The 1,107,979-nt window shown below is 40.5% G+C and overlaps 5 protein-coding genes, 2 long non-coding RNA genes and 10 pseudogenes across 17 annotated transcripts; 9 read left to right on the top strand and 8 right to left on the bottom strand.

Moving 5' to 3' along the window:
* Positions 1–38,157: 38,157 nt before the first annotated feature.
* On the bottom strand, positions 38,158–57,252 carry LOC110346404 (uncharacterized). The gene is made up of 3 exons (XR_002390437.2): positions 57,140–57,252; positions 38,792–49,668; positions 38,158–38,584 (listed from the first exon to the last, which is right to left on the bottom strand). It is a non-coding gene; the product is annotated as an uncharacterized LOC110346404 (long non-coding RNA).
* Positions 57,253–59,952: 2,700 nt separating this feature from the next.
* Positions 59,953–65,299, top strand: Zfp36l1 (ZFP36 like 1 zinc finger CCCH-type). The gene is made up of 2 exons (XM_004837340.3): positions 59,953–60,171; positions 62,545–65,299. The coding sequence occupies exons 1-2, from the start codon at positions 60,115–60,117 to the stop codon at positions 63,502–63,504; spliced, it is 1,017 nt and encodes a 338-aa protein (XP_004837397.1). The 5' UTR covers positions 59,953–60,114; the 3' UTR covers positions 63,505–65,299.
* A 27,412-nt stretch (positions 65,300–92,711) lies between these two features.
* On the bottom strand, positions 92,712–98,227 carry LOC101698150 (coenzyme Q-binding protein COQ10 homolog B, mitochondrial pseudogene; annotated as a pseudogene).
* A 55,935-nt stretch (positions 98,228–154,162) lies between these two features.
* Positions 154,163–982,226, bottom strand: Rad51b (RAD51 paralog B). Of its 7 annotated transcripts, XR_002390446.2 has the most exons (12): positions 981,428–982,129; positions 973,833–973,943; positions 972,145–972,258; positions 967,191–967,307; positions 941,703–941,839; positions 926,044–926,163; positions 924,834–925,017; positions 540,910–541,006; positions 480,545–480,612; positions 419,311–419,414; positions 382,203–382,281; positions 369,661–372,444 (listed from the first exon to the last, which is right to left on the bottom strand). XR_002390446.2 is itself a non-coding variant. In XM_087195305.1 (11 exons), exons 1-11 carry the CDS (start codon positions 981,500–981,502, stop codon positions 154,275–154,277), a joined length of 1,146 nt encoding a protein of 381 aa, XP_087051431.1. In that variant the 5' UTR covers positions 981,503–982,126; the 3' UTR covers positions 154,163–154,274. The 7 variants fall into 7 exon arrangements, 6 of the variants coding, with proteins under 6 accessions (XP_087051431.1, XP_087051432.1, XP_087051429.1 ...); XM_087195305.1 differs by lacking the exons at positions 369,661–372,444; positions 480,545–480,612 and adding an exon at positions 154,163–154,282 and having other exon boundaries at positions 981,428–982,126; XM_087195303.1 differs by lacking the exons at positions 369,661–372,444; positions 480,545–480,612 and adding an exon at positions 192,527–198,551 and having other exon boundaries at positions 981,428–982,128.
* LOC147822750 (uncharacterized) lies at positions 238,950–243,986 on the top strand. 2 transcript variants are annotated; one of them, XR_015445012.1, is made up of 3 exons: positions 238,950–239,494; positions 240,284–240,414; positions 241,574–243,986. It is a non-coding gene; the product is annotated as an uncharacterized LOC147822750 (long non-coding RNA). The 2 variants fall into 2 exon arrangements; XR_015445011.1 differs by having other exon boundaries at positions 238,950–240,414.
* Positions 300,320–301,133, top strand: LOC101713527 (large ribosomal subunit protein uL24 pseudogene; annotated as a pseudogene).
* Positions 562,369–563,075, top strand: LOC101713875 (GPI ethanolamine phosphate transferase, stabilizing subunit pseudogene; annotated as a pseudogene).
* On the top strand, positions 974,510–975,209 carry LOC101698543 (small ribosomal subunit protein uS3 pseudogene; annotated as a pseudogene).
* Positions 974,813–981,421, bottom strand: LOC101698907 (Y+L amino acid transporter 2-like; annotated as a pseudogene).
* Positions 982,227–983,906: 1,680 nt separating the features above from the next.
* Positions 983,907–1,067,747, top strand: Zfyve26 (zinc finger FYVE-type containing 26). Of its 4 annotated transcripts, none has more exons than XM_087195302.1 (42): positions 983,907–983,998; positions 984,450–984,725; positions 986,438–986,516; positions 990,889–990,978; positions 993,173–993,695; positions 994,114–994,244; positions 995,115–995,279; positions 995,420–995,508; positions 996,411–996,574; positions 997,750–997,953; positions 999,347–999,955; positions 1,000,181–1,000,318; positions 1,002,802–1,002,870; positions 1,003,224–1,003,375; positions 1,005,270–1,005,471; positions 1,006,434–1,006,697; positions 1,007,570–1,007,689; positions 1,007,770–1,007,934; positions 1,008,505–1,008,723; positions 1,009,753–1,009,855; positions 1,010,751–1,011,496; positions 1,013,258–1,013,454; positions 1,014,726–1,014,830; positions 1,016,456–1,016,578; positions 1,016,960–1,017,136; positions 1,018,808–1,019,054; positions 1,019,965–1,020,060; positions 1,022,578–1,022,741; positions 1,023,843–1,023,979; positions 1,026,604–1,026,635; positions 1,027,246–1,027,382; positions 1,028,202–1,028,422; positions 1,035,238–1,035,385; positions 1,035,624–1,035,833; positions 1,036,781–1,036,999; positions 1,040,098–1,040,295; positions 1,041,008–1,041,207; positions 1,042,042–1,042,183; positions 1,042,624–1,042,683; positions 1,043,792–1,043,974; positions 1,044,539–1,044,583; positions 1,067,090–1,067,747. In XM_087195302.1, the coding sequence occupies exons 2-42, from the start codon at positions 984,532–984,534 to the stop codon at positions 1,067,252–1,067,254; spliced, it is 7,632 nt and encodes a 2,543-aa protein (XP_087051428.1). In that variant the 5' UTR covers positions 983,907–983,998; positions 984,450–984,531; the 3' UTR covers positions 1,067,255–1,067,747. The 4 variants fall into 4 exon arrangements, 3 of the variants coding, with proteins under 3 accessions (XP_087051428.1, XP_004837399.2, XP_012923010.2); XM_004837342.4 differs by lacking the exon at positions 1,067,090–1,067,747 and adding an exon at positions 1,047,318–1,049,341 and having other exon boundaries at positions 1,000,181–1,000,267; XM_013067556.3 differs by lacking the exon at positions 1,067,090–1,067,747 and adding an exon at positions 1,047,318–1,049,341 and having other exon boundaries at positions 983,957–983,998.
* LOC147822749 (ran-binding protein 17 pseudogene) lies at positions 1,051,175–1,051,662 on the bottom strand (annotated as a pseudogene).
* On the bottom strand, positions 1,051,684–1,052,567 carry LOC101699263 (ran-binding protein 17 pseudogene; annotated as a pseudogene).
* Positions 1,053,845–1,064,041, top strand: LOC110346422 (ZZ-type zinc finger-containing protein 3 pseudogene; annotated as a pseudogene).
* Positions 1,057,927–1,058,677, bottom strand: LOC101715286 (receptor-binding cancer antigen expressed on SiSo cells-like; annotated as a pseudogene).
* Positions 1,065,329–1,074,924, bottom strand: Rdh12 (retinol dehydrogenase 12). Its single transcript, XM_004837343.3, has 7 exons — positions 1,074,709–1,074,924; positions 1,072,439–1,072,557; positions 1,071,563–1,071,718; positions 1,070,692–1,070,796; positions 1,069,689–1,069,898; positions 1,067,741–1,067,930; positions 1,065,329–1,066,034 (listed from the first exon to the last, which is right to left on the bottom strand). Exons 1-7 carry the CDS (start codon positions 1,074,774–1,074,776, stop codon positions 1,065,932–1,065,934), a joined length of 951 nt encoding a protein of 316 aa, XP_004837400.1. The 5' UTR covers positions 1,074,777–1,074,924; the 3' UTR covers positions 1,065,329–1,065,931.
* Positions 1,074,925–1,092,011: 17,087 nt separating this feature from the next.
* Rdh11 (retinol dehydrogenase 11) lies at positions 1,092,012–1,104,670 on the top strand. Its single transcript, XM_004837344.4, has 7 exons — positions 1,092,012–1,092,443; positions 1,095,828–1,095,946; positions 1,096,703–1,096,858; positions 1,098,049–1,098,153; positions 1,099,161–1,099,370; positions 1,102,140–1,102,329; positions 1,103,866–1,104,670. Exons 1-7 carry the CDS (start codon positions 1,092,376–1,092,378, stop codon positions 1,103,966–1,103,968), a joined length of 951 nt encoding a protein of 316 aa, XP_004837401.1. The 5' UTR covers positions 1,092,012–1,092,375; the 3' UTR covers positions 1,103,969–1,104,670.
* On the top strand, positions 1,094,040–1,094,722 carry LOC101715979 (cytochrome c oxidase subunit 5B, mitochondrial-like; annotated as a pseudogene).
* Positions 1,104,671–1,107,979: the final 3,309 nt, after the last annotated feature.

The raw sequence follows: 1,107,979 nt of genomic DNA, 5'->3' as shown, positions 1-1,107,979 counted from the left end.
GTCTTAAAAATAGAATTCTTAACAGGATATAACCCCTCAGTTAAGGAGACGAGGTCTGAATTAGAACTCACTGGGCTGGAATCAGATGTGAGAGTCCTCCTTGGGAGGTCCTCGTTTAGGGATTGAGTGAGTTTCTGAAATACCTGTATCCTTGGGAAAGAGCCCCTGGACAGAAGGGCTGCTGGGAGACGACCTGGGGTGAGAAATCGGCCTTTGCTTTGGGAAGCACGCTTTAGCTTTTCCCACTGATGGCTAGAAAGTCAGTGCTCCATTTTGATCTGTCATGGCTGAATCTGAAGAAAACCGTGGCTCAAGACAGATCCTGGTTTCCAGAGGACGGAACACAAATTTTGAGAGAGGCAGGCACACTGGTCTTCTCTATTTCCATGCACATCTAAGAGCAAAGTGGAATAGGAGTTCAGGAGAGGAAAAAATTCCAGTAAGAAAGTTTTCTCAATCCTAGGTGGAAGTACTTCAGTACCTCAATTTTCAGAGCCTTATCATTGCTCGTTTTTTGAAAATGTGTGTAAATCAGGTTTTTGAAGCAAAATGTTTATTGGTTCATTTTAGATAAACGCAGTGATAACACTCATCGAGGGAGTCTGTACCTGTATGTGATATATCTTGCTTTTTCCCCCCATTCCCCCTCCCCTTGAGCCCCCCTCCCCTCCCTATATGCAAAAGCTTTGTTTCCGTTTTTTCCTTCTATTTTAACTTTTTTCTTGTCCCTTTCTCCTCCCTCCCCCCTCCCTTGTTCCCCTTCCGATTGGAACATTTTCTTCCCGTTTCTCAATATCTGTTAGTAAATGTGTAAATCATTTAAACAAAAATGTGTCCACTAAGTTACTCCTAATTAACTTTCACCCTGTTGCAGGGTAAACATCTTAAAGCCTAGCTTCTTAATGTCATCATACACATTTGTAATATTGATAATACATTTTTCCCTGTGAAAGCACACTTGTGCTTCAGTCAGTTACACATATAACAAATTAAATTCCTCCAAGACAACTCCATTTGCAGACTTCATTAAATTTCTTTAAACATTTTAAACCATATTTAAAAGTTTTAATAACTCCAAGATGTCAGACTTTCAACTTGGGCATATTCAGATCCAAAGAGTGAAGTATTGCTCAGTTCAAAGCAATTGAAAATGTTATAAAGGTAAATAAATCAAGTCCCCTTGAGCAATCTAAGCTGTTTACTACCAATTCCCTTACACCTCTGAAATTAAAGTCAGATGTCTAATTTCATTTACATGTTTCAGAGAAGAAACACAAAATGGGCTGGGGTAACAGCTCAGGTAGAGCATTTTCCCAACATTCGAGAGGCCCTGGGTTCAAGCCCCAGCACTGCATAAATAAAGCCCCATAGCTAATACATGCTGGATTCTTTCATGTGTTGGAGCACTTTAGTTCATAGATTGTTCTTATGGGTTCAAAACTGCTGGGCACAGGGGCTGGGGATGTAGCTCAGTGGTGCTGTGCCTGCCTGGTAAGGTTCTGCAAAAAAAAGAAAAAACAACCTGAGCACCACTAAAGTTTTAGGACTAAGAGTGATTTACTTACTTAATCATTTTATTATTGTTGTTTTCTGAGACAAGGTCTGGCTATGTAGCCCAGGCAGGCCTCGAACTAGTGATCCTGCCTCCGCCTTCCGAGTGCTGGGATTACAGGCGCACACCACTGTGCCCAGCTTAATCTATTGCTTAATAGATTTAAAGTCCCTTAATACTTTTGTTGTTGGCTTTGGGGGTCAAAGGTTCAGAATCCTGATGAGGACCACGTGGAGACCGTAAGCCACGACAGAAGATGCGGTGCTTGCCAGCCATGCCAGGCGCACACAAGGTGATCGCAGCACCCTCTCTGACGTCACCGCGCTGGCGCCAGGGTCTCTTTTGTCTCACGTGCATCACTCGCTCCCTACAAATTCTTCGTCTTTCACCTTCACCCACTTTCCGGCTTCCCTGAGCGGCTCCTTTAATAATAGACTGGGTGAATAGAATGCTCTGCCCAGACTCTGCCCAGACCCTGCCCAGACCCTGCCCAGACCCCAGTCGCGGTTCGCTGTTCCTGATCACTGGGTGAATTCACAGCATCTTCCCGGTCCGCGAGGACTGCGCGTTGGTGTTTCTCCGTCTGACCCCACGCCTGTCTAGGACCTTTGATGACAAGCAGTCTTTGAAAACAGCTCTCTCTTTCTGGCCTGTCAGTCCCTTAGTGAAGTGCTAGTGACCTGGCCAGACTCAGAAGGCGCTGTGTCACAGCTCAGAACTGTCCCTTGGGTGTAGGGCGAGTGCCCAGAGGGTGCAGTCACTTGGCTAATGAGTTAACAGTGGTCTGCCTTATCCCTAATTGAAGAAACTTTCAACATCAGTGCCTGGCAAGGGAAGTGCTGGAGTCTGCCTCCCACTTAACAGCTGGGTCCCCTTGGGCTGGGGGCCCTTGCTCCTGGGCTAGGTTGGTATCATCTTTGGTCTTTTAAGAGCTACTGCAGTTCATTAATTTTCACATTTTCTATTTTCTTATCCCTGAAATTCAGTTGCAGCTTACTTACAAGTAATCTCATTAACACCTTCTGGTAAGATTGAATTTGCAGAAGGGGCACCCAGCAAGAATAGGTCCCCCCCCCCAAAATCCCCATGGTCATGGTGTGGCACTCAAGAAACACTGCATTATCGGGGCTATTGGTGGCACGGGACCATGATGTGGGAACAACAGTACTTAAAGCCCGACAAGGCATTCAGAAGAGTTGGGCTCTGCATGTTAGCAGTTTTCCTCATACTTTCCTTTTTGCCTGTGCACATTATAAAAATGTCCCAATAAGTTAAAATGAGGCCTTCCAATAAGTATGTAATGGACATAGATAAAGTATATGGTAAAATTGCAAATGAAAAGGCAGTGTTACAGTTTCATGGTATACTGTATACTGTATCTTGATCATGTACTCTGTAAATCTGATTGTATTTTAAATTCAGTGAAATATACCTCATGGAATGGATTGCTGTCAACTCCCCCAAATCTGGACTCAGTGTTTGATGGAAGAAGTAAAGAAAAATTGCCCTTTATAATTCAGCCTTCTAAGATCCAAAAGCAATACCAACTATCCACTCTTATCAGAATTACTCTAGGGCCAGGGATTTAGCTCAGTGGTTTCACCGCCTTCTTCGAAAGTGCAAGGACCCCAGTTCGATTCCCGGTACCAAAAAAAGAAGAAGAAGAAGAAGAAGAAGAAGAAGAAGAAGAATTTCTCTACTGTAGGCTAACTGCTCCCTCCTGGCATCTTCCATTTGCAGTTGTGCGCTCTTGCTTAGAAGTCCTCTCCCATCGAGCTCTCAGCCAACAACAGCAGAGGCCGGGTCAGTCTTACACCCAGGAGAGCTGGTCCTGGAGACAAACTGTCCACGAGATGCTTGTGAGCGCTTGTCAGAGCTCAGGAACCCCTGGCCCAGCCTGGTTTTATGAAGAAGAGACTGCTTGATTCACTGGTTTTGGTTTGTTTTTTGGGATTGTTTTTATTTGGGAGACAAGTACTGTCTCAACCTAGTGGGAACATTGGAGAAGGGGTGTGGACTGAACATCCGTCTAGAAGGTTGAGCAACGGAAAACATGGACACAGCCAGAATACTGGCTTATGACTGACAGCTTTCCTAGTCGGTCCTGTCTTGAAAGCATTTCCCCTGATGACTCACAGTCATGGTGCAGCCAATAAGGCAAAGGGCAGAACAAGGATCTAAAAAGATCTCAGGCAGTAATAATTACAGTGGCAATCGAGTAAGATTACATTGCATAGGGATAAATGGAAAACCCTGAAACTTAGTCTAAAGAAAACCCAGGTCCAAGGCTGGCACATGTGGGAGGATCATGTGGAATGGGACTGAGATGATTCTAAATGGAATGAGTCAGCTGGGCATGGTGGCACATGCCTGTAGTCCCAGCACTGGGGAGGCTGAGGCTGGAGGATTACTGTGAACTAGAGGCCATCCTGGGCTACATAGTGAGTTCAGGACCAGCCTGAACTACAAAGTAGACCCTGTCTCAAAAAGCAAACAAAAAAATGAGTCAAGTGTGTTGAAGCAGCTTAAAGGATTTATTTTAATCTTGGGAAACTCAGGAGCTGTTGGTGCCTACATTTTCTGCACCCAACCATGACTGTACCTCATGACACATTTCTCTGTTCTAATTCAAGGTGGTGCATGTGAATTTGGAATACTTGCCACCCAGAGTCCTGATCAATAGAGAGGATGCACCCTATTTTATAAGGAAGTAGGAGAGCAGCAGGGCACTAAGTTGTCTGATAGAATCAGGTTGAGCTGGGCTTGGTAGTGCATACCTGTAATCCCAGCACTTGGAGAGGCTGAGGCAAGAGGATTGCCAGGGGTTCAAGCCCAGCCTGGGCTACATCGTGAGTTCAAGGCCAGCCTGAACTACCCAGCAAGACTCTGTCTCCAAAAAGAAACAATCAGAAGTTGAGGTTCATCTTCGTTGCTGAGACACTATATCTGATACCCACAAATTAAAGGAGGAAGGGTTTTATTTTAGTTCACAGTTTATAGAGGTTTCTGTCCAGTCAGCTGGGTCCATGGCAAGACAGCAAGGCACAGGAGCATGGTGGAGATGCTGCTCAGGGCATGGCTGTGGGGAAGCAGAGTCAAGGGAAGAGCCAGGGGAGGGGGAGGAGACAGCCCCTTCCAGGCCACGGCCACAGCAACCTGCCTCTGCTGAGCAGACCCCACTTCCTTATAAAAGAGTTTGTGAAAAAAAGTTAATGGAGATTCCCCACTGGCCTTCCAGAATCTTTTGGGGGAGGCACCTAGGTTCTACTCACAGCAAGAGTCTAGTCTTCAGTTGGACCCCATGGTGAAAACAGCAGTAAAGGAGAAAGGGAGGTTACAAATGTGACAGCAGTGGGAGACCCGGGTCAGGCCCCAGTGACTGGCCAGTGGGCCAGGAGGCGTAGAGGCTCTGTAGAATGTTCATATTGGAAAGGCCTCTGACACCGAGTCCAGCCTTTCCCCTTGCGAGAGAGTGAACAGGCCTGGGAGCATTAGCTGCTTTGCTCTGGGTCACTGGGGTAGGCTGAGGCAGAGCTATAACCCAGGTCTCTGGACTAATAGTCCAGTAATCTACTCAAAATGGCAAAGCTTGACCAGGCATAGTGGTGTGTACCTGGAATCCCAGTGCTAAAGAGGCTGTGGTAGGAGGATTGCAAGTTGGAGGACAGTTACTTAGACAGTTCAAAAAAAAAAGACAGTTCAAGGCCAGCCTGGACTGCACAGTGAGACCCTGTCTCAAAAAACAAGACAAAACAAAAGGAATAAAACAAAACAACAGCAAAACCTGAAACCAAGGTGAGCAGGAGAGAGTGGAGTAGATATTTTGGTTTCTTATAAAATCAGTGTGAGAGGATGAAATGTAAATGACTCATGAATGTTCCCAACCCAGGGTCACTCGTGGCTGATGCTCAGGAACCACATGGTTATGTATTGGTTAGGATTCTTCTATGTGTAAGAGACACAGTAACTGATGTGTCAGTAACTGATGTGTGCTGTGTGACACTGGCTTCCCGTGTGACATCTGCAGGACCTGGTTTCTTGGCTTGACTCCCTTCCCAAGCACCCTTCCCTCTGAGGTAGCAGTGGCATCCCCATCCTGCCCTTCCATGTCCAGCAAGGAGACGCCTTAAAGAAAGCCTGGCATCTGCTGGCTGTGAGCATCATGGTGGCCTTGCCAGCGCAAGGGATTTGCTCACTAGCCTAAGGCCTGGCTGGGGTCGTGTGCCTGTTCTGGGTGACAGGCGTGCTCCTCTCTAGGCCACCTGGATGCAGTGGAGCGTATAGGACTCTGCAAGCAACAGAAAGCGACTCTGCCTGTCCAAACCCCACAGGAGAAGCGGGCTTCTCCGGCTAAGGCCGGTCAGCACAGACCACGGACATCGGGAGTGGGAGGAACGGGCTTCCTCTACCATCCCACACGGACCTCGCGGAGGGGATGCTTTGGCGGTCACCCAAACACTGTCCCCCCAGGGACAGTGACGCCCCTGGCAGCCTCTATCTAGACCCTCAGATGGGAGCCCTACGCCCAGTCCGCAGCACAGCTGGAGCACTCAGACCCACAGGTCGGAGCAGCCCGTCCTGCTGCTGCGCTGAGGAGGGGACTCCACGGGTCTGGGCAGGGTCTCTGCCACATGCAGCCCCAGCTGGCAGGGGGAAATCGGGAGGGGGGGTCCCTGATGTGCAGGCGAGTGGCACTGAAGAGGTCAGAAAACCATTGCGGGGCACCTATGGGAGACCCCAGGTTCAGGAACAAAATTTTCATTTTATAATTCAAAGCCAGTGAGAAAATCGAGTTCTTAAGTAAAATATCGCTTTATTGGATATATTTTATAGGCTATTTTTTAAATAACCTGTGCTATTGTAGGTTATAATTTAACTTAGGCTGCATCTATTTATGAAGGACTGCTTGGGGCAGAGTGCATGTAGCAGACCAACTAAGCCCTGTGCAGTTAAATCCCGCAGGCTTGCCTTCCCCCAGCGCCTGGGGAAACACTTTTAGAAAGCTGTTCTTAAAAATGAGGCAGGTGGCTGCTGCCCTCCAGTGGCCGAGTGTGCCATTGCAGCATCTCAGCGGAAGGAACAGGAATCCAAGCCCGTCCCTACCTCCCCGGTGCTGACCACTCCCCATCCGCCCTGCCGGGTTATTCCCAGGGTGGGCAGTAGAAGCAACTGGCCACAGTTAGCAAGGGAAAAACAACAGCTAACATTTGTGGAGCATTATTTGTGTTGGCCATGCATTTAATCTTTATACTGTTATTATCCTTATTTTTAAAAAAAGATGGGGAAGAGGAAGAAGTCAAAGGCTTTAAAACATCAAGTTAGTGGTAGAGCTGGGATTTGAACCGTGGTCTCTCTCATCCCCAGAAGCAGTGTGTTACCTACCCTGGCAGAGGTTCTCAGACTGTTAGACCCGAGTACTGTTCAGTGGGTGAACGGTCGGCTGGGAGGAGCCGGTGCTGTGGGCACTCAGGGAACGAACGCCCCGCCCCTTGCTTCTAGTCGGGCCCAGCTGCTCCTAAAGAGCCTGCTCAGGGTCCTTACACAGAGCCAGCTCTCCGACTTCTGTTTCTGTGTCTTTTTTCCCTTTGGAATTGTGGCTAAGTACACATAAAATTCACTATTGTATCGTTTCTCGGCGCAGTTCTCTGGCACTAATATCTTTGCACTGTTGTGCAGCCTTTGGAACGCTTTCATCTTTCCAAACTAAAACGCTCCGCTCGTTAAACACAGACTCCCTGGTTCTAAAACATTTTGGCTCCAGGATCTCTTTATATTGTTAAAAAAGTATTGAAGACAACCAAATGCTTTTGCTTATATAGGTTATAGTTATCAATGTTTACCATTTTGGAAATGAAAACAAAATTAAATGTAGAATACTGTTTACTAAGTAAAACAAAATAAGCGTGGCATGGGGTGCATGTCTGTAATCTCAGCACTCTGGGAGGCTGAGGCAGGAGGGTTGCAAATTTGAGCCCAGCCTGGGGAAGCTTAGTGACATAGCAAGACTCTTTCTCAAAATAAAAATAATAAGGTAAAAACTCAATGTGAAGACCCTGAGTTTAACCCCCAGTAGGAAAAAAAAATCAACGAATGTAAACCTTTTTGTATTTACAGTAAAAAGGTTTAAAAAAATTGTATCTTCCAAAGTAAAATTTGTGAAAAAAAATCGTTTTGTAGTTGTTGTTCTTTTGTGGTTGCTGGGGTCAATCCCAGCCCAGGCTTGATAAGTGCTCTACACTGAGCTACATTCTCTACCTTTTAATACATTAAAAAAAATTTTGAATGTCTGGCTTAATAGAAAACAGCTGTAATCTCAATCTACTGCAATATCTCACGCCATGTGGCCTCTGGGAAAATCCACTGTATGCTTATGAGAGAATGAGAAGGCAAGAGAATGAGAAATACTAGCATCTTAGTATTGTTACAAAAAGAGTTTTGAGCCAGGCATGGTGGTGCACACTTGTAATCTCAGCACATGGCAGGCTGAAGGAGGAGGATCACCTCAAGTTTGACGCCAGCCTGGGCTACATAGCAAGACTGTGTCTCAAAAGTAAGTAAGTAAGTTTTGATCTTGAAGGTGTGAAAAAGTGGTTTCCTTTCTTCATTCATTCCAAAGTTCATGCAAAGACAGATAAGAGAAAAGCATAACAATTCAGGTCAGTTTTATGTGACCCCAAGAGAGCCTTCAGAAATGACTTGGGCCGGGGATTTAGCTCAGTGGTGCTGTTGCCTGTCTTGCAAGCACAAGGTTCCGCGTTCGATCCCCGGTACCCCCCCCCAAAAAGAAATGAAGACTCAAAGAAAGGGGCACCCTTTGGAGAGTGGTGCAGAAGTGTGATTGGAGGAGAAAAGTAACGCACGTGCGGGAGGGAGGAGTTGAGCAAGGCCAGTTTGTTCAGACTCTGGTGGCCAGGAAACGGTGTGTGGGGAGAGAGGGTGGGGTCCCAGGATTCCCCTCGTCACCAGGCTGATTTCCATCTACCAAGCTGAAGCTCTTGGCCACTTAGCTCAGAGGTGCCCACTATGGGTGTCACAAAGCAGGTGGCTTCAGTAACATTTGCCCCAACCTGTTGTGATTCTCTGTCTACATCTCCGTGTCACCTATATGGAGACCTCTGTGCTTGGCAGTGTCCGCTCATCATAAGCACAAATATGCATCCAAGGCATGAGTGCGAGTGAGGCCCCTGCAGGGTGGGAACTCAGGGAAGCTTTCCCAGGTGAAAGGCAGGCTGCAGGGGCTGCACCAGTGAGACCATGTGGACTTGGAGTCCACTAGGCTGGCAGGGAGAAACTGCGCATGCGGAGTACAAAGAACAAAGCCAGAGCCAAGGAGGGCACGTGTGGGGGACACAAGTAGCAGTTAGCATCTTTCCCGAAACTGTCACCACGAGGAGGTGCTTCAGCCTCTTTGCCGCGCCCTGGATTGGGTGGAGGAGCAGGCTTGGCCAGTAAACAGCACAGTGGACCTGGGAAGGGAACAGGAAACCACAGCCAGGGCTGGAGGGGACAGGAAGTGGGCCCAGGCCCAGAGGCCAAGTTCACTGAGCCTCTCCAGCAGGGAGCAGAAATAGGGTTTCCCAGAAGCTTCTGAGCAAGCAGCTGAATAATAAGCAGTCTCCTGTGCTTCGGGGACAGAAGAGCAGAGGCCTAGTGGCTTATAAACAACACAAACTTGCTGCTCAGAGTTCTGGAGGCTGGAAAGTCCGAAATCAAGGTGCCTGCAGGTTGGGGTCTGGGGCACCCACAGATGGCACCTTGTCTCTGTGTCCTCACAGGGCTGAAGGGATGGAGGCGCTCTCTGGTTTGTTTTATTTTTACTTGACTTTTGAGATGGAGGTCTCACTATGTTGCCCAGGCTGTCCTTCAACTCCAGGCTCAAGGAATCCTCCCTCCTCATTCTTCCCGGTTGCTAGAGGCACAGGTGTCTCGCTTGGGGTCTTTTTTTATAAAAGCCGCTAGTCCGCTCTGAGGTCTCTACTCCTGGCCTCACCACCGCCCAAAGCCTCCTCTTGATACCGTCATGGTGGGAGTTAGGTTCCAACCCACAAGCTTAGTGTGGACACAAATATGCAGCTTATTGCAATGAGGACCAGGATTACCCAGCACTCACAGATGCAAGGACAGAAATGACACCCTGGTTTCGGCCTTGTCCTCTCTCACTTCATCTAGACATAAAAGCGGCTAGGACAGTGTAATGGGAAGGACAGGGGTTTGGGGCTCAGCTGCTCTGCGGCTCTGCTGTTCTGCTGTTCCCTAGCGTGTGACTTTGGGAATGTGACTAACCTTCTCAGGGCCTCTTTCCTCCCTTGGAATTCAGGATCGGTGCAGTTGTGTGATACTTGCAGCATGAGTCAGGCTCACTGCATCTCACATGCCATTAATTCTAAGACACGCTTTACATTATCTTCCCCTAACACTAGAGAGAGAGAGAGAGAGAGAGAGAGAGAGAGAGAGAGGTCTGCCAACTAAAACGATTTGCCATTAGAATAGTTGTAAAATGCTCCCTACTTTCAGAAAACCAAATGTTAAAAAAATAAAACAAACCAAAATAAAACAAAATGTCAAAACTGCACCTTAGAATTGATGGATTACAGTAGTCCTTTTCCCTCTGATCCATGTATTTTATGCTTCTGGACTTTCCTGCGTCTAGCATAGAGTAGGGTGCTGCAACCACGCAAAGAGTGAGCCCGTCAAGGAATCTGCTGTGAGCCTGTGCGCTCTGCGGCCCCTTTGCATTTGCTGCTGGGCAGCCTGGTGCATTCTGTGACACAGACACAGTGGTGCTGGGCGGCCAGGCAGAGACTGGGACAGTGCTGGGCACGTCCTAGGGATGTTAAGGACAGGCAGGGCCAGAGCCCAGGCCAGTGCTGGCCTATCCAGCAGCCACCAGCCACATGCATGGTCAGCAATCACCGGAAATGCGACCAGTCCAAAGTAAGCTTGGGGAACATGTAAAACCCATGCTTTGCATGGAAAGAGTGCATATGCTATCTCAACAAAGTGATTAAAGGTAGCTTAGTACCTCTTATATTAAATACACACTGGAACAATAATCTTTTGGATGTATATTGGCTTCAGTAAAATATGCTGAAATTAGTTTCACCTGTTCTTTCTGCTTATTTGATGGCACTACATGTCAGCTTAGGACTACATCCAAGGCTCATATTATTTCAGCCTGCACGGACCTGACAGGCAGGGGTAAGTGTCCCCACCTGCTTTTTCCCAGTTCTGGTCCCTCTGAGGCTTCCCTGTCTCTCAAGTGTGGAGTGGGATCCTGATCATGGGTTCCTGCTACCTTGTGGGGTCCCTGGAAAGTCTGCGTGGGCAGCGGCTGGCACGTGGTGGATTCTTGGCTGCCTGACCTCCCCTGGCCCCGAGGACAGAGCACAGGACACAGCCCAGCAACCCCCTGTGTGCCGCGGAGCTGCGGGAGGATGAGAGTTTGAGGCCAGCCTGGGTGACTTAGTGAGACTCTGTCTCAAAATACAAACATTTGGAAGGGGCTGGGGATGTAGCTTCGTGGTAGAGTGCTTGCCTAGCATGCGTGAGGACCCCAGGACCACTTAATAAATAAATAATAACAAAATTTAAAAACAGAAATATAGAGAGCCAGTGTATAGACTCGCACAACCAACCACTGGCCAGCCTGATACTCACCCAGGTGCTATCTCTCAATATCACCTGGTGCAGACAGCGCCTTATCAGAGGTGTGGGTCTCTCTCCTCCCTTCCAGGGCTTCTGTGGCCTATGGATGCACCCTCGTTTCGACCAGTGCCCTACTGAGTGAGATTCCAGGGGGTTTTGCTATTCACTGGGCCGCTGAGGAAATCCCTGTCCATGTGTCTTTGCACTCATGGACAAGGATGTAGCTGTTCATTACAGGAATAGGATTGCTGCATTAATGAGCAGATGCCTCTATAATATAACAGTCTTAGAACTACTTCTAATTTAATTCCAACTTCCTCAATGTTTGAGAGAGCCCATTTGTTTACTAATAGTCTAAAAGGACAAAAGCTTTGCTATAAGAAGTGGTAGAGGTGTCAGTCATGCGTGTGTGTGTGTGTGTGTGTGTGTGTGTACGTATGCATGTGAGTATGTCAGGCTAACAGGATAATAGCTTTCCTCACTCATCACAAGGGTCATGACCAACAGCCCCATAACAAAAGGTTAACAAGGGAAAAGCATCACAGATTGATTTAATCAGTTTTATGTGACACAGGTCCCCTTAGAGAGGAAAACCTGAAGACTCAGGGAAATTGTTTATCTTCATGAAGAACGTCAGGAAAGAAGGTCTGATGTGGCACACTCAGCCACCTCACCTTTGACAAAGGAACCAACCACCCTCTTTGGAGGAAAGATAGCTTATTTAATAAATGATGTTGGAAAAACTGGATTTCAACCTGCTAAAGATTAAAACTAGACCCATACCTATCACCATGCACTAAACTAAGATCAAAGTGGATTAAAGATCTAAATTTTTTTTTTTTGGTACCGGGGATCGAACTCAGGACCTTGCGCTTGTGAGACAGGTGGCGGAAACACTGAGCTAAATCCCCAGCCCTAAAGATCTAAATATTAAAATAGAAACACTAAACTTGCTGGAAGATAAGTTAGGTAGAACTCTTTTTTTTTTTTTGCACTTTATTAAATTCTTTTATTGGTACATTGTAGGTATACAACACAATTACATTTCTCATTGGGAATTGTACCTTTACATGATGCATCTTGGTTCTTATTTTTTCCCCATTCCTAGCCCTCCCTTCACCCCTCAACCCTTCCCTATTTACAAAGACTTTATTTCCACTTTTTCCATTTCTCATCATTTTTCCTTTCCTTTCTTTCCTTTCCCCTGCCCCTCCCACTACCCCTACCCCTTTGGACCTTTTCTTCCTATTTTGCATTATCGATTATTCATTCTAATCATTGGTACATTTTAGGTATACACTATAATGACATTCATCATTGGAAATTTGTACCTTTACATAGTCTCTCTTGGTTCTTATTTTTCACCCTTGCCCAGCCCTCCCTTCAACCCCTCTATTCCTCCCTATTTACAAAGATTTTGTTCCTATTTTTCCATTTTCTCATATTAATCCCATTCCCTTCTATCCTTTCCCCTAGCCCTCCCACTTCCTTCCCCTTTGCCCCTTTTCTTCCTATTTCACATTACCTATTATCCATTTAGTCCTTATTTACACTTTCAGTTTCTCACACCAGAGAAACTATTTGGTATTTGTTCATGTCTGTCCTATTTATTTCACTTAAGAGTATTGCCTCAAAGTGCATCCACTTAGCTATAAATGTCTCTAATTTCTCATTTTTGATGGCTGAGTAGTACTCCATTTTATAAGAAAACCACATTTTCTTTATCCAGTCTCCAGTTGATGGGCATTTGGGCCGTTACCAAGTTTTAGCTATCACAAACTGTGCTGCTATGAACATGGGCACACATATATCACTGTGGTATGATTCTTTTAATTCTTTGGGGAAGATCCCCAGCAGTGGACTAGCGGGGTCAAACGGGACTTCCAGTCCTAGTTCTTTGAGGTATCTCCATACTGATTTCCACAGTGCTTGCACCAGTCTACACTCCCACCAGCAGTGGAGAAGGGTTCCTCTTTCCCCACAGCCCCGCCAGCATTTGTTATTGGTTGATTTCATGATAGCAGCCATTCTTTCTGGAGTGAGGTGGAATCTCAGTGTTGTTTTCATTTGCATCTCTCGAATGACCAGTGATGTTGATCATTTTTTCATGTATTTATTTGCTATTTCTACTTCTTTGAGAAATGTCTGTTCATTTCAGATCCCCATTTTCGGACTGGGCCTTTAAATTTGGGAGGTCTGATCTTTTTAAGTTCTTTATAGATTTGAGATAGTAGGCCTTTGTCTGAGGAAGAGCAGGTGAAGATTTTTTCCCACATTGTGGGTTGTCTCTTCACACTGCTGGTGGTTTCTCTTGCTGTGCAGAAGCCTTTTAATAAGAAGAGATCCCACTTGTTGATTGTTTGTGCTAGTTCACGGGCAACTGAGGTTTTGTTCATAAAGTCTTTTTCTACACCGATGTCTTCAAGGGTTCTACCTAACCTCTGTTCCAACTGGCGCAGAGTTTCTATTTTATTTTGGTACCAGAGATAGAACTCAGGTCCTTGCGCTTGCGCAGCAGGCGGCGAACCCACTGAGCCAAATCCCCGGCCACAGAGTTTCTATTTTAATATTTAGATCTTTAATTCATTTTGATTTTAGCTTAGTGCATGGTGAGAGATATAGGTCTAGTTTTAATCTTTGGCAAGTTGAAGCCCAATTTTTCCAGCACCATTTATTAAAGAGGCTATCTTTCCTCCAGTGAGGGTGTTTGGCTCCCTTATTGAAGATGAGATGGCTGAGTGTGTCTGGCATTGTTTCTGCATCTTCTAATCTGTTCCACTGGTCCTCAGGTCTGTTTCTTTGCCAGTACCATGCTGTTTTTATTACAGTAGCTTTGTAGTATAGTTGCAGGTTGGGGATTGTGATACCCCTGCCATGTCTCTGTTACCTAGAATTGCTTTTGCTATTCTGGGTCTCTTCTTGTTCCAAATGAATTTTTGGATTGTTTTCTCAAGGTCCATGAAGTATGGTGCTGGGATTTCAATTGGGATTGCATTGAATCTATATAGCAGTTTTGGAAGTATGGCCATTTTCACTATATTCATCCTTCCTACCCAGGAGTAGGGGATGTCTTTCCATTTTCTGATATCATCTTCCATCTCTCTTTTCGGAGTGCCGTAGTTTTCAGAGAAGAGGTCTTTGATTTCTTTCGTTAGGTTGATTCCTAGGTATTTCAGTTTTTTGGATGCTATTGTGAAAGGAATTATTTGCCCTATTTCTCTCTCAGTGAGTCTGTCATTTGTGTAGAAGAAAGCTATTGATTTTTGTGTGTTGACCTTGTAACCAGCTACTTGACTGAATTTGGTTATTAAGTCTAGAAGACTTTTGGTGGAATTCTTGGGGTCTTCTATATAGAGTATCATGTCATCTGCAAATAATGACAATTTGACTTCTTCATATCCTATCTTTATTCTTTTTATTTCTTTCTCTTGTCTAATAGCTGTGGCTAATGTTTCCAGAACTATATTGAACAAGAGTGGTGATAGTGGACATCCTTGTCTTGTTCCTGATTTGAGTGTGAAGGATTTCAGTTTTTGACCATTTAGTATGATATTGGCTGTTGGTTTTTCATAGATGGCTTCTATCAGTTTGAGGTAGACACCATCTATTCCAATTTTTTGTAGGGTTTTTATCTTAAATGCATGTTGGATTTTGTCAAATGCTTTTTCTGCATCTATGGAGATAATCATATGGTTTTTGTCCTTGGCTCTATTGATATAGTGTATTACATTGATTGATTTGTGTATATTGAGCCATCCCTGCATCCCTGGGATGAATCCCACTTGATCAGGGTGTATGATCTTCTTGATGATCTTCTGCATTCTGTTTGCCATTATCTTATTAAGGATTTTTGCATCTATGTTCATTAGTGAGATTGGCCTATAGTTCTCCTTTTCAGTTGGGTCTTTCTCTGCTTTTGGGGATCAAGGTGATGCTTGCTTGCTGAAATGAATTTGGGAGTATTGCTTCCCTTTCAATATCATTGAAGAGTTTAAACAGTAGTGGCAGCAGTTCCTCTCTAAATGTCTTGTAGAATTCAGCAGTGAAGCCATCAGGACCTGGGCTTTTCTCAGTTGATAAGTTTTTAATTACATTTTCAATTTCATTGGTTGATATTTGGTTGTTCAGACTTTTTAGGTCTTCTTCGTTCAACTTTGGTAATTCATATGTATCTAGGAATCTATCCATTTCTTCTGTGTTGTCCATCTTATTGGCATATAGGTTCTGGAAGTAGGTATTGATGATCCTCTGGATTTCTGCTGGGTCTGTTGTAATTTCACCCTTTTCATTCCTAATTGCATGGATTTGGGCCTTTTCTTTCCTTTTTCTGACAAGGTTGGCTAAGGGTTTGTCAATTTTGTTTATTCATTCGAAGAACCAACTCTTGGCTTCATTGATTTTTTTGTATCATTCTCTTAGTCTCCATTGCATTGATTTCTGCTCTGATCTTTATAATTTCCTCCCTTAGGTAGAACTCTTGAAGACAATGGCATAGGAAAAGACTTTATGAACAAAACCTCAGTAGCATGGGAACTAGCACAAAGAATCAACAACTGGGATCTCATCTTATTAAAAAGCTTCTGCACTGCAAGAGAAACCACCAACAGAGCTACAATGTGGGAAATTTTTTTTTTTGGTACCAGGGATCGAACTTGGGTCCCTGTGCTTGCGTAGCAGGCAGCAAAACCACTGAGCTAAATCCCTGGCCCAAAATTACCTCAATCTTTTTTTTTGGTATCAGGGATCGAACTTGGGACCTTGTGCTTATGAGGCAGGTGCTAGAACCACTGAGCTAAATTCCCAGCCCTTGTGGGAAAAAGTTTTTTGTACCTGTACCTCAGACAAAGGACTACTATCTGGAATACGTAAAGAATTTAAAAAAATCAGACCCCCCCCCCCCGCCAATTCAAAGATCCAGTTCAAAAATAGGCATCTGAAATGAACAGACATTTCTCAGACAAAGAAGTAAAAGCAGCAAATAAACATATGAAAAAATGTTCAACATCACTAGTCATTCAAGAGATGCAGATGAAAACAACACTGAGATTCCACCTCACCCCAGAAAGAATGGCTGCTATCAAGAAATCAACCAATAACAAATGCTGGTGGGGCTGTGGGGAGAAAGGAACCCTTCTCCATTGTTGGTGGGAGTGCAGACTGGTGCAACCACTGTGGAAATCAGTATGGAGATACCTCAAAGAACTAGGGCTGGAGGTCCCATATGACCCAGCTATTCCCCTGCTGGGGATCTTCCCCAAAGAATTGAAAGAATCATACCACAGCCATACATGTGCACCCATGTTTATAGCAGCACAGTTTGTAATAGCTAAAGCTTGGAAACAGCCCACGTGCCCATCAACTGGAGATTGGATAAAGAAAATGTGGGTTTTTTACAAAATGGAGTACTACTCAGCCATAAATAAGGAGAAACTAGAGACATTTCTAGCTAAATGGATGCATATCGAGGCCATACTGTTAAGTGAAATAAATAGGACACACATGTGTACATACCGAATAGTTTCTCTAGTGTGAGAAACTGAAAGTGTAAATAAGGATGAAAATGATTAAAATGAAAAATTGATAATTTGAAATAGGAAGAAAAGGTCCAAAGGGGAAGTGGGGGGGAAGGGGAAAGGAAAGAAGGGAAAGGAAAAATTATGAGAAAAGGAAAAAATGGAAATGAAATCTATGTAAATAGGGAAGGGTGGAGGGGGTGAAGGGCGCACAGAGAAATGGGAAACAATAAGAACCAAGATGCATCATGTTCAGGTACAAGCAGCCAATGATACATGTGAACGTAGTGTATACCTAAAGTGGACCAATAGAAGAATTGAAGGAAAAAAGGAGGGCCTGATGTGGTGGGGAAGGACGGGGCCGGGAGGGAGCGAGGTCTGTCCCTTCAGCTTCTTCTCAGCCCCGTTGTGAGCACTGCCTCCTGGGAACAGGGTCTTCCCGGGAGAAGGGAGGGGAGGTTTCTAATTTTAATGTTTTCCCCCCCGGGGGTTGAATCCAAAGCCTCTCTAGGCAAGCATTCTACTGCTGAGCTACATCTCCAGCCCTTTAAAAAATTTTTTGAGCTAGAGTCTCACTAAGTTGCCTGAGCTTGCCTCACACTTGCAACTCTTCTGCCTCAGCCTCCAGAGTAGCCGTATGGGCACTGGGCACTGCTCCCAGTGGGTTTACGGTCTGCTTTCAGGAAGAGGGTTTCTGGTGTCTATAGATCCCTTTAGTTGAGCTAAGGGGCCAGAGACAGGAGAGGCGAAGGGCAGAGAGAAACCTTGCTTCTGAAGCCCTTTGGTTTCCATAGCTCAAAGTACACAGCATGCCAAGGTCCCGTACATTGGGGTATAGCTTTCGCAGCTCCCGCATGTGTATGCAAATATTGAAATATTGTTCATGATTTCCCCTTCTGTTTGTAAAATGTCTGGTGCCCCCTACCCGGGAAATCATACACTTTATGTACTGGTAGTCAATGTCCTAGGGCTTCTAAAGTGAGAAACACACACACACACACACACACACACACACACACACACACACACACACACACACACACACACCACCAAAGCTTAGTGGGAGACTCGACGCTCTACCCGTGTCCTTGCTTCTGACCAGGTGGTGAGGAACTGCACTGAGCAGGGCCTCTCGAGGACACGCCTGGAATTCTGCTGATGGCCAGAAGGTGGCGCTCGTGCTCTCCAGTGCCGCGGTTTGTGAACCTGGATTTAAGATAGTAACCCAATGATGCCCCAAACATGTAATTTTAAAACCTCCTATTCCACCACGAGGAAAACCTCTGAGGATTTTCTTCTGGGAAGAGCAATTAGCCTAACCTCTTAGGAGGAGCAATTGCATTGCTGAGCTAGCCTGGGAAAGTAAACTGTCCTCCCAAGAGCCATCTTGAGGAGGGTGGAGAGAAACCACCAAGAGGCTTGTGAGGAACAGAGGGCAAGGGGAGGCCTGGGAGCTGCGGGCTCGGAGAGGGCCTAAGGACCCCAAGTCCCCACCTGTGGCTTAAGCTGGAGGGTGATGGAGCGAGGAGAGACTGAATGGAGCCCATGTGGGGTGAACTGAAGCCCCTGGGGACCAGGGTCCCCTGGTCCCTCTGGGGGCCAGACAAGGCACAAAGCCCCTTCTCCCCATCCACCTCCTGGGACCGAATGGCTGGCCCTGGGGACACAGCTGTGGCAAGACAGGCTGGGTCTCTGCCCTCTCAGAGCCTGCAGGGCTCAATCTGTATGGAAGGGAGTTTGGGGTGGGAGTAGAGCAGGTTTGGGTTGGGGGCTAAGCCACTGCTAGAGACTCCAGACACCCTGGGGTGGCAGGAGATGGAGGAGGGGCCTGGGAGCCGGGATGAGCTGAGTCAAAGGGCACGGCATGCAGGCCCCTAAGCTCGAGGGTCACTGGGGGTGACCTGACCCTTGTGCAAGTGGGCAGTGGGGCACGGTGCCCCAGTTACAGATGAGCTGGAGCTGTTCCAGGGCTGTGGTGTCACCTGTTTTAAAGAAGATGGCTTGGCTCATCAAAAGGCTCTGACAAGGGGAGGAAAAGAAGAGACGGGCAGGAGACATGGACAATTATCTTGTCCTTATCCTCAAGGATAGTGTGATCTCAGTGGAAAGGGAACACATGCAAGTGTACAAGTGTGTGCACACACAAACACACACATACACGACACAGCCATAAGATTGTCAGTAACTGGAGTCAAGGGAAGTGGCCAGACAGCTAAGCCTATGTGACCTTGGGCAAATAAACTGTCCACAGCTCAATTTCCTCACCTGTAATAGGAACAGTATTAGCATGGACCTGAGGGCTAATAGAAGGATTAAACACAATAATGCAAGTAGAGCATGTTGCATTGTCCAGGCACCTACTACATCTCCCAAATGATTGCTGTTATGATTCACCAGGGCTATTATTATCAGGGGTCATTTGTTAGAAGAGGAGGGGAAAGCTATGGTACGATACAGATGGGCACAGAGGAGAAGGGTGCATGGTGTGGGGAAGGGAGAACCTGTGGGAATAAGGTGAAGAGGTGTAATAGGCAGCTTTCCTGTCACTGGGACAAAATACCTGGCATCTGAAGTCTAAGCAGGAGAGGTTTATTTTGGCTCACAGTTCAGTGGGTTCAGTCCATGATCGTTAAGCTTCAAAACAGAAATGGCATGGTGGAAGGAAATGGTAGAGGAAAGCTGCTCACATAATGGTGGCCAGGAAGTTGAAGTGAGCAGGAAGGGACTGGGGACCAGAATACACCCTTCCAGGGCACAGCCCCCAGTGACCCACTTCTGCCCAGGACCACCTTCTAAGAGCTACTGAATGCATCAATGCATGAGTCCACTGATGGGTATGGTTCCCCCATGATCCAGGCACCTTCCACATACATGAGGCTTTGGAGGGACATTTTAGATCTAAACCATAGCAGGAGGAAGAATCCAAGCTCTGGCTACTCAAAGCATGGTCCAAGGAGGGCAGCAGCCACATCGGGGAGCATGTTAGAAACACAGACCAGGCCCAATGCCTCAGGACCTGCTTCACATCAAGCTGTCCAGCCAGTTTATTGCACAGGTGAGTTTGACGAGCACAGTGCTCATCCACCCAGTCAATCCCTGCCTGTCTCTAGAGGCAATGGTTGCCTTGATTTTCTCCATCCTAGATTATTTTGCCAGTTCTAGAATGCCACATAAATGGAATCATACACTAGGTACCTGTGTGTGTATAACTCATCATAATGTCTTTGGGTACATCTGTGTGGTTGCGCACACCAGAAATCTGTTTCTTCTTGTTGCTGAGTCGCATTCCACTCTGCAGACATGCTGCAGGTACTTACCCTCGGGTTTTTTCTGTTGTTACTGTGAATAAAGCTGTCACGAACATTCCTATGGAAGTCTTTTTGTAAACATGTGTTTACATTTTGGGTAAATATTATTAGGTCATAGGGTAGTTACTATGTTTAATTTTTGTTATTGTTTTGTGGTACTGAGGTTTGAACCCAGGGCTTTTGCACTGAGCTACATCCGTAGCCCTTTGGTACAATTTTTTTATTTTGAGACAAGGTAAATTGCCGAAGCTGGGCTTAAATTTATGATCCTCCTGCCTCAGCCTCCCAGAGTGCTGGAATTACAGGTGTGCACCACCATGCCTGACTGTTATATTTAATTTTATAAGAAACCACTAGAACCTTTTCCAGAGTGGTTGTACCATTTTATACTTTTACCAACTGTAGTAGTTGGCTATGGCTGCTGTAGCAAACACCATGGACAATGGTTTAACTTGCTCCCGCTGGCTTGAACCACACCAGTGGTACATGCACGACTGTCCAACCATGCAGGTGGCATGTATCATGCACAGTACAAGTGCTACAGTCACGCATGGGACAGTCGTGCATGTACCACCAATGGTTCAAGTCACCAGCAGAAGACACTGGAATTAAGGCCCCATGGTGAATATGTTAGACAACAGATGTTTATTTTCTGAGTTCTGGAGATTGGAAGTCTAAGATCAGGGTGCCAGGGTGAGTGGTATATTAAAATTTCACTGTGGGATGGGGCTGGGGATTTAGCTCAGTGGCACTCCACCTGCCTGGCAAGTGCAAGGTCCGGAGTTCGATTCTTGGTACCAAGAACAAAACAAAACAAAATTTCACTGTAGGTTTTTTTTTTCATTTCCCTAATGACTAACAATGTTGGTGATATTTTCTTTTTTTATTGTGCTTATATACAACAAATAACATAAAAGTTACAATCTTCACCATTTTAAAGTGTTCAGTGGTATTAAGTACATTCATAATGTTATACAACCACCGTCACTCACTTCCATAACTACTTTCATCTTTTGTTTGTTTGTTTGTTTTTGTTTTTTTCCAGTACCTGGAATTGAACTCAGGACCTTGCACGTGCCAGGCAAGCGTGGCACCACTGAGCTAAACCCCCAGGCTTCTACTTTCATCTTGTAAAATGGAAACTATAGACAATAACTTCTCAACCTCCCATTCTCCAGCCCTGAAAACCACCATTCTACTTTCTGTCCCTATGATTTTTGACTACTCTAGGAACCTCTTATAAGTGAACTCATATATTAGCTGTCTTTTGCTAACTGGCTTATTTTTCTTAGCAAAATATCCTCAAGGTTCACCCGTGTTGTAGCATATGTCAGTTTCCTTCATTTTCCCCCCACCATTCCCAGAGTTTCCTTCACTTTGAAGAGTAAATAATATTCCATTATATATACATAATGCTTATCCATTTATCTGTTGGTGGGTTCTCGAGTGGCTTCCATGTTTTAGCTATTGAGAACAATGCTGCTATGCATATGGGTGTACAAATGTCTCTTACAGCCCTTACTTTCAATTCTTATGGGTGTATACTCAGAAGTGGGGTTGCTGATAGGGATTTCATTGACATTGTGGATTGATGTAAGTAATGCTTATTGACATCTTGACAAAATTAAGACTTCTGATCTATGAATATGAAAAGTGTCTCTATTTATTTATGTCTCCTTCAATTTCTTTCAGCAATGTCTTGTAGTTTTCATTGTATCAATCTTTTACCTTTTTAGTTAAATTCATTCCTAAGTATTTTAAGCTTTTCCTTGCAGTTATATATGAAATTAGTTTAGCAATTTCCTTTTCAGATTGTTCATTATTAGCATATAGCAATGCAAGTGACTTTTGTGTGTTGGCTTTATATCTTGCTGTTTTGCTGAATTCACTTTTCTTTTTTTTTTTTGGTACCAGAGATTGAACTCGGGTCCTTGCACTTGCGCATCAGGTGGCGAAACCACTGAGCTAAATCTCCGGCCCTTGCTGAATTCACTTTTTAAAAATTGTATTATTTTATTTTTTATTAGTGTACATTTTAACACATAGTGATTACATTCAGCTTGGGGAGGGACATTGGTACATATACATATCACAATTTGATCATTTTTACTTCCCATATCCCCCATCTTCCCTTCTCCCTCCACCTTGAGATCCCCTGCCCATCTCTACCAAAACTGCCTCCCTGGTTCTTAACATGGCTCCTTATTTTGCTCTCTAAGTAATTTACATCTGGGTCTCTCATGTTAGCGATACCATGTGATAGCTAGCCTTTTGCGACTGACTTATTTCATTTAGCATTGTGGTCTCAAGACACATCCATTTTCCTACAAATGACTCAAAATTATCCTTATACCTGAGTAGTACTCCACTGTGTATATATACCACATTTTCTTTATCCACTCATCTGTTGTTGGGCATGTCAGCTGCTTCCATGATATAACTGTTGTCAGTTTTGTCATTATAAACATGGGTATTCATGTATTGCTGTAGGAAGATGAATTCATTTATTATCTCCAGCAGTTTTTTGTAGAATTTTTAGGATTTTCTACATGTAAGATCATGTAATCTGTGAAATCATGTAATTCCTTCTCAATTTGGATAACTTTTCTTTTTCTTCCTTATTGGTCTAGTTAAAACTTCCAGCATGATGGTGAACAGAAGTGGTGAGAGCAGGCATCTTTGTCTTTTTCCTAATCATGGAGGAAAAGCTTTCAATTTTTCACCATCAAGTATGAAGTTTGCTATGGGGCTTCCACATTTTAATTTTATTGTGTTGAGGTAATATTCTTATATTCCTAGTTTGTTGAGTGGTTTTTTTTAAATCATAAAAGGTGTTGACTTTTGTCAAATGTTTCTTCTGCATCAATTGCAGGATCATGAATTCTCTCCCTTTGTTCTGTTAATGTGATATATTGTATTGATCAGTTATATGTTGAACCATCCTTGCACTCCAGGAATAAACCTCATGTGGCCGCATGTATAATCCCTTTACTGTGCTACTCAATTTTGTTTGCTTGTATTTTGTTGAGGATTTTCACATAAATGTTCTTAAGGATATTGGCCTGTAGTTTCCTTGTAGTACCTTGTATGGTTTTATTATCAAGGTTGCTGAAACCACAGGATGAGTTAGAAAACATTCCCAGATTTTACCTTTTTGGAATAATTTTAGAAATACTCGTGTTAGTTCTTTAAACGTTTGGTAGAATTCACCAGTGAAGCCATCTGGTCTAGGGCTTTTCTTGGTTGGAAGATTTTTTTTTTTCTTAAATTCTTTTATTGGTACATTTTAGGTATACAATACGTTAACATTTATCATTGGGTGCTTGTACCTGTACATGATGTATCTTGGTTCTTATTTTTTCCCCATTACCTGTGCGCCCTTCACCCCTCCACCCTTCGCTATTTACATAGACTTCATTTCCTTTTTTTTTTTTTTCTCATAATTTTTCCTTTCCATTCTTTCCTTTCTCCATCTCCTCCCACCACCCCTACCCTTTTGGACCTTTTCCTATTTCAGAGTATCAATTATTAGTTATTAATCCTTTTAATCCTTATTTACACCCTCAGTTTCTCACACTAGAGAAACTATTCAGTATGGTTGGAAGATTTTTGATTACTAATTCAATGTCTTTATTATTTAAAGGTTAATTCAGATTTTCTAGTTTTTTATGATGCAGTCTTGATAAGTATGGTGTTTCTAGGAATTTATTCATTTCATCTGAGTTATCCAGTTCGTTGGTATACAATTATTCACAGTACAGTACTGTCTTATAATCTTTTTATTTTCACAGAACTTGTCAGAATGCCCCCACTTTCATTTCTGATCTTAGTAACTTAGTTTTCCCTCTTTTCTTCTTAGTCCACCAAGGTAAAGTTTTGTCGATTTTGTTGGTCTTTTCAAAGAATCAGCTTTTAGTTCCATTGGTTTTTCTTTATTGTTTTTCTATTCGTCATCTGTATTCTAATCTTTATTGCTTCTTTCCTTTGGTTAACTTTGAGTTTAGGTTGTCCTCTCTCTAGTACCTTAATTTGCAAAGTCAGGTTCTTGACTTGAGATCTGTCTTATTGTTAACATAGTGTAGGAGTTGAGTTCATGGACTGTCATCCCAAAATATGGCACCCAAAGTCTGTCAACACACCTTGAAAGATTTGTCTGACACCACTGTTTCCCACTTGATTCCTTTCAATATTCTTAAAAGAAACATTTACAAACCATTGTTCATTCTGTAGATCAAACAGACTTTGTCCCAGGCCATTGTATATTCTCAAGTTCATTGAGTTTCCTTAAAAATCATTTACAACCCTTGAAAATTGTCTTTAACCCATATTCTTCCCCCATGGAAATGGGGTATTTATAAAGATTCTGAATCATGCTGGGCTGCGGGTGATTACATTATGTGATTGTCTTCAAGTATGCAATACCTTCCCTCCTCCTATTTAATCTTTACCAGTTTATTCCAAAGAAGCTTCAAAGGGCAGAGAGAAATTTCCTTTTGCCCCCACATTAGTATTTATAGCTACAATTTCCTTCCTCAGCACTGTTTTCTCTGTATCTCACAAATTCTGCTGTGTTGTGTTTTCATTTTTCTTATCTAAGTATTTCCTTTTCTTGTGATTTCTTCTGAAATCCTTTGGTTGCTTAGGAATATGTTGTTTAATTTCCACAAATTCGTGAATTTTTTAGTTTTATTTGTTACTGATTTGTAACATCTTATTGTGGTTGAGAGATGGAGAAAGATATATTTGTAGGAGCTATGTTTGTATGTGTTATGTTTTTAAATTTATTGAGATTTAATTTGGGATTGGCCCCTGGTGGAGGTAATGTTAGATGTAGGGCTGGAACGGAGTGGGCAGCTAATTTTGGATTTCATGTTGCATGGGGCTACCAGGTGAGAGTCCTTTGTGTTCCTTTTCACTAGGAGAGGAGGAATGGCCATTTTCCCTCCTGTGGGAGCCAGTGACAGGAAAGGACCTGCTACACTTCTGGCGGGAGATAGCCTCTTGTGTTAAAATTTGGACAGCTAATGTGGAATTCTGCCCATGACTACCTGTTTGCTCTTCAGAAAAGCCTCGTTCTCTTTTGTAAACTAGAAATCATAACATCAACTTCACGAAATCCAAAGTTAGTGATTCCGTGCTCCTAGGCCCTGAAGGAGGTTGGGGTTGATTTAATGATCCTTAGCTCTGTGGGAAGGGAGGTGCCACTCAGCCTGTGCCAGGATCGGACACCAGAGGGCGTTCGCCCCCTCACCGGAAAGCATCGGGCTCTACACTGCTCTCACAGTTGCCAAGCCTTTGGCCCAGCCTGATGCGGTGGCATTTTCCAGGAGCACGGGTAGTCTCCAGAAGGTCCCCATTTGGGGATAAGGGGCTAGTAAGCCTGCTCAGTTTGTCCCGGGCCAGGGCGGTGAGAGCCTTTGCCCTTGCCTAGGTTCGGGGAACCCTGTTCCTCCCAGTCTCAGTCCTTTCTGGAGCTGAGGAGAGACTTCGGTCATCTGACCCTCCTTGAGTCTCACAGTTTGTGGGGCCACATGCAGACATATGTAGTTAAATATGACTTTTCTCCTTTTAATCTGTCTCCTGTCAATTTAATTTGTAAGCCCAGCTAAAGTTAGAGAGGTGAAGGGAAGCCGTTTCTCCCTGCCCTAGAGGAGTGTCTGGTCTTCCTGTTCCAAAGTGGAGCAGCATCTGGGTCTTGTTCTTCAGAAACCTGCTGGCCAGCACTTGCCCCTGCCTGCTTCAGTCTCCCCAAGCATCAGATCAGGATGTGGGGTGTGGGGAGGTTCTTCCCTTTAACCCACGGAATTGACCTTGCCTTTGTCCGGTTAAGCAGTGTGATTGAAAAATAAAGTGAATATTTAATTTTTAGAGATTATTACAGTAAAAGACACATTGCCATAATTCCCCCTCGAAGTACTCCCCTCCCTTCAAATACATGTATCCTATTGTTCTTGGCACTTCCTGAAACAGCTATGGAAGTCTTTCGTGAACGTCTTTGGTTGTGCTGTCGTGGCTGTCTCATTGCCCTGAATGGATTCAAAATGTTTCATGGTCATTTTAATTTTGAGGAAGCAGAAGTCACACGGTGCCAGATTCAGTGAATCAGGGGGATGAGAACACATCGTAATATTTTTACAAGCCTCCTTTTTTATTGGTTGGCCCTCGACAGCACCATCTCTATATTTTTGGTTATACCTTGTAAAGGAACTCACAAAAGAAGACTTTCAGAACAGCTCCAGAAAATGGCAAGAACAACGGGATAAGTGTGTTTGATGGGGATTAATGACAATAAGTCTTTTACTGTAATTTTGGTTTTTTTGAGACAGGGTCTTGTCATGTAGTTCAGGCTGGTCTTGAACTCACTATGTTGCCCAGGCTGGCCTCGAACTCATGGTGATTCTCCTGCCTTGGCCTCCCAAGTGCTGGGATTTCAGGCATGCACCACTGCACCCAGCTAGTTTTTTCAAAAAATTTAAGCATTCACTATATATTTTGATTGCACTATGTGCTCTCCCATCGGGCCTCATGGAAGTTGTTGGGGTGGGCTCACAGACTCCTACAGGGCCTCTGCCTCCTCGTTCTCTCCCTGCAGGGCACAGCCAAGTTCTATGTAGGTGTGGAGGGCAAGCTTTGGAGTCAGGCAAATGTGAGCCCTGACTGTACTGCTTCCTGGGCTCTTGGCTATGGGCACATTTCTCAAACCTGTCTGAGCCTCAGTTTTCTCATCTATAAAACCGGGACCCCATGCACCTTCCTCCCAGGGTGGGTGTCCAGATCGGCTTCAGAATCTGTGCCTGTGAAAAGCCTTAACCAGAGTTCAGAGAGCAGAGAGCCCCAGCTGGGGGGGCTCTGCTTGCCTTGTTTCTCCGCTGCCACCCCATCTGACCCTGGTGCCCCTGGGACAGGCACCAGCTCACTGCTCTTAACTGGGCTACTTCCCTGGGCAGGTGACCCCCATTCCCACTTCTGAAGTGAAGGTCAAGCCTCAGCTGCCTCCCTAGGCACCCGTTCCCTCCACCTTCCCCCCTGCATGGCGCCTGGGGCTCCTCAGTTCAGCCAGGACGCCTGGAGCAGGACCCCACTTGCTCCTAGCCCTCTCTGCCGAGCAAGTTCCCAGGTCAGCTGTGTGCGATGGGAGCTGGCCTAAGGGAGTCACGGGCCTTCTCTTCCCGGCCCACAACCCTAACCCGTTCACCCGCAGAACATGCACCCCTTCTCCCCCACTTCCCTGCCTCCTTCAGGCCCAACCAGAGTGCACTGTCCCCTCCACTGTGGGAGCCCTCTGGGAGTGGGAGGTCTTCTGATCGGGCCTGGGGAGGGGGGAGGGTTCCGTGGAGGGGTTTCCCGTCCGGAGGCTGCAGGGTGTGCAGTGCGGGTTTCTGAGCACAAGTGCTACCTCGGTTGGGGGATGTGTAGAGTGTGGTGTGAACTTCGGAGTGAGGCCGACCGGAACGTGAACCCTCCCCCTCCGTGCGGGCGCTGTGACCTTGGGCGAGTCGCTAGTGAAGCCGGGCAGTTTAAGTGCCCGTGACCGGCCCCGCCGGTGCCTGGCACCGAGGAAGTTCTTGGTCCTGGGGGTGGTTCCGTGGTGGTGGCCCCATGCAGGCCTGGGGAAGCCGCCTGCTGCCCTTCAGGTCTCCCCAGCGCCTCCGACGCCGCCTGGGCCCCGCATCCTGGACACCGGTGGGTGGAGGAGGCCCCCAGGCTCCGCTGTTGGTCTGATTGCTGCGAAACCCTCCTCTAGTGGAGATGAGGGAGAGCAGCGTGGAGGGAGAGGTGCTGTGGGCAGGGCGAGCTCAGCTGCGGGGTGCACTCTGCAGCCGCAGCCGCCCCAGGCTGGACCCAGCTCCTTACCTCCCTGCCGCCGAAGATAGCACGTTTGGTTCTCAGGCCTCTGAGCCATGCCCGCATGTATGCATGTATGTGTGCATGTATGTGTGCATGTATGTCGGTGCCGGGGTTGAACCCAAGACCTTTACACTAAACTACTACTTCTCAATCCTTTTATTATTTTTTGAGACAGGGTCTCCCTAAGTCACTGAGTTGCCCAGGCTGGGCTTGAATTTGTGACCCTCCTGCCTCAGCCTCCCAGAGGGCTGGGATTAGATGTGTGCCACCACGCCCTGCACGCTTGTTTCCTTCCTGCCTGCCTTTCTCTCCCTCCCTCTCCCTTCCTTCTTTGCTTCCTTCCTTTCTTTTCTTGTGGTACTGGAGGTGGAACCCTGGGACTTGCACATGCTGGGCAAGCACTTTACCACCGAGTTACATCCCTATCCTTTTAGTCTTTTATTTTGAGACAGTCTCATTACATTGTGGAGGTTGGTCTGGAACTTGTGATTCTCCCGCCTCAGCCTCCCAAGTAGCTAGGATTACAGTTGTGCAACACTGCACGCAGCAGTTTTAAAAAAGCTTTTATCTCTTTGTTGCCTAGTAGAGTGGCTAGCACTGAATAAATAAACGAATTGAAGGAAGGAAGGAAATGAAGGAAAGCCTGAAGCCTAGGCAGGCCCATTGTCAGGACAGGGGCCATGGACAGTGTATCCTGTGTTGTGCTCGCTCTGACACTTCGTCAGCCCAGGTGGGTCTCCCCGGGCAGGTGTTCTAGGGCCCCCATATCTGGGCCTTCTCCACCTGACAGCCCACTTCCCTGAGGAGAAGGGGTCCCTGGTGTGAGCCGTGCCAGGTGCTGCTGTGGAGAAGACGCGGAGCTCAGTGCTAGCTGCTGACTCTCAGGACCCCCTGGCCTGCTCCCCAGCCTCAGCACCATTCCTCTGTCGCGGGGCCACTCATCCTCTCAGAAATGGGGCTTCTTCAGGGTGTAGGCATGTGGTGCTTCCTAAACACCCACCAACTGAGTGGCCCACTGGCCGGGAGGGTTAGGCCTCTCTGCCTGGGCTGCTGGCTGGGGACAGCGCTCCTGACCCGTGTCCCCTCCAGACTGGCCCCAGGGCTGAGCATCTCCCAGCGCTCATGACCCAGTTGGGAGGCGGGCTTGAGGCCAGGAGTGGGTGGCTGCAGTGGCCTGGCTGGGATTCCCCTGAGGAGGTGGCCTGCAGCCACACCCTGGCCTTCCCTGGCGGGTTCGGGGGAGCTGGGAGGCACCTCGCCCACGCCTGTGAGTCTGTGACGAGAAGTGAGCCAGAAGAGGTCAGGACCTGCCTGGGGAGCCAGCCTCCACCCCCGTGCCTTCCTCCCGGATGGCAGTCCCAGGAGCAGGGCCGGAATTGGGCCACCCAGGGAGCAGTTTGGCATAGTCCGGATCCCCAGTGTGGACTCTGCCTGGGATCACATCCTTGCTGTGGCCTTGAGCGACACCTGTTTGCCCCAAGTCTTTCCTTGTCTGCAAAATGGGGGTCTTTACATACGGTGGCACACTAACCCTAAAAGAAAGGCAGCTACTATGTGTGCAAATCTTGGAAACATGCTGAGCGAAAGAAGCCAGACATGGCCAGGGATTTAACTCAGTGGTTTCGCCACCTGCTGCACAAGCGCAAGGACCTGAGTTCAATCCCCAGTACCAAAAAACAAAACAAAACAAGAAAGAAGCCAGACACAAAGGTTTGGATCTATGAAATCTCCAGAACAAGTAAACCCAGAGACAGGAGGTAGGATGGCAGTTTCTGGGCACTGCGGGAGGACGCAGTGAAGAGCAGCTGCTTAATGGGTGTAGGTTCCCTTTTGGGGTGGTGAAATGTTTTTGAACTAGAGGTGCAGGTCACAAAAGAGAATGTACTAGGTGCCACTGACTTGGTCACTTTAAAATGATTCATTTTTAAAAGTCTGACCTGTTTTTATTTTTATTTCTTTTATTTATTTATTTTCGAAACAGGGTCTCGCTATGTAGTTCAGGCTGGCCTTGAACTCACTATGTAGCCCAAGCTGGTCTCAAACTCACGGTGAGCCTCCTGCCTCAGCCTCCTGAGTGCTGGAGCTACAGGTGTGTGCCACCATGCCCAGCTTATTTTTATGTTTAAAATTTGTATTAGTACATATTTATAATACCTAAGCTCATATTCACCATAGGGAATTTGTACCTGTACATAATACATCTTCATGCTTTTTTCCCCATTTCCCTCCCCTCCCTTCAACCCTTCTTCCCCTCCCCATTTACAAGAGCTTTGTTTCCATTTTTGCCCCTTCCATTCTCTTTTTAAAAATCCTTTTTCCTTTCTCCCTACCTGTTCCCCTTCGCATTTGAACTTGTTCTTCCTACTTCCCGAAATCTATCCTTCATTTTGCTCCTTATTTACCCTTTGGGCATCTAAAAGAGAAACAATAACACAAGAGAAACAATATGATATTTAAACTTGTGTATCCAACTTATTTCACTTAACATTATGGTCTCAAGGTGCATCCATTTACCTAAAAATGACTCGTTTATCCTTCTTTATGGCAGAGTAGTACTCCATTGTATATTGATATCACATTTTCTTTATCCATTCATCTGTTGATGGGCATATGGGCTGTTTCCAAGATTAAGCTATTATAAATTGTGCTTCTATAGACATGAGTATGCATGTACTCCTGTGGAATGATGCTTTTAACTCTTTCTGGAAGATACCAAGAAGGGGGATAGTTGGGTCAAACAGAATTTCTGATTTTAGTTTTTTGAGGAATCTCCACACTGATTTCCATCATGGTTGTATCACTTTACAGTCCTAACAACGGAGATTCTTTCTCCCCACCACCTCACCAACATTTGTTATTGGTTGATTTCTTTTTTTTTTTTTGGCACCGGGGATCAAACTCAGGACCTTGCACTTGCAAGGCAGGTGGCAGAACCACTGAGCTAAATCTCCCGCCCTTGGTTGATTTCTTGATAATAGTCATTCTTTCTGAAGTGAGATGGAATCTCAGTGTTGTTTTAATTTGCATTTTTCAAATGGCCAGTGATGTTGAACATTTTTTCATATATCTATTTGCTGCTTGTACTTCGTCATCTGAGAAGTGTCTATTCATTTCAGATGCCCATTTTTGGATTGGCAAATGATTCATTTTGTTACATGAATCTCCTCCCATCAAAAAAACAAAAACAAAAATAACAGTCCTCATTGCTGGTGGCTTCGCCAGGTGGTTGATGGCTGTGAGCGTGGGGCAGGCGAGGGAGGTGTGGCCTCCGTCCTGGTGGCCGCAGGAGTTTACTGCCTCTCTGGACTACAGTCAGGGTGCAGGAGCAGGAAGCTTGGGGGCTCCGGCAGTACTTAGCCTGGCACGCCCCTCGGCCAAAGGCAGGGGCAGAGGGACCAGGTGTGGGTCTACATTCCTGGGTAGCAGACCGGCCCTCCCTTCCTGGTTGCCCCCTCTCTCCTTTTTTGTGCTATGGGGGGATTTAACTCAGGGTGCTCTATCACTGAGGGAAAACCAGGCCTTTTTTATTTTTCATCTTAAGATGGGATCTCACAAAATTGCCCAAGCTGGCCTTGAATTTACAATCCTTCTGCTTTAGCCTCCCAGGTACCTGAGATTACAGCAAGCATCAGTGCAGCACCTCTGGTCTGTTCCTGAATCTGCCCACACCTGCCTTACCTGCCTGGGTACCTGCTCTTCTCCCTGCTCAGGGGAAAAGGAGAAGTGCGAGGAGAAGTAAAGTGCATGGGACCTGCCTCAGGCGTGTTACTGTATTCTCTTCAGACAGCTGGTCACTGCCAGGCCAAGTATCTCTTGGTTCTTCTTTTTCTTTTGGGGCTGGGGATCTGAACCCAGGGCCTCATCCATGCCAGGCAAATGCTCTAGCACTGAGCTACACCCCCAGCCCATCTCTTGGTTCCTGAGTCTATCATGCAATCAAATAAACACTTGCTCCGTTTTGTCCAACATTGTATTTCCAGCACCCGGTGCCAGGTTCATGGTAGGTGCTTAATAAACATCTACTGAACAAACACATGATTCGGGTTCCTTATTGCACAGTGGGCACCAGAGCTGCTGTTACCGTGCTGTCATTCTCCCCACTTAACAGATAAGGAAGCCGAGGCTCTGGGACATGCATGGCCAGAGGGGAGCCGGGATCTTGGCCCAACAGCCCCGCCTGCACCAGAGCCTGTGCTCTGACCCACCCTACCCTAGGCTGTCTCCTGTCCCCAGGGCTCCGGGCCTGGGGCAGCTTAGGGCCTGGGCAGCTTTCTGCCCCACCTGCTGCCAGCCCTGGCCACTCCCAACCCTCTGTGTCCCCACCCCCACCCCCTGCAGCCTTGTTTCAGGCTCACAGCCTCCCCAGCCATCTCTTTCCTGAGAACCTCTGTCATAAAGAAGGTGCGGCCCTGGTCTGGCCTGCCTCTCCACCTCAGGCCTTCCTCACCCACAGGTGCCTTGGCTATAAATACGGGGGTCACACCTTGCTGTCATATCCAGCACCTTTCATCTGGGGTGCCCCTGGCTGCTGGGAGAGGCTAATTAGCTGCTGTCTGGGAAGAGAGCGAGAGAGAACTGCAGTCTCAGCCTGGGGAGAGCTGACAAGGCCAGGACTGGGTCTCCTGCAGGGACCTGGGTGAGCCATCGGCTCGGGCTGTCCACCTCTCCACCTCTGTTCACTGCAGGACCTCCTCACAAGGAGGCGTATGTTCTCGGGCTTACAATGAAGGCCACCATTTATTGAGCGCTTACTATGTGCCAAGAACTCGCTAAGCATTTCCTGCCTATTAAATGTACCCACAACTGCAATAGTACCCTGCTGTTGTGAAATAACAAGGCTCTCATGATAGAGCCTTACTCCTTGCTGGCAGGGGGCCAGTGCTTCTGCACATGACCTCATGAGGAGCCCTTTGTGCCTGGCAGAGGAAGCTCTGGAGAAGTGGTGGCTGTTACTATTAATCTTCAAAATGACCAGATGAGGCAGGTACTATGTTATTCCCATTTTCCAGACGAGAAAATTGAGGTTCAGAAAGGTTAAGTCACTTGCAGGAGATCACATAGAATTAGGAGCACAGTTGGACTTGTTGCATAGCTTTTCAGCTGTTCTTTCTCCCAGACTGGAGTCTTTTACCCCAAAGACCTTACAATGGGAGCATCAGGGTCACCCGTATGAGTCTCTTCCCATCCCTCTCCAATGGTGTATAGTGGACTGGGCTTGGAGATCATCTAATACGACTCATCCTCACCCATGTTTCCAACTAGGAACCTGTGAGGGGAGGGGCAGGACTGATGTGAAGGTGCCTTCTTGGCAGAGTTTGAGGGCTGAAGAGGCGGTGGTTTGTGAGTACCCTCTTTCCCTCCAGGAAGCTGGCAGCAGTACCAAGCAGCAAGCATCTGCACACTAGAACTCCTGGCTGCCATGTGCCAGCCTGGCCCACCCCAACAGCTGCCCCAGGGACAGCAGGGTGGCATCGGGTGAGTCGGCAGGTGCAGTGGGGCTGGGGCTGGGGCTGGGGCAGGGATGGTGCGTTCCACCTACTGCCTTCTGAGGTACATGGGAGAGGAGGGCAGCACAGGGCGGGCTCAGCCCTCTGCAGCCCGCCACATGTGCCACTGGACAAGTGGCTGGATCCTCATGCACTGTGGGGTGCCCCGACGGGCAGGCGACGACACTGTGCTGTCCTCTCCCCACTGCCCAGCAAAGCTGCTCCCGTCAGATGTGACTGTCCTTTGGCTGTAAGGAAGGGACCACATCAATCTGACCGGCAGTGAGAGGTTCACGGACCAGGCGCCAGGGCCGGGATTCTTGAAGGTGGGCATCATTCTTGGCCACGGAAGGGGTAATTATGATCTCCGATTGCTGTCTCTTCTCTCTCTGGACGTGGTCTCTCTGAAGAGGCCGCCCAGGGTACTGACGCACGGACCCCCGCTGTCTGACCCTCGCTCCCCACTCCACAGCTCCTGCCTCCGCCTCTGCTTTCATCCAAAGTCTACCTCTTCTCACCAGCACTGCCTGAGGCTTTTTCAGGGCTCTCCCCTGCCCAGGACCTCTTGCCTCTCTTTACGGTCTCAAGGACTTCCTGAGAGGCCATCCCGGACAGCTCCTTAGGCCCAAATTACAGATGCTTCTTGATTTGCAATTAGGTCATGTCCCAATGAACCAAGAGCATTTAATACTGTAACCTACTGAACAGCACAGCCTAGCCGCAGAGTGCACCAGAATACAGGTAGTTTCCTTTCGAGACTGCCGAGGCTGACTGGGATCTGGCTGCAAGAGAGTACTGTAGCGGATATTGCTAGCCTGAGAAAAGGTCAACATTCAAAATTCAAGTGTGGTTTCTATTGAAAACTGTGTACTGTTCTTGCACCATCTTAAAGTTGGAAAACCACATTCTCTCTATGTAGCTCAGGCTGGCCTTGAACTTGTGGCAACCCTCTTGCCTGAGCCTCCTGAGTGTTGGGATTACAGGGGATTACAGGTGCGAGCCACCACACCTGGGTGTCATTCCCCATTTATCTGTGTTCTTTGAGCACCTTTATTCTATTCTGTCACAGGAGTTTGGAAACCTTTGCAAAGGGTATTATATATATATATATATATATATTTTTTTTTTTTTTTAATTTTTTGTACCGGGGATTGAACTCAGTACCTTGTGTTTGTCACGTGGGCGCTATTCCGCTGAGCTAAATTCCCGGCCCCTCATATATATAAGAGAGTATTTGAACAAGTCTGTCTCCCCTGCTAGACTAAGATCTATGAGAGTGGTCACTTCGTATTTTCTGTGCTTTTCGAGGCACATTACATACTGAACGAGTGAATGCCAGGGTCCCCGGGACAGGATGAGGGAGCTAAGCCAGTAGTCTCTAAGTGTGGTCTCAGGGCCAGCAAACCAACAGCACCCTCACCTGCAACTTGTTAGAAATGCAAATTCTCTGACTTGGGTTGTGGGCCCCAGCAATCTGGCTTTACACAAGCTGCCAGGAGATTCTGAAGCACGCTAGCCATTGAGAACCACAGAGGGAAGCAAATCCCCCGCTGCTGGTCCGTGTGTACTTGACTCGAGACCGTCAGAGGAGCCTGGGACGAGCAAAACCACATCTTCAAAGCCCAACGTGCAGAGAGTGAGGGACCCTGCGTCCTGACCCCGGACCCGGCTCACCCTACCTGCTGTGAGACAGGTCGGCCACTGGGGGGCAGCGTGGCCACGTCTCTCGCGCCGCCTCTGCCGGCTTCTCGGCGGGGAAGGCCCGGGAGGCCTGGCCAGGGGAGCCCAGTGGGGCTGCCAGGCGCGAGGACGGGAACCGGTGCCAGGCGGCAGCCTCCTCATCGCTAACCTCGGCAGTCGGCCCCAGACGTCCTGAGCAGCTGACGGGGCTCACAGCGGCCCCGGCGTCTCGGGGAGGTCGCTGCCTCCCGGCCGGATCTCCCGGGGTCGACAGGGTCAGCGAGCTCCGGGGAGCTGCAAGGACGCGGGGAGGAGGCGCTGTCAGCCGCCCGGGCCGGGCGCCAGAGAGGGCGGCAGAACCTTGACTGCGTCCCGGGAGGCAAAGGGCAGCGCTACGCGGGACGCTCGGCCTGCAAAACAAGCGGCCATGTTGGCGCCTTAACCCCAGGCACGCCGGCTGCGCTGGGGCCCGGGGCCCCGGGGGTGGCCTCGGGATCCGGCCGAGCCTGGGATTGGAAACTGAAATGCCTTGGGAACGGGGAGGGATTTCTAACAACTTCGAGAAAATTTTAGGCCCTGCCAACTTCCCCGGGCTGTTTGGAAGGGCGGGGCCAGAGCTTTGGTGAGCGGCACGGTCTCAGCGCCTTCTTTCATTTTGCCCGAGCTTAGTGTCCCAGGCAGTTAAAAGTAGTCACAGTGGTCGTCAGGTTTTGTTGCTCAGGACAGGTCCCACCAGTCTCCCAGCCAAGAGTCAGGAACTGGCCGCCTGCCGACCCCACTCACGGCCATCCCTGTCTCCTATGCTGAATGCCATCTGAAGAGCCACAGGCCCCACCACTCCTGTGGTCTCAGGTCTAGTTTGATGTACACGCTGATACCGTAGCTTGGCTGTTTTCCAGGCTTTCGAATATTCTTTCATCTTAGTGTCATCAGTCCTTCAAGATCAAGCCTATCAGCTCCATCAGCAAGCCTTCCTCAGTCTCCCCCTTCTGTTTCCAGCAGAACCTGTAGCTTCCCTCCTCAGCCTGCCTAGGGGACCACTGGCTGCTGCTGTGGGACTCTCCTGTTTGGCCAGGGCCCAAACACTGGCCTTTGTGTCCTCTACTAGGTCACTCCGGAGAGAGTGGTTACAAGAGAACCATGAAATTATTGAATGGGTTTTGATCTAGATTTAGGTGTAGGAAACAGTTCCCAAATGTTTTGAACCTTGGGCAATGGAACATGTAATGGTGTTTTCTTAAGCTCTGTAATGGAATCCTTTTGTGTGTTTAATTGCTCTTAAGTTATTTTGAGTGGAAATGTCAGGGTGCCATAAGAACTCAAAACATAGGTCTGAGCCCAACCAAGAAGACTAACTGCGGTTGCCCACGTTTGGTGCTTCCTGTGTGACCGGGTATGGGGCTTCCTCTGTGTGGCCTCCAGTCTGTCGGTGGTGCTGTGAGGGCCTTGGCTGGGCTTGAGGTCTAGGTGGGGATCTTACAGGGAGGCAAAAAAGAAGTGTGTTTGGCACCTTGGAAGAGACTAAGGCCAAAGGAGGAGTTCTTTCTTTTTCCTTTAAAAAGTCTAAGTCAAAAGCTTGTCAGGCCAGGGATTTAGCTCAGAGGTTCCGTCACCTGGCTCAAAAGCACAAGGTCCCAAGTTTGATCCCTGGTACCAAAAAAAACAAAAAAAAGCTTGTCCAAGGAAGGAGTCCCAAAAACTCCTTTTCATGCCTCCCCCACAGATGATTTGCTAAATGCTCATTAAGGGGAAAACAAAGAGGTGGTTTTGTTTATTTAAGAGGAAAAATAAATGAGCTGTGACAAAACAATTTGAAACCAGGTCCCTCTGAGACCTGGGCTTTCACTTCCTCAATGGGAAGTAAAACAGAGAATCGAATCCCCCTCCAAATAAAAGTGAAGTTAATAATCAGACAGCTCGAGCCCAGGCCACATCCTGTGTCAGCTCCCCCCTCCCTTGGCTCACTGTTTATAGCTGCTGAGCCCAGAGCCCACTTAACCCTCTCCTCCCTGTCCACAGAAGCCCATTCCTGCTCTGAGGCTGGAGGCCAGCTCCTTTCAGGCAGGGGCTGGCCTAGGAAGGGGTGGCTCGACTGGGCCTGCCCACCTGTCCCCCACAGGCCGCCACTGGCTGATGCGCTCAGACCAGCTGGATTTGAGGGATGTCCTCTGCTTATCTCACAAAAAACCCACTGTCCCCTCCTCTCCACCCCTCCAGGGCAAAACCAGGTAAAGCCATTCCCATCCCAGACACCATCTCTATGACCTGATGGCCTCCAAGAACTACATTCTGATGGATATAGGCACAAATCTTCAGGATTCCAGGCCTGTATTGAGATCAGCGGTCTGTGCGTGTTTCTCTGGGCTACTTTCTGTGAAACTTTCCATTTCCTTCAGCTGCCTTCCCATGTTGGAGCATGTTGACTTCTAGAACCCCATGGGGTTCATGGTAGCACGTCCCCATTGGGCTGAGGAGGAACTTCGACTAAGTTTATTGAAGGCTTTCTATTGTTCTAAGGGACAACTCTGCCCTGTAGGGTTATTGTTAGCCTTGTCTTATGGAGGAGGAAGCAGGAGCTAAGTCACTTGCTCAGTGTTACAGAGCTAATAAACAGCAGAGATTTGACCCCAAGCATTCTGGCTACAAGAGCCTGGCTCTTAGTTCTTGCACTCAAGTTCTCACAGGCAGTGGTGGCTTTCTGCTGTGGAGCCAGGGGTCTTTCCCAGCTTTCCAAAGTTTAGAATAGTCTCACCAGCACATTTCAAAGGTCCCAAAGCCCAAGGACTTTTTTTTAAAAAAGGGGAGGTCGGGACTATTACCGAAGTTTATTATTTTAACAAAAAGTTTAATATGAAAACATACATGACCCAATTTTTATGTCATAGTATAAAACAGGAGTGGGGACAGGGATGTCTGCTGAACTTGCCTCGTTAAAACTCATCCCATTTCTATCCTGATGATTCTGGTTCCTCATGTTCCCATTCCAGTATGGTTCTTTGCCCACTAGATGCCATCTCTACCAATTCACCTGTCACAAGATTTGTAAAGGGTTCAAATCCCTGCAATATTCCTCAGACACATCTGCCACCATTTAATTTTAGTGGTAACACCCCCCCCCCCCGCCCCAGTACTAGGAATGGAACCCAGAGCTCTTACACTGAACAAAATCTCCAGCCCTTTTTATATTTTATTTTACTTTTATTTGGTACCAGGGATCAAACTCAGGTCCTTGTGCTTGCAAGTCAGGGAGTGGAACCACTGGGCTAAATTCCCGGCCCTATATTTTATTTTTGAGTCTTGCTAAGTGGCTAAGTTCCCCAGGCTGGGCTTCAACTTGTGATCTTCCTGCCTGACCCTCCCAGAGAGCTGGGATTACAGGAATAGGGCACTGGCTCGACTTAGTGGTAAATTCTTTTTCATAGCTTTTCTCAGCTCGGGACAGTGAGCTTTGTTCATGGTGTCTCCTTGGTGGGCTGGGTGCTGCTTTCCTCAAGGACCTTTTGAGAACTTCCCAGCTTTGTCTCGGGCTGTCCACCTTCATTCCGTTTCATCCTTGGGACGGAGGCACGGAGAACAGGACCTGTTGTGGCCCTTCCCTCCGCCCCTCCAGGATCCTGCACAGTTGCCCATCCCTCCGCATCTGGCAGCAGGCCTCAGAGCAAGGACACAAAGACAGCCCAGCTGCTGTGTCAGCAGTCTGGATGAACTTTGCTTGAGTTCCCTTGTCCCCTCCAGTCTTGTCAACCTCGAGTCCCTTACCTGAAGTCACAAACACCCGCTGTGGCTGAAACTTGTCTGGAAGGAAGCCACTTATCACCTTACTAAAGGCAACTGGCTGGGCAGGTCTCCCGCCTCTCCTGGGATGTCCTCCCTGCATGCCATGGGAACCACCTGGCAACGAGCTTCTGCCCCCTGGTGTCTGGAGGCCATCACTGACTGCTTGCCTGTAACTCGCTCCTTTTGCTGAGCTGTTGCTAAGCAGAGCCAGCTGTCCTGTCAGCGAACCCCAAACCCTACCTTTGGGAATGAGTTGGTTTGCCATGGATCTGCTCTCTTGGGGAAGGGGTACAGTACGCCACTCAGAGCCACGGGTTGGTACTGGAAGTGCCCTACTCATCTTCCTCTCGTTCAGCCAAGAGAAAGCTGTGTGTCCCACCCCGGGTGGGTGGCCTGTTCTGGAGCAGTGGACCCTCAGGGAAAGTGACAGCCATGGCTTCTCTGAACCTGGCAGGATTCTCAGCTCAAAAAGTTTTCAGGGCAGTGTGTGTTGATTTTTATTTAATTTTGATGTTTAAGAAGAACATCTGGCTGGGTGTGGTGGTACACGCCTGTAACTTCAGCACTCTGCGAAGCTGAGGCAGGAAGGCTGCAAGTTGGAGCCAGCCTGGGTAACTTAGTGACCCAGAAGGAACATATCTCAAAAATAAAAAGAGGGCTGAGGGTTTTGGTCCATGTGAATGCCCTGGGTTCAATACCCAGTACTGCCAGAAAGAAGAGAAAGGAGAAGGGAGAGGGAGAGGGAAAGACAGGAAGAAAAGCATTTACAATTCAGAGTACACCATATGGGGTGCTTTCTACTGAGGTCCTCAGAGGCCAGGGCTGCAATCTACAGAAAGCCTCTTCGGGCCACCAGGTAGCAGTGCTCAGTAGGGTGGGTGCCGGACAGCGCGATCTACCCACCCTCACCCTCCAAGTGGGGCAGTGTGAGTCGCGCCTTTTCTGGCAGTGGGGAGTCAGGTGAGGGAGGCTGAGGCGCTCCTACTAGTACAATGGCTCTCTGTTGAGGAGAGAAATTAATTGATTGAAAATGCATTAAAACAAATGTAAAAATAATTTTCACTGAGCTTTAAAGCAGTGTAAACATGGAGAGCAGGCCCACTCAAGATTTTTCCCAGCCCAGGAAGCCCCAAAGGGCAGAGCCCCACTTATGGCTTTCACACAGATATGGGAAGGGGGTTTAAGGGAGATTCCTGAGCTGGAGGTGATGGGTCATTCCTGTAATCCCAGCTACTCAGAGGCTGAGGCAGGAGGGCTGCAAATGCAAGGCCAGTCTGGGCAATTTAGCAGACGCTGTCTCAAAATAAAATTTTAAAAGGGCTGGGGATGTAGCTCAGTGGTAGAGCACTTGCCTAGCCTGTGGGATGCCCTGGGTTCAATCCCCAGCACCACAAAAAGAAAGGAAGGAAGGAAGGGAGGGAGGGAGAGAGGGGAGGGGGAGGGAGGGAGAGGGAGGAGAGGGAGGGAGAAAGACACAGGAAAACAGCTCTGCTGACCCTGGTGAGATCTGTCCTCTCTTTCCTCCTAACAGATCTTTATCTTTTGTCCAAAAGCCGGCGTCTTTAGGAAGTAGATACTGTGTTGCAAGAACAGGAAGACCAGAATCATTAAGTCAAAATTGTTTTAGTTTTTATGAACTGAAAACATTTCAATTAAATTTAAAAACATTCAAGAGTCAGAAGAGGAACTCCTGGCCCCAGCACCTCACAACCAGGCTTCTTCATGTGCACTGTCAGCCAGCTCCCAGCCACCTCTGGTACAGGCTTTTTGTTGTTGTTGTTTGTTTTGCATTGTAGGGAAGAGCTCTATCACTGAGCTACACCCACAATCCCTCTCCTGTACAATTTTAAAGGAAATCCTATATGGCAGATCATACCACTTTGCTGTCAGTATTTCAGGATCTATCTAAAAATTTAGCTACATTATTTCACCTAAAAATTACTAATATCCCTTAAACATTATGACCAAGTTAGCGTTCAAATTTCCAGAGCAGTTTTTTAACTCTGGTTTTCCATTTGTTCAAAGAAAAAAAAAAGCCCTGAAATAAGAATTTCTCTTTCGCTACCTGCTGCGCAAGCACAAGGACCCGAGTTCGATCCCCGGTACCGGAAAAAAAAAAAATTTCTCCGCATTTAGTCATATTCTCACAATGTGGCTCATAGAAGGGCAGATTTCTAAATTTGAGCAGCAAAGCCCGATGATCGAATCTCTGAGGGCAGTGTGATCACTTCAGCAGCTCGCTCTGGCTGCAGCTCTATCGAGGGTGCTAGGTCAGACTGTGCTGAGTTCCACTCGGCCATGAACACAGGCTGGGGTAGGGTGCAGCCGAATTGACCTAATGAGGGGAGACTGGAGTGAAGCCCCCTGTGTCCTCCCACCCACACAGATGCCTGGCTTCGAGGGTCTGTCCTTGGCTTTCCCGTCCAATGCTCTGCCCACCAGCTGCCTGGGACCCCTCTGGGATCCTCTTCTCTCTCTTGCTTGGGATACTTGACTATGCTCCAGTGGCTCCATGGAATCCTACTTTGTGGGGCCTCCAGCCTCCTTCTTGGTCTTGCCAATTGCTGCTTAACATACAACAAAAGTTGACTGGGTTTCGGGGGCGGGGGGTGCACTGATCAAATGGTGTGCCAAGAGCTTCACTCATCTGTCCTCACAGCAATCCCAAGAGATTGGTATCGTGATTACTGTCATTCATGGACAGGAAGGGAGGGCAGGTAGGTGCCTTGCCTACCTTGGAGCTGGCAATGGCGAGATTTCAACGTGGTCAGCCTGAATATGACTTGTTGCTTGTGACATACCGGTCCCCAAATGTTTAAGAACTCTGTGAGGCAACTTGGTCTAGGACCAGTCCCTTTGCTTTTGAGGATGAAGCATGACAAGTTGAGATCTGCAGTGTTTTTTCTGCCCTGTTCGCATCTTCCAGAACAGAGACAGCAAGACTTATACACACCCTTCTTAGGAGATTAGCTCAGGAGAATGGAATAAATTTTAGGTCATTCAGCCTCTAATTTCCTGGATTGTCTTTTTTCATGGTTAACTAATAGTATGAGTCAAGGATTATAAGACTGACAGGTTTGAATGTTAGCAGGGATGGGAAGTGGGTTGAGTGTATAAGGCCACAGCCCAGACATTATCCCTTCTGTACTTTGTGCCCCATCTCTTGGATTCTGGTAGAAAAGAAACATGATTTGGAATGTACGGAACCAGGGTCAATTAAGAATTCTTGGAGGGAGGAGGGTTTGCATGGACCATGTTTTCTTTGTCCCTATCGATCAGAATTCAGCCAGTGTGGCTTCACCTTGGCTGAACTGTGAAGGATCGGTGTTAGGTGGCTTCCTGAGCCACCTGTGAATTAGGAGCCTGCCTCACCCACTGAAGACGGCTTGGACATGACAAAGCTGGCACCAAACCCTCATTTTTACCTCCTTTGCTTCTCTTCTCGATCATGTTTTGGTTTGCTTCAGCTTTTTTCCCAGCTCCTGCTACCCTAGGGAGATGGAGGAGTCGGGGGAGGTGGGTTTGCTAAGCCCAGGAATTGGAAAAACCAAAACAGAATTGAAGAAAGGCTCTGACAGACCCACAGAAGAGAGGCAACAGCATGGAGGAAGCCCAGCTGTAAGAGGGAATGGTCTAATCTTCATGGGATCTGTGCACACAAAGCATTGAGGGTGAACTTCCAGAAACTGCCAACCACAGCAAGGGGAAAATGAGCTATCTTAGGTCCCTTGGGAGTGCCTGGAAATTCATTTAAATCCTCTAAGTTGTTTCAGTCCCTCATGAGCCCCTGCTTTTCCAGGTGTGGGGGTCTGTAGGTTAGGTCAGCCTTGTGTACAGAGAGGCTGCTGGGACAGACCTCTCCTTGGAAGATGCAAGCTGATCACACAGCCCTAGCACTCCCGATACTTCTTCAGGCACAGGGGTCTTCCTGGTCTCCAGTGAGGCCTCCACAGGGTGGCATGATGGAAGCTGCCACATTCTGGGGTGACAAGGACTGGTTTTGGCCTTGTCCCAGAAGACTAGTCTTCACTCTGCAAATTCTAATGGTGGCAGTGACCTGGCAGAATTGTAAGAAGAACAAAGGCAAGAAAGGAGCTTACTTTTCTAAAGCAATCCTTGCTCAATGTTTGGAAGAGTCTGAAATCCACAAAAATGTGTTAAGACTCAGTTGTAGGCATCCAGAACATTACTGAGTGATCCGGTTGAGGATCAGAGCCATTGTTTCAAAGTCATTGCTGCATCCTCTTTTCTCCTGGGTCTCTTAAAAACATTTTTTTCCCTGAAGGTATTTGCTTTTACATTCTTTTCTCCTTTTAGAATATTTATAACTGCCTTTCCCTCTTACTCATCATTCACAATTCCCTCCTTACCTCCTTCTAATTTCTTAGCATAATTTTTTACTCTTGGCCTGTCTTGTTTTATATTCAGATTCCTAGATGATTTGTCAGTTTTTAAAATTTCTCTCCTCTTAATTTTCTTTTCTTCCTTCCTTCCTTCTTTTGTGGTGTTAGGAATCAATCTCCCATTCTTACAGCTTTGTGTTGCTTTCTCCCCCCTCTTCAGCTTCAGTTCTCTTCCCTACAGCTTTCCATGGGCCACGTGGCTTTTATTTTTGTTCATCTGTTTAAGCAGTGCTGGCAGGGAGGAGGGCACAGCCGGCAGGCAGAGCCATGGCAGAGGAGTTCTTGGGTGCCTGAAGATGCCCCTCCCAGGCCCGTGCCCTGGAAGAGGTGCTCCTTCGGGAGGGGATGGGCAGATGGCCTGTCCTCCTCAGCGTGGCCCCCAGTCCCACTGCTGGGGAGGCAGTGGAATCTGTCCTCTGGGTGGGTTGGTGCGGGTGACCACCTACCCTGGAAGGTGGGCGCTTGCAGAGGCCACTGGGAATGCATCACTTGCAGAGCTGCTGGTTGGGGTGAGGGGAGAGTGGCAGCACGCGACCTGCTTCTTGGGGTAGTCTGGGTATCCTTTGATCCTTTCTCTGACGTGGAAGTTGGCCTAGCATACAGATCTATCTTCTGTGGACACAGCAGCTATCCTCCAGTAAACAGTCCTTTCTTCCCAAAGACCCAACCCTTGGCCAATGGCCATTGTCGTGCAGGGGGAATGCTAGAACAGGCTGGTACCTGTAGGGTATCTCTAAGGTGCTGGCCACTGGGGAGCAACACAAACCCCACCTGCAGGAGGCCCTGAGGGTCACGCCTGGTACTGATGGGGACAGGTGGTATGTCTTGACGGGTGCTGGAACAGAGAAACCCTAGAAGTTAAAACTGCACTCCTCCTTGTCTGGAGCGGCGGGGGAGTGGCCTGGGCCCTGTTCCCCAGCTGTCCGAGGCAAATCGACTGGAGTCCATCTGGCTGTCCACACCAGCCCAGGTTGGCTTCCCTCCTGGGGAAGTCAATGCATTGGGCCCTGGCTGAGTCCTCAGCAGGCCCAGCCCAGGGGGCGGCGGGGTCAGAGCTTGGCCTAGGCACACTTGTTGCTGAGCTGTATTAGGGGAGCATCCACTGGGCACCGCTGGATTACCCTGTGGTGATGCCGGATATGTGCTCTCAGGAAGTGCCACTGAGGGCCACTTCCATGGCACACTCTTTCCAGATCTCATGTGCTCATCATCATCATCATCATCCGTGTATAATGTTCTCTGCCACTTTAGAAAGTACTATTGTTTAAAAAGCTTAAAAGATAAATTTGCTTGTATTTTATATTTTGCTTATATTTTTTAAGCCATCATCTCTGGATTCCATCTCTTGGGGTCTGATAAATCTTTAAGGACACTACAACCATAAGCCTCAGGAGTCCCCAGGTCCTAGGTCCTGGCCCTGTGGACTTGGTATATGTCTCATTCAAGGCACAGCCTCCTTCCCTGTACCCGTCAAATAAATTTACATCGGTATAAAATATCATAGCACAGATTCAACAGAAGGACTGACTAGAGGAGAGGAGATGTATTTTCTGCTGATTGTTTCTCACAGGGGCAGGATAGCTGGGGCCAGAGTGCAGGCTCTTTGATGTAGGAATGCAGGTGAGGATTAGGATCCTGGCAGCCTCTCACTCCATCCCACAGCACCTCGCTTTTAGCTGAGCCCATAGTGCAGGCTCCTTCAATCTGTCCGTGGCAGTGTCTGTGGCTCTGCCTTCCTGCCCCTTCTCCCGCCTTGCCTCTTCCCACGCACCACACTGTATAAATATTTACACCCCCGGGCTGGCAGGAATCTTTCTCCAGCTGCTTCCCTGGTCCCTGTGCGAGCTTGTTCCCTTACCCAGCAGCTGCAGCAGATCTGGTTGCCTTTAGTCAGACAAGGGCAGGCCCTGTTTTGGGGGCCCGTAGTCCCCCTAGGGTGGAGAGCGCTGGAGAAACTCACCACGGAAGAGGTCACAGGACCGTGGCAAAGGTCCAGCTGCTCTGTTTGCTGGCTGTGCAGAGGGACTCTCCAAGAGCTGTTGGTCCCTGTTCTGGCGGGGGTGGGGGGTGGGGTGAGGGTAGTGGTGGTGGTTCCTGGTTATCAAAGGAAAGGCTTCCAGGATGGGTCTGCCACACCCCAGGCTTGCTAGAGTAATGAGGGCACTTCCAAAGCAAACAGGCTGATGGGGGGGGGGGGGACTTAGTTTGTTTGTGAGTACTTCACAGTTTAATAGTATTTGTGACACTCTTGATCTGTCCTGAAGACAACCCCTCAGTTTAGGACAAAAACTCCCCAGAACTGGAGTGGAGTTCAGTGGCACAGCTTGCCTGGCATGTGTGAGGCCCTGGGCTCTATTCCCCATACTCAGAGGATCTCCATCTTGGGCTTCTCCCCTTTTCTGCCCAGGGCATCCGGCCTCCCTCCCACAAGTACCTATTCAGTCTTCCCCCCAGGGGAGAGAAGGAAAAGACAGATGCTCCCTCCCCTCTTTTTTTTTTTTGGTACCAGGGATGGAACTTGGGACCTTGTGCTTGCAAGGCAGGCGCTGGAACCACTGGGCTAAATCCCTGGCCCCCCTCCCCTCTTTGGTGACCCAGGAAATGAGAGTTTGCCAAGGTGCCAGACTGGCACTTGGGGTCCCAGGCTTGTGTGAGGTACAGGCCTGTATCCTCATGTAGTTACTCCAGTCTTGAGTCCAGCAGATTTCTGAAATTCCTTGTGTGTGTCTGCTCTGTCCACCTCCAAGGTTGGCAGCCAAAGCAGCAAGCTCCCAGACAGAGCCCTGTCTTCCTCTGCTCCTTGCTCTTTCTGGTGCAAACTTCTGAGAGCCAGGCAAGGGCTGGACTTTGATCTCTCCTATCCCCACTGGGTACAGGTCATATGCTGTTTCCTCCCTGCCCCATGCCTGTTTCCCCCATTTGAGCTACATAAAGTATTCCAAGTTCAAGAATTTGGTTTTTAAAAAGCAGTATAGTGGTTCTGTTTCAAATTCTTTCTCTATTAATGAGTCAGGGACATGACAGAAGAGACTGGTCAGGGACTAAGGAGAATGTGTGCTCAATGCTTTGGGGAGGCCCAAGAGGAGGTAGAGAGGGTTAAAAAGGCCTTCGTTACCCAACAAACCCTGAAGTTAAGCATGGACTGGCTGGGGGTGGATACTCAGGACTGGGTAGGGGGTCTGGATGGGATACAGGGATGAAGCCCCAGTCTCCCTGCACCCATTACTGTGCCAGAAAGAAAGCAAACAGACTTAATCTCCCTTTCTCTCTCTCCCTCTCTCTTCCCCCTCACTGTCTCCCCTTCTTGGAATGGGGCGCAAGATGATCCCAGAGGTCCCAGAGTGTGGCTCCAGAGAGGTTTGGCACAGTGCTTGGTGTCAGTGAGTGTAGCAAACAATGCACCTTCTGGGTGTCCCAAGGTGAGATAGAGGACAGCGGGCTGGCTTTGGCTCTGCTGCCAGGAAATATTTAGGGAGACAGGTAGAAACTGCAGCTCAGAAGTTGCAAGATATTCCTGCTGCCTGCCTGCCTGCCTGCTTCTCTAGCCCCTCAAAGTAAAACAAAACTTAAATAAAAGCTGGGCCTAGCAGATATTAATACTCCAGAACCAGCATGGGTGAGCACGTAGCCACCCCCACCCCCCTTTCCCCTTCTGTTTCCATAAGTGGCTGAAATAAATTTAGCAAAACAACCCCACCCAGCTGAGGGCCCAAGATTTCACAGCAGTGGGATTCTTTACTCAGAAAGCCCCTGTTTTTCAGAGTGGAGAGCTTTTTGTTTAAATTCCCTTTAGGAATGGAATGCTCTCGAGCTAAAATAATTATTTTACTGCAGTCATCTATTTCTCATAGATAAATGCTTTGACATAGTAAGGCTTGCTAGAAAGCTGATCTATAAATGCTCTGGAGCTTAAAATAATCAACTCTATGGGGCCAATGCCTAGCTGGATCTGCTGGGATATTTATTGTAAGATTATTTTTCATGATGTCTGTGCATGTTCTGCCAAGTCCTCTGTTGTCTGTCACATAGGACAGTGGCTGTAGCTGGCTAAGTTAACAGAGTAAACAATTATTACATCTTTTTTTCTTCCCTGTGAGTACTTATTGAAGACCTAGTATGTGCTGGGCACAATGCCAAGCACCATGGGTTGAATTGGGAACAGAGTGGTCCCGTTTTCATTAAGCATATGTCCTGGTTGAAAGAGAGATGTTAAAAAGTTAAATGAATACAAAAAACTGGCAATGTATCATATTTAATTTAATGGTGCAAGACAGAATGTTTTTCCCCTAGGACTGGGAACAGAGAGGGCATTTACTTACTATACTTATTCAACATCCATAATGAATAAAGTTAAAAAGAAATTAAGTTATATCTGTTTGCAGATAACATACTTGTCTACGTTAAAAATAACAACATCAAAATTCCCAAGGAGGGCTGGATATTTAGCTCAGTGGTTCCGGCGCCTGCCTCACAAGCGCAAGGTCCCGAGTTCGATCCCCAGTACCAAAAAAAAAAAAATTCCCAAGGAATCTACCAAAAGGCCCTTATACAACTTAAGTGGCTCTTATAAGATCAAAGGAGACAAAAGACAATAATCAACTGTATTTCTATAAACTCAAAAATGAACAATTGGAAACCAAGATTAAAAAAAAAATTATAGTATGCTGGGTGTCGTAGCACATGACTGAAATCACAGCATTCTCGGAGGCTGAGGCAGGAGGACTGCAAATTCCAGCCCAGCTTGAGCAATTTACTAATTTGGCAAAATCTTGATTCAAAATAATTTTTTTTAAAGGCTAGGGATGTAACTCAGTGCAAAGGCCCTGGGTTAAAAAAAATAGTTCCTAAAAATAGGAAATATGAGGTATAAACCTAATACTATATATAAACTCTAAATACTAAAAGCTATAAAACACTGACTAAAGAAATCAAAGAGGGGCTGGGGTTTTAGCTCAGTTGCAGAGTCTGTGCTTAAAATGCACGAGGCCCTGGGGTCATTCTCCCCCAAATCATCAAAGAAGGCCTAAATAAAGACATATCATGTTCATAGATTAGAAGACTCAATGTAATAAAAATGTCATTTTTCCCTGAATTGAATTAATGCATTTCCAATAAAAATCTCAGCAGGATTTTTTTCCCTGTGTTGTGCTGGAGATCAAATTCAAGGCCTTGTACATGCCATGCCCTACCACTCAGCTATATCCACAGCCCCCAAGAGGATTTTTTTTTTTTGTATTGGAAATATTTGATCACATACCAATCTTCCTGGACCACTTTTGTATGGCAATGCACAAGCAGATCAGCTTATAGGAGTTCTATTTATTTATTTATTTATTTGGTATCGGGGATCGAACTTGGGGCCTTACTCTTGCAAGGCAGGCGACGGAACCACTGAGCTAAATCCCCGGCTGAGGATTTTTTTTTTTTGGTAGAACTAGAAAATCTGATTTTGAAATTTATATAAAAAGGCAAAAAAAACTAGACTACCTATAATAATTTTTAAAAAGTAAGAAAAAACTCAAAGGAATGATACCACTTAGTTTAAAATTTACTATATAGTTACAGTATTGGTATTGTTGAAAGGATGGACAGACACACAGATCAACAGAACAGAATAAAGAGGTCTATGCAAGTATGGTCATTTGAATTTTAGACAGGAAGAAAATTTAATGGAGAAATGAAATGAAAGACTTCAACAAACAGTGCTGGAATTGAACATCCACAACCAAAAAATTATGAACCTGAATATACATCTCACATTTTATATAAAAATTAACTCAAAATGGATCACAGATATACATGTATTTTTTTGTTTGTTTTTTGGTACCTGGGATCGAACTCAGGACCTTGCGCTTTCGAGGCAGGCAGCGGCACCACTGAGCTAAATCCCTAGCCCACAGAAATACATGTGAAAACATAAAAGCATTAGAAGAGGACTTGGGAAGGTAACAGAGTAGGAAGCACCCAATTTTAGGGGAGGTTTCTTAGGAACATGGAAGCCTAGGAATTTGTCTCCCCTGAAAGATAAGAATTGTACTAGCAGAACATGTCTGATTAACTCTTTTGGAGTCTGGAGACTATTGAAGGCTTGGACCTTCCAGGGGAAGGCTGGGACATACACTGTTAGTTTTGCTTAATTTCAGCTTTTAGCACAGTAGCAGCTACCCACCCTCCACCACCAGCCCTGTGGCAACAGCTGTGCACATTCCTGGAGCAGCTTGCACACAGCTTGTGGGAGCCAGGGGCCAAAAGGATCCTGTCTTCCAAATATCAGGATCTGTGCTCTGATGCTTAATTCTGATCACAAAAGTGTACATGGTGCTGAAGAGGCCATAGTTGTTGCACCTCTTCCCATTGTTCAAGCATGTCTCCCTCCAGCTGAAGTGACTTCCATGGAACTTAAAGAGGCAGAGCCTTTTCTTATTCCTTCCTCATTCATTTCTCTCTTTTCCACCACTGTTGACAGCAAGACATTAAAGAATATTAAAAAACAACCACATATTTGCATTATATAAGGAAAATTAGAAAGTACCTGCATATGCTGAGGGAAAGGCTATGGGGAGGTTGGGGGGGGGCACTGAGAAGACTTGAGGTTTATACCTCAGGCTGATCTTCAGCATACAAACAGCCTATAGCCTACAACCAAAATCCAAACAAAAAACAGTAACAGAAACCATTAAACCTTGGCGAAGGAGAATCTGATTTCTAGCTATCATATTATTAAATTGAAATGTCTAGTTTTCAACAACAACAACAACACAACTCCAAGAAATACAATAGAAAAAGCATGGCCTATTAAAAAACAAAAAGGCCTGAAGGCAGATCTATTAGACAAAGACTTTAAAGCAACTGTCTTAGAGATGTGCAGAGAACTCAAAAGGTGTGGACAGAGTCAAAAGAAAATGAAGTACAAACAAAACAAATATTAAGAGAGACAAGAAGGAGATTATGGAACTGAAGAGTACATTAAAATGAAAAGTCACTAGTGGTATTCAAAGATAGTTTTGAGGGATTAGAAGGCAGAATTGGCAAACTTGAAGATTAGATGATAGAAATGACCAAGTCTGAAAAAACAGATAGAAGAAAAGTGAACAAAGTCTAATGGGCCTATGGGACACCATCAAGTGAATCAACACACACATTCTATGAGTCTCGGAAGGAGGAGAAAGAGAAAGGGGCAGAGAGAATATATGAAGAAATATTGCCTGAAAAGCTCCAAGGTTGATAAAGACATGAATATAAAGATCAAAGCAGCTCAGTGAAGTCCAGGTAAGACGAAGGCAGGGACCCACAACCAAACACATTAGAATCAAATTCTGAAAACCCAGGTCCAGGGATTTAGCTCAGTGGCACTGCACCTGCCTTGCAAGTACAAGGTCCTAAGTTCAATCCCCAGTGTGGGGTTGCGGGGTGGGGTGGACTCTGAAAAGCCAAAGTCAAGGGAGTAAGGGAGGGAAAGGGAAATAAAAAGAATTACGATATGTTAAGTACATGTGCTTACTTTTTTTTTCCCTTTTGGGGTACCAGGGATTGAACTCAGGACTTTGCACTTGCCAGGGAGGCGCAGTGCCACTGAGCTACATCCCCAAGTAGCTTTTTTTCTTTTGGTACCAGGGATCGAACTCAAGACCTTGTGCTTGTGAGACAGGTGAGGTGCCACTGAGCTAAATCCCCTGCTGACTCTTTACAATGGATGTAAACATTACATACTACAAATAGGAAACATACACTAATAAAAAATAAAATAAAAATTTAAATTAAAAAAGCCAAAGGCAATCTTGAAAACCACAAAAGAGAAGTAACTCACAAACAAGGGATACTTAATAAGATTATCAGGTTTCTTATTAGAAATTGTAGAAGACAGAGGCAGTAGGCCAATATATTTAAAGATTTCAAACACCAAAAACCAAACCAAACCAAAACAAATAAAAAAACCAAACCAAACCCCCAAACTCCATCAACAAGAATCCTCTATTGGGCAAATCTGGGTAGACAAAAGCTAAGGGAATTCATTACCACTAAACCTGTTCTTCAAAAATTGCTTGGGAGATGGGCACAGTGACATGGGTCTATCATACCAGCTACTTAGGAGGCTGAGGCAGATGGATCACTTGAGCCCAGAAGTTAGATGCCAGCCTGGGCAACACAGTGAAATGCTGTTTCTAAAAAACAAAAAACCAAAATCCCAAAAAACTTATTTAGCTTTGAAAGTAAAATAAACACTAGTCAGTAACTTGAAATCACATGAAGAAATGAACCTTTGAAAAAAGGTAAATAGATAGCCAATTAAAAAAAGGTAGCATTATAACAATTTGTAACTCAACTTTTTGTTTTCTGTATGATTTAAATAATTTTTAGGGCTTGCTGGGATTGAACCCAGGGCCTCATACAATTATACACTCTACCAATGAGCTACATCCTCAACTTGTTTTCTATATGCTTTAAGAGACTAATTAAAAATTGGTCTAAAAGTTAGTATTACTATAACTTTGGCTTGTAATTCCACATTTTGTTTTCTGCATAAGAGACTGACACATTTAAAAGACATACCAGTTTATATATCAATATAAACTATATATATAAACTAATATGTAAAGATGCAATTATTTGTTAGCAACAATAAAAAAGGTAGATTGAAGCTACAAAATAACAAAATTTTTGCATGTTATTGAAGTTAAGACTGGTATACACTGAAATAAGAGTATTAGAACTCTAGGATGTTAACTGTAATTTCCATAGTAACCACAAAGAAAATAGCTACAGAAATGAGAAAGGAATTTAAGCATTTCACCAGAGATCAATTAAACTTAAAAGAAGATACAATAGTCCCCTCTTATCTGTGGTTTTGCTTTCTGTAATTTCAGTTGCCTGTGGTCAACTATGGTCCAAAGATATTAAAAAGAAAAATTCCATTGTTAATTCATTTGCTTTAAATTGTGCACTGTTCTGGGTAGCATGAAGAAATCTCACATTGTCTGGGTCTATTCTGTGCAGGACATGAATCATCCCTTTGTCCAGTGTATCTACCCTGTATATGCTACCTGCCTGTTAGTTACTTAATAACCATCTCGGTTATCAGATCAACTGTGGCAGTATCACAATGCTTGTGTTAGAGTAACCCTTACATAGTAGCCTAACATTACATCACAATGCCTATATCATTCACCTCACTTCATTTCATCACAGGGGCACTGTGTCATCTCACAGCATCACAAGAAAAGTAACTATGAGATGTTATGATTGTATGATAGTATATTGTTATAATTGTTCTATTTTATTATTGGTGTTAATCTCTTACTGTGCCCAATTTATAAATTAAACTTTATCACAGTTAGATATATATATATATTATATATATATGAAAAAAGATAGCATACATGGTATTTAGTACTCTCTGTGGTTTCAGGCATGCACTGGGGGTTTTGAAAGGTACTGTAGACCTGGCAGATGGCAGGGTGGCTACTATAGTAATGTGGAAAATGAGGATCAATATAGGCATCTAGAAAACAAATAACAAAATGACAGAGTGAAATCCCTGTTAGTCAGTAATTATTCTAATGTAAATGGACTAAACTCTTCAATCAAAAGACAGATTGGAGCCAGGCATCATGGCTCATGCCTATAATCCCAGCACTCAGGGAAGCTGAGGTAGGAGGGAGGGAGGTTCAAGCCTAGCCTGGGCAATTTAGCAACACGGCAAGACCCTGTCTCAAAATAAAAAATAAAAAAGGGTTAGGGATGTAGCACAGTATGAAGGGCCAATATAGGAAACAAACAAAAAACCCCAGAACATCGGAATAGATTAAAAAATATGATCCAACTATATGCTGTGTAAAAGAGACTCACTTTAGATCCGATTGAAAGTGAAACTAGAAAAAGATATTTCAGGGCCCAGGGATGTAGGTTAGTGCTAAATATGTTCGGCATGCAGGAGGCCCTGGATTCAAGCACGCGCGCGCGCGCGCACACACACACACACGAAGATATTCCATGCAAATAGGAATTAAAAGTGCACAGACTAAATAAGACTTTCAGTCAGAAAAGGTTAAAGGAGCCAGGGATTTAGCTCAGTGGTTCCGCCGCCTGCCTTACAAGCACAAGGTCCCGAGTTCATCCCCACCTACCAAGAAAAAAAGAGAAAAAAAAAATAAAAAGAAAAGGTTAAAGGAGATAAAAGGGAATTATGTAATAATAAAATGTTCAATCGGGCCGGGGATTTAGCTCAGTGGGCTCACTACCTGCTGCACAAGCGCAAGGACCCGAGTTTGATCCCCGGTACCAAAAAAAAAAAAAAAAAAAAAAAGTTCAATGTACCAAAAAGAACAATTATAAACATTTATGATTACTTTTGGGGGTGGATCTTCCAATGCTGAACCAACACTGCCATCCCTATAATAAAACCACTTTCTACATACTGCCAGATCTGACTTCTAAGAGTTTGTTTTGTTAAACAAATTTCTATGTTCATACTTTTTTCTTCTATTATCTTTATCCAGTTTTAGGATTAGCACAATGTTGATTTCCTAAAATGAGGGGAGAAGTGTTCCTTCTTTTTTCTGCTTTAAATGTTTGATATAATTTATCAGTTAAAATGTTTATGAGCCTGCTGTTGTCATATAGGTAGGTTTTCAAGCTAGGAATATACTTTCTTTAATAGGTGCTATTCAAATTTTATATTTCCTCCAGAGTTAGTTTCATTAATTTGTCTTCTAAGTTACTTCTTAGAAGTTGTCAAATTTATTTCAAAAAAGATTTTTGTAATATGCTTTCTATATCCTTTTAAATTCTGTAAAATCTGTGGTAATGTCTCCTAGATCTTAATATTGTAATTTAAAAAATGTATAACTGATATTGTGTAACAGGAAGAAAAGGTCTAAAAGAGCAGGGGAATTGGGAGGGGTAGGGGAAGGGAAAAAAGGGAAAGGAAAAAATATGAGAAGAGGAAAAAAATGGAAACAAGGTCTTTGCAAATAGGGAAGGGAGGGCAAGAGAAGGGGAAAAAAAATAAGAACCAAGAGACTCATGTAATGGTACAAGATCCCAATTATGAATGTAACTGTATTTTATACCTAAAATGTACCAATAAAATTAATGGGGAAAAAATTTTTAAAAAATAGCTTAGTGAAAAACTAGAACCATGTAACTCTTCAAAAGTTGTGCTTTATGTAGGCAATGCATAGTTTTTCTGTTGAAGTATTTTTTGGGCTCCCTCAATATCAGTAGTTTTCCAAATTAATTATACACTCACAGTGCCTGTCCACACTCAATTTAGAAAAGTTGGTAAATTGCCCAGAGTTTTTAAAGAAAACAAGGACTGGCTTGGTGACCATTAAACTTTCCTTAGCATAGATTACAGCAATAAAGTTTTGTACATCCATGTAAAAAAAAAAAAATTATAAACATTTACATACCTAACAACAAACCATCAAATTATACAGAAGTTTTAGAACAGAAAATCTTAATGACTTGGGGTTAGGCAAAGAGTCCTTAGTTCTAACATTAAAAGCATAACCCACAAAAGATAAAACTGATACATTACTTTACTAAAATGAAAGACTTTTGCACTGTGAAAGACACTGTTCCAAAAACGAAAAGAAAGTGAAGACTCTATCTGCAAATCACATTGCAAATCTGACAAAAGAACTGTATCCAGAATATATAAAGAACTCTTAAAACTCAACAGTAAGAAAATAGATGATCCAACTATAAAAACAAACAAAAGACTTGAAAAGACTTCACCAAAGAGGATGTGCAGACAGCAAACACATGAAGTGACATTAAACATCATTAGCTATTAGAGAAATACAAATTAAAACCACAATATCATTACATACCTATTAGAATGATTAAAATTGAAAATCATAACAATTTTAAGTACCCAGGATGTAGAACAACTGGAAACTCTCATACTTCTGATGGACATGCAAAATGGTGAAAATAGTTTGACGGTTTTAAAATTAATTAATTTTTTTTTTTTTGGTACCAGGGATCGAACTCGGGACCTTGCGCTTGCAAGGCAGGCGCCGGAAGCACTGAGCTAAATCCCCGGCCCTTAAAATTAATTTTTAACATAGACTTACCATATGACCTAGAAATCTCACTCCTACTTATTTACCCCAGACAAATAAGAACTTATGTTTACACAAAAACCTATACATGAAAGTTCATGGCAGTTCTATTCATAATGGCCCAAAGCTGGAAAAAAATCCAATGTCTTTCAATACATGAATAGATAAACAAACTTATTGTTTGCATGTATAGTGAAATACAATTTATTAACAAAAGGAATGAACTAATGATAACTGCAACAATATGGATAAAGCGCAAAGACATTATGTTGTGTGAAATCATAAAATGTATGATTCCATTTATATGACATCCTGGAAAAGACAAAATACAGTGATAGAGAACAGAGCAGTAGCAGCCAGGGATCGGGGTGGGGTAAAGTGGGACTATAAAGAGACAGTAGAAGGGAGATTTTGGAGGGAGATGATGAAACTGTTTCCTGATTACGGTGGCTATTGTACGAATCTATTCACATGCTAACATTCATAGATCTGTACACCAAATCAGGGTCAATTTTATAGTATGTCAAACAGTAAAACAAAGTTATAAAGGAATGTGTACTCACAAACTGAGATGACAAGGAAAGGAACATTCCATGAGACTGGAGAGAGGATACATACCTTGTCTTGGTGGGGTAGGTGGTTGTTAAGAATGTTTAAGGAAGTGATGTTGGGGCTGAGTTCTAAAGATTTAGAATTTTCTTGGGCAAAAGATAAGTACATTTCAGACAGAATCTGCTTGTACAAAGTCCCTGGGGCAGGAGGAAGATGGTTCATTTCCCTCTAAAACGGGAGCACAGAGTGCCCTGGAGGGGTGGGATAAGCGAAAGTAAGGAGCAGCTCTAGGCAGGCCTGGGCTTCAGGGTGCTGTAGGTGCAGTCGTGGACTACCCTGGGGTCTTAACTGTGGGACACCTCTGCGGGGGAAGGTCTTGAAATAAGTGACAGGAGTAAAACTCCCACCTGTGGCAGAGAGCAAAGAAGGGACATCCCCCACCTGAGGTTGGGGTCTCAGTCTTCCCAGCAGGAGGCGGCCTACTACGGGAGGTTCTCTGCAGGTCCAAACACCACTCAGCAGCACTGGCAGTGGGCCCTAAACTGCCCAAGGCCTCCTGGTTATGGAGGATGCTGAATGCTCCCATTAAGTGCTCTGAAGGGCTTAGGACTTCCAGAGACAGGAGGCTGTGGCTTCTACTGTCTCTCCACAGGACCCCAGCAACAATAATCAGGTATTTTTCAGTTAAGCGACAAGTACCCACCCTGACCCGTCCCTTCGTCAGGTTCACATGAGCCCAGGAGTTCGAGGCCAGCCTGGGCAACATAGTGAGACCTCATCTTAAAAACAAAACAAAAAAACCCGACAAAACCAAACCAAACCAAAAAACTAGACTGCTAAAAAATGGCATGGCCAAGATTTGGATGGAGGACGCCCAACTTCAGTGTCCTGGGGCAATCACTGATTCCTGAACCTTAAGTGTTCTGAGTCACTAGCAGGAAAGTTACCCAAAAATGCAGATTCCTGGCCCCACCCAGGAGCTCGATTCACTGGGCCTGGGTCCAGGCCAAGGAATCTGGACTGCACAAACACTACAAGTAACTCTAAACCAGGTGACCAGAGGCTCCACTCAGCTCGACTTCCCCCTCTCTAAACCCAGGGAACCTGAGGCTGCTCCAGGGTCTCAGGTAGCGAAGGCTGGGGGGAGGGCAGGTCCCAATCAGAAGAATTTGGGGGATTCTGCAAATGACCTGGAACCTGGAGGAAGTGCAACACCGCAGGGATCCAGGGGAGGCGGCGCCTCAGCCGGCGCGGGTGACCAGGCCGGGCGGCTTGGGGGGCCGCGGCCCCGCGCTCCACTTTCTCACCTGCCGGGAGGTGCGCGGGATCCGGGTCGGCGGAAGAATCGATCCGCCGCGCCTCCTTCCTCCCGAGGGCTTTCACTTTTCCCCTTTTACAAAACCTAACAGCCCCACCCCACCCCCATCCCGCGTACCTGGCCGGGCCCCGCCCCGCGGGCCTCGCTCCCGGCGAATGGCAGCGCCGGAAGTCGGGCGGCCGGGCCTGCGGGCGGGGGCGCGCGCGCACACGCAGGTGGAGGGGCGCGCGGGCGAGCAAGGTGTCCGGGGCGGCCGGCGACTGGGCCGTTCCCGCCTCCCACCTGTGTCGCAGCACGGGACTGGGTGTGCGAAGGGTTAAGACGCTCGCTCCCTCCCCTCGGCCCCCTCACCCTTGGAAAGTCCCTGAAATGACGTCTCAGCCCGACAATTAAAAAAAAGGGTTTAATTATAGAGCCAGGCTCGGGGAGCTGGAACAAACCCGGCGGTCGGCGGGGCTGGTAAACAACTCGAAGGGAGCCGGCCGGGCCCTGGGGAGCGAAGGAAAGGGGGGGGGGCGGGAGTTGGACTGGCGGAGGAAATTCGAGGAATCGCTTTTTCTTTCTGGAAAACCCACTTTTTAGCCAGCCTGGGGCGCTGAGGCCCGGGATGGTGGTCTTGGCCCGCGGGGACCGGCCGGGGTCCCCCTCTGATCTCCCCATTTAGCTCGGCAAACCCTCCGGAGTTAAAGACCAGCCGACCCCTCTTTAGGGGTGGATGAGGGGGGGAGACCGAAATAGCTTCACATCAGAGCTCAGACTAACCTTGTGGCTTTAACGCGCACCCCGCTCTGTCCTGAAATCTGGAACTCATTACCTCATGATCAAGAAACTGCACTAAGCCCCCCACCTCCAGACACCCCCTTCTTGAAGCTGGGGAGAAAACGAGCAAACATGGCTCTAAGAAAGAAACCTATACACTTGAATGACTTAAATTAAGGTGGATGGAAGTTATTTCCCTTTCTGGCGCTTGCCAGATTTCAAGAGATGAAAAATAGGAGCAGGGGGTGGGAAGAAGCAACAGGCAGCTGGAGGCAGCGGCAGAAGAAGCCAGGAGGCAGCGGCTGCGTTAAAATGGGGGCCATCAATTGAAGTCAGAGGGGACAAAAGCAAACCCTGCTGGGAGAGAGCACGTAGGTTCGTGGGTACAGCAAAAGTGTGTTTCGCAAAGTTAAAATGAAGTACCCGGTTCCTTAAACAGTTGTGACTTGGAAGGTTTTTCTGGGTTTGCCCGGAGTTGACGAATAAATAAGAAATGCAGTAAAAAGCCGGGGGGGTGGGGGGGTGGGACTGGGGCACTGCTCCGCCTGCCTCGGCCTTTCCAAAGAAACGTGCTCATAATGGGGTGACCTAATTACATCGCAATGGAACTCGCTTGCAGCGCTCGGCGCACCGGTTTCATAACACCCGGCGGCCGGGAGTGCTGGGAAGCAGCGCGCGAGCCCGGCCCGCGACTTCCGTCCGGGTCTACACCGCAGCGCCAGGGCTGAGGCGCGGGGAGGGCCGGGGGACGCGTCCGCAACTTTGGGTTTGGGCGGACGGGGGGGGGGGCGACCTAACAGGGAATAAAGGCGTACTTCATCGTTTTTTAAGGGAGTCGTAATTCACTGTGGGCCCCTCAGTGTTGGGGATCCCATGCCGCCGCCACCCCCCCCCCCAAAACATCGCATGGTGACCAACCATATGTTCCGTTCTCGTAGAGGCGAGCGACTGGCAACAATACGTTAGGAGTGTTGCCTCCCCCACTTATTTACCTTCACTCTCACCGTAGTAACTTTTGTTCGTGGTTCTGTGTGTGCGTGAGTTGGGGGGGCGCTGCCCATAATTCAAAGCTCGCATGGAAAGTGGATCGTTGCTCAGTGGGTTGTTTCTTTGATTTGCGGGGCGGAGGGAGGGACTTCCATGAAAGATTCAAAGTTTTCTGTACTGAAGTTTATGAAGATTGGATACGTGAAAAAAGCGCCACACCTAATCTGCCCGGGCCGTGGTCTCCCCCCTCCCCGGTCCACACCCGGAGAGCGCAGGCGGCCGGGCGGGCGTGAGTGTAGACGCGTGCTGCGCTCAACCGGGCTGTGCTCGCCCCCGCCAGGCTAAGTCGGGATGGGGTGGGGTGGGGAAGTTTCTCTGCTCCTTCCCCTTCCCTCGGCCCGCTGAGAGGAAACATAAAATTCTAGACTTGAACGTTTGGGGAGCTCCAAATTTCCAATCTGCTTGCCCAGCCCGGCTTGCAGAGGGGAGGCGAGTGTCGACGAAGAAGTCAGGGAAAGGTGAGTTGTGCGGGAACTTGGGGAAGTTTGAAGGGAGAGTAGCTCAAGATGGAAACCGCAGCCCGGGCGCAACAGGACAAGATCCAGCTCCTGCTAGCAAAAAGAGAAAGTCGAGCCCGCCTTCCTGCCCGACAAAAAAACAACACAACAAGCACCCCGAAGGGGGTGGAATGAGTGATGTCACGGGGCCGCGCGGCGAGGCTGACAAAGGGGGGCCCTCCCCCTCTGCGCCGCGCGGCTCCGGGAGGGGAGCCCGCAGCGCGGGGCACTCGAAACTTTTCCTCTTTAAGAAAAAAAAAAGTTGTGCGCTGCCCGGAGTGGTTTTTTTTCCGCCTTCTTTCCTCGTCTCCCCTCCCCCCTCTTCCTTTTGAAAGTTTCTCCCCTCCTTCCCTCCCCCTTGACCGCATGGCTGATTCAACCTCCGTGTCAATCAACTTTTTTTCTCCTGTTCCTTATTTAAATAAAGTTTAAAGCTCCTCCTCTCCCCAGCCCACAAAAAAAAAAAAAAAAAAAAAAAAAAAAAAAATCTGGAACTATAAATTGGGCTTTGCGCGCCGCAGCCCGGGAGAGTCAGAAAGGCGAGGGGCGCCAGGAACAGGCGTGTGGGACTCCAGAGCGGAGAGCCGGAGGCTGCGCCTTCCCCGCACCGGGACCTTCGCGACGCACCACGTCCTCGCCCTGCCCCGTGCGAGCGCCCACGATGACCACCACCCTCGTGTCTGCCACCATCTTCGACTTGAGCGAAGTTTTATGCAAGGTAAAGTGAGGCGGAGCGTTTGCTTTTCAAAAAGCCCTTTTTTCTTGCTTAAAAAAAGAACCACCTGAAAGTCTGGGTCTTGGGAAGCAGAGGATAAGAGGAGAGTGAAGGGAGATGGTTCTTTTCTCCCGCATTTTCCACTCAGTTTGAAGGAATTTGGCCCTGTCCTCCGCACCCTTGGAGTGTCCACAGTTCCTGACGGGTGTACGTGTGAATCTGGGTAGCAGAGTTTTGGGGGGCGAGGTCTGCCAGGTGGAGCGGTCAGGAGTGTGGGGCAAGTTTGGGGAGACTTTTTCGTACTTAATATGCTGCTTGAGCCAGGGTTCGCTGGTCCCCTCGGTTCTCCCGTGTGCGCCCTGGGTGTGTGCGCTTGGGTTAGAGTCTGCCTAGCGCCACTGCCGGCCTGTGGCGCTGGTGTTTCGGGGGGAGTTTGTCGAGGAAGCCAATCTCGGGACCATGTCACACTGGCAGATTTCTCCCTCTGCTTTTGGGGAGCCGGGGATTTGCGAGGAGGAAAAAGGTCGAGGGTTGTGATTGAGAAAGATGTCGCAGAGCGAGCTTGCAGTGGGGCTGGTTGGTGACCGCCGCGTCCCAGTTGCCTTCCTGCGCGGGGGCCGGCAGCGCCGCGAACTTTAGGTCAAAGTGGGCTTGACCAACTTACCTGTGTTGCGAGGCGCGGTGGGTCATCAATCGGGGGCTAGGGGACGAAATGTTGCCTGAGCTCCAGAATCTCCGACTGTAAGGATTTAATAGAGGCCTCCTTAAACCGGATAGCTTGCCAGCCGGTGTTGAAAAAACAACTTTTAAACCCAGAATGTTCTAGGAGTGCATTTTTAAACCCGGAAGGTTTTAGGGGAGGGTTTGAAATGTACATAACAAAAGCCTGTCTGTGGATGTTAGATGTTTTCCCAGCCCTGTCCCCCCAGTTTGAAAGGATAAAGCTGCTAGGCTACTTTTAATTGCTGAAGTGTTTTGCCTTCTCTTAAACACGTCGGGTCATGTTGCTCTCCTTTCCCAGCTTGCTGCCCTTGTCGGCACAGCTTGCCAAGGCCCCAGGGCTGCACGGCTGGGGTGCAGGGACGCGCAGGAGCTGAAGAGCAACATCAAAAAGTTTTGAATTTTCAGCCTCCTTCCCTCCCTTGCACTTTGCCAAGCTCCACCAGGCCGCGCAGGGCGCAGTTCCCCGACTCCTCTTCCTTCTCTTTTCTGCTTTCTCGCCCTTTGATCTATTTCTTTCCTCCCCGTCCTCCCCCACAGGACTTTTTAAAATGAACCTCATTGTTGGGAACCGGCTCTCCACTGGGTTCCTGTAATCCACTCGGTGGGGTGGTTGTGGTTACAGACTGAATTCCCTGCTGCCAATCCTAAGGGACCAACTTTAGAATTTGCACAGTGACACCCACTTGGGCCAAGAGCCAACTCCCAGTCCCTTACTCGAGCCCTTTCCAAATCCTAGGTACAATTTGTGCAGGTGACTAGGTTCTCTTTGGAGCAGAACCCTGCCTGTGACTACTGTGCACTCCCCCTCCCAGTCTGCTGTTGACTGCTAAGGGCGGGGGGGCTGGTCGGCGCTTTCCTTCCCTTCCCATGTGCAGCGCTGCATTCAAGATTAAACACTGTACTCTTATCCAAGAGTCTCTTGCAGTCAGGAGACAGTCCAAACGCATCTTCCAGTGAAGGGGGTGGGAAATGGGAGGGGCTGCCCACGGCACCCTTCAGAAGAGCTCGGGCCAAGAGTGTTTTGGGCATCAGGTCCGATTATCCCCGATCTCAGACCAGGCCCTCCCCCCAGCAAGAGAAAACACAGGCAGCCTGAAAACCTGTTGCTGAAGGAAGGGAGCTCTCCTGACGGAGGAAGCTGAGAATCTTGTGCCAGGTTGTGGGGGAGGGGCTACCAGTTGAGCAGAGACCTAGAGGGGGCTTGGCCGGGTGTTTTGTCCCTCTTCGGGGTTTACCCATTTTCGTGATGGGGAGGGAAATCCAGAGAGGTCTGCCTTGTGTGAGGTATTCTGAGTTGAATCCATTTGGGAGTTAAAGAAGTTACATTTTATAGATAAAAACGGTAGCTTGGGAGACAGAGGATACGAAGGTGCATTTCAGAGGTCAGCACAGAGCAGGATGAATATATAATTTGTCACTCTGGCCCGGATTTTGCGGTTTCTTGTGCATAGGGCCCAAATAAACCCAGATGCCTGGTGTGTGGCAGAAAGAGAGGGAAGGGGGTTCGCTGCAGTAGAGGTGGAGGTGGTTCCTTAAAAAAGAGACCGGGCATTTCGCACTGTGGAGGGCACTGTCATTCCCGGGCACCCTTCTCTGGCCTGGTAGGTGTCATGTGTCAGTAACCTTGCTTTCTCTTCTCTCTCTTCCCTCCAGGGTAACAAGATGCTCAATTACAGTACTCCCAGCACAGGGGGCTGCCTGCTGGACAGGAAGGCAGTGGGTACTCCTGCTGGAGGGGGCTTCCCTCGTAGGCACTCGGTCACCCTGCCCAGTTCCAAGTTCCACCAGAATCAGCTCCTCAGCAGCCTCAAGGGTGAGCCGGCCCCACCTCTGAGCTCTCGGGACAGTCGCTTCCGAGACCGCTCTTTCTCTGAAGGGGGCGAGCGGCTGCTGCCCACCCAGAAACAGCCTGGGAGTGGCCAGGTCAACTCCAGCCGCTACAAGACGGAGCTGTGCCGCCCCTTTGAGGAAAACGGTGCCTGTAAGTACGGGGACAAGTGCCAGTTCGCACATGGCATCCACGAGCTCCGCAGCCTGACCCGCCACCCCAAGTACAAGACGGAGCTGTGCCGCACCTTCCACACCATTGGCTTTTGCCCCTACGGGCCCCGCTGCCACTTCATCCACAACGCCGAGGAGCGCCGAGCCCTGGCTGGGGCCCGGGACCTCTCCGCTGACCGTCCCCGTCTCCAGCATAGCTTTAGCTTTGCTGGGTTTCCCAGTGCCGCTGCCACCGCCGCTGCCACAGGGCTGCTGGACAGCCCCACGTCCATCACCCCACCCCCCATCCTGAGCGCCGATGACCTTCTGGGCTCACCAACCCTGCCAGATGGCACCAATAACCCCTTTGCCTTCTCCAGCCAGGAGCTGGCGACCCTCTTTGCTCCTAGTATGGGGCTGCCCGGGGGTGGCTCCCCAACCACCTTCCTTTTCCGGCCCATGTCCGAGTCCCCTCACATGTTTGACTCTCCCCCCAGCCCTCAGGATTCTCTCTCGGACCAGGAGGGCTACCTGAGCAGCTCCAGCAGCAGCCATAGTGGCTCAGACTCCCCTACCTTGGACAACTCAAGACGCCTGCCCATTTTCAGCAGACTTTCCATCTCAGATGATTAAGCCAGCGTAGGCAGGGACCCCCTGCTTCCTTCACCCCCCTTGCCCTGCACCTATATCCTTACCTCCCTACCCACCACATTCCCCTTGACCCTACATCAACAAGGTTAAGCTCAAATGCCTTCCCCCAACCTTGGAATGTCCCCTACCTATTCCCCCCATAGCCCCTAACACAAGGACAAGTCAACTTGTCAGTAGCTTCTTCTGGCTTGAAACCCCCTCCCTTGATTTTATAGCCCACTTACCACGAATAACAGACAAGTCCCATATTTGTCAGTAGATGCCTTTTTTTCTGGCTTAAGCCTTAAGTGCCAAATCACAAAAGAAAAAGCAGTAACAGTTTACAGAAGCAACTTAGTGCCTTGTAATCTAACTTTGTCACTGTGACTACATTACCTCTTCAGCGCCAGGGGGCACCCGTGGGCCTCCTGGGGCCTCTGCCCATGGTGGGGGGGGCACCCAAAACCAGCAGCTCCCTCCACTGGCGACATGACTGCACCTTCCCTTATTTCTCCCGCACACTTCTTCCTCTCTTCGCAGTAGAGAGTTGTCCCCCGCCTTAGGAGAGTTGTTGCTGGACTTGGGCTTTTGGGGAAAACTGTCTTGACATTCAAAACCTTTTTCTTCCCAACCTGAACCCCTGTTGACTAATCTTGCCTGGGTTTGTAGGTCTGCAGGAAGGAAGGCTGGAAAAGTGGACGAAGACTTTGATATATGTGGGACTTTGGGATTTTTTTCTTTTTTTTTTTAAGTGGGGAGGAAGGGGAGGCTAGATGGACTATGAGAGACTTGATTTTGGTGCTAAAGTTCCCCAGTTCATATGTGACATCTTTTAAAAATGACAAAAAAAGAGAGAAAAGCTAAAAAAAAAACATGTAAGGGGTGAGCAGTTAATGGTATTCATTCCACATACAATATCTGTGTAAAACGATGTCCTGTAGAAGTAGCTTTAATGGTTTTGCTCTAGAATACCGTAGGTCTACCCTTAGAGCACTCACGCCATGCTTTTTCCCTGGGTTTTAAACTTCATATAACTTTCAGAAATTGGAGAGCAAAAATTTTGCTTGTCACTGCACATCAATATAAAAAAGCTTATTTAACTTATCAAAACGTATTTATTGCCAAACTATGCTTTTTTGTTAATTTTGTTCATATTTATCGGGATGACAAATCCATAGAATATATTCTTTTATGTTAAATTATGATCTTCATATTAATCTTAAAATTTTGTGATGTGTCTTTTCCTTTTTTTCCCACAGTTTTAATATATTATTCTTCAACAACATTTTTTGTAACTTTACACTTTTTTGGTTATTTTATTTTAAAAAAATGAAAAATTAATTTAAAAAAATGCAAAAAACTGTTGGATTATTTATTTTAGAAATTCCCCCCTTTGTGTTGGACTGCAAATTGAGTTTCTTTCTCTTTAGGCTTTTCACAGCTAGGACTGAGAATGTATGTAGAAGTTCTGTGACAGTACAGAAGGAAAACAACTTTTTATGTATAGCTTCTAAAAGGGAAAAAAAAGAGAGAAACCCTTTGACTTCCACGTGCCCATCTCAAGACATTCCACTTGCAGATTTGAGGTTCTGGATTCCAGGTTTGGAATTTTCCAATGTTAGTGTAAACAGAACTGGCACACAGACACATAAAGATGAATGTAATTATTATTCCTCTTGCTGGTCACTACCGTCTCTTTCTATTTCTCTTTCTTTGTGTGAATTTATTTAAAAGAAGAAAACTTTTTGTAACGACTATTTGCAGTTTAAAAAATCAATAAACCCCATTTTTCAAGAAACACTGGCTGTGGCTCAGGTTTTACTTGGTTCGTGGACTGACTTTACCTGTAGATTTTGCCCTGGGAAGCCCTGTACTGGTGGGAGGAGCTGGTTGGTCTCCTGAGCCACGTAGCTAAATGTAGAGCTCCCTTCCTTGATGCTGGAAGTCTGCTGCTTACTGAGGATGGGTGAGGTTTTTTGCTAAGGAGTCTGTCCTTCCTGCTGGATTGCTTTGGAGAAGACTGCCCAGTGTGGTAACTGTTGACAGAGTAGCAGAGACCAGCCTTGCCCAGCTACGTAGCCTGAGAGGTTAGGGCCACTCCCCTCCCAGCCTGTGGTCTTCATCCCTTTGGGCAACATTTGGGGTGCCAAAGTGATGAAGGGGATGCAACATGGTGCACCTGCAGGCTTGGGTTGGGTGAATTCTTGGATGCTTAGGCTCCTATTTCCACCAGGTCTTAGCCTCAACACCTGCTTTAGTGGGTCTGAGGAAACCTTGCCTGTCTGGAGAGAATGAGTGTGGTATGGGCTTTAGTCACATGCCTGGGTTTGGCTCGCTTCTGTGTTTGGAGGGCCATTGAGGGTAGATGGGTATTAACACTGACTAACAAGTCACTTGGGCCTAGTTACACCTCTGATACCATGCAGTATAGGTTGTTGGGGTCCCTTTGGTTAGGAGCACCCCAGCTAGGGCCAGCTGACCAATAAGTAGTAGTTTCACCTGCAAGAGAAGGGTTGGATTTTTCTAAAACTCGAGGCTGCTCCTCGGGGGTGGAGGTGGTAGAGGGTGAAAGTTGAGCTAAATTCCTACCTTGATTCCACCAGGCCTTTCACAAAGGCAGTCAGGTCTGTAGCAGATAATGTCCAGGCCAGAGCTGTCCTACCTGTAAGTTCTGGATTCTTTACTGGCCAGCAGGTACTAGAGGGGGGTAGGGGTGTGAGATAGAAAAGGAGGGCCTATTTTCCACTCCAGGGCAGGGGCTAGTGGTATACGAATGGGGGAAGCAGGCCTTCCAAGAAGCAGTGTCTATCTGTACACTTGACTGGATGGGTAGTGGTGGTGGTATGCGATCTTTCTGATTAAAACCAGACAATGGTTCACCTTGAGCTCATTCCCTGCAGGTATATGGGAGCATGCAGTGGACATCTATTTCTCCCTCTTGTGGTGACAGTGATTGAGTTCAGAGGGGTCTAAGCCTACCTTCCAGCCAGTCCTGAATTTCCTCCCTGGAGTTAGATAACAGAGATAGAGAGGCATTGACTCCAGAAGGCCTAGAGGGTGAGATTGGCTGTAAAGGCAAGGGGAGGGAGGCTCCCTGTCACCTGGGGAAGCTAGCTGTCTCTAGGCCTTAAGCGTGTATCCCACCTAAGTGTCCCTGTGAGGAACATACAAGCTCAGATTTAGGCCAAACAGGCCCAGAGTCTAGATCTTAAAACGGAAGCTACTTAGGAAAATAAACAGCAGAATCCTTTCAGGCCCATTATTTTCCTAGGATAAATGAAGATGAAGGGGCCTCAGCAGCCCTGCTGTAGGCTGGCAGGGAGTTGTGGGAGATGTGGGCCCAGAGTTGGCAGGGGACCTCCACCTCTGAGCTCCACCACAGCCCTCGAGGGTAGGAACCAGAAGAAGAACTCAAGTCGAGGCCTCCACAGAGGGAAGTGGGGTGGGAGGGGCCAGGTTCTGCTTTGTCAGGCAGTTTCCTGGGCACAGGGCCTCCTCTACCCCCTGCCTGGCACCCCAGGGTATCTCTGGTTTGGGGATTTAGATAAAGTCTTCCCTGGGTAGGTCAGGCCTCCATGGATGCTGGCACTTCTACCCATGCTTGGCTGAATGTCTTCTCTTGGAGTAGCTCAGAAAAATGAGCTATTTTAGCTACTGGTCGGTCAATAGCTTTCCTTTCCTGGCCTGGCCAAATCATTGTCAGGAGGAAGGTGAGAGTCTGCTGCTATACCTTAGTGGCACCTGGGGGAAGGACAGCCTTTGCGAGCCATGAGAGTCTGGGCAGACTTCACATGGGTTTTGTAGTTAGTTGGATCACAAAGCCTTGGTTATGAAAGTGAGAGAGGATCATGGCAGGAAGAAGGCTCCAGGACCTGAAGGAAGAAGATCAGTGCACATGTGTCTTGTCAAATGACTCAATCTTGGACCTTTCCGCTGTATCTTGAAGGGTTACCGAGAGGGTCAAGTGCACCATTAGTAATGACAGCTCTTTGTCCTCTGTAGTCCTCTGAGAACTGTTTTAACTCAGATGCTCATAACGACTTCATGGTGGAACTTCCATACTAACCTCATTTTACATATGGAGAAACTGGGGGTCAGAGCAGCTCATTTGTCATGCAGTGGAAAAGTGTCAGAACTTGAACACAGGCAGGCTGGCTCCATTTTGTTTCACCTCCATGCTATCTTGCATCATAGGTTGGCACATGGAAGACACTGGGCACAGACCCTGGGACATAGTAACTGCAAGGGTTAGTTCCCTTCTCCCTTGGCCTTTGGTGGCAATTCTGCAGGACTGTGACAAACAGGCTGGATGATATCTGCATGTACCCCTCCCCTGAGTGTCATGATCACATGTCCCAGGAGACTTCTGGATTGGTGTGTTTGGAGGAGGGGTCTTGGGAAGAGGGCTAGGCAGGCCATCCTTTTGGACTTTCCCCTTCTCTGCCTGCTGGGGGTGGTTTCTGTTAATGATCAACAGAGCAAAGGGTGCCCTGGGCATCTTGGGGAATTGGCCCCTTGCCCTTCTTCCCCCAGGGTCTCCCTCCCCTGCACATAGCCAACCATTGAATCATGCCTGGCTAGTCTGCCTGAAACGCCACCTGAGTTCAGGAGGTGCAGAGGTGGGAGGTCCCCCTTGCTGCCTTGCACATGGCTGATTCATGGGATACAGAGAGCTGAGTGGCAAGGCACACCCTTCCCTTGAGCTCAGGTCAGCACATGAGTCCCACCTCTTGGACAGCTTGGGTTACAGAGAAACCTGGCCTGAGGACCTTCAGTTTGGAGTCCCAAATGTTACATCTAAATTACTGTCATGGGAAACTAGTCTGCAAGGAGCTAGGGCAGGGGTGGCCCATAAGAGCCACTGTTGGCCCAGGGCCAGAATGCCACCTCCTCATTTGGGTTATTTGCAGTTGTTTTGAAATGTTGGTAAAGCTCTAGTCTCAAGGTACAGGGCTGTGAATGACGACTGTACCTGCATTATCAGCTTGGGGTATGACAAAAATAAATATTGGCAATGGCCAAACCCAGGACAGTTTTCTCCCCACCTAGAGCTGGCTGTCCTGACTCCTAATTGTACCTCAAGTAGGAGGATCCTGTGACCACTGAGGGCTGACATTTCTTGTACCTCCACTACTCCAGGTTAAACAGCTGCTTTTGGAGTCAGAGGGACCTGGGTTCAAGCCCCTGCTTAGCTCCAAGGTCATTCTGTGCTCTTATGCTATAGACTTAGTAAGCAGTTTAGAGACCAGGTTCTTCATTTGCAAAATGGGATAATGATGATGAAGAAGAAGAAGAAAAAGAAGATGATGATAGTGATGATTACACTGTGTTACAGTCATCCACTGGAATATTATACAGTTCCATAAAAGAACAAGTGACTGATGAACAACAAGGATCAATTACAAAAACAAAGTTCGCTGACAGAAATCAGCCACAGAGAACACATATTGTGTGAGTCCATCTGTACAAAGTCCCAAATCAGTCTACAAGGTCAGAGTTCCATGAGAAGATACAGCATATATATATAATTGATTAAGCTGTTCAGGCAAGATTTGGGGACCTCGCTGCACTTACGTTACATCTCAAAACTAAAAACCTGCAGGGTTGGTGTGAGTGTCAAGTAATATGTATAAGGACAAAGAAAGAAATTTAGTACCTGGCCTATTATAGGAATTTAAACTGTGGCTATTTTTTTGTAACAGCAACAGCTGGACGTTAGGGATGGTCTCCTATTCATAAGAGCAGAGAGTGGGCTCAGAGCAGGTGACTGATTTGCCCCAGGAGCGGAATTTCCTCATAGAGATGTGAATCCCTGCACAGCTCCCGCTACCATGGACTGCCCCTCATGAACACATGTTGCTTCTACAGAAAAGTGAAATCCACAGTAATCCAGGTATACATGAGTTAATCATCCACATCAGAAAAGAGTTTTTCTCCTTGCAGAGTCAAAATAAATCTAGAGCAAGTCAGTACTGTTCAAATTTTATAGGAGGTAAAGGGAAGCTGGGAAATTAGCATCTGGTGAAGCTCTGAGGGGCTCAGCCTTTTGTCACATGGTCGCATTTGACAGTACCTAGGAGCATGTATTGTCATTGACCCCATTTTCCAGATGGGGAAAGTCAGGGTCAGGGAGGTCACTATTCCCGATTGCATGGCCCTGTAGCATGTGGTTGGGACCTAGGGCTGTCCGCGTCAAAAACCAAGCTCAGCCCCCACCTGGTACAGGAGACAATGTCAAATGGCACCACTCTTCCCTGGGGACCCACAGTCACAGAGGACACCATTTTCTATCAGCCGTCCTTCCCTGAGATCTGTCTGTCCTAACTGGTCACCCTCTTAGGCCCAGGGGATTGGGTAGTGAGCGGAGGCTGGGCTTGTTTCTGCCTCTTTTATAAATGAGGAAACTGAGGTGTGATGCATTGAGTTCACTGGCAGGTGCTGCATCCGCACCAAAAACCAAATCCCTGTGTTGGCTGAGTTGCCACATGGCTAGTGGTGGAGGCAATCCTATTTTATCTCTTAGAGGGATGTTGTCTTGCCTGATGAGCAATCTGGAAGCACAAGATAATGCAGAAGCCTTATAAGGGCTCAACTGATTCCCTTCTAATTGGCTACCTCATGTGCAGTCACCAGTCAAGTCCTCCCCCATTGCCTTGAGCTGGAATAGGGGACATTGACACAGGCCGCAGGCTTCTTTCTTCCCTTGTTACCAGCCTGTAGGCCTCAGGGCATTGGGAACAGCCAGGTAGTTAGTTCTGTCAGAATTTTGGACTAGGTAAAAGCTAAAATAATTCTGAGTACTTTGTGGCCCTTGACCGTCTTCTTCTCAGCTGCATCGTGCAGCTATTGGTTGGGTTTGGAGCACCAGCTGCCTTCTCCCTAATAGAGGCTGATACGTTAAACCCAAATGATGCACACTAACTCACATGGGGACGTTCCGTGCAGTCAAGTGTTCTGGGAAAATTTCTGCCAGGCAGGGCCTCATTGAAAAGGAGTCAGGGAACTGGGCTCTCTCTTCGTAAATATGCACCATCACTGGAGGGTTGGGGGTCCATCCCCACAAAGGCAAGCCAGGGCAAGACACTGGTGCAGCTACCAGCCCAGTGACAGCCTGGATTGGGGGCTGGAAGTGACCAGTCTTGCCCCAGCTCTCACTCACTGATGGTCACTTCCTATTTCCAGGCTTCCATTTCCTTGTCTATGAAATACTGGGATTGGGCCAGAAGAGTTCTAGGAGCCCATGAATATCTTAGAAAGCAAAATGCACAGATTTTCCTTTATGGGAAATGCCAAAGTTCCTTTTCCATGCCCAAGGATGGGGCGCCAGCAGGGTGGACACTGTAAAACTCCAAGTAGTGTTATAGACGGAAGGGAGGTGGTGTGCTAATGATGTCAGGTGACTCACAGATGAGTCCAGGACTCTAGAAGTTAGCTGTCTGAGCATCCTTTGAAAGTGGTGGCTTTAAGCACTTTTATGAACTGTAGGTTGGATGAGAACATGTAAGTCATCCACTTGGTATGTTGTATTTTCCCAAACACACTATTTCACATCAAAACACTGAAACAAACTGTCTTGTTTTAGGACTGTACCTTGCATTTGAACATGCTGCTCTACCTCTATGAGCTGACTGGCTCATAGATGACGCCCAGAGAATGCTTTCTCAAAGTTGGAAGTTCCAGAAAGATAGATTTGGGCTCAGTTGAGGGAAGATCATATTAACAAGGTGGCCTTTGGAGGCAGTGAGTTTCCTGTTGTTGGGAATGGTCAAACAGAAGCTAGGTGCTGTCCAGCCCCAACCCAGACAGGGAGACTGCAGAGTGGTTCCCTGACATCCTACCCGCCTCCTCCCTTCTGGTTTAAGATTTTAATACTTAATAAGTCTCTGAAAATGCCATATTCATTTAATTCTTTACTCATTTGTCATCATCTCATGGAACTGATACCGTAGGTCATGGGAGGCAGGTGCTTGCTGTCCTAGCTCCTGTCAAGATGGATGGCACTTAGCACACAACCAACACATGCTGAATGGACATGGCCTCTTGCCATGGGTCTAGACTTCATAGCTTCTAAGAGCCCATCTTTCTCAGGAGCCAGGCCCTTCAAAAGCCTGAGTGCAGATGTGTGAGGGGCCACAGGGTCTCCTGGTTAATGAGTGGTGAAGCTGGCAGGAGGAATCAGGCATGTGGGCTGTCACTGGCTGTGTGTCCTTGAGAGAGTCATCCCACCTTTTGGAGTCTCAGTTGCTTCATTGAAAGAGGAGATTTGGATCTGGTTATCTTCCAGCTTCCCCAGCTGGACTGCTCTGTGATTCAAGTGCTCTATGTTTGCACTCACTCCTCTGTTCTCAGACTTGTTTGTTCAGGTTTCTTCTATTAGGGGTTCTAGGCCTATTAAAACAGAATAGGGAGGCAAAGAGTAAACAAAGTGGAAATGAATCACTGCATGCTGCATAACACACTACGTACTACAGCTAGACTCCAAGGAAACTGTCTAATTAATCACCCATAATATAGATTTTTTCAATCCAGGAAAAATTAACAATTGAGGGGTTTTTTTCCCTGGTATACTTTAGCTGCCTAAAAGTATGGTCAGCCACAACAAACCTAATATAGTCATCCTTCAGAGGGCTGGGTCCAGGGGCTCTCTGTTGATACTGAAATCTGCAGATGCTCAAGTCTCTTACATAAAATGGCACAGGATTTGCATATCTTCTTCTTTTTTTTTTTTTTGGGTACCAGGGATCAAACTTGGGACCTTGCACTTGCAAGGCAGGCGGTGGAACCACTGAGCTAAATCCCTGGCCCTATGTACATCTTCCTGTATACATCTTTTGTTTATTGGGTCTCACTATGTATTCTAGGCTGGGATCAGGCTCACTATGTAGCCCAGACTGGTCTCGAACTCGTGGTGATCCTCCTGACTCAGCCTCCCAAGTGCTGGGATTACAGGCGTACGGCACCATGCCTTGCTTCCAGTACACTTTAAACCATCTTTACATTACTTATAATACCTAGTACAATGTACATGGTATGTAAATAGTTGTTAAATTGTATTGTTTAGGAGTAAGGTTAAAAAAGAGCCTGTTCATCTTTAGTATAAATGGAATTTTTTGGAATATTTTCCAGACACGGTTGGTTGAATCCAAGGATGCAGAACCTGAGGATAAGGAAAGCTGATTTTTTTCCTCTGATTTTAAGTATATTTTAGGTTTGGCTTCCCTTGATACTTCCTTTCTTCCCTCTGGCCTCTGCAGGAGATGGCTAAAGAGCCCAGATAATTCCATTTTCCTGGTGAGACAATGAGCCCTCTAAAGGAAGCTCCTATCTGTGAGAACATTGAAACAACTCTTACAGGCACCTTGGGACTGCTGCAGTTTGATGTGGGAGGTACACAGATGGCTACATTTTAGGTTAAGTTTTGCTGTTAAATACCTATTTCTCTTTCTACATGTTCCTAGAGGAGGTCTCCTCTTCTGCATACTGAAGTGTTACTCAAATACTGCCCACAATCTCAACAAATGCAAAATTACCTTTGTGATGAATTGGTCAAGTCATACACAGGCATTGGGGAAGATACCATGTGGGAGGTGGGGTATGGTTCAAAAGGGCATAGAGTGTGCTTCTCATTCATAAACAGTTTCCATTTTAGTTGGGAGACAAGATACAAAGTAATGAAGCTACCAATTAACCAGATTGGATTTTGTACCCCAGATAGCATTATGTATACGGATCCAATAAAATACTAACTTGAGAGTGGATAATTAGAGGACAGTTCAGCTTGTGATGCCTGCTAATTGGCTGGCACACTCACTGCCAAGGACCCCTAGGAGGCGTGGGCCAGCAACTGTCCAGAGAGAGGTTTTGCTTGGCTCTGGGAGTAGCAGAGGAACCCTCCTCTCAAGGAGCCCAATGTGTATCTCCATGGCCCCCAACACACAGAACTCGGAGTACAGAGACCCCGGGGGGAGCAGAGGAACAGATTTCTCTCAAGGTCATTGGCCATGGATTTAGCCAGCCCACTGACCCATTAAAATGTGCCACGTTCTGCCCAGCATTTCTAAGTATTTTGAAGCAACATTTTTAAAAATCAAGGTTTAAAATTATTTTAATAATAATTGGGCTTTTGATATGTCTTGAAAAATTGGGATATCTGGCCTCTGAAAGTTTATCTTCCTTTTACCATCAGCTATATGGGTCTAAGTAGCATATATATATATATATATATATATATATATATATATATATATATATAAAATGGGTTGTGCTCTGCAGTTTGCCCTGGTTCCCATTACTCCCTAGAATCTCCTGAATGTTCTTTTCCGCTAATGGTAGAAAAATATTTCTCTGTACTTATTTATCAAAACATGAAATATAAAAGCCTCAGAGCCTAGGAGGCTGTGTGTTTTACAAAGAAGGAATAGGAAAAAGCCTATTGCTTTATGCATATACAAAGGTCAGCTATGTGGAAAGAATTTAGTCTACCCATGTCCGTTCCCTTTGGGGTCCTGAGCCAGCAGAGTCCGTGGGGAACAGGCAGGTTATATAACAGACAGGCGCCACCTTAAGACAAGTCCTTATAGCTGAGATTGATTCAGGGCTTATATGTGCCAGGTGTTACTCACTTAACCTTTGCAACGACCCTGCGTTATTATTCCCTGCTGCTCAGAGAGGAAACAGGTGCAGAGAGGTAAACCAACATGCCCATGATCACACAGCTCCTTGTGGGCGGAGACAGGATTTGAATGCAGAGCTGCTTGTCCCCAGAACCCACACTCACTTTTGCTCCCTTTGTCTCTGACTTGGGTGATGCATAGACACATAGATGCAGTCTGTGTGTGTGTGTGTGTGTGTGTGTGTGTGTGTGTGTGTGTGTGTGAGAGATCTCCTCACTGAAATATAAGCCACACAAGTCTTGGCCTGTTCCATCCTCTGGTGTTTGCCACAACAGTGGCCAGAGCTGTGTGTGAGTAAATAGCTTCTGATGTGTGTGCTGGCCCCGAGAGGCCTGGCTGTGCTGAGCTGGTGTCTCTGAGTACCACAGCCTGTGATGGGGCTTGGCCTTTGGCCAGATCTAGGCAGGATAAGAGCAACAGGTGAGGAGAGCCGCGCTGCTCCATGCCTTTCTGTCCCAAGTCTGGCTCTTCCTCTTCTCTAAGTCTTTCTTCCTCCACCCTGCAGAGCATGAGATGAGACAGTTGGTAGACTGGAAAATGAAGGAAAGACAGCTGGTGGAGGAAATAGTCCTTCAAACAACGCACTGGGCTGTGGGGGTATTTGTGCCCAGGGGCAGTGGCAGGGGGCTCATGGGTAGTGTCTACACAGTAGGTTCCTGACTGTGGTTGGAGAAGCAGTGAAGACCTGCAGTGAGGGCCTCTGGTGCCCACCTGCCTCGGTTGCTTGGAAGCAAACTCGGAGATGAAGATTTGAGAGGTGATTCTAGGAAGCACCAACAGATGAGCCAGGAAGTGAGTCAGAGGAGGAAAGGTGGCTGATCCTTATCCTTATCCTATAGCATCGGTCATTGCCCTGGATGGCTGAGCCCCGATGCTGTGGGAAGATGTAGGAGCCAGGGACTGACATAGGCCTCAGCGGCAGCACACACCAGAGACAGGGAACTGGAGTATTGAGACTATAAACTCCTCAGTCCTGGGTTGAAGGCTGCTTGGCATTTCATTTGGGCTGTGAGGGTGGCCAGAGAGAGCCAGCAGGGACTAGCAGTTGGAATTGGACAGACATGCACCAAAATAGTAAGGGCAAAGGGACACACGGGTGGCACCAACTGCATCTGCGCTGTATTCTGTCCACATAGACTAGGCATCAGGACTGGAGCCCTGGGTGCTTTGCGGAGGAAGTATAACTGCTCTGTATCAGGCTTTTGTTATGTAACAGACCAGCCCCCCAAATTAGTGCTTAATAACCATTTATTTAGCTTATAATTTAATAGGTGGGCAATTTGATCTGGGCTGAATTGGATGGTTCTGGCTTCAGTGTGGCTTATTTGGCTATCTGTGGTCAGCTGGCATGGGTACCAGGGGCAGGCTCCTCTAAGATGGCCCTGATGGGACAGCTAATCCCCACTCCACATGACCCCTCAACCTCCAGCAGGTGGGCTGGGTCTTGTTTTTATGGTAGTAGACTGAGCACAGGCAGGCAAGGGTCCTGGAAGGCTGGGCTGGAGCCAGCATATCACTTCCTTGGCCAAAGCAAGCCACTAGGCCATCCCCATTCAAAGGGTGAAGAAATGGAGTCCATATCTCTGTGGGAGCAGCTAGAGAGTCATATTTAGGAGGATTGACACAGGAAGAGGAACACTCAGCCATTTTTGCAAATAATCTACCACATGCCCACACCCTTAGGCATCTTGTGATCTGGTAGACAATCAAAACCAGTGTTTGTCCTACTATTTTAGACATAGTAAGAGTCAGGAGCTGTCTGGCTCAAGTGTGGGAAAGTCTCTGCCCTACAATATCTCCTTCACTGATGCTTTCTGCTAGACCTTGTCCTTTCCTTTGGTCATCTGTAAGAAAGCAATTATTTCTGAAGGGCAGCACATTATGTCTGTACTTTTTGAGGCCATAATTCTATGTGGGTGAGAGAACTATCAAAGAGCTGATAGGAGAGTTAAGATGGGTCAAGGACGTATAATTTGTATTTTAGCAACTTTTTTTCCCCCTAGTACTGGTGATTGAATCCAGGGTCTCTAGTGTGCCAGGCAAATGCTCTACCACTAAGTTATATCCCCAGCCCCCTCTACCTTTGGTATTAAGACATCTAGGCCACGGTGATTGTAACGGAAGCCCCTCCTTCCAAGCTGGCAGGCAGAGACTTTCTGGGAGAGCCTCTACACGTGAAGTCCAAGGTGAATGAAGCAGGCAGAGTCCAAACGCTCATGGGTCTGGGTTGGTTTGTGTGAGGAACTCTCACCTGTAGTGCTAAGGATGCACCTTGGAAGCCAGAGGGACCTCCTTCCTGGTTCTTGTGCCATCCTCTTCTTCAGGAAGGGGTCTCATTCCATTTGCACCTACAGCTGCTTGCATTTTATAAATGGAGACTGTGAGCCTCCTGGGAAATTTGCCCAAGGTTATGGAGGCAGTAAAGGGTAGAAACTGAATCTTTTCATTCTAAATCTGATGATCTTATCACAAGACTTCATTATCAATTCAGAACCGGCTCAAATATTGCTTTAAAATGATTTTGAGGTTGAAGAGTTTGTCATCCTTAAAAATGTTATATGCTTTTAGAATTTTCCAGCCCCCCTTTCAAGGAATCAACCCCAATTCTTCTTTCTTGCCTCCTCAGTCAGCAAACCCCCTCAACTCCCAAAGCCCTCTCCTCCTCCCCCCATACCACAGGATTTGGCCAGTGTCTCAGCTTCCTCCCGCCTCCTCTGCCAGCTCTGGCTGATGGGTGCAGAGGGGATGCCAACGAGCTTGGGAAACCACAAGGTCAACAAGCCCATGTCCCTCTGGTGCCAATTTCCCCCAAAGAGTTGTTGGAGGACAATAATCCTGTAACTATATTTATATACTGTGTAGTAGAAAATACATTTTGAAGAGCAGTGTTTCTTTATCTTTCCAATGAATGCAAAGAAATTCTTGTTTGCCGAATCTACTTCCACAAACAGCCCTGGATCTCCTAGAGATGAGATAGGTCAGGCTTCTGGGCATGCTGGTTGGGGTATTTGCCAAAGCAGAGCCCTCATTATGGGAATAGCTCACTGGGTATCCCCATGTACCCCAGGACAATGGGCTGTGCCCAAGTTTCTCTCAACCGTTGTTAGGTAACTTTTCTCCTCTGTATGTGACTGCTAGAGGCTCTTGTGATAACAGCATGCACCTACCACGTGCCAGGAGCGAGTCTGGGATGAGGGTCAGGCAGGTGAGGTACCTAATATACACCCAGGTGCCTACCTCACATAAGCAGGGCTGAGAGTGATGCCTTTGTTCCTTTGTGAACACTTTTGTCACTTTGGTCCCATCCTGGCTCTTTACGTAAGTTTTCTCATGAAATCCTTGATACAGCTTCTCTTTACAGATGGGCAAACCCTGAATCACAGGGTGGTTAAGCAACTTGTCCAAGGTGGCACAGCCGATTCCAGCACATGAGTGGGGGACACCGACATTGTCTCATTTGGTTGCACAACATCCTGAGAAGTAATTGGTCCTATATTGTATTGGTTCATGTGAGCTGACTGCCGAATTCTCAGGCGCTTTGTGAGTCCGTTGTTAAACACAGGCATTATTAGCTATGAAATCATACAAATGTACAATTAATTAAATCAATCCACGATCCCAAACTCCTCACTTTCTAACTGTTTCTCCTGGGCGCCCTGTCTAAGAACAAGGGTGAATAGTTGCTACGTTGGAGAAAAATCCCTTCCTTGCCGGGCGGGACAAGGCCAGCTCCTCCCTCCCCCAGCCGGAAGCCACTTCTTCCGGTCATTCTCCAGGGCGGATATGTTGTAGGAAACAGCCACTGAGGCTGTGAGGAAGAAAAACACCCGCTTCCCTTGCTCCCAACACGGGCAATAGAAAGCTCTAGGCTTCGGTTCCCCGCAACCTCTCCCTGGCCCCCAGGGGAAACAGGCTTCTCGAGGGGGTGACTTGATCTCTGTAGCCCAGTGGCCTAGAGGATTTCATGAGAAAGGCTTGCACTCCGAGGCTGGGAGGCAGCTGGCCTGCAAGAGTGAGTGTGGCTTTGGGTACCATGTGGGTCTGGTACCCAAACTCTTGCCTCTCTCTGCCTCTCTTAAGGTATGTGGCGTCAGTCAGGGCATTTAACTTCTCTGAGCCTCAATCTTCCCATCTGTAAAATAGGAGAACACCTACTTTATGGACCATTATGGAGTTGTAGTGCAAAAAAATAAAATGCATGGGAAGTATTCAAAGACATGAATAGTGGAAGGATTGGAATCAATGCTAATGAGTGAAAACCAATAGCAATTGTGTGCCCAGCACTGGGCTAGGCTGGAAGGATTCCCACTTGGGTTAGCAGAAATCCTCTCTCCAGCACTCTGGCAGGGAAGTAAATACATAGTGAGGTGGTAAGAGTGATGTAGTGGTACTGTGGCAGCAGTGTGGGGAGAAGCAGGGAGCACAGGGTCCTAACTTGCCCTGTCCAGGCTGAACAGCATTTCCTAAGACCTACTGTGTGCCTGTGAGTGTCCTGGGGTATGCAGCCTCTTTCCTCTCCGACGCGATATTTTATTTATTTATTTATTTTTGGTACCAGGGATCAAACTTGGGTCCTTGCGCTTGTGCAGCAGGCGGCGAAACCACTGAGCTAAATCCCCGGCCCTTCAGACGCAATATTAACTGGCCTGAAATGTTCAGTGATAACAAAAGCAAGAAAACACTTGGACCAAGCTAGAGGAAGCCGTAGAGGGAGGGCCTTTTCTTCAACTAGGCTGGAGACCTGCAGGAAAGGGGCTTCCAGGAGGGCCTATGGTTCTTCTCCACCCTATATCAGCAAAGTGAATGAGAGGAGGGGTGGGCTGGAGTTTCCTTCTGCACCATGAAGATGCACTGTGGGACCCCTGCTCTTCTCTCTCTGCTGCACCAGGCTGGCTCTGCCCACCCGCTTGGGCCCAGGGTGAACACTGGCCCCCATCCCTATGGGGCCCTGAAGCCAAGAGAGGCACGGATAGAGTGTCCTCAATCTCACCCGACAGGCGTGCTGGGGATGCGGTGACTGGGAGTGCAGACGCTCACTTAAACCCTTTTCCAGGGTGAGATACTGGCCTTCCTCACACAATCAGCCTGTCCTGCCCGGGGCTCCTCTCAGCTGAGTCCGGGGGAGGAAACAGTTTCAGGAAGAGTTTGGAGGCTGTGTGAGCCTGGTGGGCCAGAAAACGAGGCCCCCTCAAACTGTCTGTGGCTAGTCAGGCCCCAGCAAGTGGGGTCTTCTTGCCTGCTGCGAGGCAGGGCCAGGGACTGTGGGCTCCCAGCCCGCCTTTGCGACTGGAGCTTCTCCCTCAGCCTTGTTAGCTGCAGGAGCTGAGGCGGCAGCCCCCAGGCTGTAGCAGGTGTAGGGGGAGTGAGTGTTTGGGGAACACAGGCTCTTGGCAGATGTGCCATCACGTTCTACCAAGAGACATCCTTTCTCCCCACTCATGAATAATTAATCCCTGATAAGCAGGAAAAAAGACACCTCATGATGACATGTTACTCTGTCATGGCCATGTGACATTACAAAGGACTTGTTTTTAACTTCAGAGGAGGTAGAAAGAGTGGATGAAATGCCAGGCTTACTTCGTACAACCCATTTCTCTGTCCTCAGGGCTATGCTTGTGTCTCCACAGCCTGAGGGGGCCTGTTCTCATGAAGGCGGGTGCTTCCTCCTCCTGCATTTCCATGTTACAGATCTCATTATTTTCAGAGACAGGGACTCTTTTTGGAAGAAACAGGCTGAATCTGGCTCTTCTTATGACATGGAGTGGGGGACAGGAAGGGAGGAATGGAGTGATCACAAATATAGATCCTGGGTTCAATCTTGACACTGGCCCTTTGTTCCCTGCGTTCCAGGCATGAGTTGAGCCTCAACATTCCCCTCTGTGAAGGGGGAGTAACAGTGCCTGTCTTTGTGGAGAGGTTAGATGGATTAAGTGACGTGATGCGCTGGTGACAGCAACTTGGACAGGAGAGGTCAGTTGGGATGTGTAGGTACTTCTTAGGGTGCAACCCTGGGGAAAATCAAACCCCCTGAACTGCAGATGTGCTGGTGTTCAGTGGAGGTCACATTCCTTACCTGTGCTCCCCAACTGCCACGAGGGAGGTGAGGATCCAGTGCAACTTTTGCACTGTGCAGCACTGTGAGGAAACAGAGTGAGTATGCAGTAAACATGGCCATTGTGGTACAAGTGGCACGCTGTGGACTGGGGCCAGGGACCGGGGTAGGACAGAAAGGAGGCTGCCATCCTTTCCCCATGCAGCACTCTGCACTGGAAGTCAGGTCCTAGGGTTTAAGAGGCCCTGGAGGCCAAGTGGGTCCCTCTCCCACATGGCTTAGCCCTAACGGGGCTGGTCCTCCTGCTCCTCTGTTCCCACTAGCTGGCTCATCTGTCACACTGGGCTGAATGGTGACCACCAGCCACAGCAGCGCCATATCCTTTTCGCAGCCTCTTCAGTTAGGAGCGTGAACCCCCATCTCTGCGACTGTGAGACCACCTCCTCCTACAACCTGGCCACCTTTGCATCCCTGGCCTCCTCACTACGCAGAGTATCCGGGACTCTCTTGTCTCCAGCACAGCCCAAATGCTTCCCCTTGCTTGCTGCAATGGTTGGTTCTGTGTGAATCAAGAGACCAGAGCCTGAGAGTGGAGACCGGTGGGGATGTCAGTTTAGCCCTTTTCTGAAAGACCTCCTTGGCCAGTTCCCTCGGCTCTTGGCAATGGCCGTCCCCACTCAATGGCCCATTTTCTGGTCCATCAAAGATGATGGCACTGAAGCTGATGACCAGCTGTTCTTGGTACAAGCAGGAGCTCGGGCTGTGCTGGAGTGAGACCTCAGGGAAAACAGTGGACCTGGACTGTTTGGGCTGTAGCACGCCTCTGGCCCTGGAGGTCTTTCACAAACAGGATAGAGTTTCATCTCTCTGGAATGTTTAAGGGCAGCAAGGCCTACTCTATCCTCTCTGTAAGATGAAGCTGATCTCTCAGCAAGGGTTGGGGCCCAATCCGGACATTTGTAACCCCCATGAAATCCAAGAGTGCCACACATGGCCTTGACTGCCTTGAATGAGTTTCTTTCTCAGTACATTTTTAATTTCTTCAACTCTCTTGAAGGCCACAATCATGTCCCACATGACACCCACATCTCACCACAGCTGGGCCTTTCCAAGCATCCACTGAGGCCTGACAGTAGTCAGTGTGGCTACCACTCAGGGAAAAACAGAACTGGAGAGTCTGGGTCACGACTTGGTTGGTTCTGAGGAAGCCATGAAAGGCTTGGGCTAGGGAGCGTGGCCTAAGCAAGGCTGGCTCCCCAGGGGAGCAGGCAGTGGAGCTCAGTACCGGGAGCTGACAAAGAACTTCCAGCCAACCAGGGAGAGAGGGATAGGGTGGAGAGCAGAGGAAGATGTTGACCTTGGAGCTCTGTGGAGAACCATCCTTGGATTCCTGCAGATGGGCCTATCCCCATATCAGGGTGAACTCAGACTAGTGCACCTCTGCTGACCTGCTGGGTAGGTGGGGCTGCTAGGGAGGGGTGAATGACATTTCAGGAGACATGGGCACTTGGGTGGGTGGAGCCAGAGGATGTGGCCCTGGCCAGGAGTGGCAGGGAAATCCAGCATACTCAAAGTGCTGGAGCTTTCTATTAGCCTGGGGAGGTAGCCAGGCTGTATCCTCAAAGAGAAATTGAACCCCAGAATTGGTACATAGTAGATACCAGAGTCACTTGGGACTCTTACCAAGTTGTGATCAGGGCTTCCTATCTATTGGGGGTAGGAAGAGGATTAAGGAATTTCAGTTGCCTCCACCTCTATGTGTTCCCCAGAAGTCCTTAACCTTGGCCCTCTCTCCCCCACTCTTGTTATTTCCAGACTGAGAACGTGTACTGGGATCTGCTGCTATGAGCCGCTTTGGAACAGGGTGAGAGGAGGGTACAAGGCTGCAGAATGGCAACCCTCCTAGCAGCCCCTCTAACTTTCCCTTGGTTCTGCCCTTCTTCCTTCCCCAGAGATGTGCCCCCACACCTGGTTTGCCTGGGTTTCCAGAAAGGCAAGGAGAGTAGAACTTCTCTTCCTGGATCTCCCAAGAGGGAGGCGGGGCTCTGAGTTTGGAAGGGGACCAGAGCTCCAGGTACTTGATTGGCATCACATTAACTCATTTCTTTTCTGACCTGTCCTACCTTCTACTAGTTCAACTCCCGACTTTCCATCTTGCTTTACCAATGGCTCTGTGGGTCCATTTGCCATGTGAGGAAAAGGTCAGTACTTGTCTCCCATATCAATCCATATCTCAGTCTTTTTCCTGCCAAATGGTACAGACAGCAACCTCAGTCCTGGCCTGGGCAAGTGCTCTGATATTCCTCCACAAGCACGCCAGACTTTCCAACCTGGGGAATTTCAGCTTCAGAAATGCTACCCAACACCTGTGACCTGTTGTGTGTTGGCTGGGGAAGTGACAGAGAAAGAAGGAAAGGGTGCAGCAGTCCAAATCTTTTGACAAGAAAGCAGGAGCATGTACTAAAAAGCAAGAATGGTTGACCACAGGGGAAGGCTGCTGCCTGTGGAGAAGGGGAAGCAGTGGCCAAGGTAGAACATTCTGAACTCAGAATGTAGGATGAAGAGGAAGTCATGGTTATGTTTTATATAACCAGTAATCTTCCTTAGAATTTCCAGGCTGGAATATAGGTGTGAGTTAGGTGGTTCTGATTGTTTAACAAATTGATGTGACAACTCAGCTCTAGGAGACCTTGCCATTTATGAGCTATAAAACAGAAAAGAGTGTGGGGAGCTGAGTATGATAATGGGAGGTAACAAAAAGTCTGATGGGGAAGTCTTCTGTGGTAAAGGAAGAGTGGGGAAGTTATATATGGTCTCTGAGGGATCTACTGGAATCAGTTGACCATTTCTCAATGAAGTCAGTATGGAAATAGAAAAAACCCAAAATTATAGTCAACTCTACTGGGAGACATCTAGCAAACAAACAGGAAGTTAAGGTGTGTGTGATTATGCTGTGGTGTGTACAACCAGAAAACCTTGGTGGCTCACAATAATAAAAGTTATTTTTCATGTATACTCTGAAATTGGTTGTGAGCTGGCTATGAACTGCTCAATGGTTTTCATTCCTGGGCTAATGGAGTAACACTGAGACACCTCAATTTGGGACACTCATGGTTTCATAGCAGAGGGAAAAGACACTGACTTCCTTAAAACTTTATCCGGAAGTGACACCTGCCACTTCTGCTCACACATCATTGGCCAAAGGGTGTCATATGGCCAAACCCACTCTGTTCTGGGACAGAGAAGTCTAATCCTCCTCCAATGAGCAATAATGAAATCTACCACATGAAAAGCCCTGAGAATCAGTTCTGCTTTAGGCCATGAGCTCCAGCCTCACTAATTATTTTTTTAAATAAATATTTTATTGTATTTTTGATTAGCATGTATTGATTGTACATATTAGTGGGATTCAATGTGATATTTCCACACATGCTTATAATGTGCAGTGCTCAAAGTGAACCTCCTTTTATCCATGCCCCCACCCCTAACCTTGATTAATCTCTGTTCTACATTCAGGTAAACTGTTAGCTTTCACATCTGAGAGACAATATACAATATTTATCTTTTTGTGCCCAGCTTATTTCACTTAACATATTGTCTTCCAGTTCCATCCATTTTGCCGCGAGTGACACATTTTATTCTTCTTTATGGCTGAATATTTTATTGTATATATATGCCACATTTTTTATCCATTCATCAGTTGATAGGCACCTAGTTTGATTCGATATCTTAGCTGTTGTGAATAGTACTGAAATAAATATGGATGTGCAGGTATCTTTTTAGTATGCTGTTTTCATTTCCTGTGGATAAATACCCAGAAGTGGGATTTGTGGGTCACATGATAGATCTATTTTTAGTCTTTTGAGGAACCTACATACTGTTCTCCATGATGGTTGTACTAATTTACATTTCCACCAACAATGTATAAGAGTTCCCTTTTCTCTACATCCCCACCAATATTTGTTATTATTATTATTATAGCCATTCTAACTGTGTCATTGTAGTTTTGATCTGAATTTCTCTGATGGCTCATGATGTTGAACATTTTTTCATATATTTGTTTGCCATTTGAATTCCTTCTTTTGAGTAGTGTCTATTCAGGTCATTTGTTCGTTTTTGTTTCTTTGTTTCTGCTTTTTGAGACAGGGTCTCACTATGTAGTTCAGGCTGATCTTGAGCTCACTACGCAGCTCAGGCTGGCCTCGAACTCATAGTGATCCTCCTGCCTCGGCCTCCCACAGGTTGGGATTACAGGCGTGTGCCACCAGGCCTGGCCATTTGTTCATTTTAAAAATTGATTTTTGTTAGGTTTTTTGAATGTCTTATATGCTCTGAATATTAACCTTTTGTAAGATGAATAGTTGACAAATATTTTCTCCTATTCTGTAGGTTGTCTTTTTATTCTGATTATTTCCTTTGCTATGCAGAAGATTTTTAATTGGATATAATCCCATTTGTCAAGTTTTTTCTTTTGTTTCTGTGCTTTAGGGGTCATATTCAAAAAGATCATTACCCGTACCAATGTCTTGAAGTGTTTCTTACGTTTTCTTCTTGCAGTTTCTGACTTCCAGGTCTTACATTTAGGTCTTTAATCTCTTTTGAGTTGATTTTTGTACAGGGTGATAGATAAGGGTCAAATTTCAATTTGCATGCGGATATTCAGTTTTCCAAGCACCATTTGTTGAAGAAACTATCCTTTTTCAAATGTACTTTTTGGTGCTTTTGTTGAGAATCAGTTGGCTATAGATGTGTGAATTTATTTCTGGGATCTTTATTCTGTTCCATTGGTCTGTGTCTGCTTTTATACCAGTACTGTGCTGTTTTGGTTACTCTGCCAGCCTCAGTAATTCTTGTGAGGTAGATACCTCAGAGTCCAATTGGTAAACTTGGTGTGGACATATAAATGAACAAAAGATTAGAACATAAGTTTCATGAAGGAAGACTCTTGGTCTGTTTTGTTCATGGTGTATTCCAAGAGCCTCAAACAGGCTCTTCAACATGTTTGCTGCAGAATGAATTATAAACAGGTTCAAGTTGCAATCTGACCCTCCTGCCTCAGCCAAGGAGTACTTGAGTGCTATCTCTTGATGCTTTGGGGTGCGGAGATGGTTATATATGACAGAATCTGTAGCTTTCTAATGGAGCTAGGCTAGTTGGGACTTCACTTGCTCTGGGTTGTTGTTTTTGGCCCTGGTTTGTCTTACCCCAGAGATCAGCAAACCTTTTCTATAAATGACAACTATTCAATATTTTAGGCTTTGGAGTCCCTATAGTCTTTTGCAACTACTCAAGTCTATTGTAATGTGAAAGCAGCCAATTGCTTACAATGGGTAAGCAAATGAGTGAGTCTGTGTTCCAATAAAACTTTATTTACAAATTCAGACAGTGGCCAGAATTGGCCTGTGGGTTGTAGTTGCCTGCCCATAGTCTAGACACAAGGGTGGCTTCTCAAGATCTTCCATTTCCAAATGTCCTTTATGAGACCTCTTTAGGGTCATATATTTTTTCATTGTTATCCCCATAAAATCCAGTGTCACAATATTGTAGCTTTGGCCTCCTGACATTTGCTTCATGTGTTTAAAGTTTTGGTTTCTTTTAGTCTGAGGAAGCATCTCCATGCTCAAACATCCTCTGACTTGTCCAGGTTTTGAATCTTGTTGATGTAGTTTTGTTTTTGTTTTTTTTTTTGAGACAGAATCTTCCTATGTAGTCCAGGCTGAACTTGAACTCATTATGTAGCCCAGGCTGGCCCTGAAGTTGAGGCAATCCTCTTGCCTTGGCATTCTGAATGCTGGGATCATAGGCATGCACCACTATCTCTGGCTCAGTTAGGTAGTTTGAAGACCATAACTTCATCTGTCTTACTTTAGGGGCTGGAATCCACTGTTCCTTTCGACTTTTTCCAAGGACCCCTGGATTCTGATGGGAGGAGAAGGGCATGTGTCCATCTGAGGGAGGAGCAGCTTGCATCTTCTGTCTTCAGAGTTCAGTTGGTCTGAAATACAGGAATCTATTTTCTTAGGGATGTGGCTCAGATATTTCATTTCATGGAACCAGATGCCACAGACTCCTAGTTTTTTCAGGCTGGAATGACGCTAGTGCAATGTAACAGCCTGGAGAGTATTAGCCTGCCACCCCCTCTTTCTGGATTAGTACCAGGCTTGTGAAATTAGAAGTCCAGAAAGAGACAGTCAGACTCCCCTGGGCTACAACCTTTCCTGGCAGCCTTCTAACTTGGTCATTACAGAGTTTTAGGGCCAGAAAGGACTTGTATCTAATGAACTCTCATCCATCTTGTTCCAAGTAGACACTGTGAGGACTCAAAGGCAAGCCTCCTGTACTAGATGTCAAAGACAGAAGGTAGGGGACTTGTGAATACTTCACACCCTTCAGCGGACAGGTTGTGCTGCCGGGGCTCCTGCCCACCCCCTCCTACGACATAAACACATTCAGGACCCCATCCTGATGGAACCAAGAAGGAGGGAACCTCCCCAGTGCAATCAGAGACTGGCCTTGACTTCTTGACTTGGGTTGATAGCTACGCCTCCCTTCTCCAGCTGGCGGGAAGGGAGTGACCTGCGGGAGCCCCACCACCCTTGGGGGAGGAGGAGCCAGTCAGTCAGGGAGCAAAGAGAAAGAAGAAAGGGGAGGAGTCTGGGCAGCTCCCGCCTGCTGCCCTGTTCTGGCAAAGTGGCTGAGCTGGAGCAAGAGAACTGATAACAGATAAAGGGCTGGCTTTCCTGTGGCCTTGTTTATACAAGCTGTAGTTCTTGCCAGCTGGTCCCTGGGGTGGGGGCAGAGGGCAGCATGAGGTTCCTGGGCAGAGGCTTGTTTTCAACCAGCCAAGGCCCTCATGGCTTACAGATCTTCCCCTCTACTCTGCCCCACCCTCAGCCCCAGACTTCCTGTGAGAAGCCGGCTGTGTAGAGGTTGAGCTGAGATGCTATGTTCTCCATACTTGGAGTGGGGGACCTTTCACCCAGGAAGTGGTGGGTGTGGTCACTGTGTCTCTCCCTTGGCATGAGGGTCTTTGGACATCTGGCAAAGGATTTCCAGCCACCACAGTGCCTGGTGATAACATATCTACTGAAGTTAGTTCAAGAATTCCCTGCCCTGTATTCCTCAGCCTCCCTGAGACAAGCTGGGTCTGAACTGTGTAGTGTCTCTGGATCCAGGAACCAGGTCAGGTGCTAGGTGTTGTGCTAGGGAGTAGGACACAGTCCTACTCTCGTGAGATTAAAAGCAATGGAGTGAAATGAATCACAGACCAAGGCAAGATAGACTCTGGAAGCCTTTGGCAGGGGCCTGGACCTTCCTGGTGCGTGGGAAAGACTTTCAGCCGGGAGGATCTGTAAAGAGAGGTTTGAAGAAGGAGCGGGATTGAGCATACAGTCTCCAGAGGAACACAGGGGCTGCTGCAGGGGAAGAGAAAGGGTTGGGAGTGTGGAGGGCAGGGAACAAGGCTCCAGAGGGAGGCACGGGCTAGATCACGAGGCTGAAGGGAGAAGGCAGAAAGGTGGTCTGGAGGGAGGAAAAGAATGGGATCAGTGGCAGACCGGTTGGGTGGGAGGTGGGGATCCCAGGAGACGGCCTTCTACGAGGGGAGTGCGGTCGTCTAGGAGATACTCTTAGATGCTAACTCCTGGGATGGAGGCTTCTCAGCCTCACCTGGTCGCCTTTCTGTGTCAAAGCACAGCATATGCGTGTGGGTTTGAGGCTCCGTCCCATGGGTGCTTCTCGACCTCAGTCCCATCTGTGTCAGGTGTCTGACACCAGCCTGAAGATGTTGTCCTGGGACGTCAGTGTCTCTGGAGCAGGAGGGGTGGGGGACAGGCTGAGGGCTGAGCTACAGCTCATTGGAGCAGGAACTGCTTCTAGGTCACAGCATGTGCCTGCCATCCTCACCTTGCCTTCAAATAGTAGCATTGAGAAAGATCTAGAGCCCAGAGATTTTCGAACCTTTTAGAGCTTTCAATGACAATAAACAGCTCCCTGAGGCACACATGCCATGGGTTTGCCACCATTGATCTAGACCATTTCACTGATGGCTGATTCAACACTTCCATGTGCTTGGCTCATCCTCAAGACCCCCTAGCAGGTCTCCCATTTACCCCTACTTGCTCTTTCCTTCCTTCCATCTTTCCTCCCGTTGCATTAAGCCCCTGTACATAGTAGGTGTCTTCATTGGATCGACTCTGTCTTGGTCCAGGAAATCTGAGATGTGGTATGGGCTCCACTTCAAATTCCCAAACTCACTCGGTGATCTGGGGCAAATCTCTCCATCTCAGTTTCCTCATCTGAAAAACATAACAATAATACCTTCTGCAGGGGCTGCTGGTGGTATTCCTGTAAAGGGCATTGTGCATTGTAAATGGTCCGTGAATATCAGTTGCTACTTTTTATATGCATGAGCTGTTTCAATTGGGAAAAGGAAACTATTAGGAGGAGAACATTTTGGAGAAGTTAATGTAATAATATTAAATCTATCTACCCCACAAGCAACTACACTGTATTTTTATTTTTTATATTCATTTCAAGTATTTATTGTGAGATCATCACTTCTCAGTCTTTTGTACAAAATCAAGTGTAGTATTTACTGAGATTATAATTTTTAAAATCCAGAAATCTAAGGAAATTTAGGCTTTCTTTTCTTCTGATTTACTCCAGTAAACTTGCTATGTATAGATTCAAGAAATGACCGAGGGTGTAGAATCCAGTCCCGAGTCCAAGCTGAAGGTGAGAACCCTGGATTTGTATTCTGTTCCATCCCTTAGGTGTGGATGGTGGGTGTTGGAACCTGTTTCACCTCTTCTTTGATATGAGGATAATGACCCCTTCTGTGGCATACAAGCATTAGTGCTAATGTGAACAAAAAGACCAGCACATAATAAATACAGGACTAGTAAATGCTGGTTCCCGGGCCCTCCCTCTGATTTAGTGTAGGGTTCAGAGAACCCGAGGTACACAGAGGTGGGGACCACCAGGCTGGCCCAAGCTCTCCTGCAGCCTTCCTACAAGAAGCCCTTAGGCTACCTGAGCGCACTGGGGACCCCAGTTCTGCTGTAAACACAGCAATCACCCAGCTTCCTGTGAGCTCTGCTGACACCACAGTGAGAAAGGGGTTGTGGGAACTCCCCTGGGGGGAAGAAGGCTGGGAGAGGAGGAGGCAGGCGAAGCCCTTCCCGGAGGGCTCCCAGGAGCTCCATCCTGCCGTGGTCCGGCCCGGTGGGCTAACAACTGTTGAGAGATGGTCTGTGGGGTTCATGGGTAGGGTGAGCTGGGGATTGCAGAGGTCAGACAGAGTTCAGAAAGAGTCAGGCCCGGGTAGAGAGGTGCTGCACTGTGATGATTAAGGGAGAAACTCATTAAGTCCTGCTAGTAGGAGCAACCTGGCTGAGTTACCTAAGTGACTCCCCCTCCACTCCCCAACAAAGAACCTTTCTCCGATACCAGGAGACCATTATGTTAACAATGAATAACTGCTTATGCCTGTGGGACATTTTATGAATCAGGGCATTCTTTTATATCTTCTAATTTCAATCTCACAAAGAAGTAAAAGGGAAGCAATAGTTCTGTTTGATAGATAGGAAAACTGGGGCTTGAAGCAGTTAAGAAATGTGATCAAGTACACATATCTACTGAGCTGGGACAGAAAGCCAGGCCTTCTTGTGCCACGGGTCCAATGACTGAGGAATGAGAAGTTTTCCAGGCAACTAGGGATTTGGTCATTAGGGTTAGAATTTCCTCTATTAAAAGTGGTGGAAATAGAAGTGACCACTGGGCATTGTTCTTTTTCAGACTCACTGGCTTCTTTTTTGACTTGAGAGCTGAATCTCCGTGTGGAGGGCACTCCTGGGTCCAAGGGCCCTGGGAGAAACAGAGAGGCAGAGCCCTGCAGATGGAGGGATTTGGGGAAGCCTTACAGAAGGATTTTCAGAGCTGCTTGTTAATAGGTGACTAAGTGAGGTTACAAAATCACACTGTCTGGGCATCAGCTGTCACCAACAGGATTAGGGGCCTCTCATCCATTTAGTCTGTATCTAAGAGATCACGCTAACAAACAGTGCGAACGTGGGGCCTTGGGAAGGCCTCTTTACCCTGCTGGGCCTTAGCCGGCTCATCTGTGCAGGGATGACATTTGTTCTCCACTCACCCCCACCGCCATTCCAATGACCCTTATTGACTTTCTGTGTGCGGGCTGGTGGAGCAAACATTTCCCGAATTCCTGGAAACCAGTCCAGCTTTGCCAGAACCAAATGCTGGCGCTGGTGCTGGCTCTGTCCCTGGCCTGCCTGGGTCGCTATTTCCTCATCTGTTAACGTGCAGAGGTTGGCCTTTCTGGGTCCTTCCCACTCATTCTGTGCAGAAGCGAGTTGCCAGGGATGGGCTAAAGAGATGGGGAGGAAATTGAGGCTGAAGGGCTTGTGGGTAAGAGGCTTCCAAGTGGTTGGAGTCAGAGAAGCCAGCAGAGGGAAGGGGCAGAGTAGGAGTTGGGGTCAGTAAAGAGGGATGGAGGCACCTGACTAACCTGGCAGGCTGGCTCATCCTTCTAGGCCATCTCAAAAGAGGTCCCTGAGACCGCAGGACCAGTGTGGGGCCCTCCAAGGAAGAGGCTAGAGCCAGCCATACTCCTTGCAGGCTTGCCTGGCCAAGCTCTTTGCCTTTTGCCTCACCCCACCCCCAGGCAGGCCAGGAAGGGTCAAAGCCCCCAGCTGGGTCTTGCTGTTGGGCCAGCAGTCAAACTAACACTGCAGTGGGGGGGGGGGGGGAGGTTTAAAACTAAGCTCTCCAGGCAAACAGTATCTTTGCTATCTGGTGTTTGGATCCCAGCATGGGGAAAAGGAAGGTGAGGCCACAGCGCCAGTTGTGTCCAGAGGAGCCTGAATCCTGGGCAGGGAGTTAAGAGGGAGGGGACAGGCAGGCCTGCAGATAAGGGCCAAACTGTTCATTTCCCTGTTCAGGGGCCATTGCCTGTCTTTAAGCGCCATGGAGCCAGCTCCAGTCCAGCTCCTGATGAGATCAGGTGCGTTCAAGGTGGTATGGCCGTAGACACTTCAGGAAACCTAGACACCCCTTTGTCCTCTTGTGGCACAGGCCGAGGGTGGAGGGGTCTTGTCTCCTGGTGCATAATGGGAAATCTCCCCTCTGTGACTCAGGGTCTTCATGTTAAAGAGGACAAGGGTCTCTTTGGCTACTTCTCTCCCTCTAGCTTGTGGGGAGATCACCAGGATACATGAGTTCCTGTTTCCCAGAGTTGTGGGTCCGTAGGGAGGCCCATGGAAAATGCCAGCTCCTGTTACGGGTTATAGGATTATCACTCATGAGGTCCTAGCCACCATGCTGATCCCAGGCGGGACGTGGTTAGCCAGGCCCAGACTGAGCAGGGAGCCAGGCAAATTTTCTTTTCTTTTTTGTTTACAATCTCAGAAGCCTGATGCTCTCAGCTCTCAGAGCCAACTGATGCCTCCTGCCCAGTATCCAGGGTACAGGTGAGGGTGTTGGTTTCTGCATCTAGGCCCCTAGGTGTTCTCAGGAAATGAAATGGCACATGACTGTCATCAACGCCACAGGCCCTCAACTGGTGAAAAATGTGACCATGGGGCCATTCATGGTAAGAGTTCAGCATATCTGTGGTGGGATTTTAAGTGGTGGGGCAGCACATGGGAGGGCCCTCCTACAACTGGAGATAAGAGTCTTAGATATAGAGTCCCAAGGCCAATCCAGGGGTGTAACATTTGGAAAGCATAAAAAAACCCAGGACTTGGTTTTTCTGTCAAGCAAGTACCACAGTACTATATGGCTTTCTGAGTTGTTTTAAGAACTAAGCATGGGGCTGGGGATTTAGCTCAGTGGTACCATGGCCTGCCTCGAAAGCTCAAGGTCCCGAGTTCGATCCCTGGTACCAAAAAAAAAAAAAAAAAGAACTAAGCATGATTTTGAATATCAGTGGCCCCAGAGGAACCTTTGGCACATAGAAAATGCTCGCTCAGTGTTATAGAGGGAGAGAAGAAAGAGCATGATATTGAGGTCCAGGACCATCTCAACTGTCCTGACCTTGAAATGCCAGAGGCTGAAAATAGCTTAGGGCGAAGGCCCCCTTAACAATGACTACTTAGCTCATGCCATTGGGCCAGAGGTGTGTGGGCTAGCAAAAGTATACTCTGAATAAACTGATGTGAGTTCCGAGTAGGAGCAGTTTCCCAGGAAGATTTGCCCCCCTCCCCCAGAGCCCACAAACAGTTCAGCTCTTTAGTGGCCAGAGCCCAAAGGCCTTGGGAGGCAGGTGTGAGGGGAGGGGGTGGGTTCTGTGGTCAGAGTTCCAGGCTGGTCATCGAGACTTCTATTCTCCTGGAAGCTGCCGGTTACATCACCTGGAACACATTTCTGAACCGTGCATCTCTGGGCACAAAGGGCAAGGGTGCAGACAATAGGCTGTGGTTTGGCCACTTCCGAGCTGTGCGAACCTGAGCATGCCATCGGACCTCTCAGCTGGGGTTGCTCGGTTGTTCATCTGGGAGGTGGGAGTGGTGGGGAGGACGGAACGAGGTGATGGCTAAGAGCCCCAAGTGCATCTGCAAGAGCAGGTGAAAGGAAAGGGTGGGGTAGGAGCTGCCTACACTCCTGTCACGGGGCAGACACTGGTCACCACCCTGGAGTGGGCAGGAGGAGACTCTAGGATCCTCTCCATTCCAGGCAAGGCCTTTCTTTGGGGGCTCAGGACAAATGCAGGTAGCAGCACCCACTCAGTAGTGGGGTCAGGTAAGGCTGACCAGAATGGAGGCCCATGCTAAACTTCCCAGTGACTCTTTGGTGCCACCTTAAGAGATGGGTTTGGAGCCTCAGTCCTTCTGTAATCGCCAAGCCCTACCCCCTTCTTAACAGTAGGAACAGAGGAGAATTAATTAGTAAACGTGGCTGTCAAACGCGGTCAGTGTTATTATTAACTTAGTGTGTTTGTTTAAAGGGGGGCCCTGCTTGCTCCAGTGTGCTGCGTGTGGGCGACTGGCCGGCCGGCCAGGTTTGCTGGGAAATCCTGGAGATTGCTTCCACATGGGAGTTTACAACACAAATAATTAATTGCAGTGGTGGAAGGCCTTGGGGGCCAGGGATAATGAGTTCTGACATGGCTTTTGCCTTCCTTCATATAAATGGAGAGGCGTTCCCTAAGGGGAGGAATTGGACCTGGAGAGGGTGTCCCAAGGGTTTAGGTGCCACTATCTGCAGGCAGGGTGACCAGACAGGTCCTCCCTGCTATCCCAGGGCCCTCAGCCAGGGGGGAGACCTGAGGAGTGCTGTGAACAGGCCACGCAGGCCATGTGTGTTCATGTGTTCTGCAGCACGGACATGCACAGGCCTCTCCAGGCTGATCTGCTGCAGTGCTCCGGAAGCAACCAGGTGTACCATGTTCACCTCACACACCCCACTGCACTGCTCCGCTACTCATGGCCAGGTGTGGGTAGGAGACTGGTGTGGAAGTGCTACCTTATCATGTCCACCTGATTTATCTAAGATGTGCTGGGGTGAGAGGAACTGCAGGCAGTGTCTCTGCTCTTTGGTTTTTTGAGACAGGGTCTCACTGTGTAGTTCAAGCTGCTCTTGAACTCACTATGTAGCCCAGGCTGGCCTCGAACTCTCTGAAATCCTCCTGCCTCCGCCTGCCAAGTGCTGGGATTATAGGCTTGCGCTACCACGCCAGGTCTCCTAATGCTACTTTAAAAAATTATGAGGCCTTGGCTTCACTCACTGATCTTTCCATATACTGAGTTCTCATGTGTCTTAGTCCTTCCTTCCAAGACTAAAAGGAAGGGACTCTGGAGCCACACTTAGATTTAAATATTGCTCCATCACTTGCTAGCTAGCTTTGTGAGTTTGGAAAGGTTAGTAACCTCTCTGTGCTTCAGTTTCCTCATCTGTATGATGGAGTAATACTACCTCTTGGGGTTGGTTTGGGGGATTGAGTATATTAACATTCATTTTTTTTTTTGTAATGGGATTTGAACTCAGGACCTTGCGCTTGTGAGGCAATCAACTGAACCACTGAGCTAAATCCCCGTCCCCTACATTAGCATTCATAAACCATTTACACCAATGCTTAGCCCATGGCGAGTGCTATATAAAAGCTGGTTAAACAAATGAATGAGTTACGACGGCTCTGAGCAGAGCAGGCCACTTTAAGTCACTGGTCTCTGTATCATTTCCTTTCCCCCCAGCATTTCAACACACTAAGAACAGGTGCTGTGTACCTGACACTCTTTTATGGCTCTCCTGATCTCTTGGCCGCTTGCAAGTTCCACCTACATAGAAGCTGCCCTGGCTGGAGTCTGCTATGGCTCTGTGAACCAACTTTCCTCAGGGAGGTCCCTAAATCCTGTTAGCTGCTGTGGTCTTTGTTCTTTGAAAGATAACTCCTCTGTATCAGGCAGGTGAGCCCAGCACATACCTACCCATACTGCCTCCAAAAGGGGTTATCACCCTGAACTGAGGAGTGGACTGGCCTTGTGCCTTGTGACATGTGGGATAGGAGTGTTTCAGCATGCTGCTGGGCTCCTTCCAGTTAGTGTCTGGAGGCTTCAGGGTGTGCTGGTTTTGCACGAGGTAGGCCAGGGTTGTCCCGTACCAATGAAGGACATTTTGTTGACCGTCCGATCATTCCTTGCCTACTTTATTGTGACCTGTCAGTTGTAAAGATGGAACATCATTGAAAAGAGCTAGAAGACAAGAGCCAGTATAACCCAGAAATACAGATAAGTAAATGTTAACAGACTTCTCCCTGAAACCTGAGCAGACTGTGTGCTTAAGTGTGTGTGCATGTGTGTTGTGTGTTCATCAAGCTTCTTTCTTTCTTTCTTTCTTTTTGTTTATTTGGTGGTACTGGGGATTGAACTTAGGACCACTGCACTGAGCTACATTGCCAATCTCCTCTTCCTCCTCTTCTTCCTTCTCTTCCTCCTCCTTCTGCTCCTTCTCCTCCTCCTCTTTCTTTTTTTTCTTTTTTTTGAGACAAAGTCTTCCTAAATCACTAAGTTCCCAGGCTGGGCTTGAATTTGCAATTCTCCTGCTTCAACCTCCAGGAGTGCTGGGATTATAGGTGTGTACCACCATGCATCTTTATATCCACATTTTGGATATCATAAAAATCATAAAAATTCTGGGAAACCATCCTAAAGAAATGCTGTAATGTTTGCAAAATGCTTTATGTGCAAAGATGTCCTTTACACAGGTATTTATGAAAGGAAATGGGACAACTGCAGTGTCCAGCGCTGGGGATACAGTTATGTAAAGCCAAGGTTGTGCAGATTTTATTGGTTTTCAGTCTTTTGTAGGTTCATGAGTTGCTTGAGAAACCTATTAAAATGAAGATTCCCAGCCTTCACCCCTAGAGATTCTGATTTAATAGGTCTGGGATTGAGTCCAGAAATCTACATTTTTAACATACCCTATATGCTTCCAATGCAGATGTTCTACAGTTCAACATTTGAGAAAACTGATCCACTCGATGGGATTTTGCAGTCATTTTAAATGATGTTTACAGGAAGATTATAACAGTATGGTGGAATGCTTTGTAAATAAAAAGTATGTAAAATTGTATATGACTCTGTATCCAATTATGAAATACAGCCATGTAAACCAAAGCAAAAATGTACAAAAATGTAAACAGAGGCAGTATCAGGGTGGTAGGGTTATGGTGATTTTCTTCTTCTTTTCTATATTTTCCACAATTTCTAAAAGTGAGCATAATTTTATCACAAAACCCATCAACCCATACTTTTAAAACAGAAACTGTTCTTGGAGCAAAAGGGCAGTCTATTGGTCATTCTCTTTCCTGGCATCACAACAAAAGGTTTCATTTTCTCTCTGAAAAATGGGAGGAGTCTGAAGCAAAGCTATCCTGGGGTCTTCACCTTCAGGTGGGTCCCAATCCCTCTTAGAAATGCTCTCCTACAGCTGACAGACCTTTGATGCATGTCTATAGTCCCTGAAGGTCAGTCAGCCCCGAGTCATGGTTAATATCAAAAATATTATCAGGGGTTTGGGGCACAGCTTAGTGGCAGAGTGCATGTTTAGCATGTGCAAGGCCCTGGGTTCAATCCCAGCACCAAAACACAACAAAGTATCTCAGCCTGGGATGGTAGGGCTGATCATTTTAAAGAGCAGGACAGTCTTAATGCCTCACTCTCTTTTAGAGACAAGATCTTGCTATGTAGCCCAGCCTGGCCTGGAACTTGTGGCGATCCTCCTGCCCCAGCCTCCTGAGTATTGGGATTATGGGTATGAACCACAATGGCTGGCCTAATGCTATTCTCTTGAACATTATTTATTTATTTATTTTTACCAAAAATAAACAAATTAACTTTATTAAGTTACTACTTCAGTCCGTACATTGATTTGTTTAAAAAAAATCAGTTTGGAATATATTATTGAAAGTGAGTACGCACAATAAATAGGAAAGGGGCTGTGTGGTGCGGGAGGACAGTCACCAACTTGTCCCCGGGTGGCCTCCCAGGGGGGACAAGTGCCAAGCATGCCTGGGGATGGCTGGCCAGAGCCCCAGGAGGCCGCCATCCCCCCAAGGGAGCTCCACCCTCTGGACCACTCGGAAACCAAAGCGCGCACCTCACCGTGCATCCGAGAGCCAGCCTCACTGACCAACAGTGCCAGGGAACCTTCATTAATGAGTTTTTTCCTTTGCAGTTCTGGGGCTTGAACCCAGGTCCTTGAGGATGCTAGGCAAGTGCTCTAGCACTCAAATTTATTCAAGGGAGAGTCTCACTCTGGTGATTCTCACTTGTGATTCTCCTACGTCAGCCTTCCAAATAGCTGGGATGACAGGTGCATGCCACCATGCCCAGCTAAAGCAAAATTTTTGCTTGAAATATATGATTACTCAATTATCCCAAGCCATACGGCAGGCCCTACAGTAATAAGTTACACGTATTCTGAATTTAAATAACTTAAACATGATGTGGCTAATATATACTATGTATCTCAACAAGCCTCTCGCAGGGAAGGTGCTAATTAAAAGGTATTTTAAATTAGTGTTAATTGCTGCTCAGAATGGCGTATCTATAGTAATGGTGGCGTACCCCTTACTGCAAATGCAGAACCTTGGAATCATACTTGTTTGAACAAATACTTCTTATGTACACGTGTGTCCATGTTCTATGTGCAAGTTCTCAGTGGAGCAGGCTTATGATCACGGCTAGGCTTAACAAGTGCTCCCTGACTCTTCGAACCCCGAAAGCACTGCTCACAGGGACCTGCGCAGGCGCAGGTGCGGCCGCCCATCGCCCTACATTGGTGTACCTGGTGCAGCACCAGCTCTGGAGGGATGCTCGTCTCCGGGCGTACAGCTTGCATGTTCTCCTTTCAAAGGCAGCCACCAATCTGCTTCACCACCTCATCAAAAAACAGGGTGGCAAGCTGAGAGTGCAGAAGTGAGCAGAACTCGAACGACACCGAAAAATCCAAGATGCAAAATCTTGGGTAGCCAGGAAGGCCCGGGCTGAAACGCAAAATCGTCTCCAAATGTTTGAAGTCTCCCATCCGTTCAGGATGCCTTTACCAAATGCGGTTTCACCAAGGTTACTACTGATGTGTATCGCTCCAGCACAGGTGGAAAGCCGGTTTCGAACCGGATTTTACAATATCCGGATCTCCTTGATATTATATCTGATTTTTTGCACCAAGGAACGAAATGCTTGTAATCCTCCATTCCCGATACTACATCATACATTTCCTGCGTTGAATATCCAGTAATTCTCTCTGAATATTCTTTTCTTTTATTAATGGTGCAGTGATTTTTGAAGAAAGTTCTTGCATGTATCTCCTTAGGCAAAATTGAGGTATGTAGTGGGAGAGTTCTACTCATCAGTAAACCACAGGAAGCTAAATATCCGGAAAATCGAAGGCAGTCCCGCTTAAGGTTACAGGAGGAACTCGTCTCAGCGCAGTGAGAAGAACCAGTGTGTCAGTTTTCGTTCGAGGTGGGGCTTTCCCAGTTTCTGCGCCCCTCCTGATCCCCCCCCCCCCGCCGCAGCCCGAGGCGGACACGGGTCCGAAGGAGGCCCCGGCAGCCCAGGGCGACCTCAACCGCCCCCAGGGTCCCGACGTGGGAGCCTCGGGTCTCCTCTTGGGCATTTTTTAGATATGACAGTTTGTACAGGACAGTAAGGCCCTGTCTCAAGAAACTGGATATTGGGCCGGTATAGGGAACAGGGGAAAAAGGGGACGTTACTGGAATCTCTGCAGTTAAGCCCTAGTCTCCTGCGAGCCAAGGCAGTACACGGCGAATTATAGGAAAGGCTAAAAAAATGAGACTGAGAAGAAGCTGAGCCTTGGGTCTGATCAGTGCTGCTCTGGGCGGCAAAGACAAAAGCCCCCAGCTTACCGCACCTTTTCTTCAGTACTCAGTACATCGGGAGAAACAAATGTAACGAATGACTTGCAGAGAGTTCAGTACATCCGCATAAACAAGATGGTAACAGTCCAAGAACAATGAGGAACTGAGTAGATGTTTGTTCCTCCCAGGATGTCTCCAGCAGGTGTAATCTTGTCCTGGAGAATCACAGCATCACTGGCTCATTGAGGTCTCAGTTGTGACCGGAGGCCACAATTGAGTTATGTCTTGGAATTCCGCAGCTGGGCTGTAGGCAAGAGAACTAGGCTAACCGAATGATTTTACCCTAAAATTATGTAGCATTGCTCCCGACAGGCCGGGGATTTAGCTCAGTGGTTCCGGTGCCTGCCTCACAAGCGTGAGGACCGAGTTCTATACCCGGTAGCAAAAAACAAAACAAAACAAAAAAACCCAAACAAACTGGAAATAAGGAGAACAAAGTTGTTTTCTGAGAGATGCATGCCTTAGTTTTCCAGGGGTGCCATAACAAAAGCCAACAGTACCAGCTGCTTCAACAGCAGGAATGGATAGTACCCTGTTCTGCAAGGTGGAAATCTGAGATTGGGGTGCAGGCAGTTGGTTCCTTCTGTGTGTGGGATTTTTTTTTTTGCGGCACCAGGGATTGAATTCAGGACTTTGCGCTTGCAAAGCAGGTGCCGAGTTCCACTGAGCTAAATCCCAGGCAGTTGGTTCCTTCTGACGGCTGTGAGGGCAGGATATGTTTCAAGGCTCTCTCCCTGGCTCCTGTATGGCTGTTTCTCCTAGTGTGTTTGCATGGTCTTCCCTCTGCCTGTGTCCAGATTTCCTCCTGTACAGATACCAGTGATGCCAGATTAGGGCCACTGTAACCTCATTTTAATTTATTTACCTCTATAAGGACCCTATGTCCAAACATGGCCGTATTCAGAGATATTAGGGTTTAGGACTTCAACACATGAATGTGAGGGGGCACAAGTCAGCTTCAGAACAATGCATTTCTAAGCAACCCGCAGTGGAACTCAGAGCTGTGCAGACACTTAGTTTCCAGAGCTGAAACGAATGTCTGAAATGTCCAGCTTGACTTCTGGAATGTGTCAGGTAGCTTGAAAAGGAAAAGTCGGTGGCAAAGTGGGCTGTTCCCTAGGGGACCTGGCCAGGCAGGGAGGAGCCATTTTGACCCGCATGGCTCATTGTCCAGTCGAGGTGATAGCTATGTCCCTGTGTGTGGAGATGGATGTATCTATGAACTTACGTCTCAACAGGTCTGGTCACAGCTCACTGACTTCCCTGTCCTGAGCCTGGGGCCCAGTTCAGTGTTGCTTCTGAGCCTCCACTGGAGAAATGGGATCAGAATGCCTGTCGTGTCTGCCTTGAAGGCGGTTGTGAGGGAAGGCAGTGAAGGCTCTGGGTAACTGGCAAACCTCTTCCTGTCCCCAAAGAGCAGACAGGACAGTGAACATCCACTCTCATCTGCAGCAAGTGACCATGGTGCTGTCTCTGAAGGCTCTGGCGTCAGAGGTGCTCCCAGTATCCCGGGGGGGGGGCAAGGTGACTGACTCCAGCCAGCTGTGGCATGCACGGAGCCGACCAGCCACGCACCTCGGGCTCATCCCAGAGCCTTCTGTGTGGTCCTAAGAAACAAAACAACTTCATCCAGAAATTGCCATGTTCCTTATGTGCAAGTCTACAAATTTGGTATTAAAAAATCCAAAAATAAAAGCCTCTCATTCTCTATCCCTCTACCTCTTTCTTACCACCCAGAGGCCCTCCCCAAATGAATTAAGATTTCCTGATGTTTCTAGGCATAAATAAATATGTATGTAAATATTTACCCCCCCCCCCCATTTAGTTCACACTGTTGTAAAATACTGTGTTTCTAGTTTTAAGAATGATGATGGCTTTTTCCCATGTCAGTTCATGCATGCGGGTCTTAACCTTACTTTTGAAAACTGTTGCACTGTACTCCACAGGATGATTAACACCATACATTATTTAATTATAATATCCACTAATGGACATTTCGGTTTCTAAAAATATGATAAACATGGCTCAAGCGACCATCTTGGTTATATACACATATGTATCTTCAAGGCCTTGTGGGAATGGATCTCTGCAGGGTAAAGTTTTAGGCGTGTGGTAACCAGGACAAAAGTGACATTCATACTAGATTTTGTAAATTGTTTTTTAAAAAAGTGATATCTATTTACATGGCAAGCTACATATCTGTCTTTTCACGTGAGAGGGGTAAAAGAAACAAAGGCGGTTGAGCATCTAATCAAACCTTGTGTCTTTGAAGCAGTTCTATGGTTATGGCTAATTACTTCCTGGGCCTGAACTGACTGGCTGGCCTCCCTGTCAGTCGTGCTTCTAAGGGTGCCCTGTGAAATGCTTGGAGACAGTCATCCCAAAGGGAGGGCTGTGGTCAGGGCTGGCCTCTCCTGGGCTCATGCACCCCTGTTTTCTGAGAGCACAGCAGACACAGCCTGCTGCCTGGTCCACTGGGCAGTCCCAGGGCCTCACAGGATACCAGCAAGGCAGAGGCCCCAAAGCCATGAGAAATGTAATTTTGATAAAGGTATCCAGAATTTTGTGTTTGGAATCATCTAGAAAGAAGCAATTTTTAACCTTAAGTTTCATGTGTCGTGAGATTATATGGGTTTTATTTTGAGTCACATAGCAGACCTGTGCCATATCTTCAGGGCCAAGGACTTCCGCCAATACCTTCTCCCAGCCCCAAATCGTTGCAGGCTAAGTGGCTCGAAGGTCCTAGGACTTTCCAGTCCTTCATGGAGACCCTGCTTGCTGGATTCTAGAGATAGGCTTCATTTCAGTGATATATTCAGATTACTTATGTTACAAGGTGGCGAAGGGGATTTCGTCAGAAAGCAGGTAAAGAATCTGGTGAGGTAGTGTGCACCTGTTTTCTGGGTTACTCCAGAGGCTGAGGCAGAAGGATCATTTGAGTCCAGGGATTTGAGACCACCCTGAGGAATAGAGAGAGACTTTATTTAAACAAACAAACAAACAAACAAACAAACGGAAACAGAAGATACCCAGCAGTGTTGATATTCAAGCAATTTTTTCTCTTTATTAGAAGCTTGTTCCATCAACAGAGAAGGACTTTAAAAGTTTAAGAAATTGTTACTTTATATTCAAAGTCCCAGAGACACAAGAAGAGAGAAATGTGACATTAGAATTTCACTATCTTCTTAGGCTGTAGCACATATCTGTGCTTATAGTAAATATAAATAAATGGGTTTATACCTACTAATAATATTTTAATTAATTTTATTGGTACATTTTAGGTATAACCTACTAATAATTTATATAGCTATAAATAGTTTTTCATCAAGTTGGATTGAATCAGATCATGCTTGTATTCCCACAAACCAAAGTCAAATATGTGTTATTCACAATGGGGCAAAAGTCAAGCACTTCTGAGATAGGAGGATCTTGAGGTCAAGGCCAGCCTAGGCTATATAGTAAGACCCTGTCTCAAAAAAGACAAATGCTTTACTCCCTCCTGGAGGTTCTTAATTTTTACTATTTTATTACCTATGGGAAAACCCATTTCATGTAGGAAGTAGGGAAGTAAAACCTTGCATTTCCACTGCATGCTAAGCACAGTGCCTCAGATACCCTCCCACCATTACCAGGTGTATTACTATTTCATCAGAGAAGAACCAGAAGGTTGCAGAAGGTTCTCAGGGTCACTCAGGGGACAGGGCAGATCCAGGGTTCAGATCCAGGCCCGAGTGACTGAAGACCTTTTTCAGTGTCACTCCCTGCCTCTGCAGTGTCAGGCCTGCCTGAGTTGGTTCATTTCCAGAAGACCAGCTCATCACTGAGTTTCAGACCTGAGTGTGAACAGAGCCCCTGGTCCCCTACCTTTCGAGCCACTGAATGTCACATGTCTGTAGTGTACTGTCACTGCTGAGGGATGTCATCCAGGATACAGGAGTGGGCACAGATGGCAAAGAGGCTTGTGGTGGTTGTGGGTGATGTAGCTTCATGGGCTACTCACCCAGGGCCCAAGCTCTCCTGTGGGTCCTGATCACCATCTGTGGGCTGCTCCTCTTTTGGGTGAGGCTGGAGTGGCCACCACAGAGTATACTTGTGTTCCTTTGTCCATTTATCCCCTGGGCTTCATTTCTCTTTATCATGGCTGCTGAGGATGGAACAGCAGCAAAAGCTTATCTCTGCCCTCCAAGAGCTTCCAGAAAGCAGGGGACATATGAGCAACCAGCAAAGTGATGCTCCGAGCGCTGTTCTGTGTGTGGCTGATGAAAGAAGGTGCTGCAGAACCTTAGAAGTCACATCTAAGGCCTCAGTGGTGCAGAGAAGCTGGCAGGTGAAGGGGAGGGAAAGGGTCTTTATTTACACTTAACAGCCACTGTCTTAGTGCTTCATAAGGGCTGACTTGTTTAACCCTGACCATAATCGTATGGGTGGGTACTATTAACAGCCCCATTTTGTAGACGACAAAACTCAGGCACAGAGAGGCAGATGATTTGTCTAAGGTCACCCAGCTAGGACCCATGGAGGTGGGCACATCTCTGTAAGCCCAGCACTCTGGGAAGCTGACAGGAAGACTGAAAGTTTGAGCCTAGCCTGGCAATTGAATGACTTAGTGAAACCCTGTCTCCAAATAAATTTTATTTATTTAATTTTTGGTACTGGGGATCGAACTCAGGACCTTGCGGTTTCGAGTCAGGCGCTGGAACCACTGAGCTAAATCCCCGGCCCTCCAAATAAATTTTAAAAAAAAGGGTTGGGATGTAGCTCAGTATGAGGCTCTGGGTTCAATCCCCAATACTACAAGACCAAAAAAAAAAAATGCTCCTGGATAGAGAGCCCTGGGATGTTCCTGGTAAAAGGATGATCGTTCCTTTTGTCTTTAACTTTTTGTTTGTTTGTTTTTGAGACAGGGTCTACTATGTAATCCAGGCTGGCCTTGAACTTGCAGACATCCTCCTGCCTCAGTCTCCCAATAGGCATGAGCCGCCATGCCTGGCAAGGATGACCTGTTCAAGGAGATGAAAAACAGAAGTCAGCAAGGTGGAGAGTCGGAGACAGGGGTATTGGGGAATGAGAAGGAAGGGGAAACCAACCCGGCAAATGCTGCTGACAGGTCAGGAGGATGCCGACTGGCTGAGAGCTGACCCTAAACTAGAGCAATTCTAGGGGGTCCATGGGAACAAAGTCCTATTATAAAGGGTTAAAAAAAAACTGAAGAAGAGAGGACATACTGACTGACAATAAATAATTCTGTTGAGGAATTTAAAAGGAAGAAGAAAAAGAGAGTGGAGCTAAAGGGTGACCTAGTTCCCAGGGTCTTCCTGGATGGGGTGGGATAATGTGTCTGTGCACTACTGTGAGTGCTTCAGTGGAGAAGGGGAAACATAGTGGACGGAGGGTGCACCTAGCACACCAGGGCACGGAATCCAGGATGAGTAAGATGTGTATGTACCATTTCCCTGAGATGAAGGTAATTGTTATGTAGCACAAATATATAATAATAATAAAACTGAAAAGATTATAAGATTTTGGAAAAAATCCAAGGTGGTGGGGAGATCTGGCCTTAGACAGGAGGGCCAGGGAGGGTGGCCCAAGAGTCCTTCAGTAGTGGGCCCCTGAGCAGTTCCTTCTCCAGAGACACTGAGCTGACTTTCCCCTTGTCCTCTCTGAGATCTGAGCAGAGCCGTGAAAAGAGGGAAAGAATGTTCCCCTCTGGACACTGCCAGGGCTGAAGGGCGTCTCTGGGATGTAGCCTCAGGCTGTCAACAGCCTTTGCTGGAGGTGCAGGCTGAGGAGGGTCAGTTGTATCAACCAGCCGGGGAGATTTCTCCAAGGCTCTTGTTTGCGTATCCCTGGAACTCTGAGGACACAGGCCAAGGGATTCCTGCAGCTTTGGAATGGTCACGAATCCACCCATAACAGACAAGATGCTGCTGATGGAATTGCTGCAAGTTAACTCGAAACTTACCTTACAGAATTTCTTGTGCACAAAATTGGCCAATCAGGGCCCTTGGGTGATTTATTCTTTATCCAGTTTTAAACCTAGGAAATGTGCTGCCCGTAGCAGGTAGCGCCTGCTTTGTCCCAGCAAGCTGAAGTCTATCTTCCCAGCCTAGTTGTATTTGACAGATAAAGACATACACAAAAAGAAGGGAGGAACTAAATTTGGAGAGCTTTGAACACAGCATCAGGGAATTCCCGATTAGGGAAAACTTCCTCTGGTTATCCAAAAAGAATTGGCTAAATGAGGCAGATTCATCAGTGATATAAGACAACCAGCATACCACAGGCCTGGTTACTTCATTAACCACTTTCTCATTTAAAATAAAAGTTTAAAAAAATAATATATAGGGGCCCGGGATTTAGCTCAGTGGTTTTGCCACCTGCTGCGCAAGTGCAAGGACCTGAGTTCGATCCCTGGTACCAAAAAAAAAAATATATATATATATAGAGAGAGAGAGAGAGAGAGAGAGAGGCATATTACCCCCCCATTTCTGTCACTTTGTCACTTTCTCTTTTCTCCAATTTATTGTAGGTTGTATCTTAAATTGTTTTCCTACAAAGTAATAAAATGTAAATGCCGGGTTTAGGGATGCTAATGTTTCAGGATGGCTGAGCATGAATTCCCAACCAGTTCTGGGTTGAGGGGCCCACAAGGAAGCTATAAGAACTGAGTGGGAGGTGGAGAGGAGAAAGGAAAACAGAAGTTCCCCATTGTTCTAGTTGGAGAAAGCTGCAATTTAGGAAACCATGTGTGATTTGATGTGAGTGGGAGACCTTCAGGAGGGAGTCAGCACACTGACTCTCCAGAGGCCAGTGGTCTTAAGGGTGCAGCCCCACAGGACAGTTTCTGCAGGTCAAGAGGAGGAGAGGAGGAGGCTCCAGCTCTAGGAGGCTGGGCTTCCCTCATGCTGAGAGGGAAAGGAGAAAGGGTGCAGCCCCCCCTGGAACTCTGTGGAATAGGACACATCAGGTCCTTGGGATGGGGTCGGTTTTGTCCCTCGAAGGATTTTCTGGTGTGTGATGGTAATTGGTTTAGGCATGGATTCCCGTGCATAAATCTGTTGATCTTGTGGAATAGAGAGTACCTAAGCTCCAGGGTGGAAAGGTTTCACAAAAGAAGGTGACTTGGGTTTCATATTTTTGGATGGAAAATCCAATTTTTGATGCACTTGCAGGAAGGCTGATCCCAGCAGGGATTCTGGGGGCAGCTGGGCGATGCACAGATGGAGGAATGGATGAAAGGTGAGGAGTATGTGAGGAGGCTTAGGAGGTTGCCAGGGGGACCAGACAGACACGAAGACCAGGGGAGTGGGAGAGAGGTTGGAAACCTCCATTAACAAGTGAGAGTTTTATCATAGCCAAGTGCTATTAGGGCAAGGTGATTTGATACAAAGGAACCTTGAGGATTAGAAAGGCTGCGTGAGGGGAATCCGAGAAGGGGCTTCACTCAGCTTGCAGGTGTGGCATGAGGCTTTAAAATTGTGAAGCGAGAGAGGACTCTGAAATGGGAACGATGCTGAGGAAGAACCCTCGGATTGCTGGAGAACCCCAAAGAGGACATGGAGGAGTTGTCCGGTGAGGTGAGCTTAAGTGGGGAGACAGCACTGAGATAAACAGGGTAACAAAGCCATGGAGATGCCCAAGGTGTGATTTGCAGCTGTTGCTGGTTCCTGAGGCCCCACAGTGTGCGACCTGATGGACCTCCCTGTGTATCCCCAGAGTCTATGCGTAGCTGACACACCTTTTTTTCCCCCCGCACTAGGGACCAAACCCAGGACCTTCAGACTGAGCCCATTTTTTATTTTTATTTTTTAAATTTTGAGATGGGCTTTTGCTAAGTTGTGAACTTTCCCAGCCTGAGCTCAAACTTGCAATCTTTCTACCTCAGTCTCTCAGAATGCTGGGATTATAGGCATGTGCCATCATGCCTCATTATTTGTTGAATGAGTGAATGTACGAAAAAATAACAACTAAAATGCTTTTGAAACTGCTGCAGAAAATAGTGTGGCAGTTTCTTCATTAAACATAGAATTACCAGATGATCCAACAATTTCATTCCTAGGTAACTATCAAAAAGAACTGATCCAGGGACTTGAATGAATATTTGCATGTGCATGTTGATAGCAGCATTATTTACAGTAGAAAAAAGGATGAAAACAACGTAACTAACCATTAATGGTTGAGTGAATAAGAGAAATATGGGCTATCCATACAATGGAATGTTATTCAGTCTTTAAAAAGAAGGAAATTCTGACACATGCTACAATAAGGATGAACCTTGTGGACATTGTGGCAAGTGAAATAAACCCGTAACAAAGGGACAAGAACTGTATAGTTCCACTTGTAGAAATATCTAGAATAGTCTAATTCATAGAAACAGAAAGTAGGTGGCCAAGGGCAGGGGAAGAGAGGAATGTAGAGTTGTTTTTCAATTGATTTAGGGTTTCATTTTGGGAAGACAACAAACTTGCAGATAAGGGATTCTGGCAACAGATGGTGGTGAGGTTACACAACAATTAAAATGGATAAATAGAAATTTGATATAACATATATTTACCATGATAAACCAGGAAAAAGTCACACCCTTCAAATATGGCACAAACAAGATGTACTGAGCACACAGATGTGTTAAAATGTTTCTTAACCCCCCCACCAAGCTTTCGTCAGGTCCTTCTCTCAGGGACCTTGTGAGTCACGTGCTGTCATTCCCTCAGTGAGTGCCGGGCAGCACAATAGGCGCTTTACCTCTACAGCTTCTCATGGGGAAACCCTGCAGTGTGGGTCCCTGTGTTCACTTACACATGTGGACAGGAGCCTTGGAGACAAACAGAAGCAGGCCCAGGTCGGCAGGTGCTGCAGCAGGCTCACGGTTCCGGCCTGGGGGAGCCTATCCCAGGTTGTTTCTTTCTGTCCACGTCCACCACTACCAAGATTAGGAGACTCACAGAGCAGTTGGCAGGGTTCACTCGAGAGGCAGATGTTAAGTACCTAGTGAATACTCAGCTTCCTGCCTGTGACTAACAAGTAGAAAATATGAGGCCTGCCCTCATAGCAGTGGCTGAGGTACACAGGGCTACATGGCAGACACTAGTACAGCACTATGCAGGAATGTGTGGGATCCAAAGGGAGTTGAGGGGTGGCGAAGGTAGGCAGACTTCTGGGGTCAGGCTTCCTAGGAAGGCGTTTCAGAGCCCATATTATGTTCCATGTAGCAAAAAATCTAATTGTGTAAATATGAATGATCTAACACAAACTCACAATCCCTTATCTGCAAGTTTGAAATCCAAGGATCAAAGCTCTCAGGAAAAAAAGTTGTTTTCCCAGGAAGAAAGGGTCTCTCTTCCTCCCTCCCTTATCTTCTTTCTCTCTCATTTGGAGCTAAATTGAGGGCACAGGGCCCGGAGAGGCCGGGTGCTCAGTCTGGCCTTTACCCTGTCGCATGCTCTGACACGTAAGTGGCCTGCTCATGTCTATTGCTAGTGCCCTTTCTACTGAAAGAGGAAGCAGCCACAGAAGATCCCCTTCGCCCACTCTCTGTGGCCTCAAGAGGAACCTGGATGTGATTTGGATTTTTTGAAGAAATTTGCTTTGTTGTGGTCTGATCTAACTTCTTCATTTGCTAGTCTGACTGGGACCGCAGGTGACTGTGCCTCTGTGGGGACCAACCAAAGGGACTCTTTCAGCCAGGCACCTCTGAAGCGGGATTTTCCAGCCCTGGCTCCATGACTCCCTTGTGCCTTCAGTTACCTCAAGGGCTGCTGGGACCTTCTCAAGGCAAAACTTAAATATTGAAATAAACACTCTACAAAAATAAAACCGTGGGAAAAAATAAGCTTATACCAACCATTTTTAAAATTTTTTATTTTTATCTTGGAGAGTAGAGGGGAAAAGAGAATTATACTCTTTTATTTTTAATTTTTTAAAATTTTTTGTTTTTTTGAGACAGGGTTTCACTTTGTAGTTCAGGCTGGCTTTGAACTCGCTATGTAGCCCAGGCGAGTCTTGAACTCTTGGTGACCCTCCTGCCTCTGCCTCCCAAGTGCTGGGATTATAGGTGCGTGCCACCATGGCCAGCTATACTCTTTTTGAAGATACCAGCATTCTTAAAACATGGGCAAGCAGACAATGCATGGGAGCTCTGGATTCTAGTCTTGGCTTTCTCATCTCCTTGTGATATAGCACTTTGGACAGGTCTCTGGAATTCCTAGTGAAAAGGGGATAAAGATGGGTCTGCGTGGTTACTGGGAGGCTTAAGCAAGACAGGGTCCACCAATAGCTTTCGCAGATTCTAAGGCTTGATGGTGAGAGGATAATGCTACCTCTTCGTCATCCTAGAGTAGAAAGTCTTCCTTCTTGCTTCAATTCTGCTTTCCTGATGGAGGGGGATCTGATGTGCATCACTCAGGGCTCCTGATACCAACACTTCTCCCTATGTCACAATTTCCATGTTAGTCAGTCTAAGACAGCCCATGCTGCTGTGATGAAGAAGGCCCCAAGTTTCAGTGGCTGAAACAATTAAGCTTTCTTTCTTGCTCTGATGCAGATGGGAAGAACCTTTTTCCATCTGGTAGCCAGGCCACCCTGGGCCATAAGGTCACAGTGGCAGGGGATAAAGGATTGAGGCGGTACATCATCTCTTACTATTTGGGTCCAGAAGTGACACGTGTCACTTACAGTCCACTGGCCAGAATTATTCAGATGATCCCTCCCAAACTGCAAAGGAGACTGGTAAATGTTAGCACAGAGCACGGATATTTGGATGGGCACAGATCCCTCTACCTCGTTTTCTTATCTCTAAATGTCAGGATTGGACTGGCTGACCTCAGAGCCGGCACTACCCAGCTTTATTCTAGGATTGTGTGAGCCAGAGACCCGGAAGTTGATGACCCATAGCTGGTGATGGTACCCTGGCTTACTGCACAGCTTCCCTGGGACAAACTGCACCTCTCCTCAAGTATTAGTTTTATTTCCCTACTCTTTCCCAGACCATCGCTAAGCTCTTTTCCCCTCTGCTGCCCTTTCATGACCTCAAGCCCCAAATATGTCCAGCCTGTGAGGTCAAATAACCCTAGATCAGTGCAAATGTTTCCCCTTCTGGAAGAAATGAGGCCTGTCTTGGAGCAGGACACTGATTAGGAGCCGACAACCAGGCTGCTGCGGACTGGGACCACCTGTACCACCTAGCCCTGGGATCCCGCTTTCCCTCCAGCATCTCTGGAGGAACTCAGGAATAATTCTAAAGGCTCCCCATTTGTTTTCTCCTCCTTCCCTCTCTATTTGTGTACCCCCTACAATGTACCATCTACACTGATCAGTAGAAAAATAACAGCTGAATAGTTGGTCTGTGTGTCTAAATGGGCAGGTCAGGAATTTGCCACGGATGCAGTGCTCCTTAGCTTCAGCAAGGGCTTGTTAGAAGCCAGAAGAAGGGGTTGATGTGCTCAAGCCAAGCCTGGGCCATAACATCAGGTCGCATGCTGCTGGTCTGACCTCATGCACAGCCCCACTGTGAAAACTGGCTTCTGCCTATTTAAGGTGGATACTTGGTATCCACCTTAAGGTTCGTTTTGTTTCATTAGTGCATCCTCATTGTGGTCACCTGGCCTGCACTTCAGCTCTTGACAGGAATGTCAGAGACCTCTGAACGTGGCTTCTCCTCAATCCCTTATCGCCACTGAGCAACTTGCCAGCCAGAGCATCTGCCCTGTCAGGGTGAGGGGCTCCCAAATCTAAGTGGTTCTGCACCTGGACATATGCTCCCAGTGCTCCTTGGCTCTTCTAAAATTCTGTGACTTTCTTTCCATTGAAAAGTGGAACCTATGCCTCTTTCCTTGAATGGGACAGTCCTGTGACTGTTTTGATTGGTATGGTATAGAGAAAGGGATATTCTGTGACTTGTGAGGCTGGTTCTATGACTGTTCTGCCTGGTTCTCCTGAAATACTCGCCTTGGGAACCCAGCTGCCATGCTTGAGAAATCCCAGCCACACAGAGAGGCCACATATAGTTCTACACATGGCTGTCCTGGAGGAGCCCAGGCTTTGATTCATTCCAACACAGGTACCAGACATGTGGAAGAGGAAGCCTCTAGATAAGTCCACCCCCAACTGATCAGTTCAGTCCCACTCTCTTACCTTTGTCATCTTGTCATATACTTTCCCCACCCAAAGCCCTAGGGCTGGAGTAGATAGAGAAGCCTTCCCTTCTGTGCTCTGTCCAAATTCCTGATTCAGAAATCTGTGGGCAGAAGAAAACGATTGATGTTTCATAGCACCAAGTTTGAAATACAGTGGTACCTTGATTTATGGACTCAATTCTCTCCACGATTCTAGTCACAAACCGAACTGGCCAAGAACTGAATCAAATTTCTCCATAAGGTCAGCACTGAACCTAACCATTGAATTTGATCCCATTCTCATTCAACTCGGTTTATGATCAGAATCGTGGAAAGAATCAAGTTCGTGAACCGAGATACCCTTGTAGTTTATTTAATAGCCACTGATAACTGGAAAACTTTCCTCATCAATCCATCTACTGTTAATGTGAAGATGGGTGGATCAATGTCAAACCAGAGAGAGAAGTCCTTGGTTTGTAGGGAGCAACAACCATAGCAACAAGAAAAATAACAAGATTTTTGGGAAATTGTGGGTGTCACAAATGGAGGTAAGTAGGGTGCAGGGATGGCAAATGATCTGCTTGGTCTGAGCTCTGCCATCTGGTGATAGAACTCTCTTGGCAAAGGGGGGGTCTCCTGGCCTTGGTCCCTCCTCATTCTTCAGCAGTATTCCTGGCGTCATTCTTCCCTCACCTCCAGGACATTCTGTGCATCTCACACCCACGTGCTGGGGCTGTCATTCTGTGGTCAGATGATACAGAAATGCGCCTCTGTGAGCCACCATCAAAACAGATTTCTTACCAACTGTATGATTCTTCAGTTATCTCTTCATCTTCTCCTCTGCAGGTTAAATGATACTAATTCCCATAATTAATTATCCAATCCAGTCATCATGACTTCTTTTGAAATCACTCCAAACATCTCTCTTAATTTTTAGGGCTTCTCTCTTACAGGTAGAGGCTAAGCCCCAAGTATGTAGAGACCAACAAAAAGATTGCTGCATGGTTTCTCTCTGCTTCTCTGCTTGGACGCCTGTTTAATAATCATTAAAATCTCTCACGTGTAGCTGTTATTTGCCGTTTATGGAACACCACCATGCATCTTATCTCTGTCCATCAGCCCTTCTGGGTGATCTTATTCTTTCCACTGATTCAGGTTACTCTGGGCCCACTGTGGTCTTTATTTAGATTGTCTTTATTATACCTGTGGGCAGATTTTGTAAGCAGGCCTTAACACAGGTAGACTTGTGGGTTTCCTTTAAAAAGGTCAGTATGAAACAGGAAGTGTGACTAAGAAAGTCTGCTTCCTCCATGAAGCCTCACTTCATTAGGTGGAAAAAAGAAGGTGCCTTTCTGCTCCCCCAGACTTAGTCATGGCCCAAACAGACACATTTCATAACAGCACATTTTTCCCAAACACTGAAACGTGCCTACTAAGGCTCATGTGCACAGTGAGTAGTGATTTGTCAGGTTTGCTCTGTCTGGGGCCTGTCCTCACACCATATGTGCTGTCTGTCATGTCCTTCCTAGAATCAGAAGATGGGCAGGAGCTGAGAGGTCCCAGCAACCTTGTGACTGACCAGTGAGGACGGGGGAACTCAAGAGCTGAAACAGTGAGCAATGCTCATATCCACAAGGGCAGAGCTAGAATGGGAATCGGATCTCCTGCCTCCCAAGCCACATCTACTTGATTAAACCACATGCCCTCCTCGCTAAGCATCTTTCCTTTTATGCTACACAAACCAGGCGATGTTGAGGTGTGAATGTGTGGTTGTCAGGACAGGATTCTGGGTGAATTAACCTAGGATTCCTGACTAGGGCCTTGCTGGGGGCAATAGTTGCTGTCCTTTGGGCCACTTGGCTTGTAACCTTGTTTCTGTTTCCTCATCTATAAAATAGAAAGCTGCTAGTCCCTACCTTATGGGATAATCATGAAATGAAAATGAAGGAATACACATGAAGCATTTAGAGCAGTCTCGGTGTGTGATTGCTCTGTCTGTGTTAGCTATTATTATTCCGGTGGGTTGGTGAGATTTCCTACATTCTATTCAACTTGAGGAGAATCTGGCACCCATCTCTGGGGCTGTGAAAATGGCCACATTGAGTCTCCATCTTAACCTTGGCCAGTCTCCCAACAGTCAGCAGTTTCAGAGCTGAAAGAAATAATACAGATGGTGCTATGCAGAGTCAGCAGTGATGGGGGGCAGGGGTGTCTTTTCAGATAGGACATGTGGCAGGGACCCACCCTGAAACGGCCTGTTTCAGGACTGGGTGCAGTGCCCACTCCTCAAAGTCTTCTCCAGGAGTCTGGACCGAGGAAGAGAAGCTTAGGGCATCGTATGCTTTGAGAGAGGGTGGGGTAGTGGAAGAGGAAGCCATTGTAGGGATCAAGCGTGCTGAGGGCCAGCTTGACTCCCTGGCTCATCTGCTGCTCTAACTCCCAATGCCCTTGCTGGGAAACTTCTGGAATGGGGGTTAAGCTCCAATCCTAAAAGACACATAGATACTTCGGAGCTTCCAGTTGCTTCATTCTGCCCGACAGCTTCCCAAAAAATGTAGACTTGCCACAGCAGAGGAAGGACAGAAAGTTGCAGTGTGGGGCCCTCTGTCAGCAGGATTCACTAGGGACTGAACCAGAGCTCCAGCTGCATGTGTATGAGGAACTTAGCAAGGCTCAAGTTTCATAAAATTCATTCCATTGCAGGCTGAAATATTCTTGAATTATGTACCAATCTGCATTCTTCCAGTGCCAACATGAACTTTTGGGCTCTGTGCCATCCATTGCTGTCCTGGTCCCTGTCTACACACCTGGGCCTAGGACTGTCTTTCAGGGAGTGAAGCAGGTGTGCCTAGGTACAGGGACAACCTTTGCACCCTTGTCTGCTCTGCACAGACACTGTCTTTCCACAGACAGTCTTGGTGAGTAGACCAGCGGCCTGTACTTGAGCGCTTGGGGAGACACTGGTCACAGCTGGCCGTCTTTGCCGCAAGTGCAGGGGGTTGCTGATTTCTTAGAAATTTGTTCTGTTTCTAAATGAGATAAAAATAATCCTTAGGTTTTGTGTGGATCTCTGCCTGGAATCTATTCCATATTAAAACAAATGGCAATGAACCAAACTTTTCGTTGATTTCTAGCTGACTTGCAACAAAGTTAAATTCTTAAGTTAAAAAAAAAGTTGTGTGAATTTATAAGTAGGATTATTAGATACCTCCCCTTCATAAAGCTAGAATTTAAAAACACAATGTCTTGATTTTCCCGTTTCTTGTTTTGTTTTGTTTTTTTAGTACCAGGGATCGAACTTGGGACCTTCTGCATGTGAGGCGGCAGAACCACTGAGTTAAATCCCCAGCCCTTGATTTTCCTGTTTCTTACTTTTGTTCCAAAGTTCCTTATGCAGAACTGGGAAGAAACAGTAGGGGGAGAAAAGCAAGCATTTGTTTGCGGGTTTGAAATGGTGATAAAAATCGGTATCCTGGGCTCTCAACATCTTATTTCCTGAATATTTTCTAAGCCTGAGAAAATGGCTCCAGCTGTGTCTTGACTGTCTTGAGGCCACGCTCCTTCCCTTTTCCTCTGCGCTCAGTCCAAGTCAGGGTGTCCACTGTGCTCCCTGCCTCCTGGGTGTGGGTTAGGGTAAGACGAGTGTGCGGGGAGAGGCTGTGGGAGTCTCACTCCCTAGTGGAGCTGAGCGGGCCACACCGCCTGTCTCCCCCAATTAGTTCCCCAAAGGGAACAAAGCCTTACTTCTTTCCTTTCTTAGTTCCCAGGCGCTGCCTGGGGAATAACAGTTGTTGGCAGCTCGGGGGTTAAACATAAAGCACAGCGAGGGGGAAAACAAGCCAGGCAGCTGCAGGGGCTCCTCAGAGCCCACTCCAGGCTAAACAGAGGCCTCAGCAACTCCTTGGAGACTTGAACCCTGGGCGATGGAATTTTCCCTTGCTTGGAGGCTATTGTCCTCTGGAAAGGGCCAGGGCCAGAGGAGATGCCGGGGAGCACTGATCTCCCGAGCCTCAGCCAGGGAGCTCCTGAGAGCCCAAGGGCTCTGTCGCACCCAGCTGGGCTTGGGTGAAAAGGCAGTGTGTGGGGGTGTACAGCCCACCCCTGCCCCTTCGAGCAGAAGTAGGGGAGGCTTGTGGGGGGTTCCAAAGGCCTGGGCACCAGTTGTCGGCCCACTCCTCACCCCCAAGCAGCCAGTCACTGGGATGGAATAAAGGGCTTGGTTCCCTTGGCAACCGAAGAGTCTATGGTTTTTCACCAGGGCAAGATGGGTGTGGGGGAGGAAGGGAAGGGAGGTGGAAATGGGGACAGGGGCTGGAGGAGGGCAGGGTGGTAGGGGCAGCCTGTTTACCACGGCTGCTGGGTTTGAGTCTCAAGGGGAACTTTGGTAGGTCCTGGCCTGGGAAATACAGGAGACCCCAAGCATGGGGGTGCCCTTAATGGCTTCTCAGTTCCGGGCCACAGTCAGTGGTCCATGACGGGAGTGGGCATACGCAGGCCTCACCTTGACCTCTTGGACAGCCTGGGTCAGTGGCACAGAGCTTATCTTCAGGAGTAACTAGGCAGGGCCCTGTTTTATAACTGGAGCCCCTGAAGGTGTTGATTGAGGCTCGAGCCCATCGAGAGCTATTTGTGAAGCAGAGATTAGAATAGCAGGCGCCTGTCTCCTGGGTCTGATCTTGCTGGACTAGACAAAGCTATTTTTAATATCGAGCAGGAGAGCTGCTGAAACACAGACAAAGTGCAGAACCTGGGCTGACTTTGTCTCAAGCACTAGGCTTTATGAGAGGAGTTTACAGTAACAGATGTATTTAGCCTCAGTGAAAACAAGTGATAAAGACAGGAGAGTTTGTTCCAGAGCTTTGGGATGAGAGGTCCTAGCATGTGGTCAGGAACACAGAGGTGGAGGGAACTCCTGAGGTGTTATCTTGTGAGCGCTCGTACCTGGGAACGGATAGAGGTGCTTCGTATGATGCCTGTAAAATTGTGATGTCTACCAAATGGAAAAAAGCAACAGGACCAATTCATCAATATGGCAGTTTAGGAAGAAGAGTGAAAAAGGTGAGCGTGGTGGCACACACCTATAATTGCAGCACTTTGGAGACTGAGGTAGAAGGGTTACAAGTTTGAGCCCAGGTTGGGCAACTTAGGGACTTAAGACCCTGTATCAAAATAAAACATAAAATAATTTTAAAAGGCCCGGGCATGTAGCAGGTTCCTGGCTGCTTCTGGTAAAAGGGCTGATGTTTCTTTTCTGTCTGAGGATCTGACAGTGGAGGCAGGTGAGGGAGTCCCTCTGTTTTCCTGAGAGCACAGCCAATTCCTTCCTCATACATTCCTGGGTCAGTTCCTTCCAAGCTTGGCTCCGATGGGTGGGTACCTCCGAAGGACACAATTTGAGGAAACCTAGAGGGCGGATCCTGGGTGAGGAAACACCTGGATGCCAGGCCCCTGATAAGGATTCCAATTGCATGCATGACTGTGGCCAACTGGACGGCCACCTGCTTTAATAACCATCAGGTGATAGCAATAGGAAGATCAAGGAATCCCTCAGCATCTCATTAAATTACTTGCCCACTGGTGGGCTGGGAGAGGAGCCAGTCCAGGCAATGCAGAATAATAAGGCATTCAGAAGACACAGAGAATGGCACTCAGAGAAGAGAAATGAACTCACTTTTGCTCTTTCACATGTATGTGGCCCCATTTAACTTTTACGACAGTGCAGTGAAGTTGGTATGGTGATTTTTGCCATCTTGTAGATAAAGAAAATTGAGGCCTGGCTAGGTTAGCTGACTTGAGCAAGATCACAGAGCTGCAGGAGGAAAGAATGGGGTTTGGAATCCTTTCTGATTATCCTAGATCTGTAGACCAGCCTGTTGTCAGTCACAAAAGCACTTTCAAAGACAAAACCTCTCTAGCTTCTCCTGGCCACTTCTTAAGGCAGGAGCTTATTCCCATTCACAGCCACAGAACCTAAGGGCATGGGGTTTAAATGACTTCCCCCAGTGGCAAGACTAGTGTGTAGCAAAGCTCTGTCTGTTCTGGGCTTTTCCCACCGTGGCTGGTTGCTAGTTTCAGGCTCCATTCTCTTGGAGCCAAGATCTTCATGTTCCTCGTTTATTCATTCACGTATTAATTCTGACATCCAGCTCATATTTGCTAAGCACCTACCACAAAGGATGCATCAAAGAGAATGGAAAACAAATTAGACTTTTAAGAAGTCCTTGTGAGGAAAGAAATTTTATAATTTCACTCTTATGTCCGCTGTCACCACTGTCAGTGGAAATTTTTTTAAATCAATGTGATAACTGATGTGTTTTTATTCTAGAAATAGGTACATTTACAACAAAGAAACTACAATATGAAGAACCAGTGAATCACAAGCATTTCCCAGACCACTTACTCCTTAAAGTTCAGTAAGGTCCAGCTGGACTCATGGTGACACCTGTGTGGGACCCTTCCAGTCTCTGGGGGCAGAAGGAAAAGCATTGATCGGGGCCGTCTCTGGCTGTCCACATCGGCATGTCTCCTCAGCCGGGCTGGTGCTCCTGGCACCGTATGGTGAGGGCCCCTCCTGTGGACAGACTTCCCCTCCATATCTGATTCACAGCTCAGCTACTTCCTGGACAGGGCCAAACACTAGTGCGATGCCTAAGCTCATAGGGGCCAAAGTCAGTGTATGTGCTGGTCATGGGCCTGGCTTGCCCATCTTCGTGGATCATGCATTAAAAACACATGATTTCTGGTACCGAACTACTTTGGGGAAAATCTGACCCTCAAAGTTTCTGGTGACAGAAGTCCCCAGACTATGTACAGGGAGGTAAGAAGCACTTGAGGACAAGGGGACACAGCCATTTGCTGGGAAGGATCAGGCAGGATGATGAACAGTTTTCATCCCCAGCCACATGACCCAGTTACATCCTGGGTCCAGGAGCAGAGTGTTGGGGGCTAAGGAGTTTCTGTAGGAAAACGGAGCTGATAAAGGATTCCTGGGGACAGCGTATTGAAAGGAATGAGTTGATTCAGGTGCTCATTCAAGGAGACCATTGCTGGGTGCTCTCCCCGTGGCCCAGTGCTGCTCTTGTTTCTGTGGCTCCTGATGCCCCATGGCACCTGTGAACTCAGATGGTCCTTCCTTGTGGGAAAGGCTCCCTGGGAGAAGAGGGGTAGGGAGGATCCTGCAGAGCACAGAGTGCTTGTGCTGGGGTTGATCTTGTCCATGAGGCCTTGGGTTTGTTGCCCCAAACACCCTGAGGGACACTCAGTAGGGAGAGACAGTTGCCCTTTGTGAAGAAAACATCCTGCATTTCAGAAAGGCATGATGGTGAAATCCTTGTATTTATTTATTCTTTCCTTACTTATTTTTTTGTGGTGCTGGAATTGAACTCAGAGATTTGCATATGCTAGGCAGGTGCTCTAATGCAGCACATAGCACAGCAACCAACACCTCCAGCCCTTTATTTTATTTTATTTATTTATTTTTTGGTACCGGGGATCGAACTCGGGTCCTTGCGCTTGCGCAGCAGGCGGCGAAACCACTGAGCTAAATCCCCGGCCCCCTTTATTTTATTTTGAAACTGGCTTTTGCTAAGTTACCCAGGCTGGCTTCAAACTTGCTACCCTCCTGCATCAGCCTCCTAAGTAGCTGGCGTTACAGGCATGTGCAAAGCCTTTTACGTTCTTTTGTTAAACACTGAAGATTCCATTATTTATGTTTTGTTTTCTGGTACGGGGGATCGAACTCGGGACCTTGAGCCTGCAAGGCAGGTGGTGGAACTGAGCTAAATCCCCAGCCCAGACTCCATTATTTACGATTAAAACCCAAACTGGCTGGGGGTATAGCTCTGTGGTAGAGTATGAGTTTGAGGCCCTGGGCCCAATTCCCGGCACTGCAACAAACAAACAAACAAGGAAACTTACGTTCTATATTTTACAATTAATTTTCTCCATTTTATTACTCAGTATCCCTGCCTACCTTCCTCCTCAAGTAGAATTGTTGAATCTAGCAGATAAAATACAGGATACCCAGTTAAAATTTAATTTCAGGTAGGTAATAAATAATTTTATTATTATATTTGTATTTATTATTATATTTCTTATTAACAAATAAATTTATTTATTTATTTATTTTGGGGTTTTTTTGAGACAGGGTTTTGCTATGTGGTCCAGGCTGGCCTTGAATTCTCAGTGATGCTCCTGCCTCAGCCTCCCAAGTGCTGAGATTACAGGCGTGTATCACCACGTCCTGAAAATTTTTTTCAGGTAAATAAATAATAATTATTTACCTGAAATTAAAATTTAACTAGATGTCCTCCTGTATTTTGGCTGGTATCTCTACCTCCTTGGTGCCTATATCAAAACTTCTCAGAATTTCTTTGTATTTTATTTTTATTAAGTACCTCTTAGAGGAAGTTTCAAGATTTATTATCTTCTGCTTGAAGCAAGGCCACGATTTGTCTTTGCCTCTTCTCACTAAGTGTCTCCTTCCTGTGTAGTTCAGGAAATGGTATATTTCGGCTGCTTCATCTTCTCTTTAATTCTATAGAGGTCTATGTTCAGCATTTGGCTCCTAAGCAGGACTATGCGAAGCCCTCAGACAATTTTGTCCATGGCCACCTTCTATAGGATGTCTTTTTTCGATGCCTTTCCTCAAGTCTCTTGTTAGAGACTTCAGGATGGATAATGCCCAATAGTCCCACTAATCCAGATGTGAAGACCCAAGGGATTAAATCTTGGTGAGATCAAAACCCTCAGAGGTTTTTCCAGCTCTCTTCCTGGTAGCATCCATATTAGTCGAGAACCGAGTGTTTATTAAGCATGTGCAAAATTGATAAAAGTCTTAGGTAGTATAGGTCCATTTGAGAGAATCTTGGAAGTCTGTGTATTTTGCCTTTCTGTCTTTTTTGTGTGGGTTTTTTTCCCCTTGTTTCTTTTTAATTGGTCTAATAATGAGCCAATAAAATAATTCAGAGGACAGAGGAGGGAAGGAAGGTCAGAAAGATCATAATGTCCTCAGGTTGCTTTCTTTGCAAGAGAATCCACAGTGGAGATGGTGGTTGTGATAGGGTAGTACTTACGATTTTTATTTCTCTTTTATGCTCACCAAACTCTACGTAATGTAGTTGTGTAAAACGAAGCAAAATATTTGAAAGAGTGCTTTAATTTGAATTTTTTAAGAATAATGGCTGGGCATGATGGCCCTGTAATCCCAGCACTTGGGAGGCCGAGGCAGGAGGATTTCTATGAGCTCGAGGCCAGCCTGGGCTACATAGTGAGTTCAAGGCTAGCCTGAACTACGTAGGGAGATCCTGTCTTTAAAAAGGAAAGTCAAGTTTTGCTATTAAAATATAACTGACTATAGAAAGAAAACATGGGATTGTAAAATTATCTAAACATGAAATGCTTTACAAATTTCCAGTGCTGTTTTGAGTAATGTTTCACGGCTAGATGGACCTGGGACTCAGGTGGATATGACTTCACCCCCAGGCTCCTTCCATTGTACCATAGCAGACATTTACCAGCTGGATCTTATGGAAATTTAAGCTGTCCAGAATTGCAGAAGTAAGAGTCACATGGATTTCAGCACTTGATTACTAAGTTGTGCTTTGACTCTAGCATTGCCTACCTATATAACAATTTTCATAATATGGTTGTTCTGCACAAAATCCCAGGAGCTTATGAATGAATCAGCAAAGAAAAGTCAATTACATAATAATAGCTCCTGTTTCCTGGATGCCTTGTAGCAGTTACTGGAATAAAATTTGGACTTCATTTAACTAATTGTTGCCAACAATTCCAAGATGGGTTCTAAGCTTCATTTTATAGATGAGGAAATGGAGATTCAGATATATTAAGATCACGCAGCTTCTAAAGGTAGAGGCTGAGATTTGGAAAAGCTCAGTTAGATGGAACAAGTTTCATTGTCTGCTAAACTTTTAAAAAGTCAATTCCCCCATTAAAGTTAGTAACTCTAGGCATCAGAAAAAGATAAGTGCTTTCCTCCCCTCTTCCTTGTCTAAGCAGGAAGAAAATAGGTCCCACCTAACCTTGTAAGACCCTCAAAAGAAGAGAATGTGAGGGAATCCTTGGGGTTGACTTAACTCTTTAGATGCCTGCAATTAAACAGTGAGGGACTTTCTGAAGGAGCCATGAATTCCCAATCTTTCTTGTGCCCCGGTTAAGCCCCCTTCTCTGGGGTCCTTGCAAGACTTCTTATAGCTGGCATTGGGAATACTACAAAGGAAATCTGCTTCTTCATTTCCTCCCAGGCCTTAGGAGGGTCATTTGCCACATGAAATGCAGCCTTGTACATTCCTGAGAATGCCTCTCCCCCAGTTTTGACAACCAGAGGGAAGATGAGAGGCCCTAGAATGGGCTGCATGATAAAACAGGAAGATCTCTCAAAACAATGCTTGATCATTTCTTGTCCCACTCAGGCTGGGCTTCTCAGAGGGTGCAAGCATCAAGGGGGAGACACCTGGCTCTCTAATGTCCTCAGTTTCAGAGGTGTGTCTCCAGGTTTTTATCATGCTGACAGTGATCTTCTAACATCAGTGTCAGGCTACTGGTCAAAGGTTTATGTGTGAGTTTCATTAAACAGGTTGTGTACTTATCAACCATTATTGGTACAGTATTTCATAACCATTCCCCTGGGTGTTGTAATTCGAACTCTTTTTCATTCTCGAATTTTGATGTACGAGTTTTATTTTTTGGTACCGGGGATTGAACTCGGGTCCTTGCGCTTGCAAGGCAGGTGTTGGAACCACTGAGCTAAATCCCTGACCCTGATGCATGATTTTTAGAAAATAGGATACTCTGGTTTAAAAACCATGCAGTTTTGCCCTTTTTGCATTTGCATGCAAATATAAAAAGGAGTTGGGGAGAGGGCTTTCTACTGGTACTTTTACTCATAATGCCTTTTCCCCAGAAAGACCTATTTAACATTATTTTAGCATATTATAAATTACCCTTTAAAGAATTAAAAACTGCTCCTATCTCTGGGGCAGGCTCTGTTTTATAGGCAAGATTAATTGCCTAACATCTTAGTAATTTTTGCCTCCCCACCAGAAACTGTACTCCCATTATTATGTAGCAAGAACATCTTCACAGATTTATTTAGTAAAGATTTTGTTCAAACTTCTGGGTACTGATTAACACAACTTGGCTGACTGACAATGGGTGTAACTTGGGCTTGATAAACCAAATAAGACCTTTGTCTTGTTTTGCTGGCTGTTCAAAATTGCCTCTACCATAAAATCATTCAGCCTCCAAGGAGAATCCAGGGTTCTTTTTATAAAGACCTGAATTTTGTTTGTTTGCTCCTGAGGGACCGCTGAATGCAAGCGGGGGAGCTGGTAGGCAAGGACTTGAGGACAGGTGTGCATGAGTCTGTGTCCATCCATACTTGGGCGCATGCTCACAAGTATACTTCTTCCCATTAGGCACTGAACTATAGGGGCTGGGATGGTGGAGCAGCTAGTTTCCCAGCACATCAGCTGGTAAGGCTTGAACATGGGATTGTTTGTCTTGAAATGTTCTCCTATGCTGGCCTAGGCCACTTTGCCTAGGTGGATAGTACCAGGACTAAGCAAGCTTCAGAAGTTGCTGAAAGGAGCTACTCTGATGTCCTCATAGGTGACTAGAAAATACTGTAACTTCAACTATGTCACTGAATTAGCAAGAACTCAGCCCTGTCCTGGGAAAATGCCTGGGGCTCATTCTGGATTTGAGTCAATCACATCATTTCTATTCCCTAAAAACATTGAAACTTGCTAAAATCTTTAAAAAAATAAAAATTCCCAGTTTGATAGTATATGACGTATATGCAATGAGGCAAGTTGCAGAGATGTCCCTGAAGCTTTGTCTGTGCTTTTGGGTCATCCCTGAGATGAATGTTCTGCCTCTACCCTGACATGGATCTACTTTTCAAGACCAGAGAAAGAAGCCTCAGGAAGACCACACACCAGTGATTGATGCCATCTATGACCGAGTTTTATGGTGGAGTATTGTATACTGGGAGAAACAGGGAATGCTTAGCCTGAGGAGAAAGAACCAGAGAGGATCAAGCTTACAGCTTTAAAATACCCAAACCACTGTTCACAGAGGAGAGGAAAGACTCACTCAAACTATTACAGAAGGGTGGGAGTTTCCAGAAGGAGTATTTGGTTCAACATAACAACTGCCTAATAATCTTCAAACAATGAAAAACTTCCTTGGAGGTGCTGAGAAAGGTCCCAGTCTCAGGGCTGTCCGTAGAAAGAGCGGCAGGGATTTTGTATCCTGTATTCCAGAAATAGGCACAGGTTCAATTGATGACCTCCAAGCTTCTTTCCAGCTCTGAGATTGTATGATTCTATATCTATAATTTTCTATTTCTCTATTAAGAAGAAATCTTCCATATCAAAAATGGTTTTTGTATTTGGTTAAATTTGTGGGATGGTTTTCCCTCTGTTTGCTTTAACATGGCATTTACTGTTTGGTCCCAGTGGCTTAATAAGACAGAAACAAATCCAAGATATTTACTGGGCAGAGGCGACAAGCACTCATTGGTAGGTGAGAAGATCCCGCTCCTCTGAGACCTGTATAGCTTACCTCACAGCCAGGGTTTGAAATTCCTCCGCCAAAGGACTAGGCATTTGAATTTACCCTGGTCCTAGATAGTGGACATAGTATTAGCAATCCAGGGCCCTCCCAGTCCCAATGCCACAAATCAAATAATATTATTACCTCAATTCTTAACCCCCTAGGCCCAGAAATAAATGAATCAAAAGTAGCAGCCTCAGATATTTTGGGGAGGGAGACAGGGATTTGCCTCCTTTAACTGAGAGGGCTGAGCTCCCTTGAAAGTGTCTAAATCCAAATTGCTCACAAAGCTTTTGGAAGTGAGGACTGAGGACTCCAAAGAGGCAATGGTGACAGCCCGTGGGTTTCCTACCATGCAGCTGCTCGGCTCACGGATGACTCACGGTGGGCTCTTCACTGCCTGCTGCTCTGTCCATTCATTCATTACACACAGGCCTTCCTCAAGGCACCTGTCACATTGTCTTCCTCAGAAAACGGTCCCAAGTGAGGGAAATAAAGGCAGGACATGGGAAAATGATTTGGCCAAGGCAGGTGCTAGTGGCTCAGTTGTGTCCTGTCAAGAGTCATATGTTGAATCCTAACTCCCTGTGTCTCAGAATGTGACTATTTTTGGAGACAGGGCTTTTAAAGAGCTAATTAAGTTAAAATGAGGCCATTAGGTAGCCTATGATCCAATCCAACGAGCGTGGGGAGAAATTTGGATGCACAAAAAAGACACCAAGGGTGTGCACACAGCAAGAAGGCCGCCATCTGCAAGCTGAGGAGAGAGTCCTCAAGGATACCAAACAAGGCCTCCAATGACACAAAACTTGCTGACACCTTGACCCAACACCTCTGGCCTTCAGAATAGTGAGACAAGAAGATTCTGTTGTCTAAGCTCCCCAGTCTACGGGATTTAGTTATGGCAGTCCTACCAAACAAACATAGCAGGTTTTGGCAGAGTTGGGATTTAGGCTCACAAGTTGAAGAACAAGTATTTGTCCTGAGTTCCCTGCTTAGTGAAGTTATCCTGGAGGTCTTATCTTAGAGAATGAAATCTTCCTGGTGAAATTAGGCATCCTTATCTCTTGGGATTTAGAAAAGCTGAGGAAGGCAGATCAGTGGAAAGAACAAGAGGAGGTCTATGAGCCCCACAATCCCATCATGGAACTCCAGGTAGCAGTTAGGGCAGCCATGAACAGCAGCTTGCTGACAGGACACCTGGTGAGGGGAGTCCCCACACTGTGGCGTTTACATTCAACTGGAAGTGCCTTGCAACTGTCAAAAATTCCTTTGCCAGTGCCAAAGGCCTAAGTAAATATGTACTTCTCTCCGTGGGCTTTCCTAAAGATTGCTTCTCAAACAAAGCTATTGTAGGAATTTGAAAGCACTAGTTCCTTCTGATAGCAGACCTGAGATTATTGTTCCTACATCAAAGACTAATGAAGGTCAACCAAGCTTAGGTACTGCAGGGGTTGAACCTGGGTCAGCCCATGGCTGGGGGAGCCGTGCAAATACTGTTTGCACTAGGAAAATGTCCTCCACAGGGAATGCAGAATAAGCCAACTTCCTAAGTGCTTAAGTTTAAGAACTGTTAAGGCAAAAACCACTCAGTGCTCTTTGTTTAATTCATGTTACCCAGGATCCTATTTGTCAGTTCTCACCAGTCTTCCTCAAAACTGAGGAGTTTTAGTGGTAAAGGAGAATGCATGTTGTGTATCTGCATAATTGTATTTGCAGGGAGACCTTTGTGGAAGGGATTTTGTGTGTATGTGATGGGGGCTGGGTGGTGGAGGCAAAATAGGCAGAAAGGAAGGAAGATGGCAGCCCAAGCTCCATGGGCTCTCTTGAAAGCTCTGAGAACCTACTGAAACATGGGCTCTTTTTCAGCCAGTACATGTAATCCCAGCACTTTGGGAGGTGGAGGCAGGAAGATTGCAAGACTGAACCCAGTCTGGGCAACTTAGTGAGATCCTATCTCAAAATAAAAGATGAAAAAGTAGGTTGGGAATGTAGCTCTGCGTGAAGGCCCTGGGTTTATTCCTCAGTTCAACAACCAACCTACCAAACAAACAAATCCCTTTGCATATAGTAGATATTAATTAGTTTCTACCAAATACTGGCTGGGAACTGTGTACCATCCATTTAGCAAATATTTATTGAATGTCAACTAAATGCTGGTGAATGGTGCCCCCTACAGTTGTGCAACTAGGTGGCACAGATAGCCCTGCCCTTACAAAATTACAGGCTAGTAGAAAAGAAGCAATGTGGAATCAGGTGTTAGGACGGTTGTAACATCATATTTTCTTAGCCTTGTTCTCTGACGTCTCCTTAGTTGGGCACATGGCTAGATATGAACACAGTGCTAGAGGGGAATTCTCTTACCTGAGTCTTGAGAACGAGACAATGGCGACTCACAACAGGTTAATTTCCATCAACAGCAAATGAAGGGCTGAGGAAGAGTTAAGGGAATCAAGCAGCTGTCACAACAATCATCGTCATCTTCTATTTATGTGGTATTCTTCTCTTACAAGCTAAGTGCTTTGTGGACGTTACTTAGTGAATTCTCACAGCTTCCTCTTGGGACAGGGAGGAGGCAAAGATTATTAGAAATGAGGAAACAGGCTTGGCAGAAAGATAACTGCCTTGAAATCCCATGGGCAGCTGAAGCACTGGACCCAGAACTGGGTTACCCAACATGGGGCCCATTGGTCCCACTGTGACCATAGGGTGACTGAGCTCAAGATTTGTCTGATTGTGGGAAGTGGGTTTACTGGTGGTAGGAGAGCCTCACAGCTTGTTCTGATGCTTTCCAAAAACAGTCCAAATTCTACTTCTGCACTATATTTTGCCCGGGTGTCCCTAAGCATTATGTTTAGGGATATCCCAGTGCTGATCCCTTCCTGGTCCTTGGGATGTCAGTGTGATAGGTCCTTAGAAGTACAGCAATCCCTCTTCATGGGCAGTTTTGCTTCCATGGTTTGAGTTACCTGTGACCAATCATGGTCCAAAAAATTCAATGGAAAAGTCCAGAAATAATTCATAAGTTTAAAACTGTAATGAATAATGAGTGGGTGATTGAAATCGTTTGCTGTCCAGCTCCTAAATGAAGCAGATGGTCCTCCTCCTGGTGTGTTGCCAGAAGGTTGGTCATAGCCTAATGTCATGTCATAAGGCCAACATGAGGTCATGTCGCTCCACTCACTTCATCTCATCACACAGGAATTGATTGTATCGCCTTATGTGAACACAAGGATGAAGACTATAGAACAGGAAGATATATATATATATAATATATATAATATATATATTATATATAATATACTAAAAATTTTATATAATATATATTTTATATATATATTATATATATGAGAGAGAGAAAGGAGAAAGAGACAGAGACACAGAGACAGAGACACAGAGAGACAGAGAGAGGAGATTAAGAGGAGGGGCCACATTCACATAGTTTTTGTTACAGTATATTGGTATCCTTGTTCTATTTTATTACTAGATTACTAATTATTGTCAGTCTCTTATTGTGCCAAATTTATAAGTTAAGCTTACCATAGACATGCATGTACAGGAAAGAACAGAGTATATATAGGGTTTGATGTGACATGCAGTTTTAGGAACCCAGTGCAGGTCTTGGAATACATCCCTCCATAGATAAGGGGGACTTTTGTAGTTTAACTCAACACCTTCATGTTAAAAATGAGGACACTGGGGCCGGGGATTTAGCTCAGTGGTTCTGGCGCCTGCCTTGCAAGTGCAAGGTCCTGAGTTCGATCCCCGGTACCAAAAATACCAAAAAATAAAAAATAAAAAACCCCAAAAAACCCAAAAACGAGGACACCATTTGCCCAGAGAGACAAAATGATGCCCCAAGGTCACACAGATAGTAAGTGGCTAGGTCTATTACTCAGCCCTCCCAGCCCCTTCCCCGGGCTGACTTCGCCTCCGCCAGGAAGGTTCCAGTGGTGGCTCTGCTCTCCAGTGCCCACCCTTCCAGTTCTCATCTGCAGCAGGGAACAGAGAGCCAAGCCTCCTCCAAGTTGGCCCCCTTTCCCCACCTTTTGGGGAACTGCTTGGAGCACTGTGGACCTCAGGGCTTTTGAATGCTAGCTACAGGATGGGCGCTTGAGTCAGCAATGAATCCTTGAGACGGATGGACCAACAGGGCCACCAGCTGCTCCTGGCTCACTTGTCTGCAACCTCAGCGTTCTGAATTGCCTCTCTGGCACTCAGCACATGGGGGACAGTTTTTGATGACAGTGACTTCTCCACCATAGATAACATCTGCATTAGCAAACTCTTTCACCTACTAAGCTCATAGCTTCTTCAATCACATTGTCACACACTTTGGAGGCCTGTGCTGGTTCAATGATGGTGCCTTAAGCAAACCCCAACCTTCAGCTGTGTCCCCTGCTCCCCCACCTCCATCACACCCCTTCTCGAGCCTCAAGGGTCAGGCAGAGGAATCTTGTTCTGCTTCTCCCTGTGAGATTCCCACACTTGAAATACTCCAGTGTGAGTGTGGGTAGATGGCCTTAGGTGGGAATTATCTAGTTTATTTTTATTTTTTAAAATGAGTTTGTGTTTTCAAACCTTGTTTCTCAGTTTGGGTCCTGGGAGCAGGGAGTCTTAAACTTTGTAGAGCTCTCTGGCCTGTTTACTTGATTTAGCCCACCAACTTCAGCCACTGTGCTGCAGGGGATGGGCTTCTGCTAAGGGTGTCCCCAAACCCATCTCGTTCTCCCCATTCTTCCTGAGTTCAGCGGACCTGATCTCTCTCCACTGTGGCTTAGGTGCTGGCTGTGTGGGCAGCATGGCTCTGGGTCACAGGATGGCAGGAAAGGAAACAGGAAGGACTTGGTGAGAAACTGCTGATTCTGTGGATGAACTGAGTCCCCATGGCCACAGAGTGACGCCAGCTGTCTCCTGCAGCAGCTCCAGGATCCTGCAAGCACTGCTGAGGCCTCCCCAGGGACACAGGCGATGGTGGAGCACACAGGCCAGCGTGGGGGCCTGGCATGGGAGGGTGAGTGTGCCAGCACAGCCTGCTCAGTGGTGAGAACCCTCAGTGGGTGCCGCTGCCACTCCATGTATTGCCTATGTCCTTGGGGTTATCTAGTGCCTTTCTTCCCTGGCACTCCAAGCCAAGCACTTCACACTTATCTTGCTCCATCTGTAAACTCTGAGAAGTGGGGAAGAGACAGGTATTATTATCACCATTTGTTTGTTTGTTTGTTTTTTTGGTACTGGGGATCAAACATGGGATCTTGGGCTTGCGAGGCAGGTGCCAGAACCAGTGAGCTAAATCCCAGGCCCACCATTTGATGAATAGAAAAACTGGGGTGCAGAGCAGGTGTGGTGGGTGGGTGGAGTTGAGGCTGAGAACACAGGTTTGACCCCAGCTTGCAGGACGTGCTGACAGCAAACTCCTATAGATTGACTAAAGAAATCAAGATTATCAGGGAACTTGAGATAGAGGTTCCTCTGCAGGGGAGGACAGCGGATGGGTACATGGTGTCAGGATAGCCTGGGCTTTGGTTGTCATGGTAACCCCCCCCCACATTGGGTGGTATGCACATGGCTATTTTAGAAATATAAATATGTATCTGTTTCCTTTCTGTATATCTTAACTGATGTATTTTTTGTTTTTGTTTTTTGTGGGTTTTTGGTACCAGGGATCAAACTCGGGACCTTGCACTTGTGAGGCAGGCGGCAGAACCACTGAGCTAAATCCCTGGCCCTTAACTATCACATACTAAAGTCATTTAGGCAGTCCAACAAGCACAAGATGGCATTTTAACTTATTTTCAAGACCCTGGGTATCAAGGATAGAATGGATTGATTAAGGCAACAGAATGTCTGGGGTACTAGGAGAAAGGGAAGAGGACTGTTCGGCAGAGAAACAAGTGAGGAATTTCTTTTAAAAAGTTTTTATCGGTACACTTTTGGCATATATAATGATCACCTGCGTCACAGGGCATCTGTATCTGTACACAATATATCTTAATTCTTTTTTCCCATTCCCCTCCCTTTTCTTCAGTCCTTCTTCCCCTCCTTTTACAAAACTAGGCTTCTATTGTTTTCCTCATTTTTTTTTTAAATTTTTAAAAATCTCTATTCCCTTTCTCCCCTCCCCACTCTCCTCTCCCTTGTTCCCCTTCCCATTTGAACATTTTTTCCCCCTACTTCTCAATATCTATCATCCATTTTGGTCCTTATTTACCCTTTGGGTTTCTCACATGAGAGAAACAATGTGATATTTAAACATCTGTGTCTGATTTATTTCACTTAAAATTATGTTCTCGGGCTGGGGATTTAGCTCAGTGGTTCCAGCACCAGCCTCACAAGCATACCGTCCCAAGTTCAATCCCTGGTACCAAAAAAAAAAAAAAACGTTCTCAAGGTGCATCCATTTACCTAAAAATGTCCCAAGTTTATCCTTTACGGCACAGTAGTACTTCATTGTATTCAAAAACCACATTTTATTTATCCATTCATCCATTAATGGGCATCTGGGCTGTTTCCAAGATTTAGCTATTACAAATTGTGCTGCTATAAACACAGTGTGCATATATAAGTGGGGAATTTCTTATGATGAAGTCAGAAACTCAACTGAGCATTCTGCAGTTATTTACTGAAGGGCTACAATATGCCAGGCACTGGTCTAGGCCCTGACAGATGGAATATGTTCATGTTCTCGTGGAGCTTCCATTCCAGTAAGACACAGAGGTAGAAGCAGGTCAGCAGTCAGCACATGGCATTGTACAAATGGGCTGAAGGCATGAAGACTGGTTTGAAACAGAATAGTTCTGGGGGAAGGGCCCTCAGAAGAGGGGGTCCCCATCTGTCTGTCCTTCTCTCTCGGTCCACAAGGCTCCCCGGGGTCATCTCCCAGCATACAGATGTGGGGAGCTGCACAGCTCACTCAGGAGGAATGGGATGAGAGCAGCAACTGTGCTACCTACGAGGGCTATGGTTCCACCCTGGGTGTGCCCAGGGCTTGTGTATTCTACTCTAATGAGGGGTTGGGCCAATAGTGATGTGTTTCTTCTTCTTTTTTAATGAGATACTGTTTTGCATAGATAAATACTATGATTGTGATGTGGGAACAAAATGTCCGGTCATTATGCAAAGTGCACCGGCAGAGGTGAGATTATGGATTATGAAACCAGTTCTGCTTGAGGCCTGCTGCCTGAGCGTGGGAACTAGGAGGTGTCTGGTTGTCTGGGGCTCAACCTGGGCCAACTGGATTGAGGCAGTGCTCTCCGGCTCATCTCCTGACAGCTGGGTGGGACAGGAAGCTCTCCTCTCCATGTTGTACCTAAGCTTCAGTATCCCAGGAAGAGGACAAGGTAGGGGGAAAGCTGGCAGATCCCCTATTGTCATCACCACCCAGACGTATGGTCTGCAGTTGGTGGGACCAAAGTTCTGCCCATAATCTAAATGGAACTGATTCTCGATTGTTGCAAAACCAGAGCTGGAGCTTTTGGTACAATAGGGTTCTGGGCAGTCCTGGGTAAAGTTCAAGGAGGTTGTAGCCCCGAGAGGAGGGAGAACATGGGGGAAAAAATACATCTTTGGCAGACTCCTAGATGGGTAGCTGGATATCAGAGGGGGAGGTAAGGACCTGAAAAGCAGTGTTGCATGGACAGCCAGGGAGGAAACGCAAGCAGGCTGGGATGGGATGGCGAGGACAGCCAAAGAAGAACCAGGGATCTGATTTCCAGACAGAGCTTGTTTTCATCACATCCCACAAAGCTGGGACATTTAGCTAATAGAATGGCCAAGCAGCTAATGAACAAATAGCATGAAGTTGGGGCTTTGATGCACTCACATGCCTGCCATCCTCAGGTTCAGAGAACCTGTTAAGAGTAAGCACTGCTGAGTTTCTAAGAGGTCAGATCCAAGAGATAAAGAAAGCCCAAGCCAGCACTGCCTGAGGAGCAGGGAGACAGGTACCGGCATCCCAGGTGGTGGCTGTGGTGAAGGCAGTGGTGAGAGCGCTCCCTACAGAGTGCATCAGGGAGAGACAGCCTGGGGAACATTGTTTGGGAACCTAGACCGAGTCATCAACTCACTGTCAATTGACAATTGTCGAGCGCCTACTATGGTGTTAACAGGACAAAGATCCTGTCTTCATGGAGAGGAAATCAGAACAACATCCTTATAAAACACATCTGGAGAACAACCAGCCTGCTCCTGGTGGTGCTCCCTGGTTTGTTGGCAGACTGTCACAATATCACCTCTCAGTAGGAAGTGAACTTGACTAATGTTCTTAATTACATCTAGATCTCCACTTCCCACCCTTCACTTGTGCAGCAGCTGAAGAGAGAGCAGGGTGGGATTTGGGAGTCTGACTCCATCTTCCCAAGGTCTGGAGATGCAATGGGCTGCTTCTGGGTAGTACCCAGATGTGTTGGGTGGTGCAGCAAGGAGTGTTAATGATGCAATTCAATTATGCCAGGCTGTCAATGAGCTAAGTACTCTATCTTTATTATGCATCAAATACTGGAACACATTAAGCACCTACAGTGCCTCAGACCTTCCTCACACATGTTACGTTAAAATCACGATTCTGTAAGAAGCTTATAATCCCTACTTATCCAACTTCTTTAATATCTTGACCTTTAATTGATCTGTAAAACCAACTGTGACCCTTATCCTAAGGCTCTGAGTGACTTAGAGGAGGATTACAATACGTGTTTCATGTCACTACAGGATGGTCTTTAGTCCTCATTCTACTATTCATGCCCACCACACCACTACTTCCAGTTTTGGAAATGAGTTTGGAGGAAATTATTTAACAGAAGCAAAAGATTGCATGTTTGCAGATGTTCACTGCTACTAAAAATGGGGAACTAAGCACAGAAGAGATATAAAACATTAGCGGATGAGTTGAACAAACAGTAGTAAGTCTGTATGCAGTTTTTTATTACTAAAGTGAAATACTGGAGGCCAGAAAACTTTGTAAAGAAAAGATGTTTATTAGCTCACAGTTCTGGAGGCCCCAGGGCATGGTACCAGCATTACCTTGGCTCTGGTGAAGACCTCATGGTGATGGCACAAGAACAGTGGGAACAGATGCAGGAGGAAGAGAACACAACACCAGACTGGAACTAGGGAGAGACTGGAGCCCCACATTGCTCCTGAGGGCACACAGCCCCTCCAATGGACCTAAGGACCCCCACCCCTACTAGGCCTCTCCTAAAGTCCTACCACCTCAACACTGCTTCTCTAAACCTCCACCACAGGGGCCCTTGGAGATAAAACCACTCCCAAACCATTGCAGTGGCATATTATATAACCATTAGAAATGATAATGACAATGCCTTTGCAGAATGGTGAAAAATGTTTCATATATAGTAGTAATGAGGAAGGTAGAGTATGTCGCCGGGTGCGGTGGTGCACACCTGTGATCACAGCACTTGGGGAGGCTGAGGCAGGAGGATCACAGTGAGTTTTAGGGCAGCCTGGGCTACATAGTGTGTTCAAGACCAGCCTGAACTATATAGTGAGATCCTGTCTCAAAACACTAATAAAAAAAGTATAAATAACTATGTATATTTTGGCAATCAGTAAAGTATGCATGTACATCTAAGGCTACTTTAAAAAATAATTATGGTAGAATGGGATGTAGAAAATTTTTTAAAATAAAATCAATGTTAATGCTGGGTGTAATTTTAAAGCATGCTAAAAGAAGAAAAATAGTTTTACTTTACAATATCAGAGTGACTCCTCATGATTAATCATTTCCCCAACCACCCTAAAATTTGTTCTCAAAATAAGATATGGGATCTGCAATCACCTGAGTGACTTCAGAATTGTATTCAGGCTGGCTGTTTCCTGGCCCCACCCCTCTCAGAGCAGAATCCTTTGGGGGGTGTAATCCAAGAACCCGAAGTTCTGCTAACTTCCCAATGATTCTAATGCATATTCATGTTTGAGCATCATTGTTTTAGAAGTTCTCAGAAGTTCTCAGAATCACAGTGTCAGCAGATAACAGGAGGGAGAGACCGATTGCCTCTCTTGAGAAGTAGGCCATTCCTCTGGAAGCCAATTTACCCAGGAGTCAACTCACTGCTTCTTTGACTTTACCAAATTTGTTAATTTGCCAAAAACATGTTTTAAATAATAACCTCTGAGATGTTTTCAATGAAAATATTCTCTATGAACATCTGATTGTATTCTGCCTGAATATGTTAGTAACTACGCATTAAGAAAATATTACTATTTAATTTGGCATATTCCTTATGAATATATTTTTTGCAAACCTATTGGTAAGAAAATGAAATATTTTAAGTAGCATATTTAAAAGAAAAATATATCCATAAGAAGAATGTGTCTATAAGAAAATGAAATTGTTTTAGGCCTCTGAGCTTTTGATAAATTGAATATTCCTTAAGTGGTTAAGGAAAATACATTCAATGAGGATATTCAAGAACTTCTTGAGAAATTGTGAATTTAGTGATTTCAAAGAATTGTCATTTGGCCAATTGATCCTTTGGGAATTCAACTTTGGTTGACCTGACCTTGAGTTCCCTCAAGAAGCCAGGGTACCCGACTCATGCTGAGGTTTAGGAGCAGTCTGGAGGCCTACGGGGCTGAGGGTGGGTTGAGAGAGCACAAAAAGAGCTGAGTGTGGCCTCTCTCCTCTGAATGCTGGATGTTCACCCACAGGCTCCAAGACAGCCACTGGGGGCTTTCTTCTGTCCTCAACCATTTGGATCTGGACCCACCCAGCTATTTTATCCCAGAGAAAAACCGCTCTTATCAGTCTTTTAAAAATGGGAGATTCTTGCTTTTGGGGGCTTGAAAGGGAGGGTTTGCAATTTAACTGGGGAGATGGGGACAGACTGCACCCTTAGAGGAAACCCCATGCATTTACTCTGCCTCACCTAGAGGTGGGTGCTCCCCCTGAAGAAGCTCCTTCCTTCCCTGGGGGACCCCTTGGGACACAGCGATAGCTCTTTGCTTATAGTCTATTTTGATGGCTAGAGGGTTTTTTGTTTTGTTTTGTTTTTTGGTTCCCGGGATTGAACTCGGGACCTTGCACTTTTGAGGCGGCAGCACCACTGAGCTAAATCCCCGGCCAGATAGCTCTTGGCTTATGCAAATCACGAATGACCATTACTTGGTGAGCAGCTGGTGACAGAGCCTTCAAAAGGAGACTGTTAATGGCAGCGGCCATGGGCAGACTTAGAGCATCTCCAATAATCCGATAACTATCTCTGATAATCAATCACATTCATTGAGAGCTTTCCATGTAAGAGTAAGTCTATTCGCCAGTGTCCGTCTAGTATCTCACTGAATCCTCAAGACAGCCCCATAGTGTAGGTGTTTTCGTAATTCCCCGTTTATAAATTGTGAAATTGAGGCCTGAGGTGCTAAATCACTTGTTTGAGCCCTTGCGCCCACTCTGCAGTTATTTTGGCAGCAAGCAGGCTGGCTCCAGAGTGCCTGGCCTTCTTGGGTTAGCAAGAAACGTGCATTTCCTACAACCTGTCTGGTGTTGGTGCCGTCCCGAGGATGAGTGTTTTAGATTCTGAGGCAGTACAGGCAGTAATACTCTCAAAGCTGGCCTGCTAGGAACTTGTTACAGATGTTGAGACTGGACCAAAGGCAGTTAACTGGGTTTTGGGTATTGGGGCCACGGCAGGGGAAAGCCAGTGATTCTTTGCTGAGTCACAAAAAGAATCAACCATCCAAGTCCTGAAGAACTCCTTTGAGGGTCGGACCCTGAGGGGGGCAGGCAGATTTAGACATGAGCTTTTACTTTCTTTGTAGAGTTGCCAGAGCAAATATAGGATTTCCATTTAAATCTGAACTTCAGATAAGCAACAAAATTTTAATATAAATACATTCCAAATATTAAACTTATAAAGTTTTGTTGTTGTAGCTGTTTATATGAAATTTAAACATGATCAGGAGTCTAGTATTTTCATTTGCTAAATTTGGCACACAGTTTGTTTGAGGAGACAGCCCATAACCCAGGCAGTGTGTTAATCAGGGCAGAGTATGACGGACAGATAATGAGGTCTTTGGTGGGAGAAGGGAGAGTTCTGGATTTAAACCCAAGGAGATAACAGATGTTCTGGATAAGGGACCTAGCAGGAGCCTTGTCAAGGCTCCTGGGTAGGTGGAAATGATCTGGGAGGGCGGAGAGGGAGGAAGGCTCAAGGCACATGTGGGGACAGGAACAGGCAGTGAAATATCCGAAGGAGACTCCTTCTGTAGGACCAGATGTGGAAGGTCAGCCTGGGAAGGTCTTGAAGGTCCTGGTAGAATTATTTTGTTTCTGTTTTTTGGAGACAGAGTCTTGCTATGTAGTCCAGGCTGGCCTCGAACTCTTGGAGATCCTCCTCCCTCAGCTTCCCAAGTGGTGGGATTATAGGCGTGTGCCACCGTGCCCGGCCTGTGCTGGTAGAGCTTTTGGTCCATGTCCTTTGGATAAGGATTGGGGAATCAATCAAAGCAGGATTTTAGGAAGATTAATCTGGTGGTGGTAAATAGGACTGGTAGAAATGGCGAGTGGATAAATAGAGGTGGGGAATAAGCCTCAGGGTTTGTGTCAGGGGAAAGGAAAGGTGACCAGAGGACAATCCAAAGGAAAGATCTCATCTTTTAGGTAGAACATACAGCTGCCTATCAAGAAGACAGGAAGTTTTCAGAGCCTGTTAGGTGGGAAGCTGACCGTGCTGGGCTTGGGGAGGAGGAGGTAGGCATGGGTGCTGAATCTCAGAGGGGACACGTGCATGTTAGGGACTCCCTCAGCAGTCTGAGGAAGGCTGGTGGAGGCAGGAAGAGGGAGAGTCATGTCATTCTGTTGCAACCTGCCCTGCAACACACACACACACACCCACACACCCACACACCCACACACCCACACACACCCTCATTACTCCGCTTGTTACATTTGCATAGATTTCTATAAAAAGTGAACTCCTGTTTCAACTTTAAACAGTATTTATTTTATTTTATTTTTTTCCATACAGGGGATTGAACTCAGGACCTTGTGCTTGCAAGGCAGGCGTGGTGCCACTGAGCTAAACCCCTGGCCCTAAACAACATTTAGTAGGGATACATTTTAGCTTTTGGGTCCCATTTCTGCTTCTAAGGTAGCCAGTCATTTAAAGCACTTGTTTTGCCGGGGATTTAACTCAGTGGTTCTAGCGCGCCTGCCACGAAAGGTCCTGAATTCGATCCCCAATACCAAAATAAATAAATAAATAAATAAATAAATAAATAAATAAATAAATAAGCAAGCAAGCACTTGTTTTACTGCCAAAGCTGGAAAATGCCTTGGTGTGTGAACTTTCTTTCTCTGGGTCCTCCCACAGAGGAGACAACTCCCACTTCTGGTAAAAGATTTCAAGATTCACTAAGGAAAAATCCTTATGTAGCACAGGAGACGCTGCTGTATGGCCCTCAGGGCCCTTGCTCCAGCCCTGGCACCTGGCCAGTCCTGAAAAGCCCGCTCAGCTGTTCTAGAGCCTCTTGGGCAAGAAATGCAAGGCCAGACAGGTTGGAAATGGAAACCGTCCCAGCCCTTTCCTGGGACTGGGTGGGATGGCTGGGGCCCATGGGGATGGTGCAGGGGGCGGAGTCTTCTCCAGCCAGGGCTGAGCTGCTCCATCCATCTTCCTGCATTAGGGCCTTGAGGGCTGGTTGAGACTTTCCAGAGTGGTCTGTGAGAGACAGAACACAGACCCCTAGCAGCGTATTGGTGCTCAGTGAGAGAACTCCTTACCATCTCACAAAACTTGCCCCAAAGCCTTGCTCCATGAAGCTTGCCATTTCCTCCTTTGACACCTTTTCAGGCTCTCCTGATCTGTTTTCGGGAGAGAGAGGACTTATGTAGCCCCTTGCCCTGGGAGCTTTGGGTTCCTCGCCCTATGTGAGGCTTTGCACTTAGTTCTTGATACCTCTCTGACCCAGCCTGGACCTCCTAATCATGTAGGGTCTAGCCTGGATCAAGACTTTCCAGGGTTGCTGGGAGGCAGTGCCAAGGGCTGAGGGCCTGACCTCCCTGGTAGCTAGCTCCCAGCAGCCTTCCCGGGGTGGGCTGCTGCTAAGCAAGGCTGCCCAGCACATAGCCCCTGTGGCATATCCTGGCTCCTCCCTGAGGCACTGGATTCCTCCTGTGACCCCCACACTCCTCGTGACCACTCCCAGCCAGCGCTGGCCTTCCTGTGGAGTTGGGCCATGGCAGCTGGTCAGGCTGCCTTTCCTAGATGCAGTGAGCTGGTTGGTCTGGCTTCTCCCAGTGACTGCAACAGCGGGAGAAGTGTCTGGGCTGGGGGAGCTGAGGAGCAGTGCCCTTCAGGAGGCAGGTAGGTGGTGGATGGCTGGAGGAGTGAGGGTCTGCTCTGCTGCCCAGGACAGTGGTGCTCAGTGCAGGATGGGACTGTCAAGGTGTGGAGACATTTTTGGTTGTCACAAACAGGAGAAAGGAGTGCTATGGACATCCAGAGTGGAGAGGGTGGGGACGCTGCTAACCACCCTGCAGGACACAGGACAGCCCCACAGCAAGAACTGTGCTTCCCAAATGCTGGATGTGGGTCTGTTACGCCTAGGTGACTATAGCATGCATTGCCATGCATTGAGCATGTATTTAATGAATTTGTTTATTTTTTTGCAATACTGGGGATTGAACCCAGGATGTTGTGCATGTCAGGTAAGTGTTCTACCACTGAGCCACATCCCAAGCCCTGATCACTTCTTTTTGTACAGGAAATTTCACATACATTATTAGATCTCATTGTTAAAATAACCTTGCTAAATAGGTACTATTGTTAGTCTTTGGAAAAAATAGGCCTAGACAATTACATAATTTGCTCAAATCAGAGGTACAAAGGGGCAATGCTGAGATTAGAACCAAATCTTTGACCTTTAAATCTATCTTTAGAAGATCTCTAAAGATTTCTCTTACATGAAGTCATAGAGGAGGATACTTTTAAGTGACACGGGGGCTCTTGCACCCGGTTGAACTGTGCCAGTGTGGGCAGGGGTGCCCAGGAGAGACACTTTGGCAGGTAAAGTGGAGAGAAGGGGCTACTGGAGGGCACAGCTGCTCTGTGAAGGGGTGACTAACACTGCCATGCATCAGCCTCGGCTGGTCAGGAAACATCCTCTTCCCATCCCAGGCTGCGTCCTACCCAAGGGGGCTGCCACTGGACCCTACCCCTGGGCTTGATAGAGCTGCCCAAAGGGAAGGACCAGGCCCCCCCAGAGAGCATGGATTCGGTGCTCTCTGTCCATGTGTCTGTCCATCTTGGAGCTCTGTCTGCACTGCTGGCTGCTGCCATGGAGCTTGCAGGCTGTAGGAGGCAGGTGGTAAACAGGAAATGGTTAAGTAGGAGCAGGTGGAGTGGGTGCGGTGCTGGAACAGGCAGGAAATAGCTGAGCAGCTGAATGGACTCACAAGAATGCTTTGCCAACTCCCCAAGGCTGGGGCAAAGGCGCCGGCTGCCCCCTCCTCCCAGCCCTGCACAGCGAGGTGTCTGGCCTGGCAGCGCCTGGCTGGCCCCACTGTCCTCCTCGGTTCTGCCTGGGGCTGAAAGGAGCAGGCCACGGGGCTAGGAGGAGAATGGTGGTTCCTACAGGGGCGTGAGTGACCGGCTTTGAGGGTGCAGGTTATGAGGGGCTACAGGAGGTGGACAAGATTGCCAAGGACCTGGAGTGCTTTTCCTCTTCTGGTTCTTTGTTCCCCAGAGGGCCCTTTGGATTGACTGGGACCCCCCAGGAGCGGTCGGTCCCACCCTCGGTCGAGCATGCTGCCAGCTGGCTACTGGATGTGGGCAGGAGCTGAACACCCCAGGCTTTTTTCAGCCTCCCATTTGTTCCTTGTAATACAGGTGCCTCTAAGTGTGTGTGGGGGGGCTCTCAGGAGAGACAGGAAGCCGAAGTGCAGGAAAATGAGAAGGGCTGGGGCGTGAGCGCCTTTGAGCCTCCACACCCTCCCCTGTCCTCCCTCGGTTCCACTATGGCTCTCACCTTTAGATTCCTCTTGGCTTGAAGGGCTGCCCCTTGCTCTAGTATAAAACCAGGTGCTCTTGGTCCTCATTTGTCCCCTTCTCAGGAAAGCTTAGCTCGGGGCTGACAGCTTTGCTTCCCAGGGCAGGCGCACCTCACGCTGGCCCGTGGGTTTCCTCGCTGCGGAGCAGAAGTCTGGCCGCTCTAGCCTTGAAGTGTTGCTGACATATCTCTGTCTATGAACCCCCAGCAGCCAGGCATGAACTCCCAGCTCAGCAGCTTTACCGTGGGGGCTGTAGCCTCATGGTTGCATCTAGCTCCTCAGATGGACCTGACCCTTGCTGGAGAGGGGTTGACAAGTTGTGGGAAGAAGCTGTGCTCCCAGGTTTTCTCAGGAGCAGGAGACAGCAAAGGGGTCTCACACACAAACTCTTAATAGCAACCCCATTTTATTGGTTATTTATTTTACTCCCATATAGTATGTATTTCAGTAAGTGCATGCATGCATTTATATATACATGTTTTGAATCATTTAATCCCCAGTACAACCCAAAGAAGAGGTACTTTCCCACTTCATGGACAAGAAGCTGAGGCCCAGAGAAGGGAGATACGCTGTCCTCGTGGTAGTGATGTAGTGGGTTCCCTTCTCTGCACTCAAGCCTGGGCAGCTTGGCCTGGAGTCTGCACTCTGACCCGGTACTGTGCTACCTGGGTGAGGAGACTTTGGAGGAGGCCAGAGGGGACCGTGTGGACAAAGGCTGGGAGGCTTGGGACGGTCAGGTAAGGTTGAGAACTCCGAGCACCTAGCTATTCCTAGAGGGCAGGGGTGACAGGAGAGGAGCTCTGAGGTTTGCCTCACAAGGCAGAGCCTTTGACCTTTGTCCAGCCTCTGCTCCATGGCCTGAAAAACCACAGGAAAGAGAGAGTGGGCCTTACAAACAAGGCAAAGAAGTAGATTTACACTGCCTGACTTCCAGAATTGCTAGACAGCTAGAATGATCAGGACAGTGGAAATACTTAAAGGATAAATGTTTATTTTTTTACACCCCGCCCCAACCCGGTACCAGGGATTGAACTCAGGACCTTGCACTTGCTAGTCAACTGAGTAAGAATAATCCAATTTTTAAAATAGGTAATATATTTGAAAATATCCTTCCCCAAGGAAGATATATGAATGGCAAGTAAACACATGAAAAGATGTTTAATCCCTAAATTAAAAGCATAGAAACTACAACATACCTTTTGGAGTGGCTAGGATAAAAACAAAGATCTAATTATCTTAAGTCCCAGGGAAGGTATGGAGCAACTGGAACTCACATATATTGCTGGTGTGGATCCAAAGCGGTACATCCACTTTGGAAAATGGTTTGGCAGTTTAGTATAAAGTTAAATATATTTATTTATCATGTGATTCAGCAGTGCCATTTTTAGATATTTACCAAGGGAAATGAAAAGTTAGGTCCACACAAACATTTTTTACAAATATTTATAATGGCTTTAATCATAATTATAAAAATCTGGGACAACTCAAGGATCCTTTGGTTACTGAATGAATAGTGTTATATATCCATATAGTGCAATACTACTTATCAATGAAAATGAACTTCTGATATATACAGTGACATGGATGGATCTCACGTGCCTTAGGCTAAGCAAAAGATGACAGGCTTTAGACTCCTTTGATAGGGCATTTTGGAAAAGTCAAAACTAAAGAGATAACACAATGAGTGTTTTTGAGGGGCTGGTACAAGAGCCTGATTATAAGGAAGCACTGGAAAACCTGGGGGTGACGTACCTCAGTTCCATTTCTCTATTGTGGTGATGGTAACATGAATGCATGCATTTGCTAAAACTCATAGAATTACAGTTTAATTTTTTTTTTTTTACTGTGTGTAAATTCTTGTTTAAGAAACCTGACCTAATAAACTCTGCAATGCAAGTAGCTTGCAAGGCATAAGCAGAGGTCAGAAGACCCACCCAGGGGCTCATTGGTAGTTGCCATCCTGCCTCCTCAGACCCTGCCTTCCCATCCCCGAGGCCTCAGCAAGCTCCTACAGAAACCTCACTCCCTTTGGCTCCCCCTGGTCAGAAAGGGAACATTAATGAGCTCCTCGTTTGGGGTTCTGAGGCTCTTGTCTTTATTAACTGCAAGTGCCCCTGAAGCACCACTAGCTTAAGTTGAGGGAGGCCCTAGCAGAATGACAGAGGGAGAGGGTGGGAAGGGAGAAGTCTTCCCAGAGGCTGGAGAAGGGTGGGGTGGGGTTATCCTTCAGTTTGGTTCCTGGCACTGGGCTCTTTCCATGCGCCATAGCATGTTGAGGGCAGGCTTAGGAGCTCCATGCAAGGTACCCTTGTTACTCCCCCCATCTTGGTCTTTGGCTCAGACTTCAAAGTGTTGCCTCCTCACCCCCACCTGGAAGCCATAGTCCCCACCTGGGCTTCCTTCCCTAGCAACTTCTTCCTCTATCTCCTAATTGCCCTGACAGGTTAGGGGATTACTTTTTTGTGGCAACTAAACTCAGCCTTCTCTGGGCATATTTCTACTTCCCTGGGTCTTTTGGGTTTGGATGTTTCTGTCTTGCAGGAAGTTTCCTCATCAATGGGAGGAGCACAGTGCTCCTTCTGAGTAGGTGTCAGTGGTCTTGCCAAGCAGATGATGAAGTAGGAGGAGGAGTGCCTGGGACATCTGATTGGACACTGTAACTAAGAAGTGTATCTTGTGTAGAAAATTTTCTTCAGAATGTTCATATATCTTCCCATCACAGGGTCTTTGAACATGCCATTCATGTCTCTGGGGTGCCTCACCTTTTGAAGTCCTGTTTAACTCCCATTTACTGTGCATTACTGAGGACACAGAAATAAATAAGACAAGGGTCTTTATGTTAAAGAAGACTGGCCTCGGGAGAAGAGTAGTGATAATTATAGTAATGATAATAATAACAGTGGCACTAACAATGGCAGGACCATCTAAGGAGCACTTACTATGTGCCAGGTGTTCATGGCACCAGGACATTCAACCTTCACCACAGTCCGCCAAGTTGTCATTGTTATCACTCCCATTTTATGAAAGAGGGAACAGGCTTTGTGAGGTCAAGCCACTTGCTGACCTGGTAGATGGCAGGGTCGGAACAAAAGTTCAAGGCTCTTGGACTGCAAAGCCATGTTTATGGCTACAGCATTGTCCTACCGCACCCGACAGAGCCCCCTTCTGCCCTGTATGAAGGAGGGTTGTCGTCTAACGCAACTTGGTAGGTCCCTAATTTGGCTTGCCACAGAAGGAGAAGCAAAAAGACATTGGCATATCCCATAGGACGCAGGCTATAGCGACCAGGCAGGGGCGTGGCATATGCTGTTCCCTGGGCCCCCACCTTCCACCCAGGATTCTTCCCATCCACTGCTTTCATGGACAGGGGCATTTCCCAAGGTTCGAAGAATAGAGCAGTCTGCTGGGGGCAGGGGTGATCAGGGCTTCAGCAAGGTACTCTGAGGCATGAACTTCCCCACTTGGTGCTCTTGTACTACATTCTTTGGACAGAGGCAGGGCGTGTACTTGATGTTCAGCCCACAGCAGACCAATAAGTCATCCTCAGGCTCCCAGCATCCTGGTTGGGCTCTGCTGTCTAGTAAACCGAAGACAGTAATTGATGAATAATTTGGGCATGATATGAGGTAACAGCAATGGTTGATGGACTGGGGGCTGACTCACTCTGAAGGCCTTGAGTCAGACCCATGGTATTTCCTTAGGTCAGATGAGGCTGGATTCCCCGAGACACCTGTCTCTGTGGCTGAACTGGAGATATGGGCTCTGGTCAGCAGAAGATGGGGACTTGCTGATGGGACCTGAGGCCAGTGAGAGAAAAACTTTTAGTTCAGGAGATTGTGTTGTGGGAGCTGTGACTTCTTCCAAGGGCTTGTACGACAAAGGGGAAGAGGAGACCTGTCCAAGGGAGAGGGGATGGCTGTTGAGTGCACAGAAAGAAGTAGGAACATGCAGTGGAGGCCCAGAAAACACAGATGGAAAAGATATAAAATAGGATCCTTGAGTAAGGTTAGATTTCTCCCAACGCTTCTCCTGAGCTGGGTAGAGGAGAAGGAAAACCGGGAAACAAGTTTCTGGCTGTAGACAGACTTTGGAAAGGCCCATGCTCCATACCTTCAGTGCAGTTGCCTTAAAAGTGACCTGGAAGATGGGCATTATGGTCCATGTAATCCCGGCATTCTGGGGGGCTGAGGCAGGAAGATCATAAGTTCAAGCTCATCCTGGGCAATTTAGCAACTTTGTGAGACCTTGTCTCATGTAAAAAATAAAAATGGGCTGGGGATGTAGCTTAGTGGGAAGGTCCTGGGTTCAATCCTTGGTATCATAAAGGAAAAATAAAAATGATGAGAGCAGACCAGGCTGACTGCCCTGGCAACCAGGCAGTCAGCAGGCCCTTCCTCTGGCCTCAGGGCTCTCAGGGCTCCCCAGAAAAGCAGCCAGGATGATGCCCCAGTCAGCTGTCTAAGGACAGTATGCTCTGTTTCTTTCCCTCTTCCTCCACAACCTCAGAGCATCCTCAGCTTGGGGGCTTGAAAGAGGGTGGAGTGGAACACAGCGCTGGACTGTTCTCTTTTTTGTTTTTGTTTTCTTTTGGTTGTCAAATGATTCTTCATGAAAATATTGTCCTTTGTAGTTTGTAAGTGGGTGGACATCCCATCACACCATTGTCAATGCCGTTTATGAAGTAGTGAGGGTGGCACCAGCAACATGGAAACGCACAGGAGGGACAGACCCCTAATGGTTCCAGAGAGCTACTTGGTTAAAGGTAACTGTTGAGCAATGTTCACCATTTCATCTAAAGTGATGTTGAGCAATAGTGTTAGTCCCACCCAAAGGGATGTTTTGATTCTGCTTAATGTCTTTCTGCTTGTCTCCATTCCAGAGCAGTTTCTTGAGGGCTTTGGTGATCACTGCACAGGTAGGTGGCACCTCACTGAAGCTATCTGTTCTGAATGGACAGTTTCACTGTGATCCTCAGGCCCTTTTGGTCACTGCTTGCCTTGGTAATGTCATTATTAGCAACCTCATTTGAAGACAAACCCAGGGCTGTCCTGGGGCCCAGGGCAGGTGCAGCGCCAGCTTCCTTACTGGTGCGTCTCAGGACTACAGCTTTGATCTTGTAGGGTTCAAACTTGGGTGGCGTGGCAGGGGCGATAGATTCCTTGCTGTGACATTCACCATCTTGCTCTCTGCCCTTCCAGACTCCTCTCTCAACACCTAAGCCCACATTCCTAGCCACTGGACACATGGACCTGCCTAACATGACTGCCTCCAAGCTTTTGTACCTGCTGTGCCCTCTGTCTCTGCTAAGCTCCATGTATCTTTCAAGCTGAGACTCCCCTGCCTACAGTCTGGATCCTCATGGAAAGAGCTGAGCCATGATTATGCATATTCCCAGCCTGGCACTGTAACAACTGCAGGCCCTGTATCTAATCCCCTAACACTCAGGCAGCACTCAAAGGTCCTGAGTGCCTGAAGGTAAGAATGAGTAAATGAATGAATGAGCCAGAGGCAAGGTGAGAAAAGGAAACAGACGCATCCCTTATGAGGAAATTGCCTTGTGATGCCTCTCATAACCTTATTCAGGCTGCCCTCTCCAGAGGTCAATTTTTGGGCGCTGCTTCTCCTCTTCTCACCCCTCAGTGATAGGCCAAAGATGCTGGGTATTTGCCCCGCCTCTTCCAAGTATTGCTCGTAGGCAGCTTGCTGGTGGTCCCCAGGCAGCCCAATGCAGGACTTGTCAGTAGGCAGGCACTTAATGCCCCAGAAGCCTAGGAATTCTGTCCATGTTAAACCAGGGGAAGAACCGCACAGTCTGCAGGGAGATCAAAGGGTTCCAGGCTCTGGGGAATGAGGAGGTATCATGGTGACAGTTGAATCAAGGTTGGGTGGGATGGTGTGGGGATTTGGTTGTGGACAGTGAGTGTGTGTGGGGGGTGGAGCCCAGGGTTCTCTGTGAGGGGAGAAGGGGGTGGGGAAGTGTGGGTTACTCTAGCCAGGCCCAGGGCCACTGAATATGAGGTGGTTGCAGCCTTTACAGCAAGAAAATGGACCAGGAAGCAGGGAGCCCAGAGCTGGTCCGGACGGGACTAAGTGCTCCCGGTCCCGGGTTGCTCAGGGCATAGTTAGGGCTCCTAGAGAGAGAGGGCAAGGAAGCAAGAACGGAATTTCCGCACAGAAGCTGCAGAAAAGGTGAGGAAGCCTCTTCAGGACGAGCCCCAGGCCATTCCTCCCTCTTCACAAGCAAGAGCCCCAGAGCCGGGAGTGGAGCCGGGGCCGGAGTGGTTGGGGGCCCGGGCTGCTGGAAGGGCTGGCCCGTTTCCCACCTTCCTGAGGGCAGTTTATATACTAACGGCCCACAGCACCCCAGGAGGGGTGAATGGGGATCCATTTGTTTTTCCACAGTTTGACCTCTGGGTAAAACTCTTACCCCAAAATGTGCTGGTTTAAGTGAAAGCGATAAATCAGCCCCTTTGAAATGCAGAAGCAGCTTGGGGAAGCCCCCTTTGATATGCAACTTGGAACCAGGGCACTTAAAACCTGGGTTAATTCTCCGGCTTTATGGGAGGCAGAGAAAGAGAAGAGGAGGAAACCCAGGGCCGGTCATTAAGTCTAGGGACTTGAAAAGCCCGGGCAGGAGCCGGCAGCCGCAAAGGATTCACGAAGGCAAAGCGGCCCTGGGAAAAGCATCCTCAGCCCGATGAACTCTAATCCCGCTTCCCACCCAGACAGATGAGACGCAGAGGGCGGTGGGAGAGGAGGCGGGCAGTGCAAAGGGGCTCCGAGCCTGGGGAGGTGGTTGCTATGGAAACGGGCCAGGCGCCGAGTAGGAGAAAGCCAAGGGCTAACTTGGCAATTTCCTGAAAGGAGCTGAGAATGCGAGCGAGCGTGGGCCCCTCCACCGGGCAGCTTTGCTTTCCGAGGTCTGGGGACTGCGGCCCCTTCATGGGAGCCAGGGCTGTAGGGCGTGCCTGTTACCTCTGCGGCTCTAGCTGGGCCTTCATTGGAAACATCTGCTGCTCCGAGCTCCGTCACGGGGCAGGGCTGAGCAATGAAGCGCCACGCGATTTTCAGGCGAGGGTGCGGCCCTGAGGCTGCAGAGCTTGTCCCATCCCACTTTCAGGAAGGAGAAGAGGCTGAGCGTGGGCACACGGAGTCCCCGAAGCCACTTGGTCCAGATTTGGGGCAAGCGACCAGTCCAAGTGTGGACTGGTCAGTAGGATGCTTCTGTTCAAGGTCCCAGACGAGAAGCCACCTGCCTACCTGGGCTTGCTTGGTGTTTTTGGCTGGGTGGTGCGGAGGGAGGTGGCTGGTAGAGGATGGGAGCTGAGTAGTTCTTGCCAACACCTGGTCCCCTCTGCCCTGTGGGTACACATTTTCTATGTAGTTGGGCCAGCCTTTTGCCCTGCGCAGTTCTGGCTCCGTGGGCTGTGGTTTCACATGCACTAAAACTCAGGGCCAGCCTAGGATCAGTGACAGGGGCCTTCCCTGAGTTCCCTCACACTCCCCACACCATAGGAACCAGGAATCCAAGTCCATTTGGAGGAGCTTCACCTCCGCTGGGACTTCCTTCAAGCACCAGGGCACCTGGGGCCTAGCAAGGCCTGGGGGCTGCTCCATCACCTAGAGCCTTTCCCTGTGGCAGGACACATTCACAGGTGCAGGTCTCAGACAAGGAGTCAAACTAAACAAACCAGGAAGTAGCTGGCTTTCTGCTGCTTTGTGTTAGGCAGGCTGGGAGCAATGCCCCCGAAGGCTGGGGCTGCCTGGGCCTCCCACCTCTGGAGTCTGTGGACGAGGCCAGCAGAGGACCCTCAGCAGCTGCCCTCACCTCTCTTCCTCCTCAGCCCTTTCCTGCCCTGGGGTGGCCCGAGGAGGCTCCCCTGTCTGTTTTGTCACATACTTTCGGACTTTGAGTCTCACATGGCTCCTGGACAGAGCAGAGTTTCAGGAGCGGCACACCGGGCTGAGCTGTAGTGTGCTCTAAAAGCCAGGGCAGAGGTGCCCCCCACACACACCAGGAAGGGGAGCTTGGGAAGGGAGGAGGAAAGGAGTCAGGCTTCCAAAATGCTGGTTTAAGTCATAGCCAAATGGGGATTAAGAAACTCAGGTGGTGGTGGGAGGCCTGGCAGAGAGAAGGCACCCAAGGGCTCAGAGGGAAGAGTGAGGGCCTAAGTTGAGCTGTCTGAGGGGCTGCTGGGAAAATTTCTATGGTGTCAGAGTGTGTGTGTGTGTGCGCGCCTGTGCACACACAGGCTGCTACACACACACACACACACACACACACACACACACTCCCAGGGAGAGCTACAGGAAGTGTGTGCCAGAAACTGCGGCATTCCTCTGCACCCCCAGCCAGCCCTCTCTGCAAACTGCTTTCTCATGGCTGCCAGGCACATTTTCCTCCGCCCTGTGCTCTAGGCTCTACACTCACCGAAGTTGACTTCCCCTCTCTTTACAGCAACTGTACAAACACCTGCATTTTATTAATGCTGCCTGGAGCTGGGATGGGCTGGAGCCCCTCAGCTTTCACCCCACCTCCCCACCATGCTCAGTGAAGCAAAGCACAAGGGTTAACCCTGTGTGGCTGGGTTTCTGTCCTGAGATGTGGGTTCCCATGAGGAGGAGAGGTGGAGTCCCCATGCCCTAGACATCTCCCCAGGCACCTTGGGAGCCCCTGGCTCTGGACTTACCTTGCCCTAAGCTTTTGGCCTAGTTCTGTCGTTGCTGCCCCTCAGTTCTCTTGCCAGAAGATGAAGACACTATTCTGCCTTGAAAGAAATCCTTTAAGACCAACTCCTCAAGCCTAGCCCTTTAAACTTCTTTTCCATCCCTCTGCCTTTAGGAGCCACTGGGACTAAACAATTCCAGAAAAATGGCTGCTTTCCCTTTTAAAATATGTTAAGGAAAGCACATAGAATATAAAAATGTCCCATAGTCCCATCACCCTGAAAGCCCTGTTAGCATTTTTTTTAATGCAATACATGCACACAGCTCTAAAAAAGGCATTGAAGATATATTGTGAAATTTTGGTATCTCGCCCCTCAAGCGACAGTTGCTCCTCTCAAAGATAGTGACTTAACAGTTTGAGTATCCTTCCAGGGAAAAATGTGGGCATCTTCCTTGTTTTAAAAATAAGGCTGGCGGGTGGGGGATTTAGCTCAGTGGTTTGGCTGCCTGTCTCACAAGTGCAAGGTCTGGAGTTCGATCCCCAGTACACACACACACACACACACACACACACACACACACAAATAAGGCTGGAATTCTTGCCATATCAGCACACAGAGATCTTTTTCATTTTTTCCTCCCTCTTCTCTTCCTCCTCTTTCCTTCTTCTCTCCACCCCTCCTTTGTTCTTCTGGCCCTTTCTTCTTTCCTGCCTCCCTCCCTCCTTCACTTCCTCCCCACCCCGCAGCCTCCAGAGTCCTGGGATTCAGGTGTGTGCACTGCACCCAGCTTTCTTCTGTTCTTTTCAGTGGCTGCATGTGAATGCACAGTGTGGTCTGTACCACAGTTTATTTAACCAGTGAACCAGGGATGGGCATTGGCAGCTTCCAATTTATGTCTTCAAGACACTACCTACCTGGTCTTTGGAGTGTATGTATGTGAAGATAACGGCAAGAGAATTCCTTTCAATAGATTTCTGAGGGAGAAGATAAATGCATTTCATACTTTGTCTATACTATTGTTTTTCTTTTTTGAAAACCATTGATTCTTTTTGTCAAAATCTTTATTATATTTATAGTTATAATCATCTTTTCACTAACATCTTTTTTATTATTTGTATATTAATTGGTACATTTTAGGTATACGGTACATTTACATTTATCATTGGGTGTTTGTACCTGAACATGATGTATCTTGGTTCTTATTTTTTCTCCCATCACCTATGCGCCCTTCACCCCCTCCACCCTTCCCTATTTACATAGACTTTGTTTCCTTTTTTTTTTTTAAAAAAAAACCATTGATTCTTTTCTTGCCTTCTTCCATTTTTTTTCCTACCAGGCAAACTCCTAATCATCTGTAAGACTCCATCTCAAATATCATCTCTTCTATGAAGCATTCTCTGATTGCTTCATGAACAACCAGCTTCCTCTCCCATGTTTCTTGAGAGGTCACCTGGTTTTTAGGTGTCTGTTTTCCATATTGGGTCTCGACGTGAGGACATTGACATATTTTCTTCTGGCACACAATGCTTTTGTTTTAATGTGTGTGTGCGTGTGCAATTCACCTTCTGGGTATATACCAAAAAGAACTGAAAGCAAGAACAGACATTTGTATACCCAAGTACAGGGCTGCATGATTCACATTAGCCAAAAGGTGGAAGCAACCCAAGTGTGTCCATCAATAGAAAAACCATCCATCCGTCATCCCTGACACATGCCACAATACAGATTAACCTGAAAGACATTATGCTAAGTGAGATAACCCAATCATAAAGGGACAAATACTGCATGATTCCACGTCCATGTGATACTCACAGTAGTCAAAATCACAAAGACAAGAAGTAATATGGTGATCCTCAGAGGCTTGAAGGAAGGGAATCTGGGAACTTTGCATTTAATGAGTAGAGTTTCATTTTGGGAAGATGGAGAGTTCTGGGGATGATGGTGGTGATGGTTGTAAGACAAGGTGAATATACTTAATGCCACTGAAATGTAAACTCAACATAATTACAATTGTAAGTTTTATGTTAGGTATATTTTGCCACATATACTTTCCTTTGTGTGAAAAATGTGCTATGGCATAGGCGTGCAGTTGCTGGCCAGCCCTCCCAGTGGGTTGCTGTGGCCATCTCTTACCTCTGGGGCTGCTGATCCATCCAAGGCTAGAGAGTACTTATCCTACTTCCAGATATTTCCAGGGAAGGGAGCCCATTACATTATTAGGCAATCTTTTCCAGTGTCTCAAAACCTCAGACATTCTTGGTACCAGACCTTTCCTGAGGCACCTGAATTGATTTTCCTTGGTCAGTAAGTGCTTTGTCAGGCCCTTAACACTTCATACTCTCAGAGGCCCTCACTGCCCCATGTCCAGAACAGATCTTTTGGTGCCCAGTAACAGCCTGATGAGTGGGCTTTGGGGGCTCCAGAGAGGCCTCCTCTCATGCTTGCTCTTCATCAGCATGATGGAGAAGCAAGATGGGGCTTGGATTCCTAAGCAAAGCCTGGGGTTTCGGGGGCCCCAGAAGGTGATGGAGTCCACTGTCTCTTCCCTCATGTGGGATGTGGTCTGTTGGACAGAAGAGCTTTATCTTCTTTTTTTTTTTTTGGTACAAGGGATTGAACTCGGGTCCTTGTGCTTGCGCAGCAGGTGGCGAAACCGCTGAGCTAAATCCCCAGCCCTATCCTCTTGGATCTACACCAGAAGGCCTCTTGTTAACAGACAAGTACCACAAGGCCCAGGACAGGGCTAGCATGTCACTGCATCACGTCCCTAGACTCTCATATGACCAGAGACCTCATGATATATTAATCAGCTGCTTGAAAGGTGCATATGGCAGGCGTGTTCTCTGCACCCTGGAAGATACTAACTTTGTCAGCTTTGAAACATCAAAAGGCTCCCAGGGAACAGGCTGAGAGAGACACATCACTGGGCTTCCTTTGACCACAGGCTTGCGCAGCCATGGCCTGACTCAGCGGAAACTGGTGTGGAGCTCGGAGGTTGTGGGGACTTCTGCACTGTGAGGACCTGCTCTTGGCCCCCTTCTGGGCAAAAGGAGGGAGAATCTAAACAGTGGTCCACACTTAGTACCTCAGATGTCACTGCTGCCACAAAGGCAAATCTGTGTGGGGGTGGGCACTTGTGACCTCCTCCCGTATGACCCGGGGGGTCAACAATGTCACTGGTGTTCACACACTGAGTCTGTCACCCCAGGCCCATGTTGACAGGCCTGATCCCAAGTTCTGGGTTATAGGAAAGACTTGGCCTCAAGCAGGGCCTGGGCCCTCAGGAAGACAACAGGCCTCAGGTACTTCATGCACGATAAGTCAGGTGAGGCTCCATAGTTCTCCATACTGGGGCTCCATATTCACTAGATGATAGACACCAGCATTAATGTTAGTACAGTTTGTGCGTTATAAGATGGCCTTGGGCCTTTCTCTCTCCCAATCAGCTAGAATGTCTGACATAGTGAATTCCAGATACCCTTGTGGAATTTTCATTACGATCAGGTTGCTAAGGAACTATCCTCTATCTATAAGCATTTTGGAAACACTAACATCAGCAGAGGGTTTTTTGCAGCATGTGTGGGTTTTTAAAAATGTATTTATTACTCTTTCTTCTCCTACCCATCCTGGCTCACCCTCTAAGGAGCTGGCTGGCATCAGGAAACTCCAGAAAGAAGGAAGAAGGAATGCAGAAGGAATGGAAAAGTTTTCCCAGGCTTCACATGCAGACAGAGGTTGTGTCTATATTGTTTGCCAGTGAATTCCCAAGGCTTTGTGTGGCAGGCAGACAGAGGTTTGGATTAATGTAGTCATTGCTGTACACCAAGGTTCGGGTTAGTGACAGCCCACATACTAGACAGTGGCCCCATAAGATCATGCTGGAGGTAAAAAATTTCTGTCACCTAATGACATTATAGTCATTGTAAAATGTAGTGCATACAACATATTACTCACGTTTGTGATGCTGGTCTAAACAAACCTACTATGCAGCCAGTCATGTAACTACACAACTACATATAGTACATAACACTTGATAATGCAAATAAATGACTGTGCTACTGGTTATGTATTCTAGTCTACCTATATTGTATGGGTTCTTTTTCTTTCTTTAGGATTTTTTTTTTTGTCCATTGTTTAGTTTATTTTCCTTTTTTCTTTTTTGGTACCAGGTAGTGAACCCAGGGCCTCATGCTTATTGGGCAGATACTGTACCACTGATCTACATCCCCAGCTTTTTTTTTTTTCAGTGTGCTGGGGGTTGAACCCAGGGCCTTATGCATGTTAGTGTAGGCAAGCACTCTACCACTGAGCCCTACATGTTATGTTTTCTCATTATTTTAAAGTGCATTCTTTCTGCCTATAAAATGGTACACTGTGTTACACCAGCAGCAGCCTCGTGTAGCTTGTGTCTACTGTGTGCCTTGATTGCATTGAAAGGACACACTGAGTTGTAATCCCCTGCACTCTAGAGGGCTGCAGCAGGAGGATCACAAGTTGGAGCCCAGCTTGTACAACAGCAACTTAGTGAGACTTTATCTCAAAAAAAAAAAGGGGCTAGGGACATAGCTCAGTGCTAAGACCCTGGGCTCAATCCCTAGTACTGCCAAAAAGAAAAAAGAAGGAAGAAAAAGAAAAAAAGGCCATACCAAGTGACTGACTGAGTGACCGACCTGTATTATCCAGGTTTGTGCAAGTTCACTTTGTGATGCTCACACAAGGACAGTGTAACCTAATGATGTATTCCCCGGAGCATATTCCTATTCTTAAGCCACAAAAGACTATAGCTGATAAATCCTGAAGTGAGGAAAAATGGTCACAGCGAGTTCACTGGAGTTGCATGAAATTCCACAGCAAATCTGTGAGGCAGCCAGGAGGGGAATGTGCCCTCCAGGAGCAGGCGGATCTCTGCAGAAAGCCATGCCAGCCTCTTTCTAAGAGTCCTTCTGGTGGCACTGGTGGCCCTGAGCTCTCCAGGAGAAGGCAGAGCCAGGGCAGGGCGGGCCCTGAGGTTCTGGACTGGCTTTGGGACTGGGCTTCAGATAGGACCCAAGGCATCAAAAGGCTGAGGAGAGCCCTGGTTTTGGTAAATCTGGGCCTTTCTGTAGCCATGGGCGGAGGCACTGGCTTGGCCCTTGGCTGAGAGGGGAGCTCAGGGCTAGGGCTCAAGTCCCTGGAGGCACCCCTGGAAAAGCCCTTCTCCCAGCTGCTCCTGCTAGGACAGATCCAGAGAGCCTGGAAGCAAGAGGGATAGTGCGTCTCCCTTGCTTCCCCTAACAGGCCCCCATTCTTTCTTAAGGAGAGGGCTTCCTGTTACTTTTCAGCCAGTTGGGGACAGAAAGCCCCTTCCAGCTCTGATTGGATCAAAATAGCAGGAAGTAAAGTATGACTTTCCAGGAACACTCTGGACTTGGAACCCCTTCCCCTTGAGTCTTGGACTGGAGAATCAGAGGACTGGGAGGATGGGAGAGTGACTAACTGGAGAAGACATTTTGCTGTGTCTCAGTTTCTTCACCAGGAGTCGGACGTCCAGGGCTTTGGAAGGTTCATCCAGGAAAACACCTGCAGTTATAGGCAGCTCTGACCAAGCTGTCCTTCCCAGCCCCCGCTTGGGAGACTGCTTTGGAGCAGAACATCCCTCCACCCACTCTCCTTCGTCTGTGGCCCAAACACCGCTGCCAGGGCTGAGCGTGAGATGATGTCCATTTTGCTGAGGCCATCGGAAAAGTTTAGGACAAAGCAGGCTTGGCTTCTGGCTGATATCTGTGGCCTCTGCTGGTCTCATGTGACGTTCTTGGGGAAGTCGTGCGCTTAAGGGCCACCGAAGGACTAGTTCAGTAGTTTGAGCCTTTCCTGTTAATTTCCCCTCATCCCTCCATGCTGCCTTCTTCCCACTGTCTCTTACTGGTCCTGCCTGTCCCAGCACCCGGCACCATGGAGCTGCAAGGACTCTGGTTTGTCCCATGAAGTCAGCTGCCTTCAAGCCTGGTGGGCTCCATGGCTGTGAACAGTTGGAAGGTTTTCTTTTAAAGACAAGTTGGGGAGAAGGTTAGAGAGCCCTGAGAAGCTACGCCTGTTTCTTCTTTATTTTTCTTTCCCCTCTGGGGCTGAGAGACCAGTTTTTTTTACAGTACATTTTTGCAGGCCCCATTTTTTTTCTAACAGAAAAAAAAAATAACAGGCATATTTTGGGCGATTACTCAACTGGGGTCCTTTGTGACAGGATATGCAGCTGCGTGACTAATGGAGCTGGCTTTCTCCTGGCTTCCTTCCCCTTTCAGAGCTCTTGTTTACTGCCCTATACAAAAAAAAAAAAAAGCCATAAGCTACAGATTTTTATACATTAAAAAAAGCCTTGTGAGATACTCAAAGGCAGTAAATCCTTTGGATATTCCCTTTCAGGGCTGCAAACTCCCCACCCTCTCTCACTCCTCTTTTAAACGCTTGAGCTCTTGACTCACACCATGTGAATCTTCTCTCCCACCCCCATGGCCTTGCTTTCCTCTGAACATATGTCCAACAGATCGTGTATGCGCGCAAGGCAGGGTGGGGGAGAGAGGCGAGAAGCAGGAGAAGGAAGCAGGATGGGAACCATATTTACGGTGCTTAACTCAGCAATTGCTAAAGGGAGGAATAATGGCTTCCAGGGGTGCAGGGCCTTTTTTCCAGAGCTTTTGTGTTTCCATAGTCTATGTCAATTTTGTGGTGTAAGCAAAAGTTATTGGAAAACATGGAACCAGCTTAATGAGTAAGGGTATGTTCTAAACAGGGAGGAACTGTCTGTCTCTTTAGAGGGGAAATCCAAATTGGCTAGCTTTGCAATTCTGAATCCATGGGCTTCCCAGAGAACTTTTGGAAGGGACTGTCTCTGGTTTATAGTGTCCAACAACTGGAATTGGCCTTTCTGTTTTTCTAGAGATCAAATGACTTTTAATTTCAAAAGGTATCTAGTCTGTGGGTAGGAAAACAAGCTAGCTAGTCAGGTTTAATAGAGATAGATTGGTGCAGAGAGAGGACAGGATTGGTGGCCTGGTGGTGGGTTTGAGTGTCAGATGTGAATTGGATAGAACAGGGCATGTGATGCCTGCAGGTCTTGGTGGCTCGGATGGTGTCCCTGCCTTCCAGGCTGCTGGTAAGAAGAGTGAGATGACAGAAGCACAGGCATGGCAGGAGTTGTGAAGCAGTTTGCTGTGATCCCATCTTTCTAACTCTTCTTCATCTAAAGGGCAGGTCTGTGCTCCCGAGGGAAGACACAGGCTGGGTATCTGAGAGCCACGATGTCCACTGAGAAAGACAACAGTGGCCAGGTCATGTTGTCTCACGGATGCTTGGGAGGCTGGTATTGCCTCAACTTTGCCTGCTCCCTTACATTGCCCAGGGGGCCTCAGGATTATAACTGATCACAGTCTTCTCCTACTCAGGAAACTCCCTGTTTGACCCACACTGGCAAAAGGGACCACTTACCCTATCTTGCCTGTCCTTTCTTCTGTGCTAACTCCTCCTGTGCACACGTGTCCTGGGAGTGAACACTGGACACGACATAGCAGCTATAAACCCAGCATTTTCAGGGGACATTGTTCGGAGGCCCTCTTTCCTCCTATTCCACTTCCTCCTCTTCTACATTAAAGTTTGCTCATAGTCATTTTTTATAAGGTTGCACTTATACTTGGCTCCTCCCAAAGTCTCCACTGATTAAGAGCACCCTAAGCAGGCACACGAAGCCCTCCAGCCAGCTTTAGCAGCTATCTCCTCTCACTCCCCATAGGTGCAAAGGCCCTTGATAAAGGGCCTTGGCTTTATTTCACCAGAGGGTGAACTGAGGCACCAGACAGGAAACTAAATGGTCAGAGTTTACACAACAAGTCAGTATCATAGACTGAAATAGAAACCCCAAAGCCTGATTCCAGTTTGCCTGGAGTTTTAGGAGGCATCTTAGCTTGAATATCCCAGAATAGCTTCTCCTAGGCTGACCAACTAACTGTGAAGTGATGTGTTGTAAGGGTTATTTTTTGCCTTGGCTTAACTCATAAAACAACACCCCAAACTCCCAAATCAGCCTAAGAAAGTCCATTCCTTACAATGTCACAATGTCAACTCCTTGCCAAGTTTAACCCTAGTATATTACATCATGGATGCCTTCAGGCCTCATTCTCAGCTCACGTCGATGCTCAAGTATCTGAATTGAGTTCAGAAGTCACGGTTTATTGAAGGAAACAGATCATTAAGTCAGACCACCGACATTGCTTATGTGGGGAAGCTGAGCATTAGCGAATGTTCTCTTCACTGGTGTGGACCTGGACTAGCAGCAGCTGGTTAGTGAAGGGTGTGGACTTCTGATGGAGCAGGGCCCCTCAGGGCTGATGGGAAGAGGGTCAGGGCAGTGGTTTGTCTCAGATGGCTCATGAAAGTTGATTGTTAAGTTTTCAGGTATTTTGGAAAGTGGTTGTTAAACACGACAATTATTAAAAATTAAATGATATAAATTCATAACTAAATGAGACATTAAAAACAAAGGCATAGGGCCGGGGATTTAGCTCAGTGGTTTCACCACCTGCCTTGCACGCGCAAGGACCTGAGTTCGAACCCCGTATACCAAAAGAAACCCAAAAAACAAAGGTCATAAATGCTAAAAACAGATCACATCCTAACTATTGTACCACAGTTTACTACACTCTATTTTCTTGAATTATATGCCTACCATATACAGATACATGCAGTTGCAATACCACGGTGAACCTTTGCCCAGTTCCACACATGGTGACATCATATTGGTAGTGTGAAATCAACCATGGTAGGAATATTTACACCACAGAAATTGGTGCACTGTGGTTTCAGGGCTTGATTTTTGTTTTGTTGATCATCTAAACTTAAAGCGATAGAGAAAATATTAATAAAGTACGTTAAATATAAATGTGTGCTGTGTCTGGGGCAGTGACATTGTGAATAACTCAAAATATTGAGGTAATGTTTTTCCAGTTTTCAAAAACTGTTACTCAATTTGTAAAGAAGTGCTCACACTATGGGAAAATTAATATAGTTCTAAAATACAGTCGTGCATAGCTTGATGGAGAGATAGTCTCAGAAATGTGTTGTTAGATGTGTAAACAGCACAGAGTGTACTTAAACTAAGATGATTATGGAGTCACTACATGATATAATTTTTTATATTATTAATCTCATTTTATTATATGGAAACAGGTACAGAGAGATTAAGTAATTTACTTAAGGTCATAAAGCTAAGTAATTTACAAAACCTGGTTATGAACCCAGAAATATCAGGTTGATTTTAACAACACTACAGCTGGAATCTAAAGTCTTTGTATAAAAACTTCTAAGTTGATATAAAGGAAAAAGAGAAATGAAGACAATGATTAGTAGAATAGAAAGCAGAAGGAGAAACATAATAAAAGACAATTAGGGGCCAGGGATTTAGCTCAGTGGTTCTACTGCCTTACAAGCGGAAGTCCCCGAGTTCAATCCCTGGTACCAAAAACAAACAAACAAACAAACAAACAAACAAGACAACTGGGAAAAAATAAGATGTTTGAAATTCTCTCAATCATTGCAATAAGTGTAAGTGGACTGGTTTCCCCAAATAAAATAGGAAATACAATCTTATAAGATCATGGTCACATATTTAGTCCATTGTTGACCAAATCATTGCTATGTAGCCCCTGCCTGGACATTTTTGTTGTTTTGCTTTCCTCTTACTCATTTATTGCAAATGAAATTGTCAACCAACACTCATACCTGGTTCACAGCTGGAGAGCCAGGGTTAACATTTACCAGCTCACTACTGAAAAAGAGTATTAGGACCCACTTCCTTGGGGCTCCAGAAGGAAGATCATTAGGGAGTATCTACAATTCAGTAGGAAGGAGCCTGCCTGAGGGACAGCCACACAGAGGAGATACTAACTGTTGAGAAGAATCAACACAGAAGACAGGATTGACAGCCAGCAGCAACTTCCATCAGGAGGGAAATGTGGAGAATAAGCCAGATTTGCCTACCGACCACACCACTGGGGCACACAAAATCTCTCCTAAGTTCAAGGAGAGGGTCAATATTGTATATTCACAATGCCTTGAAATTCTAACCGCTTTTCCTCCACATAAACTCATATGATCACCAGAACAGAACTGCAAGCCATCACTATCTTAAGTTGGAGGTAGAAAATTGGTCAAGACGTAGCTGGAGGAGGTGGGAAAAACCCATGTGCAGATGAGATCCTACCAGCCTGGCAGGGGACACTGCAGAGGGGCTGTGTAGTCTAACACTGATTCAAGAGTATCTGGCTGAGGCTTTGGGGCTGTCACCATGCAGCCCTAGCCGGATCTAGGAGCCTCTAGAATGTCACCAATGCTTTTGTGTGTGGATGGTTTCCAACCTGCCACAAAACAATTACCGGTGTGCCCGAGCATGTAGGAAATAGAAAGGGGAAGGCATAGAAAGGGGAGGACACTGAGGCAGAAGCCATGGCAAGAATAAAGGCCACAGGGATTTCACAAGATATGTGGCTCAGAAACAAGAAGGAACAATAGAGCAGATGGAGAGGGCCACGTAATTTTTTGCCCATGAAGATAGTTGTGGTTTCCTCACAGGAGACAAGCTTTCAAGGGGGATTGCAAGGAGAGGAGCTTGGTGAAGGGGCAGAGGAGACACCAAGGACACGTGTGAAAGTGTGAAGTCCAACGGGAGGGGGACAGGGCAGGTGAATTGGAGCCACTGGAGGACACACCAAGTTTATTCGGCCTCCAGGTAGGGCTGGAGGCCATCAATCATGAGGCAAACACACAGCAGGCCCACTCTGAGTCCCGAGGCAGCAGTGTCACCTGAATTGGTTCCACAGGGCAAGCCTGATTTAGGCCCAACATGTCTCCATTTTGTTTGACATTTTAAATGCCCTGGGTGCTCAAGACAGTAGGATACACTTGTGGATAGACCCAGAAGGAGGCCAGGAGATTTGGTTTGAGTTTCTAGAAGTCATTTTCTGGCTTTGGCCTCGGTTTCCTCATGTGTGACACAAGGAGGAGTGTGCATATCTCCTCTGCTGAACCATTGTCAAGACTGAATGAGGTGAAACCTCACAAGCTGCTTTGTTATTAACCTCCGGGGCCTTCCAAGGACCACTCAGTCTAACAGGCCCCTGGCCTGGTGTGGCTCCAGGAGAAGAGCACAGCTTCTCTGCTCAGTTCTGACCTCCTGCTGGCCTGCCTGCTCTGGAGACGGGCCCTGGCTGCTCGGCAGGGAGGCTTGTCTTCCAGTCAGTGCAGTTTGTGAATGGTGGCCTGCAAAGGATGCTAGCTGCTTTGCTTGAGAGCCACCGGAGCGAGACAAAGGGTGCCTTCCCTGGCTGCATTCCTCAGCAGGGGCTCACTGTGCCTGGCAGGTGCAGACAAGCACGCTTCCCTGACTGCTGGCTCTGCCCAGCCCTGAGCAAGCAGGTGCACATCCCACTCTCCCGCAGCCACCTCTGCAACTGCCGAGAGCCACACAGCCCCACTGGCCCAGGCCTCAGTTCCTAAAGCTTTGGAGGGGAGCCACAGGGGACATCTTAGGAAGCTCTTGAGGATGGTTGTAAATTCCTGAGCCCAGCTGCATTCTCAAACCAAACACAGCTGCTTACCTTGTTCCAGCTCAGAATGTTTGCTGCCCCACCATCACTTACTCTGAAGGTATAGAAGCACCAGCCTCCAGTGGTGGGGGTTCTGGCTTCCATCTGCTAGCTATGTGACCCTGGTTATCCACTTTAACCTCTTTGTATCTAGGTTCTCTCATTTCTGTAATGATTATCATAGTTGCACCTACTTGCTAAGTTGTTACATATAAAGTATGAACCATGCACTTGAGTTATGAATTAACACAAATGCAGGAGCTTGTAGTGTACGCATAAAATACTTAACCAGCTCCTGGAACATAGTAAGAATATTAAAAGTGATAAATGATAGTATTGATAATAGGTATTATTATCCATTTACCATCTCAATTATCATTGTGGTCCCGTTTTATTTAACTTTCTCACCGTAAGTCTGGCCCTTTCTGACCTAGCTTAGCTACTACCACCAACATGCCAAGACTCATGAAAGCAAGTGTGGAAGAGATGCTGTGTGAAGCAGGTGTGGATGGAGGGATAAGAGAGGATGTGAGCCAGGTATGGCGGCTCATTCCTATAAATCGCAGCACTCTGGGAAGCTGAGGCAGGAGGATCACAAGTTTGAGCCCAGCCTGGGGAACTTAATAAGACTCTGTCTCAAAATAGGACATTAAAAAATAGGTCTGGGGCCTGCCTCGCAAGCACAGGGTCCTGAGCTCAATCTCCTGTACCAAAAACTAAAAAAGTCTGGGGATGTCACTCAGGGCAAAGGTCCTAGGTTCAATCCCAAGTACTGAAAAAAAAGTGTCAGTGGGGACCCTCAAAGCTGAGTAGTGTGTTCCACAGTCCCTGGAGGGTCCTGTCCACAGCAAATGAGCCATAGACTGGCAGAGCCTGATATAACCACAGGGAGGGGAAAGAGAGATGCATGGTGTAAGGTGTTCCTCAGAGTAGCCAGGCATGCTTATAAGATGAAACACCACTCCCAGTACTATTTCTGTACAATTGGATGTATTATTTATGTAGAATCAATGAGAAGGGCACACAGCAAATGAAAGGGCTGCTTTTGGGATGGTGATGATTTACGAGACTTCAATCTTTTTCTTTTGGCTCATAGATATTTTCTAATTTTCCTGTACTATTAATATATGTTACCTTACAATAGAAATTAAGAGAAAAAGTCGATGATTTCTTGTATTTTGTATAAAATTTTTAGTTAAATAGATTCACAAATAAGTATATATAAAAAAGCTATATTCCTCTTCCCTTGTATAATTATATATTACATACATACAAGGTAATACAAAATTTTATATATATGTATATGCATAATGTATTAGAATATATATGACTATTCATAGAGAAATACTGAAAAGAAATACAACAAAATATTATCAATAGCTTTCTGGTTGTGTTTTTCTGTATTTTCCAAGTTTTTTGCATTGAGCATTTATTTTTGTAATGAGGAGAAAAACTGTGTGCAGATGTATGTGTAGGCATGAATACGTATGTGCATGGATTTCTGTGCATGTGCACGTTCATGTGTGTGTGCTTTACTCTGTGCGCTTTCTCTGGAGAAAAACGTGTTCAACTATAGCTCATTATTTTTGTTTGTTTCGCTGGTACAGATTAGCTCTCTGTTTTTCTTAACATGAAAATGGGCATAATTTTTTTCCTGTTATCAACAGCTTCTAAAAGCTGGGGTCAGGCCAGGGATTTAGCTCAGTGGTTCCACCACCTGACTCGCAAGTGCAAGGACCCGAGTTCAATCCCTGGTACCAAAAAAACCCCCCAAAAAACAAAAAAGCTGGGGTCAGGCCCTATCATCATTGCAGGCTTTGGTGTGTGTGCAAGCTCTGCCAGGCCTGGCTAGGGCATAGAAATGGTCAGCACAGTTGGGGAAACTACGGATGAACATCTAGAGGCGTTTACATGCAGCAAACAAAAACAACCCAGGAGAGAATGTTCTGGACTTAATTCTCTCGAGTGAGGAGCATGTCTCGTAGGTGCTGCCTGTCATCGGGATGAGTGGGAGGTTAATCAGGAGCACTGTTCACAGTGCAAAGCGACAGCAAGGTAATGACCCAAACACCCTCACATGGGAGTGCAAAGATGGCATCCTGGCTATCCGTGCCCCACGGGAGATGAACATGATGATCTCATGGTTATTTTCCATCCCGTATGATCCATGGGATGACACTTGTGTAGATGTTTGTAATTTGTTCTTTGGCTGATATTTTCTAGATGGCTCTGAAGGAAAACAGTGATTTTCCCTTTTTTTCCTGGGCCATATAAATAGCAAAGTTTTAGGTTCCCACCCTGTGTCTGATTTGTCTCAGTCACTATCATCCAGCATGAAGAAGAGTTTAGAAGAAAGAAGGTTTTCCAGGGGCGCCTTTGCACTTGGCAGAACCTCTGAGCTAAGGTTGGTCCACCTGTGGGTGGACTGCAACTCACTGTCCCTACTTTAGCCCCATTGCCTGCGGACTTCTCAGAGGGTAGAACAGCCTCTGTCTCTGCCTAGAATTTTGAAATTCTCTGATGGAAGTTTTGGTGTCATGGCACATATCATCTGGAGGTGCCAGAATGTTTTCCACTCATCACAAATCACCCTTCCACAAAGCAGTTTTCAAATCTTTCCCTAACATGAGTAAGGATTGAGAAACAATAGAGGATTCCTGGTTTTGTCCAAATTACACAGAAAGTTCCAGGGCCTCCAGGAGGGAAGGATGGGGAGGAGAATAAAAACAAAATGTTTGGGTCTCAGGATGTCTAGCTTAAAATATTAGCCTCTGGGATTCACTGAGTCTATAAATACCATTCTCATCACCTAGAGTTGTAAAGCTAGCATTGTTTAGCCCTTCTGGCTTTGCATTTATGGTCTTGTTTGATTGTAGGACACTGTTCCACCAACCACTACCTTCCCCGGGCCTCTGTGTGATTCTAGGGCCATCAGGAGATTGCCTAGAAAGGAAAACTTGTTATACCACTGCCCTCATGAAGGGACCATCTGTGTCCACTCGGTGTCATTAAACATTTCTCTAGTTCTTCCTTGCTAGCCATCTTTTTGGTCACTTACATTCCTTTTTAGACCAACAATAAGTATTGTCGAAGGCCCTAGTTGTTAAAAGAACTACAGAGATGTTGTCACATATAAAGAATTCTGGGACAAGGTTAGGGAAACACAGATTTGTTAGAGACAAAGGCCAACACATCTGCAATGAAGAATATATAAGATAGTCTTCAATAAATAACTGAACTGTACGGATTTGACAAAAGTGTGGTGAGTGGAGGAGAGGTCATTTAGGCTCCAGGCCCCCAGAAGTTTGCTGCGGAGGGGATGAATTTGAAGGGAGGACAGGACTGAAGCAGGACCTCTCAGAAGATGAGCAAAATATAGAGGGAAGGAATTGAGCAAGGACAAAGCAAGGATAAAGCAGGATACAGAGTGGGTTTTTAGATTTGTCCAAGGTACAACCATGTGGAGGAAAGGCATGGGGAGGTAGTGTACACTATGGGGTGGTGGTGGGTTTTAAAGTTGCTTTCTTGCTGTATGTTCTCATGTGCTATTTTCTTGATAATGATGTGTTGCCAGCAATGGCTTGTCCAAAAATCTGACATTTGCCTTGGGCATCTTCCTCCTGGCTCGTTCCTCACATTGGCCCACCAAGTGTAAGTTTCGAAGCAAACTGGCCACCCCACCATGGGTAGTTTGCCAAGTTATGATAAGTACCCCAGGCTGGCTCTCCCTTGGCAGGGAATTTCATTTACCAACAGATCTGGACCGGGAAGAGGACGGATCAAGTGGTTGGACTGTGTCTCCCAGACTATCATCTTGGGAGGGCCAGTGGCAGACGCTTGGAGCTGGCCAGCATCAGGGTGCAATCTGGTAGCCACAGAAGAAACCCTTGTCCTTGGAGAGTCTGAGAGCCCAAAGACACCTGCTTGGCTTGGCTCGCCTTGGCTGGTAGTGTTTCCAGCAGAGATGAGCAGGAGATGGGAGGGTGGTTGAGAGCTAGCAGTGATGAGGAAGAAAGGATCTTCAGTGCAGAAATGAGATATTTATGATCCCCTATCTGTAAATGCACAAGTTCTGAGCTTAGACCATGTTGCTGGTAAATGTAATCAAATTTTGGCACTGTTGCCCGGAGCCCTCCAATGCATGATAAGGGTGGAATAAACCTGACAGAAAGGATGATTGAAAGGGGCCAATGGCCAGGGGGCAAAGCTGGAGCTTATAATGAGACAGAGGACGTGAGGGGTCAGGACGTGAGAAGAAAAGCCATTACTGGGGATAGCTAGGGACTGGGGACTTCCAGAGATGGGAACTATGTAGCCGTTCTTTGGCTCTTTCCATGTCAGTACTCCTGGCCTACTGCCCTAAATATGGATTCATGAGACCAAGAATCAAGCACAAGGGGAGAAGCTGAAATGCCCCATAAAGAAAGACTTACTCCCACCAACAGAGCTGCAGCAGGGGGGCTCTGCCACTCCTCCAAGCTTCATAACCGTGACCTTTTTACTCAAAGACTGTCCATCTGTCCAGCCATTCCGCCAAGCCCTGGAGCCCCATGCTGATTTCCCTTGGAAGAGCCCCAGTTTCCAGGGTGACCTCAGCAACAGCAGGGCCCACGGATGGCTCCAGTTCCAAACTTCCTGTCACTAGGAAGGGTCTTCTTGGTCCATGGAAGTTACAATAACACAGTTGCTGTTTCTGAGCAAGAACCCTCAATAAAGTCATTGGGATGGTTCTCTCGGCAGCATGTCTAATCTTTTCTGGCTGCCTTTCTGAGTATTGGGCTCCCAATCCATTTCGGTTTCTCTCTTCTTTGACTCATTCTGAGCACACACCCCCATTCCCCCTTAGTGCCTGATCCCACCAGCAGGCAGACAATTCAGAATTAGCCGTGGTCATGGTTGTCCAAACTGACAGGGAAACTGAGGCACAGCAGGCCACAGGGCCTTGTCCCGCCTCCCACAGTGACCCAGCTGCACAGCTGCCAGCAAGTCCCAGGGTTCTGGCTGGGACTTTAACTCTGGAGCTCTTAGGGAAGGCTGAGGCCATGTGAACTGTTTCAAAGCTTTTACTGGGCCCCACTTGGCTACAAATGTCAGGACTGTGTGGCAAATGGGATTGTGGTGGGGGTGCAATGGGAGTGGGAAGTGTGCATGTGTGCGCATGCACGCTTTTGTGTGCAGGTGGTGGGTTTGATAGTGGTGTTTGAAATCCTCCCGTGCCTGGAATTTGACAAGCAGAGAATAGAGAAAGACCAGAAAACCCAAAATAATGGGGGAAAGAGAACAAAGAGCTTTCCTGAAGCCATGGTGCAAGCTGTGGGCAAAATGTCTTCCTGTTTCTCATCCAGAGTCCCTGCCCCCAGGCCCAGGAGGCTGCCTGGCTGGACTGGTTTGGCTGGTCCACAGCCACTGCCGGTCCACAGTCCACAGGCTGGACTTCTGCTCCCAAATCCTCCTGCAACCTGATGCCTCCCTGGGTGCTGCCTTTGAACTCTGGAGAGGGGGGTGGAGGAGGCAGGGGGCCAGTGAGGGTTTCAGACACTTTCTAGGTGCCCCAGGGGACCTACATACTTCCTATGTAAAGTTCAGTCTGTCTGCAATTAGACTTCTCTTCTTTGCTTATTTCCGGAGAGATTAAAAATAGCAAAATCAGCTTAATCTGGGACTCTCTGAGATCAACAAGGCCACTGTTTCCATCAGTATGAAAATACCAAGCTGTCCCACCCACAGTCATGGGTCACGCCACGAGGCAGGCCCGGCAGGGTTTCTGCAATGCAGAAACTTTAAGATGTATGCATCCTCAACAGATCCGACTCTGTTTCTGGACCCCAGCAAGGGTACCTTCTTTTCAACTTCAACTAAAAGAGAAGGAAGGTATCCAGCACTGTCTCAGGCCCCAAACTCTCTTTGTCCTTCCTTCTGGATAAGGTTAGGTCCCAGGCCCTGTTGGTCCCAAGTAGCACTCTGCCCTCAGCTTCTGGAGTTTTCTCTGAGGATGTTCTTTAGGGCTTAGGGATGATGACCCAGATCAGAGCCTCTGATGATGTTTGCTTATGTACAGAGGTAGAGATAGGGTTAGGGGAGGGATAGAGACGGACAGAGACAGGAACAGGGACAGAGACAGGGATGAAGACAGACCTGACAGAGAGGGAGAGAGAGAGAGAGAGAGAGAGAAAGAGAATCTAATCCTATTGGTTTTATTTCTCTGGGGGAACCTAGACTAATACACTAAGGGTGGGGAGAAAAGCAGGTTACATTAAAGTCATTCTATGATTAATAGACATTTTTATTTATTCATAGGGAAAGGGAGTAAATTATAGAGAAATATAAATTTGTTGGGAGTTTCACTATAGCAGCAACATTTATTATAGTAAATACATAGAGTGAGGTGTTCCAAAGCCTAAGCTCCGTATGAATGGGCTGATCTTTCAGCAATTTCGGTTGTGAAAAAGGGGCGTTGGTGGTGGAACTTCCTGTCTAGAGTTTCTCCTCTTCCTTTCTGAGGACCTCCTGGTGCTGCTCCCGCCCTTTAAAAGAGATGATATGCTTCTGCCTGTGTACCTGAGCTGGCCTGTCTCCTTCCTTTTAGTTCCATTTAAACTACAGAGGTACTTTTGAACAGCTTCTGTATATAAGGGCTCTCTGGTTACCAAGGACGGAAAATCTACCTCTAACTGCTTTAGCAAAAGGGAAATGCAATGGAAAGATCCAGAGTCAGAGCTAGCAGCAGACACAACAGTATTCAGGACTAAAATAATATGTCACCAGGACTTGGTTACTCTCCGTCTCTCTACCTTACTCTCTGCTATGCTGGCTTTAGACTAAGAGTTCACATTCTAGAAAAAAGGACAACAGTTATAGGCTTTATACAGCCCAGTTAGGAGACTTAAAGCCAAAGGATGAGTATCCTTTAGAGAAGTCCCAGGGAAAACCTCAAGGAATCTCATTGGCTGTGATTGATCTGATGTCCATTCCTGAACCAATCACTGTGCCCAAGAGAATGAGACAGCCTGATTGGTTTAGGCCTGGATCATTTACTTCACCCCAAATTGGGGTGAGGTTGTTGAACTGAATCTCACAGGGCACAGGGGACAGCATGGGACTCCGCAAGAAGAATCTGGGGCATGGGAACCAGAAGAGAGTGGGCAAGTGCTGAGCAGTTAAGAATTACAAACAAGAAAACCTAAACATTCGTAATCCATTCATTTGTGGAAAACATGTCTGGGGCTGTGCTAGTGGGAGGTTGGCCCACCCCGTCCTGACTGCCCCAGGCTCCCTGTTCATATGTGCTTGGTAACTGCCACTGCTGGGGTGACAGAGTTTCGTTGTATAGTGTTCTTTCTCCAATTCTTCTAACGCCCAGCTCTTTTACCAGCATATTCCACCCAGAACCTGACTATAGACAACAGATGGAAATGGGGAAGGGAGTATATTTCTTACAAAGCTGATGTTTCCATTTCACACATGTGACTAGTAAGGAACTTGGCCAGGAATAACTCTCTCTTCAGTTTGCAAAGCTTGGCCAAGACCATAAATCAATGAATGAAGCTCTAACCTCATCTTTTAACTTAAAACTTGGTTTCCATCGGTCCAGTGTCTTGCCTGGGTAACAGAGCAACAGAGGAGCTGGACACTGAGTGACCAGTGTTGCATTCCATTGGGATGGCCCCCAGGCTGCATGGAGGTCATGTTCCCATGGCGTGGACCTTGGGGCAATGTGGGGTCAAGCTGAACCCTTGCGCTTGGGCCCTCACTCACTTCTCTTTGTTATTTTGCCAATGCAGCCTTAAAAGTCATGGAAACATCTCTGGTTTTCGAACTTAAAGGATGCTGGCAACAGAGGCCAGAGAGTGAAGGGTCACATAGGACTGCGCGGAAGGATAGATGTGTCTGGGTAAGTAGATGCTTTTCCTTGGTGCAGTCCTGAAAGGGACGGAAGGGCCAGAAGGAGCATGGAAAGGCTTAAGTTCTCAGGAGAGAGAAGCAGAAGAGAGAAGCAGGAGTGGAGGCATTGGCAGAAGAGGCGGGAGGAGGGAGTTTGTGCAGGATGACATTCAGGATGCTTCATCGTGCGTTTCCATTAGGATAGACATCCAGAGGCTCGCCACGCTTCTGACACAGGAGATGGAGGATAATATGGCATCAGATGGCCCAGAGGATGCGTTGGCACCTTGATATTTCAATAGGCTCAGTAGTAAAGGTGAGGGCTGGAGTAGCAAAGAAGCAGACCAACCCAATGTGATCAAACGCAAGCAAGACAGAGGAGGTAGGTGACTCAATGGCAACTGATGTACTGGGCTGAGAAAACAGGGCATCATTCTCATTCCCAACAGGGATAGCTGTATTCCTCCATCTTGGTAGAATTTTCAACTTTCACAGGGCCTAGATCTTTGGGGAACCTTAGTTTGCCCTAAGCCAGCTAAAAATAGTTGGGTGAAATGTGACTGACCAGAGACTCTTTGACCTCTTCAGATTTAGCTTTTGGACCAAGTTAAGAGACTCTCCTCTGAGCCTTATTTTGGAAAGAACATCAATGGGGGTGGGGAAGGAGGTGGGAGAAGCTGTGTAAGGGCAGGCTAAAGGGCTCTGTGTTCTTTAGGTTAAACAAGAACCATTCTTTGAGTTGGGAGACTTTCAGATCATGCAGAAAAGCAGTAGGAAAGGGGAGCAGACTCCTAGGATATTCTTTGCTATAAATTTCTCTCGAAAATAAGAAATAAAACTGGATGCTTCTCTAACCAATAAAACAACAACAACAACACTTCTCTTGCTCCTGTAGACTGTGGGCAGATTTCCTGATGTCTAAATTCTCTGGTAGTCATAGCCAAACTTTGTAGTGTATTGCTAGGATGTTCTAGCAGCAAAAAAATGCCCTCAATGATTAGATTTTCTCTGAATAATAATCATAATAACTCTCATTTATTAAGTCCTTACAATGCCCCTGTTTCAAAGTAGTGTTGTGGAAATATAACCTCATCAAATCCTGACAATAAACTTGTGAAGAGTGGTTACTGCTCTCATGTTACAGAAGAGAAAGTAGAAGCTCAGAGAACTTCTATAGCCCTAACTAGAAAGAGGGGAAGATTGAATTCTGTCTTGGTCAGTGAGACCACAAATCTGTGCACCTAACTTCTCTGTGGTTCTCATCAGCACATCTATTCCCCCTCATGCTGAGCACTGTTGGGCTTATCCTTGGGAAGCCTGACTCAAATTATTAGTGCATCTGTCAGCATCCTGGCAGGAACGTGATGGCACCTCCATATGCGGGTAAGTGAGAAGGACTTAAAAATGGGATTGCTTATAATTTCTGGACAAGGTTAAAGGAAACTAACAAGGCATGATGAGGTCCTCCAGGGTGGGCAGGGGTGAAGAGCTTGAGGGCAAGGGTGGAAAAGCAGGAAGAGCCACTCAGCAGGGGCTGTGGCCTTGGATGGAGGGGCCCATCCAAGCAGAGCCAAGCAGAGCCAAGCAGAGGGGCACAGCCAAGCAGAGGGCTAGTGCAACCAAGGGAATAAGTATTTTGACTGGGTCCTGTCCCTCCATGTTTTTGGTGCCTCCCATTGGCTGAGCAAAATTGAAGCCAGAGCTTGCGGGGGCCCAGCAATGCAGCACACAAGGTCAGCCTCCCAGGCACAGTGCACGGGAAGAAGGATGGAGAGGGCATCTGTTCTAGGGGATGAATGCACCTGTCCAGAGTAACGAATTAACATGTCCAGCTGTCTGAGTGCTTCTGGTTTGGGGTTCAGGGATACTCACTTCCATCTACAGGCAAATGGATGGCTTCTGAAGACTTAAGAAAGAAATTATTGATCATTTAGGAATCAGCACAGATTCACCAAACAATACTACTGGTACTGTACTTAAAAAAAAAATGGATGAGATTCTTAATTTAGGGCCCATTGCAGTAGGCAGCACAACAAGGACCTTGAGAACAATGAGGGCTGGGAGACAGCATAACAGGAGTGGCTGGGCATTGCTAAGTGACTGGACCTAAAGCTGCAGATAGATGGAGGGTCCCATCAGTACCCAGAGCTCTTCCATGACCTTCACTTTCAGCACCACCACCAGAGACTGAGAAGAACCGTCAGAGGTCAGTCTTACCCATTGCTGCAGCAGGAGTGGCTCCTACCTTGGATAACAGAACTAGAATTCCCAGACAGCCTAACAATTCGGACTAATGGTGGTTGAATGTAACATGATGACACATGATAGGGTTAAACTTACACCTGGGATGTTGACCCTGCACCAAAAGGAACGATAGTGCTCAGGACAGGGCAGTGGCGAGTATCTATGGAAAACTTGATGTGAATCTGCATGCACAATTACCAGGAAAATTGGCACGATCTTAGGTGACATGAGTTGAAAAATGATTTCAAGGGACAGTTAAAGAGGAGCCTTGAGGATGAGAAAACTTTTTGTGGACTCTTTACTGGTCTGTTCCACCTAGAATGCTATCATGTCTTTTCTTTCTTTCTTTCTTTCTTTCTTTCTTTCTTTCTTTCTTTCTTTCTTTCTTTCTTTCTTTCTTTCTTTCTTTCTTCCTTTCTTTTCTTCCTTCCTCTCTTTCTTTCTCTGTCTCTCTTTCATTCCTTTCTCTTTCTTATTACTTTCTTGTTGCTGTTCTTGTTGCTCTGGGGATGACATTTATAACTTCATTGACCTGATCTACATCCTCAGCCCTTTAAGATTCTGAGACAGAATCTTGCTAATTTGCTCTTATGGCTTGTATCTAGGTGCCCCCCAATGCCTCATGCACTCATCCGTGGGGGTTTTTGGAGGTGGCTGGATGGAGAGTGTGTGAATGCAGTTTGGGGATGTTGAATATGGATTAAGGGTGTGATAACTAAATTAGTCCACTGACTGGTTTAGCATAGTTCTGGGTGTGGATAATGGGAAGGGCCATCTGGGTGTGGGTGACACCACCAAAAAGGCTTGTAGCCTGATGGGATAAAAGGGAAAGGAAGGCTCACTGCTGCTGTTTGCTTCTTGTAACCTCCTGCTTAGCCTGTCATCGACTGTTTCTCCTCTGCCATGCTGCCCTGCCTTGGAGCCAGCTGACCATGGCCTGAAACTTCTTGTTTTTTTTTTGTACCGGGGATCGAACTCGGGTCCTTGAGCTTGCACAGCAGGTGGCGAAACCACTGAGCTAAATCCCCCACCCTGGCCTGAAACTTGTACAGACTGTGAGCTTAAATAAATCTTTCCTCCTTTAACTTTGGGTGTCATTTTGTCTCAGCAATGAGAAAAACTAAGACAATTGCTCATGTTGATCTTGAACTTCTGATTCTTCTGCCTCAGCCTCTGGAGTGGCTGGGATTACTGGCATGAACCCCTGCACCTGGCTCCACATTACTTTTAAAGGAGAATCAAAGAGAAATTGGATTAAGCTGGGAATGGTGGTACACAACTATAATCCCAGAACTCTGGGAGCCTGAGACAGGATTACAAGTTTGAGCCCAGCCTGAGCAACTTAGTGAAACCTTGTCTCAAGCTAAAATGGCTAGGGATGTAACTTAGTGAGGGGGCCCTGAGTTCAGTCCACAGTGCTGAAAAAAATAAGAAGGCAAAGAAATTGGACCACATCTGGGGTGAGGCATGGGGACCAGTGAGGGAGCCTGAGAGTGTGTGTGTCACATAGGAACATATGAAGGAAAAGCAGAAGAGATAAATAAGACAGAAGGCGAGTGAGAGAGGTCTTTGAGTATGTCAAAGGTCATTGTTTGGCAGAGCCTGTCCATGTAGAGCACAGCCAGTAAGGTAAGTGCAGAGCCAGTGGGTGACAACTAATGGGACCTGGCTGGAGCTCCCCTGGGGGGCAGCCAGAGTACAGGGGAGTTGGCCAGTGCTCTCTGAGAAGAGTCCCAGCCAAGGGCTGGTGGTGAGTAGCTTTGGGCATCAAATGCACAGAGGGCTACATGGCCTCAAAGGTCTCTGTTGAATCTAAATGCCCATAAGTAGCACTTGCACACTGTACCTGCTTCACACTAACAATTCATTGGCCATGGTATTGGTGGGGGAGCACACCCAGTCTTCAATACACATGGACCCTTGGACATACAGGACAGGGCATTCCTCTTCAAGTGACCTTTGGGAATCTTGGCACATGCAGACTGCCCTATGTAGTGGAGAAGCCTAGGCCATAGAGCCAGGCAGGTCTGGGTTTGAATCTCCTTCAGCTGCTCTGGCTGTGCAACCTAGACCAGTCACTTCCACTTGGCATCTTCAGCTCTTTGGTGCAGACTTTGTGGGGGATGGTTGGGGATCCTGTCATCAGGGGGCTGTCTGTCCCATCTATAGCGTGTTGTCATGGACGTGTGGGAAGCCTGGGGCTACCACAATTGGTTTTCTTTCCATTCTCTTCCTTACATGGAGCTCAAACTTGTGGCCATTTCTAGGAAATCTTGGGCAACAGAGGCTTCATGGGTCCTTGTGTGAAATCTCTGCCTCTCTTTCCTTTTAAAATGTTGCTGAATGTCAGGGCTGCGTGTCACTCCTTCCTGAATGGCTGTTCTTCCTCCACAGCTTGCAGCTCTACTCATGCCACTCACTCACTAACTTCCCCTTAGAGACCCCATAGGCAATCTGGCAGCAGTGGGAGTCAGTGACTGAGGAGAGGCTGGTTGCAGTAGAGTGGCTGTTCTTTCCCTGCAGGAAGGAAGCCCCCTGTCTCTGAGGTCCTGATTTTGCAGAGTGCTCAGGGTGTGGCGCTGGGTGAGAAGTCTTCTAGTTTTGGAATTCACTACCATCCTGAAGCCAGCTACTTTTCCTCTCCACTTTTCAAGTTTCAGCCCAAATGCCACTTTCTCTGGGATCCACCACCTGGCTTCTCCTAGACACTTTATGCCCCACAGCCAACCACCATTAAGGGTGGGTCCCAGTTCTTATGTCCTGTTTGCCAACCACAGGGAATTTGCTTGAGGACTGGGACGAGGATCTGATTCTCTGAATCCAGGTGGATGTTCAGCTCCATTTTGGGGACACAGTAGGCACCCAGTAAAAGCTTGCCATTGGGTTCTTTTCATCCTCTCACATCCCTTTGTTAAGTCAAGAGTGGTAAGAATAAACACCAAGTTAGCATTTATTCATTGACCAACATTTTGTAATGTTGAACGTGGAGACGTCTGACTTCTGGACTTATTCCTTGACCCACTGTAGATGTGCTCCTCTACCTCCTTCAGCCCAAGATTCTTTCTCCTCCTGGTGCAACTAAATCTAATTCCCATTTAGGATGTCACCCCTCTAGGTTGTCAGGGTAGAAAGGACCTCTCCCCTAGTCTTGCTACAGCTCTGTTGGCAGCAGGCTAAGGATTCCTCTAGAGCCTGCCTAGCCTCTGGAGAGTGGGTACCATGTTAACAGGGGCCCCAGCTGCAGCTCCCCGTGGGTGAGCTCCCAGGTAGGGGAGGCTGTTTGGGGCAACCACCCACTCCAGGGCTGGTCTGCTTCATCAGACCCTCCTTTCAAAGACATCCTGGGCAGTGACCCTCCGCCTGACCCTGTGCAGTGACTTGAAGTTGCCCACATATGCAGGGCAGGAGGGACCCTGCTGAGGTCCTGTTTCCTGCCCTCTGCAGCCCAGATTTCAAAGTTGTAGATTCCCTCCTCCTCTTCCTCCTCCTCCTCCTCTCCTCCTCTTGCCTGCCTCCCACCTTCCTCTCCTCCCCAACATTCTTTGCTTGTTTATATTGCAGAAAACATCTGTGAAAGTAAATGACTGGGATAAAAGATCTTGGCAAAGGGCTACTTTTCTTTGGGTGGCTTAAATGGGGGCAGATGCAGACTTCACCCCCACCCGCGCCTTCCCCAGTGGGACTCCCTCCCCCTGCTCCAGAGCAGAGGAACAGTGCCCAGTGGAGGCAGACAGAAGGTGGGCCAGGCGGCCCTGGTCCCCAGGCAGGAGAGATTGGTTTTCCAGTGGAACCGGCTGGCCTGAAGGAAAAGGCTCCAGGAGGGTGGAGCGGAGGGAAAGAAGAGCTGTGTGCATCTGTAGCTGGCTCTGCAGTCCCCGGCTCCCTTTACTCTCTGCTCCACCCTGGCTCCACGCTGAAGGCTTGTTATGGAAGAGAGGTCAGCCCACGGCCTTCCTTCTCTCTTACTCCTCTCTCCCGAGTGGCTGTGCGATGCAGGGCATTCCAGCCTGGGGTTCGTGTCCTTTCTCCCACCTCAAAGGAGCTGTATGGTTTTAGACAAGTTAGTGACTTCTCTGGGCTTCAATTTCTCCATCTGTAAAATGGAAATGATGACATCTACTTCACAGAGCTGTGGCGAGGATGAAATGATATAGCAAGGCAGGCTCCACACAAAACATGGCCCTTAGTGGTGATGAGGATGGGGGTGGGCGGTGGCGATGGTCCAGTGGGGTGGCATAGGAGGGAGGGAGAGAGCCCATTCGAGTCTCTGTGCGGCTCTCTGAACCTTAATCTTCCACTCCGCTCATGGGGTCTTGTTGTAGAGGGATTGTGAGCTACGTAGTGAGGACATGTGTGCTGGAGAGGAAGAGGTGATGCAGAAACCAAGCTTCACCATGCTTGGCACTGAGAGGGGTGCTTTACTCTGTGCCTTTTGGCTCTCCCAGCACTTGGCAGCTCTCCCTCCTGGCCATGGTCACCAGAGGAGGAGGCCATGACCCTCATCTTCCAGATGAGCCCCTGGCGCTGTGTCCCCTGAGGACAGAGCTGTGAGTGCTGGCTGGGGCTGAGCGCCCGGAGCTGGGTTCCTGGTCAGGCCATGCCCCTGACTTGGTATGGGAGCCCCAGAGTTTGCAAGAGCCTGGCTCAGAGGCCCCCACAGAGCAAGGCAGGGGACTGGGCAACCTGGCCCAGACCAGCCTTTGCGTCTTAGTCTGGCTCTTCTTGGAAAAGCCAGGGCCAGATCTTAAGGGAACATTGGTACATGGGACCATGGCAAAGTAGCGGTCATTTGGGAGGATAAAGGGTGGATTCTCACCAGGATGGAACATGAGACAGATAAATTATGACTCTGGAGGAAGAAAAGTTGGCACCTGGACAGCAGATTAGGAGGGAACCTCCTTGCAGCCACCTCATTGTACAGTGGGTCCACCAGGCTTGCCAACTGAGGTGGGAGCATTTTCTAGTGCAGGATTACTCTGGGGGCCAAGGAGTGGAGGACTCAAGCCTGATGGCCTGTGCTGAGGCTCCAGACCTGCACTGTCAAGTCTTCCCTGTGCTGAGGAGAGGAGACTTTCCCTGAGCACAGGCTCCCTCAGCTAAGGTGGAGGAAGAAAGAGGCTGTGGGTGCATCCTCCTTCCAACTGCAGTAGCCTGCACCCCCAGACTGACCTCTGCTGGGGCTGTGCCTAGCTGAGGCCGTGGTGGCAGGATGAGCTGTAAGCTCTCCTCAGTGCCTGTGAACTGGACTCCTGGGGCTTGGTGCCAGCTACACAGAAGCCTGGGCCCCCACCATGCTCGCTGAGTGTTATTATTTAACTATACGTTTAATCATGGGGACACTGGGTCCCATGGGGTGGAGCAGCACACCCCAGTCACAGTTACAAGCATGTGTTGCAGAGTCAGGCAGAGAACCTGGGTCTACCATGGCCTCAAAGCCGCAGCAACCCTTCTCCACCAGAGCCGCCCTGTCCAGTAAGATGTCACTCGCCACCCCAGCTATTTAAACTTAACTCAATTAAAAGTTCATTTTTTAGTCACACTAGCTACATTTCAGGGCTCAATAGCCAGCTGCCTGTGGCTAGCCAGTGGCTGTCCTGTGGGGCATGGAACATTCCGTCACTGCAGAAAGTGCTTTTAGCATGGGGACTAGGCTGTGCTGAGGCTCCATCATGCTTTCAAATGCTGTTTAAATCCTTTCACTCAGCTGCAAACTCATCCAGTTGCCAGATATCTACTCTTTCTCCCCTCCCCCAGTCCACCCAAAGGATGAGGGTGTCTCTGTGTGATTATTTATCCTGTTTTGTGAATGGGAAACTGAACAGCAGAAGGGGTGAGTGAGCCATGGTGGCTGGGAGCCGGGACCTCAGGCCTGTCCTCCCTGCCATGTGGCATCTTCCCAGGTGGGTCGGAGCAGAATCAGAACTCAGCTAGGGGGCGGGGGGTCTTGGGTCCTGACTCACTCACCCACTGAGGCAGGCCCAAAGGTCACCCGGCCAGCCTGCAGCGCCTTTTCAATCGGGCAGCTCTCTGAATGGGGGCCTGTGAGCGAGTGCTGTGTAAGGGAGCAGGAGAAAGGGCTCTGTGTGGGAGCCGGGGCTGCCCTGAAGCCCGCACAGAGGCAAGCTCTGTGCCGCACTGCCCAGGCAGCCCGGGCTGGGAGGGGCAGCCGGATCCAGCAGCACATCAGCCTCCCTGTTCTGATTCTGGCTCCTGAGTGATGATCCTTGATCCTCAGTCACCCAGGGGAAACAAGGGGGGAGAAAAAGACCCTGAGAATTAGACACAGGCTGTCTACTTTGCTGAGGGATGGTGTGCACAGACTCCGACTTGAGTCTTGCATCCGCCTTGGCAGGCTGGGGACCCCCAGGATCAGCCCCACTGATGAGCTGAGCTGACAGAGACATGCAGAGAATCCTGCCCAGGACACCTGCCATGCGGTGGCGGAAGAGGCTGCACAGGAGGAGGCCATTCACAGGTCTCTCAGAGACTCTGATCTAGTTATATCCTGTGCTGTAAATGCTTGCCTTTGCCTTTGGACTCTCCACGAGAGCAGGGGCTGTATGCTGTTCCTTGCTGGGCCAGGCTTGCTTTTGGAAGGCCTTCAACAGACATTAGATAGACGGATAAATGGCAATTGTATGTGGACAAAAAGCAGGGGAAAGCAGTGTGTCAGCTGGCTCCTGTCTGTCAGTGGGCAGTGACTTTTCTCAGGGAAAAAGAGGAGATGAAAGACACGGGGAAAGTACCATCCGTGTCTATCCCCTTGTTAGCAAGCCACTGGGAACAGAGAGAAAAGACCACTGATTTGTAAGGGTGGCCCCTGGCTCCCCAGCTGGTAGGGACAGTCTGCAGCTCCTCTGGTGTGCCCTTGGCCCTGGCTGCTGGAAGCTCACTCCGAGGCCTGACTTCCTGTGTGGTGGGTGCTCAGTCCTGGCTGCTAGGGCTGGGCAGAGACTGTAACTGGAGCAAGGGCTTCGAGTCAGAGGGGACCAGGCTGCACAAGAAGGCCTTAGCCAGGATGAACTAAATCTGCCCATCTCTCCCCACTCGCCTGCCCTCTCCCCCGACCTGCACGGGTTTGCAATTCATCCGCCGTCCTCACATGCTGTTCCTGCTATCAGATGATGAAAATGGAGATTTGTCTTGAAGAAAGAAAGATGGAGCTTGCTCCCCCCGCCTGGTCTATTTGAGCCCCCTCCCTCCCCTATCACCATGTGTTCCTGAAACCTGGGGCTGTTCCAAGTCCTAAATGTGCTGGAAAGTATATCCCCGAGCAGCTGTGAACCTGCTCAGGCTGCAGTGGCTGAGGGTGAATCAGAAACCAAGAGACAGGCCAGCTCACAATGCAGCCCCTTGTTCCTGCGACAAGAGAGATGGCCCATAAGCACCAGGCTCCTGGGAGTGAGGAGCAGTGAGCCCGCTCGCGCGCGTGCACACACACACACACACGCACACACTCACTCTCATGTGCACATGCGTGCCATTTGTGGTGCCACCCCCCATCTTGCCCACCCAGGGCAAATGCTGGGGAAAGGTGTCACCTAGCAGGCCCAAGGCCATCATGGCTACCGACGGGGCCGGTCTCTGTCTCCATGGCTTCCACCTCAGCCTCCTACTCCCTCCTTTCACCCTAATTTCACTGGGAAGGGAGGGAGGGAGCTGGAGGGAAAGGTGCATGCAGCCCAAGGTTTCCTACTGATCTGGGGCTCAAGAAGGACAGCAGAGGCACAGCCAAAGGGGCTTCTCCGAGCTGAGGAGGTTTGGAAAAGCCTGTTTGCAGGAACCAGACACCCTGAAAAAAATCACTTGAAGGTGAGTTTTGAAGCAGTCCTGGTCATGGAGTTGGCAGTTGCTCAAGGCTGTGGTGGAGTCGGGGGCCTTCCCATCAGGCCTGATGACAACCCCTCGTGATCCTTGCTAATGGCGGGCACGGTATGCCAAGTACCCGTGCAGGTCTGAATCACCCACAGGAACAGGCCTGTTCACAGCCACCACAGCCTGATAGGGGGGAGGGGGCTGTTCTCATCATAAACAGATAAACTGAGGCACAGAGCCACTTGATTACCAGGGACTGCCAGTGACCAAAGTGGAAGCTCAGTTCCTTTTCCCAGTTCCTAGAGGTTGGGTTCTCACCAGATGCCTCCATGAGCCCGACCTAAAAGCAAGCACGGAGGAAGATCAGCACAAACACTCCCCAGTGCAAACATTTCCCCAGAGCCTCATCTTCCCAGACAATGTGGACACGGTCCAAACTCCGCAATGTTTCCAGGAGAGAGAAAGGCTCACTGCTGAGCCTGACCTGGCAGGATTCCATCAACTCTGAGCACCGGGGTCACCTTCAACTCTATCCTCTGGCTCCTCTCCTTCCCCACATCCACTGTGCCTGAGTCTTACACCTTCTGTCTCAGAAAGAACTGTCCTGTCCTTCCCCCTTTGTTCCTTTTCCAAGCACCGTTGCCTTCACTACAGAAAACATCGTCTCTTCCTGGGGTCCCCATACCTTCTCCTCCTTGCCACCAAGTCAATAACGCATCTGTTCAGGATCAAGTATAAGCATCCCCATCACACAACACCATCTATAGACTGAGGCCAACTCCAATTCGCCCTCTTCTCTTGTTGTTCCTACCCAGGCATCCACTATGTCAGGCAACGAACTGCTCTGTGATACCCCAGTGCCTCTGCACACACTGTTCCCACTGCTTAGAATACACTTCCTCCAACACTGTCGCTGTGTGAGGAACTTATATCCATCCTTCAGAACCCAACTCAAATGCCCCGACTCCAGGCACAGCCCTGTGTTCAGGCCTCTATTGTGGGGTAACAATCATTTGTTTCTCTGTCTGCTCCACTGGGCTAGTGATCTCAACCTGAAGCTCCCTTTTAGGGACATTTGGATCATGTTCAGAAATATTTTGGTTGTCACAACTTGTGTGTATGCTACTGGCATCTAGTGAGTAGAGGCCAGGGATGCTGCTAAACATCCAACAATGCACAGGACAGTCTCCCCAACAATTATGTAGTCCCAAGTGTTTAACCATGATGAGGTTAAGAAGTCCTGGAATATAATACTTGTTTCTCCAAGCTTTTTTTTTTTTCGGTACTGGAGATCGAATGCAGGACCTTGTGCTTTCAAGGTAGGTGCGGTGCCTCTGAGCTAAATCCCCAGCCCATGAGGTGTTTTTTATCTTTGTATCTCTAGTGCTTGGATTAAAAAGGTATCCAATAAATACTTATTATTTTTAATAAGTTAATGATCAAACTGACTTAATGGTTAAATATTCTTTATCAGTAGCACTATGGTAAGTTGACTAATAACAAGTGAGCAAGCACATTGAGAAAAATGGAATAAAATGTGCCCATGAATCACATGCTTTGCTTTCAATGCAGAAAAAGACCAATGTATCATTGGAGTAGATATCAAGTTTGGGGTGGACACACATTGTCATTGTAACACTTCTTTTTAAATTAGGGGCCTTTGATGAAGTATTAGGGAAATTCCTTCAATACACTCATGCAGCAGGAATGAAACCCTTCCTAATACAGAGGCTGTAAGGTCCTGCTCTATCTCCTACTTGGGTTATGGCTAAACTGGAGGCCATAAGAGAGAATTCATGAAAATGATTAATCTTTGGACACCCAGGTCTGATGGAGAAAGGCAAAAGGAACTGATATTATTTAACTTCAAGAAGGCCATGGCTTGAAGTATTCCGAATACCTGTTTCCCAGTGAGCAGGAAGTTGACAGATGGAGGAGGCTACCGGACGGACACTATTTGGTACCCAGGACTCAAGATGAACAGATGAGGAAGCAGGAGGTTAGATGGCTTCTGGACAAAGCAAGAATGTGCAGGCTCGGGCTCGTAGTGGAGATCCCGGAGGACTCTGCGCCTCTTGGCTCCTCTCTCGGTCATCTCTCTACCCCTGTGCTAGAGCGGTCAAGGCTGGGGAGGGGCCGTCAGGCTTCAGGCCTTGCCTTGGGAGCCTGTCTTTGAGCCCGAAAGGCAGTAAAAACCGGGGAGCCCAGGAGGAGGGCAGGAGCGTGGGGTGGGGATGGGAGAGAGGAGAAAGAAAAGCAAGGGCGAAGAGGCAGCTGGAAGGCCAGGAGGGAAACGTTGGGGAGGCTGGCAAAGCCCAGCATCTGGAAAACAGACCCGGGGCTATATTTAGACGGACATGACTTGCAATAATTTGCGTGAGGGGAAAGAGGAAAATGTTAAGTTGGCATCGTTTGGGGGCAGGAATGAGTTATAAGAAAGGAATAATTTGAAGGGGTGGGCTGGGCGCGAGGCCTTGGCCTCTGGCTGCTATGAAGGGGTCTGAGCAGCGCAGGAAGTCGAGAGTGAGTGATGGTGTTTACCGAGCCTAATCCCGCGCATGCGCCATCCCCAGAAGTGCCCATGATCCCCACCAAGAATGTGGGGCGCATTCCTGGGTACAGCGGCAGTCTCCCGCGGCACCCAGGCGCTTCCGGGATGATTCAGGGCTCCCTGCAGAAGTGAGGGCCGAGGCGGGGGCTCTGGCCCGGGGCTCAGGGCTTACGTGAGCAGCACTCTGTAAATTCTAGGAATGTGTATACATTTTCGAGGCCTCTCTCCAGCTGGATTATAAATAGAGGATTAGTTCAAAGGCAGGCAGCCTTTTAAAGAGATGGTGCCAAGCGAAGCCTGCAAACCAAATACAGTAAAACCTCCTTAAGCCCCTGTTGGTTTATTCCAACTAGCATAGAAGTCAAAGCCTTGGCATTTCCTGGGCCACCTAGGTGCCCGGTTGTCCTTTAGGAAGTAGTCTAGAGGCTTCAGGCAGAGCTATGGTGAAACTTCAGTCACTCAGAACAATACAAGGCATGGCAGATGGTGGAGTTTTTCAGCTAGCTTAAAGTTTGTCCTTCTAAATAATACATTTAAAAAATTTAATAATTTTGGATGGAAGTCTTTTTCTTTAAAGTCACACACCAGGTTTTAAAATAAAATAGACTGATTTCTCCTTCCCTCCCCTCTCCTCCCCTCTGTCTCCTTCCTTCCCCTTCCTCCTCTCCTTTCTCTCCCCTCCTCTCCTCTCTGAGACAGGGTCTCGGTATGTTGTCCAGGCTGGCCTTAAACTTGTAGGCAGGATTCTTCCAGCATCAGCCTCCCGAGTAGCTGGGACTACAGAAATATACTACCACGCCCAGCTAGAATACACTGATCTTCATTTAATATTTTTTTTTGTGCTGCTTAACAGGGTCAATTTGATAAACTTCAGTTATTTTGCTGCCATTCCAGTAGTGCCAGATTTTGAGAAATGTGTATTACCATGCTTTTGGGTTTCCTGTGTTCTAGTTTTCATTTTCTCATCTCTTCTCTTGTTGTCAGTAGTTACTTTTCCCTGTTGTCAGAGAAAATTCTGTTTTACCTGTAGCAACCTCACAGGCCATCTTCTTTCAGTCTAATTTGTGTCTTTTAGTCTGTTCTGGGTTGAGAAACCAGATAGGCAAACTAGTTAAAATTCCATATAAACAAAAATCAAGCAGATTATGAGTGAGGAATCTAGCCTGTTCTGCTCCCATAGGATTCTTCCAGCCTTGCTTTGAGGGTAATAGGCCATCCAGCCCTCTGGGGAACACAGTTGCTTTGAATTATATGCTGCTTTAAATACATCAGTATGAGTCCATGTAAATAATTTTGGCTGTTTAGATATCTCTTGGCTCATCCCCAGGTTCTGGTCTGATTTTAGATAGTGAGATGTCTGAATAGCCATGTTTTGGGTAAAGAAAGCTTTACTCTAATTTGAATTTTATGTTCTCAACGCCCTTGCCTTTGAGGTCATTGAGTTTTTTTCCTCTCTATATTTGAAGTTGATAGTGTGATTAAATTCAGTGCAAGGGAAAAATCAAACCAAACCAAACGAAAACAACAACAATGACAACCCATCCGCAGTTACCCTGCCCAGTTGTTCACTGTCTCATTTTCTTTGTCCTGGAGGATGACGGGGTTCTGAGCAGGATGCTATTGCAGATAGGTAAGTTAATTAGATATCTTGCGTGCAGTTAGACAGGACCAGCCCTCCAGGTGCCAACACAGCAAGGAACCAACATGGAGAACAATTGTGGCACATTCACTGGTTAGTATTATAAAAAGAAGAGGCACTGCTTCTCCTAGAGATAGATAACAGTGATTGATATTCTAGCTGGTATTTTTGGTACCGGGGATCAAATCCAGGTCCTTGTGCTTGCGAGGCAGGCAGCGGAACCACTGAGGTAATTCCCCAGCCCAGTGATTAATATTCAAAATGGGAAATTCCTTGTATGTGACTTGTTTTCTCATTTCATCCCCATTTAATCAATATTACCTGGGTGACTGTACTTGTAATCTTATTGGTTGGTCATGGTTTTGTCCCACCTCATGCCCACCTTGTAAATTTCCATTGGTTCTTAGAGTTTTGTCCCACTTTGTACCCGCCTCACCACATGGCTTTGGTGTATAAAACATCTTTGAAAAGTGGGGTGAGTGGGCAACCCACTTTCCAGACCCCCTTCTATCTCTTAGGCAGAAGCTTTCTTTCTCCCAATAAAATTTTCCTACTCTTAACTTCCATTGTTCATAGAATACATTCTTCGATTTTAGAGAACATGAACTTGCATCTTGGATATCTAGTAGGTTTGGGAGTTACATCTCTTCCCCCTATATCATCCTGAGCAGTCACATGTAGCATCAAAGAATAGGAGGACAGTCATCTGAAGGTACTGGACTTCAGAGAAGCAGGTGGGAACTGGATGCTTAAACGGATGAAAGTTGCCACCCCAACCCAGGAAGGTCCAGGAGTCCTTAGGTTGCCTTTTTGGCATCTTCTGGTAGGTGGTAAAATTCTCCATAGTTAATCAGAATTGGTGTTTTATAAGGTTCTCAACCAGATGACCTCCCATCTGCAAAGATCAGACATTTCTGATGGAGAAATTAGGCCTGAAGGAGGGGAATGACTATGTTCTTCTAGCCAGGAGGCCTAGAGGACTCTCTCAGAAGCCCTGCAGCCCAGGCCACCGCCTGAGGCAGCCTCAGCAGACTGCTTCAAGGTGGAAGAAGTCTCACAGGCTTTCAGAGTGTTCTGAGAAGTGTTATTATGACTTTCTCCTGTATAAAGGCTCAGAGGCATGCTGATTTTGTTCTCATACAATGCTGGGTAAAGAGATTTCAGCCCCATAACCACTACAGAAATCAGTGTGGAGATTTTTCAAAAAAAGAAAACTAGAAAGTCCATTTGACCCAGCTATTCCCCTTCTAGGTATCTTTCCAAAAGAGTTAAAATCATCATATTACAGGGATACATGGATACTCATTTTTATAGCAGCACAATTTATAATAGCTAGATCTTGGAAACAGTGTAATGTTCATCAGCTGATGAGTGGATAAGGAAAATGTGGTATTTATAAACAAATGAGTATTACTTTGTCATAAAGAGGGCTAAACTTGAGGCATTCCTAGGTAAATGGGTGTAATTGAGAACATAATGTTAAGTGAAATAGGTCAGACACATAAGCTCAAATATTGCCTGGTTTATCTCATATGAGAAACTCATAGTATATATAATGTACATGAGGAGCAAAATGGAAGATAGATAAATAGGAAGTGAGGAGAGGTTCAGATAGCTCCCCAAAGTACCTATTTCATTGTTTCAAAATATTTTAATAATATGCTAATTTGCTTCATTTATACTACTAGTTTCTCTTAGTTCATTGAAAAGAAAGTTTTGTGCTAGTATCTGTTTGTTTCTTCTACCCTAAGAGAGGATCTTTTTGTCCTTGTTTTGTACTCTGAGTATCTACTTTGAAGATAACAATACACAGTGTATTAACTCTTGTTATTCTCTTATTATTTTGTTATATTTTTTCATAAAATTAAAAAGCCCCAGACATTAGCCCCTTTGCAAAGGGGTCACCATAGCCAGTCAGCTCTCCTGCCAAGGCCTGCAGCACATGCCTGCCTCCTTTCACTCACTTGTGAGAGGACCAGGATGCCCTTGACCCCAGGGTGAGCCATCTATCGGCTGGCAAGTGACGACCAGTGATTGATGTGACTTGGCAGAAGAGAAGCTGGATAAATCAATCCTCTCAGGGGAATCTAGAACTGAAAACGCAAAGACTGGGTCAATTGGCCGTGGCTGCTACAACTAGAAAGTCATGGAGGGCATAGACAGGGGGCTCCATTTCCATGTGGAAGCTGACAAAGTCCAGTGTCCATCTGGAAGTTTCCACAGAGAAGTGGAAACTGGAAGCAGAAGTGGGGAGTGTAAAATGGAGCAGAGGTGGAGAGAGAGAGAGAGAGAGAGAGAGAGAGAGAGAGAGAGAGAGAGAGAGACTCTTAGTACAGAAAACCCCTGACCCAGAGCTGTCTGAATTCCCCACATCCTGTCTGTTCCCATGAGTCCCACTTTCACTTGTGTCCTAGCTGTGAATTTCCAAGAGCCAGCTTGAGTAGGTCTCTGTTCCCTGCAACAAAGAAAACTTTGCCTAAGTCTGCCATGATCTCTATAAAACAGTTACTCAAGTGCTAGGAACTCAGAGCTGGATCCATCTTAATGTGTCCTTCTCTGGCCTAAGGAATTCCATTCCTTTAATGTTGCCTCAGAGGACCTGTTTTCCTAGGCTTCAATCCCGGTGTCTTCTCCCTTGGATCCCTCCTCAAAGTCTCCAAAGCCTCCATGCTCCATTGCTATGACTGGTGCCAGGGTTGCCCCTGGAGACGTCCAGGATCGATTTTAGTGCATGCTGTCCTCCTGGTCATCAATCCTGGGACTGCACTCTGGTGGTTTTCTAATAACAGAGCTGCCAGCTGACTGACACACAGACCTGCTTCTCCCACAACCTGATACTCCCTGCAGGGTTGTCACTGTCACTAAACATCAGTGCAGGAAGGGGCTTGGTGATCATCTAGCTCAACCTGTCATTTTAGTGATGAGAAAACTGAGTCCCAAAGTGGCTAGATAATTTACCCAAGGTCAGCAAAAGCCAAATAACTTATTTTTCCCCTCTCCATATGTGTGTGTGTGTACATGTGTGTATGTGTGCATGCTTTTGCCATTATTAAGCTTTATCCCACTCATTTAAAAATTCTTCTTCAAACCTTAGAAGGCATTTTAAATTGTGTTTCTTCAAATTTGAACATATTATTTATGATCCTTTACAACTGATACACATATGTATGCCTACTGGGGAGGCTGAGGCAGGAGGATAGCTGGAGCCCAAGAGTGTGGGGCCAGTCTGGGCAACACCATGAGACTGCTCCTCTTAAAAGCCAAACAGACTTGGGCCGGGGATTTAGCTCAGTGGTTCCGATGCCTGCCTTGCAAGCACAAGGTCCCAAGTTTGATCCCTGGTACAAAAACAAACAAAACAGACATGAATGCAGATGGTTCACAGAATGCTAAATATAACCAAGGAAGGGTGAATCTGCAAATATAATAAAATGTGTTATAGGAAAATAGTAAAACAAGTTTAAATTTGTTATGATTTATAATATTATAGTAAATGTGTAGATATTTTATTATATATGCACATAACGTATACATACATATATTTCTAAATAATATACATAAAAGAAATTACCAACAGAGTGAAGAGACTACCCACAGAATGGGAAAAAATGTTTTACCAGCTATTCCTCAGACAAAAGACTAATATCTAAAATATACAAAGAACTCAAGAAAATCAGGCCCCTCAAATTTAAAGACCCAATCCAAAAATGGGCATCGAAAATAAATAGAAATTCTTGGATGAAGAAGTACTAACAGCAAATAAATATATGAAAAAATGTTTAACATCACTGGTCATATGAGAAGTACAAATTAAAACAATGCTGAGATTCCATTTCACTCCAGAAAGAATAGCTATGATCAAGAAATCAATCAATAACAAATGCTGGCAGGGCTGTGGCGAAAAAGGAACCCTTCTCCACTGTTACTGGGAGTGTAAATTGGTATAATCACCATGGAAATCGGTATGGAGATTCCATCTGACCTAGCTATTCCCATTCTTTGTATCGTCCCAAAAGAATTAAAAGCATCATACCACAGTGATCTGTGCACATCCATGTTCATAGGAGCACAGTGTGTAATAGCTAAATCTTGGAAACAGCCCAAGTGCCCATCAAGACACACATGTTTAAATATTGCATTATTTCACTTGTGTGAGAAACCAAAAGAGTAAATAAGTTCCAAAAAGGAGGATAGATATTGGGAAGTAGGAAGAAAATGTTCTAATGGGGAGAGTAATAAGGGAGGTGGGAGGGAGAAGGGAAGGAAGGGAGAGAAAAGAGAATAGGAGGAAAAAAAGGGAAACAAAGATTTTGTAAGTAAAGATGGGAAGAAGGGTTAAAGGGAGGGGAGGGGAATGGGGAAAAAGAAGAATCAAGATATATTATGTACAGGTACAAATTCCCTATGATGAATGTAAACATTATGTATATCAAAGCATACCAATAAAATTAATAAAAATATACATATAAAGCACTATATAATATAATATGTGAAATTCTAATTCTGTTTCATACACACTCATTTCTAGCAGTCATAAAAGATCATAAATAATATGTTTGAATTTGAGTAAACACAGTTTAAAATGCCTTATAGGGTTTGAAGAATTTTTAAATGAGAGGGATAAAACTCAATAATGGCAAAAGTATGTGCACACACACACGTACACTGAGAGGGACAAACAAGTTTTTCAGCTTTCCTGACCTGGGTGAGTTACCCAGCCTCTTTGAGGCTCGGTTTCCTCATTACTAAAATGACAGTGTGTGACAGGAGGTGAGCTGCTCTCAGTGCCCAGAAGGAGGCTTCCAGGCTACCATACAACACCCCTCAGTGCACAGGAGGTGGGCCAACTCGGCACCAGCAACACCCACCCAGACTCGGGTCAAAAATGGGAAGACACATAAACAAGTCTCAAAACCAGACTTCCAGATCACCTACAGCAACCCCAAAGGGAAATGAGATGGAACACTCTGATACACAACCACCTGGACTCCCTGAACTGGCAACAAAAGAGGATCTGGAAAAAATGAAATCAGAAATAATTTCTCAGATAACAGCAGAGATTGTGCTCATAGTGCAAGACATGATTAATAAATCTAGAGAGGACACAGATAAAAAATAGAGGAACTGAGGAACATGATGGAATCCCAACATAGGAAACAAATGGAATCCATAAAACAGATGCAAACAGATTTCCAGGAGGCTAAAAACTCCACTGAAAGCTTACGCAGCAGAATGAGCCAATGTGAGGACAGAATTTTAGATATAGAAGATAAGATTGCAATTATTGGCCAGGAAAAGAAAAATTGCTTTAAAATTGTAAGGGAACACGAGAAATCAATCCAGCAGCTACAAGATGATGCAAAGAAGAATAACATAAGACTGAAAGGAGTCAAAGAAGGAACAGAAGAAAGTGCAGATGACATAAAAAAACTGTTCACAAAAGTGATGGCAGAAAACTTCCCAAGCAGGGGGAAAGAACTTGACATACAGATAAGTGAGGAATATAGGACTCCAAATAGCCTTGATCAAAAAAAAAATCTACATCTAGGCATAATAGTTAAGATTCCAGGAACCCAACAGAAGAACAAAATTCTACAAGCAGTTAGAGAAAAGAAACAAATCACATACAAAGGAAAGCTCATCAGAATCACAGCAGACTTCTCAACACAAACCCTCAAGGCAAGAAGAGCTTGGAGTGACATATTCCAAGCCCTAAAAGAAAACAGCCTCCAACCCAGATTGATGTACCCTGCAAAACTATCTTTCAAAATTGATGGAGAAATAAGATACTTTCATGACAAAGAGCACCTTAGGAACTTCATGAATACCAAACCAGCACTCCAAAAAATTTTAGACAATATCCTAGGAAAAGACAACAAGGATCACAACCCCAGGAAGCCCAGCAGAATTAATCTGTTGGGTGTGACAAGAAATTAAGTGCAAAGAGGGAGAATACAACAAAAAGAAAAAGTCATGACAATAGTAAGTCAATATGTATCTGTACTGGCTATTTATCATCTTCTTGTGTCTACTTTTTAATTGGGTTGCCTATTAATGAGCTGTAAGAGTTCTTTATATATTCTGGTCTTAGGTTATATGTATTATAAATATGGTCTGTTTAAGGACAACTTTTCATTTTCTTAACAATGTCATTTAAAGTTCTAAATTTTGATGGAATCTCATTTATCAATTTCTTTCCTTTATACATTGTATTTTTTGTATCCTGGGAAATTCTTGCCTACCTTAAATTCATGAACATTTTCCCTTCCAATTTCTTCTTAAAGTTTTATAGTTTTAGTCTTTCATATTTAAGTTCATAGATCCTTTCAAGTTATTTTTATGTATGGAAATAAAGGGTTGAGGTTAATTTTTTACATATGGATACCAGGTGTTCTAGTACCATTTGCTGAAAACACTATCTTTTCCTCTGCTCTTGAATTGAGCTTATGTTCTATAAAATGTTAATGTTAAATAATCTTTCAAAACTCATTGGACCATATATGTGTGGTTCTATTTCTAGATTCTCTGTTTTATTCCACTGATCTATATGTCTTTCCTTACACCAACACTGCCTTGATTACTGTAGCTTTAGAGGAAGTCTTAAAATTAGGTAATAATAAATGTCTTCCAACACTGTTTATTTTTCTTTTTACTTTTCTAGGTCCTTTGTACTCCTACATAATTTTTAAATTTCAATATCCAATTCTTCATTTATAGCAAGTATATATAGACCTAATTTTTATATATACCTTGTGTTTTCTAATCCTGCTAAATTCAAATACAAGTTCTAGGGGCTCCTAGAGATTTCTTAGTATTTTCTCTGTAGATGATCATTTCATCTACATATAAAGATTTTACTTCTACCTTGCCATTCGTATGCTAATTGTGTCTTTTTATTGCCAGACTATTTTGGTTTGGGCCTATGTTTCATAGTTTAATGGACAGATGAAGAGTAGGCATATCAGTCCCTTGTTCCCCACCTTAGGGAGAAAGCATTGTATCTTTTCCATTCATATAAGGTGTTTTTGCTGGAAGTATGGAGTACATGTCTTTAATCTGTTGAGAAGGCTCTGTTCTACTTCTAGTCTCCTGATAGCTTTTACCATGAACAGCTGTGGAATTTAGTCCAATATTTTTTCTGCAACTACTGACAGGATCATATGGCTTTTTCCTTTCCTCTGTTAAAATGATGACTTATGGGGGTGGATCTTCCATTGCTGAACCAACACTGCCATCCCTATAATAAAACCACTTTATACATACTGCCAGATCTGACAAATTTTTATCTATGTTCATACTTTTTTCTTCTATTGTCTTTATCCAGTTTTAGTATTAACACAATGTTGATTTCCTAAAATGAGGGGAGAAGTGTTTCTTCTTTCTTCTGCTTTAAATGTTTGATATTATTTATAAGTTAAAATGTATATGAGCCTGTTGTTGTCATATAGGTAGGTTTGCAGGCTAGGAATATACTTTAATAGGTGCTATTCAAATTTTATATTTCCTCCAGAATCAGTTTCATTAATTTGTCTTCCAAGGTACTTCTTAGAAGTTTTTTTTTTTTTTTTGGTACCAGGGATCGAACTCGGGTCCTTGTGCTTGTGCAGCAGGTGATGAAACCACTGAGCTAAATCCCTGGCCCCGTACTTCTTAGAAGTTGTCAAATTTATTTCAAAAAAGATTTTTGTAATATGCTTTCTATATGCTTTTAAATTCTGTAAAATCTGTGGTAATGTCTCCTAGATCTTGATATTGTAATTTAAAAAATGTATAATTGATATTCTGTAATAGGAAGAAAAGGTCTAAAGGAGTAGGGGAAGTAGGAGGGGTAGGGGAAAGGAAAGAAGGGAAAAGAAAAAATATGAGAAAAGAAAAAAAAATGGAAACAAAGTCTTTGCAAATAGGGAAGGGTGGAGGGGGTGAAGGGAGGGCAGGGGAAGGGGAAAAAAATAAGAACCAAGACACATCATGTAAAGGTACAAGATCCCAATGATGAATGTAACTGTATTTTATACCTAAAACGTACCAATAAACTTAACGGAAAAAAAATGACAGTTTTTGCTACACAGGTTAGTAGTACTTGTTCTTCAAAGTGGAACACTCTTAAAGAAAAAATGATATAATACCCTTAAGAGACTCTGAAAAATACATCTAGTAAGATTAAACATTCTTGAGTTTTTAACTCTCTTAGAATAAGAACAGACAATTCCTAGATTAACATGAAAATACTTTCTAACTTAAAATCCAAGGTTTTTTTCTTTTTTGTTGTAGTTCATTTGCTTGAGTTTTATTGTATTTTTTGGTACTGGGGATTGAACTCAGGACCTTGCACTTGCGAGGCAAGAGGTGGAACCACTGAGCTAAATCCCCAGCTGCTTTAATTTTTTTTTTTTTTTTTGTACTGGGGATCAAACTTGGGACCTTGTGCTTGCGCGGCGGTCAGAACCACTGAGCTAAATCCCCGGCCCCTAGCTGCTTCAATTTTTTAAGAGAGCTTCTCTCACTATGTAGTTCAGGCTGGCTTTGAACTGACTATGTAGCCCAGACTGGCCTCAAACTTGTGGTGATTGTCCTACCTCAGCCTTCTAAGTGTTAGGATTATAGGCATATGTCACCATGCCCAGCTCAAAGTTATTTTTCATGCCACATCATTAGAGGCATTTTCTTTAAAAGTAGAGATAAACTATAATATCAGTTACCACCTTTACTATAAGATTTTACTACATCATTATCATTTTGAAATATTTTCCCAATATTTCCCAATGCAATAAAAAAGTGATATAGCACCAAGAGGTAAAACTCCTGAAAAGGATATGAATAAAATTAAGCATCAAGAGAGTAGATTAAGTGCCAGGGATTTAGCTCAGTGGTTCCAGTGCCTGCCTTGCAAGCGCAAGGTCCCGAGTTCCAACCCTGATACCAAAAAAAAAAAAAAAAGAGAGTAGATTAATGCAAAATATATGAATAAAAAGCAACAGATGAAACAAATTATGGTAATTTCCTCCATTGATTTGAAGACAAATACATAAAAGTTCCTTCTTATTTAGAATTTTAATGCTCTACAAAATCTCACGTATGTACCATGTGTGTAAGATGCTCAATAAATACCTTTTGAACATATGAATGAATTACATAATAGTCTCACTTTATAGTTAATTAAATAAGGTCTAGAGAGATTAAGTGACATAAATATGGTTGCTTTTAAGGAAAATGGATTTTTCTTCACGTATGAGACTTAGGATGCATCACACATCATGGAAGAAGGGATTTTATTCACCTAATAGGGCTGAGACAGATTGGAGATTTGAGGGGAAAAAATCAATGTAGAAACATTGTACAGCATTTTCAAATAAAATCCATATAGTTTAAAGACTTAAATAAAAAAACCACAAAAAACAACCTATGAAGATTTCTAGAAGAAAATATAGGCAAAGGGTCCTACCTATCTCTAATGAGAAGGGACTGGAGATAAAAGCAATGGAGAAAAAAAAGAGAAAAAAAAAAAGCAAAAAAAGAGAGAGAGAAAAAAAGCAATGGAGAAATCATGAAAGTCCTAGGGATTTGATCACATGAAATGTTTAAAAATGGTTTTACTTTGGAAAATAATATAAGCCAAATTAAAAGGCAAACAAGAAGCTGTGATAAAGACATAAGACAAATGTTCTTTAAGCATTCAGATGATTTGACAAGAGAAACAAAAAGGTAAATGAGCAAAAGACAGGACAGCATCCATAATGGGAAGTGCAAAACTCTTGGGAAAAAAGTCAGCTTCATTGATAATCAAAGCTTCATAAGTGATCATTCCCTGCATACCATCAAAGAAGCAAAGTTTTGTTTATTTTTAAGTGAAATGGCACAAAGCTGCCAGTTTTGTGAGGAAACAAACATGCTCATTCACTATGAGAGGAGAGAAAACTGCCACTAGTTTACTGAACAAATCTTTGGCCGTGTGCACCCAGAACCTGAAAATGTTCATCAGTTTTAATCCACTCCTGGGAACTGTTCCTATAATAAAGTTGCTAGGATTAGCAAATAAAAATAAGAGATGGTCAGTTAAATTTGAACTGTATGTATAAAATGAATACATTTTTTAGAATAAGTCTATCCCAGGCAATATTTTGAGCATTGTTTTGGCTTGTGTTTAGATGCCCCCCATAGCCTCATGCAAATGAGGTGGGGCTTTTTCAGAGGTGGCTGAATCTAGAGTGATTGAGTCATGGTGCAATGCTAGGCCAGAGGGCACTAGAATTAAGGGTGTGAGTGCTACCCTCAGTAAGTAGTCTGCATAAGATAAAAGGGGCAGAGAGATGCTATTGAGGGTTCCTCCCCCATGCCTTGTTGTTTTTGCTGTGTTCCGCAGCCCTGAACTGTTGACTTTGCCATGTGCCACCCTGCCTGGGAGCCAGCCAATTTTGAACTGAAGGCTCTACGAACTGCGCTAAATATACCTTTTCCCCTTTAACTTTGGGTGTTGGGTATTTTTTTTTTTTTCTGGGAAAGACAAAATATATTTATTCCTGGCCTGGTCCTAAAATGTACTCAGCACCGAGGAGGGAATGGGCCTTAACAGCAGCTCTGCTAGAAGCTTGTCAAGTGGCTGCTGTGTGTCTGCAGGAGGCCATGTGGTCTTCTTCACTGGCACAGTGATTGAGGTTCTCCACCCTCATGGCATAAGGCTCTTAATTATAAACTCATTTTGTACAGAGAAGAGGAAAGAATCTGTTATACTGACTGTTCCTCATTTAAACCATGACTTACATCCTACCTCAAGATTTAACTATCTTTATTTTCTGATTAAAAAAAATATATATATAAAGGGAAGGGATAAAGGGAAAAAGAAATTGCACTGTGCTGACACAGAGACTTGAAATTCTAATTAAGGGTCAACTGATGTCTAAAGGAAACCACTAGAAGTCTCATCAAGGCATACATGAGTTAGTTGAGTCTCATTTTAGCCTTAAAATGTATGAAAACACTTCTCCACAGAACTGGCCCCACAGTTGTCGGTATGCTGCTAGACATGGGTTGGGTGTTGGGTATTTTGTCTCAGCAATGAGAGAAAAGGAAGCACGACAAGCATTCTTATACTAAAAATTTATTCATTGTTTATTTGAAATTCAAATGTAGAGGGATATCCTATATTTCATCTGGCAACCCTTGCCTGTGGAAATAATCTAAAAGGAGCAAAGATTTATGCACACATCTTTGTCACAATTTCATTTTTAATAACAAAAATATTGAAAGAAAAAAGAAAATAAATCATACAATATCTGCTTTCAGTTGACAATGAAATTAAATAGAAATCAATAACAGAAAGATAGTTGGAAAATTTCCAAATACTTGGAGATGAAGCATCATGCTTGCAAATAAGCATGTGTCAAAGAAGAAATCTCAAGAGAAATTAAATAATATTTTGAACTAAAAGAAAATGGAAACACAACTTATCAAAATTTGAAATGAATTTATTTCTTGAAAAAACACAATCAGGTAAAACTCACATAAGAAGAAACAGATAAACTGAATAGGCCTATAACCATTCAATAAATTGAATCAATAATTAACAACCTCCCCAAAGAGAAGAAGCCAGATCCATATGGGTTTTTTTTAGTAAATTCTACCAATTATTTAGGAAAGAAATCACACCAATTCTCTACAGTCTTTTTTGTTGCAGATGACATGATCATCTATGTGGAAAATCCAAAGAGTCAACAGAAAAATTCCTAGAACTCATAAGTGATTGATTACAAGTGGGTTGCAGGAAACAAGACTAATATAAAATTTCAACTGTTCTTCTATGTCCCAGCAATGAATAAGTGGTACTTGAAATTCAATCCTTTAGCACAGGGCTAGTATGTAGTACACATGCAACACATAGTAGGTGTGATTATAGTCATTATTATCATTACCATAGCTTTCTGTACATCTTTATCATCTTTTTTTGAACTGTGTCTTCAGCTTCGTACCCTCTGTTCTTTTCTCAAATCTCCCTTCCAAGTAGCAATCAGGATGAACTCATTAGAATGCAAATATAACCATTATCAGTATCCAGCTTAAAGCTTTTCAAGAATCATTCATTGCCTACAGTGTAGTCTATTGACACAATAGATAAGGCCCCAAAATTCAAGATCCTGCCTACATTTCCCATCATAGCTCTCCCCATTTCAATTTTATGGTTAGAGACATACACTCCGTAGGAGTCCCACATTGCCCATTGTGAGTACTTGTCCCAATACACACACATGGTGCTGAAGCTCACCGTACTCAATGCTACTCCTTTCCTCCCTGTAGTTCCTTAATCTTGGAATATGCCAATCCACCCTTGGGGAACTCTTCTTCTTCAACAACAGTAAGCTGGTCACCTCTCTCAACAGCCAGGGCTGGGTCTCCCTCCTCTACGAAGGCCACCATCCTTGGATTTACAATATTGTATTTTAAGAATCTGCTTCTGTGCCTGTTAATCCTGTCAGAGCATAAGCTTCTTGAACTAGGTATTTTGGGTTCTTTAAATCCCCAACATCTTAAAAGGTTCCTGGCTCTCAGTAGGTGTACAATAAATGCTGTTGCATGAACTACCTCATACTGGCATTGTGCTAAGCACTTTATACAGCAGATGTGTGAAAAGCAGCTACTAGTATCCCCACTTAATAGATGAGGAAACTGAGGCTCAGAAAGATTAAGTTACTTGCTCAAGGTCTAAGTGCCTATTTCAGGATTATCCTGAAAGTTCCCGGAAAGGGATCCCTTCTGGGACATGTCAGGCAGGAGGTCAGGGAGACCTAATTCAGGGATGTGCTTATGGGAAGTACTAGGGGAATCATTACTGGACACTCCCAAAGCCATAAAACTTGGCTCTGTCCACCTCTTCCACAGGCCTTGTGGAGGCCAATCGAAAGGGCCTTTCTCAGTCTCCACCTTCCTCAAAGTCTCTGGGGCACTGTCGTGTTCTCTGTCTTTACCCTCAAGCTGATTGCTTTCTCTGGCTCTTTCTCCTTCTAATTTCATTCATACATGGAGACATTCGACCTGCCTCTCCATTTCTGTGGCTGACATGCTCCTTCAGATCTCAGTCCCTCTTCCAGTTCTGTGCCAGAGATAACCACTGATAGCTGTCTGTAGCTGTAATAAAATACCTGAGATGGTCAATTTATAAGGAGAAAAGGGCTGTTTGGGCTCACAGTTTCAGAAGTTTTAGTCCCTGGCTGCTTGGTCCTTTGCCTCTGGTCCTGTGGCAAGACAGTACATCACAGCAGGAGTGCATGGTAGAGCAAAGCTGCTCACCTCATGCTGGTTGAGAAGGGGGGCAGGGCGGGCAGGGTTCCCTTTATGCTTCAGATCTAAACTGTCCCCCAAAGGAGGTGGGGTTTTTGGAATGTGATTGGCTCATAGGGGTGCTATACTCGTCAGTGGATTAACACTCATCCCCTGATGAGTGGATTAATCCCCTGATGAGTTCATAGCTGAATGTGCTGTTAAGAGGTAGGGCCTAGTGGGAAGAGTGCTGGCACGACCTGGAAGGTGTATTCTTGTCCTTGGCTCTTCCCTTTTCTCTTTGCTTCCTAGCTGACTTGGTTTGAACAGCTTTCCTCCACTATGACATTCTGCTAGACTGTTCTGCCATGTTGCTTCTGCCTTGAATCCAGGCATCCCTTGACTGAACCCTCTGAAACAGTGAGATAATCTCTCCTCTTTTAATTTAGGGGTATTGGATATTTTGTCCCAGTAGTGGGAAAGGAACAAATACAGTCCCAACATCTCCTTCAAGGGCCTGCACCCCCAGTGACCTACTTCCTCCAACTTGGCTCCTACTTTTAAAGGTTCCACTACCCCAGAAGCACCATGGGCTGGGGATCAAGCCTTCAACACTACAGGCCTTTTGGGAACACTCATGATCTAAACTATAGTAACCACAACCCCACCCTCCTTGCAAGTGGGTGGGGCTGTGAAAAAAAAAGACCTCCTGTGAGATCTGGGACATTCTCATGTGACAGACAGGTGGATGTTAATTCCAGGGCAACCCCCAAGGCCATGTGTTGAAGGCTGAAGAGCCCTTCTAACCAGGATCCTTGAACTAACCGGGAGCAGAGCCTCCCTTTACCCCTGTGTCACATTACCTTTGGGCGAGTAAGAAATAAACTTCTACTGTGTTATGTTACTGAGATTTGGGGTCTGCTATGGTGGCTAGCCTTGCCTTTCCTAACTCAGACCGCCCACTGACCTCCCCCAAAGGAAGCTATCACTACTCCTATTGCCCAAGAAACCTTCCTTAAATCTGAGTTGCACAGACAGTGTTCTCCCCAACACTTGCATGGCTCTCTTTTATCAACAGACTCAAGGACATGCTTTTGGTAGAGGTGTGAGACCTGAAGCTCCTACCTTCCACTTATTTTCATATTCTTTTACCCCTGTCCAATCTGGGTACTCACAGTCTCCCAAGTGCATCCTGCCCACTCTGTCTCAGCTTCTTATTTTCTCTCTGTCTATGTCCTTTAAGATTCAGCTCAAATCCTTCTTCCTTTAAGATGAACTTTCCAGGTCCTCCAGCATACAAAACGGTTCCTCTGAGTGCTCACAGCCCTCTGTTTGGAGGCACATGGGTGCCATCACTTGTGGCACTGCTTTGCAATGACATGCATGCTCGCTCAGCCCTCTCAGCTCTCTGAGCACAAGCCTGGGCCTTACCTGTCCCTTCCTAGGCCAGACAGATCCTTTCCCTGCTGCCCAGCAGTTCTCAAGCTTTCTTCCTTGAGCGTGAGGCCAGGGGACTGCAGAGTGTCTACAACCAGCTCATCCATTTCCCTCCCCCAGCACACCCAGAGGGCTGACTGTGTGACCTTTTCCATCTGTGGATTCCTTCCTCTCTCGCTCTCTTGCTCTCTCGCTCTTGCTTTTTTCCCCCTCTCCTTAAACATAAGGTCCTGGAGCTTGCTCGGAGGTGTGGCCTGGCTGGAAGGAAATTGGCTGCTCAGTTATATTTAGGCTAGCAGAGACATCAATCTAAGGCTCTTTAAAAATAAAAAGTCCTGTTTCAGCTGGCTCTCCAAGCATGTCCCCACCCACTGCTAACAAGAAGCTCATTCGCCTCCTGCGGGCCCCCAGTCTCTATTACAGACCCTTCACATGGCTCACACATGTGTGAGTGAGGATGTCAGCTCACAGTTGCCCACCCTGCCCAGTTCAGAGGGAACTGTCTCCTCTCTCAGGTCTTCCTTCTCTGGGCCTTCTCTCCTTGTTGTCCCAGAGGACCTGGAGACTTCTCTGAGGCTGCTTCCCTCCCCAAAGCATCTAACCTGTTACTGGAGAGCATAGTGCCTCCTCTGGAGTTTCTGGGCCCTGCTCTTCTCATTCCCACAAAGGTCACAGCTAGATGAGATGCTAATGGGGACAAAGACCAAAGTCAGAAGCTGGAGTGGGCTTCGAAGCTGTGCTAGGATGTGCAATGGGGGCCTCTGAATGCACTGCCAGTGGGGAGCCTGTGTGTGCAAGTGTGCATGTGTAACACACTGAGGGGGCCTGAGAAGAGGCACATGTGAGGCTGGGGCCAACCCTTTCTACTCCTTCTCTTGGCTTCCACAACCCTGGTTCTTTTCCATCCCACTGATGAAACACTTCTTATGTCTTATTCACATCCTGTCTTGACTACCACAATTGTCTCCTTGCTGGGCCCACATGTCTCTCATCACCAATGGGATCCAAATGTTGCTGACAAAATAATCTCACTGCCTTTGTGCTGCAATCACATTCTTCCACTTTGCTAATTCTTCTCTGTCTCCCCATGACTAGGGGAATTGCACACACAGACCAGCATCTCGCTCTGCTTCTGCACCCCTCCCCCGCCTTGCTGGCTTCTCAACAGCTTGTTCTTGTCTTCTCTTCCAGGCCAGCTCGGTCTGCCTGGCACCACCTCCAGGCACTCTTGCCTCAGCCAACAACTGTGTAGGAAGAGTGACAAGCATCTTCTGGGCTCTGGAGTGGCAGCGAGAACCAAAGCTGAGGACAGCAGTCAACATGAGCGATCATAACAGGATGCCAAGGATTAGCAGTGATCAGAAAACAAAGCAGAGAGAGGCTCCGGTGAGCAGTCTTACACAGCGAGGTCTGGGAAGGTCCTCTCTGAGGAGGCTGAACTGACCCCTCACCTCTCTTTCACTTGGGGCTCAGGACTCTTGTCCCCTCTTTCTCTTTTAGTATGTTTATCTGGATTGTAAGGTCAGGAAGCCACTGAGCACAACCCTGCTTCAACAGGAGATGGGTTACATTACCTACTCATTAAAGAGTCTCTAGGAGTGGTGCAGGCCTGTGATCCTATCACTCTGGGGAGGTGAGGCGGGAGAACTGTAAGTTCAAACCCAGCCTGAGTAACTTAGTGACTTTGCAAGACTCTGTCTCAAAGTTTAAAAAAATTAACAAAAAGGGTGGGGTTGTAGCTCAGTGGGAAGGCCCTGGGTTCAACCCTCAGTACTGAAAAAGAAAGAAAGGAAAGAAAAGAAAAGAGAAGAAAGAGAAAGACTCACTAGGGTCAGAAAAAGCCAGGTGCACAGTATACACGCAGATCCCAAGACTCTAACTCCCTTCCATTTCCCTGTCCAAAGCCTGAGCAGTCACTTAGACACGGTGTTGGCTGAGCAACGCACTCCATGCTCTGCCTGGGAGTCTCATCAGTTGGAGCCACAGCTTCCCTTCCTGAACCAGGGAGCATCCACTGGCAGTAGTGAGCCACAGCTGACTCTGTATGCATATGGTTGGTCTCCTCTCTTCCTCCGAAGGGCAGCAGAGCCCACGGCGTGAACGCTCTGTGACGATGGGCACAATCTTTGCTTTTTAGCAGCTGAGAGGAAAAAGCACACAGGGATGTACAGACACTTTGATGAATAATTTTATCACCAGGTGAAGTAACTAACATTAAGTTAGGAGCAGTAAAAATTGCTACCACTTTTTAAAAATGTTTGTGTATGTGTGTTTCCTCCCTGGGAGGAGGGCAAGGAGGGGTAGCAAGATGAAGCCCACGTCTCAGTTTGGACTGGGAACAAGGGTGTGAACTGTGCATCTTTGCACAGGGGCTGTCTCTGGCTGCTACCCTGGGGAATGGCCACTTTGTCCATACTGTGCCCTGGCCCCACCTTTCCCAGTGTGATCTACTTCAGATCTACCCTATCCCATTCCATAGCTGTCATACACTCCAGATATTGAAGATTAAGTATAAAAAACGAATGTGAACTATATCCCAAGTCATTTTTATATTGGTTACATGTTGAAATGATATTTTGGGGTTAAAGAAAATGTATTATTGTATTATAGTAAATAAATATGACAAATAATGAATTACAAATAGAACGTATTCTTAAAGTTAATTTCACTTGTTTATGTTTACCTTTTTAGTGTGTCCACTAGAAAATTTTGCCAGATGTGGTGGCACATGAATGTAAACCCAGCACCTGGGAGGCTGAGGCAGGAGGATCACCATGAGTTTGTGGCTAGCCTGGGCTACATAGTGAGTTGCAGGCCAGCCCGAACTATGCAGTGGGTCTGTATAACTATAACCCAACTGTAACTATACAGCTGGGTCTCAAAAACCCAAAAACCAAAAAACCCAAGAAAATTTCAAATTGGATGTGTAGTGTGTATTTATATTACATTTTTATGGAAAATTGCTGGGTTGGTATTAGATCCCCTGTTTTTAAGACACTGTTCAAAGCAATTCCTTTCTGTTCAATGGAGATCTTTCACAGAACCCCCCCTCTGCTACCTAAAGCAGGTAGAATGGAGCTACCTGGTGGAAGAGGGGAGCCCTCTAGGGAAAGGAGGAAGTGGGGGTGCAGGGGGAGGGGCTGGGAGAGGAGGAGGAGTCTTATCCATTAGCAGAGTCTTGTCTGGCTCATCTCTGATTGGATCAGATCGCCCATTCATCTGAAATTGCAGGGGAGCCCCCATTCAATCACCCTAAGTGGAATCTGATCCTTATCTTGGGATAAACATTCCAAATGGAAGGTGAGTGCTGGGAGATAAGGGAGATAAGGAAACCATATGGCCCTGTCACCAAGAGGCTCCCAGGGTCTTATTCCTGGAAGGATTAATGAGTCTGAAGGGGATCATTAGAGTTCTGTTTCTTGGGGAGGCAGAAACACCAAAGTCCCACCTGACAAGCCCGGAGGATTAGAACTCAGAGCCTGGTCCACCTCTCCGGCCTTTTCTGGGCTCCCTCCCACTCTCTCCGTCCATCTCCCTCCACACCAAAGGCCTTAAGCCCCAAATCTCTAAATTGCACTCGGCATCCCAGACCTGGTTGGGATTGGATCTCCACCCACCTTGATGCAGTAATTTCTAGAGACCCCATTTGCCCATCGCACCCCCTTGGGTGGCTGACCAGTTGTGACCACCAAGGTGTGTGTACAGTGGAGAGGTGTTTTCCTGTCCAGACTGTGGGGAGGGTTCCCGTGGCTTTTTTGGGATCAGGAGCCACATGGTCGGCTAAGAATTCCAGGCGCAGGAGAGGGCAGGTAATATGGGCCCTAGAGAAACGGACTGGAACTGGGGTGTGGGTGGAAAAGTTGGGCTTTGGAGCCGTTCTTTCCTCTCCTAGGTCACAGGCACTTCATCCTTCATTTCCCTGGCACACTGCCATCCTGACCCACAACTAGAGATGGGGGGAGGCATTCGGTTTAGGTGCAAAGGGGATGCTCTGAGCAAAGGGGCAGCTTCAGGATAGTCTAATAGTAATCTCGGGTCATAATCACACGAAGAATAACCCACAGGGATCGAGGACGCATTTTATGCCCATACTCGATTATTCTGTGGAATCCCCACTAGCTCTATGAAGTAGGTGTTCTTTTACCAATGAGAAAACTCAGGCTCAGAGAGGCTAAGTAACTTGCCCAAGGTTGCACAGTTAACAAGAGCTGAAGCCAGGAGTCAAACCCAAGAAGTAGAGCTTTGGAGCCCCAGTTCTTGGCCAACACTCAATTCTTCCCATCAGCCTTCAAGAGCTTTGGTCAGTGGCAAGCAGTTAGAAGAGAGGCCCAGGCTCTCTGGCCCACATTTCAGACAGCCCCAGTGTAGCGTGGGGAGCTGAGAGTGGCTGCCCACCAAGCAGCCGGAGCTGGGTTCTCACACCTCCCCTGCTGGAACAACCCAAACCCGCTGCTGTTCAAATAGCCCTGGCCAGGAAGAGGCCACGCCCTCCCCTAACCCCAGCGCCGTCACAGTTTAGGAGAGGTGGGAACAACTGGGGAGGGGGTGGGGGCCCCACTGAATTCCAGCCCAGGCTTCCCTGCCTCAGGCTCACCCTGGCTGATAGCCTTGGTTTCTGGCTTTTCTGCGCTCTAAGCACATCTAAACATTTGGAGAAAAACAAGAAAGTGAACAATAGGCGCTTGTGGGCTAGAGAACAGGGCTGCCTTCCCCCTGGGACTCGAGCACTGTTCATAGACTGCCCAGCTGCACTCTCACGGGCGGGCGGGATGTCACTGGAGCCCCGCTGAATTACAGCCTTGTCCTCCTTGGAGGGAGGCCGGCTACTGGCTCCTCTTCTGTATTGTTGGGGGAATGCAGATGTTGGTGGGGGAACTGGGGCTGGTCAGCGGGAAGGCATGTTTTCCTGACTGAATTTTGGGAAATCACACAAGAGAGATGCATCTGAGCCTTGGCAATGTAGCTCTGCCAAGCCACGCCCTGACAGACATGTCTTGATCAGAGTTGTTTGCCCCACAGGAAAAGCATCAGTTTTCTATCAAGTGGACTCTGGGCACAGCCCCAGAGCTTGGAGGATGCACAGGGGCTGGAGGGTAAGTGGCGCTAACTTGAGCTGAGAGCCGCTACACCTGGAGACCATGGCTCAGGAGTCCTCAAACAGGCCCACTGGACGCTGTGCAGGGTGGAGTGGGCGGTGGGCCTGCGGTAGGCTCCTCTGAGCTGGAACTTTTCAGGCTTCTTTGGGCAATTTTGTCTCATTGTCAAAGCCCAGGGGGGCAGGGGAAGGGTGTGCTAAGCAAACACTGGTGACTACAGGGGTGGAACACGGAGCTCTGACTTCCGCTGGCCTGGTGGAGCCGGGCAATGGCCAGTTAGGCTGAGCGCCCTGACATGGAGCTCCTCACCTCCATCCCCAGGAGTCACGACAGCCGTGAGGGGCATCCTGTCTGGATGGTGACCCTGGAAAAGGCCAGGGTGTTTCTGAAGAGCCTGCTCAGACATCACACCATGATCCCAAGTTGCACTCCCTTGGCTGCCCGGCCTCCCCGAGAGAGGAGGACTCTGGCGCAGAGCGTGGCTGGGTTGTTTTGCTAAGGAGAGCGGGGAGAACTCAGCAAGAAGCCTGCGGTTCAAGGAGTCAGTATAAGTATTATTAAAGAGCCACCCAGGGGATTCGAAGGGCAGTGTAGCAGCTGGGACTAAAGACTCTCAAGCGGGTGAGAAGGGCCCCAAAGAGGGGAACTTGAGGCAAAGAAAGATTCAGAAACAAATGGTTCCGCTTCCACTGAGTTACATCCCCAGCTCTATTCTTTGTTGGGCCCCCCACACTGGGGATTGAACCCAGGGCCTTCACGCTGAGCTATAACCCCAGTCCTCCTTTTAAAAAATTATTATTTTTATTTTGAGACAGGGTTTAAGCTGCCAAGTTTCCCAGGCTGGCCTAGAAACTGCAATCTTTCTGCCTCAGCCTCCTAGATTGCTGGGATTACAGGCATGTGCTACCGTGCTTGGCTTTTTGACTCATGATTTTCTGTAAGTTGGGCACATGGGCTGTGACAACCATGTGGTGGGAGGGCCTCTTTTGAGTCAGGTTCCATACCTTGCAGCACATTCAGGAAAGGCCTTGTCCCTGGCCTTGGTGCTATGGTGAGCCCCACAGACCCTGTCTCAGGACTCCCTCCCTTTGTACCTGATGCACTCCTGACAGCCCAGCAGCCTAACGTACAAGAGACAAGCAGCATACTTGCATGCTAGAAGGGAAGGTTCTCTTCCCAGGAAGCTAAACAATATTATCATTGTATATTCTCGACTTCCAGTCTCATAGTACCTCCCCAGCCAGGCCCACAAAAACTTACTAAATCAATGCTTATATGGTAAGTGCCTAATTATACTAGTCTTTCAGGCCAAATCTTTGACCGTATATGTCCTGAATTTCATATATGCCTTCTTTGTGTATTCCTTTCTCTCACAATTGAGCAGGCAGTTGCCTGGCTTAAATCCAATGAGCATTTGATTGAGGGTAAATATTCCCCACATTCAGCACGCCTAATGATTTCCATCTTTGTCTCAATTATATTAGGTTTAAGAGACCTGCCCTTCTTATCACTAGCATCAGCACTTCATTTTTCCATTTCCACTCATTCTTGCTAAATAATAAGGTCAAAATGTAAGAAAGTATTCAAATACTTGCACAAACACTACCCAGCAGTCAAAAGGTGACACTGCTAACATGGAATCACTGGCCAGCAGGGTGTTACCTTGTGACAGCTTGATTTGCTGCTGGTTTATCTACCAAGCTAGGGGAGCTTAAAACCAGGGCTTGGTCTAGAGGTGGTGGTGTCGTAGATCAAGGTAGAAGGTATAAAAGAGGAGGGTGTGCCAAAGGCAGAGGTACTGGCTGCAGGTCATCTAGAAGGATCACACTCCCTGAAGCTTGGTGAGGCTGCTCTCTAAGCTGTGTGTGGCATCATAGGCATCATGACGAACTTCCCAGCATCCCTGAATCTGGAGGTGCATGAGCGGGGAGGGTATTGCTGGGTCAGCCATGCTGATTCACAGCTGGGGAGTCTGCACATGGCGATAGAGGAGTGGTCAAGTCCTAGGCAGCACCGCCTCATACAGTGTGTCTTCATCCAGGCTGAGTCAGCCTGTTATCTTCTCCAGAGATAGGGGCATACAGCCAACAGAGTGGTGAAAGGACACTTACTACTGCTTGAAGAAATTCCTCAGGAGGCCCAAGAGTGCCTAGAAACAGATTTGCAGGAGCTCTCTGCCGCTTAGCAATCCTGGCAGCAGCACCTGACTTGTGTCTCTAGGCCTGGGGGGAGTTCTAGGGGACATACTGAGAAGAGACCTGTTCTTCAAAGGCACTGGAATGCCAAGAACCTTTCATTAAAGCATATGTGAAAAGCTGTGTGAGGAAGTGTTCGGTGAAAACCTGGTGTTCTACTCCATGACTAACTGGTATGTTGGCAGGGATGGAACGAGATAGATAAATGGATTTTGGGCATAAGAGCCCGGGACTCCAGGATGGCCTCGGCTCTGGAGGCTCTAAGTGGCTCTGGACAAATTCCCTCATTTGCAAAATGAGGATCGATGATCTCTGACCTATCAGCTCTAATGTTCAAGGTATTACAATATTTGAAATGTGAAAAATATATAGTGTATGACTTAAATTATCCTAGAAGATATTTATACTCTTTGCAGCTGGAAAATATAAGTTTGATTCCAGGATTTATAACAAACAGAGGGAAGACTTTGGGGCTTCCATTCAGGCCTAGAACAGGCACAAGGAAACTACAAAGCCTTTTGCTTCTGAATCAATCTTCCCAGGCGATTCCTCCCCTTTTACCTTCATGGATTGAAAGGTTGTAAGTTCTTTTCTGGATGCTGAGGAGTATGCAGGCTTTGTTCACAAGACAGGACATGAAAAACCTCCTTTTAATTAAATTTAAGATCAAGCACATTTTTCAGAATTGCTAAGGTCCACGTTTTGTTTTGCTTTGAGTTTTCAAGACCTAGTCTGAAAGGCAGTTTGTTCTCTACGTTTAAAGAAGAAAACCGGGGAAGAGCGGTGGGTTTTGTGATTCCTATTTGCAAGCCTCCCGGGAGACAATGCAAGAACGTCTCTGCAGCCACAGGAAACCACCTGAGCTGGTAAGGAAAACTACCTGCAGCCCTCAGAGGAGGCCAGCACGACCCGGCCAGGGAAAGGCGGGGCGGGTCGGCTCCTCTGCCAGCTGAAAGGCGACTTTTGTTGGAACTACATCGCAACCATCCCCAGTTCCTCTCTGAAGGGAGGGACCGTACCACGGAAGGTGTGATTTTCCCGGGGGCCCATTCCTAAACCGCAGTGGGCCTCCGCTTGGCTTCGCAGCTGTGGCTGCAGGCCGTCGGGTGACGCCTTTTCCACGCGCGGTCTCGGGCCCTGAACTTGGGGGGGAGGCTGAACTCTGCGCGCCGCCCCCTTCGTTAGGGTTGGTTAGCGCTGGAATGCCGTGCTTTTCAAAGTGTCAGAGTGTGCAGCACTTTCTCAATATGTACAGCGATGGGTTGATAAGAAGCCAAGCGTCTGGTTCGCGGGTTCACGGCCCCCGCACGGCTGGCACTGCCTGCTCGAGGCCGGGGTTGGAACTGGGACCGCGCCCCTCCGCGGGCTCCGCTCAGCCCTCAGCACAGCTTTTCAGGCTTGCCTGGGAAGCCGTTGTCTTCTGAGCAAGGGTCCTTACTTCCCAATTCGTACTTCTGGGATTAGAAAAGGAACACAGACCCGCCAACCCCGCCTCCAACCTCAGAGCCTAGCCCGCGAAGCGGCGCGACCGACCCGAAAGGCTGCGTCTCTGGTGCAACCGGAGCGCCCTCTCCGGCCGGCCGCCCCCAGCCCCTTCGCCACTCGCTCGGCCCCACAATGCGCCCTTGTGTCGGGGGATTTGGCGCAAGCATCGGGGCAATATTCGTCAGATATTTAAAACAGCGCCCAGAGAACAAAGCGGGTCTTTGTGATGCTGGTCGGCCGGGTGCGCAGAGCCGCTGTCCGCCACCGCCCCCCCGCTCTGCGCGAGCGCGCACACACACACACACACACACACACACACACACACACACACACACACACACACACACACACACACACACATATCTTGGCAGGGCGCATGCGCGGCGCGCGCTCCCGCGCGGGTTCCGAAGCCTTTCCACCCGGGAACGCGGGGCGCGGTGTTAACCCTTTCCCTCCTGCTCCCCGCCGCGCGCTGAAAGAGAAGCTGATTTAGTTTACTGGGCACGACGTGTTTAATTGAAAAAAGAAATAGTCATTTTCCATGTTTGTGCAGGAATCATTAAATATCATTAAAATAAAATGATATACCAATTGGGAACCCAGGTTTTAAATGACGGGGAGTAATAGGACATTTAGGCCATGTAAAAAGCGAGTCATTTGGAAAAGACGCCTTCTTTGGATGCAAAAAATGAAACCGGTTTGAAGGAATGGGCCTCCTCTGTCTTGTTTATGCTGGGTGACCGGCCCTTTCTTGTTTTTTCCTGCTTATTGCCAGTTGGGATTTGGAAGATATATTGGTTTATTGTCAAGGGCCTGGCTTTTGTTTTGTTTTGGTTTGTGACCTGGATGGCGTTTATTTATTTTAAAAAATAACCGAATGGCTAAATACAAGTGACGTATTTATGGTACAGAGACTGTGTCACAAACCAAGAAATAGAATTAATCCAGTTTTATATGGATGCGCACTCATGAGAGCAAGAGAGAATACAGTGTAAGTAATAACTACATTTTATTGTTTTGGGGAAGGAGATTGAAGGTGTCTGTCAAGTAGGGTAGAGTGGAACGTGGGGATGTGATGTGAGAGTACTTCATTCTGCCTTATACTTACAAAGATTTGCCCCTCAATGTGGAACTAGGAAGTGACAGGGAGAGGCCGGGGGAAGCCAACTGCAGGCTTAGAAGTGAGTGCTTGTGCCTGAATTATCCAAATGGATAGGAAAGGCCGTCTGGAACAACCAGGTGATTGCAGAGCTTTCTGAACGAAGCTCTAGGGTGCAAGTGCAGCCTGGTTAGATGCGCAGCTCATTTAAGCAAGTCAAGCAAGGGGGTGGAAGGGATCAAAGGGGGCATCTCCTGACTTGCAGGCTAGGATTCTGTGCATTAGTCCACCCTGTCTGCCTGTGTACACACATCTGAGGAATTGATGGCTTTCTTTTTCCTTCATAGCTCCATTACCAGGTGGTGGTCACCAGAAAATGAAGAGATTTTTTTTCCTGGTGCTGGGGATTGAACCTAGGGCCTTTCACATGTTAAGCATGTGCTTTATCACTGAAGCTCGGCAAAGGCATTTTTATGTGAGATCCTCTTGGCAAGAAGCTTCTTTACCATCCTTGACCTCCAGGTCTGCAGGGCAACTGCTGCTGGGATGTCAGTGACACCAGATACTGTCCCTTAAAGGCCAGGCTGCAGCAAGGGCAGATAAACAATTTTGTAGTAATAGTCACGTAGCAAGCTTATTCTCAAATGTGGGCTGGTTAGGATGATGTAAGTGTTTTTTTCCACTCTCTTCCACATTCTGGTTCCAGAATTCTGGGCCTAGGACATAGTCTAAGAATGTATGTTGGGGCGTGAGTTCTGCAGGAACGCTGTAGGGTAGGACTCAGGGGACTGACTTCTAGGCTCGGGAAAAAGTTTTTCTTTTTGGCTTCCCTAGTCCACACCACAGCTGAGCTCAGTTCCTGCCCCCTTTTCCCCCTCCCCCTTCCTCTCCTTTTCTTCTGTCTTCCTCCAAGCTCTGTAAAGTGGTTTTATTATGTAAGGTGTGGTAGAACCAGCCCCTGCCTCCTCAGTTATGGGTGCTATTTCTCACTTCTTAAATCTACAATAACAACAAAATGTATTTATTTCTTATATTCTCTTCCTTGCTCTCATGCATGTACATCTACATGAAATTGGATTAATTCTAAGTAATGCTAGCCATAGTTACTCTTGATCAAGAGAATACAGTGAGGATGACATCCTGGGACTTCTAAGCCTTGCCTCTGCTTGGGTCTCTTAGAGCCTTCGATCCTAGGACACTCACTCAAAAACCAGCTACTGCCCAGGAGAAGACCAAGCACAGAGAGAGGCCAAAAGTAGGTACTGCAGTCAAGACCTTAGTGAACTCTCACCCAGCCTCCAGGCCACTGCCAGCCTGTCTTGGGTGGCCAGGTTATGGAATCTTCAATGACTCCAGCCCTAGCCATCATTTGACTGCAATAACAAGAGATTCTGAGAGAGAATGGCTCGCTGGATCCTGTTGGAGGTGTGAATGATGTAATAGTCATTGTTATGGTTTGTGTCTAGATGTCCTCCCAAAGCTTCCTGTGGTCATAGGTGGGGCTTTTCAGAGGTGGCTGGATCTAGAGTGTGTGGTGCTGGGATTAATTCATGGTACAATGCTGGGATTAAGGGTATGTGATTACTGAATTAGGCCACTGATTGAGTTAGAATCTGCCCTAGGCCAGGTAGCCTAGATAGAGTATAAAAGGGGCAGAAAGAAGGTGCTGTTGTCACTAGTAGTTTGTTACCTCCTGCCTGCCGCCTGCCATAAACTGTTTCTCCTCTTCAATTCCCCTCTGCCATGCCACCCTGCCTTGGAGCCAGTTAACTATGGACTGAAACCTCTACAAACTGTGACCCAAAATAAACCTTTCCTCCTTTAACTTTGTGTGTCAGATATTTTGTCTCAGCAATAAGAAAAGTGACTAAGACAGTCATAATTGGACCAAGTCACTAAGTTTCAGGGCAGTCTGTTATGTGGCAAAAGGTAACTGCACAAGGATGAACTGCTGGGTGGTGAGTGGAAAGAGTATCTTCTGAGGTCTCAGCCACTTTGGAGAACTCAACTATTTCTCAGCCTTTCCACTCCTGCCTCCCCAGCACCATCCTCATTTAGGAGCTCTGCCCGTCATGTTGCCCCATGCAAACCTCGTGTGGTCACTAACTGCTCTGAGTACATTGTCTCCTCCACTCAAAGGTGGATGCCTGGTGGGGAGGACCTGTCTTCTATTTGTCCACTCTTCAGCACTGACAGATTTGTCAAGCTGTTCTAATGGACCACTGTGGGGAGTAACAGCCAGAGGAGCATCTCAAGGCCTGTAAGTGACTTGGCTTCTAGTCTGTGATGTTGGGTACCTGCTCTTCTATGGCTGCTGCTTGGGCCCACCCAGGTGCCAGCCACACCATGGAGGAGTCTAAACCTCATTCACACTGTGGCCATTCAGGGAAGGAGACCAGGGCTAAGGGCAGGTATTCATTTCCTGTTTAGATTTGCTCCCTTGAAGCAGCCCCGGGAAGCGAAGGGGAGCCAAAACATGGGGTACGATAAGCCCCCACACAGGTGTGAGCCCCAAGAACCATGCATAGAGCTCAAAGGACCACCCAAAAGCCCATCCCACAAAGGCACTCCATGTGTCCATGACATCCCTTCGCTGCCATTGATGGAATTGTGTGCTTAAGCTATCCTTGGGTGAGAAGTGGAGACCCAGGTCCACTTAGGTAGAACTTGGTGCCTCTCAAGAGCCCCATGCACCCATCGGGATGGGATTGCAGGAGGAATCCTTCATTCCTTCAGTCAACACTCTTCCGTGAGCCCGACCTGGCTCTAGGCTGGGGGGACACAGGTGAGAAGAAGGCTCAGTCCCTGCTGTTAGGTAAAACACTTCGAATCTGATACATTCATGTAGGGCAAGTGGAGTGATGGTGGGGTGGGGGACCTACGGTCTTCCTTCCACAGTACTTCTGGTACTGCCTCCTGGCATCATTAGAGACCTAGAAATCCCCATAGTGTTAGGGGGGAAGGAGTATGGGCACCAGAGTCATGGGATCTGGGTTCGAGTGTTACCTCCAGCACTTATTGGCATTGTGACTTTGGACAAGTCACTTACACTCTAAACAACAATAACACTTAGGGTTGTATGTGGTGTGATAAAAAATACAGTGAATGTTTACATTGGTAAAAAGGTACTATAGTAAAAAACACATTCCTGTTAACTCTTTTCAAAGTCCTCCCCCTTGCTTTGAACACACTCATCCCACCACTCTTGCCACTTGCTGAAGCAGCTCTGAGAGTCCTGTTTCCCGAGAGGACCAACCAGGAGCCGGCAGACCCAGTTCGATCTTCCTAGCTAGGGTGCACATATGTCCCCACCCGGGGCTGCTCCTTTGTGCTAGGAGTTTCACACAGCCCGGAGCCTCACCCCTTCCATTAAACCTCAGGTGAACTTGGGCTTCCCTCTGGGTGCTCGTGGGTGATTGGCTGGTGCAGCAGGCAGAGAGGGCTTGGGGCTAGGAAGGCAGGGAACTGAGGCTAAGGGTCCCCAGAGTCTCAGCAAGCATTTCCGTTCCATCCTGGCCCATGGAGTCCCCGGCAGCACCAGCAGAGCTGTGACCTGCAGGCCCTGCTCCCTCCTCCCCTTGACTTCCCCAGAGCCACAGCTCCTTCTTGACCTTGAGGAGAGCTGGGCAGATGGGACCATGCCCAAGGATATCATGCGGGGCATGAGTTTCTCTGAGAGGGTAGCTGCCTCCAGTGTAAGGCTGCCTTGCCTTTGCTCAGTGTCCCCCAGTGTAAGCAATTTGCACTGAGGACGCCAGTGCTTTCCCCTTGAGCCATCAGCGTGAGGTGGAATCACATCCACATCACGCTGCCATTCTGACAGCGCTGAGAACTACTCATTCAGGGACAGAATGTGTTCTCTGATGAGATGCCTGGGCCTCTTCAGGAAGGGTCATTTTCTCAAGAAAATGTCCACTTTACCCCATCTTTCAGGGGCCCACTTCCTGACCAACAGGCTCAAGGCAAGTGATACTCTGGCCCTGAGTCTGGGCGAGCCTCCAAACCCCTGGTGTTTCCAACACAGAAGGGTCATACGGATTGTAAATCTTGGCTTTCCTTAAAGTAGTTTAACAGAAAGAAGACATTGGATCCTTCCTTAGTATTCTATCTCACTAGTTGGATTTTCACTGTCATCCAAACTCAGGACATAGAAAAATAAAGCATTAAGCCCTACTGGTCTGACTGGTTTATCTATCATATTCTATTACCTTCTAAGAAGTCTGCCTTATTAGCATATCTGATCAGTGCAGGTACACCTGGCTAGAATGTTTAGGTAGCAGCAAGGGAATAATTGTTAGTTTTGGGTTTTTTTCTCCCCAGATGTAATTCTTTGGGCTCTCCACCCAGGGTCACTACTATCCCATATGGTGCCTATGTACAAACCTTTAAAGGGCACCCCTTCCTCTCTGTCAACACAGCCACAGCTGGGCACAGCTTGGCTAACAGAGTCCCTATTTGCTTACCAGGTGAGTTGGATTTGTGCAGTGAACAGCCTGCACAACTACACATGGTGTGCCTCCACCCAGCGTTGCTAGCTCTTATTTCTCATGTTGGAAAGGTGCTTGTTAGAGAAGAGGAAGAGGATCCTTGTGGCTGTATGTAATAGACAGGTTCTTGGAGGCCCAAGTGTGGCACCTTGTTGTGGGCATGCACTGAGGTCTGGGAGAGTTTCAGGATACTACTGCAGACTTCATATTTCCTGGAAAAGAAAGCTAGCTTCCTGAAGTTCAGGCCCTCCTTGGGATGGAACAGCTGGTCAGTCTGTCCATATTCCTGCCCAGAAACCTGGATTTGCTCATTTGGATGCTTTATGCGAATTTCCAAGAACCTCTCACCCTCTTCTGAGAAAGAGAGGGGCGGTCCACGGTGCCACTCTCCTCTCACCTCCTCTGGAGCTTTGGGTTGTGGTCAGAACCTCTGAGCACAGAGAATTTTAACCCATCTTTCCTTCCAGGTCTAAATCCAATCACCTGTCTGGGGCTCGGCTTCCATGCTTTGATGGGTCCATTTACAGAGTTTTTTGTGGTGTGGTCTTGGGGCTTTGGGGTGGTAGGTCTAGAAGATCCCCTGCAGGATCATCTTCCCCAACTGTGACCCAGCATAAGCACCTCTAAAACTAAAGGAACAGCACACTGCAGGTCTGAAACATATTTAGACCTGAGGGGGAATCACGGCATCAAATTACCCCAAGTTAGGTATTTTGTAAATGGATACATGATTAGACCCACCATCAAATCCTATAAACAATCAAGGGCTCTTAGGAAGTGTAGAGATATTTCTTTGTTCTTCATTCTTCATTCATTCATTTAACAAATTTACTATCTACCACATGCCAACCCTGTGCTAGGCTCTAGGTAAAGCAGCAAATGAGAAGAGATTTTCTTGCTTCAGTTGAAATATCATTTCCTCCAAAAGTCTTCCCCGAGCCTCACTTGCAGACTTGGGGCTCCCTGTGTGTGCTGCCTTTTGGGAAACTGCATCCACTTTATTGGATCCTCTCTGTCTAACCCCAAGGGCTCAGCTTCAGGAGCTGAGGGACCATTAAGCAGGGAACTAACACCCATTTCTGTGGCACACGGTGGCCACAAATGGTGTGTAGGTAGAATCAGTTTGCTGCCCAAGTGGACTGGAAGTTAGAATGGCTGTCCTTCTGGGATGTCCTAGTGTTTAGGAAATCTGGCTCCTGCGGAGGGCCAAATTCCATGTGGAGAGTCTTCTGTTCCTGAGAAGGTTGAGATGGGACGAGATGATTGCCAAGGTCCCTTAGCCTAAAGCCAGAGATTCTAGGCTAGATGGGGCCCTGGAGGCTGGTGTGCTTGACGGGTAACTGGAGCACAGGTGTAACTGGGTTAGGCCAGGCCTGATTTTAATTCAAGAAAGAAGGAAAGATGTAACAAGGAGCCCTCTGCGGGCCCGATGCTGACCCTCCTCCACCCCATGCCACGTGACCAGGAGCGGGCTTGCCAGATGGAGGTGAGGAGGGAATGGAAGTAGTGTGGTAGTTGCTTGTCTTATCTCTTACATTTCAGAGCTCTGGGCCCAGTTACATTCATTGTCACCAGTTACACCCACGCCATCAGTGGGAAGGAGAGCGAGCAGCTTGGGCCCCGGTTGCTGACAGCAGTATTTTGTTCTTGCTGGGCCAAAACCTTCTGTCTCTATTGCTTTGTTTCTAATAGCAACAGAAGGAAAGTTTGTGTTTTCTGCTTGGGGACCTTATTTTTTTGTCCCGGAGGACGAGCTATAACCAGATCAGGGCCAGATGTGGTGGCACACGCCTGTAATCCCAGCACTTGGGAGGCTGAGACAGGAAGATTGCTGCAGGTTCGAGGCTAGCTTGGACTACATAGCAAGACCTTGTCTCAAAAAAAAAAGAAGATAACCAGATCAGGGTTGTAGCCTGGAGGTTTGTTGCCTGAAGGGTCCCAGTGAGGCCTTAACCTAGACCCTGGTGGCTATGTGGGTTCCATGAGTGGAGAGCTGTCGGCTCTTCTGGGATTGGGCTCAGCTGCCCTCTAGTTCTGAATGGCTGCAGATAATGTAGCCACTTTGCATAAGCTTATAAATTGGAAGTGAAAAGGAAAGGAGAGAAAAAAGAATAGGAACCTAAGAGAAAGGAATGAAAGAACGGCAAGAGAAGAAAGGTGATTGTGGAGAAAGTCAGCGACACCATCAGCAGCCTCAGGCATCACTTTGGGGTGTGAAGCCAAAGTGGGATGACCCAGCAGGCCCGGATGAAAGCAGTTCTCACTGGGAAGGGGCTTTGGCTTCCCACTGACATGGAGCTACCATCTTGAATGGATGGGCGGATGGCTGAGTGGATGGAGGAATAAATAAATTGAGACAAAGAACAATGGGGCAGGATTTTCCAGGGATTGAGTAAAATGGGGAAGAAAAAAAAAGGTAAGTGAAACATGAGAGAATCCAATGAGGAGGAGTAACTATTTTAGGCAGGGATGTAGTTAGGCAACTACAAAGTTGATGGCAAAGAGTGCTTGAGAGGGCCTTGTTCGCCCCTTCCCTCCAATCTCCTGAAGCAATCCTAAATAAACATATAAGGTAAGTGAAAAATAGAGTGTTTCCATAGTAAACAGCTTGACAAAAAGTCCCCAAGTCCCCATATCTGCCAGGTCTCCATCTCCATTTCTTTCTTTAAGAAACTCCTGAGCTAGGTGTGGTGGTGCACACCTGTGATCCCAGCACTGAGGCAGGAGGACTGCAAGTTCAAGGCCAGCCAGGGCAATTTAACAAGACCTTGTCTTAAAATAAAATTAAAAAAAATAAATAAAAAGGAGTGCGGATGTAGCTCAGTGCAAAGGCCCTGGCCTCAACCTCCAATACTGCAAACAAACTAACAAACAAACAAAACCAAAAAACCTCCAGAACTGTGCCGGTTCACCTGCAAGGCCTGTGTCTGCTTTTTCTAAATCCCACCAGAGTATATTCAGGGTATGGACAGACAGGTGAAGACCTGAAACATGATTAGAGGGGGTAGGGAAAGTAAGCTATAGACTCCTTTGAGAATAGGAAGAGTTAAAGAGCCTTAAATCTTTCAGTCACTCGTACTTAGGGACTTGGGATATCGATTACTCTAACAACCACAAATCATTGTGGGGATCTTCTTCTAGCCCTTCAGTAAAAGATGTTAAGTACAGGCTTTTCCCCAGGGAAGACTCAGAGGGAGTAGTTCATAGGAGTCAGGGCCAAAGGTTAGGAGTCAAAGGGCTACACCTTGCAAGTCTTAAATCAACACATAAGCAGCCGGTTCAGAGGTGCCCAGCCCTCTTCTTTCATGTAAGGACCTCAGAAATCAGAGGGACACAGTGACTCAGGTCACAATGGCTCCCTGTGGTGAGATGGTCTGAAGGGGGTTCAAGCAGAGGCTGGAGAGATGGGTGCCCTTCTTAGGTCCCCGAATCTCAGGGACCTGCTGACTCACTGGGGAAATCCCTGGACTCCTGGTGGACTCAGTCCAGCCACCCATGTGGGTTTGTTCATAGGTAAGTCTGGGTTGTCTTAATGTCAACAATAACAGGAAATAGTGGCCTTTCCTCTAAAAAGGAGGCAATATTGTATTCAAACTTACACAAGAGAAAGACAAGGGGGTCTGATTCCCAGAAAAGCATCAACTTTACCCAAAATCTTAGGAGGAGTTAGGAGGTAAAGGGAGAGAGCAGGGTTGACCCAGGAAAGTGGCCCCAGAGGCTTGGTACTGAGACCTGATGTGGGAAAGGGAAAGGAGTATTATACTTGGGGTGTGGGTCAAGTGAGATTCTAGGAAAAACCATCAGCCCCTGAGGGTGAATAACTCACCTCATCATAAGCCTCCAAGGGACTGCTTTGATCAAAGAGAAGACACAAAAGTGCACATACAGAAATAACCTCCCCAGGAAGGTGAGCAGTTTAATGGGTTTTCACACAGGAGTGGGAGACCATCTCATCATTCCTTTCTCAGGACAGGGGTCTGGGCATGCATGCCTGCATGGCTAAGATCTGCCTTTGGTGTCTTTATGTGTCTTTCAAGATAGACTGTAAAGAACCCTTCGGCTCCTCCATTTGTGGATTCTTTCCACCATCTCTCTGGCTTCCACTTCTAAATCTGCTTCAGCCTGGGGAGGCCATCGTGCTCAACTCTGACCATTTTGCCTTCTTGCCTCAGGACTAGACTTTAAATAAATTTTTAAACACTCATGCCTTTTCCCTCTTTATTATTTAAAGTTCCTTCTTTACTCATATTATTGATCTCTGTTTCTAATTTAAAAATAATAGCCAGACATAGTAACACTGCCTGAAGCCCCAGCTTCTTGGGAAGCTGAGCCAGGAAGATCACTGGAACCCCAGGAATCTGAGACCATTCTGGGCAACATAGCAAGACTTCACCTCAAAAATGAATGAATGAGGGCTGGGGATTTAGCTCAATGTTTTTGCCTCCTGCTGCACAAGAGCAAGGACTGGAGTTCAATCCCCAGTACCAAAAAAAAGAAAAAAAAAAAAAAGAAAAAAGAAAGAATGAATAAATGATTGGAAAAAAAAAGAATGAGTGAATGAATAAATAAATATTTAAAATAAGTTCTCTAGTGAGCACATATCAGGAGGGAAGAGAATTCCTTGTGTTTGAGCCTTATGGATCAAAGTGAAAATCTTTGGTGCTGTGTGAACTTGACCTTGATGATGATCCCCAGGCGATGGTTGCCTGCAGATGAGGTTGCCTCCTGCTCTCTTAGCCCCCAGCAGCTTTTTCTGTTGCTAAACTCTGGAGGAAGGATTTAGATTATCCTTTGAAGCTACAAATTCCAGGACAGAAAGAAGAGACTAAAAAGTGGTAAGGGACAAAAGGGGACACTTCTTTCTCCCAATTTACTGATGTAGTACAGCTTCCTGAGTTTGAGCTTCTGATTTCTAAGAACTCAAATAGTCAGGGGCAAGCCAAAGGCAAACTGAGGCTGAAGTCAGTACTGTCATCTGCCTAAGGTCTTACAGTTAGTGGGGCATAGATAGTTCACATTTAAGAACAGCTTAATGCCCTTATAGTATTATAAGGGTTCTGATAGGAAAAGGACAGAGGAAAACTTAAGGAAGCACGGTTTAGGGAAGCTAATAGAGGAAGATGCAGTACTTTAGGTTTTATAACGTAAAGGAGATATTGTCGTTCCTAAGTCTGATGGGTCAATAGGAAGGAGTAGTTACCAGAACAGAGAGAGAGAGAGAGAGAGAGAGAGAGAGAGAGAGAGAGAGAGAGAGAGAGAGAGAGAGAGAGAGAAAGGCATGACCTTTGGTGCAGGAGCAAAACTAATCAGAAGTGATTTAGGAGGGAAAGAACTAGGGGAATAAACAATCCTTCTGCTTTCCAATTTCCTGTGCATATCTCACTTTGCCTGAGCACAACTAGAAAGCAGAGATCAAAGATGCCCCATTAATGCAGTATAGATAGCTCAATCCTCTGGGACACAGGACAGGGTAATGGGCAGTGAGTGAATCTGGAAAAGCAGATGGAAGAGACCCACCTAGAAGCCCAGGTGAGATTTATTTATTTGTATTTATTTATTTATTTGGTACTGGGGGTTGAACTCCAGACCTTGTACTTGTGAGGCAGGCGGCAGCACCATTGAGCTAAATACCTAGCCCTATTTTTATTTTTTTTAGTGCTGGAGATCAAACTTAGTGCACTGTACCACAGAGCTATTCTACTGGCTTGAGATTTATTTTTTTTTGGTACTGGGGATTGAACTCAGGACCTTGTGCTTGCAAGGCAGGCAGCAGAACCACTGAGCTAAATCCCCAGCCCCTTGAGATTTGTTTTTAATAGCCTCCAGCATTTTTGCTTCTTTCTCCATTAGTGCACCTGTTCTGGTGTGGCTCACAGATGCTTGTATTTCTGCTACTTCCCTATTCTGTGAGGCTCCCTACCCTGTCCCCCCAAAGCAGGTCATCACTGCTTAGCTGTGGGCCTCTCTTCTCTCACCCACTACATCTTTATCAAAACCAATTCTGAAGATTTCTGCTGCTGGCCATGACAGAGCAACAGGATCCAGAATAATCCTCCCATTGTAAACAACTAGAAAATGGAACAACAAAATGTGCTGAGGGCTTCAGATATTGCACAACAGGCTAGGCGGACTGCAATCTCTCAGATAAAGGAAACAAATTAGGAGAGCCCTCTGATCACCCCAGTTTCTGGTTGGAGACACAGTCTGGGCTTCACAACAGGAAAGGAATGTCAATCAGAGAAGGGGATCATGCTGATTTGAAAGACAGAAATAAATGTCAGAAAGATTTTAGATGGAAGCTATGGGCCAGCATTCTAGAAAAGAAAAGGCTGTGTAGAAAAGGCTCCATGAATGCCCACTGAATGCTTGCTTAATCCTAAAACACACACACAGAGTGAAGCTTCCTCAGGCTGGGGAAAGAGTGACCAGTAGATACGAACTGAACAATCCAGGAAGTGCATGTGAGACTATGAAATGTACACATATCCATCAGCTTGATCAGCTGGGGCATTTAATAGAGATTGAATGAGTCATGTTCAAATAGTAGGACTAAACTATCCTGGGGAGTTAAAAAAAAAAAGAAATTTTAGGCTCCTTCTGACAAAGCTTAAACCAACCCCCTTAAAAGAATAGTTTTATTCATAAGTAACTAATGGCCTATCAGATAAAAACTCAACACTTTCTTATTTTTGGTTTTTGACGTAAGATCTCACGAGTTACTCCAGGCTGGCCTTCAACTTCCTATGTATCCCAAGCTGGTTGTCAACTTCCAGTCCTCCTGGCTCAGCCTCCCAAGTGGAAGGATTATAGGCAAGAACTACCACACGTGACTTAAAACTCAATGCTCTTTAAAAGAAGATAAAAGAAAAACCCACAGATCTTCAACAATATAACCTTCAAAAATATTGAGCACCCAATAAAAAAAAACTGCTAGACTCACCAGGCAGTGGGAAAATGTGATCCAAGTGAAACATCAGTTAAGAAGAACATACCTGGAAGTGACAAGAATTGACTAAATGAGCAGAAAGGCACATTAGTAGCTATTATAAGTATGCAAAAATGTGCTCACGAACTTAGAGAAAAATATTAATGGGAAGAAATAAAATAAGAACCAAAAAGACATTCCAGTGATTGAAAAAAATGCCACATTTGAAGTCAAGGAATGGAATTAAAAGCAAATTGGACACCACAGGAGAAAAAAAGGGAAATAAAAATATAATAAGAGAAACTTCAAAATGAAGCCCAGAAGGGAATAGGACTTATGAAACTAAAAAGAAAGAAATGAACAGTCTCAATAACATGTTGGGCAACACCAAATGGGATAACATACATGTGACTGAAAAGAAGAGAAGGCAAAAAAATTCTTCACAAAATCATGGCCAAAACTTTTTCAAGCTTGATATAAAAAAGAAACTATAGGCCATACCACCACTCCCAGCACAGAGGCAGGGGCTTCTGGGCCGCTATACCACCACACCCAGCACAGAGGTAGGGGCTTCTGGGCCACCATACCAGTGCTCCCAGCACAGAGGAGGTGAGCCACGTGGGCACCAAGAGCACACAAACCCCCTGCACCCCCCCTGCATCGAAATGAGAAGACACATAAACAAGTCTCAAACCCAAACTTCCAGATCACCTACAGCAACCCCAAAAGGAAATGAGATGGAACACTCTGATACTCAACCACCTGGACTCCCTGAACTGGCAACAAAAGAGGATCTGGAAAAAATGAAATCAGAAATAATTTCTCAGATAACAGCAGAGATTGTGCTCATAGTGCAAGACATGATTAATAAATCTAGAGAGGAGCTCAGGAACACAATGGAATCTCAACATAGAAAACAAATTAAATCTATAAAACAGATGCAAACAGATTTCCAGAAGATTAAAAATTCCATTGAAAGTCTACACAGCAGAATGAGCCAATGTGAGGACAGAATTTCAGACATGGAAAATAAGATTGCAATTAGTGACCAGGAAAAAAAAATTCTTTAAAATAGTAAGGGACTATGAAAATACAATCCAGCAGCTGCTAGACGATGCAAAGAAGAATAACATAAGACTGAAAGGAGTCAAAGAAGGAACAGAAGAAAGTGCAGATGACATAAAAAAAGTGTTCACAGAAGCGATGGCAGAAAACTTCCCAAGCAGGGGAAAAGAACTTGACATACAGATAAGTGAGGCATATAGGACTCCAACTAGCCTTGCTCAAAAAAAATCTACACATAAGCATATAATTGTTAAGATTCCAGAAACCCAACAGAAGAACAAAGTTCTACAAGCAGTTAGAGAAAAGCAACAAATCACATACAAAGGAAAGCCCATCAGAGTCACAGCAGACTTCTCAATGCAAACCCTTAAGGCAAGAAGAACTTGGAGTGACCTATTTCAAGCCCTAAAGGAAAACAACCTCCAACCCAGAATGATGTACCCTGCAAAGCTATCTTTCAAAATGGATGGAGAAATAAGATACTTTCATGACAAAGAGCACCTTAGGAACTTCATGAATAACAAACCAGCACTCCAAAAAATTTTAGACAATATCGTAGGAAAAGACAATGAGGATCACAACTGGAGGAAGCCCAGCACAATGAATCCATCAGGCACGACAAGAAATTAAATGCAAAGGGTGAAAATCCAACAAAAAGAAAAAGTCATGAAAATGATAACTCAATATGTATCAGTTATAACCATCAATGTTAATGGTTATAACCATCAATGTTAATGGTCTCAATTCACCAATCAAAGGAAATAGACTAGCAGAATGGGTCAAGAAGCAAGATCCAACAATATGCTGCATACTAGAAATACACTTAATTAAAAAAGAAACTCATATGCTGCCTGCCTTGCAAGAGCAAGGACCTGAGTTCAATCCCCAGTACCAAAAAACCCCAAACTCACAGGCTGAAAGTTAAAGGGTGGAAAACAATACTCCATGCAAGGGGAACCAAAAAAAAGCAGAAGTAGATATCCTCTTTGCAGATCAAGTGGATTTCAAACCAACACTGATTAAGAGGGACAAAGAGGACACTACATCCTTGTAAAGGGAACAATCCAAGAGGAAGAGATGACAATCATAAACATATATGCACCAAGCACTAGTGCACCCAACTATATAAAATAAATACAGACATGAAAAATCAAATAAGCACAAATACAATAATAGTGGGGGACCTCAATAACCCACTGTCACAAATAGATCAACTAGACAAAAAATAAGCAATGAAATATTAGAACTCAATCAAAGTCTTAAACAAATGAACTTAACAGATGTTTGCAGAGTGTTCCACCCCACAAAATCAGAATACACATTCTTCTCAGCTGCACACGGGTCATTCTCCAAAACAGAACACATACTCACTCATAGAACATATTTAAGTAAGTGCAAAGAAATTGAAGATATCACCTGTATATTATCAGACCATACTGTGATGAAATTGGAGATCAATAGCAAAAGAAACTGCAAAAATTTCATAAACACATGGAAATTGAACAACACACTTCTGAATAACCAATGGGTCACAGAGGAAATTAAAGAAGAAATCAGACAGTTCCTTCAATTAAATGACAATGACAATACAACATATTGGAATCTATGGGACACAATGAAAGCAGTCTTATGGGGAAATTCATAGCAGTGAATACTCATATTAGGAAAACAGAGCGAGCCCAATTGAACATCCTGATGCTAAACCTCAAGCTTCTAGAAAAGGAAAAGCAGGACAAACCCAAAGCTAATAAAAGGGAGGAAATTATAAAGATCAGAATAGAAATCAATGCAATGGAGACTAAGAGAACAGAACAAAAAATTAATGAAGCCAAGAGTTGATTCTTTGAAAGAATAAAAAAAATTGACAAACCCTTAGTCAATCTTATCAAAAAAAGGAAAGAAAAGGCCCAAATCCATACAATTAGGAATGAAAAGGAAGAAATTACAATGGACCCAGCAGAAATCCTGAGAATCATCAATACCTACTTTGAGAACCTGTACGCCAATAAGATGGAAAACACAGAAGAAATGGACAGATTCCTAGATATGTAGGAATTACCAAAGTTGAATGAAGAAGACCTAAAAATTGTAAACAACCCAATATCAATCAATGAAATTGAAAATGTAATTAAAAACTTACCAAATAAGAAAAGCCCCGGTCCTGATGGCTTCATTGCTGAATTTTACAAGACATTTAGAGAGGAACTACTGCCACTTACTGTTTAAACTCTTCAATGAAATTGAAAGGGAAGCAATACTCCCAAATTCATTCCTGGAAGCAAGCATCACCTTGATCCCCAAGGCAGAGAAAGACCCAACTGAAAAAGAGAATTATAGGCCAATCTCACTAATGAACATAGATGCAAAAATCCTTAATAAGATACTGGCAAATAGAATGCAGAAGATCATCAAGAAGATCATACACCATGACTAAGGGGGATTCATCCCAGGGATGCAGGGATGGTTCAACATATGCAAATCAATCAATGTAATACACTGTATCAATAGAGCCAAGGACAAAAACCATATGATCATCTCAATAGATGCAGAAAAAGCACTTGACAAAATCCATCACGCGTTTATGATAAAAACCCTACCACAAATTGGAATAGATGGTCTCTACCTTAATCTGATAGAAGCTATCTATGAAAAACCAACAGGCAGTATCATACTAAATGGTCAAAAACTGAAATCCTTCACACTAAAATCAGGAACAGGACAAGGTTGTTCACTATAACCACTCCTGTTCAACGTAGTTTTGGAAACATTAGCCATGGCAATTAGACAAGAGAAAGAAATAAAAAGAATAAAGATAGGAAAAGAAGAAGTCAAATTGTCATTATTTGCAGATGACATGATACTCTATATAGAAGACCCCAAGAACTCCTCCAAAAGTCTTCTAGACTTAATAACCAAATTCAATAGAGTAGCTTGATACAAGGTCAACACACAAAAATCAATAGCTTTCCTCTACATGAACAACAGACTCACTGAGAGAGAAATAGGGCAAACAATTCCTTTCACAATAGCATCCAAAAAACTGAAATACCTAGGAATCAACCTAACAAAATAAATCAAAGACCTCTTCTCTGAAAACTATAGCACTCTGAAAAGAGCGATTGAAGATGATATCAGAAAATGGAAAGACATCCCCTGCTCCTGGGTAGGAAGGATCAATATAGTAAAAATGGCCATACTTCCAAAACTGCTATATAGATTCAATGCAATCCCAATTGAAATCCCAGCAGCATACTTCATGGACCTTGAGAAAATAATCCAAAAATTCATTTGGAACAAGAAGAGACCCAGAATAGCAAAAGCAATTCTAGGTAACAGAGACATGGCAGGGGATATCACAATCCCCAAGTTGAAATTATACTACAAAGCTACTGTGATAAAAACAGCATGGTATTGGCAAAGAAACAGACCTGAGGACCAGTGGAACAGATTAGAAGATGCAGAAACAACTCCAGACACACTCAGTCATCTCTTCTTCAATAAAGGAGGCAAACACCCTCACTGGAAGAAAGACAGCCTCTTTAATAAATGGTGCTGGAAAAATTGGGTTTCACCTTGTCAAAGATTAAAGCTAGACTTGTATCTCTCATCATGCACTAAACTAAAATCAAAATGGATTAAAGATCTAAATATTAAAACAGAAACATGGAACCAGCTGGAACAGAGGTTAGGTAGAACTCTTGAAGACATTGGTGTAGGAAAAGATTTTATGAACAAAACCTCAGTTGCCTGTGAACTAGCACAAACAATCAACAAGTGGGATCTTTTCTTATTAAAAAGCTTCTGCACAGAAGAGAAACCACCAGCAGTGTGAAGAGACAACCCACAATGTGGGAAAAAATTCTTCACCTGCTCTTCCTCAGACAAAGGTCTACTATCTTGAATCTATAAAGAACTTAAAAAAATCAGACCTCCCATGTTTAAAGACCCAATCCAAAAATGAGTATCTGAAATGAACAGACATTTCTCAGACAAAGAATTAGAAATAGCAAATAAACATATGGAAAAATGTTCAACATCACTGGTCATTCGAGAGATGCAAATGAAAACAATGCTGAGATTCCGCCTCACTCCAGAAAGAATGGCTGCTATCATGAAATCAACCAATAACAAATGCTGGCGGGGCTGTGGGGAAAGAGGAACCCTGCTCCACTGCTAGTGGGAATGTAGACTGCTGCAACCACTGTGGAAATCAGTATGGAGATACCTCAAAGAACTAGGACTGGAAATCCCATTTGACCCAGCTATTCCCCTGCTGGGTATTTTCGCCAAAGAATTAAAAGAATCATACCACAGTGATATATGTGCACCTATGTTCATAGCAGCACAATTTGCAATAGCTAAAACTTGGAAGCAGTCCAAGTGCCCATCAACTGGAGATTGGATAAAGAAAATGGGTTTTTTAAAAAAATAAAATGGAATACTATCCAGCCATAAAAAATGAGAAATTAGAGACATTTATAGCAAATGGATGCACATTGAGGCGATGCTTTTAAGTGAAATAAATAGGATTCACATGTGTAAATACTGAATAGTTTCTCTAGTGTGAGAAACTGAAAGTGTAAATAAGGACTAAAAGGTATAATAGGTAATGTGAAATAGGAAGAAAAGGGGCAAAGGGGAAGGGGAAGTGGGAGGGGTAGGGGAAAGGAAAGAAGGGAATGGAATTAATATGAGAAAATGAAAAAATGGAAACAAAGTCTTTGTAAATAGGGAGGGATGGAGGGGTTGAAGGCAGGGCAGGGGAAGGGGGAAAAATAAGAACCAAGAGAGATTATGTAAAGGTGCAAATTTCCAGTGATGCATGTCATTACATTTTATATGTAAAATGTACCAATAAAATAACATAATGTTTTTAAAAAAGCAAAAAACAAACTATAAATAGCACTGATAAAAAAATACAGTGAAGCCCAATCAAAATAAACAAAACCACATTAAAGTACATTATAACCGAAGTATTAGAATTAGTGATAAGAGAAAATCTTAACAACAGCTTGAGAAACACACCCCTCCCCCCTTTTTTATTTTCAGAACCGGGGATTGAACTCAGGACCTTGCACTTGCTAGGCAGGGATGGCGCCACTAAGCTACATCCTTGGCTTGAGAAATAGATAGTGTTTTAGAGAGTATAAGAAACATTATCTACTTCTAATCAAAACTATGCAAACCCGAAGACAGTGGGATGATATCTTTAATATACTAAAAGAAAAATATGATCAACCTAGAATTCTGTGCGTAGTGAAAATATCCTTTAAAGGCACAATGAAGATTTTTTTGAGACCGAATTTTGGAGAGTCCACCACCAGCAGACATGCCTTATCAGAAATGTTAAAGGAAGCTCTTTAGGCTGAAGAAACATAATATTTGGATCTATGTATAAGAATGAAGAGTGCCAGAAATAGTAAATATAAAGGTAAATATTAAAGGCTTTTTTTAAATTTAAAAACCTTTTTTTTTTTTTTTTTTTTTGAGATAGGGTCTTGCTATGTAGCCAAGGCTGGCCTCAAGCTTGTGGTAATCCATCTGCCTCAGCCTCCTGAGTGCTGGGATTACAGGTATGGACCACCATGGCTGGTTTTAAAAAACTCTTTAAAATATTAAAGCAAAAATGATAGCAAAGTACTGTAGTGTTCACAACATGTGGAGAAGTAAAAACTAAAATAGCACAAAGGACAAGGGTACAAAGTGTGATAAATTATCTGGTGAATGTTTAAATTGAAAAATCATTACAGCAGGACACCTTGCATTAATTCTCTTCACTGACTTAGAACACACTTCTTTCATTGTTCTTTCCATTTTCTGAAGCATTTCTGAAAGTCCTCTGCTGTGAGTATTTTTTTAATGATGTGTGATCAAAAACACAGTGAATGCTAGTGCCAAGTACCATTCAACAGAAAGGCAGGCTTGTAAAAACATTCTGTCTTCATTTACTTTATTCATCATATCTGAACCTTTGTGACTTCTGACTCCTTTTCAAAGTCAAAATGATCACAAAAGGTAAATGTTTTGAATCAGTGCAGGACGTTGAGCCAGCCATGAAAGCACAACGAAAAACACTCACAAAAGAGGACTTCCAGACCTGTTTCAAAAAGTGGCAAGAATGATGGGGTAAGTGTGTTTGAAGAGAAGGGAAGGATTTTGAGGGGTATGAATGGCAATGTGCCTTTTACTGTAATAAGTTTAAAAAATTTTAGACATTCACTGAATTTGGTGATCACACTTCATGTATAGCCAAAAGTCAATATTCTAGGTAAAATAATAAAAGAATCCTCAACCCAAAAGAAGACAGGGAAAGATGAAAAAGATAACAAAGAATAGACTGGACAGAGAAAACAAATGGTAAGACAGTACACCTAAACCAAATCTGTATGATTCATATACTTATAATGAAAGAAACCCTTTTTAAATATAAAAGAACAAACAGTTTAAAAGAACAAGAAAAGGATGTGCCATGTCACACTTATAAGAAAGCTGGAGTGGCTATATTAATTTGTTATGGTTTATATCTGGATGTCCCCCCAAAGTCCCATGGGCTCATAGATGGGACTTCGGGGAGGTGATTGGATCATGAGTGTGTGATGCTCATCTCACCACTGGATTAGTCCACTGATGGGTTTATAGCTGGGTGTGATGTTGAGAGGTGAAGCCTGGTGGGAAGAGGTGGGTCACTGTGGGTGTGGCCTGGAAGAGTTCATGACTCCCTTGCTCTTCCTCATAGCCTCTTTCTGCTGCCCACTGCCGTGCCATGAGCTGTTTCTCCTCTGCCATGCCCCTCTGCCAGGGCACCTTGGAGCCAGCTGACCACAGACTGAAATCTCTACAAACTGACCCAAAATAAACCTCTCCTTCTTTAAAGTGTTGGGAATTGTGTCCCAGCAATGAGAAAGTAACTAAGACATAATTATACAAAAGGAAGACCTGAGAAGAAGTAACATCACTAGAGAAAAAAAGGACAACTTCATTATAATATAAAGAAACATTTAAGAAGATATAACGTCCTAAACATGTGCATCCATTAACAGAGTTTATAATATATAAAAAAATTGGAAAAATTTAAAGATGAACTAGACAAATCTACAATTACATCACTCTCAGGAACTGATAGAAAAATTGGGCAATAACTCAGTAAAAAATACAGAAAATTCAAATAACACCACCAATCAGCTTGACCTAACTGACATTTATAGAACATTCTACCCAACAATAGCAGAACATTTATTTCTTTTCAAGTTCCAAAGGAACACTCACCAAATTAGATTATAATTTAGGCCATAAAAAAAGACTAAGACACATTTTAAAAATTTGAAATCTCATCACCAAATAATTAAGTTAGAAGTAAAACCCCCAAAAAGTTTAGAAAATATTCAAATATTTGGAAGTTAAACATTACATTTTAAATAATCCATGGGTCAAAGAAGAAAATGTGAGGATAACTTAAAATTATTTGAAATGAATGAAAATGAAGGCACCATTTTGAGTGTGAAATTCAGTGTTTTTTAAGTTATATTTTCCATACTGTGCAATAACCACCACTAAATCCAGAACATTTTCATCACCTCCAAAAGAAAATATCTATTAACAGTAGAACCTGCTTCCTCTTTCATCTGTTGCCCGGAGACCATCGATCTATAGTCTCTTTCAATGGATTTGTCTATTCTGGATATTTCATGTAAGTGGAATTTAACACAATATGGCCTTTTGTGTTTGGCTTCTTTCACTTAGCATTTGGATAGAAACTAAAGTTTTAAATGTTTATGTTAGAAAAAAGAGAAAGTTTTTTTTTTAACAGGGTTACTAACAAAATTAATGGGGATAAAATAGTCTTCTCAACGAGTGATAGTAGGACATACAGATATTAATGTATAAAAGAATGAAACTAGGCCTGCATCTCACACTTCATTTCTCATGAGAAAATAAAGATCTCACTTCTCATCTCTCATGAGAAAATGAAAACAAAATCATCTGGGCATGGTGACACACATCTGTAATCCTAGCACTCTAGGAGTCCAAAACAGGAGGATTGCAAGTTTGAGCCCAGCCTGGGCAATTTAGCTGACTTAGTGTGATCCTGTTTCAAAGTAAACACTAAAACAAACAAAGGGCTGGGGATGTAGATCAGTGTGAAGGCACTGTGATCAATCCCCAATACCAGAACAAAAAACCTCTCAAAATGGATCAATATAGCTGAAAATTTAACAGCTAAAATTATGAAACTCTTAGAAGAAACATGGATATAAATCTGAATATAAAGGCTGTGATCAATAAAGTGAAATATCAATGGGGAAAATATTTGCAAGTTACATATATGATAAAGGACTTATATGCAGAATATATAAATAACTCTTACAATGCAACAATAAAAAGATAGACAACCTATTTTTTTTAAATGGGTGAAGGATTTGAATGGCCACTGCTCCAAAAGAGTTATACAAATAGGGCTGATGTAGCTTGGTGGTTGAGTGCTGGCCTAGCATATGCAAGGCCCTGAGCTCAATCTCCAGTCCTGGCCCCCGCCCCGCCCCCCTTCCCATACACACCAAAGCCTTGAAAAGATGCACATTTTCAATCACTAACAGAATGCAAATGAAAATCACAATGAGATACCATATCCCCTGGGATGGGTATAATAATAAAGAAAAGACAATAACAAGTGTTCTGAGAATGTGGAACGTTTGGAACCCTCATATAGTTCTGGTTAAAATGTTTAAACTTGAAAAAGTTTAGTGGTTCATCATAAAATGAAGCAGAAAGTTACCATATGATCCACATTTCCACTCCTAGATATGTAACCAAGTATTGAAAACACATGTCCATACACACTGTACATGAATGCTCTTAGCAGAATTGTATTAGCCAAAACGTGGAAGCAACCCAACTGTGCACCTATGATGAGTGGATAAACAAAATGTGGTGTATCTGACCCTTGGAATGTTATCAGCCAAGTATCATGAATTGTGATATGTGCTAAAACATGGATGAACCTGAAAACTCTATGCAAATTGAAAGAATCCAGAACAAAATATCACACACTGTACAATTCCGTTTGTATGAAATGTCAGATAAGCAGAACCATATAAATAGACGTGGAGTAGCAGTTGCCAGGGGTGGAGGGAGGGAGGAATAGGGAAAGACTGCTAAGACTGCTAAGATTTCTTTCTGGGGTGATGAAAATATCCTTAAATTAAATAGTGATGATGATTGTACCACCTTGTGAAAATACTTGAGGAGCCTAGGGAATTCCACCTCAAAATGTGGCACCCTGGTGTGCTGATTATTTTCAAACAAGGCCCTTGGAAAGTAGCAGATGAGACAAAGGGCTCCACTGATATTCCCTTATCTTTCCAAAGGCCAGACCTGCCAGAGGAAAATCAATCGCCTTTGGTCCACTCCCTGAGGTTTCACTAACTAAACTCATGGTTTGAGAAGGAAAACTGAGGAACATCACTGCACCTAGGCAGACTTTGTCATAAGCTATCATCTGTCTATTTCCCAGGCATTCATTCTTCTAAAGAGATCATTTATAAACTGCCCTCAACAGTCATTTACCACTCTTCAAATACAGTTGCCTACATTCCTCCACATCCCTCTGGCCTATGAAAACAGACAGGCAACTGAACTTCGCTGGGTTGGTAGGTATGCACGCTCCTATGATTTCTTTCCATACACATTAAATAAATCTGTGTGCCTTTTTCTCCTGTTAATCTGTCTGTTGTCAGGTCATTCCAGTGGCCCTTCTGAGGACAAAGGGGAAGTCTTTCCTTTATTCCTACAATACTAAAAGCCACTGAATTGTCTACTTTAAAATGATACATTTTGTGGTATGTGAATTACATCTCAGCTGAAAAAAATAAGGATCTGATAAAAAAGACTTTGTGGCCAGTATTGACAAACGATAAAGGCTTAATGTGAGGTTAACTCCCTTCAAAGATTACAGAATCTATTTTCTCTCTCCCTTTCCCTTTCCCGTTCCCGTTCCCTTTCCCTTTCCTTTTCCCTTCTCTTTCTCTCTCTTTCTCAATAATGGTAAAATATTCCAACCATTTTAAGTGTACAAGCCTGTAGCACTCAGTTCATTCATACTGATCTGCAAACACACCCATCCATGTCCAGAACTTTTCATCTTGCAAAACAGAAACTGTAACCACGAACCACTAACTCCCCTTCTCTTCTCCCCTCCCCACCCCTAGCAATGAACATTCTACTTCCTAGCTCTATGAATTTGACCACTCTGAGTATCTTATATACATGGAATCATACAATATTGTTCTTTTTGCTCTTTGTCTTTCTGTGAGGCAAAGGGTCATGTGGTTCCAGAGCTGTTCCCTGGGACTGGGTGTTTGTTGTGGTATCATCCCAGGAAGGGTAGGAGAGTCTGCAGTGCAAAAACAGGCCCAGACAGAATCAGGAGGGTTCTCCGTGCCCTGCCAACAGCTGGAAATTCTTTCTGCTCCTCTGAGTGTTACAAACAGAAGACATCTCAAGCCCAATCCCAAACACAGGAATTCTCCCCTCGTCAGTCTGTCTCCTGGGCCCCACTGAGACAGCTGGACTTCCCACGCAAACGAATGCACTCAGCTGTGACTGCCTTTCCCTGGGCAGCCCGCTCCAGCTCAGCCTCGAGGAGAGCACAGGCTCCTTGAGAGAAATGGCTGGTTTTCTGTTCCAAGTTGTATAGAGTGCAGCATGGCGCATTTTCCAAACAGCCTTCTCTGCTGCTCACAGCAATTAATGTAATCTCTGCCACCTTGGGTTGGCATGACAATGTTACTTACTTAGCCAGTTCTTTGAAACTGACAGCAAGGGTTTGAGTCTTGTGCATGACCCTTTCACCAGCTTTCAGGAAGATGAATAAACCAATTCTTTATTACTAAAAAAGAAAATCTTTCACTGGATTTGGGGTAAGGCCACAGCTAGATTGGAAGCAAGAAGACCCCCAAACAGAGGTGGATCTAATGGGCTCTGGATGTCCTGGAGAAGATTCTAGCGGGCTGAGAGCCTCCTGTGCTGTGTGTGCCCAGACACAGGGATCTGTAAACCTTTCCCAAATGACAAAGCTTTGCTTTCTCTAGATTCCCATAGGAGAATGTCTGGGTGGCTACCGGTGTGGATGGCCCTACAGACAGCTGGTGCCCTGCTCAACTTCTACAAAACATTATTAGTTTGTTTATATGTTTTTCTTTTCTGACAGGAACTACAAGGATTAGCACACTTCAGAAATCTTTCTACACTAAAAGAAGATGCAGCTGGCGGACATGAGATGTGGGCATGCAGGGGTGAAGGCACAGGAGGAAGATCTTGAGAACAGGAAAGAGAGATTTCCACTACGGACTTTATAAGGTGGTGACTTCCACTGCTGAAAGAAGCAAGGAAGCTATTGCCCTAGAGATTTCAGAAAACTGGATTTTATGCACTGGCTGTCAGATTTAAATGCAGACCTGGAGGTGGCAGCAGAAAACTAGATGGGGTGAGACCTTGGGTGGGTTCGGATGAGCCCTGGCTACTCATCATCCAGGGGCTCTCTGTTCAGGCTCTAGTCCACCTAGTTTGTAGGACGGAGAGTGGAGCAGCAGCTGACACACCCATGGAGGGCACATGCAGTCAGACTTTGGGCAACTGAGCCTGGTGTTCTTGTTTTCCTGAGTACTGTCAGGAACCAGGAGACCTGGGCTATGATGTAATTTTGCTTCGGACTCCCTTTCTCACCTGGGCCCAACTCTGGACACAGTTTTATCAGCTGTGAAATGAGGGAACAAGACCTGGTTCAAAGGCAACCAATTTACTAAATATGCATGCAACACAATATTGAACAATAACTGTTCCTTGGCTTGCAGAGGTACACAAATAAGGAGATCCGCCCCCCTTTCAGATGCAGTTGTATAGGGAAAAAACAGTATTCTAAGGGAGAATGAAGGAGGATATGAGAGCAAAGAAGAGAATATCTCTGCCAGATTAAAAAAGTGAACAAAAAGAGGGGCAAGAAAATTGGAGGAGTGTAGGTTGGTAAGCTCTGTGAGCAGAAAGTAGGTGGCTATGACTGGAGCACAGGTACATGCCACATAGCAGGCCCTCAGTCAAGAGCTGCTCGGTGACATTGGCTGCAGTAAGGACTGGGCTGACAGGGCAGGCAAGTCCCTGACCTGGCTGGGGAGGGATAAGCATATAGATTTCTGCAAGGAAAACAGGTTAGTATGGTGGGCTCTGCATCAGAGAACAAGTGGACTCTAGGAGAAGGGACCCAGAGGATGGCAGAAAATGTCCCAGAGAGAAATGGGAAGGGCCCACATGTAGAGGACATCCTTGAGGTGGGGCGAGATCTCAAAAACAATACAGAAGAGGATTCTTCTGGTTTCCAGAAGCAAATCAGATGTACAGGGGGCAAGAGAGAGAGAGAGGCAGCCTGTTTACAGTGAACGTACATAAAGAGACAATCTCAAAAAGGGAGATGAGCTAAGAGGGATGGTCAGTTTATTTTGTGCAGAAATTACAGGATGTCTGTGCAGAGATGGCCACCAGCAGGTAGGCAGAAATGAGGGAGTTTCAGCTGGTAGAGATTTGGGGTTCATGCAAGTAATGGCTGAAGAGGGGTCATGGATGTGACAGCCAGAAGGAATGTGGGGAGGGGAGGCTGGGTGGCCAAAGAAGCAGGGGAAGAGCACGTGGACAGAGAGGAAAGCAGAAGCCAGGCAGGAAGGAACCAGAAGAATCCAAGGAGGGGGTTCAGGTGATTAGGAGGCCCAGCGACTGTTGGGGGGTGGTGACTGTGGGATGGCTCCTGAGCCACCCTTGTGAGGAAGGGCCAGGTCCTGAGGACGGGAAGCAGAAGCAGGTGTAAAGGATTCTATGAGTAGTATGTAATAAGGGGAACAAGGAAGGTATCTGAGAGAAAGGGCTAAAGGAAGCCATTTTAGCCTAAGGAAGAGATGGCTGCACTTTGGGGCGCTGCTTCTCAAATGAGAACGCACGTTCACATCCCAGCGGTCCTGTCACCACACAGCTTCTGATCCGGAAGGAGGATGGAGGATGGTGACAATGTGGCACAAAAGAGGTAGGCATTGCTGCCATTCTCCAAATTATTCATTTGCAAAGGAGGCAGAGACATCTGTTGCTCTCCACTGAGGAAGAGTGGTGATGTGAACTATGAGGTGGCCAAGGGGTGGCCTGGACCTCTTCAGCAAGGGGTTCTGTGGATAGAAGATGGAGGCTGGGGTTGAGGTGGGCAGGCCTGAGGAGAGTGAAGGCCTCAGGGACAGTGCCCAGCTGACTTGGGGGCTGGAGACTACTGGGTTGCTGTGTCTGCAGCAGGGTTAGCAGGGCCCAGCAGCTGTGGGTGCAGAGGGAAGGAGTGGCTGGCCTAGGCGGGTCCCTCAGGAGACACTGGGGAGAGCCAGGGGTGCAGCAGATCAAGGGCACAGAGTCAGGCTGGTGAAGGGCCCAGGAAAGCTCCCAAGGGGCCATGGGGAAAGGTGGGGCCAGAGACTCAGGAAGAGGGGGAGGAAGGAAGGGGTGAGGGGTAGGCTCTGCGGGCAGAGAGGGGATGCCGGTGGTGGAGGTCTTGGAGGTTGCAAGAGACACCATGGAGGTGTCTGGAGGGAGCCAGGCTGATAAGTGACAGAGAATTCAATGTGGGGGCTGCAGATGGGAGGCCTGCAGGCCAGGCTCTGAGGCGGGGGAAGGCAAGAGGCAAGAGGCAAGAGGCCGGGTGAAGGGCAGAGCTGTTGGGTGGCTTGGGAAGAACAAGGGCCCCTCAGCAGGACAGGGATGGAGCCCTGGTCTTGGCAGGGAGGCTGATGTGGAAAGCGCTCCTTCTCATTAGGTGGTTTGGAAGCCAGGGTGCTCCCAGTGTTGAGCAGTCTGCTCTGTCCAGATTCCTTAACCCCATTTCTTGAGGTCCTGGGGTGAGACTCTGAGGCCTGAGTTTTACGCCCTGGAACTGTGATGCCAAGGGGAGAACATGAAAGGTGAGCCCTTCAGCTGCTGGCCTACTCCTTGCAGCCTGCTAGGGACTCTGCAGCCCAGTACCACAGTGGCTCTCTGGGGCCAGTTAGGGTTCCAGCCCCCCTCTGAGGTTGTGTCCTTAGGCCCTGAGATCTCAGTAGTTGCTTTTTCACAGCCCCTGGGACCTCTCATGTAGCTGCCCTGTCTCTCTGAATCCCTAAGTGGCTCCTGCATGCTGCTGAGCCAGGGAATGTGTGCGACTGAAGACTGGCCAGCGGAACCTCCTGTCTCGGAAGGACAAGGCGATAGCACAGTTGGAGTTCCCACTCCCAATTTGTTCAGCTCAGTTTGATTCTGCTTCTCTCCCTTGCGAGCTCCGGCTTGGACCTGTTTGTTCTTCATCAGCAGTTCATGGACAAGTAGGGGTTTGGGGAGGCCTGGGGAGGCCTGGGGAGGCCGATGAGGAGGAAGGGAATTCTCTGAGGCTGGGCTGGTGCCCTGTGGGCCTGGTCGTTCTTTGGCAAGCATTTGCCCACCCAGAGACCAAGGCTCTTGTCAGGTCAGCCCCGCAGAGGTGTCCTTTCCAGACCTCTTGGGATGTTAGGCCTCGTAACTACTCCCTGCTGGAAACTGCCACAGGCTCCTTTCTCCCAAACCAGAGCCTTCCATTCTTTACTCCTCCCTTAAGGGCTGGGATTTCTTTGCCTTTCAGCCTGGCTCTTCTTTCCTATTAAGGCTGGCCTCCCCTGGCCTGTTCCCCTGCAGGATCTGCAGCCCCTCCTCCTATGCTGCCTGTGGCTTCCTCCCCAGCCTCTGGCCCGCAGTGTGTGCTTCCCTCCTGTCCCTGTGCCCCTTGATAGTTGTCCTCAGCGGGGGGAGGGAAGCTCTAAAGGATCTGTGCAGAGACCCTGGGCAGAGGAAGATAAATGGAATTTGTAATAAATCCAGGAGCAAAGTTGTAACTTGACTTAAAAACAAACAAAAGGGCCAGAACTGCACTTAAGCTCAGCAGAAGCTCATCTCCCAGTGTAAACAGAAAAGAGCAGAAGGCTGAGGAGCCTCACACGGGCCTGGGACAGCGAGGGAGGGTCAGAGGCAGGACAGGCCACGACTTCCTCTGAAGGAGGATTGTGAGGGAGGCGTGGCCTTTCTAAGGGGGAAAGGGGATGTGGGCCTTGCTGTTGTTTGCCCCTATTTTCCCATGACTCCCTTTGGAGAAGGAGCTCTTGGGATTGGGACAAAAACACTGTTGGTGGGGTCGCTTCTGTGGCCTGTGCCTGGGGCGAGGGAGAGAAAAGCCTGTGCTGATGGAGAGCACACCGCATGTTGGGAGGCCTCAGCCTCCTACCAGGGATGCAGGGAGTCACTGAGCAGTCTCAGAGGGGCAGGGGACACAGAAGTCTGCCTGGCAGGATCCTGCGAGGTCACTCTTGCGGGGATCACAGTGCCTTGCTTAGCAGTGTCAGGCTGGCCTTTCGACTACGGCTCCCTGACCCCACGTGTGCCTCTCCGTAATTTCCAAAGGGTTCTCTCACAGGGCCTCTTCGATGGAGCCTTCTTGGCAACTGTGGAGTTGGGCAGAACAGAGATCTGCCCACTGCCCAGAAGAGAGTGGAGAAGGTGCAGTTCCTATGCGATCAATAATAAAGTGTGTGATCCTGGGTGAGCTGTTTACCCTCTCTGGGCCCAGGTTTTGCTCTCCAAGATGTGATTCCTTTCAAATGGTATACAAATCAGCTGTCGCTCCTAATCTCTGTGGCTGGGCTTTTTCAATGTCAGGAACTCAGGGGGACCCAGTGGGATATACAAAGCCCCAATTTAAACATAGTTCATCTTTCTGGAGCCTCATTTCAACACTTGATTTGGAGGAGAAAAAGAAAACAATGACTTTTTAAAATTATAAAACAAGATGTCTACATTATAGAAGGAGATGTGAAATTTACATTTTAAAGGTAAAATAGGAAACTTCAAGGGCCTTTTGTTTCTGTGGTTGGTTTTAGGTCTCCTGAAGAATGCATTTGCTCTTTCCTGCCTTCTGGGAACTTAGTAGGAGATTTTGGGATGTGTTGTTGAAGGCCCTACCCTGAGCCAGGCTCTCTGAGAAGCCTGGTGTAGCTCTTTCTAATGGCCACTGGGGCTGCCAAACTGTGGGCTGTCGAAACCCATGTTTCCCTGGTGAGTGCCAGGTGGCTGCACTCCCTTTCCCAAAGACAGAGCTGTTTTCACAGCATCTAACACAGTTGTTCTCATCCTAGAATCACCTGACGAGCTTTCAAAAAAAAAAAAAAAAAATGCTCAAGCCAAGGTCTCTCCGTGGCAAGGGGATCAGACTTCCTGGGAATGTGGTCAGGGTTCGGGGTCTTGGTGATTCCAACTAAAGGAAAAGGCAGAGTTAGGGGGAGATAGAGACAAGACAAAACCTTGCAAAGGGCAGAAAGGTTGTGCTGTGATGGACAGTGTTCCCGCCCCAAATTCATGTCCTTCCCAGAACCTCAGAATATGACCTTATTTGTAAATAGGGTCATTGCGAATGTAATAAGGTAAGGTACTAGAGCAGGTTGGGCCCTTAATCCAGTATAGCTTCTGTCCTTGTAGGAAGAGAGGGAGCTACACTAGAGAGAATGCATTTCTGTTTTTAAGTCAAACTTTACCAAGCTTGTGTTGCTTTGTCACGGCAGCTCTAAGAAACTGGGACAGAGGCTGTTGTCAGTAAGCCCCGGCTGCCCTGCTCCTCTCACGGATGCTGAGAGAGGGTCGCTGGCCCCAACAGTGTGTGGGCACCTGAGGAGCCCCCCTGACTGCTCTGCTCTGCACAGCTGGAGTGAACAAGCACAGGTTAGCTCATTTTACAAAAAAGCTGAGAGGATGGAGTAAAATGTGCCCATGCCAAGGGTCACTCTCTGAGGAAAAGATGACAGCAAAGGAATCAGTTCATTCACTCACTCACTCACTCACCTGCATTTGCTCATGGAGCCCTACCATAAACCAGCTTGGGGAACACAAAGGTACTGAAGACCAAGCCTCAGGGAGCTTGAGCTGGAGAAATGCATGGTGTGCACGAGAGGAGGTTGGACCACTGAGCACTAAGATTCCTTCCAGTCCTGGCATGGGGTGGCATAGAGGAAATAGAGGGGTGCCTGGCTGGGGACTGCTGTGTGAGTGCCAGGGCTTTTTCTGGTCGGAGCTGTTGAAAGACAGGGCCTAGGAGGACTACAGCAGACCTGAGCCTGTGGGAACAGGCATGACAAGAGGTGTGCTTGGATGCTCAGAACAGATGTGGGCCCCTCCTGGCTGGAGGAGAGATGGGCCTCAGTGGCCACTGCTAATTGTACAAAACCAAAAAATCTCCAGAATATTTTCAGCCCATTTGCACTTATCAAATATCAGGCTGGAAACCCCAGCAGTTTGTGTAGGATCCTTTCCAAAACTAGGGGGAGTTCACAAACTTGGCCTTGAGCATGGTGAGGTTCTCAAAATTCCAGCCTCCTCATTCTGGGATCACCCGCCTTCCCACAAGCCAGCAGCTGCTCACACACACCTGGCCGAACTGTGAAAGGCAACTTTCTAGATGGACTCTCCAGCCACAAGATGTCTGCATTCTTCTGGCTCTTTGGATTCCCTTTTGCATTTTTGGGAGTTACATGACACTCAGCAGTGAGTGATGCTGGCAATTTAAGAAATACAAAGTTCAGGGCCTGAGGCTGCTTCGGCCTCCACTGTGGTTTTTCTGAAGCTCCATTTCATCTGGGCTAGAGGTGAATGCTTCCCTCCAGAGACCCCAGCAGGCAGGCAGGGGCTGAAGCAAAGTTCAAGGAACAGTCGCTTCCACCACAGCTGGCTGTTTGTCTGGCATAGACACAATTTGAGAACATGCTGACAGGAAGCTCAGGACAGGCCAGCAGGACTGGACAGACTGCAGGAGTGCCCAAGGGAGACATTATGTTCCCGGGCTCCTGCTCCTTCCTAGAAACAGCCTGAAGACCACCATCATCATTAACTCTAAACGCATTCATTAAAACCTCCATGTTACCTGGCACTTGGATGTAATTAAAACAGAACAACCGTTTGCAGTTAACTTTACCTTTTATGACCTCGCAGACATTTACAAGGAAGTCCCAGGTCACCTTGTTTTCAAAGAGAAGCCAAGAGGTATGCTGAGGGCCCCAAGAAAGTGCTGAGAACAGAGCCCCAACCCTTCTCAGACTCAGACATGAAAAGATGAAAGGAAAAAAACATGTACTGTGTTTTATGGTTCTAAAAGTAACACATGGTCATGGAGGATAATTTGGAAAACATAAAAAAGTATAAAATAGAAGCCAGGCACAATCTCATCCTTAGAGACTATTGTCAATGTTCTGGAGTATGAATGCCTTTCCTGATTATGAAAATAGCTCTTCACGTCTGCACCTTAAAAATGAAAACGAAAACAGATTTTGGTAATGCAGCTCATGCTTTTATCAGGGAAGTCCTAAAAACCCATAATAGTTCAGGTAAGTTTGTAATAGGGATCCATAAAAAAATTCATAAGAAATTGAGGGCCTGCTGTGTGTAAGGCCCTCCAGTTAAATGCTGCGGGGAACAGAGATGTCCAGAGGACATTAGGAGGCTTGGAGGTGAGGAACAGATGAGAGTGGCTTTTAATATTTGTACGCTCAGCTCCTAGGAGAGCTTGGCCTTTAGGGTGGTTTGCTAGATTGAGCAGAGGGAGTCTGTCCCTCATTACTCACACACTCAACAAATACTTGCCTCGTTCCTACTATTTGTCAGGTGTAAAGGCATTCAGGCTTTGGAGCAGAGAAGCCCTGTGGTGAGAGCAGTAGTTTAGGAGATTTGTACAAGCATTTGATTTTACCAAATTAATGGTGTGATGGGTGGTCTTATGCGTCAGCTTGTTTAGCCCATGGTACCCAGATTCTTGGTCAAACACTTGTCTAGATATCGCTGTGAAGGTATTTTTAGATGAGACTAACAGATAATCAGTAGACTTTGAGTAAGTCAGATTACTCTCCATAATGTGGGTAGGTTTCATCCAATCAGTGAAGGCTTTACTAGAACAGGCTGAGGCCCCACAAAGAAGAGGAAACTCAACTTCCAGACTGCCTTTAGTTCCAGCTGCAACATTAGGTCTCCTGGGGTGTCCAGACTGCTGGTCTGCCCTGCATATTTCAGACTTGCCAACCACTTCCTTAAAATCTGTCCATCCATCCATCTATCCACCCATTCATTCATCCATCCATGCATTCGTCCATCCATATACATTGACCTATTCTGGAGAACCCTAACTAACACTGACGGGAATGGAGAAAGACAGGAGTAAAGAGACTTGGCTATTCAGACAGGGTGAGGGAAGTCAGTTTGGCCTGTTAGGATACTGGCAGAGCAGTAAAGAGGGGTGTGTATGTGTGAACAGCATCTCTGTGCGTGCATGTCTTTGCATGTGACAGTGTGTGTGCATACATGAATGTATATGCCTGTGTGCTTCTATACCTCTGTGTTTCTCTGTTGTACATGCACTTGCCTGTATATCTTTGTGCATCTGGGTGTGTGTGTGCTGCTGGGCATGTCAGGGCATGTTTATGTGTACATGATTATGTGTGTCTGAGTGCCTCTGTGTCTGTCTATAGGAGAGTGTATATCTCTGTATATGGTTGTCTTTGTAGCTTTGTGTTTATCTCTATATACGAGTCTGTCTGTGTATATGCCTTTGTGTGTGTCTGGATACTTGTACATGTGCCTCTGCATATGCTTGTAACATCTAAGCTAGTGTGTATGTGTTTGTCTCTATTATCTGTGTTGGTATATGTCCATATAAATATGTGGATCTCCATATGTGAATCTGTCTGTCCATCTGTCTCTCTTTCTCTCTCTCTCTCTCCACACCCACACACACACACACACACACACACACACACACACACACACCTTGGTATGGATCAGTGTGTGTCTATCTGCATGGGTGTTCTTGTATCTGTTGGGGACATCTGTCATGGTAGTTTTTTTTGGTGGTACTTCGGATTAAACCCAGGGTCACTGCCATGAGATACATCCCTAGTCCCTTTTATTTTTTTGAGACAGTCTCACCAAGTCTGGGCTCAAACTTGTGACCCTCCTACCTCAACCTCCCAGAGTGCAGGGATTACAGGGTTGCACCAGCAGGCCCAATACCATGATCATTTTCTGGGTGTCGGTTGCTTGATTCTCAGTCACTTCAGACAGCTTTCTGGGATGGAGAGTACAAGCTGTCTCTGGGAGCTGGGCAGTACGTGGACGGGCGGGAAAGATGATCACATGGCAGACAGAGCCGGGGCAAGGCATAGCACAGGGACAGGAGACTTGGGCAAGTTTGAGAACAGGATGGCCAGAGGTTAAATGTGGCACAGAGCGGTCTTGGGGGCAGTCCAGGGACATACACAGGCCACGTCTTCTCAGAGATAGTTTTTTTTGTTGTTGTTTCTTTGTTTTTTGTGGGGTTTTTTTGGTACTGGGGATTGAAATCAGGACCTTGCTCTTGCCAGTCAGGCAAAGCGCTACTGAGCTACATCTCTGGCCCAAGAGATAGGTTTTTGAAGGGACCAAGGAGGCAGGGTCAATAAAGTCTTGTTCTGGGCTGGAGATTTAGCTCAGTGGTGCCAATGCCTGTCTCGAAAGCAAAAGGTCCTGAGTTCGATCCCTGGTACCAAAAATAAATAAATAAAGGCTCGTTCTGAGGTGGAGGGCAGTGAAGGAGACCTGCAGACTGGACCCCATGAGAATGAAGAGGAGAAAAAGGACAGTCAAGGTAGGGAATTTTTGTTTGTTTCTTTGAGACAAACTTGTAGGGTCTTGCTATGTAGCTCAGGTTGGCCTTGAACTCACAAGCCCAGGGTGGCCTCGAACTCATGGTGATCCTGCTGCCTCCACCTCCTGAGTGCTGGGATTACAGGTGTGCTCTTCTACACCCAGCAAAGGGTAGGGAATTGTTCTGGGATTGATGATTTCGTCAAATTGGACATGTTGGGGTTGAGGGAGGCATAAATTTCCAAAAGCGAGGTAAACATAGTGACCAGGATCATGTTGCAGAAAGGACAAAGAAAATGAGGAATTAGAAAAAGCCATCAGCTTTGAAAATAAGGAAGAGGAGGCTGTGAGTGTGCATGGTAGGAGGGCAACAATTGTTGGACACTGTCTGTGTTGATGTGGGAATGGAAAAACAGCATAATAACCACATAAATGGGCAGCAGAGTTGAGAGATGGGAGTCCTGTGCATATTGGAATAAAGAATGAAACTCAATCATCAAGATATTTGGGCCCGAACCAATTAAATACTTCCTCTGAGAGTTAGCAAGCTGATATCCTTTAATCATGCCTTATATTTATAGAGGCCTTTCTCCAAAGTACTCCAAGTGCTCAATAAACATTAATTCATTCACCCTCTCAGCCTCCTTTTAGGACAAGTTGGTGGCAGGCATCATCATTATGTTTATAGGTATGGAAACTACGGGAGAGATGAGAGTAGCACTGTCAATCAGGGTCACAAAGCGTCTGTGGTGGGAGGTGTCCTACCTGATTCCCCTCTTTCTGCTAGCAGGCCTTCACTACATCACCCATATTTTGCAAGGATCCACCATGTAACTGGTGAGATGTGGCTATGAGACCAATTACAGAAACTGATGCTTCCGGAGTGAGCTCAGGATAATCCTCCAGGGATCTTGAGGCCAGGTATGAGGCTCCAGGAATGGGGCTTTCATAAGCTCAATCTTGGACTAAATTGGGACTTCTGCTTGTTTATATTTACTACAAGCACTGACCAAATTGTCAAACTCAAAACATGCAATTGCTCCATTTGCATTTTGTGGGTACCCTCACACAAGAAACTCTTTAGTGCTGTAAGTGACAGAAGTAGCCCAATCCTTATACCGGCTGTGCAAGACCTAACTATGTGCTCAGAAGCCAAATGCTCCTTAGACACAAAGAATATCAGGGACATTCCACTAAAATGATCTGGTTACTTCTGGTGGCAAACTTGGGCTTTATTAGGCATAGAAAGGAAGAGAATGCCAAAGATCCCAATGGTGGAGGTGACCTGCAAAGCCCCCTACTGTAGCCCCAGAAGGTGTTTGACTTAAAGGCACTTGTTCTTCCCAGGACTGGGCCTGCTGTTGCGGGCAGAGCTCTGTGAACTGCCCATATGCACACTCTTAGCTAATGAGGATGGGCTCTTGTGGGATTGGGTGAGCAGCCCACATTCTCAGCCTGGTGTTCATGTCACTTTGAGTGGACCTGGAAAATTCAAGGGACATGATGGTTCAAAGCCAGGGTTTAATTAGGCTCTAAACCTCCAGTGATTCTACAAGGGGCTCAATCCCTCTGGGGCCAGGCAAAGGGCTGGCTTATTTTGAGGCTCCTTGCCCCGCCATCATTTACAGAGGCTTTCTTTTTTAGTGTGAATAATCCTCTCCAAGTCTCTGGGTAGCTGCACTAAATGCTGGAGGACCAGCCCTGTGCAGGGGTGTTTGACCACCTCGGCCATCCCATCATGCTGCTCACCTCCCACACCCTCTGCTGCACCCTGCAGAACAGAGGGGTCTACCAGGAGACAGAGGAGAGATTAGCACAGTGATACTTTCATTTTTCAGTTTTTGTTAAGGAGTCTTTAGTGTTTGGTCAGAAGTCAGCAAAAATATAACTTGTTCAGAAAACAGAATAATTAGGGTTGATTCTTTGAGATGGAAGACCCAGAAGGCACAGCCACTCTGGGAATAATAAATCAAGGCTTAATCTTGGGGGAACTCTGGGAAGGAAGAGGATGATGTGAAGTGGTCTGAGAGTTTTGGGACATCTCAGTAATTTCCTTCCTGTTTCCATTCCTTTTCCATAGGCTTGGAGCAGAGAATTCCAGCTTCTTATAATTAAGATGAAGAAGGCCAACTCCAGGGCAGACAGCCACAGCACATACCCCCTCCATTATCTGGGTGCCGTGGGTGAGAACTTTTCCACAGCGTAATTGATAACGAACATGGTGCAAGTTTATATGTATGCATGTGTGTGGCTGATCTAAAAGCAGGTTGTGGGAAGAGAATCTTTCTTGTCTTGTCTTTCTCCAACTTCCTTTTTTCCTTTGAAGAGAATAAATTAAGTCCTTGGGTCTTGGAGTTTGATGGCCTGAGTTTGCAAGCTGGAAGAGTCCACTTAGCCTGGTAGCCTCACGGTTCTTCTGTATGAGGCCAGTGGGCCTCCTAAACAGAGCAGGGCCAGATTTCTCTCTTGTGACATCTTTCTTCTGCTGTGCCTGGAGAAGTGGCATACTACTCTGTGGTGTTTATGAGATGAGTTATGATGTACTACATATTGTGAGAATAGTATCAGGCACGCAGGAAGTTCTGTAAGGTTGGTTCCTCCTCCTTCTCCTCCATTTCCTCCTCCTCCTCGTTCACTTCCTTCATTGCCTCTTCCTCCCCTTTCTCTTCCTTCTCTTCTGCCTCCCCTTCTCCTTCTTCTCCTCTACCTGTGGTTGGTTGGATGTGGAGATCCATCCACTTTGCCACAGCTCCTGGCAGCTTCCCTGTGTTCAAGGAGTGTGGGAACTGGGCACTGGCCCATGTCTGATGGTCAGCCTTGCAGTGGTCCATAAAACAGCGGCAGAGGGAGAGGCAGGCACAGATAGGCCGCTGGAGATGAAAGGCAGCCGTGTTTTCCTTTCCAAAGTGCTGCTGTGTTCCTGAAGGCCTGCAGCTTCCTCTGCCCTGCTGGGTTTTTTTTTCCCTTCCCAGTTCCTCTCAGTGATATCTTAAGAGGCAAACTTCCAGCACTAACAGGAGGTCTTTTGTTCTCCTTTTCTCAAAGTGGACTTTAACCCAGTTACTACAGACTGAGTCACTGTAAAAACAAACAAATAATAATCTTCCATTTTTTTAAAGGCTCTTCCAGGCCTGCTGACAGAAAAGGGGGAACCTGACACTGCACTGGGCCTGTGGGGCTCTTCCCTACCCTGAGCTGCTGGAGGCACAGCCCGAGAGAACCTTCCAGAACATGCTGGAACCTGGCACTGTGGCTTGTTTAATTTCATTTGATTCGGGGTGGCCTGTGGACTGTAAGGAATTTATGTCCCAACACAGTCCTGGTGAGATTTTTCCCAGACTGAGGAGAGCTGTTAACTCCTGGATAGGCCACACACTACCTTCTGGACTTGCCTCCCTTCTCCACACTTCAGGGTCTTTGTATCTGAAACAAGGGTATTAAGACACTATATGATTTTGTCAGGAAGACCTTTCAATAGGAATATTGTCCTGCTCTATTAGAAGATGTCAGAGCAAACTAAGAGTGCCAGGCCAGCCCGAGTCCGTTTGATAAGTCTTACAGGCACTGAGCAAGGCATTGGGATTGCCAAGCTGTGAAAGACCTACTTCCTGCCCTCAGGAAGACAAGTAAATGTGGCATCTTCTCATATAGGTGAATGGACAAGTGTTAAACGGGGTGGTGGGGGGGTAGGGCAGAAAGGGGATGGGCACTCAGCCTGGGAATGTGGAGAGTCTTCGTGGAGGAGATGGCATTTGAACGGTGGCTTGAACCATGCGTGAATGTTTGGCAGATGTTCCCGGAGATGGAGACGGAGCAAGGGAAATAATCCAAAGCAAGTTTGGAGTACCAATGTGCAAGCCCTCTCTGATCTTTGTTCAGACATTTTAAAGTAGAGCTGGGCCTTCCTTTTTCTGGGAAAGTGCCGTCTCTGAAAGAACAGGGTCTTGGCTTTGGGACCCTGCTCTGAGATGTTTGGCTGCACCAAACATTAAGGCATGATTTGGGTCACTGGCCCTCTGGACCCACTGCCTGGAGCAGCCATGCTTCCCAGTGGATATAAAACATGTTGTCCAAAAGGTTGTCACCCACTGCATTCCTGACTCCCTGGAGCTCAAGCGCCCAGTGCAACATACTCAAGTCTCCCACAACAACAACAGCAGCAAAAAACAAGTGCAGTGGCCTGGAAAACTGACTCTCATTGTCAAGTCCAGCTTACAATCCTCCTTTACTGTGAAGCACCCCACAAGCCACAGGCAGATGTAGCAGTGCACTTCTGTGTCCCAGCAGCTCATTCTTTGTACTTTGACTCAGACTGTGCCTGTAACCTACTGCAATTTCTTGGTTTCCCTGAGCACCCCTTTTCCTGGGCTGCAGGAGAGGGGATGACAGTGAATGCATTTTTGAATCCTCAGTCTTTAGTGAGGTATTTGGTTTATGAACATACTAGGTGTTCAATAGTTTTTTGTTAAATGAATACATGAGTGAATGAATGACCACTGAGTAGGTATGTTTTGCATAGTCCCTTAATGTTATTTACCAGAAACTTCACTTTCACCGTCACCATTTATAATGAAACTTTAAGGCTTAAGAATGTCCTACTGATTCTACCACTTGGTGTATTAGTAGATCTTTCTTTCCAAGAAGCTACTTGCTGTTGAGAATTTAGACTTTATATCTGACTGGGACTACAATGGGAACCTGGGGCAGAGGGAATCTGCTAATTTTTCTACCTGACTTCCCTGCTTTAGCACATTCCAGGAACTGAAAGAATGAAAACCTCCCGTTAGCCCGTTGGGTGTGTGCCTCCAGGAATACAGTTCTTTACATTTCTGTGCCAGTCATTTGGAAATGAACATTTGTCCTTCTTGTGACCAGGCAGACTTGCTTCCCTCAAGGTCAGCCCATGTCAGTGTCATTATTGTTTTTGTTTGAAGGGGCTTATCAAAGGCAGGGGTCTTGGGAGTCGAAGGCATCCTGGGAAGTGTTCCTTGGCTGGCCCTTCCTTCCTCACTCTCTATTTCTGCTAAACTCAGATGTCCCTTGACAACCAGGAGTAGATGACACTAAAGATGCCAGTGTCTGGTGGATCTGGCCATGTCTCATTGAGCATGGCCCCCACCCCCTCTCACTGCCCCCTGTCTAGCCACAGCTTGTTTCTCTGATGTGGTAGAGCACAGACTTCAGCCTCAGACTGCCTCTTCCAGATTACGCCTCTAAGAAGATGAGTAAAAAATTCCAGGACCAGGCTTGCTCTCAACGACAGTAGCTGGTTAATTTCTTTTGAGAAAATAGAAACCTCAGTCTCCTGATGTGTGCAATGTCAAGCACAAGAGGAATTTTCCAATACAACAGGGGAATGAATTTTCCAAGGACAGGCTGACCAAGAATAGCCACCATCTGACCGTGCACCAGAATTAGGTAACGTGGCACTCCTGGAGAAGTGGAGGTGACTACTGGATTCTTGGACCAGGAAGGCAGCTCCCCTCCATGTGTGTTGCCAGATTCTGCCACTGATAGGATTAGTGACTTCAGGATAGCTGGAACATTGCAGCGCCATTTCCCTATGATGAGTAGGGACATGGTCATGATTCTGCCTCAGAAGGAGGTGGTGAGGTGGAGCAGCTAAAAGCTAGCTGGTCCTTTAAAATCTGTGATGGGAATGGTGTGCATCCAGGCCTATCTACTCTTCGGCAGACCTTACAGTGGCCTAACTGTTCCTTCCACAAACTCACACGTTCCTCCCTTCATCCACTCACTGGGCTCCGCTCTATGGGGGACACTGTCCTGTGAATTAGGCAGACAAAGCCGAATTGTCTGCGCTCCTTCGTTTTGTTCTCTCCAATTCCCTTCATCATCCTTCCACAAAAGGAGAAGGCCATTGTTCTCCCCAGCCCCTTTCTTTCTCACAGCAACAGCAGAGTTTCAAAGCTCTGAGGGACAGGCTTCTGGGAAAGAGCCTGGGAGGAGGGACGGATCACCCTCACATTGGAAAGCCCATCCGGGCGCTGTCAGAGTTTGCAATTGTCCTCTGGGAGCCCCTGGAAACTTATTTACAATCTCTCTGAGATGCTCATTACTGATAGAAAAAAAACAGTTTGGGTACAATGAATTCCCGGTGTCAGGTAGAAACGAACCTTTTCCAAAGCTGAGCCTGGCAGTGAGAAAGTCACCTTGGTGATGTTGGTGAGGGTATCGGCTACTCTGTTTTTCATTCCAACAGTATCTGTGGTGGGAAGGGCTGGGGAATCCAAATGTCCAAAACCAAATGGACAGAAGGCCTGGGATAAGAAACAGAAAACATAGCTGCTGGGCCCTCAGATAATCTTTTCTAAAATTGTCATTTATTTTTTCCTGATTTTGGAAAACATATATTCAGGAGAGGAAACTGAAAATACAGCATAAAGAAAATTCCAAAAAAGAAATAAATGCGAAGTATAAGTTTATTACCCAGAGATAGCACTGTTGACATTTTTATACATATTTTTTCAGTTAAAAATACACATGATAGCTTTTTCCATTTATGATGCTTCATAATCTACCTTTTCCCTCTAAGGATATATTGTGGATATTTTCCCATGGGATTAAGCTTTCTTCTGACACACAGTTTTAATGGCTGCCTAGTATTCCATCTAACAGATGTCAATTTAGCTAACACTGTATAGCTGAACATTAAGCCTACGTCCACTTTTTTGCCATCATAGATTACATGATGGAGACACTGGGCAGACTGACTCAAGCTGCTCCATTGTTCTGGTCATATGTCACTCAATCCTTCTTCAAAAGCCATGGTCATCTAGGGGGAGCCAGAGGGACTGCACAGCCCTTGCTCAGAACACAAGGACAAATTTAATTGATTCAAGCCAGCAGCAGCCCTGAATGTGCTTTTAATTCCACAGAAACAGTCAGCAATGTAGGAAGACAGCGGGACTCAATTCAGTGGAACTTTATTCATAGATGTGTTATTTCAGACAAAGTAGGGCCTCTGGACTGGTCCCCTTTGACCCCAGCCATCTCTTCTGCAGGAGAGGCTTGCTCGTTGTGCCAGCAGTGGAAGCTAAACGCCTTCAGCAAGGTTCATCTGTAGAGGCCACTGGAGGTCCTGCATTCCAGGGCGAATCAGCTTGGAATCATTTCCATGTTAGGATCTTCGGTGCCATAGCTCTGCTCCATTAGAGTAGATCTTCAAAGGGGAGTGGAATAAAAAGCGAAGGCCCCCAGCAGGCCAAGGAGTTTACTCAGATGTTGTGGCTCCAAAGGCAGAGGGGAAGGCTGGGGCTCAGAGCACTGGGCAGATTCCCACTGGAGAGTCTGGGGCAAAATCTAGGCCACAGGTCCCCAGTTTAATTCACCCTCAAGAAACTCAAGCTGCCATGTGGGACGTGCCTTAGTCTACCGCCTGATTCCATGTCCCTAGTCCTTTGGCCCAGCAGCCGGCCAGAGAGGAAACTTGCTCCAAAGTAGCAGGGCAGGGGCTGCAGGGCTGGGGTGTGGGCGTGGGTGGGACAGCTGGGCAGTCACCTCCCAGTCCACTGGCCCCTTGTCATCTTCAACTGGACGCTGGGTGGGAGGGGTAAGGAAGAGATTCTCATGTGCAAGGCAAAGTCCAGACTTCTTTGTTTTCCCCTAAGGAACCACGGCTTCCAAAGACGATGGGAAGGGAAGACTTAAGGGAGAGATAATTAGTTCAGGGAGTCTCACGTGGGAATGCAAAAATAGTAGGTATGTGCAAAGAAGTGTATACACACACGCACACACACACAGTGTGTCTCTCTCCCCTCTCTTACTCACAGTTTAATGGGTTTCTGGGAGAGGAAACAGAGGTCTCAAAGGCATATGACAAGTTTTGGAGCAAAAGCCAGCAGGAGTAGGGAGGGGGGAATCGTGAGGATCCCCTTAGGCCAACATTTTTGTCCCACCTCCAAAAGGTCATCGTCTCTTCTCAGCTCCTCAAGTATGTCACCAGACAGCCCTGCCCAGTCTGACAGCCCCATGTACACAAACCCAGCACCCCAGGGAGCTGATCCTTTCCCAAGCTGCTGAGGGGTCTTCTGGGGGGTTGGACAGGATTCTTTCTGAGCCAGTCCAGCCCTGGCTCATGAGCTCAGCTGTCTCCTCTCTCAGGAAAGATTTACTGCAGCAGAACATGGCTGCCTTCCACCACCCCACCCACTCCATCCCTCTTCCAAGATAGAGGGCGGAGCGGGGGAAGTTTATGGAGGGGCTGCTGGTAACAGATCAACACAGATCAATATTCCTGCCCTGGGTGACCAAGGAACTGTTGCAAAATCAGCAGAAGCCTCTCTTTGTGCCCATAATTGGATGGTGCTGGTGCCACGACAAATGCCAACTCATAGTCCCCACTTGCACCCAGCCCAGATGCCAGGCGCTTCCACTTGTCCTCTGGCAGTTAAGAAGGGAGAGCCCCATGCCAATCTGCCAGCCCCTTGTGCCTGAGATGTGAGTTCTCTCCCCACCATACCTACAAGGACAGGCTCTAACTGGTTCCTGTTCCACTTTTCTTCTCTCTACCATTAGGACAACTTGGATCCTACTTACAGCCTCTGCCCCTGCAGCAGGAAGAGCCCAACATGAATGATATTGCTACTTTAAAACTGGGATGCGTATGTTTAAAGCATTTTGGGCCACTCAGTACTCCTGCAGGACAGATTGCTCTCTTGATGCTCTTGCATTCATGGACCCCCCCCCCCCACGACACTGTACATAGCTTTGTACCTCCCCCCTCACATTGGTGCAATTGAGCATTTGGGGACTTGGCCATTCCCCTACCAGCCCATGAAAGCAGGGCCTCCTGGTGCAGGGAGGGGTTTTGGTGCTTGAAGTCCTACAAAGCATGCCTCCCCTAGTTCCTGGTCCAGAGGGGACACAGCTATCTGAAAGGAACTGAGACCTTCAGAAAATGAGAGCTTTCCTTTGGCCTTCTGACAATCACTTGCCACCCTGGTTGCAAATAGTCTAGGCGGCAAGGCTGTCCCAAGGGCTTCCTTCCTCCATGACACAGGATGGAATGGGCATCCAGGGGGCTGCCCAGTCATACCCACATCCCAAGAGCTCAGGACTGCACATCCAGTGGCCGTTTTGCCCAGGGTTCTACATGGCAGTAGGAGCCCAGTACCCCTGAGCCACAAGTGAGGCACTTATATAGCCTGATTGGAGACCCCTGGGGAGCAGCAGAAATGGGACAAGCCTCCCATTCCCCTGCCACACACACAGGGACCTGGCACTGACAAGGGGCAAATGCCCACTGAACAAGAGTGTCGCACTGACAGGGCTGCTCATGTCAATTTGATTGGAGCCATCAGCAGGAGCTCTGGCTATGCCATCCCCGTGGAGCAGTCTCTGGGGAAGTACCCACATTGAAGGGGGATTTTGAAGGGATTTATTTACTTATGGAGAAGCCAGGGATGGCTCCCCCCTCCTTTTTGTTAGTGGACGTATGAGAAGTGAAGCAAACAGAAAGGGGTGTCCTTGAGACTCGAGGAGCATGGTTGTTTTTCAGCATACACAACTTCCGGGCAGAACCTGGAATGAAGGATGGTCATTCTTCTTGTTTCCACTTCTAAGTCTTCTTCCAACTTCCATTTCCCATCATCCTGGGGGTGACACTCAGCTTTTGGAAAACCTATCCATTTTGCTTTTTCTACCACTCCAAGCAGCCTCCTCAGCTGGGGGAAGATGCCCCAACTCAGGCCCCAAGACATGAACAAACAAGGACTAGAATTTTGATTTGTTTCACTAGAAAAGAAGGAAGGAGGGAAGGAGGGAAGGAAGGAAGGAAGGAAGGAAGGAAAAGAGGGCCACAGATGTATGTGGCAGGACTGCTAGAAGGGACAGGGAAAGGGACATGGTTGGTTGTCTGGACCTTCTCAGGTGGGGGCAGTTGCCTAGGGAGAATTTCAGGGGCATCCAGGAAGCTGGCTAGGCATTGTCATCAGGCAAGGCCCTTCCGAAGTGAGGTGAGTGGAGATGGATATTCTGAGGACAGCACCACCTAGCCGGATGGCCAGCCTCAGCACTGATTGGGACAGTCTGGAGTAGTCAGCTCAAGTACAAAAACACCCTGGGAGGTGAATCTACAGCATGTCCTCTTTAGTAGAAAGGATAGAGAGGCACAGAGACTTTAGAATTCGATTGCTCCTTACAGACGGTGGGTCCAACCCAGCAAGACTGCCAGGTGATGCCAACTTTCAGGACTCTGGGTAGATCTGCTTGTATGGCCAGAGGGTTTCCAAAGGTGAAACTCAGGTCTGCTCTTGGTCTTGGGAGGCAAGCCTCTTTATTAAAAGGCTGCAGTTTCAGGTTTATATAGACCATGAGCTGAGGCGGGAGGGACAGGCCACCCCAACCTTACAGGGAGGTTACTGGGAGCACCCTGCCACACAGACAGGAGGGGCTGAGGGAGGTGTGGATGTGATCTGAGGAGTGGCCTGCCTGGCTTCCAGCCTGTGACCTGTCCATAGAGAACAGGTTCCATTTCTGTACACTTTTTTTTTTTTTGGTACCGAGGATCAAGCTCAGGACCTTGCGCTTGTGGAGGCAGGCGGCGGGACCACTGAGCTAAATCCCCGGCCCGACAGTTTCCATTTTAACCACTGTCAGCTTGGCCCCATCTGAGCCTAGGTAGGCAGACTGGTCAGGCAGAGTTTGAGATGTGTGGTATCTGCAGTCTTGGGTGTCGCCCTGTCATTTGGCTGAAACCTCCTTGCATTCACAGAGGCTAATAGATAGCCAGGCTCTTGATGTTTTGCTGGATGAGCAGGCAGAGGCTGAGGGCAGCGGTAGCTTTAAGATTCAGCATCCGGGTAGACACACTAATCAGCTGTTCAGGACGACCTGTTCAGGGATAGGCAGGGAGGAATTCGAGGTGTGGGTGGAGGCAGCGAGGGAGGGTTAGAAATGGGGCTGGGTCCCATCTGTCAGAAACAGATGAAACGTTAGAGTGATATTTAGAATGAATATTCACGGTAAGCATAGATCTGATGCATATGGCATCTGTGGGTGTGTGCATGTGTATGATCTGAAGAGCTAAGGAAAAAGGGAAAAACTGAAAAAGCAAAGTCCTTTCTGTCCCTGTAACCAATAGAAAGAAAATGAAGTCCAAATTGCGTTCAGGGCTGCTGGGACAGAGGAAGAGAGGCAAGAATGGAAAAAACAGGCCGTAAAGATGCCAGGGCTCCTTAAGCAGAAACATCTGTTGAAGTCATAAGACTCTGGGCCTGATCAGGCTTCTAACAAACCCAGGAAGAGGGAGTCTGTGCTGGATCAGGACTACCCTGGCCGGCTCCTCGGGCCCCTGGGACAGCATACGTGCAGAGGAGATACCTTCTCCAGGGCTCAGCCAGGCCTGGCTCCGAGCACGAGAGGAAGGGATGTGACAGCAGTTTTGAGTGTGTATTTATTTAAAGCTTTAACTCACTGGAGTAGCCTGGGGAGCCACATGTCTCAACTTATGCAGCCAAAAAAAGAAAAAGTGAACCCAGGGGAGGGGGGAGGGGAGTTGCTGACCCTGCACTGGGGTAGGGAGGCTGTGCTTGCTGTTTGCAAATGTGGGCTGTTCTCTTATTTGTACTTTTCAGCCTGGGCCAACTGTCCAAGGCTCATCTCTTCTAACACCTACCAAAATGGCGACTACCATTTATTTACCATTTACCACTTGCTGCGTCATGTTCCTTGCAAGCATCATCACCTCATTTAATCCCCCAGCAAATCCACTATCCCCAGAGTGGGTAGAGACATGCATGGCCATCTCAGGGAGGTTCTCCTATTTGTATTAGGATCCTAGGAGGAAATGGAGACTCAGTGAAGTGACATGGCTCTCCCCAGCTCACCCAGCCAGGACATTCCAAGCAGCACCCAGAGCTGCCCCTGCTTTTCCTTCCACAAAGCTAATTTGAAAAGCAACTCAGCCAAACACCACTGGGAAAGCAGCTTTGCAAAATCAGCCTAGCATTTCTGGAGACCTTAAATTCCCTGCACAACCTATGGCTCCTCCATCCCTGTGTTCCACCATGGTATCCTGGCCACTTGGGAGACAGCTACAGCTACAGAAGATGCCAGAACCAAACACAGGGAAGGGGTTAAAACTCCAGCCCCCATGATGATGATGGAATTCTGCCAGCTCTCAAGGAAGTACAGAGATAGTGAAAGAAATGAAAAGCAGACCCTATACTGTTTCCTTGTGGGGAATGGTGAAGGTTTCATAAGGACCCATTACAAAAGCAGATGTGTCTCCTCTTCCTTGAACCCCTCCTCAGACCTGGCCCTGCCTGGCCACCTTCATTCTCATAGCTGTCCCCCTACCATGAGAGAGCTCGTCCCCCTCAGGACAACGGGATATTTCACATACGGGGTACTGGAGATGAAAGGGTACCACTGTTGGTGGCAGGGTTCATGGACATGAATCCCCTAGAAAATACAAAAGTGAAATAGCCAGAGGACCAGCAGAAGCCCTTCTCCTTGGCAGCTGCCCTGGGAGGCAGAGGTCATTGATGTTTTTTGAATGAGTGTGTGCTGCCGTCATTCACTAGAGCAGGAGCTTGTTGGTGCTGCCTGGTTTCACATCAATCCTTTATAACAGGTAACATGGCCTCCACTTTAAAGGTGAGGAAACTGAACCTCAGAGAGGGGCTAGCTTACATAAAGCCACAGAGTTACAGAGTGGAACCCATGAGCTGGGGAGCGAAATGCCATTGCCTTTCAGACTCTGCTGTGTCTCGTGTCACCTGACCAGCTTGTGCAAAGGCATTCTGGGAATCGGTGGGGCCTGAGAATCTGCATGTGTAAGCAACTCCTCCCCCTGGAGGCCGCACTCCAGGCTCTAGGACCATGCTGCTTTCTACACTTAATCTTAGCCAAAAGGCAGAGAATAGATTCCACACTGCTTTCCTTAGCCCATGCTCCTCGGGGCCATGTAGGCTGGCATTGCCCTGAATCTTCAACACAGCCTTCCCACCAGGATGCTTGACCTGGCTGAAAAACACTCTGTGCAGACCTGGCAGCTCAGCCGTGCACCGTCTCCCTCTTCCCTATTACTAGGGTGAGGGTTTAAACCCTAAACACCGCCTTTGAGTCACAAAGGCTGGCAGGGCCCTGCTTCAGTGAGGCCCAGAATCCCTGGGAGGAAGACAGCTGCTCCCTCAGGATTGGGATAAGACTTTGATGAGATTCTGTATGTCAGGGGGGAGTGATGCCTCTTGCCTAAGGTGGAGGGAATTTCCCGCTTAGATCAGCAGAGGAATTAGGAGTTTGCTCCTCCAGGGCCAATTTCAGTGGGAAAAGCAGGAATGAGAAGCAAGAAGGTAAGGAGCCCGGGTGAGTCGGGTTCCTGGTTCTGCTCCATTTAAAGCTGGGGGAGGGATCTCCTCTGGCTTTTTAGCTGCAGTCTGAGAGTCTGCAGTTCCCCAGGGCTTGCTAGAGGGCTCAGAGTACAAATCTTTTAGGAGGGCAGGGGTGATCTGCATTCCACAGAGAGGAGGGGTTTGGGAGAGGCTGGGACTCAGGTTTGCGCCCAAGCACAAAGCCTGTTGAGCAAGACAGACCCAGAAAACCCCAGCCTAGCCCCTGCAGCACTTGGAGGACTTTCCTTCCCTCCTTTCTTCAGCAGAGGGGTCCCTTTTTGCAGCAGACATTAATGGGGGTCTCCTGTGGGCAGGCACTGTGGTGGCTGCTGGTAATAGCAGGACTAGACAGCAGGACTGCCTGGCTGCTGGCCCCCTGGAGCTCATAGCTAGAGGGAGCTGACTTTTCCTCAGATACAGGGAGCTCCACGTGGTAAATGCTGAGGAGCAGAGTGTCTGCCAGGTAGACGTTATAAGCTCTGGGTGCCCATTCCCAGCTGGCCAAGTAGGTCATCCATCCTGGCTTTCCCCTTTGGGGTGACTTCCCCACTTTCACACTGCTTTGTAAACATGGGTTTCCCTTTACCCTCTCATCTGTCCCACTACTCCAACACCTCCGCTTAGGACCCATTGGACACCTTGCCCTTGGGCTTCTATGGCATCTGAAGCTAATAAACACAGTGGCCAGCCAGGCAGTTTCCTAGGAACTCTACAAATGTTTGCCTTGGTCACAAATAAAGGTGTGTGTGGAGGGCAAAGGCCAGGGGAAGGGGGAAGCAAAGGCAGGGTGTATGCATGGAGGAGGAACCCAAGTTGAAGTGCTGCTCCTGATCCAGTTCCATCTGGTTACTTGGGGTTCTTGACTCCCAGCTCGGAACAGTCCCCAGGGCGAACTACCTCCCTTAAGACAGGAACACTGCAGCGCTGCTTCTCCTCATGCTGTTTCTCCACACAGGCCTCATTGTACTTTTCCTCCCCCAGCCTTTAAATTATCTTCTCCAGTACAGGCTGGGAGGAACCAAGGGTGAGGGGAAGGGCCTCTGAAGAAGACTGATGGCAGCAGATTCTCTGGGAGAGGGGAAGTGCCCTGCTTTGTGGATGCTGTGCAGGCCATGATGAGATCCGCAGTGGATCAGCTGTTGCCTTGGCGATGCTAATGAAAAGCAGGCCTCAGAGAGGGCCAAGAACCCCTGTGGGTTGAGTTATCTCCTCCTTGTGAAGCTCTCCTCGCCTCCCCACCCACAGCTTCAGATCAAACTCCCGCAATATTTATAAAACCTCTACCAGAAACAGAAAATCAGCCGCCTGGCCAGGCATCTGCCCACAGCTTTCTGGAGCGGCTCAGAGGTGACACTCTCCGTAGCTCTTTGTTTTTCTTCCTTGCAGTGAGCAGGACAAATAGGGAGGGAGGTAGAGAGAAAAGTGTTCGCTTTGCCCTATTCCAACTGACTTTGAATCAGGGAGTTTACTTAGAGTTGGAGGCCTGGCTTTGGACAGGACGTCCTGTCTCTTGCCCCTCCCTGCTCTCTGGCCTCTTAGTTTTTCTTTTATTGTATCCCACCCTCTGTTAAAGCTGGGTTCTAGCTCAGACCCTTCTCTGGGCTACTCCTTTGTGGCTTACTTAGCCCCCCCCCCCACTCTGCCACTCCAGTCTCCCTGCCAGGAGCTGCCTGGCAGTCTCCCAGGGGAGACCAATGCTGAGAAGCTCCATGCTGCCCATGTGCAAAGGCAAGGGGTAGTGGGCACTGACCTCGCTGCCACGGGGAGCAGGAACCTGGCTTATGCCCTCTGAAGAAAAGGGAGTTCCTGAAATTCCTCATGTGGACACAATAGAGAATCAAAACTGTTCCAAGAAAATCTGTGTGACTTCTGTTAATTACTTCTTCTTCTTCTTTTTTTTTTTTTCCCAATAGTTATTAAAATACAAAGAACTTGAGGGCCAGGGATTTAACTCAGTGATTCTGCCACCTGCCTCGAAAGCACAAGGTCCCAAGTTTGATCCCTGGTACCAAAAAAACCCAAAGAACTTGAAAAACACAGGGTACATGGGATAGGATGCAGTTGGAGGTTGTGTCCTGCTAGTGAAAGGGAAGGCACCATTTGCCCAGTTGAGTATATGTCATGTAACTGTCCTTCCTGGAGGCCCCATCCCTTGGATGACACAGACTGTGCAGGAAGGCAGCAGGGGGTTGGGGGCAAATTCTGGATTGGTTTGAGAGGTTGAGTCCCATTTAGCTGTCAGGCTGAGCTCTGCCAAACCGAGCATGTTTAGCCTGGGTAGGTTATGAAACCTTCCTCTCAGTTTCGTCATCTTCAGAAAACGAGGGCCAGATCTAGCTCTATGATTTCTATGTAATTTGGAAAGAATAAAAGTGCCGTATGGTATAAAGTACCGACATAAATATTATCTGTGGGCCAAATGTAGGGTGCAGATGGCAAACGGCACAAGTGACAAAGCAGAAGGATTAATGAAGTGCCACGAATCCTCCATGGAAAGGAGGCTTCACGTACACTTTGGACAATGAAAAGGACTGGGGCAGAAGTGAGGAGACCAGTTGAGCAGGGGGCAGATGAGCTGATGCTGGGAGGAGCCCTGTGTGGGTGAGATGGCTGGAGTCGATGAGGATGCTGGGAATGTCTAGAAAGTGAGGTAAATAGAGAAGGCTGGTCCAGACCATGTGGCAGGAGCATGAGTGTGAGAGAGAAGACACTTGCTCTAAGTAGTGACAGGTCCTGCTTTTAAGCTTAATGACACTGCTTTGAGTGACCCCCAGCTAGAAGAGGTGAAAGGAAACCAGGTCAGTAGGCAGAGGGCAGGACTCTCAGCCACTGGCTCATGTGACCCCCAGGAAGCTTTGGGTTCCAACAGCTGAGGGATCTGACTCTCAAGAGACACATCCTTCTGTCACCTTTCTGCCAAGGAGGCCAGCCAAGTGGCACAGGCTGGTGGGGATTAGAGTCAGGGAGTATGAGAGGAGGAAAACAAGCTTTCCACTGTGTAAGGAGCATGAGACAGTGGCACCTGCATGACCTCAAGGCACGAGGTAGCAGGCAGACACCCAACTCTGGCAGTGGGGAGGCGGTCCCTGGGCATCAGGAGGGCTCTTCTAGGAAACTCCAAAGCTCCTCCTCCACATTTTTATTGACTGACTTCATGCCCACTGGGTGCTGGCCCTGGTCTGGCATCAAGGCCCCTGTGCTGCGGTATGTGTGCCGAGGGTCTGCTCGGGCTTTCTTGTAGCCACAACCCAGCCATGGGTGAAGTGTCCATGGATTACAGGAACATGTCCACTAAGAGCCCACACATGCTCCTCTGCTGGACCTTGCTTCAGGTACTTGGATCCTGGAATTCCAATCTCCAAATCCCTGAGCCTAATCTCAAGGCCAGCGTAGGCTTCTAACCCAAGTCTGTCTTGCCAGGTAGTGTGGGCCATGGCACAGATGTACACACCCACAGGCCTTGGGGGGTGACCCAGGGGAGGGTTGCAGGGTGGAGCTTGGACACAGACTCACTGTTCATGTACATGTGTCCGACCTCTTCCTAGTGCTAGATGTAGTTATAGTCTGAAGCAAGTTCTAAATTCAAACTTGGCCCTCAGGATGTTGTGAGGGGGTGCGTGTCAAGGTAGGAAGAGAGAACATACTGGATTTAATAGCTGATTAGCTTCATTTGTAACTTCCAAATATTTGGATGTACAGAAGCCAGGCTCTATTGTATTACCCCTCTGGACTCCCAAAGGTTAGAGGGTGGAGCTATATTTACTAAACCTTCCACTACACACAGCCTTCCTTCCACTTACATCACTATGAAGGTTCACCTTAGCTCTGAAGAGCCTTTCTGCCTCCTGGCAGGCCTGCAGGTGCCAGAGACACACTGGATGGACAAACCCAAAAGATCCAAGGCCTCACTGAGCCCCTGGCCTGTCTGTGCCTTAAGATCCCCTCTCCCCAGCTAGTCCCAGGAGATCAGCAGAGAGCCCTGCACTCTCCCAAGGGTGTTCCTGTGGCCTCAATCACCTCAGAGGGCATGCAGGCTCTACCTACAATGGAAGCATGGTGGGTCTCTGGGCAATGCTGGGGAACCTAGAAGATCCCACTGGCCACTCTGTAGCGTGTCCTCTGCCTCCGGCTGCTGAGGCCTGAAATGTCTTCACAGACACCAAAGTCTCATTCACTTCAGGGTTGTCTCCGCCTCATTTTCTGTGGGTTTGCTCAGGTTGCTCTGTGTACTCTGAATGTTTCTCCTCCTCCATCTTTATGGCTGACTACTCAATGAAGAAGGCTTGAGGGCCCAGACAGAAACATTTGTCTATTCTTAAAAGTCTTAAAAAGTCTATATTATTGTAATATTATTATTAATATAATTAATACTCATGAAAAAAATTAATTCAGAAGAGTCAAAAATGAAAAGCAGAAGCTCCCTCCTGTTTCTGAGCCCTCACTGCGCTTCTCCAGAGATGACCACAGGGCACAGTTGCACCTGCCCTTTTGGCAACTGTCCATGCTCATCCAAGGCTGGAGTTGGTCCTTCTGGCTGTTACTTTAGGTCTCCAAGGGAAAGGGGATTCCAGAAAGATGAGAAGAGGACCATGGGAGGAGTGTTGGAGCAGGGCTGGTGTGATGGGACTGAGAGAGGACAATCACTGTGTGAGGGACATAGAGATGACCCCAAGTGTGTCAGGGATTCCCAGAGAGGAGGCAGTGGAAATGTGGGTGAGGTGTGTGTGCCCGAGATGGCACAGGGCTCACGAGGGTGCTAGAACTAAGAACAAAGTCAGGGAGAAGACTGAGAGAACAGTTCGGTGAATCAAAATGGGCGGGAGAAACCCTACACACATTACATTACCTACTCTAAGCTGCACTCTGCTCTAAACTTTTCCCACCTAGGAACTTAATCCTGACAAGAGTCCCTAGGTGGAGATGAGGGAATTGAGGTTCAGAGCATTAAGTAGTTCAAGGTCACACAGTTAGTAAAAGGCAGGCATTGAATTTGAAACTTAGGTGGGAACTTGTGCTAATCATGCCAAACCACAGCTGGGCAGAGTGGCAGGGCCTCCCTGACAAGGCTTCTGCTTGGAGAGTACCTTTCAGAACACCACGGAGGAGACTGATGGGAGAGAGGAGCTGCATCAGAGGAGGAGACAATGGGAACAGGGAGCCCAGGCTCCCTTTGGTCAGGGGATTATAGGGCCACAGGCCAAGTGGTTGCTCTGGAAGAAACCTGGCCCTCAGTGCAATGCCTTGAGAGCCCCCTTCCAGCTGCACACTGGCCCTTCAGGCCCTTGCCCTCCCCTGCCTGGCCTTTCCACCCCCAGATCCTGCCCTCCCAGGCCTCCTCCTCCTGGGCAGATTGCCCCAGCAAGGCCCTGCGAAGAAAGCCTGGCTCATGCCTTTGCCTGGAGGTGTCGCTGTGCTTGATCTCTACCTTGGCCTTGGTGTCTTGAGAGCATTTTCTCCCTATCATTTTCTTTCCTGGGCACTCTGATAGTGAGGTCATTCAGCCCCTCAGATGTGGGTGATGAACAGCAGTTGGGGTTAGAAGTTGTGCCCCTCACAGCAGGCCCTGCTCCATGCAGGCTGATTTGGGAGTTGCTGATACGTTTAGAAGCCATGCACATAGGGTTGCCAGAAAAATACAGAGCACCCAGTATCACTAGGATTTCAGGCAAGCAAGGAATCATTTTCTAGTATATGGTGTGTGTGTGTGTGTGTGTGTGTGTGTGTCCCAAATATTTTATGGAACATACTTATACTAAAAATTAATCATTATTTATCTGAAATTAGTTGTTCTCTATTTTTATTTGTGAAATCTGGCAACTCTATCCTCAAATACAAACATCTAGGCCTGGCTCCCAAGACTTGGTCAAAGGGAAGCTCAAGTGAGTTGCTACACCTTTGATCCAGGAACCTGTGTTAAGGTCCTGTGCTCCAGGAATGAAAGACATCTCTGTGCTGCCTAATTCATTGTCTGAGAAGTGGAAAGGTCCTTCCTTGGCCCACTCAGAGTGGGGTTCTGTCCTGTGGTTGGGAGTTGAAGGGAACAGATAGGGCAAGTTTGGCCATTTGGGAGTAACAGGATGGGAAATGTGAAACAGAAGACACCAATCATCTGAGAGGCTCAGAAGTGACTTGTCTTTATACCCTTGAACTTTCAGGTGAGTCCCTATGTACACAGGGAGACGGTGGTGGTCCTACCAACCAAGAGAGTGAGGAGGGCTGAAGCCAGCATCTGTGACTCCCAGGAGGCCACTCTTGGTTCTGCTCTGTGTCCTACCTCACTGCTCTACAAGGAACCATGGGAGGGGCAGAGGGGAGGCTGCTAAGAGTGAGAGGAGTATGCCAGGCAACTTACCCAAGTCAACACAGGAAGCTGGAGGGAAACCAAGGTGACAACCAAGATCACTTCCAATACTTCCCAAGAGCTAGATCTTGGGGAAGTTGAAAGACAGATTAGATATCCTTCTAGGCATTCACTTCATCTCCTGTCTCCTGTCACCTCGATTTGCTATGTGTTGGAAGGCACATGGATCTGGGCACCATATCTGTCTCTACCACCTTCTCTGAACTCTTTTCTGGATTTTGGTCCCATGACCCTGCAACGTACTCCTTCCAAATTTGGCCTCCAAGTTTATTAAAAGGCCTTTTCCCTATGAATTGATATATGCTTCAAAGAGGAAGGTTGTCCAAAAGATTCAGGATCTGGGCCTCAGACGTGACGTTTGTTTGCTTTAAACTGATTGCCTAACAGGTCATACATGAGGTAGGCTGGCATATTCTGAAACTGCGGCAAAGGCTGTCATGTCACATTCTTCATGGATGGAAATCATTACATTCTGTTACACAGGTACCAATGTTTGACAAACACACCACAGAATCAGGAATATCACTTGCTTTTCAGGAGTTTGTCTGATGGAAATGACCCAAGCCCTGGGCCAGCGTGAAGTCCTACAAAGCAGTAGGCAACTCACCACTCCCTCTCATTTGAACCTACCTGTGGACACATTTCTGGCTTCGACAATCATTTACTAAGCATGTACTGTGTACCCACAACAAGGCAGGCAGTACTATAAATATTGGAGATACAACTTTGAGAAGACAAACCAAGTCTCTGCCCTTTTCATGTAATATGCACACATACATGCATGAAATGAGAAGTAGACTATTAATAAACAAATACAAATGTATCTAGTGATGATAAATGCTACAGAGAAAAAGCAGGGAAGGGAGGAGAAAGAGTGCTTAGAGGTTGTTCTTTCACAGAGGAAGGTGAGGGAAGGCTCTTCAGATATGGCGATATTTTGGGGACCTGAAGTAAGGAAGCTAGCTGAGAGGATGGAGGGGATAGAACATTCTCTTGTAGCTAGGCAGAAGATCTGTAAGGGTGAGGTTATTCAGATGGAGCCCTACCCATCTTGGAGAAATAATGTGGAAGCCAATGTGCCCACAGCAGAGAGCTGGTAGAAGACATGAAAGAGTAGGGTCACATTGTGCAGGGCTTGGTAGGCCATTGAAGGGCATTGGTCACAACTCTGAGTGAGGCTGGAAGTCATAGTAAAGATATGAGCAGAGGGGTACCATGATTAGTTTAGATCTTTAACAGTCATTCTGGCTGCAGCATTGAGAATAAACTAAAAGGGGTTTGGAGAAGGCTGGAAGCCAAAACCAGCTGGAGGCTTTTGCAATAATGTGGGCAAGAGATGATGGTAGCTTTGACCAGTCAGTTAGGGAGAAAAGTGGTAAAAGGTTGTTTGAATCAGGAATTTCCAACAAGATTTGCAGATGGCTTGGTTGTGGAATATGGAATTCCCAGGGAAAACAAGAATGACTTTAGGACTTTTGGCTTGAGCAACTGAAAGGATGGAGTTGCCTTTGATGGACATAGGGAGGCTGAGGGAGGAGTGTATTCGGGGAGGACAGAATTGGGAGTTTGATTTTGGGTATGGTGATTTGGACATACCCAGTAGATATTCCAATGGGGATGTCAAGCAAGCAACAGCTATCTAATTTTAGGGTTTAGGGGGGAGGTCCCGGCCATTGATCCAACTTGGGAGCCAACAGGTGGATGCCTTGTAAAGCCATGCTACAGCAGGGAGTGAAAGAAGATAAACAGTCTCAATTGGGATCTCCAAGTTTCTTCTCCACCATTCTCCAGCAGTACCCAGAGTACACTGTACTCTGTGCTCAGAGTTGAGGGTAGGTCAGGTTACCCCCAGAAGAGACCAGTTCCTTTTCAGACTTTCCAAATCAAGGATGGGCTCTCAGATGGATTGCACACCTGTTCCACTTTCCTAGAGGAGGTGGTCAGTGAGATGGGCAGATCCTGGTGCTTTTAGTGATATAAAAAGAAATATACATTTTGTCTTTCTCCCTGGTTCCTAGTACACAGCTGATAAAATGCTTGGAATCTGTAGAGTGGCTTTTGTGTGCTAATGAGATGACTGGAGGCTGAGAACCCCTAGGTAGCTTCAGGACAGGGACTGGTGGCCAGAAAGACCAAGGCATGATTAGAAGGTTGGAACTTTAAGCTCCTTTTCAGGACCTCCAGGGAGAGGAAAGGGCTAAAGATTTAGTTAATCATCAATGGCCAAAGATTTAAACTATCATCTGGATGCCGTCAAGTCTCCATAAACCCCTGGAACAACAGGGTATGGAGAGCTTCCAGGTCAGTTCCCACATCAAGGCACTGGGAGGATGACATGCTAGAGAAGACCGCATAGCTCCATGCCCTGTTCCTGCATCTTCCTATGCATTGTTCCCATTTGGCTGTTCATGAGTGGATCCTTTATAATAAACCAGAAATAGTAAGTTAAATGTTTTCCTGAGTTCTATGAGTCATTCTAGTGAATGAGTGAAACTCAGAGGAGGGTGTGGCATCCCACCCCTAAATTTATATTTGTTGGTCAGCAATAGAGTTGGCACCTGGGGACCTGGGACTTGCCTCTGAAGTGGGAGTGATCTGGGAAATGAGCCCTTAAACCTTTGGGATCTGTTGCTAACTCTGGACAATTAGTGTCAGAATGGAATTGAACTATATGATACCCAGCTGATGTCCAGAGAGTTGAAGAATTGATTGGTGCGAGGGGAAAACCTGCCCATTTGGCATCAGAAGTTGTGAGTAGAAACAATCTCAGACCTTGAGGCAGTGCATGAGGCATGAGGAATGTAATGTGAGAGACACTGAGTACGTGTAATCCAGGTGGCACAGGTAGGAGTCCTTGGGCATAGCTGACATCTAGGGGTGATTGTGTACTGATGACAGGCTCTCAGGCCTCGTGAGCCAGAGGGGAGGGTTGGGCAAAGCATTGTCTACAGAAGTGGATCCCAGGTGGCTGAACTACTTGGGTGGGGCTTGGTGTAGGGAAGAGAATAAGCAGATGAAAGGAGAGAAAGCAGATAGTGGGCTCTGTAACTCAACTAGGTCAAGTCACTAACCCCACTATGTTAGAGCTCAGCACTGTGCTGGGCTAATGACAAAGGATAGGTAAATGCTAGCTGTTAGTGTTGTTTCGTTCATGATTTTAGCACAATCTGCCTATATCCAGGTCATCTATTCAGACCAAGACTGGAGGACAGATTTCAGAAAATGCAGTCACAATATATTGTCACTCTAAGACATGAATCCAGCTTCTAGAAATGACTACTTTTAACATAAAAGAAGAAAGATTTTATTTTTATGAAGTGAGAAGCAAACTCCCTGAGAGAAACACTGAAGAAGAACTTGAATCTCAGAAGAAATAAACTGTTATCTTCAAGTGGGACAAGAAAGGGGCGAAGGTAATGTGAGCTGTCCAAAGCCCAAGGCTGCAAAGGCTGGGTTGATGGCCTGAACTGGCCACTGTATTTGCAGAAGGACTAACTACAGCCGCAGGAAACTAATGAGGAGCAGTCAACAACTTCTTTGTAGACTGGAGACCTGGAAGTGCCAGCTAAATCCAGTTGGCCTCACCCTTTCAATTTGGTTAAAGACAGGGGACCATGGTGGGGAAAGAGCCCCCAAGGCCATGAGGCTAATAGTGGGCACAAGGTCTGAGGCTGGATCTCAGTTAGGCAAGAGCTGGATAGTGGGGTCCAGGGTGAGGCATAAGGACAGTCTGCAGTGAAAAATGGAAGGTAGGACCCTAGTTCCTGGCCGGAGATTGAAGATCTCATGCAATGACCAGGCCAGGACTAAGGGGGAATCTTCTTTTAAAGTAAAAATCAAATGAACAGTAAGTAAAATCACAGGAATAGTAATTTCATGAAAGACAAGACTCATCTCATTCTTTTTTTTCTGTTTTGAAGGTGGGTCTTCATTTCAAAATCACAGAAATCAAGGACAAGGCCACAGGATAAGGAGGGTTCCGAGGCTTTGGTACAGTTATCCTGTGGAGGGGCAACCAGTTCCTTGGGGTTCCATAGATCCAGAATCCACAAACTCAGCATTGGCGCCAACTCTTCCCTTACCCCACTGTGTCTCTTCCTGAGTTACAGCAATCATGGAGATCAGTTTGGCTCTAAGCTTCTAGACAAAAGGTGAAGGCTAGAAATGACTTGGAACCAAAGTGGAAATTCTGTTTCCCTCCCCATAATCGTCTGTCAGCTCCTAAGCACTTCTGTTTACTCAGGTCTTGGAGAGGGCATTGGTTTCTCACGTTCTGACATAGACCCTGGCCTCCCAAGCTTGCTTTCCAGGGAATCTCAGCAAACCACAAAAAGAATCACCCTGTTCATTCCTCTTTTATTCAGTTTATCCAGCACATTTTCTAAACAAAAGACAATAAATATTTCTCTTGCTCTTGAAATATGTGCACATTGAGTCTGCTATGGCAGATCCACCGAGTCTCAGCACAGAGGCCAGACTCTGGGTCAAGAGATGGATCAGCCAGCACAGGCCCACTCTCACCCTTTGCTGAATTTAGCCTTCCCCCTGACCCAAATCAAGGTCCAAAACAGTCCTTGCCTTCCACACAAACAATCCAATAATGGAGTTCAGGAAGGATGACTGAGCAACTGTTAAGAGGCAAAGGTGTCTCTCTCCTCCCGTTGAAGCTCTGAAGTACCAAAGCTGAATCCTTCCCTAGGATGTTTCCCTGCATCCTCCCACATCTCAGTCTGCCCCATCTCTACCTGAAGAGCAAGACTCATTCCTCATCACTAATTGCCATTGAAAGGTTGCCAAGAGACTTCTTCAAATAAGACTTTCGAGGTTCCTGGCTCCTCAGCCTTCCTGTGAGGAGCTTGACTTCTCACTCCTTAAAACCTCTAGGCCTACTGGGATGTAGCCGGCAAGTAGGACTGAGGCACCCCTTCCCCATTTGTGCTTTCAGGCTGTTCTCCTCCCTTTGCTACCCTGTGCTGCGACCTTGGGGCTGATTGCTAGGAATTGAATCTCCAGCTTCCTTAGAACCCAGCTTCCTTTTGGGATTGGCCACTGTGAGGCACTAAAGAAGTCAGAGGTTGAGAGAACATCTCCTCCCCAGCTGCCTCCCTGCTTCAGTGTCTTGGTTGTGGCAGGGGCTGTTGGCGCTGCTGCTCTCACTGGTGGCCTCCTCTATGGTCCAGCTCTAATCAGAGCCAGCCTCCTACTTCCTCCCTTGGCCCTGTCACTCAGGAGAGGTAACAGACACCCACTATGGCTAGTCCCTGGGGACCTGAGAGGTCCCTGTTGCTTCCCTGAGCCCTCCCACCCATCTATAAGTTGTTCCTTCACTACATGCTTCCCAGCTAAACTCTGAAAGGAATTCTGTTTCCTGTCTGATATACCTGATTGATGTTCCTTTTCATATATGGTGCTTTCAAATAAACATTGCTCTAACCATAAAGTAAACAAAAGGCTTTCTGACCTTTACTTTTTTGAAGCTTTGTTGTGTCCAACGGGTAAATTTGGCTGCCTACTGGGAAATCAGCCTGGGGACAAGGACCAGGCTGTGGAAGTTTTAGAATGAATAAGATGGTGGGCACTGGCAATTTTGAGTCTTCCTCTTTGTGAGAATCCCAATTCACAGTGTGTATGCATCAGAGTGACAGAAGGGCAGGGACAGAGTCAGTGTTTCAGAGTCTACCAAGTAGGGTTTTGGGATTTATTGGTTAATTTCAATTTATCAAGCAAGGCTGAGACCTAGAGAAGCATCTACTAAGATCCTTTCACTTCAAATCAGCTGGATTCCAAACCTTTATAGATTCTCATCTCAGGGGAAATGGAATCTAATGACATCAAGAGAGATGGAGGGTGGAAGGTCAAACCCCATTATTTAGCAGTTATGAACTTGGGAAAGTTACAGAACCCTTCAGAGACTCAATATCCTCATTTTCTAATTGGGAATTAAAAAAAAAAGTCCTTATAGGATACTGACTCAGTGTTTTGACAGAGCACTCCTGGCCAAGTAGCTCCCATTGAGGAGATGCATCTAAAGGGCTTGGTACAATGCCTGGCACATGACAGTGCTCAGTAAATGGTACAACTTATTATTTAAGCCTACCTCTTTGGCTTCTCATTAAAGACATAGTTATTCTTAAGCTTCTTGGAAGAAGCTCCTACGATATGGTCATGTCAGCAGTACCTTCCTGTTTCCCTGGCCCCTGATCCTCTGACCAGACCCCCTGCCCCACTAGACCAGCCCCAGAGGCTCAACATGGAGGCCTGAGCTTCCCACACACACTGGGGAGGCCCCATGGATGCCCTGGACAGGCTGATGGAGTACTGGGCTGGAACTGTAGCTTGGGAGAGAGCCACAAAGATTTCCCAGCTTTATTATTTTAAATAATGTCCAGTGGGCTGGACAGGGGTTTGAGGGCTGAGAATTAAGAGCTGTGAGGTCAGTGTGTTGTTTGGGGACACGTTCATAGAAGCTTTTCACCCTCAGCCTGCTGGAGTCAGGGTGAAGTAGAGGAGAGCCCTGGGGTTCCTCCAGCACGTGGGTCAACATGTACATAGAGACACACACAGAACAGTCAATGAAAAGGAGAAATTGAGCTCAACCCAGAAATATATGTTGTGTGTTCTTTTTTTTTTTTTTTTTTTTTTTTGACCAGGGATTGAATTTGGGACCTTGTGCTTGAGAGGCAGGCAGCAGAAACACTGAACTAAATCCCCTGCCCTATGTTTTGTGTTCTTATTCACCAGGCTGTGAGTAGAAATGATCACCAAAGGGAAGCCTAAGTCTAAGCTGGGAGCAGAAGAGTTCTCTACTTGGTGGCCTGGAAATAGGCATAGGCTGGGTGGTGGCTTCGGGTCTCCCCGGTAGCTAAGGTTCCTGAGCGGAGCCCTGGGGTCTGCATTCAACAAACACAGTCCAGGAACCAGTGTACAGGGTACAGGGTACAGAGCAGTGAACAATGTTCTTGCTCTCCAAATGCTTTATTCCCAGTTGGAGAGACGGATGACAGCTAGTACATGTCTTGGGTGTTACTGGTGACCCATTAATGGAGAAAAATAAAGCCAGGTCAGGGGCCCAGGGAGTCTTTGGGTAGAAGTGTCAGCAAAGGTAAGCAGTTTAGGTTTTATTTTGTTTTATTATAGAGAGTCAGCAAAGATGCCCTAAGAAGGAATAGGTTAAACAGCTACAGGGTGGTAGGGAAGGTAGAGCAATCCAGGCAGAAGAAAGACTGAAGACAAGAACATGGAGGCAGGAATGTGCCTGGGTTCCTTTAGGAGCAGTTAAGGAGTCTGGTGGGGGGCGGGGGGACACAGCAGGAAGTGAGGGCAGAGGAGCAGGGCTGGATCATGGGGTCTCTGGCTCCTCTGGGTATGATGAAGGTCACTAGAAGGGTCTGAGCCATGGGAGGTGTGAGCCAACTGTAAAGAAGACAAAGTAGAAAAAGGGTGACTGTAGCAGTGATCAGGTGAGGTATAATGGTATCGTAGAGCCTGGCTTTGAGTCCAGACTGTATCACCTGTGTCACCTAGGGTAACAGAATCTCTCTGTGCTTTTGTCTGCCCACCTATAAAATGGACTAGTGCCTGTCTTCCTAGGGTTCACTGTAGGATTGTGGGAGAATTAAATGAGTGAATGCATGCACAATGCCTGGCATGTAGTAAGAGCTCAATAAACATTAGCAATTATACTGCTACTTTTGATGCAACACAGTGACTTGGCCACAGGAAGTCAAGGTCATGGGGGCAAAGGGTATTAAGACTGAAGTCATGAACTATGAGGTCAGTCATAGAAGCCAGGACACATTGGGAAGTTAGGAGAAACTATACATCCTAGATGTGCAGCAGTCCAGGAGCATGTGGGAACAGCCTTGGCAGTCATTCCAGAGGTCAGGTGACAGCCTGCAGGTGAGCAGTGGGTTACTGTAGTGGAATTATAACCCCAGGAGTTATTTTGGTGGCTGACTGGAGTGAGGAACCCCAGGCAAGGAAATTGGGAAATAAGGAATTGGGGCTCAGGCAGAGCAAAGATAAGGGGGCGTCACAAGAGATCACATCCAGAAACCGGACAGCGCAGAGCAAGTGGTCAGTGCCCACATCTTATTTCCAGAGTTTTGGAGGACATCTTGAAGATTAGCTTTGGCTTCCAATAAGGTAGGAAGTGAAACAGTGGCAAATGCTTTCCAGCTTCAAGACGTGGAGTCTGGGAGGCAGCTGGAAGGGTCCATGATGCAGGGATGGGGCTGCTATTTGGGAAAGAGGCTTAAACCCACCATGGGCTGGGGAGGCTCCAGGAACCAAGAGACACTTAGCAGGCCCCATGAGCGTGTTTAGATTAAAGATAGTATCTCAAAGGATTAGCCAGACATCTAAAAGTGGGTTGCAAACATCTCTGCCTCTAAGCCAGAGGACACTGAGGACTTGAGTGCAAGTTCTTGTATGGAGTATGAAATAGCAAAGCACTGAGACCTGTGGGGATATTCGGGCCAACAAAGACCCCAGAATGGCCTGTTTTATATTTCTTGGGACTATGCTTTCTAGATGGGTTCTGATAAACAATGCAATAAAATCAGTGTCCATTTTCTATGTCTGCTCTAGCAGCCCCTTCTTCCCCTTTGGTGTTGTTCACTCTTATTTTCCCTTCTTTCAATCAACTTGATTATCAAGCTCTTGGGGGAGGACCTGAGAAAGGGAGTGTCTCCAAAACCTAACCCACTGACACCCAACTAACCAATAGATGACCCACTAACAACCGACCAACCACTCAAATACATGAGGAGAATAATGGCCTCTCAAAGATATCTGTGTCCTAGGGCCAGGGATTTAGCTCAGTGGTGCTGCCACCTGCCTTGCAAGTGCAAAGTCCTGAGTTTGATCCCTGGTACAAAAAAAAAAAAAAAGATATCTGTGTCCTTTACCTGGAACCTATGATTTTTTTACCTTATAAAGAAAAGGATTTTAAGGTTGCCAATTGGCTAACTTTAAAATAGGCACAGTGGCCTGGATTATCCAGGTGGGCTCGATGTAATCACGAGGCTCTTTGAAAGTGCAATCAGGAAGTAGGAGAGGAATCAGAGACAGACAGAGCTATGACTATGGAAAACTGAGTGGTCAGACAGCTGCAACATTGGTGGCTTTGATGGTAGAGGAAGGAGGCCACAAGTCATGGAATGTGGGCAGCTCTACAAACTGGAAAATGCAAGAAAGAAGATTCTCTCCCAGGCCCTCTAGAGGGAAACAGCCCTAATAACACTGATTTTAGGTCAGTGAGATCCATTTGGCACTTCTGACCTTCAAATTTTAAGATACTTAATTTGCATTGTGGAAGCCACTGGTGGTAATTTGTTACAGCAGCAATAGAAAACTAACACACCAGGAGGACCCCCCCCCCCAGGCACGCCCACCAGCCGCCTGCAGAACCACGTGAGCAGAGCCGCCTGGGCAAAGTGCCCCAGGCTGAAGGAGGCCAGCTCTCTCCGGGAGGCCACTCCCACTTGCGACCAGGAGCCGGTGTGGATCCCCGGCACACCCACCAGCTGACAGCGGGAGCTGTGTGGGCACCTGCAACCACGGACCCCCCCCCCCCCCCCCCGCCTCTGGCCTCTTGGCTGTGCAGCTACCTGGTTCCACACTACAGAAGCACAGGGGGACATAAAGGCCATTGTCCTGAGCTGCAGAAGTGAACAACAGAGAGAGGGTCTCTCTCAGGCTCCCTGATGAAAACTGAAACCCACTGAAAAAGTGAAGAGAATCTGCAATAAAGGCACACCAGACCACCGTACTTGGTTAAGTTGGAGGCATCATCACCTCCCATTGGAACCTGAACTATCATCAGGGGAAAGGCAGCTGGAACCTGCAATAGAACCTTGCACAGTTCAACCCTGCAGGAGGACAGGGAGCTCAACTTCAGACTTGCAGCCAGAAATCTGCCTGAATCTCACGAGTCTGTGAATGGCTTTCTGAGACTCACTGACTTATAACTGCACACTGCTGCCCACGTTGTCTATTGTGACAGCAGAGACATACCCTGAAGAAGTCCCTTCACTTTTATCTTTTATTTGTTATTTTCAAAATTACTATTTTTTGCTCTTATTTTTAATTTTTTTCTTCTTTTTCTACTCTTTAAAAATTTTTTTCTCTTTTTTCTTTCTTTTCTCTTTTCTTTCTCTCTCTCTCTCCCTCGCTCCCTTGCTGTCCCACATTGTTCTTCATCTCCCTTTGTGTTCCTGTTCTGGCCCTAATTCATATTTCTTCTTTATTTTTCTTTTCTTCTCTTTCCTTCTCTCACCTGTGTCCTCAGGCCTAACTGCTAACCTTCCCCTATCCTTCTACCTATCTATCCCTCCCTCCCCAACTCCTTCTAACTCCTCATTCCAAAGGGTAAAGTTGCTATATTGAAGAGTTTATTCACTATAAACATACGTTGGGATGGTCCTTGATTTTGATCTAATTCACACAGTCAAAAGTGATAGATTAATAACTACCACAAATTGTCATTTTCTAAGAGCTACTTGATGCTATTATGTTGCTGATTGTATCACTTGGGCTAAGGTGTTGTGATTGATCTAATCAGTTGTCCTTCCTGGTATAATGAAAATGAGATAGCCTCAGAGCCATTAGAGACTCAAAACCTAAAGACCAGCTATATCTGGAAGACACCTCTGGGAAACAATCATTCCATAAGGGTTCTAAATACATCAACAAAAGGGCCAGGGATTTAGCTCAGTGGTTCTGCTGCCTGCCTCATAAATACATCAACAAAGATACTTAAAATAAGCAACTTCAAAGTATCCACCCAGGAACTAAACCAAGGACAGTACCAAAAACAAAAATGAGAAGACATCTAAGTAAGGCACAAACTCAGACTTCCACCCCACAAAAGGCAAATTCTGGGGGAAACGAGGTGGAAAAGTCTGATAATCAGCCACCTGGACACCCTGAACTGGTAGCACAGGAAGTAACAAAACAGATGAATGAAGCTCTAAAAAAACTCAAAGCGGAAATAATCTCCCAGCTAACTACAGAGTTGGTGAGCAGAATGAAAGACATGATTAGAGGCTCTAGAACAGAAACAGATAAAAAAAATAGATGAGCTCAGAAATATGCTGGAAGCTGTGAATGCCCAGCATAAAAAAGAAATGGAAACCATGATCACCCAAGATAAGAAAGAAATGGAATCCATGAAACAGATTCAAACAGATATTTGGGAGATTAAAAACTCCACTGAAAGCATGCAGAGCAGATTAAGGGAATCTGAAAATAGAATATCAGATATAGAAGACAGGATTGTGGTTAAGGACCATGAAAATAGAGATTTCTTAAAAATAGTAAGGGACCATGAGAAATCCATCCAGCAGCTGCTAGATGATGCAAAGAAGAATAACATAAGACTGACAGGAGTCAATGAAAAAACAGGAGAAAGTACAATTGACATAAAAAGAAACTGTTCACAGAAGTAATAGTAGAAAACTTCCCAGATGGAGGTGGAGAATTGGACACACAGATAAGTGAGGCATACAGAACTCCAACCAGCCATGACCAAAAAAATCTACACCTAGACATATAATAGTCAAGATCCCAGAAACCCAACAGAAGAACAAAATTCTACAGGCAGTTAGAGAAAAGAAACAAATCACCTACAAAGGAAAGCCCATCAGAATCATGGCAGACTTCTCAACACAAACCCTCAAATCAAGGAGATCCTGGAGTGAAGTATTTCAAGCCCTAAAAGAAAATAACTTCCAACCTAGATTGTGGTATCCTGCAAAATTACCTTTCAAAATCGATGGGGGAATTAGATACTTTCATGACATAGAACACCTGAGAAATTTCATGAACACCAAACCAGCACTCCAAACAATTCTAAGCAACATCCTAGAAAAAAAGAATGAAGGTCACAACTCCACGAGGCCCAACAGAGGAAAGCCACCAGGCAAGGTAAGACACTAAAGGGAAAGAAGGGGAAAAAAAAGAAATAAAAGAGCCAACAACAGTAAAACATCATGACAAGGATGAGTCAACATCTATCAATTATAACTATCGATGTTAATGGTCTCAATTCACCAATCAAAAGAAATAGACTGACAGAATGGATTAAGAAGCAAAATCCAGCAATATGCTGTATACAAAAAACACACCTAACTCAAAAGGAAATTAATAGACTGAAAGTAAAAGGATGGAAAACAGTTCTCCATGAGACAGGAACCCAGAAAAAAGCAGGTGAAGCAATCCTATTTGCAGACAAAGTAGATTTCAAACCAAAACTAATTAAGAGAGACAAAGATGGTCATTACATCCTTGTGAAGGGAACAATCCAAGAGGAAGAGATGAAAATCCTAAATATATATGCACCAAATATGAATGCCCCCGACTATACAAAACAAATATTAACGGACATGAAAAACCAAATAAACACTAACACAATTGTAGTGGGGGACCTCAATACCCCACTATCACCAATAGACAGATCATCTAGGCAAAAAGTTAACAAGGAAATTCTAGAACCAAACCAAGTTATTGAACAGATGGACTTAATAGATGTTTACAGAGTGTTCCACCCCACAAAATCGGAATATACATTCTTTTCAGATGCACACGGGTCATTCTCCAGAATAGACTACATGCTAGCTCATAGGACATGTCTAAGTAAATGTAAAAGAATTAAAGTTACCCCCTGTATATTATCAGACCATAGTGCAATGAAATTGGAGATCAATAACATAAAAAACCGCAAAACCCCCACAAACACATGGAAACTTAATAACACCCTCCTGAACAACCAATGGGTCACAGAAGAAATTAAAGAAGAAATTAAACAGTTTCAACAAGTAAATGAAAATGCCAGTACAACATACAGGAATCTATGGGACACAATGAAAGCAGTTCTACGTGGGAAATTCATAGCAGTTAATGCCCATATTAGGAAAACAGAGAAAACTCAGATAAATAACCTAATGCAGAACCTTAAGCTGCTAGAAAAAGAAGAGCATAACAAGTCCAAAGCTCATACAAGAGAGGAAATTATAAAGATCAGAGCAGAAATCAGTGCAATGGAGACTAAGAGAACAATACAAAAAAACAATGAATCAAAGAGTTGTTTTTTTGAAAGAATAAATAAAATCGATAAACGTTCAGCCAACCTTATCAAAAAAAAAAAAGGAAAGAAAAGGCACAAATACATGCAATTAAGAATGAAAAAGGTGAAGTCACAACAGATCCAATGCAAATCCAGAGGATCATCAATACCTACTTTGAGAACCTGTACTCTAATAAAATGGAAAACACAGAAGAAATGGACAGATTCCTAGATACATATGAATTGCCAAAGTTAAATGAAGAAGATATAGAAATTCTAAACACCCCAATTACAGTGAGTGAAATTGAAAATGTAATAAAAAATTTACCAACAAAGAAAAGCCCATGTCCTGATGGCTTCACTGCTGAATTCTACAAGACATTTAAAGAAGAACTATCACCATTACTCTTTAAACTCATCACGGAAATTGAAAGGGAAGCAAGGCTTCCAAATTCATTCCTGGAAGCAAGTGTTACTTTGATTCCAAACCAGGGAAAGACCCAACCAAAAAACAGAACTACCTGCCAATCTCCCTAATGAACATAGATGCAAAAATCCTAAACAAGAGACTGGCAAAGAGAATACAGAGGGTCATCAAGAAGATCATACACCCTGACCAAGTCAGATTTATCCCAGGGATGCAAGGATGGTTCAACATTTGTAAATTGATAAATGTAATACACTATATATACAGAATCAAGGACAAAAACCATGTGATCATCTCAATAGATGCAGAAAAGGCATTTGACAAAATCCAACACCCATTCATGATAAAAACGCTACAGAAAATTGGAATAGAAGGTCTTTATCTCAATCTGGTTAAGGCTATGTATGAAAAACCAATAGCCAAAAAATACTAAATGGTCAAAAACTGAAAACACTCACGCTAAAATCAGGAAAAAGGCAAGGATGATCACTATCACCACTCCTGTTTGATATAGTTCTGGAAACATTAGCCACAGCAATTAGAAAAGAGAAAGAAATAAAAGGAATAAAGATAGGAAAGGAGGAAGTTAAACTGTCAATATTTGCTGATAATATGATACTTTATGTAGAAGACCCAAACAACTCCACCAAAAGACTTCTAGACTTAATTGAGAGATTCAGTAGAGTAGCTGGATACAAGGTCAACACTCAAAAAACAATAGCCTTCTTATACACAAATAACAGACTCACTGAGAGAGAAATTAGGGAAACAATTCCTTTTACAATAGCATCCAAAAGCAAGAGAAATATCTAAGGATCAGTCTAACAAAGGAAGCAAAAGACCTCTACACTGAAAACTACAGCACTCTGAAAAAAGAGATTGAAGAGGATATAAAAAAATGGAAAGACATCCCTTGCTCCTGGGTAGGAAGAACCAATATAGTGAAAATGGCCAAGCTTCCAAAACTAATATATAGATTTAATGAAATGCCAATTGAAATTCCAGCAATATCCTTCACAGAACTAGAGAAAACAATCCAAAAATTTATTTGGAACCAGAAGAGACCTAGAATAGCAAAAGCAATTCTAGGCAACAGAGACATGGCTGGGGGAAATCACAAAGTACTACAAAGCTACTGTGATAAAAACAGCATGGTACTGGCAAAGAAACAGACCCGAAGATTAGTGGAATAGATTAGAAGATGCAGAAACAACTCCAAACATACTCAGCCACCTCATCTTTGACAAAGGAGCCAGACACCCTCATTGGAGGAAAGATAGCCTATTTAATAAATGGTGTTGGAAAACCTGGATTTCAGCCTCCTGAAGATTAAAACTAGACCCATACGTATCACCATGCACTAAACTAAGATCAAAGTGGATTAAAGATCTAAATATTAAGACAGAAACATTAAACTTGCTGGAAGATAAGTTAGGCAGAACTCTTGAAGACATTGGCATAGGAAAAGACTTTATGAACAAAACCTCAGTAGCACAGGAACTAGCACAAAGAATCAACAACTGGGATCTCATCTTATTAAAAAGCTTCTGCACTGCAGAAACCACCAACAGAGCTAAGAGACAACCTACAATGTGGGAAAAATTTTTTAGCAGCTGTACCTCAGACAAAGGACTACTATCTAGAATATATAAAGAACTGAAAAAAATCAGACCCCCCAAATTCAAAAACCCAATTAAAAAATGGGCATCTGAAACGGGCATTTCTCTGACAAAGAATTAAAAGCAGCAATAAATATATGAAAAAATGTTCAACATCACTGGTCATTTGAGATGCAGATGAAAACAACCCTGAGATTCCTCCTCACCCCAGAAAGAATGGCTGCTATCAAGAAATCAACCAATAACAAATGCTGGCGGGGGTGTGGGGAGAAAGGAACCCTTCTCCATTGTTGGTGGGAGTGCAGACTGGTGCAACCACTGTGGAAATCAGTATGGAGATACCTCAAAGAACTAGGGCTAGAGGTCCCATATGACCCAGCTATTCCCCTGCTGGGTATCTTCCCCAAAGAATTAAAAGAATCATACCACAGCGATATATGTGCACCCATGTTCATAGTGGCACAGTTTGTAATAGCTAAAGCTTGGAAACAACCCAAATGCCCATCAACTGGAAACTGGATAAAGAAGATGTGGTTTATTTTTGTTTTTTTTTTTAATAAAATGGAGTACTACTTAGCCATAAAGAATAAGAAACTAGAGACATTTATAGCTAAATGGATGCATATTTATTTCATAAGTGAAATAAATAGGACACACATGTATAAATGCCAAATAGTTTCTCTAGTGTGAGAAACTGAAGGTGTAAATAAGAATTAAAATGATTAAAACGAATAATTGATGATTTGAAATAGGAAGAAAAGGTCTAAAGGAGTAGGAGTGGTGGGAGGGGAAGGGAAAGGAAAGGAAGGAAAAATTATGAGAAAAGAAAAAAAATAGAAACAAAGTCTATGTAAATAGGGAAAGGTGGAGGGGTGAAGGGTGCACAGGGAATGGGGGAAAAATAAGAACCAAGATACATCATGTTCAGGTACAAGCACCCAATGATAAATGTAAATGTATTGTATACCTAAAATGTACCAATAAAAGAATTGAAGGGAAAAAAAAAAGGAAAACTAACACACCAAATTGGGTATCTATTCCGGATGGTGAAGCCCAGTGCCACAGCGTAGAGGCCTTCAGCCTAGCTTACTGGCCTTAGCTCACAAGGTCACCTCTCTGTGCTCCAGCCAATCAGAAAACTCACTGTTGCTTGACAGTCCCTGACCCTGACCTTTGCCAGTGCTCAAGACTCTTCCAGGGAGGGTCATTAGGGATTATGTTTATATGGAACATTCAGGCCTCCAAAGCCCCTCCACTGGTTGATGTGAAGTACAAAGGCAGTGTCTTCCATGTGAGTGATTTGCAAACTGGAAAGCTAATACGAACATGAACTAATCTGTGCTTTTATGTGGGTGTGTGGCTCTCCAGTCTTTGAGCCCAGGGCCTCTCAATGCCCTCTGGGCTTTTCCTTTTAGGACATTAACTGTAGTCTTAAGTTATAGTTTCATATATTCAAATGTTATTGTCCTAGTAGATTTGAAGCACCCTTGAAGGAAGGGTTATACACTTCAGTGCTTGCTAGCCCTCAAAGGGAGAAACAGCAGGAGGTAAAAATGGGGACAAGAGCTGAAAAGCAGAAGGTCAGAAGGTTACCACAGGCTGCCAAGGGCACTGGCCCCACCACCTGACTTGGCCACGGCCCCCAGACTTAGACTCCTTGATGACAGAGCCCAGCCACACTTTGTCCCTTTAGATAGTGTGCAGTGAACACTTGTTGGGAATGTATTTTTCACATACATATTTCCTTCAGTTTATTTAAGGTCCCATCGTGACTTCCTCTAGATACCTGAGTCCTGGCTCCCACCGGTGTATCCTATGAAAAGTGGCAACACTAATTTTCTATAGAGCTTCCTACCTCATAGGCAAAGAATCCCTTGTAGAGTCATAATTCTGGGCCTTCTACTCTCGTGTGCCTCCACTAGTCAGGCAGTCAAGCTTTTGGGTGTATCCTGTTCCCACAGATGGAGCAATGGACGTAGGACAGGTAGCTGCAGGGCAGAGGGACCTGTGTGGGGATTCAGTGGTCACTATGGCAAGCTCACTCTTCCCCATCATTGGCACACCCTGTCCTATTACTGTACTCTAGGCCATATTGGGTAAACAGGGGAAAGAAAACAATGTCTGTCAGCTAGAAAATGAACCCACCAGGAAATGAATGTTACTGCCAAGTCTTCTCAGAGGGCAAGACAAACAAAGAAGGTGAAACCTGTCTTTACCATCAGGCCCTGTTCTGAACCATGGCCCCCAACAGCCGTCCTGTGAACAAAGGCCCTGGACACAGGGCCTCTTTCTACATCCTCTACCACTTTTCCAGGGTCACCTTGGCCTGTTCCCTCAGCCTATGTGTGAAGGGCTTTCTGGGGACCAACTAGTGGGTACGGGGAGAGGCTGTTGGGATTCAGGGTGCTGGCAGGCCTGGCTCCATCCTGGTTGCTGGCTGTGCCATTTCAGCAGTGCCATTCCCATCTCCAAGGAGGCAGTCATGTCAATAAGGGACATTCGGCATCTTGCCCTCTCGGTGGGCAGAGGTGTCCCATAGCAACTGGAGCTGTGATCTGCATATGACAGCACATTGCAGCTATTCAGGACTTTTCTTTCCCCTGCTTTCTTTGAAACAAGCTTGCCCTATATCCAAGTTCCCTGTGAGTCTCATACAATGAAAACAGCAGTTGACAGTTTCCCTGTAACTTGTGAAATCTGAGTGCATCCAAGGGAGAAAGAGTGCTCATTACTGAAACACAAAACGAGCCTCTTTCAAGGCCCCGCTAGTCAGCCCTTCAGTTTGCTGCCGCTGACCTCACTGCCCTTCCGCACACAATGAGCGGAGGAGGAGAGGAGAGAGAGGCCTTTACTCCTTAGGTTGCCAATTGATCACCCTCCTAACCCCTATGGGGGCTTCTGGGCCCAAACAATTCTGGTGACAGAGGTCAGGACTCCAGCCCCTTCCTCCGGGGAGATCTTAGCTCTCCCTGCAGGGACTTTCCCAGGTGAAACAAAGACAAGCTTGAGAAGCCTTAAACAAACTCCTGCTGATGACGAGAGGGGAAATAGAGCAAGGGGAAATGAGAGGTACCCAGAGCCAAAACAGTGGGTCTCAGCCCTTTTATTCAATCAGCCCCAACACCCTTTGCCTACTCCGGGACCAGGCCGTGGACTGCAGAGGTCCAGCCACATCCAAGCTCTAATGTGGTGGCCTGTGGCCACCTGGCCAAGTGGGTTGCAGGGAGGAAGCCATATAGTAGGAGGAAATGTCTTTATTTTTGCTGCACTGGGTTTTATCTAATTAACCAGAGTGCTAATATCCAAAATGTGAGAAGATGGGAAAGAAGAAGAAAAGGGGACAGAGGAAGAAGAAAACGAGGACAAGAATTTATACGGTAGATCCAAAACAGTACAAGCTCTGAAGGAAAGCCTGTGAAGAATGGCTGCCCATTCCCGAGGCTATCCAATGAGTTTTCTAGAGGGATACAGCCCCATTACTTGATTGGTGCGCCCTACTGTGCACACATGCACAGGGTCATATATGTGAGAATGACACAGTGGATGAAGACAGAGGAGTCTGTGGCTTATCTCTGCCAAGCCCTCAGAACAGCAAGGGTTGGCCAAGGATAGGGCTCCACTCTTTCCTTTCTGGTTTCAGAAGTAGTAACAGAAGGTTATCACAATGATCTATTATACATTTACTTGGGGACCACAGGCACTTAACTGTTGGGTTTTTAGTTTTATCATCAGAAATTTAACGGTATCACTTGCAACTCTCTAAATATGACATGTTTATTTTACCAATGCCCTACCTTCTTGAACATCCTATACCTACTCACCTACCTGGCAGATTCCTAGTGATTCTTTAAGCTACATATGTAATGTCATACCTTTACATTTGTTCACATCTTAGCACGTTCACATTATATTATGGTGATCTGTCACAAGATGAGTTTCTTTGAGGGTAGGAGCAAATGCTGTGTTCCATGTTGATGACTGGTAGTTAGTACATCATAGCTGTTCAATAATCACCTGAAGAATTGGACTAAATCATGAGAAGAATGTTTCTTTTTAAGGTCCCGGATTGGTTTTGTTTTGTTTTTTAATCACCAAAGATTTAGGAACAAGCTTAGGTTTAGGAACATTGCAAAACTCTGTTCACTTCATATTGATGGGAACCCCCAGACCAATGCAACATGGCGGCCCTGCTTATAGAATGCCTACTATAAGCCAGGCACAATGGTGGATTCCAAGTACTGGGAGCTTGCACTCTAATTACCTAGGCAAAGCTAATGGGACAGCCCAAGAGTGCCATGCTGCTTGTGGGTGCAGCAGGAATCCTGGGAAGGAAGATCTGTGTGGACTACAGCCATTGGGAAAGGTAGTGAGGAAAGCAGAATTTACACTATCCAAGATGACTGTGGTAGCAAATAGGAATGATAAAAAGGTATGCAGAGCACAGAGGATTTTTAGGGCAGACAATACTCTGTATGACACTATTTAGGTGATACATATCATTAGACACTTGTCCAAATCCATAGAAAGTACAACACCAAGAGTGAACTCTGATATAAGCTAGGGACTTTGGGTGATAATGAGATGTCAGTGTAGGTGCACAAACGGAGCAAACATCGCACTGCATTGGGGGATGTTGATAATGGGGGCAGTTATGCCTGTGTGGGGGATGGGTATATGGAAACTCTGCATTTCTGTTCAATTGTCTATGAGTCTAAAACTACTCTAAAAATAAAATCTGTTAAAAATATGAAGAAGGTACAAGCATATTTGGGGGATTTTAAAAATGAAGTATATTGAAAAAGAAACAAGCAAATGGGAAGGCAATAAACAATGTGGCCTGACCACAGATGGCAGAAGGGAGTCTACATAGAACAATGAGAAATTAGATTAGATAGACGGGATGGGGGCAGATGAAAATCTTGAAAGCCAACCAGAGAAACTGGGACCTGATATTGGAGAACACAACAAGGTCTTGTAGGTTCTACAGCTGAGAAATGATATAATGAAAGTGGTAATTTTAGCAGAGAGATTAGGTAAATATTCAGAGAGAAAAGAGACTAGAACATGCCTCTGGTCATCGAGACACTGGGGAGTCTCTCCCAGCTTGGTAGGTTCATACTCGGATCCCACGGCTGTCTGTGAGCAGAGCAGCAGATAATCTGGCAGCAGTGGTAAGATCCTACAGTGCTCCATGAGTACCAGCTTTCTACAGTTGGGTCAAGATCACACCATGAGTAAAGCTGAAGAAACAGGACTCAGTACTCAGGCTTGAAGGTTTGGCCTGCTTAGTCTGCCATTTCATGTTGCTATAACCCAATACCACAGACTGAGTAATTTATAAAGTGAAGTCATTTATTTCCCAATGTTCTGGAAAAATGTACTTCTCACAGTTATGCTACGTCATAATATGGTAGAGGGTACTACATGGAGAGAAAGAGCAGGTATGTACAAGACAAGAGAGGATGCTGACCAAATTTATCCCTTTACTGGGAGCCTGCTCCCATGGAAACTAACCCACTCCCAAGGCCTTGAGTCCGTTCATGAGGGCAGCACCCCATGACCTAATCACCTCTTGATGCCGCCCCCCAACACTTACAATGGCAAATTTCAGCAAGAGTTTTGGAGGAGCCGTTCACACCAGGGCACACACTATATGAAATTTAGGCTTCATGTTGTTTCCTTAATTTTTAGCAGGATAATAAATAAGGCAGTTCTTTAAAAAAAGGATGCTATTTGGCTTCTTTTGGCGGGTGGGTACCAGGGATCAAACTCGGGTCCTTGCTCTTGCGAAGCAGGCGGTGGAACCACTGAGCTAAATCCCCAGCCCTGGCTTCTTTTTAATACTCTGGGCTTTTGGCTCAGAGTGTAAGAGCTAAAGGTAGAGTTTTCCCCTTCAGCTACATCTGGGAAACCAGTCTGTTGTTCAACAAATAGTTACAGACTCTGAGGACAGAGCAGCAAAGGAAATGGTCAAACTCTCTACCCTCACAGAGCTAACAGTCTAATGAGAGGCATGTGAAGTTAGTTTCTCATCAAGTGTAGAGGAATGAGAAGGGTGAGTCCTGAAACTCCTTAAAAACCAAGGGAAATGTGAAGGAGAAGAAGAGGGAACCACTTACTTTATTCTAAAGAGTGGTCCTTAAATTATCCACCCCAACATTCTAAGTAAGGGTTACAAACAGACACATTTTTTAACAAGGTTTGAGAATTACTGCAAGACTGAGTCAGTGGATCAAAGTCAGAGTGGCAGATTTCATTCTTGGGTAAGAAAGGACTCCTGAGGGTGCGAACTCTCAAACAATGGCTCGGACATCTGTAGAAATTCATGAGTGCTCCATCCTGGAAGGATCCAAACCCAGGTCATCTGTGTGAGGCATGTTGAATTTCATGACCAATCAAAGCCCTCCAGTACTCTACACTGCTCCTTCTGGTAACAGGAAGGAGGAGTAGGAATCTCAGGCCCCACCCTTAACCAGAGCCCAGGGAATAATCTTTTCAGCAAAATCTTGGGGGGCCAAATCTGATTCTTAAAACTAGATGTGATTCCCTGCTGGATTTTCATCACCAAGGGCCTTTGCTCTGTGTCATTTTTTGTGGCACGGAGGCATTTAGAGATGGCTGAAATCAACACATAATAAAGTGAAGGACCTAATGCAAGGAAGAGACTTGCCTGGAATAAGAACACAGCAAAGTTTGCTTTCAAGGCCCATGCAGAAACTCCAAGAAAGGCCTCACTCTGACAGAGCCAGATCCTAGCTGACCCTGGGTTATAAGGAGTCTCCTTACATTATTGAACAAATGGCCCTAAAGTCACCTTTTGCCAGAGGAAGCTTGGTCCTTACAGGAGGGAATTAGCTGGGCCTCTGATAAAGCAGTGTATCCTGTCTGACTCCTTGTCCACACCCTCACAGCTGGGCCTGCTGTGGCTGCTGCTGACTTCAAAGGAACTGCTTCCCTTGGATCCACATCAAGGACTGGATTGAGAAAATGGTCCTCTGACCGTATAGTGAGGGATGGGACCACCTTTGTTTTGTGCATGTGTGTGTATTTTTCCTGTCACTATTGTGTTTTCATGCACTGGATATAAAATATCTGAAAACAATCATCGGAAATAGTCTTTTACCTACGGCCAGAGACTGGGATCTGGCCCAATACGGGGAGGGGCTATGCTCATCCCATGGGGGTCTAGTGGCCCATGTCAGGGACACTCGCTAAGATGGGTGGCTGCGTTCTCTGAGGCCTACCCCAAATAATGGTGCTCTGAGGGCCCCTCCACTGACTTGGCCCTGGGCTCCAATTGGCTGTGCCTGTTACCACATTACTCTCTCAGTAGGAAGCAGACAAACCTCGTCGTCAGGCCCATACTCACTCTGCCTTGCTCTCAAGGTTTTCCACTTCAGCTTCAACCCAACCTGATAATCAAAACCATTCCAGGCCTGAAATGTAGCCCCCTTCAGGGATCTTGGGTAGGTGCCACTGTGGTGGTGGTAAGCCATGTGGGAAGACGGTAGAATTTCTACCCATCTTGCGGTTAAGGCTGCTGGGTGCTGGTCGTGGGAAGCTGATGAAATCTGTGGCTGTAAGTAAGCTATGGGGAGGATCCTCCAACCCACAACCCCTCAGGCCTGCGCTGGTGCTCCCCTGAGAAAGAGAGCACACCCCACACTTGGGCTGCTCTGCAGCCTTCCGTTCACAGGAAGGGCCACACCAATGCCAACTGAGACTGTCCAGGCCTCTGTGGTGTGACCTCTCCTTAAGGGAGCCTGGCTACACCAGGAGCCAATACCCACAGGCTGAAAAGGAGATGGAGAACATAGATGAGGGAAAAATGAGAGCACAAATGTCTGTACCAGAGGAGTGTGGCCCCCTTAGCCTCTCTGTGGGCTTTCCCAGCACTGCCTGTAAGTCCTAAGGCTTAAAGAATCCAGTGAAGAAAAAGCAGTCCCTAAAGACACAGGTCACCCCCTTCTTACCCCAAATACCAGGCCCAGCAAATGCTATTAATACCCTCGGCCTCTCCCCAGCCATGCAGAGTGTGCAGGGCTGGAGCTGGCTCCTCCATTTTGGCCAGCTGTTCCGAAACAGGTTGGGAAAGTGATCTTTGGCACACAATGAAAAGGGTGCATATGATGGGGGGGAGCCCAAGAACTCTCTATCAGGGCCAATATTATTTTTAATTGCTAAGAATCGGCCTGTGCCTGTTCCTCAAGGCTGCAGAGCACTAGCTTGCCAGGAATTGGAAACCAGCTTCAAGAGGAGGTGAAAAACCTCATTCCAGGGACTGTTCATTACGGAGCTGTCGCTTCTCATGGAAAATCAGGTTACGCCTCAGCATTTATACAATCCCACCACCCCCTCTTTTTCATCCCTGTGTAGAAAGGGAGAAGTGAATGCGAGTAATCTGGGAATTTTGGTTTCTGCCCTCCTCCCCCTCCCCGAAGCATGACCGATGGCCCATTTTTCAAGCCAAATCTCACCCCTCACAGGCAGCTGTCAGGAAACCACAGAAGGTGCTTGGAGGAGCACAAGAAATGGCTGGTTCTAATCTGGAGAAAAAAATGAATTAACAAGGCAGCTACTTATGGAAGAATGTTTTCTTTTCTTCAGCCCCAGCCTGCATATTTTCACAACATGTGTACTCTGTTACCTTGTCACTTCCCTGTTTTCTTTGGGTAAATAACTGGGCTCTGGACTTCAGGAAAGAAAGGAAAAAAGAAAGAAAGAAAGAAGAGAGAGAGAGAGAGAAAGAAAGAAAGAAAGAAAGAAAGAAAGAAAGAAAGACCGACCAACTTGGGAGTATCACTAGGCAGGCCTCGCTGTCTGAGCTGTGAGGGAAGAGGAGCCTGCAAAGAGCATAAGACAGGCTGGTCACAAACCCAGCTTGGCCTGGCCTGGACAGGCCTTTCCAGTGAACTCTGCAGGTATGGTGTGGGAGTCAGAGTGGGGCGAATGAAGCTGCCCGCTCAGCCCTGGGCTTGGCAGCTCTGAGACAGGGAAATAAAGAACTTTTCTCCTTTGCCAAATCAACCACGAAGGCCTCTCTGAACCTGGAAGAGTCAACAAGGCACATGAGGCTTTTCCACCAGCTCTACCCTTCTACTGGCCAGGGAAGTGGCCAAGGTGAGAAAGGGCTCCATTCAGCAAATGCCCAAAGGCATTGAGTCACTGTCTTCCAGAGGTGTTGCTGAGCTCTTTCTCACTGCCCTGGCCTGGTGGAGTCTGTGCCACACTCCAGATGTGCCCCCCCCAAAACTGGTTCATTGGCAGCCATTGTTCACATCTGCTCTGTTGATGAGGGCCCAGGGGATGGATGGCTACTCTGTGGGTTTCTTTGGTAAGTCAGTCTTTTCATAAAGCAGTAGCAACTCTTACTTTCTCGGAACTTCACAGCTGATCATCAGAACAGAGAACTAATAATAAGATCCTTCCTTGCCTTATTGCTCCTGGTATTGCACTGCACACAAAAGGGTTAGTTGTGCCACAACATGCCTGCAGGTGCTGGCTCTGACCTGCAGGGGGAAATTGAGAGTGTCCAGTGGCTGTGACCAATGCAAAAGCCCAACAGCCAGCTTGGTAAAGGCAGGGTTAATTGGGTGCTGTCAGCCTCTGCATATGTGTGTTTCCTTTCTCCATCTGCTCAGGAGCTTTTGATTCCAACCTTCAACTCCCTGTCTCACCTTGCAGATCACACAACCTTCCTCAGGCAGAAGCCTGGAATACAAAACTGGATTTTTCAGCTGCAAAGGTCTGGCCCCCATCTGCTGAGCAGTTCTTTCCCTGTCACTGTTGGGTGTAAATGTCCCTCGAAGAGGAAGGCTGATGCTGTTGAGTTACCTATTCTGAACTGGCAATGGCAGGGTGACAAGCGCTGTTGGAGAAAGAAAAAGGGAAACCAAAATTTTTCTGGAAGCAAGAGACAGGGACATTTGTGGACTATCGGAATCATTCATGAAGTCAAACTGTACAGACAGCAACAGAGAGGTGCTGTGGGGCAGATAGGAGCAGCCTCAAGCACAGAGAGAAGCCGTGGGGAGTGGAGCCCTCGCTGCTGTGAGGATTGTGTGGAGTGCTTTGCACATATCACTTCATCTAATCCTCTCAATTATCCTCCAAAGTAGGTACTGTTGTCTTCCTTTTCCAGCTGAGGGAACTGAGGCACAGAGCGAGTAAGTAGCTCGCTCACATTTTCCTAGAGAAACAGGACAAATCCTCACCAAAACCCAGTTGTAATTCCGAAGCCAGTACAGTATTTGTGTTCACCAAGCGCCGCCTCTGAGAGAAAGCAGGCGGCCCTTCTCGGAAGCACAGCACGGAATCTTGATTGTCTGTTCTCTCTGGCTGCATGGCCGTCCCAGACCCAAGAGAAGGCACTTCTAGCTGTACCCTGGCAGCCGATTTAAATGACCATCCAACAGCATTTCCACATGGAACCTGCACTGCTGGCACCTTAGCAACCACACCTGAAGCCTGCTCCTCTCTCCCTCTGGCCCAGGCCCAGCCCACGGCCAACTTGGGATGTATTTTTGCCTCAGCCTATATCTTTACTTCTAGTCTTTGCTTCCCCTTGGCTACCGGTCTAAAGTGCCCCAGGCAGGCTTTCAAAGCTGAGACCCCATGTAAGCACAACTGCCTAAAGTTAAGCCATAGGTTTCCAAGGGTGTTCTCTACACTACTCTACCCACCCTAGGGAGTGCCCCCTGGGGTGCTCCAAGAAGACTGAGTTCTAGGCTGTGCCAGAAGCCTCAATAAGACTTTGGTGGGGGCACTGAAAAATCTGTGGGTTTTTTTAAGTAGTAGAGGCTGTGGGAATGACACTGTACCAAGGACTCATCCTGTGTTTGGTCTAGGCACCTGCTCCCTGCACAGCAAGGCTGGTTTGAAAGCTGATGGGGAGTGGCAGAGGAAGCTGTAGGAGGCTGGGCAGTACTTCTGTCAGTCCGTGTGGAACTCCAGGATGGGTGAAGGCTCTGGCAAAAACATCCTCCAGCCAAGTTTCCAAGCAGCAGGCCTCCAGAGCCCCATTTCAAGCATCCTGGAATCTGGCCATTTCCTGCTGGGAAGCAGCATCCCTTTTGTTTTGTTTTTTGGTACCGGGGATCGAACTCAGGTCCTTGTGCTTTCGGCAGGCAGCAGAACCACTGAGCTAAATCCCAGGCCCCAGCATCCCTTTTGCTCCCTGTTGGAGATTCCAGCAAGCAGGATGGAGAGCGATCGGGCTCTTGGGCTTCCAGAGGGAAGTCAAGCAGCTTTACAAGGTGGAGAGAGCAGGGAGAAAGCCAGAAAGGTGGGGAACCAAGGCAGGAGTTGAGGGAGAGCCATTTCAATGCTTCCAAAGGTCACTCACAAAGAGGTCTGGGCCGAACTTGAGAGACCCTGGAGACCCCAGACTCATCAATGAAAGGCATTCCAGGCAGGCTACTGAGTGCAGAAAACGAAGCCAAGCTTTAGGTCAGTCAGTGTGGCCTTTGAGAAAACCCAAGGAGGGAAAAACCTTCATAAAATTGAAAAAGGAAGCTGGTTTTTTTCCACCTCATCAACAATTCCAAAACAACTGAACACAAAGTACTCTAACTTTGGCATGGCGCAAGACCTCCATGCAAAGTTGTTTCTCAGCTCATGTGAAGGGAAAATAGTGTTTTTTGTGTGACCACCTATAACTTCTGGGCACACTCAGCAGAAGTAACTCAAATGAAAATTTTGATTATTAGCTGGAAAAATGGGGCAAGAGGAGCTGGATGAAGGGAAGTGGCTGGAGTGGCCGGAGCTGGAGCTGGGCACATGGAGGAGGCGTGACTTCTACTTGTAGAACTATCTGTGCCTCATGGACTTAGACAAGCCACTCTGTGACTCTGGCTCTGAGTTTTCTCATTCAAAACAGGGCAGTGAAGACTGATATGGCAGCCAGCAGAGTGGCTGCCCTGTTGCCCTGGGGATGCCCAGGCAGATACACAGGCCTCTGCCCAGGCTGTGCTTGGATTCCCCCGCAGTTGAGGTTCAGCCCTGCACAAGTGCTTGTATCTGTGGCAAAGCCAGATCCTTCCCATCAGCTCTTTAGTGCAGAAAATGACAAAAATACCTCGGTAGTCTTCTTCCTTCAAGTAATGATATTAGGCATTACTCAGAATTGCTCCTATGATTTATAGTTAGTGTCATATAGTTCTTTATACAGTGCCATATATTTGAGATTATATATGTCATATAATGTACATATGACTTATATTTTAATGTTGCAGATGATATATATGTTGTATATATGACATAAAATGTCATTTATCAATTTACAGTTATGTCAATTTCTACGTACATATCATATAACACTAATTACAAATCATAGGCATTTGTATATATACATATGTATGCATAGTCATTTATGTGTATGCATTTGCTACTATATAAATGTAAATCACAGATGTACTATATATATACACGTGTACATGTGTGCACACAGAGTAACTGGTTGGTGACCTAAAACCACAGATGATAAGCACTGGATTTCAGTGGTGGGTTGAATAGTGCCTCCCCAAAGACATATCAAAGTCTTAATTCCTAGTACCTGTGCATATGACCTTATTTTTGAAAAAGGGCCTTTACAGGTTTAATGAAGATACAGGTTAAGGTGAAGTCCTACTGGGGTAAGATGGGCCTTTGATCCAGTACGACAGGTGTCCTTATAAAAAGAGAGAGACACACACAGAGACAGACTTGCACAGAGGGAACACCGTGTGTGGACACAGGCACAGGGAAGAGGACACGTGAAGGTGGAGGCAGAGACTGGAACAATGCGGGTCCAAGCCCAGGGATGCTAAGGATTGCAGGCAAACACCAGAAGCTAGAAAGAGCAGGAAAGAGCCTTTGGGAGAAATTTGGGTTTGATGAAGTCTTGATATCTGCCTTCTGGCCTCCAGAACTATGCTGTAAATTTCTGTTGCTTTGATCCCATTAAGTGTTGCGTGGTTCTTTGTTAGGGCAGCCCTAAGAGAAGAACACACTCAGAACAGAGTGGAACCAAGCAGAGCTGCTGTAGCTGAGTCCTGCTTCTCGGTCTCTCCCCCAGCTGCCTGGGGCGGGGGGTGGGGGCGATCTCTTCCGACTGAAACCAACACTTGAGGGTGGTGAAGTCCCCTGCAACCCTCTGCTCCTGTGCTGGTGTGCTGCTCGTGGTGGCTAAAACCATACTGCCCCCACCTAAGGCCAAGCTAGGTCACCTGGAAATGAGGAGCAGAGAAAGGACAGCCTTCACCACCTTCCTTGCCCTGCCCCACTCCCTCCTCCTACGCCACAAGCAGCTTTGAGCTCTCAAAGGCTGGCGTAAATTTATGGTCAGTATGCTTCTAGATCAGAGGTCCTGCTGTTAGAGAGTTTTCTTTTTTTACTTTAATGGTACAGAGGAATTCTCCCCCCAGCCTCCTCAAAACACTCACACATCTTTTTAAAATTTGCACCTTTTTTTTTTTCATACTGGTTTCCTATGGTGAAGGGGAGGCTAGGAAATGCCCAATAAATCATCTGTCTGTCCTCACTCAATTGAAAGGCAGGAAATGCAGAGAACAGTGTTGGTACCTTTTCCACTTTGCATATAACAAGAGCTATTTCCCTGTTTCTTTGAAGGGCAGGCCCCTCTGGTGACAATGTTATTGTTCAAGGCCCCTGGAGCTGCTTTCCAGGGACCAGATCCATAGGGAGTAGGCAAGGAGATGTTGGTTCTCTGCTCTGCCAGCACATTCTCTGGGCTTCCCCGGGAAAGTCTAGTCCCTCAGGATTGACATAGGGGCTCCATATACCCAGTACCATTGTAAGTCTATGCAGGATTAAAAGGATTTTAATTCTGGTCTTTATTTTTAAAGAGTTTACAGGTAGCAACAGCCTACTCATATATATCTAGGCAGCGACGCCATGTTTATGATAAGTGCCCAGGAGAGGTATGGGAGGACAAGCTGTTTCCAGGGTCCAGCAAAGGCTTCTTGGAGGAGGAGAAGGTGGCTCTGGGCAGAGGCCTGAGGTTTGGGAACACAGGAGGAAGGAGGAAGGAGTTGGTGCTGATCCTGGGGACTTGTGAGCTCGTCTTGGATGAGGAGGTGAGGAGGCTGGAAAGCACACGTCTTATCCAAGACAGCGAGAATGCCAGTGTGTGGAGAGGACTCAGGGGTAGCGGGAGCCCGGCCTGGGCTGTGAGTGCCAACCCTGGGACGGTGACGGCCAGCCTCGTGCTTGTTATCTGCGTACGTGGGGCCAGCTCTTGCTAGAAGATGGCCTCCATGCAGACGGGCAGACGGAGAGTCACCGCAAACGCTCTCAGGTCTGACGTGATCTTTACAAAGAGTTTTTTGAGAGGCCATGCACCGGTCTCTTATGGTGCAATTCCCAGCAAACCTTCTCCCAAACCTCTGGAACCTTTGCTCCTCAGCTTTCCCACCCTAAAATTACCTTCCCGACACATGCCGCCATCTCTTCCTTTCTCTCTCTTTCTCCTCAGCCACCTCCGCTTCTTAGGTCACCCAACCCCTTACAGGCCCCCTCACTGCTAAGGGCTTTCTTCCTTTACCCCTTTCTCTTCTGACTCTTGGCTCACCATGCCCACCCTTCAGCACAACATACCTCCCCTCCTCAGCCTGGGCCTGCTATCCTCTCCCCACCAGCTTCCTGGGCATCCTGGGGCTCCCATTCTCCTGGCTCTAGATTTGGAGAACAACTGGGGGAAGGAAGTGGACAGGGAGAGGGGACATAGAGCAGGCTCCAGACAAGGAGAGCAGCTAGCTGGCTATGTGTTCCAGGGAAGGGCCTGAGCAAGGTCCTAGTAAGGAAGATAACCCAAAAGTAGAAGAGGAAAGTCTGATGGGCACTGGGGTTGCCCAAAAGTGCCCCTGGTTTGGGTGGACTCTCATGTTGAGGTCTGTCTTACCGACCGTGGCGTCCTGGGTCCGAGCTGCTATCATTTCAGGACAGCCCTGCACCCACAGTGGGTATTCAGTGTGCACTGTGTCTCCCAATAACTAAATGTCAGGATGGGTGAAAGAGTGAGCAACTCAGCAGCGCCCCAGACCAAGAGAGCGGGCCCTCCACAAACCCACAGCAGCTCAATGGGCAGACATCAGGACTGGCCCGTGCTGCTGCCCCGAAAGCAGGTGACCCCACTGACAGAAAGGGGGAGGCTCCACCCTGATTCACAGCTGGGCAGAAGGCAGACAGCACTAGAAGTGCTCCCCAAACCATGTGTCCCTTACCCCTTATGTAAGATAAACAAGGAGACCACGGCTCCATTCAGCTTGTGACTTGCCCACTTGTCTTGAGAGCCAGTATGGGGATTTTCCCTGTCCCATGGACTTAAAGTGTTACCTTTTCCTAAAATATCTCAATCCTAAAGGTGATTGTGCTGAGCAGATAACACTGAATGCAAGAGGAGGGAGGAGAAAAGAGGAACCAATGTGTATGATTTCCTATTATGAACTAGTCACTGTACTAATTCACTCTAATACTTCCCATGGCTATTCATCCATCAGTTACTTTTTGAGCACCTTCTTTGTTCAGAGCATATCCTAGGTAAGGGGAAACAGGAAGGAACAAAATAGACAAAATCCCTGTCCTGTCATGCTTACAGGACAGTGGAGGAAACAAAGAAGAAATAAGAAAATGATATAATATTAATGTATTAGAAGGTGATAAATGCTAAGGAGGAAAATACAGCAGAGGGGAGAGCGGTTAGGAAGAACCAGAGACTAGGGTCAGCAGCAGCAGGGGTGGATTTAGACTTGCACAGGTTAGGAAGTGAGCTATGCTCATTTCTAAGGAAGAAGATTCCAGATGCAAGAAAGGCTTGCATTGGACTGAGAAAGGTCTTTCCCTGGAACAGAGGTTGAGCGGGGGCAGTCTCCCACTGCTCTTAAAGCGTGCAGAGAATTGGCTTATCCTGTTAGCTCACTTGGTTAATTCTTCTTGCAAAGGTCAAGGCCACAGGGGGAGGATACATTTGTTTCCCAACAAAAGTCATTTTGCAAGGACAGAAGAGATGGTCACAAGAGAGTGGATTGTCACAAACTGTCCTTGGAGCTGCTTTGGAACCTGATTCCTCTGCCAACTACCTGTCTGCACTCACACAAATTCCCCTTTCTGAGCCCCTATTTCTATAAAATGGGGAATCCACTTAAAAATATCTATCCAAGGAGATTCGGCTAATGTATCATCTAAGGTACTTTGTGAACTGTGACATGCTGTACAAAGTGTTCATTCCTATTTTTATGACACCATAAGCATAACTCAGGGATCTCTCTAGCTCATGTTGGGTCTGTGAAACCATGTTATAAGCAAAGATAATTCCTTTGCTAGGTCACAGAGTCTGTTTTTTACTTGTTCGTTACAGTGTTATTATCTGGGTGGGAAAAAATTTCCTGAGCCTAGTTCCCCCCCTCTGACCTTTGACTGGGCTATCAGGCCATTTCCCAAACCTGAGATAATTCACTATCCCCACCCCAACCCCCAGCCCACCTCTGCTTCTGCATATCCCTGCCCGTATGTGACCTCGATTGGACTCTGGGTGCTGCCAAGCAATTCTCACCCTTGTTTGCTCCCCTTAGGTAGGAGTTATAAACGCTCCCCACTGTCCCCACGTCCTCAATCCCATATCCTCTCCCCTTGCTCTCAGCATATGGCTACTCTTCAGTGGCATAATAGGAGCTTCTTCCTGCCTGGAAATCCCTGACCCAGACCTCAGTCTACCGTGCACCTCACCCATCTTTTTAGTGCTGAACTCAACAGCATCTCCTCAGTGGAGGGCGGACCTCTTCCTGTGCTGGCTGCCCTATCACACTTTCTGGGGAAATAATCAGACTGACTCAGAAAGATTTATAAATAAAGAATTTGATTGCTGTACTGATAATAAGAGCATAAACTGGGAAGCAGAGGAATTAGTTAAATTGATTATAAATTGATTATATACAGGCATGAGATGGCCAGGGGTTTTATAACCAGTACAACCCCAATTTTGCTAGAAACAAAACAAAACCCACAAGATCAAAGATCAGTATAGATGCATAAGGGAAAACAGGAAGGGAATATTCCAAAAATAACAGTGATTATCTGCAGACAATGAAATTATGAGTGATTTTTAACTTATTCTTAGTACCTTACTATCTTCTGAAGTTTCTACTGTAAGCGTATGGTATTTTTATAGTTGAAACAAAAACCAAAAAATAGTAGTGACAACATTTCCCATGGAAAAGCTGCTTGTGGTTCAGTTCCTCTTGTGCTCCCTCTGAACACAGCCTTTCTTGGGGTGGTGCCTGGTGCACAGCTGCACAGCCACTCTCATTACATGTGAGGGTTAGAAGCAAAGAAACTATAATCAATTAACATTACAGTTAACTGAGGCATGCAGAATGGAAATGCCTCAACAGGGACATGCTATTAACTAATTTTTTTTTTCCATTTTGGGACAGGTGTTTAGAGGAACATACTAAATTTACTCCAGATAATTTATTTTTTAAAAATGCTATGATTATTGCATTTTTCTGCCTCTGTTTTGGTGGGAAGTTTTAACATGCAGAACCATTCAGTAATGGATGTGGCATACTGGATCTTTTTAACCTATTTAACCGAGGTCCTACTGTGTGCCAGCACTGGGGAGACAAGGGTTATGTGCTAGTGGTGGACAGCTCAATAGTGGATAGAGTGATATCTGCTACCAGAGCTTTGGGAATGTTTGGGGGTGCTTTTGATTGAGTGGGTGGGGACCAGCATTGCTAACAATATATGGGGTGGTTCGAGATAACCAAAGATTGGCCTACCCCAAATGCCAATGGGGGGGGCACTGAAGTGGACATTTGAAGATGGTCCCCTGTACCCCAGCCATGCAAGAGGGGCTCTGGTGAACCTGGGACAGCTGTTTCTCAGTGGCAGCCTGGCATTGCCATGCTGAAATTCGGGGTTACTAGATCTCCTAGGCTTTCCAGTGAAGTCATAAATCTAGATGGTGATATACAATTTCTTGATTTTTAGAAACACTGCATAGGCCAAACAAAACATATCTATGGTCCAAATTTGGCCCTCAGGTTGCCAATTCACAACTCTGTCTTAGGAAAAGACACAGTGGCTATCTTTATGAGAGGAGTGTAACAGAGGGGCGTGGAAGAGGAACAGCCTGAACACGGGCAGGGAGACAGATGACATAATCCTAGTAACAACTGAGTGCTCTGCACAAGCCGGGCACTCGCTGAGTATTCCACGAAGTGGTGAATGTGCCCCTCGGACCTCGTACATATATAGATGGGACAAGGAATGAGTCTGGAAAGATCCCCAGGAGCCAGGTCATAGGTGCCAGGTCATAGCCAGGTCATATTCCAGAGCACAGATATTTAATTTGTGGAGGGATTGGGGTGGGTGGGATGAAAAAGTGAAAGAAATGACTTGCAGGAACACTGACCTGGAGTTGAGCGTGGAATGGGGCAAAAGTGGAAACAAGGGCAGCTGACTTTTGCAGAGATCAGGCATGGGCCAGGCACAGGCCAGGGGAACGGAGAAGGATGCTTTGCCAGGCAGAATTTGGGAGATGATGTGGGTGGTCAAAACCAACTGCTAGGAGAAACAATTTTAAACTCTTCTTGTACCACTGCTATGATATCCCGGCTCTCTTTCTCCACCTTCTAGTAGCATGTTCATTCACTACCCTGTTTGCTCCCTACTGACTGTTCCTCATAGTTACAAATGTGTCTTCTTAACTATTTAAAAAAAAAAAAAATTTGCTAATAGCTCCCTCTCTGGCCAATTTTCTGTTATTTCCCAGTCTCTCCAGAAAACCTGTATCCACCACCACTCTAGTCCCTCTCAATACAGATCATTGCTAGGATTATTGATGGATTGGGTACAGCAAATCTTCCAGATTTTTTATCCATCCATCTGGGCTGGCTGATAGGGAATCCCAAACCACACAAGAAGGAAGGATGTGCTTAGTGAATACTGTGAAACAGTATTTTCAGGGGCAAATTGCTAATCCACTAAGAGAACAAACTGTCTCCAAGCATTCCAGTAATATCATTTACATTCCAACAGGCAAAATGATGTTTACACAGGAGGTGCATCTATTTTTAAAAGTAGACCAGGCACACCTCTCCTCGGGAAGATTTTGTTGGCACTGATTCTGTTTGACTCTACAGGATGGAGAGGAATAAGAGTCTTGCTGCGGATGTGTAGTGCCTGAGATTCTTTAGACCGCAGCCTGAATTTGTACAAACCAGTGACATTCCACTGCAATGCATCTTTAGCATGAAAGAATCCATGAATAATCACTTAAGCTTCCTCTGCAGAAAACTGCAATAAACAAGTGTTGGAGGGGCACATACACTTAAGTCCTGTTAACTGCCCAGGAAAAGAGCCCTTGCTTTGAAAAGTAGTAAAACATCCTCATGTCCATATTTCCAGCAGGACAAGTAAACAAATATAAGTTATGGTGGCTGGCACCTCCTGGGCCAGAAGGGAGCACCCTGGAGCTGTGCACAGGAAGGGAGCACCCTGATGCATGCAGGGGGACAGAGCTTGCCAGGGGGAGGTGAGAATATTGCTGCACTTTACACCCTCACAGGAGTCCTGCTAGTTCTTTGCCTAGAGCAGGACAACCAACACTCTCCATCTGGGTCTCCTAAATCCTACCCCCAGGTCCAAGCTCACCAGGGAAACAAATGTTGGTGGACAGCAGGAAAACTTGCAGTAATAAAGAGTTATTGAACAAAAGTCAGAGCCAGCCAAAGTTTTACTAGGCTGCTTTGTAAGTGGCAAGTTTCCTGTCACCAGAGGCAACCAAACATGAGCTCAACATCTTTCAGCAGGGAGAGCAGCAGGATTCCAGGATTTCATTATGGCTTTCTTCCAGGTCTTAGTAGCAAAAAGCAAAAAGAAAAACCCATCAGACCTTTCTCTCTTTCTTCTGGATCCCGTTTTATAAAAGTGTGCCTAGGGCACGAACTAAACACCAGATATGAGTTAACATTCCTGTGTTTACCAAGACCTGTGATTTGCAGTGATTTGGCACAAGTCATTTGTCAAATGAGGTTTGCGGCACAAAGAAATCTGAGCTGCCCCCTCCCCACCCCTCTGCCCCACGCATGACTACAGAGAGTGGCTCAAATGCACGGATGGTTCCAGGTCTGAATCACCCAAGAGCCCTGGATTTGGGACTGTTCTGAGGAGGTGGACAGGCAGCTGAACACATCTCTGGTGGCATCTGAAGGACAACGACGCCTGGGGCTCAAAATTCTTGGCTCCCACTGGACTCACAGAACCAGAACAGTCAGCCTGAGTCATTCCCCGGGATTTGAATCTTCTGGGGGTTCTGTAATCAAATGCAAATTGGGTCTTCAAGCACCAAGGGGTGGGAGGAGGGATTAGCTGAGGCCCTGGGAGCCTGGTGGGAAGGCCCCGGGGAGCAATGGCACCCCCCACGGTGGAGGTTAGGAGAACAGAAAAGCTAGTAGGATCAGAAGGGGTCAGAGGCCTCTGGGGGACCCCACTTCGTCCTGGTTCCCCACACACAGCACTGGGTTGGGGGAGGGATAATCTGGCTCATCCGCCCTGTCCTTGGCATTGTCGTGCTGGGAGAGGACCCTCACCCCATGTGCCACTGATCGCCCTTCTGGCCCGCGATTCTCCAGGCCAAGATCCCAGAAACACCGAGCCGTCCTGCCTGCTTCTGGGTAGGTCAAGCCCAGAGCGAGGCCTGGAGGGGCTGCAGCTTGGAGAAGAGGGGCGCATGGAGGGTGGCAGAGCCCACTTGGAACCAGCTCCAACCAGTGAATCAAATTGCATTCCTCTCCCGCCCGCCCCGCAACCCTTTCCAATCAGGGAGTCTAAAATTACAGTCTTCACAGCATCTGCAGTCCAGCCGAGCTCTAAACAAGATGAATAGCCCTAACTCACAAGCTCCAGCACAAGTATGCGGCGGCCAGGCAGGGCTGAGCAGGGCGCAGGGGACCTGGGAGACACAGGGGAGGGGCAGGATTGTCCCAGCAGAGTCCTGAAGGTCGGGATTTACCCAGCACTCAGGGCAGGTGGGAGCAGGGGTGGGAAGTGATGCTAGCTTAGCAAGTTGCTGCCTCTGTCCTGCTTCTGTCCCCTCCCCTAGACTCTCCAGAAAGAAACTGAGGAGGGTGCTAAGATAGGACCCTCAAGTTGAGTTTCCTATGTGGGTGGGAAACTGAGATCTCCAATGGAGTTTCGTTCTGGACTCTTTCGGTTGGGGACACCATGTCTTCTTGTGAGTCCCCCTCCCAAAGGGCTTTTCCCAGGGATGCCCTGGTTCACCTATGCAGTCTGAATGACTCCATTCATAAAAAGGATTTGAAGGTCTGAGTGATTCTGCTCTGGAGGAGACCGACACCAGAATGGAGAGTGTTCTCCATCAGGGTGTTTCAACACGCTGTGTCCCAGCCTGGCCCTTTCTTTCCCAAAGAGGGAGAAGCCTCAGGAAAGAGGGTGGAGACTGGTGACCAGCAAATGGTCCTTTGGAGAGTGTCAGAGGAGGAGGGGCCTGCATGGCGGGTGTGTGTGTGTGTGTGTGTGTGTGTGTGTGTGTGTGTGTGTGTGGAAGGCAGTACTGCTCCTCCTACCTCAGTGGTTCACAAGAGACTCACAGTGCTCCAGAGTTCTGCTGTGTGAGCTGGCGCCTGGACCCCAACTCTCCTCCCTTCGACCAAAGCATCTCCACTGTGATCTGTGTGTAATGGGTTCTCTTTAAGTTTCCATGTCATTTCTATGGAATTTTCATGATTATAATAAGTACAGAAATCACTGGCCTGAACTAGAGGACAGGAAGTGGAAGGGAGCGTGGGGGTGGCAGGAAGGAAGGTAGGGCGGCAGGTGCGCTCTATAGTAGCAAGAGGACTGGATGTGGCAGAGGAAGCTGAGAAAGGAGGTTAATCATGAGAGAGGCTGAGACTAGCACTAACGTGCAAACCAGTCCCAGAAGAAACATCTCCCCTGAGAGAACTGGAACTGGAAGCCACCTGTAGGAATCCTGTGAGAGCCTGAATCCAGACCCCAAAGTGGCCATTGGTTAAACACCTGTCTAGTCAGTGAGAGCCATTCTTAGGTAGGAGATGAGGAGTTGCAGGAGTTCCTGGTGTTTTCAAGTTGAGGACATCCTTAAATTGGCAGGCCATTCAACACTCAACTAGATCTGGCCCTGCCCTTGGGAATGTTAGAAGGAGGAAGTCCTGATAAACTCTACATATGCGTTTTGCTTTTCTCAATGGCCCAGAATTGCCAAGAGCTTCCCTTTACATGGTAAGACCTGGGTGGTACTGTTCACCTAAGATGGCAGCTCCCGTGCCTCCTGACCCTTGCTCTAACCGCTTCTCAAAGGTAGACAGAAGCCCTCGCCTATTCTCCTCTTCCCTCTCTGATCTCACCTTCTGTCTCCTTCCCTGGCTTCTTTGACACTCACCCAGCAAATGGTATTTCTTCTAAGTTTGGGCTTCTGTTTTTCTCTTCCAACTCTGTCTGCTTTCCTTGAGTGACCGTACCCTCTTCTGGTTTCATTTATCACCCAAAACCTGTGACCTCAGCCCAGCCATCTCCTGAATTGCCCACACATATTTCCAACTGTCTCTTGGACATCTCCAGTTGGACATTCTACAGTTGTGTCAAATCACACATGCCCAAAACTGATGTCATTATCTACGCTCCCTTGCTTCCCATGACAAGCCCCTCCTCATGTTTCTTCCCTATCCTTCCTCTCAGTCAACCCTATCTCTAGCCCCTCAGACCTCCAAATGAAAACCTTAAAGTCACGCTGGCCCATCCCCCTCCCTCATCAACATCTGTCAGTGTTAACCCCAAGGAGTCGACCTTTAAACCTTCTTCCTTTTCATTTATGCCACGATTGCCCTGGATTCAGATCTTAGCACCTCTCTGTCATTACAAATCCCTCCTGTGGATCTTCTAGCTCTGGATCTCCTTTGCCTCTACAATCTGGAGACAACTGTCTAAACATAAAAAGATTATTCATTTTAGAACTACTTGTTGAGAGTCTACTTTGTTCCAGGCTTAGTGCTTAAAACTAGGAACACGATGGTGATTATGACCAACAACCTTCCTGTCTTCATGGGGTTCATATCCCAACTGGGGAACCAGACAGAAAGCAAGCATAAAACAGGCACACAAAATACCTCTAAGTTGTAGGGCAGTCAACAGTGATGTGGAGAAGCAGACTGGCACCTGCCCAGTACTTTTCTGAGAGCAGGCACTAAGCCTAAAACAACTCACAAAATCTACCTATCATTTTTATTCTTTCCTTTAATCAGACTTTTTTTGTGTGTGTGGAGTGGCTATCTGTGCCCCCACCTGCAGAAAGCCCTAAGGAGGTTTCTTGTGCCTACAGAACAAAGTTCAGATTTGGCCTGTCAAGCAAAACCCTTACCCACGTGGCCCAATCTACCTCCCACTTCCCAAACCCCTTCCCGGTACTCCTCTTTCTATTCCTTTTTGAGTCCCAAGCCCCTTGTTCCCTGTGGATAACAAGCAGAATATAAATATTGGGGGGAATCAATGAATATTGGGGGAATGAATGGTGGATAGGGCTCCCTTGTGGGCATACCCTCAATGGTGATGCTTCTTTAGGATGATGGGTACTCTCCTCTGAGTCTCCATGGTGTTTCTCTTACTCTTTCTGCCACAGATGCTTATAATACTACTTTCCTTACAGACAGGTAAGGCAGTAAGGGCAAGGGCAGTCTTGCTATATTCTGAGAAAATGCCTGGCACACAGTAAGCGCCTGAAACAGGTCAGCTGAGTTGACTGTGAAAGAAACCAAGCAAAGGGAAGTGACTGCTATTCTTTTTAGACTGTTTCCTGCTAATGCCAGTGTCTATACTATTTGGATGCAAAGAAGAACTGTGAAGGCATACAGAGCCAAGCGGATGGCCAGAGGCACACACCCCTTTTTGCTCAATGGATAGCCTGAAAGAGCCCAACTTTGTCACTGTGTCTTTGCTGTTGAAAATATCTCTGTGCAACCAAAGCAGGGGATAACTAACCAGATATGTAGCTATGGAATCTGATGCTTAAAGATCTGCTTTTATCCAGCTGAACTGAAAGTCATATGGGCTAGGAGTTGCTTCTAGGACTCAGCTTATCCCTTCAAATGATCTGTGAAGAACCAATACTATTTCCATCCTAGCAACAGGGTATTTATTTCTTACCAAAGACCTTAAGTGAAACCTGACTCTTGTGTTGTTCCCACATCCCATTCCTGGAACCCTGTAATCACTATTCCCGAGACCATAAAAATTGAACACAGGGCTCTGTTGGTCTCTGGCAAACACAGTTGAGTCCCTGCCTCCTTTGGTAGGGTGGCAGTAAGGTGGACAGGTAACCAACCATAAAAAAATTCCAATAAAAAGTCTGCTTAAAGGTAAGAATTAAAAACAAGAGGTAGATTTTGTGAGTTGTTTTAGGCTTGGTGCCTGCTCTCAGAAAAGTACTGGGCATGTGCCAGTCTAATTCCCCACATCACTGTTCGCTCTTTTGAATTTCACACATGGTCACCTAGTCTTCCTTTCTTTAATCTTGCCAGAAAGCATCCCACTCCTGACTTGACCTGAACATTTCACTGGTTCTTCCTCCTTAGAGGCCATTTCAGATTTTTCTTGATGGTCTCATTTTATCCTCTCTGGTTCAGGGTTGCCAGACTTGACTATTCTCAGCCAAGCCTCCAAAGAAACATGATCAGCTTGCTGCGTCAGATCATTTGGAAAGAGATATGACTGGCTTGGAGTCATTCCACAAGGGGCTGTAAAATTGCTCTCTCCTTCTAAGTGGGTTGGGTCAAGCTCAAGCTGAGGCAAGAGGTTTCCAAGGAACACAGAGCAAAGGACCGTCATCGTAAGTGGCAGTAATGGCTTCTGAGTCAGTATTAACCATTCATTTCCTGGCAGCAAGTGTGCGGAGGCGGCCTTCACAGTCCCACAAAACAGCGAGGTCTGCAACACTGGGGTTCACAGAACAGTTTATAAGAGGAATAGGGATACAGGCTTAATGTGAATCTCCTCATTCAAGCCAAGTTCGAGTCTAACTTTTTGTGTTTCCAAGATAAATGAAGGTTAGTAAAACTGACTTTGAGATTTAGGTATCTTGTGCAATGCTGGCAGGGGTCCACACATCCACTGGGCCAATTCTACCAAATACCAATGGAATTCCAATACACATTTGACCCAAGGTCTCCTTGGAATTTCAAATAGAATTAATTTACTCTTTGGTTTCATCTTCCACAGTATTGTTTTGTTCTAATTACCTGGGAAGCTGTCTGGTGTAATAAAAAGAGCCCCAGGTTGGGAATCAGAAGTCCCAGATGTATCAATCACAGGACAAGTCACTTGATGTTTGTCAGTTGCCAGGTCTACAAAATAGGAATTGTGTCACTTACTTTGAAAATTATAAAGTACTGTACAAATATAGGGACAGATTGTATACGGTAGCTGTATGATTGAAACGGAGATAATTCTATAGGATTATTGAAGATGCAGGCCAAATGACAAGGAGATGAAAATGGTCGTTAGGGGAGCAGGATACCAGCTGCCCTGTTAGAAGGCCTAGTTTAAGCTCCAGCCAAATCCCCTAATATCATTCGTCAACATTCTTATGTGATCTTTTATTTTAGAAAATAGAAGTAAGCCTTTTGACCTTATACCCAATGGAAGAATTTCTCTCCATTTTTCTATCAGGAACATAATAATAATTCTTGATATTCAGTAATATGTCTTTATTGAACAGCATCTAGGTCCCAGACATGTAGCTTCTGGGGAACAGTAAGAAAAGTCCTTGATTTCAAGAAATTCAGTCCTTTGGAAAAAATGTGCTTATACAGACAATCATGGAGAAAAACCCAGAAGGAAGACAATAGGGCAGTGGTTGGCAAACGATGGCCCTAGCGCCATATTGAGTCCATTATCTATTTTTGTACAGAAAGTTTTGTTATAAAATAGCCATGTTTATTTGTTTACCTACGTCTGTGGCTAATTTTTCACTATGGTGGCGGAACTGAGTAGTTGTGAGAGAGACAGTATGGGCTACAAAGCTTAAGCTATTCATTTCTGGCTTTTTATAGAAAAAGCTTGATGACCTCTGATTTAAAGGGATCAAGTCTTTTAAAGATTTAACTTGGGGGGCTGGGGATTTAGCTCAGTGGTGCCACCACCTGCCTTGCGAGCGCAAGGTTCTGAGTTCGATCCCTGGTACACACACACACACACACACACACACACACACACAGATTTAACTTGGGTTAAAGTAGAGAACAGAAGAAAGGCATTCCAGTTGGCTGGGACAGTAAGTACAAAAGAGTGGATATAAGAAGAAATGAGCTTCTTTTCTGTGGACACCACTGAAATGGCAGTGGGTATAATGAAGTTCAATGCTTTTGTGACTTCTGACCAAAGGGAGAGCCATGAAATACATGTCAATGCACCTTTCTCTGTTTGCAAGATTGTCTTCCCTCTTTTTCAAAGAGCTAAGACAGGAGTAAAACATTGGATCCATGCTCTTCTAAAACGATGATGCAGTTCAAGTTGTGCAAGGACATGATAAAGGTCAGTAAATTGGCAAGACAGTCTAGGCTTACAGGAAGAAATATGGTGTCTACACTGAACAGGTGCAGCAGGAAAAGACTAATGAAACAACTGTCCATGTGGGCACTCACCCCAACAGGTGGTTGTTGCTTTGCTAAATCCAGACAAAGACTGTAAAAAGATACTTGAACAGAAAGCCAAGTCCTGACTAGTAGGAAAGGAAAAGGGCAAATAGAAGGAAGAATCAACTGAGGAGATGCAGGATTAAAATAATCTGATACACAACTTTCCTCGAAAACGGCTAAAATTAAAAATAAACAAAGCAACAGAAAATAGAGTTCTGTTCTTTTCAGAGATTAGGCTGAAAAGATGGCTGAAGTCAGATGGAAAAGTACCCTGTAGGTCAAGGCGGATGTGTTTGAAAGCCATCCAGTAGACCCTTGGTCTCCAAATGGAATAGGTGTCTCAGAGTTACACACACTGATCAATTTGGGTTCAGGCAGAAATTATTAGAACTTTCAGTTTTTGTTTTTTTTTAATCTAAATGGATCCATCATTCCATCCATGGTCATGTGTCATGGACAGCTCAAGAAATACCCTGTGGCAAGATTAGGAATTGCAAAATGCAGAGGGGATGTCAGCGGTATGCTCAGCCCTCAGTCCCCTGGGGCTTTCAACAAAATCTGAGTCACTACAGTTTACATGCTTTTGACTCATTTCATATATCTAATTTAACACATCATACCCAAAGTTGACAAATGTATTCAAAATATTCCTGCATGGAAACAATGGGTCAAAGATAATAATAGTAATAGAAGCACATATAAATGGTAAGAATAGTAGGTAGCACTAATACTTCCCTTAGAATAGGTTCTCTTTGGCCATATGACAGGCTGAAAACAATGATCAAGTATTCACATGTGATTGGAAGTCAAACCAAACAGTTAAAATTTCTTTCAAGAAAACTCTTAGACATAAAGATTTAAATTTTCCATCACTTATCATGCACCTTGCCTTATTTATTTATTCATTTTTTGCGGTACTGGGGATCGAACTCAGGACCTTGCACTTGCAAGGCAGGTGCAGTGCCACTGAGCTAAATCCCCAACCCAACATATTTATTGTACTTTGAGGTATTAGCTGATAGTATGAAACCATCATAATTAAAAAGATATTTTAAGTTTTTGCTTATTTCAGTCTTTTAAAAGTTTAATTTTGTATATGTTTTATAATACATTGGTAAATTAATAAATATATATAAAATAAATAAATATATGTAAATTGGGAATATATACTCAAGAATTGTTTACTGATGGGATGATCAACCCAAATAGTTTGGAGACTACTTCTATAGACATAGAGAACCAGTGGGGATCTCAATAAAAGAGGAGATGAAATCAGTTTGCTTTTGAGATGGATCCCACAGCTGGCCATGTAAAACGCAGACTGGAGAGGGAAAGATATATTATTACAGGGCCGAGGATTTAGCTCAGTGGCGCCTGTCTTGCATGCTCAAGGTCCTGAGTTCGATCTCCGGTACCAGAAAAAAAAAGACATATTATTACAGAAGGCTGCTTTCAGCCATTTTTAAGTGAAACTAAAGGTATAAATACTAAGAACTGTTATTCCAAGTTCTACTCTGCCAATTCTCTTTTCCTTCAGGTAATTAATGGTGTCAGGCCCAAGAAAGGCCCAAAGGTTTACACTGACAATATAGCTTTGCAATGGGCAGTTAGTTGGGTAACATAAAATTTTTAGGATTAGGAAGCACACTCTAAGAATACTACATACACTCTAGACTCAACTTCCCCCTCATTGACCAACATGGATTTCCAAGGCAAAGGACTCTTCAGTTATGTGGGATCCAGCCACTGTTTTCTCTGCAGTGGCCCTGCCCACTCCTGACAGGCATGATTAATTGATTTTGATAGCCAGACACATTCTATGAAGACCTGTGTACAGGATGTGGCTTCTGGGAAGGGCTATGCTGTTTCTCTCTGGAAAGGAGCCAGGTAGGCCATTAACCTATTATAGTTAACCCCCTTTACCTGCATATTCCTTGTCACCAAGAACCCAGTTGTTAGATTTGAAAAACATAATCTAAGTCTTCAGAGGAGAGGAGCTGAGTAGTGATCTATGGGGTTCCCCAGGAGACGCAGCCTAGGCAGCCCTTAAGACACTGGGACTGGTTTTGAGCCCAAACCTAAAACCTGGAAGCGTCGAGGAGCATTTTCTTCTCTGTGCTCCATGAAGAAGGGCATGTGCTCTGCCTTACTGCCTGTCTCTTTGAAGAACTTGGGAGAAAGAAAATGAAAACAAAAACAAATGACAGAAACCACAACTACTCTTTATGGCCACAAATGGAGTTGGTGGGAGAAAGCCTGCTCTGACTGTCTGTCACCGTCCAACATCACCTGGCCTTCCTCTCCAACTAAACCTTATCTCCACTCAGATTCTTCACTCCAACGGCCTTTGTTTCCTTCTCTCAGACATGCCACTCAATTCCATTCTTTTCTATTGGTTGGAATTCTGCTCACCTTTGACCCTCACAAGCCTTTATCTCTACGAAGTGTCTCTCACTGCTCCTAAACCTACCCTATCCTCCTTCCCCTGGTTTTCCAGAAATTTACACTAAATTTCAGGTCCCCACAGCTGACTTTCTTGGGAGAATGTCTTTTTACCCATTTCCACAGACATGAGCAACTGAGTTGGAAAATAAATAACTCACATTTCTAAATGAAAAGCAAAATTTTGAGAGGGTGGCAGGTGAATCAAACTGAAAAGGGGGAGATGATTAATGATTTTCTTCATTCATGGGGTTGGAGCTTATCTCAATTGTCAAGAGGCTCTGGCTTTATAAGAGTTTCGATAATTCCTACAGCGTCAGGGTGTGGTCTGCAGTGGAGGCCTGGGCTCTTGAGCCTCAAACAGGGTACAAGGATCTTGGAATTTCATGTTTGCCCTGAGCAAGTAATTTTTAATTCTCTAGATCTTGTATTAAAAAAAAAAAGGTACAGGGTAGGAGTCACTCGTGACTGGAGCATTTGAAAAGGGCAGCCAATTTGGAAGGTGCAAGCCAGTCTGCTCAGTGGATCGTCTCTGGGCTGCTTTGGTGCAGCTGCCGGGGACGAGTGCCAGCACAGACATGCTCTTAAGAGGCCACATCCCGCAGGGATGTCAGGGCCTAAAGTAAGCACCAACCCAGAACACGACTGTCACACCTTCTTACTTCATGGGTAAAGCACAGTAGACCCCAGAGACTAGCCAGCTGCAGCCTGGAGGATGTGGGACCCTGTTGGAGGCCCTAGTTTAGCATCCTTTTACCCAGAGGAAAAAGAGTCCCTCCTTTCTTACTCCTTCCCTCAAATTAAAACAATGAAAATAAGTTCTCATTATCCCGATAATTAAGTCCCATTCAGCCAGCTGACAGCGGCCAGAGAATGATTTTTCTGTGCTGCACTGTGTGGCTGCCCTCACAGCCCCATTCATGGTCACTGTGTGTATTTAATCACCCCCTTAGCTGGGCTGAGCTAATGAAATGCTGGGGCCTTGCCCTGCCCTGACCCTGCTGCTATTTCTATCTGAGCTCAGCACGTCTTTTGCTTGACAGTTGCAACGGAACAAGCAGATTTTTCTCTGCCATCTATGGAGTGTAAAAAGCCTATTTTGGCAGCCTGTGGGGCTGGGGACCCGGCTGGAAACCCAGTGAATGCCCTGGAGGTTAACGTGCAAAGCTGTTTTCCAGACTGAGAGGCAGGGGCAGGAGGGGACAGAGTGCTGGGACTGGAGGGTGAGGAGGGCTGTGGCCCCAGTGGAGGGAGGGCTGGGGCTGTTTTGGGCCAGGAAGGGAAGATGAGCCCAGAAGTAAGGGCCATGAGACGGGGTGAGCTGATCTATCCTGATGCAAACCTGAACAAAAGCCCTTTGTCGGCTATCGAAAATCTCTCTCCCTCTCTGGGGTCAAAGTGAGAAAATCCATTCCATTGGGTTTCCAGTTCACAAGGCATGATGAAAGGGGAGGATCCCTGCAGAGAGAGACTGACTGCTCTCTTGAAATTCCTAGTTGTTGTTTTAATGAATCTTCAAGAATCTAAAGTTAGGGACAGAATTGCCAAACTTATAAGCATTTACTCATGCTAAAATTTAGGAATTTACTGTTAGCTTCTGGGGGGAGAAACCCAAAAAGCAAACCTCACAACTTCTCTTTGAGGGAACTTGGAGAGAAGAGGCCAAAACCACGTATTAAATGTGATAGCACGGTGGCATTCTCTGGAAAAGACATAGCTAACGAAGGATTTAAATCAGGAGTGACAAACTCAAATGCCTTGGGGCTGCAAGGTCAGAGGTCACCAAAATGAGGGAAGGGAGACAGGTGGGAACTGTGACCAATTAGAAAACATGGCCCAGTCCTAGCTAAAGCAGGCATTTGCTGCTCAGCTCCAGTCCCTTTTTGCCATACAGGTAGGCAGGGCCTGAATTACATGATTTTCTTCCTCCCCTCTCCTCCCCTCCCCTCCCCTCTCTTCTCCCTTCCTTTCTTTCCTTCCGCTCTTCCTTTCCTTCCTTCCCTCCTTCTCTCCCTCCATCTTTCCCTCCCTCCTCACCCCCCTTTCTTTCTTTGAAACCAGACATCTCTATTCTTACACAAAGACTCCCAGTTGTTAATGTTGGAAAGTGTGCTAACCAAACAAAATACACTGGCATACTGCAAGCCCACCCCTAATATTTGCAGGGCCTGGGGCAAGAGAACAAATGGAGGCCTACATATCACATGTCTAAATATTTAAAATGTATAAATCAAGATCATGAACTGTTAAACAAAATATGTTCTGTCTGCCTACAATGAAAACATATGCTTTCCTAATGACCTAGAAGCCAGGTGTAAATTCAGAGTTCTGGGACACCCTGAGGTTGCTCACAGAAATGGGGCATTGGATGTGGGGTGTGTGTGTATGTGTGTGTGTGTGTGCGCATGTGTGTGCGTGCGTGAGAGAGAGAGAGAAAGAGAGAGCTCCTGGCCCCCAGCACTTCTCTTCCCACCCCTGGCTCTGTCCTGCATCATCAGGGGCTGTGCATACCAGGTGGATACCTCAGACCACAAGGCATGCTGTCTGTCCCACCATACCTGCAAACAGCTGCCTCTTATCTGCTTGCTGCACGCATTGGGTATACACATTGGAGGACACACTCAAATAGATTTGGCCATATTGAATAGGACTCTGGGATCCTAGGATCCGGAGTGTGATCTATAATGAAGAGCATGGGTGGTTACTTCCCTTTAGTCCATCTGACTAGAGAAGACATAACAAGGTCCTTTAAGTGGAGGACCAAGGCAAGGGCCGCTCCTAACAAGATCAAAGTATGTGGCTGGCCCCAATTTGAGATCTCTGACTTAAGTAATTGTCTTAGTGACTTTTCTCGCTGCTGGGATAAGATACTCAACATCTACAAGTTAAATGGGGACAGGTTTATTCAAGCTCACAGTTTGTAGAGGTTTCAGTCCATAGTCAGCTGGTTCCAAGGCCGGGCAGCATGGCAGAGGAGAGACAGTAATGGCAAAGCAGGCAGAAGGTATCAGCAGCAAGCAGCAACAGCAGCAGCAGGCCTGCCTTCTTTTGGTCCCTTTATATTCTATCCAGGCTCTAAGCCTATTGATTGGTACCACCCATAATCAGGGTGGAACTTCTATTATCTACACCTACCCTTAATACCACTATCATACATCCTTAACCCAGCATCACATACCCTAGATCCAGCCACCTCTCAAAAGTCCCACCTATGAGTGCATGAGACATTTGGGAGAAGGGGGTGCATTTAGACCAAGCCATACCATTCTGCCCCTGGCCCAAAAGACTCATCCCTTATGCAAAAAGCATTTAGTCCATCTCTAAGAGTTGCCAGTCTTAACAGTTTCAGCATTGCTGAAAAGTCCAAGTCCAAAGTCTCTGAGATTTAAGACAAACTCTTAGCTGTGAGTCCCTGTACAAATGATAAGAAAGTTAAACACTTCCAACATATAATGGCACAAGATAAACATTCCAATTCCAAAAAGGAATGGGACTAAAGTTCAAAACCCAATAGGGCAAACATTAAATTCCATAGATTCATGTCCAACATCCAGTGCAATCTGGGGCAAGAAGGGAATTCCCAAGGGCTTGGGTGGCTCCACCCCTATGGCTCTGCTGGTAGTTGTAGGTCTCAAGGCTTCTCTCTTTGGCCAGCTTTGTTCATTCCTCATGACTTTCCTCAGACAATCCACATCTCCTGGCTTCTCCAACCTTCTGAGGTCTCCACTGCACCTTCACACTCACAGCCTCAAACACTGGCCTCTCAGGGGGACACTACCTGTCTTCCCAGGCCTTCTTCTGAAATCTGGGTGAAAGGCTTCCTGACTCCACAACTCTTACATTTTGCATACACGTAAAACCAGCATCACATGGATGATGCCAGAGTCTGCTACTAGCTGGAGTAGTAGCCAGGGTTCCTTCTCTCTCAGCTGTAGGAGTTGAGTGCCTGGATTGCTGAGCACTATGAGCCAAAGCCAGAGGAACAGCTTCTCTAGGCTGCCATCATTCTGGAACATGGTGCTCTGAGGTTCTCTTCTCAAAGCAAAGTCACCTTTGCAACTGAGGCTGCAAAGCTGGAGTCCTGCTGGTTCCTGGGATATTCTTAGGCCGTCTTTTCTATTGTCCTTCTCAGCAGCCAAGATCTCCCTTGCTTCATCTTTGCAGGCTACAACTTTACTGGAGCTTCCTCTCTGGCCAAACTCAAAACATTTTAAATCATTCTGCTGCAATCTTTGCTCTGGATTCTCAACATAGATCTGGCCAAAAGCCCCCAACAGTAGCCATGCCACTGCCTCAAAATTAGACTGGCTTGAAATTTCTTCCACCAGATGAATTAGTCCACCGTCCTTAATCTCATTCTCAGGTAAAGACTCTGGACAAGAGCAAAATGCAGACAAATTTTCTGCCAAAACATAACATACATGGTCTGGAGTCCAACACCCAATGCAGTCTTTGTTCCTCACTGAAATTTCCTGAGCCTGGTCTTTACCAGAAGCATTTCTAACAGATTCCATTCTTCTGAACTCTGAGCAGAATCTCCCACCAAGTTCAACTTTCAGCACTCCAGGGCTGCTTCTTTAGCTGGCATCTCCAAAGCTTTCCAAACTGTTCCCGCAAGCCAATTCTAAAGCCTTCTGAACCACATGGCTAGGTAATGTCACAGCAACGACCCCACTCTTGATACCAAAATCTGTTCTTTTTCTTGCGGCTAAGACAAAATACTTGACACCTACAAGTTAAATGATGAAAGGTTTATTTAAACTCACAGTTTGTAGAGGTTTCAGTCTGTAGTCAGCTGGATCCAAGGCCAGCAGCATGGCAGAGGGATATCGCAGAGAAGAAATAGTTATGGCAAAGCAAGCAGAAGGCATCAGCAGTAAGCCTGCCTTCTTTCTGTTCCTTTATATTCTATCCAGGCTACAAGCCTATTGATTGGTACCACCCACAACCAGGGTGGAGCTTCCATTATCGATACCCATCCTTAATCCCAATATCACACACACTTAATCCAGCATCACATACCCTAGGTACAGCTACTTCTCAAAAAGTCCCACCTCAAGTGTATGAGACATTGGGGGACATTTAGACAAAAGCTATAAAAAATAGTAATGAAATGCTGAGAAGTGAAGATGTTTTAACTCTTGGCTTGGCTTTCTGACTAATTAGCTATATGACCCTGGTTAAATCATAATTTTTTTATACTCTGGTTTCTACTTGATAAAATGGGAGCAAAATAGCTCTTCTAACCAATTTGCTTGAGAAATAAAATGAAAGTATGCATATGAAAATATAACCATGTCTAAGAAAATAACTGCCACAGGACAAATTTTATCAAAGGGAACATGTATGAAGGTCTCACTCAAAATATCTCATTAAAAGTCTTTTAATCCCAGATATGGACTGGGTCTGAAAGAACTGAAATGATAGTATTTTTCATCGAAGGTTTTCCTCTCTTCCAACAATCTCTTAGGATGAATTTCCTATCACATTGGCCTTAAAAGTGTATTGGAACTGTAAGAAAACAACCTGTAGCTTTCAGTGATTTATGGCTTCTTTCCAAGGGCAACATCCTATAATCAACATTAAGGCAGAATCTGTCCTGAGGGACACAAGTGGCCTTACTGTGATACTCATTCTAGAAATGTTGGGTTTCAATTCTCTCTTTTTTCTTCCTTTTTTCCTTCCTTCTTTCTCTCCTTCCTTTCTTTTTTTTTAATGGTTCTGGGTATTGAATCCATGGAGTACTGAGTTATCTCCCCAGGCCCACCCTTACTTATCCTGAAACAGGGTCTCATTAAGTTACCCAAGTTGCCCTCAAATATGCAATCCTCCTGCCTCAGCCTCTTCATAGCTGGGATTACAAGTGTGTGCCATCATGACCAGCTTTGATTCTTAATGAAAGATCTATGGGAAGTGTACAAAAGGGGAAAAACTGTTTAAAAGAGGAAGTAAATACTAAAATTTTCTAGAAGGATCTCCATAAATAGGAATACAAGAATTTTATGTTTAGAGATTTAAAAATAATTTCAAACCATAGAGGTAGACCAGGTTTTACAAAGGGAAATTTGTACTATTAGGAAAATATTTATGTGACAGTAAATTTAAGAGTTCTTTCCCAAGAAATACATTTTTTAAAGAAAAGGGTGTATTTAAAAAATTTATTTATTCATTTATTTTATCATTAAGTTTATTGGTACAATTTAGATATACATAATGATAACATTCATCATACGGAATTTGTACCTGTACATGATATATCTTGATTCATATTTTCTAAAGAAATATTGTTTGATATAGATAATCATGTAAAAGCATGCCTGGCCTGCTACTGAAAGATATCCAAGTTATACCAATTTAGGACTGACTGAAAGTAGGACAGAGAGGAAATAAGGTTTCAAATCTCTCTAAATATGCACAGAGCAATTGGGCAATGTGGATGTTTGTTGTGTCATAACAGCTAGCACCCATTTCCCCTTCTAACACACTCTGATTTCCTTTTTTGGGGACACTATTTTCCCTGCAGGATACAATCTGTGAATATTGCGCTAACTAGGATGTCTGTGATCCAAGTTAAGCAATCAGATGCTCCCTAAAAGAACATGAAGTTTGAAGAGGACAAAGAGAATGGACATGTTGGGACTTTCACCCCATCAGAGTAAAGGATCTTGGTCACAAGGATTGTGACCCTTGCCTAGATTCTGGAAGCTTGTTCACTTCTTTTCCATTTCTAAGATTGGCTTTCCACCATCCTTTAACCTGTAAATCCCCTACATCCTTCTTTTAAACTCCCTTTGCCTTCTGTTAACCAGAAGCAGTTTTGTTGTGTGCACCCAAAGAACCTTGGTAAATATAATGGCACCAGGAAAAGGTGGGTGCTGACCTTCAGTCCATTTACTAAGTTTTACACACCTTGACCCCAGTAAAAGCATATCTCCCTGAGAGGTATGAGAGGCTTAACCCTGAAAGAGTGGCACTAGCCCAGGATTCCTTCACCCAGTTACACATACTCATTTTCTTTCTTGATTTTCCTGGAATGTTGGAACATTCCTTTCGTTTTTCACTCAATAGCATGTGCTGTCTATAAAATGAACATCAGAATCCCAGCACTTCAAAGGGCTCTCACAGCAAGTTTGTAGTTGGAATCAATATAACAGTGAGTCAGCCTGGTGCTCACAAGGCCTGCTGGTAGATCCATGTGTCAATATCACATGCTTAGAAATGAGGTTCCAACATACCTGGCTGCCCTTGAGAAAGTTAGTGGAAAATGGCAGAGGGCTTGCCAGGTGTTGAGTAGGAATATGTGGGAACTAAAAATAGCAGGGAAGGGAAATATGCAGGAGGTAAGGACATGGGGGAAAGAATAAAAAAGACCTGGGAACTGATGGCTGAAAGCACCTGGGCCACCAGGGCAGATGAGCAAGGGTACAGTTACAGGACACGAGGGGCAGCAATGCCCTAGACTAGCTTTTAAGCTAAACTTTAAAAATCAGTGTTAATAATTAGTTTAACTATTAACTCCAGCTATCTCTTTGGTCATTTATTATGCCTTGTGCTCTGACCTTGAGATTGCTCTGTGTGTCCACCAAATATAGGAAGGGGGATAATTTGGAGGTAAAGAATATAAAGGCTCCCCAGCACAGAGGAGGAGGCTTCCGGGCAATCTTAACACTGTTCCCAGTGCAAAGGAGGTGACCTGCATGGGTGCTACCAGCACTCCCACCGCCACCATCGAAACGAGAAGACACAAAAACAAGCCTCAAAACCAGACTTCCAGATCACCTACAGCAACCCCAAAGGGAAATGAGATTGAACACTCTGATACTCAACCACCTGGACTCCCTGAACTGGCAATAAAAGAGGATCCGGAAAAAATGAAATCAGAAATAATTTTGCAGATAACAGCAGAGATTGTGCCCATAGTGCAAGATATGATTAATAAATCTAGAGGACACAGATAAAAAAATACAGGAGCTGAGGAACGTGATGGAATCCCAACATAGGAAACAAATGGAATCCATAAAACAGAGGCAAGCAGATTTCCAGGAGATTAAAAACTCCATTGGAAAAAAAAAAACTCCATTGGAAGTTTACACAGCAGAATGAGCCAAGGTGAGAACAGAATTTCAGATATAGAAGATAAGATTGCAATTAGTGACAAGGAAAGGAAAAATTCTTTAAAATTGCAAGGGACTATGAGAAATCAATCCAGCAGCTGCTAGACAATGCAAAGAAGAATAACGTAAGTCTGATCAGAGTCAATGAAGAAACAGGAGAGACTGCAGATGATATAAAAAAACTGTTCCCAGAAGTGATGGCAGAAAATGTCCCAAGCAGGGGAAAAGAACATGATATACAGATAAGTGAGGCATATAGGACTCTAACTAACCTTGATCACAAAAAAATCTACACACAGGCATATAATTGTTAAGATTCCAGAAACCCAACAGAAGAACAAAATTCTACAAGGAGTTAGAGAAAAGAAACAAGTCACATACAAAGGAAAGCTCATCAGAATCACAGCAGATTTCTCAACGCAAACCCTCAAGGCAAGAAGAGCTTGGAGTGATGTATTTCAAGCCCTAAAGGAAAACAGCCTCCAACCCAGATTGATGTACCCTGCAAAACTATCTTTCAAAATTGATGGAGAAATAATATACTTTCATGACAAAGAGCACCTTAGGAACTTCATGAATACCAAACCAGCACTCCAAAAAATTTTAGACAATATCCTAGGAAAAGACAATGAGGATCACAAACCCAGGAAGTGTGGCAGAATGAATCCATCAGGCACAACAAGAAATTAAATGCAAAGGGGGAGAATCCAAGAAAAAGAAAAAGTCATGACAATGATAAGTCAATACATATCAGTTGTAACCATCAATGTTAACAGTCTCAATTCACTAATCAAAAGAAATAGACTGGCAGAATGGGTCAGGAAGCAAGATCCAACAATATGCTGCATACAAGAAACACACTTAATTCAAAAAGAAACTCATAGGATGAAAGTTAAAGGGTGGAAAACAATACTCCATGTGACAGGAACCCGAAAAAAAGCAGGAGTAGCTATCCTCTTTGCAGATCAAGTGGATTTCAAGCCCACACTGATTAAAAGAGACAAAGAAGGACACTAAATCCTTGTAAAGGGAACAATCCAAGAGGAAGAGATGATGATCATAAATATATATGCACCAAACACTAGTGTGCCCAACTATATAAAACAAGTACTAATGGACGTGTAAAATCATATAAGCACTAATACAATAGTAATAGGGGACCTAAATACCCCACTGTTACAAATAGATAGATCAACTAGACAGAAAAAAAGCAACAAAATACTAGAACTCAATCAAAGTCTTGAACAAATGAACTTAACAGATGTTTACAGTGTCACACTCCACAAAATCGGAATACACATTCTTTTCAGCTGCACATGGGTCATTCTCCAAAAGAGACCACATACTCGCTCATAGAACATATTTAAGTAAGTGCAAAGGAATTGAAGTTATCCCCTGTATATTATCAGACCATAGTGCGATGAAATTGGAGATCAATAGGAAAAGAAACTGCAAAAAATTCATAAACACATGGAAATTGAACAACACACTTCTGAATAACCAATGGGTCACAGAGGAAATTAAAGAAGAAATCAGACAGTTCCTTCAATTAAATGACAATGACAATAAAACATATCAGAATCTATGGGACACAATGAAAACAGTCTTATGGGGAAATTCATAGCAGTGAATACTCATATGAGAAAAACAGAGTGAGCCCAATTAAACAACCTGATGCTGAACCTCAAGCTTCTAGATAAAGAGGAGCAGGACAAACTCAAAACTCATACAAGGGAGGAAATTATAAAGATTGGAGCAGAAATCAATGCAATGGAGACTAAGAGAACGATACAAAAAATCAATGAAGCCAGGAGTTGGTTCTTCGAAAGAATAAACAAAATTTACAAACCCTTAGCCAACCTTATCAGGAAAAGGAAAGAAAAGGCCCAAATCTATACAATTAGGAATGAAGAGGAAAAAATTACAATGGACCCAGCAGAAATCCAGAGGATCGTCAATACCTACTTCAAGAACCTATATGCTAACAGGATGGAAAACACAGAAGAAATGGACAGATTCCTAGATACGAATGAATTACCAAAGTTGAACGAAGAAGACCTAAAAATTCTAAACAACCCAATATCAATCAATGAAATTGAAAACGCAGTTAAAAACTTACCAACTAAGAAAAGCCTGGGTCCTGATGGCTTCACCGCTGAATTCTACAAGACATTTAGAGAGGAACTACTGCTACTACTGTTTAAAGACTTCAATGAATTTGAAAGGGAAGCAATATTCCTGAGTTCATTCCTGGAAGCAATTATCACCTTGATTCCCAAAGCAGTGACAAACCTAACCAAAAAAGAAAACTATAGGCCAATCTCACTAATGAACATAGATGCAAAAACCTTAATAAGATACTGGCAAATAGAATGCAGAAGATCATCAAGAAGATCATACACCATGACCAAGTGGGATTCATCCCAGGGATGCAGGGATGGTTCGACATATGCAAATCAATAAATGTAATACACTATATAAATTGAGCCAAGGACAAAAACCATATGATCATCTCAACAGATGCAGAAAAAGTATCTGACAAAATCCAGCATGCATTTATGATAAAAACCATACACAAAATTGGAATAGACGGTCTCTACCTCAATCTGATAAAAGCCATCTATGAAAAACCAACAGTCAACATCATACCAAATGGTCAAAAACTGAAATCCTTCACAATAAAATTAGGAATAAGACAAGGATGTCCACTATCACCACTCCTGTTCAATATAGTTTTGGAAACATTAGCCACAGCAATTAGATAAGAGAAAGAAATAAAAAGAATAAAGATAAGAAAAGAAGAAGTCAAATTGTCATTATTTGCAGATGATATGATACTCTATATAGAAGAAACCAAGAATGCCACAAAAAGTCTTCTAGACTTAATAACCAAATTCAGTAGAGTAGCTGGTTACAAGGACGACACACAAAAATCAATAGCTTTCCTCTACACGAACAACAGATTCACTGAGAGAGAAATAGGGCAAATAATTCCTTTCACAATAGCATCCAAAAACCAGAAATATCTAGGAATCAACCTAACAAAATAAATCAAAGACCTCTTCTCTGAAAACTATAGCACTCTGAAAAGAGAGATTGAAGATGATATCACAAATGGAAAGACATCCCCTGCTCCTGGGTAGTAGATCAACATGGTGAAAATGGCCATACTTCCAAAACTGCTATATAGATTCAATGCAATCCCAATTGAAATCCCAGCACCATACTTCATGCACCATGAGAAAACAATCCAAAAATTCATTTGGAATAAGAAGAGACCCAGAATAGCAAAAGCAATTCTAGGTAACAGAGACATGGCAGGGGGCATTACAATCTGCAACTTGAAACTATACTATAAAAGCTACTGTGATAAAAACAGCATGCTACTGGCAAAGAAACAGACCTGAAGACCAGTGGAACAGATTAGAAGATGCAGAAACAACTCCAGACACACTTAGCCATCTCATCTTCGATAAAGGAGCCAAACTCCCTCACTGGAGGAAAGATAGCCTCTTTAATAAATGGTGCTGGAAAAATTGGGCTTCAACTTGCCAAAGATTAAAACTAGACCTGTATCTCTCACCATGCACCAAACTAAAATCAAAATGGATTAAAGATCTAAGTAAAACAGAAACATTGAACTGGCTAGAACAGAGGTTAGGTAGAACTCTTGAAGACATTGGTGTAGGAAAAGATTTTATGAACAAAACCTCAGTTGCCTGTGAACTAACACAAACAATCAACAAGTGGGATCTCTTCTTATTAAAAAGCTTCTGCACAGCAAGAGAAACCACCAACAGTGTGAAGAGACAACCCACAATGGGGGAAAAAATCTTCACCTGCTGTTCCTCAGACAAAGGTCTTCTATCTAGAATCCATAAAGAACTTAAAAAGATCAGACCTCCCAAATTTAAAGACCCAATCCAAAAATGGGCATCTGAAATGAACAGACATTTCTCAGACAAAGAAGTAGAAATAGCAAATAAACATATGAAAAAATGTTCAACATCACTGGTCACTGGAGAGATGCAAATGAAAACAATGCTGAGATTCCACCTCACTCCAGAAAGGATGGCTGCTATCATGAAATCAACCAATAACAAATGCTGGTGGGGCTGTCGGGGAAGAGGAACCCTGCTCCACTGCTGGTGGGAGTGTAGACTGGTGCAACCACTGTGGAAATCAGTATGGAGATACCTCAAAGAACTAGGACTGGAAGTCCCATTTGACCCAGCTAGTCCACTGCTGGGGATCTTCCCCAAAGAATTAAAAGAATCATACCACAGTGATATATGTGGACCCAAGTTCATAGCAGCACAGTGTGTAATAGCTAAAACTTGAAATCAGCCCAAATGCCCATCAACTAGAGACTGGATAAAGAAAATGTGGTTTCTTAATAAAATGGAGTACTACTCAGCCATAAAAAATGAGAAATTAGAGACATTTATAGCTAATGGATGCACATTGAGGCGATGGTCTTAAGTGAAATAAATAGGATTCACATGTATAAATACCAAATAGGTTCTCTAGTGTGAGAAACTGAAAGTGTAAATAAGGACTAAAAGGTATAATAGATAATGTGAAATAGGAAGAAAAGGGGCAAAGGGGAAGGGAAAGTGGGAGGGGTAGGGGAAAGGAAAGAAGGGAATGGAATTAATATGAGGAAATGAAAAAATGGAAACAAAGTCTTTGTAAATAGGGAGGGATGGAGGGGTTGAAGGGAGAGCAGTGTAAGGGGGAAAAGTAAGAACCAAGAGAGATTATGTAAAGGTGCAAATTTCCAAAGATGAATGTCATTATATTGTATATCTAAAATGTACCAATAAAATTAAATTTTTTAAAAAAAGAATATAAAGGCTCTAGACCTAAATCAAGGCTAGAGAGTGTTTTAACTTTGATTATATTACTTGCTAGCCCTGTGACCTTAGGAAAGTTGCTTAACCTCTCTGGGCTTCAATGTCCTCCTCTATAAAATGGGGGTAGTAATAATAACAATTATTCATGTAAGGCTGGCCATGTAGCTCAGTAGTAGAGCACTTGCCTAGCATGGATGAGACCCTGGGCTCAATCCCCCAGCACTGCAAACGTAAAACAAAAACAAACAACAACAACCAAACCATATAACCCACTTAGTAACATTCCTGGTATATTAGTGCTCTAGTTACTATTATTTAATTTTAAAATGTTTATTGAGCATCCACACACACACAAAAAAGATCTTTACCCTCACTGGCTTTGCACTCTAGTGGAGGTGGAGGGGGTTCGGGGCTGGGGGAGATACCATAAACAATGTTGGCTGCGTTAGTGATTCTCACTCAATATCCATCCACTCCACTGAGCTTTCTGGAACTCCTCTAAATTCTTATCCTCTTCTTTGAACAGTCTGGTTATCTTCGTGCTTTAACTAAAACCTGATTGGCCCTGAGGATGTAGTTTTTCCCACAGCACTCAAAAATGGGGTTGCTTTTTCTACCACTGTCCACACAAATCCCAGAGTTTGAAGATAGAGAAGCTGGCTTCCTTGCTTGTCACTGCTAATCCCAAAGTCCTCTTCCTTTATCCTTTACAGACCATAGCTCTTTGGATGCTGTTATAGTTTAGATCTAGAAAGTCTTCCCCCTCAAAAAGGTTTATGTGTTCAGAAATGGGGCTTTTGGAAGGTGATTGCATCCTGGGGACACTCAACTGGGGATCAGTCTACTGACAGTTCAGAGTTGAGTGTGCTATTAGGAGGTAGGGCCAGGTCAGAAGAGGCAGGCCGCTGGGACTGTGACCTGAAAGGGTGTATCTCCCTCCTCTCTCCTCCCTTTCTCCCTCAGATTTCTTCCCCTAGACCTTTCCACCATGCCCTTCCTACCTTAGAGCCAGCCAACAATGGACCAATCCTCTAAAAACCATGAGCCAGGGGCCGGGGATTTAGCTCAGTGGTTCCATCACCTGCCTTGCAAGCGTAAAGACCTGAGTTCGATCCCTGTTACCAAAACAACAAAACAAAACAAAAACCCATGAGCCAAAAGAAACCTTTCCTCTTTTAAGCTGTGAGTGCTAGGCATTTTGTCCTAGCTGTGAGAAAGGGACTAAATCAGATACCCATTCCTTCAGACTACCTAACCCTTTCTCTACATCAACAACCTCTCCATTACCGATTTATGCAACACCTGGGCACCTAACTCGCCTTCTGTCTTCCACTCCCACGTTTGTCATCATTCTTGGTACCCTTAATAATCTTGGTCTCTGAGTTCCTGGACCTCCTCAATTCCAGTGATCTGTTCCTCAGCTATATCAGCAGGCCCATGGCCTACACCTTGTCATCACCACCTTTGGAGTCTACATTTGAACTGTCATATGCCAAAACCATTTCAGTTTGTCCAGCCAACCTTCTCTAGTGTTGCTACTCCAATTACTCTTTTTTTTCAAGAGACCTCTAATTAGTTAAGCTCACCTGCTTGCTGTCTTCTTTGTTTGGTTAGATCACCCCCTCTGATTTCTCTGTGCCAAACTTGCCTAGCAAACCACCAGTACTGGATCAAACTCAGCTACTGGCTTAGGCTGAAATGGGCCCAAGGTAGTTTAAGATTAGTGAAAAAAATAATTCAACTGAATTCCCTGATTCCTCTGTAAATGCTTAACTGAGCCCTCAGATGAGTACTCAACATTTCCCAGAAATGCTACATTGCTTCTCTAGCAAGTTCATTTAACTTTTCTAAGCACACTAGGTCTCTCTCTTCTATCAAACTCCATTGATCACCCACTCTTAGCTAATGATCTCAATTCAGGTCTCACTGAGAAGACAGAAATACTCAGAAGCCTCCTCATCCCCTGTCATGACACCTGTAGAACTACTGGCATAGTAGCTATCTTCCCGTGTTCCCACTAAAGGCAATGCCTCTACCTGTGCTTTGGATCCCCATCCTCTCTTGATGTCCCAAGGACTCTGCTCCTCTCTTCTGCGCTATCCACTTCTACTCTATGGATAGTACTCATCAGCACACAGCTCCTTTTTAACAACCCTCCTTGAATACTACATTCCCCTCCAGCTGTCATTTCATTCTCTATCCTCTTCTCAGTAGTTTCACCTAGTGTATACAGAAATGCTGTTGACTTTTGAATAGTGATGTTATAGTTAGCAAACTTGTTGAACTCTTACTTATAATAGTTTTCCTATACAATAGAATTTTTGCATAAACAAGCTTAATATCTTTAAAGAAAAACCATTTTGTCTCTTACCTTTCCAATTTGTATCTCTCCTTTCTCTTTCATTTCTCATTGTATTGGTAGGACTTCCAGAGTGCTATTGAGTAAGGGAGGTGAAAGTATCCTCCTCTTTCTCCTGACTTTCATTAGATTTTTACCACTGAGTGTAATGTTTATAGAGGAATTACTTTATGTTCTTTGTGTGTGTGTGGTAATGGGGATTGAACCCAGGGTCTTTGTACTGAGCCCCAGAACTTTCTTATTTTTTATTTTGAGACAGGGTCAGGCTAAATTGTTAAATACTACATTTTTAAATTTTTTCCCAGAGAGATTTTGCTGATATTTTATCTATTTTTAAAAGTCATTTCAAATAATTGAATTTAGCTTTGTTGGCTCTATTTTTTTTGTTTGTTTATTTCTTTCAGGTTTTTTCACTTATTTTTGACTTGTTTATTTTGTTCTGTTTTCTTTGAGCTTAATCTGTTTTTTCCCTTGATTCTAGATTTAAACATTTAATTCCCTTATATTCATTCTATTTTTAAATTAATGAATTATAGGGTTTTAAATTTTCCTCTAAGTGTTTCGTAATGCCTTTAAGCTTTGATATATAATTTCATTGTGTTTTTAAAATATATGAGTTATTTAGGAGATTGTATTTAAAACGTATTTGATTTTTTAAAGAAAATTAATTTACTGTGATCAGAAAACATTTACATGCTAATCAATTATTAAAAATTTGTTGAGACCTCTTTCTTGTGGCTTATTATGTCAATTTATGTAAACATTCAATGTTTCTTAAGAAAGAGTATATGTCCTGTATTGTTGGATTTTGAGAAAACAGTATATCAGCTTGAGGTTACATTTTTTATGTTTTTAGTAAGTTCTGTAAACTTGAAGTTAAGTCTCAGCATGATTGCACAGTTTGCAATTATCTCAGTTTTTGCTTTACATGTTTGAGGTTTTGAGGTTATGCTTTTAGGTGCCTACAGGTTCATGATTGTTACAGATTTTTGGTGGCAAGTTTCTTTTATCATTATGTGTTTCTCTTAATCATTATTAATATATGTTGCCCTAAATAATATTGTCTGCTATTGATACTGTAACATCATCTTTCTTTGAGTTAATACTTTGTGGTATCTCTTTCTCTCTGTCTCTGTCTGTCTGCCTCTTTCTATCTCTCTCTTGGATTTAACCATGGGCCTCTCACACATCCTAGGCAAGTGCTCTACCACTGAGCTGTGTCTCTAGTTTTCCATCTCTTTATTTCTAAGTTTCTATGTGGTTTGACCTACCTGTGTCTTTGAAAAAAAGCACATAGCTTCTAGTCTGATAATCTCTGATTTTTAATAGGTACATTTAATCCACTTACATTTATTGTGGGTATTGTCATATTTGATTTATTTCTTCCATTTTATTTAGAGTTTTCTATTTATCTTCCTTCTTGATTCTGTCATGTTTTTTTCTCTGTTCCTATGCTCTCTTAGGTTGATAAGGTTTTCTACGTTCCATATTTTCCCCTTTGTTGGGTTGAAAACTTTGTTGGTTTCTTTTCGCGATTATGCTCAAATTTTACTATACACATTTAACTATAAATGTCTCACAGTCAAAAGATTTTTGGTATCTTATCCTCCACTTTAGCAAGGCTGGACTAAGCATATTTTCCCCAATGAACATCACTTCTTTTATCATATTATCTCAATTAATCTTTTGATTTAATTTTTTTTCTTTTCTTATGGTAGTAATTGAACCTAAGGCCTCATGCATGCTAGGCAAGCACTGTAACACTGAGCTGTACCCTCAGCCCCATTTTATCTTTATTTTAAACTAATGATTTATTTTTGTTGTTTTGTTTTGTTTTTTGAGATGGTCTTGCTATGTAGTTTAGGCTGGCCTTGAACTCGAGGTGATCCTTCTGCCTCAGCTTCCTAAGTGCTGGGATAGGTGTGCACCACTGTGCCTGGCTCCAGATTTATTTTTATAATTTATACAAGTAAGTGCATTTTAATAAAATACCTAAGACTCAGTTTTCTTCTTCTTATATATATTGTCCAATGGTTCTTTTAGTGAAGATCCAAGACTGATACAAACTTCATTTAAAATTTCTTTTCTATAGATGCCTTTATTTTTAACCTGCATCTAAATGCTAGTTTAGTTACATATAACTCCAGATTAACAGGGCTTTTCATCCCTCAGATTTTTAACCATACTTTTCCACTATCATCTGGAATCTATTGTTATTAGTGAGATGTCCATTATCAACACAGCTGTCATTTGTAAGCAATCTCTCTTTTCTGGTAACTTTCAATATTACTCTTTTTGTCATTGAAGTTCTATAGTTTAAAAATTTAAACAATATATATGAATTTATTGATCACTATTTAAAGTGTATCTTTTCAGTTAATATCTTTTCAAATACTACTTCTTCACCATCCCAATACCTTTCTTCCAGAACTACTACTATGGATATGAATTTGAGCTTCTCAATCTGTCTTCCATGGCCTTAACTCTGACTCTACGCTACATTTTGGTGACTTCTTCAATACTATCTTCCCATTCATGGCTCCTCTCTTTAACTATGTCCCTATTTAGAATTTGCCCTATTTTAGTCTTACAATTGGTTCTTTTTCATATTTACTATTTATTTCATTTCTGCTTGCTTTACTTCACAATTTTCTTTTAAAAATATATGCTACCCTTCTTTGAGTATTTAAATATACTTAAAGTCTTTGTCAGATTGTTCTATTACTTTCTTTTAGACAGAATTCAACTACCAAGTGCTGATTTTATTCACTGTTTCTAATGCTGCATATCTTTGGGTGCTAATGTTGAGTGTAAGTTTCTTTCTTTCATTCTTCTCATTTTTCCCTCCTGTCCTAGAGATTTTGTACAAGTCTCTGCTACAGAACCAAGTGGTGGTTTGATATCCTGCTTGGTCATTGTATTAGTGATCTCTCCCTGTGTAGGGAAAGCTACTAGTTTGTGGTTGCTGGAATGTGACTACTTCCTCCTTCATCCACAGGCCTACAGCTTCATAAAAGCCTTGGTCCTATGGTCTGTGATCTGACCTTCTTTCTATCTTGGTGTTTCCTTTCAAGGAATGAGCCTAACTCTGGGGACCTACCACACTTGGAACGATTTTAGTCCCTGGTATTCCACAAAAGCCTGTTGTCCTGCTTCCTGAGGACAACCTGGAGGGAAAAAATATCTGTGTGTTTGAAGCAGAATAAGGTTAGAAATGATCTGAAGTTGGAAAGAGCAGGGTTTTATCCATAAACTTATCACTTACTAGCTGGGAGATTGGGAGCAAATTTACCTAACTTGTTCAAGCTTCACTTTACTCACTCACCAAACAGAAATAACACCTACCTCACAAGATCAATGGGTAAAGTTTAAAATAGTACCTGGCCCTAATAGATGCTCATAACATATATTAGAATGAGTATTAAGCAACCATTTTTAAAAGCAAACAATTAGTTCCAGCCAAACACATATTTGCCAGGATGTTTTTCTTACTAAGAATAGGACCTTGTCTCAGAGGCTTTCTCCTTTATGTTCTTGATGCCTCTACCACTTACTGGTCAAGATATTTAATTATAGAATTTTAACAGACCGATCATGAGTTCTTATAAGAAGTCAGGTGAAACTCAGTTTATTTTGCTTACGATTTATATCCATATTTCAAAGTATACTTGAGATAATTTACAATAAAAGACACATGTATAATAAATTGGCTGAATAAGAAAGAGAAATTTAAACCAGAGAAGGGGAAAAGAACTCAAAAACTTGAGCTAATTTTTACTGTAATTGAACATTAAATTTTTTCAAGTCTTCCTGGTAGCTAAAGGCAAAAAAGAGGAAGTGTGATGGGTGATATAATTCTCAATGGCTGAATTTTTTCTCGTAAATAGTTTAGCAAAGCTATAATGGGCTAAGAAACTTTTGAGGCTACTCTCCATTCAGGCCATATGGCATAAAAGAGGAAGGAATTCTTTGAAGGTTTATGGTAATGCCTTTCTCCACAGCTTTGGCAATAGGTTAGATAACTCTGGATTTGAACAGCTTAGTGCAAATCTAACTGGAGGCAGCAAATTGAGATTGAAGACTTTTTAAAAACAATGTTTTCAAAATTTCAAGTATATAAATATACATTTATTAAAGATTTAAAAATATAAAGAGGATAAAGAAAAGAATACAAATAACCTCATTATCTCATTCAGGAACAATCATTATTGATATTTAATAAATTTCCTTACAGACTTCTTTCTATGGATACTTTTATTATCTGATTTCTTGTAGCTTTTCTAGCTAGGTGATTCTATAAATTGGTAGCCTTTGGTATAAGTATCTCTCATATTTATCATAAAAATAGCCATTGCTCTCATACTGCATACCTGATGTGCTAGACATCATGTGGGTATGCTCTGTAGCTCTAGGCCTCCCAACGCTGACAGGCACAAGGAAGTTTTCCCTGTTTGCAGAGAGGTTATATAATTTGTCTAAATCACACAAAGTAAAAGGAGGAGGAAAAACACAAATTGGGGTGTGTCTGAGCAGCATATCCTCTTTCTCTGACAATGTGTTGCTTTTCAGAGACATGGGTGTCTCACTGTGGCCTGTTGCTGCCCCTTTGTGACTCCCAGAGCAGGAGTGCCTGAGTCTGACAGCAGCGCAACTGGGTCATGGGCCCCAACTGGTCATCCCAGAATATGGACAGAGCCCACTCTGTCCCTCTTTGTCCTCATTTGCTCTCCTGTCCCCTGCTTCCCCACATGCTAGAGGTCAAAAAGCTAAATTGTCCAGTTTGCCAGCTTAGCTCAGAAAGCTGTTCTGACGGATTTTACTTTGATAAAATATTGTAATTCAAACCTCTTTCATGGGAATCAAGTCAAGGAAAAGTCCAGAAAGTCAGTTCTATTGTGTAGTTTTACGAGTATGGGAATTGTTTTTGTCGTTGTTGTTCTTACTGTGGGTTATAGTTAGAACTTTGTGCAGACATAACTTTCTCCTCTTCTGAACTCTGCGATCTGCCCAAGAATCTTCTCTATTAGGCAAGCCACAGACCAAAGTGTCCTGCAGCAGGCCCCTAGCAGCCACTAAGAGCCACTTTCCTCTGACAGACTCAAGCCACACAGCTATTAGGGGAGGTTGGCTGTCAAATCGAGAAGGGACAGTCTGTTGTATATAGCCTCTGCCCAACATAAGCAGTGTCCCAGACACTAGGGATGCCTCCTGGCTGGAACTGAACCAGTTTTCTCCCCTCTCTGGGAGCCTCCATTCTGTGCATGGAGGTCTCCCTTGCAGAGTGCTCTGTGCTAGTCTGGGTGAGTCAGGCTGGGTTGTCGGTGGATGTGATCAGCCATGAAGTGGTCCTCTCCCCACCACAGTTACATAACTTCAAACACAGGCTTTCTGTCCTTCTCAACAATCACTCATCTGGTTGTGACACACCAAACCCTATTTCCTGAAGGAGATGCTTGTGGGAAAAAAGTTTTAAAAGAGGATGTACACCCCTGAGCATCCATGCTGTGGGCAATGATAATTTTTCTCAATTGCTGGAAGAATAATACACAGCAAACCAAGAAGGAGTTAGCTTTCCTGATGTGCCAAATGTCTTGTCCTGAAGTTGGGAACCCATTTAACAAGAACAAGAACAAGAACAATAACTGTGAATATATTCATGGCATGAACATGTGCCAGCTACTTCTCAAGGCACCTGACATATATACCGTATTAACTCATGGCTTTTACAGATAAGAAAACTGAGGCATGAGTTTAAACGACTTTCTCAATGCTACAGAGTTAGTAAGTGCCTGAGCCATAACCACAGGAGTTCTAGGTTTCCAACCCAGCTCAAAAGTTTGATCTGGATGTTCATTTGGGAAGAATAAGGGAAGGTTGGAGAAAACCACAAATCAGAAATATTTTCCAGCAAACAGTTTCTCAAACCCAAGGATGGCACAGGTTGACTTGTGGTATTTGTTATTCACAGCTGTATCATGTTAATTTCATATTCCAGAGCTCACAGAAGTGATGGTTGGCTATCTGGAAAGAGAGAAAACTGGCATCTTGGGTGGGTGTGAAGAACCATTCATTGTAACTCCATAGAGTGTGGGGACCACACTGAGAAGAAGACTTGGCCCACTGTCCAGAGGCGGAATATCATTCATCATGAAGAGAATCCAGCCCAGGGAAGCTTTGATGGTGAAGTAAGTACTCACATGTAGGTGAGGCCTGGCCAAGAAAACTAATTGTCCTGTGACCTGAGGGTTAGAAATCATAAAAACCTTGAAATACGGTAGTTTCTTATTGCTGCTCTACCAAATTACCACAGATACAGTAGCTTAAGGCAACACAAATTTATTATTTTATACTTCTGGAGGTCAGAAGTCTGAAACCAAACTAACACTAAGGCACCATCAGGGTTATGTTCCTTTCTGACAGCTATAGGGGAGAAGCCATTTTCTTGCTTTTGCCAGCTTCTGATGGCCGCTCACATTCCTTGGCTTATAGCCCCTTCCATATCAAAGCCAGCAATGGGTTTCCTTTTCCACATTTAAAGAACCTTGTGATCAACTGGGCACACCCATATAATCCAAGCTAATCTCCTTATGCTAAAGACTACTGAGGCACAGCCTTAATTTCACATGCTACTTTAATTTTTGCTATTCTATAAGATATCCACATGTTTCAGGAATTAGGATGCAGTCCTCTGTGGGAGGTCATTACCCTCCTCCTCCTTCTCCCCTTTCCTATGGTGAGGACTGAAAATGTCATGCATGCTAGGTGAGCACTCTACCACTGACTTGCACCCCTCGCTTTATTCACCTTCTTGAGGAACTAAAACACTTAAAAGTGTAGAGCTAGACCCCTGGGGTCAAATTGCCATCACAGGCAGCCTGGAATCCTCCTGACCAATCACCACATGGGACAGTTCATAGGAGAATATGAACATTCTCCAGGTAATTCAGTTCTAAAATCTCAAAAGAATGTATCCAGAACATTCCCTGGCCATGTGTCTTTGGATCTATCTGTTAGGCTCACTTTATTTAAAGCCAGCATGTTTGTTGGCCCACATTCAAGGGTAGTGAGTGTAGAACTCTCAGTCTGCTTCCATTTCCTGGTCTTGAAACAACCTGTCAGGAGTGAGTTGCAGCCACAACCCTCCCTCTATCTGAGTCAGAGTCTACTCTGTCCAGATACTTATCTTTCTACTCTGCTTTAACAGTGTTGGGCTGTCAGCCTGAATTGAAATAATTTAAAATATTTAAGTATCTTTTTATTTTTGCCTTTAAGCTTTTAGTGTGTCTGAGTCACTCTGGGATCTCTTTGTGGGCCTATTGCTCTGTGTGCCCCTGTGCAGTTTGCTGCCCTCTCTCTGCATCCATGTCAGCTACTGCAGCACCAGCATAATAATAGCACCTATCACACAGAGCTGGAGTAAGGAGTAGGGAACTGTGCCAAACCCTCAGAACACAGCCTGGCACTTGGTCAAACTGTAGTAAGTCTTGGGTTCTCTTATTATCCAAACATCATATAAGACACAAACATGAACCTCTTCTCTTAGAGCCACAGAGCCAGGCATTTTGATGCTCCCAGAACATTGTTATTCACTCCATCTTGAGTGCTATAGTTACTTTTTAAAGTAATGTCTCTGCTTGTTCTGCTCCGTAGGAATACTGTTCCCACAAAGGCTATTTCTTATAGCATAGGGCAGACATTAGTTGGGCAAATGACAGGAAGATGAGAACTGGGCACTTATGACAGGGCTAAGAGAAGGTTTCTGTGCACAGCTTGTGTTAGGGACAGAATAAGCAGAGTGGGTTCTCTCTGGGCTCTTTGACACCTACTGTGTACCCTAATCCGAACTCAACTCCCAGACAGCACCATGTTGGCCTGACAGTCAACGAATCCTACTAACTCAAAATGCTTCTTGGACAACCTGTCTCATGAGTAGACCATTCTAACTGGCCCCAACTCACTTCCTGCTTTGTGGCACAGTGTTGTCAACAGGACTGTTCTCTGGTTCTTTTCTCTCAGGCTCCCCTTCCCACCCAGGGGCTACTTTGCTGCCCTCTGACTTCTTGCCAAGAGTTCTGATTCCTACTCCCAGCTGTAGTCACTCAGTCAGTTGTCATTGCCAAGCCCAGAAGAGCTTCAGAGCTGAGAATCTTAACTCCCAATGGCACAAGGAGTGCGTAAATTCCGCAACTATGCACCCTGAAATAAGAGTCGCGGTGGCTGTTTCTCTCACTAAGTTTCAGCTGAGGAAAACCATTCCAATGGCAAGTAAGGAAGACTGTCAGAGAATGGTTTTGTGCAACATCAAATACATTCCAGGTCTTATCTAATCAGGGAGCCTTCTTCAACAGCCGTGCAGAGGCTGTTCCTGCAAACTGCTCCTGAGCCAGAGAGAGGCCTTGATTTTAAATGCAAAATAATGGCCTTTTGGCACAGGTAAAGTTGGTTGGCAGCTGGAGGTTTGGGGTGACCTCTGACCCTCTCCCACAGTTCCTCCCAAGTTGCACTGCACAAAACTAAGCCACCCTCAAATCCCAGGCTTTAATTGGCTCTGGTTTGTTTTGCTTTTCTCTTCTATCCAGAGCTTCAAAAGGCACTTCGATAATTATTTGAGGCATGAAAAAGGCAGGTTTCAGCTTTCCTAACTGGAATTGGAGGTAATTACTGTCTTCCACACACGAGCTGGTACATGCTTGAAATCAAATGGCTCTGGGTGTTTATAGAGGATGGCCGGGCATGTGAGCCAGGGGAGGGTTATGGAATCTTCCAAAGGTTGTCTCAGAGATGGAAGAATCCAACATTTCAGAATTGGTCAGGGAGGCTTCCATATTTTTTGCTATCACCCTGAAAAGACTGTCCCTCAACCTTATCCTGAAAATGTGGAAGGTGTTTTGGGTTTTTCTCTCAAGAGACAGAAGCTGACATACCACCTCACTCCCATCTTGCTTATAATCAGCAACAAATGGCTTGGCCTGGGCTGTTATGTCAAACTTCAGAACAAGCCAAACCCAATCAGGGCCGGTAAAAGCTCTATAGAGAACCAGAACAGGAATTAGGTTTTGCACTCTAGAACAGAAAACCCAAACATGGCCAGTCTCCTCCTCACCGCCTTGAGTGTGGACGTGGAAGTGAGACACTGTTCCAAACCTCAGCCTGTCTTCTTGTGTGCACAGGTGGCAGCCTCATATTTCCAACCCTCTGTGGCCTTACCCACAGATGAGAATAGTAACTGACTTGGCTTTGTTGGTGGCTGTCAGATTGAGATACTGTTAACCCATGGAGACTGGTTGCTAACAGATCTGTATCCAATAAGTGCTTAACATTAGCTACCATGATGGTCAGAGGCTTGGCTACTGGTACCAAAGGAACCATTACATTCTGGAGGTTTTCGAAACTTTGGGGATTCAGAAATGGAGGAAGCAAGGCAATAGTGGTGCACACCTGTAATCCCATCACTCCGGGAGGCTGAGGTAAACAATTTGCTAGTTTAAGCCCAGCCTGGGTGATTTAGTGATTTAGCAAGACCCTGTTTCAAAATCAAAAATAAAAAGGGTGAGGATGTAGCTCAGTGCAGTGAGTTCAATCCCCAGTACCAAAAAACAAAACAAAACAAAACAAAAAAACAAAAAAAGGAGGAGGAAGAAAAGAAGTTTCCATGAGAAGGAAGCAGGAAGGCAACAAGTGAGTCAAAAGAGCACCCCACCCCCATGTCTTCCCTCCCAAGGGCATCACGTTAAACATGGTAGTTTGCCCTCAGCCCTCCCAGATTAGAGATTTACCATTGCTTCTTCGCTACAGAATATTCCAAAGAGAACTCACTGGCTTAACATCACTGATAGTTCAGTGTAAACTGGTTGCTTTCTTCCTGACATCTACATGTGTAGAAGCTCAGAGGGGCAAAGGCTTGGGTTGAAGGAGGAACCAGAGGGAAGAGAAGGGAGTTTAGAGCCATGAGGCGCACATCCTGAAAGCCCAAGTTCAATTCACTCCAACTGGCTCATGGGCAAAGAGGAGGTGGGAGTCAAACGTGTCCTGGAATTGCTTTTCTGACTGCTTCCTCCCATGCCTAGCTCCACCTCTGGGCAGCCCAGGGTGCAGCCTCAGCTTTGCCTCTCCTTATTCTCTGTCCCTAAGGGGCCCTGTGCCACCTCCGTGCTGCTGCCTCCCAAACCGACTTCGTTTGATTCCGATTCATTTGTATACTCCACATTTTCCTTTCAAATGGCCCCTAATCCCAATCCCGTGTTACTGAAACCAATCAAAACAAAAACGCCAACACACCAAGGTCTCAACATAAATGTTCTCACCGCAGACGACCTTTCAAGGCTATTGACCTTTCTCTTTGTACCACACACTTTTCTTTCATAGCCCTTAAGCCAATGTCCAATCACATTTTTATTTCTATACTTATTTGAATAATACCTATTTCCCAAAAGACTGAACTTCATGCAACTTCTTTTGTTCTTCCCTACGTCCAGTCTAGTGCTGACTTGTGAAAGTTCTTTACGTATATACAAATCTGAAAAAACCCCACTGTCCCAATCAATTCAAATAGACATAGTAGGTCCTCACTGTAGATTTGATGAATGAATGATTTCAGAGTAGAGGTGGATCCGGGGATCAGGAAGAGAGACTCTGGGCACAAAGGAAGGCCATGAAACTTGCAAAAAATTCTTGAGATCACATCTTGTTTCCCTGAAGTGGGCCATTTGGCTTCGTACCTTACTTATTTGATGAGGTTTCATGTTTAGTAAAAGCCCTGAGCAGTGAGACAAACATATAAGGCACAATCATGAACTTAGTAAACCACTGCAAGCTTAAATGTCTGATAAGGGGAGTGTCTAAATTATGTTATCCATCCCAGTGAATAATCTAATAGCCAATAATCTAATAGTTTACAATTTGAGCATATAACCTTGAAATTTTTAAAAATTTTATTTTACTTTATTAGTACATGTACGTAGTACATAATGCTTACATTCCTTGTGGGAAGTTGGCACATACATATCACACATCTTAGTTCCTTTTTTCATCCCCCTTCCTTTCCCTCTCTCCCTTGTCCATCCATCTTTTGATCCCTTTGCTTTTTGTTTGTTTTACTTGCTTTTGTACATGTTTGTGGCACAAATGTTTACAGTCATGTCCCCCTGCCACCATCCCTGCAGGTTCTCCAGCATTTGTTCTTATTTGATGTCTTGATGATGGCCATTCTTCCAAAGGTGGAATCTCTGTGTTTTTAAAATTTCATTTTTCTAATGACCAGTGATATCAAGCATTTCTTTATGTATTTATTGGCCATTTATATCATGAAGTGTCTATTCATTTCACTGGCCAATTTTTTGCCTGGGTCTTTTATTTTTGGGCGTCGATTTTTCTGAGTTCTTCATATATTCTAGATATGAGTCCCCTGTCTAAGGAATCGCTGGCAAAAATTTCTTCCCATTCTATGAGCTGTTTTTTTCAGTCTGTTGGTTATTTCTTTTGCTACACAGAAGCTTTTTAATTTGATGTGATCCCATTTGTTGATTCTTGTAACTATTTTTGTGCAACTGATGTTCTGTTCAGAAAGTCTTGCCTATGCCTATGACTATGACTTCAAGAGTTTTACCTATTTTATCTTCTGATAGGTTAAGTGTTTCTGGTTTAACATTTAGTTCTTTGATCCATTTTGATTTTAGTTTAGTACATGGTGAGTGATATGGGTCTAGATTCAGTCTTTTGAATGTGGGAAGCCAGTTTTCCCAACACCATTTATTAAAGAGGGTACTCTTCCCTCCAGTGTATGTTTTTGGCCTGTTTGTCAAAGATCAAGTAGTTGAATATACTTGGGATTGTTTCTGTATCCTCTATTCAGTTCTATTGATACTCATGTCTGTTTTTTTGTTTCTGTCAGTACCATGCCATTTTTATCACAGTAGCTTTGTAATATAATTTCAAATCTGGGATGGTAATATCTCCTGCTTTGTTCTTTTTACCCAGAATTGCTTTTGCTACTCTGATAACCCTGAAATTTTATAAGAGCCTTGGATTATATTTCTGAATTTGCATGAGATATAGGGAGCTCTGAAGTTTAGGAATTCACAGAACTTTCTGATATGTTCAATATCACTGCTCAATTGCCTATTATGAACTTTTCTGGGCTCTAACTACATGCTAAAAAACACTGCATTGTGCTTGGGAGGAAAACATTGGTTTTTCAGTCATAAAAATTGGGGTCCAAACCCCAGCTTTTCCACTTGCTAGCTCTGTTTCCACATACCTGGCCCAGTCTTTGTTTTCTCATCAGTCCCTTCCTCCCAGGACTATTAAGAACCATAGCCAAGCTTTCAGGAAAAATTCATCTCAATTGTTCCCGCAGGCAGGTGCAAAAGAAGTCTAAAACAATTGGGCTCCCTACACACTTTCTGTTTCATCTGGGGAAAGAAAAACTTCCCTCTTCTCCTTTTCTTTTCTTTTTCTGCCTTACAGTACCTTCTCTTCCAGACTTGGGGATCAAGCCAGTAAGGTCTTTTTGTTACAATGTACGCCTGATTATGAAAGTTTCTGATTATGTCTATGTACATCTGAAAAGAAACTGCTGGGTCCTGAGCAACTGAATATGGAAAACTGACCATGGCCTCACCATGCATGAGGTGCATGAGGTGGTGACTTCCTTCACCATGGTACCTGTATCTGGGGTGTGCTCGTGTTGTTTTGGGTCAAAGTCTTAAGGTTGTAAAGTGGAGATATCCTAAGATTCAAGGCAGAACTAGTCCTGTTGTCAGTGAGTAGCTGGGACCCCAGAGTTCCCACCTCTTTTTCCTGTCAAGAAGTTTATATCTCGAGGGAAAACAGCTGTCCATTCTCAGGCCAACTGGGACTCACGCCAGCTGTTTATTCCAGATGCCAAGAGCCAGATGCACACCCACTCTTCTCTCCCACTCCCTAAGCCTGAAGTTTCAAATTTTATAGAATTGTTAATGACCTTAGAGACTTGCTAAAAAAGCATTTCTCCATGCTCCACCTCCAGAGAATTGGACTCAGTTAGTTCAGGCTGGCCAGGAAATCGGAATGTTGAATAACAACAATCCCATCCTATCTCATCTCTTCCCTAGAATATTTCAGTGCAGTCGGTCTGAGACTCACATTTGAATGATCACTGGTACAGTGGCAGCACTGGTGGGCTGGTAAATGCCTAACAACTACTTTGGATGGTGGGGTTGGGAGTCTGGTTTGTAGTTCACTAATTTCTGTGGTGTAAATATTCCCACCACGGTCAGTTCAAGCTTCCAACATGATATTATGATTGTGAAGGAGGGAAAAAGTGTGTACAATCAGTTCTCACAGGCCCATGGTAATTGACCCAGCAAACCACTAGGTAGAAACATCTGGATGCCGCCAAATGCTTTTTCCTGGGCTTTGGCATAGAAAGGGCACCGTTTAGCCTAGGATGTCACACCTTCAGGTATTTCTCTAAATCCTTAGCTCTTTGTATGGTTTGTTTTGGAGCTCCGTCATCAGAGATCTCAAGGAGTTCTAAACCAGAAAGTGAAAAGAGTTCCAGGGAAGAAAATGCAATTAGTGTAAGACACTGGCTTCAGCCACACTGCTTAATTTATCCAACCCAGCTTTCAGAGATGAAGGAGTTTTTAAACACCTGCTTCTGCCTTCATTTGATAAGCTTACAACTTATATCAATTCATATCAACTTGATCCCACTAACCTGCAGGAGGATGAAAAGACAGTGGCAGGGAGCTGAGAAGATGAAAGGGGACAGTGGGGCACCCCAGGGTAGTCATATGACCCAGGGTCATGAGTGGCTTAAGGCTTCCCCTTTGTCTCCTGGTTCTGGTCTCATGTTTGAAAGTTTTGGTTATTTCCTTCTGCCCCTGACTAGGTGAACAGATGTGGAAAGGTCTCCAGTTCCCAGGGCTTGCTGTCTGCCTGCAGACTGGGGTGTGGACTCCCAGACAGAACAGTTACACAATCCTTCGCCAAATAGCTGAGCCCAGTCAGGTGTGGGGTGCAAACCTACTTGACATTTCTGCCCTGAAAGGATGTGCAAGCTAAACTGAGCAAGAATGAAAAACAACCACCTCCCTGCTCCACTTACACTCTGTCCCTGGTGTAGGAATTCTGCAGCACGGTAGGAGGGCGAGGTGCCACTGAAAAGCCACGGGTGCCATGGTCATTGGAACAAATGCACTTTTGGATCTGCTGCTTTTCTGGGCCCATACCATGGGTACTGCCAGTGTGAGAGTCTTGCCCACTCCTAGCCTGGAGCTAGGTGGAACCCCAGTACTCTGGAAACGGGGTCTTCTGCAACCTCAGCTTTCCCTGCTGGTGGGTTAAAAGGGAAGCAGGGTCACAGAGAAGGGGTGCAAATGTTTGCTCCCTCTGCCTTATTTACTCAACTCTGACAGCCTGAGGAATTTCTCAGAGCCTAACAAGTGGTACAAACAAAAGCATAAAGATTACAATAATCTCCCTTAAATAAAGAACCCGTCTCACATCTAGTTCACTCCCAAGAATGTCTAGTGATATGTTTATACAATAAATGGTAGCCATTACATTTTACACACCTCTCTTAGCACGTAGGACAATCACCTAGACGTGCTACAAGTAATGGAATGACACCCATTTTCCCACAGTGGTGGTGCTCATAGTGAGGTCTATGGACCCCTGGGATCTCTGAGACCCTGTCAGGATGTTTGCAAGGCCAAAACTATTTTCATAATAATACCAAGATGTATTTGCCTTCTTCACCATGTTGATATTTGGATAAAATTGCTAGCACCAGACAATACTAGCAATCATAGTATTCTTCCCTGCTACAAATTTGCAGGGGAGAGAAAAAGTCAGTTTCACCTAAGAATGACCTAGATGAAGCAATCAAAATTATGAATTTTATGAAACATTGCCTAAAGTATACTTTTTTCTCCTAACTATTCTGTGTAATGAGTTGGAAAGGAGGTGTCCACACTGCCGGTACATTCTGCAGTGTGATGTTGTCTTGGAAAAGCACGAAGCACCTAGGTAAGTGTTGAGAGCAGAACTAACCACTTCAGTGAATACCAGGTTAATACAAAAGCACTGGATAACCTGTGGTTATTCAGGCCCATGGTTATTCAGACAGTGACTGTTGATTCAAGAAAGATAATTCACAGTATTTATTGTCAAAATAAAAGTGCAGAATAACATAGGAATTTTTGAAAACTTGTACCTGCCACAGTCAGCCTAACGCCTTTCTTCTACTTACAGAAGTTTCTGATGAGCTCAGTGGGTAATATTAACAAATCTGAATTTTTAGTTTGCACTGTGGCATATATCAAAATGGGAAGATCTGCATAATTTAATGAAGCAATATTTTCCAAATGACCCATGCATAATATTATAAAATCAGGCCTGGGCAAGTGATTTCCTCAAAGTACAAGCCAGACCAAATGACTCTTAATGTAACTGAGCACAAAAATTTGATATAACTTCAAATTGCAACTAACCTTTAAGCTACCATTAGTTGAGTTTAGGTATATGTCAAAGAAGAATATTCACAATTATCTGAAAAGGCCATTAAAATATTCTTTCCTTTTCCAACAACCTATCTATGGGAGGCTGGGTTTCCTTTGCATACTTCAAGCAAAACAACATTATCACAGCTGATTGAATGCAGAAGTAGATATGGGAATCCAGCTGTCTTCTATTAAGCCAGACATTAAAAGAGTTTGCAAAAATTTGGAACACTCTTCTCACTAAATTTTGCTTTGTTTTAGAAAACACAGTTCTTTTTACAATAAAATACATTATTTAAAACTTTTTAACCAATTAACGAATTAGTAAGTTTTAATGAGCTACTAAATATTAATTTATTCATATAAATGAATAAAAAATTAAAAACCAACAAATAAATATTTTTCTTCTTTAATTTTTAATATGGCACATTATTTAATTATTTATTGCTTTATAGCAGAGTACCCCAAAACGTATTCACTTAAAACAACAAAAATCATTTGTTCTCTCCTACAGTTGGGGGCAGGAATTTATTGAAGAGGCTGTGCTGCCTCAGGCTGCCTTGGCTGCCTTAGCAGGGTGCAGTGATATGAAGGCCTGATTGGGGCTGGAGGACCTACTTTTGAGATAGTTTGCTCACAAGCATGGCTAGAGGTTACTGGCTGTTGACAGGAGGACTTGGTTTTCTTCCATACCATTCTTTTCCCAGGGTATGAAAAACACGGCCATTGGTTTTCTCCAAAGTGAACAGAAGAGACCAAGTAGGAAACTGTACGCCCTTTTATGACCTAGTCTCTGATATCACACCCTATCACTTCTGCCATTTTCTATTTGTCCCATGGACCAGCTCTGATTCAGGGTGGGAAAAAGATACACAGGGACATGACTGCTGAGTGATGAGGACATAAAGGAGTCATTTAGACCAAAACATTTGAAAACTATTAGCCTAAAGAAATTGGTCCGTATCTTTGAAAAGTCACTGCTATTTATTTATTTTATTAATTTCCTGTTGTTCGTAGTTATACCATGATTTCTTGTTTACTTCTTGTTCCCTTACTTCCACAATCTTGGACCCAGTGCCTACTACTCTGCTTCTTCTGAGCTTGGCTTACTGAAGATTCCTGTATGGATTTTATTTATTTATTTTTTTGGTATCAGAAATCAAACTCAGGACCTTGTGCTTGCGAGGCAGGAGGTGGCACCACTGAGTTAAATCCGTGGCCCATCCTGTATGAGTTTTAACCTTCCCCTAGCTTTGGCTTGTTGGATTTTTTTTTTTTCTTTGCACAGCAATGCTGGGCTTGCTTTAGGTCTAGTCATTCTCAGTCTGGCTCCCTGGAAAGTCCTTGTCTCCAAGAGAAGGTCACCAGTGGGACGAGAAGAGCAACTGTGAGCTGCTTATATGCAAACAGACCAAGATCCCTGTCCTCATGCAGCTTATAGCTCTAGAAGTCGGAAGAGAAACAATAAACATAATAAGGAAGTCACATTGTATGCTAGAGAATGATAAGGGGAAAAGGTGGGTGTGGTCAGGTCTGGGAGGTCATGGAAACGCAAGGACGCTATGGACAGCTTTTGAGATAAATGAGGATGCTTAAGGTCAGGTCCGCCTCGCTGAGGAGAAATCAGGAGAAGACTTGGAAAGGTGAGGGAGAAGCCGCAGCCAAGTCCCTGAGGTGGGCACACATCTGGTGTGTTTGAACTAAGCAAGAAGGCTGATGAGACCAGACAGGAATGAATGTGGGGGAAGGGCAGGTTGGTGCACTAACTGGAGCCCATGATTTAGGACCTCTGCGGTCACAGCAAGAACTGTGGCTTTTACTCTGAATGAGATGAGAACCATTTGGAAGCCATTTGGAAGGGTTTTGGGGAGAGGGAGACTGGGACCTGATTTGGCTATTATGTTGAGAATGTATCTGAGGGTAAGCAAAAGTAGGGAAAGTGGAAAGGGGAAGACCACTAAGAGTATTGCAGTTGACCAGGGAAGAGGCAGTTTGTTGCCAGTGAGGCTGGTGAGAGCTGTTTGGATTCTGGACAGATTTTGAAGGTGGAGCCCATGAGACTTCCCAGCAGCTTGGAAGTGGGATATGCAAGAAGAAAAAGTTGCAGGTGGTCTAGCCTGAAGGGAGGAGACATTTAGGAAGTTTCATTAGACACAGAAAGTTGGGGCTGCTCCCTGAGTTTCCCAGAAGACCAAGTTGCAATCACTACCCCAGGTCCCAGCCAGGCCTCCCAGGAGCAGAGTTCCTAAGGCCCCTCTCCTGCCTGATTTTTAAGAAACAGTGAAGCAAATCACCCCTTGTGTGAACTTTTATTTAAGGGAATACAGTAATGTTGTTCTTGAGCCTCTCATTCTTTTTTTTTCTTTGTCTTTCTTATCAGAAATGAAACAAAACAGCCAGTTGGAGATAGGATCTCAAGTCTAGAAATACTAGCAGGTAATTTGGGACTTGAAAACAAATCTTCCCTGTAATGCATGAAGCAGGTAAAGGGAATCCCAGCTCCAATTTTTAAGCCACACCTTATTCTGACCTGGCAAATAACTTCCTTCCAGCCCCAGGCAAATCCCTGCTTCTACCCACCAAATGCCTGTCCTTCCCCAGAGTGTAAAAAGGAAAACTGATGGAGACTAAGATTGTAGAAGGGCTGCTTAAGGGCTCGCTCCAGAAGCCACACCCCCAGAATGAACCGTAGCCAGAAAGAAGAGGCCTGGAGCCAAGCACCCAAGGCATGAGCATCCGAGTACTGTAGGGTCAATATCTCACTTGGGTCAAAATGATTATTTTTGTTGATCAGACTTGCTCCATTAGAACTTCATATCACTAACTGTGGTCAAAGTCTTCTAAATGGATGGAATCTCCAGAATCCATTATTGAGCTACAATATGTCAATCTTCCTACCAAGGAAAGCAAGACTGCAGCTTCCCAATTCTGGTCTGGGTAAGGCAGCTGAGGCCTGGCAAAGGTCAACCTCCCATGGCCCCAGGGAGAAATGAGAAAAATAAGGATCATGTTATGCTGTAGGAAATCATTCAGAAGTACATATTATTCCCATTTTATATAGCAGAAAACTGAACCTAAGAGAGGTTGAGTGACTTGCCACACAGCCAGTAGCAGAGTAGTAGCCAGTAGCAGAGTAGTGTATGGAGAGTCATATGTTAAGTCATGGGACTATCTCTGGGGCCTATGAAGAGTAGGCAAAATGCTCTGTGCTTTGTGCATGTTGACTTGTTCAAATCTCCTGGATTTCTTCCTTTTTAAAGAAGTGAAACTGTCCAACAGAACTTCCTGCCACAATGGAAATGTTCTATATCTGCATTGTCCTATAACACGGCAGCCCCACCCCCATGTGGCTAACAAGACCTTGAAACATAGCAAGGGAAACTGAGGAATGGCAAATTTAATTTTATTTCAACTTAATTGATTTAACTTAGTCATGGATGTCTAGCTGCTACTGTATCAGACAGCAGAGTTCTACGAGGCTTGGTACTTACTCCAAATATTTGAGAGGTGTCAAGGTGAGGGTGGCATCTTGGGGCTGATGGAACCAGAAGTGCATACCTTCCCCATTACCCTCTGCTCTCTGCTGGGATGGCCTGCATTTTGCAAAGTTAAAAGGCCTAGGAAGGAAACTGACTAGATAGTACCCAATCAGCCAAAAATAAAGCCAGACCACCTAAAGGCTGGGTCTGTATCTGAGCCTGTTTCTTCCCAGTGTCTGGCATCCCCAAGAAATACCCTGATGGGACCCAAACAACCCAACTGGGGGCTCAGGACCCTGAATCAGCAAATTCTCAGAGCCTGCCACGGTTCAGCTGGCTGAGGATTCTGACTCACCAGTTCCAACCCTACTATTTAAAAAGCAGTGTTTCCTTTTTCTGGGCTTAAGACTAACCAATAGAGAGGTGGTGAGCTCCCAGGCCCAGACTCACCTGGTCAAAACATGTAGCTCTCACATGCTTCCACCTGAGGCATTTCGCAGGAGGTACAGCTACCTGTGCCATGTGTCTGACATCCAAAGTTGCTACTTCCATGGCTGGCCTGTTGCCATTGTTCACTCTGGTCTAGTCTCTGGCTTCCTTGCTGTTCCCCAGACAAATCAAACTGTCCCTGTCCCAGGTCTTTGCATTTGCTATTCCTTCCTCCTGGAATGTTCTTCCTAGATTGACCATAGCTTGCTCTCTCTTCACTCAGTCTCTGCTCAAATATCATGAATACTGCACTCCATACTGCATCTCTTGCCATGCTCTACTTTCTTTAAAGCACTTATCACATGTATACAGTCACTCCCCTGTATTTGCAAATTCTGCATCTGTAGATTCAACCAAGTCTGGATAGAAAATATTCAGGAAAAAAAATTATGCATCTGTACCCAACAGGTATAGACAGTTTTCTTTGTTATTATTCCCTTCTCAACACAGTGTAACAGCTATTTATGAGCATTTACAATTGTAGTAGGTATTATAAGTAATCTAAAGATGATGTAAAATATGTGGGAGGATGTGCATATTTTAAAGGCAAATACTATGCCATTTTATCTAAGGAATTTGAGCATCTGTGGACCTTGGTATCTGTGGTAATCCTGGGACCCATCCTCTGAGAATACCAGATATTCCTGCATGTTTCTTTGTTTTCTTTGCTTACTCTCACTAGCACTAAGATGTCAACAGGCTAAGGAGAAACACTGCCTTTTTTACTCTGTATCTCTTGCTTCTAGAATAGAGTCTGCCAAGCAGGTGCTCTCTGAATATTTGTTGGATGGATAGATGGATGGATGAATGAATTCATGCATGACTGATTACTTTGAGTGAATGATGAGGGCAGAGTAGGCTCAGACTTGGCTCACCCTACAGAGATCAGTACTTTCCTGATTTGGATGCAGAACCATGAGAAACAAAGAGATTTGCTGGTTTAATTTTTTCTGCCCTGGGAAAGTTAAAGATCACAGATAATCCAAAACTCAGTGCCAAGTTCTCTGATTTATAATCGAGAAATTATTCACACAGAAGTAAATAAGAGTAAAGGACTGACAAGCAAACTGTAGGAGGAGAATGATGGGAAACAGACGGAAGGACCAGTGCAATCTGCATGCTTTCAACTGGCCTGGCTTCCCACTGACATACATTCAAACTTGGGTCCAGAAAATACCCTTTGATTTCCATTCCCAGAATCCTTTGGGCTGCACTGCCAGGGTAGCTGCTGGGAGTAGAGGTGGCTGCAAGCAGATGTAGCCTAAGTAGGTCTCATCTTTATACCACAGTGATATTTTTTACCCATCCGAAAGACACACCCAGAATGCCAGGTGTTTCTCAAGGATGACCCAAGCTCACAAAAGTCACCTGACTTTCCTAAAATTTGGATTTGGGAAGGAAATTTCCTTCCCTTCTTTAATGTGTTCCATAGAAATACATCTCCTTATTTCAAAGAAACCAAATCAGTAGACCCTAGAAATGTCTAACACATGGGAGGTGGTCAATATTGAATGAATAAATGAACATGTCAAGCCAAAAAGGGAACAGTGACCTGGTAAAACATGGGTTAGTTGACCAATCCTATGCTGAGAACCTATGTAGGAACCATGGTCTAGACTCCCTATGCCAATCGTATAACTTTGGACATGCCCTGAAGCCTCAGTTTCCCTATCTGTACAATGACAGCCTGGCCTAGATGGGCTTCAATTTCTCTCCTAGCTCTGACATCCTCTAATTCTCCGAACATGCTTCATGGCTTTGCGGTGGATTAGTTCTTACAAGTGTCTGACTGAGTGCAGGGCCTGTTTCTTTGAAATTCTTCTGATTTTAAGCACCAGAGGTTATTTAACAGCAATATTCTTTATGTCTTCCATGACAGAAGGTTCTGGAAGGTAGCCATCACCAAACTATGAAGTAAAAGCCAGTATAATGTTGCATTTATCAAATAACACAAGCTTAACCAAAGTTCCGTCACCCCCTATGGTGATTCTGGGAACGTGACCAGGTTTCATATTCAGAGCAGCAAGAAATCATCTCTGTGGCTTGTGGGGCTTGGTATCTAGTTCCCTCCTTTCCACAGCTCAGGCCATGGGTGGTGCATGAAGGCCCCAGCGACCTTCTCCCCTCAGAGCCTTAGTGCTGCCATTCCAGGCTCAGAGGAGAGCTCCCTCAATGCTGCACTGGTGGGGGTCATTCCTCTGTCTATCTCAGCCTTTGACTTTAAGCTGCCTCTGACTTTGACCATTTCTTTTGCTCTTAGAAAGATCCCAAAGCCCTATCCCAACTTCATTCACAGCCTTGAGTCACTGGGAAGGGAAAGAATACCTGCCAGGGAGGACCATCAGAACATTCCAGACTGGCTTCAGCTGGAAGATCCCTCTGGGCCTCAGTTTCCTCAGCTCGAGGTCAGAACTGGGTGTTGCCTCTCCTAGCCTCATCATTTCCTCAGCCCAGAACCAGAGCCAGCCCTTTTCCCATGACAGGGTCATGGCTCACTCGTATGTTATGTAACTTCTATAAAGCAGGGCTTTTCTTTATAATGACCCTAGGTATTCAGGGAGAGAGAAACATTTTTATGATCCCAGTAACCAAACAGCATAATGAAAATCATGGCAACCATTAGCCTCATAAAACCTACGGTGAAAGCCCTCACCTTCTTCAGTGAGACCCTGGGAATTCAGCATTCTCTCAAGCCTTTTAAGTGGAGAGGACCTTGTTGAAGGCCTTGGGATGCCAGCTGATGGCTGTTGAAAGGATTTTAACACACCACCGAAATTCTCTTTTCTAAAATAACCATTTTGAAACCTGTTAATTACAGACACACAGCCAGCCCCACTCCAGACCCCAACAAGACCCAGGGCTTCTACCAGGGAGAGCAGGGCTGTCGAGGGTGGCCGCTGCTGTGGCACTACACACGCTTTGTGTTCGGTGAAGTCGCTTAGGAAGAGAACCGAATTAATTGAAACCACATGGCCACTCCTCCCACCCCAGCCTCCTCCTCCTCCATCTCCCTCCTCTGGAAACAGAGTGCAGTTCAGTCTAATTCGGTCCAGTGTTTATGTTTCCTAAAATCTGTCTTGGGGCTCTGGGCTATTAATAGTTTGCAGCTGATTTTAAACTACACGAATCAGAGACCTTGGGTCTTTGGTTTTAAGGAGATTACAAATTGTGTGTCCCACAAAGTTGGGATGGAGGGGAAAGGCCCTGGGTGAGGAGGGGGAGGGGAACAGATCTTGGAAGGCACCAAAACTCTGCTTCCATTAAGCAGCTGGATTGAATGGGGCTGTGATTTCTCAAAGCTGGGGGAGGGGGTGAAGAAGAGGGGAGGGTCTTGCTGCCATGACCCCATGGCAAGAACACAGACCTTGGCCTATGTAAACAGAGTTAGAATCAAGGATCTGGACAAGTGGAGGCCTCTGTTCAACTATCTTCAACAATTTAATGTCCCAGGTTCTTAAGGGGCACCTACCATAAGCTAAAGCAGGGCTCAGCAAACCATGGTCAACACAGCCTTGATTTTGTAAATAAAGTTTTATTGGAACACAGTGGTGACTACTGGTTTATGTATCATCTGTGGCTGCTTTAGTAGTAGTGGTGCAGACTCGATGGGCTGCAAAGCTGAAAATTTTTACTATCTGCCTCTCTACTGGTAAAGGAGCAGTCACCGAGACATGACACACCGAAGTTCACCTGGGAAGCGGCACAACTAGGAAGAGCTGGGCTTCTGAGTCACAGACTAATTCTCTGTTCATTAGGTGGCAGTAATGAAGGGGTCAGGGTAGTTTAACATAACACAACTCCCTATGTGTTATGTGTGTCACACTGGCCATCTTACAAAGTTCTTCCTATGGTTTGACAGTGCAATGGGGAGTTAGGGTTCTCTGTCTGTATCTTTAAGGTAAAGGGAAGTAGCGCTGAGTGTCAGGGAGTGGGCATGAGAATCAGGCCAGATTTCACTCACTCTTGAAACCACCTTTCTCCAAAGCCCAGCGGCTAGTGAGTGTTGGGTGTTCTCCACCCAGGCCCTCCGTTGGGATCCCAGGTGGCCACTCTCCTCCCCTAGCATGGCTCTATAACAGCTCCTGGCCTTCAGAGGCTCCAAGGCTAGCTGGGACAGAGGCAAAGAGGGGAGGTAATGCTCTGTGACAGGCACAATGGCAGCGACAGGAAGACACTCATGGGTGGCTAGGGATGACAAAGCAGTTGAACCTTGCCCTTCCCTGAAAGCCAGCCCTGAGGGACAAGCCTTCAATACAAATGCTGCTTGCTGGAAATATCATCGGGCTCCCTTCCCAGGCACTCAGGGGTTGAATAACTCTTGGGATCTTTTAGGGACAAGTAGGGAAGACAGAGAAATTGGGATCCTTTCAAGGACTAGTCTTGGCAGGTAAATGGATGACACTGGGAAAGCTGCTTCCCTGAAGCAGTAGGCACAAGTGCAGGACAATCCCACAGGAACTTGTTTCCTGCAGGTTGGAGCCTGAGCTCCTGGGGCAGACCCTTCCAGGTAAGATGAGATGTCTCCCCAGGCTGAAATCATGGGAGTCTGGCGCACCCTGAAGGCTGGTTGGAATTATAGATCGACAGAGTACCTCACCAGCTTGCATAGGCTGTCAGCTCTGTGCCAGGACCCTCAGCAGACAGGAGCTGAAGTTCCTGCAAAGGCCAATGGTCTGTACCTCACTGCCTCCATTCCCATTGCTGTCCCCTCGGCAAGCTTCTCTTCAAACTTTAGGCAGCACCTCAAAGAGTTCCAAAATTCACTGAGGAGTCATAAGTCCCAATCTTTAGGGTCTTGCTATTGTTCAGTACTCTGTCAGTAAGTAGAGTGTAAACTGCCTGTGGGTGACAGAGACTCCAACTGAGCAGGAGCACCATTAACTGGACTCTTATGATGGATCAGGAAGCAGCCTAGGAAACAACCTGGTCAGTGTCTTTGGGTCTCCTTGCCACACCCCCTGGTGTCTCTGCCCTCAGAAACAGTCTTTACCCAGAGAGCTTAGGCCTTGTAAGCCATGGGAGAACATAGCTCAGCACCTCCAGTTTCTGCCTGCCAGGGAGTCTCTGGTGCCTCCCCTGGATACTCTGCCACTGATAGCACCAAAGGTTGTAGGATAATCTTCAAAGCCCTTTTGGTCTAGACTTTGTTTCCTGATAGGTTCAGGTTCTCTGTTCCATGGAACCTCACAGCTGGGAGGTTTGTGAGACTTCTCTGAGTCTATACAAGAGGAAGAACAGAAGTACAGGGCAGAATAGAGGCATCAGGACAGTGGTCACTGAGTATCTGTCGTGAGCTGGACACTGCATGAATGAACATACAGGCAAGACAGTCACAGAGAAGGTCTCACACCAAGGAGTTTATTTTTGGAGTGCAGTTTCTCCTCATGACTTGCTGTTCTGAAAGACCTGCCCATGTGATTGTGTTGGTGGGGCCTGACCCAACTCTTTGTGTGCAAGGGCCAAGGACCCTGTGTGATCTGGAGGTCTCACACAGAGAACAAGGCGTTTGGGTCAAGCCTTACCCTTCTGTGCTAACAAACAAAGTGGAGCCGGAAGAAGGCAGAGTGAAAATGCTCATAATCACTTCCTGGGGCTGGGCTTACAAACTGAAGCTCAAAGTCGAGCCAGCCAGATGAGTTTGAAGACCCATAAATACATACAAGAGAGCTCAAGTTGCCACTGCAGGAGCCAACAGGCTGCCAAATGGCTCTAGAACAATGAAGGACACAATTTAAAATTAAAGCTGTACTCTCTTTCCCCAAATGAGTGGGGATTGTGGCTTAATATTGAAAACTGATTTTACCTATCTTTCTAAAGACATAGGGCAGGGACCTCCCTCCACCAGCTCTCCCAGCCCATCAGGGCACACCCTCCCTCAGCTCACCCCAGACCTGGAATACCTTCTATCAGTCACATTTTGTGTCCTGTATAAACAAGGGCTGGTAACTAACACAGGAAATGAACTTCACAAGCACAGAATGTGTACCAACCTGTGGTATTGGGAATTGCCAGATTTTTTTCTACCAGAGCATTTCTAGACTCTCAAAACTTTCCTCTAGCTTCCTCCCTCCATGCTTGAATGGGGGTATCCAGGTGTGCACACACACCCAAAGATGCATGTCCCCACTGTTCCCCAACACATAAGCACAGAGAGATCGTCCTTACCTAGAGACACACACGCTCTCCCAGAACTTCCTTCCCCTGAGTCTCCCCACACATAAACCCAAGTACCCAGGCAGGCAGGTGCTCCCCTCCCCCTTGCAGACACAAGGACTCTTTTGCCCACCTCACCACACCTCAGCACAGGAACTCAAGAGCCAAGGATGTTTATATTCCCATGTGTGCACTCACACACACACACAGAGTCACATTCCAGCTGTGTCACTCCAGCACAGCCAGGACAGGTGTGACCTGGTGGCCATTGTTTTTTGCTCACCTCTGTGAGGTGTTGGGGTAACGCAGAGGAGATCACCAGAGGTTTGTCATCCCATTTGGGGGCATTTCCCCCAAGCCTGAGCACTGGGATGGTACTTTTTAATATTGCATGTGAATGGCAAGGTGAAAAGCATCCCCTCTGATCTCCTGCCTGAGTTTCATTCATTAATGAGGACTTTTCTGGGCTCTTTGGAGGATTTCTTTATTTTTTGCCTGTTTGAAACTGGACTGGAAGGACAGAAGCTCACCAAAGGATTTCTCACACCACTCCAATAGCTCTCTAGTATCAGAATATTCTGGTAATTCTCTCAGCAGTACACATGCAAAGTGGGCACTGTTTTCACTGATGGATTGGCTGATGGACATATGCATTTTTATTTCCAAAAGCCAGAGGACATAATGCGTCCACGTTCTTGCTGTGTAGATTGGACAAGAGGTAATGTCTTGTGTTGCATGGACTCACACAACTCAGCTTAGTCATGATGTGCTGACAGATTCCTCTCTGAGCCCACTGAGCTGTGGCAAGGGGCAGGCTAGAAGTGCGTGTACTTTGTCCAGAACCTTTGCTTGTAAATTCCACTCCACACTCCTCCCCACCAGAGTTCTTTCTCCAAATAAAATCTCCAAATAAAAGTGTAGTGCACAAAACTGGTAAAAGCAGTTTCTTTGGTTAGGGGAAGAGTTAGTTTGTGGTATGAGTGAGTGTGTATGTGAGAGTGTGTGTGTGTGTGTGTGTGTGTGTGTGTGTGTTTGTCTAGGGATCCCATCTGCTCCTGCTCTATTCTGATCCTTTCCCCATCTATACTTCAGGGAATCTATGAGGGGTCCCTTGGATACCAGTTTGAAAACCGCTACCACAACATAGGTCCTTTCTCATAATAGCTATTGAACTTTAGTATGCAAGAAAACACACAATGATAATGAGCTGCTCAAAATTTAACAGGTCTTTCAACTCAGCTTAAATTTTACATACTGTTGATTCAGGCTGTGCTCATATTGAGTGTAGCCTAGGGTTATGAACCCCTTGCTGAAACCCCCTGGCCTCCCATGGGCCAGCACCTCACAAATGGGGAAATCACTACACAGAAATCAAGAGAAAAGCAAGAAGTAAGACTGGAGCCTCAGCCAGGCCACAAACAGATTCCACTGTCTAGTGAGATAATTTTTGTCTGATGCTCTTTGTAGAGAGCCATTAAAATATCTGTCTGTCTGTCTATCTATCTGTCTATCTATCTATCTACCTATCTACCTACCTACCTACCTATCTATCTGCCAGGAAAAGACATGATTGGAAAGGAACTATCAAAAAACAGATGACTGTTTTGCAGTTTCATTCCCTTTCCTGTCTCTAGAGTCTCAGTCTCCACATGCCAGTACAGTACCACAGTCACCAGGAGTGTTTCAGGAGACACCTTTCTCCAGCCTCCTTTGGCAGAGGTGCTTATCATCTGGTGTGGCATTACCCAAAGACAGTTACTCTGCCCTGGCCTCAGTGCCCTGGTGACTCTCAGCGAACTCCCTGAGGTACACAAATGACCACATGCCTAAATTAAGAACATGCATCTGGGTGCGCAAAGGAGTATCTATAGTGTGTGAAGGTCAAAGCTGAGGCCTAATTCCTCAGTTCTGTCCAGCTTCATTTCTAAGGCTCTTGGGGATCCTGCACCCCAAAATTTCCCAATGAAACCCTTGGTTCCCTTTGCTGAGTCTGGAGCCATAGCTGGAGGTAGCATTCAATGTGGGTCTGGGGGACCAGGATGTGCTCCAGGCCTAGATATGTACCTGCTCACCTTGGGGAGAATTGCTAAAGGTTTTTGTACGGGAATGTGTATGCTTAAAACAAGGGGTACAGTTAACATGCACCTACAAATGATGTAATTAATGCCTGTGATGCTTTGTGCTTCCTGGATGAAAGACAACACTGTGAAGTTTTATTATCTACCTATTCTGCTTTTTATATAGTTCCAGTTCCCTTCTGTCTTTCTTTTTGGGGGTCCACATAAACTTTATTAGGTATTCATTTCAAAAAGGGTCTCCTTGTACCTCAGAGCAGGATTTTATTTGCTGTCTCAGAGAATTTCTTTCCATAACCCAGACCCTCAAAAGATCTTCCTGTGTTCAACTGCTCTGTCCAGTTCCATCTAATAAATATTTAGGGAACATCTAATAACATCTTTGCGGCCCTGAGAGGTGGGGTGGGACTGGAATGAGTAGGAAAAGTTATGAACTTTGGAGCTAGGCTGCCTGAGGGCTGAGTTCCAGCTTGACAGTCCTATGTGTGTCCTTGGAGAGCCTGGGTCAGCTCTCTCTGTTTTGTCACCTGTAAAATGGAGATAACCCCATCCATCTCACAGGGTCAAGTAACACAAAGATCTAAATCTACCGAGTGGCGAGTGGCGGGAGAATCTCAGCCACCCCCCTGCTGCCTCTTTACTTTAGGATGAGAGGCAAGGAGAGGCCTCTTCCTCCACTCTGCTTCTCCTCTTGATGCCCTCTGTCTAGCCCTTCACCCCTTTCGGAAGGAATGCCAGTGGTTAAACCTGTAGTTCTGGAAATTTCTCATCTCAGTTTCCCCAAGTGCTACTCAGCAAAGCCATTTTCTCCTTCTCCACCCAAATCTTCCAAAGTCTCTGCATTATTATGCCCCTTCCCTCCCTCCAAGCCCATTCCCAAGAAGAAAAGGGTCTCCCATTCTTTTGAGAAGGAGAGAGTAGAGGGGAAGTGGCTTAGCTTTGTTGCATCCACTTCAGAAAAGATCAAACTGCAGGCTCTTTGAACAGCCAGTCCTCCAAATGGGGCTTCAGGGAGGAGGAGGAGGGGCGAGGCCAGGCTGGGTGGGCCCAGAATGGCCCAGAGGAGCTCTCCTGGCAGGACTCAGCTGGCCATCCAGCAGAAAGCCTGCTCACAGCTGCCCTCACTGCCCTGGGCCAGCCCGGAAGATGCCCCTAGAATGTGCCCTGGCAGATATGACCATCCAGTCAGAGAGTCATCCTCATCCCTCCCTCAGTGAGGGTTCTGGTGCTTCAGGTTCCTAGGGAGCGGATGCAAGGAAGCCCCTGAATAGGCACCACTTTAAATTAAGCTTCCCGTGCTTAGAAGGGGCCTCAGCTTCCCACAAATCCCCTGGTGCATGGAGCTTTGTGGCGGCAGTGTTCAGTCCGTTTTGTTCTTTCAGAAATATGCCTTGGAAGCTAGGAGTTATTTGTTTCCAAAAGGTAGGCGCACATCAGGTGGGTGGTCTTTGCATTTTTTTGTATGCTTTGATTCCCTCCTTTTTCTTTTCAGGACCACTGAGGGGTTTATTTTTCCCTCTCCCAGTAGAGCTCCGGGGCTTGGCGGCAGAGTGCATCTGTGTTGGGTTTTCCCACAGGTCCCTGCAAAGGCAGCCCAGTTGCCTTCAGAAAGTCCTGGGCGGCCCCATGGGGGGAGCTGGCCTGCAGCTGTGTGCCCCCTCCTTTCTTCAGCAGGCTTTGATCAGTTTTTGTGGGGGCTGCTTGTAGCCTGACCTCCCATCTCCAGCGTCTCTCAGGTGGAAAGTTCTGTTCAGCCAGTCTGTGGCTTCAAAGACTCTGCCTCCTTCGGGCTGGGACAAGTCTGATAATGGTTCCCATTTTGTTGTTGTGTTGCTGAGTGATTGCCCAGCAGCCCCATCTTTCAATTGACAGGCTTTTGCTTGTTTGGTTGGGCTGCTTGGCCAAACTAAAACCACCTTTCTGGTTGAGGAAGCACATTGACATCCTCTTCCATTGAGGCTTTTGCTGGCTCACACGTGGCCTTCCAGCCCAGACAAAGGTGACTGGCACCTGGCAGATACGTCTGGCATTGGGCAGGGCAGACGTTCATGAGAGATAAAGGATCAGAGAGCCTGTGAGTCTGCCAGAGGAATACTCAGTACCACCCTCCTACCCCTGAAGTGTGCAAGGAGGAAAGCTGACCCTCTCTGCTCTAGCTCCTCGAAGGAACCCAGCTATGAGGTTGATGTGGCACTCTGTCCATCCATGCTCTTGCCTGAACCTGGGCCCAGCACAGGAAAGGTTGAAAGTCCTAAAGTTGAGCACATTTCCCAAGAACTTGAGCTGTTTACTATCTTGAGAAGCAGGCATGAAGCTAGCCAAACTTGGGAACGTGGGAGTTCCTTTTCTGGCCTATTATTTCCAATAGTTGTGGCCTTATGGCCTCAGTTCTCAGCCCAAGGGATAAACAATGGGGACCTTGGCCATTCCAGGGCCTTCTTCCAGCTCCTGACCCAAATTATCACTGACCCTGTGTTCTACCCTACACAGGGGAAAAATACCCAGGCTGAACCACCAAGGTGTCACCAGTGTAGAGAAGTTGCTGCCTCACTGAAGTCCAGTGTGGCCTCAGCTGTAGCTGGCTGCACCTCATGACATGGATGGGGTTAGGCTGCATGTTGCCCTTCAATTTCCTCACATTTAAAATGAAGTGGCCAAGGGCAACAGGAACAGTCAGGAGAGCATCCTTCTTCCTCTGCCTGATAGCACAGTGCTCTTCCTTCCTTTTGATCATACTCAAAACAACTGTGGTAGAACAATAAGCCCAGCAGGAGGCCGGAGGGAGATTTGTTATGTGCTTGTCCTGTGGCAGGGCCTGGCCTGACTTTATCTTGCACAGAGGTCCACATGGGAGGAAATCTGGCAGGCCCATGGGTTGTCTCCCTGAAGCTGCACTCCCTCCCACATGGAATGCTGGGAGGATAGGGAGAAGCTGCCATATTGGCCACATCCCAGCCTCATCCATGACAAGAGGAAGATCAGCCCAGACTCTGGAAAGCACAAGGATCCCTGATAGTTAGAGCCCACCTGAGTCCAGCCCCATAAAGATAGGACTCTAAATAGTGTCAGTTGACCCTGTCAGGGCCTTTCTCCTCAATCAGTGACCTCTCTTCTCCTTCCAGTTGGGGGAGTGAGCTACATCAGGATGTGTCCTCTGTGTGAGGAGAACCTGGGACCGATGCAGCAGTGCACGCTCCAGCTTCTCACACCAGAATGATCAAAGGGCTAGGGGAGTCATTTCTTTTACCAACATGGCTGGGAGGAGAAAGAACCTCAGAGTCTGCAGGGCTCAGAGGAGTTTGATTGGTTCTAGTTCTGACATCATTTCTCTGTGAATTCAGGTATTTTGCCATCCATCTGCTGTTAGCAGGGTAACTAGGTCATCTCAACATCCTTAATCCTAATCAAGCCATTGGTCAGACCCTCAAGGCCAAAGAGAAACAAAGAGACACTAATGCCAGTGGTGTTAGTATTAAAAAACAAGTCTCATCATGCAGCTGAGTGCCATGAGATGCCAGATCAAATGTCTGTATGGGGCTGAAACCTTCTGTGATGCTGTGAATTGAACACAGAAAGACCTGGGTTCAAGGTTTGGCTCTACATGCATTTTCCAAGTGACCTTGAACAGGTTACATGACCTCCAGAGGCTGTTTCCTCATCTGTAAGGTGGGGGTGAGAATACCAACCATGTAGGATTATTTTGAGGATTAAATGAGATAGTGTCTGTGTTAAAGATTCCACAATGTGCGACCATTATTATTAGCAACTGAATAACTGTGGGGTTCTGATCAGCCTCCTCTGGTCCTGAGTAGTATGCTCAGGGGAGCCAGGATCCCTGCTCTCTGCCATGAGGAATAAATATATGAGGAACACAAGAGGAAATAAACCTGGGGACACAAAGTTTAAGAAATTCCGCTTTGGACACCAGCAGCAACTCTAGGGACAGTACTCAGTTTTCAACTAAGCAACCAGACTCTGTCTCTCCAGTCACATCATCTCTCAGCCTGGTCCTGCTGGATTAGTTTCTCAGGGTTGCACTGACAAACTGACACAAACTGAATGGCTTATCACAATGGAGATCTATTCTCTCACAGTTCTGGAGGCCAGATGTGCAAAATGAAAGTATCTGAAAGGCTGTGCTCCCTCTGGAGGACTTGAGGATACCTCCTTCCTTGTCTCTTCCAGCTTCTGGTGGTGCCTCCCTTGTCTGAGGGCAACACAGCTCTGGTCTCTCTTCTGTGGTCACATCGCCTTGTCTTCTTTGTGTGTCCCTCTCATGTGGCTCTCTTATAAGGACACTTATGGAAGACAAGTGGGCCCTATCCAGGATGATCTCTTCTCATGATCATTAGCTTCATTATATCTGCAAAGATGTTTTACACACAGAAATTCATACTTATAAGTCGTGGAGTGTACAATGTGAACATGTCTTTTGGGAAGGTCAATATTCAACCTACTACATCAGTAACCCTGCCAAACGTCCCCTTGGAGTTTGACTAAAAAGTCACAACAAGTGCTCTCACCTGCAGCTAGGGAGGAGGGTCACTCCCCCTCGTGACAACATCACTAGTTCTCTACTTGGCCCCAGGATCGCCTGCCTTCAGAAGGAAACCTGGCTTTTTATTCATTATTTATTGGCAGAGAGTGAAGACAAGCTCTTCCCAACCTGTGAGATGTGGCACCCTTGCGTCTAATAGTGGGTCTCAAATCAGTGCTGAGTCCCTGAGCCTCCTGTTCATAGGCAGATAAAATGAGATTTCAGACCCTGCCTTGCCTGGTGGGCTTACAAGTGAACTGTGAAGACTTGCTATGTGGTGAGTCTCTTTCTTGCCAAGCCCACAGGAAGCACTGATTCTCCTAGCGCTCCGACCCTTCACATTCTCTCTCCTTGCCACCCTCCTAAGGCTGCACACTCAGAAAATCTCCAGGGACCTGGTCCTCTCTTTTTCTCAAAGGCCCCCTCTGGCCTTGTGCCCTGACTCCCCTTGTCTGTTTCCTCCTGCAGCCCCTTATTTGACCAGAAGGATCCATTGCTACTAGAAAAGACCTTCTCCCAAGGGATCCCAGGTCCTAGCTAGGAAAGCCTGCCCCCAGGTTGCTGATTCTTCAGCTAACTGACTATGAGGGAAAGAAGATTATAATACAATGGTATTTTTATTTTTCCAGTCGAATAATACTTATATGTAAATTTGAAAAAGGTCTCAGCTCCTTCCATCCAGGTGGTTTCAAGAAAGAAGTCAGCTTCACACCCTTCCTCTCTGATGGGGCTGATTCAGCGGGCTCTGGTAATGAATGACCTTTTCTCCTCAACAGCTCCTATCAATAACTGTGTTTGTAGCTTTCTTTTTGAAGGCGTCCCTACTATTTCTGGCTCACAGATGTTGACAAGTCATATGTGTGGAGTTCAGTCCTCCCACATTTGGCAGCTCTGAACACTGGGTCATATACTTACAGAATCCTCCATGCTCACAGGAACCTGGCTAAGGTTGGGACAGTCACTATGGCCCTACAGTCCTGAGAACATGGTAGTAGTAGAGGCTAATTGTGGATAATGGCTTCCCATGTCTTAGGTAAGTATAGTTTACAAGGAAATGGGCAAAGTCTATTACTTGTCTGATTTATCCTTCAACTTGTTGCTGTCATATATCTGCAAAATTTGTGTCTTCACATATAGATCATGAGTGGTTCTGTGTGCTCAGAAGTCAGCTCTTTAGAAGGCTCTTATGCTAAATGTCTCAGTGACATTTGGAATGTTGCTACTGGAAGGATAAAATCTAACCTGTGCTCAAACCTTGTTGGCGGAGATGTAAAATGGTTTGGCTGCTGTGGAAGATATTGTGATGGGTCCTCAAACAGTGAGAAAACAGAATAACCACGTGACCTAATAAATCCATTCCAAGGTATATACCAGAAAGAATTGAAAACAGTTACTCAAATGAATACATGTACACACAAATATACAGCAGCATTATTCACAAGAGCCAAAGGGAAATAACAGTAATCCCTAGGTGTTCATTGATGGATGAATGGATAAAGAAAATGTGGTACAGTATATTCTTGCAATGAAATATTTATTATTCAGTCACAAAAGAGAATGAAGTACTGATACATGCTATAATGTGGATGAACCTTGTTAGGGAAAGAAGCCAGATGCAAAATGTCATATACTTATATGAAATATCCAGAATAAGTAAATCCATACAGACAAAGCAGATTGGTAGTATCTAGGAGCTGGGAGGAAAGGAAATAGGAACAATGCCTAATGGCAAGGGGTTTCTTTTTAGGATGATGAAAACATTTTGTAACTAGATAGAGGTGGTAGTTGCACAACACTATGAATATACTAGTTGCCCCTGAATTGTTTACTTGAAAATGGTTCATCCATATTATGTGAATTTCAGGCCAATTAACGTTTGAAAGAGAATGATAATAAAAACCTATGTGGACCTATGTGTTCCATGCATACTCCCCAGCCCCTGCTCTGGGTCCCAATTCACAATTCCTTCCTGGGCAGACCTGTGTGCCCATATTCAGTGCCATGTATCAAAATATTTACCGAAGGGCCGGGGATTTAGCTCAGTGGTTCCACCACCTGGCCTGCAAGCACAAGGACCGGAGTTCGATCCCCAGTACCAAAAAAAAAAAAAAAAAAGGAATATTACAAAATATTTACCGAGATGATTACTCTTGTGCTTGCTCATGATCCCCTCAAATTCCATGACTAAACCTGAGTCTACACAATAGCAAGCAATCACCCTGGCTGGGAACAATGGGTGTGGGTGAGAACACCTGAATAGCCAGACTACTATTACCTAATCTTTTGTTTCTGTGGCAGTATGGTGGATTTTCTAGGCAAGAGGAACAGGTTTGCATATTTCTCCACTGGATTAAAGAAGAAAAAGGACCCAAGTGGCAAGACACCTAGAAAACGGTATTCTTGGCCCACACATGGACAACTCAGGGTTTTTTTTGGAAACTGTTGTTTATGGTGGTTTTGGAGAGAAGAAAGTTTATGCTCCCCTCATGTTTTTTCTTTTCATTTGAGAAGTTTGTCCTTCCAGAACAGAGGATTTGGGCCTCTGAAGAGAAAATGTCTAGAAGGAGAACTGAGGACATGGAGACAGTCCTGTGTTAACTGAAAGTTGAAGTTTGTTGGCTAAACTGTCATTCATTCAAGCACTGGTTCACTCGTGCACTGAACACGGGCCTGCCTTGTTCCTGTGGGCGGTAGGCTGGACCACTCGCTAGAGTAGGTCCAGTCCCTGCCCCTGCCACCTAGGCCTCTCAGTGAGAAAGCTAGACAGGTACATCAAGAGTGTCATGACCATAATGCAATGCTCAGACAGAGGTACTGGCCATGGCAGCTTTTGAGACTCATCACTTGGGGCATTTGGAAAGGCCTTTCAGAGTGGGCACATTTGAGCCCAGTGTTTAAGGAAGATGGATTCAGGGCAAAAGCAATGCAGGGGTGAAGATAGCATCCACACTGTCCCAGGGGCATGAAAACAGGTGGCCTAACTGGGGAACAGCACTGCACAGAGGCGAGGAGGCTGTCCCAGCAAGTCAGGGCCATGCTGGGAAGGGCTTTGCATTTGGCCCAATTTTTTCTGCTGACTTTTTCCTTTTCGTAAGAACAATAGCCAAATATTTATCATAAATCATTTCCTTTAATCTTGATAGCTCTGTTTATACAGATGAAGACAGTGAGGTTCAAATAGTTAAACAGCTGGGGATATAGCTTAGTGAAACAGTGTTTGCCTACCATGTATAAGGCCCTGAGTTCAGTCCCCAGTACTGCAAGACCATATAAAAAAGGTTAAACAACTACCACAAAGAAGGGAACATCACCAAAATATGAACAACTAGGAATTTTCCTGGAATGACGGAGCATTACTGTGAGGGATGCTGACATGGAAGGATAGGGTTTAGGAGCACACAGGAGACTTTTACCAGACCAGTGATATTTTCCTTCTAAAACTCATCAGGGACACAGGGCTGATCTCCATCCCTCTCTGCGAAAATGTTCCCAATGACTTTTGAGCCACTGGGCTAACATACTGCTCTCTTTTGGAAGGGAGCAGTGTGTTGAGGCTGAGGACCCTAGGAGGCTCGAATGCTGCTGAATTTGCCACTATGGCAGAGGTAGGTGATTATTCACTTCACTCGATCGAGAGCTCAGAGGCCTCACTTCAACAGAAAAGCAGGATGGATAGATTGGCCCTCCTGGCCCCCTGGGCAGAGGGTTCCTGGAACTAAACAGTTCCCATCTAGAGGTGTGCAGAGAGAGCAATGAGTCTATGCCCCACTCTTGTGTCCACAGAGATCCAGCTTGGATGTCCTTTTATGACGGTGCTCTGAGTTCCTTTTCAAGTGAACTTGCCTTCAGTCCCACTGTTTGCTTTTTCTACCAGAGCATCCTGCTCCCTCCAGAGCAGCCTGAAGGAGGAGATCAAGCCTCCTGCCTTCCTGGCATGCGGAGCTTAAAACAAGAGCCCTCTGCCATCGGACATCCTTACCATTTCCAGCTATTGAGTGTAATCAGGTGGGCCAGGACCTGACTTCAACGACAAAAGCAAAGGCATTTAGAGGAATCCTCTTTACCAGTTGCTCCATGGAAGACAAAGGGGTTTGAACAAACAGGATGCACTGAGAGCTGCAGAGAGCACTCTCTAGCAAGGGGGGCAGGCAGGATGCAGGGCTGTTTAGAGGGCCTGCACACTCAGGCATTGGCATGTGTGTTATCACGCCTAGGAGAACAAGCAGCAGGGCAATTGCAACAAGAAGCAGACACAGGGATTCAGCCAACAGCTTCTCTGGAAGGTCTTTATAGAACTCTTCAGAGAATAGGACCCTTCTTAGGAGGAGATGGGCACAGGGAACATTTCAGCACTCCCTCCTCGCCTCTTTCACTGCTCCATTCTATAGGGGAGAAATTGGAGGTGAAAATAAATGTTCATTAAGACCAGACTTGAAGGCAAACAAAGGTCATGAAAGCCGACATGGATGGGAAGCAGCTTACACTGAGAGGACAGGTGCTTTTTGGGGTAGACTAACCTCTCCCCAAAGGCAGAACTTACTGATATTTGCCCCCAGTTCACCATCCTTCAGAGATAGCATCTCTGGTACCTTCAACCAGAGGTGTGTGGAATATCACCTGCAGGAACCTCTGGCTGCTACAGTGATGGGGAATGCACTTGGCATCTTTTGGATGAAGCTGGAAGGATGACTGTCTCCAAGAACATAGGACAGCACCATTCAACTAAGGAACTGCCTTGTGTCTTGCTAAGAGAACAAAACTCATGGAACTGGTCATCTCTGACACAAAATCAAACCCCAAGCTTTTCCAACCTAGAATCTGAATGTGAAACCTCAGGATGGAGTCACTGAGGAGAATTGATTCTAAAGGTCACATCTGGTTCTAGATGAAATAAAAAGCACTCCGAAAGAGAAAACCAGGCTGACATCTAGAGCCCATCGTTGCCTTTAAAGGTGATGCTGGAGCAAACTCCCCAGTTCCCAAGAGAACAGCATGGCCCCCTGCAAAGCATTAGGTTTGTGGAGATGCTTTCTCCAAGTCTAGAGTTCTGGAAACTAGAGCCACAAGGCTGCCTCTCAGCCTCCAAGAAACAGGTCTGGGCCATGTGTTGGGTTGTTTCATACCTATGTGGGTAAAGAGATGGCATTTGACACTTGGATAATGCCTAGGAAAACAAATCCCAGTCAATAGTGTGTAGACAGAAAGCACAATGAAAACACTAATTATAAATGCTTTCTGTCTATGCCAAGGGGCAACAGAATTGAAGCTTTTCCTTAGTATGGCTAAGTGCAAACTGAGTGTGAGATCCTGGGGGAGAATTCTAGCTACATTAAGTGGACTCATAAGTGCTGTGTTCCTGGAGAGGATGGGGGAAACTAGCAGATGATGTCCAGATTTTTCTTAAAAAGAGAGACTTGACAAACCTATCATTCTACTCATGAGCAAATGACCTTCACAAAGAATCTGAATTCAAAGGAGAGTCTGAGCACAAAGCTGCAGTATCTTTTAGAACTTAATTTATGATTCAAGATGAATTGCTGCAACTCCAGGGTTATCCAGCAGGGAGGGTGGGAAAGGCAGAGCCATTAATCCAAAGGTGGCAGGAGACCCCTCCAGGTTAGCCAACTGTACAATGAGGGGAAGTAAGGGCAGGTCGAGAAAGAATACCTCTCCTCTCATGTCTTGGTGTGGCCAGAAGAAGCTCCCAGGGATGGTCTAACCTGCATTTTCTCAGAGCCAGAGTGACAGGACTTGCCTGAAAATTATTTAATCCTGGTTCTGTTACCCAAGAGTTGTATGAGAGGAAGCAAGCTACCGGAAGTGGAACCTTGGGCCTTCCAAGATGGGGATATAGTATCTGCCTCAGAGGGTTATTAATGACATAATGAGCGTTAATTAAAGGACCTAATAAGAGCCAGGCCTGAAATGAGGTACTGGAGAACCAATGACAGTTTCATGTGATCATTTATGTAATGCACCGGGAACAGACATTACCTAGCAAATAGTAGCTGCTCAACAAATGTTAGTTCCCTTCCTCTTAACTATATGTGTCACCTGGGTATCTGTTATGTGTGACCCAGTGGGCCAGGCCCTTGGACTTGACCTTCTGCAGTACTTGATAGCTGCAAAACTGGCTTCACACACGAGAACAAATGTTAACAGTCTTTAACATTTGTTAACAAGGTTGTTCCTTGGAGCCAGAGATTATCCATAGAGAGCCTGCATAGGTGGAGGGAGGATTTTGAGCTCATATTTTCCCTCAATAGAGTGGCTTCTTTTTTAAAAATCAGTTTTATATCTTAGACTTTTAAGATAAATCCAACTTATTTATTGAGTGTCATTAATGTGCTTGACCCTGCTCTAGGAGCCTAGGACACATCACCGAATCCAAGATGCTTGTCCTCCAGAGCTCATATTACAGCAGGGAAGACATGGAGTGAACGGTAAACACAGTGGTGTGATGTTTATTACATTGTGTGGTGATATGTGCTTTGGGACCATAAACAGAAAGCAGGATGAGGTAAGGAAATTGTGTTCATTTTTACAGAGGGCAGGTCTCATGGAGATGACATTTCAGCAAACACTTAGAGGTGAGAGAATCACTCCAATATCTTGAGGGAAGGAGGTGAGGAAGCAGCTCAGGCAAGGGTTCAGAAGAGAGGGGAGGGCCCGAGGTGAGCCTGGTAATGGGGAGATCAAGGGGTCAGTGTGGCCGCAGCAGGTGTGTGGGGTGGGGTGCCCTGGGTGCTGGGGTTTGCAGGCCAGGGGAAGGGCTTTGCTTGCAGTGTGAGTGAAAAGGAGGTCACTTGGAGCAGAGGAATGTCATGATCTGATTTACATCTTAAAACTGGAGAATTGGTCATGGAAGGAACCCAGGCTCAGCCCTCTAGTACAGGTTGAAAAATATCCACTTATCTACACTTGTCCTCTTGGCATGAAGATTAGGCAGGTGATTTCCATTTCCATGTTATGCACTGGCAAACTGTTCTGCAGGGAGGCTGCTGGCATTCTTGGATGGCCTAGAGCTGGAACATGGCGGGCAGAGGCTTGAGTTCTTACAGCCTCTGGACCTGGTCTCAGAGGCATTGCCGGACACTAGGGACTGTCAGAGAAACAGTGCCCATGTGGGTTTCTCTTGTCCAGAAGGACTGTTTTGGTATAAAGTAAAGACCATCTGGGACTAGGGACTATTTTGGGATTTTTAAATTAATATTTATTTATTAAAGTTGCATATTGAATCCAGAAGTCTGAGGCAGGAGGATCCTAAATTCGAGCCCAGCCTGGGCAACTTTAGCAACTTAGCAAGATAGTGTCTCAAAATTAAAAAAACAACAAGGCCGGGGATTTAGCTCAGTGGCACCATGCCTGCCTCACAAGCACAAGGTCCTGAGTTCGATCTCTGGCACAAAAACAAAAGGTTAGGAATGTAGCTCAATGTGAAGGCCTTAGGTTCAGTCCCCAGTACTGGGGGGAGAAAAGGTTACACATTTTTTAAAAAAAGCAGTTTTCCCTTGGGCTTTAGTTACCTTATAAATCTTACTATGTTCTAGTTATAAATTGTAGATGGTGAGTGAAAGTTTGCAGATGTCTTCACATTTCAAAAGATCCTTCCTTGCCATATATTTTAAAAATGAACCAATACTGTGCATTCCACCTGGCACATCCCACATGATATATTGCATAGACAGCGAGAGAGCACCCTGCTAGGGCCTGGTGTGGACCTGCAACTTGGCCAGACACTGACATTCGCCAGGGCTGGGGCTCCAGGTCAAACTATCTGTGGGATGGGCTTCCCGGCAGGCACCAGGCCACTGGGCAGGGTGCCATGGGTTAGGAGATTGTGAGGCACCTGAGTGAAGGAAGGGAATGATTTTCCTTCTGTGTTTCAACTCAGGGCCTTTGCACCAGACCTTTTCAAAATTATGATTTTATTTTGAGACTATGGCTAAGTCACTAAATTGCCCAACTTGGGCTCTACCTTGGTTTTTTAGCCTTCCTCTGGAGAAAACTTGTGACTGCAAAGTTGCTGGTTGGGTGTCTTCTACCACACTGATTAGAAGAGGCCAGGGCAGTGTGCAGTGGTGAGCCCTCCTGAGCCACCATTCCTTGCTTCCCTCTGCCTTTTCTAACTCCTCCCCTTTCCCCTTTGCCTCTCCACCCAGCTGTTCTTCCCCGGGGGAAGGGGGTGGTGTTCCTCCCCTCCCCTTCCTTCTTCTGGCCTTTCAAGTCCTCCAGCCTCCCAGCCCTGTTTTCCCTCATACCCCACACTCTTTGTTGCTGAATTCAAGGTTCCCAATGCAACAGAGCTTTGATGATTTGCCCCAATTGAGCAGGAATGTCAGCTTAAATTAATGAGGAGTCTGAATAATAGAATTTTAAAGCTTAGTTGCTTTCACCCTTCTAAGACATCCTTTCCATGGAGAAGTGTTAGAATTTAAATTCAGTAACAGCTGAAGTTGAGAAATAGGGTAATAGGTTTAGATAATCTTTTAAATGGTCTACTAGAAAGAAACCATTTATAATCAGTACATACTTTCTTTGAATCAGAGTATTTCTGCTCCTAAAATCTTTCATTCTTTTTGTCACCATGATTTTACCAGGCTTCCCAGGGATCCACCAGAGTTTCAGCAAGTTCTATATAACAGACATTTTTACATCAAAAGTCTCTCAGGGAATTTTAAATTTTCAATTACATGAGCAATACACGAATACTTTCTCTTTGCAAAAAAATTTAAAATCTTAGAAGATAGCAATATGTCAGCCATGGTGGTGTATACCTGTAATCTCGGCACTTCAGGGAGGGTGAATAGGTGGATCACCAGGAGTTCAAGGCCAATCTGGGCTAAATAGTGAGTTCAAGGACAGCCTGGACTACATAATGAGTTCCTGTCTCAAAAAACAAACTAAAAAATAGCAATAAATTAAAACCTTAATAATAAAATAATTTCTGTTATCCTTTTTATACCACTTTCTTTAAGGCAATAAAAATGTATTATCTCTAACTATCCTGCATAAAAGTCCTTTCTCTCTGGCGCTGTCTAAGGGGAAATCACCCCTACCTGATTGGGTCTCACTTTTTAAAAAAACATAAGTAGTGGCTGAGGTAGTTAAAGACCCCAGCTTTCCTGGTCAATGTTATCATGCCTCAATTTACCCTATTTTCTTCCCACATCGCTTCCATGTTCCATCTCAGTTATCTGCCAGGAAAACTCACAGAGTGGAGCACATGTAGCAAATGTTAACAATCACTAAATCTAGATAAAGGTATCTGGGTGTTCTTACACTATTTTCTGTACTTCTCTGAAACTTTAAAATTTTTATAACTAAAAAAGAACAACACCAAATTCTAAGAATAAGAAGCATATGACTCTAAGAAGAACAGAGGATCAGTCCTAGTCACAATTGTCCTCTTCCTAGTGATTCCCAGGTATGCATTGGGAAAGGCTGTTCCTCATTTATAGGAAAAGTAACAAAAGTAATGATCAGTATGTTTATTAGCAATGTGCATAATTTCTAAGCTCTTTCAGACGTAGTCTTCTTTTGGCCTGTAGGATAGGAAAGGCAAGAACCAGCCCATGTTATGGATGAGGACACCAAGAGATTCATGATACTAGCTAGTACTACCAATGCACAGATGACTGCCTTCTGACCAGGCAGCAGGCACAGTTTTAGGTACCAACACACGCTAGCTAACTTTTATCCTTCCAACAGTTCTATGAGTTATATGTGAGATTGCCCAAGATTACAAAGGTAGTAAGTGGTAGACTGGAACATGAACCCAGAAAATCTACCCACAAACCTGCACTCTTAAATACCTACATGTTCATGCAATGATATGACACATGTCTTTCTTGTATCTGAGAGGGAACCTGGTAACTTCTGGGATGCAGACTATCAATGTGTTTTTTTGGCTCGTACAGCATTTTATAATTTTTGATTTTTTTTTTTTTTTGGTACCAGGGATCAAACTTGGGTCCTTGCGCTTGCGAGGCAGGTGGCAGAACCACTGAGCTAAATCCCCAGCCCAGCATTTTATAATTTTTGAATTTCAAGATGTTTTTAAAGAAAGACTTCATCTAAGAATCCAGATTTCTGGCTTCCCTTGAAAAATCAGAAGTCCTTGCAACATCCTGTATGGTAACAACTGGTTGAAGCTGAATACTAAGAAAAACATTTTCAGGACACTTGTTACACATGTTAAGGAAGACTATTCAGGAAGGGACATTGAGAAGGGGTTTTGCGGTAGGGGAGAGAGACTGGGCTCAACTCTTGAATACAGAAGGGAAGAATGGGAATTTACAGCCAAGGCACACATGGGAGTCAATGGATGAAAAAATTACTAAGAGGAAACATCAAGGTTAGGGGGATACTGGCTAAAGCGATTTGATAGGATTCTTACTGAAGGCAGGACAGAGTGATAACATTGAGAACGTAGGATGAGAAATTTGATCAGACCTGGATGGTGATCAGATATCAAGGGTAAGAATTTTCAAAAAATTGACTCAGCAGGGTTTTTTGAGAAAACTGAGACTTCCACGTCACTAAGTTGCCCAGGCTGGGCTTGAGCTTGCCATCCTCCTGCCTCAGACTCACAGAGTGCTGGGATTACATGTGTGTGCCACCACATCTGGCTTCAGCGGGATTATTGCTAAAACTGAACTAAGCAAGCCAGAGCCCAAGGTTGGGGTCTACTCAGACAGAGGGCTTAGAGCAAACTGACTCAGATTTGCTCATCTGTAACTACCGCCTACTGTTATAGGACATGCTCTCTCCAATTTGTCAGTCCCCACAACTCCCAATTATTGCACTTTGCCTCTTTTTGCCCATCTAGCATCTCAGTTTGCAAGCCTTGAACTGTAGAAGGCTACAATCCCAAAGAAGCAGAATACACTTTCTGCCCTGGTGCTATCAACATACTACCAAAGCCATTATTTATTCATCTGACTATCCAGCCAACCATTCACTCAGGCACCTACCCATCATCCATCTTTCTACTCTTTCCATCTATGCACCCTCCTTCCTTAGCAATTCTCAGATTGTACAAATCACATCTACATTTCTTGGCCAACACCTACTTTCCTCCCATTCAGATTAGGATGGGTGATGATCTGACGAGGAAAATAGTCATGGCAGGTGACAACTGTTCTCTCAAAATTCACATGTTGAAGCACTAACATCCCATGTGACTATATTTGTTTTTTTTGTTTTGTTTTTTTTGTACCGGGGATTGAACTCCGGTCTTTGTGCTTGCGCAGCAGGCACCAAAACCACAGAGCTAAATCCCCAGCCCTCGTGTGACTATATTTGAAGATAAAGCTTTTATTTTTAAAAAATGTTTTTTGAAGATAGTGCTTTTAAAAAGCAGGTAAATCAGATTGTATGAGGGCATAAGTGTGGGGTCCTAATGCAATAAGACTGGTGCCTTTATAAGTATAGGAAGAGACACTAGAAGCTCATGCACAGAGGAAAGCCACAAGCCAAGGAATGAGCCTCCAAGAGAACTCCAAACCCGCTGGCACCTTGTCCTTGGACTTCTAGTCTCCAGAACAATGAGAAAATAAATGTCTGTTGTTTAAGCTACACAGCCTGTGGTATTCTTTATGGCAGCTGAGCAGACTACAGCAGGAAACTATTTTCCACATGCCCTCTGTTCATGTGTTGTACTCTCATCACCATCCTCCACCTCTTTCCCTCCACAGGCCATTTCCTAGCACCCAGGGCCATTTGGGTTAATGGCTTTGACAAACTAATCAGGAATGCCAGTCAAGAAGGTTTATGGTTTCTTCAATAATATGAACATCACCATTTGGATGAGCTCTGAGGTTGGGGAAAGCATGGAGAAGGTGCCCTAAAGAATTCTACCAATAAGATGAACTCAGACCATTTCAATAAACATGTCTGACACCAAGAGATGTTGCTTAAAGTTCACGGCATAAGGAGACTTGGGAGCTGAGTTGGGGGCATGGAAAATATTAGCAAAAAAATATTACTAGGTTAAGGAACACTGAGAGCTATAGGTCTCGCCAGCTAGTTTGCTGGGTTTAGCAAGCTGTTTTTGTCTGGAGATTATGAGTCCAGCTTAAGCAGCACAATTGCTACAAAATTTGCTTCATCTTAAGCCTTCCTGTGGGTCTCCACCAGGTGTTCTAGTTAGAGAAGCTTATGCTATTGACACAAAGATAGGTGGTTACTGATTAATCCTGGAGGAGCCTAGAGAACTGGGGGAAAGCCAAACTGGCTTCTGCTTCATCTTTGCATCTACTTCCAAGCTGTTAGATTGAGAATGACTGTGGAGTGTGGATGGTTGTTGGCGTGAGAGGCCAGGCAAACCCCAGATGGGTTCTCTGGCCCCAGAGGACAGCCAATGGCAATAGACTTCAACCTCTGATTTTAAATGGAATGAGCAGGGATCTGGAAGTGATCCAGAAGGATTGGCTCTAGAATCCCTCAGCAGCAGGCTTAGAAACACTGCCAGACTTACCTTCTCTGCCATCAGAGTCTCGAAGGGGAACACTGCAATTTTAGTCAGTAGATAAATGTGTCAGTCATGGGAAAATTTAACCAATGATTTAATCAACACCGACATATTCAAAGCTCAAGAAAGGTCAGGAAAATGGAATTGTTTAGATTTGCTTTTACTTTACTCATGGCGTCATGTCCACTAAAAAGAAAATAGAAATACTGCATTGCAATTTGAAGGGAGATGGCTTGGAATGGGCTCTTACATGTTTGATGAGGTATAAAGGTAATGGTGTCTGGTGAATAAAGGGAAAGCCTGGTACCACAGTTCAACTCTTCCCCTAGTCCTCTAGTTGATGTCTGGAGTCACATGGAACACAATTTCTCTAAATCAGTTGAAACAGGGCAACACTATGCATGACTAGTCTTCCAAAAACATCATGAAGATTTACGAATAATTTCAAGTGAAGAGCTCTGGGCATCTTGGGAGAACACAACTGATAGAACCTAGTCCTAGTGTGTTCTAAATGTTAGTTTGAAAGTAAATTGCTTGGGATTTGTTAGTCAAGTATCTGGGACCAGGGGAGGGTGGGGAGATTAATGAAGGGAGACTATCTTCCCACTTGCTATGTCAGAGTTCTTCAGTGGAAGTTTCTTTTCTGCTGATGAATGGTTTTGGGGAAAGGGAAATTGCTCCAAGGATTGGGAAGGAGGAAAGACATCTTGGTCTCATAGTAGAACAGGATTTTCTTCAGTTGAGGTTTTATTGCCATCCTTGCTTCCATATCACACCTTCCTCAATCTTAAATAAGTCTCAAGAGCCTTCCATCCCACTCACCAGTCCTCTACCTCTGTGACCGGGCACTTTAAAGGAGCACTAATATTTTTTGCTAATATTTTTCATGCCCCCATCTCAGCTTCCAAGTCTCCTTAAAAGGGCGATACAACCCTGACATCAGGAGACAGGGATGGAGAAGTGATAGGAGATATCTAGGCTGTGACAGGTGTATGGAGGTCAGGTCCATCATAATAGGAAAGGGAGGAAGAAGAGAAGAATCTCTGCAGCAATATTAGAGGATATAGAGTGCACTAGAGTTTATCATTGTCTTGCCCTCTCACATTCCCCTGTAATGGAAGCAGCCTTGCACACACCTTCTGCTGCTTCGAGAGCCTTGTTTTCAATGATTTCCCCAGCCCACAATTGGTTGGTTAGCCAGTGACCCATGAAACAAAACAAGAAGATAACCCTGGGCCAATCAGGTTCTCTCTTAGTAATTTCAAACAAGGAAAAAAAAACCAAAGGGGACAGAAGTTGAAAGGAGCTAGAGACACCAGGAGGAGCCATATGTAAACCAAAGTTTTCAGTAACCAGAACTTACAGTATGCAGGACAAGTCTTCTGGGAGAAAGAGTATTTCGGGGCAGATGTGCAGAGAAATGCAGAGATATCGAGGTAAAGAATTTCCAGGGCCGCCTCCTCTTCAAAAGGCTTTCTAATTCCATGTCACTCATATCCTAACAACACACATCACCTTTTACCAGAGGTAATTCAGACTGCTTTTGCCAGTGAAGAGTCCAACTGTAACCAAAAGCTGTACAAGTTCCTTGTAGATAGGTTGCTTTGGGGAGAACGAGCAGGCTGCTCTCTTAGCAAACATGGCCACCACTATAGCTGACTAGGAAGCTGCTTGCCTACTTGAGATTAGGTTTCAGGCAGGAAATGGTGTGACCTAATTTGTCTCTCTGTTCTAAGGACATCAGAGTAGGCCAAAACTATGCTTAGGTCCTGAAGAAAGGAAGTTGTGGCATCTACAAAGAACTGGTTTGGTCTTAGAAAGTCCCTTTTAAATTACTAAAATACAGATCACAAATCTCTCTGAAAAAGAACTTTCAAACTATATCTTTTTTTCCTAAAGGGAGCAAAGAGGTGTGGCAGCCATGTTAGTTCACCAAGATCTTACGAATCATTTCTCATCTCTGATTTCAGGACTCAGGAGGGCTAAACTGGAAGGAAAAGCAAGAGTAGCTCTTGTCAATACAAGACCTCATTTGTTATGTCCACAGCCTCTTCGAAATGTCCCCCAGCAAGGCTGCCATCAGCACTTGACTAAAAACACATGGAGGCAGCCCACTCAGATCAGGAATTCATTACCGGAAGAATAATAAGGGAAAGACTCCCCCTCACCCCTACCCCACCTCTCTGCTGCAGAGAGAGCTGCTTTCTGGAAAAGTGGCAGGGTTTGGGAATTTGAATCATGTCTGGTAAGAAGGGAAGAATGGAAGTGGAAGGGCACATTTCCAGAAGACTTTTTACACAATGCATGATGATTCCGGACAACTCAAAGCCAACTGTTCCATCTTAAATGTATTACTACAACTGGACTATGGCTTCCTTGAGCCCATTATCCTTTCCCAGAGTTATTAGTATCTGAGAGAACTAAGTACCCAGAGTTAACTGGTGCTAAAAAAAAAAAAAAAGGACCTGTAGACTGCAGAACTATTTTGTCTCTCTTCCTCAACACCATCCTGGAGGTCTTTGACACATGTCAGGTAATCCAAGGGAACAGTACATAAAAGAAGTGGATTCAATGGCCAGGGATTTAGCTCAGTGGTATCACCGCCTGCCTTAAAAGTGCAAGGTCCTAAGTTTGATCCCTGGTACAAAAAAAAAAAAAAAAGAAGTGGATTCGAAAGAATGAAGCATTTGCGAGCTTGTTGGGAACAGCAGCATATGGCAAGGGTTACAAGTGTTCAGTTACATTCAGTTCTCCTTCCCTTCCCAATATGGGAAATTTGGACTTTCCTGCTTCCCTGAAGTTAGGCAGGGCTACATGGCTGTGTAGCCATGAGACAAGTGATGTGTGTCAATCTTGTTCTTCCTTTCTTAACCTCTCTCTTCCTCTAAAGGGCAACTGTGAAAATGAATGTTAACACTACAGTGCAATACTGAGTTACTACATAGAGAAAAGTGTATCTGTAGAGCTCTTGGACTTATACAGACTTCAAGTCACTGAGATTTGAGGGGTTGTTTTTAGGTAGCAAAATGAAATTTCTTCTGATTTATATACAGTGATTTATAGGTTTTTTTTCCTCTTTGCAGATTGATTTTGAGTTCTGAAAAAATTGTACTTCATCTGAGCCCTGTCCTTACCAAATTTCAGAGAAATAGGCAATGTGTTTCTCTCTCACCCTTAGGACATGAAACTGAGAAGTGAGATGGGTTCCTTCCTTCCATTTGAGCAAAAGAAATCTTTGAATTCTATAGTGGAATAAAGTGGAAAGAACAGAGTCCTTCCATAGGCACAGAAAAAACAATACTTCAAAATGGTTCTAAGACCACAGTTTTTAGGCCAGAATTAGATATTTTGTACTTCATTCTTTTACTTGTTTCTCCCCCATTACCCATTATCCTCCATTTTCAGAACTCTTTTTTGGCAATCGTGGTTTTGCTGGAAAAACTTTTATAATACTGTGTCTGAGCAATTAACTTGGCATTGCTTACAACATACAGCCTAAAAGGAAGTCTGCACAGAGCTCAGCATCTCTGAGTTAATCTAGAAATACTTCCAAATCTTTCCCAGGACTGCAGGACCTCAACAGAATGGTTAGGAGTCTAGCATAATTAGGGTGACAAAGTTGGATTTACACACACACACACAAACACACACACACACACACTTCAAAATACCTCTGAATTGCAAGACCCTGGGTTTGACCCTCAGTATCACAACAAATAAAAACACAAAAAACCAAAAACTCTGAATTATATTATTAACCACTTTCAATAAAAGTAATTTGGCAATATGAGATGCTTCTCTAGCATGTCATTTCTAGTATGTCATAGGTTGTACCTGCCTGCCTGGTCTTCGGCTCCTGGGGAAGAATACCACCTGTGTCTGCCTTCCTACAAACCTTCCCTGGGGCTATTTTCCTGTGCATGTCTCCCAGTCTTTAACAGTGGTGGAAAGTGAAGAAGACAGGAGTAACTTCTCCGTGTTTTTCTTATTCCCACTGTTATTATTCCCAGCTCTCTGGAGTTGCTGCTCAGGATGCAAAATCCGACCACTAGTATTATTCTTGGTGATTCTATTATTTGGAAAATATCCACTGAATTCCTATACAATTGTGTGTATAGCATGTGCTGAGTACTTCAGTGAACTGAGGATGGGTAAGACAGGCTGAACAAAATATTACATGGGGATAGAAGGAACAGGAATGTCCAGGTGCAAATCCCCATTCCATTCTTTCTAGCAAGACAACAAACCCCTCTTGCCTCAGGTCCTCATTGCAAAGAAGGGACACTGCAGACTCATCTCACAAGATTGCTGGCAGGGATCAGCGAGGAAGGATCATGTCAAGTGATCATCCAGCAGGTGTTCAGTGTGCAAAAGGAGTGCTGAGGGGCTGTCCTAGCACCAGGGCTGTGGTGATGGCTGGGGGTGGGGCTCAGAGCTGGAGAGGACAGGGTGGGTTTGTCAACCATGGGGGTGGGGGTGGGGGTAGACCACTGCCTTGGAGTTTCCTGAGGTCATAAAAAGAGTCTCAGGGAGGAAGACAATTTTTTAAAAAATTCTTTTATTGGTACATTTTAGGTATACAATACATTTACATTTATCATTGGGTGCTTGTACCTGTGGATGATGTATCTTAGTTCTTATTTTTTTCCCCATTACCCGTGTGCCCTTCAACCCCTCCGCCCTTCCCTGTTTATATAGATTTCATTTCCATTTTTTTTCTTTTCTCATAATTTTTCCTTTCCCTTCTTTCTTTTCCCCTTCCCCTCCCACCACCCCTACACCTTTGGACCTTTTCCTATTTCAAATTATCAATTATTCATTTTAATCATTTTAATCCTTATTTATACTTTCAGTTTCTCACACTAGAGAAACTATTTGGTATTTACACATGTGTGTCCTGTTTATTTCACTTATGAGTATGGCCTCAATATGCATCCATTTAGCTAAAAATGTCTCTAGTTTCTTGTTCTTTATGGCTGAGTACTACTACATTTTATAAAAAAAAAAACCACATCTTCTTTATCCAGTTTCCAGTTGATGGGCACTTGGGCTGTTTCCAAGCTTTAGCTATTATTACAAACTGTTCTGCTATAAACATGGGTGCACATGTATCGCTGTGGTATGATTCTTTTAATTCTTTGGGGAAGATACCCAGCAGGGGAATAGCTGGGTCATATGGGACCTCTAGTCCTAGTTCTTTGAGGTATCTCCATACTGATTTCCACAGTGGTTGCACCAATCTACATTCCCACCAACAATGCAGAAGAGTTCCTTTCTCCCCACACCTCTGCCAGCATTTGTTATTGGTTGATTCCGTGATAGCAGCCATTCTTTCTGGGGTGAGGTGGAATATCAGGGTTGTTTTCATCTGCATCTCTCGAATGATGAGTGATGTTGAACATTTTTTCACATATTTATTTGCTGCTTTTACTTCTTTCTCTGAGAAATGTCCGTTCATTTCAGATGCCCATTTTTGAATTGGGTCTTTGAATTTGGGGGGTCTGATTTTTTTCAGTTCTTTATATATTCTAGATAGTAGACCTTTATCTGAGGTACAGCTGCTAAAATTTTTTTCCCACATTGTAGGTTGTCTCTTAGCTCTGTTGGTGGTTTCCCTTGCAGTGCAGAAGCTTTTTAATAAGATGAGATCCCAGTTGTTGATTCTTTGTGCTAGTTCCCATGCTACTGAGGTTTTGTTCATAAAGTCTTTTCCTATGCCAATGTCTTCAAGAGTTCTGCCTAACTTATCTTCCAGCAAGTTTAATGTTTCTGTCTTAATATTTAGATCTTTAATCCACTTTGATCTGTTTAGTGCATGGTGATACGTATGGGTCTAGTTTTAATCTTCGGGAGGCTGAAATCCAGGTTTTCCAACACCATTTATTAAATAGGCTATCTTTCCTCCAATGAGGGTGCCTGGCTCCTTTAACAAAGATGAGGTGGCTGAGGATGGAGGAAGACAATTTTTGATATGTGGTATCAGGATATGTATTCTTTTTACTTTGATACTTATGACTGACTCATTTTAATATGTGAACTTTTTAGATTTTATTTTTTTATGGATAGTAAAAGTTGGGAGAAACCAAACTGAGTTATAGTGAATAAACAATATCTTTCCCAAAGTAGAGAAGAAAAAGTAGCATCTTTTCCTCATCCATCACAAGGTTCATGGCTAACCCCCCGTTACAAAACAAAACACAGGTTAATGAGAGCAAAGCGTATACATTTATTTACCATTTTCTTCTTTTAAATGAAAGGCATTAAATGATTCCCAAAGTACTCTAAAAGATAGCCAAAGGACAGCAGTACTCCCAAAGACAGCAGTACTCCCAAAGATAGCCAAAAGACAAACACAGATAGACCTCAAGAGCTGGTGCCAGTAGGTATATTAACCACTAATGGGTGTAACCCAAATTCGAGCCAGCCACATGCTTGGGATCTGCAGCCTGAAACTATCTCCCTATACGTGCAAATTCACAAGATGTATGTCCTCACAAATGGAAAGACAAGCCTAATTTTAAATAAAAATGAGACAAGAAAAGAGGCACTGTCTTTGGGAGGGAAAGGCTTCGTGATGAGTGGGTACCCCAAAGCCAAATTTAGCCAGAGAATCACAATCCAAACAAGTGTTTCTTTCCTAAATTTGGAAAGGAAGGGACAAGAAATTTTAATCTTCTTCTCTAGATTGGGGACTATGGATAGAGATCAAGGAGAGAGTTGACCTTGGTAGGAATTTATCCCCTGGCTTTTTGCCAGTTGTCCCAGGACCTTATCTACAGGCTCCAGAGAGGCTGGGGTGTCTCAGCTATCACTCACTGGGTACCAGAAACTGTAGGGGAGAAAAGGTATTATCTTTGCCTCACCCATTACAAGGATCATGGCTAGGGCCTTTATAACAAAAGACAGATTAACAAGGAAAAAAGCATGTAAATTTATTTGACATAAATTTTATGTGACATGGGAGCCTTCATAAATGAAGACTCAAAGAAACAGGGCAGGCTGTGCATTTTTATGCTTAGGTTTGATGAAGAGTGGATAGTATATAAAAATATGACTGGAAGATGAATGGGTATGATCTAATGATAATAAACAGGGTGGGGGGATTTTAGCAAGTCCTGTTTGTTCATATTCTTTACTGCCTCCCTGTGTCTTCAGAGATAAGGACATTCTTTTCCTCCTGGTATAGGGAGGGCACCTCTGGAATGAAGATTTTATGATCTGCTTCAGGGGACAGGGGAAGAAGATACTGACTTTTGCTGTTTTCCCATATTTTGGGATAGCATGCCCTGAACCCCATCAATAACTTCTCAAATATCCTTTCATGTTTGACTCAATTCATGTCATGAGAATTCATGGGAAATGTACATTTAATCAGTTGCAAAACTTTGCTTGGTTTTTCAGCTACATAGTCTATGGAAAACCACAAGTTCTCAAAATGTACTTCCATCAGAGGGAGACACATGGCCTTAGCCTCAAATGTCTGCTGTCCCTGCCACTTCCAGGCCTACACAAATCTTTCTTTCCTCTGATGCCCAGCACATGTGCTGTTGCCTTGAATACCTTCCCTGGTTGGCTCCAGGCCAGTGAAATGTTCCTCTTCCTGCCCTTGCTGCATGGGGCTTGGATGTGCATCTATTCTGTTACTTTATTTTATTCTGCTTTATATCATAGCTACTCATTTTTGAGTCCATTTGTAGTATATTTCTTGAGGATGGGGCACACATCCTATCACTTTTAGGCTTCCCCTGAGTATTTGGTATGTGCTTAGCAAATACTGAGTTGTTAAAATGGACTCAGACATTCAACCATTCTGCATCACTCTGTATTGACTTTGTACACAGCACTCTGTTGAACAGTGATAGAAAATACAATTTGACTTGATTCTCACTCCCAAGGCACTTAAAATTTCCGAAGGGAGAGCAGGCACAAAGTGATTTTGCAGCAGATGGTTTGGGTTCACAACTTGGGTAGGAGGGTCCCAATGGGAAAGACTGGGAAGATTTAATGTCTGACTTGGAAGGGGCTGAAGCCCCAGAACCTTGCGCTGCACCCCCAGAACCTTGCGCTGCACCCAGCTTGATGCTTTGGTCAAAAGCTTATGGGCAGGAGGAATAGGAATGCTGGGTGTTCTACTGGAAATGACTAAATTATCCCATGGGTCACCAAGTGATTTATTTGCTAATTGAATGGCCAGCTTTGGGCTTTAAATCTAAAGAAGTCATTTCATCCTTTATTTAATACTGCATGAATCTCACTCTTTGTTTTGCAAGGCTATACACAATATGCCAGTGAAATGTGAATTTACACTACAATAGTTATGCCACTAATGACCTTCCAAATGCCACTAATACCATACATGCTCTGCTTCTCCACTGGATCTAACTAAACCTGTCAGTGAATTCTGAGGCCATCAACCTCCCTCTGACACAAGAGCAGAACCCCACACCCATGCCTGCCCCCGATATCCCCCATCATTCAGTGATTTCATTTCTGAATCAGTTGCTCTTTGGAGACCCCAATTCCTTTGCACCTATTCTTTTTATTTGGTGGACAATACTTCCTTCGGAAATGTTCCCTCCTATAATTACAAATCTTGTTAGTTATCCTCCTCCTCTCCCCAGGGGGATTATAGGCTTTAATTAATTAATGTGGTTAACCCACTTGAGATGCCTACTTGAAAGGTGCTATATAAGTGCAAATTATTATTATTATGGCTGTTGACATCCCATGGAGCCAAAGCCCTCAGTCCTACACATCTAGAGATCTTAACAAAGGCTTCTTCATCTTCACCTTCCCTGCTAGGCCTGAAATCACTGGCTCAATGGTCTAGGAGCAAATCTGTTACCATCTCAACAGCAATCAACTAATTAATCCCCGTTATTTTGGCTTCCATTTCCTTTCTCCAAGCTGCATGGTCCAGTTTCATTTCACAAACCATGCCCCCATCAGCTGTAGACAAAGGTCACAGTATTCCTATGGCCTCTGTTGGTCTAAAAGGAGAGAGAGAGAGAGAGAGAGAGAGAGAGAGAGAATTTGAAAACATATCATAAAATGCATTAACTTCTCACCAGCAATCTAAATGAAACTTTCCCACAGTTGCAATCCCCTCCCATACTTGTCACCCACAGAATCAACTGCCTTGCACACTACAGGCACCCAGAAACTCAGTACAGGCTGGGGGCTGGGTTAAGGTCCTGCAGCACTGGCCTGACTGCAGATAGTTACAGACAAAGGGGAAGTCTATCTGCACTGGGTGGGAAAAGGTCATTCAGAGACACAAGTCCCTCTTTGGCTTTCTCTACAATCCCGACGTTTCCCCTGAGAAAGCCAGCTGCCATCTGTAGCCAGAAAGCCCTCACAAAGGCCGGGACCATGATTTAGATGTTTTATGCTACACCTAGCACACCACAGCCCTCAACAAATGCCCAGTACTTCCACTATGATGGTAGCCATTGAAAGCAGCCCTGTGGGGGAGACTTGGCCTCTCATAGGGACGGTGCTGACCAAAACACTCCTTACAAGGTTGCCCCTCAGCCTCTTTGTTAGAGTGGCTGTGGGCGAGCCTCAGGGGGTCATGTCTTCATCTGCCTTCATTTATCCTCCCCATTGAAGGGCTCCTTCAGGACATCGGTCAGTCTCTGTGGGAAATGATTTGGAGAGCAACAAAAGAACTTGGGCCCTTTGGGGGGCCTTCAGAATTCAGTAAACATCTGGACATGGAAGGCCAGGTTCTCAAGCAGTCTAACTGGGGAGGTGTCAAAAGAGAGAGAGCTGTGTGTGCAATGTAAGCTTTTAGTGCTCTGGCGATGTTTGTTGTCAAAAGACACAGACACCCTAGCAGGTAGATAGGAAGATTTTTCAAAAGCTCTTCTATTTGTTAGTTTTTGTGAGTGAAGTTCACTGTTTGTCAGTTGTCATGGCATGTGTGAGGAAATGGCAGTGTCACATGGGCAATGGGCAGCCTGCGATGGGCTTTCTGATTTTGTGTGCACCACAAATAACCTAAGGTTGCATAAGCCTGTCCTGGTAGTTGTTAAAAGCATTTCATTTACCTTTGAGGTTTGTAAAGCACTTAGTATCCTAGGTGACTTACTGGACTCAAAAAAAGAGAGAGAGCACTAAGAGGAGGAGTGATTTACACTTCATCACACGATGAGATTTGAGACCTGAACTCTTGACTCTCCATGTTCCCTTTATTGTTGAGTCCATCCATTTAGAACGCATTAGTCAGCATGATTCAACATTCATCACTAATCAACATTAGTGATGGAACTAATCAGCATTCCCCAGTGTCCCTGAGTCTATCCTCAGGCAGCAAAAGAAACTGGGCTCTGTCAAGAGACAATGGAATGTGGTTTTTGTCAGTAGTCAGAAGCTGAATCCAGTGCCAGTCCCACATACTCGGTCATTCTAGTTGGAAAGAGTCTATCTCTTTTATCTGTCCATGTCCAACTGTTTGAACGTCCATAACAGGTATCACGCTTTGCTTTTTATTAAACTTATGTAATTACATCTTTCCTAACTAGATATTAAGCTACTAAATGGAAGGGACCTTTTTTTCTTCCCAGTTTTATATCCCTTGAGCCCTGAGCGCTATGCTTTACAAACGATAGATACTTGACACATACTGAACTGAACTCACCAAGATGGAACTTAAATCATATTCCAGAAAGAACCTCAAGTCCTTTTGGAAGACATTTTCAGAGAAAACCAACAACCTGACTTGACTTAACATCTTTTGGTATTATTACCTGTGCATTTTCACAAATGCAAATTGTTAGCTCTGCCAATGACTTACAGGTTCTAAAAGAGGAGTGTGGATCCAGTCTGGATCTACAGTCCAGGTTTTTGGAATACAGTACAAGTTTTGGAATAAAGTTTTTCTCTATAACCTTATTTCAACTGAAATTTTGTTCCATGTTACAAAAAAATGTAGGCAGGAAAAAAAAATATTTTGGAAAAAACGTGTTTAGTCTACGACTTTTGACCCAAGTTCATACTCTGATTTGTGCTCATAGCACTCATTCAAATTTTGTTCTTAAATACCGCATAACAGCAAAACATACTAATGTTTCCACTTGATGGAAATTCTGTTTTGGGCAGGGTGAGGGGACAAGATTTTTGGGTTCTAATATGTGGTGAATAGCTGACTATGACATCCTAGCCCTCTTTGCTCTAGATTCTGGAACAAAAGAGAGTCCTGATAGCATTTTTAACAAACCCAATATTTATTTGTATTTATTTGTATTTCTGTTATGCAAGCCCAGCCCTAGGGAGTGTACTATTGTATCCTGGGAAGTAATCTCTGCAACTAGGCTCCTCTGAAAGGGCTCTGTCTCTGAATATTCATTTTCCCTCTTTCTCTTGTGGTAACAGAGCTCCCCAAATTTATCTAGGTACCTGGCCACCCAGATTAGCAACTATGTTCTCAGCCTTTCTTGACATATAGTTACAGATTTGCCACATGATATAAGCAGAAATGAAGCATGTAACTTCTGGTTAACGTCCTTACAGGAAGGGGGATGATTTTCCTCTCATCACTCTGTCCCACACAACTCCTGCTACTTGGATGGAAGACATGATGTTGAGCCATTTGGACTCTGACAACTGAGAAATATCCTAGGTGGGACAGAGCAACAACCCAATACCCTGGGTCCGGGGATAGACATGTGGGGCCAAGCTGCCACACAAGCTCTGGCCTGCATTCCTCCACAGTGCTATGTGAGGAAGCAGCAAATCTTTATCTTGGACACCACTTTAGTTTAGGCAGTGGTTACATCCAGTCAAACTTATAACCCAACTACGTTCAGGGAATTTCTAGAAGGATCGTTATATCAATGTGACTGATTTTTAGCTTAGAATGTCAGGATTCTGAAATATGGGCCTGGAATATGTCAACAAGGCCCATGAAGTCTGGTAAATAAGTGGCTATAGGGCCTGACATAATAGAAGAGAAGGGGGCCCAAACCCATTTCTGATTTTCTAAACTCTTGGGCCCAGCCTACCTACTTGTAAAGGGTTACAAACTCAACTTTGAGGCAGTGAGCTTCTCTTCAGCTTTTTGGGGACTCAGTTTTTCATTTGAAGATCAAAGTGGCAGACGAGACTAAAAGCTGTCTTGGGATGTGAATATAGTTACCTTAGGTGCAGTGAAACAATTTTTATCAATAATCATTTAACCACATGCATAAAGCTCACATACTGTGCAGATCTCTCCAGAGTATATGGCAAGCTTATACTCCAAAGGCAGACAAAAAAGAGGTATCCATAAAGAATGCATAAGAAGATCAGCCATGGAAACATGATAACAAACTTATAATTACACATACACCTGCATAGAAATTAGTGCACTACCTCCAGAGGGAGGGTATATTGGTAAATCTCTTTGGACAGAAATTTGCAAATGTATAGTAAGGATGAAAATGTGCATACCCTCTAATCAATCATTCATGATACATCCCTAGAGAAACTCATGCCTGCCAACGAAGAGACATGTATAAAGAAATTCATTGTTGGGCCGGGGATATAGCTTAGTGGCATGGCACCTACCAGGCAAGCACAAGGTCCTGAGTTTGATTCCCAGTAATTAAAAAAAAAAAAAAAGAAATTCATTGTTGCAAATAACCGAAATTCTCATAAATAGGGAAGTAGATAACATGGTATAGTCATACAATGGATGTAGACACCTGAAGTAAAGTGAAAAAAAAAATGTTCAATGTGCATCAGTATAGACATAGCATAAAAAAGTTAAATGACAAAAGCAAGTTGTAGAATGACATGTATGATAAGCCATATATGCAAAGTTTAAAATGCACTCAAAACAAATCATTATATGTGAATTCATTTATGGAAGAGGAAGGGAATATACCAAATTATGGACAACTTCTGCTTCTGTGGAGAATGTGGCGGTGGGGAAAGACTGGACTAGGTGTAGATACAAAAGAGTTTTGAGCTTTGTCAAGTTTTAGTCTTGTTATTTAAAAAAATCTGAGAAAAGTAGGACAAATTTTTAAATATTTGCTAATTTTAGATATGAGAGTCTTTTAAAATTCATGCTTTATGATTTTCTGTACTGTCTATATTAATTATATGATTCATGCTGGGGTGTAGCTCAGTGGTAGAGTGTTTGCCAGCATTGCAAAAACAAACAAACAAACTACATAGATAACATAATAAATGAACAAGGCAAAGGGACAGTGTAGGAAGACGTCATAGAGGAAGAGGATGTAAAATGAATGTCAAAAGAGAAGAGTACTTGGAAGTTGGACTCTTTCCTCATTTTCCCATGGGAAGCCCCATACCAAGAGTCCTAGATGAGCCTTCTGAGGCTGCAGGGACAACGTGACAGGCCAGCTCTGTCCTCTTCTCTATGACCTCTGGAAGGAGTTTGTACTCTCTGCGTCACTGAATCCCAGGGATCTCTGCCCAGACTCCCACAAGAATTCTAGGCTCTGCCAGGTGTGGGGGTGGTACTAAGAATGCAGACACCTCCATACCTGTTTGGAAATAGATTGAGAACCTTTTGGGTTACTCTGAGTCCACCAGGCAGAAAATATTTAGACAGGCTACTGATTCAAATTGAAATCTGATGAGCTCAGATGGTGGTATTTGGGGGGAAAGAATTTTTCAATAAATCATCCAGTTGGCTTGGTGACTAAGAAAATGGGGTGGAAGAATTTAACTCAAGTTTGTGACAAGTGAACAAATAGGGGAGATTAATGCCTTTCCCGATACGCTTCAAAAGGTGATCAAACAAACCTTTCTTGATTGTAAAACCAAAGCAAGAAAGGGACATAGCTTTCTAGTTCTAAAAAAAAAAAATCACTGTTTGTTTTCTGGTTTCTTTTGAGTTCCTCCACAAAGTGGTTGAAGAAATAGGAAGTTAGTTTTTGTCCAGCACCTTCTCTTGACCAGTGTCAGGGTACTCTGGGCTCTTCTGAGGTTCCCCAATCCACTCCCCAAAGATTTATGCTGTTCATTCAAATCTAAACTGGTAGAGGACAGCACCAGAATCCAAATTTAAGCAGTCATACCAGATCCTGATTCTGTAGAAATAAATATAGGAAACACACTTCTGTCTTATGGGGAAACCAAGCTGCTATCTTTTTTTTTGGTACCGGGGATTGAACTCAGGACTTTGTGCTTTCGAGGCAGGCACTGGAACCACTGAGCTAAATCCCTGGCCCAAGCTGCTATCTTTTGTTCTGCTCAAAACAACTCGGCTTTCTGTTTTCCCAAGTGTGCCCTACATTCCTGAGGAAAGAATTGTAGGTGAAGGAGTGAATAGAGTGGGCTCTGTTGGTCCAACCTCTCCATTCCCAGGGCCAGCCCCTTCCTTAGGAGCTATTTCACTGATCCCCAGGCAGTTACTCCACAGACCCCAAGAATACTGGGATGGCTTCAGGAAGGCCTGGCCCTGGCTTCCCAGAGGCCTCCTGAAACATAAGCAAGACAGCCTAGTTGTTTTCAGTGTCACAGACCCAGCTGTGCTCTAGATGGCACATTCAGGGTCTGCTGAAGAAACAAAGGACAGGATCAGAGCAGATGTGGGTTGACTTGGAGTTCATGGGACTCCACCCCCCCCCCTTCTTGTCTGCAGTGCTTTGGGGCTCCTCCCCATTAAAGCTGATCTCCAAAGTCAACTCTTCTGCTCTTCACTTGCTATCAGGTCCCAGCACCCCTCCACCTCACTTGGCCTAGCCAGTCCTTTGAGCTTTTCCACTTGTTAGGCACCCAGGCTTTCCCTGGGGGATAAAAGGAAAAATGGATTCACGGCTCCTGGTCAACCCCCACTTTTCCCACTCCTGTCACCCAAAGGGCTGAATCTCCCTCTGGCCTTCTGTTAGAGGACCAACCACCAAGAAGCTGGAGGCTACTGTGAGCTCCCTCTCCTTTAGGGCCCAAGTATTTCCAGAATCTAGGGCCCAGCCAAGAGAGCCCAGGATCCTGGACAAAGGCAGGCAAACAAAGAAGATGCAAACGGGGTGGTATTACCATGTTAATAGCCTGAGGCCTCCTGAAGATGCCTGGAGGGTGGGTTTTCTTTCTTTTACTTTTTCTTTCTTTCTTTTCTTTTTTCTTTTTTTTGCAAAAGGAGAATAGTTCTGCTTTCTATTTTACTACAACAATAGCACGGTCCGGCTCCTTCAAGTGTTTAAAAAAAATGGCCTGAGAAATCTCTAACCAGCCCGGGTCTCTCCAGCCTGCCGCTCCATTGTCCCTCCCATCCCAGTGAACAAAGGGGAGGGAAGGGTGTCAGGCCCCCAGTTGCTGTCTGTTCTCAGCATCCTAATCCTTGAGAACTGGTGAGGGGAATGGCCTGTGGAGCCTGTCAATCGAATTTTGCCTCCACTTTCTATTCCCTCCCTCGGCTTGCGCACTCTGAGAGGTGCAGGTATTAGAAAACCTCCTGGTCAGTGGGCCAAGAGGAGTCTTGAGGTTTGCCGAGGGATAAAAGGCATTTTGGATCATTCCCACGTTCACTGACGACCCGGCCCTGCCCCCGGGTTAGCCCCTGTGGATTGTTCTTTCCCACCACTCCAGCTTGGCTCCATTAGAGCCTGATGGCCAGCCAGAAGGGGCTGCTGGTCTCTCTTAAGGGTAGCACAGGGCATCACGTTGCAAACCCCGCCGCCCTGCCATCTCTGTGCCGCTCGTATATGGGGCAGACTGCAGATTGCAGCCAGAGGTTCAGGTCAGGTGCCATTTCCACACCAACCTGGAGCTATCATGCCCCAGCAACTCCTCACACCAGGAACACTTTTTAGCCTTGACTTGACTGGTGTTACCTTTCCAAGTTTACCACCCAGGAAGCAAGGGTTTCTTTGCTTTAAACCTGGGGAATTATACAGGTGTCTTTCAGCTCAGTCATCTGGTAAGAACAGGGAAAAATAAGCCTTTATGTTCTAGTTAGGTACAACTGTGCTGAGGTAAGTGAATGATAAGTACATCACCTCCCAGGAGAATCAGATAAACTGAAGTGACAAGAGATCATCCAACCAGGTTACTTCCATCCAAGTAAGAAAACACCATCACTGCAATCCCCATACATGAAGTCTTAATGTGCACACATATACACATTCATACAAAATCACATACACACAATTACACAAGTATTTCATTACATAATCAGATATTTTCTATTTTCCCTTCTTCCCTCTCTCCCTTTCTTCCTAAATGCTGGTTGTGACCCATCAGTTTGATGTCACGACCCATTGATGGGTTGCAGGCCAGTTTTCCAAGCCTTGAATCAGCATTTTCATTTTCAAGCAGACAAAATGAGGGCCCCAGAGATTTTTCTTAAGATCACAGCAGAGCTGGAACAGAAACCCAAAGGTTCTCTTCAGTAAAAGGGGGCCCTCACTTTTCTGGGCAGCAAACTCCTGTTTCCCCTCCAGAAGCTGTGGAGCACATTAGAAGGGCACAAGGTATGCTAACTCAGTGAAGTTTGTAACTCAGTGGCACTGCTGGTGACAGCAGCAGGGCCCTTCTGCCTCTGGGCCTCAGAGAAGGAAGTGCACCTGAGGGAGTGGGACAGGAAAACAACTTAGAAAATAGGTGAGGTTCTGAGGATTCCCAGCCATTTTTATTTACTGCTTGGGGAACTTGCATCATAAGACATTTTCCTGAAATTTTTTCTTTTCTGGACACATTATTCCAGGTCAGTCTTCTTTAGTAAATTACTTTCTCTCCTATTTTTCAATTTTTTCTATTAGTCCTTCCTTGAAGTATTTTTTTTAACTTCTATCAACGCATTGTATTTCCAGTTTCTATTTTCTCTAAACAATTTCAACTTCCCTGTCAAAATCATTATCCTAGCAATGAACATCAGGGATGCAGCCCAGTGAATCTTGTTAACACAAATATATCCGAAGTTATCTCTATTTGACCAGGCTTAAAAATGCTAGTTTTCAAGGTATAAACATCCTAGCAAGACTTTCAACTGATTCTTTTCCTCTTGAACTTATCTCATAATTTTCCATAGAATTTCTTGAAAACTTCATCTAAATTTGCTATTTACTAGACTTATAATCTTTTAAGACTACCTCTAAAAATGAAGAGCTCAAAGGCACACTGTGCACTGGGTAAATAAAACCGAGCTTTCTGATTGCTTATTAGTTATACACCCTTAAAGTGTATGTAACAAAGGGGCCTGCTGTTTGCTTTGCTTAATCTGGTCTTAAAATCTCTGCTTCTTTGTCAGAAAACAATATTTGCAATTGTAAAAAAAAATATTTACCAAGGAACTTGGATAGCATAAGTCAGAGGCTAAGAGCCAAAGGTCAGTAGTTTTTACCCCAAATTTCTGTGGCCCCGAGAGTCCCTGCTGTGGAGCTCAGCTGCATCAAACAAACATGTTGCTTTGAGAGTCTATTAAGAAGCAAGCATTTCAGAAGAGGAAGGGAAGAAAGGGCTGGCTGCAGCCCACTTCTCAGCCTGCACAGCAGAATCCCTGCTCCATCTTTGGAATGTAATGGTCACCATGAGGATGGTGCAGGGACTGTCCTGTTTCATAAACCTGGAGAAAGACCACAGCTTACAAAATTTTGCTGGGCAGACACGAACAGCAATAGCAATACAGTGATGCCTCAGTTCATAAACTTAATTTGTTTTACGATTTTGGGGAAGATGGCCACATTTTGTCACATGTGGAGTTTGTGAATGGAAGCAAAATTTTGTCGTGTTTTTGTTTGAGAATTGAATTGTTTGCAAGAACATTCATGAACTGAGGTATTACTGTGCCACTCTTCTGTGGCTCAGGCCAAATATTAACCTATGCATTTGGTGGGTGAGGCTGCCTGCCTGACACTAAGGAACAGACAAATGTGTATCCTGAGCACTTCTTAATTTGCAAAGCAATTTTGCATATCCATTCCCAGGGGCTGATTCTTCTGAGCTTAATGGTGTTCCAATTTTTTTTTTTTTTTTTCGGTCCCAGGGATCATTCCAATTTACTTCTTCATTTTTATTATTTTCTGGAAAGACCTGGGATTGGGTGCCTTTCCTAATCACCAGAGTACCCAGCATCTGAGAATGAGTCCCCACTGCAGATCAGTGAGTTCCAGATTGTGGGCTTGGGGTATCTCACTTTGATGAAGAACTCAGCTCCTTCCAAGTTCCATGCCCATGTCACAAGAGGCAGGTCAGCAAGCAAGGCATATCCCAGCATAAGGGTCTCTTGGGACTTGAACTCAGGGAATGGAAATGGAGTAACCACAGGGAGGCCAAAGAAATGGAGCTCTTGGAACCACAACACAGTGGTTCCACCAGCCCAGATGGGCTACAGCTTGTGAAGCAAGAGGCTCTTTGCACTGGCATCAGAGACCACCTGCCTGGTTCACACCATAGGATTCATGAAGAAGACTATTGGGAGCAATTCCTAGCACTCTTGTTTTGACCTTTTATTTTCTGTTGTCCCACTCTGCTATTAAATCCTACAGTTCTCCCTCAACTATATCTCAATCTTCTGTCAAATTCTTGTCACAGATGCCAATCTTTTGACCATATCAGGGCAATATCACTAGCCAATTCACCTTGGCCTCCCCCCCCCCCCCCCCAGTACCGGGGATTGAACTCAGGACCTTGCACTTGCAAGGCAGGCGCGGTGCCACTGAGCTAAATCCCAGCCCAACCATGGCCTTTGATTCTGTCCTGAAACAGTTTAAATGACCACAGCAGTAACTACACCAGCAATGGGCAGCACTGAGCATAATCAGCTTAAAGAAATGGCTTACTCTAAGGATCTTACCTTGAAGAACCAGGCCTTCTGCCTTGATGGTGTAGACAAATGAGGTGAAGGGAGCCAGAGGGGACTTGGCGATGAGAATCTGCACATAAAGCATATTTTTCCAGAGTGAGACAAATGATCAGGTACAACAAGCCTCTATTACTTCCCTTCCTACTTTGACAGAGTGGTAACATATGACTGCAGGTTATAAGGCTTATTATTAAAAACATATTTTGGAAAAAAAATTTAAATGTGTGTTATCATTTCAAAGTGGTCACCTTGGAAGGGCAATTATCCCACATATTCTGCCACCAAATGCCATATTCTTTAACCAATTCTTTCAGAAACAAGATTCATTATTTATGTAACATGATTAAATATCTATATTTCTGCTCAAAGAGAAACCTAGCTTGATTCTTTAATTGTATTCATAAACTTAGTCATTTAAAAAAATTTAAAGCTACCCTTAAAATATTTACCATCACTGCAAATATTCAAAATAATGTGCTAGAGGCAAAGCAATAGTAAGTTGTTTTACTGACACCCAATCCCTCAGCAATTCTGTGTTTACATCCTTTATCATGGGTTTGTAGTTTTTCTCACTTAAGGTGTAGCACATTTTCCTTGGAGCAGACTATGGGGCTGGCCATATGACTTGCTTTGGCTAATAATTTGTGCCAGTTCCCAGCCTAGGCCTCAGGAAGCCTCAAGTATTTCCATTTCTTCTCTTTTGCTTCTGCCACTGTCAGGGGAAATATGTCCAAGCTAGTCTACTAGAAGGAAAGTAAGAACAGAGCTGGCAAGCTTAAGTAGTTGACCCCTAGGAGACACAGATGCTTGTGCGTTAAATATTTCTATATACCCATCAGTTCTTTGGTGATGATGTTATAAAGCATTTTTGCAGTAAGAGTTGACCATACAGCAGCCAAAACGAAATGTGAAAAGTGGGGCTGGGGATTTAGCTCAGTGGCACTGCGCCTGCCTCACAAGCTCAAGGTGGTAAGTCTGATCCCCGGTACCAAAAAAAAAAAAAAGTGAAAAGTGGAGTAATGGCATTCTCCCAAGACAAATACTGTACCTGTTTTAAAGGAGATGGTCATTTGGTTATTTAAAATATTGGAATCATTAACCTATTATCACACATCATATGGTTCTACAGAGCCTCTCAGAATTGGAGGATTCTTTTATTATAATATTTCTACTGAAGGAAGACGAATATCATATTTCTGCTTTACAAATAAAAATAATATCATCAAAAGCAGTGACATTTTGGCACAGAACCACTAATGTAATCAGGGAAGCAAGGAAGAAGGAAGAAATAATTTCAAATACCAAAAAGATTACACATAATATTTCATTCTCTCAATTTAACAAACATTTACTGACTGTCAATTATGACAAGTGGTGGAATAATGGGGTGAAAGGATCATAGGTTTTAGTCATGGGGTTTGAATCTAGCTGTTCCACTGATCAGCTAGGTGTCTGTGTACCACCTTCAGTTTCTTCCCATAAGCTCTTTCTCTTCTTCCTTTTAGTAGGTAACTGCTGAAGCTCTCACATTTCTCCCCCTCTTTTACAACTAAGTGTGGTCATATGTTAGCTTTGATTAACAGAATGTGAGTATAAATGACAGGTAGAACTTCCAGAGTATGCTTTCATAAGAGAATTGCATGTCATTCATCTTCCCTTTTCCCCTTCCCAAGGGCAAGAGCCAGTTCCAACCACATGGATGCAGGCAACAAACATCCTGGTTATGATGAAACACAGAAGAAGAAAGCTGGATAAACTCAGAGAGGATCAGTGCTTCCTAACCAGGTCCCTGACTCCTGAGGACACTCATCTTGACCACTGCATTTCAGACGTCTTTGTTACTATAGTATAGTCTGAACTGTAACCAATACATGATTTTGGACAACCTAAACTTTCTGAATCTTAGTTTCTTCACTTGTAAAATGGGGATTAAAACACATGCTTAAATAGGAGTATAGTGAGAATTAAATTAAGTGTGTGAAATGCTCATTACCATATCAAATATGTGGTAAGTGTGTAATATACTTTTTACGTTTCCCGTAACTCTTACTTAGCAAAACACAATTTACTTTACTTTTATCTGATGGAAGTTTGTCCTTGCGCTTGCGCAGCAGGCAGCGAAACCACTGAGCTAAATCTCCAGCCTGACAGAAGTTTTTAAAAGTGACCTTAAGTTCTCTGATAAACTTGCTCATCATTCTCAGAATTAATGAGTAGAAGGTAGAGGTGGGTGCTACACTTTCATGTAAAAATATCTCATCTGAAAATTAAGGTGGATCATTTTCTGAGATAGTTTGGAGAAGTTCATGTGAAATTTAAGGATGCCTCTTAGTAGAGCAATGGCATGGCAAAAGAAAGGACAGAGTTTCTCAAATTTTAATGCAGGTACGAATCACCTATGGGTCCTGCTGACATGCAGATTCTGACCCAGTAGATTTTGGATGGGGCCTGAAAGTCTACATTTCTAATGAGCTCCTAAGAGATCCTCATGCTGGGATCCACAGATCACATTTTGAGTAGCCTGACCAAATAGTCTAAGATAGAAAAGCAAGAGATGGGAGGACTGGAGCTGGTAAGAAGGCTTTTGCAATAATTCAGTGATAAGGTGGTAAGGGCCTGAACCACAACTTGTCAGAAAGAATGGGAAAAAGAGAATGTATTAGAGATATATAAATCCTTTAGATCAAATAGCAATACAGGAAACCAAACATACTCCAAATCACAGACCGTTATTGTCTATACATAGCAATCAGACACAAAACCAAAAGGATATAAACAGCAGTCAATGAAGTATCATAGTATATTCTTGAAAATTACCTTACCATTTTTATTTTATAGGCTGTAGAAGTTGAGACCCAGAAAAGAAAAGTGTGATAGTCCAGTGCTTGCTGAAATGAAACAATGGCCTCTGAGCCCAAGCCTTCCAACTTTGAGGTATTACCTGTCATTTAATGCCACCTGGGGAACAAGGCCCAAGGCCCAGCCATGGGGCTCTCAAACCTGGAGGGACCTCCCTGCAGCCAAGCAAAAGGTTTGGATAAGTCACCCACTAATGCTGTGTTTCTCTCTCTCTCGAGCAGTATTTTACATGAGTCATCCAAAGAATGATTTGTGTGCAGTTAAAATGAGGACGTGATAAACTGTGTCAGATGAATGCCATTTCCTTTTTTGGGAAAGAGCTTCTAGATTGATAGATCAGAGGGTTATCACCAACATGAAATATCTGATTTTACCAAAAATGTGACAAACTCTCTTGATAGCCTTCTGGATAAAATGAAAATAAGCTGTGATGAATTCTTACATCATTATGTGGATTTGTAAGTGACCATAAGATCAGAGCAATCTGTGAGGAGCAGCAACCTCTGGTGGAATACACAGGGGTCAGCTTTTGTCTTGTCATGTTCAACATTTTTACTAACTGGATGAGAATATATCCAACCACATCCATACAACAAACATGGAATCCGGTAGGAAATAGACAAAATCAAAATAGACAAAATAGAATCAACAAAAATTGCTGCTCTAATAAAGCTTACATTCCAAAGGAGAAAAAAGATAATAAACAAAATAAATAAACATCGTATTTAGATAATTATATATGCTATCATATAACTAAACTAATTGGTGAGATGCAAAATTGATAGGAAGGCAACATAAGAAATGTAGAGAAAGACTTAATATATTATATCAAATAACCATAACAGCAAAACAAATCCCAACTTGGTTAAGATATTAGGACAATTCTACATATCTGTTGGGATGCAATTTCAATGAAATAGATGTAGGGCCTTGTCCTTGAGAATAGAGGACAACTATTGATTATAGAGTATAGGAGGTGAGATTTAGCATTCAGAAAATGGATTAGGACTGTGGTTCACTATAGTTCAAAATGAGCCAGTTGTGAAATGTGATTCTCAGAAATCTAGTGTGGTCTCAGGTCCTATCAGTGAAAGCACAGTATCTGGAGCACAGGAGGTGCTGCTCCTCTTGACTGTTCTCCTCTTGACTTAGTGAAACATAACTATTGCAGTGTGTTTCAATTGGCATCCAAAATCTAAAAGAGAAACTGACAAACAGGAAAACAAGCAAAGGAGAATCAACAAGGCAACAAGGCGTTCTGATATGTAAAGCAATCCACGACTGCAAACACTGCAATGCAAAGATAATGGAAGGGGACTGCAGCGAAAGTACACATTGCATTTAATATGAGTTTCCTGACCTAGAAATTCTGTAGTGTTGGATACTAGTTAGAGGATGTATAAATTATCCTTTCAGCCCAATAGATTTGATGGGGGGAAAGGGATGCTTATTATGTACCTTTGTGAATACACAGAGATTCCTTTCCTTTTTAGATCTGAATTAATACCTTAGGCCCTGTGCTTTCTGCCATTCAAACCACACACTATCCTATTCTAAAGCACCCCTTCCCACCCTACTCCAGCAGGTCATTAATAATGGCCATTCTGTTTCTGATGTTCAACCATGCTGTAAATTTGGGGTGTTCTAATTTGTGTGACTTGGGGTGCTGTCAAGTGTCACTCCATCTTCTCCCATATGCAATGCCCTATGGGGAGGTTTCAGGGCCTAACAAAACTCGAGGTCCTTATGAAGAATTTTGATCACACTCAGTCCTGTATACAGTGTGTGGAGTTGGCTTTGGAACTCACTGAAGGTTCACAGAAACATATAATTGAGAAAGAGTGAATGTAGACACATGTGGGTTAGACAGTCTGGAGCTCCAAGCAGTAGGTGTATGTTGTGACCACCTCCTTCAAATAGATACATTATTTTTTCTTGAATGTTTCCTTTTTTGTTTTTTGGGGTTTTTTTTTGTATCAGGGATCGAACTCGGGACCTTGCGCTTGCAAGGCAGATGGCCGAACCACTGAGCTAAATCCCTGGCCCCTTGAATGTTTCCTTTCTATCAGACCAGCTCAACCTTAACCTTACTCTAATGAATATATTTTCTCCTTTCTTCACCTATTCTTTCAATTTTTAAATTCTTTTTAAATTTTGTTTTAAATTCGCTTGAGGAACGTTTAAGGTAGACCTGATACATAGTAGGTTCCTGGTCCCAAATCCCATACTTATCTGGAAGGAATTTCTATTGTTTATACTGTCCGCTCATCCATGCACTCACTCAGTCCACAAATATCTACTAGGCTCTTTCCCTTGCACTAGGCTCTTCCAGGCACAGGCAACATAGGAGGCAAAACAGTAAAGCCTCTGTTCCCATGAAGGTGACACTTGATGACAGAAGAAAGCCCAGAGAAACCTTTGGTTTTTGTCTACTTTGACATTCTACTATATGTCCTTCATTCCTGGGCATTCAAATCCATGCATCAACTAAAGTTTATTGAGTACCTACTCTGTGATAGGCAGGTTCGATTTACCCTATGTAAATTTGCACTTGTGAAATGATGGCCATCTGTACCTTAGTTTTTTCCTCAGTTGCATCTTCTGAATTCTTTATGAGATCAAGATTGTAGGCATCTTCTTTGATCTCAGCCCCTTCCCTTCCACAAGGCTCTGTCAGTATTTTGCAGTTGTGACTCAGGATTGTTTCTCACTGTTCATTTTCTCCCTGTGCTGTCTGTATGAAGGTGTCTTGCAATTTACAGGTGAAAGCACAGAGTCTTAGGTACTCTAAATAAAAGGTGGAAGTCCCTGTGTACCTTCTCCTCCTCCTCATCCTCTCAAGTCTCTCCCGTAAAGTATTAATTTTGCTCTCAGCAAATAAGCTGTCAGCTAATTCTCTCTAGCCCGAAAGGGACAGCTGGTTTAAACCTTCCAGTATTATCCTTATCAGGTATCTGTATTTTAGGGAGAAGAATGGGTCTATAATGGTGGGAAGTGCAAGAGGAACAGGGGACTGGGTGGAGGAGCATTCCAGGGTTATACAGCAATAATGATGAGGAGAACAACAACAAACACACATTAATCTTCATAAGAACCTTTTGAAGTAGTTAGCTTATGAATGCTAAAGCTGGATTCCAGCTCAGGCTACCTGGTTCTCTAGTTCTTACAATCATCATGATGGCAGCCTCCAGTTTTGCACATCCAGATCAATCCAGTAAATGAGGCAGAATATTTAACAGCAAGTAAGGGCAACCCCTCACTGCCACTGCAGTATGGATATTGCATGAATCAAGGCAAAGAAGGGACCTGGGCAGGGAACCCATATGGTTGCCTCTGTTGCTCATGGTTTCCATGTTGGCAATCTTCCTGAAAGGAACAGTCCTGAATGTTCAAATCTTACCTACTCTTCACACCTCATACAAATGCCAATTTAGCCATCTCTTCCAGAAGTTTAAGCCAATTTCTCAAGCCTAGTGTCAATTTTCTAATCCCATCATGTTTTATCTGTACGTCTCTAATAACGATATTGCTTTCATCACTGTTTTACGGTTAATGTTACCCAGATTCACTGTCTTCTATTTGAAGGCAGACATCATGGAATCATTGCTGCTGCTCCTGGTTCCATAACCCCCAGTTTAGTGCCATATATATATATATATATATATATATATATATATCAGAAACTCATCTATGAAATGCAAAAATGAGTGAATAAATACACAAATTGGTGATCCACAAAAGTGCTACAGACTCATATCTACTTTGAGGACTTAATTGTGATGTCTCTTCCCCTAAATTAGGGGATTCATAAGATGCCATAGAAAAGAGCAGGCTGCCCAGTCAATCTCTGCCAAGATTTTCGGCTTGGGCAGAGCCCAAAGTCAAGTCTTTGGTTCCAGCTTGCTATAGCATCACATGTTTTTCCTGGCCTGTCTCAGGGAGTGGAAAAGGAGCCACAGAACAGAAAGTGCTGGGCATAGGAACGCTAACATTTCTCCAAAATGGTAACACCTTCTAGGGATAGTGCCTGTGTCCTCTTTTTAAAGTATAAGTGGGGCCTCATCTGGCTCAACCCAATCCAACCCTTCTCCTAGTACACACTATTCTGGAGGCTGCTTCTGTAGAGCTCTGGTCCTGGCAGATTATGTGAGTTCCTGCAGTGGAGCCCAACCTTAGGAAACAGTGAGTTTTCCTTCTGCAGCCTGGGAAAGCAGACATAAATAGGCAGCCATGTGCCAAGGGCAAGTTGGCACTGAATCTGATTCTTCCACTTTCTCTTCCCCAATTGATGTGGCAGGAAGGCTTCCTTTAACACTGGTGATGAATCCTTCCTCTCTTCTGTTTCCTTCCCATTCCCACCCACTGTCTCAAAGATCACATGGCTTGAGGGTGAAGGGAGGAGTGTAATGAGCTGCCAGAGGAAAAGCCCTGTAGGGCTAGGTGGTTGGACTGGCTTTCTTTCTATCCTGCTTTCTGCTATAAGGTGACAATGTAATATGTTCAGCTGTAACACCACGGTGAGAAAAAACTCAAAGAAATAGCTTAGAAATATGATCTTGTGTCCATCTACAACTTCTTGTCTGGCTAGTTCTTCAATCTTGTCTCAATCTCCCCAGATCTGCAAGATTGGTTTTTAATGAATTTAGTTCTGATGTCCTTGTTGAATGTGTATGATAGTTTCATCTACATGCAAAGGGTTGGCTGAGAAGTGAGAATGAGGCCCACTAACTCTGAAATGTCCTTCAACAGGGACCCTATTATCTCACTTTAACTGGAGTCCTTGGCTAATAAAACCCATTGCTAAATTAAACAAACCTTTCCTCTAGCTATGCCAAGTGTCTGCAACAAAACTCCTTCATGCTAGGGTTTTTCCTTCTTGTCCAAGACTTAGAAAAAGGTTGTTTTCTCAGCTGCTTGCAAACCCAGGAAAAGAGCCAGGGAGGCAAACAAGTCAGTTTGTCTTGCATCAGATAATTCAACAGGCTTTTGATAACCTCAAGTCTTCTGTCCTTTCTCTAGGTTGAACTGAACTCTCCACACCAAGGGACAGAAGGGCCGGAAATGCTCCAGACAGGAAGATCTGTGACTGGAAGGAGGCCATGAGATCAGGAGGGCTTGCAGTGTACCCAGTGATCCTCATAGGAATTCCCTAATCATTGTGTTAAGAGAGCTGGAGGGAAAAGTGGCAGAGGTCCAGCTCCCAGCACTTATCTAGATCTGATGCTGATTAGAATCTGCTTCATCCCTTGGAAAATCACTCTCTGTGGAACACGGATGCCTCAACACCACAGCTCCACAGGCTTGGGAGAGAGCAAGGAATGACTTTAATGACATCTAAACTGCCTTCCTCAAATAGTGCTGGAAAATGGAGGGTGAAAAAATGAAATGTATTTGAGCAGGCATGAATTTATTAATTTACTTATATATGGCCAACTTTATTTTTCCTACAGCAATTAGGGTCAGAGAGTAAGCTGGTCTGAATCCCTAATGGAATATAATTCTAGACTGTTTGAAGAATCTTCTAGAAAGTTTGTATCTGAGGCTGGAAGAGCTTATTCCTTCATAGACTATCATTATGTTCTTTCATAACACTTCGTGACTGTTTTCAAAATGTTTATCTATTACGTATCAAGTTCCAAAAGTATATAGAGCTATTGCCTATAAAAGAGCTTGATTCTTAAATAATTTATCGATTTTTTTCAGATCAGAAGGATATTAATTTAGTAAATTATAGGAGAGTAATATGTAGTTCCAGGTCAGAGAGATATTTGCAGTTAATTGTTTTTCCCCCAACTTTTTATTGTAAAAATTTCAAACATACAACAAGGTTGAGAAAATTTTATAATGAATACCAGTGAACCTATCAACTAGTTCTACAAGTAACATTTTTTATATTTGTTTCTTCATGTATCTATTCATCCATCTATCCATCTTTCTTTTGTTCTTGTGCATTTCAAAGTAAATTGCAAACATTAGTATATTTCCCTCTAAATATTTAGCATGAGCATAACTAACTATAAACAACATTTGTTCATGTGCTTTAAAATGTTGGATTTTTTTTTTTTTTTAGTGAATGTTACATGTGGTTTCAGTGAATTAGTGATTCTTCTCAAATTACACTAGAATCAGAGAGAATTTAGGGACTATGCATATATGGCAGCGTGCAAACTTAACTCAAAAATATGAGCCATTGATTCTTTCAATATTAATACCACTTTAATGAGGTATAATTTATATGAAGTAAACTTATTTTTAATATAGACATTAAAGCTATTAATTTCCCTTTAAACACCACTTTAACTATACCACACAAGTTTTGGTACATTATATTTAATTTAATTTTCTCAAAGTATTTTCTAATTTCCTTTGTGATTTATTCTTAAACCTACTGCTTATTGAACAGTGTGTATTTTAAAATTTGTACATATATTAGAATTCTCCAAATGTTCATCTCTTATTATTAATTTCATTCCAATGTGATTAGAGAAATTTGTATGATTTCAATTCTTTAAAATTTATTGAGGCTCATTTTATAGTCTAATGTATAGTTTGTGCTAGAAATATTCCATGTATATTTGACAAGAATATGTATATGCTGTTGTTGGATGTAGTGTTCTATAGAAGCCTATTAAGTCATAGTGTTGTTCAACTCTTCTAATTCTTTGTTGAATTTCTGCCTAGTTGTTCTATCCATTATTGAAAGTGTGGTGTTTAAATTTCTGTTACTAATAGTATCTATTCCTCTGGTTTTGCTAGTTTTTGGTTCATGTATTTTTTGGGGGAGGGGCTCAGTTATTACACACAAACATATTTATAATAGTTAAATATTCCTAATAGAGTGAATTTTTCATCATTATAAAATGTCTTTTTTCCCCCAGCAACAATTTTTGTTTTAAAGTCTATCTTGTGTGATATTTATATAGCCATTCTAGCTCTCATTTGTTTATTGTTTATATGGTATATATTTTAGCATCTTTTTACTTTCTACTTATTAGTGTCTTTGACTCTAAACTATGTCTCCTGTGGACAGTATACAGTTGAATTATGGTTTCTTTTTAACTATTGTGCCAATCTCTGCCTTTTGAACAGAGTGTTTAATTCATTTACATTTAATGTAATTACTGATAATATAGGTTATATGGCTGCCATTTTGCTATTTGTTTTCTGTTTGTCTGCTATCTTGTTGTTTTTCTTCTATTTTTCTATTACTGCCTTCTTTATTTTTTTTTAGAATATGATTTTAATTCTTTCTTTGTTTCAGTTTTGCTATAATTTTAGTTATTGTTTTAGTGGTTGCTCTTAGGAGTGAATATTAACATTTCAACTTAGTTTGGATTAATATCACCTTAATTTGGTCAATCTAACCTCTTCAATTCTTACTTTTCTCATCTCTAAAATGAATAATGATGACTTCATATAGGCTAGTTGTGAGGATTAATAAGATGAAAGAAATTAATGAAAATGTGGCATTCTATAAAAACCTAAAAAATGTTGGTTTTTTTCACTATGGTAGGGGAATCTTTTTTTTTTTTTTTTTTCTTTTTTTTGGTACCAGAGATTGAACTTGGTACCTTGCACTTTCGAGGCAGGCGGTGGAACCACTGAGCTAAATCTCCGGCCCTGGTAGGGGAATCTTATAGGAATAAAAGTGTAAAAAATTAATAAACTTTATTTTTAAGTTTTTAAAATAAAAAGTTAACATAAGTATCACTAACTTCAATTTACAAATAAGTATGAATTGGTTTTATTGTCATCTGAATTTGGAAAGTTCACTTCAGCTGCAATTAAAGCAATCAAATACTATAACAGACTATTTCAAGTGATAGAGACCCATTCCCTTCCTTTATCTTACATCAAAGGTGTGATATGGTCTAAAAAGAGCACAGGAGCTCTTTCCAGCTGTAAATGCTGAGCTCTCTGGACACTGGGTTTGGCAGGCCTGACTTCTAGCACTGTCCATAGACCCATAGGAAGCAGAATTGGATCATCTCGTCCAGGCTTGCTAGAAAATGCAGCCAAAGCAAGACAGATTTGGCCTTTAAGAGTCACGGAAGGAAGGCTGTGGTTGTGTCATTATTATGGTAAAAAGATGCCAGGAACTCAGAGGGTGTGTCTTGAGTTCTCAGGCACACATTCCTCTTACATCATGGTCAGGCCACACGGGATTTTCTTTAGTCTCACAGGAACTAATTCAAGGAAGGCAACATGTTTCTATGTAAAGAGGTTGAAGTCTGGGCTTGACACATCCAAAAGCAGCTGGTCAAGTGGGACTGGTTTGTGTAATATACAACATCCCTGTCCCTGTTCTGATGGGTGGAGGAACTAGTGTGAGAAACCAACATGCTCTTTCTTCAGAGCATGGCCAAATTAGTTCTCCTGATTACCACACCATTTTTACTATTTCTCTAAAGTCCTTCTCCAATGAAGAAAGGGGAAAGGACAAGAAGAAACACAAGACAGGATTTCAGATGAGCTGAAAAGTATAACAGAAGGTGTAGTATCCTTCTCATCCTTTAGAGCTCAAATTCAATATAGTTTGAACTAGTCTTTGTAGCTTGTTCCGTATGATGGAGAAGAGCTGAAACTTCATGCGATAACTCCAGTGTTGTCACAGCATAACTGGAAATGTGTTAACTTAGGGTTTTGTATTTTTAATGTATTTAATGTGAATGTGTCCAAGTATTACACTATATATAAACACAAAAAGATTCATTTATAAAGTATTGTTGGAAAATTAAGGTATCTTTAACCTACAGAAATAGGCATGTAGACTGAAATAATTCAAGAAATGGGGAGCTATATGAGAGAAATTTTAGAAAGAACTTGGTTAGAAGAGCTTGATAGCAACCAGGTTGAATATATAAAGAATTTAAAAACTATCTTAGCCCGGCCGGGGATTTAGCTCAGTGGTTCCACCGCCTGCCCTGCAAGCACAAGGACCTGAGTTTGATCTCTGGTGCCAAACCCCCCCCCCCAAAACAATACTATCTTAGCCCTCTGGGAACCAACCAGATTTCCATTTGAAGACCTACTTCAAATATCATAACTCCTGGCAAACTGTGGATAATAATAGTGATAAGAGCTAACATTTATTAATGAAGATCTTACTGTGTGCCAAACATTATTTCAAGGCCTATAATCCTCATATTAACCCTATTAGATAAATACCCCCGTTTTACCGATGAGGAAACTGGCAGAGGTCAACAAGTCTCCTGATGAATACAGGGGAGTGACTGGCTGCCCATGTCTCTAACTTTGATCTATAGAAGGCTGAGAATCAATGGGCCCACTGGAAGGTACTCATGAGATATAATTTTAAGGGTGCCAGAAGGTCCCTAGTCAATATCTCCTCTCTCCCACTGACTTGTCAGAAATTCTCATATGTTTAGACTAAATCTGTGTCTTCATGCAGTCTATCTGTTCAGTACACACATTTACTACCAGCCAGAGGTTATTCTCTAGAATGTGTCAGTAGCTTATTTTACCTGGAACACGGGGGGAATTCAGATGAATATCAACCATCAAAGGAATCATAAATTGTCCAATATCTGATGTTCCCTGGGCTGGAAAGTCTGGACAGGACCTTTTGTGGGGTGTAGCAAAGGCTGGCACTGAGCCCCCAAAGAAGGGTGTTAGAATCTTCCTATTTTGTCATCACGTTAGGAATAGCCCTGTTTAGAAATCCTAGGAGCTTTTGCTGCATCATAATCTCACAGCCTTTTTTGTTACTATTGACTTGACTATACCACAGGATTCTGCCAGGCCTAATGATTGCTTTGACTTCTCTTTACCCTCCCCATGGTATGACTATGACTTTATGTTTTTCTGCTTATATATATATAACATGTATTCACTATAAACAAGTCAAGCGATAGAAAGAAATGCATATTCACTATAAACAAATCATGAAATAGAATTATGAGGAATAAAGCAAATCAGCCCCTTCTCTGTGACTCCGAGTGAAGGAAAATTTTTATGTTGGAAACTATAGAATGGAATGTGGGCCCTGTCTCCCCAGGACCCTTCAGAGGTTGGACAGAAGGCAAGTCCAGAGCTGGTCTTAAAAAGGCCTAAACTCTTTTGGAGCTTTTGTAATAGCAGCTTTAGTCTGTCACTTCTCTTCTCCAATCTGGGTCCGATGGCTCACAGCAACCTTGGGCTTGGCCTAATTAGGAGGCGCAACAATGTGGAAAGTCTCCTCTTTGTTTTCCAAGGGTAGCCATCTTAAATAACAACTCCCAAATTTTCCCTTCCTCCCCAAGGAGTTAATCATGTTTTAGAAGTAAACTAGAGCTCTGCCTAATTACTATGGGACAGAGCTTTTATCTCCAAGACAAGAGCTCACGTGAGCTTTCTTCAGTGCTCAGGCAGAGTTCTAATAGCAAGGAGGAAGGATGAATTAGATAACTACCCCAAAGACATCGTGGATTCCTACCCATGGGCAGGCAGAGTCATCCCAGGGGAGCCAGTCAGCATCTAGGAGGAATGAGAGACCAAAGAGGAAGAAAGGCAAAAGAAGAGATAATGGAAACAAAACCCCAAAACAAAATCCATGTTCAGCAATAAAAGAGCCCAGAAAGCTCACCCTTCAGGTGCAGTTGTGGAACCTAGGTCTTTCATGGATCATATGATAAGAGGGTGTGAGCTTGGGGATAGTTTGGGGGATAGGCCATATGGTACCTCATTGTTCTGAGCTTGAATTTATTTGGTGACCTGGGTCAGGTTTTGTAAGCATCTCCTTCTTTAATTTTTATTTATTTATTTATTTATTTATTTGAAGTGCTGGTGTTCAAATTCAGAGCCTCTTACATAGTAGGCAATTGCTCTACTGCTGAGTTATATCCCCAGCCTCATTTTTCCCTTTAAGATCTGATCATAAGCGAGAGGCTCAATTAAGGTGGGCTCAACTAAAATATATTTAAAACAATAACTATATTTAAAGATCCATTCAGTCCAGAACAGTACAGAATGCCATTTACGGAGTCTTTGTAAAATGTCTGCTATGCTCTTTTGAGTCCCAGGTAGAAAAGCTGCTGGACCAGGTTAATAATGAAGCAAGGCAGAGCTACAGTATTCATTAGCTATGGGGGCAGAGGTACTAGGGACTGAACTTGGGGCTTTTATACTGAGCTACATCTCTAGTCCCATTTTATTTTTATTTTTATTTTTTTATATTGACACAGGGTCTTGCTAAGTTACCAAGTTGCCCAGGCTGGGCTTGAATTTGGGATACTCCTGCTTGAGGTTCTCAGAGTGCTGGGATTAGAGGAATGTGCCACCACACCCAGCAGAATTAGTTTTTGGTTTTCTTTTTTCTTTTTTTGAGACAGAGACTCGCGAAGTAGCTTAGACTGGCCTCAAAGTGACTATGTAGTCCGGGCTGGACTCGAATGCATGGTGATCTTCCTGCCTCAGCCTCCCGAGTGCTGGGACTACAAGCATCCACTACCATGCCCAGCCAGAATTAGTCGTTTTTGAAGTAAAACTACATTTGTGTTTCCCTTGTTTGCATGAAAATTTTGTTGTTGTTGTTTTTAATAATTAAAATACTTGGGCCTGTGGATATAGCTCAGTGGCACAGCGCTTGCCTGAGGCCCAGAGTTCGATTCCTGGTACCAAAAAAAAAAAAAAATTAAAATACTTCAAGTTTCCTAATATAGTTTAAGGAACTAAAATCTCATTCATTTTAATGTTATCTTCTTGACAATATTTCTCGATTTCCATACCATGGAACACTATGTTGCTATGAAAAGGAATTAGTACCTATATGTACACGGACAGATAATCTGTGATGTATAGGTTATTTTATAGGCAGGTTATATGACATGTACATTTTGATATATGTAGAGAAAAAGTCTAGAAGATTATATACTCCTAGAAGATTTTCCTTCCTACTCTGTATTAACCTACATTTCTTGATTTCCCTCCACAACTAGCATGAATTACTTTTTGTTTTCCATTTCAGAATAAACAAACAAAAACATCCTCTTCCTTATACAGGTAGGGAAAGTCAAGTTAAGGAGAGTGTTCATGCTCTGCCATATTTGGTCAGCAGTCACGCCATGATGTACAATTTGTTGTCGCTAGAGCATTTCTGTTGAACAGGCACAGCTTCTAGCTGAGTGCCATGGAAAGCTCTTGTGCCAGAATGAAAATACAAGACCTAAAAAGGGCAGGCACACTTTGCAATTATATAAAACCATATTTACAAGAAGTATAAGCAATAATTACTAAGAACTGAATGACTTATTTTATGTTATATTCATTCAACAAATGTTTACTGAGTCTCTCTTATGTCCCAGGTCCTGAGCTACACGTTAGGGGAAACAAAAATGAATTTAATGAGGTCCCTGCCCATAAGGAACTGAAAGGCCCAGTTTTGAGGTAACCCAGAAGGCTTCGGGAATCCAGATGACACGTGCTTTAAAAAACACTTGCTTCATAGGTCCTTGTTTAGGGTGAGCAGCAGTCCAGGGCTTTAGTGGCTTAAATGCCTGTGTTCCTTAGCTTTCTAAAATATAAATAATTTAAAGAGCAAAAGAAAAGATAGACAATAGGAAATAGGGAGATAGATCTTTGGTAAATGAGAAGGGGATATTGAGATGTAGGGTCGTGTCACAGAAAAGAGGGGAAGGGGAATAAACAGAATTAATATACCTTATATAACATGTAACCTACTTCCCACAATGAATGTAATAATATGTACTACAAACAGGTACTAATAAAATTTAAAATATATGTGTGTGTTTTAAAAGAGACGTGTCCTGGCAAAGTAGATGGATCATATATCTAAATAATCTTAAGAAAGTGAGCTTCCTTTCCTTTTGCAGACAAGCAAGGCCCCCGTTTACAAGGAGTGATCAACATATATGGTGAATGTTTAAATTTTAAAAATTTATTACAGTAAAAGACACATTGGTATTAATCCCTCCTAAAATATTTCCCCTTTCTTCAACACACTTAGCCCATCATTCTTGCCACTTTCTGAAACAGTTTTGGAAGTCTTTTTTTGTGTCTTTATAAGGTGTGAAAAAACCAATATGATGAATCCTGCTGCTCAGTATCTACCATCCAACAGAAAGGCAGGATCTTAAAAACATTTTCATGTACTGTGCCTGCCTCGCAAGCCCCAGGTCCTGAGTTTGATCCCCAGTACCCAAAACAAAAAAAAAACAAACCATTTTCATATGTCCTCGTCTACTTTATTCATTGGATCTGACACTGTGCAACTTCTGGCTCTTCCTCAAAGTGAAACTGACCATGAAAGAAAGGTAAATGTTTTGAATCAATTCAGGACACTGAAGCAACCATGACCGTGAACTTAAAACCCTCACAAAAGGAGAGTTCCAGAACTTCAGAAAGTGGGAAAAACATGGGATAGTTGTGTTTGAAGTCAGGGAGAGTGTTTTGAAGGGGATGAAGGGGAATATGTCTTTTGTGGTAATAATTTTTTAAAGGTTTTAATGTTCACTGTATATTTCAGTCACACCTTGTAGAAACCAAAAGTCCTCAGTAATGGATTACCACATTTATAACTTCTTGAAAGCCATCCCTTGTATCTACTTTTCTTACCCGCCAGCATGTCCTCCATATGGTCTGACTGGGTGCACTGGTCTTGTCTCTTATCTCTCTCCCCCTTGATTATTCCTAAATACAACGTTGCTGAGTAAACACATCAGAATACCTTGGACTCTTCACTCCATTATGAGTGAATTCTGTTACAGTCCAGCTCAAAACTTAAGCTATGCTTCATTCTCTCTCTGCCTCAGGCAAGACCAGCTGTTCCCTTGCACATTGTGAGGAGGTGTTGCTCCACAGCAATTTCCAGCTCTTCCTCAGCTTGACCATCCCAGGTCAGCTGTTCCTATTTTTTTTTTTTTTTTGGTACTGGGGATCGAACTTGGGTCCTTGTGCTTGCGCAGCAGGCGGCAGACCCACTGAGCTAAATCCCCAGCCCTAGCTGTTCCTATTGTATAAACAATGATATACTACCATGCCATTTGGCAAAGAGTGGCTGCCCCAAAGCCCTCCAAATGCCCCATGGCTGCACCAGCCCCAGGACTGTCTGACATGATCCAGCAATGAAGGGGTTGCTGCCTGCTGCACTGTGTGTGGGATGGCACTGGAACCAACACCCCTTCCCCCAGTGACTGGCATCTGTCCTACCTGGTCCCTTTCTATGCAGTCATTGCAAGTTTTTATTATCCTCCTGCCCATTACACTACATTATGATCAGTGATTCTGAGACTTACTGATCTGGCTGGATTTTGAAAATTATGTTTTGTTCATCTTTGCTTTTTCCAGAATCTAGCAGATTCTACACAGGTGTTTAGTGAGTATAAGCTGGCTGTTTGACCACATTTGCAAAATGATTACTAATTTCATGTTACTTATTTGATGTCACTTTTGAACTGCAAAGAATATTTTATATCCCATCATTAATGATTAAGCAGACTAACCCAGAAATGACTGTAGTTTTGTAGTGGAACCAATGACATCAAGGACTTTCATCAAGTTTAACATGTGGCAAAGACACCTAGGATACAGCAGCTAACAGAAACCACCAAATGATCTTTTAATTGGTCTTAAGTCAATATTTTAAACTTACTCTTCTTTATCTGAACCTTCTCAAAGAAATGTATAAGCCAACAAAGCTGTAAATGTAAGTTTGATGTTTCTATCTCTCTGTGGTGGAGGTGAATAAGGAAAAGGCCAAAAGGCAACTAGGGAGAGGAAGAGAAAATATATAAGGAGAAAGAAAAGAAAACAAATGAAAGAATCTAGAAAAAGGTAGACTTTGTCTCTACCTAATGGGAGGATAAGATCATCAATTTAATGATAATGGATCTCATTATTAGAATATTTTGGCTTTACATCTGAATGCAACTATGAGCATCTAATGTGTGTCTTATTTAGCATTATTTTTTTCTGTTTCAAGTAACAGAGATGCAATTGAGACTAAGCAACAAAGGGAACTATTGGCTCAGATAACTAAAATGTTCAGGGGTGACTGACCTCAGGCACAGTTGGATCCAGGGCCTCAGATGATGACCTCCCTCATTCCTGAAAAATTCTCCCTGTAGTTTTTGGTTTTCTTTTATACTGGGATGACTTCACTGTCATTCTCAAGTAGGTTTCCTTTGTATGGTGGCAAAGATGGCCATTTGGAAGCTCCATGCTTACATTCTACCAATTTAACAATCCCGATTATCTAACTAAATCTTGGGTTTACTTTAATCAGCTTTTCTTGGGTTAACCAGTTACTACAAACCAATCTTTGAAAAAAGGGAATGTGATCTTTCCTGGTCATAAATGGAGCCAACGAGTACAATCAGTCTCACCTAGACAGCACAGATTGAAAATAGAATAAGGCTATTTCCTTTCAGGAAAATACTAGTGCAGGTATTAAAAGAAGGAATAAAGGTCAAGGGCAAACAAAAACACCAGATATCTACTATACTGTTTAAGAAGCATGGCAATCTAGTAGCTAGACGTTGTTTTAGAATCTTGAGTTTGACTCCCCTTCCTACCATTTATCAGTTGTTTTAGCTTTAGGACTCTTCTTAACCTCTCTGGGCCTATTTTCTTATCTGTAAATTCAGGGTAATAATATACATTTCACAATGTTATTGTAAAAACCCACCTCATAGTATATTATAAAGATGATGCTCACATAGCTCCCACATGGGCCTGGAACAAAAATGGGAGTTTTTAACATTACTACCGGTATTCCTTAGGGCCAGGACAGCTGTGGAAAGTTCAAAGGCTATATTGGACATAAGTAAGAAAGAAGTTGCATAACATAACTCAGATGCCAAACCATGGCATACAGCCTCACTTTTTAGCCCCTCTAGAGTCTCTGGGCTTGGTTGTAACATCTGAACAGAACAATTGCCTCATTCTATAAACCCTTCTCAGTCTAACATCTCATTTGTTTCTACTCTGTTGTATAAGTTTGGTAGAATGTATGATCCCACTTCCTCATTAAGACAATTACTTTCTGTATACTTGTTTATGATTTTGAAAGTTCTATTTTCAGGTTTCCCATTATAAGAATGATGACATAACTTGAAAAAGGCCAAGGCCCATTTATAATTTAGGGTGGGTCATCAATTAAGACTGTTAATTTCAATTATTTTATTATCTATGGCCCCAATGTTATAGAGTGAAGGAAATAGGGGGATTCAGGACAGTCGCTTTTAATATATATTTGCAGAATTAGCCCCAAGTTGGGGAAAAATAAGAACAACTAACCACTCTTTGTGACTAAATTCTTCATGTATAAAATGGAGGAAACTGTACTTACTTTACAAAAATGTGATGATTAAATGATCATGTGTATCTCTTTAGTACCCTGCAAATGTGTAAGTACTTGATAAATATTAGCTGCTATTGTTGTTGTTGTTAAGCACTACTACATTGGAAACCAATAATTTAGTAATATTACTGATCCTTTCTAAGTAAGAGTTCTTTGCTTCCGAAACAAGGAAAGTTTAAGGGATCTGGCCAATCTTACAGATGTAAAGCTGTGTGACAGTGGGAAGAGATTTCAGCAGTCTCACCTCCTAACTTGTCCTTTTTGTAAGCCTTGTGGGCTGGCTCTTCATGCCTGGCACAGTATGACTGTGGAAAACATCCTATAGGTTCAGTTTGCTCTTGGCTTTGGGCTCTATAATGAGGGTCTCTGCCTACCTCTGGACTTCATAAACTGAACCATGAGAAAAGAAATTAGCCAAAGTTCAATTGCATATCCAAGAAAGCCACAGAGCCAGAGAGTTCCCTGAGGACCCACACAGCCGCTTTGTCTACTGCCAACCCATGGCCTTAATGTACGGATACGCCTGTCAGCCAAGAGCCAAAGCCACAAAGTTCCACCAGTCCATTTAGCCTTGGCATTTCGATGTACTAAGGAATCTGTTATTTGGGTTGTTGCTCTTTGTTAAGGGTAAAAGCAGAAATACTCCCCCATCATCAGAAGACTGGTTTACTAAAATCACCACCACTCCCTCCACCCCTACTCCAGCCCCTACTGTGAGAACAACCTTATTGCCTTGTGTGACAAAATGGAACAAATGCCAGTTTTTCCCACTGATGATTCTTGATTTCTTTGTGGTCATTCTTTCCCAGAGGCTGACTTGGATGGGCCAGTCTCTGCAGCCCATCATAGGAGTGGCCCTGTGGCCAGTGTCATCAATCTGAGTCTCTCTTGATTCCTGTCACTCTAAAACAAAACACTCTTTATGGTTCAGTTTCTATTCCAATAGCTTTTCAAATCTGCTCTAATATCTTTTACCTCAAAACATACAACCAAAAAGGCTCAGAATTCTTTCTATCTGTGGGATTTGCTTGTTTCTTCAAATGGTGCCCCTAAATCCAGTGACTACAACTTTTCTCCCTGGAAGTCAAAATGTTTTGAGTTCTAAAAAACACTTCAGATTGGAAAGACAGATAGAGGACTTCCCACAAGGCAATTCTGAAGTTACAAATAGTAGCTTCTCATCTTTGGAGAAGTTTATTTCACTTAAGTCAAACATGCATGTTAGGCATCTGTAGTGTGCCACACACTGTGTTGGAACTTTTAGCCAGGCAGCTAGTGTGACAGGAAAGCAGCCAGCAGGTAACTGCACTGGAAGCCAGGGGCAAGGGGAGAGCCCACTTTTTCATGGTGGTTGACAAGAACAGAAAGAAATAGTCATCAAGGCCAGGCCATGGGGACCAAGGTTGAAAAGTTCTAGGTACTACTACACACTACAAAATCTTTCTAGAAATGTATAAATTATGAATAAAAACCAAACTGTGAGTGAAGAAATGGTATCTGGTACTATTTCTTATCCAAGAATTCTGCTGAATATTCAAAATTTATCTTTCACTAAGAGCTTTTATTCTTAGAAGTACAAAGTTTTTAAAAATTTTAATGTTTTAAAAATAAATTTATGTCTTTTGACAAAAAAATGTTGTCCTCAAGAAGTGACTCATCTAAGACTGGGCAAAGGTCGGCAGACTGAACTTGGAGAGTGGCCAAGTTGAAGGCAGAGCTCAGAATTCCCATCTTCTGCATTACCATCAGACCACCCTGCCGTCTAATAAAACCAATGTCATGTCTTGGTTTTGCGCACTTGAAAACGGAAAGAAATGTGACAGGTCAAAATCTCAGATTCCCTGCCTTTGTGATTACTTGCAAATCCACACAAGGCTCACATATCACTCTCTTCTCACTCTGTCGGCCTCTGAATTTGTTTGGTTGTCTTGTGAGTGATGAAAACTTAAAAGCTATGTTGATATGTCCAGCATGTAGAAAACCACTCCCAGGTTCTCTCAGCTCTGAAAGGGCCATGGGCTCATGTACACATTCTTACACACCCAGACTTATTTGTCTCCTTGTGCACACATTCAACAGCATTAGATACTCATTTAAAAAATAGTATATTGTGTGCTGACTTGATGGGAATCCATGGGCTAAGTTCTCAGACACTGGCCAAGAAGAGTTGGGATCCAACCCATCTTCAAACCACAGGAAAAATACTTTCAACCACAGAGCTGGCTGCAAAATATTCTTTTTGTAGGAAACAAAATGTTTCCAGCCCTGAGATTTTTTTTTTCTGGTCTTTTCACTGTTATTGAGTAGGAAAGGCAAATGCTTTAAGCAAGAGGCCAAGTAAACATCTAAGGAAACCAAAACTGGCCTCCTTTACTGGAGAGTGGAAGACACCATGAACGAGCAGCCCAGTGGACCAGCTCCAGGCCTTTGGAGGCTTTGAGGGAGCAGCAACCCACCAATTCTTTATGTTTATGGTCTCAGTTTAATCCTCCTTCACTGCAGTTCCACTTATTGACTAAGTAGACTTGGACGAGTTGCTTTATTTTTCTTAATTCTGTGTCAAATACAAATAATAAATATAAATATCATAGATTAATAAGGGACAAATGAAACATGTAAAAGTTACATAATGCTCAGCACGTTGTAGGTATTTAAAATATAGGATTTATTAAGGTAGGTTGAATAACTGTTATAGGGCACTAGAGAACTATTTTCATGGACTATTAGAACCCAAAGATTCCCTAGAGATTAAAACTCCAGCCCCTTAATTTATAAATGAGGAAACAGTCCTAGATGAAAGAGTCTGACCAAGTCATCTAGGGAGCAGCAGGCCAGGGGCCAGGACCCTGCAGACTAGACCCAAAGAGTAGAGAGAGGTAAAGCCATTCCCATCACAGAACATACACATTCTGCCAGTGGGCAGATCTCAGACTTTATGTCCCTAAGAATGGCCCAGGAATATAGAAATTCAGATTTGTTGCCCCACCCTCAAAGCTGCTGATTCAGTCTGGGAAGTCTCAGGAATATGAATTTTTTTTTTTTTGTATTGGGAATGGAACTCAGGACCTTGTGCTTCCAGGCACAGTGCCACTGAGCTAGATCCCCAGCCCAGGAATATGAATTTTTAACAAGTTGCGCAGGTGGATTCCAAGAGAAGTTCCTTGGAGCAACTTCCATGATGGATTCCAAGAGAAACTCAACCCAACAATTAAGTAGAGTGCTAGGATTGTACCTTATAGTTCAGCACAAATGAACAATGTGAACAGTTCCCATAGGTAATGAAGAATATTACCACTGCACAAAACAGTAAAGAAAGTAGAGCACGACATTGTTTTTTCTTCATAGAATCAGAAAATGCAATCAACTTTTAAATCATTTATCTCTTATAGAAGAGGAACCTATGACTCAGAGTCATTCATTCACCCAAGGTCTCATATCTCCTTAGAGGCAAAGCTAGAACTTAATTCTAAAATATCATTATCTTTTTGACGATGGAAAATCTTTTTTTCTTGGTACCTAAAGATAAAGAGAGTAGTTTATGTATGTAAACAATATTTTAGAATCCATGAATTAATGTTAATCTCTGAAAGAAAAAAAAAATCATCCTAGCTTTTTGATGAACTCAAATGCAAAAGTCCTCGCATAGTCTTTCTGGGGCTATGATTCATTTTGTGGGCTCCCTTGAAGGCTAGTGAGGGAAAGTTGGTCAAAACAAAGAACAAACAATGTTACGCCGCTAGATGTTTCAGAGACACCAGGAACCGTAGTTACCTTTGTACATACCGCTTGATTCCTTTTCATTAAAATTCTATTCTTTTAATATAAAAAATATACCTGACCTCAAGATCTATACAGTTTCATGTCATCAAATAAGCACATAAGTATTCTGGTTAGTGACTACTGTGTAAAAGAATTTAGAAACTTCCTAGATACAACCCAAATAAATCAATATGGAATTAGACACAAGTCATTTTCAAAAGGAAGGAGTTTCAGTTGTTCTCTGCATTGATGGAACATGTAAAAATCTCTTAGCAATTTCTAAAGTTTCTCCCTCACAGATTAGAAATGATTACTTTGTACCTCTTGGTCCAGGGATGAAGGATCTGATCAGGCACAGAAGTAGAGCTCCTCCACTTCTACCTCTCTTTGATGAATGCTTTAAGATAGAAATAATCTTCATACTGCAACAAAGTCCCTTCTGAAAGTTGCTATGGAATGTCAGCAACACAGCAAAGTATAAGCCATGGGTTGCTTGAAGGGAACCAATAATATATTCTGCAGTTGAATGAATCTCAGAAAGCTCTGATTCATTAAGTCAGTAACAGTGGACTTAGAAAAGATTTATTAAGATTTAACTCAACCTAACAATCATTACTATTGGCCAAATATGGCCTAAAGAAGTTTATAGGGGTCTCTTTATAGAATCTGAGATGGCATCTGAATTAGAGTCTAAATACATCACTAACTACTTAACAATCCTTTCTTTTCTGGAGGAAATTCCAGCCTTTGGAGGTGTTCTGCTTCATGTCATCAGGGCGTTCAGAGAATGCCACCATCTCTTATATGACACTAATGAATGGGAACCTGCTATGCTTTCAATGAAGGAGGGGCAGAGTTTGGATGTGTGTATATGGATTCTGGAACATTTCAACACACTTCTTTTAGAGGAGGTTCGGTTGGTTTCAAACCCCCAATCTCACAAGACACTATTTCCAGTCATTAAAATGTTTCCTGAGCTTAAATGCCTCTGGAAAGTTTTGGAAAATCCTACAGGAAGGATCCGGGCTGAAATAGCACCTTTTCTCATACCATTCAAGAAGCACAGCACAAAATGTTTTCCATCCAAGACAGTTCAGTCCAGGAGTCCAGCTCTCAGGGCTAGAGAACCAGGGAAGATAGATAAGTCCTTTGGGGAACAGGGCCAAAGAAGATTAGATCTAGGGTCTTATATTAACCATGTGCCCACCAGACAGCTTATGTAGACCCATATTATTCAAGATCTATCACAAAAATAGGACTTATCCTAGGCAGTTCAAGAGAAAGAATTTAATTTTGGGAACTAATTACAAACATATTGGTAGAGATGAAAGGAAAACAGAGGATAGTGAGACAACCCAGAAATTAGCAACCTAGAAACTAGGGCTGAAGGAATCAAGAATGAAGTGCTGTTGATCCTTACCATCTCATATCTCTTCCTGCTTCCTCATTTTAATAGCTGTTGTCTCTGTTTAGGCCCTTATTTCTTTGCATCCTACTTCTTTTTTTTCCCTTAAATTCTTTTATTGGTACACTTTAGGTATACAATACGTTTACATTTATCATTGGGTGCTTGTACCTGTACATGATGTATCTTGGTTCTTATTTTTTTCCCCATTACCTGTGCACCCTTCACTCCCTCTACCCTTCCCTATTTACATAGACTACATAGACTTCAAATCCATTTTTTTCTTTTCTCATAATTATGAGAATTATGCATCCTACTTCTAATCTCTCCAAATACATATGGCAAACTCTTGCCCAAGGGAGCCTTATAAAGTACAAATCTGATGTCACAGCCTTGCCAAGAGCCTCACAATGGGGCTTCTGAGAGCCTTCATGGTCAAGACTGGTCTGCCTTTTCGTTGCTTGCTTAGCATTAACTATAGGCCCTACCTTTCCTCCCACCCTCATTGACTGCATAGACACATACCCTCCCCTGTACACTGAAGAGGGACCATTTGTAGTAACCATCTCATCGTGGCCCTGACTCACATGGCTTTCTCAGGCTCTTACTGTATCTACCTGGCAAATACCCATACACCTTTTAAGTTTTGTCAAAAACATCTTGCTTTCCTCTGAGTCTTTCTCTGAGCATCCCTTCTCGGCTAAGAGCTCAACCAGCCCAACACTGATGACCCCACAGCATTCTCTACAGTTCTTTCAACATCTTCTTGTATTTACATGTTTGATTCCTTCCCTAGGTAGTCTCTTTTACTAGGATGGTTCTTCAGGGTAGGAAATTGGGCTTTATTTGACTTCATGTTCCCAGTGTTTGGTGTATGTATCTTCCAGGAAAATATTTAAAAGGAAAAAAAGAAAGGAGGAATGAAAGAAAAAGTTGCAGCATCTGACACAAAGAATACTTAGTGGTGTTATCTAAATGAAGACAGAAGAATTAGAAGAGGACTAACGTTTATGGTTAGAGCATAAACAAAGCATTATTAGGATCACAGTCCTTATAAGACTTGTTGCTCAAAATTTTAAACTCATGGCTCAATTATCTCTTAAAGTTCCCATCTATTAATATTGTTACAATGGTCATTAAGTCTGCAAAATATGCCTTTTGGGGACACATTTTAAAACTATAGCATATACTTTTGTTTATTGAGGAAAAATATTATATTTTTAGGAGATTTTTAAAAAGTGACCAAGCCTTCATAGATGCTATGGTGTTCACTCATACAACTCATCTGTGTGAGTTTTATTGGAAAATACTTGGCCCTAAGACAACCACAAGATCCCCTATGCAGAAGGGTCCTACAGTCTGCTCTTTAATTAGGAAGACGATTATAGGCTGTTCCTGAGAAGGAGCCTCTTTTTCAAGTTAATGGAATCAAATGCTGACAGAATCTTAGCAGAGATACTCGCAGGGATCTTGGAACAAAGACCAAGGGAGAAAAGTGTGGATGATGGCCTAAAAAGGCCAGGGTTGGAATGAAGTCACAAATAGAAACCAGAGATCTTTATAAAGCAGAGCCTCACATTCTGAGAGAATATTGTATAAATAGCTAGAAATAAGAGAGAATAGCTTGGCATAAGCATAGCTGTTGAAGGGTCAGAGAACATGTTGAATCTACTAAACCTTTCTCTTTTAAGAAACAGTAAAACAACGATACAACAACAAAAACAAAGAAGTGGCAGACAGTTTTTCCATTTTACATACTTTGATAAACCCTTCATTATAGGACTGAGATAACACTTTCAGAGAAGAAGAGACAACTCAAAAAGGTTTAAAGAAAAACCATGAAATTGATTACTATGTGGGCAAGTAACTTTGCAAGGGAAAAGTGAAGGCATAGATATCATTTGTAGGTAATCCCATATCATCCATGAAGGAAAGGATGCATCTCCAGGGTACACCATAATAGTTCCTGGGTCCTTCTGGTCCTCACTGGAGGAGACTCTGGACAGATGAGCACAGTCTGTCCCCACTGGGGACAAGATTCCACAGAGACTCTCTTTCTTCTTTGACAATAAATGGCAGAATATTAAAGTCAATCCACAACATGAAAAGGATTTTGGCTTCAAAGCCTAGAGGTTGGAAGCTGAGAGGGGAAAGGCCGGGAGTTCCCCTGACTAAAAGGTGAGATTCAGGGGACAGTGTCTTGTGGAGTTTGTTCTTTCTTAGAAGTGTTCTGTCGGCATACAGAGCCACACAGTTATGGAAAATACATAATTATTATTTAACAGAGATTGAAACAGCTGCTCTCTCAAAATAAAGGATCCTTCTACTATTTAAAGGAAGCATTTCCTTAGTGTAACTATTAAAGTATTCACCTCATGGAAGTTGAAAGGAGAAATTAATTCCAAGCAGTATGCATGAATAACCTTATATTAAAATGGGACTCAGTGTCGGGTAAAGGTTAAGAATTCAGGGATGTAGAGTATGGGGTGCAAGTATGTGACTGGGGGTGAGGTAGAAGGCAAAGGCAAAGGCAATTCTGGCTTTGCCCTTTTAGCAGCCATGTGATTTAGAGTAAAATTTTAGAGCTTTATAAACTTTAATGTACTCATCTATAAGGTATACCGAGAAATACCTACCTCATAGCGTTGTGAAACTTGAACAAGAAATTGCCCACAAAGCTCTTAGTAGAGTAAGTGACAAAAGAAATCCTTAATACATGGTTGAGTAGACAAAGCAAAGAAACTAGAAAGCCAGGGGTGTGGGGCATTGGGTGAATTATTTCCAGTCCCTCCCAGATATACCAGGTGCCTCAGCTCTCATTTTCTAAGGTTGGTAGAGATGTGCCTCTTTCCTGGAGATTTGACACTCAGAGAGGAATTTGGTTAGAGAGTCATGGATCATAATCCCAGCTCATTTCTCATTGCCAATTGTGAGAGGATTGTGAATATTACCAATTGTGAGAGGATTCAGAAAATAGGCAGTAGGTATAACTGCTGCAGCTTGGCTCTCCAAACGTGTTCTCAAAATCATATTCCCTTTGCTAACAATAAAACAGGAATCCAAGACTCAAGCACATACGCTCTTTGTCCAAGAGGCCAGGATTTTTAAGCTCTGCCAAGTTAAGAAAGGGAACTTCTAGAAAGATACCCTCAGTGGAAAAAACTCTGCTTGAAGTATTTTAACACTAAGGTCATTACCAGGAGCTATTGACTGATTTAAGAATCTAGGGAAGGGTGGGGACAGGGAAAGGGACAACAGAGTAAGAGAAAAATTGAGGGAAGAAAGGAGTATGTCAACTCTATGGTAATTTTATGGTAACTGGGAACTTCAAATTATTTAGAGCAGCAGAAATAAGGAAAGCCCAATGACTTCTATTGCATTTGACAGTCAATTATACATGCAAAATGATACAGTAACATAATAAAACTTATATAAATTCAAACTCAATGCTAGAGACTTGAATCATTTTACCCCACACTTCTATCATGTAAATCGTTTGTTTGCATCCCAGGTCCCTATCCCAAACTTCACAAGCTATTAAGATGTTGGGAAGGCCTGAAGTCCCTTACTCTCCCCATTGCCCCAGTCACTGACTTCAAGAAAGGATTAGAAATGCAAACCAGCATTGTACCATGCTGTGCACTTCCTAGCCATAGCTCCTAGCCATAGATTCCCAGACAGAAGCAGAGTGCATAGGCACAGGCAGTGTACCATGTCACAGTAAGGATGCTCCCCCAGCAATAGCAGCCAGCTGATAAGCTGGACCTGCTTTGTCTCCATGTTTGATGAGGTCTGCTTTTCAAATCACACAGACTGAACAAGGAACATTTTTAACTCACAGTAATGTTCCAGGAGTATTTCTAAGCCAAGTAACACCAAGACTAAGAGAAAAAACAATATGTAGCTCGTCATCTCCTTCCCTTCGTGTCCCTGGCCCAGAGTGGGAGATGCTATTCTCACATGAAACTCAGTAAGCTTTGCAGATAAGCTAAATGGCATTCTAGATCTAGTTGTCCTTGGGCAAAAGTCAGAGAGAAAGATAATAAGAACCCTTCATCACATGCCAAAAGAAGTATGATACCAAGCTTCTTTTTCCAGTTCACTCATTCTATTTCTAAACTTAATAAATTAAGGAACTACAATACTGATACCAACTCCACCCCCAACACCACAACTACAACAATAACAATAAACCTTTTACATCTTAGAGAATTCAGTATGTGGTAAAAAGAACCTGGGCTCACGAGCTATACAAATTTGTTGTCAAATCTTGATACTATCACTGAATATAAGTTGTTTATCTAATAGCCCAGATTCTGTTTGTAAAAATGGAGATCAAGAAGATGTATGCTTAAAGATTATTGTGGGGATTAATGGAAACAGTGCATGTGAAAAGATTCAACTTGATGCCTGCAACCACGTAAGTGCAGACACTGAAAAATATGCTAAGAAGACTGGATAAATAAAAGGGCAGAAAACTCTCCCATACCTTTAGCCTATGAAGATAGCCAACCTTAGGAAGCTCAAGACTTCCTTCTTCTCCACAAGCACAAGTGATCACTTGCAGGAAAGAGGCAACACAGCCAGGCTTACTGCAAGACATTGTCTATAAATGGGAAGTTCCACTTGGAAAAAGTTGCTTATTCAGATGTCTGAGCCCAAGCATTTACAAAACTGACTTTTATCTTGAAATTCATTGCAGGGTGAGGTGGAAAATGGTACCATTTAAAAAAATTTTTTTTGAAGGGTTCTACAGAATTTTTTTTTTTTGGTACCAGGGATCGAAGTCAGGACCTTGTGCTTGCAAGGCAGATGTGATGCCACTGAGCTAAATCCCCAGCCCTCTACCGAATTTTTTAATGAGCTATTTAAAGTTTTAGGACATATAAATATCACATCACCTGTAAACCCAGTCATTTGGTTGGGTTTGGAGACATTTTTGTCCAGAGTCTCCCTTGTAAAAAAAAGTTATCAATCTACATTCCCACCAACAGTGGAGAAGGGTTCCCTTTTCCCCACAACCCTGCCAGCATTTGTTATTGGTTGATTTCTTGATAGCAGCCATTTTTTCTGGAGTGAAGTAGAATCTCAGAGTTCTTTTCATTTGGATCTATAAAACTAGTGATGTTGAACATTTTTTCACATGTTTATTTGCTGTTTCTATTTCTTCATCTGAGAAATGTCTGTTCATTTCAGATGCACAGCCCAAATGCCCACCAGTGGTGACTGGATAAAGAAGATGTGTTTTTTTTTTTTTTATAAAATGGAGTACTACTCAGCCATAAAGAATGATAAACTAGAGACATTAATAGCTAAATGGATGCACATTGAGGCCATACTCTTAAGTGAAATAAATAGAACACACATGTGTAAATACCAAATCATTTCTTTGGTGTAATAAATTGAAAGTGTAGATGAGGACCAAAATGTATAATTGATAATGTGAAATAGGAAGAAAAGGTCCAAAGGGAAAGGGGAAGGGGGGGGGTAGGCGAAAGGAAAGAAAAAAAATAGGAGAAAAGAAGGAAATAAAAGAAACAAAACTTTTGTAAATAGGGAGGGGTGGAGGGGTGGAAGGAAGGGAAGGGGAATGGGGAAGAAACAAGAACCAAGAGGGCCAGGGATTTAGCTCAGTGGCACTGCACCTGCCTCATAGGCACAAGGTCCTGAGTTTGATCCCTGGTACTGCAAAAAAACAAAAACAAAAAACAAGAATCAAGATATATCATGTACAGGTGCAAATTCCCAATGATGAATGTGATCATAATGTATACCTAAAATGTACCAATAAACTTAATGAAAAAAAATAAAAGTCATCAAATATAGTGAAAACAGAAATAGGTTAGGAGTTGGGAGACCTGAATTCCAATTCCATTTCTTCTTACTAGTTGTGTGAATAAAGCATCTAACACCAATTGATTACCCACATCTGTAAAATGAGAGAGTTATAGTAGCATAGGGGAAAGGATCACACATGTGAGAATCATGCAAAGTACCTGCAAAACCTGCAGATACTGAGCTTGGTCCCATCCTCAGTGAATTCATCATTGGGGCAGTGCCTGGGATCTTCTAGTTACAAAGGTCTCTAGAAGGTACCTCAAATGGGATACTGTCATATTCTAAATACTTTTGTTATAGCTGAGTCATTTGTAAAGTACGTAGTTTGCAGATAGTAAACTCCTTTTTTCTTTTTGCTTTCTCCATCCAATGACTTGCCTCATTTTCTTTTTACTCACAGCTAAAGAGACAAGGCTACAATACAGCATCTGATCCAATCCCCTTTCTTAAATGTGCCAAACACATTTCAGCGTCCTTGACTCTCAGGTCATTGCCTTGTCCAAGAGATCTCATAGCTGTTTCCCAAACTTCAAATATTTTTCTTTCTAGCCAGACAAACAGGGTCTTCAGTTTGGTTTCAAAGCCCTGTGTCTCTTCTACTTCCTGCAACAGCTCAGATTTCTTTAAAAATCTCTCATCCAGGTATTTGGCCTGGTTTACTTAGCAAGTTAGAGTGGGAAGGTCACTGCATAGGGGATTTAGAACCAGACAAATAGTATGTAAAAATTAAACTAGCCAGCGTTAGAGGAGAATGACAGAGGTGATAAAACACTGGTGAAATAAATGGCTTATTATGACGAAATCACCTTTCAAACACTCTGTGAGTGGACTTGTCTTTTGGCCTCTGGTGGTTGGAGACCATGATTCTCAAGGAGAGAACTAAAAACATGTAACAAGTCTGACATAAAAATAAATCCATTTAGTATAAATATATTTATAATAATATATATTTTTTATTCACAAATATGTCCTTCCTATTTTTTGGTGGTAAAGTACCTTTTCCTTTTTGAAATGGAGGTAATAATTAATTTTGTAATTATACTTAATAAAAATGTTTTTTATAATTTTTATTTAAACTTTCACTGTACCCCAAGGGGTTCAAAATCTCCTAGAAAAGACGGACTCCTCTTTAGCAAAGGCTCATGGTCCATCATAGCTGAAGCCTTGGAAGAGGGACCCCCCACCAGAAGCATGGGAGCAATCGTAGCTGTGTATTTTCAACTGGTGTTGTCCAGTGACCTCTCTTTAAGAGTGCTCTCTGCTGGAACCTATGAAGAAGCAGTGATTCCTTAGACATGACTTTTTTTCAAAGGGAGTTCCATTGAGTTTGTTTGTATGTGGTAGGACAGATACAGATATTCTTACTTCAAATGTGGAGATAGAAACAGGAGGTATCCTCTTGGTACCTGTGCTGTCCTTTCTCCCAGGGAGTGTGTCTTTATGTCTTGTAAGTATCAACTCTCAGCATTCATTTGTAGTCACTACATACTGTCAGGTAGGATTTCCTCAGCTTTTAATACATTTGACTGGTGACTTACAGACAAGAATCCTTCTAGAGTCACCATTTTCCCAGTCTGTTTAGTACCAGTTACAGTGTTTCTGATGAAAGAGTGTGGGTAGGGGCTTAGATTTCACATTTGAACAGCTCTGAAAGGGAAGAAAACATTTATATCCAAGGCAATGTATGTGGCTGGGATTCTATGTTCCCTTTGCTATTTCTGCAGATATTTATGCCTAAAAAGAATTTTTCCCCATCTCTACAGAACAGCCAAACTCTCCTTTGGTCGGATCCAGTCATTAAAAAAGTCTCTGTGCCTAAAAACAGCAGATGAGCTGAGGAAGAAAAACAAGAGAACATGATAACCTGGAAGCATTCTGCCAAGCAAGAAGGATTTCACATCTGAATCAGGGTACTTAGACCTGATCCCTCTGGAGGAATCTAGGAGTACAGAGACATACAACTAAGGCTTATATCAGGTAGAGCATCATTTCCAATGTTTGGGTGAACAACATTTCTCTCTGATGAACATGGGCATTCTGCCCCAAATCTACCTTTCAGCCTATTGGAGAAAACTTTTATCATCTTTTCTTCTGTTATTCTGACCGCCAGTAAGCCTTCTCAGCCACACAGAGAAGTTAAGACTCATGGAAGAGGGCAACAAAGACTTCTGTCCCTTCTGCCCCTAAGTCCCCCTGCTGCCTGTTTCTAAAAACAGCTGCAGGACCCCTCCCTCACTTGGTCTCTGTCTATGTTAGGGCTCACTCTTGCTTATAGAAAGGAATTCCTGCTAAGAGCCTAGAGGAAGCCTGTTTCCTATTCTCCCAAAGACCCTAGCTGACTGGTTCTGCAAAAAAGTGTTCCTATATTCTAGTACTGTGATGGCATTTCTATTCAGATATCTGCTTGTAATTCTCAAAGTTTGATGCTAACCCTTTCAAATGACAAGTACTAATACTTTAAAGGAACTATTAAGCTGCAAAGCTCAATTCCATGCAGAAGCGCGAGTCTAAATCAGTGGTATGTCCGGATTCCTCAAGACTGGGCTCACATATAGGTACATGGAGTTTGTTTCTTTCTCTTTTATTCCAATGCATGTATCAAATGTGTTTAAATGTCAAGCATTGCCCTTGTCTCTGAGAATACATGAGTAGATTCAGTCACAGACCTCAAGGGACTCATAATTCAGAGCTTAAAGGTATAAGAACTGAAAATATAAAATGGACACTGAGAGAGTACTTTTATCACCATAAAGGAAACACTGAATAATTCCAAGATGCAAAACCCGGGACTCTGAGAGAAGCCCATGGATTCAGTCAGGATCAAGAACTTAAGAAATAATATTGGTGCTATCAACAATTCTCTGGCTCATCCCTCAAGTGTTCTGTAACTTCAGAGTCATTCTAAATAAAAGATGAAAATATTATTATTATAAAGCCCATTTAAATAAACTTACTATATGAAGAAGTCAGCTCCTTCCCATTTGTTGAAATAAGAAAGTCATAATATTTATTTCATCAAGAGAGTGTGAGGCTTGGTCAGGATTAATTTATTTCGTTATTGCTCCTAGGGCACCTCAAAATTTATATAACCCCAAATATGGTTTGTAGGAACAGACTTCATGAGAATTTGAAGAGAAATATTCTGAATGTTTCATCAGGTTTTTGCTTCATTCTTTCAAATATAACCATTCTCCCTCCAGCTTTTCAGGTCCCTCACCACAGGACACCTGGTTACTGTGACTGTTTCCCAAATGCAGGCATCAGCCAGTCCCTCCTAGCAGCATGGTGCTGCTCTTTAAACACCTCAGAACCTTCTTTAGGGGTAGAGCCCTCCAATTCCTCTATGCTTACTTAAATCATGATACTCTTATAGCATACTGTTCACATTGTTATGCTTCTCCAAGTAGACAGTGAACAACTAAAGGGTATCAACCACTTTCCTTATCCTTTGACTCTAGCATCATACATGGAAACTAACAGATAAGGAAGGGGTGATTAAATAAAGATTCACTGAATGAGCACATGAACTTCTGCTCTGGTTTCAAGGCAAAACCTAGCCTGTGCCACCTGAGGATGTGGCTGCTCTCTTGCTTTTCTTCTGTGCTGTTTTCACTCTGCTTCAATATCTGTCCTTTCTAACCAATCCAGTGGCACTTATTACTTAAGGCGAGGTGTCCCAAACTTGGCTGTACGTTAAAATTACTTGGGCCAGCTTCACAACTAATATGAACACTGGTGCCTGGCACCCTCCTAATTCACCCTGCAGTAGAGATCTTTATTTAAGTGGTGACGGTGGGGCCCAGGCATTGGCATTTTGTAAATGCTCCTGAAATAAGTAAATCTGAAGTGAAGCCAGGTTGAGTACCACTGGTTTAAGGTCAGGCCTCACCTTCTCTTGGAAAGACTCAATGTGCATCTAATGATTTTACTTCCCTTTGGATTCATGGAAGTCACTGCTTTTAACAATTCATTGATGATGCCATTTTAATTTTACTCTTAAGAACATGACTTTGGCAAAAATTGTGAAGCAAGATTGAAGTAGAATAGGAAAAATAAAAAATAAATAAAAGTCACAAGGGAAAAAAAGTTAAATGAGTCCAAATGCAAATGTTTCCTGGCTTCTTAAGAGGGTTTTTGCAGAAAGACCAAAGGAGAATAAGCATGGGAATTAACTTGGCTTGTGCCCTGATAAGGAGATTTCTTTCTTAGTTATATAATTTTACAAAGTTTCCAGGGTGTGAGGAAAACAATCGGCCATGGAAGACTCCTTCCCTTGCACTGTACAATGCAGCGCTTGGGTTAATAGGCTCAAAGATCTGCTCTGCTTGACATGACCTTCTTCCAGCCTTGTGAACCCACACTAAGCCTCACATTCAAGAGCCTTGGTAGAGAGCTCAATGCCATAGAAATGAGATCAAACATGATTCTCGTTCCATAACCTTGATCCCTTGGGGAGAGGCCTCTGGTTGTGGATAGAAAAAAACTCAATAAGCAAAAATCTATACTGGTAACCTCTCCAAGTGGTTGGTGTCTCAGAGACTATTCTAGAATGCTCTTCTACTAAGTAGTATTATATGAAAGTAGCATTTGGTACAATTATATTTAAGACTAGCTTTAATATAATGTTTTCTGCACATATCACCAAAAAGGCTTATCTTCATATGACTTGTATTCTTTGTCATGATGTAAGGCCACTGTGAATCATTAAGCACAGCCTCTGGTAAGGCGAGATAACATCATCAGATAGAGACATGTTTTCTATATCAACCTGTAGCCTAGTTATTAGGTCAAAAGCTTAACAACTAGTCCTCCAAAGCATGCTTATTTCCATACAGTAGTTAAATGTATGTTCTTTTGACTGGGTTGGGCATTTTACTACTGGTCATATTTTACATTCATTGCAAATCATTGTTTGAAAACATGACTCAAAGGCATTTCAGTCTACTTCTGATTGATTAGTAGTGATAGTAACAAGTTGTCCTTTGTAGATTAAAGTAACACCATTGGGGCCGGGGATTTAGCTCAGTGGTTCTGGCGCCTGCCTCGCAAGTGCAAGGTCCCGAGTTCGATCCCCCCCTCCACCCCACCAAAAAAAAAAAACAACCCACCACTGATACATCTAACAGGATGTGATCAATCCACACTTCGGTCCTGCTTTTCTTCCTGTGACCAGTGGCCTGCATTTGACCTCATCAGCAAAGAGCCAAGAGCTACCAAAATTCTCCAGTTTCTAAAGAGATAAAGAAGAATAGTGTATGTCCTCTCAGCTATATCCTGTTGACACTGACAATGTAGAAGTTACTGGTTAAGTTATTACAAGGAAAAGAAAAATGTGGCTCTAAGTTTTTTATATAAATTTCAACTGAAATTAGTAAAACAAGAATCTGGGAGCCTTGAACCCATGATACCACATACAAGAGACCTCAGCACACATCAAGGTATTGCAGTAAGAGTGCCATTGAAAATCTAAAGCTGAGATAAACTGGGAGGCCAAAGATCTGTGAAAATGAATGAATCAAGATTGATTTATAAGAAATTTTGCTTCCTCTACTAGAGTTTGCATAGGAGTGCTTGACAATCATTATGATATACCTGACAGCTGCAAGCAAAGTTTTGTTTATCCTACTTTATCATCAAAAAGTCATTAGGTTCTCCAGGAATATTTCTGGATGTGTGCTGCCAAGAAGAGTAGTAATGGACTGAGAACCCAGGATACCTGAATCATCAGGCAAAAGGTATCACTGAGGTAATGAGATGCCAGGGCCTGAAAACAAGAACGCTTCCCTGAACAAAAACAAGCTGTTCTATCTTCTTAGGACTGGGCTTACCCATCACTAAGCAGGTATGTTATTTACATAGTCCCAGGAAAACCAACAAGAATCCTCTGGTTTGCAGCCGAGGTCATTCATAAAGTTATGTCTGGAACAGGCCAAGGCTCATCCCATGTTTTAGATGATTCTTGCTCCTTGAAAAAAGAGCCAGCTTACCTAATGCAGGTAAAGGCAACAATACTCTGCCCTTGTCTTTTCTGGAAGGACTACCAGTGTGATAGTTCATGGCTCTTTAATAAACAGGATCTGTCATATATTTAGCAACATGGGTAAATCTGGCTTCTGAGTTTGGCCCCATATAAAACAAGAATATTCACCTGTCTTCTTCCTTGCCTTACTTGCAGGAGAGGACCTGGCTGAATTTGGTCATATAGAACGTTAAGGTAAGACATTAGGAAGACATTTTCTGATTATGAAAGAGGTCAGGCTGTGGTGTCCCTTCTTCTAGAATGGAGAGATAACATTTAGAAAGGGTTAGATTGATACCTTCTTGCGGGGGAAGAGGATGATTCTCATTTGGGCGAATAGAAACCATAAACAGGGAGTGCTGAGGAAGTCTTCATTCTTTTGGAGGACTCTCTGGCATCATTATGTGATAACATAAAAGTAGCCAGAATCTGGGGAATCATTTATTCACTTAGCAGGATCAGTTTAGCCTAAAGTTTTCAAAGCATACATACATCAAGAAAAGCCACAATTGGGCCGGGGATTTAGCTCAGTGGTTTCACCGCTTGCTGCACAAGCGCAAGGACCCGAGTTTGATCCCCGGTACCAAAAAAAGAAAAAGAAAAGCCACAATCACTAATTTACACACAAATTACTGTGAAATTATCATTTAGAGATGGAGAATTTGAAATCCCTAGAGGTGTGGCCCTGGTCATTTATAGTTACTCAGTGGAATCTCTTCTTACATAATGTGACAAGTCTCTCATTCTAGTATAAATGCTGTTGGAGAAGGCTAGGTTTCTTTATGCTTCCCTTGCCAGTGCCAGCCCAGAAAGAAGAGGTGCCTGACACTTTCTGAAGATGCTCTGATCTCTAGGCACATCTTGTTCTTTGACCTAGATGGAACATGGTCAGAGCACTCACCTGTCTTCTCTCTGAATCAAGGTACTGGAGGATCAGTCGGGTATTCACACTGTGACTCCAGGTGTTTCCTAGTGCAGCAATCACACAACTGGATCCAGAAGCTCCTGAAATGAGCCAGGGAAAAATCATGTTAAGGAATGCCTTTTCTTGTGATAGCATTTCACACAATGTCCATTTCTTACTTACTGCTTGGTTGGTTCATCACTCCAAAAGTTGATGAATAAGAATAGAAGAGGGGTTAAGGAATATGAGACTAAAGATAAAAACCAGCATGGATTTCTTTCAGCTTCAGTGAAAGTGACCACCACTGGGCTAAACAATGACAGTTAGATGTCAACAAGGCAGCTTGGAGCCATTGCTAATAATGAATCAAGTCCCTCAATAATCACACAGAAAGGCATAAAACTACTTTACAGAATAGGAGTCAGTTATGAAATAGTCTTAGTTTAATAGTTAGACTTTTTTTAGCTCGATAAGTCCTAATTAAATTTTCCTTATCAATATAGGAAAAATGGTGGCATATACTCAAAATTCCTTTGCCCTGTCAACCCCTGTACACACACATATATCCAGAAGGGGAATTGGGAAAAGATCTCAACTTTTTACAACTAGTCTGTTTTTAGGCATCCCCATTCCAAGAGAAACATTCCTTTAACTTCTAAAGACTTTTCTGTAAGAGGGAGGATCTGAAGTAAACCATCTGAGCTCATAGTCTACTCCAAGTTGCACTTCTGCGACCATCTTACATCTCCAAAGCTTCACCAATCCCTCTTGACATCACTAGGAGCACAAACACTTTTGCCCCCCTGCCCCCCAAGGCAAGCTTCTGAGTTCTACCACTGAGAAGCCAAGTCTCATTATCATGTCTGGTGCCTCCTGAGATCGTCTCCTAACTCTTAGGCCTGCTTTGGCCCTGGGCCATCTCAGGAATCCTAGCCTCAGAGGGAGCCCTGGTGGACCCTTTCTTCTGTCTCCTATTTTCAAGATACCACCTCTTTTCAAGGAGGAGACCTAGGACAGAGACTGAAATCTAATGAATTAACTGAAACAAAATGAGGTCTTGAATTTCTCATTTGTTTTTGTTTCTCTGCATCATGTGATTTGCACCTTGCAACATGGAATAGGCATCAGTCCTCTTTTCCAGGCCAGACATCCTTCAGGGTGGTCTACCAATTGCACATGGCTTAAGCTTTTGGGTCCAAATGCTGCAACAAATAAAATGCTATTCAGTAGTTCTTAATTGGAGGTGACTTTATTGGCAATGTTTAGCTGGGAGTGCTACTGGCATCCAGAGAATATGTTGCTAAATATCCTGTAATGCACAGAACAAGACCTGTGAAAAAGAATTATTTAACCCAAATACAACAATGCTAGGTTGAAAAAACTCCAGGTTAGATAATACCAGCCAGATATATTTTTTTTCTAGTTCAAGTAGGTCCAGGCATGAATTAAATGGAAATCAGTAAAACTGGGGATTTCAGCTTACAGGAGAATTTATCATAGGAAAGAATAAAATTTGGAGTAACCTTGGTTCATCATGCACACAACTCAAAGCATGCACAAATTAATGTGAAAACAAATAATCTAGACCAAGTTCATCTGATTACCCTATACCTCTACTTAAAATCTTCAGCAGTACTCCATGTCTGAGGACAAAATATTAATTCCTGAACAATGCAGATCAGGGCATTGAATCTACCTCTGCATCTCTCTCTTTGGCCTTCTCTCTCTAAGCTCACTCACTGAGTGGCCTACTGTGAGCTCCTGACTTCTTTTTCCTCCTCCTCCTTGACTTCTTATCAGCAGTTGATAGGTCTTCCCTCTTCCTTTGCATCCCATCTACTGGCCTTCTCTGTTTCTCCTTTTACCATGTCTGTTACTTCTTTCCCTCTTCTGCTTTTATTTTTCCTTTCCTCTTAGTTGTAGTGGAGCTCAGGGAGTTGAGCATGACCAAATTTATTTCTGTCTAATACCAAATGCCTTTGTGGCTAGGAAGGCAACACACATTAGTGAAGAGGCCAGGTGTTTGCCTTTATTACCACAAAAAGATGTACTCTCTTTTTTTCTTGAAATATATAATCTCAGTCTACTTAATATTTTCCACTTCTTGATAGAGAAACAGTTGCTGACAAATATTTTTGTTACAGAAAAACTAGTACTACAAGGGCAAAAGCAAATACATTTACATTTAAAAATAGTTTTATTGGGGCTGTGGATTTAGCTCAGTGGTTCTGCTGCCTGTCTTGCAGGCAGCAAGGTCCTGAGTTTGATCCCCAGTACCAAAAAAAAAAGCTTTATTGAGATAATTCACACATCATACAATTCACTCATTTAAAGTGTATAGTTCATAGGACTGGAAGTCCCATTTGACCCCACTATTCCCCTGCTGGAGATCTTCCCCAAAGAATTAAAAGAATCATACCACAGTGATATATGTGCACCCATGTTCATAGCAGCACAATTTGTAATAGCTAAAACTTGGAAACAGCCCAAATGCCCATCAACTGGAGACTGGATAAAGAAAATGTGGTTTTTTAATAAAGTGGAGTACTACTCAGCCATAAAAAGTGAGAAATTAGAGACATTTATAGCTAAATGGATGCACATTGAGGCGATACTCTTAAGTGAAATAAATAGGACACACATGTATAAATACTGAATAGTTTCTCTGGTGTGAGAAACTGAAAGTGTAAATAAGGGCTAAAACGTATAATAGATAATGTGAAATAGGAAGAAAAGGGCCAAAGGGGAAGGGGAAGTTGGAGGGGTAGGGGAAAGGAAAGAAGGGAATGGAATTAATATGAGAAAATGGAAAAATGGAAACAAAGTCTTTGTAAATAGGGAGGGATGGAGGGGTTGAAGGGAGGGCAGGGGAATGGGGAAAAATAAGAACCAAGAGAGACTATGTAAAGGTGCAAATTTCCAATGATGAATGTCATTATATTGTATACCTAAAATGTACCAATGATTAGAATGAATAATCGATAATGCAAAATAGGAAGAAAAGGTCCAAAGGGGTAGGGGTAGTGGGAGGGGCAGGGGAAAGGAAAGAAGGGAAAGGGGAAATGATGAGAAATGGAAAAAATGGAAATAAAGTCTTTGTAACTAGGGAAGGGTGGAGGAGGTGAAGGGAGGGCAGGGGAATGGGGAAAAAATAAGAACAAAGATGCATCATGTAAAGGTACAATTCTCAATGAGAAATGTAAATGTGTTGTATACCTAAAATGTACCAATAAAATAATTTAAGTAATTAAAAAAATAAAGCGTACAGTTCAATGGCTTTTACTGTATTCAAAGTTGCTCAACAACTGCCACAATTTCATTAGCCCCCAAAAAGATTTTATACCCCTTAGCAATCACTCCCAGGATCCATGACATACCCTGAGCTCTCGGCCACCACTAATCTACTTTTTGTCTCTATAAACTTAGAGTTGTAGGGAGATGGCTGGGAGTAGTGGGGACTGTGATGAATCTGAGAATTCACCCAGGATCTCAAGAGGGAAGACTCTGTGGCTGTTGTCATGTGGCAATGTGACATAATTACAGACATCTTTACATTTTCAAAGAGAAGCAAGAAGTCAATATTTTAAGAAAATCTTCTGATTTTAAAATGTGGACTTAATTTTCATATTTTTAAGTTTTTAAAACTACATAAATAAGCATACTTGTGAGCCAGACAGGCTTCATTCCTAACAAGCTCCCAACATTGGCTCCTCGTGGCTTGGCCTGATTTGACAAAGATGACATCCCATGTGGATGATTTCTAAGCCTTTGTTTCAACCTCTGACTTGTCTCAGTTCCTGTCCTCCATCTTCAAATACAAGAACTACAAGTCTGACATCACGAATTTTAGCAAGGTAAATTCAGTACCTTAAATCAAGCTCATAACTTTCCAAATAAATTTACTTCTTCTTTGTTCTTTTCTTTGAATTTTCAGCTCATCTCATTTAAAACCTCTGTTCCATTTAAAAATTTCTACTTCTCTTGTATTTCTCACTTCCAATAAAGGGTGAAGTCCTATTTATTTTCCTATAAAATCTCACCTGCATTCATTCCCTACCCTTCAATCCTCCTACTCAGCTTTAGACCCACATTAGTTTCCCTCTGGGACAACTGGTTTAGCCTTTAACTGATATCCATACTACTGTCAGCTTCTTCCTATGAAAGTTCATCTTCTGTTTTCTTATCTGATAAACTTCCTCCAGTCACACATACCACCCTACAACTTACAAGGTGCATGCTCAAAAATTTTTAATGGCTCCCAAGAGCCCTCAAAGAATTATAAACTCCCAAGATGGGCATTCAAGGGCCCAATCTGTCTTTCCATACTTCTTCCCTTCACTCAACTTCACAAAGCCTCTGCTCCAATTTAATCACTTCTCCCTTAAGTTGTCTCTCCATCTAGATTTCCCCTACATGTCCAAAATCTACTATGACTTCAATGCTACTCCCATATGCCAGCATCTCCTACCAATGCAGACATACTGCCTTTCTCCTCCAAACTTCCACAATACTTCATTTCACTCTGTTATTGCCATTTTCTATCATGGTATATTATTTGCAGGCTCTTCTTATCAATGTTAATATGTGTTATTAATGAACTAAAGCCACATCTGATTTATATCACTCTGCCTGAATCACTAATACAAGTTTTGAGACACAGAAGGTGTTTATAAATACTGATTAAATGACCAATAAGTTATTTCCACTGAACTTTGAACCATGTTATATACTTGACTTAGCAGCAGATTTGCACTAGTTCTATCTTGTTTAAACTAAAATTAATAGGTCTACAGTTTTCAAGCAAACTTTAGAAGCTAGTTGCTTACATGTCTGCTAAGTGATACGATGAAGCGAGGCTGATCTTTAAAGTTTTGCAAGAAAAGGTTCATGTGAATAATCAGGAGTTGCTCATTGGTTAAGCACCAAGAGTTGAGGTCAAAGGAAGGCACAGAATGTTTTTAGAGGTCAAAGACACATTTAGGCCACTAGCCTATTAAAAGCCTAGCTTTTAAAAAACTCTATGTCATTAAAACATTGAGAACAGTATAAATAACTACATGCTTGGGTATTTCCTGGACAGGTAAACTCAGGTTCCAACTAAGATCCAAGAGTACAAATAACCGTGGAAAAGCTTCCAGGGAAAACTCTACGTCAGCAAGCTTGGGGAGGCCTATTTTCAAGAGTGCCTACAAACATCGAGCCTCTATAGCACAACAGCAAGACCTTGAAAGTTAATGATAATAAAGACAATGTTTTTTAAAGTACATATCATATGCTAGGCACTATGTAAGCCTTTTAAATAGGGAAGGCTTACACACTGTTTGAGTATGTTTCATACCTTAGTTATACCTTTTTTGAGCTTCACAACAACCCTATAAGGTAGGTAATATTATCAATTCTATTGACACACTGAGGCTCTGAGAGATTAAGTCACGCCCTCAAGGTCACATGGCTGGTTAATGGCAGAGCCAGGTTTCAAAATGAGGCCAACTAAGTCTTAACCACTAGCCCGATTAGGATTCTCTGGGCTCATCATTGTTTGTCAAGTCAAATATCCTGCTCCTCCGCCAGCCCACAAGGGGCCCCTATAAAGGGCCTGGAGAGCTCAAAGGCCCATCTCCGGGAAACACTGACAGAAGTATGTTGTGAGCATCTTATCACTCATCACTTATCACTTACCTGATGTACAGTGATAACTCAGGGCAAGAGGTTTCCAGAAAGAGCACATGCTCTGGCTCAGCAAGTTATTTAACCTCGCTCAACTGGCCTGGCAGCTGCATTCACACAAATCAGGTGGCCTAGAACTGACCCTCCCTTGTCAGAGGCTAAAAGTCTGGTTAGGATTGAAAAGATATTCTACTTAATAAAGCCTCAAATATAGAAAAATGATTGACAGTGATTATGGTGGTAGGATCACTTTAGACAGAGAGATGAGGAAGCTGTCAGTTACTATAAATTTGTAACCTTATTATTATTTTTTGTATTAAATTCTTTTATTGGTACATTGTAGGTATACAACACAATTACATTTCTCATTGGGAATTGTACCTTTACATAATGCATCTTGGTTCTTATTTTTTCCCCATTCCTAGTCCTCCCTTCACGCCCTCCACCCTTCCCTATTTACAAAGACTTTATTTCCATTTTTTCCATTTCTCATCATTTTTCCTTTCCCTTCTTTCCTTTCCCCTGCCCCTCCCACTACTCCTACCCCTTTGGACCTTTTCTTCCTATTTTACATTATCGATTATTCATTCTAATCATTGGTACATTTTAGGTATACAATATGATGACATTCATCATTGGAAATTTGCACCTTTACATAGTCTCTCTTGGTTCTTATTTTTTCACCCTTGCCCAGCCCTCCCTTCAACCCCTCCAGTCCTCCCTATTTACAAAGATTTTGTTCCTATTTTTCCACTTTCTCATATTAATCCCATTCCCTTCTATCCTTTCCCCTAGCCCTCCCACTTCCTTCCCCTTTGCCCCTTTTCTTCCTATTTCACATTACCTATTATACATTTAGTCCTTATTTACACTTTCAGTTTCTCACACCAGAGAAACTATTTGGTATTTACACATGTGTGTCCTATTTATTTCACTTAAGAGTATCGCCTCAATGTGCATCCACTCAGCTATAAATGTCTCTAATTTCTCATTTTTTATGGCTGAGTAGTACTCCATTTCATTAAGAAACCACATTTTCCTTATCCAGTCTCCAGTTGATGGGCATTTGGGCTGTTTCCAAGTTTTAGCTATTACAAACTGCGCTACTATGAATATGGGTGCACATATATCACTGTGGTATGATTCTTTTAATTCTTTGGGGAAGATCCCCAGCAGTGGAATAGCGGGGTCAAATGAGACTTCCAGTCCTAGTTCTTTGAGGTATCTCCATACTGATTTCCACAGTGGTTGCACCAGTCTACCCTCCCACCAGCAGTGGAGCAGGGTTCCTCTTTCCCCACAGCCCCGCCAGCATTGGTTATTGGTTGATTTCATGATAGCAGCCATTCTTTCTGGAGTGAAGTGGAATCTCAGCGTTGTTTTCATTTGCATCTCTCGAATGACCAGTGACGTTGAACATTTTTTCATGTATTTATTTGCTATTTCTACTTCGTCTGAGAAATGTCTGTTCATTTCAGATGCCCATTTTTGGATTGGGTCTTTAAATTTGGGAGGTCTGATCTTTTTAAGTTTGTTATAGATTCGAGATAGTAGACCTTTGTCTGAGGAAGAGCAGGTGAAGATTTTTTCCCACATTGTGAGTTGTCTCTTCACACTGCTGCTGGTTTCTCTTGCTGTGCAGAAGCTTTTTAATAAGAAAAGATCCCACTTGTTGATTGTTTGTGCTAGTTCACGGGCAACTGAGGTTTTATTCATAAAATCTTTTCCTACATCGATGTCTTCAAGGGTTCTACCTAACCTCTGTTCCAACTGGTTCAGAGTTTCTATTTTAATATTTAGATCTTTAATCCATTTTGATTTTAGTTTAGTGCATGGTGAGAGATACAGGTCTAGTTTTAATCTTTGGCAAGTTGAAGCCCAATTTTTCCAGCACCATTTATTAAAGAGGCTATCTTTCCTCCAGTGAGGGTGTTTGGCTCCTTTATCGAAGATGAGATGGCTGAGTGTGTCTGGCATTGTTTCTGCATCTTCTAATCTGTTCCATTGGTCCTCAAGTCTGTTTCTTTGCCAGTTCCATGCTGTTTTTATCACAGTAGCTTTGTAGTAGAGTTGCAGGTTGTGGATTGTGATACCCCCTGCCATGTCTCTGTTACCTAGAATTGCTTTTGCTATTCTGGGTCTCTTCTTGCTCCAAATGAATTTTTGGATTGTTTTCTTGAGGTCTATGAAGTATGCTGCTGGGATCTCAATTGGAATTGCATTAAATCTACATAGCAGTTTTGGAAGTATGGCCATTTTCACTCTATTAATCCTTCCTACCCAGGAGCAGGGGATGTCTGTCCATTTTCTGATATCATCTTCAATCTCTCTTTTCAGAATGCCATAGTTTTCAGAGAAGAGGTTTTTGATTTCTTTCGTTAGGATGATTCCTAGGTATTTCAGTGTTTTGGATGCTATTGTGAAAGGAATTATTTGCCCTATTTCTCTCTGAGTGAGTCTGTCATTGGTGTAGAGGAATGCTATTGATTTTTGTGTGTTGTAACCTTATTTTTAACCAGAACAAGAAAAATTAGTGATCTCATATCTTTTTTGACTTTCCAGCATTCCTATGTGGGGTTGGCATAAATGATAATTAATGCTGTCTATGGGAAATTTAAGGTAGGAGGCATCTGTTTACTGGCCTTTCAGAAAAGGTGATTTCCTGCCCAGTGACCTAATTGGTCAGGAAACATATAAGTGAACCTTGTCTATGTTCATTTGAGGCAGCAGTTCTTAAAATTGGGGTGCTTTCTCTCTTTTTTGATGATTGTGCTATTTAAACCCACCAAAGCAGGATGACTTTACTGTCTGGAATTTGGTTGACTTCAATACAAATTTCTAAAAAATCAAATAAATGAACCGGGCTTTGAAAATATTTTCATTATTGGGAACTGCTTGTGGTCACAGGGTTGAGACTGCAGAAGCATCTGGGTAAGTTACATAGAGCAAACCTAATGTATTTACACTGAAGTCAAGGCTCTCTAACAAAGACTGTGGGAACATTTATTCCACACTCTCTCAAAGGCTCTTTTAGTTAAGTCAAAGCATGTTCTCTTTCTGTGACTGCTTATCCATCTGTAAAATGTGAATAATAATTCTTGCCTCCAGGCAACCAAAGGTTCTTGGTGACCCTTAGATGGAGATACTTGATATGGATAAATAACAGGAACAATGATGATCATCAGAAGATGAAAGTCTAAGGAGAAAAGAAATTGAATCACCATCTTCTCCATTTTTTACTCTGCTAATCATTAGGTAATGCTAGTGATGAAGTAGTTAAAACCGTAAGATTCAGATTCTGGAATATTTTTTATGACTACTATCTTTGGATCCAATTCCCTACTGCTTTGGAGTGGGAGTTTGTTGTGAAGACAAATTTCTCACAAGGCAAAGAGACACCTCCCTGCTCTGTACACACAGGGTGTAGCCCTCATGCAATCAGACTGGGGGAGGATAACCAGGTTGTTATGTAGCCTTCTTTCCAAAAAGGTAATAGGCCCCCAGTACCAAGCTGTGTCAGTATATACAAGGGGCCTGTTGGAGAGCCTGTGAGGAGACAACTCCTTCTCTGAAAACATTTCAATTTATGACTCCTCTCCTAAGTATTTCTGGGAGATCAGACTGAATCTCTAGTGCATAACAGAAAAGTGTTTGCCTTGTAGCACTAGGGTCAACTTTAAAAGAACAGACGTTTCCATGTTAAACAAACAAACAACAAAGTTTTGACTCCCAGAATAGGAAGAGATGGGTAGGACAAATTCATAGCCTTAGTGCAGTAGATATTCTGGATATTGGATCTCTCCTGTCCCTTTAGATGAAAGGCACTTATTGAGACTAGAAGGAAGAAATTTTTAATAAGGAATAACAATACATACAAATGTTTTTGGGACTGAAATAAATCTAGGGAAGGAGACCACATGTTATCTCTGGAACTGACATTCTCCTATCCCTTGTCCTCACATTCTGAAGCATGTTCTGTGTAATGTATGACTATGGGCAGCTGTTGGCTGAGAGGCAGAACCCTGAAATTCTATTTCTGACTCAGCTGTGGGGTCTTTTTTTTGGTACGGGGGATTGAACTCTGGACCTTGCGCTTTCGAGGTGGCACCAATGAGCTAAATCCTCGGCCCCATCTGTGGGGTCTTAATGAGCCCAGGTGGGAGGAAAATGATGTGACTAAGAAGATCAGAGTACCCTCAGTAATGACCAGTCACATCAACTCTCTGGGCCTCAGTTTCCTTATCCATAACAAGCATCTTTTCAAAATGACCTCGAAAGTTCCTGCCATACTAAAAATGTTTGAGTCTATGTATTTTGATGACAAAAAAATTGGTTCCTCATTCAAGATCTCTTTTTCCTGGAAGTCTGAGAATGCAGTATTCCATGTGCTGACTGAATTGCTGTGCCCTACCCAGCACTGGTTTATACTAGAAAACAGTGTCAATATGTGGTTTTTTCTCTGATAGCTGATTTCTTTTCAGACTGGGGACTTTCTTAGTCTGTTCTACCTAATAAAACTTTGCAATGGGTAAACACACATTGGCCAGAAGCCAGGTCCCAGTAAACATAACTTTATAATAACAAAGCTTAAAAGACAGGAGTCAGAGTGCTAGAGTAGGGATCAAAAGGGGATTATTATCCATTAAATTCAGTTTTTCCTGTTTAAATCCAGGCCTGGGGCAGTTGCTGAGCTTCAGCATATGTTTTTTATTGGGTCATCCATGTGAACTGGGGAAGTGACAGAGAATCTTGGTTACCTCCAATAGAAAGATACGGTATCTCACTGTTCTCCTGCTTCGGGGAAAATTTTAGATTTGCTTTCTCCCAAATTTCTAACTAGTTACCTCTGTTGGTGGGCTACCAGTTCTTATAATGTGTAATATAAAAATAATTTTGGCACCTTCAGTCGAAGAGGCTAAGTGGGTTACAAAAAAGGCAGGAAGACTGCCTAGGATAGGTTATTTCTAGAATAGAATTCAAGGTGACCTACAAGCTCCGTGAGGCCACAGGCCAAAGGTAGCAAATAAGAGGTTGAGATAGGTGCAGACATCCATTCTCCAGCAAGATCAGTTTCCTTGGGGGCTTGTAGTTCCCTAACTGAACCTGGGAGCCAGCTGTATTTGGTGTGCATTCTACTTCCTCAGGTCTCTAAAACTGACAATGGTCTGTAGATCAAGTTCCAACGGAAGTGATATTTTTGACCTAGCTCTATAAATAGAGTACTGGAAAAAACACATCAGCTGCAATGGCCCAGGGACCACACGCTATCTATTAAGTAAGTAACCACAGTATCTGTGCTACCATTTTAGACAAGAAAGAAATATCTTTTGTTATTTATAATCTTCTGAGCTTTGAAATTCTCAAATACTTTAAGGCTATTAGTCTTCTTTCAGATTTACAAATAAAGGATATGAAGTATAAAATCAGGTAACAACTGCCTTACCCAATACAATCTGCCCACTGAGGAAGGCGTTGAGCTTGGTAAAGAATAGGCTGTTTTACTTTGAAAGCACAATTTTTCATTTACAATGTCTCTTGGTCAAAGGTGAAAGGGATGAGTGCAGTCCAGGTTTTGCTTCCACTGTACACCTAGGCTGATTCAAAATTCAGTAAGACTCATTACTGGGCAAAGTAAAAAATAGAAAGCAGAAGATATAAAAGGTGGGGGAATCGGCACTTTGGGAATGCAAGATTTGGGGATTGATTAATCCTGCAGAGCAGAAGGGGGGGGCGGAGGCAGAGACGAGCTAATCCCTAGGGTAAGAGCTGTACGCACCAGCACGAGTCACTCAAACAACTCCCCCAGCTTCTGTGTGGGCAAAATACTTAGTTTCCCAGTCTTGAGCAGTCATGTTACCATCCAACCAGGACATGTAAAACAATGAAATGAAGACATTTGAGTAATCATATTGAGTAATTATATGGGGTGACAGAGATAAATTGGGACTGTTTTGGGAAAACCAAGATATACGGTCACCCTACTGGGACACCATGTAGAAACTGTCCAGAATCAGGGTTAGGATGCTCACTCACTCAGTCAGTCCACAAAAGGTTGGTTTGGAAACCATTGCATTTGCCCAATGAACAGTTCTGAAGGGAACACTGCATAGAGCATAATTGCAATGACTGTCATCAAAGTCCTCAAGAGAGCTGGGAAACAAAGGCAGGCTTAAGAACAGAGCTAATGTCTGAAATAGAGAAAGAAGCAATCTCCCACTCCAGCTCAGCTCCCAACACTGCCCAGGAGGTTGTGTCCCTGAACTTTTCCAAAAGCTTTCCTCCTGTTACCTTCTATCTAAGGGGAAAAATCCTGAATGGGCACCTGAACCAAGTCTCCTGACCTTTGGAAAAGAATTTTTAAAATTAAAAATCAGTTTACTTACTAGAGAAAACACACACCACCATTGATAAATGTGAATAAAGTAAAACTAGGAAACAAAAATCGAACCATTTAAAGAAACCTGAGGAATTTTCTTTTTGAATTTTGGCCTCATTCAAAATAAACCAAGAAGATGCCTGTATGAATGCCCCCCTCCCATACCCTGTGTGTTCTACTTGCTGTGAATTTTTCACACTGCTCCTACCAGCTGTCTTGGTATGCACATTGTTTTCCTGCTCCCACTGTGGCATCTGAGGCAGCAACAGGACATTAGAGCTGGATCCTAGTAAGTCTTGTGCATTGTATGTGGTCATCATCACATTTTATGACCATGTTTTAGTTGACACTGGATGACCCAGAAGGAATACAGCTGCTTATTCTGATCTTAGATTGACTGGCTAAAGCCCTAACTGCTGGGGGTGGGGGGAAGCAAACAGACAAATAAACAAACCTACCCTCAGATTTGTACATTCAGCCTACTGCCTTTGGAGAGAGTTGGGAAGGGTAAAACAATGACATATCCTTTAGCAGTCACTTTTCCAGGGAGGCTTAAACTATAGTGAAGTGATATTTGGTAGCTTTACACATTCAAGGACCTAGTCCGGGACAATAAGAAGCCAGGTGACAGCCCACTTGACTGAAAAAGCATGAGAATGCATACTGTCATGTGGTTTGCTTTTAGGGAATAAGCTCATAGCAAAACCTGGGCCAGGGAGCTGATCTCTTCCCAGGACTGGGGCCTGGATAAGCCTGTTCCTGCTTCAGGCCTGCACTGGATCATTGGCCTTTTATAATCAGAAGAGAAAAAGAAATGCTGTTATTTATCAGGAAATATATTCCTGAAGAAAAACATTTCTGTGAAAACACTGGTGCCTTAAAAATCCATAAATGCAAAATGACTTTCCAACCACATGTACAAATGTCTAATTCTGGACTGTGCCCTGGAAAAATTTCCATAAGGACATTATTGGGATACCTGGCAAAGTTTGACTATCATTGGTATATAAGATAATAGTACTCTGTAAATGTTAATATCCTGGGTGAGATAATTGTATGATAGTTATGTAAGAGAAGTTATTGTTCTTGGGAGATAAATGCTGAAGTGTTTGGGGATGGAGGATTATGCTATCTATAACTTCTGCAAAGATAATAATAAATCAATGTTATAAAAATCTATAAAAATAATAGTCAAGAGTAAGAAAGCAAGTGTATCAAAATGTTTATCATCTAGGTAAAAAGTATATAACAAGTTCACTTTCACTTTTCTTGGAACTTTTCTGTAGGTTTGAACTCTTCTCCCCACCAATTCCCCTCCCCAAATTAGTATGAGAATGTAGGGTGGTCTCCCTTGAGAGATGACCTGGGTCACTGATATAAAATCAGGACATCGGACTAGCACTCTGGAGAAATTGCCAAGGCACTGCTTCAAGTGTGTGTTTTATGTGTCAGAATCATCTGGTTAATTTTTTAAAATGCTGACTCTTGGGCACTATCCCAAATTTAATGTTTCAGCATCTCTTAAGCTGCCGCCTAGGAGTCTGCATTTTTTTTTTTTGTACCAGGGATCGAACTCGGGTCCTTGTGCTTGTGCAGCAGGTGGCAAAACCACTGAGTTAAACCTCTGGCCCGAGTCTGCATTTTTGAAAAGGTCTCCCAGATGTATACCAAAGTTTGACATAAATCTGGTGTTAGGCATTTGCTGTTTTGCTTGCAGTTTTAGTCCCCTTGAATAGTGTATGCACTGTCACAGATGTATTTGCATTAGTGAAATTCCACCTTGTGTCTTGTGATGCATCTCTGTATCCTTTTCATCTTGGAGTCATCATTCTGGAGAATGCCCTTTGGCCCAGTTTTTAAGACTTCTGTCTGCTGACTTTATCCCCACCCTACTTTCCAAGGGGAACAGAGTGGAGAGATGTAAATGCTCTTTAGAGCAGTCATTATTCATCTGGCTGGAATTGTTGTCAGAAGAGCCACCCAAAACACTAATTCAGAAAGGCTTGGTGGAGGAGGGGCAGCTGACTGCCTGAAGCATGAAGCAGGCCAGGGCTGGTATGGGCTGGTCCTCACCCAGGGACCCTCATTCAAGTCCCCTCCTCTGTCGTGCTCCTTGACCTGCAGTTCTTCAAGGCACCAAACATGGCTCAGCTTTCAGAGTTCCAGCTCTCAGGTTCCAGTCAGACAGGAATAGAGTACCATTCAGGCAGCTAGGAGAACCAGTGGAGAGGGGAGCCCTTGGGTGCTCTGAAAATCTCTGAGGATATAAATGCAGCTAAGAAAGTCAACTCAAGTGTCTTTCCTTTGATCTTGAGATAGGGGCACAATCAATACTCCTGCTTCATAAGCAAAGAAGTGTCCTGACCACTGAAACCCACCTTTCTAGAGGCAGAATCCAGGCTTTTCTGGACTTTCTGTTGTCCCAGCTGCCTTCCTTCTGGCATCAGAGAGCCCATCATTGTTGAGAATGCTTTTAATTATCACCTTGCCCCAGGGTGAAGATTTATTGTTATGCTTTCCTCCCACCCCATCTCAATTGCCTCTTTGGGAAGTAGAAGGATCATGATAGGAATCAGGATATAATCAAGTGTGGGAGGGGATGGCACTGGCTACTCCTGAAAACTCTGAGGAGGGAGTGGGGGAAGAAGCAGAATGCTGATGTTTGATGGAGGCCATCCCAGCGTCCCTGATGAAAACCCAAAGGGTTTTCATTTCCTATGCTGCCAAATTCACCTTGGCTGCTGAATTCCCTCAGTATGATGTACGTTTCCTCGACATCTGGATCTGGGTTCCCTAAGTCAAATACAGAGGCTGAAGCACTTCTCTTTTTGGGGGTGTGTGTGTGCATGTGTCCTCACACATGTGCTCACACATACAAGGGGTCACACAACTGTAAGGGATGGCTTCATGGCTATGAAGCCAGCACAAAGTTCACAACAAACTGGGACCACAGGCAGGAGAAAGACTCCATTTGTGACAGGCACTCACAGTGGCCTCCAGATCACAAGTTGCAAAGTTCCAACAGATTGCCAGGGTGTAGGGGTTTTAGGCAGTGGAGGTGCCCTCACCTTAAGTTCCTCAAGTACCCTTCACAGGGTGTTCCAATCCCCAGGGTACCATCAAGTATGCTCAGGCACCTGCCTCATGGAGGGAGAGGGAACTAATGAACAAAATGTGCTGATGCCAACAGAGTTATTTTAACTGGGGGAAGCTGGTTTTAGTGGGCAACAAGCGGTCTGGACACATCTGCAAAATAAGAATTCTTAAGCAAAGCAATTTCCTTCTTCCTTGACGGCCACTATTTATCCAGAAGTGAGAGAGAACTGCGAGATTACTAAAAATGACCAGCATCAGCAGAATGACCAAGGCCACCAATTTGTGTAACATCCTGTATCTTAGATGTCAGTTGATATAAAACATTACATTAAAGCAAAATTTTGGGAAAATTAGTATGTTCCAAGTACTGGGCTAAACACCTCACTTTGATTATCTCAAGGAGGCAGGTACCATTATCATACCAATTTTCTAGCAAAGGAAGCTGAGTTACAAAGAAAGTGATTTGCCCAAGGTCGCTTGGCAAGTGGCAGAGCCAGGATTTAAACCCTGTAGTCTGACTCATTATTTCTCTTTTCCTTCAATCATTTAGGAAATATTATAAGAGTGACCACTGGCTCTCCATCTCTGGGAGGGAAAACTCATGGAGCCTCGCCCCCACCCGATCTTCTAGACAGCCACTTGTTTTCTTTTCCTCATTAAATTATAATATGCAATTTCTTATTCAGAGTCATCTGTGCCTTTCTAGAAAAACATACTTTAAAAATGTTCTCTCCCTCCCTATTGTTGGGAAACTCTTAGTCATATGATAGGTTTCTAGAAACTGATACCAAAGAAAAATAAATCTCCAGGTTTTCTCCAACTGAAAATATGTAAAATAACCCCAGTTGCCAAAACCATGACTGGCTTTCTTTCTGTGGTTATAATCTACACATCTGGTTCACCTTTGTCAGAAGCGCATGATTATACATCTTTTTTATATCTTAGGATGTTTCTGTATTTTATGACATTTATAAATAGAATTGCTATGTTAATCCTCATTACAATTCCACTGATAAATACATGATTTCTTTATAAGTGTCAACTCCACAGTGAAAAAATAAAGCAGCAGAAAGTAAATGCAATAGAGTAAAGAGCCCCAGAGAAAACCAGTTAACCCATTTTTTCATTTGTACTGTGTTTGGGACAGTAAACATAGCTAGTATTTACAAGCATCTATGTGCCAGAAACTGTTTTAAATGGCTTACATAACAGAAAGTTCTTAATTATCTCAACAATATGAAGTAGATACTATTATTGTCCCATTTTATAGATGGCAAAACTTAACATTCATTTGTATAACGAGCAAGTGACAAAGCCAGGATTCAACCCTTGCAGTCTGGCTGTAGGGCCTGTGTGCCAGCCTGACCCACCATTCAGACAACCAGCTGGGGCTGGATCCTTGCTCTGAGCAATTCGCACATCAACAGCTGTATTTGACTCCAGTGATAGATTACTGTAACTTCCTTAGCTAAGGATGCTCCATAAATTTTTCATGACATTACCTTAGGGTCATGTTTATGAAATAAAAGAATAGTACAAACAAAAGAATCATGTGTTAAGAATTTTTTTGGGGGGGTGGCCGGGGATTTAGCTCAGTGGTTTCGCCACCTGCCTCACATGCGCAAGGACCCAAGTTCGATCTCCGGTACATTGGTACCGGGGATTGAACTCAGGACCTTGTGCTTGCAAGGTAGGCAGCAAGAACTTTTGAAGTATAAGATGCTATCATCACTGTTCCTTAGGAAAGTGATGTGCCCAAGTTCATAGTCACTGGTCAATACTGGGACAAAGATATAGTAGTCAGGATTCAGGCAACTCTGTAACTATCAGACTTGACTCTGTTCAAAATGGAAGGCTCTGCAGCAGCCCTAGCTCTAAATTAAAAACAGTACAACAACAATGATGCTGTAGCAGTAACAACAAAATAATTAAATAAATGGTGGAAAGCTCTTGAGGGTGTAAAATTTTCGTTAAACTAGACACCAACGGAAGACAAGGGAGCTTCCTTCCTTCAAAAGACAAGTGCTTGCCAGCATGAACCCAAACTCATTATTATTCTATATTTTCTTTTTTCATGATGGGAAAGTTTTTCTATCCTCCCCCTTTTATCTCTCAAAAAAATACCGCAAGACAATCATAAACTTTTAGAGTGGCAAGCCCTCACTTCAAAAAAATTTTTAAATAAAAACTGAAAAACCCACTATGGTTGCAAAACTGCTTTGTCTGGGGGTAAAGGAGGGGCAAGTTTTATCTTCGGAGAGGCTAATTCCATAGGATTGGGAAAGGCTGGAGCTGAGAGGAAAAGGGGTGGGAGCACAGAAGGCGAGGCAGCGGGGAGGAGGGGATAAAGAGGAAGAATCGCTGGCTTTAAAAAGCAACATTGTCCAGAGAGGTGAAAGGGAACAGATGGCCGTGGAGAATGTGGCCCTCAAAGCCCCGAAGAAAGGGGCAACGCTGACAGATCTTGCTGTTTCCCATTGACGCCTGGATGTTTTGGGGTGGGGAGCCGAGGCCAGTGCAGGGGATTCGCCTCTGTTCCCAGCACCTCACTGGGGCTCTGGTGCTGAGGCTCACTGAGAAAAAGGGCAAGGAGGGGGACATAGGGAGCAGCTGTGGCCACTGGGAAAAGGCAACGGTGGGCAACAGAAGGGATGTGTGGGCTTCCACAGCTTCTCCTCTGGCCTGACCCGGGAAGGTCAGCCCAGTGCTGGACTTTACCCTGGCAGAGGTGAAGCAAAGGACAGGAGCCAGGGCCAAAGTCTCCTCCCCCCAGAACCCACTGGCAAAGGCATGTCTGGGATTAAAGCAGACACCTTGGGAGAGAGGAATGAAGAGAGAATTCCACGTGCTTTTAGAAGATTGAGATATTCAAACTATAATAAACGAGAAATGTGTCTTTGGACAGGTCAGAGAATCCTGCCAAGTCAATCTTACATCATTCCATGGACTCTCAGGACAGAGAAGTGATTTGCTGAGGAAAATGCAAACATGTGTAGTTGGCAGACTCAGGGTGGACCCCAGGAGTTGGTTTGTCAGCCCTGAAGAGGTGCAAGCATCAAAGTGGGCTTCCTGGGGCACATGCACACTGTGCCACACAGGAGGACAGTCATTGGAGAGTCACAAGTCATTTCAGAGCAGTCTTAGTGTGGGGAATCCCTGGCTGGCTGGTGAACCTGCTCTAGGTAGGCAAAGCCTGCCAGCCTCTGCAGCCAGAGGCCTTGAGAAAGGTGAAGAGGTGGAACTGGTTTGCGGAAGCAGCGATTACACAAAGGCTCATAAACTTCAGGGGACAAAGATGCAATCCGTGTAATTTCCTTAATATAACTTTGATCAGGAAAATTATTGTTCCAAATGACCTCTTGACCCCTCTCTACACCCACGGGAGGGTGATGATAAATTCACCCCTGCACTTAGCCCAAGAGGAGCCACCTTCTTCCTGTCTTATTGTCCAGTCATCCCAGAGACCTGTACAAGCTCAAAATAATTCTGAGTCGGATTTTTCTCTCTTCTTCCTTGGCCCTGAGAAAGACAGTAATATGTGCTGGGAGCTGAGGGTCTTGGGATAGTGGGGTATGGGTTTGGGGAAACAGGTTCCTCATTGGAACAATTATTTGGAAATATTCCCATACCTATCAGGCCTATTCATAAACATGTTTCATCTGAGCCTCTGTGGGAGGAAGAAGAATTAAAGGACGGCTCAAAATATATTTAATGACCTGGCAAGTTCACCTTTTACCTGGGTCTAGGCCTCCATTTCAACCTGCATGAGGATATAATGGCCATCAAGCCCACATTTCTCACTGTACATACATCTGAGACTCTGAGAAAATTCCCATGGAGCGGCACAGTGAAAAAGATCAGCCATGATAAAGACCTTGCCTTTTATTTCTCTGCTTCATCCAAATTGCTCCCCAGGCGCTTTAGACTTAGAAGCTCCACTAATCAACCTTATAAACAGCCCAGCCTCTGCATAGAAATTACTTTGTATAGCTCCTAAGTGAAAGTCCCCTGGGGGATAGAAGATGCCCAAGGCTTTAACGATCACAATATAGCACAGCCTCAGAATAAGAATAGAAGACAAGCACACTTTGACATCCCAATTGAAACTGCAGGCTGAATCCACATAGAAGAATGTAATTACCTTTCCTAGTTTGACCGTGCACTAAAGAAATTGGAGAAGTGGAATACCTATTAGGTCCCCACTAATCCTCCTCCTAAATTCAAAGCAGGGCTGGGCCCTGGAATTCATTTCTGAGTATTCTTATTCCCCACTATTGTTAAATAGCTCAATTGATAAGTGCTTCCAGCTAATAATGCTTTCTGCTGAGTTCACCCCCTCCTCTTTCCCAGCCGGCTCAAAGTACTTTACAAATATCACCTCATTATTCTTTATAGCACTCAAGTGAGCCTGATAGGTAGAAAGGTTCATTATCTTCTGCTTACCAATGGGGGAAACAGACAAAGGAAGGAGAAGTGACTCTCTGATGCCAATAAACCAGAGACAGAACTGGAACTAAAACTCAGCCCTTCTGACTCTGAATGTGCACATGTCCTATGTCAGTGTGTAAAGCAATCTGCTGACAGGGTAGAATTTTCCCACTGTGGGCTGTGTCATAATCAACAGGTCCACAGAATCAGAGCACTGGGCTGGAGGGGAAAGGGCAGGAGTCGAGATGGAGAGACCCCACTCAAAAGTCCTTTACTAGTTCAGACAAATTTCTTCACCTCTGGGGCTCAATGTTCTTTCTCCTTAGAAAAGGTGTTTGGATCAGAGGATCCTTCCAGCTTAGACAATGGGTGAAGTGAGATTTCCAAAGAGGGGTGCTATTTTTCACCAGCCCCTTATGACTATCTGGGCCTCATTCCTCTTGTAAGCCTGAAATAGCACCCTTGAGTGCTCCATGTCATCCACCATCCATCCACATGATAGTGGGGATTAAATCAGCCAGTGTGACATGGCAAAGGGGCCTCAAGGTCACAGACCAAAGAGAGATAGGTTGAGTCATACATGAAAGAACTAGCAAACAAGATCCTGAGCTGTGGCTCAGTCCTAACAGAGGTACTCCCTACATGCCAATGAGCCCACAACAAGTCCTCTAAAACATAAGAAGGCCCCAAGGTCACAGAATTTGCTTTGGTTTTCCTAAATACATACAGGATTTCCGTGCCAACCCCCAAACCCATGTGAACAATGCCCCAATGTACCCTGCAATGGTGCTTTTGCCATTTAAACAGAATTTCATTATAAGGAACTAACACCGATGTACCTTCTTCAAGTTAATTAAAACTGGATTAGGAGGTTTCATGGTTTTATAGTTTGTGTGGCTTGAGCCCCACAAGCCTGAGCCTTCAGAAAACCTGCAATGTCTCATCTCCCTGATCTTCTACACTTCCTTTTCCTAAATGATGCTTTGCTACTCTTCATGTGGCACAAAGAGAGTTGGAGAGACAGTACATTTAGTAACATCAATATTTGTAAAAGCAGCCCTCACAACTAGAACAATGACCTTGGAAAGAGTTTTGAGTGATGGGCCGATTACAGGACTGGATATAAAGGACTGACTGTGCAGCTGCCAGAAAAAACACATTTTTGTAATAATTGAGTTGTTTCTATTGGCCTGAGCGTCTTTGCATTCACCATGGGAACTGAGTCAATTTTGCTTGCTTTTCTTTCAAAGATGACAGAGCATTCTTTTCTTTTTTTCCCCTACATACAAGGCAAAATGAGCAAAGAGTAGCTATCTCCAGAAAGCCAAAGACTTCATGATCTTAAAAAACATTATCTCCAACTCCAGCTGTAAAGGCAACTGGTTGCAAACTCTTATTCCATCTGCTTTGAGGACCTCAGCGTGACCTTGCAGAACCTTCTTTCTGGGAAGTTAAAGAATTTCCAGGATTAGCTCAAGCCCTGAGGTTGCCAATTGTGACAATTTCCAAAGGTCTCTTAGGTAATGATTCAGTCTCCATTTCTGCTCAAGGCCAAGATGATCCTCAGTGAGCTGGAAATATTCTCATTTCCTGGATCTAGTCTATAATATAGGTTGACCCTGGAAGAATTTTGGAAGGGCAGGCCTCAACATCTCCGCATACTAAAGATTCAACAACTGATATATCTGTGACAACTGAAATGTAATCAAACTTGAAAAGCAGGGGTGAAGAGGTCATCAGAAACAAGTTTTTAAAAGAACACTACAAAAAAAAGAAAAAGAGAAGAACAAAGAGAAAAAGAAAGTGAACAAGAGAGCAAAGTTAATTGATTAAGTTAGTAATTTAACCAATTAAATATCAATTGTTAAATGGAATATCAATTAAATATCAAGTTAAACCTCATAAGTTTAATAGCAGTTGATCTCTGCCTCTTAATTATGGAGGGAGGTATCTTGAACTAAATTTAAATTCTCTAGCACAAGGTCAAATTTTCAATGCTGATTAGATAAAATTCCAAATACTTCTACCAAATTGGGGAAGAATGAGTCAATATTCTCAGTTTATTGTCTGCTAGCACGGAGGGGAGAAAAGCCTTAGATCTAAAAAGTAGACAGAATTAGTGTATAGAGTCTACAGGTTGCCCTGATCACTCCTTAGATATTATCATTCCCTATAGTCCCCAGTGTAGGACTCTAAGTAGCTGATGAAACACCAAAGTAAGCTTTAGCCTGTCTCCGTAACTAATTCATTCCATGACTTCCTTAGGCCTCAGTTTCCCCATTTGAAAAATGAGGGAGTAGGACTAGAGTGCCTTTAACATTCCTTCCATCTTTGAAATGCCCTATGTATCTCTGCATAGATTGTCTCTAGTAGTTTTCTCAGCTATAGCATAGTCTCAAACTTTTAATTTTTAGTTAATGCTGTTCTGCTATGAGCCTTAGAGTATCTAAGGAATCTCAGGTCATGAATTCAAGTTTTTCTGGCCAACAGGAACATTTGCTTCTCTTATTCCTGCAAGGCAGAGTTAACCTCAGAATCTAAGTGTTCCAAGTGACCTCATTCAGGAAAACCCACTAGCATTTGCCAATAGATACAATCCAAAATGTTTTAAAGGATGAAAACCCTAAATGTGACGATCTAGTAGTAAATAAAAACTATAACAGATCACGTTTGCAGTGTTAATATCTAGGAAATAAGTAGGTAGCTTAAAAAATGACTAAAATTTTAAAGCTTAGATTCTTTTCCACTATCCAAGATTTTCAATCCAGCTAATAACCCAGCACAGCAACTATATCCATAACAATGTATTTCCACAATGTTAGTTGAGGAAATTTTAAGAACAGTCAGCAACTCCAAGGGACTTTTCATTCAAGAACTCCAAAATGTTATGTAAGTATTATTTCCTATGATTCCAAACAGATGTGGAGATGAAGATCTTCATCTGAGAAATAAAGGACTTGTCTTAGGTCACAGGCCAGGACCAGAACAGAGATTCCAACAAGCCACTCTCAAAATTATCTGATTCCTAATCTGTTACATTTCAGCAGAATACCTGGGTTTAAAAGTAGAGAGACACTGAGAAAGTTCATTGAGAAATAAGAGGCTGAGTTTAGTCTCAAGTATCAGATTTTCCTAGTGACTCAGTGGTCCTTTTGCTTACTCCCTTCATCTGAAAGCCTGACCAGGGTGGACCAAATCTAAATCTGCCAAAATAATTAATGCAAATACTAAACTGTGTTTTGATTCTTTTAAATCAAATTTTTACTGTTCTATATTTAATTTAGAATACAGCCTCCTTAAGATAGACTACCACTTAGAATGTGTTAGCAGATCTGATACAATAAATACAAAAGCAAGTAACAAAGTAGAATGTGTGTTATGGTCTAATTTAAAAGACAAACTTATTTAAGTGTTTATATACATAGAAAAGTAATATAAATATTACAAACATTGATATTTTACATTATCTTTTTATAATGAAATTATAACTTTTATTTTTCTTTTTGGCTACCTATATTTACCATTGGCATATAAAATAACATAGATAAACATCATAAACATAATGCTAAGCAATAGAACCAGAACCAAGAGAGATATACTACATGAATCCATTAATTAAAGTTTAAAAATAGGCATACTAATGTATGGCTGTAGAAATCCAGAGGCGGTTTAGCTACATTTGGGATAAGGGTAGAGGGGTGGAATGGGGATAATGACAGGACGGGGAATTCTGGGGGACTAATGATATTTTGCTTCCTAATCTGGAATTGGTTGTACATATGTGTTCATTAGTAAAATTTGTAGAGCTATACTTACTATATATACTCTTTTGTATGTACGTTATACTTCATTTTAACAAGAAAAATAAATACTTGGGAGGCTGAGTCAGGAGGATCACCAGTCTGAGGCCGGGCTGGGTTACATGGGAAGTTCTAGGCCAGCCCTGACTATATAGTGAGACCTTGTCTCAACAAAACAAAATAGAACAGAACAGAACAAATACTAAACCCAGAAGCTACTTCACACATACTGTCAAGAAGTCTGGAGGAACAACTCTTCTTGGAGGTAAGGCAGGGAGATATCAAACTGTACTTTCAGTTGTGACGCTGTCTCCTTTGGGTGGTGTCATTGACAAGGAGACAAGCATACCTCCACAGCTCCACAACTGAGAAATGGGCTCTGGAATCTGGCTCCATGAAAGCAGGAGGGGAAATCCAAATTTACATCACTGAGGGGTTCTGACTCCTGAAGATCAGCATCCTTTACATCTCCCTTGACAACACACTATTTTGTATTTACACATATGTGTCCTATTTATTTCACTTAAGAGTATCACCTCAATGTGCATCTATTTACCTATAAATATCTCTAATTTCTCATTTTTTATGGCTGAGTAGAACTCCATGTTATAAAAAAACAACATCCTCTTTATCCAGTCTCCAGTTGATGGGAATTAGGGCTGCTTCCAAGTTTTAGCTTTATAAATTGTGCTGCTATGACTGTGGGTACACATATATCACCGTGGTATGATTCTTTTAATTCTTTTGGGAAGATCCCCAGAAGGGGAATAGCTGAGTCAAATGGGACCTCTAGTCCTAGTTCTTTGAGGTATCTCCATACTGACTTCCACAGTGGTTGCACCAGTCTGCACTCCCACCAACAATGGAGAAGGGTTCCTTTCTCCCCACATCCCCGCCAGCATTTGTTATTGGTTGATTTCTTGATAGCAGCCATTCTTTCTGGGGTGAGGTGGAATCTCAGTGTTGTTTTCATTTGCATCTCCCCAATGACCAGTGATGTTGAACATTTTTTTCATGTTTATTTGCTATTTTAACTTCTTTGTCTAAGAAATGTCTGTTCATTTCAGATGTCCAATTTTGGATTGGGTCTTTAAATTTGGGAGACTTGATTTTTTTAAGTTCTTTATATGGTCTAGATAGTAGACCTTTGTCTGAGGAACAGCTGGTAAAAATTTTTTCCCACACTGTAGGTTGTCTCTTCATGTTGTTGGTCGTTTCTCTTGCTGTACAGAAGCTTTTTAATAAGAAGAGTTCCCACTTGTTGATTGTTTGTGTTAGTTCACCTGTAACTAAGATTTTGTTTCTGAAATCTTTTCCTATGCCAATGTCTTCAAGAGTTCCACCTAACCTCTGTTCCAGCCGGTTTAGTGTTTCTATTTTAATATTTAGATCTTTAATCCATTTCAATTTTAGTTGAGTGCATGGTGAGAGATATAGGTCTAGTTTTAATCTTTGGCATGTTGAAACCCAATTTTTCCATCACCAGTTTATTAAAGAGGCTATCTTTCCTCCAGTGAGGGTGTTTGGCTCCTTCATCAAAGATGAGGTGGCTGAGTGTATCTGGAGTTGTTCTGCATCTTCTAGTCTGTTCCACTGGTCCTCAGAGATTTTTTTTGCCAGTACCATGCTGTTTTTATTGCAGTAGCTTTGTGGTATAGTTTCAAGTTGGGGATTGTGATACCCTCTACTGTGTCTTTATTGCCTAGAATTGTTTTTGCTATTGTAGGTCTCTTGTAGTTCCAAATGAATTTTTGGTTTGTTTTCTCAAGGTCTGTGAAGTATGCTGCTCGAATTTTAATTGGGATCACATTGAATCTATTTAACAGTTTTGGAAGTATGGACATTTTCACTATATTGGTTCTTCCTACCAAGGAGCAAGGGATGTCTTTCCATTTTCTGATATCTCTTTGATCTCTGTTTTCAGAGTGCTATGGTTTCCAGAGTAGAGGTCTTTGATTTCTTTCATTAGGTTGATTCCAAAGTATTTCATTTTTTTGGATGCTATTGTGAAGGGAGTTGTTGCTCCATTTCCTCTCTCAGTGAGTTTGTTGTTCATGTAAAGGAAAGCTATTGATTTTTGTGTGTTGACCTTGTATCCAGCTACTCTACTGAATTTGGTTATTAAGTCTAGAAGACCTTTGGTGGAGTTCTTGGGGTCTTCTATATCATCTGCAAATAATGATAATTTAACTTCTTCATTTCCTATCTTTATTCCTTTTATTTCTTTCTCTTGTCTAATTGCTGTGGCTAATGTTTCCAAAACTACATTGAACAGTGTTGATAGCGGACATCCTTATCTTATTCCTGATTTTAGTGTGAAGGATTTCAGTTTTTGACCATTTAGTATGATATTGGCTGATGGTTTTTCATAAATGGCTTTTATCAGGTTGAGGTAGAGACTGTCTATTCCAATTTTTTGTAGGTTTTATTTTTATCATGAATGGGTGTTGGATTTTGTCGAATGCTTTTTCTGCATCTATTGAGATCATCATATGGTTTTTTTCTCCTTGGCTCTACTAATATAGTGTATTATATTTATTGATTTGTGTATGTTGAACCATCCTTTCATCTCTGGGCTGAATCTCACTTGGTCAGGGTGTATGATTTTGATTATCTTCTGTATTCTGTTTGCCAGTATCTTATTGAGGATTTTTGGATCTATGTTCATTAGTGAGATTGGCCTATAGTTCTCCTTTTCAGTTGGGTCTTTCTCTGCTTTAGGGATCAAGGTGATGCTTGCTTCCAGGAGTGAATTTGGGAGTATTGCTTCCCTTTCAATTTCATTGAAGAATTTAAACAGTGGTGGAAATAGTTCTTCTCTAAACATTTTGTAGAATTCAGCAGTGAAGCCATCAGCATCCGGGCTTTTCTTAGGTGGTGAGTTTTTAATTACATTTTCAATTTTGTTGATTGATATTGGGTTGTTTAGAATTTTTAGGTCTTCTTCGTTCAACTTTGGTAATTCATATGTATCTAGGAATCTGTCCATTTCTTCTGTGTTTTCCATCTTATTGGTGTATAAATTCCTGTTTTAAAAATTTTTTTCCATTAAGTTTATTGATACATTTCAGATATAAAATAGTTACATTCATCATTGGGATCTTGTACCTTTACATGATGTATCTTGGTTCTCATTTTTTCCCCTTCCCCCCCTCCACCCTTCCCTATTTGCAAAGACTTTGTTTCCATTTTTTTCTTTTCTCATATTTTTTCTTTTCCCTTCTTTCTTTTCCCCTACCCCTCCCACTTCCCCTACTCTTTAGACCTTTTCTTACTATTACACAATATCAATTTTACATTTTTAAAATTACAATATCAAAATTTAGAGGACATTACCACAGATTTTACAGAAGTTAAAAGGATATAGAAAGCATATTACAAAAATCCTTTTTGAAATAAACTTGACAACTTCTAAGAAGTACCTTGGAAGACAAATTAATGAAACTGACTCTGGAGGAAATATAAAATTTGAATAGCACCTATTAAAGAAAGTATATTCCCAGCTTGAAAACCTATCCATATGACAACAACAGGCTCATATCCATTTTGGTTTTTTTTGTACCGGAGATCAAACTCAGGTCCTTGTGCTTGTGCAGCAGGTGGCAAAACCACTGAGCTAAATCCCCGGCCCTCATATACATTTTAACTGATGAATTATATCAAACATTTAAAGCACAAAAAAGAAGGAACACTTTCCACTCATTTTAGGAAATCAACCTTATGCTAATACTAAAACTGGATAAAGATAATAGAAGAAAAAAGTATGAACATAGATAAAAGTTTGTTTAACGCCGGGGATTTAGCTCAGTGGTTTCGCTGCCTGCCTTGCAAGCGCAAGGACCCGAGTTCGATCCCCGGTACCAAAAAACAACAACAACAACAACAACAACAGAAATTTGTTTAACAAACAAACTATTAGAAGTCAGATCTGGCAGTATGTAGAAAGTGTTTTTATTATAGGGATGGCAGTGTTGGTTCAGCACTGGAAGATCCATCCCCATAAGTCATCATTTTAACAGAGGAAAGGAAAAAACCATATGATCCTGTCACCAGTTGCAGAAAAAGTATTGGACTAAATTCTACAGCTGTTCATGGTAAAAGCTATCAGGAGACTAGAAGTAGAAGATAACCTTCTCAACGGATAAGACTTGTACTCCATAGTATAAGTTCTTGAAGTAAGTATTGATGATCTCTGGATTTCTGCTGGGATCATTGTAATTTGATCCTTTTCATTCCTAATTGCATAGATTTGGGTCTTTTCTTTCCCTTTTTTGATAAGGTTGGCTAAGGGTTTGTCAATTTTGTTTATTCTTTTAAAAAACTAACTTCCCTTCATTGATTTTTTTGTATCATTCTCTTAGTCTCCATTGCATTGATTTCTGCTCTGATCTTTATAATTTCCTCCCTTGTATGAGCTTTGGGTTTGTCCTGCTCTTCTTTTTCTAGAAGCTTGAGGTTTACCATCAGGTTGTTTATTTGAACTCACTATTTTTCTAAAATGAGTATTCACTGCTATGAATTTCCCTCATAAGACTGCTTTCATTGTCTCCCATAGATTCTGATATGTTGTATTGACATTGTCATTTGATTGTAGAAACTGTCTGATTTCTTCTTTAGTTTCCACTGTGACTCATTGGTTATTCAGAAATGTGTTGTTCATCTCGAAGACAATGGCATAGGAAAAGATTTTATGAACAAATCCTGAGTAGCATGGGAACTAGCACAAAGAATCAACAACTGGAATCTCATCTTATTAAAAAGCTTCTGTGCTGCGAGAGAAACCACCAAAAAGCTAAGAGACAACCTACAATGTGGGAAAAAATATTTACCAGCTGTTCCTCAGACAAAGGTCTACTATCTAGAACATATAAAGAACTCAAAAAAATCAGAGCCTCAAAATATAAACACTCAATTCAAAAATGAGTATCTGAAATGAGCAGACATTTCTCAGAGAAAGAAGTAAAAGCAGCAAATAAATACATGAAAAAATGTTCAACATTACTGGTCATTCGAGAGATGCAGATGAAAACAACACTGAGATTCCACCTCACCCCAGAAAGAATGGCTGCTATCAAGAAATCAACCAATAACAAATGTTGCTGGGGCTGTGTGGAGAAAGGAATCCTTCCCCATTGTTGGTGGCAGTGCAGACTAGTGCAACAACTGTGGAAATCAATATGCAGATACCTCGAAAAACTAGAATTAGAGGTCCCATTTGACCCACCTATCCCTCTGCTGGGTATCTTTCCAAAAGAATTAAAAGAACCATACCACAGCGATATATGCACACCCATGTTTATAGTGGCACAGTTTGTAACAGCTAAAACTTGGAAACAGCCCAATTGCCCATCAACTGGAGACTGGATAAAGAAGATGTGGTTTTTTTATAAAATGGGGTACTACTCAGCCATAAAGAATGAGAAGCTAGATACATTTATAGGTAAATGGATGCACACTGAGGCCATACTCTTAAGTGAAATAATAGAACACACATGTGTAAATACTGAATGGTTTCTCTGGTGTGAAAAACTAAAAGTGTAAATAAGGTTAAAATAGTATAACTGATAATGTGAAATAGGAAGTAAAGGTCTAAAGGAGTAGGGAAAGTGGGAAGGGTAGGGGAAAGGAAAGAAGAGAAAAGAAAAAATATGAGAAAAGGAAAAAAACGGAAACAAAGTCTCTGTAAATAGGGAAGGGTGGAGGGGGTAAAGGGAGGGTAGGGAAATGGGGAAAAATAAGAACTAAGATATACCATGTAAAGTACAAGATTCCAATGAGGAATGTAACTGTTTTTTATACCTAAAATGTACCAATAAACTTAATGAAAATATTAAAACAAAACAAAAAAAGAAATGTATTGTTCAATTTCCATGTGTTTATGAAATTCTTGTGGTTTCTTTTGCTATTGATCTCCAATTTCATCACACTATGGTCTGATAATATACAGGGGATAACTTCAATTCCTTTGCACTTACTTAAACATGTTCTATGAGCAAGTATGTGGTCTATTTTGGAGAATGACCTGTGTATAGCTAAAAGAATGTGTTTTCTGACTTTTTGTGTGGTGGAGTACTCTGTAAACATCTGTTAAGTTCATTTGTTCAAGAGTTTGATTGAGTTCTAGTATTTTGTTGTTTATTTTCTGACTAGTGGATCTATTTGTGACAGTGGGGTGTTGAGGTCCCCCACTACAATTGTATTAGTGCATATATGACTTTTCATGTTCATTAGTATTTGTTTTATATAGTTGGGCCCACTAGTGTTTGGTGAATAGATATTTATGATTGTCATCTCTTCCTCTTGGATTCTTCCCTTTACAAGGATGTAGTGTCCTTCTTCGTCTCTCTTAATCAGTGTTGGTTTGAAATCCATTTGATCTGCAAAGAGGATAGCTACTCCTGCTTTATTTTCAGGTTTCTGTCACATGGAGTATTGTTTTCCACTCTTTAACTTTCAGTCTATGAGTTTCTTTTTGAATTAAGTGTGTTTTTTGTATGCAGCATATTGTTAGATCTTGCTTCTTGACCCATTCTGCCAATCTACTTCTTTTGATTGGTGAATTGAGACCATTAACATTGATGGTTATAACTGACATGTATTGACTTATCCTTATGACTTTTTCTTTTTGTTGGATTCACCCCCTTTGCACTTAATTTCTTGTCATGCTTGATGGATTCATTCTGCTGGGCTTTCTGAGGTTGTGATCCTCACTGTTTTTTCCTAGAATATTGTTTAAAATTTTTTGGAGTGCTGGCTTGGTATTCATGAAGTTCCTAAGGTGCTCTTTGTCATGAAAATATCTTATTTCTCCATCCATTTTGAAAGATAGTTTTGCAGGGTACATCAATCTGGGTTGGAGGTTGTTTTCCTTTAGGGCTTGAAATATGTCACTCCAGGCTCTTCTTGCCTTGAGGGTTTGTGTTGAGAAGTCTGGTGTGATTCTGATAGGCTTTCCTTTGTATGTGATTTGTTTCTTTTCTCTAACTGCTTGTAGAATTTTGTTCTTCAGTTGCGTTTCTGGAATCTTAACTATTATATGCCTAGATGTAGATTTTTTTTGACCATGGCTAATTGGAGTCCTATATACCTCACTTATCTGTATGTCAAATTCTTCTCCCCTGCTTGGGAAGTTTTCTGCCATCACTGCTGTGAACAGCTTTTTTATGTCATCTGCACTCTCTCCTGCTTCTTCATTGACTCTGATCAGTCTTATGTTGTTCTTCTTTGTATCATCTAACAGCTGCTAGATTGATTTCTCATGGTCCCTTACTATTTTAAAGAAATTTTTCCTTTCCTGGTTACTAGTTGCAATCTTATCTTCCACATCTGAAATTCTGTCCTCACATTGGCTCATTCTGCTGCATAAACTTTCAATGGAGTTTTTAATCTCCTGGAAATCTGTTTGCATGTTTTATGGATTCCATTTGTTTCCTATGTTGGGATTTCATCATGTTCCTCAGCTCCTCTATTTTTTTTTATCTGTCTCTGCTGTAGAGTTATTAATCATGTCTCGCACTCTGCTGTTATCTGAGAAATTATTTCTGATTTCATTTTTTCCAGATCCTCTTTTGTTGCCAGTTCAGGGAGTCCAAGTGGTTGAGTATCAGATTGTTTCATCTCATTTCCCTTTGGTGTTGCCTTAGGTGATCTGGAAGTCTGGTTTTGAGACTTGTTTACATGTCTTCTCATTTCAACAGACGCACCCCGCTGTGCTTTTGTTGAGGCAACTTTTTGTTCTCCCGGTGGTCTTCAATTCTCAGCAAGCCATGGAGCAGTCTTTTCTCTGCTGTTCACCACTGCACCAAATCCTGGGTTCAGAGTGCTGACTTTCTGGATCCCTGAGCTGTCCTATTGTCCAGGAGGTGGGGTGCTGGCTGGGGCCTGTGCACACTTGGGATGGTATCTAGGCATGCCTCTGGCTATGGCCTGCCCCTGTACATACCTGTTGTCTGGGAGGGCCCTTGGTTGGGGGCTGTGCACACCAGTTGCTGGTGTCTGAGCAGGCTTCTAGCTAGGGTCTGAACACACTAAGATGGAATCTGGGCAGGCCTCTGGCTGTTGCTTGTGTGCCTGTGCAGCTCTTTTCCAGGTGGGCCTTTGGCTGGGGCCTGTGGGCCCAAGCAGCTGGGGTCGGCATGGGGTTGTGGCTGGGACCTGCTGGTGGTGTGCTGTTCCGGTCCACATCGGTTTCTCTTGTTGGGATCTGTGTGCACTTACCGATGGTATTGGGGTGGGCCTCTGGCTGTTGCTTGTGACCCTGTGCAGCTCTTTTCCAGGCAGGTCTTTGGCTCCCACACATACAATTTAAAACCTTCTATGAGCCAAGTTAAAATAAAGATGAAATAAGTGTCAATAATATATTATAGCTAGTACACTGGGTTCAGAATATTATTGTTTCAACATGTAATCAATATAAACATTGATATTTTACATTGTTTCCCCCATCCTAAGTCTTTGAAATCCAGTGTGTATGGTAACTCATTTCAAATGCTCAGGAGTGTGAGATTAACAGCTGTTGTGCCCATAGTTAGGTCGAGGAGAGCATCCATTGAGGGGTGGTAGTGGGACATGTGTAAGAGCATGTGCCAGAGGGCTGAACCTGATGGTACTGAGCATTGGTTCCATTTGCTCCTGAAGTGAGCAGTGTCTCAGCCTTTCATTTTCACAGATATACCAGTATCCTTGTGATAGTTTCACTTTCTGCTACAGCTACTTTGAGTATGGTTTCTGTCACAAGCAATAAAAAGAGACATATAGAGAAAACACACCCATAGGCACAATGTGCTGTAGAGGCGCAATGCCTCCAAACAGTGCACATTAAGACAGCTCTGTTCAATTTACAATTTAAGAAATACAGTTATTAGCAAAAATGTGCCACCATTTTTTCTGAAGTTTAAAACCTTGCTTGCTGTAGGTTACACAATCCATTTGTCCATCCCTTTTGTGAACAAATTAACCAAAGTCTAGCTCAAACTTGAAGAATTCCAGGTGCATTTTAGCTGTAAGTTCTGAATCAAACGGGAGTTTAAAAAGGTGCAGGTGCTACAAGTTACCTGGATACTATCCATCTGAGACTGCTGCAATGTAAAAGAAATTAAAATAACAGCCTTTCTATCAGCCAACATACCTCTTGCTTTATCTCAGGGTTTGTCTTCCTGCCAACACACACTTATTTCTGTGGGTCTTCAGTCAAACATGGAACTGGAGTTTGAGGGGCAATTGGCCAGTGGGTTAAGTCTGCTGAGCAAAGAGCAACAGCCACCCCCAATACTAAAATTCAAATCACTTGTTGATTTAAATGCCATAAATAAGTTTGGTACTTTGGTGGTTTTGTTCATTCCCCTCTAGTAGGTCCAGATTCACTTAGGAGAGGTGATATCAATGAATGTACAGTTTCCTCTTGATTCTAATTTTTACATGTCACAAACCAGTCTTTGAGCATCCTAAATTGCAAGTGGTACCCTGGTTTCTGGGATATCTTTGTAGGTGGTATAGTGCCAGTAAGTTGGAAAGGCAGGATTAAATGAGAGGCAGAAAAAGTAACATTCCCACTTGTTGATAAGAAACCTTGAGACTGGGAAGAGATAAATACTGAATACCATTAAGAGGAGTTCTTGTTTGGCTTTCAGAATCTCCAAAGCTAAATCACACATGCAATCTGATAGTTCTGGTGGAGAAATCAAGGGCCACTGGAGTATACGCAAGGTCAGGACAGAGACACAAAGGACCAGAAAGAGCAAGCTCTCCATCATCTTCCACTGTTAAGATTCCCAGATGAATCCTGAGTGTGCTGAATGCAGAAGGAAATCTGCAGAATTTCCTGTAATTCTTGCCATCCAGAGAGGTACAGGGTATTCAGTGGGTGCTTTACAGCAAAGAGGAACATGGAACGGTATGTCATTGCTCTATATACATGAGTCATAGGCTTGTAAATGCCTTTATTTCTTACACAGATCATTCAGCAATTAAATGGGACACTTAACCCAACTGTCTATGAAGCTGGACCATAGATAGTTTCTGATGTGCCCTAGTTAAAAGGGTTAAGCAAGTCAAAGAATACCTAATCTCTAATATTTGAATTTTCTATTCATCCTAATTAGGAGTGGGAGAGACACTTAGCACAAAAGCAGGACTCCTGAGTTCTGCCAATAGCTTGTGCGTGGCCTTTATAAGTCCCTGCTTTTATCTCAAAGTGCCATTTATAAAAAGGAGACCGTAATAACTTCCAAAGGTACTGCTCTAAATAAATGTTGATAGGATCACATCTGAGAACCTGCAAATTTTGAAAAGGACACTGGAGAAATAGAACAATGAACTGATTAAGGGACTACCTTGGATGACCACAATAAAAGGCTAAGGTTATAGATTACGAAGCCAACCTCTGAGTCTGAATTCTGGCTCTGGGACTTACTAGCTGTTTGTCTTGGGAAAACTGACCTAACCTCCCTATGCCTCAGTTTCTTTATCTGTAAATTAGATATAGAAATGGTTTCTACCTCCTAGGTACCAATAAATGAAGTCATGCATGTTAAATGCCTACAACATTGTCTGGCACACATATAAATACAGTATTAACAAATCCCATTATCAATTATGATATACTTCTCTTTTTTAAAGCTGGAAAGACTTAAAAAAAAAATCTAGTCCTCCTCAGAAAACACCCTTTCACAGAATAGAAAACTAAGGGCTAGCAAGGTCAAAATAAGTCAATGAAAATAATTTGTATATTCCAGGCAACTAATAAGAGAAGTATTTCTGAACAATTATTCTCAGAATGATTGGATATTCTTAATGCTAGGTTAGTGAGAGAACTAAGACTGCCCTTCTGTGTATCATCCTTGGGAACAAATTAGGCCTCACTTGTTGGTTCTGTTGTGGATAGGCTTTTCTGAGAGTCACAGAAGACATGTGAGAGCATTTGGCTGCGGGGACACAGAGCATTCAAACTTACAAGGTGGTCAGCTTGAAATTGCTTTGCCTTGAGGGGGTGCTGGGAGGATAGTGCTAGGAGATGAGAGGCCAAAATCTACAACATTGCCTAGAAGGGTCTTTGGGAGAACATGGAAAGTCCTGAGGGTTCCATGCTGTAGGAAGGCTTGTGAGCACTAGGGAAAGGTTCACTGCAATGTGATGCAGCTGGGAGAGGTGGCAGCCTGGCATGCTGCCCGATTTAGAGAAGCTGCGGCCCAGCTGACAGAGAGTCAGGCTGAGCAGTCCTGCTGTTCCCTCGGGACTTGGATCAAGCTCATGGCCAGGGGAAGTGGGGATTAGCACAATGTGGTGTTCGAGCTAATGAGTTAGCAAAACAGAGACAGATGGCAATTGAGTAACTTAACTTGCCATCTCTGTTTGAACTGCACTTCCACAGCTTCTTCTCAGTCCTGGTGCTCTCTAACTCTGCCCAGCCGTTTCTACCCATCCCAGAAAGTCACCGCCAAAGTCTAATCACCTGCCTGAAATGCAGCTATAACCCCACTTTCTAAATAAGACTGTCATTCACAGCTGGTGTATAGTAGTGGGATGGAGGCCTTTCAGATGGCTTTAGAGAGAGATTGACCTCTTGTTCTAGAGGAAAAGCTAAGTGATTTTTGTCAAATTGTTTCTTTTTATTTAAGATAAAAGGTAGACAGTGTTATGAGGCTGTTAAAAAAGGATATAACTAACTTGCAACTTGGGGATGAAAACAAGAAAATGGAGCTTTTCCCCTGACCCCAAAACAAGTTTCCCTCAGTCAGATCTATGGACTGTGCCACAGTTTACTTCACAGGCAGTCAGAAATGCCACGGCCAGAGAATGTGATGAATGTGCCAGTGCCACCACTTTGAGAGGCAAATGTGTTTTACAACTTGTCTACCACTCCGCAACTCTTTTAAGGGACTTTTTTGTTTTTGGCTTGAAAAGGTTATTTTTCCCTAATGGTCATTGTTTCCAGGGAGCATTATCCAACCAGCTGCCAACAACAAGACTCACCTGGCACTGAGACCAGCCAGAACATGGCCATTTTGGAAAATACTGTCTTGTATTTTTGAGTGTTAGATCATTTTTATAATAAACTCTTTAATAACAAAATTCCAATGATGTAAACAACAGAATATTTTCAGGAAGAAAGGTAAGTTTTGAAAAATCCCTGACTTACGCATTTTGGTAAAAGTTACACTTTTTCTCCTTGTTCCACTAGTTATTTCATTCAGTGACATAAGAAGCTTTTTTAAAAAATTAAGTTAAACTTCATTAATCCAAATGGATTTTGCTTTGGCAAAGTGAAAAGTGACTCCTGAGAAGAAACTTAAGTGGTCACTGAATTATTTCAAGAGGACATGTACCTAAATAGGGACACTGACAAAGAAGTGCGAGCAGAAAATGTACACTCCACACCCACCTGCACCCCTGAACTTCCCTACCCAGTGATGGTCTCAGGAACTACCTGCTCACTTCCATCTTAGAGTAGGGCCCTGGGACTGACAAAGAGTAAAATGCAATCAGTTCAAAGCATTTACAGCTTGCTGTCTGGCAGGGCCAACTTTAAACCAAATAATATCTAGGGGAATATTTATCTTCTACCTCTGATTCTCTATCTGATAATAAGGGACAGCAAAATATGCCTGTAAAGACCTTGGACACTAGGTATTGAGAATAAGACTCTGGGGGAGCCAAATATAGTAGTCTGAGAAGTAGGACTTGCTTATGAATTTTGTCATTCACTGTTGGTACAAATAGACGCACACTACAACTCTGAGGGTCAGCTGCCTTCCCTAAGAAATAATGAGTCATAATGTCCTTGGTAAAAGAGGAGGATGCCCTGAAGAAATGGCCTTGATCAACAATGAGCATCTAGTTCTGTTGTTTTTTCCAATGTGTGTGTTTATGTGCCTCAGGGTTTCTCAACCTCAGTACTGTTGACCCTTTGGGCTAGATGAGTCTTGGTTGCAGGGACTATCCTGTGTATTACAGAATGTTTAGTAGCATCTCTTGGTAGAGATGGCAAGGCCATACCCCCCCCACACACCAGTCGTGACAACCAAAATGACCTCACATATTGCCAAATACTGAAAAGAAATTAGCACCCAATTACAAAAGGCATTGATTCCTTCTAATGGGGAGAAATTTAAGAGTAAATTAAGAGTTTTTGATTTTTCCAGTTTTGGTTTCTTATCTAGAAAGAGGGATCAGAAAGAATATACACAATGAATAGATGGTTAAGTGGTATCAAGAAGTACAGTGCTCTGAGTCTGGGGGCTGGGCTCAACTGGACCAGGTACAGTTATGTAACTGTTCTAGTGATTCAACAAGAGTCTTTTATTTCAACTTGTCCCTAAGAGTCCTTGCAGTTTTAACTGTGCCATCTTCATATTCCCACGAAGCTATCAACATGTCACTAGTAGGATGCATCATTAAAATAGTTTCTAGGATACATCTGTGCTGATCCAATCAGTGAAATGGCTAGTCCAAGTTATAGTCAGTTAAGGGAACACAACTTCAAAATCCTAACTTTATTAGCACTGGTGAGCAAATCAACTATACTGAGTAGAATTTGAAGAATATTAAGTTCTAAGTCCTTGTGGGAAGGTTCTTTTTATCTAGATTTAGCAATGTGCCTGACAATATCATCTGCAATAGCTGTTCTCTGAATAAATGAGATTACTGATTCTCAGTTGGGGAAAATTATCCTCCCATTTCCACTCATGAAGAGAAAGTTTTGTTTATCACAAATGAGATGCTTTTGGCATCTACCCAGTCCTGAGAGCAGGAGTGCTGCTAACTGTACTAGAAAGCACAAAATAGCCCTCCACAATCAAGGATTATCTGGCTCAAAATATCAATAGTGCTCTGGTTCAGAAACTCCAGGCTAGATAAACTGCTAGTCAGAACTAAATAAATGGACTTTACCTCAAATGTGTTTTCTGTCAATTCTTGCTCTTCCTAAATCATTTCTCTATACTGTATGTCCATCCCCCTTGAGTTTCCTAATCACAAGTTTTAGATCTATTTCTTATCCCCTGGCCATTGTATCTGGTTATTTCAAACATAATCTGAGGTATGCATAGAATGGAGCTATAGAAATAATGTTTAGGGCCCCATAAAAGAGCGTTCTTGAGTGGCTAGATATAGAGCAAAAACTGTTTCCTCCTGAAAAAGAGCAGCTAGAGAGTGTTCTGAGTAGATACTCAATTGGTGATTTCCATTCTATCCAGTCACTTATCATGGTACTGTTATTATGAAGGGGAAGAAGTGGTATTAGAACTTAATCATAGAGAAATTCTATGACTTTTAACAGAAATTCACTATGATCAACTTAGGGGAATTAGGAAATAAACCAATATTTCTCTGAGGCTCACATTAGTCAATTCTTCTAAGAAATAGGTAGAAATATATTTTCCAAAACAGACTAGAAAGTTGTCAAGTAGAAAGACTGGAATTCTGGTAAGCCAGTTTCTAACTTGTTATTTAGGTGTGGGGCTCCAAGATGTCACTTACTATCATTGGGACTTGGTTTTCTCATCCAAAATAAGAAATCTCTGCCACCAGTGAATATTGATCATTGATAGGACAAAGAAAACAGAATATAGAGAGAAATAAGAAAGAGTGGATTTGGAATAAACATGGAAATAATTTCATGGCTTAGACTCATAACTCTATATCAGTGGTGGTGAACCTGTGGCTCATGTGCTGCAGTGTGCTCTTTGTATCACTGAAAGCTCGAAAAGGTTCACCATCACTCCTCTATATTCTACTTTTAAAATTTAGAAGCCTGTCAATATGTGCCAATTCAACTGCAATCACTCTATTGATCAGATCTAAGTGAAAATGACTGAAGCATCCACTTCATTTGCTTTGACAAGGTGGAGTCATCACTCTGTAAAACTGAAAGAAGCCTTATTTGGGTGCCCACAAATCATAGCCTTGATGGAGGAAGAATGAGAATAGTTTTTCTTTCTACTATCCAAATGTTTAAGCCTAATGGTAAAATAGTGTGGAGAGCATAGCTCAACTTGTACAGGGCTTGTCCGACATACATAAGGCTCTGTGCTTCAACCTCAGGACAGAGAGAGAGAGAGAGAGAGAGAGAGAGAGAGAGAGAGAGAGAGAGAGAATAGTGAGAGCCCCGCCCCGAGACTGCAACAAAAGAGCTGGGATTATATTTTCATTAAGATGACACTGGGGTGATGGTGCCAGACACACTTCTGAGTGAGTTACAGCACAGATGGAGCCCAGAGAAGGTCTCTATTTTCCCCGCAACTGATGATGGCTCTCACTAAGACTATAAAAGCCAGTGATCCCTGTTCCATCCCCCTCTGCATCTCTCTGTGGGGAATTATAATATGATTAAATACTCCTAATTACACACACACTGACATCCTGAGGAAACTGATGAAAACTACCTGGCAGAAAACATAGGTGTATATTAACTCTAACCATCTGGATCTGCCGGGGCACTAACCACATCCCTTGGCTTTTACTCCCCAAGTGAAGTGTCATTCTGAGACCATGTGTGTGGTCAGTTAATTATGCATGTTTCAGTTGGGCTCTGCAATTTCACTTTGGTCCCCTCAAATATTACCTTTTCAAGATGACCAACAATCTCTGTCAGAGAGGAATAATTGGGAGGGAAGCTTGCCTCCTCATTGGCCAAGTTGAGCCAGACCAACTTACACAGTTCCTAAAAGCTACTTAGAGGCATACTTTAAGCACAAGAACATCTTCAGAACCTGGAGGCTTTGACAAAGTGGTAGTTTAATGGAATGACAGGAAAATAAAAGCCTAGAATTTCAGGAAGTAGTTCCAGGAACAATTGAGTATATAAAAATGAAATAGAATCACTTTTTCCAGGCAATCCACTTCCATAGACAACGTAATCATATGACAATAACCTGCATTTATGAGTGTGTGAGTATGCGCCATATGTTTATAGATATCACAGCAGCCACCAACAGTGAATGGATCCCTTTGTGACCAGCAGCCTCCCTCTTCACCCTGCTATAACTTCACCACACCCCTGGGAACCCAGCTTACAAACCCAGCAACAGTTGCCTTGATTAAAATATGATGTCCTTGGTCACTAACAGTTCTCCTTGGAAGTAAAGGGAAAGTAGCCAAACCACACAATGAGAGGAGCAAACAAAACATCTTTCTCCTTTCTAGGCAAACTTATCCTGACCACAGAAATTGTCTTCTCACCAGCTTTTCTGTTTTCCACTCCAACCTTTCAACTTGTTACATCTGTCTGCCTTTCCACTTACTCTTCATACACTTCTCTCATTCCTCTCCTCTCTCTACGGTGGGAGTACTTCAGTCAACTCCAGGAAGATAACAGAGATACCATTTCCTATGTCCGCTCAGAGGCCTAGGAAATCCCTAGACAGGGAGGTAGATAAATGCAGAAAGGGATTTCCTCTGGTGGCCTGCCACTACACTCCGCTCTCCCAGAAGTTCCCTCTTTTTCCTTTAAAGCCTTTGGCAATCTCTAACCAAATCCTAATTGAAAGGATGTTGGCAAAAATCCATGCAGCAAAAATGATCTCTGATGTATAAATTCTAATCAGAGAGATTTTCAAAAGATTTATTCATTTATTCAGTCATCATCCAATAAATTATTTATTGAGTACCTTTATGTACAAGAAACTGGACTGGGTGACACCAGCTAGGTCTTTTAGTAAATGATGGCATGTGATTGAGAACAGGCCAAGCAAGACCTGGCAATATCAGTCTATCCTTACATGAGAAGTTCCACTTATGATTTCTTGGAACAAATAACAACGGGACAGCACAGTATGGCAAGTAATGGGCACCCAGTCTATTTTGTTGCTGTTATTGGAAGAAAAAGCACTGTTGGAAAGATTCAGAAAACATGTAACACTCTTTCTGGGTCTGAACATCCTCATCTGTGTGATGGGGACCATGCTACCTGCTTCATTTACTAGATGAGATTACAGTGAAAGTCAAAAGAGATAATGTAGTGTATATAACATATTTCGTAAACTAAGTAGAATGCATCATAAACAACCATTGTGTTGCTTGATTTTTGGTTCACTGATATGAGTAGGACACTGTTTCAACCAACATAGAAAACTTCATAGAGGAAGGTAGTCTCAATTAACCAGGTTGGCCACTAGTAAATTTAAATGATCTGAATCTTAAAGGCAGAAAGAAGGAGATATTGGGAGAAACATGTTCTTTATAATTTAATATATAGTTATTCTCAACAGGAAATATTTCAGTTATGAAAACAAAAGAAGCCCATATGCTAAAAGACTTACACACATTGGGGTGGTCCAAAAGTAATTTAGGTTGAGGAGGATGAGAATACAAACATTAAAGGTGATACTTTGTTCAACTTTGACATGCAGTTTATAAATCTATGGAATTAGTTGTGAGGTTCCCAAAATAGATTGATATGCAGAAACTTTTTAAAAGAAAAGTTGAGACTTCCAAAACACATTTTAAAACTTTTATAAGTTGTTAGACTAAGTTTCACAATCATCAACTTAAGAAAATTAACTTTTTTTTGAAAACCTCTTTTCAAGTAATGCCTTTATAATTGAAAAACATCTTCATGATAAAAACATAGAAATTTAAAATCTCATAAAACTTGCAGACATCACTTTGAGAAATACTGATTTTTGTCTTACTCTTGCCTTTTACAGATGAAGGAATTGGGGCCTGTGAAGACAAAGTGACTCCCCTAAGCCACACAGATGGTTATTAGAAAAATGAGCCATAAACCCAGGTTGCCTGATTTCTAGAACAGAGCTTCATCCTTCTTCAGACAAGGCCTCCTCTGTTTGTGGCAGAGCTCACTATCTGCTCCAGACAGACATTAGCATTGTGTTAGCCCAGAGACAGGGAAGCAGATGGAGGCGAGAAGGTTTGAGGGGGAAGTGAGGTGGGTGTGGCTGATGCCAAACATCATTGCAGCTGGGACAAGATTTGAAAAGAAGGTATTTCCAAGGCTAGATTCTTTTGCTCATCATTGAAACAAAGAAACACAAGCAGTTTTAAGAGTGGGAGCATTTTGCCTAACAAGTTTGGGTGCAAAAGTAGGAAGAACATGGTCTCCAGCTAAAAACTGGAGAGGAACTGCAGAAGGTATGAGGTTATAATTCAGGGTGGCCAATTTAATCAGCTCATATTCATTAAACACCCACATACACATGGCGCTTTACAACAAACCCCTTTCCTCACTACGAAGCATCCACAGGCCTGTTTTAAACAGGCCACCCTGTACATGGGAATCTGGCCAGGGTGTTAAGGCAACTGCCTCCCTTCCTATGAAAAATAGGGTAGATTTTTAGTATATGTGCTGCTGAAGCAAACACAAAAAAAGGGTAGATTTTTAGACAACCACAAGTAAATGTTAGAGCCTCTAGTTGTACATCCAATCTGAAAGCTGGGAAAGATGTAAGGAATCTGTTTTCCAAGGTTTGTTTGCAAAACTCAGTAATGTATCAAACCCGTCCATTTTAAACATCCCATACCATCTACATTCCCAGACTTTTACTCTGCAGTTTCCTTGGTTGCATTTCCCCTATTTATTGAAACTGTACTCAAGTACTTTATGAATATTCCCACATAATGGCTAAAGTATTATGACCCTTGAGTTATGTATAATTAGCCAATCAATGATTTTGGTCACTTCCGGCCCTTGGATAATGAACTCATTGTAACTACAGAAACCATGTTCTTACCACTGCTTATTTAAACTGCCAAGAATATTTTCAGCCTGACTGATTTATCAAGCAACTTTTGATAGCAATCTGATGAGAAGATTGACTGAGCGTGTTCCCTTGACCCTCCCCCAGAGCTGGGTCTGCCAAACTTCTAGTGTTAGGTGGTCTCTGAATACCAGGGAGCAATGCAGTGTGGATCACACCAATGGGTCTCTGTTCAGCTGCATTTGTAGGTGCTGTGACTTTTCCAAGATATCTCTGATACTCCCAAAGATTGTGATTCACACAGTCCATTAGTTCATTAGGAAAAACTGAAACACTGTCCCAACATCAAAGCCTTCTCTGATAACTTTCTCATTCTGACATGATAGTATCCACTGGAAGACCCCAGTGAAGCTCAGAATAAGACTCAAGGTATCTAATTACAGTTTATAACACAAAGCACACCACAGCAGGTCAACTAACCACTTCTGGGTAGTGGGTTGTGTTTTGTTTCAGTGTGTGGTTTTGGGGAATGAGAAGGGTTCGAGAGGTAGTAGATACAAAAGAGAAAGAATGGCTTGTTTGCAGTGGCTCTGCATGTCTCTAAAGATGTAAGCAGAGAACAATAGGTACTTTTCAAGGCAGTTAGGTGATCACAAGAACTATAAAATAATAAGATTCATATTTTATAAAAGCCTTAGGAGGCTCCCAACAGCTTTACATTATGTGTACATGAAATAAAGGACAGGTGGCTTATTTGGGATGTCACTCTAGTTCAGAAGTAAGTCTGGGGCCCTTGCATCCCTAGGAGTCCTCCACATTAAGACAAAGAACATGACCAATGTTATGGAAGCCACTCATGTAAGCCCACCCCAATAGCATCATGTCTCCCACCCAGAGTTAACCTTTAAACTTGGTGGTTTTCATTTACACTATCACCAACATTTCAAAACTCCTACAGATTTACACAGAACAAGCCTCCCAATCGAATATAAGGGATACCTTTCTGTTATTTCTTATTAGAATTAAATCAGTTAATTCCTTGATTTATTCAACAAGTGCTTATTGAATGCCAAGTATGTATCAAGCAAAGACTTAGGCACTGGAGAAACAATCATTAACAAGGTGGACCTGTCCTTACAAGCAAACAGATGCACAGGTAATGCTAGTTGTAATTGTGAAAAAGAACTCTGTAGAGGAGTAATCTGGGCATGTAATGGGGTCCATAACCCAGGAGCAGACATGCGGCCTGGGAAGGAGCCCCTGAGAAGGCACCATAGAGGAAGACTAAGGCAGGTGATTCAGGACAGTGAAATGACCTGTGGATGAGAAAACAACATCATTATTTCATCTTTATAGTTTGTTCACTACCCAAATCTTTACTACGTGGGGTCTACAAAGAGAAGAATAATAAACAGGAAAACATTTAGGAGGCACTGCTCCCAAGCGACCTCTCACCACTAAAGCTAAGAGAAGGGAAGAGGAAACAGTATTAGGAAAATTCAACTTTACCATCACACAGAAAGAGATCAGAGAAGATTCTTAAACCCTGGCCTTGAAGCGCTATTTCCCAAGATCAAGCAGCAGACCTGTCCTGGATTTAACAAGGGCAGTGCTGAGTTTTGGTCGCTGAAGAAATTTCATCTCCACTAACCATTACAAACCATGACTGTGTCAGTTTTTCCAAGCAGGAGAAATGGATGGAAAGCCAGGCCACATCTTAATAAGGCCCTGGTGAGCTAATGGGTGTGATTATTTCTTTGTCTCAGATTCACGCCAGCCCAAGCTCATCAGATACAAGCGCAGTCCAGGAGAAACATGACCTCACTTTCGACATGGGACTGTGCGTGCAGATGCCAGTAGGAATTTAGTGATCCCTCAGCGCAGGTAAAACTGAACTCTGTACGGTTCCAGCTAATGAGAAGCATACCAAAGTTACCTAAAACTGTAAAGCTAATATTGACATTAACATACTAGATACTGCTAGGGGAAGGGAAGCCAGGAAAAACTTCTGAGACCATCTGTGCTGAGTGTGTCACATCCATAGTGAGCTACACATTTAAGATAAGTTGCCATCTCTTTAAATGATTAAGTACCAGATTTATGGAACGCTATAACCCCACCAGGACCACAGGGTTATTAAGTGGTTGAGGCTGTAAAGGTGAGAATCTCAAGATTTCATTTGTGCCACAAATTGTTCACTGACTTGCAGTGTTTACCAAGGTAACTTCTGTGCCTCAGTTTTCCCAACAATAGACAAGCAGTTCCATCACTTGGATTGCATAGCTGTGAGAGGAACAAAAGCGTTACAGTAAGAAACATGCGTGCAGCTACAAATTCTCATTGTATCATGTTGACAACCATCGGAGGACACCAGCAAATATAAAATAAGGGTCAATATGTTATAATTTTATCTCACAGTACGTTGTTCATCATTCATTCAGTACTTTTTCCTGAGCACCTACCGTGTGCCAGAATCAGACCCTATTCCAGGCACTAGGGATATAATAATGTTACAAACAGACTTGTTCCCTGCTCCAACGGAGGTTAGAGTTTACTGAAGTACACCACCAGGATTGACTCCTTTGTGAGCTATGTGATGCTGAGCAGCTTAATTTCTCTGTTAGGTTTCATTTTGTCGTTTGTAAAATGAAGATGATAAATACAACCTATCTGGTATCTAAAAGTGACTAAAATTACATTTGACACACATATAGTGTCCAATTAATGTTGGCTCTTTCCTTCCTCTTGCCAAAATCATAAAAGAAGACAATGCTTACAGAGTTTCAGCTCTTCAAACTGAAGATGTTTCACAAATGCAATGATCAAGCCATTATCACTGACTGCATAATAGGTAGTGTGGTGTGGTGAAAAATCTCTGGCTTTAGAAACAGATGAGAGTTAAAATCTTGACTCATTTACTGCCATTCAAACCTCTCTGGGCCTTCATGTCCTCATCTATAAAATGGTAATAATAGGGCAGTTTGAGGATTCAATAAGATGATAAATGCAATATATCTAGGGTAATCAGTGAACAGTGACAACTAACTGGTTAGCAAATAATGAACACACATACACACATACGGACACACACACACACACACACACACGGGTGAGCGTGTACACACCATGTCTCAAAGGAGCTGGTATGATTTAATTACCATGGTAGTATTTGTACTATTTTTCCTGTACTTGCGATATTCACAAAGATATAAAAGCAAATATTATTAACCCACGAGTAAACTATATCACAGCAGGATTCCTGGAGGAAGCAGTGAAAAGGACCATGAAAAAGTAATGTCACTACTTTAAAAGGAGAAGAAAATCCTGTTTGGCTTTTGAGTTGAGTTGCCAATCTTTCAGAGAGTCCAGATGAAAACCGTTGTCTCCCTTAATTTCTCTGTTTCCTCTTAAACACCCACAAGCCCAGTGTTTTAACTTTCTCGTATAAGTACATCAACCAAGGGTCTTATTAACCCCAGAAAACTGACAGCATTTGAGTAGAATCCAAGTATATGCCAGGGAACACAATGCTATCTGGGAAATCCTCTAGTCAACATTCTTCCTTAGCACTTGCTCACTGTTGTGTCTTTGTAGTAGATGCAGATGTGAGAGCCGAGAGCTCTTTCACAAATATGAAAGAGGCACAGTGTGAATGTAGGGGAAGATTTACTTTGATAAGTGCCTCTAAGCAACATAGTGAGGGGACTGAGTTGGGTCAGCTTTGACCCCGGAAGAGCCAGGAGACAGGTCTCAGGCTCTGTAACTTCAGCCAAGTGGGTCATCTTGGAAAGAGAAGAGGCTCTGATAACCTTCCTACTCTACACTCCTGCAGGGGGACCTACACAGGCACAGGGACCTCAGAGGAAGTTCGTTTGACATAGCCACCAACATTTCGTCCCTCCTTCACATACCCCACTTGCTCCAGCACACAGAGCTGGGAGCTAAACAGGGAGTCCTATCTTTATTTCTGGATAAATTGCTGACTCTAGTCCTAGATTTATTTTTCTCATAACATCATTAACTACTTAAAGTTAGTGTTGGTAAAATATAAAGATTATCTGCCTATTTCATATCTTTTCCAATTTTCAAAACACTCTCCTTTGCTTTCTGCTGACCATCTCATGTTTTATTTCACCAAGAAAAGGGAAGTTGTGAGAAAATTTCCTCAACTTCACATCACCAAATCTACTAATGTGCTGGCTTCTTCTTGGTTCCCATGGATAAGCAGTCTCATTTCTACCTAGGACCAGCCCATACACTTGCTTTTATTTTTCCTCACATTGGTGGTGCTGAAGATCGAATTCATGGCCTTGCCATGCTAGGTAGATGGTCTACCACTAAGCTACATTCCAGCCCCATTCCATATACTTGAACCTACATCCTATGTCCTTCAGGTCTTTCATCAATGATTAACCTTTTTCTCTCCAGCGTTATCACTTTTTCCCCCTAATGAATTATGTATATAAAGATGCAAAATAAAAAATACAAACCTTAAAAACAAACCTTTGCCTTCTCCAGCTACCACTTAATTTATGTTTCTATTTGTAGCAAAACGCCTTGAAGTGTTGACTCATGCTTTCTGTTTCTCTTTTTAACCTACTCCAATGAGGCTTATGTCTCCAGTACTCCCCTGAAACCACTCTTGATCCCCACTGACTACATCTTGCCATACCTAGGGTCAATTTTCAGTCCTCAACTTGCCTGTGCTCTCAGCAGGACTGGGCCTAGCTCTTTCCTTCTTGGAACACTTGCTCCACTTGGCTTCCAGAAAATTACATTCTCATGGATTTCTTTCCTCCTTACCATCCCATCCCCCACAGTCTCTGTAATAGGTTTCTCCTCTTCTTTGCTACTTCTCAGTGTTGATGTGGTCCCAGGAATCTTAGTTTAGCTGTCTTCCCACCTCGGGCTCAGCCTGCCCCGTGAAGTCCAGACTCATATTAAGCAGCCTTGACATGCTCCATTTGCATGACATCTCAAACAACTTTCTAGGGCAGAATCCTTTATCTCTACCTGGCTGGCTCTTCTCCCCAACATTCCTAGACTTTGGACTAAATAACTCCAGAAATGGGAAAAAATAACACCATTCTTGGAGTTATTTAGGCCCCCAAATATATAGAAAATTCTTGATTTTTTTATACTTACACTTTACATTCAACCAATTTGCAGGGCTTATAAACAATTTCTTTATAGTTTATCCTAAATTTGACTACTTCTTACCCCTCTACCACCACCAGCCCCAGCCAAACCACCATAATCCCTTTCTGGATTAGTGTTATGTTTCCTGACTTGTCTCCCAGCTTCCCCCTGGCTGTGGTACAGCCTGTACTCTACAGAGCAGGCTAAATGATCTGTTAAAAATGTAAATTAAGTCATGTTCATCCCTAGCTTAAAAATTTGCATTGTGCTTAGAATAAAGTTCAAACCCTTCACCTGTATTTATATATTCTAGCCCAGGCTTCATATACTCTAGCCTCCTCCAGTCAACTTACCAGCCTTAATAAATTGTTGTGAATATAAAACTAAACATACAAAGGAACTTTAAAATTATTAGTTTCCATAAGTAGATGCTGTTGCTATTATTATTATTGGATCAGTTGCCCTCTAGTAAAGAGTTTTAAATATGTCTTCTAAACATAAACTGTAATTCCTGCCAGTGGTTATATGTCATTATAGACAGATTGTATAACAGGCAGATCCTTTCATTCTTGTTAATAGGTTCAGGCATTATTCTCCTGCTATATATTTAACTTTGTCTTTTCCCCTTCTGGATGTTGGATGTCCCTTTCAGGAAACAGCAGCTGTGCCACTAACCCTGGACATTGTCCAAGGCCATTTCCATATCCTGCAAGAGAATCATCCTCTCAAAGTTTGTTTTTGCAGCACAAAATAGAAAAAAAAGATCATTTAAAAAAAATAGACATTGTATATAGCACTTTTTGACCAGAAATGATTTCTGCCTGACCTAGAAAGATGACTAGGTCATTATCTCCAATTCTACAATTTGTACTGAGCTGGACATTATGATTATTTCATCCATCACTTAAATGCAAAAGGTTCTAGATGGAACTAACAGCTAGAAATAATGTATAATGTCCTAGGAGAGAAAGTGAAGGATGTGGTACTTGTTTTAAAGAAAAGGAGTTTATCAAATAAGAATTTCATTGACTGAGTAGCACCAAACTTTCAAAACAAAGCAGCTAACGCTTTTTCTGTTGAGAAAGGCAGAACATCAATTTTACATTTTATCCAAGAAAAAAATAATGGGATGACTGGGAGAGAACCTTGGCTGACACAGCAATGCCTTATGGATCACCAGTACTACTTCCTGAGTTTGCTAATTATCTTGGGGAGGGTTTCCATAACTCAATTCAGTGGACGCAATCTGTGGAAGACTAATGTGCTGAAGTGCAATGTGCCCAACCTGATGCGATGCCAAGATATCCTGATGGTGGTTTCCTAAGTGGGTTTCCAAATATTATAAGTAGCCAAACCGAGTGGCACTAGGCTATTTGACTTAAATGACTTATTTTTAGATGAAAAGTCAATAAACACATGAACAAGCTGGGGATTCAAACACTGAACCCAATGGGTGATATCAATACAGAACCATGTTTCATCTCCCAAGAGGGAGGAATCATCCAGCCTCTTCAGGGTAAGCAAGTGCTAGCTGCAGGAAAGAGAGCCAAGGGAATTTACAGCCAAGGCTGTTGGAGTTTTGTGGTTGCCATCTCCTTACACATAGCAGGGGGAAAATACACCCACCCTCAAAGCAGCAGCAACAACAAATAGATTCTAGCTGCTATCCTGAAAATGAACCACAAAATCTAAACTTGATTTTATAATTACATTTCAGATATTTGTAGTCTACTTCACTTAGCCTTAGACTTCATTTTCCCTTTCAATTCTTAGCAAATCTCTCCTATAAACTCACTAAACTGTTTCATTTAACAGCAGGAGAGTATTTCCTACTTTTAGAGGTAGTCATGCCTTTCCTACATAGGACTTTAGGTAATTTCTCTCATTTACCACTCTCAAGATGAAGTAAAAATGCTAAAGCAGCCTCCTTGATGACAAATACACAGCACGCATAACACCGTGACCCACCACAGGGCACACTGGAGCGGATGCTCAGCAATCCCAACACAGCAGTCCAGGCAGCCACTACCAAGCATTTGGAGTTGAATGGAACATGAAATATTTGCCATCAATGCCTAGAAGCACCCAGTCATTAAAGGAAACATCAAAACAACAACAACAAAGCCCAAACACATCTACTTTATAGGGGAAAAAAAAATCATGGTCAAAGACAACATTAAAGCATACATAAAATAATTCAAATATTCTGCTTTTACTCTGGTAGGTGGGCATTAGCCTGAAGATTTAGCTATGATAGTGAGAGAATGGATAATGGAAAGGTCATGGGCTTTGCCCTGTATTGGCTGTGGGATTCTGAGGAATTTATCTAACTGTTCTGAGGCTATTTGCTCTCTTGTGAAAATGTGGGCAAAATATTTGTCTCACAAGGTTTTATAAAAATTGTGAGAAAAATGAAAATAAATACTTGGCTCATGATTAAAGATAGTTCCTTTCCTTATTAACTTTTTGGTATTCTAGATCTTAGAAGCAACTCTATCCAGTTTTAGTAATATTTTCTCAGTGATAAAATACCCTCCTAAACTGAATCAGCAATAAATACATAGCAGGGTTCAGCTAACTCTTTTTGGCACTCAGACACATCTATAGATACCAACATAAGAATCAGTTCTACAATGTTCCCTAAAATCTCTTCTATGTGGTTGCCAGAGGTCTCAGAATGTTCATATCTGTGAAGATACATTTCAAAACAATGTATTTTTCATAAATTTCCCCTTTTCTACCCAGCTGTGACACCAGGAGTATGCCTTCATCACTAATAATATCACTTCCTTCAGGACCCAACAGAATGGCCGATTGATCTTTCTCCATAAGAAGAATGATGGTTTTAGCCCGCATGTTTTATCTGGACCAGATTAATCACCAACTCAGCCTTTAAAAAAAAAGATTATACACTTTTTAAAGTGTTGTATGCTCTGCCTGGAATATTCTCCACTTCTCTGCCTCATAAAAGCATCTCTTGTCACCTCCTTTAGTCATCTCTGTATTTCTGCATTCCGAAAAAGGAATAGCTGTGTTCTCATGTGTTCCTTCAGTCCTTGTGAACCTGTTTTTCAAATATTTCTTGATGAATCTTGCTCTACATTATGCTTTCTTGTATTCTTAAGCCTAATATACAGTAGGTACTCGATATATACTGAATGAGCAAATTAATGAATGAAAAATGAATTAATAAAACATGCCCAGCTTTTCAGATGGCTCCTTAGAACTAACACATAAGCATATGCATTGGTGGTAAGTCTTGGGGATCCTCAGATTCAATTGTTAGAAATAGGAGGATAGTAAAGTTTGCATTTTATAGGGACACCTCATTTAGTCTATATCATAAAGTCATGACTATGGAAGTGCCTATCAAGCGCAATTTGAAAAAATATTATTGTCATTACTTTTCAATTCCAATAATATATTCTATGAGTAGTTTTATTAAGTATCCACTTTTCAGAGGCTGTCAGGTTGCTTACCCATCAACCTGGACCATACACAATTACAAGAGTCTCATACTGCAGTCTGCAGACCCTCTTTCATTATATAAAAAGCAGTTCAACATGCTTTGAAAAAATATGCTCTGTCCTAAGGTTTCTGAGAGTGAAGTGTTCCAGTTGGAAGCTGCCTGAAGCTCATTTATACACTGAAATTATTAATCTCCTTCTTATATGTTTGATGTAAGCCCTAGGGCACTTGGGAGGGTGATCCAATTACCCAATTCAGAGAATTGCTCTTTTCTTTCAACCAAGTTCAGAGCTCTGAATTTTTGTTCCACCAGTGACTTTTTGTTTTAGTCAAACAAGGTCATGGAAGAGGCCAATATCTGCCAAGGCCAACAGGGGTTTCATTTACATGCCCACTAATTCGAGCAACATAAGAGCCTCTTGAGAGCATTAAACTAGGGTACTGGACAACAAGCTTGTTATTTATTTACCAACTCCCTAAGCCTCTACTGCCAGTCCCTTGCTATTCAACACTTTTGGTTACCATTTTGGATTTAATGAAACTCTCTTCTGTGCACCAGAAGACTGTAGTAGGATATGTCAGTAGGCAAGAAACTCTGGGGCAAATGCAGATAAGCCTTAGAGAAAGGATGTTTAAGTCCAGGTTCATGAGGCAAATTATATATAGTCTATACTTCCTTAAAGAAAAACATTTCCAAAGTTATCTCATTAATGACTATAGATCAGGGATTTGTTTTAACATTCACCATCTGTCACAGACCTTACTATATTGGTGATTTTAACTAACTAATTAATTTTTGTTGTTATTTCCTTTACAATGAATATAAAGCATGAGTCAGTCCAGCTTGAGGCAAGGCTGGAACACTTCCATCATGGCTAGAGAGAGGATGGTCTGGCCAATGTCCTATCACTGTCAGAGAGAAAGAGACACACAGGCTATCTGTTGGAATTGACTATGGGGTGCTTGTTACTTGAAGTTGATGAACAGTATTTCTGTTGAGAATAAGCATTTAACAGATGGTCCAGAGAAATAAAGAAATATGTCAATCCACTTATGGAAAGTTCCAGGACTCTGATTTTAGAATCTGTGAATAATTAAAATGACACTTAGGTTGCTAAGAATTAATCTTATGAATGTTTATTAAACTAAAAGATAATTAGTTATCAAAAAAAGTAAAACCCATTTTTCTTTAATTTACTAAAAAGTGGTATCAGGGCTGGAGATTTAGCTCAGTGGCACCATGCCTTCCTTGCAAGCTCAAGGTCCTGAGTTCAATATTCAGTACCAAAAAAAAAATAGTACCAGTCTGAACTGTTCTGTTTGTGACAAAGTAGTCAAAGATTCATTTGGGAAACTTTCTTTCTTGCTCACTTGACAAAAATATTCAAATTTTCACTGGAAAAAAAGTTAGGAAACGAATAGGTAAGTGAAAAAACAGTAAGTTCTTCTAGTGGCCCAATCAGAAAACCAATAGCTTTTGAATCTGATGTAAATAGATGACAAAATGTCGTAAAAATTTCTAAAAAGTGAGGGGAGAAAGGATAATCTTAAAATATAACCTAGGCAGCCACCCAGTTTATACAGATGAAGTTTTCTGACATGTATTGCTCAGATGGCTCAGACGAGAGAAGGGCTTGATTGCCCTTGGGTGGGGGCAAGGAGAAAGAATTCATAGATTGCACTGATTAGTTAATGATCTGGAAACTAAAGGAGCTAGGTTTTAATCTTAAACCTTGAAATTAATTATCATGTGGTTCTGAGAAAGACTTTAATGTGTCTAACTTCAGTTTCTCTAGATGAAATATCCAGATTATATGATAACATTATGTTTCACCAAACACAAAGCCTTTACAGATAATGATTGTTCATGCAAATGCTAAAGTTGACTACATTCTGCAGTCTGAAGACCTAAACTACAGGACAAAGAGCCTTAAGACAAATAGGACAGTTCTTTGTTTCCTAGTAGTGATATCAGAGTATGAATAGAAATACCCTTCTATCTTTCTTCTTTATACAAGTAGATCAGGTGCAGAACCTGACTTTTCTTTATTCCACACACAAGCCTTCTTCCTGCACATTGTCCTGAAGCTCTCGTATTATAGCTGGTGCTCCATAAAGTCTTTCTTCCTGCCTCAGCCTCCACATTCCCTCTGCTGTCAATCCCAGTCCTACATACTCAGTTTCAGGCCTCTCTTCCAACCCAGAATGAGATGAGAAATGTGCAGGAGCACATGTCTAAATTCTTGCTGAGCTCCCTCACCAATGAAGAGGGCAACTGGAGGCCAGCACAGAGACATAGGCATTGCTCTGCCCTCAACACTTGCCAATTCCTGCCTAAAACCATCCAAAGAATGCTGGGGTCCCAGGAGTGGGACCAGCGAGTGGGAAAAGGGTAACTGCTAGAAGGGAAAACACAATCCTAGTCTCAAAGCAGCAATAAAAATAAAATTAAACCCTCACACATACACACATGATTCTTTATGTCCCCAATTGAAGTTGCCTGAGTACTTCACACTGGAACTACGGGCAAGAGGATTTTCTGAAAAAACAAACCACACACACAACAGACCTTACTGCTCCCTTGAAGGGGCTTATTTAAGGCAAAACAAGGCCTCCCATCATTCCTGTGAGAGATCATTGTCCCCCTTGTTGCCACAGCGCCCTGTGAGGCTGTGGGAAACAAATGACCTCAGAGGCACTGCAGTGTGTGTCACTGTGAAAGAAAGGAGAATCGGAGGGGCTAAGAGGAAGGGGGGCTGCTGGCAAGCAAAGCACTCCACCACACGGCGGTCCTCCAATGATATCCCTCCAGACACGGTGGGAAGGAGGCTTGTAGACCCCAGGAACCTCCATCCCGCCTGTAACAGGATTAGAATGCCATTCCCCAGAAGCAAAGCGTCTTTCTGGATGTCCCGCCGCTCACCCTGGTCAATGTGGTCTCTAACTGGCCCTCCTCACAAAGTGTCCAGTGATTGTTAGCGTCTTGCTCTGTTGCATGGGTGTCTTGAGTCAAGGCAGGGCTCTTCTGAGAGCAGGAAGAATGAGTAGGAGCATAGGGAGAGGTTGAGAGGGGAGCTGGGCCAGGGGAACAAACAGATGAGGGCAATCAAGAATGCAGGAGATGGAGACAGGGAGGAAGAAGGGTAAGGATGAGCATGAGTGAGGGAAGATGGCGAAGTAAGTCTCAGGTATACTCAGTAGACAGGGGCTTTGCCACCAAGATGCTGATGTTGGAGAAGGCAGCTCATCTCATCTTTGCTATCACTTGGCGCATGTGTGGAAAAGCAAGCTTGCAGCCCAGCCAGAAGCATGTCTTCCCATACACAACTTGCTGTCCTGGACTCTAACACAGTATTGATTTCACTTCTCCTGGGACCACATGAAGTTGAGCAGTAGATGTGACGTCCATCCTACACATGGGCAGTCAGAGGCACAGTGTTTGCGGGTAGGTTCTAATTCTTACTGAGTTGACAACTCTATCTTCAATACACACAAACTCATATCCATGCATATACACACTCACTTATGTTCATACTCCTCACCAGCCTCAGTTTTTAGCTCTTCTTGCTGGGAGAAACTTGGGTTAGAGCATCATATTTTACCTTCAGAGATAACACCAGCCCTTGGCCCTGCTACTTGAACCACAGAGCTACGTAACCACAAGGTGACAAACAAAATTGAGGGAAGAAGACAGAGGGGGCACAGGTGAGAACAGCTTAGCACACTGTGGTAAAGAGGTTTCTTGATACAGGCCTGCTCACTTGAAGATGTTCCTCTCTCTATATTGGGGACACTTTACAACATACAAAGAAAAGAAATATATAATAGCATATATATCATATAGTCTATGTATGAAATTCCTTTTAAATATCCATATATTTTTGACAGAAATATGTATGTAATATGTAGGTATATACATTTCTTCACTGACTGGTGATTCATCTATGTTAATTCATCAAACATTTACTCTATGTACCAATTTCTGAAAATATTAGAGTTACAAAAATTCTGTTTTTATCCATAGAATTTGTTTTGGCCTCTATCACACAGGGAAACATGGCGTTCTACACTCAAGAGTAACAAAAGTGGTGAGTTTGCTGACTATGAAACCCATTTTGTACCAAAAATCTTTCCTCATGGAACAACCTCACCTGTGGTAATGCAGGTTGTTGTGCCAAGTTGGCAACTGGGAAATACTGGTTAGAGAGAGACTGGGTTTAGTGCAGAAAGGTTCTGCTCACTTTGAGTTGTTTACCAGGAACCCCAATGTCCCTGGGCTGCCCCTGCTCCTCCTGGTGCTGCCTGGGACTGTGGAGAACACCAGAGGCCTTGTCTTCACAGATATATGCCTTTTTCTGAGAACACAAGCTAGAGAAGAGGATAAGAAGGAAGTAAACCTGGTGTATTTCTATTATGTCTTTTACAGAGTAGTATGATTAGGAAAGAATGTAGTAGGCTCTGGACCGGAAACTTGGACCCAATCTCCCCAACTTAGCCTTTCTGTGTCTCCACTTCCATACCTGTAAAATGGGGCTAAGGATAATACTACTTACACATGGTTCTTAAAAAATTACTTAATGTAAATGAGTTAGTATAGGGAAAAAAAATCTTTAAAATAGTACCTGGCAATAGTAATAGGTATTAGATGCTATAGTAATTATTAATAACAATTAATACATTTTCTTGGCTTAAATTCCTTAAAATTTCTTAGAAATTTTAGTACTATAGACAAAGATTAATAAAAAATGAGAAGAGATAACACTTTTTTTTTTTTATACTGAGGATCGAACTCAGGTCCTTGTGCTTGTGCAGCAGGCGGTGAAACCACTGAGCTAAATCCCCAGCCCAACAGTTACATTTTTTGAGAGCTCTCTATGTGCCAGGCACTAAGAGGTCCTTTATATGTATTCTATGCATTTAGTTTTCAGAATTCCACAAGGAAATTTGCATAGGCATTTTCTCATGGATGCTGATAGAGGCAATGTATTAGTCTGAACCATATGATATTCAATCATTTTAGGTTTATAAAAGCAGTGATTTCATTTAGTTCAGCCTAATTTCTTTGGGGTGCCTATAAAAAGTTCAGGGGAGTCAAGGACCAGGACAAGGAAAGAAGATACACAAGACAAGGACTAGGAACACCACCACCACATGCCGGAAGTAAAAGTACAATGAGAGGATGTGATGGGCTGGGATAGGATGGGATGACATATGATGATATGGGGGGGGGGGGTTGTGGAGAAGGGGAATAAAGTTCTAGAGAACAAAGCTAACAGACCATATATAAATACCTATGGCTCTTGAAATTCCTAGCAAAGGTTTCTTCAGGCACAGAAAATTACTTCATTCATCAGGTATTTATTGATAATAAGAGGCCCTAAAATAAGAGTGGAAATGAGTAAGATCTGGATTCTAACTTTGATCTGGACATTTGTTAGCTATGTGACCTCAATTTCTACCTTTTAATCCCCAATTTTCATTTGTCAAATGCAGATAATACCACCTATGATATAAGGTTGTTGGGAGGATTAGAGGCAATGCATATGAAAAATACCAAGCACAGTGCCTAGCACATGGTATACTCTCAATAAAGAATCACTACTATTGCTGCTGCTGTTGATTCTGATAATGCTGCTGTCACTACTCCCATAAGCATTGTGCTGGACACCTAAGGTTGGTCCCTGATTTGCTGATGCCAGTAAAGGAAAAGAAGAAACATAGGGATAGCAATGAGAAGAAGCCCCTACCAGGAAGCTACCCCAGGGCAGTGGTGGTGAACCTTTTGGAGCTTTTAATGATAAAAACAGCCATAGGTGCTATACACATGTGCCATAGGTTCGCTACCACTGCCTTAGGGCATTTGGAGCAGCCTTCCATGGTGGCCCCAATGAAGAGCTGGAGGAGGTAAGGCTCTCAGGAGGGTAGCAGGCAAGAAGACCAGTGAAATCTGCACTGGGGGACAGCACAGGCTAGGAGTAAGGAGTGACCTGGCCACAGGAGGGAGAAGAACAAGTAATTGCATAGTCTCCTCTACCTTCCCCAGGAGTTCAAAAGCAAATAAGACTAGGCACACTTTACAAGAGTATTCTTTTAATTGCTAAATAAATTGTTCCGGTTGTTTATGTGTATGCTGTCTGAGATCTAGGAGCCCAGCCCCAGCTAGCTGACTTCCCTGCACCCTGAAAACACTGTGAAAGGTCAAAGGCAAACAAGCAAAAAGGATAGACTGAAGGCAAATTGGAGGGAATTTTTTTCCTCTTTTTTTTTTCAGTGTCTGAAAGTACTGGTCTCTAAAGTCTATTTCAAACAAAAAGAGCAGACAGTTCCAGCCTCTAAATACTACTGGCAGGGAAGAGCTACCCTTTTAGAAAGAGAAAGCATACCACCCACCACACACAACTCTCAGCAACATTTTTTGCCTGCAGCATTCAAAACGATTCCTTTGTGTTTGCCAAGAGGAGCCTGCAAAGGTGAAATCATTTCTGTGCTGGGCTTCTGAGGGAGGTAGCTGCCATTAAGAACTGCTGGGCCCTACTGCCCCCTCTGAGTGTTTTCAGGCAGCAGCTGTTTGTATTCACCTTTCATTACCTTGAAGCCAGGAGAGAGGAGACTTCATTTTCATGCTCCGGAGTCACTGCCATTCTCCTCCCACCCCGTGCTCTCTGGAGCCCTCTCCCCAAACAACAAAATGCCCTGCTTAGCTCTGAGCTACAGGAATCCAGTCACCTAGAAGGGAGACTTTATGAGCTTTCTGGGGGCTCTGGTCGGATGGAAGGGATTAAATTGAGGTGTGCTTTATGTCTTTTGTACTTTACTCTCCTGCCACCTTATGAGTAGCCAATTCCCCACCTTGGACAGATCTGCTTGTTCCTCTTGGTGGGTTCTGTTTTTCTTTCCTCCCCTGTGGTTTTTCAAGAGGTGGAGAGAGGATGCAGTAAAACTTCATTTCAGATGCATCATAAAACTCAGACAGGCTGGCCTGTGGCAGCTTCAAGCAGGTGGGGTGTACTCTGCTGTGGCAGCAGTTACCCTGTGGGAGGTGTGAATGTGGATAGGTTTCCAGCGATTCTGTCACTGCTTGCTGGGACTACAGCACAGGGACACAGCCCCATCCCACCTTGTCTAGGATTAGCATGTCTCATTGTCAGGACACTCAAACTCCATGGTACAGTTAATCATAACACAGAATATTCTCAAAAATAGCTTTCCAGTCACTTAAATTTTTCTTTACCATAGTTTCATATCATACAATCTAACTGAAGAATAATTTATAGCTAAGGTCCTGCATTCCATGGACCAACCAGACCATAGCCCTCTCGTAGTTTTCACACAGGACCAAGCAAGTCAGTCACAATAGATGAAATAAAAATGGGCAATAGATGCACATTCTTGCCAGTAATCAAAGTAAAGCAAGCATGAGCAGCAGTAAGATATCATCTTCATTTAAAAGATTCACAGAGTTTGAAAAAAATTAACTACTAGATAGGCAATAGTGTGGCAGACCAATAATTCATAAGTATTGTCCTACTAATAGCCATAGAAACTGGTAAGTTCCTGATACAAGTGGTGCCTTGGTTTATGAGCTCAATTCTCTCCACCATTCTGGTCACAAACCAAACTAGATGAGAACCAAATCAAATTTCTCCACAAAGTCAACATTGAACCTTACCATTAAATTTGATTTGGTTCTCATCCAACTTGGTTTGTACCAGAATCGTGGAAAGAATCAGGTTCATGAACCAAGGTACCACTATAGTTTGATAACCACAGAAAAACTGACACATACATAGGACTCATTAATATCAATTCAGGAATACATCCTAAGGAGATAATTAAACAAGTTAAAAAATCTGGATGTAAAAAGATGTTCATTAAATTTTTTTCATGATAGCAAGTAGAAAAAATCTAAATGACCTAAATTGAGGAATGCATACATGGATTATGGAACAGCTATTTAATGGAATATTATATCTAGCTACAATAATTAGTATTGCTGTTCATTACTGATGGACAGAGAGTTGTCCACAATAGATTACTGAATTAAAATAAGGTCACAACCAGCAAGTATAGTATGACCTTGTTTTCCAAAAATGGTACATGTGAGTATAATATACATTCTGAAAAATACCTGGAGAGTTGCTCAATAAAATGGTACAAGTTACGACTGAAAAATATGGTGTATGTTTAAATTTTTTAAAAAATTACAGTAAGAGACACACTGTCAATCCTTTTCAAAATAATCCCCTTTACTTCAAACACACTTCTCCCATCATTCTTGCTACTTTCTGAAGTAGTGCTGGAAATCCTCTTCCCCAAGTGTCTTTAGTTGTGCCGTAGTGACTGCCTCAATATCTTGAACTGATTCAAAACATTTACCTTTCATGATCATTGTGACTTTGGGGAAGAGCCAAGGACACACACAGTACCGGATCTAGTGAATGAGGCCACATCATGTTTTTATGAGGCTGCCTTCTATTGGATGGCACTGGTTAGCAACATTCCCTGTATTTTTGATCCTCTCTCATAAAGACACAAAAGAGGACTTCCAGAACCGCTTTAGAAAGTGACAAGAAGGGCTGGGGATTTCGCTCAGTAGCGCCTCATCTGCCTCACAAGTGCAAGGTCCTGAGTTCGATCCTCAGTACTAAAAAAAAAAGAAAGTGACAAGAATGATGGGACAAGCGTGTTTGAAGTGAGTTGAAGCGAGGGGCAGTATTTTGAGGAAGATTGATGGCAATGTGTTTTACTGTGATTTTTAAACATTTAAATATTCATCATATTTTTTGATGGGTCCTTGTATTTCAGCAGTATGACTTAAACTGACTTTTCTCATTTTCCTTTATACCTTCAGTCTTTGTAAAATTAGAAAACAATGTGTATGTTTTCATTGGGGTAGAAAAATTCTGGACCACTGGACTAACCTCAAACTGTGACCAGCAGGCCCCATGAATTTTATTCAGTCAGGTTCTGATAAGAACCAGAAGGACAATCATGGCCCAGTTGCTATCAGACAGAGTGTTGGGAATAGGAGAGGGTGGATAAAATGTTTAGGAGACATGTGGGTGGATTACAATTGGAGAATCTAGCAGACCCATAAGCTTAAGTTCCATTTCACTTTCTGTTGTCTCCAGAATCACAATGAAGCTAAACAATTTAGGGACATCAGTTGGGTTCTAGGTAATATTAAGGTGAATTTTTAAATATTCAACTTACATTGAGGATTTTGGAGCTAACCTTCTACTCAATAAAATTTGTATTCATGTTTTCTTTTTTGGTACCGGGGATCGAACTTGGGTCCTTGAGCTTTCGAGGCAAGCAGTGGAACCACTGAGCTAAATCCCCGGCCCATATTCATGTTTTCTTTATGCAATACAAGTTTAAAATAAGTTCTGTTTTCAAAAATAGGCAATATAAGAAAAGACGTAAAAAACATTTGTCCTAGTCTCACCAAAGCCAGAGTGTCATCTCTACAATTCCTGAGCAGGGTCCATTGAGTGGCTGCTTATACCCTTCCAATGACAAGATGGAGTCCCCATCAAGGTACATATCATGGTCCCTCCACAGTCAGAGAGCCTGCTTCAGTAGAATTCTTGATAAATGCCCAAAGATACTCAGATACCACTCTAGTACTGAGATTATTTTCTCCTTCTACAGAAAGGGAAACTGAGTTACTCTAGGTCAAGAGACATACACATATGCATTTCAGATCTTAGTTTGAAATGGGACTATCAATTCAAAATTCACTTCTGAGTCCACTATTTTTTCTTTTTCTTACTTGAAAAATGAGTATACTCGGAGGCTTGCCCACAGCTTTCCAAGGGCCAACCTAACTCTCCTTCCCCACCAAATAGCATAGGATCTTTGAGGTTTTAAGCTTGTAAGTACCCAAAGGCAACAAAGTTTATTTTTCTAGCTTAAAACATTATTGGAAGATCTAAGTTCTTTTAATAGGCACATCCCTTCTATAGCACCAAAATAGTAGTGACCATGACTCCTTTTTCTAACACTCTTTATTACCCTATAAGTAATCTCTGTCAAGAAAACATTACTGCTATAGTCAACACTTTTAAGTTGCTCTTTGTCTCATGGAAATGGTGATGACAAAAGACCACGTATTGGGCCGGGGATTTAGCTCAGTGGTTTCGCTGCCTGCTATGCAAGCGCAAGGACCCGAGTTCGATCTCTGGTACCAAAAAAAAAAAAAAAAGATCATGTATTTGTTGCCTTAACATCACAAGAGGTTTTGATAGTGTGTACACAGGATTTAAGTACATCTTTTGGAGACTCGTAGGCTTGGGGGTAACCCCTGGTTACACTAGTTGGGTGGCCCGAGTTGCTCAGAAATGTTGAATAGAAGCATAGGTATGTGAACATTAGGAAGGTCTTTCCAAGCCATTCTCCCAAAGTAGCAACTTTTCAGAAAATGTTTAAGTTAAATGCTGATGTTCTGGGACTCCCTTCTCCCTGCCATAACAATCAGGCAACAATGACCCAGGCCCCTCTTCAACACCCCACTCTGTGTTGTTATAACTCAGCTCTACCTTTGTCTCCAAACTTTTACCCTTTCTTGTATCTGCTGTTGACCCCATAGCTGCCTGGAAACCTACCTTCCTCAATCCTTGTCCTTGATCTCTTCTTGTCCAGTGCCAGTCTGAGTCTTCAGGAGCAGATCTGGCTATAGAGACAGGGAGGGACAGAAGAAAACAGGGGCACACAGGCTGTGGCAACATCCTAGACCCAATCTCAGCTCTTCACAAGAGTCCTCTCCTCTGCTACTATGCCCCTACACCTATACATAGAGGCCCAGTCCAGTTCCTGAGTCAAAATACCAAGGAAGTGAATCTGATGGCTCATATCCTCTTGCTTAAATGCAGATACAGATTATTTCAATCCTTTGTGACTCCACTATTACCATCAATGCATTACTTTATCTTCCTTTATGTGGTTTACTAGAGTGACCATAACTTAAGGGAAAGGGGTCCCAGCATCCCAAGAGTCAATTGAACATGGCTCACAGAAAGGAAGTCAGTGAAGAAGAGTTCACAGTGGGGCAAGATTAGGAACCTAGGAGTTTCCTTAGGATTAATGTTCTAAAATCCAAGCAACTATCTTCTATGTGAACTTTCAGCTAATCCATTTGTACAGTAGAAGATTTCTATGTGGATAAGGAGGTGCCTGGTCACTGCCTAGGTTCTTGTTAGCTTTCAGAATGTGCATCAGGAAGCATCAGAGTTGGCCATAGGAAAGTAAAACCAAATCAAACTATCAATTTGGTAATCCCTACAACTGGTAATAGTTATAGAAATACATCACACAATTTAGAGCTTTTTCTTACTTTCTCCCTTCTCCTCACTCAGTATTATCCATTAGTTAATTTGATCATTCATTCATTCATTCATTCAACTAATATTTATCTATATTCATGGCTCAATTTTTCACCTATAGAGAGATGACTCTCAAATGTTTATCTCCAACCCAGATCTCTTCACTGAGCTCCAGTTTCTTGTATCTTCCTTATATATTTTCTCACTGTCTCAAAGGCAACTCAAATTCAACATTTCCAAGGTCAAGTTAATAATCAGCCCCACCCCACTCCCATTCTGGGGAAGGGTTTGTTGGGGATTGAAGCCAGGGCCTTAAGCATGTGAGGCAAGTGCTCTGCCACTGAGCTACAACCCCAGACCATCATTCCCTCCCTTTCATCCCCATTCTTGACACCCTATTGCAAACAACCAGCATGTTCCACCAGGACAATCACATCTGCCTCCTAGCAAGCCTCCTTCACTAACCCCCAGATTAATTTTCTATGCTGTAGCTAGAGTGGTCTTTCCAACAAGTAAATCTCAATACTTTACCCTCCTTTTTGTTTGAAACGGGTCAGTGACTTCCCTTTGCTCTTAGAATGCAGACAAAAGCCCCACTGTAGGCTGATTCCTGAATCTCCATATCTATACCACACAAACCCTCCCTCCTTTGCAGTCTCTCACACATGCTGCATACATGCTGGTTTCTCTTTCTGGAATGCTCTCCGCATACCAGGGCCTCCTCTGCCTTCAAGTGGTTGGACACCTCTTCAGCAAAGGCCCAGAACATATGTTCCACTCTCTTGCAATGCTCTTTAGTGGCCCCCTTCAATGTGTCCCTTTTTTGAGGGAAGGCTCAGGACTGTAACTTGTTATTTCCTCTGGGCTTCTTTCATCCATGGTTGTTCCTCCTACAGACTGAAAGTTTTTTGTGGGCAGGGGACATGTTTGGTTGGTTTACCACAGGTATTCATTAAGTAATTATTGAATAAAGGAAGAGCAGAGGAAGAGGAATTATTTCCATACTCTCTCAATACTGTTTGTTCTTTAGATTTCCACTTTTGAAACTTTTCTTTAATGCTGCTCCCTTAGGCTAGCAGATTCTTCTCCCTCTTGCCAGTGAAAACTCTTTTTCTCATTCAAAACACCACTGTTCTACGTCTGTTCTTCATTTCTGATACTGAGTCTGGTCTGGATTAAGGTAATCTATATACACAGTCACCTTCGAGGCAGGGTCTATGTCTTATTCTTTTCTACATCCCACTACCACCTCTGTTGCCAACCTTAGAGCTCAGGTTAGTGCGTTCTACAAGTGTATTGGAAAGAACTAAATTCAGTGGTGCCTCTGATAATAAGGCTGGAGTCATGAGAAAAGGATGTTTTCCCCCTAGAGTTAGGGGATGCCACTACTGCACAGTGTCATCTTATTTATGACTTTATTGAAGCACCCCTGCCAGTTCTGCTAGACTCCTTCCTAAAAGAAGCTAAACAGATGCAACTCCTACCTTCTGATATCTCACTATCTAAAAGAGAACAATAATAAGGCAAACACTTAAATGTGAGTAATACAGGGAGTAAGTAATGTATTGCATGGGTTTAATGAACAAAGTAGAGGGAGTTAGATATAATGGAGCGCCCATCACCTCCTCTTCACTAAATCAGGGAAACTATCTATCTTCACTTAATTCTATTGACTTAACACTAGCCTAAAGAAACTTGTTTCAGTTTACCCATCTGTCTCATGGTTGCCACAATACAATTTTCAAATGAAATTTCTAAATGCAGACCACACACAATATTTCAGTGGACCTAACATTGATTTATGTTTGGACTAGGGGAAGGGAGACATTCTGAAGAAAGATGCTTTACCAGCACTTCTGCTGCCAGCCTTTGCTTGCTCTGCTATAGAAGCATGCAAGTTTAGTGTCTCAATTACTGCTGGATTTGGCCAATTCAAGAGTTATATCATCTCTGATATACCAAATAAGCATGAAAGTCAAAACTGTGATTTCTAAGACAACCATGGTGATAGAATATAAATTAAAAGGCCCTTGCTTGCTTAGCCATCATCCTGAAAACATCAGAATGCAATTTGTTGGACAGATTCTATAATCTGCAGATGAAGGCAGTTATAGGGCTCAAGTTTATCCAGAGTTAACAAGCCCTAATAGTCTAGTTCAGCTCAGACATAACAAACGGAAATGGCTTTAAATTATCCTTCCCTAGAGACATGATTTCATAAGAGAACAAACTCTATATGCTCACAGAGAGATTTCCAATGTAAACATGTGGTGGAAGCTAAAAGCTGCAGCCGGGTTTCAAGCCTGGATACGCCAATGGCAGAGTATTTGATTTCAAAGACACCGATTTCCTCCCAGTGCAATAGCATGTATGCTTTTTTTGCTGACTACACTTTGAACTACAGAATACACACAATCTTGCATATATGTGTAATTTTATAGTTTTATTTCTAGCCTGGATATTAATAGATTTTACTTGGCCTTTCCATGTGTAAGTGTGACTGGAATACAGATGCTTAAGGGATAGGGTTGCTTGTGGAAAACACAAGGCTCACTCATCACCTGAGCTGTCTGAAATGTAGGCTTTAAGGCTTTAGAAAACACAAGGTGAAGAACTTGGCTCTTCCATGTTTAAGCAGGAAATCAACCCAGCTCCCTCTCACTATGAAAAACGTAGGAAGAGGAGTAATCCAAAATACTCCTCTATCCTATACAGAAGACACAATATCCTAGCGTGTCCCTTTTGGGGTGATCAGCTCCAAGAAGCTTAAGATCAAGATTTTACAGGGGCAATCAGTCATTGGCCATTTGGCTTCTGTGCCAAGTGAGATCTCTCTCCTGATTTTATGTGGCCCATGAATTAACAGCTTTTACACTTTCAAATCATTGAAAAAAAATTTGTGACATGTGCAAACTATATAAAATTCAAATTTCATTGTTCATAAATAAAGTTTAATGAGAACACAGCCATACTCATTTGTTTGTGTACTGTCTATGGCAGTTTCTATACCATAATGACAGAGCTGAGTAGCTGCAACAAAGACTATATGACCTGCAAAACTTAAAATATTTGTTATCTGATCCTTTACAGAGAAGATACAAACTACAAAATGAAGGCAATGTTAAATCTTCAATTCTATTCTTTGTTTTTCAGCAAACCTATGCATTATGTGTAGGAGCTCAGAACAAGTGGGTAAATATCCTTGTGTTTGTACCAGAATCCACTTATCCAAAGTTGACACAAATGGAGGACTATGCAGCTGCCAGGACCCTGAGTTCTTATGAATATGCTCAGGAGTTTGCACTAACTTAATCTACTGAGGGAATTCAAGCACAAGAGTAACACCATCATGTTGTTATGTTAAAAAGGACACTTTGGCCATGGTGGAAAAGAGGGAATGAAGGACCACAGAAGGGAAGTGCTGGACCAATTCAGGTATGAGAAATTGGAAATATGAATTTAGATGCCAGATGTAGGGCTGGATATGAAAGGTATCAAGGAAGAAATCTGGATGACTGAGTGGATGGGGAAAGGGCAGCAGATGATAGAAGAGGAAGTTAAACTGAATCGTAGGTTTTTGGTTTGGTAACTGGCTAACTAGAAGTACTACTCATCATGAGAAAGAATAGAGGAGGAGGAATAAAATCTTTTTTCTTAAAAACAACCTTGAAGAGGAATGAGTGGCTTTTTTATTGTATTCAAGGCTAGGAAACCATATGAAATGAAGTTGTACTTCAGAGTGCCTTGGGAAATTCTGTCCTTGTGGCTTCTGAATATCATGGTGAGATTACCAGGTCAAAGATGAAGTCACTTTAAATCCATTTTGGAACAAAATGGAATATAAATAAATAAATACAGAATGCCAATATATTTAGTTTTTAATCTGTTGACTGCACATATCCAAAGATAAATGGAGGATCTTTCTGAAACCCTTTTGTGATGTTTCAAGGAAGAATGAAATTATATACAAATTCTACAACTGATTTCTGAACATCTCAAAAGAGACAGAAAGGGGGAAATATACAATGTTAGTCTGGGCAGTGATTTTTTTTTTTACTCCAAATGTGTAGGCAGTAGAAGCAAAAATAGACAAATGAGATTATATCAAAATAAAAAGCTTCTATGCAACAAGGGAAACAATCAGCAGAGAGAAGAGACAATCTATAGCTTGAGAGAAAATATTTGCAAGGCGCATATCTGTTGAGAGGTTAATATCCAAAATACATATAGAACTCAAACAATTCTACAAAAGAAAATAAACAACCCAATTTAAAAATAGAAAAGGGACTTGATTAGATATTCTTTATAAGAAGACATAGAAATGGAAAACCAATACATAAAAAACTCTCAACATCACTAGTCATTAGGGGAATACAAATAAAACTATAACAAGATATCACCTCACACCTGTCAGAATGGCTATTATAAAGTAAAACAACAAGAATAACAAAAAGAAGCTAAGTTTTGGTGAGGATATGGAAAAAAGGTGTAAATTAGTACATCCATTATGAAAACTGTCTGGTATATTCTCCAAAAAATAAAAAAGAATTAATACATGATCCAGCAACCTCATTTCAATCCAAAGTAATTTTAAATCAGTATGTCATAGAGATATCTGTGTTCACATATTTATTGCAGCACTATTCATAATAACCAAGTTATGGACTCAAACTAAGTGTCCATCAATAGATGAATAATGAAGATGAAGATCATGTAATCTATATATAATATGATATATATTATGACCTTTACCACTTTAATACTTTACATATATATGTGTGTGTGTGATCATATATGCATATATATTTATAGACACATATAAACAGCCTTTAAATAAAGAAATTTTGTCTGCAACAAAATGATGGAATTGGAGAACATTTATACTAAGGGAAGTACAGAAAGACAAATGCAATCTGAAATAACCAAACTCAGAAAAGCAGAGAGTAGACGGTGCTTACCAGAGGCTGAGGCAGAATGAATCAGTTCAAATTTTTTTATTTTTTGGTACCTGGGATCGAACTCGGGTCCTTGCACTTGCAGGGCAGGCGGCGGCACCACTGAGCTAAATCCCCAGCCCTAAATTCAAATGTTTTTACCACAAAAAATATGTATTCAAGGTGACAGTTATCTTAATTACCCTAATTTACTTATTTTACAGTTTTCATAAATTATAATATCACTTTGTACCTCATAAATATATATTATAATCTGTCAATTTATAATATTAAAATAATAAGTAAAATGGCAGCAGAAATGGAGGGTAACGGTTAAATATATTTGAAAGATAGGGAGCAGGTAAAATCTCTAGGATTTGTTGCATCAGTGAATTTGGGGTTAAGTGTCCAAAGGATGACAAAGACATGAACCTCTGAATATCTGTCAGCATTCACCTAAAACTGAATGTTTTGAAAAATTCGACTTAAATATCATGAACCCAAATGTGGACATTTATGAGTTTACAAGTCACAAGAGTCACAAATACCGACCAGTACTAAATCTTCTGCTCCCTCAACTGCCCTTCCACATAGTGACAAGGATAAACCTCCGTGTCTTCCTATCTCTTGCTCCTCCTTTCTTTTTGATGGGATGCACTTTATGATCATGATTTCTTTTGCTCAGTAAGTCCAAAATATTTTTTTATTTCAGAGATAAAAGGAGTAGAGTGGGAGGCAAGGGATAGGTACATAGCAACAGTCAGCATCCTCAAAACTGGATTAGGCAGTGGTCTCCGTGCTCCTGGGTGGTGGAGAACAATACCTGAACATGAGAAGTTCTTCCTTATCCCAGATTCACCAATCAGATAAGCTATTCTAGTTATCTCCTCTAAGGGTAGTGAAGAAGCAGAGACAGGCCAAAACTGTCTTAAGAGAAAACCCTTTCTCATAAAGAATAAGGACTTTCCCCATGTTGTCCTTGTGTAGGAAAAAAATTTTTAAATTTATTTTACTATCTTCAGCAGTAGATACGATGGAATTCAATTCATTCAGTAAGCATCAAGTGGCTTCTGTGATCTAGGCACTAGATAGGAACTGAAAATAAAGAGATAAATAACAATGTTCTACCTTCAAATGTTCATACTCTAATTCAGAAAGACAGCCCTATAGAAGGAAAATAATCATACACTAGAAGGGTAAGCAAAGGATTTAAGGAGCAAAGAAGAAGTAATAATTAGTTATAACCTGGGAGATTGGAGAGAATATAAAGAAGCACCTTGAAATTTGTTTTTTCCACTACATACAGTATTGCAAGCCATCATTGCTTTTTCATTAGTGAAGTTTTTTCATTTGCTGTGAGATGTGATCATGCACCAATGAACCATTGTGTAATATTGGTGGACGTGTTCTTTCCACCTGACCAACATTCCTTTCCTTATGTGATAGTAAGAAGCCTCTTTTCACTTAGAGAACAGCCCCAGTCCCACCGTGGGGCCCTGTATAGACAAGTGATCTAGAGAGCCAACAGGACTCTTCTTGGGCATATGACTTAAAAGTCAAAAAGAAAAAGGACTTCATGTCTTCTGAGACTCTAAGTGATAAGAACCAGAGAAGCTGCTTTGTTTCTATGTGGCAAAACCTTCTGAGAATAAAACCAATGGGCAGATCAAAGAGAGGAAAAGAAATGATAACATTGTTGCCTGGTTAGATGTACCTTTTTGACATCCCAAATATATTAGGTAATAAATTCCACTGGATCCATCACTTGTATTTATCATAAACTTATAAATTACTTTAAAATATTATTTATAGATTATTTCTACTGTCCTTTTGACCTTAAATTTCAGATGTCCATAAAATTTCATGAAGATCTTTATCACTTTAATACTTTAGGATATGTCCTAGGAATTCCCAGTTATTCCATAAATGACAGTGTCATTTAATGATGAAGCTACTCTGATATAATATCATTTACCACACTCATTTTTGGCTTTGTTTTTCAATTACATCATACTTATACTTCGAGGTTCACTGTTTTTATGCTTTTTTTACCCACTGTACTTTTTTTTTGCATTACAAGTTATTGAAATATAATCATCTCGATTCTTGTCCTTTTAAGAGCTCAACTCCATGTCCATATCTAATTTTGTTATTAACAGTACCTTAACATTCTCTCAGCCTGTTACCTTAGATGTGCAAGGTTATATTACCTTTGTATATGGACATTCAGAATTTTAACTTGTAGGATGACTGATTCTCTAGCTGTTCAGAGAGAAAGTAACCCCCCACCCCCGCCAACTCATAAGGATGAAAGGGGAAAAGTGAATGCATGTGGAGATATCTGAGCATCAAAGCAAGAGTAGGCCACTGCTTTTGTATTTTACTCCCCTATCAGATTTGATCTCTTAGAAAGCCAAATATCATGGATGTCTTTTGCTAGCCCATATATCTAAGATGGTAGATGAAGAAAAGAGGAAATAGGAAAAGTTCATCTACTTCCTTTGGTAATTCATTCCATTGGTCCAAAACCACCTGGAAGTTATTTCAAATAAATATTGCTAAGTAAATATTATTATTAAAATAGCACTGAATGTTAGTCTTGTGCCAAGCCCTGTGTTACATTGTTCCTAAAGGCATTTCTTCTTCTTTTAACCCTTGTATAGATAAAGAAAAAGCAGCAACAGGCTTCTTTGTAAATAGCATTATAAGGTCACATCTCAGCAATATTGATAATAAACTACCTCAACCCCCTTAAACATTCTTTTGTGAAAAAAATTGAATACATTATAGAAAATGACTGTGCCATTAGATTGCTATCTTATTCTACTTCTTTCAACTTGTACTGAACAACAAAACGCCCTGCAGATGATTTAAAAAGAAAAAACCAAATACCTCTGTCCTGCCCCAAGGGATTATGACTCAGCAGGACTGAGATAAAGCCCAGACAAGGTAAAATTTCAGAAAGCTCAACCTGAAGTCTGGGGCACCTGGAATGGTAACTGGTAGAGAGAAGAATGTCAGGTATCACAGGAAAAGGACATTTTGGATCAAGAGAACAATGGCAATAGGGAAGAAAAAACACGGGATTCATGAGTGCACACCACTTCCACAAAGCTGCCTGCTGTAATAGGTAATCTTAGCAGCTTCTTTCACACAGAACAAACTGTGGTCAACTTCAGTCATTTGTCTTAAAAAGAGCTTTACACTTTCAAAGGGTTGAAACAGTTCATGTTTGATTCATGTATCAGTAAACTATCCTCTGCAACTTTAAACCTAAATCAGTTGGTATGTAGAAGCATCAAGTCTTAAAAAACATTGTTTAGCTGGACAATTATAGCTCGTGATGGGGTAGGCTAGGCACAAATGAAAATAAGACATGGGTGTGTGCAAAAAAGGCAATTACAGAAGAATTTCATACAAAAATTCTCCCTTGCACAAGAAGGAATTGTGTCCAAAAGTTGACTGCATTCATCTGACAGCAAGATTAACACCCAAATTATGGAATAAATTGTAAGTAAACTTCAAGTGAAATCACCCCTATTACTTTGACAAAGGAATTTCAGGTTTAGAGCATAGATCTTATTTGAGGTGCTGAGAAAAATTAATATTTATAAAATATTTTTAAACAACTGTAAAAGAGAAATTTATAGTATTCTATAGAAATGGATCTTTTGAGAACTACTTTTGGGGGGAGGGCTAAGAAGCAGTAGAAACAAATAAAGACTTAGTTCGCTCCCTTGCTAACCCTGGGAATGAATTCTCCACCAGTGAATAGGTTGGGGTCTGAAATGCACATCAAGTTTAATATACAACATTAGTTTCAGGAAACTGATACAGAGAAAGAGAATTGATTTGAGATCTAGCAAACTCCCCCATAAAATAGATGCAAATTTGGTCATGTGGAGAACTCTGATATCATCTTACATTAAGGTCCAAGGTTCTTCTGTCAAAATGAGTGCAGGAATTGGGGGAGAGGGGTTACTTCCTTCCTTAAAAACTTCAAGAACTTGCTTGTGATAGTGCATCCTGACAGCAATCTGGATATTGGACAGTTAGACCCCTGCGGGCTGAGTCCTCCACTTCTTAGGTCAACTTAATTACTTTATATCACCATGTGTAGCCCTATGTGTTCCAAAAAGGATAAATAAGTGTTGAACGAAACATAATGAAAAGGAACTATAATCACTACCACACATTTATGTTATTGCTCTAGACAAATAAAATGATCTTACCTTTTGAATTCTGCTTTCTTCACTATAAAATTGAGACTAATCCAAGCCAAATACAAAGGAAGATATTAATGACAGTTTTGAGATATAAGTACGTGGTTTAAGGCAATAGATGGCAGAATCATAAATACTCATTTCCTCAGCAGTTTGTTTTACAAATGACGTAATAATAATAGCTAACGCTTGTTGAACATATTTTTCTATCAGACACCATTCTCACATATTACATCATTAACTCTTTTAATCTTCCGAATAATCCTTGAAATAGTATTATTTTTCTCATTTTTTATAGTTAAATAAACTGGCATTGAGAAGTTAAAGCAGCTTAAAGTAGCAGAGGCAGGATACACACCCAAGGAAGTATGGCTTCTGATATTAATTTTTAAAAAAATTTTGGGGAGGGAGGTTGAATCAGGGTCTTGGTATGTAGTTCAGACTGGTCTTGAACTCACTACACAGCCCAGGCTGGCCTTGAATTTTTCGGTGATCCTCCTACCTCAGCCTCCTGAGTGCTAGGATTACAGGCATGCACCAGCCACCATGCCTAGATCCTGATAATATTTTTAACTTCTATGCTCTTCTGTTTCTTGAATATACTAACCACAAAGCCTTTCATGTCTCTCCTTAAAGTGTTGCTGGCTTAATGGCCATTTCAGTAATACTAAACCCATGATGGGTGCCAGCTTGCCCACAGTGAAGACTCTGTAGAACTTTTATTAATTCTCATAGAAAAACGCTTTTGTTACTAGAAAAGCCACAATGACAGATTCTGGTCCCTACTTTGTACCTTTCCTTAGCCAAGTGAATCTGAAAAAGCTTTACAAGGCCTCAGTTTCCTTATTACAATAAAGGAAGTATATTAGACAATCAATAATATGAATAAAAGAAAGACTCCAGTCCTCCTCTTCAATTCTCCACATTGTCAGGCATTCTCAGCAGCTCTTTCAGAGCTTAGAATCAGCTTTAGGCAGATGAATTAACCCTAGTGAAACCTGTAAGTATCATAAAGAAAAGCCTGCTGCTTAAGGAATAGAAAGATGAAAATACAAAAATTACTGAAGGACTAAAATATGCCAATTGTCCCAGTCAATGCATGCATAGCTATTTTCTTAATTCTAAAAAATAAATGCAGAAAAGTACAGAGAAAAAATATGACAGTTTCTACATTTTCTTCAGTTTCTTTTTTTGTTTTGTATATATAAGAAAAAATGTCCACTTGCCAGGTACCATGATATATGCCTATAATCCTAGGTACATGGAAGGCTGAGGCTGGAAGATTACAAGTTTGAGGCCACCAACTTAGAAAGACTCAGTCTTAAAAGAAAATTCAAGTTGAAGTACTCTAATCACAATTCTTTGTCCAGGGGCAACCACTATCAAAAAACTGGTATTAATCTTGCTAGTCATTTTAAAATAAATATAAATATAGTCATTGTACATAATTTTAATTCATAATTTCAAACATGAAGCACAGAGCATCTCTTACTTATTGGGCTGCAGAGCTTGTACCCTTTCATATCCAGCTAGTTGCTGCTGGACAGTTTTTCAAAGGGACTTGTGCCAGTCTACTCTCCATTAGCTGGGTTTCTTTTCAGCTTATAAAATGTTAAAGAACATGAATTGAATTGGAATAAGAAAACAGTATTTAGCCTTATTTCTTTGTATACCATTTTTTTCTTCTGAGAAAAATTGGAAGATATTGCAAATATTTTTGCTTTCTTTGCCCCCAGCACTAACTAGAGGCAGCCCAGAGTTAGAAATACAATAGATACAAAATGTCATTTTCTGTGAAGTGAGTGAATCTATGGCATAAGCTCTTGGCCCAAGAGATCTGAGATCTTTTAACATGTAGACCATGAAGCTGCTCCATAGCTTTGTCCTCAACTTTCTCAGTGGAGAAGAGCCATGCACCCTACAGAGCTTTAGAAAGAAAACAATACTATGAAAGGCAGCTTAGTCTCGAGTTTTCTTGAAATAATGATCTCATGTTGAGCTTCAACTCTTAAAGTGAAGTATATTTTGATTAATGACCTTTATTCTGTTAAAAAAATAAATGACTAAAGTGTGTTTATATATGCAGAGATGTATATATACATATGTGTGTGTATCATTTGTGTTTGTGTGTATAAACCAAGAGTGAAAGAGCCAGCTGTTTTAGCCATTTGTATTTGGGGATGTATGGGGAATACAGTAAATTCTGCTGAAAAGAAATTATGGGAGAGAATCTGATACCCCAGATTTTTCAACAAGACAGGATTCATAGGGCACATGTAGAAATAAACTTAGAAACCAGTTATTGCTTCTACATTTTTTTTAAAAGAAAAAATAATGTACACTCTTTTCGGTCAGATTTTTGTTGTTTGGGTATATTTTGTTTGCTTGCCTGGTTTTGTTTCTAAATTGATTTTTCTTCCATAATTCAATTGGAAAATGAGAATAAACAGGTTATTGTAAGGTTCCTTTCATCAAAATTACTATATTCAGCAAACTTTCCTCCAATAATTTCAACAATAGGTTCAGAAAATTATTATTTTTGTCTCTTCCCAATTATTCCCAGTAACTTGAAATCCAGAAATCTAAAAATTATGACTTGGATTTATTCATAATAACTGATTGTGAAGTTAGCCAACCTCTGCTATTTCATGTAAAGGGTGGAAAGCCTCCTGGATAAGTTACTTTTAAGTGACCATGTGGGTTCCATAAAGATAAATGACTGTTGGTACTGAACATGCGGAAACTCTCTAAGCAATGTGGACCAGGAAATTGCAGAACCCAATTGTGGAGCTAATTAGTAGATATGTAAATGCATGAAAACTATAGTCATAAGAGCTTATACTTACACAAAGCATCCTGGGTCACCACAGAACAGAACTAAATGAAATGGTGCAACTAATACAGAAAAAATGTGGAGCAACATATAGCCTTTATTTTTTATACTTTAACTTTTAAATAAGGCCAAATCAATCCAAACAGTAATAATGCCAAACTATTGTTCTTTAAAATAATTTTTCCCCATATAAAATTACAAATGTTTCCCTAGGTAAAGTCCATTTTCCTGAATATTGGTTTGAAGTCTCTCAGACTAGTCAAGATACATTAGGGAATATGCCAGATATTACTAAAACTGACAATAAATGCTTGAGACACAATATGAAACCCATACACTTAATTCTGTCCTTCCCAAAACACTGCCACCAATTCTAAACTATACCACAGATTGCCTCATTTGTAAAGTTAATGGAGAAACTAATCATGAATTTCTTATTCAACAGTTAAACTGAAAGAACAGAAATTAGAAATCCTAGATTTCATCATTTTACCATTAGTTTTGTTTTGCTTTTATTATTTATATGTATGTGTGATGTGGTATTTGTTCATACGTGGTATTTGCCTCTTCACAGGCACATGGTACGAATGTAGAAGTAACTCCTGGGCAGAATGATAGCTACACTAAACCAGCCAGTGTTTCTTCATCTTACCTTTTAAGATGTGCAGCAAGTGGTTCCATAACTCTTTTGCAAAGAAAATCCTCAATCTGGTAATCAAGAATCTTGGTGAAGAGGAATTTTAAAGGGCATCTTGTCCAACTTCTCACCTAGTACAAGAATCCTATCTGCTTGCAAAAATCACTTTTGTATAAATTGTCTTAGGCAGTTTTCTCTTAATATACACCATGGAAGAGGAAAACATCTGGGCATCTTTTTCTTTATAAGACCTCTTTCTATACTTAAATGCCATTGATTTTCTCCCTTCAGTCTTATCTTTCAGTTAAATGACCCACTTTCATCATTCTCCAGAGATCTGATTTTCCATGCTTTTAATCATTTGAATTGCTTTCCACATCCTCTCAAAATACAGAAGCCCAGGTTAGGCACAGTAGCTGAATAAGAACTTTGCTATCAGCTGTCTTATTAGTACTGAATATGATGATTCAGTTTTTTATGCCAGGCTCTGTTAACATAGCCTAACACAATATTAGACTTTAAAGTATTTGTTTTAAAAAGAGAATTGATTCTTGAAATTTTAATGTTATAAAATGTTTTTAACATTAACTTGTTTAAAAGTAAAAGATCTTCAAATCATTTAGCATGGCCTTTTTAAGGTAAAAACCAGAACTCCACAGGCCCCCCCCCCCCACGATTTTAACATATAGTCTGCTCTCTGTATCTACTGGTTCTGCATTCACAGATTCAACCAACCATGGATCAAAAATATTTGGGGAAAAAATACCTGTGTACTGAATATGTACTAAACTTTGTTCCTGTCATTATTCCTTAAACATTACAGTATAACAACTATTTATATAGCATTTTACATTGCACTAGGCATTCATAAGTAATCTAGAGATGACTGAAAGTATACTGGAGGCTGTGCCCAGGTTACATGCAAATGTTACACTATTTTGTGTAATGTCCCTAGGCATCCATGGATTTTGATATCCATGCGAGGTTAGGAGGGATCCTGGAACAAATTCCTCTTGGATACCAAAGGATAATGGTATTTAATCACAGATGTCACACACAGGTGGTTACCAATCCACACACTGTTAACAGTCCCCAATTTATTCCGGGAATCCCCATATTCCATATGGGTATCACTGTGGCCTCTGTGGGGCTGTAAGTCCAGCAAGTATTGAAATCTCAGATGTGTGGAAGTTTTACTCAGGGATCTGGGTTATAAGTGAGAAAGGACACACTAAAATTGGCATAACAGGCAAAGCAATAAGTAGGGCATGGGTAGACTTTATGGGTCACATTACCAGGATAGCTAGATTTGAGTGCTCAAATGATGATGCAAATCTTTCTCCATCTTTCAGCTCTGCTTTTAAGCATGCTGGCATTCTTACACAAGCGTTATGGTTTAGATCAAGAATAACCCCCCTAAACTATCACGTGCGCAGAGGCAGGGTTTTTGGATTGTGGGGGTGCTACAGCCGAATGCGGTGTTAGAAAATCCTGGTTGGAAGATGTGGGTATGTGAGAGTGTGCTCTGGAAGGGTAGCTCTTCCTCCCCAGCATCTTCTTTCTTTCTTTGCTTCCTCGCCACCATGGCAGGGGCAGCTTTCCTCCACAGTAGGCTCTTCGTTTGAACCTGCCAACCACAGGCTGAAACCTCTGCAGCTGTGAGCCAAAATAAACTTCTCCTCCTTTAAGTTGTGGGTGTTGGGAATTTTGTCCTAGCAACAAGAAAGTGACCCCAGCAGATTCCTCCAAAGTATAACCACAGGCTTATGTTCTACCAGGCTAATGACCCTGGCAGACAAAGTTTCTTCTTTCTTGGTGGTTCTGGCCAAACTCTTGTGCTGGATTTTTATATGCTCAGCTTGGGTCATCTATTCATTCTCTAACCTTTCCCTGAAACTCTGCTTGGTCTGATCAGGTCCAAAGTCAACCTAGTCTAGACCTGGAGGGTGGTATCAGCTTCATGCCAGCTACATGGATTGAGGGTGGGATGGGGTAGCTCCCTATGAAAGTTGAGGGGCTGTTTCCAAAAGATAGGGGAGTGAAGCAGGGGGAGAACGTGGCATTTCTTATTCATAGACCTTCAGTGTCTCCTTTTGGCTTTCAGAGAGTCCACAAAATGCAAAATCTATGATATAAAGCATGGAATCAGTTCAGGTGTGAAGAATAAACCCAGTGGCTAGCTTTGTGACCACTGGCTGATTACCAGCACGTACTTAAGGTCAAAGGTAACATTGCCTAACAATAAACAGGAGAAAATGTTTATTGGGTCTGGATGGGGGTGTTGGGTAGGGGGAAAAGAGTTGAGAAGATACAGCCCTTTCTGTATAATTTCAGGGAAGTGAACCCAATAATTAGAGAAATTGCTCCCATAGATCTAAGAAGGCATATACTTAAAGCCTACAATGAACATTTCTTTGTTGAATTCTGGTCACAATTTTTCAGTGACTTTGGGTAGCTCAGTAAAATTGGCTGGGTTGCCAGAGAACAAAGGTATATGGGCTATATAGAATGGGAGAAGGAATACAGAGCTGCACAGGGAAGTGAATGCCTACTGAGCTCCAGGCAGAGGTAGGAGAGCTGTTGTAGAAAACTACCTTTTGAAAATGATTTAAAGGGATTCTTGCTATGATAATAAAATAAATGCATGCAAGTGAATAATTAGAAGATAAATCATATTCTGAAACATACAATGTCATGTTGAAATGTGTCATAATAATGTTTACTGAGGCACAGTTATTAACTTTAAAATTCTAGCATATTTTGCCTTTCAGAGTTATAGATATTCCTTTGCAATTGTAAGCTGATAGTTAATTTATGACTATTCTATGTTTTAATAATACCTTCTTAAAGATTAATATCCACTCATAATGATTAGACCTTGAAATAATTATGGTCTGCTTATCTTTGGTGCTTTGTTGAGTCTTAAATTAATTATAAAAATATTTGTAAGTAATTAAAATAACCTCATTGGGCAATCTAGACATTGGTATTAAAATCAAAAGGGAACCAGGAAATTTAGTTAGATTCCCAAAGGAGTCTTCAGTTGAGAGAAGTTTGGGAAGCACCATACTAGATGTCTCCAAGTGTAATATATTCTTGGCCTAGGCATAGGAGAAAGTGGTGAGACAAACAGAGGGGAAATGGAACAACTCTCTTTGTAAGAAGCAAAATTTCTGAAGAAAAACATTTTTATTCTTTGTCTGCTCTGGAGGAAAACAGGCTAATTTATATACAACTTTCTCTTTAAAAAGTGCCAAACTAATAAGACAGTGAATAAAATATCCAAGATCATGAAATTGATGGTGTAATAAATATGATAGAAATATTTTATAACTTCTTAAAATTTAGCTTTCCCAAACAGATAAAATAGAAACACACGCCCTTACCTCAAAAATCAAGAGTAAAAACAAGTTTGCTGGAACATGTGTCCCACAGATCTACTCTCATTCCTTCTCCATCCAGATCTACTATCATTCCTTTTCCACCCTGCCTCAGCTTTTATTTATTTATTTATTTTTGGTGCTGGGGATCAAACTCCCGACCTTGCGCTGGCAAGGCATGTGGCGGAACCACTGAGCTAAATCCCTGGCCCTGCCTTAGCCTTTTTTAAAAATTATTTTTATTGGTACATTTTAGGTATTCAATATAGTGACATTCATCATTGGAAATTTGTACCTTTACACAATCTATCTTGGTTCTTATTTTTTCCCCATTCCCCTGCCCTCCCTTCAAACCCTCCATCATTCCCTATTTACAAAGACTTTGTTTCCTTTTTTCTTTTTTTCATATTAATTCCATTCCCTTCTTTCCTTTCCCCTACCCCTCCCACTTCCCCTTCCCCTTTGGGCCTTTTCTTCCTATTTCACATTATCTATCATATCTTTTAGTCCTTACTTACCCTTTCAGTTTCTCACACTAGAAAAACTATACGGTATTTGCACATGTGTATCCTATTTATTTCACTTAAGAGTATAGCCTCAATGTGCATCCATTTAGCTATAAATGTCTCTAATTTCTCATTTTTTATGGCTGAGTAGTACTCCATTTTATTAAAAAACCACATTTTCTTTATCCAGTCTCCAATTGATGGGCATTTGGGCTGCTTCCAAGCTTTAGCTATTAGAAACTGTGCTGCTATGAACATGGGTGCACATATATCACTGTGGTATGATTCTTTTAATTCTTTGGGGAAGATACCCAGCAGGGGAATAGCTGAGTCAAATGGGACTTCCAGTCCTAGTTCTTTGAGGTATCTCCATACTGATTTCCACAGTGCTTGCACCAGTCTACACTCCCACCAGCAGTGGAGCAGTGTTCCTCTTTCCCCACAGCCCCGCCAGCATTTGTTATTGGTTGATTTCATGATAGCAGCCATTCTTTCTGGAGTGAGGTGGAATCTCAGCTTTGTTTTCATTTCCATCTCTCGAATGACCGGTGAAGTTGAACATTTTTTCATATGCTTATTTGCTATTTCTACTTCTTTGTCTGAGAAATGTCTGTTCATTTCAGATGCCCATTTTTGGATTGGGTCTTTAAATTTGGGAGGTCTGATTTTTTAAAGTTCTTTATAGATTCTAGACAGGAGACCTTTGTCTGAGGAACAGCAGGTGAAAACTTTCCCACATTGTGGGTTGTTTATTCACACTGTTGGTGGTTTCTTGTATGGTGCAAAAGCTTTTTAATAAGAAGAGACCCCACTTGTTGATTGTTTGTGCTAGTTCACGGGCAACTGAGGTTTTGTTCATAAAATCTTTTCCTACACCAATGTCTTCAAGAGTTCTACATAACCTCTCTTCCAGCTCGTTCAGTATTTAATATTTAGATCTTTAATCCATTTTGATTTTAGTTTAGTGCATGGTGAGAGATATAGGTCTAGTTTTAATCTTTGGCAAGTTGAAACCTAATTTTTCCAGCACCATTTATTAAAGAGGCTGTCTTTCCTCCAGTGAGGGTGCTTGGCTTGGCTCCTTTGTCGATGATGAAGTGGCTGAGGGTGTCTGGAGTTGTTTCTGCATCTTCTAATCTGTTCCACTGGTCGTCAGGTCTGTCTCTTTGCCATTACCATGGTGTTTTTATCACAGTAGCTTTGTAGTATAGTTTCAAGTTGGGGGTTGTGATGCCCCCTGCCATGTCTCTGTTACCTAGAATTGCTTTTGCTATTCTGGGTCTCTTCTTGTTCCAAATGAATTTTTGGATTGCTTTCTAAGGTCCGTGAAGTATGCTGCTGGGATTTCAATTGGGATTGCATTGAATCTATATAGCAGTTTTGGAAGTATGGCCATTTTCACTATGTGGATTCTTCCTACCTAGGAGCAAGGGATGTCTTTCCATTTTCTGATATCGTCTTCAATCTCTCTTTTCAGAGTGCTATAGTTTTCAGAGAAGAAGTCTTTGATTTCTTTTATTAGGTTGATTCCTAGGTATTTGAGGTTTTTTGGATGCTATTGTGAAAGGAATTGTTTGCCCTATTTCTGTCTCAGTGAGTCTGTTGTTCGTGTAGAGGAAAGCTATTGATTTTTGTGTGTTAACCTTGTATCAAGCTGCTTTTCTGAATTTGGTTATTAAGTCTAGAAGACTTTTGGTGGAGTTCTTGGGGTCTTCTATATAGAGTATCATGTCATCTGCAAATAATGACAATTTGACTTTTTCTTTTCCTATCTTTATTCCTTTTGTTACTTTCTCTTGTCTAATTGCCATGGCTAATGTTCCCAAGACTATATTGAACAGAAGTGGTGATAGTGGGCATCCTTGTCTTGTTCCTGATTTAGTGTGAAGGATTTCAGTTTTTGACCATTCAGTATGATACTGGCTGTTGGTTTTTCATAGACAGCTTTTATCAGACTGAGGTAGAGACCATCTATTCCAATTTTTTCTAGGCTTTTTATCATAAATGCGTGTTGGATTTTGTCAAATGCTTTTTCTGCATCTATTGAGATGATCATATGGTTTTTGTCCTTGGCTCTATTTATATAGTGTATTGCACCGATTGATTTGCATATGTTGAACCAGCCCTGCATCCCTGGATCCCTGGGATGAATTCCAGTTGGTCATGGTGTATGATCTTCTTGATGATCTTCTGCATTCTATTTGCCAGTATCTTATGAAGGATTTTTGCATCTATGTTCATTAGTGAGATTGGCCTATAGTTCTCTTTTTCGGTTGGGTCTTTCTCTGCTTTGGGGATCAGGGTGATGTTTGCTTCCAGGAATGAACTCGGAAGTATTGCTTCCCTTTCAATTTCGTTGAAGAGTTTAAACAGTAGTGGCAGTAGTTCCTTTCTAAATGTCTTGTAGAATTCGGCAGTGAAGCCATCAGGACCCAGGTTTTTCTTAGTTGGAAAGTTTTTAATTATGTTTTCAATTTCATTGATTGTTATTGGGTTATTTACAATTTTTAGGTCTTCTTCGTTCAACTTTGGTAATTCATACATATCTAGGAATCTGTCCATTTCTTCTGTGTTTTCAATTTTGTTGGCATATAGGTTCTCGGAGTAGGTATTGATGATCCTCTGGATTTCTGCTGGGTCTGTTGTAATTTCTTCCTCTTCATTCCTAATTGCATGGATTTGGGGCTTTTCTTTCCTTTTCCTGATAAGGTTGGCTAACCAACCTTATTCTTTCGAAGAACCAACACTTGGCTTTACTGATTTTTTTTTGTTTCGTTCTCTTAGTCTCCCTTGCATTGATTTCTGCTCTAATCTTTACAATTTCCTCCCTTGTATGAGCTTTGGGTTTGTCCTGGTCTTCTTTTTCTAGAAGCTTGAGGTTCAGCATCAGGTTGTTTAATTGGGCTCGCTCTGTTTTCCTAATATGAGTATTCACTGCTATGAATTTCCCTCGTAAGACTGTCCCATAGATTGTGTCCCATACATTCCGATATGTTGTGTTGTCATTGTCATTTAATTGTAGGAATGGTCTGATTTCTCCTTTAATTTCCTCTGAGACCCACTGGTGATTCAGAAGTGTGTCGTTCAATTTCCATATGTTTATGAAATTCTTGTGGTGTCTTTTGCTATTGATCTCCAATTTCATTGCACTTTGGTCTAATAATATACAGGGTATATCTTCAATTCCTTTGGACTTAAACATGTTCTATGAGTGAGTATGTGGTCTATTTTGGAGCATGACCCATGTGCAGCCGAAAAGAATGTGTATTCTGATTTTGTGGGGTGGAATGCTCTGTAAACATCTGTTAAGTTCATTTGTTCAAGAGTTTGATTGAGTTCTTGTATTTCGTTGCTTATTTTTTGTCTCTTCAATTTATTTGTGACAGTGGGGTATTGAGGTCCCCCACTATTATTGTATTAGTGCTTATTTGATTTTTCATGTCCATTAGTATTTGTTTTCTATAGTTGGAGGAATTAGTCTTTGGTGCATATATATTTATGATTGTCATCTCTTCCTCCTGGATTGTTTCCTTTACAAGAATGTAGTGTCTTTCTTTGTCTCACTTAATCAGTGTTGGTTTGAAAGCCACTTGATCTGCAAAGAGGATAGCTACTCCTTTTTTTCAGGTTTCTGTCGCATGGAGTATTGTTTCCTACCCTTTAATTTTCATTCTATGAATTTCTTTTTGAATTAAGTGTGTTTCTGGTATGCAGCATATTGTTGGATTTTGCTTCTTGACCCATCCTGCCATTCTATTTCTTTTGATTGGTGAATTGAGACCATTAACATTGATGGTTATAACTGATATGTATTGGCTTATCTTTGTCATGACTTTTTCTTTTTATTGGATTCTCTCCTTTGCATTTAATTTCTTGTCATGCTTGATGGATTCATTCCGCTGTGCTTCCTGGGGTTGTGATCCTCATTATCTTCCTAGGATATTGCTTAAAATATTTTGGAGTGCTGCTTTGGTATTCATGAAGTTCCTAAGGTGCTCTTTGTCATGAAAGTATCTTTATTTCTCCATCAATTTTGAAAGATAGTTTTGCAGGGTACATCAATCTGGGTTGGAAGCTGTTTTCCTTGAAATATATCACTCCAAGCTCTTCTTGCTTTGAGGGTTTGTATTGAGAAGTCTGCTGTGATTCTGATAGGCTTTCCTTTGTATGTGATTTGTTTCTTTTCTCTAACTGCTTGTAGAATTTTCTTCTTCTGTTAGGTTTCTGGAATCTTAACAATTATATGCCTATGTGTAGATTTTTTTTGATCAAGGCTAGTTGGAGTCCTGTATGCCTTACTTATCTGTATGTCAAGATCTTCTCCCCTGCTTGGGAAGTTTTCTGCCATCACTCCTATGAACAGTTTTTTTTTATGTCATCTGCACTCTCTTCTGTTTCTTCATTGAGTCCTTTCAGTCTTATGTTATTCCTCTTTCCATTGTCTAGCAGCTGCTGGATTGATTTCTCGTGGTCCCTTACAATTTTAAAGAAATTTTTCTTTTCCTGATCACTAATTGCAATCTTATCTTCTATATCTGAAATTCTGTCCTCACATTGGCTCACGCTGTTGCATAAACTTTCAATGGAGTTTTTAATCTCCTGGAAATCTGTTTGCATCTGTTTTATGTATTCCACTTGTTTCCTGTGTTGGGATTCCATCATGTTCCTCAGGTCCTCTATGTTTTTATCTGCATTCTCTCTAGATTTATTAATCATGTCGTGCAGTATGGGCACAATCTCTGCTGTTATCTGAGAAATTATTTCTGATTTCATTTTTTCCAGGTACTCTTTCTTTGCTAGTTCAGGGAGTCCAGGTGGTTGAGTATCAGATTGTTCCATCTCCTTCACCTTTGGGATTGCTTTAGGTGATCTAGAAGTCTGGTTTTGAGCCTTGTTTACATGTCTTCTCATTTCAATGGGGGTGGGGGGATGTGTGCTCCTGGTGCCTGAGTGCTCTCATTTCCTTGGCACTGGGGGTAGTTGTATGGTGGCCTGGAATATTCAACTCGTCTGGGCTGGGGGCATCTCTGTTCATGGGTCCTGGGGGCAGTGGTACAGTGGCCTGGAAGATTCACCTCCTCTATGCTGGGTGTAGCTCTGCTCCTGGGTCCTGGGGGCAGTGGTACAGTGGCCTGGAAGGTTCACTTCCTCTGTGCTGGGGGCAGCTCTGCTCCTCCTGCCTCAGCTTTTAGAAGGAGGTTTGGATCACTTCAACAGGACTCTCCTGGGTTTGGTCAGTGTGAAGCACCAGCAGGGGACTGCAGGGAGGAGAGAGTGGCATTCTTGCCCTTGATGAAAGGTCTCAAATGCTGTTGGTCCACCCTTTTCATGCAGTCCTCTCCAGCTCAGCCCACTCATCACCCTGTTTTGGGACACAAATGGAGCCAACTGTAGTGGCCCAGAGCACTGCAAATGTTATTTTGGTTTCCACATAACATAACCACTCCACTGAGAGGATTCCTTAGATGATTCAAGTTTCCTGAATCATTCTAATTAGTGTGTTATTCTTTTCTGATAGGAACCTGGCGGATACAATATGTAATGCATTAGTTTGAAGAAAAAGTAAGTAGGTTATAATTAAATTAAAAAGGTTCTAATGGTCACCTGTGCCTCATTTATGTCTAGTCCTAATTTTACTATTATTTTTTAATAGAATGAAATATGGGCCAAACCTGGGCATAAGGAAGCTTGTGACCAATATTCCTTCAGTCCTGTACTTGCGACCTCATCATAGACACAGAGTAGGCTGAAACAAGAACTGTGTAGTTTTCATTACACTGGCACAGGTCCCTGCCTCCTCTCCACTTCCCACAATCCCTGCCTGTCCCTACAACTGGGTAGCAGTAGGGCAAACAGCACTGTGGTTAACAGCCTCCTGGACAGTACTAAGCACACAGTAAGTTCAACTCAGGAGTTGAATAATCAATAATAAAATTATTCAATTAGTATTTAATAAAAAGTTGAAAATGCTATAACTTATTGAGTACCTCCATAGCATTCATTTTTATAGTCTCCATAGCATAAGACCTGGCACTCAGTAGGCCTCTGTAAAAATATTTGGTGACAAGAATTCTGGTGTTAAATTCTATGGCCCAGCAGGGTCATAAGTGCTGAGGGGAGCCACGATCATGTACCCTAAGTGTGTACTTCTCCCACGTGTCTGGGTTCTCTCCCCCTTCTTAACAGATCATTGATGACTCCTTCAGTAGTTTCTGACCCATTTTGGGTCATGGATTTCCCCTTTGAGAATCTGATAAAAGTCCCATACTATGCCACACCAAAAGATAAATATAGGTCAGGGACTAAAGGCAAAAATAAAAACTCTCAATCAAGATGTTCTATATCATGCTACAGCAGACCAGTACCTGTGTAGAAAAGAGTACGGCACAAAGCGCTCAAGGAGGAACCCGAAGAGATTCATTCCAGTTCAGAATTTGTAAGACTATAACCTAGAGAAACTTATTTTCTTTCCCCAAACTCCCACCTTCTGACAGTGAGCGGCTACAACTGTTGCTGATAATGATGATAACTCTCACTTTGGTCAGGCACTGCACTGTTTTATATATTTTAATTCATTTAACCCTTGCAACATTCTTATTAGGTAGTTACCACTGCAGGTTGGGTAGTAGAAATGCTTGGGATCAGAAGTGATTTTCAGATTTGGGTTTTTTTTTTTTTGGAATATTAAATATACATAATGAGGTATCTTGCAGATGACTCAAAATGAAATATGAAATTCAGTTATGTTTCATATATGCCCTATGGACATGGTCTGAAGGTAATTTTATATAATGTTTTTAGGGTGCTTACATTTTAACTCTGACATACCCTATGAGGTCAGGTATAGAATTTTCTATTTGTGGCATCATATAAGCACTCAGAAAGCTTCAGATTTTGGAGCATTCCATAGTTTAGATCTTTGGATAGGGCTTTTCAACTTGTCTTCTTTTAAAAGGTTAAGACAACGTAACACAAGGGAGTGTAGCAGATCGCTCAAAGTCAAAAACAGTGAAAGAACCAAGAATACAGTCCAGCTAGTCCTGCTCAAATGCTTCAGCTCTTGATACGTCTGCAATTGCTCAAAACTACTCACTTCTCTAATGAACCTTTACTGGGACACAATGTTGAACATCTAGTGGCAAGTAAGGCACTGTGCTAGTTGCTCTGGGAAACTTGGGGACAAGGAAAAGAGTTTTCCCTGGAGAAGATATAAATGCCAGGAGAAAGGATGGGCAAGTGATGCCTCATTTGCAGTAATAATACCATTTTGCAAGGGTGAGGGACAACAAGGGCAGAGCATGTGCACTGCTGAAGTCAAGCACAACTGGAGAGGTCAAAGGCAGCCTGAGAGGTGATACGACCTTCAGGGAAAAAGAAAACTTGAACAGGAATTCAGAGATTGAAAAAGTAATGAGCATGAATAAAAATGTGAAAGAACTGTAACAAAAAGATAGTCACATTCTAGAAAAAAATTATGCTCGACATTAATCTACAATTTAAAACAAAAATTTATGTCTTACATATATTATTTACATGATATAAAAACTATAAAGAGATATTTTATACCATTAGAAGATGCACTTGAAAGCCAGAGGATGTACAAACTGAATCCAGGGTCAGCTTAGGGTTGTATGAAGCCAGCACACTCAAAATGGTCTAGTCCCTATCCTGGATCTGACTGTGTGCTGGGCTGTGTTCCAAGTTTTAGGTACAGAGATAAATAGGATGAGGTTCCTGCCCTCAAGGAGCACACCATTCATCAGGAAAGACAAACTACTATGCAATTTATTATAATACTTTATAGTGTCCATGATAACAGGAGATAGACACAGTCTGTGAGATGAAGCCTAGAAGGTTCATCCTACCCAGGATCCTACCCAGACACGTGTCTGGGTCATCTTACCCAGACATGTGGGTTGAGAACAGATGTCTATCAAATCTACCTCAATTTAGATGGTCTATTCTAACAATATCTGAGTGGTCTTTAGAACATAAAACCAGAGATTATTTGAGAACTACCAAAAAAAAGCAATGTCAGCAAACTAAATGCAAGTTTTGCTATAAAATAAAATTATAGCATATACAAATATAGGTGTAAGAAGTTAGTAAACACTTCCAGCCACTAATGAGATACTTGTCCTATTTTTCAGCTTTTTTCCTCCTGGTTGTCTTTATAGCTTCTAGGACCCACAATGGTCTGCCCTTGTCAATAGTGCCTTTGGATTCTTTCTACATGCTCTCTTAATATCTGAATGTCACAGCTAAAGGTCAGGCTTGAACTTGGCTCGGTTCCTACTTTCACTATCTGATTGTCTTGCATATGTGCCTCATTTTCTCTGATGCAGAGCTAGGTTTCCTTGGTGCTTTCTTGTTTATACTGTGCCTCTTGTCTGGCAGGCCTTCTAGTTCTCTGAGGATAACAGCCTTGGCTGCCAAGGTCTCAGACTCAATGCCCAGTGGGGTCACAAGTCGGGGCTCAGCCCAATATCTGATCCATCATAAGCACTTAGTAAAGGTTTGCAAAAGAATGAAAGAGCACATGAATGACTGCTCACATCTTTTGAGTCTCTACAGTACCTTGCCCTTGGCTGCACCAGCAGGAATGCCTAGCTGCCACCAACTGACTGACCATCCAGCCTGTAGCTAGTACGGGTCTCATCCTACATATCGTATCCCTCCAATCTGCTCCCACTTTCAGATCCCATGGTCTCCCTGGGAGCCCTTGTTTTTGGATCAGGTCAGCCTATTTATCTGTCTCTGTGCTCTCTTAGGAGGAAGCACTGAGTGCTTCTGTTAAAGCTGCCCCCTAGGAATAGGAGATGTTTTCCTCTGGGAGTTCTCAGTTCCCCTTCTGAAATTCCCAGATGCCAAATCTACTGGTCAAAATTATTAAAATCATATATCTAGTAAACATGAAAACTACCCCCAAATGGGAGAGGAACACAGGACTTTTTAATTGTTCCTACTATGCATTCCAACTTTATCTCTAACACATGAGACTACATGGCCATGTGTGTTTGTGTAAATATATCTATGAGATGCATTCTCACCTATGAGAGTGAGGATGTCTGTGTCATTGCACTGGAAAGACAAAAGTTACTTTTGGAAAATTTCTTCTTCATAATTTTATTTATTCATCCATCAGAAACTGCACAGGATATGAACACTAGCACACTCTTTGCTGATTTTTTGAGTGCCACCAATGCACATATTGGACTCTCCATTTTGTTCCCACTTTCCCAAATTTTAGCAGTGGTGCAGGAGTTTCTTTAGCTTGTTTTCAGTTACTGTCCCACTAGGCCTGTAAAGTGGGCCCATTTTCAGAGGCAGCCCTTTACATTTTCAACAGTATATTTTAACTGACCCTTTTGGCCAAAAATATTCCTGGTAAGCACACAAAGACAATGCTTTAAGCATTCTGCATGCAGGTTCCCCTCCTCTTACCCCACATTCAAATCCCAGCACATTCCCTTCACACCCCTAAATTCAAGGTGCGGTCTCTACTCAGGCTGAATTCCATACTGAAGGTTCTGAATTGATCCCATACCATGTAGGGAGACTGCTTTCAACAGAATGCATCTATGAGGTCTAGAGACAAGATTCCATCAGGTTTCACTTAGACCTTGGCCAATCCCTCCTGAGTCTGCAAGAGCTCCAATCAATCCAAACACACAGACAGAACACCACTTATATGCAAGGCACAGGGAATGGTACACAATGATCAAAAACATAGGCCTCACCCCTCAGTAGGAGCTTATGACTGAATAAAGGAGAAAGGCTTTATACTTAAACAGATAACCAATAAAACAGGGCCATATAAGCTGACAGGCAATATATGATAAAGCAGCAAGAGCAATGGATACATGCAGAGGGCATGGGGAAGGAAAAGTGAATGGGGAGTTGGAATGGAAAATATTCAGTGTGGCCAAAATACAGGTGAGAAGAACATCAAGGCTGAATTGACTGTCAAAATCCTTGAGTGAAATTATCGTATGTTTTATCTTACAATCTTTGTAAACTGCCACTTGGATTTATTGTGGACCTTCAAAATATCATACAGAAACTGAATATAGTTTGTTAGGCATGCATAAAAGAAGGACATTATTATTGTTGGTTCATTTTCAGTATTTATTTAACACGGTACTTAGAATGTGCTAAGCACTGTTTTAATTTATTTACAAATATTAATTCTCTGAATCCTCACAGAAACACTATGAAGTCAGAATGATCATTTTGCCCAACAGACAGGAAACAAGAGCCCAGAGGTTAAGCCACACAGTCAAGGTCTACATCAGTGCTGCCTCTCTTGCTACCAAGAAAGCAGATTATGAATCAAATACAGCAGTTTGCTGATCCACTTAGAGGCAACAAAATGCCAAGGGCCAGGACTAATCAATAATGTCTTCCCAGAGTTTCCTTTGCAATCTTTAAGAGCACCACTTACTAAACTGTTCCTGAAAGCCCCTGAGGCACCAGCATTGTATCACCCAAAAGGAGACAGAGCAGAAGTCTGCAAGTAGATAAATGGACCAAATTAGACCACCTGGAGATGGTAAGAAAAGGGCAGAGGGATGTGGGGAGCAGGAACCAAGGGGGAAAAGGGACTGCTGCTCTAGTCTTTGGAAAATAGATTCCTTTTTTGAGATGTGTTTCCCACCACTGCTTTTCTCCCTTAGTCCCCTCCCCCTTTATTTTTAATTTCCTTTTAGAACTGGATGGAATTGATTTTAAAAACTGTAAGGAGTTTTGGTACAGAAAACAGGAAGTAGGAGGAATATAGCACCAGAGAACAAGGAGACTAGAGATGAAGAGGGCATAGAGAACAAGGAAGGGGATTCTCTGCACCACTACAGGGGAAGAAAGGTACGAGATACGATGAGAGGATGGAGGAGAAAGGCTTCAGCCCAAGAACAGTGTTCTGTGACCCTGTGAGAGAAATTCTAGCACTCCCTTGGGGCCACAACCCACACATTAGGAAATGCTGTCAGAAGGCTTGGTAGCCCACACCCATGGAAGATGTTTCACACTTTAACAACCCATTGCTGTGGCCACAGCATGTGATGGGATGGAATGGCTAACTTCATGAACGTTCCCAGCTGGCACAAGTAAAACTTTTACCTAATGAGATCAAATGCTGAAAAATCATTTTATTCAAGGAGGATGTGTTAGTTCAAAAGAATAATTATGTTGGGCCCTGGGGATTTAGCTCAGTGATTCCACCACCTGCCTCACAGGCACAAGGTCCCAAGTTTGATACTTGGTACTAAAAAAAAAAAAAAAAAAATTGTGTTGGCCAGTATATTCTTATTACTTCTTAACCAAGAGGGAAGCAGAGGAGTTTAGGGCCAATTTTGGACAGAAAGTTCTCTGCTGATTGCAGCCAGCAAGGAATAAGGAGAGAAAGGGATGACTCCAGTATCAAGTCAAACTGAGGGCTTGGAGAAGTGGAAAAGTGGGGATCTAAAGGTAGAGAGAGAGAGACATACAGACAGACAGAGACTGAGAGAATACAGTGGTTAGATGCAGGGGTTTTAAATGCTTATCCCAGCTTTGCCTTCCAGTGGCTCTATGACCTACAGCAAGTTACTTACCCTCTATGGTACTTCATTTCATCATTTATAAGCTGTTTTATAGGGTTGTTGAGATAATGTGAACTCACACGAGTAGGTGTAGGTAGTATGAGTAAGCCTTGGCACATATTAGGCGTCAGTAAATTAAACTATTACTATTCTCAGAGTCATACCTAGTGAGACCCCACTTCACTAAGCCAGGTAGAAATTTTATAAAAACAAATATTTAAGAGGGTCCAAATATCCTGAAGAGGTCAAGTACTTTGGATTTCAAAGGGAGTACTAATTCTGACCTGATCATCTGAGTAAGGCAGGGTCACAGCAGCCACATAGTTCGCCTACAAAGTGTGATTTTAAGCTAGAGAAGACCTAAGAGGGTCACTCCCAATAGGACTGGATCCTCAGACCTTGCTACAGGAAGACAAAGTGGAACAATAGCAGACCCATTTCATCTTGATATGATTGATAGGTTTTGTTTCCAAAGTTTTATCTCACCTAATGTTTATAGTTTAAAATTGATTGTGACTTTTAGTAATCATAAAAGCTCCCAGACTCCTTGGATGGTCTTCTCATTTTAGAAGTAACATGGAGTTGCTGATTTAGTAAAAATAAATATATGAAGCTCAGTTAAAACTAAATTTCAGATAATGAATAATTTTTTAGTGTAAGTATGTTCCTGTGCAATATTTGGGACATATATTTTTAATGACACTAAAAAATTATATGCTATTTACCTAAACTTCCAATTTCACTGAGCATCTTAGATTTTATTTGGCAAACTTAAACAGTGGCCAAAAACTTGCCCTTTTAAACACACAGAGTGGCAAAGCAAAGTTAGCCCCCAAACATAATTAGTATTGCACTGGAAAATAAAGTACCAAAAAATAAAAACAAAAACTTCTACAGTTTCTAGGGCTGTTGCTTTTCTGTAAATGCAGTTCTAAAGTCACAGACTTTTTGGTTTGTTTTTAAAAAATCACTTCTCCACACAGAAATTCTTTTTAAAGCATCAGTCTAGAGAAAAAATAACAATGGGAAGAAGGGACTTTGCCCCTGGTGGCATCTAAATAATTATTAGTAGGTTGACATTTAGGGTACAACATGATACTTTTAAGAATGCTGACCCCTTGCCTTTTTAGCTTGTGTAGCAAGACCAATAGCTGAAATTACGTTGTTCCAAAAATCTTCTTTATTCTCCATTGAAAAAAAAATAAACATACAGAAATTATATTCCCCCAAATGAAGCAGCATTTTCCTTGGCAGGTTCAATGCCACTAAATACTATGAAATTAACCTTGGGGCTTAAAGGGCAATGGCCAACAGAGCTACTCATTGTTTCCAGCTCCAGCTGCAGCCTGGCTATTCACACTGATGAGAGGGAGGGAGAGAGGAGGGAGAAGGAAAGGGGAGGGAGCCAGAGGATCCTTGTGAACAAGTCCACACAGTAGGTAGACCTTCCATGCAAACAAACAAATGCAAAACATTTTCTTCCATGGTAACACCAAAACCAACTGATTGGAGTCAACAAAATTCCTTACTTTCCAAACTATCCCCAAACAATGCAGGTTCAAGGTTTTTAGAAATTTAAGTTTAAAAATAGGCATACCCTGTAGGGCTCTGGAAATTTTAATCAAATGGTACCATACTTTATTTTCTTCTTCTCAGACCTCTTGTTCACTTTCTAAGGCTATTCAGGTCCAGTGATCACTCTTTCACAGATTAGTAGCGGACATTGTTGCTGTTGCTTAAATCTTCTTGAAAGGGTTACACTGCACTTCTGGCTCTATGGCCAAGTCTAACTGAGCAGATGAACAGAACTGATTCCACTTTACCAACCTAACATGAATTATATGCTGGGCAAAGAAATGCTTTTTCAATTATGGAGAATCACTGGTGAAAATCCATTCATGCTTTGATGGTGGCCCAGTAAGTGGTAACCACATGATGAATCCTTAAAGAAGAAACTGAAGAAGAAAACTAATCATCCCATCATCATCCATTAACCCTGCCTCAAGGACAGAGAGGAATGAACTGCTCCTCTAGGAAGCCTTCCTTGATACAGGCTTTGGAAGTCTGGCATTTCTTTGATTCCCCACTTCTGATATAAAAGTATAGAAACAGCTTATGCTATATGTTGTATGCGTCAGTCGATCTTGGAGCACTTCCTGTTCTCAGAACATGTCCCAGGTTCTTCTGCCCTGAACCTTTGTTTCCACGTTTCTTCTGGGCTGCTTCCCACTCTCACCTATGTCTGTTGAAATCCTATTTGTCAAAATTCATCTACTTCTTTTAGGAAGGCTTCTCTGAGATGGTCTGTCTTTCTCTTCCAAATTCCTAGCTGTTTTGCATTTTTAACCTTTTATGGAGTTATTTCATTTGCTGGAAGTAGTGATAAGACTTTCTCCCCCAGATTACAAAGCCCCCTGAAGGCAGGGACTAGATGTCACAGAGCAGAGGGCAGGTACTCAAGGGCAGCAGGATCCCCAATGCATTTATTCATCTTGCCTTTGGTTTCTTTGTAACAATCTCCCCTACAAAATCTTTATTGATGACCTTTCGGATTCCACATAGCACTTACCTCTACCACAGAGCTGATGGAATCATACTGAAATTAACATATAAACCACCAGACTTTTTCAAGGGGGGGGACCTTGTTTCACCAAGTGTCTGCATTGCCTAAAATAGTACCTGAAAGTGAGAGGGCACATAAATAAATATTTGACTAAATATTGAAAGTGAACCATAAGCTCATTGAGGGAAGCTTATATTCTCATTTTTCTGCTCTCTGTATAATCAAGAAACATTAATTGATGTTGACATGTGAGACAGGTTCTGCAGCAAACAATTTCTCAGTTTTTTTCAACAAGCTCAGATTATTCAGTGAGCAAAAAATATGGAAAATTTTCCTAAATATAAGTGCTAAACTTAAGGCCTTGTGTACTTTGAGAAGCTCGAACTAGACATCTCAAATGACTTCCTGGGTGGCCTGCTTCCCTGGCCTAAGATAGCCTCAAATATTTATTTTGTACTTGAACATAACCTGCATTCCAGTTATGATCATTATTGGTATTTTGACATAAGTCCAATCAAAGTTCTAAAACTAGATTGTGGTGATGGTGCCATAGTTCTATAAATTTACTAAAAATCACTGATTATATATACACAATGGGTGAATTTTATGGTATGTAAATTATAACTCAATAAATCTATAAAAAATTTAGATTATTCAACATCAGGGTAATCTCTTATTTTTCATCTGGACCTCCAGGTCTACCATAGTAATAGACATAGCAATAAGGCCAATTCTCCTTAGCCAGGAGGTGTGTCCACTCTGGCAGGACTGCTCAGACAGGTCATCAAATGTAAACATCTCTGCAAAGGTCATCACAAAGGCACTGTTGTTCTGTCTCATAGCGAGAAAGAAAGGAGAGTGACCACAAAATATCAACTCTTTCTTGCATCCCTAATTAGAAACACATGGAAAAGGGCCCACCCACGGGTCAAATCAACCAGAAAGGTCCTGTTTCTTCTGCATAATGTTGCATGCTGGCAAAAGCAAGACTTCTCCTTGGGCTTGCCAAGGGAATGGTTTCAAATTATAAATGAATCTCCAAAGGCCACCATCAAAGCACCAATGGATTTTCAGTAGTAGCTCCCCATGATTTGATTTCCTTAACCAGCACATAATATGTGCCAGCTTGGTAAACTGAAGTGAGTTTCATTTGTTTGTCCAGTTTAACCTGGCTGTGGACCTGTTCTACGCTGGCCCAGATTACATACTCCTCAGACTTGCTTGGGTAGGTGAAATGCAGAATTTACAAAATATAAAAGCTCCTGGCAGCATAGATCACACACATTCAACATTTTTTCTTGTAGTCCATCAAAACTGAACTTTATACTTTGTTTCTTTCCATTTTATACATAGAGAATATGGCACTAATACCTAAACTATATCAATGAAATATCAAGTAAATGAATGATAAACTATAAAAACCCTTTATTTGTTAATGCCCTAAAGAAATTGCTATTTAAGATACAATACCCAAAGAGCAATACTGCTGCTCTCATTCAGAAAAGCTCTAGTTAATAATAACTTTTTTCTTTTTGGTACTGGGGATTGAACTCAGGACCTTGTGCTTGCGAGGCAGGTGGCAGCACCACTTAGCTAAATCTCCAGCCCAATGATCACTTTTCTTCAATCTCTGGGAGATCATGGCTTTATTTTAGAAGTATAAAATTGATAAGAAAGCCAGTATGAGTAAAACTAGGGTGTTACATCAGGTCTAAAGAGCTACAAATGCTGGAAGACCTGATTATTTACACAGACAAAATGGTCTCTTTTATTAACATAGGGAGCAACACATGCAAAGACTGCTGTGCTGACCCATCACACAGCCTTTTGCAAAGATCAGATAGTTCAAGAGGCCTGCTTTGATCTGACCAAAGGCAAGCATTTAATTTCCTATGTTGAAGAAAGCTATAGTTTCTAGATAATTACCTTGCTACAGATCTACTGCCAAACTACTCTAAGTCTCTCCTACTAATAGGAAATAAAATGGCCATGTACTTCAAACCATGTGGCAGAGCCAACCTGTGCCAGAGAATGTGTATTCCTTCTTCAATTACGGATAAAGGATCAGTGCATCATTCATATACTTCGGGAGCAACAATTCTGAACTCACTATTTCTTACAGGTTTGCCAGACAGAGCATTAGGGTCTGACCACTGGTGATTCTTGGAAAGAAACTTTGCCAACTAGAAGGAGTTAATTTTACATGTGGATAGTTGATCTTCTTGGTAGAGACCTACAACTAAAATGAGACAGAGACTAAAAGGCCCTCAGGTATCATTAACTGCAACACCAAGTATCATTAACTGCCCTTTTTCACAGGAAAGTGACCATCTCTGCCTGTCACAGGGACCAGAGGATCAAAACATGGACTCAATGGATGATTCTCAATGACTCTTTGAATTAATCTGTATTTCTGCCGCCTCAACTAAATATAGAAATAAATAAGACTCACCCTCTTTGGCATGAAATGAGGTGGCATCAACTTTTGGCTCTATAACCAAGATATGTCTTACTAATATTACACTGCTCCAAAGAATTAGGTGTATGGAAGCTTTGGGCTTCCAATGAATAAGCGAATGTCTGGGACCAAATGATTAGCGGCCAAATGTGAAATCAGATTCTCTGAAAAGAGGCAAGCATTTTAAGTCACCTTCCAAGGGCTGTGGCCACTGAGGTCTACAGAGATGTGCTTTAACACTGTTTGGCTTGCTAACTACCTTCAAGAGAGGTATGGCCAAAGAAAAGGATCCGAATGAATGCCCAGGAGTCAGAGGACTGCAGGAAAGGGCAGGAGAAAACTCAATGGAGTAGCAGTAAACTGAGCAGTAGAACTGTCCTTGGATCAAATGGTTGATTTTCTCTAGGAAGGATGATTATAGTGAACTTTCTGTCAGCACACTTGGACTAATCTTTCCAGATGCTTCTACGGAGAGTTGTTGCACTGATCAAAACCCTGCGCTAATCAGCAGTTGAGGAAGTAGAAAGAGGAATTTTCAAAGTTAGTGAGGTGCACAGAATTCTATGTGGAGAGGAAGGAGGATCTATTCCTCTGGCACACAGGAAGAAGCTAGGCACTAAGAATCCTAGTATTGAACAATCCTAGCTATTGTCACCACATTCTATCAGCAAAACCATTTACATCACTCCAGACTTATGTGCAGCCCCCACAATCTAACAGACTGTCACTCAACCTATGATGGTTCCAGGGGAACTGCAAACCAGAGGTAAAGGATTCCTTTGTTTCCATCTCTGGAAGGATGACGTGTGGTCCTGAGTGCCAAGGTACTAAGATAAGAGGGGTGCTCAAAATGCCCAGATGGCTGGAGAATGAAAACCCAGAGAACAGAGCCAAGTTTGCAAAGCAGACAAGGGCCACTGTGGCCAGCCTGGAAGTGGGGTCCTTGTAGTCCACAGGCAGCGGAACTAAAGAGAAGCCATCCCCCAACTCAGCTGGTGGGAGCTGGGCAGCTTCCCAGCTGGAAGGGGCTCTCAAACACATCCCTGTAAGCTACTCATGAAAGACAGAGATGCCGTTAAAAACAACAAACAAAAGGAGCTGCTCATCAAGAGGAACTTTAGACTTAAGAATGGGATTCAGTCATCCTTCCAGAAAGATGCATGCCTGGGCCAAGGCCCAAGAGAATGACATTCAGCTGCTGTAACCCTCTTTGGGGCCCAAGTTTAGAGGCACTGAAAGGAGAAGAGATTCACAAAGGAGGCAGATGGGAGGCCGCATGGACCTGCAGCATGGTTCCCATAACAAATATCAGAATCAGCCAGGTATAAGCAATCACAATTGACATCAGCTGCTTAGAACTGAAATGTTTTGAATAAGAAATTAGCAAAGGCCTCAAACCTCATATCATACCTTTTTCCTATAAACTTCGAAATTTATAATTATTTGGTTATTGATGCACAATGCTAGAAATAAGCATTGGCCATCCAGGTACTGACTCTCAAGACATCTTAACTGAGGGCATTTTTTGTGGTTGTAAAACAAAAGTATTTTGCATGGATAGCCCAGTGGCCTTAATTCTTTTTCAGACTTAGTACTTATATCCAGGCAATTTTGTTAACAATGGCTCCTCCCTTTCTTTTCTAATATTTTCAATACTACCCAAATTACTCTTAGCAATATTTTATCTTCTACTAATTCTTCAAATAGAAAGCCTATATCATCACCAAGTGAACCAATCAATACAAGATGTAGAAAAGACAAACATTAATAGCTTGAAATTATGCTGGCAAAATCCATAAACTACGGAAAGGAACTGCTGACAAGACATTCTCATTTAATTGGATTTTGAAAACTACTTGAGTGATTACCAGGGTTGGGCTACTTTTTTCCCCCTTGAAAGTCCGGCTGCCTTGGTTCATTGGAAGTAAGGAGTGCTGATGCAGCCACCCTCAGACAACAATGGGTTTCAGACTGGGGGAATCTGCCATGGTCCATGAAGACTGATCATTCCTATTAACCTTGTCCTGATGGCTGGCTGGGACACAGGTCAAATAGTATTCTCCCTCTGGACTTCGGTTTGGAACATGTTTTTAACTAGGAAGTAGCAGGGAAGCAGAACTGCAGTCTATACTCTGAATATGCAGGGTTACAAAGCAACAGCTGCTCCAGGGAACTGCATTTTGCTCTTCCCATTTATTGCGGTATTGTCAGTGCAGACTAACTGAACCACTCTTCATGATCAGTGTTTTATGACTTTGCCTGCAACACTTTTCATTAGCACTTTAAAAAAAAAACAAAACTAAACTTATCCTCCATTTTGCTAATATTTCATATGGACTTGGGCCTTGTGGATAAAGAACACTCAGCTGCATAAATGAATGAAATAATAATTACTGGATTTGTACAGCATGAAATGAAATAAAAGTGGGTCCATTTGTTTTGGGCTGATATCCAATTATAGACTCTCTTTAAATCCTGCCCTCCCTCAAATGACTTTACCACCTACTGGGAGAGTCTTCTTAACAGCACTTTTGCTATTTTAGGTATGATAGCAGAGGCAGAGAGGGTGATTTTGAGCTGAGATAGCATGAGGATTATAAGAACAGGATACCCTTTGAAAAAAGAATGCATGTTCCTCATAAGAGCAAGAATTCAGGATGCCCTAGGTCACTACTGATGGCATTGTCATTTATCACTGGCTGCAAAAACAGTGGCCAGATTTCCTGGGAATAAAAAAAGGCTTTTTTCCTGAATACTCTTCTGACACAAACCATTATCTATTTGCAAGAGAGGAGGGGGGAAACGGCATACACATATGTTAAAGCTTCAAACCTTTAAAATAGCCATTGTCTACTTCCCAAATAGCCTATTTATTAAGTCTCAATTTCTTGCAATAATTTCCTCTTTAGACAAAGGTGCCTAGGGGTAGTCTATTAAAATTATTTTACTGCTTATTCTTTTTTCTTCTGTCAACTAGATCACATGTTGGGCTGCCATTAGCAAAGTTGACATTCTACTCTGCATCCTTCCATGCAGAGACTTGGAGAGACCAAGTTTTGTCCATACAGAAGATGAGGTGTACAGAGCTGGAAAGACGGAGATGAGGAGGAAAGAGGCAAAGAAAGGAAGGCCACTGTCTAAACAGTTTCATCTCCAATAAGCTATCTGACAACTGACAGGAGCTTACAGGTGGGAGGACAACATAGTCCATGACCTCTTCACAAGGGAGGCTATCCCATTCCTGCAACACCTTGGGAAGATCTGCAAAAGAGAGGAAGTAAAATAGCTTTCAAAGGCACTAGTGAGAAAAGAAAAGAAAAAATTCTATAACTGATTCACATAAGCAAGGTTATTCTTACCCTGTGGAGTTTCATTCTTTTGGAGAAACTAGCCTTCCTTAAAAAGAACTATGATCTATAGTGGTACCTCGGTTCACGAATTTAATTCTTTCCATGATTCTGCAACCAAATTGCAAGGTTGCAACAAGAATCATGGAAAGAATTAAGTTCGTGAACTGAGGTACCACTGTACTTTTTAAGAAGACTGCCCTGCCCATCCTCATCCAGCCTGATTCATCCTACCCAGCACTCACACATGAAACAGTGGTCCTGACAACCTTGTGAATACTCCTCTAATATTGTTGTGATCATATCTGTTATGTGGTTTATAAGTTTGTGGGTTCATAAAAAAACAAGAGCAATAGTGGGTGAAAAGGTAGAACAGCTGAAAATTCATCAGGTGATAAGAGGAAATCAGGTTTAGGTGCCTGAGGGGAAAATAATCCTCAAAGCTTTGATGCGAACCCTTCCCTCACTAAGTGCAAAGGGTATCTGATTGATTTTCTACCCTACTCTACCTGAAACTGAAGATTGTAGAGGAAGAGGAATTTTATACATCAGAGATATGGGCACTCTTATAAGGCTTTACAAATCTCCCCAGGAGTCATCTGTCAGGCAATGATGGCTGATGACTGATTTGAAAGTAATTTAATTTTAAGGTCTTTGAATTATGGAAAATAAATATCTAAATGAAATGATTTTGTTAGCCTATAATGGCTCCATACTAACATAAAAACAAGATTAACTATTCATCAAATTCTTGCCATGACTGTTTATTTCTTTTGCTTAGAGAAACTAACTCTGTCAGTGTCTGATACCAGCAACTCTGTGTTCATTCACTCTCATATCTTTGGCAAATACTCCAACTCTACCATTAGCTGGACTGTTTTACAGCAAACAACACTGCATTTAAAGAAGCTTCTTCAGGGAAACTTAATAAAAGTTGTATAATAATTAAAATATTGTACAAAGTTTTAAATATAGACTAGAACTCCACGTCGCTAGCCTTCTTCTGTCGTCCACCTTGTGATTTTCATCTCCAAAGATAGTTAAAGCTAGGGGCTGGGGATTTAGCTCAGTGGCATCGCATCTGCCTTGCAGGTGCAAGGTCCTGAGTTTGATCCCTGGTTAAAAAAAAAAAACAAAAAAAAAACTTTTCAAAAATAATTAAAGCTAAATCTAGCAAGAACTACTTGACTTTATGGTTTTGGAAGATGTAGTGCTGCTTAATGTTCAGTTGGATTCATCCTATGTGCTTTACCTTTCTCTATTCTCTATGATTGTCCTTTCTTCCCTACTTGAAAATAAATGTTCTTCACCCTTGGGCTTCCCTTTTTCTGATCCAGCGCCTTGAATTCTGATGGTGATGAGCTAATTTTAAGGCCAGTTCCAGCACCAATGAGTTGGCTTCTACTTTAATAACTGGAAAGTGTGTAGCAGACACCCACGTTTGATGAGGCGGCTCTGCCTCAAACATTTCCCAAGAGACTAACGGAAAAAGAGCTGCCTTTCTTGGTAGAGAACATGAGCTACTTTTAAACCTTTTTAGTTAATGAGACCTTGCTGCAAGAATAGCTTTTCCAGTCTCTAAGCAAGATAATCCATGACAGAATCTTTTAACATTTCTAAGAACTAAATATAGAGTGCCCAACTTTAAGTGACACAGGAACACCAGAAAATGGAATGGTGTTGCATCAATGATATGTTTATAAGCGAATAGTGAAATAACTGGTGTCATGATATTACACCTTTTACAACAGAAAGTACATTTGGTTTCTGTTCACTTTCAAAACAACAGAGACTAACCCTTAGCAAGATGGGGAACATTAAGCTCCGTTGTCCAGGCTGAGGATGATTGACTTGGGAGGTAGAAAGCTGAATAGTCTTCTCTAGGGAAGAAAGTGTGTAGCAAGCCTCACTCCCAAACTGGCCTTTATTTTTTTCTTTACACAGATGTAAATGTTAGCAAAAGAAAACCAAAGAATCATATCAAGCTGTAGCACGGGAAGGAACCTCAAGAAATCATCATTTGACTCAGTTTCCACAGGAAGCTTTTGTTTTTTAAAAAATTATACAAACTCCAAGGCATTGTTATTTAATAAGGTCTAAAGTCACAGCAAAGTACTTTATAAAGCCTCTTGCGGAGCCTTGTATTATCTTAAATAATGAGAAAATGAATGAAATTCTTTGAGATTAGGCAGCTTTAAGATTTGAGAAGTTGTTAAATGGAAAAGGTAGGAACAGAGTCCAAGTTGTGTTCCTTTGGCAAAGAAACAACCCATGTCACTGGTTCACATCTCACACAACCAGAAACTTACTCTTCATCACTGTAATGCTTCAGAAATACTATGCCAGTTACATTTCCTCTGCTCACACAGACAGAAAAGAAGGCATATTGGATAAGCTTATACAATGGAAGAATTCTGGCACACAAAATGTCCCAATGAAGTATCCTTCAGGGAGAAAACAAACAATCAAACCCAAGTCGAGAATTATGTAATTCTATCTTTGATATTATTTAGAAAATAACAGGGAAAATACCATCCATCCTATGTTCCTCGAGAACCTCCAATCAAAACCTCAAGCATGTATCCTGGCTTCAGACTGGCTATAAATAAATTTAATAAGACTGAAAAAAAACCCACTGCATCATTTACAGTTCTCTCTCAACTCCAGCCGACAAAAATCCAGTCCAGATGTTTGTTTTGCAAGAACCACAGCAAGAGGGTGAGCTTCCATTCTAAGGAAGCTTTAGAAGGAAGGGGGTTGGCTTAAGGAGAAAGGGAGAGAAGACAGCCAGAGAGGGTATAGAGAGACCTGATTTGGTACTCATTTAACAGACATAGAAATTAATTTATTTTATGTATAAGAAATTGTTTATTATTTCCCCTCCCCCACTTCATTCCCCTTTTTAAAGCCACAGGGGCTTGGCTGGTACAGCCTAAAATGGTTGTTCCATAACCTTTGCTTTTAAATTAAACAAATGACCTCAGATTTTGGAGCACTTGTTGACTCAGGGGAAAGTATGCCATTAAAAGTGTGCCAGAAGCAGATTTAATTGGTAGAAGTCCCAAAAAGTGCTCGAAAGAACACAGGCTTCCCGCATATAGATTTCAGGGAAATTACTCAAAGGCCGTACAGCTTTGTCAGAATTTGAGATGCGAAACAAGGCAGCTGAAAGACTCCATATCAAAAGGGCAAATTCAATTCAGGAGATATTAATCTGATTACCTAAGTAAGGCCGAGAAACGGATATGCTCCATTGTGCTCTCTCACTCAACCTGGACAGCTGGAGGAGCCAATGGCTTCCTTTTCCCTGACATATAATTAAGTTTTAAGAGCCGATCAAGTTACGGATACAAAGTTTTAAGAAATATTTCACTCAGGAGTGGCATTTACAGTGCTTGCCTGTTGCAAGAGTCATTGTTCACTTTACTTCCTTGAGCCATGCTGGAGAGTATGTGGACAGGGCCTAGGGGTTTGGTGTTTGTGTTTCAGGCTACAATAAACACCCTCTGTGCACCTGCCTGGAGGAAAAACCAGTCCAGCCTCCTCCCAAGACAAAAGGGCCCTGTATTAAGTGCTGAAAACCCAGACATGAACTGACCCTGTCAGATTCCAATTAGGAAAAAAAAAATCAATATTTTCACCCAATCCAACAGGAGCTGTCACATAGGTTTCTGGGGTTCCTTTCTCATCCATATTGAATCTGAACAAGGGTGGCCAGTCAGCAGAAATCACCTCTTTTCTCATAAGTCTCCTTACCTTTCTAGTTTCCTTTCTTGATGGCACAATCTATTGCCTGGAACACCACAATCTGTCCTCCACAGATCAACACTGCTCCTTCTCCACCAGGCCCTTCCCATTGCAATCTCATTTTCACTGAAGAGGTGTGTTACCAATTATGTATTTTCAAATGTTTTCTCAATATATACTTGTCACAAACTCCAGGTACACTCAGAATTGCAAGAATGTTTATTGGTAGGCCAGAGGATCAAAATTTTATTTTCCCCATGCCACATGTGGTTCCCAAAGGCAACTGGTCAAAGGCCATACTGGGTCACATATACCAATTTCAAATTACTTCTCTTAGAGAAATGTTCAGCTTACGCTCATTCTAATTCACCTCTGATGCTAGTCTCAGCTGATCTGTAGATTTTCATGAAAAAAAATGATTTCTCACAAAATATGAAATGCAATAAAGTGAGGCTTGATTTGTTAATTTCACCAGAGGCACGGACAACTTTAGCCCAGGTGAAAAGGTGATTAAACTAAGAAAGACAAGGTGACAACTTCAACTTGGAGAAAAAGTTACTTACAATACCAGAAAGGACCTGTGAATTATAGTCTCTTACTTCTCTATGTAAAGAAGAAATTATCATTTTGATAATTATTTTAAACTGCTATTGATAGTAAGGCTTTGGCTACAAATCATTTTCTAATGTATTTGGTGATGAACAGCTAAACTTTCAAGAGTTAATAGCTTTCTCAAGTTGGCTTCAATAGCTCCTTCAAACTCATACCCCAAGGGGCAGAAAAACCAGATGATCAACACAGGAAAGCCAGGTTTCCTAACATGACTATTCCACCAGGATGTGCTTAATTGTGTATGTCTAGAGAGAGCCTAGGACAGTGGTGGCAAACCTATGGCATTCGTGCTGCAGTGGGCTGTTTGTTATCACTGGAAGCTCTAAAAAGTTTACCATCGGGCCAGGGATTTAGCTCAGTGGTTCCGTCACCTGTCTCGCAAGCATAAGGACACGAGTTCGATCTCCAGCACCGAAAAAAAAAAAGTTTACCATCACTGGCCTAGGAACAAGGCGGCAGTTTATCTAATTCGGTGCTCATTAAATAGCTGGTGAAGAAAAACCTACGATAGGTTCTAAGCTATGCTGAGCCACCTTGGCCAGCCTTGTGAGTTCTCAGTGGAAAATGGCATTTGATGACACTTTGAGTGGTTCTAGGCCAACAATGGAGGCTGTCTGTTGGCAGATATCTATCGTATACACTGTGGTTCAAGATAGAATAGTAGGGCAGTCCATTATGGTTCTGTCCTAATATTCTAAGATGGTAGCTGAATCAGCCCACTGCAGACAAGCAGGTTTGCGCATGCCCTACCGAGGTCACGAGTCGCGTGGAACATGCCAAATCAGCCCGCTGCAGACAGGCAGGTCTACGCACACCCTACCGAGGTCTCGAGTCGTGCGGAACACGCTGAATCAGCCTGCCCCCCCCCCCCCCGCCCCGCAACAATCCACTGTACACCCCTGCCCCCTCGCTCCTCTGTACAGCCACCTGGTTCCACACTGCAAAGACACAGAGGACACCGGACCACCAGGCCACGGTACTGAGTCCTGCTGCTCCTGGCCCAGAGGTAGGGGCTTCTGAGCTGCCATCCCACTGCTCCTGGTCCAGAGGAAGGGGCTTCCCAGCCACCATCCCTCCCACTACTCCCAGCCCAGAGGAAAGGGCTTTTGGGGCACCTTCTTCCCACCACTCCTGGCCCAGAGGAAGGGGCTTCCAGGCCACCATCTCTCCCACCGCTCCCGGCCCAGAGGTAGGGGCTTCTGAGCTGCCGCCCCACTGCTCCTGGTCCAGAGGAAGGGACTTCCCAGCCACCATCCCTCTCGCTGCTCCCAGCCCACAGGAAAGGGGTTTTGGGCCACCATCCCTACTGCTGCTCCCAGCCCCTGTCCCACCTCCCCTCAGAGGAGGTAATCCATGCAGGAGCCCAAAGAACCCCCTCCCCCCATCGGAATGAGAAACCACGTAAATCTCAAAACCAGACTTCCAGATCACCTACAGCAACCTCAAAGGGAAATGAGATGGAACACTCTGATACTCAACCACCTGGACCCACTCAACTGGCAACAAAAGAGGATCTGGAAAAAATGAAATCAGAAATAATTTCTCAGATAACAGGAGAAATTGTGCTCCTAGTGCAAGACATGATTAATAAATCTAGAGAGGAGCTCAGGAACATGATGGAATCCCAACATAGGAAACAAATGGAATCCATAAAACAGATGCAAATAGATTTCCAGGACATGAAAAACTCCACTGAAAGTCTACACAGCAGAATGAGCCAATGTGAGGACAGAATTTCAGATATAGAAGATAAGACTGCAATTAGTGACAAGGAAAAGAAAAATTGCTTCAAAATTATAAGGGAACATGAGAAATCAATCCAGCAGCTGCTAGATGATGCAAAGAAGAATAACATAAGACTGATTGGAGTAAATGAAGAAACAGGAGAGAGTGCAGATGATATAAAAAATCTCTTCACAGAAATAATGGCAGAAAACTTCCCAAGCAGGGGAAAAGAGCTTAACATACAGATAAGTGAGGCATATAGGACTCCAAATAGCCTTGATCAAAAAAAATCTACACATAGGCATATAATTGTTAAGAGTCCAGAAACTCAACAGAAGAACAAAGTTTTACAAGCAGTTAGAGAAAAGAAACAAATCACATACAAAGGAAAGCCCATCAGAATCACAGCAGACTTCTCCACACAAACCATCAAGGCAAGAAGAGCTTGGAGTGACATATTCTAAGCCCTAAAAGAAAACAGCCTCCAACCCAGATTGATGTACCCTGCAAAACTATCTTTCAAAATGGATGGAGAAATAAGATACTTTCATGACAAAGAGCACCTTAGGAACTTCATGAATACCAAACCAGCACTCCAAAGAATTTTACACAATATCCTAGGAACAGACATTGAGGATCACAACACCAGGAAGCAAGGCAGAATGAACCCATCTGGCACGATAAGAAATTAAAGGGGGAGAACCCAACCAAAAGAAAAAGTCATGGCAATGACAAGTCAATATGTTTCAGTTATAACCATCAACGTTAATGGTCTCAAATCACCAATCAAAAGAAATAGACTGGCAGAATGGGTCAAGAAGCAAAATCCAACAATATGCTGCATACAAGAAACACACTTAATTCAAAAGGAAACTCATAGACTGAAAGTTAAAGGGTAGAAAACAATACTCCATGTGACAGGAACCTGAACAAAAGCAGGAGTAGCTATCCTCTTTGCAGATCAAGTAGATTTCAAACCAACACTGATTAAGAGAGACAAAGGACCCTACATCCTTGTAAAGGGAACAATCCAAGAGGAAGAGATGACAATCATAAATATCTATGCACCAAACACTAGTGCACCCAACTATATAAAACAAATACTAACGGACATGAAAAGTCATATATGCACTAATGCAATTGTAGTGGGGGACCTCAACACCCCACTGTCACAGATAGATCAACTAGACAAAAAATAAGTAATGAAATACTAGAACTCAATCAAACTCTTGAACAAATGAACGTAACAGATGTTTACAGCGTGTTCCACCCCACAAAATCAGAATACACATCCTTCTCAGGTGCACATGGGTCATTCTCAAAAATAGACCACATATTCACACTTAGAACATGTTTGAGTAAGTGCAAAGGAATTGAAGTTAGCCCTTGTATATTATCAGACCATAGTGTGATGAAATTGGAGATCCATAGCAAAAGAAACTAAAAAAATTTCATTAACACGTGGAAACTGAAAAACACACTTCTGAATAACCAATGGGTCACAGAGAAAATTAAAGAAGAAATCAGACAGTTCCTTCAATTAAATGACAATGACAATACAACATATCAGAATCTATGGGACACAATGAAAGCAGTCTTATGAGGGAAATTCATAGCAGTGAATATGCATATTAAGAAAACAGAACGAGTCCAATAAAACAACCTGATGCTGAACCTCAAGCTTCTAGAAGAAGAAGAGCAGGACAACCCCAAAGCTCATACAAGGGAGGAAATTATAAAGATCAGAGGAGAAATCAATGCAATGGAGACTAAGAGAACGATACAAAAAAATCAATGAAGCCAGGAGTTGGTTCTTCGAAAGAATCAACAAAATTGACAAACCCTTAGCCAACCTTATCAGAAAAAGGAAAGAAAAGGCCCAAATCCATACAATTAGGAATGAAAAGGGTGAAATTACAACAGACCCAGCAGAAATCCAGAGGATCATCAATACCTACTTCCAGAAACTATACGTCAATAAGATGGACAACACAGAAGAAATGGACAGATTCCTAGATACATATGAATTACCAAAGTTGAATGAAGAAGACCTAAAAAGTCTGAACAACCCACTATCAACGAATGAAATTGAAAATGTAATTAAAAACTTATCAACTAAGAAAAGCTCGGGCCCTGATGGCTTCACTGCTGAATTCTACAAGACATTTAGAGAGGAACTGCTGCCACTACTGTTTAAACTCTTCAATGAAATTGAAAGGGAAGCAATACTCCCAAATTCATTCCTGGAAGCAAGCATCACCTTGATCCCCAAAGCAGAGAAAGACCCAACTGGAAAAGGGAACTATAGGCCAATCTCACTAATGAACATAGATGCAAAAATCCTTAATAAGATAATGGCAAACAGAATGCAGAAGATCATCAAGAAGATCATACACCCTGATCAAGTGGGATTCATCCCAGGGATGCAGGGATGGTTCAACATAAGAAAATCAATCAATGTAATACACTGTATCAATAGAGCCAAGGACAAAAACCATATGATTATCTCCATAGATGCAGAAAAAGCATTTGACAAAATCCAACATGCATTTATGATAAAAACCCTACAAAAAATTGGAATAGATGGGTCTCTACCTCAAACTGATAGAAGCCATCTATGAAAAACCAACGGCCAATATCATACTAAACGGTTCAAAAACTGAAATCCTTCACACTAAAATCAGGAACAAGACAAGGATGTCCACTATCACCACTCTTGTTCAATATAGTTCTGGAAACACTATCCACGGAAATTAGACAAGAGAAAGAAGTAAAAGGAATAAAGATAGGAAATGAAGAAGTCAAATTGTCATTATTTGCAGATGACATGATACTCTACATAGAAGACCCCAAGAACTCCACCAAAAGTCTTCTAGCCTTAACAACCAAATTCAGTCAAGTAGCTGGTTACAAGGTCAACACACAAAAATCAATAGCTTTCCTCTATACAAATGACAGACTCACTGAGAAAGAAATAGGGCAAATAATTCCTTTCACAATAGCATCCAAAAAACTGAAATACCTAGGAATCAACCTAACAAAATAATTCAAAGACCTCTTCTCTGAAACTATGGTACTCTGAAAAGAGAGATTGAAGATGATATCAGAAAATGGACAGACATCCCTTGCTCCTGGGTAGGAAGGATTAATATAGTGAAAATGGCCATACTTCCAAAACTGCTATATAGATTTAATGCAATTCCAATTGAGATCCCAGCAGCATACTTCATGGACCTTGAGAAAACAATCCAAAAATTCATTTGGAGCAAAAAGAGACCCAGAATAGCAAAAGCAATTCTAGGTAACAGAGACATGGCAGGGGGTATCACAATCCACAACCTGCAACTCTACTACAAAGCTACTGTGATAAAAACCGCATGGTACTGGCAAGGAAACAGACTTGAGGAGCAGTGGAACAGATGAGAAGATGCAGAAACAATGCCAGACACACTCAGCCATCTCATCTTCGATAAAGGAGCCAAACACCCTCACTGGAGGAAAGATAGCCTCTTTAATAAATGGTGCTGGAAAAATTGGGCTTCAACTTGCCAAAGATTAAAACTAGACCTGTATCTCTCACCATGCACTGAACTAAAGTCAAAATGGATTAAAGATCTAAATATTAAAATAGAAACTCTGAACCAGTTGGAACAGAGGTTAGGCAGAACCCTTGAAGACATCGATGTAGGAAAAGATTTTATGAACAAAACCTCAGTTGCCCGGGAAGTAGCACAAACAATCAACAAATGGGATCTTTTCTTATTAAAAGGCTTCTGCACAGCAAGAGAAACCACCAGCAGTGTGAAGAGACAACCCACAATGTGGGAAAAAATCTTCACCTCTTCTTCCTCAGACAAAGGTCTACTATCTCGAATGTATAAAGAACTTAAAAAGATCAGACCTCCCAAATTTAAAGGCCCAGTCCGAAAATGGGCATCTGAAATGAACAGACATTTCTCACACAAAGAAGTAGAAATAGTAAATAAATACATGAAAAAATGTTCAACGTCACTGGTCATTCGAGAGATGCAAATGAAAAGAATGCTGAGATTCTACCTCACTCCAGAAAGAATGGCTGCTATCATGAAATCAACCAATAACAAATGCTGGCGGGGCTGTGGGGAAAGAGGAACACTGGTGCAACCACTGTGGAAATCAGTATGGAGATACCTCAAAGAACTAGGACTGGAAGTCCCATTTGACCCTGCTATTCCACTGCTGGGGATCTTCCCCAAAGAATTAAAAGAATCATACCACAGTGATATATGTGCACCCATGTTCATAGCAGCACAGTTTGTAATAGCTAAAACTTGGAAGCAGCCCAAATGCCCATCAACTGGAGACTGGATCAAGAAAATGTTGTTTTTTTATAAAATGGAGTACTACTCCACCATAAAAAATGAGAAATTAGAGACATTTATAGCTAAGTGGATGCACATTGAGGCAATACTCTGAAGTGAAATAAATAGGACACACATGTATAAATACCGAATAATTTCTCCGGTGTGAGAAACTGAAAGTGTAAATAAGGACTAAAATGTATAATAGATAATGTGAAATAGGAAGAAAAGGGGCAAAAGGGAAGGAAGTGGGAGGGCTAGGGGAAAGGATAGAAGGGAATGGGATTAATATGAGAAAATGGAAAAATAGGAACAAAATCTTTGTAAATAGGGAGGAATGGAGGGGTTGAAGGGAAGGCTGGGCAAGGGTGAAAAATAAGAACCAAGAGAGACTATGTAAAGGTGCAAATTTCCAATGATGAATGTCATTATATTGTATACCTAAAATGTACCAATGATTAGAATGAATAATCAGTAATGCAAAATAGGAAGAAAAGGTCCAAAGGGGTAGGGGTAGTGAGAGGGGCAAGGGAAAGGAAAGAAAAGAAAGGAAAAATGATGAGAAATGGAAAAAATGGAAATAAAGTCTTTGTAACTAGGGAAGGGTGGAGGGGGTGAAGGGAGGGCTAGGAATGGGGAAAAAATAAGAACCAAGTTGCATTAAGTAAAGGTACAATTCCCAATGAGAAATGTAATTGTGTTGTATACCCACAATGTACCAATAAAAGAATTTAACAAAAAAAAATATTCTAAGATGGTGGTGTAAGCCACCATCACAAAGATCACAATGATTCGCATTTTCTGAGTGTCCATGACATTAAAAATTTGCCTCTCTTAGCTTGCAGGCAGTTCATGAGGTGCTGTGCTGCAGTATGACTTTTTTTTTCATTTGTGTGAGCCTTTTCTCTGGTCTTTTCTTATTTTTTTCTCTTGTTCCAATTCACTATAGTGCAACACATGTGACCAATTTAGTTGTAAGATTTAGCTTCATTAGAGTACGCAGAAATTCTAGGGTTCCAACCAAAAATTGGTCTTTATGTTCCAGAGGAGAGGGGCCAAGCTTACTACATATCTTGTTACTCCTTGAATACCCAGCAAGCATTTCACATTATAGGTACTCCAGAGCCAGTGCTTAAATTTTGGATTCTGTCCCACTCTTTTTGGGACTGTAAAGAGTTCTGCAATGAGAACAAGGAAGAAAGAAATTTTAACTAGATCCAGTAGCAGGCATACATATGATGACTCAGTGATATTTGGGAAGAAAATATTAGAACCTCACTCATTAAAGTTTTTTTCTATTTCTGGTGTGTTTTATATAACTTAATGGTATATTAATACTATATATTACAGATAGCAAGTTTGCGCATTTATGGGTACGATGCTAAAAAATAATGGGTTGTAGGGCCAGGGATTTAGCTTGGTAGCACCGCGCCTGCCTCGTAAGTACAAGGTTCTGAGTTCGATTTCCAGTACAAAACAACAACAACAAAAAACACAATGTGTTGTAGATTCAAAAAATGTGAAGACTGTTGCTCTAGAAAACTGATAGAATAACTGTGACAAATGGATTAACAAAAATGCTCATAGAAGGGTTGGTCCAGCCTGGGGTTCAGAACAGAGGAGCCTGTCTGAAGCTCAAAAGAGAAAGTATCGATTTGCTCTGTGAAGACAGAATCATCACAGGAAGCAAATGGGAAAGGCTGAGAGGCCTCATCTAATATAATCCCCTATGTGTGGAACTGAGAGAACTGGGGTCCAGAGACATTAAGTGACTTACTAAAAACAGCCAAAACAGCACAGATGGTTTGTGGCAGAGCTAGTCCTTGAATACGTGAGGCCTCATTGGAAATGGAATGCTTTATCTACTGTTAAAGACACACTGCTTCACTAATGCTTATGTGTAAAGAGATTTCAGGACACAGACAATGAAACAGCCACAGTCATACTGAAATAGAGAACTCTGAACTGGCAACAACAGAATCATGTGGCTGAAAGCTCAGTTGGAAGTAGCTGTATTTATTAACCTATTGAAGAGCTTAGTATGTTCTACTGTTCACAAGCAGACTCTGGAAACAGACTTTGCAGGTCTGAATCCTACCTAATTAGCAGTTATGTGATTATCAGCAAGTTAGGTAAATATTCTGGGCTTCATTTTGTTTATAAAATGAGATAACAACTGAATTCCATAAGCATGTGTGAGGCCCTGGGTTCAGTCCCCAACATGGAGAAAAACTGAACCCTACAAACTTGTTGAGCTTTTTGTGCTTAGTACAGTGCCTGACACATAGTGGTCACTCATATTATTCCTATAATCATTGGTAAGAAAAAGAACAAAAAAACATGTATTTTCTTCCATACTACCACTTAGTAATTTAAATCATTTGTGGGTTTCCTTCCTTTGCACTTCCTAGCATTTTTAACTGTAAGGTACTTTGATAACTGGAGGGCTCTTCAGATGCTATTTAGAAACCTAGTGCACTAAAGAAATCTCTCTCAGGTTAATCAGGTGGGAAATGAAAACTAAATCTGGTCAGCCAGGGCCTTAGAAGGATTAAAACTTATTATATAGTTCTCATTGCTTTTAAGAAGTTCAGGGCTATACTCATCCCAAAGTGATAACCCTCAAAGAGATCAATAGCCAAGTTTTCTCAGTTCATCCCTATCCCTTTTAACCTGTACCTTGCTACTTGAGAAATCTATGAATAACAAAATGATCTTGGCACTTCCTTTTAAAAATATCTCCCTAGAACCCTCAGGAAAAAAAAAAATTCAAACTGATTAGCAAGATGGGTAAGATCTTTCACAATCAAGCCCCTACCTAGGTCTACAGCCTGCCTTTATTCCAATAGATGGGTTTTTCCTTCTCCTGGGAGCACTTTTTCCTTCTCTTTCTCCTCTTAGGCTGAGCTGAAGTGTCTCCTTGCTGTAAAGTCTTCCTAGTGAACCCCAACCCCCAAACCAGGACTGGTATGGGCAATCAGCTAGCAATCTCCCAAACCCATGTACCAGGCACATTTGTTCACTGGTCCAGTAATATTTCCTCTCTGCCTCTACTCACCTGACTGAGTTTCCTAAAGAGCAGGGACAGTAGCTTTTATCTCTGAATCCCCAGTATCTGCCTATCACAGAAACTAGTACATGGTAGGTGCCTAATAAATATCCTATTGTGTATCAGACTCAAGTACCTCAGTCACCACTCTTGGTCAAACATAAGAGAGTCCTTCTTCAAAGTCTGAGTTACTAGGCTTCTGTTCTTTCCTAATGCTTTCCCCACACTGCCTATTGCCATTCATTGCATATGGTTAGACAGTTAAAGTTTGCTGCACTTAGAAGGAATTTGGGAGCATATATAATGTGTGGGTGAGAAAAATTACAGTGGTGGTTGCATGCCTTTTAGGTGAATATAGGTCTAAAATTTTTCAAACAACCCTTAGATTGTCCCTCTTGTAACTGTCTGTGCTTCATTCATTCACTATATATTTATTGGGTAAATATAGTTGCCAGGCACTATTTCTAGGCTTTGGGGATCCAGAAGAAAGCAGAAGTCCTACTCTCAAGGAACTTCTGCTCTAATGACTCTAAGACAAGATTTTCTTGAGGTTTACCTTAATTTAAGTACTGAGGTCAAAGGGCAAGCTATTGCCCTCTGTTTCAGTTTTATCCCCAAAGGACCAAGGATTTCTTCCTGGTTGGGCTTTGGATCTACCTTGTGGGCTTTCGCAACTGCTTATTCACTGACCTTTGTTTCCTGGGCCCTATCTTTGAAGATTTAGATTATTATGTTTCTGGATTAGATCTGTCTTGGGGGCATGTTTCCCTGTCAATTTATTTGACACTTATCTAGCCTTGTTTATCTATATATCATGTTTTAAAACAAAATAAAGTTTCTCTTCTTAATCCCCTGCCCACTTTGGTATCATCCATCTTCTCTCCCTGGAAGTGATAATGCCGGGAAGCATGGATTGGCTTAGCTGCTTTTATGGGCCTACTAGATGGAAATACGGTTAAGAGAAGCAATATTATAACCTAAAAAGACCTATGGTCTTCTGTTAAACACAGGAACACCTCCAATACACACATGCACTGTGCACACACATACACATTTGAATTTAATCCATAAAATGCAGATCCTTTCCTGAAGGTAGAAAGTAATTTTGGGCCAGGGATTTAGCTCAGTGGCACTGTGCCTGCCTCGCAAGCGCAAGGTCCTGAGTTTGATCCCTGGTACCAAAAAAAAAAAGGAAGTAATTTAGCTCCAGCTTATTGTAACTTATGGAAAGGATGTGACTTGCAGATAAAGTGGTCTCCACTGAATTATATTTCAGTTATTCAGCTGCCATTTTGGCTGCTCTGGTTTACCTTACCTTAAGCAGTTCATAGATGACAGATGACTATGGAATACAGTCTATGCTAATGAGCCTCTGTCATATGTCCCTGGAATACTAGGCCATTCATATACAGTTAAGTTTGGGCCTCATATTTCATCAGATAACAATAGTTTAGAGTAGGTAGTAGAATCAGATTATAGAGAAACAGAAGTAACTTCTCTCCCACGAAGACAAACTTTAGGACTAATTGTGGGCATAAAGAAAATTAGATCAAAGAGGAGTCTGATGGTTATCTGGGACCAAAAGAAAATGTTTTTGATTTTTTTCCCCCACAGTATATTGGCTTAAAGGCACAAACTAGTGATAGGTAACTAATACCAATTTTTGATCTCAAAGAAGGAAATTATGCTAAAAGTGAAATGACTGAAGAGATTAACATACATACATGGTCCTATTTAGCAAATTTACACTAGCATCTGCTCAACTGGACAAAGTTCTTCTATTAGATATTATGGGAAGGTGCTTACCTTGTAGGTTCTCCCTTCTCAAGGAATCTATCCTTCATTAAGAACCCTGTAGAGGAGGAAGATGCCCCCATTCATGGTCCCTCCTGGAAGGAGAGGTACACTGGCCATATTCTTTGCTACATGACTTCCCAGTGGATGAAAGAACAACCCATGCACAAAATTACCACGTAAATTGGGCTAATTAGATTATAAGGTCAATCAGTATCACAAAAAGTCAAGGCATATACTGTATATGAGAAAAATGAATATAATGACCTAAGTTTCAACCTTTCCAATATCCATGTGATCTAGCTGTATTTCAGTTCATATTTAGTTTCTTATGGCTCAGAGAATCACAATTATATTCTTACTGAAGAAATTCAGAGATAAAAATATAAGTTCTAGAGCTAGTTTCCCTAGGTTGGAATTCTAGCTCTGCTATTAATTGTGTTGCCTTCTAAACTCTTGGTCCTTCATCCATAAAATTGTATAGTGGATACTGTCCTTAGAGGGTTTGGAGGAAGATCAAATTCAGTAATGAATATATATGCCAGACACACAATATATGGCCCATAAATGTCAGCTATTCAGTAAGAGGCCTGCTTTTTTTTTTTTTTGGTACCAGGGATCAAACTGAGGACCTTGCACTTGTGAGGCAGGTGGCGGAATCACTGAGCTAAATCCCTGGCCCAAGGCCTGCCTTTTTAAAAGTGAGCTTCAGAGGCTTTCTGTCTCTTGCCACCAAAATAGCTCTGAAGCCTCCTAGTAACCATCCTATCCCAGACCTGAGATACAGCCTACAGAACACCTAATGCAGGTACCTGACTGGTATGAGTGCTAAAGGCACCCCTCTTACATATCTATGTTCTCTTTTAGGAAGCTATCACCTTAAGAGCTCAGTTGGAGACACACTTGACTTGGTATCTATAATGCCTAACATAGAGAGATGTTGAATAAAACAGTGGTTCTCAAAGTGTGGTCCCCAGGCCAACAATATCATCAACTCCTGAGAATTTGTTAGAAACTGTAAATTCTTTGGCTTCTTCCCAAACCAACTAAAACTGGGAATAGGAGTCAAGGAATGTGTGTGTTATTAAGTCCTCCAGGTGATTCTGATGTATGTTAAAGTTTGTAAACCACTAGAATAAAGGTTCTGGTGGAGAAATAACCACTCCATATCTTTGAACAATAGCCTTAAGCTAGGCATGGTGGCACACACCTATAATCCTAGCATTCTAGGAGGCTGAGGCAGGAGACACAAGTTGAAGTCTAGCCTGGATAACAAAAAGGGGGCTGCAGATGGTTGTAGCTCAATATAAAGGCCTGGACTTAATTTCTACTACAAAAATAAGAATAGCCCTATCTGGGGAGGTCATTCACCTTCTCGGCACATGTGATTATGTGGTATTGGAAGGCACAGACATCAGAACCTAGATCAGAGCTCAGCTTGACCATCCTTGTGCCACACTGCCTGGACAGACCTTGTTACATGTTCTTCCAAGTCCTACCAAACATTACAAATGTATTCTACAAGTATTTCATGTCACATTACAGCACAAACTAAATTATCCTTAAGCACCACTCCTAAAGACCTTCTTTATGATCTCTCTGACCTAGACACTACTCACCCTTGGTATAGAATTCTATGCAATGATGACAAATAAGGATCTCTTCTTGGAGAATTCTTCCAACTTGAAGGGCTCCAAGAGCATGTCAACTCTGGGGATCTCATTTCCTGTGCTTTGGCTTTGTCACCTCCGTAGCTGAGGTGACTGATAAACCTGGCTTAGGTATTCTTGTCCCTTTGGTCTTCCTGACCCTGATATTTCAGCAGGAAAACGTGAAGATCTGGGAAATTAGACAGTAAATCCTATGTGGTAAAGAAATCTGAGTAATGGTGAAATACTTTCAAAACATCTAGCCCAGCCTTCATATGAACTACCTCAAAGACTGCTCCCCAAAGAAAACTCTCTGGCTGTCATCCCTAACTTGATTGCAATGCACCTTGTGCTTCAAATGTTGTCTTTCTTTGGTAAACTAGCACTAGCAAAACAGAACTCATTGCCAAGAAGTACTTCCTGATTGTTGACTTTAATGTTCCCTTTCTCCTTTTGATCCCTCAACCATGGGTATATTGTCCCCTGGCCTCCCTGCTGAAAATCCTCAACAAGTTCCCTCCTTTTTGAGATTTATGGCTTTTCAGACATTTGTAGGCTGTGTCCATCTTTGCTCAACTCAAGTCTCCCTGTCCTACATAATATTTAGACTTCCTTTAGCCAAATACCACATATTTTTGGTGCTTTTAATCTTTTTCTATAAATTAGACCTTTCATGGCCTCTGAGCAGTTTCTGGAAATAATATAGACCTAGTCAAAGTGTCATGGATTCTTGACTACCAGGGAAAGCAGAGCGTGGTAAATGCATGTGTCCTTGTGAACAGAAGCATGTGAAGACGTGTGTTGACATATGTCTGTGGCTTTGGAATCAAAAGCTGAAAGATAACCAAGACCCTTAAACATTTTTAGCCAAAACTCCTCATAAAAGCCTGCAGTGTCCAAATCTAAGATTTCATGGGAAGCACTCTTGACTCCTGTTCCCGCCGCCACCACCACCTTTCACTCACTGTGTGGCCTTTGAGCAATTCCCTTCTTTCTTTCATGCTTCAGTTGGTTGAGGTGGATTAAGAAATTCATCATTTTAGAACAGTTAAAAGTACTATGGAAATGCACTTTAATGTTGATTGCAGTGCCATGGTGACACCTTAAATTTTCAAAGTATTATTTAGTCAACCTGCACCATGACCCTGGGAGTGGATATTGAAAGCTGCTCCACCCACATGCCTTTGCACATGTTTACGCAAACCAATGAACATTCAGTTTGAGACTGGGCCATGAAGGGCCTTGACGTTAACTTGTGGAGAGAGTTCTGTAACTTGACCAACCCACCCCAAAGTTTGTGGTTAATGGATTACAAATTTGAGTAATGCAGAACAATAAATCACAACTAAAATAATAAAGCTGAAAGTACACAATTTAAGCTGAAACACCAGTGTTTTTTATCGGAAATGAAAGAAACCATTGATCATAGCAACTGTCTGAGATTAGCAGGGAGCCACATTTTCAAACATCCTGCAGTAAATCCAGAGCAGATCCAGCTGGAAAGCAAGAGTGGAAATAAAACCTGAAAATTCATACCACACTTTGAAGTCTGCTTCTTTCACAACCATGAGTCCCTGATTTGCCCCAACCATTCTGATCTGCTCTTGCTTGCTGACTTTATTTTAAAAGAGACACCAGCCATGCACTTGCATATAATCTTTCAAATGGACTCCAGGTTTTTGCAGGGATGGCTTCCTGGGGAATTTGAGTCCCAGAATACTTTCTCTTACACATGAAATAAGCCATTAATTTCCCTGACTACAACCAGAACAAAAAACTTCCAGCACCAAAAGTAGAAACCATTCTTGGTTCTGGTAAGTAAAACTTTTTCCTTGTATTCATTCCCTAACTCTTCCAGGTACTTCTAATTTTTAGTTTCTCGGTACTAGGAATTCCAGGATGGCAGCCTAATAATATCTTGCCTCCCATGAAGCCAAATGGGACTCCTCAAGTGGACCATGTCATCACATTGATGTAACCTTGTTATATCCTCAGAAGAAAGATAAAGGTCTAAGTTGTACTGAGCTGTAATCTTGCAGAAGGCTTAACTGTCACCATATATCAATGTCACCTACCAACTGTGCCTCATAGATGGGGACTCAGCCAGTTCTTTAGCTCAAATCCCAGGTGACTTTAGAATAGGACATGGCATATTAGGCCAGCTGGCTGTTAGATCTTTTCTGTACTATCACTGTAAGAAAAAGAGGTTTCCTAGGACTGAGGTCCAATAGTCCTTAGTATCTGAATGGCTCAAAAGAAGAACTGGCATTGGTAAGAAACAGAACAGTCACAATAACAAATCACTGAACTCTAAGATCACCTATATGTGTGGAGTTTCTGTCAACAAAGCAAAAACTGAAGAAAATACTTTGAATCACAGTGCCCACTCTAGAATAATATAAAACGTAAATAAAAAAAAATCTTTACTTCTGTTCCATCTCCTTTTAAATGACATGTTAGATGAATAGAACATTACTAAAGTCTTTCCAAGCTCTGATGTTTTAAAATAATGAGAGGAGTCTGAAGATCAGGAGCATCCACCCACTGATGAGATTTTTAATCAGATTTACAGAATGGGAAGAATGGCCTTGTTGCTGATGTTACCCTAGATGAAACATGTTTAAAAGGATCTTCAGAAATTTTAACAATGATACTCTCACATATTTATTACTTCCTCCCTCCCTCTAGGTACTTCTGGCCCTGTCAGTCTGCCTCTTTCCCACACCAACATATATACAACTGGAAGTGTGTACAAACCAGTGAGAGGGAGAAACACGCTGGGAAAGTGATTTTTAACTTTTGTCAATTTGTGTAAGTCCTTAAAGTTCCAATCTCCCAAATGCATTCGATAGTATAGCTTGTGAAGGCAGGCTACAAACAGACAAGCACACAGCACAGATGAGTTATTTTAACTCAATACAGAAAACTCCATCTGCTCCCTCTTTCCTTCTAGAGGCACAATTCCTTCTTGGCAGCAAGAAAAACAGCAGGAAAGTCCTTGGCTTTTGGGGTACACTTCTCCCTTCTCTGACTCTCCCATTTGGAAGGTGGATAGCTCAACAGTGAAATGAAACCTAAATGAAGAGGATCATACTATAGACTCAAACCATGAACACTGGATATGCTTACTCCAAGAAACAACGCAGCAACAAATTTAATAAAGGGAAGAAGGACACAGAAACAAAGAACTCTCAACTTTACAAACATGAGGAGGGCAGCAGCTGGTCAGCTGAGATTAAAGGAGCATGAGAGAGTACCTCCCCATCTCCTGACTTCTCCTCCCCCATAGACATCCCTGCAGCCAGCCAGGGCTCACTTTTACAGCCCTGTGTAGATGACCTTGTTCCAGCTAAGATAGGGGCTCCTTTGATCTCAGCAGGGAGATGTTCTGAGCCTGCAGCTGGCAGATATTAATAGCACAGGATCCGCTGGGGTAGAAGAGATCTCTCAGTTGGGCCAGGTCACTTGTATTCTCTCTTTTGCGTCAGAGCAGAAGGAACTTCATTTCCTGAATCAGCCCCTGCTGGGTACTCCTCTCAGGTCAACTCAGATCATTTTATTGTTGGCTACTCTTGCCTGCTTGTTCTCACCTCACAACTGTTTTCAAGGAAGCACTGTTTAAGCAATGTCCTCTGTTCCACAGCTGAAATCTATTACAGGACTCTGTAAATCAGAAATAAACCCCATCTGTGGGCGTATGCTCCTGATATGCAGACCTACCTCATAATCTTATAATGTCAAAACTGGAGAAGACTTGGGCAATCTTTTATTTATCCAATCTAGCACAGAACCCAAGAAGAAATGGAGGCCCAAAGTGGTTGATAGACTTGTTCAAGATCAGTTAGCACAAAGACAAAGCTGATATAATGGATGTATGAAACAATAAGAGAGCAACATTTTATATGAAACATGAGATATAATATCATATATGAATACATATATCATAACAACCATTGTAATATGTTTGAATAGGATAAATGTTCTAAGACATTTGTTCATTTTAATTAACTGGTAAGTAGCTTCCTTATAGACTTTAGGGAAAATATTTATATATTCTCTTTTATCTGTTCAGCTATACAGGAAAAAAGATGTGGAAAAAGTAATTGTTTCCATTCTCCCTTGGATCTCATAATAAGGATGAGCTGGTAACTCCCCTTTTTGATGAAATGACTATTTTTCTGTAGCAGTTAAACTGCAGGTTAGAACCATTTCTTTTGTCTCTATTTTCCTCTTCTTTACTTCAGATAAACCAGGAAGCCACAATAAAGAATAATGATTGTCAAATGAGGCAGCAAGATACTTTCTTTTGGTTTCTTCAAAGCTGAACAAATGTAGTATTGTGTGTGTGTGATTATAACAATTTATAATGATGTTCCTTTGTGCTTTGTAAGATTCTCATGGTCACTGTTCCTTCAAAGTATGTAGGGTAGTGTTCATCCTGCATTTATTTACTGTTTACGAAATGCCTGTAATTTTGCTAGTCACTTAGGTAAAATATGGACACAAAAAGAATACGACATAGCATCCTTAAAAATCTGCCAGTCAGAAAACCATGAAAAGTCAAATTTTCTAGACCTTTTCTTTATGTAGCTGAGCAAGGAGAGGACGCAGAGAAGGAAGAATGCGAGAGACAAACTGTATAGGCATGGAGGTTCCCGGCAAGAGGTGATCTTTACTTTTGGAAGAAGTGGACTAGGAAAGACAATAAGAGTTGGAAGTAAAAAGGGGAAATGCTCTTCTAGATGAGGTGAGCAATCTCTGCTGCAGTGCGGAGGCAGGAGTGGGAAGGGCAGGCAGAAGATCAGCACACTTGGCACAGGAGTTTCACATAAGGAATAGGTGGGAACTAAGGTTGAACAGCAAGGAAAAATGGAAACTGTGAAAGGCTAAGAGATATTAACTTTATTTAGTGGTATTCTGGAAACTGGTTCACCCAAAATTAAGAAAAACACCTGAGGTTTGCCATTTGCTGATTCCTATGGTGTAAATACTTCTACCCTGGCTGATTATAACAATCCTCAAATGCGTGAATATTTTTAAGCTGGCTTCCCAATTTTAGCTGTTCTCGTAAGACAACACCTAGCTTTTTGAGCAGGACAGAGATACAGTAGAAGTTTAATTTGGTAGCAGCAGAATTGCAATGGTAGATACTAAAATTGAGAAAGTCTTTTGGATTTTATTAAAATAATTCTACCGTGAGTTTAATAAATTAGTTGACCACAACACAAATTACCAAAAAAAAAAAGGGGGGGGGAGAAGATATATTTGGAAAGAAAAACTTAAACAGGCTTGATGAAAGGAGTTGCGGGTGGAAGAGAGAATCTAGATGATTCAGATTTTCAGCCCAAGTGGCAGGAGGATGATAATGTATCACTGAATGTAAAAAGAAAGTATACAGAGCATTTTTTAGCTTTTGTAAATATGTCATTAGTTTTCACACTGAAAGAAACCACTAAGAAGAATGAGTATGGTTCTTGCAGTTTCTGAGACCATAAACCAAGGCTGCCAATCCATGGGAGACCTTCTGGGCAGTCAGTTAGGTGGCTTGTTAGACCTAAAAGCCCCTTGTGTTCCATCACAGACAATTCTCAGAAAGTGGAAAGGGAAGAGAACCTAGACGAGTGAGACACACCTACCCAGGCCCATGGCATTATGCTCGAAATTCAACTACAACAAGAAGTCAGAAATGTCAAGTAGGAGCTTTCAATAAAACAAAAAAACACCCTCTAGCTTTCTGTAATTTCCCCAGCTACATAAAGCTTATTACCATCAAAACCATAGCCAGCCTGACCTTTGCTAATAGGAGAGGGAGGAGAAACTTTTGTACATTTATCACTATGGAGGTTTTTAATCTTTCTGTAAAGCTGATCAGGAATGTACTCAGTACAAAAAATGGCTAAACTGCAATGGGACTTCTGGTGAAGTCAACCTTTGACCATCAGTTTCAAGCCATTTAGCAGTTTGCCACCCCTCATATTAAGGACCTAAGGCAAGTCACAAAAAAGTGACAAACCTCCAGATAGGAATGATGGATGCCCATGAAAATGACTCACTCAAATGAAAAAGTAAGCTCACTTATAGGGCCAGGACAAGACTCTCCAAATATAAGATCAGATGCTGGGAAAGGTGGCCAAGCCTAAATCACCAGGCTCCGCCTGGCTTCACTGGCAATGCCCCTTAGCCACTGTGTCCTACCTCTCAACAGGAAGCAGAGAGGCAGTGGGGCTATATGTCAGAGTCAAGTTTCAGCCTCCCCAGGACAGATCCCTTACCTTCAGACAGGGACAAATCATCAGCTGGAGACACCAGGTCTGCCTGAGAAGCAAGGGCTCTGCTCAGATGGGCTGTAATTTGATTCGTCAAGATAACCTGTGAATGGACAGGGAGAAGGGGGGTAAGGGAAAAGAGAGAGAAGACCAAATTAATTATTAGAGCTATCAAAAGGCAGACTGGTTTAGGAGAAGACTGATAACTACCCAGGTAGAAAAACCCAAGCTCTAACTTTTACCAACTTTATCTTCAGGCAGGGCCTTATCAGTTATTCAAAACCTAGAAAACTAAGAAAATAGGCTTTTTTTCATAGCTTAAATGGCTAATCAATTCTTCCTAAATGCTGAGAAAATTGGGATGGAGAAATGTTACCCTAATAACTAAAAAAAAAAGCTAGCCAGAATTAAGATGCACTTACACGCATTTTATCAACGTTGACTGTGAAAACTATATCTACAGTGTAAGATATTGTTAGTGCTATATAAAATAATAATTTAAAATTTGGATGCCTGTGGCTTCTTCCTCTGTTACCTCAAAAGTCAGAGATTTATTTCCAAATTTGTGAAATAGAAATAAGATTCATCTCTAGAGGAATAATAATTTTTTAAATTAGTTGAATTCTAACAAAAGAAGTCCAAAGTCTCACTATTTGTTTAAAACACAAGTTAACATAAACTTACCTATACAAAATAAAGGTCAGGGCCGGGATTTAGCTCAGTGGTTTTGCCACCTGCTGTGCAAGCACAAGGACCCAAGTTGATCCCCGGTACCAAATAAATAAATAAATAAATAAATAAATAAATAAATAATAAAGTTCAAACACTTAAAATTCCTGGAAAGAACTTCAAAAATACCTAACTTACATGGTCTACTGCCACATAATATTTTCACATTTGGTACAGTCAAGAGATTTTCTTTTCCTAAAAAAAATTTCTCACTTATAAAATTTACCTTATTGTTTTAAAACCTAAAGGAGGAATCAAGTGCAGATTCTCTCCTGAGAAATTGTAACATGCTTAAAAATATAATAATTTCCCAAGATTTGGGGGCTCTCATCCTGGGTAGAAAGTATGGGTATCTTGGTCACTCAGTATGGGCATCTTTGTTCCTTTGGACAAAGCCACTTGGCATCCAGGGCAAGTGTTAGTGCTTAGGACATACATCTAGTCGACTGTCTTGGTCTGTCCTGAGCATCAGCTACATCATCTCCATTCTTTATTATCCAGCTTTTCCATCACACCTCTGTCAATGTCTCTTGGACATGCTAGTGACACACTATAAATCCCATACCAATGGCAGCTTAACTGGGGACTGAAAGGGGAGCAAGACCACAAGGTCAAGTTAATAAATGAAATGTTCTGATAGCAGAGACAACCTCTTAAGGTCTTCAAGTAGCAGAGTCTCGTGAGTCTCCAGTTACTCTGGAGAACAGATCAGGTATTTCAGATTCCGCCCAGCATTTGTTAATCTTATCCCTTGTATTCTTTTATATTGCTACCTTTCATATGGACTGGTAAGAATCACATAAGATATGTGTTCAATTAAAATGGTTGGAAATGGTCAAACAACTTGCTCTTTAAGAAATAACTATTTCACATTTAAGAGTATGAACAAGGAATTGTATTTCTCCCTCTCTTTAAAATATAGAGTTTGATCTTTGGAATTTAATAAAACTAGGTTCAAATTTTGACTCTAGAATTGAATGCCTAGGGAAAGTTATTAAACCTTTGTGCCCCATGTAACTACAGGTAAAATAATACAGAATTGTTAGGAGAATTAAGTGAGATAATCAACACAAGGTACTTAAAACAGTGGTGCTTAGGAAATATTTAATAAATAAAACACTTCGTTATTTCCCTCAGAATGATGATATATAGGCTAATAAATAAGAATATGCCACATGCTTCAGATAATTGATTCTAATAATAGAACACTAAATCATAATTTTCTACATCAGGAAATACTTTGGTACCTGATCATTTCTACCAATTTTAGTCCTTCTAAGTTTTATTTAATTGAAAATAATTTGTGTAAAAACCACAGTAAAAAAAACATAGTAATTAGTTAAAGCAAGGCCGATAAGACACTGACATTATTCTGAAAATATTACATGCTTTATCTATCAAGGGACAAAATAATGGATCTGTCCAACTTCTGAGAGATCTAACTATGTAAGCTTTAATATTTATGGGATTCTTATTTTATTTTTTATTAGTATACATTCGCATTATATAATGATTACATTTCTTGTGGGAAGAGGGTACATATATATAATACATAGTACATAAACATTCAAGTATAAACCTTATAAAAGACAAAAATGTACCTGTTCACAGTATGTGTGTTTTGTAAGCAGTAATTTACTATAATACAGTTTTAAAGTAAAAAATGTTAATTTGCTAGAGTTATAAGGACATTGATTTATGGCCAGCTAATTAAATAAATGATAAACAAACTATTCTTAGTAGTAACATTGAATATTTTTAAATGAGTTCTTTTATCTTTGAAGATACTTTTAATGTAGTACTATCTCAAACTTAGGACATCTTTCTTTCTGTCAGGACAATCCTCTACAAGCAAATCTAAACTAAAATAAATTTAAGAAATGTCATGCTCCTTTTAAAGAAAAGAACAGGATAAAACAAGGTCCAAGGCATCACATACACATATCCCTCTTCAACAGTGAACTGAACAGGGTTTCTTTTTGTGTGTCCTCAACTATTCATGTCACTATTCACAATTTTCCTGGAAGAAAAAAATTAAATAGAAGGAATCACCAACTGGGGCGGGGATTTAGCTTAGTGGTTCCGCTGCCTGCCTTGCAGGCAAAAGGTCCCAAGTTCAATCCCCAGTACAGAAAGAAAGAAAGAAAGAAAGAAAGAAAGAAAGAAAGAAAGAAAGAAAGAAAGAAAGAAAGAAAGAAAGAAAGAAAGAAAGAAAGAAAGAAAGAACGCACGTATGATATATTAGAAAAATAAAGGGAAGTATTTGGATCAAACCTGGGAAAGAACATTTGAAAATAATTTTATGAAAATCATTATTCACTATCAAATGCAAAAATACTAATGTCAACCTAACACTTGTCTATGATTTAATGAAAATTTTATCACCACCTAGAAAGCTTTTGGTCTTTTATAAACATCAGTTTTTCCCCAAGCCACTTCCCCACCCACTGTGGAGCCATTTCTTTGAGGCAATGGTTTTAGACCTACACAAGCTAGAGCTTGATATATATATTTCCTTCTGAAACTGGTGCTAAATTCATAACACGGGATTGAGACTCAGTCAATAAAAAAATTAGTCACTGAACTTTCACAATGTACCTAGTCTTGGTAGCTAATGATTCCACTCACATTTTACACTGAGAAGCCCAACTTTATACTTTCAAAGTAAGGAAAAAGGCACTTTATAAAAGGTATATGGATTTTAATGTAGCTCAAAATAGAAAGGCAGCAAAAATTACCTTAGTGCAAACAAAAAAGTTTTATCAGATTATATGCCTGAGCAGAAAACTTTGAGATAATACTTTTTGAATATTGACATGTTTAGGGGTACATTTAATTTCAAAATACTATCAAATTGATTTCAAATCCCTTTGAAGAAAAAAATTCTCTAATTTCCTTTAGTGAACTACACTTAATTATCCAAATTCAGAAATGTTTATAATATTCTTTAAAAACGGACAGTACGAAGACAACCAGAGATCACAGGACTGATTTCAAATAAGAATACAATCTGCACGAAGTTTTGAGAATGTGACATTTTACCATAGTTTATGTGTTCAATAATACAAATGCAACCCTGCAGATCCATGAGCTGTGAATATAATGCTGGTAGGGAAAATGCGGCTGATACTTCCTCCTCTAAACTACTCAGTGAATAGCTACTTCTGTTTCTAGCTGTAGGAACAAAGCACCTTTATCACACAGCAGACACACACACACACACACACACACACACACAAAACTCAACTCTCAGATACTCAGGGCCACAATCTCTAATCCAGAGCTCTGCTAATTCAACCAACTGATGGCTTAGATTGCATAAGTGTGCTAATCCATGCAATGTATTATTCACAAAGTCTATCTAATGTCAAAAGCCTAGTTAAGTGTTAAGGATTTTTTACATTAAATTCTAAAATGGCCACTCACAAAAGAAACCCACAAAAATTATGATGCCTAGAATCTCCACTGCTTACAAGGGAAACCTGATTTGCAACTGGTTTATAAAAGAGATAACAATCTAAAGTCCCCCTCACCCCCATAGCAAAGTGTTATTAAAGGTAGGAAGAGAAACAGGCTCTGCAGAGTGAGTTGGGGCCAAATAAATGTAGGAAAAGGAGCACACCCTACAGTGTGAGGGTGAAAGAGCCAGGCACAGTGGCCCCATCTACAGTTCTACTCAACAGAAATAGTGAAATATACTTTTAGCTTGGGTATTTAGAATTTTCTAATGATTGAGCTTTTGTTAGGAAAGAGGGATTTCCCAGCTTTTTTTCTAGTCAGGAAGGGCTACAGGGAATACCTATAGCCTAACCCTCTAGCTAGTCCTTAACCATCTCCACAGGACAAGTAGCTGATCTGATTGAACAGAAGATGGCCACTATTACAATACCTTGTACCCATGCAGGCGTGGTACCTGCACTGAAGCAACAGTGAACACTTCTGGGATCTCAAACAACTAGATATGTCACAAAGGGTGTCCTACCTCCTTCTCCCTCCCTGTGCTAAAGGTTCCCTAAATGTAAGGATGAGGGGGTGGGGGGTTAGAAAGGTAATAACCATGGACAGGAGTCTTGCTGGGAAAACTGCTTTGGCCTCAGACCTAAGGCAAAGTCTCCTAAGCATACGGGACGTTAGGGAACTTGCCCAGACTAAGCAAGTTTTACTCTGTTTCTCATCCACCTAAAGATTTTGGGTACAGAAATCCAGAGGTAGAGATAGGTGAATGACACTCTGAATTTTCTTCCTACAGTGAAGTCTTGGATTCAAGAGCCCCTGGTGATAGTCAACCTTAGGCAAACAAATGACATGTTAGACATAGGGTAAGATTTTGGGTACAGAAATCCAGAGGTAGAGATAGGTGAATGACACTCTGAATTTTCTTCCTACAGTGAAATCTTGGATTCAAGAGCCCCTGGTGATAGTCACCCTTAGGCAAACAAATGACATGTTAGACACAGGGTAGAAAGGGCATAGTTGCAGTGCCCATATGTTGATGACAGGGACCAATTTCTTGAGTTTTTCCTGTGCTCTCAGGTGAGTATAGTTTAGATCAATAAACTTTTACCCTAGCCAACATTTGTCCTTGGTCTGAAGAGATGAACTTTGGAATCAATAAGCTTCAATGGGAAATGAGGCATGAGTTGAGGACAAGCAGAGAAAGCCCATTCTTTGGCACAGAGAGCAGGCAGCTCCAGGTGTGAGTGTCTCAGGGGAGATCTAAAGGAAAGAGCCAAAGAGGATCAAAAGGAAGATAAAACTTTGTTTAGGGATGGTTCTAACTTGATATATTTTCATTGCTGAAAATTTCTATGAGCTATTATATAGATGTAATATATTATACATGTACATAATTATATTTCATTCTACATATATCATGATGCTCAGAAATTTAGCTGAGTTCTATCAGGTAAAATCAGGATTCATGGGCTGGGAATATAACTCAGTGGTGTAGTGCTTGCCTGATTTCTGATACCAGAAAAAAAATCAGGATTCATATACTGAGTACCTTAATAAATTTTGTCCCTTGTTGCCCTGTGTTTTTCCCACAACATGGCTTTTAAAAACATATAATCAGGGGGGCCGGGGATTTAGTTCAGTGGTTCTGCCACCTGCCTTGCAAGCACAAGATCCCGAGTTCGATCCCCAGTACCAAAAACAAAAAAAAACACACAAAAAAGGAAAAACAACAAAACATACAATGAGTTCAAAGGATAACAATTCATTATTTGCAAATACAGTACAGAACCTTAGATGACACAAAAAAAGAGTCCCTTAATTTACTCAGATGTTTCAAATTTTCAAGTACCTTCCTTAACTATCAAAAGACAAAATACTTAGACAAGCCACACAACACACTTTTTAGGTTTTCACTCTGCTTTTCCAAGAATCATATTCACTCTTGAGATCACTGATGAGCAGCCTGGGTGGGCAGAAGATGCCATGCTGAAGACACCAATTCTACATGGTTCACCAGCACCTGCCACATCTATGATAGAGACCTGTCCATTGATTCAAGTCCATTTTATGACCTTTAATAGGAAATAGCTTTTGAGTCACTGTTCCTGGAAGAAATATTCTCAATTTAGTTTTGTGCTTAAAAATCTGAGGACTTGATTTGATAGTCTGGACCAAAAATCACTTAAGAGGAAGATTATAATTGATGAGTGAGAGGAAAGCCTGTTGGGAAGCTTTGAAGATTATAGCTATGTGGTGACCAGGCTCAAGGTCCTGGTCTTCTCATTCTTGGGAAATACAAGCCAATCAGAGCTACACCAGACAGCAAATGTTGCTAGATACTACTTAGTAGTCATCTCACACAGTAAATCACAAGGAATTAATGTTTATAATTAATAATGAATTTGCTCACATAACGCTGACACCATATCACAAAATAAAATGGGTTAAATAACAACCTCAGATCTGTGGTTCTAGAAATCTAAGTTTCAAATATTAGGGCATCCATCTGTAATAATGGAAGCTACCATAAAAGTTAAAAAATAATGGAAAGGTTTGAAAAACCTACCAAAGCAAAACAATGCTGTTCTGATTGGGGCTGCTCAGTGTCACACTCATTTTCCATGTTTGCACCTTGAGACAACTGTTTGAGAACCATTATACAGTAGGCACAGTTCAGCACACTTCATCAAACAGAACACTAAATAGTTGTCACTACATTAAAAATTATATTAACTTTTATAAATGCTGTAGATAGAAGAGAATAATTTTAAAAGTTTAAAAATCTGTGCTTGGTTTTCCTGTAGAATGGTGTGGATGTCAGGCAAATAAACATTACTTTGACATTTTTCTCCCTTGCCTTCAAATCCCCTTGCAATTCCACAAAGTATATATATGAGAAAACCATTAACAACAGAAAACAGTTGATGCAGGATTTGTTTTGCATGTATGAACTAAACAGTATTGGCCTTGAAATGCTTCTTGAAGAATTCTTTGGCACGGTCACAATAGTTCCAAATCTTGAGTTTTATGCAATAAGGGTTCTGAGTCACTGACCTTGGCTTTTGCCTAGTCCTATCTCTTGACCTCCTTTCCATCTGAAAAAGATCCACTTCTCTACTTCCTATTGTCTATCTTTTATTTTGCTCTTTATTTATATTTTGAGTTTCTCATAGAAGAGAAACCATGTGTTTCTCACATTTAAGCCTGCGTCTGATTTATTTTATTTAAGACAATGGTCTCAAGGTACACCCATTTTCCTATAATTTATCTTTCTTTATGACAGAGTAGTACTCCACTGTATACTACATTTTATTCATTAATTTGTCGATAGATATATAGGCTGCTTCCAAGAATATGTTGCTATAAACATGGGTATGCATATATCATTCCAATATTATGTCTTCTATATGATGGCTTGGTGAGAATGAACTCCAGTAATGTAGTTAACAGTATAAGAAAAACATTTACTAAATATAGTACCTATTGTGTAAAGTAAAGCATATTACCATACATGGGGGACGTTAAGAGGTAAAGGCACTGTATATCTTCTCTAGAAACTTATAAGCTAAATGATAAGGCATTGACTAAAATATTATAATTTTTTTCAGTTTTTGTCCTGTAATGAAAACTTGTACTGAGATGATGGTTGCATTGTACAGAACTAATGAAATAATACACTACACAATGTAAAATAAACTATAAATGACTTTAAAAAACCTTCTAAATTGTGGTATAGCTCTGTGGTAAAGCACTTGCCTAGCATGCATGGAGCAGTGGGTTTAGTCCTCAGCACCTTTGGAAGAGAAAACAAAAGGAAAGGAAAGGAAAGGAAAAATACTTGTCTTTCTGCTTCCAATAGAAGAGTTAACAGAGAAGAAAACATTTTACTCTCTAATGGCAAAAGAATGAGCTCGTAAGTGGTTTTGGTAATAATCTCCTCCCTTTTCAATTGAGTATTAAAGCCAAATCACTAAATGGATACATAACACCAAAAAGTCAGTAGTTCTCTAATCACATCATCTTAGTGGATTGTGCGGTATTCTAAATCTGTTCAGCAGTATGATAGAATGGAAACACTTCCAAGAGCATTGATTACAAATAATCATGACTTGGGCAGAAGACTATAGATGTGTTTTCCTCTGAGGCAATCTGGAGACATAAAAAAAGATGCTCTTAAAATAATTTATATAATACTATGACAAGTTGTAAACAGAGTTTTAACACTATCTGGTTTCTGAAAGTGAGTTCTGACTAACTCGTCAGAGGGGCTTTCCTATGCTTTGCTCCATTGGAAAAACTGGAGTTTCTGATGCCTGGTACTATATTTGTGTAAGAGCAGTTTACACAGTGGTAAGGATAAGGGCCTTGGAGACACACAGATCTGAGTTCAAATTCTTGGTTCTACCACTTCCTAGCTGTGTGACATTGAGCAAGCAACATAACTTCTCTGAGTGCATTAACACTTAACTCAGTTGTGAGAATTAAACTGAATAATCTATTTAAAGTACTCAGCACAGTACTCAGCCTGTGATAAATGTAACCCCATCAGTGTTACCAACTTGTGACTTGTGGTCTGCTTGTTCAGAAGCCTGATTCCCAACATTACATGGTATTCCATGAATATGTACAATTTTTATGTTTTTATGTATCAATTTTTTAAAAAGAAAATATTTGCCCATCTTAAAAAATTGTAAACAAAGGACTGATTCTCTTTAGTACATAGCTCAAAGAACAAATATATGCTGTTTATATCTTCAAAAGCAATAAAACTTTAATTGAAACTGCATCTGCTATTTTTGCCATTTCCCTCAAAGTATGCCTACTTGAAAACATAAAATATACTTCACCACCATCGACCATAAATCCAAAGGCCAGAGTAGGACCCTTGGAGAAAGGGAAATATTCATATATTTTTTTTTTTTTTGGTACCGGGGATCGAACTTGGGTCCTTGTACTTGCGCAGCAGGTGGCAAAACCACTGAGCTAAATCCCCGGCCCCAAGATACATATTTTTAATGGTCAGGATTACATCTGAGGTTAGAAGGTGACAGAATCTAGATTAAAGTTTACTCATCAGAAAGAATACCATCCACCTTTTAGAGGAAATAACAAGCCTTATAAATTATACAGAGTAACAAGTAACAACTGTGGTAACTCAACTTTTTGTTGGAAGACCACTTAATCCCAAGGCTTCCTTGCACTGCCTTCTTGGCTGTAGGATGGTTAAAAAGTTATACTTGTATATGAAATGGCTCCTCATATAGTGTCACATAGACCTTGAGTCCCATTGTTAATGCTACCCTCCCAAGTCAAAAGGGAGGAAGATTTCTTCCTTCAAAGACCATGTCCCTGAGTTCCAAAGTTTCCCTTGGATTATCTAACTTCTCTAAATGTGTCCTATTTAATCATTTTGTGTTCTGCAGTACAATATTATACTTAGTTTAAGGGAACAATTAAGATCTCTAAAAAAAAAGAGACTCAAGGTAAAGATTTATAAATAAACCAAAAGGTCTTGCTGGTGCAGACAGAAGAACTTACAAGATAAAGGAAAGTGATGGAAGGACAGGAACCCGTGAAAGCTAAAATGAACTGGTAAGGCAGATGGCTAGGAAATCATTGTGGTTTTGGTCAGAAGGCAGAGGGTCCTGGACATGAAAATCACACACACACACACACATACACACACTCACACACACACACACACACACACTCTCTCTCTCTCACATACACACACACGAGACTCATTTCCACTAAGTATTAAATAGGCAGCTTAAGATAGCAGATACTTTGAGATGAGAAGGTAGGAACAGAATGAGCTGGTCATCACACTTCAGGGTAAGGGGACTGGACCAGTTGGGCTTCCTCTCCCCTACTGTACATGTTCGGTGCAGACCCTTCCCTGCCTTCAAATGACCCACTCTTCTTTATCTATTCTATGACAAGAGTATAGCTAGGCTGTACTACATCATTATCAAGCTTACTGCTCCTGCCCCAGAATGCATTTTGCTTTAGTGGGCCACTACATTCACTCTACGTGGAAGGATTAGAAGTATCATTGTGGAGGCTTTCATGAGTAATCATTCAATATACTGGAGCCCACTACTACTACTGGCATGTAATGGACAGAAGAGAAAATGGGATAGTCTTGAGTTAAACAGAGTGGGGAACTGCCAGGTCTAAAGGCATAGCCTTTGATGGAAGAAGCTCCTTTTACTTGACTCTTAGAAGAAAATGGAGAATAAAGGGGTACGTAGTTGGCCAGGGTAGAACTGGGATATGATATCCGGTCCTATTTGGTCAGCAGAAAAAATATTTATGGTCAGCAAAAACAATAATTCAATATCTACAATTCAATCTTTTAAGGACTTCTGAATATAATAAATGTACCATTTAGCTCTCTTTGGGGTCAGGTAAGAGGCAAACTTTGTAATCCCCATGTCTCACTGAGTGAACTAGAGTCACCTGTCTGACGTCAATATCTCAGACGAGAAGAGGACCATGCAGGCCTCCTGCCTACTCTCCTTCCTAAGGCAACACGAGGCAAAAGAGAGGAGAAAAGAACTTTCAAACCAGGCCCACTAACAGGTGACTTTTCCAAGCCTTGATATTCTGGCCTGGAGAACTCAATTTATAAAAGTCACAAACAAAGGGATCTAATGTCCAGAAACACACTAAAAGATTGTCAAAATGCTGTTGTAAGACACCCAATCATGTGACACTAATAAAAAACCATAAACTGAATAGGTAGCTTTAGCCTCTAGGAAAGTTGAGTGTGTAAGACAAGCCTACATAAATTCTGTCAATCTTTCTGGTGATTTTCCATGGCCCTTGATACATGTGACTTGTCATTTCTGAGGCCATAGGAAGCCTGGAAATTAAAGCTCTTCATGGAACTCAAGTTTATATAGAACAGAATTCACTGGATGGGCTGGCTAGAGTGACCATGAGGCAACCTCAGGTATGTCAGGGGGCATTTCTGTGCCCATAAGAGCACCTACTTCCTCTTCCTGCCCACTCCCTGGCAGAAACCAGCTACAGCCTGACACAAAGAACCAGAGACATTTCAAAATGGCTTTAAATAGGGGTCAGGGATTTAGCTCAGTGGTTCTACCGCCTGCCGTGCAAGCTCAAGGTCTTGAATTTGATCTCCAGTACCAAAAAAAAAAAATCACTTTAAATGGGCCAGTAGGGCTGGGTGCAGTGATTGTCATGAGACTTTCAGCTCCCAGGTGGACAGGAAGCCACTGTATATCAGGGCCAGCCAAAGAAAAGCAGTGAGAAGGAGTATGGGTGCGGACGCTACTCACCCACTTGCTTGGGCCTTAGTCTAGCACTTTCAAAATGAAGCACTGCTCCTCATCAGTCCTGAAGATACAGCTAATCTTTCTTTCTGTACTAAAAATGGCCTATCTGCTTAGATACCACCTAAAAATGTTATTTTTGGTTATCTAAAATTATCTTGCCTGACATGACAGTGACCTAGCCTTTCTATCCAAACAGAGGACTTGTCAGAAATTCTGAGTTTTAATCCTAACTCTTAAGACTACTGAATGCCTTGCTTTAAGTAGACAGAGACTTTCCTGTGAGAAATTGTTCAGGTTCATTGAATCCTTTCATCGTCAAGGCTTGAGAGAAAGGCCCCTGGAGTGGTTTTCCCCATGCTCTCCTCTTGTATCCCAACCATGACGGTATCTGGCCCAACTCATCAGCTGTGAGAGAGCCTTGATAAGAGGAAGACAGGAGGAAGAGAGCAGAGAAAGAAAGTAAGCCAGATGGAAGGGATGAGGACAGGGCAGCACCCCTGCCCCCAACAGGTCTAGAGGGCCAGGTTCCTAGAGTCAGGCCCTACTTGTCCCCCTCCCTTCCTGCCCACTTCCAGCTCCAGAAAGAGATATTCAATATTTGTTGTGAGGAAAAGTCAGACCAAATATTCTGGAATTTGAGCATCACAAAAACAAATCTGGTTTTACTATTCGCTAGCTTAGTTTTGCCAACCTCTGGAATATTATAAATCATTTCATGATGAAACTTATTTTTTTTTTGTTTCAGCTCAGAGAGTATCAACTGTCAGTTACAGAATAAAGAACTGATAAAGTTTTAGCATTCCAGCCTGCTATTTCCACCTTGAAGTTCTGCACAAAAATTGCTTTCTGGGAAAATCTGAAAGGCTGTGGGGGATTTTCCTTTTGAAATATTTGTAATAGAAGGCCAAAACTTCAATTTGGCTTGAAGAAAACATGGGTGTGGAGTTGAACAGAAGCATGGTTTTGTTTTTTTTAATTTCTGGCTCTATTACTAATCTACGGTACAATTCTGAGAAATGCTCCTTTCCCCTCTGAACCCCAAAGTGTTAAATCCATAAGAGATATGAAGAGAAAGAATGTGTTATGCCTGCTAAGAAAAATGTTTCACCTCGCACAGTACTAGTGTTGCACTCAAAAGTTTACTATTGTTAGTGGTTTTCACCTCTCCAACCTTAAGAAAGTTGTCCTACATGGAACTGACCAGCGGTGGCCAAGGTAGAAAGCAGGGGAGATCGATCCCTGGTAGCAAAAAAAAAAGCAGGGGAGAGGGTGAGAGCCACAACGGGACATAATTTGTGTTTATAGTGAGGATACTTTCAATCTTAATAAAATTCAAGCCTCTTATTATTAACCTTGAGAAGAAATCTCTCCTATAGGTTTCCCTGTGAAATCCACAAGATAGAGAAACCCACTCCCCAGAAGGAGAGTCGCTGAAGGAGGAAACAGAGGAAAGGAGAGAAAAGGATCTCAGCTTTGCGCGCGCGCCCACACACACACACACACACACACACACACACTTACCCACTCTCAAGGGGGATGGTCACAGTACTACTCACACTCCTTTACAGCCATAGCTTTAACCACTGAGTTCAGAGGAAATGCATTCAGTAAAATTGTGTCTGCCTTTGGGCAAAGTGAACTCATAGGATAATACTTGTGTGGTATAACAGGGAGGCTTTCTCTATGACCTACTTCTCCTGGCACACAGGAGGGAGGAGCCTGGGCCAGCAGCTCTGGTGCTTTGGCCATACGCAAGGAGAGGACTGGTTGTGCTGTCAATGTGCTGTTTCCTTGGCCCCAGTTGCCTGGGCTGAGATTAGCATGTACTTGTTGGTTCCAAGTCTCAGATGGGGCCTGCAGTTGTGAGGAGGTTGCAAGTAGCAGGCTGATGTGTTGTTTCCACCCTCAGCCCAACCCTGGCGGCATCCTGTCAGTGATCTGGGACCCACTGCGGGAAGTAATACACACTGTTGGTGAACTGCGACAAGGCAGCCCCCAGGGCTTCTAAATGTGCATTTGCCAACTGTGTGCAATCTTGCAGTTAGCACGGGGCCAAGAACATCTGGCCAGCCAGGGCATAGAAAAGAACAAGGCCAATTGTCAGATGATTCTGAGGTTCACACAGACATGGAAGGAACTTTCCTACCAGCTGCACTATGCATTTTCTGTGGCTGAGCTGCTTCTGGGTGAAGTTTGTTTGGTTATCTTCACCCACACCCTCACTCCTGCCCACTGAACCTCGCAGAAAGGCAGGGGAGGTGAATTTCCAACATCCCCCTGAGTTTCTGCTGACCTTTTTAGGTGTTTTTGATACTTGGTGGTGCTTTCTATTCACGTGTATGCCTGTGCTCTGGGGATTCCCCTCCCTTTGATTTGCAAGGAGGATTAGAAAGATACAGCTTTGTGATCAGCCCATTATAGACGGCTGGTATTAACTGATTTCCCCTCCTTAGACTTATTTGAAACCAAGAAACGTTCTGTTGAGTCATTTGCTCCCAGGGGATCTGAAAATACAGCTTTTGGGGGAGTCCAACCTGATAAACACCAACTTTGATCCCCCTCTTATAGTAGTTTATGGTAGACAGGAGCCAGAGTGTAGACAAGCCTCTGGTATCACCAGGCCTCTGAGAAACCTCCCATAGAGGGTGAGCCAATGCTAGCTTGCCTCTTTGTGTCTCTATGCTACCAGCACAAATTGCATCACAGCCACCAAGGGCTCTCCAAACTCACTGACCAAACAGGTGCAATGAATTTTATCTCCAGACTGAATCTGTGGCATAAATAGGAGCAAAGGTCATACACTATCTATTCAAAAGGAGGTCAAAAGGTCTGCCTAGGAATAAATTCCCAGCTCAGCAGCCACATCAGATATGGTCTTGTACAAAAATTATTTGTTTGATGTCCTCAAGAAAAGGATACTGTGTAAGGTGTTATTTTTAGGGGGGCTGAAATAATGTTATCTGTACCCTTACTTAAATGACATCGATATAGACAAACAATAATAACCTACAATTAAACATAGTCAACATAGGAGAGACACAAGAAGAGTAAGTTCAGAACAAATACATTAAATGGCCAAATATTTACCTGGTGAGTGGGGGCAGGCTTCCTTCCACAGTGAGGCCTTTGGAGTGGAGTTCTTCCACCATACTCACTAACAAGCCCAGTCATATGCTGCAGGCCCATTAAAACAGATGTATTGGCCAAGGGCACATCTCAAATGAGGAACCAGTCCCACCAATGCCAGATAATAAACAAGTTTTTATTCTCCGATCCCCACTCTGGCGGCTTGGAAATGGCCACCTGGAACATTGCTTCAGCATTTCTAGAGGGGATGGTGAGGGACATTTGCTCCGCATTGGCTAAATCCATCTAGTATAACTACACATGAGGGCTAGTCTTAGTTTTTTCTCCCTGGTTTTCAAGTGACTATTTGCCACCAGTCATCTGATGTGTGTAACAAGAATAAGGACACCATGGTACTTTATTCCTTTCAGAGTTTGTTCCCTGAGTGGTTTTGGCTGATCCTCACCAGTGCAGTGACACTGGGAACTAACTTCTGAAGCAGAAGCATGTGCCAGGAAAGCAGGTTCTGTACTGAAGTGTCCTGGGTTCCCATTTCAGCTCCACCACTCGATAGCTGTAGAACCCCTACTCTGTACCTGTTCAGGTAGATTAGTCAATCTCTCCATGCCTTAATTTCTTCAACTGTATAACTGAGATAGCAATCACATCTATTGTGGAGATAAATGAGTTGGCATGTAAAGCAATTAGGATAGTGCCTAACATCTAATAGGTGCCTAACAAACATCCTTTGTTGTGACGTTCTCATTCTAGCTTCTGTATGACTCATGGTCATTTTCTCTGACTCTCATCCCCATCCCAAATGCTCCAGTCTGAACTATCTCCCTTTGACTTTATTTTTGGTACTGGGGATCTAACTCGGGACCTTGCACTTGCGAGGCAGGCGGTGGAACCGCTGAGCTAAATCCCCAGTCCCCTCTTTACTCTTTAAGTGTCCATTTTTCAGGGGTCAGTCCAAATCCTACCTCTTCCATGACTTTTTTCCCTGATGATTCTAGCCCCAACTAATTTCTCAGTTCTTACTACTTCTACACTAGCATCAGTACCAAGTAATTTATTATAAGACATTTTCTCTAATTATATAATGTTTACTATTCTCTATCTGTAAAGTAAATTTCATGAGATTTTATGTATTTCTGAATTCTAGACCCCATTCTAAAGGAGAAGGGGGTGGAATTAGCATTGGTTGAGCACTTCTTATATATCAGAACCTATATCAAGTGCTTAGCATAGATTAGGTCATTTCACATTTACAGCTCATAAGGTAAACATTATTACCCTAGTTTTGAAGATGAAGAAAAAGGTTCAGAGAAGTTGAGCAATGTTCTGAGATCAAATAGCTAGCATATGAGAAAGCCAGATTCAAACCAGGTCTGCCTGGCTGTCTAGTCTATACTGATTCTACCACATAAAGGTTTTCCACAGAAAAACTCATGGCCTTGTGGATATTTGTCGATTAATTTCTTCAGAGTAAGCCATGTGTTGATATCAGACTGACCAAGTCCCATGTTGTTTAATGCAAGGTCATATATAAAAGAAAACTGTACAAAATGTTTAAGAATAAAACAAATTTTCAGTAATGAGAAGAAACGAGTCAAGTGTTAGAATTCTGTTTGGTAGTGCTAGAAACACTGAGTTTGCAGGCTGTGGAGGAATCATGCTCTGGTAGGTATGGTGAGGGAAAGGACATAGATTCCTGGATTCTATTTCTGTCTTGGCCACTAACCACTCTACTAATATTTTCACTTCTGCTAAAATGTGATGACGAGAGTTTCAGAAGAAAATCTCCCACTTGAGAACAGAATAAGAACAGGCAGTTAGCTGGTTAAATGTAGAAGAGCCACAAACAACACTGGGATCTGTAATAGTTCACAGCTGGGACAAATTCCATTTGGACATTTGTCTTTCCAGCTTCATTCAACCCACAGAGAGCAGCACTGGATATGAAGCAATCTTTAAGTATAAGTGGTAATAGAATCTATGTTTTTAAACATCCTACAAAGGCTATCTTTAGTTTATGTGGGATCCATTTGAACCATTTAAGTTCCTGTTTTCCAACCTGAAATGATATATTTTCCCAAGTCGTTACTATGTACCATGGCAGTGCTAAATAAGAAAAAATAATTGATTCTTGGTATGTTTAGAATTCAACTCGTGAAGTATATTACTGCCTTTGTATCCTGGAGAGCACCTGGCCTTATGTTGAAGACACAGCCAGGATGGAGGCATAGGAACAGAGTTTTGTCATTGGTCTTTGAAGTCATCTAGCCAAGAGGTCAGGCTTGAAAGGACTGGTGGCAGTGAATGGTTAGGGCTGTTTCTGCAATTCTTTATAGTATACCATGATCCCTTTGAAAAGCGGGGAGACAAAACCTGTGGAAAATATTCATTTCCACAAGTCCCATTGAACTCAGAATCCTGAAACTCTTATAGAAGGCTTCTTGCTCCCATCAAGGCCTGGGAAAGGATCATTTTGGAGAATAGATGCCCTGCTGCTTTGGAATGGAAGGACAAGCAAGCTCCTTTCTGTCTGGTTACTGACAACACAGTGTTTCTTCTCATGGACGCCTCCTGCCCTCCCAAGGACCACACTGAAATGATAAAGACTGCTTATCACTCCAGTGAATCCAGTCAAATAAATAAGTCAATTCTCTTTAAGTTTGTGGTCTCAACTTCTTGTTGGTTTATTGCAAAATTAAAGAGCACACACAAGAGAACCATCAATCAGTAACCAGCAGAGGAATAAGCTCTTTGTGGAATGTACTGAGAAGTAAGAAAGTGGAAGAAAAAATGAAAAAAAACCTCATGAAATGCTCAGTTGTTAGGAGAACATAGAGGAACAAAATCCCCATTTCACATGCAATATTATTTAGGAAAACTCTTATTAAAGATTTCCTATCTCACTAGGAGAGCAAGCACAAGAACACAAACAAAAATCCCTCAAATGATCTGCCATTTATTAGTGCTGGTTTCTTGTGAGGTTTGGTGTATTCTTTAGACACAGTTAAAATACTCATCTTACTAGAATTTCTAAAAAATGCTATTTGATGAGTATAAAAACTGAAGAGCCTAGAGGAAGAAAACTAACATTTACTGAGCATTCCTGTGTGCCAAGCAACACGGTCAGGGTTTTATTTAAATAAGCTCCTTGAAGGGGCTGGGAATGTAGCTCAGTGGTAGAATGCTTGCCTTGCATGCATGAGGTCTTGGGTTCAATCCCCAGCATTGCAATCAATCAATCAATCAATTAATCAATGTCTTCTTTAATCCTCATCACAACCCTATGAGGTAGGTGACATTATTCCTCCACTTTAAGGATAAAGATATTAAGCAACTTGCTGACTTGCAGCAAGTGGCAACACTATGTGAAAACAAAAATCACTTTTTCCAACTAGATACCCCATATTTAAGTATGGTGCAAGGAAAACCATTGTGGCATTCAGAATTCTGCATGGGAAAAAATGAAAAAGACAATATTGAAAATAGCATAATGGTAACTAACCAGTCCTATGTTTCTTGTGTACATTTTCTTCTCCAGGTAACTTTCTTCTCTAGGATAACTAGTACTGACAGGGAGAGAAAAGCAAGGTGCTAAGAGGTGTAGGAAACTGCTTGCGTTGATACGCAAGAGTCAGCAGAACACAATATGGCTCTGATTCTCACCTGTTAGATGTAACCTTTGAAATAATTTGGTCATAGGGAAGAATTCTTTATGTTGCTTCAGAATAATGGCGCTATATTTAAGTATATAATACACACATTTCAGTGAGTATAAAATTTCATCTGAACCTCCTTTCATCAGTAATAAGGTAGGTATTACATGTCTTTCCACATCAGAGGAAAAGATGACTTGCCTAACCTTTACAGCATATATATGGCCCCAGGTCTGACTCCATAGTCTATGGTCTTCATATCACTTGATCCTGAAGAGGAATACACCTCTCCAAAAGAGGCCATTGATGAAAGAAAAACTGTCATGAGAAAGCTGGGTCTTGATTTCTGTCTGAGAGAAGGATGAGTTGCTTATGAACTATGATGTCTAATGGGACTGGATCTTGGCTTTACTGTTTTCTCTACATAGGTCTTAATATAGCATTAGAACTTATTCTCTCGCTGAGGGTAGTTCTCCATTGCAAATGAGAGGCTCATTAGTTATAGTTTGTTATGGGGTGCCCCCTTATTACTCAGTAAAGGAGTTCCCAAGAGAGGACAGTGGAAGCAAGAACTGAGAGAAAGTCTTATCTAAGATGAAGCAGGATAAGACAGCAAAGAGGTTAAAGTGTATATAAAGTTAGGGCTTCTTTCTTCATCCCATGCCATGTTCTCTTGGTCCTGCATACCTCATCTTTGTGCACTCATCCTTCCCAGTCCAGGGCAAGCGGGAGCCCTGCCAGACTTCCCTTGCCCCTAGGACTGCCTTGAAGGGCTTCGGGAGCTAAAGACCTCATCCATGTGCCATCCATCATTACTCAGAAATCTATATCACCCTTTTTTCCCTTTCCTCTTTCTAATGAACTAAGTCTCAAATATGTTTTACAGGAAAGTTTTACTACAGGTCTTTGTGTTACCAGGGAGGGCCCCCACTGACATGCACTTGCTCTAAAGCAGTGACTCAAAAGTGATGCTTGTGGGTCTTTAACTCAGTTATTTTAACTCCAGGTCTATATTAATTCCCTGCCCATTTTTTTTTCTTTTCCTGAAACAAGATGTGGCTTTACATCTAACAGACTTTCATATAGATATCTGAAGCACAGATGAAATATAAACTAAATATTGGACAAAAACAAAGTTATTCAGTAATTTATTTATTAAAATTTAAAATGTTAAATACTAAAGACTCTTTTTCTATTAAAAATAGTATGTGTATGAACACAACCAAGGGGAACAAATAATTCTTGTCATAGGAGAGGTAAAAAGAGAGCAACAAGAGCCCGGAGGATGGGAAGAGATGACTTCCCAAGGAAGACTCAGATGCCATTTAACCTGGGCCTGAAAGGAAGGCACACTGTAGACATTGAGAGTTATGTGGAAGGTCATTCCAAGTGGCACAAGAACCCCCAATAGTATAAAAATTTGGGACCACAGAGTATTTCAGAGGAGGTCCTTAAGTGCTGGAATGGTAGAAGTCACTAACAAAGTGACCCATCTGTTTCTTTCTACAATTACAGAAGAGATATGTATACTAGGAATTTAGCAGTCTCTAAAGAGAGCATTTTGAAAAGCACAGAAACAACCTCCAGCTGAGAGACACCGGGGAGGACTTCCCCTCCTTTTGGGAGGGAGAAGCATGGTGCCTTGCCTCCTTAATTTCTTCCTGCCACTGAAGCTGGTTCCTACTGGACAGGTTCTTAGAATTAAAAAAAAAGTCAGCTGAGAGATTCAATGCAGTGTGTGTGTGTGTGTGTGTGTGTGTGTGTGCGCGCGCGCGCGTGTGTGTGTACACGGAGCTAAGTTTCAAACTGTATTTAAAAGCTAAATTCTTCTAAAACACATCAAAAGTTATCAGGCCACATTACAGGGGGAAAAGAAAAGCCCTAATTCATATGTAACAGGGATTAGGAAAAATCTTTATGAAAGACTTCTTAGCAAAGTAGGGGAATAAAAACTAAAATAAAACAACAACCAAACCATCCTCAAATGACTATGTGTCATCAGTGCCTATCCAAATGGCTCCCCTCCAGTTCTCTCACAAGCCAAACAGACTCCATTAGACTTCAGAGTTTCCCTATCCTGAAGAAAGGAGACATTAAGCAAAGCAAAGGCCCTTTCAAAAAGCCTGTTTTTACAGACATTCTTCAACATGACTGACAAGAAAGCTTTCCACTTTCTGTTTATATTTTCAAAGCCAGCAGCAAAACTCAACTAGAGATTCAAATAAAAATTTTAATCACTACAACTGTAAGGATGTAAATATAGTCAATTATTAAATAGTACCTAGTGGTAATATCAATTTGGAAATGAGCAAAATAAGATGGCCCTCTGGAGTTAAATTAGCTAATTAGCGCTTACTGGCCCAGGAAAGATTTGTACAATAAAAGGACAGAATGTGACCCCCATAAAACAATGTATCTAAACCATGATCACTAATCGTTTCCAAAATCATTATGTGAAAAGTTGACAGAAAACATGTTCATGGAAGAATCAGACTGCCACCATTGGAACCCACTAAGCATTTAATCACCACTAGTGATGTGGTCATACATTATTGCCTTGTAACATAATAAAATAGGAAGTATATAGTACCACCTGTAGAGCATGTTTTGCCTTAAAAAAATCTAATTAACCTTGTATTTATAGTCACTAGTTTGAGGAAATGTAAGATGCAGAACAAAAGTAAAAGGAAACGGTGAAGAAGTCATCATGTGGGGTAGTCTACATTTGATTTCTCAAAAAAAATTAATTTCATAAATAAAGGAAGTGTTCTAGAATAAAAGAAAGTTAGGGGATACAACAAAATTTGTGGACCTCATTTAGATCTTTATTGAAATCAATCAACTATATAGAAGATGATCTTTGAGATAATTAGGGAAATTTGAATATGAACTGGGTATTAGAGGATACTAACATATTGCTGCTAATTTTGTTACATGTGTAGAGGCTATGGTTTCAAATGTTCTTATGTCCTTACAGTTATGGTTTCCAATGTTCTTATCCATTTAAAGATGTGGAGGGTGGGATGGAGAATGTGTGTTCCAGAGAGAAATTTAAAAATACAAACAAGGAGAGAAGGGAGGTAGAGAGGGAGAGGTAAACATGGTACATTTTGTAGCTCTGATGTGAAGACTTACATTGCTACAAGAATACAAATGTTGGCCTCCCATCGCATCTGATGGTGGGAGGCAGCAGCCCCTCCTTCTCTTCCATGGGTGGGAGAGTTAGACACAAAACAACCATGAAAGATACTGATATCAAGACACTACTATATGCTCATTTTCTATGCACATTTTCAGTTATTCTAACTGTCCTTATTCCATCATTCTTCATGGAGGATTTTTCAATATTGGACACGTACTTGACGTGGTTGTGCTTCTGTTCTCTTTTTGGAACTTCAGTCAATCGTGTATTATATTTAGTACCAAAGCCAAATGCATCCTCTAAAAGAAGTTCATTATCACATAAGGTAACCAGATTTTTGAAATGCTGTGTCTACTTTCTTGGGTCTTGTTTCTCCTTTCATGTGATTTTCGTTTTATATGGAGCACCACTAATAGAGCTGGCATTGGAAACATTTTTATTTACAGTTATTTTGTCTACTTTTACTACTGTACCTTGTTTATGTTTGTTAGGACCAAACCTGAAAGCATGGCTAAGAGTTTTCAGCAAAAATGGAGTTACATCCATTTGGGAGAACAGTCTCCAGATCGCTACAATTTCTAGTTTTGTAGGAGCATGGCTTGGAGCATTTCCTATTCCATTAGATTGGGAAAGACCATGGCAGGTATGGCCCATCTCCTTGGACTTGGAGACTTGGAGCAACCTTTGGCTACGTGGCTGGCCTTGTTATTTCACCACTCTGGATATACTGGAATAGAAAGCAATTTACATACAAGAACAATTAACTGGAGCAAAGGGAGAAGATATTTCTTTGTGCAGATTCTGTAAGGGCTGTGCAGAAATGTATATGGTCAAAGCCAAGCAGTTACATTTACAGCATTGTTTTTTTTTTAATGTAGTTTCAACATGATGTGATTGTAGCTTTTTAAACTATGAAAACCCTGACAGCTTATACCTTCTAGTTGAAATAAAGTATTTATAATAAAAAAGAATACAAATGTTAAATATGGTTTTAGCTAGTTTTAAGATAACCATACTAGAAAGAAGGGGAAGAGTGAAACTGAAGGAGAGAATGGTAAGTGCTAAGTGATTCAAAAGAAGACATGAGATAATATCTAAGAAAAATTAAGACTAGTAATTTGAGCCTATCAGTTAGAAAGGTGGAACTAAATCAGTAGAATCAAGAGTGAAAGATTAAAAAGTGGTTGCTTCCAGACAGTAAAAAGCCAGGAGAGAAAGAATTGGGGCAGGGTATTGTTGTTTTTCAATTTAAGAATTATACTATTTTTATTTTTTTATTTTATTTTATTTTTGTTACTGGGGATTGAACTCAGGATCTTGCACTTGCGTGGCAGGTGCCCAAACCACTGAGCTAAATCCCCAGCCCCAGAATTATACTATTTTTAGATTTATAAAACAGTATATTTTTTCTTTTATGAAAAATAAAATTTAAAAATAAAAACATATATATATATATATATTTATTTATTTTCAAGGGAATGTGCGGAAGAAGTTTGTCTACCAAAAATATTATATATAATGGAGGGAGAAGTAAATGACGACCTGATAAGTTCCAGACCCTCCCTGGGCTGCTTGGGAGTCCTGTGTAATGCAGGTGGGCACACAGGACGCCTGACAGGTCCATGTGCACTGTGAAGACTGAGCAGCAGGCTAACCAGGCATAAGCATTTGAGTCATATCTCTCTCCCTTACCAATTCCATACTTACCAAGTAATTGTTCCCTTATTCAACTTCTCACTTAACTTTCCTTGAGAAGGAATGTAGACAAGAATGCCTCTCGGATGCACAGAACAGCCTAATTTTGCATTGTGTAATCATTAATTTGACATTCTCTTCTTACATCTCAGACTGACCTGTGAGATTTGGGTCTGCTTGGGTGTGATCAGCTCCCAGTCAAAATTTGATCACCGAGTAAAAAAGCATCTTCCAGACTTCTTAACTTTGGTTAGCAGCCTCCTCACTAGGAGACTCCTCCCCGCAATGCCTTGAGCACAGTCACAATCCCTAGTTAATTTCTGGTACTGACCACTTTTTGGTCACCTGTGGTTCTTTTCAAGTAGAGATAATTATTTACTAGGAGCTTTTAGTATCCCATATGGGCAGTAGCTGAAGTTCTAAAACTTTAAAATATAGAAAGTGTTCACAAACTTAAAATATCATGGTACTAGAACATTTTAATTTTCTATCTATAGAAGACATGATAACTAATATTAATTGAATACTTTTAAGGGGCTCTTTCAATATAATCATTATTTCCATTGGTTTATTTGCAAAGGAAGAAAATAAGACACAGAAACACTGAATTTGGCTAGAGCCCCACAGCCAGACAGAGCAAGGATTCACACCTGGGTGGTCAGGGAGGCTGGTTCTCAGCAACACTGAAGCATCATGCTAAGACAACCAGAACTACAAGTAGGAAGAGTCAGTGCTGGTCTTTTACGAGTGTAAAAAGGAAGTGGAAGCCAAAGGAACTCTTAAGACATTGTAATCTGCCCCTAACCATAACCTACAGCAAATCCCATTAGCTTCAAACCAGCTGATTAAACATCTAGATCATATAAGTCCACCCCAGGATCAACAGGCAGAAGAGACCCTCTGTGGCAATTGAATTAAAACACTCAAAAATAACCCCTGAATTCATATCAAAACTGACTGATTCTAGGACAAGGAAAGGACTGTGGTGTAATAAAAAGTTTCTGCTGTTCTACTTTTCAACTGAAACAAATGGCTCACAAAGACAACTTCAGATATTTGCCTTTCACCCCTGGAGAAGGGTGAATGCAAAGAAAATAGCAAGTTTAGGAGGTTCCTAGGGTTCTAACGAAATTGTTATTAATTGTTTCAAATCTAACATTTATTGAGCCAGTACTATGCATAAACAATGAAGTTAAATACCTTTCAAACATTATCATCCTTGAGCACCAAGGAGCAGAGCTGTGCCCAACACAGAGGAGGTGAAACTTCCAGGCTGCTGTACCACCGCCCACAGTGCCAAGGATCAGAGCTGCCCCCAACACAGAGGAGGTGAACCTTCCAGGCCACCATACCACCCCCCCAAGCACCAAGAAGGTGAGTCCTATGGGCATCAGCAGCACACAACCACCACCACCACCCGTTGAAATGAGAAGGGAGGCAAACAAGTATCAAAACCAGACTTCCAGATCACCTACAGCAACCCCAAAGGGAAACGAGATGGAACACTCTGATACTCAACCAGGTGGACTCCCTGAACTAGCAAAAAAAGAGGATCTGGAAAAAATGAAATCAGAAATAATTTCTCAGATAACAGCACAGAGTGTGCCCATAGTGCAAGAGATGATTAATAAATCTACAGAGGACACAGATAAAAACATAGAGGACCTGAGGAACATGATGGAAACCCAATATAGGAAACAAATGGAATACATAAAACAGATGCAAACAGATTTTCAGGAGATTAAAAACTCCATTGAAAGTTTATGCAGCAGAATGAGCCAATGTGAGGACAGAATTTCAGATACAGAAGATAAGATTGCAATTAGTGACCAGGAAAAGAAAAATTTCTTTAAAATTGTAAGGGACCATGAGAAATCAATCCAGCACCTGCTAGACGATGCAAAGAAGAATAACATAAGACTGAAAGGACTAAATGAAGAAACAGAACAGAGTGCAGATGATGTAAAAAAACTGTTCACAGAAGTGATGGCAGAAAACTTCCCAAGGAGGGGAAAAGAACTTTGACATACAGATAAGAAAGGCATACAGGACTCCAAATAGGCTTGATCAAAAAAAATCTACACATAAGCATATAATACTTAAGATTCCAGAAACCAAACAGAAGAACAAAATTCTACAAGCAGTTAGAGAAAATGAAAAAATCACATACAAAGGAAATCCTATCAGAATCACAGCGGACTTCTCAACACAAACCCTCAAAGCAAGAAGAGCTTGGAGTGATGTATTTCAAGCCCTAAAGGAAAACAGCCTCCAACCCAGATTGATGTACCCTGCACAACTATCTTTCCAAAATTGATGGAGAAATAAGATACTTTCATGACAAAGAGCACCTTAGGAACTTCATAAATGCTCAAACAGCACACCAAAATATTTTAAACAATATCCTAGGAAAAGATAATGAGGATCACAACCCCAGGAAGCACAGCAGAATGAATCCATTGAGCACAAGAAATTAAATGCAACGGGGAGCTACCGAGGTCCCGAGTCATGAAGAACATGCCGAATCAGCCCGTGGCAACAATCCACTGGACCCCCCCCCGCCCCGCCCCCGGCCAGCTCCTCTGTACAGCCACCTGGTTCCACACTGCAAAGACACAGAGGACACCGGACCACCAGACCACGGTACTGAGTCCTGCTGCTCCTGGCCCAGAGGTAGGGGCTTCTGAGCCACCATCCCACTGCTCCTGGTCCAGAAAAAGGGGCTTCCCGGCCACCATCCCTCCTGCTGCTCCCAGCCCAGGGGAAAGGGCTTTAGGGCCACCTTCTGTCCCGCTGCTCCTGGCCCAGAGGAAGGGGCTTCCAGGCCACCATCCCTCCCATTGCTCCCGGCCCAGAATTAGGGGCTTCTGAGCCACCATCCCACTGCTCCTGGACCAGAGGAAGAGGCTTCCCGGCCTCCATCCCTCCTGCTGCTCCCAGCCCACAGGAAAGGGGTTTTGGGCCACCATCCCTACTGCTGCTCCCGGCCCCTGTCCCAGCTCTCCCAGCTCAGAGGAGGTAATCTGTGCAGGCGCCAATAGCCGCCCCCCCACCCAGTCGAAATGAGAAAACGCGTAAATAAGTCTCAAAACCAGACTTCCAGATCACCTACAGCAACCTCAAAGGGAAATGAGATGGAACACTCTGATACTCAACCACCTGGACCCACTCAACTGGCAACAAAAGAGGATCTGGAAAAAATGAAATCAGAAATAATTTCTCAGATAACAGGAGAAATTGTGCCCCTAGTGCAAGACATGATTAATAAATCTAGAGAGGAGCTCAGGAACATGATGGAATCCCAACATAGGAAACAAATGGAATCCATAAAACAGATGCAAATAGATTTCCAGGACATGAAAAACTCCACTGAAAGTCTACACAGCAGAATGAGCCAATGTGAGGACAGAATTTCAGATATAGAAGATAAGATTGCAATTAGTAACCAGGAAAAGAAAAATTGCTTCAAAATTATAAGGGAACATGAGAAATCAATCCAGCAGCTGCTAGATGATGCAAAGAAGAATAACATAAGATTGATTGGAGTAAATGAAGAAACAGGAGAGAGTACAGATGACATAAAAAATCTCTTCACAGAAATAATGGCAGAAAACTTCCCAAGCAGGGGAAAAGAGCTTGACATAAAGATAAGTGAGGCATATAGGACTCCAAATAGCCTTGATCAAAAAAAATCTACACACAGGCATATAACTGTTAAGATTTCAGAAACTCAACAGAAGAACAAAGTTTTACAAGCAGTTAGAGAAAAGAAACAAATCACATACAAAGGAAAGCCCATCAGAATCACAGCAGACTTCTCCACACAAACCATCAAGGCAAGAAGAGCTTGGAGTGACATATTCCAAGCCCTAAAAGAAAACAGCCTCCAACCCAGATTGATGTATCCTGCAAAACTATCTTTCAAAATGGATGGAGAAATAAGATACTTTCATGACAAAGAGCACCTTAGGAACTTCGTGAATACCAAACCAGCACTCCAAAGAATTTTACACAATATCCTAGGAACAGACATTGAGGATCATAACCCCAGGAAGCAAAGCAGAATGAACCCATCTGGCATGACAAGAAATTAAATAGAAAGGGGGAGAACCCAACCAAAAGAAAAAGTCATGGCAATGACAAGTCAATACGTTTCAGTTATAACCATCAATGTTAATGGTCTCAATTCACTAATCAAAAGAAACAGACTGGCAGAATGGATCAAGAAGCAAAATTCAACAATATGCTGCATACAAGAAACACACTTAATTCAAAAGGAAACTCATAGACTGAAAGTTAAAGGGTGGAAAACAATACTCCATGCAACAGGAACCCGAAAAAAAGCAGGAGTAGCTATCCTCTTTGCAGATCAAGTAGATTTCAAACCAACACTGATTAAGAGAGACGAAGAAAGCTTCTAGAAAAAGAAGAGCAGGGCAACCCCAGAGCTCATACAAGGGAGGAAATTATAAAGATCAGAGGAGAAATCAATGCAATGGAGACTAAGAGAACGATACAAAACATCAATGAAGCCAAGAGGTGGTTCTTTGAAAGAATCAACAAAAATGACAAACCTTTAGCCAACCTTGTCAGAAAAAGGAAAGAAAAGGCCCAAATCCATGCAATTAGGAATAAAAAGGGTGAAATTACAACAGACCCAGCAGAAATCCAGAGGATCATCAATACCTACTTCCAGAAACTATACGCCAATAAGATGGACAACACAGAAGAAATGGACAGATTCCTAGATACATATGAATTACCAAAGTTGAACGAAGAAGACCTAAAAAGTCTGAACAACCCAATATCAACCAATGAAACTGAAAATGTAATTAAAAACTTATCAACTAAGAAAAGGCCGGGCCCTGATGGCTTCACTGCTGAATTCTACAAGACATTTAGAGAGGAACTACTGCCACTACTGTTTAAACTCTTCAATGAAATTGAAAGGGAAGCCGTACTCCCAAATTCATTCCTGGAAGCAAGCATCACCTTGATCCCCAAAGCAGAGAAAGACCCAACCGAAAAGGAGAACTATAGGCCAATCTCACTAATGAACATAGATGCAAAAATCCTTAATAAGATACTGGCAAACAGAATGCAGAAGATCATCAAGAAGATCATACACCCTGATCAAGTGGGATTCATCCCAGGGATCCAGGGATGGTTCAATATAGGCAAATCAATCAATGTAATACACTATATCAATAGAGCCAAGGACAAAAACCATATGATTATCTCCATAGATGCAGAAAAAGCATTTGACAAAATCCAACATGCATTTATGATAAAAACCCTACAAAAATTGGAATAGATGGTCTCTACCTCAAACTGATAAAAGCCATCTATGAAAAACCAACAGCCAATATCATACTAAATGGTCAAAAACTGAAATCCTTCACACTAAAATCAGGAACAAGACAAGGATGTCCATTATCACCACTCTTGTTCAATATAGTTCTGGAAACATTACCCACGGCAATTAGACAAGAGAAAGAAGTAAAAAGAATAAAGATAGGAAATGAAGAAGTCAAATTGTCATTATTTGCAGATGACATGATACTCTACATAGAAGACCCCAAGAACTCTACCAAAAGTCTTCTAGCCTTAACAACCAAATTCAGTCAAGCAGCTAGTTACAAGGTCAACACACAAAAAAGCTTTCCTCTACACTAATGACAGACTCACTGAGAGAGAAATAGGGCAAATAATTCCTTTCACAATAGCATCCAAAAAACTGAAATACCTAGGAATCATCCTAACGAAAGAAATCAAAGACCTCTTCTCTGAAAACTATAGCACTCTGAAAAGAGAGATTGAAGATGATATCAGAAAATGGACAGACATCCCCTGCTCCTGGGTAGGAAGGATTAATAGAGTGAAAATGGCCATACTTCCAAAACTGCTATATAGATTTAATGCAATTTCAATTGAGATCCCAGCAGCATACTTCATAGACCTCGAGAAAACAATCCAAAAATTCGATTGGAACAAGAAGAGACCCAGAATAGCAAAAGCAATTCTAGGTAACAGAGACATGGCAGGGGGTATCACAATCCACAACCTGCAACTCTACTACAAAGCTACTGTGATAAAAACCGCATGGGACTGGCAAAGAAACAGACTTGAGGACCCGTGGAACAGATTAGAAGATGCAGAAACAATGCCAGACACACTCAGCCATCTCATCTTCGACAAAGGAGCCAAACACCCTCACTGGAGGAAAGATAGCCTCTTAATAAATGGTGCTGGAAAAATTGAGCTTCAGCTTGCCAAAGATTAAAACTAGACCTATATCTCTCACCATGCACTAAACTAAAATCAAAATGGATTAAAGATCTAAATATTAAAATAGAAACTCTGAACCAGTTGGAACAGAGGTTAGGTAGAACCCTTGAAGACATCGATGTAGGAAAAGATTTTATGAACAAAACCTCAGTTGCCCGGGAAGTAGCACAAACAATCAACAAATGGGATCTTTTCTTATTAAAAGGCTTCTGCACGGCAAGAGAAACCACCAGCAGTGTGAAGAGACAACCCACAATGTGGGAAAAAATCTTCACCTCTTCTTCCTCAGACAAAGGTCTACTATCTCGAATGTATAAAGAACTTAAAAAGATCAGACCTCCCAAATTTAAAGGCCCAGTCCGAAAATGGGCATCTGAAATGAACAGACATTTCTCAGACAAAGAAGTAGAAATAGCAAATAAATACATGAAAAAATGTTCAACGTCACTGGTCATTCGAGAGATGCAAATGAAAACAACGCTGAGATTCCACCTCACTCCAGAAAGAATGGCTGCTATCATGAAATCAACCAATAACAAATGCTGGCGGGGCTGTGGGGAAAGAGGAACACTGCTGCACTGCTGGTGGGAGTGTAGACTGGTGCAACCACTGTGGAAATCAGTATGGAGATACCTCAAAGAACTAGGACTGGAAGTCCCATTTGACCCAGCTATTCCCCTGCTGGGTATCTTCCCCTAAGAATTAAAAGAATCATACCACAGTGATATATGTGCACCCATGTTCATAGCAGCACAGTTTGTAATAGCTAAAATTTGGAAGCAGCCCAATTGCCCATCAACCGGACACTGGATAAAGAAAATGTGGTTTTTTAATAAAATGGAGTACTACTCCACCATAAAAAATGAGAAATTAGAGACATGTATAGCTAAATGGATGCACATTGGGGCTATACTCTTAAATGAAATAAATGGGCTACATGTGTAAATACCGAATAGTTTCTCTAGTGTGAGAAAACTGAATGTGTAAATAAGGACTAAAAGGTGTAATAGATAATGTGAAATAGGAAGAAAAGGGCAAAGGGGACGTAGGAGGGGTAGGGGAAAGGAAAGAAGGGAATGGGATTAATATAAGAAAATGAAAAAATGGAAAGAAAATCTTTGTAAATAGGGAGGGATGGAGGGGTTGAAGGGCGGGCAGGGGAATGGGGAAAAAATAAGAACCAAGGGAGATTATGTAAAGGTATCAATTTCCAATGATGAATGTCATTATATCGTACTCCTAAAATGTACCAATAAAATTAATTTAAAAAAACATTATCATCATTATCATTCTCATCCCCTCCTGTAAGCACTTCACAAGGATTTCCTCCTTTAATCTTGACCACTATCCTGTGAAGCAGGGCACAGTACTATATTCATTTTACAGGTGAAGAAAGTGGTCTGAGAATTGTATAAGGTAATGAAACAGCCCAAACTTGAACCTAATACCCATAATCCAACTCTATTGAAATATAAAGCCCTGCTTAACTACAATGTTATATTGCCTCTTCATCTTTTATCTTCACAACATACCTTCAAGATCAATGACATAATTCTCATTTTATAGATGAGAAAACAGAGTTTCAGAGGGGTTAAATCATTTTCTGAAGACAAGCAGCCAGTAAGTGGAAAAGCAGGGATTCAACTCCAGGATCATTACACCGCAAATCCATGCTCGTCATCACTATAGTACGTGGCCTCTGTTCACTGGGATGTTAGTTCATTCATTCAAGAAGTATTCATCAAGGGTTACTATGCACCAGGCACTGACCTAATGACATAGGAGACAACGGAAATAAAACAGGAAGGAGTCCTTCTCATGTGGAGTTTATGTGTAAGCAGTGGGGGATAAACACAACAAATGATCAAATGATAGAGCATGTCAGTAACAACTGCTATGTGAAGTAAATAAAGGTAAGGGGGATTTAGTGTGCAGTATAGGAATAGGTTACAATCTTAAGTGGGCAAGAGAGGTTTAGTGGAGAAAGGGAAATACGAATACAGATTTGAGGGCAGCAGACATGTGCATATACATTTAGTTTTATATCTCCTCACCAGAAATTGCTAAAGAGAAACCCTCTAACCCTTTAATATCTTATTTCATGTGAAAATATCACAGGAGCAGAAAAGTGAAAAGCAAGGACATTAGCTTTGTCCCCTAACTTGACAAAAATGTGTACTGCAAGGAAACAAGAAAATATGCACAGTTCATCTGCTGTTACAAATGGAAATGATAAGCTTGGTGGCTGTGCTTACACATACACACACAAAAATAAAGAAAAAAGAAAACAGAAAAAGAAAACTAAATATTTTACCTGTCGAGAATTAGCTCCCAAAGTCAGCAGCCTTCACCAGGCAATCTGGGTGATGTCTTCATCAAGCTCTCAGTGCACAAATGTTAGTTAGCATTATAAAATTATTCCCATAAAACTGTACTCCATAACAGCTAAAGGCTGGCTGAACCCTTGTGACCTAAATGTGATATCTCCAGAAAAACCAACAGGGCAAGCTACATCACATTTTTCAAGAGTACACAAAGCCCAGACCATACTGCAGGAAGAGCTCATCACACTGCAAGAGTTGTCAGGAGTTCAACCTAAGACTGTGGGAAGTTACAGACATAATCTCTTAATCCAAACAAAAAAAGAACTGATCCATTAGAAAAGATCCTGAGAACTCATCCTTCATTTCCAGACTTTTTGTTTGTTTGTTTGCTTTTTGGTACTGGGGATTGAACTTGGGTCCTTGTGCTTGAGCAGCAGGCGGCGAAACCACTGAGCTAAATCCCTGGCCCATCCAGACTTTTTAATAAGGAAGGATTAAGCTAGATGCTGAATTTTGGTGAGTGCTTGAAACTCTGTTCCCCCTTCCAGTGCTTTGATAAGCATGTCTTAGTGGACATGTCTAAGATAATTCTATAGGACCTCTTCTGTACTGGGCTAGATCACGGGGCACATCAAAAAGTAAAGGTACTGAAGAAGTACAATTGTCCAGCTGGTGATGGAAATGAAGGGTGAAAAGTTATCATAGTGCTGATAGTAACAAAGTGTTATCCAATTACCCAAAATGTTTTTCTACTTCTGATTTATCTACTTGATTCTATAATAGGTGATTCTACAATAGCTGTTTCTAAAGTGGCAGCTGTGCAGGACCGTAAGCTTCAGATCAAGGTCAACCCAGGACCAAGTCCTATGCCCCACCCCTAGATCACACTGCTTTGTATGATGCAGGTTGGGGTGAGGAGCAAAAGAGGTAAGTACCTTCAGATTTTATCCCTCATTGAGTCCACATGTGCATCATTCCAGGTTCTGAGAGGCAACAACAGAGAACAAGACAATTTAAGCCTCTGTCTGCCCTTGTGGCATGAGGCCCCTGGTTGGATCTAACAATAAACAAAGGAACTAGGAGGGCTGGGGATTTAGCTCAGTGGTTCCGCCGCCTGCCTTGTAAGTGCAAAGTCCTGAGTTTGATCCCTAGTACCAAAAAAAAAAAAAAAAAAAGGAACTAGGAGATGAGTAAGATCATTTCAGATAGGATGAGTGATGTGAAGAAATAAAATATTGAATGTGGACACTCAGAGGATAGGGTGGGCCTATTTAAGGAGGATATTTAGGCTGAGACCTGAGTGACAACCCTGGAGTAGCCCAGAGTTTAGGGCAGAGTCCCAGCCATTAGAGATGAGTGTAAAGGTCCTAAGGAGAAGCAAGAATGGGATGCCCTTCAGTGTGGTTGAAGGTGAGGGAGGAGTGGAGTCAGAGAAGTGGGGTAGGCCTTGGAGGCCACACAAAGGCTTTGGGTTTGGTTTAGGCATGGTGAGAGGACACTGATGGGTTTGAAGCAGGATACTGACATGAACTGGTTTGTTTTAAAATGTGCTGGTTCTAATAAGTTAAAGCTTCAATGTTTAATGCCACTCAGCTTCCATGCTCTATGTACCCTGCTCAAAATATTCACAAGTGCTCAATCTCTCTGGGTTGGAAAAAAAAAAGAGAGAGAAAATGTCTACCAGAGCTCTTATTCTTTGGCCTGCCAAGAGTTGGGAGAAGTGCAGAGACTGGGGCACTGGGTCCCAAAGACACAGCAGTGCAGTAGGGGACAGACCTGTGAAGATCTCATGGTGCTGGAGAAATATTCTCACAGCCCCATCTCTCCAGAATGGCTGCAGGTGACACCTGGGGGTAGGAGGGGTCTGATCATGCTGTGTCCACTCCAGATAAATCTTAATAGTAGCTGCAGCCTCAAAGCAGAGTATTTATAGCTGGAAACACTTTTAAATATAATTCTACTTCATTTAAGCCAGGATGTGGTTTCATTCAATTGGTGAGCAAGTACTTATTACATCTCTACCAAACAAAGATGAAAAAGTGACTACTATGTAAATTAAAGATGCAGTGTGCCTTTGAGGATTTGAAAGTTCCATGGTGAAGATAAGCCAGAAGAGGGAAAATACCCACAATGGTACACCAGCTATCTTCGAAATGTAGATATCTAGACACTGCTAAATTCAGGTGTTTGGATTCCTGGGTCATCACTGTCTCAGGTGAGCAAACCCACAAAGCTCATGGTTTATGATTCTAATTTTGATGGGATGTTTTCAATATTGTCAGTTTTCAGATGTAACTCCTGCTATTATCCCCAGGCAGACAAAGATCATCCATGAACAGCCACTTGGCAAAATTCACTTCAGCAAATTCAATCTCTCCCAACCACCATCAGTTTCATTTCCCTATGGGGAAGCTACAAAATGTACATCGGAGGAAGTGAGAGTGATGTGCTGATGACCAGCTGTCACTTTTGAAAATACAAATCTGTACCATGATTTATATGCTACACAGAGGCACATGGCATCATGGTGTGTGTGTGTGTGTGTGTGTGTGTGTGTGTGTGGTATATACATATATGTATTCTAACAGCTCACTCAAAAAAAACAAGCAAGACCTGAATATGTCAGGTATGCCTACAGAGTATAAAGCAGTATCTCTGAGAAAGGGAAGATAAAATCGATTTGGCTTCTTTGGCTATCAGGAAATGCAATTGTCTTTCTGCTGCTCAAGGAGAAATGTCTGAATTCTATCAAAGGCTTTATTAGTCTTTCTATTCAATGTCCAATGAAAATGGAAGGTAAGTCACTTGCTTAGAATACCAGTGATTTATAACAACAGCTAATATACTACAGAGAAGCCTCTGGCATATTACTTGACATTTGAAAAGTTCATTTTTCTCTGTGTAAAAAAGGAACCATAAAACCAAAAATTCTCAGAATCAGGGCACTGATTGCTTGAGCATGAAACACATTGTTTAATTATAAAATATTGAAAATAGCAGCTACTGAGAAATCTTGTATTATATTCATATTCAAAGTGAAATGATTAATCTGATGCTTACTAAAAATATATCAGCCAATGGATTATACCTTTCTTTTGTCAGCTAGAGAGATACAAGACTTAATTCTGGACCCTTAGCCAATTTTTTAAAAAAGGTTCCTCTATATACTTGAAGACAGTCCTCTTAAGGGTCTGTCTAGGCATCAGGGAAGTTCTGCCATAATACCTCTACAAAATGGCTGAGACCTAGATGTCCATTGTTTTGATTAACATTACTATTTCCCAAATAGTCAATCAAACTTTACACAACTGATTTTCATCTTTTATTCTGCAGTTTCTTTGAAACAATTTTTTGAGATGAATAGAAAAGTTATTCTCACTAATATACGAGACAACTGAGGCTCAGAAGTCCCTGGACTGTTCTTTCTAAAAGACGTAGGATCCTAATCTCAAATTTTGAATATGTTCAACTATTATCATTTCAATTAACCAGTAAAATGTAAATGAAATCAAACATCAGAAAAAGTATATCACCAAAAAGCAAATCAGTGTTTGTCTGAGGCCAGGGGAAAAAGAGGCAATTGATTTAACTTTTTGGGGTGCTAGACATATGGTTAGTAGGTGTATACACACTTACCTAAACTCATCAAATTACTAACTTTAACTGCATGTAAATTATATTTTTAAAAATTTAATATTGATGTAGTTTCCCAATTTTGCTTTCCATAAGCAAAACAAATTATTGATCTTTATTATTATCCTTTTATTGCCTTTGTCTAGAAGACTAATTCTTTCATTTGAATTTTCCAATGGTAAACAATTTCTCTGTCATCATCTTTTTAATGTTAAATGCAATGACATTAAATTACAATTCCAGTTTGCATAGGGGAACTTTTCCACATAATATCATATATATTTACTTACTTCAGTTGCCTAAAATGAGGTATGTTTTTAATATCTGCAGTTGTACCAGTGTTTCTATTAAGGGTATTCAAGGGATCTGAATCAGCTGCACTATTCACCTTGAGCTCAAAACTAAAAGACCAAAAGTTTCCCAAGAGCAAAAAAGGTAACATTTTTGCTGAAAGTATAATATTCTCCATTTTACCCAGCTGAAGAACACAGTTGTCAAGTTTCACTGTATTTTGACTATGCCTTGAATATCTGAATGAATTTAGACAAATTCTCATTGCAGAAATTCTGTCTTGCCCTACTTGAATCAATTTGACTCTGGTTCCCTGAAGTTTAGGGTTGCAAAATATTTCTAGCAATGATTTAAATTTAGTTTAACACTGAGTAGTATGGATGATAATTTATTTAAAATCTGACTATGATTTCAATTACTGTTGCCAGTGTAATCATAATCACTTCTGGGATTCAAACACAAAATACCAAACTTGTTTTTGTGCCTTTCTAGACTTCACAAATGAGTGCATATAGGGATTGTTGAGGTGTGCCCCCTTTTAAAATCCATTGGATAATAAAGAAATCATAATTAGTAAACTTAACATTGGTAAATGTTTCACTTTCTTGGAATGGTTTTAAGGACTTTATATATTGAACTCATTTACTTTTCAAAACAACCATGCAGAATAACACTTTTATTCCCATTATACAAGTAGGGACAGTAAACGATAACTTTCTCAAAATTACACAATTAGAAACAAGTTGGAGCTGAAGTTTAAACTCAAGTAGTGTAATACTGAAGGTTGTGTTTTTTTGTTTTTTTTTTTGGTACTGGGGATTGAACTTAGGTCCTTGCGCTTGCGAGGCAGGCGCCGGAACCACTGAGCTAAATCCCCAGCCCTTGATTTTTTTTTTTTTAAAGATGCAGATTAGAGTTTATTAAATCAAGACTGAAGAAAGTACAGCACAAAAAGAAGTATGCAGCACCCAAACTGAACTAAATCTAAGATTTCAGAAAAATATCTGCTAATTCCACAATTGGCCAATTTCTGGCCTATTGGCACAGTACCTTGTCAGAAAAGAGAACGGAATTAAGTCTTGGTTGAGTTTTGGAATGATCTCTGTAGTTTTCAAAGGCTCATTGTTGAGTCTTCATAGTGGATGATGCAGCTATAACTAGCAAGATGGCTGTGACTGCAAAGCCCTGGGCAGCGATTCTGATGCATATCAGGGGCTGGGAGTTCTACCTGTGTCCTGGATGAGAGCAGTACAGGCCACAGGCAAGGGCAACCTCTGCATCTAAGCAGCTTGTCACTACTATTGTATTCTCACAGGTCTTTGAAAGGAGCTTTTTCTTGAAGATTATGTTCAGGTAGACACTGAAGCTAAAGCTTTCAATGACCAAGGACTGCACTGAGAGTGACAGGGCCAGGAGTTACCATTTGGGGTGAATACAAGTATGAGAAAAACCCCAGAACTGTGATGGACAGGGAGCTGTACTGAGGATAGAACCCAGGACCTGTACACTGAGCAAAGCTCTCGTTTTTTGGTTGAGACAGGATCTTGCTATGTTGTTTGGGCTGGACTCAAACTTACAATCCTCCTGTCTCTCAGAGGGTTAGGATTACAAGCGTGTGCCACCACACCAGGCTGTGATTTTAAATGTTGATTATACTATCTTCTGTGGAAACAGTTTGTAACAAGTGATCTATGGAAATTATACAGCAAAATATTAAAGCATTTCAGTCATTTGTGCCAGAAAAAAAAAAAAGAACACAGTTGTCAGATGTCATGCACTGAGGGAAGACTTGTAAGTCAACTTTTCAGAGTAAAGAGCACTTAAGTAAGAACTCAAGGTTTTGGTCTCCTACTTTAGAGCTGATCCAGAATTTTGTGTCTGTTTTCCTATAAGATGGGCCCTATGTCTTTGTAGCTCTTTGCATAATGCATAAAACTACATAAATAATGTGCTGATGCTTTTGATAAAATAATATTTGCATATTTTCACAGCACTTTACAAAGAGTTTTCACATTCATTACTGCACTTGCAGCACAACTTTGTGAGGTTGGTACTATAATCAACCCCATTTTATAGAGATACAAGAGTGATCAGGAATATATAATTTGTCAAAAGACACTCAGATCTTAAGTGGAAGAGGCAGTCTGGTTGTTCATTTATACCATATTGACACTGATAACTTTGCTCAAAAAGTAACTCTTCTTCAAAGAAATATAGGGGCTCATAAAACCTGATATCCTGAAATGTAGAATCCTGGCATCCTGAGTATTTTAAGCTAAAGGAAACTGAAAAAAAAAAAAAAAAAAAAAAAAAAAACAGAAGCAAGAAAATCACTCTCTGATCACCTTCCTTTTTCTCCTGAAGCAGATCATAAAAGAATTCTCCGAGCTACATCCCAAGAAAGTAGGGCATAGGATACTCATTCCAGGGAGGTCCTCCCCTATACCTTGAGGCCAAGACCAATAAAAAAAAACAGGCCTAAGTTGTCACCAATTTATTACCATTAAATCATACACTTTGTCCTCCTCTCATACTTCTGCATGACAGTGCATAAAAATAAGATTTCCCTGGATCTTAGGATCTTCATTTCTGAAGATTCCAATGCCACATAAAACTTTGGTTAAATAAATTGGTTGTATTTTTCTCTGGTCAGTCTGTCTTTGTTATAGAGGCATCAGCCATTAACCTTGCAATGAGTAAAGGAAGGATTTTACTTTTCTCCCTTTCAGTTTCTAGTGCCCAAACAGGGACCCAGTGCCTATTTTCAAAGTGCAAATGCTGCTGATCACTTTCCCAGACAAGGGTTTCCTCATGAGCAGGGAAATGAACAAGGAACAAATGTGAAAGGGACAAATATCTATAAACATAGTACATGTACAAAGTGCAAACTGGTGGTATCGCATCTCATTAACTGCATTTGCTATATTTATAGTTCACTTTTTGTGAAGCATAATCATATTCATCTCTTTAAATTCTAGCCATCTATTCCCTCCTCTACGAGTTCTTCCCTGATCTTCCAAAGTGAATTGTTTTCTTTCTCTGTGCTGCTTGATTTATACCAACAGAATAGAATTTATTATATTATACATATTGTGTAGTTAGTTATCTTCATATCCTTCAGTCCCATTGACAGGGGAGCATCTTAAAACCAAGGACCATGATTCATTCATTTTTGTGCCACAACATGGTACACAGCAGATCCTGAGAAAATGATTTCCAAATATTTATTATAGAATGTAAAAATTATTTGTGATATATTTAGTCATAAACGAGTGATAAATCTTGAGACCAAACTGTACTAAGGCCAAATTTTTTCCCCAAACATACAGTAACTCTGCCATGTACAATCCTATATCTGAACCCAGTTTAAGAATTACAAGGGCTGGGGATTTAGTTCAGGGGCACCTCACTTGCCTTGCAAGTGCAAGGTCCTGAGTTCGATCCCTGGTACCAGAAAAAAGAATTACAGTATTTTAATCACTGGTAACTATTATCATAGGTTCATAAGGGTGTACTTACTGTAGATATTAGGGTAATAGGAAGCCCTGATGGTAAACTAAACTGGATACAGGATAGGAAGCTAAAATCCAAGACTGTCTTATTTATCCCAAGATGTCTGTTCACTTGGCCAATAAATTACCAATGGACTTGCCCTAGATTATCCCACGTAGTTCACACCAAATCCAGTGGTGAGTCTGATATGCTGTTTTAGAGTTTCAAAAGATGAAGTCTTCAGATTCCAGAGGCCATGTTTTTCTAAGCAGTCTCCATACATATCCCTTCAGTTTGGAATAGGTAATAATATCCAGCCAAGGCAGATGTAAAAAAGGAGGTTAAAACACACTAACCACCCCCCCGCCACTCTTTGCCATTCACTTTCCCTGGATCTTGAAAGCTTCTGACTTTCCAGTCCTTCCAAACTAGTTTTTATGGACCTCTTTGAAATAATTCCTGCTTCCCCTCAATGTTCCATAAAATCCTAGTAGCTAGCTTATATCTACTTTTAACTTTCCAAGCCCCAAAAAGTAAAATGTCTTAGGAGATGCCTCCTGTGCCTCTGGAATGTCCCATAAAATCATGAGCTTCCAGATATTTCAAAGCATCTCACATTAACTTATCCAAAATCTTCTCACAAAAGCAATTCCTACTCAGAAAACTTTCTCTTCTTTTCCACTCTGGTAAACTCTATTGTCAAACCTATAGACCTCTGATACTCTGTTAGGAGTCTCTCTCCATCCCAAATGGAAGTCATCCTGAACCCTATCACAAAGCTTCTGGAAGATGAGGAAATTTCAGGCATTCAGATTTCCTTTAGGGCAGCTACAAATATCTTAGGCCTGTTGGCCAATATGACAAACCTAACCCTGATCACCAGCAAAGAATAGCTAGTCAAAAGTGTCCTATAAGCTGGGTGTGGTGGCATACTCCTGTAACCCCAGCACTGTGGGAGGCTGAAGCAGTAGGATAGTAAGTTTGAGCTCAGCCTGGGCAATTTAGTGAGAACTTGTCTTGAAATAAAATGTACTGGGAATGTAGCTCAGCCCAAAGGCCTGGTACCACTGGATAGAACTGAACTGAACCAAACAAACCCAACTGAACCCAACCAAAAATGTTCTACTAATTTAAGAGCCTTGGCACTGAATAAACACTAAGCAGTAGGGATCCCTAGAGCCTTATCTATTGTGTGCAGTGATCCCTAATAACGTGGTGAGAAGGGACATGGCAGTGATGGTGATCCTTTTAGAGATTTCAATGATACAAATAGCCCACCATGGGTTCACCACTACTGGACTACAGACTCAGACTGCATACTACCTCAAGGTCTGGCAAAATGGAATGATCATTCAACCCTGTGTTTTGAGCCTGGGATATTACCAAAAGAGAGAACTATAAGGTAGTTTCAAGACAAGCATCAAAAAGGTGAAATTTATATGTAAAATAAATTTGTTTACTTTTCCTTGCACATTGCTTTTGCACATTGCTTTCTGGCATCTCTTTTACCTACTATACATTGTTTGTGATTTTTATACTCTGGTTTCTGATGATCAAGGCTGCCATTAGTGCTTATTTAAACCAGATGTTTTCCATATGAAAATGTCAGATGAGGGGGAAGGGCTAGGCCCATTATGAAAGAACGTAGGCCTTACAACTTTCCTCCTCCCAGATACTGCTGATTTGACTCAGGTTTCCGAATTGAAAGCCTGACATATTCTTTTTTGCTTACAGTAAAGTGTAGTTTTGTGTGTTCAAACAAGAAGTAGTGTCGGGGGAAAAACACTGTAAAATATATTCATTTTTACTCTATATGCCACCAATGTAAATTATATAATTCTAAAACAGTAAAATTAGAATTAAGTATTCATAATGAATATTTTTCATGAAATAACATTTAAATTCAAGAGCATTATTTAAATTTTTGTTGAAAATAAGTTAACATCACCAGGTCTACCTTGTGTCCTCACTCACCCTATCCCTTCCAGATGGTGGATTGCATCTTTCTTTTTAATCCTTCAGTCTTCCCTGGCTTCTATAAAACACTTGGAACAAAATGTTGACAACATGTTGTATGATGAAACAGAATTTGTGTGTTCAAATGTTCTTGCTCTGGCAGCTTCTTTACACACAACATGCAAAAACTGCAGGTGAATACGCATGGGCAACCTGTTCCCTTCAACTCTCAGAACATACCAGAGAGGTAGGTGCCATCTCTTCAGTGAAAAAGAGGAAACTGAAGCTCAAAGCCTTGCTCAAAAACTAATAGCTTGCATGGGGAAGGAAAAGATTTTTTTTTTTCCTCATTCCTTGGTAAGTTCATGGATAAATGCCTCTAACAACAGATTAAAAAGAGAAAAGTATAAGAAATTTACTTAATATAAGTTTTATGAAACATGGAAGCCTTCAAAAATGAAGACTCAAGATCCAAGTAGCTTATATAATGTACTTTATGTTTAGGTAAGACAAAGAGGTGGAGAGTTGTGGAAAAGTATGATTAGACAAAGGGAGTATGGTTGAATGGTAATAAAGTGGACAGATGGATACCACAGCCTGTTAGTTGAGATTCTTTTCTGTGTCTCAGGGTCTTCAGAGATAAAGATGCTCCTTTCTTCTGGTCTAGAGAAGGCAAATGAGGCAGGAGATTAAGACATAGCCAGCTCACTGGGCAAGCGGGCATGATTTGTCAACTATGGAAATCTGGGACGCATACTCAGAGAAACAGTTCCAAGCCCTGCATCTAGGACCACTCAGAAAATGCTACCTTTAGTTCTTCTCACAAGAAACGAAGCAAGCAGGTTTTTGATAGGATGCCCTAGATCTGACCTCAGCCTGAGGAGTGGGGGATACAAATGATGGCAGCCATTAAGCTCCTGGCCACTGTGCTCTCTCTCAGTGGCCTAGTCTGCACTCTGCAGAGTGCACTGCTTTTCCTACTTTTAATTAGCCTGTACCCACTTTGCAGAGCATATTTCTTTTCCTACCTTTAATAAATATAAAACGTCACTACCTTTTGAACATGTCTTGATCAATTCTTTGTTGAGAACAACAAGTACCTAGAAAGAATCTCAAGTAAAAGGAGTCCACAGCACCCCAGAACCCTGCTAACACAACTCTTATGAGTATTTCAGGGAAGACGGATGAAGGGAAAGTGAGAGAGTGACCTTGTTTCTATGGGGTTTTGCTAATGTCAAGGTATCATATTTTGGGGTAGCATGTCTTTAATCCCATTATTACTGAGAGCATGGGAAGGATTCTAACTCAGGTGGATGTGACTAAGAATTTTATTAATATCCTGGGGTGGGGAGTAAGTGAAAAATCTCACAGCAGGGGTCCAGAATATAAATTTCAATTGTACTTGGTAAAAAGCTTTAATGGGGTATGAGGAGGGGTTGTTTGCCTTTCTTTTTTCTTTTCTTTTCTTTCTTTTCTTTTCTTTCTTTTCGCCTTTCTTTATTGCCAATCTGAGGACGGTTTCTGCATGGGATTAAACAGACTGTCTTGAGGTGGTGGGGTGGGTGGGAAGAATGTAAGTGGCTCTCCCTCTCCAGCTAGCTTGTAATAGAAGCTACAAGATTTGACCTTCAGGCCCCACCCTCCAAGTATCTCAGGCCCCCAGCCCCCATCCAATAGGGTCCCAGCCACAGAAAAACAAATAGGAGAACTGGATACTAAACCTTAGACCCTAAATCCTCATACCTTTTCTTCCCTTTCAGGCACTGCTGCTCTCCACTCCTACTCTGTTTGCAGGACTACAAACACACACACATACACACTCACTCACTCACACACATTCCAACATTCACACAGAACAGTGCAGAAGTAACCCCTTTTAGAAGGCAGGGAGGTCTAGGGGAAGGGGCTGTTATGCATCCACCAGGAGTTGCTCCCATTTACAAACACTCTACCAAGCCTATGGCTAGCACTATTCCGAGTCCTGAGTCCTGTATTCAGTAGAGGAAAGAATGACTTTGGAGTCCCTCATCTCCCGCTCTGGCCTCAGGGTCCCTGCTCCTCACTGAACTCTCACAAGTTCTTTCTGCTTTGTCTCTTGAAGTCCATAAAGTCCAACACCAACTCACACTTGCTACTGGTTTAGGGTGAGGGGTGAGTATGAGCCCCAATTCAGCTCATTAAATGCAACCTAGTTCAGAGGCTTACATTTTACACAGGGATTGCAATCTAAACTTGGCAAGCTGGACAAAATTTACATTGTCAAAATTACCCTGGAAAATCCCTTAAACCTTCCAGTGCAAAATACATGGTTTTGTAGTTACCGTGCTGCACAGTAATATGGGTACACACTAATGCGCATAGCATATAATTAAAGCACAAGTACAAAATACAGTTTCACAGTATTTTTAATTATATGTAAGAAAGAGCGCACAGTTGAACTTGAATAAATTAAATGGGACGCTGATGCTACCACTCTGTATCTTTCACCTCAACTCCCACAGGCTTTTCGAATACTTCTAAATAGGCTTAGGGGCTCAATTTACATGAAAAGACAGACAGCTCCAGGAACCTTTGAGGCCTTCTCTTAAGATATACAATCTCCACAAAAGGAAAAGAGAGAGCATTCTTTCACATAGATCTCTTTTCCTGTTTTTGCCTTGTGGCAGGAACAAAAGAAGATTTCTGAAAGAGAAAGCCTGTAAAAACTGCAGGCAATAACTTCTACACTAGGCTGTGAGAGATGCCCCATTTCAGAATACTTTCTAAAGCGCTGACATCCATAGCACGCAAGCAAGGATCTTCATGACCAACCGGCCTAAAGTCTTTAAAGGATGTAAGGCCTTACTCTAAGAAAGCTGATTCTAAGGAACATGCAGAATGAATTAAAAGGGGCCTTCTAGCTAATATCTGCAGTAAAACAAAGGTTAGATTAAGTGCTACAGATTTAAGGAGATTACTGATTTTTGCAAATGTGCATATGGTTTTTTAAAGAACTATCCTCTAAGTACAACTTTTTTTTAGTACTTGGCTTGAACCCAGGGCCTTCACACTGAGTTATATCCCCTACTCTTTTTAAATTTTGAGACAGGGTCTCTCTAAGTAAAATTTTTGCCCAAGCTGGGCTCAAACTTTTAATCCTCCTATCTCAGCCTTCCACAGTGCTGGAATTACAGGTATGCACCATCATGCCCAGCTACAGTATCAGGTAATTGTTTATGTGAGCTCTTAAATGCTCCCATAAATGTCAGAAAAGGAGTTCATAGCATGATGGGGTAAAAGAAATGCTACCCCCAAATATGACACATTGTCAGACTAAGTATTTAAACAGAAAGAAATAGAGAAAACTGCAGATACAGGAAAATCCTCCAACAGTCTGTCTTGAAGACCCTCATGTGACAGCTATCTTGCCCTCTCTCAAAGGCAAAGAAAGTTAAACAGAGAGGCCAAGAAGAACCTGAAGAAATAGGGCATGCTAAGAGTCCTGTGTCCCCCTCCCATTTATTGGTCACAGCCCCTTTTTGTCCAATTATACTTTTATAACAATCTATTCTTTAACACAGCTACCCATAAAATAGTTTTACCTAGGTTTGAGTTTTTATTTCTGAAGGCTCCTATGTCACCTATAACTTTGGTTGAAAAATTTGTCGTGCTTTTCTCTCCTTATCCTGCCTTAAGTGGTACAAATATCAGCCATGAACCTGGCAAAAGTAGAAGAGAAGACACTGCTTTTTCTCTTACAGTCACTGTACTCCTCTTTCTCTCCCCACATGCATTCACATATACAATGCCTCAATCACATGACCTTCTTTTGTTCTGGAACACCATAAACTTGTTTCTTAGGGTTTGTTCCAGCTATTTCTTTCTCCTTGAATATGTTTTCCTCAGTTCCCCCATGATTGGGGGGTCCTTGAATGGTTTAAGTCTCAGCTCAAATCTTCCTAGAGAGGCTTTCTCTGACTGACCACTCATTTTATAGCAGATGATTTTCCCAAATGATCCTCATTATCACCTACTCTAGTTTTATTTTCTTTGATGCATTTATCACAAAGGCCTTATTTGTTATTTTGCTTATTATCTGAATCCTTCTACTGAAATGCAAGCTCCTTGAAAACAGGACCTCTGCCTTTCCCCTCACTGCTTAGCACATGCCTGGCCCAAAGAGGTATTGAATAAATATCTGATGAGAGAATAAATTATTTAAAGGCAAAACCCATATAGCCATAGCCCTCTAACCAGGACCATAGTATTTTGGCCAACAAGTGATACTTAACTGGTGATACCTACCCTAATTACTAAGAAAGGGGCTAAGCAGGAAAATAAGTTTCAAGATCTCAACTTGCAAGCCTAAAGTTACAAACAGCCAGGAATTATTAAGAAATTGACCAGTTTGAAGTTTCTTTATGTACCATCATTCATTCTTGTCTACTGAAAAGTCAAGAGGGAAACTGGAGATGCAGATCCATCACCTGACAGGAATATCAAGTATATCTCTGTGTGATCTCTCCAACAGAAACAAGCTTCCATGCTATTAACTAAAACCCAGTTTTCTTCCACCAGGCTCAGCCAGACTCACCATGACCACAGGATTCTAATCTCTGGGTATTATAGGAGAAGATGCAAGCATGGTTGTAGCATTAAACTCACGCTGCCTTCTTCCATGACCAAACAAACATATTTTCTTTTATGATACCTGCTGGATTTCAATTCAAAAGACCTTTAGCGACCCTGTATTATAGATCAGATATAGCACAAATTCCTACAGAGGACTGTGAGATGAAACTCAGTAAGCTCAGCACCAACAACTTAATGATCGGAAACATAATACAAATAAAACATAAATGGCTGACTGGAAGTATCAGATGAGGCCCAAGTGTACTGGCTTCAAGATTCACTTTCTACTATAACTAACAATACAATCAGAAGACAGTATACATCAATCATGATGAGTCTATGTGTCACTGTCTGAGCTATGAAAGACACTGGAATGGTTAACTAGAGTGTCAAGGATAGAATAATATATCAGGGCACAAAGGGATAATATATTTCTTTTTTTTTTGTACCGGGGATCGAACTCTGGTCCTTGTGCTTGTGCAACAGGCAGTGAAACCACTGAGCTAAATCCCCAGCGGGATAATATATTTCTTTACCCATCATAAGGGTCACGACCAACACTCCTATAACAAAAGAAAAGCTTACAAGAGAAAATATAACACATTTATTTAATCAAAGTTTTAAGTGACATGGGACCTTTTTGAGTAAAGACTGAAACTTGGGAGACAAAAGAGCAAGCAGCTAAAGGTGAGAGAGAAAGTGACGGCGGGGGGCATGGAGAGAGAAAAGGCTCTGCTTCTGAGACTACCTCTGAGGTCTTTGTAAATCTTCTTTAGTTTAAAAACCTCAGCAAGCCAAATTGCTGTACTTTGGAGTATCATTTTCTGAGCCTCAAGATTAGCATGATAGTAACAAATCATGATGAATGGATGAACAAAAAAATATTTTCTGGAATACTTCCTAATGTGCTAGGCATCATCTTAATTATCTAGTTATTTCTCCATGGGCTATTTAATTCTTGCAATAATGTAAGGCAGAAATTCTATTCTTATTCTAGCTATTCACATGAGGAAACTGCCGCTCAGAGTGATGTGATAAAGGACGTGATGTTGATACATAAGGATTGGAGGAGCTTGAATCTTCAAACTTGGCATCCAGTTCTCTTTTCATTTCCCTACAACCATTTCCTTCATCAAGATACCACATAATCCATCTTTGTGACATAGGAAAACCACACAGAAAAGGAACTTTCTAAACTTAGCTTTTTTGGTGAATAATATATAAACTTCCCAATCAAAAACAAACAAAAGGTGTAACTGAGGAAAACTATTAAATCCCAGAAGGCAGGTTTTTCTTTAGATGAAACATAAGTAATGATACCAATTCTGGGATATAGTGCTCATTTTTTTTCAGATTTTTACTTGTATTTATTTATTTAGTTTTGAGACAGAGTACATATGTAGCCCAGGTTGGCCCTGAACTCTCAATCCTCTTGCCTCAGTCCCTAAATGCTGGGATTATAGGTATGTGTCACCAGGCCAGGCTATTTTTCAGAACTGTTTTTACAAAAGTATTCACCCGAAAATATCTAACTGGAAATAAAAAAAGACCAAAATAAATGTGATCGATATTTCCTACGGTGACTAAAAGAGTTTCCTTTATATCATATGTTGCCAGCTTCTTTGGATAGACTTGAGCTAACGTGCAAAGTATATTGGCAGTGATCTCTGCACGTGTCTGCCACAGATTTGTATTTACTGTTTACTCTTGATCTGCTATCCTTCTTGTTTTGGAAGCACCTGAAATTATGGCCAGTTATAACCACAGGTGACAGAATACAATTGCCCTTACACAGTTAACCTTGTCCAGTTTTCCCTCAGTCCCTAACATAGGCAGTCTTCGGTTAAATCACTAAGCAAAAAAGCCTTTTAAGCACTCTATTTGTGCTGTGAGTTTTTTGTTTTGTTTTCAGTGCTGGGTGTTAAACCCAGGGCCTTGTACATGCTAGCCATACACTCTACCACCGAGACACACTCCCAGCCCTCTGAGAGTTTTTAAGTCATCTGCCTCTGTTTTGCATTTCATCAGTTTTTTTTCAAACTGTCAAAAAACCAGATAGGCTCAGTGGAGGTAAAGATTGAGTGGGAAAAGCCTGGCATGCTGGCCTGGCTTACCTCTCTTCTTCCTGAGGTCCTGATGTTTCATTTAAATGTGACTTCCATCATTTTAAAATTCATTCACAAATACCTACAAGCCACATTTAGGTTTCCTTGATAAAAATTAACAATTTTAGTAGGATATTGCAATCATATAATTTCCAGGAGCAATGGAAAGGGAAGAGGGAAAAAAGGTGAAAAATCCCATACTTTGAAAGAATCATTTGTATTTATTGATAATAGTCCAAGAGGATGTTTATTTAGCTCCATATCCTCATTTTTGAAAAGGCACTCTAGAATAATTCAATTCAATTCATTCAATAAAAATTTACTAAGCACCTTCTATGTGAAGAGCCCTGTTGTAGATATTGTAATTATAGCAATGGCCAAGACAAAGTCCCTGCTTTCATGGAGCTTACATTGTATTAGGGTAGATTGTACTGTATTGGTGTAAAACAGTTTGAAAGTTCCATAACACAACTCCCCCAAAGATAATGTCTTTGTGTTCTTCTCTTGAAATTAAGTGTTTTGTTTTATTTATTTTTTGGCTGTGCTGGGAATTGAACCCAGGACCTTATATATGTTAGGCAAGTACTCTCCCACTGAGTTATACCCCCAGCCCAGAATATATTGGAAGAGATTCTACATGACTTCTGAGGCTAGACTTTTTAAAGGCTGTGCTATTTCTGTTGATTTTATTCGGACACTCAGTCTAGGAGACTTTAGCCACCAGAAATCTATCCTGAGGCTGCTAGGGTATGTAAGAAAACCATTTTGGGGGACCACAAGAATGATAGCTTCCTGAAAGGAACAGATGTCACAGTCCCAGCTGTTTAAGTCTTTCTAGCTCAAGTACTAGACTTGACACATCCCTGGCTGAGAGTCCCTACTACTACACAAGAGACTCTGTAAATAAACTCACTAGCTAGCCTACTTAACTCCAAGATTCTAGAGCAACATAAGTCATGTTGTTATTTTAAACTCTGTTTGGAGTTATTTTCTAACCTAGGAAAGTACAACAGGAATATAGGTAAAATAAATATAATACTGAATAAAGATAAAAATCTTATTAGGGGCAATAAAAACACATACATATACACATACATACATACATACATGCATACATAGACGCATGCATGCATGCATGCATACATACATAGCAGGGAAAAAGGATAAGGGATAAAGGTGTCATTTCAGATAGGATATCAGGAAATGCCTTTTAGATGAAGTAACATCTGAGCAGACACATGAAATTAATGGAGTGAGCCCAGAAATGAAGTGAGAAGTAAGCATTAGAGGCAGAGGGAGGTAAAGGCTTTGAGGTGGGAACATGCTTGGCATGTTGGAGGAATGGGAATAGGCAGGGGCAAGTGTGATTAAGAAGTAAATCCAATTAGGAAGATGAGAGACTATGTAAGATTTTGGAGGCCATGGTGAGGATTTTAGATTTTATTCTGAGAGAGATGAGAAGCCACTGGAAGGTTTTGTGTGGCAGACCACCATGACAAAAAAAGTCAAAGGTGGCTGTAATGTGGAGCAGGCATTTTTCCCTCATAATTGGCTATAATGTACTCAGAGCTGGACCGAAGCCTACGTGACTCACAGGAGCACGTGGGATGGTGCCGTAGGCTAGTACAGCTTCCGCACCAAGGGCTGCAGCTGAGATCTAAGTCCTGATCTGTGAAGCTACAGGGCTCTTAGTGAGATAACACTGCAGCTGAAGACTGCATGGCTCCAATCCACATTCCATCCCCAGAGCTGCACATCCCTTAGCTGTTTTCAGAAACTTACTAGTTAACCATAGCTGACCTTTGGTCAATTCTGCTCTTTCTGCAAGTATGCCTAATCCTTCTTTCTACAAGCCATGACTGTGTCAGCTGACATCACTGGATGTCACATGAGCTCCTCTACCCTACTCTTGCCCATGCCTGTATAATCAATAAATATTGAAGGACCTGGTTGCTTATGGTCCTTGCCACATGCTCAGCCTCATTGCTGCATGTTCGGTGTGGCCTATCCCAGATTCCTGCTATTTGTTTAAGTCTTGTTTCTGTGTCTTTCTTTCTGTCACCTGGTGTCATATTGCCTTGCAGGAGATTGAGACTTTCTGCCAGGACCTCAGTAGTTTTAAGGGGAAATGATATGACATGATTTATGCTGCTCTATGGAGAATAAATTTAAGAAGCCAAAAGAAATGGGGAAGCCAGGCTATTATAGTTGCTTGGATAACTAATGATGGTCACTTGGGCTAGTGCGAAGGAGATGGAGGCAGTGAAAAGAGGATGGGTTCAGTGATTATTCTGGAAGTAGTGTTGGCAAACTTATTGATGGATCCAATGGAAAAATGAGAAGAAAGAGTAATCAAGGATGATTCTGTGGTTCTTGGACAAATGAGTAAATGGTGTACTTTTACATGAGATCAGAAAGATTATGGGAGAAGCAGCTTTAGGGAGAAATCCAACAGCTCTGCTTTGAATATATCAAATTTGAGATGCCTATTACACATCCACGTGTCAGTTATCAAGAGCTGTTTGGATATAAGAGTCTAAAACCCAGAAAAGAGGCCAGAGTGAGAATCATCAGTGTATACAACCAATGTTTAAAGCCATGGGATAAGGTGTAAGTAATGATAGAAAATGAAGAAGTAAAGGCCCAATCCATGAGGTATTCTGAGCTTAGAAGAAAAGGAGCCAACAAAAGTGACAGAGAGGAGCAGCCATGAATGAATGAAAACATCATCATCATCATCATCTCATCATCATCAAAACAACAACAAAATAGGAGCTTTGTGTCTCAAAAGCCAAACTGAGTAGAGAAAATAAGGATCAAAAGTGTCAAATGCTACTGAGAATGCACATAAGATCAAAACTAAGAATTGGCCATGGGAGTCAGCAAGGCAAAAGTCATTGGTAACCTTATAAGAGTAATTTTAACAGAATGCAGGAACAAGAGCCTGATCAGATGAGTTGAGAAAATAATAGTAAAAAAGGAGTCCTTCTGCTTGAATTGGGTAGTTAGAATGAAAGTGTGAAATGTAGAGTATATTTTAAAGATAAAAGTATTCCAGCACTTTTAATGAAATCAAGGAAAGAAAGGGAATAATTATATGTGTGAAGCATTGAAGGAAGTGAGAAAGGGTGGCACTCACTGTGCAAGCAGAGGATTGGGCTGGGATAGGATGAGGGAAAATATGGGTGTATATGGAGTTGACAGATTTGTTAGTGCTCCTAAACTTCCTATGTAAAAATTCTGGAGCTTACATTGACAAATAGTACAGAGACTTATCCCCAAAGCTGACTAGACTAGGGTTAAGAATTGAGTTAAGAGCAGAAAATAAGCAGAGAATTTTCCAGTGGGAAGTGAGTCCAAGAGAAGTTGTTTTGATTATTGCTGAGACATATTGTGAATGAGGTGCCGCCCCTCATGGCTCCCATTCTTGAATTTCCAGAAGATTCTTCTTCTTTTGCAATAATCCTTCTTGTAATTTGAGCTAGCTTGACTGGGTTTTTATTTCTCACAGCCACAAAAGTCTAATTTAAACAGTACTAGTAGTGTAAGAAGGAGGGAGAATAATGCTTTCCAATAAACTGTCTCATGGGGATGGTCATGACCTGACCTCAAGCAACAGGCAATCTGTGGGAATGCCTTGAATGGGAATGTGGTGGGAAAGGTGTGGCATTCCATGTCTGATACCCTCTATGTTACACACACACACACACACACACACACACACACACACACACACACACTGTCTGATATCAGTTTGTACTGCAGACCCTAACCTTGAGACAACATGTTTTCATAAAATAAATTATACTTTTAAAATACTATGGCAATTATTGTTAGTAATACACACACACAACTTTATTAGTCACTAAGCTCAGAGCCTTTAAATTTTGTTAGGACACAAAGCCCACAGGAACTTCCCAGGTCATAAGAACATATTATTGGTTAAAGAGAGATGTTTCTGGGTAAAAAAAAAAAAATAATCCAAACACAGTTTCTCATCTTAATCATATTATCTCACACAGCTCACTTATGTTCTGAATTTCAGATAACTCATCACTAAAAAGTCAGTAATAATAAATTTCTCTCAGTACTTTATACTTAAATAAAATAAACTATATTAAACATCTGACACAATGTTAGGCAAGTGTTGGTAAGTGTTCAAAGAAATATTATTTTCTGTACTTTAGTTTGAGTGTCCTTACTTTTCTCATAACTAATAAATCTATCAATTAATTAAAAGCATTAATTACCTGAAATAAAAGGCATGGACTCCACTTTTATAGAGCTTACAATTGAATTAGGGTGCCAAAAATGGTCACACAGAACACTTTAAAATTGTGACATATTCTTGTAATTATGTTTAGGGTTTTACAATATCATTATGATAGAATCTTTCAATTAAAAAGAAAAATCCCAATCCTACCACCTTAAAGAATCAACTGTTTTTACTTATCTATGTTCCTTTTTCATTTTGTTCCATATATACATATTTTTATAATTCCCTGCTTTTATTTCTCAACATTATATAAAAATTCTTACTAATGTATAATCTTCAAAATCAGCACTTAATTTAAAAATATCAATTAAGATACACACTGTACTATGTATGTATATCATAGTTTAACTCTCCTGTTACTAGACACTGAAGGCCTTTATAAGTAATGCTGCAATTAATTTGATTAATGCATTGGTCATTTTGGCTTTTTTTTTTTTTTTTTTTTTGGTACCAGGGATAGAACTCAGGACCTTTCACTTGCAAGGCAGGCATGGCACCACTGAGCTAAATCCCGGGCCCAGCTTGCTTTCTTTTTTTTTTTTTAATTTCAGATTTTGTTGCTTTACCCTGAACCTATGCCTCAGTAAACTTTGTTCTTAGAAATATTGAATACTAGAGCTAACTGTGTAGCTCAGCAACAGAGTATATGCTTAGCACATGCAATGCTCTAGATTCAATCCCAGGAAAGAAAGGAAAGGAGAAAAGGAGGGAGGGAGGGAAAGAAAAGGAAAAAGCTTATTATCTCTTTTATATGAATACAACTAGATTTTATAATGATGACCTTAATGTTTATCTGATTCTACCTGATTGCTTCCTGTTCCCAAAAGTTTTCCTTTTGGTACCACCAGAGCCATCAAATCTGTAGAAGTTTAGAGGCAAGAGAGAGATTGGAGAAGTGATGAAGATAATAGAAAAGCTCATGAAAGAGATGGGATTTGACCTGAGCCTTAGAAACATGGTATGATAGCGATCAGGACTCAGATGAGGAAACCAGCTTGAGAGAGAATGTAGATATGTAATGATGGTGCAGGGTGACTTTCAGGGCTGTTTCCCTGAGCACAGTAGATCTGTGGTGAGGAACAGCTGGAATGAGCTTCAATAAGATGAAAAAGAATGTGTGGTGGAAGGACCTGAAAACCAAATTTAAAAACTGAATCTTCCCCAGTTGAAATTAGTTCTGAGTCACAGTCATCAAATTAGATAAAACATTTAATGGGCTTTTTGGTAAGTCTTTTAGGATGATGATAGATACTCAAATGCACCTGGCAAGGTGGAGAGACCTCTTAGTCCTTTCCATACAGACCACTCAACAGGTGTCATATGACAAAGGACATGACAAAGATGGCATGTGGGGCCACTGGCACCAAACCTAGACAGATGACAAAGATTTCTAAGGCTGCCAAGATTAGTCATCAAATAACACCCTAATAGGGTAAACCTGTAACACTCTGTCACCTGACCCAAACTAGTCAGACATAAGGTGCAGCACATATTTCTTTAGTTGACCACAGTATAGTATCTTGGGTCCAGATGAACATTTTGCACAGTATTTATTATTTTAATAAATCAAGTGGAATGTTTAGAGAGGACTGGGGCAATCTGATTGGCACACTTACAGGGCATTAATTCTTCCAAGGTGACTGGTGCATAAAAAGTGAAACTATAGCACTCATGTAAACAATCCATCTGCCTCATTTCCCTCCCCTAGGTGCCTCTAATTTTCAGCTTATATTAACTGTAAGATGAGCTAATGTTTTTAGTGTAGAAAAATGGCATTATCCCAGATTACAGATTACTTTGAGAAAAAAATTCTATAGCCATATAGATTGTATAAGTAGGCTTCTGCAACCAATGACTATTATGTTATAGCAGATCATTGAGACCATAGTGCAAACATCTCAGTAACTAAATACTAATATTACAGGAATCACACACTCCACTTTATGAGATAAAATTATGGATAACTTTGGTCCATAAAAGACACATACTTTCTGAACTAATCCTAAAGAAATGACTATAACTCAACAATAACTCTAATTGTCTCATTCTCTCAAAATAGTACCCTCCTCCTGGGTACTTTGAAAATTAGAGTAAATGATTGTCTTATGAAGGAACAATTTATAAAGAGTTGGCTAAGCCTGTAATGAAAGCAGGACTTGGAGTTATGAGACCAGAAACAGGGAAAATAGCTTTCCTAGGGCCAGAGAAGCAAACCACGTAAGTTCCCTCTAAGGTCAATTACTAATTATTTTCAGGTAATTGCTTTACTCTTACCTTTGGCAAATCTCACTTTCAACTTGTTTTTTATATTTGACTCTTTCTATTAATCATTTTTGTTTATCCCTGTCCTTGAATTCATTCTTAGACCTGAAAGGAAATTTTTGTTGAAGAGAGGTAAAACACAAACTCCTTAAAATATAAATGTGTTTAGGAGGGAAAAAGAAGAAAAGCAAGAGAAAGAAAGTGGAAAAGAGCAAAGGGATGGATGAAAAGAATAAAAAAGAAATGAACAAGACGGGGAGGATTGTAGAGGAAAGGACCTCAGCAGAAAGGAAGGAGAAAAGAGGGTAGCAGGGAAAGGAGCAGGACAAGAGGAGTATAAGCAGTTCCACTGAGGACAAGGAAGAAAATTATTCAGGAAAGAATCAAAGCATGAAAGGGATTACTGGAGTGTTTTCCTGCTCCTCCCACATCACCTCTTGATTACTCAGCACCCAGTGAGTATTTATAAATACCAGCATACTTCACATTCAGATAGACAGGGACTGTTCACAATGTTATGCCAGTAATCCCTTTGGTGTTTTGGTGAAGCTACCAGACCCCTTCTCAGAAATATATTTTTATTTTTTCGCAGTACTGGGGTTTGAACTTAGGACCTTGCACTTGCCAGGCAGGCGTGACGCCACTGAGCTACATCCCGGGCCCAGAAACATATTTTTAAATACACAGCATTATAAAGGAAAAACAATTTTATTGAAATATAGTTTTTAAAATAATTCTGAGGATTTGAAATATGAATAAATGTGCTTCTTAATGCACTGAATAGCAAAATCAAGCAGTGGTCTAATATAAATACTATAATATGAAAGTAGTGATGAAGGTAAAGAATATATAAAGATATCTGGAACAAGTGAAATGTAATATTAAGCATTTGTAATATTAGGTATCTGTGGTTTAAATTCCCAAGCATTGCTAATACTATTGTGGTTTACTGCCTACATTCAAAATTGAGGAAATGTTTATTTTTCAGTTAATGTTGGTGAAAATTTCTCCTCCAAGTTCATGAATCTCCTGAATTTAGGGAGAACAGGGTTGTCAACTGGCCCTAGGATAAGAACAACTTATCCTATTTTTACATAAAAAAATTTGAATAGATTGTGCCTTTACTTTATAAGCATTTTAATCTAAGAGTAACAAGAGATTCCACAAAGTCATACAGACCAAAGTTTCTAAGGAATGGGCTGCGGATTTAGCTCAGTGGTTCCAGTGCCTGCCTCACAAGCACAAGGTCCCGAGTTCGATCCCTGGTACCAAAAAAAAAAAAAAGAAAAACAGGTGCATGACAAAGTTGCTAAGGAAACCAAGACCTCTGAACAAATAAATAATTGAAGTAACAATTAGTATGAAGTATCACCAACTACAAAGGGTTTTTGGAGAAGGCAGGGCCAGGGATTTAGCTCAGTGGTTCCTCTGCCTGCCTCGCAAGCACAAGGTCCTGAGTTTGATCCCCCAGTACCAAAAAAAAAAAAAAATGGAAAGAGAAGGCAAGTCCTTCCAAAATTCCTAAAGAAGTGCTAATATACTGGGGACACTGACAATTGATAAACTATGAGTTTCACCTCACACCACACACTAAGGTAAGATCCAGGTAAGTTAGAATTAAATACAGAATTATTCAAAAATGTAGAAGAAAAAGGAGTATTTTTTCCTTTGTTTTGAGTGATTGTTGAGACAGAGTAGGACTTAGCATAATATTTGAGGCCAATACACCAATAAGACAAAAGGCACTACAATGTAATGGGTAAGCCTGTGGGCTCACAGCCACACTGCCTGAGTCTGGATCTCATTTATGCTGCCTCTATCTACAGGATTCTCTGTACCTTAATTTATTCATCAGTGAAACAGAGATAATATTACCTACCTCGCAGGGCTGTTGCAAACAGTCAATACATACAAATTTATACCATACAAAACATTCAAAATGGTAGCTAACAATTACTTTAAAAAAGTATGTATTACAGGGCCCAGGGATTTAGCTCAGTGGTTCCGCCACCTCCCCTGCAAGCACAAGGACCCGAGTTCAATCCCTGGTACCAAAAAAAAAAAAAAGTATGTATTACAGCTTCTTACAAAAGTTTATTACAATTTCTCTTAAGGTCCTGTTAGTCCTAAAAGAAAATACTGAAATAATCTGATTATACAAGTCTATTGTATATCAACAATTTCATGATAAAATTAAAGGGCAAACAAGAAACTGAAAAAATAACTAAAATAAATACAGCACGAGACAAAAGGTCAACAGCTTTACTATAAAAAGAGTTCTTACAAATTAATATAAAATATACATTACCATTTCAATTGAAAAAATGACAAAAAATTTCCAAATTTTTTTTGAAAGAAAAAATTAAAGAATGTGAGAAAATAGTTAAAGTATAATGTTAAGTAGAAAAACACTATAGATAGTATGATAGCACTTGTTAATATATAAATAAAAAATTTTAAAGTATGGAAGAAAATATAGCTAAATGTTAAAGATTATGAATAAAAAATGATGGGTACATGACTTTTTACTTTATGTTTTTCTACCTTTGTGAATGGAGAAATGAACCAAATTTCCCAGAATCATCCCTTTTTTTTTTTTTAGGTACTGGGGATTGAACTCTGTACCTTGCACTTGCGAGGCGGGCAGCGGAACCACTGAGCTAAATCCCCAGCCTGAATCATTCCTTTTTTAACAGAAAAAGTGAACATGACATTGTACCACTGCTTGAAATAGTAGAAAATTAGAAGTCCTCTAAATGTCTATCAATAACAAATATATTAAAGATATGCATAGTATATATGTATATATTCAATATAACTTAATAGACAACTGTTAAGAATTCTATTTCTGCAATGTTGTTACATAAAGTTTAAATCCATATAAATATGACCCAATTAAAAATACTGTGCATATTTCTCCACTGCTTAGCAAAAGGTGTGTGTGTGTGTGTGTGTGTGTGCATGTGCATATGTGTATGATGGAAGGAATACTGGTAAAGGACAAGTAAGAGAATAGATTAAGGCCAGGGAGAGTATAGTGAATTTTCAGAATATAAAGTAGGACCATATTTAAATGTAAAGTCAAAACTACATACCCAAGCTAGACTTACATTATATTAAATGGCTATTTCTCATCGGTTTTTCACATAATAATAATGTCAAGCAGTTGGGACAAGAAATAGAGAAAATCTACATTTATGGCCCTATAAAGATTATTTCTGAGAAAACCAGGACCAAGTTATTCTTGAAAGCTCAAAAATTCCATAGCTACAATACAATTTTAGAAAGTCTTGTTCTTGATTCTGAACTGCATGGCTGCAGGTATACTCAGTTCCTGCAGGCTGTGGGACTAGAAGAGGAATTTGAGCTGCTTCTCTTTCGTAGAAATTGCAAGAGACCCTTAGAAATAAGGGACTCTGAAAGAAAGGCTGTGACTGGTATTCCTTTCAAATCTCAATAAATTGAGTTCCTTCCTACACCTTACAGGTTATGAAGGCTTCCTCAAATGGTATCAGGTCCCTCTTCATATGAATGATTAAGGTACATGGAGAAGTCAGAACCCTATTCAGTCATAACAGGCACAAATGATTTTCCCATGACATTGAAAATGGAAGACTTTTACATAAATACATTAGGATGTCAGTCCTAAACAATGCTGTTATCTCTCAAAAACAGTATTTCACACTTTTTAAAGGGCTGAGCTGGAAAAGTACAGCACTAAAGTCTGAAAAAATTCAGTTGGGCCATGGGCAAAGATGAATACAACAGACATGAAGGCAAGTGAATTACCTAGTGTGCCTAGAGGGACAGAAGTAATGTTTGCAGGATGCTTCAGGTGACAGTCCATCACGGGAAAGTCTTTTTTCTTTATGTTATTTCCTTTATTTTGTTTTCCTGAACATTAGAGTCACAAAGACAGCTCCTCTACATTCCTTCAAAACCTTTCACAGGTTTCAAGTTATTTACCAGCATTTAAAATAGAAAAAGGACTGAGATCTCTTTCCTTCTAAAGCTACACTCCTCTCTAAAAAACCAACGTATGTTTGATTCTTTCACCTTGTGCTTTTAAGAAAGAATTTTAATGGGACTGGGCTCCTTGAGGTATACAAACTTAGGAGGGAGGAGCACAATAGTAAATTATACCTTACAAAGAGTTTGAGTTCACTGGCCACTGCTAGTGATGTTAAGTTCATAAACAAAATCTGTTTCTTTTTTTCTTTTTTATAAATTTCTTCTTGAAAGGTGCAACAGAAAATGATGAATAACTCCCCCCTTCTGTCATACAAGAATCAGGGACTTGTCAATGACTCCAAATAGCAGGGCCTTGACAACTAGTCAAAAACAAAGTTGTTTTGTCCAGTATCTTTTTTCTTTCTGGAAACATTTTTCTTCCAATTAATGTAAGTTACGAGGTTGTGCTGGAGAGCTCAATAAAATGACAATCAAGAATATGAGTTGGCTTTTTTTTTTAATGCTGAAAACCATGATAAGCTGATATATACAGCTTGTGTCCACAAGGATAGAGGTGCTGGAAGTTCTGGTACCTCCTAGTTGCAGCCCAGCTGCTCCACTGGGACAGCCATTGTGGTGATTTTTTTTTCTTTCTTTTTTTTTTTTTTTTTTGGTACCAGGGATCGAACTCTGGTCCGTTGTGTTTGCAAAGCAGGCAGCGAAACCACTGAGCTAAATCCCTGGCCCTGGGGCAGCCATTGTGTTTTGCCCATATTCTCTTCCGACAGTGAATGCTCCTTTCGTCCAGCTCTACTCTCTGATTGTCTTACTGTTAGACCCCAGCCCCTCAGGTCTCTGGTCTGAGCTGTCATTTAGGTATGAGGCCCTCAGTGAATTAATGCTAACTGTCCTAAGGCTGTAAACAGGCCTGAGCAATACCCAAAAGTCCTATTCCCAGAGAATAGGGGGAGGGTTTTGCCTTTTTTGGGTATGCTTTTTCCCTCCTTGGATAAAAATGATAAAACTGTGAGCACTGTGCTGTTCACTTTGGAAATACAAGTCTAAAGAATTCTGTAATATTTAAAAACATCTAATTAAATGAATTGACTAAATTTTGGTTGTTTCTTTTAAAAGTAAACAATTAGCTCCATACCTCAGGCATTATAGTGAGAAAATTAAGCTTCTTGATTCAGAAACAAATATAGAAACAAACTGTGACTCATTTTTACCATCATTCTATTTCAGAAACTTTTAAAAGGATGGCCTGCATAGTCAAGATCCACATAAAAATGCACAGGCACATTTGGTGTAGCCCTAAGAGCAGAAACTATCAATTAATTGGAGGATTGTGAAAATAAAGACAGGACAAATGAGAGAGAGAGAGAGAGAGAGAGAGAGAGAAATTAGTAATAAACAATAGCAAAGCATCATAAATTAATAATTCAGGATGGATGCTAAATACAAGTGGGAGCAAAGCTAGGCTATAGTTCAGAGCCTGCATCTAGGGGTATTTTGTATAACTTATTTATCCACTAAAGTGCCAAAGCAGCTATTAGAGGAAACAATAAAGAGGCTCCCCCGCCCACCAAAAATTTGAACCTGGTTTGGAATTTTTATGACATTTCTTTCTTAAAAAGCAAGAAGGTCTCACCACCCGCTCCTAGCTTCAAAATATCACTATGGTGGTGGCTTGTGGTTAACATATGGTCTGATTTATACGTGTTGTTTGTGGTAATCTAAATTAAAGTCATGTATTCTTTATGAAAGAATTGTGACTCTGGCAGGCAAGTGGGCAAACAAACCCCACTTGTCCCTCATCTACAAGATTATCTAGGTTACTGTGACTCACCTTGGTCACTTCACAGGCTCCATGTCACCATGCTCTGTGTGTGTATGCAAAATTTACATATTACTAGGGCCACCAGCTAAGAACTCAACACTATGAGATTCCCAATTGAGAAGTAGTGTAAAATGTGATATAATGACATGTGTAACAACTATACATCACTTGTTTTTTGTTTTATGCAACAAGTGGGTTCCAGAAAAGTCAAAAATTTCTTTTCATTTTTGTAGATGGAATCATTTACAATTCACATCAGGAACTCACAACATACTATTTAATGAAATCTGATTATGGTTCCATTTATAAAGAATGCTTTTATAATTAAAATAGAATTTTTTTGTTTGATCAATTTTATACATTCAGACTTAACTCTCCTGGACTTTCTTACTGCAAGGGAGACTAAGGGTATTATTAACCAGTTGACATGTATTGTTTTGTTTTAATGCTATTTCTTCCTTTTCAGCAAAAAATCTGAAGTATTTCTGTAACTCAAGTTCATACCCTTCGCAACATGAAAGGACAAAACTTGCACTGCAGCTTTACTTAGCTTAGTGTGTCTTGTGGCATGTGAGGCATCCTGAGTAGCAGATACTGGCAAATTGCTAGGAAAAAACTGGAGGCCATGTCCCACTACCATGCAGGAGTGTTTCCATGCCAGTTTCACAGCTAAATCAAGATCAATCTTTTCTTCTAAAATAAAACCCTGCTCTGCATTTCTGAGTTAGCCAGGTAACATCTTCACATTGATCCAGCTCAGCTTACTGTCCCTCTGACAGCAGCTGAAGCCACTCAGGATAAGGGCTTGGGCACCTTACCCCATGACTCACTGGCGCGTAAAGGCAAGAGTGCCAGTTCCATTGGGCATATACATCCCAATCTGCCATTTCAAAGCAGCTGCCTATAGGCCATGTCTGCACTCTGCTACCAGAATGCAATGAGGCAGAAAAATTAAAACGCAAGGGAGCTGGGGAAGGAGGGTGGGACGGAAACTTAAAGACAGTATCTTGGAAGCATATGTTTTAGAATCATTGCAGCCAGTTCCCTGTCAAGAAAATACTGGCCAGGTTGTTGGTCCAATATCATGTAGCCACAGATGGTTTATGCCTCATTCTTTAGGTCCCTGCTCCTCCAACTAGCAAGAAACAAAGAAAATGGTTTTTTGTGGTATAGTTATTCTGCCACCTAGTGTTTTATGTAAAAACAAACAAATAACATCTTTTAAAGATACATGCTGTTTTAGAAAAGTAAAGAGTCATGAACTTTGCTAAATTGAATTTCTTTTTTTCTAAAAATGAAGATCCTTCATTTACACTGGCAGCCTGGCAAAGCACTGCCAATAATTACAACAGCCTTACTTGAGTGGAAAACCAGAAAGCATTAGGTCTGAAGTTAGGATGTGAAGGAGAAAAGAATATAACCCCCAAAAGTAATTTTAATGATTATTAAAAGGCCTATCCTTTCCATGTTAGGAAAATATCATGAAGGCACATACAAACTGGGCAGTGAAAGCAGCTAGAATTGGACAAGCAAAGTGTAGCCACCGGAGTTTCTGCCCTGGAGAAGAAAGAAAAAAAGTAAAATGAAAACAGGGATCCCTTTTAAAGTATTATCACTTTAGCAACTGATGCAGCATGAAGAAATGAAATGAACTGTGGGACTGGGGTTTCAGTCCTGGTAGCTTCCTAGCTTTGCAGGTAAAGCACACAGTTTCTCTGAGCTCCAGTTTTGTCTTCTGGAAAATAGCTATACTTACATCCATTCTTTCTACTTTCATAAAACTATTCCAAGGATCAACTGGAAATCCATATAAAGGCATTTTGTGAACTATAAAGCACTGAGCAGCACTATGAAGACCATTTCCCTTCTCTATTATTTCCTTCTCTGGAGTATGCTGTCATTTATTTGTATGTGGCCTTCTGTGAAACGGCTTACTCAACTGCCCTAGAGTGCCAGTGTTCACTCTCAAATAAAAGCTCCTACGGTTAAAGAAGTATTCAATAAGAAAATCTTCAAGCACGTCATGTAGCATATGAAAAAAATTCTTCCACTAGACTAATAAAGAATTAGCATTATAGTTAAAGTTAGGTTATTCCAAAGGTCTCTCCTTAAAATTATGTTTCATTGAGAATGATAAGGCTATCTTGATTAGCAGTTTCTACTAAAATGGTGTATTCATGCACTTTCTTAAAATTACAGAGACTCTGAACTGAATTTCCTTCCTATGGACAGAGCTTACATTGTGATAACAAACCAGGAATTAGACAACTTAGAACTTGTCATTTCTGATCCCATACTAACTAGCAGTTTAACTTCAGGCAAGTCGCTTAACTACTCTCAATTTCAGTTTCTCAATGTGTAAAAAAGTAAGAGGCAAACTAAAGAGCCAATTCCTTCCAGTTCTATGATGAAAAGTTGTTCTGCTTTTAATAGTGAAGTTCAAAGTTTATCTCAGACCGGCTCTAATGTAATTCTTCAGAAAGGTCCTAAAAGCTGTAGGATAGAAAAGACTGCCTTAGGAGAGATGGCCGCTGTAGTATTGGGTGTGTATGTGTCCTGTCTCAGCATTCCTGAGAGCTGCTCAGAAACCACTGTGGGCTAAAACAAACAGGCTTTAAGAAAATGCTTACCCAGCCACCTACCTGGGCTTTCAAAATTGTAAAGAATGATTTTTATTTAGCTCTGAAAATACCTTCTCCTCTTTTTAGTATATTTTTAACAATGGCAAGGGAAAAAAATACTACTTATCCAGATTTCCTTTCTCCCAACAAGTATGAACACTATGTGGGAGTACAATAAAAACAGCCTGGTGTTTCATGATGTGACTGTCTGACCAAAGTCACACTATGGAGGGATTAAACTTGGAACATGACTGCCAGTAAAGGATACAACTCATGCCTTGAAAAACAAACAAAAAAAACCCATCTGTTGATTTCAGTTACAGAAATCACAACCACATCAGGTTCACTAGTTCACCTTCTATTATTTAAATCTCCCGAATTCTCTTTCCTTTAGGATGATTCCAGTGCTCTGTATTTTAAAAATGCTCAGCTTATGTTTGTACACATCCTGGCATATTTGGGTCCAGAAGACATAGCCCTTCCTTTTCCCTCATCTACTGGAACTTCCACTAAGTCATAGGATTTTTTTCAAGTCTTTCCAATAATCTGCTGGAGACAGATCTAATCAGGGTTCTCATCAATCTTACTCCACTGGGCAAATAGAGCCAGGAGGCTAAATGGAATGGTGCTGGATTCTTTTATCTCCTTTAAGATGCATCCAGTGCTGGGAGCTAGGGCCCACCATTTGCTCTTGGGAGCTAACATTTTCTTGGGGAAAGTTCAGGGGTTTTACATTTGCTCCAAACCAAATACACATGAAACTTTAAGTCTAAATTCCATAGAGCTTTTTAAAAGGAGGGGCCTTGCTTCTCCTTAGTTTACAAAAACCCTGCAGGCTTGTTGTATCTCATTCATTTTGGCTGATTTCCAGAGCAGCTGACAAGACTGAAAATAAGCACACTGCTGCTCCCCCTCCTTCCATACCCATACCTTCTCAACTTCCTGACAGCCAAGACTCGTCACACAAACAGACTCGAGAGTCAGAAGTGCTCCCAGAACACTGCCACAACACTGCTCAGAGTTCAAACCTGAGCTCAAACAGTCCTAGTTTGAGATGTCAAATGTAAGTCATCGTTGGCCTAAAAGACTGTGGGATTAGAGCCCTACTCATTATGAGAGAGCATGATTTGCCTTTTAGGGATATGTGACTATGGTCATAAGCCTCCTTGGAGATATACCTACCTCTATCTCTCTTCTACCCCAATGTCTGTCATTTTTGATGAGCAACAGAAAATGAGATATAGGGCAAGTATTGTACAATTCGAATGAAATATTTGAGGCAGGCAGGCCTCTCCCTACTTGGAATCCTTTGGTGGAGAGCTGATTTGGGAGGAGAAGGTATGGGGCATCATGCACTCGTAGATCACACCAATAGAAGAAAATTTAAGTGATGGAGTTTAAGTAGGAACCCAAGGTCCCTATGTAGGGCACTACTGTAATCTGGTCAACTACAGCTGCAAGTCTACTTGACTCAGATTTTAGCAGCAGCTTCAGTTTCATAAATTGGTAAGGGAAGACAGACAGACATTCAACAATACGAATATTGTCTTTTTCTTTTTTCCACATGTACTACAGGCAAGAGCTCTATCACTGAGCTAAGCTCCCAGCCCCCCCAAAACTACTGACTTTGAAGTACCAGATTTACAGCTGCCTCAGTTTGCTGGACCCTAGTCTGGCCAGGCCTCCTCTAGATCACAATATAAGTGAGATCATGACTGTAGCACCAAGACTGGGACTGAATGGCCTGGAGGGGATGGAAGCAACAGTGAGGACAGTGGTCATGGTTTTTGCCTAGGTGGTTTTGCCTTGGTGTCAATCAACACATCTAGCTATTTTATATTAGGACATTCTCTAACTCCTCCACCCAAGGGAAAGATCATGAGCCTTTCATTTATTCCCATTCATCTACTCAAATGTTAGGAGATTATTTTCTTTGTGGAGTGTGTACTGATTAATTGCCAAGGCAACACCTGTGCATCTCCTTTTTTGCTATGGGAAACATTCTAGGAAATCCATGTACAAGACTTCACAGAAATCAGCCACCCAATGGCTTGGAATGCAGTGTGACCAAAGGCATTTCCAGAGAGCTCATAGGGCACAATGGCCATGCATGGGTGGATTTACTGGATGGATTAGGCAAACCAACCGCAACCTTTCCATCTTTTGTTTCGATTCCTTCCAGTAGATTGGCCTTGTTACCAATACTGATGCCAAGACTAGCAATTGCTTGCAACAAAGAATTGTTGTTAACCCCTAGCCCTTGCTTCATTCACCCTAATTATTCTCTAACAATACAATGGCTTCAAAAAGCCTCCAACTGTCCAGCAGACACCATGAGCCAGAGAAATCACTGAACACAGCAGCCTATCAATAAAAGACAATACTGAAGCAGCTTCTGTCTGTGTATTTGCTCCATCTTCTCTGAGACAATGGGAGGGAGAGCTCAGGGGAATAAAAAGGAAGTCCTGCCCTACAGATCTTTTGTTTGTCTGCCAATGCTGTATCTGTTTCAAGTTCTTGGGCGTATCCTTTACCACTCCCAAATACAGGAAAAAGCCTCAATTTCCTAGGAAATGCAGCTTCTCTATTTTTGATGAATTCTCATTGTACCCAAGTCAGACTTCAGTGAGGATTCTAGTTAAGCTTTTTTTTTCCTCCTAAGATTAAGTATCTTACATGAGCCACTGTACTAATTCTCAGTGGCAACCATAGCACAAATAGTGCTTTCCATAACATTTTAGATGGCAGCACAGAGCGCACCAACATACTAGTGTTGTCACTGTTATTTTAAACAGATAGCATGGGTTGACAAAGTAATTGAAAACTAATAGATTGGAAGACTGTTATGAAAGGAGATCTGTTTAATCAAACTGAAGTTAATACAATGATCCTGGAAGCTTCTAAATAGAAGAGATATAAAGATAACAGAAAATTAAATGAGAGGCAGCCTCTGTTGGTTACAAAGCAACATATAATTAGATTGAGATGCACCCATAGTGACAAAATACCAGCAGAAATAAAAGGTCAGTTGTTTCCAATAGGCAATGTTGTCAGTTTCATTTTTACGAAGAATAGACCAATCAAATAACCCAAAATCTCAAAGATACCCCAGAATAAAGGGGAATCATTATAGTCTATTTGAGTCATCAAGTAATGTGTGTTCATATGGAAAAGGAACATGGGACCTAGAATGTGTATAGAGTGTCAATTACTATAGAGCAATTGAAGCAATTAAAAACCAAGACTCTAAACCATAACCACAGCAGAGCTATAAATAAATGAACAAAGGGGAATTGAATTCCTCAAAGAAGGAAAGGCTGGATCAAAAAAATCAGTGAGCTGTAAACCTCAGAAAATACAAAACAACACCAGCCATAACAATTTAATAATGCTGTTATGCAATAATTTTTACAAGCTAGATAATTTAACCAAAAAGACAAACTATTAGAAAAATGAAATAAAAAGCAGAAAGTTACTTTTTTTGCCTAAATGTTTATAAAGAAAGTTTACAATAAGGAAAGAGGTGAATAACGCTTTATAGAAAGAAAGAGCTGAGCATGGTGGCACACACCCGTAACTCCGGCACTCTGGGGGCTGCGACAGGAGGATGGCAAGTTCAAATCCTGCCTGGTCGACCTGGTGAGACCCTATTTCAAAATAAAAAATAAAAAAGAGCTGGGATTTAGCTCAGTGAGAAGACCCTGTGTTCAATCCTAGTACTGAAGAAAAAATAAATAAATAAAAGGAAGGATGGAAAGAAGGCCTTCAGTTTACCAAAACTTGAAAAGGTGAAAAAATTTTAACATCTTTAAGACCTGCCCCTAACTAGAAAACAGCCACGATAATTCTAAGTGAGTCTGTGATATGAAAACTTATAATACCACAAAATTGATTAACAAAAAGAAATGTCACTAATTATCACACATGAATCAAAGCAGCGAGTGATCTGAAAGCAACAAGTACTGATTTGCTTTAAAAATTCTGATATAAAAAGTCATAGCTTTTAGATGTAAATTAATTCTGAAGAGCACATTTTAAATTAGTAACAATAATAATATATGAAGCAATACTACTTAGGGCATTATCGTTAGTGTAGAAGAAACTATACTAAATTTACTACTGTATAAAATGTACTGCCAGAGCTTTCTTCAAGGAAGCCTTCATTGCTCAGCTACGAGGAGCACAGTCAGCAAACAGCCTCCAACATTAGCTGCTTCAGGGTCAGGGCCACCTTCAGAGGGCCTCCTTGCCCAGGGCCATGCCCTTCTAAGAGCAGATTATATCTCATAACTAGAGACTCTACCACTGACTAGTTGGGTGACCTTGAGGAAGTTACTAACTTTTCTGACCTGCAGTTTATGTAATAATATACTGATAATAATATTTCTCATGTAGTTGTCATGAGAATTCTTCATGTGAGATAATATATGAAAAATACTTACTTAGCATGGTCCTTAGGAACTAGGAAGGGCTCAGCAAATTGTAGCTATAATTACTTTTAACCCCAGCAGTTAGCATAATTTCTAACACTTGGCAGGTACTCAAAAAAAGAGTATGTAATGAAATGCTAAGTTCAAATGTTTATGTATTTTACCTTTCTCTATTTGAATGTTAGAGGAAACTCTGAGGAGTTAGATGAGACAAAATTCAAACTGAGAAGGCAAAAAGGTGGCAAAGTCTGTCATTTATTTATTCAAGAAATATTTATTGAAAACTCAAGTAGAGAAACTGGACTTCCCACCTTCCAGAGGCTTACAACACAGAGGAGGAAACAAGATGGGCTAATATCTTCTATCTCCAGGCAATCTGTGACCAGTGCCATCTGAGTAGAGACCATCTAGGAGTTCAGAGGTTGCTGATCACCTCTAACAGCTATTGGTTAGGATGGTTATGGAGGGCATCTTGAAGAGTGATGGGAATTTTGACAAGCAAAGGCGAGAAAAGAGTTCATTCTGGGCAAGCAGAAGTTCTGAGACAGGTGTACTTTAGGGAAGGTGGACTAGTTCGGGCTGGCTGGAAGACGGGGTTTGTGCTATGGAGGAGGGAGAAATGGGTCTAGAAGGGGCAGTGTGTACTGGCCCAGAAGGGCCTCAGATGCCAAGGCACAGGTGGCAGAAACCAGAGAAGCTTCAGAGCCAAAGGATGGTCAGGCTGAGACCAACTGATCTAACAGCTGTGGTCAGGGTGGACAAGAACAGGGGGAATCTGAAGACAGAGCAGACACTGCCAGTCATTTAATCCTAATAACAACCCAATGTGTATTGTCACATAGGGAAAATGAGGCAATGTGACCAATGTCACACAGCTCAAAAGTGATGGGAATAGGATACAAACTCCAGAGTTTATGAGGAGTGACTGAGCAGGAGAATCACATGAAGGTCCTGGGAACAGCAGAAAAAAATACATGGGCCTGAGTGTCCTAGAGTAGGTGGGGTTGGGGTTGTGGTGAGCAGAAACTATACTTTAAAAGTAAAATAAAATCCGAGAACCAAAAGAATTTAAATGATACCTAATTTACTAGATTGTGCCAAAATGATGAAACCAAATATTTTATTATGATACTATGACTGACAATTTCAAAAGAGCATAATATGTTCTTCTCACAAGAAATGAAGAAAGAAAAGAAACAAAAAGGAGAGAGAAAAGAGAAAAAGAGAAAACATTCCTTGAAAGTTGTATCACAGCTTCCAAGTGGGAAGAACATGAAGTTTGAATTTCTCAGAGTACCAGAGCCACATTTGAAAGAGAAAAACAAAAAGCTGTCATAAAATAGGTCCTGGTGGCTATCTTGGGTTAAAGCCACAATCCCATACAAACAGCTACTGGCTAACAGGACACTAAACATGCCAAAACAGCAAACCTCTGGAAGTGCTTTCTCTGCAGGCATGTTACATATGAATTTGGTTTTATTTTGGTTTAATAAGATAACACATGTAAAGTGCCCAAGATAGTGCCTCAGGCAAAGAAAACGTAAGTTCTTTTCCTTCTCAACTTCTTTGCCACCTACCTAACAAAGGGGTAAGATAGACTTTCTTTCTTTGATAGCTTAACTTGGAAAAAAAATAGTACTATAATTCTTCAGAAAGAAAAACATCCAGGCATATTTCCATAGGGTAAAGTCCTGGAGTTCTTGCATCCCTGTGAATGAGCTGGGATGGGTGTGAGCACAATACCTGTTTCCTTGAGAAGTAACAACAGGCCACTGAAACAAGAGGCTTTCTGTACTCTGTACACTTTATCTTATTCTACCTGTGACTCACCATAAAGAGCAAGTTCCTGTGCCAGCTGAAATCTCAGTTTGTTCTTCAGTTCTAGGAATAGTTGTCCTTTATTGCTACTTTACCTGTAGCAACTGATGAGTGAAGCGCTTGTAATGCCATGTCAAGTAAAAAGCATTAATTAATGTATATGTTGTAGAAAAGTGACTCGTACTCACATGAGCTTAAGTCATACTGGCCTGAAGAAAAAAAGGCTCATGCTGCTAGTAGATACCACCATCCCCCCACTCTCTCTGACCAGTTATCAGGAGTTCCTGTTTATTATCTGCACTTTACTAAGTGGTTATATGTGGAAGTGGAAATGAGGCTGTTAAAGGCTTGCAGATCCTGGGGTGAAAGGTGCTGTTCTAAGTCATCTCACTCATTACAAATGTAACAAGCATGGGTTGTGGCTCCAAACTTACACAACACAGTCTGTTCTGTAATGAAGAAAACTAAAGCTCCGAGGTCATCTTTATTATTGTAGATGTCACACCCAGGGTAAGAAGGGGGCCCTATAAAACCACTGCTAATGATAAAGAGGGGATGAGGCTCCTGGACAATGTCAGTGTCACACTCAGTAAAAAGGTCTTTCTGCTTCCAGTGGCTTTGTGCGTATTCTTATGGCTATATTGTGGCCTTCTGAGTAAAAGGAATAGGTAAAAAAGGGAAGATTTGTGGGTTTGAACAATGTGACTAATATGGGTTTATCACATACACCAAAGACCTTCATTTTAAAATTTGGATATTTAATTACACTTGTGATAGCTAAATTTTCTCAGCTAAAAATGTGGACCGTTGTCAAAAAAGAATATTTAAGGGAACAATGGAATAAAATATTTGATCTGAGACTGCGGAAACATCTGCCATACGAGATTCTGGTGGACAAAGAGGAAAAGCCCCATGAACTTCTTTTGGCTGGGATGATTATTAAAATGACTATCATCTCACAAATGGGTACTACTGGACTGGGATGAAGGGATGGGTGGGTAGAAGTGAGAAACTGAAAGAGATGGAGTAGTGAGCAAAGAAGAGCATAGAGATGGAAGAAAGCATACCAGGCACTAAAGTGGAGTTCTGGGGTTCGGTTAAAAAAGAAAGGGCTGAGGAGAAGTATAGCTTTCTGGGGAGCAGTAGGACCTAAGGCTGGAGTAGGACGACTTCTCCCTTTTGTGGAGGCAGGCAGGGATGAGAAGACAGTTGTGAGGTCTCATAGTCAGGCAGAGGGGAGGGCTGCAATTGTGCAGAAGCAACTTCACACACTTAGGATTCCTCGGGGCTGGCTAAACTCAGCGCCACCAAGAGCAGCTGTGGTGCTGTTTGTATACCTTGAGAAAGGGAATCAGAAAAAGAACCAGAGAGATGACAATGTGATGGAAAAGTCCTAGGAAAGCAAGGAATCCTCACTCCCTCCCCTGCCCTGGTCCCCTATAATCCCATCAGAAGTGAGAGAAGAATAGAGGCATTTTCCCCAGATAACAGCTGCATCATATCTGTAATGAGTCTCCCCCAAGAGACTGTATTCCCACAAAGACAGGGGACACAGTTTAGTCATCTGTGTGGCCTAAGCAGTCAGCAGGGCACCCTGCATGTTGTAACTGTTCAGTAAACATTTGTCATTTCATTATTGTTAAAGTGCCAAGATTCCTCTAGAACTAGTGTCTTCTGATCACAGTTCACAGAATGCCACAGAACATTGCTACAGCTGAAAAAGATTACAGATATTATGTCCAATTTCCTAATTAAACTGATCCATAAACTGATGAATTGATAAGCTGAGGCTAAGTGGAATAACACAACTTGCTCAGTATCACAGTTTATCCCAAGATACTCTGATCCCTGTTAGGACCCAGGAATCTGGATCTTTTAAACAAGCTGATGGATTCATTGCAGGTGCTCTAAGACCACAACCCAGGGACGTATCACATTACATTGTGTGGTCTGGCTTTAAGAATGAAGATTAAGCTTAGAGTCCCAGGGATGAATAATGGTCAGCATAATTTACCAGCAACATTTCCTTATAATGAGTAAGGAATTCTATTTTGTAAAAATTGTTTTTGATTGAAACCACAATGAAATATCACTTTTCAATGATTAGGATGGCTGCAATGTTGATAATTAAAAGTGTTGGCAAGAATATGGAGAAACTGGAACCTTCATATCTTGCTACTGGGAATGCAAAATGGTATGGACACTTTGAAAAACCACTTGGCAATTCTTCAACATGTTAAAACATATGACCCATGTTAACATATGACCCAGAAATTTCACTCTGAGGTATGTTCCCAAGAGAAATAAAAACATATATACATGCAAAAACTTGTATGCAAATGTTCATAGCAGCAATATTTACAATAGAAAAAGTAGAAATAAATAATCCAAACTCTAGGCACAAAAAGTGGATTAGAGGTTGCCTAAGGGTAGGGAAGAAGATCAGGAATAGGGGAAAAGAATATCGAGTGACTGATAATGGATAGAAGATTTCTTCTGGGGGTAAAAATATTCTAAAATTGGGTAGTGATAGTAGTTGTACAATTCTGTGAAAAGACAAAAATACTGAATTGTACTCTTCAGGTGAATTTTATGGTATGTAAACTATGTCTCAATAAAACTGTTTAAAATATGCTGATTTGTAAGTGTCTAAATTTTGCTGTTAGATTCTACAAAGATTACAAGAGGCAAGGGATACAGCATATGAGTGAGGTGGGTCAAGTGTAAGAAAAACAGGAAGCAGTGAGGATTTTGGCAGTCTGGGAAGGCATGCCATCTAAAGGAGCAGCTGCTGTTCAGGTCCAATGGATTGACACTCTGCAAGAATATGATGCCATGTTGCACATCTTCCAGTTTTGAAGAGAAGTCAGAAACCCAGGTTTTTAAATGATCCTCTCAACTTTTAAATGCTGATTTTGAATTGATATTTTTAAAAGATACCAGTGAGAAAACTAAGTAAAATATGTCTGCAGGCTAGAATATCTTACAGCTGCCAATTTGTGACCTTGTATCAATTACATTCAAGGAAATCAGATGATTTACATGTTAAGTAATTGTTCCAACTTGTTATCAAATATTTATTACAGACCTCTTATGTGTAAGGTACTAGAAGGCAGAGGTAGCATGAAACCACAGCGTAAGTCCTGAGAAGTCAATTTTCATGGCAAAAGGGAAATGCTCCATTTGTGAGGGAGGTGTCTCCAGCAGCCTGCACAAGACTGTTATGTATATGGTACCAAAACCAAGGCCTCTGAGTTCCAGAACACTGTCAGGCCTCATCCTGTGATACTTCAAATTTGCTCTGGACTATCTGAATTCATTTATTTTTTCATTGCTTCAATGAACAGCAGGAGGAAACAGACTCAGAGTTTCTCAATGTGCTTATGAGCTTTGGTTTAAGATACAGTTCATTCTTCAGAGTCAGGAGGGAATAGACACTTGAAGCCAGGTGCTCTGTAGGCTAGGAAGAGGTTTAAATCTCTGAGTTGGCTCCACAGCAAAAATACTTTTTTCCAATAATTCTCCCATGAAGAAATTTCCCAGGACAGAGAATTTTGAGGCAGATACATTACTGTTCACATAATTGCAATAGCAGGTGAACAAAAGGTGAAGGAGCAGCTGACTTGATAGAGAGTTCACACAGGTGTCTTTAAAAATGGACAAATGCTGGGGAATCAATTTGTGTGGTTTCTTAAACTTCAGAACAGACTGTTACAATGAGTTAAGGGGCTGCATACAAAGGTCATTCTTCTGTGTTGATGTCTGCAAATCCATACAGAGCCAAGAGTCACTGGGAAACCAGGTCAACCAAGGAAAGCTGTGTTTAGTGTCTTAGAGAACAATTCCCGAACTCTTCCACAAAGCAGACACAAAGATAACAGCCTAGAAAGGGTCCGTGTCCTACTAGCCTGAGACTTCAAACCTCATTAAAAAGTTTGAGTCATGTATAAGAAGAGAACAGAATCCAAAGTGTGTTCTGCTATAGAAATAACAAACATGGTTTCAAAACATCCCACTAGTGAATCCTGAAATTTCTTCTATACAGCATGAATAGCCTTTTTGATAGGCAATCTGAACAGAATATGCTCTACTGTCCTTGAGCTCTTCTCTTCTGCTTCACTGATCTAATTGGCTGTCCCAACTTCAAGTACTTCAGACATTCTCTTGACCATACTATGGTCATCTACTGGACTTCTCCACCTGTATGTTTTCTCTTATTAGCACCTAAACTCAATATGTTACAAAGTGACCACAACATTCCCCAAGGCTGCTTTTGCTCAGAATTTCTTGTTGAAGGTGGCATGATCTACTCAGGCACCCAAGTCCCTAATCAGAGGCATCACCCAAATATGAATGTTTATATCCAACCATCCATTGCAGAACTTCCCATTTGACTTCTGTTACGTAATGCAAATCCATCTTTTCTCCTTCCCCTACTGCTAGCACTACTTTCACACTGTATAGCACCGTTCTAACTGACTCGTTTGTTATCCTTTTCTCCCACTGCACACTACTGTGATGAATCTTTTTCCAGAAAATCTAATCATATGAAGTTAGTCCTTTCTTTAAAACTCCCATAAGTCCGGGCTGGGGATTTAGCTCAGTGGCACCAAACCTGCCTCACAAGCACCAGGTCTTGAGTTCAATCCCTGGAAAAAAAAAACCAAAAAAACAAAAAAACAACACCCATAAGTCCTTCTGGTATTGACAATATGCTACACAAGGTCCATCACAATCTAATCTCCACTTAAGCTGTTTAGACTAATTTTTGGCCACAATCCCATAAAAATGCCTTGTTTTACTCTGAACATATGATCCTCTTTCAAACCTCTTAGCCTTTACACATGCTGTTCTCTGTATTGATGATGCTCTTTCCAACCTTGTCAATCTGGAAAATTTCTGTTCTTGAAGTTCCAACTCCACTTGATCTTAGCCAAAAGGCCGAGAAGCGATTTGAAGTTCCAACTCAAATGTTTCTATCTCTCCTTTGCAGAAAGATCTGCTGCTTCTGCCATGCTTCTCCAAGTATTCAGCTCATAGTACTCACTAAGCACTAACACAATGTAACTTCAAATCTGGGGTGATATCTTGCTTACAACTACATCTCCAATGCCTAGTATACTCAGTTGCTTAATAAATGTGCATGAATTCAATGAATAAACCAGGAGTTTAATGCATTGTAAAAGCAGGAGAAGTGGTCTAGTCAGGTGTGGTGGCATATGCCTGAGGCAGGAGGATCACTGTGGCGAGTTCAAGGCCAGCCTAAACTAACAGGGAGACCTTTCTCAAAAAACTAAAAAAAAAAAAGAGAGAGAGAGAGAAATGGTTTTTCCAGTATGACTTATAAGTATAATCACAAATCTAAAAATAATAATTTCTTCTAAAATGAACTGGAAGATAGGGATATTAGCCAGACAAAATAATGTAATCAGTGTATATGGCATTGGCTCAAACAACCAGAACTGACATTTCAGTCCTGTGAATACAGTTTCTTAAGGAAAACAGGTTGGATAGTGCCTGTCAAATAATAAGCAACATAGATGTGTTTGCTGTTGTTGTTACTGTTGGAGAATTACAAGCTGATCTACTGTCCATCTAAATAATCTGTCACAATGGAAATCTACTCTCTATGTAAACCAACCATCAACACCTAACCTTACACCAAGAAACTAAAATACTCACATATACTCAAGTTTCTTAATATACATGAAAATATTCTCCCTCACTCACATGAATGAGTCAATGGCCTTTGGCCATAGCCTACTCCTAGCATCTGAAGACAGTATGCTTAAAGGCTTTTGGCAATGTCTTCTAGGTTTTTTCTATAGACTAACATCAAACCAATTTATCTGACCTTCTTGATCTACACAACCCATCTAGTACCTACAGCTATTTTCTAGAGGCCTGAATGAGTCACAACAAGAAAATGATTAATCAACTTGGAGAGGTTTGAAGGCTGGAAAAGAGCCATCCTGTGAGTAAAGCCTCAGAGCTGTGGGACTGCAGCAGTTGGAAAGTTAGGGGATTTCCATGTTTGAAAACATTTGGCCAGCTTGCTATAGTCCTCTGACCTTGCAATAAGACAGAACAGACTGAGCTGGGTGATTTACCTCTGACAATATCCTATGTCTGCTGCCTTTGGCTGTTCACTCTGACTTGACAAAATCAAAGTAATTCCCCTTGAGCCTTATGACTTTGAAATGAGCTCAGAAAATTCCCTCTGCTTTTTTCCTCCCAATGGATAACATTCCCAGTACTTGACTTTACTTTTTGTATACTGAGGTTTAAATTAGAAGTGTATGCAAAGCACCAAGCACAACAGTACTTGGCAAAGAGTCGGGTATGTCTTTTTTGTTTGTTAGACCAAGTCGGCTTCCCAAGATTCAGGGCACATGGGGCCATCTTGCTTTTCCCTTTTACCTGTTGTTACCCTGCCAGAGAAATGTAAAATCACTCTTGCCATCTTAGGTTTGTATCATTTGCCAAGGTTCCTTATTTCATCTATGTAAATTCCTCCAATTCTCTTTTTTGTTTGTTTTTGTTTTTGGTACTGGGGATCAAACTTGGGTCCTTGTGCTTGCGCAGCAGGTGGCGAAACCACTGAGCTAAATCCCTGGCCCCCTCCAATTCTCTTTATTGAGGACTTGATTTCTAAAGCTACTTTTTAGAAAGATACGACTCTAGTCATATTTAGCTTTTAATCTCAAAAGTACTGTGCACACTGCATCTGTGGAGCATAATTGTCTTTTCCTTTGCTTGTTGTGATCATTTATTGATGTGAGGAGAGCTTGTTTTTCTGATTTATAGGCCATCACTGATAATGCCTCTCTACCTCCATTTTTTTGTCCTTTCATATTATGTATACTGCTGTCTTTCTTCTTTCATTTAAAAATATCAATCATTTGGTTTTTATAACCATTTATTGCCATTTCTTTCTTTCCTGGTTCTGCATTCTGCTTGATCACTACATCTATAATATATCCCTGTGTCTGCTATCAATAATGTTCCAGCAAGATAGTCTGGTGATTGGTTGTTTATTGGTCTCCTATGCCTGTTTCTCTTTTTATTATCATTTATTGACCTTATGTAACTTCTTAGGGTTTTTTCACTAACTTAATAAAGAAATAGGTGCAGGTAAAGCTTTCTGTTCAATTCTTTTCCCTACCAGCAAAGATCTAAGTACTTCTTTTTTCAGCAAACATTGTCATACACACATATGTATATATACACACACATGTAAATGTTTACTGCAAGGCTTCTTGTCTATTGATTGACGGTCATGGGGAGGCTGTTGAGTAATGACAGCTGCTACTTGTCACTGTATTGGCAGGGTTGGGGCCCCTGGGGAATTTGCCTTTTGGCACACAGATCAGTAAACACATTGGAGATTAACAGCAATGAGATAAGAAGCTTGAGGGTGAGAAACTAGAATAGTGGTTTAGGGGAGAAGAAAAATGAAGAGAATATCAAGAAAGAAAAAAGACACTGTAGACTAAGTGACCAAATAAGGAAAAGAAAAGACAGATGAAATGAAGTTCCAGCAAAGATTTAAAGAGGAAACATAGGATTGGAGGAAGGAAAGTGGAGTGGTTAAGGAAAAGAAAAATCAAGAACAGAGGTAAGAGAGAAGAAAAAGGTGGCACACAGCTGGTCATTCACTTGAAAAAGAAAGCATAAGGGAAAATATGTAGGAATAAGTAAATACAGATGAGAAAACATTCCAAATCAATGTGTCATCCTCATTTTAAAATCCTCTGTTATTATAATCCATTATCCACAATATGGCTTCTTCTTACAAATCTCTCAGCCTATAGAAGAAGAAGTATTCCTCTTGCAATTCATTCAAAATCAGTCAAGTTAGTCAAAACACTCCAAGACTCAAATCCTATCATTCTATACAATTTAAAAGTGAGAAAGTGCCTGGGATGTTCTTCTGATAGTTTGCCCCTAATGACTGGCCCTAATTTTGGTCTTCCATATGTGATGATGATGATTTTTATCACTCATATAATTTTTGAAATTCATTCTATACGAGGCAACTAGAATGACCAATATACTTTCTGCTAATTTATCATGGACATGGATTCTGAAAGTACAGTGGGGACAAAAAACCACTAAAATCATAGTCAAGAACACCTAAGCTGGGTAAGGGTCATTTTGCCAACTGCTATCCTTCATATAGCCCATTTCTACAACTGAAAGGCCAAATTTATTCCCTCACTGTCCAACAGGTTTTGCAGTGAACATTTGTGGTCTTTTGGCCTCCTGTTTTGGTAGGAACACTCTGGTTTGGATTTGATTAACTACATTATAACCAGTGCTGGTAAAATTATCTTCCAAGGTATAGGGTCTTCTCCTAGCCAAAAGATAGGCTTATAATGCAAGCCAGTTAATCAGGCTCTATGGAATCTGAATTAGCTGAACAATTAAAATCAGAAAATAGCTGGAGTGGATTCATTTCAGCAGTGATAAATCGATGTGATTGTTAGTTTCTGTTCCTATGTTTTTAGAGCTGTCCTGCTCTGAAAATCTGTTCTACTTTTCCTTCAATTCTATGGCCTACTCCATACCCATCCAAAAAATTGTTCTTTATTCCTTTCACTTAACCAAGATTAGCTTCTATTACTTGCAGTCAAAAAGCCTGAATTAACATAATCCAAATTATGTTGAATGAGAAAATATCTGTATAATTTTGGCCTATGATTTAATGCCTTCAAGTGGTTATAGGCTAGGTCTCTTCTGTGTCTTCTCAGACCTGGAGACCCAGTTAAAAAGTTTAACTGATTTTGAAGAGCAGAGGTAGAACGCAGTGTCACGCTGAAAATAATAAGAGTTGCTTTACCTTGTCAAAATTGAAATTTAGTATGAGATGAGGAGGTACCCTGGCCTATCAAGGCACCAGAAACTGGTCATGATCATTTTGTCAAATTCTAAGTCATTAGATTAGAATGAGGTAGTCTTAAGAGTCAAGTGGAGTACAAAGATGTAACAGATTTATGACTGAGCTCTGATTCTATCCCTGGATTGAAGACATACCTAGCCAAAAGGTCATGGGTAAGCCCGAAACTGGAGCTAGGATCTTGTCCCGTTAGTTATAGCCATCCTCTTTGCCTGGAGACAAGGTGACTAGTCAACCGAAATGGGAGCACTCACTGTTCAAGATATGCCAAAGGCTTTGCAGGAATGTTGTTGAGCCTAGGACTAGAAACTAGGGCCTGGTTAGTCCCAATTCCTGGAGACAGACCTACTCTGGAACTGGCTCAGAGCAGATGATATCTACTCCATAGTCATTTCTTTCTCATTCTGCAACATGAGACCTTAAAAATGACAAGTTTTGGTCACAACAGAGATGAGTAACCCAGAAACATCTTCTATAATGTTTCACTTTTATTTTGCTATGAGAATTATTCAGAAGTCTCAAACATTATTTCATCATCTTGGTTCTTCCCCATTTTTAAATTTTTTATTTATTTTTTGGTACTGGGAGTCAAACTTGGGACCTTGCATTTGCGAGGCAGGAGGCAGAACCACTGAACTAAATCCCTGGATCATCTTGGTTCTTATTAAATAGTATTCTAAAATGCAATGTGCTGTTCCTTTTATCCACAAAGGTTGCTCCAGGGAAGAGTGTAAAAGAAAAAAAACCCTAACTACTAGTAATTCTTTTATTTATTTATTTTTTTGAGACAGGGTCTCACTCTGTAGTTCAGTTCAGGCTAGCCTTGAACTCACTATGTAGCCCAGGTAGGCCTTGAACTCATGGTGATCTTCCCACGTCAGCCTCCTAAGCACTGCAATTTACAGGTATGCGCCACCACGCCTGGCAATGCTAATAATTCTAAAGGCAGGCTAAGAACACAATTGGGCCAATAGAGACTAGATTCTTCAGCTATTACCTACTAAAACATGTTAGTTTGACCAGCTAGACAATAAATCAATACAAAAAAATTGATTTTATATATATATATACATACATACATAAATACATATATAGAGACTGCCAAAAATATGTACAGACTTAAGCAGTTTGTTGTACTACTACATGTCTAGAAGCAAATGGCCACCACTTTGAGTACCACTTATAATTGTAGAGGCCAAAGATAACTTGTATTGATTGCATGATATCTCAATAAATTTACTATTTAAATATTTATACAAATTTTTCTTTTCTGGATGTATACATTTGTTTTGGGAACTCTATATCTATCTATCTACCTATCTATAATAAGAAGACAATTACTTCTTGGCTCTGTACAAGCATATTTACAAATGAACTTTTAATCTATAGGCTACCATAAATATAAAGTAAAGTTTCAAATGTGGCTGTCAATTTTAGCCATTAACAAAAAATGACATTAGCTTTTGATGCCCTACCGAGGTCCCCAGTCGTGCGGAATATGCCGAATCACCCCGCTGCAGACAGGCAGCCACCTGGTTCCACACTACAAAGACGCAGAGGACACCAGATCACCAGACCAAGGTACTGAGTCCTCCTGCTCCGGGCCCAGAGGTAGGGGCTTCTGAGCCGCCATCCCACTGCTCCTGGTCCAGAGGAAGGGGCTTCCTGGTCACCATCCCTCCCGCTGCTCCCAGCCCACAGGAAAGGGCTTTTGGGTCACCATCCCTACTGATGATCCCGGCCCAAGTCCCACCTCTCCCAGCTCAGAGGAGGTAATCCGTGCAGGCACTAACAGCCTCCCGCCCCAGTAGAAATGAGAAAACACGTAAATAAGTCTCAAAACCAGACTTCCAGATCACCTACAGAAACCCCAAAGGGAAATGAGATGGAACACTCTGATACTCAACCACCTGGACCCACTGAACTGGCAACAAAAGGGGATCTGGAAAAAATGAAATCAGAAATAATTTCTCAGATAAAAGCAGAGACTGTGGTCATAGTGCAAGACATGATTAATAAATCTAGAGAGGAGCTCAGGAACATGATGGAATCCCAACATGAGAAACAAATGGAATCCATAAAACAGATGCAAATAGATTTCCAGGACATGAAAAACTCCACCGAAAGTCTACACAGCAGAATGAGCCAATGTGAGGACAGAATTTCAGATATAGAAGACAAGATTGCAATTAGTGACCAGGAAAAGAAAAATCCTTCAAAATTATAAGGGAACATGAGAAATCAATCCAGCAGCTGCTAGATGATGCAAAGAAGAATAACATAAGACTGATTGGAGTAAATGAAGAAAGAGGAGAGAGTGGAGATGACATAAAAAATTCTCTTCACAGAAATAATGGCAGAAAACTTCCCAAGCAGGGGAAAAGAGTTTAACATACAGATAAGTGAGGCATATAGGATTCCAAAGAGCCTTGATCAAAAAAAATCTACACATAGGCATATAATTGTTAAGATTCCAGAAACACAACAGAAGAACAAAGTTCTACAAGCAGTTAGAGAAAAGAAACAAATCACATACAAAGGAAAGCCCATCAGAATCACAGCAGACTTCTCCACACAAACCATCAAGGCAAGAAGAGCTTGGAGTGACATATTCCAAGCCCTAAAAGAAAACAGCCTCCAACCCAGATTGATGTATCCTGCAAAACTATCTTTCAAAATGGATGGAGAAATAAGATACTTGCATGACAAAGAGCACCTTAGGAACTTCGTGAATACCAAACCAGCACTCCAAAGAATTTTACACAATATCCTAGGAACAGACATTGAGGATCACAACCCCAGGAAGCAAAGCAGAATGAACCCATCTGGCATGACAAGAAATTAAATGGAAAGGGGGAGAACCCAACAAAAAGAAAAAGCCATGCCAATGACAAGTCAATACGTTTCAGTTATAACCATCAATGTTAATGGTCTCAATTCACTAATCAAAAGAAACAGACTGGCAGAATGGGTCAAGAAGCAAAATCCAACAATATGCTGCATACAAGAAACACACTTAATTCAAAAGGAAACTCATAGACTGAAAGTTAAAGGGTGGAAAACAATACTCCATGCAACAGGAACCCGAAAAAAAGCAGGAGTAGCTATCCTCTTTGCAGATCAAGTAGATTTCAAACCAACACTGATTAAGAGAGATGAAGAAAGCTTCTAGAAAAAGAAGAGCAGGGCAACCCCAGAGCTCATACAAGGGAGGAAATTATAAAGATCAGAGCAGAAATCAATGCAATGGAGACTAAGAGAACAATACAAAAAATCAATGAAGCCAAGAGTTGGTTCTTTGAAAGAATCAACAAAAATGACAAACCTTTAGCCAAACTTGTCAGAAAAAGGAAAGAAAAGGCCCAAATCCATGCAATTAGGAATAAAAAGGGTGAAATGACAACAGACCCAGCAGAAATCCAGAGGATCATCAATACCTACTTCCAGAAACTATACACCAATAAGATGGACAACACAGAAGAAATGGACAGATTCCTAGATACATATGAATTACCAAAGTTGAATGAAGAAGACCTAAAAAGTCTGAACAACCCAATATCAACCAATGAAATTGAAAATGTAGTTAAAAACTTATCAACTAAGAAAAGCCCAGGCCCTGATGGCTTCACTGCTGAATTCTACAAGACATTTAGAGAGGAACTGCTGCCACTACTGTTTAAACTCTTCACTGAAATTCAAAGGGAAGCAATACTCCCAAATTCATTCCTGGAAGCAAGCATCACCTTGATCCCCAAAGCAGAGAAAGACCCAACTGAAAAAGGGAACTATAGGCCAATCTCACTAATGAACATAGATGCAAAAATCCTTAATAAGATAATGGCAAACAGAATGCAGAAGATCATCAAGAAGATCATACACCCTGATCAAGTGGGATTCATCCCAGGGATGCAGGGATGGTTCAATATATGCAAATCAATTAATGTAATACACTATATCAATAGAGCCAAGGACAAAAACCATATGATTATCTCCATAGATGCAGAAAAAGCATTTGACAAAATCCAACATGCATTTATGATAAAAACCCTACAAAAATTGGAATAGATGGTCTCTACCTCAAACTGATAGAAGCCATGTATGAAAAACCAACAGCCAATATCATACTAAATGGTCAAAAACTGAAATCCTTCACACTAAAATCAGGAACAAGACAAGGATGTCCACTATCACCACTCTTGTTCAATATAGTTCTGGAAACATTAGCCACGGCAATTAGACAAGAGAAAGAAGTAAAAAGAATAAAGATAGGAAATGAAGAAGTCAAATTGTCATTATTTGCAGATGACATGATACTCTATATAGAAGACCCCAAGAACTCCACCAAAAGTCTTCTAGGCTTAATAACCAAATTCAGTCAAGTAGCTGGTTACAAGGTCAACACACAAAAATCAATAGCTTTCCTCTACACAAATGACAGACTCACTGAGAGAGAAATAGGGCAAATAATTCCTTTCACAATAGCATCCAAAAAACTGAAATACCTAGGAATCATCCTAATGAAAGAAATCAAAGACCTCTTCTCTGAAAACTATGGTACTCTGAAAAGAGAGATTGAAGATGATATCAGAAAATGGACAGACATCCCCTGCTCCTGGGTAGGAAGGATTAATAGAGTGAAAATGGCCATACTTCCAAAACTGCTATATAGATTTAATGCAATTCCAATTGAGATCCCAGCAGCATACTTCATGCACCTTGAGAAAACAATCCAAAAATTCATTTGGAGCAAGAAGAGACCCAGAATAGCAAAAGCAATTCTAGGTAACAGAGACATGGCAGGGGGTATCACAATCCACAACCTGCAACTCTACTACAAAGCTACTGTGATAAAAACAGCATGGTACTGGCAAAGAAACAGACCTGTGGACCAGTGGAACAGATTAGAAGATGCAGAAACAATGCCAAACACACTCAGCCATCTCATCTTTGAAAAAGGAGCCAAACACCCTCACTGGAGGAAAGATAGCCTCTTTAATAAATGGTGCTGGAAAAATTGGGCTTCAACTTGCCAAAGATTAAAACTAGACCTATATCTCTCACCATGCACTACACTAAAATCAAAATGGATTAAAGATCTAAATATTAAAATAGAAACTCTGAACCAGTTGGAACAGAGGTTAGGTAGAACCCTTGAAGATATCGGTGTAGGAAAAGATTTTATGAAAACCTCAGTTGCCCGTGAACTAGCACAAACAATCAACAAGTGGGATCTCTTCTTATTAAAAGGCTTCTGCACAGCAAGAGAAATCAGCAGCAGTGTGAAGAGACAACCCAAAATGTGGGAAAAAATCTTCACCTGCTCTTCCTCAGACAAAGGTCTACTATCTCGAATGTATAAAGAACTTAAAAAGATCAGACCTCCCAAATTTAAAGACCCAATCGAAAAATGGGCATCTGAAATGAACAGACATTTCTCAGACAAAGAAGTAGAAATAGCAAATAAATACATGAAAAAATGCTCAACATCACTGGTCATTCGAGAGATGCAAATGAAAACAATGCTCAGATTCCACTTCACTCCAGAAAGAATGGCTGCTATCATGAAATCAACCAATAACAAATGCTGGCAGGGGTGTGGGGAAAGAGGAACACTGCTCCACTGCTGGTGGGAGTGTAGACTGGTGCAACCACTGTGGAAATCAGTATGGAGATACCTCAAAGAACTAGGACTGGAAGTCCCATTTGACCCTGCTAGTCCACTGCTGGGGATCTTCCCCAAAGAATTAAAAGAATCATACCACAGTGATATATGTGCACCCATGTTCATAGCAGCACAGTTTGTAATAGCTAAAACTTGGAAGCAGCCTAAATGCCCATCAACTGGAGACTGGATCAAGAAAATGCTGGTTTTTTTATAAAATGGAGTACTACTCAGCCATCAAAAACGAGAAATCAGAGACATTTATTGCTAAATGGATGCATGTTGAGGCGATACTCTTAAGTGAAATAAATAGAATACATGTGTAAATACCGAATAGTTTCTCTAGTGTGAGAAACTGAAAGTGTAAATAAGGACTAAATGGTATAATAGATAATGTGAAATAGGAAGAAAAGGGCAAAGGGGAAGGAAGTGGGGGGCTAGAGGAAAGGATAGAAGGGAATGGGATTAATATGAGAAAATGGAAAAATAGGAACAAAATCTTTGTAAATAGGGAGGAATGGAGGGGTTGAAGGGAAGGCTGGGCAAGGGTGAAAAATACGAACCAAGAGAGACTATGTAAAGGTGTAAATTTCCAATGATGAATGTCATTATATTGTATATCTAAAATGTACCAAAGATTAGAATGAATAATCGAAAATGTAAAATAGGAAGAAAAGGTCCAAAGGGGTAGGGGTAGTGGGAGGGGCAGGGGAAAGGAAAGACGGGAAAGGAAAAATGATGAGAAATGGAAAAAATGGAAAGAAAGTCTTTGAAAATAGGGAAGGGTGGAGGGGCTGAAGGGAGGGCTAGGAATGGGGAAAAAATAAGAACCAAGATGCATTATGTAAAGGTACAATTCCCAATGAGAAATGTAATTGTGTTGTATACCTACAACGTACCAATAAAAGAATTTAAGAAAAAAAAATGTACACTGACTCAGAGGCAAAAAAAAAAAAAAAATGACGTTAGCTTTTCCATGAAGTGACTTTTTGTGTTTTGGAATGACTACACTGTTAGAATCTATCTGTTAAGTTCAGAACTCATATAGCATTTTAAGTGCATATTAGGTTTTTTTCCTCATTCTAGCAGTTTCTAGAATTCCAGATGAGGGACTGAGAAAATAATATTTTATTCCCATGTTCATGGGCTATAGCAGGCTATAAAAGCTGAGACTTAGAAGGGACCTTAGCAACCATTAGCTTAAATGTCATCATTTTGCAAAGTGAAGGCCAGACAAGAAGTACTGATGACCTAAGTCACACAGCTGGTCAGTGGTCAGGCTAAATCTAGAATACAAATTATCTGACTTGTTTTAAGATCTCATTTCATTTTATCAAGTGCTTTAAACGAAAGCTGTTTTCAAACAGTGCTAAATTTTCATTCATTTATCCCATTTAACACAAAATTTTTCATCCTTAAAATGGGAATGAAACCACATTAGATGCTTATTGTCAAAATTAATTATATATATATATATTCATTCATTCTACCCTATTTCTAAATAGTCTACTCCGGTTCTGTCTGTTAACAGATACTTCCTTATGACTACTTCACACTGTAGTTTCAGCCTCTTGTGTTGTCCTAAAGTGAAATGGAAAACACTATGTTCTATCAAGTGTCTTTGTATACATAAAGATCACTACTAAATTGCCCTTTATTCTTCTTTCTTTCCATGCTAACTAATCCCATTTTCTTTAAATTCCCTCACAGTTCTTTCTCAATCCTTTAATCACCTTTGTGGCTGAACTCTCAGACATCTCTATACTCAACTCTTCTCCATTAATTACAAATTCCAGAATTGTACAGTTTCCATCAATGGTTCTGAATGTTGCCTGGCAAGCTGACTGTGTCATGGTTCCGGCAGAACAGTTACCTGAATTAGCATCCCACGATCCTGCTTTGGTTTGTAGAACTACAGTCAATCTTAATCTAGGCAGGAAGCAGATTACTTGCATCTTCTCCATATTACCTTTATTTTTTGTTGTTTATGTATTTATTTATTTTTTGGTACCAGGGATCGAACTTGTGCTTGTGAGGCAGGCAGTGGAAACACTGAGCTAAATCCCTGGCCCTCCACATTACCTTTAAACTCCCAACTGCTCACGTCCCAGTTCTCAGCATGTTTCTACTATTCCTCTAAGCAATTAGGGAGAGCTAACTTTAGTAAGGTCCATGTAAAACATAAGTAACAAAGTGAATAAGCTGAACTAGAATCCAAAAATGTATATCAAATATAAGGAATTTGAGTTTGTGTCTCATTACTCCTCCTCTAGTGCAGGTAATTCAGTGGTACCTGAGAAGTTATAGGTTACAGAAGCACAATTTATCACTTGTTGTCCCTATATGTTTTTTGTTTCTTTGAACAATTTTTTAAAAAATTTACAATATGTTTACAAAAATATTTTTCTAAATTACACAATGTCTAATTTTTTATTTAGCAAACATACTTCCTCTCCTGTGTTTTTTCTATGTGTTGTTGATGCTTAAAAGAGAACTTTTAAAGACTATTTTATCATTTACATTTTAAAAATAGGATCATGGAAGTATAAGATTAGCAATTTCCTGATCCTGATGTTAACATCAATTTAATAAATATTTACCAAACACCTACTATGTACATATTAGGTGCTTAGAGAGCTAGATAAAATATGAACAGAGCATAATATGAAACTGGAACATATTTCAGAGGTGATGCTATTTAAGTTAAACAGTGAGGAATGAGTAGATATTTGACTGATGTTCAAGCTGAAGGAAGATATGCCAAGTAGAGGTAATGTCTGAGCAAGGGAAGACAGAGCAGCATCACTTATGTGGCTAATGAGACATTGGCAAAGGAAGTAATTAGGAAAGAGTGAAATTGAATAGTAAAGAGATGCTATTTTTACAATAATTTTTCCAACTAAAAATTGTTCTTGAATCATCCAAGTACTGTAACAGAGTCATGCCATTTCAATGCAATCTCAGGAGGAGAAAAAAACTACTGGATGTAACAGATTTTGTGCAGGATGACACTGCATAAAAGGAGTTGATTTAAAAGGTCTAGAAATCTAGGAAAACAGCCATTTGCTTTTTATAGTTTAAATAAGTTCACCTTCCATGGTTTCATAATTTCTTTCTTCATTCCACACCAGGATTGTTTGGTCTCATGTGACAAACATGGAACTTCTTTGTACATGTGTGTTTCTCAGTAAGAACAACAACAAAAAAATGGGGCTAAGGTTGATTTCTAATTTTTTTACTGTGGTTTTGAATCATGGATGATATCAGCACAGCTACAGAAATTGGGTTTGTCAGTTAAGCCTCCCTCCTTGCTGGCTAAGCAACAGAGCATGAAACATAAACCATAGAGAAACAATGGCAGGGCTCAGGGGTTATTTGCTGTTGTTACCCAAATACATTATAGTGACAGAATGGAAAATGGTTAACTGGGAATCTAAACTATACTCTTATCAAGGCCAAGATAATTTCTTAGGTTAGGATTTTCTTTCTTTCCTTCTTTTTTTAATTAAAAATTCTTGCTAACAAAAGAGAAAGAAAGTGGTTGAGAAATGTCTGAGAATGGTTTGTCAGAATGGGATACATGGCTTAATTAGCCAGAAGGAATAATGACAAGCCACATCCCCTTAACAATTACATATGCCCATAGGCTTGTGCCATACAATAATCTCAACGATGAATTGAGGGAAGTAAAGAACTGGACAGGAGTTGGTGAACTTGGAGAGCTGTGTGAATATTATATGTATGCTTGCAGGCATACACATGTGATTGTGTGTGTCCTCTCAAAAGAAAATGAAAAGCTATAAAAATTCCTATTCATTAGACATTTATTAAAAGCATATGTATCCTAAATAATGCCTCGGGATAGGCAGAGATAATAAGTAATAAGATAGAATTCTATCTTGGAGGAGATCTTGAGGCAGAAAAAGAGTATAAACATACTTGACTGGATATGGGAAGTACGGAGAGAGTTTTATGCCCCAAATTGTGACTTAGGCAACAAGATAGATAATGATTTTCTCACTAAGCCACACAGGGAAACTAAGAGACTGTCATTTTGAAAAGAAAGACGAACAGTCCAGATTTGGGCATTCAGAGTTGGAAGGAGCTACACAACATCTAGTAGGAGATTCCTATCAGATACTTGGCCACATGAGCTCAGGAGAGAAGTGTGGGCTAGACACAGAGATCTGGGGTCAGTCAGAGAATAGGTGGATGCCATAAGTATAAATGAGAGATGTGTACAGTACAAAGCAAACAAGAATGGCATCTAGAATGCTATAATAGACAACAATTCAATAAATACCTCTGGCCTAACTCCTCTGTGTGAATATTGTGTAAGGTACTTCCAGATATAGGGAGTTCCTGCCTTCAAGGGAGTTACAGACCTCAAGGATATTTCTACTCTGATGGTTATTTGGGTAAGACAAACATTTCTTTCTTTATATCAATGACACTTTGTTACAGTTATCTCTCCTCAATTCACTAAAGTGACATAAGAAAATATACACTTTCTATGTCTTTTCAATAAATTTTTCTAAGATTTTAATTTTGTTTTTAAATGTAGAAGATTATCAATTGTCAATTTTGTCTCCACCATTAGAATATTAAGTTCCTTTATGTCAGGGGTCACTATAGCACTTCTTTCTTTCTTATTTTTTTGGTACCAGGGATCGGACTCAGGACCCTGCGCTTGTAAGGCAGGCAGCGGCACCACTGAGCTAAATTCCTGGCCTGAGCACTTCTTTCTAAATTTTTGTTATTTTACATAAGAATAGTAATTATAACTATCATCTATTGAATACATCCCATATGCCAGACATTACTTTTAAGTGCTTTACATAAGTTATTTTACTTAAACATCACAACAATCCTATAAGGTTCATAGATGCTACAGTTCAGGTATAATTGCTAACAAATGGCATAGCCAAGACACAAACCCAAATCTGCCTCATGTTTATGGGAGTAAACTCATACTCATACAAGTTTCCTCAGACTGTCTCCATATGTTCACTGCTCAGGGAGAGAGAACAGATAATCACCATCAGTGACAGGAGGGAGGTTTTATAATAACCATATATTTTTCACTAAACACCTCCATCTAACCCCCCATACACTTAAGAAACTGATCATCATACTTTGAGAAGTACCCTTCTCTAAAACAATTTAGTCAATATCTAAATTTTTGAAGAATGAAAACCTGGTAATTGAAAAGGGGTTACAATATCCAAAACATAATGAATATATCTTTTTTTTTTTTTTTTTGGTACAGAGATTGAACTCAGGTCCTCACGCTTGCGCAGCAGGTGGCAAAACCACTGAGCTAAATCCCTGGCCCAAAATGAATATATCTATTAATGATAAAATAAATAATATTCTGTGTAGGAATGCAGTTTGGCTTTGGGTCTTTTCCTTAGTTTGTAAATAATATCATGTACAGCAGTGAAATAAAGAGGTTCAAACGGATTTTATTAAATTGAACAACAAAGAATTAAAAGACTGAACTGAAAAATAACCTGAAATACCCAGGAATCAACCTAACAAAAGAAATCAAAGACCTCTTCTCTGAAAACTATAGCAGTTTGAAAAAAGAGATTGAAGGGGATATGAGAAAATGGAAAGACATCCCTTGCTCCTGGGTAGGAAGAATCAACATAGTGAAAATGGCCATACTTCCAAAATTGCTATATAGATTCAATGCAATCCCAATTGAAATTCCCAACAGGATACTTCATAGACTTTGAGAAAACAATCCAAAAATTCATTTGGAACAAGAAGAGACCCAGAACAGCAAAAGCAATTCTAGGTAACAGAGACATGGCAGGGGGTATTACAACCTCCAACTTGAAACTATACTACAAAGCTACTGTGATAAAAACAGCATGGTACTGGCAAAGAAACAGACTTGAGGACCAGTGGAACAGATTAGAAGATGCAGAAACAACTCCAGATACAATCAGCCACCTCATCTTAGACAAAGGAGCCAAACACCCTTACTGCAGGAAAGATAGCCTCTTTAATAAATGGTGTTGGAGAAATTGGGTTTCAACTTGCTAAAGATTAAAACTAGACCTATATCTCTCACCATGCATTAAACTAAAATCGAAATAGATTAAAGATCTAAATATAAAAACAGAAATGCTGAACCAGCTGGAACAGAGGTTAGATAGAACTCTTGAAGACATTGGTGTAGGAAAAGATTTTATGAACAAAACCTCAGTTGCCCGGGAAGTAGCACAAACAATCAACAAGTGGGATGTCTTCTTACTAAAAAGTTTCTGCACAGCAAGAGAAACCACCAGCAGTGTGAAGAGACAACCCAAAATGTGGGAAAAAATTTTCACCTCTTCTTCCTCAGACAAAGGTCTACTATCTTGAATCTATAAAGAACTTAAAAAAATCAGACTCCCCAAATTTAAAGACCCAATCGAAAAATGGACATCTGAAATGAACAGACATTTCTCACACAAAGATGTAGAAATAGCAAATAAACATATGAAAAAATGTTCAACATCACTGGTCATTCGAGAGATGCAAATGAAAACAATGCTCAGATTCCACCTCACTCCAGAAAGAATGGCTGCTATCAAGAAATCAAGCAATAACAAATGCTGGCGCAGCTGTGGGGAAAGAGGAACCCTGCTCCACTGCTGGTGGGAGTGTAGACTGGTGCAACCACTGTGGAAATCAGTATGGAGATACCTCAAAGAACTAGGACTGGAAGTCCCATTTGACCCTGCTAGTCCACTGCTGGGGATCTTCCCCAAAGAATTAAAAGAATCATACCACAGTGATATATGTGCACCCATGTTCATAGCAGCACAGTTTGTAATAGCTAAAACTTGGAAGCAGCCTAAATGCCCATCAACTGGAGACTGGATCAAGAAAATGTTGTTTTTTTATAAAATGGAGTACTACTCAGCCATCAAAAATGAGAAATCAGAGACATTTATTGCTAAATGGATGCATGTTGAGGCGATACTCTTAAGTGAAATAAATAGAATACATGTGTAAATACCGAATAGTTTCTCTAGTGTGAGAAACTGAAAGTGTAAATAAGGACTAAATGGTATAATAGATAATGTGAAATAGGAAGAAAAGGGCCAAAGGGGAAGGGGAAGTGGGAGGGGTAGGGGAAAGGAAAGAAGGGAATGGAATTAATATGAGAAAATGAAAAAAAGGAAACAAAGTCTTTGTAAATAGGGGGGGATGGAGGGTTTGAAGGGAGGGCAGGGGAATGGGGAAAAAATAAGAACCAAGAGAGTATGTAAAGGTGCATATCTCCAGTGATGAATGTCATTATATTGTACACCTAAAATGTACCAATAATAGGATATACAAAAAAAAAAAAGACTGAGCTGAGAATGTAGCTCAGTGCTAGAGAACCTGCCTACCATGCACAATGTGTAGTGTCCATACAATAAAATATTACTCAGCTCTAGCAAGAAATGAAATCCTAATTCATGGTATATAATGGATTAACCTTAGAAACATTATGCTAAAGGCAAGAAGCCAGATACATATATTGCATAGGACTCCATTTATAGGAAATATCCAGAATTTGCAAGTCCATAAAATAAAAAATAGATTAGTGGTTGCCAGCAGTGGAGGAAAGGAAATCAAGAGTGACTGCTAATGGGCAATGGATGTCTCTTTGGAAATGATGAAATATTCTGGAATTGTATTATGGTGATAGTTGTATATCCCAGTGTATATATTAACAAAACAACAACAAAGCAGAACTATGTACTTTATAACTGAATTACAAGTCACAATTTAAAAATTCAAGCAAGACAAAGAGATTCATAAAAAGGATTGGATGGGAATCACAAAACAATCTTTTTTATTAATAAATTGGTCAGGCGCTATGGATCTGGAATCCAGATGGTTTAAAAGAGCCACAATCCTGATTGGACTTAGAAAAGAAGATTTATATGGAATACTAAAGTGATGTGAATGATTCTATAAGAAAATGGAAAGCTGAAAGGGATAATTTAGTAACAGTTTTTTCAAATATGTAAGAATTCTTAAGCAGAGAATAGTAACCAGCTGCTTTCCATCTTCTCTAAAGATAGAGCAGAAAGAAGCAGGCTCAAAAGACAACATAAAGGATTTACAACAGACACAAGAAAGAATATCCCTTGTAGTGGGAGTTTAATTAAGGGTAATGTGACTAAAGTTCTTCAAAACAAGGGCAGAGACTTGAGGAGTTTTCAAGAATATTTCTAAAACCATATTTGTGAGTTTGTCATTGAGCCACTCTGAAGGATACCCTTCCTATTTTAAGATTTGGGTAACCAAGTGGGGTAAAAGGAAAGACAGGCTATGGACTCCATGAAGTTCAACCAGGTTAATATTAAAGTAAATTTCTTTAAAGCAATTCCAACTCCCTTTTGTTTCCTTCATAAAGTCTCTCATGAGAGAAAAAAATGTCAAATTCTCCACTCCAAATGAATAGAAAGGTGTGATTTAGGTTCTATGTTGACACCACTCCCATGCTAAATGTTTTAGTTACTTAGAAGTTCCCTTTCCCTTTATTAAACTTTTTAGTATTTGTAATTTCTCCCTATTTCTGAAAGTATTCCTGATGTCAGCCTTCTGTCTACCTATCCAGTCCTCTAGGTTGTAGAAATGTTCCCACTGCCCTGTCATCAGACTTGGTGCTTTACGGAACCTCTTCTGGTCCCAGGCCATGACCTATGACAACTTTTGGTTTTGCCTGCATAATCCACCATGTCTAATAGTGTCAGGTTGCAAAATTGTGCCTTAACATCATTTATATACCCCACCATCTACACATTCTAGTTTCATACTGAAAATTCCACAGATTCAAACATTGGGGTTATGTTGTAAACTATATTAACTGCCTAATTTTCAACATAGACATGCGAATTATCTTACATGATCAGGGCAATTTTTCAGAGTTCTTTTTTCTTGGTACTGGGGATCGAACTTGGGTCCTTATGCTTACAAGGCAGGCAGCGGAACCACTGAGCTAAATCCCCGGCCCCAGAGTTCTTAATTATGTGTTTTTCATTTCTAAAGAAGACCAATATAGTGATGTCATAATTATATATTTGAAATTATGATTTTTATCACTTGATATGAAACAAAGTTAATGCCACATCAACAGCCCTAGCACGCATATCCAGGCAATAGCAAAATTAAGCCATCCCTTAGAGATTAGCATGCTTTCCAACAAGCACATATTTCTCTAGTGTCTATGCTCAGAGTGCCACAAATATTACTGCTAGTCACATAAACTGTTATGAAATGTGCTGCCAACTTCCAGTGGTACTTAACAAAAGCAGACATCCTCACCTTGCTGAAGCCAAATTTAGACCAAAAACTAATCAAGCAATAATATTACGGTCTTTTTCCTAAACCTTGGCACTTACTTGGAAATGGATGGTGGGGGGGAGCAACATCAAATAATCTTTATGAGTCAGAACAGAACAGATCTTAAAATTATTTTTGGCTCCATTGCCCCTGGGTCAGCTGCTGAAACAGAAGTCAGGCTGTGACTTATAGGCTTACATTAATTTTCCTTATGCTGCTTAATTTTAGTAGCATAGTTTCCACATACTCTAATTTCTTGTTTCCAGTGTTGTATGACATGTCTTGTAAATAGTGTGAAGTTGATTTAACTGTACAGCATTAAAATTATATCCCCATTAGGTCTATAATCTAAAGACCTGTTATAGATAAGGAACAGTTCTGACCCTGGTAACTGCTCAGAATTACAGAGAACCCCAACAAGGCTCTCTTATTTATTTGAGAATAATCTTAGATAAGAAACACTTGCTAAATTATACAAAGCTGTTCTTTGGAAATTAAATAGACAAGTATTTTATACCCCAGACCTTGAGTCTTCCATGACTTCTTCTTTTTTAGAAAACTATTTTTCTATATGAATGATCAACTCTCTGCCCCATATTCTAGTCTTATTCCTCTACAAAGACATGAAAGTGAGACAAATCAAATTTCATTGGGCTCATAGTCACATTGTAAACCTAAGAAACAAATCTTGTGAATACCACTCTAGATTTCCACCCACAAGTAACAGCAGTCCCCACTCATAGTGGCTAAGGTTCCAATCACCCCGATGAAGTGGCACTCACTTCACCTTAATAGCATGCTCCATCAGATAGTACTGACTAATAAAAAAACAGCACTAGTGTTCTTGATCCAGGGTTCATAATCCATTTTTTTTTGGTAAAAGACCCACAGTGCCTTATTAATCAATCATAAACAAAATGCCTTTACACTCAGCAGGATTAAGCTCTCTGAGATCTCTATATAACTACTAATGTTAGACTGAAGGCTGTGAGTTTTCAGGGAGAAAAGATTAAGAAAGTCTAAAAGCAGTAGAAAGGAACAAGGAGGTCACCTCACACATCTCCAGACCTCATGGTCAGAGACTGCAGAAAATAACATTACCATCACTTAAGAGGGCAGTAAGAGTAGAATGCTCTGGATAGAGCCAAACTTCTCAAGGTGAAAGGAATGTTCCAAGGAGGAATGGAAGCATGGGGGATTTCACTGATGATGAATTCTGACTTCAAGGGACCACACGTCTTGAGGAGGAATAGAATAGAGAATCTAGAGTTTGGGAGGTAAAGGTTTCCCCACAAATTGGGATTCTTGCTCTGACTAAACAATGATCATAGGCAACATGAGATTAGATTTTTTTGAGGCAAATAGTGGGGATTAGGTCGTGAGTGTGGGGTTAGAAAATGATTATCATCCAGGCTCACCTTGACTCCTATCAATGGAGGTAAGGAAGTCCAAGAAAGCAGGCATTTTACCTATTTATTTATACCCTTCTTGATCACTGATGATAGAAAATCAACACAACAGAGAAGTGTTATATTGCTTTTGAAATATTCCATTGTAATTCTAGATTTGATTTTATAGCCACATATAGAAAGATGAAGGAACCACTGGGATGGTGGGACTTAGATATGATTCTTTAGGAACACTTTGACAACCTCATTTGGAAAACCTTTTGGGGAGACTTGGGGATATTTCATAGCATTTGGGAAATGTATTTGAGACCCCAAGATGGAATTAGTTTTGGGAAAATTAGCAATCCTCTTGAGATTTTTTTCCCTTATTTGTCAAGTGGTGATAATAATATCTATACACCTGGTTTCATTCACTCTAGAGAATCAGTAATGCATGTAAGGTCCCTCTATCAGGAAGATGCTGAATTGGGATTTTTAACTCTGCTTGGCTGTTGCCATCTGAGCTTTTCCAGTTGGGCCTCATGCTGACTCTTATTTGTCTTTCAGCTACAGTTAATATGATAACTTATTTCCCAAAAACTGATTAAGAAACATACTATATCTGGAATAGGCTTGCATGTGAATCTTTATCACATAAGAACCATCTACATTAACTGATGATGGTGGTGATGGTGAATAATAAACATGAAGAGAACATCAGGTACTTAAAAATTCCACTTGGGAAGGTGATCTAGGGATGGAGTGGAAAGAAGAGGGGAAGTAAAAAGAATTAAGATGTGATGTGTATATGTAACAACTCCCTACAATGAATATATTTTCATTATATATTGCAAATATGTACTATGGTAGTATGATGATGTATGCCTGTAATCCTAGTACTCTGGGAGGCTGAAGCAGGAGGATTGTAAATTTGAGCCTAGTCTGGGCATTTTAGTGAGATCCTGTCTTAAAATAAAAAACATTTAAAAAGGAGAGAGGCTGAAAACGTAGCTCAGCATGGAGGCCCTGGGTTAAATCTATAAAATCAATTAAAAAATGGGGATAATATAGTACCTAACACTTGGATTAAATGTACTATCACTGGCAGTTAGCACAGAGACAGTATTCAAAAAATGTCTATTATAATTCTTCACACCAGTTGTCTCTGAGATTCATGTTCCCTGTTTCTGTTTCCATTTTTTTCCACCCCTCCACCCCCACCCCTGGTACTGGGGCTCAAACTCAGGACCTTGTGCCTTCAAGGGAGGTGCAGTGCCACTGAGCTATATCTCCTGCCCGCATGTTCCCTGTTTCTGAAATGGGGACAATTACATCTGCCTGGCCACCTCTGGTCTACTTTCCAAACAGGATTATTTGTGATGATTATTGTGTATAAAATAGCACTATGTAAAATGTGAAATGCCATATAAGAATACACGGTTATTATGATGATAACTCAGAGGAGAATTGAATATGTTATCTCAGTCATTAGAAGTAACAAAGAGAATCTTGAAAGTTTTTTTGTTTTTTGGTTTTTTTTGGTACCGGAGATCAAACTCAGGATCTTGCACTTGCAACGCAGGTGTGGTGCCACTGAGCTCAATCCCCAGCCCTCTTGAAAGTTTTTGAAAATGATAACCATATCCTAAAGGTCCTATGTATTTAACTGAGGAAAACATTGTTTTTGAGGTTCTCAGAACTCCAAGTTCTTTTTTCCATAATATAATTGGAACCCCTAAGGATTCATTTAATTCATAATATAAAGGCAAAACAACAAAGTTGAAATAAAGGGAGGGCTGGTTTCACAGACTGCCCACAAAACTGGGAAATTGTTACTAAATCACAATGCAATAAAGAGGCTTACAAATTGAGTCCTGGGGGAAGGACACAGCTATATTTGTTGCATGTAGGTATCCCAGAAGTTGGTGTCTTCTATTTTGTGAGTGTCATATGCATAAACTTGTAGACTGTCATTCCCTTTAACTCAAAACACTGGTGAACAAACAGTTGGAGCAAAGCCACCTCTAGAACATGATGAGCCACACAACATTCAGGACACTGACCATCTCTCATTGTTCAAACTAAGTCTTTAAACTACTGACTTGCTTAAATTGGAATTTTCCTTGTTTACCAATGAACTCAAAGGAAGAAGATTCAGAATTCATTTATGCATCATCTCCTCTTATCTCCCAATGCTGAAGAGTCTTTTTCACACCATTTGTGTGAAAGAGCCATATTTCACTGACAAGAGTGCCCCATTGGCTTAGTTATCCACCTGGAGTTATGGTTGACAAATGCCAGACATCACACAATTCCCCAGCCCTATGGTGTTCATGAGGGGCCTCCTGCTGGAGTAACAATCTGATCTATTTTGAGGCCTTCAAAGATCCCAAGAAGGGTTTCTGTGGGGATGAGTACTTAGCTTCTTTATTTCTCACTCAGAGAACAAAGAAGAATGATAGGAAACAAAAAGACAGACTTGGAGATGGGAAAGGGGATCAGAGGGAGAGGTGAGAGAGGAGGTAGGGATGGAAGGTAAAGAGATTGACAATCATCAAGACCTGCTATATACCAGTCAAGATATACCAATCTCCCTGCCCCAAAAAATGAGTGTAATTATGATGTACTGCAAACACAAACTAATTTAAAGAAAGAGGAAAAAAATGAAAAAGAAAAATAAGATTCTTGGTTTCAGAGTGTACACATTTTCCTCCTTCTCCACATGGGCAGGGACTGGCCAGCCCCGGTAAGACAAGGCCTATAGATGCCCAGCCACCTTGCCTGATTCTAAGAGTGCTAAATTAGGGAAGAGAAGAAGGGGATAAAAAGCCAGGTTGCAGCCACAGATCAAATGACATCCTCCAATATGGTTTGCTTGAAATTATTCTTCCATTTTGTTCCTCTTCAATATGATGTCTGAGTTTATTTTTCAATAGAGAATAAGGAGAATGTGACTTTTGGCTCTCTCAAACACCAATAAATGCTACTCTTACCATATGACTCTGTTAATATCTGAACATGGTCTCCATATTCCACTTCGGTTTTTTCTTTTCTAGAGAAAAATTTGGAGTTCACCATTTCTCCTCTTATATAAAGAAAAACCTCCTATACCCCGGATTATAACCTTTGAGGATTCTCTTAATGACTGACTTGACTTAATACTCTGGACATGTATTATTAGAGTAGAACTTTTGCCACCCCTGGTCCATTACACTACATTCCAAAAATGCATCCTCAGATTTATGTCAGTTGTTCTTTGTTTTTCACCAGGAACACTGACAGTACTGATTCATATTGAGTTTCCTATCAACGTTCTTAAAATTTTTCTTTACTATTTATTATCAAGCCAAGCTTCCTGTTTCCTTTTAGGACTTCACATAATATCTTATTAACCTATATCTAGAACTTTACATCAATTTCTGTAAAATTCTGACTCATTGATGCTATTATTGGCTGTAAGAAATGAGTAAAGACTTTACCTGTGGGAGTGAAATGTTAATAATATACACATCAGAGGATCACTGTAAATATTAAATAGGGGAATACATACACTGCATTTAGCATTCTGCCTGGGACAAAGTAGTACTTGATAAATTTATGGTTATTAGCAAATCCATCCATCAACCTACACACATTCTTTAAAAATCTTGTCTCACTTACTGTATGTATTATACATCTTTTTAAAGTCTGAGTCAACCATATGTTTCAAAAGCACATCTTTGTGCATCCATCAAAAATTTTAAATGAGAAAACTGGTCAGAATAGCATTAGCAGATAGACTCATAAGGCTTACTAGGATGACCTCCTTCCAGATGGATATCAATCCATCACTGAGTTCAAAATTACCAGGATACATTTGTTCTACCAGCTATGAATCTACTTAATTAACTTCAACAAGACAACAACAATATCATAAAAATCTCGGCCAGATTCCTCCCAGAAATTAAAAACTATGTTTTGGCATTTCCATAACCAACTAGATCAACTATGAAAGAATGATGTTAGAAATAAGAATACAAATAAGAATGCTTTGCTTTTATTTTATATTGTGTCCAAATAATAATTTTCTCACAAGCAGTTATTTAACAATCCACTATAAAATCCTGCTGAAAATCAATGTTCTGAAAGAATATGCCTTCTTTTCTCTACTCCATTTGCTAAAATTAGAATAATGTCTTCCCTTTTTCAATACTCTGGCACCATACCTCATTGCTATAGTCTTCATAAATGATGTGTTCACAATGGCAGTTTTGTCTCCATCAAGAGCTGTGGTTCCAATGGAAAGATCTTTGTAGTGAATTATGTTAGTCCTAGTCCAGTCTAATTTGTTGACCATCCAAAAGACACACAAGGGGCACTAACCTTTCTGCTGCTGCTGTCACTCCTGCTGCTCATAACCACAGTTATGTGTAATGCTCTGAGCTGAGTATTCTATGCGGATTAATTAACTTATTCCTCAGAGTAATCCCTGGAAATTGATGTCATGATAATCTCTTTACAGAGAAAGAATCAGGCTTAGATCATATAGCCTGTAAATGGCTGATCTAGGATTCAAATTCAGATCAATTAGATTCTAGATTCTAAACTTCCATCTAACTGTTGTATTATTTTCTTTCTTTTTTTTTTCCACTATATGTTGGTACTTATGTTTATATCAGTCTTTAGTCTAAAAACAACCACTTTTTTTTCCTTTTTTTGTGGTACTGGGGATTGAACCCAGGGCCTTTGCACTAGGCTATATCCTCACCCTTTTTATTTATTTATTTAAAATTTTGGACAGGGGCTTGCTAAGTCACTAAATTGCCTAGGTTCAAACTTGAGATCCTCCTGCCTCAGCATTCAGAGTGCTGCGATTATAGGAATGTACCACCAAGCCCAGCTAGGACAACTGTTTTCTTTAGGTGATTTTCTAAAACTTTGCTCTGATCTCTGTATTAGAGAATCCATAAAAGATTAGAGAGTTTACTTTATTTTCCAAGCAAATTTTTGAGTAAGTTTCACATCTAATCTATGCTGTATAATGTAATTGACCTAAAAAGACTTTGACTCATTTAAAACAGATAGAAACTCTCCTACTATCTTCTTTATTTTTTATTTTCTCTTTTACCTCTTTAAGGCATGTTGAGTTGCTAGTACAAAATAAATAATGGTAAAAGTAGTACAGAATGGTTACTCCATTTTTTTTTTCTTTGCAGTGCTGGGGATGGAACCTGGGCCTCACATGTACTAGGCAAGTCCTCTGCAACTAGGTTACAACTCCTGCCCCTCAAATAAGATTTTTTTCAATGTTCTATCTTCTTCAAACATTGGTTTCAGTGGAGAAACAGAATGGGAGCAAGACAATGTAATCAAAGAGATCCCTGCACAGAGGCGCAGAGCCCAGAACTACAAGCAAAAGTATTCCTACCCTTAGTTAGATCAAGAGTCACTAGAAACTGAGTGGTAAGGATAGGGGAGGAGGTTATACAGAACATTCTGCACTTAGGCCATTTATTGATTTTAGACATTCCTACACAGAAAACACACCATGAGCAATGCTCTCACTCTGACCACAGTACATTAGTCAGAGAAACAGACTTCTCAAAGAGAAAATCAAGGAAGACAATGCAAATGTTTAAGTGTGGGAACACCAATGAATCTAAACCATGCCTGAGAACTTGAAAGCAAAACAAACTGGAAATAAAGGGAAATTTTTTGTTGCTGAAGAATGGAATGTGAAAATGAAATGAACATTTTAAATAAAGCATACTCCTCACTGCCCTTCATTTTACTCAGTGACTCAAACAAGTAGTTCCCGTAATATATACAGAATTGTACTTGGTAAAATGACTTACCTACTCTTTTTGGACAACCTTATCATGAACAGCCAGGGAATTACTCCCTCCAAGTCATTATGATAATGGTCACAAGGACAGTCCTTTGCTTATGCAGGGCACAGTGGAGGTTTCCAAGCACTTTTCTAAGTATTTTCTCTTTTTAATTCTCACACACATGCTATGAGGTGGGGATTGTTGTCTACTTTGATCCAGGTAAGGAAACTGCTTTATGGTCAGTGGTCTTTCCACGATACCACAGCAGTGGTGGCTGCTAAGACAGCCCACCTAGGCTTTACTGAAGGCAACAGCACATACACAATTATCATTCCATTGCTTAACTAGCCCAAAGGCTACTCACTTGCTAGCTATCATCCTTAGCATCTTTAAAATAAAACTCACACTTATAAGAACAATGTGTTTAAAGCAGTCTTATCTAGTTGGCCCTGGTATATTTGAAAAGTGCCACACAAATACCAGTCATCTCTTATTGGCTTCTGGCATGGTATACAAAAACAGATTTCACTGCATAGGTGCCTTGTTACTGGTCTCAACTTTTTTAGTTCTAGAACTCTTCTAAAGATACTACTAGAGTGTTTTCCACTCAGATTAATATAGCCTGATGACATTTCAATGCCAAATAAGGAAAAAGATCACATGCTTCACTCCCTGGATATGTATTACAGTCTGGCAAGGAGCTTCCTTCAATATTCATTTAAAGAGATTAGCAGAAAGAAGAAAAACAAGGTGACTATACAGGAATTATTACAAAAGTTCTAGGTATAATTCTTTCTTTGGTGCCTAAACCTAGTATCCAAAGAGCAGCAGATCCCTGAGGATATAGACTATTTTAAAATCATCTTCCTAAAAGAAAATTTAAAGGGACTTTTATATTTTTCAGGTGTAAATATGCTCCTTTCTCCTTGTCATCATTCAGTTCTTTCACATTGGGAGAAAAAAATGAAGGAACAAGGCAGGCAATAAAGAAAAATTAAAAGTTCCCCTGGAAAAGCTCATCTTCCTCAAAGAAGAGACCACTTCCCCTGAGAGTATGGAGGAAGTTGGGCAACATGCTGCCCTGGAACTCAAAGGTGTCACCCAACAAAGGTTACAGCAGGGATCGTTTGCCATGGTTGCTAGGTTCTCTGTCACTTACCTGAACTTTGGAAAGACAAATATCTTTGTTAGCCTCACAGTACCTAGCATGGTACTTGGCTCACTGAGAGTTTCATAAGTAATTACTGAGTGAAACGAGATGAAATTAGAACAGGCTCTCACATTTCCCAAAGTAGTAGATACTAGAGTACTAAGAACTCAAGTAAATTGGTTTTCTATGGAAAGAGAAGACAAAAATATATTACTTTGAATCTAATGTCTTTAAGTCCTACAATGTGAAGGATGACAAAATCCTCCAGGTCCATCTGAGTTCCCAAACAGAGTCATCCATCATCAAAGAAGAAAAAGCCTCTACAAAGTTCTATAACCTAGAGAATATCTTAAACCACCTGACAAAAGAAAAAATATCATCTCAAGACAAGCCTATCAAAGTGATCCACACATTCCAGTCAATTCAGTAAAATTTGGCTTTTGGATTCCCTAAAGAGTTTGCTTGTGGGTTCTGGCTACCAAACTGCTGCTGAGCATTATACACCTCTCACAATACAGCTTGTTACCATATAGATCTGATGAACTCAACATCTAGAGTATAAAGTATAATCTCAAAGAGGTTTTGTGGTTGAACAGATATGCTATTAATACATGGTATAGCTGCAGAGTTGGTTAGAGGGTCAGTTAACCTGAGCTCAAGCTCTACCATTTTTCCAGCTGCAGCACCATGTACACATTAATTCATCTTTCTGAGGTGTTTTCCTTTGGAAAGTGACAGGCTGACAGTAAGTAACCTCAAAGATCCTTTCTAGAGTCTAGCTCTTGTAGTTCAATTGACTCTGCAAAGAAAAGTAACTAAAATAAAATCCTTTATTGCTTAAGCACTGAATATAAACAGGTTGATGCATCAACAGGTCACACAGACATGGATCTTATTAGCAAAAGCTCAGCCCCTTCTGTGGCTAAAAGGAATGAGAAGAATAGTTTGGCTTTCAAAGTGGGTAAAGATTTGGTTTGGACTTCTTTCCAAACAGACAGCATGTCTCAGCAGTGTAAGTGATGCCAGTAGCCACAGGCTGGGTCACTGCTTTCACTGAGGCCCAGAAGGCACAACACAAATTTCTTTAACTACCATTACTATAACCTTTACCACACCTTGTTTTTCTTGGGGACTCTCCTGGTCAGGTAATCTGGGTTAGATCCAACCCAATTTATAAAAGTTGAGTCTTTTCCCACTGTAGGTAAGATTACATGCTATTTTAAGAAACCTCTTGGGGGATGAGGAAATGTGTTGTTTTCCTTCTAAATATTATACTGTATATCGATTCCAAATGCTAACTGAGCTTTTAAAGAAAAACATGAGTTCCCCAAAAATAGCCTGTCTACAATGCTTCTTAGATTTGGGCACTTTATACACAGAGCATAACTTGCGTAGCAAGCAATTAGAAATAGAATAATATTTGGTGAAGGTACCTAAAGGTTAAGAAAAACTAAATGTAAATGTCCCCAAAACATTAAAGAACATTAATTAATATAAGCTAGGTTAGTATCTTAAAGCTATATTCTCAAAAAAATCCCCTCTAAATCCAGATATAAAAATCTTTAGTAACCACATATCAAATCCAAAGGCCCAATCTTGGATTTCAATTTTCTCTGACCACTCTGTAGTTTTTGACTTCTGAAATTTTTTTTTTGAATATTGTCCATGGAGATTCTTTCCTTCTTCTTAAACTATATATTGTATATATTTTTCCAAGACTACCCTTATTTATCTCCTTTTAGTACTGTAACTTTTTAATGTGTCTCAAAATGTGATAACTTTCCCCTGCTTTGTTCTCATTTAGTTATTTTTTTCTTAAAGTCTTATCTTTGGATTTGGGAAATTCTAGTTTTATTTACCCCTAGCTTTGTGTAGCTGACTTCTTAATCACTAAACTTGAACATCTCGTGTATATTTCAATTTTCTATTTCTCGCCACCACATGCTGAATACCTTTACCATTTTCCCTTATTATTGTAAACCTGGAAGGCCTACAAAACTGAATTAAATAAGTATGGAATCCATAAAAGTAGAATAAAATTGAATTTATCAGTATGAACTCATAGCTTCTAAACTATGTATGTGTGTGCATGTATGTGTGCATTTCCCAGTTCTGTTCACTGAAAGGGCCAAGAAGCAATATCACACTAACAACAAGCAAAACTATGCCCAGAACTTGGTCTCTAATACCATTTCCACTAAAAAAGAACTAAAGTTTCTTGGAAAAATGGGTGATATGAGGGCTGAAGTAGGATAGTATAACATGTACCTATGATAATTATTAAGTCAAAAAGTAAGGAAATGCTTTAAAATGGTGTAGATATGATTACAAGAACATGCCAGCTAAATTTGGGACAATCTGAGCATCAAAGTAACTTAATATAGTATCAACTGCTGAAAAAAATAGGAACTCATGAGTTCAAACTGGTCAGTAATAGATGGATAGATGCATAGATAGATGGATGAAAAAAAGAAGGTTCTTTTGCTTATCAAAAAATATGCTAGCCAATGTGGAAGGAATGTTGGAGTTGGAAGATCATGATTTTGAAAGCCTGGATTACATAAAAATCACCAGTAAAAACTGAATCTAGAAGTAGTGATAAGAAGCAAGATGTTTGCTTTTCATTGTTTACTTTGTCCTTGCATGGGAAAAGTAGTAACTATACTATTAGACAATGCCTTGACTCTTCAGAGATCAAAATGTACATAATCAGTGAATGACAGGTAGACATTATGTGCCTCCAGTCATGATAAACTGAGGGCAAAACACCACGTGACTGACAAGTCATAATAACCTGAATCCTACCATAAGGAAACATCAAATACATTTCCTTACAGTGGTAGTGGTAGAGGGTGTCAAAATTTAGAAGAGAGAGAGAGAGAGAGAGAGGAAGGAAAAGAGAGGGAAAAAAAAGAAGAGAAAGGCTATGGGAAAAATTCCAAATTAAAGAATATTAAAATGACATGACAGCTAGATATACTGACAAATTTAACAAATGGTAATATCTAATCCTAGTTTGGATCCTCTGCTGGGAGAAAGAAATGCTGTGAAGGACACTGGTATTAGCAGGTCAACTGATAAAATTGGGTTACAAATGGTAGATTAGATAAAATATTTGATGAAACAAACTGAAATTGGTAACTGCTATGGTTATGTAGGAGAATGTCACCTTTCTTGGAAATATAAACTGAAATATCTGGAAGTGAAAAATCAAGGAGAAGTTACCTTAAATGGCTTAGAAAAATATTATGTTTATATATATATAATTTATATATACATAATATTTAAAATTATGAATGGGTATATAGATTATATATTAATGATAGAATAATTATCTAATATATAAAATTATGAATGGATATATAGATTATATATTAGATAATGACAGAATAATTATAGTGCAAATGTGGTAAAATATTACCAATAGATGAATATGGGTAAAGGCATGAGTGTTCTGTACTTTTTAAATTTTTACAACTTTTCTGTACTTCCAAATAAAAAGTAAAAACAAACACAAACAAAAAGACCCCCACAGAATACAAAAACCAACCAAACAAAAAAAGCCTGTAATGAACATTTTCTCCCAGCTCTCAAGAAAGCTGTCTCTCCCCGTTATTGGCTTTATTCTCCCAAGTAGGACGAACTATTTCACTTGTCCTCCTGATTCCTCTCTCTCACCTCTCAGATCCATTTCATCATATATTGCCTATTCATTCTTCATGTTTCACAGTGGCCCCTCCTTTGAATTCCTACTACCACCATCCTATTTTAAATATCTATCATTTTATTATTGCTACATTCTGAAGATGTGTCCCTTTTAAACTAGGCCTGCTCTACTCTAAAACACCTTACACATTTATCATATTTGTCTTTCAGCAATATTATTTTATACTGTTACTTATTCAAATTCTCACAAGATTTTACACTACCTAAAATCAATCAATCAATCAATGCCTAATTTCTTAGCAGAACTTAAAAAAAATTGTAAAACAATGCAATTTCCTGGTAAAATAAAGCTGAAAACACAGAAGAGCCCAAAGAAGAAAATCAAAGTAAGTCATAGTCTCAACATATATACATATGTATCTATGTGTATATGTATAAAACTATTGCTAACAACTTTTATGTCCTTCCTACTTTTCATTGTCATAATATTTCATACCTTTTTCATTACTCTCTCTACTATTAATATTTCTCTGCTTGAACAGATATTTTATAAAAAATGCTTCTGTATTTGTTTTGGGGGTTTTAAGACTTTTAAAATTTTTTTAGTTTTTGAGACAGCTTCTTCATAAGTTGCTATTACCCAGGCTGGGCCGAATCTTTAATCCTCCTGCCTTAACCTCCCAGAGTGCTTTGCTGGGATTACACATCTACCTTTACAATGTGATTTTTAATACCTATAGACTATTACTTTCTATACTTACAATCCAAGTTCAGTCAAATTCTTGTTTTTCTTTTACAATTTTTCCTTATTATAAGTAGCACAGATGAAAATATTTATGTGTATGTATTTGTGTTCATCTCTTGATTTCCTTAGGGCCAATGGCTATTTTTTTTAGTAAGAGAATTAAACTAAATCACATTTTTCACTATATTTCCATGTTTTTTAACCTCTTCCTCATATTGCCTTCCTGGTTTCTCTATGCCAATCCAATCAGAAGTAGGAAACCTATCTGAAATGCCTTTATATAAGATGTCTTCAAAAAAAGAGTCTTTGAAAGATTAATACCTTATGTGGTCTTCCAGCCCTCTCCCCTCTTCCATAGATCTTTTTCTATAACCTCTAGAGGCTACAGTTATCACTTCTTCCTGCTTATAACTGATACAAAAAGACTGATATATTTTCCCTCACTGACAAGTAGGTGACAGGTTCCTGTATTACTGGGGAAGCAGGAGCAACATGGCATAGAAAGGAGCTTACTTGTCTGACTCTGTCTCTGAGTAAGAACAAAGCCTAAGATGAGACATGAGAAGAGTAGACTCTGATAAATTTTTTGTGATACTAGACCAGTCTCTGTGAGACCTTAAATGTATGATGAAAGCACAAGTTGACTGGATCAGACTAATGCTAAAATGGCTTTAAAATTAATTATATGCATGAGTCCTTCAGGTTAATGAATTCTCTTTCCAGAAATGTCAACAAGATTCAAGAATTGACCTTTGGTTTTCAGGTAACTATATTTACCTAGAACTATGCTAAAAAGTGTAACTGGAAAGGGACGTTATACAATTTGCTCTAACAAATAAGTGCAAATGATTAATAAGATCAATTAATTATACATAAACATAAATTTACAAGGCATATGAAATTGCTTTAGAAGGGATATTTCCCCTAAATATTTTCAATATGAAACTTCTGAATATGACTGTATTTTTAAAGAAGATTCATGAGGAATTAGAATAGCAGTAATACTCTACTACTCAAGCAAAGGAGATGATCCCTTTGGACTCTGGGTGTGAAATCTTACTATCACTAAAACATCTTCAAAACTCAGCTGCTGCTTTGTCTAGAGAAAAATCATTGTTTACCAAGTTTCTTCCAGTAAAATCTTATGCATAAATTAACTAAGTCATGGGCACACTATCAACTGAAGCTACCTCTGAAGCTCATGAAAAATTTTCTCAGGGTATTAAGTACAGAACACACTTGCAAAATGTTGTTCTCCAAATTTCTTGGTCTATTTGAGAATTTTCCATAGTAAAAATTTATGCACATATTTTGCATTTTAAAACAATTTTTTAATGTATAACACTTTAAATAAAATCAATGACATAGCACTGTCCTTTGGCTTCTCCAAGATGGACAAGTTCCATCTTATCATGAGGAAATTAGAAAGAAGTGGCTAATAACTGTTGTAGTAATCCCCAAATCAAAGACACCATTTGACAGCCTGTGTTCTCAGGCTCCCCCATCCTGGACACTGAGATTGGTTTCATGGACAAGGAAGGTCCCACAAAAGAAATGATTAAAAACAACTAGAAGACGATTACTCCTTTGTGACTCTATGCCTGAGAGCCTGAAATCTGAGCAGAATTCATCTCCGTTTCTCTAATGAATTCCTTTGCTGCTGTCATGCGGTTAATTCCCCACATTTTCTACTACCCTGATTATTAAAAGAAAGAAGTAAAAAAGGAAAAGGAGCCAGCCAATATAAACATCAAAGGGTACTCCCACTTCTGTGGCCTTCAGATATTTTCCAGAGCTGGATTGTGGGGACAAAAAAGATTAGGGGCGGGCAGGGAGGCTGCTCTCTGTTTCCTCTGGGAGACAATGGGCTAAACTTGCCAGATGATGCTACAGTTTAAGTAGGTGGCATATGGTGAGAAGCAAAGGTTTCCTTGGAGACCAGATGTTCCCTTGGCTTAGCCAAGACAGACCCCAGCTATTACTGAATGGTGGTATATGGAGGCTGAGAAGACCCTCCCCAAAAGGAGTCTGCTTCCAGACATCCTCCACTGGGCATCAGACCAAACACTGAGAGGGCGGGGGATGGGTTGGAGAAGAGAGGCAATTTGAGAAACTTAAAACCAGCACAACTTTTCATTTCCTGAACTTAAAGCAAATAACTGTTTGTGGTATTCACTGGGGTTTGAGTTTCTTCTTTTGCCAAATCTGTAGATCCCACAAAAGACTGACTAGAAAATTGGTTTGACTTTAATAAGATGAGATTGAATGGGAATAAATGTAAAAATCTATTACATGAATACAAGAAAGAAAACTAGTACTGTACATGCCTAAGTTCAGGATGCGAGAATGACCAGGCTGAACAAGAGTTCATGTGAAAAAGATCTAAGGTTTTAGCTGACTGTGAACATTGTATGAGCCAACACTGTCACTTGGCTGCTGAAAACCCCACTGCAATTTAAAGCCAGATTAGCAAAAGTATAATGTTCAGAGTAAGGAAAAAAGTAGTTCCCCTGTGTTCTGCACTGGTCTGGACACAGCTGGAGTGCAGTCTCCAGTCTGGGTGCCAAGTTTTTAAAGAATATACGGAAAAATCGGAAAATGTCAAAAAAGTCACAGGAAGAGAAAGGGTCTGGAAATCATGTCATATGAGAAATAAGTAAAGAAACGAGGATTATTTCAACTGAAAAAAGAAAAGAATTTATTGGGCAGCTTAGCTATCTACAAAGAGCTGGAGGATTGTTCTGTGGAAGAGAACAAACTTACGCAGACGACTCCAAAAGGCAGACAAATGGGCAGAAAAGAGCTCAATATAATAAAATTTAATTATTCAAACTACCAAATTGGAGCAGGCTGCATTGTTTAATGGTTACTTCTCCAGCATGAGAAGGTTCAAAAAGTCTAATGACTATCTAGCAAGGACGTTATAATTGAGTATCCCAGCAGTGAGTGGAACTCTGGTCTCTCTATACCCACTGGAGTATTTTAAACTTTAAGATTCTGAGCCTGAGATCTACATAATGATATACAAATAGCATTAAAAGTCAAAGCACTGTGGTAGGTATTAGTCACTTAAATCTTACTATATATCAGTGGAAAATTTATTCAGTCATTCAACAATTCGACAAAAGTCATTGCAGTTCTTTTAGTTTGTATTTTGAGAAACTAAAGAAACCCCCCTCACTTAGCGTCTTAAACAGTTGTTTCTAAGAATTCTAGCATTCTAATGCCTTTTCTATTAACTTTTTTTTACCTTGTCTTCAGATGCACTACAACCCAAAAAAGCTCTTTGAGAGTAGAGTTTATGTCTTATTTACCTCTGTACCACTAAGGCCAAGCATAGTATTTGATACAAAGTAGGTGCCAGAAATATTTGCTGCCTGTGTTAGGACTGAACTACATGTTGTGGACACAATAAACAAAAATGCAGCTGCTACAGAACCTGTAATCTAGTGGAAGCCACTAGTAGTCAACAAAAAGTCATACAAAGAAACACATAATCATAAAATTATAATAAATATAATGAATACAAAGTAAAGAAGTGAGGAATGATTAAAGGAGATCTAATTTTCTTAAGAAAGTAATCTTTACACACAGATATGAAGGCTAATAGGAGCTGGCTAGGTGAAGACTGGGGAAGGAAGATCATTCCATGAGAGGAAGGAACCCGAAAGGAACCTGTGTTAAAATTGAGAAATGGGACAGAGTGAAGGTGAAGCAGAAGTAGGACCACACAGGACTGTGCAGGCAATGTTATTATTTCTAGGTTGAATCCTAAAAGTGCAAATGGAAGCCAATGAAAGATGGGAAATGATATAAAACTATCAGGAGGCCTACTATGTTGACAAGGATTGAACAGTGTTATTTCAACCTTTTAGTGGGTCATAAAATGAATTTAGTTGGTGATACCCACCATAAAAAGAAGAAAAATGAGTAGAATTTTTAAAAATACCAAAATATATACTATACAGAGTAAAGGTATATATTATTTTCTGAATTTTTTGTTTCAGATTTACTTATACATACACCATAATGCACATACGTATGTGTATTGGGGGAATCGTGGATATAGTTTTCATTGTGGTTCACAGTCAAAAAGTGTGAAAGCAACTAACTAGAAGGAAGCAAGAGTAGAAAATGGGAGGTAACTGGAGCAGTCAAGATGGTAAGTATGTTAAGAAGCAGAGAGATTCAATACTTATCCTGGAGACTAACATTTGAAAGGATTTGGTGATTTTTTGCATTTGGAAGCAGATGAAGGGGAGATGTCAAGGATGACTCCAGGTTTCTAGTACTCATTAACTTGAAAAATGATTGAATAGGTGAGCCAGCAAATGAATATAAAGATATTACGGTAAATATAGCTAAAATTATAGCTTGCTTCAAATTTAGTTGTACAAAAAAATATTCTAACTATTTAAAATAGTGGAAACTTATTTTTCTTTTTAGTTTCTCCTCACAAGCTTTTTAGAGATAGAGCCAATATCTTCAACATATATCCCCAAGATATAAAAGGAATACATGGCCTGCCAATCAGTAATTATGTGCTGAATGAATTAACAAATAAAGTAAAATAAAAATGAAAATATAGTTAGTTTTATGAAATGTTTTCTATTTCTTAAGGAAAGTAAGTCAACTTGGAATAGATTTTTCTTTTAAGTTGCCACTTAATAATCAAATCACATTTAATAAAACAAAATAAAGACTATCTTTAACATTATAATTATTTATAATTATTTAACATTATAATTAACTACAAAAGTATTCCTTTTATTGCAGAATATTAATAAAGATTCTAAAGTCCTCTTCCACCACATGGCTGTATCTCATTCTCTGTGTTTATAGATTTGCAAGAGACTCAAAGTTCTAAGTTCATAGTTGTGAACACTACTCAGGTTATTCTTTTATACTTGATAGAGGCAGGTATAAACATCTGCAGTTTAAAAGAAAATAAGTGGATCATGGAGATTATCCAAGAAACCTATAGCTACCTAGCAGCAGAGTCTACAGTAATCCATTTCTTGCCTTCTGGGGTGTAGTTAGCCATGTGGCTCTTGGATTACATCGAGTTACACCATGCTTTTGTTGATCCTAATACATATAAGTTGTCCACTCAATTTTCACTCCCTTAAGGGCAGCTACCATGTTTTCTATTATTGCATAGCAGTTGTGAATACAGGAGATGCTGAATACTCTTGATTTCAGCCAAGGTTAAAACAGAGGTCACCTAACTTACAGGTTGTTAAACTTGACTTTGCTCTCTTCATCCAGCTGTGTTAGTCACAAATTCAAGTTTATTTTCAGCCACCCTTATCTTTTATTACAAAATAGCAATTGCCTCTTTCCAAAATAAAAAAAAAATATTTCCATTGTAAATTATATTTTCAGCTTAGATGTTGAAATATCCCCCAAATAAAGATTTTTATCTGTGCTGCAAGGTGGGAAAGTGTAACTCATAAGTTTAATTCTTTAAATAAATCTATTTACTCTGTTCCTTTGGGCCTTGATGGCCTTCTTTGTTTGTCTGTTTTAATGTCCTATGCCACTTTCCCCTGAGTTCCCACTGGTAAGCCATCAAATGAGTATAAAATGGGACAGATTACTGCTGGCATAATGAGTGTGAATCCTATTATTTCTAATGGCTAATATGCTTGAACACTGTAAAGGTGAATACTGTGGTGAGGAAGCCAGAGGTTAAGAAGATGGAAGTAGGTTTAAACAAATACATGAACTCAGAAAAGCTCATATTCCCCAATAATGTTGCTTCATCCTGGCTTTGTTACACAGACCAGAGGCAGAGGGTAGGTATATCATCTTTTTTTTTTTTAATATAAAGCCAATTTATTGTGTATGGTGCAAGGTAACAGTAAAGGGTTGGGTTTGTTTCTTTGTTTAACTTTTTTTTTTTTTTTGGTACCGGGGATCAAACTCAGGTCCTTGCACTTGCGAGATAGGCGGCAGAACCACTGAGCTAAATCCCCAGCCCCAGGTATAGCATCTTTATTCTAGGTGACTGACCACCTTAATTTTTAGATATCTTAGGAAAAGGAAGAATGTTATGTCATACATTTGCCACTGAAAATTAAAAGGAATTGTTTGGAGAGAACTGGTTTAGTGTTTCTATTGTTGTTAGTCAAAACACAAATATTACAGTTTGATCATTCAAATTTGGAATAGAAAACTCTGTTTTAAGAGAGGCCAATGTATACTATTAAGTAATTTTTACAAGTCAATATGAAGTCCTCTTCTTTCCCAGTGAAAAGGAAGGAGCTTCCAAAAAGAAGACCTCAAGAAAAGATCCTTTAAAACAGTGGCTCTTGCTGGTTAAGGGCTCATAAATAAAAGGTCATAACAGCTGCAACTTATGATTAACTGTGGTATAATATTTCAAACAGTGAATAACATTGTAGTTATTGGAACCAACAAAACTCCTTGTATTGGTTCAACACATGACCTTGGCTTTGTCTGGCCTGTAGATGACCTGAATTGAAGAGAGATGTCTGGGTTGAAATTTAACTTAGTGTCTGAAAAGCTATGCCACATGGCTAGAAGTGAGTAAAGTTGCAATTTCAGGAACCTCTACTCCTCTCAATGTTATTGGGTGGTGTAAAGGTGAATTTGAAAAGAGCAGTAAAAAAATAAAACTAATTGGTCAGTGTCAGACAGTCCTTCAGTAATGCCCAAACAATTGTGACCAGGCTAAGTAAAACACTCAGGTTATCCTTACACAATCAAGGTAATTTTACTGCCTGCCATGGCAAGTGTCCGCTAGATTACAGTGGTAAACAGTTACTGGGTGATTAATAACATATAATCTTTCTCTCCTCTCTATTGAGTGCAGAATTCTCCTCAGAAAAACATAAAAAAGGCATCACCCCTTGAATTATAGGTTAAAACTAAAGGAATATGAGTTTTCTCAGAGTATGAGAACCTATTTCTGAGTAAAACCTGGACTGTCAGAAGACAGATTACCAGAAGATGTAAGGACAGGGTCTTCTATTGTCTCTTTCCTTAGAAATTATGCTCTGAGAAGCTGCCAATGTTCCCCTAGTTTTATATAGATTCAGGATCTAATTCTAAGAACTATTCTCCCCATATTCATAACAGATGAAAAAATAAAGGAAGAGCCTGAGTTTTCTCATTTTGATTGGTAATTACATCATTATAGTGATATAGGGCCTCTAAATGATATAGGGAAAATAATATGACTCCCAACCTGCTATATGTCAGATATGCCAAGTTTGTGTTCTCTAAAATAGAATAATGAATTCTAAAAATCAATGGAGATTAAGAATAAGAAATATTGATTGCGAGGGAGCGATTTTAGCTCCTGAGAGACAGGAGGGGGCCCAAATGGGACCCTACAGACCTCACTTCACGAGGGAAGTTTTATAGAGAAAAATAATCAGGTGGGTACAAAATCATGAGGCACAACATGGGACAAAACTATGATCAACCAATAAGATTACAAGTGGGCCAGGGGATTTAATTCAGTGATGCATATGCCTGCCTCACAAGCAGTACAAGGTCCTGAGTTCGATCGCCAGTACCAAAAAAAAAAAGATTACAAGTATAGCATCTTAGGATACTGATCCAATGGGGAAGCAAGTCACAAAGTGTACATGGAAAGAACAAAGAACTTTTTAGGGAAGGGATGGATCTGGAGGTCTTAGTCACCACCAGGGTGACTGATATCTATCTAGACTTTATTGGGCCAGGTGTTACCACTTATCCCTTGAGGAAGTATGTAGGACTGGTCATTTGGTCTTTATCTTGAGGTCTGGCCTCCAACGGATGCATCTCTAGCCACAGTTGTAATGTGTTTTCATCTTTTGTATTGCCTCTCTCGAGGGCCTAGCCCTGTTTGACTACCTATAAAATTTCTACTTAACTTAGCTGTCTATAATAATAGTACTGTTTTTTTTTTCCCGATGGGCCTCTAGTTACCTTTAATTAGGTTGTTCTATTAAATGACTTGGTCAAACAGTGATTTCAAATGTTGCTAAACAGAATTTCAAGTTTCCATAAAGCAGATCCATGGCCTCTTTAAAACCATGATCCAAGCACATATGCTTAATTTTTGTCTATCACTAGTTCACTTGTTGACATTACAATGGAAGTTAGGTATGAGTACACAACTCAAGATTTAAGCAAGTATATTTTACTCTCAAATCTGTTAACAAATCACACAGTTCCTCTAAAAATCAGCAGTAACATTTACCTAACACAAATATTTTGTGTGTTTACAATATCCTTTCAGGTAAGGATATTATTTTTTACAAGGCCTACAATAATATAGCACTAAGTAATAGTATGCAACACTAACCACTTTAAGACCCTAAAATTCATTAGCCATTATTTACATCAATGAGATAAAATGCTAGCTTCTATAAAAATCAGAAATTATAATCTTGAACAGTACTAGGCACAGAGTAGATTCTAAATAGATATTTGTTAGATTGGGCCAATTAACCACAAGGAAAAAATTAAGTTTTAAAAAAGAGAGTCAAGCCAAAATTTAATCTGAATTTTTCATCTTGATATCCCCAGAGTACTGTATTGAATACTGTGGATATAATAGGCATAGATAATGACAGATTATTTGAATGAATGAGCTGATTGTTTGCTTAATTAATTAATAGAAGAATGTAAGTTATATAATAAAATTGAAGTAAGCTGAGAAGGGATAAGGCCATCTAGATCACTGAATGTAGAAGAAAAAAAAAAGTGTCTATTTGGAACTATTATTTACCTGATAACATATGTACTTCTTTAGATTTAAAATCTAAATCAGTAAAATGTGATGATACCTCAGCGTAGATTTTCTAACACAGGAAAGGTAACCAGGCTAGTCTTTTACACAAGATAATGTGTTTATTTCCTTTGAAGGCCTGATGTAAATTAAAGGATTGTTTTCAGGATCACCTTTCAAGGAAAACTACTAAACCCTCTTGTTGAATCAAATTACTCTGAAGACATTTTTTGTTTTCTAGCTTTAAAAAATGCACAAATACCATTTTCTTCAATGTCAGCAACTCTTATGGGAAGAACTAATTTTGAAATGAAACATCATTCTATTTCTTAAGCAATCTAAATCTAGACTTAGGAATAAGGGAATGGGTATTTGCTTTTTTCAATAGGGAATAAATAGTAAGGAAAAGGCATTTTGATCCATACCTCAAATCTTAAGATTTAAAGTTTATAATAAACTATTCATCAAATGGATAGAAAAATAGATAAAAGTTCTTTTTATGTGCTGATCCATAATTGCCACTTAATATTCTAATAATATTGTAGGTTGTATTTCTTAACTTTTGAGGTTAGAGGCAAGAAAGTAAAAAATGTTACTTGATTTCACAGTCATAAAAAAACACTCTTATTGTCTCCTTTCATAAAGAAATTTCCATTGGATGGACTGAAGAAATTATCTAGAGGTCATTCATGTTTTGTCAAGTATTTATTAAGTACCTCTGGGGATATAAAAACAAAATTTGGTTCTATCCTCTGAATGCTCACAGTACAGGGGCAAATTCTGACATGATGAATTCATCAACTGTATACTTAAGACTTGTGTACTTTATTGTATGTACATTATACCACAATAAAAAAAAATAGGGCTGGGGATGTGGCTCTGTGATAGAGTGCAAGTTTATCATGCATGAGGCCCTGGGTTTGATCCTCAGCAGCACAAAAGCAATCAATCAATAAAGATTAAGACAGATAAGGTAAATAATACCATAGCATCATGACCACCATAACAGAAGTAGAGAACAAGGAAAAAGAGTTCTCCCTGAAGAGTCTAGCAAAGTCTCACCAAAGAGCTATAAACATGTAAGTTTTACCAAAAGAGAAGTAACAAGAAGCATCCTAGCAGAGGGAAAGGCAGTGCAAAGCACAAAAGTAGAGAACAGTAAGAAATCACTGTCTGAAACATATGTACGTGGAGTAGTATGCTGGGAGTTGAGGCTAGAAAGATAAGTCATGAAATTTTTACAAACTAATGAATTTAGATTCTATCCTCTCAGGAAGAAGAAATCAAAAGAGAATTTTAAGGAGGAGAGTAACTCGATCAGACTTGTTTCTAGGTGGATAACTCATTCCATCTTTTCAGAACAAAACAACATAATCCCTAAATTCAATTACTTTTTTTTTGGTACTGGGGATTGAACTCGGGTCCTTGTGCTTGCAAGGCAAGCGGCGGAGCCACTGAGCTAAATCCCTGGCCCTCAATTACTTTTCATGAGCCCACTGCAGGAAAGAATGTTAGAATGGGAAAACTGTTGCTTTTGTGAGGTCATTCATGAATCACACTATCAGTACAACAATCACAAATAATAGACTGGCCAGTAGGAAAATTACAGACAAACTTAACTACTGCCTTTAAAACTACTCCTAAATAATCATTCTAAAAATCTCTTAGCTAAAAAAAATAAAGATATATACCACCCAAATGTGGAACTAAGGAACTGTGAAGAAATATGACTAAAGAAAACTGCTGTTAAAAACCCTCCCATTCCTGGATGTGGTGGAGGATGCCTGTAATCCCAGCTACTAGGGAGGCTAGGGCAGGAGGATTGCAAGTCTGAGGAAAATTTAGCAAAGGCTTGCCTAAAAATAAACTTCAAACTACTGAGGAATGCATCTAAGTAGTAGAGCACTTGCCTAGCATGTGAAAGGGTTTAATCCTCAGTATGGGGGGGAGAGAAATCCTCTTATGAAATACTGTCTAAGATGTAATAGGTGGAGGAAAAGGTGTAAAAAAAAAGTATATAATATAAGCACATTATTTGTTAAGAAAATGAATAATAAATATCTTAACATATTCAGTGGGAAAATTCAAAGGACTGTACACAAGCATGTCAAGAGTAGCTAAATGTAAGTTTATGAGATTTTTTTACCCTTTCTCCATAATATATGGGTTACAGGTCTAAATTTTATAAGTAGGTATTACTTTTATAAACAGAAAAATACAAATCAATTTAATTTAAATAAAATATCTTGATGGTAGTCTATAATCACAAAAATTGTGGGAAGCAAGAGAAGTAAACTAAGTGTTTCCATGTGACAGTCACCACTAACAAGCAGGTTCCCCACATTTATATGTGGTCAACATAACATACCCAAGGAAGTGTTTTTAGATTAGCAGGCAAGGCAAGCCTTTCCTACCTGCTTTCTATTCTTCCTCCTTAATTTACTGAAGAACATGTTAGTATTATGCTTTTCTTGTAGCCTTTAAAATTATAATTTCAATGCTGATGAATGTGCTGTTGGTCTGTTCTTATTTGGTGATATTAGCAGCAAATACTGTAATCTTCAGTCACTGCCTTTGTGAGAAATAAATTTGGATTTGCAGAATTACCTTGTCTTGGAGGGCCAGCAAGCCCAAATGATGAATTCAAGAACTTTAAGAATCCTGCCTGCCATTTGCTCTGTACAGAAACTCTGCATTTAAAGTTAAGTCTAATCTGTCAATACTTTATTACATATCCTTCATTTTTCAAAGTTTACTCTTATAGATTATTTCATCTGATTCCTAAAGAAATTCTGTGAGGTAGTTGGGGCTGGAAATCACCATCCTTTTTATTCTTCATGACTTTTATCTTTACAAAATATTAGCCAGGGGTAGGGATAGTAAAACAAAACCAGAAAAACAACCAAATGAAAGAATCATTCATAATCAACCACCAAATATAATATTATTACCATTTGGTTGTACAGGTTTCCAATATTTCCAATTATCATCTGTATTCCACTACATCTGTTTTAAGGTGAGAAGTTTTTCACATGGTTTATCAGGGTCACGGCTAGGGATAAAAACCAATGAATAATGCCATTATGCTAGGAAGTTCTTTTCTTCTTACTAACCTGTCTATCATCTTTTAAAATATCCAAACATTATAACGAAGAAAGCTTCAAAAACAGATTTTGAGATGTTCATATTTTATTTACTTTTATAAGTAAACTTATTGATGATTTTTGGAAAGAATCATTTCTAGTATAAAATGATTGTCAGACTCAATTATCTCTAAGATTTTCTTTAACTCAGAAACAATTCTAATTTTCTCTGAATGCAATTATGATTAGCAGTTAAGAGTAGATAGATACCATATGAGATGAAGGCAAGTTGGGTCAAAATCCCCAAATTAAGAGTTAACCAAACCAAAATGAAAATCATAAACCAATATCATAAGTAGGAATAAAGGTCAATCAAGGGAAGAAAAGGAATACAGATCCAGAAGGCTGAGGTTGAACTGACAAGCTCATGAGTCAGAGACTGCTGGCTGCTTACAAAACTCATTTCCTCTTCTTTCTAGACACACAGCCAGACCAACTTTCCAGTTCTCCTAGTGGTTTATATTGCCATGTAGGGCCGGAGATTTAGCTCAGTGGTTCCACTGCTTGCCTTGCAAGACCAAGGTCCTGAGTTCAATCCCCGGTACAAAAAAAAAAAAGAAGAAAAAATGTATATTGCCATGTAAATCCTAACCAATGGAATAGGTCATAGCGATATAGACACCTTCTCTATAAACCTTCCATTTGTTCTTCATGATCTTCCTTCATGTTGTTTCTTGTTCCAAGGTGACCTTGGAAGTCATTTTCTGAAAATGGAGGACTAATAAGATAGAAGGAGCCTATTCTGAAAATTACTGAATTTCCCTACCAATAAGAACATCAACATCTAAATAAACTTCACTCGAGTAAGCAATAAATTTGTGTGTATTAAATTATTGAGATTTGGGGGTTTATGTATTACAATAGCAAGTGTTGCAAACTCCCAGAGAGGTGACAAATGGCCAGATTATGTGATTCTACACAATGACCAGGTCAAGGCCAGATTGACACAATGACAAATGGCCAGGTCAAGGCTAGATTCTACATAGTCTTGAATCAGTCTTTCTTCATTATACTACAGCAGTAACTACTGGCCAGACTTTGTGAGACAAATGACAACAGATGCTAAATACAATTTCGCCAGGTTAAGAAAATCAAATGACAGATGGAATTATATATGTGTAACAAAGATATCATGAAAAGATTCAGCCAAATTCAAATGCTCACTCAAGTTTAGGAGAGACTTTGGTAATTTTTTGATTGGGGGACCATAATTAAGTTACACAGAGTTTGCAGATCAAATATGCAAGGAGGAAGGATGTGAAAGCAAAAGTAATATTTATCAAAAGTCTTAAATATTCCACAAATTTTCACATATATATTTTTACTTAATCTTCATAACAAATCTGTGTGGCTATCTTCTTTTTGCAAAACTGAGGTTCACAGAAATTATGTAATCAACCTAAAGCCCTTGTCTCTCTGGGTCAAAGCTCATGTTCTTTTCACTATATCTTTGCTACCCTGATATCAGTACATACTTAAGAGATCTGCAAAAGTTTCCCTCACTCTAATATATTTCCTACATGACCCCAAAAGTGACTGTCTCATGTCTTATCTCTCTAGGTGCAGTCAGAGTCTGTGACCCTTAAATCTCTAAGGAACAAAGCATGTTTGCAAATTCCTCAACAGTTTCCTCAGGACAGGACCTCGTAGGATGTACGTGGGGAAGGTGCCTTAGAGCTCATTTCTGAGCAGATGTTTCTTCCAGCTTCTGGCAAGTGGTGAAAAGATTAAACATTTCTCTGGCTCCTTTCCCATATGAAAAGCCATGTGTGCATGCAGGCACACACACACAAATGCACACGCATTCATACACACATAATTTAACCATCTTCACTTCAGGCCACATTACCTTCAAGTCAGATTATCCATTATCAAAAACTGGCATATATACGGAGGGCATATGAAAAAGAATCCAAATTGAATGGAATATTAAAACATTTACAGAATTTACATATTCTTTCTTCAAGCAAATCCTGCTGTCCTTAACTCTACAAATACATTTATCTGTAATATGTTAAATCAATATATTTGGAGATAAAGTTAAAGCTGATCTGAACCAGTGGGCACACAGAGCCCAAAACTGGAAAAAGTAAATCACATAGTTACCAGTATACTTCATAGCTGTTAATTTAGCTCTCTTAGGGGGGAACTTCTAAATTGAAGCCACAAGATGGCCTGAATAGTGGTAGTGGTTTGTAAGGGAGGCCGAAGTCCCATGGGAGCACAAAGACCACACATTAGATATAAGGGCTTCCTAGTACCTTTTCACCTCATCCACAAATGGCAATGCTGTAGGGCTTGGAAATACAAATCTGTAATGCACACATAATTATATTCCTTTGGATGGCATTGAATCTAAATGAAAAAAAAAATAAATATAATGTTTAAAAGCCAATTGCACCTATTAGCCATATAAGATTGGAGAACAGGATGCCTGATTTCTACTCAGTTTTTCCAGTGACTCACTGTAATTCTGGGGATTTAGCCCTTTGATCTTTAGTTCCTTAGCCTATAACCAGAGTTCTAAATTGTGCCCCCTACTCCTTTGGAGGCACCCTCTCCAGCCTCTCTTGCCCTCAGATGAAAGGATCTATACACGTGGAAAATTGTTGTTTGGTGATTTCCTATAACCCCCTTTCTAGTATTTCAACCATTCTCCTTTTACATCTGAGGGACACTGCAGAGAAATCAGTGCTGCATACAACTGAAGCCACAGGAATAAGGTTTCACTGTTGGAGGGGCGGGCTGAGAAGAAACAAGTCCGGCTTTAACACCACAAATATCTCCAATTACCAAATGTGGGCAGCAAGAATACAAAAAACAAGGAGAGATAGAAAGGCCCTTGGTATTCTTCAAAGCTTCTCTTTGGGGGTGAAAGTTCTTCTTCGAGGTTTCCAAGGCAGAGAGGCTGGGCTGTCTGCACACCTGGATTGCATTAGTGGGCCCTGGACTGGAGGTGAAACCGGCTAAATTTCATCTAGATGATTCCCACAATCCACCCTCATAAAAGCTCACAGTCATTTACTGGCTTGGGAACATGGCATGGTATTCAGGGAGTCTTGAACCCAGGGATTACCTTCCAGAGTCCGAGATAAATCCCACTGCTCATCTGTGTAAACACACTTTCATCTTGATTACCTTAGCTCAAGGAGACTTTCCTTTTGTTTGCTGTGGTACAGGGTCAAGACCGAAACCCACCCTCAAATAATTCTCATCCCTTTCCTGAGAAGCAGTGAGTTTTCACATCAGCCTGTTTACTCATCTTAATACAAAATGCCAGTGCCTCTGCTGTTTGCTTCCTTCTCCTCATCTGCCTTGTGTAGGTGACTGGCATATCTTATCTTGCCATTCTCCCTCTTCAGTGCATCCTGACCTTTATAAGAAAGTCTCACAGTAGCCATCAGCAGACTCCAGCTTTGCCATGGTAGCCAGTATGGCTTCTCCTGCCCAGAAAACTTCTTCCTCTTCTCACATTTCTCAACGCTATTCCATAATTCTTGAAGTCCACATCAGCGTAGGGCTTATCCGATCACTGTGTGTTATGCATCTGCTTACTAAGATGTCTTTCCCTACTGCTAGCTAGGTAGAGAAGTAGAACATAAGGGCACAGCTTTTGGAGTCAGACATTCTGGTTTTGCTTTCTGATTCTCGAATGCATTCTCCATAGGACCCTGGAAAATTTATTTAGCTTCACTTTCCTTATTTGTAAAATAGGACAGTGATAGATTAAACATATGGTCTTATGCATTGCCTGAAATACTGTAAAGCACTCAAGATCATGATGATGATCACGGTGACATTTTCATTACAAAAGTCAAATGCTTTCCTTAAAAAGGGTATGCTAACCTTACTCTCTCTAACATTTATAACCTTTCAACTAACAGTGGATAGGATGATATCCTACTCCCAAACCACAGCTACCGAGGGTAAACTGAGTCATTAGTAAGCAAGCTGTAAACTAAACAGGTTTGGGCAAAATACTACACAAGAGTAAAGTGAAGATGAAGGAGACAGAGCTTCCCAAATCATCTGTATTCCATCAAATTAAACACTCAAAAATATAGGCTATGGTTCAGAAGCTATTCAAAGGTGGGTTGTTTTAAGGTAACATGTGATAGAACTTCATACTTTGACCATTAGGATGACTCATGAAGCATTGTGTTAGACAATTCTCTGTCCTATATATGCTCTTTGGGACTAAGAAATTGTTGGTACCACAGTCAAGCTCTGGTCCAGAATGCCAATGTGGGAGTAAGGGGCAAAATGTGGGAGATATATATATATATATATATATATATATATATATATATATATATGTAAAATTTTTTTGTACAAGAACTGAATGTCTTGAATTAAGGTCTGAACTGGCTGGAGTTCTAGTGTTTGTAGCCTCTTATGACCCATCTGTCCCTCTCACATGCTACAAGGTGTAACATCCCATGGTCTAATGCTCTGAGGGATTTATTATGTTTACCCATGTCACAAATGACACTGTGATACATGCTTTCTATGGCAGTCTTACTCCCAGTAGATATGGTAATAATGTAGGAAAAAAAAATAATGTAGGATAGTATTTTTCAACTTGTACACCTTTCTAAATTATGTTATTACTAGTACTAGATATATTCTTTGAAAAAAATTCCATGTGCCATATACATATTATCAATCTCTGTGTGTACTACAGTGTAAGAAAGGTTGTGAGCCATTATTCTGGACTAAGATTAGAAAGAAACCCGGGGCAAGTTCCAAACATTTAATGAGCACCTACAAGATATATAATGCTATGCCTTTAGTATTGTACACTTCAGTATCCTAACTGTAGGTCAGAGATAAAAACATTGACCTCAGAGAAATGATCTCAGCTGCAATTGCTTTGAACTTTTTATATAAAAAAGGAAAAGTGAATTTAAATATTTTTAATTTGCTGGGGCTGGGGATTTAGCTCAGTAGTTCCACCGCCTGCCTTGCAGGTGCAAGGTCCCGAGTTCAATCCCTGGTACCAAAGAAAAAAGATGATATATTTTTAATTTGCTTCATAAAACCTATCTTATCCTCAGCTTCTTGCCAAAGAAGAAAAAATAACAGAGCCTCATCCTAAAAACAAAGCCTGAAATCTAGAGCTACATACCGTACAGACTAAAATAAGGAAATCACACACAAATAAACAGTAATTTAACCGTGAAAGGAGTGCTTACACATATTGGAAGCAGCTTCTTTATTTTCAAAGGAAAAATATGAAGGAAGAAGTGTTTTAAAATACTTTTCAGGAAGGTAACATTGATCTCACCTGTTTCTACATCAAAATGCCAACATAGAAATACCTTCCCACAATCCTGGCACAATCAAACACTGGGAATTTGCTGTGATTCAGACCAGAGCAGCATTTCATTTACACCTCCTTCAAAGTTTTTCCTATCAGCTTCTTTAACACCACCAAATATTTTACTCTAGTTCTGACCTTAGAGAATCATGTATTGAGTCCGCCTGAAAAAGTGGGATAAGATGTCTTTTTAATTTTTGCAACCCAAGCATCAGTTACCAGTCATACAAAACAGAGGCAACAGAATAGATGAGTTAAAGTGTGGGAAGACTGTCATGTGCTTTACTGAGAACTCTCTTCTCTCTTGACCTTATATTCTGCCAGCTTCCAATATGTTCCCTAGTAGCCAGCACCAAGAAGTCATAACCCTACAGTCTTGGCCTAAAAAATTTCTTTGTTAACAGAATACAGGAAAATCAAAAGAATCTGGCCACCAGAATTATAACAAAGGAATTGAGAAGGAATGTGTTTCAACAGACTGTTTAGCCCAATTACTTGAATGGCTGGCATTTTAATCCAATCTCCAAAGCCAGCTCCTCATGTGGTTACTGACAAGTATCTAACCCATTTTTTCATTCATGAGACTTGAGAGTAGAGAAAGAGGTCAGTAGCAGAATGATAGAAAACAGAAAGTATGCCCAGAAAACTGCAAAATTGGAAGAAGTACATAGCTAAACAAATCATCTAAAACAATAAGTCTTTTTCCCTATTGCTTCAAAAACAGTTTCAATTAATTGGTTTACCAGGAAACAATCATTTTAAATAGCATTGCAATAAATGGGTCCAAGGGCTAAAATATTTTTTTAAAACCTACTTCAACTTATCAATGTATTCATTGCTTTGTGTTCATTCCACAAAGAGATAGGAGTTTCAGTTTATACTTCCTGCACTCAAACAGCCTCAGGGAAGAGGAGGAGGATGAGAAAGGAAGGAGGTAAAATGAAAGAGGCAGCATGGTCACAAGCTCAACGTGAGAAAAAGAAAAAAGAGCATTGTGAAACCAGTGCCAAGATGATCTGGTATTCTGCCTACATGGATGAGTTGCCTCCTTTCAAGCAATGCCAAGGTCACGTGTATTGGATTAAAAATACCTGAGTAAGAAAATTTCAGGTAAGGTAACTTTTTTTAGAGGGTTCTCATCATCTGGTCATCCAATCACATCATCAAAGTGGCTCTGTGATCTACAGACAGATCAGGGTGAATGGTCAGTCAAACCCCAAATGGTCTGAATCCCTGGGGCACAGTTAAATTCCTTTAAGCCTTGGAAAGCTTTCTAAATTTATTTAAACATGTTGACATGAGTTTAAGAAGGTTTTTTAAAAGTTTAATTGCCTTTTATTTCCATTTATTTTCTCCTTCTCCCTCTCCACTTTTCCCCTCATCAACTTACCCCTCATCAAACTTAGAGAAGCTTCATAGTAAGGCCAAAATTAAAGCAACTTTCTATGTGTTATCCTTATGAGTGGACTTGAGGTCTATCCTACTAAGAGAAAAAAAATAACTACATGTGATTTACAGCATGTTTTTAGGAACAGTCCATTGAAAAAAACCTAGTTAAACTTGAAAAATGGATTTTGGTTGATCGGAATCAGTAAAGCATATGTAATTAGATCACTGTGGTACTACTATTCAGCAACATAGATCATTCGAAAAACCAAGAAAATATTTAGGTGCCTAAATGTGTATAAATGCATACCAACACGGACACACAAGCACACTCACAGGCACACACAAGCACCTGCGTGCATACATGCATAGGCAGAGGAAGTTGCTGATAGGTTCAGTTCTTTTCTGGCCCAGAAAAAGGTGGTACTTTTAAAAGTTTGAAGGGAAAACATCACTGAGTATGTTTGTGTACAGAATTATGCACTGTTTGTCCTTGGAGGTCAATGTAGCATTGAACATTTGGTGATATTCTGGAGTTTATAATAAAAGCCTTTTATAGAAACAAGTCTTAATCCTCAGTATTGTCTTTCTTGGCTAATTCTAGTAGTTATACTCTGAAAAACAATCTCTTTTGCTTTTTTTGTGACATGCCTCAATTGTGGATGGTAAACTTGATGACAATATTATGAACAGAGTGATTTAGAACAGATCACTAGTAAGAAACACAACTCAGTCTTGGCATAGTGCAGCCAATTAATATGCCCCGGGCCCATGAAATACATACTATTGCTGCTAAGTGAAATAGTCCAGAAGCCTTTTCTGGTAGTTACCTAAGTGATCTTGTTCCATTATCCTACCCCCTTTTGATAGTGCTATCACTTTGTTTCAAGATTGGCTATCATTTATTCCCCAGAATCTAGAAATACATTGTCCAAAGTTCACCTTTTTGTATTTAAAATGAACATACTCAGAAGTCTTCAACGTGAAATATTAACACTATAAATTCATGTAATCTTCATTCTCCATGGAGATCAGAGGATTTTTATAAATGCTATTTTGTTTTAGTTTTTAATGCTTATTTACCATGAGTGACAGACATCATGATCCTCTTTTCCTCATGGAGAAACCATCTAATCATGATTGAGTTGCTAGAGCTAAAGTCACTGGTAAACATGAGAAGTAAAATCAAAATTTTCTGGTTCACTAATTCAGCACTAGGTTTTATTATCTTATTTTTAGAAATGACTAATGATTTGAAAGCTAACTCTTTAACAATAGCATTTTGATTTAGAGGGGAGGTTTTAGAATTGGAACCAGGTTAAAATTCCGGTCCCATTTGCTGTTGTAGACCCTGGATAAGTTACTTAATTTCTGTGCTTCACTTTCCAACCATCCATACAAAGTCCTAGAAAAGTAGATACGCTTTACATGGTATATTTATCAAGATACATACCCAGAGGAAATCTGCTTCCTCTTCATCTCCTGGGGATATTTTCAGGAATCAATAGATTGGAAAGTCCGCACAGATTCAGAGTCCAGGTAACAGCGCATCATCTAAATGGAGTCTGAGCTCAACAGGAAGGTTCAGCCATTACCGTACTTTCTGGCGATTTACTACTGAATACAGTAAGCAGGATTCAGTATCGCTTACTATGATAAGAGCAAGGGAAGGAGAAATAAGCAATATCATGATAGATATTTCAAGCTCTATTGCAGTTATTCCAGAAAGTAGATATGCAGTTGAGAAATCATGAAGCAATTGGCTTGGAACTTTCAGGGTTTTACAAATGAAGAAGTAAAGGTTCAGAAAGGTTTTCTTGACAGATTTCATATAGAAAGATATAGTAAAAAGATCTGAACCCAAGTCGAAATTAGGAACACATTTTTCTACCACTACTCTAAATTTAGAAGAACATGATCATCCACATATAAATGTTAACTGATAACTTAACCACCTGGGATTCAAACAAATACCATAATTCTAGAAGTTTAGTTTGGCTAGGAAACTATAAAAGAATAGACTGGCAAGGCACTGGCATACTTAATAGGCTCCAGTACTCATTTAGAAAGAAGAGCATCATAGACTATATCAGCCATAGCTCATGTTAACAACCCAAAATAGGTGTTCCTTAGCCATTTTTCCATCTAAAAATTATCCTTAACCAGGTAGGCCTAAATGCTATGATGAGTTCATCCCAAATGCAGGGGGAAGGACACGGACAAGCGCACCTACCAAGTCTTTAGAAGCCATGCTAACAAGCGATAAATGGAAATAATCAGTCTGACACATTCAATACTTAAATTGCTCTGCCTGACTGATGAAACTCAAATATTATATCTCCTTGGTATGCTTTATTTCTATTATAAACATATCGACTTTCCATAAAGTCAGTAAATGCATCTTGAATTCTTTCCTTAACAGCAAAAGAATGAAAAAAAGGAGTTTGAAGTTGTAAGTCTCAGATGGAAAAACAAAACTACAAAAATCAGGGAGAAGAATGTGCTGTATTGTATATTAAAAGATCAGTATTTCAACTGAATTAATTTATTGCTTTATTTCATTTAAAATTTAATCTTTTGGGGAAATACTGATCCCCAGGATTCAGAGTACATCTGAGGAAAGGAAGAGAACATTCTATTCCTTTCTCAATGGACAAATATTAATAATATGAATTTATTTATGAAGAGACTAAAGCTAGAAACTTAGATGTGGTTTGTACCGCTAAGCTCACCATCTATAGTGTTAAATATGCTTTTATAATGCAGCCCCTTCCCTGAAAAAATGACTGATCAACATGATGTTTCAATTAGTTCATTCAATTTATTCCAAGTTTAAAAGGGTGGCTCAGCATAGGTTTGTAGGTCTTATTGAGGGGGTAATATGTGAGCAAAAACTTGAATTGGGTAAGGGAGCTAGCCATGGGTATAGCAGGAGGGGAGCATTTTAGTCACTGTGATACAACCCAATACCCCTTGGTCTTGGCCACGTTAGATATCATCTTATCCACATGCCGTTGGCTTTCCTCCAGCATTGTTCAGTATTTTCAGTACATCCTATCCTTTCATCATACACCAAAAAAGTTTCATTAAAAGGGCTCAAGTACTATAAGAGTTTCAAAATAACTTTTATTAAAGGAATCAAGGTACTATACATAAGTTGCTATTATCTTAGCCTGGAGACACTGAAGTTCACTGAGATTATATTCTTGTCTTAGTCAAATGATACTGTTCTCTTTTCCCCTGATCATAGAACCATCTTTATTTCTTGACTGTAAGAGACTCTACCAGAAAGTGTAACTTACCAGATATGCAGAGTAAAAACTAGTACATGCCAAGTAAGAACAAATAACAAAATGTGGGGCATTTGAAAGATATGGGGAGGGGAGAGCAGAGATTAATAGGCAGCTGCTAACCACGTGTATAGTTTATACTAAACTAGAAAAACCATCATGAAATAACCTAGGACTTGGGCTAGTCAGTGCCATAATTACAAAGATGCCTGGCAGAGTAAGTTTCTAGTAGTTGAGGTTTTAGTGACTAGAAGTTTCCCTTCACTGACCAATGTGTGGCCACAGATGTCAATAAAATGACCTATGTAAGGGTAGTTTGTATATTTCAGCCATTTTAAGACTTTACTCTTTCAAAGCTCTGCATTCTTCCTTAAGTAAATATTTATCTGTTCACTCTAGTGGCTACAGCTCAAGAGAAAAGCCATGAAACATGAGTACTACTCCATATTGTCTGTCTGCCCTTATATAACAACAAGGAAGTCACTTCCCTAAGAACCCTCTACTCAGGACCTAAGTTTATGCCCCTGGATCAAGTCTAGACACCGTTCCCCAAAATAATTCATATTCCACAAAGCTGTCTAGATCTGGGAATATAAATCAATGAGTAATCACTCATTGTTCCTATCTGCAGCTCAAGGGTTAATTTCCCACTTAAGTCTCACTACATTTATTGGCTGCAGTCTTGAAAAATAAAATCTTGGGTTCTAAGGCCTCAAGGCTCCTACAGACTATGACAAGGTAGAAATCAACTCTTTGCAAAAAATACAACAGAGAACAAAATTCTAGCTTCAAGTCTGACCTAGGTTTTAATGGCACTATATAAAACACAAAAATGTATAAACTACAAGTGGCTCCAGCCAGTCCTATGCAGCTTCATAAATAAAAAATAAAATGATGCCTATTTCAGTTAGACTCTAAGCTAAATATGGATGCATGCACACTCATTTGTTTTGTTTACACACTCAATGCTTGCTGTGGAATTTCTGGTAGGTAAATCTTCCTGACTTTCACATTTATAAAATTTTAAAATGACATTTTACTAACTCAGTTTTTACAAGCAACACATTTTTAAATGCTTTTGAAAATGTAAATGCCTAAAGCTGTGTAATCAGTCACATGATCTTCAGACTAAAACAAAGGACCAACTCCCCGTGATCCAGGTGTTTCTATACTCAATAAGAGACCTTGGAGATCTGGCTCAGAAATGAGTAAACAGACTACAATAAAGGAAGGGCAAGCTACTGAGGAGGGAGGCCAATGCAGGTTAATCATTCACAGGATTAAGTGTCTTATTTCTCTTTCATAACATAGGCTTGCCTAGCTGAAAGCATACCCAGCCAAGCACAAAAAGCCACCAGTGGTTAAAAGAAAATAACTGAATGGGAAAGGAACCACGGTTCAGGTCACATCATTTTAATGTTCTTAAATTCTTTCATTAAGACTCTTTCTTCACTTGAAATTTGGGAGATAGCAATTCAACATGGATATATAGAGATTCAATTATTTTTCTTGCCTATATAAGCTCTTAAATATTGTATGAATGAGCTTATAAATTTTTGTAGGAGAGTTTGGCATGAGTTCTCAATACTGTTCTTAGCTTCTTGCAAATAGCTATGTGATTTAGAAAAGTCTCTTAATTTAGTTAAGCTTCTTATTCCTCCAAGTTAGAAAACAGAAATAGTGAATTGGCCCTGGTTAATAAAGTGATAAATCCATTAGTACTCAGCTCTCCTTTTCTTAAGCTATATGCTTGTACTTTGCCATGTGATCAGAGGTTAAGTCAGTAAGGACAGAACAAATACACATGCAATAGGTTAAAAATGTAATGACAGAAAAACATACAGGATCCACATCCTCCTCTCAACAAGTGACATTCTCTCAATGAGAATTGGATGGCTTAAGGAATGAGGGATGGTACAAACAGAAATTGGGGGAGGTACTATTCAATTGGAGACCTAATAGAATGTAATGGAAGGAAGCATATTAAAATTGGCTAGTTGAGGCTGACAATGTAGCTAGCTCAGAGGTGAAGTGAGCACTTAGCATGTATAACACTGCGGGTTCCACTGGCAAAAAAAAATTGCTAGTGGATATACAAATTTAAAGGTGGCTATGATACAGAGGTGTTGAGTTTTTAAATATTTCCATCAGGCTAAAATAAAAATGTTTAATGTGGCAATAAGATGAAAGGTAATCCATGCCTATCACATGGTATTTAATATTTTCTTTAGAAAATAATAAAATTTCTAATGAAAACCATGTCGTCTTGAATCCCTTTCTCCAAAGAAGATTCTATTGCAGAAATGGTTTATTTCCTCTCCATGCTGGGTTGCTTTAGAGTTACAAATTAAAAAAATTAAGGATCAATGAATTAGAACTTCAAGAAAAAGTGAGCCTCTCTAAAAATACATGAACTCAGTCAGGCTGAGAACCCATGCTCTGTTCACAAGAAAAGCAAGAGGCTTCTGAGCACATGGGGTATGGAAGAGATGCCCAAAACTCCAGGCAGTGGAACTTACCCTTTCATGGTGGCTGATATAAATTCATCTTATTCTACCCAAAAGCTAAGCTCCAGAAATAGAAACTTTTATTTCTAAAAACTCTGGTGTAAAATTCAATCAAAGCATCATTCCTTGCATATTTTTTTCTTTTATACCAACCTTTTATGTTCAGGAATGAGAATAAAATGTTTCATAGCCTTTCCAAAATGCAACTTGCTATTTATAATTGTGATAAAACAGATCCAGCCTAATGTTCAACATCTAGAAGAATGATTACAGAAATGTTATAATGGTGAAATAAACCATGTTGTTGCCATTACAAATATGTTCACAAAAGTTTTTAATAGGAAGAGAGTATGTTGATAATAAGGTGGTTCATGGTAAAATGGTAAGGTAAAAAAAGTCTATTTAAAAACTATGTAAGCTGGGTGTGGTGGCACAAGCCTATAATCCCAGCACTCAGGAGGCTGAGGCAGTAGGATCACTGTCTGGGCTTTCCAGTGAGTTCAAGACCAGCCTGCACTATATAGTGAGACTCTGCCTTAGAAAACTAATTACTTACTTAACTTTTTAAAACTATATATATCAAGACTCAAAAAAACAACAAATGTTGACAAAGTTGTGGGGAAAAAGGAACCCTTCTACACTGTTGGTGGGATTGTAAACTAATACAACTAAGGACAGTATGTAGATTCCTCAGAAAAGTCCAAGAAGAAATTCCATTTGACCTATTCCTCTTCTGGGTATCTTCCCAAAGGAGTTAAAATCATTATGTTACAATGATACAGGTGGTGGTGGTAGGACTGCAATACTGTTGGTGGGAATGAAAAGTAGTATAGCCACTAGAGAAATCAGTATGGAGATTCCTCAGAAAATTAAAAATGGATATACTATTTGATCTAGTTAGCCACTCCTTGAAAGAATTCAAGACAGCATATTACAGTGATACATGCATTACCATGTGTGTAGCTGTGCAATTCACAATAGCTACGCTGTGAAAATAGTTCACATGCCCATCAACAGATGAATGATAAGGAAAATATGGTATATATATGTAATGTAGTAATCTTTAGCTACAAAAAAAAAATGAAATCATGACTTTTTCAGGAAAATGAATGGAACTGGAAACCAACATGTTAAGCAAAGTAAGCCAATCTGAGAAAGTTAAGATTCACATTTTTATCTTATACAAGCAATATAAAAATTAATTTTAAAAAAGTAAAATAAATGAAAACATGAGACACGACAAGAAACTAGAAGGTAGGCTTCTAGAGTTGGGGAAGGAGATTGGGAGGGAGAAAAAAGAGGGGAGTAAATAATGAAAATAATCAAAATATGTTACATGCATATATCAGTATATACCAAAACAAATCTCATTATCCCATATCACCAATGAAAAACTTTTTTATAGGGAGCATATCTGAAACTTTCAAATCAATACTCAATTAACTCTTTTAAATGGTTGTGAACTAACTAGTTTATGATTAATTCATTTCTTACTCTTCATTCTGTCTTATTTTCCAAAGATTAATAAAGCTGAGTGAGAGAAAAAATATTAAGGAATTATATTTTAAGGAACAGATGAATTAAAAACTCAAATTATATAAAGTAATAGGATAAAAAGGTTATAACTATCAATAAAAGAACTAAATGTAGGAACAGAAAACTTGTTAGGCACTAAAACAAAAAGCCAGGATACTTTAGGAGACTGTAACTTGTCTTAAATATGACTCTGGTTTGGTCACTCTGTTGTCCTTTTACACTTTATCTTCCTCTAAAACTGTGACTCTTCTTGGATGGCACATGAGCCATTTGTTAAAAGAATGAAGAAAACGGCCTGGCCTCAGATTTTAAAAAGAGAGAAAGAGAAAGCTGAGTGTCATTCCAACACTGTGGGAGGCTGAGGCAGGAGGATGTTTGAGCCCAGCCTAGACAACCTAGCAATTTAGGGAGATCCTGTCTCAAAATAAGAAAAGGGCTAGGGATATAGGGATGTAGTGGATTCAACTATTTGTGTACTGTAAAAAAAAAAAAAATTTTTTTTCATTGAGCTGACTGTGCCTGCTTGGAGCCTTCAGGCAACAGGCACTAAGTAAACTGCTGTTATAGTGATTAGGAAAACAACAACAGCTAGAATAATCCTTCCTAAAAACTGAAATAGGAGACTGCCAGGAACAAAATGCTTTGGTGGAGGTATGCCTGTGTCCTAGGACGTGGAATAGAGGAGGATTTTAAAGGGTAAGTCTGAAATGTTCTCAGTGAACATGACCTGCCTTGCTAAGCCTGGTTCTTGTCATAGCTATTATGCACTCAATTTCATGAACAGCATGTTCACTCAGAAAGAAAAGAAAAAAACCATTTTAGTAGTAATTGCACATCAATACTAGCGTCCTATTATTTCTATTAAGTTAATTAACCTATTTTTGAAAAGTATACAAAATAGGTCACTTAAGTGAGTGTGACCTTACCCAGTGAACTATGCTTTTAAACTGTCTCCAACTATTAAGATTTATAGACCCCTTTATCAACATCTTGGTTTGAAAGGGCTGGCTGAGTGAAAGGCATGCAGCATTAGGCTAAAACAGCTTTGGTCCCCATCAATCAGCCTATTATAACTTAATGATATTTAGATGATGTGATTAGATTTTCAAATTGAATGCTGTTTAATCTAAATTCCAGAGTGCTTATGCAATCATTCCATATTTTAAAGGCTCTGGCAAACAATCCGAATGAGAAAATTTCTGAGTTCTATAAAAATAAGGTTCTTCCATTGATAAAGGAGAAAACTGCTTTACAATGGTATATATACATGGGAAAAAAACTCCTTCTAAATCATTATCATCATTAAAAGCAGAAAAAGGTCATTGCAGAAACTGAGTGCTATGTTGGACAACATATACAAATTTTGTCTTGCATTTTGGATCCGATTAGTTGGAATAAAATCCTAATAGAGAGAAATTTATCTTAAATTTAATAAAATTCCATACACAAAGTGATAACATTCTTTAGAGCCTCTTCTTATCTGAGGGTCTCTGGACTCACAACATGTGATATTTATGCTCTAATAAGATCTAGTGACAAAACTATGGGAGACACTTCCAAGCCCTCACATTCTTACAGTGTCACTATCATTTTTTGTGTACAAATCACAAAAAAAGAACACCAAATCTTGTAAACATGACAACTTTAATTTTGTGAGCTCCAGGATTAAACATATTAAGTTTCCTCTCTTTCAAGACTTCAACTGAAAAATAACAATGAATTATGTCAAAATTCACAGAGCAGCAATCTAGTCTTCTTCATTCTTTTAACCCCCCACAGTAGTGACCCCAGGCACTTAGAAATTGTCTAGTAAATTAGTGATGGAGTATGCACAAACTGGTACATTAGCAACTCCAGAAAAAAGTCTAGGCTTCTTGGTTTATCCTCTGAAGTTCCAGGCTCTATTCCTAGCTCTATTTTCCCTTTTATGCAGCTCTTCCTGTATGTTTTGCTTTATGTAAAATGAATTATTGCTTATTTCTCACTCACTCTTTTTTCCCCTACAAATTCCTGGTTTTGCTTGTATTATTCCTTTTGTAGAAAGATTTCCACACCCTAACACGTTCAAATTCTACCTATACATAGTACTTCACAAGTTTAAATGCTATATACTACACATGCTTCGGAGGTTTTTGCTCTAGGGAAATGGACCTAAGGGTTCTGAACTCAGACACCAACTGTACCCAACATTAGGGGCTCAGAGAGGTACTGAACTTACTTGAATTGAATTGAAATTAAATAAAAGTCTACACCCTGGGAGAGAAAACATCCTTATGTCTGACCCTAATTCCAGCAATGGCTGTTTAAGCTCAAAAAGAAAATCAAAAGGTTTCTCTCTGGACAAAGACATGACATTATATACAAATATAAACACATATGTTTGTTCACTCACCAAGTAGTAGGATCCCTCCCAAAACTGCCTCAGGAAGACATCAATCAATAAACCTGTCCCGTGTCTAGAACTTCCAATGTCTAACACCCCTTGCTCTTCAATATGAATAGACTGCCAAAGAGCACCAGGCTTGGAAGAAAGCATCCAATGTGAAAGACAAAGAGCAAGTCATAACCCCACTAATTTAACTATATCATAAAAATAGCTATGTTCCCAAAGAAATAATTATATTAAAGTTATTTAAAGAAAACTTTTGAGGATATTAAAGATGGGATTTTTAACACTTAATATACTTTGGTAAGATCCAGATGATTGTCAATGTAATGAGGTCAGAAATTTTTGGTAACAATTAAATTAACACGTAGTTTAGCAGAAGATAAATGAAGAAACATAAATCTAATACATTTATGATAGTGGCCATCATTTTCTGTTTTCTTCTTTTTTATTAGTTACACAGAATTGTGGGTTTCATTCTGGCATATTCATACATGCCTATAATTTACTTTCAGCAATAGAATATTAGCTTAAATTTATATGCTACACTAGAAATTGCTATAGGACATTCAGATAGAGAAGTTCACTAGTTGGAGTTATGGGTCTGAAACTCTGGAAAAAACTGGCATAGAAATACAGCTATGGAAATCATTAGCAGATTGGTGCTAAATGGAATCATTAATTCAACAATGTATTTCTAACATTCTCTTTCCTACTACTTTAGTTAGCATATGCCACCAAGGTAGTATTCAGATCACTTAAAATCAAAGACAGTTTGATTTATAGCTAAAAATATCTTATTTAATTGAAGAGTTAGTAGAGATAACAAAATGGCTCCTTCTGAAAGTCATGTCATTGATTTTTACTCTCGTGTAGGTCTAATTTAAAGTGAGACCAGCTACTCAAGAGTCTACAACAGAAGCATCTCTTGAACTCAGAAGTTCAATGCCAGCCTAGGCAATGAAGAAAGATCCCATCTCAAATTAAAAAAAAGGGGACTGGGGATGTAGCTCAGTGGCACTGTGTCTGCCAAGAGCAAGGGCCTGACTTTGATCCCTGGTAACGCAAAAACAAAACAAAACAAATCAAAGAAAAAAAAGAAAAAAGAATTAACTATGACAAATGATTGTAAATAAATATAATAGATTAAAAGTAAATATAATATTTACTTAGTAAATATAATGGAAAATAGAATTGAAATATTAGTACAACAGAAAATAATAAAGAGTAGAAATATAATAAAATATTTACTCCAAAGGTTTACTCTTCTGAACTACGTAAATAACAGTATTTTGTTCTATTAGTTATAGCATCTTTTCAGACTTTCTACTTTCTCTTATTAGTTTTAATAACATGGCTGTCAGATAAGCAAAAGGACAGGACTTTAGCTTCTCCATATAGCTGCAGAAACTAAAACATAAAAAAGAGTAGAAGTAATGTGTCTTGCCTCCCCAAGTCATTAAAGTGAAGCTGAAAACAGAATACAGCTTTCCAAAATTCTGGTTTTCACTGTTTCCCTACACTGTCATCATCATCAGTCACCTATATGATGTTTGTCACCACTGGGTACACTGGGCATATTCATGGCACTATGCTTGGCCACTCTTGTAAGATAGTAATGCAGAGATTATTCCAAGAGATGAGGTTTTAGTATAGAATTTTCTCTGAGGCCTTTCAGCTATTTTAAAATATACGATGTTTACCAGATTATGTGGATTATTATATAGTATGAAAAACTTGTACCACCAGGTCATCAGTATAAATCTAATGCAACCTTGGACTGACTGGAAGTTACTTTGAGATAATAGAGGTTTATTGTTAGTGTGAAATAACTGACCTGTTTCATGCCAGTTCTCCCAAGACAAGCATTTACATAATAAAATAATTAGAACTTCTGGCCCTAATAGGATTCTTTACCCAAGAGAAAAAAAAAATCTGGATGAAGACTGAATTTTCTGCCTACCTACCCTTCTTTCCACCATAAAAGCCAATCTGTTTCTTACTGCCCCATTGGAATTGATAACATTTAGATAGCCATTATCACTATGTGGCAAAGCTTGAGTGCCACCAGGCAGCCTTAAAGTCCTTCTGAGATGAACCAGAGGTTTCTATGTTTATTCACAACGTCAACTGATTCTATGTTCCCAATAAGTTACAAATAGGACAAAACAATACATTTCATTCACTTCCCTACAGAGAGACATCTGAAAGTACTTAAGAGATATATCCCTGGAGGTTAATAGTAAAAGAAGAAAAAAGAAAAAAACAACTCTGCATTACTCTATAAAGGTTATTAAAAAATACCATGCGATCAATGCTATTTATATGGCACTGAGTTTAAACTCCGAAGGTAACACTTAACCACTTTCTGTTTACCAAGTTAATCTACCAGATTTGTTTACTTTGTCTGATTTACTAAAGCAAATACATGGAGTGTCTGAAATGTTTTATCTGGCCCTGGGAAAGGAAAACGAAAGGAGTGTTATGCATTTATTAATAGATAAGTGCAAACAGGCCCTATCCTATCAAATGAAAAGCTAGGATCTTTGGCCACTGTTTACTGAAAATAAAATTAGCCTTGGCTGGCAGGTACTTATCAGATCTGAGAATAATTAACTACCCACATCTGGTACTTGTTATCAAAAATGCTAGTGGGAGCCATTACCTTTGGTAAGGGTTATTTTTCCTGATCAGCTAACCTCCCCCTAACATACTATTATTGGAATGCACTCTTTATTCCCAAACACATTTCTGGCAGCACCAAATCAGTTCCACAAGATGCTTTCCCACTTCAAACCAACAGAACAACATTTTTCAAAAACCCCAAAGAAATCACTAAAACACAGTTGTTTCCCACATACTCCATGATGTTCACCAAAGGGATTGCCTTCCCTATCAAGCCCTAGGAGCTTTGCAAACAAACAAGGGTCAGTTTAAGTTAATCAATAATAATGCTTTTTCACTTTAAGTTTAGTTTAGTTTTTTTTTTTTAATTTTAAAGGACTCAAGGAACTTCACCAATGTAGAATAAAATGACTATCATTCTTTCATCTCAAAAGAGCCTAGGAACAAACAGCTCCCCCATACCATTAGACAGTTGAAAAAGCCATAATCAATTCAGACATATTATTCCTAGTTCATTTCTTTTCTATCCTAACAATTCCTTTCCCAGGTAATAGTTTTCACAATTTTATTAAAGGAAAGGAAATGCTCTAAGGCATACCTATAAATAAGTAATGCAAAATAAACTGATTTATATTTATGTCATGGTAATTAAGACACAGGAAACTCAAGGGTTCTGCAATTAGCTTGCTGTGAACTTCTAAACAAGTCACTTGTTTAGTCAAATGACCTCTCGTTCCTCTGCTCTATAAAACCCACATCACAAAGCTGTAGAGAGTAAACTTCTGACAGTGCAAGGAAAATGTTTGTAAATAGAAAGAATTCCAAATTTTCAAGACCATTTCTTCCTAAGGAAAACAGTAAAACTATATTAATAGTAAATTGTGGCATCTTACCCTAAATCATTTTAAAGATATTTTTCTGATATCTTTTGTAAATAAGTGTTATTATTCCTCCTAACAACAAAGAAATTTGCATTAAAACTGTGGGTAATTTGAAGATCAGCAGCTGCCTTATTTCTCAGAAAAGTGAGAATTGGGTTCTACTAACAATGAATAGATGGTCTGTTTGTACACACATGCCTTACTTAAATACGCTAGGTGGATACTGTAGTAGATGAGGACATGAATTAAGAAATGGGGAGGTATAAGGATATGAAGACAGTAAAGAGGGCTTGAGAAACAGAAGGAGGTGGGAGTAATTGCCAAGGATGGATATTTAATACATACAGGGGTGGGAAGAGAGGCCAAAGGAAAATAGAAGAAATAGAAAAAGCAAGGAGAATTTCTGGCATGAGATACTGTTGTCAGGTGAAGAGGCAAGGCCAAAAGAGGGGAGAAGACAGGCCTAACCCAAAGGACATGTGGGCAGTAAGGAGAAGCAGAGTGAGTCATCCATGTGAGATATCGAGACAAGCAGAAATTATTTGGTTGAAATCAGAGAAAACGTTAGTTGATCCAGGTAGAGTCCTATAGGACTGCAAAGAACTCTAGAAAGTAACAAATTTATAATTCCATGCATGTACAGGATCATGAGGATTTAGAATGTAAATTGAGAAATTATTTGCACAAAACTAGCAAAATTAGAAAATGCTAAACCTAAAATCAAACTGTGATATATCTGATTTAGTGCAACATGAAAGGTTTCTTATGTGAATGTCATCTGTAGTATCACTTTAACCATTCAGCTATTCTACTGGAATACTATCTGTAGTTTTGCTACTGAAGTGTAACCATCCTATGGTAGGACCCATTCAGATAGATATGAACAATTTAGGAACTACTCAAAGTCTCAGGGAAGTAGACAGTTCACACTATACTCATGCCACTGAACAGGAAGGTTGATTTCTCTGAAGGGTCAAACCCAATAACCAACAGTCAAAAAGCATTGATGCAGTCCTTTACTTTCATTATTTGTTCACAGAGCACTTGCTTATAAGGTTGCCTTTAGCTCAAGGAGTTACTTGGTCATGTAAACTTCACAAAGCACGTAATTTTAGGAAGAAAATTTCTGTACTTGGTCTAGAATATTAATCTCCTATTATCACGCAGATTTTAAAAATATGCTTTGGCTAAGAGTTTTAAAACTATTTCCCCTGATGTAGAATCTTCTACTTGAAATGTGAAGGCTTCAAGATAAACTTACATATTTGTTTCAAAAGCATTCAGTCTTCAATTTTAAATAGCTCTAAATTTATATTATAAGGAAAAATTATACAGCTTATTTTAAATGAAAATTATTTCTGGAAAGTTAACTAAAATTATAAAAAACAATTTTAATTATATGAAACAATTTATGGTCTATTTCAGGTTACACATTAAAGAAGATAATTTAATATTCTACAGTTGGCTGCTATGAAATTTTTTTAAATGTCTCTGTATTGAGTGGATACTTAGTTCTACCTAGATGTTTAAGTTCTTTCAATCTTGTTCTGTATTCTTTCTTTAAATTTCTTCAATATTAGCCTGGAAATGGAACCTATAAAGCAGGGCCCTTTTTTTGTTTTTTTGGTAGTAATGGAGATTGAATCCAAGGTACTCCATCACTGGATCACAAAGATCTTGATATCTTTTTAAATTTTTTACTTTGAGGCAGAATCTCTCTTAACTTGTCCATGCTGGCCTCAAACTTGGAATGGTTCTCTCTCAGTCTCTTTTGTGGCATACAGACATACACCACCATGACTGGCCTAAGGCATGGTTTCTTAATCCTTAGCATTACTCACATTTTATGCTGGGTAATCCTTTGTTCAAAGTGGTTATTTTGTGTACTGTAAGATGTTTATAAGCATCCCGGCCTTTACCAAGTGGTATACCCTCCACCTCACTGCTAAACAGTTGTGATAACCAAAAATGTCTTCAGACACTGCCAAATTTCTTCTAAGGGCAAACTCGCCCAATTTTGAAAACCACTGCTATAAAGGAATGACATCCAGAGAGCTGGCCCCAGTGCTGAGGAGGAGCCTTCCGGGCCACTATACCACCAGCCCCAGAGCCAATGAGATGAGCTGCATAGGCATCAGCAGCACAACCCACTCCCTCACCATGGAAATGAGAGGCCACAGAAACAAGTCTCAAAACCAGACTTTCAGATCACCTAAAGCAATCCCAAAGAGAAATGAGATGGAACAAAATCAACCACCTGGACTCCATCAACTGGCAACAAAAAAAGATCTGGAAAAAATGAAATCAGAAATAATTTCTCAGATAACAGCAGAGATTGTGCCCATAGTGCAAGACATGATTAATAAATCTAGAGAGGACACAGATAAAAAAAATAGAGGAGCTGAGGAACAGGATGAAATCCCAACATAGGAAACAAATGGAATCCATAAAACAGATGCAAAAAGATTTCCAGGAGATTTAAAATGCCATTGAAAGTTTACACAGCATAATGAACCAATGTGAGGACAGAATTTCAGATATAGACGATCAGACTGCAATTAGTGACCAGGAAAAGCAAAATTTCTTTAAAATAGTAAGAGACCATGACAAATCAATCCAGCAGCTGCTAGATGATGCAAAGAAGAATAACAAAAGACTGATCAGAGTCAATGAAGAAACAAGAGAGAGTGCAGATGACATAAAAATACTGTTCACAAAAATGATGGCAAAAAGCTTCCCAAGCAGGGGAAAAGAACCTGATATACAGATAAGTGAGGCATATAAGTCTCTAAATAGCCTTGATAAAAAAAAAAATCTACACATAGGCATATAATAGTTAAGATTCCAGAAACCCAACAGAAGTACAAAATTCTACAAGGAGTTAGAGAAAAAAACAAATCACATACAAAGGAAAGCCTGTCAGAATCACACCAGACTTCTCAATACAAACCCTCAAGGCAAGAAGAGTTTAGAGTGACATATTTCAAGCCCTAAAGGAAAACAGCCTCCAACCCAGACTGATGTACCCTGCAAAATTATTTTTCAAACTTGATGGAGAAGTAAGATACTTTCATGACAAAGAGCACCTTAGGAACTTCATGAATACCAAACCAGCACTCCAAAAAATTTTAGACAATATCCTAGGAAAAGACCACAACGATCACAACACCAGGAAGGCCAGGAGAATGAACCCATCTAGCACAACAAGAAATTAAATGGAAAGGGGGAAAAACCAACAAAAAGAAAAAGTCATGACAATGATAAGCCAATACATATCAGTTATAACCATCAATGTTAATGGTCTCAATTCACCAATCAAAAGAAATAGACTGGCAGAATGGGTGAAGAAGCAAGATCCAACAATATGCTGCATACAAGAAACAATTCAAAAAGAAACTCATATACTGAAAGTTAAAGGGTGGAAAACGATACTCCATGTGACAGGAACCAAAAAAAAGCAGGAGTAGCTATCCTCTTTGCAGATCAAGTGGATTTCAAGCCAACATTGATTAAGAGAGACAAAGAAGGACACTACATTCTTATAAAGGGAACAATCCAAGAGGAAGAGATGACAATCATAAATATCTATGCACCAAACACTAGTGCACCCAACTATATAAAACAAATACTAATGGATGTGAAAAATCATATAAGCACTAATACAATAGTAGTGGGGGACCTCAATACCCCATTGTCACAAATAGATAGATCAACTAGAAAAAAATTAGCAACGAAATACTGGAAATCAAACTCTTGAACAGATGAACATAACAGATGTTTACAGAGTGTTCCACCTCACAGAATCAGAATACACATTCTTTTTGGCTGCATATTGGTTGTTCTCCAAAATAGACCACATACTCGCTCATAGAACATGTTTAAGTAAGTGCAAAGGACACCTGCATATTATCAGACCATAGTGCGATGACATTGGAGATCAACAGCAAAAGAAACTGCAAAAACTTCATAAACACATGGAAATTGAACAACACACTTCTGAATAACCAATGGGTCACAGAGGAAATTAAAGAAGAAATCAGACAGTTCCTTCAATTAAATGACAATGACAATACAACATATCAGAATCTATGGGACACAATGAAAGCAGTCTTAGGAGATTCATAGCAGTGAATAAACATATTAGGAAAACAGAATGAGCCCAATTAAACAACCTGATGCTGAACCTCAAGCTTCTAGAAAAAGAAGAGTAGGACAACCCCAGAGCTCATACAAGGGAGGAAATTATAAAGATCAGAGGAGAAATCAATGCAATGGAGACTAAGAGAATGATACAAAAAATCAATGAAGCCAAGAGTTGGTTCTTCGAAAGAATCAACAAAATTGATAAACCCTTAGCCAACCTTGTCAGAAAAAGGAAAGAAAAGGCCCAAATCCATGCAATTAGGAATGAAAAGGGTGAAACTACAACAGACCCAGCAGAAATACAGAAGATCATCAATACCTACTTCCAGAAACTACACGCCAATAAGATGGACAACACAGAAGAAATGGACAGATTCCTAGATACATATGAATTACCAAAGTTGAACGAAGAAGACCTAAAAATTCTAAGAACCCAATATCAACCAATGAAATTGAAAATGTAATTAAAAACTTATCAACTAAGAAAAGCCCAGGCCCTGATGGCTTCACTGCTGAATTCTACAAGACGTTTAGAGAGGAACTGCTGCCACTACTGTTTAAACTCTTCACTGAAATTCAAAGGGAAGCAATACTCCCAAATTCATTCCTGGAAGCAAGCATCACCTTGATCCCCAAAGCAGAGAAAGAAACAACCGAAAAGGAGAACTATAGGCCAATCTCACTAATGAACATAGATGCAAAAATCCTTTAAAAGATACTGGCAAACAGAATGCAGAAGATCCTCAAGAAGATCATACACCCTGATCAAGTGGGATTCATCCCAGGGATGCAGGGATGGTTCAATATAGGCAAATCAATTAATGTAATACACTATATCAATAGAGCCAAGGACAAAAACCATATGATTATCTCCATAGATGCAGAAAAAGCATTTGACAAAAGCCAACACGCATTTATGATAAAACCCTACAAAAAATTGGAATAGATGGTCTCTACCTCAAACTGATAAAAGCCATGTATGAAAAACCAACAGCCAATATCATACTAAATGGTCCAAAACTGAAATCCTTCACACTAAAATCAGGAACAAGACAAGGATGTCCACTATCACCACTCTTGTTCAATATAGTTCTGGAAACATTAGCCATGGCAATTAGACAAGAGAAAGAAGTAAAAAGAATAAAGACAGGAAATGAAGAAGTCAAATTGTCATTATCTGCAGATGACATGATACTCTATATAGAAGACCCCAAGAACTCCACACCAAAAGTCTTCTAGACTTAATAACCAAATTCAGTCAAGTAGCTGGTTACAAGGTCAACACACAAAAATCAATAGCTTTCCTCTACACCAATGACAGACTCACTGAGAGAGAAATAGGGCAAATAATTCCTTTCACAATAGCATCCAAAAAACTGAAATACCTAGGAATCATCCTAACGAAAGAAATCAAAGACCTCTTCTCTGAAAACTATGGCACTCTGAAAAGAGAGATTGAAGATGATATCAGAAAATGGACAGACATCCCCTGTTCCTGGGTAGGAAGGATTAATAGAGTGAAAATGGCCATACTTCCAAAATTTCTATATAGATTTAATGCAATTCCAATTGAGATCCCAGCAGCATACTTCATGGACCTTAAGAAAACAATCCAAAAATTCATTTGGAACAAAAGGAGACCCAGAATAGCAAAAGCAATTCTAGGTAACAGAGACATGGCAGGGGGTATCACAATCCCCAACCTGCAACTCTACTACAAAGCTACTGTGATAAAAACAGCATGGGACTGGCAAAGAAACAGACTTGAGGACCCGTGGAACAGATTAGAAGATGCAGAAACAATGCCAGACACACTCAGCCATCTCATCTTCGACAAAGGAGCCAAACACCCTCACTGGAGGAAAGATAGCCTCTTTAATAAATGGTGCTGGAAAAATTGGGCTTCAACTTGCCAAAGATTAAAACTAGACCTGTATCTCTCACCATGCACTACACTAAAATCAAAATGGATTAAAGATCTAAATATTAAAATAGAAACTCTGAACCAGTTGGAACAGAGGTTAGGTAGAACCCTTGAAGACATCGGTGTAGGAAAAGATTTTATGAACAAAACCTCAGTTGCCCATGAACTAGCACAAACAATCAACAAGTGGGATCTCTTCTTATTAAAAGGCTTCTGCACAGCAAGAGAAACCACCAGCAGTGTGAAGAGACAACCCACAATGTGGGAAATAATCTTCACCTGCTCTTCCTCAGACAAAGGTCTACTATCTCGAATGTATAAAGAACTTAAAAAGATCAGACCTCCCAAATTTAAAGACCCAATCCAAAAATGGGCATCTGAAATGAACAGACATTTCTCACACAAAGAAGTAGAAATAGTAAATAAATACATGAAAAAATGTTCAACGTCAATGGTCATTCGAGAGATGCAAATGAAAACAACGCTGAGATTCCACCTCACTCCAGAAAGAATGGCTGCTATCATGAAATCAACCAATAACAAATGCTGGCGGGGCTGTGGGGAAAGAGGAACACTGCTGCACTGCTGGTGGGAGTGTAGACTGGTGCAACCACTGTGGAAATCAGTATGGAGATACCTCAAAGAACTAGGACTGGAAGTCCCAATTGACCCTGCTATTCCACTGCTGGGGATCTTCCCCAAAGAATTAAAAGAATCATACCACAGTGATATATGTGCACCCATGTTCATAGCAGCACAGTTTGTGATAGCTAAAACTTGGAAACAGACCAAATGCCCATCAACTGGAGACTGGATAAAGAAAATGTGGTTTTTTTGATAAATGGAGTACTACTCAGCCATAAAAAATGAGAAATTGGAGACATTTATAGCTAAGTGGTTGCACATTGAGGCAATACTCTTAAGTGAAATAAATAGGACACACATGTATAAATACCAAATAGTTTCTCTCGTGTGAGAAACTGAAAGTGTAAAGAAGGACTAAATGTATAATAGGTAATGTGAAATAGGAAGAAAGGGGGCAAAGGGGAAGGAAGTGGGAGGGCTAGGGGAAAGGATAGAAGGGAATGGGATTAATATGAGAAAATGGAAAAATAGGAACAAAATCTTTGTAAATAGGGAGGAATGGAGGGGTTGAAGGGAAGGCTGGGCAAGGGTGAAAAATAAGAACCAAGAGAGACTATGTAAAGGTGCAAATTTCCAATGATGAATGTCATTATATTGTATACCTAAAATGTACCAATGATTAGAATGAATAATCAATAATGAAAAATAGGAAGAAAAGGTCCAAAGGGGTAGGGGTAGTGGGAGGGGCAGGGGAAAGGAAAGAAGGGAAAGGAAAAATGATGAGAAATGGAAAAAATGGAAATAAAGTCTTTGTAAATAGGGAAGGGTGGAGGGCGTGAAGGGAGGGCTAGGAATGGGGAAAAAATAAGAATCAAGATGTATCATGTAAAGGTACAATTCTCAATGGGAAATGTAATTGTGTTGTATACCTACAATGTACCAATAAAAGAATTTAATAAAAAAAAAAGAAAGGATGTTTAATATTTTGAAGTCAGGTCTACCTCTTAGATATGTCAATTGGTTTATGAATTCCCCTTTATTTTAACTTAAGTCAGTGTGAGTTGGGTTTTATTAGTTGGGGCCAAGAATTATATCCAATAAAATACCTGTCTCAAATAGTTGTAGAGAGGATCAACCAAAATGATAAACATAATAAGCCCATAAAGAGCTTTCTTCCCCTGATTCCCAATTTACGAATCAAAACAAACTTACATAAGAACTGAAAACACAATACAGTGAAGGATCAAACAACAAACCCCTGACTTAGTTTTGACCTCTTTTCAATAAATTGCTAGACATTCTAAAAGGAGGTTTAATTCATGGAGCCAAATATTACTTATAATCAAGCCAATGAATAGCACTGGCAAACTCTGGTTTGTTTCATTTGTTACCACAGTTTTTAGGAGACCAAGAGTAAGTGTTTGCTTATAAAGTTTTCATAGGTTGACTTCATTTTATTACCAAAAAGGCTGAAAGAAGGGATTTATAGAGTTAGTGAAAACAAATTAACAGGGTTGGGACTAATATGAATCAAGCCAGGCACTGTCTCTGAAGCAAAATTTTATTATTATTATTTTTTTTGGTACCAGGGATGGAACTTGGGACCTTGTGCTTTCGAGGCAGGCGGCAGAACAAGAGCTAAATCCTCAGCCCTGAAGCAAAATTTTAGAGGCTACCAAAAATTCAGTAACCTACATAAATAACTTTTAATGCAATATTTAAAAAAACCAAAATTAATGCCAAAAATTCATGATAAAGAAAATACCAGAATTTTAAATAAAGATGGGATCACTATAAGTGGTCTTTCAGACTCCAATATGGCTCAGCAGAGCACTGTTAAATAAGAGTAAAATCTCTAAGCATAAGAAGCAGAGACATTATCTACTGTTCAGAAACAACATCAAGGAATCAAATGCACTTGGGAGGTACCCTAGTTAAGAACTCTGAATTGAATGCTGAGGAACTCAGGTTCAGGTTCCAGCTCTACCAGAACTAAAGGATGCAACATTGAATAAATTATATGGCCGGTCTAATCTTATTTTTCCTAAATAAATTAAAAGGTATACATCAGGTGATTATTAAGATCTTCCATGTATCTAAAGTTCTCATTTATAAACTGATTTCTTTTGATGCCTAAAAATAGATCATACCAAGTATGTTGTAATTCCATTCAGCATTTGTGTTATCTGAGAGCTTATGAAATGACAAGATGTAACCATTCATAACCACTAAGAAAATAACCTAGTTGAGGATGCCATTTGATTATTAGTTCCTACTATGGAAAGCCGGTACCTTGCGATTGTGGGTATAGCATGGCATGGCTGATCTGTTTCTCTAAAAGCTGAAATAATTCAGATGGCCACCCACTCATATGTCTATTGAAGCATAAAGTAATCAAGTTAATAGGTAACTTCTTATAATTCCCAACAATTTCCAGAAATAGAAAAAGAAAAATCTAAAATCAACAACTACAATGAGAAGGTGACAAGTATCTGGAACAAGAGTAAGGAAAAAAAAAGTAATCTATTAACTCTTAAGAAATAGCAGAATAAGTTAAAAGGGCTAAAAGCAGCAAGTGGTTTAGGAAACACTGAAATAGAATATAAAACTTGAATATGAAAAACCACAATTTCTGTGTTCAGGGTTTAAGCATATAAATTTTTGTGAATTTTTTTAACTGAACCCTAAGAAGCAAAGAATTCTATATGCCTAAGAGGTAAAAGGGCTCAGGAGTTTTTAAAAGAAACTTATAATGAAAAAACAAGCTATTTGTTTTTTAAAAATCAACATTTTAAAACTTTTTACATGCAAAATTTCAAACAGATAAAGTAGATATAAAGTTATAAGTGATTACACACTCTTTATCAACTTCAATAATTATCATTTCATGGCCAATGTTTTGCATCTAAATTCTCACCAATTTCTCCCTTTTTTATGAAGGGATGTTCACCATTCTAATTCTAAAATTAAATAAATCTTTTGGGAGCATTAGTTCCCCTGTTTGCAAAATGCAGGCAATTACACTAACCTCTTTGCCTACACAAAAAAATTATGAAAAATAACCAAGCCCAGGAGGCTTTTTGATGTTGTGGTATTTGAATTTAAAAAATAACAAGATAGAAAATGGAGTCAACTTTTGTTTAAATAAGTTTTTCTTCTAAAGAGCACAAAGTGCTTTGAAAAAAATTTCTCTTTCGTTCTCCCAGCAACTCTGTGTGATCAATGAAAGTATTATCATTCACCTTTAGCATGTGTAGAAAATAAAGAAAAAGGAAATTATTCAAGCCCAATCAAATAAAAAACAACAGTAAAGAAAAAAAAATAAATCCATATTTTCTGACTCTATGTTTTGTCACTACACTATGCCATTTCTATTGTTATTATATTTGTACATGAAAGTTACTGCTTCTCTAAAATGGACTTGCACTCTATTAAGGAATTTCATATACTTAAAAGAGTGTGTTACATAATACACAGGCATTCAAATTATTAACTGACTGACTTTGAAGCTCATTTTGTAGATACACTGAAGGACACTTTAGTTGATTTGGCTTACCTAGTAAGAAGTAAAGGAAGAAAATTAAATACACCCATGGTTCACTGGAATTGAGCAAGTTACAGCTTGGCATTTCATAGGTTTGAAATCTAAACCATTTACTTGGCAGATGCAAAAATTACTTCAGTATTACACTGAAGAATTACACCATTCGGGCCTAGTCCACAGGGCCACAGGCACAGATGATGCAACTTCCAACTCATTTACAAGGTATTTTTATAGCACTTACCAAGTCATTATAACTTTGTATACTTAAGCCTATTTTCCTTCCGATTCATACAATAGTCCTTGTTCACTGAATTTAGTCAAGGCAGGTTGGGATGGGGTGGGAGAAGGGAAAAAAGGCCATGGAAGGGTGTGGTGAAAATAGTCTGCCATGAGCTAGTCTCCCTGAATGTTGCCTATTACTCATTTCATGGGATACATCAGGCAAAGGTCTTTTTTTCCCTCTTGCTTCAGGAATACCCAGCTGTGACTTGAACTCAGAGAGTCACAGAGAAATCATAACTCCCTAAACACTCAAATGAATAGTTTAAAAGTTTACAAAAGAGGTGGATTATTCTTCAGTGATTTCTCTCTGACTTATTTTATATTAGAGGTCACAAACTACCTAACACCTACCTCCTTGACCATTCTGACAGGCCAAATATACAAAACAAAAAATAAGTTTAAATCATAATTTAAAAAAATAAAATTTTATTGCTATTATTGTTTTTATTTAGGATACAGAGCTCTTATTGTTTGCTGCTTCTAAAATAAGACAGAAAACAGAATTAAAATACACAGGTTGAGCATTCCTAATCAGAAAATCCAAAATCTGAAACTTTTTGAAGACCAATATGATGCTATAAGTAGAAAATCCCATACCTGACCTCAGGTGATGGGCTGTAGTAAAAATGCAGGTACACTAAATGTATTGATTAAAATTACCTTCAGTTTATGTATATAAAGTATATATGAAGCATACATGCACTTCATGTTTAGACTTGGGTCCTTGTGACAGCTCATTTTGATTGTCAACTTGATTAAATTGGGAAACACCTAGGAAATTAGTAAAGAACACTGTTGGATGTGTGTGTGTGAAGGTGTCTCCAGAGATAATTGGCATGTGGAACAGCAAACGGATAGGAGAGACCCACCCTGAATGTGGGTGTACCATCCAATAGAATGGTGGCCCAGTTGGCACAAAAGCAGAATGAAGAAGCCTTTTAGCACATATTCTTGGTTGCCATGAAGTGAGCAGCTTTTCTCTACCACACCCTTCTGCAATGATGTTTTTGTCTTGCCACAGCTCTAAAAGCAATGGAGCCAGCTGACCATGAACTGATACCTCTGAAAGCATGATCCAGAATAAACCTTTCCTCTTGTAAGTTGACTTTCTCAGATATTTTGTTGCAGTGACAAAAAGCTGACTAACATAGTCCTATTCCCCCAAGATGCCTCATTATATATTTGCAAATATTCCAATAATAAAAAAAAATTCAAAATTGGAAATATTTTTGGTCCCAAGAATTCTGGATAGCAGAAAGAAAGGACAGTGACTTGACAGTTAAGCAAGACAGGTTCTCATCTGTCTATACTAAGTAGACCTGTTGCACAAGGCTGATAAGCTTCAGGTCAAGTTTTCTCATCTAGCAAATAAAATACAGGGTCCAAAAGAGGTCTAAGATTATCTTTTGTTCTATATTTTATTTACTTACCTAATTCCATTCCTCTTATTTTATCACTTCTATGCTGTATCTCCACTTTTTGTGTTGTTTTGAGACAGGATTTTGCCATGAGGTCAGGCTGGCCTTGAACTCACTATGTAGCCCAGGCTGGCCTCAAATTTGCAGTGATCCTCCTGCCTCAGCCTCGAGTGCTGGGATTACAGGCATGTACCACCATGCCTGGCCATGTCTCCATTTTTCACAATGCCCTCACTATAACATACTTTAAAATGCTAATAATCCCTCTATTAATTTTGACTTACAGCAAAACTTGAGATCCAAAGCACAGAAAAAGAAGCAGTTGTATTAAACTTTAACAGCACCTTTTTATGAATATAGGCTAAAAAAAAGAAGAAAAATAAGATTTTCTAGTTCTTGTCCATATCTCATCTAATCAGTCAAGCTATTTTCAGAGGCTCAGAAAGAGTCGTTTATAGAGGAATAACATATGGAACATCTGGCCTATAATGGATGTTAGTAAATATTTGAATATCTAAATCTTCCTTCCTATCCACCTTCCCAACATCACTACCAAAAGTCAGTTTTTATAAATTGCAGCACCCTCTTTGAATTACAGAGATGTATAGAACCAGATTGAGGACTTAAAAATACCAAAGAAAGGTTTATATCTTTATGTAAAAGATACAAAATCTTGCCAAAAGAGAGAAAAAAACCCTACATATTATCAAAGTTTGTATTTTCAAATTGTCAAGAACAGATCTGAGTGTACTATAATTAATGAAAGGAAATTTATAATTAATTATAGAACAAACATGTTTTATACATTCTTAAATACTTCATAAATAAATGACACTTAGTATACAGTGATCCCATTAGAATGAAATCAAATAAGAATTATCATAGCCTTTATGCTAAAAAAACCCACATAAGCCCTCTGAGAATATTGCATGTACAACTCAATTGCTAAACTAAAATCAAGTAGGGCAAGATATGCAGCCCTGAGTTTCATAAAGGGTGGGATAGTTTTTCTCAAGTGCTGTCTTGACATAAAAGAGGGATCCTCCTAAAAGCCAATAACTAGATAAAGGTGAGATCAATCTTTCCCTCAAAAACTAGAAAAACTAAGAGTATTATAACAGCAAAATATTCTGAAGTTTTAAAACTTGAAATATATTAGCCTTTCCCTATGGAGATGAATTTCTCTTCTTGAAAGGCTCTGTCAATATCACTAACCTCAGACCACTGGTTTACACAAAAAAATGTGATGATGCAGGAAACTGTGTGGAAACAAACAAATGAACAAAAACATTATTCTTTCTTCCTGAAACAGGTGCTGTCTCAACAGATGAGGGAACGCAAACTACATGTCAGGGCTTAATTTTAAAGTCTTTAATTGTTCCATTGCAATTCAACACCCTAGCACCTCCTCTAAGAAAACAGGGGAATATTTTTGCAATATACTATCTAGTTCTTACTTCACTAAATTCTATTGAAAAAACTCAAATGCCAATTAGTCACATACACTGCTCAAATAAACTAAATCTTTGTGAGTTACTAGTCAAACCTAGAAGGGTCTATTTCTGCTCTGGGGACCTAACTGATCAGAAACTCATATTCACAAACTGCAAAAAGAAAAAAAAAAGTTTGTATATTGCATCCTGGATTCACATTTGCATTTTATCATTGTTGCGTACGAATCTTTCTGCTTTTCAAACTGACTCTTTGTAAAACGATGATGCAGTTGTAGTAAATACCTTATCACAATCTAGATGGATTTTTCAAAGAATTATTGACTTGGCTGACATTATAGGGACTGTGAGAACAGGAATGAGATAACATATTTCTCTAGCTTTTTTGTATTTTTCTTGCTTCTTGCCAAAAATCATTTGGTTCCCCAATTAAGCCCAAATAACAAGGCAAACCAATAAGTAAAAACAAAATCTCACAGCTATTTACTGTTTTTAAAGACATTAACATGTATTATACAATAATACCAACCAATTCCCTTTGCATCATTTCCTTTTTATATAATATGTTCTATGAAATTTATCAGTCTAGTAGTTTATGCATGTTTCCTCCCTCCAGAACTCAATATTCTACCCACTGATGCGGCAAACAATGTGTACAGGAAAATTTGTTATGCAAAAGTTTGTGAAGGATCTGAGTGGGTGGAAGAATATATAATGATAATTCTGAAATTAATCCTCTTTCCTAACTTTCAGTTTATGATGAAACAGTGTGTTTTGCTAGAGACTCCCTGTTTAGCTACTGGTTATTTCTATAACCACCACTGAAAACTTAAAAGAAGATCCCTCAAGAACTTTTGCTTCTGATCAAGATGGAGTAACAAGGACAAGACAGACCCTACTACCTAAAATAACAAAAATATTTTTTAAAGAAACAAAACATATGAAATGTTTTCAAGACACTAGAAATGGGTAATGAAAGACAGTGATTCTTGAGAAAAGGGAAACAAAAAAGGAGAGCTCAGTGATTGGCCTAGCTTACTGCTTTGAGAGAATTTCCTGGTCATGGTATATAGGGAGAGGGCAAACCCAGGTGAAGTTCAGCAGACTCCCTGAATTGAGAAGTTGGAGCTAAATATCTAGAAAGAAGAAGGCAGCTAAATTTCAGAGGGCAGATCTGTGGAAGTCCTCATTGAATATTCAGCAGAGTACTGATTAATATGTATTTGTGAGGAAAATGCCCAAGGGTAGGGAAAAAATAATCTAAGAGGAGGAAAAAAAAGAATGCCTAGACCTCACATGAGACCAGGAATAATGTCTGTTCCTGCCAATCACATTGAAAAACTCTGTAATTCATGAAGCACTGCATAGTCAAAAGGGTCTGTTACCAAATAGACAAGGGTTCTTCTGTTAATTTGTATAGAAATCACAAACTGGCAAAATGTAACTCTTTTAGTGTTAACACTCCTGAGTTTTGAATGTCAGTAGCTATTGGCTCTTAGGTTAAGTCACCCTCCTACCACTTAGAGGAAGCAGCTATTCAGACCAAGCAGGCCTCTGGAACTTTTCTAGCCAACAGAGATGGTAGGTCCTGACAATTCTCCATTGGTGCCCATCACACTCTAGCTCCTAACTGCCTTCAGTGATACTAGCCCCAGTTGCTGGCCACTTTTGGCACCAATGGCCTTTGGTGTTAAGCTCTTAATGTAACAGCTCAATATGCTCTACTAAAGACAGAAATTATGGCTAGGCAAAAATATGAGGTTTTACCAGGATTCATGGTGCAGAATAAGGGGGAACAATGTACAGCCTGACTTGTTAAGGATATCGGGAGGTTTGCTAGACAGGAAAAAGCATGGGCTTGTGCATGCCCAAAGTCAGACTTTCTGTCTGCTCATGGGTTGGAGAGGGTCTCCTCAAAGACCTGATTGAGGAGGGATGTAGAAGACAGAGGCATCCAGAGGAGCTGGAGATGAAGTCACTGGGGATAGGTCTGTGATCAAAACTTGCTGCAGCTACAGCAAATGTCTCCCAGAGAGACTGTGGAGTATCTAATATAGCTGTGGCTAGTTACAAGATACTGGGGCAGCTGCAGAAGAAAAATAAAAGGTACTTCTTGGGGAGCACTGGGTTCTTATCTCCTGTCTCAGGGCCTATTTTGAGTATAGAGAATTCATTTTTAAAAAATAGTTCTAACAAAATCCTAAAAGCAAGATGTTTCCAAGTAATTTAATTGAATCCCAAAACAAAGCTTAAGAGTTACAGGTATAAAAATATCTAGAACTCAAGAAGGTAAAATTCACAATATCTGGCATTCAATCAAAGATAACCAGGCATATAAAAAATCAAAAAAATATGACCTATAATTACAAAAGTCAATCAATTGAAAGACTCAGAGTTTATTGCCATACAGAGATTTTTTTTTTCACAGTGTTCAAAGAAGGGGAGGAAAACAATAGAGAGAGTACATTTACCAAATAGTAAGTTTCAATTTCATTTAGAATTCAATTATTAAAGCCTCATTGCTCGATTATGATAGAAGTGAGGCTCTGGATATAAAGTCTAGTTTTAGGTGTATCTTTCTATGAGAAGTTCTAGGGAGAGAGAGTCTGACCAACAAACAGGGATCCACAGTGACATATAAGGTCTCTTGACACTAGCAAACGGTGCTATTGTTGGCAGTTGGAACTTCTGGGAATAGCTCAAAAGCTGACAGAAAGTAGCCCTAATGCAGCCTGAGCTTTCAATCTCTGGAGAAGCATCTGACAGGGATTAGTAATGCCACTGCCTAAGTTCTCAATGTCAAAATATTGGGCTTATATGCATTTGGGAGTCTAATAGTTAAGATTGATAATTCACATATGTGGTCTGATACAGTGTGATGCAACTTTTTTGTGAGGAAGGGGATTACACTCCAAGTTCTTCTCATAGATAAACATATCACTCATGTAGAAAATTATTTAAGTCTGAAATCATTTGATATAACACAGGGATATAACACAAGGACATTAAAATAGTTATAACTATAGTCCATATGTTTGAAAAGCTAAGTAGAAATATACAGCTTCAAAATAAAACTTCTTGTGGAAAAAACTATTAGATGGAATTAATGGTACCCTAAGACACTGCAGAAGGAATGACTGATGAACATGAGCATGTAACTGTGGAAACTATTAAAGTTAAACATACAGAGAGAATGGCAACAAAAAGAAAAGATCGTCAGTGAGCTCTGAGACAACTTGTTGGCTTTATATTTGTGTAGTAAGAGTCCAAAAGAAAAGGAAGTAGCTAAAAAAATAAACATATTTGAAAATATACTGGATGAGATTTTTCCAAATTTGATGAAAATACTAACCATACATACCAAAAAAGCTCAACAAAACCTCAAACAAAAAGGATAAAGAAAATCACATAAAGACACATCTTAATTAAATTGCTCAAAAACCAGTAAAAAAGCCAAAAATCTTAAAAGCAATAAGAAAAAAAACCACATTATATACAGAGCAACGAAGATAAGAATGACTAGTTTCTAACTGAAAACAATGAAAGTGAAAATAAGGTGGAAGAAAAAAGTTTTTAAATGGAGGAAATTCCTATCAACTTAGAATTCTATAGTTACCCAAAATATCTCAAAAACATAGATGAAATAAAGACCTCAGACTTACAAAAGGTAAAATATTTCATCACCAGTGGACCTACTCCACAAGAAATGCTAAAGTAAATCCTTCAGGTAAATTCATCTGATTCAGAAAGCAGGTGGAAATATAAATCAATATAAAGGAAGTAAATCCCCTGGAAATGATAACTATGGAATATTTTTTCTGATTATCTAAATACATTTTTTTGTTTTGTTTTGTTTTGTTTGGTACCGGGGATCGAATTCGGGTCCTTGTGCTTGCAAGGCAGGTGCTGAAACCACTGAGCTAAATCCCCAGCCCCGATTATCTAAATATATTTTAAAGATAGTAAATTGCTTAAACAAAACTATACTTTGAGATTTATAATTCACATATACTTATCTGTAAATAAAATACATGACAACTATCATAAGGATAATGTAAGGTTCTTACACTATACTGTATATGACATAAAGTCACTTAAAGATATACACTATAACCCTAAAGCAACCACAAAAATAACTTAAAGATTATTGCCAGTAAGACAACAAAAGAGGTAAATAGAATCATCAAAATATTTAATCCAAAAGAAGGCATGATAAACATTAATGTACATAATCAATTGCTTCTTTATATAATAGCAATGAGTGACTGGAGCTTGAAATTGAATGTACAACACCATCTATACTAGTATCAATAAGTGTGAAATTCTTAGGTACAAACCTAAAATATGTACTGTAAAGGATCTATATGAGAAAATACAAAATTCTAATGAGAGAAATGAAAGATCTAAAATCAAGAAATATTACATATTCATGGATAGGAAAACCCAATATTGTTAAGATGTCAGTTCTTCCCAACTTGATTTATAAATTTGGTGCAATCCCAATCAAAATCACAAAAAAGCCACAGTATGGATAGGGACAAATTAATTCTAAAGTTTATATAGAAAGGAAAAAGACTCAAGTTAGACAACACAATATTTAGGAGGAAATATACAGCTGGAGGAATGAGACTACCTGACTTGAAGACCTACTATAAAGCTATCAGTAATCAAGACAGTATGGTGCTATTGGTGAAAGAATAAACAACCATTTCAAGGGAACAAAATAGATCCCAGAAATGGACTCATGTAAAATATTTAACTGAACTTTGACAAAGAAGCAAAAGCAATTTAATGGAGAAGGATAGTCTTTCCAGCAAATGGTATGGGGGGCCATCCACATGGGGAAAAATATGAATCTAGACACTGGCCTTACGCCTTTCACAAAAATAACTCAAGTGAATCACAGAACTAAAATAAAACACAAAAAGTTAAAGATCTAGAAGATAACAAAGGAAAAACCTAGGTGACCTTGGGATTGGAAATAAGTTTTTGGATACAACATCAAAAGAACAATCCATGAAAAAAATTGGTAGATTGGCCCTCATTAAAATTAAAAACTTTTTTACAACAGATACTGTTAAGCCACAAACTGGGAGAAAATCTCTGCAAGACACATACCTGATCAAGGACTTGTATCCAAAATATACAAAAGATTTTTAAAACTTAGAACACAAAAAATTCTTAAAACCAATAAGAAATAACTCTATTTTAAAAACTAGGTCAAATATCTGAACAGACACCTCATCAAAGATGATATAGAGATGACAAATGTGTATATATAAAGACGTGTAACATCATATGTGGTTAGAGAATTGCAATTTAAAACAAGAAACTTCTAAATATCCATTAAGTGGTTAAAGTCTAAAGTAATGGCACCATCAAATGTTGGTGAGGATGTGGAATAATAGGAACACTGGTTCACTGCTGCTGGGAATGCAAAGGCAGTTTCTTACAAAGCTGAACACATCAATCCCTGAACCTAGTCATTCTACTTCTAGGCAATTTATCCAAGAGAAAAGAAAACATACATCTATTCCATAATTTGAAGTCAAATGTTCATAGTGGATTTACTTGCAACAGCCATAAACTGTAAAGGATCCCACATGTCTATCAGTAGATGAGCAAAGGTGATAGATCAATATCTATATCTCTGCTGGAATATTAGCTAATGATAAAAAGGAATGAAATACTGATACATGCAACAAAATGGATGAATCTCAAAGTAATGAAGCTGAATTTAAAAGCTGGACCAAAAGAATTTCTACTATATGATTCAATTTATGTAAAAATATAGAAAATGCTATATAGTCTGTAGTAACAAAAGTAGATCAATCGTTTGTGGGGGGTAAGGTGGGGAATGGTTGGAGAGATGGATTGCAAAGATTATGTAGAAACTTTTGGAATGGTAGACACTTTATTATCTTCATTGTGGGAATGATCTAATGAGTATATACATATGTCAAATTTTACCCAATTGTACTAAACATGTACCAGTTATGACTAAATAAGGCTGTTTAAAACTTTAAGTTCCTTTGCATGATCTTTTTTTGTGTATGCTATATTTGATTATTTAATCACAATACTGTAGTTCCTATTTACTGTGTTATAAATCTCTCTCCATAAGTCAGTTGTAAAAAACATAAAGAACAGGGCTGGGGATTTAGCTCAGTGGTTCAGGTGCTTGCCTTGCAAGCGAAAGGTCTCGAGTTCGATCCCCAGTACCAAAAATAAATAAATAAATAAAATAAAGAACTACTTCTTCATTCATCATTAAATTAAAAATATTTATTGAAAAACTACTGTATGTAAGTCAATGGACTAGGTACCACTGGGTGTTGCAGGAATGTATGTCAGATTACAAGGGATAATACTGATGAGGATTAAGTGTAATAACAGATGTCACAATCTTCTCATTTATTAAGCTGTAATATATTAAGTCACAATAGGAGGACATGAGATTAGGGAAGAGCTAATTTTACAAAGACTTTATGCCACATTTACTAATAGTGTGTTTTCTGTATAAAAATTACAGAAAAACATAGTCCCATTGTATTATTTCTTCCAGGTTTATAGATTTCAGTTGACTTTTCTAAAAGTTATCAACTTTGGCACTTTCCCCTCAAGGGCCAGAAATCTCTGGCTGTTATGCCTCAAGTGGAATTAGACTCCTGAAGAAAGCCTTTGCCCCCACAACTATTTCAGTGAGGTTCTAAGTGGTGAGTCTCAGTGCTTGGCAAATTCCTTTGGTCTGATCCCATCTGGATGAACTAAAAATACAGTCAAATAGGTCCTTCTACTTCCTAGCCATATTTGATTATTCAATATTCTTCCAAAATCACACCTGCTTTTTTTCTTAAGAAACGACTGGCCTAAGTTTCTTAATCTAATATATGACATTAAAGTATGAACAAGCACAGAAAACATCCATTCCACTCTTGATCACTGCTACACTTTCACCAAAGTAAAAAAATCAATTTTAAAAAGCCCTAAGAGCATTTATAGTTTTCACTCATCTAACCATAGTTATGAACCAAATTATACACACTTGAAAGTCCCCTGAATTAGAGGTTCCATAAAGAATACCCTATATGATAACCATATTAGTCTCCTTTTCGCTCCTTTGCCCTCCTCCTTCTCTCTTCCCCCTTCCCCATCCCCTCTCCACCATCCCCTCTCCCCTCTGCCCTCTTCCCTCTCCCTCTCTCTCTCCTTGTCCAAAATAAGGTCTCACTGTGTTGCCCAGGCTGCCCCAAGTGCCTGGGCTCAAGTGATCCTCCTGTCCCAGCTTCACAAGTAGCTGGGGACTATGAATACAAACTATAGGACTAGCAAGCTGCACTTAACTTTCGTTTAAAATCTATGCCATAGCCTTTTCTTCTGAGTTCTCTGGTTGTTTTTGTTCTTGTTGTTTGGTTGGGTTTTTTTTTTTTTAGAAGTAAAATTCTTTCTAATTTCTTAAGGTCCTTTTCTCTACTTCAAGTTTAAGTGCATTCCAGATAGGCAACAACATTCAGGCAATTTGAGAGGCCCTCAACAGAAATTCCCCTGAATCTCCTCTTTTGAAGCTTCCAAATTTTCTTTTCTTGCTTCTGGTATTTGCTAATACAGTACCAGCTTAAGCTTTGTTTCTTAACTCCTTCCTCCTGCTTTCCTTCAAAGGAGCAGTATAGGTCTCCTTTTTGTGGAACATAACTTTCACCTATACTCCAAACAGGTACATATAATTTTACATTGAAGCTGTTCCTCACCAAGTTCAGTAAGTGTCAGAATCATACTAAACATCCTAGGCTTCTCAAAATGTGAATAAAACATTCTATACACATTATATTTCAAGATTTATAACCTAGTGTTCAGCTAAATGAAAAGCAGAGGCCAAACATATGGACACTCCAGATATCTTTTTCGGGGATGAGTTCAACCTGTACAAAAGGTTTTGGACAGGATGCATTGCAGCTAAGTACAGATGAAAGCCATAAAGAAAAGGGAAATCATAGTCATGGTATAAATAATTTCAGGAATTCGTTTCCAGACAACTCATTCCACTCATACACTAATACTGATTTTAGAAAATTACTATTGAATAAAAGGGTCAGGCTACCCAACAATAACATACCTATTTAATTTTAAATAATAATTTTATTATTTAAATTATCAGATTTTATAATAAGTATTTGTTGAACATAATATATAGGTACTTTATACAGGCTATATAATTTAATACAATAACCTTAAAGTATTATTATTATTCCCATATTGCAGAGGAAGAAACAAAGTCACAAAAGTATTAGTTACTTGTCTAATTTACCCTGCCAGTAGGCAGCAGAACAAGGTGTTCAATTCCAAATCTGTCTGTGCCCTGTCCAGTGGGATGCACTCTGTCAGTTGCAGTTGTCATCACCTAGTGCACCTGTCTGGTATAGTAGGAAAACCCTAGACCAAAGTCAGAAGGCTTATGAGCTAGGGATCTGGCAGGTATGTGATCTTAACCAAATCTGTCCCTTTTGTTGGCTCTCATTTTCGCATCTATAACACGAGTTAGATTGCTAACATCTAAGAGCCCCTCTAGAGGCAATATTTTACCATGCTATGATTCTATAAATTGTAGACCACCAAATAGAGGAAAGGAAAGTAAAAGAAAGTTTAACTGGGAATTGGAAACAGTATAGCCAAACTAGAAGGCAGAAATGAGAGAAAAATGCCTTTGTTACACTGTATAACCAATATAAATACAAAGACGTTGCATAATACATATAAAGTTAAGCAAGATCCTATCATTAAAGCATTTTACCAAATAGACTCATCTGTGTGAATTTAACATCAAGTAATATTTATTTAAATAAAATACAAAATACATATAGACATGAAAAAAATCACACAAACCCCAACACAGACATGCCCTGAGGTTTTTTGTTTTTTTTTTAATGAGGTTCTGAAGACTACATAGTGTTCCTCTCATATAAACAGAAGCAGGGGTTGGGTGCTGTCAGATATAGGGCAAGATAGTTCTTGGAGTTTCTACAAAGTGGCAGAGAAGAACAACCCATTGTTATCTACAAAAGCTCTACTCATCAACAAAAGACAATGCCATACTACAAAAGACAGTGACTATGTGGGCCTAGTGCTTTGTTTTGTTTTCAATATTCAGGCCAGCAAAGTCATTCTGTGGACACTAAAACCATTTAAAATCTTAGTAACACAGGCTTCTCCTTAAATTAAGCCAATATTCTTCAGTCACATTTCCTGACACCACCTTGGTTTTCTAAAATGATGAGAAGTGCTGCTTTGCTCAGCTGTGGTCACTAAGATCCAATAGGAGCTATATGTAGACAAGCTTTGTGGGAAAACACCATAGGCCAGAGGTGAGAATACCACAAGGACTGGGGCTGGACAGACAACAAATTACCAACAGCTCTCTGGGCCTTGGGAGAGTTGGTGGTTTGGGACAGATGAGAAAGGGTCAAGTTTCTAAACTTAGCCTCCAGAGACTCTGGTTATCCTTCCTAAGCTCTCTCAATAGATAAATATGTTTTATGTGGATGAAAAAAGATGAGCATTCTGGCAAAAAGGACTTAAGACAAACCAAATCTTCCACAGGATGTTCCTAGACAAAAAAAAAAAATGCTGAGGAATGTAGACGGTGGGGAAAATTTCCCAAAGAGAAAAGGAGGAGGAAAAATTAAAGCCATCAGTCTTGACATTTGCCCAGGAAGGAGTGAGAGCACCGTTTGAACTGCCTATAAACCAGGTCAAAGTGACTGTTGGTTCTGACAGAATCCACACACCTTCACACCACTCCGCCACACATTCCTGCTCTGAAAAATGCAGCTGCTTCCCAAAGCCCCCAGAAAGCAACAGCCAGAATGTAGTGACAGCTGGAAGGAAGGGGATTAGGCAAGGACTTGGCATAAACAGAAGTGTAGCCAAAAGACACAAATTGAGGGAGAGAGACAATTTTCCTATGTGGTTTGTGTGTGGTGTGGGGGGGGGGGGGGCTCAAAATAAGAGCTAGCCAAAGTGCTGGGCCTTGATGGCCTGAAGGATTTGGCAGGCTCAGCCTTTCTCATGGCAGGCGAGCCAGGAAATGAAGCTTTCAGCTGTCTGCTTCAATGTTTTGCTCACTGTCACCATTTTCATGTTCAGCCTCTGGAACATTTGTATCTTTTGGTTCTTTGGGGATTAACACATCAGTGTGCTCAAAATCCAGTTTGGTTGCTCACGACTGTGCTGTGCATCATTTCCTCATACATTGTGTGTCAACTAGGGACTCCAAGAACTTAAAATTCATGACAGAGTATGAAATGAACTATAGAATTAGATGATCTGTAAGGGACTGCAGAAATCATTGAATCCAGCCTCATTTTACAGATAAGGAAACTAGTAGGATCCCTGAGGAAGAAAGCAGATTGCTGAAATTATCCTAATATGTAGAGAGGAACAAAGTCGGTTCAAGTACCCAGATCTCTCATTCCCATCCAGCAGCAACCTGTCCACTAAAATCACAGTGGTCCTTCAGGACTCCATCCGTGACAACATAGATGTCTTCCACTACCAACTCCTTTTAAAAAGATACAGTGTTCTCTCTCTCTGTGTTCTCTCTCTGTGCTCTCGCTCTGTGTTCTGTCTGTTTTCTGATCAAGTTTTCCCACATAATTTTTGGTAAGTATCCAAAATGTTTGTTAATCCAAAAAAAGAAACAAATCTGGAAACATATACTTGTATAACTAAAAAGTACTCAGAGAAAAAATGCAGAGCACATGTAAAAGGTATGTCTTTAAAAACTAGCTTCATAAAACTTAAAAATTTTAACTATATCACAAAGAATTGCCACTTGTATTGAATCATGAAGATAATGCTGTTACTCAAATAAACTATCCCCTCAGTTTGTTCTATCAGGTTGATTTAAAAAGTAGCAGGTTCGGGGACTGGGATTTAGCTCAGTGGTGCCACCATCTGCCTTGCAAGCATAGGTCCTGATTTCAATCCCTGGTACCAAAAAAAAAATAAATAAATAAACAACAACAAGAATAAAAAACAAAGTCATAACAATGCCGTCTGTCTTCTTTTCTCAAACATTTTTTAATGCAAAAGAAAATTACTTTTTTTCAGAACTATCTACACCATGTTATATAACATTAAATAAAATAATACATTCTTAACTAATTATGTTTTCCTTCATTTTGTACATTTCAATGTATTCTTTAATATCTTGACCATATACTACAGCAGTCCCTCCTTATCCACAGTTTTGCTTTCCACTGTTTCAGTCAACCATGGTCTGAAAATATTGCATGGAAAGTTCCCGAAAAAATTTATATTTTTAAAAAGCTTTTATTATATAGTGTTACCATTATACTTTTTATTATTGTTGTTATTAATCTCTTACTATGGCTAAATAAACTGTATCATAGGCATATAGAGAAAAAAAACATAGCATATATAGGGCTTTGTACCATCCTTGGTTTTTGGCATCAGAAGATATAAAGGCACTCACAGTTAACTAGAGGAAGCCTAATGTGACTGGGCCAAGGTAAGGTAGTAAATCTAATGATAAAGGATACGGCCAAAGCACGTGGGAGGGGCACTAGGCCAGCTTGGGAAGATCTAAGAAGCCAAACTGAAGAAAGGGACACCTGAGTTGAAGGATGAACAAGAATTAGGCAGGTTAAAAAAAAAGTTGCTCCAGGCTGGGGAGGTGGCTCAGTGGTAGAGCACCTGGCCAAGCATGTACAAGGCCCTGGGTTCAATCCCCAGCACCACAAAATAGAAGGACAGACAGATAGTCCCATTTCTATAATTCTTTATGTTTCTCACCTAACATACTTGTTTCATATGAGAATCTGATGTATTTTTAAAACTTTTCAAAGAAAAATGACATATTTTAGTTATGCCAAAATAAGTTATCAAGGACCAGGGATTTAACTCAGTGGTTCTGCTGCCTGCCTCACAAGTGCAAGGTCTGGAGTACAATTCCCGGTACCAAAATAAAAAAGTTAAAAACTAGGACACATTAAATACCAAAAGACAAAGACTTAAAACAAACCAAGTAATAATGGTAATGTAAAAGCCAAACATCAGAAAATATGGAAACTTTTCAGAGTTGTTACAGGAGCTTTGTTCACCCATATTTATATAGAGCGCTGTCTCTTTACAAAGCACTGTGCTAGGTACTATAGCAAACTCAATAATGAATAAGCTGGCCTCTCTTGCCAGGAAATTTCTCATATTCCAATACATGCATATTCCTTCTGAGAGAGAGAGGAAGGTCTAGAGCAGCAATTTTCAAAACTTTTAAACTTGGGACCCTTTTATACTCTTATTTATTTATTTATTTATTTATGAGAGTTATGTTTACCATATAAGAAATTAAAACTGATGAATTTTAAAGCATTTATTTAATTCATTCAAAGTAACACTAATAAACCCTTAACATCATAATTAACATATTTTCTATGAAAATAGCTATGTTTTCTACAACAAAAAAAGTAGTACTGTTTTACATTCTCACAAATCTTTTTAATGTCTGGCTTAATAACAGTTGGATTCTGATGTTTCTGCATTCAAGGTGTTATAGTTGGTATACATAGTGGTAAAAGAAGAAGAATGGAAAAGCCAAATGATGTCTTATGATGATAATAAAAATAGTTTGACCTTACAGATCTTGGTGACCTCTAGGGACCAAAGACCATATTTTAAGAATTACTGGTCCACAGCAATAAAAGTAATGTTTAAAACTGGGTAAGTTAGAGTGCAAATTCAAGTTTACTTTACCTGCAGTTTGCAGTAACAAACTAATGACCAAGTCCTCTAAGAATGAACTTGTTTTTCTGTTCGTTTGTTTTTGTAACAAAGTCAACCCAGATTGTATGAATGGGTCCACTCTTTTGGCACTGTGACAACTGCCTCAACAGCTTGGGTTGGGTGGGTCCTGGCACAATGATGAGAGTGACTATATGCCCTACTTGCTTCAAACAGTCCCAATGTGTTGCTTTTAAAAGAGAGGAGTTGTTAATAGATCCCTTTTGCTATCTAAAATATCCTATTTTGGTAATAACTTATATGGTTACCTTGACAATGCCTTCTAAAAACAGTGCTAACATTGTGCGGCTTCTCACCACGTGGACAGGTCTAAATAAAGCCATGCTAGGTTTGGTTTACATACCAATATTCTGCTAATGTCCTCTAAAAATCAGCCAATTCTGGTAGAAAATTCCTTCCAAACACTTGGTTTTGTCTTCATATACTGACATGAATCATTCTTAACAGTTCCTCATGGCAGCATGTGCCATTTGTTCTCTTACTCTGCACCTAGTGTAGAGTTTGAACTGTAGGGTGCCATTTTGCCTAGTTGATTCAAATTGGTTTGAATTCAATAGATTAAGGGAGGCCAATTAACCAGATTGGTTTAATCACTAGTCTAATAAAACACTAGCCAAAACCTAGTGCATCATTTCACCTCATCACCAGAAATTGAAGCAACACAATAAGACAAGAGACTTTTTTGAAAAAGTATTAAACCTCCCAGGCCTAACCACATGAGCATGGCAGGGGGTATGAAGAAGACTGGAAAAGAAGTGCTGTAAATTCTGATACTGACGTGAATTTGGCTTTGCATCCACAAGTGGCAAAGAAACTTCAGCAGTTATTCAATGCTTTTAGAGAGTAGGGTAAAATTATAAGAACATTTTTATGAGTTGTGGCTGGCAAGCCCTAGCCTGTTAAAACTCTAAAAACCAATGCCTTGGTGGAGGTAACATTTACTGTTTACTGTAGCTCTGGTTGTTAGGGGTTACTGCTAAGGTCCTGGTTTTCCATGACATCAGCAGCATTCCAAGGGAAGTGTGTGTCAGTGACTTTCAGTTATGACTCCCTTTTCCAAATGTTCAAAGCTTCTGCCAAGCTGCCCTACACCTGCACACCAGCTGAACTGGAGGAAAAAGGAAAAGCGGGATGGATTAAGTGGGTTTTTTGTCTGGATTCCTTAATGAGACTAAAGGCATTTCTTCCTCCAGTGTTTGGTTTTGTGTAATAAATTGATGCCAAACCCTTTAAGACTGACATGACTCATCCTTAACTTTTCATAAACTGATCTGATTATCTGTCATGACCTTTCACTATCATATTCTGCAATAGTTTTTCAAGAATTTTCTTCTTCAGGAAAAGTATAAGGTTTAATGAGATGATCAGCATAGCAAACTCTCTGGAAGGGTTTCCAAGGAGGCATCTGTTGCTCTCCAAATTAGTAGGATACAGAAGCAGTAAAGCAGTACTCTGTGGCTGTTTTAAGGATCACCTGGCTTTTAACATTTCAAACCAGATGTGTTCTTTCAAAAAACAGGAGAAAATCTTACCCTATGGTCTGTTCTCACCAAAATCAAGGATGTAGTTAATCTAATCCAAGAGTTCCTAGTAACCACTCAAGAACCTTGTGACTGGTATCGGGGTGAGAGCTACCTGTACATCTCCATAAGATCTTTCTTCCAAGAGGCTTGCAGCATGTTATCAATATTAACTCATAAGTAGTCATGGCAACCCTCCAAATAGAAAGATGGCAAATATTAGTTCAGGTGGGAGAAACTGGGGTAATGGAAGAAAGAATGAAGTACTCTACCAAGAACACGGCAGTAGGGACCTCACGGAGCCCCAGGCCCCACCACCACCACCACTACACTTTAGATAACCCACCCCTTTTAGGGCTTGCTCCACTTCTGCCCAGGCTAGACTGATCTGATTTGTCCCAAAAGGGTGTAAAAAAACAAACACTGTTGGGCCAGAGATTTAGCTCAGTGTTGCCGCCTGCCTCATAAGTGCAAGGTCCTGAGTTCGATCCCCAGTACTAAAAAAAATAATAATTTAAAGAAACCAAAAAACATTGTTATTGATGAAGTGAAGTTTGAAACTATCAAAAGAAAACAAGAACAATTTTATAAAAAGATACAAAAGGATGTCCTCCTAAGGATTTTGATAACAAAATGACTCTTGCATTCAATAACTGTTTCTATGAGTGACAAAAAGTAGAAGGTTCAATCTTTCTATACCTCACTCTTCTCATCTATAAAAAACTACAAATCAAGAAATTATTTAGAATGTCTCCATGAGATGTTTTGAAATTTTAATTTATGTTTTGAATTGCATAGAGATCTTTGAGGATCTCTGAAGTGCTAAAAAGTTCCCTCTTTTACAGTATATTACACAGTTCCAGAGGAAATTAATTACCTATATATGTCTGTAGGAAATAAGGATGAATTCATGTGCTTTCATATGATTTTTAAAATAGAAAGCTTCTATGATTACAAAAAATAATTATCTTCATCTTGCGGATAAGAAACTTTTTCTAACATAGCAGAGGAAGGATCTTCCATAATATATGCCAGTCATAGATAACATACTAATAAAGACTGCTGCTTTTTCCCAGTTTTTCTTTGACTTCATCAAAAAGATTTCAAATATAAGACTAAAAGAGTCATTCTCATTCAACCATAAATTGCAAATGCAGATTGGAAAACACAGCTCTTAGGTTCAGTCACTGAATTAAACAACAAAAGTCTATCTAGTGTCAGCTCACATCAAGTTCTTTTTTATTTATTTTTTGGTACCAGGGATTGAACTCAGGTCCTTGTGCTTGCACAGCAGGGAACAAAACCACTGAGCTAAATCCCTGGTCCTCAAGTTCTAAGCCTCAGTTTCCTTGAATAATTTTTAAAGGGTGAATTTTATAATTATAGCTTATAAGCAAAAGAATGAGCCAATTAGAAAACAAGTCTTTCTATAGGCAATCTGGTACACACAATTAACAAAGTTACTACTAAGACTAAATTCCACAAATCATTTTAATAAATAAGTAAACAGAAATTAGGAAACAGAGAGAGAGAGAGACAGAGAGAGGAGAGAAGAGAGAAGAGAGGGACTTTTTTTTTTTTTTTACCAAAAATACTTAAATCCTAAGAAGATAATTGGCAAAAAAGTTTCTTTTCTTCTCAAAGATAAAATATTTAATAAAGTACTAATCCTCTCAGTACAGTTCCTTTGGTAATTGCTCTATTTTTAAGCCACATTAATTTTGCTAGGTGCCCTGGCTGTAAAAAGATATTTTATTATGTTAAACTACACACAAAAGCAATTTAACATAACAGCAAAATATGCTTCTGATTTTGTTATGCTACCAACCTATACTTATCCTGAAATTTTAGCTGCCAAGTGTCTTTTATCTAATGCAGACTTCATCTTTCACCACCCACCCTTCACCACATAAAACAACAACATCATTAGGAGCAGAAAACTCTGGGATTAAAAACCTGAGCCCTGGAAAAAAATACTAAATGGGAATCTGCCTCCAGATCTGCAGATTTTCAAGCTTGCCCTAGCCCCTTGGGTCTGGAAGCTAGACTTTTGTGCCCAGAATATGGCTGGATGAGAAAGGCAGTCTCAAATCACACTCTAAGGGCTAGGAACAGAACACACAGTCTACTTGATGATGTCATGGCCATGTCTCCAGGGCCCAGGAAATGCGCCATGACTAATGGAGCACCTCAGTTGTGAATACACATTCCACTCAGAGGAGTAGCAACAGGCAGAGTGTCAGGGCAACAGAGACAGCCCAGCTAGGGAAAGCCAGTCAGCCATGCACGGAGGGCCATCCGAAGTTCAGAAATAAACTTCCCAGAAAACTTTCAGCAACAGCCTGGACACCTATGGCCCATACCCATTGCAGGGCAATAATTCTTAAGCTGTTATTGTTTTAATTACCTTTTAAGGAAAGAAAAGTGGCCATTGTAACAAGATATGCATCCTTTCAGATTTCTAATGTATTAAGGCAGGGGTCATCAAATTTTTTCTGTAAAGGACCTGATAATAAAAATTTTAGACTTTGTGTGCCATATGATCTCTGCTGAAAACACTAATTTCTGCCTTTATATTGCAGCCATACAGAATACATAAATGTATGAGCATGACTGTGTTGCAATAAAACATGATTTACAAAAGCCAGTGGTTGGCTGGCTCTGGCATGCTGACCTCTGTATTCATTAAAGGGTAGCCAACCTTTTCACCTGCTACATACTTGTGCTGAAGTGCTCTCAAACAAAGGTACTGCTACAATAAAAGATGTGAAGAGGTTTCTACCACATACCTGTGAAGAATATCCCCTCTAACACATAAAGGTAGTTTACAGAGAGGCAGTCTAGCCCATGGTTTTAGAATGCAGGCTCTGGAGACATATGACTAGCCATAAATTCTGACTCTACCATCTTTGAATTTAAGACCTTATGCAAGTTACTTAATTCTTCTGAGCCTTGGTTTTTCTCTTTACAAAATAAGGTTCCAAATTATTCTTACTCAGTAGGATTAGTGTGAAAGCACAACAAGATAAAATATGAACAAAGTTTTGGATACTGCCTAGGACACTATAGTCTTAATATGGTATTCATGCTAGATTTTTAAAAAGTAACCATAACCCCTGATTACAGTAGTCCAAAGCAAAGAGGCACAGATCACCACAAATGCTATTACTCTGTGAAATTCCTTCTAATCTTGCAAATATCTATTAATACTATCATTGCTTTCAATAGCTTCATAGAATTCTATATGTAATGTACCATAATTGAACTAAATTGCTATTGTTGAGCAACTAAGTTGTTTACTGTCCATTGCCATTATAAACTATAGCATGATAAGCATCATTAAATATGCATCTTTGAACTAGGACTAGAGGTCCCATTTGACCCAGCTATTCCCCTGCTGGCAATCTTCCCCAAAGAATTAAAAGAATCATACCACAGCAATATATGTGCACCTATGTTTATAGCGGCGCAATTTGTAATAGCTAAAGCTTGGAAACAGCCCAAGTGCCCATCAACTGGAAACTGGATAAAGAAGATATGGGTTTTTTTTATAAAATGGAGTACTACTCAGCCATAAAGAATGAGAAACTAGAGACATTTATAGCTAAATGGATGCATATTGAGGCCATACTCTTAAGTGAAATAAATAGGACACACATGTGTAAATACCGAATAGTTTCTCTAGTGTGAGAAACTGAAAGTGTAAATAAGGATGAAAATGATTAAAATGAATAATTGATAATTTGAAACAGGAAAAGGTCCAAGGGTTTGGGGGTGGCGGGAGGGGAAGAGGAAAGGGAAGAAGGGAAAGGAAAAATTATGAGAAATAAAAAATGGAATCAAAGTCTGTGTAAATAGGGAAGGATGGAGGGGCTGAAGGCTGCACAGTTAATGGGAGAAAAAATAAGAACTAAGATACATCATGTTCAGGTACAAACACCCAATGATAAATGTAAATGTATTGTATACCTAAAATGTACCAATAAATATATAAATAAATAAATAAATAAATATGCATCCTTGAGTACTCGTTCAATTTTATTTATAGGGACAAAGATTTATGCACATTTTAAAGAACTTGTCATTATTCTACCAATTGGCTCTCCAGACAGGCTATACCAATTTCAATTTCTACCATCACAGAAAGAAAGGACCCTAACATTCTTGACAATACTATAATTATTTTATTTTATATTAGAAAAACCAAGGCTCAAAGAATTTAAATAACTTAACCAATTTTAATGAAACATTCTAAATGTTTCTTCTGGCTTCCAACTTTATAAAAGCCTTGATAATTATTTTGGTTAATGGAAGATATTCTGGAATCCATATGATTTATAATTATTAGGATAATAATCCCATCTATGGTTGAGAAAGCTAGAGGCCAGAGGCTGGATAATCAAAGTTCTCCAGATAAGGCAAAAAATACAGAACATAATCAAACTAGAAATAAACTTCACTCTGCTGTTGGGCCATCCAAGACTCACTACAACATCACAGGCAAAATATAATTTACAAATAGCAGAGAAATATACTGCCTTCTCATGAACTCATTTAGCTTTTCTTTCTTCTGGCAAATAGAAACTAAAAACAGAGCCCTCTTAATTTTTTTGTTTTTTGCAGCGAAACTAAATAAGCTTATAAACTAAATGTCTGCTTCTTACGAGAAAACTTAAATCATAGATTCAGACATGCTAAAGTTTATTTCATTCACTCCATCCCTTTCCCTGACTTATGTTCTTTTTAACACATTTCACAATTTAAAATTGTATTATCTATTTGTTTGTAACAATTTTATAAGAACAGGAACTTTGTCCTGTTTATTATCTTTTTTTTACACCTAGAACATTATCTGTCTCATAGCAAATGATCTGTAAATATTTACTGGATGAATAGATCCTTTCATATGCATCTCTGTCTTCCCCTGGCTGCACAACCTCTAAGGTAGACAGACTTGGTAGTTATCATTCCTTATCTATAACACTGCAAAACAAACCAGTTTCCTAAGGAAAATGAGCAGACTATCTCACTAGCAGGGTCCCTAGCCAATTAAATCTCAATCAGACCTCCACTATTTAACCATGTCACATACCAGCCATGCTGATACATCATGGTCTCTCACCTTAGACTGTACATAGAAGATGCTGCCACTGTTAGCACTTGTAATCATGTGCACTGGTTTTATAAGACCAGTGCTCTAACCCCTGAGCTATGGAGCCCTTTGCATTGATTTTACTTATTTGGTTTGTTTTTCTCTAAGAGTCGCCCAGGTGTGTCAGTAATTTGCCGTATGTGGCTAATGGCTATTGTACCAGCAGCATAGATGTAGAAAATTTCCATCACTTGCATAAAGTTATATTGAATAGTGTGGAGTCTAGTCAAATATGATAATCCCACTCTCTTTTCCAGAAACTGATTTTAAAAATGGGCATTTAACAGGGGCTCAGGGTATGGGCTCAATGGTAGAGCACCTATCTACTATGTACAAGGCCCTGAGTTCAATTGCCTAGCACTGCCTAAAATACACAAACCTAACTAACTAAATAAGTAAGTAGGGGCATGTAACAGAAATCTGTTAAATAAAACATACAGAAGTTATTAAATGGCTTCTGGGCAAGCTTTTCTTACTCTTAAAAAAGTAACAAAAGAGATAGTCTCTTTTCTGCCTTTAGATAATGTCAGTTTAGGACATGATGGAAATACTGCAGCCAATTGTAAATATGAGGAAAATCAACCTAACCATAAAAGTCTTCTTCATAAAGATGCCAGAACAACAGAAGGATATGCATTCTCTTTTTTTTTTTTTTTTTTTTGCAATACCAGGAATTGAATTCAGGACCTTTAACTTGCCAGGCAGGCACGGCACCACTGAGCTACATCCCTGGCCCAGGAATATGCATTTTTAAAGAAATCAATGAACTGCTGAAGTTTTACCAATCCTGTACCCTCATTATATGAGCTGACCATATGGTAAGGTCCCTTCATGTTTATATCATTTGGAGAAGGAGTTTTTGTAACTTATAGCCAAATGCACACTAATAATAGAACTTTAAATTTCATGTTACTCTCTAATACAAGAGTTTTAGATCTTCAAAAATGTCCACATCCTAATCTCTAATATGTTTCCTACATGGAAAAAGAGACTATGCTTAAATTAAGGATTTTGAGGTTAAAAGATTATCTAGGACTATCTAAGGAGATCCAGTGTAGTTATGGTATAAGAAATGCTACAAGGGAGAGGAGGTCAAAAACCGGGAGGGGAAAGAAATTTAACAATAGAACCAAAGATTGGAATGTTGTGCTCTGAAGATGGAAGAAGGAGCAATAAGCCAAGGAATGCTAGTAGCCCATAGAAGCTGGAAAAGACAAGGAAAGGGATTCTCCCCTGGAGCTTCAAGAAGGAATACAGCCCTGCCAAGACTTTGCCTTTAAACTTCTCACCTCTAGAACTTTAAGAAAATAAATCTGTGCTGACTTATGCCATTAAATCTGTGTTAATTTTTTACAGGAACAATAGGAAATTAATGTAGTGGCCTTCCTCAAAGTTACTCAGCTCGTACTGGTAAGGTCAGAATTCACATTTTTTAATTCTAAGTTCAGTTTTACTTCTTAAAAAATACAAAAACAAAAAACAAAACTTCTACATAGCAGTTTTCATGTCTTTGGTTTCTTAAAGACATGAAAATCTAGTTTAATGCCCGTACTGTGATATATGGAAAAATATCTAATGATGATTTGGAGCCACTGTCTACTGGTTAAAAGCATGGTCTCTACAGCTAGATGGACTGGTTTTGAATCCTGACTCTGTCTTTTATTAACTTCATGACTTTGGGCTTCTCTTTCTCATTTTCATCATCTATAAACGGGCTAATCATGTTTATCTTAAACTTTTTAAAATGTAGCTGCTTTGTCTATAGTTTGTCATGTCATCCAGCCCACAATAAAATATTAAGGGCTACTAGATACCAAATAATGTTACTCCAAATTAAATTTAAATGCAGGATCTTGATTCTTAACTGACTTTGATGTTTATATAACATCAAATAATAGAGCCTATTTTAGAATTTTCTCCAAGTTTGAGCAAGTAACATTTACGATAGAGTACAGATAGTTAAACTGGTTTACTGATAAAAAATAGCCCATTGATACTTTAAAACTCAAATGGAATCACAGATTTATAAATGATAAAACCCCAGGATTTGAAAAAAAATAAACTAATGCAAAAAACATTTGATTAACTGCCTTCTTTTTACAGAATATAGTAAATGGCAGACTTTGGATCACCTGGTTTAAGTCCTCAGTTACCGCTAAGATAACTAAGGTTCTGCCAGAAAAACTTCCCCGGTTGGCAAGAAAATCACTAAATGTGGGGATTTCCTTCCTCATAATACATTCTCATGCATATGCTTGTAGGTATGACTTGCTTGGCTTGGCTTTTCACTGTAATGGAACGCAGCCACTCCCAAAGCATTAAAATCGTTCACTGAGAGTTGAACATGCTGTGTTTTAGAAAAGGAAAGAAGATTTTGCTAATATGACTTGGCAAATGATATTCAGTTGAATCAATGAAACACTGACAGGTAACAAAGCCTATACTTAATAAGAAAAAATTAGATCTAAACTGTAAGCTCCATGAGGGCAGCACCAATGGCCATCCTGTTCCCCATAATAACCAGATACCTAGTTAAATGTGTAATATTTCTGGAAAAAGCAGAGGAACAACATAAAGGAGAAGCTACAGGTTATATATGTTCAAACAAAGCAACGTGAAATGTTGCTGTGTTTGTGTGTTTGGGATTGCATGCAGAGGAAAATATTAGTTATGTGAGATGTTTATTTACATAAGTCAGTGGTACAAGTACAATCATATGTCCTTTTCCAGTCTGTAATAAAATCTTGCTCAAACTCAAAGAGAAACTACCTCTTTAATAGAGTTGAATTGTCTTTTTTTCCCTTAATTAAAACACTAGAGAAAAATAGGTGCTAGAATAGTCAGACACACAGCCAGTCTACTACACTTGAATATTGTATATCAAATAATTTTGTTCATCTTAACTTTAACTTTTGCATGATAAATATGTTTGAGCTAATACAATGGTAGAGTACAGCAGGTAATCTGACAATTCAAAAATCTTGAGGCTGGGTGTGGTGGTGCATACCTGTAATCCCCACACTTGGGAGGCTGAGGAAGGAGGATGGATTGCCACGAGTTCAAAGCCAGCCTAGGCTATATAGCGAGTTCAAGCCCAGCCTGAACTACACAGTGAGTCCCTGTCTCAAAAAAACAAAACAAAACGAAAGTATTGAGGTCAATCACAAATATGCAAAAATTTTTCTTCATTAAAGTCATCTTCATCAAACTTAAAAGTTTTACTCTGTGACAGGCCATGGTAAGAGGGCAAAAAAACAATTTATAAACTGAGAGAAAGTACTTGCGAACCACATATCCAAAGAAGGTCTTATATGTAGAATATAAAGAGAACTCTCAAAACTCAATATTGAACAAATATCCAATTAGAACATAAGCAAAAACCATGTGAAGATATTTTACTCAAGAGGGCATACAGATGATAAATAAGCACATAAATAGATGTCCAATATTACTAGCCATTAGGAAAAGTTAAGTTAAAATCACAATAAAATATCTCTACCTCTCTATTAAAATGGCCCAAATAAAAATTATTGATAATACCAAATGCTGGAGAGAATGAGAAGAACTTGCATTACTCACACACTGCTGGTAGAAATGTAAAATGGAATGGAACAGAGAAGGCTGATGAATGGTGCATGTGACTTCTCTGCATACTTCTTTGTATCTTGCTACAAATCTATGATTGTTTCAAAATAAAAAGTATAAAAACTCATCTAACACCTGTAATCCCAGCACTTGGGAGGCTGAGACAGGAGGATTGCCATAAGTTCAAGGCCATCCTGGACTACACAGTGAGATCAAGGCCAGCCTGAACTACAGAGCGAGTAGTCCCTGTCTAAAAAAAAAAAACAGAACAAACTCTCCCCCAAAAAAACCCCAACAACAACAAAAAAAATTCATTTTAAAACAAGTTCCTCAGACTTAAATGTGTTCTACCCCTTTGAAGGTAATCTATGTGACCTTAAATTTCTAGGTTCCATTTCTTAAAAAGAATACAAGACTTCCCCATTGGACATTCATTTTTAGATAATATATTTTTCTACATCCATAAATTCAAAAATACTTGGGTAAATAGTCTTCAGTTTCCAAAGAAATTCCTCAATTAATCCTTGAGTTGAAATACTCAGAAAAAGAAAATCCCTCACATAAACCAAAACCAATATGTTCCTACCTTGCATGGAAACCAGTCAGAACCACAGTATCTCTGAGTTGGAAAGAACTTAAGGATCTTGTGGTTCAAATTCCCACTAACATAAGAATCCTTTTTTACAATATCTCTGATGGATCCAATTTTTGAACATACAGCAACAGAGTAATGGACACTTACTGTTTTTGCTTGCCCACTACATTCCCTTACAGAAAAAGCCTCCCTCTTACTCTGTGAACTGCTTTCCTCAACTGTGATTCTACCAAGAGCGAATTTTCCCTCATGCCTTAAATTAATCCAGAGAAGCCACTGAAACCAAACTGTCTTGTACCTTTATTGATTTGTCCAGAGTTGGAGACCAGGCCCAAGCTGGACCAGTTTTTTCTGAAGATTTTTCTCACACAATGATGGACAAAGAGTTTCTTGGTAGTGTTTGTAAGATGTGAAACAGGCATTCTTAGCAATCATGCCTCATAACATGTACATAAAACTGAGACTGCGGAAAAAGAAAATGAAGCCAATATTCAAAAGAAGCAGAGATGAGAGAAAGAGGAGGGGCAGCTGTATTTGAGCCTCTAGTTCTAGTTGTTTCTGAGGCCTAGTGGAATGTCTACCCTTCCCAGTTCAATCCTTTCTTTGTTTGTGTAAGATATTCCTAATATTTTTTTATTAATTTTCTCTTTTTACCAAACTAAAGTCAAGTTTCTGCCACATGCAACCAAATGAATACTCTATTATAAATGGGAAGTTCATAACCTTACAACACAGCCTGTAAGCAGCTGTAATTGTTGAATGTTCCTCCTGATGATGAAATACATCAAGACTCCCTAGACCAGTAGTGGTTTTTAGAGCTTTCAATGACAACAAACAGCCTGCTGCAGCACGTGCACCATAGGTTCACCGCCAGTGGCCTAGACATTCCAGTCATAACTCCACAAGTTCATCAAGTCTCATCACCTTTCTAAATATTTGAAGATCATAATCTCATAACCTGTTGTGGGTATTTGCTTCTGTTTGTCTCTAAAGTATACATTTGCCTATCATTTTGATAATGACACCCTAATTCTTTGGAGGAAATAACCTCTTCTCTACTGGATGCTGGATGCTGGGACCATGGATCAAGCTGCCTTGCCTTTCTTTAGGCAAAGAGTGAACATGTGATCAAGCCAAATCCCCTTGTTTTGAATTTTGAGAAAAATGCTGAAAGTAGGTGGCATGTGTTCACTCTGGCAGTGAAGCCCTGAAGCATATGACTACTAGATTTATTGACTGTTCCAGCCCCTAAGTTTTCTAAGATTCTTCCACTTTCTCTCTGACTCCAAAGCTCTTTGAAATCTTCCAATTAGTTATTGTTTAAGTTAGCTAGTCAGTGTATATAGCCAAATAAATTTAATTTAAATATATCCCCAAAGTTTTCTTTTTTAGTGAGTAATCTGAAATGTACTTCATGTGACCTGATTTCCAGCTGTTATGTGATTGGTTTCCTCCTAAATAAACTCACTTATCAAAACCTTTCTGAACACATGGTAGTCAAACAAAAGGTGTTCTGACCCAAACAGAGATAGAAAGAGTAAGTCCATCCTTGATCTGGACATGTGGTTCTGTTATTCCAGCTCTAATATTGATATCACAAGCATACGGAACTTATAGCAGATTTTAGAGTTTACAGATAATGTCTATAAAATTAAAGCTTTCCTGCCTTATACTATCTGTTGACTTTTTAAAACCTAAGTAACATTTCAGCCTATTAGATGTCATGTATTCTTAGTTAAGCCTACAACAGTTTACTAATGTTCTGACATAGTTGTCAAATGACTTTAAGAATGAACTCAAAAAGACAAATTGTATTCTCTTGACAATGTGAAATCATTCTAATCTGACACAAAAATGAACTAGGAATAATCGTTTTTATCAATTTTCCCTAAAGGAATTTAAGAGTCTAAATTTGGATTCCAGTGTTGCATAGAGGAATGAACTAAGTAAATTTACATAAAAGAACCTCTGCACCACTAATGTTTAAACAAAGAAACCTAGATTCTTTTAAATAAAGAAACAAAATTAGCCAAATAGAAGTCGTACACACAAATACACAAAACAGGCATACAAACACGTATTAAAAACCAATGGATTATGGAGCCTTGATTATGGTCAACTATTTGAAACTCCATGCACTCCTCTCTGATGTTGACAGGAGTTCCAAAGACAAGGGAAACTTTCACTGTTTTACCTTTTAAAATTTTATTTTCAGGATCCTACTTCAGAAATTGTACACTGCTCAGAGACATCAAGGCTTCAACAGAACAATCAATTCTCACCCAAAAAGGATTTAGGGGAGACTGGCTTTAAAAACACTGGACAGTTTCCTTAAATTTTTAAGAACTTTGCCATTTTAATTTTAATCATGGCTTTAATTCAAGATGGTCTATACAATGAGAAGTTTGAAGAATGAGTATGGTTGTAAAGTAATAGACAGATGATGTCTAGAAGGATAGACTGGCTGTCCAGTCTCGTCCCCAACATTGGTTTTTATCTTTGTGAGTTTACTCAGGATTGAAGCTTGGCTAATCAGTCTCAAAACCCAATCCAGTCAACACAACAAAAGGAGACCCATGTAAAATATATTCCCACAGGGTGATGAATATAATCGTAATGCTAATTTATTAATCTCCTGAGAGAAAGTCCATCGCTACACAGAGCAGGACATTTGAGTCAGAACAGTTAGCGTATTTTCTCCCCTAAAAGCAGCCTCTATGGACCTGAAAGTAATCTCCAGGACCTGAGAGCACTGCCCAGCCAACAGCAGAAAAACGAAACTTCAGTTTTATGGATGAAGAGGGCCTTGAGCTCCAGACAAGAACACTGCCACTAACACCTTGACTGAAGTCTGTATAGAGAACTCAGCCATGCTGTCCCAGCTTTCTGACCAGCAGAACTGTGAGATAATAAATGGGTATTGTTTTAAACTGCTAAACTTGAGGCTACATAATAACAGAGAATTGACACACTTATAGACCAATGATTCTCAAATTGTAGTTCCCAAATTTGCATCAGTATCATCTAGGAACTTGTTCCAAATCCAAATTCTTGGATCAGAAGAATATGGGGTCAGGGCCCAGCAATGTGTAATTTAACAAGCCTTCCAGCTAATTCTGAGGCACACTGAAATTTGAGATCTATTAAAGTAACAATGCTTAGTAGGCACAAGCAAGCTGTACATGGTGATTCAACTTTCTGTTTCTATAGCTGACCAACATCTCTTCTGACTGATGCCCTCTTTCTTTGGGTTTGTTAGCACCAGCTATTTATTTTTCAGTCAGCTCTTTTTATTTTGGGGTCATATTCTTTTAAGACAGTTGTGTAAATATCTACAGTGATCTTACTGGTTTCTACTTTAGCTCTAAAGAAAAACCTAATTTCCCTCACTAAGTGAGAGGCATCTCACTATTGTTAACCTGTGGTGTCTATGTTGTGCTTAGAGTATAGCTCTCTACTTAAAGAATAATATGGTATTTCAGTCTTTAAGTTTTAGCTGTTATGTTGTCCATTTCAGCAGTCAGTGTTTGCCTGGAAGTGAACACCCTTTCTCACTAAATACAGACATCTCATGAGGCATAATAGAAACAGTCTTGAATAAGCAGTCAAGAGTCCTATGTTCCAGTATTGGGCCTGTCATAAACTAGCTGTGTAATCTTAAACAAGTCAGTTAAAATTTCAGAGCCTCAGTTTCCTTAGCTGTAAGTGAACCTCCAAACAAATTATCTCTAGGATCTCCTGCAGCTAGATCCTTCTGTGGCTTTCTCATTCACAGTCCTTTCCCCAGAAGCAGTTCGGTGCCTTCAATGACAACAGAAAGAAAAAGGCAAAAAGTACCACTAGATGATACTACAAGTGGATTTAGTTTATACCTTAAAGGAGGAATGGACCTTTCCACTTCCAGGAGGTTATCTTTGGAAGTAAAGAAAAATTACTTTCAAAGACAAACTACACGTTAACTTGTAAAACAGAGAGTTACCAAAACTAATTTGAGAGTTTAATTTAAAATTATTCCATACCACACTATTTGCAAGAGAATTACTTGCTAAGAGCTATATATTTGTTACCAAAATTGTTTCGAGTGAGAATAGAGATATACAGCAGAATCCATAAGATCCTTAATAATGAAATCTGCACTGCTGTCAGATTTGACCTAAAAATGAAAGAAAATTTAAGTGTTGAAAAACTTTACTCTTGATCTAATTGATTTCTCTTATTACCTTTTTTGAAGATCTGTTTTTCTGGGTAGGAATCTAAGCAACAGGGAAATAAAATAAGATTAAGCTTTTACAGCAATGAAACTTTATCTCCTAAAGGAAGAACCTGAGAATAACCAACACCAGACCCATATTCTACCTTCTGAATATCACATCGTTGAAAGGTTTCAACATCTCTCTTAAAAGCCATTTGCTGGGACCAGGGATTTAGCTCAGTGGTTTTGCCACCTGCTGCGCAAACACAAGGACCCGAGTTCAATCCCTGGTACCAAAAAAAAAAAAAAAAGCCACTTGCTCCCAGTGATACTTCCCACGCAGTAAAAAGAACTTTAACTCTTAAGTTAAAAATTTTATAGGTTTTTCTAATTGCATCATACATTCATTCTTACATTTGATTCAAGATACTTGTTGATCATCTCTTACAGTCTCCAGGCACTACTCTAAGAAACTGAGTGAAAAAGGCAAGGTGCCTACACATGAAACTTACATACTCCAGGGGTATATAGACTAATTAATAGGAAATTCTATCACCAGATACAATGAAAACTCAAAAGTTCAAATTTACCTGGCAATAGAGAAAAAGGATATAACAATCACTTCTATTTAACCTTCTAAGAGATGACAGATTACTAACTTTAGGTTTTAAAGTAAGAGTAAACAAATATATTTTTCCTGTTATGAAGATATGAACATAATGAAGCAGAATATTTCATTGATATTTGTGGTTCTCCAGGGATAAAAAGCACTATAGTATGTCTATATATTACAAAGTGCAATTGTTTTTTATACTTTGTTATTATTACAAAGTACAGTTAACTGTGGAAAATTGGCCCCTATGTTTCCGATTCATATATTCAAGGTCACTGACTACTGAATAAATCCAACATTCATTCAATAGAAATTTAATGACTACTCTCTATGTTCCAGCACTATGCTAGGCCTCGGGGAAATACAGATGGAGGGCATAGTCTTTTCCCATGGAATTTACAGTCTAAGAGAAGAGACAGCTATACAAACAAATGATTGGAGTTGTGTGTGAATAGTGCTTTTAAGAGCATATAATTCTAGCAGAGAGGAGGAAACCAGGTGAGTTGGGGTGGGCTACACTCAACAGACTGGGCACAGTAGTTGGAGGAATACAAACATGTTTAAAACAAAATCCCTACCCTGATTTCAATAGTGAATAGGGAAGAGAAGTGAAAAAAAAATACATTAAAGGCAGATTGAGATATGAGATAAGCACTTTTACAAAATGTCAAAGTACTTTGGAAAAGCAGAGTAAAGGATGACTACTTTCTTTTACCAAGGGCACTGAGGAAGGCTTCATTAAAGGAGGTGGTAATTGAAGTGGCTCATTGGCTTACACTCTGGAAAGTTCTCTTTATACAGCAGACATAAATTATTTCAGTCCTACAGAGGTGTTTTTAAACTTTCCCTAAGTTACTTTAATATCTTCACAGAGAAACTGCAATAAGCAAAAATACTTTTCTATAGAAAGAATCCACCCAAACACCTTGACATTCTCATTCCACATATTTCACATATGGTATCTTTTATGTCTGGGAAAGTAGACTAGGAAATGGTTCAAATACCCAGGGGCCTCTAAGCATATACATTGGAAGGTGTACTTAATTTCCAAAAAAGAATACATTTTGATTAGAAAACAAGCTGCTCTGTCTGGGTAAGGGCCAGATGCTCAAGTTTAGGCATTAAAGCAGAAAAAAAGTACCTCTGCGCTCAAGAGTGTCACCACACAACCTCTTCTTCAGGCCAGCAATTTCACATTGATCACACTGACACACAACACAAAATCCATCTTTATTTCTACAGTCTTATACGGCCATTCAAAGGCAAAGAATGCTTCTGACTGTGGCTTCTAATCTTTGCTGACAATGATTTAAGACTACAAGACTTAAATATAGAATAATCCATTAGATAGCAAGTAATTTCGCAACTGCCAAATATAAAACTGGGAGTGGGGCTGCACAAGAGCTAAGTGGCTCTGCCAGAAAAAAAAATGGACACACCAGACAACAGAACCAAGGCAATGAAAGTGGTTAAAACATGAGGCCACACAAACCAAGAAAAGTACTAAATACTAATGTGAATATCTAAAAGCTGATAAATACTATTTTTGTTGTTACTATGAGGAAAACATTATTATCAGCAAAAAGAAACTAGATGGTTACAAAACATATACATAAATAATTCAACCTTCATTTCATTCCAATCATTGCAACTAAGATGTAGCACCAGAAAAACCATGGGAAAATACTGGCATGATCACAAAGATAGGTATGGAGGTCTTCTTTTGAATTCATAAGTATCATTTTTTTTTTTTTTTGTACCGGGGACCGAACTCGGGTCCTTGCGCTTGCGCAGCAGGCGGTGAAACCACTGAGCTAAATCCCCAGCCCTCATAAGTATCATTTTAATAACTCCTTTATAGATTCTGTTTGCATATGATCTTATGGGGCCCTGGTTCCTTATTATATCTATTACACTTCTAAATGACACTGTGAGAATAGGCTTCTGTGCAAGTGCTGTCCTAAGAACAGAGCCTCTTATCAAATTTCATGGTAGACAATATGATATTTAACATTAACTGATCACCCAAAAAGAGATTTGTCTTAAAATGTATCTGTTAAATACCTGAATGGTTATGGTATCTTTAGAAATCTGATATATTTTTTTATTTTCTCAGGACTACCCAATCCTGCTGGCAACCAAACTGACTGAAGTCAAATTGCATAGACTATTCCTAAAAGCCTGAATGTGTATACACTAACCAAAGTGCTCTGCCACTACTCAAAAATGTCAAAACTCAGTTTACAGGCACAGTAATTTGTATGCATGAAGCCCCAGTTTTAAGAGCTAACAGTCTATGTTCCCATTCAGAAGGACACAGGGCACTGAGAATTACATAGACAGCTACTTACAAACAACTGCTTGTGCTTTTTCCATTGCATCTTTTCTTCCAGCTCTCATGGAAACAAGCACTGCCACAGCCCCTTAATGAGCCAGCAGAGCCCAGTCATCTGGCAACAATGACTGGTCTCTGGCATCTGAGAAGAGCATCAACCAAAGAAAATGAGAGGACAAAAAAAGAAATAAACACAAGACAATTGATTCTCACCCTCTAAATTCTGCTAGGCAAGCGCTCTACCACTGAGCTACATCCCTCGTTCTCAGAATTAATTTTGTTTTGAATGCTGTGTAAATGAGTGCTATAGCCCTGTCCAATGTTCAAACCACTTTGTCGTGTGCCTAGGATAGAGCTCAACAATGTTACTGCTGGCATGAGTGTTCCATAAAGCATATGACTGGCTGACATACTATTTTAAATAAGGTCACATTTCTCATCCAATATGACATTATGTGGGAAAATTTCACTTTGTTATGTTTGTCATGAGAGCTTGGGAAAGTAACATAACTCTTTTAACTGTACCTTTACCTCATCATTAAAACAAGAGTAAGAAAACCTATCTTCTTTTTTCTTCTTATTTACTAGTGAGGCCTATTTTTCATTTAAAATGAACAAAAACAATTTGTAAATTCAGTCACTTCAAGGAGCTAGTTCACTCTTTTACCTTAGGAAAAATACTTATATAGCCTCAAAGAACAGAGCTGTCACATGAAATATCTAAGTACAAAATCACACCATCTTGTACATAAAAGCCTTTGTCTAGCTAGAAACAAGTCACCCAAAATCTCATTAATCTACCACTCTCTGAAGAGCAAAGATACCAGTACCACTGCTCCTCCATTAGAAATGTGAAGGCTTGAAGTAAAATGGGATTGGAACTGCTTACTCGGAATCACTCAGCATCCCCAGGGTAGGAATGGAAAAATAAGTGGAACCCATACTGTTGGATAGCAGTATGAAGTTACAATATCCTTCTTCTGTTTAAGTAAGACATTTCCAAAATGAAGGCTTCAATCTTCATACAACTTTTTTACACAATGTGTCACCACTAACAAAATTATTTTTTTTTAAATAAGGAAAGAGTTCTATTCTGACAAATATTTTGCCAGATGATTTAAATAGCATATCTCAGTTCTCTGATGTATGGCTTACTAATCAGAGAGACTGGGGAACAAATGCATCATTTTTAATACTTAGAACTGGCAGAAACACAGAGTCAAATCATAACAGGGCCAACCAGGCTTTTGGGCCAAGAGGGATAAATGAAATTTCATGCAGTTTCCTATACACAAACGTCTTTTCCAATAAGACTACTGAAATGATTATCTAATGAACTATCATCAGTTCATTACTTATTATCACTTCACTTTTAAATTGACAACGTTCCTTACATTTATATAGTTAATTTTATTTTAATAAAATAAGAGGATATACAGTGAAAAGGAAGTCTCTCTCTCCTTTCTCTGTTTCCCTGACACCAATTCCTCACCCTGGAAACAATTTTTAAAATGCGCTTGTGTGTGTATATAATTTATACAAATACTAGCATATTAGACATTCTGTTCTCACTTGGCTCTATGTAACAATCTTGCATCTTGGATTTTCTTCTATTACTACCGTAGAACTTCTTTATTCTTTTAATAAGTTGTATAGTATATTCCATAGTATACCATAATATAATCAGTCTCCTATTGATTGACATTTAAGTTTTTTTAATCCTCTGCTATTTTGAGTAATGATGCAATTAATTATGTTTATATCAGTCATTTTGTTCAAATAAAGAATATAAGTATAGGAAAATGCATTATAGTAGACTTATAGAAACGCATTTAAATTTTAATAGATTGTCTGAAAAGTATGACACCAATTGCTTCCTCAAACCCTTAACAAGTCATCTTTGATCAAACTTCATCTTCAATAATATGCATTTTATTTCACTTCATTTCTACTTCCATGAGTGAAGTTGGCATCTTTGTTTAAAACCTTTTATGTTTACTTTTCTGTGATTTGTCCTTGTCCTCTGCTAATTTGTTGTCCAGTTCGTTGGTCAAGTTTTCTTACTTATTTGTAGATGTTCCTAACTCAATAAAGAAAATATCTCAGTATGTGACATGTGTGAAATATTTTCTCCAGATTTTCATTTGTCATTTGAGTTTGATTAGTATGAATCATTATACATAAATATTGTTTTTAATTATCCTTTCATTCACTCTAAGTTTGTATTATACTTGGAAAAGACTTTCTTTTATGCAGAATTATCATGAATGATCACTGAAGTTTCTTCTAGAACATTTTATCTTTTTTACATTAAAATCATTGTTTTACCAAGACATTTATTTAGGGATAAATGATTCATCATCATTTCTTTGGGCATTGGTAGAATTTATTGAATGCTCCATCTTTTTCTTGGTGAAAAGGAAGACTAATTCACCTTCTTGTATGTGAATTTTCCATATACACAGTGGACCCTAGACTTACAAACTCAATTCATTCTCAAGGGCTGGTTGTAACTCAAATTGGCCAACTAAAGGCTCAGGCTTCTCTATACAGCCTTCAAAGCCTCTCTCCTATCTACAGGCAGATTTCAGTGTGCTTAGAGAGACATTGGCCCAGGATTTCTCAATTAACCCCACACGGGGAAAGGATGTTGTAATGTCCCTTCCAGAACTCTTTAAGGGTTAAATCTGTATCTGAGACCATCTAGAAGTACAAGCAGCCAACATTCGGGTCGAAACTCAAGACTTTGTTCATAAGTTAAAACTAAAATGTTGGTTGTAGCCCAAGTTGTTCTTTTGTCAGGTTGGTTGTAACTCGAGGGCCCACTGTAGTTACCTTATATTCATGCCACATTTAGTTTTGGATGTCCTATTTTTTCTATTATACTGTCTGTGCCAGTAGCATAGTATTTAAATTATTATAGCTTAATAATTTTATAAAAACTGGGCAAGTTCCACCTCAATACTCTTCTTTCAGGTTTTTATTATGAATTCTCTTATTTTTATAAGTTTTTAGTTGAGCTATTAAGCTTTCCTGGTATACACTATTATTAGCTAGAAGGTATGATTAACACTAATCCTTTCCAACTTACTACTCTTAACTTCTTTTTCTTGTGAAAGTCCTTGGTTAGTATCTGCATGAAGATATTAAATGATAGCAGGAATAAATACAATCATTGCCTTAACTTATGGAAATGTTTCTGGTATTCTTCCCTATTAAGCAAGATGTTAGCCTTTCAATGTTATATAGGATTTATACATAAAAATACTATCCTACATGAAAGACAATGTACCATAGGGGTTAAAAGCAGATTCCAGAACTATTTTCTTCTACATATAATCTATATGGTCTTGAAAAATAAGTTACATAATCTTCTTCTAAAGATAATACTATTTACAGCTTTCAGGGGTTGGGGAAGGATTAAATAAGATTGAACTCAAAGTACTTAGAAGAGTGCTTAAAATGTAGTAAACAGTCAATGAAAATACATACTTATTTTACTACAAGTTTTACTTAACACTTAGATGGGGACATTTAAAACATGCCTTTCATCATATATAGAGGTGAAAGTATAATTTTTCCCTTTTGATATTCTAATAAGGTAAGTTATGTTAGCAGAGTTCCTAATATTGAACTATCCTTGCATTCCTAGTATGACTCTTATTTAGTAATGTATCTTATTCTTTCATGGTGCTGGAATTCGTTATATTTCATTCAGAAATTTTGTATCAATAATGAATGAGATTTGTCTGCAATTATTTTTATTCTGGTTTCTTACTTTCTGGTCCTTCTGTTAGATATCTTATTACTTTATGATACTTGAAAAAAGTATAAATAAAAATATTAGCAAATGAAGTCATGACCCAGTTGTGTATATTACAGATATGCAAAATTATTTGAACAAAATGAAAATAGACCATCAGGTGAAAGGAAGAGAATGATATAATCATCTCAAAAGATATAGTGGAAAATATTCAATTTAAAAATCAAATATTAATGAGAATACTACTTCTAATAAACTCTTAGAAAATCAGGAATAGAATTCTTTAACTCAAGAAAGGTTTCTAAAAAGTAGCACGTGGGAAGAAGTTATATATGGTACTCCAGGCTTTGCCATAAAACATCTTTACTGATCCTATGTGCTATTCTCTCATCCTGTGTCAGGTGGGTGCATATGAAGATCTGGATCAAGTAGATCTAGATACAAGATAGAATACTAAATCCCTAGTTGAGATACAACAGGGATCCTCATGGAGACAACAGATGGATAAGTGTTTCAGGTCTTAACCCATAACCTGTTACCCTCTAAAAGTAAAACATATCGATTTTCCCTGCCCTTTCTTTTCCACAGCTTACATCCCTTCCTAACCAAAGGATGAAATCTGCTAGGTGTAGGATGGTACTATGACAAGGACAAACTGGCCACTGATTCATGATTAATACAAGGAAGAAATTTCTTTTAAAATTCCATACTCACCCCAGCATGGTAGTACAGACCTGTAATCCCAGCATTCTGGAAGGCTGAGGCAGGGGAATCGAAAGCTCAAACCCAGTCTTAGCAAGAGTTTATTTTTTAAAAAAAAAGGTCTGGGGATTTAGCTCAGTGGTTCCGCTAACTGCCTCACAAGCACAAGGTCTGGAGTTCGATCCCTGGTACCAATTAAAAAAAAAAAAAAAAGACCTGGGAATGTAGCTCAGTGCAAAGGCCCTGCCTTTTTGACTCCTAGCACCATTAAAAAAAAAAAATCCATATTCATATGCAAATGGATTATTACTGACCTTAGACCACCCAACAACCAATAAAAGCTGGCCTCGTTTCATCGTAAAGGGGGCAGCCTGATCACTTTCTAATAAAGCTGTCACCCACCCCTTATTATGTCTCCATTAAAGATTTTGCCTATAAGTTTGTGCTCTTTGCCCTCAGTTATAATTTCTACTATCACTGAGACAGAAGTTTCCTTGTGCCAGTTTTAGTCATATTTGGAGAAGAGCTGCTGGGTGCCACCAACCAGAAATACCCTCATTTGATTTCTTTAAATAAAAAATAAATGCTGATTGTGGGAAAACACTAAAATTTGGGGTCTTATCAACATTAGTGTCAAACTAGTGTTTGTTCATACCATATCCCTGAAAAACTAGCTTCAGTAGTTTTTGCTTCCAAAACTGTTCCACTTTCCTTTCAATATGAGAGCAGTTAAGAGCAAAAATGGTATAAAATATAGAACGTTCTAGGTAGTAAAAGTAATACATGTGAAGGTTTTTAAGGTGGGACAGAGTGTGGCATATCTAAGGATCTGAAAGAATCCTAAAATCCAAGGAGTTGAAAAGAGAAAGAAGTGGAACTGGAGAGGTAGCTAATGAATGGTCCCATCACATAGGGCCTAATAGGTATTGCCAAAGATCTTGAATGATAACCTAAGGTCATTGAGAAGCCCCTGGAAGGATTAAGCAGAAGCACAATGTATCTGATTTGCATTTTGAAATATCACTCTGTTTATAATATAAGATACAGAGCAGATAAGGAGTACTCTACTAGAAGGTAATATGAGAAATTAACAGAAATATTGAGCTGCCAAGGTAAGCAATTGGGAAATTACTATAAAATCTAACTTGGCAAAAACTTCAAAGAGTTACAAAATAAAGAGATAGCACATATAAAGAGGTATTTTAGATACTGAGAGGAGGAGGGTAATTGTAGATAGAGACCACTTAGTAAACTACTGCAATGGATAAGATTTGAAATAGTGAGAGCTTGAACCAATGTTGGCAGAGGTAATGGAAAGGAAATATAGGGATGCAAGAGACTGAGCATAATGAAAACATCCAAAGACCTCAATACACATCTGTGTCAAGGTTCTCAAGGAGTCTGTGCTTTCATGCACTATAAGCTCCTTTGTGTTCAGGCATTTCTTATTCTTCTTTTAATTGCAGCAACCAACACAGATTTGGCACACAGGAGGCTCACAACAATTCAAATAAATTAAAGAAAAACTTGACAATGGCTCTTTCTTCTTTTTTGGAAGATGGGGTAGCATGAGGGGGAGCTTCTTTTAAATGTCCTCATTGGAAACTTACAGATTTGAAAACACTAAGGAGTCATGAAAACTAAATGCAATGTGAGATTACATTAGTGGGGAAGACTGAAGAAATTTAAATGATAGCTGTTGATTACCAACTAGTATTTTCTTGATGGTATCTTCCTGATTTTGAGAACTGTGCTGTTTTTGAGTTAGATGTTAACATTAGAGGAAGCTGGGTGAAGAATATATGAAAACGGTACTGTTTTTGTAGTTTTAGCAAATAGAAATTATTTCAAAATAAAAAGTTAGAAAACAAATAAATATCCTCCATTGACCCCAAATTCTTATTCAATCAATTTTGGAAATAAAAAAGAAAAGAAAAATTAATGCACAACAAAGGCTAGAGAAAAGGTCAGTAAACTATCTGGGCAATACATTTCTTTGCAGGGGTGGAGCTGATTAAAAAATATGATGTGATTTTAAGTTAATGGGAGACTGTTTTCTTTTACAGTTCATAAATGGTTTCTAAAAGCAATTCAAAAGGACAAGTTCTAAAAATATTTTTTTTCAATGACAGCATCATTGGATTAAAGGGTGGCTACACTGAAGAAAGGCACTCATTTAAAGAGTGCACCTTATGGTATATTTGTTTTTAAAATCACTCTTCATTACCTTATGGTCACACTTCAGGGTATTAAAGCACTTTACAGGCACTCAGTAAATGAAAGAAAAGTTAATTGAAGGCAATAATTTATCATGTCTCTTTGAGCTTTCTAAGTCAAGAGTCTGGGTTATTTTTAACCTTTGCTGTGAAGATCTTCTCATTTTAGCTTTTGGGGTTTTGGGCAGGTTTATTACCCTTAAACAAAAATACGCTTTTCCATAGGTAGAAAAAGAAGTACCTAGAGAAACACAGTGACAGAAAAAGAGGCCTACAGAGAATGTATGGTCATCATGGCCAACTGTCCCACGTAATTCCCATGTTGGTCTCATAGTGTAGTCTATCTAGACCAACAATGAATATCCACTGAATACTCACTAATCTGTTGATCATGACATCTGCAATTTATTTTATACAGAATTTATAACTCAGCATCTTTTGCATTAGTTAACATGATCAGATAGTCATTCATGGGAACTTGTGTTGGAAGGCCTTAGAGCTACACAACCAATAAAGTAAAAATAAAAACAAAATATTATCTAAAACTATATAAACACATATAGACAATGACCTAAATAGGTACTATGTCCAAGTCTAGTATAGAACAGAAGCATTTTATTTCCCTAATGAAGCAGTATGGTTTAGGATATACCTCCAAGCCTTAAAATCAATGCCATAACTTCTCTTTCTTTTTTCCATTTAATTTGCTGATATTTTGCCTGTCTTGCATATAAAACAGATGTAATAACATTGTTACCTTCTAGGGAACTTATATAAATTAATAATATGGCTATAAAACATTTTGCAAACATGAAATGTTACATAAATACTTACTAATTCCTTGAATATGCTCGTTTATATTGCCCACTTTGAACCTTAATATTTGCTTATACCTCTATACTTGAAATTTCTCCAAGGAAGAAATTTCAACTTTTCTTACCTGTGGCTTTATAAACTTTTCCTTTTATAACCAAAGTTGAAGTCAATAAGATGCAGAACCATGAACAAATACAACTAACCAAAAACCAAGCAGTACTCACAGATGCTCTGAGCCTGTGAATACAGAAAATGCACCTTGGTAACAGTTTATCACATTCATTCAGCATTTCCAGTTGGGAATTGCAACAAAAATGTAGTAATTTACTAAAAGTTAGATAATAAAAACCAAATGTTTTCAATATAATTTCATGACTCTCAAACTCTGCTTCAATAGAAGACTGTATTTCTCACTAATCAAAGAGCAAAATCCTATGAAGGCTAAGAGAAAAATTTTACACCTGAACAAGACTTGAGTGACTTACTTCTATACTCTAGTTTTATAAAGTTTCTCAATGAATTACTTCAAATCACTGCTACCCATACTCTATGTAGCCAGGATGAAACTATCACCAACTTAAAAATCTAGCTTCATATCGAAAATCACTAACACAATTAAATAAGATAGCACATGAAATATTTGGTACAGTACCTGTTACATAGGAACATTCAATAAACAGTGCTTACAGAAATAAAATGTAATTGCTAATTAACTGCCACTCCTTTGATGTTCAATAAAAATAACATTACCAAAGACTTGAAAATACAGTGGACCCTTGACTTACAAGCTCAATTCATTCTCGAGAGCTGGTTGTAACTCAAGTTGGTCAACTGACAGCTCAGGCTTCTCTGCACAGCCTTCAAAGTCTCTCTCCTATACACAGGTAGATCTCAGTGTCCTTAGAGAGACACTGGCCCAGGATTTCACAATTAATCCCACACAGGAAAGGATGTTGTAATGTTCCTTCCAGAACTCTTTAAGGGTTAAATCTGTATCTGAGACCATCTGGAAGCACAAGCGGCCAGCATTCAGGTTGCAACTCAATCATAAGTTAAAACTAAAATTTTGGTTGCAACCCAAGTCGTTCATATGTCAGGTGGGTCGTAACTTGAGGGTCCACTTTAACAGTATCTGCTACATTAAACCTATGACAATTAAATGCAAACTGATGAATATGTAGCCTATATTTGATAAGAAATTCATGGGGATAATAATGGTAAGAAAACATATATTCTTGCTGTAACAATATCAGCATGTTGATATAAAACAAAACCCAGAAGCCATCATATATAACTGCACAAATTTAATAACAAAATGCTGCATATATTCCTCAAAAGTTTTGGTAAAAGTGAAAAATAGAAGGAAAAAATGGAAACAAAGCTTTTGTACATAGGGAAGGGAAGGAGTTGGGGGGGGTAGGATGGGATAAAATATATTAATAAAGTCCAAAAACTAGAATTATATACAAAAAAAGATCAAGTCAAATCTTAAAAAAAACTATCACACAAAGATGGTAGATTAGAAAACAAACTGTCATTCAATCGTATTACATCAAATTATATAACTTAAGGCTTTATTCTATAGCCAGTCAATATATAATTTATATAAATGAGTCAGTATAAAACAAATGGTTTTGTAATAATACAGTTTAGAAAATTTCAATTATGTAAAAGAAAATAATCCAATTCCACCTTAATAGACTGAAATACAAATATATACAAGAGTTGGTGCTGAGCATGTGGTCAGTGAAGCTGAAGGGTCTGCCATGGCTCAGAATTAGATGGCTGTCACTAAACAATAATCATAAATATTTAGGAAAAAATAATAAAACAAGTAGGGTGACACACTCCTAGTTCATCAAAGAATTCACACAGAAGAAAAGCCATATATGTACTCTGTGTGGAAAAACTCACCACAAGATTAAATCCTCTTTCATATCAGAAGATTCATGCCAGGGAGAAACTATGTTCATACTGCATGTTGGTGGCCTTCCACACGGAAGTCTGAGTTGATTATTCATCACAAAATTAATACTATGAAGAAACCTCATGAATATACTATATATGAGAAGTCTTTTGCTAGGCAACCACATCTTTCACTGCGTCATCTAATTCTGACAGGAGAGAGATCTACACATGAACTAATTGTGGGGAGGCCTCCACAGGTGAAATGTGAAGAAACCTTAAAGTGAACATGTTTAAGGTAAATCCCATCAACAGAGTGATTGTGCAAAGGGCTCCATCCACATACCCTGGTATCCAGGTAATCAGTTCTCAGTATGCATCAGAACATTCATACATGAGAGAAAAACTTCTTTAGCTTTGAAAGTCATAAAAGCTTCTCTAAAGAATCAGATCTAATTACAAAATAAAACATCCATGCTGCAGAGATTGTGTGAGAAGCTGCTAGCTGGGCACAGTGACATATGTCTGTCATCCCAGCTACTTGGAGGCTGAGGCAGGAGGATTGCAAGTTCGGGACCAAAACAGGCAACTTAGCAAAACCTATCTCAAAATAAAACAAAACAAAAAATTTTAAAAGGTCTGGAGAAGTAGCGTAATCCCCAGTACTGAAAAAAGCTGCTTGTCAAAAACCCAATTCAAAAATGGGCATCTGAAACAAACAGACATTTCTCAGACAAAGAAGTAGAAATAGCAAAGAAACATATGAAAAAGTGTTCAGCATCACTGGTCATTTGAGAGATGCAGATGAAAACAACGCTGAAATTCCACCTCACTCCAGAAAGAGTGGCTGCTATCATGAAATCAACCAATAACAAATGCTGGCACGGGTGTGGGGAGAAAGGAACCCTGGCTCCACTGCTGGTGCGAGTGTAAACTGGTGGAACCACTGTGGAAATCAATATGGAGATACCTCAAAGAACTAGAGGTCCCATTTGACCCAGCTATTCCCCTTCTGGGTAACTTCCCCAAAGAATTAAAAGAATCATACAACAGTGATATACGCGCACCCATGTTTATAGCACTACAGTTTGTAATAGCTAAAGCTTAGAAACAGCCCAAGCACCCATCAACTGGAAACTGGATAAAGATGTGTTTTTTTAATAAAATGGAGTACTACTCAGCCATAAAGAACGAGAAACTAGAGACATTTATAGCTAAATGGATGCATATTGAGGCCATACTCTTAAGTGAAATAAATAGGACACACATGTGTAAATACCAAATAGTTTCTCTAGTGTGAGAAACTGAAAGTGTAAATAAGGATGAAAATGATTAAAATTAATATCTGATAATTTGAAATATTAAAAGGTCCAAAGGTGTAGGGGTCGTGGGAGGGAAGGGGAAAGGAAAGAAGGGAAAAGAAAAATTATGAGAAAAGAAAAAAAATGGAAACGAAATCTATGTAAATAGGGAAGGGTGGAGGGGGTGAAGGGCACACGGGTAATGGGGAAAAAAATAAGAACCAAGATACATCATGTTCAGGTACAAGCACCCAATGATAAATGTAAACATATTGTATACCAAATATATACCAATAAAATAATTTTTTTTAAAAAAAGCTGCTTGCACTGTGAGAACTCCTTCCAAAGAGAACCTTGAAGAATACCTAGTATGAGGGAGCCTTTAGTTGGACCATCCTCATTGAGTATCACACCTTTATGGTGACAGTTTAATGCATGAGAAAGAGTCTTCCCATAGAACACACTAAAATTTGCATTTCCTTGAGTGTTAATAAGGTTATCATTGGCAATCGTTTTTCATCTACAAAGTACTTGTTTAAAACTCTTACCTGTTTTTCTTATGAACTGAGTTTTAATGATTTGTAGAATTCTTAATATATTTTGGATATTTGCCATTCTTTGTTATGCATAGGAAAATTTTATTCCAGTTTTCATTATAGTATCTTCTATAATGGGGACAATATTGATTAATGTAAGTTACAAATAATACTTTTCCTCCAAGATCACTAAAAAGAACAGACACAAACTCTAGAAAGAATAAACTCAGTAAAATAACTGAATATATTTTAAAGACAAATATGCTATCCTACTCCATAGCAAATAAAATATTTCCAGGCAATTTAGAGAATTTTAAGACAACCAATCTTAAAGAACATAGCTTTGTAATTTAGGGAAATACTGTCCAATTATATAAGGTAAATATTCTTTCTATGTGGTGAGTTTATTTAACTTATAAAGAAGAAAACAATGATGACATGTCAGCTAAACATGCGCTATATTCTTAGTACCTTTTTATTTAAAGTCTTACTTCCTGAGTGTTAATTGCACTGGCTTCAAAAGCATCTGGCGGTATTGCCTGGTTCGACCAAGGACTATCTCCTGAAACTGGGGAGCCTGGGAAGCCTAATGCCTTTGTTTCTTCTGAATTTTACTCAGATAAAAACAGCTGGGACACAGCTGCAGCCCAGCTGCTGACTTTGATTTCCTATGGCTACACTAAAAACAAATGCCATAGCTTGATCACATGATAATTAAATCCAAATTACTATAGCTCAGGCTCACCACATTAAAAATTAAAACTTGCCAAGAATTCAGAATAAAGAACTACATTTATGGCAGAATAAGAATTCTGCATGAAGAACTATATTTGTGCCTGTGTCATTGTGTATCTCTATGCACATTTTGTCATCGTAGGCCAGCCAGGCAAAAAGGCTGATCGTATTGTAAAGGGGATAAATATTATATTGGCTAAATGATGGAGAGAAACAAATTGCTGTGGCCTGTTATGGATATAAATATGATTAACAGCAAATAATCATCACATAAACACTTAGAAAAACACTTTCCTCACAACTCACAATACAATAAGCTCCTTAAGAACAGGGGATGTGTATTACCAATTTTTCTAACATTAGTCCTGGAACAGTGCCCAGCACATAAGTTCTCCATAAACATTTCTGAATAAATGAGAGGGGAAGCTGTGGCTGAATAGATAAATTAAGTGATACAAATAGTTAAATCTCTAACTAGGTGACAACAGAACAGGACTTTTTGTGATACATGGAAAATAGAATATTCCACATTTCTATAAACTTGTTACAACCATGACTCTCATGGAATGAGAGGATACCTTGATTATTAGGAAGAATATTTTTGGTATCTACTGTGGAGCTCAATTGGAAGAGAAGAGAAGGAAACATTCAAACAAGTTAACAAAAGAAGTTCTAGAATTTAGACTCAGACATTCACATCAACATGATCACTGGGCCAGGGATTTAGATCAGTGGCACTGTGCCTGCCTCGAAAGCTCAAGGTCCTGAGTTTGATCCCTGGTACCAAAAACAAACAAACAAAAAAACCATGATCACTGGTAAGTCCCCACCTTGTTTTCAGTAATGGCATTAATCTATTTCAGAAAATCTCCTTTAAAGATACTAAAACTTGCTGGTGCCTACTGCCTTGTGCCCACCTACTTTGTGTAAATGGTACCAAGTGCAGGAGTGGTACCAAGACTACCAGTAGGCTGCTTATGTAAATCGTATCAGAGAAAATGGGGGAAACAATCAAGATATATTTGCTAGCACTCTTCTCTTGTGGGGAGACCAGGCTGGCTCTAAATTAGGGACTACTGGTATTTTAATCTTTTGTTCTTATTTCTAAACGTGGCATTGTAAATGGAAAACTACAGGATCCCCAGGAGGATTCTGATGAAGTTTGAAAATGTACACCTGTGGTTGGCTTGTGAGACTGGATCTGGTTCCATTTGATGGTCTCTGGAGACCTGGTTCAGATACTCCGGGAGTCACAATATGATCCAAACTGTGATAAGGTTATGGAGGAGAATGGCAGTTATAGTTGGGTACCCTATGAATCATATGACTCCTAATCTTAGTCAAAGGAGAGAGTATGCATTTGTATTTTAAATCATAAAAAACAAAGAACGTGCTGAAGGGACAGCAAGATCTCACATGAAGGAAGTTGAGATTGGTCCCCAGTGAACCATGGGAGACCATAGTTAATAGGATTGAAAACAGAAAAATCCAATATAAAAAGAAGCTGCAGAGAATAAAGGTGCATGAATCCAACATTATAGTAGAATTCCTAACTCTGAATGCTAACTGAATTTCCTGTAGAAGGTTATGTAGTAGATAGGTTATGCTTCAATAGTAAAACCCCAAAGGGCTTTTTAAAAATTGCTTTAAAAGAGTTCAATGCATAACACCGTACCTACTGCTGGAGGAACTGGCAGAAATCCTACATGAACTGCCCTTTAGCAACAGGGTTGAGGGTGCAGAGTAAAGTTTTTCAGCAGTAGGAGGACTGAGGGTAAGCTATAAGAACACATGCTCAAGCAATAGGCAATAAGGCCAAGGGAGGGGCTTCACGGGGGTAACATAACATGAGTTCCTGGGAAGCATAAAGTACAACCACAAATCAAAGGCTTGATAATGTAACACTTATCACCACAGATGACCATCTGCTTTGAGTCTGTTTTGGGATGTAATTGCTCCCTGCTTGCTGGCAGCCATTTCAGGAGACCTGGGTGGCACCTCTGGCAATCTGCCCAAGGGGGGTCCTTCCCTGGGTGTATTTTGGCAGGAACAGAGAGGTACTGGGTAGAGGAAGTGGTTTGGTGAACATTACTGGATTTTCAGTGTAACCCAAACCAAAGTACCATTGTAATGGGGTTGTGCTGTATTTACTTCTCAGAAAAGAAAGAGCTGCCATACATTTGATATGAGAAAAGAAGCCTTGAAAGCAGACACCTACTCACCAAGACCAAATACTAATTTAAGATGGATAAACTAAAATAACATGCAACGGCACAACCACATAAGAGCTTTGGTGTATGTAAATTTGCTTGCTTTTTCAACCACTGATATCCTGTTTCTGAAAATGTATTCCTACCCTCTCCTCTCCTCTCCTTTAACAGAAACCCAATCAGTTTCTGACAGCTCTTTCCTAAACAGCTGCCTTTCATTTAATTTCATTTAGTGTGCAAGCCGTTTCAAGTTGCATGCACAAGCATACTGTGAAGAATTCATTTTCTCTAGTTTCCTGGTGACAATAAAAGAATTTAATAATAAAAAAAGTTGAACTTTGGCCTGAAATGTTGCTGTCCTGCTGAAATGGTGAGTTATATGAGTGGAAGTGATCCAAAGGTAATTTGGTCCACCCCCTACCATGCAAAAAGAGCCTACACAGATCCTTTCATATAATTATCTCACTTGACTTTTTAAAATCTTGTAAGAAAAATTCCACATCCTTATTAAATAAATCTGGTCCAGACCTTGATAATGTGAAAAATGAACTTCCCTAGGGATAAGTGCAGAGGAGGAAAAAAAGGACGTAGGACTCACAAACTGGAACTAGTCAGATAACAGAATTAAAAAATAAGTTTGGTCCTAGAATGTACATCCAGGAGAATATCAGTGAAGATGTCTGTAAAGGAAAGTGTGTTCTTGAAAGACAGAGACATATAGTATGTAGTAGTTTCGAGGGTGGGCTTTAAAATTTAATAATCATGAATCCACATAGCACTGATGCCACTCGAAGGTACAGTTCACTTATCTCCATAACAAGTATTAAAACAAAATTCTTAGGCTCTTATATTCACTATTCTATGTGGTTTACATATATTAAATTACAGAGAAAAGCTTATAGGATAAAGTTGTTCAGATCAAATAATATTTTTAAAGAGCCTGACACAGTTCTTGTGTTCAATAAATACTATTATTATTTTTTTTTATTGTAATTATTTTTCCCACTCCTGCTCAGGAAAACTAAACTAAGATTTGAACACAAAGACCTAAAGAAACAAACCTAAAACAAATAACGTCACTTTGCTCCCTCACTGTTTCCCTTCCCTCCAATCCAGGGAACAAGCGTGAGGCAAACTTGAGAAAGGGTGAAGATTCCATGCCTTTTCTCCTAAGTAACAATGATGAGGGGATAACAGAATAGTGCAAAAATATCCATTTCTTTCGTTACAGTTAATCGCCTCATCCTCTACTTCTTCCCACTTCTCTTATGTACCATCCTTTGAATTTCTAACCCATCAGAACCTTGAATGTCACAGGCTACCTCAAAGAACAGGCCTGGGCTATTCCTTGTAGATAGCTTTGTCCCTACTTTAAATTTGTCTTTTTCACCAAAGACATGCTAAACTTACTTTTCCAATTTCTCAGCAGCTATTAATGTGATTGTCCTTGGAAATGGCAGATGCATAGTTAAGAACTTCAATGGAATTTGAGCCTACAGTTTCCAATCTATTGACAGCATATAAAACCAAAATTCTCTTTTGATCTTTCCATATTCAGTGTAACTACAGCTTAAACTCAAGAATGATATAACTGAAGGGTGATGATAGAGTCATTTTTTCAAGAGATTTTCTCCTATTTAGAGAAGAAATCTATTTCTATTGAAAAGTTTAAAAAGAATAATTTGTGAACATACAGGTATTTAGGATCTAACTAATATGATATCAGGGGAAAAAAACTGAATTAACCCTGTTGAAAGAAATCAATGCAAAACCCTTAAGCACAATTTCCCAGGCACTAGAAACTAGTAAATGGAATAATTTACTTCTTTTAGAGGTTTTTAAAATTACTTATGATTGCTTAGAAAGTTTTCAGACAAAGCATTCTGCTAGTAAGAAGAGGGTGATGATAGCTCGTTTCCATTGAGTCTTAAGACAGTGTGAAAATTAAAATATTTTCTAGCATGAAACCATATTGTTTTTAGACACTCAGGTAAATAAATGATCATTCTCTAATATACCAGCTTGCATCATCTTTAAAAGTTGAATAATTACTCCAGTTTAAGTAAGATGGATTACCTGTCCCTCTAAGTTCAAAACTTCTTTGAAAAATAAAAGATATGCTGTCTCTCTATGGAGCCACTGGAAGCAACAAGTGGAAGGTTAATCAAAGACTAAGGTAAACTGGAAGTTTCTAGGCAGAGTGTCTTGGAGGAAAAAGAGGGAAAGTTGCTGGTGAGTAGGACCAATGTGTGAAATAGTTGATTAAACTTAACAATTTATGTAACTGAAAACTAAAGCTCTGTTAGAGAATTCTCTCCAGGTATGCTGACAATTTGGCAGACATTGACTATAGGAAGATTCATTATTTAATTTGACAAGAAGCTAAAATATGATCTGTGTTTAAAAGGGAAGATCTGATGGGCATAATGGCACAGGCTTGATTCCAGCTACTTGACAGGGTGGGGCTAGAGGGTCTCTAGTTCAATCCCAGCTTGGGCAACTTAGTGAGACTCTGTCTCAATTAAAAAAAAAAAAGCCTGGGGATATAGCTCAGTGATGGTGTGCTTACCTAGTACACGTAGTCCCTCAGCTCAATCCTTAGTACTGGCAAAAATTAAAAAATAAAGGAGAAGACCAGAAAAAAGATGGTTCTCCTAATGTCTTGTGTTATCAGGTACTGCTGCCCACTCTTTCCCCTCTACCCCCACATTTCCATCACTACTAGCAAGAATGCCTGGGCCAAACCTCACATCCAGAACCATGCATGATTTCTTCTTGTCTGTGTTCCAGGCCCCAAATAACTGGGTTTATTTCAATCATCCTGAATAAAAAGGATCTATGGCAGAAAATCCCCAGCCATGTTGATGGGAAATGCTACGGGAATGCCAATGGAAAAGGACCATCTCCAAGAAAAGATTTTATCTTCTCTATCAAACTTCTTATTTTTCCCAGAAAATTTTGCTTCCTGTTATATAATGCTTTGGGTAAAACACTCATACTTCTCATTAGCACTATGCCAGAGTACTCAAGAAATAAAACGTACTCGATCCCATGTTTATAAATGAAAGCGACATGTACGAATTCATACCATAAACTGGGATCACAGTCATGTTATAAAAGTCACATTCAACCTGCCTGCATTTTATCAAACTATGAATCATTTCTACAGTTACCCCCAAGATTCTTATGAACTGGCTAAGGAGCATTTCAAGAATGTGGTCATTAAATGCAATTAACAACAACAACAACAAAAGAGAAGCAGTTTCTAAATCAAATTTGTACTTTTGAAAATAAACACATTTCCAAAATGATGTAAGCACAACAATATGCCACTCCTAGTTTACAAATTAATATAACATTGAGGGTTTTTTAAAAGACCAAGAAGAAATATTATAATAATATCCTATATCGATTTTTGCCTGTACACAATATGTCTAGCTGGTATGAAGTAAGGCAAAAGAAAAAGATAGATAAAAATAAAGAAAATTGTAAGTCTTCTTGGACAATAAAGGTCTAGATTATATTGTGCTTCAATTGAGATAATCCAGATACAAACAGATAATTGAAGTGGTATGTGTACTCCAAACCCCCAAAAGTCAAAGTAATAGGTGTTCTTAAATATCAATTACTTTGACTTTGTAACCATTTTATTAAGCAATAACCATATAAAATTCATCATTTTAACATACACAATTCAGTGTTTTTTAGTATATTCATAAACATTTGAAACCATCATCAATATACAACTTGAGAACATTTTCATTTTCCTGAAAAGATACTACATACCCATTTTTCCCTCTCCAGATCCTGAAAACCACTAATCTATTTTCTGTTTCCATAGATTTGTCTTAGACATTTTATATAAATGGAATTATACAATATGTAGCTATCTGTGACTAGCCCCTTTCTCTTAACATAATGTTCATCCACATGAAAACATGCATCGATACACTTTAATCCTTTCATCACTAAATAATATTCCATTATACAGATATACCATACCTTATACCATTCATCAGTTGATAGACATTTGGGTTATTTCTACTTTTTGGCTACAATGAATAAAGTTGCTCTGAATACGATATGTACAAGTTTTTGAGTGGACATATTTGCAGTTCTTTGAGGCATATACTTAGATACAGAATGGCTGAATTATTGGCAACTCTTTGTTTAGCTTTTTGAAGGATGCCAAACTTTTCCAAAATGGTTGTATTTTCACCTTCCCACCAGCAAAGCCCATCCTTTTCCATCCTAGTGAGGCAAAATAGGATATTATTATAGTTTTGAATTGTATTTTGCCAATGACTAATGCTATTGAGCATTTATGTGTATTTATTGACTATATGTCTTCTTTGGAGAAATGTCTATTCAAATTCTTTACCTGTTTTTAATTAGGTTATTTGACTTTTCATTGTAAGTCTTTATACTTTCTAGATACTAGATCCTTACCAGATATATAACTTGCAATTATCTTCTTCCTTATTGTCTTTTAATGTCTAAGTGGGTACTGTGAAACACAAAAATTATTTTGATGAAGTTTAATTTATTTATTTTTACTCTGATTATGTTTGGGTGTCATAGCTAAGAACCTAGTTCAAGGTCACAAGATTTATATCTATACTTCCTTCTAAGAGTTTTACAGTTGTAGATCTCACATTTAGAGGTCTGATCTGTCTGGTATACGGTATGAAGAAGGAATTCAATTTCATTTTCTTGCATGTGGCTGTCTAATTCTACTCATATTATTTGTTGAGGAGACTACTCTTTCCCCATTGAATGGCCTTTCCACCTTTGTCAAAAATCAACTGACTTAAAGAGTTTATTTCTCAATTTTGCAATTCTAATCTGTTAATCTTTCAGTGCTACATTGGCTAGATTACTGTAGCTTTGTAGTAGGTTGCTTTTTAGTAGGTTTTGGAATGTGAAAGCTGAGTCCTCCAATTTTATTCTTTTTTTCCTTTTTTAAAGATTGTTTTAAAATTGTTTTAGTAGTTCTGGATGCCAGTGAATTTTAGTGCCAGCTGGAGTTTTGACAAGGATTGTGCTGAATATGTACAATGATTTAAGAGTGTTTTTCTGTCTTAACAATATCAATCTTTTGATTCATGAACATGGGACATCTTTCCATTTATTTAGGATTCTTTAATTTCTTACAATAATGTTTTATAGATTTCAGTGTACAAATACTCTAAATTTTTAAATTCACTTCTAAGTACTGTATGCTTTTTGGTGTTCAAAGTATTAGGTTTTAGTGTCCCTTCTAGCTCTCTTGAACCATCCAGGTTAGAAGAATACAGGAATTGTTTGTGATTTGTATATCCTGTGCTATATCCCCATCAGCTTAACTATATTCACAGTCAAGCATGTTCAAACCAATCCTGGATGTTAATGAAAATCTTAATGAAGCAAGAAACAATACTAATCTATTGTAAAGCAGTAGAACACAGACTGGGATCAAATATAACAAGTTCAAACAAAAACTTGGTCACTTACTGCCTAAATAATGCTGGGAAATTCCTTCTTGTCTTCAGCCTCAGCTTTCTTATTTCTAAAATTAAGATAATTATCTACCTGGAATATATTATATAGATTAGAAACAATATATTAAAAGCTTCTTAAGGGTCAAAATTTGGTCTTGTTCGCTATTATATGCCTAGCCCTTAGATCAATGTGTCAGTACTAAAAGGTATTCAATGAATATTTGCTAAATGAATTAACAAAATGTCCAATGTAGTAACTAGCAAAAGGACCCAATAAATGGGAGCAATAGTTGTCATTATCATCATCATGAGGTTACTCACTTTTGCATAAGTAACATAATGTTTTAGGGAACACCTAAGCTGAATTATACTGGAACCACACTTGGAAGGAAAGGGATGTAGAAATAAATGTAGCCAGAATCATTGAAAATTTGATACAAACAAAATTTAAACAACTCCAATGTGGCACAAATATTGCAGTTCATCTTTAAACTTTGACTTACTTGATACTTGAATATAGGAAAAGGCTAGAAAACATTGCAGCAAATGAGGGAAATGTTCAAGGTTTAACAGAAATAACTGAAAAAATAAAAAAACTCCTATGTCTATTTATTCTGATTATAATAATATAATTATATTACCAATGTTAGGAGGATACTCTAATTTTTCAAAAACAAATGAAAATTTCTTAGGTTCTTATCTTCCATAAATTTGCAAGAGTGGGAGGGGAGAAGCAAGATGAAGAGAAGAGAGGGAGAGAAAGGAAAAAGGAGAGGGAGAGAGAAAGGGCGGGGAGAGAAATTGAAGAGATAAAAAGCAAAAGAAGCCCACAAATGTGCCTGGAAAGAAATATCTAGTCTCTTGGAATTTTATAATATCTCAAAACTTCATAGATGCATCCATGAAAATAGAACAAAAATTAATGCTCAAACCAAAATCCAAGTCCAGTTACAATATGCAGACTTTGAAAATGCCTTCCGATGTTTCAACTGACTTCTTTTTCATTTTCTGCAGTTTTATCTTCTAAAAAGATTAAGAGGGAACTATGCACTGTTTTGCATTTAAGACATGACAATAAGACTGAAACACTTCAACTTGGCACTAGTCTACTACTAATTGCTTTGAAAACCATTTTTTCCATATCTATTTCATTCTCACAGTTGCAAATGAAAGAAAGATGATTCTAGAAATTATCACAGATAGGATAAAGAAATAGCAAGATTTTTTAAAAGTTTAAATAAATAGAAGCCATCGCTTCTCAGTCTTTTGGCTAAGATCAAGTGTAAATGAAGCCATATGACCCTGTCACCAACATTACAAAACCTTGTTTCTATAATTTTAAAGACTGCTTATTCCACCAAATAAACGTGGTGGACAACACTTGTGTTTAAATGTTGATGGACAACATTTAAAATATCTTTCTTACTATAATAACAGCAATAGTCTACTTATGATTCCAAATAATACTTTAAGGTTAAATCTGAAATAAAAATCCAAATATTATTATCCCAGAATACATTCTGTAATAATTTGAAAACCTTCCTTTGTCCTATAAAAAATAACAAAACCAACCTTTTAAATTTAAATAGTGTATGAACTTTTAAAAAGCAATCAAAAATATAAAATGAATGTAAAATTTTTCTTCCTTGACCTAAGCCCATAGTCTTCTTCCCCTAAAGAAACCACTGTTTCTTATTAACACTTGAAGTTTTCATGCAGCCAAGTACATATAAACAGAAGAAACTTAAGTTCTATTACTGATAAGTATATTCCATCTCCTTTAATATAAAACAAAATTATGCATATATCTAGACTTTATTAATAGTGTATTACTATAATGGAGTAATTAGAGAACATAGGACCTGGAAGCAAAGTTGGAAACATTAACCAGTCCTCTTATTTTATAGTTCAGGAAAATGAAGCTCACATACTTAGGTGAATTGTCCAAAATGATTTAATATGAGAATTATTTCCAACTCTTACCACGTGAAGCTCTGATATTTTGTACCTTGTATAATTTGAGAGATCCTGTTATTTCCCAAAAGACCTTAGAACATCTTTCTCAAATGGAAAAAAGAAACCTTGAAGTTTAGTTTAAAGTAAAGAAGTTACAAACTTCTAAAGCTTCTTCCACTGTTTCTAATCTATCAGTTCATTGAGAGGGAGAGGGGTTCAGTTAGTTTCATCCAAGACAACAGTTCTTCCCATGCTGACTCAACAGGCATATTCACATATGCTTCCTTAAGAAAACATGTAAAAATAAAATAAGTAAAACTTTATGAATTTAACTAATTCCTGTGCAAGCACAATAAAATCATGTTTTTTATTTTCTTGGTTGAGTCCCTAAGAATTCAGAGAGCTTACAAGCTCCCACTTGTACCCTGTGTAAGAAACGAATAACAATATTTCATTAAGAAGCTCTGGAAGGAAAGCTCTTCATTTCGTCAGATGTGAATGAAACCTACAGTGGACTTCTTATAATCCCCTTTCAAAACTCATGTGGGCCAATATTCACCCAATTGCTATGTGAGCAGAGACATGATGTCAACAGCGTCTAGAGATAACTACACCAAATGTGCTGTTTGGGGAAGCTCTGCAGTGATGAAAGCGCCACACTGAATGACTGCTAGTAGAATATGCAGGGATGTGGGTAGATGAAATAAGAGTTGTAAGACAAGGAATTTAGTTTGGATCACTTCATGTCACTCTACGTCTATCTTCTAAGTACTTTGCTTCTCAGTTTACCTACTTTTTAAATTGGTTGCATTAGTATTTAATGGTGTGGGACATTCAGAAACTTAACAACAAAGCTGTTGCTCAAAGAATCAACTGTGCTCCTTTGAGTTCTTTTTTTTTAATTTTTTTTAATCCTTTTATTGGCACATTTTAGGTGTACAATATAATGGCATTCATCATTGGAGATATGCACCTTTACATACTCTCTTGGTTCTTTTTTTTTGGTACCGGGGATTGAACTTGGGACCTTGAGCTTTCGAGGCAGGCAGCAGAACCACTGAGCTAAATCCCCAGCCCTTAAAACAAACACAAAAGCACCTAGAGCAGTTTTTGCCTTCCTTCATATCTTTGCAAGGTTCTACAGAAGCCAGAATCTTTATTCTCCATTATCTGTTATATAATTTTTTATTGATTCTTTAAACCTTTTGAAGTCATACAGATTAAAAATAGAAACTGCCCCTCAAGCCTGGCCTGGCCCCAAATACTAAAACTTGTGTAGACTGTTAGCAGTAAAAATGCCAAATAAAAATCTCCCGGATACACTCACTCTGTATATTGTTACCTTGAGTTTCTGGTATTTGTCTCCAACATAAACAGTACTAATGTCACATGGAAGGAGGTTACATCAACCCTTCTGAAAACTGGGACTGGGTGAATTCTCATCCCTAAAACAAGCACATCAAGAATGTGGTCCCCACAAACTCCAAATCTAACTTTGACAAATGCCAACTAGCACTTTTAATGGGAAATAAAATTTATTGAACTTGCAAAAGTCCCTGTATCTTTAGAGGAATAAGTAATTATATTTTCATTCAAAAAGTGATTTTCTTTTAGGGAGTTATTCGATCCTAAAGTCTTTTTTCAAGATTAATTTTTTTAAAAAGTGCTTGCTCTCTATCTAAAATTGTCTGTCTGAGCTATCGGTAATACAGTTCTTTCGTCTTCTCTGTCCTAGGGGTTAGGACTTGTCCTTAGTCTATCCTCTAATGAAATCTAGACAAGCTTCCCTTCCCTTCCTCAGTTTGTACTGCCATTTTAACTTTGCACACTATGAAAAAGAGAATGAGAAATAACTATAGGTTGTGGGGACAGGCACAAAACTTTGTAATAATAGTCACAGTAACCCACACTATATTCACAGGAACGATAGTTTAGGCTCTCAGTAATTGGTACCTAGTAATATAATCCCTTTGGTTTTCTTCATCTTCTAGTTGCCTGTTTTTAAGCCACTTCGTTTTATTTTTTATCATCCTACTCTCCATAGCAGAAGAAAAACAACAAATTGAAACTCCACATGGTACTTTTTTCCTAGTTTCTCATAAAATATTTGATTTTTGAAAGATTGAAATTACTTTGGTGGCTCATGAGGTTTTGAATTATACAGGGAATTTATTGTATTATTTTCTTAAAAATCAATAAAGTAAACTTCTATAGCTCTCTCATGGTATGTCATATTAAGCTCTAAGCAGCTCAAAAGACATGCATTGGTATAAAAAAAAAAAAATAAGGGAGTTGAGATGTGAGAGGAGTCTCTGTATTCCTATTTGCCAGCTGAATGCCCCAAGCAAGCCATTTAATTCCTCTGGGCTTCACTTTACTCTCTGTAAAACGGTGGGGCTTTGGGGATGGGGGGTTGGCAAATGATCTCTCAGGCTCCATATATCTATGAAAATAATTATTTTTAGCCAACTAAATATCTGTAGTCCCTTTGAGATAAGTGATCAAGTAAAAATTATTTATAAAGTTTTTTTTTAAGTAAGGCACATAGATGGATGAGACACCAGGGTCTATAACCAGTATATGTGAGGGGCCAACCACCACCTGTCTAATAAGGTACCAAATTCAACTTGTATCAGGAGCAATACTAAAGAGTCCGGAAATCTTTCTGAAAAACAAAATTATACTTCTTCAAAACTGAACCTCTGTGTAAAAGGCCTGAGTTTTCATATGTTCAATAGACCAATGAACATCAGATTTAATTTATAAAAGTCTTTACTGCACTTTCTCCTAATACAGAAATCTGTAGTTGATCATGTTTCTCTCTATAGTCAATGACTTTGCACTCTGTCTTCTTCCTTTTGACCAAACTCACACATGTTTACCTGGGCAAACTCTATTCGAGCATGAACAAAGTCATAAGATAAGAGTGATTAGGAAGAAAGTCAGAGAACTTCCCTCCTCCTTTGAAATTTTAACTCCTATCCAAGCCCTCCTTCTCACCCCATATTCCTCTCACAAAATGTATTATTTACTTGTCTTTGATTCTGCTTAAAGGTCCCTGGAGAAGCTTGTTGAACGAGCTGCCACCTTCCAGATTTAATCGGTTTTCCTCAGTTGTGTGGCAGCTCTAAATGCAGAAACCAAAAACTCTTCTGCTTGGTTGGGATTTCTCAATACAAGAACTGGCAGAGCCTCACACAAATTTCATCTAAGCGGAACAATAACAATATTAAGTTCCCTCCCATTACAATGGCCCTACTGTTACTTGGTTGGGTTGTCACCCCACCTGTCAGCTGCCACCAGAAGACAACAAATTGCAAATTTACACAGTTTTCTTAGGAATCCCCCCTGCCCCACTCCAGTCTACGTTTCTATAGCGCCTATTCTTCAAGGTTATGGGAGCTTATTTAAACATAAATCTTTCCAACTTAAATGAAAGAGTAGATACCTTGCTTACAAATGAAAAACTACCACAGACATAACTGCACTGAGCAGGTAACATAACAAAGAATATCCAAAATTATGATTTTTCTGTGTTACTAAAGATAAACATGATTTCTTAGGATCATAGGCTAGGTTGGGAGGCTAGAAAAGGAAAACATGATTATTTACATCTGGTTACAGCAAGGAAATTTTATATACATCCCCAGCCTGGGTCCAACCTCTAAGATATGAAATCCTAGGACGCTTTCAATCATCATTGAGTATGGTGATGAAAGGTGGATCGGATGGGGTTTTGTCTCCCGAACCAGTATCCTGATGAGTTGGGGATCTCTAATAAGGAGTTTCTGGATTTTCCTCCACAGAAAAGAGTAGGAAGTGATAAGCAGTTAGAGATAACAGAGGGACTTTCTCATGTTCAGATTTTTCAACTCCAGAAAATCAAGCAATTAAAGAAAGGAGGGGTTTTGAATCATGGTATATAATATTGAAAAAGAACAGGCTGTTTAATTAAACAGCCTTATCCATTGCTGTGTCCAGAGACCATGCTGTCTGGTACATAACAGGACTGCAGCTCTCTCTTCCCAAAACCATTCTTTCCACCACCACGACCATGGATATGGCTCCTCTTTCACTTCACTTAGGCCTCTGTTCAAAGGTCTCCTCTTTAGAAGTACTTCAACCATATGCTTCAGAATGTCCTTATCTGTCTTCATTTTCATTGTTACACTAATGCCACCAGCACTGAATGTCTCTTTGCTTTTTTGTTTTGCAATGCAAGAGACTAAACACAGGGCTTTATGTATGCTAGGCAACTGTTCTACTACTGAGCTACATTATTTGATTACTTTTAATTGCCTAGACAAGTACTGTTTTGTTCACTACAGTAACTCCAGCCTCTTTAACAATATCTGGCACATAGTAAGTTATCAGTAAATTATATTAAATGAATGGTTAGACTGGATTATAACCTATAGACTTATTCTAGTCCATGTTCAGACAAACAATCACTGATTGTTCACTAAATGTTGCATGCCATGTGAGAGGAACCTGTGTTAATCAAGAGACAACACTTAGCTAAGGAAGTCATCACAGCAGCCTAATTTGGGAAGAGTCATGAGACTGCACACAGGTCTCTGAGAACAGGAGGAAAGGCATGTGACTCAGACTGGTACAAAGTTCTCCCCAGGTGCAGGGGACTTAGCATGAAGATCCTTGATTTGAAAGTAAATCAATCCTAGAAATAGAAGGAGTCATTAATAGTTTTAAGCAGAGAAGTAACTGGATCTAATTGGCATTTGGGGAATACTATTGTGATAACACTGTAGAATATGAACTGGAAGAGGAGAGAATAGTATGCACAAGATCCTAGGTTCAATTCCCAATACAAAAAAGGGAGTTGGAGCAGAATTGAGGAAGATAGGTTTTTGCAGTAGTCCAGACAAAAGTAAGGAAACCAAGACACTCCATCCATTCTTTTCTTCATTTCTACAGCCAATAGTACCTGCATAGGCAAGGCTGTGTACAATAGCCAGCTTTAAAGCTGTGAACTGGTAAAATATAAAGAATTGAGTAACCAATTAAAGGAGTATAATATGACTGCCATGTATATGATATGGGCAAGTAGGTACAGAGTACTGCCATTCACCAAGACAGGCAATGGAGGGAGGGAGAAAGGGAGAAATGGCAGGAATAACCTTACTTGAAGGAAAATATTTGAAGTGTCATATGATATCTGGATATCTGACATACCAATAGAACATCCAAGTAGAGATGTTCATTAGGCAACAGTCAGGGAATTCACTGGCTTTATGAGAACAAACTGAAAAAGTTCATTTCATTTTAGGCTGGGAGTGGTGGCACACACCTGTAGTCCCTGCACTCAAAAGGCTGAGGCAGGAGAATCAATGCTCTCAACTCTTAGAGAAATCTAAATACAGACTTTCTGTGGTGCAACTTAAAAGTGCCTGCATCTTTCAGGTTTATTCCAGGAAGCTTGGACTACACAGAAATTCAAGTTTGGCCTAGCTACACAGTGATACTTTGTCTTAACCACCCTCCCCCCACCACCAGTTATTTTATTCTATATAAATTCTCAAAAATTTCTATAATCAGCACATCTTTGGGACTCCAAATTTCTCTATTTCTAACCTCACACAAAAACATTCAGATTAGTTAAATCTCTTTGGAGAAGGAAACATTTTCATAAAAATTAAATGTATGCCTTTACTAAATAAAGGTAAACCTAAAAACATACAAATCAAAAGGAGGCTAATTTTTTTAAAATAGCCCTTTATATTGATACCCAGAAATTCTGGAATTGTTCTAATACATTAATCAAGAGAGAAATCCTGAGCAAAAAATTGAAAATGGGTAGGAGGTTAAAAAAAAAGGAAAAAAACAAATAAAGATGAATGTATAATCCAAACTTCCAAGGAGAAATGTCATTTAAACTCTAGAAAGCTTAATTGCTTTTATTCATATTATTTGTGTACTTATACCTATCACCAGCAAAATGATTTGTGGTAGTTTCTAAAAATTCATTCAATACAGATAAAATAAATAATTAAAAGACATAGCATCAAAGAATATAAGAAAATAACAGTAGTAAGATTACCATATTAAACACATACAGTTTATTCCTGCACAGTTATTAGACATAGAATGCAAATTTGATTCTAACCTTCCTAGGAATTAAAGAAAATATAATCAAGTAAAAGATTCATCATAATCATATGATTTTTTACAAGATGGGTCAATTGTTTCCTCACTCTCAGATCTTAGAGAAATTTTGTCTTTAGATCCTCTCCAAGATGGTGTGTGTGGTGTGGTCTCCTCAATTAAAAAATCAAAGAGAAAACAATGAATTTTATTCACCAGTTTCCCATATAGCATCCATCACTGAAGGTCTGTGATTTACTACCAAGAAGAGACTGAAAAGAGAGAAAGGAAGAGAAAGAGGGAAGGAGGAAGGGTGAAAAATGAAGGAAAGGAGAGAAGACAAAAAGGAAGAACAGAGGTAGTAAGAGAAGAAAGAGAGATTTCTACAAGGATGTAAATCCCTAATGTTATAACTTGGCCTAAGACTAAAATGCAGACAGTCCAGAAAGATTAATGGAGATAAGGTCATTCACACAATCTACAGACACTATTTCTCAGAAGCAGGTTTTCGAGCATCTGGACAGCAGAATGTTCAATGTACTCAACTCTAAAAGAAATCTAAGCACAAATTTTCTGTGGTGCAACTTAAACATACCCATATCCTTCAGATGTCCTCTTCAAAAATTAAGGAGCCTAGTGAAGACATCATACCCTCTATAATTATGAATACCTTATAATATATAGCCCATGAAAAAAATATAGTTACAGTGAGGTAGAAAAAATAGGCTTTGGGGTTAGGGTTGGCTCCAAATCCTGGCTTTATTACTTATTGCTGTATGACCCTAGAAAAATTGTTTAACCTTTCTGAATCTGACCTTTATCTATAATATGCAAGTTATAATGAAGAATAAACAAGATAAATATAAGGTGCTAATATAGTGTTGGGCATAAAAATATGTAAGACTAGAGCAGGGAAGATACAAGTAAAACTAATTCAGCAAAAATATGGTATACATGAAATTGAAGATAGAAAAATATGGGCTCCATATCTATACAACGAAGACTTTCTTATACCATAAGTAACTGGGTATAATCCCAAGTATGACTTCTATTATGTATAACATTTTTCAAGAGCGTTGGTGGGATAAAAATACAATTCTCAATTTATTTTTAAGACCAAGATGTTTATTCACTTTTTTTCAGTTACATATTATTACTTAGTGTTCAGTGTTTATCATAAACAGGAAGAACCTACACATCAAATAATAAATGCCAATAAAATAATGCATTCATCTCATTCCAAGAAACCAGCCACAGATTGCTTCTATATATATTATCAAACTTAAAATGTAACCAAAAAAACATTTATGATAAATGACTTCATTATAAATCTATACTTGCCAGGAAAAAAAAATTTATATTAATAAGAAACATAAAAAATAGGCCTGTTCTCAGTATTAACTTCATTTTATCTTAGAACAAGCATACACATGTACTTGAAATGAAATATCTGCTTTCCTTCTTACAGATATCTTCACTTAAGGAAAAAAAGAGAAATTCCTGTTTTTCCCCCATAATACTTTAAAAGCCAAAGGGGGGGAAAAAAAAAAAACCACAGCTACATGTAGTTAATTAGGAGCATTTTTCTTCCTTACAGTTATCTTATTTATAAATCATAACATTTAAAATATTTTATTTCTGTTTTTCCTCAATTAACCTTTTTTGGCTTATCACTAACCTATTTTCTGGTCACCTCTCCTTATTATCACTCTCTATAAGGTTACTGAGTGTTATTATCACTCTCTATTTATTTTATTGGTCCCTGCCCCTTTCATCTCCACTTTATTCTCTCCTACCCCTTCATAAGCACTTTATTTTCTAGCATCTGTCATTGGATATGAATTCAACAAAAAATATAGTGTTATGTTTTACATACATATTTTAAAGTTAATAAATGGCACTGTGCTATGCATAACCTTCTTTTCTTATGTTTTTCACTACAACTTTTCTTCCAAGTGTATTTGTGATGTAGTTTAGCCCTCTGGTTCATACTAAAATGTTCCCAAAATATGAATCTCCTCCCCAAAACAATACTGCTATATCCAAAAGTGACTTTCAGGTGAATCAAAAGCCTGAATGTAAAAGTCAACAATCCAGTGGCTCTGGACCCTAAAAACATAAAATATAAGATTAAAAAAGTGGTATGTTTAACCATCTCAAAATCAAGTTCTATATAAACAGCAAGTCTTAAAGTCACAATAGTAAAAAGCCAAAAAGCTAACCAGTGTATAAAGAGGTGCTCAGCTTGATTAGTAAACAAAGGAATTCAATTTATAATTATCACTTTACACCCATCAGTTTGGAAAAACAAAAAAGTCTAAACATAAAAATGTTGGCAAGAAAGTGGAGCAGCAGAAGTGTTCATGTACTACCAGTGAAATATAGACTGGATGCAGCCATTCCAGGAAGCAATCTGACAATACTTAGCAACCTTCCAAATGTATATTTGTGATGACATTGCAATCCTACTCCTGAGTACATAACCAGAGATTGCCAGGATGTTCCTCAAATCATTGTTTGTGGTAGCAGGGAGGAAAAGATAATCTACATTTTTTCCAACACAGTATAAATTCATATAGAGTCAGATTATGAAACTGTGCATCTGTTTATCTTTATAAACATTTTTTAAAAAATATTCTACTAGACATTTTCTGTAGAAAATCATGGCATACGGGCTAGGGATTTAGCTCAGTGGTTTTGCCGCCTGCTGTGCAAGCTCAAGGACCCAAGTTTGATCCTTGGTACCAAAAAAAGAAAAAGAAAATCAGGGCATCTTTGCAAACTTGAGGTACAAACCCAAAGCAGTACCACACATTTGCATACATCCAATTATTTTTCCATAGAATCAGTTTTTTAAAAAAAATCCTTTTGATTCAGAATATATATTCTTGATAACCTTGCAATTCTACTGCTAAGTACATACCCAGAGATTGCCAGAATGTTTCTCATACCACAGATTTTGTACAGTCTTAAAAGTATTATTTAGAAGTACGGCAGTGTACTTTGAAACTTTAAGGAATTTAGAACAATTTGTTAGAACTGCTAATCTTACTCTGTTACTGTAAGTGAAATGTGATAACAATCAAAGGATAAAAGAGTTGAGTTTTCTCAGGTTAGGTGGCTCTTTCAACCACAAAAGGTCCCTATTTTTACTTTCCCATGCCACCTTAAAATAACCATAGCAATCAGTTCCCAACAGCTATGGCATAAAAATGCTAGAAGTTAAACAAGACACAATGCTCTGAGAACTCCAAAGACTTCATAGAAAGGCTTGATAGACACCATGTTCATGTCAGTGTCACATTTGATTATGGATTGGACTAAGGAGTTTAGACACATACATGTGGCTCTAGAATGAGGGAAAGGTCTCCAGGTGCCTGGCTTTAAAAAAGACAATTAACTTGGCCACTCCGTAAAATCAGGAAAAATAAATTATAAGTATGTAACTCATTTTTATAGCATCTCTAGCTTCCACTTACTTTCCTGAACTTTAGGTATAAACATGAAATGAGTATCACTTGAGACATAAAAGCCTACAAATATCTGCTGCCTGCATCTCTCCTAAGAAACTGCTATCCTCAAGTGTGCTTCAAACACAAAAGTTCTTTGCCAAAGCCTACATTTTCACACACACAGAAACATTTACCTGACACCGAGACTACCAAAGTGGTTCACATTCAGAGGCGGAGAGTGGGGGGTTGGGGGTGGGGGCTGGGAAGCATGCACAAAATGCAAAGGAGGTGCGCTTGGCAAGGATGCAATTTGAGAGGCCAGGGCAGATTGGGACGTATGGCTTTGTTCCATCAAAAGGTCGTTTGAAGCACAGTATTTTATTTTTATAGAAGGGTATTGAGTTCTGAGGTCTCTGATATACCCCAGGGAACCAGCAAAAGCTAGTTTCAGCACAGTGCCAGCCCCCTGCCGGGTCGCTAATGAAGATGGAGAACTGCGAGTGCACCCAAATAAAACACAGGAAAAGGCGAAAAAGGACTCCAAGCCGGGTCTAGTCCTTTTGTTCCGGAGGAGCAACCTTTTCTGTACTTAGGGACTAATGAGTCGTGAACAGGAGGTGGGAACAAATCACACAGTGAGTTACGAGAGGGACAACACCGGCTAGCCTTTGTGTTCAGTCCCTGGTTCAGTTTTCAGAGCATTTCCCAGCAAGGACCAAAAGCAACTTGAACAAAGAAAACATCGCAGTAAGATACTTGAACTGTCTCCATTAATACACCAGAGAATTGGGCACTTCAAAGTTGGAGTGACTAAAACTATAAGTAAGAGGGTTTAGGGAAGTCAAATATGCATGGCTTTATACAAAAATTTTATAAAAAGCAAAAAACAATACGAAATTTTTAACAACATTTTTTTCAGAGTTGTTCCTTCAAAAGTTCTGTCCTTTCTAAAAGACATGAACACCAATCCCATGGCAGACTTTTAAAAGGAGAACAGAAATACCTAAGACAGTATTTTATTTTCCATCTTCACCACTTAATTAGGATAGGTATTTATGATGTTCAAGATTTTAATTGCCTTCACCCCCTCCCCAACCCCCTCTCTTCAGTTGCGCCACAGAGCAATGGAGCCAGAGCCAAAGAGACATTCTCTGAGGAGGAGGAAAACACCAGCACAATTACCCTAGACACTATTCATTCTCTCCCTCCCTCTTCTCCTTGTTGCCATCTCTCCCCGCTCTACCCTTTTCCTACTGTCTTTCCATCAGTCTCTCTCTCTCTCTCTCTCTCTCTCTCTCTCTCTCTCTCTCTCGCACCTACACACATCACTTTTAATATACAGGAAGCTTTCCTATCATAACTAATAAATACCAAATGCTATACCATGGGAAAGTTTTCTATGATTTAAAAAAAGGGAAAAAAAGAAGGGAGGATGAAGAGGAGAGAGAAAAGAAATGAGATACTAGACAAAGGAAAGAGAGATTAGAGAGGCTAACTGTAAAATAAATAACATCTAAGATATATTCATGGCAAAAGATAGTGATCCAATAAATTTTACTTCCATGTTCCTTAAAAATCTACAATTGTATCTCTTTTTCTCTTTATTAACTATGATGATACGTAGGCCAGTAAAAATTATTTTTAGCTGATCCAGGATTTTCACTGTTTCTGTCTCTACCAAAATGTAGACCAAAAGTATCACCATTAATCTCTCTTAGATCCACAGTGATACAAGATCCTTGACTTTGAATTTCTACCTTTGGCTCCCACTAAGTCATGTACTCCTGATTTTCCTCAGAGTCCTACAGCCCCTCATCATGTTCCTTGAATATATTTCCCAAAATATTGCTATCCTAGGCCCTCTTTTGTCTTTATGTACCTCGTTGGACAATTTCATCTGTTTGTTGATTTTAATCAATAAATCTCAAAGAATACCAAACCTACATATTCAGCCTAAACCTCTCTCCACACCTAGAAATGCAGACACTGTCCAAAGAACAGGGGATAAAATAAAGAACAAAATAGACATGATCCCTGAACTTTCCTAATTTAATTTATCATTGTGGATATCTCAAAGGCACCTCCAACTGAATATGCCAAAGGCTGAAATCAATTTTCTACCCTATTCCCCTAAAAAGGCTGTTCTCTCTACTCTCATCCCCATCTTAATGAATGCTACCACTACTTATTCATTTACTAAGCCAGAAACGTGGTAATTATTCCTGTCTCCTCTCTCGATCACTAACCACCATATTCTAACGTTACTTTCTAAATATTTCTATATAAAATTTCTCACACACTTTCATCCCATTGCCATTACCCAAATGCAGGCAACCATCATTTCTCACCAATATTATAGCCAACAACTTAACTGCATATTTACTGTTCACCAGTTCCACCAATTTTCTACATATACTCATAAGAATCACACACAAGCACAGAGCCTGGCACAGCAGGACCGCAATATTGTTTTGCTGAATTAATCAATGAACTGATAAACAGGTCAACCAACCAACCAATCCAGAGCTACCATTAATGTTTTTGAAAAATCTGCCTAAAATTGAGCAGTAGTCTCAGGAAATAAAATATTACTCCAACAATTATGCCTTTTTGCTGCTCTGATGCTCCAGATCACAGGATCTACATTTAAACCCCAGTACATATGACCATCATTTATGTCTAAACTAGTTATTCTCAAGTAGACATGATTGTATACCCCAAGGGATTGTTGCTACTGGAATCTTGGAAGTAGAAGCCAGGGATGCTCCCTAATATCTGACAGTATTCAGAATAGCTCCCCACAACGAGTAATCATCAAGTCCAAAATATCAATGATCCCCAGATCTGTAAAACATGACACTACCACGCTAGCCCTATTTTATTGTCTATTCAGGACAATAAACTGTGCCCTAAATAGAATTATCTGACATGGGCTAAAACAATAAATAGAAGCCTTGAAGTCAAAAGCGTAAAACTGTTTGGATAATTTATATTCAGGTCACCATAAGATCGTAGATGATTCCCATTTTGCTAGCCAAATTTATAAATGCTACATTTTCATTTACACAACTCAAGTCTCATCAAATAAAAGTTGTCTCTTCTAACTGAAATATAGGGTATGTCATAGTAATCCAAATTACAGGTTAGTAGTCAGAACTCCAGGTTTCTAAAACAAAGCCACACCCAGTACTTCTGTGGCATAAAGATTCTAATAAATAGGCTTTACCTTTGGTAACTACCTTGAGGAAAGAGACTAGAACCAGACAGTTCAGCAAAGTGTATATGGGTCCAGATGTGTACATATAATCAACTCAGATGTATCAGAATAGAATAAATATCTCATTTCTACGAGGGTACTAATATGTAGGCCCTTAAAAAAGCTAGGAAATGAATGTAAAAGTGAAAACTGAACAGAAAGTAACATTAATCATTATAATGAAAATAAAACATTAGCAACAACAAAAATGTCTATCAGTAGGGGCCTGGTTTAAAAAAATTGCAATTCATACATATGATAGATGCCAGAGACGACAAGAAGGAACAAAAAAGCATTTTATGTAGCAAGATGGAATGATTTCCAAGATACAATGTTAAGTGAAAATTAAAATATATTGTTGAGTAAAAATAAGGAAGGTATAGAATAGTACATATGGTTTTCAAGCTGTTATGTGAAAGAGGAAATTCATTTTATTTACTTATTTACATGCATACACATATAAATGTATTATACTTTTAATGTATATTTTCCACATGCATAAAATATTTATGAGAAGAATAAAAGAAACTAGTAACTTGAGCTGCCTTCAAGGAGGTAAACAGTAGCCTTGGAAAAGAGTAGACCAAAAAAAAAAAATCTTCCTATATGCTATGCTATATCTCTGAAATTTTGGAGTAGGAGAATTCTTTCTGAATAAAAAATAATCAAATTTAAACTTTAAAAGAATTTGCCCAATACTGCCCAATTGTTCATTAGACAAAATCAGTAAGTTCTGGCAATATGTAGATCAAAGTGTATACCTCTACAGACTTGGGCAATAGCGGCTTCTAAGAAGACAGTAATTAACTTTTAAAAACCCTGATGGCAGCTTTCTCCTCAAGAATTCTCTCTTCAAATCAACGCAGTACTTGCAATGAAAAGTGGCAGTATTAAGATAAAAGTAGTGATTATTAACAGAATTTATTTTCCTTTCTTGTGAAAAAAGTTTTATAGTGTTTTTTTTTTTTTGCCTGATTTATTTACCATTAGCCTCTAATCCTCTCAAAAGGAATTATGATTTCTTTCAGAGCTCAATGAAATGTCACAAGTCTCAGAATAGCCTGAAACAGACTTCTGAAATAACTTTTTCCTTTATAAGTCAATGTGTTTATTATAGGTAAATTAGGACATATAAATACAGAGATAAATCCTTGACACATGTAGATCCAAACTTAAATGCCTTAAGACTCTGGCCTAGCTCTTTTCCTTTGATGTGACTGTGTGACTTTGACACATGTCCTGTAGCCATAGCTGAAGAGAAGTTGAGGAAGGCCCTCTGGGCCAGGACCACAGTCCTTCTTGTACATACTGAGAAGAAGCTCAAACAGCATTTTTATCTTTAGCTTCCTTCTGACATAAATGAGTAAATAAATAAACAAAAACTCAATATTCAGTTATGCCAACCCATACCTAAGCTCAATGGAAGATACTTTTTAGTACTCAAAAACAATTACATGCTTTAGGTGTCTCACTATAAGACAAACATTTCAAAATTTTAAGAGAGTCATGTCAAAGTGATAGAGATTTATAATCGTTAACTACTGACTTCAAAATCATCCAGGATAAGACAATTTCTTTCAGGCCATGCTACAAAATGTTGGACCTTTAAGTACTTGTTCTTCTTGAATTGTATAAACCAGGGCAGGGCGTAGGTTTTTGCACAGCCTTATAAATGGTTAGTCACTACTTTGGATGACCTTTGGTGGATTCTACCAATGAATAGTTTGTTTCTAAGTTTCAATATGCTCTTTTTTTCCTTATGTTGAAATTTAACTGTTAATTGTCTGAAATTGATAATGACCTCAGATATTGACTACTGGGCTATTTTGTTCTCAATCAGTATCAGACTAGACACATACACATTGAAGATTGTGATATAATATCTGTTTTCATGTGAGAAATTAGACTTTTCTATTAATTCTCTTGAACAGAACCCTGCACAGAACAAACTCAACCATCAGTAATATCATTGTATTATAGCTGATCATCTAGGTTAAAAGGCAAAGGGCATCTGAGTAGACCAGAGATGCCTTCAGAAAGGCTGAAAACACTCACCTTGAAATGGATCTGCACTGCAGACTAAGGACACGCCTCTTGCTATACCTTTGTTGGCCTGGAGCCTGGGTTTTGACAGACACTCAAAAGCAAATGCAGCTATTCAAACATTTTCCCATATCTGAAGAGTATCTTGGGTACTCAAGTGTATTATGAAATGTGATTAACATGCTTTGATTTTTGAAAAATTCCAGAGAAGGAAAAGAATGTAAATAAAAGAATGGAATATATTTATACAATTGGACATTATAGAATCAGAAATATAGACAGAAAATAAACAAATGAGATTAAGTTGATACATCTGGGGAGGGAACACTAGCCCATTCATCCTTAGGTTTCCTGTGAAGTAAACTGGAAAGTAACTGTTTCTATCTGTATTTTGCAAATGGAAAAATCAAGGTATGAAGCACAAAAAAGACATGAAAAAAAGTTACAGGTTTCCCAATGGAAGGACTGAATAAGAATTCTAAGGGTAAATCTCTTATTGTCACACTTATTCTTTCATCTCTTTATCACAGAACACCCATTAGCTGTTCTTACTTGTTCTTCAGGAAATTTGTGACCTACCTAATACCTGCCAGATAATAAACAACTTTAACTTTCATGAACACAGAATATAATTTTAAGCAGGTGTAGAAGAGGTAGAAGAAAGGAAGAAAGACATAATCTTGACTTACACGACTTTTGTGTGATAGGGAGAGAATGCATGAGAGAGAGAGAGAACAAAAGACCTACAAGTCATCTTAAATCTTTTTGGAAACAGGTATGGCTGAATAAAGTTGATTTCAAAATAGATGACACAGATGTAGTCTAATATCATGTAAAGTGAGAAAAACAAATGAAAAAAATTTATCTTTTTGCCTTTTATATTTTCATTGCACTTTGATTAAATATTTAAATATCGCTGGGTACAATAAAGTAAAATCAAGAAAAAAATTTAGATTTCATTGAGATTGGCAGGTTCATTCTAATTCTACATTTTTACTTATGTGGTTAGTAAAATTACATACTACAATTAATAACAAAGGAAAATATTATCATGGTATCCTCTGCTTTCTCAAACATCAGTTTAGGAAAAAGTAAATGCTTGATATTGCTGTCAAGAAGAGCTTAAGATCTCTGTAGGTTTGGTGTATACTTGTTTAAATGGCCACGCATATTATGCAAATCAATAGAAGAGTAAGTTTTTAAGCAGATTTTGGTCACAAGTTAAGTATAATTTGCCAAGACTATATGAAATCAAACAGTCATAATTTACCTGAAGAAGTTTTGATTAAATATATGCCCAAAGTGATCTTTCCTTAAATCATGCCAGCCCAGTGGACAATTACTAACATATGAACAATGGGTAACAACTGAAATGTGCAAGAGACTCTAAAAAAGAAAATGATTATTTTGGAACAATAGTCTCTGAGAAGTGTCCTTGGCAAAGTTGATTAGGTTCTAAGACCAGCAATTCAAAAAACAAAGTATAGTATATCACATTCTTTGCAGCATGAAATTTTAGAGTTATTTAAAACAAATTCAGGATTTTAAATAGGTTGTGATATAGTTAGATAAAGTCTTGATAAAGACAATGATCTACTTAAGTCAAAATCAGATATCTTTTTCATCACAGGTAAAGTTGGTTTCTTAGGAAATATCCAAGCAATTTGCTAAGTCAGCCACATACTAATTATCTTTAAAGGTTTTAATATGACATTGCACCTAGACAACCTTCTTTGTACTTATTTGGGGAAGAAAATGAAGGTGCTAGGCTTAGGGACTAACATATATGTCATATTATTTTTACTTTATAGCCTTCTATTGATAAACAGTTGCACTGATAGAAAAAAAGGCAAATATAGACCAGAAATGATACACATGCATGTGCATGTGTGTGTGTTAGTTGCTGGTGAGTAAACCAAGGGTGTCACACATGCTACGCAAAGGTTCTACCACTGAGCTAAATTCCCAGTACAAATTGATATCTTAAAAACATTGCAAACCTAAACGCAGCTTAAATACAGATATAATTTTTCAAAATTCTTAGCCATTGAATTGAAATAAATATATATTTTAAATAATGGAAAAAATTAGGATTAGATTACATATCAAACTGCACGTAATAGCTACACATTATATGTATGTTATATATGTGGCATCCTTGGCATGCCTGTAGATCACAAACACTTAAAATGTTTATCTTTCATTTATGTACAAGTAAATACTCTAAAGACACACATTTTAATGGAACATATTCCTAGCAATATAAGATATATAACTCATTTTTCTCTGGAGACAGACAATTAGAGTTTTTGTTTCTTGGGGTTTGAATTTATGAGTCTTTTAGGAATGGTTTATACAATTATTACATGTATGAAATTTTTTTTAAAAAACAACCAAATGCCTTTAATATTCAACTTGAAATTTTTCCAACAGTTTATATGGAGCCTTAATACATAATCAGGAGGTTAGACCGCTCAAAGATAAATCTAAGCAGGATGACTTAATAAAAATAAACAGTCTACTAGACAGAGTGATTGTAAATGCCCTGGGGATCAGAAACTGTGTCTTGTACTGCCCCTCATCTAGCATGGAGGCTTATACATAACAGTTACAAAATACATATTGATAGTCTAAAACACAATTAAACAACTTAAATTCTAGCCCTACTTTTGCCATTGACATTTCTGGATATTCAGTATTTTGGGGGGTATCTCACCCATGATGTATTCCATCTCTCAGAACTACAGATCACAGTCCAGGAGAGAGCCCATCCCTACCTGCATTTCAAGTTTGTTATTGTTATAAGATCCTTATTCCTTGGTCAAAGCTGATGGAAACAAAGGTAGACTCGTGACTCAAGCTAAGTAAATTATAGTATCTCATCTGAGAATGTGAATTTATAGGCACATAGGCAGTTGGAAACTAAAATCAATGGCAGAACACTAAAGATTCAGCTGAGTTTCTCAGAGCTATTGTAATGGTCTCAGCTTCTCTTTTATGAGGGCTATCTGTCTGACTCTTCCTTAAATTCTGAGAGGTCCTATACCCCATACGCTTAAAGAAAATTTTCACTTTTGGGTAATAAATAAGAGAAATGAACCAAAGCTTGTTTAAGCGAGAACATTTCTCTTCCCAGGTGTTTCAACAAATGTAAAATATTACACATACACTTCAAGTAGGTTTGTTAGTTCAAACTCTCTCCCAAGTCTGGAATCTCTCAGACACTTTTCCAAGAAATAAGTCATGATAAATTCTTTCTGAACAGAAAAGGCTAGTTTTAACGGCTTGGTCCTTCTTTAGAGGAAACTAAAAATCTAAGCAAGATACTAGAATAAATACATTTGCATATAAATATTCATATACAAGTATGATTATTTAAGATATATTTCCTAATAATAGAATTATAAGGTCAAAAACAGCACGTGTTTAATTTTAAAGCTCCTAATATTGTAACACTAAGCTACATCCCAAGAAAGCTGTACTATTTTATACTTTAAACAAAAGGCCCATGACAGTGCCCACATCACACACAGCATGAGGCACTATCTTTAAACAAAATAAAAATTAAAAATGAAATTTTAAATGTGCCTTTTAAACCTGTGATAATTGTGATTTTTATTTACTATATCACATATTTATAAATACTTCTGTTAACATTTGACAGGAAGTTCTTCTCTATTAAAGAAAAATATCAGCATTTTTTTTCTAGTTGTTTTTTTTTTTTCCAGCACCAGGGGTTGAACTCAGGACCTTGTGCTTGTGAGGCAGGCACAATCTAGTTCTTTCTTAGTGCCACAGATGCTACTTAGGAAATACGTGATTCAGAAACAATACCTATTTTTTAAAATATATGTGCTCAAAATGCAAATATAATCAGAGCCAAGTCTGAAATGAAGTTGGAAGGAATCTCAGATGCTCTCATGTAGCAATATCAAACCAAAACAAAGTGGGATCACTTTAATATTATAACACTATAGACAGCCAGGTGTGGAGGCACATGTCTGTAATCCCAGCACTCTGGGAGTCTGAGGCAGAAGAATCACAAGTTCAAACCCAGCCTGGGAAATGGCAACTTAGTAAGACCCTGTCTCAAAATAAAAAATAAAAAGGGCTTGGGGATGTAGCTCAGTGTAATGGTTCTGAGTTCAATCCCCAATACTAACAAGAAGAAAAAAAAACTAAGACAAAGTAAAAATTTACTGGTGAGGTAAAATATAAACTAAAGAGAACAATACAGAAGAGAAAGAAGGAAAAAGATCAAAGTGTTAAAATTTTCAAAATTTGAATAGTGTTTCAACTTCTGACATAGACAGAAGAAACTAATTTTTAAGAGTATTTGAGGCCTGGAATGTAAGCAATATACTATTCTGGTTATTGAAAGGATATCATATCAGATACTGGTATCTACTACCAAAGAATACTACCATAATCCAATTTTACTAAACATTATAAATATTCAGAATGTATGAGGAGTGATAAATTCTGGGAAATCTGGGTTGTGAAATTAGAAACTCTGAGCACAGGAGACATATAGACAAGGTAGCAGAATGAACAGGAGAGAGCACTGAAAGGGCAGAAAAGTGCTGTTACTTCTCAAGGAGCCTTTTGGATAGAAACCTGCAGTCCTCCAATTCCAGACATGCCCAGGGAAGACTGGTATCCCTGTCCCCACTTCCTTGTCACAACTTTCTTTTTCAAATCTCCTGGGTTCCTCTGATGTACAAAACATCTCTAATTTAATAATAAATGCAAAAGAAAAAAAAAGATTTGCTCAAATAGTTGCTAAGTGTCTACTATATACTTATTCCTGAGTCAGGACCAATGAGGAATAGAGAAGTATAACACATGTTCTCCATCTAGAAGAAGATAAGCTCCAAACTGAATGGTAGATCATGGAACAAAAGCATTTATAAAAATTATTTCTATTATAATCTCCTTATCCCAAAATACATAAATCAACATTAAATCTAATTTATTGTTCTTCTGAATTGAAAGATAAACCTCATTTGTTTAAAAAAATAAGTTCTAGACAAAACATGGGAGAAAATCTGTGCAATACTTGAGAAAGCAAAGATTTCTTAGGACAGAAGAAGCACTTGGCCATAAAAACATTGGTAAATTAGACTTTAACAAGATTAAAACCTGTTGCTCTTTAATACAAACCACCAACAAAATAAAAACAGGTAATAGATGAAGAAAATATTAGCAGTTGTATCTAGAATACATGTTTAAAGTTTTATACAATAAAAACCAGGAAAAGATTTAGAACTTCACAAAAGATACATAACTGGTCAATAAGCACATAAAAATATATTATTAGTCATCAGGGAAATGGAAATTAAAATTCAATGGGATACTACTTTACGTATACTAGAACAAAATAAAAATGACTGGCAAAACCAAGAGTCAGTGAGGATGTAGAGCAACTAGAATTCCCATTAACTGCTAACTACAGAATGGTATAACTACAAACTACCCTAATTACAAAATGGTATAACCACTTTGGAAAACAGTATGGAAGTCTCTTATAAATTTAATTGGACACTTACCATACAACTAAGCAATGTTAGTCCGAGATACTCACCTAAGAGAAATTAAAACATACGTCCATAAAAAAATACACAAATTAAAAATGGCTTTATGCATAAATCTAAAATGCAAAAAACTAAAATGTCTACTAGTAGGTAAAAACATAAATTATAGTATATTTGTACAAAGGTGAACTAGTCAGCAATAAAGAAAGAAACATTGATGTATATGATAACAATAAATGAATTTCAAAATCATTATCCCGAACAAAAGAAACCTGATATAAAAAAGTATGGACTAAATGATTCCATCTATATGCAATTTTAGAAGTGACAAAACTAATCTGCTGCAAAAGAAATAAATTCAATTGTTGCCTGGGGACAGGGTGGGGATTGCCAGTACAGGATCATGAGGAAATTTTCTGGGAAGATGGAAATTCCTCATATCTGATTATGGTGATGGTTATAAGTATGCATGAATTTGTGAAGTCACCTCAGTACCTATGAACCCTGGAGCATGAATTCTACTGTATGCCTCTTAACTTTTTTTTTTTTTTTTTTGGTACCGGGGATCGAACTCGGGTCCTTCTGCTTGCAAGGCAGGCAGCGGAACCACTGAGCTAAATCCCTGGCCCACCTCTTATCTTTGATAAGCTATATTCCCAGAGAAAAATCATTACAATTACCTTGATGAAAATCAAGATATAATTCTAGATTTTTATGTAAATAAAATAGGCTACTTCCTACCCACACCCAAAAGTAAATCATGGATGAAAATGGTTCATCATTTATTTTAGTGCAGAAATGACAGGTTCTGACAATTTACTGCTTTTAAAGAAGAATGGGAAATGCAGCAACTCAAAGCAAAGGGTACTTGGTTGCCTGATACATCTTACTTTTCCTCTAAGACTCATTCTCACAGTGAGACCAGCAAACAAATGATGAATACTCATCTTTCCTTACGGAGATTCAACTTCTTTTGTATTGACTTCCTTAAATTCTCAACTCCTTATTGAACAAAATACTACATACCTTTTTCTCTGGCCCACAAATTATCTCTTAATTTTGCTACTGGTTGATGCTGATGTGAATAAAGCCTTTTGATAATTCACAATAAATCAGGAGAAAAGGATCCTCACATAAAACCTAACTATTTTTTACTTAGGATAGTTTAGCTCTTAATAAGAAATGCTTATTAGATATGCCAGTACCAGATCATACACCACGACAATGTAGGCTTCATCCTAGAGATGCAAGGATGGTTCAACATATGCAAATCAATAAATGTAATTCATCACATAAACAGAAGTAAGGACAAAAATCACATGATCCTCTCAATAGATGTAGAAAAAAGCTTTGACAGAAACCAACATCCATTCAAGATATTAAAAAACCCTGAAGAAAATAGGTATAGAAGGACCTTATCTCAAATCTGAAAAAAGCCATTTCTCACCATCCTACTCCCAACAACATCTTAAATAGGGAAAAACTGAAACCTTGCCCTCTAAAATCAGGAACAAGACAAGGATGTCCACCACTTCCGTTTAACACAGTCCTGGAAACATTAGTTAGAGTAATCAGGCCAGAAAAAGAAATATAAGTGATACATATAGGAAAGGAAGAAGTCAAAACAAAACAAAAAAATTTGCAGATAATACAATCCTCTACTTACACAATCCATAAAATTCCACCAAATGACTACTAGAATTAATAATCAAATTTAGCAATGTAACAGGATACACAATCAATACACAAAAATCAATAGCATTCCTATACACTAATAATGAACTCATTGAGAAAGAAATTAGGAAAATAATATCATTCACAATAGCATCCAAAAAAAGTCTAGGAACTAACCAAATTAAGGAAGTGAAAGACTTGTACAATGAAAATTACATCACTCTGAAAAAGGAGATCAAAGAGGACATCAGAAAATGGAAGACTATTCCAAGTCCCTGGATAGGCAGAAACAATACAGTCAAAATGGCTATACTTCCAAAACTGTCATATAGATTTAATGCAATCCCAATCAAAATACCAACAGTATTTCTCAAAGATCTAGAGAAAACAATTTAAAAATTCATCTGGAACCAGAACAGATCCACGATAGCAAAAGCAATCCAGGGTAACAAAAGCAAAGCAGGAAATATCACAATCCTGGATTATAAATTATTTTATAAAGTCACAGTGATAAAAAACAAAACAAAACATAATACTGGCACAAAAAAGAGTAATGTGGGTCAGTGGAACAGACTAGAGACTAGAGGAAGCAGAAATAACCCCAGGTATATTCAGCTACTTGATCTCTGACAAAGGGGCCAAAAATGTACACTAAAGGAAAAATAGCTTCTTTAACAAATGGTACAGGAAAACTGGATATCCACATGTAGAAGACTAAGTCTAGACCTATATACCTCACCATGTACTAAACTAAAATCAAAATGGATCAAAGTGGATCTAAATGTTAAAATAGAAACAATCTGCTGGAAGATGAAATAGATAAAATTCTTGAAGACATAGGTGTAGGAAAGGACTTTCTGAACAGAACCCTGGTTGCATAGGAAATAGTACTGAGAATCAATGAATGAGATCATATCAAATTTAAAAATCTTCTGGACATCAAAGGAAAAATTAACAAAGTGAAGAGACAACTTACAGAATGGGAAAAATTTTTGTCAGCTATTCCTTGGACAGAGGACTAACATGTGGCATATATAAAGAATCAAAAAAAATTAGACCTCCCAAAATAAAAGATCTAATAAAAAAATAGGCAACCCAAATGAATAGATACTTCTCAGAAGAAGTACAAACGGCCAAAAATACATGAAAAAATATTCAACACTGCTGGCCATTAGAGAAAGCATATTAAAACAACATTGAAATACCATCTCATTCCAGAAAGAATAGTTATCATAAAGAAATCAAGTAATAACAAATGGTGGCGAGGCTTCAGGGAAAAAGGAACCCTGCTACATGGTTGATGGGATTGTAAACTAGTACAACTCCTATGGAAAAGAGTATGAAGATTCTTCAAAAAACTAAAAAAAGAAATTCAGTTTGACTCAGCTATTCCCCTTCTAGGTATTTCCCAAAGAAGTTAAAGTCATCATATTACAACGACACATGCATACCAATATTTATAGCACCACAATTTATAAAATCATTGCTAAATCTTGGAAATGGCCTATATGCCCATCAACAGATGAATGAATAATGAAAATGTGGTATTTATACACAATGGAGTACATAAAGAAGGATAAACTTGAAGCATTCATAGGTAAACGGATGCACCTTGGGACCATAATGTTAAGTGAAATCAATCAGACACATTAGCTAAATATCTTATGGTTTCTCTTATATGAGAGATTAAAAAAATAAAAGATAGATAATATGAAACAAGGAGATCGTTTGCAAAAAGGAAGGTGACCAAGAGCCAGAAAGAGTGGGGAGGGAGGGAGGGAATGGGAAGGGGATGAAAAAGAATTAAGATATGTTATGTATATGTACCAACGCCCCACAATCATTATATACTACAAAGATGTACTAATAAAAATAAAAATTTTTAAAAAGAGAGAAGAAAAAAAAGGCTAGCCTAGTATATAACTTGCAGTCTATCTTTTCTAAACTGCATTCTGAAATGTGCCACTCACTGGTATACCAGGAATGGTTGGGGCAGCTAAAAAAACCAGTTAAAATCAAAAGCACTCTAATCATTTTGTCTTCTACCAAAATCTAAATATGCCAATGGCAACGTGTTCATACGTACAACCTGTGCTATGGTTTGAACATGGTTTGAGTGTTTCCTCCAGCATTCATATGCTGGAAATTTAGTCCTCAGGTACAATGGTAGTAGAAGCTTTAAGAGGTGGAGCCCAGCAGATCAAAGGGGACATTACCCTCATAAGGGATTAAGTTATTGCCTGGGAACTAATTAGTTCTCAGGGATCCTTGTTAGTTCTCTGCAAGAAGACTGTTCTAAAAGAGCTAGACTGGCTCCACCTTACCTACTCCCTGACTTTCTGTCATTCCATGTGATCTCTCCTTCTAACATGTGCTCCCACCATGACATCATCTGCCTTAATGTGATGCTGTCCGAGGGCACCAGAGCCCAAATTGATGGGGTTACCTGACCTTGGACTTTTAGCCTCCAAAACTCTGAGCTAAATAAATAGTTTCTCTTTATGAAGTATTTGGCCTCAGGTATTTTGTTATAATAACACAAAATGAACTAATACAATCTGTCGTGTGCTTTGTGACAGAAACAGGTTAAGAAACACTGGCCTACTCTAATAATCTCCTTTTAAAGATAAAGGAGCAGGGTCAATGTTTATATAATCATTATTAAAAAGTGGTTGAGGCACTGGGATTCTTTCTATGTCTGCATGATTTCCAAGATTTTGTCCTCTGGTATCAGGCTTTCTTTTATTAATTCTGCAAGATGTTTCAATTTTAATTTAGGTATTCTTCTATGTATAAAACTCTTAAGCCTTTTAAAGCATTCTAACAACCAAAAAGAGGAGGAAAACTCTAAACTCACTATACAACAAAAATTTTTAATTCAATATCTATTCAGTTTACTAGAAACATAGGATATCTAGAATAGAAAATGACTTAAGATGGACAGGATATTGTCCCTGCTCTCAAAGTATTTTTAATCTCCTGAGAGAAAAAAGATGTACAAATAAATATATAATAGACTACTTGTAATACTAACATATGAAAGTAAGTTATGTAGCACATAGAAAAGACTACTTTTGTCTAAGAAGCAGTATCATAGAAGAGGCTTCATATGACATAGGCTTTAAAGAATGGATAGAATTTCACATGGCAGAAATGCAGAAGAGAGTATTCATAGGCAGATGAAATACATAGCAAAAGCAAAAGGACTGAGCCAGAAAATGGAGAGTTACTCAAGAAATGATGAAAAATGCAGAATAACTACAGCTATGCACATAGAAGGTAGACACAAGAAAGAGCACTGGTAAACAAAAGTGAAAAAAAAAAAAAAGGTAAGACCATGCCACCATGTCTTCACAGTAAAGGTAAAAGGTCTAGGCTTGGGGCTGGGGGTGTAGTTCAGGGGCAGAGCTCTTGCCTAGCAGGTATGAGGCCCTGGCTTCAATGCCCAGGACAAAAAAGGAGGTAGGTGGGAAAGGAAAAGGAAAAACAATCACTTTGGAGAAGACATTGCAGTAGGCAGAATTTTTTAAATAGATGATTAATTGGCTTTCGAATGTTAAGATGTTTTAAGGGCCAGAGTTAGGGCTGTAGCAATGGAAAAGGAAAGATGAAAAAGAGGTGTTAAATGCAGAGGTAGAATCAAATTGAGAAAACATGTCTAATTTGGGGTTTTGGGCTTGCTGAAAGAGAATACTGGCCATGAGTAACCTAAAAGAGAATAAAAAGATAGGAAGGTGGAGGGGTTACCAATGATTTTATTTGGGATAGAACAAAGTTTTTTCCACTAAGTGTTGTATTTTGTCTCTGCTGTACAAAATAAAATGCTTGCATTAGAACTATTATTAGACAGTTTAAGTGTGAAGAAATTTAGACTTGGTAAAAGTTAAATTGTTCAACCTCATAGGTGGTAATTTTTATTAAATCTATCAAAATTTAAAATATAAGCAGTTGACTATAACTTTCATTTCTCAGACTTCATGTCACAGAAAATCTCACATAAAAATAGTAAGAATTTTAAAATATATACATACAACATTATATATTAACAGCCAAAATGCCTAAATGCTCACCAATAATGTTTACGTAAAGAAATAATACCATAGGGCCAGGGATTTAGCTCAGTGGTGCCGACGCCTGCCTTGTAAGCACAAAGTCCTGAGTTCAATCCTCGGCACCCCTGCTCCTCAAAAAAGAAATAAATACCATATAAACACAATTTTATACGATGCAACTTTTAAAAATGAGTTAGTTTGTAAGTGAAAAAAGCAAGGTGCAAAAGAGTATTATAAGTAAGTAACTGTAAAAGAAAAATAGATATACACACATACTTATTTGTGACAGTTTATCTTTGGAGGCAGAGTCCTGAGACTGGCAATAGTATCTGGAGAGGAACTAGGGGACTGGAAATGTCATTGGATGAAGACTGGAAAAAAAGAAAGAAACAAAATATGTGCATGCACTACCTATTCTAGTACTTGAATTGGAAGACAAATGATGAATTGAATGCTTTTCACTCCTTTGGATGCCCTCCAGTGGAAAGGCCAAATAAAAAGGTGAAAGGTATGTGGCAAAAAATACAAAGGACCTAAATTAGAAAATTGGGACATCAGGGCTGGGGTTTGGCTCAGTGGAGCTGTGCCTGCCTTGCAAGTGCAAGGTCCTAAGTTCGATCCCTGGTATTGAAAAAAGGAAATTCGGACATCAATTGTGAATAAATTAACAGATTATTTCTGAAAACTCATTCTAGCCAAACAAAATATTTGCTAGTAAAGAAACCTTTCCTAAAATACACTGTAGATAATAGATAAAATTGACTATCATATCATGTTACACTGATATATTCATATGCATGTTTATAGCAGCACAATTCATAATAGCTAAATTTTGGAAGCAGCCTATATGTCCATTAACAAATGAACAGACAGAGAAAATGTAGTATTTACACATAATGGAGTACTACTCTGCCATAAAGAAAGATAAATGAGTTACCTTGAGACCATAATGTTAAGTGAAATAAATCACACAAGGTTAATATTCCATCATTTCTCTTATATGAGAAACCCAAATTGTAAAGAGAGAGCAAAATAAAAGATAGGTAATAGGAAGTAGAGAGAGATCCTTCTCATATGGGAAGAGGATCAAGAGATTGAGGAGCAGAGGGAAAAGGATGAAGAAAGGAGCGCAGGTGTGTTGTGTACATGTACCAGCTCCTCACAAGGAGTGTAAATATTATATGCTGCAAACATGGACTAATAAAAATTTTTTAAACTGAATATCACACAGTCATAAATGTGTTTAGTTCTGTGCCAATTTTTCACATATTCTCTCATCAATTCAAAGTGCCCATAAAAATGTGAAAGATGCTACTAAAAAGCAACTTATTTGACAAGAAGCAAAAGGCAACAGAGAGCTTTAACTTGATAAGATATTTTATGATTATCATTTAAATTTTTATTTTCACAATCGTAAAATTTTTATAATTAGGAGGAAGAGAAAAATATAGCAACAACAATTTTTCAAGTGAATGACAAAAAATCTTACGAACATTTATGAGAGGAAAAATTTTGATATGAACAATATTTTCCAATCCTGTTATTTTAAAGTTATAAATACATTTTGAATTATTATATATGTTACATAAAAAAACCTAAGACTGCCAAAGTTTATAATCTTGTTTTCAAGTTCCATTTCCTACATATAAACTCACTTGCAACAGTTTTCAGAGAATTCTATACAACTTTGTACTTCATTATAGCTATAAGTATAGTTTAAAAGGTAGCAATTGGCATTTGAAAGCACATTCATTTGTTTACATTATATAAATACATTCTAGAAATCATCAAAGGCAATTCTGATGGTAAGAAATACAAAGATCACTGGAAAGGACGATGACATTTTTCTCCTTAAAGGCCTTTTTAAAAAAATCAATAATCATCCAAACCTGGTAAAGAGATTGGATTCCTACATGGGGCAAGGATTCAAGACATGGTCCCTGGAGATCATTTGTTAAGCCAGGTGAAAGGAGAGAGAAGAAAAAGGCCAGAGAAGAGAGCTGGAGTGCACCTCAAGAATCAAGACCATCAGAAGAACACGAATGGGCTAGAGATAAAGAAAAGGATAGAGACAATCAAGATCATGAGAAGAATTACAAGGACCTGAACAAGAAAGGGACAACAAGAGAGATGGGGATAGTAAGGATCCCTTCAGAAGACCCAAGGATGAAGAGGCCTAATGAGGAATCTTTGATCTAGAAAGATTCAAGTCACTGTGATATCTGGTTGACCATCATTGGGAGAGAGATGATCAATATGATCTAAGAGAAAGACAAGATGTAAGAGATGACAGAGACCAGAGAGGGCTCCTTGCAGATCAGAACATGACAAAGTAAGCTCTTGGAGACATGATGATGCCAGGAAAAATGACCAGGAAGAACAACAGGATACCCCATCCGCACCGTGTTCCACCCCCATCTCTGCAGAGAGATCAAGAAAGAGAAAGAGATTGAATACGGGAAAGTGAAAAAAAAAGTCTCACAGAGAGCTGGAAAAGATAGAGAATTTCTTCATTGCACTAAAAATGAGACTGATGAAGATGGATGGACCTGGAAATGACATTAAGTCCGAAGAAAATGGATTCAAACTCATGTCTTACATAGGTTTGATCACATTCAAGGGTTATTGTACTTCAATCTAAATTGAATTCTTTAGTGTTTCCCCATAACATAAAAAATAATATAATAGACTGATCATGTACCCTCACCCTATCCACAGGAGGGTGGGAAACTATATCATTTTCTGGAATTTAAGGTTTTACATTATTTCATCAATCATTTGTTTACAAGAAAATAAAAGCCAAAAAGCAAATTTGAAATGTAAACCCATTAAGTATTGAGTAATACCTGTATCTTGGTATAGAAAAAAAAAATAAACCAATCATCACCTCTTTTGCCATAAAATAAAAAGTTTAAATGGATCCCATCAAACTCTAGCATCATTTGGAGCACTCATGATTTTGAGTCTACTCTATCAAGTCAATAAATACTTCTTCAGCAAATCCTAGGCTTTAATGACATGTAGTAAAAAATAAATAAAAAAGTCTTTATCACATTGTGGGCTGTTTTACCAGTTCTTTAAAGGTAGTAGGTATCTGAGGCCAGCATCAAGGTTTTTGTATGGTCTTCTGAATCAGAATGGATTTGTGTGACCAATAGAATATGACAGAATGATGCTACATGATGTCCAAGATCTTTTCACTTTTTCACTATGTGAAGAACTAACACTAACGACTAGTACCAATTGCCAGTCTACCAATGAGCCATCATCAGGCAAGCCTCCAGATGACTGTAGCAACTGTAACCTCAGCAGGGATTGAACCCAACAAACACCAAGCCAGACACTGTGAGAGGTAATAAGTATTACTGTCATTTTTAGCCACTAAGTTGTGGAGTAATTTCTTATATAGTAACAGATTACTAAAGCAAGGATCAAAATTATGATATCATATATTTTTAAAGATATAAATGATTTCTACATTTAGCATTGCTTATTGAATTTTTTTTGCTGCTTCTATCATATGACTGCTTTTAATAAATGTCTCAGGGGGTGAGTATTTACTTGTGTATTTACACATGAATGAGTATTCAAGAATCCTAAAGGTACTTGTTTTTTATCTATATATAAGTAGCATTATCCTTTAATACCAATATTAAAGGCAAATCCTTTTTACTATAAGGAAAAATTCTCCATTAAAGTGGTTCTGAAAAGTGGCTAAAATTAATGCTGTTGTATTCAAATTAGCTCTACTGGACAATTATAGATTTTTTTAAAAATATTAAATATGGAAAAGAAATTGGATACAAATTAATCCAATGCCTTCATCTTTATAAATGTGGAAACTGATCCTCCAAATGATTCCATATTCAGATACCTTTCTTTTTTTACTTTTTGGGAACACTGGTATATTTTTAAATTGTTGAGTTTAGGGGGATTATTATAATACCAAGACCCAACTAGTTCTCTAAACTTCTTATGACTTAATGGGGAAAAAAGTAGGCTAAACACAAAAATTCATTCAAAAATGTAATCTTCTTTTGATATACTGACACAATGGAATCTATGAAGTTGTAAAGAAGAATGAGGTCATATTCCACAAGACCATTATGACCTTATATGGAATAATTTAGATGCATTATTAAGTAAAAAAAATGCAGAAGAGTATCTACATTTTGCCATTTTGTGTAAAGAACAAGAAATAAGAAATACATAGATATCTGTCCAAATATGTATATATCTGCAAAAGGAAACACAGGATAAATCAAAGAGATTAGATACAGGGATAAGGGATGGGAAACACATAGAAGGAATGAGAGGTATGTTTCTCTGAGTGTACTTGTTTGTACAGTTATGACTTTTGGAAACATTGTTTACACACATGTATATAACCCATAAGGAAAAGAATAAAAGGTAAAATACAAACAGAAACAAATGAACCAAACTTGTCTTTCAATGAATAACTTAACCACACTTAATGGAAATTAGGGGAGGGCAGAGAATGGAAAACTAACCCAACTAATTTTTGAACATGGTATTTGTACCATATGCTCTAAGGCTAAAAACCAAAACCCTCCAAACACTGAGTGGTAGTTAGTAGAATTCCTTTTTCAATGTGTATTTCAACATAGATTATCAATTCTGAAATTGCTAAGACTGAGTAAATAAGTAAATATATTGAGGCTAGTGGAATTAGGCTTTTCACTGTTGAAAAAGCTAAAAACTGGAAAGAAGAAATGATGGAATGAATACTGAAGTATTGTGAGTTACCAGTGTGAACTCATGTTTTTTCATGTGAATAGGTAAGGATAAAATATTTCTGTGCTATTATTGTTAAAATACATAACCTGAATCTAATCAGAATCATTAGACAGAACAGAAATTAAAAGCTTTAAAAAAAAATAACAGGCCTGTACTTAACAAAAATGTCAATGTTGTAGAAGACAAAATATGACTAATAATTGTTTCAAATTAAAGAAGAATAAGAGGCATGGTAAATGAATGCAGTACATAATCAGGGATTTGAACTTTTAAAGGCTATTATGGGAAAAATTGGAAAATCTATATAAGGTCTAGATACAAAATAATGGCATTATAACTGCTCCTTGACTTATGATGATATTATGTGCTGATAAACTATCCTAAATTAAAAATATCCTCAGTTGAAAACACATAATTGCATCATAGTTATCTAAAAGTTTGTTCTTAGGACTAGGGATGTAGCTCAGTTGCAGAGTACTTGCCTAGCATGCTCAAATTTGATTCCTAGCCCTGAAAGAAAAAAATGTCCTTGATTTCAGGAAACATACATGGAAGCATTTAATGACACAATAATATCACATCTTTGATTCTAAAATGTTCACAGTAAAAAAGTGTGCTTGTGTATAAATATATGTGTGTCATGAACAATCTATCAGCCTAAATACTTATATACCACATGCATACATCGGCCTGATCACAGAGTAAAGTGAGGTCAACAGTTGTCAAATGATTATATTTGTCACATATAGTGAACTCTGAAGAAATTAAAGATTTAAAATAACCTGAGGGATATAAAGACCCTAGTTAGAGATATTTAAATGTTTTATAATTTATCAAGAATCTAAAAAATTCTTTCTTCTTGACAAGAAAAGTCTAGTTTCAGTTTGCAAAGACACCGATGATATAACCCAGAGTTGAAAGCTTAGCTGGAGGGAAGTAATCACTTTAGAGTACCCATTCTATCTTCTCATTCTAATCTCTATCATTAATTCACTCATTCATTCAATTACTCAGGCAATTTATTGAGCACTTACTATAAGCTAGGTTTTGGGCTAGCATTCTGGTGACCCAAAAGATAATCAGTCGATATCCCAAATATGGGTTCTGTTATCTATACATTTTTTCATTACAAAGAATAAAGCAAAGACACCTAAGACCACTTTTATCAAAGCTTCACCTAGACATTTCTAATAAACTGATCCATATGTCTATGATTCCTAAATAAATTTCAAGAGCACATTATTTCATATACAAGTCAATGTTTTAGAACCCAAAAAGGGAAAATAGCTTTTATTTCAAAATCACCATCTAAGCTCCAAAATTTAAAAAGTCCACTAGTTTTCTAATGCTGAGAGAACAATTCCATTTGACAACTAGTCAGTTTTTAAAATGTGGAGCCTACAACTCAACTAAGAATTAAGGTTAATAACCATTCTTTCAAACTGAATGGGCAATAGACCTGATTTGTTTTTTCAACAGATGAAGATCAAGCTTAGGTAGGTTAAATATGAACATGGCTACCCATAAAATTAATAAATGATAAGGCAGAACAAACAAGAGACAGAATAAAACAATTTGGAGTCTATAATAGGAACTCATGGAAGCAGGACAAATACAAAGAAGATACCAAAAAAGAAAAGAGTAAAAAGATCTAGAAATGATGTGGGCCAGGGATTTAGCTCAGTGGCACCATGCCTGCCCCATAAGCACAAGGTCCTGAGTTCAATCCCTGGTACAAAAAAAAAAAAAACAGAGAGAAAGAAATGATGAGAAATGATACAGCAAGAGTCAGGAATAAAAGGAAGAACAGATTTAAGGGAAAGAATAATTACAGTTAATGGCAAGGAGGCCAACTCTAGGGTTCTGTGCTTTCACCCAATGACTTGGCAAGTTGGCTAAATACTCTTGAGGGTAAGTTTCCTTATCAGGAAAAAGAAAAAAATATTTATTCCATCTCAGATACATTGCACAATATCTGACAGGTGGTATATGTTTCATATATTAAATACGTTATTATTATTATTGTTGTTGATTGAAAACAGAAGCTGAAAACTCACACTTTGATGATATTATTCAAGTTAAACCTAAGAAGTAATTTTAAGAGATTTCTGGCACAGAATGACCCAGACATAAAAGTGCTACTTCTAACAATTTCTTTAAGACGTGATTGTTAATGTCCTAATTACCCTACAGGCTGAAGCAAAGTGAGATGAAGAGAAACCAGACGTTTCACTCACATTCAACAAAACTGAAGTCTGTAATTTGGTTATTACGTGTAATTTGCCTACAGGTTTCTGTACCATTTGTACCTTAAAATGCCGCAAACCTCAAAAAAGTTTGTCTTTGTCTTGAAAGCTAGTGAGTTGACCCCTTTATATTGCTCCCAAAAACACTGACTTACCAAAATAAGAAAATATATAAGCACGAAAAACATGCTCAATCCCTGTAATAAACAAAGATTCCAATAGCATATTACTATACATATATATGTGTGTGTGTATATATATATATAAAACTTTGAAATTCTCACTTATATCTATTTAGTATATAGATAGATATACAACAAACTACATTTCAAAAAGACTAATGAAATGAATGGTAGTATATTCATATACTGAAATATTATGCAAGCATTAAAAGTCCTGCAAAAGAATTTAGTAGCACAAAGAAGATATTTAATATATAATTTTATTTAAAATTTAAAAGTATCAGGAATACTACAAGGGTTTCTGTTCTTACCACTCCTATCCAACTAGAATGTTTGACCAGAGCGATCAGGCAAGAGAAAGAAATAAAAAGGATATGTATAGGAAAGGAAGAAGTCAAACTATCCTTATATACAGATGACAGGATCCTTCACGTAGAAGACCAAAAAAGCTCCACTGTAAGACTCCTACAAGTAATAAACAAATTTAGTAAAGTAGCAGGATGTCAAAACAATACACAAATATCAAGAGTGTTCTTGTACACCTTGATCAAAATCAATCAAATACATATAAAAACAAACACTGGGGGCTGGGGATTTAGCTCAGTGGTTCCGCCGCCTGCCTCGCAAGTGCAAAGTCCTGAGTTTGATGCCCAGTACCAAAAAACAAACAAAAAAACAAACACTGAAGCAGCTGGAAGAAACAGGTGAAAGTCTTGAAGACATACACATAGGCAAGGACTTTCTGAACAAAATCCCATTGCACAAGAAATAATACCAACATTCCACAAATGGGACTATATTAATTTCTTCTACACAGTAAAGGAAATAACCAACAGAGTGAAGAGACAGGCCACAGACTGAAAAAAAAATTTGTCAGCTAGTCCTCAAACAGAGAACTAATATGAAGAATATACAAAAGACTCAAAACTATTAGACCTCCAAAAATAAAAGATCCACCCAAAAAGTGAGCAACTGAAAAATAAAAGTAGATCGTCTTTCTCATAAACATTCTTTTTAAATGTTAATGTTTTAAAGATTTTTAATTGACACATAAAATTACACATATTTGGGGGTACAGTGTTATGTTTCAATACATATATACATTCTGTAATTCAAATCAGGATAAGCATATATAGCTATCTCCTCAAACATCTATCATTTCTTTGTAATGAAAACATCCAAACTATTTTCCTAGCTATCTTTGGAAATACATATTACATTATTATTATCTTTAGTCATTTGAGTGTGCAATAAAACTCAAACATTATTTTTCCATATAAACCTTAACATCATTTTATCTAGTTTTTTTTTGGTACTGGGGATCGAACTCAGAACCTTGCACTTGCAAGGCAGGCGGTGGCACCACTGAGCTAAATCCCTGGCCCCATTTGATCTAGTTTTTAAGAAAATCAGGTTCCATAAATCTGGAAACTTTCCTTTTCATTTTTAAGCATGAAAGATTTTTGACACTTTTGTAGATGGAACAATTATTGTTTCTTTTTGTTTTTCCAGTACCAGGGATCAAACTTAGGACCCTGCACTTGCGAGGCAGGCATGGCACCACTGAGCTAAATCCCAGCCCAATTATTGTTTCTCTTTATAGCTCATTATTTAATGGTACTGAGAAAGTTATCAAATATTAATATATATATATACTGTATTTAGACATGTGTATTTAGTATCTGGTCATCTACTGATTTTTTTTTAAATTCAATCCCTTTTGTACATAAAGCTTCTTGTATATCAGGGATAAATTTTTTATGGTCAGTTCCAGAAGTACAATGACTGAGTCAAAAATATGAATATTAATATATGAAAATTGTATTTACTCATTAAATTTAAAAATTTTAAATAATTAAAATATGAATAATTTTAAGGTTTATATGTGCATATTATCCAATTTTTTTTTTTTTTTGGTACTGGGGAATGAACTCAGCCCCTTGAGTTTGCAAGACAGGCAGCGGAACCACTAAGCTAAATCCTTAGCCCTTACCTAACTTCTAAGAAGCATTATCATTCATCTATAAAATTAATTTGCCTTTAAATTACATTAAATTTGAAGTGTCTTTTATTGTTTCTTACTGCATAAATAGCACATGGTGATTATGGAAAAAATAGACAATACATATGATATGTAACAGAATGAAATAAAAATCATAGCCAATTCCATCATTCATCATTAACTATGCAACATCTCATTGCATAACTTCCAGTTATTTCTTTATGCAAATAAGCAATAGGATTATACTATGTATACATACATATGAAGCATATATGAGGTATGATCAAAATATATGAATGTTTTAAATTTTGAAAAAATTATTAGAGTAAAAGACACATTGCTATTAATCCCACCAAAATACTTCAATTGGAACACACTTATTCCATCATTCTTGCCACTTTTTAAAGCAGTTCTGGAAGGCCTCTTTTATGAGTGTCTTTATGAGGGCTGATCAGAAACATGGTGAATAATGCTGCTGAGTACCACATAATACTTCACAAGTTCATAAAAACATTATGGTATGTCCTTATCTTCATTCACCTTATTCACTAGGTCTGGCACCATGCAACTTCTGGCTCTTCCTCAAAGTAAAAATGACCATGAAAGGTAAATGTTTTAAATCAATTCAGGATATCAAGGTAGCCACAATCTTGCAATTAAAGACATGAACAAAAGAAAACTTCCAGAACTGCTTCAGAAAGTGGTGAGAATAAAGAGATAATTGTGTTCGAAGCAAGGGGGAATGTTTTGAGGGGGATTAATGGCAACATGTCTTTTGCTATAATAATTCTTTAAAAATTTAAACATTCACTATATTTTAAAATCATATTCCATATAAGTTCTAAGTAGGCTGATCTTAAATTCTTATTAAATACCTAAAGAATGTTTTGATTATTCACTGTAGCTATCTAAATAATGTAAAATTCAGTTACTCCCTTGTATGCTTCATTTAGGCGTTGGCAGAGTGAACACCAAACAAACATTTCCATATCATTTTCAAAGCAGTCTTTACTCTGATAAGACTTCACAATTTAGAACCTGTTGATACACTAAGCCCTGAAGATAAGGTTTCAGTTGAAAATATTTCATTCTTTAAAGAGGACAGGCTCTGCTTCTTTCCCTCCTTAAAATTAAAAACAGAAGCATCCACAAAAAATGTTTAGCTTTCTTTCCTGTTGTCTGCATTCTCTTTATACAGTGAACCCCACTTAAAGAAGAGACTCACAGATATTCCCTGAAACACAAGTTCAAGATTTTACAACCCAAGCTTACAGTGAATAAAATGTGAAAAACAATGCCTAGTGCATTGTAATTATTCAAACTAAAAGCATAAAATAATGATTGAGGAAAACAATAGCAAGCCAAAAAGTTTTATTTAGCATATTTTCAACAATGTCAAATTACACTGGGAAAATATTAGAAATACACTAAAAAGAGTCATCTCAGGGTGGTTGTGGTAAAGGTGGTTGCTCTTTAATTTTCCTCATTTTTTTCAAATTTTCCACAATAAGCACACCTTTGTTTTATAATTAAAATTTGAAAATGTCTAATTTTAACAGGATTTTTTTCACAGAAGAGGAGCCAGTAGAGGGATTTACTGCCCCTGGCAAGTAGAGACAGATAGAATTTTCTTTTCTCCCTCTGGTTAATGCCTTGGCTCCTTCAATGACAAGACCACACCTCTTCTCATAAACACTATTTTCCTTCTATTTGTTCCCTCTACTTCTTTGAAAGTCATCTACTTGCTATTCCTTCTGATCTTAAAGAATAAAAATATAAAATGTACAAAAAATAAGCAAAAGTAAATTTTTAGCCTTACTTCTAATTAGAAACCTTATTTACACAGATATAAATAAATAAACTTTACTTATGTAGATACATGTTATAATAAAGTCTCTTGTGAGTATATGATGTAAAATGGTATCTTAATATTGTGGGAACACTGAAAATATTAAACCTTTTAGCCCTCCCCCCAAAAAACAAAAACCCCCAGAATCCTATTATTCCTTTTTTAAAAACTTCCTTAAAAAGCTATGCCTACTGTAGACACTGTACTAAAAAAGACTGCACACCTAATGAGCGCAAACTGAATTGCAACATAATTTTCCCTTATTTATAGAGAAGTGTCAATAATGAATCCTATATATACTGAAAACCACAAAATGTGCAGATAGCTTTCAATATTTTTAGAGCAATGTTCTAAAAAGCTAAAGATGAACTAGCATTTCCACAGTACTGTCTTCTTCATAATGAGTTGGGGCTTCTGCAATTTTCATAGGAAGGGCCAGGAATCCTGCTGGTGCTGCTGCTGCTGTATCTAAAAAGAGAAGGACTGAGGAAAGCCTCTACTTTCCAGAATTGAAGAATCAAAATATGTATATTTTTAAAATCTAATCATTGAAAATCCTTAAAAATCTGTAAGACTTCTTTCTTAAGTGCCATTAAGCAGTTAAATCATCATCCCTGAGGGTTTACATATCTCGCTGTCGCTTCTCCTACCTCATATCATACGCTGGTCTGCCCCCAAGACACTACTATCTACTGTGAATCAGTAATAAAAACAAACCTAAGATATTTTCAAATTACTGTTTCACTACTTACTCATGAGAATGCTTTGCTTCTTTATTTAATTTCAAATGCAGATGTTCAGAATATATGCTCCTCTATAAAAAATAACCTGTAAAAAGTTATTTTTATTCATATGATGCTCATTGGTTTTTGTTTCCTGTAAGATTAATGGATTTTTGGCAGAAAACAGCATTCACCATTCCTGAGTTATATATTAAGATACAGAACTAAATGATCTTCTCTTACTCAAAAATCAACTGAATTAAAATCAGTAACAATTTTATTCAGCCCCTACTAGTAGTGTAAATGGACAGCACTGTGAGATATAAGAAGCATAAAACAAGAGCTGCTCTTAAAAAGGTTCACCTAGGGCTGGGGATTTAGCTCAGTTGTTTCAACGCCTGCTGCGCAAGCACAAGGACCCGAGTTCGAGCCCTGGTACCAAAAAAAAAAAAAGGTTCACCTATATTCTCTACTATTCAAACCTAAGGTACGCTTTCAATAATGTAATAAGTCATTTCAGTTTTCTAAAAATTGACTCATGGAACCCACCCTTTCCTCTCCACCTCACAAAAATCCAACCTGATGCAAAAGATTACAAGTGAATAAAAAGTAAAATGTGACAAGGTTCTCACTAGTGATTGATAAACATCACTAGTTAGGATTATAACCAGTAAGGGAAGGAGGGAGGGTCCAGAAAAGAGGTTCAGAGAGAAGAAGAGGGAAAAAAATGTCTTTACTAAGTCAGGTATTTTAAAGTAACCAGTTCCAAAGTTTAAGAAGAAAATTATGAATCTTCCTTATACTAAAATAAACACTTAGAGTAACTTAAAGAAATACATGGAAATTTGACCAAAATAAAGTGTTTAGACCTACACCAGTGGGGATCTCTTTACACTGATATCTCTGACCAGAGAAGTCAGTACCAGGGTAAGATCAGGTACTGAAAACAGATCTGCTGTTTTGGCATTTTAAACAGTTTGAAGAGCACACAGGTTAAAAGAGAAAAGAAACGCACGGACACGGGCCCAATCATATGCTTATAACCTCCAGCACCTCACCATTTTAAACAGTTCTATAATAGTTTGTAGAATTCATACTAGAATTTCCCAACACTTCCTATCAGATAGACGGTTTTGAAATAATTTGAATGTAAAGATAGTTCATGTCAATTTGTTCAAAATGCTGCTTTCTTCTCTTGGATGTTTATTTGCCTTGTGGTTTTCTCAAGGAGATAGTGAGTAGTCTTTTGCATTGCTGAAACTGCTTTTTCTGGGCCAGTTACAAAAGATAGGAAGCTGATAGTGGACAAGAAACCTGTTTATATCATTATGCTTCCTGGCAACGTAAAGGGCAATAAGAAGCTGGGCACCATATTTAGCCATGTCCTTTCCTTGTTTTTTGAAAAGTTTATGGCTTAGTCCCCATTCGTAAAGTCACTACATGCTTCCATCTTTTATAACAACTTCTACAAACTGTAATGGAAAAGCTATCTCATGGCACCTTATATAATTTTAGTCTTCTCAGAGTTTGCATAATCTCTGGCAATTTGACATTCATACCAAAGATCTATGCCTCATCTCTTCAGGGTTTTTTTTCCTTTTAATTCCAACTTATTTCTGCAGAAGTAAAACTCCTCATATTATTTACTTTTTTAACATTAATCTTCAAACTAAATATTAGCTCAAGGTTGCAGATCAGCACTGCACCTTTTCCAAAGATTTTCAGATCAAACCAAAAAAATAGTCTGGTTTGCTGTGCAATACAGAAAAATTTGAAAAATATACACAGTTAAAGATTTCAAGTTCCAAATCTTACTGAAAATATCTGAAACTTGAATTCCATTTTTCTTCCCATCTAAGAAAAAGCTGGCACCAAGAAACTATACCACTTCTAATATTTCTCAGTCATCACATATCCTTTCCAAAATACCATTCTAATCAGTATAATGCAAATGAATCACCAATTAAATTCCACCCAAGATATTCCCATACTAAAATCCAAAGGAAAGTCCTTGGCAAAATGCATCTTAGGATCTGCCAAACCCCAAACGTTTGAAGAAAAAAAAACCCAAAAAACTCTAGGATGTTTTGCCAAGACCCAAAAAGCCAATAGCCACCTCTGTTTGGGAAGGTCCACATGTCTCTGAGCACCTTCCACTTCATGGTCTGTGTTTGAGGTCAAGAACCACCAACCAAAGAATTAATAAAACTGAAGCTCTAAATAAATAAACTTAGGACTCCTAACTCTGTCAGAAAGATTCACACATAGTTCATCTGTTAAGAATCTTTTTACCTTTTTCACCCCTCCCCCCCCCAATTAAAAGTATTTTAGCCTCAGGATTTGCTTTCATTCAGCAAGGATCACCTACACTCTGACTCTTGTGGTTATTAGGGCAAATCACCGGGTGCTGAGAACTTGGCTTCCTCCATCTTAATAAAATAGTTCAAGTCCTGGAGGCAGTTAATCTCTGGAAGGCTCTGTGATCCCATCCCCTGACATGTTTGATAAATATGGAAATTGTAAAATGTTCTGACTTGTTAAAATTTTTTCATCCTGCTCAACATGCTCTTTGGCCTCAACACGCACAAAGTGCTGACTTGGCACGCCTAGGAGCCTCCATCACCTTCTCTATTGTGTATACACTGACAACCCCTGAAGCATAAATAAGTCACACTTCACAAAGAAATGTTTATTCTACATTCTAAGAGGGATTCTCCTTTTCTCAAGGAAACAAAAGTATGGCAAAGGGGAGGGGAAAGGGTGTGTACATAAAATGTGGTAGAAAGGAGAAAAAAATACCCTCATTTCTAAATGATTGCACAACTGAAGACCATAAAAAAAAAAAATCTGGGCTTGGGAAAGGTGTGCCTACAGTTGGCTAATAAACAAATCTTTCAGAGTCTGAAATTATTATGGTAAGAAAAAACTTGTTTCTTGCTTTTCAAAATATAATGAACAATATAAGGGTTTTTTCCTCCCACTATACTAATGAGGATAAATAGTGCAGTTTTCTTTTGATACTTCCTTTAATTCAAATAAGTCAATTCTCCTTCAACATTACTTAAACTTAAGAAAATGAAATAGTACTATAACCTACATCTGGCCACCAGTGAGCAAGCAAGCAAGCTCTGGTCACATGGATAGGTCCAATTTCTACTCATCTCAAACAACTAACCATCTTTGAGATTGAGCAACTATATAAATATCAAGAAAGTGGGCCTGTAACTGACAAACCAGGTACAGAGTTAGAAATCTTGCAGATATAAGATTCAGAGAAAAATTCTGCAGAAAAAAACTACAATGATAATAACACTGATGAAATTCTGATGATGCACTGGAAAACTCTAGTATCTCTAGCTAGATACATTCCTTATAGACAGTACTGATTATTTCCAGATACAAACATCAAATTCCCAACACTGACCATTTCCTTTATGGGGTCTCCTGAGGTTGTTGATTATATTAATTTATAATTACGACAGCAACAGTAAAAGAAAGAACCACATATGATTTTTTATACAGTGGAGTACTACTCTGCCATAAAGGAGGATGTGTTTCAGACATTTAGAGCTAAATGGATGAACCTTAAGACCATACTCTTAAGTGAAATAAATCAGACACACCTGTTTAAATACTGTACTGTTTCTCTGGAGTGAGAAACTGAATGTGGAAATAAGCACTGAGATGTATAATGGATGTTGGGAAGTGGGAAGAAAGTGTTCAAATGGGAAGGAGAACAAGGGAGAAGAGAGAGAAAAAGGAACGAAGAGACAAGAAAAAAAGTGAAAATAGAAGGAAAAAATGAAAACAGCTTTTGTACATAGGGAGGGGAGGGGACTCGAGGGTGAGAATGGGATAAAATAAAATAAAATTTATTTTAAAAAAAGAAAGAACCACATAAATGCATGGTAGAAAGAAAACAGGCCTCATGAATGCAAAGGTAGGCACATCTCAGTAAAAAGAAAAGTAAGCAGTACAAGGCTGACTGCCAGACAGCTGAAGGGAAATGGAAAGCGATCAAGAGTCAGAATAGCATACATAATGTTAAAACCTTCCAGGGATAATTGAGAATTAGCTTGAAGCCTGCAGACAGTTCTCGGGGCCTAGGTTAGGGGTACAGGAAAAGAATGACCAGGCCATTTCAAAGAGCATGAACTTGATCTGTGGCTGCTGGGGAAGGAAGGAAAGAAGGAAACAAGGAGAAAGGGGTGCAAACTTTGGACTTTCAGCCTAGTGTTGGTAACCCAATTAAGAAAAGTGGATAAAAGATAACTTCAGGGGAAAAATTAATCTTAAGAATAGTTGTAACTCAGAACAGTACAGCACAAAAAAAACACTGCTTTAGAGAAAAGAAGACCAGACAATCAATGACCAAGTGATCTATCTTCTCCTAGAGTGACAGAATGCCATGGGTCTACTTGGTGCTCAACTTCTCTGATGTCTCAGGGTTTTGATTTATTAAATGAAGATAACAATGCTTAACTCCTAACTTTGATGTGAAGAATAAATAAAACTATTTAGCCCAATACCCAGTTACTACCATAAGCAGCACATCATTTCCCAAAGTGTAGTATAGACAGTATCGGTGATTAGGCAATGTTTTAATAGATATGACATAAAAACTTAATATCACCTTAAAACCTAAAATCACCAAGTGTTCATGGGTACTATCACTTAGGATAAAGCTAAGTTCTAAAAAGTTAGTTTTAAAAATTACTAAGTAAATAAAGTAAAAGAGGTAGATAGATATGACAAAAATGATAAGGGTGATTATCAGCAGACCAAACTTTGTGAAACATTAACCCTGGAAAAAGGGTTACCAAGTTCCTTCAAGGCAGGGGCTTGGTCAAATTATTCTATTATAAGGAACAGGTATGTGCCAGAGTTCTAAATGTATTTCAATACCTTCTGAACATTCAAGCTTAGAAACCATATTTTAACCAAATGTTATTCTTACCTGTACTTACTCGTTGCACAGCTATGCTAACCATGGATCATCAAGGGATCCATATGATTAAGGAAAACAAATTCTGTTAGTCCTTTCTCCCTTCCTTAACTATCAATGTAATTATCAGTGCACAAAACAATAAAATTATCCCTCCAAGGAAAGGAATGATTTCATATATCCAGTATTATGATGTTTCTCTTTTCCCACAAGTTTCATAACATCATTCTAAGATAATTTGCAGTCAAAGGGATGGATGTGAATAACTGTACACTTTAAAATGAATTTGTTTTCCCTTTTAGAGCAAAAAGGAAATCTGGTGTCATATATATGATTCACAAAGGAAGCAGCATGCTATAAGTAGCCTGTTTTTCAAAAGAAAACTATAAAAGGCTTCCTGATGTTTTTAGCATCCCATATACTTGGAGCAAGATGTCATTCTTATAATTCTGCTGTGTATGGATAATAGTTTCATTCTAATTTAATAAGTAAAAATAAACACAGTCTTATGCCAGAACCTCACTCATTTACTTATCCAACAGGTAAACCCTTTGTTTCATGATTGGATAATAATTTTCAAGTACTGAAAGAATATTTTCTCAGTTTTTGTGATATTCATAATATAATGCCTATATAGACATGACACAGTTTTAAGTTAAATGTGCACTGTTAATATTTTTCTCCATAAAAGTCCAGACAATAAAAAAGTCAAATCCTATTTGTTGTGTTTCCCAGTTTAAATGGTGTTACTACTCCTGCTATGGCTGATTTGAAACTACTAACATGATATAAGTTTACAAACAACACAATATCAAGAATATTAAAATAAAATTTGTACAAAATTATAAAATATTGAGTTTTGAGTACTTACCTTTGTTTTAAAAATAATCCATTTAATTGTAAGTTTATGCTTGAATATTTAATGATAATCAGCTCATAAAATTTCTGAAAATTTATGAGGACTTGAAGAAGCTGATTCCAGCATACCACTGGCCATGAACAACATCCCACACATTGTTGCTATTAACACCAGATTTACATACCAATTCCGAGTCTTCTAAATTAAAAAGTCTCTTAGATAAATGTAGTAAATTTTGTGTATTAATGAGATGATGATAGTAACAAAAATAAACCTGTAGGTATTACAACTTGCATTTTTATATAGCTAAGTTCATAGTTAACAATAGAAAACTTCTGAAACACATCATCCATAAGCCTGTAAGAAATGTAAGCAACATACATATTTTGAGGGGAAAAAAAACATGAACCTAAGAATAAAGACATTTACTCTGATTTTTACAATAAAATTTATCAGAAAAACCTGATTTCCTACAGAAACCAAAAATAAAAGAAATGGCTACTTATAAAACAAATTATAAAGATTCTTTCTGTAAGAAAACCAATTGCTAGGTGGCGCAGTGGTGTACACCTGTAATCCTAGCACTTGGGAGGCTTAGGCAGGAGGGATCTCCATGAGTTCAAGGACAGCCTGAAATATATAGTGACATCCTTTCTCAAAAAATAAATAAACAAAAAAAAGCTATGTGTTTTAGATTTCATTATATGCCTATGCCAAATTTTTAATTTGCAAAAGATAAAAGAGGAAATTACAAGCAAATACAAAGCTGTTTCACTAATCATTCAAGTAAACTACTCATAGAATTAGAAAAGTTATATTCCATGAAATGGTCATTTATGATGTTAACTAGTACTTTTAAGCACTTTCAGGCACAAATCTGTAATACTTTTCTTCAAAAAGCAAAAATCAGTTTAATTGTTCCTAGTTCCTGGGAAAAGCTCAATTAGCTGGTTTATATTAAAAGGAAGAAAAGTCAACTACCTTCTCTTTCATGGAGAATATGCCTATGTCATGACTTTCCAAAACCTACTGTAAAATCCTATGAAACTGTTTACTTCAAAAGTAAGTCATCAAAGCTGTGGAAAGTGTACAGCATACACACTGTTTATCTCTACAAGATGGAGCATATGGAAAAAATTTACAACTATCCAGTGCTATTACAATGCAAAACAAACATGTAGAAAAATACAACAGGGATATATATATATAGTGAGATTTGTTCACAAATTGGAGATGCTGAAGGCACATGGAAGTTTTTACAAAAATTGCAATGTTTAAGACATCAACAGGACCATGGTGCTAACCTGGGCTTTATAAAAAGAATGTATGTGATAAATTCTGTTGTTCCTTTTGAATTATAGCAGGTTTAGGGATTTGGGTTAATTTGAGAAGTAGCCCTTAAGAAAATGAAGGAGAAAAAAAAAAAAGAAAATGAAGGAGAAAAAAAACCCAATTCTTATCTTGTGTTTAAAATTTCAAATACTGTAAAGCATTACGGATAATAAAAAAATTATAGAACAACTAAAGCCAGAAAATAACTGTTGAGTGATATTCAAATATAGATTATTTTAATGAAATATTTATTATGACTCAAACAAGTTAGTCTTTTTTAAAAATTGTAGCAACAGACTGTAAATTTTTTAATTTAATCCATTTTTGTAAAATCATCTTGCATAAATTTAAAATTTTGTAGTTTGCTCTTTTAGTGTGGTCTAGTTTGAGACTATACATTATTTCAAAAGTCTAGTTTTCACACATAAAGGTTGAATGAAAAAATAACTTTCCCCAAATTCTCAGTATCAGTGGTACCTTGAAGAAAATTCTAACATAAAGACAGAAAAGAAATTCCTGCAATATAAAAGCACTCTGTATCCACAGCACACATGTACTAAATGCAGAGGCCGAAATGTGGCTTGAGTGTTCTGTTTTCTTCATTTCTCTAGTCATTAGTCTAGCAGCAAAATTCTGACGAGAGCGCATTCTTTCCACACATCCTAAATGTCAAAGGCCTGTTTACAAAAAGGCAAAACAGTCTACTGTATTTTAAAAAACGTAAGGGCCAGCATGAGATTTTTCTGAATAAGGAATCTATTTCTGCCTCCACCACTGCCTCATTTTATAACCTGAGTGAAGAGATTTATCCACTCTGTACTCGGCTTTAAAAATAAAGAAGGGGCCACATAACCTCTGTGTAGCTCCCTAGAATACTGTGAGGCTACAATAAATAACAAGCATAAAAGCTTTGATCTCTTGTTGGGTGAATACATTCTGACATAGGCAGGAGAGGTTTCAGAGATTCCTGAGAGACTAGTGGTGGTGAAGACAGAATACAAGGCACAGATAAACTGATCCCAGGAAAATGCCTGTTAACACTTTTTATTTATTTCCTTGATAGACATGGTCTTTGAAACCAAGCCTGTAAAAATGCCATCTAGTTTCTTCTTCTATAACACCCACTTACACCATCACTATAAATTATAACTTCTGAACAGGTAAGAGACAACTAGACTAACTAGACTTACGACTAGAAAAGCCAGAGGAAAAATCAGGGTGACTAATTTCTAGATCTAGCTCCTGATATTTAAAAAAAGAAAAGTTAGTTATGAAGTTAGTATTAAAAAATCAGTTTTCAGCCTTTTTATAGTCCCGTCTGCCTCTTTCATGAGAAATCATGAAAATGATTGCCAAGATTTCTTGGTGGGAAAATGATTTTGTAAGATGAAACAACTGTAGTTAATTGAAACTTAGTTTCTGGATAGATGCCAGTATTTGCTTTTAAGTTATTAAGGACTGGTACACAGTATTTTTTCAGTTGAATCTTCTCTCTAATGGCCCTCACAATGTAATTTGGGTTTTTTAACTATGAAGGCATAATGATGGCAACAGTTTAGTTCTTATTTTCCCTAGAAGTTCAAGACACAACATTTTAAATGGCAGATACTTATTAAAATACCATATGATAATCCAGCAACATGTAGAGGATGGATTTAAAGGAAGTGGTAAGGTGGAGAAATTGGTCTTATTGATGTTCCTATCAAATTGTGGATACATTTTCCCAACAGAGGCAGGATTATAAACAGCCGCTCGAATCACTCTCTGGAGTGTTAAAGTTATAACCTAATAATGAGGAAAGCCTTTCCTTTCATATTAACACTCAACAATAGGTTAAGATAAATTTTCTTATTTTCACATCCCATTCAAAAATGGAACTAGTCAGTAGTCATGTGAAAAAGGCATGGAAAACTAATATATAGTGATTCTTTTTATCTCAGATTTAAAAAAATAAAGAGTTCTTTCTTAGGAACAACATAATCAAATATGATCAGTATCAACTACTTCCACAATGAATCTTTCATGAATAAATTTGAAGAAACTGCTTCTTAGCTGGCAGGTCGAAACACACACACACCCCCTTTATCCACAGGAGATATGTTCCAAGACATTCCTCAGGTACCTGTAACCAAGGATTGCACTGAACCCTATATATACTATTTTTTCCCAATACATACCTATGGTAAAGTTTAACTTATAAATTATGCACAGTAGGAGATTAACAACAATAACTAATAAAAAATTGAATGGTTATAATAATACACTATAATAAATATTGTTTAAATCCTATGAACTATTTATTTCTGGAATTTCCCATTTAATATTTTCAGATGGCAAATGACTAGGGGTAACTCAAACCATAGAGGGCAAAATCATAGATAAGAGAGGACTACTGCATATTCACCAAGGCCTTCCCAGAGCATTCATTTTTTTTTTCCTTGACAGGAATGAGTTGGCCCAAGAAGCTACTTCAGTTCAGTGGTGACTGGGGAGGGAAGGATCCTTAATCCACCAACAGTTCCCCCGGAACAGACCCCAGGTACAAAGAAGCCTTTTGGGGGACTGCGAAGTGGCCAAAACAGTGAAAGCCTCACCCCTCTAGCCTCCTAGTGCTTACTATTTGGCTTGTTGGAGAACCAGAAAGTTCAGAGGGTTTCATTGGCTTTTAGGATGCACTGAATTGAAGATTTCATGATTTAAATTAAATTCCTGATTGAAAAACTTTACAAAATTACCCATGTAAATTTCATCCAAATATAGCTGGGAGACTGAATGAATGTTAGCAGCAATGGTGATGTCAAGTGGTATTTTACACTCAAAAGCATCCAAATTGGGGGATGTAAAAAATAAAAACAAGCATTAAAAGATTTAAAAATAGGGGAATGTGTGTGGGTAGAAAAATAAGAGGATGTGCTGAAAAGTAGCATTATTACTTTTTATACTTTCTTATGTTTAAAGAAATATTGCAGGCTAAACACAGGAATACCATCTGTAGCTCTAAACCTTAACGTATATTTGTTATTAGAGACTGGTTTTTCTCCTGACCAAATTATTCATCAACATTTAATAAAATTTAACTGAGTGTCTACTGTAAGCCAAGTACTGTGCTAGAGGATATAGAGAATGTTGACAAAAAGGACCTATCTTCTGCCCTTAAGGATCTTGGAAGAAGACAAAGAACTATAAAGTGTAACAAATGCTATGATAATAGGATAATGTGGAACAGAATGCAGGAACACAGGGAAGGTGTCACTTCAGGAAGTAAAGTTTAGGTTGAAACTAGGGGCTAAGTAGGAATTAGAAAAGATAGATGAACATGGCAGAAGAACCGTATGTGAAAGAGCTTATAGGCAAGAAGAGGTTAAATGAAATGAAAAAAAATTGAATTCAACAGTGTGACAGCATGGACAAGTGTATAGTGGTGTAAGATAAACTTAAAAAATACACTGGAACTTTGACTTACAAACTCAATTCGTTTGTGAGGGCTGGTTGTAACTAAAGTTAGTTTAGTTTTATTTTTCTCATAAGAAATAATGGAAATATCCATAATGCATTCCAAACCTCCTAAAGCACCTCTTAACTAATATTTTCACAATAAAAAAGGGTTGTATAATGTGCATAACTTACCAGAAACACCAATAATTTTCCTAGTGTAATCACCAAAAAGTTATTAAATGTGCCCAGTTTACCAGAAACAACAATTTCATACTGTACTCACCATTCAAGTTGGCATCTTTGGCTTGCAGGAAAGGAGGATAAAATGGAAGGTAGTTATTGTTCAGATTTCCATAAGAACATCAGGAATCTGACTGTCTTATGGCCTTTCTCTCCTTGAGAGAGTCTTAGCCCACTAGGACCTGCTTCTGATTCATTAGGTCTCAACCTTTTCAGAACTAAAAACTGGTCTAAGGTTGTCTGTTTCTGTCTTTTCTTTAACACTGTTCTGTAGTATGACATAATACTGTCATTAAGTGAATGCAACAATTGGCTTTTTCTCTGTCTGGGTGGGTCTTCTCTACAAATGTTTGTAGCTCTGTCCATTTTTTCAGGATTTCCTTTAATTCAGAAGAAGAATTTGCTACATGATTGTTGATATTTCCTCTCCTCTTCAGAAAGCTCCTCAGCTACCATTCTCTGTTGCTCAGCCAGAAGTTGCTGAAGTTTCTCTGTAGACAATTCCTCTGAGTGTTCCTCCACCAGTTCCTCAACATCACCACTGTCTACCTGCAAGCCTATGGACTCTGCTATAATGACAATGTCATCAACCACAGGTTCAGGTGAGGTTTCAGGGTCCTCTACACACCCTTCAAAGTCTCTCACCTATATAATTTTAGGCCACATTTTCTCCCAGGCAGATCTCAGTGTCCTTAGAGAGACACTGGTCCAGGATTTCTCAACCCCACATAAGAAAGGATATTGTAATGTTTCTTCCAGAACTCTTTAAGGGTTAAATCTGTATCTGAGATAACCTGGAAGCACTTCAGGAACAGTTCCTTGGTGTATAGTTTCTTAGTTAGCTATAACCTGCTGGTTAATTGGCAGCAGCAGAGGAGTTGTATTAGATGGGAGGAACTTGACTGAGAGACATGGGGATTCTTTAGCCAATTTTTCCAAATCTTGTGGGTGAGCAGGAGCATTGTCCATGATGAGGAGAGCCTTAAGTGGTAAACCTTTGTCCTCTAGATATTTCTTAACAGTAGTATAGAAAGCCCCCCTGATCCACTCAAGAAAAAGTACTCTTGTTACCCAGGCTTTTGTTTTAGATCTCTACATTACCCCTATTCTTCATGACTTTATGTTTTCTGAATACTCTAGGGGTCTCAGAGTGATAAACCAAGAGAAGCTTTATACTGAAGTCACCACTCACAATGGCACATAGCAATAAGGTTAGCCTATCCTTCATAGGCTTGTAGCCTGACATTTTCTTCTCTTCCTGGGTAATGTATATTCTCCTGGACATTTTCTTCCAGGAAAGGCCAGTTTTATCAGAGTTGAAAACTTGATGAGAGTAAAAGCCATTTCTCTGTGTCATCATTTCAAAGTTGTGTATGTAATTTTCAGCAGCCCTTTTCTCAGCACTGGCTGCCTCCTCATGTGCCTAGTTACACTATGAACCCCAGTCCTCACTTTAAAATTGTGAAATCACCCCTTACTGGCATAAAATGTTTCACCATTATCATTTGTCAATGGATTTTCCTTTATGAGATCTGCATTTATAGCCCTACCTTTTTCACAAATTATAGATGAAAATAGGCTATAATCTGCCATCTGCCTTTTGTTTATCCACACTAATAACAGCCTTTCTACCTTATATAACACTGTTGATCATGACTTACTAATTTGAGTACCTTTAGCAACACTAGCTTCCTTATACAAATCTTTTCTCTGTAAGATTGTTGAGATGGTGGATTTTGACATGCTGTACATGGTAGCAAGATCAGTCACATGAACGCCACTCTCATATTTCTCCACAATTTCTTTCTTCTTTTTGATTGTGATTGTTTTCTTTACTTTCCCTTCCTTCCTTAGCTTCTTTTGTAGCTTTTTTTGGGTCATTTTGATAGCAGTAATTGTAATTATTATATAAAGCACTGACCAAAATCACATCTACAAACATGCACATCTGGACTCAGACTGACTCTTATGTATGCTTACATATGCTTTTCTGGCATCATAAGTCTTTCTTTACAACTGCACAAATGGCCAGCGTTCAGATCCTAACTCAAGACTTTGGCCATTAGTTAAAACTAAAATTCCAGTCATAACCCAAGTTGTTTGTATGTGAGGATGGTCATAACTCGAAGGTCCACTGTAAATAGGGCCTGATCAAAGTACTCTGCCCTAATGGCAGTAGGAAGTCACAGGAATGTTTAGAAAGGGAAAAAATATCATCAATATTATACTTTTTAGAAGATTATAGTGTGAAATATGGAACAATGTGGTAAAGCAATGACTGCTAGAAGGATATTGCCATAGTCCTATGAGAGATAATAACACTTTAGACTGGAATGGTGACATCCAAAGACAAAGAGATATAGGAAATTTTAGAAACTACTTGAAGACAGAATAATCAGAACTATGCTTGATGCTGGAATTTAGGGAAATCAAAAGAAGGAGACAAGAGTATCTCCCAGATTTCTGACTTAAACCACTGAGATAAAATCACTGGAGGCAAAGCAAGCCTTGGAGGAGAGTGGGAAAGTAATGAGATTAGGAATAAAATTTGGAATGCCTGAGAAGCCAGACTGAAGTGGGCTCCAAAATAAGTAGGAGTGAAGAATAGCTGTAATGGTGGAGATAGAATTTGTCTGCTAAATATGTATTTAGTTAAACAAATATTTTAAGATGACAGACTCTTAATAGGTTTAGAAGCCAGTAGAAAGGGAGGTATTCAGAATACAAGGACTTTCTTTTGAGTGCTTAGTATGTACCAGCCACAGTGTTCAACACTTTAAACATACTACCTTTTTAAATCTTCACAACATTCCTATGACCTGTCTGATTCTCTTCAACTAACACATGAGGAAACTAAGGCTGTGAAATAATATACCTAAAATTTCATAGTAGCAGACTTCAAATTTGAATCTAAGTGTCTGACTGAAAAGGCAATGCTTATAATCACTAGGCTACACACCGGATTTAGAAGGGATAGAGGATTAAAGAAAATCAAGATCCCTCTAAGGTGGAAGAAGATGGGAAGCTATAAGAAAAGAAGGAAAATCTTTTCTTTCTAAACAGAAAGCATGGAAGAAAAATTCCATATAAGCAAGTCTGCAGTTGCAGATGAAGAAGTTTTCAACCTGAGGATTTCTATTTTCTCCACTGACGTGGAAGTAATCATTTGCAAAGTATCAAGACAGAACTGATATGTAGGATGTTTAAGAAAAGTGGAAGATAAGTGATACTGTCATTCATTGAACAAATATTTCTTGAGTGCCTACTATGTGTTGGACACTATTCTAGGGACTGGATAAGAGCAATTTTAAAAAAAGTGTTTTCTTTCCCATGATCTTTTTGGTAGAGAAACAAAAAGAAAAAGTAAACAAGATAACTGTCGTACTATAATAAGGGAATGGGATTGAGAGTGCTTAGGGAGACTGTTGTTGTTGTTGTTGTTGTTGTTGTTGTTGTTGTTGTTTGGTACTGGGGATCGAACTCAGGATCTTGTGAGGCAGGCACGGTGCCACTGAACTAAATCCCCAGCCCTAGGGTGACTATTTTACAAGAGGTGCTCTGGGAAAGATTTGTGTGAGATGTAGATACAAGCTGAGACTGGAAAAAGCCTATGTAACCATGTCATTATGGAGAATGAAGGATAGCGTTACACTGGGCATAAAACTATTGCTGGGTAATGCTGAGAGACTAGATAGGTGGATGCCCATGTAGTCATAATGGCATTAATCTGCCTCACTCTAGTCCTTTAGAAATTGCAAGTCCCATTAACATTAAAGAATTAATGTATAAACTGGAAAGATAAGGAGGTTATGGCCAGAGAAGGAAACATCTGAATTTTAGAAGAGAGGTGACAGTGGGTAGAAAAATGGCATGGAAGAAAAAGATATGGAAAATTGGTTTTAAAATAAAGCAAAGAAACAGGGGTACTAGAAGAAGAATTGAAAAAATAGAGGTAACAAATACGAGATGAGAATAGAGGGGAATTGGGGGAGCAATTGTCAATGATCACAGAAACAAGAAATAACTTAGTTTAGCTGGGTTACAAAAGCATCCTCAAGAAGCAGAGCATTTTTACATCAGGTGAAAAAATGAGGGTTTCGAAAAAGGCAGGGAAGACTTGAGAGTACAAAGAGCCTGTGACAGTGAAGATGTGGGAAAATGATACGTACTCTTTCACAGTGCTGTAAGGAAAACAGCACCTCAGGGAACAGCCAGGCCTAAGTCAGTAAATAAACCTTCCTGAGAGATGCTGACCAAGGCCAAACTTTTAGACACACTTGCCATTGGCATCTGATCCTTGTGTAAAGGAACCATTTCTCAGGGGATGATATTCCCCATTTATGTTTCTCTTTTGCCTCGTTCCTCTAATATGACATTAACTTATTTGGGAAGAAATCCAAGGGACTCACTAGTCTGAAATAAACAATCCTCTAGATAATTTTTTTTAAGTGGAGAGAAAGAATAAAGCAAAGCTGCCATATTGACATGAGAACAGCAAAGCAGTTAATTTAGAGAGTTATTTGAACAAGTACACATGGTTTAATGACCCAGGAGGGTTTCAGTTTCCACTGTCTGGTTATTTCCCCAGGTCCTCTCATGCATCATCAAGATCTCTGTGAATCTACTTAAAAGTAAAGGGCTAATGTTCCTTTTTATTTTCTTCAACATTCCCTTCAATAAAAAGTGGTGTATGCAAATGACAAAGCAAATATTTGGCCACAAAAATCATGCTGTAAACATACATGTAAAAGTGTTATCTTTTCACTGTTGAGCAGGTATGACTTCATTTTTGCAGTCAATTTTTTGTCTTTGTAGTAGTAAAATATACCTAAAATTTATCATTTTAAACATTTTCAAGTGTACAGTTCAGTGGCATTGAATAACATTCAGTGTTGTGCAACAATCACCACTAGCCACCATCAGAACTTTTTAATCATCACTGTATCAATTACACACATGAATTTTAAAATATTAACAGAAAAGTTCTGAACAAGTCAGGTGTATACCAAAAATGTCAATGGAGGACAATTCAATTTAGATAGTTTATCTTCTCTACGTTTTAGTCCTCTATATTTCGTGATTTATATTCTAAAAGAAAGTACACTTTTAGTGTATTTTTAAACTTTAAATGATTTTTTGGTTTGCATTTTTTTTTTTGGTACTGGGGATTGAACTTGGGATCTTGCACTTGCAAGGCAGGCGGCGGCACCACTGAGCTAAATCCCTGGCCTTTAAATGATTTTTAAAAAGACACTCAACAGTTTCAACAATATAAAAGAAAAACAGGATTAGGGGTCATGCTCACCACCTTATTTAGATTTGGACTGGTAACTAAAATATATTCCACAAGTGATCTCAAGCTACTCAGATTTTCCATTTATTTTTAAAATGAAAAAAAAACTGACCCCAAATATCAATCACCTAATAAATATTGCTACACTTAAAAAATAAAAATGATGACTGTAATATAATAACTATTGTCTCTCATTGCCTCCTTTCCCCTTCTTTGTAGTAAGAGGAACACTCAGAGACAGTATTTCCTGGTCCTCATTCTGCAATTAGTTATGTCCACATGACTACATTTTAGCCAAAAAGGAAATACCATGTGTAATTTCACAGAAGTGTCCTTAAAGGGAAGGAGCACAGTCTTGCCCTTCTCTTCTGCTGGCTGTGCTAGCAGTAATACTGATGCAGCCATCTTGGACCATGAAGCAACATGGTAAAACCAAGGAAGCAGTACTATAGCTGTCTATTTTGTTATTATATGCACTTATCCTAATCTTAACTGATACAGCTACCTTCTAAATAATTTTCTTTCCCAGAATGTCTCATTTATATTTCTATATCTTGGCCAACAGTGATCATAAAAATAATACTAGTAGAAATTGGTAAATAATAAAGATGACCAAATCCAAAGAAAATCAATTACGAACCTTCTTCCTATGTGAATTCTCTATAGAATCTGCTGTTGGCAACCATTCCAATATTCTAAAACTCTTTTCTCTACTAAAGCAGTATGCTGTAGGTTTTGCTCCCATCTCTTTATCCCTTCCTTCTCAGTGCCCTTGCAAGACTCTTTTACAATCTGGAAGTCAATTTATCTTAATGGTTTTGATCAGAATTCAGGAACTTTTGTATGTGTTTAATGTTTCAAGAAACCAAAATTTCCCTGAAGCAGTCATTCACTCAATTATTACTGAATGCCTAATAACTATTTATTGAATGCTTCCTATAACCAGGGACACCATATTTCTTATCTCTATGCTTCACTTCAACTCCACAAGCTAGGGATTATTATATTCATTTCAGAGATGGGTGTGAGGCCCAAATAATTACCTAGGATCTCACAGCAGATAAATGGATAAATCAAACTTTGAACCCATGTTTATTTATTATTCCAAAGTCCCCTACTCATCATATCTCATGGTACACACCATCTCTGACTCAGTTTACAGTTTCTCAGAGAGACAATCCAGATAAACAAAAAGCTGGATTAATTCCAAGGATTAATAACATTACAGAAACAAAAAAGAATAAGTGCTAGAGGTTCCTAAGAAAGAGGGATCAATGAATGTGAGAGATCATGGAATGCATGGGAAATTGAAGCATTTTGCCCACCCCTCATAAAATATAGAGAATTACTTTAAAAGCCAAGTCCTTGTTGAAACCTGTCCACAGCAAGTAAATAAAGTGGTAAGAGATATTACAGCTCTGGGATAAAGGTAAAGCCTTAATAGAACTTACTTTGACATTTAAATTAGTACCTTTAAAAAGTCACCAGAAAAGCATTTTCATTCTACAAGGTGTGCTGCAGGTGATTTGTTTCATCACATCTTAATCTTTAGGGCAAAAAGAAAAAAAAAAAAGACACAAGCTTATCTCGTCTAAATTGTCTACTAAAGTTAACCAGTTATTGACTAAAAAAGAAATGGAATACAGTTAAAGCTATTTTTCAGAAATGTGTGAAATTAGATTATCTGCTTATATTTGAAGATAATTTGAAAAGGTCCAAGTTTCCTCACAAACTAGGATACTTTATAAGTGGTCAAATAAAATTTTAACAATGCATACATTATACAGAATGGGACTTGTAGGACCCAGAATTAGGACATGTAGGACCCAGACTCAGACTTAAGAAGATAGAAAATGATAATTTCCAAGACAGGCTGAGGCAAGAGGATAATAAGTTTGAAATCAACCCGGACTACATAGCTAGTTCAAGGCCAACCTGGAGTACATAGCAAGACAATGTCTCAGAGAGAGAAAGAGGCGGGGGGGGGGGGGTTTAGTCAGTTCAAGATTATTATCGAATAAAATATTATTTTATTTATGAAGGAATTTATAAAGTATATCTCAGCCCTAAAAGTACTATAATAAAGATGAAATCTTGGAGTCCCAACCATTACACTAAGCATTACATTAAGAAGAAATCACCTAATCAAAACTGTGTCTCTTTTAAATCCATCTCAATGTGATCAATAAAAGAAATATAAAAATGTATTTGCATTATTTTTATTTTGGGGGAATTGCTAGGGATCAAACCCAGGGCCTTCTGCATACTAAGGTGCTGTATCACTGAGCTATACCTCTAGTTTTGAAATATTTATAAATGTTTAAATAAATATTATACAAGATTTTTTAAACCACAGTAAATTCTTTGATATTCATTGAGGTTAGAGAAGTTGTATTCCGGTTAATTTGATATTCTGAATCAATGTCCTCATCTATAAAATAGGGCATTTATAGATTAAATGAATTAATTTTTGTAAAGTACTTAAAATTAGTGCCCAGCATATAGATTAAATGCTACATAAGTGAATGTAAAATAAAGTTATATAATTATGGTCAACTGTATTTTTAAGAGTGGGTTCAGCCATATTTCTGGCCTTTCTTACTCTTCCAGAACTTCGCCATACCCATCAAAAAGTGGACTCTATTTTTTTCGCTTAAATTTAGGCAGATTCATAATTGGTCTGACCAATAAAGCAAGATAGAAATGATGTTCTGAAAGTCCAAGCTGTATTGTAGAGAAAAGATAGAGCTTCTGATTGAGACTTTTTTTGTGTGTGAAATGCTTGCTCTGGGGAACCCAGACACTCCACTTAAGGAAGCCCAAACTAGTCCATTAGGAGAGCTCACAGGGAGAGACCTGTGTAGACATGAACTGAGACCAACAACCAGCACAACTGTGAGACATATGAATGGATGAGACTTCTGGTGATTTGAGCTTCTGCTCTTAAGTTTTCCAGCCTCAGACAAGTGGAACAAAGAGAGGCCATCCTTGCTCTGCTCTGTCCAAATTCCTGACCTGTAAGTCTGTGAGCATATCTGGCTGTTTTATGTGACTAAATTTTGGGGTTATTTATGACACAGCCATAGAAGCAGGAAAACAGCAACTGTCACACTTAAGATTTGCATTTCAATGAGTCAGGTGTGGTGGCACATGCCTATAGTCCCAGCCCTGGGGAGGATAAGGCAGGAGGATCTCTGTGAGTTCAAGGCCAGCCTGGGTACAGAGTGAGTTCCAAGCCAGCTTGAACTACATAGCAAGACCTTGACTCAAAAAAAAATCACATTTCAACTAAAATAAAAAATACTTTTTGTTTTATATGGCTTACAAGATTACACATAATGCAAACAGGACAAAGATAAAACAGAAGAGAAATGAATAAATCAAGGAAACAACTGTCAGGCATTCAATATATTACAAGAATAACAATAGCTAATACATACTGTTCTCCATGTGGATCACACTACAAAAAACATGGCTTTAGGCTCCTAAAAACCCTGTGAGAATAAATATCACCACGCACTAAACTAAGATCGAAGTGGATTAAAGATAGAAGAAGTAGAAATAGCAAATAAAGATATGAAAAAATGTTCAACATCACTGGCCATTCGAGAGATGCAGATGAAAACAATGCTGAGATTCCACCTCACCCCAGAAAGAATGGCTGCTATCAAGAAATCAGCAAATAACAAATGCTGGAGGGGGTGTGGAGAGAAAGGAACCTTTCTCCATTGTTGGTGGGAGTGCAGACTGGTGCAACCACTGTGGAAGTCAGTGTGGAGATACCTCAAAGAACTAGGACTAGAGGTCCCATTTGACCCAGCTATTCCCCTGCTGGGTATCTTCCCAAAAGAATTAAAAGAATCATACCACAGTGATATATGTGCACCCATGTTCATAGCGGCACAGTTTGTAATAGCTAAAGCTTGGAAACAGCCCAAGTGTCCATCAACTGGAAACTGGATAAAGAAGATGGTTTTTTTTTATAAAATGGAGTACTACTCAGCCATAAAGAATGAGAAACTAGAGTCATTTATGCATATCGAGGCCATCGTCTTAAGTGAAATAAATAGGACACACATGTGTAAATACCGAATAGAGAAACTGATAGTGTAAACAAGGGTTAAAATGATTAAAATGAATAATTGATAATTTGAAATAGGAAAAAAGGTCTAAAGACGAAGGAGTGAAGGGAGGGGAAGGGGAAAGGAAAAGAGGGAAAGGAAAAACTATGAGAAAAGAAAAAAAAATGGAAATGAAATCTATGTAAATAGGGAAGGGCAGAGGGGGTGAAGGGCGCACAGGTAATGGGGAAAAAAATAAGAACCAAGATATATCATGTACAGGTACAAACACCCAATGATAAATGTAAACGAATTGTATACCTAAAATATACCAATAAAAGAACTAAAAAAAAAACAACAAACATGCTTCTCTAGACTGTTAGTAGTAAATGAAAATGTAGACCCAAGCATCCATAATTTCCATTACAATAAATGTCTCTTTATTACTGACATTCACCTACTTTGAAAAGGTCTGAAATACTGTCTGAAGGAATTATCTGTGTAGGGTCTAACTTCTTCTCCAGGCATCTAAATAGCTAAATCTCCATGTTTATTTACTGAGATTCATGACAGCCTACTATGATTGAAAAGAACACTTCTAATGTTAAATCAATGCTTTGCAAGAAAATGCTTATTATTTTTGGCAAGAAATGAGAGAAACTGGGAAGAAATAGCCAGACTACCTTCAGATATGTCAACTGGAACTTTTAGGGAACAGTTCCCCCTAGTAAATTTGTCCATACACAGCTTAATTAACCAAATTTAGAGCTGTTAACAGGTTGTGCCTCCGTATTCCCAAACATATAAATAAACTCCTTAATCTGAACAGAAACAGGTTTAGAGTCCAGTTATTTAATCTGGAATTAGTACAGCCAGTATCTAACTATAGTTAAAACAAATGTCAAGGAGAACTGTAAGCCTAGTAGAAAAGTATTTTCTGTTTCCTCAAAGCTACAAAGATGCTGCCCAGTGACTACTTCTCCAATCATCTAAAGCCAGAGCTACATGATCTCATTTAGTAAGATACCCAGCCTAATGCCAAATCAAACACATGTGTTTTCAAATTAAGGTTCTAAATTAGGAAGAGGCTAATTACTTAAATTTAAATTGGAAGAGAAAAATTTTTGAGAGCCTATAAATTAGAAGGCCCTTAGAAACTGGAATGGGTTTGGGAATGAGGAAATGAACTCACTGCATAAAAAATTTATTCATTTTCCTCACGAATGTAAACAAAATAAAAGTTTAAGTAAAAAAATAAAAAATTTATGTTCATACACAGTCCTCTTTAGAGACTGAGAGATCTGAATTGGCTATATAGGACATGCCATGTCAGTAAAAATGAGTTGCCTTGTGGATTAATCCATTAAAAGAGTCATCAGAGAAGTAATTAATCCAATCATAAAAATTTACAGCTAGCCAATTTGCCTCTTCCATTTTTAGAAATTCCTGGAAAATTAGAAGTGTTAAGGCATCTAGTTTTCTTTCCTTTCCCTTTATTTTTCTCTCTTTCCTTTTCTTTCTTTCCTTCTTATTTTATATGACTCCCTATGTTTCTTTCATTTATAAGATCATTTAAAGCATTAAGTACAGACAAAAAAAGCAGCTAAAAAAAAGAGAAAAATCTATCACTCATAATATGAGCATAACACTGAGTTTCACAAACACATTCTTTACTTTTCTACTGTCAATTTTTACTTTAGGATAATAGTAGCCAGCTGTGTGTCTCCGTACCTTTCCCCGAGGGATACAGGAAGCAATCTTTCTGTTTATCTACTTGGTACAACAAAGGGCCACAAAGGGCAAGGTGTGTGCTTGTGTGTCAAAGTGTCAAAATGGTACTTTCACCCACATGATGCTCTAACAGGTTTTGGTTATGTTTACCTAAGCATCACACCACTTGTGGTAGATTAACTAATAGCCAACTTGGAATGCCCAGGTGAACTGAATCAGTGTGCTTCTGAACATGGAAGACCCACTTGAAGATTGCTGCTAATGACATAAAAAGAGAACTGGAGGGAAAGATCATTTGCTGTTGATTTTCTTTGAGAAGCTTGCTCTGGCTGGTTTTCCTGATGTGAACTTGGTTTTCTCATCGTTGGAGGAGCTCAGGTCCTTGCTGTCACTGGGAATGGCTGCTGTTCTCATCCGGGGATCTCTGATCTTCACCTTGAGCATTGCTTCCTGGCTCCAGTGCAGATCCCTAAGCGTGGTGGCACAAATCCTTCACCCGACCTACACAGGCTTTGTAGGTTCCACCACTGGCTTTTAGGCCTTCCTGGTGCAGATCCTCTATTTGGACTTCCATGAAACATAACTGTGGGCTCTAGGTCTCTGGCTGAGAGGAACTGCCTTGGGCTCTAGGCCTTTAGTTGGACTTGTGTGGGACACCGACATGGGATCCAGGCCCTCAGCTAGATTCTTTAGGTCTCTAGTGTATGGATGGATCTCCTCCACTCCTCTGCATCTGATTTCTGGTTGAATATTATAAGATAATCCTGTAAATTACGTGCCTGTATTAAATCTATTCCTTTGCAAACTCTGACTACAAAACCACTGCAGGATTTTTTTTTTTAAGTTTTCTTTTGATTTTTCTGGTAGAAGTAGCCCAATTCAGTACAATGGCACATGAAAAACCAGATTTGCAAGTTTTGGAGGAGACTGAAAGTGAATCATCAAACTGGTACTGCTGATAGCAACACTGCACCATGATGGAAATATTCATAGGGAAACTTCAACAAAATGGAAGCCTGAGATGGAAACTTTTTACAACAAAACCAAAGGTGGAGTAGATGTTGTTCATGAGTTATGCAGCAACTATGATGTCACTCAAAACACAAAGCATTTGGCCAATGGTTGTGTTTTACTTGATCCTAAACATGGGTGGCATATAATTTGATAGTTTACAAAGAAAATAACAAGTGAAAATTACCATGGAAAATTTTTCTTAGAGGACTAAGAATGGAATTCATGAGAGATCATTTACAGCAGAGGAAATACAACATGTTTCTGCCCAGGGAACTATGCAAAATTTGTGGAGCACACTGGAAAGCTGACAGGTGAATAGGCAGGTGCAGCATAACAAAAACCTACTATAACAACAGGAAAACCAAAAAGATGTCAACTGTGCCCTACAAGAAAGGACAAGAAAACAAAACATATGTGCCCTGAGTGTAAGCAATACTTGTATATGGAACATGCAATTTTCATATACGAGGACTGCCTTGGGTGTGACAGTTGAAAAAAAGACTATTTTTGCTATAGAGTTCTATTGGTATTTTCATTGTTATTCACATAAGTTTTTATTTCTGATGTTATCATTTAGGTTTTGTAAATAAATAAATAGCTGATGTGAAAATGTTGATGTCTGTTCTTAGCACTCATTACATATTTGATGTTTTACTGATCTCTGATTTCTCTAAGTGCACGCTGTACAACACAGTAGGAAGCTCCGACAAAATAAGAAGAGAGGTGACAAGAATGGCCTGCCACATAGGAAAGGAAAGCTAAGCACATGTGCTGTCATTGTGAGACATGTGCATGGAACAAGCAGTTGTCATGTGTGAATACTGCCTTGGGTGTGACAGTTGAAGCAAAGATTAATTCTGTGGTAGACTTTTGTTTGTGTTTACACTGTCATTCACATAGGTTTTTATTTCTGATTTTATTTCTTAGGTTTTGTAAAATGTTGATGTCTATTCTAAGCACTCATTACATATTTGATATTTTCTTTTATTGATTTTATTTTCTTATTTAGGTATGATAATTGAAGTAAAGATTATTTTTTGTAGAGAGCTACTGATATTCTCATTGTAGTTCATGTAGAATTTTATTTCTAATGTTATCTTTTAGGTTTTGTAAGCAAGTACACAGATGATGTGAAAATGTTGATGTTTATTCTAAATGAACAATACATATTAATAATTTAATACTTTATTTTATTGATATTGTATGTTCCTATTAACTACACATTGTATAATATAGTAAGAACCTCCTGCAAAACAGCAAGACCAGGGAGATGTTAAATATGTCCTACAAAAAGGCCAGGAAAGTAAAATACATGTGCTGTTAGTGTAAGCAATATGTGTGTATGGAACATGCTATTGTCCTGTGTGAAGACTGCCTTGGGTATGATAACTGAAGTAAAGATTTTTTTTTGTAGAATACTCTTGGTATTTTCATTTAGTTCACATAGAAATTTATTTCTGTTGTTCTTTTTTAGACTTTGTATATCAAAAAAAGTGAATGTTGAAAATTTTGATGCTTTTTATAGACAATAAATATTAAAAATGCAATGCTTTATCTTTGTAATATTTTAAGGACTCATTTAATAATTCATAAAATGTAAATTAATAATTCATCAATAGAAATATTCTAAAGAATAAACATAGATTTGATATACCCATATTTCTGTGACTTTATGACAAAAAAATGTGTTATGTTTCTCTATATGGCAGTTTTTGAACCTATATTACTATATAATTGACAAATAACTTGTTATAAATTGGGCTTAAATTAGACTAGGTCCTATACAAAATATCCGTTTTTACCACATATATACTATAATATCTGCCAAATATACTTTTCCTCAAATTATTCCAATATGACTTCAAACTAAGTGCGTAGAATAGTAGCTGACCAGAGGAAATAGGTCATGTGTGTTTCCAAAGTACTGGACAAAGACAGTATTTAAAATATGGACATTTAAGCAAGAATATATATTTATAAGCATCTGAATACTTCTGACATAAGAAAAAATTTTTACACTAACAAAAGAAAACCCATTACTCTAAAACCTCAATATTTGAGATTTGCTCTAAATAAATAAAGTGAACAGATGATACAGTGCCTCAAACAACTATCAGTTTCTCACCTTGTTATTTTTTTTGGTACCGGGGATCGAACTTGGGTCCTTGCGCTTGCGAACTATCAGTTTCTCTAAAAAGTATGATGAACCAAAGTTTCAGTAATATTTTTCTCTAAACATCTACAGAACCTGTACACTAAATCACATTTTTATTACATATTAATTTATATTATTTTCAAGTCATTCCTCATTTTTCTCTGAGTTTCAAAAATCTTTGTAATACTATACCAAACCAACTAGATGTATAAGCAATTCTTATAGCAGTTACTCATCTCCTTACAACTCTTCCTAATGCTGTGGAAAAATAGGTTTCAATTAGATATAAGAGTTTTGAGTACCATGTAATTCAGTGGACTGTTGCAAGGCCCCCAAAAGACTGAAATCATAACAATATTTGAAGGAGATTGAGGTAGACATCTTTAGCAAGTTGTTTTAGAAGACTGAGAATGGAAGAAGAAGAAGAAGAAAATAAAACAAAGTAGTAGATACCTGAACTAGTGTGTGTGGTGGGAGAAAAAGACATGGCACAGAAACAAATAGATTGAGGAAGCCTAGAAATGATAAATAGCCACAAATCGGTAATTTGTTAAATATGAGAATAAGATAAAACAATGATTAAAGATAAGTTCATTTCAGCAAAGATTTATGAAGACCCTAATTAGTGCAAGGTACTTAAAAATATGAAAACAGATCAGTTCCCAAAGTACTTAAAATCAAGTAAGGCAGGCAGACAATGTCCATAAAAACAATGAAGTTTTACCATAACTAGTATTATAGGTATAACATAATATATTGTTAGGACAGAGAGTGACTCAATCAATCTTGAATAGAAGTGGGAAGAATAATGTTTTAACCTTCACTGACTGTTAGACTAATAAAATATTTGTTAAATCATTTGTATTCTTTCTTCAAAATGTATCCTAAACCACCTCCCTTACATCTCCTTGTACTAGTAAAGTCCAAGCACAGGTCATTTTTCACCTATACTACTTCACCAAACTCTCAGCATCAAATATAATCTCTTACCCAAGCAAACCAAATTAGTTACCAAAGTTTTAGCAGACTGCTTTTATCATGTTACCCTCTCACTATTCTGAGGTCTTTGGTGACTTATAATGACTTCAAGGATCAACCTTATGTTTCTCAAAAGAATCACTTTCAGAAGCCTCTCATCCTGGTCATAAAAGTTTTGCATTACTTTTATCCTGGTTAAAGAAATGCAGCCACATTGTAAAAAGGATTTGAGGAGCACTTGACTTATCCAATCAGAAAACCTGAGATTCCATACTGGCTCTGCCACCTCTCAGTTTTATGATATTACACAAATCAGTCTGTACTCTTATTTCTGTAATCTGAGGGAAAAAATCCAATCTCATGAGGCATTGTGAGAATGTATGTGAAGTTTTAATAAAGTGAGAAAGGCAATGATAAAATTTCTATATAATTTATGAAGATGATTATAAATTCATATTAGGTAATGCCACTTCTTTATGTAATGAGTGATCAGTCTAAATGATTCGGAGCTTGAATAAAAGATTAGCTATCCCAAGTGCATGACTCCATTCCTTTTGGCATTCCAAGCTAATACGATAGGGAGAGAGGACATTAGGTGATTTTTTTTATCTATATCCATGGAGTTATTACCCCAAACTCTCAAAGCTTTTGATTTTGTGCCCCTATCCAAGCCAACTAAAGTTTGCATCTACAAACAGGCAAAAGTCTAGACAACTTTTTAAATCTGGATCATTAGAGTTTCAATAACCATCCCCCCTCCATTTTTATAAAATTTCTAGTTTGGGAAATAAGCTCCCCCCATTACTCTCCTTTTCTATGAATAATTTGTATGTGATAGTTTGCCAGAGTCTTCCTATCTAGTTTTGTGTCAACTGTCCATAACAATGTTGAGCAATAGACCTTTCTACATTGATGGGTATGTCCCATATATGTACCATTCAATATGGCAGCCACTAGCTGTCTACAGCTACTGAGCACCTATTATACAGGCGGTGCATCTGAAGAATGACATGTATGTATTTATGCATGTACTGGGGAATCTAGGGTCTTTGCACTGAGCTACATTCCCACCCCTCCCACTTTATATTTTGAGACAGGGTCTAACTTAGTCACTATATTGACCTTGGTTGGCTTGAACTTGTGATCCTCCTGCCTCACCTTCCCAGAATGCTATGATTACAGGTATGCACCAGCATGGCTAGCAAAAATTTTATAAATTTAATAATTAATTTAAATTTAAATGGCCACATACATCTTGTGGTTACCATTTTTGGACTGCTCAGGTATTGAGCATGTTTGCCAGAAACAAATTCTTTCCCACAAATGTCCCTAGCTGCATGACAATGATTCATGTCATTGCTCATGGATTCCTTCTACTGACCCTCCCTTTCTCCCAACTGTAGGCTAAAGCAGTTCACATTAGATTCCTAAAGAACTTCACTTGTGAGCTTTTCTATGACACCACCCTTGACTTCTTTGATAACAACAAAATAAAAAGAGCTATAAAGTTAAGGAATAAAGAAAATTAACATTTGAATCCCAGAAACAGACTTTATATGCCAGAATTAAGTAAATCTTGAACAAATATTGAGACAAATTTCTCATCTATAAAATAGTAATAAGACCAATAATCTTGCAAATTTGTTGTAAGAATTAGAAAATTCTAAGTAACATTATCATGCAGCTAGTATTTGTCTCCTAGTATCAGTCACTGTGAAAGAGCAACACTTGATTTTTTTTATTTTCTTAGCAACATTATAAAATAAGTATATATTCATCCATATATGTAACAATTTTATTCATTCCTTCATTCAACAGGGCTGAATGTACCTGTTAAGAAACTAAAGATAAAGAAGTAAAACAAAGTCATTGTAATCGTAGATCTTATACTCTAGTGGAAAAGACATCAATAAGCAACACAACAAATACATATGTAATGCAATGTCAGTAAAATGTTATGAAGCAAGACAGTACAAAGTAAAGAAAGCTGTTCTCTAGAAAAAGTTGTATAGCAAAACATCTCTATTGAACTAATGCTTGAGTAGGGAACTAAAAAATGAAGCATGAGAGTGAGCTATATGGAAATAGAGAAGAATGTTCCCAGAGGAGGAACAGAATCAATGGGAGCTGATATACAGCACAATCACTGGGAGGTAATACATGAATGAACCAGAAAATGTACATGACCCGCAGGATTTTATCTTATCATGAGAAAATGAACAAAACACAATGACTTAGAAAGGAAAATTTCAATGAAGAGAAATAGATAATGATGGGAGAAAATGCTATTATTTTTATATTATAGAGGAAGATATTAAAAAGTTAAATGATTAACTGATAAATTATAGAATGAGCATTTAAACCCATGAAGTTTGACTATCTTCATTTTTTGTTTGTTTGTTTTTGGTACCAGGGATCGAATTCAGGTCCTTGCGCTTGCACAGCAGGTGGCGAAACCACTGAGCTAAATCCCTGGCCACTATCTTCATTTTTAAATTAATATTCCATTCTCTTCTGCTATACTATAAAGTCTCCATAAGGAACCAAACAATGAGAAGGATTTTAGTAAATTCTTTGTTATACCCCTATTATCAATATAGTGGATTAAGCGAGATAGAAAAGAAGATTGAAATAACTGATTTTCCCTCTAGGTAAAATATGAAAACCTCATTATAATTAAAGACACTGTGATCCTAAAACCCAGAGAGATAGCTGTCCATTTTTAGAGAAAATCTATCAAAAAGAAAAAACAAAAACAAACAAAAAACTTCACAAACAATAAATAAAATGTACCCCTTAAAAATAAAAGCAATAGGTTTTCAAAGGGGGTAAAGTGAGAGAGAACTACTCAAATGGGCCTAGAACTTCCCTTAAAACAGTGAACTATATACATGGGTTTAGAAATGGAAGAAAACTATAATCAACGTAGGAAAAAAACCAAGGTTATTATTACACAGATGTTAATCAAACTAGTTATAAATTAGCAATACATATCAGGACTTAATGGTACCATCTGCCTAAGTATTTTCTTCACTTCCTAAATAACTATTTAGGACTTAAAAATACTACTTCATTTCAAAGCTGCTTCCTATCATTTAACAAACTAGTTCACAACTGTCAACACTTTAACTCATAAACCAAAGGAAGAAAATGCCACAGCCATATGGAAAACATTTTCACCGTGCCATAATAATCTGTTTAATCTGTATGAAATATCTTGTTCATAATCTTATACTTTTTTCCTAATTGGACAGCAATATTTATTCTTCAAAATCTGGAAAGTTCAGAACATACATGGGAGAAGACAAATATCAACTTGAATTCCATCACCAAAAGAAGATAATCATTGTCAGTATGACAGGATATTTCTTCAGACTAATATATATGGTGGGAAGGTAGAATGGCACAGCTGCTGAGAAAAATAATGTGGTATTTTTTTCAAATAGTTAAACAGATAGTAACTACATAACCTGGCCATTCTATTCCCAGATATAGGCACAAGAAAACTGAAGGCATATGTCTACACAAAAACTTAACACAAATATTCATATCAGATTTCTCCCCAAGTAAGACCTAATTGGAAAATAAACCCTAGCATGATTTTTCAGGATCCTCATAATATAAGCCTTACCCCAAAAATAAACCCTGGTTAAAATAGTCAGGTGGACACATTTAGAACATCCATTGCAACACACGACAGATACACTGAATTATAAAAAAAATATTAATATATAATCAAATATAAATAATATTATGGACATTAATAATTAAAATAAATGATAATATAAATTGAGCATTTCTAATTACCCAAGTGGGTGCAACGGGATGAGAGGTAAATGGCAATGTAAACTGAAGAACTATATAAAGAAATGAACTTGAGACTTATTGACAAATGACCATAGTCAGACACTATGTACAAATAACCTGTGTGCTTGATAACAAAAAGACATGGTTGTGTCTAATATGGATCTTAATAACTCAATACATCATGCATTGTAATGAACATACTTAGTGCACTCATGGGAAATAAACATTTTCTGAATTTTGGCACCTGCAATTTTTTTTCCCTTTTAACTGTCATCATTTTTGTTGCCACTCCTGTCTTGTAAGTCTTCAATTAACACCTGATTTAATGGAAACTGTGAAACTTAGCCTGCAAGAGGTCATGACTTGGGTGAAGAATTCATGGGATAAAACCACTGACAACTGTGTCACCAGTGCACTATGAGCAGGCTACATGGACAAGAAATCCTCATTTAAGGAGAGCTCTATTGCTGGATGTGAGAAATTGGGAGCAATAATTCTACAGGAAATGGGATTGCAAGAAATTCAGGCTGGAATTTGGGGTTTGTAGAGTTATGACAATGTTCCAGAAGATGATATGACTATATTTGAATAAATGTAGATTTTTGTACATGAAAATAAGATCTATTGCATTTTTTGAAGCAAAAATTAATGTAAGGCCTGGTCTTATTTTCAGGGAAATACAGTAGCACAATTATTCATAATAGCCAAAAGAGCAAAAATGAGCCAAACAGTCAGCTAAAATATGGTACATCCATAAATGAGCCATTACATGACCATAACATGGATAAACTGTGAAACATTATAATAAATAGAGGAAGTCAGACACACACAACAAAACACATTTTGTAGGATTCCATTCACATAAAATGTTCAAAATAGAACAGAATGTAGACAGAAAGTAGATTAGTGCTTGCAAGGGGATAAAGGAAGGCAGGAATATAGAATGACTGCAAATGGGTTTAGGATCTATTTTGGGGATGATTAAAATGTTCTGCAGTTAGTAGTAAAGGGGCACAACCCTGTGAATAAAATAAAAACCACTGGATATACATTTTGTAATGATACATTTTATTGTATGTGATTTATAGTTCAATTTTTTTTTTTTTTTTGTGGTACCGGGGATCAAACGCAGGTCCTTGAGCTTGAGCAGCAGGTGGCGAAACCACTGAGCTAAATCCCCAGTCCTATAGCTCAATTTTTAAAAAATTTACAAAATAAAAAATAGAATAAGCATAAATGTTAGAACAGTATCAGCACAGGAGTTTATGAGACAAGAAATTCCACCTTGTGAATTTATCATCATTGCAGCTTTGCTGTTACAGCAAAACACTAGAAATAATTCAAATGTCTAGCAATATATTACACAATAGTAGTAAATCCTATGAAACTGGTTTTTTTTAATATGAAAGCACAACATACACTGAAATGCAAGGATTTCCAAGAAATATTAAGTGAAGAAAACAAGGTGCAAAATTGTAAAACATTCTCCCAATATATTAAAAATACACTGAAGGGAGGGCAAGAGAATGGGGAAAAAATAAGAACCAATGATATATTATGTAAAGGTACAAATTTCCAATGATGAATGTCATTATATTGTATACCCAAAATGTACCAATAAAATTAATTTTTAAAAATACACATAATAGGGGCCGTGGATTTAGCTCAGTGGTACTGCCTCTGCCTAGCAAGTGCAAGGTTCTGAGTTCAATCCCCAGTACCAGAAAAAAATATATATATACATGTTTACTCACAAATACTTGCACATGCAACATTTAAACAAATAGTGACTAATAACTTTCTAAACTAATTGAAAGGATGACAAAAATAAGAGATTTTAAAGCAAGTTTATATCAATAGATTTAAAGGTTTAGATAAGTCAATAATTTTCTAGGGAAAAATTCAAAATGACCTAAAAAAACCCAGAAAACTTGAGTAACTATTTTAAAAATTGACTAATAACAATCTATCCATAAGAAAAGCTATTTACAGTACCTAAAACCAACATAGGACTTTTGTTTATAATATATAAAGACCCTCTACAAATCAATAGGAAAAGGGAAGACAAACCCAAATGGTTATAACCTTGAGTAGGCACCTCATCCAAGAGATTATACAAATGGCCAATAAGCATATGAAAAAGGTATTTAGTGTACTCAATCATTAAATTAACAACATACTCTGATAACCAAAATACCCACTGGAATGGCTAAAATTAAATAGTTAAATATGAAGTAACAATATAGCATAACCAGTACTCAAACACTGCTAGTAAGAATGTAGATTGGTTCAATGATTTAACTGGCAAGCATCACTAAAGTTGAACATATGCATACCTTATGATCCAAGAATTCAACTCATAGTTTAAAGAGAACATGTAAACATGTTTACCAAAATGTCCACAGCAGCCTTGTTCTTATTAGTCAAAAAGTGTCAAGTACTCAAAAATCCATTAATAGAATGGATACATAAAACATAGCACATATATCCTTTATTCAATTATTCACACATTAGAACTTCTCAAAACAGCATGAAGCTCACATATATATTGCTGAGTGAAAGGAGTCATGTACAGAAGAATTCATCCTGTATTATTCTATTTGTATGTAGTTCAAAGACAAATGACACCCCTGGAGAATTGGTGTAGTGGTTATCCTTAGGGAAAGCAGTGAACTGAAAGGGCACACACAACAAGGGCTTCTAGGGTACTGATAATTTTGTTTTTGTTGTTTGTTTGTTTGTTTGTTTGAGATGAGTTTTGATAGCTGCCCAGGCTGGCATGGAACTCATGCTTCTGCCTTGGCCCCCAGAGTAGCTGGAATTATAAGTATTCACCACCACACTCAGCTCTCAGTATTTTGTTTCTTGATGTGGATTCTAGTTGCTGTTGCTGTTGTTGTTGTTTTGGTACCAGGGATCAAACTCGGGAACTTGTGCTTGCAAGGCAGGCACCGGAACCACTGAACTAAATCCCTGGCCAATGTGGATTCTAGCTATGTAGAAATATTCAATTTGAGAACATATTTATGACTTGTGTACTTTTCAATATACAGTGGTACCTTGGTTCACAAATGCTTTTGTTTGCAAACAATTTGGCTTGTAAACAGAAGCATTTGGTAAAATTTTTTTGTTTCCAAACTCTGCATTAGGTGACAAACACAACCATAGCCAGCTTTCCCACACAAACACAAACATGGTCATCTTTTCCAAAATTGTAGAACAAATTAAGTTTGTGGACCAAGGTACCACTGTATATGTTATGTTTCAGATAAATAAATTTTAAAGTAAAAAAAAAAAAAAAAACCTCATCCACCTAAAAACTCCACCAGGCTCTGAGGGTATAGAAATAAGTTTTGCTGTCTCTACAAGAAGAGAAAATCCAAATCAGTAGATACAGGAAAAAAACTGTAATATTTTATATCGATTCATTACTTAAGAAAAGAACTTCCACCAATTTACCAATATGAAAAATGTTATATCTAGGAGGTTCTTTAAATCAGAAGCAAGACAAGGTCTCATTGTCACTGCTTTTACTCAAAAATAAAGTAGTATGATATTTGGAAAGGAAGAAAAACATTGCTACCGCACATATGTTTCTCTTTAAGGACAATATAAGAAAGTTTTAAACCATTTCTATAAGCAAGGAAAGTAAGTTTTCTGAACTCAAAATTTATCTATAAAAATTAGTTTTCTGATATAACAACCAACTTGTTTATTGAATAAAAATAACTCCCACTTTTAAAAAAAGTATTAAAAACCTATGAATAAGCTAGGCATGGTGGCACATACCTCTAATCTCAGCTTCTTGGGAGACTGTGACAGAAGGATTACAAATTCCAGGCCAGTATGGGCAATTTAGTGAGACGATGTCTCAAAATAAAAAAACAAAAAAGGCAAAGGATGTAACATTCTTGCCTAGCATGTGGAGGTCCCTAGGCTCAATCACCAGTACCACAAAACAAAAAAATAAATTTTAGAGGGGTGCACCAGTGAGGAGCAGAGCCACCTGGAGCCACCCACACTACACCACCCCCTTCCGGGGCCTCCCAGCCAGGGGCTGTCCAGTGAGGAACCGAGCCAGGCGGGGGCCTGCAGCACCACTCCAGAGCCTCACCCACCCACCTCCTGGTTGCCCCTGTACCTGGATCTACACCCCAGAGGCACAGGAGGTCATAAAGGCCATTGTCCTGAGCTCTAGAAGATAAGAGTAGAAGTGAACAACAGAAAGAGGGCCTCATTCAGGCTCCTTGAAAATTGAAGCCCACTGGAAAAGTGAAGAGAATCTCTGGAATAAAGGCACACCAGGCCACTGTGGTCGGTAAGTTGGAGGGATCATCACCTCCCATCAGAACCTGGACTATCCTCAAGGGAAGGGCAGCTGGAACCTGCAGTAGAACCTTGTAGAGTTCAACCCAGCAAGAGGTCAGGGAGCTCAACTTGGGACTTGCTGCCAGAAATCAGCCTGAATCTCAGGGCTCTGCTGATGGCTTGCTGAGACTAATTGACTTAGATCTGCACACTGCTGCCCATGTTGTCTATCATGACAGCAGAGACATACCCTGAAGGAGGCCCTTCATTTTTATTTTTTATTTTCAAAATTATTATTTTCTCTTATTTTTAATTTTTATTTATATTTTTCTATTCTCAAATTTTTTCCTTTCTTCTTTCTCTTTTTTTTCTTTTCTTTCTCTCTTTCTTTCATTCTCTCACTCTCCCACATTGTTCTTCATCTCCCTTTTTGTTCCTGTTCCTGCCCTAATTCGGATTTCTTCTTTCTTTTTCTTTTCTTCTCTCTTTTTCCTTCCCCCAATTGTCAGTAGTTTCAAAGGAAAGTGAATACAGTTTCTAGTTTCCCTATTGCTGATGGTTGTTCTGTTCTTGTCTTTGTTCTTTCATTCTGTCTTTTCCTCTTGTCTTCAACAGTTCCCTAGAGTTTGTGTGATCTTCCTGTGTCCTGTGACTTCACTTCTAATCTTTCCTTATCCTTCTACCTATCTATCCCTTCCTCCCCAACTTCTTCTAAGTCCCCATCCTGAAGGGTAAAGTTGCTATGTTGAAGAGGTTACTCACTATAAACATATTGTAGGCTGGTCCTCGATTGTGATTTAATTCACATGGTTAAAGGAGATAGACTAATAACTACCACAAATTGTCATTTTCTAAGCTGTACTTTATACTATTGTTATTGCTGATTGTATCACTTGGGCTAAGGTGTTGTGATTGATCTAATCAGTTATGCTTCTGGTATAATGAAAATGAGATTGCTCCAGAGAATCAAAACCTTAAAACCAGTTATATCTGGAAGACACCTTTGAGAAGCAATCATTCCATAAGGGTTCTAAAAAGAAGCAACAAAGATATCTACAATAAGCAATACTGAAGTATCAACCCTGGAACTAAACCAAGGACAGTACCAACAACAAAAATAGAAATGAGAAGACATTTAAGTAAGGCACAATCCCAGACTTCCAGCTCAAAAAAGGCAAACTCTGAGGGAAACGAGGTGGAAAAGTCTGATAATCAACCACCTGGACACCCTGAACAGGAAGTAACAAAACAAATGAATGAGGCTCTAGAAAACTTCAAAACAGAAATATTTTCCCAGATAACTACAGAGATGGTAAGCGGAATGAAAGACATGATTAGAGACTCTAGAACAGAAACAGATTAAAAAACAGATGAGTTCAGGAACATGATGGAAGCCATGAATGCACAGCATAGGAAAGAAATAGAAATCATGAAACACCCAACATTGGAAAGAAATGAAATCCATGAAACAGATTCAAAAATATATGCAGGAGATTAAAAACTCTACTGAAGGTATACATGGTAGATTGAGCAAATATGAACACAGAATATCAGATATAGAAGACAGGATGGCAGTCAGTAACCACGAAAAGAGAGATCTCTTAAAACTAGTAAGGGACCATGAGAAATCAATACAACAGCTCCTAGATGATGGAAAGAAGAATAATATAAGACTGATAGGAGTCCACAAAAAAGCAGGAGAAGGTACAAATGACATAAAAAAAAACTGTTCACAGAATTAATGAAAGAAAACTTCCCAAGCAGAGCAAAAGAATTTGACATACAGATAAGTGAGGCATATAGGACTCCAACTAGCCATGATCAAACAAATCTACACCTAGACATATAATAATCAAGATCCCAGAAACCCAACAGAAGAACAAAATACTACAAGCAGTTAGAGAAAAGAAACAAATCACACGCAAAGGAAAGCCCATCAGAATCACAGCAGACTTTTCAATACAAACCCTCAAATCAAGAAGAGCCTGGGATGAGGTATTTCAAGCCCTAAAAGAAAATACCTTCCAACCTAAACTAATGTCTCCTGCAAAACTATCTTTCGAAATTGATGGAGAAATAAAGATACTTCCAAGACAAAGAACACCTGAGAAACTTCATGAATACCAAACCAGCACTCCAAACATTCTAAAAAATATCCTAGAAAAAGACAATGAAGGTCACAACTCCATGAGGCCCAACAGAGCATATCCATCAGGCAAGGCAAGAAATTAAAAGGAGAGGAAGAAAATTTAAAAAGAGCCAACAACAGGAATATAACATGACAATGATAAGTCAATACACATCAGTTATAACCATCAATGTTAATGGCCTCAACTCACCAATCAAAAGAAATAGACTGGCAGAACGGATTAAGAAGCAAAATGCAACAATATGCTGTATATAAGAAATACACCTAGTTCAAAAAGAAGCTCATAGACTGAAAGAAAAGGATGGAAAACAGTTTTCTGGAACCCAGAAAAAAGTAGGGGTAGCTATCTTATTTACAGACAAAGGAAATTTCAAACCAAAACTAATTAAGAGAGACAAAGAAGGTCACTACATCCCTGTAAAGGGAACAATCCAAGAGGAAGAGATGACAATCATAAATATATATGCATCAAATACGAATGCCCCAACTACACAAAACAAATATTAAGGGACATGAAAAACCAAATAAGCACTAATACAAACGGAGTGGGGGACCTTGATACCCCTCTGTCACAAATAGACAGATCATCTAGACAAAAAAATCAACAAGGAAATACCAGAACTGAACCAAGCTTTTGAACAAATGGACTTAATAGACATCTACAGAGTGTTGCACACCACAAAATCAGAATATACATTCTTTTCAGCTGCACACGGGTTATTCTCTACAACAGACCACATACTACATAGAACATGTTTAAGTAAATGCAAAGGAATTGAAGTTATCCCGTGTACATTATCAGACTGTAGTGCAATTAAACTGGAGATCAATAACATAAAAAAACTGCGAGAACTTCACAAACACATGGAAATTGAATAACACTCTCCTGAACACCAATGGGTCACAGAGGAAATTAAAGAAGAAATTAGACAGTTTTTACAATGAAATGATAATGCCACTGCAACATACAGGAATCATGGGACACAATGAAAGCAGTTCTATGAGGGAAATTCATAGCAGTGAATGCCCACACTAGGAAAACAGAGCGAGCTCAAATAACCTAATGCTGAATCTTAGGCTCCTTGAAGAAGAAGAGCAAGACAAAACCAAAGCTCCTACAACGGAGGAAATTATAATGATCAGAGCAGAAATCAATGCAATGGAGACTAAAACAACGATACAAAAAAATCAACAAATTGAAGAGTTGGTTTTTTGAAAGGATAAATAAAATTGATAAACCCTTAGCCAACCTTATCAAAAAAAGTAAAGAAAAGGCTTAAATCCATGCAATTAGGAATGAAAATGGTGAAGTCACAACAGATCCACAGAAATCCAGAGGATCATAAATACCTACTTCGAGAACCTGTACTCTAATAAAATGGAAAATACAGAAGAAATGGACAGATTCCTAGATACATACAAATTGCCAAAGTTAAATGAAGGAGATATAAAAATTCTAAACACCCCAACTACAATCAGTGAAATTGAAAATGTAACTAAAAATTTACCAACAAAGAAAAGCCCAGGTCCTGATGGCTTCACTGCTGAATTCTACAAGACATTTAGAGAAGAACTAATGCCACTACTCTTTAAACTTTTCCATGAAACTGAAAGGGAAGCAATACTTCCAAATTCATTCCTGGAATCAAGTGTTACTTTGATTCCAAAACCAGGGAAAGACCCAACCAAAAAAGAGAACTACAGGCCAGTCTCTCTAAGGAACACAGATGCAAAAATCCTCAATAAGATACTGACAAACAGAATACAGAGGGTCATCAAGAAGATCATACACCCTGACCAAGTCAGATTTATCCCAGAGATGCAAGGATCATTCAACATATGTAAATCAATAAATGTAATACACTATATTAACAGAGTCAAGGATTAAAACCATATGATCATCTCAATAGATGCAGAAAAAGCATTGGATAAAATTCAACACCCATTCATGATAAAAACCCTAAAAAAAAAAGGAATGCAGGGTCTTCATCTCAACTTGATAAAGGCTATCTATGAAAAACCAACAGCCAACATCATACTAAATGGTCAAAAACTGAAAATCTTCATGCTTAAATCGGGAACAAGACAAGGATGTCCACTATCACCACTCCTGTTCAATATAGTTTTGGAAACATTAGCCACAGTAATTAGACAAGAGAAAGAAATAAAAGGAATAAAGATAGGAAAGGAAGAAGTTAAACTGCCATTATTTGCTGATGATATAATACTCTACATTGAAGACCCAAAAAACTCCACCAAAAGACTTCTAGACTTAATTGACAAATACAGTAGAATAGCTGGATACAAAAACAAAAATAGCCTTCAAAAATCAATAGCCTTCTTGTACACAAATAACAGCCTCACTGAGAAAGAAAATAGGGAAACAATCCCTTTCACAATAGCATAAAAAAATGAAATATCTAGGAATCAATCTAATGAAGGAAGTAAAAGACCTCTATATTAAGAACTACAACTTTGAAGAAAGAGATCTAAGAGGATATAAGAAAATGGAAAGACATCCCTTGTTCCTGGGTAGGAAGAACCAATATACTAAAAATGGCCATACTTTCAAAGCTGCTACACAGATTCAATGCAATCTTGATTGAAATCCCAACTATATTTCACAGATCTAGAGAAAACAATCCAAAAATTCATTTGGAACAAGGAGAGACCTAGAATAGAAAAAGCAATTCTAGGCAACAGAGACATGGCAGGGAGTATCACAATCCCCAAATTGAAACTATACTACAAAGCCACTGTGATAAAAACAGCACAGTACTGGAAAAGAAACATACCCAAGGATCAGTGGAATAGATTAGGAGATGCAGAAACAACTCCAGACATACTCAGCTACCTCATCTTTGATAAAGGAGCCAAACACCCTCACTAGAGGAAAGACAGCCTCTTTAATAAATGGTGCTGGAAAAACTGGATTTCAACTTGCCAAAGATTAAAACTAGACCCATATCTTTCACCATGCCCTAAACTAAAATCAAACTGGATTAAAGATCTAAATATTAAAACAGAAACACTAAACTTCCTGGAAGATAAGTTAGGTAGAACTCTTGAAGACACTGGCATAGGAAAGGACTTTATGAACAAAACCTCAGTTGCCCGTGAACTAGCACAAACCATCAATACGTGGGATCTCTTCTTGCTAAAAAGCTTCTGCACAGCAAGAGAAACCACCAGCAGTGTGAAGAGACAACCTACAATGTGGGAAAAAATTTTCACCAGCAGTCCCTCAGACAAAGGTCTACTATCTCGAATCTATAAAGAACTTTAAAAAATCAGAACTCTCAAATTTAAAGACCCAATCCAAAAATGGACATCTGAAATGAACAGACATTTCTCACACAAAGAAGTAGACATGGCAAATAAACATATGAAAAAATGTTCAACATCACTGGTCATTCGAAAGATGCAAATGAAAACAACGCTGAGATTCCACCTCACCCCACAAAGAATGGCTGCTGTCATGAAATCAACCAACAACAAATGCTGGCAGGGCTGTGGGAAAAGAGGAGCATTGCTCCACTGCAGGTGGAAGTGTAGACTGGTGCAACCACTGTGGAAATCAGTATGGAGATACCTCAAAGAACTAGGACTGGAAGTCCTATTTGACCCAGCTAGTCCCCTGCTGGGTACCTTTCCCAAAGAATTAAAAGAATCATACCACAGGGATATATGCTCACCCATGTTTATAGCGGCACAGTTTGTAATAGCTAAAACTTGGAAACAGCCCTGATGCCCATCAACTGGAGATTGGATAAAGAGTATGTGGTTTTTCTATAAAGTGGAGTACTACTCAGCCATCAAGAACAATAAAAAAAAAAAAAGAACGAGAAACTAGAGACATTTATAACTAAGTGGATGCACATTGAGGCCATACTCTTAAGTGAAATAAATAGGACACACATGTGTAAATACCGAATAGTTTCTCTGGTGTGAAAAACTAAAAGTGTAAATAAGGATCAAAATGTATAAGGATCAAAATGTATCATGTATATGATATTGTGAAATAGGAAGCAAAGGTCTAAAGGAGTAGGGGAAGTGGGAGGGATGAGGGAAAAAAAAGAAGGGAAAAGAAAAAATATGAGAAAAGGAAAAAAATGGAAACAAAGTCTTTGTAAATAGGGAAGGGTGGAGGGGGTAAGGGGAGGGGAGGGAAATGGGGAAAAACATAAGAACCAAGATACATCATGTAAAGGTACAAGATCCCAATGATGAATGTAACTGTATTGTATACCTAAAATGTACCAATAAACTTAATGAAAAAAAAATTTTCAACAACCCAAAAAATGTTGCACAAGATCCTTGGGAATAATTATTGAAGAATGTTATAACATTCCATAATATTTTATATTACAGGAGGATACATACCTAAATATCATTAAAGAATGACTATTTGCATAAATAAGGCTCAAATTATAAATATGTAAATTTTCCTCAACTTATGCATTCAAAGTATTTCTAGTTTGAGCAGAAGAGGAGTTTTTGTAAGTACTTATCAGAGAGCTTAACCAGAGGGACATATTTATCAAATGATTGATGGCACAGGCAGGGGAGGACTTTTTAAAATCTGAAATCCACATTTCAAAGGATATACTTGATCTTTGTTTTTGCCATTTCTAGTCTCATTATTTCAGGAATAACAACAGACTTCTCTACAAGCATTATTTTTTCTAAAGCATTCCAGGGCTTCAGAAAACAAACCAAATAATATGAAATCCAAATAGTCTAAGAAGTGACCTGATTATTAACAGTATAAAAATCTAATCATTTAAAAGAAAAAAAGAACAAATCTTTTTAGGATAAATTTTAATACCAATGAAATAAAATACTTAAGTTTAGAATTCCCTACTAAAAGAAATATAGAAAGTGTATTACTTATATATTTTACAAAGCATTTGACAGTATTCATATTAAAACTGAACATACCAGAGTCTAAGAAAGGTTTCTGCAGAATTCTCACATTATCAATCATTTAGAAAATCTAGGGAGTCCATTCTTACAGGACAAGAAAGAAAAAAGGAAGTAACCCAAGGAAATAGATAACAGAGAAAAACAATTCAGCACACTCTTGGAAACTTGGGAATGTATGCCGGAGTTTAATATTAATGAAATGATCAGCTTAGGACACCAATTTAAAGAAGTCTTCAGTAGTGGTTAATAAAACATTAGCCCACAGGAATTTTCCACAGGCCTTCCCAAATTTATTAGTCATGGCAATAAATAGGAATGGCCTAAGGAAGTATACTTTTACTTAGATTTTCTTTGCTCTTTTTTTCCTTTATTTTTACTTTCCTATTACTAAAAATGTTTTTAAAGCTCTAAACAGCTTTTCCTAAAGTTATGAACTACGTTAACTTTCATTATTTTCAGGTTCCCTCACCTTTTATACTTGTGAGTCCTTGCTCATTTTAGTTTCTTAAAAGTAGAATGCACACGGAACCCATCTAACATACATCAAAATCCTACTCAAACTTCAAGACATAATTTAAATGTAATTTCCTCCCTGAAGAATTCTAAAGTAAGAAAATTAACTGCACCTCCATCCTAAGTTTACTGTAAGGGGAAAAAAAACAATACTTAATGAACTGCTACATATCAAGTGCTTTATAAAAATTTTTCATTTTAATCTCCTCAGTATTCCTATAAAGTACTATTATCTCCACAAGAGAATGGCAAACTAAGGTAATAAGAGATTACACAACACAATAATATGTGAAGCTGGGATTTTAATGAAATCAATCTGATTTCAAAGGTCATGGTCTTTATGTAATTTCATGCTGCCTCTGTGAGAGCCCTTATCACAAACTTATTTCAGTTTATATTCTCACAGGGTCCACTATTTATCTTCAAGCACACTTTTAGCGACAGAAATAATGTGAAATTAGTACAATGTTCATTTGCTTCATATAATTAGTTTCTACTGTATTTAACCTCATGATCATAAAAAATAAGGACCTTGGCTTTCAGCCTAACAAAGTAACTGGGACCAGACCTGTCCTCCTACTATAAACAATGAGAAAATTGGACAAAAATGCACAAAGGAATTTTTGTTACACATTAGGCAAAAGGTAGTATAGAACTGTGATCCCTAAGAGAAAGAAAATGTACAAGGTAAGTCCCCAAATTGCCCCGATGTTTATCTGGAAGCACTTGCTAGGAGTCAACATAAACAGTGGTGACCCAGGCAGAGTACAGACGTCTGTGTTAGGGTAACAGAGTTCAGAGTTTAAAGAGTGATAAGGGATGGAATCTTCAGGACAGAGTACTAAAGAGGAAGGGCCTATATTGCTTAAGCAATCTGTACAGGGGTTACCTTGTGAATATGGGTGAAACCTAAGCTGCACATTCATAGAGTAAACTGTACAGGGCCAAGTAATGTACCATAAATGGTAAGCTGAATACATTTCTAGAACTCATACAAGATTGTAGGACATTCTGATCAACTAAAGTAGAGAGACCTCATTCAATACCTAGAGCATTGCGTGGTGACTCCAGAGGGTCACACCCTAGCAGGAAAGAAGAACTGCTTTAATGGAGCGGTTCTTAAAGTTAAAAGTTAGAATGCATCAGAATAACTTGGAGAGTTTATTAAAACACAGGCTGCTAAACATCTCTCCCAGAGTTTTTGATCCAGTAGTTTTGGAACAAAGCCCTAGGATTTACATTTTAACAAGTTTCCAGGTAACACTGATACTGTGGATTGGTCAAGATATCATATTTAGAGAACCACTGACTCCTACAGTAAAGACAGCTCTAGACATACACTAACAATCTTCAAAAGGATTGAATTAATCCACAATTAATTCAAACTACTTGCTAGAACAAAGCCTAACACTACATAGAAAGACAATAAAATTCTGTATTCACCAAAGTAATACAATATACATATTAATATTAATAATATAATTGATAACAAATAAAAAATAATGATCAATAGACTGCAATTACAACAATAGCTATTATCCAAATTAAGACACTGAAAGAAAAAGACAAATAAGATTAACAATGACACACTGATCTATGAAACAGTTTTTATTGGTTTAACACACATGAACTAGAGCACCATAGATGAGATAAGGGGGCAGGACAATATTTGAAAAACAAATGACCAAAAAGTTAGCATATTTGATAGAAAATACCACCAAAAAAAGCAGGATAAACATACAGAAAACTACATAAAGCACATCATAACCAAAATGGTAAGAACCAATCATAAAGAAAAATTTTAAAACAGCAAAAATAAAAAAGACATTATATAGAAGAACAAACATAAGAACATCACTTACTTATCAGAAATAATGCAAGCCAGAATAAAATGGAATGACAAATTTAAAATGCTAAAAAGAAAAAACACAAAACATTGTTAACCTAAAATACTATATTTACCAAATATATCCTTCAAAAATAAAGACTTTTTCAAAAGACTAAAAACTAAGGGGATTCATTTCAAGCATGTCTACAGTATAAGGAATGTTAAAGTGCAATCTTCATGATGAAGTTAAATAATTTGTTTGAGACCACTATATGTCACATATTATGCTAGAGTATGGGAATTATAGAGATGAATTAGGAATAAAATTTGCCCTCAAGAAGCTTATGAGGCTGAGGATGTAGCTCAGCGGTGCTGTGCCTGACTGGCAAACACAAGGTTCAGAGTTCAATTCACAGTTCCAAAAAAAAAGCTTATGAGGAAGACAGACAGATAAACAAAATAACAAAATACAATGATTCCAAAAAACAGAAGGAGCATATGAAAGTTTGTAAATAAGTCAGCAAAGTGGAAGTGGAGGATAAAAAGGGAATAAGGATCAGACTGGGGAAACAGAAGTAACAGATCATGAAAATCTATATTATGAAAACTAGTATGGACTTCATAGATAACTAGATGTACTGGACAAATGTTTAATCACAAAATAACACTGTGTTTTTTTTTTTAATCTTGGTGTGCTTATTTGCTCTGAAGAATACTTTGAAAACAGAGTAGGGAAAGAACGGGGTATAAAGAGGGCACAGAGGCAAGGAGACTAAAGAATACTGTTGTAATGTAACAAGTGACTGAGAAGACCAACAGAGATTAATCACTTTGTCCTTCGTGATATGCTTATTTCATTTGCCTTCCAGGACACCACATTCATGACTTCCCCTTATCTTATTGGTTGTTTCTTCCCAGTCTCCTTTTTGATTTCCACTATTCTACCACCCTGTCTCAATGTAGATTTCTTAGTAGTGAAGTATCATAGGCTGTTTTTGTTCCTTTTATCTTTCTACTCAACCCCCTGGGAATTTTATCTAGTCATTATATGCAGTTTTTATACAGTTTCATCTAGTTATTTACATACATAATTTTAAATGCCATATATTTTCATATGACTTTCAAATTTATTTCCACTGGAATTCTCAACTCATATATCTGATTACATACTCGATTCTTCCACTGAGCTAACAGATATCTCAAAGTTTTTAAGTCCAAAAGTTCAACTCCTATTCTTCCTCTTTAAGCTTGTTCTATCCATAGCCTCAGCTTTTCAGAAATACACTTACTCAAAATAAAAGTTAGATTTGTATCAATGCTTTCTCTTATACCCTACAGCTAAAGCTATTATACATTCATAGAATTAGGGATATAGCTCAGTGGTAGAGCTTTTACCTGGCACGGACAAGGCCTTGGGTTCAATCGAAAGAAAGAAAGAAAGAAAGAAAGAAAGAAAGAAAGAAAGAAAGAAAGAAAGAAAGAAAGAAAGAAAGAAAGAAAGAAAGAAGGAAGGAAGGAGAGAGAGAGAGAGAAAGAAAGAAAGAAAGAGAGAAAGAGAGAAAGAAAGAAGGAAAGGAAGGGGAGAAAGAGAGAGAAAAGAAGAAAGGAAAGCGAAAAAAGGAAGGAAAGGAAGAAGAGAAATAAATTCATGTTGTCTGTATCTTCAAAATATTCAGAATCTGACCTCATCTGTACCTTCACTGCTACTAACCACTCTGTCCAAGCTACTTTCATCTTCTGATTGAAATATTTCTATAACCTCTAATGGGTCTCTGCATTTCATCCCATGCTTATACAATCTAGTCTTAAGCCAGCAGCCAAAGTGATCTTTTTAAAATAGAATTCAGGTATTTCTCCTGTGCTGGCTGCATCCATCCATCTAATGCCTTACACAGTCCCTCCATGAAGGGCCTGTCACCTCCATGAAGGACCACTGTTGCCTCTATGGCCTCCTTTTCCATGGCTCTTTCCACTTCAGACACACTGGTTCCCATAGTGTTCCTTGAACACATCAAGCATGCAAGCATCATACAGCCTTTGTACTTACTGCTCTCTCTATGGGGAAAACTTCCCCCTATATTCTCATGGTTCATTTCCTTCAGGGTTTTGTTCAGCTTTCATCTATACTGAAGACCATTTTTTAAAACTGTAACTCTCTCCCAATCTCCCACACTCCCCAACCCCCATCCTACTCAATGGTTTCTTTCATTCATGGCACTAACTCCTCCTAAATTTCTGTATAATTAATTTAACTCTTAGATCTGTTCTATATTGTCTCTCTTTGTCACAAGCTTCTTTATTGTCTCTCTTCTTCACAAGCTTCATTGGAGAGGGTTGTTTTGTTCACTGAAACAATTCAGTCAGCTAGGACACAGTATCTGCTAAGTAAGTATTCCCCAAATGAAATTGTACTGCCAACCTATTAGTCTGTATCACCAATCAGAACAAAAGGAAAGAAGAGAAAAAAATCTCCCTTTTGCTATAATGCCTAGAAAACATCATTCTACCTTCTGTTTCTATGAGTTTCATTATTCTAGATACCTCATGTAAGTGGAGTCATATATTATTTGTTGTTTGTGACTGGTTTATATCACTTAGCATGATGTCCTCAAAGTTCACACATGTATTATATGCCGGAATTTTCTTCCTTAAAAAAAAGAATTTCCTTCCTTTTTAAAGCTGATTAAGAGTCCATTATACTATATTTATATGCCACATTTTATTTATCCATTCATCTATTGACAGATATTTGGGATGATTACACCTTCCAGTTACTGTGAATAATATGTCTATGAACACAGATATACAAATCTCTCTTCTGTTTCTCTGCAATCTTGAATGACTGAGAAATGCCAAAGACTATGAGTTAGGAATGGGAAGACTGATGGGCAGGGGCTAACATTTTACCAAAGAAGCCTGGAAAACCAGAGAAAGACTGCACGGTGATATCAACAGTAGTAAATGTGTTAGGTAAGATTTGAAGATGAACCAGAGGACCCTTCCCTGCCTTACACAATGTTTGGCTATTGTTATACAGAGGAACACTAACGTCTCCTTATATATTTCTAAATATAAAACTAGGTACTACTAATGTACCCTAAGTGGCTTGATAATGATTTATAAACTATTGTTTATAGAGTATACTTTTAAGATGAAAGGCAGTCAGTAGCCATCTTTTATTAGAACAAATTAAAGATAAAACTTGGACAGGTAACCAATGAATATGTTCAACTACTAACTTATCCTGCAGGCAAAACTTATGTTGACTTAATTCTCCAAAATCTCTCTTTCTTCAAGATGATTTTTGTCTACCAACAATGATGCACATTAAAATTAATACTGACTAGAAACATATTTAGCCAAGAGAGCAAGAATTTTTTCCTGGAATAACTAATGTGTACTTTTAAATCCTTTACACAATATTTTGTTTATCAATTCAAAGAATATGGAAATTAACAATAGTTCAAGTAAGAAAAAGGAAAAAAATACATAGAAAAATCTTATACAAAGTGAAGACAACTCTGAAAAACCAAGTTCTACCTCAAAATTCCATTTCAAAGTAATATTAATTACACAGGATGACTTTTTATGAATACATATAATAGGTAATATACAGAGTTCAAATCAGAATATTCCAGGGTTTCTTTTATACTTTATAGCTTGCATCATAAAAAATAAAAACCAGCCAGGCTTGGGGCACACGCCTATAATCCCAGCTTTTAGGAGGCTGAGGCAGGAGGACTGCTATGAATTCAAGGCCAGCCTGAACCCAGAAGTGAGATCCTGTCTCAATAATAAAAATAAGTATAAAAATAATTTTAAAATAATAAAAATAAATATAAACATAAAAAACCAAACTTTATGCAGTGGAAGTATCATAGCCAATGAGGTTTATTAGAAGTAATATTATTGCTAATTGAAAAAATAAAAAGCAAAGAGTGATACTTGTTTATTTATTTTAATTAAAAATGTTCTTGGCAGATTATAAGAAACAGAGCCTAATAGATTTTTAAATAAATGGTCAGAGAAATTGGGTTAGGGTTAGGGTTAGGGTTAGGTTAGGGTTACGGTTATAACCCTATAAATATCAATTTCCTTAGCACTTGACAGAATAATCAGCACTTATCAGGTAGCCAAAAGAGTGTATAAATCAATGAATGAGTAAAAGAACAGATATATGAGTCAACAAACCAAGGAGCTTAGTTATTCTGCCGTTTCTGTGTATTCATTTCAAATTACCATCTCCTCACAACTGCATTATCACCATCTTGGCTTCAGTGCTAATCAAAATACATCAAATATAAATAATGTTTCTTTGAAAGAACATTATTTTGCCTTCTAAACTCCTCTGTTAAGTCTTTGTAACTTCAGAAAGACATTTTAGGAGTGAATAGATAATAAAGCTCCTTGAAAAGATAAACAGGCATAATATGTTATTTCTGATAATAACACACATAGATGGTTTTTGTTTATCAATTTATTGTCAAAGGCATTCTCCACTTCTTAGCCAAATACCACAGAGTAAACAAGTAGGGAACATGCCACCAAAAAAAATTGGCCTGAATCTTAGAAATCAACTTGATTTACTCCCTATCTGATAAATAATTTCATCTATTATCATATGCCCAGACGTCATGGAACATTCACTACTTAACTGTCATGCAATCCTTCCTCCTCCCCCTCCCCCCTCCCCCTTCTCCTCCTCCTTGTTCTAAGAACTAGAGAATTCATTTTTATACGGAGCAAAACTCTATATAACATCAAATGATTGTCATTTTGTCTTCTGGAGACATTATTCTCATTCTGAAATCTCTTCCATAGGGCTTGGCCATTATGTACTAAGATGATGGCTATTATGACTCCTTATACGCTAAACCTTCCTTCTTTCTTTAGCTTTGTTATGTGAAGAAATCCCCTCTCTCATTGTTTTAGCCACTTGTCACTCTTAATGTAGATGAGAACAGAATAATCTGACTCAGAACAAAGCAAGACTATCATTAACTCTATTACTAGCCTATTAATGTAGGCTAAGATCAAAAAAAAAGAAACATGACAAAGTCATTCATATTTTGTTTGCAGTTACAGATGTTTTCTTTGTATCTACCCCTATATTGAAGCCATTTCTTCCTAATTCTGAAAAACATAGCATTGTATATTACATTATAAACTTGTTCTCAGTAAATCTTATATTTGTTGATCCAATCATGCCAGCATGTTTGACATTTTCTGACTCCTGACTCTATCACCTAATAATTTAGCTATCCTTCCCTACTATGTATTATCTACAAATTTGATCAGTATGGCAGCTCTATTTTCTTTTAACTCTTTCTTTATATATGATATAACAGCAAGCTGAAGACAGATTTCTGTGGTATCCAAGGGTCATCCTTTTAGGTTAACATAGATCCATTAACACTCCTCCAGATAGTTATCCAGTCAGTTACATATCAACCTAACTATATTACCATATCATTCTCACCCATCTTGCCCAGTGATAGCATGTGACAGACCATCTAAAAAAGATTCATAAAACTCAAACACTTGCATGATGTCTATTGGGTGATCAACAGTCTAACAATTTTCCAAAGAATAAGCATAACCTACCATAACATTTTTTCATAAATTCAGGCTGGCTCCAAGGGATCATGATTTTTCCTTCTGAGAACTTATCACCCATCTATTAAATCACCTGATTTGGACTTTTACTGAGGATTCATTTCAGATTCACCAGACACAGGGAACAAATTAAAGAACCTACCCATGCTATTGCGTTAGGCCCCGTGATCTGCTCTCTATTTTCTCCTACTATCTTTCTGCCCAAAGCTTCATCTCAAGGGATCCTGCCCAAATCCAGAGGCAGGGGATGGGAGAGACACCAAAAATGGGTTTTCCAGAATTAAGCACCCAAGTTCATATTCCCTGTTCCCGATTTCCCCAGGCTTTTTTTTAATACCAAACATGAGGAATAATAGTTACCAAATGTTTTAACTTATCTAGATTCTGAGTACATGCTCTAGATGTAACTACCCTGAAATAGTCTCTAGTAAGGCTTTACCTTTCCACCCTCTCTAAAAACAAGCAAATGTTAGAATCTTAACATAGCAATAGTCTGTGAACAAAAAGAAATAGCTTGACATCCAGCTGTGGGATCATAACTTTCTGGTTTTGCTTTCTATTCTGTCATCTACTTTCCCCAAGTCTATAGATTTTTATATTTTTAATTTTAAAAATTCCAAAGTACTTATTATTGACAAAACATACTAAACAGTAAACAAACTCAAATGAAACATGACTGTTAATTTCTTAGGTAGTAAATAGTCAAACTTAATAATTGTGTGTGGCAGATTTTTTTTGTAATAGAAGACATTCCTCAGCAAATAAAGAACTAGTTATGAGCAAAAATAGTCAAATTTCAGGAAAAAAGCACATGGATTATTAAGCCCCTAAACAATACTCTATTATAAATAGCCACTGAACTTGTAGAATTTTATTAGTTTGCTTGTTTTTAGTTTGTTTTTTTTTTGCCTAACTCTCCCATTAGAAAAATTGGCAAAATTGATTAAATGGTATTAAAAGTCAAATTAATGCATGTGGCTACCATTTCAAAATAAAGAATAATTTTTTATAATTTCCCCTACAGAATTAAGATCAGCCTCAAGCTCTTAAAGACCCATCAGTGCTTGCTTCAGTAGCACATATACTAAAATCTTAAAGATCCATCATAGGTGAGGACATATAATTGCCTAAATTGGGATAAGTCCAGGGCTAGGCATGCAAATGCAAGCAAAGCAAAGTCATATCCTCAAGGATAAGGTTCTGTACAGGAAATTTCAAATGCAAGTTCTACAACTGTGGCCTATGGTGGGGTTGCCCTCCCTCAAAGTTGCACTTTTTCTTTTTTCAGTATCTCACGTCTATACCAAAACACAAGGTAAAAAAGAAATCATTAACAAAAGCAATATTTTAAAAATAATCTTTCCTTTAGAAATGGCCAGAATTTCTATTATATGTGATGGGCACTATGTCCATATGAGAATGTCACAGGAGAATCATATAATTTCATAAATGAATCCTTGGATATCATCTAGTCTAAGGCTTCCATTTTCAAAGGTTCAGGGAACTTAAAGTAATTTCCCTGAAATTACTTTAAAAAGTGGCCCGTTAGGGGATTGATTCTGTTAGCACTATAACATAAAATGCCTGGTGACACAGGACACATTCATAATCCTTACTTCACAAAAATCATACTTTGGGGCCGGGGATTTAGCTCAGTGGTTCTGCCGCCTGCCTCACAAGTGCAAGGTCCCGAGTTTGATCCCCAGAACCAAAAAAACAAAACAAACCCAAATCATACTTTGCCTGGCTACTAAATATTTTACATTTTAAATGTCTGCTAATTGAGAACTCTAATAGTTCTCACTTAAACAAAACTAAAACATTACTCTGCAAACTCCTAAGTACAGAAATATGGGTGCTTAAGTTATTACATACTATAAACTACATTTTACAAACCACATTATAATAGTCTAAGTGTATAGTAATCAAATATCATCACATATAATTAAAGATAAACTCAATGTGTCAAAACAAAAGATCAAAGCACTTTTAATACTGCAGGGCCATGATTTTTAATGGCCTGTTCCTTGATCATGCCTTTAATTTCACACGATTTCGTGAATCACAGTACCTCCTTCTACTGCAGTAGAAATAAAGCCCCAAAGAACCATACGTTTAAAAAATTGACAAGCATATAAAATATTCTCAAGCCATGTCTGTGAAAAAATTAGTGTATTGCCAGTTTTTTATTAAACTTGATACTGGAAAAAAACAGAAAAGATTTTTTTTTTTATTCTCTAAATTCTAATCTAAGCATTCTAATCTAAGATTCTAATCTAAGCATACATTTTTTAATTACAGGAAGAGTTCTTAGCTTTGTGGCAAAAAAGTAGATCATCTAAATTATCTGGTATTGGGCCAGGGATTTAGCTCAGTGGTTCTGTGGCCTGCCTTGCAAGCACAAGGTCCTGAGTTCGATCCCCAGTACCAAAAAAAAAATTTAAAAATTAAATAAATAAATCATCTGGTATTTCCCATTTGTTGGTGATTGTTTTCTTTATTTTGTTTTCAATACCTATCATGGCAATGAAACACAACCTACAACCTGAGCAATTGAAAAAAAAAACCGGATAGTGTCACTCAGCATTATAGGAAAAAACCCCTCCCACTTCAGTTATTTTATTCCTCTAAACTTTGGCTGAACCACACTAGCTGTTACTTTGCTGAGGAAGAGATTGCCAAGTTATCCACAGGCACATACATACAGACAAACCACAATATAGAGAATGTCAGCCGTTACTCAGAATCTCTTCACTAAACATGTGCTGAGTAATGAGGAGTTATTCTGTAAGTATAGATAAATGCAGTTAGAACAGGCCTTCAGAGATGAATGATCAACTGAGATAACTGCCCAGATGGTACTTATGAAAGGCAATACTAAGAAAACCTATATATTAAATGTTTTTCATTGAAACAGGAGAAAAGAATTGAAGAGTTCCTGAAAGCTTACAAATCTAAAATCTCAAATAATCCTGAATAATAAATTCAAGCTTGCTGTGGATCTTTACAAATAAGTGATGAGCTTCAGGGAAATCAGAGCCTGTAACAGGCTGCAATGTATCTTTTCCGATGCTGGCTTCAATATGAAAAACTTCCTACTTGCATTCATCTTTAAAACTTTGGATAATGCATTTTCATATAACTATGCTTACTAGATCATAAAATAAAAGATCTTTTTTGGCAACCTAAGGTATTTCCAATCTCAAGAAATGCATTTTAAAAAATCAAAGATCTCTCATGCTAATTTCACTGCCCATAAAATACTAGGTCAGATGGAAATATGAGAAAAGGAGGTCAAACCGTATTGCAAAGGGTTTTCTGAAAGGAATGATGAAAAGAAGTAACACATGGCAATTAGTACAGAATTCTCGGTGTTTCGTGCATGCTTCATGTGATATAAAACTTTTGATTATCCCATTATCTTCAATACTAAATGAACTAAAACATAATGTCTCTATTGTTACCTTGGCAATCTTTGACATCTGTAATTACTGAGAGTTGACTAATCTGATATGTCCTTCTCTATGTGTCTTAAATCATCCCCTTAATCTACAGAATATTTAAGAATTTTTGATTTATAAATATATTTAACTTTTATTATAGGTTAAGTATTTGAGTGCTTGGAAGTGTAGAGAATAAAAATTAACAGAAGAAATCATTTCTACCTACAAAGACTTTATAATCTAGTTTAAAGATTCAACATAGTGTGCTGCTATGCCAGTGGTAGCCTCATGTATCTAGTGTTTAACTGCGTATTTGGATAATATCAAGGGGCCATCCAGATGATTGACGTATACCTTCTCACTTTGCACTTAGAAGTTGGCACTGTGTGGTACTTTGTGATACACATGGATGAAACTGCCTAATAACATATTTCTCAGATTATATTTTCAGCACATGTCACATGACTGTATTGAAATTTAAATTTAAAAAATTTGGCCTATGTGGAGTCTACTAGCTAATTAGAATTTTTTTCCAGACCACTATTTGTTCAATATAGTTTTGAAAATCTTTCTAAAACAAATCACATCCTTTGACTGTCTTGTTAATGCTTGAGATTTTTTTTTTTAAATATATGGAAAAATATTTAAATACTTTTCAGTTTTGCTTTGGTTGAGTTCTATCATATTTGAATTTTATTATAGTTTTTTCCCTTGCATTGATTGCTTTTCTTTGAATAATTTTAATTTTTGTATATGTGTGTGTTTAGTGAATGATAATAGTTATACATATTTTAAAAATAAAAAAAGATTCAACATAAATATAACAGAATTTAAGTGTACATCTGTGTACAGCTGTATACACACAGAAAATTATTAAAGGAAAAATTGAGGTACAGTGAAAAGTTATGAAAACCCATATGGGGTATTATACAAAATTAAGGGCCTATAATACTGGTGGTGAATCTATGGCACATGTGCCACAGCAGGCTGTTTGTATCACTGAAAGCTCTAAAAGGTTTGCCATCACTGGCCTATTATCTTAAGGTCAGTATCAAGAACAACAAAGAAAAGCTATGAAAATGCTCTATTAAAGGAAACTAAAGAGAAAGGACAATGAAATTTCTACTTCCCAATTCTTAGATTGGAGAAAAATTGTTATAAAGATCATATTGGCTAGTAGGCAAAACTTGAATATGGACTATATATTAAACAATATAAAACTGAATTTGATCAATATACTACAGTTATGTAAGAGAATGTCTTGGTTCTTAAGAGACACATGGTAAAGTACTTAGGGTAAAGGGTCACAAGGCTGCAATTTACTGGCAAGTAGTTCATAACAATAATATAATAATATGCATGTATATGTATATTTAAGGGACAAAAAGGAAATAGCAAGATGTTAACAGTGAATAAAACTATGAATAGCTAATAGGAGCTGATTGTACTATTATTGTAACTTTCAGTTTTTCAAATTAGATTTTTTTTTAGCTTAATGAACATTTAAAGTAGAAAATAACTTAGGGGCTGAGCACAGTAGTGTGTTTATGGTGCCAGCTGCTTGGAAGGCTGAGGCAGGAGGATCACTTGAGCTTGGGTGTTGGAGGTGAGCCTGGGCAATACAGAAAGACCCCACCTCAAAAACAAAGACTTTAGAAACTATCTAATCCAACCTCAGACCTGACTTTACCAATGAAGAAACAAACCCAACAATGTGAGGTAAATAGTTATAGCATAGATCAGTGGTTTCCTAACTTTTTAGTGTATACCCCATCAGTAAAACATTTTGATTATGCAGCCCCTCAGTGTCTAATTTCAATTGTCTTACATCTTCTATTTGGGCATTATTTTATTGTGTACATTATAAAAACTTATATAGGATGGGATAAAAATATTTTGTAAAGTTCTAGTACTTTCTTCTGCACCACAGTGCCTCATTCTGAGTATTCTTTCCCCTGATCTTCATGATCACTGGTACAGACAACCCTAAGCACAAAACCATATATGAACAGAATATCAAGAAAGGTTTGATGTCAGTATGACTTCTGTAGCATTTGAAGCACTGAAAGGCTTAAAGGGGTAAGTAGAGGGGAAGGAAGAGGAAGGGAATAAAAATAAGCAAAAATGTACAAAAAAAATCATAGAAACTTTTGACAATTCACAATGAGGACTAGTGACACAAAAAGTTAAAATATAACTTGGTAATAGATTTAGAAAAGTCCTCCGAAAGGTTCAAATAAAAAGGTGTCTGGAAATGAACAATGTTCATAATAAGCAAAACAAGGTAGTTGTTGGGTGGGGGACATAAGGGAAGGGAAGGGAAAGGAGGGGAGGGGAGGGGAGGGGAGGGGAGGGATTCCTAAACTGTTTTTCAAAGTCATTGTACTGATTTGCATCTCCACTAGCAAGATAGGAAGGTACTAGTTCCTCTACATACTCACCTCCACTTGGTATGGCCAGTCTTTTGTATTTTAGCTTTACTAATAGGTGTGGTACTTTATTGTGATTTTAATTTACATTTTCCTAATTATTAATGATGATGAGCTTCTTTTTATGTTTTTGTCATCCACATATCTTCTTTGGTGATATGTTTGCTCAAATCTTTTGTCTTTTGCTGCTGTTGGTTTGTTTTCTAATTGAGGTTTTTTGTTTTGTTTTGTTTTGTTTGGTACCATGGATCAAACTCGGGTCCTTGTGCTTGCAAGGCAGGCAGCGGAACCACTGAGCTAAATCCCTGGCCCTTCTTATTGAGTTTTAAAAATTCTTTACATATTCTGTCTCTAAGTCCTCTGTCTAGTCACATTTTTGTATGCTTTGCAAATATTACCTCCCAATCTGTGGTGTGTCTTTTCACTCTCTTTTGAAAAGTTAAAAATTTCTATTTAAATAAAGTTCAATGTATCAATTTGTTCTTTTATGGTTTGTGCTTTTGAAAGCATATATAATATTTGCCTATCTCAAAGTAACAAATACTTTCTTCCTATTTATTCTTTTAGAAGTTTTATAATTTTAGGTTGTATATTTTAGTCTATGACCTATTTTGACTTAATTTTAAATGGCATAAAATGTAATATGAATTTTTTTCACAAGAATTTCTTATTGTTTTGATGTAATCTGTTAAAATTAAAAAGATTAACTTTTCTCCAGTGAATTGATTTTATATCTTCATCAAAATTAAGTTGTCATGCAAAGAAGTAAAAGCAGCAAATAAACATATGAAAAAATGTTCAACATCACTAGTCATTCAAGAGATGCAGATGAAAACAACACTGAGATTCCACCTCACCCCACAAAGAATGGCTGCTATCAAGAAATCAACCAGTAACAAATGCTGGCAGGGGTGTGGGGAGAAAGGAACCCTTCTCCATTGTTGGTGGGAGTGCAGACTGGTGCAACCACAGTGGAAATCAGTGTGGAGATACCTCAAAGAACTAGGACTAGAGGTCCCATTTGACCCAGCTATTCCCCTGCTGGGTATCTTCCCAAAAGAATTAAAAGAGTCATACCACAGCAATATATGTGCAGCCATGTTTATGGTAGCACAGTTTGTAATACTTAAAGCTTGGAAACAGCACCAGTGCCTATCAGCTGGAAACTGGATAAAGAAGATGTGTTTTTTTAATAAAATGGAGTACTACTCAGCCATAACAAATGAGAAACTAGAGTCATTTACAGGTAAATGGATGCATATCAAGGCCATATTCTTAAGTGAAATAAATAGGACACACATGTGTAAATACCGAATAGTTTCTCTAGTGTGAAAAACTGAAAGTGTAAATAAGGGATAAAATGATTAAAATGAATAGTTGATAATCTGAAATAAGAAGAAAGGTCCAAATGGGTAGAGGGGGTGAGAGGGGAAGGAGAAAGGAAAGAAGAGAAAGGAAAAACTATGAGAAAAGAAAAAAAAACGGAAATGAAGTCTATGTAAATAGGGAAGCAGGGAGGAGTGAAGGGTGCACAGGTAATGGGGAAAAAATAAGAACCCAAGGGCCAGGGATTTAGCTCAGTGGTTCCGACACCTGCCTGGAAAGCTCACAGTCCTGAGTTCGATCCCTGGTATCAAAAAAAACAAAAAACCAAAAACAACTTGGGCTGGGGATTTAGTTCAGTGGTTTCACCATCTGCTGTGCAAGTGCAAGGACCCGAGTTCAATCCCTGGTACCAAAACCAAAAAAAAATAAGAACCAAGATACATCATGTACAGGAACAAGCACCCAATGATAAATCTAAACGTACTGTATACCTAAAATGCACCAATAAAAGAACTTAAGAATAAAAAAGAAAAATTAAGTTGTCATGTATGTACGGGATTAATGGATTCATCACTTGTTCCATGGATCTATTTATCTATCTTACATCAATATTACCCTGTCTAGGGCCAGGGATTTAGCTCAGTGGTTCTGCTCCCTGCCTCACAAGCGGAAAGACCTGAGTTTGAGCCCTGGTACAAAAATAAAAAAAAATATATATATATATATATATTACCCTGTCTTGACTGCTGTAGCTTTATAAGTCTTGAAATCTGGGAGTGTTAGTCCTCTAATTATATCTTCTTTCTTTAAGTTATTCTTTACAAATTTTTTTTGGTCTAGGATGATAGTTAGAAATTATTAAATAAAGGAATTTCTACTCATAACCACATAAAGCTCAGACCTACTTCTCTATTTAAGAGATAAAACCATCAATTCTAAAACTAACAAATCTGTGAAGAAGACAAAATATAGACTTCAAGAAGGGAAAGAAGAAAAACATATGAGAAAAAAAGGAAAAAAACGGAAACAAAGCTTTTGTAAATAGGGAGGGTTGGAGGGGTGGAAGAGTGGGAAGCAGAATGGGAAAAAAGAACTAAGAAATATCAAGTACAGGTACAAATTCCCAATGATGAATGTGATCATAATGTACACTTAAAATGCACCAATAAAGTTAATTTTTTAAAATACTGACTTCAGCAGGACTTACTTTACAGTCTCTATGCTAAGCATTATGGATGTACCCTCCTTCAGCTCTTGTTTGATAACTTATGTGATTTAAACAGCCACAAGTGTAAACTTGATAACATGCAGTAATACAGTATATATTTAACATCTATTATATGACCAGAAGTGTGCTAGACTCAAGTCAATGAAAATAGAAGACAGTGTTTCAGACACATTGATCTCTACTTGGGAGGTAAAGAATAGATATAAAACAATTTTAATTAATAAATCAGTGTAAAAATAATAGAGAAGGAGCTAGTTTCAAAAGTACTGTGGAATACAGAGACAGATAGGATTATTATGAAGATCCCTTAAAAGAAATTATAAATCAGATTTTGAGAAAAATATTGGCGAGATTAGGGTTACGTAAAACAGATTATCCTGGTAGTACCAGGCAGTACAGGTTAAATGGGAGAACACCCAGAGCTGGAGAGATCAGAGAGAAGCTGTTCTACACTCCAGGCATAAGGACCTGGGGGCCCAGAAGAGAGTGGTGGCTACTGAAATTCCTTGAGATACACAAATATACTGAAAGCAAAAGTATTTATTTATTTAAAATATTCAAACTCGTTCAAAATTAGAGTTAATACTCTATTTTAACTGTATTCAATTAAATATTTTAAAACTGTATACAAATCATAATTGCACTGTAAAAAAAATTTATTCTTGTGGGATAAAAACAACTCTCCACACTTATCTTGAATGGCAGTGAAGCCTTAGGGCTGCAGAGTTGTTTATAGTGAACTCTGAGGGGCTTTCATTGCCAAATCTACCCACATTGTAGTTAGATGTTTATATGACTTCTAGCCAGTAAAGTACTCCCTCCCCCACCCCTGCCTGCTTTAGCAAGATGACTGGATGAGCTTTTAGCATATGGAAGCATTTTCATAGTCTGTCCTGTTGGTGGGGAGAACAATTTGCAAATGCCATCCAATGAAATGTACACTTTAAAGTGAAGCTGATTAGACAAAGATTCATGTGGCAAAAGTTGCATTCAATAAACCTTTCCATTTTTTTTTTAAGAACAGAATGTTCAAATTTGTATAAAGTATAGCAGAGTGATCAAGGAAGATGGAAACCAAGCAAAAAACATGGATTTCTTCTTAAGGCATCATTTGAAATTTTCAGAGAATTGAGAGTTGTCTGAAATGCAAATGAATTTAAGGTTTATTTTAAATTCCTTGTGAAAATACTGAAGTGGTGGTAACAGAAATAAGGCAGAATAGGGCAGCAGTTAGAAAAGAGTAGAGTCCTTTGAGGGTTGCAAACATACTTCTTAAAGCTTTCAAGTCTGTCTCTGGCCTTCCTTCCGCTTCCCTCTCCTACTTCTTTACCTCTTTTCCCTTAAAACATGTCAGGGGGTTGTCTATGAGGTAGTGAAGTATGACACATGTGGAGAGTATAGGATAAATCAGAAGAAACTAAGAGATGCTACAGTCAGAGTTAATATCACCAGGTTGGCATTATGAGGAGCCCTTCACAAGTTCAGGGGATCTTGAGGCCAGGGTGCAGACAGGTGGTATTAACTGAGGTGATCTGGTAAGTACACAGCTGATATGCTTTGTTTTCTCCAGAAAATGTATCCCAAAATCAGTAGCTAGGAGGATCAAAGATAAGAATTAAAAGCTTTAACCTTTTTCCAACTTCCCCATTTTCTCTAATTCAAATATTACATCACTAATGGCAGAAATCTTGCTTGAAACGCCAATACCAAGAGAGTTGACATACAGAGGCCCAGTGACATGGTGATAAAAGTTTACCAAGGCAAGGATAAGAGTGAAGATAAGAGTTTATTTCTCTCAGGCACACTGACTGTCGAGAGCAACAGCAGGCAAATTCCAAATGAAGAATTATTCTGTCAGGCTGAGAGATTGGGATTTTTATAAGGGTGTGAAGACATGGAAAAAGGGTCTAAGGCAGCAAATGTAATTATCCCAAGAATGTCTTTTCCCAGATCATCTTGTTTCTTGCAGATTTTCCAGGAGCACATACATTAAAGTTATGTGTTTAAAGTTTCAATTTAACAAGACCATTTCTTTTGACCTCACAAAAGACCTTTCAGTTTTAGATAAGGAGGTCTATACACATTAAATATTAGAGAAAATGAGTCAGTGCTCATCTGGAACAATGAATTGGTCTTACATCAAAGATTTTTCTTGCATCCTCTAAACGAACAACAGACTTCCTCTACACGAACAACAGACTCACTGAGAGAGAAATAGGGTAAGCAATTCCTTTCACAATAGCATCCAAAAAACTGAAATACCTAGAAATCCACCTAACAAAAGAAATCAAAGACCTCTTCTCTGAAAACTATAACACTTTGAAAAGAGACATTGAAGGGGATATCAGAAAATGGAAAGATATCCCTTGCTCCTGGGTAGGAAGGATCAACATAGTGAAACTGGCCATACTTCCAAAACTGCTATATAGAGTCAATGCAATCCCAATTGGAATCCCAGCAGCATACTTCATGGACCTTGAGAAAACAATCCAAAAATTCATTTGGAACAAGAAGAGACCCAAAATAGCAAAAGCAATTCTAGGTAACAGAGACATGGCAGGGGGTATCACAATCTCCAACTTGAAACTATACTACAAAGCTACTGTGATAAAAACAGCATGGTACTGGCAAAGAAACAGACCTGAGGACCAGTGGAACAGATTAGAAGATGCAGAAACAATTCCAGACACACTCAGCCACCTCATCTTTGACAAAGGAGCCAAACACCCTCACTGGAGGAAAGATAGCCTCTTTAATAAATGGTGCTGGAGAAATTGGGTTTCATCTTACCAAAGACTAAAACTAGACTTGTATCTCTTAGCATGCACTCGACTAAAATAGAAATGGATTAAAGATCTAAATATTAAAATAGAAACATTGAGTCGGCTGGAACAGAGGTTAGGTAGAACTCTTGAAGACAACGGTGTAGGAAAAGATTTTATGAACAGAACCTCAGTTGCCCGTGAACTAGCACAAACAATCAACAAGTGGGATCTCTTCTTACTAAAAAGCTTCACACAGCAAGAGAAATCACAAGCAGTGTGAAGAGACAATCCACAATGTGGGAAAAAAATCTTCACCTGCTCTTCCTCAGACAAAGGTCTACTATCTCAAATCTATAAAGAACTTTAAAAAATCAGAACTCCCCAATTTAAAGACCCAATCCAAAAATGGGCATCTGAAATGAACAGACCTTTCTCACACAAAGAAACAGAAATGGCAAATAAACATATGAAAAAATGTTCAACATAACTGGTCATTCAAGAGATGCAAATGAAAACAACGCTGAGATTCCACCTCACTCCAGAAAGAATGGCTGCTACCAAGAAATCAACCAACAACAAATGCTGACAGGGCTGTGGGGAAAGAGGAACACTGCTCCACTGCTGGTGGGAGTGTAGACTGGTGCAACCACTGTGGAAATCAGTATGGAGATATCTCAAAGAACTAGGACTGGAAGTCCCATTTGACCCAGCTATTCCCCTGCTGGGGATCTTCCCCAAAGAATTAAAAGAATCATACCACAGTGATATACGTGCACCCATGTTCATAGCAGCACAATTTGAAATAGCTAAAACTTGGAAGCAGCCCAAATGCCCATCAACTGGAGACTGGATCAAGAAAATGTTTTTTTATAAAATGGAGTACTACTCAGCCATCAAAAATGAGAAATTAGAGACATTTACTGCTAAACGGATGCACATTGAGGCCATACTCTAAAGTGAAATAAATAGGACACATATGTGTACATACCAAATAGTTTCTCTAGTGTGAGAAAGTGAAAGTGTAAGTAAGGACTAAAAGGTATAACAGATAATGTGAAATAGGAAGAAAAGGGGCAAAGGGGAAGGGGAAGTGGGAGGGGTAGGGGAAAGAAAAGAAGGGAATGGAACTAATATGAGAAAACGAAAAAAAGGAAACAAAGTCTCTGTAAATAGGGAGGGATGAAGAGGTTGAAGGGAGGGCAGGAGAAGGGGGAAAAATAAGAACAAAGAGAGATTATGTAAAGGTGAAAATTTCCAATGATGAATGTCATTATATTGCATACCTAAAATGTACCAATAAAAGGATATATAAAGTTTTTAAAAAATAAAAAAATAAAAATTTCAGAAAAGGATGCAGTGAGTACGGAAAAAAAATAAAAAAGATTTGTCTTGTATAGTTTTTGATCAGGTTACTATGATTGCTCATAAGTGCTGTGCAGGATGGCTCCAACAAAGGTGTTCTGCTGCTAAGTATTTTAAATTTTTTCTACCAATAGTTAATTATCACAACTGACATGCACGAGTAACAGGGTGCTGGTATATAAACACATGTACAATAATTTAGCCACAGGTAAACCAAAAATGTACAAGTAACCTAAACCAAGACTGATTTCATAAACAATCTTAAAACCAAATCTACACAGGTCAGGGGATTTAGCTCAGTGGTGCCTCCACCTGCCTCGCAAGCGCAAGGTCCCGAGTTCGATCCCTGGTACAAAAAAAAAAAATCTACATAGAATTTGAGATGGCTATAATGAAAAGTCAAATGGTTCTCTATTCTCACTTTGACTATACATTCTACTTATAGCTTAAGGGAGAAATAAGGAGAGGAACAGAAAAGGAAAGAGAGAAGACAAGTAAGAAACTAGGAAATATTAGCAGAAACTATTAAATGTAACTAAAATTATATCTTATCAGAAGAACTGAACTAAAAGGTATCAAAAGAACTAGAGCCTTAATTCCCACTGGTTCTCAAGGACTCATTTTTGGGGCTGGCACTAAATACACTAAGAATGTCATAGAACACAATTGGCCACATTATTTCCAGACTATACATGTGATTATATTTTGATTAATATTATTACTTGATTTTAACTTTTCTCAGTGAATGAGAAGATGCTGACACAAAATTTCAATTATTTGACCTTGTTTTTATGAATCAAATCCAGGAAACTTTCAAGAAAGAAAAGATAAAAGTAAATTCCTCGTTCTACTTAGCTAAGGCAATGGGTTTGACCAGGGCCATGGCTGAAGCAAGCTAGAGATCAGAGACACTAAATTACTTGGTACCTAGTATCTGTTCTGCTCCAGACAACTCTGAAACTTGCTTTGATAATTCAAGGCTGAAAGCCAATGTTGACAGTTGGCCAGGAGGAACTTTGTTAAAAAAAGAATTGATGTCTTCATACAGTAATGTTTCCTTAGGCAAATGATGAAATGTAGTTCCAAACTGTCCTTGAAGTCAGCTCATCCTCATGAATGGCTCCGGGAGCTATTCATTCAGCAGCATCACAAAGAGAATTTTTTTTACAGATGAGTCAAGATTTCTGAGGTTCTCAATCACCAACAAACATGCACTGAGAGCATACTACAATTGGCATATGTGAAATAAAAGGATCATTCAGAAAACTGTAATTCTAGTTGGAAAGGGAAAGTGGCCCAATTAAACTAATTAAAAATAAAGTAATAAACTCTGATATTGAAAATTAGTACAATAGTTTAAAACTAAAGATTTAAAGATTAAAAATTAGGTGGGCCAGAAAGTAAGAGGTATCAGGAACATAGTAAGATTGTAACAAATAGTATATTTACAAGAAAGTAAAACTGAACATGGCATTGGGGATGGGGATGTAATTTGGTCTAAGATGTAATCAACCCAGTTTAAGTAAAGTAGGTGTTTGTTAAGATATATGAATAAATTGTTCAATAAATGGGGTAAGGCTGCTTTACTGGAGGCTTTGAATGTGAAGGAGACCAAAATAAACTTGAAGATTAAGCCAATGAGAGTCACAATTGGTTATTGAGAAGAGAAGCAGTAGTATGAATTTCTTCAGAAAGAATGGTATTAAAAACAGTGGAGGGGTAAAGATTGGAAGCCAGTAAAGTTGCTGGAACCATCTAGCTATAAAGTGATAAGGGCCTCAATTTAATAGCATCCATTTATGCAGCATTCAACAATATTTATTAAATGTCCAATGTTTAACATGCCCATGTGAATAACACAGATAGGGTATTACTGACCACAGAAGCTGAGATAACAAGTGTTCGTTGTTTTAAGTGGCTAAGTTTTAGGGTCATGTGTAACAGCAATAGATAACTCATACAGACATGAAGCTAGCAAAAGGGACACCAAATAAAGTAAGAAAGGCAGGAAAAGAACCAAAGAAGTATGCTTTCATTGAAGACCAAAAAAAAGTTTCAAGTAGATAGGTAAGTAGTGCCAGTTATAAAAGAGGAATATAGGATAATAAAAGTTTTTTTAAAATGTTACTGGGCCTGGCACTGTGTGGCACAAAACTAAAACCCCAGCCAATTTGGAGGCTGAGGCAGGAAGATCACAAGTCTGGGGCCAGCATGGGCAATGAAGTGAGACCCTGTCCCAAATAAAAAATAATTCTAAAGGGTCTGAGATATAGCTCAGTTGCAAGGCCCTGATACCAAGAAAACCAATTATAAAAAGCTATCGAACTTGGTATAGTTTGCAACTAATTAAAATTAAGTAATGTATAAGAAAGTTATTATAATAATTGGTGATCAAACTGTTGAGTTCATCCTTAAAAAGAGAATGAGTAGGAAAAATGACCAGCCATCTTAATAAACATCATAAATGTAAATAATTTTCATTCCTCAGTCTATGGGTCAACTAGTAACTGATTAAATGGCCAATGAAAGATGTAAGTTACACATACAGTAGTGAGTTTTTTAAAAAAACTTCACTTTCATTTTGATTTACTATCTAACTTTAGTCGTACACTCTCCAAAACAAGATTTGAATTTGTTCAAACTTCTGTCACATCACCTACCTATGACATGGTGCTATAAATTATTATTTATATATTTTCTATCCCTACTACATTATAAATCCCTCCATAGTAGGGAACTGTACCTTACTATGTTTGAAGTACTAATACCTAGAACAATACCTAAACCAGGCATAGTGACTCGCACCTGTAATCCCAGTATTCTGGAAGCCTGAAGCAGGGAGACTACAAATTTGAGCCCAGCCTGGGCAATTTAGCAATTTAGCAAGATTCTGTCTCAAAGTGAAAAGCAGTCGGGGATGTAGTTCTGTGCAAAGGCCAGAGTTCAATCCCCAGTACCAAAAAAAAAAAGCCAGGCCTAGTAGTGCATAGTACCTGTAATCTCAGTACTGGGGAGGCTGAGGCAAGAGGATTACCATGAGCTCACAGCCAGCCTGGACTGCATAATGAGTTCAAGCCCAAACTACATAGAAAGACCCTGTCCCAAAAAACAAAAAGCCAAAAAAACCACAAAACAAAGCCCACTTTCTTAAAACAATGACTAGTCCCTAACAGGTGTTTAGTTGCTAATTGAAAAGTAAATATATTTACATATTATAGATCATTTTTCTTCCATTTCTTTTACTGTTGGATGTACCTCCTCACTGTACTGTATTTCCTAAAATTTAGGATTGCCCTATTTGTCCACTTTAGAAAATAATTCAAGGTTCTTCTTCTATATATGTTCTCTTCTGCATCTACGGCCTGCATATTCTACCTCTGATATTAGAAGACATTTAAGTGTACTTTTCCTTATCCAAGTTAGTAATAATATTCAATGAGTTCAGTAAAACTTGAATGTTTTGCTCAAAACATGAATCTTTAAAAAATAAATGATAAAGACAACGAATGACAAATTAGTATCAATTGTTAGACACCATTCATATAAGTGATTCCTGTGACAACTTTTACATGACTCACTTGGAAATGTTTATTTTGATATATTACATTCAATCATAACCGAATCCTAGCTCAAATCTTTATGTTTGTTACACTGACCTGAATGATCAAGAATTCATATTCTTTCATGTTTTTCTTTCCAGGCCACACTAAATTTTGGTTTAGAATATCAAAATACTTATTTGAGTAGTTCAAAATCTAAATATCTTCTATTTCTTTGCCTTCAAATTGATAATTGCCTGAGTAAAGTAATTAAGAGGTTATTTTTAGAAAAGACTTAAGCATAAGAAAATATAGTTATTAAAATTTAAAATAAACACTACATGCTCAATTTTTTTAAAAGTCTATTCAAAGAACAATTAAATTTTTAACTTTTAAAATGGTCCTGATACACCAAATTAAACTATAACTTTGCCACTTAAAAATAAATAGGCTACTACCAATCATAAGGAGTTGCAATCAGGACAAATTCTTACATTGAAATGTTTGTGGGCTTTTATGCAGACCAGCTGCCACCCAGGATGACTAAAATAACACAAATTAGATGTAATTGAGTTAAAGGACCACACCAGGTTTGTAATTCAATTTGTCCTATGTGGTTTGGGTTTGGGTTTTTACCCCTCCAGCAAACCACGGTTTGGAAACTTCATCAAATGAGAAGTACAAAGAAATAGAAATATATAATGCAAATGTTTAGCATGAACAATTTACATAAAATCCACTTTAACAGTTTAGACAAAGGTTTTTTTTTTCTTTTAATCTGATGGCAACAAGAACTTAAGTTTCTTTTCAGGGTCCTATTCACTGAAACTTCTGACTGTTAATTTCTCATCTTTCAGTCTATCCTATTGTTAGGTGGGTTTCACAGTAACACACTATTTATCCAGAAGTGCAAAGCAGATTCTAGGTTAGATTCATGCCCACATAAAAGATTTAGCCCAAAATTCTTATAATCAGTATTACTGAGTCAAGAAGGGGGCCTGAATTTTTATGACAGTGAACTAATCTTTCAGCAGCCTCAGATACAGCTGATTATACTTTGTTAATAGATATGGCTAATTACTTTGTCATCGCTGTGTTAACAATTTAAATTCCTACAGATGTAGCCTGTATAGACCTGTCCCTAGAAGAATGTTTATATAAAATGTCCCAAAACTAACCAATCCCTAAATCATATTGAGTAGCACTTAATTTGTGTCATAATACATAGTTCCAAACCAAAGAGTCTTATGTATTTAACAGGCTTCATTTCAGAAAATCTTATTTAACAAGATTTTTCTGATACAGCTTAATCAGGACATAGCAATAAGGCTGTGTATCAATTTTATAACCAACCAGAAAACAGACCACCTTTTTTTTTTTAAGGTTTATTTTTTTGGTACTGGGAATCAAACTCAGGACCTTACGCTTGTGAGGCAAGCGGCAGAACCACTGAGCTAAATCCCGGGCCGAGACCATCTTTTTTTTTTTTTTTTTCTTTTTGGTACCGGAGATCGAACTCGGGTCCATTGCACTTGCGCAGCAGGCAGCGAAACCACTGAGCTAAATCCCCGGCCCTAAGACCATCTTTTGATATTGATTACCTAAAAGTATTTGAATTCCTGTATGCATTTTAAAAAATCATTTTGGGGCCGGGGATTTAGCTCAGTGGTTTCACTGCCTGCTGTGCAAGCGAAAGGACCCAAGTTCAATCCCCGGTACCAAAAAACACACACACACACACACAAAAAAATCATTTTGCCCTGGGAAGATAAAATACAAACACTTATTACTAGGCCAAACTCTTGCCTCTACAATTTTTTACTCTAGCAAATACAGATATGAAAAGCTCATAGCCTAATAATTCTTTCTCGCCTAACACTCTAACAAACCATAAAGCTATCATTTCTGAAGTCTAGTTTCTTCCCCAAGGTCCTAAAACTCTAAAGCCACACTTACTAAGGTTCTTAAATTTTCCAGATAGTATAGCTGTTAATCATGTCAAATGAAGAGGGAAAGTGATTTTTTAAATCATATTTAAACAATATAAGGTATCAGGAAGATACTGTGTTTCTAATTAAGACAACTAATTATTCGGTCTTTGGTCTGCTAACACCACCTGAGATAATACTATACATCTTCCTAAGAAAAAAAACCAAGAAGTACTACTAGTTTATAATAGGGGTCTCATGAATAAACCAGATGCTGAGTACAAGATGGTTAGAATTATAACCAGCTTGAACATGCAAAAGGCGTTCAAACTCTGTTAGATGCCTAATCATTATTTTTATTACAGATAGAACCCTTCTTAAAAGAATGCATTATTGTGTCAATACTATCTTACTTCTTAAGTTCATTCACATTGAAAGCCAATTCTATACAACTGTAAAGGTTTTGGTTCCAAGGAATTAAATCTTAAATCCATTTCTCCATTTTATAGATGGAGAAATTTAGGGAAAACAGACTAATGTGATTCACTCAAGACAGTGTGTTAAGATTTCATCACAGATAATAGCCAACTCTTTCCACCACGGCAGAATAACCTAAGCAGTAATATCACTTATAACAATACAACAAAAAGTGTCCCAGGGGCAATCTGGAATATATCAAGAACTATGTGGTCTTCAAGGCTCACCAAATCCTATCACAATCTTTTCCACTCTCTCCTTTTTCCAAATTTTCTACAATGCTATTAAACTGTCTTTAATAGCAATTTACTTTTAAGTGCAGCAAATCAGTTTACATTTGCCAGCAAACAAAAAGAGAAAAAAAACAACGATGCAAAGGAAGTCAATGTATCTTCTCTAATTGCCCTTCTTGGCTACTTAACTGATTTGATTTCTAAAATTCAAGAGAAATCAAAAGAAGGAACCTATTTTCTCCCCAACCTTCACAGTCATATTCAAGACCAAATTTACTAAATCTGCAGATAGAAAGAAAGCATGTTGTACTGACATAAGAAGTGTAACAAATCTAAACCTGGACTAACCAAACATAAGCCATCTTTTTAAATTCATATGAAACTGCTGAATAAGAAAACAGACCCTTCCTTACAACATCAATTCAGATGCCTTGCCTCCACTGAGCCTGATCTGAAATGTTCCAGAGTAGATTACCTACTGAGTTATAAACATGACCATTTCATTTCAATATAGGTTATACTTAGAACAGGTTCATATGTGTTTATAAATAGTTTGATTGTGAAATCTATAGTTTAAATTTTTCACCCTTTAATACGTTTTATATCATAACAGGATGGTCCCAGATGTAGAAAATATATGCAAACATCACTGGACTTCATACAGTCAAATGTTAGTTTTGTTCACCAGCGGGACACCAAACACTGAAAGAATTCTCGTATTACCTACAGTGATATCAGTTTGGAAAGGAGAACAAGAAAGGAACGAGTTTCTTTCAATAGTTTCTTCAAGTAAACACCTCCTTTTGTCTATAATTATTTTTCCTTTATAGAGAAAGTTTTACTGATGTTTTGCACAAAAAGTATAATAGGTGTTTTTTAAGGAGGCTAAGAGTCTCTTAAATGTTTTAATAACAACAAGCAACCATGAAGGTGAAAAGTGGAATTTAGAAAAAGAACCTGACAGGATAACTGCATAGAAAGTGTTCAAATCAAGTAAAGGGGAAATTTTACATGACTTTCTACTCTCAAGTTATCTAAATGACAGTACTCATGGAGAATATTTGAACAGATATAAAGCACCCAAATATGACCTTTAAAAATAGGGTAGGGGACATTAACTCTTGTAAAAGGCAGCAAATGACTGAGAACTCGAAAGTTGGAAAGAACTAAATACACCATGGATTAGCCCCTATAATGTCGCAAACTTTTACTTCTGTATAAGTTTTCATCATTGTTCTACCTAACATAGGATACTCTGCTGGACTAAGATAAATAAACAAAAACTTTAAGTAACTAGCTCTGCATACTTTTCTGACTCTCAAGATCTTAAACAATACTATAACTACCTCACCAGTACTATTCACTTGTACAGAAGACTCTTTACTGAGAAGAACAAAATAAGTGACAGTGGTTAGCATTATTATTTCACAAAACATCCCTGGGTAAGAGTCAGAAAAAACCTACTACATATTACAGGTGGGATATTTTAAGAATAAGAATGACCTGCAGTCACCAAATGAGACACCAATTCTTGGCTCCCAACCTTTTGCTCCTGGTATCTGGTGATACTTCCTAAATCTTTGCACACTCAAAAGCATGTAAGTGCAAACATCTTACAAGTACTTTCTTAGTCCTATTCATGTTGACTCTGTCCTGTATTTCTTAGCTTTATACAGTTAAAAAAATTATATAACAGTGGTCTAATCTAACCAAATCTACAATTTGGTGGTAATAGTAATATTTAACAATTATCAAGTCCTTTATTTTTTAAGGAAGAGTGACAAGCAACACAAGTTTCATCTATTTTAATGTTATAAAGTATTATATTCACAATTAATTACAAATCAAACACAGAAAAGTTTCAGTTCATCAGAACACAGTCTCTGAAAATAAATTATTTCAATAACTTAATAGAATCATAAAGCTATAAAAGCCCTAAAAGATTACCCAACGTCCTCATTTTACAGATTTCAAATTTGCTTGACTTAATTTGGGAACTTAAGTGCTAAACAGAAGAAATTGAGGAAGGAGGACTCAGGCATATGGAAAAGGGAAAAACAGATGTATACATACCACAAAAAGCCCTGGTTACAATTAATTTATACAGTAATACCAGTAACTGAGAGAGGAATTGGAGGAAAAGGAAGGCAGAGAGCATTAATGTCAGTAATACTCTTAGATCCAACAGTTTCTAAGAGAGTCTAATTTTTTCGTTTTTTTTTTTTTCTTCTTCCCTTCCTGTGGCTTTATTTTCTGTTCCTGCTTTCTGTTTTACTCAGGTCAAATAGTCATCTGCAGTGGCCCTCAGCAGGGTCAGAGGACACGGCGGGGAGCGGGGGTGGACAGGAGAGGGAGCTGAGACGGAAAATGACAAGACATGTGAGAATCGAAAAGAAGGTGGATTTTGCAGCCCGTTGTCAAGACCCAGAAAATAATAATCCAGTGTTCCTCCTCCTCCTTTCCAAGTGGGAGATTTTTTTCTTTCTTTCTTTCTCAGAAAACGGTTGACGGTGCATGCCTTGCTGCTGTGACTTCTCTTGCTTGGCTGCACCACCATTTTCCTTCGCATTCAGGGGGGCAACAGATGCTAGAGAAGAGCAAATGGAATGCTCATCCACTAACTGGACCACTGAACAGTGCTTCTACAATCACTGTGGTCTGGCTTACTTTTATGGTTTGGCAGGGCAAAGGGAGGAACAAGGGATTATGGTAGTTACTTTTTTTTTTTTTCCTAAAAAGTCCCACCAGTTCTTCGATTTTTCTGCAAAGGAAATGTAGGTTGTTGCAGATGTTGGTTGTTGCTGTTGTCCAATTGCTCTGCCAGGCCCAGCAGTAGTGCAGAACATGGTGTTTTCCTGTATATGTATCTATATCTATATATATCTATGTATATATGCTTTTCCCTTCCCAGTCTCTCATGAATGATAGTATGTTGCAGCTGGGACATCAGTGTTGGTATCGAAGAATCCAGAATGAAGGCCCCTTCTTAATGGTTCTCTGGCTTGGGTTGGACCAGACATGCCAGCATCTCTTCACAGAGGTCAGGATTCCGGTGGCTTCTTGTCTCTCTCCTCCGGGGATGGATATGTTTCTCTGTATACCACAGCTTTGGTTACAGTTTTGGTTATGTCAGGGTGCTGCAGTTTGGCCTCCTTGATGGCCAAAGCCAGGGCCTGGTCTTGATCAACATCTTCAACCCTAATAATGATGATTCGGCTTCTTGACCCTTGTCTCAGAAAACCCTCCCTTCACAGTTTTGGTGACATGTGTGGTGCTTAAGGTTGAGAGGGTTTCCAAAGTGGCACCATAGGTGCTGGTGAGGACATCTTTCCCAATGATCAGAGAAAGAGAACGGATTTCAGTGGCCACCATCTGTGGGCCTGGGCTCATGGCAGCTGCCCCCTTCCTGGACTTGAGACTGTTCTCCATGGTGGTCAATATGTTCTCTGTGGTGATGGAGGGGGGTCGTTGCTATGAACTCCTTCCCCAGTGGGGCACTAAGAGAGTCTAATTTTCAAGGAAAACATTTCATTCCAAGCCAACAATTACAATCTTTTTCATATTTAATTGGTATCAGAATACTTGTTTACTAAAAATTTTTCTTGTTTTTAACTCCTAATTGTCCACATGAGACTACTATGAGAAGAGGAAAGGGTTAACTAGCCCTAAAGATTATCCTATGTGTCAGAAGTTGAAAAATATGTGACAGATCATCTGTATTGACTCCTAGTAGGAAAAGATCTCTAAGATAAATTGTGAGTCAAAAAAGCAGTTTTGCTCAATGACAACCAGACTAAGTTTCTGTAAAGAAAGCACACACACAAAGCAATGCTATATGTCTTTCATAAGCCAGCTTATCTACCCAAATAACTCAAAGTTAGTGCATGGAAAAGGCTGGAAAGGATAGGAATCCAAACTGAACACAGTCATCCTTTTCTATTGTTGGTAAGAAAGTGATAGTGGGAGGGACATGTCAAAATAGTCTTTACAGATATTCTGAAGGTTCTGACAATAATATATTCATATATTACTTATATAATAAAAACATTTTTAAGATGCAGACAGGATGAGGACAAAAGTTGAACACAAGTATTCGAAGGTTAGGAAAAAGTACCACTAGGTACAAGTGTGAGGAAGGCTTCTGCTTGATTTTTTTCTTTTTTAGCTGCTGGGGATTGAATACAAGCCACATGCACTATGCACATTGCTAGGCACATGTACTACCACTGAGTTATGGCACCCATTCCCAATCCTATTGACTTTTTTTATTTTTAATTTTTTATTAGTATATGTTTGCAGTATATAACGTTTAAATTCATCTTAGGAAGTTGGTACATGTACTTAACAAACCTTAATTCATTTTATTCCCCTTCCCCTCCCCTGCCTCCACCCTCAATCCCTAATCCCCTTCCCATTTGCAAAAGATCTATCTCCCTGTTTCCCACTGTCTTTTGATTTTTAAAAATTATTCCTACTTCAGGTTTCTCATATAAAAGAGGTTATACAATATTTAAACTTGCGTGTCTGTTGATTTTTAAAATCATGAGTGTGAAGGCTTTTATTCCTGTGGATTTCTACCTATTCTTTACTACATTGCAAAGTGAGATAAGGTAGGATGTGAAATGAAGTAGATAAAAGTTACTGAGTTTTTTTCTTACTTATTCACCTTTACTACCACACCAGGAATCTTCTGTGGCTCTTCTAACCTCTAGCTATAAAAACAAGAGCTAGCTCTTGAGTATTTGTATTAATAGGAAGGAAGCATTCGTTTAATATTGTTACAAACCAATTTCATCACTGTTGGCTCCAGTAACTACTGGAATCAAGTCCTTTCTCCTGTTTTGCTTAGGAGAAAGTAATCTGCAGCTAATCTGAACTCTGCTCCAACAACTGTCCTTGACACTTGGTCCTATGCAGCCTGGTTTCTTTTGTCTTATTTATCAAGAGTATTTTTTGTAAAATCTTGACTTGTCAGTTCCTCCATACTAGCAGGAGTGTATCTTTCAAGGGAGACTATTCTGTGTGTATGGGGCAAGGAACAACATGACCAAAAGCACAATAGCAAGCTCAGGGAACAAGGAAGAAGCAGAGGGACTAGAGTAAATGTGCATGTGTTTGGCAACAGGAAATGAGCTCAAGATAGGGGACGATTATGGCAGAAAATGAGGCAAGAATAAGCAGATTGGAGCCAGACTATGAAAGTGTGGCCTGACAAGCTAAGTTTGGACTTTATCTCTTGCACATTAATGGGGACCCACCAAAAGTTTTTAAGCCAGAGAATGATGTGATTAGATCTGTCTTTAAAGAAAGAGATTTGACAGCAATATGGAGGATGGATTAGAAAAATGGAAAAACTTAAGGGAGATAAGAGGCTCTCCAAAGAACTGAAATGAAAGATGAAAAAGGCCTAAACAAGGTAATGGTGATGAGAAGGAGAAAAGGGAATGAACATATTCAAAAGCAATTTTCAGATAGAAGAGACAAGGCTTGTTGATAGATTGGCTGTGGAGGCTCTGGGAACATAAGGACTCAAGATGAGTGTGAGGTTTCCAGCTGAGAGAATAGAGAGGCTATTAGTGAAGATGAAGAACTCAGGAGGTGGGGGAGGGTTTTGAAGCATGCCTGGAAAAATAAGTTTGGGATCTGTTGAACTATTTGCTGTGATAACAACTCTTACTAAGCCTCAAAAGGATAAGAAACTTGTTTGCTAATTTTCTCTGTGCTGTATCCAGTGTAACGCCACGTGCATTTAATTCAAGTTTGTGAGAATGGTGATAATGCTGACCTAATGCCAGGATAATTGAGATTTGACAAAATTTAAGAAATCTCTTCAAAGTGCTTGTGTGGAAATGAAATGCGAGACAAAATGGTTTGGTTTACTTTTCTGTCAAATTTTTTTCTTAGTAGTTTCCAAAATAAATGTCCAATAATAATAGTTTTTCTCCCCAAGAAGGTCTATTATTAAGCGCTGCCTGTGGTAGACCATGGTAACTCATGATTTTACACTCTACGCATTCCAATAATCAAGTCACATCACCTCTAATTCTCTTTCTTGTTCAGGGAACCTGTATTACCACTTAGGATTTTAAAACCTGCCACACCCAATAGTCAAACATAATCAGAGCCATTTAAATAATTTGAGAAAAGTTGCGGGGGCGGGGGGCCCACTGCTATTTTATTTTAAAAACCTTGGGGTAGGCATAGAAAAAAGGCACCATTTGTTCTGGTTAATGTTGTTGTGCAACGTTTTCTGGAGTTTGCCTTGTAGGCATGTTGAAATCATAACTAAATAAATCAGCTCTGGCAACACAAAGAAACAATATTCCCTTCCCCCTTGGATGCCTGAAGGAATAATGGCATCTTGTCCATGATGCACACACACTTTGGAGCTGCTTTATTTTTAATCCTCTGCCAAGTTAAGTTTTAGTTTTATTTTAATCTCAGTAACCACAGTAAATTCCAAATTTTTGACATGTAAATGCTTTCTTCCTCGCCAGAATTCTACTCACTTTCCTTTCTCACTCCTGGAGCTTACAATAATGACTGAACAGCTGATCTCTTTTCATAATGAAGAAAATAAATACCAATAAATTAAGTACACTGACATTTACATATTAGTATCATGTAAAATGGGATAAAATGAAATTCTCATCTTCTCTGTCCATCATTTTTTAAAATATGTGTACTATGAAGGAAGGAACAGCATAGGAAGTCAGGACATCTGGGCTCAAGTTTCATTCATTTCAGTTGGCTGTATGATGATTAAGCAACTTAAAGTTAAGGAAATAGACTGGTTTTCAAAGAGCACTTTAACTTTAAATTTCTCATTCTGAAGATTATGGCTACTAGCTGTTTGTTGTCGTTTTGGTTTTTAGAGGTTTTTTAATACATGGGAAATAGTCACTCAAAAAATTCTAAGCAAAAAGCTAGTTAGAAATTTTCTAATATGTTAAGCTTTGAAATGATATCCTGTGTGAGGTGCCAAAGCCTAGAGTTATAAATTGTTTTATTTATGGAAAAATTTCTCTGCTTAGAAAAAAAGATTGCAACCTTCCTAATCTAGTCCAGCTTAGTCAGTACAGACAAAGCTGAGGTCAGGACTGGAACATGAAATATAGCACACTCATAAAAAAACTGCAACAATTTAAAATGATGGCAAGAGAAAAAGGGTCATGATACATTTTTAAAGAATTAAGAAATAAAACTGTGTAAGTGTAAATTCATTTTTCAGAGTAATAAATTCATTTTACTACTTCTGTTAAACCATTCTCATTATAAAATTTCAAATACAGGAAATGCAAGAAATCATCCCAAATCACACCAGTGAGAAATGTTCAATAGTAACATTTAGTGAACATCATTCCAGATAACTATTCACATACACAAATCAATAGATGGATGGATAGAAATAATTTATTACTTCTAAGAGTACAGTCACTTTAAAAAATAAGGAATATCAATTATAATTTTTCTTGAAATTAACAAACTAAAATGAAAAAATTTAAATCTTAGATAAATGCTTTACTCAAGAAACGGTGCAAAAGATCCCTCTAAGTTAATGAAAAATGATAAAAGCCATGAAAAATGTAGATTGTTACTTTCAAACTATTTTAAATTTTACATAGTACTGACTGAATTCCTGCTACGAAAGACAGAGACTAATAATCCCTTACTCCTAATACCCTTCTACCTCCCTCCCACTCTTGGTTGTAGATGTTAAATTTTAATTTGCCATGATGTACAATGCTTGCATTCCCTTCTGTTCCAATAGTTTCTACAGATTTCAAATCTTACATTTTTATATAACTATATTTATATGTAATATCACAATGGTCTTTACTTTGATTCTTCTCTTGGGTGGCTAAATTTTAGCAAACAAATTCTTTTGTTTATTTTTCCAGAAAGGTCTCACTAGTGTACATACTCTCTTGCTTCTCACATATTTGAGAATATATGCCTATTGCCTTTACAACTCAAGAATAACTTGATTGGGATCATGGTCATGGGTTGTACTTTATTAGAATTGTGTTGGCATTGCTCCTCTACTATTCCACACTGTTGTGGAAAAAAAAAATCCTTGAAGAAAACCTTTGCTTTTGCTGGAGTGAGTAATGAACTTTTTTGTTCAGTAATAACCAGGATTTGACTCAATGTGGATCCTTCTCTACCAACTGTCAGTACTCAATGTATTTTTTTGATCTGTAGATTTGGCTCTACATGTCAGTGAAGTTTTCACGCATCACTTCTCTAAATATTTTTTCCATTATATTTTTGTATCTTCTTTCCCACAACCATAAATAATCCTTTAGTTAGCCAGGCATGGTAGAACATGCATGTAATCACAGCACTTGGGAGGCTGAGACAAGAGGATTATACCAAGTTGGAGGCCAGCCTGGGCTACACAGTGAGTCCAGGACCAGCCTGCACTACATAGTGAGATCCTGTCTCAAAAACAAATAAACAAAAAATCTCTTTGTTGACCAGTCTTTGTATCGTCTCTATTACAATAGTTAACAAACTGCTTTAATCTTTGTCTTTTGCCACCGGGTTTACTGTGACTATTTCAAAATTTTGCACCAAACCATTACATTCTCAGCCAACTCTACCCTATTCCTCAGTGGGTCCACATGACTTACTGACTAGCACAACAAACAGTACTGTGCTAGTCCTCCAGTTGTTTTCTGAGCTCTATAATCATATTTTTCATCAATATGAACCAATTTTAAATTTTTATTTATTATCTGTATGTATATGTATGAGTCTATGTATATGTGTGCAAACACATAAACTATAAAAGCCACAAAAAAAAAAATACTAATGATTTTTTTTTTTTTTTTTTGCTATGGTCCAGTATTCTTTTTCTTTTGGACTATCTGAATTTCCTATTTTTTCCATAGTGAACTTGTACACTGATGTTAATACTTATACAAACACATGTGAACACTTCGTATGTATTTCTGGAAAAAGAAATTTTCCAGAAAAAAATAGTGACAACAGGAGAAATAAAATAATTTGTCTAAGCAAGTCAGTTGGTAGAACTGTTTCCTTCAACTATGATGTATTGTTTTCAAGATGTTTGCTTCAATGGAATACAGTAGCTATAAGCTTTAAGAGAACTGAATTATCCAGCCAAGAACTAAACATCTTTATGTCAGTCATCCAAAACATAAATTTCCAAGAATTATGTTCTTCCTTGAGTTATGTGTATGTTGCAATCTTTGAAAAATAGGAAACTAAGCTGTGCAAGCTTTCTGATCATCAACATACAATCTGTGGCTGAGACATACATACAAAGTGGATGTGAATGAAAACTTCTACTTTCTTCATGGCTGATTTTCTTCTTCCATTTCAGAGGTTAAGCAAGCATAGGCCTCAAATTTTCTCCATCAAAACTGTATATGGAGAAGGAAATTCCAGGGCTGGAAATGTAGCTGAGTGGTAGAGTGCTTGTCTAGCATACAAAGGCACAAGGCCTTGGGTTCAATCTTCAACACCACAAAAAAAAGAGAAGGAAATTCCTCTCAGAGTTTGAAAAATGTTTACTCATGTTCTTATGTGCCATGCAGTGTTCTTGCAAATTATTTCACAAATTTATTTTCTCTTAGATGTATTGTAAGTGTATTGCTATGTTGTATCAACACTCACTCTGATGTTAACAAATTCCTAAAATCTTGGGATAGGATTTTGGAACAAAAACTTTTCATTCTAAAGTTAAAGATTAAAAACTACAGGCTCTCCTGAAATGTTGACCTGAAAAAAAACCAAAAGCCATAAGAGCCTTCATTGGTGGGTAAGAAATCAAAGGGAACTTAAACAAAATACTTATAAAGGATTTTTTTAAAAGAATAATTGAAGGGCCGGGAATTTAGCTCAGTGGTTCCGCCACCTGCCTCGAAAGTGCAAGGACCCAAGTTTGATCCCCAGTTCCAAAAAAAGAAGAAGAAATGAAACTATATCATAAAAAAAGATTAAATTAGGGGCCGGGGATTTAGCTCAGTGGTGCCACCGCCTGCCTTGCAAGTGTAAGGTCCCAAGTTCGATCCCTGGTATCAAAAAAAAAAAAAAAAAGAAAAGAAAAGAAAAAGTAAATCTTAAACCGGAACTATATTTAAAAAAAAAAAAAAGATTAAGAGAAGTAGTGTAAAACCATTTCTGAAATTGTCTTAACTCCTACTAAGCTGTTGTTTTTAATAAACAATTTAACTTCTGTAATGTGATTCTTCTGCACATAGGAATACCATTTATTTCTATCATTTAGTACATTTGTATACCGAACATAGAATATTAAATTTATACTTTATGTTTCTATAAAGTTACTAAAGTTTAGGTATTATGTGCTTTTATAATGAATGTCTTACTCTTGACAGAAATAGGTAAATATATAATTAATAAATGAAAATTTTAGTTGCCTATATATGCTAGTAAGAAGGTATAGCAGAACAACTTTTCAGTGTTTTTTACTTTAGTAATTTGCCATCTAATAACATTTAGAGATACATTAGCATCTTTATCCTGAGCTATCTTATTTTCCAATGCTAACATAAGTTTCAAAAGAAAGTATTAACCAAAGGAACCAAAGAGAATCAAACAGAAATATCCTGAAAATCCACAAATCATAAACTAAATTTCAGATTTCAAACAGCACTGGCAGTTTATTACAATTTTGCATGTATAAACCTGGACAGGTTACAAAATAAAACATAAAAATGAAGAACCTAAATATCAAATAACAAAAAAAAAACTTTAAAAGGTTAATTTTTTAAAATGGATATGAAAACAGATACAGTAAAACACATGGCTAGTTTCTCCTTGAAATATAATTCAAACATTAATGATAGATCTTGAGAAAGGGCAAAATAGGCAAGGTGAGGAAGAAAAAAAAATTTCAAGGAAATATTAAAAGCTACATTATCAATCTAGGAAGTCTCTTTTTAGTGTCTAGGACATTCTAACAAAGAAAATTAAGCTTAAGCTTAATAGTTATGTTCATATGAATGGCTTTGGATACCCAGACCTATAATCTAGTGATCCAAGATTTCTTCTTTGAAGGAAAGATACACTAATAAAATTTATTTAGAGATCAGCGCACCAGAGCTCCCAGGCAGGAGGAGGCTTCCAGGTAGGCGTGCTATGGCTCCCAGCATAGAGGAAGCTTCTGGGTAGGTGTGCCATGGCTCCGAGCCCAGAGGACACCTCCAGATCGGCATGCCACAACTCCCAAGCAGGAGGAAGTTTCCGGGTAGGCATGCTGCAGTTCCCAAAGTAGAGGAAGCTTCCGGGTAGGTATGCTGCGGCTCCCAGCATAGAGGAACCTTCCAGGAAGGTGTGCTGTAGCTCCCAGCACAGAGGAGGTGAGCCAAGCAGGCACCAGGAACACACACAAACCTATAACCCCATAGACACATCAAAAATGAGAAGACAGGTAAACAAGCCACAGAACCAGACTTCCAGATCATGTACAGCAATCTCAAAGGGAAACGAGATGGAACACTCTGATACTCAACCACCTGGACTCCCTGAACTAGCAGGGAAAGAGGATCTGGAAAAAATGAAATCAGAAATAATTTCTCAGATAATAGCAAAGATTGTGCCCATAATGCAAAACATGATTAATAAATCTAGAGAGGATACAGATGAAAAAAATAGAGGAGCTGAGGAATATGATGGAATCCCAACATAGGAAAGAAATGGAATCCATAAAACAGATGCAAATAGATTTCCAGGAGATTGAAAACTCCATTGAAAGTCTATGCAGCAGAATGAGCCAATGTGAAGACAGAATTTCAGATACAGAAGATAAGATTGCAATTCGTGACCAGGAAAAGAAAAAATTCTTTAAAATTTTAAGGGACCATGAAAAATCAATCCAGCAGCTGCTAGATGATGCAAAGAAAAATAACATAAGACTGAAAGGAGTCAATGAAGAAACAGGAGAGAGTGCAGATGACATAAAAAAACTGTTTACAGAAGTGATGGTAGAAAACTTCCCAAGCAATGGGAAAGAATTTGACATACAGATAAGCGAGGCACATAGGACTCCAACTAGCCTTGATCAAAAAGAATCTACACATAGGCATATAATTGTTAAGATTCCAGAAACTCAACAGAAGAACAAAATTCTACAAGTAGTTAGAGAAAAGAAACAAATCACATACAAAGGAAAGCCCATCAGAATCACAGTAGACTTCTCAGTGCAAACTCTCAAGGAAAGATGAGCTTGGAGTGACGTGTTCCAAGCCTTAAAGGAAAACAACCTCCAACCCAGATTGATATACCCTGCAAAACTACCTTTCAAAATTGATAGTGAAATAAGATACTTTCATGACAAAGAGCACCTTAGGAACTTCATGAATACCAAACCAGCACTCCAAAAAATTTTAGACAAAATCCTAGGAAAAGACAACGAGGATCACAACCCCAGGAAGCCCAGCAGAATGAATCTGCCAGGCATGACAAGAAATTAAAAGCAAAGGGGGAGGATCAAACAAAAAGAAAAAGTCATGACAATGATAACTCAATACATATCAGTTATAACCATCAATGTTAATGGTCTCAACTCACCAATCAAAAGAAATAGACTGGCAGAATGGGTCAAGAAGCAAGATCCAACAATATGTTACATACAAGAAACACACTTAATTCAAAAAGAAACTCACAGACTGAAAGTTAAAGGGTGGAAAACAATACTCCATGTGACAAGAACCCGAAAAAAAGTAGGAGTAGCTATCCTCTTTGCAGACCAAGTGGATTTCAAACCAACACTGATTAAGAAAGACAAAGAAGAACACTACATCCTTGTAAAGGGAACAATCCAAGAGGAAGAGATGACAATCATAAATATCTATGCACCAAAGACTAGTGGGCCCAACTATATAAAACAAATACTAATGGACAGGAAAAACCATATAAGCACTAATACAATAGTAATGGGGGACCTCAGTACCCCATTGTCACAAATAGATCAACTAGACAAAAAACAAGCAATGAAATACTAGAACTCAATCAAACTATTGAAGATATGAACCTAACAGATGTTTAGAGTGTTTCACCCCATAGGATCAGAATACACATTCTTTTCGGCTGCACACGGGTCATTCTCCAAAATAGAGCACATACTCGCTCACAGAACATATTTAGGTAAGTGCAAAGGAATTGAAGTTATTCCCTATATATTATCAGACCATAGTGTGATAAAATTGGAGATCACAGCAAAAGAAACTGCAAAAACTTCATAAACACATGGAAATTGAACAACACACTTCTGAATAACCAATGGGTCACAGAGGAAATTAAAGAAGAAATCAGACAGATCCTTCAAATAAATGACAATAACAATACAACATATCGGAATCTATGGGAGACAATGAAAGCAGTCTTACAAGGAAAATTCATAGCAGTGAATAATCATATTAGGAAAACAGAGCGTGCCCAATTAAACAACCTGATGCTGAACCTTAAGCTTCTAGAACGAGAAGAGCAGGACAAACCCAAAGCTCACGCAAGGGAGGAAATTATAAAGATCAGGGCAGAAATCAATGCAATGGAGACTAAGAAAACAATGCAAAACAATCAATGAAGCCAAGAGTTGGTTCTTCGAAAGAATAAATAAAATTGACAAAAACTTAGCCAACCTTATCAGAAAAAGGAAAGAAAAGGCCCAAATCCAAGCAATTAGGAATGAAAAGGGTGAAATTACAACAGACCCAGCAGAAATTCAATCAATACCTACTTCCAGAACCTATACACCAATAAGAAGGAAAACACAGAAGAAATGGACAGATTCCTAGATACATATGAATTACCAAAGTTGAATGAAGAAGACCTAAAAGTTCTAAACAATCCAATATCAACCAATGAAATTGAAAATGTAATTAAAAACTTACCAACCAAGAAAAGCCTGGGTCCTGATGGCTTCGCTGCTGAATTCTGTAAGACATTTAGAGAGGAACTACTGCCACTACTGTTTAAACTCTTCAATGAAATTGAAAGGAAAGCAATATTCCCAAAATCATTCCTGGAAGCAAGCATCACCTTGATCCCCAAAGCAGAGAAAGAACCAACCGAAAAGGAGAACTATAGGCCAATCTCACTAATGAACATAGATGCAAAAATCCTTAATAAGATAATGGCAAATAGAATGCAGAAGATGATCGAGAAGATCATACACCCTGACTAAGTGGGATTCATCCCAGGGATGCAGGGATGGTTCAATATATGGATAACAATCAATGTAATACACTATATCAATAGAGCCAGGGACAAAAACCATATGATCATCTCAATAGATGCAGAAAAAGCATATGACAAAATCCAACACGCATTTATGATAAAAACCCTACAAAAACTCAGAAGAGATGGTTTCTACCTCAATCTGATAAAAGTCATCTATGAAAACCCAACAGCCAATATCATACTAAATGGTCAAAAACTGAAATCCTTCACACTAAAATCAGGAACAAGACAGGGATGTCCACTATCACCACTCCTGTTCAATACAGTTTTGGAAACACTAGCCACAGCAATTAGACAAGAAAGAAATAAAAGGAATAAAGATAGGAAATGAAGAAGTCAAACTGTCATTATTTGCAATGACATGATATTCTACATAGAAGACACCAAGAACTCCAGCAAAAGTCTTCTAGCCTTAATAACCAAATTCAGTAGAGTAGCTCGATACAAGGTCAACACACAAAAATCAATAGCTTTCCTCTACACGAACAACAGACTCACTAAGAGAGAAATAGGGCGAACAATTCCTTTCACAATAGCATCCAAAAAAATGAAATACCCAGGAATCAACCTAACAAAGAAATCAAAGACCTCTTCTCTGAAAACTATAGCACTTTGAAAAAAGATATTGAAGGGGATATCAGAAAATGGAAAGATATCCCTTGCTCCTGGGTAGGAAGGATCAACATAGTGAAAATGGCTATACTTCCAAAACTGCTATATAGATTCAATGCAATAGCAGTTGAAATCCCAGCAGCATACTTCATAGACCTTGAGAAAACAATCCAAAAATTCATTTAGAACAAGAAGAGACCCAGAATAGCAAAAGCAATTCTAGGTAACAGAGACATGGCAGGGGGTATTACAACTCCCAACTTGAAACTATACTACAAAGTTACTGTGATAAAATCACCATGGTACTGACAAAGAAACAGACCTGAAGACCAGTGTTACAGATTAGAAGATGCAGAAACAATGACAGACACAGTCAGCCACCTCATCTTTGACAAAGGAGCCAAATACCCTCACTGGAGAAAAGATAGTCTCTTTAACAAATGGTGCTGGAGAAATTGGGTTCCAACTTGCCAAAGGCTAAAACTAGACCTATATCTCTCACCATGCACTCAACTAAAATCGAAATGGATTAAAGATCTAAATATTAAAATAGAAACTCTGAACCAGTTGGAACAGAGGTTAGGTAGAACTCTTGAAGACAACGGTGTAGGAAAAGACTTTATGAATAAAACCTCAGTTGCCCGTGAACTAGCACAAACAATCAAGAAGTGGGATCTCTTCTTACTAAAAAGCTCTGCACAGCAAGAGAAATCACCAGCAGTGTGAAGAGACAACCCACAATGTGGGAAAAAATCTTCACCTGCTTTTCCTCAGACAAAGGTCTACTGTCTCGAATCTATAAAGAACTTAAAAAGATCAGACCTCCCAAATTTAAAGACCCAATCCAAAAATGGACATCTGAAATGAACAGACATTTCTCACACAAAGAAGTAGACATGGCAAATAAACATATGAAAAAATGTTCAACATCACTGGTCATTCGAGAGATGCAAATGAAAACAACACTGAGATTCCATTTCACTCCAGAAAGAATGGCTGCTACCAAGAAATCAACCAACAACAAATGCTGACAGGGCTGTGGGGAAAGAGGAACACTGCTCCACTGCTGGTGGGAGTGTAGACTGGTGCAAGCACTGTGGAAATCAGTATGGAGATATCTCAAAGAACTAGGACTAGAAGTCCCATTTAACTCAGCTATTCCCCTGCTGGGGATCTTCCCCAAAGAATTAAAAGAATCATACCACAGTGATATATGTGCACCCATGTTCATAGCAGCACAGTTTGTAATAGCTAAAACTTGGAATCAGCCCAAATGCCCAGAAACTGAAGATTGGATCAAGAAAATGTGGGGTTTTTATAAAATGGAGTACTACTCAGCCATTAAAAATGAGAAATTAGAGACATTTATTGCTAAATGGATGCACATTGAGACTATACTCTTAAGTGAAATAAACAGGACACACATGTGTAAATACCAAATAGTTTCTCTAGTGTGAGAAACTGAAAGTGTAAATAAGGACTAAAAGGTATAATAGATAATGTGAAATAGGAAGAAAAGGGGCAAAAGAGAGGGGGAAGTGGGAGGGGTAGGGGAAAGGAAAGAAGGGAATGGAATATGAGAAAATCAAAAAATGGAAACAAAGTCTTTGTAAATAGGGAGGGATGGAGGGGTTGAAGGGAGGGCCGGGGAAGGGGGAAAAATAAGAACCAAGAGTGACTATGTAAAGGTGCAAATTTCCGATGATGAATGTCATTATATTGTACACCTAAAATGTAGCAATAAAATAAATTTTTAAAAAGAAGAAGAAAAAAAAGGACTGCAATCTTATTCACGTGGCTACAGCTCCATCTCATCAAGTTAACGTTCAATCCTCCAACACTATTCCAGAAGCTTGTCCCAAATAAGAATAGGGATGAAAATAAATAGGAATATTTTTTCACTGTAGCCTTTATCTGAGTTTCCTGTTTACTGTATTCAGTCTTGATTTCATATTAAGTTTATTTGACAAGCTCTTGGTGGTAAGCCTAGATACCAAACTTTTTCTCATGAAACCCAACGTGTGTGGCATTTCTGTATTTTTCTTTTTTTTTCAAGAAGGTGGCTCTTTATAACGGCATAATATTCATATCACTGTGTGAGAAAGCCTCCTGCCAGCCTGGCTGGGAACTGAACTGTTAATTCCACCTCTGTGTTCTATTGGATTAATGACAATCAGATTTAGTCAAAGTGAAGATGGGAAAAGAAAGAAAATCATCATCTTCACTATCAAACAAAAATAGAGCTTCTTATGAACAGATCTCTATGCAGCCATTATGCAAAATAAATAGACACGATCCCTACCTTCCCGAAGCCTCCATGCTACAGTGAATAATGCTGACACAGATAAATAAACAGACATTCACAATGTAGAACAGAGACATGATGTCTGCCAGTAGGACGGAAATAAATCAACAACAGCCAAATATTTACAAAAAGTGAGAGATTTATTATGTGTAACATATTCTGTACAATACATATAATAGACTCTGGAATTGATGATAGATGACTGAAGATATAATTCTTTTATTTCCTGATCCTACTCTAACTCTTCCTATAAGCTTATGCTTTAACCTGACAGTGACTTTTTTTGTACTATAAAAATGGAATAACAGCATTTAAATTTCCTTCAAGTTGCATACATTATAAGGGTACAGACTCATGAAAACACAGTACAAAAACTGTATTATAATTTCTGATGAAGTGAGCCAGACAAAAATTTAATTTTTAAATTCCTTCTCAAAAAATATTCTCACATGACACATTTCATGATATATACCAGGGGGATATTAACTTTTGAAATGGTTGAGGTAAACATTTGATTAGAAACAGGGAATGAGAGGTATAAATGGTACTGTCATTCCTCATCAAATGTGACCTGTTTTATTTCTCTGAAACTTCCTCTGATTATCTTCATGCCTTTGGTCCTTTTCTCACATTTTTCTTTTTCACCTTTTCTTGTTCTCCTGTGGCATCCACAGATATAACATAAATATAAGAAGTTCTCTAAATAACAGAGAGGAGCAGGGAACTTCTTCCCTCCAGTTTTTTGTTTTGCTATGTCTTGTTTTTTGTAAGAGACAAATTTCCCTATGTTCCCCAGGTTGGGCCCAAACTCATACTCTCAAGTGATCCTCCTGCCTCAGCCACCCAAGCTGCTGGACTACAAGTGCTCACCACTGCACTCAGCCTTTCCTCCAGTTTTGGAAAAGGTAGGAGGAGTCTATACTATGAATAGATTAAATATTTCATAATAAAGAAATACTGAATTAAGGGAACTTACAGTTTCAGTCCCTCAAATGTGCCATGTTCTTTCACATTCAGGTGTTTTACATCACTTGTATCATGCTTCCCACTCACTCTTTCCAACTAACCAAGCAAACAACTACTCTCCTTTCCCCAAGGGCAAACTTTGAATTTTGCTTCTGTGCTTTCACACCCACCTGGACTCCTCCTTCTGTAGTGGTATGGTACAGTACTTATCATATCCTATTTTACTCACCTATTCACTTACCTTGATTTCCTCCACAAGACTGAAACGAACTAGGACTTCATTGCCTAGCACTAACACAACACCTGGTACAAGGTAAGCATTTAAGGAAGGTTTGCTGAAGAGATGAATGACAAGCCAATCACCTGACCAAAACAATTAAAATATGCTCTGTGCCTCTAAAGCAGCATTGTCCAACAAAGATTTCTGCAACAATGAAAATGTCCAGTAACTATGCTGGTCCATACAACAGCCACTAGTCACATATGGCTACTGAGCCCTTGAAATATAGCTAATACACCTAGATTTTTATTTTAATATTTATTCATTTTAATAGCCAATTGTGTACAGTGTTAACATATTGAACAGTGTAGCTCTCGAGGCACAATGGGAATATAAAATGTTACGTGTGATTTAGTTTGTTCATATTGTTTAACATACTGAACTTTAGAATACAGTTTATGGAAATAATTCAAATTTCCAAAGTAAAATTTCTCTTAAATGATTATGCATTTTGAGGACAGGAATTTATCTTATTCATCATCATCTTACATATAGTAGGTACTTAAAATATTTTAAGACATTTAATATTCAGTTAAACTGAAGAGATACTAACTGCTCAAATTTAAAGAATCTTGTCTATGTTCCTCTTAGTTTAAAACAGGCAAAAAACAAACAAAAAGCCAACAAAAAATAAAGTAAAACAAAAGAGAAAAGGAATTATGTTATCTATACTGAGTATTCTCTACAGTATCAACCAATAAAAAAGGCTCCTAAATATGTTCTACATTTCTACCTTTGCTACATCTTTGCTCAAGCTATTTTCTTTGCTAAACCATACTTTTACCCCAATCCCATCATCACCTATCCAAATTCTGCACATACTACAATGTCCAGTTCACATACCCTTCCTTTATGAAGCATTCATGTTTACACAAGGATTGGATCTGTCTCATCCACACAGTCCTCTTGAATGGTTAATTTAGCTTTGTTCTATAGGTATTCTGATACACATGTTCCCTCCTGTGGCAGTCAGGTGGGGGGGTCAAATTGACTGGCTTTAGGATCCACCCAGGGGATTGGTGAAGCACACTTATGAATGTGTCTGGGTAGGTCATGAAGGTGTGGCCTTGAGATCTATGTTGGGTTCCTCAACCCTTCCTATTTGGCACTCTTCCCCTGCTCTGCTTTCTGACCACTATGAACTAAGTAGCTTTGCTCTGCCACATCCTTCTGCCATGATGTTCCGGCCTTGGAGCCCACTAACCATGGACTGATTCCCCAGAAACTATAAGCCAAATTAAACTTCTCCTTTAAGTTGTGTCAGTGTTGTGTCTTGGTAACGAGAAAGCTGACTAATAATACACCTCCCTTGTTAGGTAATAAGTTCTCTCAGAACAGAAGGAATCTTATTCATTTTATTCTTTTTTGCAATTCCTAGCATAACGTTCTTTACTGACAGGATTAGAATATGTTTTGAATTTATGAAGCCTCACAAAACAGCTGATGTAATTAGAGACACTCAGCTTAAAATGCCAAAGAACATCTGATTCAGAAGTAGTAAGTGTTGAAAAACGCTTTTCTCTTTTGCTTTTAGATTCCTCAGAGAGTGGCAATCTGCCAATAATCTCTTATGTACAGTTTTCCTGACAATATTAGAAATACTAATGTTTTCAACTATTTCTATTTGGTAGTTTCTTTCCCTTTTCCTCTCCCTCTCTCTCTCTCTCCTATTCCTCTCTCTTGCCAATTTTTCAGAAGACATCTTTACTTCACCTCATTGAGCTTAATATACAGTTGTGATGTCACTTTTCTGTTTCCTCAAAGACAGCAGCTATACTACATGTCCACCTTCAAAGCCCGTTTTTGGACAGGGACAAACTTCAGATGTCATTTAGGAACAAGATTAGACCACAAGATATACATCTAATTGCAGTAATATGTTACTAAATTACAAGTGCTCTGGCCCTGCTCATGTACATTGTGAGAATGTATAAAGAAATTTAATTCCCCAAGTGATCCTCTTGGTTTAGCCTCCTCAACAGTTAGGACCTGGACCCGGATAAGACTGTTTCTAAATATTTTATTAAATATTTTATTTAGCTGGTGCAGTGACACATGCCTATAATCTCAAGGCTGAGGCACAAATAACCCTAGACCCCAGGAGCTTGAGGCCAACCTAGGCAACATAGCAATATTCTCTTTCAAAAACGAACAACCGACACACACACACACACACACACACACACACACACACACACTTTACTCTCCTGTGTTAGAGTAAAACTATGTAGCCCATTTACTTCTACAACTTTTTGACTCAGCAAAATATTTACACTGCAGAAAACATAACACTTTCCAGAAATGAATACTAATCAGAAAAATGGCCACTATGACAAAATTAGGTAAATAGCTTTTCCATACATTAAGGAGAAGTCTGTCTTGTGGTGTGGTATTCAGACTAAGTATTAAATTGGATATGTAGGTTAGTATTAGACACATACTAACACACATATATTGACTATATTAGATTAGTATTTCTATTACATACTAGAATCCAGATGTGCATAGGCTCAGAGTAATGTGTTATAGTCTAAAGGTATGTGTAAAGATATTGCCTTTATTTTTTAAAAATGAACCCTTAAAAGGTTTGGTGGTTCTAGAATCACCAAAGATTGAGTTCAGATTAGGGGACATTTTGAACTTATTTGATCACAGAAATGCTCTCTCTCTTTTCCTTCAAATATGTAGTGAACTCTGGATGTCTTCTGAGCCAGAGTAAAATGGTACTAATCACTTGTTAATGAAATCAGTGTCTGGAGAAATATGCTATGCAGCAGCAGCATTTTAGTATTTTTGTATTGGGAGCCAATTTGCTTACAGTGTATGCAACTGGTAACCTGAAGTTTGATATCCCTAGAAATGTACTATCAGTTATTTGGTCTGGAGTTTGATGACAATATTGTTTGGTATGGTAATAACAATACTGACTAGATGATATTAACAATACCATCTGGTTGTCAGAGATATTAAGACTTTTTTTCCTATGGTAGTTTGCAACTATAAAAGGAAATTTTTATGAATATTTTTAGAATAAATTGAACAGTAAATGTTTGTTAACTAAAATAAAGCAACTGTGTTTAGCCTTTAATATAGTGTCCATTTTTTCCTAAACCTCACTATCCTCTTAGTTTAAAGGTTTAGATAGAAAGTAGTAACAACATGATTAAAAGTTTTGAAATTGGAAAGTTGGAACCTGTCTCCTCTTGGTCCTGTAATCCTAAGAATCACAAAAGTTCAGTTGAATTTAGAACATTATATTTTAACCATACTAGCATGTTTTGGTAATTTATGTAAATAATAACTGGCTTTATGCTATTTTATAGTCTTGTGAGGTGATCTCATATGACTTCAAAGTTCTCTATGGTTAACCCCGAAGGTTCTTCAATCTTATAAGGGCACCTTCTGTAGTTTAGTGTGTATTTGCAAAATAAATCATTTTTCTCTTGTCTTATTAAATGGATGGAATCATTTTCTAGCATATGGACACATTAGTGCACCTCATGTTCTTTTAAGCAAATAGCCCCATGTAACTTACAAATGTTAAAAAAGCAATAGATATTTCCAAATGCTAGCAGAATCATTAAACTAATATATCCTTTAGGTATTGAAAAAGTTTTTTACTGGAATAAATGAAGACCAGAATAAATTCCAGTCACTCTTTGCAAGGAGAGCTACTCATTCATTCCACCACAATTCCAGAATTTCCTTAATTTTTGTTGTTAATGTTATAATAATATTACACATTACAAAAGATTCCAGAATCATCTTTTCAGGCAACTGAATGTTGCACAAACTATGTATGGAAATTTTTCCCTGGCTTCTTTTATAGAGAAAACAGTAACTGAGAAGAAGTGAGCCAATCCCAGCGCCCAGGAAGAGGCTCCCCGGCCGCCATTCCACTGGTCCCAGGGCAGAGGAGGTGAGCCGTGCAGGGGCCAGCATCAACCTCCCTCCCCATGTAAATGAGAAGACATGTAAACAAGGCTCAAAAACAGACTTCCAGATCACCTACAGCAACCCCAAAGGGAAATGAGATGGAACACTCTGATACTCAACCACCTGGACCCACTCAACTGGCAACAAAAGGGGATCTGGAAAAAATGAAATCAGAAATAATTTCTCAGGTAACAGGAGAAATTGTGCCCCTTGTGCAAGACATGATTAATAAATCTAGAGAGGAGCTCAGGAACATGATGGAATCCCAACATAAGAAACAAATGGAATCCATAAAACAGATGCAAATAGATTTCCAGGACATGAAAAACTCCATTGAAAGTCTACACAGCAGAATAAGCCAATGTGAGGATAGAATTTCAGATACAGAAGATAAGATTGCAATTAGTGACCAGGAAAAGAAAAATTGCTTTGAAATTGTAAGGGACCATGAGAAATCAATCTAGCACGTGCTAGACGATGCAAAGAATAACATAAGACTGAAAGAACTCAATGAAGAAACAGGAGAGAGTGCAGATGACATAAAAAACTGTTCACAGAAGTGATGGCAGAAAACTTCCCAAGCAGGGGAAATGAACTTGACATACAGATAAGTGAGGCATATAAGGCTCCAGCTAGCCTTGATCAAAAAGTCTACAAATAGGCATATATTAGTTAAGATTCCAGAAACCCAACAGAAGAACAAAATTCTACAAGCAGTGAGAGAAAAGAAACAAATCACATACCAAGGAAAGCCCATCAGAATCACAGCAGACTTCTCAATGCAAACCCTCAAGGCAAGAAGAGCTTGGAGTGATATACTTCAAGCCCTAAAAGAAAACAGCCTCCAACCCAGATTGATGTACCCTGAAAAACTATCTTTCAAAATTGATGGAGAAATAATATACTTTCATGATAAAGAGCACCTTAGGAACTTCATGAATACCAAACCAGCACTTCAAAAAATTTTAGACAATATTCTAGGAAAAGACAATAAGGATCACAACCCCAGGAAGCTCAGCACAATGAATCCATTGGGCGTGACAAAGTAAACGCAAAGGGGGAGAATCCAACAAAAAGAAAAAGTCATGACAAGGCTTTTAAAACTTTTAACTTCATTTCCCTAATGAGTGTATAATTCAATCTTGTTATTTTTCTGATTCTTGTGTTACACACCTTTCCTTGTGCTGTAATGGCTATTTATCATCTTCTTGTGTCTACTTTTTAATTGGATTGTCTATTAATGAGCTGTGAGAGTTCTTTATATATTCTGGTCATAGGTTATATGCATTGTATATATGGTTTGTTTACAGACTACTTTTCATTTTAATGATGTCATTTAAAGTTCTACAGTTTATTTATCAATTTTTTTCTTTTATACATCATGTTTTTTGTATCCTAGGAAGTTCTTGCCTACCCTAAATTCATAAACATTTTCCCTTATAATTTCTTCTTAAAGTTTTATACTTTTAGGCTTTCATATTCAGGTTCATGGATCCTTTCAAGTTATTTTTATATATGGAAAAAAAGGGTTGAGGTTAATTTGTTATATACAGACACCAGGTGTTCTAGTGCCATTTGCTGAAAACACTATTTTTTCCTCTGCTCTTGAATTGAGTTTATATTCTATAAAATGTTAATGTTAAATAATCTTTCAAAACTCAGTGGACCATATATGTGTGGTTCTATTTCTAGATTCTCTATTTTATTCAAATGATCTATATGTTTTTTCTTACACCAAAACTGCCTTGATTACTGTAGCTTTAAAGGAAGTCTTAAAATTAGGTACTAAACGTCTTCTAACACTGTTTTGGTTTTTTATTGTTGTTGTTGTTGTTGTTTTTACTATTCTGAGTCCTTTGTACTCCTACCTAACTTCTAAATTTCAATGTCCAATTCTTCATTTATAGCAAGCATACACAGACCTGAATTTTTATATATACCTTGTGTTCTCTAATCCTGCTAAATTCAAATACAAGTTCTAGGGGCTCCTACAGATTTCTTAGTATTTTCTCTGTAGATGATCATTTCATCTACATTACTTCTACCTTGCCAATCCTATCCTAATTGTGTCATTTTATTGCCAGACTATTTTGGTTTAGGCCTATGTTTCAAAGTTTATTGGACAGATGAAGAGTAGGCATATCTGCCCTTGTTCCCCACCTTAGGGAGAAAGCACTGTATCTTCTCGATTCATATAAGGCATTTTTTCTGGAAGTATGGAGTACATGTCTTTGATCTGTTGAGAAGGTTCTGTTCTACTTCTAGTCTCCTGATAGCTTTTACCATGAACAGCTGTAGAATTTAGTCCAATACTTTTTCTCCAACTACTGACAGGATCATGTGGCTTTTTCCTTTCCTCTGTTAAAATGATGACTTATGGGGGTGGATCTTCCAATGCTGAACTAACACTGCCATCCCTATAATAAAACCACTTTCTACATACTGTCAGGTCTGACTTCTAATAGCTTGCTTCGTTAAACAAATTTCTATCTATGTTCATACTTTTTCTTCTCTTATCTTTATCCAGTTTTAGGATTAGCACAATGTTGATTTCCTAAAATGAAAGGAGAAGTGTTCCTTCTTTTTTATGCTTTAAATGTTTGATATAATTTATCAGTTAAAATGTATATAAGCATGTTATTGTCATATAGGTAGGTTTTCAAGCTAGGAATATACTTTCTTTAATAGGTGCTATTCAAATTTTATATTTCCTCCAGAGTTAGTTTCATTAATTTGTCTTCCAAGGTACTTCTTAGAAGTTGTCAAATTTATTTCAAAAAAGATTTTCATAATATGCTTTCTATATCCTTTTAAATCCTGTAAAATCTGTGGTAATGTCTCCTAGATCTTGATATTTTAATTTTTAAAATGTATAATTGATATTGTGTAATAGGAAGAAAAGGTACAAAGGAGTAGAGGAAGTGGGAGGGGTAGGGGAAGGGAAAGAAAAGAAAAAATATGAGAAAAGGAAAAAAATGGAAACAAAGTCTCTGCAAATAGGGAAGGGTGGAGGAGGTGAAGGGAGGGCTGGGGAAGGGGAAAAAAATAAGAACCAAGACACTCATGTAATGGTACAAGATTCCAGTGATGAATGTAACTGTATTTTATACCTAAAATGTACCAATAAACTTAATGGGAAAAAAAAAACAGTAACTGAAAGTTAAAATCAATTGTCCAAACATTTGTGATGTAATGGTATATTTAAAATTACCATTGTCAATAACAAAGTATATACCAGCATGAGATTTCAAGCAGTAATAAAATTTCTGTGGAAGAGAAAGTAAAGAATGTCTGCAGTATTAATGAACAGATATATATCTGTACACAAGTGTTAAATATTAGGGATTATTTGGTACATACATAAGTTTAAATAAAGGGATTTTATGTTGTCTTTTCAGACCAAATATTTGACTTTCTCCAAAAATCATGGTTAAATATGGTTTGTCTGTACCAAAATTCATGTTGAGGCTTGGTCCCCAATGTGACACCAGTTGGAGGTGAGACGTGTAGGAGTGGTTTAGGTCATGGGAGTAATACTCTCATGAAAAGATAAATACTTTTCACAAGGTAATGGATTAGCTACTGCCATCAGTTTACCACCCCCCTTTTTTCTTTCACATTTCCACTTGGCTTTCTGCTTTCTGCCATGAGCTAAAGAAGCAGAAGGCCCTCATCAGAAGCCAAGAAGATGCTACTATCATGCTCTTAGACTTCCCACTCTCTAGAACCATAAGACAAAATAGGCTTTTCCTTTATAAATTACCCAGCTTCAGGTACCCTGTTACAGCAAGAGAATACATACTAAGACAAACATCTTAAGTGTAAATATTCTTAGGTTGAATTAAATCTTGTCTCCCAAGTCATTTGCTTCAAACAAAACCTCCTTCCAAGAAAGATATATACGTCAACCAATAATAAGTGTAGATGAAGAAAAAACATAGACAAGACAAATATTTAATGAAATATCTTCCTGGACCAGACACTAAACTATGAGCTAAGGACACAAGTAAACAAAACAGATACAATTCCTGTCTTTATGAAGCTTCAAATGGATTTGATCTCGTTACCATATTTTTCTCACAACAAAAGATGCATGTATTTATATTGTCATCAATCCAAATAAAAGCTAAATAATCTTTTAAGAAATTGTTTCTGAAACCCTGCACTAATCTGCTTCTCTAAACAAGAGGCTTGTCAACTTGATCTTTCCATTTTTCTATGCCTATATGATCTTACTATACATGCATGATGCTGCACATCCAGTTAAGGAGATACATAATACAGATGATGATGATGATGACGACGACGATAACGACAACAACAATGACGGTGGTGGTGGTGGTAGTGGTGATAACGATGATAACAGCAGCAATAGTTAATACTTAGTAAGCACTTGTTAAGTTCTTGACCCTGCACTTAACACTTCACCCTTACTATTTAGACTAAACCTCACCACAACCCTCTTTGGTAGGTACCCTGTATAACACAGGTAGTATTAAAGATCAGTGTCTGGTTAAAACATACATCAAAGGGCCAGGGATTTAGCTCAGTAACACTGTGCCTGCCTCAAAAGCACAAGGTCTTTAGTTCAATCCCCGGGACAAAAAAAATAGCCACGCATCAAAATAAGGGACCTAAACACATCAAGTTAAGAAGTTTAATTTCACTTGTTCATTCTTCTGTCTAGAACCATAGTTACCAGCTACATCAGAAATATGTAACTGCAAATTTAAGTTATAACTATCCTGTTCTTCAGCAGAGTATATGGAAAGGTTAGAAAATGGCAGATGATAGAGAAGACAAATACACCATACCCTCCTCCCTTAAATCTGTATCCAAAAAAGCACAATAGCAATTTGTCTATTAGTTATACCAAAGACTTGTCTACAGGAATTCTTTCAACAGTGATGAAATTTAAGATTTAGAAATTAATTTATTCCATTATTTATTCCACTGAGAAGATATAACACATTTTCTTCTTACCTATTTCCACGTACTTTATTTCCTAAATATAATCTTGACTAAAAGTTTAAATTAAAAAGAAGTACTGTCAAATTCTCCAAACGATATTCTTCAAAGCAAGATATCCTGAGACTTGAGAATTCAAAAGCTCTATTGTTAAACATACACTTTCAAATTCCAAATTCATTCCAAATACCAAGACTGTAGACTTTGAAAGTAACCAAAATGGTCCTTCCTTTTCCAAGATTCGTATTTGGGAAGAGGAGGATTCTCCTTCATTATTGTGATCTAGCCGGGCATGGTGGTGCACACCTGTAATCCTAGCACTTGAGAGGCTGAGGGAAGAGGATTGCCATGAGTTCAAGGCCAGCCTGGGTTACATAGTGAGCTCAAGACCAGCCTGAACTACATAGCCAGACCCTGTCTCAAAAAAAAAAAATTATTCTGATCTTAAGTGAATCTTAAATACTTCCTTCCTTTGATAAAATTCTAATTATAAGTCTTAATCTTTCAAGGATCATGAAATTCATTAAGAATCTTGTAAAGGTTATGGAATTTCTTCCCAGAATAATGTTCCTAAATATGTCCACATAAAATTTTGCATAATTTCAGGAGTTTCATAGACTTATAGAAACTTGGTCGTGGACTTCATTTAAAACTCCATCAGTCACATACCTTTAAATTTCACAGGAGCTTGGTATCATATGTGAAAATAATAAAGTGAATTTTTTAAAAGAAAAATCAACTAAAAGAAATGTGTTAAATGATAAAAGGGCTCCATGGCAATTTTGGGTACCAGTATAGTGATTGTACACCAAAAGATCCCACCAAATGGCACTAGACAAACTTTCTATAGTCTTAAGCTGGCACAAACTACATTACTCTCTCAGACTCCTACTACTAACACCTTGTTTAGATATTTTAATACCATTTAATCAGTGGAAATTTTCTGACATTCTAGTGTAGCCAGATTTTCCTTATTCTTATTGATTCTCAACTAGAAGACAGTTTGTGCTTTTGATTTAACTGCTGACTATAAGTTTTAACTATCAGAGTTGGAAGGAGAGGGAGATCTTGCCTTTCCCTCAGCTGTAATGACTACATTTGAATAAATATTTAATATAGTAATACATTCAATCTATGTATAATCCTATCTTTTTCTCTGCTGAAAGGGCTTCCAGGCCTATCCAACAATCACCAAAGAAGTTAATCTTTGCATCTTCTTGACCCACCCCCAATCCACTGGATATCAAAGAAACTATGGTGTATCTAATAATTGTAAAGTCCGGGAAGGCAAGGCCTAAGTCAGCTTTGATCACTGTAATATGCCCAGTGCTTCAGATGCCTGGCACACAGTAGGTACTCAAAATACAATTTTAGTACACTGACAAAAACTCTTATAGGACCTATTAGTTCAACCAGTAGGTACTGAGGTTGACAATTTACTAAATATCTCTGAGACAGTTTAATTATCTAGAAAAGGGAGTTTTATTAAGATTAAACAATATTAAGTACAAAAAGCACAGTATAGAAGTATCAAAAAGACTGTATTGGGCTGGGGATTTAGCTCAGTGGTTCCGCCACCTGCCTCACAAGCACAAGGTCCCAAGTTCGATCCCCAGTACCAAAAAAAGAAAAAAATAATGTATTATCCTTCAGTGTAGACCTATATTTTAAGGCCTGTTTGCATGAATAATCTTAATAGCTGAATTTGAAAACATGACTACATTATAAATTGATAATGACTCAACTTCATGCTCACATTTTTATATAATACCAAAAAAGGGTCAGACAAGGCTAGAAAGGCATAGAAATATTAAAATACAGACAAATAGGGTAGGAAAAAAACCCTCATAAATAAGGCAATGTTTGGAAAGAAAATAATGTCCCTGTATATTTGTGGCTTAATACACAACTAATACTTTCCAAGTAACAAACCTGGCACAAATAGCAACTAGATTATTTTTGCTGAAGTTATTCTCCAGCTCTGTTAAAAATAAAATAAAATAAAATAAAATTTACTTCTTAGAGTTATGTACTCTAAGATGAAATTGTCTTGGAGATGAAAAAGCAGTCATTAAAATGTGCTTTTGTTTTCTTTTCTCTCTAGTACTTTACTTTAAAAACTAAGTCTAAAGCGCCATCTACTGTGTCTGTTCTTATCACATCACTTTTGCTGGTTTTATCCCAGAGGGCTGCACAAATGAAAAATGGAGCAAATTGGGAATCTGCCACTTTAAAGTTCTATGCCAAAAAAGTAAAAGAGAGTATTTTTTCCCATTATATATTTTTATACAATATAACATTTTTCATTTTCTCATAACCAGGCCTGACAACTTCATTGTATGACAAACGTCACAGTAGAGACCAAAATGTTCCCTTCTGTATATTAAAGGTACAGAATTAATAACATATTGTTTTGTTTTGTTTACAGTATTGGGGATCAAACCCAAGGTCTGGAGCATGTTAAGGAAGTACTCTGTTAATGAGCAACATACCCATCTCTAATAACACACTTGTATTTAGGATTTATTACTTGTAAAATAGTATTCTAAGTACCTTTCATTCAGTATCTCATTTAATTTTCATAATAACTCTTTGAGGCAGGTACCATTAATATTTTCTCCATTTTACAGTTAAGGAAATTAAGGCATAGAGGGATTGTTATTAAATACTTTGCCCAAGTAATACAAACATTCTGGCTCTGGAATCTATTTCTTTCCCATGATACCAAGCTTTCTATAAATCAGTGGATTCAAAATAATTATTAATCACACTTCAGTCTCTACTACTGCACAGAAAAAAATGCCACACTGTGCTTCATTTTAATATATTCTATCAGTCTGCCTTTTAGACTTCTTTGGTGTTTGAGGGAATCAATATATATCTGTTTTAGATAGCATTGTTTTATATAGCAAAAATTTGTTCAAATACCTGAGCTCTACTCTGGAGATTCTGACTTCATGTATCTGAACTGGAATTTGAAATCTTTGGTTTTTGTTTTCCATTTAGTCTAGTTTATTGGTACATTTTAGGTATACAATACAGTTACAATCATCATTGGGATCTTGTACCTTTACATGATGTATCTTGGTTCTTATTTTTTTTCCCCATTCCCCTGCCCTCCCTTCACCCCTACATGGTTCCCTATTTACAAAGACTTTGTTTCCATGTTTTTCCTTTTCTCATATTTTTTCTTTTCCCTTCTTTCCTTTCCCCTACCCCTCCCACTTCCCCTACTCCTTTAGACATTTTCTTCCTATTTCACGATATCAATTATATATTTTGATTCTTATTTACACTTTTAGTTTTTCACACCAGAGAAACTATTCAGTATTTATACGTATGTCCTATTTATTTCACTTAAGAGTATAGCCTCAGTGTGCATCCACTTAGCTAAAAATGTCTCCAGTTTCTCATTCTTTATGGCTGAGTAGTACTCCATTTTATAAAAAAAAAACCCACATCTTCTTTATCCAGTCTCTAGTTGATGGGCAATTAGGCTATTTCCAAATTTTAGCTATTACAAACTGCCACTATAAACATGGGTGAGCCTATATCACTGTGGTATGATTCTTTTAATTTTGGGGGGAAGATACCCAATAGAGGAATAGCTCAGTCAAATGGGACTTCCAATCCTAGTTGTTTGAGGTATATCCATATTGATGTCCAGTGGTTGCACCAGTCTGCACTCCTACCAACAGTGAAGAAGGGTTCCTTTCTCCCCACAACCCCACTAGCATTTGCTACTGTTTGATTTCATGATAGCAACCATTCTTTCTGGTGTGAGGTGGAGTCTCAGCATTGTTTTCATCTGCATCTCTCTAATGAGTAGTGATTTTGAACATTTTTTCATGTTTATTGCTGCTTTTACTTCTTTGTCTGAGAGATGCCTGTTCATTTCAGATGCCCATTTTTTAATTGGGTCTTTATATTTGGGGAGGTCTGTTTTTTTTAGTTATTTATATATTCTAGATACTAGACTTTTGTCTGAGGAACAGCTGGTAAAAAATTTTTCCCATATTGTAGGTTGTCTCTTAGCTCTGTTGGTAGTTTCTCTTGCAGTGCAGAAGCTTTTTAATAAGATGAGAACTCAATTGTTGATTCTTTGTGCTAGTTCCCATGGTATTGAGGAAAAGTCTTCAAGAGTTCTACCTAACTTATCTTCCAGCAAGTTTAGTATTTGTTTTAATATTTAGATCTTTAATCCACTTCGATTTTAGTTTAGTGCATGGTGAAAGATAGGGGTCTAGTTTTAAGCTTTGGCAAGTTGAAATCTAGTTTTTCCAACACCATTTATTAAAGAGGCTATCTTTCCTCCAGTGAGGATGTTTGGCTCCTTTGTCAAAGATGAGGTAGCTGAGTATGTCTGGAGTTGTTTCTGCATCTTCTAATCTATTCTACTGATTCTCAGGTCTGTTTCTTTGCCACTACCATGCTGTTTTTATGAAATCTTAATAAGGTCTTTAATAAGGTCCCTTCAATGATTCTGATGCAAACTGTGGCTCTATATTCAGAACCATGGAGTTATATTTTATTCTTGGCCTACCCAGGATAACTCAAAAATGAAGTCCCATGGGCCAGAGATTTAGCTCAGCAGTGCCGCCGCCTGCCTCGAAAGTGCAAGGTCTTGAGTTCAATCCTCACTACCAAAAAAATGGTCTCAAATTAGAACTTCTCCTGACAGTTTTCTGATTTTTATGTATTTAGGTACAGAGAATTACAAAGACAGAAGTCTATCCTTGTTATGGCTTGTGTCTACATGTCCCCTCAAAGCCTCATGTGGTCATAAGTGGGGCTTATCAGAGGCAGCTGGATCTAGAGTGTGTGATGCTGTGATTGATTTGTGGTGCAATGCTAGGATTAAGGGTACCCCACTCAAGTATGAGTGCTACCCACCCTAAGGGCAGGTGGCCTGGATAGAATATAAGGGACAGAAAGAAGGAAGAGTGCTGCTTCCTCCCTACTTTGCTGCCTTCCTCACTTCTGCCACAATGAGCTGCTTTTGCAGTGCTCTTGTGTCATACCACCTTGCCTTAGGGTCAGCCGACTATGAAATGAAACCTCTACCAACTGTAAGCTACAATAAATCTTTCCTTCTTTAACTCTTGGTGTTGGGTATTTTGTCTCAGCAATAAGAAAGGTAACTAAGACAATCATAAATTTAAACATGTGGGGATTTGTGTCATTATAATGACTTTTAAAAGCTGGGTGTGATGCTGCACACCTATAATCCCAGCACTTCGGATGCTAAAGCAGCAAGATTGTCCCAAGTTTGAGGCCAGCCTAGGCTACATAGTGAGTTCAAGGCTAGCCTGAACTACACAGGGAGATCCTGTTTCAAAAAAACCAAATGATGGATGGATGGAGATAGGACTTTCAAAACAGAAAAGCATATAAATGAAAATTTTAATTTTATTTTAACAATATCAGAACTCTAAGGAAGAAATGAAGTCTCCCTAACTGCTTCTGTACACAAACTCTTTTCTGACCCTCCTGGGATTTTCACTGAGGGTGAGGAGGGGGCAAGGATTTAGCACCATTCCACCCCACTTAATAAAAACAAAGGTTCCATAAAGTTGGAAACCAACTGACTCACTCCTCTCAAATCAGTGCAGTTGACTACCCACAAATAAAACCAAATATTTTGAAGGAAGTATCTGCAACTCTCTATTCTTTTGAAATGGAGGGACGGGTATATATGGCCAACCCATAGCTCCTATAACAGTGCCCATCTTGTTTTTTAACCCAATACTGGGTCTTTTTCATTATATATATGTAAGCATTAGCCAAAAAACACCAATGCACTAAAGTATTCTCTAGTTACTGCACAACCTTTCTGTTCCTCCCTAAGAGGACACTTGGGAGTCAGAGAGAAAATTTTAAAAGACAAGGTCACTTATAAATATGTGTTGGGCTGGGGGTGTAGCTGAGTGGTAAAGTGCATGTTTAGCATGTACAAGGTCCTCAGTTCAATTCCCAGCACCAACAAAGAAACAAAAATATGGCATGTTAATCATATAATGAAATGGGAGTGTTAACAAGCCTCTCTAATTTACATATTTAAACAAGTCATGTTAATGAAACATATCAACTAAGAACTTACTCTACTACTACTATTACACAAATATTTTTGCAATTTCTCATTGGTAAGTTCTTTCAGAATCCCTTTTGGAAGTAATTAAGGAAAATTCACTGTGTTTTTATATTTATTTTTTTAAAAGTAGGAACAATTTATTAAGAAAAAGATAGCTTCTAAGAGAGACAGAAAGGGGACCAGAAAGTGGATTTCCCCAATTTATATTTTAAATCTATTATTTATTTTGATTATTTCATTTAATTATCATACTTGGGCTCTCAATGACAGCTGGCTGTTTCAAACATCAAAAATAACCTACAAAATAAAGACCTCCCACCACAGAAAATAGTCAAAAGCATGTGTGAAGGGATAGTCCCCCAAAAGAAGCATGCACAAAATAAGTATATAATTTTATATGCTCTTTGAGAGAAACTGCACCTGTTTGGATCTACTATTGCTGGCATCAAAAAAGAAAGAAACTCACACATCATATTTTTAAATATTGTACTTTATAATTGTAATTACTGCCATAATAGTTTTCATTTTCCATATATCAAAATGTTATTTTTCCTAAGTCTTCCTTTCATTACAGGAAGCAAAGTCAAGTAAGTCCTTTATAGAGACTCCACAGTCTTCCTCTCAGAGACTGGCAGACTTTGTGACTTCCATGTATTGGTGCACTCCTGCTTCACATAAACCTGCATTTAAAGTTCAGTGTGTCGCCACCACATTGCCTAATTCTTCCACTATTCCAAATACTCTAAAGAAGTTTCCCAGAAATCCCTGTTTGGATCAGCAAACAATTTAATGTCATCAGCAGATTTCACCATTTACTCCTGGAGTCATTAAAACACAAAACAAGTATGATCTTGATATCAACCCTTGGGGTTCCTACCATGAACCTCTCTCCAGCTGAAGTCAAGCCATTCTCTGATATGTTATAATTCCCATAAGACTCAGATGCGTTTATTTGCTAAAAGTTTAAATTTTGATGGCTATTTTTTAACTGAAAGTTACAAAATGCATTATGAAAGAGAAAAAAAAAATCCCAAAGGAATGGCCAATGAAACCACTTAACAGAAACTGTAACTATTTGAGTTATCTTAGCCAAGCACTCAAATCACCTCATATTCAATTGATTCTTAAACCTCAACAGAATTTTGACCTTTATTCTCCAATTATTTATTTCTATTACAATCCCATGGGGGACCTTATTAAACACATTTGAAGATTCTATATGAATTATAACCTGCAGGTCCAACTACTTTATTAGCTTTTTCTTCTCTTAATTACATTTAAAGAGAGAAAGGCAAATAGTCCTTACCCAGAAAGTAAAAAAGCAAACAGCTTCCCATCCAAACTGGTCTGTACTGTGAACTCTAAAAGGAGTCCCTCTTTCTTTTATTCAATTGCAAATCTGTTTGAAGCTTTCATTCTGCTTTCCCAGCCTTCTCTTTGCAACTGCATTAAAGATGAGATATGGGAATAAAAGAAAACTAGGCTGGAGCCAAAAAGCAATACTGTCCACATGCAGACTCTCTCAAAGAGCAGCAAAGTTTGTACATCCCTTCCCACCTTTTTCCATTCTAGCAGATCTCTAGCAAAAGGAGGCAGTGCTGTACTATACCATGTCCAATCCTGTTTAAACAACTTCTCATGTGAAATTCAGGGAAGGGATAAGGTCACTAGACCCCTACCTCCCAGCCCTTACTTAGAGACTGATGTGTTCAGGGTCATCCTTTAGCTCTAAGCTGGGTGAAATGAAGCAGGATCAAGAGAGCAATAGAGAGCCTCACAGGTCTCTTAAGATGCATGTGGAATCAGAGGGTGGCAGAGACAAGCACAGAGGTGAGCAGAATTCACTTCAGCTGTCTTGCTCTCTGCAAAATCAAAGCAAAAATCCTCTCTTTAAAAAGCCAAATCTGCTTTAGACTTTCAGGGTGTCTGGCAGCCCATTCACCTACATGTGAGGGTGTCATGTAACCTTACAATCCCACCAATCTACTCACCACCAGTGAACCACACAATTGGAAAAGTTCACCACCTCAAAATCAAACTCTGCTGGGATCAGAAGGGTATTCTCAAGGGTTTTTGCTCAGATGTCCTTATAATTCCATGTTATTTTTAATACTGTTCTTTGGATTTTGCCCCACACAGAATTCCCAAGTCACAGAAGGACTATGAACAATGTCCAGATGTATAAAATGCAAAAATACTTCCCTGCTTGTGGATTCCAAGATAAACACCACAAGAAGCACGTGTGACTAAACTCAGAGTTCATTCCAAATTAAATACTGCATCATGTGCACAGTGTAGGGCTTAAAAACAAAACCCCACAAATATTCTACACGGTTCATAAGCCAGGCTTGAGTGAGCACATGACCACATTGTAAGAAGAAAACATGAATTGGAGACTAAGGGTAAAGGGTGAGAACAGTCTTAGTCAGTACCTTTCCCAGAAAACCGGTCCTATTTTCAGTAAACATTTGTATAATATGGAACAGAGATGAAAGAGGAAATATTAACTTTTCTGGTATTTTTTTCTACTGATGACCTTAATTCTAAAACAGGGAAACCCTACAAAGATTTCAAAATCCTCAGTTAAGTCAAGCACAAACATCATTGAATACAGATACACACACACACACACACACACACACACACGCACACACACTGGGGTAATGAATACTTAAATTTCTGGCTGGCTAGCCCAGAGAGAATCCTTTTGAGCTATTAGCTGGATCTGGAGAGAGTATGTGGAAACTTGGAGGCAGAGAAAGAGAACAGTCAGTCCATGTGAAAAGATTTTTATATTACTGATACTGCATTTCAAAAAATAAAGTTTTTAAATGGATGAATGTATAAAATAAAAGGACAGCAGACAGGAAGTTTGACTAACTGGATAAATTCACGTTTTTTTCCTCCAACAACTTAACTTAAGCAAAAACATAGAAATTCAGATTGAAAAATGTTTAATTGCTGAGATTTCATGATTTTTAAAAAGTATGTAACATTTGATAAATGCAAAAGTATGTGTATATACATACAATACACTATATAGGTTATAAAGCATTAATTATAGAATAAATATCTATAAACATACCATTCAACTTATGAATTAGAATATTTCCAATATTCTATAGACTAAATCTTCATATTCCCTGAAAATTTCACGTACTGAAGCTCTATCTCCGACGTAATGGTATTTGGACATGGAGCCTTTGGGAGGTAAATAGGGTTAGATTAGGAAGTCGCGGTATGAACAGCCATGTGAGAACATTACCAGGAAAAGAGCCCTCACTAAAAACCTTACCATTTGGTCAACCTGATCTCAGACTTCTAGCCTCCAGAACTATGAGAAATAAATGCTTATTGTCAAATCTGACCAATCTATTTGTGACAGAAACTGCAGCTAAGACACAATCTCAGTAAAATTGCACTGAATTCCATCATCCTGCCTCCCTACCAATGATCATCACTAGTCTGAATTATGCATTCATTTCTCCCTTGCCTTTTAAAAAATGTTTTTACAACAGCAGTCGAAATTTTCTTTCTTTTATAAAAAGTGATTTAATATTCCTTTTATATGGTCAATTTTATATATATTATTTTATATACAGATCTATACAAAAGCACACAATTTGGTTTCTGTCTTTTTAAAGCTTATATCCTAGAGCATGATGACACATATCATATGGTGGGTACATAGAAGTACCTACAATAAATTTGATATTCTCTCTTTTGTGCTCCCATTTGTGTGTGTTTCTACATTGAAGGGATGGAAGGCAAAGCCTTTATATCAATATATCAAAAAAGGACCTGCTTGCATATTGTCTCCTCCCAAATTTAAGTACCTCAAGATAAGGACATATCTCTTACCTGTTCTACTATCCCAGAACAAGTACCTAACAAAGTGCTACGGGTCAAATCATTATTTTTCAACTAATCTCTCAAATTATAACTCAAATGCCTTAAATATTACACAATTGAAACTGATCAACAACAACAATATTGCTCTTTCAATCATTAGTTTTCTTACAAAACATCTCCTCCTATCCCAAGGTTCTAGTTAGCAACTGTCTCTCTAGACTATCAATCAATATAACAGTCACCTCATACACACTAGACAAAAATCTTGGGTGGCACTGAAATTGTCAAATAAGACTATTTCCTTAAGAATCATACAAAACTGACTTAGCCTAGGCAAGCACATTATCACACATGAAACTTTAATAATACTTGACCTACTCTTAACCACAGATGCCAATATGGCACTGGGGGGAAAACTGTTTTCTACTCAGGGACAGCATCATCTGCAAAGCAGACTACACACAAATTAACTCAGAAGTCCCTGCTACTTGACAGCAAGAATTTTCACAACCACCTTAACATACCTTTATGTACTAAACACAAGTCACTTGAGGGCTGTGTTCTAAAGGGTAAGCCTACACCCTCAGTTATGTCAGCATTATGCAATATTCTCATGATTAAAAATGTGTCCATCAGCTTGAAACAACAGTTAATTGAAAATGACAGTTAATGCCACTTCAGATTCAAAATAAAGTTGTATAACTTCCCCTAAAAGCAGTAATGGTAGAAAATTTTTCTGACTCATCTCTTCATTCTGCTCAAAGCACAAGATTAAGATCAAGAAGATCTAAAATATCTTTCTGGGTGTGGAGAGGAGTCAGAAGAGAAAGTGCCTGAAGAATTTAAGCTAGTCACAAGACATCAACCTAAAAGATCTTAAGGGACAACTGCACTGTTTGTCATTCCATAAAGTATAATAGTTACACTTTAAAAAGTGTACTTTACACTTCAAGAAGCAAAGTTTAGGAAACTGTTCACATAAATACATTTTATCTACAGTTTGGAATTACTTTTCATACTATAGAAATGAAAATTTTTAAAAATTTTAAAGCATTTTAGCACATCCCAGGCCAATCGACAAAACCCACATCTTTTCACATAACACAGCTGAAAAACCTAGGTCAAAAACCCATGTTGATTTTGATAGATCATTCCAGGGAAAAACCTTGAAGAGGAAAACATCTTTTTTAGAAAGCTATCAGTGCTCTACTTGGAACCTCTGAAGGGAAAAAAAAATCACTCATATGTGCCTGCAACTTTCCAGATATGATCATTTCTTAGTTTATCTCAACCAAATTTTAAATATGTTCATAACTGCCACTGTATTTTGACATCAAGATAAAGGTGTGGTAAAGAAACTAAGAATGCTCTTGAATGGAATACCGGGAGAGACTAGCCAACAAGATGGGCAAGTGATCACAAACATCTCAACATTTCACTTCTTGTCCATCAAGGGAGCCCACTTGCTCAGTTACTAACACAGAAGCACCCCTTGCATACTGTGCCAAAGACATGCTCCACTTTCCTCACCTGCCTTCAGCCCATATAAATGTAAGTCTTTGTTGCTAATGGGTTACTCTTACTATACCTAAAGGAAAAGAAAGACAATAACTTGCAGAACTATGATATGACCATTTGTGAGCTCATTTCTCTGATGGTAACTTGAAAAGAGTAGTACTTTTGTTATCACTGCTAGAACAAGTATTTCCTTCACTTTTATTTTTCAGCTATATCTCTAATAGTATATCTTGCTTGAGCCACAAAAGAAAGAAACAATTATTCTTTTCTCCCTATCCTGATTCCTAGCATTTTTCTATTAGCTTGTCTAGGTTAACACAAAGACAGTAAGAAGAAGGTATGTTATGTTCCAGAGGTCATTATGTTTCATTCTTAGTAGTTTTTGTTCTTTTTTGGCTTGCTATAATTTATTACATACTGAGTAAAAACACAGCCATCTCCTTATGGCAACCTATTGCTACAACCAACCAGACACTACAACACTGCTAAATTATCCTATTTCATCATGTTGTGAATACTATTTTTATATGTATATGAAACATATTTCTGCTTCAAAGAATATCATCAAGAAAGTAAAAATAGACAAAATGAGAAAAATATTTGAAAATCAAATATCTGATAAGGGACTTACACTCAACATATAATGAGCTCTTATAACTCAATAATAAGAAAACATGATCAAATTGAAAATGGGCAAAAGATTTAAACACACACTTCCCAAAAAAGATATACAAATGGTCAATAGTACATGAAAAGATTTTCAACATAATTAGTCACTGGGGAAATGCAAATAAAAACCATAATGAGATAACCACTTCACACCCACTAATAGGATGATTTTAATATTTTTTTAAAAGACAACATTATATTTTCATGCAGATGTATAGAACTGAAACCTTTACTCATTGCTAGTGGGACTGTAAAATGATAAGACCTCTTTGGAAAAGTTTGGCAGTTCCTCCAAATGTTAAACACAGATTTACCATATGATCTAGCAATTCCACTCCAGGGTATATAATCAAGAAAAATAAAAACATATGTCCATATAAAAACTTGTACATGGATGCTCATAATTGCATTATTCAGAGTAGCCAAAAAGTGAAAAGAAACCAAATGTCCACCAACAGATGAATAGATAAACAAAATAAAACACATTCATACAATGGCATATTTGGCAATGAAGGGAATGAAGTTCTGATAACATATTATAGCATGGATGAATTTTTAAAATATTCTGCTAAGTGAAAGAAGCTAGTCCCCAAAAGACAATATATTGTATGAATCCATTTTTATGAAATTTTCAAAATAGGTTAATCTATAGAGACAAAAAATAGTGGTAAATAGTGGTTAACAGAGGACAGGGGAGGTAAAAATTGAAAGTGACTGCTATTAGGTACATGGTTTCTTTTAGGGGTAATGAAAATTTTGGAATTAGATAATGGTAGTAGTTGTATACTATCTGAATATGCTTTTTAAAAGAACAAATCATGTACTCTAAAAGGATGCATGATATGGTATGCAAATCGTATCTCAATAAATCTGTTTTCAAAACTTTCTATTCTTTGATGGCTTTTTGTAATGTGTCCTTTAAGCATTTTAAGAACTGAAATGGTGCATATTTTCTAACATATATTCTTAAATATAAAAGTCCTAGTATTCAGTAGATAGATGTTGGTCTACTCAAACTAATATTTCATATATTAGAAATTCAGCTACAGTGAAATCCCTCTCTGCCATATTTTACTCTTCTGCTCTTCCTTGACTCAGTTCCATTGTGAGTCTCAAGTAGTAAATGATAGGTGTCATCAATGCTTATTATTTTAGAAATAATAAGACTATAGTTGCATTATCTATCCAAGATGAAGCAACAGAATTTATGTTAAAATTTAAAAGCTGTATTTACAGAACTGGAACTACAAACCCACCTCTGTCTTATGACCAATGTATCTCCTGGTTATTTTTAAACACGCACTCTACCTTACATGTCAAAGCAAATGCCAACATTTCTCACATATGTGGAAAATGTTAAAAGGAAAGCCTTTAATGGTATATCCAAAAATTTCCTCTTCCAGAAAGGATTCCTATAAAAAATCCATCTTATATCAGCTACACTGTAACTAGTCAGATTCATCCATTCAACCAAATGTACTGAGCAAGCATTCAACACCTAACAAACACTGGGATTGTATAAGTAAATTAAATTAGAAACAGGCTCTATCATAAAAAGAATTCACCACTATGGAAAAACCCAGAATGCCTTGCAAACAGGCAGTGATAGTAAATAAAGAATGTTATATAGAGGGAGTATGGGGCTATCAAGAAAGTCTTCAAAGTCAGAAGTCGGAATTCTACAAAGACCAGGAAAGCTAAAGACTGTAACTATGAGATGCCTTACTGAGGTTCCCATCTGGTCACTTGATCCCACCATTCACTCAACACATTTATGGACACAGACATGCTACTCCATTAATAGCAGCCAGGTATTGAGCCATATGCTCCAGAGTCCTGAGCAATACACATTCCTGCCTTCTGGGAGATAGTTTTTCAAGTATGTCAACATTATATTTTTTTAATTCCAGAAAATTTTGCTCTGAGAAGGAAATGAAATAGTGAAGATGAAACCAACCAAACTTTTTAAAAAAGTATTCTTTCCCATATTATTTAATATATTTTACAAAAAAGAGTATTAGAATTTTAATTTCATGTATTTAAACTCTCTACCTATAAACTCCCAGAGGGTGGGAAGAGCATTTTATTCACTATGGTATCCTAAACCACAACTCCGGCCTCTTATACATAAGTGTCAAATAAGTAAACAAATGAATCAATGGTAAGCAGCAAATGCTACAGGTAGCACTTTCCTGAGGTGATTACTGATGGCATGATATGCCTTCCTTCACAATATGTCTTTCTCCCTTTTTCTTCCCTTGCCTCCCTACTTCTTTCCTCTCCTTTTATCTTTATTTCTTCCTTTCTCTCTCACTTGAAACCTGTGTTAGGTTTCAGAAATTGACACCAGCTGCTGTCGCCGGCAATTGCTCTGCTAAGTAGGCCACAATGATTGATAGCAGTAGAGAGCTTGCAGTTTTCTAATTTCAAAGCGTCACCTAGTGGTTGAAGCTCCCTTTATTCAGAAGTTACCAGGAAACCTGGAGGCTAACTAAAAGCAGCGTTAATGAATTCCACTTCTTCTGTTGTGCCAGCATGGCCTTATGGCAACATCAGATACACTGACCCATTTCCCTTCACAGCAACAACCAAGTTCTCAGAAGTTTCTGGTTTTGATAATTTACAAAGATTCACAGTGAAACATATATTCACTTTGTTTCTTACCCTAAAGTAGACAAATAATGTTACTTACTTATAGTCTGCTGGCTTAAAGGTACAATTTTATCAAGACATTTTACTTATATGACATTTTAAATACTATAAAAGTCTGATGTCTTCCTCTATCAACAATAGTATTTCCTAAATGTACCCAAAAATAATGTAAGAAGATTGAATTTGTCTTAGAAAAGAAAGAAAGACTCCTGAGACCAAAAGGCAGTAAATGGCCAAAGCTGAGAACAATATCAACAATTAGGTCCAAATATCTCCCCCAAGGTTTGCTAAGGAGTAATGAATTTACTGGTACATTCAATCAACTCTCTCAAGGACAAAACTAAAAGGAAAGCAATGGGGAGCTTGGGAGTCCGGCCTAGTGGGTTGGCATAATTAACTAAATGGGCATTTCAAGAGTACTGGACATACAAGTTAGGAGGTGGAGATGTCTGCAAGGACACACTGGCAGCTTAATCCTAAAATGGCTCCTTGCTGAGCTGCAGAACTTGAAAGCACCTGCATATATATAGATACACGGAGCTGATTGTCTAGAGCTCTCTGAAAGACGACTTGCTAGAGTGGCCCAAAATCTGAAGCCCAAAATAAAACAGTACTATGTAGCTTGTCTGGTTAGAAAAAGACTGAGGACCTTGGGAGACACAGAGGGCCAGATTAGTTGTAATGTTCCCCAGTGGGGAAAGATGAATTAAAAGAGTAGGAGTCCTAATATTCATACAACTTAAGCATGCAATAATTTTTGTGTGTGTGGTTTGGTTTTTGTTTTTTTCTGTTAAAAAATAACAGAGAAGGAGAGGGGGGCATGGATGCCCAGGAGATACACGCCACACACACACACACCCTGAGAGGTATGGACACAATCAGGGACCAGTGAGAAAAGCCAAGGTCACCCTTTTCTGTAGGGTTCTCACTGACAGGAGTCAGGATGAAATCAGGCACTACCTTAAAGAAGTAACCATCTGTGCTAAGATCACCACACTGGTAGAGGCCACCAGTATCTGGCAGAACTAGAGAGATGTTTAGAATGTACTCCTCTACCAACTGCTCAGAAGACATTTAATTCCCCTGTCCCCTCGCTCTACTGCTAACACAGAGCAGCTGTATCTTTTTAAAAATATATATATTTATTGGTATTTTAAGTATAAAATACATTTACATTTATCATTGGGTGTTTGTACCAGAACATGATGCATCTTAGTTTTTATGTTTTCTCCCATTACCTGTGCAACCTTCACCCCTCCACCCTTCCCTATTTACACAGAGTTTGATTCCATTTTTTTTCTCATAATTTTTTCTTTCCCTTCTTCCCTTTCCCCTTTCCCTTCCACCATCCCCAAACCCTTGGACCTTTTCTTATTTCAAATTATCAATTATTCATTTTAATCATTTTCATCCTTATTTACACTTTCAGTTTCTCACACTAGAGAAACTATTTGGTATTTACACATGTGTGTCCTATTTATTTTACTTAAGAGTACGGCCTCAATATGCATCCATTTAGCTATAAATGTCTCTAGTTTCTCGTTCTTTATGGCTGAGTAGTACTCCATTTTATAAAAAAAACACATCTTCTTTATCCAGCTTCCAGGTGATGAGCATTTGGGCTGTTTCCAAGCTTTAGCTATTACAAACTGTGCCGCTATAAACATAGGTACACATATATCGCTGTGGTATGATTCTTTTAATTCTTTGGGGAAGATTCCCAATAGAGGAATAGCCTAGTCCTAGTTCTTTGAGGTATCTCCATACTGATTTCCACAGTGGTTGCACCAATCTAAATTCCCACCAACAATGGAGAAGGGTTTCTTTCTCTCCACACCCCCGCCAGCATTTGTTATTGGTTGATTTCTTGATAGCAGCCATTCTTTGTGGGGTGAGGTGGAATCTCAGTGTTGTTTTCATCTGCATCTCTCGAATGACCAGTGATGAAAACACAGTATCTTGAAGTTAGACCACAAGCATGTCACAGGTCTGGCCTATACCAGGAGGATATAACTGCCAATTTTATACACTGCTCTACACTGCTTTCATAACAACAAAATTTATATACATACACATGCATGCACACAAAAAAAGCTGTGCAATATATCTTTGTTTTCATGAAAAGATGTCACAGGAAAGTCTCACAAATTAGATAATTTAGGGAAAGGATACTTGCTTTCACTGTAATTAACTGGACTTGTTTAATAGGTCACAACAGGGCCAGGGATTTAGCTCAGGGGTTCTGCCGCCTGTCCCCAAGCTCAAGGTCTCGAGTTCGATCCCTGGTACCAAAACAAAAAAAAGAGTCACAACAAGAATTACCAGTGTGCTTGTTAGAAGCACAAATTCCTAGTCCTCCTCTGATTTCCCAAATCTGAGACAAAGATTAGGAATCTGTTAATGTTCATTTTGTTGGTGTTTGTTCTGAGTTTTTAAAAAAATTTCCAAATGAGTCTTATGATCACACAAATTTGGGAAACACTTTCAGAAAAGTGCCAAACCCCTCAGTCTAGCATGCTTGTTCAATGAGATGGCTCTCCCACTGTGTTAGTTAGCATTTGGTTACTATAATAAATACCTGAGATAATCAACTTATAAAGACAAAAGGTTCATTTTGGTTCATGGTTTTGGAGGCTTTAGTCAATAGTCATTGGACCAATTGCATTGGGCCTGTGGCGAATCAGCAAATCATGATAGGGAATGTGTGGTGGGGCAGAGCCACTAACCTTATGGCCACAGTGCAAAAGAGGAAGAGATTGGGGTCCCACAATTCCCTTTGAGGACACACCCCTAGTGACCTGAAACCTGACCAAGGCCACACCTCTTAAACATTCTACCATTTCCCAAGGGACCAAGCCTTTAACATATGGGGCTCTGGGAACAGTCCAGATCCAAACTATAGCCTTCACTTTTCATCGGCCCTCTCTGTTGCTCTGTGCTGTAAGCAAATAGAAATTTCCCCAAATGCATGACATCTTCATGTTTTTCTTCTTATGACATACTTTTAATTAATTAATTAATGTTCTCAGACCCCTGGATGACCATGTACTACAGGAACTTGACTATTCTAAAATCCTATACAACTCTAAAATTTTAAAGCAGTAACATTCATTTATATTACCTTTTTTTCTTCCCTTGTAGTTTTTCCTTATGGACTATCTATGTATACATACATATAAAACAAATATGTCAAATAAGAAATGATACTAGATGCAAATATCAACCATATTTATAGTAAAGAAATATTGAAATATTGATGTGACATAAAACTGCTATATTGTATATTATAGTCAAAGTATAGAAAGAAAAGGATGCAAAGATGAGATCAAACAGGTCTATAATTAATTAGGCAGCATTCTTTTTTAAATTTTATTTTATTGGTATATTTTAAGTATACAATATAATGACATTCATCATTGGGAATTTGCACTTTTACATAATCACTCTTGGTTCTTATTTTTTCCCCTTCCCCTGCCCTCCCTTCAACACCTCCATCCCTCCCTATTTATAAAGACTGTTTCTATTTTTTTATTTTCTCATATTAATTCCATTCCCTTCTTTCCTTTCCCCTACCCCTCCCACTTCCCCTTCCCCTTTGCCCCTTTTCTTCCTATTTCACGTTATCTATTATACTTTTTAGTCCTTATTTACACTTTCAGTTTCTCACACTAGAGAAACTATTCAGTATTTACACGTGTGTCCTATTTATTTCACTTAAGAGTATCGCCTCAATGCGCATCCATTTAACTATAAATATCTCTAATTTCTCATTTTTTATGCCTGAGTAGTACTCCATTTTATTTAAAAAACCACATTTTCTTTATCCAGTCTCCAGTTGATGGGCATTTGGACTGCTTCCAAGTTTTAGCTATTACAGATTGTGCTGCTATAAACATGGATGCACATATATCAATCACTGTGGTATGATTTTTTTTAATTCTTCAGGGAAGATACCCAGCAGGGGAATAGCTGGGTCAATGAGGTATCTCCATACTGATTTCCACAGTGGCTGCACCAGTCTACACTCCCACCAGCAGTGGAGCAGGGTTCCTCTTTCCCCACAGCCCCGCCAGCATTTGCTATTGGTTGATTTCTTGATAGCATAGGCAGCATTCTTCAGACAATAAAATTTTTATTTGCTTTTAGTCACTCTCTACAAAATAGTTTCATAGTTACAGAAGAATTCCACAAGAATAACATCTATCATTATACTGAGAGAACATTATTGGCACAAGACAGTATCTTAAGTGAGTAAAGTAAATTATTATATATAAGATGCTGGGGATGTACCTCAGGGGTAGAGTGCTTACCTAGCATGTGTGAGGCCCTGGGTTCAGCCCCCAGCATGGGGCAGGGAGGGCAGAGGGTGTGGGGAGGGAGGGAGGAAGAGCAGGGAGCATAAGGAGGAGGAGGAAGCTCGAGGCCCTGAGTTCAATTCCCAGTACCAAAAAAAATTGGGTGGGTGGGGGGAGGGGAGCGAAGAGAAGAGAGCAGAGAAAGAGGAGAGAAGGAAAAAACAAGGGAAAGAAAGAAAGAGAAGGAAGGAAGGAAAAGAAAGGGAAGAAGAAAGAAAACAAAAACAGAAATTCAGTTTCTTTTAGTATTCAAAGTTAACAATTGAATACTGTTTTCCCTTGTGCTATTCCCCATTTTAAAAACAAGATATTTCCTAACATCGTAATACCATACATTCAAAAATAAAAATTATACATATTTTTATATATAAATGATTTATCAGTTTAGTTTTCATCTAAAATAAATGGTTTACCCCTACTTATTTCCTGGGGAGGGTAAAGTTTTCTTGAGTGGCGCAAGGACTACTCTCAACAATCAGACCCAAGTTCCTGGTTTGCCAGTTAAATTATAGATGCTCAAGGAGCTAAATACTTGTTTTCTGAGCCTCCATCCCAAGTAATGGGGGTTTAACAGCAGCGTAATAAACTATGAATCTTCACAGAGTACCATGTTTACTTGTATGTACTCCCTATTAAGGCATACACTCCTTTAAATTAGTTTATTCCCTAACTCTCTGAAAGTACTGCGGAGCTCGGAATGGTCAAAGACATTCTGTATCAGGTCAAACTGCCTCCTAGACACATCCTCCCCAGATCTTCTATGTTCCTCCTCTAGTTTGTACTAGTATTCTCTAGGTCCGCTACTCAGCTGTCATCTTGAACTTTCTTTCACCATTATCCTTTGAAATTCCTCCTCTTTCTAGCGATCTATCCCATTTTCCTGAATTTCATGTTGTCTTTCTCTCATGTCTTACTTCTCTTTTGATGAAGCACATATTTTAATAGCTTCCTGAGGAAGGATGCATAGGAGATAAATTTTTTGACATCCTACATGTTGGAAAATATTTTTATTCTACCTTCATAACTGGTTGACTGGATGGACACAGAATGCTATTTTGTAATAATTTTCTTTCAAAGGCTGAAGGCATGGCTCCATGTTGTACTAGCTTACAGGGTTACTTTTGAAAAGTCTGACACTGCTAATCCCTGTTCCTTCGTGACTTGTTTTTTCTCAGTGGCACTCTCAATGTCCTAGTAATATGTAATATGTCTGAGTTTGTTTCTGTGTGTGTGTGTGTGTGTGTGTGTGTGTGTTTGTGTTTTGCTGGGATTGGACTCAGAGTCTCACACATAATAGGCAAGTGCTCTACCACTGAGCAACATACCTAGCTCATTATTTCTCTGATATTTCTATATCTCTTTGACTTTTATTTTATGAGTGATTTCCTCAATCTATCCTCCAATCTATTTAAAATTTTCCTCTACCATAGTCTGTGAGCTCTTTTTCCAGAATGTTCCTTTTGCAACCTCTTATTCTTGTCTAATGCAATAATATAGTCTCTGATCTCATGATGCCAGATACTGTACTCAGTGCTTTCCTTTCACCACATTAAATCTTCACAGCCCACCTACAGGTAGATGTCATTATCCCTGCTTGAATGCCTACCATACATCTCAAACTGTATACATACAGGACTGAACTCCTGGTCTTTCCACTACAACCTGACCTGCCTAACATGTTCCTCTTGTCAGTTAACAACAATTCCATTCAATTAGTTCCTCAGGCCAAAAATCTAGGCTCTTCTTTTTGTTTTATACAACATATCCAACCTATCAGGAAATTTTGTTGGCAGTACATCTAAAATATATACAAAACTTAATTGTTCCTCACCACTTTCACCAGTACTACTTTGGTTGTCACCATCATCTGTTCCCTACATTACCATAAAGGCTGCCTAACAATTTTTCCTGCTTTATCCTTTCCCCTACAGTCCATTCTTATCTCAACGGTGCCAGGACCAGGCTTTTAATACCTCATGTAAAGTCTTTGCTCCAGGGTCAGCTTTTCAGTGATGCCAATCCTTACTAACCTAATTCTGCACCTGCTCTTCTTCTTACTCCATGTCTCTTCTACCCTGCTTTTTCCTTATTAGGGAAAATATTGCTTTTAACATATAATTTCTGATTATTGCCTCTCTCTCTGCACAGTAGAATGTAAGCTGCATGAAGGAAGAGATCTGTGTTGTTTTGTTCACTGATGTACCCCCAAAACATAGAATAGGGACTAACAGTGAGTATTTACTGAATGAAAGGATGGATAACTACTCTATGCATGAGGGAAATGAGACCTAAAGAGATTAATATGTCTAAACTTACACACCCTAAACATGAAAAACCTGGTCAAAACCCACTTTGGTCTGGAACCAAAGTCCACAAAGTAGACTGTTTCTTATCTGTTGTAGCTTATGTCTAGATGTCCCCCCAAAGCCTCATGCAGTCTTTTTTGAAGGTAGCTAAATCTGGAATGTGCCATGCTAGGATTAAGGGCATGTGATTACTAAACTACTAACCTTGAGTGATTGGTTTGGCACCACCCTAATCCTAGTAGACTGAATAAGATAAAAGGAGCAGAAAGACACTGTTAAGGTCACTTGTTGCTTTTTTGCTGTCTTCCACAGCCATGAACTGTCTCTCTTGTTGCTATTCAGTCTGCCATGAACTGTTGCCCCTCTCTCACTCTGCCTTGGAGCCAGCCAATTATGAACTGAAACCTCCATGAACTGTAAGCCAAATAAACAATTTCCCCCTTATGAGTGTCAGGTATTTTGTCTCAGCAATGAGAAAAAAGTAACTAGCACATTATCCATGTCTCTAATTAAAATAAGGTGTATCTCCCATTGACTTTTAAGTTTGGCATTTTTTCCTTATATTTCTAATAGTAACCAGGGGTGTGTTTGTTTTGATAAATCCAGAGGGAAAGTGTTTATACAAATCCATGAGACAATAAAATAAGATGGCATTTCACTCAAAACAAAAGCCAGCAGATGGATTCTGAGCAAGACTAGAAATTCCTTTGAACCTTTCAACTATCCAGATGTGAACTAGCTTCCCAGAGAGACTTCTATGTAAGAATCTCTGACCTCTTGGTAGGGTATATACTGCTTCCTTCCACTTTTACTTAGCAGGGCATGCCTTTAAGGTAACTGGTATGTGAACTTACCTAGGATTTTCCAATCTTTCTTTCAAGGATTTACTTTAAAACATATTATTATGGTATGAATTTTAACTACTGAAAAGTTTTTGACTACTTACTGTATTCTTATTCAAATGTCTAAATGACTTTTTTTTTTTTTTTTGAGACAAGGTCTCCCTATGCAGTTCAAGCTATCCTTGAACTCACCATGTAGTTTAGGCCAACCTCAAAGTCTCAGCAATCCTCCTGCCTCATCGTCCAGGGTGCTGGGATTACAGGCATTCACCACCATGCCCAGCTAGATATGCTTCTAAAATAAGAGCTAAGGTAGACAAAGGGTTCAGGCTTTAAACATTACCCTTTTTATTGGTTAGAAAATAAGGTTAGAGACTTTTTTTTAATGTCTTACAACTTGAAACAATACTAACAAAACCAAACTCCTGTGGTACAAATATGTAATTTGATAATAATGTAGCATGTAAGAATGGCCTAAGTCAAGCGGAAAGCCTTTTATGTGTCTCTGGTAGAAGGTTTGATTACCAAGACTGAATCTGCAGGCAAATAGGACACATGCTTATTTTTCTTCATACTTACTACTCAGTTAATGTCATTTCCTTCCAATAAAAATGACAGAAGCCAATAAAGCTAAAGGAATCAGTTCTGAAAAATAGTAAACCATTGCTATAGCAAGTGGAGAAGGGGACCAAGCAATAAGGAGGGTCCTCCCAAAGAATTCATTCAGGACCTTTCCTTTCTCAGAAACACTATCTACTCATTCACTAATTCAACTCAAGTCTACACAATAAACTTTATTATATTCAGTAAACAGTTGTTGTTTCTGCCTGTCTGGAATCTAATCATGTTCTTTTGAGAAATATAACACATTTGGAAATCTAGCCCCCACCCTTAGATCATGTGTCTTGGAAGGGGTGACTTCCCCCAAATAGGGGTCAGACAAATGCCCACAGCTACAGCAGATCTATGACCGCCAGGCCTAGTCTCATCAGAATTAATCCCAAAGACTTGTACAGGAGCTACACTGAGTGTGGTATTATAAAATATATATTTCATTTTGGTCCTTTTTCCTGATATACAGCTGGTACACAGCTCCTATAACCCTTTGGAATATCCAGAGTGGTAAGAGTATCTTTTGTAAGCCAATGAGATGACTGGTGGCTAAAGACCCCTAAATAACTTCAGGATGGTATAAGGCATGATTACAGCATTCAGACTTTCAGTCCTACTCCCCAACCTCCAGGAAGAATAGAGAGGCTGAAGGTCAAACTGATCACCAATGGGCAATGATATAATCAATCATCCTATGTCATGAAGCACATGGAGGCACATGGACGGTGGGTGCCCAGACAGAGCATGGAACTCCATGCCTCTTCCTATGATGCCTTGCCCTATGCATTTCTACCATTAGGCTACACATCTGTATTCCTTAAAACACCTTTGTAATAAATGAGTAAATATAAGTAAACATTTCCCTGAGTTCTGTAAGTTCCTTTAGTAGATTAATTGAACCCAAGGGGGGTGTCACAGCAAGCCCAATTTATAGCAAGTTGGTCAGAAACACAGGTTACAACCTATGCTTACAACTGGCATCTGCAGTGAGGAGACGGCAGTTTGTGGGGACTGAGTCCTCAACCTATGGGGCTATCTCCAGGTAGATAGTATGGAACTGAATTGAATTGGAAGACATACAGCTGGTGTCCACTGGAAAATCTACCAGAGAATTACTTGGTATATGAGGAGAAACTCCTACACATGTGGAATCAAAAGTGTTTAGTGATTGTATTAAAGTAGAGAACACAGAATAGGGAAAGGAGTCTAGTTTTCCTATACCCTTACAAAGAGACAAGATAAGCCTGAAACTGTTTGCCAAGACCTGACTCTGAGAAAGAAAACAGGAAAATCAAGAGTAAGAAGACTGAGTCTTGATGAAATCATGAGCCTTCTGGATAAAATCTCACTTAAAGTTAGGCTACTCCTGGACCAGTAGGGGGTAAAAAATACACACTACACACATACACATATCCCTATAATTTTAATATAAGGCAATCACTAGTAAGTCTAATATAAGCCATTAAATAAATACTATCATTGTGGGATCCACTGTAAAAAGCACTTGATTTCTGCAAAAACTAAAAGTTCAGGTACGAGAAAAAGAGCAAATTTCAGGGTTAAACAATATATGTGACTATTATTCTTTATTCACCCAGACTGCTAGGAAAGCCCAAGACAATGGTAGAGGCATGGTATAATATATCTGGAATTATTTATACTAGCTTATTCTGCCAACAAACAGACATTCCATTGTAAATTAATCAAGTAAATCAAGCAAATACTGAAAGCTGGTACCATTAAAAACAGTATACTCTTTCACCAAGAGCAGTTGTTCTGAAGCCTTTTCCCTTCTTACTTGCTCCCTTCCACTGTCCATTTCAACTCCATTTCCTCCCACTTCTTAGAAACCAAGTCCTTCCCAACACTAGAAATTACTCTAGCAGTTTTGCTATATCAAAATTAAATCATCATTCATTATCATGATGAAATAATATCAATTACCTCTCCATATCTTCGAGTTAAAGTCTATGGGCAGATGAACACAGGTTACATGCAAACACTGTACCATTTTATTTTAGACCCCTAACCATCCTCAGACTTTGCTATCCACAGGATTCCTGGAACAAATCCCCCATGGGCAGTAAGAAATGACTGTAATTTAGCCCTAAAGCCAGAATCCTCCATAATAAGCACTATGACTATTTCCACTAAAACCAGCAGCAAGTCAAGAATCCCACTATCTCCACTATTATTGAATGAAGGTACTTGCCAATGAAATAGGCAAGAGACTTACAAACTGGAAAGAGGCAAAACTACCTCTATTTTCAGATTATGATATAATAGGGTATCTGAAAAACTCTAGAGAATTAGTAATATAAACTAAAAATAAAGAAATTAATAAAGTATAAAATTAAAAATATGAAAAGCAACAGCCTTCACATACAGACACACTAAATAAAGGATGTAGTGATAAAGAAAGCCCTATTTACAAAAGCAATTACTAACTTAAAAGACTTAGGGATAAATTAATATGTAAATGAAATATGTAAAACTTATATGAAAGAAACTAAAAGAGTCTTTGGAAAGATAAAAGAATATACTTGAATAAATGAACTGATCTCCCTTGATCTTGGAAGGATGACTCAATACAAAGTTGTCCCTTTTTTTGAGTTAACTTATAAATATAATGCAATCCCAATAAAATATCAAGAATCTTCTTGGAAGCCGGGGATTTAGCTCAGTGGTTCCAGTGCCTACCTCACAAGCACAAGGTCCTGAGTTCAATCCCCAGTACCAAAAAAAAAGAAAAGAACCTTCTTGGGGAATGAGACAACTTGGTACTTAAACTCATATGAAAAAATAAACATGCAAAAATAGTCAAGAACTAAAACTAAAAAACAAAAGCTATCAGAGAAAACTGGAATCATCAGAGATCTTTAAAAATATATAAAATTTCTGGGCCCGGGATTTAGCTCAGTGGTTCCGGGGCCTGCCTCGCAAGTGCAAGGACCCGAGTTTGATCTCCGGTACCAAAAAAGAAAAAGTTTGGATTCTAAAAATATATAAAATTTCTATAATTAAAACACGTGGTATTAGCACATGAACAGTCAAATCATAGAATAGTTTTGCATTTAAAACCAGATCTAAGTATATACAGAAACAGTAATAACAAAGGTAACATCTCAAATCACTGGGACAAAGATGGTTTCAAATAAACAAAGGGCACTAGGATAATAATCATTTGAAAAGAGATAAAAACTAAATCCGTACCTCACATCCTACATACAAATAAATCACAAATGGAACAAAGATCCAGACGTAAAAATTTGACCTTATTACTCACAGTAGTTATGGATCATAAACCCTCCACAAAAACAGAAATCATGAATATTGAATCATAACTCCCAAAGGTTACACAGGATTAGGTTCCCACAATGTCTGGTGAGAATATTTTTATCAATTGATGAATATATACTTGTTTTATATGGATTTCTGTTTAAAGACACTATATAGTTGTTCATTAACATTGAACTTACTGCCAACAGAGCTATAATCAATGCCTAAATGAAGCTTACGTAACATGTTTATTTTCTCTCTAGCCACAGTGTTCTTGTCCTTAGGAACACTTGACAGCATTCTGGCATTATTCTTGGGAACCACTTAAATGTAAATTTATGCTTCAAAGCTTAAATTTTATCATTAGCAATGCCAAACTTCTGTTTATTAATTTTATTTTTAGAAAATTTTTGCCAAACATCAGAGTCTAAATAACCATAGTTTGGGGCCAGAGATTTAGCTCAGTGGTTCCACAGCCTACCTTGCAAGCACAAGGTCCTAAATTCAATCCCCAGTACCAAAAAAAAATTAAAAATAACCATAGTTTGTCTACCAGCCACTTTTTAAAAATGAAAATGGTATATCATGAAAAACGCAGCTGTTTTAATTCATAACTCCCCAAAAGTTCTGCTTCTTGACAAAATCATACTTCAGAATGCAGAACTGCCTTACAAATATTTTACACTGTCATTGAATATTAATAAAATACACACTTGAGGTGCAAGAGGTAATGAAATTGATCATTTTAACTGATGCATTAAGGGCATTCTTAAGCAAAATTGGATTATTTTCCAAGTGTATGACAGTAAATAATGTATTTATTACTAATTTAGTTTCATTCCACAGCCTTAATTTGTGCAAATACATAAGTTTTACCCATCACTGTTTTCTCACCATCAACACAAATTTCCACACAATAAAAAAGACAAATGACATCTTAGTATAACTATGAAAATAGTTCTGATTTTTCATATACCTGATAAACTTTCAGAGTTACTCCAGTAATCCCCAGATCACATATGAAAATTACTGCCCTAGATAAGTAGTTCTCAGGTTTGATGTTCATCAGAATCATCTGTGACCACATAATCATGGATCAAAATCTCCTGCTACTTTGACTAAGTACCATTTCTTAGGCTCATTAAAGGTTGGTAATCATTGACCTAGATCAGTGGTGACGAATCTAAGGCTTGCATGCCACACCAGGCTGTTTGTATCACAGAAAGCTCTAAAAAGTTTGCCATCACTGACCTAGCTGGTACAGTGATAGATAAAATGAGGAGGATAACAGTAGAAATGAATAGTGGGGAGTGAAAGCAAGAAACCCCCTATTGAGCAAGAACTAAAAAGAGATAGCCATGATTTTGCACACCTGTAATCCCAGCCCTGAGGAGGCTGAAGCAGGAGAATCACAAGTTTGAGGCCAGCCTGAGCTACACAGCAAGACTCAAGAAAGAAAGAAAGAAAGAAAGAAAGAAAGAAAGAAAGAAAGAAAGAAAGAAAGAAAGAAAGAAAGAAAGAAAGAAAGAACTGAAAGTTTTATAGATTGATAAAATATAAATTATTAAAAAACTAAAACAAAAATTTTAAGTCTTGATTACAGAAAAACTGGTAATAACATGAAAAGAATGAGAGAAGTCAGGAAAAGGCTATTCAAAAATTAGAGGAGTAGGGCCAGAGATTTAGCTCAGTGGTTCCACTACCTGCCTCGCAAGCACAAGGGACAGAGTTTGATCCCTGGGACCAAAAAAAAAATTAGAGGAGTAGGGCCTGGGATTTAGCTCAGTGGTTCCATGCCTTCCTTGCAAGCACAAGGTCCTGAGTTCGATCCCTGGTACTGAAAATAAGAATAGAAATAAAAAAATAAAAATAGAGGAGTAGAAGGAAAATGAATGATTTTTTAATTGATTCTCACTTCATCCTTCTATGTTCCATCCTAATTAATCACTTCATCCTCTATGTTCTCACTAAATTGCATAGCCTTTCAAAATTTTTACTTCACTTTTAAATTCTTCTCCATTTTGCAAGTGAGCTGTTCACATGTTAGTATTCCACTCAAAATTTAAACTCCTCGAAGACCTGAATGAGGTTGGGGAGTACCATCCTGAATTCCTAACTATAAGATTTTCTGGTGTTAAACAATCTCTCTAGCTTCAATTTTATTATGTCTAAATTTTCACTGTACTTAGCATAATGCCAAATGCATGGTAAACACTCAAAGAATAACAAGGAGAGAATCAATCCGCACAGTTGCTTTTACTTTAAAAGTACTGCTTTTAGACCTAAGACCTTTCTGAATGAGTAAAGACCTTTGGAAATTCTCACTGTAAAACACATCATAGACACAATTCATTATCAATTAATTACAGAATGACAGCCTAGTTTGTGGATTGAATAATCTAATTTAGCCTGCTTTATATGCATGAAGGCCTCTAAAATGATGGGCAAACAAGCACAGTTTTAAAATGTTTTGCTTTTTTGGAATGTGGCATCTAACTGTGTAAAGAGTAGAAGAAGAAAACAAGTTTTCAAATCTCCTAGATTGCTGGTGGACTTAATGTATTCATGCAATTTTTAGCCTTCATAAACATAGATTCAGCAGGGGAATGATGTTCTTTTCTCTATTCATGTGACTGAAATGCACATATGGTCTACAAGGCAGCACGTTTGCAAGTGTTGCTCCCCAGAGGTTAATGATTCTGGCCAAAATTGCAGCACAAAACTCTTACCTAAGTGAAATAGCAATGGAGCTGGGGAGCGAATAGGAAGCAGTATTCCTAAGGGAAGTCAAATCAATTCTCAAAGCTGACTTTGAACCAGCACAGCTAAGCTCACATCTCCTGGCTTGACAAAAATAACATTAGGTCTTTTGGACCACAAGTATAAGTACTATAGTTTTAGGTCTCATCTACAAATAACTATGTAAAAATCCAAAATAAATTATATATCAGCAAAGTGGGATAAGAAGTTTTTTAAAGTCTATATTATGATCCAATAAGTGCTATTTCTATTACGCTAAGACAACCCCCCCCCTTTTCTATATGGAATGCATGAGGAAGATTGTAACTCCTCAGGGGTAAAAATGTAGAACACTGTATTATGATGCTTCTAGTTGCAGGTAAATAACAATACAATCAATGTGGTTTTAAATAACACTTCTGAAGTATTGGTGCTCATAGAAATCACTGAGAAATCTGTCAAAATAGAGACCCTGGTTTGGCAGGACTAACAGGCATGAAATTCCAACACCGAATTGGCCAAGGCTGCCAGTCCATGGACTACAGAGTCAATCCCAAAAACTTACTCCATAAGAAAATACAAATATTAACATATCTGCAAAGCAAGGACAAGACTGTTCACTAATGTCATCAAGGACTTAATAGTCATCAGGGCTACATGCTTCCTTGGTCACATCTTGTAAAAGACACAAAGTAGTTTCCCATAGATCTCTCTCAAGATCAAGAAAGAACATTCCCAGAAGCTGAAAAGATTTTCCTTGGATTTTCTTTGCAAGAATTAGGTTATGTGCTCATCCTCAAACCACTGATTGATAAAAAGGAAATCAGTTAATCCATGGATCAATTAGATCAACCATTCCTAGACTGACAATGGGATCAGCTTTGTTGCTGCATACTGGTTACATGGAAATGGAAAGATATAGAAAACAATCATAAGTCCATAAGTAAGAAAGAAACAACAGATGCTTCATAGGTTATCAACACTAAGCAATATGTATTTTTCCTTTCTTCATCTCAGCAATATCATTATGTACCTCTGAATTCACTGAATCACCTTTTCCTGATTTTGAAATCCCATTATGTCAGAATATCTTTAAAATCTTTCTGTGTTCTGTAAGATAACTTTCTAAGGTTTTTCATCTATGAGATTTCATATTAGTGTGCTGCAGATGTATCTCAAAGACAGAGCACTTGGTTAACACACACAAGGCCCCAACACTGTAATAAAGATACATAAAATATAATTATAGAAATAATTTTAAAATATTTCGTCAATGTAAAACATCAAAGAAGTTTATTATTTCAGAAGACATAAAACTATAACATAAGAATAATATGAGCAACTGGGTTATAGTAGTTTACATATTTTGTAACAAATAAATTCATACTATAAGAATACAAATGAATAACTGAATGAATGAAGAAATCTGGGGCACGGTCTTAAATCTATTAATCTCTCCATGAAAGCAAAACTTCCTCCTAGGGTAAATTTTATGGTATGCAAATTACATTTCATTAAATCTGGGTTTTTAAGAATTATTCTCCTTCAGAGGAGAAATCAATGCAATGGAGACTAAGAGAACAATACAAAAAATCAATGAAGCCAAGAGGTGGTTCTTTGAAAGAATCAACAAAATTGACAAACCCTTAGCCAACCTTGTCAGAAAAAGGAAAGAAGAAGCCCAAATCCATGCAATTAGGAATGAAAAGGGTGAAATTACAACAGACCCAGCAGAAATCCAGGGGATCATCAATACCTACTTCCAGAACCTATACACCAATAAGATGGACAACACAGAAGAAATGGACAGATTCCTAGATACATATGAATTACCAAAGTTGAACGAAGAAGACCTAAAAATTCTGAACAACCCAATATCAACCAATGAAATTGAAAATGTAATTAAAAACTTATCAACTAAGAAAAGCCCAGGCCCTGATGGCTTCACTGCTGAATTCTACAAGACATTTAGAGAGGAACTGCTGCCACTACTGTTTAAACTCTTCAATGAAATTGAAAGGGAAGCAATACTCTCAAATTCATTCCTGGAAGCAAGCATCACCTTGATCCCTAAAGCAGAGAAAAGACCCAACTGAAAAAGAGAACTATAGGCCAATCTCACTAATGAACATAGATGCAAAAATCCTTAATAAGATACTGGCAAACAGAATGCAGAAGATCATCAAGAAGATCATACACCCTGATCAAGTGGGATTCATCCCAGGGATCCAGGGATGGTTCAATATAGGCAAATCAATCAATGTAATACACTATATCAATACAGCCAAGGACAAAAACCATATGATTATCTCCATAGATGCAGAAAAAGCATTTGACAAAATCCAACATGCATTTATGATAAAAACCCTACAAAAAATTGGAATAGATGGTCTCTACCTCAAACTGATAAAAGCCATCTATGAAAAACCAACAGCCAATATCATACTAAATGGTCAAAAACTGAAATCCTTCACACTAAAATCAGGAACAAGACAAGGATGTCCACTATCACCACTCTTGTTCAATATAGTTCTGGAAACATTAGCCACGGCAACTAGACAAGAGAAAGAAGTAAAAAGAATAAAGACAGGAAATGAAGAAGTCAAATTGTCATTATTTGCAGATGACATGATACTCTATATAGAAGACCCCAAGAACTCCACACCAAAAGTCTACTAGACTTAATAACCAAATTCAGTCAAGTAGCTGGTTACAAGGTCAACACACAAAAATCAATAGCTTTCCTCTACACCAATGACAGACTCACTGAGAGAGAAATAGGGCAAATAATTCCTTTCACAATAGCATCCAAAAAACTGAAATACCTAGGAATCATCCTAACGAAAGAAATCAAAGACCTCTTCTCTGAAAACTATGGCACTCTGAAAAGAGAGATTGAAGATGATATCAGAAAATGGACAGACATCCCCTGCTCCTGGGTAGGAAGGATTAATAGAGTGAAAATGGCCATACTTCCAAAATTGCTATATAGATTTAATGCAATTCCAATTGAGATCCCAGCAGCATACTTCATGGACCTTGAGAAAACAATCCAAAAATTCATTTGGAAGAAGAAGAGACCCAGAATAGCAAAAGCAATTCTAGGTAACAGAGACATGGCAGGGGGTATCACAATCCCCAACCTGCAACTCTACTACAAAGCTACTGTGATAAAAACAGCATGGGACTGGCAAAGAAACAGACTTGAGGACCAATGGAACAGATTAGAAGATGCAGAAACAATGCCAGACACACTCAGCCATCTCATCTTCGACAAAGGAGCCAAACACCCTCACTGGAGGAAAGATAGCCTCTTTAATAAATGGTGCTGGAAAAATTGGGCTTCAACTTGCCAAAGATTAAAACTAGACCTGTATCTCTCACCATGCACTAAACTAAAATCAAAATGGATTAAAGATCTAAATATTAAAATAGAAACTCTGAACCAGTTGGAACAGAGGTTAGGTAGAACCCTTGAAGACACTGGTGTAGGAAAAGATTTCATGAAGAAAACTTCAGTTGCCCGTGAACTAGCACAAACAATCAACAAGTGGGATCTCTTCTTATTAAAAGGCTTCTGCACAGCAAGAGAAACCACCAGCAGTGTGAAGAGACAACCCACAATGTGGGAAAAAATCTTCACCTGCTTTTCCTCAGACAAAGGTCTACTATCTCGAATCTCTGAAGAACTTAAAAAGATCAGACCTCCCAAATTTAAAGACCCAATCCAAAAATGGGCAGCTGAAATGAACAGACATTTCTCACACAAAGAAGTAGAAATAGCAAATAAATACATGAAAAAATGTTCAACATTACTGGTCATTCGAGAGATGCAAATGAAAACAACGCTGAGATTCCACTTCACTCCAGAAAGAATGGCTGCTATTATGAAATCAACCAATAACAAATGCTGGCGGGGCTGTGGGGAAAGAGGAACCCTGCTCCACTGCTGGTGGGAGTGTAGACTGGTGCAAGCACTGTGGAAATCAGTATGGAGATACCTCAAAGAACTAGGACTGGAAGTCCCATTTGACCCCGCTAGTCCACTGCTGGGGATCTTCCCCAAAGAATTAAAAGAATCATACCACAGTGATATATGTGCACCCATGTTCACAGCAGAACAGTTTGTGATAGCTAAAACTTGGAAACAGACCAAATGCCCATCAACTGGAGACTGGATAAAGAAAATGTGGTTTTTTAATAAAATGGAGTACCACTCAGCCATAAAAAATGAGAAATTAGAGACATTTATAGCTAAGTGGATGCACATTGAGGCAATACTCTTAAGTGAAATAAATAGGACACACACGTGTAAATACCGAATAGTTTCTCTGGTGTGAGAAACTGAAAGTGTAAATAAGGACTAAATGTATAATAGGTCATGTGAAATAGGAAGAAAAGGGGCAAAGGGGAAGGAAGTGGGAGGGCTAGGGGAAAGGATAGAAGGGAATGGGATTAATATGAAAAAATGGAAAAATAGGACCAACATCTTTGTAAATAGGGAGGACTGGAGGGGTTGAAGTGAGGGCTGGGCAAGGGTGAAAAATAAGAACCAAGAGAGACTATGTAAAGGTGCAAATTTCCAATGATGAATGTCATTATATTGTATACCTAAAATGTACCAATGATTAGAATGAATAATCGATAATGCAAAATAGGAAGAAAAGGTCCAAAGGGTTAGGGGTAGTGGGAGGGGCAGGGGAAAGGAAAGAAGGGAAAGGAAAAAATGATGAGAAATGGAAAAAATGGAAATAAAGTCTTTGTAAATAGGGAAGGGTGGAGGGCATGAAGGGAGGGCTAGGAATGGGGAAAAAATAAGAACCAAGATGCATTATGTAAAGGTACAATTCCCAATGAGAAATGTAATTGTGTTGTATACCTACAATGTACCAATAAAAGAATTTAATTTTTAAAAAAAAGAAAGAAAGAAAGAAACAGGTCTCCACTGGGATGGTGGTGCTTCCCTAGCACTTGAGAGAACGAAGCAAAAGAATCAAGACCAGCCTAGGCTACATAACAGGAACCTGTTTCCAAAAAATGCAATGCCCCAAAAACAGTAAAAGCAGGTCTCCACTGACATAAAAATATGTTTTACTAATGTGCCTGAAATTCTGTGACCTAAAATATTGGTTACCACTACTGATCACACACCAAAGCAAAATTATCCTCAATGTAAGTAGATTTACTAATAAACATACGAATATGCCTAATGTCCTAGTATATTATAGGTAGGTAGATAATTTTAAAACTTAAATAAAATAGAAATTATAACAATATGGGGTAAAAAGTTAGATGGGAGAAATATGTAATTTTTCTTAAATTAGGACCAATTAAATCTTCATAAATTAGGACCAATTCCTTAACAAAAACCAGATTAACAAGAGAATAGTCACATTTATTAACATATACACTGCACACCCCACAGGAGAAGAACAACTCCCTCAAAGTAGTGGCTTGGAACACTGTCTTAAACAGAGTTTTTAAAAAAGAGCAATAAACTTTAAAGGAGTAACAAGACAAAGAAGACAGCAAATCCAGGCATTAGCCCAATTGTAGGAAGACACCGAGGAGTAAGTTCTGTTCATAGATTCCTCTGGTGCCTATTAGGCTCATCTCTGAACTAACAAAGACTACCTCCAATAAAGGAGGAGTGACATTCTGTCATTAGGAAGGAGAGTGAAGAGGAGGTAGAAAGACCATCCGTTTTAGCAATTATCTGTCCTATTTTTAGACAAAGAAAAGGTAGAGTCACCCTGTGTTTTAATTGCTTGACTTCAGCTTAACAATCCTAAGGTACTTTTGGGAGAAATATTTTTGTTTCATTCCAAGTAGATATTTCTAAAGTTTTATTCCTATACCCCATGTGCCATCTATGTCTACCATATGCATGCCCCACTTAGGTAACCAGTGTGAGCAAGAAGACAATGCTTTCCCTTCAGGAAACAGAGATAAGAATCCTGAAAGGCAAATGAACAAGAGACCTAAGAAATTAGTGCAAATAAATTTGGTGTAATGGTACGAGTGATTTTTTTTTCTTGGTAGAGGAGAAGGGCTATAATACAGGACTGCACAATGGTAGAGTATGTTGAATGTAACTGGAAGCAAAATTCCTCCTCAATGAAGAATCTACCTATCTCTACCACATATTCTCTGGGCAACAGTTTGTCTCTCGTAACAAAGTCAATGTATATGTTTTTAGATCTTTCTTTTCCCAGGGCTACCTATTATTTACAGGTAAATGTTTACTTATTTGAATACAATTAACATAGCACAATTTTGTCCCTATCTAATCTGCAAGAGTTTACCCACATTGAGGCCATCTTTTGAACACAATAAAATAAGCAGAGCCGGTAAAGCATATCTAATATCTAGGAAAGATTTGGCATCACAGTAATATCAAGGGACTGAAGATAAACGTTATTCTCTATTACCTATACTTTTAGAAGTCATATATGTAAAGTCTCAAGAAATTAGATAATTATGAAAACATTTCAACTAACTAGTAAAAACAGATTATATGTCAATTGAAAACTCATTTCTGCTACCATTTTAAGACAGGAAAATGAAGTGAAGCTTAAAATATATTGATACACTTTATTAGTGTACCAAATGTGTTGAAAATAAAACACTCCACAAATATCATAGAAGGAAAAGCTGTATATGTCCTTAGGGTGATTAATTAGAAAAAATTCTTTTAAAAAAGTTAATACAATGAAATATCATACAAAAATATCCCCATCCTGTTCTCTTGCATTTAAACATGCTCCAGATGTTCTTGATGTTTTAAGATGTTATTAAACTGAACATCTTGAAACTCTGCAAGAGGATTCAAGTCATCCATGAGGACCAAATATTAGAACTTTAAGAAGGTCAGGGACCCTAAAAGTCCCTAAAATTCAGAATTCTATGTGCCTCATGTTATTTCCTCTTATACCCCCGCCCCCCCCCACACACACAGAATTAGTAAGGAGTGTTCCCCATAAACTACTCTAAAGAGCTTTTTGTAAGTTTCCACAACACTAATAAAATAAAATATCTTGGTCTGAATCTTGACTGAGATCATAAATCTCACTATATACCACTGATGAAGACAGAACAATCTTGAGAGATCAGTTTTTCTTCAACCCTGAGGGAGGACATTTGCTCTCACATGATTACAAATAAACCATCTCCAGGAAGACAGCATTTATTTAAAATACAAGTTACTGGGACTGCTGACACAGCTCAGTGGTAGAGTGCTTGCCTAGCATGGAGACCCTGTTCAATCCCCAGCAATACAAAAATAAATAAATTTAACTAAATACAAGTTACTGATTTATCTTTTGAGGTTGAAATTATCTGAGCTGAAACTGAAATATTTCAGATTTTTAAAATTTGCCTCTGCATTTTCATTAAGGCCTACATTTTCAGCAGCCTCCAATGTGCTAGCAATGTTCATAAATTGTTCAAATATGATTAACAGCATCAGCAAAAAAGATGGGTTTAAAAAGAAAAAAAAAATCTCCAAGAAAGAAAAATTAACAAAAGACTAAGGAACTATTTTTTTTTTTTTTTTGGTACCGGGGATTGAACTCGGGTCCTTGTGCTTTCGAGGCAGGCAGCGGAACCACTGAGCTAAATCCCCAGCCCAGACTAAGGAACTATTACACTGTTTCTTACTTATAAGTCTTCAGCAATTTACTACTTCTATAACTCAACCAGGAAAAAAACTGCAAAATTAATTTCAAAGGCTATTATAGGCCTCAATGGTTTGTCCTAGGAATTCTGAAGACAAGAGCAAATTTATTTTTAAAAAAAAAAAAAAGGTGCTAGGCTAAAGCTTGAACTGTTAAAATTAAAGTTCACTGGTTAAGCAAACTTGGTAATTTTCCTTTTCTTGAAGTTACAAAAAGTTAAAACCAGAGAATTATAAAACATCCACTAGCATTAACCCCCTAGCACTGACGTAGCCATCAGAGGTGTTACTGAAAAATAGGGTGAATGTTTAAACTCTTTCTAAATTTCTTACAGTAAAAGACACATTGCCATGAATCCCCCTCAAAATGCTTCTCACATCAAACACACTTATCCCATCACTCTCACCACTTTCTGAAGCAGCTCTGGAAGTCCTTTCCATAAGCGTCTTTTTTGTGCTGTTGTGCCTGCCTCAGTGTCCTGAATTGATTCAAAACATTTATCTTCCATGGTCATTTTGACTTTGAGGAAGAGCTAGAAATCACATTGTGCCAGTTCTATGTTTTTACAGCCTACCTTCCCATTGGATGGCACCTGGCAGCAACATTCACCATATTTTTTTGACGTCTCATAAAGATAAAAAAGAGGACTTCCAGAACTGCTTCAGAAAATGGCATGAATGATGAGGTGTGTTCAAAGTAAGGGGGACTATTCAGAGGGTAATTAGTGTCTTTTACTGTAATAACTTTTTTATTTAAATACACATTGCATTTTTTGATCAGCCCTTGTAGAGCAAAACTAGTGGGAGACTAAAATATATTGCTCAGTTATGTGAACTCCATGTTATTTTAAAAGTCCATAAAAGTAACTAAAAGCAAGTGATACTAGAAGATTTCTTTCAATTCTCCCTTTGGTTGCAAGAATACTGCATCATATAAATATTAATTTCCTTATTCATTCACCAGTTGATGCACATTTGGGTTGTTTTTGGTGTTTGGTTAGATAAAGCTACTATACACAAAGCTACCACATACATAATACAGATTTCTGTGTGGGTATATATCATTGTTTCTTTGGGTAAATAAATACCTAGGAGAAAGATTCCTGGGTCATATAGTATATTTTTAACTTTATGAGAAATTGCCAATGTTTTCCAAGGTGACTATATAATCTAGCATTTCCATCCTTCAGTACATATGAGAATTAGAACTGCTCTACATCCTCCTCAACAGGCTTTTTTTTTTTCTTGAGCCATTCTAATAGATGTGTAGTGATATTTCATTGTGATTTTAAGTTATATTTCCCTAATAACTAATGGTTTTGAATATTATCTCACATGTTTATTTATCATCTATATATCCTCTTTAGTAAAATGTTTAAATCATTGGCCCATTTTAATAACTGGATTGTTCTATTACTGAGTATTAACTATTCTTTATATTTTGAGTTACCAAAGTTATCTTCAAAGAATAGAAAAAGTTGATTTTTATGGACAGGCTTTTTGTGTCTTATCTGAAAAATCTTTGCTTACCCTATTGCCACAAGGAGTTTTGCTTATGTTTTCTTCCAGAAGTTTTATAGTTTTAGATTTTATATTATAGTACATGGTCCATTTTGCGTTGGATTTATGTAATGATGATTTATGTTATGTTTGTTTTGTGCATATGGATATACAGTTATTCCAGCGCCACTTGTTGAAAACTGTCCCCTTTTCATGTATTACCTAAACATCTGAATTGAAAATTAATTAATTATAAAACTGTGGGTTTATTTCTGGACCATATTCTATTCCATTAATCAAGGGGTCTATCTATCACTTATATAACAGTCTTCATTACTGAGGCTTTACAGTAATTCTTAACATCAGGTAGTTTGGGTCCCCCAACTATATTCTCCTTTTCATAAATTTTCTTCGTTAATGTCAATTTTCTGCTTTTCCATATAAATTTCACAGCCACCTTGACTTCTACCAACAGCATACTGGGATTTTGATTTGAAATGGGTACTGAATACATACAGCAAATGGAGAGAACTGAAATCTTGACAAACTAAAGTTTGTTTGCTTGTTTGTTTCTTTTGGTGCTAGGGATTGAACCCTGGGCTTCAGTAGACTATGCACATATTCCACCACTTGACTATAGCCACCAGTCCCACTACAGAGTCTTAAATCCATGAGCATACAGCAAGTCTTCACAATGTATAAATGTCTTCTTTAGGCAAGCATGCTGGCATGTGCCTGTAATCCAGCTACTCAAGAGCCAAAGGCAGGACGAAGGTGAGTTTGAGACCAGCCTGGGAAACACAATGAGCTCCCATTTCAAAAACAAAACAAGATCTTCTTTCATCGCTGTTTTATAGTTTTCAGCATAAAAATTTTACAGATATTATATTTGTCCCTAAGTATTTCACGCTTTAGTGCTCTTATAAATGGTACAGGCTTTCAATTTCGAACTGGTCACGGTTCACAATAGAAAAAACAATGGATTTCTATATAGTGTATTGACTCTTACATCCTTGAGGCAGGAGTGTTTGTTGGCATGTTTGAGAAATGGCAAGGAGGCACAAGCCTTGCTAATTTGAAAAGTACAATGAACTAGAAAACAACACTGTTTTTAAGAAATTTACTTCCATATGAAGCCACTTATTCAAAGTATAATACAGAAGCTTAAAAGTTCATGATTTTCCATTTAAATGAGTTAATTAGTTTAGGAAAATTCTGACATTTCCTAAAAGAAGTATTTTCAAAGGCTTTTAAAGCCAATACTTACCTGTCACAAAACCAACAACACATTATTTTTTTTTTGTATTAAATTCTTTTATTGGTACATTGTAGGTATACAACACAATTACATTTCTCATTGGGAATTGTACCTTTACATAATGCATCTTGGTTCTTATTTTTTCCCCATTCCTAGCCCTCCCTTCATGCCCTCCACCCTTCCCTATTTACAAAGACTTTATTTCCATTTTTTCCATTTCTCATCATTTTTTCCTTTCCCTTCTTTCCTTTCCCCTGCCCCTCCCACTACCCCTAACCCTTTGGACCTTTTCTTCCTATTTTGCATTATCGATTATTCATTCTAATCATTGGTACATTTTAGGTATACAATATAATGACATTCATCATTGGAAATTTGCACCTTTACATAGTCTCTCTTGGTTCTTATTTTTCACCCTTGCCCAGCCCTCACTTCAACCCCGCCAGTCCTCCCTATTTACAAAGATGTTGGTCCTATTTTTCCATTTTTTCATATTAATCCCATTCCCTTCTATCCTTTCCCCTAGCCCTCCCACTTCCTTCCCCTTTGCCCCTTTTCTTCCTATTTCACATGACCTATTATACATTTAGTCCTTATTTACACTTTCAGTTTCTCACACCAGAGAAACTATTCGGTATTTACACATGTGTGTCCTATTTATTTCACTTAAGAGTATTGCCTCAATGTGCATCCACTTAGCTATAAATGTCTCTAATTTCTCATTTTTTATGGCTGAGTGGTACTCCATTTTATTAAAAAACCACATTTTCTTTATCCAGTCTCCAGTTGATGGGCATTTGGTCTGTTTCCAAGTTTTAGCTATTACAAACTGTGCTGCTATGAACATGGGTGCACATATATCACTAAACACCACATTATTATAAAACAACATGGTATATTCTACATTTATCTCTAAACAGAGAAACAAGGAAAAGGCAGAGAAATGTGAAGAGATACAAAGTACCTATTCTTCTAGAAAGCTCTATTACTGAGGATCAGTGGAACAGATTAGAAGATGCAGAAACAACTCCAGACACACTGAACCACCTCCTCTTTGACAAAGGAGCCAAACACCCTCACTAGAGGAAAGACAGCCTCTTTAATAAACGGTGCTAGAAAAATTGGGTTTCAACTTGCCAAAGATTAAAACTAGAAAAAAAACAGAAACAAAGTCTTTGTAAATAGGGAGGGGTAGAGGGGTTGAAGGGACAGAAGGGGAATGGGGAAAAAAATAAGAATCAAGACCCCTGCCATCACACAGGAGGTGAACCGCTCCCAGTGCACAAGAAGAGGCTTCCAGGCCACTGTAACACCCCTGTCAGCACACAGGAGGTAAGCCAAGCAGGGGCCAGCAGCACCCCCCTCCTGTCAAAATGAGAAGACACACAAACAAGTCTCAAAACCAGACTTCCAGATCACCTACAGCAACCCCAAAGGGAAACGAGATGGAACACTCTGATACTCAACCACCTGGACTCCCTGAACTAGCAACAACAGAGGATCTGGAAAAAATGAAATCAGAAATAATTTCTCAGATAACAGCAGAGATTGTGCTCATAGTGCAAGACATGGTTAATAAATCTAGAGAGGAGCTCAGGAACACAATGGAATCCCAATATAGGAAACTAATGGAATCCATAAAACAGATGCAAACAGATTTCCAGGACATTAAAAACTCCACTGAAAGTTTACACAGCAGAATGAGACAATGTGAGGACAGAATTTCAGATGTAGAAGATAAGATTGCAATTAGTGACCAGGAAAAGAAAAATTGCTTTGAAATTGTAAGGGACCATGAGAAAGCAATCCAGCAGCTGCTAGATGATGCAAAGAAGAATAACATAAGACTGATTGGAGTCAATGAAGAAACAGGAGAGAGTGCAGGTGACATTAAAAAACTGTTCACAGAAGTGATGGCAGAAAACTTCCCAAGCAGGGCAAAAGAACTTGACATACAGATAAAGGAGGCATATAGGACTGCAACTAGCCTTGATTAAAATAAAAATCTACACATAGGCATATACTTGTTAAGATTCCAGAAACCCAATAGAAGAACAAAGTTCTACAAGCAGTTAGAGAAAAGAAACAAATCACATACAAAGGAAAGCCCATCAGAATCACAGCAGACTTCTCAACACAAACCCTCAAGGCAAGAGGAGTTTGGAGTGATGTATTTCAAGCTCTAAAAGAAAATAGACTCCAACCCAGATTGATGTACCCTGCAAAATTATCTTTCAAAATTGATGGAGAAATAAGATACTTTCATGACAAAGAGCACCTTAGGAACTTCATGAATACCAAACCAGTACTCCAAAAAATTTTAAACAATATCCTAGGAAAAGGCCACAATGATCACAACCCCAGGAAGCCCAACAGAATGAATCCATCAGGCATGACAAGAAACTAAACACAAAGTGGGAGAATCCAACAAAAAGAGAAAGTCATGACAATGATAAGTCAATATGTATCAGTTATAACCATCAATGTTAATGGTCTCAATTCACCAGTCAAAAGAAATAGACTGGCAGAATAGGTCAAGAAGCAAGATCCCACAATATGCTGCATACCAGAAACACACTTAATTCAAAAAGAAACTCAGAGTGAAAGTTAAACGGTGGAAAACAATACTCCATGTGACAGGAACCCATAAAAAAGCAGGAATAGCTATCCTCTTTGCAGATCAAGTGGATTTCAAACAAAAATCTGATACACTCTGGTCCCAAGAATTTCAGATAAGGGATACTCAACTTGTATGTACAAATCTATTGTGAACATGTGTTTTCATTTGTTAAGTAAAAACTTAAGAACAGAACTGTTGGTTCTTAACAATAATACAAGAAATTTCTATATTGTTTTCCAAAATGGTTTTATCATTTTACATTCACATTAGCAGTATTAGAAAATTCTAACTGGTTCACACATAAGCTGACATTTGTTCTTTTAAAACTTTTAACTTCATCTCCCTAATGATTGTATAATTCAATCTTGTTATTGTACTGATTAGTATTTTTCTGATTCTAGTGTTGCACACTTTTCCTTGTGCTGTACTGACTACTGATCATCTTCTTGTGTCTACTTTTTAATTGGGTTGTCTATTAATGAGCTGTAAGAGTTCTTTATATATTCTGGTCATAGGTTATATGTATTATAAATATGGTCTGTTGAAGGACTACTTCCATTTTCTTAACAATGTCATTAAAAGTTTTAAATTTTGATGGAATCTCATCTATCAATTTTTTCTTTATATATATCATGTTTTTATATCCAAGGAAATTCTTGCCTACCCTAAATTCATAAACATTTTCCCTTATAATCTCTTCTTAAAATTTTACAGTTTTAGTCTTTCATATTTAGGTTCATAGATCCTTTCAAGTTATTTTTGTGCATGGAAATAAAGGGCTGAGGTTAATTTGTTATATACGGATACCAGATGTTCAGTGCCATTGGCTGAAAACACTATCTTTTCCTCTGCTCTTGAATTGAATTTATATTCAATAAAATGTTAATTTTAAATAATCTTTCAAAACTCAGTGGACCATATATATGTGGTTCTATTTCTAGATTCTCTGTTTTATTCAAATGATCTATATGTCTTTCCTTACACCAACACTGCCTTGATTACTGTAGCTTTAGAACAAGTCTTAAAATGACGTAATAACGTCTTCCAACACTGTTGTTTTTTTTTAAACTTTTCTAGGTCCTTTGTACTCCTACATACCTTTTAAATTTCAGTATCCAATTCTTCATTTATAGCAAGTATACATAGACCTGAGTTTTTATATATACCTTGTGTTTTCTAATCCTGCTAAATTCAAATACAAGTTCTAGGGGCTCCTACAGATTTCTTAGTATTTTCTCTGTAGATGATCATTTCATCTACATATAAAGATTTTACTTCTACCTTGCCAATCCTATGCTATTTGTTTCTTTTTATTGTCAGACTATTTTGGTTTGGGCCTATATTTCAAAGTATAATGAACAGATGAAGAGTAGACATATCTGCCCTTGTTCCCCACCTTAGGGAGAAAGCATTGTATCTTCTCCATTCATATAAGGGGTTTTTGCTGGAAGTATGGAGTACATGTCTTTGATCTGTTAAGAAGGTTCTGTTCTACTTCTAGTCTCCTGATAGCTTTTACCATGAACAGCTATAGAATTTAGTCCAATACTTTTTCTCCAACTAGTGACAGGATCATATGGCTTTTTCCTTTCCTCTGTTAAAATGATGACTTATGGGGGTGGATCTTCCAATGCTGAACTAACACTGCCGTACCTATAATAAAACCACTTTCTACATCCTGCCAGATCTGACTTCTAATAGTTTTTTTTATTAAACAAATTTCTATCTATGTTCATACTTTTTTCTTCTATTATCTTTATCCAATTTTAGGATTAACACAATGTTGATTTCCTAAAATGAGAGGAGAAGTGTTCCTTCTTTTTTCTGCTTTAAATGTTTGATATAATTTATCAGTTAAAATGTATATGAGCCTGGTGTTGTCATATAGGTAGGTTTTCAAGCTAGGAATATACTTTCTTTAATGGGTGCTATTCAAATTTTATATTTCCTCCAGAGTTAGTTTCATTAATTTGTCTTCCAAGATACTTCTTAGAAGTTATCAAATTTATTTCAAAAAAGATTTTCATAATATGCTTTCTATATCCTTTTAAATTCTGTAAAATCTGTGGTAATGTCTCCTAGATCTTGATATTGTAATTTTTAAAATGTATAATTGATATTGTGTAATAGAAAGAAAAGGTCTAAAGGAGCAGGGGAAGTGGGAGGGGTAGGGGAAAGGAAAGAAGGGAAAAGAAAAAATGAGAAAAGGAAAAAAATGGAAACAAAGTCTTTGCAAATAGGGAAGGGTGGAGGGGGTGAAGGGAGGGCAGGGGAAGGGGGGGAAAAAAGGAACCAAGATACTCATGTAATGGTACAAGATCCCAATGGTGAATGTAACTGTATTTTATGCCTAAAATGTACCAATAAACTTAATGGGAGAAAAAAAAAGAACCAAGATATATCACATAAAGGTATAAATTCCCAATGATGAATGTCATCATATTGTATATCTAAAATGTACCAATAAACTTAATAAATGAAAAAAAAAACAAAACAAAGAGCAGAGTCCCTTTCTCAGAAAGATAAAGCATCCCAGAAAAAATAAAATGAAAAGCATTAGCCTTCAATTACTATTTAAAAGGAAAAGAGTTGTGGAGGTACAGTCCCTGTCATTTCCCAGATTGACCAGGATGGCATGAGTGGCAGACACACCACAGGCCCCATTGGCATGCTGAGATTTAGGGTACCCCCACCCCGTCCTTTGGGGGCCACTGCTTCCATTCACTTCCTTGTCTCGGCCTTCCATGACCTGTCACTTTCCTTTCCTCTTCTTTCTGGAGCCTGCGGTGTCCCACCCAGCTCATCACTAAATCACAGTGACAGGAACTCTTGGACATCAGTTTGGCTGTGGCTGCAGCAAAGCATGTGGTCCCTAAAGCAGGGTCATGAGGAGTTGTCCTGGTTGGGTTTAGGGGAGCCTGGTCAAACCAAGGTGAGCCTGCAGTTCTAGAGAAGCCTAGAAGCCCCCCCAAAAGACAGCCTGAGTCTACAGAGCTGCCTCACAAAAGTCTGCTCTGAGCCACTGTGCTCTGAGCTTGTTTTAAAGTCAAAAACAGAAGGAAGTCATCCTACTCTATCATTCCAAGAAAAGTGCAGAACTTCCAGTTCCTCAAACACTTTGGAGTCCTTAGCCCATCAACAGCCTGCAGGAGCTGCTGTGTGCCCTGCTGGTGTCCCTGAGACCTGGCTTAGAGAGCTTGCTGTATGTACAGGGGATTGACTGTGCCCAGTTTGCCCTTGTCACCATTGGTGTGACAGCTGCTTGGGCTCTGAGTTATGTCTAGTGTGGAACCTGAGGAAGGAAGCACCTTAGGGACTCCAAAGTAGCTTTTTGTCACTTTTTGTGTCAGTGTAAGGAAGAGGGTCACCCAAGACCCCAGCCCGCAGTCCCAGTGGTATCTGGACAAGGCAGTCTTACTGGAAGATGTTTTTCTGCTTTATTTGTAGCACATGGCACCTCTCTCTCGCCTCCACCCTCATACCTTCCTAGCTCATCTTCTTTTCTCCATCCTATCCTAGCTCATCTTCTTTTCTCCATCCTCCATCCCTTCTCGAAGGGTGGCCCACTTGGAGTCTCTAGCACTGGCCTTCCCAAGTCTCTCATCACTCTCCTCCTCCTCCCCCTGCAAGTATCTGGTCACTGTCCCTGTGATGAGTCTTCTGTCCTCCCTGCTTCTATTGGCAGCCAATGGATGAGCCTGTTTAGTGGATCCAGGAGGCCATCTCTGCCTGTCCCCCTTAGAAACACAACAAGATCTGCTCACATGATGTCAGTGCACATGATTTGTCCAAGTGAACAGAACAGTCCTGGATGCTGTTACAAATGCAAGATGTGCCCTTCAGGTGAGCCTGCCATAAGAATGACAGTACTTCTGGTTGGAGGAAAAATGAAAATTTCACCTGATCTCAGCCCCTTTGCACCCTGTGTATCCTCCTCCCTCCTCTCCCTAAATAAAAATAAAAAACACTAAAACAAAAAAAAAGGAAAAGAGAATTTCATATTTTGCATGGGTTTATGTCAAGCAACCATATGAATTAATAAAGTACAGATATTTACATTTCCATTTAATCAAGTATCTCTATAAAATATTTTTAGATTCCCTTATGTTCCTTGAATAATGAAAAACATGAATTTAAATTTATCATTTCAACCAACTATAAGAAAATTTAGAAGATGAGTATCCACTACCCAAGATAAACTATAGCACATGATTTTGAATTAAAAACATTAAAATATGTAGAACTTTCTATATGTCATATTTTCTCCCTTAACTTCTTTTTTGGCTTTATAAATCTCAAAGACTGAATGGTAGTTTAAACTATTCATGATACTCTTTATCTTGCAAAGATCCAAGATTTCAATTTTCTAAAAACAAATTTAAAAATTATGACATCATAACCAAATTTTACCTCATGACTAAAATCGAAAAGCCTAATAATTCCAAGTGTTGCTGATGCTGTCAAACAAGTATACTCTTCCACATGCTGTACATGGGAGTGTAACTTGGCATACACTTACATATTGTAGTTTATTCACCACAAACCTTTCCAATATTCCCTCATCTTTATATTTCCTAATCACAATGCCCACAACTGAAAGCCATGCCAACAGTGTCTCATGGCACTTTCATTACTAGTACCCCAACATTCATTAATGGTTGACCACTTGCTATTTGAAGAAAACGAAATCATACTGTGTATAAAACAGCACTGAACAAAATAACACAGAATTTCAACCCAAAATATTTATAAAACTGACAACTATTGCAGAAAAAGAAACTTCAACCAAATGTAATGTTGTAAGCTTGCAATCCCAGATACAGGGGAGGCTAAGGCAGAAGAATCACAAATTCAAGACCAACCTAGGCAACTTAGTGAGGTCCTCTCTCAGAATAAAAAATAAAAAGAGCTAAAAATATGGCTTAGTGATACTGGATCCTCAGTACTGCAAAAAGAAAAGGAGAAAAAAAGAAAGAGGGGCAGGAGGGAAGGAAGGAAGGAAAAGAAAAAGAAAGAAACTCTATAGAAATAAACCTGAAAAATTTCATGGAGTTTTACTACTTAATAGCTATCTCAGTGTAACAAATGATATAAAACATGCACAATGAGGGCTAGGGATTTAGCTCAGTGGTTTCATCGCCTGCTGCGCAAGTGCAAGGACCCGAGTTAGATCCCCAGTACCAAAAAAAAAACCATGCACAATGAGTAAATGACAAGATGGGAAAAAAGTTGACTATGGAAATGTTTAAAGACAAATTATGACAAATTTCCCTAGTGATGAATTATGAAGAGAGTAAACTAGAGTTGTACCTTGCTTCACAAACTCAGTTCTCTCCATGATTCTGGTCGCAAATTGAACTAGACGAGAACTGAATCAAATTTTCCTATAAGGTCAAAACTGAACCTAACCACTGAATTTGATTCAGTTCTTGTCCAACTCAGTTTGCAACCAAAATCATGGAAAATATCAAGTTGGTGAACCAAGGTACCACTGTAATTCAGGAGATGAGTTAATTCAAGAAAATAGTAATACTTTCTATAGCAATGAAACTATGCTACCTTTTTAAAACATACATCTGTTTTACATCTTCTGCTAATTTTACTACTGGACATTAAAAGCCAGTGAACTTAATATAAAAGAAAGAAAAAAACTTACTGGGATTGAAAATTCCTCAGCCAAATACTTCAGTAAGGATGCGCCTTTGGCCAAAAATTTGTTTCTTTCTCTCATATTGCCTTGAAGTTGTGTATCAAATTCCTTTCTGACCACAGAAGCAATGGAATCAATAATCACAACTTTAACTTTTTTTGAAATAATTTCTTCTTCCAAAGATTCAATCCTATAACAGCAGAATTTGTAAAATGGTAGACAAATTTAAAATACAACTTTAAAATAGAGCATTGCAAAGGTTAATCAACTTTAAAACAACAGCAAATTGTTCTTAGCTAAGTTATAGTTCTGTCTGCAGAAATTCAGTAAATATAATTTATTCTCAGCTATTACACTGCATTTTTCTGGAAATAAAGCAAAATATTTTCATTTAGCTGAAGAAGTCTGAGGTTCTACTATGATACCACTAAAGCTCCAATTTTAGAGTAAAACTATTTGTGGTAGCCAATTTCCAAATGGCTCCACTTACTGCTACCTTCTAGCATGTTGTATCCTTGCCACTCCCACACTGTACCAGAGTTTGTCTGTGTGACTAATAGTATATGATAAAATGATAGTACATCATTTCTGAGAGCAGTCTTATAAAAGACTACAATCTTCATCTTGGACACTCTTTCCCTTGCCTGTCTCAGATCACTCACTCTGGGGGAAACAGGCTGCCATGTTGTGAGTCAATGGAGAACCCCACATAGTAAGGAATGGAGGACTTCAAAACATCTCTAGTAAGCTTGGAAGCAGATATCCCAGCCTAGTCAAGTCTTTGGATGACTACAGCCATGGCCAGAAGCTTACCTACAATCTCTTGAGCAATTCTGAGACGGAAATTCCCAACTAAGCCAATCCCAGATAATAACTGTCAGAAATTATAAAAGATAATATACGTTTGCTATTTTAAACTGGTAACGTTAAAGTAATTTAATGAAACAATAGATAATTGGTATGCCACTTCGAAAATCTGAAACATTTTATTCATTTACTATTTTTTCATTTTTAAAGAAATACTTCAAAAAGTTACAGCAAATAAAAAACTGAAACAATCGCTTCTCGGCCTTTTGGCTAAGATCAAGTGTAAAACACTGAAAGATTTCCCATAGTCCTAATATATATGAATTTCTTCTATTCAGAAGCTGAAAATATAAAAGACAAAAAATAAATCTTCAAAGTATTACTTAAATATTAAAATCTAAAACAGTACCTTTGTAGAACTTCTTCACAAGTAAGTTCTCGGAAAACATGAACTTTGGTACTTGTCAAAAGTAATTTTTCTTTAATGTTAAAATATCTAGGAAATCGGGATTCTGCTATCTCGATCAGTCTGTGAGGGAAAAAAGTACCACAAGAGAAAATAGTCAATGTATTTGAAGTCACGTTGCTGAGCCTCTAATGAATTTCACTAGAGAAATAGGAGACTTACCAATAGAGCAGATTTTAAAAATGGCTTTAAATACACACAAGTTTTAAATGCAAGCTTTCCTTTTTAAATAAACACTAATAGAGGTTGGCAGTCAAAGCATGAGATCAGCAAGGACTTTTAATCTTGAGCAAACATCTCTCAGATTTTTCAGGGAATAAGATGTCCTTATAAATACTTTAGGCTATCATGGCTTTCCTCTCAAAAGCCTGCCCTGCTCCCTCCAAGGTGTACTTTTATCTTTTTTTTTGGTACTTGGGATCAAACTCGGGTCCTTGAGCTTGCGAGGCAAGCGGCAGAACCACTGAGCTAAATCCCCAGCCCCATGGTGTACTTTTATCTTGCTTTTTCCTCTTTTACTTGGCCCAAGCTTGCTCTGCAGAGCCAATTTCTCTATCACTCTTCACTTTTGTTTTTTCAAATAAACTTTGCCATTGCTTTTAAAAAATAAATAAATATTTTATCTAGAAACTATAAGATATATTAGGAAATAATAAAAATGCTTTTATTTTCTTGAATGAACAATGTATATTTAAAATGTATATTATCATTCTAACAATAAAGTATCAGTAATATCTTCACATCTCATTCCAGAAAACTGTGCTTTTTCAATTAAAACTTAATTCATACAAATAAATCCTACCCAATGGTTCCTTCATAAAAAGAAAATTATCTAAATAAATACTATCTAATTGTTTCTTAGTAGACAAAACAAAAAATGGTCTCCTAAACACTGAATTCTGATCTCAAAGCTATATGTAATATATGGGGTAGGCCAAGCACAAAAGAATGACAAGGTGAAACAGAGACAACTATCATCATTAATAAAATAAGATACAGACCATTACAAGAACTTACAAATATTTCAATTCAAAGTGTTAAAAATACAACTCTTTGAGTGTAACTGTAATCCACTTAAAATGACACTTTATCTGCCCTACACTTAGTCATCCAATCAGACTGGAGGAGAAACTGTAAACACTAAAATCATCCTATATTTTATGTTCCATTTAGAGGCACAAAAGTACAAAAGCACAGTGTTTTAATCTCTAAACAGTTCAAGAGGCTGAGAACTTTAAAGAGATAAACAAAATGAGTTCCTTACATATGCTGTACTCAGAAATGAAAGAGTAAAACCTAAAACAGAAAAACAAGAAGAGAGAAATAAAAAGTCAACAATTTTATTAAAGTATATTTTGAACAAACTGGAAAAAACATAATTAGGTTGAACATGAAGAGGAAAAATACTTCATGAGTAAGAATAGTATCAAAAGAGGTGCATAATGAGAACAAAGTGGATCAGATTAGCATTCAGGAGAGGCACAGGGATTAAAATGGAAGAAGGGGGTGAACTAAGTGAGGAAATCAAGAAAAAACGGTATTGCCTTGGCAAAAGTAGACTGCCAAATTCTGAGGATTTGGTAGAAATGTGCAAATTCCTCTACTAGGGGAGCTATTTGTTGAGTTTAGTATTAGAGAAGTAAACTTAAAAAATAAAACACCAATTTTTAATAGCACAGGTATGGTTTTGACCAGAAAATTCTGCCAGAAACATGGAAGTTTCTCAAGGTTTGAATTCATAGTTGATCAAGAATCAAACTGGGAATAGCTAGTCTATTGGCAACAATGGCACAGCTGACAGGCAAAAGTAATTTTCTGCCCTCTAGCACTAGGTTGGATTTCAACCAGTGGATTGAGAATGGTCAAATGGCAGTCAGCGTGTGAAAATGAACCACCTTTACTCATAGTTATCATGCCAAATAACTGTACTGAATGATTATTTATACACCAGTATGCTGCAGCTTTCTATAAGCATTTCCAAATGATTTTCATTTTAGAAAAAAAACCTCAAAAATATAAATGTAGTTTTTCTTTAGGGCAAAACTCTATTTTTTTTTCCAGACAGTAAGTATATGAGCTTGAAAACAATGCCATCTAGTGGATATCTTTTTATAAAAAGTGTTCGTCTAAAGGGACATACTTAAGATTCATCCATTTAACAAGTATTTTTTTTTCTTAAATTCTTTTATTGGTACATTTTAGGTATACAACACATTTACATTTCTCTTTGGGAACTTGTAGCGTTACATGATGCCTCTTGGTTCTTTTTTTTCCCCCATTCCTAGCCCTCCCTTCACCCCCTCCACCCTTCCCTATATACAAAGACTTTATTTCCATTTTTCCCATTTCTCAGCATTTTTCCTTTCCCTTCTTTCCTTTCCCCTGCCCCTCCCACTACCACTATCCTTTGGACTTTTTCTTCTTATTTTGCATTTTCAATTATTCATTCTAATCACTGATACATTTTAGGTATAAAATATAATGACATTCATCATTGGAAATTTGCACTTTTACATAATCTCTCTTGGTTCTTATTTTTCACCCTTGCCCAGCCCTCACTTCAACCCCTCCAGTCCTCCCTATTTAAAAAGATGTTGGTCCTATTTTTCGATTTTCTCATATTAATCCCATTCCCTTCTTTCCTTTCCCCTGCACCTCCCACTTCCTTTCCCTTTGCCCCTTTTCTTCCTATTTCACACTACTTACTATACAGTTTTAGTCCTTATTTACACTTTCAGTTTCTCACACTAGAGAAACTATTCGGTATTTACACATGTGTGTCCTATTTATTTCCCTTAAGAATATAGCCTCAATGTGCATCATCCATTTAGCAATAAATGTCTCTAATTTCTCATTTTTTATGGCTGAGTAGTACTCCATTTTATTAAAAAACCATATTTTCTTTATCCAGTCTCCAGTTGATGGGCATTTGGGGTGTTTCTAAGTTTTAGTTATTACAAACTGTGCTGCTATGAACATGGCCGCACATATATCACTGTGGTATGATTCTTTTAATTCTTTGGGGAAGATCCCCAGCAGTGGACTAGCGGGGTCAAATGCGACTTCCAGTCCTAGTTCTTTGAGGTATCTCCATACTGATTTCCACAGTGCTTGCACCAGTCTGCACTCCCACCAGCAGTGGAGCAGGGTTCCTCTTTCCCCACACCCCTGCCAGCATTTGTTATTGGTTGATTTCTTGATAGCAGCCATTCTTTCTGGAGTGAGGTGGAATCTCAGCATTCTTTTCATTTGCATCTCTCGAATGACCAGTGATGCTGAACATTTTTTCATGTATTTATTTGCTATTTCTACTTCTTTGTCTGAGAAATGTTTGTTCATTTCAGATGCCCATTTTTGGATTGGGTCTTTAAATTTGGGAGGTCTGATCTTTTCAAGTTCTTTAGAGATTCGAGATAGTAGACCTTTGTCTGAGGAAGAACAGGTGAAGATTTTTTCCCACATTGTGGGTTGTCTCTTCACACTGCTGGTGGTTTCTCTTGCTGTGCAGAAGCCTTTTAATAAGAAGAGATCCCACTTGTTGATTGTTTGTGCTAGTTCACGGGCAACTGAAGTTTTCTTCATGAAATCTTTTCCTACACCAGTGTCTTCAAGAGTTCTACCTAACCTCTGTTCCAGCCAGTTCTGCATTTCTATTTTAATATTTAGATCTTTAATCCATTTTGATTTTAGTTTAGTGCATGGTGAGAGATATAGGTCTAGTTTTAATCTTTGGCAAGTTGAAGCCCAATTTTTCCAGCACCATTTATTAAAGAGGCTATCTTTCCTCCAGTGAGGGTGTTTGGCTCCTTTTTCAAAGATGAGATGGCTGAGTGTGTCTGGCGTTGTTTCTGCATCTTCTAATCTGTTCCACTGGTCCACAGGTCTGTTTCTTTGCCAGTACCATGCTGTTTTTATCACAGTAGCTTTGTAGTAGAGTTGCAGGTTGGGGATTGTGATACCCCCTGCCATGTCTCTGTTACCTAGAATTGCTTTTGCTATTCTGGGTCTCTTCTTCTTCCAAATGAATTTTTGGATTGTTTTCTCAAGGTCCATGAAGTATGCTGCTGGGATCTCAATTGGAATTGCATTAAATCTATATAGCAATTTTGGAAGTATGGCCATTTTCACTCTATTAATCCTTCCTACCCAGGAGCAGGGGATGTCTGTCCATTTTCTGATATCATCTTCAATCTCTCTTTTCAGAGTGCCATAGTTTTCAGAGAAGAGGTCTTTGATTTCTTTCGTTAGGTTGATTCCTAGGTATTTCAGTTTTTTGGATGCTATTGTGAAAGGAATTATTTGCCCTATTTCTCTCTCAGTGAGTCTGTCATTGGTGTAGAGGAAAGCTATTGATTTTTGTGTGTTGATCTTGTAACTAGCTACTTGACTGAATTTGGTTATTAAGTCTAGAAGACTTTTGGTGGAGTTCTTGGGGTCTTCTATATAGAGTATCATGTCATCTGCAAATAATGACAATTTGACTTCTTCATTTCCTATCTTTATTCTTTTTACTTCTTCCTCTTGTCTAATTGCCGTGGGTAATGTTTCCAGAACTATATTGAACAAGAGTGGTGATAATGGACATCCTTGTCTTGTTCCTGATTTTAGTGTGAAGGATTTCAGTTTTTGACCATTTAGTATGATATTGGCTGTTGGTTTTTCATAGATGGCTTCTATCAGTTTGAGGTAGAGACCATCTATTCCAATTTTTTGAGGTTTTTATCATAAATGCATGTTGGATTTTGTCAAATGCTTTTTCTGCATCTATGGAGATAATCATATGGTTTTTGTCCTTGGCTCTATTGATACAGTGTATTACATTGATTGATTTGCCTATATTGAACCATCCCTGCATCCCTGGGATGAATCCCACTTGATCAGGGTGTATGATCTTCTTGAGGATCTTCTGCATTCTGTTTGCCAGTATCTTTTAAAGGATTTTTGCATCTATGTTCATTAGTGAGATTGGCCTATAGTTCTCCTTTTCGGTTGGGTCTTTCTCTGCTTTGGGGATCAAGGTGATGCTTGCTTCCAGGAATGAATTTGAGAGTATTGCTTCCCTTTCAATTTCATTGAAGGGTTTAAACAGTAGTGGCAGCAGTTCCTCTCTAAATGTCTTGTAGAATTCAGCAGTGAAGCCATCAGGGCCTGGGCTTTTCTTAGTTGATAAGTTTTTAATTACGTTTTCAATTTCATTGGTTGATATTGGGTTGTTCAGAATTTTTAGGTCTTCTTCGTTCAACTTTGGTAATTCATATGTATCTAGGAATCTGTCCATTTCTTCTGTGTTGTCCATCTTATTGGTGTATAGGTTCTGGAAGTAGGTATTGCTGATCCTCTGGATTTCTGCTGGGTCTGTTGTCATTTCACCCTTTTCATTCCTAATTGCATGAATTTGCACCTTTTCTTTCCTTTCTCTGATAAGGTTGGCTAAGGGTTTGTCAATTTTGTTGATTCTTTCAAAGAACCAACTCTTGGCTTCACTGATTTTTTGTATTGTTCTCTTAGTCTCCATTGCATTGATTTCTCCTCTGATCTTTATAATTTCCTCCCTTGTATGAGCTCTGGGGTTGTCCTGCTCTTCTTTTTCTAGAAGCTTGAGGTTCAGCATCAGGTTGTTTAATTGGGCTCATTCTGTTTTCCTAATATGCATATTCACTGCTATGAATTTCCCTCATAAGACAGCTTTCATTGTGTCCCATAGATTCCGATATGTTGTATTGTCATTGTCATTTAATTGAAGGAACTGTCTGATTTCTTCTTTAATTTCCTCTGTGACCCATTGGTTATTCAGAAGTGTGTTGTTCAATTTCCACGTGTTTATGAAATTTTTCCAGTTTCTTTTGCTATGGATCTCCAATTTCATCGTACTATAGTCTGATAACATACAGGGGATAACTTCAATTCCTTTGCACTTACTTAAACATGTTCTAAGTGTGAGTATATGGTCTATTTTTGAGAATGACCCATGTGCAGCTGAGAAGAATGTGTATTCTGATTTTGTGGGGTGGAAGACTCTGTAAACATCTGTTAAATTCATTTGTTCAAGAGTTCGATTGAGTTCAAGTATTTCATTACTTATTTTTTTTGTCTAGTTGATCTATCTATTGGTAACAGTGGGGTGTTGAGGTCCCCCACTACAATTGTATTAGTGCATATATGACTTTTCAGGTCCGTTAGTATTTGTTTTATATAGTTGGGTGAACTAGTGTTTGGTGCATAGATATTTATAATTGTCATCTTTTCCTCTTGGATTGTTCCCTTTACAAGGATGTAGTGTCCTTCTTTGTCTCTCTTAATCAGTGCTGGTTTGAAATCTACTTGATCTGCAAAGAGGATAGCTACTCCTGCTTTTGTTCAGGTTCCTGTTGCATGGAGTATTGTTTTCCACCGTTTAACTTTCAGTCTATGAGTTTCATTTTGAATTAAGTGTGTTTCCTGTATGCAGCATATTGTTGGATTTTGCTTCTTGACCCATTCTGCCAGTCTATTTCTTTTGATTGGTGAATTGAGACCAGTAACGTTGATGGTTATAACTGAAACATATTGACTTGTCATTGCCATGACTCTTTCTTTTTGTTGGGTTCTCCCCCTTTACATTTAATTTCTTGTCATGCCAGATGGGTTCATTCTGCTTTGCTTCCTGGGGTTGTGGTCCTCAATGTCCATTCCTAGGATATCGTGTAAAATTCTTTGGAGTGCTGGTTTGGTATTCATGAAGTTCCTAAGGTGCTCTTTGTCATGAAAGTATCTTATTTCTCCATCAGTTTTGAAAGATAGTTTTGCATGGTACATCAATCTGGGTTGGAGGCTGTTTTCTTTTAGGGCTTGGAATATGTCACTCCAAGCTCTTCTTGCCTTGAGGGTTTGGGTTGAGAAGTCTGCTGTGATTCTGATGGGCTTTCCTTTTATGTGATTTGTTTCTTTTCTCTAACTGCTTGTAGAACTTTGTTCTTCTGTTGAGTTTCTGGAATCTTAACAATTGTATGCCTATGTGTAGATTTTTTGTGATCAAGGCTATTTGGAGTCCTATATGCCTCACTTATCTGTATGTCAAGCTCTTTTCCCCTGTTTGGGAAGTTTTCTGCCATTACTTCTGTGAACAAATTTTTTATGTCATCTGCACTCTCTCCTCTTTCTTCATTGACTCCAATCAGTCTTATGTTATTCTTCTTTGCATCATCTAGCAGCTGCTGGATTAATTTCTCATATTCCCTTATAATTTTGAAGCAATTTTTCTTTTCCTGGTCATTAATTGCAATCTTATCTTCCATATCTGAAATTCTGTCCTCACATTGGCTCATTCTGCTGCATAGACTTTCAGTGGAGTTTTTAATGTCCTGGAAATCTGTTTGCATCTGTTTTATGGATTCCATTTGTTTCCTATGTTGGAATTCCATCATGTTCCTCAGCTCCTCTCTAGATTTATTAATCATGTCTTGCACTATGACCACAATCTCTGCTTTTATCTGAGAAATTATTTCTGATTTCATTTTTTCCAGATCCTCTGTTGTTGCTAGTTCAGGGAGTCCAGGTGGTTGAGTATCAGAGTGTTCCATCTTGTTTCCCTTTGGGGTTGCTGTAGGTGATCTGGAAGTCTGTTTTTGAGACTTGTTTACATGTCTTTTCATTTCAACAGATGCAGCCTTGCTGTGCCTTTGTTGAGGCAACTTTTTCCTCAACTAATGGTCTTCAATCCTTAGCAAGCCCCAGAGCAGCCTCTTCTCTGCTGCTCATCAGTACACTAATTCCTGGGTTCAGCAAGGTGACCTTCTGGATCCCTGGGCTGATCTGTTGTCTGGGTGTGCTTCTAGCTCGGGCCTGTGCAGACTTGGGATGGTATCTAGGTGTGCTTCTGGCTACAGCCCCTATGTACCTGTTGTCTGGGAGGGCCTTTGACTGGGGGCTGTGCGTCCCAGTTCCTGTTGTGTGAGCAAGCTTCTGCCTAGGGTCTCGTGCACTTACTGATGGTATCGGGGCAAACCTCTGGCTGTTGTTTGTGTGCCTGTGCAGCTCTTTTCCAGGCAGGCCCTTGGCTTGGGCTCATGTGCCCCAGCCTCTGGGGTCGGGGCAGAGTCCTGGTTGGGATCTGCTGGTCTGGTGTGTCTTTATTGCAATGATTTTCTTCACTTTTCCAGTGGGCTTTAATTTTCATTAAGGAGCCTCAGAGAGGCGCTCTTTCTGTTGTTCACTTCTGATCTATCTTCTTGAGCTCAGAACAATGTACTTTATGACCCCTGCAACTCTGCAGTGTGGATCCAGGTAATGGCTCAGCACACCCATGGTGGGCAGTGGTGCTTACGCCTGTGCTGCTCACCTCCTCTGCACAGGGTGGGAGGGGGAAGCTCTGCTCCTCGGCACTCTGGGGTGGTGGTACGGCAGCCCAAGAGTCTCACCTCTCTGCACTGGGGGAGCTCTGCTCCTTGGCGCTCTGGGGCAGTGGTATGGCAGCCCAAGAGGCTCACCTTTGCTTAAAAATTCTGAGTAAAACAATGTCCTTACTGCTCTCATATCAAATATATTTTCATGTTCACATTTTTAGTGATCTGATGTATTTATCCTTCTGCAGTTTTTTTATTGGTGGGGGTTGTTGCTTTGGTTTTGTTTGGTTTTGGTTCTGTTTGGTTTTGATTTTGTTTGTTGGCTCTTTAGGTTATAATCTAAATGAGTGGACTTCACTGCAACTGATCAACACATCTTTTAAATCTGTTTTAATTCAAAGGTTCTTTCTCATATTACTCAGTTTTTCCAGTGGTTAGACAAAATATCTACACCCACAACTTAAGGGAGGAAAAGTTTAATTTGTCTCACAGTTTCAAATGTTTGAGTTCATGGTTGGCTGGCTTCAAGGTAAGAACATCATGGCAGAAGGCATGCTCACTTCATGGTGGCTGGGAAACAGCACAGGGGAAGGGCATCCGCAAGAGATGTACTCCCCAAAGGCACATCCCTAGGGACACACCTCCAACCGGGCTCCACCTCCTAACAACACATTGAGCTATGGTTATCAGTGCATTTATCCACGATTGAATATAAAACAGTACCCCCATGATCCAGTCACCTCCCCTAGGATTTTCTTAATCCAGTCAAGTTGACAGCTTAACCATCATACTTCTCCTTTTCTCAATTTTTATCCTTACAACTTATCTTTGAAAGAAAGCAGGCTGTTCCGCCACTATCCACAGTTTGGATTTTGCTGATGCATCCCTCTAGAGTAGCTTAATGGGTTCCACCCTTCTTTACATGTGTTGTAAAGTGGTAGTTGGTCTGCAAACTTGACCACATTCATGTTTAATTGTTCTTCCACCACAAAGTACCACAAGGATTTTATCTTCAGGAATACAGTTTATAAACAGTAGAAAAGGAAAGACTACTTTTCAAAATCAATTTTCAAAATAACTTGCTTCTCCAGAATTCCTCAATGGTGATCAGCTGGCTCTTTTTTTCTCTTAATATCATTATAGTCTCATGAATTTAAATATTTCATGCTTTAATCCACTGACATTATTATTACTGATGTTTGATTTGTTTCATCTTTGGCAAGGGTAGACTCTTCATGTTGATTCCTAAGCATTTTTGACACTGAGGGTTTTTTTTTTTGGTACCAGGGATCGAACTCAGGACCCTGCAGTTGCAAGGCAGGCGGCAGAACCACTGAGCCAAACCCCCGGCCCAACACTGAGGGGTTTTTAATAGCATTCTTGCTATCTGATTTGATGTTCCAGACTCAAAAACTTCCTTCTCCAGAGCTAGAATCAGGCATTTCTCAAGAAATTCTCTTTCCTTTCACTACAAAATAGCATTTGGATTTTACAATCTAGGAGTACCACCTGCCAGTTCACTTATTTATCATTTCCTGAGATATCAGAAAATGTAAAAAAAAAAAAAAAGAAAGAAAAGAAAATGTCTCAGACATTTGTGTCATTATGTGTCAGTCATGGATTTGGCTTTAAAGATACAAAGATAGAATACACAAACCCTAAGAGCTGCCAGATCAGTGGCATATACTCAGAAAGAACAGATACTCAAGAGATATAGAGTAAGGTAAGTAATAAGCTCTAGGCAAAATAATTCATTTGGCGTTTATCTGGTCAAGTCCACTTTGATTTAAATAGTATTCTTCAGAGACAAATAGGGGAAACACCTAACATGTAGTAACATGCTTTTAAAAAAGTCAAAGAGCTACAATTATAATGTACCTTGACTAAGAGAAGAGAATTGAGTCAATCACTAATTGCACAAGCATCCCAAATTATGAATGTCCATTCACCAATATTTTACTTCCAACTAGAAGTTACAAAGCAGGTTACTTTCTTTTCTCTTATTAGTCTTCCCTGTTCCCATTTTCTACTTATATTCATCACTGTTCCCTCATACTCTTTCTTCCCAACTTTTTGAAAAACACAGCATATCCAGAATCCCACTTATAACAATAAGGAATAGAAAAGACAACAAGAAACTGCTTCCTATGTCAATTTTGAAAAAAATAGCACCTAGCATTCTTTGATCTTAAAAAAAAAGGTAAATGTGAGGATTAAAAATGGCAGAGTCAGGCCATAGATTTAGCACCTGCCTGGCAAGCACAAGGACCTGAGTTTGATCCCCAGTACCCCCCCCAAAAAAAAACATAGAGTAAAGGCTAGCTGCAAAATATAGTCTCTCTGGGACCCAGAATCAAGATATCTGAAAAACAACAAATTTAGTGAAGAGAGAAAGCTCAGGGAATCAAGAGCAAGCTAACAGGACAACTAGAAATCACAGAGAAGCTGGAGAAACTGAAGACAACTCAGGGAAAAGAATGAAGCAATCTGGAACACTAATCCCAGCTCCAGAGGAAGAGGTCATGTCTCTGCAAACATAAGGTAATCCCAGAGAGGGCCAGCAACCCCAGAGAGAAACAACAGACCAGCAGCAGTAGCACCCAGAAAAGCCCGTGGTTACTATAAGCTGCAAATATAGTGTGGGGTTTTATGGCTTGTGTCTAGATGTTCCCCCAAAGCCTCATGCAGTGATCAGTGGGGCTTTCCAAAGTTGGCTAGATCTAGAGTGTGTAATGCTGAGATTAAGTGTGTGATGCTGGGACTAAGTGTGTGATGCTGTGACCCAGATTGTGTGATTACTAAATTAGTCCACTGATTGGTCTGGCATAGTTCTGGGTGTGGATAATAGAAAGGCCCACCCTGGGTGTGAGTGCTACCTACCCTAAGGGCATGTATCCTGGATAGAATAAAAGGGACAGAAAGAAGGCTGCTGTCACTGTGTCTTTGATACTTCTTTGATACTGTGTTGCTGCTTCTGCTGCTTGCTGCTGCTACTGCTGTCTGCCTTCCATGCCATGAACTATTTCTCCTCTGTGATTCCTCTCCACCATGCCACCCTGCCTTGGAGCCTTCTAACTATGAACTGAAATGTCTACAAACTATGAGCTACAAAAACTTTTCCTGCTTTAACTTTGGGTGTTGAGTAATTTGTTTCAGTGATGAGAAAGTAACTAAGAGAGGGATTTTACTCTGAAAGTGACTCCTTCTCAATGGCAGGCTAGAGTTGGAGAAGAAACTCACTGCAGTAACTACCATACTTGGGAGTGATATAATCAGAAGCCATTTTTGGGAGGGGTTTATTGTTTTAGACTAAGCTACTCTGAACATCAAAAGCCATAAAACAACTGCACTTCAGGGTCTCTACGCTCATCCAACCACAGTGACTAGGTAAGAGATGACCAACAAAGACAATTCCAGAAAAGGGGCTGGCTATGGTGAATCCCCTGAGAAATGTATGAAGTGGTGAGCTCGGGTTATAAAGGACACAGCAGTCTCACTCTCTGTGGTGAGAAGCCAGGCAGGTTGTGTGGTTTTCTGAGGAGACTGAGTCTGGAAGTGCTGACATTAAGTCCAGCAGATTGATTTGCTCCACTGCTATGTCCAGCACATACACTGCTTTGTCCACCAGGGAGCTCAGTGGTCTGTTTGCTTTGCCCATCTGCCCACATGACCAAAGAAATACCTCAGTTTGGAGAGCTGCCACACCCTGCGGTGTATAGAGGGGCCTCTGGAACAAGAGAGGCTCCTCATGAGCACATAGGCCATAAAGCTAGTTAGAGAGAGCACTGCCTTGGAGCACACAGAAGAACACAAAACTAAGAACCACTGGAGTGAACACAGTTCTAAGGCAGAACCAGATCACTGACTGACCACGAATAGTAGGAAGGGCAGGGCAGGACTCAGGACTCACACAGCAAAAAAAGTGGGTGTGGAAACAAATTAGGCCTTAGTTGTATGTAACTCATTATCCCTTCTGGCGGATTCCAATATCACAGGCCCTGGAAAGAAACCATTCACCCAAATATACAAAGAAATATTTTGAACTCATTTCTCTTTCTCTTTGTTTTTTGGGTTTTTTTTTTTTTTTTTTTTTTTGGCTTGGTTTGGTTTGATTTAGTTTCTTTTTTTCTTACCTTGTGCTCTTAGTTTTTATTGTTTTTATTTTTCTTTACATTTTTATGTTTGCCTTTTTATGTTACTTTTGACTAATTCTATTAACTTATTCTTTAATTTTTTATCTCACTTTTCTTTCATCCTTCTCATCATCCTTTTCTTTTTCAAATTTTACTTTTTATTTTCCCCTAATCTCACATATTCCATTTTTATTATTATTAAGCTTTACTAATTTTTGGCTATTTAGTTGACTATATGCTATTATTACTGAATTCTTTTTTATTATTAATACTGATGTAATTGTTGCTTTTAGTAGATATCTACTGTACACCAATATTTGGTATGTCTTTGTTTCTACATTACTATTGCAGATCTCTTTTCTATTGTTAAGGATACTATAGCTGTATCTATTATTGGTGCTTATGGGATCTCAATGACTCATTGGTCTTTGACTCCATTATTGATAATACCTATTGTTAATGGTACTATAGTTGTGGCTTTTAATTAGTTTTTACTGTATGTAATTACCTGCTTTATCACTATATTGTCAACACTGCTGTAATTTGTTTTTCTCTTCTGTGAGTGGTCCTGGGGATCAAGTCTCAAGCAGAATTTGGACACTAAGAAGACCTTCAAATATTATGCTGAATAGGATGAAGAGGAATATAAACACCAAAACATAACCAAACCCAGGGACATATCACAGGGAGACAGAGCCTAACCAAAGGGATATCCACAACAGCCACAGAGTTTCTCTACCCTAACTGATCTTAAACCTACAGCACAGAAACACGAGAAAGTAAGGCAACAAGATGACCCCAAAGCCAATCTCATGGACACTGAAGCAGAGGAAGATATAGTCAAAGAACTCAAAAGGCAAATGGTCAAAGCATTTGAAGAGATAAAATAAGAAACTTATAAGCAAATGCATAAAATACTTAAAGAGCTCACACAGGATTTCATTAAACAAATAGATGATTTTACTAATAAAATGTATGGCAGGCTTAAAGAAGAAACAATAAACTAATTGAATTAAGCAAGACAATACATGAATGGCCTACACTTCAATAAAGAATTAGAAAGTATGAAAAAGAAAGTAAGCAGAAATAGACGATATAAAAAGTTCAATGGAATGCATGGATAGTAGTCTTGAAAACTATGAGGACAAAGTGTCAGAAATAGAAGACATCATAGATGTAATACTGCATAAGATCAATGATACCAGAAAAATAGGAAGACACCATGCAAGCTGGATCCAAGAGCTGCTAACAGACTCAAGAAAAATGGAACCTGAAAATTATAGGAATAAAGAAAAAATTAGAAGACAACTCAAAATGTATAAAAAAATTTATTCACTGAAAACATAACAGAAAATTTTCCAAATCTAGGGAAAGAATTCGGTATTCATGACAAGAGTCTTACAGAATCCCAAACAGCCATGCCTAGAAAAGAGCTTTGCCACATACAGCATAATCAAAATTCCAGAAATTCAACAAAAGGAGAGAATACAGCAAATAACCTATAAAGAAATGCCCATCAGAATAACTGCAGATTTCTCAGCACAAACCTTAAAGGCCAAGAGAGACCTTAGGGCAAAGTTTTTCAAGCCCTAAAAAACAAAATTGTCAACCCAGACATTTATATCCTACACAATTAGCCTTCAAATTAGATGAAGAAGTAAAGACTTTCAACAATAAAGAAATCCTAAAGAAATACATGACCACTAATCCAATACTGCAGAATATACTTAAGGGAATTCTCGATAGAAACGGGGAGACTACCAGCATCAAAGAGCCCAAAGGAAAGTATACATTAACTGGGAGGGTAGTAAAAACAAAAATGAGCACTGAAGAAATAATGCAATGACAGGATTCAATAAACACCTTACAATAACTCTCAATGTCAATAGTCTCAACTCACCAATCAAAAGATACAGGTTGGCAGATTGGATAAAAAATACAATACAACAATATATTGTCTACAGAAGACATATCCCATCCAAAAGGAAGCACACAGACTGAAAGTGAAAGGATGGAAAATGATACTCCATTTAACCAGAGCCCAAAAACAAGTAGGAGTAGCTATCTTATTTTCAGACACAGCAAACTTCAAGTGAAAATTGATCAGAAGAGACAGAAATTAGTATTATAAACTAGTAAAGGGAACAATTCAACAGGAAGAAATAACAACTGTAAATATCTATGCACTGAATATCTGTACACTCAACTTCATAAATGTTCAAACTATTGAACTTAAAAAAGACAGATAAACATCAATACAGTAAGTCCTCGACTTACAAACAAGTCAGAGCAGAAATTAATGAAATTTGTAAAAGCTCTACACAAACAAGTTCTGTTTAGGGAGAACATTCATAAGTCAGATTCATTCATAAGTCCGACAAAGGCAGTCTTATACACCTTTGACACAAATATACATTGTAAAGCATAAAAAAACTAAATGTGAGGTCTGTTCATATCAGTGAAAGTTCACAATTTGAATATTCATAAGTCAGGAACTACTTACTGTACAATCATAGTGGGGGACTTAAATATCAGAGTCTCACAAATAGGAGAGCCACACAAAAATTCTTCAGAGTTAAACTACAGCGTTGAACAAATGGACTTAACAGATATCTATACGATGTTCCATCCAACAACAGAATATATATTTTTCTCAACAGTACATGGAACATGTTCCAAAATAGTTTATGTCTTAGGCCATAAAGCATGCCTAAATCTAAAAACTGAAGCAATCCTTGGCATACTATCAGATCATAGCATAATAAAGATAGAAAGCAAAGTCACAGAAACTACACAAACACATGGAGATTAAATAACACATTACTGAATAGTCAATAGATCACAGAAGAAATCAGGGAAGAAAGAAAAAAGTTCCTTGAATCAAGTGACAGTGGAAATACAACATACCAAAACCTATGAGACATAATGAAACCATTTCTAAGATGGAAGTTTGTAGATGTAAATGTACACATAAAAAGAATATAATGATCCCAAATAACCTAATGATTCATCTCAATGTCCATCCAAATCTGAAACTACCACAAGAAATTATAAAGATCAAAGCATTAATTAATGAAATTTATACATGTTCCACACTGTATATATTATAACAGCAACACATTATAATGGAAACAATAATATATCCTACCTTTCAGCACTAAATGCTGACTCTGTGTCAATGTACACAACAGCTCCTTCTAATCCTCCCATGTTGGTGGGTAATGTAGCCAATACACTCATCATTATACAAAACTGAGTTTTACCACAACCTGGTGGACCTGTAATCTAAAAAAAATATTTAATTGTTTGTATAAATACTATAAGCCAGTCAAAGTAAATCATTTCAAGAACCTGCTGCAAAAAGTCTACTCTTACTGTTCTAAATCATCCATTGCATGTAATGAATTAATTTCCATCCCATGCATCCAGAGCTATACTAGTAATGTGTATCCTTGGGAGAACAGAGAATATAGCCACTCAAATCCTCCTCTGTGAATTGTAGTTCAGATGAGAAATTTTAATTGAAATATGCTAGAAGTTTCATCGATGCATTTATATATTCACATTGACAATGGCATTGCAAAAATAATACCAATGAACATTTTTCACAATGGGAAGAGAATAGAGAAAAAAGAAAATCTCAGGCAGAAATGAAAAACAGTCTGATATGAAACTGAGTTATACACATGGTAAGCATAATACAATCTATGTATTGGTTTATAATGTGTATAACAATGACTTAGACTTTTAGAATAAATAATTACTGCTACCAATAAAAATAATCTGTCTGATCATGAGTAGAGAGGTCTCCAAACTTCTCTGATCACATATTCCAACAAACAAACCTTACTGTAGTCCTCCAATAAGTGCATATTTATTAATATATACTATTTTACTACTATGTTCTAGATAATACAAAATATACATAAAATACAAATTAAAAACAAAAATTACAAGCATTAGAAAGTTTTATATCTTATTAATCTTTCAAAAAATCACCTCATTTTCCAGAAAAACATTAACATTTTTAGTGGAACAATGGTAAAAATGAAATTATAATAATCTTTAAAACACTGATTTAAATATTTTATAATCTTATGACTGAACTGTTAGTGTTGCTTATCTTACCACTTAATTATAATGGCTTATAGAGCCAAGAAAGGGATAATTGCAAAGGTGAACAGATAAAAATTAAAGAAATACATCATTTGTTGGACTTAACTAAATCATTATTTTCATTTTTAATACCTTCCATTATCAAAAACTTTTGTTGAACTTGCACTAATAATTTCTATCTTCCCTTATGTCAATCATTTGTTCTTATAAACTAATCAAAAGACGTTGCATTTTAACATTTTTCACAACAGGTCAAAAACTGCTGAAAAGGTTTTTTGTTTTATTTTGGTTTCTATTTTTTCTTACATTTATTTATTTTTGCTAAAGTTTAACAATCAACCAGAAAAGTATATAAATCATATGTGATGACCAGAATGATGAATTTCTACCAAGAAACTCATGACCCATTAGATATGTAGCACTGTTTTATGAGGTTTTTTTAATTTTTTTAATTTTTTTTTTTTTTGGTACCAGGAATCGAACTTGGGACCTTGTGCTTGCAAGGCAGGCACCAGAACCACTGAGCTAAATCCTCAGCCCTTAAATGTTTTTAATTGACAAAAATAATTGTATATATTTAAGGGATATGACGTGATGTGTATACTTTATGGAATGATTAAATCATGTTAATTTACATATCCATCACTTTACATACTGAACATTCTTATGATAAGAAATTTAAAATCTACTCAGCAACTTTGAAAAACATAGTTCATTATTTTAACTATAATCCCCATGCCTCACAATAAAAACACTAAAATGTTTTCCTCCTGTATAATTGAAATTTTGAACCCTTTGAACATCTCTTCTTTCTCCATCACCCCTCCCCTAGCCCACTGAAACTTTATTTGGAAGACTTTTTTTTAAGAGTATAGAAAATATTGCTGTGAGGTGTTTTTGTTTTTGTTTTTGTTTTTTTTTAATTAATGCAACTAGCACCAGGCAGGGTGGTGCAAGTTCAAGCCTGGGCAACTTAGCAAGACCCTGTCTCAAACTTTAAAAAAAAAATTTTAAGTGGAAGTTGGAGTTATGGATGTGACTTGGATTGAGGGTCTTGAGTTCAATGCCCTGTATAAGGAAAAAAGGAAAAAGGAGGAAAAGGAGATAGAGAAGAGGAGGGAGAAGAAAGGGGAGGGGAGGGAAGGGAGAGAAGAAAGAAGAGGGGAAGGAGAAAGGGAAAGAGAAGAGGAAGAAGGAGGAGAAGGGGAAGAAAAGTGGGAAGGGGAAGAAGTAGTAGTAGTTGTAGTAGAGGAAGAAGAGGAAGAAGCAGAAGTTGTCGTAGTAGTGGAGGAAGAAGTAATCATAGTAGATAGGAGGAAGAGGAAGAAGAGAAAGAAGAGAGAGGAAGAAGAGGAGGAAGAAGTCAGTAGTAGGAGGAGGAGGAGAAGAGGAATACAAATAGAATATTCTTATAAGATATATCCATCTTTAATTTTAAAAATCACATAATATTTCCAAAGACTGGTTTTTAAAACACTCTTAGTAATTTTTATTTCTGCCTTTAAAAAGGGCAGTTATTTTTGCACTTATTGTGAAAATAATCCCCTTTATTTTAAAGAGATAGAGTATTCCACTGATTGGTATATTACTTTGTTTTTAATCTATGTAGCACATTATATAGACACTTTTCATTCAAAAGGGGTAAGCAAATTTGACATTCCTTTTCGCTTTTTTAAAAACTGCTTCAGGGCCGGGGATCAAGCTCAGTGGTTCCACCGCCTGCCTCATAGGTGCAAGGTCCCGAGTTCGATCTCCGGTACCAAAAACAAAAAACAAAAAACGGCTTCATTCATCTTTAAGTTCAATAACTCTTACAATCTTTGCTGTAAGATAACCAGTCAACCTCTTGTCTGCAAGCTCTTATGACACAAATTATTTTCCGTCACTCCTCCCCTCCTTATAGAGTACAACAGAGATTCTATACTGGCCATGTTTTGTTATGGTTCAGATACAGTTTGTTCATTCTCCTAAATGTGCTTGGAACTTGGTCCTCGGTCCTCAGTGTAACAGTGTTGGGTTCGTGGAACCTTTAATAGGTGGAGCCTAATGGAAGGTAACTAGGTCTCGGGAATGGGGGGGGCACCATCTTGGAAGGGATTAATGTTTCTCTCATGGAGTTATTCCTTACAGAAAAGGTTGTTACAAAGTAAGGCTACCTTGCCAGGTATGATGGTGCAAGCCTGTAATCTTAGCACTTAGAAGGCTAAGGCAAGAGGATTGCCATGAGTTCAAGGCGAACCTTGGATACACAGTAAGACCTTGTGAAAAAAGAAAGAAAGGAAGGAAGGGAGGGAGGGAGAGAGGGAAGGAAAGAGAAAGAAAGAAGAAGGAAGGAAGGAAGGAAGGAAGAGAAGAGAAGAGAAGAGAAGAGAAGAGAAGAGAAGAGAAGAGAAGAGAAGAGAAGAGAAAAAAAGAAGTGAGGCTACCTCATGAGATTGGTCCTTTGTGCAAAAGACCATTTTCCTTTCTGTTTCTCTCGCCAGAGAGGCCTTCACCAAGATAACAGAACTATGCTATTTGGACCTTCTGGCCACCAGAATTCTGAGCCTAACAAATCTCTTTACTTTATAAAGCATCTAGCCTCAGGTATTTTGTTGCAGCAACACTAATTGGTCTAAGATTTTTATAAAAATTTAAGTAAAATTGATACCATTCTAAAATACTCTGCACATCTGATATCAACTTCTGTGTTGCTATAGAGTGCCTAAGAATAATATAACAGAAAAGTTGAAATAATTTTAAAAGAAATATTCACATATCCACCACTTAGACTTTATAATTACTACTTTAATTCACTTATTTTATTACAATATGTTATACTAATCTATTCATCTATCATCCCTCAATCCATTATCAATCCATCTTAAATTGTCTTTTTTAATGCACTTCAAAGTAAGTCAAAGACATCAATTTTTTTTTTTTTTTTTTGGAACCGGGGATTGAACTTGGGTCCTTGCGCTTGCGCAGCAGGCGGCGAAACCACTGAGCTAAATCCCCGGCCCTCAAAGACATCAATTTACTGACCCTAATAGTTGACCATATAAATCATTAACTAGCTTAGTATGTATGATTTTTTTTTTTCCTTTTCAGGTAAATTTTACATACAGTGCTGGGAGCACTGCACTGTAGATCACTACGGCCAGGTCTAACCCAACTCCTCCCATGGACTAGGCAGAGCCCTGTGGGAGGAAGAACAGGTGACAAGGAGGCATGGTGGAGCAAGGCCTGGCCAAGAGGAGGACTGTCTTCCTCCCACTCATTCGCGAGAAAGCCATCAAGCAGGAGGTCCTGCAGACCTTATCTACTCTCCTGGCTCGGGTTACAGATCAGCCCCTTTTACCTGACCCCCCTACTTCTCTTATCTCTACCACTATAAATAAACCATGCTGCATTTGCCTGGGGTCTTTTTCTCCCTTCCGGAGTTAGAGCCCCATCTGGCCCACCTTATATCTTATATCTCTTATATCTTGTATCTCTTTGTCTTTTCTTAATCTCCCACCACCATTTCTCAATTCTGACTCCCTGAATCCTTCAGCCACCAGGGCTGTGGCAATACACAAATGCATTTGTTGAAATACACAAATCTTAAGTCTACACTTTGATGAATTTCAACAAATGCATACATGTATGCAATCCATGGATTGTTTGTTCATTTGTTTGTTTGTTTTGTAGTGCTGAAGAGCAAACCTAGGGCCTTGCTCATGCTAGGCAGGCAATCTACCATTGAGCTATACCCGCAACCCCTCATATGCAACTAAACTTCTATCAAGTAAAATTATTACTACTAACCCAGGAAATTCCTTCATATACACTGTTTTATATTTAAGAAGTCTTATTTTAAAGAATATATCTTCCCTAGTAACTTTTTTTTTTTTGGTACTGGGGATCAAACTCGGGACCTTGCGCTTGTGAGGCAGCCACCAGAACCACTGAGCTAAGTCCCCAGCACCCCTAGTAACATTTTTACCTCAGTGGTACACCCACACAAACGTGGTTGATCGTATAATATTGAGACAAAATCTAGTTAATACAATAATCTAGACAATATTAGAAACATTTATACTGTAAATACAGAGCATTCTCCCACATTGAATAATTGTTTTAATTCTTGAAACTTCAAATCATCTGCAAGTGATTTCTGTAAAGTTTCCAAGAGTATTTGTTCACAACATAATCCATTTAAGTTATTGCCATGTTGTTTCCTATATTTTATTTCATTCATTTTACTGTGACAGGAATAACAGGTATTTTCCCAAAATTATTAATGATGTATTGCATTTGATCTTTCATTGTTAGGAAAACTCAATTGAGTTTATTTAAATACCTATCATTAATTCTAGTGAATTTTTCTATAATTACATATCACATAACTCTTGTTTGTTTGTTTGTTTGGCGGGGTACTGGGGATAGAACTCGGGACCTTGTGCTTGCAAGGCAGACGGCGGCACCACTGAGCTAAATCCCCGGCCCACATGACTTTAAAATGTCAAAGAAAAACTTGTCTTTTGTCTTATGTGTTGACTAATTATAGAAGCTTCCTACTATCATTAATCAGTATTTTGAGAGCCAAAATATAAAAGAGAATTTTTCATCGTTAACAGTATGGATGTGACAACTCCATACATCCAACTGTCTTCTTTACAATTTCAATTTTCAGATGCCTTGTCTGGTGAGATTATATTATCATTGATTTTTCAGAGGAAAATCATCATTTCTGACATTTATGTATATGTTCACCTTTACCCATATTATCAGTATAGTCTTTAAAAAAGTTTAACAGTCTTGACATGCTGCCTAGGCCAGCCTTGGACTCATAATCCTTTTGCCTCAGATTTCCAAGTAGCTGGAATTACAGGTGTGCACCACTACTCCCAGCATTCAATCTACAATTTCTTGGCAGGAATCTCTTTATGCTATTTGTCTATTTTATGAGATATGGTTAACTAAATCCATAAATCCACCTAACTTATTACATGTAGATCTATAATTCATTCAAACCTGTTGAAAATACAGGAATAAGCAAGGTGCTCCTATCTGCCTTCTGTATCCTTTCTCATGGACTATGTAACTGATACATGATGGTCTGACACAAAGACTATTGATGCACAGATTAAATGTCAACTAAAGCTAATTTCATTTATTAGGTTGAAATATCAATAAAAGTTATAATATTGTCTTCCCACAACCTAACAGCCTATTTTACATACCCTGTTTTAGAAATTGCTAGTTTAAAGAGTTCCAAACACTTATGGCGGAGCTTTTATCATTATCAAGGACATCATGAACCAAGTTAATCACCAGATAGCACAGCAAGGAAAATTCTGTCAGTAAAGGTTAAAAAACAAGGAAATGTTAATACTTCAGAGTACAAACTAATGGAAAAACAGATTATACATACTGTCTACACACCAGGTTCTAGACATATTCTCAGATATAATGAGCTTAAAACAACTAAATGCTTTCTGATTTTAAATGCAAAGGTCAAACAATCATTTTAATTAGGATGACATATATGTTAAGGAAAGTATTAAGTATCAAGAAAATGTTAGATATTAACTTACTATTCTCTTCTTAAAGGAAACATGTTTGAAAAATCAGAAAAGCTAAACAAGTACAGCTGGTATTTTTTTATGCCATTATTTTTATGTACTGATTGAGAAAAGTCTTGGGGGAAGTAGAACATCATGTGACTAATATTAAGATATATATATGAGTTTGTTTGGGCTTTTTCTAGTCTGTATTAGTTTGGATAACAACACTTACTTTAGACTCTAACAAATTCTATAGATCCTTTTCATATATTTTTCCCTTCTCTTCCCAGCCTCAAAAAAATATGGAATGTTATAGACTGACTGGAGTTAAATTTCATTATTTCTTCATTTATTTAATGGGTGAAAATATTTCAACATTAATAATTTTTAGCTTCAGATAGTTTAGCCCTAAATTCTTGCACTCAAACCACAAAATTTCAAATTGTGCTCAGTTCCCAACTTCAGTTCCAAGGTGGTTAGAAAGAGAAAATATGCCAAACCAGAGTAGTCTAAGTTATTTACTTCTTAGAAATACAGAATGAGTACATTTACAAAGAGAAAACACCAGTAAAATACAATTGGCTTCATATAGTTAGAGCTGGGGTTTCAACACACCTACATAAGAAATGTAAAAGAACTGAAAAAAAATCAACAGTGAAGATCACTCAAATATCACGCAGGCATGGTGGCACATGCCTGTATCCCAGCACTTGGGACGCTGAAGCAAAAGGATCATGAGTTCAGTGACAGTCTGGGCTACCTAGAGAATTCAAGGACAGCCTGAACTATATGGTGAGACCCTAAAAAAACAAAACAACTTAAAATAAATTACATAAATGTATATCAGAATATAGGCAAATATTAATAAATGTTTTGAAGAGGAAAAATAATTATTCCCTAGAAAAGAAAGTTTAATTGTATTACAGAAAAAAAAAATAGCCAGGTGTGCAGTAAATTCAAGATCAGCCTGAACTACATAGGGAGATCTTGTCTCAAAACACCAAAAAAACAAACAAAAAACCTACTTATTTTAATCTTAGATTACAAGGTTGAGATGACTATTAAAACCTGGACACGTTAGGACCTAAAATCTTTCCAAGTTAACTTTCCACATATTGAAAAATGAGAAAAATGGGAATAATAGGATATGGCATCCACCAAGCCAATACTTGACAGATGAAAATCTAAGGATTGCTTGGCTCTGATCTGAGACAAGAAAGCTCATGAAAACTTCACATCATTTTTTAAATGTCCCCCAGCACCTAACTACTTATCTCTATGTGCTCAACAATTACGTAGGAATATGATTAGATCTTTAAACCTACAGAATTCATTTTAAAAATAACTCTCCAAATCCTAAAACCAAAAAATAAAAAGCAAAGAATCTCAGAAAGGTCAGGTTGCATTTTGCCTCATGAAAGAAACTTTGATCTTAAATTTACATCAGCATGTAGAAGAGTTAATGTCTTGGGTTCTTTCCACCATTCCATCTTATCTCATATTGATAGCTGTCATTTTTTAAGTAAATAGGAAAGGAGAAAGGAAAGTAATTGAGAAAAAAGGGGGTGAGACATGGAAATGACAAGTACCCCAAGATGCAAAATTAACAAAAATCAGGACTGGGGATTTAGTTCAGTGGTTCCGCCACCTGCCTTGCAAACGCAAGGTCGCAAGTTCAATCCCTGGTACCAAAAATTAATTAATTAATTAATTAACAAAAATCAAATAGTGTCAAGTGAGATAATCATTCCTTTAACAGCATTTACCAAACACATGCCATATGGGAGACCCAACTATAGTTGGATTTTCCTCCAACTATTACAGAAAAAAAAATGCTTCTTTATAAGTCAAGGAGTAAAGAATTAGGAACAATTATCCAATCAAACATATATGCTAAATTCCCAGAGTAGGAAAAATCCTGATTATCTTGCCTTTCAAAACACTGGGCAGGATAAATAAATCATATCAGCAGACTGTACACAATATCGATCTCCATCTGAAATCTATCCCTAGTTTCCTACCACTTTTGCTGCAAGTAGAGCAGCCTGAATACCACCTTCACAGACTATAGACCCAAAAGCAAGAAAAATAAAAGACTGTCTCAGTTGTCAGCAGCCAAAATAGGCTTAAAGTATTCAACTCTTACACTTGACTATTTCATGCATTTCCATTACATGCCTGGCCCTTGTAGGTATTTGAGTTTACAAACCCTAGGTGATTGTCTCCTGTAATTGTTCAGGATACAGCTAATCCTACAAATGAGAAAGAAAAAGAACTGTAATATGAATTGTTTCAAGGAAAACCTTAGGATGTTGTCGGGTGTGGTGGCACATGTCAGTAATGCTAGCACTTCGGATGTGAGGCAAGAGGACCACCAAATTCAAGATCAGACTGTGCTACATAGCAAGTTGGAGGCTAGCCTGCCCCTCCGCCAAAAAAAAAAAAAAACAGGATGCTAAAATGGGACTTTGGCAGAAGGAACAGAAGGACTTTTGGGGACAGAAGGAAAATCAATTCCAAAGCAAAACTGCACCACTAAAGGAGAATACCTGGTCTCCTTAAATTATGAGCAAAGCATAAGAATGACTTAGGAGGTACAAATAATGTAGAAATGTACTTTTTCATTTCTCTTGACTTAGAGCAAGAAACTGGGTAAATCATCACCCTTATATAGTAACTGTTTGGCAGTACTTCACAGGCTCACTCTCCTAGAGGGACTCTGGAACTAAGATATGCAGATGTTATGTCTCTCTTCATTGACATGAGTTTGGACCCATCCTTTACTACTGTAAGGTCTAGATTACAATACAAAAATATCTTTTTGATGATTTCTTTAAATATACCTTTAATTTTACCTAGTCACAATAGCATCTATTGAATGCCTTCTCAGCAAGGGTGGATATTGACTGCAAAGGTAAAACTTGAATTTGAGGAAGTAGAAGGGGATGCTTATTATTTTATCAAGCATAGATATATATACACAGTAACTATACAAATATACAGTATATCTGTAGTTTTAAATTTTCACTGGGCCATAGAGATAGAGAAGGATTGGGGAAAAAAACATTTAGAAAGTTCCTTAGCAGATGATAATGAAATAATGGTTGAGAAGCACTGATGTATTTCATAGTAGAAGGCTACCAATTGGCTTGATCTCCATATAAAATATACCTTTCAAGTTTAAGCTTCAAGTTTACTTTAGTATTAATTTTCAATTTTAACAGATTCAGAATTTTCTCCTTATATATTCCATAAATAAGGAACTTGATATTATCAGGAAATAGGATAAAGCCCTGCAGCTCTCTCCCTTAAGCAAATTAGTAAAAATATCTGATTCTCCCCTCTGCTTCTGCTTTTGACCTGAGTAACATTCTCTGGTATCACTTTTCATCTTGGTGCTTTAACTTAATATGTAAATATATTAAGATTCTGGGGATGTTTACATATATTCAGGTTCAATTTAGTTCAAGTAAATCAAAATTGATGATAAATTAGGAAATTTTGAAGTTAAAGCCAGGGAAGAACAATCATAAAAATGACAGCAGACTGTTACCAGATTTATTCTTACTCCCTCAATCATTTCCAGACTTAGATATTGACCTTTCAACCAGAAACAAATGCAATAGACAGCTCCACGAATGCTTGCACTAGTTTTCTATTACTGTATAACAAGTTACCACAGATCTAGCAGTTTATTTCAACACCCATGCTGGGCATAGTGGCACATGCCAGTAATTCCAGCACTCTGGGAGACTGAGGCAAGAGTACTGCAAGTTCACACCCAGCCTGGGCAACTCAATGGTTTGATGAGATCTTGTCTCAAAATGAAAAAAAAAAAAAATTAAAAAGGGCTAGAGATGTAGCTTACTATAAAGGTCCTGGTTCAATCCCTAGTATTACAAGCATGTATGAATAAATCTATCTATCTATCTATCTATCTCAAAGTTCTACAGGTCGGGAGTCAGCTGGGTTCTCTGCTTTAGATCTCACAAGGCTGAAATCCAAGTGTCAGCCAAGCAGGGCCATCATCTGGAGGATAGAGTATCAACCTCCAAGCTCAGTCATGTTGTTGGGGAAAATCTATTTCTCTGCAACTGTAGGTCCATGATCTCTGGCTTTGGCATCCGAGGGCCCTTCACTGTTACTAGAGGACAGCTACATTCCTTCTCATATGATCCATCTCCGAAGCTACAATAGCACCTCTTCTTTGCATTTTCCCTTTCTTATCAGTCAAACAAAGCTCACTGTTTCACATGATAAGGTCTGGATGCTCTCCCTACCCTGAAGTCACCATGCCATAATCATGACAGTACCATCTCATCTTATTCATAGTCTAAGGATTAGAACACAATTCTTTAGAAAGTCTGCCTACTACAATGTTTCTGAGAATGGAGAGAAAGAGAGCCAAAATAAATCAAGGATTTTAAAAAAATTAGATACACATACACAGATGCTTAGTTACATATATTAGTGATATCCAGCCTTTAGATGGACCCAGTGAGCCAGTCATGGTGGCATACACCCGTATTCCCAGCACTCTGGGAGGCTGAGGCAGAATAGTCACAAGTTCGAGCCATACCTGAGCAACTCAGTAACTTAACAAGACCCTAACTGAAAAATAAAAAAGAAAACAGATCTGAGGGTGTAGCTTAGTACAAAAGCCCAGGGTTCAATCCTAGATATGGGAAAAATTAAAAAGATGGACATAATTATCTTCACATTTGCTATTCATGCCCTGCTGTAGTTCCCACCCATACTAAATCAGGTCTGTCTCTGTATCTAATAGAATACAGTAGAAACGATGATATGGTAACTTCAAGGCAGGGTCATAAGAGCTGCCATTTCTACTTCATTTCATATCATAAAGACATTAAGCAGTCAGGTGGAGAGATTCACATAGCAAAAAGCTGGCCACACAGGATCAACTTCTTCTTAGCCAAGTAAGTGAGCCATCTTGGAAGCAGCTTTCTCAGCTCCAGATGAGTATTCAGATGACTTCAACCTCAGCCAATACCTTGGCTATAATCTTACGAGGGCTCAAAACCAGAAATACCCAGTGAAGCTGCTCCCAAAAGTCGTATGAGATAATATGTACTGCTGTTTTAGCCACTAAGCTTTGGCATGATTTGTATATATATATATATATGTATATGTATGTGTGTGTGTGTGTGTGTATATATATATATATATGAATACTACTCTCTATTACAGATATATAATTTTTTAGTAGCATTTGGGCTGTTTCCAAGTTTTAGCTATTACAAACTGTGCCACTACATACATGGGTGTGCATATATCACTGTGGTATGATGCTTTTTGCCCTGAGTCAAATGGAACCTCTAGTTTTAATTTTTTGAGAAATCTGCTCACTGATTTCCACAGTGGTTGCACTAGTCTACACTCCTACCAACAGAGGAGAAGGGTTCCTTTTTCCCCACAGCCCCTCCAGCATTTGTTATTGGTTGATTTCGTGATAGAAGTCATTCTTTCTGGAGTGACATGGAATTTCAGAGTTGTCTTAATTTGCATTTCTCAAATGACCAGTGATGTTGAACATTTTTCATATATTTATTTGCTGTTTCTAATTCATCTGAGAAGTGTCTTGGGTCTGATTTTTTGAGTTCTTTATATATTCTAGATAATAGTCCTTTGTCTGATGAATAGCTGGTAAAAAATTTTTCCCACTCTGTGGGTTGTCTCTTCACTCTGCTGCTGGTTTCTCTTGCTGTTCAAAAGCTTTTTCATAAGATGAGGTCCCAGTTGTTGATTGTTTGTAGTATTTCCCGGATGGTCTGAATTTTGTTGATGAAGTCTTTGCCTATTCCTATCTTCTCAAGCACTCTGCCTATTCTTTCTTCCAGCAGATTTAGTGTTTCCATTTTAATATTTAGATCTTTGACTTATTTCAATTTCAGGTTAGTGCATGGTGAAAGATATGGGTCTAGTTTCAATCTTTGGTATGTGGAAAGCCAGTTTTTCCAGCACCATTTATTAAAGAGGCTATCTTTCCTCCAGTGAGGGTGTTTGGCTCATTTGTCAAAGATGAGGTAGCTGAGTATGTCTGGAGTTGTTTCTGCATCTCCTAGTCTGTTCCATTGATCCTCAGGTTCATTCTTTTGCAAGTACCATGCTGTTTTCTTCACAGTACCTTTGTAGTATTATTTCAGGTAAGGGATTGTGATACTCCCTGCCTTGCCTTTGTTGCCTAGAACTGCCTTTGCTATTCTAGGTCTCTTCTTGTTCCAAATGAATTTTAGGTTTTTTCTAATCCTGTGAGATATACTGTTGGAATATTGACTGGAACTGCATTAAATATGTATAACAATTTTGGAAGTATGGTCATTTTCATTATATTGGTTCTTTCTATCCAAGAACAAGGGATATCTTTCCATTTTCTAATATCCTCTTCAATCTCCTTTTTCAGAGTACTGTAGTTGTCAATGTAAAGGTCTTTTACTTCTTTTGTTAGACTGCTTCCTAGAATATTTTTTTTTGGATGCTATTGTGAAAGGTGTTGTTTCTCTAATGTCTTTCTCAGTGAGTTTGTTATTTATATACAAGAAGGCTATTAATTTTTGAGTGTTGACTTTGTATCCAGCTATGTCACTGAATTTGGCTATCAAATCTAGGAGTCTTTTGGTGGAGTTTTGGGGGGTCTTCTTTGTAGAGCATCATGTCATCCACAAATAATGGTAATTTAACTTCTTCCTTTCCTATCCTTATTTCTTTTATTTCTTTCTTTTGTCTAATTGCTCTCGCTAGTGTTTCCAGAACTACACTGAACAAGAGTGGTGAGAGTGGACATCCTTGTCCTATTTCTTTTTTTTTTTTTTGGTACCGGGGATTGAACTCGGGACCTTGCGCTTGCAAGGCAGGTGCCAGAACCACTGAGCTAAATCCCCGGCCCTGTCCTGTTTCTGATTTGAGAGTGAAAGCTTTCAGTTTTTGTCCATTTAGTATGATGTTGGCTGTTGGTTTGTCATAGATGGCTTTTATCAGATTGAGACAAAGATCATCTATACCAATATTCTGTAGGGTTTTTAATCATGAATGGGTGTTGGACCTTTTCTACATCATAAGGTTTTTATCCTTGGCTCTGTTAATACAGTGCATTACATTTACTGATGTGCATACGTTGAGTCATCTCTGCATCCATGAGATGAATCCAACTTGGTCAGGGTATATAACCTTCTTGATGATTTGCTGCATTCTGTTTGCTACTATCTTATTATAGAAGATTTTTGCATCTGCATTCATTAGGAAGATTGGCCTATAATTTTCTTTTTCGATTTGATCCTTCTCTGGCTTTGAATCGGGGTAATGCTTGCTTCCAGGAAAGAATTTGGGAGTATTGCTTCCCTTTCAATTTCATTAAAGAGTTCGAGAAATAATGCCATGAGGTCTTCTCTAAATTTCTTGTAGAATTCAGCAGTGAATCCTTCAGACCTCTTCTTTGTTGGTAGGTTTTTAATTACATCTTCAATTTCATTGTCTGATATTGGTTTATTTGGAATTTTTATATCTTCTTGATTCAGTTTGGATAATTCATATGTATCTAGGAATCTGTCCATTTCTTCTCTATTTTCCATCTTACTAGAATACAGGTTCTCGAAGTAGATATTGATGATACTCTAGATTTCTGCAGGGGCTGTTGTGATTTCACCCTTTTAATTTCTAATTGCATGAGATTGAGTCTTTTCTTTCCTTTTTTGATAAGGTTGGCTAAGGGTTGGTCAATTTTATTTAATCTTTCAAAGAACCAACTCTTTGATTCATTGATTCTACTATTGTTTTATTCTCAATTGTATTAATTTCTGCTATGATTTTTATAATTTCCTCCCTCGTATGAGCTTTGGGCTTGACTTGCTCTTCTTTTTCTAGAAGCATAAGATTCACCATTAGCTTATTTGAGGGCCGGGGATTTAGCTCAGTGGCAACGTTCCTGCCTTGCAAGTGCAAGGTCCCGAGTTCAATCCCTGCTACAGAAAAAAAAAAAAAAAAAAAGGCAAATAGAATGCAGAAGATCATCAAGATCATACACCCTGACCAAGTGGAATTCATCCCAGGGATCCAGGGATGGTTCAATATAGGCAAATCAATCAATGTAATACACTATATCAATACAGCCAAGGACAAAAACCATATGATTATCTCCATAGATGCAGAAAAAGCATTTGACAAAATCCAACATGCATTTATGATAAAAACCCTACAAAAAATTGGAATAGATGGTCTCTACCTCAAACTGATAGAAGCCATCTATGGAAAACCAACAGCCAATATCATACTAAATGGTCAAAAACTGAAATCCTTCACACTAAAATCAGGAACAAGACAAGGATGTCCACTATCACCACTCTTGTTCAATATAGTTCTGGAAACATTACCCACGGCAATTAGACAAGAGGAAGAAGTAAAAGGAATAAAGATAGGAAATGAAGAAGTCAAATTGTCATTATTTGCAGATGACATGATACTCTATATAGAAGACCCCAAGAATTCCACCAAAAGTCTTCTAGACTTAATAACCAAATTCAGTCAAGTAGCTGGTTACAAGGTCAACACACAAAAATCAATAGCTTTCCTCTACACCAATGACAGACTCACTGAGAGAGAAATAGGGCAAATAATTCCTTTCACAATAGCATCCAAAAAACTGAAGTACCTAGGAATCAACCTAATGAAAGAAATCAAAGACCTCTTCTCTGAAAACTATGGCACTCTGAAAAGAGAGATTGAAGATGATATCAGAAAATGGACAGACATCCCCTGCTCCTGGGTAGGAAGGATTAATAGAGTGAAAATGGCCATACTTCCAAAATTGCTATATAGATTTAATGCAATTCCAATTGAGATCCCAGCAGCATACTTCATGGACCTTGAGAAAACAATCCAAAAATTCATTTGGAAGAAGAAGAGACCCAGAATAGCAAAAGCAATTCTAGGTAACAGAGACATGGCAGGGGGTATCACAATCCCCAACCTGCAACTCTGCTACAAAGCTACTGTGATAAAAACAGCATGGTACTGGCAAAGAAACAGACCTGTGGACCAGTGGAACAGATTAGAAGATGCAGAAACAACGCCAGACACACTCAGCCATCTCATCTTTGAAAAAGGAGCCAAACACCCTCACTGGAGGAAAGATAGCCTCTTTAATAAATGGTGCTGGAAAAATTGGGCTTCAACTTGCCAAAGATTAAAACTAGACCTATATCTCTCACCATGCACTAAACTAAAATCAAAATGGATTAAAGATCTAAATATTAAAATAGAAATGCGGAACTGGCTGGAACAGAGGTTAGGTAGAACTCTTGAAGACACTGGTGTAGGAAAAGATTTCATGAAGAAAACTTCAGTTGCCCGTGAACTAGCACAAACAATCAACAAGTGGGATCTCTTCTTACTAAAAGGCTTCTGCACAGCAAGAGAAACCACCAGCAGTGTGAAGAGACAACCCACAATGTGGGAAAAAATCTTCACCTGTTCTTCCTCAGACAAAGGTCTACTATCTCGAATCTCTAAAGAACTTGAAAAGATCAGACCTCCCAAATTTAAAGACCCAATCCAAAAATGGGCATCTGAAATGAACAAACATTTCTCAGACAAAGAAGTAGAACTAGCAAATAAACATATGGAAAAATGTTCAGCATCACTGGTCATTCGAGAGATGCAAATGAAAAGAATGCTGAGATTCCACCTCACTCCAGAAAGAATGGCTGCTATCAAGAAATCAACCAATAACAAATGGTGGCAGGGGTGTGGGGAAAGAGGAACCCTGCTCCACTGCTGGTGGGAGTGTAGACTGGTGTAACCACTGTGGAAATCAGTATGGAGATACCTCAAAGAACTAGGACTGGAAGTCCCATTTGACCCCGCTAGTCCCCTGCTGAGTATCTTCCCCCAAGAATTAAAAGAATCATACCACAGTGATATATGTGCGCCCATGTTCATAGCAGCACAGTTTGTAATAGCTAAAACTTGGAAGCAGCCCAAATGCCCATCAACTGGAGACTGGATCAAGAAAATGTGGGGCTTTTTATAAAATGGAGTACTACTCGGCCATAAAAAATGAGAAATTAGAGACATTTATTGCTAAATGGATGATGCACATTGAGGCTATATTCTTAAGGGAAATAAATAGGACACACATGTGTAAATACCGAATAGTTTCTCTAGTGTGAGAAACTGAAAGTGTAAATAAGGACTAAAAGGTATATTAGATAATGTGAAATGGGAAGAAAAGGGACAAAGGGGAAGGGGAAGGCGGAGGGGTAGGGGAAAGGAAAGAAGGGAATGGAATTAATATAAGAAAATGACAAAAAGGAAACAAAGCCTTTGTAAATAGACTTTGGAGGAGGATGGAGGAGTTGAAGGAAGGGCAGAGGAAAGGGGAAAAAATAAGAACCAAGAGAGTATGTAAAGACGCAAATTTCCAATGATGAATGTCATTATACTTTATACCTAAAATGTACCAATAAAAGGATACACAGTTTTAAAAAAAGGTTATTTGAGCCCACTCTGTTTTCCTAATATGGGTATTCACTGCTATAAATCTCCCTCATAGGACTGCTTTCATTGCATCCCATAAATTCCAGGATGTTGTACTGTCATTATGGTTTAATTGTGGAAATTGTCTGATTTCTTCATTAATTTCTTCTGTGTTTCATTGGTTGTTCAAGCGGGTATTATTTAATATCCATGTATTTATGTTCTTGTGGTTTCTTTTGCCACTGATTTCCAATTTCATTGCACTATGGTCTGATAATATGCATGGGATAATTTCAATTTCTTTGCACTTGGTCTATTTTGGAGAACATCCCAAGTGCAGCTGAGAAGAATGTGTATTCTGATGTTGAGGGGAAGAACACTCTGTCGACATCTACTAAGTCCATCTGTTCAAATGTTTGGTTCAGTTCTAATATTTCATTGTTGATTTTTTATCTAGTTGATCTATTTGTGACAGTGGGGTATTGAGGTCCCTTATTACAACTGTATTAGTGCTTATATAATTTTTCATGTCTGTTAATATGTTTTATATAGTTGGGTGTGCTGCTACTTAACACGTATATATTTATGATTGTTCTCTTCCTCTTAGATTGTTTCCTTTACAAGGAAGTGGTGACCTTCTTTGTCTCTCTTAATCAGTCTTGGCTTGAAATCCACTTTGTCTGCAAATAGACTAGCTACCCCTGCTTTTTTCCAGGTTCCTGTCACATGGAATATTGTTCTCCATCCTTTGACTTTTAGTCTATACATTTCTGTTTGAATTAAATGTGTTTCTTGTATGCAGCATATTGCTGAATCTTGCTTTTTGACCCATTCTGCCAGTCTGTTTCTTTTGATTAATGTATTGAGACCATTAACATTGATGGTATAATTGATATGTATTGTCTTCTGTCATGTTATTTTCCTGTTGTTCACTTCCTTCTTTCCTTTTCTGTTTAATTTCTTGCCCTGCCTGGCGGATTTATTCTGCTGGGGTTCATGGAGTTGTTTGTAATCCTTATTGTCTCTTTCTAGAATATCCTTCAGGATACTTTGGAGCGCTGGTTTGATGGTCAGGTGTTCTTTGCCATGGAAGTATCTTATTTCTCCATCAATTTTGAAAGATAGCTTTGCAGGGTACATTAGTCTGGGTTTGAGGGTTTTCCTTTAGGGCTTGAAATATTTCACTCCAAGCTCTCCTTGACTTGAGAGTTTGTGTTGAGAAGTCTTCTGTGATTCTGATGGGCCTTCCTTTATTGGTGATTTGTTTCTTTTTCTCTAACAGCTTTTAATATTCTGTCTTTGTGTTGAATTTCTGGAATCATGACTATTATATGCCTTGGGGAAGATTTTTTTTGATTATGGCTAATTGGAGTCCTATATGCCTTATTCATCTGTATGTCAAATTCTTTTTTCCTGTTTGGGAAGTTTTCTGACATTACTTCTGAGATCAGGTTTTTTATGTCATTTGCACTATCTCCTGCTTTTTCTTTGACCCCAATCAATTTTATGTTATTCTTCTTTGCATCATCTACCAAGGAACAAAACTGTGTTTCATCTGGGTAAATATGACAATTTGTCCTGTCTGGTAGTCAGCTTTCCAGATAAGATCATAAATATGTCTCCATCTGTCTCACCAAGTATTTACTTACTACAGTGTGAAATGACCAGAAGAATGGACTGATAAAGCTGGTATAACTAGTACAGCTAGTTCAAAACTGCTGCTGGATTTTAATTTTGTAAGCTGTGGCCCAATGTGTAAATAAAACCTAACAGTTTTTAGTAGAAAAAAAAAAATCCAGCAGCTGCTGGATTGATTTCTTATGGTCCCTTGCTATTTTTAAGAAATCTCTCTTTCCATGCTCACTAACCACAATCCTGTCTTCTATATCTGATATTTGGTCCTTGCATTGGCTCATTCTGCTGCATATACTTTCAGTGGAGTTTTTAATCTTCTGGATATCTGTTTGAATCTGTTTCATGGATTCCATTTCTTTCCTATGCTGGGTGTTCATGGTTTCTATCATGTTCCTGAGCATCTCTATTTTTTTTTTTATCTGAATCTGCTTTAGAGTCACTACGCATGTCTTTCGTTCTGGTCACCATCTCTGGGAAATTATTTCTGCTTTGATTTTTTTCTACAGCCTCATTCATCTGCTTTTTACTTCTGCTGTTACCACTTCAGAGAGTCCATGTAAGTGGCTTTCGAATTGTTCCACCTCATTGCCCCTGGAGTTTGCCTTTAGGGGTTGCATCTTGTATAAGTGTCTTCTCATTTTCCATTTTTTTTAAGTTTGATTCCTGGGTTGATCCTTATAACCTGCTTATGGAAGGTAGCTTTATTGCTAGTATTCAGAACCCTTAGGAAATGATTGCTTCTCAGAAGTGCATTCCAGGTGTAGCTGGCTTTTGTGTTTTGAGTCTGTTGCAAGATCCTACCTCTTCAATATACTGGGGATGAGAAGTTTCTGCATACTTGGCCCAGCTGCCAGTTCTTTGGCACTGGCCTATAGGTTTGTTTTGTTTTGTTTTAAGACCCTTAGGCAATCTCAGTCTTGGTATACCAGTGGAGGAACAACTGATTAGCACAATTATGTCACCTTGGCTAATTTAGTACAATCAACAATAACAGCAGCATCAAATACAACCTAGAAAATGACAAACTGTGGTAACTATTAATTTGCTACCTTTAACTATATGAACTAGATTTGTGGTTTTATAACGAGATCTAGAATGAATCTGAAAATTTGAGATACACAATTTTTTAATATAAAAAATCCTAAAATAAAAGAATCACTAATCCTCATTAATAAAAATTCAAATAAATAGAAAATCAAATTCTTTAAATATATTATTTCAATAATTTTTTTAAAGGCACACAAATAAAAATGTTCAAAAATTAATACTGTAGGCTGGAATTGCAGTAACATTAAAAGTTCTTATTGCTTGACTTATTCCAGAACCAAAGGGGAAACTGTAGAAGAAGCAACAGAAACCAAAGCACCATGGTAAGCAAACACTATGTAAGTGCTAAAATCAAATAAAGAAACAGAATACAAAGTCACCATTCAAAAATCAATACGTTTTCTATACACCAATAATGAACTAGTTGAAAAAGAAAACAGGAAAACAATTCCACTCACAACAGCTTCAAAAAAACTAAAATAAAATGCCTAGGGATCAATCTACCTAAGGGGGTCAAAAACGTCAATAATGAAAATTTCAGAACATGGAAGAAAGAATTTGAAGAAGACACTAGAAGATGGAAAGAATTCCCTTGTTCATGTAACAGCAGAATTAATATTGTTAAAATTGCCATATTACCAAAAGTAACCTACAGATTCAACAAAATCCCCATCAAAATTCCAATGATATTCTTCATAGAACTAGAAAAAAAAAAAACTCTCCAAATTCATATGGAAATACAAAACCCAGACTAGCCAAATCCTAAGCAAAAAAAGCAAGGCTAAAGGCATCACAATCCCTGATTTCCAGTTATATTACAAGATTACTTGGAAATGGTTTATATGTCCATCAACTGATGAATGCATAAAGAAAATGCTATATTTCCAAACAATGGAGTACATACTACTCAGTCATAAAAAAAGACTATCTTGAGTCATTTATAGAAAAATGGATACACCTTGTGACCATAATGTTAAGTGAAATAAATCAAACATGCAAGCTTAAATACCACATTATTTCTCTTATATGAGAAACCCAAAATATAAATAAGAACAAAATAAAAATTAGATAATAAGAAATGGGGAAAAAATATTTTTTTCAAATGGGAAGGAGATCAAGAAATGGAAGAGAGGAACAAGGGAAAGAAAGGGGAAGAAAAAGAACTGGGATGTGTTATGTACATGAACCAATTCCCCACAAGGAATATAATCATTATGCAATGTAAATATGTACTGATAAAAAATAAAAACAAAAAATTAAAGTATACAAAGTCATAGTAACAAAAAACAGCATAGTGCTGGCACAAAAATAGACAAATAGAACAATGAATTGAATAGAGAACACAGAAACCCACACAACTACAGCCATCTGACTCTGGAAAAAGAAGCCAAAACTGTATGTGGAAGAAAAAAAAAGACAATGTCTTTAATAGTGCTGGGAAAAACTGGATAGCTAAACATAAATGATTGAAACTAGATACATATTTCTTACCCTGTACAAAAAAATCGATCCCTTGGGCCAGGGATTTAGCTCAGTGGCACCGCGCCTGCCTCACATGCGCAAGGTCCTGAGTTCGATCTCTGGTACCAAAACAAAAAAAATCGATCTTGAATGGATCAAAGACTCAGGTATAAGACCTGAAACTTTGAAACTGCTAAAATAAAACACAGAGGAAAAACATGAAGCCATAGGAAAAGGTAAAGACTTCCTGACACAATACCACAGGAATTAACAGCAACAATAAGCAAACAGGACTAAATCAAATTTAAAAGTTTCTGCACAGCAAGGGAAACAACTGACAGTGAACAGACAACCCTCAAAATGGGAGAAAATCTTTGCCAGCTACCCTTCTGACAGCAGATTAATATATAGAATATATAAAGAACTCAAAAAACTTAACACCAAAAATCAATAAATGGGCAAATGAATTGAACAGATACTTCAAGAAAGAAATACAAATAGCCAAGAAGTACATGAAAAAACGTTCAACCACTTTAGCCATTAGGGAAATGCAAATTAAAACTTCATTAAGATTCCATCTGGGCCAGGGATTTAGCTCAGTGGCATGGTGCCTGCCTCACTAGTGCAAGGTCCTGAGTTCGATCCCCAGTACAAAAAAAAAAAGATTCCATCTCATCACAGTCAGAATGGCTATCATCAAGAACACTAAATAAATAAATAAATAAAGACATGAATGTGGAAGAAAAGGACCCCTTCTACAATGCTGGTGAGAATGTAAATTAATACAGCTACTATGGAAATCAGTATGGAGGTACCTCAACAATAGAGCTACCATTTGATCCAGCTATATCACTCCTTGGTATATACACCCAAGGGAATTAAAGCATACTACAGGAATCCTGCATACCCACATTTATGTTGGCACAATTCACAATAGCCAAGATATGGAACCAGATTAGGTACCCATCAATAGATGAAAATATAAAGAAAATGTGCTACATATAGACAATGGAGAATTATTCAGCCATAAAGAACTAAATTTTGTTTTTTGCAGAAAAGTAGATGCAACTGGAAATCATCATGTTAAGCGAAATTAGCCAGACTCAGAAAGACAAGTATTGTGTTTTCCCTAATATGTGGAATCTAAAAAAGTTGACATCAAAGTAGAAAGGTGACTATTATTAGCCAAGAGGAAGAGATTAGGGGGAGGGGAAGAAGAATGTAAGAGGATAATAGCGGGTATATATGATCAAAACATATGCACTGAAACCCAGTGTTTCATAAAATTAATAGACATTAATAAAAAATAAGAATTCACTGTACAGCTACATGAAAAAAGAACAAAAAAATAAAGCAAAGTGGGTCATGGAGGTTCTGTACTTGAATTGTAATGATGTGTGCACAATTATAAATTTATTAAAATCATTACATTATATAGTTACAATGGCTGGATTTTATGATATTTAAATTATACCTTAATAAAGTTGTTTTTTAAAAATATCCAAATACTTTCTGAAAGTTCATCAATAATTACGACAATGAAAATTAAAATCACAAAGATGCACAGAAGTTTGACAATACCAAGGCTAGAAGATACAGAACAAGAAAACTTGTACACACAAATGCTACAAATATCAATAGGCACAATTATTCTGAAAAACAATCTGTAATGATTTTGCAAAGTTACCCATGTGTATATGCTAGTCACCAAATCACTCTAAGGTAGATATCCTAGATAGGAGCCACATCATAAATATTTTTAGGTTTTCCACACCACACAGGCTGCCCCAACTAACTCAACCCTGCTCTGTATCACAAAACAGCCAAAGACAAAATGTAAACAAACAAGCACAGCCATGTTATAATAAAACTTTATTTACAAAAATGGCCAGCAAACCAAATTTAACTAGTAGGTAGTACTTTGCCGATCCCTTCCTTAAAGGAATACTTGCACGTGTGATCCAGGAGACAAATACAAAAGTTGTCACAGGATTTGTTCATATTAGCAGTAAAAGAAACAACTCAAATGTTCACTCACAAGAGAAAGGATAAAAAAAATTAAGCATATTTTCAATGTGGAATAGTATACAGCAGTAAAAGCGAATTATATTCTTGCTACCTACAATAATAACACAGATAAATCTTACAAATAACAAGTGAGAAAAGCAATTTATAGAGGAGATCATGATTTAATCACAGACATAAAATAAAGTTCAAAAGTAAGCACAGCAAAATAAAATGTTGTTATATCTACTGTGGAAGTATATGGAAGGTAAAAGAAAAAAACAGAGAATGATAAAAATTCAGGATGGAGTTTACCTCCCAAAAGAAGACCAATGACAGATCAGGGATTAAGACCATTAAGTTTAATGGTTTCTGTATTACTGTGGTTTTTATATTGGTATACAGGATCATAAAAGTTCATAATTTATATACATAAGATATATTTGATTTTGTATACCTAGGGTCTATTAAAAACGGGGTTTTTTTGACATAGCGTACCATTATGTAATCCAAGCTGGCCTTCAACTTGCTATATACCCTAATTTGGCCTCAAACTCATGATCCTCCTACCTCAGCCTCCTGCATGCTGCGATTACAGCTGTGTACCACCACATTCAGAAAAAAGTTTGTTTCTTAATGGAAGATAAACTGAGATACTCCCTACATTCAGCTGAAGAACCCCAAAAAGACAGAAAAGGCTACCTGCAGTACAATACAACAGAAAGTAGAGAAAGCAGTCAAAGTATTGATATTCGAAGCCAGAAAAGTAGATCACAACATCAAAAAGATTTATAACTTCCACTTGGATTCAAAAAGAATTGATAAAAACTAAGTGAAAAAGTATTGAAAATTATTCCAAATTTTAAAAATAAAAGCATGCAATGGTTAATCTTCAAGTTCAATTTTTTTCTATTTAAATAAGTTTATAACTATGTATCATTATTGTTACAAAATTTAATAATTGAGCTGTCCAACTCAATCCCTGGAAGATTGTCAGGTATGGTACTATATTATGATTCTGGCGCCATCTGGTGATAATTCGATGCAACTGCAGGGTTTCTAACTAAGGCATCTTCTAGGCATAATTCACATGCATTTTTAAAATCACTTTTGGAAGATAGAAAATAAAATAAGGTACAGTATCTAAAACAGAATCTCTATCTTCAATGAAAAAATTAATATGACTATCAGAATGTAAGAAAAGAGTCTGCTCTTATTTAGAAATTTCTTGCCTTCCTATATAAGAAGTTTATTCTGCATTAGGAAGTTACTATTTATTGTCCATCATTCAGAAAACTATTGAATATCACTTACTATTTGAGGTTAAAAAAAAAAGAAATTTCTTGAACTGAGCTTCTAGAACTTTCAGGAAAGGTATCTTCAGGAGTGTATTGGTAAATACACAGTCTAGCAAATACATAAGTCTATCCATAAACACACAAATGTAGCTTTGAGGGGAAGGAACTGCAGTGCTTTTAAAATGTCTTCTACTTCTTGACACTTCCTTCAAGCCCAATTATCCTTTCTCTGAATGTGGGCTGGAATTAATAACTCACTTGCAATGAAAAGAATGTGGCAGAAATAGTAGTGTGGAACTTCCAAAGCTAGATCATCTAAGCCACCACCTCCCCCATCTTGCCTTCTTTAAGACCACTCACCCTGGTGAGTCAGCCATCATGTCATGAGGAGACTGGAGCAACCTGTGGAGAGTCCACTTGGGAGGAACTGGGGCCTCCAACCAAAAATCAGCACCACCCTGCCAGTCATGAGTGAGCCCCCTAGGAAACAGCCTCCAGCCCCAAGCAAGCTTTGGATGACTGCATCCCTTGCCAATATCACTAGGCTGAGCCATTCCTAAAGAAACTGAGAAGTAAATAAATGTTTATAATTGTTTAGGATAATTTGTTATGCAATGATATTAACTAGCACAATAACCTATCACTTCCTAAACCAAGTTTTATCTATGACAAGCAATAAAAATAGCTCAGCTTAGTTTGATGGTATTATTTCCTCAAATGTTAATAAAATTTCAAATATGCCTTCCTTATATACTAAGTAGTGATCCTTTTTTAATTCCTTCAAATTGTTTCATAATACTATTTCATAATACTCATCACTTTCTAAATTGATTCAAAGGAATAGGTACCTAAACAGATTTTGGTCAGTCCACAGGATGTTTTTTTTAACACCATCATCTGCACAGCTATTCTAGGTACTAAGTGCAGAACCACACCCTTGAAGTACTTATAATTTAATTCAGATTAATGTTTATAAAATTGTTTATGTTTTTAACTAAAGTTTTCCTCTTGGCTCTGAAGATCAATACAAGATATAGAAAGCTTTTCCTTTACCTCTGTGAGGGATCCACAAGCAACACCACCATGTAGGGCTTCATCCAAAGCAGAGAGGGTCGTAGATAAGAAAGCTGGCAAGTGATTAGCAGACCTTTGTGTCTTTATCCCATAAACCTGAAGAAGAAAAGAGTTAAGTTCTTTACATCTTCCATATATGTATGTGAAAAGACATATCAACTCCTAACCTCTGAATTTTAGCACCTGGGACCCCAATCCATCCTTTTTCCCTCTTATTTATTTGTTCAATAAACATTTACTCCATGCTAGGGACTGTGCTAGAGTATGGGGATGTGATACAACAGACCCCTGCCTTCACAGGCTTATCAGCAACCAGAGACTATGAAACTAAGACTAGAAACTCGGTGAATACAATACAACTAATAAGAGACATTGTGATAGGAAAAGTGAACACATACAGACGGTATACTGATTGGACCCTGTGATCTAGGAAGGCTACATTGAAGAGGTGAATATCTGAGCTAAAATCTGAAATAGTTACTAGATAAGCAAAAGAGATAGGGGTATTCCTGCCAAAGAGGACAGAATGTACAAAGAAAGTCAAAAGCAAGAGAGAATATGAAACTAATGAAAACTGCAAAAAGTAAGCAGAGTGTACTTAGAATGGCTGGAAGATGGAGTGTAATCACAGTGTAGCAAGTGATAAGGCTACAGCAGGGATGGCAAACCTCTCAGAGCTTTCAATGATACAAACAGCCTGCTGCAGCAGGAGTGCCATAAGTTCGCCACCACTGGACCATAGGATGAACCAGAGGTCTAATCAAGAAGACCTCTGTGGAAGTTTGGAGTTTATGCTGAGAAACAAGGAGTAACATGACCAAGTTATCATTTCAAACTCCAGTTGATGTGTGAAGAATAAGTTGAAGGAAGTTGTGATAGGTTGAGAAGCCATCCTCTAAAAGATATCCACCTCAAATTCCTAGAACCTCTCTGTGAATGTCACCTTAATCAGAAAAAGGGTCACTGCAGATGTAATTAAATTAAAGACCTCATCGGGCTGGGGATTTAGCTCAGTGGTGCTGCTGCCTGCCTTGAAAGCACAAGGTCCTGAGTTCGATCGCCAGTACCACAAAAAAAAAAAATTAAAGACCTCATGATGAAGAGATAATCCTAGATTATCTGGGTGAATCCTAAATGCCATCACAATATACAGAGGAAGAGGCCATGTGAAGATGAAGCAGAGAGGGAATGGCCACAAGCCAATGTTCGTGGTAAACTGGAGAGGCAAGAAATGGATTCTCCACTAAATGTCCCTGGAGAAAATGCAGCTCTGCCTCTGCCTTGATTTCAGACTTCTGGCCTACAGAACTGTGAGAAAATAACTCTCTTGTTTGAAGCCACTACTGTAGTTTGTGGTTGGTATTAGAGCCACTCCAAAAAATAATACACTGAATTACCATTTCAAAGGTTTGGGTTAGAAAAATAGCTTGAAGGTAGGTAATAATAGAAGGTGGGCCATCTGTCAGCAAGATATTCCAACCATTCCAAAGAAAGTAATAGGCTCAAGGAGGGTAATAGTAAAGGGGGGAAAAATCTGCCATACTAATCAATATATCTAAAGCAAAGGACATAGTGTTTCTAAAGTTTTTCTAATATAATAAAATTCTGAAATTCTGTTTTTCATTTTCAAAACAGTATTAAAAAGTGAGTGTTGTAATGGTTTGAAGCTTTTTGGTTTTGTTTTGTTTTATTGTATTTCAGTTTAGTTTTGCTTCTCCTTGCTAAAACTATACTACTAAGTCACTATCTTAGGATATGAAGCAAATATTGTCAGCCTCTCTCATATATTGCTGTAATTCAGGAATTGAAAAATGGAAAAAAGCAAGGATATAAAAAGGTAATGAACATTCTTTGGGTAGGTGCCCAAACTTACCATACTGTAAGTTCTATATAAGTACTATACATTCATTTCATTTAATACTCAAAACCCTATACATATATATAAATACCCTATGTGAACCCTACACATAGGTATAATTATCTCCATTTTACAGATGCTGAGAAATGGATACTAAGAGATTTCCCAGTGATTATGAGGTAAACAAGAACTGTTGCTAGTTTTTTTCTAATTAGAAGCAATAACTGACCTATAGCAAATTGGAAAGAAAAAAGTTATAGAAGTCAATAATAGAATTCCACAATCAAAAGATAATCACTGTTAATAATACAGTATATATATACATATATATGTATATATATATAAATAACCAACACATTACTATATAATTCACTTTTATAAAATTGGCAGGTATACTATGAACAATTTCCCAGCCTACTTTTTCACAAAGCATTTATAGCCTGACCATTTCTCCTGATATTAAAAACTTTTCAAATAGTTTAATATGTATTATTTTAGCACACAAGAGTAGCAAAAATGTCTTTTTCCCATTACTAATAATTTTTTCCCCATTTTTTGATGTAAGAAATACTTCAGTGAGCATCTTACACAAACACTTTTGTCTATAACCTATCAGCAGGCAACATGAGTGCACACGGGGATACTTCATCAAACATGTGAAGGCAGCCCAGTCAGTCAACATGAAAGTTATTCACTTACAACTGCAAATATAATTACTAGACTAACACACTTCATGACTGTCAAAAAAATATGATGAACTAACAGAACAAGTCCAAAAATAATAGTATGTAAATAAATTAGACAAAGAAGAATTTTATAATATGACACTACATTAGTTTTTCCTCTATTTAGGTAGCTGCTGCTTCTCAGACTTTTCATTATCTAATGTGAACTTAACAACGGCATCACTTGAGAATCCATCTTATGTACACTCATCTCCTCACTGTATCTGCTTTCTAGGTGATCACTCGTGGCTTTTCACTGATGATTTCTTTTTTAGGGGGTACCAGGGATTGAACTCAGGACCTTGCGCTTGTGAGGCAGGCAGCGGAACCACTGAGCTAAATCCCTGGCCCTTCACTGATGACTTCTAACACATACTTTTAGTGCAGGCTTCTTCAGGTCCACATACGAATTTAACTGCCTTCACATCGCCTCCAAATGTTTCACAAGTGCCTTAAATTGGACAATAACTAAACTGAATTCACCGTTTGTCCCCTGCTCCTCCTTCTAGTATTCTTATCGCAGGAAATGGCATCACCTAGTTTCTCAAAACAAAAATCAGGGAATTATCTGACATTTTCCTGCACTTTTCTATCTTCCATAGCTAAACAATCACCAAATCTTATTAATTCTATTTCTTAAATATCACTTATACTAACCAACACTATACCCTCTGCTTTAACACCACACTAATCACTTCCTATCTGGACTACAGTAATAGATACCTAAATACTCTTTTTTATTTTCTATTTCAATCATTTATCTGTATTCAAGACCTATTTTTTAAAAACACTTATGAGACTATATACACTTTCCATTACTCTTAGAATAATGTCCACCATCCTAAATATGGTCATGCAATGATCTGACATCTGCTTACTTTTCACTGAAGTGTTGTTTCCTTGGGGGAGCCCTATTGACCTCCAAACTAAGTAATGTCCCTTGTTACAAAGTTCCAAAGCTTTTTACTCTTCCTTCTTAGGACTTGGCAATACTATAATTAACCAATCATTTCCATATTGTTCAAAGTCTAATTTTTCCTACTAAACTGAGAACAAGAACTCTATCAAGCTTGTTCACTATGATAACCCCAGTGCCTGACAAAATACCTGACACACGGTTGGCACTGAGTAGCTATTGGTTGAAAAAGTAAACAATTAAATAAATAAATGAAAAAAATCCATTTTGAAGAGATGAACTAAGCTAAGCCAAAATCTAAGAAAATACTCAAATACAAAGAACGTTACAAGAGTAGTTACAAACCTAAGGAGAAAGAGGGCTTTGTGAAATGTATTTGGAATAATATTAAGATTGCAACTGAAACTGGTGAAGTAGAAACCAAAGTTGAATTTCCTGCCCAAGCTCTATAAATTTTCTAATTAGAAATATGCCATAAATATTGATCAATTAAAATAATAGATGTTAAATTAAAAGGTTTTTCTCATACTTTATAATTTTTTTTAAAAGTAGTATACAAATTCACTATTAGCAACAATTCTTATAAGAAATCACACTGACATGGTGGGACACATCTATAATCTCAGCACTGCAGGATGCTGAGGCAAGAGGATCACAAGTTTGACCCTAGCCTGGGCAATCTAGGGACTTAACAAGATAGTAACAAGTTAATTTGAATCTAATCACAAAATGATCATGTACTATTTTAACTTTCTTTTCCCATAAAAGAAAGAGAGCTCGTTGTGGATTGTATATTAAGTATCCCCCAAAAGGCCTGTATGCCAAAGGCTTGGTCAGTAGACTATGGCATTACTGGGTGTGGTAGAACCTTTGGGAGGAAGGGTCTAGAGGAAGGAAGCTGGATCATTGTGGCTAGGCCCTTGAAGTAGACATTGGGAAGTTGGTCTCTTCTTTTCTCTCTCTGCTGCCCTACCACACTGAAGTGAGTAGCTTTCCTCCTCCATATTCTCCCCACCATTATTCATTTAGTAAGCAAGAACAAGTGCAATTATGTGTACATGATAATACAGAGTAAGTAGTAATAGTAAAGGTCATTATGATAGACAAAGGAACATTCAAAAATTAAGAGTATATTATAATTTAACCATAAGACACTCAAATCCTATCTGACAGAGAAAGACGACATTTTCAAATATCACTATTGCCTGCAGAAAAACATAAAAACTTCCTGATCCCCCATAATTCCCACATTTTAGGAACTGTCTCTCATAGCTTAATACCTAATTTTTCATAAATAACTCTCATTAAAGGACTAACTCTGTAGTAGGAAACTCAGTATTTTTGAGGTGTTCATCTCTACTTTTGCTTCATCCCAAAAGAGACTTTAAATGAGATAATCATTTCATAATCATACATATATATACATATATATACCGTTTGCATCTGTGGGGCACAAGCCCTGCTGACCGTACACAGAAGTTCATGAACACCTCGATAACTCAGGCCAGTCACCTTCATAACTTCCAGTGGGGAAAGACATAAAAAGTCCTAAAGAGACATAAAGAGAAAATTTTAAACATGTATAACAAAGATATTGAAATTAAAAACAGAAAGGAAATGTTCAATTAATAGTCTATATCAAGATAAACATAATTTATTGCAGATCAAAGAATTATTCTTTTTTTCAGTGCTAGGAATTGAGGCCAGGACCTCATGCATTAAAACATATTCATTAAATAAAAATATAAATGAATATAAGTTCATTAAAATATGAAATGAGGATTATTAAATGTATAACAGAAGAATCAAAGATATCCTTCACAGGCCAAGCAATTCAAAAAGATTATAACATGCTCTAAAAATCTGTCTTTTCTTTTTTTTTGTTTTTCTTTTTATGATACTGGGAATTGAATCCAGGGCATCCACATGCCAGGTAAGTGTTCTACCACTGAGCTATACCCTCAGTCCTTTTTCAGACAAAGTCCGGATAAACTGCCCAGGCTGGACTGGCACTTGTAACACTGCTCCTTCAGCTTCCCAAGTAATGGAGAATATTAAGGTGTGCACCAGCTAAACATGTTTCATTAAAGATAAAATCCTAAAACAAAACCTTACCTTCCTAAGAGGGATTTGCTTCATTATTGTGCTTAAAAATGCAACATGTGCTGTACAGATTTCTCAAGCCCCATCAATAAGAAAATGGTGGTAAAACAATAGTCCTATGTGAAATAGGAAGAAAAGGGGCAAAGGGGAAGGAAGTGGGAGGGCTAGGGGAAAGGATAGAAGGGAATTGGATTAATATGAGAAAATGGAAAAATAGGAACAAAATCTTTGTAAATAGGGAGGACTGGAGGGGTTGAAGGGAGGGCTGGGCAAGGTTGAAAAATAAGAACCAAGAGAGACTATGCAAAGGTGCAAATTTCCAATGATGAGTGTCATTATATTGTATACCTAAAATGTACCAATTATTAGAATGAATAGTCAATAATGTAAAATAAGAATAAAAGGTCCAAAGGGGTAGGGGTAGTGGGAGGCACAGGGGAAAGGAAAGAAGGGAAAGGAAAAATGATGAGAAATGGAAAAAATGGAAATAAAGTCTTTGTAAATAGGGAAGGGTGGAGGGCGTGAAGGGAGGGCTAGGAATGGGGAAAAAATAAGAACCAAGATGCATTATATAAAGGTACAACTCCCAATGAGAAATGTAATTGTGTTGTATACCTACAATGTACCAATAAAAGAATTTAATACAAAAAAAAAAAACAATAGTCCTAAATATTAATTTCTTTTCTGGGAAAAATTATCCATGTTGAATACCATCTCCTCATCCAAGTCACATTTCTCATGTAACTACAAAATTTCTTTTACATTGATAAAACTTCTTTAGAACCTCAAGTTAGTGGCATAAAGGCACTTCACTGTACACCATAACCATTCACCCCTAAAAATGCAAGTAAATTGAATTTCAATAAATGAATTTAAGTGGCTTATTGAAAAGCACCATTGGTTAGTTTATTTTTTGTAAAACTAAGTGTTTAATTCCAGGTTTAAGAGTTACTAGGCTATATTTAAAGTTAATTAGTATGTAAAATCTCTTAGCAATCAAACAATTAAATACATTTTACCCGACAGGTAACAATCTGATGTCTGCTCAGACGGTCACACAGTTCTTGTGACAAACCCACTCGTCTTAGCTTCTTGTTACTCATGATTCCAGATCCAGCAAAGAAAAGAACCTGGAAAGAAATAATTAAATAACATACAATAGCAAATGGGCTATCCAAAACACTCTACAAAACAAAAACTCTTCAACCTTGCACAAAATGAAATATAATACATAAATTACTCATAAAGGCAGGACTATAGAATCTTTTTAAATGCTTTAAATAGGAGAGGCCCCACACAGCACAGAAAAACAAGACCACTTCAGAATGTGCAATTTCACACAATTCTTTGATATACAGTACATGAATATAATACCACTTCACCTTTATATTGTTTCTTAAAATTTTCAATATAAAATCTATATAGGTATGTAATTAACCTTCAAGGTATATTTCTTTCCTTTTTTATGCTCCCCTAAATCTTTATTAAGCAAATGTATGTCCGAAGTTACTCCTTTTTCCTTTTTTTTTTGGTACGGGGGATCGAACTCAGGTCCTCGCACTTTCAAGGCAGGTGGCGGAACCACTGAGCTAAGTACTCGGCCCTCCAAATTTACTCCTTTGTCTGTGACAGGGCAGTGTGGTGAAGAATGGTCAGAAGGGGACTTCCTTGCCTTTTGGTGGCACGCAGCGGCAAGATGGCAATGCAGATTTCAAAGAGAAAGTTTCTCACAGATGACATCTTCAAAGCTGACCTGAATGAGTTTCTAACTCAGGAGCTGGTTGAAGATGGTTACTGTGGACTTGAGGTCCGAGTTATAGCAAGCAGGACAGAAATCATTGTGTTTTAGCAGGCTATAAAAAGTTCTTGGTAAGAAGGACTGGAGGATTTTAGAATTGACCACTGTGGTTCAGAGGAGGTCTGGCTTCCCTAAGGGTAGTGGAAAAATTTATGCCACAAAGAAGGGGGCCACAAGATGTCTGTGTGCTATTGTCCAAGCAGATCTCTGCATTACAAACTCCTAGGAGGCCTTGCTGTGTGGAGGACCTGCTACAGAGTGCTACAGTTCACAAGGGACCGTGGAGCCGAGGACTACAAAGTCCTGGTGTCTAGAAAACTCCCAAGACAGAGGACTAAGTTCACAAAGTTTGTGGATGGTTTGATCCACAGTGGTTAACTACTACATTGACTGCCATGAGCCATGTGCTGCTCAGACAGGGTGTGCTGGGCATCAAAGTAAAGATCCAAGTGGTGAGACTGGCCCCAAGAAGCCCCTGCCTGACCACGAGGGCATCACAGAACCCGAAGATGAGATCCTACCCACCACCCCTATCTCACAAGAGAAGGGTGGAAACCCAAAGCTGCCTACCATGCACCAGCTGGTCCCTATAGAATAACAGTCTCTCCTTGGCAGCTGTATCTCAAAAAGGGAAGTTGCTGTGTAAACACATTTAATAAATCTTTTACAAAGACAAAAAAAAATGGTAAGGAGAGGTTGCCTCCTAGTTCTTATCTTTAGATAACCAAACCCAAAACCCAAGGACAAGATGTCCCTGGGGTATGGCAAGCCAACAGGTTCTTCTGGGCCCAAGATTAACTGTTTACAATCCAGTGCAACTGGACTGCCTATGAAGGAAAATCCAGTGAGATCCAACTTGCTGCCCTGGCCTGACCTGGTGGCCCAGCTTGAGCACCTAAATTAGTTACTTCCACTCTTACAGTTTCTTCCAGAGTTCTCACTGATCTCCACATGGAAAAAATAGAAGTTCCACAAGTACTAAGTCTTTCTAAGACTGATGCCCCACCAAGCCTCTGGCAAGGGAAGGCAGGCAGAAGAGGAGTGCATTAACTCCCAAGGCAGCTAGGAGTGTAAACAAAGTATGGCACTCAGGACAGAAGTAAGGATGAAGTCTGGTATGGGGTTTTCAAAATAAGAAAACATGACCACAACACCAGGATGGACTTGCATGGTCTGCACAGCAGTCCCTCACACCTGCCCTTACAAAGAAGAACAAATATAATATAGGTCCATGAGATGGTCTCTAAGTCAATGACAGCTGATAGATTTCAGGTGATCACTCAGAATTCCAGAACATTACAGCACTGTGTTCATACCAGAAACCCAGAGATTTACTTTCTACCACCTAGAGCAAAGACCTAAAGTCTCAATAAAATAAAAGATTATCCTTCAAAATAGATTATCAGGGGATTTAGCTCAGTGGTTCCTTCACCTGCCCTGCAAGCACAAGGACCAGAGTTCAATTCCCAGTACCCCAAAAAAAAAAAAAAAAAAAAAGATTATCAGACATCTGACTCATAAATTTGTTTATCTGTCCTTGTTAGACCTGAGCCTGGTGCTAGTAACATATTGATTTATCTATATACGGATGTGTTACAAGAATATGATTTTTTCAAATCCTTAAAGTTTCCTTTACAGGTAAGGCACAAGGGAAGATTGTGCAAAATTGAGCATAAAATATGTTGTTAAAATCATGTCTGAGGACAGATTCAGTTTTGCATACTTGTAAACATAACCTATTTCCTCCTGTAGATAAACACTAATGTTTTGCTAGAATTGGTGTTCTGGATTAAATATCAGGAAATAATGGAATACAGGAGTTTGAATTTGGTGGCAGAAGTAGCATGTCCACTTAGTTCCAGTGCTGCTTCCTCTCAGCTGGAGTAACAAAGTTTTTCCCAGCCTGTGTCCGTTCTGCCTCCACTGAAGCACCAGGCTTCCAGCTAGAAAGGGCACAGCTGGGTGGCCAAAGCCAACTTGTTTCGCACTCAGAAGCTCCTTTCCTTTCTTAAGGATTCTGACTATAACTACAAGTATGATCCTAGCAAATTCAGTCAGTCAGACAGGCAGGACCTTCCCAAGGAGATGAATAATCTGTATCCAATGAGATCCTGCAGCTCTCTAAGTACATGGCCCCACAAATGAGAGGTCAACCTTAAGGAGGGACCTTTGGTGGGTACTGCTGAGACCCTGAAAAGACTTCCTCACATCAATCTTACTATTTAATTGAGTGTGACGTTCCAGGACAGAGAATGATACTACTTTTACAAAATTCAGGAAATAGAAGAAACACTGTCCCCATTTTAGTTAAAGCTTTGCTGTTCGTGCCTCCCAAATATAAACAAATATCAAAGGAACACAACCCTCTTTCCAGGAAAAATTTCTGAACCAGTGAAAGAAATGGTACCATTTCAAGCCTCTGAAGTCAGGTAGCTGGACTTGAAAGTAGCCCCTCTATCGAGATTCCTAGTTCAAACTCTTAAAATAGCTGTAAACCACCAGCCCTAGTCATCAACCTAGCATTCCCTCTTCCCCCACTGCAACAAGCTTCCTCTGCTCCTGAGGTTCCCACCTTCAGGCTGACCCTAACCCTGAGTGTCCTCCCATAGCTTACCAATGAGTGATCACTACCCTTTTCCCCCTTACACAATGTGGGGTCAATAGACTCCTTTAATTCAGGAGAGTTGGGCCCACACTCTTGTTATCTGGACTTTGGTGGGTGTGGCCACAAATGGCCAGCTTGCCAGGCCTCAGGAATGTCACCTCTGGCCTCTAGTCAGTTTTCCTCTCAACCTTTCTCTCCTTTGCTACATCCAGTTCAGTCAAGACACACACACAAAAAGCAAAGCTGCTGGTAGCCAGGGCTTTCTGAATAAAAATTAGCCTCCCAGACCCTGGGAGATGAGCACCCATGAAGTAGACAAAGACCAGAGAGGGCTATTCTAATGCCAATGAGAGAACTGATGCCATCACTGAAGAGGCACAATAATCAGAAACATGGAGCATATGCAGAATATGATGGGAAAAAACAAGCTCAGCTTGAGAGGCAGGAGCCACTCCAGCTTTTTCCAGTGAAGGTAGATCTGTCCAACAACAGAGAAGTCTAAAAAGAAGCAGTAGCTGAAGTAGTTGATGAGCAGGAAAATATTCTCCACAATGAGATAGGTGAGTGTCATAGTGCAACTGAACAATAAAGCAAGGATGGGTATAAAATGTTCAATGTAGATCAGGGACAGAAGGTTCAGGAGACAGTCCTCATGGAAGCCCACAAAGGACAACCTTGATGAAGCAAAGAAAGATGCATTGAGGCCACCAAAGCAAAACAAGAGTAACAGCAATGGGGGTGATCCAGCTGAATGTGCCAAATGTCTAGCAAGCAAATGCCACAGCCACAGCATCACTGTTAAGGACATCCGAAATGCTCAGCACTATATAGTAGGCCACATTGGTCAGGATGTAGATAAGCGTCACAGTGGCACAGATAGCCCAATGGCCAAGGTAAATTTCTTCCTGGACTTATTTCTTCTGTTACAAAATTAAGGGTGTTGGGCCGGGGATTTAGCTCAGTGGTTTCACTGCCTGCTGCACAAGCGCAAGGACCTGAGTTCAATCCCCCATACAAAAAAAAAAAATTAAGGGTGTCCCAACCTGAGTAGAAGAGGGTAGCGGGCAAGAGAGAGGTCTTCCACACCCCAGGTGGAACCATCAAGGGCATCCTGAAAGTGTTCACAGTATCCCTGGCAGTTTAACAAGGTCCTTGATAATGACAGCAATGAGCATAGGACCTTGGTGTAAGTGACCATGTCCCGATTCATGTACCCCATTTGACACAGGCACAGTTCACAAATGTCAACAGACATATGCAAGCAGTAAAAGGAAACAGAAGGTCAAGTAGGAGGGATCACAGGTGAAGAAGGCTGGATGATATAGTGGGCAAAGGTGATGATGATGATTGCCTGACTGGTAGGTTCAACAATTAGCACTGAGGCCCACAGATGGATAAAAGCAACGAAGCCCCCAAAGACCCCTAGAATATAAGCATAGTTGGCCCCTGACTTGATGATGATGGTCCCAGCTATACATAGCAAAGGATACCCACAAAAGAGAAGAGTCCATCCGTGGTCCACATGACCTGACCCATAGGAGGTATGCCAGCAGCCCCTTGAGTGACACAAAGATCCCTGAGCTGATCATATTGCCCATTCAGCAGGGATATGTCCTTCTTCAGCTGCATAGTTTCTGGGAGCCCTCAAGGTGGTAAGCTGACATATTCCACACTGGGTGGATGGCCTCACAGATAAACTAGTAGGTAGGTTTGGGATTCCCAATCTCCCCAGATTCCATGGCAAATAGTTCCTGCACATCTGTGTTTACTGTGGCCTATCACAAAATAAGATAAGTGAAAATCACACTTTCATAACCTGCTTCATCACGAACAGGTCAGGTACAGAGAAGAAAATGAAGCTAACAGCAAGAATTAATTCTACTTGTCTGTTTTGGCCATTTAATCTCTCCTTATGGCCAAGCACAGCCAGGATGCTCTCCCTTCAAGGAATATTTCTACAGAGCACCCCTAGAAATTCTTTATCATTGCACTGTAATAATAATTAAATTTATTAAGTACATTTTGTATAAAAGGCACTGTTTCAAAGATTAACCTTAATTATCACACTTAATATTCTCAAAAGGCCTGAGAAAAGTAGATTATTGACTTTTTTTCATATATGAGAAAACTAATTTGGAAATAGCTAGTCCACTGTCACCGGAAAAAGTAAATAGGGGATCCAGAATTTGAACCCAGTCTAATTCTAACACCTATTCATCTAACCATTACATTCTAGTGCAAGTCCATTATCATATTTAATCTTTCCTTTTTCTACACTTGATCTTAGCCAAAAGGCTGAGTAGCGATAATCTTTCCTTTATCTAGGAGTCAGAACAAACCTGAATCAAATGAGATTTTATTATTATGAGTGTTACTGATAAACCAAAATTGTTTTGTTATACCATCAGCTTATATGTTATACTTTGTTGAGGGCAATTAAACTGAGACAGCTGTGATTTCTTTAACAGTGCATGCAAAGGAAAGGCTGTGTCACTGAGATAAAACATCCTCTGGAAAGAGCTGAAATATAAACTTTTCATTGTTCCAGGAAATGAAGTAATATAATTATAAATTATTTGTTTATTTCCACATTTATATTTAAAACCTAAATTTTATGAATCAGATCAAATCTCTATCCCTCTCTCTCAGACACACAAACACAAGCACACACCCATGCACACACACAACCCTTCTAAAATGGGAATGTATTAGTATAAATTTCTGTTCCTCTAATAGAAAAGCTTATCAAATAATATCTATCTGCTTTGTTATTCCTACTGTCTTTTTAAAAATTTTTATTTTAATCTACAAGTAGACATTAATAAAGAAAATATAAAAGTCATTCTATGAAAAAATAATTTTTATAACAAAAATTATTAGAGAGGGCCAAGGATTTAGCTCAGTAGTTCTGCCACCTGTCCCACAAGTGCAAGGATCCAAGTTCAATCCCCAGTACCAAAAAAAAAAAAGAGAGAGAATAACCATGGTAAATACATTGTGTGTGATCTTAAAAGAATATATTTTCGTTTGCTAATCTATCTCTCAGCTCATTTCCTAATAATACTATACTTTTTGCAGAAAATATTTTAAGTATTGACAAAGATTCTCACATTTTGTATAATTTTGAACAATTTCTTCCTATTCACAATATTTATTATTCTTTTTTGGTCCTTATTTTCACTTTCAGTTTCTCACACTGCCTAGTGTCTTTTTAAATCAGGTAGTTTTGTTTTGTTTTGTTTTTGTACCGGGGATCGAACTCGAGACCTTGCGCTTGTGAGGCAGGCGCTGAAACCACTGAGCTAAATCCTCGGCCCTAAAACAGGTAGTTCTAAGCAATAATATCATTGATGAATTCAATCGATTAAAAAAATTCTATTATCTGTACCTGGATGGGTCACTCTCATCATCTGCCTGATCTACAGCATACTACTTCTGGTCACTCCCTATTTTACAGAAAAAAAAAAAAAAAAGGCCGGGGATTTAGCTCAGTCAGTGACGCCCTGCCTCGAAAGCGCAAGGTCCTGAGTTTGAGTTCCAGTACCAAAAAAGAACCCAACCTACTCTCCATTCATTTGTATTTAATCCTTCTACAAACACCTCTTAAGCACAGACTCTGCTAAGCTCAGTGGTATAAGAATCATTTTAGTATATTTCTTCCGTTTGGGGTACTCACACTTGAGAGACAAAAAAAAGAGGTATACAAATAATCACAGCTATGCAATAAGCATGCTATTTAAATGTGCGGTGGAAGCAGACAGGAAGGAGCCCAAAATTGGCCTGAAAACGTTAGGTCAGTGACACATTCTTACCAGAAGTAGCTCCCTAAAAAGTCATTTTCATCCTTTAAAATGTCCTCTGGGACCACCAGACCACCGAATAAATTCCACATTTATTTTGAAAACTTTTAAAACTGGCTCCCTTACTTCATTCTCACTCATACATGGGACTGTAAGGCTCAGGTCCTGGCTTTCCTGGCAGTTACTTCACCTCTCAGTACACTGGTTTTCTTATCTATAAAACAATGGTGATTATACTCTCTACCTCATAGGACTATAGTAGGTAGTGGCTGGCACCATAGTGCTTAAAGTCACCCAATCATCATCAATTCACTCAGCAAACACTATTTGCTGCCCCTCACATAAACTGTTCTCCAGCCATGAAGGTATCAATAATAAGTAATCAATAAGGTTACTCAAGCATCATTTTACCTGACTTCTCTCCACAAAACCTTCCCCAGAGTCACTCTTCCTCTCTCCAGTGTTTCTCCATCTCGCCGTGTACATATTTGTACCATAATCTTACCAATGTGTCATGACGCCTTTTGTGTCTTCTGTGTAGGCGTGTGAGTTTGCCTATGTTTTTTGGAGGCGAAGGGAGTTATTATTCAGCCCTGAAAATTCGAACTTTCTCCTCTCCACCAGCAAGAAAAGAAAAAATCTTCGTGGTGGACACTGTTTCCACCGCTTCGGATTTTTATCTCATTTTACAGATAAGACTACTGAGGCACTGTGGTGAGAAACGCGCAAGGTCAAACAGCCAGCCAACAGTGGAACCGCGTTCGAATCCAGGGTTTGACCCAAGATTCCACTCTCTACAACACCACCTCAAGTGGGACAGTCCCTACATTGCTCCTACAGATACACCTCAAAGTGCCCGAACTGGGAGAGGGAATAAAGAGACGAAAACATTACCCAGAATCTCCTTTACAAAGGTTTTCTCCAACGAAGGGCAGCTTTCAATCATCCCTCCCTTCCCAAATAAGACCAGAGGCACCCCCCCCATCCCCACCGGCTTAAGGGGGCGTGCCCAGCACCCAGAGAGATTTCGCCAGCCCGATATCAGTATTCACTAGCCAGGAGGCAACAGGAATAATGAGCACACCCACTCCCCCGACAACTTCTCCCACAGAAAACTTTTCCAGTACCGGGTTTGCAGGATCCAACTTTCAAAGTTCCCCCACCCGTTACACAGCTCTCCGCGGAAAGCTCCGCAAAGCAACAACCCAAGCGCGGGTTGGTTGTCACCCTGTGGGTTTATCCAATCAGAGGCACGCAGAGGCGCAGGTTGGCTCCTCAGCTTGCTGGGAATTGTAGTTTGCCCTCTCTAATCCGCCTTTGAGCGAGGAGAACATTGTAGTGATTATCAAAAACTGGAGCCGGAACATCACCAAGGGGAATGTGAAACAAGGGGAGCCTTGCTTGGAATTTTCTATTTTCTTTATTGTAGGACTACATTTTATGATTAATGATTAATGGGCACTCAGGAGGCTGAGGCAGGAGGATTGCTGTGAGTTTGAGGCCAGCATAGATTACATAGTGAGACCTTGTCTAAAAAAAAAAAAAAAAACGCCAAGAGGCATGTTTTCTGGAGAATTAGAAAACACTCCACCACCTAACACAGAAGTTTTTGGAAGAGAGCTTTCTGGTTTTGTTTTGGTTTTTGGTTTGGGGTGTGTGTGTGTGTGCGTGTGTGTGTGTGTGTGTGTGGTGTGGGTTTTTTGTTTCTTTGTTTTTAGTTTTTGTGGTACCAGGGATCAAACTCAGGACCTTGTGCTTGTGAGGCAGGCACAGTGCCACTGAGCTAAATCCCCGGCCGTTAGTTTGGTTTTTTGAAACAGGCTCTTGCTATGTAGTCCTGGCTGGCCTTAAACTCACTATGTAGCCCCACTGGCCTCAAACTCGCACAGATCCTCCTGCCTCAGCCTCCCAAGTGCTGGGATTACAGACTTGTGACACCACACCTGGCTCTGTTTGTTTTATTGTTTGGGAAATGCTGACTGAAATTACTCAAACTGAAACATGCACACTGGGGAAACCTAAGAGTCTGGCTGAAAGTGAAGGAAACCAAACAAGAACGTTTGGTGTAAAGGCAGTTGTGATGAGGAAACCTGACAAACAGTTAAGACCTGGTTTCAGATTATTATATCTGCAAAAACCCTGCACTTATTCTTTGTACTCCCCTGCACAACTTCCTTGTCTCTATCACATAATTTAGCCCACAGTATTTTAATGACTGGCCTACATCCCTCACTTGAAAAAGGGAACCGCATTTTATTCAACTTCTAAAACAGAGCCTACCTAGCACATCATTCAATTACAAGCTGTCGGGTTGCCGGGTGTGGTAGTACACACCTGTAATCCCAACACTCAGGAAGCTGAGACAGGTGGATAGCAAGTCGGAGGTCAGCCTGGAACACATAGCAAGACCACCCCATTTAAAAAAAAAAAAAAAAAAGTCGGGAAAAAGGCCATAAACGAACGGAGTGAACCAAAATACGACAATTCAGACCGCAGAGTTCTGAGCTTGTAAGAGGGCCCAAGTAGAATAATAATAGAGGAGGGCCAAGCTTTCCTAGCTCTGGGCCCCTGGCAAAGCACTATCACGGGTTGTCGCTAAGTAAATGACTTCAAATACTAGGGAGAAAGAGCGAAAGAAAACAAAGCAAAGAGTATAGGTATTCCCGCCACTTGCTCGACTAATACAGAACTGCAGGTGTTGAGGGGAGGAGCTGTCATAATTGAGAAGGATGGTCTGCAGCCAGGTAGCTAGTTGGTTTAACTCTGAGCATTTTAGCTTTCCTTAGTCCAGAGAGGTTGTATCACGTGATTCAAACAAATATGGCACTTAATTTGCATCTTTCCTCCATTGAGCCAATAGGAGTGGTGCTCTCATTCACCGCCCTCTGTCTCCGCCACCTCTGTTCACAGTGGAATCTGTCACCTGACCCAGCTCAAACATGGCTGCCCCGGAAACTCCAATGCTTTGGGTGCCGGGAACAGGTGAGTGTAAGGCGCGGGGGAGATGGGGGCTTCCTCCACAGCCCCAGTAGGCAGTGTCCCTGGCCTTTAATTCCCCCACCCCCCACTGCTCTTCTGACACAAATTTTCTCCTGATCTTCAAACCTGCCTTAACAGAAGGCTCAAAGGAGGAGTGTTCCTGCTGAATCGACCACCTGGGGATTTGGAGCCACCCTGGGCAAAACGTTCCGGAGGGAATAAGGATATAGAGTTATGGGTTCTAGCCCCCGCCAATACTGCGATTGATCTTATTAAATATAGGATCTGCGTAGAGATGAAATCCACCCCTTGGAAAAAGTGGCAGTTCTCCAAAAGAGATAATAACGTGTCGAACTTAAAACAATATTTATGAAAATAAGTCCCGCCTTTCCTGGTCTTGTCCGTAGCTGCTGGTTTGTCTACCTTCCTTTCCTCTCTCGTGTGTTGTTTCTAGGAGGTACTCCACGAATGAGACCACTGAGAATGTGTTCCGCGTAACGCATCTCTTTCTACCTCCCTGCACTCTGGCTGGGAAAATGAGTCATCCGTTTGGAAAAGAGGAAACTGCTACCGAGGAGCAGCTTTTTGAATTTTTTTGTGAGTGCCTGCGGAGGGGAGAGTGGGAGCTGGCACAGGCATGTATCCATCAGCTACACGAGGCACAAGGGGATATCCCAAAGAGGGTGGAAGACATACTTCAGGCGCTGGTGCTGTGTCCAGATCTGCTGAGGTAAGGGATCTCCCTTTGCTCTAGGGGGTCTTAGGGCCAGAGGCACATATTTCCTTGTGTCCATGTGCCCCATTCAACTACCCTCTTAAAGAATTAGCAAAAGCAAAGTATATTTCAAGTGTTGTGAAAATTTACCTGTAAAATATATGCCCTTTAGTATTAATGTAGTTTAATGATTTTGGATTATCATCTGAAACTGGATTTAAACCTGGCCACCAAAGTGTACCTGAAGTCATTTTTTGTTTATTATCCTTAAAGATATTGGTGTAGCTACATTGAAAAGTGTTTTCTTTGCCTCCAAAAAAGCAAACCCTAATGCCAGGTATAGTGGCACATGCCTATAATCCCAGCACTCTCAGATGTTAAGACTGGAGGATCAAGAGTTCAAGCCCAGCCTGGGCAATTTAACAAGATCCTGTCTCAAAATAAAATAAAAAATACAGTAAACAGGGATGGGAATGTAACTTAGTACAAAGGCCCTTGGTTCAATTGCTAGTACAAAAAAAAAAAAAAGCAAACTCTGCTCTCTTGGTATGGGTTTGAGATTGAAGATATTGTAGCTCTAACAAAGGGCTGAAAATGAATTCACTTAAAACTTCATTGTGAAATAATTACACTCGCAAGAAATAAAATAGCAGTCAGTATATCTTCTCCCCAGCTTTTCCCAATGACACCTCATTTAGCTGTAGTACAATATCACAACCAGGAAACTGACATTGGTACATTACTGTTAGCTACACTACAGATCTTATTTGGATTGCACCATTTTTAAAATCTGAATTCATGTTTTATTACTAGCTCTATATAATTTTACCCCCATGTAGATTCATGTGATCCCATGGTAATAAAGCTAGAACTGTTGCATCACTGCAAAAGTGATTGCATCCCTCCTCCTTGGTACTATTTATATTTGCACTATGACCCCTCCTTGTCTCCTGGTAACCAGATTTCTCCACCCTAGGTTTTTAATGAAGTTCTTCCTGTCAGTGCTATTAAATAGTAGTAAATAGGAGCCAAATGTTCTGGTTAGTCTTTCCCAGGTTTATCCTTACTTTAACTGTTAATGTTACACAATTGAAGTATTGTATTAACGTATCGATGGAGAAGAAACAAGTGATTCTTTTTTCCCTTCCTTTTTTACTTTTTTTAGTTTAAATTTGGGTTCTAGCTAGTTAGTGTTTAAATTGCTGACTTCAAAGAAAGACATAGGCATTCTTATAACTCTGGCTCTTTTCCACATGGTTAAAAATAAATTTTTATGACTTCCTTGTTTCTTTTATATTTGATTCATTCTTTGTGTTCAAGAATATAATTTAGATACCATTACCTACTATGATTTTCTTTTTAATATTATGTTTAAAAGCAGTACTAAACCAGGCACAGTGACATGTGCTTGTAGTCCCAGCTACTCAGAAGGCTGAGGCAAAAGGGTCACCTGAACCCAGGAGTTCCAAGACCACCTTAAGTAACTCAGCAAGACACCTTAAAAAAAAAAATCAAAAAGGAGGATATGGAGGTGGCTTAAGACTTTTTTATGAAAGCTTCCAGATCTGTTCTGGTTCTGATATTTTACTAAACTATCATATGCAATTGAAAAATTCTCATTAGAACTTACCTATTCAGGTTTAACATAGACTGGACAGCGAATTCTAAGTTTTGGAGCACAAAAGAGAAAATATCTGTAGAAACTCCTTTCTTTTCACCTTTTTCAGATGTGGGCAGGACATGAGCCCCCAAAGATTAGCTTGGCTCTGGCTTCTTGTACTGGAAAAATGGTTGGCCCAGGAAAAGGTAAGAGGGGTTACAATTAAATGTAAGGCCAGAACAGAGAAGAACTTAGAGTGGTTATGGGATTTCCCTTTGTCTGTTACTTCTTTTATTATGAAGTTGGTCACATTCTTTCTCAGTATTGACAGTAATAATTGTTTAAATTGTTACTCTCTCCTTACCTAAATTCATCATTAAATTACTAATGTACATTGGCATTTAATACCATTTGAGGTGATGCCATTTTGTAAAATGCTACTATGAGTCTGTGCCTAGAAAGAACTTTGTGGAACTCAGTGAAAGTGACAAGATAGCAAATAAAATATGAACCTATAACATTTAGATCTATTCAACACTAGGTTTATTGAGAATAGGCTGAGCCAAAGCTTGGGTTCCCTTCTGAAAATCTTATTTTCACTTGTCCAAAACAGTGAAATCTTATAGGTTGAAGTTCTATTAACTAGTAATTTGATAATTCACATGAATTGGAAAATTACCAAATTAAAAACATGGTAAGCTAATTAATAGCAAGAGAAAACTAGGGAAGAAGTGGTTTTTTTTTTCCTTTCAAGGAAATCTTCCACTAAAAGCTCTTTTACAGTGTTTATTATCAAAGATGAGATCTATTAAAGGAATTTCTGAGGCAATTCCATACTGAACCTCAGAGTTTTGGGGACCTTGCACTTTCGAGGCAGGCAGCGGAACCACTGAGCTAAATCCTCGGCCCCTGAACCTCAGATTTTAAGATTTTTTTAAGTGAGGAACCATCATTGGCCCAAGGATATACTATAAAGTCAGTTGACAGAACTGGAGCTGAAACCAAAATCTGAATCCCAGTCCTCTGTTTTTTCTATCTCAACATTATTTATAGCTTATATGATCTTTAAAGTAAATTCTGTTTCTTAAATGTCTGTCATTTAGCCTTTTGTTGTTGTTGTTTTTATTCCCTTTAGTCATCAGGATCAATTTTGTCTTTATTTCCATTTTTGCATGACATTTATCCTTTACAAAGCTGTCAAAAATAACAGAAATTACTGATCTAAATGTATCTTTTATCCAGGCCTTGGGCCACTGTCTAGGAAAGACAAATGTCAAAAAGACTAGCAGGAGGGGGAAGAAAGAAAAGCAAGATTAAAATATAATGAAACCCAGGATAACTAAGAGTCAAATTTAAAAGAAAAAAAAATTGAGCTAAAGTTGAAATACTTTATCTAGAATAGTATCTTCAGAGAAAATAAATTGTGTTACTGATTAAGGATCTCTCTAATACAAACATGAAATTTGTCAAACCAAATGAACTTTCCCCTCAGTGGAGGTTCTGTGTCCTTGATGCTGATGGTGCTTATTTTCTGGACAGTTGCTCAACCATGTTGGGCAGTGAATTTGTCTTTCACATCTCCTTAGCACGAACTAAGAGTTGTTCTTGTTTTGTAACAGATCACTTGTTCTTTTCTTTTTTTTTTTTTTGGTACCGGGGATCGAATTCAAGCACGGTGCCACTGAGCTAAATCCCCGGCCTGTAACAGATCACTTGTTTTTTTAAAGCTCCGTTGACTCCCTTATTTAATCAATTGTGGAAATATTTTTGTTGCTCAGAGGGACTGGAGGTATAAGGACCAAGATTGCACATATATTCTTTTTTTATTGTTTGATTGTTTTTTGTTTTTTTGAGACAGGGTCTCACTCTGTAGTTCAGGCTGGCCATAAACTCATTATGTAGCCCAGGCTGGCCTCCAACTCATGGCAATGCTCCTGCCTCAGCCTCCCAAGCACTGGGATTACAGGTGTTTTTCACCACGCCCAGCTTCAGCACATGCACTCTTGGGGTAGTTCTACATTATCCTAGAGATTCCTTGATCTAAGAATTTGCTGGTTGCCGCTTCTTTTCCAGGCTCTCACCTTCGGCCAAAATCTTGCTTTTTAATGATTAAGTGAAGCAATGATTCTATTTTTCCTTTCCTTCATTTGCCTTCTGCCTCTCTCTTGCAGTGATTTTTCCCCTACATATGTAAACATGTATACAAAAATTTAGCTGCAGGAATGTTTGTTGCTTTGCTTCTAATGGAAAAGAACTGGGAACAACCCCCATGTTCACAATGCACAGAAGTAGTTAATAAATGGAAGTATATCTATATGTGAAACACTGTGCCAGTATTCAAAATTATATGGTAAATAAATTTTCAGTGACATGAAAGGATATTCAAACTTTATGAGATGAAAAAAAGCAGTTTAGGAAATAGTACGTGTGGTATATACATGTATAGAAAATGGCCATTAATAGGGGCCGGAGATTTAGCTCAGTGGTTTCACTGCCTGTTGTGCAAGCACAAGGACCCAAGTTCGATCCCTGGTACCAAAAAAAAAAAAAAAAAAAGAAAATGGCCATTAATAGTAGTTCTATTTCATTTTGAAGATATAGAACTATATACATAGATAGATATAGATATAGATATTAAGTTTACATATTTGTGTATTCTTATCTTTTCCCATTGAATTTGCCTTGCTCTTACAATAAGGAAATCTGTGCTTAGAAACATTAAGCAAATTCTTGCCTGTTTTAGAAATGTTAGCCTTTTATGATCCTGAATATGCTTAAAGTAATTTCACCAGTAAATTAAATATAACCTAATTAGCAGTTAGGATTCTGGACAAAGTGTTAGAATCTTAACCAGACTATTAAGGGCCTGGTGTCTTAGATTTCCTACTTATTCTTTCCTCTTACTCTTCAATAGAAACACTGTCCAGTAACCTTCAGCTTCTCAGCATGAATTTTCCCCATCAATTTGTAATCATTAACATTATGCAAGCATTTACATGGCACTGATGCACATAATAGGGAAGGGTGTGGCAAGCATAAGATTTAGGGCCAAGAATGCATTGGACCATGCACATGAATGGCAGAAATGTGGCCTTGTGTTATAACTGTTGCATGTACACATGTTACTCCTGGTGCTTCTTACTGTCCAATAAAACTTATCTCTGAGAAGCTTTACCCAGAGGCCTGATTTACAGATGTCTCTAATTTACTGTTTGTCAGGATTAGTCCCAGACTCTCATGTCATTTTTGTTTCTGGAGAAAGAGAGACTCTAATTTGAGTTAGGGAGTGAGGGAAGTTACTGTGAAGCAAGCAGGTGTAAGGAAGTCGCAGCCTTTCTGTTTCTGCATTAGACCATACTGATGGCACATCACAGTACCAGACTCTGGGGTCAGCCCCCTGTGGTGGTAGACATCTGTGGTTCTAGCTGCTTAGGATGGGGCAGCAGAAGATCATTTAAGCTCATGAATTAAAGACCAGCCCAGCCAAGAGTGAGACCTCATCTCAGAGAAACAAAAACAAAAGTTTTCTTGGGGGTTGGGGGGGTGTAGATTGGTGATAGCATGCTTGCCTATCATGTGAGAGGCCCTGGGTTAGATCCCCAACACTGCAGAAAAAAAAAAAAAATGGGGTGAGTGGGTGGGTCACTTTTCTTTTTCAGGTTTGGAATAATTTGAAAAGTCTTTCTATTTCACCTAATAAAGATAATTTTTATTTTTATTTATTTATTTGTTTTTTTGGTACCGGGGATTGAACTCAGGATCTTGTGCTTGCGAGACAGGCAACGGAACCACTGAGCTAAATCCCTGGCCCGATAATTTTTAAACTATGTAACTATGTGCCACCAATTTATTTGATGCAGAAACTAAATAAAAAATAAAATTAAATATGCTGCATGATACCTGGCATATAACTGTTTAGTAAACATTAGAAAATGTTAAATCTTACCCTCTTTACCTTTTTTCCAACTCATATGCAAAAGAGAGTTAATACCAAAAACAGGGGTTTAGACCAAAAAAGGATTATAGGAGGCAAACCCTGCCAGGCTTACCTGTACCTTGGTGCTTTGGACACAGCAAAAGAGATTTCCTGGGGAAAAAAAGCTCAAGTGATAAAGAAAAAGGTCACATGAAAAAACCACACAAATATAATTAAATTTAACCATTTAAAAAGAAGAATCTTAGAAAATCACATGAAATTAATACAACTTGAAGTTTAAGGCTAATCAATATGGGCTTTAAATACTAGTTTTGTTTTTTGTCTTCTGTGAGTTCTTTTTGTAGTACTGGGGATGGAACTCAGGACCTTGTGCTTATGAGGCAGGTGTGGCACCCCTGAGTCATCCCCGGTCCATTACATATTAGTTTTTAAGAGAGGTATGTGACCAAGTTTAACTGTTTGTTTATAAAGTATCTGAAAACATATCAAGAAGTTTAGTGGTTTAAAATGCTTTATCTTAGAGAAATAGAACAGATAAGACTAACAGGACAGATATATTTACTTATGATGTGTTAAATCATGTGCCTAATATGCTCTCTTATGATTCTTATGATTTCTTATGATTCTTATGATTCTTCTAGAAGTTACTCCCAGCTGTTTACCGGAGAAAGCTTGAGTTTCTTTTTTTGTCAGAAGACCTCCAAAGTAACATTCCAGAGGACATTCTCAAGGTGAGAGAGAGCCCTTGAGCTATCTGTTCAGTCAGTCAACAAACTCAGCTTTCTGAGACCCAACAAAATTTTCAGCAGAAGACTACCTCAGCTGTCAAGATGTCAGCTATACCTTATTTTCAGGAAAGGACTGGTAGAGGCCCCTCTAAGGGGAGATTAGAGTTCAGGTAAACTTACCTGATTTTAGAATACTTGAGGTAGATTGTCCAAAAGTACTAAGTATGAGCACTGGGGAAGCTGGGGCAGGAGTTTGAGGCTAGCCTGGTCTGCATAGTGAGTTCAAAGCCAGCCTGAACTACATAGCAAGACCCTCTCTCAAAAAAAAAAGTACGAAGTATAGCTAGAGATTAAAGATTTTTTTCTTTTCATGTAAAAGGAATACTTAGCTTGGCTTTAAACTAATGTTTGAATTTTTGACCAGTAGATGATAAGGAATATGAAGGGAAAAATGAACTAGTATTTGGTGAATTAGCTTTTCTGTAACAGGTGCACTGAATGTGTTGTAATTAATCCTCAAATTTCTAGAAACAGATTCAAGCTAAGTATCAGCTATATCTATATAGTATACATATAGAATCAGTTGCAACTTGTAAAGTACCTGAAGTATGCCCTGATGCTTAATACTTATTTTCTTTCTTTCTTTTTCTGTACAGTAAGTCCCCAGAACTGAATGAGTTCCATTCCAGGGGAATGTTCATAAGTTGGACTCATTCATAATCCCACAAAGTCTTATACAGTACACATATCAATCTTATTCTGTACACCTGTGAAAGTTTGCAACTCAAATGTTTGTAAGTCAGGCACTTATTGTACTGAGAATTGAACCCAGGCCCTACCACTGAATCATACCCTCAACCCAATGTGTATTTTCTTAATAGCCCTGCTACTGTTAAAGACATATTTATTTTAGAATGTAAAGTTGGGGAGCCAGGCATGGTGCCACACACCTGTAATTCCATCACTCAGGAGGCTGAGGCAGGAGGATTGCCTTGAGTTCGAGGCCAGCCTGAATGACATATCAAGATCCTGTCTCAAAAATAAAGTAGGGACTTTAATTTCTATTAAATCAAGGACTTAATCACTTCTCGGCCTTTTGGCTAAGATCAAATGAAGTCAAGGACGTATGATCTTCAGTTAAAAAAACAGGCATCCCTGAACACCATCCATAGTCCTGGTGCTAAAATATAAGTAATAACCTACTTCTTGCCCCATTTTCTTCCTCTGCCTCACTCAGACAGGACATACAGGCTCTTATTTTGAAGGGCTCATCATCTGGTTGGGAGGAAGAATAAGACACACCTGAGACTATTACCTAGTTAAACCATATGGTTCTAATTTAAATGGCATTTAACTTGTGTGAATTAGAAGCATTAGGCGAGTGTCTTAGTCTGTTTTCTGTGGCCATAACAATACCACAGACTGAGTTACTTATAAAGAGTAGAGTTTTATCTAGTTCATGGTTCTGAGGCTGAGAAGAAAACATGGCACTGGAATCTGCTCAGCATCTGTTGAGAGCCTTCTTATGGGATCACAATGTGGGGGAGGGCATCACGTGGCAAAACGAAACAGTGTGGTAGCACAAGTCTCTCTTCCTCTTCTTACAAAACTGCTAGTATATCATGGGGCCCCTCCTTTGTGGCCTCATCTAATCATAATTATCTCCCAAAGGCCCTTTCTCCAAATATCATTAACAAATGAATTTGAAGATTAAGTTTCCAACATGTGAAATTTCAAGGGATACACTTACACTATAGCAGGAAGGTTTTGTGAGAGGGCCAGAATGGACTGTACCTTAAAACATGGGTAGGATTTAGATCAGGAGTTTAAAACTGATATGTAATGTCCTTTTAAAAAGTAAGTTTAAATGCTTTTAGATGAGAATAATGTCTTCCCTATCTGGTCTGTGAATTTACAGTTCCCAGTTGAGACCAGTACACATTTGGAACTAGCTTGAGCTTGGGGGCCTTGGGTTATTGAGTTACTCTCTCTCAATCTCCTCATTTGTGAAATGGAATTGCAATAGTAATTAAGTAGTTAATGTTGTTTTAAGGGTTAATTTGATTCTTCTGTGTAAATTGCCTCACTCGGGGCCAGCACATAATAAGTCTTAGAAGTGTTTGCTACTGCAAGTAATAACATTCTGGGCATACTAACACCCCTACCCTCACTGCCACCTCTCTTTGTCTCTATTTAGGAGCTGTATGAGATTGTAGCACAAGGGACAGTATCCCAGTTGCCTGATGCACATCAGAGGCAGTTGAGCTGGACCCCTCAGCTCAGCTCCGAAGCTGTCTCTGTGCTCTGGGATCTTCTGAGGCAGGCTCCCCAGCAAGCACAGGCCCTGCTGGAGTTCCTGCTTGGGGAGGATGATGGCACTGGCCTCTGTCATTGGCCTCTGCAGAAGGCACTGGTGGGCCTTATTCGAAAGGCACTTCGGACTCTGCAGGGACCTGCCTCTGGGCCCCCAGGGGATGTGGATGCCATCTACAGAGCACTTCAGACTCTGCGATGCCCTGCAGAGTCCCCTGGGGCTGAGTTGCGTGCCCTGTGTGAAGAACTCCTGGATGCCTGCAGGACCGAGGGAAGTCCCCTAAAGGAGGACCAGCTGCTTGGCTGCCTACTGCACAAGGGCGGGCAGGGCTTGTTGTCCCTTTATGGCCACACCTATGCAGAAAAAGTCATGGAAAAGCCACCAACAGCCATGCCTTCAGGGAAAGGTATGTTCCTTTGGCAATTTCATTTTGTGTTTTGGTCATTCCAGTATGCCCAGCCTCTCTGAAGTTCCTCTAGACCAGTGATGGCAATCCTTTTAGAGCTTTCAGTAATAACAAACAGCCGCTGCAGCATGTGTGCCACTACTGCTGTAGACTGATGCTCACTTGTTCAGGACCCCTAATAGAGGCTAAGCAAAAATCACCTAAGACAACCAGTGGGGGGAAAAGTAACAGTAATAACAGGAAAGAGCTTTGCAGAGACTACTAAGAGAAGTAAAGTGTCTTTAAGATAAAGCATAGGAAACCTGGTTTAAATTTTTTGAACAACCCACTCTCACATCAATTGATTTTTCAAATGGGCTCTAGCTTAGAAAAGAAGAGCTCTTGATTTCCCAATAACCGTTTCTGGTTTGATGTTCAGTCTCCCTGGATCATCCAGATCCTGAGCGGACAATGCTGGCGCTGTTCTCCACTCCCTACCCAGCCCAGGCTTGGAAAGTGGCCTTTTTCTACTGCCTGAGCAACAACAAGCACTTCCTCGAGCAGATTCTGGTAAGTCAAGCTTAAGTACCATATTCTCCATCACAGGGCTTTTCCTGGCCTTTTCCATTCCTCACTTCTCTGCCAGTCATTTATTTGACACAAGCAGTCTAATTACTGGCAAGTCACTGGTTCTGTCCATCCCACAGTCCCACAGAAGAAAAGGCTCTGAGAATCGGTACCATTCATAATTACAGTTGTAGTCACTTTATATTGGTGGTTTGGCAGGAAACAAGATGTTGGATACGTCAGCTTTCTGAAAGGTGTAAGAGAAAAGACCATGGCAGCACTACATGGCATAGCTGACAGGGGAATTTAATTACTCTAAATTTTTCCTTCTATGCTTCCATGCATAGTGGTACACACCTGTAATCCCAGAACTTGGGAGGCTGAGGCAGGAGGATTGCCGTCAGTTCAGGGTCAGCCTGGGGTACATGGTGAGTTCAAAGCCAGCCTGAACGATATAGTGATACTCTGTCTTAAAAACAAAATTTAGGGCTGGGGATTTAGCTCAGTGGTTCCGCTGCCTGCCTCGCAAGCGCAAGGTCCCGAGTTCAATCCCCAGTACAAAAAAAAAAAAAATTTAATTAAATTTTACCTTCTAGAGTACAACTGAACTTAATTCAACAGATATTTCTGAATCTTGTCCTGTGTGTTGTGCACTTGCTAGGAGCTAGGATTACAACAGAAGTCATTCCTTGCCTATGAGGGCTTCCATCATAGGCTTGTGCTTCTGTGAATATTTATTTTATCCCACTGTCCACTTTTGTGGTATCAGAAGTCTCCCCACTGTACTAAAGAGCTTCTCTGCCTAGTGAACAGCAAGCTGGAACTCTCTCCTAGTCCACACAGCAGCCTACAGTGGGCTTCTTTGGCTTACAGGTAACAGCGCTAACTCTGTTGAAAGAAGAAGACTTCCCAAGCCTTGGCTGCCTGTTGGATAGAGAGTTCAGGCCTCTCAGGCACCTGCTCGTGCTTGTAGGCTGGACCCACTGCCAGAGCCTTGAGTCAGCAAAAGGGCTGCTCCAGACACTGCACAGGACCCAGGTAATGCTCACTCCTAACTCTATGCCCTGGCCTGCTCCATAAGTGAGTATGTGAGGCTTTGGGATTCAGCAGTTAGCAAAGTTGGTCGCAATCTCTGATGTCAGATACCTGAGTCAGCATCTTCTCCCCTGTTGCCATAGGAACAAGGCTGTGATGAGCTCCTCAGGGATGCCTGTGATGGCCTGTGGGCCCACCTGGAGATCCTGGAGTGGTGCGTACAGCACAGCAGGTATGGGCCTATATGTATGGTTAGCCCCTTCCTACTGTCTAGCAGCACCCTGTGCTCCATGTGTGTGTCCATTTCAAGACTTCTACATAAATGTTTAGAGTTGATGTTGACCAGTCATAAATAATTGTTCCAGCTATTAAACTAGGAAAAAAAAAGATAAGTCATGATTATCTTCTCCATGACCATCAGGCCATAACTAGAGGACAGTTTCAATTTCCTAAGCACTTGCTATATGCCAGGCATTGCTCTAAGCCCTTTCCTGGATAATTAAGCTTCACAACAACTCTATCAGGTAAATACCAATATTATCTTTATTTGAAAGGTAAAACAACTGAAGCCCAGAGATGTTAAATAATTTGTCCAAAATTACATAGCAAGTAAATGTCATCCATATCCTTAGTCATGTTATCCTGAATCATACTTTTATTCAATAAATGCTCACTGAACTGTGTGTGAAATCCTGCATTTCCCTGAAGACAGCCTAACTCTGGGTTTCTGTCTTGTTCTTCACTCACCTCACCAGTACTTTCCAGAGTGGAGTAGGTGGAGAGGGAAGTGGTGAGGGGCCCTTCCTCAAGTAACACCAGAGAAGTTTATGTCAGTTCAAAGCTAAGGGAGAGCATAGAAATTAGGAAAATGAAACTGCAGGCCCTTTCTAGACCCTACTTACTGGAAAGGCCCCTTCTAGGTCCTTTCTAGACAAATAGAGCTGACTTGATGGATGTACTTCCCTGAGGAGAAATAAATGGTAGGCTCTATCCCAGACCTACTAAAAGGTAGAGATTGTGGAAGTAAAACTGTGGTGTTCTGGGCCAGAGAAGAATAAAAGGAAATAAAGACCAGTCTTTCTAGAACAGTAATATAAACCGCCTCTCTTCCATCCTCCCAACTTTCCCTTTTAGCAACCCTATACCAAAGAGAGATCTCTTGTATCATTTACACGGCGGAGACAGCCACTCAGTGCTCTACTCTCTCCATCACCTTACTAACCTTCCAGCCCTCAAAGAGGAAGAAGTTCTCAAGCTCTTACAGAAGGAGCCAGCCAAGGACCTCCAACAAGAGCATGGTGAGTTGGCAATGGAACAGTTTGGCCAAGATTCCCTCTTGCACATATTTCCTCCAGTGGAAGATTATCTAGATGTGATCACTGGGCAGTCTGTTGAGAAAGTGGTCCAGCAAGTGTCCTCCAAATTAGTGCTATTAGATCATGGGATACACGGCCATTCCCCCCCTTTCTTTTCTTTTTTTTTTTATCCCCCCCTTGATGAGTTGTAGGGAATCCTATGGGCACAGTCCCACATACTTTGTCCTATGGAGTCATCTCAGAAACCACTGGCATACCCTCATCCCAATGATACAAAATTAGGAACTGTCTTCTGCATTCACACCATTGTTCTTGACAGTGTCTATGGAAATTCCTGGCGAATGGTTTCATGCTTCATAAGCTTTCCCACAGCACAAAAATATGCCCTCCTTCCTCTTTCCATATCGCCTTCATACTGTATTGAACAGATCCAGAGGTTTGGACAAAAGATTTATCTGAAACTATAACAAACTTCATTTTTACTTTTGATCTTTTCTTGAAATTCAAAACCCTATTTGCAAACTTGTTCTCTTTACTGTCAAAATCATATCATACCATAGTCACAGCCTGCCGTACAGACCAGGGACACATATGTTTGAGAGAAACAATCTTTCTTATATGGCAATAGATATTTCCCAGCCTGGATGTTGCTCTGCTTTACTTTCAAAAGGACCTTCAAATGATTGCAAAATTATTGTTATCATATTACATATTTTTTTTCCTGGAAAGATAAGCAACCTGGTTAAGAGATTTCCTAAAGGAACTAAAACTCTGGCTTTAACATAGAAGTACAAAAGCCTTCCAAAAAAATACTTAAGTCTGATCTGTGGTGACCATGGAGATACACTTAGAACTTGAACTTGAAAAAAGGCAAAAAAGAAGCAATAACAGGGGTGGGACAAGGGTTCGAAGCTTGAGCCCTGAGCAACAATGGCATGTAGAGGCATGAGACATGTAGGTTGATAGAGAAAAGGAAGCAAAGGGGACTGAAAGTTGATGTTGACTAGAAGAAAGACCTGGAAGGGATGGAGATCAGATTCACAGAAAAGAGAGAGGGTAAGAATGTAAAAGTACAGCCTCTTTGCTTTAGCCATGCTAGACACTTACTCATGAAAGAATTCACTCTGAAGTTCTGCCTTTTTCTCTGTCTAATTCAGATTCTACTGATGCCCCAGTTCCTGAGCACCTGAGCCAGTGTCAGAATCTGACCCTCTACCAGGGCTTCTGTGCCATGAAATATGCCATCTATGCTCTCTGTGTGAACTCGCACCAGTATTCCCAGTGCCAGGACTGCAGAGACAGCCCCTCTGAGGACCTGGCCTTGGCCACAGAGCCAACAGAGGACTCTGTCCCTTCCCCAGGTAAGGGACTCCCCCTCTCCATCTCTGACAGATTGCTGGCAAGGTCTGTCCCAATGAATACTTTGGGTGACTACTCTTTCCCACCTTGACTGAGGTGGCCTTGATTTTGTGGAGTTCAGTAATAATGCCATCCATTTACCAGCTTGATGAAACAAGGGACTTGCTTATGATCGCCTAGAGCAGTGATGGTGAACCTTTTAGATCTTTCAGTGATACAAATAGCCTGCTGCGGCACACATGCCATAGCTTCGCCACCATTGTCCTAGAGTATTTTCCAAATGCTTTCTTTTTCTTTATTTATGAGCCACAGTAACAATGGTGTCTCACGTCACACCCCAGTTTGTACCTACATATACAATTTGTGTGTTTATTTGTGTGTCGATATATGTGTGTATATGTGGTATATAAACTGAAACTAAGTCTTAAGAATACTTTTCCAAATGGAGCACACTTGCGATTATTTTTCTGTTCTATTTCATTTTTTAAATGTAAACCTCTAAGACAATAGGTTAGGTTATAATCCAGTGTGAGAAATACATACCTAATGTCCTATCCTATCTCATTTTTCTTAGCTTAAATTTCTAAACTTGCCTTCTATGATGAGTACTCAGTTCCCTTTCACTTCTAGCTTTGGAATAGACCTTCACTTCGAGCATGGTCATTTTTTTGTCTACTCAGTGTTTCTTTTCTTTCTTTTTTTTTTTTTTTGGTACCAGTGATCGAAATCAGGACCTTGTGCTTGTGAGGCAGGCTGCAGAACCACTGAGCTAAATCCCTAGCCCCTACTCAGTGTTTCTTAAAAGATCTAGGCAGCCTATGATCACCTTTAATTTAACAACAAATTAAAATAGAATAAAGAATAAGGAATCTCCATGCTGCCTTCAATCAAATATGAAATATTTGTCAGAGATGAATAATAATGTCATATTTAAAAAGCAAAAACAAATAATGAGTTTTCAGGAAGCTCTACTTTTTAATTAAAGTAAAAAAATATTTCTGCCAATCATGAAGCGACATGGCTGGGTAAACACTCATGTTTCTTTCTTCCCTCAGTTCCCTTAGTCATTAAAAAATAAATGAGTTGGGGCAGGGATTTAGCTCAGTGGTTCTGCCGCCTGCCTTGCAAGTGCAAGGTCCTGAGTTCAATCCCCGGTACCAAAAAACCCAAAACAAACAAACAAAAAAGTGAGTTGGCCTGGGGATTTAGCTCAGTGGTGCCATCACCTGCCTCACAAGTACAAGGTCCTGAGTTCTATCCCTGTTACCAAAAAAAAAAAAAAAAAAAAAAGGTTATAGTTACGAGAAAATTTTGAATCTGGCAAGTAATGCTTCTAATATTTGTATTCTCTTTCCTTCTCTTCCCCTGCCTTTTCTCTTGCATGTGTTTCTTTAGGTGCTTCACATCTCTTCTCAACTTACCTGGCCAGGTGTCAACAGTATCTCTGCAGTATCCCTGACTCTTTGTGCCTAGAACTTCTAGAAAACATCTTCTCATTGCTTCTCATTACCTCTACTGATCTTCACCCAGAGCCTCATCTGCCTGAAGACTATGCTGAGGATGATGACACTGAGGGGAAAGGCTCCTTGGGTTGGAGGTCTCCATCAGAAAGCCCTCAGCACACAGCACAACCTGAGAAGAAGTCGGAACGGGGTTCCCTTGGAGCCCCCAGGAACCTTGTACATACAATGCCAAGCTGTCTAAAACTACAGCCAAAAGACAGCTCCCCAGGGCCCCATGGCAATTTTTTGGATCTAATGCACTTTACTAGTGGTATCAATGGATTCCTGGCTGATGAGTTTGCAATAGGGGCCTTCCTTGGGCTTCTCCAGGAACAGCTGGATAGGATCAGCAGCCACAGCCCGCCTGATAAGGCAAAGCTCCTGGAAGGCCAGGGCTGTGCAGGAAGCAGAGATGGACTGCAGAGCCGCCTGAACCAGTTTTCCAGGGTTCTCTCTGAGGCCCAGTGGAGATATAAGGTGGTAACAAGCAACCAGGGCTCAGGTGAGAAAAAGGAGCAGAACTGGTAGGCCCAGAAAGTGGGGAGGGAGAACAAATGAGGAAGAGAGGTATGAGTGTATGAGAATCACACTAGCGACCAGTTCAGAACCCTGGCATAGTACTCCCTGTCTCGGATATCAGTGCACATCAACTCCTTCCCGCCACCCCCACCCCCCCCAGGAGGAAGGGCACAGCCAAATTGATCACTCCTTTAATTTGCTATTTCAGAGGAGCCACTTTCCCGAAGGTACCGGCCCATTACCACAAGGCACTCTAGTCTCCGAAGGGGTCGTCGGGCAAGAAGAAGCAGAGCAGGTGATCTGAAGAGCTCTTTCCTCATACCTTGCTCTCTCTCTCATACGCCAGGCAAGCAAACATTGCCGCCTGTCTAATAGCCTTTAAGATAAAGCTCATGGGGTCCGGGGATTTAGCTCTGTGGTGCTGCTGCCTGCAAAAAAAAAAAAAGACAAAGCTTATGGTCAAACAAACATGTTCTAAAAATATCCTAGTCCCACTCCCCTAAGTTAACTTTTTTTTTTTTTGGTATTGGGGATCGAACTCGTGACCTTATGCTTATGAGGCAGGCGGCAGCAGCACTGAGCTAAATCCCCGGTCCTAAGTTAACTTTTTTGTTAAAAGATTCTTATATATCCTTCATATATGCAGATGCATGATGATATATATATATACATTTGCTTTCTCAGTTATATCCAGTTATGTATACAGATGTATCATGCTATCTATTGAAATTTTCCTCCTTTCACTTTAAAGACTGCTTAGAGTTCGATTCCCAGTACCAGAAAATAAATTAATAATAATAGACTGCTTAGTATTCCATGTCATATAATGTTCATATATATGTTCATGAACATTTAAGTTGTGTCCAGTTTTTTACTACTAGAAACAATGCTAAAACAGGCATGATAGTACTCTCCTGTAATCCCAGCTACTCAGGAAGCTGAAGGAGGAGGATCAGAAAATTCGAGGCTGGGCCAGGGATTTAGCTCAGTGGTGCCGCTGCCTGCCTCACAAGCTCAAAGTCCTGAGTTCAATCCCCGGTACCAAAAAAAAAAAAAAAAAAATTCAAGGCCAGCCTGGGCAATTTAATGAGAACCTGTCTCAAAATAAAATGGCTAAAGCTGTGGCTCAGCACCAGAATGATTGCCTAGAATGTGGAAGGCCCTGGGTTCAATCCCCAGAACTGAAAAAACAAAGCAAAAAAGATGAAAAGCTACAGAAAACAATCTTGCACATATCTGTGCATACTTACGTGAGTGTAGGACAAGTTCCTAGCAGAATTGCTAGGTCAATGGTGTTTTTACATAAATATAGATTGACATTACCAAATGGTCTAAAAAATGGAAACTGATTTATATTCTGCCAGCTATATGTGATTTTCTATTTACACATATATTAATCAACAATGAATAATAACAGAATTTCAAAAATCATTACTAGTATAATTAATAAAATGATGGTTCATTGTGTAATATTAACTTTTTTGGTTTGATTGAGATTATTTTTTCAAACATTTATTAGCTATGTATATTGTTCTGTGAGTTGCCTAATCATATGTAAGGTCCATTTTTTTCTAGTAGCTTCATCTTTCTTGTTGAACTGTAGAAAGCTCTTTATGTATGAGGGAAAATAGTTTGTCATCATGTGCTACAACATTTTCTCTGTTTTGTCTTTTGACTAGATTTTTCTTTGAGGAATTTAATACAGTGTCATTATGCAAGAGTGCTTTTTAAATTTTTAGATAATCAAATTTTCATTCTGGCTTTTGATACTGATATTTTACATAATTAACAAGAAATAGTAAGAGTTTCCTATATGCTAAACAATAATACTTGGTATCTTGCCAAAGATGAATGAGACATGAACAAAGCCTTTGCCTTCAAAGAATGTGTAAATTACTTGAATAGCCAGTATACATGGAAGACTAAACTGGGATACGATCTGGAAACAGAAGAAATCTCTTAGAAGGGGACCCCAGCCTACAAAACTCAGAGAAAGAGTTAACATGGAGTTGATTCCTGAACTAAGCTCCAAAAAAATGAGTACTCACTAGCAAACTGGTAATAAGAAAGGTGAATATATTGGGCAGAGTGGAGGGTGCCATGAGAGAAACCTAGAAAGACTTTAAATATGGTTGCTAGGGCCCTGAAGCTGCTCAAGTAATTGGTTTGGGTGAGAAGGCAGAGTCTGTATTCACTTGACCTATCCTGGTTGAAACCCATCACCTCTTTTTCATAACTGCCTACTCCCCCTAAAGGGCAACCCAAACAGTGAGTCAAGGGAGCTCCCTTGCATAGGGTGATACAGCCCTCAAGGACCACACTAAAGGACAGTGAGTCTCCATTGGCAAGCCCTAGCACTTCAGGAAAGCTAGCTGATGAAAGCTTTTCCTCTGGGCCTTTGAATGTGGTGGTCTTTGCCAGACTAGGCCTCATACTTTAGTTCCCTACCTTTTCAAGTCTGAGAATACCCTTTTCTTTATGTCAGAAAATGTTGGGACCCTTTGTATCCTGTTGCTTCGGGGTCATAATAGCTGTGATTTTTGTTTTTTCAGACTATTCTCAATACTTATTGAACAGATGGTAGCCATTGACCCCTAGAAATAACTGGGAAGCTCCTAAGGCTGTAAGACTCACAAGTTGGAACCAGTGGTATAGGCTACAACCCAAGTGAGCCCTGGGGCCACATTAAATTTACCCTTTGCCTTTGAAAGAACAGCATGTGTGCCCATTATCCTTTAACTCTATCTGGATCTTAACTTCCAGGCCAGCTTGCACTTTCTGCAATGTAAGAAGTTGATTGAGTTTCTCTCTTCTTCCTGATACTTCTAGATGGCCGGGACAGAAGCTCCAACCCATCCCTGGAAAGTACGAGTAGTGAACTGAGCACAAGTACTTCAGGTATGCAGGTTCCAAATAGCTGCCAAATTCAAACCTGTGTTTAAGAAAATTGGTGCTGCATATAGCCAAACAGATTTCAGCTGGAAAAGGGGACTGGATTGTTTCACCCTCAGTTGAGCCCATCAGCAGAGAGAAACATGTGATTACCCAACAAAGGTGATTGGTACTGTACGTGTCTCATATTCTGCGATGATAGCATAGGTTAGCACTTCACTTGAGGAAAAATCAAGACCCATGTACAACTTTTAGAGAAGGATTATGAGAAGGTAAGAGTGTAGTTGTAGGTAGCAGCAGTATGGTCTTTCCTCAGTTTCTCTTGCTTCTCTGGACCCCATGTCCTTGTGTTCTAACAGAAGGCAGTCTGGCCACTGTGTCTGGGCAGAATGAGCTGGACAGCCGATTGCAGCCCCAACCTCAAAGTGCATTCCTCCCCATGATGTTCTCCCCACCTGAGTCACTGCTCGCATCCTGTATCCTCCGGGGGAACTTTTCAGAAGCCCATCAGGTAAGGGGAGCCTCAGCTGCACCTTGTCATAGTAAACAGTGCGAAGTCAGACCCTCAGTGATTGTCACACACTGGGCCTCGAGGAAAGCTCGATGCGTGAGACACCAGAGCCACTCAGGAGCACTTGAGCAACACTGAGAGGAGAGGCAGAAGGAGTTTCCATGTGTTCAGATCCAGTCCTCAGCATTGCAGGTGCAGAGACGTTGAATAGTTTGTATTCTTAACATAAACGGTGTCTTGACAAGGTAAAAGAAAATATTTAACCACAGTTTCACCACTTCAAATCATTGAAATGTTTTTGTTTCTTTTCTTGTGCCCAGTCTTGGATCATGTCCACATTTTCATACAGTTTAAAAATCGTCATGCAGACAATTTTCAGTAATAATGCCAGGCCAATATATGAGAAGTAGAGAGGGTTGCAAACTACAATGTTGATGGTGTAGAGGAAAAATAGCACTACAGCTGTAATCGGGCTCTTCTTGGGCATGATGGCCCATATGTGTAATCCCACCTCAGCTGCTTGGGAGGCTGAGGCAAAAGGTCAAGTTGGAGGCCAGTCTGGGCAATTTAGCAAGATCCTGTCTCAAAGTAAAAAAAATTTAAATGCTTCCACTAATCATTTAGATCTCCTACTTTAATGATAATGATAATTATGATTCTTTGGGAAGATGGGACCTTCCCCAACCTTCCTTTATGTCATTTTGTTTTTGTGGTGTTATGGATGGAGCCCAGGGCCTGGCATATATCTATAAGCACTCCACAACTTAGCTATATACCCAGTCCTAAAATTTGGCTTTTTGAATTTTTGTTGTTATTGTTATTCCCCAGCCTTTCTTAAACCCAAACATAAAGGAAATTGTCTGGGAGTCCCATGACTCCTTTTACCTCTCAATGCTCTCCACTTGACCTTTCCTCCAGCCTTGACTTTTTTTTTAAATAAAATCTTGATTTTTTTAACCTGGTTATAGAACAAGTTGTACATATTATACAAAAATAACAAAAAATATTAGCAAGAAAATAAAGTTACTTTTAAACTTATTGTATGGAACAACCAACATTAAAGATACTTGGTATTTTTGGCCGATATTTTTCCAATACAAATGACTTCATATAGCTGAAATTATTTTGAATCTAAACTTTACATTGTACTTTGTATATTATAATATAACCATTTGTCTTGTAATTTTGACTTTAGGGACCTTATAATAGTATGATCAAGTAGCATTTAACCATTTTTCTTTTGACCAACATTTAGATTATTTTCAACTTCGTTATAGTTGTAATGTACCAAGATGATCACCTTTAAGCATAGACTCTTTTGGATTAATTCCTTTCAAAAGTTCCTCACAAAAAAACTACTGCATCAAAAGACATTTTTAGGGCTGGGGATTTAGCTCAGTGGCGCTGCACCTGCCTAGCAAGCGCAAGGTCCTGAATTCAATCCTTGGTACCAAAGGAAAAAAAAAAGACATTTTTCAAGCTTTATAGTTTATTAGTAAACTACTTTTCAAAACAGTTGTGGCAGTTTAGCTATACACTACTCCGTGAGGATTCATTTTTGTACTTTGCTATTGTTTTAGATGCAAAATAATCTTGTTGCCTAAATTCTTGGCTTACTGATAAGGCCAAACATTTTCCTGTGTCTGTACTAGTTATAAGTATTTCTTCCGAAATTGTCTGCATCTTTTACTGGGCCTCTGACAGTTTTCTTACTGACCAATTAAGAATTATGAGTTGTTTTCATATTTTATATACTTTTATAAGTACATTTATTGACCCTACAAAGCAAATATCTTAGAGCCATAGTCTAATGATTTGGCCAGACTTCCTCTCTCTCTACATTCCCTGACTCGGTGGGCTCACCACAGCCACACTCTTCCCCTTTCCATGGCAGGTGGTCTTCATGTTCAACCTAAAGTCCTCACCTAGTGCAGGGGAACTGATGTTTGTGGAGCACTACCAGGAAGTGATCCAGGAGCTGGCCCGAGTGGAGCACAAGATTGAAAACCAGAACTCAGATGGCACTAACAGCACCATTCGAAGAACTGGCAGTGGCTGTTCAACTCTACAGGCCATTGGCAATGCTGCAGCTGCAGGTCAGGCTTCTCTGCTGCCACCATAGGTAGTAGGGTAGCAGCTGGGGGTGAGAGGTGTAAGAGGAGAAGCCACTGAAATCATAGGCTCTTCATGATAGCAGGCAGAAATGTAAAGCAAGACATTTATCTTGGAAAGCAGGAATCCTGACACATTCAGAGTATTCTAGCTGTATCCAACCTCCCTGTCCAGGTGTTCATATACCTGGCACTGGAGCCGCTCCGGTAAGCTTGGCTTCTGTGAATACTATAGAGCATGAGTTATGACTACTATGCATTTTGTGACCACTATCTCAGGCTTCAAGAAGTGGTGGGAGTTTCTTTCTCATGTGATTATTCAGGAATAAAGCATGTTATTTTACTGTTCCTAAAGTGAATTAGTTGTGTACTGACATCTATAGCCTGAGATCCACATGTCTCAAGTCTTAGCTGTAGCTGTACTGCCCAAAAGCTCACTTTTCATTATTTCTTGAAAGTGGAATCTTGTCCCACATTTTCACATCTCTTATTGGTCTAGGCTTTTTATATCAAGTTACCATCACATGCTGTTCCTTATATATCCTCCCAAGAATTTTGCATGCCTACATAAAAAAATACAGGCACATCCTTTTTGTATTTCTGTTGTAAATGAACTCTTGCAACAAATACTGTTGTCTACCTTGCTTTTTTGGCAGTGTATTTTAGAGATCTTTTCTGATCAGAATTCACAGATCCACTTCTTTCTTTCTGAGCCTGCTTTTACATCCTGTTTGGAAAAAGGCTTCCTTCATCTTGACCATTCTGAGTTTCTCTCGGTCTTCCTTCTCATCCCTTTGTTTTGATGCAATAGGATAGGCTATAGTGGCGGTGCTGATATACATAGATTCTGTGCAGAGAAACCACATTTTTAAAATAACTAGTTCTCATAATAAAAGTGATAGAGTTATGTTAACCCTTAGCTTTTTACTTCACTGCCGGGTGTCCAGGGATGGTATTTTACTCCATCTCTGATGTGACCGACAAGCTTCTCAGCACCTCTGGAGACCCCATCCCCACACTCCAGGAGGACTTCTGGATAAGCACCACTCTGGCAGAGCCCAACACTCCCCTGCAAGAGGTTCTGGAAGACCTTAGTCCCCCCGCCATGGCTGCATTTGACTTAGCTTGCTCTCAGTGCCAGCTCTGGAAAACCTGCAAGCAGCTCTTGGAAACAGCTGAACGGCGTCTGAACAGTAGCCTGGAGAGCCGGGGTGAGTAGGCTTTGTTAGCCTTTTATTGTCATTCTGAGCTGAGGCACCAACCTCTTGAGAGATATGATAATTTGTGTAAGAAAGTTGTTTGTAGGGAAAGGAGAACAAGGAAAAATTTTACTAGTTATATGCACTCATGTCTAATCTGATGTCATAAATAGAGTCTGCTGAAAGTGTCGCGTTCTTAGAAGGCATAGCAGGATGGAGTCATTTGGGAAAATTTTTTTCTGGTTTATCATTACATTCAAGGCAGCAGCATACATTGAAAATTGGTAAAAGTGAGGGCCAGGGGTATAGCTTAGTGGTAGAGCATGTGCTTAGCATGTTTGAGGACCTGGGTTCAATCCCTAGTATAAAGGGCTAAATAAACAATCTACATTTTTTACAAAAAGGAACAAATAGAATTTTGTCTTTAGACTATGCCCCATCCTGAGTAAACGTATTTACCCAAAAACCTGAAACCAGTGGAGCATAATTGGAGGAGGAATCATTCCTTCGGGTTAATAATGTCCCAAACTGTATATATGGACTCTTAGAGGAATCAGGTATATGAAGGTAGAGGTATATGGAGAGAGACTTAGGCAATTAGAGAAGAAAGATATGATCCCAGTTCAAGTCCATGGCTGAGGGTGGTATTAGGGCAAATCTATAAGAACTACCCATTTGGTCAGGGCAGCAGATTCCTTAGTAGTGTCAGACTCTGAATCTGCTGCTGTTGATAGCCAAACCCAGGTGGTCACCCAATATGGCACAACATGCATTTCATCCTTAATATTGGAGAAGTAAAATTGCAGAAGATATTAAAATACTAAGTATCACTGCCTGGAAATACCTCATATTTTTGCATTCCCTCTTGTTTCATGTATCTCTAGGTCGGCAGCTAGACCAAGTACTCCCCAATGCTGATGGCATTCGAGGGTTTCCAGTTGTTCTTCAGCAAATTAACAAGATTCTTAATTATCCACTTTTGTCAGCCGGACAAGCTAAATCAGGTAAGTTACCCTTTCCCTTCTTGACTTGGACCATTAGGTGGGCAACAGCCTTGACTTTGTCTCTTTTCTGCTTTCCAAAGACACTATAGAAGAAAAGGGAGGAGCCTCTCCCCGATGCAGCATCACCGAGCTGCTTCAGATGTGCTGGCCCAGCCTGACTGAGGACTGCGTTGCCAGGCACACCACCCTCTCCCAGCAGCTGGAACAGGTCCTTCAGTCACTGAGAGAGGTGCTAACGCTGCCAGGTACAAGGCTGTCTGCTCAGGAACAGACATACAGATAAGGGCCAAGCTTGGGAGAGGAAACAACTGAGAGTGAGGAGTACTTTGCAGCTGACACTTAGAGCTGCAGACTGGGCTCAGCACCCCTACAGTCAGCCAGAGCACAGCTCAGAACTGAATTTCACCTGTGACCCCACTCCTCTTAATCAAAAGGATAGCTAACCCTCCATTAGCTGATACATGTTCTCATTCCTGTTGAGAAGTATGCCCAGCAGGTACTTCGTAAATACTGATCAACCCTTCCCAAGAGATTACTGTACTCTTCATAAAGCTATTTCACCCTAGAGGCCCAGAGTGAAAACCCAACTTGATGCTCTGATTTCTTCAGACTCAAAGTCCTTCCTGGCCGAGAATCGCTTCTCCAAATAACCAAATTCGGATTTTATGTCTCCCTTGTAAGTGTAGCATGCAAACTACATGATACCCCAGGCAGTATACAGAAGCCTTAGTTTTACATACTGGCTCAGAAATTGACTCAGTTCTGAATATAAAGACTAAAGCCTGTATCCCTTCCCATACCATAACCCCTCTCAGAGCCCAGGAATACTCCGCTTTCTTCCCTGGTGGAGCAGGCATCCCAGAAAGCTCCTGAGGCAGAGGCCCACCCTGTGTACATCCAGACTCAGCTCCTCCAGAAGAATCTGGGCAAACAGACCTCAGCAGGCAGCAGACAGACTAACTACGTGGGCACCTTCTTCAGTTACTGTAGCACCTTGGCTGCTGTTCTCCTTCAGAGTTTGAGCTCTGAGCCTGGTAAGTAACAAGAAACAGGAAATAGAAGTCAGAACTGGCCTGAAAATATATAGAGTAATGAAGAAGAATGGTGGACTATTAAGAGGTTCTTGAAAGGGCCGGGGATTTAGCTCAATGGTTTGGCCGCCTGCTGCGCAAGCACAAGGACCCGAGTTCAATTCCCCGTCCAAAAAAAAGAGAGGTTCTTGATTTAGCAATAGCCGAGGATATCAGATTTGTAAGATTCTCCTCTCTTACTCATCTCTTTCCATTTTATGCATTGTTATGCTAAGTGTAGTTGTATAGCACATGGAAGTTCTCAATAAAATCTCATGAGATTAGTAACTCATAAATATCTCTGCCAGACCTTGGGTCCATTGTGGATTTGAGTACCCAATAGAGGAATCGAGTTTTTTTAACTTTAGTACCAGATTCTTATTTGAGTGCATAGAACAAGTACAGGGGAAGCATAAATAATTTGAATATCTGAAATTCTAAACACTCCAAAATCAAACTTTTTTGCATGCCAACCTGATGATGTAAGTGAGAGATTCCACATTTGACACGTTATAGTTAAAATACAGGTATACTAGAAATGTTGCATAAAATTACCTTCAGGCCATGTGTATAAGGTGTAAAAGAAACCTAAAGGAATCTCATATTTAGACTTGGATCCCCTTCCCATGATATTTCATTATGTATATGCAAATATTCCAAAATCCAAAACACATTTGGTCCCAAGTATTTTGGATATGGGATACTCAACCTCTATAGCATGCAGTTCATTCAGGCTGAAGTAAGAGTCAATTCCCTATGGCTGGACCTGCTCACTGGATTTGTCTAAGTTGGAGATCTTTAAAACAGTGGTAAACTGTAGATAAACTTGTGGGCAGGGTCATGTTGGGAATACCCTTTACCTAGCACGAATCATGTCAGAATACCCTTTACCTAGCTCTCCATGTTGTCTTCATGTACTTTTTTATTGGTCCTGGGAAACAGGGCTCTGAACTGTTACAGTCAGTGTCATAAACACTTTCTTTACCTTTGCAGAGCACGTGGAGGTCAAGGTAGGAAATCCCTTTGTTGTGCTGCAACAGAGTCCTTCCCAACTTGTGTCACATCTCCTGCTTGAGAGACAAGTTCCCCCAGACAGGTAGGAAGCACCCCCAAGGGAGCTGGTGGATTTCTTCATCAACAAAACCTCATGGGGTTGTGCTTGGGGTCACTATAGAGAGTGGAGATTTTTCCATACTTGGTTCTTACTGTGCATTTATTCCATACAATACATTAAAATTCAGTATTTCTTTTTTTCTCCTGCCACTGCTAACACATCCATTGCAACTATGAGATTAATGGATGAATCTTTACTTACATATAGGTAAAAGTGCAAAAGTTTGATAACAATAGTTGAGTAGGCTGTAGGATAATAAGCAGGGATTGCTAGTGGGATATAAACTGGTATAACCTCTGTGGGGAGGCAATTTGTTAATATCAAGGTTATAAATTTATATACCCTTTGATCTAGCAATCCATGTTGAGGAACTTATATGAAAAGTGATGTATGTAGAACAGATCAGAAGATCCCACTGTCCACTAATTAAAAAAAAAATAAGTTATGGTTAATCCACATAACAGAATGCTCAGTAGCTATAAAAAATCATGATCCTCTCTGTAGAGGGTAAGGATAAATCTCCCAGATATGTTAGTAAGCACAGGGCAATGTCTAATAAGCTAGTGTGTGTGTGTGTGTGTGTGTGTGTGTGTGTGTGTCTGTGTGTGTGTGTGTGTGTATGCGTGAATGCGTGAATGCATGAGTGCATGTCTTAAAAAGAGACAGCTGGAGATGCAGCTCAGGTAGGTGCTTAGTTAGCATGTGTGAGGCTCTGGGTTTAATCTCCAGTGTTGCCCAAAAAAAGGAGGCGGGGGGCGGGGAACAACAATTGCTTGTTTTCATTTACATTTGCTGTATAAACATAAAGAAATTGGAAGATTGGTTGATGATGTCCATGTATTCAGGTCCTGCATTCCCTCTGCTTCTCTCCCTCCAGGCTAGCAGCCCTTCTGGCCCAAGAGGGTCTCAGCCTAAGTGTGCCACAAGTTATCATCGACTGCTGCAGTGAGCCTCTTGCTCTTTGCTCCTCTCTGCAAAACCAGCAGACATCATCCCTCCTGAGCCACCTGGGTGTCCTGGCCCAGAAGTACACCTCTCACTTCCTGAATGACCTTCCCGTTTCTGCACTGAGCTCCCCTAGGCCAACCGAAAATCCCACATTGGAGAAGAAGCACTGCTCCTACCCAAAGGACTCATCACCCCCAGCCCTCACCTCCTCTGCCTTGGCCTTCCTTAAATCCTGCTCAAAGCTACTGGCTACAGTAGCCTGCCTTGGGGCTTCCCAGGGGTCAAAGGTCAGCAAGCCCAGCTTGTCATGGAAGGAGCTGCGTGGACGCAGGGAGGTGCCTCTAACTGCAGGGCAGATAGCCCGAGAGTGTGAGCACCTCCTGGAACAGTTCCCTATGCTCGAGGCCTCCCTCTTGGCTGCCTGGGAGCCCCTGTGTGGGTCCTCCGAACAGGGAAAGAGCCTGACAGCCAGTCTGTGTGGTCAGACCAAGCTCTCTATTGTGCTCCTGGGCCTGCATTCTCCCCTTGCCGTGGACGTGCTGACTGAAGCCTTTGAGGAAGCTCTTGTGGCCAGAGATTGGCCCCGGGCCCTTCAGCTCATTGAAGTGTACGGGCGAGATGTGGATGATCTGAGCAACATAAGGGATGCGGTCCTGAGCTGTGCAGTGGCATGTGGTGAGCAGAAAGCCACATCTCTCTCTTTCGCTAGTGGTAATGATAATATTTAGCATTCACTATGAGTTTATCATTACATTTAATTCTCATAATTAACTCTAGAGAAAAATGCCACGTAATATCATTTTACTGAAAGGAGACCAAGGCTTAGAGAAGTCAGAGAACTTGCCCAGAATGCTAAGTGGTGAGTAGAGCTTAGAACCCAACTCTATCTGACCTTAGAATGGGCATTCATAACCAGTGACCAGCATTCTCAGTCCTGCATATCAGAACCATTCTAAAATTCTACAAACAACAAGTAATCTGGGTACCGCCCTGAGAAGCCCAAGATAAGAGATGAAGCTAGGGATCACTTTTAAACAGGGGTCAGCAAACTCTGTAAAGTCTTTGTACGCTATGCCATCCTTATTGCAACCACTGATTTCTACCACTGTAGCATGAAAGCAGCTGTGGTCAATGCATGAAGGAGTAAACATAGCTATATTCTAATGAAACTTCATTTACAAAACAAACCACGGACCGGTGTGGGCAAACTGTCCACCAGTGAGGGCCAGGCCAAACTGCCCTGGAAGTCCAGAGTGATAGTGCATATTGCAATCCCAGCACTTCGGAAGGCTAAGGCAAGAGATTTCACAAGTTTGATCCCAGCCTGGCAACTTAGTGACTTAGTGAGACCCTGCCTCAAAATAAAAAAGGGCTGGGGATGTAACTCAGTATGAAGGCCCTGGTTTCAGTTCCTGATACCCACCACCCATACATACGAAGGCTCCCCAGGACATTTTGATATGTAACCAGAATGGAAAGCTAGTGACCTATGACACTGCCCAGGGTAGAGCAAGAGTAGGGTGTGTTGGAGGGAAGGAATGGCTTTTATGTAGGAGGCGCGACTGCCCTTCAGAAAGTAGAAAATCCTTCCTGAAGAATGTGGAAAGGCTGTAGTCATAATTGCTTGGAGTCTGTTTTTGTAACTCCAAGATTATATCAAAGAAATGGATATGAGAGAGATCTACTGAGTAATAGGACAGAATATCAAGAGAAAGAAATTGTTTACCTAAAATAACTTTCAAGTGGATATATGTGATGCAGAGTGGAAATTTCAGGGAAAACTAAAGTGACGCTGATGAATTTGAGAGTACTATACACGCAGCATGCCAAACATGCTGACTCATGGCAGAGTCCCTCCCTTCCTTTTCTCTCCTCTCCTTTGTCCTTCCTTCCTCCTCCCTTCTGAAGGTTCTGTGACTATGATCAGATTTATATAGGAAACACATAGGATCTCTCCTTGTCATATACTAGTTCCAAGTGTAAAAAACAGTTAAAGTCACGTGGAATTTAAAGATCTTCCAAGCTCCTGTTTTGAGATCAAACAGAGCCATTCTTAAGAAGTAACTTGGAGGGCCAGGGATTTAGCTCAGTGGCACCATACCTGCCTTGCTAGTGCAAGGTCCTGATCCCTGATACCCGGGGGGTGCTTAGTGTTGGGGCCAGGGATTTAGTTTAGCGGCATGAGCGCCTGCCTGTTAAGTCCAAGGTCCTGAGTTCAATCCCCTGGTCCTGAGTTCAATCCCCTGTACCCCTCCCACCTCCAAAAAAAAAAGTAACTTGGGGTTTTGAACTCTTCCAATGTTAGGTTTGTTGCCTCTGGGCATCTTTTTTTTTTTTTTCTTTTTGTACCGGGGATTGAACTCAAGTCCTTGTGCTTGCAAGGCAGGTGGTGGCACCACTGAGCTAAATCCCTGGCCCATCTTTTTTGTCTTGTAGACAAGGAAGGTTGGCAATACCTGTTTCCTGTGAAGGATGCATCTCTGAGAAGTCAGCTGGCCCTACGGTTTTTGGATCGGTGGCCCTTGGAGTCATGCCTGGAGATCTTGGCCTACTGCATTTCAGACACAGCTGTCCAAGAAGGACTAAAGTCTGAGCTGCAGAGGAAGCAGGTGGAGTTTCAAGTATATCAGAAGGTATGGGCCCCAGCATCAAGAGAGGGAAACAGGCTTCTACCCTGTGACAGACCTCAGCCTAACCTCATATCATGGAATATTTTAAGAAGCACATGTTGGTGGTGCATGCCTGTAATTCAGCACTTGGAGAGGCTGAGGCAGAAGGATTCCAAATTTGAGCCCAGACAAAGCAATTTAGCTACTAAATTTTAGATAGACTCTGTCTCAGAATTTAAAAAGCAAAAATAAACCAGGTATGGTGGCACAGTCCCACTAAGGAGACTTGAGGCAGGAGGATCACCATGAGTTTGAGGCAAAGCTACATAGTTCAAGGCCAACTTGAACCACATACCAAGACCCTATCTCAAAAAACTAAAAAAGAGAGAGAGAGAAAACAAGGACTCATTGCAAAGGCCTTGTGTCCAATCCTCAGTACCCCACCCCCAAAAAAGAAAGAAAAGAAACAGAAATGTAGACCTGGCTTTTGCTATGCATTAGGCTTCTATTTTTACATGAACAGAGAAGGCCTCTTGTCTGGCTTCTGTGTTATTTACTCTTATTATTTTAAATACATTTGCATCAAGCAAGGATAATAATAACAAAATTAACATCAGAATGGTGTTCTGCAGTCCTTAAAGGTTTCATATGTATATTTGAGCTCCATGTATGTTTTGTGTATATGACCTCTTAAAGACTTAATTTCAACTAAATTTTAAGAGTCATTTTGAAAGGGTGCATGGCTGTGACAATTTCAAAAGTGAAAGATTCTTGTGGTACGCTTGTTACATCCAAGCTGAAGAGGCTTAGGGAGACAAATTCAGGCGGCTCAGCCACATATGTGTATAATATATGCTAATTTCCCCTGGGTCCTTGGAACAGAACAGTTTAGAGCCTTATGAGGGAAAATGAAAATGGCAGAAGAAAGGGCTTTTCTTTTCACACCTCTTCAGCAATTTTCATGCAAAGCTAAAATGCTGCAAGAAAAGTGATTCATAGACCATTCAAGCCAAAAGAATCTTATGGGTTAAGATGGACAAGCTTCAGGCCTCTGAAAACTCAACATACTAGTGAAAGGCCCTGATCCTGGCCTCCCATTCAGCCTTTGCTCCCTGATGTTACTTCCTGGAGAACTTCACTCTCCTCGTGAAACAGTCTTTGGCCCATTTGCTGTCTTTGTCCTCTTTCCTGGCAGGGTCTGATAGCCTGACTTGGGGCAGAGATCCCTTGAAACATCAGAGACTTGTTCACGAGGGAGAAGCAGTCATGTGATTTGATTAATTTTCCTATCTTAGATTCTAGGCTTGCAGGAACCTCCAGCATGGTGTGACTGGCAGACCCTAAGGAGCTGCTGTGTTGCAGACCCATCCTCTGTCATGAGCTTGATTCTAGAAGCACAGGTACCATTTCCTTTTTCATCCTCCTTTAGGGCTGCAACTCTTTAACTGATTGTCTGGGTTCCTTTCTGTGTATTAGTATGCACATTTTTATAGCTATGCCACATTCTTTTTCCTTTTCCTTAATTGTGAAATTTGACAACTGTCTTTGTCAATTTTGTTGTTGCAGGGACAAAATACCCATCATCCACAATTTAAAGGAGGAGAAGTTTATTTTGGCTTGTGGTTACAGTCCATGGTCTGCTGGGTCCAGGGCAGAAATGACATGTGGGAAAGGCCTAGAGGAGGACAGTTGCTCATATCCTAGCAGCCAGAAAGCAGAAAGAGAAAGCTGGAGCCAGGGAGAGATCCACCCTTCCATGTCACGCTCCTAGTGAGCCACCTCTGATCAGGCCCCACCTCCTAACAGCATATGAACTGTGAATCCATCAGAGGACTAATCAGCCAATGAGTGTAGCACCCTTTGGTCCAATCACCTTCCAAACACATGAGACTTTGCGGGGACATTTCAGATCCAAACTGTAACACCAACATAGAGGTAAAGGTAGAGGATATTACAGATATCACTTTTGTACAATGACCCCTGCATTTATGTGACATTTTTCTAAAATGTGTACTAGGTACAGAATGTATACCTAGAAGGGAAATTTTTCACATTTCCTATTGCTCCATATCCTTGCCAACTTTTTATATTGTCCAACTTTTCACATTTTGCCAAGGATGGCAAAATAGGATGGTATCCCATTGTTTCAATTTTTGTATTCATGGTTAGAAATGAATGTGAATGTCTGTCCTCTGTTTATTGGCCATTTGAGTGTTAACTAGAATTTTATCTACCTTTTGGCAGCTGATGTGCCATAGTTCAAAATGTTAATGTTCTTTCACATGTTCATTCATTTAATAAACGTTTACTGAGTGTAGTGGTTACTGTGCCAGGTGGTGGTAAGGCAAAGATAATTAATTTCAGTCCCTCCCCTGGAGTGACACACATTTCAGAGAGAGGAGTGATGTAAGATGCATCCTAAGGCCATTGCAATATAATGTGTCAGGTGACAGATCATGGGAGCTCAGGCAGGGCACTGACGCAGCCTGAGAACTAAAGAATCCAGAAGAAGGTAGCCCAGGCAGAGGTGTGGGAAGAGCATTACGTATACCATCATGTTGGAATATTTGGACCAAGTCCTTGGAATTCCATCCTCTGAAACTTTAATGTAGAGTTCGTGAGTTGGGGATGGTGGAGTCTGACAACATTAGGTTGTCACATTCATGCTGCTACAGTCAAGAGTTGAGTAGGTGCTGTCTCCACTAAACAGTCTTCTCAGTTTTTCCATTCCCTTAGCATTTCTCCAGGGCTGATACACAGTCACCATATGGCATCTGCTTCCCTTCCTTATAGTAGAGCAAAGCGGAAAATGAAATTGGTATCAGCCTGCTTCAGTCATTCTCATACCTTACCTTGCTACTCTAGTCCTTTATTTATGATCTCACTGTAATCCCATCAGTTCTGTACTTACCAAATGTTCCTGGGGCTTAGCAGACTTAACACTGCTGAGAAAAATCAGACAAAAGTTAGAGAAGTGACAAGCCAGTAACTTGAAGGAGTTGAAGCCATTTGTGTTTCCTTACAGGAGTATGAGCTGTGTGAGGACTGGGGCTGCCTATACCCCATTCCAAGGGAACATTTAATCAGCTTACATCAGAAGCATCTTCTCCACCTTTTGGAAAGAAGAGACCATGAAAAGGCTCTGCAGGTAAGTTTCTGATTCTTCCCATTTTTCATTTGGGGAAGGAAAAGAAGGTGGCTTTTTTCATACCGAATCCCATGTAACGTATTTATAATCAAGGATCTCCTCCTTTGTGTCCTTCACGGTCAGTTACAGTCATCTTGAGTAGAAGGTGTTCAGTTGTGCATTAGGTTCTAGGTGGAGCAGCTGGGTCCAGAATTATGCTCAACTCTGGTCCTATCAAAGCTATAGCTCCTTTTCTGAAACAATGGAGTTAGTGATTAATGAATATAGAGAAAGGATTAGCCCAAAATGAATACACCTAAGTATTCCTTTCTCAAACCAAACAAGGCTGGCCTGAGAGTTCTTTTTGCAGGCCTCACCTCCTCTACCCTTCTCCTGCAACAGCTCCTACGAAGAATCCCTGACCCCACCATGTGCCTTGAAGTCACAGAACAGTCCCTCGACCAGCACCCTAGCTTGTACACCTCACACTTCTTGGCCAACTACCTCACCAGTCACTTCTATGGAGAACTGACTTCTGTTCGACATAGTGAAATCCAGGCACTCTACATGGGATCCAAGGTAAGGAAGAAAGTGGCTTTGGGGAAAGCATGCCTGATAGGGGTGCCGCTGAGCCCCTACCACCTGCTCTTTCAGTGGCTTTTCTGCCAAGTGTCTGGCATCCTTTGCCTGTGCTATATATAAAATCTTAACCTAGAAGCCCACCATATCCTAGTTGAGTCTTCTAGAACTTGTCATACTTACTGTCCTGCCTCCAAAGAGAATTTTACCTGGGCTTCTCAAATTGTTCTTAACTTTTTCATGGTACCTGTTTTGTTATTGCTTCTCAATTCTGACCATATTTTAGGGTCACCTGGACTTTTAGGGAGGGTTAATACAGGGTCTTGCTGTGTCGTTCGGGCTGGACTTGAACTCACTTTGTAGCCCAGGCTGACCTTGAACTCATGGCATTCTCCTACCTCAGGATCCTGAGTGCTGGGATTACAGGTGCATGCACCACCATGACTGACCCTCACTTGGACTCTTAAAAATACCTGTAGTTGACCTCCACCCCAAACCAGTTAAAACTTGTCTTGGGATAGGGACTGAATATCTTGCAAAGGGATCCTGGTATGCGAATTTAAAACTACTGCTTGCTAAACTAATCTGTACTAATAGAAAAGAGTTAATTTGTCTTGGTAATAATAGACAAAGTAATCAATCCTTAACTTTGCTATATAAACTGGGAAACACTAATAAAAGAAATTACAAGCTAAAAAGTAATCCAATGAAGGAGGGTATAAAGGGAGGGGGGATTCTCTTTCACTCTTCTAATGATTCTGCCTCACAGTTATAATACTTTCCCAAAACACAAATAGAACAAGTGCTAGTGAAGCCATGAATATAAGCACTTGGCTGTAAGAAGATACACCCTTTAAAAATTTTTTTTTGATGCACTGTACCTAAGTGGGGGAATCCCTTAAAAATTGGTAGTGAGCAGAACAGAACCAGTGAACCTATTTCAATCCTAGTGATCGTTAGATTCATGATTTGCTTATAAGACACTAGAGGTACCAGGTATAGGCAGCCTCTGACATCACCTTGTGTTACTCATTCTGAGTAAAGCCTAACTTGGACAGAATGGTGGCATTAAGGATCAGATAAAGTTCAGCCATGCCTGGAGAGTCTAGGCCAGGGGTTAGCAGACTACCACCTCTTGGCCAAATCTAGTCTTCAGCATGTTTGTGTAAATCAAGTTTTCTTGGAACACAGGTATGTCCATTCATTTATATATTTGCCTATATTTGCTTTCATACTGCATTGGCAGAGTATAACGGTTTTATGGGTCCTAAAACCTAAAATATTTACTATCTGACCTTTGATAGAAAAAGATTACCAACCCCTTTGTTTTTTGGGTTTTTATTGTTGTTGTTGTTATTGTTGTTTTTGCTACCGGGGATCGAACTCACGACCTTGTGCTTGCGAGACAGGTGGTGGCACCACTGAGCTAGATTCCCCAGCCCATCCAACCCCTTGACTATGTGAAGGTACTAGAGATACTTCTTGATTGCCACCTGCAGGATTTCGATGGAAGGGAATTCAGCCTTGCTTTCTAAGAGAATCCTAGCCAGTAGCTGTAGCACTATGGGCCTTTTGACCTCTGGCACTCTTCCCCTTCCCAGTTAGAACCTCACGTTTCTTCTGAAATGTATGAACTACTTTCTTAACTCTGTGGATCTATTCCACAAACAGGTTCTACTGACCCTGCCTGAGCAGCACCGGGCCAGCTATTCCCACTTGTCCTCCAACCCCTTGCTCATGTTGGAGCAGTTGCTGATGAACATGAAAGTGGATTGGGCCACTGTGGCCGTGCAGACCCTGCACCAGCTGCTGGCTGGACAGGAGATTTGCTTCACCATGGATGATGTTGACTCACTGCTGTCCAGATATGCAGGGAAAGCCCTGGAACTCCCGTACCCTCTGAGGGAGAAACGATCAGGTAACTTCTAGCATCCTAGATGCCTATTCTATATGGAGGGGAAATACCATGCTGCATTCTTAGTTTTAATTTTCTCCTTTTTTATTATTTTGGGTTGATCAAGAGTGAAAGGAGTATACTTCAGGAGAGATAATGCTTTCTTATATAGGAGATAGGCCTTTCTTATATATCTTGGTCTTGAAAGAAGTAGGAGGCTAACCAGAATTGAAGGACGATAATCATTGTGTGCATCACAACGTAAAGGCTTGGAGAACCAAATATACTGGAAATTATCTCTGTCTAGCTTTGATATAGTAGACTCTTTATTTGCCATCCTTTCTATGGAGAGTATGTTTTATTCCCAGAGTCACATCAGATAGCATTTGTATGTGAGCTGACACAGCCCCTTATAGAATGAAAGAAACGAAATATGTATGGAAAGGGTCTTCTGCTTTCCTCTGGCCATTGTTAGATTTATTTTGTTTTTTGTTTTTTGTTTTGGTACCCGAGATCGAACTCGGGACTTTGCGCTTGCGAGGTAGGTGGTGGAACCACTGAGCTAAATCCCCGGCCCAAAGTTTTTTTGGGTTTTTTTTGGTTTTTTTGGTACCGGGGATTGAACATGGGTCCTTGTGCTTGCACAGCAGGTGGCGAAACCACTGAGCTAAATCCCCGGCCCCCATTAGATTTATTTTGTAAAATGCTAGTGTCTGCTCCATTATTTCATGTGCCTAAACATAGCTTATATTTTTAGGAATTTAAGACACATATATATTCTTAGTTTAGAAGTACCTCTGCCATTTCCTTTATGCCTGGTAAAATTGTGGTGTGACATCAGGAAAGCCAGCAGTACTTTGAACAAGTGGTTAGTACAGTGAATAAACATGCTTACAGTAGACCAATATTTTTTCAGCATTTTCTCTCTCAACAGATTCTGTGATTCACCTCCAGGAAATTGTTCATCAGGCTTCCGACCCTGAGACCATATGTAGATCATCATCAGCAGAGTTTGCTGCTACTGCTCCTGGTAAGAACTAGTTCTGAGAATTACCTTCAGTTCACTTTTGCTTTATTCTAATTTTCTGATTCATTTGCCTCTTTTAGCATTTACATTTATAATACTTTTTATTAATTTTTTGTCATGGTTCATTCTAGCCTTGTATATCACAGGAGATTTGACATATAATCAACTCATTATTTACAATAATATATAAAGGCTCTCCAAACACTAAATTAATCCTGAACCATTGCTCCAAGGGGAAACACACACTCACATTTTTTTCTTTTTTTTTGGTACCAGAGATCGAACTCAGGACCTTCAGCTTGTGAGGCAGGCAGCGGCACTACTGAGCTACATCCCCGGCCCCACACACTCACATTTGACATTGATTACATTTTTAAATCCTAAAAATAACTCATCATAGGGCTGGGGATGTAGCTCAGTAGTACAACTCCTGCCTGGCCAGCATGAGGTCCTGAGTTCAATCCCCGGTACCCAAAAAAACAAACAAAAAACTCATCCTAGTAGACTGTACCCATTATTTTACAAAAGAGGAGGCTCAGAATTGACTTATCTCTTGGGTGCCAGTATTGGGATTCTAACTCCATACTTGGGCCTAGAACCAGACCTTCTTCCACTACCTGCTCCTCCATTCTCTGCTCACTGTCACATGAAAGCTGAGACAAGATATAGTGGGCTCTTACATGCCATCTTTTCTTATAGAGAGTATTATTCCCAAAATCATATCAGATAGCATTTGTATATGAGCTAACTTAGCCTATTCTAGAATGAAAGAAGTGAAGCAAATATGGAAAGTGTCTTCCATAGTATCACCACAGTTTCAAGTAAGACCTGAGCAACTCAAAATTTTCACTACTATGGTCATGCCCATTAAAGACCATGAAACAATGCATGTATTAACATAGATTTTAGCAAACCACCCAATTTACAAATATGGAAACTTCGAATCGTGAGAATTGACTGTAGTTAGCCTTCGTGTGAATTCTGTTAACCTACACAAGAAACAAGGTCCTTAAAAGCCTAAGTCATCGGCCAGGGATGTAGCTCAGCAGCACAATGCCTGCCTGGCAACTGGGAGGTCTTGAGTTCGATTCCCAGTACCAAAAAAAAATGTCTCGGCCACATTTTAGTCCGCCTTTTCACCACCCTGCCTCTCCTGTTTCCAGCCCCTGCGCCATGGCCTACCCTCAAAAGTGGCCCAGCAGTTGTTCTGCTAGATGATCGGGCCAGCAGGATTGGGGGTGGGAAGGCTTTTTTTTCTGGGTATTCCTAAGAGTCACTTTGTTTTTCAGTTCCCTTTTTCTGTAACTAGCTAAAATTGGTCTGCTAGATGAAATTTCCTTAGTTACTATAAAGCCAAGACTATGGCGTTCGGTAGCCATGCTTCACAACAACCAGCAGACCTGAGGGGAGGACCCAGGCCAGCAGGTGTATGAGCAGCTTCATGCACCTGCATAAGGCAGCCTGAGCAACTTTGGCAGGTGCATATGTTTGTGTGTGTATGTGTGTGTGTATGTGTGAGAGTGTGTGTGTGTGTGTGTGTGTAACCTTTTTGTTAGGGAAAATTTGCAATATACAAAAAAAAGAATCGTATACTGAAGCCTCACACACTAATCACCCAGCTATAATAATTATCATCTCATGATGAGCATTCTTATTTCATCTATACCTGTATCCTTCTACTGGATTATCTTGCTGAAAATGTCACATATATCATTAATTTATAAATATTTCAGTATAAATTTTAAATCGAAGGACTTTTATTTTTTTAAATATCTATCATACCTAAAAACAAATGAATAATAATTCCTCATTACTATGAAATATCCAGTCAGTATTCAAATTTCCCCAGTTGTTTCAAAAAGATTTTTTTTATGATTGCTTTTTCTAGAATGAAAATCTAAATAATGTGTACGTGTGGCATTTGGCTCAAATATCTCTTCCATGTTTTTTAATCAATAGGTCCCTCTTCTTTTTATTCTCCCCACCTCTTTTATCTTATGAAGGAAAGTAGGTTATTTGCCTCATACAGCCTCCCACATGCTGGATTTTGCTGGTTGCCTCCCTTTTTTTTCTTTTTTTAATTGAGACAAGCTGTCACTGACTAAGGGTGAGCTTGAGCTCACTATGTAGTTGAGGCTGGCCTTGAACTGAAAGTGATCCTCCTGCCTCAGCCTTGCAAGTGCTGGGATTACAGGCATAAACCACCAATGCCTGACAACTGGTTGCCTCCTGCTGACAATCTAATGATCCCTGAATTTCTTGTACACTGTTAGTTAAATCTAGAAGCTTGCCTTAATTCAGGTTACTATCTTTTAATAATTATATTTGATAGGTTTTGTTGTACATTTCCAAAAAGGCACACAATGTCCCATTGCCTCTTTTGTGACAGAAGCAGCCATTGATAATCATCAACTGGATCTGTTATTTCAGTAGGGCTTTGTAAAGTGATGAGATGCTATTCTTCCTCTTCATTCTAAGCTGGAATATTGATCACCCTTAACTCTGACCCCTGGATCACAGGTGTCTCCATTGTGCATTCACCTAGCCCGGGGGAGAGGAGCTTCCCTCACAGTCAGCCCCTGCTGGAATTTGTGCCCCCAGTGACACCGCCTGCCAGGCACCAGTGGGTGCCAGATGAGACTGAGAGCATCTGCATGGTCTGTCACAAGGAGCACTTCAGTATGGTAAGTGGCGGTGTCCTCAGATCACTGCAGGAAAGGAAGGGAGAGATCCAGGTCAAGAACCTGAGTTTATAGTCATCTCCTGTTCCCCAGAAGATAACAGCATATTCAGAAGAACTGTCAAACCTAAGTCTTTGGATTCACCTTTGACCTTACCAGAGTGTATTTTCTGGACTTAAGTGGTAGACATCCACAAATAGCTTTAAATTTTAAAATCTTTCCAATTCTTGTGACATAATGAGAAAAATTGGAGGAGGAAACACCAAATGTCAAGATCGTATTTCTAGTTCCTGTATCTTTCACAATAAGCTACTAGTGGTTACATGTGCTGGCTCAGGAGAAAGAGGACCTGTTTCCTAATCCTGGATCTGCCTCCTAATAGCAATATGACTAAAACTTTTTCAAGCTCATGTACCCACTTACCAACTAGGGATGATAAATCGATTGGCTTATGGAGTTAAGACTAAATACAGTGACAAATGTTACCACACTTAGTGTAGTATCTGCCTGGCAGATTAGCTCAGTGTTAATGAAAACAGTGGTGATGTGATTTCTCTATGGCTGTTTCTATAAAGGAGGCATGTGATGTCTATCAACTTCTTACAATGAAATGAGGCAGTACTTTTTAAAACATTTGAAAAAAGGTTACTTTTTCATCATCATCAATGTCATGTAAAAATGTGATCCTCACTGGCTCAGAAAGTCACTTTCTCATTACTTTTTGCTGTTTCCAATGTTGCCTCCACACACAAATAAAACTGGTCAGGAGCTGTTGACTGCAAAACTGACCATGACTTGGAACCTTTGCCCACTAGCTAAGTGATATCTTAAAACATCAGCCTGGGCCAGGGATTTAGCTCAGTGGTTTCACCGCCTGCTGCGCAAACGCAAGGACCCGAGTTCAATCCCTGGTACCAAAAAAACCCCCCAAAAAACATCAGCTTTGTGAGGGCAAGGACTGGGAGGTTCATTTTCAACAGAGGCCTGAGCACTGTACCTGGTGTTCCTAATAAGCCACAGGTGATTAAAACCAAGTGTAAATGGCTAACAGGAGTCTCATCTTCACTTCCTCCTTCTCCCTTCGAACCCACTGGCATTCCTCAGTTTAACAGGCGTCATCATTGTCGCCGCTGTGGCCGGCTGGTGTGCAGTTCCTGCTCCACTAAGAAAATGGTGGTGGAAGGCTGCAGAGAGAACCCTACTCGCGTGTGTGACCAGTGCTACAATTACTACAACCAAGAGTGAGTGTCCTGCAGCAGGGCTTGTACTCTTAGTGACCACTGCACCCTCCCCCAGGGCCTCACACTTTGGGGAGTCTCATTGTGGAGAGTGTTTCAAATCTGGAACACTTTGCTGAAATATTAACATTCACTCTGCAGTGCCATTAACTCTACAGTGAAACTCTAGGTTTCTGTGTGAGTCGGCTTTGTGTTGCTGTGACCAAATACATGAGAAAATCGACTTAAAGGAAAAAGCATTTATTTTGGCTCCTTTTCAGTAGAGCCAAACAAGTTTCAGAGGTCCATGGTCAGTCCATGGTCACCTGGCTCAAGGGCAGAAACATCATGGCAGAAGGCGTGGTGGGAAGCTATTCACCTCGTGGCAGCCAGGAAGCAGAAACAAAGGAAAGAGCCAGAGAAGAAGGGGCCAGGGACCATATATAATTCCCAAGCTCATGTCCCCATGATCTACTCTCTTCACTAGGCCCTGCCTCCTATGTCCATCAACTCCCAACAGTGTCATCAAAGCAAGATCTCATCAATGTATCCACTGATGAAGTCAGAGCCCTCATTATCCAATCACTTCCAAAAGCCCCACCTCTGAACATACGGGCTTTTGGGGGGACATTTTAGATCTAAACCCCAACAGTCACAGAAACTACTAAGAGGAAGTAGGGTTAAGAGGAAGCAGTGTTCATAGTTCTTGCATGCTGTATTATCTGAAATCAGGACACTCGCCTCTTCAGCCCTTCTCTGGTCTAAGGCCGCTGATCTTCACCCCTTACCTATTTTCTAGCCACTGGGTCTCATCTGACTCAAAGGGATGTGTCCACGCCTGCTGGTTGTTTGGGCATCAATTGCATCAGCTCTGATCTGAGTAGCCATGCTGACTTATTACCCACAATAGACAAGCCCTCGTACTTTCCTACACATAATTCACCTGCACATTTCACCAACTGCTCATACCTCTGACAAGACAGATCAAGATCATGTTCACTGGCTCAGTGTCACTAAACCTTTTCTACTTCTAGTACCAAACCAACATGAAACTAAGACTCCTAAAGCACCTAGGAAGATGGGTCAAAGCAACTATTCAAAAGCAAATTTACTTTGAGTTCTCCATGTTTTTGTTTTGTTTTGTTTTTGGTACTGGGGACCGAACTTGGTCCTTGCACTTGCACAGCAGATGGTGAAACCACTGAGCTAAATCCCCGGCCCCTCCATGTTTTATTGTATTTAATGGTTTTACATTCAGCTCAATAGCATTTTTCTGGGGTGTTTTGTTTTCTGGCACTAAGGATTGAACCCAGGGCCTCTACTATACCTCCAGCCCTTTTTTAAATTTTTTTAAATTTTTTATTTTGAGACAAGGTCTCACTGTATCCAGGCTAGGGTCAAACTTGCAATCCTCCTGCCTCAGCCTCCCAAAGTGCTGGGATTACAGGTATGTGCCATCACACCTGGCTTGTGTTTATTTTAATATGAACATTTTTATCGTTATTTGCCATGGTGATTACAGTGGCATAGGAAGGAAGACATATTTCTTCAGTTTCTGTGACCCTGGCATACCACTGCCTCCCTCCTGCAGGTAGAGGACAGAAATTACCCATACCCCATTCTGCTGAGATTTGAAATGGTCAATTAATATAGATGGGGGTTCTTTTACCCACAATCATTCAGCAATAATCACTTTCCCCTGACTGAGCCCCCATATTGCTGGGGAGATGGCCAACAAACAGACCACAAGGTGATTGGGTAAGTGCACTGGTGGCAGCACTCACAGTTTAGCCTCAGTGGTCAGGAGGGTTTCTCAGAGGTAACCCCTGGAGGATCAGCCTTAGAGAATGAAGAGTTAGTCAGAAAATCCCAAAAAGAGCACACCCAGGTGGAATAACAGCAAAGGCAGAGGCAGGAGAAAAATGTGGATGGTTTGGGGAACTGTACATAGGTAGATGAGGTGCTGGGTTGCTGGTCAGTGGACCCTGGATTTAAAACTGGTAGCTGAATTGGGAGGACTTAATGGCACAAAAACTTGGTGCTTGCTCTCTGATGTCACTGGCTGGGGCTGACCTGGAGGTTCCTCATACAGGTACTAGACTTTGGCTCTGACTTGTGGCAATGGGACTTAGTGTATTAGGGCTGGTGGTGAAACAGAAAGAACTTTTATAGCTTGAGCACAGGTAATGAATGGCAGGACATGGCTTCAGGAAATAGCCAGGCCAAATCATAAAGGGCTTTGTCTACTGAACTGTGAATGTAGAATAGTTTTAACCTGAGAAGTTAAAAGCTACTGAATGATTTAAAGCAGGAGCAGAATGTGACCAGGTTTGCATTTTTTAAAACTTGCTATAGCTGCAAAGTAGAGAATAAGTAGACAGCGTCAAGGAAACCAATGGAGAATCAATTGCAGACTCCAGCAATAAATAATGAAGGCCCTCACTGAAGCAGGGATATAGAGAAGTGGGAAAAGTGAAAGGGTGTGTAAGAGGCAGAATGCTGAGATATTGGCTGTCACAGATGAGGGGGAGAAAGAAGTTATAGATGGTTCCCTGGTATCTTACTTCAGTAAATGAGTAAATGTCAGTGCCATACACTTAAAGAGGAAAAGAAGGATTCAAGCATTTAATTTATTTTTCTGTTTCTAGTACACCAGAGGAGAATCCAGGCCAACCAGAAGGTAATACCTATTTTCTGTGATTCTTTGTTTATATGCTTAGAACTGGCTCTATCTTTGTGTCTGTTGCCAACTTATTTGCCAAAGACAATTCTTGACCTATCAACCTATGTCCCTTAAAGTTCATGTTAACCTATCACACAGGCCCATTAGGTTCCAGCTTTGAAAAGGCAGCAATTTGGTCTTACCTTTTAGTAGAATCTTTCCTGTCAAGGTCCCCTTCACCACCACCCTACCACCCAATCCTTCCTCCTTCCCCTTCTTCCCCTTAGGCAGTCACTGCTAGTATTTTAGCTACTGTCCTTCATCAGCACATTAGTTTTTAGAGTATCTAATGACTCAGCCATCCATTTGAGATGCATACACATTTCAGGTACTCTTATGGGAAACAACATGATTGTGACAAACACTATGATGTTTATCTAGGTCTATGTCTAGGGAAGATTTGAGATGCCTAATGGAGTTTGCTAAGGGAAACAAAAAGCATCATAGAAAGCTAAAGAACCCTCAGACAAGAAGCAATATCTGTCAGCAATTGACACCAGGTCACTGGACTAGGCCAGACTGTACTGCCAACCAGGAACTGACACACAAATGACAATTCTCTTCTCAGCATCTGACAGCTCGAAGACTGAAAGCCTTCCATATTCGGCTGTGGTCAAAGTCCCCAAAGAAGCTGAAGTGGAATGGATTTTGAGTCTGAACAAGGAAGAAAATGAGTTGGTGCGGAGTGAATTTTACTATGAACAGGTAATAGCAATAAAATGTCATGGTTATTTAAATTTCTTTAGGATATGTATGGCAAGAAATACAGAGGTAGGCGAACCTAGCCTGGCCCTCCCTTGCTTACTGAGCAACAGTATGGGAACTAAGACCAGTAAACTGGTTAAGGCAGAATGTAAGGAATGTCTCAGGAAATGCACAAGAAGAACTACAAAAAACTTTATGGAAGAGATGGCACCTGTAAGATGTCAGTGCAAATCACAACTCTTTATTGTGCAGCATTAACTTTAGGGTTGGTAGGAATGAGAGGATGGCTAAGCTTTAGGATAGTCCAAGAGTTTTACCTAGTAGTTATGAGGATGTTGGGTCAGATACAGAAATCGATGATAAATGACTATTAAAAGGTCCTGAAGAAGCCAGGTGTAGTGGTGTGCACCTACAGTCCCTGCTACTTGGGAGGCTGAGTTAAGAGGATCATGAATTTGAGGCCAACCGGGTAAAACCAAAAAAAGGACTAAAGAGAGCCCAACATAATTTTGGCCCTTGATCTCTCTACAATCATAATTTTCTAGTTAGCTAAACAGTCTGCAGGACTTTCAATATAGATGTGGCTTCTTTAGAGAACTTCAGTTCAAGAAAATGACAGTGGCAGTCAGTGTTTTGGCAGTGCCACTTAGAACACCTGAAATTTGCTTAGTTCCACTTCAGTTTTGCTGTAGACTTTTTGGCTCTGTCTTCTAGGGCTTTTCTACATTTTGAGAAGGAAATTTACAGCATTCAGCTGCATTTGGGAATGCTCTGGTCCTTGGGTTCACTGTGTATTTCTCCCTTCCATCACCCGGCAAGGCTCCCAGCGCCTCCTTGTGCATTGCCATCCTGAATCTGCACCGGAACATTGTTGCCTGTGGTCACCAGCTAATTGACCACTGCTGCAGACTGTCCAAGGGCCTCACAAACCCAGAGGTGGACGCGGGGCTGCTCACAGACATCATGAAACAGCTGCTCTTCAGTGCCAAGATGATGTTTGTCAAGGCTGGCCAGAGCCAGGACTTGGCTCTTTGTGACAGGTATATGAGTCTCCATCCTTTTACATGGTGGTAGCTGCTCCTTCTGACCCTATTATGATTTTTCATTCCCCCATCTTCTGACAAGACATGTCAGAGGTAAACTGTAAGTGTAAAATGTTGCATCTCACATTGATGCTGATGAAATACTATTGCTCTATCACAAGTGATCTTCCTCACCCTGTCTTCTTGGCCTGTGTTCTTCTCTTTCCCAGCGTGTATCCTTAAAGCAGTTTCTCTAGCTATCCTCCATCAAAAAGAAAGCAAAGACTTGCTGGTTAATCTATAGTTAAAATCATTTAGGGAAGCACCTTTCGAGAGAGTGGATCTTTCTGGTTGTTAAAGGAAATGTGTCCTCCTTGAATGTCCAAGGATTAGCCTTGCACAGAGCTCCACCCAAGCCCTGACTATGACCTCAGGAAGCTCTGGATCTGTAACAGCACCTTGGAGAATGGTTGGAGAATGGTAGGCCATGCTAGGAACCTAAGCTATAAAGTGGACACGTCTGTGGAAAAGATGTGAGTGGGCCTCCCTGAGGTTTCTGCACAACCTGCTTTGACTCCATTCATTAACTTGAAAATGAAAACTAATTCCCAGCTCATCCACTCAGACTCATGATTCATGCCGAATGTTCCCAGTACCAGTCCTAACCAGATTAGGAGTAGGGAGCATAATTGTCTTTGAAATATAAATACAGTCCTCAGATCCTTGCTTATAGAACTTGCCATAGCCCAGCTAATGCCTCTGGGCCTCGGTTTCCTCCTCTGTAAAATGAGAATGACAATAATACCTCATAGTTGTTAGGAGAATAAAATGAGATTATCCATGACAAGGGCTAAGAAATGAGCCTGGTACATAACATACACTCCAAAAATGTTAGTTATTATTTTTATTAACCAAAACCAGAAGATTGAGAAAAGCAGATGGAGACAGGACAAAAGTAGGAGGAAGTGTGAAGGAGCTAATTTCACTATTTTATAATAGACAATGGGTCCTACATCATTTTTCAAGTTGCTAAATGAAAATATAAGCATATGCTAAATAAAGTTTTTAAAGTAACTATGAAAAGTCAGGTATGATCGCATGTGCCTGTAGCCTCAGCTGCCTGAGAGCCTGAGACAGGAATATGACTTGAGCACAGAAGTTTGAGGCCAGTATGGACAGCATAGCAACACCCAGGTAAATAAATAAATAAACAAACAAATATGAAGGGCTGATGATAAGCTCACAGGTACAGCATATGTTAAGCAATCCCCAGCACTCCCCTAGACAACAATAACTATGCAAAAATCAAAAATCTACCAAATTACTGTAATGGGATAGAAGGACGGGGGGAAAAAAAAAAGCACAAACCTCTTGATAGAGCAAAATGCAGCAAACAGAAGAAACATGGAAGAAAGATTTAGGGCAAAAATAAAAATATATCTCAAATATTAGTAACATGAGATAACATCTACTTTTTGGAAAAAAAAAAAGAGGGCTGAGGGTATATCTTAGTGGTCGAGCACTTGTGTAGCATGTACAAGGACTGCGTTTGGTGCCCAGCATAGCAAAAGAAAAATTGAGGAGTAAACAAATTTAACATCAAGTTCTATATGTCTTTGAAAATCTGTGATAGATAAAGGAAATATTTCCTTTAGGCTGAGGGCAGCAGAAATAAAAGAAGGCCCTACTTCAATGGAATTGTCACCCACTCCATGGTGCCATGGGCTTCCTTGACAGGTGCAGCTGTGGCTTCAAATTATACCTTCTTTCTTCCCCACCTTGCATTCAGACATACTCCTTATGGAGAACTATTACCTTTGCACCACTTTACTGATAGATGGGAGGGGATTTATCTCTCATGTGTGTGGCCATGCAAACAAATTAAGCACTCTTGGTTAGCAGAGTATGCTAGTGCTTTTATTTCATGCCCCTTTCTAGTAGACAAACAAATAAATATGTGTTGACAAACAAAATTCCCATCATCTATTTCAAATAGTCTCATTTTCCAAATGTACAAATATATGATGGTTCCAAATCTGCTTCTCTACACTTTACAAAGTTGAGGTTCCTGAGAAATTGGTGGCTAATCTGGATCCACAAGATTTTTGGTAGAATTATGACTCAAGATTCAGGAATTGTTAATCTGGGCTTTTCCAGCTACACCAGACAGAATGGTCCAGCCCTCCGGGCTCTCTTAATAAGATTTTTATAATCCTTAGGTGACAGGAGTAAGATCACAGAAGGCAATCATAGTGGGCTGTAAGAAAGGTCCATACGGAGCCCAGAGAAAGGATGTCAAATCCAAGAGACAGACTAGAAGTGGCAGGATATAGTAGTGATATGAGAACCTTTCCAAATTAGGGTTCCAAGGTCTGAAAAACAACTTGTGAGCCCTCAACGTTCAATGCAAAGGCCTTGACACAAATAGAAACTCTGAACATCCCTACTCAAAAAATTAACATTTAATAAGTGCTTTTTAAAAAAAGTTACAGGCTCCCCCGCTGCCATCCCAAGCTCCTAGGGCAGAGAAGCTGAGCCGGTCCCAGCACCCAGAAAGAAGCTCCCCCGCCGCCATCTCAAGCTCCTAGGGCAGAGAAAGCGAGCTGGTCCCAGCACCCGGAAGGAGGCTCCCCAGCTGCCATCCCAAGCTCCTAGGGCAGAGAAGGTGAGTCTGTCCCAGCACCCAGAAAGAAGCTCCCCCGCTGCCATCCCAAGCTCCTAGGGCAGAGAAGGTGAGCCGCGCGGGCGCCAGAAGCACCCCCCCACCCCATGGAAATGAGAAGACACATAAACAAGCCTCAAAAACAGACTTCTGGATCACCTACAGCAACCCCAAAAGGAAACGAGATGGAACAATCTGATACTCAACCACCTGGACTCTCTGAACTGGCAACAAAAGAGGATCTGGGAAAAATGAAATCAGAAATAATTACTCAGATAACAGCAAAGATTTTGCTCATGGTGCAAGACATGATTAATAAATCTAGAGAGGACACAGATAAAAAAAATAGAGGATCTGAGGATCATGATGGAATTCCAACATAGGAAACAAATAGAATCCATAAAACAGATGCAAACAGATTTCCAGGAGATTAAAAACTCCATCAAAAGTCTGCGTGGCAGAATGAACCAATGTGAGGATACAATTTCAGATATAGAAGAAAAGATTGCAATTAGTGACTAGGAAAAGAAAAATTGCTTTCAAATTGTAAAGGAACACGAGAAATCAATCCAGCAGCTGCTAGATGATGCAAAGAAGAATAACATAAGACTGATTGGAGTCAATGAAGAAAGAGGAGAGAGGGCAGATGACATAAAAAAAAAAACTGTTCACAGAAGTGATGGCAGAAAACTTCCCAAGGAGGGGAAAAGAACTTGACATACAGATAAGTGAGGCATATAGGACTCCAGCTAGCCCTGATTGAAAAAAAAATCTACACATAGGCATATAATAGTTAAGATTCCAGAAATCCAGCAGAAGAACAAAATTCTATAAGCAGTGAGAGAAAAGAAACAAATCACATACAAAGGAAAGCCCATCAGAATCACAGCAGACTTCTCAGTGCAAACCCTCAAGGCAAGAAGAGCTTGGAGTGATGTATTTCAAGCCCTAAAGGAAAACAGCCTCCAACCCAGATTGATGTACCCTACAAAACTATCTTTCAAAATTGATGGAGAAATCAGATACTTTCATGATAAAGAGCACCTCAGGAACTTCATGAAAACCAAACCAGCACTCCAAAAAATTTTAGACAATACCCTAGGAAAAGACAATGAGGATCACAACCCCAGGGAACCCAGCAGAATGAATCCATTGGGTGTGACAAATTAAATGCAAAGGGGGAGAATCCAACTAAAAGAAAAGTCATGACAAGGCTTTTAAAATTTTAACTTCATCTCCCTAATGAGTGTATAATTCAATCTTGTTATTATACTGATTAGTATTTTTCTGTTTCTAGAGTTGCACACCTTTCCTTGTGCTGTACTGGCTATTTATTATCTTCTTATGTCTTCTTTTTAATTGGGTTGTCTATTAATGAGCTCTAAGAATTCTTTATATATTCTGCTCATAGGTTATATGCATTGTAAGTATGGTCTGTTTAAGGACTACTTTTCATTTTAATGATGTCGTTTAAAGTTCTAAATTTTGATGGAATCTCATTCATCAATTTTTTTCTTTTATACATCATGTGTTTTGTATACTAGGTAGTTCTTGCCTACCCTGAATTCATAAACATTTTCCCTTATAATTTCTTCTTAAAGTCTTATACTTTTAGGCTTTCATATTTAGGTTCATAGATCCCTTCAAGTTATTTTCATGTATGGAAATAAAATGTTGAGGTTAATTTTTTATATAGGGATACTAGGTGTTCTAGTGCCTTTTGCTGAAAACACTGTCTCTTCCTCGGCTCTTGAATTGAGTTTATATTCTATAAAATGCTAATGTTAAATAATCTTTCAAAACTCAATGGACCATATATGTGTGGTTCTTTTTCTAGATTCTCTGTTTTATTCAAATGATCTATACGTCTTTCCTTACACCAACACTGCCTTGATTACTGTAGCTTTAGAAGAAGTCTTAAAATTAGGTACTAAACATCTTCCAACACTGTTTTTGTTTTTGGGTTTTTTTTAACTTTTCTAGGTCCTTTGTACTCCTACATAACTTTTAAATTTCAATATCCAGTTCTTCATTTATAACAAGTATACACAGACCTGAATTTTTATATATATCTTGTTGTTTTCTAATCCTGCTAAATTCAAATACAAGTTCTAGGGGCTCCTACAGATTTCTTAGTATTTTCTCTGTAGATGATCATTTCATCTACATATAAAGATTTTGCTTCTACCTTGCCAATCCTATCCTAGTTGTGTCATTTTATTGCCAGACTGTTTTGGTGGTGCATAGGTTTCAAAGTTTAATGGACAGATAAGGAGTAAGCGTGTCTGCCCTTGTTCCGCACCTTAAGGAGAAAGCAGTGTATCTTCTCCATTCATATAAGGTGTTCTCGCTGGAAGTGTGGAGTACATGTCTTTAATCTGTTGAGAAGGTTCTGTTCTACTTCTAGTCTCCTGATAGCTTTTACCTTGAACAGCTGTAGAATTTAGTCCAATACTTTTTCTCCAACTACTGACAGGATCATGTGGCTTTTTCCTTTCCTCTGTTAAAATGATGACTTTTGGGGGTGGATCTTCCAATGCTGAACCAACACTGGCATCCCTATAACAAAACCACTTTCTACATACTGCCAGATCTGACTTCTAAGAGTTTGTTTTGTTAAACAAATTTCTATCTCTGTGCATACTTTTTTCTCCTATTATCTTTATCCAGTTTTAGGATTAGCAGAATGTTGAGTTCCTCAAATGAGGGGAGAAGTGTTCCTTCTTTTTTCTGCTTTAATTGTTTGATATAATTTATCAGTTAAAATGTATATGAGCCTGCTGTTGTCATATAGGTAGGTTTTCAAGCTAGGAATATACTTTCTTTAATAGGTGCTATTCAAATTTTATATTTCCTCCAGAGTTAGTTTCATTAATTTGTCTTCCAAGGTACTTCTTAGAAGTTGTCAAATTTATTTCAAAACATTTTTGAAATATCCTTTCTGTATCCTTTTAAATTCTGTAAAATCTGTGGTAATGTCTCCTAGATCTTGATATTGTAATTTTAAAAATGTATAATTGATATTGTGTAACAGGAAGAAAACGTCTAAAGGTGCAGGGCAAGTGGGAGTGGTAGGGGAAAGCAAAGAAGGGAAAAGAAAAAATATGAGAAAAGGAAAAAACTGGAAACAAAGTCTTTGCAAATAGGGAAGGGTGGAGGGGGTGAAGGGAGGGCAAGGGAAGGGGGAAAAAAAGAATCAAGATACATCATGTAAAGGTACAAGATCCCAATGATGAATGTAACTGTATTTTATACTGAAAATGTACCAATAAACTTAATGGGAAAAAAAAAAAGTTACAGATACTATCCTAAGCTCTTCTCCTTGGGGTATTCCATTTTATCCTGGAAACTCCTGGATATTATATTCATTTTAGGGTTGAGTAAGTTGAGGCCAAAAGGTTAGCTAAACTGCCCCAGGACACAGAGCTACTAAACAATGGCACTGAGATTCAAACAGTTCACCTTCAGAGCTTTCATTCATAGTACCTATGAGGTCAGATCAAAACCAATGGTCAATGCTTAAATTTTTAAAAAGTTACAGTAAAAGATACATTGTCATTAATCCCCCTCAAAATACTCCCTCTCACTTTGGACACACTTATCTCATCGTTCTTGCCACATTCTGAAGCAGTTCTAGAAGTCTGCTTTAATGAAAATCTTGAGTTGTGCTGTCATGGCTGCCTCAGTGTCCTAAATCACTTCAAACTTTACTTTGCACAGTCATTTTGATTTTGGGGAAGAGCCAGAAGTCACAGGGTGCCAGATTCAATGAGTAAGATGGACAGTGAAACACTGTAATGTTTTACAAGCCTGCTTTTCCATTGGCTGGCACTTGACAGCCACATTCACCATATTTTTGATCACACCTCATATAGACACATGAAAGAAAACTTCTAGAACTGCATCAGAAGGTGGCAAGAACAACGGGATAAGCGTGTTTCCAGTGAGGGGTAGTATTTTGAGGGGAATTAATGCCATTGAGTTTTTTCCTGTAATAAATTTTTTTAATATAAACATTCCTTGTGTATTTTGATCACCCCTTACTTGCTATATACTTCTCAATTCTCATTATCACATTTCACATTAAAAATGAAATAGAAAACTTTTAGTAACAGGTAGTCTTAGTAAGACTCTATGTAACCTCATTGTCCTGTCCTTTTCTTCTCTGTAGTTATATCAGCAAGGTGGATGTGCTGAATATTTTAGTTGCTGCTGCCTATCGCCATGTGCCATCTCTAGATCAAATCTTGCAGCCTGCTGCAGTCACCAGGCTAAGGAACCAGCTTCTGGAAGCTGAGTACTACCAACTGGGAGTCGAGGTACTTCTACCCCACCGTAGTGAGGTGCCTTTGCTTAGCCCTGCAAACAAGTCTTGCCATGTTTCCGTTTTCCTGACCACAGGGAGGTATTGAGGGCATAACCAGTTTGGCAGCATGGGGATGATGGCGGGCAGGGTGGCCAGGAGGTGGTGGCTAAAGGAAATGGAATCAGTCTCTGGGAGACTCAGGATGGATGGATGGTGGTAACTCTCACTAAAGGAAGTAATTTTTCTCCCAGGTCTCCACAAAGACTGGGCTTGATTCCACTGGGGCATGGCATGCTTGGGGCATGGCCTGCCTCAAGGCTGGGAACCTCACTGCAGCCCGGGAGAAGTTCAGTCGCTCTCTGAAGCCCCCCTTTGACCTCAATCAGCTGAATCATGGCTCGAGGCTGGTACAGGATGTGGTTGAGTACCTGGAGTCCACAGTGAGGCCCCTCATTTCCTTGGTAAGAGCCAAGCAGGCAGAGTGGGAGGGAAGTGCAGGAGCACTCAGGCCCTGGGAAAAGGATTGTGTCAAATTCAGCTGACAGTGCCAGTTCCAGCTCAGAGTTTGCCAGCTTGGTATTTTTCCCTTTTTTCATTACATAGAGTTAGATAAGTAACTATGTATGGCTAGATAAGAAATAAAGGGCTGGCGATTTAGCTCAGTGGTTTCGCCGCCTGCTGGGCAAGCACAAGGACCTGAGTTCAATCCCCGGTACCAAAAAAAAATAAAGAGCCCCCCTCTTTTAAAAACAAAACAAAACACAGAAAAGCTTTTTTTTTTTGTCCCGGGGATGGAATTCAGGACCTTGCACTTGTGAGGCAGGTGCAGTGCCACTGAGCTAATCCTCAGCCCCAGAAAACCATTTTTTTAAAAAAATGAAAATCACCTATAATCTCATAACCAAATTAGTATTAAAATTTTGGTTAGAGCCAGGCATGGTGGTACATGTCTATATTCGCAGCTACTCAGGAAGTTGAGGCAGGAGTTTAAGTCCAGCCTGGCAACAAAGCAAGACCCTATTGCAAAAATAAAAAAGATTTTGGTAAATTTTCTGGGGTTTTTGGTTTGTTTGGTTTGGTTTGTTTGTTTTGGCAGTACTGGGGATTGAACTCAGGGCCTTTACCCCAAACTGCATCCCCAGCCCCTTTTGACTTTTACTTCGAGACAGTGTCTCACTAAGTTGCCTGGGCTGGGATCAAACTTGTGATCCTCCTGCCTCAGCCTCCCAGAATGCTAGAATTACATTTATGTACCGCACCATGCCCAGGTAATATACAGAATTGTATATCCATCTATTTTTCTACTCTTAAAACTGGGATGTGAGCATTTTACCACATTTGTTAAATATCCTTCAGAGGTGCTATTCAGTGGCTGCTGAGGACTAACTGATCTCCATTTTTCTGTCAGCAAGATGATGATTACTTTGCCACCTTGAGGGAACTGGAAGCCACCCTTCGAACCCAGAGCCTCTCCCTGGAGGTGATTCCTGAAGGGAAGATCATGAATAACACCTACTACCAAGAATGTCTGTACTACCTGCACAACTATAGCACCAACCTGGCCATCATCAGCTTCTACATGAGGCACTGCTGCCTCCGGGAAGCCCTGCTGCACCTCCTCAACAAGGTGGGTTGCAGGGACACAGCCGCAAAGGGCAGTGCCTGCCTCGCCCACATCCCTTAGACCCCTCAGATTTGAAACAGCATTGAGCAGTAAGGTCAGTCCTGGCAGAGTCAGGTTGAAATAGAAGATTCTGCCAGCACAGTCATTGCCCAGTGACTGTATCACAAGTCTTAAACTCAGATCCCAGATCACTCTCCTGAGTGACAGTGGCTAATTCAATCCCTTTTCCCCAAACATGTAGCAGAATCAAAGCGTGATCTCTAGAATGAGATGCCTAGTGGGAATTTGGTGTGGCTGTGGGCAAACTGCTGAACCTGTTTCCTTCACCTCCCACCTGGCCTGCAATGGTGTCTCTTCAGAGTTGTTGCCCACAGCAGGTCGTGTTCAGGATGAAAGGAGCATGTACTCTACTCATTTTGTCTTCACGGACTCTGCCCTCCTCCCACTGGAGGCAAATGTACCGCTGAAGTGTAGAATTTCTTTGCCACTACTAGTAAGCAATCAGGACTCCATTTCACCATAACCATTTGGCCATCCTTCTTTTTGGTTTTTTTTTTTTTTGGTACCAGGGATTGAACTCAGGACCTTGCGCTTCCAAGGCAGGCTCTGGAACCACTGAGCTAAATCCCCGGCCCTGGTCTTCCTTCTTTATCTGAATATTTCATAATTATCTGAGAAACAGGCTACTCACCAAATTGCATAGAAAATTAATGCCGTTCAAGATAAATGTTAATATCATTTGGCTGCCCTAAATCAAACAGCAACCAGTGAAAGTTTGTGAATAGATATATCTTTTAGGACTGCTCCAAGCGAAATCAACAGTCCACAAAATGTTGATATAAGACCCCTATAGGACAGTGATATGGAAATATTTTGGCCATGGCTTAGCTACTAACCAGGTCTCAAGAATCATGGAGAAGTCCTGTTATTTGGAATTTAATTACTAACTTTTTCCATTTTTCTATTTCCAAATGAGTTTAGAGGTAAAGATGCTTCTCCAAAGCACAAATTGAGAGTGGAAATCGTCCAGTCCTGTTCCCCTGGACAACTGTAGTCCAAAGAGTTAAGCTGCTTACCTAATCATCTTAGTGGGAGCCTATGACAGCATTGTCCCTATTTTATGTTTGTCAGAGCTAAGAAGGAAGCCCTCTTTTTATCTGCAGTTACCCTTGATAATCACAGTTACCCTTGAATGGAACCTTTATTCTTACTGAACCTTGCCTTTATTCTCAAGCAGGTAAGGACCCAGAAAAATACATTGCAAAAGTGACATCTGAGTGTGTAGGGTATGGAAGGCGATCTCTTTCTTGTCTACCCCTTTGCCCACACTGCCTGCTCAGATGAGCTTCCTAAAACATTAGCACACTCATGTTATTCCCCTTCCTAAAAGGCTTTCAGTGCATTTCCACTCCACAAGATGAAGTCCGAGTTGTTTAGCATGCTATAGGACCTACCAGGATCTGGCTTCATATTTCACTGCACCACAAATCCAATCTGTACCCAGCATTCCAGACTCATCAAGCTACCTAAGTATTCCTGATTGTATCATGCACTATATTATCTCCTCAAGTCTTAAAACAGGTGTTAAACAGGAAAGAGGCAGGACTGGAAGGTTGACAGACCAGAGAGGAGACTATTGCAGTAATCCAAGCAAATGGTGGTGATAGCTTGGGTCACTGAGGTACAATGGAGGTAGAAGTGGTCAGCATCTGTGTGTGCTTTTGGGTTTTTTATTTGTTTATTTTGTTTTGTTTTTGAGACAGGGCCTCACCGTGTAGTTCAGGCTGGCCTTGAACTCACTGTGCAGCCCAGGCTGGCCTTAAACTCATGGCAATCCTCCTGCCTCAGCCTCCCTGAGTGCTGGGCTTATAGGCATGTGCCACCACACCCAGCTCTTCTATGTGTATTTTGACAGGAAAGCTAGAACTTGCTGATGAATTTGATGGAATTTGGGGAGAAATAGGATTCTAAGGTTTTTGATCTGAACAACTAGAATTATATTACTGTCTGAGAAAGGGAAGACTAGAAGAAAGTGGTTTCAAGGAACAGCAAGAATCATGATTTTTGATGTGTTAAAGTCCAAGACTTGTTAAGGAGGCAATTGGATATCAGTTGGATATATAGTTCTGAAGTTAGGGGGACAAGCAAGCCGGAGATAGGGATTTAGGCATCATCACATAAACAGTACTTCAAGCATGAGACTAGATGAAGTCACTGAGAGAAGGTGTAGAGATAGAAAAGATCAGTTTTCTCCTAAGTCCTTGGGAGATTGGGAGGACTTAGCAGCAGAAATTGAGAGAGAGTGACCAGATATATAAAAAGAAAACCTAGAGAGGCTGATATCCTGGAGCCCAAATAAAGAAAGTTTTTCTCAATTAAAATTATAATTTAAACTGGGCATGGTAGCTTATGTCTGTAATCCCAGCTACTGGGAAGCTGTGGCAGGAGGATTGCAAGTTCAAGGCCAGTCTCAGTAACTTAGCAAGACCCTGCCTCAAAAAAATAAAGGTCTGGAGATGTACCTTGGCACTCCCTGGGTTTAATCCCCAGTAACAGAAAATTAATTAGTTGAAATAAAAATTTAAGAGTTCTTCAAGAAGGAGGAAGCCATCTTCTGTATTAAAAGCTGCTAATAGGGCCAGAGGTGTAGGTCAGTGGTAGAGTGCTTTTGCCTAATGCACTCTAGGATCTATCCCGAGCATGGAAGGGGAAAGCTGCTAGTAGAACAAGTGGAAAAGGAGACCAAGAATTAGCTGTTGCGATTAAATTAACATTTTAGGGTTCCCAAGTGACCTAAGGCATGGTTTCATCAGAGTTTGGGCACAAAAGCTTGAGCAGAGTGAGTTCAAGAGAAAATCTCGGGAGGGAAATTGTAGACAGTGGGTATAGAAAACTTATCAAGGAACTTTTCTGTAGAAGAAGAGTAGAGAAGCAGTCACTAGAGTGGGATTCTGAGAGGTATTTGTGACTCGCTGGAGGTTAAGGAGCACTACCTAGGAGGAAGCTAAAGGGACATGAGTGGGTGGAAATTCAGAGTGGATCCCAGTCTGTGCCCTAAACCAGGCTCCAGACTTCTGACTTCTCGCCTTGCCTTGCTCTAGGACAGTCCACCAGAAGTCTTTGTAGAAGGGATTTTCCAGCCAAGCTACAAAAGTGGGAAGCTACACACTTTGGAAAACTTGCTGGAATCTATTGATCCAACCTTGGAGAGCTGGGGAGCATACCTGATTGCTGCCTGCCAACACTTACAGAAGAAGAACTACTACCACATTCTGTACGAGCTGCAGCAGTTCATGAAGGTACTAGCAGCCCATCCTCCTCTCTGCAGCTGAAGCCCTGACAGGCAGGGCAGGCTATGCAAGAGGAGGGACAGCGCTGTTCCTTGATCCCTGTCCTTGCTATTTGACCCTAGAGCAAATCCCTCTTGCTTTCCAACATTGTTAGATAATTCTAGGATTTCACCATAAATTTAGAGGCAAAGTTTAATCTTGTCTGTAATGCGTTCTTTAGAATTCAAGGAATGTGAAGGTAAAAAATGATACAGAATTCAAAAGGTATAACAGTGTCTTTAGAGAAAATGCACAAAGGGAGAAGGAATGAGTTTCTCCTAATCTTTCTTGAGGCTTGCCATTACTAAGTCATGGAGAAATTGAATTATTCAGTTATTCAGTGCTGTTAAGAGTGAACCCCTTGTGAATGGAGAATCGGAAGGGTCCTCTTTTTAGATAGCTTCAGTGGTAAAATAATGTCCAACTGAAGAGCTCAGCCCATCGGTTCACTTTAGGATTTCTTGGAGTGAATGACACCAAATATCAGTTCATCTGATGATAGAAGTAGATAATGTTGCTTAGCAAGGCAGAAGACAGGAGCAGGAAAGAAAGATGGAGACATCCACAGGGTCCAGATCATGCAGCTGTTTCATGGGTGAGAATCAGACCAGAATTCTCATCACACCGCAACTCCCAACATCCCTAATCTCTTTGGACATGAATATTCAATTTCCTCTTCTAGGACCAAGTCCGGGCTGCCATGACCTGTATTCGGTTCTTCAGTCACAAAGCAAAGTCATATACAGAGCTGGGTGAGAAGCTGTCATGGCTGCTTAAGGCCAAGGACCACCTGAAGATCTACCTCCAAGAAACATCCCGCAGCTCAGGAAGGAAGAAATCCACCTTCTTCCGAAAGAAGATGACAGCGGCTGATGTATCCAGGTAGCCCAAGGCAGGGAGGATAATTAATGCAGGACAGGAGGACTGGGTTGAGTATCGGAGGGCATAAAGCTGATTTCACCCATTCTCTGAACCCTGAAAAAGCACATTTAAAAGGAATCATCCTTGCTCAACTATGTCTGATACAAGCCTGGAAAGCCACAGAGGAGCTTGTTGGGGGAGGGGGGAAGGGGAGAGGAGGGAAGATTAGGCTCACATGTCACAAGCAGCCTAAACTTACTCTTCTGAAATTGAGCAAAAGTCTCCTGTGATCTGGCCCCTGTGATCTGGTCTCCATCTCTATTACATGCCCCTCTCTTCTTCTTTGCTAAGTGTCAGTCAGTGGCATCCTGGGGGTTACTCAGCACACCAGGTCCTTTCTTCTCTCTGCTTTCATGCTTGCTGGTCTCTGTGCTTAGAACACTAAATCTAAAGCAAATACTCTACCTCTCCCCTTCATTGCTTCAGCAGCTTCATCACTAAATGTGTTCTGGGTTTGGTTCCTGTTCATTTCTCCGCCAGCCTTTGAATTCTGCAGGGGCAGGGCTTATGCTGCTCTAGGCCTCATTTTTTGTACCTGGCACATAGGTGTCCAGTAAATACTTACTGATTCTATGACGGGCCCTTGTCTAGTTCCATGGAGCAGCTGAGCCACTATGTGTCTGTGTGGGGTACTAGGCTGCCCATTTTACTCTTGTTGCTCAGAGAGTTTTGGGTCCCTTCCCTCTTTGTCATTCCTTTTGCCCTTTCCCTCGCCGTCTTCTCATGCTTCTAAGTCACCCAGCCCCAGGCACCTCACCCTCCTGAGGGTGGGCCATGCACGTCCTGTCCCCACAGGCACATGAATACACTCCAGCTACAGATGGAAGTGACCCGGTTCTTACATCGGTGCGAAAGTGGTGGGACCTCTCAGATCACCTCTTTGCCTCTGCCAACACTGTTTGGAAATAACCACATGAAAATGGATGTTGCCTGCAAGGTAAGTACAGTGCTTCACCTCCAGCAGGCTGCCTCTATCTTTCAGAGCACTTATCACAACTGTGATTCTCTGATTATTTCAGTTGTTTGTTTGGTGTCTGTCTCCCACTGAACTTACTGAAATGTGACCCATAGATGGCTGAGGATCAAGTCTTTTTTCTTTTCTTTTTTGTTTTGCTTTGAGGCAATGTGTTTCTATGTAACCCAGGCTGGCCTTGAACTGACAATCTTGCCTCAGCCTCCCAAGTGCAGGGATTGCAGCTATGTGTCACCACACAGAGTGATCAAGTCCATTTTGATCACTCTTGTGTCCCTAGTGCCTGTTGCCTGTTGTCTCAATAAATGTTTGTTGAATAGACAAGTAAGTAGAAGTCCTCATTCTTTTTTGAGGGGCTTTCCTAGTAATGCTCCCTTAAGCAAGTTTTCCTCCCTTTTTTTCAGGTCATGTTGGGAGGGAAAAATGTAGAGGATGGCTTTGGAATTGCATTCCGTGTTCTGCAGGTATGACTTGGATTATTTGCAATTATGCCAAAGGTGGTGAGCCCCTGACCACATTTCTGTGAGACAGTATTCTTTGGAAAGCTTTTATTCCAAGAAAAGCAGATTTACATGTACCTCAAGGATAAAATCAGGGTAGTGGCTATCATAGAACTGGGTCAAATGCAAGACTCTATGTGACTTTGGCAAAAGCCAAGTAACTAATAAAAAGTTACCAAATATGTACCTTTTTGGCAGCAGGTCTAGGCCAGCTTCCCACAGCTATTTCCCTGAAGAACCACTGCTTGTCTTCTATCTCTGTATAGGCACTGGCTCTAGAAGAGCTCTTTCTATTGCTTATGATAAAAGGACACAGGTGGGGTTGTAGCACAGAAGCAGGAGCTGGAGCAGGAGACCCCAAGGGCCAGAGTCTCTCCAGACCCCCTACCACCAGAGGTTTCCACCTTGGGAGCAGATTGAGGACTGTCACTGCTGTGGTAGGTGGAGCACAGTGCACATGTCCAAAGGATCAGTGGTCAGTCAGGTGCCTTTCCTGCTACCCATTTTCAATGCTAGAAAGCTCTCCACACACCAATACCCCTGGTAGATAGGCAGAGAGGCAGCTCTCCCCACCCCTAGGCTCTGTGGTATAAGGGTTTTAACCTAGACCAAGTTGAAGGTGCTTATCTAACAGAGCTTGTGTTAACAAAGTGCCAGGCATCCAGCACAGCAAATACTAGCTCCCACACAGGGGGAGGTGACTCAGGAAAGAGAGATTGAACTGGTCTTGGGAATTTTAATTAGAAGCAAGTGAGGGCTGGGGATTTAGATCAGTGGCGCCATGCCTACTTCGAAAGCACGAAGTTCTGAGTTCAATACCCAGTACAAAAAAAAAAGCAAGTGAGATGCACCATTTTAGATACTAAGGTTATGATTTTTATGGGTGCTCCCTAAATGTCTGCCTGACTCCAAGGAAAAACCTTTTGCTCATTTTTGGTTTGTTTTCTGTTGTGACTGTAATCAGCGTGGTTTACCTATAGCAGGCATGGTTTGGTGTTTTTTAAATACTGCCTCCCTTGCCACTGTCAGTGTCCCCTCCCATCCTAAGCCCCCAACCCGTGCTCTGTTCCAGGACTTCCAGCTGGATGCGTCTACAACTTACTGCAGAGCTGCCCGACAGCTGGTTGAGAAGGAGAAATACAGTGAGATCCGACAACTGCTCAAATGTGTCAGTGAGTCGGGCATGGCAGCCAAAAGTGATGGGGACACCATCCTCCTCAACTGCCTGGATGCCTTCAAGAGAATCCCACCCCAGGTGTGCTTACTCCTCACCCTTTTATTTCTGTGTTCCCTGTAATGTGCCAAGATCCTTTTATCTTTATGACCCCTCTGCAACAATGGCTTCACTTGAATCAACCTTTGTCTATGAAGAAAATTCATGGCAATGACCTCTACCCAGACGGGGTCCCTCCACATCCCCTTGTCTAATATTTTGTGCACCTGGAAAGGTCTGTGGACTGACAGTTTATCTGCATCCTGTGATTTTTAGAGGAGATCACAGTGGGTCAGGAGATGGCCTTTGAAGCACTTTGCCTGTGAAACTGTTCCCACTATGATTTCTTTGTGGGGTGAATAGAGCCACATCCATTTGTGAAGACCAAGGACCAGCCTCTTGGGAGATGTTCCTTCTTCCCAAATTCCCAACTTGGTGTTATCAGCTTTCTTCTGTTACTCTTATAGTAGGAGTGGAGTTTAAAAAGAGTCAGGCAGGCATCCCTACCCTGGAGTCACAGTGGCTGGGCTAAAACTAGATTGGGCTCTGGCTCCGAGGCAGGGGCTCCTCTCTCTCTCACAGTTGCTATGTCTGTGTTCTGCACAGGAGCTGGAGGCCCTGATCCAGGCAATACACAACGATGACAACAAGGTGAGCAGAACTGTTGCCGAACCCTGGTGATGCTGATGACTAGCACCTGGGGCTTGCTTTGTCACCTTTTCCTTTGCTCCTCATAATAGTTCCATAGTATCTTGTATCTAAACTTCATTATCCAGGGGTGACACTGAGACTTGAGCAGAAGGGAATAGATTGGGAACAGGTGAATGTTGACTGCCCAGCTTTGCCTTCCCAATTCTTTATCCCCAAGGTAAAAAACGTCCTAAGCTACTCTTCGATTTCTCTGTGTTATACTTAGGTTTCCCCTCAGAGAGCCCTAGGAAATGCCTCACTTCTAGCTTTAAGTTAACTAACTAAATAAGACTAGGTTCACTTACTAAATGAGAGCAAATATTTCTTTACCTCAGAAGGAAAAGCATACACCAAGTAACAGCCCATGCAACCTTTTGGCTGGCAATGTCCAGTGGGATCTCACTCACCAGAATAGGCCTCTTCCCGGAGGCCAATGAAAATGTCCCTGTTTGGGAAATGGGTGAACCTTTGCTTCACTTTCCCTTTATAAGGAGTGCCAGGCAGAACGGAAGTATCCCCCACTTCCTTTGTTTCTGGCTAACTATGGAATGGATCCTCCTGCCATCTGCCAGAATGTCCCTAGGTCAAGAGGGCCCCAAGAAAGGCAAGCTAAATGGAGCTTCCCTGGGCATCAACAGAGGAATGTTCTAGCAGCTAAATCTCTCCTGATGAACTAGCTTCTGGGAAACAATTTCTTACACAACCATAGAGCTGCTCTCCCTAGCAGTATTACTAATACCTGGGGTGAATTTGCAGGGGATTTTCCAGTCTAGGAATTAAAAAGAACATGTTCGAAACATTTTCTCATTATTTCTGCAACATCCTGATGATATCCTTGGAAAGGATGAAATTCCAATGTTCCAAAATGTAGAGAATTCCTTTTTTAAAATCAGAATGAGAACCTAACAGCCAAGGCAGAGACACCCAGGGTCCCTGAGTCCCAATCTGTGGTTCTTTCCAAGGTCTTTACTGAGCCTCCCTCTCCATAGGACAGAGGCTTTGTCCCTGGTAAAGATGTGTACTATTCTGACAGTTGTCACTACTTTTTCAGGCTTTTTTGTTTTAGCAGCTTTTCTAATACAAATAAGCAATCTCGGGCCATAGAGTCTTGCTGAAAACCAGCTTGACCCAATTCCTATTCCAGACTGGAAAAATACCCTTCTTCTCTTGGTAAGGATTTTGCCTGCTAGCCTGTGATATTTTGCCTGTGTAGGAGCTGACTGGGGCTGAAGGCCTGGATGAGCATTCAGCCTAAGGAAGCATGCACATTCCCTGACAGCACCACGTGGTCACTTCAGTGAGCTCAGGACGCCAGACCTCTTCTAGTGGCAGAAGACCATCTGCAATTGTGCTTAGAAAAGAAAGACTTTAGTGACCAAGGGAGAAAAAAAGGGTCATTATGCTTAGAGCAAGAATAGTCCCTCCACTACTAGCAGGGGCTGTTGTGGCAGAAAGGCAGTTGCCAGTAGGAGTTCATAAGGGCCTCGCTATTCCCCAGCCCAGAGCAACTGCTAACCAGGGAGGGCTGGTGAGAGCCAGACCTATGAGGGAAAGGACTGTCACCTCCACCAAGCTTCAGGTTCGCAAGGCAGAGAACATGGGAAATAGACAAAACAGCCTGCCCTCCACAAGTGAGCTGCCTTTGATGATCCAAACAAGAGAAGCCAAGACAGTTTAACTACTGGGATTAAACCTTAATTGGATCTTTTCTAGTGTGGCATCCATTCCAATTCCCCCCCTCCTTATTTCCTGTTAAAAGATTTAAAGTCATCAGGTTGAACACAGAGGAACAGGGAAGGGAAATCAGTGAGTCCATTGTAGGAGAAAAGTGTGGTAGTCTGGTCATTCATTTGCTCATACATTCATGCAGTGAATATTCATCTGTGACTACATACTAGGCACCAGGAATACAGGGTACAGAAAAGGCAGACACTGTCCCTGGCCTCAGGAACACTAGGGTCTAGTGGTGGCAAACCTATGGCACACGTGTTGCAGCTCTCTCTTTGTTGTCATTGAAAGATCTAAAAGGTTTGACATCACTGCTATAGTTAATCAGAGAGACAGACATCAATCAGTCACCAAATAACCATAAAATCACAATGTGTGGGCACTGAAAATGCTACCTCTGACACCAGGAGGAAGCTGGAGAGCTTTGGAGGGGGTGGACAGAGGCTAATCTCTGTGTGCCTGTCTGCCTTTGTTTTTTTTTTTTTTTTTTTTTTTGGTACCAGGGTTCGAACTCAGGTCCTTATGCTTGTGCAGCAGGCGGTGAAACCACTGAGCTAAATCCCCGGCCCTGGCTTTGTTTTTAAGTTCTTATCTTAATTGTAATAATTTTTGTGTGTGTGTTTGGGACTGGGGATTGAACCTAGCACCTTTACACTGAGCTACATCCTTTAAATTTTTTATTGTGAGACAAAGTCTTCACTAATTCACTTAGTTGCCCACGCCAGGCTTGAACTTGTGATCCTTCTGCCTCTAACTTTTACACTGTAAAATAATACCATGTAATAGCTTAGTGTCCAGAATACGTAACAAGTTGCTATAATACAATAAGGGGCAAGAACCTAGCAATTAATTTGATAAGTGAGTCTTGATATCTTTCTGCCTGAGCTTCCTGATGCAGCTGTGTGTATTTGTTGATGATTCTCCAGTGACAATTTCCTTTCCACCATCTGCTATATCTGATTGCCAGGTTCAAGCCTATCTGACATGTTGCAAACTGCGTTCTGCCTACCTGATTGCAGTGAAACAAGAACACTCACGGGCCACCACCCTTGTGCAACAGGTGCAGCGGGCTGCCAAGAGCAATGGGGATGCAGTCGTGCAGGACATCTGTGCCCAGTGGCTTCTGACAAGCCACTCCCGCAGTGCCCATGCCTCGAGCTCCAAAAAGTGACCCTTGGCAGCAGGGCCAGAAAAAATATAGCCTGAGCATTCTGGTGGCAGGAGCCATTCCCTCCACTTCTTAACCCTGTGAAGTGGTACTCACTGGCTCTGCCCCAGGTTGGAAAGAGCTGGGTTGGACCCTTACTTGCCTGCTTGGGCAAGGACTGGACCTTTCACGCAAGTGCCATGTTTCTGTACAGTTGTAGACTGTGTGTGTTTATCTGGAGATGGCCAGTTCTTTCTACCTCAGAGTAAGTGTGTGTGTGCATGCTGCTCACACTCATGTTTACGCCCTAAGCATTCTATGGACAAATAAGACTTTCCTCCATTGAAATGAGGCACTTTACTTTAGACTTCTGCCTGTCTGAAAACCTTCCCTGCGTTTTGGTTCTTAACCCGGGTTATCCTATTTGTACACAGGCCCCCTCTGCATGGACACACTTTAGTAGCTCCTCTTAACTAGAGGGATTTTACAAAGAATTGGAGAGCAACAGAAAAAGGATTGCTTATTTTCCCTTCCCAAAATTCAGAGATGGCTTTGGGACAAGTGCTATCTGTGGAATATAACTGCTTTCCAGGTGTCTCTCTCACAAGCACAAGGAGTTGATGTGAGTCTTTGGAAGGTGGAAGAAATAGAATGCTCTGGCTGACACACAGGCAGGAGGGGTCCCTACCACATTCATCCAAGCGGTGAGGGGAAGGCAGGCCTCGCCAAACGGGGATGGAGGGTGGGTGTTTATTCACAAGCACAGAGCTGGCACTTGCAAATAGCCCTGCTGCCAAGTTGATGGATGAAGGAACATGGTTCCCTCTTGAGAGTCTGGAGAGAGAAATAGTAGCCAGCATCCAAGGACTGAATAGCTATACTTTACCTATTTGACTTCCACTAGTATTTGTGCTTCTTGAATTGATTAGGAAACCACTTCCCCTTCCCTCCTGCTTCCTTCAGTCTTCTGGAAACTACAGATGGGTATGCAGACACCTGGGTCACTGAGCAGCAGTGCACTTCTTTTCCATCTTAACAGAGAGTCAGTAACTGGGCCTATGGACAAGAGAATAAAAGGACAATGAATAGGTCACATCCAGTTGGTAGAAAATTAGGTAAAGTACTTCTTTGATGTGCATCAGCTTGTTTTTCCACCTGAGATGTGACAATATTTAAGAAAATACATGTCATACTCAGTGACTTAGGTCTGCAAATGAGGGACCTAAAGAAAAGCTCTACAGCCCTCAGTCCCACTTGCTGGAGCCCAGCCTCTTGATCTCACCTTTGATGCCGAGACAAAGGAACTGGAAGCTAAAGACACTGTCTCTGCCTCTGGTGCTTAGAAATCCTGTGGAATTCCCTCTGAACCTAGTTTTCTAATAGTAAAATAAACAACTGTTATGGACATCTATCAGATTGAAAGTGATACTCCCATTGGAGGAGAAAGGCTCTGAGGAAGATACCAGATCCCTTTAAGGTGACGTTTGACACATGACCTTTCCTTCCTTGAGTCATAGAATGCATCCAGCTCCCAGGAAAACATCATTGCCTGCCATCCACTTACCCTTCTGAGTCTGCCCTTTTTGCACTGAACATACGCACTTTATACAAGTGGATCACAAGTCTTGAGGTTCTGAATTTGGGATGTTAGGACCAGATTATCCTGACATTTCCCTCTAACTAGCTGACTATAAAGTAAACAACTCTTGGTCAAACTGACACAAGATGAGACTAATTGAGCATAATACTGTGGTCTCCAAAAAAATAACACCAAAACAAATGTGCACATTGAGGGATTGAATGTTTAACCACAACCAAGGCACAATAAAATGTCTATCCATGTAGTTTCTTGGCTTGTTTATGCTGTCCCGCTCTTGCCCCTCCCATCCTTTTTCCTTGTGTTCTCTGTGGAAAGAAAAGGTGAGTGGGAAAGGTCACATGGTATGATGTTTTTAATTCTTTCAGGAAGATACACAGCAAGGGAATAGCTGGGTAAAATGGGACCTCTAATCCTGGTTCTTTGAGGTATCTCCACACTGATTTCCACAGTGCTTGCATCAGTCTACACACCCACCAGCAGTGGAGCAGGGTTCCTCTTTCCCCACAGCCCCACCAGCATTTGTTATTGGTTGATTTCTTGATAGCAGCCATTCTTTCTGGAGTGAGGTGGAATCTCAGCAGTTTTCATTTGCATCTCTTGAATGACCAGTGATGTTGAACATTTTTTCATATGTTTATTTGCTGTTTCTACTTCTTTGTGTGAGAAATGTCTGTTCATTTCAGATGCCCATTTTTGGATTGGGTCTGATTTTTAAAAGTTCTTTATATATTCTAGATAGTAGTTCTTTAAGGAACAGCTGGTAAAAAGCAGATATAATCTTAAACAGTACATAGCAGCATGGTTTAAGAGCTCATCAACAGAGGATTAGTTAAGTGTGGGTGACCATATAGTAGGATGCACTGCAGCCATTAAAACAAATGAGAAACGGGGTAGGGTGTAGCTCAGTGGTAGAGAACTTGCCTAGCATATGCAGGCCCTGGGTTTGATCCCTAGCATGGCAGGAAGACAAAAGGCAGGAGAGTGAGGGGAGGCAAATAAATATCTGCTGTGGTGATGTTAAAAGATCACCAAGACTGGGCATGGGGATAAACACCTGTAATCCCAGTACTCTAGGAGACTGAGGCAGAAATATTGAAAGTTTGAGCCCAGAGCTTAGTAAGACTGTCTCAAGTATTTTTAAAAAATAAAATGTGTCTTCAGCACCAAAAATTAAAATATGAAAGATCATCAAAAAAAAACCATGGCAGGGCCAGGGATTTAGCTCAGTGGTTCCACCGCCTGTCCAGCAAGTGCAAGGACCCAAGTTCGATCCCCGGTACCAAAAAAACCATGGCAGAACGTAAAAGTATTAATAGTCTGCATTATGGATATCCCATTTGTGTAAATTAAAATGCATGTACATTTTTAAAGTTTTTGGCAAGAATCACAATAAACCCTTCACCATGGTTGTCTTTTGGGAGTGAGATTAGTGGAGAATGAGGAGGGAGATGTTCACATTGTATTTTGTGTTTTATTTCCTTTTATGTCTGCACCATTTGCATTTTCCAATCTTGGTCTTACAGTGAGACACTGTCTCAGAAACAAAACAAAACAAAACAAGAGACCTGGTTCTTTTGTGAATGGGCCAGTCTGAACCTCTTCATCAAAGTGTGCCTCCTTCAGCTGCTCAAGCTGAACCCATTGCCTGTTTTTTTCTTACTTTCCTTTGTTAAGAGGCCACCATGATCTTTATCAGAGCTGTGCCCCTTTAACTTTTGACTCCTCATGCTAAAGTCATTTCCCAGTTTCTCTTCTAGTTAAAGCTTTTACCTGTAAAATTTGTGCTGATTGCCTCATTTTTAATTTTCATTATCACTAAAGCAAGGATCCATGTTAGCCGATGACACCATGTAGTTTTGGGGGAGTTTTTTGGGTTTTTTTTTTTTTTGCTTTTTCAGAGCAAAGACTGAATTTATGTTTGCACACTATTATAAATTTTTACAATTATGCCAAGCTTATAAAAAGGTAGGGCTTTTGCTTTTTGTTTTGAAAAATAGATTCACCTGGGCTAGCCTGCATCGCTCTCTTGAAACCCAGACTTCTGAGAGTCTCTTGATAATGGCTGCTCAGCAGAGGGTCAGGAGAGCCAGGTCAGCTCATCGTGGCCATCACTGTGCAAGGCCTCTGCCACATCTCTTCTGAAGATGGAGAGGTTCTGAGTGAACTTGTCTCTGTTCTTGATGAAGAAGTTCTGCTCCACTCCTTCCATCAAGTTCCCGAAGCACTGGGCAAGAACCTCCTGCTTCGGGAGAAATTGGCTGTTTATCAGACTTGCTCTCAGCTCACTGAAATACTTCTCATTGAGGAGAATGAACCCCAGGAGAGGCCTGGATACTGACCACTGGTTTCTACAGTCTTCAAAGACAATGGTGTTCATGAGGACGGACATCATCGGCTGCAGGACATCTGGGTTTTGCTGCATAAAATGTAATAGTCTCTGACCAGCCTGGGTAGCCTCTCTGCATCAAAGTGGCTTCTTGCCCTCTTTTGCTATGTGCTGCAGAGGTAGGTGATGATGTAGTCTAAACTGGTACAGCAGCTGGAGGAGACAACTGTATCAAGACTTGTGAGGGCCAGGGATTTAGCTCAGTGGTTTCGCCGCCTGCTGCGCAAGCGCAAGGACCCGAGTTCGATCCACAGTACCAAAAAAAAAAGACTTGTGAGTCCCTCTGACATAGAGGTGAGAACATAGAGGAGCACAGGAGGCTCAAATTGGTGATGAAGCTCATGTGTTCTTGGGTGAGACATTCCAGGAGCGGGTAATAAGACTGACTCAACTTCCGATATTATAGCAAGTCACTGTGAGACACTGACGGCAGCATTTTGACAAAGGCCCGGAGTGCATTGTCAAAATGGTTGTCCCCATACAACTTGAAGATGCCAAAGCTGACATAATTTCCACATAAGGCAGATTTGAGAGCTGAATAGCAGATGGAGATGCCCTTGAGTTTCACTGGATAAATCTGATCTTTTGAGTGGCTCCCAAGGGACAGGATCTGATTACCATAAGTACAAATCATTTTACTAGCTTCTCTGAAGAGAAGAATTCCATTAGGAGATGATACATCGAAATTCAAATGCTGGGACTTGTTTTGCATCAGTCCTGCCATAAGTTTCAAGATGGGAGTTGTACATGTTGGCTCTCCGTACCACTGTTCAATAGCTCTTGGAAGAACTGGAAGATATGCTGGGGACATCCAGTCAAACAGCATGTTGTAGCTGGTCTTTGTGTTCAGTGCAAAGGCAATCCCTCAAAGATCTCTTGCCAGCCCGATCAACATAGGCTTCACATCTTCTTGTTTAAAGCTGTTGTTGAGTATCTGTAGTACTGTCTCAAAAGAGACTATAAGAGGCAGCATGAAATTCTCAAATTCATCCTCATCTTCACAAGAGGTCAGCCTGCATTCATATCCATGCCACATTTTGTGCTTCAGCTCATTGGATATTTTGGTGTTTTGCCTCAACACCATGTTGTTAAGTTGTTAATATTTACAGTCTAATACTTTCTCCTATACTTTATAAGGCAAAATTCTGGTATATTCAATAAATACTTCATCTTTCATCCCAAATTGACATTAAACCTCTATGGTAGAGACTAATTAGGGTAGTTTCCTGGTGCATGAAAGGGTCCTCTTTTCTGGGATTCCCATGGCTGGACTCCCAGTGGCCATATCAAGATTATATGAAAGATAGGAACAGTACTGCCTTAGGCCCAGGCAAGAAGGCTCCTTCCCTTGGTCATGTACTTTGAAAGTCCTATATTTCACAGTTTTATTTAGCAATATATGACCACTTCTGTCACTTAGGCTCTGGAACTCAGTGGTGACATAACACAACCTGGTGCCCTAAATATCTACTCTGAGGATTGAGCCCAGGGTCTTTCCTCTGAGCTTTATCCCCAACCCCTTGTTTTTTATTTTTTGAAACACAGTCTTACTAAGTTGCCCAGGCTGGACTTGAATTTGCAATCCTCTGGCCTCAGTTTCCCAGAGTGCTAGGATTACAGACATGCACCACCACCATACCTGACTGAGGAACCCTTCTTGGAACATCTCCTAAATGGAGGTGTATAGATTGGGCTGCTGCTTTGGAGTGCAGGGAGAATTTGAATAAAGAAAGTCGTTGGGGAAGAGAAAAGACTAAGTTGTCAAATTCTTTCTCTGTACTGGTTTAATTAATATTTACATTAAAATAAGTGTCACTGTCAGCAGTGATGAGGGTCTATTTTCTTGTTTCTCTTCATATTCCTATGTGTGTATTTTTACAATGCTCCTATGTGGAAGCTTTATAATATTTTCTAATCGTAAACAATTCGTACTACTTTTAAGTTGGTAGGCACATAGGTATAGAGGAAACATATGAGGGAATGACCGTATTATTTACTTTGGGCAATTAGGACATTGAACATTAGAATTGTTTATTTTAGTAAAAATTCCTAGAATTCATTTGTCAAAAACTCAACAACTTAAGCTTTTTTATTTAAAATGTCAATATTCATAACTACTATATATTTTGCCTTTTAACTTTAATAGATAAGGCACATGTTTTAGAAGAAAAGTGACCCAAAACATTTTGAAATAATTTTTTTACATTTCTTTGATTTCCATTTTATGAAAGTATATTTAAATTGTAATACTTTGAATACAATTACATTTTTAACTCCTTACATATCTACTACCTTTAGGACAGAAATTATTGGATGATTATAACAATAAAATTTGATTTTATTGAGATGAAAGCAAGAAAAATAATTTTATGGAATAAGTGTATAATATTTTATAAATTACATATGTCTTTATTATTCATCTCAACATTGCTGGTCCATAGTCTTTCCCTCTTTCATCATCTGCCAGCTGGATATACAGCATCCAGTGAAAAACTTTGATGACCTTAGGGATGGTGGACCCATCCCTATTTTAATGGACACAAAGAATAGACATATTTTAATTTTAATATTAATTTTAATGGACATAAAGAATAGAACCCTCCCTCCCAGCCCATCCATGCCTCAGATTATGACATAAACAAGAAAAACTTTTACTATATTAAGCCACTAAAATTTAGTATTGTTTCTTACTATAGTCAATCTCTTCTTCCTATCAGAACAAGCTGTTCTCATGATCTATAGACTCCAAAAAATACTGTGAATGAGAAAAATTTTTTTAAAACTTATTGCAGTAAAATGCACATTGCCAGAAATGGTGGCACAAGTATGCTTGAATTGAGAGGAAGTATTTTGATTGGGGTTAATGGCAATGTGTCTTTTACTGTAATAAAATTTTAGATTTAAACATTCACCATAATTTTTGGCTACATTGTATTGATCAACCATTTATAGTATCCATTTTATTCACTGGATATGGCACTTTGTAACTTCTGGCTCTTCCCCGAAGTCAAAATGACAATGAAAGTAAAATGAATCAATTCAGGATCTCAAGGCAACTGTGATAGCACAACTATAGACACTCCTGAAAGAGGCCTTCCAGAACTGCTTCAGAAAGAGGCAACAATGATGGGATAAGTGAGTTCAAAGTGAGAGGATTATTCTGATAACGGCAATGTGTCTTTTACTGAAACAAATTTTAAAAATTGAAACATTCACTGCAAGTTTTGTCACACCTTTGAAGTCTTCTTAACTGATTTTTTGTTAGTAAATATTATATATCCAAATATAGAAAACAGATTGTACACATTGATTAAAGTTTGGGTGAATTCCAATGAAGGTATACCAAAACATTAAGATAAAATAGAGTACTATTCTGCTATAAAAAGGTAATCTTGAGTAATTTGTAGGAAATGGATGCACCTTGAGACCATAATGTTAAATGAAATAAATCAGACACACAAGCTTAAGTATTACATGATTTCTCTTATATGATAAATCCAAAATATAAGGAACAAAATAAAAGATAGATAGTAGGAAGTAGGGAGAGATCTTTTTTAAATGGAAAGGGGTCAATTGCTGGAAGGGGGGAAGGGATGGAAAAAAAGAATTGAGATATGTTACGTATATATACTAACTCCCCACAGGGAATGTAATCATGTACTGCAGACGTGTACTAATAAAAATAAAAACCGGGGGGGGGAAAGAATCTCTCCTAGATTGTTAGGTGAGTTCTCCTCATAGATACTGAAGTCAACTGAAAATGAAAGGTCTTGGGAGCAAGTGCTATGGCAGGGGCAGAGTGTGCGGCCCCGCACGGAAAATTCCAAGTTGTGCTAGTACAACCATATAAATAATTAACACCTGAAGTCTCAGTGTAACATGGATGATATCAGTGATGACAGATAAATACAGACGCTTGGGAATCAGTTACTAGGCGAAACACTTCCTAAAAGGCCCTAAGAAACACATCTGCAGGAACCTGTCCATCTTCATACTGGTAGGACTCAGCCAAAGGAATTTAAGAGTTTCTAGTATTCTCCATGGCTGAAGCTGAGAGTCTGAAACCCTGATGCTTAAGCTCTTCTAGACATAGCTCCAACTCCTTCAGGATATAAGGAAAAGAGATAATATTTCCACAATGATAGATCTTTGGTTATACGGTTATCAGAGACTGCTGCAGATCATTGCTCTCCTTGAGGCTCAGTGCTCCCAAGCAGTCCAGGACCTCGAAAGCCTAGGCAAGCACCAGAGGGAACCACTCAGAAACCCCATCGGATTTGTGGAGAAACTCCAGACGAAGGCTGATACAGGGCTTCCATATCCACAGAGAGTTGTTCAATTGCCTGAGATTGTATGGGACCAATATACAAATAACCTTGGGAACTTTGAAAGAGAGTTTAAAAACCGTAAAAGACATACTAGGAGAGTTAAGTTAGTTTGGGATAAAGTAGGTTTACCTGCTAGACCAAAAAGCCCTGTGGACCCTAAGAAGGAAGGAGAGTCCCTTTCGTACTCTGTGCTGCCTTTCAGTGATGGTCCAGAAGGCTCAGATGATAAGAGGCCGGCTGTGTGACGACACCAAACCTGAGACGTTTAACCAGCTGTGGACGGTGGAAAAGCAGAAAAAGCTCGAACAGCTGCTCCTGAAGTACCCTCCGGAGGGGGTAGAGTCTCGGCGCTGGCAGAAGATTGCAGACTAGCTGGACAACAGGACCTCGAGACAGGCTAATAGCCGAGTACAGAAGTATTTCATAAAGCTAACTAAAGCTGGCATCCCAGTTCCGGGCAGAACACCAAACCTGTATATATATACATTCCAAAAAGTCTTCGACAAGCAGATGATACCACCCCCTTAATCAGCATCTCTTTAAACCTTCCACTTTCATGACTTCGCGTGAACCACCAGTGTACATGGATGAGGACGACGACCGGCCCTGCGTCCACAGCCACAGGGGCACTGCGGCCAAGGAGGCGTCAGATGAAGAAATTATTCCAATCACATATAGGAATTTACATGAATATAAAGAACTATTACAATTTAAAAAGTTAAAGAAGCAGAAACTTCAGCAAATGCAAGCTGAAACTGGATTTGTACAGCAGGTGGGCTTCAAGTGTGACAACTGTGGCGTGGAACCTATCCAGGGTGTGTGGTGGCACTGCCAGGATTGTCCCCCAGAGATCTCTTTGGATTTCTGTGATTCTCATTTGGACTGCCTACATGAAACGGATATTCACAAGGAAGATCACCAACTAGAGCCTGTTTATAGGCCAGAGACATTCTTAGAGACTACTGCGTGTCCCAGGGCACCAGTTATAATTACCTGGACCCAAACTACTTTCCAGTGAACAGATGACATGGCAGAGCGAGCACATCCCGCACGAGTCCTCTTCGACACATAGCAATGGTATCATTGTTGGTGATATGCACAGTTCGGAAAGGTCCTCTGCTTTCCCTGAATGACACTCACGGCATGAGCACTTCCCGAGTGTTCTCGTCCAGCCCAACTCTGCACCGTGTGGCTCTCCATCCCTGTTCAGCAGCCAAGCATCCTGGTAAGCAGAGGGTTTCCTGGTGAATCTCCTCGCCTGCCTCGAAGCCTGGAGGCAGCAATCTTAGTGGGTGAGGCAGACGCGAGAGCACACATTCATGCAAGAGTAAATCCCAAAGGCTTCAGAGAACTTGGTCATAAATACGATAACAAGAAGGCAGAGTATTTATAGTCAAACACTTTAGTAGCTTTCAGTTTTGTGAAAATAGTTTTCACCACAGAAACTGACTTCTTCAGACAAAGTTTTAACCAATGATGGTATTTGCTTCTAGGATCTGTACTCTAAAAGAACTCACTGTCCAGTGCTGGTCGTTGATGGCCTTTGGTAAATTGGAGCTTCTTAACCATATTGATACCTAATTTCTTTTAACTGCAATGAACTGTCCTTGCTATCAACAGCAAAGCACTACAGGCGGCAATTGTGGCATTGCTTCTTAACCAGCTCATGGTGTGTGAATGTTCTAAAATTGTCACTCAGATATATTGTTTTTGATATTAAAATTATTTTATAATTATGCACATTGAAGGAAAGTGTGATAGCAGAGATCTTTTCCACCACAAAATTATACCCATTTATTTAGCTAGAAACACTAGCTTGAGAGGTACCAGTATATTCCATTTGTAATAATTTCTGGACAACAATTGTCTTGTATTTGGAGCATGTTGAGAAAAATAATGCCTCTATAGTCTTTTTTGACTATTTCGTTTGAGTCTCAACCACTAAAGAGTTCAAGGTACTTTGGGAGAATCCTTGTGTCCTGGATGGCCTGATGAATGCATTAAATCAAGCAGTGTCTTTGTATCCTGAAAATACTCTTAAATCCATATAAATGTTGTATGGCTTGTAGAGCTCAGATTTCTCCTACTGGCACTATGACATTTGAAGCACATTTGTTATGAAAGTTTTACACTGATTTTGTTTTGTTCCTTCTTCATTAGCCTCTGTGCTTCCTTTTCCATTTTCTTCCTTTGTTGTTCTGCTGCTCTCTTTTCTCTGTCTGCCATTTTCTGTTGTCTCAGAATTTCTTCTGCTTGCCGGGCTGCATCTTCTTCTTCCCATGCATTGGTATTTTCTTGCCAGGTATCCAAGTCACCTAATTCAGAGGATTGGTGAATAAAAGGCATATCTTGTGTGGGTGCTAATCTACCGGAGAAAACTGTGCTACCATCTGGAATGCCAAAATTTAATGGTTCTCTCTTCTAGATAACAATTTTCTGAGTTTTTCTTATAGTAGGTGTCATGTCCTTAGGTTCCAACTGCTCCAAGGCATTCTGCTGTGTGGCCACATTCCCATCCCCGCCTTCGATCTTTATGCGTGTGGGAGCATCTTCATCCTAGGAGGTCCGCTCTTCCACATCTGTCTGCTTAGGAACTGATGAATAATCAACGGTAGTTGGCAATGTAATTTGGTCTCCACTTAATTTCCTTCCTCTGCCAGATCATTTGTATGTCTGTTGGATACCTCACTTCTTCTCATGCTATGGAATCAGACTAGAGACTGCCATCCTCATTTTCTGTTCTGCATATTAATCTCTTTAGAAATGAGAATACTACTGCTAGGCAGGTACTAACTTTAAATAACCGAAACTGAGTGATGGCCATGATGGGTATCAAAACCTGCTCTGGGGCCAGGACTGTATTCATCTGGTACCTTCAGGTACCATTTGCAAAGTAGAACAACTGGACTTTCTCCTAAGTGTGAAAATCAAAAGTGCAGCAGCAGTGAGAGAAGCAGAATCGTGTTAGAACACCTTAACATTTTTTTTTCCATCCCTGGCAACTGAAAGTCAGGCCCTGGGGCTGTCACCAAGGCAGGTTAAGGTCTTCTGGGTGACTAAACTCAGAGTTTCATAACTAAAATAGTTTGATTTCAGACTACCCACTTCAAATGGGTATGGGGGGGGCGGGATCATACCCACTGCATGGATGAGAAAAGCAACCGAGAGTTTTCCGGGCGCCCCAGCCCACGCCTGCGCTCGGTGTCACGGGAGCGCACGAGCCGAGGCGGTGGGGCCGGGAGCTGCGCGCTGGGCTCGGAGTCAGCCCAGGGGACTCGAGGCCAGCAGGCCTGGCTCCCACACAGCCCTCAGATATATTTTTAAGTGTAATGTTCTATAAGATGATCATGTGATGTGTACAAACTATGGTGAAACTGCCAGTGGCAGTAACTGTATAAAGTCTCTAATTCACATTATTAATTCCTTTAAAATACACAGATTTTTCTGCCTCTGTATTTGGAGTTGTCCATACAACTCATCAAAGAAAACTACCTAATATAAAAATCATATATATGGTAATAATTTCCCTCTCTTGTAGGCTGAACAAGATCCATAAAAGATTGTATTTTTATTACTATTTAAACAAGTGATTAAATTTAGACTGTGCAGTGAGCAAGAGTTCACATGCATTCTTTTATACTGCTGGATTTTGTGGATCATTTAAAATATTTTGTATATTTCTTCTTATCTGTGTATACAGTATGTTATTAAATAATGTTTCTTTGTCAGGAGAACTGTGAGAAATAAACTATGTGGATACTGTCTGTTTATATTTAAAAAAAAAGAAAATGAAAGGTCTTGGGGGTGGAGAAAAATACAATGAAACAGTTGTCAAAATTTTATTTGGAAGATGAGGAAATTGAGTGATGAAGGTAGGCCAGGAAGACATGTTTTAGACCAGCAATATAGTACTACTGTATCAGGACACAAACTTAAACAGTAAAGATAATGTATTGTCATGTAACAAGTCTCCAGGGAGGACAGTGCTAGTCTTGGTTAATTCAGGGATCCACGATTACATCATCAGCAACCCAGGTTCTTTCCATCCTTTCCTCCACTGTCCTCAGCCCGTGAGCTTAGTCTTAGGCAAGCTCAGTTCCTCTGGTGGACTCCAGATAACATGACAGAGTCAGGTGTCACATTTAGCCATGACATCAGAAAACAGAAAAGTTCTGCCTGTGATTTTTTTTTTTTTTTTTTTTTTTTTTTTTAGTCTTACTATGTAGTCCAGACTGGCCTTGAACTCTCAGTCCACATCCCTCAGCCTCCTGGGTGCTGGGATTACAGTCATTGTACCCAGCTGTGATTCACTTTATAATCAATAAGAAAACTTTCTGGTCAGGCACGGTGGCATATGCCTGTAATCCTAGCACTCTAGGAGGCTGAGGCAGGAGAATGAGAAGTTGGAGCCCAATCTGGGCAATTTAAGGAGATCCTGTCTGAAAATAAAAAATTTAAAAAGGGAGGCCAGGGGCCGGGGATTTAGCCCAGTGGTTCTACCGCCTGCCTCGAAAGCGAAAGTTTCCAAATTCCATCCCCAGTACCAAAAAAAAGGGGGAGGCTGGGAATGTAGTTCAGTTCCAAGGCTCTGGGCTCAGTCTCCAGTATCATGGCTGGGGTGGGAAGTGGAGCACGCAGTCAGAATAGCTATCATCAAGAATACAAAAAAACAACAGATACAAGGGGAAAAGAAACCCTCCTACATCACTGGTAGGAAGGTAAGCTGATACAACCACTATTAAAATAAGGATAGGTATTCCTCAAAAAACTAAACCTAGAAATACCGTCCAATCCAGCTATACCACCCCTGAGCATATTCCAAAAGGAATTAAAGTCAGCATAATATAGTGACATTTAAACAGTACAATTCCTAATAGATAAACTGTGGAAACAGCCTAGATGCCCATCAACAGATGAATGGATAAATAAAATGTGGCATGTATATAAAACAAAATTTTATTCCACCATAAAGAAGAATGAAATCATGTCATTTATAGGAAAATTGATGGAACTAGAGACCATTATGTTAGGTGAAATAAGCCAGACTCAGGAAGTTAAATGTCATATATTCTTAAATAAATAAATAAGTAAATAAATAAGAGATGATAGGAAACAGGAGGTAGACTACTTTTGGACATCCGGAAGGGGATCAGTAAGAAGTAGGAGGAAAGGAAGAAGAGGTAATGAGATAGAAAAATGTGAAGATACGATAAATGTATGTACCATTCACCAAACAAACCTCACTATTCTGTATTACTGATGTGCACTAATAAAAAATAAAGAAAGCCTTTTCTGGGAGCTACCAAAGAGGCTCCTCCCACATCCCATTGGCCATGACTGAGTCATATTCATTTTCCACAGCCAATCACTGGCAAGGAAAACTGCTATCGTCTTGAACCAGGGGCTCACAGTCCCAGCAGCACATCAGAATCACCTGGGTGGCTTTCAAAAATACTTTCCCAAGACCAGAACAATTAAGTAGGAATCTCTGGGAGGAGGCCTAGGCATTGGCATTTTAAATATTTTTTAAAAAGCCAGAGTTGAAAATAACTAAATGAGTCACATGAGGAAGACAATAGGAATAGGGTAGAAACTAACAGCATCTATTGAAATTAACTTTTTGCTTGGAAACAGGATCTCACTATATTCCCCAAGCTGGCCTTAAACTCAAGATTCTTGTACCTCAGCCTCCCAGGTAGCTGGGATTACAGGCATGTGCCACCATGCCTAGGTGAAATTATTAATTTTTAATTTTCCATGTAAGGCATGAAAATATTCTGCTTTTAAAAAATGAAAAACTATCTCCCCTGAACCCTTCCCAGGGATAACCTCTCATATATTAGTTTTATTTTCTTTTATTTTTTGGTACCAGGGATCGAACTCGGGTCCTTGCGCTTGCGCAGCAGGTAGCGAAAACTCTGAGCTAAATCCCCGGCCCCATATATTAGTTTTAGATCTTTTATTGTGCTTCTAATACTGAACAACGATATCATTTGCCTTAGAGATGGTAGAAATAAGACCAGGTCAAATATTGGAAGCGCACATACTCCTGCACAGGTGAAGCTTTGGTGAGGGAGTCAGCTGAATTGAGGCTCCAGCTGAAGTGAGCTAGCAATTGGTCAAGAGAATGACAGAACAAAGAGAGCAGCAGGTTTTTATTGATTTCTTGGGGTAAAGTCCCGTCATTTCCATTGGCCAGGAGCACAATTCCAAAAGATGTTTCCTTCTGTGATAGACTTAGGCCACCGGGTCAGCTTGTCCTAGACAGTGTTGAATTTCTTGTATCTGGCACCCTCACCCTGTGCAAAACATCCCTGCCTGGTACTTGGAGGGCCATCAGGCCATCATCTTTGTTCGCTAACGCTGACTTACTTTTGCAGCCAGTATCACTGTCTTGTGTAAATGACCTGGCCTTATGATATTGCTGAAGGACTTTTAGTGGTTGAGCTGCTGTGGCTTCTGAAGAAGCACACAGGTGGGGAGAGAAAAAAGGGGAGAGAGAAAGAAAAGGAAAACACACCAGCTCCATGGGCAGCAGACCAAGTTACCCTTGTATTACAGCCGTGGACTAAACATTTTTAAGTTATCAACAGTCTATGAGCAGAGCTTAGTAGAATTTAAGACAGAAAAGGGGACAGACACAATAAGAAGACAGAGGCGCCAAGCCTATTTTACTCACCCGTCAGATCTCTGTGGGCTCAAGTGAAGGTCACTGTTTTCTTTGGCCAAAGCAGCCTTCACTTCCCCCAGGAAGTAACTCAGGCTGCTGTTATCATAACCCACACATCAGAGGCATTAACTACTGCAAAGCTAGTGGCTTGAAGTTTTAAATTAATGACTTTACATTGACCACAGCAAGTGATGGTAGAGACTTTATTTAGTTTTTTTTAAATAATAATTTCTCATCTCATTTAAAAGTCATGCTTTCATGGTTTTATCAGGGTTGCGTATCAGGTCAGTTTTTGCCCTGCCTGCTACAAAAGATAATAGTTTATTGAGCCCTGTGGTTTTGTCCCCTCAGCCTTCTCTCCCACCACCGTCTCGCCATGGTGGTCCCTAACTGTCCCATTTTCACATATTTACACATATATCATAGAAAATATGTATCGTTTTGAGAGTGTTATTTTTTTATTTTTTACCATACTGGGGCTTGAGCCCAGGGCCTTCACACTGACCTACCTACATCTCCGGTCCTTGTTTTTTTCCCCCTGCACCAGGGATCAAACTCAGGACCTTGTGCTTGTGAGGCAGAGGGGGACCACTAAGCTAAATCCCCAGCCCTTCCATACCTTTTTTTAAATTTTTTATCTTGAGACAGCTTCTCTCTAAGTTTCTAAATTGTCCAAGCTGGCCTTGAACTTGTGATTCTCCTGCCTCAGCCCCTCAATATATATTTAATTTTTAAATATAAATCTTACCACACAGCACACATTTATAATTCTGCAATAATCAACTTACCCAATTATATATATGTCTATAATTATTTTAAAATATAATTATTTTTGAATAATTATTCCAAAAGTTGGTATTGCATTGTATAATCATACCAGAGATTATTTTGTTTTTTCCCAGTTGATGGACTTATAAAGTTGGTTCCAATTTTTTGCTAGTACAAACTTTCCTTATGTTCATATGCTAATGTTGCTACAGGTATTAAGAAGTGAAGGACAAGAGAGAGAGAAAGGCAAAAGGGAAGACAAGAGAGAGCTAAGAAAAAGAATTTGGGAAAATACAGGAAGGTAAAGGATGGGGCAAAAGAAAGAGAAGATAAGGAGAGAGAGAAAGAAAAAGAGGGTGGGACATGGTAGAGAATTAGATAAACTGGAAAGAGAGAAACCAAAAATTATAAAAGCTTTAGGAAAAATCAATTCATCCCAGAGAATTCTGCAGTGTTTTTTGAGAGGCAATAAGACTGAAATAGGAAGAGTCCTTTATTTTCTCAGAAAGAGGACACAGCCAGGAGGTGTGAGAGGAATGGTAGAGAATTTCCCCAAAACAGAGAAAGCCCATGGCTCCCCATGCTAGTGGAAGTGGTCACACTATAGTCCCTGACTTTCTCAAAAATGGGTGTTACATCCAAGGACAGGAGCCCAGGGCCAGAGAATGAGATTGTGGAGCTGGGGTTCCGGCTACAGCTGGGGTATCAGATGGGTAGAAGGTTAGCAAGGTATATTAGCTTTTCATTACTGAGGCAAAAATGCCTGATATACACAATTTAAAAGAGAAAAAGGTTACTTTAGCTCACTGTTTCAGAGGTTTCAGTTCATGGTCCGCTGGCTCAGAGACAAAAATGTCATGGAGGAATGGCAGGGTGGACAAAAGCTGCTAACCTCATGGTATCCAGGAAACAGCACAAGGCAAGACCAGAGAGGAAGGGCCCAGAAACCAGGTACAGTGGCCAAGGTCATGCCCCCATGACCTCCCCAGACATACCCAGAAGAAATATGCTGTATTAATCTCCTGGGCAGATCTCAAGCAAATCAAGTCGACAATCTTGTTTTAATTTGCAGTTCCTTAATTACTCAAGAGGCTGGACATGTTTACTTAGGTATACATGTATTTTCATTTCTTCTGCAAATGTACTGTTCATATCTTTTGCAAACTTCTCTGTTGGGCTTTGTTTCCTTATTGAGAAGCAGAAGTTCTTTATGTAACAGTTAAAATACAACTTTGTACAAGATATCTATATATCTACAGATATATATGTATATCTATAGATGTGTGTGTGTATCAGATACTGTAGTGTACCACTGATTCTCCCTTTCAACAGTAAACACTCATTCCCTCAGTCTTCTGAAAAAAATCTTCCTCTCTTTTCATAACCATTTCTCTTTCTCTGATTTCAACAAACCAACAATTAAAACACATGTGTGAGTTGAACAGGGAAATTTGAACTCCAAATATTAAATAATATTCTGAAATTTTTAATTGTGTTAGGAGTAATGATGGTGTTGTTTCACTTTTTTAAAGGGTTTCTACTTAGAAACATAAACTTATTTGTGGGTGAATGATAGGATACCTGCAAAGTGCTTTAATATAGCCAAGACCTACCTCCCCCAAAAAATCCCATAGGGTAAATAGATAAATTAAGTTCAAAACTTGCTACTGTTGAAGCTGGACAGTGTGTACATGGGGATTCATGATACCATTTATTCTACGTCTGCCTACTCAAAAATTTTCACAGGGAGTCCAGAAGGAAGGAGAGCTATAACACTTAGGAAGAAAGATTTCCAGGACTTGGTTTATCTGTGTCTGTGTATCAAATTCAATGTAGTACTTACCCTTGATCTTAATCTGTGGTGGAGCTGAGCAGCTCTGTATTTTAAGCTGTTCCATTCACTTCTCGGATAATGAAATTATAACACAGGAAGAAACTTGAGAAAATACCCAACTGGGGCATCTGATTTTGCCCCTAGATGCAATATTCTTAGAAAGTTATGGGTGGATGGGTTGGGTAAGATACTACTCTTCTCTTCTTTGCTCCATTTCTCCCTGAGAAAAATGAATAAGGCAATGAGATGTATCCACATTTTTATTTTCTCTAGAAATTGGAGTAAAGGGAACTTTCTAGAAGAAACCACTTGCATGATGGGAAATGGGAATGCCCAACTGCACACAGTGTTCAAAGGAAGAAATCAAATTTGGCCAAGGTTAGCCAGTCTCAGTCTTCCTGAATTAGCCTTTCACAGGGGAAAGAAGTCAGTCCAGAGTTCAAGGCAATAAACTGAAAATACATACTGCTGATGCTCCTGTCACCTCAGCTGAGCATGTAGGCTGGTGATTTTGTTGTCTGTGAGGAAATCAGCCCAATTTTCCAGGCTGTTTTTCTACTCTATTCCCAGCATGAGTGGAATCTGCCCAGACCTCTTGTCCCAGAAAGTTGCCAACTCGTCAAGTCTTGAGAAGAATGTAGGCAAGAATGTCTTGTGCCATGAGCCACCCTCACATGAGGGTTGGGTGTACAAAGATTTCTAGAAGGGTCAGGAGAATCAGAGTAGGTAGGCTTCACAGCAGAAGCAGCAGCCAGTCAGCAGGATAATCCTTTATAGTTGGCCTTCTCTCTGGTCCCCTTTCATCATCACATGGATTGGGCCTGATAAAGCCATGGCTCTTCCACCAGCTATTTCCACTGGATTCCTAGAAGCTCACAACTGACATTCCACAGACGCTCAGCTGTCTTCTTATTTCGGGCCCTTGGAGACACCCAGGTCCTCTTGCAGTCACTGGAAGGCAGATACAGAGGGTGAACAGTAAGAGGAAGAACTGGCAGTTGGGGAAGCTTGTGGTCTCTTTCTCAGAATATATTTCTAATGTATAAAATGTAATATACTGGATTCAAAGAAACTATACTGAAATGTATTTTTAAATATTTTTTTAAAGTTGTGATATAGTATCCCATATCTAGAATAAAAACTTGTAGCCTTTCATCTTCCCTCATATTCTACCTAACTCTCCTTCAAACTCCCTAAAAGTAACCACAACTGCTCAGTGACTACTTCCAGACTGTTCTCTATGTATTTTCCATGAATACTTACATGGTTTTTTATTATATGCTTTTGCTCACAGTGTTGCATTACTAACATTTTCCCACAAATTAAATATTATTTAATAATATTATATTTAATGACTGTATAGTATTCTATCACATCTTTAAGACAGTAATTTAAACACTCTGACTCTAGAGTAGATTAGTTCAACAGAAATATGATGCAAACCACAAATGTGAGCCACACATGTAATTTAAACATTTCTATTAGCTACATTTTAAAAATAAAAAGAATTTGGTGAAATTAATTTTAGTAATATATCTTATTTAATCCAATATAGCCAAAATATTTCAGCATGTAACCAATATGAAAAAATATCAATGGGACATTTTACATTTCTTTTTTCATACCATGTCTTCAAGATTTGGTGGGCATTTTACACTAACAGCACATCTTCATTTGGACTAGCCATATTTCATGTATTCGACATGGCTAGTTCATGTGGCTAGTGGCAACCACAGTGAACAGCACATTTCTGGCTGAAGTCTAACTGCTTGGGTATAAACCTCAGCTCTACCACTTACAAATTCTGAAAACTTGAGCAAGTTTCTTAATTGTCCTATGCTTGAGTTTCATCTGTAAATTGGGCATACAGTTACCCACCTGTCAGAGTTGTGATCATATGAATTAATATACCTAAAAATTTAGAAGAGAGCCAAACACATTGTAAGAGCTCAAGCAACATTATCAGCTAATGGTGATTAACTATTCTTGTTTATTCATTCTCCTAGTGCTGGACACTGAGGTTATTTCCAGTGCTTCACTTCAGTGGTGCTCTGATGAACAGCCTTGAGCAAGGTGGGACAGCAGAGTGGCATGGGCTGAATCAAGTCATGGAATGGGAAGGAGATTTGATCCTGGGCTTCCTTTACTCTCAAACTCTCACCGCATGCTGAATTTGAGATAAGAGTCAGTACCAAAATTTCTGTATTTCAACAAATAAAGCCAATCTTGACAGCATTGGGACACAAAATTCACAGAGCAGAGATTTTAGCCTTCCCCCAGCACTTACTGTCAAGTACTATTAAAGGATTAATGAGCTAAACCAGCCCAAGGTTTAAAAGAGGAGAAAAAGGATCCAGAAGGCCCACTCATGTTCTCTCTATGGCATAGCCCACCAGAACAGTCTCAAACAGCTTTCAGAAAGCTACAAAGTCTATGTGAAAATATAGCACCCAGGTATAAAATAGAGCCATGAAGCCAATTATTTCTAACATGTTTTTAATATAAATTTCTTTGGAAAAGTAATAATAAGTGGTTTGCAGGCCCAACCCAAACCTGGACTCAACCATCAGGCACAAACTTGGCTACTTGGATGCAAAGTGTATGGAGTCTTGTGCCCACACACAGGTAATGGAGAGAACCATGCTGCTGTCACCCACCTGAAGTACTTGCCGCTCAGGGGTTCCAGCCCCTCAACTAGGGCACAGTACAGGCTGGTCTGTGCTCCCTCCCTCGTAGACTTGACAAAGAGGGAGAAGAATCGCCACAACAGACACAGAAGGACGGAGTGCCTAGTCAGCTCGGAGCTGACAATGCCTGGATGCACTGCATAGGTGGTGACCCCTGTGCCTAGGGCAAAGAGAGTGGAGTGAGACCAAGGACACACTCTGAGCCCAGGAAAAGAGCTCATCTCTGCAGCAAAATACATAAGTGAAAAGATGGGACTCTGGAAACCCAACCCCAGGGTTCAGAATGTACCACTCCTAGCCAGGCAGAATTTGTCCAGTAAGACATTAACCTATTCCAAAAACACCTATGGCCTACTCAGCCTTCTATTCTCCAAAAGGTTCAAAGCCCTTCTCTTTTGATGTCATCTTTATGCTGTGGCTTAAGTGTTAATAATAAAAACAACATGTATTAAGGAGTATTATCAATCATTAGTGGTAGTATCTCTATCATTTCTATAGAAAGGGCTAATAATCTAATTGGAAGATGATGGGGTAGGGCCTAGTTTTGAGCTGCACTGGCCTGAAAAGTACATCTAATGAGATTTAGGTTATGGGGTGTTGATGGAAAGAAACCTGTCCCCAAGACACCCGTGGTACCACCACTCAAACAGTACTTCCTGAGTGCAAGGGCTGTGTTACATGCTTTACCTATATTGTCTCGTTTAATTCTTAAGGAATCTTGTGAGATAGGCAATATTAAGACATCCAGTTACAGTTGAGGAAGCTGAGTCACAGGGAGATTAAGTAAATTGCCCAAGGTCATATCTACCAGGCTGCAGGGCTGAGATTTATACCAGTGGTGGCAAACCTATGACACACATGCTGCATTGGGCTATTTGTATCATTGAAAGCTCTAAAAGGTTTGCTATCACTGGTCTATACCCTAATGTAGGGTAATGAGCATGAACTTCAGAGCAGACTGTCTGGATTTGAATTTTGGTTCTACTAGGAAACTTGCTTAGGCAATTTTCTTAATATGTTGTACCTGCCTCATTTGTAGAGGGGAGGAAATAATAGTATCTACCTGTAAGAATGTTATGAGGATTAAATGAGTTAAGACTATAGTGCATGAACACCTAAAGCTCCCAATTAGTATTATAATTATTATGTATTATTATGTATTTTTATGATTACCCTGCTCTTCTGCCTTTGGTATGCTGATAAAGACCATTGTTCTCAAACTCTGATTTTTTTTCAGTACAGAAAATAGGTCCCCAGATTCTCAGATATCAGAGCCACCAGTTCATCCAAAGCCCTAGGGCAGCATAGAATCATTGAGCATTAAGAGCTGAGGGGACAAAAATCAGAGAGGGTAATGGGAATGTCCATATACTCACAGGGCAAGCACTCAGCAGAATAGAACTCAGACTCAGGGGCCCAGGATCCAGCCCCAGCTCCCTCACTCCAGGCAGTGGAGGCTCAGCCCACCAAGCCTACCACATGACCTCAGCAGCAGGCACACAGGAGCAAGCACCTGGATTTAAAGCAGAGTGCCCACATTCTATTTCTGACTCCTTCATTGGCCATATAATCTTGAGCTGGGTATTTTCTTGGACCTCACTTATGACCTGCAAAATTGTAACAATAATACCTACTCTGCCTGTTGCAAAAGGCTGTTGTGAAAATCAAATGAGATTAACAGATAAAATGGAACATAAATGTAAGATAACTTTATGAGGTCCTCAAATCAATTCAATATTAAGCTTTCTGGGGGACAAAGACGATGTTCTGTTGATAACCTCGTTCTACCTCAGTGTACAGAGCTACTACCTAAATGTGCATGTTTGACAGCCTGACCCCAGGAGTTTCTCTGAACATCTAATCTGAACCAAGGACCCTGTTTTTATTATTTTAACCCTGGCCCTTTCTCCAGGCTTACCTTGAAGCCTCTTGGCCAACTCACGTGTAAAAAGCACATTAGCCAACTTGCTATGGCAATAGGCAAAACCACTGCAGTAGTACTTCTCACCCTGGAGGTCATGGAAGCGAATCTTGCCAGCATGGTGCACCACTGATGACAGGTTCACTACCCGTGCGGGAGCAGATTCTTTCAGCTGCTCCAGGAGCAGGTAGGTGAGAAGAAAGTGGCCTAGGAGGAGAGCCAGCAGGAGACTGAAGGGTAGAACATCAGCCTTGCCTCAGCATTAGCTCACTGTTTTTCTGGGTATGGACAATTTTTGATACCAAGAGTAACTCAGGGCTAATGATCCCAGGGTTCCAAGTTAGTGGATTCCCCAAAGCAAGAACCAGAGCCCGATTATAGTGAAGCACTTACACTTAATCTGTATTATTTTTTTAACCTCTGCTCATTGCTCTAGCCAGGAAAAACTCCCCACCTGCTGGCATCCAGTTTTCCTTCTGGCCATGATTATATAACCATGGGCTCAGGTACACTCACGTACTGAGGAAAAATGAATCATTAGCAAAAACAACATGAACATGCTCCATGCTGGTCTCCCTCAAATCACCATCCTGAAGTTTGAACCCTAGTGGGTCTTGTACCTGAAGTTCTCAAGATTTGCCTACCCCCATGGACCAACCTGTGGCCCGTTTGCCCCTCATATGAATGTGACTCCTCCAGCCAAACCCAGATTCCTGCATACTCCCAAACCTGGTCCTCCTGCAGAGCCCTGTATTGCCACTGTCCCATCCCAGAATGAAATCTTCTGGTATCTTCTGATGTTTGGAGTTTCTTAATGTTGTGGATAGGAAGGTCTCACTTTTTCAGGCTGGTTCAGGGTGGTGAAAACAAGCAAAGTGTCTGATCTATTGGAATCCTAGGCTCTAGGAGACCTATGGAGATTCTCACTGGAATCGTGTCCTCTTTCTACAGAGAACAAGGTGGGTTGTGCCTCCCTTTTGAGTCATCCAAGGATACTTACCCAGGTGGTTGACCCCAAAATGGGTTTCAAAGCCATCTGCTGTCTTGGAATATGGACACAACATCACTCCTGCATTATTGATAAGAATGTGGAGCTTCTTTTCCTCTGTCAAGCACAACCAAGGGAATCCTGTGGTTAGTGAGGAGTCCACTAGCTCCCTGTCATAGTTCTGAGTATTTGCCCCTTGCCCTTGTCCATGAACTCTCTGTTGGGGCAAGGTTATCGTTCACTCTACTCCTGTCTTCTAAAACAAACTGTGCCTCAGCAGTCAATTAACTATCCCCCATTTGGATGGATCTCTGTTGTATTCAGTAAGTACTGCTTTAGGTTTCTAAATTGAGTTGCCCATGTCTTCCTGTTTATTCCACTGTTCAGCAAGTGTGTAGTGACTAGCAACCCTGGGCCAGGCCCACTCTATTGGGCCCTTGCAATCCAATGGTAAAACAAGGCAGACCGGGTCCTTGCTTGTCATGGATTCTACAGTCAGTTGTAGAAGCCAGTAATTTTCTAAGATCCAGAATAACTGTAGCAGTGGCACAACCTCACCAATGCCTGTGGATACAAAAGGTTGATTTTCTGGATTGAAAAAGAACATGGCATCAGGGCCACACCTTAATGACAAGGTACAAGCCCAGACAGAGAGCTGACACCCCCAACATTCCCAGTGCTAAGGAAAAAGTCAGCGTGGATCCTGCCCAGCTTGTCTACCCACCATGCCCTTGCCAAATCGCTGTCTTGCTGGTTCACATGGTAGAACCTGTCCGGTAGGATCATGAGAGTTCCGATGTCAGGACCACAAGATGGTCCAGGGTGGAACAGGCAGTTCCCATACTTGGTTTCCTATTTTCCTTACTGTGTTCTAGGGCCTCACCTGCCAGAAAGCCCTCAGCAAAGACTCGGATGGACTTGGTGTCAGATAGGTCCAGTTTCCGTACCAGCACCTGGGAGTTCTTCGTATCTGCTCGGATTTCACTGGCAGCAGACTCTCCCTTCAGTACATCTCGGCAGGCAATGTATACTCGGGCTCCTGGGGCCAGAACAAAAATGCAATGTGTTCAGATAGTAGGCTGAAAAATGAGGTATAGTAAATAAAGCACTATTCGCTATGATGAATAAAGCACTCTCCCAGCCACCACTAATGTGCTGCAGTGCCATACTGCCACTTCTGTATTCTCATAGTAGCACTGATCTGTCTTCTCACTGCCAGCTTAACTTTAGGCTGGGAACTTCTGTTTCACACTCTAGTTATATTTTGGTTTTTGGTAGTATTGGGGATGAACCCCAAGGAACTTGAGACCTTTGCACTGGGCTGTATCTCCAGGGTTTTTTGGGGTTTTTTGTTTTGAGACAGGGACTCACTGAATTGCTAAGTTGCCCAGGCTGGGCTTGAACTTGTGATATTCCTGCCTCAGCCTCCAACAGTGCTGGGATTACAGGCCTGCACCACACACCCAACTACACTCTAATACTTAATGCTGCTTATAATCTCCAATTAGAATAACTGACTTGACCAATATTATTATACACAGTTATCATTATTTTCCTTTCTTTATATAATACAGAAGGAACAGGGAGGTATGTTGAAAACCACAGAGTAAGTTAGACTCACATGGGACTTGAATCCCAAGTTCTTTGAGTTCCTGTCAGAGTCTCCAAGCCCAGGAAGAAAGACAAGTCAATGTGGGTAGAATCCCCAGTCAGGAGAGCGAGAGGCAAGGGCCTCCAGAACCAAAGAGGAAGCACTCACCTCTGCGGGCTAGCTCCCTGGCTGTTTCCTTGCCAATGCCCGTGTTGGCACCAGTGATCACCACTACCTTTCCAGGAAGCTGCACATTGGTTCTACAAACTCCACCAGCAAAGTACTTTCTGTCATGAAGGGAAACAAAAGCATCACACATTATCCTTTCCAACTGACACTGACATGCATAAAGTAAAGTCCACCAGGCTCAAAGACTATCTTGAGGTTGGAGTCAGGAGCCCCCCCAAGAAGCTAATCTCCATGGGACTTGTTTTTACTGGGCAAGGTAGTGGCCAGCTCCTAGGTGCAGGGTGGAACACCATGTGCCCAGAGACTACAAATGATCACCCAGGCAACAGAATAAGTGCTCTCAAGCCAGGGCAGATGGAGACATTTTTTTTTTAGACAACCAAGATATCTAGCTCCTGTCTCTAGAGGTTCCCAAAGGTCAGCTTCCTCTTCCAACCTGTACCCAAAACATATGTGTGATGAACATTAGTAGAATCAACTGCCCTGAGCCCTTGGTCTCCAGTAAGCATCACAGTGAGTAACTGATGAACAGCATCCTGGGTGGGGGGGTCATACACAAATACCGCCCTTGATGAGAATGTAAACTAGTACAACCACTATGGAAACCAGAATGGAAATTCCTCAAAAAAATTAAAACTAGAAATTCTATTTGACCCAGCTATTCCCCTTATAAGTATCTTCCTGAAGTAGTTAAAAATCCTCACATTACAGTGATCCATGCATACTCATCTTTATAGCAGCATAACTCATAATAGCTAAATCTTGGAAGCAGCCTATATGTCCATCAACAGATAAATAGATAAAGAGTATATGGAGCACTATTCTACCATAAAGAAGGATAAACTTGAGTCACTTGTGGGAAAATGGATGCACCTTGAGGCCATAATGTTACATGAATAAATCAAACACACAAGTTTAAATATCACATGATTTCTCTTATATGAGAAACCCAAAATATAAATAAATTAAAGAGGAAAATAAAAGATGATAGGAAAACAGAAAGATCTTTGCAAAAGGGAAGCAGACCAAGAGATGGAAGGAGTGGGGATGGAGGGGAAGGGAAGGGGATGAAAAAAAAGAATTCAGATGTGTTATGTACATCTACCAGCTCTGCACAATTTGTATTATCAATGTGTACCACAAACATGTGCTAATAGAAAACAAATTAAAAAATAATAAACACATAAATAAAAAGACTACAATCCCTCCCCATAAAACAAATGCTGAATATTATAAAATAACACAGCTGGGGATTTAGCTCAGTGGTTCCACCACTTGCCTCCCAAGCACAAGTTCCCAAGTTCAATCCCCAGTACCAAAAAAATTAATAATGATACCAAATACCACTCTTGGGCTGCCTCTCTCATTTTAATGAGAAGGGCACCCTGAGAGGCTTTGTGCCATTGCATTAGGAATTTTATTTTGGTCATCAGCACACACAGAGAAAATCTCCCTTGTTGATTTCCCAAGCTCTAAACAAGAAGACGGAGTGAGGTAGAACTAACATTTCCTGAGCAGCTTCTGACTGCCAGGAACCCAGCTATCTACTTTCCATACATAATTTAAAGTTCTCAGCCACTCCAGCACTGTTTCCACATGACAGTAGGAAAAATTGAGGCCCAGAAGTTCAAGTCACTTCTACTAGTGGCAGAACTGGAATTTGAATCCAGGTCTTTCTCTGTGTCCAACAATATTCTCCCCAATATGCCCATACAACCTTCTTGATCATCAGTCGTTTAAAAATTCTCCACCAGAATACATTTCTTTCACACTTCCAGAAATCCCACAGCTAATGAGCCATCCCAAAGCATTTATTGAGGTTAGTATCAAGGGGAAGAGAGTTTATCTCTTTCTCAGAGTACCTGGTACTTAAGAATGACTCCCTCAGCACTGACACACACACCCCTATAACAACCCAACAGGGCCACTTTGCCCAGGGAAAGAAGGGAAGATTGTCACAGAAGCCCAACAGAACAGAATGAAAGAGCGGGGAATGCCACCTAAATCTGCCACTGAGCTACTTAACAGTCAGTCATCCACTTCGCCTTCCAAATCAGCCCCACCTATACCACCCCAGGTGCTTCCCTCTCGCTTTCCACAGTGGTATCCAGGAATCCTTCCTTCCTGCTTTTTCTGCCCTACCTTTCTCTCCCTTGGTCTCCTTCCCTTTCTCTTTTTTTCAGCTGCTGAGAACTGGCTCCCAGAGCAGGACTTGGTAAAGTATTAGAAGTTGCTGAATTAAGACAAACCTGAGGGATGGAGCTGTCGCGTACAAAAGCGAAAGGAAGCAGGTGAACAGTCCCAAGATAACCAGCATTTTCTCAGCTGCTCCAACTTCAAACCCCGGTCTGGCTCGGGCTCCTGGTCTGACTCCAACTCTAGCTTCTGCTTCTTCTTGGCTTGCTCCTCTCACTCTAGATCGCTCAGCAACAGCCTGGCTCTTAAGCAGAGCCCAGAATCCTATTTAAATCCGAGACCTGTCAGAGCACAGCCTCCTGGGAAATGTAGTCTTGGAGGGGAGGGACTAGAGGAAAGAGCAGCACCTTACATAAGCTTACTGTCAAAGACAATTTGGGGAAATGGAAAGTAACTGCCTTCTAGCTCTCCTACCCTCAATTATATGTCTTTTCTTAGGAATGTAATCTTCCAGCCACACCACCTCTACTCCTTCAAAATAGAATATTTTTAAACTTTAACAACAAACCTCCTAAAAGCTAGGTATGGTGGTACATGCCTATAGTCCCAGCCATTGAGGACACTGAGGCAAGAGGATCACTTGAGCCCAAGAATTGGGGACCAGGCTGGGCAATAAAAAACAAAACTCGGACCTCATGATGCTTGAAATTTAAGTGTGATTAAAATAGAAGGATATGAACCGGGTGGGGTGATGCACATCTGTAATCCCAGCACTCAGGAGGCTGAGGCCAGAGATTGCCACGAATCAGAGGACAGCCTGAGCTACTGGGCTATATAGTGAGTTCAAGGTCAGCCTGAACTACATAGCAAGACCATGTCTTCAAAATAAATAAATAAATAAAAAGAAATGGGGAAAGAAGTGAGGAGAGTGGGGATCCTTGGTGAGGAAGGAGTACTGACAGGGACAGGATGATGGCCAGAGCTCCTGGCTGTCTGGCAGTGTTCAGTTCTTTGATCTGAGTGCTAGTACACAAGCGCATTCACTTAGTCTCTTGATTTGTGCATTTTTCTGTTCATTATGTTATCCTTCATTTAAGTTAACACACTCACAAACATGCCAAGGAAAGAGTGTAGAATTTAAGTACATGGATTCTAGAGGTGGTCTTTCTGGCTCAGATCCTGGCTCAACCACTTATAAGCTCTGTGACCTTGGGCAAGTCTTCCTGTTAACTCAGCTTACTTAATTGTACAATGAGAATGTCCACTTGTTTTAAGTATTCAATTATTATGCAAAGCAGAAATTTGGACACAGAAGCTAGCACATACTAAAAACTGTGTTTAATGATATTGATTCCTATCTCCCTTGCTTTTCCACTTCCCACTTGCTTTACTCAGGGTGCGGTGTAGAAAGGGAGAGGTGATGGATGAGGGCCTTGTCTCAATTGAATGCTAGTAAAGAAGAGGGGAAACACAGCAAAAACCCAGCATCCACTCTCAGAGCTTCTGGATGTGTGTGAGGGATGGGAAGGGTTAAGTGGGGTTCACTGTTCACTCTGTGTTTTTCTCTTGGATAGGAAAGGAGTCAAGCAACTGTGAAAAGACCCCAGAAATCATGCTCTAGCTCAGTCCTTGCTTTGAAGCCAGAGGAGCCTCCATGTGGACACGCACATGAAAGAAGACACCTGTGGCAGACAGGTGTTCATACCTTCTCTCACTCACCCACCCATGCGACTTACACTTATTCAGTGTTTCTTGGTGCCAGGCACTGTGCCTGATGGGGAAAAAGTTTTAGACTGCTTAGTAGATTAACCATTAAAGTAGTTGTAGAAGCAAAATAGGTCATGTATCCCTTTAAAAACTTCCCTTAGCCTGTTGCTTTTGTTGTTTAAAGTGAAGGTTATATAGCTCCTTTGACCTATATTGTAGCTCTACTATAGATAAAATCTTAACTCTGAAGAACAAAGTTGCGATCCTTGAGCAAACTTGTGATATATGTGCCTTAGGTGTCATGTGTTTAAGACTGTAATCAGTGATAGGAACCACCTGTGTCTAACCATTAAACAGGAATTGGAATTTTATTTACTTAACAAAGACCACTAGGGATGAGATAATGGATAAAGAAGATATAAAAGGAAATGTTGAACAAAGGGCAGCGTGGACCCCGACCTGACCAGTTTCTGTCAGTCTCACCTGCTTGCAAGTAAAGCCTTTGTTATTTTACCCAAATTCTGTGTCTCTGTGCATTTCTTTCCACAATTTTCTGGAACATGCCAAGTAGAAGAAAGACGTAGTTCCTGCCTCTTGGGAAACCCATGGACCTAACCAACAGAACAAGGAGTGATCCGATGATTCCCAAAGGAACATCCTTTAACTAAAATCCAAAATCCCCCACACTTAACAAAGATGGTACTCAGTTTACCTTGGAGGCAGGCAGCCATAAAGAACAATATGCAGAACTCTGGAGAAAAGACATTAAAAGAAATACAAAGCATCTAAAATTATGGAAATACACAAATAGCTTGCTAAAAACAAATGTTAAATACTACAGTCCAAAACCTACATCTAATTACATTATTTCTTAAGGGAAAAATTCACTCAGGACTCAGTCTCATCACTTTCTAGGAAGAACTAACAACAAGTACCCAGGTGTGACTGTAAATAAGTTCAGTTATTATTCTTTTTCTTATTGATGTGCAACAATTCTTTATATACTAAGTAGACTCTGTCTGCAACATATGCAACATATCTAAGCCTCACCCCATTTCTCATTCTTTCCTTGTGTATAGTGGTTTATGTCATAAAGATTTTTTTTAAAGAAATATGTTTTCTAAGCTGGGATTTAGCTCAGTGGCACCACGCCTGCCTCACAAGCACAAGGTCTTGAGTTCAATCCCCAGTACCAAAAAACAAAACAAAACAAGAAACATATTTCCTTTTTGGTTTGAGTCTCTTGTCATACTTGAAAGGTCTTACCACTCTAATATTATTTAAAAATGTATCCAGTGGTTTTTCTTAGGACTTCAATGGTTTCATTTTTCATGTTTGTATCTTCCATCTATTAGAATGTTGGTCTAAAGAGTAAAGTAAGGATCAAGTTTAATTTTTCCTTGCTGGATTCCTAGATGCTATGATACTTTATTTTACTATTTCCTTTTGTATTTTGTGTAACAGATCATAGCCTATGACCTATTAACAATTAAAGTTTTCGCCAAAAAGACCTATGTCACTTTGAAATAACTGCTTTATTTTTGTTAAATTAACCACTTCATCACAAAGTAAAGCTAGTTCTTAAACCAATATTGAAGCAAACATGCTATGCCCCACAGCAAAGTCAAGGACCAACCTGACACCTGCTTTTTAGGAACTTTCCATCAGAGACAGACATGAAGGTAAGTCATAGAGAGCTGAAAACATCAGGGGAATTGGTGCTGGAATGGACCCGACTGATATTCAGCCATAATGAAGCACTCACCACTTACAACACCTTAGAGAAGAGCTCTCTACTCACCTCACCTGGGTGAATTACAGATCAGGTTTACAGGTCAGCCTTTCTCCCCAGACTAAAACAGAGGTGTCTGCACACCTTTGGCCTCTACCCCCTAAGATCCCTGTAGCACCTAATCCCCTTTATGACAACCAAAAACATCTCCAGATATTGCAAACTTGCCCCCATTTGGGATCCATTGCCTTACAGGATGTAGAACCTACTGAAAATCGCTGATATGTGTTTCTTTGTTCTGTTTTATTTTGTTTGTTTATTTGTTTGGTGCTAGAGATTGAACCTAGGGACTCATGCATGCTAAGCACACACTTTACCACTGAGCTACACCTCCAGCCCTGGTATGTGTATCATTGAAAAAGATTAGAGCAAAATAATGTTTCACATAGTATCCTGTGCCTTGGCTTAGCTCCAGCCAAACTAATCTGCTTACTGTTCATACCAAGACATTAGTAACTCCTCAGAGACTGAGATACTGGCCAATACTTTTGATCTTCAAAACTTTCTTCTCCCAGTTTAATTCTGTCTGCCTCTGATTACTCATTAGTCTCCAGTCCCTGAGATCAATATACACATAACACATCAAAAAATATCTCATGAGGGGCTGGGGATTTAGCTCTCAGAGGTGCCACTATCTGCCTTGCAAGCACATGGTCTCGAGTTCAATCCCTGGTACCAAAAAACAAAACAAAACAAAAAACCCCTCATGAGTGACCTTCTGGGGTAATGTGAATGTTCTGTCATAGAAGAGGTTTGGGTTACATGGATCTGTGCACTTATCAAAACAGCAAGTATATACTTAAGACTTGTGCATTTAATTGTTTTTTTGTTTTATGGTGTTTTTTTTTTTTTGAGACAAAGTCTCACTATGTTGCCTAAATTCCCCAAGGTGGCCTTGAACTTGCAATTTTCCTGCCTCAACTTCCATAGTACCTGGGATTACAGGCAGATGCTATCACACCTAGCTTCATTGCATGTAAATCTTACATCAAAAGAAAAAAAATTAGAAAAAAAAAGAAAAAAATTAGAATAAATAATGAGCTCTAATTAATGATATACATGCAGAAGTTTTTAGGGGGAAGTGTGCTGATGTCTGTAATTTATTTTGAACTACATTTATCTAATAAGGTGGATTGATGGATAAAGTTTAGTAAAACAGACATTTTACTGTACTTATTTTATATATATGATAAAATTGATACTGTGGAATGTTAATGTAGAATCTACATAATGGATATATGGATGTTTGTGACATTCTTTAAACTTTTATGAATATTTGAAAATTTTCAGTTAAAATGCCACAAAAGCCAAGTGTTATGCTCACCTATAATTCCAGCTACTGGGGAGGCTAAGGCAGGAGGATTACAAGTTTAAGGCCAGCCTGGAAACTTAGGGAGACTCTACTGAAAATACAATATAATAGGTAGAACAGGGATGTAGTTCAGAGGTAGAGTGTTTGATTAACATGCAGGAGGCCCTAAGTTCACACACACACATACCTGCAAACACACACATAGAAAATTTCTTCATGGAAAATCAAGAAGCTTAACATTTCAAAATGAAAAGTTGAAATGCATTGCCTTGTTCATATTTTCTAACTTTCTACTATCATAGAAATTTTCTTCTCCTGATAAAGCTTTGATAATTTTTTTTAAGCTTTGATAATTTTTTTTAAGCTTTGATAATTTTTAGGTCCAATTTAAATATATATCTTCTTTGAGGCTCACCCATTTTAATCAGTCATTTCCTTCTTTTGCTCCCATATACTGTATTTACCTCTTTGTAAGGCAGTCACAATAGTTTGACTCACACTTTAGTTGTGCAAATTCTTTTCTCCCTCACTCAAGGACAGAAACAGGGCCTGCATTTTTGTATCCTCCCAGCACCTAGAACTAAGACACACAATAAATAATGGAGAATATGGTTGAGGTTACAATAATCATCCTGGTTGTGAAATACTAGTATATTAATAATCTTCATTTATTTCTTTGCAGTTGTGAAAGTCATCAGAATAAAATTGGAGTTGCTTGTGTCAACTCTAACAAAAAAACAAAGTGAAGGCTTTGAAGGAGGCAGTCTCACGTATGTATGTCTAATAACAAGAACTAATCACAAGAGAATGCTGGATCCGCAACAGTGTACAAGGCCACCACAATCTTGCACAAAAAAATACTCCTCCAAGGACATCTGCCCAGCAACTGCCTGTTTAAACTCAGACTGGCATCACCCTTGTTATTAATACTTATAATAAAAAAGTCATCATTTCAAAATATCTTATGTAACTCTTCTCATTTCACCTTTGATAACTTGCTTCAAGCTCCTTAAATATGTGTATAACTATGCATTATAGAATGCATATTCCCATTGCAATGTTATTTTATTTCCAAATAAAATAACTAACTCTTAGAGAATACTCTCTGATTGATATTGAAGTTGGCACAATTTCATGAGTACTGGCAAGATTTTGGTTCCAATATAATTGAATGACGAGTCACTCCTACAATGGATAATTAGAAAAAGAACACAGGGCTGGGAGTGGTGGCACACACTTGTGATTCCAGAACTTGGGAGGATGAAGCAGGAGGATCACCGAGAGATCAAGGCCAGCCTGGACTATATAATGAGGCCCTGTCTCAAAAAAAAAAAAAAAAAAAAGAACATGGAAAACTGAGCAAGATGATGGAAAGTGTGAGCCCAGTGTGAGAAACTTGGTGACTTAGCAAGGCCCTGTCTCAAAATTAAAAATTAAACTTGCAAGCACAAGGACCTGAATTTGATCCCCGGTACCAAAAAAAAAAAAAAGAAAAAAATGCCGGGGATTTAGCTCAGTGGTTCAGCATCGAAAGTGCAAGGTCCCTAGTTCGATCCCCGGTACCAAAAAAAAAAAAAAAAAAAAAAAAAAATTAAAAATTAAAAAAGGGTTGGGGATGTAGCTTAGTGCAAATTTTGATTACTGCAAAAATAAATAACTACTTAAATGAATGAATAAATAAATATTTTTAAAACTGTGCACCAGGGACTGGAACCAAATGTGAAGCAAAAAAGAACCCAAGGGGATTTTGCAATTAAATATTGGAGATATTCTTTTAAATAAAAGATGGCCAATAAACCCAGGGCTTAGACCTACACTATGGCAAGTTGCTCAACACAGAAGGGGCAAAGCTGTCCAAAGCTTCTATGAACTCAAATGCTCAGAGCAATTGGTGAAATTACAGACATCAAACATTAGGATGGGGACAGATAAAGAAATCAATGCCTCCTGGACTACATAAAAATGTTCTACGATTTCCTGGGTTTTGAGGATCCTAGCCAAGAGTCTCAGTCTCCTGCAAGGCAATACAATGCAAGGCAAAGGAAAGACACAGAAACAAGATTTAAACAGAAAGCAGGGAACTGGGATGGACCATACCTAGCAGGTGGCAAAGACAACAAACAACCAGGACCATCAGTATTTATTAACTACACAGGCACAGGTAAGAATAGGGTAGGGGGATATGTGTCTTATCTGGTGATATCAGCTGACACAGGCAAGGCTTGCAGACAGGAGGATAAGGTATTCTTGCAAAAGGAGCAGAACCTACCAAAGGTCAGTGTTGGTGTAATTAGTAAGCTACTGAAACAATTAAGGGAGAAGTGGCTCTATGAATGGAATGTGGCCTGGAGCTATGTGGTCCTCTCCACAGTGACCTCACTTAGGAGCCCTGAAGCTTCACAGATAAGCACTTAGATCTCTGTGGCAGCCATTGGCATGGAAGCTTGCAGCGCTGTCTGACATGCTCCTGTGAGTCATGTAAGCTTCGGTCCAGCTCCAAGTACACTGCAGCCAATTATGGGGGGTGGGGGATGCCTGCTGCATATTACAGCCCACCCTAAGCCTGGCCGGGGAGGTCTGCCACATCTGGGCTGGGAACATGGCTCAGTGGTAAATGGCTTGCCTAATGTGTGCAAGATCCTAGGTTCAGTCCTTAGCACCAAAAAATAAAAATAAAGCCAGTAGTGGTACACACCTATAATCCCAGCACTAGGGAGGTTGAGACAGGAGGATTGCTGCAAGTTTGAGGGCAGCCTAAGCTACACAGTGAGTTCAAGGCCAGCCTGAACTACATAGCGAGATCCTGTCTCAAAAAAGAAAGAAAGAAAGAGGAAGGAAGGAAGGAAGGAAGGAAGGAAGGAAGGAAGGAAGGAAGGAAGGGCTCAAAATTGTTCTCCAAGAAAATGTCTCCACAAATGAAATAGAGAAAAGTACATGAAAAGATGCTCATTAGTCATCAAGGAAATGCAAATCAAAACTACAATCAGATACTGCTTCACACTAACAAGGATAGCCAAAATCAAATAGACAATAACAAGTGTTGACAATAATATAGAGAAATTTAGGGCCAGGGATTTAGCTCAGTGGTTCTGGTGCCTGCCTCACAAGTGCAAGGTCCCGAGTTTGATCCCTGGTACCAAAAAAAGAGAAATTTAGTAACCCTCATACACTGTTGGTGAGAATGTATCATGGCATATCTGCTTTGGAAAATAATCTAGTAGTTCCTCAAAAGTAAAAAAAATTGAGATAGTGTCTCGCTATGTAGTTCAGACTGGCCTCAGACTAACAGCAATCCTGCTTCAGCCTCCCAAGTGCCACGATTACAGATGTGCCACACCACAACTGGCTTTAAATAATTAAACATAAAAATAACATATGACCTAGAAACTCCATTCCTAGGTGTGTACTCAAGATAAATGAAGATGGATGCCCATCTCAAAACTTTTACTTGAATGTTTATAACAGTATTATTCATAATAGCCAAAAAGTAGGGGAAAAAACAAATTGTACACCAACTAATAAGTGGATAAACAAAATGTGCTCAATCCAAACAGTGAAATATTACTTAGCCACTATAAAGGAATAAAGTACTGATTCATACTTCAATATGGTGAATCTTGAGAACATGAAGCTAAGTAAAAGAAGCCAGATACAAAAGGCCACATGTTGATTGAATGATTTCATTTATATGAATGTTCATAATAGGCAAATCAGAGAGGAGTTGATTAATGCTTGCCAGTAGCTAGAGAAAGAGGGAAATAGAAAGTGATTGGTAAAGTGTACAGAATTTCTTTTTGGGGTGATAAAACTAATGAAATTAGTGGTAATGATGGTACATCCTTAATGAATACACTTAAAAACCCCTGTATGGATATAGCACATTTTGTTTATCATCACTGAATTGTACACTTTAAGCAGATGAATTTAATCTATGTTCATTATATTTCAAATAAAACAATTAAAAATGAATGGCCTCATTCATAATTACAATGAAATAATTTCAGAGAAAGATTGAAAGGTTAATTTAATTGTGAAATATCCTCCTAGATTCTTAGCAAGAACAGAACTACGGTTAATTAAAGATGACATAAATTCTCTTGATCTCTTGGCTGTGGAGATGTAAAGTCTATGTGTCTTCTGTTGAAATTCAGAGAGCTCTATGTAACTTCTGTGTGAATTTCTTGATGAATAAACTATACAGAAGGTACACTGTGCTTACTTCCAGATCCATACTTCCTGTCTCTTAAATTTCACTTCTAGAACCCTAAGTTTTCATGGAAGATGTCCAAAAATGCTACAGGAAAGGCTTTGGTGAGGCCTGGAGACTAATGCAGAGGGAGAATTGCCACAGCTTCAAGCTTTTCCCACCAAAGCTCAAGACATATGAATGAAGCCTTTTTGGATGCCCCAGACTCACCCAGACACCAGCTGGACTCCACACAGCCAACACATATTGACTCTATATGGAGCCAAAGAATAATCTAGTCAAGATCTCCTGAATTCCTAACCCACAGATTATGACCATTATTATGGTTTATATCAAGAATAGTCTCCTCGATCAGTGACCTTCCAGGAAAATGGTGGAATGTTGAGTGACAACAACTCAGCCTCTCTGAGATTTGGAATCTAGACACTGGAAAATAACAACAGGTGGGGGGGGGGGGGATCAATCCCTGGGAACCAAGAAGTATATTTCAGGAAAATTGAAACCTACTGAGACATTGAAGCAACTGAACACAAGGTGGAGAAGGGAAGGGACAATCTGTACTTTCTCCCTGGCTCCTATCTTGTGGCTTGGAGGAAAGGGAGACCAAACCTACAGAGCCAAATGAAAGTTGGGTTCTCCAGAGGCCTCAGGGAAAAATGTGTCAGCAGAACAGACTAGTGAGTGTTGTGATCTGCAGACAGAGCTCAAGGTTCTGCTCCCACATGAGTCCTTTGACAGGAAATAGCTGGTGAGTGTCTCCTGCTCCAGCACCCACAATATCCTTGGAGAAAGTGATACAATTCCAGAGTAGGGTTGATTGAACCTGGGACTCAGAGCAGCCACAAGATGGCTTCACTTTAGAGCTCTCTGTGTTATGTTCCCACTGTGATTGGGTAAGAGACAGCCATGGGAGACAGCCAAGGTCAGGGAGCAGGCTGGAAAGAGACCCCATGAGGAGGTTGAGCTGAAGGACACAAGCCCCAAACCCATGACCAGAGGCTAGGCCCAGCCTGAGAAGTCTGGATTTAAAAGTCATGGCAAGGGCCGGGGATTTAGCTCAGTGGTTTCGCTGCCTGCTGCTCAAGCTCAAGGACCTGAGTTTGATCCCCAGCACCAAAAAAAACCTACCAAAACCCAAAAAAAACCACAACAATAAAAGTCATGGCATTGGTGTCCCTGCCCTGCTACTACCTGCTGGTGCCTGGATCCAGAATATACTTGGGATGTACGGGCCGGGGATTTAGCTCAGTGGTTTCACCGCCTGCTGCGCAAGCGCAAGGACCAGAGCTCGATCCCCAGTACCAAAAAAAACCCACAAAAAAACTGGAATATACCCGGGATCTGACTGCGTTCTTTATCTACTAGCATGAACAAAGACATATCTTGACTCAGAACACTGCCCCCAAAATTATACATTCCAGAAGAATTCTTTTGTTTGTTTTTATTTTTTTTCTTTCCTCTTCACCATTTTATTGAGGTTTTGAGAATTTTCCTTTGTCTTTTTTTCCTTGTTTCTTATTTCTTTTTTCTTTCTTTATTCTTTTTTCAATATAATTTTCTTTTTTGGTACTGGGGATCGAACTTGAGACCTTGAGCTTGTGAGGCATGAACCACTGAGCTAAATCCCCAGCCCTTCAATATAATTTTTATTCTTATTTTTTGTTTTGAGACAGGGTCTCACTATGTAGTTCAGCCTGGCCTTGAATTCACTATGTAGCCCAGACTGGCCTCAAACTCATGGTGGTCTTCCTGCCTCAACCTCTCAAATGCTAGAATTATAGACATGTACCACCATGCCTGGCTCTTTCTTTAGTCTTTTCCCTTTTTCTCTTTTAATTTTTATCCCTTCAATTTTTTCTCTCTTATTTTTACTCCCCCTATAATTTCTTTATTCTCCCTCTTTTTTCATCCTCTATTTCACATCAATTTTTTCTGTTACCTTTTCCTAATCCTGTAAACATCCTCCTACTTCCCAATAGAATCTTTTGTCTCACTTCTCTTTCTACCTTCTCATATAATATAGTTTTGTTTTTGTTTTTATTTTGTGCCAGGGATCAAACTCAGGACCTTGTGCTTGTGAGGCAGGCATGGTGCCACTGAGCTAAATCCCCGGCCCACATATCATATAGTTTAAGGTTTCAAATTTTTCCTCTTGCATTCCCCCATTCCAAACTCCCTATATCTTTAACAGTATAACCATGTCTTAGTTACTTTTCTTGTTGCTGAGACAAAATACCCAACACCCAAAGTTAAAGGAGGAAAGGTTTTTTGTAGCTCACCATTTGTAGAGGTTTTAGTTCTTAGTTAGCTGGCTCCAAGGCAGGGAGGTATGACAGAGGGGCATTGCAGAGGAGAAACAGTTTATGGAAGGTAGAAGGCTGCAAAGCAGTGAAATAGTGAAGGAGCAGTGAAACAGCAAGCAATGGCCAAAGGCCTCCTTCAGTCCCTTATATTCTACCCAGGGTGCACGCATTTAGGGTAGGCAGCATTCACACCCAGAGTGGGCCTTTTCATTATCCATATCCAAAACTATGACAAACCAATCAGTGGACTAATTTAGTAATCACACACCCTTAATCTTAGTGTCACACACTTATTCCCAGCATCACATACTTTAGATCCAGCCACCTCTGAAATGCCCCACTTATGACTGCATGAGGCTTTAGAAGGAAATCTAGACAGAAGAAGTCATAACAAACCATAAGGTTTTATTAATCCTTAGATGGGTAGTTAACTCTCTGAAATTACTGTTGAATTCTTTTCTGCCATTAGCAGATATAGAGTTGTTGTATTTAATACATATTAGCTGCAAGTCAACTCCTGGGTTTTCTTAACGTTTACACCATAATTTCTTCTCTAGGGTTAAGGGTGATATATAATTGATTCTTATCTTATGTTAATATCCAATTTGTCTTCAATGATACTACTGTAGCTGAATTGCCTGGTATTACCAAAGTTGCGTATTTGTTGCTTTTATGGGTTTTTCTCTGTAACCCAACACCCAGATTACCTCTGTGACATTAATAATACTACAATACATTCCCAGAGATCTCAGTGTTGGGCCAATAACATTCCATCACACACACCCCTCAAATTAACCAAGGTGGTCAGATCTAGAAGCTTAGGCAAAGGACTACTGTTAGCCACACCCAAAATACATCACTAAAAAATTGACTAAAGAGATCTCTATACTAGCAACAAATTCTTCACACAATAAGTGTCCACAAATCTCAGCATAAAACAAAATAAACAAACAAAAGAACAATAGAAACATAAGAAGACAAGGTAAGAAAATACTTCCTAAAATTCCCAAATCCCACAAAGCCAATCAAGGGGGATTTAAAGGGGAGAATAACAAAAGCTACACACTCAAATTATTTGAAAAGATAACAGAGGAGGTTAGAAAACAGACCAAAGAGGTACCCAGTCACATCACAGAATATCTAACTAAACAGATTATGGAAGTAATAACAAAAATGATGCAGGAGCTTTCAGAAAACATTAGTAAAAAGCTAGATGAGCTAAACAAAATGGCACAAAAAATAAATGAGCAGTTTACCAAAGAATTAGAGTCCATGAAAAGGTTTCAATCAGAATTCCCAGAGATTAAAATTTATGCTGACAGTATGGGCAGCAGAAGCAACCAGCGTGAGCATAGAATTTCAGAACTAGAAGGCAATGACGCCTTCAAAGACCAACTACTCAAAGACACCTTAAGATCAACAAGAGAACATAAAACATGGATCAAAAAGCTGATCGATAACACACAGAAGACTAATCTAGGAGTAATTAGAATTAATTAAAAATTGGAAAACAGTACAAATGGCATTAAAAAAACCTGTTTACATAAATAATGGCAGAAAACTTTGCAAACATAGAGAAAGAAAGAAACATACAGATAAGTGAGGCATACAGAACCCCAAATAGCCATGACCAAAAGAAAACTCCTCTGTGCCACATTATAATTAAGATACCAGAAGTCCATCACAGGGACAAAATATTAAAAGCTGTTAGAGAAAGGAAACAAATCGCATATAAAGGAAAACCTCTTAGAATTACAGCAGGCTTTTCGACACAAACCTTAAAGGCCAGGAGGGCTTGCAGTGAAGTAATTCCAATCCTAAATGATAACAACTTCCAACCCCAAGTTATGTATCCTGCAAAACTTTCCTTCAAAATTGATGGAGAAATAAGGTATTTTCTTTTTCTTTCTCAGTTCATATAATTTATTGCAGTTAGCACACAGTTTAAAAATTCACCAACACACCAATAGTACAAAACTAAACAGCATTATAAGTTATTCCCCCCTCAGGAAAATAAAACATACTATGATGGTCAAAGCTAGACGTCAGTCTAAGTTTTAGAACAGAGGAAGAATGGGAAACTAAGAAAAGGAAGAAGCAATCACTTACAATGACCACAAAAAGAAAATCCAAAAGAAAGTCCATTTTTCTCACAGACATTGATTGACTTCTCTAGATTAATAAAAATTATTTTAACATAAACTTAATTTAAAAAAAACTAGAAACTCTTCAAGTAACTAAAGATAATGCTCCAAGGCCATTGTCACAGCTTGTTTTGTTTGTTGCTTTAAATGCCATTACAGCCAAATTGACACACATTTGACCAAGTATTTCCAAAACAGTCCAGCAACACACAGTGGAGTTTTCCATTCAGTATCTTAGGCCAAAAAAATAGGTTATGTTTACAGTAGTTAAGGTGATCAAATTTTAAACAAAAGCAATTTTGTAAAAAGGGGGAAAACAGTAAATGTTTTCCATGGTACTCCCATAGACCTTATTTGTAAGTGCAAGACAGGAAAACACTGTGCAAAATGCTTCTGGCCTGTGTGCTGGTCATTAAAACCACACATTGGGCTGCAGCCTCTGCTGCTGATACACGTAGTCCACTAACCCCCTTCCCCATGTCAATCAAGGCAGACCAGTCTTTTCAGCCTGGGGCTTTTTTCAGTCCATAGAATCTAGAAATAAGGTATTTTCATGACAAAGATCACCTCAAGAAATTCATGATCACCAAACCAGCATTACAAAAAATTCATAAGGATATCCTAGAAAGAGACAATTGGGCTAAAAATGTTCATAACTCAAAAAGAATGAATATACCTGATAGGATAAGTAGCTAAGCAAAAGAGGAAAAAAATAAAATCAGCAATAGAAATATAATGCAATGACAAAAGTAAGTCAATATCTCTCAGTAATAACTCTCAATGTGAATGGTCTCAATTTCCCAATCATAAAATAAAAATTAGCAGGATGAATCAAGAAACAAACCCAATGATAATGCAGTATACAAGAAACATATTTAATTCAAAAAGAAATTCACAGGTTAAAAATGAAAGGATGGAAAACAATATTCCATGCAACAGGAACCTAGAAAAAAAAACAAGAGTAGCTATCCTGATTTCCAACAAAGTGGATTTAAAGCCAAAATGATCAAAGAGACAAAGGAGCTCACTATATATTGCTAAAGGAACAATTCAATAGGAAGAGATAACAATTACAAACATATATGCACCAATCACACCCACCTTCATAAAGCAAACACTCATAGACATGAAAAATCAAATAAATGCCAATACAATTTTAATAAGGGACCTCAGTGCCCCACTGTCACAAATGGATAGGTCAACCAGACCCTCCCCCCAAAAATCAATAAAGAAATATCAGAGTTGAACCAAACCTTCAAACAAGTGGACTTAATAGATACCTATAGAATATTCCACCCAACCACAAGAGAATACACATTCTTTTCAGCAACACATGAGACTTTCTCCAAAACAGATAACATACTAGCCCGTAAAGTATGCTTAAGTAAATGTAAGAGAATCAAAACTGTCCCGTGCATATTTTCTAATCATAGAACAATGAAACTAGAAATCAATGGCAAAAGAAACCACAGAAAACAGGCAAACACATGCAAATTTAAAACACCCTCTTGAATAATCAGTGGGTCACAGATGAAATTAAAGAAGAAATTAGACAATTTTTATAATCAAATGATAATGCCAGTGTGCCATATTGGAACCTATGGGACATAATAAAAGCAGTCATAAGAGGGAAGTTTGTAGTAGTGAATGTCCACATCAGAAAAACAGAGTCAGGTGTGGTGGCTCATGCCTGTAATCCTAGCACTCAGAAGGCTGAGGCAGGAGGATTACCTTGAGTTTGAGGCCAGCCTGGGCTACATAGTGAGTTCAAGTACAGCCTGAACTACATAGCAAGACCCTGTCTCAAAAAACAAAACAAAACAACAAAAACCCTAGCAAGATCAAATAAATAACCTGATGGTGCACCTCAAGGTCCTAGAAAGACAAGAACAATCAAAATCCAGATCTAGTACAAATGCAAATCACCACAGACATTAATGACATTGAAACTAAAAAATACAAAGAATCAATGCATCAAAGAGTTGGTTCTTTAAAAAAATAAATGAAATAGACAAACCCTTAGCCAATCTTACCAAAATAAGAAAAAAGAAGACCCAGTTCCATGTAATTAGAAATGAAAAAGATGAAATCACAATGGATTCTGCTGAAATCCAAAAGATCATTAGTAACTACTTTAAGACTCTTTAGTCTAATAAAATGAAAAATTCAGAAGAAATGGATAAAGTCCTAGATATATATGAACCACGAAAGCTGAACCAAGAAGATATAAAAATGCTGAATAATCCAATATCAGTCAATGAAATTAAAGAAGTAATAAAACTACCATCTAAGAAAAGCCCAGGTTCTAATGGATTCACTGCCCAATTCTACAAAAACTTTAGAGAAATCTAAATTCAATACTCCTCAAAGTCTTTAATGAAATAAAAAAGGAATCAGTACTCCCAAGTCATTCCTAGAAGCAAGCATTCCTGTTTCCCAAATCAGAAAATGACCCAATCAAAAAAGAGAACTGCAGGCTAATCTCTTTAATGAACTTATATGTAAAAATCCTCAATAAAAATAGAAACAATCTACCGGCAGTTAAAATAGGTGAAACTCTTAAAGACACAGATGTAGGCAAAGACTTGCTGAACAGAACCCTGGTTGCACAAAAGATAATACCAAGAATCAACTAATGGAATCATGTGAAATTAAAATGCTCTGTATAGCTGCAGAGGAAACTACCAACAGAATAAAGAGACAACTTATAGAATGGGAAAAAAAATTTTGTCAGCTGTTTCTCAGACAAAGGACTAATATCTAGACTATATAAAGAACTGAAAAAAATTAGATCCCTCCAAATTTAAAGACCCAATCAATGAATAAGCACTTGAGGTGAACAGACACTTCTCAGTTGAAGAAGTAAAAGTGACCAAAAAATACATGAAAAAATGTTCAGCATCGCTGGCCACTTGAGAAATGTAAATTAAGACAACACTGAGATTCCATCTTACTGTAGAAAAAAATGGCTATGTTCAAGAATCAAATAGTAATAAATGCTGGAGAAGCTACGAGGGAAAGGGAACCCTTCTTCATTGTTGGTGGGAGTGTAAACTGGTACAACCAACTATGAAAATCATTATGGAGATTCTCTCCCAAATTAAAAATATAAATTCCATTTGACCCAGCTATTGCCCTTCTGGGTATCTTCCTGAAAGTTAAAGACATCATACTACAGTGATACACACATACCCATATTTATAGCAGCACAATTAATAATAGCTAAATCTTGGAAGCAGCCTAAATGTCCATCAAAAGATGACTAACAGAAGATGACTGGTTAAAGAAAATGTGGTATTTATACACAATGGAGTACTATTCTGCCATAAAGAAGGTAATCTTGAATAATTTGTAGGAAAATGGGTGAACTTTGAGACTACAGTGTTAAGTGAAGTAAATTAGACACACAAGCTTAAATATCAGGGTTTTTCTTATATGAGAAACCAAATATACAAATAAAGTGCAAAATAAAAGACAAACAATAAGAAAAAGAAGATAAAAGTTATTGTAATCCAGTATGAGCAATGTATATCTCGAGTTAGGATAATTTTTATGTTTTACATGGTTTTTGGTTTGTCAGTCTGGCTGTTAATCTATGTTTATGATAATTAACTTACTAAAAACTTAAAAAATAAATCTGATGCTAGCTATATATATATATTCTCTCAGTTGCTATACTGAGAATTAATACAGGTGACACAAGTCATCAGGAAAATTATATTTTATTACCAATTAACACACAAGTAAACATTAAAATTTTGATAGCTACCATCATTATTAAAACTAGACACAAGAAAGTGATTCTCCAGAGAATGTCTTGAAGAACCAGTTGGTCCTTCTGGCCCACTGAATGAGGAATCCCTGAAGAGGAATGGTTCGCACTTGCCCCACCCCACCAACTGTCAGAGTCCAAAGGCTCCTCTCCCAGGTAATCAACCTAGGAATCTTCCCAGACACCAACCCTTCATCTGGAGCTGGAACAATGTGTTGTTAACCATGATTGGGGAGAAAGTGAACCAGAAGTGGGACTTGGCCCTGGAATGATGGAGAACTGGGGAGATTTCACAAGCACCAGTGGTGGCCAGTAGGAAAGCTTTTTGGATGATTCCACAGACCCCAGCCCTAGCCGGTTAGAGATTTATCGTGAACTTCTTGCGTGGTTCCACACCTCAGAGCGCCTGCAAGAAGCTCCCTCCCTGTGGCCCCACCCGTCGCCGCCAAGCCCTGGTCTACGTTTCCCAGAGGGCTCTGCGCCGGAGCGTTGCAGTGGAAGTCGGCGTTCGCGCGTGTCTCTACTGTGTCGCAGTTCGCAGAGATGTTTGGACTTCTGATCCTCTTCCTTTTCTTCCCCTTCCTCCTGTATGTGGCTGCGCCCCAAATCAGGTCTGTGCAAATGTATTGCCTTCTACTGCGAAGTTTTCTCTGGGGGACACGGATCCTCCGGAAGCTATTTTTTGCAAGAGAATTCCTCTGGGGGTCCCCAAGATGGCCGAGACTCCTAGTTCAGCGGGTTGCTAGTGAGGGCCAGGTGTTGGGGAGGGAGGTGTGTGAGACCCGAAACCCAGGCGGTCAGGAAGAAGCTGCGGTCCCGACCATCCTGCTCTGCTTCTCCTGCCTCCTTTTTCCATCCAGCAGCACTTGCCCCAGCTCCAGGGAAGCCAGGCTTGGCGGGTGTCAGACCATCGTGTGGGACGTCTCCCCCAAAGCAACCCCCAGTTTTCCTCTTTACTGTCACGCCTTGAACCAGCTCTGTCTAGCTTTTTGTTTCTAGACTTTGAAGTACAATTGAGTGATTCCACTTTTTCTCTGGGAAACTGATGGGAATAGTGACATCTGTAGTTTGTTGCATGCTCTCCTTTGCTGCTCTTCCTCAGGGCAGATGTTAGGGACGGAAGTGAAAAGGAAGAGTGATTTTAAGAGCCCTTTCCTGCCTTTGGAGCCCCGAGGGTGGGGGATTTGAGTTAGACGCTGGTGGGCAAGGAAGAGGAGGCCGAGAGAATGGGGCAATCAATGGTCTCTTGAAAATCAGCGTAGGACGCCCAGCGTGCAGGCCGCTGATTGGTTCTGAGAAAGTCACCCGTAGTGACGGTGAGCCAGTGACTGAAGAGACACACTCTTTGCTCTCGGGGCGCGCGGTCCTAGTTCTAGGGAACTTGGGCCAGATCTAATTCTTGTCATTTCATTATTGTAAGATTGGTCAAGGCTGGGGATGTAGCTTAGTTGTAGATTGCTCGCCTAGTGTGCACAAGGCCCAGGGTTTGATCCTTAGCACCACAAAAGAAAAAAAAAAAAATCAAGACTGACCTGCTTGCCTTGCTTCTTTTTATTTTCCCCTCCCTCTCTGGTGACCCTCGTCGAGTTGGAGTTGTTTTGTTTTTTTCTTCTCTCAGAACATTCATTGCTCCCACTTCTGGGCACACATGAATTCTCATAGTCAAATGAAGATGTGCATAGTTTTTAAACTCTCTTTTCACCACAAGATCTACTTATCTACGTAGAATCTCAATGAAAAGTTGAACTGGAACTGAAGATAGTGCTTGTACCCCAGTGAGATTTTTTTTCTGAAAGAGTTTATGCTCCAAGGTCTTTATTCCCCAATCCAGCTAGAGCATGAAAACCAGGAAAGAGCTGGATTTTTATAGTTGGTTGCCTCTTTCTTTTTTCTTTTTTTGGTACTGAGGATTGAACTCAGGACCTTGCACGACTGAGGCAGACATGGTGCCACTGAGCTAAATCCCCGGCTCTGTCTCTTTCATTTTTGCTTGTTCAGGAGAAGAAAGGGCTAATGTACAACCCCATAATCTGTGACTCGAGGAGCTCCAGCTGAAGGGATATGGGCTTGTTCTCTGACAAGGGGGCTATCAGCTAGGTACCATGAGTTAGTTTGCTCCCTGTGGCTTCTTTCACTATGCAGGTAGCTTTAGTTGTTAGGAGTATGCACCTTGTAATTCTAAGTTCAATGAAAAAGACTGAAATAGTTCAAGGCCAGCGTAGATAACTTAGTGAGCCCCTATCTCAAAATAAAAAAAGGTTGGGGATGTGGCTCAATGGTAGAGCGTTCCTAGGTTCAATCCTCAGTACTGTAAAAAACAAAAACAGTCTCCCGGAAGTAGTTTTGTTGCGGATGTGATGGCTTCAAGGTTACTTTGCAGAGCTGGAGCGCTGGCCGCACAGGCCCTGAGGGCCCACGGCCCCAGTGTGGCAGCTGCCGTCTGCTCCATGGCTTCTGGAGGTGGTGTCCCCACTGATGATGAGCAGGTGACTGGCCTGGAAAGGGAGGTCATGCTGGCTGCCCAGAAGGGACTGGACCCCTACAATATACTACCCCCAAAGGCAGCTTCAGGCCCCAAGGAAGACCCTGACTTAGTCCCATCCATCACCAACAAGTGAATAGTGGGCTGCATCTGTGAAGAGGACAACAGCACTGACATTTGGTTCTGGCTGCACAAAGGCGAGGCTCAGAGGTGCCCAAACTGTGGAACCCATTACAAGCTAGTACCACACCAGGTGGCCCACTGAGTCCCCGAGTGGACTCACTCAGAATGTGCTGTGAAGTCTGTTTCCAATAAAGACCAGCCAGGCGTCGGCTCCTCCCATCAAAACAAAAAACAAAAAACAAAAACAACAATAATAAAATATAGTCAACACATCAACAGATATTTTATTCCCAAGATTATAGAGAAAAGAAAAATCTGAGGACTTCTAATATGTGTTTGTACATTCATTCATCCTTTGGAAAGGTTATATAGTATAGTGCTTAGAAATGATGACTCCAGTTAGACAAACCAGGACTTGAATCTCTACTCTCCTTTAATCATTTTTTTCTTTGTCTTTTTTTTTGGCCTTTGGGTTGAATCCAGGGCTCCATCAATGCTAAGCACACATTCTACCACTGAGCTACATCCCTTGCTCCAATCTTATTTTGAAGTATGTTAATGTGTTCGTGAGGGCAGGTTTTTTTCCTTATTTTGTCCTAGATCCACAAGCTTTTGTAATTATAACTCTTTGAATTGGATTAACCCATTTTTCTAGACCATAAAATGCCAACTGTGGGCAGACTGGCATGTGGAGTTTAATTCTTTCCTCTTCTTGGTTGAGTCTTATGATTTCCTAAGCCAAAAATGCTACATAGAGAACTCAAACTGAGTCAGGTTCCTGGCAAATCAAATATTCCTCCAGTTGTGGTGCTGCAGGGAGCAATTCTAAGCTTTACCTTTGTAACAGAATTAACTTTGTCCTGAGCAAGAGCAAAAAAAAAAACCTTTAGTCATTTCTCCAATGTTCCTTAAATTAATTAATTAATTAATTTATTTATTTTGGGGGTTTTTGAGACAGAATCTCACCATGTAGTTCAGGCCAGGCTTGAATTTACTATGTAGCCCAGTCTGGCATCGAACTCATGGCAATGCTCTTTTGTCAGCCTCCTGTGTGCTGAGATCACAGATATGCACAACCACACTTGGCCATTCCTTAAATTTATAAAAGGACAACAGTGAATCCTGATGCCACACACTTATAATCCTATCCCTCAGGAGACTAAGGCAGGAGGATCATGAGTTTGAGGCTAGCCTAGATAGAACTCATAGTGAGCTCCAGGCCAACCTGGGCTACATTGTGAGACCTTGTCTCAAAAAAAAAAAAAAAAAAAAGGGAAACAGTGAAGAAACCAAAGCAAACCTCAGCCTTGGGAAACATTAAGTCATTTCCAGAACCCTCAGCTGAGACAGGATAATAAAGAACTGATAAGTTCTCTTCCTCTGTCTGTAGGAAAATGCTGGCCTTTGGGGTGTGCACATCTACTGTCCAGCTTCCTGGGAAGGTTGCCATAGTCACTGGAGCTAACACAGGCATCGGAAAGGAGACGGCCAAAGAGCTGGCTCGAAGAGGCAAGTTCATCTGCTCTTGGTTCCTTCCCACTACTGTTCCTTCACCCCTCACAGTGATGGTTGTTCTCATTGTTTATACCCTGACTTAGAATTCAAGAACCCTTGAAACCACTGATTTGCTAGTCTAAACCTAGTACAATGCTGTACATATAAGGGGCACTTAAATCTTATTGATCTGTTTTTCTTTCTTGATTTGCTTCAGATGACTCTGTTATAAAGTACATATAAAATTTCCTGTTTAAAAAAAAAAACCAGGTTCTAGGCTCAGTGGTAGGACACCTGCCTAGCATGCACAAGGCCCTGAGTTCAATCCCTAGCACCAAAAAACAAAACAAAACAAAAAACAAAAACCCAAGAGAAAATAACATTTGACATCAGTTTTAGGTCTATAATGCCCGCTTAAAAATGCAGCTGACAGGGGCAGGGATTTAGCTCAGTGGTTTCGCCGACTGCTGCGCAAGCACAAAGACCCAAGTTCGATCCCTGGTACCAAAAAAAAATGGAGCTGACAGCCAGGAGTGGTAGCACACACCTGTAATCTAAGCACACCTGGAGGCTATGGCAGGAGGATTGTGAATTTGAATCCAGCCTATGCTACTTAGCAACTTTATAAGATATAAGACCTTTTCTCAAAAAATAAATAAACATCTGGGGATGTGGCTCAGTGCAAAGGCTCTGGGTTCAATCCTCAGTAACACAAAAGATAGAAAGAAAATGACAGCGCTGACAGTTTCTCTTTCGTGTGTTGGATGACAGGAGCCCGTGTATATTTAGCTTGCCGGGATGTGCAAAAAGGGGAATTAGTAGCCAGAGAGATCCAAGCCGTGACGGGGAACCAGCAGGTGTTGGTACGGAAACTGGACCTTGCTGACACTAAGTGTATTCGCGCCTTTACTAAGGACTTCTTAGCAGGTAAGTACAGAATGGTGTGTTTATGACCAACTTGGCAGACTTGGATGAAAGAAAAAGATTTCTCTCCCTCTAAAACACAGAAATAGTGGATAAAATATAGCCAAAAACTTTGAATACAGAGCTGAACTCATTTTCATCATCAGGATGTGATTAATGTCAAAGGGACATCCTCAGGAGGCAGAAACAAAAATGGAATCCAAAAAGCCATGGCAGTGAGCAAGAGCTGCAGCTGAAAATCTCATGAGAGCATCCAAACTCAGTATGGATTTTTTAGGCTCTAGAGCAGTGGTGGCGAACTGATGGCACACATGCCACATTCAGCTCTTTATCATTGAAAGCTCTGAAAGGTTCACCATCACTGGTCTAGAGTCTAAACACCCACACAGTGATAAGGGATGAGACCCTTGGGAGCTGGCAGTGTAAATATAAGGCTGAGATTGACAAGGTGCCATCTGGTCCATAATATAGGAGCTTAGAAAATAAAACAAAACAGCCTGGGCACCAGCTGGGGCACATGACAGAAGAAACTGACCATCTCTCCCGGTCATGGACAAATAATTAGTCATCTGTAAGAAATTAGAAATCCTGGCTGTTATCTGTGGGGTCTGAAGCCATATTACCAAGTGGTATAAAGTCTCATTATTATTATTTTGGGGTGCAGGAATCTTGAGCTGAGGCATTAACATAAAAACTAATATTTCATCAGGCATACCTCCTTATCACCATGGATCTTAGCCCGTCAAGGAAACAACTTCCCCTGCTATAAATCCACAGTCATATAAACTACAAACCATGTAAGAAAATGAATCTTTAGAGTAGGTAGATTTCTTTTGGGACCTGAAGCCCAGAGGCAGGGGTTCATATAGAACATCTGTTTTGGAATCTTGCTCTGGAATCTTTCCAGTCAGCTTTGGAAGTCTATTAGGAGAGATGGATGGAATAATTCCCAAAAGCAGTAAGTAGCCCCTGAACTGAAATATTGAAAAAGGCATTCAGTGATATAAATGGAATTTTTCCCTATTGTAAAAGTATGTAGGATTCAATGAAAGTCTTACTATAAAAAACAATACAAAATAACTCTGAAGAGGAAACAGAAAAGATTAAAGTTCTGCATCACCACATTTAAAGCCCAGTTGTGAAGCAGATTTCTAAGATGTAACAGTTGTGGTTCTATCTTCTTTTCTATGCAGAGGAAAAGCACCTTCACATTTTGATCAACAATGCAGGTGTGATGATGTGTCCCTACAGTAAGACAGCAGATGGCTTTGAGATGCACATGGGAGTGAACCACCTGGGTAAGAAATCTGTCCTCATGACAGCTAGAGGGAACCTAAAGTTCTTGGAAAACTTAAAGGTCAATAGAGCCTTCTTTGTGCTGTGATTGGAGCTGAGAGCCATAGTAGACCGTGCGTGAGTAATAAATAGTTTAGACCTGCCTGAAAGCTGAGGCCTGCTCCAGACTCTTCCTCACTTTTTAATCTGTGATTTAAATGTGGTTTACCTTGGAGGTGTTTTTGAGGTTTTGTTTTTGGTCTTTCGAGACGGTCTGACTGTGTAGTTCAGGCTCTGAACTCACTATGTAACCCAGGCTGGGATTAAACTCCAGGCAATACTCCTGCCTCAGCCTCCAGAATGCTGGGATTATAGGCATGTGCCATCACGCCCAGCATGGAGACATTTTTGAATAGCCTAATTGGAGTGGGGTCAGTGTTCCTTTCTTACAAATGATCCTTGTGCCAGCATCAGGTAGAGGCTAGTTGGCTTCTTTCTTTCTTTCTCTTTCTTTCTTTCTTCCTTTCTTTCTTTCTTCCTTCCTTCCTTCCTTTCTTTCTTTTTTTCTTTCTTTCTTTCTGTCTCTCTCTCTCTCTTCCTTTCCTTTCTCCTTCCTTCCTTCCTTCCTTTCTTTCCTTCTTTCATCTTGCTAGGTAGTTCAACCTGGCCTTGAATTCACTATGTAGTCCAGGCTGGCCTTGAAGTGCTGGGATTACAGGTATTCACCACCACACCCAGCTAGGCCACCTGCTTTTAAAGAGTAATGTTAACCCTTGTTGGAATAAGATTGGACTTGCTGTTCCTGCAATGCAGACCTCTTGATACCTCCTAAAAGGGTATCTCATGTGTGCCTGTTTCTGTTTCCCTGACTCACTGAAATTGTCTTCTAGTTGATAATGAACACTGAAGCAAAATATCTTATCCCTGAGATCCCTGAGTTCTCTGCCTCCCATAATTTAGCCCTGCTCACCACTACTCTTCTTATCCCATACTGGCCCTGAACTTTGTCAATCCTAGTTTTTGTCAACAGGTCACTTCCTCCTGACCCATCTGCTGCTAGAGAAACTGAAGGAATCAGCCCCATCAAGGGTAATAAATGTGTCCTCCTTCGGACATCACCTGGGAAGGATTCACTTCCATAATCTGCAAGGCGAGAAATTCTACCATTCAGGTCTGGCCTACTGTCACAGCAAGTTAGCCAACATTCTCTTCACCCGGGAACTGGCCAGGAGGCTGCAAGGTGGGCTTGGGAAGAAAGCAAGGAAACCAGAGTGAATGAGAGGTAGCTAAAAGTCCCAAGGATGGAAACCATTTTCTGGAGCCTATACTGAATATTGGAGATCACAGGCTGGGAACAGGGAAATTCTGACTGAAGACTTCACTAACTTACTAGCTGTGTGAACTGCAGCAGGTTACTTAACTTTTCAAACTTATTTTCTTATATGTAAAGGGAGATTGCTTTATAGGTTATTGTCTTAATCAATTCAAGTCTCCTGAGCTAGTTAAGATGTTTTTGCTCATAGTGAGTCTGAAAAGAAAGGAGGGACCTGAATTGGCACTAGATACAACCATAAAGGCTGCCCATGAAGGGGAGGGATCTCTCCCTCAAAGAAAAGGATCAAATAAGAGGGAAAGTACGCTTCAGAATGGAAATCTCCAAGCACAAGTTCCTTAAGCAGCATTCCTTAGCATTGTCTACTCTGGATTTTCAGTAAAGCAAAAGGACATCTACAGTGGGCAGTGCTCAGGAGTTGAGGCAGACAGAATTTAGGCTCAAGTAATCAGGCCCAGTAGCCCCACTGTTGGAACAGGATCATCATGCCTACCATTCCGCAGATGTGTGTTCCATACCTGTGGCATCCCGCACCCTGCTTAGAGGATTGTGGATGAGGTGGAGGAAAAGACAGGCACAGTCCCTTCCTTGATTTGATTTATAGCTAAAAGGGGAAAGACAGCCAGTGTTTATACAACTACCACATTGAATATTAGTCTAGTAACATATTCTCACTGTAGTGAAAATAGTATGGAAGGTTATAGAATTAAAGATGAAAAGACCCTTCATATATTCCTCTCACCCTCTCCCACTTTTCTTCCTTTAGATGACCACTGTATTTACATATGTGGACGTTAGACAGAGAATTGCAATACTAACATGGTTTCCATGAAGTACATACAGATTTACCCCCATTTATTTTGTTAGCTACATGATCCTTCATAGTATAGAGGTACCCTAGCTTATTTATCCCTTTCCTTAAGTTCTAGATTATTTCCTTTCTGTTTGCTGTTTAATTCTAGTTGTGATAAATGTTACAAAGGAGAAGTACAAGAGTCTCTCAGATGAATCTCAGGAGGGGGCAGAGACCTTATTCATTCTGAGGGTTCAGGGAAGACTTATCTGAGAAAGGGAGTTGCAAGCTGAGCCCTAAAGGAGGACTTGAAATTAAATGTGTTATAAGTGCAGGTGGAGTGAGGAACAGAGTGTATGACAGTATGGGCCCAGTTTGAGAAACTGAGGCTGTAATGTTAGAGGGCTGAGCTTAGACAGAAAGGTAGGTAGAGGCCAAGTCCTTAGAGGACACAGAAAGGGTTTTAGTTTTAATTCTAAGAGCAGCGGAAAACCTCTGAAATTAAAACCTTTTAGAAATGGGCAGGAGTAGATGCAGTAGGCAGTTTCAGTGGTCAGGATAGGAAATGAAGGTAGCTTGGATGAGGGTGGTGGAGACGGAGGTTAGTAAATACTCATGAGAGATGTTCAGGATTGGAAACCATAGAGCTTGTTGAAGGATATGCAGTGTAAAGTAGGGAATTCTCAAGAGCTGCTCCTGTGTCTGATTGGGTGTGCAGGGGACACTGCAAGAACCAGGTTTGGACCTCGTTCTTAAAAGTAGGAACTAGTTTTGTACCTCTGGGTCTGTATTACTCTGGGTCATCTGGGATAGATAGACATGAAGTTGGGAGTTTGAAATAATACAGCACCTGACCTGCAGCTGCGAAATCCGTAACGACTTGAAAATTCTGGGTTTTTTTCACAAGCTTATACGAAAACTCCTTTGGCGGCAAAGCTGCAGCTGTGTTAGGGAGATTAGGTACTAGACAGAATAGATTTCGTATTAGCTTTCTAAAGTCAGAAGAAATTTGAAATAGTTTGGGCCTCAAGTTTTCCAGTAAAGGATTAGGATCTCAAAATAGCACATGCAAAAGCAGCGCTTACCTTGCATCAGGCCATGTTCCTAAGCTCTTTTACATCTAATCCTCAGAACAACCTTGTGAGTGGAGGTTTTATGATTATTCTCATTTTAGAGATGAGGAAGTAAGTCACAAAAACACAAGCTTGTCTAAGGTCACACAGCTAATGACAAGAGCGATGAGCTGGGTCTGAGCATTCTGGCTTTAGAGTCCATGTTCTTAACCACCTCATTATGCTGGCTTTCATAGTCAGGCTGGAACTCAAATGGCTTGTGCTGTAGATAAGAAGTGTGAGCACCATAAAATTATAGAAAGGGAGTTTAGTAAGCTATGTCAGTTTCAAGATTTAAAATTTGGGTAGAAAATGATGACTGAGGATGTCCAGGACACTGAGACAAAGCAGCCATAAGCTTAGGGAAACCAGAGGTGTGGGGTAAGGAAGCCAGTGAAAAAGAGGACTTTAGGTGGGCACGTGCCTGTCAGCCCAGCACTCAGGAAGCTGTATGAGGGTCGCTGTCAATTCAAGTCCCACCTGAACTACAGTGAGACTGTCAAATAAAAGAGGACTTTAAGAACGAAGGGGTCAGTGATGTACAGTGCTGCTGAGAGGCCAAGTCCTGGCTCTGCTGCATGAAAATGTTAAGGACCTCTCTAGGTCTTCTTTGCAGTGGAGGTTTAAATTACTGTGAGTAGTGCTTATGATGACACCATAGGCAGGGAGTTCATAAGTGCTGGTCACGAGTTTATTCACATCCTGTGCTCTCTTTGGCTGTTCAATAAAAATCAAGTCCCATCTTCCTCTCTCTGTGTGCACCCTCCCCAGGCTCTGGCATTACAACCTACTCTGTCCACCCTGGCTCAGTCATCTCCGAGTTGACTCGGCACTCATCTTTCATGAGATTCATGTCGTGGCTCTTCTACTACTTCCTCAAGACTCCTCAGCAGGGAGCCCAGACCAGCCTGTATTGTGCCTTAACAGAAGGTCTTGAGGTTCTAAGTGGGAATCATTTCAGGTATGAATGTGTCTATTTTTGAAATAATTTAAATTTCGTGTGCTATACCTTTTAAAAAAGTACATTGTCTACTACTGCTTTTATCTGTTTTGTCTGTTATATTTTTGTTTTCTTTGTTCTGTTTTCTGTAGTGCTGGGGATTGAATCCAGGGACTCAGGCATGCTAGGCAAGTGCTCTACCACTGAACTACAGCCTCACCCCTTTTTAAATTTTTATTTTGAGACAGTATCTTGCTAAGTTGCCCAGGCTGACTCGAACTTGCAATCCTCCTGTGTCAGAAAGGTACCTGAGTGGTTATATGGACATGTGCCATTGTGCCTGGTGGCATCTGTCTTTTTTGGGTGTCAGTTGGTTTTTATTTTCTGCTTTTTTGAGAGAGGGTCTCACTAAGTACTCCAGGCTGTTCCTGAACATGCTATACCTCAGCTTCCTGATACTGGGATTATCTAGCAGCTTCTGTCTTTTAACTCTAGGGTTTTTGTATTTTAATGGGGGAATTTGACCCTTTCATACTTTTTGTAGTACCTTCCAGGTTTGAAGTTTTCATGCCATCTTTTATATTGATAATTATGATTTCCATCTATTTTTTATTGACTTTTTGTTATATCAGTCCAGTTTTTTTAATTCCATTTTGAAGTCCTAGTTTTTTGTTTCTTTTTTTAACATTAAAATGAGTTTGAATCTTCAATTCTTTATCATCTTTAGGATTGAAATAGTACCTATGGCATCCCTTCTTAAATAAACTTTTTCAAAGTTTTTACTATAATTTTGAACATACACAGGAGTAGAATAATAAAGTGTTGAGCCCACATATACCCATCATCCAGCCCCAACTACCACTAACCTATGGCCAGTACTACCCTGTCCTCATGCTGTACCTCTTCCTATATTTTTCTTCTCTCATATTATTTTGAAGAAAATCCCAGACATCATGTAAGGACAAAATTTTAACATATTTTTACTTCCACCTTTAAGATATCTTTGAAAGAACCCAAAATTTTGAGAAGGGGCTGAAAATAGCATTAAGGTTGGAAAAAAAGATAGACATGGTAAAAGTCTGTAATGCCAGACTTATGGAGGAGCCACAGAAGTTGTCTCAGTACAGAAAGACAGAATCTAGTCTGTGCTGTAGAAAAACATCATTTGTTTAATGAATGAATGAATAAGTAACCCAGTAAGAAATAGAGTTCCTGATTTAGAGAAATGACAATTGGAGTGGCAAGGATGGTTGTATAGGACAAACGCTGAGAGGCTTTTTACCACTGGATCACTAATGGAGTGTGGGGATGCAGGAGGATTTGGTAACCTGGGTTTCAAGGCTAAGTGACTAGCAGGTTGATGATGACATTAACTGAGACAGCAGACATGGGAAAATAATGTGTGTAATAAGGGACAATGAAAATCTAGAACAAACACTGGCTTTGGTACCTGGAGGACATGTGATCTCAAGGGTGCTTTCTGTTATATTCCCTATCCCAGGCAGAGAGCCGATTCCATTCTTAACCCTTTTCTTCAAGCCTGTCTTTCCCTTCCAGTGACTGCCGTGTGACATGGGTCTCAGCCCAGGCTCGTAATGAGACGGTAGCAAGGCGGCTATGGGACGTCAGCTGTGACCTGCTGGGCCTCCCAGTGGATTGACAGGTGGTGGCAGTTGGACACAAAAGAAGACTGCAGCAGCTGATATAGTACTCCCTGCCAAAATGGTTCTCCTCTAAGGTGGCCAAAGACAGCACAAAAAGCAAAACCTTCCAGCCTTGCCTGATGGTATTCAGTTGCATGCCAGCATATTGCCAGATTTGTCTCAACACCTTGCACTTGTCCAGAACCACTTTCTTCCTCTACTGCTGGATTTCTATCCATATCATTGAATAAGATGACCTCATATGGGCTCACAACTCTTATTTTCCTTCTGGAACTTACTCCTGTGTAGGAGAATCGAAGCTCTGGCACAGTTGATGTGTGTGAATGTGGACTAGTTTCAATCCTCTTTTTTTTACACTTTAGTTCCTTCCAACCAAAAAAAATCTTCAAGAGGGGGCCATGTTGCAGCCTCAGCTGAACCCCACAAAAAAAGTGGCTTGTTTTAAGAGCAGAACTTCGTGGCACCAACATCAGAATTCTTCCAGGAAACTCTTCACTGAATCTGGATTATGGCCTGGCCTTAGCTCTGACAACCTAGAGCCATTGGTGCTAAGACATTTACCCATGTCTAAACCACAGAACAGCTACCTTTTCTAAGATGTGGGATTTGGGGGAGGACAGAAGTAAAAATCAAGTTAAACTGTCATGTTCCTGCCTTTTCTCAGTCCAATAAGGAGGTAATAAAAGGAGTACTATGAATACAGGCTATCTGGCTTCGATTACTGACTGTTCATGTGGAGGCCTCCTTTTCATGCCTTGGGTTTTTCTCATTGTGGTACTGGCGATCAAACCTAGGGCCTCACAAATGCCACTGAGCTACAGTCCTTTTTTAAAATTTTGTGGCAAGGTCTCACTAAGTTCCCCAGGCTGGCCTCAAAACTTGCAGTTTTCCTGCTGTCAAGTAGCTGGGGGCCGGGCATGGTGGTGCATGCCTGTAATCCCAGCACTCAGGAGGCTGAGGCAGAAGGATTGCCAGGAGTTCAAGGCCAGCCTGAACTACATAGTGAGACCCTGTCAAAAAAAAAAAAAAATGTAGCTGGGATTATAGGTGTGCACCACCGCTCCCAGCTCTTAGAAAATCACAAGAGGGCCAGGCATGGTGATGCACACTTGTAATCTCAACACACAGGAGGATCACGAGTTTGAGGTCAGCCTGGCCCACATAGTAAGACCCTGTCTTAAAAAAACAACCCAGAAGAGGAAATGGAAAGCTTTTCAGTCATTGTCATTGTATATATTTGTGTTTCTTCCTGTGTATTCATGCAGTTTGGATTTTCACAAAATTCACAGTAGCTACTATTATCAGTCAGTGCTCACTAGAGAAACATTTAATGTAAAATATACACACATACACACACACACACACACACACACACACGGATTACAAGGTAGGCTTACAGTGGCTGCCTACAGAGTCAGGTATGGAAGAGTGCAAAAGGGCTGTCTGTGCCCTGGAGATCCCAAGGATCCAGTCAAAAGTTGAAGGCTTGGAGCTCACTGTAGTGTCCCATGTGAGTCTGTATCAGGAAGCCAAAGGGTCTGTGCTGGAAGCCAGGAGACAGGTGTCTAAGGCAAAGACAAAGATGAGCTCCTCTCAAAGAAACAAGTGAGCCTCTTTCTTTCCCCTTTTTATTCCATACAGGTTACAAGTTTATTGGTTAGTGCATCTCGTACCCAGGGTGGGTCATCCATCTTCAGTAAATCCATTCAGTCACACCCAGAACTATGCTAAGCCAATCAGTTGGGCATTTCTTGCTCAAATTGACACAATAATTAAATATCACAGCCACAAAGGAACAATATTAAACCACACCCTAGTGCAGGTTAACAATAGATTGAACAAACCAGTAAACCAGTGTCATCCTGTTTTTGATACAAATGAGGACAGCTGTCAAGTGAAACAGATTCTGTAGATGTTGGCAACGACCCACCAAGAAGCACAGGAGAAGCAGGGAAGAAATTGAAGAAGAAAAATCCTGGGAAATAATGTGTGACAGGGGACTAGTTAAGGATGAAGAAAAAAGGCAGGAATATACAGCCATAGAACTGAAGATCAGCATCCTAGTTAACAAGACTGATGAGGCTTTGTCTTAACCAATGAACGTGGCTGGGAAAAACAAAATACAAAAACAAAAATTCCAATTCTGTATTTAGAAAAATTATCTTAAGGACTGATAGTGCTAATTGCAATCTGCTTAATAGTTTTTCGGGGTATTTCCTTCTATTATCCTGACGATTAAAAATGTCAAATTAGTAGCTGGTAGTGTAGCTCAATGGTAGTGTTACCAGGTAGTGTTCTAAAAGTGCTCACCAAATAAACATTACTTGGTTTTGTGGTGCTTGCATCTCCTTTTGGAGTTGGTTTCCAGGCTCTTATCTCAAAGAATTGGATGAAACAAGCGAAAAACAGTAGCAAAGTTTATTTGAGAAACTAAAAGTGAAGAATGAGAAACTGGCTCTGCAGAGTGAGCTTGGGCTGAATAAGAGGGAAAGGCAAGATAAAAGCACATATGCCCTGGTGGCCACAGGGCAGGATATCACGAGGAATGTCACACTAGCAAGCTCTTTGTGGCATCTCTCCTTTTATGCCGTCCAAATCTCAAGCAAACCCGTGAGAACTCTAAATACTGGTTCTGAGAGGTGGTACTGGGATCTCACGCCTCAGGCTGATGTCAGGTCTAGGCCGTCCTATTGAAAACCTGCTCGAGTTCTCAGGAGAAGAACATGTGCAAGGCTTTGGGAACTGTTCTGTCCATGTGTTCTGGGACCTTGTAATTAACAGGTCATGTCTACTTCCCCAGCCAATACACCCAAATCTGTCTCATTAGAGCATGCATGAGGCTCTGAGTACCATCCCCAGCACCGGGGGTTGGAGGGGAGAGATAAAATGATCTCTATACTTTATTTGTCAAACTTTGATCTAGTGTAATGCTGCCAAAGGAAGTCTGAGGAATTGGTAATGTTCCCATCCCTTGTTTGGAGTATGTTATTCTAAGAGAGTTTGTGATTTTCTTGGACTGACAATTACACTTTGGTAGGGAAAGTAGTTATAGGACCAGTTTTCACTTATATTTGTAAATAATCTTTGTTGGACCTGTTTTGGCCAGTAAGCTATATTTTAGAGGTAGTCATTTTATGGGAAAATTGGAAAATTTCTATAATAGTGCAATTGAATAACTGAATACTTTACCCGATTTTTTTTCTTTGGTATTGGGGATTGAACCTAGGGCCTATGCATCGAGCTAGATCCCCAGCCCTTTTGTTATTTTTTTATTTTGAGACAAGGTCTTGTTAAGTCACTAAGATGTCTATGTTGGGCTTGAACTTGTGGTTGTCCTGCCTCAGGCTCCCAGAGTGCTGGGATTACAGGTATGAACTGTCAGTGAACACAATCTAAAAAGATAAAGGCCCAATAAATAAAATCCAAAGCATTTCCCCCTATGCATTCGTGTATATTCCCCCCCCCTTTTCCTTTTTCTCTTTTTGAGGTTCTGGAGATAAAACAGAGGGCCTCATGCATGCCGCGCTGTATCACTAAGCTACAATCCCAGCCCCATGTATTTTTTAAATATGTATGCCTTTTAATACTTGTAGGCAGTTTAAATATTAGGCTCCCAAGTAAACATTTGAGAATAGGCTTCTTAGGCAAACCATGTAACCAGTGTGTACAGGAATTTACACCTATGAAGTAGAGGACTTTATCACTGTTAATATGTTACATTTTGCAGGAGATTATACTTGATGAAGCCGTGTCCACCTTCCTCACCAGATTATAAATTATCCAAGGCCACAGAGTCAATCTGTTTTGTTCACCAATATATGTTCAAAACAAAATAAAACAGAAACAAATATATGCTTAAAGCCCTGCAGAATACCAATTCTTAAACATCTGTTGTAAAGGAATGCACGAGGCAATCCACTGCACTCAATGGCAGGCCGCTAGAGGCTGAGTGGTATTTGGGGGTCACACAGCCACGGTTCCACTTCCAAAACCGTGTGACCTTGGCT

The sequence above is a fragment of the Heterocephalus glaber genome, unplaced genomic scaffold (assembly GCF_053883595.1).
Source record: "Heterocephalus glaber isolate CG9 unplaced genomic scaffold, H.glaber_assembly_v1.0 deba00001608, whole genome shotgun sequence".
In the NCBI taxonomy this organism is placed as follows: Eukaryota; Metazoa; Chordata; class Mammalia; order Rodentia; family Bathyergidae; genus Heterocephalus; species Heterocephalus glaber.
The sequence above is the reverse complement of the archived record's forward strand: the minus strand, read 5'-3'. Positions and strand labels throughout refer to the sequence as shown.

Coding starts and splice junctions, on each gene's coding strand:
- Zfp36l1 (XM_004837340.3), top strand. CDS start 60,115: ATGACCACCACCCTCGTGTCTGCCACCATCTTCGACTTGAGCGAAGTT. Junction 60,172..62,544: donor TGAGCGAAGTTTTATGCAAG/GTAAAGTGAGGC, acceptor TCTTCCCTCCAG/GGTAACAAGATGCTCAATTA.
- Rad51b (XM_087195303.1), bottom strand. CDS start 981,502: ATGTACACGGCGAGATGGAGAAACACTGGAGAGAGGAAGAGTGACTCT. Junction 419,415..540,909: donor TGATTTGTCCCTGTCTGAAG/GTAAGGGATCTG, acceptor GGCTCATTTCAG/GAGCTTCTGGATCCAGTTGT. Junction 198,552..382,202: donor AGAAGGCCTGGTTCTTCAAG/GTAAGATCCTTA, acceptor TTTTCCTCTCAG/CTGCTAAAAAGCAAAGATTG.
- Zfyve26 (XM_013067556.3), top strand. CDS start 984,532: ATGAGTCATCCGTTTGGAAAAGAGGAAACTGCTACCGAGGAGCAGCTT. Junction 994,245..995,114: donor ACTTCCTCGAGCAGATTCTG/GTAAGTCAAGCT, acceptor TTTGGCTTACAG/GTAACAGCGCTAACTCTGTT. Junction 1,028,423..1,035,237: donor GACTTGGCTCTTTGTGACAG/GTATATGAGTCT, acceptor TCTTCTCTGTAG/TTATATCAGCAAGGTGGATG.
- Rdh12 (XM_004837343.3), bottom strand. CDS start 1,074,776: ATGCTGGTTATCTTGGGACTGTTCACCTGCTTCCTTTCGCTTTTGTAC. Junction 1,072,558..1,074,708: donor GCGACAGCTCCATCCCTCAG/GTTTGTCTTAAT, acceptor CCTTCATGACAG/AAAGTACTTTGCTGGTGGAG. Junction 1,069,899..1,070,691: donor TTTTGGGGTCAACCACCTGG/GTAAGTATCCTT, acceptor CTCTCCTCCTAG/GCCACTTTCTTCTCACCTAC.
- Rdh11 (XM_004837344.4), top strand. CDS start 1,092,376: ATGTTTGGACTTCTGATCCTCTTCCTTTTCTTCCCCTTCCTCCTGTAT. Junction 1,095,947..1,096,702: donor CAAAGAGCTGGCTCGAAGAG/GCAAGTTCATCT, acceptor GTTGGATGACAG/GAGCCCGTGTATATTTAGCT. Junction 1,099,371..1,102,139: donor ACTGGCCAGGAGGCTGCAAG/GTGGGCTTGGGA, acceptor CACCCTCCCCAG/GCTCTGGCATTACAACCTAC.